Genomic DNA, 870852 nt, shown 5'->3' with positions numbered 1-870852 from the left:
TTCTTGATGTAGAGGGGCAATTTGGGTCAGTTGAGTCATTGATTAACAAGAGGCGAAGCAGCGCGACGAAAAAGGATGACAAAAGGAAAGACACACACATCAGCGCGTGTGTTGTCATTCCCTCTGTCTTCCTTGTTCGCTGCGCTGTTTTGCCTCTTGCTGATCGCCATATTCATTTTTGTCTGTCTTTCTTCTCTGTTTCATCCGACAGGTAACGACAGTGAAATTTCGAATCGAATGCTGATGTTCCAAAATAGCTGGCTTCTGCTGTGATGTCGAATATTGCATATATAGATCTTGTTTCTTCAAATGAGAGGGAGAACGCCAAAGAAGATAATAACGCAAACAAATCTGATTTACACTCTCTAGAGAACACCTGCCGCTCACAAACCGAAGTAAACGGCAGCCCTGAACGTAAGCAACAAGTTTGCATTGCGCCATTTTTTTTTTTTTTTTGTCGCAATGAAAATTGGGCAAGGAACGGAGTCGTCGCACTTAAAGTGTTACTGATTTTTCGTTACTGTAATACTCAAAACTGTTGCACACAGCACTAGGTGAGGGAACTACATAAGTATAGATCATTAAAACAGGCATTATATGTTCCTAATGTAGCCACGTGGTGATCTCCACCAAAAGCATTTGGTTGCAGCAGTGACCCAGTATTCGGTGGTCATCGAATATTCGAAGACAACGAATATCGAATTCTACGTAGAACACGTTCGTCAAGTCGCATAACGAGAAATTTTCGATATCTGCATTCGAAAACTACAATACTTGTGCTTTCCTAATGGTAATAAACTGCTTTATACAGCAAACATCGATTTGACTCCGAGACTGCGCCAAGCGGAGCTTCAGAGAGGGATTATTATGGGCGAAAAAATGGTGTTTACCCGACCTGGCGCGCAGTGGATGATCGCCAGTGACCCAGTGTTCGGCGATGATCGAATATTCGAAGACAGCCAATATCGAATTCTACGTAGAGCACACGTCAGTCGCATAACAAGAAATTTTCGAGAACTGCAACACTCGCGCTTTCCTAATAATAAACTGCTGTATGCGGCAAGCATCAAGTTGACTCTCCACTAAGCGGAGCTGCAAAGGGCGTTCATTTATGGGGGAAAAAATGGTGTGTACCCGACCTGGCGCGCAGTGGATGGTCGTCTCTTTCAGACTTTTGCGTCTCTCCCAACTCTCGTTGTATACGGGCCGCCTATAATTACGCGTGAGATGCGTGACTAGACATCGTGGTTTGCCTGGAAGAAAGCCTACGTGAGACGAAAACGAAAGGGAAAAAAAAAAAAGGAAATAGTACTCCCATAGGAAGCGCAGCGCTCGTATTCACGTAGTTACTGCGTCACTGTGCATGCGCGAATGCATGTACATTAGAATGATCTCCTGCGCAACGTATAACACTTTTTCTTTCGTCTGCATCGCAACGCAGTGAAACATGCATGCTTGCCAACAGCCGATGAAACGAAAATATATAGAAAATGCGAAGAAAGAAAGGAAGAAGGAAGGAAGAAAGAAAGAAAGAAAGAAAGAAAGAGAAAGAAAGAAGAAAGAGGAGGAAGAAAGAGAAAGACGAGAGAGAAAGAAGAGAGAGAGGAAGGAGAAGGAGTAATGAGGAGGAAGGAAGGAGGAGGAAGGAAGGAAGAAGGAATAGCCCTTGACTAACTTGGAAAGAAGAAAGAAGAAGAAGGAAGGAAGAGGAAGAAGAAAGGAAGGTTTGGTTTGGTTTGGTTTATGGGGTTTAACGTCCCAAAGCGACTAAGGCTATGAGAGACGCCGTAGTGGAGGGCTCCGGAAATTTCGACCACCTGGGGTTCTTTAACGTGCACTGACATCGCACAGTACACGGGCCTCTAGAATTTCTCCTCCAAAGAAATTCCAGCCGCCGCGGCCGGGATCGAACCCACGTCTTTCGGGTCAGTAGCCGAGCACCATAGCCACTGAGCCACCACGGCGGGAGTAATGAGGAGGAAGGAAGGAAGAAGGAAGGAAGGAAGGAAGGAAGAAAGAAAGAAATAAAGGAAAGAAGGAAGAGAAAAAAGAAAGAAGAAAGGAAGGAAGGAAGAAGAAAGGATGGAAGAAGAAGAAAGGAAGGAAGGAATTAAGAAGGAAGGAATCGAGAAGGAAGGAAGGAAGGAAAGAAGAAGGAAGGAAGGAAGAAAGAAAGAAAGAAAGAAAGGAAAGAAGGAAGAGAAAAAAGAAAGAAGAAAGGAAGCAAGGAAGAAGAAAGGATGGAAGAAGAAGAAAGGAAGGAAGGAATTAAGAAGGAAGGAATCGAGAAGGAAGGAAGGAAGGAAAGAAGAAGGAAGGAAGAAAGAAAGAAAGAAAGGAAAGAAGGAAGAGAAAAAAGAAAGAAGAAAGGAAGCAAGGAAGAAGAAAGGATGGAAGAAGAAGAAAGGAAGGAAGGAATTAAGAAGGAAGGAATCGAGAAGGAAGGAAGGAAGGAAAGAAGAAGGAAGGAAGGAAGGAAGAAAGAAAGAAAGAAAGAAAGAAAGAAAGAAAGGAAAGAAGGAAGAGAAAAAAGAAAGAAGAAAGGAAGCAAGGAAGAAGAAAGGATGGAAGAAGAAGAAAGGAAGGAAGGAATTAAGAAGGAAGGAATCGAGAAGGAAGGAAGGAAGGAAAGAAGAAGGAAGGAAGAAAGAAAGAAAGAAAGAAAGGAAAGAAGGAAGAGAAAAAAGAAAGAAGAAAGGAAGCAAGGAAGAAGAAAGGATGGAAGAAGAAGAAAGGAAGGAAGGAATTAAGAAGGAAGGAATCGAGAAGGAAGGAAGGAAGGAAAGAAGAAGGAAGGAAGGAAGGAAGAAAGAAAGAAAGAAAGAAAGGAAAGAAGGAAGAGAAAAAAGAAAGAAGAAAGGAAGCAAGAAAGAAGAAAGGATGGAAGAAGAAGAAAGGAAGGAAGGAATTAAGAAGGAAGGAATCGAGAAGGAAGGAAGGAAGGAAAGAAGAAGGAAGGAAGGAAGAAAGAAAGAAAGAAAGAAAGGAAAGAAGGAAGAGAAAAAAGAAAGAAGAAAGGAAGCAAGGAAGAAGAAAGGATGGAAGAAGAAGAAAGGAAGGAAGGAATTAAGAAGGAAGGAATCGAGAAGGAAGGAAGGAAGGAAAGAAGAAGGAAGGAAGGAAGAAAGGAAGAAAGAAAGAAAGGAGGAAAAAGAAAGGAGGAAAAGAAAGAAGGAAAGGAAGGAAGAAGGAAAGAAAGAAAGAAAGAAAGAAAGAAAGAAAGAAAGAAAGAAAGAAAGAAAGAAAGAAAGAAAGAAAGAAAGAAAGAAGGAAAGGAGACATAAAAATGACGTTCCGAATTTCTCTTTGCATGCGAACCCCATTGCCGGCGAAGGCGATCGTCACGGGCCCTGCAGTGTATGGGGACAGACGGTGGTGCCTGAAAATAGGCTGTGGTGTAGTACGCCGAAGTTTTCGTCGTCAGCGGCCACCGAAGGCCCATGAATCGGCGGTCATATTGCGTGCGAGCGCCGCTCCCCAGAAAATGAAGAAAAGTGCTCGAAATGCAGACACGCGTCGCGCCCGTCTGGCGCTGATGTAATAACGGCAGCCAACTTCCCCGCCAGAGGAGTGCGGCTGCGCTGTCGGCGTTGGCCCCCTGTAGTACATAATTCAGGGCGGCCAGGTTCCGAGCTGTCTGGCCTGCGGCCCGTCTATACCTTTTACACAAATTGTGGCCTCAGCCGCGCCGGTGCACTGCCCTCGGAGCTTTGTCGTTTTACATCCACATGGTAATAGGCTCAGCCTGCAAACTTTAAGCCGTATATAGAGACAAAGAAAAATTGTTTTTAAGGGACCAGTCATGTTCGACGCGCAGCTCTCTTTACAATCTTCCAGCTCCCAACGCAGGGCGGGAGGCGACCATTTCCAGCGTGATTATATATTTCGGAAAGTTGGGAATACTGAAACACGTCGTATAGCTCTGGCACCCTGGTTTAGCTCCGCCGTTACACCCATACTCGTTATTACGAAACAAAGTACATAGCCTCCCACACTGTTTTGTTCTCGGATTACAATGTTGCTCCTTGTTCATTATTTTAATTAACGTCGTAAGAATAAGTTATGCGAGTATATATGCTAGAACTCATCTTGATTATCGTACCCGTTTATTTTTTTTTCACCTGCCAATAAGCTTAAGGCTGCGGGGTACTTTATAGCGGTAGGATCCAAGTTAATTTCGAAACCTTTGGTTTTTTTCTTTCAATTGAGCGAATATGCCCTTCGGCATAAGAAAGTCATATATATGTGCATATGCAGGCCTGTGCACGGCCGCATATGTATTTCATATATACATATGAAATATCAGTGTAGGGATTTTTTTTTTTTTTTCATTTGGCTTCTACTGTAATGTGGTCGATCAAGGCGGCTGCATTTTAGCAGCTGAACCCAGGGTGGGCAGTTTCCTCACAGTCCAGCGAGCAGGTTGGGATGACGTCACAAGGTCACGTGACCTAGATGGCAGGTGAGTCGCCTTCTATCTCGCTCACGACGCTGCCGCCGCCGACGACATCTCCGCCACCGACGGATTTCCTGCAGAATGGAAGCCTTATTAATGCCATCGCTTTAAAAGCTATTGAAGAATATCGTATATACAATGCCAAATGTATCTGTAGCAGGTGAGGGCAGAAGAAGCGGAAAGCAGGAAAACTGGCCGACCTGCATCTGACATGTATACCCTCCCCGAGCTACCAAAAAATGTAGAGCGCTGGCTATTTCTAAAGAAAAGTGAATTATACCATGCCACGTCTTATATCATTCACACCTTTATTATTGATCCTTAAGTTGAGATTTCCTTGAAAAGAGGTTTACATGGAACTATAAGACAATGCACTGCACATGTCGCGATTGCACCTTGTTTGGTACGAACAGGACATATACCGTTGACAACTTGCTAGAAGAAAAGCAGACAAAGTGCGCACGAAGAATATCGTGCACATTACGTCGGTTGCAAGCACCAAAAAGTAGTATCTAAGAACACAGAATACACATGTTCTCAAATAGAACAGCTACTATAAATAAAACTATGCAATGAATACTGAATGTTCGCACACTCATGCACTCGTAAAAAAGTTGCGCTTAAGTGGACTTCATTCTTGTAAGTGCACTTCATTCTGGTGCCGGTTAATTAGACCCTACGTTGCTACATAACCCATCAGATTGTCTGAAAACTTGACTTTACGAAACCAGCCCACAAGTCCTGTAAAGCTACTCTCGAAGCGGAACTAAACAGATTGAATAGAACAATGTCAATATCTTTTCGAAACGGCTAAATGGCTTATAAATGGTTGAGAATCTTTACTCTGAAAAGTGACGCAGCTACAGCGCCGGCTTCAATATTTACGAGCCAAAACTACGCGGTTTTACCTTCCTTTATTTTATTTTCAACTAGACAATAAGATTGAATCCGTACAATTGAAAAAAAAAAAAAAGTAGCCGTAATGGTATTTTACTTTACAACATCACTGAGGAAATTCTGGTTATTTACGGTTGCATTCTTTATTTTTCCGAAATTAGTTTATCATGGCGGAAATTTAAGCGCGAGAAACCAAGCAGCCAAAGGAGAAGTGCTGCGAATACGACGTCAAATCGCTTTCAAGCCGCTCTTGAAAGCGAAAGCGAAACCTGTTCTGGTCACATGACCTGACCGCCCAGCCAGCTCCATGCCGGTGCAGTTGTCCGTGCTCATCCGGCTTGTAGGGCTTCGTGGATGCTGGGATCATAGGTAAACAGATGGTTGTGCTCGCGGACTTACCTGGCCGCATTGAAACGCTCGCTTAACTTTGACATCATAGCTGCACAATGGACGCGGTACGTACCAACTCCTTTGTTCTGTGGCGTAAAATTCCAATATTGGCGTCTATCTCTCGGGTGTGCGCCGCACGGACCCACGCTTCTTTCAGTCACACTAGTTGTACAAAAAGTTACAGATGAAACTTTCGCAGTGGACCGACACAGTAGTGACAGTTTTGGATTTTTAACCTAATTCGGCATTCTGTTGAAATTTGTGTCTGTTTGTGCCTGAAGTTTTGTTCCTTCAGAAAATGTGCCGTCGCACGTATACTTCTACTGTGCCATCGCCACGCGTAAAGCATCGACAGGACTCGTTTCTTAAACAGCTCGGATCATTGCCTGAGATCAGTTAGTTGCGTGAGCGAGCAAGGTTGAGGTAAAGTGCATGTGCATCGTGCGCTCGCAACAATCTGTGGAAGAGGCGACATTGTAATGTAGGTGTGATCTCTCTTGGACACACGGCTATTCATGTTGGGGCTTATGAATAGAAGTCATTTGGTACTACCTGTCGCGGTGGCTCAGTGCCCATAGCGTTCGGCTGATGGGTGCCAGGATGCGGGATCGAATCTCGGCCGCGTTTCGGTGGAGCCGAATTGCAAAGACGCCCTTGTGGTGTGCGATATCAACGCACGGTAAAGAACCCCAGTGGGCTGAAATTATTCCGGAGCCTTCCAAGACGATGTCTCTCAACGTCAAACGTCAAACTAAGTTTTTTTTTTTTATAAACCATCTTTTGGCGAGTGTACGTTTTATTTCACCACTATGTCTCCCATATCCCACGTTCGCCGTCAGCTTAAGCTCACTGGGTTTGTGCGAACGAATTTGCATTGCAAATGAGAGGCCTTGAAGAAAACTAAGGAAAGAAAGCTGGATGAAACTCGATTCAAAGCGTGAGAAACTACTGCTTTTTGACAGAACATCTCGCATGTCGTAAAAAAAACGTGAAGTGCATTTTTGGTTCCGGCATGAAACTTCGGCCTCCTGCGTGTGCTTTGCTTTATGCGTCGACGTTACAAAGCATTAGGCAACACAAAAATCCAGATTGCCACACAAAGATCGAGGTTTTGAATTCTGCACCAACTTGTAAGCCATTGCTGTGTGGCCATAAAGCTGTGAAACACTGGCTAACAAGAATTCATGCACCAAGAGATTTCTGAACATTGTCGTTGGCCAGGTAAGTGACTCATTTTCATATCTGTCAGTTACATGTATACTAACAACAAATACGCGAGCTTTTTTTTTAAAAAGACACACATGGGAGATGAGGTTGGCGAGACATGTGCGAAACACATTATTTTTGTTTGGCTTCCAGGTCTTCATTTTCTGTTAATAAAGTCTGTTTCTTTGCATTTAAAGCTGCTTTTTATTCCATGCTGTGAATGTACTTTCTTTCTTCGTTTGTCAAAACATTGCACAGAATTTGCAAATTGTTACTGAGGATCACATAATTCTTTTGTACTGCTGCAAGGACGAATGCAAGTGTCTTGTATCACTACCCCTCCCAGGTTTACAGTGAAGAAATCTGTTTTATGCCTTACCACTGATAACTGCACTCCATATGCAGGCAACCAAGGTCTTATCATGACCCATGTCGTGCTCTGGCATCAAAGCCAATGCAGCTATGTTCGACCACAACCGAAACTCGACGGGATTCAAGTGTCCCAAGAAAGAGTGGTCCAGAGAGGCCAGCCACAGCTGGGATGAGACACTTCCGGTGCCCAAATGGGCACTTCGCTTCGGACCCTGTTTGGTGGTGGGAGCTTCCCTGGCCTGCTTTGCCCATAGCCTGACCGGTGACTTTGTGTTTGATGACACAGAGGCTGTGGTGAATAATGTGGATGTGCGGCCCGAGGCTCCCCTCCGGCGCATTTTTGAGGACGACTTCTGGGGCACGCAGCTGCAGGCTGAGTCAAGCCATAAGTCATACCGGCCGCTCACAACCTTAACTTTCAAGTGAGTTCACACAAAGATTTGAAAAGGAAACTTCATTTTAAACTTTATTGGATTGTGGCTTTCATAAGACCTCATATAATAGTGTCCTTCACTGTATCTCTGCTTCCTCATAAGTGTGAATAGTCACACCATTATCATATTGTTTAGTTCTCTTTTTTTATCTGAGTAACCTGCCTTAGCACCTCAAGGTTGGCATACCATTCCATAACCAATCACCTTTGTGATTACATGACTGTGGTTGCTTGTGTGATCACTGTGACTGCTTTTCTTCTCTAAGAACTACTGCACACTTCTGCATGCTCCATTTTCCCAGTCCTGTGCTTGATGACTGAGGCAGAAGATATATGCAGTCATTGTTAATCATTGCTTGGGAAATCAAGCCCTAGTGATATTTAAACATAAAGCTTTTAGTTGCGAACAAGTATGAAACAGCACAGGGGCAAGGCTCAGAAAGGAAGACGCAAACAGATTGCGCCCTTTGTTGTGCACATTTGTTAATGTTTGTGCAGTTAAATATTGAGCAACATTGTGGCTGTCATCCTGGTGTTTTTTTTGTTGGCTTGTCTTTCTTAATGCCTCAATTTAGTTCCTTCATATTTTTGTTGTTCTTGCATTTGCTGCTGTGTATGCTAAGACACAACTGGCTGTAGTACTTGGTGAGGAATTGCTGCCCACTTGCAATTTAGTGCTTGCTTTGTTTTCTTTTCGACGCTGTGTTTCAGACTCAATTGTTTGTTGGCCGGTGGCCTTGTGGCTAGCCACTTCCATGCTGTCAACGTGGTCCTCCATGCACTGGTGTCGTTCCTTTCCTTGCGGCTCTTCGAGGGGCTGCTGCAGGGGGCGCCACGTGCCTCCCTCCTCTGTGCCCTCCTCTTTGCTGTGCATCCAGTCCACACAGAAAGTGTATGTGCGACTGCTTGAAACACTTATAATGGTGTTGTCACAAGGGAAGGAAATACCAGGAGGTATTTTAACAGGCTCAGGGGGTTTTTTAACAGCCTAGCTGTTAAAAAACACGGCGGAGTATGAATGTCTGCTAAACATGCACCCTTATCATGTCAGAGGTGGTTATGCACCATGTTGAGCAGGCAAACGAGCACACTGGGCCTATTTTACTGCACACTAGGACAAACAGATAGAGTGGACCTTGTGCAATACTGGTGCTAACCTAACACTTTAATGCCCAGCTTCACGAATTCGCAACATATCGTTCACATGCAGTTTACTCATAATGACGTGGAGATCGAAAACAACATTTTGAAGTCAACACGTTCTCAGTGGCCAGTGCCGTCCAGTCAAAATTTGTGGCGTCACTGTGAGGAAGCTGCATTAAGAAAAAGGAGGCGTGAATGTGAGACTTCCAGCCAGCATTCAGCAACTCCTCATCTCCTATTTTTTGATGACTTCTGTGGAAAAAATAGAAAGACATTTGCTGGATAAGAAATTGCCTGCTGTCCTACTAATTGGTTTCAGCTTTCTTATTTGGCTTTTCACACAACTCGGACTAGTGGCACAAAGTGGACGAGATACTTATTGTTGCTAACTGGCAGCATACTCATTTTTCAATATTTGGCAACAAATTTTTGATATTGGCTTTTGAATATGGGTACATAATCTAGCATAATTTGGAGATTATTTTCTTGTTTGATTGATTTCTTCACAATTTGCGCATTGAAGGCCTAAATCACCTTCTTAAAAACCATAATGTTCAAGTGCCACGAGACACCTCGAACTTTATGGATCTCTACCAACTCAAATGTTCGTCATAGTCTACAGAAAAATATATCCAGCAGCAAATGCCGGCTAGGACTCCCGGAAGTCCATCTTATGAATAAGCCTGCAATTACTGAAACCTCATTTGCTGGGGCACGCTTGTGACATTAATCCTGTTTTAGTGCTGTCTATTTGTTGGTGCCATGAATGTTAGAATGAAAAACAGCTAAGAAACCTTCTGAACTTAACTTGGCCTCAAGGGCTGGCTTTACCACCTCTTGGTGTACTCTTTTCTCGCATTTGTATAGACCATTCCAAAAGAGGTTGAAGGGAATGCCATTTTGAACACTGGGCTGTGCTCATAGAACAGGAAAGAGGATTAGGTGAGGTGATATGAAAGTGAGGCTACATGAGGTGATAATTTGCAGTGACATGCCATAGAGTGGCTTCGTGCAGTAAGCTGAGGGCTGCTGAACTACTGTCGCTCAAGTTCTGGTTTTGCAAAAAATTTTGCCCATCACCCGAAAGTGGCATGCGAGGCTAGCCAACAACAGAAGGCATTGTGGGTATGCGACTATAAATATGTTTTGTGAGCAAAGTTTGTTTTTCACACTGTCAACGCTCGATTCGTCATTGCCCAGCGTTGAAACTGTTCAGTGAAAGCCTGGTAGGAGTTGTAAAACAGATAAGTGCATTGTAGGGTACATCTGTCACCCATCTGCACCTCAGAAATGTTATAATGAGCCTCTCATTTCCCAATCCTTGTCTTCTCAATACCTCAGAAATGTAATTAGGCATCATGGTTCAGTGTTTCTCGAGTCTATATGTTCTATTAAAAATGCCGTGCATTACCAAAGGAAGATTTTCATCATCGCTTTTGTTGTGCTTCATGCTGGTTAAAGTCTTATGAATGGGGCACTAGAGCAGTTCTACTCATCTGATAATGCAAAGTGACTGAACAGTGAAGTAACAACTATAAGCAACACTGCTGAAGTGTCCCGCTCTGCCTCCAAGTCTCATTGTTTTGTGTTGTTGTACTAGTGGCAGCGACAAGAGATGGCGATGCCATCTCGAGTCGTTACCGCTTTGCAGTTTTATAAGCTCCCCCGCTTTATAAGCTCCCCCATTCCCTTCTCAAAGCTCCAAAAAACTCTAAGGGCCGTGAAAATGAGGCATACAGGCATTTATTTACGATATCAGTTGATGGAAATGTTGTTTCTTGGTACAGGTTATTAACAGCTCCTTTCTAGTGCTTGCAGAATCTGATTCGCATTTGCATTGTTTTCAGTGCAGAAGGAACTTCGTACCACAAAGCAGCCGAAATCTCTTCCTCGTGATTTTCAAATGCTTCGTCCCTTTGCACCAATGTACTGCAGGGAAGCCGCAGTGGCAGTTTATTCGGGAACCTATTGACCAGAACAAAAGTAGTGTAACTCTGTGGTCTGTTTAATGCCTGCTCTTTTAAACGTGTTATTTGGGAAATTGTAAGAATTGGGGGCGTGTGAGCGAGGTTTTACTGTATATATATTTTTATGCGGTTCGCTTCTCTACCAGCTGTATAACTTTCTTTCTTTCTTTCTTTCTTTCTTTCTTTATTTCATTTTCTCACATTTTCTCACAATTCGGCATTTCAGTGCACAAAGAAAAAATAGACAGGGAAACAGTTCTCAATTACAAAAACACATTTGAACATATAAATATTTCAACATATAAAAGTGAACATATAAATACGGAATTAGACAACACTTAGTAGAATTTAAGGGAAAAAAGAAACGCTAGATGCACATCTCGGCACTCTGCAAAACTCATGTAATTGCAAACACACACACACATAGATTACAGACACTTAGCACACCGTACTGTGATAATATATATACACCTTGATTACACCGAAAATTAATTAATACAAACAATGTCTTATTGAAGAAAAGAAATGGGTTTGATCATAGCATAACTGATCATAGCATTGCTGATTGTCAGAGGTATGCTGTCTCACTTTGGCTGTGCTAACTACATCGATGCTGTATATGCGCAGAAAGTTTCACGTAACGACATAGCTTGGCCCCTTCTTATTTTATTTTATTTTTATTTTTTTTGCGTAGAAATACCTACATGTCTATGATGCAAAAAATTTCTTGCTTGGCTAGAGTGAGGATTGGGACTCTATATTCAGGCGAGCTCCAAAAATGTGAAATTTCTGCCATCATTCGTTCACCTCGTGGTTCCTGCTTTTGTGCCCTGATGCAGCGATTGCAGGGAAGATGCCTCCAGTGCTAGCATACAACTTTTCAAGTGAGAGGCTGAATAGTTCTGCATCTATTGCGCAGGTTGCTGCTGTGGTGGGCAGGGCAGACCTGCTGTGCACAGTCTTCTTCATCCTCTCGTTCCTGTCCTTCATTCGTTGCTGCTCTTCAGGTGTGTGTGAGCTTGTATTGAAAGGCGTCATCCAACAGTTTTTCGTTGCCAGTCTTACAAAACATTTTGGGTTACCGAGACATTTAATTTTATTTTGTGGTTTTGTAGTTATTTCTTAAAAATTCTTTTTAGATAACAGTCGGTGTGGAATGTATACCAGTTACACGAGAAAGGAGTGTGGGGTTAGATCGTTTTGATCCACGATTATTTACTGCAGTGTAAAGGACAGAGGACGGGGGAGAGTAGTGCTCATGTCATCTGTTTTTTTTTTCTCACTCTTGTGTCCATTCTGTTGCAGTAATTAACCATCGATCCATCAGTTGCTGCTATGGCCTTAATTAATTTAATGCAACTTTCTTTAATTGTAATGCATGTAAAATGTGCTTATATTTATTCCCTTCCAGTCTTACCTGCTTCTCCTAAATTAATGAACATTTGTTTCCAAATATATTAGTGGCCAAAATTGGATTTTCTGCAGCATGAGTAGCCTGGTGGTACCTGAAATAAATTATTTTGAAAGTTCGCAAGTTGGCCAAGCTTTCTCTCTTTGGGTGTCAGCACTGTCATCCTCTTTGCCTGAAATATAGAAAAGAAGTGTGCTCCCTTCGTGTTGTTCATATACTGCAGCTGGAGTATGCACGTACGTACACCTCTGCTATGATGTTTAGTGTACACATGTACCTCCAAAACCAAAATTCAGCAGCCCCTATCTCACCAACTAAACTAAAAAATGTCATTTTATTGCCTGTACAATCTGTTTTGAAAAACATTACACTGCTACTGAAAACCTTAGAGACAGTTTGCCTTGGGAGGTATTTATAAATATACTTGAAGCAAATCAAGTGAGGAGTGACAGGCTGGGCTTATCAGTAACCTTTGAAGCAATAACTCAACCTTGGCCCGTTTTGCTCGAGCCATTATGTATTTTGCTTTCAGATATATTTTCAAAGCATATTCTTCATGGTTTATTATGTATATATGAATATTTGGCAGCATTACGTGTCATACAGGTAGTATGTTCTGCAGTGATATACGTTTCTTTTTTTTTTTTATTCTCCTCTTCAGAGAGTGCCTGGTCATCATGCTTGTGGCTGCTCACGTCCGTATTGTGCAGCATTGTGTCCATGCTGTGCAAAGAGCCTGGCATCACAGTCATTGTAAGCACATGTTTTGTCTGCAGTGTTTCTTTTGTTGCCTGCAGCTTTTGAGAAGAGATTTCTTTGCTGGCATAGTTTTCCCACTCTTAAAAATTATGAGGCTGTTATTATGATGTTTAATTCAGCAACACTGATGTTCAAATGTTCATTCCGACCAGCAGAGCACTGCTAATGCTGGTACTGCTTCTAATGTTGGCTAATGTGTTGCAACCTTGCGTCTTCCTTGGCCAGAGAGTAGGCATGAAAAATCACAGGAAAAAATGCAGGTTCACTGTATTTCGCAAAATGTTTTTTGGAGTAGCGGTTGTTTGGGGACTACGTGTTTAAGTCCTTGCACTAGTTTAAAATATGCATTTAATCGGCAATCATTTCTAATTCGTGGCTGCCTCATGCCCCTCTCCTTGCCCTGTTAACGGGCCACTGCAGTGGCTGAGTGGTTATGGGCTCGGCTGCTGACCGGAAAGATGCGGGCTTGATCCTGGCCGGGGTGAAATTCTAGAGGCCCGCGTAGGGTGCAATGTTAGTGTGTGTTAAAGGACTCTAGGAGGTCGAAATTTTCTGAGCCCTTCACTCCAGCGTCCCACATAGCCTGAGTTGCTTTGAGACGTTAAACCTCCATAAACCAAACTAAACCTAACCCTGTTAACGGTATGCTCTAATGTAGCACACAGACTTAAGGGAGGATGTGGGTCTTAAAGGGGCTGCGAAACACTGCTTGGGGGAATACCGGCTATACTTCAGGTGGGTTCTTTATGTCACACAGATGCTGACTTAAAAAGAATTACAGGAATCGATGCACAGGAACGGGAGTTATTCAGTGAAGAAATTTCAAAATACAAGCAAACAAAACGCTGCCCTCAACTCGATTTTGGCGGGGCTTCCCACTCCTATTTCGCTCTCCCAATGACGGCACCTGGCGCAACCAATCAAAACAGCCAGCCAGAACACGTCGCGGAAGTTTGTACTCCATGGTTACCTGCTCTCTGTAACTCGTTCTTGCTGAGACGGGCAGCGCTGTTTCCATGCCAGAGCGTCCCTGGTGGTGTATTTTTATTTTACTTGCTTTTCAGGGCTTTTATCTAAGACAAACAAGTTGTTTTTGTTGATCTAATATAAAACGCAGACAGGTGACAAAATGTGTCTCTATTTATTCACACAATTTGCAGTATATTTACTGTTTGTCCGATCATCAAGCTCGCGCCAGGTGATGTCATATCCGCTGCCAAAAACCCGCCACTGTGTGGCGACACCATCAGAGCCATGAAGTTGTTTTTGGGAGGACATTAAAATATTAAAAAACGGAATATACGCGGCATTACTGACGCTAATAGCACCATTATAACTCACCGTATGCAATCAACAGGCAAAACAGTTAACTAAGATTGTGTTTCTGGGCCCCTTTAAATCTATTTTTTGTTTATTTATTATTGGATTCTTATTGAGGTAACTGTGTAAGTGTGTTATTTTATGTAGTGTCCAAATATGCTATTAGAGTTTGAATAGCACAATTAGAATTTGGGTTTTAAGCAGTTTTGTGGTTTTCATTGGGCTCTTCGTTGCAAGCCGTTATCCAAAAAATACTTATACATTAAATGTAATATCTACAGAACCGAAACACCCAAGATGCACTTTGTGCGGTGATGCAGTTTCTACACTTCCCTCAGTGAAATACATTGGCAAAAAAATCTGCGAAAAGGATGCCAGTCAATTTGGGTAATTAGGCCAAACGCGGATATGTGTGCTGGAGTGACGTCAGTTGTCGGTTGGAGCTATGACCTGCCATGTGGTGCCAGGCCACTACCCAATTACCGCCCCAACTTCTTTCGTTTAGCTATTGTGCAGGCGTCATTCGAATCACATTCTCCATATAACCAGTGCTGCTCATACTGCTTACCTTGGTGCACGTAGGGGTGATGCCGCCTAATTATCGCCCCAGGTTTGTCACCTGGTTACCACCGGCTACACCTTGGCCAGTAAGCCACCCGGTATACAGGTGAGCTGTGGCGCAGTGGCTCAAGGCAGGTGCCATGGCAGGTGTTGTCATGTGACTTCAGTTGCTTGGGTTGGGGGTTGCTCTTCTCGAGCAGCCTCTTATGATTAAATGCGCTGCTGGCTGACATGGGCAGGTGAGCAGCCTGCCACAAAACCGGCTTCAGACGGGCAAGCAGGCGGGCAGGCAAGAGCACTGGTCTGTCAAAGATCCTAGAACAAAAGCAAAAGTCCGTCGAGTTGCTGAAACATGCTTTAGAGGATGGACGGATGGACGGACAGAGATCGTGGAGCGAAAAGCATGCTCTTTCAGGCACAAGTCCGTCGAGTTGTTGAAACATACTTTGAGGATGCCTGAACAAAATCACTCTAGAAAACACCTCAGCGTTATTGAAAAATTGTCACTAGTGGCTGGAATCGTGTATCAAAGCAGCAGGTAGACAATATGAAAATGAACTATAAGCTGTTGTACAGAATTGATTGCACTTTTGAATAAAAAAAGTGTGCGTCATTCCATTCGCTTGCTGAAAAGTTATGGTTGGTTTTTTTGCTTTTCAGTATTTTCAGCCACCCTGTATATTGCAACATTGCGCCCAACCACAAATGTAGTAACCAGTGGGTTTCTAACAATTTACTGGCATATATATATTATTATTAAGTGCAATAACTGAGGTCTTTCTCCCTCACTTTGCAAGGCTGTACCTTGTCTCCTACCGAAAAGAAAGGCTAAATAGTCAAGACAAAAATACTGGTTATAAAATTTTTTGTGTCCATTGCTGTCTGGTGCATTTCTGGCAACCTATAGCACTCTGTTTGTTGCTCCCATTAAATGGAGTGGATTATCTGTGGCAGTAGCATACTTGTTACTGCTGATGAGCTTGCGGTACATCTGTATATGTTCATCACTTGTGTAGGCGAGGGAAGCTGTGGGTGCATAGTTCGTACAGCTGATGCTCTGTCACAGGCCAAAAAACCATGCTCTTTCTGTTTTACAGGGGTTGTGCTTCATTTACGACGTAGTCATCATCTGTAAATTTGATACACTCAGCATCATCACTCGGCGAAGTAACTTGACTGATGTTAAGGTGAGGACTGCATCTTGTTCCTTGTGATGACTTCTTGAGTTCATTTATGGCTTTTTTGCGGTTTTTTTTTTCACTTTAAAACAAACATTATTGTAAGATTTTTCCCTAATGCTCTGACCAGGGTTGTTCCTAGTCCTCGGTGCACATGCTGTGATACCGGCACCTTCAGTGCAGTCTATAGAACTCTTTTGCTGAATCGCATGCCACCGTAACTTCAAATTTTTTGTAACACGTGGTATCGTTCGAGTGCATCAAACATGTATCATAAAAGTCTACTAGATTCTTTTTTGACCATCTGGCATAGTCTGTCTGCATAAGTTTGTTGTGAAACCATAGCTCTGAGCTCGTATGAACCGCAGCAAGAGTGGGTGCACCTTCCTGTTAACGTTCTGAATGGCACTAAGTAATGCACTAAGAGGCATGTTCAGTGTAAGCCAGCAAGGAACCTCTGATAAAACTGGCCATCAGGAAGGTAAAGTAGGGTAAGGGGGAAATTTGTGTGAGGTGAGATAGTTTTCCACATCGCTCAGTTTTATGGTGCTTCACTCTGATGTTCATTTCTCTAACTGCTCTTTGCACTGCGGTTGAGCATGTAAAAATAAGTTTTCTTCTGAACACAGGGGCTGTGAAGGAAGCGGAGCAATGCTGTCTCGTGCAGAGGCCAGCGCCAGTTGCACCCTCCCCTTGTTTCTCTTCTCTCTTTTCTTTTGCAGAGGCAGCTGCTGCCAGCAGTCGTGCGGCAAGGCACCCTTGCAGTGGTTGCCTGTGCAGCGTTGGCTCTGCGGTGGAAGGTCATGGGGTCCTCTTCGCCGGTATTCCAGAGGATTGATAACCCAGCTTCCTTTGAGGAAAACTTCCTTGTGAGGGTGTGTGAAGCACTCTGCTGCTCTATAGAACAGTATATTATGGCCAGTAACATGCCTGTCGTGACATTGGTGTACAGTGTAATTCTCATCCATTCAAACTAGCCTAATTCGAGCCATCAGTTTAATGAATTCTTGGTTTTCTATGTGTTCCAACTATTTAAAATTGACCATACTCATCAGCTCCTAATGTCTGGCTGCTGTTGAGAACTCTATTCTGGACTAGGGCAAAAAGGTTGTCCAGCACACACGCCTTAGTAAAATGAAGAATAAATGAACCCACTCGCAATTCTTTGTGTGGTGCTTTTCAAGTTCAACCTTCAGCGAGTGTGGCAGTCCAGTATTTCGGGTTTCGTCTCTGTGACTTATCTCTGCGACTTGTCGCACTCTTCAGTGTACTGGAAATGCTCATTTTTGTCTGTTTTGGGTCTGTGTGGAGCTTTTGCAAACTAGTGGAACAGCAGCACCTCATATAGTGCACAATTTATACTGCATTAGGCTCCTTATGCTGGGTTGCTGCATTCAATGTATGACACAATGTAAGAACTTCGTAATGTTGTAGTGTTTTGCAAACAGCTCTTGAATGCTTCCAGGAGCAAGCTGGAGTGTTGCAGCTGTGAAGATCGTGCACTGAGTGTGTGTATGTTCTACACGTTTACAGGTGGCTAACTACAACCATGTGTACGCACTGAATGCATGGCTGCTGCTGTGTCCTCAGTGGCTGTGCTTCGACTGGTCCATGGGCTGCTTATCCCTGATCCGGTCTGTGGCAGACATCCGCATTCTCAGCAGTGTCGCCCTCTGGGTGTCCTTGGTCATGCTTGTGGGCCAGGCAGTGGTGGCAGCAGACGCCCAGCTACGAAGGTTAGCGTCCCAGTTTAAAGCACTGTCTCTCTTGTATTTATGGACACCTGGCTTGCATTTTTTTTTTAATGGAAAATTTGTTGCAATAACAGGAAATACACAAACACTGTTTGTACCGATAGCTACAAAGGCTAGTGGCTGTTCCAATACACAAATTACTTGCAGTTCAGTTATAGAGCGCAAAAGAGTTAGTTAATCATGGTATACATACTAGTGCAGGTTTACAAAAAACCAATAATAAGATAGAAGGCTGCAAGAAAAATGCAAAGAATACAAAAAACAAAAATAATAAAAGAATACACAGAGTACAAAGAAAAACATACCAAAACCAAACACCAAGAAAAATGAGGTGTCAGGAATTCACAAAACAAAAGTTTCAGGCAAAATTTGATTAGACTTGTAATGTAGTTTACTAGCAATTTTAAAATTTCTGGCTAGTTTTACCTCTATGGGCAATCCGTTCCATATTTTTGCTCTATTTTACTCTATCCGGGGTTCACCATATATACACCATATAGTATAGCCATACCTATGGAAGGCACTAAAAATGTCGTCTTAATAAAATACACTTGTCTAAACAATTGTTTACAGTACCCCTCCCCACTTGAGGGCCTTGGACCTTCTTTCCTGAATAGAATTCATTCATACAGTAAGCATGGTGTAATCAACTTAACTTCAGTTCAATTAATTTATTTTCAACTCAAGGTTGAAGGCCCCCGGGTAAAAAAGCTGCTTTACGACAGCTTGAAAAGTGCTTGGGGGCCCATACAAGGCAGCAGTGGTTACAGACTAAATTACAGTGCGAGTACACATCTTCAAACAACTCGTTGCTGGCAAACAATCAGTAGAAATATGGCCATCTGTGCAGTGTCATGCACTCTAAGAGGGAACATAGGAGCTCATGGTCATTAGAACCAGCATGATTTAACTTTTGTTTCCTTGAGCCACTTCATGTGAGATGCGGCCTTAGATTGCACATTGAGATAGTGGCTTCTGCACTCTCTTTATATGCAGAGCATTATTTGTGAGTCCATCTTTTGGTGCAACACTGAGCACAAGCCACATGCTTGCACATTCCATATCACAGGGGGGGGAAAACTATGCGTATTTTATCGATACTACATTGCTACATACTCAGGAGCAATCCACATCACTGTGGTGTCAAAAATATTTTTTCTGCTCATTGATACTGTCTTTCAGCAAACAGTGTAAACTGTGGATATCCTTGGGGAAAATAATTGCCCTGCAGATTTGAGGATACATTGCGGCTCATTGTGCAGTGGTGATTAGCAGTTCCATGCACTTTGTTCTGCCTGCAAAGGTTGCGCAAGCGATCTGGCTTGCCCTTGTGTCCACTAATGCGCAGGCTGCTGTGCGTGGCCTTGTCACTGCTGGTGGTGCCCTTCCTGCCCGCTTCAAACCTGTTCTTTCGGGTGGGTTTTGTTGTGGCGGAGCGAGTGCTCTACCTGCCCAGCCTGGGCTTCTGTCTGCTGGTTTCTCTTGGGATGGCGCGCCTGTCCACGGCCTTGCAACAACACCGCAAGGTGAGTCTGTTGCAGCACTATCAGTGGGCAACGTATACGCAGGCGCGATGCGTGCTGAAAGAAATCAGCACAAGGAAGCCTCTAGCTGTACAGGGAAGGGGCAGTGCGAGAGGCTCTTGTTGCACAACAAACAAGCATGCAATGAGATTGTCAGGCCATTCCCACTACTGCAGTGCAGGGAGATAAGTATGATGAAAGCCGCTGTGGGTGGCTCAGTGGTTATGGTGCTCGGCTGCTGACCCAAAACACGCGGGTTCGATCCCGCCTGTGGCGGTCGCATTTTGATGGAGGTGATATGCTAGAGGCTCGTGTACTGTACGATGTCAGTGCACATTAAAGAAGCCCAGATGCTCAACATTACTGAGGCCCTCCACTATGGCACACCTCATAGCCTTAGTCACTTTGGGACGTTAAACTTCATAAATACTAAACAAACCGTAAGTAAGATGATAGTGTTTGCGGTGTGCATCCTGTATACTGCAATTTTACATTGGCTGCTCATTGGCCATCTGTTACTTTGCACATGAGTTCACATCTTGCTTACTCATATGGAGCAACGTCAATCAGCATTTTACTGCCATGTATGGTATACAAGACACTCAACTGGAACGATCAGTAAGCGACAGTATCAGTCTATGCCAGCAACAAGGTAGCTCCTTCAAGCCGCAGTCCAGTATGCACATGGAAAACACAAATGACAAAATAAATATGGTCTCCGTTAATGCTTTGTGTATCTCAACAAGAGTTGGAGCTGTAATGTATGTGATCTGGTGCCGTGTGAAGCAGGTCCGCTCCACACTGGTAAGAGTTTTGGAAAATTATAGCTGTCCACCACTTCCCGTACCCCCACTCTTCCTTGTACTGAAATGTGGGAATGGCCTAGCCAGCCTCACCCTTGGTGTATATGGGGCATCACAGCATGGCTTGTGGTAATTTTGCTGCTCCAGCCATTGTTCACTTGTGCTGATCACTTTTCATTCGCACTGTGCACTGAGTGGTCTTGGATGAACTGAACTTGTGTACAGCTGAATTTTTTATTATCAGACTTATTGCATTCATCTCTGAAGAGAGGGTCAGTGTTTAAGCACCTGGATGCTGTTGCCTTATTTTGTTTGTAGTACTTCTCTTTGTTTAGTTCACTATTGCAACCAGATCATCATAGCAGGTGGATGTACTTATGGTTTTATGAAAATTACACAGAAGGGAAAGGCAGGCGAGTGCCAACTAGCAGAATGCACTGGAGGGAACAAAAGTAAGACAGAGTGGGAATGTGGGCTGTTAAACAAAAATTATTCCAGAAAAACGCAGACTTGTGCAAGCAAGCTGGGATGGGAGGGTAGTGGTATAGCAAAACAATTGGCAAACAGAATGCAAGTATATTTCAGCAGTTGTGAAGAGCTCATCATTCATAGGGATCAGCATATAGCCTTAAGTTAAGAGAAAGCAGTGCCATAGTGTAATGGAAAATGTTAGTGGTACCTGAAACACTTTTTAAAGCTCATCGTTGGAATCGGGGATGCATTAGAATCGGGCTATTGCAGTAGTTGGGAAAGTTGAGTGCGATCTCAGTACTCATTATTGTTATCAGGTTTCCTTTCCAGTTTCTCTCTGGTTTCTGTCTGTGGTTTTTATTTCCAGTGTGGGTAGAATTGGCAGTGCAAATGCTGAAAAGCTTCTTTCAGTAAGAGAAGGTTGAGAACTGTTTCTGTGCGGCCTATCATGTGTGAGTGATGCCATTCAGAAAAAGCGGCTGCGAGAGCTAAGGCAAACAAGTGGCTGTTTATACTTTATTTTACAGATGGAAAGAAGGATTCTACTATTGTCGTTTTTTTTTTAAATTTAATTTGAAGTATACTTTGTAAAAAACATCCATTCCTTACTCTTTTGCAATGCAGTTTACGCTCATAGTGGACTTATTCTCTCTGCAAATAGAACTCCTGATAAATGGAACATATTTTGTGAGATTCCATTTGAGGAGAGTACACTGTATCGCTTTAATGTGTTTGAGGGCCCATTTAAATGTGTATACTCTTTTGCATATGAAGTCAAGTCATTCTTGCTTGTGTTTTTCTTTTTTTGCAGGTTTTGCAGTACTGCATTGTGGCACTGCTCTTGATTTTCACTGTGAGGAGCATGCAGGTTTGTTTTCTGTCACTCTGTCCTTTTGGTGTTCAAAATATGGTGTTCTCTGCTAGAGCAGTACTGAAAGTGTTTCTTTCGTAGTTAACACTGTTCATGGGTGCTACCTATTGTCATCATGTAGCCAGGAGTGCAGTAGCGGTTGCTGAAAAGGGCACTTGAAACAGTGTGGGAATAACTTCCTTTCCAGAGATGTCGTGAGTGGAGACAAGAATCGTCACTGTTCAAGTCTGGTCTTAAAGTATGCCCCGGAAATGCTAAGGTGAGGATGTTAGTGGTGTGCAAGCAATCTTGTTGGGGCAGCATCTAAGCTGCTTCTTTTCTGCTTCTTTCTTTGTCTCTTTTGTTTTCCGGCTTTGTGTCAGTAATAGTTAATGGTTTATCATCTTGAATGTGGTTTGCCTGTAGTGTATAAAAAGTGTTTGTTGCCTTATTTTTTTTTTTGTAGAAAGGTAGACAAGCCTTGTTCTTAGAGCTTGTTTTGCAGTGAGATTAGTGCTGTTTGAGGATATGGATAAGCAGCGTTCAAAGTTCTGCTATTTCTTATTCACATGAAAATTCAGGTGAATGCGTGCTGATGGTTGATGATGTGATAACCTTAGGAGTCTACAAGCGTACAGGAATACGCAACAGAGTTTGTAACTATTCATAGTACTAACTGCCAGTGCAGAATTAAAGACGCGGACAAGACAACAAGGACGCAGCGCTGATTGCCATCTAAATGTTCAAGGTATGTGCACATACTGTTGCGCAACTAAAAAAAAAGCGGAAAAAAACAAAGGGACAGAAAGAGGAGAAAAAGATTCATGCTGCAGCCGTGGTCACATGAGCACATTTATGACCTTATGCGTATGCTTGTCTTTTCTTATGTGATCATGTTGCTAGATTAAGGGAACTGTAGTGCCCGATATAACTATGCTGGTTTTTATTGCGTCAAATCAGCTGAAGATGTGCTGACGCACATGTCACCCATTCTCGCCGTTTCCACTGCCTCAGTAATTTTCCTCATGAATGATTCATCGTTTGTGATTATTGCCACGCACTTTGCGAATAAGGGTACACAGCCACTGTTATTGCAATAAATCCGATGTGCCCTACTTCACTACTGTGCATGTTGTTGCACTGCTCCGGCAGCCCATAATTTAAGCATAGTCGTGTCTGCCCTGTGTGATTTTCACCACCGGACAATGCCCTCGATGGAAAGGGAAGCGGCAGCTTGTTCACCTGGGTTTCGTGCACCCAACATACATGCTTGACATTAAAGCAGATCCCGGGGTGCAAGAACCTCAAGGAACTGTCATTCTGTGATAACTCGCACATGATTTGTAGCAGGCACATACATTTTTTGAATGTGTGTAGCGTGTGGGAAACAGCCAGTCACCTGCCACATTATTTTATAGCTCCAAACATGTAAAGGAGACCGTCACAAAGCTCACCCTTTACATGTTTGGAGCTATAAAATAATGTGGCAGGTGACTGGCTGTTTCCAGGAGACCGTCACAAAGCTCACCCTAGCCGCCGCGGTGGTTCAGCGGTTATGGTGCTCGGCTGCTGACCCGAAAGACGCGGGTTCGATCCCGGCCGCGGCGGCTGGAATTTCTTTGGAGGAGAAATTCTAGAGGCCCGTGTACTGTGCGATGTCAGTGCACGTTAAAGAACCCCAGGTGGTCGAAATTTCCGGAGCCCTCCACTACGGCGTCTCTCATAGCCTTAGTCGCTTTGGGACGTTAAACCCCATAAACCAAACCACAAAGCTCACCCTTGTGGATGCCATTAAAAATTCTTGTCCCACAAATTCACAGTGACAGCTTCGAGACCCATGTTGGCTCACAGTCCATCATAGCTTCTGTGGTCAAAGCACTAAGCAAGCTTGTGATGAGGGCTTCCCAAGAAGACCACATTGTTGCATAAGACAAAGGGGGTATGCACTGCGATCTCCTACATCTATGACATCTCTTAGCAATTGAAAAAGAACGCTAACAGTGCAGTTGTAGATGTGTTCAGAGCACCAAAGAAATTAACGCAATTATGACATTAAAACTACTGGGAAGGTGCCAGGGAGAAAGGTAGTCATAAAACACATTGGCATGAATTTATGCCATGCATCAAAGGTGGGGTTTATGAGCTGTCATTGTCCTGTGGAGAAAAATACATTGGGCAGACAGGAAATTACTTAAATGATAGACTATGAGAGTAATGTAACAATGTGTACCAGTGCAGCTGGGAACATTGTAGTCAGTTGTAATAAGTGTGGGTATGTATAGTTTGCGAAATGCATGGCTATCAGCATAACAGTGATTGGACCGCGAGGGAAATTATAGAGGCAGAGGTCATTGAAGACTGAATGACCTATGTGTCAGCCCACCCTGTGTTGATTTGATGAAAAAAGAACTTATCGTAGGTACACCAGGTGCTGCTTCTCTCGCAGCATGGCGACATAATTGCAAAAGAAAAAAAAAAAAGCAAGCATGCAAACACTCTGCTTGTGTGGCCATGACTGCATTCTTCTTTTTCTTCCCTTTTTAAGATGAAAGCCTTTATGGTTCATTAGAAACAAAACCCGGCATCGTTGTTGGTGTCCAGAAAAAACTGTACAGAAAACCCCCAATGACGTCATCTGCAAAGAAGAAAATTTATTTCCACCGAAGGTGTGGAGCATTGAACCAAGAACCTTCAGATTGCAAGGCGAGGACGCAACCCATAGGCCACTTAAATGTGTTGCTTCTTAGCGAATAAAAGTGAACCTAGTGTATGCGTTGCCTTACAACTGTATTCTAATGAGTAGGTGTGTCATTAGGAAGGAATTTTTGTGCCTTTTTGCTTTTTTTTCCTTTTTTTCTGCTTGTGCATAAGTGCATGTGTGTGTCTTAAATAAAATTCAGTTAGAAGCCAGCACTGCTTCCTTGTTGTTGTCTTACCCGTGTCTTAAATTCTGTACTGTTGATTAGAATGGGGCACCAACTCTACCAAACCTACATCCTTCAGAGTTTGCTAGGCACGAAACTGAGTTAGCCACTTAACTGCCTGGGAGACACTGCAAATGAATGTGTGTCAATGAGGGGTGCTGGCCACTTGTCACCGCCCCTTGACAGCAGCAGACATCACTATAAGGTGTCAGGTGTGCATGCCTTGATTCCTTTGCCTCTGACCAGGTCCACTACAACTTTGCCAAGAACGTGGGTGACAGTGGAGACAGGGAGGGGGCCATTCGGGGCTACCGGGAGGCCCTCCGTCTTCACCCAGATTATGACCAGGCCATGAATAACCTGGCAAACATCCTCCGGGATGCTGGAGAACTGGACGAGGCACGCACCTTGCTCGAGAGAGCCGTAGAGCTCAGGTGAGGCGCAGCTTCTTACTCGAGTATTTTTTTGCCTGTTTACTCATTCTAGTGAACCATGGCAGGCACCTGAGAAAGATGTTTTGCTTTGGCAAACTGTACCAAAGCGCAGGTGGGCAAAGTTGGTCAAGTCCACCGTGGCAGGTTAGAATCGTTGCTGCTTAGCTAGAAAGCCGTAGGGTAACCTTCTCCATGCACTTCTAGCCAAAATGCATGAAACGTCAGGAAGGGAAGAATGAAAAAAAAAAATAACAAGAAGCGGGATAGAACAAAAAAAATGAATCCAGATTAATCCTGTATTAGAGCAGTAGCAAGTGAACCCCTATTCGTCTGTGCCTATCATCGTGATGTGTCCCTTCGGCAGCAGTAACATATTCCTGGTGCTTAGATAGATGCGTGTCAGCTGCGTGGTACGGCTTGAGCTGGACAGCATCAACAGCGTCTGTCGCTAGGTGGGTGAAGAATGTCGAAAATTGGAGAATAGGTCATATCCGTCACCTGGCAGAGCACGTGGAAATGACCAATGTAGTATGGGGAGAATAGTTTTTTAGCGAGTCCGGCCCAGCGAGACAGACACCACGGAAGGATGAGCTACCCTGGAAGGATGTGGACTTGCCTATGCCGGCAGTCATAAGCAGGCTGCTCACTGAATTGTGGTGAGGAGAGGCTGGCACGGGAGAGTTGTGGCGTGAGCTCTGCTTGAATGCATTGACATCTCGTGCCAACTGCATGGTTGAGGTGCCAGTAGGCGGTGTCGATGTGTCTGTGTATTTCTTCAAGATGCCCAAGCGTAGCTGCTGGGGCAAAAGGAGCAGCAACTCAGGCCCCGGAGTGTATATTGCGGCGATAGAGTGCTCTCGCTCAAATGAAATACTTATAGGGAGGAATTGTGGTTTCTTGAGACGACGTGTGCAATCAGCGGCCATAATAAGAGACAGGGCGGTGTTCGTAGTCAGTGTTGAGAAATTCTGAAATGGGAAAGAGAAAGGAAAAAAACGTCGGTCTCACTCCAATCAGGTGGCACCACAGGGTGAAGAGAGAGGCAGTCCACGTCGTGGTGCAGACGTGTGAACTTGTTCGTGATGGTAAATGAATACTCTTGCAGGTGCAGAGCACGATGGCCAAGTCAATCCTTGGCTGGAAAAAAGCACAGTGGTTGGTCAGGGCTGTGAAATGCTGACTGAACAAGGAACAGCGAAAATTGGCAATAGCGCAAGCAAGCGCCAGACACTCGCATTCAGTGATGGACTAGTAATTAATTTTTCTCGGTAGTTGACATAAGTAATGATGAGTTCATAGTCCTTTTGTTGTTTGGCTAGAGCAGAACCGGCACCAGTCCGCAGGCGTGGGTGAGAGCTTGATATGGGGGTGATGCATCGAGATGGGTAAATTGATGGCAAGATCAGCAACATAATGAGCAACGAAAGGCTCTCGCTTGGGCAGGGACCCAAGCAGAAGGAACACACCGGACGGGTTGCATATGACAGCAAATCATTTAACTAAACGGCTGAAATGCTATCAAAGGCCAACAAAGGTCTAGGTATTCTTCGTTGAATGGGGAGCAGCGAAATCCTTGCCGGTGGGGATTTTACGAGGCTCAATTTGTACTTCTGAGGCATCGCACAGGTGGGCACTAATGGGGAGTGGGCTCCAGTCGAATTGACTCTTCGTGAAATTTATCTGGTGATGCACTTGACAGAAAGCGGCAAAAAAAAGTAGAAGGTTGTTTGAAGTTGTTCAGTGATATTTGAAGGTGAAAAGGCCTCGTTGATTCAAGCAGCGCAGACAAGTCATCTATTTGAAGCCCTCAAGGCGAGACCTGTCATCCACTTGAAAGTAGTGGGGGTTTACAAAACCCCACAAGTGTGCCTTAAAAACGATAGGGACCATCAGGTGTCACGAAAACGGTTTTTTCATGGTCCTTGACATCTACAGATCTACTTACTACAGGAACAGAGACTGACTGTTGAAATCATGCCTATCACCATGAATAAATTAAGATGTTTATTCATGCATGGAGCAGCAGAAGTAGTGCTTGACAGTCTTTTTAATGGTAATCAGAAAAAATACAAACGGCGGTCAGCTAATTTAAAACAATGGAGTTGCGGCTCCCAGCATGGGTGCCTTATTAAGCTTGAAAAAGGCTCCCTTAACGGGATCTGAAACTTCATTCTTTATTTAACTCAGCTGCTCGGCATTCATATTTTTTTCCCATGTGCCCCCCCCTGCAAGATAAGATTGTGTGATATGCTCAGCTTCAGAGCAATAAATATTGAAGAAATAGACCCCGCAAAGGTTTTGTGGTGTCGATTAATGCTCGGTTTGACTAGGCAGAAGTTGACTACGCAGGGCGAATTAATTAGCAAGAAATGCGACCGTTGTGTGAGCAAATAAAAGTGTGTATCAATATCTGTACCGATTTTCTCCTTACAAATTGCGCAAAAATGAGAAGCAGCACGCTTTTATTTTTATCTGCATCCCCCTCGTGATGCCATTGAGCATCTCTTTTTTTTTTTTTTTTCCTTATTATCAAGGCTTTCTTTGTAGCTCTATTTTTCTTGAGCTTGCTGGTCTAATGCCTCAAATATTGAAATAGCACCCATTGTTGCCTGTCTTATCTGGTCCATGTGCTTTTTGAAACTTCAGTAGCAGAACTGTTTTCTTTTGTTTGCTGTTGCTAACCTTGTCCTTTTATTGTGCACTGCTGTGGCAGTGTTGCTGCGTGTTAATTGTACGCCTTGTTAGAGTGCAAAAAGTTGGAAGTTTTTTTTCACCTGACAGTCTACAAATTATTCTGCTGATCCACAGTTGCAGGAAGCTAAAAGTAGTACGGCTGCAATACAGCAATATACCAGGTTTAAAGCATTTTCGGAGGCTCGAGCATGATGTTTTAAGTACATTCTTCCACTGTTGTAAGTTTATGAAGCACTGCGTACGTGAATCCAGGGTGTATTGCTTGAGATTTGATGTTGCACTGCACAACGTGCGCACTCAGTACACACACATCTGTTTTGTGCTGCGTTAAAGATTTTGATGAAATTATTTTTTCCACCGATGTTACGGTGGAGGCGAGACGCAAAAGGTGCCCTTGTGCTGTGCTATGTCAGTGCATGCTACAGAATCCTATGTGGTCTAAATCAATTCGGAACCCTCCGCTTCATTATCCGTCGTAGTCCATGTGTCGTTTTGGGACATTAAACCCCACAACTTGCACTTCTTTTTTCTGCTAGTATTACCTCCCACATACTTTTCAGTGTGGGTGTGCCATACATTGTGGGAAAGAATGCTCCTTGCTTTTACAGCTCAAGCAGCTTTTCTTTTCTTCTAGTGTTCAGTATCGCTGTTAGGCCACTTGGTTCTATCTTGGATGCCCAGAACCGTCTCGTTCAGCTTAAGTTAAGGACAACGCAGCGAGCTATGGAAAGAAAAATGATAGATGTAACGTTAAGAGGAAGCAGGCAGAGTGGGTGAGGGAACGAATTCAGGTTAATGACATCTTAGTCGAAATCAAGAGGAAGAAATGGGCTTGGGCAGGGCACGTAATGCGAAGGCAAGATAACCGCTGGTCCTTAAAGGTGCTCTGAAGAAGAATCTGAACTCGTCTTTTTGCCGCGGGAACTCAATGTGCACGTTCCGAGCATTCTTAGAAACTTCGATTTATTGCCCTGTGTGGCTGATTTTCCTAATTAAATCGAATTAACGTCCGGCTCCCGCCTTTTTTTTTAATTCTCCCTCGTACGGTGGGCGGAGTCGACCAACGCGTGGAGTACCTTGCAGCCAGCTCCGTGGAGGATTTGCTTTCGCTTTATTTTGTTTTTTAGGTTTCCGCGAATAAATAGTTTCATTCGCAGATAACATAGCCGCAAAATAAGCCCGCAGAAATAAAAATACGTGCGGACTATTTGCTATTTGCTACGCCCACCTTTCGCCCGTCAGTTAGAACGACGCACCAATGGAATGCCTTTAGCGAAAGTGTCCCGTGTGACGTCAAACCAAAGGCTCGGGATCCACAGTAGAGGACAAGGATGTTTGCTTGTGGAAGGAAAGAACTAGCGGGCTTTGATTTGAATTTTTACAGCTTTTCAGGGTGCGCATGGCTCTAGTATTTTGCAGAGGTTATCTTTGATGTCTCATCTATGCAGTGCGCTTTTTATTCAAAAATGTCCAGACCTTAGTCAGTTCTGTGGGTGTACTGTGGCCGCAACTGGCAAGGGACGGGGTTAATTGGAGAGGCATGGGAGAGGCCTTTGCCCTGCAGTGGGCATAGTCAGGGTGATGATGATGATGATGCTAGTCAGCTAAAAAGTATGCCCTGTTTTGCTCTGCAGGCCTGACTTTGCCGCTGCATGGATGAACCTGGGCATTGTGCAGAGCAGCCTGGGTCTGCTTGCAGACGCTGAGCAGAGCTATCGGACAGCAATCAGCCACAGGACCAAGTATCCAGACTGCTACTACAATCTGGGAAACCTGGTGGGTGCAGAGATGGGGAAACTGTTTATGTATATATACACACACACACATATAGTTTCCTCAAGATTCATACCTTTCTCGGGGATTCATCCGCCACGGTGGCTCAGTGGTTATATGGGGCTCAACTGCTGACATGAAAGATGGGTCTGATTCTGGTGGCAGTGGTAACATTCGATGGAGGCAAAATGCTAGAAGCCCATGCACTCTGTACACTGGTGCATTGTTCGTCGTGTTACATTCCTGTTTCATTTTTTTCCTTTGCGCTCTGCGAAGTCGACCCTCGCGTTACAGTCGTGGTTGCATTACATTCAGGTAAATGTGGTACTCAGAGCCCTCTAGTATGGTGTCCCTCGTAGCCTGAGTCGTTTTGGCATGTTAAACCCATAAACCTATCTTGGAGGCATGTCACTGGATTATTGCCATAGTGAAGTTGTGTTGACAAGCCCATATGTGTCTGCACTGTTCATTATGTTCAACTGGCTCCCAATAATTGTGGTGTGTAAGAAAAATAGTAACATGACCATGATAGTTGTCCAGATTTTCATCATAAAGGGATAAGAGTTTTTTACCGAGAGAAAAAAAAAATTGATAGAGGATTACCATAATCGGTAGTGCGAAGTTTGGGTGCAGCTCTTCGAACGGTTGTGTGTGTGTTCGTAACATGCCACCTGGCAGGTGGTGCGCTACACTAACCACGCTCCGGGATCTTCCCGTGGCAACCACCTTCCAGGTGGCGTTTCGCTCTGCTACTTGGACAACCAACCGTTTACACCGACACGGAACACGGGAATGGGCGCATAAGAGCTGCGCTCTGAAATTTCTAAAATTGCTTCTGTCACACGCAAGATGGGTTTGTGCTTTAGTTAAAATGTTATTCGAAATTGATGGCAGCATTTAATTGGTCACTTACTTGGTTAATAGGATATGTTAATTACAAATGCCCCTCTATTATTGTGATCTGTCTCACTCCAAGTATAGGGTTCGGGCAGGTTTGTCTTCACTCTTTGGTGCAGTTTTCATAGTTTACAACACACCAGAAAGACATCTTTAACTGCACTGTTATAAAACAGCTGATTTCATCTCCCTTTTTTTTATTATTTGCATTAGCCTCAGTGTTCAAATTTTTATCTATGCATTTTGGGAACGTGCTGCTTTCTAACAAATAACCGCACTCTACGATCTGGTGTGATGAAAGATGCACTATGTTAGCGCAGAAAAATGATGATGGACAGGTGCATGCAGAATTTCTACTAGGCACACTCAGCATCAAACAAGAGACATGGGCATCGGTAGGGCATGCAGTGTGAAGGGAAGATGACTGATGGTCCCTGAGGGTAACAGAGTGTATTCCCAGAGGAGGCAAGCCTAGCAGTGGGTGTCAGAGTTAGGTGAATGGATATGAGCAGGGGTAGGTTGCCCGAAGCTGACGTTAAAAACATGGTTGGTAGGTAGGTGTGTGGTGCTTAACATCTTGAAGCTGGACATGAGCTTTGAAAGACACTGCAGTGGCGGACTCCGGATTAATCTTGACCTCCTGCGGTTCTTTAAAAAGTGATAACATTGCACATCGTGGTATGTTTTTCATTTTATTCTCGGGCTCGGCAGCCAAACACCATAGCCACTGAGTCACTGCAGCAAGGACAGGGTTAATGAGAGCCAATGGGAGAGGCCTTTGTTCTTCAGTAGATGTACTTAAGCTGATAATACTGGCGACGATGATAATAGTGTTAATCAGCTCATTTTTCCCATGCAACTTCACCTGATTACGAGCTAGATAAATATCTTCTGATTAATCTGCCTCGTGAGTAAAACAAACCCGTGTCTGCCCTGGCTGCACCTGCAGTACCTGGAGCAGAAGCGGTACGAGGAGGCCTATCGGGCGTGGCGCAATGCCACTCGCCAGCGGCCGACGCACCTCGTCTCGTGGAACAACCTGGTGCTGATGCTGGACCAGCAGGGGCGTGCAGCGGACGCTGAGCGGGCTGCACTGCAGGCACTGGCCCACCTGCCCCGTGAGCCGGCCCTCCACTTTCAGCTGGCCAATATCCTGGGCAAGGCCGGCAAGTACCCGCGCTCGGAGCACCACTTCCTCGAGGCCATACGCCTGGGGCCAGACAATGCCAGCTATCATACCAACCTCGGTCAGTTGCTCTGCAGCCCTGGTCAGCAGTGCATGCACACGAGTGAACTCCTCGGGGCCTCTTAAAGGGACACTGAAGACAGATCCATACAGTTTTCCGCGGTGATGCCCTTTCCACGGTGATGCCTGTTCGGCAGCAAAAGTCATATCTATTGTTGAGCTGAGCACTTAAAAATATTGAATTTTTTTTTTCCTGCCGCTCGATTTCAAACTCATGATGCCAAGACTGAAAATGACTCCTTGATCACAGACTGGAAATGAATGGCGATGTCGTATACCCTCACGGATTTGGAAGAGAAGCTGTCTAGACATCACTGCAAATTGCTTTTAAATATAGGCGGTGGGGGAGATGCACTTATTTCATTTCTTTGCCCTTTCTAACTTATAAAAGCCCTTTGTCATTGAAACGCAGTACTCTATTGATACAAGTCAACTTCACTTTGTCCTCACTTTCTTTTAAAGTCTTTTTACTAGGCATTTTGTGCTCTTTGTGCAACTACTGGTAGCTAAATCACTGCGGAAACCCGTGGCTGCATTTAGGTTTACTATATGACCTCTCAAATTCAGCAGAGCAGAATACTAGGCTGTTTTGGTAAGGACTACCTTTGATTCTGTAAAACAAAGTGCAAGAGAAGGCAGCACTGGACATGACGAATGCTGTTAGCAACTGGATTTATCGGAAGCCTTTGGATTTATTGGAAGCAGTTGCAGCGAGCATTGCCTCAGACACAAGTAGTCGCCAGAGGAAGTAAAAAAGAGCATAAAAACAACAAAGCAGAAAGGGATAACACAGTCAAAACAATGAAGCCATGTGTATACATCGCTCGAATGACAAAGTATATACCGGATAAACCAATTTTACTTGGACGTAAACTGGAGGTCCTTGTTCATCAATGTTACTAACACAGTTCTCATGCACTTTTGACCTGAACAATAAGTTATGGACACTTCCCTTTCTAGCTTTCTTTTTTTTTTTGCTGCTTTTGCTTATTTCAGTCTTGTGCAGCTCAAAGCAGCAGTGGTGCCAGCTTTGGCATTGTTGTGAAAGATGCGATCTGTCTCCTGTTTCCTAGGATCATGCGTGTTCTCTTGTGCTGTCATTAATACGCTGACCTGTTTGGCCAGTGTACACTTCGCCATACCTTTTTATGAATGCCCCTGTGCAGGGTTTTTATACGAGGGGTGGGCACACATGTGTAGTACCTGAGGGAGATCTGTCAGACTACACCTGGGCAGCAGGAACCGTATGCATTTTTATGCCTCTTCTGGCAGCCAGCACAGCGATGTGTCCCTTGGTCCACAACTCTATACAACTTAAACAACTTTTTATTTGTAATTCCCGGCACTCCTAGCTGATCAAGCTTTGCATGGCGGTATCTTGCTTTAAATCATCCATGACCATGTCGTGCATGCGTATGATAGCTGATTGCTTTCCTACGCAGGTTGAGAAGCTGGGGAAATCCGGCTACCCAATGGCTGTGTTACACTGGCAGAGTCACTGTAAAGAAAGAGCCAGGGCCCTATCTTAGGGCTTTAGCTTAGGAGTTTGCTTCAATTTCATAATGTTTTGCATGTAATAATCTGCAGAATGCCATCTCTTGGCATGCTTAGAATTTATTACTGCTGAGAGGTGTCCCTTTTTGCATCATTGGCCTGCCTTTGATTCAGAGAAAGTTGAAATGTTCCTCTCAAACAGGTGTGCTCTACCATCGCTGGAAGAAGTACGACCAGGCAGAGGAGTGCTACCGTCATGCACTGAAGCTCAAGCCTGACCTGAAAAGTGCCCGCGACAACCTGAACATGCTGCTGCAGCAGACAAAGCTTCATCCTGTCGAAACGAAAGGCTGATCTGAGCAGTATAGGTCACAGCTTTTTACAGTTTAAAAAACCTTGAGTGTACTGCATACCGCTGTGTCACAGGTCTCATAAAGGCACACACTTAATGGTAGTGTGCGCCTAATGTGCGCGCACACACTCACATGCCTACAAACACACATTCATTAAGAGGGGTGGTGTCTCAGTTCAGAACAGAGACTCTGTGGCATTGGCCCATTCCCGTGAACTATCTTGTGGATGCCCCTCAACAAGATTTGCGACTACTTTTGAATTTCATCGCTGATCACAAGAGATACGAATTCACTGGGAACTTCTGTATAGTTCAGATTGGTGGTGGTGCATATACCAGTTTTGTTGATACTCAGCTTGTTACCTGAGGAGCAGGATAATCACGTTTTAATTCTTTTTAGAGGAAACACGCAAAATTCTGGCTGCAACAGGAGTGAGTCAGTGAGTTGAGCAAGGCAGTGAAAAGGACGAGGTGACTCCACTTGCTTTATTTTTGTCTGCTCTGCTCACTCTTTCCTCCATGCGAAACCTGTTTTGACGATGTGCATCATGCCCTTACTGTGCCATCTGGGCTCTCTGTGGATGTGTTTGCCAAGTCATTCAATACAATACTCAAAACAAGATGTCGTCACAGTACAAGAGCCTGGTTTGCTAACTTGGCACCATTCTAAAAATCTTTCTCCTACACCTGTGGTTTGCTGATTCTCCAGTCATTTGTAATTGCGTTTTGTGGTCTGTTTTGCTTGTTACTGCATTCAGAATCGATACTTGCACAGTTCAGATGTAAGAAATAGATAACCACTGTTGTGTGTGAGCCCTGCTCTTGGGAGAACTGGTTCAGCTACTTAAATGAGGTATTGTCACCTTCTGCTAAGTGGAGACATAGCCAGCAATGATGACCATTATCAGGGTTGCTCATGCTGTTTCGTGGTAGTTGACTATGCTAGCCACCTCTGTTGACTGAACTTGCTCTTCTAAAGACTGAGCTTTGAAATGATGGTGATTTTCTGTTTTTACTTCATGGACAAGGCATGCGCTTATGCCAAGTTCATTATTGTACGAAACAGACTCTGAAGCATCTTTTTTTGTCGGAATTCCTGTGTGAAAAAGAAATCAGTGGTGGAAGGACAAACTTTTAAGTTGTTGAGGTGAATATCTGAAATGTGTACAATAAGTATACTTCTGGAGTTGCACAAATTAATTCTGAAATGAAATGCATTGTGTGACCTACATTGGGAAGGCATGTTACCACGAGTGTTGCAAAGAATGCATTTTATTTTGTGACCTAAATGGAAATAACACCTTACCTTTACGGAAATGTTAAAATGCACTTGAAGTATGGTGTTTGCATGGCTCAGGAATTGTGGCTGAGATTGTTGTGAGTGAAGTATTTATGTTTCTGGGTGCATGCAAGCGGTGTGAATATCTTTGATTTTATTGTGGACAGACCTGGTGTGTGGACTACTCAGCCTTACACAAGATGTGCCAGCTAACTTGAGCCAACGGTTTGAGGAAACTGGTGCAAGCTGTGTGAGTGAAACTGAAACAGTATTATAGGCAAGTGTTTAGAGGGAACCTAAGCTGGCACTTGCTGTCCAATTTACTCTACAGGCTTCTTAAAATAATTGGTTAATGTTAATAAATTGACAGAAAAACCATTGGGCATACGCAAAAAGTTTTAAATAGAATATTGTAGAGCTTGAAAAGGAACCCAGAGATGTGTAATTTATGAAAAGAAAACTGTATTCTCAACGTTTTTTTCTTTTCGGCACTTAAATACAACACTCAAAAGCCCAGAGGACAGCCATCCACACGCCATTAATGACTGCAACAACTGTGTGGACATGGATGTACAGCCCGGGAGAGCTAGCAGGCACAGGGCGTTCAGAGCATATGATCTTGTCAAGAGCATCTCGAATTTTGTATGCTTTATTCAGTGTGCAAAAAGTGCTTCCAATGCAATCAAATTTATGCCATTTATGTTTTTCTGAAGTCTGTTCGAATTTGTTACAGAAAATGTTTTGTGCATTTATAGCAGTTCGGAAGCTCATTCAGCTACTTAGTATTTAGTGTGCATGAATTGAAATACTCCTGTGTGCTCTTGGCAACTGTGAACAGCACAGTCTCGTTTTGTACATCCGAACCAATGCCAGTATTTTGAAATCTTAGGCTTGTGTTGGTTGGAATGCCCTGTGGAAGTGTTTTCTACCTTATACCGTATTGTGCGTTTTTATCGTAAAGACTTTCAAAATTTTTCTTACCTCAACCGCTGGCTCGTTTGCAGTGAAACTGCACACAGAGCTTGCGTATTATGGTAACTTTTGTATCGTAGCAAGTTTTACAACGGTACTTACTTAGTTGAGCCGTGCATGATGCAAAAGCGCAATCGTCTGCGTTGAGATCGGCGTACCGAAACCCAAAACACTGAGTTTTTGCTGAAGGGCTGCGGTAGCGCCATCTGTCTTCCACAACGAAATTAAACTAGAAAAACACAGCTCAGGACTTCGAGACGTCGTTCTCCGACGCCACGAAAGCAAACGATATGAGCTGAATTGAATAAAATCATTGGATGAAAAAAAGACGTCAAACAATATTCTTTTAATGGCAAAGCCTCGTTAAAATAGTTTATTCTGGCATTTTTTTCCGCTCAGTTGGCCGAAAATGTTCGATGCGCTTCAGTTGAAGCAGACGAAAAGGCCGGAACGGCATATTCAAAGGGCCCGTGCTCCTTGCAACGCTCGCCTTGGCGCCTTGTGACGCTTTCCACTGCAGACGACAGATGGCACTACTGCCGCCCTTCTGCAAAAACTCGGGGTTTTGAGTTTCAATGCTCCGATCTCGATGCAGACGATTACGCTTTTGCATCATGCACGGCTCAACTAAGTAAGTACCGTTGTAGAACTTGCTACGACACAAAAATTACCATAATATGCAAGCTCTGTGTGCAGTTTCACCGTAAACGAGCCAGCGGTTGAAGTAAGAAAAATTTTGAAAGTCTTTACGATAAAAACTCACAATACGGTATGATGTTTCCCTACAGTAGTGCCCGACAGCCTATTGTAATTGTCTCGGGTGTTTAATTTTTTATATTGTTATTATTAGGGCTAGCATTTTTTCAAATCACTTGCCTTAGGAATGTCTAGCACAATTTTTTTTTTTGTATTGATTCTGCTCATTTTAACCATGGGGAGGTGTGTGGCACAAGACTCTGAAGGTGCACATTTCGTTCTGTGATTATTGTCTACTGATGTGTTCCATATATGCAGCCTCTGCGGCGGAACAGTGGTTATGGCGCTCAGCTGCTGACCCGAAAGACGCAGGTTCAATCCCGGCCGCGGCAGTCGAATTGCGATGGAGGAGAAACGCTAGAGGCCGTGTGCTGTGCGATGTCCGTGCATGTTAAAGAACCCCGGGTGGTCAAAATTTCCGGAGCCCTCCACTATGGCATCTCTCATAGCCTCAGGCGCTTTGGGATGTTAAACCTCATAGAACTATGTTCCCCATATACAGTTCAGGCAGAGTGACTGATAGCTGTTTTCATATGTCTTAGTGAATTGTTTAACAGGATGAAGGCATAAGTGTTAGCATGAAAGAACGGTAAAGTGAATGATTGTGTAAATTCTGCTCTGATCTCAACTCTCACACTCTGCTGTCATTAGGTTGACGTTTAAAAGTTGTGCCTGTTGCTTTTTGTAAAATGTCCAGGAAGCAATAAGACTGCAAGGAAACGTTAATTAAGCTGCATCATTGATATGTGTAAAGAGCAACCTGGTAACACAGAAGGCCAGTTGTTTCCACAATGTTGCCATCCTTGCGAATCTCAATATAAATACGTTTTTATAAATTTTAAGGTGAAGTGCAAATACTGTGGCAAAAAAAAAAAATGAAAACTGATATGTATTATGTGCCTGCACTTCTTCTGATAGTGAGCAGATTTGTGCAGAGTTAAGTACGCAAAGTGACACCATTTCATGACATGCGACATCATGTGACATCATGACATGCGGCAAAGTGACATCATTTCTGGTAGAGACGCAGAAATAAATCAGGCTGTCATTCAACTTCCCTTCTCCTTTGCTGCTAGGGAGCACTATGTTATCTTCTGCCCATTCTTTAGGTGTAGGAATACCTTGTATAGACAACTTAGGGTTATGTGGCAGTTGTGACCAGTCGCTAAGTTTGTGTACAGGGAATATTTTCTTCCGGCAGGGTTTGCTTCTTATTCCTAGTTCTTTTCATCTGCATTGAGACACATTGTGTGTGCCTGTAGTGTGGACTTTTATAGTGTGCATGGTACAAGCAATGCTGTCGGGTGAAATATGTCTCTGGATAATAATCGATACAGACTTAATGATGTTTTATTGTTGACTGAGTATGCGTGGTTGGGTGTGAGAAGTTGCTGCTTTGTGAACGTTTTGACCCTGACGCTCGTAAAGAAGTCTTTCACTTTTTAACTATTTAGGATAAACAGTACCATTGCTTACAAATTGATGCAGCAAGCTTTTTGCATGGCAACAATGCAGGAACCATTAATAATACAAGGACTAGTATTATGACCCTGTAACAGCTCAAGTGTAGAGGCGGACATGTGGTAGTGTAATGTCTTTGTTACCCTGAGCTTATGAAGCATTATCAATACTTTCCTGGTAAGATGAATAAGAGGCATTGCTTTTCTGTGTGCCATGTTTTCTTTCTGCATGGAAGTATGTGTATTGCGAATCATCATTTTTTGTGCATCTATGCACTGGCTACTACTTTGCATCTTCATCCATCATGTATGTTAGGCCTTTTGGTTAAACTCCATTGTTATACTCCTCAATTGTGCCATGGCCAACAGTGGTGGCTTTAAATGTTGTATAGATTTATGTACTGCTGCTGCAATGGTTTTATCTCTGCTTTTTCTTTTCATCATCAGTTGCACACCACATGCTCATGTGTATTCTAACTACATGTGCTCCTGTGATCATATGTGGACATACAAGGGGAGCAAGGGAGAATGGTCATCCTGTCCCTCCCCTTAAAGGGCAAATCCAAGGGGATTTTTTTTTTTACATTTTGAGTTGATAATCACATCACATTCCTTATAGTCCCCTCTCTCCAGCACAAAAAACTGTTCTCGGAAAACCAAGTAGAAGTATTTTAAAACTGCAAAAACCAGTAAACCGAAACTTAAATTAGATTTTGACCAAAGTGTGACACCACAGCAGACCAAACTATGATGTCATGGATACTGTCACAAAACCTAACGTGTGCATTTTGGTTGCGTAAATTGTAGTAACGCGTTTTCCATCTTATGTGGCCATGTAAGCGGGCGAATGCTGACGGATACTGCATCTGCACGAATCAGATATCTTCCAAGCATGCCCAGAATTTGTCAGCCACAGTGCAACCGAGCGCATCATTCGAGCATCTTTCAGAAACATCTTGCGCTGTCACTGTGCAGGAAGATCTAAAATGCAGAAAAGGCAATATCAGGAGTCTGCTGCTTATCCGTAGTGACGTCATTAACTTTTAGTGATAGTTTGGTTAATTATTTGTCTGAAGTGACCAAACAAGCTCGAAATATCGTCCTTCAGCAAACATAGAACGAATATCGACCGGCGTGCAGTTTGTGACGTCACACATGCAAGGTTGCGTGTAGAAATCGCTCTGCTTCAGACCTTAAAATTGGTAAATTTCAAACTTGCGCTGAAACATTTGCTGGGCTGTGAAATTTGGCATAAAAGGTCAGATGACTGGGGAGAATGTACCATGAAAGTTTTAGTATTACTAAATCTGTGGAGGCTGTAAAATTGCTAGAGTTGCCCTTTAAGGGAGGGGATGTCGCAAATTTTGTTCCTTATTATACCCTCCTTCCCACAAGACAAACTTTGGCCCCTTCCTTATGGAGGTGCCTCTGCACGCTTATGCCTGTGACATATGGTGAAGCTGTCCGAGTGCCAGTAATATACAGCTATATTGACTCCATGAAGTGGCTACTTGGTCTTTCTGAGTGATACTCCTGTGAAAAGTAGATCTATTTTGTATGAAAATTTTGTATGACCCTGTAGCAATAGAACACTGTTTGAAACCCTCTATGATGAAGCCATTGAACCTTCCTGCAAGCCAGTACAGTTGATGTTAGACTCCTTTACATATCACCACGAATGATGTGAGACCTGCACAATCAGAAATCCCATACATATCACCGTTGATGTTGCTGTCTGTTGCCCACCTTGACTGCCTGCATGCTCAATACAGTGCATTGCACTTCGTTGAAATCATGACAGAATTATGGTAGATATGTGTTGAAGGACCACTGTGTTCGAATGTGTTCTCAATAAAAATATTCATGTAAAATTGCATCTGAATACTTCACTGATGCACTGCATAGTCTGCAGCCAGACCCCTCGGTCGTTCCTGATGCGTTTGCATTGCCTTGACGCCCTGCTTGTACACACTGCCAACACCATGACTCCCTACTGTCCCCATCACCTGAATGAATGGTGGAATGGGTGGAATGGAAAGGATGCGGTGAAATGAATGGACCACATCACCCAGGTTCTTCCGGATGCCTAAGACACATGTCTTTCCTTTATTTCTGGCTCTGGTATTAAGGCCTTTTTCTCCCTCTTCTTTTAATTCCACCTTCTTCCTTTCGCTCATGGACGGGTGAGGTGCCCATAGAGTAGCAAGACAGTTACTGCACTTTTTTCCATTCCTCAAAAACCTACTTAGGGACATACCCTTCATTTTCAAAAAGTTTTCTCTTCACACAAGCCCGTTCGGGAATTAGGGCATATGGAAATGATTAGTCGCACCGCAGCCGAGCTAAATAAGCAGGTTTTTAAGCCGGTCACGTTGGTCGCGCTATCTGTCGTCAGACGACTTCAAAGTCGTCTGTCAACAATGGAAGAATCAAATCCCGCGTTTTTAGGGATTTGAGTCGGTTCAATGTTCTTCCTGCGCTTATGCTTTTGCATTCGCAAACAACGAACAGGTACGTTAACTATTACAACTTGGAGTTATTAGCAATTAATTTATCGTTTTTCTGGAGAACTTACAACCACAAAATAGCAAGTTTAGGCCAGTGAAGGTCTTCTGCTAACGCACGTCGCGCAAGTGTGCAGTGTATTGCTTCGTCCGACATGAACTCGCTTGTGGAACGTTTTCTGGCCTTTCTTCAGCGTCGATTGCCGTGTAAGTTGTCACCTGACAAACATCACGCATTGTTTACCTCGTGCCGTGGAAAGTTTATTTTGCATAGCCCCGTGGGCAGTGGGCTTTGTGGGATTCGCGCGCTTTTGCCCTGTTGTGTGCCTGGAGATGGGGAAAGAGAATTGATTTTATCATGAATTTTATCTAACACTAGGCATAGCTGAAGAGCGATACGCGGCCTTTCGGCGGTTCATATGAACCTTTTCATTTCCGGGTGTATGAGGAGATGCCTGACTTCGAGACCGCGACCAGCCGAGAGATTAGGCGACCGTGATCGAGTGCTACGCAAAAAAAGAAAAGAAAACAAATCACGTAAGTAGTCTGAAGCGCGTGGCTTTAAGGAGTTCTTTAAAGCTGTCTTCACTGACAGAATCGCTGTAATATAAGTCCTCGCAGGCGGAAGCAGCAGTTTAGTTGAACACGTCGCGATTTTGAGACGCGACCTACTTCGAGGCACCAGCGTCTGGTTGCTGCCGAAGTCGATTCGGCCGGGCCCGCGAGACGCTGCGTGCACCGAACCAGAAACGCTACAAGAGACGCAGCTCCTGCTATGTGTGTATGCTCTAACATTTAAACGCTTGCAGTGTTATGTTGCAAGCGGCAGGCCGCTTGCTGCTCGTAGCTGAATATTATACAGTCGAAGCGCCCTCTGGCTTGCACCGGTTCTTCGTGAAGGACACAGCAATGGTCGCGGTTTTCTCATGGCATCATATCACCCAAAACCCCGGCACACCAGTGCCCCCCGATTTTCCCGTCAGTCACCACATTCTCCCGTCAGTCGTCAGTCACCAAGTTAAGGCATGCCACTCACTGTCACTTCTGTCAGAGCAGTTACCCTGAGTGGTTAGTGGATACATTGCACCTTCTGCACTGCTGTTCATTCTGTTCTGTGTCGCTTGAATCACCGTATGTTTGCAACACACACTTCAGGTGACGTATGGCATTAATCACCTGATGCACAAAATAAAATAATGAAGGAAAGATAACGAGCGGTCTAGCTTTATCAAAGGCCTGAAAGTATGTTCGAGTGTTATTGGAAAAGCCTTTTCTCGACATTTTTAGTCATTTACATGGCCTGTGCTTTAACTAAACTTTAGGGACAGCACAAACCTAGCACTTGAGGTCTTTTTCTCCTACCCTGGTGCAGCTTCTTTTTAAAGTTTGACATCTGATGCCACTCCTGGTCCTGATAGCTCATCAAATTTCTTTCTATGCAGTGTCATTATTAGTGACATGTTCTTGTTCTGTAATGAGATTTTGAGAATAAAATGCTATGCAAATGCAGTAATTATAAATTTTTGCTAACTATTTTAGAAGACTAAATTTCATGAAATCGCGTGCATATGGCTAAAAGTGTTATGCTCTCGTTGTGTGATCCTGATTAACAACAGCTGATTCCTTTTTTAACACTGATGCATTGAGTAAGCGTGCTTGTTACTGTGTAAGCTAGCTTATGATGGAATATTATTTTTTATGTTTCAATACAAGAGATTACAAACTTCTATTTCTGCAATTTTGGAGAAGAAATGCATACGCTCTGTTAGCAGCTTTCACTTTTATGGATGAGTTTTTTTAGTTAAGGTAACCACTTGCTATAAATATAAGTAATTGGTGTGTGTGCCAATGTAAACGGCACACACCTGTCATCTCATGTTTCATTAGCGTAGCTTATCTCCTTACGGCACGATGTCCAAGTTTGTTGGTGCCACTTTTCAGAATTTTTCTCGAAGTATCAGATGTTTATATCAGGAAGTTGGTGATTCTGGCTGCATGCCTAGAAATAAGAATCGGTTTTCCAAATCAAGAAATACAGATGGATGTCGTGAAGTTGCACATCATCTAGGAAATGCTGCCTGAAGCTGTCACTTCTCTTTTCTCACGCAGTGGAATGTTTTATTAAAGGACACACTGCAGCTTTTTTTATAATGCTGAAGCATGTTTGGATGCTAGAGAAAGTAACTGATTGGGCATAAATGTGTGTGCTTTTTTAATAAGGCTGCATTTTCATGAGCGTGAAAGTGTGGTGCCTGTGAATTCCTGAAGTTCTTGAGCCATTGTTATTTTTGTCACATAGGGGGTTCAACTATACAAACACGGATTTTTCAGATTTTTTTTTATAGTGGAAAATAATGCGTGCCTGAAAAAATTGCCTATGATGCGCAAGCCGGTTGGTATATGTATGTAAGTGGTTTCCCTGGCCCACCTCAAATATTTTAACTTTTAACCCTTGGCTAAAGTTAGCCTGGACACACTGTATAATGAAATAAGGCAAACTCTGTTGATGGTCAGTTTACCTGAGGTCCTGCATGGGAAAACATGGTCACACGCTGTTGTGGTTGGCACTCCAGTCAATCAAAAGGCACAGAACATAGTCTGTTTTTGCAAGCTACAGGAGGTACTAGGAAAGAATATTTCTCCTTCAAAATTAAATGTGACATCCAGGTATGTTCATCTGATTTTAATTAGACACCTAACTGAGGGTTTAAGTGTTGTGTGATGTGATCTTGAGGGAGTTTACCATCACTTTTCATGCATAGTGTGCTCCAATGAAGACTTTATAATTTAGCTTTGCTTACTCGTAAATTTTCGCAAGAAATGACCATACATAATCATTCCCAACAGTTCCACTGTAGAGAATTATTATGAACTAAAACCTTTAGAACTAAAATGAGGTGAATTCCAAAAGGAAAACCTGGTTATGGAATGCAAAATTGATTTTATCAGATGGCTATGGCTCTTAATATTTATTTTTTCATTGGTCATTCTCCCATCTGTTCAGATTAGGTATATTACTAGGTGTATTCGGGTGTTTGCTTTTACAATGCACTTGTGTACGACTCATTGTGTACGACTCGCCTTTTGCCTTCAGAAATAATTGTTGCTTGCTGCTTGCCATTGAAGTAGGTTGATGTCTTGAGAGAGTGTGTTGCCTTTCACTTCGGGTTTTTTTCTTTCTTAAAAAAAAATGAGTCTATTTGAGGCAGGAAATCATTCTACAGTTTGCTGTTGCATGGTGTTTTTAGCATGCAAAACAAATTAGCATTTTTGTAAGAGCACTTATTGAATACAGTGTGCATTGCATACATAAAGAACATGTGTACAATAAAATCAGCATTCCTAACATGTTTTAGATGCATTCATATGCACAGTAACTGAAAGTAACAATGTTACAGACACACATGTAACCTCATTCAGAAGGAATGCAGTTTTCTGTTTGATCTCATCTGACATTTGATTTTGGGATCCCTCTAATGCAGATTTCACCTTGGTAAATAAGCATGAGTCACGTGGAGTTGATTTTGGTGGATACAGTGGCTGATCTAGCATTTTGACCTTCTATGAGAGAAGCCAACAGCCACAGAAACCAAGGGGCACAGGGGATTTTTAATTTATTTGTTTATAAATAAATAAATTATAAATAAATAAATAAATTATAAATAAATAAATTAAAAATCCCCTGTGCCCCTTGGTTTCTGTGGCTGTTGGCTTCTCTCATATTTATAACGAGCCCCTCATTCCCCTTTCCTTGTCTGCTCCATTTTGATCTTGTCAGCAGAACTGCTTCACGGACAAAAATTAAGCTGAGGTATCAAACCTATGAGAGTCCAAGCATTGCCTAGGCGTTACTAAAGAAAACATTAGTTTCATCCTTCCCACATGCTTTCTCAGCTTGGCTACTTCAAGGTAATGCTGCTAATTGATTGTTGGCTCGTTTGTACCCCTTCAACCACCACTGCACCATCCATAACAAAGAAAACAATCGGCTTTTCCGTTAGTTTTTTTCTGTCACCCCTTTGCTCCTTCAAAGGCAAAATGACCTCTGAAGACAAGCTTGGCCTAGCTCATTCTCATTTTTGTTTGTGTGTCAATTGTCATTTTGCCTCTGTATTGCGCTGAAAAATGCGCATCTCGCAAGTCTGCTGCGAGTCTTTCATGAAATCAGTGCAAGCATTCTTTCCGCGTGGCTTTCTGCACCTGACCGAGGCTCTTGACCGTTCTGGTGCAGGCTTCTCGCATTTAATCAGTGAGCACATCATCTTGCGAAGGCAACACAAACGTTGGGCAACACTACGCTAGGCGTGAGCCATTTCGCGGAGCTCTGGAAAGGCCAAGCTGCGCATGCGCGAGGAGCGAGTGTCGCACGGCTCACAGCTGGCGTGCCGGGGCCGCCGCCGGCGCCGCCGCCGCCGCTCTCCATCGCCTCGCCGACAGTCTCCCTTTCTCTCTCTCTGATGCGCAGTAGCGATTGCGCATCGCCATCTGCGTGATTTGTGGTGTCTAGCGGCGCGCAGATGCCAGTAAGCAGTCAGCCATGGAGCAGAATAGTAAGGCGGCTGCTGAACGGCGTAGGAGAGCCGAAAAACTTAACTCTTCAGATCCCGAAGTGGTTGCTTGGCAGAAGGCGGTTGAGCAAAGGCAGCGCGACAAGAGGAAAGCGAAACGTTCAGCGGAGACGCCAGAGCAACGTGAAGAGCGTCTGGCTAAACGGCGACATCACGAAGCTGAAAGACGGGCTGGCCGGTCTTCTGTACAGCCTGAGGAAGTGGCCATCGAGGGTGACATCAAGGCGCTTTCGCAATCCTCCAGGTTTAAATCAGAGCTAAACCGCAGCCAATTTTTTTTTTTTTTTGATGCTTCGCCGACGTGCATTGTGTTGAATGCTTTTCGCTCGACGTATCGTTAGTGCCGTCCAAAAACTCACTCGCGCGTCGCGGCGCGTCACGTAACAACGTACACCTTTTGCATTTCTTGGGCTTTTGTCACCGAAAAAAAAAAAAAAAACGGCAATCAATGCGGTACAGTTTTCTCGCTCGAGGAGGCGTAGGGGGTCGTCTCTATCGTCTGTTTGTCCATTTTCACATAGTACCCTTGTAGTATCTCTGATCGCGGTTGGTTAGGGTCACGGTGTGGTAAGGGTAAATAATCGCTTCCGCCATTCTGCTTCGTCTCGGATTGGCTCGTCTGCGTCCGGCTCGTAACTGATGTTTAAGTCTGATTTAGTATCTCTGTCGTTCCTAGCATGACTTTCGGAAAGCGTCCAAGTCACCGAGGTCGCATGTGCTTTCTACTGCAGTAAGTAAACTGTGTACGGAGCACCTAGGCCTGTCATTCATTAGCTGCTCGTCGATGAGACGCTTTTTTCCGAGATTCACGGTGCGTAGCCGTGCGTATCCGAAAACTTCGGAGTCACTTGTGGCCACATACTGACGAATGAAAATACGCCATCTGTGGTCACGTGATCTATTTCTGGCCAATAAGAACGCGTCACCATTTCTTTTTCTTTTGGTGTAAAACTGGCAACAAAGCCACAAAGCAGGCAATTAATTCGAGGAGCATCGGGCAGCGGTCGTTCGCGCGGGAAGGAAGGGGCTGCCTCGTCGCTGTACGCCACCGAATCTCGCATGCGTCAGCCGCGCAATGTGAGATTTCCCTCGGCAGGAAGGGAATACGGCGCGCCGCCAAAGCGCGCTAGCTGTCCGAACAACAACACGCGGCTGAACGTGCGAAGCTGCCGAAAGAAAAAGACGTGACGACCCGGAAGCGTGGAAAGAGAACTGGAGGCCAAAAGACGGAAGCGCGAAGATCCAGAAGTAAGGAATCGGAGGCGCGATTAGAGTTAAGTGAGGCGAGAAGTGGAGCTCGAGAGACGTTAGCGATTGGAAACGTAGTTATATGTTAAGCGACCCCGCCGCGTGCAGATTCCGCGGTGGGCAAGGCGGATTTCGGAAACGAGCTGCCAACAAACCGTTTGGGTATGCTTCGATGTGTGGCGGACAGAAGCGTTAGTTACTGCGTATTAGTAGGCAGCGGTATTATTTGGAATTGCATCTTGACTGACATTGGTCAGCAATAGGACAGCAGTATTTCACATGTTTCCTGTGCTCTTTTGATGCTGACGTAATAGGGCTTTTACGGCTGCTGCACCACTGAGTCATAGTACATGCAGCTAACTCAGTTCCTATTGAAGAACACATGGTTATATACAATACTTTTCTTGACATATGTAGTGTTAGGTTTATGGTAGCTCTCTTGTTGGGCTTTATCATTAGTTCCTTTTATCATTCTGTGCAGTGTTGTTATAAAAGTGCAGTTCCTTGTAGTGGTTTACTGCTAAGGGACTGTTGTTACAAGCACTGAAATTCTGCTCACTGGATGTGTGTCCAAGCTCAGGCGTGACTAGTCAAGCTTACTGCATTAACTGTGTATGGGAATTTTTCTGGGGTAACTGGTGTTACTGTTGTATGTGGGGTCCAAACACTGCCACGTCCACCTGCTGGTCAGTGTGAATGCTGTTTAGGAGGGCATAGGCTACATCAGCCTCATGGACCAATGGGCCCCGCTCTTTCATTTCAGGCAGGTTGGTTTAAGATTGGAAGCTTTCCTGGCGGGTGCAGTACACCTGTCACTCACTTCTTCACTGTGGGGTATTGTGAAAAGCCATAACCTGGTTTCCAGAGATTCACATCTGTTTTGGCGATTGATTTTCGTGGTTTTGGTGCTAGGCTGCTCTAAGCACAGTGGTTCTGGTACGGTTCTTGTTGTAGAATGGTATTGGGTAGAATGGTCTTTGACTGCGTGCATTTTCTACATTAAGCCTGCAGACTGGATTTATAGCGATGCATTATCATTCTCCTCCCCTCCATAACAGTGCAGTGAAGATGGAAGAGCCAGCAGGAAATGCAAAAGTGGAAGATGACGGTACCCTTGCATCGCAGCCAAACGGCAGCAGTGTAAAGGATTCAGATCGTTCCAAGCAAGGGCAAAATGGTGTCACTGAAGATGGATTCGTGCCCTCAAAGGAGTCTCGGAACCCTTCTGACAATAATGCAAGCAAAGAAGTGGAACTGAAGCATGAGAGTGAAGGCAAGGAGGCGGAGGAAGGAGATGAGGTTACACGTGGCTTACCCAAATTCCTTTGTGATCATGTGAAGGTCGGCGAGTATGTGCCATTGGCTCTTACAAAATCTGGCGAGATTATCATGGGAGAGGAAGAATTCATGATAGATGCTCCTTCCCTGGTGGCTCCCCTTTTGTTAAAGAAACCACACCAGTTTCCAACTCAAAATGGTGAAACTCCTGAGGAAAAACGAGAAGAGAAGAGAGTGCCTCTTCTAGGCAAAGGAGACATATCTCCAGCTGACTACTTTGCAAGCACTGCTGGGCAGTTCCTTATTGGCCTGGGCCTGAGCCAAGCACTTCAAGTGGTCAACCGGGATTTAATGCGGTCAAAGGAACGTGAAATGAAAAAGGCTGGTGGCCGTACACGAGATACAACAGAAGAGCTCCGTAAGCTGTCTGAGAAGTACCAGCAAACTAAAATTGCAAATGCACCATTCACATTCAAATTGAAGCATTGCAGGGTGTGTGATTTTAAGACTGAATCGGGCCTTGTTCTAGATGGCCATCTGCTAACGCCACACTTTACAGCTCGTCGCGAACTTCAGTGCAGTTTCTGCAATTATTTAACACGCGATGCCAAGGCCATTGTGTTCCACATGAAGGCTATCCACAAGCAGCTGCCAACCATGGAGCCTGCGCCCCATTTTTATGAATGCGCATTATGTCCTTTTGAGACAAATCTTAAATCTAAGTCCAGTGTTCATAACAACCGCTGCCAGAAGCATTTCATCAGTAGCATAAATCAGCTGCCTTCTGAAAAGTTTGAACCCCCAGGAGTCACACTGAAACCCTTTACACTAAAGGACATTTTGTCTTACAAAAATTCCCGCATGGAGTTGGGCTCCAATGCTACAGTTTCCGCTAAGACCCAAGTCCGCCCTTATGCGGTGCTCAACCAAAATGGAGCTCATGTTCTGGCTGGGTCCCGGGTACCCAGCTACCAGCAGCTGTCGACTGTGTCCTCAGCCAACCAGAGCCATGGACGAGGACGCTCAAAGCTAGCCTTTATCCAGCCGACCCCTCTGTCGAACAGGCTGTTTCAAATGGTTGGGAGCGGTGCAGAGCTGGTTCCTCTGCTCAGTGCTAACCCCCAGCTGACTGTGGCTCTTGCTCGTGCTCCAGTGCCTTCCAGCAGCAGCAACGCAAGGCCAGCTCCCTTCCGTGCTGCAGCACCTTTGTCGACCCAGCTACAAGCGTCATTAGGCCAGCGACCACGAACGCCCGGAGTGCTTGAGTCCAGCGGGGTGCCCACTTCCTTTGTTATCTGTGAGATCTGTGATGGCTACATCAAGGACCTGGAGCAGCTGCGCACGCACATGCAGTGGATACACAAGGTGAAGATCCACCCCAAGATGCTGGTCTCTCGCCCTCCTCTCAACTGCCAGAAGTGCCAGTGGCGCTTCTTCACAGACCAAGGGCTCGAGCGCCATTTACTTGGTGCCCATGGGCTGGTCACATCCAACATGCAGGACCTGGCCAACTCGGGCCAGGACAGTGGCCGATGTACTGTGTGTGGCCGCATCTATGCCTCAAAGCTGGTCGCCCACATGAGCCAGGTGAGCAGTGTACTGTTCCATTACCCCATAATAATGCACTTCCTTTACTTTCACAGTGCCAGCTGCATTGGCCTGGTTCCCCACGTTAGCATTGTTTTTATTGTTGTCCTCTCCGCAAGCTGCACGGCAAATACAAAAATAGGCAACTACATACATACATATGCACAAAGCTGCTAGCTGGGGGTTACTGTCTTCTCTAGCCCATCTTCACCCTCTGGTGAAGGCCTGGTTTGGCAGCCTAATTCGAACCAGATGCCCCAACCCCTACCGTGACATAGGGTACACTTCCTCCCAGCCACTGATCTGCTCAGTAATTCATAGTCTACTGCGGCTATTTGTGTTTGATCAATGGCAGTTCAGCAGCAGTGGCAAAAAAGTTCACTGGCTCTGGCAGTTGTGCATGACGTCATGTCATTTCGCAAACCAGGTAGTGCCGATCACTCATAGTGCTCTTGAGGATAAGTTGCTGTGTTTGTTATCTCTGACATACTGTATATGAATTAGTTTTCATGTATAAATTTGCTGGAAGTCAATTCCATGAATGATTGGTGCTCTCATAGAAATGAAATTTAATCACTGAGCGCAGTGCTTTTTTTTCGGCGTCCGTTTTAGTTTGCTGATAGATGCATCTGGAGGTTTCCAAATTATTGAGCATGTCACTATACAGGCAAAAGCAAAAACCACTGCTTCTTCGAAGAGGTTAATTGATAATTTCATGCAGTATTCAGGGGTGGAAGTGCTGCGCCAATTGCGCCATGCTGCGCCAATTTGATATCTTGCGCCTAAAAGGCAATTTGCGCCCACGGCAAGTTTACAGAGCATGTCACTATACAGGCAAAAGCAAAAACCACTGCTTCTTCGAAGAGGTTAATTGATAATTTCATGCAGTATTCAGGGGTGGAAGTGCTGCGCCAATTGCGCCATGCTGCGCCAATTTGATATCTTGCGCCAAGCTGCGCCTAAAAGGCAATTTGCGCCCACGGCAAGTTTACAGAACCAAATTTAGCCGAGTGTTATTGTCGGCTGGGCAACACTGGGCGCTCGCGACGAAACGGACGCAACCGCATTCGCATCGACAGTCGGGTTCGCTCGTGGTGGTCGGCGCGGCTGTCACAAAAGGCTTGTACAAGCATGAGTAAAAGTACTGTTAACTATTATCTGGTAATATAACTTGAGCGCGGCCGGCAATGTGAACTTGCCTCACATAGCAAGCTGTAATTATTGTGCGGACGAGATACCAGGTTCACTCGCGTAATTTGCACTTTTTTCAGTAATTTAGGGATCCAAAAAGAGATGCGAACATTTTGCGAAACACATCCAAAAACTCCATAAAGGTCATAACGTGCATATATATGTCGTCGCGCATACGTCGACCCCCCACTTGCCCCCCTCGCTGTCGACGCAGCCCCCGTCCCCGTGGGATGGTATGACGCCGCGTGCGCAGCTCTAAGCAATAAACACGCAATGATACAATCGCAGAGCCAGCAGTCAGGAGCCAGTGGCGATAAACGGCGCTAAAATGGCGTCCTCGCGATGGGCCCGGCTGACTAGCGGTTAACTGAACCACCAGCAGTTCGGTTGTTTGGATTTCGGACACCTCGTTCTGGAAAGCAACCGACAGTGCGAGTGGGCGGGGTAAACGGCGCGCGAATATAATTTTCTTTACCAGAGCTAATTTAACAAACGAATTACCAACTTCTTGCACGTGGAGCTGCCAGGGAATGGGCACTGGGCTTACTACCCGTCGTGCTCGCACCTCGCACCCAGTTGACATTGCTTTGGCTTGGCCTGGACAGGTAATCTTCACAGCAGCGTGGCCGGCGTCCCCTCGCTGCTCGCACCTTTCACAGCCGTACACCGCAACGCGTTCGTGCCGAACCTCTACAGCCTGCGTTGCGCGCACGCTGGTGCATTTTTTTTTGCATATATGCTTGGGTAATAAATTCTGGGAGCGCATTTACGCGAGGGCGCAAATTATGTGTGTAAATAGGGTAAGTTAGCCCCCTCCTTGTTGGTTTGGCTGCGGCAATTTTCCGAATTCTAAAATCCACCGGTTGGCGGGCATTGATTCTTTTTTCTTTTTCCGGTCCTGACATAGTATATTCGAGATTCTGCTGCACTCTTTTGGCGGTTTTGACAAACTCTCCTCATTATGTTGTTGTTTTTTTTTTTTCTGAACTGAAATTAGTAATAGCTAATGTACTGCAACTACTGTTTGTAGTAGCAATATCTTTAGAACAATTGCAGTCCTTTTAATTAATTCTGGCCTGTGGGATCCGTGATCAATATTTATGCAGATTTTGGACTAGTTGCAAACAAAATTGCTGTCAGTCGCTTTTAAATGTCACCAGTCTGCTCCAAAAGTGCTCTGAAATATCCTGCAGATTGCTCCAAACCTGCTCTGAAATGGGACTTTTGCTGCTCCAAAGCTGCTCCAAAATAAGACTTTTGCTGCTCCCGTGCCTGCTCCAAAAAGCTGGAGCCTGCTTCCACCCCTGAGTATTCAATAAAGTGTAACATGTTTTAATCGTATCTGTAGCCTTCTGATCCATAGACGCTTCGGTTAATAATTTGACATGCTCAGTCCCGGCCATGGCGATCGCATTTCGAAGTAGGCAAAATGCAAAGGATGCCCGTGTGCTATGCAATGTTTGCACACGCTGAAAAAGCCACAGGGGGCCTAAATTAATCTGGAGCTCTCCACTACAACATCCCTCAAAGGCCATGCGTTGCTCTGGGGCATTAAAACCCCACAGTTCATAATTTGATTTGACATGCAAAAGCTTTGCTGCAATAAACTGTAGGCCCAGCCTGATTTCAACTGCATTTTGTCCCTTTTCCATGCTGTCTTGCACACATATGTCATACCAGTGAATAAAATTCATCGTAGCTGCCATGGAACATTCTCTTAAGGTGGCGGTTCCACTGCCGCCATCTTGCGAGTAGTTCATATTCTGCCACCAGGCTACGACACTGATCCATCACTGAGAAAGTGTCTACCCGTCTTGCCCCCAGCGAACCGAGACTGGTTTTGGTTGAGATGTTGAGATACGTGTCCGGTCCTTTCTTGACCCGTGCACCTGTGCTGCGTGAGGGTTCTTTTGTTGCTGCGCCTGCCTTCAGAGGATTACAAACGAACCATGGCAAGCCCGGCTACTAGTCCTCGTCGTGCGTGGGGGGAGGTGTTGGCTGGGGTGGTTCCGCATGCTTCTTTCTCTGCCTGTCCCTTGCCAAAGCCAAAGAGAGTGGGGCGAGCCGGGGCAAAGAGGGTACCGTCTTTGTCCAAACGGCGTCAGAGGTGAGGTGATCCTTGTTCGGGATAAGGATGCCAGCACGGGAACAGAGGACCGTTTCCTTCTCTCTCTTGTTTAGCCTTGGCTAAATAGCCGCAGAAAGCTGTACCGTCGATGTTACTATCTGGAGGGCCTCCTTTGAGGGAATGTGCCGTTTCGTTCTTGAGTTTTATGCGACTACAGACTTTCCTGTTTTCAATGTCGTGACATATATTAGTGGGAGCAAAGAAAAAGAAAAAAATAATGCTGCCCAGCCCGCATCGCAAAAGGCACAACGTCGACACAGTGGAAACTTGGGAGAGTTAGTGATAACTGTCGACATAATTGCACAGAGCAAATTAGTAAGTAAGCGAAAAGAGGAAGCGGACGCCAAAAATAAGGAAGGTGTGAAATAAAGAAAATTAATTATGTTTATGTCCCATGTATATATTTCTAGCGTTTTTTTTTTCAATGAACCTTATAGTTGAAATCGGTGCCTTTCTTGTGTCCTTCCTTCTGCCCTCGTCTTTTGCGCGTTCAATCACTTCGTCACTGTTGATGCATAGTAATATTAGTAGTAGTCGGAACACTCCTGGTCTAGAGTGTAACCTGCTAACTATAGCGCTGAAAAAAATATATATTTTTTTATCAAATGATATTGCATCTATGATAAGAAAACTATAACAAAGACAGCTATACAATTTAGTCAACGCTCAGCGTATGCCTGTCCAACCTTATAAACTATGGTTGGTAAAGAAAAAGGCAGAGAGAAGTGGGCAATTGTCAATTTCTGTTTACCCTTGAGATGAATCGACATTGCGCAAGAGACGTGAAATTGCTATTGAGAGGGTTAGCACCGCAGGGTGTCGGAATGTGTTTACCTCAGAAGCAAATATTCGTCGTACATGCGGCGGCACCTTGCGACCAATTCCGATCAACTTCGACGGAATTTTGCCAAGGCTCACAAAAATGCAGTATACAGATGCATACCATTCACGAGGCGGACTCGAGACTTTTTTATAGACATTGTACGAAGAAGAACGGGGGGGGGGGGGGGGGGGGGGGGGAGGTGTGCAGGAATGCTGCCAAAAAAAAGGGGTCGGCTACAAAGCGATAGTTCTGTAGGCACTTAGGGCGACCCCCTCCCCTCTCTCGTTTGGACCCTCAACTGCGTGCTCTTATTCATTTTAGACGTACGTCTTTCTTGTATCCAGTTTGCATCATTAGGTTGCTTATTCCCTCCAGAATTTTCCATCGCGTGTTGAAATGTATATCTTTCTAACCTTGCGTCGATTTGCCTCGATTTGGTTGGGTCAAAGATTGAAAAAGTGCGCCCGCGTATGTGTGTGTGTATGCGTGCGTGTCCACGCGCGCGTACCTGGAAACTGTAGGAACAGCTGCTATTTTCACACCGTCTATTGTCAGGAAACTATAGCCTCGTTTACATGAACCCGACTTCGGCGGGTCGAGCGAGGAAATCGAGTTGAGCAAGGTCAGCCCAACTTGACTGCATGTTTACATGAACTCGATTTTAGCGAGTCGCGACCGGTTCAACAGCAGCGGCACCAAGCGTCGAACGGCGCAGCGGGAAAGGGCAGTGGCAGCCGGGAAGATTGCGGCATGCACGGCTGCCTCGCAGGCGCTACGGCGCAAGCGAATAACAGGTTCGCATTTATCACCCCTCCTTCCACTAACCCTACTCAGACCGATTTACGTGCTGTCTGCTGTTGGGGTCTAGTGAGTCAACCCACCCCCTGCAGCGGAGTTGACTGGACTCGCTCCCTCGACTCCCGGACCCGACTCGTTTACATGAACCCAGTAACCGGTTTTCAGCTCAAATCCTCCACACAACCCGTCATATAAACACCGCTTATAACGTGCTTGTAATCATTTTCCGAGAATTCCTTTTCCTGCGGCGCTAGTCTACCCCGCCTGCAGGAGGGGCGCGCAGCAAGGGGAGGGGGCGGTCCTTTGTGCCAGTTCCCGAAAAGGGGACTTCTCAGCACTATAGTCGGTTACAACAAAAGAACGAAGCGGCACACGCAACTCAGACGGAGCTCTCCAGCCAATCACGTCGATTTGTGTGGCTGTGCATGCAGCCAAGTCTGCGAAAGAGAACGAAGGAGTCGGCGCTTTGTCCCCGTGTCGCCGACGGTGGATGTCCTTTGTTCGGGATAAGGCTAAAAGAATAATAATGCAAAAAGAAAGGAAGAGATTTTGCTGCCCCGGCATCCGCCATCGTCTCTAGAAGCACCTGAGCAGGAGCAGGGGAAAAGACAGGCAGAAAGGTGAAGGTACTAGTAGGTGTGGTGCCCCCGTTAATTGTCTAAGCTGCACTGGCCACTAAAGGGGGAGGGGGGGGGAGAGGGCTGGGCTGCTCACCTTTCGCATAGATCCGCGCGAGAGCGTCTTTTTCGCAAAAGCGCTGAATGCTACAGGTGGGGTCATATTCGGCAACAGACGGTCGTGGCAGCTTCAGTCTCCACTGCTGTCGCGGCGCACCTGTGGTGACCGAACAGAAAACTGTTCGGTCGACGCGCTTGGCTGGGCGGTCTCCTTTGATGGGCATGTGCTGCTTCGTTCTTGAGTTGTACCCGACTTATATACCACACGGATTCATTTCAGCGGTGGAACATGGCGCCCTCTGAACCACGGCATTCGTTTGAAAGAAGTGCGAGTCTAGTTCAGGAAAACTGCACCTGCTCCATGGTTAGTGCTGAAATAGTGCAGCTGCAGGCGCCATGGAAGCAGATGATGGTTTGCGGGTTGTGATAAACGGCGGAGACTCAAGTAACTTTCACTCGTCGACAAGCTAGAACGCTGCTCGAGTTCTCCAAAGAAACGGATCGAGGCTGGTTCATGGCAACATGTTATTGTGATGTGCGGTTTGCACATTTCTTCATGAGATACGAGAGGTTGGCTGCCGCTGATGTAGGCTGTAAACAGCTGGCACCAATTCATTGGCATCGCAAAGGCTAGCGACGACCAGGCCTGCACTCGACCATCCGTTTTGGAAGCAGACAGTGCCAAACTGCGCTCAAAGTGCCGGAACTAGCGGTACACACCCGCCGCACCGCCGCTGCCGCAGAACTTTGCCGAACTGGTGCATTGAGTGCAGGCGAATCGAGCGCTCTCCAACTTCCCCTCCACAGCGCTAGCCGGAACAACGAACAGCCGGCAGCACGAAGCGAAAGCCTGTCTCTTCCCTTTCCTGTCGCTTTAGCAATGCCAAAGCTGTCCTCGAAAAATAATACGACGCCCAGAATGCGTTTCGTAGCGTCAGGTGAAAAAAATTGGCAGTGGCTTAGCTCTGCTATGCCTGGATATACGTAGCGTCAAGTGATCCGGTGTTTCGGCCGCACGTTTCGCCTTGGCTGCTCGACGGCAAACTGCCAGGCGACAACCTCGGGATCGGAAGAATTTACATTTTCCAGTCTTCTGCGCCGTTTGGCAGCGGCTCGACTCTCCTTAGCTTACCAGAGCTTACATGTTGAGCGCGACCGTCATTTCTCCGCGCACCCTCCTCGCGCATGCGCAGTAGCGCGCGGCGCAACTGTCGTAAACACGAGGTCACGCGTCGGAGAGGAGCGCACGCCGGCGGCGCCGACAGCGAGGAGCTCGCACCGGCGGACCTGCGCCTCTCGTGACGTCACGCGGTTCTCGCGCTGCGCATAACAGGCGGCGCACACTCGCGCAAAACTCGGCTCTGACCCGCGTAGTGTGGCTTTACTAGCTTTACGCTACAAAACAATCCAGCAAAGCAATATGGCGGAAATCTGCTTGGAAGTTCGACACACACTACATAGGGCAAAATCGAGGGAAACGTGCGAACATCGTAGAGGTATCGTTCCCTCTCGTGAACACCTCCTGATTGTAAATGTTTAGCAGCGCCACACTCGTCATTTTTTTGAACTGTGATTATTTAGTACACGTGCATGTGTGTAGATGGCGCTACTTACTAAATTTATCTACATTTATCGCATGTCGCTGCGTTATTGCTATTATTGTTTGTATTCTGCGGACTTTGTTCTTGGCAATTGGTACAAGTTGATTAAAGGAATGAGAGACCGACATTTTAAGAGTATATTTGCCAGAAAAAAAGAAGCCGCGGATCGTTTCAAGAGCTTGTGTCCTTCATGAGGAGAACAAAAAAGGTAGCTAAAATCAACTAGACATTGCGCATTCCCCAAAAGCCGTAGAGTAAAGGCGATGCTTAGCCGCGTAGAGCGAAGTATTAAGTTTCTTCACGCAAAATCTCAAAACTGCCACGCGCTGGTTACCTGAACAATTTTGCATTCCGTTTTTAACTATTTCGAAAAAACGCTAATTTTGATCAGGAATAACTTTTAAACTAAACAAGGCAGACGGATGAAATTTTCAGAATGGAAGGGCGATTAGACGATCTCAAACTGTACAAAAAGGCGCCGCAATGCAATGCATATCCCAAAAGTTATTGCAGATTACATTGTTCTGTTTTCTATGCTTTTCAAACATGTGTGGCTAATAAACTAATCAATACACGTACTTCTAAATGCTTAAATATGTTGATTAACATCCGATCTCAAAGTATCTCGAAAGATATTTCTATAGGTGCAAGAGGTTTTTCACAATTTTGCATTTCCTGAGACAAGTTGAGCTCAACTGCCAGTTTTCATCTTTGCGTTTTCTTTTACAGTTGAAACAAATTTGCAGCTACCGTTAAACAAAATGCATCTTTTGAAAGCAGAGAAAAGTAGCTTTTCGGAGATATCTGCACCATATTTATGAAGCGAACGAGCGAGGTACAGTCGACGTACAAATATCACCAAAAATGGTTCCCGCGAACCGTCAGAGTGGGACCGCCACCTTAATGCTGAATATTGAGCCAGAATCTGGCTTCAAGGGAACTATGCTGCTAACTGGGACAGAGGCGTAAAATAGATTACTCTGGGCTATCATCTTTAGACTAAAGTGCAGCCGTCTTGCATAATTCAGTTTCTGCAGGCTGTTATGGAATATTTGTGGGGAATGAAATAGTGTGAAATCTAGCTCATGTAAAAAAAAAAATTGTTTGTGAAATTTTTTTATAAGCATTCAGAATGTTGAAGCAGGTGCTTTATGTGTTTGTGTTGCTTTGCTATATGTGCAGGTGCATCGGGTGATGCTAAAGCCAGCTCACCTCTCCTACAAGTGTACAGTGTGCACTGAAACGTTCGGTCTCTACAGGATTTTTGAAGAACATGTTTACTCCGTGCACAGTGGGTCTGCAAAGCGGACTTCGTCTGCTGCTGCCTCAGGTGACCGACCTGCGAAGCGGCCAGCTCTGGCCCCTGCTTCCTTAGGTAAGGCAGAAGTCATTCCTGTAAAGGCCAAGCCCGGGCCTGTGCTGAAGGAAGTCAGCATCTATCCAGTACCTGCTCCAACAACTTCCGTCTCAAAGACCAAAGTTAGAGATGAGCCAGTTTCTGTTGATGTGGCTCCTGCTGGCCCAGCAAAGCCAGCTGATCCTTTACTGGGCAGCAGCCGATGCATGTCCTGCGAGACAGATGTGCAAGACTTGGCCGAACATCTAAAAGAGAAGCACATTCGGCACTGTCATGTTCGCGTGTGTCACATTGAAAAGTGTGACCGGTGCCTCTGCTCTTTTGATGGCATGATAGTGGTGCACACTTCAGACATTGGTGAGGAAGAGAGCTCTGAGGATGAAGCTGAAGGGGATGAAGATGAAAGTGATGAAGATGAGGAGGGTGGTGCCAAGCGAGAGCCCCTGGATGTGGGAGAGTCTTGCAGCAGTGCTGAGGATATTACTGGGCTCGTCTCAGAAAAGGAAGACGGAGATGGCCAACGTGAAAAGGGTGAATGTGAGGAAGGTGCGGCCCAGCCAGAGCCAGTCAACTTGGGTGGACCTCGTTGTGCCAAGGACACTGGTGCGCTCGACTCAAAAGACGAGGATGCTTTGCTGCCAGAGCCCATGGACTTGGATGAGCATCACTCTGCCAAGGACATCGCGGGGCTGAACGCTGAAAAAGACGACATGGTCCTGCGTGAAAAGGATGATGGCAAAGAAGATGCTACCCAGCCGGAGCCTATGGACTTGGATGGACCTCAATATGCCAAAGACATTGCTGGACTGGATTCAAAGAAAGAAAGTAAGGGTGACCAGTGTGAACAAAAATGAGTGATGAGAATGTTGCGGTGCCAGAGCCTACAGATTTGATTGAACTTACTGTGCCTAGCTGAGCTGGGCTTAATATAAGGACATGATTGGCCACCAGGTTCATAGGAAGCGACCTTGCCTGGCTGCCCAGAAGAGTGCATTTAAGTAGTCTCCAGTGCACTCAGCTGTTAGATGAGTGACTGGCACAGGCTTCAGAGAGTGGTGATAGTGCATTGGTTGTGTGGGAAAGTGCAGCAGGGTGAGGCTCGGTTATTCTGTGGCACCGTTGCTTCTACACCTCTCCCTGTAGCAGTTGTTTTTTTCATGGCAGCTGAATCATTCTCTTTCTTTTTGCTCTCCCCAGCTCTCCATTTTTCTCTTTTGGTTAAGTGGGACCCTTTTAAGCCCGAGAGCATCTTTTCCATTCTGTCTTCAGCTGTTTCATGAACGCTGACTGCTGACGCATCCGCCAGTTGGAGTCGCTGGTAATAGTCATTTGTTGTACATTTTTTGTCGAGTACCTTTATCTTAACATGCCTGTTATTTATTTTCATGTGCTGCACAGTTTTGTAGCAGTTGGATCTCGTCTAGAGGTGTGATATGAATGTTTACTCCTGTTCAACTTTACTGTAATGTGTTCCTTGAAGCTAATTAAATAAATCAAAGTAATTTTAAGACAGTACTGAGTGAATCTTTGGTTTTAAAGCATTCTTCTTAAACAGATTTATTGGAATACAGTGAAAGCTTGTTAATTCATCATCATCATCAGCCTGACTACACCCACTGCAGGGCAAAGGCCTCTCCCATAACTCTATGGTGGATGTGACAACAAATGAACAGTACTGTCACAGGGAACAGGCTACATAGTTTTGGTTTTGCTTTTCTGTGCTTCGCACCAGGCTGCAGCGATGGGGGCTTAACCGACTGGCCAGCCAGCTGAGCCTAGCTGCGAACCACTTTGGATGCTGATTGGTGCATCCCTGGTCTATTCCTTTCCCCTTTTTATTCTCCTGCTTCAGTCGGCGCCATTGAGAGTTTTCCTCGCTTCTGTCCGCACGGGTCTTTTGTTCTTCAATTGCACTGAAACTGCGCATTCATCACTTGCCGTTCACCATTTGTGTAGTGAAGTTTCCTCACAGGTGACGCTGCCGTTCGAGAGGGGTATGGCGTAGTAGCGGTGGTACTCCAAGGCTACTGTGTTGCACCATGAGGGATGCCGGGCAGATCGTTACCATTTTGGAGCATTCCTGCTTCTGAGCTCTCAACATTTCTGCTGTGAAGCTTCCAAGCTGTGCTTGGGTGGATGGCAACGGGTAGTTGCTCCCTTATTACAAATTTACTCCACCTTGGGGGATTTTTCTAAGCATTAGACCAATGCAGTAAGCATTGATTGAAGGATGAAAAATAGCCGTATCCGTGCTGTTCACGTCTCGAAAATAGGCAACAGCTGCCCAGTCTTTCACAGAACAAATTTACCGCAGTGAAAGCGGTTCTTGTCTGTTTTTTTCAGGCTCGTTCTATAACTCGAGCTTTTGGATAATTTGAACATTTTCTCTAGTCCCTTGAAGTTAGAATTAAGGAGCTTTTACTGTATTTAAATGAATGTTAAGTTTTTCACTTGTGTCATATATTTTCTATTTTATAGTAAATACTTTTGCACTGCTATAAAACATGACCTCCCTTGGCTTCCAGTTTGCTTTCCAGTGTGTTATGTGTCTAAAATTGCCACCTTTCTTTTTTTTTTTTATGCATGGTTCTCGATTATTGCAAACTGATTCTTAAGTCTATTTTTTTTTTTTTTTCTGGGACCAGTCTTTTCGCATGATGCACACCCTTTCTAAAAGTTGACCTCGATGCCCAAGGTTAAATCTGTGAAGACTATTCGTAGTTTGTTGTTATTTGGGTATTCATTTCCTCGCCTGTTAACATCAGCTTCAATACATAAGGCTGCTTTTTAATGATAATTTTATGATGGCCATTTTCTGGTGTTAGCATTATTACTACCACAGTGCATTGTAACCAAAATCTTTCTGGCCACTGAGAGGGTTGTCCAGGGGAGTGAGCATGGTACAGATATTGCTCCCAACTCCTTGCCCGAGAGAACACTGGAAAGTTTGGGATGTTCTTTCCATGTACATAATATGAACATTCTTTGGAAAGAGTGTAGAAACTAGTTATTTGTTTTGTTTCCAACAACACATTTATAACAAAACTGTGGTGCCCAGTTATATTTTAATACTGCCATGAGGAGGCTTTGTTTATGGAAGATTGTGCTAAGTTAGTGTGGGTGGTATTTGACTAGCTCTCCATTCCAGTAACTGAGTGGAGCAATTTTGTGCGCAAGGTGTTTGTGATCAGACTCCATAGATATGCGTTTGCTATTCCTTAAAGGGACTATGCAGTAAATTGAGATTACGTAAAGCAGAGGAGAGATAGGCATTCCTTCACTCGTCACCCCAGCGCAAGAATTTTTGAGCTAGCGTCAATAACAACGAAGATATAGATGATTAAAAATTACGCTCCTCCTCTGCCCCCTGAACTCGTACACTCGGAGCACCAGGAATAAATAAAGAAAACAGCTCTGGGACTGGGCCCCGCCCATGATTACGTCATTCGCTGACGTTCGGCTTGCGACTTCCGGTTGTCGCACCCAGCACCCGAGCAGCAGCGTAGCGTCGGCAGTATCTCACCAGTCTCCCTTCCCCTTCCTGGATTGCGGCGCGTGTAGGGATTTCTTTGCCTGTCACCGCGACGAAGGCACTGCGAGTGGCTCCCGAACTATACATACCCGAACTCCCGACAGAAAGAGGCGGCAGAGGTAAATTGAAAACATATGCGTGAAGGCAGTGCCCTCGCTCGCGCTAGCCCGAGGGGGTCGCGCGGCGGGTCGAGCAGATTATTTTCACGGCTACCGGAAGCGTGCCCGTGACGTCGTGGCTGCCGTGGCTCCAGCGAATGACAGCGTGTGGTGGCCTGCCGACGTCACGGGACTAGTGACGTCTATCTTCCCGATTTTAGTTTCAAAATTCGTCGCTACGAAGACACCAATCGGCCCGCGAATTTTAAAAAACGGTTTTTAAAAATTCGTAATAAATTGCCGGCTCAGTTCTGAAGACTCATACTTGGTGTGAATGCTTCTTAGCATCTTTTCTAAGTATTGAAAACATTTACAAGTGACTTTTAATTCATTGCATAGTCCCTTTAAGGACTGTGGGTTCATGTAAACACATCCTCATGGTTGTTGAGACCTGAAATAAGCGCAAGAACAGCATTTGTATGGATGTATAACACTGCATACACACAAAAAACTGTGACTGCCAACACACTTCCATTCTAATAGTGTAGGGGAAAGCCTGGAGGTATGAGACAGCGGGTGAAGTGGGACAGCCGAATTCATTCTTTCATTGGTAGTCTCTGCAAGTTCGTGAATAGCCAGATGGATGACATTATGAGTCTGGAAGTCTTATTTCATATGGCCAACATGACTGTTTTATGAAACTTTTCCTAGTAAAAAATTTGATTTCGGCGCTCAAAAGTGCTCATTGTTCGCTTTGCCTTTTTCAAGTCAAAACAAGCCGACAAAAGTAAGCAGTATTCGAGCATTTGAAATAGGTTCTGTCGATTTTCTTGAGGCTACTGATATTTTATGCGTAGCTGCAAATGTGTTGGTGGGAAATGCCATTGTCTAAGATGCTGTTTGAGAGGAGTAGGGTAGTAAAGTGGAGGGAGAAAAGGGACGTTGTCTTATTCTGGCTCTTTCTTGTCGTCTTGTCTTTCTAGGTGGTGGGGGAGAGGGATGCTGGCAGCTGTCTGAGCACTGCCAGGAAAATGGGGCGGCTCGATCCTCCTCTTAGATACGTACCTGAAGTACCGTGTAGAGGCCTAATGACACCTATTCTTTTTTATCTAGTAGTGTTTAGAACATGTTGCCGGGCTGGTTGGTGTCATTCTGCAGACATGTAACTGTTGCGCGAAAAATGCACAAACACAAGGCAGGCGCTTGTCCTGTGTCCTGTCTTCTGTGTGTTTCTTATCATGCAACTTTTCCATGTCTGAACATTATGTATTTGTTCAGACGAGAGTTACTGTGTTGAAGTAGCTAATCTTTTGTAGGGAAGTACCTAGTTGAGAGAAAGACGACAAATACGAAGGCACAAGATAATGACCAGTTCAGCATTGTAGTCGCTTGTTTTTTTGTTTTTTTAGGGGAGGAATCCTTTTTAAAAAATGTCGTTGTTTGTTCATTTTCTTACAAAAGAATTGGACAAGCGACCTCGACGCTCTGTCAGTGAGCTCATTGTTGTGTGTTGTTCTGTAGCCTGGGAGCTGAGTGGTCAGCTCTGGATTGACTTTTGGTGTGAGGGGACGGGTTTCCCTTTTCTTTCCAGCCTTTGCGTAGTGCAGCTAGGTTTCTATCTTTATCCGTCTCGAGTTTTAGAAAGCATGTGAATAATTCTTTCTAAAACATGGTGAAATTTTAGAAACGACAGACAAGAAATGTTCCAACCACCCCTGGCTATGAGATTAAAACTGTTCTCTGCTTCCGATTCATGCAATATCTACGTCCTAGCGTGGGAGGTCTCAAATTCCTTGTCAATACTGGTAATGGGTGTGAGACCCCCTGACTTTACGCACTGTCTTGTTGGATATTGGACACAACCTTCCAGACAAGGGAAAGCGGTGAAAGCGCTCCTGACTTTCTTGAGGGACTCGGGGTTGCATTCCCGCCTCTGTGACATAGTGGTCGCTGGACACTTAGACAACTCATTTCCTTGCTGCTCTTTTTCCTTTTTTCCCCTTTGTTCCCCTCCCCAAGTGTAGGGTAGCCAACTGGGCATCGCCTGGTTAACCTCCCTGCCTTTCCGTCCTTTTCTCTCTCTCTCTCTCTCTTGATGGATATGGCCACATTTTAGTAGATTTACCACACACCGTAAATGTCTTTTTGGATAAATTTCTTTTTGTAGCTTTGCGTCCTAAGATATCCCAATCTAGCTTCAAAGAGTATGATGCTACCTTTTGACTTGTCATAGGACATTTCGTCTTGATCTGCCTTTTCCATTTTCTATGCAGGTCTAAAGGCTGCTTTTTTTTCCCATTGAATTAATCCAGTTCTTACCCTCTGTGTTCTTGACCTGCTATTTGAAGCTCTTCATCTCTCCAATCTGGTTCCCTGCATACTTACCGGTTAGTTTCCAAGTCCTTTTCCGCCACTGTGAGCCATCATCCTTTCTGTACAAGTATTTAAATACCTTAGCTGCCTATTGGTTACTGTCAAATTTCCTCAGGTGTTCCTCATAATATTTTACTCTGAGCTTCCTGTGCTTCAAACGGTGCCCAAACCATACTGCCTTATTTGTGGTTTTAGCATGGGCCCCTGATGCTAACCTGCCAACAGCTATCTGTTTTATATCTAGCCCCGACTGGACATCTGCCCTTAGGCACAAAACAGCATTCCCAGAACAAAGTTCTGGCACCATTATGCATTTCCAAATTTCCAAATGCCTCCCAGTACTTATGTTGTATGTCTGATTGTCCATGATGTTTTGTGCTTCATTATTGTGGCATCTCTTTCCCCTTTCGACAGTAGTCTTTTTGACATCAGTTTATATTTAGATGGAAAGGGAACAGTGTACGCATAACACAGAAGAAAATAAATAAAAATAAAAGAGAAATGCAAAGGCGCGAAGAAAGGAGTAATATAAGTGTGGGATACGATGCTGAAAACGCCAATTTTTAAATCAATTGCTGCAGGAATAATTATTTTCACATGTCGTTCATTGTCGATGATTTTACACTAGTATAAATCAAAGGCGATTTGCGGTTTCTAGGGGTTTTAAAATGCGAAAGCAACTCGGGCTATGAGAGACGCCGTAGTTAAGGGCTCCGGAAATTTCCACCACCTGGAGTTCCTTAATGTGCACTGACATCGCACAGTATACGAGCCTCTAGAATTTCGCCTTCATTGAAATTGAAGTATGCCTTGGAAAAGCGCCAACAGCGTACGCCTTCCATGCATACTAGCTTTATAAACGAAAATTTCAGCTTTGTGTAAGCGCTTTCTGAGAGTGATTCAGCTTCGTAAAATGTGCCACTTTATTGGGAGCAAGTTGTTTATGGTTTATTTGAAAGAATAAAAACAAACTAAATGAAAGGAAAAGTTATGTTGTCTAGTACAGCCTCCCTGATTTTTAATAATATAGCGCGAGCGTCGACCGAACTGCTGGTCAGCGCCTTATAACGGCGATAAGCGTGCAACAAGGCGAGAGTTCGCGCACGCGCACGAAGGCAGAGCGTCGTCTGCTAGGCTGTTCCAAGCACGAGGACACACGCCCTGCCGCAATATCAGTTCGCAAGATCCCGCCAAGCCGTAAAGCGCATGCGCATTATTAATATGTGAGACTGCATGAGACATGATTTCTTTCTCTCTTTTTTTTTTGTTTGCCTATTACGGGAGGCCAGCCTGGCGATGCAAAGTGATAAGAAAAAATAAAAGTAAAGAAATATAGCAGCACATTGAAACCATTGCCTGGATCGCGATAAGCGGGGTTCCAACCAGCTCTTTAATGAGCCTTGCAGTGTCTCGACGGTATAAAAAGGCACCGCAGCTCTCAAACGCCCACTTCGGCGGAGAATGCCTCCTTGCGAGTTATCATTTTTCGGTTTTTGTGGCTCTGGACCAAGGCCCACTTATGCTGTCTTTTTTTGTTGTCTCAATTCTGTAAAGTTTACCCGCTCACTCCTGAACTACTTAAGCAAAACCACGGAGCCACGAATGGTTGCGCCTCCTTTTTTTTCTGCAAGAAGGTTGCCGCTTTCAGCATGCGTCACCTGAGCTGGAAATGGCAGTCGCCACGTTAGGAGCGATGAATGCATTGAGAAGCGTGGGGTGTATAAGCTCGTTCTTTCAGGAGAGGAAGGGGTAGTAAGACACAGCTGCATGTATCCGCGAATGTAGAACACTTCTGTGTATTTTCATCAAATAACCTTTATTTCCTTGGTGCATTTTAGAACTGAAACAGGGCCTTGTCTCAAGGCTCTCACACATCATACATATAAGTTAATAGCGCTGAAACTCGCCTCCGGACTGAGCAACACCCGCGATGCGCCTGGGCAGGGAGTCGAAGAGTGCGGGTACAAGGTCCACGTCATCCTTAAGGGCATCCCATGCACTCTTCACGGCTTCCCACAAGCCGTCTGCCGATGCATCGTGGAGACTCATCTTTGACAAGTTGGACTTGAGGATACCCCAAACATTTTCAATTATATTCAGGTCCGCTCCCTGGGGAGGCCAAGACAACATCATGATGCCTAGTTGTTCCAAATGTTCCTTCATGGCGCGTGCAGCATGCACCGGTGACAGGTCATGCTGTAGGTAGAAGCAACCATCCGTGAAAGGGCCGTCCAGAAGATGGGGAAGAAGCTCCTGATCAATAATTTCCAGGTATGCTTCAGCACAGAAGCGGCCCGATATACGACGGAGCGGGCCAAGGCCGTTCTTAGTTATTACGCCCCAAATGTTTACGCTCGTCCTGCCACTAGACTTGACCTTCTGAACATAGTGTGGATCATACCTGCAACAGTGGAAGAAAATTTTATACACAACATAAAGTGTGTCAATGACTCCTAGACAATATTAAACGACACGTAATGAAAATATTACAGCGACAATACACCCCCTCTTCACATGGAAGTATAATCCATCCACAATCTCAGCAAACATCTTTTAAATTTAACCAAGTATAAGTAATTCTATTTAGGAACCATTTTACCCGCCTGTGCTGCATCATCTATTTCTTGAACAGTGATAGCTGACATTGATAATCACATGTCACCCCGGGAAGCAAATGCCATATACTTTCGCAGGTTTAAGCCAAACATAGCCAAATCGAAAAAATGAACAATGATAAATCACCAACCTCATGAGGTCTGGCCGGTAAACTTTCTGTTGCTGGCTCCATTTTGTGCAAACCGTGGACTCGTCTGTGAAGACAACATTTTCCCAGTCCTCCACGGTCCATTCAATATGGTCGCGTGCAAACTGTAGCCTTTTCTCCTTGTTAGTCGCCGAAAGCTTCGGCTTCTGCACCGCAACTCGATTGCGAAGACCTGCTTCTCGAAGTCGGGTACGCACCAAGTTGTCACTCACGTCCACTCCAGCAACCTGCTTCAATTGGCCAGCAGTCATGAAGGGCGCTACACAAGCCGCAGCAACAATGGCATGGTCCTCTTCTTCCGTTGTCTTGCGCTTCAAATGTCGAGGAGCGTCACAAATGCGCCCTTCGTCGCGATAAGCCTGAACTATTCTGCTTACGGTAGCCTGAGTGACTCCAACGCTCTTAGCAATTTCATTCTGAGACTTCCCGCAAAGCGACATTCCGATGACGCGGTGGCGTTGTTCCAGTGGCACGCGTGGAGGCATTCTCCGCCGAAGTGGGCGTTTGAGAGCTGCGGTGCCTTTTTATACCGTCGAGACACTGCAAGGCTCATTAAAGAGCTGGTTGGAACCCCGCTTATCGCGATCCAGGCAATGGTTTCAATGTGCTGCTATATTTCTTTACTTTTATTTTTTCTTATCACTTTGCATCGCCAGGCTGGCCTCCCGTAATAGGCAAACAAAAAAAAAAGAGAGAAAGAAATCATGTCTCATGCAGTCTCACATATTAATAATGCGCATGCGCTTTACGGCTTGGCGGGATCTTGCGAACTGATATTGCGGCAGGGCGTGTGTCCTCGTGCTTGGAACAGCCTAGCAGACGACGCTCTGCCTTCGTGCGCGTGCGCGAACTCTCGCCTTGTTGCACGCTTATCGCCGTTATAAGGCGCTGACCAGCAGTTCGGTCGACGCTCGCGCTATATTATTAAAAATCAGGGAGGCTGTACATTGTCCGGCAGTGTTACAAAGCCCGTATCTGCTGTAGGCTCTGCTACAGCGGCAGGTGTGATCTTGACAGCGCATCTTGGAAAGCTAACGCGGCACTTCTTTTGCTCTTGTGTCTTACTGTCTCACCGTTGCGAGGTGCACATGGATGTCATTTCGGTACGAATGCAGTGCTTCTTGTCCATCGTGATGGCTGTAAGCTTCCCCGCTCATCTGCTGTGCTTCCCTCTGCCGTGCCCTCTCCCAGTCGGTTTCTGTCACCCATGTAGGCGACAAGCCTTCGGAAGCTTTCGTCTTGGTTTTAAGGGAAAGCTTGATGCACGCCAGATGTCTACGTCATAGGCCGGTCTCACCGCATATTTTCTCTTGCTTTTTACATCCCTCCATATTTTGCAGAATAGTACTTGCGTTGATTAGCTTCGCATCCCACTTCCTCTTTGCCGCTTGAGTCACACCCTATAAGTGTAAGAAATCGATCGCATATTCAAGCAAATAATAGGGGGGGGGGGGGGGGGGGGGACAGCAGTACATCATCATCACCAGCCTGACCACGCCCACTGCAAGGCAAAGGCCTCTCCCATGTCACCCCCACTTCATGCCCTGAGTGGCTTAGCCAGGCAATGTAATCAGCGAAGCGCATATTAAGTATTCACCGTTAACTCTTATCCCCAACTGTTCCCAATTCAGGCCTCGGATTACCTCCTGTAAACAGGCAGTGAATAGCATTGGCGAGATCGTGGCTCCCTGCCTGACACCCTTCCTTATTGGAATTTATTGCTGACTTTATGGAGGACTATGGTGTAGCTGTGTAGTCGTTATAGATATCTTGCAAGTCGCCCATCAGTACAGTGTACCGTGATTTTACTTTTTCGTTGCCGATTCCACGTCTTCATAAAAGTTTTATATGATCTGGTCATCACGGCTTGATGTAGGTGTGTACAATAGCTGCCACCCTCTCGTTAATACTATAAAACTCCTCTATGTTGCCAGCTATATCCTGGTTGATAAGGAATCCCACACCTAGTTCTCGTCTGTCCGCTAATCCACGATAGTGCCACGTATCATTGTAGCGTCCGTACAAAAGCCGCACAAAAGGGGTGCTATCATTTTTGTTCGTGACGCGAGAAGCGACCGGTCTAATCTCGATTGTTCACAGCCATGAACAGCTGCATCTACGTGTTTCCAGATTACTCTAGATGATCTCGACCTGTTATCTCGAAGTTTCCTTACCGGCTTTAAATTGAACGATGCCGCGAGCAGCGGGCATTCGTAGTTCGACGACTGACGAGCACGTTTGTGGCTTACGCCGCCGCCGAGTGATTCAGTTCTTTTGCGGGCGCAAGTCAGCCCAAATAAAGAGCTTCGTTTCCAAGTCTTGTTGGTGTTTTCGTGACCGCTGGACTGCCGTCACTACAACGTGACAATAGCACAGCATGTGCCCACCCTTTAGTACTGTATACGCCTCATCTGTCCTAACCTCACTAAGCCCTATGACATCCCAATTAATACCCGCTAATTCCTCGAACAGCACTGCTAAGCTAGCCTCACTGGATAAGGTTCTAGCATTAAACGTTCCCAGGTTCAGTTTCCAATGGCGGCCTGTCTGGAGCCAGTGATCCTTACCAGCTAGCTTGCTATTACACGTTTGGAAGAATCTCTCCACAAGCAGCACGGATTCTGCTAAATTATCAGCCCACGCGGCGCATTCGCCTAGTCTGGACGCCTGCTCATGCCTCCCTTGCTGGTAATGAGGCGGCTCATAACCTAGCTCGAGAACTGTCCCGCCGAGCTGGGTCGTGCAACCCACCCGCCCTATACTCCGGCAAGGACAGGTTGTTTTCTTACAGAGAAACCCTGCAGCACTACAGGCTTGCAAGACTCAGTCCCCAGCAGATAAAACGCTCTCCAAACAACAGACCAAAGCCTGGCGTAAACTTCAAACTAACACCTATCCAAATCCCCAATTGTGTAGCTTCTATTCGGAAGGACTCTACTCAGACAAATGCAAAAATTGTGATGCGAAAGCCGATCTAAATCATATGATCTGGAACTGCCCGCAGTCCCTACCCGCGAGTCGATTCATGACCGACTCTGATCATTTGGAGGCTCTATTGCTCAGCCCCGACCCGGGGACACAGAGAACGCTCCTCCAGCTGGCTGAAGATGCCGCCGCTGCCCAAGGGATCTTCGGGTCGCTCCTCTATATCCTCTGGAAATAAAGTTTCACCACCATCACCACCACCAGTGATTCTTAGCACCCTCCGCTGCGTCACTGTCTGACCGCCGCCTTGCTAAGTTGCTCCGCAGCCGCTGGAGACTGAGGGCCGAGGCTTAATAGGTTCGTTCATAGAAGGTTGCGGCCAATTACTACACCAGTAGTACTTATTTGAATAGGTTTTAGGCGCAAAAAACAGACGAGACAAAAACTATTCAAATATGAACCAAAACCAACTAGCCCAGCAGCAAGTGCTCTTAGACGAGTAGTACACCAGGGTGGCTAAATCCTGTTCTCGTGGGGGAATGCGTTGTCGGTTCTGGTCACCGAGATCAGATTCCATTGACACGCGGAGTTTGTTTGTTTTTTTTTAACCCGGTGGAGGATTCCGCGGCACCGGGATTCGAACCTCTGTCCTCTTGCACACGAGGCGGATGCTCTACCTCTACGCCATCGCTGTCAAATATTGTATAAAGCATTGGGTTCTGTGGCTGATATCGACTGTCAAGAATAAGAAGCCCGTTGTGCTTTTAGCGGTGCGGGCGGGGCATTATTATTTTTCATTCCTTTTAATCGCCCACTCTAACTTTTGTCAACAATAAGATGCTCGGGGTTCACCCCGCGACGTCACGAAGATGCGGTGGCGCTGATGTCAGTAGCGACTTTCGTGCGATAGGCAAAACAGGTTCCGCCTGCCCGTGCCTACCGCAGCTGCCGCAGTTTAGAGGCGGCTGCATCATGCCTGCGCACTGCAGAAGCAGCATGTACTGACCAGCTGCGTCACTGCTGGATCCGCGTAGTATCATAAAACGGAAAATTAGATTAGCCTTAATAGGTTTCTCTCAAATAAATACCGCATTAGGAAATGGGCCGTGGTAGTAAAAGCTCGAAGGGGTGTCCACCGGCGCTGCCAGTCAACGTACTTCATAGCAGGGAAATTGTTGCGCTCATTCACCTGAACAACAGCATGGTACGCTTAAAATTGCATAAGGAAAAAAAAAGAACGTATGTAGCTGCGCACGCATTTATCACCCTGAGCTAGTGTACACGGGCGCACATCATGTTTTTTTCACGTGTGTAGAAGTTATACGAACGTATAATGGCGCGTTTTAGCGCATTTAATATATACTTGAAACTATTTCTTAACATGACCGACATAATTATTTGATTCTAGTTGAACGAAGTCTCGTAAGTTGTGACAATCTTGCGCGGTCACGTTGGCATGCTTCGAACAGCGTATGAAGTAGTGCATGATCGCGAAGCCTGTTTGGAAAAAAGCAACCGCAGGCGGGCTACCAACAGAGGCACGTAGCGAGATTGACAGGGGATGTGGCAATGAAAAGTGTTTTCTTTATTGATGCATGAGATATGTGACCAAATTTGGTGCAAATATGAAATTCCTCTGCTAATTTCAGTAATGCCCAAGTCACCCCGGGTCTTGAATAATTAAGTAGAAAGTGCGGATTTATTTTTTAAAAGCCAGCATGTTCCCAAAGCCCTGTTCTCTATGATGGCGATATTACTCCTTTTTTTTTAGATTCTCAGTACTTATGCATGCATAGTCTCATGAAAATTTCTTATAAAAATAACTTACATACTACTGCTCCTGTAGGAAAAAAATCGAGAGATTTATTGCACTCCTCAACGTGATCGTTCGCGACAAATAGAATCATTCTATTTCCACTCGTTCCAAATTTACAAAGGGGTGAGTGATGCCAATCGCAGAAAATGTGGTAGTTCACAAAACAAACCTTTGAGTTCATTCCCTCGTTTATGGCCTCTTCGCTTTCGCTTTGTTCAAGGAAATGCGGCACTGAAATCAATGAAACCTCGGATCCCTCTTCGTAGTGATGCTACCATTGTGGTGCTCCGTCGTCGGAAACCCGCAGAGTTCGTGACATGCCAGGACCATCAGAAACCAAATTACCTCACAGTTTTTGACGACCACAGATCTAAAAACCGCAATTTTACGAATTTCTACTGAATATTTTGCTGTAATTTTTCGCCACCAAACAGACGACCCAGGGCTATATAATTTCAGGAATCCAAACTTTTCACCAAATCGACCAGTTTAAGAAGGGGAAAAGTCGGCCTGGCTGGTGCCTGATCTGACGGCTAAAAGCAGCGGTTACGCGAGACAGATAAGATCGGGACACGATCGACGCTGTCCCCACTTTTGGCACTGCGCGACACGTGTCAACAGACGGTGAGCGCATGTCGGCTCTGCCGAAAAAACGCCAATGCTTCCCTCACTACTGTCCCGAGGTAAAATCATTCTGGCTAGTGCAGAGTGTTAAAAACTTATTTGACAAGGTAAGTTGCTGGGCGAGTTATTATTAAAACTTATTATTTTATTCAATGCCTATACGGTATAGAAACCAAACGGCAGGAACGCTTTCTAGCCATAATACAATACACTGTGGCGAAATCCGCCGTACATGGCCAACGCGAGCCCGTGTACTTAGAGGAATACTAAGTTGAAAGCATCAACCATTGCTATGATTCTCAGAAACTCAAAACGCGCCTACAAGCCTTGAAAACCGGCGCTGCACCACCTCAACTCGCCACCACTCCCTGGCCTCTTGCCTACCGCGAGCCCCATGGAGGAAGGAATATGTTTCCTTCCTCCATGGCGAGCCCGCTAGCGACTGCAGCGCCACTATATTTAACTTAAAACTTCTGGGGAAAAATTCATAGCGGAATTGAACGAGGACGTTCGCGCATTTCAGGCCAAATTAGAACTCTGGCAGCGTCAGGCAAAAGCGAACAAGCTGGACAACTTTTTAGCTCTCAGGTCACTAGGACACGTTTACCCAAGAATCTTGATAAGTTTTCGCATATTTGCGTCGCAGTCTCGAGCAAAAATTCTGTTCCAAGACATCCGCAGCTTCTCCAAACAGTTCGAAATTTTCTCTGTACTCTTCAATGTGCGAGACGACGATGTTGCAAATGAAGAATATTCAACTTCAAAATTATTGGTAGATAAGGGCTGGACGCTGCATTTTTAACCCTCTGGTTTGTAGCTTGAAACAACTCCGAAAAGCTTCTGTCAGCTAAGGCGAAATAGTTCTCGAGTTGCTCGTTAAGGAGTTGCGCTAGAATTCGTACCCCTTTTCGCACCAAAGATTCGTCTTCCATGAAACCGCCATATTTGGTGCCACGCCAGAAATACAAGACGAAAAGAGACGATTGGGCATGGGCTGACGTTAGAGTGCCAAAAGACCCTGGCACGTCTAAACCATAAACCCTGCGCGCGCGAACACAGCTAAAAAAGTGATTGGTTGGCATTGCGGTTCGGCTGCCCACCAAGATGCGAGAAAATTACTGCGCCATTTCCTTTACTCGGAAACTAATTGTCACTTTTTTTTTACAATGTGTATTATCATAAGAAAAGTCGACGCCAGATGGAGCCGTGTCGTGCCATTTGAATTGGCGGGAACTTGAAATCCGTGCAGAAAATGTACACAGAACTGAAAACTGTGCCTTAACAATTAGGAAATAAAAAGTGAGGGAACGTTTTGGATGAAATTTTCATATTTAGCTTTATTTTTTAGGAGACGGCAAGAAAGGATGACATGTTTAAAAGCACGATTTTCTTAAGGGCCTGCGCACTGTAGAGAAATAAGAGTTTTGGTGGTGGTGGTGGTGGTGAAACTGGTGGTGGTGAAACTATTTCCAGCGAATACAGGGGAGCGACCCGAAGCCGCCTCCCGCTTGATCCCTTGGGCAGCGGAGTCTCGGCAAAAAATCTGTCCTTAGCATATCATCATTATCATAAGCCTGACTACGCCCACTGCAGGGCAAAGGCCTCTCCCATATCTCTCCAATTAACCCTGTCCTGTGCCAGTTGCGGCCATCCATCCCCGCAAACTTCTTAATCTCATCCGCCCAGCTAACTTTCCGCCGCCACCTGCTACGCTTGCCTTTTCTTGGAACCCATTCCGTTACTCTTAAGGACCATCGGTTATCTTGCCTTCACATTACATGCCCTGCCCAAGCCCATTTCTTACTCTTGATTTCTATTAGAATGTCATTAACCCGCGTGTGTTCCCTGACCTACTCTCCCCTCGTCCTGTCTCTTAACGTTTCGCCTATCATTTTCCTTTCCATAGCTCGCTGCGTTGTCCTCAATTGAAGCTGAACCCTTTTTCGTTATCGTCCACGTTTCTGGCCCATAGGTGAGTACCGGTAGGATACAGCTGTTTTATACTTTTCTCTTGAGGGATATTGGCAAACTGCCATTCATGATCTGAGCGAACCTGCCAAATTCTCTCCACCCCATTCTTATTCTTCTAGTTATTTCGCTGTCGTGATTCGGATCTGCGGTCACTACCTGCCCCAAGTAGACGTACTCCATTACCGTGCACTTCTCTCACCTCGCTACAATTGTAAGCATATCCTCCTTTACTAAATCAGAAAACGTCGTCGCAAACCCTATGAAAATGAGACCAAATTTAGACACGCTGTAGAGCTTCTGAAGGTGCGCATGTATTCTTTACGGGCTTTCGCACTTGTGAGCCCTCTGAAGCGGTCAGCCGCAGGAGTGGCAACAGGCAACCGCAGGCAGCGAGCAGTATGTTTTTTCCATGCTTACACGCATGAGCATGCCGCGCAGGTCTTTTTAACGGCTTTTTTTGTGTGTTTTGATCTTGCACAGTGAACAAAAATGATCGAAGTGAGCGAATATGCTGTATGTAAGTCATGTATAGAGCTGCAAGCAATGGAATAAATCTGAAGTCACTGCCAAAAGAAACGCGATTGAAGCCCGAATGGCTAGTAAAGCTGTCGATCGCTAAAGAGGTGAGGCGGGAATTGAGGGTTTCCCGCTTGGATTTCGGCGGCGACGATTTCTTCTTGAGGCGCACAGGTAACATCTAGCAGGGCTCCTAACCCCCGGGAAGACACACCTGGCTATAAGAGCATCCGCAGTGAAGGGCTTTCGTTTAGTTTAGTAATGTAAACAGTATAAAAAAATATAATACGGAAAGGATCGAGCATGCTCTAGAGCAGCGGTTCTCAAACTGGGTTCCGCGGAACACAGGGGTTCCGCGGGCTGTCTTCTTGTGTTCCGCGAGAACCTTCACCGGCCCTGACCCGGCAGATGATATGAGACTGGCTCTGAGTGCTGCTGAGCCACGCTTTGACTTGCTCTTAAAAGGGAAGCAGTACCACCCATCACATTAGTATTTGTATTAATCTGTGCAATAAACATTTAACTTTTGCAACTCTCTCTTTGCAGAAATGCACTCGACAACATTGCTGGTAAGTGAAAGCAGGGGGGGTTCCCTGGAACGTATTGAAGGCTTTTGGGGTTCCTCCAAGCAAAAAAGTTTGAGAACCCCTGCTCTAGAGAATGGAGGTAGCTTAAAAGCGGTCGAGAGGGAATTAGGCATGGGCAGGAATAATATGTACTACGTGCTGAATGACAAGGAGAGCAGTGCCATTACCAATATGGATGCGACAACTAAAGTAGCCGAGTAACTCATCACAGATATGTCATCATCATCATCAGCCTGACTACACCTACTGCAGGGCAAAGGCCTCTCCCATGTCTCTCCAATTAACCCTGTCCTTAGCCAGTTGCGGCCACTGTATCCCCGCAAACTTCTGAGTCTCATCCGCCCACCTAACTTTCTGCCGTCCCCTGCTACGTTTGCCTTCTCTTGGAATCCACTCCGTTACCCTTAAGGTAAGGTCACAGGCATGCACAGTAGCCGAAATAATCATGACGCCAACGACGGAGGAAGCGTTGTGGAGGAACTGAACATTCTGCCGGTAACGTAAGAGGAAGTAATGAAAGGCTTACAAGCAATGCAAAAGATAAAAGCGGCACGTGAAGCTAAAGTAACTGTAGCACGAGGGTAGTGGGTTAACCAATAGATTTCTTGCAGTTGGGGAGTGCCGGACAGTGCGGAGGTGTTGACTTCTCTGCAGTGCATGTATGCTTTGGAGCTACGTGGTCGCATTCGGCCAATTGAGGCGCCAGCGGCGCGTGGAAAATAAGCGCTAAATTGTGGCTCCCGTAGGAGCCAGAAGTGCACAGTAAAGCTATCCGTGTGACGGCCTCTTCTTTTTCACCCTTTTTTTTATCTGTTATTCGCACCTTTCCCCTTCTTGCTGCGCGGATTAGCAGGCCGGAGGCAGTGAAGTCTGGATGCCGACCTCCACGCCTTTTCAGATTGGATGACCCCATCTCTCTCCCTGCGGCTTGTTCGTTACGTTTTCGGTGAGCAACGTAAAAAAAATTCAGGGGGCGCTTTGACTGTCTAATGTGCGTAGAGGCGAAAGCGTATTCCGCACCACTTTGCCTATGTGACACTGGTGACGTCACCACTGGATGACGTACACATAATTGATGAAGTAATGACAAATTACAAATTAATGACTAATTACTGATTAATTACTCAGCACTAATTGACTGCTAATTAATGGCGCTTAGGCTTCGCCTTTAGGAGTGGAACGCGACAGCGTATTGTAGCGCTGCCAGGGAGTCCATGGAACGCCACCATCCGTTCGGCGCGATGCCTTGCCCTTTGAACGCAACGCTTTTTGAGGAAAGGAAATTACGGAGTAATTCTCTGTCATCTCGGTGGACACCTTAACCGCACCGTACAGGAAGGGAGGAAGTGGCAGTGAAAGAAGAAAGAGGGGCGGTAATGAAGAAACTGAAAATTGTATTTGAGGGAAGGAAATTACGCAGTAACTGTCTCACATATCTCGGTGGACACCCGTCAAAACGCGGACACATCTGTCGACACGGCTGCCGACACGGATTGCTAACGACAGCATGAGGAATTAAATGCTTTCGCCTTAAAATTGCGAGGACACTTTGGCGACTAAAGTGTTACGAGGCGACAGCTGAGGACACCATGCCGTGAAGACGGGATGTGACGTCACACCGTTCCCATGGCTATATGGATACCCAAATTGTACATCTTTCGGGGATCATAAGCGCTAATTACGCTTAATTACACATTTTTCTATCTAATTTGAAACAAACCCGCCGTTTTTGCGACCATTCTGTGATAATTTCCACTATGCCGTGATGACTTCCGGTGGATGTGACGTCACACCGTTCCCGTGGTTTTATCGACGTCTGCGTTATTTCGACGCAATTTTGACTATAATTAATTAACTAATTACTCTACAGTCATCAAACGTGGCTTCTAGGTTCATTTTTTCCTCCTCTATCTGGAGCAACCATTCGTTTTCTCCTATCTTTTTAGTTCCCGAGTGAACACGGGGCGTGTCTCGGGTGTCCGCCGAGTCAGCCAACTGCGGCGCCCTTTCCACTCCTTAAAACTTGTTTTCATTTCTCTAGCATGAGAGGCTGTAAGCCGCTAAACAGTTGGAACGGCTATAGTGGAACGGCTGCCCAATAAACGCCTCCCCAAACCACCAACATCAGCACGGCTTCTGCACTTTTCCCTCCAAAGGTGTGACGGCTGGACATGAACGGGACGTGGACGTGTCTGGCTTCTACGTGCGCTTCTGTGAGGACCTGGACCCAAAACCGGAGCTTCATGAGCGCCCTGCCGCATACTCCTCCGGCGGCGGCAGCAGCAGCATCGGTGGCAGTTCAGCGGTAGCACCGCCCAAGCCTCCGCGGCACCGATACGTGGCGCCGGCCGCCGCTGCACCGCGAACTGCCTTCCCGCTCAACTGGAGCTCGTCTCGGGGCCGGCCCGACTACGCGCACAGGTCGGTGGACGACACTGCCGCAGGCCGAAGCATGCGGCGCGAATTCTGTCGTGCTGTGACGAAGGGCAGTGCCTTCAACGTTGGGCTATTGATTCGGGAATGCTCTGCATACTGGCGCTTCAGAGCGTGAGAGAGAGAGAGAGAGAGCTTCTATTAATATTCCCTTCATGTTTATGAGGATTGCATATGTATGTGGATTGGATTGACTCTGATTATCAATGGCGTAGCGCTAGTTTGCGCAGACTTGTGAATGGGGTTATTGGTCTCACATAGTTAACTTTAGTAGTCCCGTAATCTGGGTACAGTAGGACAGAGATATGGGAACATAACGACATGAACAGGCAGAGCATGAACCGTCGTCCACTTGTGTCCTGCACACATACCTTTTATACAAGAACCTTTTTTTATGTTTTATGGCGGTTTAACGTCCCAAAATGACTCAGCCCATGAAGGGCGCCGTAGTGGAGGGCTCCCGAAATTTCGACCACCAGGGGTTCTTTAACGTGCACCGACATCGCACAGTACTCGGGCCTATAAAATTTCGCCTCCATCGAAAGTCGACTGTTGAAATAAAACAAGAAAAAACAGGGAAGGATAACACAAAGTATCGAAGGCTCAGGTTCGCTGATCTCAATCATTGGTTCTCAAGTATTCACGGAGGAGAAGGAAACATTTTTACTGGGTAGAGTTCGCTTGTTTGTCTTCCTGAGTAGAGCCCTCAGTCCAGGGCTCCATGTGCGCTGCTATCCTGCAGGCCTGCTAGAGCAGCCTGGATATGTTCGCGATTCGTTCTTTCGCTTCACCATTTGTGAGCCCTATCGCCTTCGATATCAGAGCCAGCGAATGACATTGTGTAGCTGTCAGTCATGACGTCCCAAGTCGCAACTGTGCCAATGTTAGAAGGAGGGTCAAGCGGGAAGAGAAGCGTTAAAAAAAAATGCGGCCCCACACGACATTTTCCTCGTACAATATTTAGAAAACAATCGCTACATTCCCTGAGATGGCGGGAAGTGTCCTAGCTTGTTAGCCGTGCTGGCTCACGAGCCGAGAGGTACAGAGGGCAAAACACATGCCTAGAACAACCAAACTGTGTGTTCCGCAGCTCCCAAAGCCGCTGCGACCAAGAAGGCAAAAAATGACGATGAAATTCTATAAGTTTAACTGAACATGTTTACATCCAGACCATTTTTAACCAAATCTTATCGCTAATGTTCAGCCCGAAACACGCTCAGAATGTGTTCTAGACATGCGTTTTGCCCTCTGTACGTGGCTTAGCTATTTAAAATTTTTGTAGGAGACTGACCTAGTAGGAGAAAGTACGACCAACATATCTTTGGCATTTTTTAAGAGTGTTAGCTCTTACTCATCGAGTGTTAGCTCTTACTCATCACGTTTTGAGATTTCGTGAGGTCTGCTACCACCTTGAGATCACAGCGCCATCTGTGGCAGCAACTAGAAAACAGCACATCTCGCATTGAGACTTGGAGCGCCATCTACAATAGCACTGTAGAAACAACCACCTGCCGAGTGCCAATGATGACGTCACGGTCCAGTATGGTGGATATATCAATTCTAGTAAACCAAAGCAGGTAACGCTCGTTACTTCAACGTCTTTCACACGGTGGCGGCCTTTTTTTAAATTGCTAGACGCAAGCGAAGCATTAGCCAGCTGCACTCCCGCAGGGTCTGCATTACATACCGTTATCGCCGCCTTGTTTTACAGCGAGAGCTGTATATCTTGCGATTTATGGGGAATCTATCGGCGCAAAGCTTCATTGAAGCCTGCGGGCCTGCATTACAAAGCGCTATCGCCGCCATGCTCTTATACAGCGAGAACTGTATATCTTGCGGTTTATGGAGAGTCTCCCGGCCCCGAGATTCTATATGAAGCCTGTCTGCAGCGCCCGGCTGATGTGTCGTCACAGCGCGGAGGCGCAACATGTGACAGACCTTTCGGAGGCGCAGCGGCCACCACTCCAGGCTTCGCAAGATTTCTCTCCCGCTAGCGCCGATCCGCATGCCGTCCAGTGCTAACAGATAAAGCTCGCGCTCGAAAGAATGCCCAACAACGAGGATGTTGCAAGGGAGGGGGGGCAGGAGGACGAGAAAGCGCTTATTGAATCACTACACTGATTTGGGAAAGGGAGGGGGATGGTTGTTGAAGCCACAGCAGGAGTCGCCATTGAGCCAATCGTTCCTAAACAACGCTGTGCCACTTAGCACAAAGAGAGAAATGAGTTTGGACAGACGATGAAGCTAAACCGCTGCTATAGCTAAGCCGTAATCGGCTGCTCTCGCTGAAATTTAACCGTAAGATAAACCAGAACTTAGCTTAGGATTCTTTTTGTCTTTCTTGAAGCCTGTTGTCTAAGCCAGAACGGAGGGAAAGTGATTTACCGTTAATTCCTTTTGATGACTAACTGCGCTTCTGCAACCGCTGTAGTTCATGACAGACGATGAAGCTAAACCGCTGCTATAGCTAAGCCGTAATCGGCTGCTCTCGCTGAAATTTAACCGTAAGATAAACCACAACTTAGCTTAGGATTCTTTTTGTCTTTCTTGAAGCCTGCTGTCTAAGCCAGAACGGAGGGAAAGTGATTTACCGTTAATTCCTTTTGATGACTAACTGCGCTTCTGCAACCGCTGTAGTTCATCGAAGCGCAACTGCTACTCCCTTAGATCCGAACAGCAAAGGGACATCAGACACGGCCACGAACTAATCGCTCGTTGTGAGGACTGAGTGGCGCGGTCCATCTCGTTTTAATCAGTGTGGATTCAGAGTGGTCTTGACTACAACTCGGTGGAAAGCGCACTGTAGTTTCTGCCTCAAGGTTTTCTTGCCTAAACCGCAGGTTTCGCAGAAGCGACCCAGGGCCTGCACCCGAGTGCGCGGGGCCGCCGTCGCAGCCAGCCGCCGAGGTCCCCCGGCGACTGCTCAAGGTGTCCACTCGGCCGCCCACGCCTTTCGCCCCGTCGCTGCCGTCGGGAGCGCTGGTGCCCCGGAGCCAGGCGGCGAAGCGGTCCTCGGGCCAATCGCGGCTCTGAGCGTCGACTTGAGCGATAGTCTTCTCCGACGCTGGTTGAGGGGGGAATGTGACGACAGAGAAAACGCTCTCGAACGTTTGTTCTCAAGTTCATGACCCTGATGGTTCAGGGGGAATGTGCCGACAGAGAAAACGCTCTCGACCGTTTGTTCTCTTAAGTTCATGACCCTGATGGTTCAGGGGGAATGTGACGACAGAGAAAACACTCTCGACCGTTTGTTCTAAGTTCATGACCCTGATGGTTCAGGGGGAATGTGACGACAGAGAAAACGCTCTCGACCGTTTGTTAAGTTGATGACCCTGGCGAAACAGCGATCCAGTGCTTGAGTCGAGAATTTTTCAGGACCCGTACTGCCGTGTGCGACAGCTGACCGTGACAAAGCTTTATGTAAATAGTCGTGTAAAATAAAATAAGAGTTGCTATGGATTGCAGTGTACGTCACTAGCGATTGCTGTTATGAGAGAGTTAGAGTCGGCTTCGGAGACGGGCAGCCGATTAGAGTCGGTGCCATGGTTTCGGGAAGAAGAGAGCCAGGAGATAATTCTCATATTCTCATATATACTTCTCATATCACGCGGTATATATTTGCAATTCGGTCTGATGCGTACACTAAGAGCTATATAGCGTGGAGTACCACTGATGTAATTTTGTGGGGATGGGGACAAGATATAGCGACTTCTGTGAGTTAAACTTACGGTCTTAGCTGAAAGACGCGCACGAAGTCGTGCTTAGCAACAGAACGCCATAGCCACTCAACCAGTATTGCGGGTCACGTACAACGGACTGGAGACTGAAGGATAAGGATTCCGTGTGTGATTAATGCAGGCCAAAGCAATGGTAGGGTTGGTGCAGTAAACTGTTTAATAAAAATGTTGGACGGTGTATAAATGTATAAAATGGCGCAGTGGCGCCTCTGAACGCCGCAACACAGCAGCACACAAACAAAATAATTGACTAATAAAAACGTGAGTTAGCTCGCTAAAACTTACTTCGCGAATTAAAAATACGGCCGAACAAAACGGTACATAGACAACAGTAAATTTTGTGGTCAAGATCGCGGAGAGATCAGCGGCCTGAAACTTCACAAGCTTTGGCAGCTATGCTGCGATGCTGGCCATACCCCGACAATAGTCTAAAGCGCTCATCGACAAAAATAAGGTCCCGGCGCTGATTTCGCTAATTGTTTGAGTCACACGCCGAGCTCCTTCAGATAGTGACCTCAACATTCGCCCGCTAGCTGAACAGTGCCTAGGGATTCCCACGCCAGACAATTCACTAAGCAGCCTGCAAAAACGCAGCGTCCACACCCTGGTCCCTTTTCGACGACATCTCAAGCTATTCATCAACGCAACAGCTGCGCTCAAAGCGGTGTGCTGTGTCGCACAGAACGCCCGAAACACCACACGCCAACGCAGCCTGAAAATGCGTTGTTGCCAAAGCATCACAAGAACAACCACCGCCCGCAAACTTAACTTTAAAACTTGAGGTATCGCTGCGATGAGTAAAATCCGAGGTATCCAGATAACACTGCGCGTAACCAACGTTTCAGTTTAAAACTGCGACTCGTACACGCGCAAGGCACCGAAATTCCAGGAGACCAGCGAGATCTGCCCGAAGACAACGTCCTCGCTGCCCAAGAGCACCTCCGGGACAGGCAGTGGTTGAACGCGAATGGTGCGTATCCATAGCGGTTCATCTGACGAGTACGGCGGAGGCGCGTCACTGGAAGGCGACGATCACGAAGAGCACGGCGAAGGCGAGGTAGAAGAGGAAGTAGACCTTCCGGCGCGGCTCGCATAGCGCGCGCAGGAAGACCGGCTCGACGCGCGGCGGCATGCTGCGGCTGCGCTCGGCCACCACGAAGTGCGCCGAGCGGAAGGCCAGCGGTAGGCTGCAGTTGAGCGCCTCGTGGCACGCGTCCACGCTCTGGTTGCGGTCGAACACGCGCCGCCATGCATTCACCGACAGCTGGACGTCGTTGTACGCCTCGGTCGCCGGGTCGTTCAGGAACAGCAGGTAGTGGTAGCCGTCCGACTGCGCCTGCGAGCCAAGAAAGGGGGGGCACGACGTTCGCCTATGCGCCCCAGAAGAGGTTCCCTGCACGGCTAATAGGGCTGCGCTGCTGAATCGGGTCGCTGTCGAATGTCGAGAATTGAACACGCTTGAGCGTTTCGGCATCTGCGCAGGTTCCTTGCGCACACTGAACCTGTCAGAACGAGAGCTGCCTTATGTGTAGTCCACCACGTGACCCAGGCATCGGGAACAAGAGCTATAGTTAATGATATCGTAGTTAGTTTAGTGTGTTTGTTGCTTGGGCTGCTAATGATTCTAGATTTTATTTTAGTCAGTTATCGTACCTGGCTAGTCATTTTACCACTGAAACCTTGAACACGTTGGCCTCGTCAAGAATGGATGGGTTAATGTGAATTAACTTGAGTATTAACCCTAACACGAAGATGAACCGTATTCAGCAGAGTGTCGAGAAATGGTTTTCGGGCGCCCTTTGAACAAACTACCAGAAGCATGTGAACAAACTTTCGACAAATATAGTTTTTCTTGAAAGGGAAACGCATTTAGTGCTTCGTTGAACACTAGAGGTTAGTTTTTTTTCGTATTTTTGAGCCGTTTAACTTCGCCGTAAGCGACCTCACCGCTGAACACCTTTCATCTCGGTCCAATGCGATGTTTGCAATTCTCTGTCGCGTCATTGACTGCCTCGAAGAAAAGAACAGTGTTCTGATATACTCGGCCGTTCATAACACTTTTGGCCCAGGTCTAGCACGCCCTCTGACGATACGCGTTGCATCTCCGGTCGATGTGGATAGAGGCTGGCGCACTCATGCAGTGAAGATACACCTACCTCGTGCCACAGCACAGGCCGTGGCTTACGGGCACCGGTGCCACCGCAGGCGTCCGGCAGCAACTCGACGGACGCCTCGGAGGTGCAGGGCACGGACCAACCGGTGCTGTTGCGCTGGATTTGAGACTCCAGGATGGGACCACGCAGCGGTGGCACGGGGAAGGAACTGTTGTACGAGGTGTTGTTCCTGCGCAAGGTGGAAGGCATGAACTCGGAACACTTGTCCGCAGCAACAGCTCGAATCCGTTCGATGTCGAGCGTTTTCCCGTAGCTGATGATGATGAATTTTTATGGCGCAACGTCTTCTGTGGCCAAACAGTGTCATGGCACAAGGTTTTTTTCTTCTATTCAAGGTGGGCTCTGAGACCCATTTCCCAAGCGTTTCAGTGAACCCTAAAGAAGCCGAGCGCCAGGCAGGGGAAAGCCTCCCCTTGTATCACCGGTGGGTACCCGGCGACACTGGGGATCGAACCCCGAACCTCCCGCATGTGAGGCGGATGTTCAAACCACTAGGCCACCGCTGCGGTTGTTGTCCCGTAGCTACTAGGACAAGCGAGGAACCGCGAACTTAAATGGTCTCTCATGTACACTGGCAAAGAAGTGAGCGAAAGGAACCCTGGTGCTCGGCAGAACGGGCAATGCGGGGCCGAACTAGACGGAAATCCTAGAATTGCGAAAGGTTAACCGAACCCTCCCCTCTTTCGATCCAGTCTCACAATGGCCTCAAAGAACGCGAACTTCATGCAGGGTCTGTCCAGACGCCCATTCTGGTATAGAGATAACCTGTAGAACACATATATGCACAACGTAGGAGTGCTACCTCATGTGCCGTAATTCACATCACATAAGACCACCTCACAACGACTTCATCAAATCTTGTACCCACCCTGCTGGAAGATCAATCTGCCCCATTCAGAAAAACCTCTACCATCTCGCTTATATGACCCAGAACGTCACAGACTTGCTGGATGAGGAGGGCCGACACTTCTTGAGCGCTGCGCTTGCAACTCTCATTACACGATATTCTGCCTCTTTCTCACGGCTGAGCAAACCTTGCAACCCCGGGTACATGCGCACTGCTCCTTCCTCTCTAGATGAGTCGGCTCTCCGACCTGCTCGCTCTTTTTAATATTATAGCATTAGGAGTGCCATGAAGGCGAAGGCTGTCGCCGTCGGCGTCTGTGTGGAGCTTCAACTGGGACAGGTGCTGTTTAGGAGAATTTCCCTTTCCTCACGTACCACGGTTGGCAGATAGAAGAAATTGTAGGGGAGAGGGTCCAGAATGACTCGTCAAATATTAAAAATGACTAAGAATGCCTCAGTCAAATTAAAGATGACCAAGAATAACTCGGCAAAATTAAAGGTGGTTAAGAATGACTAAGTGTAATAAGGGAGTAATTACTCATTGGCATCCACCCAAGCGCAGCCATACGGCTACAAAGGAAAGCTAAAGCTACAAAGGATAGCTTTCCTTTGTAGCCATATGGCTGCGCTTGGGTGGATGCCAATGGGTAATTACTCCCTTATTACAAATTTACTCCACCTTGGGGGATTCCCCTAAACATTTGACCAACACTGTTCCCACTTCGAGTTATAGATCAATTCGCTCTCGCCCTACCATAAGCTTGCCGTCTCGGTTAGCTCAGTTGGTAGAGCGACTGCTCCGGTGAAGCGATGGTCCCGGGTTCGAACCCCGGACCAGGACGAATTTCTCTTTAACTACGAAGTTTCTGAGAAAGCTGTATAGCTTTCCTTTGTAGCCGTATAGCTGCGCTAGAGTGGATACAAATGAGTAATTACTCCCTTATTACAAATTTACTCCACCTTGGGGGATTCCCCTAAACATTTGACCAATGACTAAGTGGTTTCAAAGAATATTTAATGTGTCTCATCACTACATAAGCGCCGTCGAAAAGGCAAAAAATGCTATTGCTATCGAATTCCCCTCCCCATCAATGCAATTGATCGCCGCTAAATTTTTTGACAACGTTCGGCTGTATATATACAGCACGCAGCTAGCGTTTACCTTCCCGTGATGGCGTGCAGACATTGCTTGAGCCTCTCGAGGCCCGCGACCAGGAACAGCTTGGTACCACGGCCGGCAGGGCAACAGGTCACGGAGAGGCGGGAGTTCCGCAGGAAGTACATGCCCATGTAGTAGTACGACGCCACCCGCACATGCACGCGCCGACTCTGCACACACGACGAACAGCGCACAAGCACGCTCAGCAGCACGGCAGGCGAGTTTACGGGCACACTTTCAATGAAGTAAAGCGTTGAGTGCGGTCGACGCCAAGCCCTCCAGCCATATACGCTTTGCAAAGCTCCAGTATGAATTCCGGAGTATTGGCACTGGAAAGCTTCCGGAAGTCAGCACAGCCGATCCATGGATGTCAGCAGACTGATGCGTCACGCATTAGCTCGGGCATCGGCTATCGGAAGCGACTTGGGAACTTTGAACATGCACCTTGATGCCGCAGCTGGTCTGGGGTCCAGCTCGTTATTATTACTGAAGGGCTGGACGATGGCCTCGTATTAGCATACAGGATCACCGCACAGTTCTGGGTGTGGTGTGAAGATGAATAGCATTGGTTTGCTTTATGCTTTGTGGGGGTTTAACGGCCCAAAGCGACTCAGGCTATGAGGGATGCCGTAGTGAAGGGCTCCGGAAATTCCGACCACCTGGGGTTCTTTAACGTGCACTGACATCGCACAGTGCGCGGGCCTCTAGAATTTCGCCTCCATGGAAACGCGGCCGGGATCGAACCCGCGTATTTCGGGACCAGCCGAACATCACAACCACTGCTCCACCGCGGCGGCACATTTCCGGTGGCGATACGGTGGTACGGCCATAACGTTCTGCTCACTGCCAGAAAAAAGCGATTCAGCAACGGCCACGTCGGACACCGACCGTAAGCCGATCGTTTTTTTTTCACTGTTCGCTTCGCAACCGGACGGAAATCAAATCGCTGTAGCCGAGGGAGCTAAGAGCGCTCGCTTCATCCACGCGAGCTATAGCCGCTGCCGCCAGCGATGCCGCGCTGCGCCAGTTGCGATCGGTGCAAAGTATGAATGCGGCGCTCCAGTGGCAAAGAGAGAAAATGAATTTCAAAAGAAAACAGAAGCAAAACTATCGCAAACCGGATCAGCGCGCCTATCTCTGATGGCGACAGGCAGACCAAGGCAGACGGCGTAAACTGTACCCTGTGGCCATGCGTTCCGCTGTTCGTATTTCTTTTGATGCCGAAAGTACAAAGGCTCCGACTAAACACTATAGAGAACATTCCACCATTGACAGTTTTGAGGCGAAGAAGCAATGTCACATTTGCACCTCATTCTCATTTCGAACGGCTCAGTGCCACTTGTTGTTTGCTGAAACCGTACCGCCAACACCTGCGCATCAAGGCACATTTACATCAACGGGCACTCGCCTCGACTCACCTGCGTGGCGTGCTCGGTGACGTTCGGTTCGGCGCCGTCGTAGAGGTAGGCGTTGAACGTGTGCGTCGACGTGGCCGTCAGGTTCTCGCACCAAAAGGTGGAGACGTGCTCGCGCAGCGGGATCACGTCCTGGTAGCCCATGGCCAGTGTCTGCTCCGAGTACACCGAGAAGCGAAGCACCAGGGGCGTGCTCAGCATCACCACGCCGCTCGCGAGCAGCAGCCAGACCAGCAGCAGCTTCTTCAGCGAAAAGGCCATGCTCCTTCCTGCTCCGGGTCGCCGCGCCAGCAGCGCTCATGGTCCACATCACATCGGCTCGGCGTCACACTTGTCGCAGCCGCGGAACTCGTCTGGCTGTGAATGTCGCGCAGACGTCTTGTTGTGGAACGGCGGAAGCTGCACAGCGCCTGCTGCTGGTTCCTTCCTGGCCGAAGTATACCTCGAATGCACGAACGAGGCGCTACGGCATCCACAGGAACACGAGCGCGGCAGAATGCCTATCGCCTCGTCCACTGCGGCAGGAAGGAACGATGCGCACAAGTCCCGCTGAGATATGCCACGGATGAAGAGTGGACGTAGCCCTCCGTGAGCCTGCTCAGATCCTTTCTCGTCTTCTTTCTTCGGTTGTCTTGGGGCGTGCCTCGAGACGAAAACATAGAGCGGATGCTAGTGGGCAGAACTGCCTGTGCCTTGACGTTGGAAAGGCCGTGCTCTCAAGGTCACGTGGTCTGTTATTTTTATTCTTTGGGTGGCAGCTAAGCGCCTTGAAAAGCGACGCCAGGTTGCACAGCATGATGCAATGCTGTCGGTAATCGCAGGAATCAAGATTCGCTGCACGCGTTCGTGCGCATTGTAGTAGAGCGAGAGAGAGAGAAAGAGGTAGCTGCGCGCGCGCCGGGTGAGCTCGCGATCTCAGCCGCCCCTCGCATGATGTATTGTCTATATTGTTTTACATTCGTGCACAGTTCAAGCCAGGCTTTTCATGATACCAGCATGAACAGACTTCATAAAGCGGATGGCAGGGGAGAAACGCCGGTGGTAATATAGTCAGGTCTGGTACGCTGAAAGTCTCACGGGCTGCGTTCAGGCGAAGAAGCGGAGAGGAATGCCCCGAGAAGGAAGAGTGTACTCGCCGTTGTATTTGTCGCTGCTCCTTTCCCTTTCCTTTTCTCGCCGGCCTGCTTCTGGATAAAGATTGCCCATGTTGTGCATCGCAGCACGCCGCTTACGTTTTGTGCCTGCGTGCATGCGTGCGCGCGCTGCACGCAAATGTCTTGATACAGGAATACGCACGTGTATTCAAAACGTGCGTAGGCTTCTAATGAACCCAGGTGGGCGCTCTCGCCTCAGGCGTCTATACTAGGAAAGCAGTCACGTTCACTCAAGCGTGTTTCTAATAAGGTTTCTCGGGAAGTTCTCTTTGGCCACATTATGCAAGATCGCACCTTGTGTTCGAGGCGTTGTTTAGTTTATGATGTGCTTCACTTGAAAGCTATATTGCCCGACGCCGTGTGCAATATTCATGCTTTCACGCCTGCCATGACCTCAGAAATCTCGCAGAGGACTCTCTGAGAAACCTATGTCCCAAAGAAATGCTTTCATTACATCCTACTCTTTTTATTTCTTATTCCTCTTTCCGGCGGGTACGCGGACAGCGGGGCGGCGAGTTTCAAGCAGCGTTCCTAATGGCCGTTTCACATGATGCGGCGCGCACGAAAAACTTCGGTGCAGTCGCAGTGTCGCAGCGCGGCGCCAGTCGCGACAGCCCTTTCACATGCTTGCGGCGCCTGCGATTTCTGTTGGTGCGGCACAAGCGGCACCGGCATAATTTACCAATAATAAACGTAGAACACGCTTAAATTTTACTTTTTATTGAATTAATGTATTTTTATTAAAATATCAAGTACTTTATGCAAAGAAGGTATTCTTAATTTTTTGCTTTTGCAGGCAACTACAATGAGGCTTCCGCTACGTCGTTTCCTGTGATGTCACACCTCTGAATTCTATTGGCTGACGGCCGCTTCGTTCGCAACGATCGCTGCGACTGTGCGGCGTGCGACCAACTGGTTGGAAGCCTGCCGCAGCCGCTCTGCGACGGGAGCGGCGTGCCCTTCTGTCGCAGTGCGGCTGAAATCGCAGTGCGCTGTGGCAAGAATCGCATCATGTGAAACGGGCATAACGCGTCACTTCGAGCCGGGACTACGGCTTTTCCCGCCCAGCCTAACTGAAACTCCTAGTTATTTTACTTTTTGGCGTTCTATCTATTTGAGGCTCGCCGGAATAATCAGTATGCCATTAAGGTTTAATGCAGGCGAATCCGGATATATCGAATTCGAAGGAAATCGTGAAATAGTTCGATATAACGAGAATTCGGTATATAAAGATTCAATAGAAAAGCTTATCTGCATCTATAGAAGCAAGAATGCATTGCACACACGCTAGTGATGCGCTTCTCGCAGCAACGTGCATGCCGCGCCCCGTGGGGTGATGGTGCTTTAGAACAAGTCGCTGGCTACCATAGCATGTCTAATCCTGTTATTGTACACTATAATTAGAATAATCGCTCATTAAAATTAATCTACAATTGGTTTCCGCAACGCCTTCAGCAGTGAAGCGAGAGGAGTGCCCACGTCACGCGAGGGCCGCGGTTAGGCTTTAGTTGGTTGAGTTGGCTTCACCGCATGGCAGCGACATGGCATGGAGATGCTACAAGGGACCGAAGGCCACCCTCAAGCACACCCGACGTTCACCTCCTCACGCGGTTTCTCAATACTATCGCTGCCAGCTGCTGCCAAATACCGTGCTGCTGGCTCGTCTTATGCGCGAAAAACGATCATAGAGCGCCATTAGCAGAAGCGCTACTTGCAGGGGCACGGCGTGCGCTCTACATATTGCGCGACTTCCGTATACTTATGCACAAGATTTTCAAGGAGATATTCTCTGTGTTCTATAAATACCAGGTGTCCCAGCTAAATGTAACCAAGCTTTTAAAAAACACGGGTGTCCTAGCCGTCTGAAACCAAATGAGGGTTGTTTAGAGTCGCGTGACCTAGTCTGCAGTATATTTTTCGCTCTTCAAGGTTGACTACTTAGTTAAGCTTAATTAACTAACTTTTTAATTATTAACTTGAGGAACAAAGTGTGAATGGAAAAGTTGTAGATCGCTTTGAGAAACAGCTTACTGAAACATTTGCGGAAAAGTTATATTTACGTAAGGTAGTTTTTTTACCGGCCTTTAACCATACCCCGCACAATAAGAAAAAGCTTCCGCGTGACAACTGTGCCACTTCAACGTCCCAAGACGCGCCTTAAAAAATAAAATCTATTTTTTCTGAAGTCCTCTCCTCGATGAGACTTTGGGTGCACATTGGGGCAGAGAAGTGAGCGAGCAGCTGGTCACGTGACAACTTTCTTTTAAGGACAATAAATGAAGCTACGTAAATCGTAACTTGACGGAAACAGCACTACTGGAGGTTTTTCGAGGTGATCTAAAACTTTTGCACTGACACTTTCTTCCTGAAGTTAACAATTAAAAAGTTAGCTAATTAAACTTAACTAATTAATTAACTTTGAAGAGCGAAAAAAATACTCAAGACTAGGCCACGCGACTATGAACAACCCTGAGTAGGTTTCACTGGACTAGGACACTTCGTCTTTTTTAAAAGTTTGATTACATTTAGCTGGGACACCCGGTATATCCAATAATTATAAATATCCTGGTTTGATACATCCGGGTTTAACTGCAAGCCAAAGTGAAATTATTTGTAATCATTCCCTTTTAGCAGCTTCAGTACACGGACTAGAGTTTCGCATTGTCAATGCTTGTTCTTGAAGAGGCGTCTTCAAGAGGTCTCACTGATTGCGTGTTCGCAATCTGCCGCTTAAGCTGCAAGTCCTTGTATAAAACCAAACTGGTAAGGATGTGTAGGGATTAAATTTACTGGAGCTAAGATTAAATATACTGGCGCTTAGATTAATTTCTGTGGGCCCTGGATTCAACTGAGTAACTCTTAGATTACATATTATAGAGTTTGGATTAAACTGGCCTGTTGACGTAATGTGCGAAAGGATCTCAAAGGGGGCTGATGTGGATTGCATGAATAATCGGTCATTGTATTCAGAAAACAAATGTAAGCGTGCATTTAAAGAAAGAAAGCAAGAATTGAAGAAAGCAAGAAAGAAAGAAAAAGGAAGAAAGGAAAAGAAAGGAAGAGAGAAATTAAGAAACAACTGTTAGATTAGTTGTCTGAGACTATACGCGGTTCTGTTGTCTACAAACAAACATGGGGGCTGATGATGATGGTGGCACAAACGCTTCCGATATCAATGGCGCGACGTTTGAAAATGTTTGTCGGGGCAGAGGACGGGTGTCGTGCTGGTTTTGATAAGGCAGCGCGGCATTCGAAGCATTCCCCGCAGTGTTTGATGAGGCAGCTTTCGATGCTTCTCTTTTTGGTATTTGCTCGCTCGAAAACCGCGCTTTCCTCAAACAGGAAGTGCGCTGGGGCTAAATCGTAGTGTTGCCACAACAGCAAAAAAAAAAAAAAAAAGTTCGACAGAACCGTGTATAGTGAGGCTGTGTAAGCTTCGCCTGTCTGACACATTCCAGTGATAGCGGTTGGCATCAGCGCGTCTTTATTGCGGACGATGTTAAAGCGACCGGCGACCGCACATTCAGTCGACTGCGGCCCGGCGCTTGGATGTACACAAATACGTCCGCTTTGCCGTCGGTAGCGGACTGAGCAGCAGAAGGGTATATGCTTGGGCTTGTTGGTTCATATCATCTGAGCAGCAGGCTGACTCATCGACCGTCGTTGTCGACTCGGAACGCGATCGCTGTTCGTTGCAAAACAAGTGACGCTTCTGCCTTGGAGCACGCGACGTGTAATAATGTCAAAACGCCGGGATTCAGGACCGCAGACACACTTCGGAACAAAAACAGGCGTCTTTCACTCTAGCTTTTTTAATGCCTCCTTGTTATGGGAGAATCGGTGGATTGTGCATAGCAGCTTGTCTGCGACGCGCTGACGCACTTCGTAGCTGATGAAACAGTGTTTTACCGCCGGATTTCAAACGGAATTCTTGTAAGCGAGCGCCTTCCCTACTCCAGCTGGCCTTTATCTTTACTTTTTTTTAATGGGTGCCCTACTTTCTTTCTGCCGGTGCATGGTCTTATCATTTTTCTGCACACCAGGCGGGCCGAGTTATCTTGCTTTGGTTGGATGAGCGCGGCTAGATATTGGCGGTAACGTCCACGCGGTTGATTGTATACGATTTTCGCTAACACGAGGACGCTTTGTCTGGAAAGATCAGAATCTTGTTTAAATAGCACATGCTGGGATGCCATCCCGACCGCGATGACCGCCAAAAGTGCGTGTCGCTACCCCCTCCGAGTTACTTACTCTTCTTTGGTTGCAGGCGCTAAGTGATCTAATGACGTATCCCAACTGGCGATCCGGAGCAGTTCTCTGAATTCGCGAAGGAGCAAGTCGTCGTGGTCCAATCAGAACTCAGGACCTGAACCTAAATCGCGCATTGAAAGACACTCTCCGGTTTCGAGGAGCAAGAAAATTTGCTCCGGATAGCGTATGGGAATATATCAGAAGAAAGCAGTTCGCGTTGGCAGCCTTCGTCGGCAGCGAAAGTATTGCTCTGCTTGTCACCGTAGTCGTCCAAGCGGTTCACACAAAATCACGAGCACCTTGCCTTGAACCTAAAATTGATGCCGTAATTTGTTCTGCACGCCTACTCCCTACAAATGCGCTCTGTGCGCAGTCGATCGCATTAAAACATACAGCTCAATCATATCTTGGCTGGCGCGAGCAATAGGCAAGTAACAAGACATGAGCGTGACAATGATCTCTCCAAGCCCTTGTTCTACCGTCAAAGTTGACTCACTGCATTCTGTGCGCGTACAGTCGAGCGCGATTTGAAGGTTATCGCGCGAGCGTCGACCAGCCTAGCACTCCATGCACCATGGCGGCCGGTTTTGGAACAGGAAAAATCATGATTTCGCACTCTTCTCTCCCTCGTTCGCTGTTCCATACAACAACCATCACCCCCGCGACGAACCCACCGCCCTTCCTCTCTATTCTAAGCTTTCAATTTGTTGCGATAAGGTGTGGACTTGGTTACCTCGTATCTTCGCAGGCGATAAAAAATTGGTGGGGAAGATCTGGTACAGCCAGTGCTTGGCACTTCTTGATTTTAACGACTTTGAAGTTGGAAAAAATATATCAACGCAGCATCGCCTCGTCATATAGCCTTTGTTCACCAGATAATACCGAAGAATACGTCGTGCGCACTACGATCACTGCCTGTTCGCAGAACCAAAAAAGAAACTGATAGCCCAGCAGGGAGTGACGGCTGCTGAAGGAACAGCAAAAAGAGTGCGGGAAGCTGGCCGGATACCTCCTTCGCCTCGGCAGCGAATTCTGGGCCATGGCGCTGTTCATGTTCCCTCCCGGTCGACGATAGCACGATAACCTTCAAATCGCGCTCGACTGTACTATAGAGTTGTCAGATGGAAACGCACCAAACACGGTTCTGAGATCGCCGTACTCTGACGCGAAACTTCGCAAAGTAAGTTCATAAGCAGCATACTCTGCCCGTATGCGCCACATCGGTATTGCGTGCCATCCGTCATTACACAAGACCTTACACAATTTTTAAAAATAGGCTTTTCGAGTTAGAAGAGGGCCATTTTCGCCAGAACATTGTCAGCGGTGTAGCACATCATAATACAGCTAAGACCTGCTAACTAGCAGGCTCGTTGACTAATATTTAATAGTTAACTTTTGAACTATTTCTGTTAGAGGCGTGTAGCCCACCGTAATTAATATCCATATCAGTTTTCAGAATTTCGAAAGCGCGGTTACCCTTGGCGATGTGACCCAAATAATTTTGTCTACATTGCGCCAAAGTACATGCGATTTCGAGAAGCTTGCAGGCAAAGCAACCTCTCTAGTGCACGTAACTCGTCGAAATAGTCAAAATTTCTTGGAACACAACGCCAAAGGTTATCGGGTTTTCGAAATTCCAAAAACTGATACGGATGTTACTTACGGTGAGCTACACACCTCTCAGTAATTAAGGAGCCTAATATTAATAGTAAAAAGTTAACTATTCAATATTTGTTAACCAGCCTGCTAGTTAGCACGTCTTACAACTGTATTCTGATGTACTGCACCGCTGGCAATGCTATGCGGCAAAAAGCACTCTTCGAACTGAAAAAAAGCCTATTTTTGAAAATTGCCTGAAGTATTAGCTGAAACACCCTCCATATAGTTGCCACGTTCCCGTCTGTACAGCGCTGGGCCCGACGCAGTCTCCGCATGCTCGCTGATAAGAACCTAGTATATGTGCAGAGCGCAGCCTTGGGTTGAGACACATTTTGCCGGATCTCGGCGCTATATAACGACGGTGCACATGTTGGGTACGTCGCAATCGCGACGCTGTTGCAACTGAGGAACGAGGTTGCTGCAATCAGTGTGTTGAGACAGCGCTTTCGCGTTTTGATCAACCACGACTCGTAATGCGCTCGTCGGTGCGCAGTTATCACTAGGTCTGCTTGCCTCCGGGCTGGCAGAATAAGCGAACCCTGGACCTTGCACTCAGCAGAGCGATGTAGCCTCTCAGTCGCAGCGGAAGACCATGTAAAGCGTCGACAGCATTCGTCGTGCAAATAGGCAGGGATGACGAATTGTCATTGTCATCTCTTTATTAACCTATCATAGCAAGCGTTTCCGTTCAAGAAAGACACCTTGGTAAACTGCAACACACCTTTATTTTTCTTCTCACGGGCTTGTCCTGCTTTGTTCACTGACAGGCACTGGAATAGCGCGCAGCGTTGAGAGAGACAGTAGAGTCTTTTAGCACAGCGCGTACCGCCACCGCCGCCACGGCGCATGCGCAGACCGCTTTGAGGGCGCCACTGGCGTTAGGGGGCCAGCCAGCTACGCACACGTCGGCCCTGTCGCGACCAATCAGGGCGTGCACACTGGCGGCGCGCGTTAGCGTCGGCGGTATACGCGCTGTGCTAAATGTCTCGTTTCGGCGACAAGTGTCTGAGTATATATGGCTGCACGCAGGTACAAATACAGAATGCGCTGACGAAAATATTGGATGAGTGCATCAAACACTAGCGGCTGAATCTTTATTATCACATAGAAGTGGCACATACCAAACAGCGAACGTATAATACAGAAGCGTGTATCACAGCACGCAAGCGGAAAGCGCTAACGTTTTCTCAATTCGCCCGATACCTCATTCATTCTTCATATGTCAAGTTATCTGTGCGTTATAGAAAAATAACTCTAAGTTAATACCTTTCATCGATAACTTATAAACGGGCAAAGCGATCGCGTTTTTCGCGTGCCTGAATGCATCGTTTTTACTCATTTCAATAACGGTCTAGTTCCGTGCACTGCCTCTTCAGTCTTCTTTAGCTGACATTTTGCATTATTGCCTTGCTTTGAATTCATTACGTGTTTAGTGCAGGCTGTCAGCGGAAGAAGGAGGAAAAATATGAGGAGATAAATGTTTTAGAGCGCATATAGCAAAAGAAACGCAGTGCTTAGACCAAAAGAAAACACATTTCACTCCTTACACTGAGACACGTGTCTGGAATTTTTATAGCGCTAGAAATCGCTGTGCGCCTATTTTTTCTTTATCATCTACGCAGGCAGGGCTACTGCTGTCTGTTATTGCAAGGGTAACTCAAGTTTGCGTTTTGCTTTCGTTAACAATGAAAAAAAAAAACTACAAAGGCGAACATATTGATAGTTCTTGATGCACTGAGAACGAAGGCCTGTACGTGCGAGGCTTCAGACGCTTTTGACGAGACTATTCTCACTATTGAGCTTCATAGGCTCTATGATAACTGCTGCTTAATTGGTCCCAGCGTTATTTTCGCGAGCAGCTTCAACAAACAGTACGTTCAAGTATTGCTAATACCGACCGTGTTTTGACCAGATTTCTTACCATGTATTCTCTGAATACCAGAACATATGTCTCGAGACACCTCGCGATTTCATTGCATGTTTGCGCAGTGTTTGTGCCACACCGAGTACATTGCAGCACATTCCACCTATAAACGAACAGTGCCGTCAGAGGGCGGCAGTGTTTGTACACTTATTGAAAGCATTCATTGGTTGTACACGCGGCGGCGTCTGTAGCGAATGGACAACAAACGATGGAGATACGACGATGCTTTGCAACCACACTGTGACATATGCAGTGAACTGTGGCCAACAGGTCTGACGAAAATTCTGGCTTTCTGCAACAAGAAGGTCCTTCTCAGGTCCTTCTAACTATTGAAATTTAACATACATTGAAACTGTGCTTTAAGTACCGCTAGTAATATGTGACGACGCAACAGCGAGAGTCTGCAACAGTTGTTGCAGTGTCCAACAACTCTGAGCAGTTTCTCTGGCTCTCTTGCAACTTGTGACGCGATAACCTGTAGACCTTGAAATTTTCGCACAGTTTGGCCGCTGATGTTTGAAGCGATTTAATACTGGAGGAGGATTTCGGTTCTTGAGCCCGATAAAAGTGTTTTACTCTCAAATTCGACAGCAACTGAGCGAGACGCGGGGGGAGAGACCATCACTCTGTTGCATGCGCTCTATCGCATCCTCATAGAAAACGCCTAATGTTGGAAAATGCTATATGCTATATGTGACGGCTAATTGTAAGTTCCTGGAGGGACGTCGAGCGGACGTTGTGCTACCTATAGGCGCAACCTCCAATATAATAAGCCGAAGTGTTTCATTGTTCCGCTAAGTAGATGTACCGCGTCCATAAGAGATGCATTTTCGCTGAGAATAACCGTGAAAACCGCGCTTAAGGAACATCTAAGTTTCTACTAATGCCCCTTTTCATTGCCTCAGACGCAGTAAAGGTGGTTCCAAGTAGTAAGAATGATGTCGTATGTCCGGGGAATTAAGAGCAGCTAGCTGGCGGGACTGCGCTCAGCCACGAAGAAATAGTATCTATGCTACACAGACTGCATCGTCTTAGAGCGTCTTAGCGTCTTACAGCCTTCACAGCACGCGTGGTTGATAGGCAGATGGTTCTGTACTACAGCAAGTGATAGACTACTGCAAATGCGCGCACAATAGATTTAAAAGATCCTCTTAGCCTCAGAGAGCAACGTTTGGCACGCTGACCTAACCTACCAAAGACACACACGAAGAAATGGCAATCATTCGAACCTGCACGCACCGAACTCAGTGAACTTGACCTTAAACACATGTGATCCAACCAGCAAATACAGCTCGCAACGAGAAAACAACGGCAAACGGAACACCCAAACTCCAGTAGCATATGAAGCGGGCAGCACGCTGCAAGATCACTGTGTAGCAGTTCAGATGACTGCAGACATGTCGCCAGAGAGCGCGTCGCCTGACGGCTTTGAATATGGCGCGTTGCGTTGTATGCGCGCGCTTCGAGCGGGCTTCCTGGCCGTCATTAAAACGTAGTTCAGTTTACGTATACACACAGCTTTCCTGTCAACAGGTAAGTACAATTTCACGAACGTCGACGGCGTTCACTCGAGGCGTATGGACGTGGGTGCCGTATTCTTTTGACGCGGAAGGAGGCAGCGACCTTGCCTTCAAACACGTCGCCGTGAATATCACGAGAAGTTCGACGTTTCCGTGGCTACGCAAACAGCAGACGACGATGGGACCCCGTGACGAAGGCGAAGCAGCGGCGATAAAGTTTTTCAGGGCTCGGCCATATATCTGGCACGCTGGCGTAGTTGCTGTAGCGGGTGCTGTCATCCCGCAGCGTCCAAGATGTGGAAGGCGCCACTTTAGAAACAGCTGCACACCAGTGATGGATCCGGCGGCAATTTCACCACGAGGTTCTTGATTACACCCAGCTAGCATAAGGTCAAGGCCTTTACGTCCTTTACGTCCATCGAGTTGAGCTGGTTGCTGAAACCTGACTGATGTCAGTCACTGTACACCTACGCCTGTGGCAAATCGCACGTTCATACCAGGCAGGGTTCAGCCCTGGAAGGCGGCCACCATGACGACGAGTCCGAAGACGAAGTAGAAGATGAAGTAGACGCCCTTGCGCGGCAGGCAGCGCGACGTGAGCACGTCGGAGGTCCAGTTGATCCGTGAGGAGTTCCTGAGCTCGCCGTGCATGTCGACTACCACGTACTCGTTGGACATGAAGTCGAGCGGCAGTGAGCAGTTGGTGACGTTCGTGCACGAGTACGTCTCCGGGTTGAAGCTCTTGGACACGTCGTACACCATCCTGCGTACGCCCCGCGCACATCCCAACCCCAGAGGTTAACACATGTCTCTCTTTGCAGTGTACGCCAAGAAAAAAAAAATCTTCTCTTCATTACACAAGTTCTTTGTGTTGTGATTCTGAGCCTGTATACTTGAAACGCGTACTATCTGCCGTGTTGTCACATTTCGGTGCAAATGCTGCACTCGTGTTATGTGTGGGCCTGCCACGCGCTAAAAGGTGCCGGTAAGGATGGCGCTGTTGTGCGAGGAACCTAACCTGACGTGCTGTGTACTCGTTTGACCTTACTTTGGGAACTTCCATATCAGAAAGAAGCCAGAAACGAGCGCTTTATCGTTATGAGCTTAAAACTGCCCTTTAGTTTAGTGCCGGACGTAGCTGCAGGACTTATCGCCAGCTCAGTCTCGGAGCAGTCAAGCTGAGAATATTAGTGCACCAATTTTGCCTTGAGAGACACTATATAGTCGTTCAGACTGGTTCGAGTGACACGTTAAATGATGGGCTGATATTTGAATCGTGTCTATTTTGGATCTAGCGGAGGTAATAAAAACGAGCCCACCTGTCGAGGTAGAAGTCCGCTACGATGGTGTTCGGGGTGATGTTGAGCGGCGGGTTGGAGGCGAAGAAGACGTAGTAGAAGTCCGAGGCGGCCACGGCGTAGCTGATGTTGTGCCGGTGGTCGTGGCGGTCATGCGGCGTGCCGCAGCTGTAGGTCCAGCGCAGCGGCACGTGGAAGAGGGCGTTGTTGCAGACGCTGATGCCCAGCGTCTCGTTCAGCATCAGGCCCTCGCTGCTCGAGATGGTGGACGACTGGTCGTCCGACTCCGGCGACGAATGGTCCTCTTTCGGCTCGTCCGAGTCCGCGTCCTCATCGGACTCGTCCAGTCCACCCCTGCAGGACAGCGCACAAGGGAGAGAAGAATATATCCATCACGCACGGCTTCGTAGAAGCGAGAAGCTAAGACAAAGTGCGAAAACAGAATAAACAATCTAACGGAAAACAATGCACAAGGCCCACTACGGTTTGGGCATTCAAAAATACCCCCACTGGACCTCAAAGAAAAGGACAGCGTTGATGCGTTAGAGTGCAAGAGAAGTGAAATTATACTGTCACTTCGGTTTTTCGAGAAGAACGGTTGTATTTCTCGTTCTGTATATTGGGTACATATCTAACCTTGAACGTACTTGCCCGATGGCTCAGTGGTTATGGTGCCCGGCTGTTGACCCGAAAGACGCGGGTTCGATCCTGGCCACGGCGGTCGCATTTCGATGGAGGCAAAACGCTAGAGGCCTGTGTACTGTGCGATGTCAGTGCATGGTCAGAAACCACAGAAAGTTTGCTGTGTGATTTCGGCAGTTGGTTGAAACGGGTAGCGGCTACAGTCACTCTGAGACACCAGCGCACAGCTAGTTGTGCGCGCGGAACAAGAAAGCTCGCGGAATCCCTCCCGTAAAGAGCTTTCATCCTGACAAAAAATTCAGGGGGCACTTTGGCTCTCTAAAGCGCTGCAAGGCTAAAGCCTTTTCTGGCGCACTGTTCGGCACTGACTGCGAGACTGTTTGTGCTGTACTAGTGCTTTATTTGACTGCACACTTTGACTACACATTACAGCTACACATTTTGACTGCCGACTTTGACCGCTTCTTTAGCACGACTCTCTCTCTGCTTCGATGAGTTCGGTTGTATCCATGGGTCTGTTCACAGTAATGAGGTATGTAATGTGGTCACCCACGGACGCCTTACGCACCCTGTGGGAGCGGACGACAACTATTTTATTAGCTGTCGTCTGCTCCAAAAGGGGGCGTCAGGCATCCGTGGGTGACCTCATTACTGCGAATCCGCGCGACAACCTTTTGTCGACAACGATGAGGCATTAAAGGATTTCGCCTTAAAACAGAGAGAAAAGGCTCCTAACATAGGAATGCTCTCGTTCCCTCTTCCTTTGTCACGGTTTCGTTATCGCTCGCTCCTCGTAGCATCCACGCGCATTACCCTGTGATTGTTCTCTGTTAGGAAAGATGCGCTCTCGCCTCTTCTCTCATGCCACCAACGCCGCAGTAAATGTGACAACTTTGCCAAGTTTGCTGCTTGTGGGCAAAGCAACGCGCCAACAGTTCTTAGCGTAGACAATTTTATATAATAGCATCCCTCGCAACCACGTCTCAACCATGCATCTTAACCACTTTTTTCAGCAGTCTATCCCTAAGACATAGACGAGCTCACAGCTTTCGCCGTCATTCGCAGCACCCTTGGGGCGATCATTATGTGCATTTTTTTTTTCATTAGCGTTAGTTTCACTGTGTTGATGTAAATCATTTCTTTTTTTTTTTCAATTTTCAGAGAGTGAATACTATTGGTACTGGGAAGGTCATGCTTTCGTCGCATCCGCAATATAGAACTCCGACTTGAAAGAATTAGCATCACCTGACCTTTTAATGCGCAGGTATAACGCAGCTGATCACGATCAAACAGAATTCAACAGGACGCTTATGATCCAACAAGCACAGCCCAACAAGGCGTGAGCCGCCGCGGTGGCTCAGTGGTTATGGTGCTCGGCTGCTGACCCGAAAGACGCCAATTCGATCCCGGCCGCGGCGTTCGAATTTCGATGAAGGCGAAATTCTAGCGGCCCGTGTACTGTGCGATGTCAGTGCACGTTAGAGAACCCCAGGTGGTCGAAATTTCCGGAGCCCTTCACTACGGCGTCTCTCATAGCCTGAGTCGCTTTGGGACGTTAAACCCCAATAAACCAAACCAACCAACAAGGCGCCGCACGCATTTGAAACAAGAAGTGTCATCTCAATAGATTTAACGACTAAAGTTGACACGCCACACTCTGAACCCTAATGCGCCTTTATGGAAGCAAAAAGGATGTAAGCTATCCTCTAGCGCTCTCCCTTTTTGAAAAGGTAGTGCGATGACGGTTTACTCCTTCTTTACTCCTTTTAGTGCGTGACGGAACACCCGTCAGATGCTAATCAACTAACCACTCTTGCAGGCAGCTGATGTTCTGCGCTTTAAAATGCCCTGCCTGTCTCGCCTTCCTTCGCTCTGCAGGTGGCGGCAGTATGAAAGGGAACACACTCTCTGCACGCAGCTAATGACTAGTGACAAGCGCACTTCTTTTTTTTTTCTTTTTCAATAGTTTTCCTCCGTACAAAGAGTTGCCACAAGATCAATAGCTTCTACTTGAGCGCCGAAACAGCACCAGAAGTCGCGTTAACGAAGCGTGTCACACGCATTTAGATCGGGAACTAAAAAGATAGAAGAAAACCAATGGTTGCTTCAGATAGAGGCGGAAAGCCATGTTCGATGACTGCAGAGTATTTAGTTAATTAATTATAGTAAAAAAAAAAAAAGACCAAAAGCGGCCGTGATCGAGGCGGGAGTGGCGTGAAATTTGAATCACAGCAAGTGCAGTACCATGTGACCGGAAGTGTAGGCGCAGTCGACGTGTGGCGCAAAATTTGAATGTTTACAACAGTGGTAGATGGAGCGAGGTGGATCGAGTGGAGTAATTGTGAATTAAGTGTAATTAATCGCAATCATTCGCAAAAGCAGAACGCCAAAAATGCTTTCGCCTCTCAACACTTTAGTTGCCAAATTGTCCTTGAAATTTTTGTGCAAGCCGGCTATTCCCTTTCACATTAGAGCTGCTTGTACCTTATATCTTTTTATTTTCCTTTTTCGACGCAAACGCTGGCTATTGAACAAGGAGCTAACCCTTTTTCACTAGCCAAACTATGCCGGTCGTGTGCGGCCAGTCCTGGTTATGCCTGCAGTGGAGACGGCCGGACATGTTTGGTATGGTGCCATTTTGAGAAACATACAGCGCAAATGACACGTGCAGAGCAAGAAACAGCAAGACAGGCACTGAGTTTCAGCGCCTGGCCTGTATTTTCTTTGTTCGTCACTGTCTGTCGAGCTTCTTTGCTTCTGAAAGTAATTATGCCATACGCGACGTTTCCGTTTCTCTCGAACTTTCTGTAGCGCAGAAGCCCTGACAGGGGTAATGACAAAAGAGAGAGGGAGAGAAGGAAAGGAGGAAAAAAAACGGGGAAGTCATTGACGCCGGTTTTTCATCATTACTCTTAATAAAACAAGCCAGACCTGTGCGGCGTCGGAAGAATGCAGTTTCAGCACATACACTGCAGTACTGTGTTTCCGGTTTCTTCTATTCTGTATTCGGTATAGTTTTGTTCTTTGTTGTGCACAGCGGGAAGATATGGGACTCACGCATCTCCGTGGATATGGATGATTTACTGAAGAAAAAGGGACATTAAAAAATGATTTCTAACGTACCTTATGCAGCCCTCAGCCAAGCCATGACCAGACAGGAGCATAGGCTTCTAACAATGAAAGCGAAACGTCAACGACAATCGATAGTACGATGGTAATCTTCTCACGACGTCTGTATATTTACTGTTATTGCGGCTAGCGCTTACAAGCTGCGTGATTGGATGGCTGAAGTCTTTCGTTTAAAGTCATCCAGTTTGCGACATGAACTTCATAGTTATATGTTGGCATATGTATATTTTTCGTATTAAGCTTTAAATACATACCCTGCTTCTGTTTAAATCCCGCACCTTTACAATGCAGGTTCGTTTTCATTATTTTGAGAGAGCATATTCTCTCAAAGTATGCCATAAACCCCTACTCGGCAGCGGTACGCATGTATATACGTTCGCTATCCGTTGCATTCCTGTCCATTTTGCTGTCGAATAATCGCTGCCATCCGAGACGAAGCGGACACACTGCCTCGCTCAAGGAAGCGAGTATAGGTAACAGCAGCGATAAACTGCGCGCGAGAATCCAATGAATGGCAGCATTGTTACAGCGAGACAATGGCGTCGCGCTTGTCGTATTATACGCGCTGTCAGCCTCTCGGCTTGTCACATGACCTTCGGGACCCGATTGGAGGGCGATTCGTTGTGTGCACACTGTGGAACTCGCGGCGGCTGTCTCTGACCGCGCTCTCGTTCTGCCCTTATCTGTTTTGCCCGGCCTGGTCCTTTGCGCGCGTCGCACGGGAAGCAACGGCGAACCTGTGCAGAGCTGTGTGTGTCCACTCTTGTCACTGCCCGCATCCTTTGCGCTGTTTTAAGACACGCAGAAGCAACTAGTCCGTATCTCTACCCTTGTAAGTGAACCGTCGCTGCAAGCGGTGCTCGAACGGTATTCGGAGGTTCATGGTGGCAGCAATCTGCACTTCTTGAAACAATCGCGTCCGCGTACAGAATCGTTCCGGGAGCAGATCAGTCGAATGTTGAAGGCATAATCATGAAATATTGTCTCCAAAGTGTGAACATCTCAGGGCACGCACTAATCACGCTCAACCCACAGCTAACGACAAGAGACTGCAGAGAAAGTAGAGGACCGAAATACCGTCTGTGCCGTTTCCTACTTTTTCTTCGTCCACGCACGGAAGCGCAGCCGCTCTCCAATCTCTTAACAACAGCCGACTAGCCGAGATTATCAACCTTACTGCAAAGAGTTGACATTCATGAAAATGAAAAATGCCATTGCTTGAATTACAATACGAAGAGTCAATTTCATCGAGAACTTGTACTTGCTTGTTTCGAACTGAGTTTAAATTGAGTTTATTTTCCCTTAATTACAAGGAAAGGAGCCGATGAACATTTGCTAAACTAAGCAGCTTGATAGTTCGATAGATCATCGAATTGAGAGCATTAAATTCATTCCTACATTTCTGACCCCTTCAGAACGTGAACAGAAGTCTCGGTAAAAGTAAAATGTAGATCGCCCCGTTCCCTTTTTTCTTGACCCCAAATATCAGTGTCGCTCTTAGTCGTCGTCAGAGGAACGTTAGCAGACTGTCCCCATTGGGATTGGCAACCCTGACTTTCGTGTTTGCACTAGTGCACCGTCTACCTCATACCCAACAATTCTGGACAAAAGCATTTCTGAGCGAGAAACTGTATATGAATGCAATTTTTTCACATAATGTAAGATTTCATTATAACAATCAGCATATCCGCAGAGCACCCGACGGCAGTCTTCTATTTTTTTTCTATTAACGTTTTGCTATCCCACCAGCTTTCCCTGTTGCTTTTCTAAGGCAGTCTTAACTGTTGAATGCGATCGAAGGAAACACTTTAGAAGAAATATTTTGCTACGCATCGGAAGAATGGACCATTACCTCCAATATTTCCATAAGAGAGTCTTACAATTTGCAATTTTCAAAATATTTGTCGGGGAATGTTGGACATGTGTCGAATAATTTTGAGTCGCCTAGCCTTTAACTTTCCTTAGCTACGCAATATAGATGGCTTCAAGGAAATACTTGAGCGCTGTGCTAGCTGTTTTCGGCAATGAAAGAATTCTTAACGCTACTTAGACTACACCTGCCGTACTCCCGCCCTGTTTTGCTCTCTTTTTTTTTTTTTACCGCTTAACGAGAGAGAACAATAATATTACTAGGGTGCGAACTTGTGTAGGCTCTGAATGCACTGGTCTCCGATACACCACAAGTCTGACCTGGGCCACAGTGATTCGCATCACTCCAGGTGCACGCATATAGCCCTTGACATCCACAGTCAAGAGCGGCACCGAGATAGACTGCTCGGCTTTCCGGGCTGTGTATCAGGGCGCCGAGGATGGAGTGAACGAGAGATAAGCGCACAGACGTTACGCGCGCTGCTGGAGTCGAACGAAAGCTTTGCGGTTAAAGTAAATGCTAGCTGGATTAACATCAGCAAACCTGGGCGCCGTTTTTATGAATGCTGTACTTTTGCTTTCGGATCCACGAAGCTTTGATATTGGTTGAGGGATTTCAAAAAGACTCCGGTGTTTGCGCCGACCAGAATTATTCTGGCCCAGCGGCCTTGACGACAAGCTAGGGTATGACCCGAACGGTGTCAGTACACAGTCAGTGCACTGCGCAAGAACTACGCAAGCCGATATTTATGTTCCAACAAAGCAAGCCAGAACGATCGTTGCACTCTGAGCTTCTGTTCTGTTTGCGAAAGAAGTGCTGCTATAGGAAAGCGAATTTCCTTAAGAAATGTTCGAACCGAACCCCGAGCGCCTGCATCAGTAATCGTTGTTGATGCGGCGACAACTGCTCAGACGCGCTAGGCGGGCCGGTTCCGGTTTGCCTTTATAACCACGGAAACAAACACCACTGGAGAGAGTTTACTAATAAGCAGAGAGGAAAGGAACTGCGATTGCGGTGTAGAGATATTTCACTGTGAAAGAAGAAAAAAAAAACGAGAAAGGAAAAGGAAAGGGAAGAAGAAAGGGAGACTGAAGTGTTCTTTTTGCCTCCTCCTTTGAAGGATTCAGTGTGCCGCAGCTTTGGCCACTCCCATTAGGCGAAAGAAGCAGTCGGTAAGCCAGCACCATTACGGTAACGAGTGTGATCACCAGCGCCTGACACGCACTCGAGTTTGTTTGCTAAGTTACGAGCTCTCAAAGCATTCTTCGGCGACCTCTGTGGCATGCGTTCAGCACGCGCGCTAAGCGTTAAGCGGCGCGCGGGGAGGGAGCGCGTTAAGAGGGAGCGCGAAGAGGGGCACGTAATTACATTTTCTGTGTCTCCTTTTTCCTGCCAAGCTAAGCGCCGGACGGAAAATAACGCGACATTTTCCTCCAGCCGGTTCGCTTTCCTTCGAGGTCACGATGCAGAGCAGACGGGGGCCCACGTGAATGCCGCGGGGCGAGCGGACGAATGAAAGGCTTTCGAAAGGGTACACACCGCAGAGCGCTCGAATGAACACACATTCGGCGTGTGCCTAGAGGCGCATGGCCGGGAGGCAGGGTTAAGGTCGCTGTCTTTAGAAAAAGCAAGACTATAGGGGCTAATCTTGGCTCGCAGTTTCCACTGATCGCGTTGTCTGTATTTACACTTTTGTTATGCTTTCCCGTTTTCATGGCATCGACGGCCACACGAGGAAGTTCCTCCGGGGCAGTCGGCGTCAGCGTAGCACATATGTCATTGCCCAAAGGACTCGCATTAGTGAGAGCGGTGCCCAGGTGAACCTGTACCAAAGACGGGGCACTAAAACTGAGCCTTCATTATCATCATCATCAGCCTAACTACGACCACTGCAGGGCAAAGGCCTGTTCCATATCTCCACTTAACCTGATGCTGTGCCGGTTGCGGCTACCTTATCTCCCGCAACTTCCAAACCTCATCCGCCCACTTAACTTTCTGCCGCCCCCTACTACGCTTGCCTTCCCTAGGAAGCCACTCCGTTACCTTAAGGAACCATCGATCTGTTCTCGTGCCTTCGTGTCACATGCCCTGCCCATATCCATCTCGTATTTATTTCAGCGAGGATACCACTAATTGGCGCTTGTTCTATGGCTAATTCTACTGCCTTCCTGCCTCTCAACGTTACACCATTCATTTTCCTTTCAAAGGCTCGCCGCGTCGTCCTCAATTTAAACTTGAGCATTTTGCAATGGCCTCATTGTGCAACATAGGTCAGTACTGGCAACATGCAGCTATTATATATACTTTCCTCTTGAAGGACTTTGTAATTGCTGCTACTCTTGACCTGAGAGTAACTTTACTGCTTCAGAGGAAGGGTCCACTGGGACTGAGAGGTCTTCTATAATTTCAGACGTTTCACAGCGATTAGCATCATAGCAACACATCGTCTTCCTTCTATAGTATTTTGCGAATTTAAATAGGATACGGATCAAATATTCAAGGAGTGGTCCTTGAACACAGGAGTTCCCAAGGGAAGCAGACCTTGTAAATTGGAAAACAACCGTTATGCGGCCCCCATCGACGAATGTGTTTGCTCTTTTGCAGCTGTGCTCTCGCTATGAAGCAAAGTGCGGCATGCAACGAAAGTAGACTCTGGCGAAATTTTCTTCTGGCACTCACTTTCCATGTATGTATATATAAATTGCACACTTGCGACGACAGCTGTGCTCCTAATTTTCGTTGAATTTCGCTGCGCTGCGTATCCGGCGACCCCGCACACGCTCTGCCTGCACGTGAATCCGTCACAGTTCAAGGCTTGTCATGTTATATTAACAGCCGGTGCTGTATAGCGTGCATGATGGCAGCGCATGCCTGTCAGAGAACAAGGCACTTAACGATAGTGTGTAGAGGGGCTAGTTGGAATAGATTCGAGAACATGATGAGAAAATACCATGTCGACAAGAACACGCAGCGCCCTGTGTTGTGTAGCCTGTTGTATACCGTGCGTTGTTTCCTTGTGGTCGCAGAGGACAACTCCAAGTTAATGAGACCCTGGCGGGCATCGAGACGAGTAAATTGACTTGGATTGAGCATGCGACGAGGAGCGTACAGAACCATTGGTTCAGTACAGTTAGTTCTTGGGCTAAGATGGTATGCTTGATTTAAACTCATAGTTTTTCAGCGCAACGGCACACGGCCAAAGAAAAGAAGCAGGAAGAGAAGAAGGGCGAACACAGCGCTGACTGACAACTGGTTCTTTGACAACTGGTTCTGACTGAACCATTGGTTCTTTAGGGTACCAGGGTGGATCCGAACGGAAGAAAAAGGTAACTGGAGGTGGTGCAGAGAGAGAGAGAGAGATCAGGGACAGTTTACAGGAATATGTTGGCCACAATTGCATGACGCAGCAAGTTAATAATAGAAGGTCAATGGGAGAGGCCTTCGTGCTGCAATGAACGTTTCTATAGGATGGTGGTGGGCGTGATACTTATGATGGGGGTGGGGGCGCACGTTAGAGCGGCTATTGAAGAGCAGAGCGGTTTCCTTGAAATAGTATATGCATTGCTGCTAATGAAGCTGTCCAACGTCGTGTAGAACGCGTGCTTCCATGCGAGGGTAACAAGGGAAAAGGTTCGGTTTAAGCAAATTGTGCACCGGAAACGCTGCATTTCAGGAAGGAAACAGCTGTCTATGAGTCGCACGGTGCGGAAGCGGCGCCGGGCACCTTTGTTGCTATGCGGCTGACGCCAAAAAGAGCAGCGCAGAGCCCGAAAGGCATTCGTCTTCGGTGCTCGGGAAAGCGCGAACACGAAACAAGACGGATTGGCGACCGCTGACGAGACGACAATGGCAGGTCGGCACGTTCACGCCACCGCTGTGACGGCGCGACTAAATCGCGGCCGGAACGCTTTCAGCGTTCTCGCGTGCTGTGCGTCCCTTCTTCGTTTTGGGCTACAACTCCGTCCTTCGCTTTGACCGGAGGCCTGATGTGGTAGCAAGAGTCCGGGGATCCGTTTTTTCCCCTCTCTATAAACTCTGGCAATAACAGCCTCCAGAGGAGAGAAGGTGGGAGCACCGAACAAGCGCGCTCGCTATAGCGTTTGCTTAGCCACGGTCATTCCTGCGAAAACCGCTACGGGGACACGTATACGCGGCTGATACCGACAAGTTGTTGCTTTCTAGGTGTACGTGCATGTTTCTTTCGGCATATTAAGGCGAAAGCCTTTAATGCCTCATACTGTCGTTAGCAGACGCGTCGGCAGCCGTGTCGGCAGGAATGTCGACAGACGCGTCGGCAGCCGTGTCGACAGACGCGTCGGCAGATTTGTCCGCCTTTCGGCGTCACAGCATAAAAAGAAACTGCGCCGAGGGTGGGAATCGAACCAGGGCCTTTAGCATTTGAAGAGCAGACGCTACCACTCCGCCACGAAGGCTCAAGGTTCCAGCATCTAGTGAATGCATAGGTTTCATAAATAAAATAAAAGGAATAAAGTCAGGAAAAGGAAAATGAAAATAAGAAAATAACAAAAACATAAAAATAAGATGAAAATAAAAATAAAATCAATAAAAACAAGAAAAGGAGCAAGAAATTAAAAAAAAATGAAAAATAAAAAAGTAAATAAAAACAAGCAGTGCGCCAGGAAGCGCTTTCGCCTTGCAGCACTTTAGAGAGCCAAAGTGCCCCCTGCATTTTTCCTTATTTTTTATCGCCTCGCAGCCCGACAACTGCATTTTCAAGCAATTTCCAACAGAACGTAGCCCTTGATGCATGACTCGCTGCGCAGCTGTCGTTGAGAGGAATGCGAAATGCCGTGCATTGATTTTTTTTAGCTTGAAAAACGACTCTGCAGTACCTTATCCGCTTCGAAAACAAAGGCGGCTGAACAGGGAGCTTCCTCAAGCCACATGCATCACACTTTTGCTACTGCCACCGGTTTCACAGAGACGAACTTTTTCTCCTTAGCAGACACTTCGCGTACATTTGCTTGGGCGGTCATCAACATATACGAGTTTAAAACTCTGTGTCTACGCCTGTATCAACAGCTACTACATGTGCGGATGACGTCAGGGAGTTGTTTCCCCGCGTTCAGATTTTTTTCTTCTCTCTTTTTCTCTACCCTTCATTTCGTCGCCTCTTGTTCCCAGAACTGCAGCCATGCATTATATTCAGCTCTAACAATTTCGAACGGAATGCATTCCTTGACGTATCACTCGCTGTGCAGCCAACGCTGTGATGAATGCGGTACGTCGTGTTTTCGGATCGCTTCGCAAAACAACATTGACCTTGCTTTGCACGCTTGGAAAACAAAGGTCATTGCTTTAAGGGCGCACAGAAGACGACATTAACGAGGGTATTTTAGCTGTTTTAACAATCCAACGAGACGTTTTTCCTCCTGCCTCTTGTTAGACTGCCATCAAAGCTAGATAACACCATGTACTAGCTGCTACGGGCTGATAACAGCAAGGTGAATAAACTATCTTCTTCGGTGCTGTACGAGGCAGCCAGCATGGAGAAAGCTAGTAAGCGGTAACACGCCCAAAATCGGTAAAGTCAAACGCGAACACGTAATGATTCTCTCTATTTTAGTTAGGCAACAAAATAAATCCACTGTAGCGCATCTTCTTCGTTTCTAACTATTTGGTGTTGAGGTTATGACTGCTATAGTGCAGGACCAGGTTTGCTAACTTTCTTATGTTGGCCTGCGTGAAACTATTGAATGCTTTCTCGCTTGTCCTCGGAGTCTATCATCCATAAAAGCAAGTATTAACTGGTCATCCCTGTCCAGTCGTTGTAAACTGCACCGCCGCAGGATTCCTTCGTACGGCGTTTCACCACCCTTCCTCCGTGATGAAGCAATTCTGGCCTCCGTGTATGGTAGTTCTGCTCACTTAGACCGTGCTGAAAAAGTGGCGACGCCTTCGTGCGGAACTGTTTCTATCTTTGCAATAAATCTCGCTATAAGCATCAAAATCACGGAGCCGCCTTACCTCACTGGCTGCTGCCATCAAGGACCCCATAACAAGAACACTTGAGATGGCATAGGGTAACTAAACTAGTCGAAATCAACAGGAAGAAATGCGCTTGGGCAGGGCATGTAATGCGAAGGCAGGGTAACCGCTCGTCCTTGATAACCGGCAAGATAACCGCTGGAACAGAGTGGATTCCAAGAGTAGTCAAGCGTAGCAGGGGGCGGCAGAAAGTCAGGTGGGCGGATGAGACTAAGAAGTTTGCGGGGATAAGATGGCCGCAACTGGCAAAGGACAAGGTTAATTGGAGAGACATGGAAGAGGCCTTTTCCCTGCAGTGGGCGCAGTCAGGCTGATGATGATGATGATGAACTATGCTCAACTATTATAGAGAAACTCGCTCCTATTTTCTTCGTTTTATATTGGTGCTTAATTCTTGCAGTGCGTCTATGTGATGCCATAGCAGGCGCGCTATGGTATTAATAATAATAATAAAAAAATCAATGAATAAAAAAAACAATGCCAGGACGTCACTGACAATGGAAGCCCGTCGGTGCAGTTATAGCCAAAACAGCACTATTCAGGAGGGAATGAATGAATTCTAGACGCCTTTTCTTTCTTTTTTTTTTGTCACAGCGCAAGGTATGCAAACAAGACAAGCAAAATGTGCACGTCCGCTTCAGCTTTGCAACCGTTCACTGAGAGACCGCGGAAATTGGCACCGTTTCCACGGAGAACTGGGAGCCACGTTTCAGCCATGAGGGCCACCGAAAATATCTTGTCACTGCCCTTGGTCGAGAAACTTCTCGAACACACGCCCGATCAGAAGGAGTTGTCAACTCATGCGCGTTAGTACCGGACGATGTAACCAACGAACACAAAACGACCAGAACAAAAGTGTGCAGGCGATGGAACCAGCATTGTCATTTGAGGAGACTTTTTTGCTTTTTTTCAGTGTTCTTGAATACCCTGTTCAGGCACTAATATCCCGTAGGGGAAAGGGGGGGGGGTACTTTTCAGATATACTGATTTTTCGAAGGAACATGACACGGTTGCACGGAAGTAATTGCCATCCTCCGCGATGATTACTTATGCAATTTTTGTCGGGTACTCATATGTCCCCATCGTGACTAAGCAGTGATTCAGGGAGTGAATTACACTTCTTTCGACTCGTTCCTGTCGAAATAAGTCGTTATGTAAACAACTCAGTACAATTTGGCGACATTAAAACACTCATGCTTGTGAAAGTAGCAAATGTGCAGACATATACTCAGAAGTCGCACCAGGGCTACCGTAAGACTCAAATGTTTCCACCTTAAAAACGATTCTCTGCGTTCACTCCGCATTCCTTACTTGAGCTGGTTCCATGCAAGGCGAGATTTCCAGCGCATTTTTATTAAGTGGCCATTTATGGACATTCGCAGCATACGAGGATTTGATAGCGTCCTTGTCGCGCCCACAAATGCACGGACACAACCCGAAAACTATCAAGTACACTGTGTCCACAAATGTGGACGCAGCCCCTGAATCGGATGCATTCATTGACCAAGAACTTACCATGTAACCGTCCACTTTGGAGCACAAATGACAAATTTTTTTCAGAATATCACCAAAACTTTCTTCGCAAAACTGCTGGCCGCCACTCCTAACTAGAACGCAGGAAGCTAGGCTAATTTTATTCAATACCTTGCGATCAAATTCGTAGATGTGCGAAGTTATAGTTTCATAGCCGTGTTTGTGTCATTGAGTCTTCGGATTCAAACGTACTCATAGCACTGCCGTTTTCTTCTTAAACATATGCGAAATTTTCTTTGTGGATCAATCCGGAACAGGTGAATGAATGAGTGAATGTATAAACATCTTTACTGTAGCAAATTAAGTGCAGTTTAGATCACAGCTGGTAAACCGATATTGAACCCAAATCGTACCTCTCGTTGCTTCGAGTGAGAAAGGGAAAGAACTGTAACCCGTGAACTATGCTCCGCTCGACTGATCTTGAGAGTAGCGGGAATCATCTCCTTTTATCTCTAAGCCGAATGGACTGAAGTGCGTGTGTAGAGTGGCCAGCCTATCTCATGGGTCTACAGTACATTGCATTAGTGGTGGTGGGGAAAAAATATCTTGAACTGTTCTCAGAATCTTGACTGCGCTCTTAGCTAAGCCGATGTACTCTTTCGTGAGAGATGCCACCAAGTCGTGTGGCGAGAATGAACCTTCCGCTTTGGTTTACCGAACTGTTTCATTTCGTCCTTTGGCCTCGTTTCATATGAGGAGACAATTAACATTTGTTGGAAACAAGTTACGACTCGCAGCATTTCGCTGACCAGCCTAACTTATGGTTTCGTCGCGATATGCTAAAATTTAGTACGATATTTTGAATAAAGTTCTGAGATATGTACACGTCGCTCGGTGCTCTATTCAAAAAGATAAGCCTTAACAAAGTCAAGATATTCGAAAGTGTTTAAAAATGAAAGCAATTATTCATCATTCATTTACAATGAAATTTTGTAATAAATTACTATTTTTTCACATATTTATATAAAATTTCTCTTAAAATTCAGTACCATGTAGACTGCAGTCTTCACTCTGCCAGAAGCGCGGGTGAACGTATAATTGTGGTAGTTTATTTATGAGACATATAAAGACTTGACAGGTCACTTGTTTTATGGCAGTCAATATTTCACAGGATTATCAAAGGTTTCCCTATTCCTGAAACATCAAGGGACTTTTACCAACTTGTGATTGGCTGACCTGCGTTTAGACGTTAGCAAAGTTGCACCCCCTCCTCCTCCTCCTAAAAAAAAAAAAGACAGGAATATTATGTAGGGACACTGCAAAAGACAGCGCGTACTCACCGCTTGTTCTCGAGCGCCGTGAGGCACTTTCCGAGCGCACTCGAGCCCCTGATGAGTGAGAAGGCAGCGCCGGAGAGCCGCGAGCACACGGACACGGTGAAGTTCGAGCCAGCCACAAAGTAGAAGCCCCAGTACTCGTACGTCTGCTTGGGCACCGTCATGGTGAGCGACAGCTCGAGGGTCCTGCCCAGCGGTCGCGTCACCGTGCCGTCCGAATCGCGGAAGACGTGCGCGTCGAAGCTCTGGTTCATCACCAGCTCCTGGCCCGAGCACCACACCGTGGAGATGCGCTCACGCACCGGGATGGTGTCCGACACGGCCATGGCCACCAGCGTGTCCTTGTAGACGTTGAAGCGCAGCACAAACGGGTAGATGAACAGCACGGCGGCGCCGGCCACGAAGGCCAACGCCAGGAACGGATGGTGCGAGTAGACGTGCATGCTTCAGCCGCACAGGCATTCGGCTGCTGCTCCCGGTGCAGGCGCACGTCACAGGGGACACTTCGCAGTCACACCACACGCCGACGACGCGTGACCCTGCTCCTGGCTTCGGAGGCGTCGATCCGCGGGAGTCTCGGGAGAAGTCGAGGAAGAAGTTCAAGTTCTGGAACCCGCTGTTATGAGTGAAATGATGCGTTGATCTGTCCAGCTCTGGCGTTCTATCATCGTGGAGGACCACTACTACGGATCGATTACTTAAGCTTGTGAATATCAGGCTTTTGTCACTGGACTAGCTGCGTGATGTGCAGCACGTTAACTTGCGAAGGTTCTGAACTCACGTCATTGTCGCTTGATGGCTGGTCGCGTTGCTGCTGGCTCCAGCGCACCCGCAGTTCCCAGGCGATGTGGCCACGCTAGCTCTGCTCACGGGACTGCCGGCTTCGATGTCGCAGAAGCTCTACTGAGAACAATTCGGCGCTGCCTCTGTTGCGACACTGGTTTCTTTGCACGGCTTCCTCGGGTCGACGGCCCTGCCTCCGGCACGTGCAGAAAGCGCGCGAGCTTTTCCTCGGCTGCCGGTGACTTGGCTCTCTGCTGTCGTACGAGAAAAGCTTGGCCTCCAGCGCCACAAGGCACGGGGTCTTTTCGTCACTCAGCCGAGTGGAGCAATCTGACAGCTCCTTCCGAGCTCACTCTCTTAGTGCGCATTTTTTGCTTGTCCTTACGAAAACGAAACTGTAGAAACAGTTGCGTTCCGAACCGGCGCCAAGGCCTGTCCACGTTTCCGAGTTGTGCTTCGTCAAGGCAGTGTTTCTGAGGGACCTGGAGAGCCGAGGGGGTTTCCCTCGCAACAGCCTGGGCCACAAATAGCTCGCGCGCGCGGCGGTCTGGAGAAACACGGAATCGTGAACAGAGCGTAGAGTGGGGCTGAGCAGAGCAGGAAAGGCCAGCAGCGAGGGGTGGACGCTAAGTCTTCCGTGGTCGAGACACGTGGTAATACGTTCCGCTAAACCTCCGATGTGTTGTCGAGCAGCGTGCTAGCTTGGGATGCTCGCGAAACCTGCAGCAGCACACTCGCTTTCGACCTGTCACGCTCGCTTCCTGAGATCGCTTGCCTTTGTTGAGAGGCTTGACGTCATCGGCGCTGGCAGCGCAGCGCGGCGCGCTCAGCTGCGATCCGTTGCGAGCTCAGCTGCTGCAAGGAGCGCCGGGGCTCGGTTGCTCGCTCACACACAGCACGTGGTAGCGTTGTTGCGCCGCGCGCCGACGATGCAGCGCGTCCCGTGACAGCGTCGCCGTCGTCAGCAAGTCCACTTCGGCTTGTGCGAAGACTCCCCCGCACTTACCTTGGAGGCTCACCACTAACTCGTGGACGCGGCAACGATGCCAAGCGATCGCGCAACCGACGGCTGCAGCGGCGTTGCCTCCTCGTTGATGATCCCTTTCCCACGTCGTTCGCGCGAAGCCAGATGTAGACTATAAAACGACGTGTTCACCCACTCCCTCTTTTGGAGAAGGAGCGGCACAGCTGCTTCTCAAGCGGCAGGCGATCGTCGCGCGGGGCGCTGCGGGCGCGTAGCCGCCTTCTCCGCTTCCCCCTTGTCTCGTCGGCGAAGCAGATCTCTCCCGCTCTTACGCAAGCCCTCATTGTTATCTGTCAGCGGCGCGCTGCGGCGGCAACTCCTGCGGTCGTGTTTTCATTCTGGCATCCCCGTCCGGCGATTACTCTTCCCCACTTAGCGCTCTCGAGCCGCCAGCGCCGATAGCGGCTGAACGAGGGGCTGATAGGGGGCTCGTCGTCCACCCTCTTGGCGGAGCCCCTTCTTGGCAACGCACGCAGCTTCTCCGGATGGCCGCTGACGCACTCGCCTGCGTCTCTCAGTAACCGCGGCCCATCGCCTGCGGTGACCTCGACTTCGGTCCCGCGCCGCCGGACGTTCATCGAGTCTTCAGATTGGAACTTGCCACGCGTGCAGCCTCGTCCACTTTATCTACGCGAGTGGCTTCCCGCTTGTCGTTGTGCGTCTCTTTAGCCTTTCCTCTCGACCGGCTGGCGAAAAAAATCGGCAATGCGATCCGCTTGCCACGGGCGTTGGATTTTATCTGGCGCAGTGTTTTTATGACACGTTCTAAACGACGCGGTCGTGTTGACGGCAGTGGCACTTTATTGCGCGCGTGCCCTGGGCACTAACAGTGGGAGGCTGTTGTTTCTCTGCTGTCACTCGTCGTCGTCCGAGGCAGTGTCCAGGAAAGGAAACCTTGTTTAGCACGAACTTGAGCCAGGGAACCTAGGGAACAACGTTTCGACAAGGGGGCAACGCTGTTCAGCTCACTGAGGTTTCTCTCCCTTCCTTTGCAACTAGCTGGGACAAGGTGTGCGTGTCTTCGTCATGCTGGTCCGTTCGGTGCATGTATCCTCGAACTACGGCGTACACTTTAAGGCTTCCTCCAATTGCCGCATATCCCGGTGCCCAAATCACATTGCTTCTTCCATTTGAGTTTGTTCCATCCTGAAGAAGCCTCGCAGCTACTTTGCTAATTATACTCTAGGAAGCCTCTGCAAGCCGCTTGTGGATCCGATATTATTATGTATTTCTTCCCGGTGCAGTTCGCGACCGCGATTGCTGCCGTTATGGCTGCCCCCACGCCTGCTTTTACTTCTGTGATGTTGATAACCATGCTTACAACTTCTGTGTCATTGCCATCCACAACTGCTATGACCATGGTTATCTTCTCTTTCTATGGTGAAGCGTCCACGTAAAGAACGTTTCGGTTTTGGCTAAGTCTAGAGCTCAGCGTATTGGCCCTTGCTTCCCTTCTGCATGCGTGACATTCTGAGTTCATGTTTCAGGGCGCAGCTCTTATGCGCATATTAGTGGGTTGAGCCATATTATTCGTACACCGTGGTTGAGCCGCGTCGCCGTCGGTGTAACAGAGCGCGAGAGGAGCGAAGGGAGGGAGGAGGGCGAACGCGCTCCCCTTGAGACCGGATGTGCCGAGCGAACGAAGGTACCGTCGCTCGCTTATAGATGGCGTTAGAGTGGTGCGCACCGTCGTCCATCACAACTGCATGTGTGGAGGTCATGTAGGAAGAAAAGAACTTCCTCCATATGCGGAGGTAGATGGCTAGGGGAGGGGAGGTTTGTCCGCGGCGGCACACGCACCCACACGCTGCCTCCTCGCAGTCGCGCCACGCTCCGCTCCAGGGGCCGGCGGTGCTGTGAAACGTGCTGCACGCGATAGGTTGTCCGCGTCGGCCACGCCACTGACAACGTTGTCTTCCTAGTATAAACCGTCGGTTTATGAACCACGCATTATTCCAGCAGGTTGAACATATCTCCATCCATTTCTCCGACCTCAAAGCCTCCTTCATGACAATCGAATACTAAGGGAGGAGGGTTACTTGAAGAGTGTCCGTGGAAAATAAAGGGTGCTCTGTAACTGTGTATACATACACGTATTTCTCAAATTCTTTATCTCAATATATCGAAAAATTGAAACAGCTACAGAGCTGCGCTCAAATTTTGCATTAGGGAGTATCGTAATTGTCCTCAGGATTTTTTGGACATAGGACTGGCCACAAAGGCTTTCCGTACGCGTTGTGGAATGTCGACGGTCTGCACCATTCTTCTAGCTGATTCTTGGTATCCCAGGTCAATTAGCAGCTGCGTATAGAGGAATGGACGCCGCATATATTCACCTGCATACAAGACACTAACAAGGCAGCAAGCCGCCGTATGGCGGCTGGTTTATAGCAATATTTGGCCGACTAAATTAAATTCAGATGCAAACATTTAGGGATCCCAGGCTCGCCCGATAAAACCTAAGGTTACAAATCCGTCACTCGAGTAGTGGGAGGAGCTCCTGACCAGCTCGGACCCGCAAGGCCAGGTCATGCTATCTGAACGAGCCGAGGCAGCGGCAAGCTGCACTGGGATCCTGGACATAGGAAGACCATCCATCGCTCATGACCCTATCCCGTAACCTTTCCACCTTACAGTGAAACTAAAGTTTATATATCTCTCCCTCCCTTCTTTTGTTTAGTTTTTTTGCTGTGAGGATCAACCAACTTGTGTTTGGTAGTAACTGCACGTAATTATGCATGCATGCGGTTGCGTGACAGCTTTCGAACACTTGGTGCTATTTTAACGCGATAGCGTTAAAGAGGCCATCTCGCAGAAAAGCCGGCGTCGTCGTCAGCGTCGCCGTCGCTGACCGTGAGCGAAAAATACGCTAAAAATAACCAGAGAAGCAACCAGTTGGGCCACTTAGGTTACGCCACTTTGGGGCGCCTTCAGAACCTGTGCACGGATTTTAGTTACGTCAGGAGTCGCCGGGTAGTTGGTTACTGTGGAGGGAGAAGGGTGTGGCGTGAGCGTAAGGAGGCGCAACAGATGGGTGGTTGCCACGGCATCACCCGAAGGGTAGTTACCCCGAAAGGAGGAGGCAGGTTACCATTGACGGAGGAGGGTACGATTAGAGCGTTGCAAGGCATAATGGGGTCCTTTTTTCCCTCGGGAGCCGTCCGGAAGGTGTTTACCGTGGAAGGAGGATGATGTGGCTAGAGCGAAGGAATCGCCAAATGGAAGAGGGTTATCGTGGAATGAGGAGGGTATTTCGAGAGCGTGCGGTGCAAGCAGCGTGGTTCCTACGGGAACCACCAAGAGGATAGTTACCCTGGAAGGAGGAGGGTTACCGTGGAAGGAGGGTGGTATGGCTAGAGCGCTGGAATGCTTAACCGGAGGTAGGTTACCACGGAAACCATCCGGAGGGTGTTTGCCGTAGAAGGAGGAGGTAGAGTATGGCCGGAGCGGAGGAATGTAGCATGCTACATCTGCACCGGCTGCTGCGAAAAATGTCGCCCGTGGAGATGGTGCTTGGTGGCAGCGCGCGCCTAGAGCGGCGGAAGAATGAGGAGAGCTAGTCGAAAAACGAGCACTTGTGGAAGACTAGAAACAGAGCTCTGGAGCTATAAAGATATGAAATCGTTCTCATACTCCCTATCTGAGCGTATCGTAAAATACCAGTACCTTAACAGCTGTCGTTGAAGCTCGGGTGACACATCGCGGTAACCTCTCTGTCAATTTATTTTTTATCATGTTCTTGAATGAGGACCAACTAGCTCGACTATACACACTGTTGTGGGATTTACGATGTGCTTTCAGTGGCTCCCCTCTCACATTGCAGACGCTGGTAACAAGGCAGCGGATTGTCCTGAGCAAGTACCTCGGTCATGCGTGCCGTCAATTCCAAAGGACAGCCTTCGTCGGGTGACCTCATGTAAAGGGGCAGATAGCCAATATAGATGCTGACGGAAGGAGAGGAATCTGGCAACTCCTCCGCTTCTTCACAGCCCTCAGAACTGCGAGTAAAAGGACACGAAAAGTTCGTTCGATACATCTGCTAGTTTTGCACAGCTTACGTGACAACTTACTGTAGTGAGCCTAATTATTTCTTTGCGTTGCTTCGTCGGAAATATGTGAAAAAGCAAACAAAATGCTTATTTACTGGTAGATAAACGTACAGTGGAACCAGGGTATATATCGAACTCGAAGCAGTTCGTGAAATGGTTCGATATAGCAATTATTCCATATATAAAAAATGACAGTTGATAAGCTTATCAGTAATCTGGAGGCAAGAATGCATGGCGCCCATATTAGTGACGCCGATCTTGCAAGGACGTGCCACCCAACGATGTGCTGGCTAGGCGTTGCTATGTCTAATCAGCTTCGCATCGAAGCCCCAACGGACGGTTCTATGGAACCAGCCACTGCTTGCTACAAGATGTCCAATCATATTACTGGCGCTCTATAAACAGTATAATGGATCATCAAAATTAAGGCACAGTTAGACTGCGCAACGCCTACGGCGGAGAAGCGAGCGAGGTACGTCAGGCAGAATAGAGCCCCTGCAAAGATCTGATTAGGGGAGCTTCACCGCATTACAGAAATGTATCGTGGAGAATGTGCACAAGGGATCGAAGGTCACTCTCGATCGACAAGTGCCCTTAGGAGTAGCGGCCTTTGCAGCGATGAGGCGCGCAGTTCTATATATCGAACAAATGCCGATATTCAAGTTCGATATACAGCGCGACTTTCCTATACTTCTACACATGATTTTCCAGGGGATAACGCACAGTCCTAGCGTACCCTAGAGCCCAAAAGTAAGTAGAAGTGGCGATAACGGTACTGATGTCTTCAGTCAAGCTTATTTTTGTTACTGTTGCCTGAGGTGGAGACCGAAAGTATATACTTACCAGCGCTGAGCGATGTCTTCGAGGGCGCGCTAATTCATTTACATATTACACTAGAAGCTCTCCCTTCGAAGCTGTCTCTTTTCATAGATAGTTAGGTTTTCAGATCATATGTAAGAGCTCTAACCGCATATCAGCAACAAGAAGCGGGAGCGAAGCCTCATTCCGCTGGTCAACATTTTGACAAGAAAACTTGTCTTTGTCGAAGGCAAGTCAGATTCAGATTTTGTTTCGCAGTAGTCGCAGGCTGCATCCCTGGTTTAATGTCCGCGTATGTCACTCGACAAAAGTTCAGGACCTATTTTCGTGACAACAGACGGGAATGTTTCTGTATTCCTCCTTTATGTTCCGTTCTATATTCTATTTCAGTTTATATTGAAGTCCTCTTGTCGAAATGTTTGCTAGAGAACTGAGGCCCGACTACAGCCCCTTGTTCAGTTTGTGTTGCCAAGACCTGATCTATCTACCTTGCCACCGCCTGTTAGGTTACTTACTTCGCGACTTATTCCTTTAGGCCTGTCAATGTATAAAATACTTAATCGTTTAAAACCGAAGTGCGGTAACTGTCACGAAGTGGGAGCACGCCACCAATAGGCTCCACACCCTCTGTTACTAATTATAGGGTAGGAGAGACAAACACCTCCACCCAGGTGCCAGATCTTAAGCAGGACCGAGTGGCTAACCGGCGATAGGCCCACGCCTGACCAGCTGCTTACCGGAGGCACGACACAGGAGTCGGGAACGGGAGTGATTAGAATTTAATTAACAAGGAGAAACAACACTTTCACCAATTCATCGTGAATAGCACAGCACAGACACAGGACAGTGGGGATGCTTAGGACGGAGTCCCTGCCGCCGGGCTGAACCGCCGCTGGGGAAAATCGCTACTGGCGCGAATTCTGTTTCAGTAACCCAGTATGTGGCCCCAGTAGTGAAAATGTTTTCTTCACTTGTGTTGGTACGTAATAATTATAGTCCCTTTCTTTTTCCTTCTTAAAAATGCTGCAGAATTATAGCGTTTATTAAATCTAATCTTTCCGTTCTATCACTACATCTCTGCCTCAGTATATTTTTTTTTCAGGCTGTTTCATAAACCTTATTACTAACCAGCAATGCATGGTGAGAGCATCCTTTGGCCTCGTTATGTTTCTGAAGGGAGCAGCCCCGCGCGCTCCTGCTTTATCAGCGAATCCGTGAATCCGTACAATGCGCGGCTGTCCATCTGCCGCGCCCAGTGACATGCAGTGCCGTCGGTACCGCATGGTGACGTGTAGCCGATGCGTGGACGCCTGTTCCTCGCGGTGGGGGATGGAATGGCCGTAGGGCCTCAGCAGCAATCTAGTCGGTGCTCTAGTTTAGAACAATGCCGATGCTTGTTTCCAGTTCTCTTGTACCTACTGCCTGCGAATGAGGCTTGCAACCATCTCATCCACATTCGCAATGCCATGATTAAAACACCGCAGATGACGTAAAACCAATGAAAAGGCGCAGGACGAAGATGGGAAGGAGCAGAGGGACGGGAGAAGGCTACTAATAACCGCCTAATGCCTAAGCCACAACGTTCACCTACTCCGAGTTCTTCCTTTTCACTCCCTACCTCTCAGTGTACCTGGACTTGCCAGATCTACTTGTACGTTGATCGAAAATGTACCCATCAGTAGTAGGAAAACTGATTGCGGAGTGCTCACAGTCTACTAAACGCCGCCTGACGGCTAAGCCACAACGGTCACCTATTCCGTACTCTCCGTTTTAATCCCAAAATCCCAACCTCTCGCTAGTTTGGCTCGCGAGATCTACCTCTACGTGCATCAAAAATGTATCTCAAGTGTGGGAGGGAAACTAACTGTTCAATGCTACAAGCGTACAAAACGCCGCCTCATGACTATGCCACAACGGTCACCCATTCTGTGTTCTTCGTTGGCGGCCGTTTGTGGGTTTCGTGTCGTAGTAGTAGCAGCCGCAGTAGTCGTATTAGCTGCCGTTGTCAGCGTAAGCGGTGGATGTGCGTTGCCATTGCAACCACTCGGAGTCTAGTTACCATGAAGAAGGAGGGTGTGACGAGCGCGGAGGAACCGGTCAGTGGTTCCCACCGGATCCATCCGGAAGGTGGTTACCGTGGAAGGAGGAACGTAGGAAGGCGCATCCCGAGGGTGGTTACCACGGGAACCCTCCGGAGAGTGTTTACTGTAGAAGGATGGAAGAGGGTTGCGACGAGAACGTAGGCATCCCCGAAGGGAAGATGGTTACCGTGGAAGGAGGGCATGGGGAGAGCATATGAAGGCACGACGGGTGGGTGGCTGCCATGGGAACCACCCTGAGTGTAGTTACCCTGGATGGAGGTTAACGTGCAAGGTGAAAGGTACGGCGATAGCGTAGGAAGGCGTATTTAGAGGGTGATTACCACGGGAATCATCCGATAGGTGGTTACCACGGAAAAAGAAGTGTGTGGTGAGCGAGAGCTGAGGAATCCTTAACCGGGGAGTGGTGACTGATGGAAGGAGGAGAATCCGGAGAGCGCGTAAAAAGACGCAACCAGTGGGTTGTTGCCAAATGATCCACTCGGAGGGCAGTTAACCTGGATGGAGGAGGGTATGGAAAGAGCGTAGGAAGGCGTATTTTACGGCGCCCCTTTGTCTCTGCTTCTTTTACATCTTCTTTCATCCTTTTCCTCACGGTGTATTTCAAGTGTTCGACGATTGCGACAGTTGATAGACCTTTCGTTTTGTCATCAAACATTTGCATTGGCATTTTTGCCACGTACGCTGGCTTTTGAGAATGGGCCTTAGGATGTGCCCATACTTCGAAACATGGGCTTTGAACCGGGTAATAGTACCGTATAATCAAAGGGCTCTTGCCTCCGGAAAGGACTTGCTGCAGCACTGGCTCGAATCGCCACCCTGCCTGTCACTGCGACTTTACCGTCGCAAGTAATTTTGTTCGCAGTACGGGAGTAGTTGTCATACGCCCGCAGCCCGGAAGACGTCAGCATGCGGTCGAAAGGTGTACAGTTGGTCGTGGAAATCAGCGATGTTGGCTCAGCTTTGTATAATGGAAGGCATTCGAAACGTTTTAAAAAGACCTCTGAATGAAATAATATTTCTAATAAGGATTATCTAACGAATGGTGAGGGTGGTGTTTATGCATATAGGTACCATCATCCGTATTTCTTAACGAAGGAGTTGTACTAATATGGATTACCTGTCGCCACGATGGTTCAACGCAGACGAGTGTATCAGCAAATATCATTCATGTTTTGGGGCTAATGCTAGACAAAAAGAGAAGTTCTGTAGCTTATACTGTATATGACTTCCATAATTCTCACTGTGAATGGAGGAAAGGAATGGGTCGAAAGGTCCATCATGCCTCTTTCCCTTAAAGCTTTCAGGCTCGCATAGCCTACATCGCATGAACAAAAATGGCACATTGTCATTGCCCAGCAGGTGACAAAAAGCACTGTTCCATTCACAATGGTAAGAAGGCGACCACATAATCAGAGGGTGATGACGTCATTTAGTTTTCTGTTACTATACGGACGCATTGTACGACGATTATGACGCCATAAACCCCGAAAAACATTCCCGACACAGCTATTCAGCAATAAATTCTGGCCGTTTAGCACTGCTAAGCACGAAACATTGTACGCAAACACAGTTTTTCGCAGGTGGACACCACCGCCACGTATACATGAAGGCGCGATTGAGGTGTCCGCTTACCCAGGGTGCCAGTTATGCACGTCTTCAAATTTTACACCGTAAATGCTAACTTGCCTGATGTACGCTGGCGGCCTGTGCTCCGGTGCCGCTTATCTGCAGCAACGTTGTCAACACCAACGCGTATTGCTCTAGTGCTGTGTTTCTGCCACAATGTTGTCCACGCCAATGCATGAAGCGCACATCTTTCTGTCACTGCCGCCACATGGCTCAGAGTGTGAATATTAGTTTGATAGTAATAATAGTTGACGAAGAAGCCGATGTGCAATGCACAGCGTGAGAGTGTGTTGCCGTTTAACTCAAGGCGTGTTCTGCTGCGGGGATAACCTATAGTGCTCTCGCGCAGTGGCCAGCCAAGTTGACCTGTTCGCGCCACCACGGGTTCGAATCCCAGTCACGGGATGTTTATTTGATTTATATTTTTTATTTATTTCACTTGGCACAAACCCACAACATCGCAAGATCTTGGTCGGGGTTTACCCATCGGAATAACGCTTTCACACCAAAACTAGGAAACCAAACTTCGTCGTCTACTCGGACAAGGAACTGTCGCTAAGCCAGAAGGAGCAGCCGCGGTTGCATTCTTGTCCATGGCGGACGCAGTGCAACTGTCAACACGCAGAATGTCTTTATATTGGCTCTATCACACCCTCCCTTCTTTCAGGCTCGCTGCCGCGACGTACGTCGGAGTAACAAGGAGTTCGGGCACGCGCTGCCAACGAAGGGAGACTCAGCTCGGCACTTGTGCGCATGTTGCGTCGTTGCGAGTCATTCTCCCAATCAAAATGTCGAGGGTTCGCGCCGGTCTTGCCACGGCGCTTGCGAGCGTTAAACGAAAGCAGTATACGCCCTGCAAATGCCAGCCGCAACTAATCTCAATCCGCCGACGCGGTCGTTTGTTGAATCGAGAGTGGGCTTCCCTGCGCTTCCTTCGCAGGGGCGCGACGGAAAAAACATAATGGGATGTTGTTGTTAACCTTATTGAAAAGTGTGTCTGGTGCTACAGCTAAACAGTTGCTGAACCAAGAGCGGTCGGCGATCAATACGTGATTATTGAAATTCTGTTTAGTATTTCAAATTTATTTCAGATACCCTCTTGGCCCAGCGGTCATTATTGAGGGAAGTTTTTGTGATATTTACGTGCCGAAAAATCAGTGCGCGATCTATAAGGCATTCTGTAGTGCAGGGCTTCGAATTAGCTTAGATAACTTATTGAAATATCAGCAGCCGTCGTTGTTGCAATTGGTTTCCGCTGAAATATAGCTGCAGTGCCCAGGAATCGAGACCGCCGCCTGGTGCTCAGTAGCAGAACAGCATAATAGTGCTTCGTTTCTATTGTTTGACACAACTCAAGAATGAAGCGCCTTTTCCCCGTGTAGGACCCCCAGTTCCAGCCAATGGCGACGGCCGATTCTCACGAGCATGCTAGTGCGACAATGCAGGAAGTGGCAGCTGAAATGGTATAGCCCCCTCCCAGCATTGTCACGCTAGCATGCAGGGTCGCGAGAATCGGCCGACGCCATTGGCTGGAAGGGTTACCGTTGACGGGGAAAAGGCGCTTCAGTCTTGAGTTGTGTCCGACTCTGCATCCATGTTCAGGACTCTTGCGTTAAGAGTGCAGCCTGTCACTCTGCTTCTTAGCAGACGCTCCCCCTATGCGCAGAGTTCAGTCATAAGCTGTTTTCAGCCTGGATAAATCTGCTTTCTGCGATCGTGAATGTTTGCTAATCTCATGTGTTAGTCTTCAGAAGAAACACGAACTGTGGATGAGAAAACTCTATGATTACCACCCATGCTGTCAATACCGCAAAAGCTGTCCCTCTCGCTGGATTATTTCGCCGCAAAGCAGTGAATGCGTATTGTGCTTGATAAGCTAATAAGGGAAAGGGATTAACGGTCACCGACACTGAGAAACAGAAACGAAAACTGTTTTCTGTGCTCAACTGTCCGATGTGGATTCTTCGCTGAGCGAAAACGATTGCGTGGTTTGTCCTTCGACCCAATTTTTCTCTCTCCTTCCCTTTCTTACTATGCCTTTTAATGCGAAAGCACTACTTCACGAGGTCTAACGGCCCATCGAGTTAACCGAGCTTCACAGGCTCACCAAGCTTGACCTTGAAGGTGACCTTGGCAAAATCTAGCATAGCAACAGCCCATAAAGAAATGAAATAAAAAAAAGTTGGGCTGAGGCTTAGCTAAAGTGGTTTAGCTTAAGGTTTCATACATAGGGTTATAATTTGGGTATAGCTTTCTAGCTTTTCCAAAACATGTTGTCTTAGGTATACAAAGCTTGTACAATCGTTATACAAGGCTATTAAAATCTCTTTATTTCTTCATCTTCAATAGACACAATGTCTTGCACTTTCTTTATAGCCATATAGATGGCCCGGTGATCAGAGTACTAGTAGTACTAGCAAGCAGCTGGCGCGCGACGTAGTGCGCGGCCTCTTCTATGGCCGCCGCCGCCGCTCACGTGTTATCGCAACGCCTTGCGAAAGAACCTTCTCCTCTTGTGACGGCGGCGGCGATCGCGCGGCAGCGGCGAAGGGTAAACCGGTGGCGAGGAGAAGTGGCGACTTAGCGCGCGCCGCGGAGGCGCCAAGGGTGGCTCACGCGAAGCGCGATGTTGACGAGCCTAGTGAAGCTATTCGCTTCAATATTGCGGCGACTGGGTCTCGAACCCGCGGCTGCGTGAACAGATCAGCTTCGCTGGCCACTGCACGAGGGCACTGTGCTATTGCCGCAGCCGATCACGCCTGGTGTTGCACTGTAACACAATCCCGCGCTGTGGATCGCACATCGTCGTGTTCATCAACTTCCATCTGCGGCGCGAAAAGATCAGATCAGCTTAACCTCGATCAGAGCTTAACCTGAGTTTGATATCGCAGATGTCCCGACGACCCAGCAAAGCAAAAGCATGAGCCAACCAGGCTCACACACATGCTTGCACACGTCTACTCGGTTTAACTACGTTGAAACCCTACCACTTTTTTTTTTTTTTGCAGTGTGGTGGAGATGCAGTCCTAAGGTGTGCTCTAATTCTGTTTGGTTTATGGTTTCTGGTTTATGGTGGTTTAACGCCCCCAAGCGACTCAGGCTATGAGAGACGCCGTTGTGAAAGGCTCCGGAAATTTCGACCACTGACATCACGCAGTACACGGGCCTCTAGAATTTCGCCTCCATCGAAATTCGACCGCCGCGGCCAGGATCGAACCCGCGACTTTCGGGTCAGCAGCCGAGTGCCATAACCACTGAGCCACCGCGGCGGCGTGCTAATTTTGTAATTATCCCTTGTAACTCGTGTTATATACTGTAAACAGAGCAGTAAGACCTGAAAACACGACATACATACAGGCCATTACGTTATAATAATTACATTATAATAACCTGTACGTTATAATAATTTCTTCTTGCGGTCTTCCCAGGCCACAGAGTGCGACAGACATACGGTTACTGCTCTGAAAGACACCTGCAACTCTTTCTGTTTCCGTTTCCACTTTTAGTTTTAAGAAGCCCAAGCGCGTGATTCACCCCCTCCTTGTCGGTTGTCAGGCATAAAAAAAAAGAAAACTCGGCCCTCTGCTGTGCTCTTCCGCAGTCAGAGTAATAATGTGTGTTCTTTGTCAACTGCCTTGTGTCGAGCTCCCACTGATGCCCGCACTCACTCTCCCAAGCAATTCAACGGCGAAAGAATGGAATGTGCTGCGGGAAGTGCTTGTGCCAAGAGTGGTGCACACGGCACAAGGTGTGTGTGTGGGGGGGGACACGGTCCACACGTGGTTCTGGAATACGCACAGTTCCACCGCCTCTGCTCACCGAGTGGGGAGCACGAAGAGAGAGAGAGAGAGAAAAAAGGAGAGAGCTCGTGCTCAGAGACCTGACTTTGCACTTTATTATAAATGCTGCGCTGTCATCGTACACTTGTGCGGGAGCGCGTGCTTTGGCGTTCCGTCCCGGTGGCTTCCTCTTCTAGCTGGAAACAAGGTTTCTCTCATCAGAAACCAGGCGCTTTGCGCGCACGAGCGTGCAAACGCAAGGGTTTTTAGCGTTTCTAACGATTCGTTTGTTAACGTTCTTTTTTCGTTGCAGTGCTGCGACGACTACAACCCCACGTCCCTCTCTCTCAGAAAATTAGAAAAAAAACTCTCGGTCTGACTTGGTCTGACATTGACGCCACGGCACGATGCTGAACCCGATGTGTCTGGCACACTTTTGCCATAAGTCCACTCAGACACGCTTCCCCTGCGGTGAAATAAAAAACCACCGACTCTATTAGAGGATGATGACAGGCCGACAGCGCTTGAAAGCAGCGTTTTTAATTTAAACAGCATTTACGCATCTATATTTTTATCATGCACTGTCTTCTCATTATCTAAGTCATTTGCAAACGCAGCCGCGGCATAATCACGTACGAAATGTTTCCAGTGAGCGAGCCGCTTTCTAAACCGGACAATTTATGATCTACATTTTACGTGCGGCGTATTCTACTCTTTTACTGCGTACGCAGCATGCGAAGGAGAAAAAAAAAGGACTCTGGCCTAACCCAGTGGAATGATGTGTCGCTCTCTACAGAGTAGGTTTGATCACCGAAAACAAACCTTCCTTTTAGATTTTGCGCTAAAACTTCCACAAAAGGCCCGTGTTCATTGACGAAAACAAAGTTCGTTGAAGAAGACAATGCACTTCATGATAGCTCAAGTAGAGAACATGCGGCGTTCCTCGTACATTCACAGACGCACCATCGACGTGTAACCACTCTATAAAAACATTCGTCTCTCCGCGCCAAGGCCTCTAGGATCCTGGACAAAGGGAGATAACCGCGGGCTGCACCAAATCGAAAAAATTAAGTTCACTCAATCTCTCTCTTCAAACACTCTCACAAAATCATTCGCTTTGAAAACCAACATGCGAGGATAAGCGGGTTCACCTGATGAGGAAAAACATAGCAAAATGTGCGCTCATGAAAATTAAGACAGCATAACATGCCAACACAATTCTCTCAGTGGCGACGCAGGTAGTGCTCAGGTTTACGCGGCCGTCAATAGTTCAGCTTTGCGCGAGCTCACAAGGGCGTCTTCAGGGCGCCCCAGTGAGTTAGCCGCATAGTTCGTCGTACGTAAACGCGCACGCTCTCTCATCACCACACGCACATACACGGGCATGTCTTTTAGCACAACTTCAAACGTGGAAGTGAAAAGGAACAACAGTTTGTAATGTGCCTTATGGAGCGTGGCTTGACCTATAGCGCGGCTCGACACGGTGAGCATCAGTCACGAACATCGAATGCGTCCTGCTCTGCGGACGACTTGTGCGGTGTGCTCTAGTATAGGTGCTAGGCGCGAGCATGACTAAACAGCCGGTCCCGTCGGCTGTATGGGCGGAGCAGCCAGGGCCCCGGAGCCACTGTCACGGGCAGTCCTCTCGGCTACGGGGGTGGGTTCCAAGGGCGCGAGCAGCTCTGCAGCGTTCTCTTGCAGGAGTACATCGGAGTAGCGCGGAGGCTGGATGGGCGTCGGGTCAATGATGGGAGGCGCAACGTCACCGAGCAGAGATTCGCCCTCGGCCACCGGCGGGTCCTGTTGCTGCTGCCGCAGCGACGCATAGCAGGGCGGTGGCGTCCGGGGCGGTGGGTCCAAGCCCGGGACGTGGTATACGAGGAAGTGCTCGGCGGCGGGGTCTGCAGACACCGCGACGCCACTGCCGACGGCGACGCATTCTTGCACCTCCCGGCCTTGCGAAGCCACCAGCTCGTCGAGCCTCCTGCGGCGTCGACGGGTCCGCTCGTCCTCGCCGAAGAGTCGGAAACGTAGGTACTTGCCCTCCTCCGCAGATGAGTTGGCTAGGTAGCTGAAGGCCCTTATAACGGCACCCAGGAACACGAGGAACAGGATGGGTATGAGGATGAACAAGAGTGCGTAGAAGAACACACGTGGCCGGCATGACGTAGTTATTGTGAATACGGCGTTTCCGGCGTCCCTTTCTCGCGGTACGTGCAGAATGAGTCTGTCCTCAGCGCCGAAATGAACATGGTACACACAGTGGGTCTGCTCCAGGCACACCACGTCCTGGGGGCTGACGCCGAACACGGTGCGGTTCAGGTCGACGTGGATGGCGAAGTTGACGACGGAAGACGAAGAACGGTTTTCGTTCACTAGAAGCACATAGTAGAGGTCGGCCGCAGTAGCCCTGAAGCTCAAACGGGCAGCTTCCAGCGTCTCCGAAGGATGCACGCGCTTGGACTTAATGGCCCAACGATAGAAGGCTGGGAGGCGCCTCGGCAAGTCGTCGTCGTCGTCTTCCTCAGAACTTCCCAGGTCTTCGTCATCTCCCATCTCCTGGAGCGTGCGGATGCACCTCTGCAGCTCCTCCTCGCCTCGGATGGCGTGCACCGTGCCTCCGGGTCCATCGGCCACGACGTCGGCCGTCACGTTGGAACCCGGCAGCAGATAGTAGCGCAGGTAGTGGAACTTCCCGGAGGACACACTGGCCGACAGCTCGATGGAGTGGTGGATGTGGTTGGCGGGCACGGCGGGAGGCAGGTCATTGACGCGGTAGACGCTGAACGGGTGCGCGGACACGAATTCCTGGCCGCCGCACCAGACATTGGAGACGGCCTCGACGAGCCGCATGTCGGTGGAGGCCATGTGCACGTCCTTCTCGGGAAAGCGCAGCATGATGAGGCACATGGCGCCCAGCAGCACGGCCACGAGTGCGATGAGCATGCTCACGCGCATGCAGAACGTCTGGCAGCGCTTCATGGCGGTGGCGCTGCCGCCGCTGCTATTCCTTCGCTCCGGGAGGCTCAGCATCCTCTGCGGCAAGACGTGCACATGCGGACTGGGGGGCGCCTGCGGCGGAGAAAAGAAGCACACTTCCCGTCAGCTTATACGATTCAGCTCACATGACGACGAGCGCGCCAACACGCGAGCACATAGACACATGCTGCACTAGCAGTTTCAGAAGAGGTTCCGCGCAGCGCATGGAGTCTGTAGCCGTGCGCTAGACAGGAAATCGGATATCGGACAATGGACTCGTGGCTGATACAGCAGCCAAGAGCACGAGGACTACACGACAGAAAGTGAGGGCTACACACTCACCAGGGTCATGGGAACAGCAGGATACATTGTTGTTGCGTCCCCAACCTTTGTTTAAACCACCTAATGCGGTCTTTTCTTTTTCTCAATACGAGAAGATAGGATTTAGTGGCAGTTCCGCAGGGTTATCAATATGCACGAATCACTCCGTGATTATCAGCCGAGAGCTCGTGAATGTGGCGGTACGTTAGTCTCAGGTCATGCTTGGCGCTGCTCTCGCTTCATTAGTGCTGCACGGAAATGGGGAAACGAGAGTAAGCACGTTTGTTCTGACGAATGGCTATGATACGCTATCCAAGAGAAATCTCAAGGCAGCGGCTTGGCTCATGGTCAACACGATACGAGCGTGGCGCAAATATCATGTCTGTGCCCAATCGGTCAACTGAAAACAAAAATAATCTGAGAAGGCGCCTTTGTTTAGACACGATGATGACGATCTGTTCTTTGCTATGAAAGAGCTCCATTTGTGACGGTTTAAATGGCGATAAACCGCAGCGCCATTAAACTCTGAGGAAGAACCAGCGCTGCAAATGAATGTGCTCTGCAGTCAGTAATGAACACGCGCATTGGATTGACTCATTAGAACAGCAATTGATGTAAGCCTGTGCAGAGTAGCCGACGACGTGAAAGAGTTTTATGAAATGAAGACGCCGAAATCGGAAGGAAAAGTGAGGGCTATAATGATAAAAAAAATTTTGCAAGCACGGTGCCCGGCGCCCCTTAATTTTACATGCACGCGTACTTCGCACGGTGATATCTAACAATAATCTCACTAAAAGCTTTCCGAAGCCCTAGGAGGCATGGGCACATTCAAAAAGGGAGGGGGACCGCCCCTTAATAGCCCATATCCGTTTCCTTCTTTAAAAAAAGTTCTGTTACATCATTACTCAATTCTACTTACCTAGATCCGTGGTCGAAGATGGCAAGGAAAGATTAAGTACGATGTTATTGAAAGATAAATTTCAAGTTCATTCACGTCAGATTTCCGCTTTTCCGTGCCTTTACAGAGATGCCAGCTAAGTACCCCTAGCATGCACGCTCTGCTGGGCTTGTTAGTGGCTTGTCAGTCCATCTTGTAAAGTATTGTTGCAGAGGACAATGACGCTCTGCAATGCCAAGCAGAGCCAGTTCCGTCCGCTCTGCCTTCTGCTTGACTTCTGTGTTCATGATGCTTCCTGTGCACTGAATAGCGCTGTTCATTTCGTTGTTTTCCTAGTCACGCAAGTAACTGCTCCCGTACAGAGTTCGTCTGCGCAAGTCGATCTTGACAGTCGTTTTCTTCTGAAAGTGCGTGTTGGCCAAGTGGCGAAGCATCCGCCTCATGCAGGATGAGCTGGGATAGAATCCTGTTACCTAAGGGGACACTCTAAACACGAATACACCCATATGAGAGCAAAAAAGGAGTAAGGAGGAAAGTAGGAGTCATTTTATAAAATGAATGCGTTAGAAGACGCCTCACTCCCCTTTTACTCCTCTCTGTTTGGAGTGTAGTTTATCGTGCGAAAGCATTCCCCGCCCAGGTGATCGGTTTTCTTAGAGGCAAAGCGCTTGGAATTACGTGCCACCCGGTCTTCGTTCGAACCGTCCAAACATTACGGCGTCCCAGTTCACGAGCTTAGTGTTGAGTTACTGATGTCGAGTGTGCGTGTAATCGTCTGGACATGTACCGAAAAAGGCGGTGGGATAAATAACAACCAGAATTGGTTGCGTAAGGACTGGCTTTAAAGGCATATTCAGCTGTAGGAACTTATACTGATGCTCGAGGTTTCATCTGCGGTGGAATGCCTTGTCATCGCCAAACTGCATGCAGAAGAGTACAAACTAGAGAAAGGTTACGGGGTGATGGGGCAGCTTACCCTTCGGAACTCGATGCGTATTATGCGAGTGCTTGGAATTGCCTTGATCAAAATTACTCCTCCTTACGATACTGTTCATACTGTAGGCCTTGAGCTACATCTGTCACTCTAACCTTCCATCTTCCCCGCGTTCTTCAGCAGTTGAGCAGCGGCAGAGTTGCGCCTCCGGAACTGCAGACAACCGCCACGCTCTGGCCGCTCTTATCTGCGCGCACGCACATCTTGAATACCCTATGGTTTAATTACTACGCCATCGAAGGGTCCAAGTCGAGACAATAAAAGCCACAGAGACACGCACGACTTCGGCCTGAATTCTCGCTAAGGCAAAGCAGTTTTCTTTCGATCAAACTGAGGGAACACCCAATGCGTATACCGGACTCGGAGAGCAAGGTGGTTAATATAGCACTCTGTTGTGTAAATGGCTGTATTTTGGCCGGTTTTTAGGGTGCTGCACTCCAAACCGAAATGATATAGGCGTATTCATGTTTCAAGTGTATGGCCTCTAGACAACCGATTTAACCAAGTACAGGCTACGCGTTTCCAGTTACCGCAAGCTCGAACTTGTCCGCCCGGGAAGTTCGGTCTGCGAACGTGTTCCATGGATGCGACGCGGGGGAAGCTGCGCGCATGCGCATTGGGGTTGAACCTGCTCCTAGTGCTTTGCCGGACGTGCGAACACTTCCGCACAATACGGTGCATCCTGACCAGTAGCTGCTACACCTGGCAAAATATACACATCTGTTGTATCGTGGAAGCGTCTCTTCGCGCCTCTAGCTCGAAAAGAAAAATACCACTGACTGGGCTGCTCGCTGCATGCAGTGGCCATACCGTGATAACGGGCTCGGTCATTGCTTCAACATCGGTGGGCGCAAGCGATTGTCTTTAGCCTTGATAATTTGATAAAAGGCGGCTCGGGGTTGGCAAAACGCTGCACGTTCCGTGGATTGCGGCGGAAACTCTTGTCCGGAGCATCCAGCATGGAGCGCGAAATAGTTTTCTCTATTGCGAACAGTGCGCTTTAGTATTTGCATGAATCGTGAACAAAAAACAACGCTCGAGAAAAATATTTAGAGTCTAGCGAGGTCTGCTTATATATGCACATAGTGGTGGACACTGCAGTGTAAATTAGACGAAATCTTGGCAGCTTCAAGTGCATCATCCTAGTCGCCATTATTTTTAAAACAATATGGTGAAGTTTTGAGCCCCTAGTAGTCCATGAGACGCGTGATGACGTCCAATGGCGTGATGACGCGTCTCCTACTACGACTGTTCACATCGCACGACCTGGTACCAAGTACATACACGTACTCAGTCGGCAGACAGCTTCTGAATGCGGCTTTCAACGTTGCACAGGCTGAACAAAGAGTTTTCTTCACAATTATTCATGCAATACGGCAAATGGAAATGCGCGTGAGCGGGCACCTTGAGACCGTAAAAGCCGATACCGCCAGAAAAAAAAAAAAAAAAAAAGCCAGCCCTCCAGCATTTGCAATTCTCCACTTCGTTTCACTCGTGTCCTGCACTCAGAATGCAGGAAAGGACAGATCTGGCTGGGGCAGTTGAGATTTTTTTCTCATTGTTTTCCATATTACCGCGACAAAAATACATGGACCTCAATAGGCTCTGTTCACTTTCGCCCTGTCCGTTGTCCACACAGTAAGTTTCCATACTAACGAGGTGTAAATACACTGAAGATGTTTGGTCCCCAGAAAAACTTTCCATAATTCAAGTCGTCCATATTAACCGGGGTCGTACTAACGGAGCACAACTGTACTCGACAAAATAGAGAACTATTAAAGACAGCTGCACCGCCTACCCCGATCAACTATTAAAAGAACGGCTCCGGTCTAAGGCATGTACGGGTGAAAAGAATCAACGACGTACCGAGGTCGTGGTCGTAAGCGGCAGTCCCTTCGTGGTGCCACGTTGCAAATTTCAACGAGAGGGGACTAAAGGCATGCATGCACTCTACGTACGGCGAAGCACGAGGTGCATCTGAGTGCAGAGACAAAAGGCGCCGGGCTATTGTAATCTCTTGAGGCTTTGTCGAGCCAGGAGAGGATGTGGATTCCTGGAACGGGGTATCACTGGCGCTTCCGGCCAGCTCGGAGAACGGTCCGCCGCTCAGAAAAGCCAATTTATTCGCCACGCAAGGACGACGGAAGCGAGGAATTTCCTGAGTAGGTATTTAGTGCCCGCTTTCTTCGACGTCTAACAGAGTAATCTTGTTTGCTCCAGAAGACAGACGTCTCAGTTTGGCTAAGGACAAGTTTCGTCGTTAGATTCTGTTCAGAAAGAACTATCGTTACAATCTTTACGCGACGCATATCGATGAACCTTCGCCGCCTTCGCTGTAATGTAATGTAATCTACTTTCATTAAGGTAGCCGCCTCATGCAGGGTGGTGGCCTAGTCGTCTGAGCATCCGCCTCTCGTGCGAGAGGTGTGGCGTTCGACTCCAGTGCCACCAGGTGCCCACCGGTGGTACAATGGGTACAAGCGTTCCCCTGGTCTGGTGCTCCGCTTCTTTGGAACGAAATTCTTGGGAAATGGGTCTCAGATCCCACCTTGAGTAGAAGACAAAAACCTTGTGCCATGGCGCTCTTTGGCCACAGATGGCCTTGCGCCATAAAAAAACAAAAAAAACCATCATCATCATCCTCATCCTGCAGGTCCTTACAGCTATGTTGGAATACTACGTCTGCTGAAAACGATCGCAACTTACGTTTTGGCAGCAATATCTGCCACGACGATGTTGCCAAGTTGACCACCACGACGATGTGTGACGACGTCGTTTTTTTTTTTTTTTAATAATACTCAATTTAGATTAAAGTTGTAGAATTGTTTTCGGAATTCCCGTTTTCTCCCCGTTTTCCGCAGCAGCAGAGGCAGTGGAGATAAATGGAGAGAAAGAAGACGTGAAAGCAGTCATTCTCTCCGCCGTTCCTCAATAAACACTGGCCAGTTCCTTCTCGTGGGCATGTGCCATGTGTGAATTGGCAAACAACAACGACAAAAAGGATTCGAACGGCAACGCCCGTCTGGTCTTCATTCTGCCTCGTTATGCCTCGCTGTAACGATACTGATGAATAAAAGCTCACTAAGAACCAAGGAATGGTGGATGCCCGCCATCGCAAATGCTGATGACTTGAGTCGCGGCGCAAGCCCCTTGTTGTTGCTGTGAGGACGCTAAAATCTGAGCGAACTGTTGCCAGGATTTCCTCATTTGCAGCCCACCGAGTGCGCCTACCTTTACCTCGTCAGGAAAACGACGTCGTTGAAGTACTTCCGCATACGGCTCCCTTCAAACAAGAGAGGCACCATATGTCGTACACATGTGCATCACAATTTTTTTCATGCCCTCCCCCCCTTTTCTTTTTGTTTTCGTAATACTATTTGAAGGACATATATACCCGCCGCTGTGGACCACTGTTGTCGACCTCTGATGGGAGCTGGGGATAAGTGGGATCTGGGGGGTCGAAGCAGCATCGCGAATTCGTACAATAGCAACACGCAGTAGCACATATCGTGAACGCGATGCAAACAGCGCATAGTGGAGAGCTAAGTGCTGCTTGATCCAGTCAGAAGCCATGCGGCGAGGGGAGGGGGAGGGTGAAGAAGAGGTCGACCTGCGAGGGCACCGTCGCTATCGGTGATGGCAGAGGTGCTCGCGCCGAGAGGGCCCTTCCTTGGCCGCTCGGAGGCACCCAAGTGCGGGCAATCGACAGATAGCGGCCGCCCCGCTTTTTCAGCACGCGACAAGCGCGTGCGGCCGGGCACGGCAGCAGCGGCGTGCCGAGGGTGCACTCGCCCTGCGGAGGAAGCCCTTCGCGGCTCGCCAATGAGCGGCAAAGCCTGTTTTTAGAAGGCTTCCACGGTACCGATAGGCGGCGACTCCTCGCGAAATGGTGAGCGCCAGCATTCGCGGTCGTATACGTACTGATAAGCTCAGCAGGCGAATGAGCTTGTTCGTGAGGCGGACAATGTGCCCGAGTTGGGCGAAGCCACGTGTCCAGCTATAATCGGACCTGGAAGCCATGTTTAACGCTGGCCTACCCTATAACTCTTTAAAGCGTGGTTGTGTTCTCTAACACACCGCCGTGCTTCCGTCGCGGACATACCCCTGATCGTAACGGCTGGCTCGCCGCTCCCTGGGGTCAGCAACCGCTGACATGCCGTGCTCTCGTTCGGGTAAAATGTCCTGACAGGTTCTCGCGCATTTTGTATAAGCTTTTCCAGTACCCTTTACCTTTCAGCCGATATTAACAGCATGACGCTCGGTGCACTAAAGAAAATTGCACTCAGCACCTTGTATCCTCTTCCGAGTCAAAAAATGGCAGCCCGCGTCCACTCGGTGAGGTCATTTACGTAAGGGCTTATATGGGACAGGACCCAGCTGAACCGCACCACCACATTGGGCGCAGTCTAGGGAGCGCCCAGTCCTTGCCCACCTGGAAGTCATTTGACAGTAAATTGGCGTGGGTGTTTCCTCCACGAATATCTTCGGCGCCGTTTACGCCAATCAAGGTGACCCCAACGCATGCAGCAACAGAAGAGCTCGAATATCTGAACTCAGTGAAAGCAAAATGAATCCAAAACGTCTACTTCCCGTCATTACCTTGGCTGATGAACGACTGTAGCGCCATATTTTCCTCTGGATTAACTCCAAGCAACTATGTGCCGTAAACCGAGGCGTGTTTCTCCACATGCCTTGATGCACCATTCAGGACGTAGCTTTGGGCGAATTCCTTGATTTCGTTCGTGACCTTTAACACGCGCTAGCAGGATCCTTTGTGGAATTTTATTAGAAAAGTCTCATAATACCCTGTCAATACATTCTGGGGATTTGGGAATTTTCTTTAGCTCATGTACAATCGATGCTCAGAAATGCTATCAAGCTTTGTCAGTGAATGGCCCACCGATTTTGGCCAGAGTTTTCCTTCCAGTAAGCATGGATACGACTCTGCGTCACATGGGATCTATGCGAACTCCATATCACACGCAATAAAAATGCTAATTGAGCATCCTGCCCGAGCATATACACTCTACCTTGACCATCAAGCCATACTCTCACAGCAAGACGTGGTCGAACTGCGCCACGCACAGGCACGCGATATATGTTTTCCGGGCACCGACCGTACACAACATGAGTGGACCCGATTGCCGAAATATAAAAGTCGCCGCCAATCACAGCCTGCTGGGGTGCAATGCCATGCTTCTCCACATTTTTTAATGTGTTAGCATTATAAAAAATGGACGCCGCCTAACCTACCCTTGAAATTACAGTGTGATAGCACTGGAGATCCCTTCCGCGGGGAGCCCTTGTACCACTATTGGCTGCTCATTGTTGCAGAGCTTAAGCCACCTGCGGCAGGTGCCTGTTTCAAACAGAGCCGCCGGTGGTGCTTGGTAGACGCAGGTTGCTCTCCCCGAGCGGCCGTAAGGCTCATTTTTGCATAGGTTGTTCTTCGGGAGGCTATCTCTTGACCAATGACCTGATGCGCAGTTCCACGGTGGGCAGGTGGCAACTGCATTTAATTTACACTTTTAGCAAAAAAACACCCAAAAGGGAGTAAATGGCTTGTCCTCTAACGCACACCCAAAAGAAGGTTTTTTTTTACTCCATACGTATGGTGTTTTTATTTACTCCCTTATATAAGGGAGTTATTTTGGAGTATAAAGGGAGTTATTTTGGTGTGAAAAGGGAGTAAATTTTTTACTACCCACAGAAATGAAGCCCAAAAATGGCGTCATGTTTATTTATCCTCATTCAGGCTCACTCTTACAGCAGTGACAGAGGCGGAAACGGGCAGTAGCTCTGCGGGCCGCCGGCAACCCAACTTGGGAAACTGCGCTGCCCTAATGTGACCCCGCGTCACGCATTCTTTCCGCCGTCTGCTAGCCCAGCGGCGGCGTACGCGGCAGGAGTCGTCTGCTTGTCGTCTCCTTTTGCTGTACGAGCTCGTTTCGTTGGCCATGTTCGTAGATAAAGGGATGTAACCTTATAATCAGTAGTTCAAAACTGAAAAGGAGACGCTGGGTAATTTTCACGGTCATGCACCACGCTATATTTGACCCAAAACCAGAGCAGAAAAGATGAAAATACACCTGATGGTAGTTTGGAATGGCAGTGCTTGCTTTCATATTCACGTCATTAAGGCTTGGATTTTAAACATGGCTGAAGAAAAATGTGGCCTCATGAGCTCAATCAAGAGCTCAGCGTTGACACTATATGTTCTATCACAGTTCCATGTTCATGCAACACATTGCGAGGACCACACTGAAAAAAGCCTATGAGAATTAGGCCTAAGCGGGGGCTGTAATGGGGTGGCGACACAAACCAAGGAAAGTTACGTATGGTTAGAGCACTGGCGGCTTCACAGGAGCAATTCAATTATGTACCGTACTGTAGCGGAAAACGGCGACAAGCCGATATCTTGTACCGCGGCAGGCGCCCGTGAAGGAGCAGAAGTCAGCAGAGATCCGGCGACGATGGTAACCAAGCGGTCTTCACTCACCGCCGTTATCAGACGACTGACCAGAAGCAGACGAGACGCTAGGTGGCGGGGCGGATTGCGCAAAATGGTGCTTTTTACTCCATTTCGGCACTGGTGGAGTATTTGGCACAATTAACTCCCTTTCTAGACTGGAGTAAATTCTGGTAAATCCTCATTTTTACTCCCTTATTCCTTCATGGGAGTAAAATGGAGGACAGTCCACCTTTTTACTCCCCACTCATGGAGTAAATGTTTTCACAAATGGAGTAAAAAGGGTGGCCGCCACCCTTTTTACTCCCTTTTGGTTATATTTTTGTTTACAGTGTATATGAATTAATTTCACTGCCACCTGCCATGGAGGGCAGGGTGGCAGGTGGGCCACCCACTTTTTCGTTACAAGGGCGCCGTCGAGATCATCTAGGAGGTCGAGGGGAATGGTGAGATTTTCAGTGGAACGGAAAAGCTCCTGTTTCAGTGGCACTGTGACAACTGAGGTTGAAGCTCACCATGTGAATATCAAAACGAACGAAGGGCGTGCACCGCTGCGCTGACGTTTGTACAGCACCGATAAATCGCATACCTCCGGTTGAAGTCGAGAGAGAGTGTGACGGCAAGCCGTCTGGTAGGGGACACTAGAGCACTGCACGGGCCTCAATCTGAGGCCCAAGCCCGGCCCGGGCCCGCGACCTGAAGCCCCAGCCCGGCCCAGGCCCGCGGCTTCAAGACCGGGCCCGGCCCAGGCCCGCTATATTATCGCTGTAGCGAGCCCGGCCCGGACCGTGAATCCCAGAGTGAAGCCCAGCCCGGGCCCGGCCCGGCCCGTTTCACAGTAACGCTTGAGGTATACCGCTCACTCTGAGCAAGTTGACTGCTACTGGACCGATAAGAAACTGGCCGACAAAGGTTCTGAAACCACAGTTTGGCTTGCAGAAAGTTGGTTATTTTTAACCAAGAAGGAAGTGATTAAGAGTTGTGCTCGGCAGGCCCGTCTTTTGGACAGTGATCTCGTGTAGGCGCGCAATGATAAACTCGGGGAGTTCGGAGAGCCAAACAAAAAGAGCTGCATACGCGCGCAGTAGACTACTTTGCATTCCCCCATGATTTTAATCAGCTATATTTTGCCGCCCGGACGTATAAACATTAAAGCTGCCTAGCAAGCAGTGGGATGACATTTTTTTAGTGGACGCGATCTCAGAGGTTGAACTCATAGCCTAACTGGTCGCCTTTCAGCAGAAACGAAAAGCTGAAAGGCTTGAGTTTTTCACGGTGTGTGTTTTGAAGACCGTAAGCGTCCTAAACTAATATGTTCTTCCCGAATGCATTTTAATAGTGTATAGGTATGTTTTAGGATGACGAACGATCAATTTCCAATTAAGACCGGTTGAATTTTACTCTTATTGGTGGAGCAGAAGATAACGCGCGAAGCGCGTGATAACACTTGTCATGACAATGAGGATGAAGAAGCGAAGAGGGGTAGACTTATGAGATGAGATTTACAAACTCTCACGAGATTTTGTGGCTATTTCATTTACGAGACGTTCCGGTCAGCTGATCCAAAAGAAAACCAAACGCGCTTTAGTTCTTGAATTTTACCACATGAGAAAAATATAGCTATAAAATAAAAGCTATGTTTTTAGTGCTTAAGGGCCCAAGGGGAGTCAGGCTGTGAGAGACACCGAAGCAGAGAGCTCCGTATCATTTCCACCACCTGAATTTCTTCAACGAGCAATGATACTACAAAATACATGGCTCTCATGCTTGCCGCCTGAATAGAAATGCGGCCCCCGAGGTTAGGAGCAAACCGTGGTTCCCCGGCTCAGTAATCAAGCGCCTTGACCACTAAGCCACCGCGGCGTGGAAATAAGGAAATAGATAAGTCAATGAATAAAGCTTAGTTTTTTTCTCAGCGCGTACCATGGCCCATAGCTCATCCGTGTCGCTGCTCCAATGCCTCAGTTGTGTACTTCACTGTGCAATAGTGAGTGAATAGTTGGACACTAGCCGTTTCTGTACGGACCCAAGCCTGACTCGGGTCCGCAGCTTTAAGCCCGAGCCCGACGTGGGCCCGCAACTTCAGGCCCAGGCCCGGCCCAGGCCCGGCAAAACAAACCATGTCCCGGTCCGGCCCGGGCTTTCGGGCCGGCCCGAGCCCGTGCAGTGCACTAGGGGACACGATGCGTCAAGAACACGGTGTAGTCAAGAACAAGTCTCAAGGACAGGCGTCGAGATCACGGATTCCGACTAGGAGCCGAAGCGGCATCAAGCTTTAATTACTTGATCTGTCGGTGTTTCTCTCAGCTCACATCGTCATGCTCCGTGTTCTTTTAAAGTCATGTTTAGTGGTTTTGTGGCGCCATCTCGTTAATGTGGACACAAGTATTGCTTTAACAGCGGTACGCAACACAGACTGTTCCGACAACGAGTTCGACCGCACTACTTCTGACGCACAGAACGCCAGTTATTTGTTGTGGTGGACGGTGAACGTCATCATTAATGGGTAAGTTGTGGTTAGTTAAACCACAGTGCATGCGTACTTCAAGGAACGGAAACCTGAAGTAAAGTCTACGTTGTGGGAGACCTTTCCTGGCGTTTTCGTTTACAACAATATTTTGCTCATTGCGTTTCTGTGGTTTCAATGCATGTCAAAAGGGCCCCTTCTCTGCACGTGCCAGCAGATTTTCCTCCGTAAATTTAGGGCGTGTGTTAAGGTATTTAATAGAATTTACGTATGCATTCGCTATCTCTTTTCCTCCCTTTTTTTTCTTTTTTCCTCCTTTCCTTAATAGGCGGTGGAGTTACCGCGGCTTTCCTCCACTCGCGCTTGCACTCGCGTGCGTGCGTGCGTGCGTGCGTGTGAGTGAGTGTGTGTGTGTGTATGTGTGTGTGTGTGTGTGTGTGTGTGTGTGTGTGTGTGTGTGTGTGTGAGAGAGTGTGAGTGAGTGTGTGTGTGTGTGTGTGAGTGTGTGTGTGTGTGTGTGCGCGTGTGTGCGTGCGTGCGTGCGTGTGAGTGTGTGTGTGAGTGTGTGTGTGTGTGTGTGTGTGTATGTGTGCGTGTGTGTGTGTGCGCGTGTGCGTGTGTGCGCGTGTGCGTGTGTGTGCGTGTGTGTGTGTGCGTGTGTGTGCGTGTGCGTGTGTGTGTGTCGAAAAGGAAATTCCTCTACCAGCACCGTGACGCCAGAACCTACACACCACTGCGGGGTGGGAGGTGGGGAGGAATAGATACAGGGGCATGACCTACAAGGCCGATTTTGTCCGAACTGGTCAGCCTTCGCCAGCGGCTAAGCCACGTTTGATCCAGTGAGTGGATAGGTCCATGCAACTAAGGCCTCGAGACCGTGCGTTCTCAACACGCCACGCATATACAGTAACTCCTGGCATGAATGCGTTCCCTTGCCTATTTCCTTTCATGGCACGCAAGTGCGCATGCGCGCGCGCGGAATACTAACGGCGTTGAGACAAGAGTAAAGGGTGAAGTCCGCGTAGTTATAATATCCTAAGCACTTTCATAAACGCTTGTACACCAACGAGACAGCCGCCACGGTGGCTCAGTGGTTATGGTGCTCGGCTGCTGACCCGAAAGACGCGGGTTCGATCTGGCCGCGGCGGTTGAATTTCTATGAAGGAGAAATTCTAGCGGCCCGTGTACTGTTCGATGTCAGTGCACGTTAAAGAACCCCAGGTGGTCGAAATTTCCGGAGCCCTCCACTACGGCGTCTCTCATCTCCTCAGTCGCTTTGGGACGTTAAACCCCATAAATCAAGCCAAACCAAGCCAAGCCAAACGAGATCAAAATGACGGCACTCAGTTCATTGTACTGCAAACTTTTGTGCCCGCCAGTTTAACAGCGCTGTAGTTATTGGCCCAAACTCTTGCGTCCAGATCGACGTGGTTACACTCACTCGCGCTTTCCTTCAAGCTACTGCGCTCTCCCATGAAAGGTTTAAAGCTAACTTGCACCTGTTTTAGTTCGTGCATCGCCTGTAATGGCATGGCCGCTTCAAGGAGTACAGTGGGGTAGTCAAGTGCCGCGAGAAGTCCGTCCAAGAAGCGCAAATATAAACGTCGCCATGCATGGGAAGACAGACAGCGACATCACCAAAACGTGCAAGGTATTTAGAGGAGGCAGCTTAGAGGCGCCAACTTCATGAAGATAGTGCCCAGATCTGCGAGCGCGACATCACTCCGCTGCGACAGCATCGCGGAGAGAGTACTCTGAGGTCCGGAAACGCAACGTATCACACACGATACGCGGGTTTTCAATTCGCATTGCTTCGATGCAGTGTACTGCAAGAAATAGAGGAAGATCAATGCACCTTCCTCTATTCGCTCTGTAGATCTTCTTATTTTCCTTGGAGTGCGCCGTAAAATATTTGTGGAGTGAGTAAAGCATTAAAATATACAATGTGATAATCCATCATAAATTCAAGATGCTTTAAGAACTCCCAACACGTCTCTCGGAAGAGCATGTAAACAGTGTAAACAAAACAAGAGAACGGCAGACAACCGCCAGTAAAGGCAGCAAACAGACGAGGTACCACAAGTGCTATCTTCGTGGTTCCTCTGTTGGTAATCTTACAAGCCTTTTTTCTACCGTGAAACATTAACAGACTGTACCAACTTCCTCTCTTTATGAGAACTAGAGAAATCAGTGTTCACAAACAGAAGTCGTTCAAGAAAGGACACTCGAAGACTTCACCTTCTCCGCGTGGCGAAGGACTAACGCCGATAAGCCCTTTACTCACGGCAATCGCTGGAGCCAGTCCTTCCCACGCTGTCATGCTCAGAATCACCGGCTGGTCGCGGCGCTCCATCGCCCCACGGCTGAGATAAACCGGCAGCATGTGAACACAATCAAGTTCCACGGCCTCAGTGATCAACGTCAGTGATCCTTGTCCGGCACGAACCAGTGGCACGAGCGATAAAAGGCGGGCCAGCGGCTACCACTTCGCGAGTCCAGCGCTATTCGCGCGAACAGCAGAGTGCCACTTCATTGGGAGGGATGGCATCGGCGGGACCTGACTCCAGGGCGTTGTCATCACATGGCGGAGGGGACAAGGGCGTGTAGAGGCGCGTGCGCGTGCTCGCGTCAACGGATAATGCGACCGAGGCACGCAGCAGCCGTTGTTCGGATCTGCACGCCGTCATGTCATTGTTCGCGCACATGTGCGACCCAGAAGAGTGGCGGCGGGGCTCTCCACGTGCGAGTCACGTGCGCTCTCGAGCCCTTGTGCTTTTTCGTGCGGCACGCGCGCTTCGCCGCCTTCCGGACTGAGAACGCCTGCAGTGTGCAGGAGGAGGAGGACGAACTTTATTTCCGCCGACAAAAGTAGCAGATGGTGTGGGGTTATAGCCCCATCATGTGGTAATGAGCCCGTGGCGTTCGGCGACTTCTGGGGCTCTTGTCACAACCCGGATCTGTGAGTCCGAGTCGGAATTGAGCAATGCGGCCTCCCACTGGGATTCGAGAGCTGCAAACCTCGAGGAGGAGAGTCCCGAGGGCAAGCCCAAAGTATGTGGAATATAGTGGCATGTTGGCCACATAGTTGACAGGAAGGGGAGTAGACCCAAGGGTATATGCGGACATATATCGCGGGGTTGGGGAAGGTGCGGTCCCGAACGGAAGGTGGGCGGGCCCACTTACGGAAACATAGAACGTGCAGAGTATGTACAGTCTGGGCTAAATGTCTTCAGGCGACATGGTTAACGCATGTAATGCACCCCCATACACCATAAGGTCTTGAAAGATGCCAACGAGAGCTCTCCTCAGTTTTCTAGAGTGATTAAAGCGTCAGGTGTTTTTTTTTCTTCGTAACCTCTTCGGCAACTTGAGCGACTGGCTCTACTTGGAGACCATGCCCTTTCTATCGCTGTGCGGCCAGAACTATGGCGTCTCTTTCTCTTTGCCTCCTTTCACACTCTCCTTCATGCCCCATCACTGCGCGGTTCTGGTGTTCACCGAGGGTGAGACAGTTCCTGTGTCTTTCCTTTCCTCATAGAATACTTGCGTTTTTCGCTACGTGGGCAAGTCAGCGCCTTCAAAAACTGTGTCACCAGGAAGTAACGGAGCTCTTTAATGACAACTGGCGCGCTGGGAAGCAGCCTGGAACCATGCCAGCATCCATTTTATACCCAAACCGGAAAAGTCCCTCATCCTTCAAAACTTACGTCCCATCTTGTTAACGAGCTGTGTCGGTGCGCTTTTCCAGCACGTCATTCTAAATCGCCTGCACAGTCGCTCTTAGAAACATCATACTTTCTCTTACACATTCAAATCGGCTTTCGCCCCAACCTTTCAGCGCAGGACGTGCGCCTCACCATTAAAGAGTGTCTTTTTTACACAAAGCGCCACAAAGCCGCTACACGCGCCATATTGGCACTAGATAAACACAGGGATTTTGACAGGATAAGCCGTGAGCACATCTTCTCTACATTAGCCACCACGGGTGGCGGCACTCGCATATGACAGTATGTTCGGGACTTCCTTCAGGGACGCACGGCACAACTCCACTTAAGGAACATCGCCTCCCAGTCTTTCCCTCTGCCTAACCGGGGAAGCCCGCAAGGGGTGGTCCTGCCTCCTTACTTATTCGATGCTAAGTTTTCCACCCACCGATGTGGATGTTATGCTGTTTATCAAGGACGTGTGCCTCGTGCGTGTGCCCATGGCCTCGTGCGCCGTTGGACAACGCAGCGGTTGTTGCACTTTGCAAACAACAGCTACTGATGGCGGCCACCTCGGTCGCGATGTCAAGCGAAACATCCAGAAGGGCAAACCGAGAGGGACACGCGCCTGAGTCACAGCGTATATCTCTGTGCGCCCCCGGCCTGACCCTATCGCATGGCTTTTGCGGAACTCGGAGTGTGCTCGCGCTTCGATTAGGTGGCGACAGAAGGCGGAGCGAAACAGCCGCGTGCAGTTCCGCGTCGCTGTTTACGTCGATGAGAATTATTACATTTTGAGTTGTACACTGCTTCTGTTTGTGCGTGAGCGTATCCTCCTGCCTGCAACACTTGGCCGCTTGGATCCTCGTCCCCTTTCAGAAGTCAGGACTCTAGGTCCTTGGACTAAATCTTCGTCTCAGAGGACAACTGTGAAGGCGCTTTTGAAGTTCTGAAGTGACTCGGGTTTAACTGAGTTCAAGGGTATAAACTTTCAGTGTGTCCCCTATTAGTAATGACCTACGGACACGTGAAAAACTTATCCTCTCTCCCCTTTCTTTCTCTCCCTCCGTTCTCCCTTCCAAGTGTATACGTAGCATACTCGGCGTCGCCTATAGTTAGCCTCCCTGCATTTCCGTCCTTCTTACTCTCTCCTTGAGTCGCACACTGAATTTTACACGCGCCTTCGCTAAACCGACCTTTGTGTCGCACCACTGTTAGTTTGGAAAACTATTTCAGCGTATGCGACTACAAGCGCTGCCGTACGGTAGCGCTTGTATAGATAGCGTCGCAGCCGTCCGTGATGGAAAGCCCCATTGTTTCCGAGACCGTTCTTGGTCTCAGTAAAAACGTGCAGCGTTTAAAAAGCTGTTGCTGCCAAGGCCTAACCAGGGACCAAACCAAAAATGCTGTTCGAACGTTAGTACTGTTCACAAATAGCCGCGGACATCTTAGTGGCTGACTACAATGATCAGTGGTATGGGTACCTTGTGGGGCAGCCTTTCAACCATTCATTATTAACTATGCGGCTAGGTTCAGGCATTCGGCCCCCGGTTAGCCTTCGCCAGCGGTGGCTTCTACACCGCTGCATGATTTTAACGAGGCAGACACAAGACGCCGCGGTATTTTCGACGGATGCGTGTACAGGCACACTGCATGGGACGTTGTCACTGTCGCCGCAGACTGTGTGCTTTACAGACGGCGCATGCCGCAGCTTTTACTGCCAAGCTGCGTCTTTGTTGCATTGGCTGATCCTCACGCCCTCACCGCGATCGTTTCGTCAGGGGCTCCTGAAGCCCAACTGTGTATGCGGTGTATGCGGAGGCGAATATGTCACCGTCGGTTGCATCGGTAGCGAGTACACCTCGTCTGATGACGCGGAAGGACTGTGACGTAAAGAGAACCGAGCTGCTTTATGTGACGCAGGTTGCAGCAGTGCCCCAGCGTTGACAGATGTGTCTTCGAGCAAACCTCCTTTTGTTTGACACTCATTAAATGTGAGGTGGGGGGGGAGGAAGAGCATACATAGAAGCAAAGGCGCAAAGAAAGCAGGAAGGAAGTAAGAAAGGTAGGCGCAGCAAGAAGGAGCAGGTACGAACCGTTACGTACTAAACGGAACATAAAAGAGAATATCTGTTTGTAATACGATAGGGATTTCCTCCGACAACATTTCTGTGACATTCTCTTGAGTCACTTGCATGCATTCTGAGATGAACGTCCCTGCTGCCTGAACGGGGTCGCCTGCCTCTTTTTGTCTCCGAACTGCTCTGTTTGTCTCGCTTTCTGTGCGTGTGCGTGTGTGTGTGTGCGCGCGTGCATGTGCGTGTGCGTGTGTGTAGAGGACCTCGACATATCTAGGGACACAGGAATTGAGAAAAAGGACAGAAAGGCGGAAAGGCGCAGCCAACACATTCATTCTCTAGCCTCTCTCACAGAAGGCTACCTACTGGCAGTAAGTTCATTGTATGCTGCGTCATTTCTCAAAGTCGTCATCATCATTTGTTCACCCTTAAAGGTCCCTAAGATATAAGATGGGGCATTACATAAGGGGGGCGATCGATAGCATGTCAGTGGTCAGTGTACAAACGATTAACAGACAATTACAGTCAAGGTAATAAAAACCAAACGAATTTCAAAAATTCACGGACAAAAGAAAACTGAACAATGTTGTAAAATGAGCATGCGAAATAATGACTTGGAACCGTCGGAAAAGAAAAGTCACGAAAAAATAGATAATCTATCAGGAAGGTCGTGGCGTGATGCACAGTAATGGGGAAGCCTGCACGAAAACAGGCGTACTGATGACCATGTTCGGCTCCATGACGAGTCCATGACACAGTTGCTCACTCACTTGTCGAGAGGGCTCGAACGGCGAGCTCCCTTTTGCATTTAGATCAGTCGCCGGTGCCTGGTGAGCCTGATACAACTTTTAAAAGACATGCAGATTTAAACACGACCCATGAAATTGTGCATGCACTACACGGTCAGGTCATGTCCAACATTTTTGAACAAAAATTTTGAGTATTAGAAATCTGTAAGGTAGTTAAATCAAAATTTAGAAGGTAATGATCCATTATTCCGATATGCAGCAAAATCTTTCTTTTGTAGTTTTTCTATTGCTCGCATCGAGCAGCTAAGATTGCCGTAGAAAACCAATGGGGAGCGCTTTTGACGATAGCAAAAACGTTAATAGCGAAAAAAAAAAATGCAAGCCTGCGACGGGAGATCAGCGGATACATTCAATAGATTGTTATAGTGAAATTTTACTCTATATGAAAAATTAGCCTTCATAAACTTTTTCCCGTTGATAAATGCTTTTGTCCAGACTTGCTGGGTATGAATGACACAAATGTAAATGCCCTGTGCGCCGTTCAAGCACTCTTTCTCTGTTTTATTGACATGGACATAAAAGGAGATTTTGGTGCCTGATTGTAGCGTCAACAGGCATGTGGGCGATTGTACTCCGTACGACTGTACGCATGCAGGCCACACATGTGCGTTCTGCTGGTTCAATGCACTTCTCACTTCCATGCAGCGCGCTCAGGCGGCGAAGGTTTCTTTTGTTTTGTTTTTGTAATCGCAATGTTGTGCTAAACACTCTTGACCATCTGCGACGCCTCACATGGTCGACAGACTCGCTGCAGAAGCTTGCTTGCGCGTGGCTTGCGGGTACTGGAAGCGCAATACGAATGCAACGAACCAACAGTCGTTTCGCGAGCAACAAATGGCACAACAGTGGACACATCGCGTGCAAGCAACAACTGGAAACGGAAGTGCGTCGTACTGTATGTCAAGGAGCCGAGGGGTTGAAGGGTGTTTTGAACGGCGCCCAGCACAATAAAGGCTACAACACAGGTCACCAACGTAATTCACAACGTGTCTTGAAGGCGCCCACTGGGGCAGCAAAATGACGAGGCACGGGTGTGCTAGCATTTCTTCCCGAAAAATACGCGGTGGAGGCAGAAAGCTCCTGTGCTTAAATCTGAGCCTTGTTCGTAAGTCTGAAAAACATACGGTTAAGCAGATGAATGGCCTGTCCACTTTTATCACCAGTCTTATTTTTTTTAATTTTATCTTTGACGTATTGTTTTGTTGGAGATTTGTCAAGGATTCTGGAGGATGAAAACATTTTTTTTTTCGTTTTTCCACTTGCTGCAGTTAAGAGCAAAGTGGTTGGCATCTGGCATAAGCGTGCAGCCTTCGGGTTACGATTACAAGAATAATAGAATGTAAGAGATAACGACTCTTTCCGTAGGAAAATACGAGCACTCCATCAAGCGGTCATCTACTCAGAAAATGATACAACGGTGGGTAAGTAAATATCACACACTGCCAAGAACTACACAAGAGGAAAAAGGGAGGAGAGAAGAGAAAACTGCGAAGGCGTGCGTTGTCAAGAGTCGCGTACTGTGGTGATAAAGCACCAGGTATACAATATTATATCTGCAGACAACTACAAGTATCATTTCTTTAGCAGGAATGCACAGCGACGGCGACTCGGAACAGATAACAATCAAGTGGTAGACGACGACGACGATGCCAACGGCACTGTTTAGACTGAGCTGCTACAGAACAACCAGCTTTCCCTGGAGAGGCAGGTACAGCAGAGATATCGCTAACGTGGTATCGGCGCTCTCTTGAAAGCGCCGTTGCTGCGGGATAACACGTTTGCGCACGAATCCCTGGCTGGAATGCGCCGAGAGAGATAGGAAGGGTGAGTGGGCCCCTCTTGCTGTCGTTGTTCTGGGAGACGAACTCTTAACGACAGCTCGCATGCTCGGACGGAACTCACGTAAAAAAACTGAATTTTCGTCTTCGTCCTGAGCGTGTCAGTCTTTTGCATGTATACAGCCGGCAGTAAAAAGTTGAAGGGATGCTGGGGCTGGGGAACAACTTTACTACCGCGATCGCGGCCAAGTCGCCTGGTATTATTAACAGCTTAAAGAGACATTGAAATGATTTTGGTGGTCGTATTATAATGCAACACATCTGTGGAGGTGGTCCTTGTGAGTGTTTTGGTAAAATTTAAAAGCACTGCGCGCGGCCTATGATTAAAAAATATTTCATAAAAAAAATGCTGCTCGCAACCGATAAGGGCGGCACCTCACCCTGCGTTCTTAGCTGTCCCTCCCCCTGCGGAGAACGAGGAAGCCGGGAGAGCTTTCTTTTTTTTTCCTGGTGCGTTGACGTGCATTAGTTGAGAAGGATAGTAGGAACTTCGCTTTTAATCGCCGATACGTTCGAGGTTAATGCAGCAAGCTTAAAATGTTTTGCGGTGTGAAGACGAGTGATTGAATGTGGTGTCTTTAGTGAATACCGTTTCATGCTCCCTTTTAAGGCGGATGCAGGGCTGGATGGTCAACCTTTGAAACATGCACTAAGGCGATTTTGATTCAGTTTTAAGGGATGAATTGTACGCTATTTTCAATCGGACATTACCAAAATTTCAATATTGCATCTTGAATGTGAAAAACCTGTCCACATCACAATGAGCTAGTGAGTGTGTCAGCGTAGAAAAACTGATTTTAAAGACAAATGTAATTTGTTCTTCTTGATAGGTGACTCCAGGAAAGCCCCTAGTACAGGATAAAAGGAAGACAGTGCTGTCACCACGTTTTCTGAAACTCGCACTACTTACAAGAGCAAACCTTTTTGTTTTGCTGCCAGAAACTAAAAACAGAGCATGAAAGTACCTTACCTGTCACCCCCCCCCCCCCCCCCCCAAGAAAAAGAACCCGCTCCTGGTCTGGAAAGCGCCTTCAGAATGAACTTTGGCTGCGAAGTATAAGAACGGTAGTTTTCTTAAATTTGCAGTTTAAAATATGAACTGAGAAAAACTACTTCAGCTGTGCACCGAGATGTGGGACAAATAGTGCGCCACTTCCTTTCATAAAAACCAATTTGCAAGATATGAGCACCTCTAATTTTGACTGGCTTTTTTCTTCATTAAAACCAATTTCTGCATAAGTATGATTTTGTTCTTCTATTAGTAGCTACTGGTCGCAGTATTTTTCTGCTCTTCCGTGTGTAGCTTGGTGGAGCTTGTAAAATCTTGAAAATAGCAATAAAACCGACTCGTTATGAAGAGTAAAGACCAGAAATTTGTCTTCAAAGGTCACGTGAAGCGTCCCGCTAACCACTCAGTTTCGTTTTTCCCTACCAGTTCCTGAGCGCGAAGCCAAGATTTTATCGTTTTTGCTTGCGTTTTCAACTCGGTGCAGCTGCAGCCTTGAGAAAACATCCGAACAAGGCACAGAGAGGGCAAAAAAAAAAAAAAAATTGCTACATGTATGTTTGCCACTGCGTTGTGCTTTAGAAACGACGTTTGTGGGTACTGCCGCCGACACTTCTCGCGCACTTCATTCCCTACATATCTACTGCTGAGATCATGGCTAAACTTGGCAGACTCGCTCCTTATTAATTTATAAACATCGCGTAACCAATATCTGGAAACTTTTATTAATCAAAATTACATGAGATTCAAGGACTCGAACGTCGAACGTATGAAGCTTGTGGGTAAAATCACGCTAAGATTTTCTGCTCTAGTATTTAAATGGTGGCGTAATCGCTGATTAAAACCGCGGCGGTCTTGATGCTTCTCCTCACCGCACCAAAGTAGTGCAAAGAAGCTAGTCATCAAAGTCATTGTTTTTGATAATTCAGATTTCCGCAGCGGCGCTACATATAATGCTATAGACTGGACAAAATGTAAAAGGCACAATAATGCCAGCAGGTGCTGAACCCACGACACGCGCCCTGGACCATGGGGAAGCGCCTTTCCCCGACTTCCGGCTTATTTTAGTTTCAAGTATAGATCTCAGATCCCAACTCAACAGCAGTGCAGCTCAGCTGCGCGCTTCGCTTCATGCTGTCGCTGTCCCCAGAAAACGTACGCTGAATGCTGAAAGGGCTCCTCTATTAAGCATTACCGTTTGAAAAATAGAATACGCTATGTAAAAAGGGGAACAAAGGCTATAACACACGGATGTAATTAAGACGTTTCGTTGTGACACAAATCAAGTGTTACGCCAGACAACTCTCATTTCCTCTCCGTCAAAAAACAGGAGCCCTCCGCCCAGCGGTCGGTCTCGTCAACCTCGGATCGCGTCACCTATCGTTCACGACGGCGACCTAGCGTAACAAACAAATAAGTGAGAGAAAAAGAAAAACAATAATACGGCGAGCGTCGGACGCCCATGACATGTGTTCGACGAAGGCGGCGGTGCGTGTGGCCTGATCAATTATCGGCCGCGGCACCGGCGACCGACCGATCGCTGCAGGGAGCGACTCGCCTGCCGCTCTGTCCGTTCCGCGGGGTCGACGATCGAGTGACGTCCTCGTCGAAGGAAATCGTCAGCCGAGACGGCAGGAAAGAAAAAGAAGCCAAAGTGCGGGAAGTGCCCCATCGCGCTCATCGGCTGAGACCACTCGGCAGGCCGGCGGGCCTGTTGTCGCCTCAGATAAGAACCATCAACAACGATGTCCATTTTTCGCGAAGAGTGAGGCCCTTCAAGTCATCCGCATGGGTGGACACTCGGCTTACATTGAGCCGTCAACACGTTCTTCTCCTTCCTGCTTTCTGCTCTAGGAGACGTGTTTAAGTTCTCATTCGCTGCAAACCAGTGCTTAAAGTCTGGCTCGATTGAAGGGTGGTCTCTAATCATTCGAGCAAAAGTGGAGAGGGAAATAAAGAGGGAGAGACAGAAAGCGGCTGGCCGCCTGTTTTACACATTGTTTTATATAAAGGGGAGAAACCATTTTAAAAGGCCGCTGTTTGCTCAGTTTCTGTCACAAACCTGAAACAAACGATCCTCACGATATGCCCGTGTGCTCGTTGTGGTTGTGTGTTCTTGGAGCAGAGCGGCCAAGAACTGACTCGCGGTGCGAGGGCCCGGGTTTCCATTTTTCTTCCACCCTTTGTGTAGTGCTGCCACTCTTGCATTTTTCCGTCTCGGGTTTTCCAATCCAATGATCCTTGCGGAAAATCAGAGAAATTTTCGAAATAACTGAAAAGATACGTTCCAACCACAACTGTCAAGAAGAATAAAAAATGGTTACTTGCTTCGGATTCATGCAGTCTCTACATTCTAACACGGGGGGTCTCAGATAACTTGTCAGTACTGGAGGGGAATCTGAGACCCCCCGAGGCCCCCTGACTGTATGCACTGCTGCAAACTGAGCCAAACATCGGCCGGAAACTGCGGCGAACGTGAAACCAAACATGAGGGGGAGTAGAAGGCTGAACATAAAGCAAAACTTATCTCAAACATTCTGAACCTTTCCTTCCTAATGGCATCCAGCAGAAAAATCAAGAAAAGTATCATACCTCATGCAGCCCCGAATGAGATTCGGATCATTAGTGGCGCAAAAAGGAGCTTCATTTCTCGATGCCTTAGACCACTCTGCCATGCCCCCCCCCCCCCCCCCCCCCCCCCAGCTGTATGTGGCGCTCCGTAAACTAACTTGGTAGCCTCTCGCGCTCTCTTCCAAATAATCGTTTTCATCATGTTTCATCCATTCGCTTTGCTCCGCAAACATTTGCTAAGGCCGCTAAAAAGCGGGCGAGCGCTGCGGCGCGTCAGTGACAGAATCGAGAGACGCTGAGCGCGCTACCAAGCAGCTAAAAGGAGGCGTCCGTACGCTGTGGCACGTAAAGCACCAAAAGCCGCCAATGAAGCCGAGTGCTTTGCACACACAGAAAAAAAAAAAATAAGACGACCGACGGCGGAGGTCCCTGAAGTCGCGAAAGAAGCCAGGGGGACCTAGCTTACTAGTTCGGCGGAACAAAGAAGCAGGCGAAAGAAGGTCGTGATGAATAACCAGAGGACCTGGCGAATACAGATCTGCGGCTTCCATCGTTCTTTTATGAGCCAACCTAGATGCGCTACGTCGCTCCCGGAATGCATGTCATGCTTAATGTGCAGGGTTGGTCAAAAGTTTCCAGGCCACAGGATCTGTTTTTCATCGGTATGTCCTGGCACTTATGATGCCGGTAAAGCTCTCAAGGTTCGCAGAAGTCAGAACGACACTTCTTCTAACCTCTACGGATATATTTAGCTTTGGAGGTGTCGTAACTCGTAACTGCCTGAATATACTACTCGAAAGCAAACCCTAGGGCGCGGAAAATTTTGACGACCCTGTACTCTCGACAGCGAAATGCAGCCGAAGACGAATATTCTGAACTCGAAAGGGATCGCAAGTAGTTCGGCATATCCGTGATTCGACATATAAAAATGGCAATAAAGAAGCCTGTCTGTAATCTGGAAGCGAAAATGCATCGCACCCACTCTAGTGACACTCTTCTCGATGCAACGTGCCAACCGCCGCCGCGCTGGCAGTACATCACACCAGTCACTGCCTCTCATAATATGTCTAACTACCAGTACACTGTGAACCGAAGAAGCGCTTAATATAAAATTTACGTACAGTTGGTTCCCGCAACACTTTCGGCAGCAAAGCGAGTGAAGCATTCCAGTCGAGGGCCGCCGCTAGGCTTCAGTTAGTTGGATTGGCTTCACCGCATGGCACCAACGTGGCATGGAAAATGTAAGAGATCAAAGGCACACTCTCCTGCCTTACCGACGTTAACATTGTCAATGGGTTTCACAGCACTAGCGCTGACAGCAGGTGCCCAAGGCCACGCAGCTGACCCGTCTCCGTGAGCGACAAGTGATCGAAGAGCGCCATTAGGAGAAGCATCACTTGCAGGGGAGCGGAGCGCAGTTCGATATATCATATATCGAATGACCGGCGAAATTAGAGTTCGATATATTGCGCTCCTTTGCTTTACTTTTACACAGGATTTTCAAGGGGATAATGTGATATACAGCCACTAATTCGAAATGTCCTGGTTCATCTGAAGAGTGTGATCTTTTTTATATAGTCTATGAAAGCTACGTAAGGGACTGGTTCTTATCTGAACGTTTCTCTGTCACCTTGTTCGTGATGTCAATATTATACTTATCCATGTACCTCCTCCAAAAATCAGCTTGTTTTCCTGGTTTACTGAAATCTAGTGCTTCTCTAGATTATATTAGCGATTAACTTAGCACGTACCTTGCAAGAAAAGAACAGTAACTTTGTCGGTGAATAATTTTTAGACCTTTATTTTCGTACCCACGTGAGAATCATAACTTGTTCTTTTTGTTTTATGGAACGATTCCAAGTTGGTTCCAACTGGAACCAATCGGAAAGATGTTAGCATATTCCCAGTTTTACGGCATGCTTGAGTTCATGAGGCACTGTACAGGCACGTACAGAGTGCCAAGCTTGTTTTGCCCAATGTCTCCGCCCTTTCCTTCCTCTTGCATCCACAGAATTGCCTGTGTATATCCCCGATGTCCTGGCTGCTTTACTTTCGAGCACACAGAGGCTATATTCAGTTGTTAGAAAATAGCCCAAGTTCGTCTTTTATTTGACGCTGTTTTTCTTATAGAGCTAAATGTACTCCCCTATCTTCAGTGAATGTTGAATAAATGACGCTAATAAAAACCGCAACTCAGTGGGAGACCTACCTTTAGTGCTACAGAGTTTTATAAAGTGCTTAATTGTGTGTATGCATACAAAATGACTGGTGAGCTTGTCAGCTTTTTGTCCCACTATATAACCTTGACAAATTTAAACGCTTTACAGGTGCGGACATAAACGGAGCCCGCTATTCAGTTCTAAGTGCAACCACGCCTTCCCTATCGGAAATAAAGGAGCATTGTTAGTCCGTGAGAAAGCGCACTACCGTCTACTGCCAGCATGCACATAACGTAGCTGGCAGTCTCAATTAGGCAACCAATGGACAATGTTAGAAGCCAATAGCCAGCTCTGTTTACTTTTGTCTGCACCTGTACGTATGCACGTTCGATTTTCGTTCATTATGTCTCCGTTCCCCAAGTTTCCATTCAAACAAAGTTTAACTTATCTAAAAATTCTATATATGTTCCAAATTTTTATGATCGCCTTATTAGGTACTTTTCCGAAAAATTATATATTTATGCCTATCCACACGCAAATCAACTAACGTTGTGGGAATCCTGGCTTTCCGCCGTCGCCTTTGCGCGGCTGTGTCGGCCTACCGCGTCGTTTCTCCTCTTTCCCTTGCTCCCGCCTCAGGCGGTGGAGAGGCGGCTGGGTGACTAATCACTGTCATTTAGCCACAGCTCCGCCCCGGCTCCCCAAGGGCCTTTGCCATTGGCGCCTTTTGGCGGGAAGTCGGGATCCGCTGGGCGGCCGCGCACCGCGCGACCGTCCGAGCGGGGCCCAGAGAGAGAGATCCCTCCGAGACAGCGTAAGGTGCGTACGCAACTGTTTTGTCCCTGCCGGCCTTTGCCGCTCGGACCAGTGCTTACTCGAGCTCGCCCGCACGTGTCCTCTGACCTGCAGCGGCTCGAGCCTGTCCAGCGGGGTCCAGCGACCTCCGACAGGCGTACCTTGCGTTGATTGCCCACTCTCTCTCGCAACCGGCCCAACGGTCGACACGAGAGAGAGATCACAGCACGGCCGCGGGGACATTCTCCTGCAGCGGCGTGCTAGCGGCGCGCATTACTCGAGTCGCTTCGTGCGCGCAGCGGAGCCTTGCTCCTCGCGCGCCCCGGGACGGGGTGACGATTGAGTGTGTGTGTGTATCTGCTGGAGGACGACGTGAATAAACGTCTCCTTTGTGAACTTGGAGGCCTATTTCTTTGCGGCGAATCGCTCTCCTCCCAGCGGAGGTTGAGTGCGCTGCAGCGGTGTCAGAGTGTGTGTGTGGTGACGGCTGATCGGGGCCCTTGGCTCGCGCGAAGCTCGAACCCGCGGTGGGTGGTGGCCTGTGTCCACGTAGAAACCCACAACGTAAAGAACCTTGCGAATCACCGCGTCCCCAATACGTGTCCGTGTGGAAATAATAAGTATTCCGTGTACCCGCTTGGAAAAAAATGTCCATTCTTCTGACTCGTATTGTTAAAGAGCCGAATTCCAGCCTTACATTGTTAATTAAATCCTAATATACGCATTATCCTGACTGTTTTCGAAATCCTTTTTTACATTAAAGTATGATGCAGGACTGAAGCGAGCCGATAAGTTTAAAATACATAATAAAGCTTGAGATCCGCGGAGAACATAGCAAGCAACTGCAAGCATAATTTCAAGCTTATTTGAATTTGCGGCTTTCGTAAAATTATATGCATCTTGGCGCGGACAGTGAAATTACGTTTATCAAGTAATAACTTCTTGCATGCATCAAATCTTGTCTTAGTTGCCATACATGCGCACCACAGAAAAACAAAAACAAAGTGTTCATCAAAAGGATTGATTGAAAAGCCATTCCCGTTCAGAAAACCGTTTGGTCGGGAACCCATTTGAATCGGCTCGAACCGGAACCGAATGTCGCTCCGGAGTTCCTGAAAGGCGTGAACCCAAACACGAACGAACCCGAAAAATTCCGGCTCGACACCCTGCCCAGATTATATTCCACACCAAGATTCCCTTCAAACCGGCGTCAACCAGTCTTCGACGTAGACGCAACATGTTTGACGCAAAAATTTTGAAATCAATTTCCCCAGCCATAAATGCGTTTGTAGCTGCCGGACAAACGTTATCAAACCCAAAAAGGCCAGAGAATAAATTTTTACCGATATATAAAAATTTAATGGAATTGTTTTCAGTGTCCCTTTCATATCTACTCCGTTTCAGCAACAAAGGTTGGAGGTTTGCCTTAGGTCGTCTCAGGCATTTGATAAGGTTTACATCCTTTCCCCTCGCTGCTTCAGTCACTCAAAGCGTGTACGAGTGTTTTTCTAGTAATGTTTGTCAGCGAAAGCCAGTGGAGCTTTGAACTAGAAGCAGGCACCCAAGCTGTATCTGTAGCGAGCGAGTGAGTAAAAACAATGATTGGATTTCTGGAACAGTAGAGTGACGATCAGTAGGTGAAGTCCAGACAATACAAATCTCGGACCGCATAGGCCCATTTGACGGGCTTTACTTTAGTGTTTCGGTTGTCGCTGTACTTAACTGAAAGCCACGCGTCAAGTATAACCTTGAGCACACCCCCCTTCCCTTTGGGAGATAGTTTTCTACTACTGCTTCTACTGGCCACACCATCGTTACGCCACGCGAAGCAACGTGCCTGGTGGAGTTTTGGTTTCGATTTGCTGTTTTCCCTGTTTTAACATGGTTCTAGTCGGTAATTTGAAAACCGGTTTGTTCTGCCGGGACTCAAAGTATTGCGATATGACTGTAATGACCGTTGGAGTTGCCATTTAAGTACTTATTCCCTGATAAAAACTAGACTGTTTTTGCTACAGTATACTTCCTGTGCGTGATTCGGGCAAAACTTCAACATGCTAAGGAATGCAGTACAACTTGACTGCGAACACCTCACTGCCATGATGGCATAATGTAAACAAGATACTTAAGTCACAAGGGGAGAAATTTTAGGTCAAGAATTGCATACAATTGTTTTAAGGGGCGCAAATACTCACGAGGCGTGCCAGACTGCCGCTGAAGAACATTGCAAAAGCAACAGGTTGGCTTAAAGCAACTTCTCGAAGTCAATTCTTTTCGCACTGAAGAGAATTAAGCTTTCAGGAGTCATCCGAACAATCCAGCTTTAATAAACAGCACATCTGATGACTATGCTACGCAAAATATTTGCAATACAAGTATTTTCCGCTCCCGGGCCGCACATCAATTTGCGAGCCTCTCAATATCTTCTCGATGTCGAGCCACGTATTCTCCGCAACCTGGCAGGCGCGACCTCGTTCTTTTGCCCTGGTAGGAATGAATGCTCGATAAGCCCGCAGAAGGCAACCATCCATTAAATAGGGAGCTCTGTCACAGGCTTCTTTTAGGCCGAGAATTTCTCTTAGAGTATGTTTTCCAGCTTTCCCCCGGAACAACGACTATTGAGAAAGCGGTGGGTCCTTCGTGGTCATACTTGCAATTTCAACTGCCGTTGGCCCAGAATTTGTTGCGGAGGCCCATATAAGTACTTATCGGCCGCCGCGGTGGCTCAGTGGTTATGGCGTTCGGCTGCTGACCCGAAAGACGCGGATTCGATCCCGGTCGCGGTGGTCGAATTTCGATGGAGCCGAGATTCTAGAGGTCCGTGTGCTGTGCGATGTCAGTGCACGTTAAAGAACCTCAGGTGGTCGAAATTTCCGGAGCCCTTCACTACGGCCTCTCTCATAGCCTGAGTCGCTTCGGGACGTTAAACCCCCGTAAACCATAAACCAAATTTTATAAGTACGTCTCCCGGCTGGCAAAACTCCTCCACGTTAATCAGGAAGTGGCTACCGGCTCAGTGCGTCAGCATTACAGTGGTGTTCTCCTCCCTTGTATGATATGCGGTAGCCGTAGGCGGCCATTTCTAAACTCCTACGTGTCATACGCGGCGACAGCACTTTAGGTTCTGGTTTTTCTTCGCCAGGTTTCAGGTCTGTAAATTATTAGCCGAGTTAATTATTAATTATCAAAGCTCCCTGTATTGTTTCTTCTACTCTTTCGTTCTTCCTTATTTTTCTTCCATTTCGCCACCTCTTTACTTCTTTTTGTTCCTTTCTCTTGCTCTCTTTCTATCTCTCTTCTCTTGTTTCCTCACATCCTAACGTTATTTTGTGTGCTTCTCTGCAGCGCAGGTGAGCTAGGAGCAAAAGCCATAGAATCAGGGACAGTAAACGCACAGCACGAACGTTGGCGTTCTTCCGAACCGATGCAGCACTCTTTTCGTCTAGAGTATTTGCGCAGGCTTAATGCAACGAGCCATCTTTTATCACTCATATTTGTCTGGCGGTCGTACAGAGTTTCGTCGGCATTCGCTAAGGAACCGCGATATGTGAACGCTTTGGGGAGTGCTGCTAGATGCCGCGAGTCTAATTTCAGTTAACGGAGGTCACTACAGTCAAATCCAGTTTAACCCTCTCTGTTTTGTTTATAACTTGCATAAACTACCTGTCAACGAAAAGCGTTCGTTGTCCACCCCCTCCTCACGACTGCAAACAACCGGCCTCCTTCCAGTTCCTCAGTTTCTGAATAAGCTGTCGCCTTTTAATCGACGTTAGCGCCCCCGAGAGGCGTGGAAGCGGCCGCATCAATCTGACAACAACACGCTTACTTGAGTAATTGGATACATTTTCTGCCGTCATAAGTGGGAAACTACTCAAGGACAGAATGAAGCTTGAGGCAAGCAAGGCGCTGAACTTTTAAATTCCTTATCTGAGCACACTTGAAACGCAGGCATAGCGTAGCAGAAACCTAAAAAATAAAAGTACTGATTTTTATTTTGTCCGTCGCGGTGTCCTAGCGGTTATGGCACCCGGTTGCTGACCCAAAATACGCGGGTTCGATCCCGGCCGTAGCAGTCGAATTTCGATGGAGGCGAAATTCTAGGGGCCCGTGTACTGTGCGATGCCAGTGCACGTTAAAGAACCCCGGGTAGTCCAAAATTCCCGGAGCCCTTTACTACGGCGTCCCTCATAGCCTGAATAGCTTTGGGACGTTAAACCCCATAAACCAAACCAAACCAACCAAAAGTATTTATTTGTGGGCTTGTACTGCTCCATGTTTCCCTTTCACGCGTCTTTAAATAAACTGGTTGCAACTTCAGCGCCTTGCGTGCCTCAAGCTGTCGTCCCGTCCGTCGTTGCTCTGTTTCCCAGTTCGTACTAGGTAAGAATGTTCCTCTGTCTCCGTAGCCAGCCTTGGGCTCCCAAACTCAGCACCACCTCTCGTGAAGGCGAACACGTACAGGCGTGAACGGACAGCACTGTCTGCTCGCAACCCTTCGATCAGTTTGTCAGCGCGCACTCGTTCTGCCATCTCGGCGATCCGAATCTCGGCCGTTATCCGAGTGCGTCTCTCGCGGAAGAGCGCTCTTGGAGAGAACACTTCCCGCGTGTCTTATTTTCTCGACGTCGCCGCTATCGACGCCGTTCTTATTCTTTCCGCGACATCCTTGTAAGAAACGCGCGGTGTACCCAGTGTTTACCGCCGACAGCGCACTGCACCTCGAAGAGTGTCTGCTGACGTCAACCGGCTCTCTAGAAGAGCTCTGTCGCCCTTTGCTATCAAACGCAAATACCGACTGCGACACAATAGCATTCCTTGGCTTATAGATATATTTTTAACCTTTTTATTTGGCGTCTGCTCAAGATCTCTCTGCCCTATGTCATTCAGATCATGATTTAGCTCTGGTGCCGACGAATGATGCAGAGAGGAAGCTTTTAGCCTGAATGGGTTTGCTTCAGTTAGATATATTTTTCAATACAGGCTGGATAGTTTCGCTGTGGCGGCACTCCTTGTAGACTGCTTCGGACGTCATTCAAAAGGTACCAAGTGATACAGATACCAACAGCAGCTCCAAACATGCGCACGCATTGCAGATAATTCATCATATGCGACTCAGTTCTCTTGCACAGAGGCAAGAGAGGGGGCCCTTGTCCTGTCCTATGCTCATTCGGCCCTCGCCCACGGCTCAAGGACATTCGTCTTATTTAGGCGTTGTAAGTCGGAACGAGAGTGGAATGCAGCCTTGATTTGAAACACCTTTAAAAACGTGAAGCGCCTGTGAGTGAAGCGCTCCTGAAAGTGAAGCGCTCCTGAAAGTGAAGCGCCTGTAAGTGAAGCGCCTGTAAGTGAAGCGCCTGTAAGTGAAGCGCCTGTAAGTGAAGCGCTTGTGAGTGAAGGAAGTGAAGCTCCTAGCGTTCAACCAAGCAGCGCTGTGGCCATACACGCCTGCAGCGTTTTGCGCAGACAGATATGACAGTTGTGGTTCCACGCAATCCCTCGCGGCGATTGAAGGCGTCTGATAAAATTTTAAAAGTTCATAATACGCGTATAATGAAGCGGGGCTGGGATCCGTGTAACCTCTTTCGCTCCTACTGAATCCAGGCCGAGTACTTGCTTCTTTGCTGCATATGCGTAAAGGCAAGCGAAGTATTAACTGGGGGCGTTGGGACAGGCACCGCTGCAGCACATTTAAAAACGGCGAAAGACACCAGAAAGGACGTACGCCTATACTAATACTGCACCATTCATCTTTTGAACCAGAAAAAAAACAAGGGCTTTAGGCCGATATGTTTAGCGTGAACGTGTTTACTGAAATTTACGAAGACGATGAAATGATACCCCAGAGAAAAACAAACAAGACGCTAAGATATACTCTCATTCTTTCTGCAAATGTTAGTTAGTTAGTTATATTGATTTTAATGGCGCAAAAGCAACTGAGGCTATGATGCGCGTATACATGCACGTACCTTCGTTCTTTCCACTTTTTCCCTTCTTTCTCTCATGCTCGTTACATGAGATGACTTGCTACGTGGAGGATATGAGACATACTAGAAACGAGAATGCGACAGGTGTTTTCTGGAACAGGGCAGTGTTTGTTGCTATGCCATTTCATCGGCACGCAACACCTGCGCCACAGAGAAGAGCCCTCAACGGCCCTCTCCGATCTCTGCGAGCGACGGTGCGCCGACGGCGGGAAGCTTCGGACTGCCCGGCCGGTGCAAACAGACCGGAGTTTACGACGACCTCGCTATCTCCCGGCTGCACTCAAAGCAAACCCGCTCCTTTCGTCCTGACGTAACGCTCATCCTTGGCGAAGAAGGGTAATGCGCAAAGAAACGCGAATGGCCTCAAGGGTGTACAGAAAACATGTATCGGCCACTGAGGCCGCGTGCGCACGCTAAGACAGGCTCGGCGGCTTAGCCGAATGCCGCTCCGCAGAGTAGAACTCGGTACTACATCTCACTGCAGTTGGTCTCACTAATACTGCTCCGCTTCCGAGAAGGCCTTATCAGGGGTAGGGTTTACTGATCTGCTCGCCGCGTAAGAACGGTTATGCCGGCTCCCCGGCGCTGGACAATCGCTGTGACACGGAAGTCGAGGCATTGGGGATCCGCGTCTTGTGTGCGGAGAGCTTTGCTCCCCATACAAGTCAAGGCGAAGAGTATGATTTCGGAACTCTGCTCGATATTACAGTCATGATGAAATTATCGATTCATCCCGTACGTGAAAACGATTTGCGACTGGTTCACGTTCGTCGCTTCGGCAGTCACAGTTAGTGAGGCGACGACCTGCGCCTTCGTACTGCAAAATAGCGTATAATACTAGTGTTGTGCGCAAAGGTTTCTAAGGTTTATCGATCTGCCACGGTGGCTCAGTGGTTATGGTGCTTGGCTGTTGACCTGAAAGACGCTGGTTCAATGCCGGCTGTGCCGGCTGCGGCGGTCGAATTTCAATGGAGGTGAAATTCTAGAGGTCCGTCTACTGTGCGATGTTAGTGGACGTTAAAGAACCCCTGGTGGTCGAAATTATCCGGAAGCCTTCACTACGGCGTCCCTCATGGCCTGAGTTTCTTTGGGACGTTAAACCCCATAAGAACAAAAAAAAAAAGAACTAAGGTTCATCTAAGCTATACGTATCAACTTTCAGCACGACCTATGGGTTTATCTTTTTTTTATTTTCTTTGCAGTCTACGACGGTACTGTCTAGAAGACGGTGCATGGTGTTGATCTGCTCTAGCATGATCTAGCATGCTCTAGCCAGACGGTTGAAAAACCTGTCTTAGTCAAAAATATTAATCGTCATATCATCATCAGCCTGACTACGCCCACTGCAGGGCAAAGGCCACTCCCATGTCGCTCCAATTAACCCGGTCACGTGCCAGCTGCGGCCACCCTGTCCCCGCAAACTTCTTAATCTCATCCGCCCACCTAACTTTCTGCCGCCCCCTGCTACGCTTGCCGTCTCTTGGAATCCACTCAGTTACCCTTAAGGACCAACGGTTATCTTGCCTTCGGTTTACATGCCCTCACCCCAAGCCCACTACTTCCTCTTGATTTCGACTAGGAGGTCATTAAACCGCCTTTGTTCCTTCACCCACTCCGCCCACTTCCGATCTCTTAACGTTACACCTATCATTTTCCTTAGGTATTGAATACGCTATAAATGCTCAGAAACATTAGACGAACAAGTTGTTAGTGCTAAAGCGCTCATACGCTCACCCACCAACAGTGACCAAGAATCTTGTCACCTACGTTCGTACGTAAATAAAAAGAAATCAAATGAAAATCCACGACTGGAATTCGAACTCGCGGCGACGCGAAAAGACCAGCTTTGCAGGCTGCTGCGCGAGAGTACTATGCTGTCGCCGCTTTTTTTTTAAACATGGTTTTTATTACGATGATGCGATGTTTTATGTACATGGGCTATCTGCGAACATTAACAGTGGCACATCGACACACACATGACTAACGAAGCACGAGAAAAGTGTCAGTTCGGAGCACATAGCTAATACATCATAACACGACACAGCTAAGCAACAAAGAACTAGAAAAAAGGCAACGAACTAGACAGAACTAAGAGTGACTGCCACTCCTGTTCAGACTCGTTTTGGGCAAACAAATTTTTTAGATGCACAATCATTCTACAGAAATAATCTATCGCCGTTGCCAGTCTCGCCTCATGGTAAAAAGCAACAAAGAACTAGAAAAAAGGCAACGAACTAGACAGAACTAAGAGTGACTGCCACTCCTGTTCAGACTCGTTTTGGGCAAACAAATTTTTTAGATGCACAATCATTCTACAGAAATGGTCTATCGCCGTTGCCAGTCTCGCCTCATGGTAAACTGCAACACACTCCCGCGTTCTTCTTCTTCTTCTTCTTCTTCTTCTTCTTCTTCTTCTTCTTCTTCTTCTTCTTCTTCTTCTTCTCCTCCTCCTTCTTCTCCTTCTTCTTCTTCTTCTTCTTCTTCTTCTTCTTCTTCTTCTTCTTCTTCTTCTTCTTCTTCTTCTTCTTCTCTTCTTCTTCTTCTTCTTCTTCTTCTTCTTCTTCTTCTTCTTCTTCTTCTTCTTCTTCTTCTTCTTCTTCTTCTTCTTCTTCTTCTTCTTCTTCTTCTTCTTCTTCTTCTTCTTCTTCTTCTTCTTCTTCTTCTTCTTCTTCTTCTTCTTCTTCTTCTTCTTCTTCTTCTTCACCTCTTTATAATGGCACATACCCACGTGGGGGGATTGGCCAAGGTATATTGGTATACTCCTGCTTTGTGCATTGCACATCGTCGTCTTCCATCTGCGGCGCGAGCAGATGATATCAGCTTAACCTCGATCCGAGCTTGACCTGTGTCTAATATCGTCGCCAGACGTGACGACGACCCAGCAGTGAGCCAACCAGGCTAACACACATGTTTTCGCACGTCCACTGGGTTTAACTACGTTACAACTCTACCACTTTTTAAATTTACGGTGCGTTGGGCGAGTCACACCTGCGGGCGTTCAACTGCTGCAAGGCAGGAAGAGAGTCGTAGCGGTCGTCTCTGGAGCCTTCGCCATATCAGTGCGCGCGAAAAGAAGTCGTCAAGCAGCGGCGCGGACGTGCAGTCATCCACGTGGTGACGCACTCGACGTGTGCGAGGTGAGGGGACGCTCCGCTTGTTTGTGACAACGGCAGAGAAGCCTGTTTGCCCACGAGCGAAAACCATATTCGGATGTGCCCATGCAAAAGGAGTGAGCTTGTGCAAACAGCCTGGAGACAGCGCGGTCTCAATACCGACGATAAGCGCCCGTGGCTGATAACCGTTCTGCTTACGATGTCACGTGTTTTGACTCTGCCCACTTGAATGCTGAGAAAGGTATACGACACGCTCGCGTTAACCCTTTCGGCGCTTTTGCGGACAAGGTTGGCTTTGTTTATCGAGTCGCAAGCGATACATTGGCGCTGCGTCTCTTTGTGTGCGCATGTGTGCACAGCGTGCGCCGAATCTGACTTCACAGAATCGCCCATTGCATTCCACCTCTATTAAAATACCGGCGCAGGCGTGCATGCAACCTGTACATCTAACGTACATCCATCCAAGAGACTATGTGCGCCATAATCGCTGAGACCGAGCGGCTGGCCTATATTTTTTTTCCCTCGACTGTATCGCCGGCAGATAAACGCTCACGTTCAAGCAACCCCAAAATACGGATCTGCACTATGACATTCTTAATCCTCATATGATAGCTGTATAGCCTCGGGTGCATGGTAACATTTTTCAGCGGCCATAAAGCGATGTGCGTGTACAGCCTGCATAATAACCAGCACAATCATGCACAGATCAAACTATCGGCGTTACATGGTGCCATGATTTCGGTATGGCCGGCTGTCTTTGTTAAGTATGAATGTGATTGCACCTAATGTCTTGCATTAACTAAAATATAGGTTTTTTTACCCTTTTCTTGTCTCTCCTTTTTTTCTTTTTTCAAGACACTGTCATCGTCAGCCCACGAACTTCCTTAAGTGCTCCAACTACACTCGCACCTGTAGTTGAACTTGCAGTGACCTTGTTTATTTTCGTACACCCGCGCCTCTCAGTTAGCATAATACCACCGCTGTAGCAGGCCTTTGAGATAAGGAAATGTACTTGAAACTGCATCATACAAGTATCTCAGCATAACCGCTTTCAGTTTAATTTTGCGCCTTCGCGTTCAGTAAAAGCGCTCGGGCTGGAGCGCTGCTTTCCACTGCGGCCTCGTTTTGGTCACGCTCTGTATTGCGCGTACGTGCTTTCGTGTAAGTCAGGGGGCCGTAAAGTCATCCCGGGGCGAACGGGTACGCCGTAAAACGCACATGAATGCAGTAAAGATACATGCTAGGGCAAAAGAAGCGGCAATTAGAGCTGATTAGCCTCATCTGCATGCAACCGCGATGCCCTCCAGTGCATGCTAAATGGCAGTTCAGAATGTTCGGTCACGACAGCACCAGCGAAGCACTAACATCTAGGCTAATTGTTGAGGAGATGACACGTTGAAGGTAGGGCGAGAACACGGCGTACGTGAAATAGAAGGAGAAAAAACGGCGCTGCACAAACACACACAAAAAAAGACGTCGGAAAACTACTTCCATTCCCAAGGAAATGAAAAGTGCACGCAGTACCACACGTTAATCAGATATTCGGCAGTGCATGTCAGCGTCCGAAAAGAATCCTATTATACGGGTTCAGCATCCACTGATAAGACTGGAGGACCTCTATAGAGCAAGAATTAAATAGCCGGGTCTCCAACGCTCAGGGTGAATGAGGAGTTTGGTGTTTAGTAACTCCCAACTTTTTGTGGAAAAGCAGTCATAAAGACGAAGGACGAGAAGAGGAAGGCACACAGCGACGACTGGCCCTGTATACGACTGGCTCTGTGCGAACAGGCCCAGATTTCGACTCTTCTGAGCTCGTTGTTTGAAGAGGCGACTTGACGGGCAAGCAACTGCGCGGACTACTGGTATAAAAATGCAGTAGTTTTCAATTTCTATATATCTTTGATCTAAATTTAAACATATTTCCGGACATTCCTCGTGAAATTCAGCGGATTGTCATCGTAGTTTTTCACTGTAAGCATTAACAATGAAGACGCAATGCAATAACGAACGTTCGGATGGGGACAGAGAAGTAGCGGAGTCACAGCTGTTGTTCAAAAGGGCTTCGAAAGAAAAAAATTCGGAAGTCAAATATTCTTAGGTTCTGCACTGCCTTCCAAATATCCCACTCATTCGTGTGTTGTACATCGACAGCATTTGTTTATACAGTTTGGGTCGTTCGCTAACATCCAGCGGGAAATAAAACTTTCTAATTTATCGCAATCTGAAAATTACGATGAAAATTGGCAGCGGATACCAATTCCTGCTTAGCAGATGCTGGTCGAGAAGCTCACGGGTCACATGCAAACTTGCTATGAGCTTTCAGGAATCGCCGTGTGCATGAAGGCACTGAATTGAGAGACTACATGCACTAGCGGGCCAAAGTGAAACGCAAACACGCATGTACCGCATTTTCGTAGTCCGCAGCCACACATTTCCTGCTCGCCTTTTTACGAATGTATACTTCGTTAGCTCCATGAACATGGATCACACTGGCTGTATACTGTAGCTCAGAGTAAAAAAGGCAAGACATTGTGTTTTCATCATAGGCGCTGTTCGCGTTTCATTCCGACCCGATAACGCCATTCACTACGGCGTCTCTCATAGCCTCAGTCGCTTTGGGACGTTAAACCCCATAAACCAAACCAACCAAACCGATAGCGCATCGTTCAGACGGGCTTTGGTAATTCATCGATATCGATGCATTGTCCTGTAGCAAAGTTTTAGTACGTAGCAGTTGGATCCTTATAGCTCAGTATTTTGGCACGGTATGCTGATACATCGACAAGACTGAAGACTGCTAAGCCAGTCTTCTTCCGTGTGTCCAGCGCGGCTAAAGTAGATTGTGTTTCAACGGAAATAGTGGCCACAAAACGTCACTATGAGTGAATCTCACATAACGCGCTTCAGGTGGATTTGCGGCCGCGAATCACATAATTAAACGTTTCTTAGTCTGGAGCACACACTCTGTGTGCAGTTAAATGGTGGCTCGGCGAGCGACAATGCTCGCAGCCATCGTCAAGTCAATGTCTTTTTTTTCTTTCTCCTTTTAAATCTAGCCGCTTTGCATCAGTCGTTAGTATTGTCACACACACTACTTTTGCGATACGTCAGGCTAACCGATGAAATTGTCAGATTACTATTCATGAAACAAACGCCGTGTCTAACTGTGCACGTCTGCTGAATTGCCATCATACCGCATATTTCTTCAGTGCGCGGTCACTAACCTTTCCACTGAGCCATTTCCGGGGCTTGTTCGAACAAAAAGCTAGGAAATTATCGTTGCTCTCCTGACAGGGGCTTTGAAACCAGAATTAGCGAGACTTTTTCGGTATGCAAGCCCTGTATGCTAGTCGTCAGAATCGTGCCAGTTATTTCCTAGCACTCGAAGGGCGCAGTCTTCTAACTGGATTTAACGTCAGATAAAAAGTACGAAGCGAAAAGGCCGACAACGAGTAAAATTACAAGCGAGGAAAGAAAAAATAACGAAGGTCCTATGAGAGACAGATATCACTTAGTGACCGGTTAAAAGGGTCAACTTTCCCTGCGGAAATACTGAGACAAGCTTAATGCTCGGACGTTTTCCTAAAATTAAGGTGCAAGTACGAGTCAAACAGTAACCAGCCTTCTAACTACGCGTTTAAATGATAACGATCGCAATGCCCAGCTGAATTACTTTCCTGCTTTTGAGACAAAAGGTGGTGGGCACAGTGCTAGACTAGCTATGCGGCGCTACGGTTACGCTCTGCAAACTGTAAGGAAACATGTGCTGTGCGGTTCGCCTCGAAACTAATAATATCCTGCCATCTATTCGCTTCTTTAACATGTGAGCAAATGCCTGTTGTACATGTTAACCTAATGCTATCATTCACTTGGTTGCGTATGCATTCTATTGATTCATAGGGTTTTATTCTGTACGGCCTGACATACAGGTTGGCTATACGTAACAAAATTAAATACCGATATCGAATGTATGGCCGCTTACAATGCTGTCCAGAGAGACACGCTCATGCGAATCACAGTCGCAAGGTTCACATGTCGCCTCTCAGCCTTTATTTCATTCTTGGCCACTGTGAAATCCAACCAGTAGCCTGCCGAAATATCTCGATTAACAGCAATTCAGCCGCGACTAGAAGCGATTTTTGCTCTCTCTCGTGCGTAACTTGGTCGCTATGCGGGTGTCCTACGACTCTTTAAAGACTATTTATTTTTCTTGGTGGTTTTTTGTTGGTAATGCACTATTTCCCGCGCTGCCAGTGAGAAATAGTTCATAAAACTAGCCCATTCTTCTCATAAGTCATGATCTTCTAGTCAGACAGGGCTCTGAAGTATATGCTCTATTCTGGTCTTAATTAGGAAGCGTGCTCGCAGGCTGAATATACACCGCCGTTAGGGGCATGCCCTTATTTGTATACGTTAGAAATGTACGTACTCGTACCTTTGAGAAACACCAGCGGATAGACCACGGCATGATACGCATGTAGCGGGCGGAAAAAGCCGGCCGGCGGAGAGACCGACTGGGAGAGCCGACGAGTGAGAGCGCGCATGGCAACCGCGGCGACACGTACACGGAGTCTCACCTGCGAATAACCGGCAGCCGTCGGTGATCCCGCGAACACCCGGAGGACTTTGCGGCAGAGAAACGCCACAGATGGATTTCTTTATGGCCTCGGAAGACCACGGTTCCTCCGACGATCCAGCGCACTTCTTCGACCGCCGCGCAGGTGAACACCGATGTCCGACGACCGTCGAAAGAAAGCGACGGTGAGGGGGGACGCACTTTTTCCGATGTCCGCACTCGGGCGCGCCGACTCGGAAAAAGAGGCTTTTCTCTTTTATCTTTGGCGCGATTGAAGCCCGGGCGGCGGCGGACGAAGTCCACCGCGCTTATCGGCTCCTGTCAAAGCAGCGGCAGAACCAACAGATGATACGCCGTGGAGGCGCCTCGGGGCCTTGCTGCCTCCTCCCCGGGTTCATTGAGAGGGGCCGCACCGCCGGCTCTTTTGTCTCGCGCTGAGACGAGGCTATGCCCCGCGGGTACTCTCCAACCCGCGGCAGACCACCTACAAAAACAACATCCTCTTTGTCGGCCATTGCCAGCGCGCCGCTGTCGTCGTCCGACGGCCCCACAGAGGTCATCCGCAATCCGCGCCGCTGGGCCTCCTTGTGCTCGTCGCCAATCGTCAAGACCCAAGAATACGAACCGAGGCGCCCGGTGCCGCATGGACGCGGGACACTGCAGTCGCTGGCGTCGTTTGGGAAGAACTCTAGTTTGGGCTAGTTGGTTCATGATTCAACAGGAAAATAGCGCAAAAGACGTGGACAAAAGAGACAAACACGACAGGACCAGCGCCTTAACGCGAAATTAATTGGAGAGAGTCATTTTTCCAGTGACTTCAGCGAAATGGTTTCAGTGACTCTGTTCTTTTCACACTTTTAGATGCGTGAGAAAAAAAAAACACGGGAAAGAAGGAAACACGTGTACACGGGACGGAGTGAGCGTCTACTAACTTGCCCAGCTATCGATCCTAGCTCGATTTTCTAGTTTTCCGGACCGACATCTGTTGGTATGTCGACCGGGCCAACAGAATCGAGGCATGGTTGCCCGATGGTGAGCGCTTGAAATGACGGCTGCGCTGTGCTTGGGGCGCTGGACACGACACTCCAGAAAACACGCGAATGATAAGTAGTGGTAACGAAGCTTTTCAGAGATTGGACATTGCAATTATTTTGCTGCGCGGCTTTCTTCAGTCGGTTTTCACTGATGCAGCCATGAGTTTCACCCACGCGACGCCAGTGTAGGGATCTGTTTCTTGACCAAACCTCCGGAACTCTTCAGACATGCATGATCTGACCGGAACTGAATAAGAGGAGAAAACAGATTTTATCTTTTCAAAACATGTGGCGCGTCCACTCATTGCTTCTTGTCCAATGTATCCTGGTCATGGCGGACCAATTATGGAGCGCTCTCAATCTGAATAGAGTATTTAAAATAGTCTCAAAACCCGTTCCTACTGGTCAGCTTTGATCACGGTCAAGGCGTGGGCAGAGAAGACTAATAGAAGCGGGGCTTTGAGACGTGTCTGAAGCTGTCTTCAGATTGAGAGCATTCCGTAATCCGAGCTCAGGAGCAGCCAGTCATACCATAACCCCCAACGGTATACTGAACCACCTGTGCGTACCCCCGATTGTATTGGACTGAACGGAGCGCCCGTAGGAGTGAGAACTGTACTGCAAAATCCACCTGCAAGCAGAGTGCTACGCAGCGTACGTCACGTGATGCACTATATATGTTCTAAATGGGTTTCATATAATATATAGGTTCTATATAGTATATCGAGGTTCTATATAGCATCGACGCCGAGTTCGCTTCCATCTTTCAGTACATGACGCCAAGAGGATTCCAGGAAGACCGGAACAGTGGTCAGAGAGTTGACAATATCACACGCAGCGTCCGCAAGATCAGCTCAAGGCAGTTCGGCGGCGGAACATCGCGTGTTTGCTTCGCCTTGTCCTTCGGGACGCGCTGCATGAATAAACGACGCCTCGTCGAGCCAATCTGCAGCACTTGGCCACATGGGGTGCTCTTCCCGCTGCTCTCCGTTCTTGACGTGGCGGCCCTTACCGATGACGGCAGGATGCGAGCAGACCACAACGCGGCTAATGGCCACCTCCTCCTTTTTAAGGCGTTTCTGACCGATTGGATGACAACGGCGTGAGTGCAGTTTCCTCCTGGTCGCGGTCGTTTATGACCTCATTATACTGCAAGGCTCTGATTGGAGGCCGTCCAGAGACATCCTTTAACATAAGCTTCAGCCCAGTGCTCTTTCTAATTCGTGACCGCAGAATTAGCCATGAATGGTCTTTTCTCGGCAAGAATCCCAGTCACGACTGAATGGCAAGACGCACAGTACACTCCAAACCTAACTAGGCAACTGCGATTGCGGGCTAAAACTAGAAGGAAGGCGCACTTGGATCACGCTGGACTTGACCGGGATGACCATTGCTCCTAAAGAACCGGTTGTGTCAGCCGAGCTATGCGTGTCCACATTCGGGCGTTTGCCGTGCCTGTCTGCAGTTGTTAGCGCTCTGCCCAGAACGCCGGCGCGCGTCCCGCTCGGCTCGCCCAGAACGCCGGCACGCGTCCCACTCGGCTCGCCTAGAACGCCGGCAAGCGTCCCGCTCGGCTGGCCCAGAACGCAACAGCACGAAGCGACGGATGCTTCGAGCGAGGCCCAGCAGAGGACCGAGAGACGCCGACGAAACGAGACGCGACGGCAAAGCCCTCCCAACTCTGCAGATCCGCCGAACCTCCTACGTGTCAACGACCGTTATCTTACTGTAGTATCTGTAACTTCTTGTATTCTTGTATCCTTAAATAAACCAGTTTGCTTTATTCGAGAAGAATCCGGCTACTTCTTGCTAACACAGTCGGCAACGGCCGAGCGACTTTCTTCCTGGTAGCAATACAAATGGTGTACTTGAGGCTGATGGAGGTGCCATGAAAGTGACGACGTTCTTGAATCAGGCGTAGAGTTCCGTGGGAAAGGGCACGATGAACAGTAGTGATTTTCGTGAACGCTTCGTTGTAGAAGCAGGCTTGCGCGGCGAGAACGCGGAAGATGAGTAAGCTTTTTTTTGTGTCTAGTAGCTGTATAGTGTCCAGAGAGAACTCAAATTAGATGTCTGCAAGCCGCTGGTCATACAAGCAAAAAAATAATGATCAGTAAACCACCGCAACAGTACTGTAATACTTCTGGATTGCGAGGAAAAAAAAATGGCTGAGGCTTAGCTTAGGTTAAGCCTAGTCAGATGCGAAGCATATTGTCGCCGAGTTGCATATCGAGCACGCCGCTTGGCTAGACGTTTTTCACGCTCTTCATCAGTCTCTGTAGCACGCCGCAACTTTTGCTTCTCATTCCAACGAGCAGCCCTGTCTGCAGGAGGCATCTCTATCCCGTGTACGCCTAGCAGAGGCAGGCGCACCCCCTTGTATACCGCCGCTCCAGCATCACGTGGTCACTACAGCGCACCTAGCGGCAGAAGCAGTAAACACATTGGTCGCGACGCCTCGCGCGACGGTGCGAGCTGGGGCCCCGTTTCTCCTCTGTCGTTACGTCACGCATCACGTGGTCCTCCTTGGTCGCGACGCCTCGCGCGACGGCGCGAGCTGGGCCCCCGTTTCTCATCTGCTGTGACGTCACGCACCACGTGGTCATCCTTGGTCACGACGCCTCGCGCGACGGCGCGAGTTGGGCCCCCGTTTTTCATCTGCTGTGACGTCACGCATCACGTGGTATGACATGGAGGTCACGAAAGGTCAATGGTAACGACACCGCCGCGCTCGAGGAGTTGGGTTGGGCTATTTTAGTATGCTTCGCATAAAAGTGTCTTCAGCTCGGCGGCGCGAGCTGCCCAGCATCGCAACAGGCACAGTCGTACCTGCATATGGCATACTGCATAGCACAGCGCACTTGAACAGCTGCATGTATCTCCGCTTCCACCCTCTCTTCCATCGATTTTCTTGTCAAAAACAAAGGTTGAATGTCAGCCTCACGTTCAGCACCTGCCATGGCGAGGCAACAATGAGTGCATATAGGCTATTCTATGTGGTATTCTTTCCTCTCCACTCATCTGATTACTACAGGGTGACACCGCTAACCACCTGCGATGTCGCCCTTGGAGGCCTTAGCTTCCATTGCAAGACCGTGCAATTTCACGATAGGTGCTACAGAATCGAGTATGCTGTTCTATACTGGCTGACCCCATCACTTTCACTATCGAGAAATTCTTATCGACATTCATTGTACGGCCATTCTGATGCTATGTCTGCAGTTTCTTGGTGATAGCCATGCAAATATCCCCCCATCCAGGAGCCACCCTATTCTCAAGCGCTAAATAAATTGATTTTTCAGGATAGGAAATGGAGCAATATCGGTCCCACATATCTCGGTGGGCACCTCAGTCGCGCCGTAAGGGAAGGGAGGAAGGTGGGAGTGAAAGAAGAAAGAGAGAAAGAGATGCCGTAGTGGAGGTCTCCGGAATAATTTCTACCACCCGGGGATCGTTAACGTGCAGACATCGCACAGCACACGGGCGCCTTACAGGCCTCCATAACCGCAATCCTTTTCAGGAAGTGTCCCGCATCTTGGACACCTCCTCTCGATTTGATTTGATTTTAAACGTCTATGTCTGGTTATTAACAGATTATTTAGAACAGTATCCAACAGAGCACCACTAAAGCTGCCAAAACTCCTCCAATACACCTCAACATCGAAAAAGGAAACAGGCTTTACAAAATATTACACAAAAACAGTATATTCTCACAAAACTACATCAGCATCATTTTATGCAACATTTTAAGCAAGACGGACATCGAACAGACGTACCCAGCACTCAGAAACAATAATAAACTCCAAAACCATCACCCCCATACCGCCAAGTAGACTCACTTGTCTACGCAGACAGATCAAAAGCCTACAGCGGGTGTGGACCAGCATTCGTGATCTTCAACTTAAACTGGCCACTTACGCAGAGAAAAGTACAAACTCTCTAATAATAGCTGAATTGTTGAAGCACAAGCCATTGTAGTAACACAGCACTCATCATCATCATCATCGTCAGCCTGACTACGCCCACTGCAGGGCAAAGGCCTCTCCCATGTCTCTCCAACTTACCTTGTCCTTCGCCAGTTGCGGCCATCGTATCCCCGCTAACTCATCCGCCCACTTAACTTTCTGCCGCCCCCTGCTACGCTTGCCTTCTCTTGGAATCCACTCCGCTACCCTTAAGGACCAGCGGTTATCTTGCCTTCGCATTATATGCCTTGCCCACTTCTTCCTCTTGATTTCGGCTATGATGTCATTAACCCGCATTTGTTCCCTCACCGACTCCGCCCAAAGCGCTAGAATACATTAAAATAGCAATTCACCGCACACATCTCACTGGACACTAACGGACAGCCTATCATGTCTTAAAGGACTTCAGAACCGGACCAACCCCTTCGTAAACAGAATTAAAACAATTTCAATGAAATCACACACCACACCAGTTTTCACTTCGTCAAAGCCCATACAGGGATAAATGGCAATGAGCTAGGAGGCGAGGCAGCCCAAGAAGCCGCCACAAACGGTACGTCCCTGAAAATTCCAGCCGCAAAATCACACGTCAAAGTGCATCTCCGCACAGGGTGGTTACCAACGGAACCGTCCGGAGTGTGGTTACCCTGAAAGGAGGAGAGTATCGCGAGAGCTGAGGAATCCCCAACTCGAGGACGGTTACAGTGAAGGAGGAAGATATGGCGATTGCATAGGAAAGCTTAGCCTTGCATGCTTCCTACAGGTGGTTACCTTAACCTTCGAATGTGGGGTCGCCATGGCAACCAGCCGGAAGATAGTTTACCCTGGAAGGAGGAGATTGGCTACCGTCACACAACTTACGGTACACGTTTCACGGCGCAAGAGCTGAACTTACAATTTTTTTTTCGGGCTTTAAACAAAACTAACCTCGATTATAACATCAGAAATGGAAGGCAATATACTGTTCTACTAAATCCGCCATCGTTTATAGTTATACTTAGACCGCCTCAGGGTGAAATAAAGAGGGGTGTAAGAAGAAGAGGAGGACGGGTTAATGGTTCAAAACGCATATGTCGGCAACTTCAGTATTTTATTTCACTGAGACGTATTCAGTTTCATCAGCAGTAACATTTTTTTTCGTAATAGGGTGCGAGGGAAGCAAGATACCCTTTCTTAATTTTTGAGAGGAGGTTGATATTTTAAAAAATGTCAAAATTGTATTATTTTACATTTTAATTGAATTCTAAAAAAATATTTATAACGACCAATAATGCATGATCTGAATCATGTCGAAAGATAGAATCTGCGCAAATTTAAAAAAAAAATGTGGAGTGTTTCCTTAAAGTTTGGATTTTTTATCGATTATTGAGCAGTGCCTGATTTCAGGTCTGTTCGAAACTTTCAAAGTGAGCTCACCTCACGAATAAATTTTTTTCGGAAAAAATAAATTAAGCTGAGATTAGGCGCGTTGCGACAAGCTTCCATGAATTTTGTTGAACAAATCGGAGACGATCGAGAGCAACGTCTGGGACGTTTGGCGTGGAATGACTCTTATTCTTTCCAAGCAAAAGATTAATTAGCATCAGAAAAAGAACACAGGAGGAGGGGTTAATTATCCTCATATATTCTGTTCCAGACTTTTTTATCCCGATCCACCGCAACAGTGGAAACAAGGAACAACTATGAAGGCTAACGTACAGGGTCGATCAAAAGTTCTTAGGCCACGAGGTCTGCTTTCTTGCCGTATAGTCGGGCAGTTGCGACACCCCCAAAGCTCGAGACATCTGTAGAAGGCAGAGGAAGTATCGTCCTGACCTTCGAGAACCTTGATAGCTTTGTCGGCACCTGAGGCACCAGGATATACCGGTAAAAAAGGAGACGTTGTGGCCTGGGAACTTTTGACCTACCCTGTACCTTCTGAACCACCTGCAAGCCTCTTCGAAACAATCTACCAGGAGCAGACATCCTGAAGCCAGGTTTCCGCAGCGTCACTCATATATAAAGAGTTTATTTTCAATAGCAAGGTGTGTTGCTGGGCGAGTTGGTTGGGGTACATCTTGAGAAAAACAGCGCTTGCAGGCAAAGGACCAGAACGAGAAGGACACACACACACAACAGCGCAGTTGTGTGCGTGTCCTTCTCGTTCTGGTCCTTTGTCTGCAAGCGCTGTTTTTCTCAAGATATTTTCAATAACCAGTACAGGAAGAAAACTATGTTCTCAATCGCTACGGTACTTTCTCTCAGCTATTTCCGTTCAGTCCCGGCCCCCACTACTAAAATACCTTGCTAAAACTAACAAGCAAGCAAACAAACATGGCGGACGACACGCACTTTTAGAAGAAGACACTGAAGCAACACTACACACACCTCCGACATTCACCGCAGGCATTACCTTCACCACAACCCCAGCTTACCACCTCGCAGACTCACACGTTGAGATCTTTGCAACTCAACACATTTATTTATTTATTTATTTATTTATTTATTTGTTTGTTTGTTTGTTTATTTATTTATTTATTTATTTATTTATTTATTTATTTATTTATTTATTTATTTATTTATTTATTTATTTATTTATTTGAAGGTACTGCAGCCTCACTCAGGGGCTATAACAGTAGTGGGTGACGTGGAAACGCAATAAGATAGAAATTTCACACATCAAGAACACATGATCAACATTAAAATTAAACACATAATAAGCCACTGTATACATAAGTACTTTAAAACAAGTCAATTGCAGACAATGCACCTGAAAGCGATAATGAGCTAATGTTGCGATGTGATGAGTTCCAACTCTCAGCAGTACGGGGAAAGAAGCTGGTTTTGCTCATCACCCCTTCTGTTCAGATGCATTCAGATACAAAGTATCTGCATGTATGCAGATGATACATGCAGATACTGAAAGGTGTGCGTCAGGTGGTAGAGTCGACGGCCGCTGCGTTGAACAAGAACAGTATGACGGCTGCTTTGAAGCTCATATGAGAGTGAGAACGGCACGAACTTCGGGGCGATGCAACAACACCTTCATGGCAGAAAAGCAGCGCTCAGAACGAGAAACACAGCCAAGGCACAAACGCAGCGAAGCGACCGCAGGATCGCGTTGGCAGGTTACCGGCGAGAGCCGAGAAGCAAGGAACATGTTACGTATAATGTAGTGCAGCCAAACCATCACCAAGCCAAGTCAAGTCACATCTAAGTCGAGACGGCCACCATAGGAGGCGCCTTGTAATACTAAAAACACTTTCCAGAAGCACGAAACCGTGCATTATCGGATCTGTGTCTTAACCTGTAGTTTTGAACGTGTTATTCATTCCATGGGGGTCAGCATTCGCCATAATGATCGCCTTAAAAAAAGGCACTCAGTCAGTCGCCTCGGCGGCTGCGGGGCACTCTGGAGTCGGGAAAGCATGACAGGATCGGTTCTCCGTCCTCACCAGCCGCCGTCGAGGCGCGAACAGCCATCGACGTGCAGCCTGCGCATCCGCATGTGATCCGCGCATTGCTCGCTCCCATCCTTCGTGGTATACTGCATGCATAGCCGCTCTTGAGCAGTACAGTTGGTCACTTATGGCGCCTGTGAAGCTATGGATGTTCCCAGTGGTGAAGATAAGACTTCTTCTCACCATTGAAAAAATTTGGACTTTCTGGGGAGTCTTGAACACACGACTGCAAGGCTCAAAAGCAGATCTTGTGGCCCAGAAACTTTTGACGACCCCTGTGCGCATGTTCATAAGATCTGTTCACAGGGGTGTCTGCAGTGTGCAGGCGTATGGTGAGCTCCGACCCCACGGCCCAGAGGGCAAGGAGTTCGAACTGGTTGGACCCACACACAGAGTTTGGCATGTGTCTGAACACATAGACAGTTACCGCGCCCTTGTTTTTTTTTTAACAACCTCCTCCTTTTCCTCGCCCAGACATGCGATGGGCCTCGCCGCAATGGCTCAGTGGTGAGGGCGCTCGGCTACTGAATCAAAGTATCTGGGTTCGAACCCGACCGCGGCGGCCGCGCTTCAATGGAGGCGAAACGCAAAAGGGGCCCGTGTGCTGTGCGATGTCAGTGCATGTCAGAGATCCCCAAGTGGTCGAAATTATTCCGGAGCCCTGCACCACGGTACATCTTTTTCTCTTTCTTCTTTCACTCCCTTCTTCATCCCTTCAACCATTCCGCCCAGAAGTGAGACAGTGACTCGCCTTTAATTTCCTCAAAACAAATTTTCATGCGCTAGTCAATCACGAAGCGACAAGACGCCTACACAACTATTTGTGAGCCCGACTCACGGTTTTACGAGTTACCCTGAGTAATCACGGCTGTTTACTCGCAAAAGAAGCGCATTCTCCTCACATCGTGAATTCCAGGTGACGGAATCCGCAGACCGTGAGCAGAAGAAGCGAGTAGCGAGCGGTGCGGCGACCGCGTAAGCGCGCTACGCTCCGCGCGCCCTGTGCTACACTCTTCGCCAGCTTCCCCGATGAGGCGGTCCCGCTCTACGCGTAACGCACGGCCACGCTTTCTAAAAAGCGCATCTTGGGGGGAAAACGTACTCACCAAGAAAAGAACAGGGATGCAGCCAGGCCTCCTAAATATAGACATCCCCTTCTTGGCTCCTCTTGACACAAGACTCAGACGTGTCAAGTAGCCTGTGAGCCTTTGTTCTTTCTTGTTACTTTTTCGCTCCTCACATCACTACCGTCTGTTTCGCTGTTTGCACCGTGTCATTGAAGGACTGAGCACCGTGACGGCAACCTGCTCCGAGTTCCAGCAGCGAATTTTTGGACGCTTTGGTGCTTTCCTTTCTAGTACCTGTTTCTCTTTTATTGCCTCCCGTGGCAGAGTCTGGAATTTCCTTCGTTTATTTTTCTTTCTTCTCTCAATTGAACCTGTGTTCCTTTTTAACTGCACCGGCGGCACACAACTGCCGTAACAGACGATGCGGCCATTTCGGGGCAGACGGCTTCATCCGGGAAAGCAAACGACAATGAAGCGACTGCATTCTTCCATTGCTTCCTGTTTCTGCTTTGTCGTCAAATAAGGCTTGCTATATGTTCTTTGTTTCTCCTGCACTTTTTTAAAACGTTTTTGCGCTTCTTTGCACTGCGGCACAGTGCTCGTAAAAAGGTGGATGGACGTCCTGAGGGCATAAACACACAGCACGCTACTGAAGAAGACGTAGGCCTAACACCGGGGCGTTCAACTCGGCGTTCACTTCGAAGGCTGCAGGGGGCGAGCGTCGTACGGATTCCGTTACGCGCACGGAAGCTGGCTTCAGCTATTACGGCAACATGCGCCCGCGCGTGACGAGGCAAAGTGACGCGATGGCGTTGCGCAAGAGCGGTGGTCGCTACTCCTCACCCCTCGTGCTTCACGGGGCAAAGTAAACCGAACAGCAGCGTACTGTAGCGGGAAAACGTCTCCGGAGTGAGTCAACGGGGAGATCACGCTTCACCAAAGGAATACACGTTCTTCGAGACGTGAACGCATTTGCGAATCAAGCGGAATTAAGAAACTTGCACGAAGCGGTAACCTACACCGACACAGCAGATGAGAGGGATGCCTGTATTACAGTCATTTTAGCCCCTTGAAGACAGCCCACATGCCACCGACATGGACCACATGACTGCGCACGCACCCCCCCCCCCCCCCCCCCCCCCACTCCCGCAAACACACACGCGAATGGAAGGGCATTAAAGGTTTGGTTTGATTTGGTTTTATGGGGTTTAACGTCCCAAAGCGACTAAGGCTATGAGAGACGCCGTAGTGAAGGGCTCCGGAAATTTCGACCACCTGGGGTTCTTTAACGTGCACTGACATCGCACAGTACACGGGCCTCTAGAATTTCGGACTCGGTATTAAACATACGAGAGGAGCCAACAACCACAGAAACCAGAAGCATGAGGGATTTTTTTTATTTGTGGTGTTGATCAATTGAGATTATTAGTGAATATTTCATCGCCTAAAATTCATCGCCTTTTTCAAGACTGACTATATATATATATATATATATATATATATATATATATATATATATATATATATATATATATATATATATATATATATATATATATATATATATATATATATATATATATATATATATATATATATATATATATATAGTCAGTCTTGAAAAAGGACAGGCTCTGTCCGAAACGTAGACTCCCAATAAATGTTTACTTAAGGAAGCGTTTCTCAATTTCGCATTTTACCTCTAGCAAGCAAGTACGTTTATCTTTTTGTGCTATATATATTGCTAGAGGTAAAATGCGAAATTGAGAAACGCTTCCTTAAGTAAACATTTATTGGGAGTCGACGTTTCGGACAGAGCCTGTCCTTTTTCAAGACTGACTCTCTCTCTCTCTCTCTCTCTCTCTCTATATATATATATATATATATATATATATTACACACACACACATCGAACATCCTCACTTCGCGAGACGAGCAGGGAAACATGGTAGTGCTCTGTTCTCAAGCATAAGGAGGTGATCCCACAGCCGTGACGCTCTCGTGACGTCACCATTACGACGTCATTGGGTTTTCGGTTATGACAAACCATGACGACTACTTTTTCGACAGCACCGTGATCTCCTTGAAGCAGCCTGATAGACCGAGCTCTTCAAAAGTACTATGCGATAAGAAGCGTGAAGACACCGAGGAGGCGGCACAATTGTCGGCGGCTAATCAGGAGAGACATTTGTTACGCAAACTCGGGGCCAACCGTTCACATCAGCGACACGGCTTCGCCATCTGCGCACACAACCGGTGCGAGGCGGACAAGCAGCGCGAGAAGTGTCATCCCTAACGATCGCAAGGGCCACGCGGATGACACCCGCGCTCGGAGCGCGCGTCAGGGAGGAGCTGTCGCCTTTCCGTGTGGTCGCGCGGGAGCTTGGCACAGATGTCGAGCGCTCTCCGAAATCACGCAATTCGGGACGTCGGTGTTGAGGGGGCGGCCGAGGCAACGAGGCGCGCAGTCAAGGACGCCATTCCGGAGTTCGCGTGCCAACGGAGACAGCGCGTCTGGCATCCCAGCGCGGGCGAAAACGCTGTGTTCGCGTTGTATACACTCCGAATCACTAGTAGGATGCAGCAGTTCGGAAGCTATACAAGTGGCATCAGCCATGAAGGTTCCGAGCATTCCAGTTTCTGCACATGCGCGAAAAATTTGGAACTGATTGGCTTATGGCTGCGGGGCGCTGGAGTGACGTATGACGGCCACTGCGATAGCGGATGACATTCCGCTGTCATTATGTTGAAACGGCCCCGTCGCTTCTGGTGTCTGATAGTGGGCACCGGCTCTAGCTTCTCCAGTGCTGCATCGTTTTATGATGAGACAAAGTTGCAGACGACACCCACATTACGAGACGGCAAAGGAGAACGCATGAAAACACAAGGAGCCCGGGTATGGAAGTCGGCGATGAAACGGCTCTTGGCTCCTCATCACGGGAGATTTTTCCGCTTCCTCCATACGCCCGCGAGCACCCACGCCCGAGGCACTTTCGAAACGCTTCTTCGCTCGACTGCCTGGGGGCGGCCGGCGACACTTGTAGCTGATCTTGCGCTTCGCCTCTTTTTTTATACGCCTCTTTCATTTCTGGAGTTTTCCCTTAGTCCTTCATTCATCTCCGTAGAGAGAGCTGTTAGCCAGCCGGAAAACCGTTAGAAATCGTTTTCATGTCCGTATGAGTGGGAGGCTCACTTGCATAGTTGCGTCACTCCAGTCATTTACCCTCGAGACTCTTCCTGCTTTTGCTCTTTAAAGGGCCCGAATGAACGACTCGAGCAGTCGGTATGTAGGAAGCCATTACACCTTCTGAAGGACACACGAGAGCGTTCTTTAGAATGAAATGAAACACTATAATTTGCCTTCGAGTGCCGCACTTGGAGGATCATTGCCTATGGCGTCCTCTCACTGCTCACGATTACGGTTCGATCCCAGTCGCGACAGCTACATTCTGGATTGGGCGACGACATCCAACAATGCCTTTGTACTCACTGTTTTAAAGTGACATGTGGGCAGACTTCTTTGCCCCTGAGATCGGCAGAACGTCTGAGTGGTCTCCGTTCTGACTCATTTCTCTTCACCGCCATTATTTCGTAATACGTACTTGCGTACTTTCCAGTGTGTGCATGAATCTGCAATCTATGTGGCCATCTGCCCTGCTGTTATATTTTGCAAATGTTATGTTTTGCAAATGCGCTTCCGAGAGCCTGCGTATTCCATGTTTCGGTGTGTTTGCTGCAATATGGTTTCACTAACACATGCAGTATATATTCTCCGTCATGACACCGTTAGAACTGTGATTGGCTTTCCCCCATAGGAAAAGGATATAATGCGCTGTTTTTTTTTCCTCTTCGTTTTGTTTCTCTGTAGGTGTTGTTTTCCTTTTTTTGTGTGAATTGTTTTTGCCAATCACAGGAGCCACGCCTTCTAAACCTAATTTTTGATCATTTGTTTTCGGCTTCTCAGCAAGGAAACAAAAGTCTCGTCGGCAGGACTCCACGGTACAAGATCTTGATTTTTTTATTTATTTATACTGACGGCGTGATCCAAAGCAAGAGTTGTAGTGTGTATACATGAACAATTATTACACATTTGAAGAAAAGAAATTCAATGAAACTACACAATTTCACTGGTACCTGGGATATTTACTTCAGTACGGGCTCTCTTTAATTCGTTGTCGACCTTGCCAGCCAGCCCCTCTGAACGATTTTTGATAGTTTAATTTCCACTCGTTTGCTCAGAGTTACGAACCCTGATTCCTTAAATGGATTGAATATAGGGACCCGTATGTATACAGGGTTATTTCTTTTTAACCTTTACAGATTTTTATATTGCGAACAGTCGGAGATCCGCCGGTATGGTCTGTTCCGGAGATTAATCATGTGATAAAACTCAACTAACAGACAATTAATTATTTAAAATGGACTAATAAGCTTTCTAACTTTTGGTTTAGGCTGCAAGATTGTGCTGCCAAATTTAAGGCAGTTAACATGGAAGGTGAGCCCACTTATTAATATTTTTGAATCGGCATCTGGTTGTAATTAGCGAGTTTCGAAAATCCGCTTTTGAAAGCTCGTCAAGTTAGCTGTCCAGTGTTGCGCATTGATAAAATCGCGTCGCTGAGCGTGGTATCTTCGCCAGAATCGCGCAAAACTCTTCTACACCATACAATACACAAACTTCGTCTGTATTTCCAGTATTATAAATACAAGCAACGCCATTTTATCTGTGTGCAGCGCTGGAAAACCAACTTAACGAGCTTCCAAAGGCGCGTTTTGCATCTTCGGTATTTCAAACCGTAGTGCCGATTCAGAAAATTTAAGAACTGGGTACACCTTCAGTGCTGACGGCCTTCAATCTTGCAATGTAACCTCGCGCCTAAATCTCAAAATTAAAAAAAAAATGATTAGTTATTTAATCAATCGCCTTTTAGCTGAGCTCTATACAGTACACAATGTCCACCTTAATCTGCAATCCGCCTGCATGGAAGCGCACAAAGTAAGTTCCGTCAGTATGCATGAGAACGATGTCAGTATTGTGTGCCTGTCAAGCCCTCTTGCGTTACCTGTGGTTATGCGCAACGCTCCTCATTATCTTAACGGTTTTGCCCACTCACCGAAAAGCGTTGGTATTTTACATCTTCCAAGCCAGTTATTATGCCAATCACTAATGCCTTTCTCTCCCCCCACTCTTCCCGCGTCGAATGCACGGCGCCTGTTTTCACGCGAATAAAAGCACGAAAAACTGTCCCGTTCGCGAACGTCACCGTCCGGCATGCAGCTAAACTTCCTGCCTCGGCCGGAAACGACGAATTCAGCGCGCGATCCGCCCAAGCCGTCCACCACCGCCCGGCACCGCGAGTGAACTGAACTAAAACCGAATGAAAGGAATCTGGGGGCGCGGATTTGCGGGAGGTCGCAGAGAAAGCAAAACGAGCCGAAAAATTGGCCCGTCAGCGCACTCCTACAATCGCCGGAGGCTCACTTTCACCGCCTCCGGCCGATGCACACACACACAGCCACACGTTGCATACGCCGCGCGCGCACAACAATACGCGATCGGGCGTCGCGTTACCCACGCGCTATTACGACCGAGGCGGATACGCAAATGTATGTCGTGATGAATTTCTCCACGCGCGGGCTCTTTTCCCCTTTCCCTGGCGATGCCGTGATCGGAGGGAGGGAGTGTTCTCTGCGCCGCATTATACGACGTGCGCCGGAAGACAAGAGACTCGTGGAGCCCAGCCTGCATCTTTGCGGGGCGCAGCTCCGTTAATGGAGGTCTCGTCGTGGCGACGGGGGCGAAGAGGGGTAAGAGAAAGACGCAGAGGCGGCTCGAACAATGCGTCGATTAGGAGGCAGCCACGGAGAGCGAGCAGGCGCCAACGGTACGCCCTCCACTCACGCCGGCTGCAAGGAGGAGCGCCTCTCCTCCAGGGGGCGCTTCTTGCGCGCGAGCGTCGCTCAACGGAGGAGGTGAGGAAAGGGCGCGGAGACAAAATTGGTGCGGACCGTTCGTTCCGCGCCGAATGCAACGCAGCCCGGGAGCCGTGCACACTTGCGGCGGTGACGGAGGCAACAGCTGCCCAGCGATGGGTTGGGCCGCGAGAGGGCAACGTAATGTTTACGGCGCTGGGGCTACTTTGTGTTTTTTTTTTATACTCGGTGATCAGGGGACGCACACTGCTGACGAGCACTCGGCCGCGTTTCGAAGGCGACACACACGCGTGCAGTCGACTGTGGAGTGCTCGCGAGCACACGTGTGCGGCCGAGCGCGCCGACCTAAAGAAGGAAGCGTTAGTCCGTTGTTTTTTTTGTTTTCGGGCTCGCATCACTTCATTGCACTCTGAAAAAGACGACAAGATAAAATGTGTGCACTCGAAGAAAATGGCACCTAGCGCACGAAACGAAAGACTAGGACAGAGCCGCTGGCATTTTCATTTTGGCGAGCAATATCATGCGTGCAAAGCTGCATGGCCTCTCGGCGCTCGCTGAAGGCTGTCTTCGTAGTTGTGAGCCCCGAACTGCGAGCGTTTCCAGTGCTCGCTCTCCTATGTGCAAAAATTAGCAACGGAGAGCGTTATCCGTGTAGTTCTCCTGAAAGTGTCGTTGTCTAAATTCTTTGCCACATGCATTCATACTTATCCTGCCGGCATCATAACCGGTGTCACAGGATCGCAGCGCTTAACAAATGCCGTGCCTCTCTAGATATTGTTCTGCAGCGACAGCTTAAGGGCACGTTTACCGGTGCAGCGGCTTCGGCGTTAGCGTGCACATAGTGGGCGTAACATTCCACTGCACAGATTCGTCAGCACGCAGTGCCATCATGCATGACGTCACTGCAACGCGCAATGGGGTTTGTTTATTGTTCTGCATGCAGCGACGTCACACATGACATCGCTGCAGTGGGCTGCATATAGTTTAATATAACCGTGAAGAAAAACTGGCTCCATCACCATCTCCACCATCTACGTGAGTTTCTTATAGAGCACTAAATCAACCTCGGGAATGCCGGGAATGCAAAGTTTCTTATTATGGTTTGGCGCTGCCTATACACCTGGCGGCCAGCTTCTATGCGTTCCAGAGTAATATAAGATGGTTTGCTGGTTCGCAGCATAAGCACTGTATCCTACCTGTGTCCTACCTGTACCATACCATTGTTATAACATTCAATCCTAAGACCCTGTCTGTTCACTGGCCCTTTTAACGCTACAAGATGGCCGGCAAATCTGTGCTCACTGTCGATTTTCTTAGAACCTATAGGCTTGATTTCAATAAAAGCTAACGCTATAGCCGCACATATGCACGGCAACACAGTGACTGGCGCGCGCGGTCACACTTGAGCTCATGAAATACCGGGCGGCTACCGTCGGTCTACAAGTCGCACATTGAGAAATATGTAAGACCATGTTTCCTCTGTTCATTCGCCTGTAGAACAAACGTTTAGGTCCGAGCTCCTGGAGGGTGTTTTTGACTTGAAGCCACAGACAATCCGGCAAATTTACAAGTTGACAACTCAAGCGCTGCGCTAGCTTTGATAATTCAGACTGTTTATGAAGCAAGCTCTTCAAACACACACACACAAAATTATCTCATAACGTCACGCCCATGATGAAACACGCGAAATTATAGCCAATGTGTAGTGTTCGCCCATAAGACTGTCTTGAGGTGTGGTTGAACAGATCTCTCTGCAGTCTTCTGAGAGAATTAGTGAAGCTGTTTAATGAAAGACAGATAACACAGCCGCTGAAACAGCGCCGACATGCTACACAGCGTTGGGGAGCGATTTTAACAGAGAAAAGCGGAAGAAGGGTGCAGAAGATAATAAGTGAAATAATAAAATGAACAAATATACGCGGTTACTGAGTCGGGGTGGATATACATGAAAAGGGAACGCAGGAGAGTTTTAAAGTTAACAATGTCATGCAACTGTGCACACAAAAGGTTCAATGCACGGCGAATAGATATCGAATGAGGAGCGAGAATGCTTTAAAGTCCGACCATTAGGGCAATGTCCTCTTAATAGGCAAATAAGAAGTTCGTGGCACCGTTGGGTAGGGCATGGCTGAGGAACTTAAGGTGCAAGTCATTACATAGGGGCACATGTCTGAGAAATTCAGTTAGGTGCTCGTTACGTTTTCTCCTCTGCATAAGCTGAGCTTTCTAACAGAATGTTAGCTCTGTGAGGTATCTCATCGTGCGCATAGGGCGATAGCGTGGGTGCGTGTTTGAAAGCGCACCGCCTGCACTACGAAGACTCGTGGAGGGGGTGAAGGCTGGCTTGCTACTGCCAGGATATATCCACATGAACACAGGAGCAAAAAAAATAATTTAAAGTATGCAAAACGATCCAAGAACAATAAATTTAGTTGCAAAGGAAGTCAACTAATAGCCACCGAGGGCCTACATGTGCACACCATGTAAGTACACTTTCGCTTTGAAGCAGGGCGCTGTTGCGTGACCAGAAGGCCGCGACCGATCCCGTGCGAGGCCTGTGTGTATGCCAGCAGGAATCTCCAAAGAGGAATGCGCTCGTCTCCGTCAGGTTGGGCTCTCTATGTTGATGGAGGCATCCATCATCTGCAAAGGCCTGTCCAGAGAAGGCAGTAGATAAATGGACTCGAGAGCCCTCCACCGTCAGCAATAGTTGTGGATCCCGTATACGATGGTACACTCTTAGTAATGTCCTGGTTAACATCACCATGGACATAAGAAGTACACTCCGGCGGGCTGCTTAGAGCCCTGCTTAGAAGGGCATATGGGCACAATTGCAACTCCACAGTAACCGCACGATATGTGGCGATAAGTTACACGCCTGCTCGTCCGCTTGCTTTATAGGTAGTCGACCGGACGGGATGGCTGAATGCGCGTTTTATCAGAGGGACAAACAAGAGCAAAATGGAGCAGGCAACGGCATTGCTTGGCAAGCCATGCAGTTGAGCTACATCTGGTCTCCAAGGCACCAACTCTTCCTGTTCTGTACTTCTGCTTCTCCTTCTTCATCTTTAAGTAATAGCAAAAGACTCTGCACGTGAGGTACATACTTTTCGAACGACCTCACGCCACAACGTTTCCTACTGAGAGTTTCTCGAATGACGCGTCCTAGCACCACATCACGACATTACTAATCATTTTAAACTAGAAAGAAGGATCTTCCCCCCTCCGGACAAGACCTTAGATAAGGAGCAGGAGACCACCTGGAGCTGACTCCAGGAGCAATCTTTCCTTACTCCTTACTTACTATCAAAACTCTGTCCCGGTGATTACGTCCCGGAATGTGCACTATGTGGCGAAATAGCCACTTACGATCAGGTATTGTGGAACTGTAAAGAGGAGCCGCCACCGGAATCTCTAATACAAGTTCCTACTCTCGACAAATGGGAGGCCGTGTTGGTCAGCTCAGACCTGAGCGGTCGAACCCGAGTCATTGAATGGGCTACTCAGGTCGCTCTCAGCCATGGACTGATAGCCACCTACCACGGATCATCTGCATTCTGCCTTTTCTGAGGAAATAAATGTTTTTCAATCCAATACTGTCGAGCCATGACGCTCCACGTCGACTACTTCAGCGCCTCTAACACTGCAAACTCCCGAAGTGGTATTTTGTTTCTGAAATCCGGAGCTGCAAGGATGCTGCAAGCACACGCTGTGACTTGGGCACCTCTGGCCAAAGCCAAAAGTTCCCGAGCAAACGCGATTCTGCGCTAAATTTTCAGCGCATCTTTACACGCCGAAGCTAAAATTTGTGCCGCTTTCGAGATCAGTATCGACCATCTTTGATTCGTTAACACGCACTGATCCCAGGGCCAGGGGGCTTTTTCGTGCAGCGCCATCGGCGAAATGCGGTCGTCGCCGCGACCGGGTTTCGGGCCCGCAACCTTATGCTAAGCAACGCAGCATAACTGCCGCGCATGGGCCACCACGGCACTTATACGACCCCGTTATCGTCGCGTTCGGGCAGTTACGGTGCGATGGGAGAATACCGGTTCTGATCACCTGCTCCGTGCACGTATTTTGCGTTCCAACGCGTGCGAAGCACTACTGAATACTTGATCACTTCGCGAAGCGCCATCTGTGATAATATCGCGCATATGACGGCCTTCAACAACCCGCTCCCCCGCTATTACCACGAGGGCTTCGTGATTTGTGGATCTCTGCTGACGCTTTCTCCAACCCAGCAATTAATTCACAGCAATGGAAATCCCTGTGGCTTGATGTGGGTCGAAGCTTGGCTGTTATGGGCTGCGATTTTAGGAACTGGAACTTATGAATAACTAACAACGGCTTACGAAAGTACAATTAATACTGTTCAGTCGTGAAGTATTAGCAATGCAAAGCGTATTTTAGGGAGAATGGCTTTGAACGAGGGCAGTAATTTCGACCGAGTGATTTACAGTCACTTGGTGGTTCTGAATACGGCGGAAGTGAAACTTTGACTGAGGGGTAGCGTTCGCTGAACAGAAGTCTAGCTGCGAGTCTTGTTCAGCAAATTGTCTCGATCATCTTGGGCGAAGATAGGTTGCTACGAGGATCACTGTAAAGATATTGAAGTTCACAAAACAAAGAATGCCAAAATATCTTTGTCATTAGATTTTCTCAAGGTATTTGCCATTGCATTCTTACAAACCATTTGTGATTACACTTTTCTGAGTAGTTTCCTTCGAGGGCTTCAAAATTATTTCGTTTAGTATGAGCAGCTTCTTCAGAATTTGAGAAACTTACAGAGCACGCGATTACATAGGGCAGGAAATACGAAAAAAATCAGTCGGCACTAAGTCAGGTCTCTAAGAAGGACGAGTCATGAGTTTTACTTCTGAGGGGTCAGGAAATGAATGGTTATTAATTTTTGTCTTCGTGTCCAGACGCATTGTCTTGGTTCGATATGGTCCCTGTCCACCGCCGTTACGGGAACGTTCGGTATAAGCACACTGGCTGTTGTGTACGACTGAACGGCAACGATCCTTTGGTCCTCCGGAGGGAGGGTTGCGATGTGGGCTCTTTTGCCACAGAAAGTCTTGTCCCCATCACCATTTTCGTGCCGACACTTCGGAGTTCATCCTGCCAAATGGCGCTCGTGAAAATCCAGGTATCATATCACGTGTATCGGTGTCAGAACTCGACTAGAGTTTCCTCTCTCGAATCTGGCCTCCATTTGTTTACACCGTTTGTGTTGATGCGCTTTTCACCATTTGTCGAAGACGGGGGCACACATCGGGATGAACCTCATGATACTGTACAGGACGCAACCGACGCCTGAATCTTTCGCCTCACTCCTTGAGTATCCTTGGATATCAAGAGTTCGATTTTTAAACAGCGACGATGTTTTCCTTTCACAAAGCGGTCGCACGGCTCCATCCCTTTTCTTGTCTTTTAATCAAGTACCGTTTCTCCTGAATTCCTTAAGCCACAAAATAACTCTCGCACGCGAAGATCGATGACAGCTCTTTAACGAAGCTCACCGCCGCCAGAGCGGCTAAAACCTCTTTTGAAGTCAAGCAAAACCCTCGCGCAATGGTTTCTTCGCACCCAGCTCTCTTGCAGACCATGACTGAGCACAAAGTTAGCGACAACAAGCGTAGCCCAGCCGATAACAGAAATGAAGACAGGCAAGTCGAAATAGCCCGTGTGAATCAGAAAAGGGACTGCTCCAAATCCTGTTTCTTTGTAGAGAAGCGATGAATTGTAACATAGTCTGTCTTAAGGCCTTCTTATTAGCCTTCGTACGGACTATGAATACAAAATTTGGGAGCTGTGCATTATTTTCTTTGGTTTTTTGGAGAGACTACTACGTAGGCGGGTACATTTGAGGCGTGCTTATAACCGATTGCGTATCTTCTGCTGCGGTGTTCTAGGACTGTCTTCGAATATCGGATATAAGATTTCGGGTAGTACGATTACCGCTGAAAACTTCAATTTAGAAAACACTAGTGACATCCCTCAATAGGACCCATGTATTAATGTTACCGCTTTGCTATAATATCCCAAGCAGCAAAGCGAAGCAAATCCTTTCCAACAGTAGCGTCTTCTTTTTTTTTTTTTGCCTCTTTCTGTCCTGTTGTTGTGCTCGCGTCTATGAAGTTTCGGACCTCACCGAAACCTCAAGTATGTCTAGCCTTTCGTATTGTCGTCGCTCATAAATTTCATTTTCTCGTTGCATGCAGGCTCTCTGCACGAACACCCAAAGCTTGTTATTGCGCCTGTACAGTTTGTCAAGTCGGATAAATCGCATAGGAAAACCTGTGCTTTCGTACTCAAACATGGAGTACCTGCGGGCGCAATTCGGTAATATAAGTAGCCTCCGGAAGGTGCACTTTACCGTGTAAAGTTCATGCGGTGAAGGCTGCCTTCTGAAAGAGACACTTTTCGCGAAATTAAATCGTGAGTCAGTTGTCATGGAAGTTTTGTGGCAGGACAGGTACTCATTATTTTATGACACTCACTTCGGCGTAACTTATACAACCGAAGCACTAGCATGACTTTTGGTGTATGCGTTGTCTTTTCCGTTTCGCTGCAGTCAGCGTGTATTTAATTCGGGAATGCTAGTATGTTGAGAATTCCAGATATTTCGTTGGCAAAGGCAGAAGCATATAGCTTAGATTACGCTGAAGATATGTATTGAAGAAACTGACAATTATTGAACGTATAGGCTCCTGTCTTCATTCTCGAAAAAGTTTTGTTGAATGCTTGTAAATCCAAACCGCGTCAGCTACGCATAACGCTTCGCCTTTTCGGAGCCCATTTTTTTTTCTTTTCCCCTTGTCTTCTCCGAATACGGCAAGAATAGCTGACGACTCCGACTGATTGGTCGGTGGGCGAAAAGCTCAGAGGCCTAGGGAAGGAATACACTACGGTTCTAAAACACGTGAGTTGTAGCCGATCAGTGAAAGGAGGAGGCAAGTTATGGGATTTCGTTAATTTTTTGTGCCATGGTCAGTGATTAATTGTTTTCTACGTACACGGCAAAGAAACCCTGTGTAGTCTAAATGCGTAGCGTATAGTGAAGGCTACCGGATTAGTTTTGACCGCCTGGGGCTCCTTACAGTGCACTGAAGAGCTTTTTTCATTTTACAAGCGTCGAATGGCCGCCTTGATCGGGATCGAACCTACGAACTCGTCCACGTACACCAAAAGCTTGTTGTTTCAAACTGAGAAAGTTTGGAAGTAGCAAGAGATGGGCGAGTGGTTTGAAATCCATATGGTTTACCTGTGACGTATCAATCAGTTCACCACTGCAACTTCGATTTGACGGAGCTGGGCACACGAGAGCGCGAAAACAAGATTCTTCCTTTGGTGCAAAATATATATATATATATATATATATATATATATATGCAGTATTATCTTAACGACCACACTCCTAACTGCCGCCAAATCGAACCGGTTTCAAGTCCAGTAACGGAAGCGAACCAATAAAGTGTCGAGGATCGGATTGGACGGCGTGTATTTTCAAGGGCGTAATCACGCACGGCTGGTAGATGCGAAATAGGCGCCAGGAAAGTAGAGGAGAGAGGAATGAGCTTCACGGGACCAGTGATGAAGCGAGGCTCGTCCGAGCACTCGTAAAGTGGAAGAAGACGAGAGAGGGAGGGAAGCCCACACCAAGAATCACGCGCGCTTTCCGTCAAAAGCGGGCACTTCACAGAGACGCCTCCGATGCCGGCACGCTGCCACCCACCACAGCACTACGCTCGCTCCATACCACTGCGAGTGGATAACGCGTGTGTTTGTTTTCATTCTTGCGCTCGTGGAGCAGCAAGAGGCGGCCGCCTGTACTCACTACCTCCGGCAACCAGTTCTCCCCTCGGTCTCTCTGACCAATGAGGCGGCAGAGAAGGAGAGTCACGTGACGCCCCGCTCTCCCTGTTTTGGCGCAAAGGTGAGAGGAAACGCTCCTCACCGCGCGGCCGGAATCCGGCCGCGTGCGTTTTTTCGGCTCCCGCCGGTGGCTCCGGCATTCTTCGGCAAGTGGCCGCCAGTGAATGGCGGTGCTGTGCGGTGGTGCTGCTGCAGTGGTGGCCGGAGAAAGCGGTTCGTGCTTCACGCCGCCGCCCTGGATGTCCTGCGGTGCGAGAAATAGTGCGAACGCGCTGTTCTATACTGTTGACGTAACGCCAACGCAGTCGTGCTGAAGATGGTTAAACGACGGTGCTGTTCGGAGTAGTATTGGTCGTGCTGTCATCGTGCGGTTCTTCGGCAATGCCAGTGTCAGCCTTTTTTCCCGGGAGCATGGTGGTTGCCCATCGCCTGCCAAGATGATGAAGTGGAGGGTACAGGGCAAAACTGGCTGCGCGGCAAGAAAAAGTGCCGCGGGAACTCGATCGTCCAAGAGAGTCGTCGTCGCCGCCACCGAAGAGTAAGTGCTTGATGCGGGACAGTCCCTACCCCGGCAGCCCGTTTGTTTTCTCTCATCGAAGATGTCCGGACCTCTTGGTGTGAACACCACCTGTAAATATCATTTTTGCAGTTGCGACAAACTTGATATATGTTTGCGTAAGTTACACCTCCACGGCTTTCCTAAACTGCAGTAAAAAAAGAAGAGATTAAGTGCCCAGCGCTGGGTGAAATGAGAAAGCATTAGATTATGTAAGCTATTCCTCCCCTCCCCCCCTTTCACTTTTCCCGTGCTCTCCTTCACTTTTATATCAAGTGCTTGAACTATCGCTAAATTAGAAAGGCCACTATCAGAGTGGTATGTAGAAGAACAACAAAAAACACGAAACTTAATCACAGGCTTTACGTGCTCTCTCGTAATGAAGCCTTCACTATTACGTAGCAGGAGCGGGACTCGACTACATAAACACCGTAAACCAGTCGTTACCGATAATTTTCATAGCAGACTTCGTATAAGGGCAGGCGCATTACGCCTTCTCCAGCATCCTGCAGCGGCACTTTCCACGGCTACCTGCACTTCGCAATAACGAACAACAACGCTGTAACGGGAGAGAGCTCGGCAGCACCACCACCACCAGAACGGCCTCGCGTGCCGTATGAAAGTTTCGCGCGACCGGCCGCCCTCCCTGAATGAGGAAGGCAATCACCTCCGAAAATTAAGCGCATTCAGGCGGCGTACGCTGCGCGAACAAACCCCCACGCTCCCCTTTTCTTTCGCGGCGTGAGGCTGGAGGGAGCAGCCGTGGAGGGGGGCGTGCGCCCCGCGCCATGTGAAGACGACTCGCTCTCGCGCGCGCGCTTTCCGAGCACCGCTGCTGCACGCGCGTAGGAGAAGCGCCGTGAAGGCACAGCACGCAAGCGGCCAGCCTGGAACAAGAACGCGTTCTCGGCCCGAATGCAAATGTGCGGGCCGCTCGTCCTCACTGGAAATAATTGGCGTTGCCAGAACTTTAACCATGGCCTGAGGGGAGCTGCCAAAGGCAGAGACGAAACTGGGCGAATTAGTCTCGTCAAAAGTAAAAGAAAGGGTCGTGGTCTAGTTTGGTTCAACGGCTGAGCGTTCTGGTAATATGAAATTTGGGAACTTTGTGTGCTACCGAACAGATGTCGTACCGAAACGGTTGCATACATGCACATCAGACCTCCTAAATAACCTCCTAAGTGTGTCCATTTCACTTCCTTTGCCACTTGTAGTACGCGAGCAGGCCGCTGTGCCACCGCTGTCCTGCATAGCATTGCGACCTTGTCACCGCTTCAGCCGTATTGTCGTCATGTCTGTCAGCCATCTGTACAGCCTGGTAGGACAGACGGTTCTGCTGCTGGCGTGAAGTCAAACAAAAAAGGAATCAGCCATGCTCATTTACAATCCCTTATTAGAACACAGTGAAGTGTATACAGTTCTTCGAAGTTCACAGAGAGCGCCGCAAATCGGACTCCGCGAGCCCCATAGGGTGCTCTCTCAGCACAAGTCACTGCTCTTATATTGTTTTCCTCGGGAAAACAACTTCTGCCTTTGCGCGACTTAAACACGTACTCCTGCCCAGCCCAGTTCTGCGAACCGCCTTTTCGTAAAGCGTGCACCTCACGAGGATAAAATGAAAAGAACAAAGAAAGGAAAGAAGAAAGAGAGAATAGGCAGGAAACATAGGAAAAGGCGGGAAAGGAAAGCGCTAGAGGCGACCGTAACCTCGTTTTCTTGAACACAGGCTGCGATGGGCGAGTCAGCACGGAGCCGCGCTGGACCGAACGCGAACGGCGTATTACCACCGTGCCTGTTCTTGTTCACTGGTCCCGAACAATTGACTCATCGCGTCTTCGACAGCTGAGGAAAGGCGGGAATTCCCCACGCCCCTCCTCCTCCTTGCCCCCGACAGGGCTTGTTCGTGTCTCTGTAGTTGCTCTTCCACACCCGTCCGCGGGAGTCGATGGTCGCCCGCAGGCAGCAATGATTATTCAGCACTCTGCGCGGCTGCGCGTTGATGCTGGGGCACGCGGAATTCTTTCTTGCGACTTCGCGGCTCGCCGCTTCTTCACACGAGCAACGAGGCAGATGTTATCGGTCGAACTTGGCGCTTCCCTCCACGTCGACAGCAGGACTTGGAAGCTCCTCGTCCTGCGGTCATAAAAAGCCGCATGCTACATGTGGCAGGGGCTCAAGGTATTAGGTGAAAACGTGTCAGCAAGAGGTTACTGACACGGCGGAGCACACACACAAGCGATGGTGTCCTGCACTTCGCTGAGAGTTCCTGGGAGTGGAGTGATTTAACGAAAGCTTGCAGGTTTATCTTTAAGTTGTGTTGCGGGCGCAGTGGAGTTCTCACCACGCCAGGAACTGTCGGTTGGTTGTTTGGTTAATGAGGTTAATGTCCCAAAGCGACTCAGGCTATGAGGGACACCGCAGTGAAGGGCTCCGGAAATTTCGACCACCTGGGGTTCTCTAACGTGCTCTGACATCGCACAGTACACGGGCCTCTAGAATTTCGCCTGCATCGAAATTCGTCCGCCGCGGCCGGGATCGAGCCCACGTCTTTCGGGTCAGCAGCCGAGCGCCATAACCGCTGAGCCACCGCGGCGGCCCAGGAACTGTCGTTAGTGGAGGTGTGCAGTCTTCTTCTCGCCGTATAAACGCTTGTCTGCACAGGAGCAGTCAAGGTTGTCAGCTGCGCACTCAGCCCACCGTGACTCAGAGACACGCGGACACCGAGGATCGGGATACTTGACGCTCCTGTGCACAAACCACGCGATCACGAGGCGCGCCCGCATTCGGACTCTGAACCTCTCAGCTCTCCAAGCCTCGGCATCACGCGGGCAACGAGCGAGAAGAACGCCCGAACATAGCTGCCGAAGTGCGCGCTGTGAAAATACCAGGCTTTGAGCGGAGCCATTCAGGGGGAGAAAAACGAACGAGAGACGCAGACGAGTCGAGACGCGGCAGTAACGTCCGTCCACACTGCAGATCCTCACAGAATGATCGTTTGTTTGTTTGTTTTAATTGAGTATCCAGCCTTCTTGATGGCCCACGATGTGATCATGTACACCTTGGGCTACCTACCAGGTGCACTACATAATGAAACGGAAAAGCAAAAAATGTACGCTTCATCGCCGCCTTTTAAACATGAAATTCTTAGAGGAGTGCTTGCTTCATGTATTGCACGTATCGCTCGTAGCGTGTGCAATGTTGGATAGACGAGGCTTTCAGTCGTTGAAGGCGCTCCACCTAGGAGGTAGAGGAGGAGGAGGATTAAAAAACTTTATTCAATGCTTGCACTAAAGTTCAGCGAAAAAGATCCCGAGTGAAGCCAAGCACTCCAAAAAGGAGAGGAAGAGTAAGAGAAATAAGGAGAGGTAATGGCATTGTTATTTGAGTACAGAATGTGTTCTGTGTCTGCCCTGATGTTTTTAAAAATTAAAATATTTCTTCTGATCTCTGTACTTAGTTAAGACAGTGAGCAGTGTATGCCATCCGAAGTTGCAGAACGGTGGTGGGGTGTGGAGGGTGTTAGTTTGAACTTTGCGAAAGACGTGTACTTGAGAGCTCGCCGACTGTCTGGCATCTCCTAAGATCTCGCCGAGTGGCTGCTCGTAGATGACGGCAGCGTTCTTCGGAGCGTGCTTGCTTTGCAGGATTGCGGCACGCTCGTAATGCTCTCTGAAGGTGCCCTTGTGGGCGATTAATAACGGCTCCTCTGCAGACATTGCACCCGTTTTCGTTCTCTGCATCTTCCTTCTCTATAGTCATCCGTTCTGACGTTTTTGTCAATTCTCCGCCTTAAACGTTGCTTGCTTCAGTTCGCAGTGGTGGCCTGTGCGAATCCACAGATTTTCAGCGCTATCTTCTGCGACATGTGCACTGACTGGCGTCTGTAGCACGACTTCCCGTCTGCAATGCTTTATTTGCGAACTCAAAACGATTCAAACACTGCTTATCGTATACCGCCGCTGTTTGCATTTATCCGACGCTCTCGCCAGTTAGCAATCGCGCACTTCTTGAGCTGCTCTGCTTATCCATTGAAATGCGGCCCCCTTTCTTGTGGGCGCGGGAGAATGTCGGCGCCCGGCAACACGACGCCGCCGCAAGAGCACGAACGGGTCTTGGTTTACGACCTCCGCTCACGCGTATCGCCGCGAATAGAATGCATAGGAGAAAGGTCCAGGGGCTGATGTAACGAGGAACCCAGTGAAAGTTTCTGTACAGAACGGCTGGACACGATGACCAAAGAGAGGCGGCGATAGCGCGGCAACGCAATGAACGCGAGGGTTCGATATAATTAGGGGTTGTACTTTTCGGTTTAAACCGAAAAACATCGATAAAAGTTAGCCGAATTGATTTTTTTAAATTCGGTTCTAACCGAATAAGGTCAGTATTTCTGTCATCTAACTGGCTATTCAGTGCCACTTACAATTGGTCACAGCAGAAAAGTAAGAATGTGCTGGGACCAGGATCGCGTTGAGACAAACGTATCTTGGGAATTTAATGCAATGACTGGTACTTACGAGGCACTGATCCACGAACTCAGATACGCTGTTGAAGTTGAAAGTTTATTAAGGAATCCAAAGTTACAAGCGTATGCAGCGAGCGAATACAGACAGGAAGGCTTGACTACTTATGTAAACGCTACTGGCTAGCTGGCGCCTTCTGCTCAGACTTATCACCGACTTTGGGCTGTCGCTTCGTTAAGTAGCTTTTTCCACTGCATGCGAGAACACAGAAAAATTTTGTAACGGTAACAAACAACCATCAGTACGAAACCATGCATAAACGACAGGAAGGCGTCGTGTTCTAGCTTCCGCGACGGTTAAGCAGCAGTTCCATCGCTGCCTCATCAAGCCAAACAAAGGGTACGTGGCCTTCTCGTTTAGCGCAGTGCGTTAACAGGGTGTGGCAATCAAGTTTATAGAACTAAACTTCCACTTACATTTTTTCCTCACGGTCCAATCATTTAACTTCGTCATTTTTGCTCTTTCTTACGACTGTACGACTTTATTATGCAAAGACAGCTCTTAGGAAGGCCACTTATGTGGTACATACTGCTACACGAGTGGCTGGTTAAAAAACAAAAACAAAAAAAAACAAGGTTAATGTAAACGGTACGTCACTTTTGACTGCACAGGGACATCATATGTTTCATCAAAAACCGAAAACTGTAATGCAGAAAGTAATATTCGCAGCAGGAAAAACCAAAGTGGCGTTCTGGAATAGAAGTAGAAAAATGTCCACCTATTTTTCGAAGTACTGAAGTTTGGGCTAGTTGGTGTTGATACAGAATACAAAAAACCTAATAAGGGAGTAATTGCTCATTGACGTCCACCCGAGCGCAGCCATACGGCTACAAAGGAAAGCTATACAGCTTTCTCAGAAACTTCGTAGTTAAAGAAAAATTCGTCCTGGTCCGGGGATCGAACCCGGGACCACCGCTTCACCGGAGCAGTCGCTCTACCAATTGAGCTAACCGGGACTTTTTTTTTTCTTCAACATGGTATTTATTACAGTGATGTAATGTTCTATGTACATGAACTATATACAAGCCATTATGAAAACAGTGTTAAACAATACATATTGAAAAGACCATGCACTAGAAAAGGGGCAATGCAGAGCACATCACTAATAGTGAGTGCCACTCCGGTTCGTACTCAGTCTGGGCATACACGTCTCTTAGATGAACAACCATTCGACTGAAGTGATCCTTTGTAGACACAATAGGTTCACAGTGGGACGGCAAGCTTATGGTAGAGCGAGAGCGAATTGATCAATAACTCGAAGTGGGAACTTGAGTAATTACTCCCTTATTACAAATCTACTCCACCTTGGGGGATTCCCCTAAACATTTGGTCAATACAAAAACCTGTCGCAGCGCTCGTCCTGTCGTGTTTGTTCTCTCTTCTTGTCCCCGTTTCGTTCGCGCTGCGACAGATGTTTGTATTATGTAATTTTCGAAAAATCCGTATGTAGCGTGCTGTTATCTTCAGCCGGAATTAGAGAAAGTTGGCTGCTCCTGAATGTTAGCCATTAACGTGGGAAAACTTTTGACCTACAACGAGGTGTGAGCGCGTTGAAATCTGCGCTGGCCGCATAGGCCCGAACTGCGAGGCCCTTTGCTCGGGTTTCGTCCGTACTTCTGAATGTCCTTCGCCTTGGAGAAGCGATCGTCTTTTGCCCGTTTCACATGATGCGATTCTTGCCACAGCGCACTGCGATTTCAGCCGCACTGCGACAGAAGGGCACGCCGCTCCCGTCGCAGAGCGGCTGCGGCAGGCTTCCAACCAGTTGGTCGCACGCCGCACAGTCGCAGCGATCGTTGCGAACGAAGCGGCCGTCAGCCAATAGAATTCAGAGGTGTGACATCACAGGAAACGACGTAGCGGAAGCCTCATTGTAGTTGCGTGCAAAAGCAAAAAATTAAGAATACCTTCTTTGCATAAAGTACTTGATATTTTAATAAAAATACACTAATTCAATAAAAAGTAAAATTTAAGCGTGTTCTACGTTTATTATTGGTAAATTATGCCGGTGCCGCTCGTGCCGCACCAACAGAAATCGCAGGCGCCGCAAGCATGTGAAAGGGCTGTCGCGACTGGCGCCGCTGCGACACTGCGACGGCACCGAAGTTTTTCGTGCGCGCCGCATCATGTGAAACGGCCATTTCCCGGCCTCGGCCAGAGAATGCAGCCGGCTGGTTCGCACCGCTTTTCCTCGGAAGGAGTGGACACGGTTCAATTGCTTTCCGGTGAAGCCTACTTGCGAATGGGGCAAAGTCTGCATGGCATTCGCGGAATCTTCACCACACTGAGCCCCTGCTAAAGCGGCGCCACTCTCTGAAAGTACGCACTGCTCCGCCTGAGCGTCTGTACACTGCTTCCAATTTTAATGTGAAAGGTCTACTAGTCCCACTACGAGAAAAGCCGGCGTCGTGTGTTAGTGTGGTAGTATGTTAGTGTGTGTGCTCACAAATGGCGCAGAAAATCCAATTGATGGCCAGAAAAAAAAAATTTGAGAGGACACTCAAGTTCCGTCTCAATGGTATGACGCGATAGCTTTAATGGGTCAATGCCCATATATGCAGAATTGCTCTTTCTGTACTTAATATTCATATATCCCTGGGAGTCCTCATACCACCCCTGGCGCAGTGGTGCAGCGCTTAAGCGATGGCCCTGCGATGGCAGGTGCTGCCACCGGTGGGATTGGTGCGATTCATGTTGCTCTGCCCGGTGTTGTGTTTCTGCACCCCCCCCCCCCCCCCCCCTAACTCTCTTTGTGTGTTCCCGTCACACCTGTGTCCACTTAGGCCATGCCCAGAGGCAGTGGTCTTCATGAAGCACGTGCTCCCATGAAACCTCATGACAGGTGGAAAACGAACAAGAGGGAGGTATTCAGCTCCTGGATTCCTGGTACCACCACTTCGGACCACGTGGGCCCGATCATGCAGCTACCGTGAACATTCATCGAGGCCGACAACCCCGCGACGGCGGTGGGAAGTGGGATGCTTGGAATGCCCCTCCGAGCCTCAGCGGATTAGTGCAGCAAGAATGCCAGGGGCCATTGTCGGCAATGACCCCAGCGAAATTCCTATGCCGGAGGTATTGTTCGAGCGACCACAGAGGAGGCGACGGGCCGGCGCCGGTCACGCTGGCGGATAATTGAAGAATTCCGTGGCCCCGACTCGCGTTCTGGGCATTCGGCGGGGAAGCAAGTTTATTCACCTGCTGGAGGACTTCGGGAGATTCCTATCCCGCAGCGCTGGATGAGTCGGCATCTCCTCCTCTCGTCAACCAGCTGCGTGAGAGTGGAAAAACCCGCACCTGCCCAGCCGTGGGCGGTAACAAGAAGGTCCCCTTCGGTCCATCCGATTGGACAGTGCTCGTCGACCATTATTCCCCAGCCAGGGATCTGGGGAAACCGAACGATATTTAACTCGGCCGTGAGTATGGCCGAGAGAGAAGCCTGCTAGCTCCAGTCGACTACGGTTGACGAAGACGTTCCCCTTCCACTGAGAGCCATTCTCAGTCCCGCTCTTGTAAATATTGTAAATATGTGAATACAGCGTTTTCCCTTCACTTCCCCTACTCCCCGTCTCCGGCCCACGTTTCCTTCCTCCTTCGGCATTGCGGCGGTGCTCCTGGACCCGATGCCTGGTGGGACACGCTTCTAGCATCGACAAATATATCAACTGGTTGGCAGCGGCGGGATCTTCCACGCTTGGTCCTGGCTTCAGCAGTGGTGAGCGCTTGACTTTCTTTAAGAATCTGCCAGGCTTGATGACTCTGGAAATTTATCACTTCCTGTAGATTGTTTTTCTGCACGTGCTCGCTTAAGCATTTCACGTAGCAGCTTATTTTATGAAAGTCCTCGTTCGGAAGTTGCCATGGATTTGAGCAGGCTAAAGAAGCCAGAGTTGATGTTGCTGTGTGAAAAGCTGGGTATTGAGGCCAGGAAAAGTCACAGAAAGCCGCAGCTGATTGAGGCTATTAAGGAATGTGGTGCTAAGGAGGAGGGTGACAAAATTTGGGAGACCTGGGAAGTCATTCAGGAGGGAATCAGGAACGCTAAGGAGGAGGCCGACAGGGTTGAAAAGGAACGCAAGGAGGAGGCCGACAGGATTGAAAAAGAACGCTTTTACCGCAAGGAAGCCGCTAAAAAGGAGGCCGACAGGGTTGAAAAAGAATGGCAGGAGCAATGCCGTAAGAGACTCGCTGAGCTCGAGGAACTACGAAAACGAGAACAACAGGAGCTCATACGTACGACTCAATTTCTCAGACGGAAAAGGGCCCGAGATCGGTTGCGGACTTTTCAGAGAGGCGAGAGCTTAAGAACGTTTCTCGCGAATTTTGAACAGGTATGTGCGGAGGAGGAACTAGATCAGGGCGAATGGTCAATGATGTTGCTGGCCATCCTTCCTTGCGATGTCAGCGCCGTATTAGGGCGACTGTCCGATGAGGATGCCAGAAACTACGACAAAGCCAAAAGTGCCCTCTTCCGATACTTCGGAATTCGCGTACAGACCGAGTCTAAAAGCCGAAGTGATAGCAGCGGGCCGCGCTCCCGTCAGTGCGTCAGTGACCAGCCAAAGAGCCTCGCTTGGTCAGCTACGCACCATGTAGTTGCTCAGAAGAACAGTGGCAGTCGGGAAGTTGATGTGATAGTCTGCGGCACAGAGCGTCGTTGTCTGTCACCTGACAGCGACTGTGGCGCTCCAAGCCAGAGCGCGGCGTTAGCTGAAAAGCGCGATGCCGCGCAGATTACCCTTGCAACCCAGAAAGGCGTAGGCGCCGCGCAAAAATGTAGTCCTCCAGAAAGCAGTCGCGCGCTGAAAGCGGCAACTGCAAGTTCTATTCTAAGCGAGGAATGCGCCTCAGCGCTGCCTCGAAAAAATGATCAGTTCAACGATGCGGGAACAACAGCCGCTCGCGACCAAACACCCGAAAATGAGTTATGCTCCACTGAAACCAGCGTGTCTTTGCCCATTGCCCGCGTCGCGATCGAGAGCCCGCTCGAGGTGCGTCTGACCGAGGCAGCCATCTCCCAAAACCTGCCTAAGCAGCATCCCTCGATTTTCTCAAATCGCTTGGATATGCTGCCCAAAGAAAAAGGCCTTTGTTTTGGAGATAACGCTGCGCAGGTCCTTACCATTTCGAAGGCTCGTGAGGTCGCAGCGCCAGCAGAGCACGTGGTTGAAGAGGGCAAACCTCAACCTGTAAGCCCGAAGCCTGTAAATTCTCACGGTGATGAGCTAGAGCAGGCTTTACTGCAAACTGTCGACGAGACGAACGCAGGCGACTTAAGCCGTGACGGCTCCGCGCTACCTAATGACGAGCCAGCCCAGGACTTACTCACTACTAGCACAGGGGTAAAGAGTACCGACAGTAGTGCAGGCTATGGTGAGTCTTCCGAAGCAGGCGCAAGTGATGAGCTGGGGCTAGGTGAGGAACTGAAAAAGAATCTAGCATTGCCCCACTCAGATGGCTTTCTCGAACTCCTTCGTGTGGACAGAGAAACGTTCACCGCTGAGCAAGAGAAAGACCAGACTCTACGAAACATGAGTCACCAAAGTGACAGAGGTGTGTCACGGAAGAACATACCTTTCCAGCTCCGTTCTGGCCTGCTGTACCGCCAGTATAAGGATAGGAAAGGTATCCAATACGACCAACTTACTGCCCGCGTCGCGAACGAGAGCCCGCTCGAGCTGCGTCTGACCAAGGCAGCCGTCGCCCAAAACCTGCCTATGCAGTATCCCTCGATTTTATCAAATCGCTGGGATGTGCTGCCCAAAGAAAAGGGCCTTAGTTTTGGAGATAACGCTGCGCAGGTCCTCACCAGTTCGAAGGCTCCAGACTTCGCAGCGCCAGCAGAGCACGCGGGTGACGAGGGCAAACATGACCCTGTAAGCCTTATAAACTCTCACGGTAGTGAGCCAGAGCAGGCTGGATCACAAACGGACAAAGAGGCGAACGCCGACGACTTAACCTGTGACGGTTCCGCAATGGCTAGTGACGCGCCCCGCAAACCAACAGCGAGGGTTTCCATAGAGCGGCAGCGTATAGAGGTGGCCAAACGGGGAATGTTAATGAAGGGGAAAGTGCGCCTCATGTTGACTGCTGCACAGAAAACCGGACAACCGGTTACCCGCCCCAATTTGGCACCTCAGCGCTCAAGAGTTCGCACGCGCCGCTTGAAGGGAACACAAGCTAAGGGGACGCAACGCGCGAACCCAATCCGAGAGAGGCAGATTCGCTGGCACGGCATTCGCACTCGTTCGCTCCCTTCTCGCATTCTGCTTTCTGAGCGTCAGCTAAACTTCAGAACCGCGAGACTTGCACGAAGAATAGTGCAGGGTCCCAAGCGGAAGTTCCTAGCCTTTTGTAATTTTGCACCTGCTAGAGTAGCTATCGGACCGCGGCCGCGCAGAGGGCGGCTGAAGAATAGGAACCAGTAAATTCCTCTAATCGTAACGCTGTTTCTGGACGGTTTCGAGGAATAATCCTGTTCAGTTTATTGCTTGTTTCTTTTTGTTAATTTAACTCTCCTGTACAGAAATGCAAGCTGGAATTCCTAGCATTATGCAATGTCTCATCTGCTAAAGCAGCTGTCGGACCGCGGCCGCGCAAGGGGCAGATATGACGCATAATCTCATATTGAGTTTAATGCTTGTTTTTTGTCTTTTGCTCATATATCTCTCCTGTACAAGGATGAGAGCGAAACTTTGGAGCTTGGCATTGCGGGACTCTGTTCACATGCGTTGCAGAAACGTAAGAGATAATGGCAACGCTGATGGCCTCAGCCGAAGCTTTCCCGTGTAATGCCCTTTCCTGACTCCCCGGACGTTAATCCGCTATGCAAACTTGTATTTTGTTTTTTGCTTTAGCGGGAATCATTTTTGTCTGTTTTGTATGTGTGTTCAGCAGCTCCACCTTCCCTTTGTGCTCTCACGGGCGGTGGCTTTCTGTGACATACACCGTGCTACGGCACCCCCCAAAATTTTAGGAAATTTTCCTCCCTTTTGGCTAAACAAGCTCTGTGTATTCTGGTTTGGTCAAACATGTCAACTTTCGGAGGAGGACGTAAATTTCACGCTACAGCTCATTTTCTCTAAACAGACTTTGTCGACCGAAAACAGCTTGGCAGTTCTTAAAGTCGGTTTGGCGCTTTCTGCTTGTTGGGCTGTGTACCTTGCTGGTTGAGCTCGTTACAGTTGTCAACGAAGCAAGAAGTACCTTTGGGCCCAGCTGTGACCAAAAGCCGAACGGACACAACTCTAGGTCTCTGCGCGCAGCAGCGTTGGCTGCAACCACTACGAGACCTCTTCGGGCGGCGGACGTGCTGTTGTGTTTCTGCACCCCCCCCCCCCCCTAACTCTCTTTGTGTGTTCCCGTCACACCTGTGTCCACTTAGGCCATGCCCAGAGGCAGTGGTCTTCATGAAGCACGTGCTCCCATGAAACCTCATGACAGGTGGAAAACGAACAAGAGGGAGGTATTCAGCTCCTGGATTCCTGGTACCACCACTTCGGACCACGTGGGCCCGATCATGCAGCTACCGTGAACATTCATCGAGGCCGACAACCCCGCGACGGCGGTGGGAAGTGGGATGCTTGGAATGCCCCTCCGAGCCTCAGCGGATTAGTGCAGCAAGAATGCCAGGGGCCATTGTCGACAATGACCCCAGCGAAATTCCTATGCCGGAGGTATTGTTCGAGCGACCACAGAGGAGGCGACGGGCCGGCGCCGGTCACGCTGGCGGATAATTGAAGAATTCCGTGGCCCCGACTCGCGTTCTGGGCATTCGGCGGGGAAGCAAGTTTATTCACCTGCTGGAGGACTTCGGGAGATTCCTATCCCGCAGCGCTGGATGAGTCGGCATCTCCTCCTCTCGTCAACCAGCTGCGTGAGAGTGGAAAAACCCGCACCTGCCCAGCCGTGGGCGGTAACAAGAAGGTCCCCTTCGGTCCATCCGATTGGACAGTGCTCGTCGACCATTATTCCCCAGCCAGGGATCTGGGGAAACCGAACGATATTTAACTCGGCCGTGAGTATGGCCGAGAGAGAAGCCTGCTAGCTCCAGTCGACTACGGTTGACGAAGACGTTCCCCTTCCACTGAGAGCCATTCTCAGTCCCGCTCTTGTAAATATTGTAATTATGTGAATACAGTTTTTTCCTTCTCTTCCCCTACTCCCCGTCTCCGGCCCACGTTTCCTTCCTCCTTCGGCATTGCGGCGGTGATCCTGGACCCGATGCCTGGTGGGACACGCTTCTAGCATCGACAAATATATCACCGGACAACTTCGTGCGACCACAATTATTAATTTAACAGCCACCTGTCAGGGGGGCAGCCTTCTCACAATCCGTTGGGCAGGTTGTGACGACTCCAGAAGATTACCTAGGTGGCCCAGCTGCCTCTTAGGTTGCTTTTCTGGGGATTTTTCCTGGATTTTTCACTCACGGTCAGCGACGTCGATGACGTTGGATTTTCTGCGACAGGAGCTCCTTTACGCTATTGCGTTAAAATAGGGTGACGTCATCAGGCGTCTGACTTCAATTGTCTGACTTCAATGTTGCTCCAGTTTTCCCGACTACTGTCGTACCAAAACTGTGACGCACCCGTTTGTCCCACAGCGTTCTGGGTGGTGTCATACGATTTCTCGTTGCATGTAACTTACATGTGCTAGTCAAGTCTGAGGCTAGCTTGCAACAGGGATTCATACCGAGGACATATGCAACTTCAATTGTACACCTTCTCCGACTCTTTACGTCTTCGCTTAAGGCGCGGTTGAGGTGTCCATCAAGATGTGAGGCAGTTACTGCACCATTCCTTTTTCTAGAAACACAATTTCGTATCAAAACTGCGAGGCAACCGTTCGTCGTACACTGTTGTGGGTGGTGTCATATGATTTCTTGTTACATATAGCATAGGTATCAGGTTGGAGGCTAGCTCGCGACAGGTATTCGAACCGAGTGTCCGAGTGTTTCACTAAGGAGCCTTAAGTGCCCTTTGAATTTTGGTTTTTTGCTCTGAATTCGAATCGAGCTACAGCGAGGGCCAGCAAATAAATTTGCTTCCACATCGTCTCGTGCGTAAGTACAGTTGGCTCCTGGCTCGCGCCACTCTCTTTGGAATTTTCCGATAGCGTGCCCAATGTGATAAAACAACGATGCCGGCCAGGCGCGCACCGTTCCAACTCGCAAAACAGTATCGAGAATTCGGTCGGCTTCGGACTTGCTGGCGCCAACTGAAGATCCACTCGCTGAGTGTCCCATCAAACATAGCGTAAAATATTAAGTCTGGCACGTCGAGGTATCGCGCAGCTGGGTAAGTAGTGAACAAAAACTGTCTTCGTTGCACACGCGGTAGCTGTGAGGCTACCGCTCTGGCGTCCAATGAGCCGGAGGTGCGTGTCCGTAGCATATAGGCTCAGCTCGTTGAAGCGGCGTGCAGGTAGCAAAGTTGGCGCACTGCCGTCCCGATCCGCAGGACCCGATCGAGGACGTTCCTCTCAGCTGCGAGGTCGCGCTACCGCCGGCAACACATCGTCGTCCAGCGCGCGCCCGAGAAGACGCAACCGCGGCGGAGAAGAAGCTCCAGCAGCTCCCCGCTCTCTCCCTCTCATCGTGGCCCGCGCGTGTGCGACGGATCCGGCTGACAGCACTCCCCCCTCTCGCCCGGTTTCTGCGCGTCTCTGGAGATCGCCATCGGTAATCACCGGCGCGGAGCACCTTCCGCGCACGTATTCAGGACGCCCGCGCGTGTGTGTGTGCGACTGGCCGCCATCGCCACCACCGCCGGCTGCTGCTGCTGCTGCAACATCTTGCTTTTTGCACCACGCGAACATCCGGGTTTATACCGGTCTCGTTTGTCCCATACCACGAACACGTTCGCCGATGCCCTCCGCTCGCGATCGGGGCCTGCGGATAAGATGGCATCGTCTGCCCTCAAACGCCGTTTGCACTGGGAGAGCGGATTGTTAACTCTGGTCGCGCAGCGGGTTCGCCAAATGACTGGATTGTCAGCATTTAATGAGAAGAAGAAAAAAACGTAGGAATGGCGTTTGATGAAACAGCATGCTCTGTTAGGATGCACAAAACTTGTGCTTTCCATCTCCGCCTCCCTCCTCGTAGATTGCACTGAGGCCGGGGATCGCTTTTCCCGCCGCCACTGCGTGCTGTTGTAAATGAGCGGCTTCTAGGATTAAGCACCACACGAAGTCCGACGCGACCGAAGGTGAGGCGCTGCCACTCCCATTTCTTTGGGAATTAGACCATCTCGCCTGTGAGGACTATGTAAAAAAAAAAAAAAAAAAAATCTGCAAGCGCTTACGATGGCGGCGCCATTGCACTAAGATCAGTACGCCTGTCGTCGCAAGAAACTCAACGCTGTCACTATAGATCCGAGTTCACGAAATAACCTCCTGACCAATAAGGATTAAGGAATGCCCTAACCGCCAGCTGGCAGTGCGCCGTCTGTAGCCTGTCATCTACATTGGCCGGTTACACATTGAGGGAGAGAGAGCCTATTGTGAAAGGGAGGGTGATGGGTAAGGAGGTAGTACTGCTGCGGCCTTCACTGTCGCATCGTCCCAGGAGAAGGCTGGAATCTGAGAAGCTTTTCCTTTCTGCTGCTCTTTTTTTTCCTTACTCTAAATGTGTAACAGGCGACCGCATATTATGCGACGGGACACAGGAACACGCGAGAACAAGAACAAAACGAAGGTCAGAGCGCGACTTGCCAAGCGAAACCCTCGGACAGTCGCATTTTCCTGTGGGGCGAAAACTGCGCTCTATACTTTCTTGTGATCGTTCCTCTCTCGTCTGGGCAAGTTCATTGAATGCCAAATAACAGTTTGTTGCGGTCAGCTCCGAAGTCGTTATTGCCCACGCTTCCGGATCCGCATCGCACAGACGCGGCGTTGCGGGGGCTCGAGGAAGAAGCGCACCACCGCGACCGCGCATGTGGCAATCGCAAAAAGACGCGGCGCGCGCGTAAGCGAATCTCCAAGTCAATGAAATCGGCGGCGGCGCGCGTAATCGCCCGCCGAAAAGGCGCCGTTACACGATGCGCGCAGCGCCCACTTGGTTCCGCACGAAACTCGCATGGCGCCCTTTAAACAAGTACCGTGAACACCCGAGTAAAGTTGTTCGTTTCTTCACAGGAAGGTTTCCAAAACCCTTCCTCTAGTTGATTCGGCGTGGAGGAAGACCAGGAGGCATTCTTGCAGATGATGACAGATATAAGGAGCATATATTTACAACATACACATGTACAAGGAGTAAAACTGGAAAACAGCAGACATGAATTTACAAAAGAAAAACAAACTACACTACTTTACTCTTCGACCCCGCAGGTTAGAGCCTAGTAGCAGAATGTTTCATGCTAAGCATGGAGCCCCAGCTCAGGCTCTAACCTGCGGGGTCGAAGAGTAAAGTAGTGTAGTTTGTTTTTCTTTTGTAAATTCATGTCTGCTGTTTTCCAGTTTTACTCCTTGTACATGTGTATGTTGTAAATATATGCTCCTTATATCTGTCATCATCTGCAAGAATGCCTCCTGGTCTTCCTCCACGCCGAATCAACTAGAGGAAGGGTTTTGGAAACCTTCCTGTGAAGAAACGAACAACTTTACTGGCGCAGCCGACAGGATTCGGCACATGTCATCACCAAGAGTAGTCATCGCAGCGACAACCACAGGCCATCCGACACGGAGCAGCGAGGAGATGTCAAGGGACGACTTCACTTCGGCTGCTACCGACGCTGGTAGAGCGGACGCATCATCCGGGCTCTTGGCGGCAGACAGCAGAAGATCTGCGCCGGGTGAGTGGGATTTCTTGCGTTTTGTCGAGGTTGGCATGGTTGCTATTCTGTGAGGCTTAGGGTGAAGACGCGGAACACGCGAACACCATGGAGGAAAATTTCAGTCTTAAGAGCTCGTTCAGTTCTAAATTGGGCCTGGAATTCAAAACGAGTCAAGATGTAATTCTCTCAGAGGCAGGGCAAGAGGCTATTCGCCGCCTTGAGTTGAAGTTTCATGAGCGGATGAGAGAGATAGAGAGGCAGGAGCAGGAACAGCTAAGGATGCTCGAGCTGAGGTACGCGGGCGGCGGGCAGCATGGTATTGCTTCCGATGGAAAGGAGAGAGTCCATGCAGACCTAGGCCCTGAAGCTCAGAGTACTGGGAAGGTTAATAACGACCTCCCTAAAGATTTGGTGGAGACAAACAGCCAAGAGGAATTAGAGAGAACTCATTCCCAGGCGCGGAACATGTCGACTGACATGAAAGGACATTTCAGTCATGGAAGAACCATCAGGTCGGAAGTTGTCCCCGGATGGGAAGCGCTTCAAGGCGTTACCCTATCAGAGGCAGGGAGGAATACTATTCACCGCCTTAAATTGAAATTCCACGAGCGAATGCAACAAATTGAGTGGAATGAAAAAGAAGAACTAAGAAAGCTTGAGCTGAGGTATGCGGGCGGCGGGCAGCATGGCACTGCGTCCAATGAAACGGACAGAGACCATGCAGACCTAGGCCCTGAAGCTCAGAGTGCTGGTGAGGTTAACAACAACTGCCCTGAAAAGTTGACAGAGGCACTAGGCCAAAATAACAAATTGGTCACTGAGATCGCGGTAGTGGAAGCCTCTGAGGCTCTGTCAATTCAGGTGGAAAAACCACTGTCAGGAAAAGCAGCGCTCGACACAGAACTATTGAAGGATGGTGAGAGCGAAACGACAGAAGAGGAAAGCTGCGAAATCACGGACAGTGCATCCAGCGCACTTTCAGAGCTGCTCAAAACCAAGTCGCAGCAGTCGTTTCCGAACAGAGCTGTTTTTGAGGACTCTGCAGTCAGCCGCACTCAACCTGATGTGTGCTACGATTGGGCGAGTGATCAGGACGGCGAGCTAGCTGACAAACTAAGCTCGAATGGCTCACAGGAGCTCCTGAACAAGGTTCAGCATGTCAGTGAAAGCGCGAACAACGAAGCAATCAATGGCGGCCAGCTTTATTGCTTACAAAGCACTGATCAGAAGGCCGTAACGGCCAAGCCACAGCTAGGTCCATGCGAGTGGTTTGAAGGCGTTTGCGTAAGAGGTCACGAGAATGCAGTGACATCCAGCAGCCGCGAACAATCATGCCTGATAGAGAGTAGGCGCGAGAGCAGCACGGCTCGTGTCATTAGGCTTCTGGGTAGGAATCGCGAAGACAGCTGCTCAACAGAGTTGATAGGAAAAAGTGTCTCGGATACGGCAGAGATGCGGAAATTCTCCGCAGAGAATCATTGCAGGCGCGGCGGACTATTCGGAGGTAGTCAGGATCTCTTGGGCATCAAAGATGGCAGTGTGCCAATAACCGCCCAACTGGATCAAGTGGGCTATGTACTACCTCCGCCGCCTAAGCCGCCATGGAAGGGTAGGCCCGATTTTTGGACCGAGAGCCTAACGGTCAGCTTCTGTGGCAGACCGAGTGGTGCAACCAGGCCGGCCTCGGCAGGCGTGAATGTTCCCACTCAGCCGACGTGGTTGGAGCACGGAACTGTGTGGTGACGACGAGACTTGTGAAAGTGTACTATATGAGAACACTCAGCCTGTGTTAATGAGTGTTGTGCGCGGACTTGTGAACCGCTGTGAACAATGCAGTGAAGCGGTGTGTGTCTGTGCGCGAGAAGGTGGACTCTCCGCAGTGTAATGTGGCCGCATATTTGCCAGATCTGTACGCCAGCATGCACCAGTGTTGTGTTTTATACTTTTTTTTTTGCTTTGAATGGTTCTTGAAGTGTCGAGGTAACCCGGAGAAACTGTGTCCCGGGAGGACCGACAGTGCGGGCGGTAAACGTGCTGCGGCCTTTTTGTTAGTAAGTATAAACGAGCTGATAGCAAGCTAGATTATACTCTTAGAGGGGGCGTGTAAGGCCGCTGCTAAATTCTAGCTGCAACTACTGGTAGGGCGCTGCCCTCGCGGCGGTGGCTGTCCATTGTGAACGACAGCACCCCCGCTACCTTCAGAGCGCCCCCCACCCCTATCCCCCTTATGCATACGCTAACGTCGGAAAGGCGCCTGATGGCCCACAGCGGCCTTGAAGGGTCAACGCTCATTTCCAGCTACCACGGTGCAGGGCGCTGCCCCCGCGGAAGGGGCTGTCCATTATGAACGAAAGCCCCTCCAAGCACAGTGCAGTAGGGAGTTGGTACGCACTGCTATCTTCACGGTGTCTCTATCAATTTGTGGGAGAAAACAGGAACCATTTCCTAGCTGGTATGCCGAGCCGACAGAGAGAGCCCAGGAAAGCACGATTCGAGCATTTTTTGGCGACGTGGGGAACGACATGCATTCCTCACTTTTATCCGCCCGCTCATCGATCACGCTTGTCCGAGCGCCCCACCGTCTGTGCCGTACCGGCTTCTCTCTCATCTATTGTTTAAGCACTGAGGACAGGGGGTACGCATCTGTACCAAGATCTTGACTAGCAGTGCGAGTGGAGAGGGGGGGGGGGGGGGGGGGGCGGTATGCTTGGGACAGGTCGGAAGGAGAGCCCCAACGGGAGAGGATGTACATGCTCTTTCCGACGAGAGAGTGGTGTTGTATTTGTTCTTTATTTTTGTTTTCTTAGCGAGACCCTGGGTTTGAGGCTGAGCGCAACCCACGGGGTAGGTCAATGATTGGAGAATTGATGTTTGGGGCGGGCCACTGAAAATCACCGCCCCATTTCTTTGTTTGTTGCGGTTATAAAAACCGAAGTAAACGGATGGAGACCAGCCTGAGCTGGGGCTCCATGCTTAGCATGAAACATTCTGCTACTAGGCTCTAACCTGCGGGGTCGAAGAGTAAAGTAGCGCAGTTTGTTTTTCCCTTTGTAAATTCATGTCTGCTGTTTTCCAGTTTTTCTCCTTGTATATGTTGTAAATATATGCTTCTCTTATATTTGTCATCATCAGCGAGAAACAACGCCTCCTGGTCTTCCTTCACGCCGAATTAACTAGAGGAAGGGTTTGCGAACCTTCCTTTGAACAAACTTTACTACCCGCTTAATACAGAAACCGCTATAACAAATGACGTGATCTAGCACCGCCACCGCTGTTATCTTAAATTGCGTGATTTAGTTGGATATGGGAAAGATAGACTTCTTTTCGTCCACAACATTACTCATACTGCGCTGAGGCATCAGCTGTTAGTACTTGCACACGTAAGACGGATGCCCATTATAAGATCCAGAAGTTTCAAGAAACAAAAAAAAAGAAAAATAGCTTCATCGCGCCTTCGCAAGCGCGTACCTATAGGGGGGCCTTGGCGCCGTTGTCTCAAACGTTCGCGATCACAAGCTCGGCTGTGTCCACCGACATGAGCTGAATTAATGTTCCCACCTAGCATTTCAGTAAAATAGCCGAAACTGGTCTCAGAGATAGCCAGAAGTAGCCAATCCTTCTTTTTCGACGCCAAACTTGTTGTCATCATTTAAAAAGATACAATCAAGAGCCCAATAGCTATGACTTGCGCCAGTCTATGGTCTTCGCCTTCATTTCCTGCTGAAGATCACTAGGAACCTCAAAAGTTGACAACGTTTTGCCGGGTAGCTGCAGCCGAGGCTTCAGTCTTAGCATTACCACCAGTAACTTCAGGTTCATCTAATTGCTATGCTCAGCTTTCGTCGAGGCACCCTGCAAGAAAACAGGCTTCGACTTCCCGTTTGACACCGGAAGTGGCAGAATTTTCAGGGCACCTTGCTCGAGGTGGGCAGAAAGGCACGCACCAGAAACGTCTTAGTAAACAGCTGCTTCATTCTAGAGGTGCTCCGATACGTTTACAGCCATTTGCAATTGCCGCACTTTGGAGAAACATTTAAAAAGAAATGATGCGGGGATTCTAGTTTTTTCTTCCTGCTTTTAGAGCTATTGTTTTCGAATTTATAGTGTTCAATTGGCGAAGAACTGGCGAAGCATTAGGCAGGGGCAGCAACTGTATTGACTTTTGCATTTGGGACGGAAAAGCAGCTCTTAATTTTATCTGGGAGGGCTATGCCATCTTACTGCCCTCGGCATGCAATTCAAACGCGCGTTTAATTCAGTCTGTCGGCACATGCTTCGCCGCATATTGAACGTCTGCCTGTGTGCAGATTTCCGTATTTTACAGCAGCATAAATCTGGTTGAATTTTTTTGTTTTATATGGATTACAGGGGTCAAAACTGAAGTAAAACTTGTGGGTTCCTATAAAAGGCGAAAAAATTTCGCCGTTATATGCATAAAAAAAAACACTATAAATGAAGCCAAAAAGTCGCCCCAGCGGCTTTGAAAATATCTAATGTGGCGCAAAATCTCCTCCAACAGCAACAGTGACTGCAGTAAAGTCTCTCTCTCTCTCTCTCTCTCTCTCTCTCTCTCTCCGTCCTCGCTCAGCCCTCCATGTTTCACTGCATTGCAATGCTTTACGAGCACGCACCTCCAGGTCTTGGTCAAGATGCAATTGCTTGCGCTCCAAACCACGAGAGAGAGAGAGAGAGAAATACTTTCGACGACCTCGTGCTTCTTGTGAATAGCTTTGTACGATCCACCTCTCCGCCCAGGGGCTCATATCGCACTGAGATAGGCTCCGGTGCGAATGGGTTTTAAGACGCAGCCTGGCGGAGAAAGAGAGCCGCCGTGGAATTAGCTAAAGCATTTGCGTCTCTCAAATAACATTTGACATTAGTGGTTCCGCGCCCCTTCAAAGCCACTCTTGCCAACCGCGGTTGATCCGCTTAAGTGATGTATGAAGCTAAATCTTCAGCGCATCTTACGAAATGACGCCAGCTCTGCGCACCTTCCCGCACTCATCTGACGCTGTAGAAGTCACGCTATATGTGCGTTCTTACGGTATGCCAGTCCCCGTGAAACCAGCTGCGCCGAGATGATGATGGTGCTGCGAAGACGCGAGGAAGAAGGGAGGTTCAAAGTGCGTGGCCCTCGAAAACGCCGCAGCGCGGTTTGGCTCGGGGCTACGCATTCCTCCGTCGCATGAACCACTCACCCTTGAGGCAGACAAGGCCCCCGTAGAGGCGGAACGTCATGTGCCTTCCGCACCGCCTGTGTCAAGACTAGAATTCGCCCCTGGGACCAAAAGGACGGGAAGAGGTGATATCCTACACCGAGTAACGACGCTTGGACCCGATACACGCAAGCAGATGACCCTCTGAGAACTTGCACGCGAGGCAGGCATTGACCGTCACATGTAACCTCCCTGTCCACAATCTCCTTTCCCACAACTGTGCCTTCGCGCCAGCCCCATTTCAATAAAGACTACTCCACTCCTCCTTCTCACAACGGGGGCTCGAAAGCAAGGAAAAGACGAAAAGAGTGCTCGTGAAAGTCAGTCAGCTGAAAGCGAAACAGACTTTGGACAGGGAGTGAGCACCTAACGGAACCACATCTGGCAGCAGCTTTCAAAGTGGCACTGGCGGTTCTTGTGCCGTGTATTCGTGCAAACAATAGAGTGCTAAGATGCGAATGGGCTCCGTTGCGAGTTAACAAGCAAAACACCTTGTTTATCCATGAGAGAACGGCAGCTTGCAATTCCTTACTGAATCGCGTGACGCTGACTGTTCGGCGGACGGCGCCGTAAATTTAGCGTACACCCACTGCTGAATCTTGAAGTTCTTGCACAGCAGTAAACGTAAAAGCAGTTCAGTTCACTTCAGTTTATTTTCCTTAAAGGCCCCCTTGTATCGGGGGTATTGCATCTCCTATTACATAAACGCAGAGAAACGTGGACACAGTGGAACAACGAGACACAAGAACTTTGGCGCACCAATCCGTCAAAATGCAATACCTAGTTGCCCGAAGCTGCACTTTGCTAAGTTCTTTGCCTTTCTCTATCTCTAGATGTTATCCACATTTTCCTTCACTGTCAAGCGCCAAAATGCGTCAGAGTATAGTAGGTTTGGTTTGGTTTTAAGGGTCTCAAAGCGTCCGAGGCTGAGGGACGCCATAGTGGAGGACTCCGTATAACTTCGACCACCTGAAGTGCGGGCACTGACATCGCGCAGGGCACGGTCCTCTAGCATTTCGCCTCCATCGAAATTCGACCGTTCCAAATCAGCAGCCGAGAACCATAACCACTTAGGCACCGCGGCGGCACAACAGAATAAGCGCCTTGAGAAGCATAGTCACTCTCTCTTGCAAAGCATCTTCACTCATTCATCAACGTTTAGTTGCTAGCGCGCCGAAGTGTATGTCTCTCGTTGTCGGTCTTGCATCCGCGCCCTCTGCGTCACAGTTGCGCCAGATCTTCAGTCTTGCATGCAACCGTCGGTTAGGATGCCCACGAAGCCAGCCTGACAAAATATGAGTGGCCCCTGCCGCCGGATGTGGTTGTTGCACAAAAGTGATCTAGAACGGCGCTTTTGTATGGCTATGCACCACATCCCGTAAACATTTCCCGGGGTACGTTCGCATACTTAAACATCCGCCGATCACCATCGTGAATCGTGAGAACCCTGTCGTTAGAGCGGAAGCCTGAGTCGATCTCGAAGCCTGTGCGGAGTAGTATCTCCCGGGAACCACGTGGCAAAAAAAAAAAAAAAAAAAAAAGTGAGCGCTTTGAAATAAGCCTCTCGAAAACGAACACCCGGCAGAATTCCGGCGCGAGGCCAAACGCTGCGATCTTCTCGGTGTCGCCTGTATCGCCGCTTCGTTTTTAACTCGTCGTCCATTTGCATCCTGCGCGCTCGATGACAAGGGCGCTCGCTAGGAAGCGACGGCGGCGTTTCTCTCTCGTTTTTTTTTTATTATTATTATTATTTCGCGTCTCGCGACGACCGCGTTTCGTCGCGGAAACAGCCTTCGCTCGGGTGACATGCACCGCTCCCTGAGCGCTCGCTGACAGCCGTCGGTCGCATGCGTGCCGTCGTCGTCGAGCACGACAGGTGAGCGCGCCCGCGTGCGCTCTCTTTAATGGCACTTCGTATTCCAGCGTGTCCCTGTCGTTAAGCTGCTTGACTCGAGTTCGACAGATAAAACAATTTGACGACGTTACGGAGTGCCTCCATGAGCAGCGCTTCGTGCGTACTCGGTCACGCCTGCATGTCTAAGAGCACGGCATCTTGGATTTATACGTCGCTTTGTCACTGCTTTAACGATGCATTTTGATGTCATCGCGTTGTCTCCACTAAGGAACGCGTGCAAGCGGCGCTCTTACTACAAAGATCCTGTGTGATGATAGTGTACCTCTATGGACTGCAGAACTGAAAGCGTTTTGGCTCTCCTGTCAGACGAAAAGGCAGATGACAACGCTTGCATGAACCTTCTGACGCATCCCTCCGTTTCTCGCTCGTACTGCAAAACGCATGGCACGTGAAGGCCCATCGACACCTCATGCATATAATCCCGAAAAATACACATTTCTTTGTCCCGCCCATCTCATACATTCGATCTCGTCAAGTCAATGCGTCCCTTATCCAAAAGGATACGTGTCACAATCCGGTCCTTGAGCAAGCCACCCTCGTCTTCAAGCTGCTTTTCGATCAGCAACGCTAGCGCTGCTCGGAGCCTGCTCTCAATTAAATTTGCAATGAATCGCTTTTCGATGTCTTCCAGAATGTCGTGAACGTCGCAAACGTTAACCTTTTAACGTTTGTAGTCGTAAAATCAGCACTTCGATGATTTCCGCAAGCTTTCTCTGGCCTGTCTGCCTACTGTAATTTGGTATTTCCTTACCAGATAAAAACTGCGTTATACACACCCTTAACGTAGCGCACCGACTGCTCTGTGAGATCTAGTTAGTAAGGCATTTTAATACATTAAATTGCGCTAGTTGACAGTAAAGGCAGACTTAAATGAGCCACGAGTTCCATAACTGTATGAATTTGAAGCGCAAATCAGCCGTCTGTTCTATACCAGCAAATACGTTAGTGCAATCGTTAGTACGCATGTCTAGAGCGCTGAAGCTAACGGTGTATTGCGAAACAAACACAGTGAAATCCTGGCCCAGTTGCTCTGTTACCTAGTTCAGCGGAATCGTAAGGATAATTTGTGAGTTTATGCGCCATAGTTCCAGCGCAAGCGTCTTCCCTGAAACCGAGTAGATGTTTCAAATTCTCCCTTCTTTTGTGCTGCAGCACGACGTTCGAGCACTCAAACATACGTGTTGACGGCTGTACATAGCTCGTCGCATTCATCCGCACTGTCCATGAGGCGGGGCGCTTCGAGTTTCGACCTGTCGGTGTCTGCCTGCCGTTGGTTCTCAGTCTTCGCTTCTCGGGGCGGCAGGCAGTCTTCCTCTGCTGCACTTTGCCCCATCACGCGCGCGTTGTTCGGAGGTGGGCCCGCTGTCACCTCCCGAGATTTACGGGCGCGGGGTCGCTTGTCAGCGTTTCCGGCGATTCCTCTTCGGGTCTCGGCGCAGCTCGCGACAAGCCGCGGGCCCCGACAGATGTCACAGAATGTGCAATGGGCATGAGCAGCCTGGAGCCATCGTCCGCTTCCGGACGATGGTAAGCATCCATAATCCACCAGGCCGGGAAGACATTTCTGACGTGTGTGAATTCACTTGTGAATCAGCACCTGTTTGTCATACTGAATCCTCGAGAAAAAGATGTAGCCTAGAAGAGCTGAAATGCCACTCGGCAGCTGTGAAGGTCACTTAGGCCCCCGAGGCAAAAGGTGGCATGTTGCGTGACCTTTATCATGACTGTCATCTTCATTGTCGTGCATTTGAGAGCTACTGTCACTATTTTCCCTTGAAACCGAGAAACAATAACAGTAAACTGCACCTTCTTTTATATATTGCAAAGATGATATCTACCTCGGCTCCGTTTGAGATCACTGTAAGAAATAAAGAAAAAGAAACCACTCCATGCAGTTCTTACGGTGAAGCCTCTCTAGGGTTTTAACTGTTTGGCTTGTATGGGCCACAGAAAGGTATATTGTCACTACAGGAAACGATTTGCGATGTCGGCAATACATTTGCTCTTTACAAGCAGTGCCCTATAGAGGCACGAAACGGTGCAATTGCGTGACTGCCACGGACACACCGCCTAGGAATTGCGCAGTCAGAGAAACAAAAGAGAAAGATGACTGGGGGAGCAATTCGCATTCGCCGTGACGCTGAAGGCCTCTGCTTCGCTGGCGTCGCCAACAACTGTCGCCGTTCGTGGTATATGGGCGATGATGGCTCCAGCGGAATCCTGGCCTCCCGAGGCGAGGACCTTGAGACGCCAGTGAGAATGGTCTGCCGAGGCATGCGAGCCCACGGAATCGTCCGGTCGGCCTCGGTGGACGACGCCATGCCGATAACGGGATCTGCCGGCGGGCCCAAGCGCGCGCTCTGTAATAAACCCGCCCCCCTTCTTCTTCTCACCGAGAGCGCACCGATTGTTTGCCGATGAGAGTGCGTCCTTTCCCACGACCTCGTTGGACCGCGTCAGGACTGGTCCTGTCATGGCTCTGCTGCGGAGGGCAGATCGAGCACCGACCTCCTGCTCGAGCGCTCGATCCTAGAGAGTTATAGAGTGTCTGAAGCGACCGCTTAGAGCGAATGCGTTGGCTTCCGGAGGAACAGGCTGCACCAGTTCGCGGAACAAATAGGTTAACATGCGGCTCGGACATTTCTCTCTCTCTTACGCGCTTTACTTGCGTTCATGACAGGCCAGAACTGGTTGAGTTGGGCAGTGAGGGAAGGAAAAGCTGCTGGATGTTCGTTCGCCTTATTCATGCACACGCAGGCCTCACCGCTGTTGCTAGTAGGCCACTCCGCGACATCCAAAGTTTGTGCTGCTGATCAGATTTTAATTCGTGTGGCGCACTCTTTCGTTTATCTTGAGCAAGTTTAGGATGGCGGTACGCACGTGACTGCATCCGCCGCGTTCAGGACAGGAAGCCGGGCAGACCGTGCTGCCCGAGGGCGAAAATGCGTCAGTTACGAGTATTTGTCGAAGTTTGTCGAAGGCTTCGACAAACTTCGCTGAGAACATAAACTCTCGTCTTATGCGACTTCTTACCCCAGGACAACTGAACTGTACCAGACTTTCCTGGTCACAAGAGGTCCGAAGCTTGCTACAAGCAATGCGGACGCTTAGGGAGGAGTCCCATCACTGTTTTCTGTTTTTTTTTTTCCCCCGCTGTCGTATGGCTTCCTAGAAGTAGGGCGTGCTGGGACGTCCTCACGGCAGAGAGAACGAGGTCACGACTGACGCGCGTTCGACTCCCGTGAGGGGCATCGAGCGCCAGGCCGTGCCTGCATGGGCGGCTTGGCGTGCGCATCGACGACTCTGATTAGGCGGAACAGCGTCCGTGAGCGGCGCCTCCGCGCTTGCCAGCCCATTGTTGCCGTGGGCGAAGCGCCTCGCCGGCTGCCTGCCAGGCTGTGGCCCCCGTAAAGGCGGCTGCCTGGCCGAGCGTGACTCTCGCCCGCCGCCAGGTGGCTCGAAGGTGAAGCGCATCTCGAGAACACCCACAAGCGGGAGAAATAATGGCTGCGAAGCGCCGTCCGACTACGCACGTTGCGATGTTTGGCGGACAATAACTCTGGCAATTTCGAAGGCTTAAATGGGCCCCTCCTACATCTCGGTGTGCATTTACGAAGGGCTTCAGCTAATGAAGGGGGAAAGAGAGATCGATTGCAAAAGAAAACCTGCCATCTTCACCCTAACTGCCGAACACAAAGCTGGTAAACGAAGAACTGTGGGCTTCTTGGATGTGCAAATGACTTATTTCCTTTGTAGAATTGAACTGTTCCATGCCTTGCACACCTGTTTTACTTTGTTTGGCGCGTCTGTTTTTTGCAAGGGGTACCTCAGAGGAGTGCTACATCCGGGCACGAGATAGAATAAATGAATAAAATCACTATTGGTGATACCTTCGAGTAATTGTGCGTCTGTAGTGCTGGCTCTCAGTTTCTACTTAATGACATCCTTCTCTACTAATTATTTCCATGCATACTACATATCAACATTTCTTCGTCAGTTAACCCCCCCCCCCCCCCCCTTTTTTTTTTCTAGGGATCGTCGATTTGCAAAAGACCTAAATTCGCCTTGTGCGGTAAAAAGCATATTTGTGTCCCAAAGCATTTCATCCCAGGTATTGCCGAGCAATAGGCCCGGATAAAGTTTGCACCGATTGGATACTGGAGCACCAAGCAGCACTGAAATCGAACCTCACCTCCCACATATGAAGCGAATGAGGCGTGTAAGCGAAATACGGTGCACATACGTAAGTTCCACCGCTTGCTTCGTTACCATCTTCTTCTGAAAATTTCCACCAGTAGCCAGTCCATTCCGTCGCCCACTGCTGCAGCCGGCACCGCTGGCTATCGCATTAACGCCGAGGATATGCGGCGTGTCGCGGAGTGCTCGGCTAGCCTAGCAGGCCTTGACTCCGCGGTCTCTCCCGGAAAAGCGCTTAATCGGGTTTGAGAGGCCATTAATTAGCTCCTCCGTCCAGCGCCGCCGTGCATGCCCAATGTGGCGTGGGCGCGCTGCGAGTCGCCGTTGCTCTCAGGTGCGCGCGCGTGCAGGTCCTCCGGGGCGAGTGCGCAATCCACGAGTTTCGCCCCGCGCTGCCCACGGCCAAATTAAGCTCTGCCTCGCCTGTGCGCCACAGAAGGAGCACGCATCGCCGTGCGATCAAAACGTGCGCGGCACGTCCCCGACTTCGGGGTCAGCATATGGGCGCCCGTCCCTCCATGGGAGAGCCACTTGTTCGCAACTATACGTGCGGGCGGCGCGGACTTGCTTGTAGGCGCGACCGGCCTGTTTCCACGACGGCAGTATGCGCCGGCCTTGGCTCTGGTGCCGTGGAACGTCTGATGGCGCGCTCAGATTTGCACCCTGGCATGCTAGAAAAAAAGAAAAGAGATGAATGACGGGCGCCAGGCTCCTTGTTCTCCTGACACATCTGTGTATCTTAAAATGCAAAAAAAAAAAAAAGTTTCTCTTCCTTGATATGGCCCGGTCATGAAGTTGGCGGTGGCCTCGAGGTCAACTCGGAGACCCTCGTCATCACATCTCGCATACAGCCTCACGGCATGCTTTTCTATGAGTGCTCGAACGCCTCTCGGTCGCACAACGGAATTAAGTGGAATTTTTAGGAGGTGCTTAGTTCTAAAAGCAGTGCTTGCGCTGGAGCGGAAGGGCATAGCAATACGCATTGCTCTGATTGTACCAGGGACAAAGCAGCTCAGCGAGGCTTCACTTTCTTTGTTCCACAGCACACAGCTCCAAAACAACCTTGATCACGACTTCACTCTGCATGAACGGCAGTCAAAGCTGCCTGTTAGACATTTCAAATTTTTGCAAGTTCTGTCGAGGTAAACACCTCGGTCGCTGCCCGGTCTGGAATAGTGCGCCTTGGCTTAGGTGGCAGTGCTCTGTGGTGCACTCAGTGCCGCTATAACTTTATGCCACCCTGAGTCAGCTCCGTGTGTCCACTTACGTGTTGCGCGCGTACTGGTGGAAAATGAAAGGATTGAAGCCGTAGCTCCAATCCTGCTCGGCTGCTGATCCAAAGACGCTGGTTTGATCTCAGCCGCGGTAGTCGCATTTCGATAGAGACGAAATGCTAATGCCTATAAACCCGTGTACTGTGCGATGTCAGCTAGTGCACCCTAGGTGGTATCCGCACCCTCCAGTACTGCGTCCCTCATAGCCTTTGTCGCTTTGGGACGCTGAACTCCTTAAGCCAGACCAAACCAAACACAGAACAGTTTGTTTCTAGGCAGGTTGGTGGAAACGATCTTGCGATGAAAGTGGTGTCCAACACATAACGATGACGAAGACGTACGACATATCAATTGGCCGGATCTTCCTTCTTGTTATTATTTACATGGACATGAAAGGACAGGTTCCTGCATGAGAGCGGCGCCGGTTATACTACTTTTCACATAGAAGAAATCACTGCCTTGTAACGTCGTATTCTTTGTATCTGTCCCACTGTGTGTTCGGTCGCATTTGTAACACAAGATTATGCCGGTAATAAGAGCCTTATTGCCAGGAAAGCTAACGGCCTAGGCAAGCCTTTAGCTAGTCTTTTCACACCGTAAAAAAGGACGCAAATGCAGTGGTGCGACGGCGACTGCTACGACGGACGTGCGTATAGATGTGGTGTTATTCGCCCATCATACGCGTCACTCAAGTCCCGCGTTTGTGCCTATCGACACTGATATCCATACCGTTTTTGATTGATTGATTGATTGATTGATTGATTGATTGATTGATTGATTGATTGATTGATTGATTGATTGATTGATTGATTTCATTTTCTGTGTCACCACGCAGGTCGAGGCATTTTACATAGGTCATGCGACAAAGCTGTTAGGTCGCAAAAGGTCGGGATCACTCACGCATGATCCTAGATGTGCGCGAATGCTCCCCGTGATGCACGCCCGTGGTCAGGGATGTTCCGTGTCATATTTTAATCGCGCGTCGCCAAGAGCAGCGACGTCTTGCGAGCGAGTACAGCCGTCTGCATTTCTACCGCCATCGCCGAGTAACTTCCTTCGGTGGCCGCAGGTCCCGCCCAGGACACACTTTGCTTCTAAAGTTCTCGTCGCGTGCCGGTCTACTTGCCTCTGGTCACCGCCACGTGACAAGTTGTTCTGAAGCGTAGCCAGCGGACAAGAAGCCTTTGGGAGCTTCTGAAACGATAAACGCTCCACCGAGCACGAACAAAAGCGGCAGCAGCAGGAAACAAAGGCACGCTTGCGGCACGCGTACCTCGCGCGCAGAATGGCCTCCTCGCTGTATTTACGCGCGAGATGGGCTAAGCGGCACGGCGCCGCTACGACCGTGCACGTCGCAGCAGCGCAAAGTAGACGCTCGGCCTAGGCGCGTTTGCTCTACGCGAGAGAGCGAGCGGCGAAGCGCCACCCAGAGCAAATGTTATCTCTTGTGAGGTGCTGCGGCGCTGAACTCAGAAGCCACGCTCGACGATAAAAGAGCGGAAATGCAAATTCCTGTCGCGGAGCGCGTAACGAGAACCTTTACCAGTTTGTCTCAGAGGTCGTGTGCCACTGCGAGCAAAGAGCGCGTCGTCTTGGCATCGCCCCGGACATTCGTTCGCTGCACCGGCGTGGAGAAGCACGCTGCAGTTGCCAAATCTTTCGTTTGTTGCATTTTATGCACAATGATTGAACTAGTTTTGTTTGTTTTAGTTATTTACTTCGGTTCGAGCAGCATGCAGTCGAGTGGACGATTTCCTGTTTTGCGTAGCACATTGGCAGGGATTCGCTCTTTTCGACGAGGTAGGTTAAGTTAAAACCTAAGAATAAGACCAACGAGTTTTCGTCCCATACTCGGAATCTTTTCAAAAAGAAGGCAGCCTTAAAGAGGCTTGAAACGTAAGCGGCGGTTGCGTGCGGTCAGGGATGTCGATGTATAGAGTCAGTAGCATTTTAAAGGATAGCCATCCTTGTAATATCTGACGCAAACATTTTTCTCTGTTAGTTCGGCTGTGGTATAGTGACGGGGAGAGAGGTTCACTCCAGGGTATTTTCCGGGCGCCTTTCCCCACCCGCGCGTGCAGCACACCGGTTTGCCTTTCTCGGAAGCGAACGGGCTGTCCGACGAGCAGCATTGTCTGCGGCGGCGTGCGCCTACGCGATGTGCTCGCAGATACGAGCGGCCGGGAGAGGCGGACCGAGGTCGACCGCGATGGCCCATTGTTATGCGCATACATCAGCGTCCGATGTCGTCGTCCGAACGGGCTCGAAACCGAAAGCGCTTGTATGTGTACTCCCTCTCGCATTACGCAGTCTTCTTCTTATGTCATACCACCCTGTACACGCGTGCACTCCGTGTATCCCGGCGTGACTTTCGCATGCTCCCCTCGCTGCTTGGTGTATGGCTGACAGTGCTGTATACGTATACACGCCGTGAGCGGACGCAAGCAGCTCCTGTCGCAGGCGGCTGTCCTCGCTTGGACAACCGAAGTATTCCGCTGCTTGCGATTGACCATTCTCCAGAACAAAGGTTTCGGAACCTTGGCCTCACGCCTCATGGGCGTCAAGGTGACAGAAGCGCTGTTGCGGCGTCTTCAGTTTGCATTGGCCTGGGAGGTTGCCTCGAATCGTGCGCAGTGTCCTCGCAAGGGTGCGCGCATTGCCGGTATACCCTAATGGTCTCGTCTCTTCTGATCCCGCTCCTTTACCGCTACTGTCAGCACATGGTAATGATAGTAGAGGGACAATGAGAAGAGGGAAGGCAAGCGTAGCAGGAGGCGGCAGAAAGTTAGGTGGGCGGATGAGATTAAGAAGTTTGTGGGGATATGGTGGCCGCAACTGGCAAAGGACAGGGTTAATTGAAGAGACATGGGAGAGGCATTTGCCCTGCAGTGGGCGTAGTCAGGCTGAAGATGATGATGATGAGAAGAGGTAAAGCACAGCAGCGGCTGATGCAGAGGGTCGTTGCAGGTTTACTGGCATGTGAAACGGGGTCCAGTATCTGCGCATCGCGAGACTTCAGTCTACCGTCAGGCGTTCATTCACGCCTTCGTGTTCCGCTTGAAGTTACGCCTAGCAGTGCGCCCTAGAAGGCTGTCCTTGACACACTCGTAGCCATAGGAGCGCGAGCTATGAGTTTCATCGTGGAGTGCAGTGGCCTTCCCTCGTCTTCTTTATCTCTCTCTCTCTGTAGGGGCATATACGCTCCCTACACTCAAGGGAACATATCAGCTACCCGCATACAGTTGCCGTGCGTAAACTCATGCGCGGACAGGGGGACATTCGTCTTCCCGCGCTTTCTCTGCTATCTACCTATCCGCATTTGCAAGTGCCGACTCCTGCTTAAAGTAAAAACGGGCCCGCCGCTTTTTGCGCCCGCCAGGAAGCCCACAAAGCACCCGAAGACACGCCCTTGAGCGCCGACACAGAAACACCCGAAAAGCGAAGAAGTAGCCGCAAAACGGCGCGTATGCGCGTCCATTTTTCCTTTATTTTTTCCGCTAAGCCGGCTCTACAGCTGTCGGGGTAGGCGACTCGCGGATGCTAGCGGGCCGCTCTTTTCTTCCTGGGAGGTATACGCTCGAAAGATATGAGCTTGCGCAGGAGAGAGGCGGCGGCCGCGGGGAAGCGCTTTCCGCGGACCTTTAACGGCTCCCTGCCGCTCTGCATCTTCCCACGCGGCTTTGGCGTTGCACGCTGATGCCACTGATGCATTCGCTCGCCTGAGCGACTTCGCTATGGGCGAAGGGAACGCCGCTCCTCCTGCTTCACTCTCTACTTCCCCATGTACCTCTCTCTCAGCTGCTGAGTGCAGGTTCCTGTCCACAGGCAGCTATGGTCAGCAATATTTTGCATACGTTCTGTAGTTCCATGTCAACTGATAAATATATGAACCCAGTGGATTCCTCTGGCAAGGTGACGGTACTGCTGCTGCCTATACAAAGCATAGCAAAATATTAATTTAGCTCCCCGCTTTTCTTCAATTTCAGGGCATATGAAATTCTAAACTCTTTTTTGTATAGCATGCCGGCATGACAATGACCTTGCAAACGCACCGCAAATCATGACGCGGGAAAACCGAGTCCTACGGCTATAGGTTACAGAAGGTTTCGTCGGGTCACGCAACCTTAACGAACTTGGCTTTAGGCTCAAGATTAAAAGTATCCCAAATTAGCATGTTTATGATGCTCCATCATGCATGGCTTCGTGGTCTTACAGCGTCAGGATTTGGTCGTCAGTGAAGCACATCAGGAAATTCTGGACTTGCATGCTTACTCTCCTTTCGTGGCCGCTTATCGGCGAGACCTTTGCGCAAGCGGGAGCATGCCTTCGATAATGAACTATGTGGAGGTCTTGCATTGTTTTCGTGCGCGGCTCTCAGCTGGCTCCGTTATAAACTTGCAGAAGACGTTCATTGGTTCGTCCACATCCGGGATGCATCAGCTTTGTACTGCACCGCAGTTATAGTTTACTCTTCTTTAGTGCCATCATGCAGCTGCAAAAATAAACGATATGTATCGAAGTTAATGTTTGCGCATAATTACAATCGTAAGCGCCGTGAAGAAAATGCGAATACGCAGCAGTTATGGTTGTCCATACCTACAGCGCCCACACTACAGGGCATTACTGTAAGGAGGGCGGAGGAGAAATTGTAAATAGTAGTAACATAGAAATTCTTGTGTACGTTTTTTTTTTTTTGCCTTCTCAAACAGGAACAGTAGCAGCCATATTAGGGATTTTGCAGCTCGTGGCCTTGTGCCCCATGCGCATTAAAGTGCGATATAGGCTTACATTCAACAACTTTTTTTTCCACATGATGGCATACAGAACAGCAGTTGTCATGGCATATCGCGAGATACTTTCTTCTTTCTAAATGCGCCGAAAGGTGCGCGTCAGTTTTCATCATTTCGCCACGCAATAATTAGGGGATACAATTTGGAGCAGAACGGATTCAGTCGCAATGTCAGGAAGCCTTTCACTGCCTTCGCCTCCAAGTGGCATTCTTAACTATAGCCGCCCAGCTCGGTCCGCCTTCCGTATATCTTTGGCGGAACCCATCTGCAGTCTTGCACTGCATGAACGCGGTCGCCTTTCGCTTACTAGTTTCGACCACGGTCGCCAGGCTTCCTTCTTCTTCAGCCGCGTGTATATGTGTCCCACTTTGGTTTCTCATCGATTCCTTTCCCGCGGACATCCGTGCGAAACTTCCCATGCCCAAAGATGCGAACGCATGCATAAAAGGGGATGCCTCGAGCTGCGACTACGGCCGCTTAAGCGTTTCTGCATCAACACACACACCGTGCAGGCGGCGTGGATATTCCACGCGGGCTGGCGGTCACGCATGCCGGCTCTTCTTCGCGCCGAATCGGCGCGCACCCATTGCGACGCGGACTCGGCCTCAGCGTGTGCGCGGTCGCCACAGGGGAACCCCGGCTAATTCGACCGAGATGTTCTCCTTCCTGCTAATTTCGTGCAGCGTACTGGATGCTGTGAGGATTTCTGGGGCGGTAATCGTATATGCTTAGCCGGAAGCAGTGCTGTGTTTCGAACAGGTCTTACGGGAGGTATTCGTTTGCCAAAGCACGTTTGTTTCAAGCTGTGTCGGCTTTAACCACCTTTCTCGAGAACACGACTTCGACCCGTGTCAATGCTGTTTGGTCATGCCAGCGGCGACATTCCGCATAGAGCCCTCGCTTGAATATCATCATCAACGTCATCAGCCCGGTTATTGTGTGCACTGCAGGACAAAGGCGTCTTCCACCGGTCTCGCTAGGCCTGTCTCACGCCCGGTGCTACCATTTTATCCCGGAAAGTTCCTAATCTTACTGATATGCCGCATGTTTATCGGCCCAAAGCTTGGAACCATGTGACATTCTTTATTTGGAGCCGTTTATATCTCCCACAGTAGGAGGAACTGCTCACGAGTGCTCAGAACATTCGCAGGTTTGCCAATATCTGACACTACAGTTAGAAGACGCTGTGTATCTTGAATGCGCTGAGTGGCTACAGGGATTAGCGTTGTACGCGTAAAGACGACCGGTCTGTCCCTATATAGTGTCATAAATATTGCGTTTAAAGATTCCGGGGCCCGGATGCACCTGGTGCAAGGCGCGCTCTGGCCCGCCCAGACGGCAACTATGCCTTCCACGCTGCTGCACAGTTAATGCGAAACCGAACGCTCGCTGCCGGCGAAACGTACAGTTTCTCTCGCCCTCTCAGCTTCGGTCAGCAGCGAGAAGCAGAGCATCTGCCGACCGGCTCCGCTCTCTCGGGGAGCGCCGCGGGCCAGTATTCTCGTCTATCGGCGGCCACCGTGGTCACTTTTACCGGTCCGCCGAATGGCGCCGTTAAATGGCAGTGTTCTCGGAGCACTTCCGTCGGACGGCGTTATGTAAGCGAGCGTCTACTGTCCCGTAGCCGGGCGCATCCTACACACGTCGAGAGTTGTTTTTATCTCTCGGACGTTTCCTCGTATGCAACGTTTCCTTCATCTCTCGCTCCTTTTTCCTTGGTCGGCTTTTGTTAGTTTGCTTTCTGGTTACGTTTGCAACGCGGAAAAGCGTGCGCACCTTACACCGTTATGGCCGTCGTCTTCCCACGGTTTCTCTGAGCGTGTGCTTGTACGGGCGTTAGTGTTCACGCGTGAGCAGGGTGGTCCCCAGCGTTGTATACTGGCATATTGAATGTTAAATTCTGTGCGCAATCTATAAAGCAAATCACGTGTTATTTTTCAACGCATTCGCCAGTTCTTTGACGTGATATGACATGACAAATTCCAGTAACAAACCTTCCCGCTACAGCAGCTGGATAATGTAGCTTATACAGCTTTCAATGAGCCACATTTCTAACCACGGAGCTTGGCCATGATCTGCGTGACGGGTACAGGCATCGTCTGCACACTGTACCTTCGTGAGCGCTTCTTCTCAGGCAGCAGGGCTGAGCTTGGTCCTAATCGAGGCGCAGGGTGTACTGTGTGCCCGGGGCGCTCTCACAGGAGGCGATCTTTCATTGTTCAGCTGTGCAGCATCGGCGACAGACTCCTGCGAGAGTGTGCCATGGAGAGCTAAACGAGAGCGCTGAGGTGAGCACACGCCTAAAGTCAGTCGGTGTGTTTGACAATGGCAACCTACGATTCCTTAAGGTTCACGAATATAAAAAAAAATGCATGCATAAAGTTAATTTTTTTCTCGGACATCAAAATTTTAATAGCAATGCTAAAACAGTTATCCAAGTGTTATCTAACCTTTCCTTTCCGTGAATAAGAGTGGAAACCGATAAAAATGCACATGTAAGTACTCTGCTCAAGTTAAAACGGGAGCTTGGATACTAATCATAATATACAAAATGATAGGCCAATGCAAGTAACCGAGTTTATGTCTATAGAAGACCGTCCGATCGATCTTCGCGGATTTTTTCCAACGTCTCGTCCGCATGCAAGCGACCAGTGCGCGGTGCGAGCATTCGAGAGCGCGCAGTGGAGGAGAGAGCCGACAGCGCGGCGGGCACCGGGGCGAGCTGGCCCGCAGGAGGAACCGGTGTGACCGGGTTCGGTCGGCCTCCCGGTCGCCGCGCGCGGGCTCCGCGGCGTCTTTTCTCCGCGCGCGGCCCCGTGGCACGCACGCCGACCCAGCGCCGCCGCCTGGTCACTCGCTGCCACCGCCAGAGCCAACAGAAGCGCGCTGGTCGAGACGGGAACGCTGCATGCCACCGCAGAGGCTTGTCCCCTCTTCACAGTGCCTTCCCTCCGTCCATCCTTTTGCTTCCTTTTCATTTTGCATAGACGGGTGGCTGCCACGGTCTTGCTCGCTCCGTGGCTGTTGTTGACCACAGAAAGGGGAAAAAGGAGTGCTTTGACCGGGACAACTGCTACTGCTCAGCGCCTGGAAAAAGAGTGAAAGAGGAGAGAAAGTCTGCTGTAGCTTTACAGCTGGTCAGCGGTTCTCGAAGGGAGGAGGCAGATCCAGATGAGAGGGGAGGGTGGGCTTTAAGACGGCAGCGGAGAGCGAAAAAAGGGCTTTTAAAGGGGGCGTCGGTGGACATTCCATACATAAAGGTCTCCGCAGGAGACCTTTACAGGAGAGAGAACGCGGGATAAAGGCGGGCGGTAGGCGAAGAAAGGGCTGTGGGTAGGAGGTGGGCTTGAAAAGACGCAGTTATCCTGGCTGGAGGATCTTTCTTTCGCATTCGGCACTTATCTCGCGATCTTTGCAGTGAACACGTTCAGCCGCAGAAACTGCCGACCTATGCCGAGACATCGAGCAGTCCAGGAATGCGGGCTGAATAGGGTCGCAAGGGTGTTTTTCCTACACTGGTGACCTCACCATCACTGCGATTAATAGATTTTATATATAGTCGAACACGGATATATATCGAGCTCGAAGGGGATCGCGAAATAGTTCGATATATCGATAATTCGATATATAAAAATGGCAATAGATAAGCCCACCCGTAACCTACAAGCAATAATACATTGTGCCCACCCTAGAGACGCGCCTCTTGCAGCTACGTCCCACTCGTCGGCATCCTGGCAGCAAACCACTTACTTGCAAGGCATCCCTAGGTTTAATCTGGTTCACATCGAAGCCGCTGCGGACGATGCTTTAGAATTATCCACTGCCTATCTTAAAAGGTCTAATCTTAGTATCAGTGCTCTATAAATAGAATAATCGCTTATTAATATTAGAGTTGGTTTCTGCAACGCCTTCGGCAGCATGGACGCCACGCAAGGGTTGCCGCAAGGCTTTGATTAGTTAGGTTGGCTTCACCGCATGACAGCGATATGGTGTTGAAAAGGAGTACAAGACACCAAACGCCACCTCAATGCACTCTCCACATTCACCTCGTCGCGTGGTTATACAGCCCTAGCGCTGTCACCAGGTGCCCAAGGCCGCGCTGCCGCCCTGTCTCCGTGCACGGAAAGTGACTGAACAGGGGCCAACTCGCTGGGGTGCGGCGCGCAGTTAGATATATCGAACGGCCGGCGAAATTGTAGTTCGATATACAGCGTGACTTTTCTATACTTATACGCAAGGTCTCCAAGAAAATCATCTGTGTCTTCGATATAGCCAATAATTCGAAATATCCAGGTTCGACACTATTGCTTCAACGCAACATTCGAACATTCGGAGATAATGTTAATGGGTGCAGTATTTAGGTTTTATCTCGAAAAGGTGCTAATTTCTTGTTTGCGAATCGTTTTCTCACGGTGGCGCGACGCAGTAGGATCTTCATGCCACTGTAAGTGCTTTGCACTCACTCCCACTGAGAAGTGAATAAGGAAATTATTTTTCCGTCGGCTTGCCGACGCTTTAGATGATTTTTGCTTGCGATTCATTTTCTAAACAAACTCCTCCTTTTTGTTTTCTGATTCCATTCTAACTCTATTGTAATTCTATTCTATTCTTTGTAATTGGTGCAGTCGCAAGTACTACTACTGACCATTAGTGGTTAACATTTCGTGTTTTCCCGCCTTTGACGAGGTCAAACCGCTTCGACCAACTGCGAATTTTGTAACGCTGCCACTTTCTGGGTTACGCCGGGTTTTCGTGTCAATGAGCCATCAAATTCCTTCACATTAATAAAAGTTTTTCACCGCCATCATTCTCGAAGTCAAGGAGCCTTCAAGGCCCGAATTCTAAAACACTTACCTTAATAAGGGAGCCTCATACACCGTAAGGCGACCTGCGTAGAAGCTACTCTGATGCTTTTGCGAGCTCCATGGCACGCAAAAGCAGCAAAAGGTGGCTTAGCAACTGGAGCTATTGCAAAATCATATTACTAGTTATGACACCTGAAGTGTGATCCACTTGAAGCATAGATGGGCCGCTCTAGAGGATTTTTGGGAGATCGGAGTCAAATAGCGAGTAGCGCAGGAGAAACGAATAAGGCCACGCAGAAGCTTCGCTGTAATTCCTCGCGAAAAGAAGAAAGGCATGTCCGGGCGGAAGCCTCCAAAAGAAAAAACAAGGGAAGCACACAACGAATTTGCCGGATACAGGAATGCACATGGCGCCTCAGCATATCTGCCTGCGGCAGGGCATCTCCCATCTCCATCCCGAATTTCCGTTTCTTGACCGGACAGGACTTGATTGGAAGCATCTTGGAAGGAGTCAGCAGAGTGACGCTAAAAGCAATATGTTCTCTTTAGCGTCAAACGCATCCTTGACTCGATCGCCACAGGAGCCTTCTCGCACAGTGTCTTCGTAACTAAATGCGAACTAGTGTAAAAAAAAAAAAATGATGCACGGACTCACGTTCTCGAACACATGCTCATGGGGTCATGTCCAAGGGCAAATTTATGGGTCACTTCTGGAGGCAGCGGAGGGGGAGGGGGAGTCTTTCTTGGTCTCTCTTCGGCGAAAAAATGTGGTTCGGCATGGTTTTCCTGTGTAACATTTCTCGCTTAGGGAGTTCGTTGGAGTTAAGTCCCCCCCCTGCCATTCTCTTTGATCCACTCTTGGTCATACTAAGAACTCAAGAATGAAATGTCTGGTTGGTCAAAACAGGCGCCACTCCATGAATTGCATATTCCTCGAAGTGCAACGCGCTCTCAACATTAGCTTCTCGCTGATGGATTTGTCATAGAACTGCGATGCACGGTTACCTTTGAACTGAAATTTCGCGAATGGTGGCGAGTTTTTTTTAGACAAAATTCTGCGAGAGCCCAGCTATGAACCCAACACCTATGAATGTTTCATGCACGCTTCACATTCAGCCAGGCGACGTGCTCTAGACTGTTTGTAGTTGCTAGCATTCTGCTTGTGAATGCGAGCGCATATCTGCCGGGAGTCCTTGCACCACAGCGCGGCCGGCAATTTAGTGCTCTCAGAGACAGCGGATCCCGAGAGCTGCGCTACATATGGCGAGTACGAACCACAGCTGTACAGCGCTCGCAAACCGCTGTCGCTTTGCAGCGCAGACTAGTCTGTCGCCCGGCACAGGCGGGTTAACGACCCATCAATGGCCGCGAAGCCACGGCGCGCGCGCGAATTAAGGGACACCCGTGGGCGCCGACTGCGCTGAGCGATGCGCACAAATCAGAGGGCGGGAGAAACAAAACGACTCTCCCTTCAGGGGCCGTGGAGGAGAGCGCCTTTTGTAAACCGGCGGCCGGCCAGACCGAAAGCCGTCCAGCTAAAGAGCGGAACCCACGCGCCTTTCATTAAGGAGCGAGAGCGTGCGCGCGTGCGTTCGCTGACCAGGGGCACGCCATCTTCCTGGTCGCCCCCCGGCATTCAAGCATGCGCTGATGTATGACAGGCGGTGGCTCTCTCTCTCTTTCTCTCTCCACCTCCACTCATCTTTCGCTAAACGCTGCAGCTGCGGCGTTTGGCGCCGAGGAAAATGCGACCCTCGAGAAGAAGAAAAGTCGCGCTGCATGGCAGAACGGGGACGGCGCCTCTTTGTTTACCTTCCGGGCGGCGAACGGCGCTCCTTTCTAAATGCGGAGGCCTCGCGGAGAAGATCGGACGTCGTCGGCGGGGTGGCGCCGCCTTCGCTACCGGCAGTGCTGCAGAACGTGCGAGGGAAACGAACCCGACCGAACGAGGAAGTGCCAACTGATGTTATACGGGCTACAAGCTTTCCAAACGGGCCGAGCCGATGGATCAGGTGACCCGTGTAACAACACTCATATATAAGAGGCGTTCACGTAACGGGCCGTTTAGGGCGCTAGATTAACCGATTAAATTGCTAGTGATTTACTACATGTCCAGTTCAGGCCAGATTGGCCGGCGCGGAGCACAAAGCCAAATGCGCTCTACCACCGTATATTAGGTCAAGTCAAAAGAGGCGCAAATCTAGCCTGCGTGGTTCGGCCTACTTGCACTCTGTGTACAACATGTAGCGCATATTGTTATCTCTTGGTACACTGCTTATATACACCGATCGCCCTGATCGCGTCCGAACTAAACGCACGTATCTCGCATAAAATCGCATCTCCTGCATACCGAGAAAGCTTTAACCACGTTGGAAATGGAAAAAGAAAGACACGATTGAAAGCATCCAAACACAGGGGCCGGCTCCGGAGTCATCTGTATACGGGTACAGCCGTATGAAACGTCTGGTCTATGTTTAGACGTTAGTGCCCTCCTTCGTTCCCCCCTACAGCGTTATGCATCTGATACAGTACAACGTATGCGCAGCTTGCGGACACGGCGTATATGCCGAGAACGCTGTCCGTCGTCGTCTCTTCGCGCCTGTTCGTCTCCGCGAACCGCAATCAAGGTCAGGCGAGGCCATCTCGGCATCGCTTCTGCCGCGGGGTTCTTCACGACGTCCAGGACCGGCCTGATACGCTCCCCATGCGGAAAGGGATGGCGCATTGAGGCCGCTCCAGATTGGACGATGCGATGGCGCGCCATTGAACCAGTCTTGCACCGCGATGATACGATCTCGCGCCGAAAGATGCGTTTTTCCGCCACCCAGTTCCGGGGGGAGAGGAACATGCTGCGGGTAGCACCGTAACGCTCCCCTCTGTAAGCGTCGGAGCGATCGTCGTTATCGTTACGTGAGTCGTTTTATGGATCTCAGCGACGAACTGTGTTCCATCCGTGCTCCATACCGTGGTTGAAAACGTTTCCGTGTACGGGTCGTGCCTTTGTCGCCGGTACAACGCATAGAGGAGCGCGACAGATGGAATTGTGTTACGTATGCACGCATGTATCCGTGTGTGCAGCTGACGTCCGTCCACGTGCTTCGTTGTGTGGCTAACACCGTAGATTGTCAGTATAGGCGCAGCAATATAGAGGGCCTAGTGAAGGGGGCGCTGGAAAGTCACAGTTCGGAGAAGACACAATACCTCACATGAAAGAAAATGATTGCCACCATTGTGCGTGCGCGCATATACCTATGACTTCCGGAACAAAGATCGCTATCTCTGTTGGCGAACACAATGTTGCGATTAGGTCTTTGCAGTTTCAGCGGAGAACGAGGCCACTGATGATATGTTTTCCTATATAGCGCGGGCGATTGCGGGTGCACTTCTTTAGTTCTTCGGGTGAACGGTCGCCCGCTACTTGCGCCACTGGCCAACCGCAAAAATAATGTGAGCCTCTGCCTTTCCAGCGTAAGTGCAGGCTACGTGAAAACGTCTAATCGTGGGTTTATAAAAGTGCTCAGAGCTCGTAGACCTGTGTCCCTCGCTGAAAGGTCGGAACAGGACCACCGTTTGAGTCTTTCCCGTCAACGTGCAAGCGAAATCGAAGCCCATGATCGTGAACAGCGTGTGGCCACGCTTCAAAATTGACAGGGTTCTGTTGTGTTTATTTCCGCCAGCAAAACGTCGAGACTCTCCTTGCCGCATAGGATCAGGTCTTGAAGATCAGTGAGGCGCGGACCTTTGGGATGTCATTTTTTTTTGGCATTCATTATGTCCCGCAGCGGATTGTGTTCTATTTACCGTAATTATCTAATAAAATATCTTTGTTTTCATCTGTCAGTACTATATGCTTTTCATTTTATTTTGCTGTAATCGTCGTACCCTTTTGTCGACTGCTGCCTTAAAGTTGATGCTGATGCACTCTTCATGCTTTCTTGTGCAACTTTTTCCTAGGCCCCTTTACGTCCGCATTCGGAAAGAAATGTATTGCAGTAAGGTATTGGTCTGGGCTAGTCGGTACATGATTCAAATTGAAGGCACACCGCACGAAGGACGGGACTAAGAAAGAGACAGCGCTGTGTTTGTCTCGCCTTGTCCCGTCCTTCGTGCGCTGTGCTTTCAGTTTGAATCGGAAAGCAAGATTGCATTTACTATTGCTACAAATATTCTTTCGTTGTTTTTCCCTCCTTCATCCGTTATTACTCTGGCGGTGTTGTGAAAACGCGCTGCTTACTCTAGTCATAGTCCTTCAATGCTCTAGTGTAGTGCAAAAGTTTCTCTCTGTCGACACACGTTTATTCGCTCGCTAAATTGTTGCGCTGCGCAAGTTGCAATTCTTATATCATGGTATGTTGCTTATCATTATAGAACTCAGCATGATCGCAACCCTTGAACGAAGCACCTCTCGTTGACAACACGATCAGTCGAAGGACACCAGAACCTCCCACCGTGTATGGGCAGTTCTGGTGCAAGGCCATACTGCCGACACGGCGTTAGATTGCAAGTCTGCGGGGATGCACATTGGTTGACCAACTACTCAAACTACTTACAAATCTACTCCACCTTGGGGGATTACATTAAACCTTTGACCAACACTGATCCCACTTCGAGTTATTGATCAGTTCGCTCTCGCCCTACCATGTGCCAGCCGTCCTGGTTAACGCAGTTGGTAGTGCGACTGCTCCGGTCAAGTGGTGGTCCCGGGTTCGAACCCCTAACCAGAACGAATTTTTCTTTAACTACGAAGTTTGTGTGGAAGCTGTATAGCTTTCTTTTGTAGCCGTATGCCAGTGAGTAATTACTCCCTTATTAAAAATCTACTCCACCTTGGGGGATTCCCCTAAACATCTGACCAGGCCTAAAACTTCTCACTTGCTCTCTCTCCGGACAACCCAGGACTCCGCCACCATCGTCTCATCGGTCGGCATCACAGCACGACTTTGGCGCGTATTGTTTCCCTTTCTCAAGTATCCGATGCCATCGCGGACTGCAAAGAACGCGCCGCTCTTCTCACGAAGACCACCTGTCGGGGCCCATCATTCACCGCCGGCTCGCCCCACTTTTATTGCCTGTCACACTAAAAATGTGCAGCCTCGTGACCCTTACAACTGGCGTCAGCAAGTCTTGCGCCGCGCTCACAGAGCCGTTCGCATGTGATAACGGTTTTTAAATGGCTGGTGCTCGTTCGCAGGGCCAGTCATTGCGACAGACGACACGGTAGTCAAGGTACCGGTGAATCAAGAACTGCTGTTACCACGTTGACATCTCGGCTAGTTTGGCGCGTTGCGAGATGACGCCATCACCCACAGTGCTGCTCGGTTTTAGCGAGACAGGCTCTAACCTCCCTGCCTATCATTCGGCGCAAGTTACGTTCACTTCCTCACAGCCGGTGGCGACCTGTTCTTTCCGGACTATCTGTGTGGCCCCGGCGACCGGCGCTGTGGTCGTAAATCACGGCCCCGTACACTCCCGTTCTCAGCCTGCCATTGGCCTGACAGTTCTCTCGGCAACGAGAAGTCGACCTGCTCCGTACCGCATATCGACAGGCTTGAATCGCTTGCTTATAGGAAAAAAAAAAAAAGGAAGAACAGAAGCAACTTTGTTTCTTAAAGTGGCTATAGCACGCTGGAGTGAACGTGGTATCTTGTCTAGAAGAAATTCGGCAGAGACACTTAAGGCTGCTTACGTGTGGGAATGCAAAAGTATTACTCTCCCTGGGTGCATTGACACGCACACACGCACATACGCGCCCGCGCGTATGACACCGCCCGAAACGCTGTACACGACGAACGGTTGCATCACAATTTTGATATGAAAATTGGTTTTTGAGGAAAGGAAATGGCTCAGTAAATGTCTCTCACCTCAGTGGACACGTCAACCACTCCTTAAGAGAAGAGGTAAAGAGTCTGGGAAGGCATACAATTGAAGGTGAATATGTCGTCAGCTTGAATTCCTGTCGCAAGCTAGCCTCAGAATTGACTAGCACATGTAAGTTACATGCAACGAGAAATCGTATGACACCACCGGCAACGCTGTAAGACAAACGATTGCGTCACAGTTTTGGTACGAATGTAGTCGGGAAAAACTTGCGCCATATTGAGGTCGGCCAGTGGAGAGTATATATAGACGAACGACATGTATATATAACAGATAACAGGCATGCATATGATTGTTTGAAGTGGCGGTTCTCGGCTTGCTCTGTGCGTCATACGGTCGCTTGATGACGTCACCCTACCCGAGTGTGATGCAGTGGGAGCACTTGCTGGCCAGCGAGGACGAGGAAGCGCAACGATTCCTTGTGCGCCGAGCCACGATGGCAGCAGTCAAGTGCGGCATCCTGGACCAAGGATCGACCACGGCGCCCAGTGACCCGTAAGGGTCAAGAACACCTTAAATTTATCAGCAATAAAGTTTTTTCCATCCATCCATCCTTGCCATTGCTGGGATTTTCTGTATCTGTGAGTACACACATTTACACACGCCGCCGGCTTTTCTCGTAATTGGGCCAGTAATGCATTTGCATTAAAACTCCTTACAAGTTGTCCGTCGCAGTGTAGAAGCTACGAGAGTGAGCGAAAAGTTCGCTGTTCTCACGAGCTCAAGCCTTGCAGGTCTGGAATCCGTCGCCTTGTGCTCCGCACTGCTGTCGATAGGCTGTGAAACGCTTTCTCTGGTTTTCGCAAAGCAACCGAGTAAGCAAGCCAGGCGGACACTCCTTGTTGGAGCGCCCGAGTGGGTTCAGCATCCTAGACCCTGTTGCTCCTTGCAGCGTTGAACGGGAGTACGCAGGAACATCTTGAGTTTCTACTTTAGTTCCAAAACATATATCATTCACGCCGCAATAAATGCTGTTATCTGGTGACGTCCGTGAACTTTTCTATCTAAATTCTGCAGTCGTGTCGTCTATCGGATTGCGGGAGGTATACAGGCAAGCGTCGTTTACAACGGTTTAGCTTATCGCACCCTTTCCCAAACTTCTGTAGCGATAACGAGGGAGCATTGTTCACTATCCTATGCCAGTGTTGATTCTCTGACAGTGGCCGGTAAGTGGCGCACGAAAACAAATTGCAAATGGCCTGAAAATCGCTTAGAAAAATCTCTAGCATCCCGTGCTCTGGGAGCTGGAACTTAATCGTGTCCAGCATTCTTGGGGCATTTTTTTTTAATATTTAAATAATGTGAGGTGCTGTTAAGTAAATAAAGAAGTTAATGGTCCCTTCTTCCGGTGCGTAGCAAAATCTTTCGTTTAAAGTTTTTCCATTGCTCGCATCGAACACTTAGGACTGCCATAAAAACCAATGGGAAACGTTAATGACGATAGCAAAAACGTTGCAAGTCTGCCGACCGGATATCTGCGAATGTATTGATTGTTATAGTGAATTCTTATACTATATGAAAAATTTGCGTTCATAAACTTTTCCGTAGAAAAATGCTTTTGTCCCGTATTGTTGGTGTCGTGTCCGGTCGCTGTGTTGAATGCAGCGAAAGACGCACACGGTACTTTAAGACTTCGTTTATTTAAAGCCGATGAGGGTGCGACCAGCGTCGACCGAGGCAGGAGCCGAACTGGCCGCCCGAAGAAAGGAGGGAGCGGAGAAGCGTCCACGGGAGGGAGTGGCTTCCCAAAACAGGAGGAGGATGCGGGGGCGCACCATGGGGGGCCATCTGGCGACAGCGTGCGACGAGGGGCAAGTGGTCGTTAGGAGGAGGATGCGAGTGGTCGTTAGGAGGAGGATGCGAGTGGTCGTTAGGAGGAGGATGCGAACTGTCGTTAGGAGGGGAATGCGAGTGGTCGTTAGGAGGGGGCGCACACACACAAAAGCAATAAGGGGACACAACACTTCCTTCCCCCTTAGAAAGTTGCCTGGTATCGTGCAGGGGGTCGGCGCTCACGCGTGGAGGCGCGCTGGCTTTGTGCGCTCGGGGGAGAAACACTTGTAGGCTGGCTGTTGTTCGCTGTGTCTCCTAGGTCTGTCCTGGGCGAAGTCTCTTCTTCCGGGAAGAGGTGCCAGGCTATGTGGGAACATGGTGCACGTGTTCTCTCCGCTGGCGGACAGCTCTCAGACGGCGTCGTAAATCTACGCAGCTGGTTGAGATGTCGGCGTGCTACTGTGCCATGTATGTTGACGAGCCAAGAGCGCAGGCCTATGCGTCTGACAATTGTAGCTTCCTCCCAGCGTGGCTTTTTCAGAAACTGTCGGGCGAGGACGCGCTGCCCCTCATTAAGCGTGCCGCAGCGCGGAATTGCTTTTTCTTCCCGGAACGTCTCTGCCTTTGGCTCGGGGAGGATGGCTGTGAGCTGGGTTCGCATTTCACGCTCGAACATCATTTTCGAGGGGGTCTCGCCTGTTGTGCTCTGAACCGTCGTGTGCTGCTTGAAGAGAAAGCGCGCAAGGCGGCGCTGCAGCGAGCCTGTCTGATCTCTTTCAAGGGCGCGTTTTAGCTCGGCTACGTAGCGCTCGGCTTGTCCGTTTGTCGCTGGGTGGTAGGGGGCCGATGTAACTGATGAGATCCCGTTGTCGCGATAAAACTTGAGGATCTCCGCAGACACAAACGGTGTTCCGTTGTCCGACACTACCTTGCGCGGCAGGCCGAACGTTGCAAATAGTGATCGGAGGTTGTCAATGACTGCTGCCGAAGTCGTCTGTCCCATTTGCCTTATCTCAAGCCACTTTGTGTAGGCATCTACGACCACAAGGAAAGTGCAGCCCTCAATTGGTCCTGCAAAATCAATGTGCAGTGTGTGCCATGGTGTGTCTGGCTTTTCCCATTCTGGGACAGGAGCTTTCGGCGGGGCGCTCCGGCTGCTCTGGCAAGGCTTGCATTCTCGCACCACTGTTTCGATGTCGTTGTCAATGCCAGGCCACCACATGTAGCTTCTGGCACACTTTTTCATTGCAACGATGCCCCGATGTCCGGCGTGGATGAGAGACATAGCTTGTGCGCGTAGTTCTCTCGGCATCACAACTCGGGACCCAAATATGATGCAGCCGCGATGGGTGCTCAACTCTGTAGCTCGCCTGCGGTAAGCGTCGAAGTTGTCCCCTTTGAGTTTATGCACGTTGCCTTGTTGAACAGCTGTGTAAACTAGCCGGAGAGCTGCGCACTTCTGCGTAGATGCTGCAACTGTGCCTGCTGTAAGCGGAGGTTCTGGCAGTGCTTCGAACATCAGAACGTCTCCTGGTGGAAATGGTTCGTCAACAGTTGCGTCTAGTGGCAGACGGCTTAGCGCATCGGCGTTTTGATGTTTACTCCCATTGCGGTAGACCAGAGCGTAGTCGTACGCTGAGAGTTTGATGGAATGCTGCGTCGGCTCGATGACACCTTGCTGCTCCAGTTTGTCCAACTCTTTTTCAACTGAATCTCGGAGAGCAAACGGCACCGGCCTGGCCTTCAGAAATTTGGGTTGCGCGTTGTCCAACAACTCCAGTGTGACCGGGGGCCCTTCGTTTCCGGGAATCTCTTCCGAGAATACTCTTTCGTATTTCTCTTGCAGTTGCTCAACTATGTTCTGGCTCGGCGTCTGGTGTATGCCGCATATCATCACGCCTAGTGGAGAAAACCAGTTTCTCCCTAGAAGGCTTGATCCTGTGCCCTTCACAACAAGCAGAGGTAGCGTATGGGTCTGGCCGTTGTAGTTAACCTGCACGTTGGCAGAGCCCAATAGTGGCAGATTCTGTCCTGACCACGTTCGCAGGTGCGTGTCGTCTTGTTGCAGGGCGGGTGCGTCAGATGGCCATGAAGTTCGGAACGTGTCCTCACTGATCACAGTACAGGCTGCGCCGGAGTCCACCTCGAACTTAATCAGCTGGTGATGTACGCTTACTTCTGTAAAAATCTTCGGTCGCGTGCCGAGATTCATGGTGTTCAGGTCGTACAACACAGATGGTGTTGCTGATGTTGTTCCATGGAGATCAGATAGCGGCGTATTCTCTGAGGCGTTGACGCTGTGATTAGGCTGGGAAGGTGACTTTATCTTGGCAAGTCTCCGTTTCGTAATGCATGCTCTTTCGATATGCCCTCGCTTGTGGCAAAAATTACACGTGGCTGACTGGAATCGACATCCCTGGGGGTTGTGTTGGTCGTCACACCGCCAGCAGCGTTGTGCCTTTTTGACCGATTTAACAACAACAGAAGGCTTGCGCACCTGGTTGCTTGTCTGGTGTACCGGCTCGGTGTTCCGGCGAATCCCTCTCTGCTGGTGACCGGCGCTCTCCGCTCGAACGGCGATGTCGTAAGCTTTGCTGAATGTGAGGTCCTTCTCAGCGAACAGGCGCTGCTGCAGTGACTCGTCACTCAGTCCGCACACAAATCTGTCGCGTAACATCACGTCCAAGGGAAGCATGGTGGTGTTAGCAGAAGAAGCTGCGTCTCCCTCCTGCCCGGTAGCTGTTGTCGACAGCGTTCCAAAATTGCAGTCGGCAGCGAGCTTCTTGAGCGCGGCTACGTAGGCGCTCACAGTTTCTCCTCCCAGTTGATCTCGTCGTTGGAAGCGAGCCCGGCTGTAGACCTCGGATGGCCTTGGGTCGTAGTGCTTTTGCAGCGCTTTTACGATGTCGTCGTAAAACACTGCCGCTGGTGTGCTTGGCTGAATAAGGGCGCAGACAGTATCGTAGGTCTGCTCCCCGCACAGCGTCAGCAGGTTGGCCCTCTTCAAGGCTGGGTCTGTGATGTTGTTAGCTTCAAAGTAGAACTGAAGGCGTCCAACCCACGATGACCACGATGAGCCGTTGAACTCTGGTATCTGATTGGGAAACCCTCGCGTAGCCATGGCTTGTCAATAGCGTTGCGTAGCGCGGGTCGAATCCACTTTCTCGTCGCCACTGTCGTGTCCGGTCGCTGTGTTGAATGCAGCGAAAGACGCACACGGTACTTTAAGACTTCGTTTATTTAAAGCCGATGAGGGTGCGACCAGCGTCGACCGAGGCAGGAGCCGAACTGGCCGCCCGAAGAAAGGAGGGAGCGGAGAAGCGTCCACGGGAGGGAGTGGCTTCCCAAAACAGGAGGAGGATGCGGGGGCGCACCATGGGGGGGCATCTGGCGACAGCGTGCGACGAGGGGCAAGTGGTCGTTAGGAGGAGGATGCGAGTGGTCGTTAGGAGGAGGATGCGAGTGGTCGTTAGGAGGAGGATGCGAACTGTCGTTAGGAGGGGAATGTGAGTGGTCGTTAGGAGGGGGCGCACACACACAAAAGCAATAAGGGGACACAACAGTTGGCTATGCCGTATCTCGGCCTGATAATATACACACGAAAACCTGCGCCTTGAAGCGGCTTCAGTTGAGGCTGATCCCGTTTGCGGATATACCTGCCAGGCCCGGCTGAAACGCGGACATTCATGTGCATTATTCTTCGAATGCATTGCGTGAAGTCGGTGTGCAACCAACTGACGAATATACACTTCGCACGACATTTTACACAAAGGCACAAGAGATATGCAGGTTTCTTGCTACAGGTGAGCGTAAGAAGGCTAAGGACGGCGTTCTGTCCATAAGCGGCATTCACATTTGATTCCGCCCTGATAGCTTATAACTGACGTCCACTGATGTGCCGGTATACTCAAACTGTCATGGTTTAACCCGGCCGCAGTGTTAAAGCACCGTCCTCATCTGAAATCGCATCTACGACGTCGCGGTATGAGTGTCGACCGCAGTGTTGACGTCCCGGAAGACAAAACTTTGAGCTCTAACTAAGCACTGACCGCAGAGCGCAGATGGATGTTATTGATTGCTTATTCGTCTAGCGAAAGAGCCATCCGTGCATTTCTACCACGTTCCTATCTCGTTAGTTCTGACAGCCGTCTGAACCACGCTGAAGTGCAAGGCAGGTGCTCCGTTGGCAGTCGGCAGTCTTCTAGTCCATCAACATTCATCTTTTCGACGTCTACGGTGACGCCAACTACGCTACTTTATTCCACAAGCAATTTTCGACAGGACGCATTTTCGGCTGTCTGAGTAGCGAGATCATCGAATACAGCTGCCAAGCGCCGAAGTCTTATTTCACGTAGAAATTTAGAAGCACCATGTCCATAACGGAGTTCTACGATATCCTTGTGAAACCAAGCGGCGCCTCCAGACTGAACAGTGGCTGTCGTTCCCCTAAACGGAGGCGCTCTCACGAAGGCACCTCAGGCCGCTATAGCATCTCTCGCGACAGCGGTTGGTTTCTGTCCGCAAGCCGATCTCGAACTTCCCACCGCGCGGCGTTCGGTCGTGTTTCTCGCTGTCCCGCGTTTCCAGACCGGCCGTGACAGTGCTTGCGGGCTTCTCGGCGCTCCTTGTTGCTCCGTGTTCCCCTGCTCGCCTGTGCGTGCTCAGAGTACTTCACTCTCCGAGAAGCAGGAGCGGCATCTTGCACGCAGGGTCGCTCTCACCCTTTGAGGCGCCGTCTTTGTCGGCGTCGCGTCGCGCGGCAGCGGCTCCTCTCTGTCTCACCGTTTGCGTGCACCACTGCGAGCGGCCAACTGCTGCCCGCCTCGCGCGTAAGACACCGCGATGCAGATGGTCCTGAGTTATTCGAAAAGGCGAGCCGTGACTGCGCACACGGAGGGGATGCTGGACCTCTATAGCAAAGGGTAGCCGATATGGGCTCGAGCTCAACGAAGTATGTAAACCAAGGCAAGTCTGCCACGAAAGTATGATATTTCAGAACTCGGTCACATATGGCATGCTCGTTCCTGTTAGAGACCGGATGCATGAAGGACAAGTCGTAGAAGCGACGTCTCGGCTACCAATCTTGCACAGGTTACGAAAAACAAGCAACCAGTTTCAATTACAATTACTTCATCTGCACTGGAAGTGACTTCAGAGGTCAATTATGGAACATGAAAGGTAACTGAACAATTACAGAGATCTAATGGATTACTATATTGCGTTTCCATACATCTTTTTTTACGCGTTTTATTGCACATTTTATCTTTTATTACACAAGGGAAATTAATCTTGTCAGTTAAGGGAAATTAATTCAAGGAGAAACAATGAAGGTGAATCTATCTCAGGTACTCTGTCACCTTAGCGATCGATGATCGCGGACGGGGAGTGTAGCGCCCGTTATGTTGAGCTTCTTCAACTGAGACCGGTCCCCAGGGCCGTCTTGAACCTGTCTCTTCTCAGATGACAGCAAAAGGCCGACAGGCGAAGCAAATATTAAAGACGCAGGGCTAGGTTAGAGCAACAGCCGATTCCGACGCCCCTATTTGGATTCCCGAACTCGGCGGTCCTGTTCCGATAGGAACAGGGCGGAAAGTTGCGCGCGTGCTTGCATTCCGGTCCATTCCGTGTATAACGCTACGTGGCCTCAAATGGATATTCTGAATTTCGCCATTGAACCTTCCTTTCGTCAAGATTAAAGCTCCGGGCTTGTGCGGAGTTCCAGTTTTATAATTGAGAAGAGGAGACCCTCGGCCTGTGACCACACCGGCTGTTGGTCTTTGCGGAGGATTACTGCTATGGTTCTGTGAACGACGCGCACATGAGACGGACAGTAGAGTACGCGCGACGGTCTAAACCCTTAATTATAACCATCGGCAGTGGAGATAGGTGGCCGTGAGCCTGCCACAAGTCAGAGTACTCGGGAACTATTGAGAAAGAGTGCACGCATCGTCGTTCCCTTCACTAGTGCAGCCGCCTGTCCAATTCATAGAAAAGAAGAGCGCGCAAGTGGCAACAAGAAACGACGTCCCCGCCTGCACGCAGACGTGTAAAGACGAGACGGAGGCGGGAAGAGGTGTCGGTACAGAGGCATCGCGTGCGCGACCTGTGCGGCGGCTCCCGCGGAGCGCCGCGGCCGACAGGATATTTAATTTCGCCGAAGGAGCGGCGAGGTCCCGCTGACGGAGTCGACGGGGGGCACCGCACACTCGTCACGCCGCCAGCCGGGCGGGAGGACCGAGCGTCTGCCGGCGCAAGATTAAAGGACGGGGAGTGAAAGAGGGAACAAGGTGAAAGAAGAATAGAAAGAAGAGCGGATTGACGTATACGCAACCTGTCTCCCGCCGGCCCCCTTCCTTTGGCGAGATTCTTTCCTTCCACTTCCTGATCGGCCAGCCTTCTTGTCGCACTTGCTGACGCCGCTGCGGGTGACCGAGGCGACGTTGACAGCACCTGCTTTTGCAAAAAAAAAAAAAAAAAGCTTGATATACGAGCTCATAGTAAGAAGCGTTCTCTGGGAAAACACCTTGCGGGTCATATTTTGTTGTGAGCAGCGCGAAAGAGACGGCGGACGGGAATGAAAAACGCTGTTTCAAACTGCGTTTCTCATTACAGAATAAAGTTTAAAAGGCTTAATTATTGCGCATTTGTTTCGACGCTCTGGAACTTTCTAACTTCACCTTTTCTCATTTCCGCGACAGCTAGAAAGTCCGCTAATTAACATTTCGTAGTAGTAGTACTTATGAAATTTGCTAGCTCCTAACTTGCGTGAGTCTGTCTTCGATGAAACGGATAAATTAGAAGCATTGACCTATTTACGTGACGCACTGTCCGTATCTTCCATTAAGAAACGAACATGGGGCAGAGTAATAAAAGTATAATTCGCTTTCCACACACCGCTTCCGAAGAGGTCTGCTAATTGATGTGCTTGGCAATTAACGCAAACAAAATAACCGTCCTGTTATCTCGTACACGGAACAGCACTTCGTCGCTATTCCTTTCCCAAGCTACTGCGCCTCACAACCATTGGCTACTAGATCCGCGACCACGGTGCCCGTGACGGCAGCTTCGATACATAGCAAGCAGCGTACATCGTTGGCTCCAGTGTCGACGGTGGTGACGACCCAAACATATAGCAAAGAAGGAAAATAATGAGTAGGAAGAAGGATCGTTATAAATTATGGCTTCAGGGGACACCCTTCAGCATTGTTCAAAGCGGCACAAGTAGCATTCGCTGGCTTGGTCTAAACTGAGCTCGTGTCGACGCTAAGACTGCTGTACACTTCAATACCGCGGCAAGCTGTTTGCGGTGCGGTTTATAGCCTCGCGATTCCGATGGGGATGGGCACCTTGCCTCAGGAGGCGTATTCTCTGGATCCCAGGTCGTGATCGGCTCTCCGCTCCCATCCGTGCGCCGCCGGGGCACGCTGCGCTGACGTGGGCGAGACCATGATTATTACGGACCGACGGCGATCCGTGCTTTCACCGTTCCCGCTCACGCGAGGCAGGCGCGCTCTATCGCGGCGAAGGGCGCGTCGTATACAATTCTGCGCCGAGGCTTTCGAACGTCCATCCCCTAGAAAGCCGCCGCTCCGCGCTGGGTGTTCGCGGATGTGAACCCTGACATGATCGCTGATCACCGGTGGGTGAGCCCATCTTTCGGGAACCCCGCCATTACATCTGCGCGCACGTCTTCTCCACCCCCACCTGTTCCTCTTTTTATGTTCCTCCCACATGCAAGGAAGCTTCTTCCATATACGCCTGTGTGCACGGAGCCATCGCTCTCTTCATTCCCTGATGATTCTCGGCGGCCGAAGCGCGCCGAAGAACCATGTCATTGCGCGCGTACTGAATTTTCTAGAGCGGGAAGTATATATCACCCTAAACACAAATACACCTATATGGGGTAAAAAGGGAATAAGCTGTCCTCTGGCGCACTCTAGGACAACTTTACTCCCTTTTTACTCATTTCTGCTTAGAGTGTTATACAGTATACCCGATGTCGTATGGTACAGAGCAAAACTTCCACGATTGTAATCGGAGCTCGATGTGCCTGTCCCTCTACAGCTGGAGGAAGGAAATTGCGTATCCCTCCCGGAGCCCCCGTATTTTTGCCAATCAGCGAAAGCAGCTCGCTCCCAATCACGACGGCGAACGCTGTTCATAACGGAAGCGGAAAAAAAGCGACTCTCACAATCATCTCTTGTTCAGTGCCTTTTTAATCGCTTACGTAGTACTTATTTTCTTTCCAAGCGGCTTTTCAGAGTCCGCAGCTTGTCGATCGTCACGAAGCAGACGCAGGCTTTCCTCCCGGCGTACACAACAGATGCGGTGTCTCGCGAACTTCGAGATGATAGATATAAAGAAAGCGGTGTATGTATGCTCCATCTTTCCTAATAGCTGACCGAAAAAAGCTATAAAAAGCTGTCCTGATCAACTCAAGGCGAGAACCGCGAACAATGAAGCCCTGATTAGACAAGCGCGCCCGGCTCGCATCGTATACGAGAAGTCCAAAATTAGCGCCCGCAGTTTTCCTCGCGCGGGTTCGCACGTGAGGGTAGCCGAAGGACTCTCGGCCTCGACGACGCACGGAGAAAAAAAAAACGTTTCGGAGGGGGCGAAACGCAGCAGGAGCCCGTGTGGTGTGCGATGTCAGCACACGTTGAATAACCCCAGGGGGTCGAAACTATTCCGCAGCCCTCCATTACGGCGCCTCTTCGTCCCTTTCTACTTTCCCACCCACTTTCAGATCTTCCTTCAAGACGCGGTTGAGGTGTCCACAGTTATTCGAATCGAAAATCGTGTATTCAATCACGTCTCACCGTTACTTACACTGATTGGGTGCGCATGATAGTTGCTCTCTACCCGCTTTTCGATTCATGCCGCTGTGGCTTGTTTGCATAGTTTACATGTAGTGGCTTTGAAAACTAATTATACACTAATTAATAAATTCAGCCGCGCTGAATACAAGCTGAAACACACCGGTAGCAATCGCATGAGGTTTGCACCTTATACTAACACGTATTCTAGTACTAGAATACGACGTGATTTGAAGCACCAAATCTGCTGGGTTGGTGCGAAACCTATATATTCTTCAGAAATGGCATTCAAATTCCTCACTTTTAACATCGCCTGGGTTCGCACTGTTTCGTGAACTGAGCTCCAACCACCTACTCTGAGTTGCACGTTATTGTGATGGCAATAATTGATATTTCAGTCGAGTGTGTGGCACCTGTTCGGTCATAATGACGTGGCCTCTTTACTTGATAGCGAGGCTTCATAGTGCGCAACAGCAAGAAAAGGACATGCACCGTGTTTGCCAAAAGTAGCCAGGCGACGGCGGTTTGTTTCTCAGCCGCGTAGCGAAGCACTTAAGTCCTTAAGCTCTGGATCTGTGTACAATAAGTTCAAGGGTTGACCTCACGTTTTGGTTTGGTTTGGTTTATGGGGTTTAACGTCCCAAAGTGACTAAGGCTATGAGAGACGCCGTAGTGGAGGGCTCCGGAAATTTCGACCACCTGGGGTTCTTTAACGTGCACTGACCTCACGTTTTGACACTTTTCGGTATTTAGGTGTGCCGTGAATGCTCCGCTTTACGGTTGAGAAGCAAAAAACTGTTGCTCGGTTACTTTTGGAAAAGGGGGTACTGAGCCATTCAGAGCGTTTGGTTAATGATGTAATGTTCTCTTACGTGTGCGATCCTATTCGTATAATTGGTTCTTTCTATCAAACTTTTCAACTGCGAGCCACTGCCCTCCGTTTCTTGCTCCTCGTCCATGCTTGCGAGATGTGAATCCTCACTTGAATTCGTACACGCCAGACGAAGCGCTGGACACACACCGAAGGGGCGACGTTCAGGCGTGCCCTCGGTAGGATGACAGCCCAACAGGCGATTCCCACGTCAAAGTCGCCGCCCGCCAGAATAACATGCACGCAGTGCGGCGGCGCGCACATCCGCGCTCCGGTCGTGGACCCCACCATCCCGATCGGCGGCGTCGTTCGGGGCGTGGTGACAAGACGCGGCGCCGTCCCTCTTCCTGCAAGCATGCTGCCCCCCTGTCTGCTGCCATACGCGGCCCGCCGCGCATACTCGATCGGGCGACCACAGTGCTGCGTCCGGCGGCCGGGCTCACTGCAGTGCATTGAGTTCGCGAAAGCCCCTGTCACGCCGACGCCCACGAGAGGGCGCGCTATAGCCGCCACAGGAAGTTGGCCTCCTGGCGGTAACGGCAACGGCGGTGCAATGCGGTGAAGATGGGGTGATGACGATAAGGCAGTGTATTAAGAAAAAGCGCATTGACGCCGTGGCGTGGTTTGTGGTCCCCGGGGTAATGCCCACGGTATGAGGGACGCCCGCGGAATGAAGGCATCTATATGCTTATTAAAGGGCAACTCCGGCGATTTTTCAGCCATTTTAAGTTAATGGCTGTTTTGTGTTCCTAAGAACCTCCTGTAATGTGTGCTATAGAAGGTTTTCAAAAGCAACCGTAAAATAATTTTTAAACAGCAAAAAACGCAAAACTCGAAACCGAAACCGCGAAACCGAAACCGAGGAGGTGCCTTCGTGCGGTATTGACTGTGACGTCACGAGCGGGTTCGCCGCGCTGTGAAGTCCCCGAAGATATCACAACTACCCTGAGTCGCGCTGTCGACATGACTGAAAGCGCGGAGGACAGCTTTTCCGAGACCAACGAGTCTTTAGAAGACGACTCATTCGACGATTTTGGACTGGACGAGTCGCTTTTCAGGTATGATCCACCGCCGCCCGAGCCAGCCGAGTCACACCACAGGCCGCGTCACCTGCAGCACGGAGGCGGTCCGAACTCGGAGAAGTGATTACTTGAGTCATTTCTCGTGCATGCATTTGTGACAGAGTCGTCAGAACAAAAGTTAATGAGATGCTCCCGCCGACAGCTGTTCGTGTGGCCAGCGCCGGCCGACCCAGCCTGACGAAAGAATCTGCTGCCGGAACTTTGCCGCGGTGCACAACGTCCTTACAGGGGCATGCATCACCAACAGTTCTCTCTTTGCGAAGCTTTGTCTCGACGGCGAGCTATTGGAAGTGAGTTCACGCCAACTACAGTTCTAAAATCCAACATACCGCTTCTTGACGGCCGCGCTTCGTTCAGCTGGCCGCTGCTATAGACGGTTGTACTAGAATAACGTTGGCACAGAATATGCCTTCAAGCGCCAGTTGAACGAAGCCTTAGCGAGTCCAAAGCTCTCTTTGAAGTACACGCTGTCTTCATAGCAATCTGGCACGAAATGTTCTGAGCACAAGCGGGAATGCTTCCTCGGAGACCAGTTTACACGGCGGACAGCTCTCACCAACTTGTCGCGAAGGTTCTTATCGCTAGGAAACCTACGCTAGATCACGCCCGTTGTTACAGATCAAGAATTTGTGCACCCCACAGCACAACAGAAGTTGCCGTGACCCATCACTCTGGCGTACACAACACATCAGGCACGTTGAGATGGCGCGAAATTGCACAGGTGGTCGAAATAATTCGGGAGAGCTCCACTACGGACCTCTTCCTTTCTTCTTTCACTCCTCCCTTACGTCTCGGTTCGGGTGTCCATTACTGCGTCATTTACTTTCCTCAAAACGAATTTTCAGTTTTCCCCTGCACTGCCAGCGCCAGCGCGCGCCCGACCAGCTTGACACGCCGCCCCGCCAGTGACGTCACAGAACAGGGTGGCCTGTAGAAGTTGCTCGATCAGTGGTTGCCGCTCGCGTCGAGGAGCGCTTGCTTTCAAAATTCGCTTGCGGAAAAACTACGCCGGTTTCAGATGCGAAATTTTACATGAGGCATCAGACTGTCATAAAGAATACATACTTAAAATTTCATTTCAATCGATGCTCATCGAAAAATCGCCGGAGTTGCCCTTTAAGGCTGAGCGAGGATTCACGACAGTGCACCAGAATCTAATATATACGAGCTGGGCACATATTACCTTGACCAAGGGGCACTTCTTCATTGCGGCAGTAATAAGCTATACATGCACCGAGATGCGCGATGTATGTTCGAACCTTTTAGGATAATCTGCCCGCTTTGAGCCGTGGTGTCGTGCGCAAAAGCTCGCGAGCTATGAAATATATTTACAGGCACACAGAACGCTATATATCCGTGTGAAAGAGGCTCTTTTGCCGTTTTTCGGGTGGAATTTGCCAGCAGAAGCCTTAACGTACTGATCAATTGATACCCCAAATGTCTCAAGTATGGGGTATCACGTCATACTAATGGCGCGACGTGGTCTCACGCTGCAGGTATTCAGACTATGAAAACGAGCCAGTACAGCCGCCGAGCATGTTAAACAAACAAATAAGAACTTAAATGCGGCAATTCTCCTAACTTCGAGCTCTATCAAACCTGTACCTCTCCCAGCGGCATTTTCGCATCCAGTGTCCAGTCATGAAGTTCACAATGCATGACGTGGCATGTCAACGGTCGGAGAGAAGTTTCACGTATTTACCTGCGCTCTTCGTGCAGCTCTGATGACGTGCGGGCCTCTCTGGACTTCCTGGACAAGGTTATCGCTGAGTACAACGGCACCGCCACCGACAACGGTGTGACACCGCCCCCCGAGAATGATGCCTCTGTCCCCAAGGCCTCCAAAGGGTGAGTCGAGCCCAGGCGGGAACAGGAACATATGCTGTAATGGGCGCTCTCGCTCCGTCTCAGTGGTTCATTTGTTGTTGTATTGGCATAGAGTTCACTTTGTCTTTGAGCTGCAGCGTCCCTAAGAAGCATTACGAGCTAGTGATGATGTAGCAGGAAGCTGGTTAGCTTGAAGACCGACTTCTCGCGGCCATAGCCTGCATACCTGCTGTCTCTCTGATTTAGCCTATATGAGGAACGACAGGCAATGCCCATTACAGCTCAAACATGGTGGCTTCTTTGCACTCAAGAAGGACCAACCGGAGGTGATGCTTGAGACGTTACTTTGCGCGGAAAACACCCAGGTGCGCGGCTTTCAGTGGTTCGAATCTGTCGATGGAGCGAACTTGTTGCTCTCGCGAGGACAAGTCTCTTACTGGAGGGCACTGCACAAGTTCATACTGATCAGAGGCGCAAAAGGCAGCGCAACAGTTTTTCGTAAGTGATACTGTAATTCGTAAATTTGGAGTATACGTACAAAAATGGCTATTTAGTTCACATTAAAAATATACTGTGTTCGCATCCTCATGAGAATAAGTTAATTCTTTGATGACTCTTCGTGTCAAATTTTCATTATAATTTGGCCACTGATTTTAATTCAAACTGTATGCTGAATCGTAGAAACCCATCTCAATATATTCATTTGGGACCTTACCAAATCCGAATATTCGATAGGGTTCTAACGAGTGTTTTGCGCTACACGCATAAGCACGCATAAGCTGCATAATTTTCAATCGACATACTAAATATTTTCCTCTCCATAAATACTTCCTTATACCCCTTCATCATAATTGATCAAGGTATTGTCACGCAGTAATCTATAGGTGTTGTCACTGCTATTGCGTAAGGTTGCTGCCTTTACAAGTAGCAGTGAAACGCAAGAATGTTATTTATTTTTATAGGTCAAATGTAATACCATGCTCTTAATGCAATATTTTCTTAACGTTTCGGAAGCATCAAATACGAACGTAAAAGTTAATGCTTTTCGAAATGTAATTCAAAGCTACGCAAAACAATTAAAAACATACTTTTTTACAACTTACGCTGAAAAGTAACAACCCAGGACCACAACTATAAATTGTGGAAGCTAACAGCTCCTTTAAACAGTTTCCGACGAACAAGTAAAAATAAAACTGGAAATAGAGCACGACAGTACAGCTGAAATACATGCGACACCAATTTTGCGCCCTGTGCGTAATATTGGGCAAGGCATGTATGTTAGTTGAGGTGCATCATTACTGCACGAACAGTAGAAAAAGTTTTGGACAGGGCTTGAAATAGACTTTAGCTTGTCTGGAACATCTTTAAAGCTACAACAATAGAGCACACTGTACGTGTCGTATATATTCTTTGTATGCCCTTTCTTTTTCGCGCGAGCATATTTTTTGAAGTATGACCAAGTGGCACAAACCAAAGTATAAACTAACCGTTAAATTGCGTTATTATTCAGCACTTTTCCCTTGACTTGCATAAAAATAAGTTGCTCTAGTTAAAGTGATCACTCGCCAAGCAAGATTACTGAAATTCGATCTATTTGTAGGCAACTGAATGGCTGCTGATTAGTATGGTTAGAAAACGCCATAACCTTCAACTACTAAAATCGATAGAATTATGGCATTTGCTCTAGTTTCTGTAGGAAGAGAAGGAAAAGAAAAGGCCGTTGCTCTAAATTCTTTAGTCATAGATTTCACAAGAACATAATGAGTGGTTAATGGAAACTAAATGTGCATTTTTATCAGAGTTTCGTCCTTTTTTCCCCTTTTCTGGTCGCCATGCAAGATGTGCCGTACTTCCTTGTTTTCGTCACGCTCTACGTCTCTCACGCTTGTTCATCTCGAAAATCTTGGCATAACACCAGCCGCCATTGTTTTTGAAGATTCACTGGTTGTCTCTTGCAGGCGTAGGCTACCTCTTCACTCGCGTGGATACCAACGAAACCATATAATAGATTAAGATAAACGAAAACTAGTAATAGCTGAAGGAGCTTCCGCCGGAGAGCGGTCGATAGCCACTGCATGCGTCATGTTGAACTAGTGCCTGGGCGATCCAGTGGCGGCATGTTATCTTTTCTTCTGGTTTACGTACAGTCCGAAGACAAATACACTGTTAATTTTAAACACACATTCATGTATGTTTCCCTGTGCGGGCGAAGTCCTCTATCGACCTCAGCCTATAGTCTCTCTGTGTTTCTACGATTGTTACAGTCAGCTCGTGTAGGTAATGGGAGGAAGCAGCAATGCGGAGCGACTCTTGTGAAATAGTAGAAGCTGTTCTGTCTATGCGCACTTTTTTCTTCAATGATCTCACTGAAACTAGTGACGTATACATATGGTAAAACTTATCGCGAGGTTTTTATTTTCAAGTTCTAGTTCAGAAATCATGTACAGGAACTGCGAGTGCACTTGTAGTACAGCACGGGTAGGTCCAGAGTAAGGGGCTATCAGGTTGATTTGCTATTAATAAATAACCAAAGGATATGAGGAAATAAATGGCAGGTAATAACAAGAAATAAGGGGGAAAAAGCACCATAAAGGGACTCCGGCAAAATGCAAACGTGAAATAAATTCGAGATAATTACACAAAATAAAATTGTAACATAGGCGGACTTTCTGTATTAAAAATGAACAGTAACCAACTTTGAAGGCGTACAAGAAAACAGACATTCGCAGCTGTGGTTCTTTATGGGTGTCATTTTTTTTCCCTCCCGCTTTCTCTTACGATTCACTGCACGCTGACTACAGAGGTCCTCAGCAACGATCCAACGCTGTGTATGCTTCCGTCTTGTCCCATCTTGGCGCTCCGTTGGCTCTTCGCAGAACTTCGTTGGAGTCCTGTAGAGACTCCCTTACAAAAATCCATTTGAGCACGAACTGACCATTTAAACAGGAGTTCACAGCCGAGATTGTAAATGCCTACCTGCACGAGCGTGCCGCGCAGGTGCGGTGGCAAAATCACGCGAGAAATTATTGAGGCCGAAAAAATCGCGAGCCTAAAAGAGCGCTGTGTCAGCAGCACTCCTTCCACAACCCTTCTGGATAAGGAGTTGTGTTTCCTATCGTGAGCGGGTGACCATGGCTCTCCTGCTTGACTACTGGTTCCAGTGTCTCTCAATCGGACCTTGTTCTTGTTGCTTTTGATGCTCGCTGTATAATTACCGAGGGGCAGAACAACAGAACTTCAGTTGTTAGTCAGCGCCAGTGTCTCGTCTTCCATTTCTGTGTCCCTTGTGAAGTTGGCACTGTTTGACTTCGTGATGTACGACCAACCAGCTCGAGACCTATCATTATAGTACATTTATTGGGTTCTTGTGGAGTTTAAAAATATTGCTTCCTAGCGACTTTCAGAATAGGGGGACCCCATCAGTCCGGGGGAAAGGGAAATGTCGGGTCTCCCTGTTCTTAAATTCGCTACTGTTGTTGAAGTGTCAATATGATCGCCACTTATGCGAATATATAAACTGGAAATAATTACCTATAATTCAAATGAATCGCAATGAAATCTCGCTCAGCAATTAATTTGCCTGAAGCTCAATTTACTCTCATGGAACGCTCAGGATGGAGCGGCTCATTAATGGTGAGTGCGCTGCTTTTAATTAGCATTTATGAAACTTCCACTTATAGCAATATTAGAACACTGCGACAACGATAAAATATGTTTCCAACGAGCACACGTCTACTTCGAGCACTGCCTCAGAACCTTTTACCTTTGCTATGCACTAATGGCTTATTCATACAAGAAGTTTGTAGTTAAATATTTTGGTTTGTGTGTGTCATAGACTGCATTCACAGCGCCAAAACTGCTTCCGCAGATTTATTAACAACTCACCACTAACACTTATATATCCAAGGTAGTGACCGCAGATCCGGGCCACTAGAGTGAAATAGCTAGGAGGATAAGAATGAGATGTATATTGTATTTCGAAGCTATTCTTGGTAATAAAGAGCAGCTGGCCAGTATTCTTCAAGAGGAAAGTAATATCTCGCTGGCCAATGAAAAGGCTTGAAATTAAATTAAGGAAGAAATGCAGCGAACTAAAGAGAGGGAAATACTTGGTGTGACGTTAAGAGACAGGAAGAGAGCAGTTTGGGGCAGGGAACAAGATTATATCTAGTCGTCCCGGTTAGCCCACTTGGTAGAGCGATTGCCCCGGTGAAGTGATGGTCCCAAGTTCGAACCCCGAAACAGGATGAATTTTTCTTTAACTACGAAGTTTCTGCGGAAGCTTTATAGATTTCCTTTGTAGCCCTATGGCTGCGCTTGGGTGGATGCCAATGAGTAATTACCTCCTTATTAAAAATTACATCAAAGTCGAAATAAAGAAGAAATAGGCAGGGGCAGGGCATGAACGCGAATGCAATCTAACCGATGGTCCCTTAAGGTGACGGAGTGAATTCCATGAGAAGGCAAGCATAGCTCGGGTTGTAGGGGGTCAGGTGGGCGTACCAGCTTCGGAAATTTGCGAGGAAAACGAAGCCGCAGCTGGAACAGGACAGGGTTAATTGTAGAAAGATGGGAGAGGCCTATGTCCTTTAGTGATCGCAGTTGTGATGGTGATGACGACGATGACGACGACGATGGTTATGATGGTGGCCAAAGCTTATTGGACGCCTTTTATCGCCCATTTGAAAATAAAGCTACGTGAATGGTACCTTAGCGCCAAAATTTCAACCATCTGTTTCTGAATACTATCTACAATTTCTCAGTTAAAATCTATTCCTGAAGCAAATATCTTTAATATAAACAAATTAGTCTTTATTCTTTCATTAATTTTGCAGAATGAAAAAAAAAAACCTGCTGACTAGACCACGCGACTCTCAGTCTCAATAGCCTCAGCTGGATTCACTTGGATAGGGTACTCCTGTTTTTTTTTTTTAATGCTTTCTTATCTTTGGCTGGGACACATTGTATAGCAGACGGCTCAACACACTCAGTTCATCATAATCATCACCATCATAAGCTGATTATGCCCACTGCAGGGCAAAGGCATCTCCTATATATCTCTAATTAATTCGGTCCTGTGCCGGGTGCGGCCGCCTTACCCCCGCAAACTTCCAAACCTCATCCGCACACCTAGCTTTCTGCCGCCCCCTGCTACACTTGCATTCCCTTGACATCCAGTCCGTTACCGCATGAGGCCATCGATTATGTTGCCTTCGCATTACATGCCCTGCCCGTGCCCATTTTTTTCTTGATTTCATCTCGCATTTCATTAACTCGCGTCTGTAACCTGACCCACTTTGCTTTCTTCCTGTCCCTTAACGTTACGCCTATCATTTTTTTTTCTTTTCATAGCTCGCTGCGTTGTCCTGAAATTAAGTTAAACCCTTTTCGATAGCCTCCACGTTTCTGCCCAACAGGTGAGAACCGGTAAGATGCAGCTGTCATATACTTATTTCTTCAGGGACAGTGGTAAACTGCCATTCATGATTTGAGAGTGCCTATTCCACCCCATTCTTCTTCTAGTTATTTCACTCTTGTGGTCCGGATCTGCGGCCTTCCTTTTTTATTGCGACAGTGTGCCTGCGGGCATAAAGTAATATCTGCGCGGCCACTACCTGCCCTAATTAGATGTATTCCTTTACACCTTTCAGCGCCTCTCTACATATATAAACATCTGTTTTTATATATGAATGCCTCCTTCATGAATACATACTCAATTACACCTCATCAAAGGCTAAAACCCTGAGAGGATATAGTAACTGGCTCAGTAAACGGTTGCCGACATAGATATTTGTTGTGTCCCCTTATTGCTTTTGTGTGTGTGCGCCCCCGCATCCTCCTCCTAACGACCACTCGCATCCTCCTCCTAACGACCACTCGCATCCTCCTCCTAACGACGACTTGCCCCTCGTCGCACGCTGTCGCCAGATGCCCCCCCATGGTGCGCCCCCGCATCCTCCTCCTGTTTTGGGAAGCCACTCCCTCCCGTGGACGCTTCTCCGCTCCCTCCTTTCTTCGGGCGGCCAGTTCGGCTCCTGCCTCGGTCGACGCTGGTCGCACCCTCATCGGCTTTAAATAAACGAAGTCTTAAAGTACCGTGTGCGTCTTTCGCTGCATTCAACACAGCGACCGGACACGACAGTGGCGACGAGGATGGGATTCGACCCGCGCTACGCAACGCTATTGACAAGCCATGGCTACGCGAGGGTTTCCCAATCAGATACCAGAGTTCAACGGCTCATCGTGGTCATCGTGGGTTGGACGCCTTCAGTTCTACTTTGAAGCTAACAACATCACAGACCCAGCCTTGAAGAGGGCCAACCTGCTGACGCTGTGCGGGGAGCAGACCTACGATACTGTCTGCGCCCTTATTCAGCCAAGCACACCAGCGGCAGTGTCTTACGACGACATCGTAAAAGCGCTGCAAAAGCACTACGACCCAAGGCCATCCGAGGTCTACAGCCGGGCTCGCTTCCAACGACGAGATCAACTGGGAGGAGAAACTGTGAGCGCCTACGTAGCCGCGCTCAAGAAGCTCGCTGCCGACTGCAATTTTGGAACGCTGTCGACAACAGCTACCGGGCAGGAGGGAGACGCAGCTTCTTCTGCTAACACCACCATGCTTCCCTTGGACGTGATGTTACGCGACAGATTTGTGTGCGGACTGAGTGACGAGTCACTGCAGCAGCGCCTGTTCGCTGAGAAGGACCTCACATTCAGCAAAGCTTACGACATCGCCGTTCGAGCGGAGAGCGCCGGTCACCAGCAGAGAGGGATTCGCCGGAACACCGAGCCGGTACACCAGACAAGCAACCAGGTGCGCAAGCCTTCTGTTGTTGTAAAATCGGTCAAAAAGGCACAACGCTGCTGGCGGTCACAACCCCCAGGGATGTCGATTCCAGTCAGCCACGTGTAATTTTTGCCACAAGCGAGGGCATATCGAAAGAGCATGCATTACGAAACGGAGACTTGCCAAGATAAAGTCACCTTCCCAGCCTAATCACAGCGTCAACGCCTCAGAGAATACGCCGCTATCTGATCTCCATGGAACAACATCAGCAACACCATCTGTGTTGTACGACCTGAACACCATGAATCTCGGCACGCGACCGAAGATTTTTACAGAAGTAAGCGTACATCACCAGCTGATTAAGTTCGAGGTGGACTCCGGCGCAGCCTGTACTCTGATCAGTGAGGACACGTTCCGAACTTCATGGCCATCTGACGCACCCGCCCTGCAACAAGACGACACGCACCTGCGAACGTGGTCAGGACAGAATCTGCCACTATTGGGCTCTGCCAACGTGCAGGTTAACTACAACGGCCAGACCCATACGCTACCTCTGCTTGTTGTGAAGGGCACAGGATCAAGCCTTCTAGGGAGAAACTGGTTTTCTCCACTAGGCGTGATGATATGCGGCATACACCAGACGCCGAGCCAGAACATGGTTGAGCAACTGCAAGAGAAATACGAAAGAGTATTCTCGGAAGAGATTCCAGGAAACGAAGGGCCCCCGGTCACACTGGAGTTGTTGGACAACGCGCAACCCAAATTTCTGAAGGCCAGGCCGGTGCCGTTTGCTCTCCGAGATTCAGTTGAAAAAGAGTTGGACAAACTGGAGCAGCAAGGTATCATCGAGCCGACGCAGCATTCAGAATGGGCCACACCACTTGTCGTAGTTCGCAAGAAGAACGGAACCATACGCCTCTGCGGAGACTACCGGAGCACCGTCAATCTTGCGACTAAAGCGTCCTCTTACCCGCTACCGACACCTGAAGAAGTATTCAGTGTACTGCGTGGCGCAAGAGTCTTCAGCACATTGGACCTCACCCAGGCGTATCAGCAGCTGAAGGTGAGCGAGTCAACTGCTGAATTATTGGCAATTAACACACTGAAAGGCTTGTACAAAGTCAAGCGACTGCCTTTTGGCGTAGCTGCAGCCCCGGCCATATTTCAAAAATTCATGGAGACAGTGCTTCAGGGCATCCCAGGAGTTTGTGTCTACCTTGACGATGTCATCATCAGTGGCACTTCCACTGAAGAGCATGCAGTGCGCCTAGAGCTCGTTCTCGAAAGGCTAGCAAACGCTAATTTGTGCATAAGCAAATCGAAGTGCTGTTTTGCGGTGCCAGAGGTGCAATTTCTGGGACACCGAATTGATGCGGAAGGCATTCACCCTACCGAGGACAAAGTGCGAGCGATCACAGAAGCACGAGCTCCAACAAACAAGCAGGAGCTACAGGCTTTTCTCGGACTCTTGACGTTCTACGACCGGTTCTTGGAACAAAGAGCTACCGTGGCCAACGACTTATACCAACTCCTTCGGAAAGATGTGACATGGACATGGTCGCCACGCCATCAGCAGTCATTCGATGCCCTGAAAGACCTGATTCGAAGATGTACAGTCCTCCGCCACTACGACGAAAGGAAGCCTCTGCTTTTGGCTTGCGACGCATCACCGTACGGAGTCGGCGCGGTTCTATCGCAAACTGACGAGCAAGGAAGGGAAGCTCCCATCGCCTTCGCCTCACGTACGTTGTCGCAAGCAGAACGCAACTACGCGCAACTTGACAAAGAAGGGCTAGCCATCGTCTACGCGGCGACACATTTTCACCAGTACATTGCCGGCCGGAAGGTGACCTTTATAACCGATCACCGACCGCTATTGGGCATTCTGGGACCACAAAGGCCTATGCCACCAACTTTGTCTCCGCGAATGACACGTTGGTGCATCAAACTCTCAGCGTACGACTACGCTCTGGTCTACCGCAATGGGAGTAAACATCAAAACGCCGATGCGCTAAGCCGTCTGCCACTAGACGCAACTGTTGACGAACCATTTCCACCAGGAGACGTTCTGATGTTCGAAGCACTGCCAGAACCTCCGCTTACAGCAGGCACAGTTGCAGCATCTACGCAGAAGTGCGCAGCTCTCCGGCTAGTTTACACAGCTGTTCAACAAGGCAACGTGCATAAACTCAAAGGGGACAACTTCGACGCTTACCGCAGGCGAGCTACAGAGTTGAGCACCCATCGCGGCTGCATCATATTTGGGTCCCGAGTTGTGATGCCGAGAGAACTACGCGCACAAGCTATGTCTCTCATCCACGCCGGACATCGGGGCATCGTTGCAATGAAAAAGTGTGCCAGAAGCTACATGTGGTGGCCTGGCATTGACAACGACATCGAAACAGTGGTGCGAGAATGCAAGCCTTGCCAGAGCAGCCGGAGCGCCCCGCCGAAAGCTCCTGTCCCAGAATGGGAAAAGCCAGACACACCATGGCACACACTGCACATTGATTTTGCAGGACCAATTGAGGGCTGCACTTTCCTTGTGGTCGTAGATGCCTACACAAAGTGGCTTGAGATAAGGCAAATGGGACAGACGACTTCGGCAGCAGTCATTGACAACCTCCGATCACTATTTGCAACGTTCGGCCTGCCGCGCAAGGTAGTGTCGGACAACGGAACACCGTTTGTGTCTGCGGAGATCCTCAAGTTTTATCGCGACAACGGGATCTCATCAGTTACATCGGCCCCCTACCACCCAGCGACAAACGGACAAGCCGAGCGCTACGTAGCCGAGCTAAAACGCGCCCTTGAAAGAGATCAGACAGGCTCGCTGCAGCGCCGCCTTGCGCGCTTTCTCTTCAAGCAGCACACGACGGTTCAGAGCACAACAGGCGAGACCCCCTCGAAAATGATGTTCGAGCGTGAAATGCGAACCCAGCTCACAGCCATCCTCCCCGAGCCAAAGGCAGAGACGTTCCGGGAAGAAAAAGCAATTCCGCGCTGCGGCACGCTTAATGAGGGGCAGCGCGTCCTCGCCCGACAGTTTCTGAAAAAGCCACGCTGGGAGGAAGCTACAATTGTCAGACGCATAGGCCTGCGCTCTTGGCTCGTCAACATGGCACAGTAGCACGCCGACATCTCAACCAGCTGCGTAGATTTACGACGCCGTCTGAGAGCTGTCCGCCAGCGGAGAGAACACGTGCACCATCTTCCCACATAGCCTGGCACCTCTTCCCGGAAGAAGAGACTTCGCCCAGGACAGACCTAGGAGACACAGCGAACAACAGCCAGCCTACAAGTGTTTCTCCCCCGAGCGCACAAAGCCAGCGCGCCTCCACGCGTGAGCGTCGACCCCCTGCACGATACCAGGCAACTTTCTAAGGGGGAAGGAAGTGTTCTGTCCCCTTATTGCTTTTGTGTGTGTGCGCCCCCGCATCCTCCTCCTAACGACCACTCGCATCCTCCTCCTAACGACCACTCGCATCCTCCTCCTAACGACCACTTGCCCCTCGTCGCACGCTGTCGCCAGATGCCCCCCCCATGGTGCGCCCCCGCATCCTCCTCCTGTTTTGGGAAGCCACTCCCTCCCGTGGACGCTTCTCCGCTCCCTCCTTTCTTCGGGCGGCCAGTTCGGCTCCTGCCTCGGTCGACGCTGGTCGCACCCTCATCGGCTTTAAATAAACGAAGTCTTAAAGTACCGTGTGCGTCTTTCGCTGCATTCAACACAGCGACCGGACACGACAATATTTAACTAACTTTCAGTTACCAAACTGTAATAGTAACTCGGCACAGAAGTCAGCTGAGAATTAATTCGTTCTCATAAGAATTTATTGTGCAAACTCACTCTCGCACACCGAAATATAAATTGGTCATTTTGATCCCAGAGCCAGATTTACAGCAACGCCACCACGCGATCGGTGTTTATTTTTCCTTCAAACTTCATTTCGCTTAACCCTGTGCGGATTAATGCATATCTGCTCCACTTAACCTGACCAGATTTGACGTTATCAGGACGTAGAAAATATATCCTCATATTCGAAAAAGATGGAATATATTGATATTGTAAAGACGAAGACGAACATTCTGTTGAGCGGCGGCATTGCGATCGCTGCGCGTGCTGTGTTCGTTTTCGCCGACCACGGACTGTTTGACGCCCTGCTCCTGAGGTCCCAGTGCCTGCAATAAACCCCCATCCTACAATACTAAAAACCGTGTTGCAACCCGTGGAGAGCATCAGACGGGATACTAGCTTATCAGTCGGATTAACCATGGTTTATCTAGGTTCTTTGATTCGATTCCACACAAAGTTTACCATTATGGGTACCACTTGTGCTCGCATTCATCTTGAACACGAAACGAAGACAGTGCCAGGCACTCTTTTCCCCATGATTAGAAAGGTGTTTACAGAAGTCTTGCTACACGACGGTAATTGCTGAAGGCAAGACTTTAAGCCGTTCTCGTGCAAATTAATTCTGAGACAGATTAAGCGAGCCTTATTTATTTATTTTTTTTTTTTTTGAAGCGGAAATTATTTCCAGTGCGCCTAACGAGCGCCACCGCCTATTTGCAGTGCCGTGCTTTCATACACGCATCTGCCTGAGGCCTTTTACGACACCCGCCAGACCTGTCACCGTCGCTCCCACGGGGGCAATAACAGCAAGTTCGGGTCGTTGCGGCCGTTATTTACAACACCGCCAGGGAAAATCTATTGCGTTGTTTTTGCGCCCCATAACAACTACGTCCTGCAGTGCCCCCCTCATCTCCTGCCCCCACCACTTGGCCAGCGCTCTTTTCCGGTCCTCGCTCACTTGGGTAAACGTGCGAGTGCGTGGCGTTAAACATTATGGAGACGTAAAGGAGATGGTGCGGGCACGTGCGAAGACGCAAACACGTTCGACGGCAAAGCGAGAAGGCGCCGTGGAAGGTTGAATGAGATAACTGAAGCATTACGTAGCTGTTTCCTGTACCCACTGCACGACTGTGCTGACTCGGCTTGCTCTGAGGCATGCTCCTCGCATCTGATGTTGTCAGGTACAGATCAAGTGTCTATTGTGGCCATTCACATCGCGTAAAAAAACCGAATAACAGACACACAAGACTGGGGCTGTGTGCATCTGCTAACTGTTACTCTGAGCGCATTTGTTTTTGTGTCCGTGTATCTAATTTTCATTCGCTTCATCACAGGAAAAAATTTTCACAGCATGAACCGCACTCATTTTTTTCTTCTGTGATACCAGAGTGATGTCGGTTACGAAAGCTTCAGTAGAAAAAGAAATCAATAGCAAGGTCTCTAGGATATCATTGTGGTGTCTACCCAAACAGAAATGTAACTCGCCTCGTTGGCACAGCGCAAATTTACGGAACACAAGATTGTTGAATGCTCACTGTGGTTTCCCTTTGATATCGCCGCTATACCTCCACCCGGTAACGACGCGTGGTTCTATTCATGTGCTGGCGTGCACATATGAAGGTATACGATACGATTCTGACGGACCCTCAACACCCTTTGTTTCATATATTATCACGCGCTACTTTAAATAATGCTGCGGAGCGTAGGACGAGCAATTGGCGCGTACATTCCTTTTTGCATTGTTTACACCCATGTTTTTATGTGTGCGCCCCGTATTCTGTATACGGTGGGCTCGCACTTCCTGGTATTTTTCCACGTAGTCGCTGCCTCCCAAGAGGCAGAGGGGCAAAACCGCTGCCTGCAGCTGTGGTACAGCGGGCAGCCGAGAGTGAAAACGAAAACAAATGACAAAACAACGCATGCTCGCACTCACGCCACCTGTTTAGCGGTGTACAGCGAGATGATTCTAGGATAAATATGACAGCATATATAAGTGCCGAGTGCAAAATGGGTGCAAAAGGTGGCGTAATGTTTCTGAAACTCATTATGAGATGGTTTATTCGGTGTGAAACACCATTCACAGTTTTTGCTCCAAAAGGGTGCAGTTGTGACAATAATGCCCTTTATATAGAGGTTCGCAGCTTGAAACCCTTCTCAAGTAGTGTAAGGGAGTTGAGGATAAAGGCGATAACGCAACATTAATGGCGTCGTTCAGATTGTGGTCTCGCCGCTCGCTCAGTTTCGCTTTCGTCTGTGCCCTTTCCCCCTCAGGCTCATGTGCCACTGCCGCATGTGTTGCAGGCGCTCGACGGACAACCCTCCTGCGGACGAGGCGGCCGACGCAGCGCCGCCGGCGAACGAGCGCTTCTCCATCAACCTGGTCATCGTGAACGACGTCGTTAAGGTCGGTGACCCGGCTATGGCGGGCCGGCCTTCCACACACACACAGGCGCGAGCACGCGTCAGAAAAACGGCACTTCCGAAGTGATCGAGGCAAATCGCCGCTCGTGCAGTCGCGTAACATTCGTGGAGGCAGTTTCGCTGACGCCATCGTTTGTGGGCTGTTCGGTAATCCGCTCCCCAGCAAGCAGCGTGGGCAGGACCAAGCGACCTTATAGTTTACGTTTTCTCGTCGACTTTGGTTTCGACTGGTGAACGGCCCAGAGACAATAGGTCCACCCAGCCGCGAGTCATTAACGGAAAAACGACCGACTGTACTGTCTAGAGTCAGGTAATCAACTTAGGTAGGTCGCTGCAGAATGCGACAAAATTGTGCGGAACCGTGTGGTAGCATGTCTGGGCTTTCAGTTTTGATCGCTACGTAGCGTTCGTGGGACATATAGTTCATACAATTGTTGGCTGGTTGGGCCAATTGGTAGCGCTTTTCTGCCAATAACCATGTCACAGTTGCGCATCATCATGGTGATCTCATGATAATCTCTTAAGTGATCAGACCCTGTCACACATTATATTAAAGTTGAATGTAAGTCTGCATTTTTAAGCATGAAATGCTTTTAGCCCCCGTTGTCGGCAGTGTGGTGACGTCACGCCGAGACCGAGAGCCATCATCCGGGCACTGAAATCCACTCATCCGGGCACTGAAATCCACTCATCCGGGCACTGAATTCCAGTCATCCGGGCACTGAATTCCAGTCATCCGGGCACTGAAATCCACTCATCCGGGCACTGAATTCCAGTCAACCGGGCTCTGAAACGAGAACATCCGGGCACCGTACGAGACTTAACGAGATTTAACGAGACTCTCTAAGCCCTCCTACGCGACCGGCATGCAAGCGCCGGTTGGTCTCCAAATGAGACAAAAAATAACTGCTGCCAGTGCCTTCTCAATGTTTATCAAGATATCAGTGGAGCTGTGGGTTTGATAATGCACGGAATTATAATTTCCGATTTCTAATAACGCGTGCAAAAAGCACATAAATGCCACGTTACACTTCGTTGTCATACGTGATCTCTTAGGGGCTTCGCGCATCGAAGCAAAGCCGCGCAGGCGCACAGGGGCCCGGGGGAGAAGCGCTGCGTTCAAAGGGCAAGGCATCGCGCCGAACGGGTGGTGGCGTTCCTCCCTTCCTTTACGGTGCGGTTCGGGTGTCCACCGAGATGGCAGAGAATTACTGCGCCATTTCCTTTCCTCAAAAAACCTTGCGGTCAAATGGCAAGGCATCGCGCTGAACGGGTGGTGGCGTTCCTCCCTTCCTGTACGGTGCGGTTCGGGTGTCCACCGAGATGACATTAGGCCCGTAAACATTTCATGCTTACTCTACTCTCGTTTACGGGAGAGGCAGAGATTTTTGTCATTAGTTTTTTACTCCATCCGACGTGGATGAAAGAGCTCAAATAGCCAACATCTTCGGAGTGCTACCCCATGGATTAACCCTCGAGCGCGATTGTTTCCGTGCGCGTGATGTCAACAGCTTCACTTTAAGCTGACATCTAGATGACTGAGACACAATTAGAGTTCGCACCAGTCATAAACAATTCTTCCTTTCTTTATTGTCTCTCTCATTTCGGGATCAGCAAAATTCTGGCCACGTTTTCATGAATGGCATGCTTCTGCCTGCAATATGCGTGGTCAGCACTGAAAGTATGAAACGCAGTAAGATGAACTCAATCGTAACCGTTGATGAATTGTATGGGCGTACGAGTCGCTGCACTGAGCTACAAGGAACGATAACCCCAGTGCCCCCGCTACCCTGTAAATCGTAAACTAGTTACTCTACAGTCGGATTCAGTAAGCCCTTAGTACTATTCGATGGCTAATATGTGTGCGTTATTACATGCCTGTCGCGGCTTGACAGTTAACAGAAGCACTTTTACTGTTAACAGCAACAGTAACGCCGTTTTAAGCGCTCGCTAATTTCTGAGCATGAAAATTTCCCTTGTTATACGCCGCTGTGCCATCTAATGCGCTTAGGCAACGCCAAACCGTTAGCTAAGCGTTGGACGATGCAGTAAAGAAGTTTTCTAAGCTAACCATGCGTTCAGACAGCGGCACCCATGTGTCGACAAAATCGTATTACCCGCTTTTTCGAGCATTGGAAAGTCGTTCGGTAGATGGGGCGACGTGCACACCTGCTAGGCGGGAACAGTGGGCGGGAACGCGAACTGATTCCGTGGCATTCGCGCAAAAAATAAAAAGACACGATGGCAGCAAGAAAGGTGCTGCCATCTGCCTGAGGCAGTAGGAGTTGCCTTCGTCGCCTTGTGGCGCGCGGTGGCAACCGTCACGGAGGCCAACTGCAGCGCCTTGTCGGAGGCTCGCAGCCTCTGGCTTCTTGACTGAGGATTATCTGTGCAGTAATTTAAATTTATGATTAATTATTTGTATTTGCGCAATATATTTCTTTTCAACAAATTTCTCGCTTAGGTGGGCAGTCGACTACGCCTTACGAAATTTTGTTGAGTTTATATTAATAGGCTCTTGAGTTCGTGCAATACACCTTTATGAGAATGCATTAATTCTTTGGAGATTTTACGTACTAAGTTTCCATTACAGTTTAGCCACCGAGCCTTAGTTGAAGCTATGTTTGATTGCAGTTAACAGTTTATTGAATCAGGTGAGTGAATCCTGCTGATATTTTACTGTCTTTTGATCAGGTGCAATTGAGTGCGTTGAGCTGCATGCAGAGTAATGAAATTTCTTGAATGCGACCTTTCCCGGCGTTTTCAAAATCTCGCACATATAAGTATCAAGGCAATGTTTACATAAATATACTTTAAACACCGACGAAACAATTAAACAATATATGTGTGACTTCGGCTGAAACACTGAATCGCCATTCCAGAACCAGGCCAGTCAATAATGAGAGCGAACACTTTTCATCGGCGCTCGGAAAGGAGCCGAGAATACTGAAATCGAGAATAGTGCACTACAGTCGAGCCTGTGCATATATTGGAGCCGCATATATCGAATTGTTGTTTATACTGAACCGTCAGACATCCCACTGAAACTCCCGTGCAAAAGTATGGCAGTACTGTTCGTGCTTATTGAACTCGCGTTCAACTGAACACTCGATATACCTAGGGGCTGGACTTTTCGGTTTCTATTTCTTGCAAACTTGGCGGGTTTTTTTACATGTTTATTTCAGAAAAAAATCGTTTTTTTATATATATTTAGCACTCTTCTGCACTCAAACACATAATTCACCTTGGATGGTTTGTTAGAAAGTGTAGTTTATGCACAAGTAATTAACACTCGAATATTCGTGTTCAAAGCAGGTTGCTTTATAAATTACTATCGCCGGAAGAAAAAGTATAATAGAGTGAGGTTAAGTGATCGAGCCGTAACACAAAAATTTATATGCAAATTTATTTCCAGCAACACAGCAACACATATACGCCGTCCTCGCCGAAGCAAGTGGAACCAGACCTTTCTTTCTAGCCCGCCTTCAAGTCGAAATAGCTTCGTCCGGTTGTGGTAAATGCACGTGTACTTGTTGCTTTCGCCGTATTGCTCACGCTTTATGTCACGGAGGAAACTGCGAAAACATCAAGGGCTTCATAAGAACAAAGTTTCGGATTAGAAAGAAACAAAAAATTGAGCGTGCCGAAATCCAGGGGGAACTAGAGGGCCTCCGATCACGTGGCAACGGCTGGAATTTACCGCTGAACCATAGCGGAAGCCTGAACATGACATTTTTTTTTTTCGGAACGCTTGTGTATGCTTTCAAGTTGAAGGTGACTTGTTACGGTTACAAACACTGTTAGTCTCCTTACATGCTGTGCTGAAATTTCTTCCAATCGACGAAGCTTGACGAGGTAGTGAAGCGTCTCGGTCTGCGTCCGGCGTTTGTGTAAAGTAGCGGAGCGATGCTGCTGAACGCAGCAACAGAGGTTTTAAGGCGTCGAATGTGTGGGGCTTGCAGGCGAAGTCTTTTTGGATTAGCATTAGTAATGGTGACGTAATCACCGATTAAAACTATGGCGGCGTTCAGGCTTCTCCACAGCGCGCAGTGCCGGTTGGGGGGCGCACGATGACGTAATCTACGGTGGCGGTACATTTACATCTAAGAAACTCTTTCGTTTGAAGGAACAAAACCAATGCCATCGAAGCCAACGCCTGCGGAGCATTGTTCGGTGGCATCCTACGATGCACGGCTAGTTGTGGGGAAAGGCAGCGAAAATTTGAAATCTCCGCGTCCGTGACGCTATCACCGAGCTTCTCCGCACTCATCCCGTGCTTTGAGGAAAAGCGTGAAACTAAATCGTCGATTATGTGATCATTTTGAATGCTAGCGCAAAATATTTGGCATCATTTACCTAACCCTTTATAGATTGGAATCCTTTAGTATCGTGTAATTTTTAAAAACTGAATCAGCTGCCCTTAATCGACGAATCCCTTTGTCTTACCCCGCTACTGGCTTCCGCGATTAGTTATCCTTTCTTTTGACCGATTGTAACTGGTACTAAACAGCCACCAGGTCATGGAGTACATGTGAAGGATACTGACCTTTTTAGGTTAAAACCGAATTTGAAAAAAAAAAAAAAAATTATCCGGCATATGTTTATCCCTTTTTTTATTATTTAAACCGCAAAACTCCGGAGAACCCATAGATTTATCGAATTGCTCGGCGAGCCCCTGTAAGTAACGCTCCTCCGAAGACGCTCTTCCAACTCTTTCCGCGCGCGGAGACGGGTCGGCTGCCCGTCTTGGGCACCCGTTGGCAACGCTAGCGTTGCGAAGGCGCGTGACGTGGTGAACTTGGGATGTGCTTGAGGTGGGTCTTCGGTCTCCTGTACTCATTTACCACGCCGCACCACGTTCATGCGGTGAAGCCAACCTAGCTGACTGAAGCCTAGCGGCAGGGGAAAGCGTCGGGGAAACCTACAGGAACATAATTTTAATGAGATAATTCTATATTTAGTGTACTAGTAACCAGCGTCCACACTGTCTTAAGCGTCCACACTGTTTTAACCGGTGGCGTTTCTACGCACCTCTTCCAGGAGGAGCAAGAGGAGTCGGCAGCGGACGACGCTGTTCCACCGCCGGTGCCTAAGCGGCCTCCGCCCAGCCTGCCGCGCTCCTCCTCCTCGGGTTCCGTGACTTCGGCGCGTGACTACCCGGTCAGTCCGCCTCCCAGGAGGCGATACCTGAGCCCCGAGAGAAGGCGCCGGGCGCTGATGCTGAATGGGAACTCCGCGAACGGTGTCACCACAGCACACATCCCGGACTCTCCGGATAACCGACTGAACCGCCCTCTCCGGCGTCCCTTCACCGAGCTGCCAGTTGCTCTCGACCAGAGGTCTATGGTGCAAAATACGCAAAAGCAGCCTGTCGAACAACCGGACACGACCGCCACGTGTCAAAGCGACGCTGCATCCAAAACACTTCTTAGAACGGGAAGCCAGATGTACGCTGACAGTGATCGAAGCTCCCCAAGCCAGCAGGATCACGTCGATGGATTTGCTAAGGACGACGTCTTCCGGACACACGCGCCTTCTGGCGGAGAACTCAAATCCTTCTGCTCACCACCAGTACAAACACACGTGCCGAAGGAGTTCGCAGATCTTTCCAGTCCCATGGAAGTCTCGCGGGCGCTAGTGAGGACCGGCAGCCATGCGTTAGACAGCCACAACTCAGTGTCTTCCGGCACCGACATTAAACACCAGGACGCTTTTGTTGCGAAAGACAGCAGCCTCCGAAGACAAGTTCCCTCTCCTATCTGCTCCAGGACCTTCTTCTATTCTTCTTTGAAGCCATGCGCCATGGAGAGGGATGAAGCAAGCCCGCCGAACACAGATGGCGCGATAAAAGGACCACTAGGAACATCGACAAGGACGGATTCATCGAGTCCTCACCACAACCACTGCAGTGACATCACTGAAAGGGAAATCTTCACTCAAAACAAGGTTGGTAGCTGTAACTTCGGGGTTCTTGCGCATAACGGTCGGCCAGATTCGGAAGACAGCAACGCCGTCCGGGTGGTCAGCGGTCGCTACTCACCAAACGGAACCATTCAGGAGAGGGACAACACTAGGCTCACCGTAACATTCCGAACTTTGCCAGAAACAGGAAGCTTCCGGCGCAAGTCTGAATCTCGTAATTCCATTCACGTAGACTTCAACGTTCGCGACGGCCTGCCCTGGAACGGAAGGGCACAGAGTTCTGCCGGTGGTAACAGCGACATCGGCGAAAACGGTCACAGCATGGGGTCGACGACTAGTTTGTGTCGCAGCCGCAGTCTCCGAAGCCATCGGAATCCCGAGCTCTCGGACGGCCACAGTGCAGCTGCGTCGAGGACGACGGACGACTTCTCCCCTCCGCCGCTTCCGCCGCGGAAGGCAAAGGAGGAGGCCAGACGGCACGCAGAGGAGAACGTCTCGCCCACGCTCAAGAGGGTCACCTTCCAAGTCCTGCCCACGACCCACGAAAATTCCGAACAAAATAACAAGGACAGGACGACCGCCGGGGAGAAATCGCGCGTGGCTGACGACTGTCCAGAGGACGGGTTCTTCACACGCCCGCTACCAAAGGCGCCATCCCCCGTAGTGGGCAAAGGCCGAGCAGCATCACCTATGTGTCACAGAGCAATGAACGGCTCGCATTCTCCCGTCGGGAAGATCCGAGAGCCGTCACCCCAGTGCCAACGAAGACTAAATGGATGCGCCAAGGCGCCAGCCGCTGCCAAAACCAACGGTGTTCAGAGCAGAACAGGGACGAGAGAGAGCGCGAGAACGCAGGGACAGGCGACGAAAGATGCCAAGGCAACCTCTGTGACGAAGAAGACGTTCGAGCCGCCGTCGGCTGCGAGTGACGTCTCTACGGACTGCTACAACGTCTACAACGTCCGCACGGGCAAGATCTCGTCCACGGTGACCAAGCCCAACGCACTCGGCCGGACGACGGCCCGGGTGCCCCTGGAGAGCGTTCAGTGTTCCAACGGGACAGCGGGCCCCCGGAAGGAGGGCCAGCTGACCAAACTGAGGAACATGTCCCCGACCAGGGAGGCGGAGAAGCTTATTGGCAAAATCATTTCCAGGTACGTGAGCATGCCCGCTTGGAAGAGGGAACGCGATGGGCGCCTCTCTGTGGCTAAACTATACTGACCGGCAACCTCAAAAGAGAGCCAGGGAATACCTCGAGGACAGCATAAGTTGTGTATTTTGTGACATTTTCCTGTTCTAACCTCGACGCATTAAGGTGGCCATGCTGGTAATGTCATCAATGCAGAATTTCGCCTGAACAGTGTCTGCTACTGCCAATTATTCGTGTTGTAATCTTGTTACAACTAGGCTGTGAAGGTCTTCTCGCGCAAGGACAAGAGGTAAAAGAAGGAGGGAAACACAAAACGTCGACGAAAAGCTCTTGGGCGCTTCGATGCAGCGTACTTTTAGTGAAAAAACGCTGCATCGAGGCACCCTAAAGAGCACGCTGACCTTTCGCCCTCTACCGGGTAGGAAAAGCGACAGCGACTGCTCTGCGACCAACCGAACAATTTGTCAATGTTATCCGGGTGCGCCTAGGAGTGCGTGCCAATGGACTCTGCCGGTGGTGTCACACCCAGATGGATCTGCTCCACGATGACGTTGAAATGGGCAAAGAGCTTCCAAAAGGAAGGCTGAAAGCTCTTGTTTATTTGTTTAGGAATGAAGCGTCTGAGAATCTGCTTTTAAAGGTGCCGTGTTGCAGAAAAGCTGGCGGCCTCCAGCGCAAAATCAACGGAAAAAATGGCGGACGATTTAGCGCGATTAGGCCAAATGCGAATTAGGTGCGCTAGCACTTCGGTTTTCACTTCGGTTTCAGTTCGATATTCGGTTTTCAAGATCAGACAGGCTTCAGCAAAGACCGGCAAAATTGGTCTTAAGCTCCGTCTTAGGGGATTGAGGCGATAGCCTTAATGGGTTGATGCCCATATATGCGGAAGTGGTCATTCTCTGCTTTACATTCATAGATCCCTTGGAGTCCTCATATATCACTCCTGGCGCAGTGGTGCAGCATTTACTCGACGTGCCACTGCCTACAACTGCAACTTCATGGCCATCGTTCGGTTGATGGAACCGTAACAGCGTCGTGAAGACGTTCAATTATAATTTATTTAGCGGTCTTAAGCGAATACCACGGGGGACTCCATGTATACCAATATCTGACGCATCGTTTGAAAGATGGAAACACGGAAGCTAGAATTTGGTGCCTATAGTCGTTGAAAGAGACCTCGCACGAACACATTCAGCACATCTAGACAATCAAGAGATTCTTAATGGATGGATAGAAAACTTTATTTTTCAAGTGAGTTTGGAGCCATCAACATCTCAGGGCCACTGCATAGCCCCCACATTACACTAATGTGTCCAGGCCACGTAGGGCCTTGGCACTGGCTCCCCGGTTCACACAATGAAGTTGAATGTCCGGGTCCTGCGACGCAAGGAGGGCCTCCCATTCCTCCCATGTTCCGATGGCTGGCTGTCCCTGCGGGGTAGGATCGGCAGGGCAGCCGAATAGGATGTGGTCCAGGGTGGCGTGCGATTCTCCGCAGAGAGTGCACTCTGGGGAAACGGGGCGGAAGTAGGATAGAGGCTCAGGAGTGGGAAGAGTTCGAGACTGGAGTCGCCTCCAGTGGATTTGTTGGGAGTGGAAGAGGCGGGGGTGGGGAGGGGGGTAGAGTCGAGCAGCAATATAACTGTTCTGCCGTATGTCTGCATCGCATTTGAGTACATAGTTGCAGAGTTCCTTCCGGCTCATTTAAGTTCATTCATTGTACTCGAATAAAAGGTAAAACTGCGTCGCAAAACAGTCTTTTGCAGCTGTGCCTTTCCTCTTCTTACGCTTAAAACGTACTCCGGTTACAATGGACTTATTTTTCTGGGTGATGCGAGTCCGTAAAGTGACCTGTGCGTGTGCGTGTGCGTGTGTGTGCGTGTGTGCGTGTGTGCACGCACATGAAGGATACAAATAGCCACCGAAACCAAGGTATTTCTGTTTCTATGCTGTCATTTTTACACTATTAATTTGCCACTGATGAACGCCGCAATTTTAAAGAATATAAAAATACAGAAAAATTCCCCTATGCTCATTGCTTTCGACGAGTGTTGGCGTTTATATATATAGATATATAACATGAAAAACTTGAAAGACTTGAAAAAGATAGGTCTTCTGATCGAAACGTCGAGTCAAATAAATATGTTTCCTTTACCGAAGCGTATACTTCGCTATATACTCTTAAGCAGTCAGGTACTTCAGTTTAGTTTAGTTTATGGGGTTTAACGTCCCAAAGCGACTCAGGCTATGAGAGACGCCGTAGTGGAGGGCTCCGGAAATTTCGACCACCTGGGGTTCTTTAAAGTGCACTGACACCGCACAGTACACGGGCCTCTTGAATTTCGCCTCCATCGAAATTCGACCGCAACGGCCGGGATCGAACCCGCGTCTTTCGGGTCAGTCAAGTACTCCATGCTCTCGCTATATATATATATATATATATATATATATATATATATATATATATATATAAACAGTTAGCTGAATTATAAGGGAGGTGCTGGAAAAATGGAAAAATACGATCGACGACACTTATAATTCAGTTAACTGTTAGCAGCAGCTGTCAGATGAATTCCGTAATGTGGTCTTCACTGAGTTCACTTTTGCAGGTGCAAGTCGAGTGCGGTGCTCAACGGCAAGGACAGAAAGCCCGCCTCTTCGCCGACCCCTGCATCTAGCGACGCAGCCAGCGCTCAGCCCCAGCCGCAGCTACTCAAACTCACCGCCAGGCAGCAGCAGCGGCACAGCCGGTGCACCAAGTGCGCCCTGGCCCAAGCCAAGTGACGTCACTCACTACGAATATATGACGTCACGTACCTGACGCCATCCCCTTCTCTCTCTCCCTAAACGCCACTCACACCCCGCTCTCCTGCACCGACCGCCCGGCGGCAGTTTGCCAAGTGGGCAACCTCCAACCGAGAAAAACAACGCGGGCACCCGAAACGGGACCTCGAGCGCGCGCTTTGACTGTATACGCTAGTTTGATAGAGCCCAGGTATGCCGTCAGGCGGGCTCACACGAGAAAGTACGAGACTACGTCAGCTGTCCGCCCAGAATGTGTACATTAGTCCTGTAATTAAAGATGCCTTAATAACAACGCTGCGCTATGAAACTCCTCGTCATCTTTGCCTCTCTTTATGGGCTCTATTTCTGTACCGCCAGTGTGAGAGCGCCAGCAGCGATCGTTCCTGGAAAGTAGGTGAGGAATGTCCGCTATGCCCTTTCCCGCTGCAAGAACTCGCCTACAAGTCATCGCTTTGGAATTTTCGAAAATGTTGGGCACGGTAAGTAATGTGTGATGTGGATGGCGTTTGCTCGCAGAGGAGTTCCGCTGTCCCTACTGACTCGGTAAAAACCTTCTCTCAATGTTGAAGCCGCGGCGGCCGAAGGAAACAAATGATAACAAGGTACCCATGTGGGCTAGTTGGTGTACATCAGACATAACTTCACCAGCGAAAGAACGAGACACCAGGAGAAGAACACAGGACAACGCTGGACTAACAACTGAAGTTTATTCGAGAAACGGCCAACATAGATGACGGCCAACCTATATGATGACCTAGAAACGGCCAACAAATGATGAGAGAGGAGATACATGTAGCATCCTTACCACGGACTGTGAACTGTCTGTATCGTAATGGGCTCCTTTATTCTATTCGATTCTATTCGACAGTAAGCAGCAATCTTTATAATCAGCAGTTCATCGTAAGCGCTCGCTAGGTGATGGATTTTCAATCTGTCATTCGAATTGATTGATGTTATTCGAAATAACACCGATAACTGTGAATAAAGCTAAGTGAGAACTCGTGTAGCGCGACAGAAGAGACAAGGGACAGCAGATGAATGGGACAAGCGCTTTCTATTCATTCTGAGTGGCGTACATTGCACTATTCATGCTAGCCATGCTAGTAAGCTAATTATGTACCGCGGCGGGTGTGCACTACGCACGACTAGGCAGTTTCAAAACGTTGCGTCTACAACATACCGAGTGTACACGTGACATAACTGTACTCACATGAACGGCATACGCAGTAGTTACATAGACACACTAGAAAACGCTTGTGACGGCCTATAAATAACGCAATGCCTATTCCGGGCGCCACGCCCATCAGACGCGTGAAGTTGACCTCTTAGACCCCCCCCCCCCCCACCCCCCTCTTTTTTTTGCGTAAACGGCAAATAGTGGTAAGTTTTTTTTGTTTTGTTTTTCGTGATATAACCGAAGACCCACCAAAAACATGTGGACTCTACTGTGGCATGCCACTTGAAACGTACAGGGCCAAGCTTGCAGAAGCCAGGCGGTTATTGTAGCTTCTTGCTTTCAAATTAAGATCGAAGAAGCAGGACGAAATAGAGCGGCACCGTTTCACACAAAGCCAGCTGATATGTGACGTCTGGTGGAAACGTGCCGTCCTCGGGCCGTGGAGTGGGTCATCTTCGATCGGGGGAGCGACCGAGAGGATGGTGTCAATGATAAGTATCAAGAGGGCTCTCTCCAACTCTGTATTTCACCGCAGATATGAAATTGAAGAGGCGGCCGCCGAGAACTGGGCCCTGCGATATGGGCCCGATTCCGATTTCGAGATGTATCAGGCGTGACCGTAAAGGGAAACAGGTACAGGTGTTTATAGAAGACCAAATCAACGACGGGAGCCGTCACACTAGGTGCCGTTGGCGCCTGTCACGGCCAGCAGTGGCTCCGTGATTTTCCTCGACGTCATCCCGTGCTCTAAGTTACCTCTCGCTAAGATAATTCGTTGAAGCCTGCATTTGTCCCATATCAAGCAGCGATTCTGAAAAAAGCAAAGAGAGGGGGGCGGATGTTATGTTGTAATGATGAATTGTACAGGCAGGCGGTTGAGCAAATGTGGGCATGGCTGAACTCAGGCAGGGGCAATAAAACTTTTTTGCTTCTTTATCATCATACATGCGTCCATTTTTCTGGCAGAAGTCGATGCCAGAAGCGTAAAACATGCATCTCTGCGCGTAAAGAAAAATTTGCTGCTCAAACAACGACATTAAAGGCGGCACATTAACGTGGACACAGGTCAGTGGATTGGGCATGTGCGTTAAACAAGAAGAAAGTATTGCTTATCGTGGTCAGTATGCTCTTAAAGTGTTGGGAAGAGCGCATTTTAATTCGATGAAATCTTTTCCAACAACCTCACCATCTTCCTACCCTAGCTTAATCAAAGTCCGCGGCACTACAATAGCTGAACAAACTTTGACTCTGTACCTGCTTCACTTCTAGCAAAATATCACGAAAGGCAACAAAAAAAAGAGAATTATTCGGCTAACAGTACAATCATTGAGCGTTTGTTTCAAGATTGGGAATAAGGGGGGGGGGGGGGGGGGCAGCAGAGAAGAAGCTGCTCTTTCACAGCTTAAGAAAAGTTCTGTCTACCGCTTGAGTAAAGACAGGCTATGTTACAAGTGAATTACATGCCAGGCAAAAAAATAATAAATATTTCAATTATATATGAGGAAATATGTAATCGATGCACAGGTTTGTAAAAAGAATAATAACGAAATACTTACTCATAAAAAAGACTGATTTTACTCCCACTTCAGCGCTTGTGTTCGGCCACAGTCATGAAATTGTCCTTGAAATTCACACTGCCTGACCACAACAAACAAAAATGAAAGAGAATGTTTACAACATTCGTATACAGTGCGAAAGCATGGCGTATCCATGTATGCATAATTGGTCTTTCTGTACTTAACATTCATATGTCCCTTGAAGTCCTTGTACCTTTCCTGGCGCAATGGTGCAGCGGTTAAGTGATGCGCCACTGCCCCGCGATGGCAGGTATTGCCATCGGTGGAATTTTAGCGATCCAGGTTGCTCTTCGACAGACAGACAAACAAACGCTAGACGATTTTTCTATGGTTAGAACGACCAGATTAGGGCTTTTGCGCTAGTGTCGTATAGTCTGGCTTTATTCAGTCACTTCGCACGTGTTGCACAGATAAAAACGAAGACAGTCGTGTTATTTTGCGCCCACTATATTATGACGAAGTTTCCTTTTGGAGGCATTTCAAAACACAGTTACCGCTTGTGCATTGCGGAAGGGCCTAACAGCAGCGGCACAACAGTCACTGTGTTCGAATATGTTTGCGTGTCCTCCCGTTACAGCAAACAATTCACCATGAGAAGCAAGTGGAGCAACTGCAGTCATAAAGCGAACGGTGCAATAAAAAAGAGAGATATCCAACCGAGCTAGCTGCTGTCGCAACGGCACTGTATAGTTTGCGCGCATCTGCCTCAAATTCGAGACTTCCGCTTTCAGCTCAGCGAACGTGAAGAAACATATTTCCCTCGATTACACAAGCCGGCAAGCAACGGCTCACACCGACGCTGTTCGCCGCTGCTGGCACGTCGTGCCTTCCGGCTGTGCGGAACACGATCCCGTCCATGCACAGTACAGGTGCAGGCGGAACCTGAACTTGAGACGTTCGCTCTCGCACGATCACGTCGCTGCTGAAACGCGATCTTCGCGAGCCCTGGCTGTGCGCGTGGCTCTTTGTCCGCTTGTCTCGTGTTCTTTTTCTTGGCGCCAGGGACAATAGGAAGGCATAAAGATTCGCAAATGTTATCAACGCCTCAACCGCCTGCGCCTCTACCCTAACGTTGGTAGAACGTCGTGAATATATGGCAACTTCACGTCATACTAGTCGTGAGGCTGAAGTATTTCTTGTAAATGAACAATATATTCGCACTGACATGTTCCACGCTCTTTGTGGAAATGACACTAATATGTTCTTGTTTTCATTCCTCTAGGAATTATGATTACCATTAGTTGTGAGCCCTGCTGGCGAACAGTATGCGTTACACTTAAAGGGAACACCGCAATCTGTAGCCGCCGCGCTTCGCGAAGCACTGCCGCCGACAACCGGCGAGACTGTGCGGCGTCAGGCGCATGGGCGGAAAGAGCAGCCGGTTGCGCTTACTGCGCGTGCGCCTTCATCGCCAGCCTTTTTCACAAGATGTGGCGCCCTCTGAGGAGTGGTGAATATTCGTCTGCTACTGGTTGAAAACAAACACACGTGGGAGACGCAGGCGCGACAGCTGTGCCTGCGAAACCGCAAGTGTGTGTGTGTGTGTGCTTGACAGCTGCTGCCATCTGTCGCATGCGCCCGTCACTAATATGAACTGCGCATGCGCAGTAGAAGCTGGCGGTTTTCGTTTTCAACCAGTGGAGCAGGAGAAGAGGCGCCCATGCGCAGAGTGGCCTTGTGAAAAAGTCGGATTCTGGCCGGTTGTGGGCGGCAGCCATGGAGTAAAAAAAGCTGAGGAGGGAGCCTCCGGCGACAGCCTTGAAGCCTGGTCTTAACAAGCAAAAATATAGTAAAAAAAAGAGTTTGTCCTTCGTGATCACGCCACGTGACAGCGTGCGCTAAAATCTAGCCCCGCTGCGCGCGCGCACGCGCGGCTTAGCGCGCCAAACTGGCTGTAGATTAACCTCCTTGCTTAGACGCCTCGCGCCACAAGCCGCGCATACGCGCGCACTAAAACATACCAGAACCGAACCAAAACAGACTGACTGGAAGAGCGAAAAACTGAGAGAGAAAACGGCTTCATAAACACTCGGCTTGCAAACGCTGGCCAGGTGACGTCACTCTCCCTCCTCAGTTTTTTTTCTTTCCTCCATGACGGCGGCGCTACTCGAAGTGCGGCGGCCACGCGTTGCCGTGTTCCCTCTAAGTATGACACATACTTATTTACTATAGGCTGAGGTCGATAGAAGAAGAATTCGCCCGCACCGCTAATGTATCGCGGATATATGACACATGTTCTGCAAGTCCCGTGTTTCTAAAAACAGTTTCTTGGTCCAGCTACGTGATTTTACTTCAATGAGGCAGGAAAACCCTCCCTGTCCCGCAGGCGTATAACAGGTGCCTGAATGGAGTGTGCGTGCGTAGGCGAGCGGCGACCGCATGTGCTCTTTTTCGATATTTGGATAATTTGATTTCGATAAAGCAGGGGTCAAATTAATATCTGTTGCCAGTGCCTTCGGCACCAGCAGCACTGACTCAATGTCTAAAGCATCCCACTGCTAAACACGCAATCGCAGGTTCGATGGCCGCAGCCGCAATAACTTTATTTCGCAAGCTTCAAAATATTTGCCCTCTTGAGAATGTCTGCTATTAATTACTCAAGTGTAACGGTTCACATTTGAGTTCCCTCATACCCCTGGTGCCGCTCCTATTGGCCGCAGAAAGTGACCGCACTCTAGAAGCGTGAGTTGACGGGGACGCAGGAAACTGAAGGAAGAGACAGCGCGCGTCCTACGCGTTGCTTTGTCTGCGTCCTTGTGAATTCGCGTAAGCTCTCGTACATTTCTGTCAGTGCCATCTCAAAAAGACATGCGAAATCGTGGCGCTAAACGTACAACTGGCGTCACCAAGGTAGCGGCCAAATCAGAGAATTTATCCTCACCGTTGGCGATGGTATTTTCATTTATTTTAGCGTACCAGGTGCGGAGAAGAGAACTCATTAGTGTTCAGCGATTCAGTACAATTTGCCTGCCTTACTGCCGAATGTTTCTCGGACTAACGGCTACTCTTCTCATGTTGATAGGGCTCAAGAAAGTAATATACACTGCACAGTGCAAGGGTATAGAGGTGGCTGCGCGGAGCTAAGTATGACGCCACATTTAGCTTCTTTGATTCTATGTGCGGTTTTAGTCAGGGGGGCAACGTTGCCACCTCGAAGTAACGCGATAGGTTGGGTGCGCAAGACCCTGAAGTAGCCGTCAAAGTGTTGATTTCGGCTCTCCAACTCGCATGAAATCATTAGTAAGTGACCGTAATTTGTTTTGCTCTTCAGTATTCATCATCGTTTTCAATGACGCAGTAAATATTATTGGCGGTGGAGATCGCTAAGGAGAGGCTACCACCTGCCCCCCAGCCGCACACCACCACCCTCGACCGACCTCCTCCAAACTTCAACTTCAAAAAAAAATTCTTTCGCGTGTCTGAAGCATTGGTTTAGGCTAAAGCAAACATTAGAGTTAAAACATCAAACTTATCGAGAGTAAATCCAACTGCTTTCGCAGAATTGTTGCGTCAGAAGTCTGATCGCCCTGTAATTTTTAGCGAAAGCGAAGGTCCCGTGTCACAAAAAAAAAACGATGTCGGCGTTGCCGTCGGCGTGACGAAAAAATCCGGACTGGTCGAAAAGGTGGCTGTTACAAGAGGCTTCCATAGATGGCGCCAGCCACACCAGCGGCGCATCGGAAACCCCTGACCCTCGGGTTACGAGTCAGACACAACGTAAGCACACTCGCAAGGCTTGCTTAAATCGGGGCTTTAAATCTTTGCCATGCGGCCTTTCACATAATGATTCTGATTTGAACAATGAAACAATGGCCTTGCCGGCGTGGGCAAGAAAAACCGCTCTCGCATCACACCCCTAAAGGGCAACTGAAGAGTTTTTTTTATAATTCGATGATTTTAGCCGAGCCGAATGCTTGAAACTTGCAGGTAAAGCATGCGAAATTTTTTTGCGCTACGATTTGAAATGGTGATGTAATCGCCGACTAAAGGGACATCGGTGTTCAGGCTTCTCTGCAGTGCTCAGCGACAGGCAGAGGCCCCACTGGTGACGTCACGTACGGCGGCACTAAGTTTTCAGCGAAGAAGCGGTTGGTTGGTTTGTTTTATTGGGTTTAACGTCCCAAAGCGACTGAGGCTATGAGAGACGCCGTAGTGAAGGGCTCCGGAAATTTCGACCACCTGGGGTTCTTTAACGTGCACTGACATCGCACAGTACACGGGCCTCGAATTTCTCCTCCAAAGAAATTCAACCGCCGCCGCCGGGATCGAACCCGCGTCTTTCGGGCCAGCAGCCGAGCACCATAGCCACTGAGCCACCGCGGCGGCACGAAGAAGCGGTTGTTTCAAGGATGAAGAAGAATGCCGTCGAAGGTGAAGCTCGTGAAGCCTTGTATGGCGGCAACAGAAGACGCGTGGCAGCATGTAGACGAAGGCAGTGGACATCTGAAATGTAGACAGTTTTGAGGTCACCACGAGTTTCTCCGCACTTCTCCAACGCAGTGAGGAGAAGCCTGAAAATCGCCGTGGTTTTAATCGGTGACTGCGTCGCCATTTTAAATGCTAGCGCAAAACTACTTTGCACGCATTACCAAGTAGCTTCATAGATTCGAATTATCGAATAACCTCGAATTGTCAAAAAACCATTTCACCCTTTTTTGCCGCACTTTTTTCTTTCATGAATTTGCCCTGCATTTTGAACTGCTTCTACCAGGTGCCAGTTAGCAACGTCTAAGAATTTCCACATAACAGCCTTTACGGGGCAGGCGCATTATTTTATTCGTAATATTTCAAAAGATGGACCGCCGCGGTGGCTCTGTGGTTATGGCGCTCGGCTGCTGACCTGAAAGACGTGGGTTCGATCCCGGCCGCGGCGGTCGAATTTCGATGGAGGCGAAATTCTAGAGGCCCGTATGCTGTACGATGTCAGTGCACGTTAAAGAACCCCAGGTGGTCGATATTTCCGGAGTCCTTCACTACGGCGTCCCTCATAGCCTGAGTCGATTTGTGACGTAAACCCCACAAACCACAAACCGTTTCAAAACGATGGCTGCACTCAAGACAAAGCCCGAATAGAGGAAGGTACACCACCGTGTTTTGCGCGGCCAAGGTATATCCGGTGTCGTCGCCTTACTGATTGGCTGCATCATATTGAAAAATGGCTTAACTCCTCAAAAAAAAAAAAAAGTGACTTCTGAGGCTCTATGGAAAAAGTTTGAGGAACAATGCATTTCTTTAAGTAAGCCCCCGCAAGCTACGAAGGGCTTAGTCAGTAAACCATCACTACCATCACTATCATCACCAAAAGCAGGCAGAGCACCTGCCTCAAGAGACGCCACACCCCCATGATTTCCGTCTACCTGGTGTGTTCGATCCCCGACTGCGCAGACGGGTGGGGCCGGCGAAGCCTTATCGCCGGTTCGCGACGGCGGACGTTGTCGTCGGTGTGAAGTTGCGCTGGCTTGCGCAACTCCACCGGGGAGCCCCGCGTGGTTTTGCATGGCGCGATCACGTTGCCGCCGTCGTCGTCGCCGCGGAGCGTGGCGAAAGCAGAGAGCTTCCTGACGCTTCGCGTCCGGCCGAGGGTAGAGGCGGGCGGGGCCGCCGCGACAAGGCATGAGGACGCCGCTGCTGCGCTGCAGATAACAACAAACCTTTTCTTGCGAGAGCGGACGTCGACAAAAGCGCCGAGGGCAAGAGGCCGACGGCAGCCGCTCTCTCGAGGCAAAGAAAAAGAATGCACCGGGGCTTGGTGGGCACGCGCCGCTAAAGAACAAGCTGTTTCTCGTGAGCCTGTTCCGAACGGGGGCCATTGTAGGCAGGGGATGCATGATGCAGAACAACACATGGACGCATTCGACAGGACAGAGTACTTGTCTCCGTTTCTTGTCCTCCAGTTCTGCACTTCTCTCTACAATAAAACAATTTTACCAACTGGTCCAGCTCCGCATCGTCATCTAAATGTACAAGGTTCTACGCAAATGGCTCTTGAGTTTCAGTTGAAAGCCCGCTGTGGTTGCACCACACTACGTATATATAACAATCAAATGATTATTGGATGACTCTTCGCATTGAACCCGCTATACAGGTTGGTGGGTTAGAGCTTATTGATCCAACTTAATACACCTAATTGGTTTGGTTGGTTTGTGGAGTTTAACGTCCCAAAGCGACTCAGGCTATGAGAGACGCCGTAGTGAAGGGCTCCGGAAATTTCGACCACCTGGGGTTCTTTAACATGCACTGACATCGCACGATGTGTGTGGCGATGTGTGACACCGGTTGTGGGCGGAGCTTGGGTAGAGCGGTGCAGCGATGCTCACCGCTACGTGTGTCCCTGCTTGCAGTGGGATGGCAGTTCGCACGCGACGATCGGTGCGGCGCGTCGGCGAAGTTGTCGCACCTGTGTCCCCTGCTTTAGCCGATATCCGTTCACCCCTACAGGTAGCCCGGTAACATTACAACAATGTTACTATTGTGCTTTGGGCAAACGTTAATATATTGTTCTTTCCAGCCTTTTTTCTAACGTTCCTGAAACGTTAGAAATAAACAAAGAAGTTCTTTTTTTTTTGTAAACTGAATTAAACGTACAAACAACATATATACAACTTTTGCTAAAACGATAAATTAACCCTCCTCGACCAGACCGTGCCGAATGTGAGAGCCCAAAGCTTCGATCAGCACTTTTCAAGGAACAACGAGGCTGACACTTGAGCACTGCAATAAAGCACAACTATTACGTGCACTCACACCAGACCTCAAGCTTATACAGCCATGGAGCTTGAAGGGTGTCTCAAAAGGGAAAGTGGTAAATGGGTAAGAAACAAAGTTTTCTAATGAAATTTTAAGGCTATGCATGTTATCTATGGCAGGCACTATCGAATATATTTAACTAAAAATTTTTGGCAGTAATTATGTACAGCAATGATGTTTAAAAACATCATTACTGTACAAACAGTAATGAAAAGGTTCCAGAAAACAATTCTTGAAATTATTCGCAATATTATTTTATCTTGTATGATTTGTACATTACACAGAATTTAGAATTTTTATGTTGGTTTATGGTTGATCTGAACCTGATGCTAATATTTAGAATAAAAAATTAGCGTCTTTAGTCTCAACGTTAAATAATGATTACGACACAAATTATAGCGCTGTTTTTATTTCTTTAACTGAAGATTTAAACAGAACTGCGCCTCTGGTTGGGTTTGATATCTTGTATAGTAAACTGCGAGACATCTCCAACCGAAACCTTTAAATTTAGGAATCCCGCCACTCGAAGCGTGACACAAGCCAATAATAGCCCCTGCCACCTCTGAAGGAGCCGAGCCGGCCCCGAAACGTCTAGATTGTAATTTCTAACAGCAGCGTAACCTTCGACAGAAGCAATTATACTGCCGCTAAAAGGCAATATTACAACACAACTCTAATGTTCTGCGCTACCCGGGCAATTGTGAATTCTTGTGCGCCTTCCACACACGTTTATTGGGCGCTTTGTGTCGTTTATTTTTGCTTTCGGGCTCTGGGGAAGGAAGACAACTCCACATGCGTGGGTAACATGTTATGCCTGAAAGTTTATTTTTTTCAACACACGTTGACAAGGTAATTTGTTTCACGCAGTTGTAATGACTGAATAAAATCAAGTGTTCGCCTTGTGAGATGTAGTTCATGGCACGTAAAGTGCCCAGTATGGGCAGGGCCGCATACTGCGCAGGACTGGGCCGCGGCCAAAATGAAGCGCGCCTCCAGACGACGCCTCACCGAGAGCACCGCAGACGGGTGCGTATTCTGCAGCGCAAAGTGCGGGGCCTCGTAGCCGGGTCGTCCGTCCGTCAGCGAGACGGCGTGCGCTGTTCCTCGTCCCGGCTCAAGCGCCTCCAGCCGGGAAGAAGACGCGTCCGAGACGGGACACGCGGCATTCCTGCATACGCGATCCGAGGCGGAGTCGCGCGGCCACTGCAGGCGCTGTCGCACCGTTCCATCAGGGCGCCCGTGCACGAGAGCGTGCTCTAGTGGCACTCTCGCATGCGACGCGGCGGCGAGTGCGATCCATCGTCGGGGCCTTCCCGAAACAACGGCGCGAATGTCTCGGCCTCCACCCAGTCCTGTCAGCGCCGACACCGCTCTGCGCAGCGCCAGTATCTGGCGACGGATCGAGCAGCCGCGGCTCTTGTTGCTTTTCGCAGCCGCGGTCGTCGCCTTCGCTGTCGGGTCGACGGCAATTCGGGCCGCGGGGCCGACACCTGGAAAACCGAGGCTGCGAGAACGAGCGCCGAGGGCGCGTGGAGCGGACGTTTGCGCAGTGCGGTGCACCGTTTAAACCCGCCGAGCTGGAGTCGTTCGTAGCGTTTTCACCGAGGGCCCTGCACGACACAAGAGCATTCTCTTTGCAACGGCTTTCTCTGTTATTTGTAGTTATATTTATTATACCTAAAGTCGAGAAAAACGTTTACTGATCACATAGTGAGCGCGATCACTTCCGTAAATTCCTTTCTGCTTGGAGGCTTGATCGAACTGATTGATCTAGACTGGAGTGAGGCAATCTAATAAACGCTATTCTTGACGAGGAACAGACCTCCGCAGTATCAAAAGAAAGTTCTCGCTCGGAAATAGAACAGCGTAGAGATTCCAACAAAACGGATTGAAGGCACAAGGAGTGATTTAGCATAGCACAGAGGATTACCGGACGCCAGCTGCACACACGCATGCAGTGGCAGGGGAGGGGACAGGTGGGGGCCCTTCTCGTTAGTCACTGGAAAATATTCACAGTACCGCAATCGTTCTCCCCTGCCACCGGGCATGGAAGGTACATGGTTGCCACAGCCCAGTGTTTCCAAGATAGGTTTGATTTATGGGGGTATTACGTTCCAAAGCAACTCGGGCTATGAGGGACGCCGTAGTGGAGGGCTCCGGAAATTTCGACCATGTGAGGTTCTTTACCGCGCCATCAAGATTCGACCATCGACCTTCCAAATCCGGAATCGTGGAGACGAGGACTGCGGTACTCTTTACGGCAAAGCCTCCAGTGACTCTACTCGTGTGCGCATTTAATGACTACAGGCGCGAACGCGCGTGGCAAAGGAAGCGGAAAATTTACGGCACAAGTCGCGCGTTGCTCGTGTGCATGCCGAGCTGCATAAACGTGCCGCTTCGGAGAAGCGGGCCCCTATTTTCTTGTCAATTGATGCGTGGGTTCCGCCGAGCTCTTTCCACGACGCTCGTGCCGCGCAGCGAAACCGCAAACAAGGCCGTCGATGCAATTCACTCGCAAATCTGACTCGACAACCAAAGCGTCCGGATGCAAAGGCGCTTCGCGCTGAAAACTCGAAACGGCGCGGTTTATAATGAACTTCCGCTCACAGTACGCGCTAAAACTGTGGCCGACGGCACGTGCGGCGGCAATGCTAATAACGCTGTCGGATGCACTTCGGACTCGGAACAGCCAGAGGCATCCGGCATATGAAGGATAAAGTATATGATATCAGATTCTGTTTTACAGCACTGGTTCTAGGAAGCTGGGGATCCCGCTCGAGCATTCTTAATTGTTTCGTGCACTACACGTGTACAGTGTTCCACCGTTATCACTGATGGGTTCTTGAATATCACGCTTCTTGATTATCACTGCGCAGCCTTCCCCGTGTTGAGGGAGTGAGTGAAAAAACTTTGTGAGATCACTGTGGCGACCCGCACTGGAGCAATGCGAAAGCAAAACGACCACATACTATACCGACGACCGTGTCTGTTCTGGCGTCCATATGCTATATCGACGTCCATGGCTATTTTGACGTCTAAGTGTATTTTTCGGTTTTTTTCGCGTTTAATTAATGAACTAATTACATCTCGTCAACCAAATTTTTTTCCACGGCATCATTTTATCACACACTGTCCGCCACAATCGCATTTTCGCACATTTATCTTTAGAGAACGACGTAATCGTACTGACAAAATTGCGGACACTTTTTGCTGACGCAACAAAGCCATATAATGCTCACGCATTAATAAACGTTTATTGACTGGGAATCTAGAAAGCTTGCCGGGCGGTGCCCAGGAGTCAAGTTTTTGAGGCACTAATGTAGGACCTTGGGCTATAGTCGGCGTGGCAGCGCATACTGCGCAGGAGAGAAGGGACACAGTGACGTTTCTGCATGCAGTGGCTTTCCTACAACTATACCTACACGCTTTCCTACATGCAAGCCTTTCTCCCCTGGTGTAAGTCCAACGCTTTCTTCAACCAGCAAGGTGCCAAAACGCTGCACAGCCTTCATTTGTATGGTTCAGCTCAGGTCAGAGCTGATGTCTGTTGCTCTTCATTTCCTCGATTTTCCAGCAGGTAACCAAGAGAAGTCTGCCGCGACGCTTCTGAAGTTCTTTTGGCTGCCTCGATCGGCCAGACACAGAGCGCGAGTTCTCACTGTGCCGTGTAAAAGGTAACAAGAACTTAATTGCAGGTTAGGTCCGACTCTCAAAACTCGTAATAAAATGCAGCACATCGTAGACTTGTTGGACAAGCAGTGGCCCGAAAGAGGCTTCATGAAAGAAAGCTGCTTACTCGAGCCTCGTTTTCCTAGGCTTACGAGTAGAGTGCGGGCATAAAATGCTTAAAAGTACTTTCACCGGTCCGTCCAAAGCAAATAATAAGAACACAGACTTCTGCAGAGGAAGATGCTACGTACACATATCTTTCTTTCTTTATTTCATTTATTTCATTTATTTCATTTCATTTTCTCACAACAGAGAAAAAAGGAGCAGGAGCTAAAGGCTCATAGCCTGACAGAGGCTCCTGCCCCAGGTAGCACAATTTGGCATTTCAGTGCACACTTAATAAAAATAAAAGATAGACAGTGAAACAGCTCTCAATTACAAAAACACATTTGAACATATAAATATTTAAACATATAAAAGTGAACATATAAATACGGAATTAGACAACACTTAGTAGAATTTAAGGGAAAAAAGAAACGCTAAATGCACATCTCGGCACTCTGGAAAACTCATGTAATTGCAAACACACACACACATAGATTACAGACACATAGCACACCGTACTCTGATAATATATATACACCTTGATTACACCGAAAATTAATGAATGCAAACATTGTCTTATTGAGGAAAAGAAATAGGTTTTTTTAACAAATACGATTTGACATATTTCTTAAACTCCGGTTTTTGGAATTTAATTTCTTCTCCTATGAAATTCAGCAAATAAGGAACTTGGAAATGTAAGATCTGTCTGCCATAATTGGTCCTAGTGAGCGGTATTCTTCTTGTGTATTTACGTAAGGTGTATTTTGATTCTTGGAGGTTTGCTTCAGAGAGGTACAATTTATTGTTTTTTATGTATTGTAATAACTTGAAATAATATATTTGCGCAGCTGGAAGCATTTCATGTTTAATAAATAGCTTGTCTGTTGGAAGATCAGATGGTTTTCCTTGATAATTTTCAAATATTCGCAACACCTTTTTTTGGAGGATCGTTAGTTTGTTATAGTTATGAGCTGTAGTAGTACCCCACACTAGACTACAATATGATAACTTGGAGAGGAAAAGAGAGGAATACAATGGTTTCTTCAACCACAAAGGAATGAGCTTACCAATTTTATACATACAGCCCACGGTTTTTCCTAACTCTGCAGCTAATTTATTCACATGCGTGTTCCAGGACATATCATTTTGAAACCATACGCCTAAGAACTTTTGAACTGTCACCTCATGCAGTCGCGTGTTGCGAAATAATATTACAATATTTGCAAAAGACTGTTTATTTATAGGTTTAAATATCACATATTTGGTTTGACTTACATTTAACTGTAACTTATTTGTGTCCAACCAGTAAGAGAGGTTTTCTAAGTAATCATTTACTGTTATTTCTAAGTGAGGCAGTGACGCATTTGAAAAGAATAGGTTTGTGTCATCTGCATACATGACTATTCGAGGTGAAGAATGTATTAATGGATGATCATTTATGTACAGATTAAATAACAAAGGCCCCAGTATCGACCCTTGAGGAATACCATTTAAAATTACTGATCGTGGCGAGAACAGTTTATTGAAAGACACATATTGATACCGTTTGGTCAAGTAGCTCTCTAAGAGTTTGTGCGCATTCCCCCGTATTCCATACCTCTGCAGTTTACATAAAAGAATGTCATGATTAACGGAGTCGAATGCTTTACGAAGATCTAGAAATAAGCCTATTGTGTATAAACGATTTTCGATGTTCTTTATTATTTCTTGCTTAACGTTGAGTAGTGCGAGTTCACATGATTTGTTCTTCTGGAAACCGTACTGAGCATCGCTCATTATACTGTATTTATCTATGAAGCTTATTAATCTTAAATTTATGATAGTTTCGAACACTTTTGAAAAAATTGGAAGGACAGATATGGGCCTGAAGTTATTTACTGAGCTATCATTCTCACCTTTATGAATAGGACATACTCTAGCTATCTTAAGGCCTTCGGGCACCATTCCGACGGTCGACCTCTCCATTCTTTCCCAGTATCTCTCGACCTCTTGACATACCACATGTGAACGGAGCTAAACAACAGCGCCTTGCATGGCACGGTTGTTTTTAGATAGCGCACTTCATGCAGAACGTATTTGCTGAGATTTCACTACTCTCGTACTAAAGTGTTAAGAGATTTGTTGAGATTGGAATATACATATTACCTATAGTGTTCGACGTTACTCTTGGCATTTTTTAGATCCTGTGAGCATCGTTCTGTGGTGGCCAAGTTGGAGTATTGTCACTCATTAAAAAAAAAATATTTGGCACCGCGGAAAATATACCGTTCTCAAAAAAGCAATTATGTCGCAAGTTTCGCAAGTCGCAAGTTTCAGGTCATAAGCAAGATGTCCAGCGCATATTCAGCAAGCGTTGAAAGGTAGGACTTGCATGTGCAGGCTAGGGCATCTCCCACAACGCCTGGATCAGCGAGTGAAATGTACATTCCCACCGTGATAATCCATTTTTTGTTTTCTTTTACAATGAATTCTGTCTCGCGTGCTACGTTCGTTAAAGGGAGACTGAAGCACTTTTTTTGAAAATCCGGCTGGCAGCGGCGACCTATAGTTTTTCATGCTGTATGCTCGAATATCGCATCCAAATAAGGCAAAAACAAGCGCGAATTGCCTTTTTTAGCAGAAATATGCGGCCTGTGCCGCGGGGCACGCCGCGCGGCGCGCCGCCGCCCGTGATTGGTCAAGCGAGGTCGTGACGTCATTTTGAGGACTGGAGAAGCTGCCGATGCGGATCCGGCGCTGCGCTGAGTGCAGATCGCAGCTTTCCGTGGCGTTGTAATAGCGAATATGGCGACTATTTCTTTACTGACCTCCAAAGAAAAGGATACTACAGTTTGTTCATTCCACGTATCACCTGAAAGCAAAAAAGACACGAGCAAAAAATTCTACGCCTAGCACAAGCATACGCTAGCGTGAAAGACACGTACGCAGATCATGCGTAAAAGGTGCCAGCACAACCTCGGCTGGTATTCTCGGAAAGGAAGGGGTGCGAACAATACTCAAGTCAATTACCACCACCGGACGCCTCCTGGCTCGCCCGAAAGAGAGTCATCCTAAAGAAAAGGCCCAAAGCGCTGTGTACAAAAAATCCTATTCTCACTACCCGGCGTAGGTTGGGGCAAGAAAGTATTTCAAGGAAACGATGAAGCAGCACAAAGCTGCTGTCAAAATTAGCGAAGCGCAGTGGCCAAGCACTGCGAGGCATGTGACCACAGGATATTGAAGGAATCATTGTGCGCTGGAAACCAAGCTAAATACGCGCACAAGGCTGCTGCTTCACTCGTGGCGCCTCGGAAACGCTGCCTCGCTGCCTCGGAAACGTTCGCCCTTCCTAGATTTGCAGTTTAGGTTCAGTGAAGTAGTGGCCAACTATATGTGTGTTTAAAAGCCAAACTAGCTGCAACTCGTTCGCTGCCACAACTTGAAGAAGAAACCGAGTAAGGTTGCGAGACATGATGTTTTTTTTGCAAAAACTTGATTGGCATTCATTTCTCTGTCAAATTTTCATCCGAAATCAGAACGTCGAACGCTTTCATTTTAATCGCTTAGATACGATTAAACGAGATGCCGCATATGAAGAGCTTCAATGCTTGCTTGCTTTGCTTTATTGTGTTTTGCTTTGCTTGCTTGCTTGGACACGTCGAACCGAGTACAAAATCACTAACCGAGCCTTGCTGAGCACGCCTCAGGTGGTCTGGCCGCACCTATAAGCTGAGAAGAGCAACACATGCTTGAGCATCTATTAGGTTTCTGCAGGGGCGTGTTTCTAGTGAGCATATTTCTGCTTTTAGAAGAGGCGCTTCTTCGAAATGGTGACACGCCTCTCATGCGCGAGGAAATGAAAGGAACTGCGTCATGGTTCAGCCGCGACCGAAATCTCCAGAGATCACATTAGGGACAAGCTCTGCATGTAGCCGGTCTCACGAAAGTGCTTCGAGCAGAGTACGCTTGCTTTGGTCGGCTTGAATTCTTCGTCAAAGCAGCGAGCGCTTGCGCTGCGAGCGTATGATCTTGCGGAAAACAGTGGAAGACGACACAGTCGCGGGCGTAGTTGTTCGTGGACACGAAAGCAGAGTAGTACCTCGTGTTGAATCTGATTCTCAAGGTCGGCTGACACGCTTTGTACGTCACAACGCACGCAGTACGAGGAACAACGCATGCAGCACGAGAAACAACGCGCGCTGAAAGCTCTCTCGGGTGCGCCGAAGTATCCCCGGCTCCTCAACGTGACGTCACGATGGCCGACATGGACGAGGTTTCCCTCTCCGCTGTTCTCCTCCCCTGCGGTCGCACGCGGCGCGGGAGATTTAAAAATCGCGTTTTTAATTGGTGATTGCGCCACTGTTCTGACCAAAATCGAAAAAATAATTTCACAGACGTGATCAGCAATGACACTACTTCAAAACCCTAAAAAATTAGCTGATTCGAAAACCGCCTCAGTCTCCCTTTAACCGAGTCACCGGAATTAATGTAAAGGATAAAAAACGTATCTGGAGCGGCAGTAAAGAGCATCTCGCTCGGGGACCTGCATGGTCTACAGACCATTCTCGCGTGTATATGTATATGCTACTTTAATGAAATCTGGTCTAAATCTACCTAACCCACCGGCTCACAGAGGAGCCTTCCGCCTGAGTCTTGATAATTTTATCAAAATTTTCGTGATATTTTATAAGCACAAGAATTTATCTCGTCACCAACTTATATACCGTCTCGCCGCGACCACCATCGCAAAGTAGTTGCTCCGGCATGCCTATTTCATTTTCTATGTAGTTTATTCGCAAGACATCACATGACTGAACCCCCTTCCTGCATCGACAGTAATCATTGGTAACATAACAAACTTTCGTTCTGTTCTGTTTAACAAAACTGAGCTCGCTAGAATTGTACAACTGTTGGCTGATCATATATATATATATATATATATATATATATATATATATATATATATATATATATATGACAGAAGCCACAGCCACAGAAACCAAGGGGCACAGGGGAATTTTTTTTTAATTCCTTTATTTATTTTGTGGTGCTGATCAATTTAGAATATTACTGAATATGTTATCGCTTAAACCTAACTGATTAGAAAAGCAGAAGAAAAGAAGAAAAAAAGAATTCGGAGGTCGTGGGTTCGGATCCCACCGGCGGCACGTGGTTGTTTTTTCTTCTGCTTTTCTAATCAGTTAGGTTTAAGCGATAACATATTCAGTAATATTCTAAATTGATCAGCACCACAAAATAAATAAAGGAATTTAAAAAAAAATTCCCCTGTGCCCCTTGGTTTCTGTGGCTGTTGGCTTCTGTCATATTTATAACGAGCCCCTCATTCCCCTTCCCTTGTTTGCTTAATTGCTTAGCGAGGGCCTCGGTTCTGGCAGCCTTGATGCCATAGGCAGCATAAGAGGGTTCTCACACACCTTCCACCCTCTCCGTTCGATGACGTTCTACGTCACACCTGCGGTAACTCAGGACGTTCTACGTCCGCCGCTTATGAACGTGGGTGGCGCTGATGAACACTCTCAAGGTTAGGTTACTTGTAAACTGTCGTGTCCGGTCGCTGTGTTGAATGCAGCGAAAGACGCACACGGTACTTTTAGACTTCGTTTATTTAAAGCCGATGAGGGTGCGACCAGCGTCGACCGAGGCAGGAGCCGAACTGGCCGCCCGAAGAAAGGAGGGAGTGGAGAAGCGTCCACGGCAGGGAGTGGCTTCCCAGAACAGGAGGAGGGTGCGGGGGCGCACCGTGGGGGGGCATCCGGCGACAGCGTGCGACGAGGGGCAACTGTCGTGGTCGTTAGGAGGAGGATGCGAGTGGTCGTTAGGAGGAGGACGCGGGGGCGCACACACACAAAAGCAATAAGGGGACACAACACTTCCTTCCCCCTTAGAAAGTTGCCTGGTATCGTGCAGGGGGTCGGCGCTCACGCGTGGAGGCGCGCTGGCTTTGTGCGCTCGGGGGAGAAACACTTGTAGGCTGGCTGTTGTTCGCTGTGTCTCCTAGGTCTGTCCTGGGCGAAGTCTCTTCTTCCGGGAAGAGGTGCCAGGCTATGTGGGAACATGGTGCACGTGTTCTCTCCGCTGGCGGACAGCTCTCAGACGGCGTCGTAAATCTACGCAGCTGGTTGAGATGTCGGCGTGCTACTGTGCCATGTATGTTGACGAGCCAAGAGCGCAGGCCTATGCGTCTGACAATTGTAGCTTCCTCCCAGCGTGGCTTTTTCAGAAACTGTCGGGCGAGGACGCGCTGCCCCTCATTAAGCGTGCCGCAGCGCGGAATTGCTTTTTCTTCCCGGAACGTCTCTGCCTTTGGCTCGGGGAGGATGGCTGTGAGCTGGGTTCGCATTTCACGCTCGAACATCATTTTCGAGGGGGTCTCGCCTGTTGTGCTCTGAACCGTCGTGTGCTGCTTGAAGAGAAAGCGCGCAAGGCGGCGCTGCAGCGAGCCTGTCTGATCTCTTTCAAGGGCGCGTTTTAGCTCGGCTACGTAGCGCTCGGCTTGTCCGTTTGTCGCTGGGTGGTAGGGGGCCGATGTAACTGATGAGATCCCGTTGTCGCGATAAAACTTGAGGATCTCCGCAGACACAAACGGTGTTCCGTTGTCCGACACTACCTTGCGCGGCAGGCCGAACGTTGCAAATAGTGATCGGAGGTTGTCAATGACTGCTGCCGAAGTCGTCTGTCCCATTTGCCTTATCTCAAGCCACTTTGTGTAGGCATCTACGACCACAAGGAAAGTGCAGCCCTCAATTGGTCCTGCAAAATCAATGTGCAGTGTGTGCCATGGTGTGTCTGGCTTTTCCCATTCTGGGACAGGAGCTTTCGGCGGGGCGCTCCGGCTGCTCTGGCAAGGCTTGCATTCTCGCACCACTGTTTCGATGTCGTTGTCAATGCCAGGCCACCACATGTAGCTTCTGGCACACTTTTTCATTGCAACGATGCCCCGATGTCCGGCGTGGATGAGAGACATAGCTTGTGCGCGTAGTTCTCTCGGCATCACAACTCGGGACCCAAATATGATGCAGCCGCGATGGGTGCTCAACTCTGTAGCTCGCCTGCGGTAAGCGTCGAAGTTGTCCCCTTTGAGTTTATGCACGTTGCCTTGTTGAACAGCTGTGTAAACTAGCCGGAGAGCTGCGCACTTCTGCGTAGATGCTGCAACTGTGCCTGCTGTAAGCGGAGGTTCTGGCAGTGCTTCGAACATCAGAACGTCTCCTGGTGGAAATGGTTCGTCAACAGTTGCGTCTAGTGGCAGACGGCTTAGCGCATCGGCGTTTTGATGTTTACTCCCATTGCGGTAGACCAGAGCGTAGTCGTACGCTGAGAGTTTGATGCACCAACGTGTCATTCGCGGAGACAAAGTTGGTGGCATAGGCCTTTGTGGTCCCAGAATGCCCAATAGCGGTCGGTGATCGGTTATAAAGGTCACCTTCCGGCCGGCAATGTACTGGTGAAAATGTGTCGCCGCGTAGACGATGGCTAGCCCTTCTTTGTCAAGTTGCGCGTAGTTGCGTTCTGCTTGCGACAACGTACGTGAGGCGAAGGCGATGGGAGCTTCCCTTCCTTGCTCGTCAGTTTGCGATAGAACCGCGCCGACTCCGTACGGTGATGCGTCGCAAGCCAAAAGCAGAGGCTTCCTTTCGTCGTAGTGGCGGAGGACTGTACATCTTCGAATCAGGTCTTTCAGGGCATCGAATGACTGCTGATGGCGTGGCGACCATGTCTATGTCACATCTTTCCGAAGGAGTTGGTATAAGTCGTTGGCCACGGTAGCTCTTTGTTCCAAGAACCGCTCGTAGAACGTCAAGAGTCCGAGAAAAGCCTGTAGCTCCTGCTTGTTTGTTGGAGCTCGTGCTTCTGTGATCGCTCGCACTTTGTCCTCGGTAGGGTGAATGCCTTCCGCATCAATTCGGTGTCCCAGAAATTGCACCTCTGGCACCGCAAAACAGCACTTCGATTTGCTTATGCACAAATTAGCGTTTGCTAGCCTTTCGAGAACGAGCTCTAGGCGCACTGCATGCTCTTCAGTGGAAGTGCCACTGATGATGACATCGTCAAGGTAGGCACAAACTCCTGGGATGCCCTGAAGCACTGTCTCCATGAATTTTTGAAATATGGCCGGGGCTGCAGCTACGCCAAAAGGCAGTCGCTTGACTTTGTACAAGCCTTTCAGTGTGTTAATTGCCAATAATTCAGCAGTTGACTCGCTCACCTTCAGCTGCTGATACGCCTGGGTGAGGTCCAATGTGCTGAAGACTCTTGCGCCACGCAGTACACTGAATACTTCTTCAGGTGTCGGTAGCGGGTAAGAGGACGCTTTAGTCGCAAGATTGACGGTGCTCCGGTAGTCTCCGCAGAGGCGTATGGTTCCGTTCTTCTTGCGAACTACGACAAGTGGTGTGGCCCATTCTGAATGCTGCGTCGGCTCGATGACACCTTGCTGCTCCAGTTTGTCCAACTCTTTTTCAACTGAATCTCGGAGAGCAAACGGCACCGGCCTGGCCTTCAGAAATTTGGGTTGCGCGTTGTCCAACAACTCCAGTGTGACCGGGGGCCCTTCGTTTCCTGGAATCTCTTCCGAGAATACTCTTTCGTATTTCTCTTGCAGTTGCTCAACCATGTTCTGGCTCGGCGTCTGGTGTATGCCGCATATCATCACGCCTAGTGGAGAAAACCAGTTTCTCCCTAGAAGGCTTGATCCTGTGCCCTTCACAACAAGCAGAGGTAGCGTATGGGTCTGGCCGTTGTAGTTAACCTGCACGTTGGCAGAGCCCAATAGTGGCAGATTCTGTCCTGACCACGTTCGCAGGTGCGTGTCGTCTTGTTGCAGGGCGGGTGCGTCAGATGGCCATGAAGTTCGGAACGTGTCCTCACTGATCAGAGTACAGGCTGCGCCGGAGTCCACCTCGAACTTAATCAGCTGGTGATGTACGCTTACTTCTGTAAAAATCTTCGGTCGCGTGCCGAGATTCATGGTGTTCAGGTCGTACAACACAGATGGTGTTGCTGATGTTCCATGGAGATCAGATAGCGGCGTATTCTCTGAGGCGTTGACGCTGTGATTAGGCTGGGAAGGTGACTTTATCTTGGCAAGTCTCCGTTTCGTAATGCATGCTCTTTCGATATGCCCTCGCTTGTGGCAAAAATTACACGTGGCTGACTGGAATCGACATCCCTGGGGGTTGTGTTGGTCGTCACACCGCCAGCAGCGTTGTGCCTTTTTGACCGATTTTACAACAACAGAAGGCTTGCGCACCTGGTTGCTTGTCTGGTGTACCGGCTCGGTGTTCCGGCGAATCCCTCTCTGCTGGTGACCGGCGCTCTCCGCTCGAACGGCGATGTCGTAAGCTTTGCTGAATGTGAGGTCCTTCTCAGCGAACAGGCGCTGCTGCAGTGACTCGTCACTCAGTCCGCACACAAATCTGTCGCGTAACATCACGTCCAAGGGAAGCATGGTGGTGTTAGCAGAAGAAGCTGCGTCTCCCTCCTGCCCGGTAGCTGTTGTCGACAGCGTTCCAAAATTGCAGTCGGCAGCGAGCTTCTTGAGCGCGGCTACGTAGGCGCTCACAGTTTCTCCTCCCAGTTGATCTCGTCGTTGGAAGCGAGCCCGGCTGTAGACCTCGGATGGCCTTGGGTCGTAGTGCTTTTGCAGCGCTTTTACGATGTCGTCGTAAGACACTGCCGCTGGTGTGCTTGGCTGAATAAGGGCGCAGACAGTATCGTAGGTCTGCTCCCCGCACAGCGTCAGCAGGTTGGCCCTCTTCAAGGCTGGGTCTGTGATGTTGTTAGCTTCAAAGTAGAACTGAAGGCGTCCAACCCACGATGACCACGATGAGCCGTTGAATTCTGGTATCTGATTGGGAAACCCTCGCGTAGCCATGGCTTGTCAATAGCGTTGCGTAGCGCGGGTCGAATCCACTTTCTCGTCGCCACTGTCGTGTCCGGTCGCTGTGTTGAATGCAGCGAAAGACGCACACGGTACTTTTAGACTTCGTTTATTTAAAGCCGATGAGGGTGCGACCAGCGTCGACCGAGGCAGGAGCCGAACTGGCCGCCCGAAGAGAGGAGGGAGTGGAGAAGCGTCCACGGCAGGGAGTGGCTTCCCAGAACAGGAGGAGGGTGCGGGGGCGCACCGTGGGGGGGGCATCCGGCGACAGCGTGCGACGAGGGGCAACTGTCGTGGTCGTTAGGAGGAGGATGCGAGTGGTCGTTAGGAGGAGGACGCGGGGGCGCACACACACAAAAGCAATAAGGGGACACAACATAAACATAAATACCCCAGAAAGCAGAAGGTTTGACAGCCGTCGCCGTAGCTCAGAGGTAGAGCACCGGACGCGTAATTCGGAGGTCGTGGGTTCGGATCCCACCGGCGGCACGTGGTTGTTTTTCTTCTGCTTTTCTAATCAGTTAGGTTTAAGCGATAACATATTCAGTAATATTCTAAATTGATCAGCACCACAAAATAAACAAAGGAATTTAAAAAAAAAAATCCCCTGTGCCCCTTGGTTTCTGTGGCTGTTGGCTTCTGTCATTATTATAACGAGCCCCTCATTCCCCTTCCCTTGCTTGCTTAATATATATATATATATATATATATATATATATATATATATATATATATATATATATATATATATATATATATATATATATATATATATATACCGGGTGTCCCAGCTAAATGTAACCAAACTTTTAAAAAAGGCGAAGTCTTCTAGTCCAGTGAAACCAACTCAGGGTTGTTCATAGTCGCGTGGCCTAGTCTTGAGTATTTTTTTCGCTCTTTAAAGTTAATTAATTAGTTAAGTTTAATTAGCTAACTTTTTAATTATTGACTTCAGGAAGAAAGTGTCAATGCCAAATTTTTTAGATCACCTCGAAAAACCGCTAGTAGTGCTGTTTCCGTCAAGTTACGATTTACGTAGCCTCATTTATTTTCCTTAAAAGAAAGTTGTCACGTGACAAGCTGCTCGCTCACTTCTCTGCCCCAATGTACACCGAAAGTCTCATCGAGGAGAGGACTTCAGAAAAAACGGATTTTATTCTTTAAGGCGCGTCTTGGGACGTTGAAGTGGCACAGTTGTCATGTGGAAGCTTTTTCTTATTGTGCGGGTTATGGTTAAAGGCCGGTAAAAAAACTACTTTACGTAAATATTAATTTGCCGCAAATGTCTCAGTAAGCTGTTTCTCAAAGCGATCTACAACTTTTCTATTGACACTCTGTTCCTCAAGTCGATAATTACAAAGTTAGTTAATTAAGCTTGACTAATTAGTCAACCTTGAAGAACCAAAAAATACTGCAGACTAGGTCACGCGACTCTAAACAACCCTCATTTGGTTTCAGACGGCTAGTACACACCGTGTTTTTTAAATGCTTGGTTACATTTAGCTGGGACATATATATATATATCAGGTGTCCCAGCTAAATGTATATATATATATATATATGTGTGTGTGTGTGTTCGGAACAGCGTGCCCTCCACTACGGCGTCTCTCATAGCCTTAGTCGCTTTGGGACGTTAAACCCCATGAACCAAACCAAACCAAACATAAGCGGATGTGGTTGCTTGACCGGTCGTTTGGGAGCGCTGAAACTGCTTCCCTATCACGTGCTTCTTTTTGTATTTCGCGGGCTTTCTTTTAAGGCAAATAAAAGAAGCGGTATCAGTGGTACTTGGTTGCAAACACGGCAAACGGTTATTTATGTAAATCCCGCAGCAGCCATTAGCTTATTTGAAATAAATAAAAAAAAACGCGAAATGGTGGTTCATGGTGAAAACAGCGCGGGAAAAACGAACGGACGACGGTATGGTTCACTGGGGTTTAACGTCCCGAAGCAACTCATGCTATGAGGGACGCCGTAGTGAAGGGCTCCGGAAATTTCGACCGCCTGGAGATTTTTAACGTGCACTGACATCGCACAGCACACCGGCCTCTAGAATTTCGCCTTGATTGAAATTCGGCCGTCGCAGCCGGGATCGAACCCGCGTCTTTCGGGTCAGCAGCCGAGCGCAAACGCGAAATAAAAAAAAAAAGCGAAGAACGGCCGAAACCGTGCTAACCGAAGAGCTCGGCGCCACAAACCGCAGCCTGCCGCTCCCGGCGACCAAACACATCGCTCTAACCCTGACATGAATAGGCGCTGAGCGAAGAAGCATCAGCGCGGGCGGGAAGGTGTGCGAAGTGCCGCCTATTATTTATAGTAGCGGCGGTAAGCCTCTGGCGAGACACTCGCGGGATGGAAGCTACACGGTCCAGGGGGCGCGGACCCGTGTGTGCGCTCCCTCAGGGTCACGACTCCTGCGAATGGAGGCAGTGTGGTGCTGCACCACCCCAGGCGCCGCTCTGGATGCTCGGGCCGAGGACGCGTCTGATACGGTCGGGCCACGAGGAGCGCCGTTTGCGTTCCACGCCGACGCCTTCCGACAGACACCACCCCGCCTGCGGCTTCGTAAATAGCGTCCGAAGAACCCCGGCGCCCGGAACAACTTCGAGCTTATCGGTTTTTAACACGATGAGAAGGAGCCGCCAGTGGGCTCGTGCAAACAGTAGTTCACTAATGCCTCATATTTTCCCCAACAGACGGGAGATCTTTACTCAGTTTTCTTTTTTTCTTTTCTTTTCTCTATACTTTTGATGCGGCTGACCTTAGTGCCGAACCCTTATAGAAATGGTCTTTATACAGTCTATAGACTTCTTATAGACTATATTGCCTTTCTATAGATATTCTTGTCTATTCATAGTCTGTAGACAAAAGCCTACTAAAAGTGTATGGCCATAAGTCTATAGACCTATAGATTGCATATAGCGTTTGTATTGCCTATAGAATTTTCTCTAAAATTTGTCTATAGAGAGTCTATAGACTTTATAGACAGAAGAATATGGACAGTCAATAGATTGTCTAAAAAATTTTGTAAAGCCAAAGCGCAGCAAGTCCCAAACGACCAGCGGTGTTCTGGCACTTCGGCTATGCATTACGGACACATCGTATTTTTTCTTATTTAATGAAGGACAGGCGTGAAAAGGTGAACTCCCCTCAGCAGTGTTTCAAATGCATAAAATTATTTATTACCGTTCAGCGGTTGCAGAGCGTCGCCGTTAGCAGACGCCAAAGCTCAACCGAGAAATGCGAGGAGAGGTTTACCCATAGTGTGCACCGTATTTGGGGGAGTATGCTCCCATGGTAAGCTATTCTATGTGAGCGGTGTAACGTCCCGAAGCGCCACATGGGGCTTTGAGGAACGCTGTAGTGTATACCACCTGGGGTTCTATTAACGTGCACTGTAATCGTGCGGCGCACGGGCGTGTCTTGCATTTCGTCACCACTGAAATGTGGCAGCCACGATCGCCTTGTGAAGACTTCGTAAGAAAGACTAGGCGGCAGCCTTTTCCTTCTACCCTGACATCCAAGAACGACAGCTGGCCCGAATGGCCTCCTATCCGGCTTGAAACGCAGTAGTTTCCTCCATGCTATTTAGACGGATCGCGAAGAGAATCACTTTGTCTCTCTTCAGGATACAAAGGGAGCCATCAGCATTGCGAAGGAAAATATTAGGAGCCGGACTGAAGAAGGCTATAAATTCTGTGCTTCTATTGCCTTCATTGTCAAATTGACGGCTGTCACAGAAATAGAAGCATTCATACCGAACCTACCTACCTCTGCCAATGGCTTCACAGACGATGAAAGAGGCGCTGTAATGACTGCAGCAAAGTCAGTAATTTCGGCAGAAGACCGAAGCAACATAGAGAGTGCAAAAAAAGAATGCCTTTTCGGTGCACTCGCTTAAGGGGTTGTTGTACTATCGGGACACGTGATAGACAAGCAAAAGGCGATGGTTGTTTGTACGGAAACAAACAAGCCGCGCCATTACCTCGAGTACTCTATTATTCGGACTACGAAAACGCGTAATCTCAAAAACGGTACCTCTCACCAACGTATATGCGTTAGTAGCCGGGGACAGTTCCTGAAGTGTGCTTAGCTCGTTGCTTTGCACCTTTCATGGCCGGCGTGAATAAGGCTCTCGTAAGGAAGCTTCTTAATCGACGCCCTAATTCTTTCTCACCAGACGAGATTTTGTCACACCATTGGCATAAAGCCACAGCACCGGCAACTGACTGCGCATGCGCGCGGTACACGTGCACATCGAGCCATGCTGTAACTGTAATGGTAGCGGTATACAGTAATGTCTTGCTGAAAAATTTCAGATGACGAAGAGATTAACGCCATTGTAAGATGCCCTTTGGAACCTCCGTCATATAAGACAACATCCGCCGACGTAGACCATTCTTTCAAACTCTCCTGTTACCAGGAATCGAATTCTGCTAGGGTATTTTCATTGTTTCATTCTTGTTCGGAATACAACGCATCCTAACACGATTCCTCAATTAGATATTCCCAGATGCCTCCTCGATGATGTGCAACGGCAAGAAATCAACTGTAGATCTATAGGGCATTAACGCGAGAGCGTTAAGGAGCTCGTGAGGCGGAAAAGCCGGCGTCGTCGTCATCAGAGTCTAAGGCTGCCGCACCTCCATCGCGTCGTTAGTGCGCGAAAAATCCCAGGAGCACCAGCGGTGGAGGCCCTGTGCAGCTTGAGAGAACGGAAGCGTTCCACTGCTCGCGGAGGCCACCAGGAGCGCTGTGAGTGAGTGTGACGTCATCATTCGTTCTTGAGGAAGCGGTGTCGGAAGTTTCCATTGGGCACGGGGGCCTCTATGAGCAGTGCGGAGGGATGTCGTCATGTAGATGGTAGCGGGCGTTATCGCGTTTCACTCTTAAGGCGGAGCTTAAGCGTCTCCCAAGTTTTTTTTTTTAATTAAGCTCTGCATTTTTGTTCGGAATGCAATTACACACATGTTACGCAATCCATCCATGATCTAAAACAATAACATGAGCAATTAATGGGGCTTAAACTCGATTTTCAGCCCAATCAGAATGCATCAGGCCCCGTCAGCATTGCAGCACAGAGCCGGAGGGCTGACTAATGCTCGCTGGAAGCCGCCTCCGGGCTAGCGATATTACATCCCAGCCTTGCCAAGGTCGGCGGCCTGTCTCTCACCTGCAGACAAATGGAATGAGCGACACGAGCAGGAAACGCTTGGGCCTGCAGCCTTCTCTACAGCATGTATGTTTCATGCTGTGCAGGGTGATGCAATTATTTGCTTCCGTTCTCCTCTGCACAGTTCAGTTATGTGTTATCCCTTATCTTAAATGTCTTCCCGCTGACAGGGCAGTATTGCCCCCCGTTGCGAGCTCGAGGACGTCCTCGTTGCTGTCAGAGTAGTTATCTCATCTGAAATAGGAAGCAAAAGATAAGATAAATGTGATTATGTTTGAAGGCTGAACAAATTATGGTTCTGTGCAAGCTTCCCCTGGTTCAACACATAGATAATACAGGCAATCAAGCATGAACTCGTTCATTTTTTTTTTATCCATTTCACAATACTACAGGCCTTATTTCGGCTCTATCAGGAGCAGAAAATAGTAAAATATATAATATATTTCAAGCAAGCACAAAATCAGTAACACATTATTCCCACATAAAACTAGAAAAGGAAAGGTGTCAAGGAAGCAGGTGCATTTCCAGGACGCCTTCGAATTGACTGGTATCAAAAACTTGTCCAGAAAGCGAATTCCTATTCGAAAAACTATGCTTAACGCGTTAGTCTTGGGGAAAATGTCTGCATAAGTGCAATTGAAATTACGTGCAGACTGCAGGTGCTTAGGTGCAAATGATAAACCAGTGCTAAACCAGCGTGACATCTCCATATGTCAATACACACAGCAGGTGCTTGGTGTTTAGTCATTAGAAAACAGGCTTCTGCACGCGCGTGACCTGCTTACTGAGAGAGCGAAATAAAGAAATAACACGAAATTAGGTTTTCGCGCGAGCAACACGCTCCTCGTCATTACGACGCCAGTCTCGGCGTCACGGGGGCTGTTGTAGAGCTGAAAAACATAGCCAACGTTTGCGCTGTGCGGAAGTACGTAAACGGCATGTCCACTCGTCCCCGACGCGCAGCTCACAATCGATCCAAAAACCTTCGCCGAAATCAGGGAGATGACGTAGCTTTGACACTGACAGGCGCTGTTATCGCAGTTGCTAAATAAACCCTTTTTTCTGATAACAGACATATGCAGGTCACAAAACAATAGAATCGATGCTATACGCCGATTCTGTGCACACTCCCACCCTCCCCCGCAGTTATCATCCCGTTCGCAGTTATCAGCTGGCGCGAGTATGACAACAGGTCGTAGCTGTCATGCGCATTGTCTGAAACAGCCCTGTCGATGTACATATCTTTATTATGCCAGTTATTATTAGAGACCGGCAGAATGTCTTTAATGGCGTCTTCAATCACAAAGGAACGAAACACAATGGCAATGAATTGCCCGATACCTTCGTTTCGTTCTGGAACAAAGAAAGGCGTATGCGTACGAGTGAATGCATGGCACTCTGAACAGGAGGTCTCGAACAAGGGGCTTTCCCAGATTAACGGCATCCCTTCCGCCCCACCAACTGCCCCTGCATGATGATATGACGGCAGGTAATTGCGTCAATGCAAGTGCAGTGTGCCGTGATAAAGGCGAGGGAACACATTCACAAACGCATGGGACGCCTGAAGCTCCAAAGAACTGCAGGACCAGGACGAGTGTTCTTCCAACAGAATGTTGCGGCATCGGTTTCGAGATTGCGCAGTTTCGTGCACACCCAACCCCTGCTCACCGCTCACAAAGCACATGTATATGTGAACTTTAATCCCATGTGTATTAGCACATCTGTGTTCAGCAACAAGAGAATCAGCAGCGACAATGCATTTAGAGATCCACTGAGGACCGCCTAAGAGTTTTCTTGTTGTGTTTATCGCTAGACTTAATCGTTAAGCATCGGTTTAGAACTTAACTTGGCATCAAACTTAACCTAACCATAACCATACCTGCGGTAAAATGCCACGGACTATCGAAGTTAACAGCTAATTGTTGACAGCTAATTCTTAGCAAATGTATTTAAACCATGACTCAACCTTAAAGTTGATCAAAACTAAAAGAGCTGTGGTAGCTCGGTGGTTTTGGTGTTTGGCTGCTGACCCGAAAGACTCGGGCTCGTTCCCGGCCGCGGCGGTCGCGTTTCGATGGAGGCGAGATGCTTGAGGCCCGTGTACTGTGCGATGTCAGGGCACGTTAAAGAACCCGGGGTGGTCGAATCAATCCGGAACCCTCCATTACGGCGTCCTTCATAACTGAGTCGCTTTGGGACGGTAAACTCTATAAAACGAAATCAAAACTAAAAACAAATCTGTGGTCATAAACTCACGTACTTAATGGTTAATTGTGAACGCCTTCATCTAAAACCTAACCTAACATTAAATCTAACTTAACCTTAATCATACCTGCGGTAAACTGTCATAAACTCCCGTCGTATGTATAAGCGTCGGTGAGATAAGCTTTTGTCAGGGTTAGCACAAAATTGATGAGCTTCTGTCCGGCGCCCGCTAACACGACTGCCGACGAGACGACGGCTAACGCATCGACCAAACACGGCCAACGTTAATCACGAAGGCGTCCAGATAGTCTTACCTGGGATATAACGAACTTAGTATACCACCTAAGACCAACGAACGTTAATATGCCAACTCTAATACAACGAACTTAGTGTGTTGACTTCTGTGACAACGAACCTCAGTGTGCAACTTGTTCGCATTTCTGGCGTGTACATTGTATTATTTGTCTTGTGGATTGAGTGTATTGTAGCCGTGCTTTGTTGAGCGTTATGCGGCCAGTTCAAGTGTGTTTCTTCAATTATGTGCAAAGAAGTAACCGGCGCCATAATCAGGTTCCAAAATCTCCTTTTATGCCCATGTCAATAAAAAAATATATACAGATTTCTAAGAAAGAAATCTATCGTTTCACACTATTTTCTTTCGCAGTTATCTATCTTCTTGAAGGACTAAGCAACGTGTGACCGTAATAATGCCTCCTGCAGCGAGACATTGAACAAGAAAGGTTTGCGCGATGCGGCTTCCGCGAGCGATGACGTCAGTCCATCCGCCAGACACAGAGCCCTCGACTGACTACGTGCAGTCCTCTCAGCGCGATGCGTAGCGAGAGGCGACCGGATGTTGCGGCGAGCGGGCTGCTCCCGCAGTCCACGAGTCATGCCCCCTCTGACGACTCAACCGTCGCCGCCGAGCATTTTATGCATTAAACCTCGCTGTAACCGCCTGCCCTATGCAAAACGCCTAACATCTGACGTGTCGGCAATGGAAAAATAAAAATGAAAGAATCAACAGCAGAGTTTCGTAGCCAGCGCCTCTACTTGAATAGATAAACAAAAAAGGAATGAATACGAGTACATAAACGCACATAGACACATGCTGCTTATAGTTCTCTGACTTCCAGCCCGGCCTATGAAGTATTTTTCTCGTTTGTTTTTAGAACTTCTGTACTCTGGTTTAGGTAGCGTTAGTACAGACCCTCACTAGTGATTTCAAAAGCGTTCTTCAACTAAAAATGGAAAATCGCTCTCGAGCGTATAATCATGACGTCATCCGTCTTTCGCCGCCGTAAGCGAATCGCCTGCCTTTCCGCGCTTTACGTTCAGTTGCGGCGTTGAAGTTAATTTAGTTTCGAGTAAGCATTCACCCAGCACCGCTCTCCAGGGCAGTCCGGGAAAGCTGCCAGGAGGCAGACTGTTTATGCGAGACGCGTATACCTGAGACTGGTCTGTTTGAGCAACCTGGACCAGAACGTTGTTTTCAAACGTGCACGAAAACCAAGCGAACGCTGAGCGCGCCAGCAGTTGGGTCGATTCGCGCGCTTCTGAGCGCCTGAACATAGCGTGCGCACGTAAACAAGAAGGTAGCTAGTTTTCGCATACTCACAGTAAAACGGAGCCGGGAGAACTGACACAGCCAAGTCAACGGCCTATGGTGTACTCATGCACAGTAACGAAGAGGTCAACAGCATGTCATACAAACAGAAACTACATACCGATGACTCACAGACATCGTTCAAGTACTTCGAATATAATAGTCGCCAGGACACTTGTCAAGGGTGGACAGAAATAGGCGGATAAGTTCTTCAGTGGCCGGCGAAATGCATTATGAAGTATGCACAATCACAGATGACAGTGCGACATTTCGTAACAGCCCTGCGAGGGTCGGCATGGAAGTATAGTACTATATTAACCACGCATGTAGTACATGCCAAAAGAACTTCTTGTACCCTGTTCAAGACCTGTTCAAGACACTTCCCTTGTCCGCAAACAAGCTATATCCTATAAGACACCCATGGCACGTAGTCCGAGGTGTAAATCACCGTGGCGTCCTAAGATACAGCCGCTCTCTCATGTAAACTACAGCTCCAACTTTGCTTTTCGACCCATAATATACCACAGGCATATAACTTGAAAGCACTTCGCTCAGTATTGAAACGCGTATTCCCTCACCGAAGCAACCCGTTCAGGAGTTGCGATTCCCTTTGCCGTGTGGGTAACTAAAAACATTTACGCCCGAAGCTTATGTGACTTTTTACACGCAACCGGGCTTCATGCATTTCTGTAACTTATTCTACCCTTCGTGACTAACACCACGTTTTATGCCGCGCGGCACACTCAGCGTCACAAATAAATAATTCCCTTTGCGTTTTCGTACTGTACTGTGCTACCTGTGTGATATTTGTTCCCCCTACAATAATGTTCATTCGGGCGCTGAAGTTATAAAAATAAATAAATAAATACATCTGAAAACTTGCTGGAAAGTGGACACCAGCGCGAGCTCCTCTCCCCAAAAGTATTACAGTTACTTTTCAGTTTTATTCCTTTTTATTCCTTCCTCTCGTGATCGGTACAGCCGCCGTGGTGGCGCAGTAGATATATGGCGCTCGGCTGCTGACCCGAAAGACGCGGGTTCAATCTCGGCCGCGGCGGTCGCGTTTCGATGAAGACGAATTGCTAGAGACCCGTGTACTGTGCAATCTCAGTGCACGTTAAGGAATCCCACGTGGTCGAAATTATCCGGATACCTCCACTATATGGCGTCCCTTATAACCTGAGTCGCTATGGGATGTAAAACTCCATAAAAGTATGCTGATGGGTGGTCAAAGTGACGCCACACTACCAGCCGCTGCGGCCTACAATAACACTGGAACAGAATTGGAAAGGAAAGAATAGCTGTATCATTCTACCGGCTCGGGAGCCGCCACTGCGTGAACGCTTCAACAACGTGCACACGCGCTATAGCAACAGCAGCAGCGGCAGCTGTGCGCCTGTCACAAATCGGACCAAATAACGGCGGCAGCGTGCGTGGCACACACTGCCACGCGCGCTGCGCGCATTTAGGCTTCGTCCCAGCTGCACGGTCTGCAGCGCGCTTTATTGGGGCGAACTGGGTTCGCTCATTCCACATCTGCGCGACAAAAGTCGTAACTACGGTTTCGGTGTTTGCGCGTCGGAGCGCCTCTGGCCTTTATACGAGAGAGCACCTACATAGCGTCGGCGTCTCCCGAGTGTCAGACATAGCGCAGCTTACGCGAAAATGTACGAGCAACTGGAGATCCGTGTTTTCGAGAGCTCTAAATGGCCATATGCTGGTTGACACGTAATAAACTGAAAAATTTGTGAGTCAGCGCTGTAGCGATGTGAGTTTTATTTATTTGCAGCGATCACGAAATGCTCCTGTGAAAACAACGGCGAGCCCCGACCAGTTTGACCGATTTCCAGTACACTGCTAAAGCTTAAAACGTCACACGCGAACTCGCCATACACAGCGCCGCTAGGTGCGATGAGATGAAAATAAGTTGATCAAGAGTTGCCCAACCTTGTCCTAACCGCTTCGGGTCACTTTCGGACGTCTATTTGCAGAGCTGTCCAAGCAGCGAGCCAAGCTTCCAGGTCACCCTGTGTTCCTGTCGTTAGCTCTGTGGTGGTCTCCATCGAACCGCAGCCGCGCTCATTGCAGCCTAGTGTTTCCACCGCCGCAACGAATCAATCGACGAAGCAAAAAGAAATAACTGGAAGAAAAAAAACGCGCCAGGCTCAAAGTACTACTGCGCTGAGTACACGCGATCCATAAAGCAAGCAATAAGTGGTCGGAGCACAGTTCACAAAATGCGACACGGCTACGGTAAAGAAGTCATCCATTCGATGCGAATCAGTGAAGTGCATACGAGTTCCCTGCACAGCCTATATGTGTTTCGTGTTGACGATCACGTCGACTACGGTGTCTATTAGGCGCGACCCGCAGTTCGACCGAGCTGAGCCCGGTGCAGTATACCCATCGGGCAGGCAGAGACCGGCAGTAGCGCGAGGCGCGGGTTCGTCATCGCGGTGCCAGGGCGACCGCCGAGGCAGAGCTGTTCGTTAACGCGTCGCAGATGCGGTTCGGCGGCCCCGAGTTCTCACCTCCCGCTGGCGACGAGTGCTTCACGAGCTCCGGAATGCGACGCGAGCGCGCTCTCCCCCTCCACGCCTCGCCGCGGCAGCCGAGAAGAAGAGGCCAAGACGGAGCACGGCGCGTGAAAGACGGGGCTAAAAGCAAAGAGAGAAACCGGGTCAAAAAAGCCCCTGAGCAGCGCCGGCAGCGCGCCACAGCCGAGCAGCGACAGTCACGATGACGGCTTCGGTTTAGGATTTCTTCGGCGGCGGCGTGCGCTGCTTGCTGCTGCTTCGTTTTCGGCGTTTTCCGCACGGCACCAAGCGCCGGCGTCTGCTGCTGCTGCTGCTGTCGCACGGGGGCCTCCCACGAGAGGCCTATTTTTACGGGGGGGTCCCCCCCTCGCAGGACTCCCGCCACGGGTCCTGACCTCGCGCCGACGCCAACGGCGCCGCTGCCTGCTGCGCTTGCCGCGCCTCCTTATTACGAAGCGCACGAAGCACCGACGACTGGAGCTGAGAACACGTCAAACTGCCGTCGCGTGGCCTCTATCGCTTATCGGGGAGGCGTTTTTCCCTCAACGAGTCTCGCTCGGCTCAGCAGCAGCACCCTGTTTGACGATTCCAGCGGTCTCGCTTTTGAAGGTCACGCCCGGATGTTCCATATCATTCACCAGGCGGACTGTTCGTCAGTTGCGCTGTGGACAGTGGTATGCACCGTGCAGAGGAATATGGGTCTGTGATGGTCTTAAAACAGTACGCCAGTCTGACTTATTTCCCACAGCGACGATATTCACTGAGAAGAAATATAAAGGAATTCTCTGGCCGTGGAGCCAAGTCTCTCATGGAAGCCACTTCTGAGACTTGGTTTCCTTCTCGTCAGGCTTCATAAAAACTGCCCACGCGGAGGAAAAGGCACGCACAGTTAGCGACTGCCTGCGGCTGTAAACGAAGTGGCAAGCATCATCAGACCTTCGCCAAACTTTACTAAGAGCTCACAATGTATCATCGCATGTTACGATAAGAGGTGTGCAATTATCGCTAAAAAAGGGCAGGGAACGAGAAATGATCATCATCGTACGTAAATCACTTGCTATCATTTCGGCTAAAACAAAATAAAATGAACGGGTCCCCGCTTTCTTCTGAGAGGCACGGTACGTGTGAGGGTCAACGGACTACAGCCGTCCCTTAGCTCTTTCGCCGTCGCGCCGACAGGCGACTCTTTCCGCTCGTCGTTCACCCAAAAGCGGTCTTTCAGGTTCTGCACGAGCCGCCGCAGCGCACGCTCAAGGGGCGGCCTCGGGTTGACTGGTCTGGTCAGACTGCGCGCTCGTCAAGCCGTGAATATGCGGAAGGATTAAGTGTCGACTTTGTGCGACCGTCTCTCAATGTTAACCGCACTTCTGTCAAGCGACGCTAACCGTGTAAGTAACGTGGCGTGTGACTCAAAGAAGTAGCTTGCTTGAGTCACATACCACCACGTTTCAGCTGTAGCAGCCCACTTCCTGCAGCTCTGATCTCCCCGACGTGGCATTTGAATAGAAGACCGCCGACTCCTCTCGATTCATCGGTGGGCGGAGATGCTGTCGACGCTGATTAGGGGTGACTGTTCGGAGCTGCAGCCACACACGTACATCGATCTATTCATTCAGAGCCGTCACTGCTCTATCAAAAACAATGTCACGCAGATAAGGGGTTTACGTTCGTCAACCTATTATCTGCGCGACACGCCAATCGCGGTCGCTTATCGCGGCTACAGAGCTCATGCGAACAAGAGAGATTCGAGTGCGTGCCGCAGCCGTACGCGGAATTCAACGGAATGTTTCTCGAAGTTATCGGTGCAGTTCCAGTCGATAAATTTTTATTCATGCGAAAACACTATATGGCTCGTCGGAAATGAAACCCGGCATCCTCCAGAAAAAGCGGCGTCCAGAAAACCCGCGCTCATGTTACTACTGGCCTGGAACAAAACGAACATATGCGTCGGCCGGGAATCGAACCCGCGCCACCCGCGTGGCAGGCGAGTATTCTACCACTGAACCCCTGACGCCAACTATTCAATGCTGCACTGACCAATTATTAATTCAAAAGCGTTATATGGGTCATCGGCAACGAAACCTTGCGTTTTCCAGAAGTAGTGGCGTCCAGAAGCCCGGTGACGCCAGGTGACATCACTAGTAGTCATTAGAAGGTTAATGGGTAATAATTAACAATAGTTAAATATAATGGGCGTTAACGGAATGATAAAGGACGTGATGAGGGTCATTAATGATCACGAAAAAAGCTTTTAGGATGCTTTCAGAGCCCGTAAGTAGTCTTGTGAAAAACAGTACCACATTTTTATTAATTTTACTGGCATACTGTACCTAAGCAGCAAATCAATCCTTGCGTTTAGACCCATGTTGTGGTTCAGTAACGTTGCTTACTGAATATACAGACATCATTTTTCCCCCTCCTGATCAAGTTTCTTTCAACCTCTTTATGGGAAGTGCAAAAATTAATCCGTGGCGCATTCTGTCATTCAGCTGATATACCGCGTTGAAGTCGTGTTCATATTCGAGTTTCGTCTAATGCTGTGTCAGGACTCGCGGACGTCAGAACATTGCCTTTTCTTCGCAATTGCTTCAGTGATTCAGTCAGATTAATACCGGCCAACCATGCAACCTATCTATCCGTGCTAAGCAACGCATGCTAAGAAGCTTGCTACGCTGTGACAACATCAAACGAGCGACATTAAGTCTCCACACAACCACGAGTAACTAGCGATCAGCAAAGTACAAAGCCATACACACAGTGAGGCGTGCTTAGAGAGAGACACAACACCGATGGCAATACATCACGGGAGCCCGTTGTAAACGGGCACTTCGCCGCAAAGCTTGCAACCAGAGGGACCGCCGCGTTCGGCTTTGCTCCATCACCAATGACGTAGTGGCGGAGCCCACCTCCTACCCAGGGACGAGCAGAGCAGCTACCTTTAGAGCGCGTCCACTCAACGAGCCGATCTGTCTATGACAGGCGCGTCGCCGCACACCGCCGGGTATCCAGTACGTACTCGGTACAGCGCTCGCTTGTAAATGAGTGGAACACAGGTTCTACGTGTTTTTTTTTTTTTTCATTCGCGTCATCCGCGTGTCGCGACAGCCAGGTTGCACAGGCTAATATTGGTGACATTGTAACTAAAAAAATTACTTTCACCGCAACGCTAGATGTCGTGAGTCGTTAGAACTCTAACTACTGGTGTTTCGGTAAGCACATCGGCAGGCACCTTCCTCGGCTTTTAAAGAGACGCCGAGGACGACAGAATCCATTTATTGCACTCAGTAAAAATTTATTCTCTGGCTGTTTCGGCTTATGTTGACGTTTCCCCGGCAGCAGCAAAACACATATTTGACAGAGAGAAAATGGGACTAAAAAAATATTCTCGCCAGTTAATTCAAACTCGTGACATTTTTACCGAAAAGGAAGGGTTGCCACTGTTCTTAGATGAATGGCGGTTTAGCGTACAGTCTGTGATGCGCGCCCTAGGAATCGGTGTGTACGAATGTATTTTACTAGCGAAATCAACCGGCAACGGTGACAACTCTATTTCGTTTTTTTTCTTTGTCTAACTTATAAAAGCTCTGTTTTCGGTTAGAGTGGTCTCTTTGTAATTATAATGCGGTACCATACCGATCAAGTCCAACTTATACTTTTCCTCAATGTCATTTTAATCTCCATGCTGAACACAGCAAAGAAAAAAAATAATTGCAACTTTAATAAACTCGGTGTCATTTCGAAGATACGCATGCTATGACCCACATTTAGCGAGATCACACAATCTGAATCGTGCATTCATCTTTTTTGGCGCAGCCGTAAAGCGAGTTCGACCGTTCCAGAGCCTGCTTCCGGTGTAGATGGTAAACCAGCTACGCTATACCGTCATAAGAAGCTCGGCCCTGCTCAGGCTGCGTAAATAACTTAGTTGCTGCGGTGCTGATGTTGCTATGCAGTTGCCTTAGAGGCTTAACGTGGTGCTGATGCAGGCGCACCGCGTTACGCCACTAAGGCAACTGCATCGCAATTGCGTTTCCGTCGTGTGACTCGCAGCAAGTTGTGCAGCACTACGCGATATACCATTCATTGAGATGTCAGTTCGCTAACTCTGAATGCAGCGCTTAGACCAAGGTAGGCTGCAGCAACTGGAGCCAGCGATTGCTCCATAAGAGACAAGGCCTTGAAGATCCGCAGTTACTAGGCGCTAGAGCCTATCTCATCGCCTACGCCCATTCTAAATACAAAAGAAGATAGTTTACATATTGAAATTGAACTTCCACCTTTGAATATGATTTCTTAGGCAACGTTAACAACAGATAATCTCTGCATATATTTGAGTAATTTTTGTCTTTCTCAAAGCTAGCGTTCTCGGCTCGCTGACGCGAGCACAGTTGATTTCGAACCCCATATGTTAATGAGAATATAAAAGAGACAGACATCTGCAAAGTTCAACTAATGTTCTTTGACGCTTTCAGTCCCATAGCTCGACCAAAATGATTAAAGCAGAAGAAAAATTTTTCAGATATTAAAACTATATTTTAATGCTTCTATGGCTAAGAAAATCGATGCCTTTATCTGCGTTTTGCGACATCCCGTCAATTTGAAAATCGGGCTTCCGTGAGCCCCTACTTGTCAGTATGAAGGTTTCTGGCGAATTTGGTTTAATTTCGATCAAATCAAATCTATATTTTTTTATTTGGATAAATTAAGGATGAGGCAGTCGCAAAAGGCTGCTCTGAGTGACAGTTTGACGAGGCAGCTGGCCTTCGATGCTGGCCTTCGAGCCACATTTGATGTAGCTTGACGAAATGGCTGACCCTAGAATAAGCACAGTTCTTCATTAGCACACAATAAATGTTATTTGGTCCCCAGTGCCACCGGGTACCCATCGATGAAGCAGTAGCTTTCCCCTGGGCTGGTGCTCGGTATCCTTGGGGTCAAATCCCCGAGAAATGGGCTCTGACCCCACCTTGAGCAGACGAAAACACCTCGTCCCATGGCGCTCTTTGTTCGCAGATGCCCATGCACCATAAAAATTAATCATGGTCTTCGATAAATGCTAGTTCTTTTCAATTTTGAATATCTGCGTTTGCTATGAAGACAGGATGTTGCAACAGGCCGCTTCAAGACATGAAAGCTTCGTAAATACCAGCAGTGCATCACAACAGAACAAAAGTGAGAGAGCTAGGTGTGGGTAATATTCTGTTTCCTTAAAACGACAGAATTTTGTTTCGCTCAAATGCAGAAACATTCGTCGAAATCAGCCGAGCAGCTGTTTGAAGCCAGTGTTCATGTGATCCTGCGTTTAAAAAGAAGAGCAAAATTTTCCGCGTAGCCCAACAGTAGATGCACACAGTCCGCAGTGTGTAATTAATCGGACTGAACTACGTACCACTATTGCCTGAAATTGCAGGGGCGGTAGAAAAGCATGTGGACGAATGATATTAAGAAGTTTGCGAGAATAAGGTGGCCGCAGCTGGCAGAGGACAGGGTTAATTGGAGAGACATGGGAGAAGCCTTTGCCCTGCAATGGGCGTAGCCAGGCTGATGTTGATGATGATGATTGCCTGAAATTTCCACAGCACGCAACACCGTATGTTGTATTTTTTTTTTTTTTTTCAGAATGCGTAGATAAGGAGTTCGTCCTCTGCAAAGTTTCGCGGTAAAGCGGAGGCTACCGTAACTGTTGCAACAAGTAACGTCCGAACACATCAGTTGGCCTATAGAACTCGAGTACGGGCCTTTGTTGCAACTGGTTAGGTTCGCATGCATAAGGAGCCTGCTACAACCTCAAACTAAACATAGTCTTGCCAACAACCGCAACCAAGTCTGAGCTCTGTTTACCTGCAACCCCCGCAAACCCTTAGGCGATGCTGTTAAATTTGTTTACACAGCGCCCGTGAGGCACACGTGCACGAGGCTGTTGCCTCTAACTTTCAGGTAAAACTTCATAAAAATCCATATAATCAGTCTGCAGGGAGCAATCAATCAACTATATAAAGAGCCTCCGCCGTGATGCGACGGCTCCACTGCGATCCAATTAATCGGCGTCAAAGGAAGAGGTGCTGCCGTTCACTGAGCAGCGGCCCGTCTTGACCTTCTCGTCGAGGAGCCAGCCTTCGGTAGCCCCGCGGGAGGCATCGATCCCCGCCAAGGGCAGGCCACCGACAGCCGAGCCGCGCGGTGCCTCGTAATTACGTGCACGATCGCAGTGCTTTCTCCTGGTCGCCTTGAAAACGCCGTCGAGCGTCGACAAACTGCTCCCGGTGCCGCCGTACCCGCATCCGTGCCTCGCCTCTTGGCTGCGCGCAGGATGCGACGCGGGGTTTTGTTACATGCACGCGCGCTGACGCACGGCGGCGAGCTGAAGCAGCGGCGGCCTGCATAAACACCGCGCAGGAGACGAGGCAAGCGGCCATGCAGCCGAGCGGTGAGCGCTGGTCGCTGGCGCGAGTCCTGACTGTGCAGCTCTCTCTCTCTCTCCCTTGGCTCTGCTGCTGCCGCACCGCAAATGGGCCAGCGTCGCGGAGCGCGGCGGAGCATCACGCTCCAGCGAAGCGCTCGCGCCGCTGTTCCCTCCTCCCTCCTCCACTTTTTTTTTCGTTTTTAATTAGCCTAATCACGGATCGCTTAGCACCCGCTCCTTCTGAGAGATGGCACCCGCTGGCAACCTTCGTGCTACCTCCTCGAGCAAGACTACTCGCAGCAGCCGAAGGCGGCGGAAGGTTTCTCGGCCGCTGCTCCTCACGTGCGCTAAAATACAGCTTGAGCAGGATGTGGTGCTGGTGGTGGAAACCTTTATTGCCAACGATATGAATAGTGGGGGCGAAGACCCCTGCATGGCACTTGGACGCCCCCTCACTGCGAGGCGGCACCCTTACAAAGCGAAGGATAGCCCTTGGAGCTCAATCCTTCTCAGAGCGCTGGAGATGATCCGGCGCTGGTCTTGAGGAGAAGTTCCGGTCATAACAGTCCTGTAAGACTCCTCCACGGCCGGCGATGGGGGATGAGGGAAGGTGGACATGTGAGAAGGGTGCGTAGGAAGTTTCCTGGTTTGCCTCGAAGCTTGCATGAGGAGAGGAATTGGTCTGGGTATCGGGCATGCAGTAGTTTGGGGTATGGAGCAGTCCAAGTTTGTAGTCGTCGCCAGTGTGCAGCCTGCGCTATGGTGAGGGATGGGGCTGGGGGGTGCGTACTCCCTTCGTTTGTCTCGGTAGTACGAGAGAATATCACGGAGGGAGAGCAGTATATGGGACGCAGCCCTGTTTCGCCTACACCGAGGTCCCGTACTCTACCGTGTGCCCCTGAAAGGAAAATGTGCTGCACTGCAGATTGTTGTAACACGCATGATTCCTGTCCGCCGAGACACCTGCAGTGGCAGGCGTGACGGTGGCGGAACATCACAACCCAGATGCAGTAAACATCTCCAGAATGAGAATTTTGCCGCAACGTTTGTTCTCCTCCGCAGCGCCTGGTGACAGCTGCTACGGACAGATCGTTGCGATGAGCAACAGCCACAAGGTGAAGCGCCTTACAGACTTTCAGCAGTGTCTGATCCTCCCAAGCCCTAACAGCTTCAAAACCCATACCACCAGCTTAAAAACGGCGAAGCAGTTGATAATGCCTTCAGTGAAGAAGCCGATCGAGAAAACGCTACAGGCTGGGGCGTTCCGAAACCGATCAGCGGACTAGAAAATACTGCGTAGTCGGCTGGCGATATCCTGGGCTCGCCCTCTTCAAGATAAGGGGACGCCTTAACGTGCACGTGAAATGCGCGGCGCGCCGTTAGCAACGCAAGCCACCGTCTCGCACAGGGAGCGTCATGCGAACCAGCAGCAGGCACTGCCCGAAGTGCCGTCTCTGCAGCGGCTCCACTGCGCTCGGCAGAGAGGGAGGCCAATGCCAGCGTGGTCGCCGTCGCGCGCTTGAGGGGGCTGCGCAAGGAACGCAACCGGGCGCGCGACTGACGCCTCGGAATCTCGCCTGGACCCGAGCCAGCGCGCCGAAGCCACTCCAAGCACGCAACCCCCCGTCCACCTTCGTCTTCCCTCGGCACGGAACACACCCCGCGGGCTCTCCGCGCGAGGGGGCGACTAGGAGAAAAAAAAGAGGCAAAAACACAACCCGGAAAAGAGCGAGGAGAAGCAGTAAAAAGGACTCGAAACACCCCAACTTTTTCTGCCGCCCCAGACCGGGCGTGTCAACCGCGGGCGCGCCGAGGGGTCTCCTCCGGGGGCCACCGACCGCGGTCCGTGTATCGGTTTATCTTGGGCGTATCGGGGCCGACTGGTCCGAGTGCAAAAAGGCTTTATTTTTACGCCCACGAGCAGCAGCGACACACGGCAGAAGAGGAGAGCGACCCCCTCCCTCCCCCGGTCCAAGTGGGCCACTCGTGGTTCCTCCGAGCGTTGCTCCCTACGCCGCACCTTGACAGGCTACAGACGTGGTGTCGGGAGCGGCGCGCGCTTCTTGGCTGCGCGCGTCGTCCAGAACTGCACCGTGTGGAACGAAGCCTGGCACGCTAACGCGCTGCGAACGCTGTCAAAAGGCAGCGGCGCTGACACGGCGTGGGCGTGCGGCACCGCCTACCCAATCCATTCTGGTTAAAGAGCCGGATGAGCGGCATTTGTACGCGTTCTCGGTGTATCACATGAGCAAACCGTTGCTAACGCTGTAAATAAATACAGTCGCTAAGGCCTTTACAGTGGTTAGATAGACTCTTTAATTTTAGCGCTTTTCAAGGAACATGAAGAAGAGGTGTACGTGTAAGAACTGCAAAGAACGCAAACTAGCAACTGAAAGTTTATTCTGAGGAACAATCTTGTGAAAGCACTTCACGGTTCAAAACAAAAATAAAATGCTCAAAGCGCGAAGCCCATGTAGGCGTCGCTTAACTGGCAAAAAAAAAAAAAAAGAAGAGTGCCAACGTATATATGCCTGTCCAATCTGAACTTTTTCTGCGGCTATACTGCATCAAGAAACTATTTTTCTTCTTGACTAAGCAATGCCGCACTTACTCGTGACCTGTCTTTGAAAAGACGCTGAAATATCTCCCCAAAGCATCCTGATCGGCTCACACGTCGACTTGAGCAAAAATACCCTCTGCATCGTCAAAATGAATTGCGCGTTTACATCAATAGGACGTCGCGTCGCAAGGTTACTTTGCGCATTGATCAAAGCGCAATTGTATCTGTACTTATCATATTATCTCTCGTGCTGTATAGTGCATTAATGTCATTGTGCTAGGAGCTGGAGAAATAGCCTAACGCCGTGCCTCACAGCAATTTACCTTTTAGCAATGTTTCTTCATTTTTTTTTTTCAATTTACATAGGGGTATACAACTTCCCCTTGCGAATGTTTCTAGTTTTTTTTTTTTTCCACGCCAACTTATGTCTAGATATCGTTTGCATCGCTGAAATAGAAGACTTAATGTTGACAAATTTATTTCCTGCCACGACGCTAAGTCCTCGTCCCGAATTCGACACTCAGCCTGATAGACATGTGTGGCGAAGCTCCTTAGAGCTGTGTTTTGTTTGTTTTTTTCATCATTATAGACTTTTTAATTGAGTTAGGGTGGATTGAGGGCTCCCTGGACGTCACTACATTGCTCGCTGGGCCGTTGTATTGTGTGCACCCCTTCCTCTCTTTATTTGTAGGGGAGAGGAGAGAGACCTCGAACGAAGAATAACTCGGCAAAAACGAAAATCACAAAGAAGAAAATGACTGAGACAACAGCGGGCCTACGTGCAAAATATACAGCCTCCCGAATGTGCGCAAAAACGAGGCTTGCGGAGCAATTTTTTAAGTACTTGCAGCAGGGCTTGTTGGTGCGTTTTCGTGAAAGACATGAGAGCGCAAAAAATGGCAACACGGACGAGTAAGGGAACAGGACAAGCGCTGCTCGTCCTGTTCCCTTACTCATCCGTGTTCCTTACTCGTCTTTACTGCAAGTGGAGTGGCGCATCGCTTAACCGCGCACGTCCACTGCGACAGGAGTAGTATGACAAACTCTCCCCGATCTAACAATGTGACACATTTTGCATAGTGGCGTAGTGGGAATTGAAGAGTAGTTTCTTGAGTGAAAGACAGTGGATTTAAAATTTCAATGGAGTCGCAAATGGAATAGAACCAGAACAGGAATAAATTGGCGAACAAAAGAAGAATGCTTTCGCGTTTCTTCCAATTGATCACCTGTAAATTCTTTTCCCCGCTCTTTCTCCTCTATGTTATTTTGTCTCTGTTCCCCTTCCCCATGAGTAGGATAGCAAACAGGGCCACGAACTCCCTGCTTTTCTTTCTTTTATATCTTTCTTTCTCTCTTTCTTGCGCTTTAACTGAGCTCCAAAAGAATGAACCCTGCAAGCGCGTACCGACAGCTGAAACGCCATGGTATGCTGAGAACAGAGTACCCTCAACTTATGACCCCACAAAAAGGTCTTTTCCTGCGAAGTGACCCCGCCCTGCCACTCCTTGCCACTCGTCGGCACAGAAGGAACCGGAAGTGCTGTGGGAGTGGCTACACTCGACACTTGGCGTCCGGAACATATTCCACCGACTGTACGCGCGACCTCTCATTGAATCAGACTTCCCGCACATACCACGCTGTATCGCCAGACAAATTCATCGGAAACAGCGAGCGCGGAACGGAATCGCTCAATGCGTTACTTCGAACAGGGTGCGTCAGGCAAGCCGCTGGTTCCGATGCAGAGAGGAAGAGCGATAGGCGCCGGAAGGAAATAAAAAAGGCGACACACCAGCATCTCAAGAAATGTCACGCATCTGGCGGTCGCATCGAACAGCTACTGTCTCGGGAGTGACTGAGGGCTTGAATTTGTTTATTTGAGCTGTAAGCGTTTCGCGAACAAAGTGTTTTGTCATTTATGTTCTCACGTATGCTCTAAGAAAGAAAATCTCGGCATGGCATCAGTTTACTTGCTGCAAAGCACAAAAACACTTGTCACCGCTCTGACTTTCATCACGATAAACACTCGCACTCGCGGCGACCGGCCTTAAGTATAAACAGACTTGACATGCGCGATTATGCGTAAATGAGCCAGACAATTTGCAGCGCTCCGAACGTTAGGGTTCTTCGTCAAACCAAAACACGAAAGATGAACAAACCACGGGAACCCATGGTGATACAGCTACTCGAATGTCAGCTGCGAACACCAAGAGAGCAATACACAAAGTACAAGGCCGCAAAATATATAATTCATAAAGAGAAGTTATGATATAGAGCAGTAAGCCCAAGGCGCAGTATTTACGCAATCATTTGAATGGCTCCGTAGGGGTTAATAAATACAAAGCCCCGCCGCGCTATGATACGTAGCACATTAGCGAACTAAAAAAATTATTTATTTGCTGAATAGCCCTCAGATGTATAGAAAGTGGTGAATTGAACTGCATTCTTTTCCCGTGGCAGTTTGTCAGTGTGTTCGCACCGGTGTCCCTTAATCTCTTTCGTTCTTCGCCGCGGTCAGATTCTAAACTTGGGCATAGAAGCCATCTTGTGCATTCTATAAATTTCGCATCGATGGGTATATTTTTTTTCGACGAGGAAACCTGAGGTTGTACTTAGTAAGAATTCGGTCCTCAATTCATTCTTCTCGCCTCGTATCACTGGAAGCAGCCGCAAATGACGTCGGAGTTGGTTGCCAGTGTGACAGCAAATTAGCAACGCCGTTCGCTGGCTCTGTTTTTAAAAGCGAGAGCGACCATTGGAAAAGATGCAGATAATGAAGCTCTAAAAAAAAATCGTAAAAAAATGGTGCCCCCCAACACTAGGACGCCATATATTTAGGGTTATTCGTTTTCGGGTTTTATATTTTTTCAAATTCGGAGGGTAAAAATCGGGCGTTATTTTTCGGCTTGATAATAGGGGAGGAATCCGGTTTTTCGTGGAAAAACTCCGAAATTCGGGTTTTATCGGGTTAAATTTGCAAACTAATAATTTACTCGATTTGTTCTAACCGGTGGGTAAAAATCAGGGCTATATTTTGGGCTGCTTTCAAGAATGTGTGGCAAAATTTGGTGTTTCTTTGGTAATTAATTATTACTCGCAGTGAGAGGTAACGGTCAGTTTTGAGAAAAGAAATATTTTATTCACGAGTGCCGGTCATCGACGTTCTACACGTCCTTATTAACATACATAATCATCTTCATGCGCAACATCTAGGTTTCCATCCGAGACCTTTCTTATCTCTGCAGGTACCTTAGCTCAGAGAACGTTCGCTCAACGTCACAGCTGCCATTAGCTAGGCACGACAATGACAACGCTGCATTTGCTAGCCTTGGGTAACGCACAGTTGCGTCGTTCCAATAGTCCATCACTTCAACACCTTCATTTGTGGGGCTTGCTTCCAGCAAGTAGTGGTTATAAACTCCTCGCGAAGCGAGCCTACATCGTCCATCACGGAAATAAAGAGAGGTCGGCAGTCATCAAACGACTGACTCAGCAGCCGCTTCTGGAACGGATCGAGTACGGCTCCCAGTTTCCACAATGTCAACTGGTTTTCTTCTTTGTCTGAGACGTTCCGTTTCAAAGTGCAGTCCCATTTTGTGGAGATTTTGGCGCTGTCTAGTCTGTCTGTCGGCCGCCCTGGCCGCCTCTCGCCTGCGCGCCAACTGGAGGCACAGCAATTCCGTGGGCACAATTGTTTCAGAAATCGGGAAAATCGGGTTTTACCCGATATTTTAGGAACACGTTCGGGGTGCAAAAATCGGGTAAAATCGGGTTTTACCCGAAAACGAACAACCCTACATATATTGCACCGATTCATCCAATCAACCTGATCATCGCGAAGTCGTCGTCGCCCGCAAGGCGGAAAGTGTATTTGTGTGTGTGAAGTGTGCTGAGGTCGCCACGTGTACTCGACTCCTACACCACTCCCTCGTTCAATAAAGTTTCGTTTTTGATAAAAATCGTCACATTTGATATTTTCCAAAAGCAGTCAAGAAAGAGGCTCTCTTCTGGTGAGTGGGCTGCAGCTATAGTCGGAACTTCACAGGAAGGAATGGCGCGACAGAAAACAGCACACTCAAGGCCGACAGCAAAATGAGTGTGGCAGTTTTTTTAGGCAGTCAAAACTGGATGCTCAGCGGGCGAGTCGATCTATCTCCTGCTGGTCGAGTTGTGCTCGTGTAAATACGATATATATATAGCCCGGCCTGCTTCCTAGTCCAGGACATGCCAGCACGCCGCGCCTTTGCCAGGCTTCAAGTGCACCTCACCTTAGCGGAGCCGCACAGTGATGCCGAGCCCACTGCCTCCGCAGCAGAGGAATGAGCGATCTACAGAGCGGCACCGTACACCGCCAACTGAGACGAGCCAAACCTCCGTTTGATGGCGTTCCTCGAATGACATTCTTTCCTTCCAGCGTCACTGCGACGCTTATAAACACGCTCGTTTACAAGAGTTTTCAGAAGCAGCGGCCTTCGCACGGGGGATGGGCGGGGGCCGCTCTCATCCGTCTGCTCCCGGGCGTCTCTCAATCCGGCTCATCTCACGCCGCCGCGTATAACGAGCTGACAACCGAGTTACACAACGGCCTGCCTGAAGGCCCGCCGAAACAACCAGCCGCTGCAGCAAGGAGAGAGGCGGGCGGTTAGAAAGAGAAGCAAGAAGCCACGAAAGTTCAAAACCAAGGACGCCGTCTCGGGGGACGCCCGCTCTCCGAGAACGCTTTGCAAGCTGGCGGCGTCGCCCCCCCCCCCCCCCCCCTCCCCCCCCCCCCCCCCCTTCTCCGCCTCTAAAACTCTCCTCCAACTCGCTTCTCCTTTGCTTTTTGCTCTGCAAACCGAGGCTCGCTTCGTCCGCTCCTGCTGCAGGCCTCGCTCCTTGGGAACGGTGAGAATTTCGGCGGCGAAGAAGGATAAGAGGGGGAGACGCCGACTGCGGCTGTTTCGGGCCGTGCAGCGTATACATCCACGCAGTTTCCGCGCTCAGCAGCTGTAGTAGTTTTTGCGGAGGAGCCCGTTGGGATCCTGCGAGAACGGCGTGAAAACGACGCCGGCCCTTCATTTTTTCCTCGCTTTTGGGCAACGCGCGGCGAATGCACCGGCGGCGGCACACCCTCGAAAGCGAAAGCGAGAGCGCGCGCGCGCGCGCGCGCCCCAGAGAGAGAGAGAGAGAGAGAGAGAGACCGCCACGGTTAGAGAGTGCGAGGGAAGACCGCCTGAACTTGGCAAGCACGCGTGACAGACCGCGTTCCGCGAATGCTACCAGCGCTTTCTCTCTTTTCATCCTTTGGCCCGCCGTACGTTTGCGTTTGGCGCTCTCTCGAGCGCCGTGCGGCCGACAAGTCAACCGCAAAAGCGGCGGAACGTGAATACGAGACCGGGGCAGCCGCTGTTCAGTATGCAAGGGAGGGAGAGAGAAGACGGAGGACCGCGATGGAGCGAAGCGCGCGAGGGCTGCGTATACACGTCGGATGATTGACACGCGGCTGACGCAGGCGCCACCGCCGCAGCGGCCCTTGCGCCACGCTCGCTCGAGCAGGGCCCGCCGTGTAATCCCAGAGATTCCTGGCGGAACACGTGCCACTGCCTCGGCCACGGAACGAGGCTACGCGCGGCCATCCTCTTGTCTTTACTGAGAGCTGCTCGAAATAAGCCTCTTGTCGGAGTCAATGGCTCAGCAGTGGCCGCATGCGAGAGAGGTCCCCCTTTCTCGAGCTATCCTTACCATGAGGGCCAGACGCCCGCTCTGGCAGTACTCGCCAAAATATGGGCTCCCTCAGCTCACCCCGTCCTTAATTCCGGCCACATCGAACAGTGTCAAATTATATTCTTCTTTCGGTAAGGAAAACCGCAGTTAATCCTCTTTTAGCGACGAATAGTTCGACGTCGCCTACCGCCCGACCACCAGAGTTGCCACGTCTCGCGGCAATCACCGCGTAACCTAAAAGGGAGCGGTTTCGCGGGCCGCAAGTGTTTTACTGGCCTTGCCATCTGCCGGGCTAACCGAAGTCACTGCGCCCCCCTCGCTGCCATCGGCACACGCACAAGCACTCATGCATCCCACATGTGTGGAGGTTAGACGCCACGCCTCCGGGCAAGAACAGGATGTCGACAGCGCCATTCCGCACAGTGCAACGGCACCGTATTCGCGACAAGAAGGGAATAACCGGGCCGGATTCGAAACAGGGCCTGCGTGCGATAACCGTAAATAACGAGGCCCGGGCGAAAGCTCGTGCCTGCTTGTGCGCTATACCTACGTCCACGGCGGACGACGAGAGCACGGGGCGGAGGAGGGCGTGGGGAGGGGCGATTTCCCGTTTTAAACGATATGACACAACGGCACGACTTCCGCTCAGTACCCGCCCGCCCCGCGACCGCTGCTGGTGATGCCCAAACGAAGAGCGCAGACGACTCCGCGTGACGCCGGCGACTGAAACAGCCCTGAACTTGCTACGAACCGTTCCCATTTTTTTTTTCATCACCCTTTTAGTTTTTGGTCTCATAAGGTTCTGAGACGCTTCGCAGCTGAGCGCGCACGTCATACATTGCCGAATGCGTTGCAATCTTGGCAACTGTTCCGGATGTGCCTACCTTCAGCTTTTCTTTTCAATATACATTTCACAGTGTTTCTTTGATGCAAACTTTCCTCTTCCTGCGAAATCCAGCTAATACAACTCGCGGGAGGTAGCTTTCTCTCACTGTGGCAGGCTGGCAGCGTTCGCTGCTAACTGCTTTCTACATGTGATCAAACGCTTCGCGTACACACGGCGGAGAAGTTCGACGCGAATCCCATTGCCATACTCGACTGAGTGAAGAAAATGGCTGCTGCGTTCCTGAAAAGCGGACGTTTTATGTGAACGTGACATAGTTCCATACCCCTATACGGAGAAACGAACGCAATATATCGCCTTTCTATCAGAAAACACCGGACGCACCGATATCAGAGACCTTGAAAACCTCTCTACCCCACTATCACTTTACCCCTGCATGTTACACCCTGCCGAGTAAGAATACGGTGCGCGGACCGTGCACGACAGGCAGGAAGAACATAGAGTGTTCTGTAATATTCTATGCACCTATGACGCTTGGTTGACGTCGTTCTTTTCCTCCCTGTTCACTGTTCATCGTAAATTTGCTGGTATCCCCGCCACATGACTGCTTAGGCTTGTTAAGCGATCGCGAAGCTGCAAACAATACGCTTGATCGGAGAACCGGTGCCAGTTTGCAAGTTGGATGATTACAAGATTGCCTCTCTCTTTGAATCGCTGCCATACTACTCTAAGCGGCACACTGACAATGAACGCAGCGTAGGAGCGCTCTTGGTAAGATTCCTCTAATAATGAAATATGATAAGCCCAGTCGGCTTTTGCATGTATCTGCCGTTACTGCCTCTCGTAGCGCGAAGATAGTTTTGTTCCTCTTTTTTCTTATAGCTCAAATAACTGGATAGTTGCATACAGGCCGTTAAAAATGAAAAAAAGTCGTACCATACAGATTAGATTTTTTTTTTCGAGACATTATGGCTTTGGTTCCGCTTTTCGACGCGTAATCAGCGAGCTTCAATGGTTGATTGCACTCAACATTGGCAACTACTTCTTCACGTGGCGTGAGTTTTATCAAACCTTGAATGAATCAGCGTCAGGGGAAGTTGCGACAGCTGATAGCGAGGGACAGCCTCTCCCTAAGCTTTTCTTCTCCCCATGGCCTGTCAATGTGAGTTACTGAAATCATTGGTAAAAAATAAAAACGCTGCTTTTCTGTACTGGACTGAGTGTCCTCCTCTCGTCATTTCCTGCGTTCGTGCGCCATCAACGCAGTAATATGTATGTTCTATGATACATCGCTTTATCCCTCCCGCGTGATGCAGCACCTGGCGCGATGATTGGCTGAAAACAGGCAAGTGCCCCGGATGTTCACACTGTGATTCCAATACGCTGCGCAGGCCAACATAAGGCGCAGCGTGTGCGTCCGCAGAAATTGTCCCACCCTGGCTGCCAATCAAACTGATGACGTCATCAACATGGCGTAGAATGTCGCAACACGAAATTAATTCATTAAAACTAATTTATCAGTCAATTAATTTAATTAGTTGAGTAATTGAAATAATTAATCGAAGAACAAACAAAACAGATAATAAAAATAATTACAACTGATGACGTTATGTACATTGCGTACTATGTCATAACACGAAATTAACTATAGTTAATTAAAAATTTCAGGAAGTAATAAAATAACAAAAACTGTTAGCGTCATAAATGGCATAGTATGTCGTAACCGGAAATATATTGCGCATGACATCACCTACGATGTCATCAGCGACAGAGGCGGAAATGGCTTTCGCCTCATCGCAGTTTAGTGAGAGCAAAGTGCCCCAGAATTTTTCACCTAAACAAGAGACACCTCAGTGCAGTGCTTTTTCCGGCACCGTGTTGCAACAGACTGCACTTCTCATCGATGGCTGCGAGCATACATGTCGCACTCGTGGTTCGAGGATGAATAGTGAGTGACTGCCCGGCTGTTTCAAAAAAAGAAGTAAAGAAGTCCCGGAATGTTATTCCGTTGTTCGATTCGATGCGCTTGACAACTGCGCGACATGAAAGAAACGCATGCAGGAAACCTATCGTTATACTTGTTCTGTGCATACATTCTTTTTCGCCTATTTTAGTTCGCACAGACAATAAGGCCTAGCTGAAAGTGATACATCTCGTTAAATGATATATCATAACGGCAGGACTATGATTCCGATCACCTCCCATGTGTAGGCGGTTTCAACGGTGCTTTTCACGAACACGACAGATTTCCGTTTCCGCCTACGCTTCGACGTTCTAAGCGTCACGTCCAACGTAATTGCCTTTTGTACTTGACCTTAAACCCAGAGCACCCCTAAAGGCCCCATCAATGTGCGTGCGTGTCCCTCGTATAATCTCTCCGACACCCGTTTCATTCGTGCTACTTGGAGTGACAATGCCGGCATTCAGACAAACTGCCGACAGGTATCTCGCGCATTGCTGTATAGAACCCCGCCCGACACGGCTGCTTGCCTCATTGCGGAGGCATCGCCAAGTGCTGTTGATTCCCTGCTCCGAAGCTTGCGGCCTTTCGCGGCGCGTTATTGTGGTCTGCCGTTCTCGGGCTGACTGATAAAGCAGGGTCGGCGGCGGCGGTGCCGAGGCGTTATCGCTGCTTGCGACAAGACGCCCGGCACGCCAAGGAACGGGGAGATAAGGGGCGTTTCCGACGACAATGGTCGGCCGGGTCAGCAGCCGCGTTTGTGTGTGCTGGCGATGAGACGACCGCCGCGGGCATTGGCCGGCATCCATCAAAACAAGGGCTGCTCTTGCAAGCGCCTCTCTTACCTTAACTTTAATGCAGAAACTACGTAAGGTATATATGCGACACGCCTCGCACGGGACTCCACTTGCACCGTTGCTGGAGTCCGTTTTTTTTTTTCTTTTTGCGTGCGCGCCTCTTGCCTATGCAGATGAAGTCGCGGAAGTTACCTCACAGTCGTGCGACAGAGCTGCGGCGCTTCGCCATTTTGGAGCGAAACAGCGTCTTCATATGCGATAAGACGTGTATGGCATATACGAGACTGAGGTGATTCACTGCACATCGCTCCGACCTCCCACGCCCAAGACAGAGACCGCCCCAAGGGTATATGGTGGCCCTGTATCTCACGGTCACGAAGTTGTGTTCTGAGAGCAGCACAGCGAGCTATTGGAAGGGAAATGACAGCTGGGAGTCTGAGGAAGAAATCGAGCAGCGTGATTGGAGAACAAACCAATGCTGTCCTTCCCGGATGAAGTCAAAGGGAGCAAATGGGCTTGAGTAGGACACATAATGAGCGGAGAAAAGAAAAGCCGAGAGAAGGGGAATTGTTACAAGGAGCGGCAGAGGGTCAGGTGAGGGACTGAGATGAGGGAAGCGTGTGGGGTATTGGATGGTGGCAGCAGCCGCCCGTACAAGAGACACAGGGCGAATATTGCAGCAGTGATCTTTCCCCCAGTCGGACTTGTCTGACTTATGATGTGCTTCCCTTCACTCATTTTTATGCCTATTATCCAGCGCTCCGAGTGGCCGATGGCGGCAGTAACAAATTACTGCGCGCCGGATGAGATCGGAAGTGCCGGAGTACAAACCAAGTGTGTCCTGAGCCCGTTCTAGCCCTCTTTCTCTGCCTGAATAAGCCAACACCTGCACTGCGACCCCAGCGCGGACTCCTCGTCCTGCTTTGCTCAACTCCCCCTCTGTCGTGCCGTTGCTGCGACTCCAGCCGCGCCCCTTCTGGTCGCGTTCGGGCCACAAGGGATAGGCGATTGCGTGGTCCACGTAACACATGAAGGAATTAGACATCCCTGTTAATTTTTTGCTTGTTAATTTGGCAGTCAGTGACAGTTTTGTGGAACAGGCATCCAGAAGGTAGCTCATTTTGTGTTGTTTTTTTTATCCTGAGTATTCTCAGCCCGGATATAAATTTTATTTGAGCCGTAACGTGGTGGTGCTGGCGTATTTCGGTGTGACAAAGAACACTAAGCTGTTTTTATTCTGCACGCCGGTCAGCTATCCCCATTATAAGTACAGAAAACAAACTGCAAAAATAAGTTGTTTCAGCCTTCAGAGCTTCCTCGTACACTTGCGGGCTTGTTTCGTAGGCGCTTAAACACGTGTTTCTATTTAAGGCGTGATTCCCCCCCCCCCCCCCCCCCCCCTAGACACACGGGAATGGTTGAAACACCTAAAAGCAAAGCTCAGTGTGAAATGACCTCAAGAACCCTCCTCCATCACTCCACCCGCCGCTCCACTTATAACGGCAAACTCCTTGAATCCACGCCTAGCCAAGGGTGCGAACCATAGTGAAAGATTACTACTACTCTTCATGCCCTCGCGGTACCGCCCGTACAAAACGCCTTCGTTCGGCAGAAGCCCGACTGCTTTGGGCATAGCACAGTAAGTAGTATACTGCCCGACTACCACGTCCTCGCCACACCGTTCTCGAGGAAGGGTAAGCGTGGGGCGCAGTGACCACCGCCGAGCTGCGTCCGCGATCTAGCTCTCTCGATCCTTGGCCGCATTTCGGACCGCCAGCGTAGCGGCCCCCTCAACACCCGAGCGCCTCCCAAAATACGAGTGCGGCATTAGCGCCGTCGGCTCGCAAAGTGGCGCGATCGCGTGCATACCAACACGAGAGCGTGTGCGCCGCGCCACGCGCCCCGCGCGAAATGACGCCGACCTTAAGCGGGCCGCCAGAGCAGAGCAGCCAAGCGTGTCTTCCACGGAAGGGACCCGCGTAAAGGCAGCGCGCGCCCATACTACTCTTCTCATTTCTTCCCGGCAGACATGGCTACACGTCGGGGTCTTTGTCAAAGCCCACGATGCGCCCCATGGGAAGAGCACCTCTCCATGCAGACAAGCTTGAAGATTACCCCGTGAGACGCCTTGCTCCTCATACCGAAATTGTTCACACAATCTCCAATATATAGGAACAAAAAAAAAAAGGACTTCAAGGCTTTGGTGGGGTATGAAGGGTGAAACGAATTGCCTCGAGATCTCACTTTCCGAGCCTCACACGCACACAGCTCAGACAAAGACAGGCTGAGAGGATGCAAGGATATAGTTCAGCACTATAGACTAAACCGGAAGCTATACCCAGAAGCTGATCGAAAGCTCACCAAAAAGGAGGGAGCAATTTGGAGGCGGTTACAAATGGACACATACCGGAATCCACACATTAAGCAAATGGTACCCGGGGCAGTACGACGGAAAATGCAAACATTGCAAAGGACAGGCAAGCATGATACACATGATATGGACATGTTCACAGCTGGAAAACAATTCAGGTACCATTAGAAATGAAGAAACATGGCAGGCCCTGATGCTCAGCTCAGAACCTGATAAGCAAAAGAGAAGTCATCGATCAAGCCCAGGCAGCGCCCTGACTGACTCCTGCCCTTGGAGATTAAAACCTCCTCGAATTTGACTGAAGAAATAAAGTTTTTTCTCTCTCTAACTCAAGATTTTTCATCTTTATCCGGTACAACGAAATCGACATCGGTAGCTGCGCCGCCCCCTTCTCCTCCTCCCGCAACCCTCCCAATCCGGCCACATGAGCGCTCAAGGCACATTTCCGAAAGCGCCTGCTCCATGTAGAACTGTCATGCTATATGTAGCTAGCGTACTTATTTGCCGCCTGTGTAAGATAACTAATGAGTACAAACGATCACCATGTACTGAATCGCTCACTTCAGGTGCGCCAAGAGAAGGAGCCGCGCGGTCTGTGCTGGTTCCCGTGTCAAGCTTTCCGAAAGCGCGCGATAGGAAACTCGACTTGACTTATAGAAGCAGCCCCGTGTGAAAAAATGATGAAGATAAATCATGTACTGACTTCACAGCACTGCACGTGTGTCTTGTTAATGGCATGTACAGCGTCAATGCATGTGTGGCACAGCAGACAACTCTATGCCAAGTGTATTCTTCGCAGGCCGAGTGATCGTGCGTTACGATGATGACATTATCAGCACACATTGTGTTAACTTCACAGATTCAAGGATGAATCAGTGAAATAACGCCTGCTAGTGGCAGCGAATGATATTGCAGATGTGAGTACACTGCGATAAATCAATCCACTGATCGATAGATAGATCGATCGATCGATAAGCTCGGTGTGCTGGACTTGCGCAGTAACAGTCCTGTCATAAAACTAAATCGGACACAAACATTCCACGATTTGTAGCACAGCGGAAGAGCCTGCAAATTAAGGTAGCGATCTTGTCAAATTTGCCAATATCGGGGCGCGGGGGCAGGATTTAATAACTCAGTTTTTTTAATCAAAATTTAATCATCCATCCTCTAGGAACGCCAGTTCCTGGAGGATGGAGGAAATACTCTCCTTTCCTCTTACAAGCCGCTGACGCTGGAATGATCATGATGGTGGAGGTGGGTGTGTGGGTGATGGGTTCCTTTCGTGGGCTTCTGTTGGGTTGCGGCTGCTGAAGGGTGTCCGTGGGTGGTGGTTGGGTGGAGCTTTCACTCCTTTGCTCTCACATGTCTCTGGAGGCTTCACTCTTTTGCTGTCACACGCCGACGCCCTGATTTTGCGGGGTGGCAGTGATGCCGCAGTAAAATGCATTTAACAGGCCTGCGTAGTTAGTGCGGTGGAGGGACCTTACCCCGATCGGGACAAACCACCCGAGGCGACTTCTTCGACTACGTTTATAGTAGAAAACTGAGAGGTACGGTGTCCCATCGAGGTTTGGGTGGCCACCAAGCCGGAACCACCGATAGCGGACTCGCCGACGCGGGGCAGATCTTGGCCGAGAGCGCTTTGTCATCCCGGGACAATCGTCTCCGACAGGATGGTTCTCAAAAGCGCGGGCGCTACGTCGCCGTGACCAGAAAAGGCCGAGGGCAAGCGACGCAACGTTCCGTTCGGCAAGGCCAGCTGAGCGCGGCCGCGGGCAGATTGGCGCGGTGGGCGGAGGCTGGCGGTGTGCAGGCTTTTCTGGAACTGCCCATGCATTCGCGAAGCGGGACAGTGGTTGCTGGGAAAGAGGTAATCCTCTTTACTAACGAACGTAGACTGAGAGCTGCGGCATTTGTCAAACTTCTACCCTATGCAAGCAAACGTGCACACTAAAAAAAAAAAAAGCACTTTTTACTTTAGCGACAGTTTATGATCGCTTGAAAACAATGCAAAGGGTGATAAAGTAGGCTGACGTGAAAGGTAAAAGGTATGTTTAATTGCGTGAACTGTGGCTACAATTTAAAGGAATGTCATAAGTCTTGTGATGGTGAAGAAGAGTGACTATTTTCTGCAATAACTTCCGCTTCCTATTATGGAGCCGCGGCAACTAAGTCAATCTTTTCGAGAACAAACCGACACTCTTCTTACTTTCGTTTTTTTTTTCATTTTAATATATCAATGCGGTGTGTAAATAGCATGGGCGAAAACAAGACCATAAAGAAAGAGAGAGGGGGGGGGGGGGCGGATGCAGCGCTCAGAAAATATCGAGGGGTGTATTCTGACACCGAAACACAACACGCACCCTGGCTACGGCCCGGGCATGGAGACCGGTGGGTGAGTGGGTGGCTACTGTGGAATGCGGAGGGTGAGGAGGAAAGTTGGTGTGGTTTGGTTTTACGGGGGTTTGACGTCCCAAAGCGACTCAGGCTATGATGGACAAGAGGAAGGTGAGATGAGGAGCGGAGCGGAGATAGCAGAGTGGCGCGCGCTCGCTGGATGCCACTTTTAAGTCCTGAGCGAGCCACCTCCAAAAACGAGTGTCGTTGGGTGCTAGAAATCAAACATGGAATAGAGGACCAAGTTTACAAGGGAATCAAGTGTAAAAAGTGCGAAGAATACTAAACGTGAAATAAAGGCGGATGTAAAGAAATACGTGTGTTGCGCTGCGTCTTGCAAAGAGGAATGAAAGTCTAATGATACGCATTTCAGTCGGATCGGCTCACCGATCGCCTGTCAATACTTCTTTTCGATCTAAAAAATTCCTCATCAGTTCACAACGCGCCAGCTTTGTTAGTGTCAGCTTCAACTGTACCCTAGTGTAGAATGGCATTATCGCAAAATAAAGTACTGAGGCATTCGAAGCAGGACCTTTAGCCTCGTGGAAACAAATGCACGTCCATATGCGAATGTATTGTCCCTTTATGATTTTTATTATATTTCAAAATCGATTATTACCTCGTGATCTGGCCTCTCGCCATCTGATCGACACCATAACGAATCTGTCGCTTCAAGAAAGAAGAAAGTGCCTATTCTAGATTACAGCGTTGGCGAGTACCGGCACCGGATGTCTGCTTCGGTACGGCATCGAATGTATCCGCTCCACAGAAAAGACGAGACGACGCGGCGGAAAGAAACGTAACGCTGTCTATGCGAGCTGCGTTCGCGACTACATACCCGGATCGAACAAGATCTTCAGAGGAACTCAGACCCGAACAAAGCGACTCAGACTACAGCTGCGACGCTTGACGTTTCGCTTGGTGCTGGACTGTCGCCACTGCGTTGACTTTTCTAGTCCTTTTTTCTTTTTTTGTCGTGGAGGCGCACCGTGACAAACTGAGTCCTGGAGGAAGCAGTTATGAGATTAGCACTGTTCACACGATTGACCACGAAGGGCCTTGGGTACGGGAGTAACAGTGCAAAGAAAGCTTACGACTATAGGCGCTCACCTCTTCAACGCAACCCTGTCTCTGTGGGGTCCGGGGACTCGGACAAAGGCAAGCAGTTGTTGGCTAATTAACACTGCATCTTATTCAGTCTTACGAGACGAGCTCGGCCAGCGCTCCACTTCGGTCGCTCTCATTGGCTGACGTCCACCACATGAAACTTGCCAGCAGCGACGGATGTACCCGTCGCCGGTCGTGTTCGCAAGACGAAGCACAGGCCTTGGTTTCACAGCACACCCGTCGCAGTGAAGTATACGTAATTGAAAGCAAAACGTAAGCGAAAACCGCATCGCCAGAGCCACTCATAGCTCTCGGGAAAACTCAAAACGTTATGGACTACCTTCTTTTACATTTAATTTTTACGTGTTTTTTTTTTTGTTTTCTCCCGGTCCCCACTTACTGGCCGAAATAAACAAGCCAGCTCAGGTCAAGGGGAGAAACTCGCCTCCGGGTATACGCTAGCCGGAGGCGACTGGCGGTGAGGAAGGAGCCTCCCAATGTACACCAATGCGTTCGAGCTCGCCGATCAATGGCTCAAAACTTACAGCCATACTTAGCTTACATGGATAAAGTTTACATGGTTTACAACATTTGCACATGGATAGATCAACTAACACTCTTAACAAATCTTTTTAACCAGCCTCAATAGAAGAGTGGAATCAGCCTCCCGAACATGTTGCCATCGAATGTGATCCGATCAGATTCAAAGAAGGCCTAGTATGTCATCTTACACTGTGAAATGTTGCTGCCTGTTCCTTTTCAGGACAGCGCCTTCTTGAGTTGGACCGTGACTTCCTAAGTGAATGCTTTTGATTGGTTATTGCTTACATTTTGGCTATCTATTTTATGCGCTACTCCCTCCCCTTTATGCATAAGGGTAAAATAAATTATGATGATGATGATGGATTCCAACGATACAATTGTCACACCGCGCACCTAGTTCCAGCAAGTCCAGCTTTCCTGGACATCCTTTTTAACTGTGAGGCAACTATGGAATATTGTAAAATACTGTTATGAACAAACTGATGGGCACGCTCCCGATGCATAGCAAGATCCCGCTTTTAAATTTTGTCCTCCGCTCGCGCTGAATGGTTAACACTGCCATTGAAGACCAATGGGGTGCGTTTTTTAACAATAAATAGCAAAAAACCACAAGCGTTCCGAGAAGGCATCTGCAGATATATTGATTGTTATGGTGAAAACTTATGTTAAAAAAAGGTCGTTCATAAAACACTTCCCATTTTAAAAAAAGAAAGTGTTGTCCAGAATTCTAGGTATTCACCTTTCTTTCCTATGACCGATTGCAACTGTTGCTCAATAGCCAGCGCACACCTGAAATAGTGACCTTTTTCAATTAAAAACCGAATTTTAGACCAAGAATTCGACGTACTTTAATCGGTGCGTCTTGGTTTAAGCCGAAAAGCCCAACCCCTAGGTGTATAAGCACGCAAATTCGAAGAAACATCGACGCGAGGACCTTACATCAAAAGCAAAAAAAAAAAAAAAAATCTACATTTAGTTTGTCATTTATCGCTGGGATTTACGTTCAATGATGAAAGAGCTGCAATGCTAGTCTCACGACAGTCCCAAGGCAAATCATTTAGGTGCTCCAACGATATCTTTAAGAAACCCTGGAGAGGAAAGGGGAGCCACAGGGTGTGGAAAAGGCTTCGGCCGAACGCAACGAAGCTTCAATTTATGACACGTCATTAGCACCACCCGGCGCTATCCGGCGCGTCTAAATTTGGAAGGTGCGAGAGATTCGAGAGCATGCAGCCAAAGGAATTGAAGAAAGGAGGAGGGATTAAAATATTACTCAGATGGATGGCAGAAGCAAATGAGAAAAACCAAAAACAAACAAATAAAAAAACATCCCAAGATCACAATCCCATCCCTATGTGATAAAAGGGTGCTCAGCTAGGGCAAGATTCGAGAAAAGTGTCATCATCATCAGCCTGACTACGCCCACTGCAGGGCAAAGGTCCCTCCCATGTCTCTTCAATTAACCCAGTCCTTTGCCAGCTGCAGTCCCGTATCCCCGCAAACTTAATCTCATCCGCCCACCTACCCTTCTGCCACTTCCGGCTACGTTTGCCTTCTCCTGGAATCCACTCCGTTACCCTTAAGGACCAGCGGTTATCTTGCCTTTGCATTACATGTTCTGCGCAAGCCCATTTCTTCCTCTTGATTTCGACTAGGATGTCATTAACCCGCGTTTGTTCCTTCACCTACCCTGCCCGCTTGCGGTCTCTTAACGTTACACTTACCATTTTCCTTTCCATATAACGCTGCGTTGTCCCTAACGTAAGTTCAACCCTTTTCATAGCCTCCACGTTTCTGCCCCATAGGTGAGTACCGGTAAAATACAGCCGTTACAGAATACTTTTCTCTAGAGATAGTGGTAAACTGCCATTCATGGTCTCAGAGAGCCTGCCATGTGCGCTCCACCCAATTCTTATTCTTCTAGTTATTTCCCTCTCATGATCCGAATCAGCAGCCACTACCCTCGTACACGTATTTCCTTACCACTTCCAGCACCTCACTACCAATTGCGAACTGCTGCTCCAATTCCGAGACCGTTGAAACTTACTTTGGTTTTCTGCATGATAATTTGAAGACCTACCGTTCTGCTCTGCCTGTCCAACTCATTGATTATGCTTTGCAGTTCATCTCCATAGTGACTTAGCAAGTGCGAAAAATGCGAACGGCAGCTTATCAGACTGCGCCTCCGGGACAGACAGCATCTCTGCTCCCGCTCGCATCATTTTCCAACACACAGAGCCAACCAACGAGTTCGAATGGCCTCTTGGCACGAACTCATATGCGACAAACGTGCACGTGGTCGGATTATCGGAAAATTGTCAGGTCGCCAATGCGAAAAGAGCAGAGGAGGGGTGAACTGGAAGCGAGCACAAAGAAAAAGAGAGCTCGGCTCGTCACGGGGCAAAGAAGACAAACAGAATGCTTTGCCTGATCTGTCTGCCTCCGACTTGGCGAGAAACAACGCGCTGCATGTTTCTGCCAATCTTTGGACGGCGGAAGAAGAGGGTAAGGGCAACTATCAAGCGGTATTGCCAAGCATTGAGCGCAAGCTGATGAGCTTCGCCACCGTGGCGTGCAGCTGTCGGGTGTTGCACGCTACGAAAGGCCATAGTCAAGCTTGATTTTGCAGCAAAGCAGCCTGCTGCATTTTGGGGAATTTCCCTTTTCCAGGGAATCTGAGAGAAGGAATACGGCGAATAGGGAATTTTCAAGGAGTTTTAGGGAATTTTAAGAAACGAAACCGGCTCAGTTTTTTTTTTAATATTGACGGAGTTTTCAAATTGCTGCAGGAAAAAAAAAAGGGCTTTAGAGAATTTTGGGTCTAATTGAGGAAATTTTCAGTTACGGCATGGAAAAGCACTGCAGCATAATGAATTCACAAGCCATGCCACCCAAAGTAAGTATGAGATTAATTTTTCAACCTTCTTCGCTTCTTCACAGAAGTTCGATCGCTTCACAGAAGTCGATCAGTATGTATCCCTCCATGCGGACTACACTGAAAGATGAACTGCTAACCCTTTTCAAGCTCCAAGCTACGCGGACTACGACTCATTTCTCCCTTATCCCTCAATAGTAAGGCGTTGATTCATAATTGACTCCTCTAGGTAGACGTTAAACTGAACCTTGTTCATGGTTAACAATTGTGACACCCAGAGCTTTGGTTATCTTCTCCTCCCACAACTTAGGAGTGAAGCTCCTATGCGTTACGTTCACTTGCTCTGCCGTATCCGATGAAAGCGCGGTTAAAACAGTTCATCTGTTGAAAAGCAGGTCATCTGTGCATATAGGCGTTTGTGTTGCTGCCTATTAAAAGCACGGTTTTCTCAGTTCTCTTTTCTTGTGTGTGTGTGTCTGGGGGGGGGGGGGGGGGGGTGGCAGCCAAATATACTGCTGTAGCTGTGACCGCTATATATATATATATATATATATATATATATATATATATATATATATATATATATATATATATATATATATATATATTCCTCTGCAGTGTCAGAAGGCAACTTGGTGCTCCGTTTACTTTTTTTCCCGCATCTGTACATATGTCCGAAATCGGAAAACGCGCCTAGTAGTTCTCCCGCACACATACAAACAAAAAAAGACCTGCTTTAAGATGTCAAACTTGCGACAAAAAGAAAAAAAAGCCTTCCCTAAGGAAATGTCCGTCTAGTCCACCTGCAGACTGCCGTTCCTGTGTATACATGCTGCTTCAGAATCAAGCGACACTGAACTCCTGTGTTACCGACGGCACCTAGATTGTTATCTGACCAGCTGCTTTAATTCTATAGTCCCAGGGATCGCCATGTTCATCACTGCTGCTGCGGATGATGATGATCCATGGGATTTACTCGGGTATGATCAAAAGGAGAAAGGGGATAAAAATAAATAAGCGAATGCGCCTCTTTCCGTGTTTTGCGTTTGCAAATTTATCATCATCACCATCATCAACAGCCTGACTACGCCTACAGCATGGCAAAGGCCTCTCCCACGTCTCTCCAACTAACCCTGTCCTTTGCCATCTGCGGCCACCCTATCCCCGCAGACTTCTTGACTCATTCGCATACCTAACCTTCTGCCAACACCTGCTGCGCTTTCCTTCTCTTGGAATCCCTGCCCAAGCCCATTTCTTCCTCCTGATTTCGACTAGGATGTCATTAACCCGCGTTTGTTCGCTCACCCACTGCGCCCTCTTCCGATCTCTTAACGTTACACCTATCATTTTTCTTTCCGTAGCTCGCTGCGTTGTCCTTAACTTAAGCTGAACCCTCTTCAAATCTATAGCGGTAACAATAACTTGCGGCTGCGTGACGGCAAGGACAGATGAGCTGAGCAAGAACTTAAAACCGAGGAAGAGCACTGTTCGGGGTGAACGGCTACGCGTCGGCGGCAAGGAAGGGCTTCTGCCGCCGGGAAGCTTGCGCGGAAACCGATAGCGGCCGCTCCCCACGAGTGCAGGAAACCGCGCGAGCATCAACCGACGCCCCGTATCCACAGGAAGCGGGAGGAAATGTTCCGCAGCGGAAGCCGACGACGACCGCGGGCAAGCAGAGATCATCGCCAGTCGCTCACGCCATTCGAACGCCTGACAACTTTCCGTGGCACCACACTGTAAGCGCGCGTACTTTGTCCAAGACTAATTATGAATGGCTCGGAATAGAGAACAGGCTGCCTAAATGAAAGAAGACTCAATGGAAGCTATGTATACCGTCTGTCTGTCCGGGGCCACGCCCACTACAGGATGATTCTGTCCCCCTCATAAAAATGGTCTATAGACAGTCTATTGACTCCTTATAGACTTTGTTGCCTTCCTCTAGATGTTTCTTTTTCTCTATTCATAGTCTATAGACTGTCTGTAGAAAAAAGTAAGTGTATGGCCACAAATCTATAGATTGTCTAAATTCTAGAGACTTTATAGACAGAAGTCTACAGACAGTCTATAAACTGCCTAAAAGTTTTTTGTAAGGACCGGCTCTCTCTTCTGCACTTGTCAGCAAATCGTGACTACTTTCAGCTCCGAAAGGAAGCACTGGTCGAATCTGGGAAGGGGGCGCGACATGTCGGCTCCCAAGTCGAATCTGCTCCCGAGTTGTTGGTAACGCTACTCTGGCATCCCACATTCACGCTGCGTGCGTGCAGCGCGTCACGAAGAGGCTGGTCAAGAACAGCGTCACCACACACGTCCAGACCATGTGCCCTTCAGGGCAAACGTTTCTTCCCAAGCGTGCCAGCTGCTCCCATACCTCATGCAAGCTTCATGCAATTTTTTTGTCCGATTACTGCTGTCTCCACGTACAGCCAGTCCTCCGTTTTCTATTCTCATTGCTCGATGAGTTTACTCAAGTTGTTGTAAGCTATTTGTGGGGTTATTCTTCTGATTTATTCTGCCGGCAACTGCTCCACATCCACTATCTGCCTTTAGCAAGAAACCCTATCGCGACCCACCGCGGTGCTCAACACTGGCTCAGCGGCCTTGGCTACAGTGGTCAGTATATTTACTCTATGGCTCAGCCCACGGTCGCAAGATGGAATCCCGGCCGCAGTGCGTGTATTTCGATGCAGGCGAAACGCAGAAGTCGCCCGTGTGCTGCGCGACATCAGTGCACGTAGAACAACACCAGGTGGTTGAAATTAAACCCAACAACAAGACAATCGATCGCGGCCAGCGTTAGTGATCGTTCCAAAATACGATAATATCGTAAAGAAGACTATGGTGACTGCTTCGCTTCAGCCGCCTCTACACCTTCCTCGTGGTATGCCCGAAAAAGCTGCTTTCCTGCGTTGCTTACTCGCCGACTTTGCGTACTCGCCAGCGGTGCTGCACAAGGTTTTACCGTGCTCCGCCAAATAATTAACACAGATTGTACCGTCCTGGCAAGTGTGCAGCTACATCCAATGCCCACCCCCCAGCGTCCAGCGCCAAACACTGCTAAGCAACCTGAAAACTCGTCATCCGCACTGCAGCTTACCTGCATAAAGATAAAGAGCAATTAACTATGCATGTCTCCGTACTACACTGTGTGAGTGTATACATACTATAGCCACAAATAGCGTACACTGCTTATACTGCCGCGCAGGTAAGAGGATAGCAAGAAGATAGCGCGGACTTTGAAGAGCGCCTCCGAGACCCGTGGCTACGTCCTTGGAAATAATGCGGGGACCCAAAAAGGCAATAGAAAAGGCGGAGCACTGCCCACAATGCGGCACAGTTTTACCAAACGGTGCTGTGAAAAACGATTGCCTTGAAAGGCTGCTCTGGTGGAAGGCACCACAAACTTTAGCTTTTACGTGTTTCTATGCACGAGGAGGAACGGCTGCGACCGGCGGCTGCCCTTTGTCATCGGTGGCAAACAGCGATATTGAAAGGCACCTTTTCATACGCAGCAGGCCAAACCCAAAAACCTGCATAATGAGTCACTTTACGTTGCTATCATGTGATGAGTCACTTAAGTGCTGATCATGACGCCGGCATTGAAAAGTGATACACTAACGAAGCCACTGCACGCAAAGTACGAAGACTCCCCGACTGCCAAGAATCTATGAAGACAAGGCCGACAAGCCACTGGTTGCCGTGATCGCTTTAACCGTGATTAGTTGAATAGCGTACTTAAAGCAGCGTGTTGCTTGACCTCGGAGAAAAACACATGTATGACCGCAATGCGCTGTGATATGGTCTGCTTCGAAGAAGCGACAAGAATACCGAACTTTTCTGAGAAACAAACGCCATTATTGTCGGGCTTCGTATTTCTAGCTGTAAAATGAAAAGTCCACTGACTACGAACCTTGAATACAAACGCAATCAGCAGCACGATCATCCAGTTCGTTATAAGTGGACTCGTCAGTATTCCTAGTTTTGCGAGCCGTGATTGGCAGGAAAAGCTAAAATGAGGCTGCAATTTGTGGAAACGATTACGTAACACTGTCAAGACCCTTTGCGAGGCTTTGTTCCCTAGCCCTAGCTTCTACTATTGCCTACGCTGTTCACCGGTTTTTATGCAGCTCATTTCCAAGGCTTTCTATCTTGACAGTTCAAAATCAGAAAAAAAAAAGGCTAGCGGTTTAGCATTTCTAAGTACGAAATATTGTGCAAAAGCACGGTTTTTTGAAGGTGGACATTATGGCCACATAGCTCAAAGCGCGACTGAGGTGTCCACTGACCGACGGAGCCAGTTATGCGCCTTTACTTTCCTTAAAATCAACAGAGTCTGCAACGTTGTCATCGCCATCGCAAATGAACCCAACGAACGCCGGCGGCCTATTGCTCCAGAGCTGGGTTTCTGCCACATCGTTGTCCACGTCAACGAATACAGCGCACATCTCTGTCACTACCGCCACGTAGCTCGAAGCGCGACTGAGGTGTCCATTCACCCAAGGAGCCAGTCATGCTCATTTCCTTTCGTGATTCTCTCAAAGGCTTCACACAAACAGTGGGATTTTGTGCGGTAGGAGGCTAATAGTGCTAACGCACCAAAATAGGAAACAGCAAAAGAACAAACTAAAAGAGGCCTCATGACAAGAAATGGTCATATAACAACAATATCTTCCCCTTATCCTGTACCAAGAGCTTTTCTGGCAGCTGTGCAAAATAATAATAACAGGCATCATTTTAAAACAGATAATTATTCCAGACTGACACTGAGTAGCTGATTGCAAACGGCATCACTCTTTTCGTGCTCAAGAGACAATACTATTTAAATTGTATGCGTATGCATACCCCTGAAAGTTTCATCAAAGAAGCACAGAGGTTCAAAAGTTCACTCTGCAGCCAAGCTTTTTTTGTGTGTGTGAATATGCTTGCAACGAATAAAAATTACATGTCCAGTTTTCTGCAATATGCTGGGAGAGCTTCTAGTTTTTCACACAGAGAATTCGCGCTGGCACGCTACCTTGTCGCAAAGACTATTTTTCGGATAATCCTTACTTCGACATATCTTTCTCGAGGTGCGAGAACTGGGGGAAAACCAGGCTTTACCCGAAAATGATAAGCATCAAATGAGTACGCTTCCTTTCGCCTAATGTCGTCTACAAGAAATGAGCGTTCTTCTAAAATAAGCCTACTTTTGCATCATGCTGAATTCACCGTTTTTATTTTGCCCGCCATTTGTCATGGATTAAAAATACTTCGTAATTAATAAAATAATGTTGATTCGCTCACTCTGATCATCCTGCACAATACCTCTTTGGACTCGCTTTCACGGTATATTATTTAGCTCGTAAAAAAAACAAACAAATAGTAGTAGTACAAGACCTTTATTCGGCCACCATTTACAGGCCGAGCATGTCGACCGCCTGATCGACCAGAAGTCGCTGTTCTTCCTCCCTTTCAGCGCCAAGCCAGTCGAGCCAGGTGGTGATGGATAAAGAAGGTGGGGGTAGGAACCCGACTGCTGAGCAGCCGGGCAATAGAAGAGGCAATGGGCCAGGTCCGCATAGATACAGGGGCAGTTGGGACAGGAAGGGTCCGATCGATAACTATAGAGAAAGAGGCGAGACGGGGTGATAACTGCATTCATTTGGATGTGCCGAAGAAGGCGAGCCTCCGGCACCATGAGTGATGGATGAGGGGAGGGTAAAGGCGTTTGTCTAGACGGAGCTCGAGGTCGACCTCTTTTATGGTGCGGCGAAGGGTGTCTCTCCCACCGTACTCCGAGGACTTGGGCCAGGGGATCAACGGTGCCCGGAAAAGTGTCGCGGCCGAGCTGATGGGCCAGCTCATTGCCGTCAATCCCTGAATGCCCAGGGACTCAGCGGAGGAAAACGATGGAAGGCTGCAATGCGGAGACCGCTCGTTCGACCTCCTGTTGGAGAGAAGGGGCTACGGTGCGTTTCTGTATGTGGTGTATAGCGGCTTGTGAGTCTGAATAGACTGTGCACTCTTGAAGAGAGCGAAGGAGAGCAAATGACTGGAGGGCATGCGCAATGGCGAGGACCTCGAGGGACAATGCATCCGGAGGGTGTAGATATGGCCCGCTGGTGTGTTTCAGGAGCGGGGAGGTAAAATCGAATTTCTTTTAACGAATGTCTCGAATGTCAGGAGCTGCCTATCGGCTGCTTCTTGACATTTTTTCTTTGCGCCTTGCTTCATTTAGGAAGACTGAAGTAGTTATTATCCAGGTTGCCCTCAAACGACTCTAACGAATTTTAGCCGTGTAGTAATTTTCTTCCGCGATTTCAACTCACTGTAGAGCAGACATGTAACCACCCCGCGGTCTGTTGGCTGGGTTAGTCGCTTCCAGTAGTAAGGCACAAAGACGCCTAGGTAACAGCAGCATTTTATCATTGCGAGCAGTCATGTGTCGATACAGCATGCCCGACTCTATAAAGTGTACCTCTGCCTACGTATGCAATCCCGCGCACCACGATGATCGGAGTCATGGCACGGAATGGGCACCGTGGGAAAGGGGGTATCACTTCAAAACTGCGGATCACTGGACAAGTCCTCGCTCGGCCACGAAGTGTTTCGACACGTTGGCGGCGTGTATGCTCAGCGTAGATGTTTTGTCGCGCGCCTAGCGATTAAGGTCCGCAGGCCCGGCCGCGCAGGCATTGAACTTGACCGCTAAGGGACACTGAGCTCTCGGCGGTTTCACCAAATGCGTCGTCGCACCAGCGGCGCGGACGCGAATAATCACCACCACTATCAATGTCACTATCACTCCTTTATTCCCGCATATAAAAACAAAATTGTTAAGTCGTCGGAAACTTCCGAAGCCCTCTCGAACGCATCGTCGCGACCGCACTCTCACCCCGGGCTTCAGAACGCGCGCTCCATCTGGCCGTGCGATACGCACCAGCAATTGCGCGAGGAGCTTTTCTTTTCAACGGAGGAGGTGGGCACCTTAAAACCAAAGAAACAAAATTTGTTCGGCACAGTGTCTCCCGATACTTGACCGGGAATAATAAAAATCGACGCGCACCACCAGCAGTCACATAGTTGAAACAGGCATAGTGAGAGTAGCTCCAAACTTGAGCAGCTTTCCGGTCATGGTCATTTGCTCCGCTGTTAACTCCAACCAGCACCACAGACTCTAGCGAGCTTTAATGCAAAAACGGGCATTGGCCCAATGTCATTCCACCAAGTGGCACAGTCTTCCAGGGTTGAGTGACTGCCAACATGCCACATCCAGCCTCTGAAGAGCACCTTGCGTTACACCAAGCTCCCAACTATGAAGTCCAAACCATCCCTGCGAGCTGCAGACCACTCTGAAGACTGCCATCAAAGCAACCAGTAGAGAATCAGAACAGCATCATCTATAAAGGCAAGTTAACCCTTCAAAACATTGGGTAAAAGTGAAAACCTCGGGGTCACGCCAGACAACCATGTTAGGACAGTGCCTCTCAAGTGGAGCAGGCTGGCAATCACTCTGCATCATGCGCGAAACTGTCCATTCACATCCATACATCCCCATTAAAAATGTACGAAACCCCACCACACAGTTTCCTTGACTAGGCTCTCGATATACTCGGCACTGAACCTTCTTTTAGAGGTGAAAAGTGGAAGAACGCTTTTGCGTTCATGCAGCAGAGAAGTGTTCCAAACATGGCACTAGGTCAGAAAGCAAGTCCAGCTTGTGTTTTGCCCCTCAACCCAGAAAGCAAATGTCACCCTACAGTTGTCTCCCACCTATCTCCACACCACTGGAGTGCAGAGATGACATTAGCAAAAAGTATGAAAAGAAAATAAACCAAACAAGGACCAAGAGCAACAGCACAAAATAATTTAATAGCACCTGTCCACCTCTCAACATGTGTGCATAAAAAAAAAAAGAGTTGGGTATAAGTTCATCAACACTCTGGAATTTATTCCAACCGGCATAGTCGGCGTAACGCCGATTCACTGGCTTCAACAGCGTTTTCATTCTGTAACGCGCAAATTGTTTCCCCGACCCACCTAAAAAACATTGAGGAGGAGGAGAAGGTGAAGAGAAAAAAAAGGGCACTGTAACACAGGGTGAAAAAAAAAAATACAATTCACAATTAAAAAGTGCCAACGAATGCAATTGAGAAGTGTTGCAGTCTTCTCTGCTTTTGCGCAGCGCCTCCCCCTTCACAGAAATACAGTGGGACTCTGGAGAGCTCACGGACGTGTCACATTAACAGTGCTCGTGAGAAAAAGAATGAATTGAAGGAGGAACAAGTAGTGCCAACAGAAGCTGCAAAAGTGCCGATGAACGGGAATTGCAGTTTTCGGTGGATCTCTCAGTCCTGGCCTTTTGTGCCGTCTTGGTCCAACCATCGAGGGCGGGAAGGAAGGTGGCACCGAGGGTGGCAGCAGCAGGTTCAGGGGGAGGAGGAGGAGGCGCACGCAATTTCGTGGCAGGCGCTTCCCTTTGCTTTGTAAAACTGGAAGAAACAAGCAAAGAAACATTTAATGATGTGCAGAGTGCTCCTCCTGAAAGCATCAAGGCTCAAAAATGCGAACAAAAACCAGACATGCCCACATAAGAGCAAGCCAAACTGTTCACGGATGACACAAATAACTGCAAAATAAAGTCAACTTAGTAGGATTTGCTGGAAAAGCGAGAACTGACAGCACAGGTAAGGAGCCCAGTAATGCACAACAGTAGTGAACAAGCAGCTCCATACCAAGAGCACAGAGTTTGCGCTGTTTGCAGCACAAACAGTGAAATCCTAACAGCCAGTAAGCAAAGTGTCAAGCACTATTGGTAGAGCAGGTGTGCATACCTAATAGTTATTCTGCTTCAGATAGTCTCCTAGCTTCTCGACCACATTGTTGAGCACACCAGGAGGGAAGCCGTCAATAGTGGCAGCTACCAGCAGGCCTGCAACAAAGGAAAGATAGTGCATGAATGTCGAGAAACAACTGAACCCATGCAGCACCCTGAAGAATCAAGCCGAGACAGATCAGTGGGCAGGACACTGGCAACATTTGGGATGCTGAAGGCAAATGTCAAGCGAGTCAAACTATGCAACAGGGACGTGTTCTGGGCACGGATGTAACTGAAGAAATTCGAGTGCCAAAATATGTTCTCAAAACCACTGAGAAAAGGTGACTGAAGTGCGAAGATTCCAAAACGCCTCGGAAGCACGGCACTTGAACTGGGGGCGGTTCTAACAACTGTACGAGAGGGGCTGTTTAACGCCCACTCCGGCTTGTGCACTTAATACATTGGAATTTCGACACACCCCACAGTTCACAAGTCTCCTTGGCACCCTGTACAGCAGACTTCGAATTGGGCACATCAGTTTAGTTTTCAAGACTCGTTAACCATTCAGCGCTCATCTGCCTAGACGTGCTGAGGAGAAGCACGCGTCGATCTTTCACGCTACGCTACAGACAAGGGGCACGGCATACTGCATATGCCCACATTGTCAAATATTCGACAGCGAGAGCAGCGTCCAAATGCCAGTGGCGCCAGTAGTGCACGACGTGAGCAAGCGCAGAACTCACAGGTGTTGGTGGCGACAGCGATGAACGCAGAGCTGCCTTTTCGACCCCGGACGAGGTTGTTCTCGGCGGATAGGCAGAAGTACTTTTGGCCACCGAGGTGGATGCCGGTCTCGTTGAAAGCACTAGGGTTGGTCCGCATCGTGTCGGCGATGGTCTTCAGCTCCTGCTGCGTGATCTGCGCCGATACCAGCAAGCAGCAGATGTAGTCTCCTCCCCCCTCCGCTCGCAAACAGGTTCGACCGGCGCCCAAAGACGAAAAATCGCCCCGCCCCACCTCAGCTCGATAGACACCCCCTCCCTTCCCGTCAGACTGCACGATTGGAAAAGCAAAACCGACAGCACGTCGCTGACACCCAGGCCCGTACCGCGGCAGCCCCGAGCTTAGTCACACCTAGGCCTACCAACCGATGACCGCCGCCGAAGGGCTGCATTTTTTTTTTTTCCCACAGCAAACGAAATGCGCCCTCTTAGAAAATACAGTGACACTAGCCCCATGAGCGAAAATTAACAAACTTTCTATAACTCGTCGCGCGTCACAAAGCCAATACTCCCAACCGGCACGACTGAAAGGGTAAGAAAGCAAATGCCCCAGTTATAAGCCGTGCCTGAGCACATGCGGCGGCTAGGATCGACAGGGGAAAGCTGAAAGATCACCGCGAGATGTATTTACGCACAAAAAATTCCTCGTGGTGAAAGAAAAACAGTACCGCCCACAGTGGGCTTACTTCGTACTGTAAAAAACCGTGCGCAGGCGCGCACTAAAATTAGTGACGTTCAGGGAAAATTTTGACAAACAAGGTAACGCCTTTGGGCGTGTACGGGCACCCGAAGCCGAACTGTGAAGAGACAACGGCAAATATTTACCAAAATGATAGTTTGAAGAAGGGCAATGAAGAATGCGGCTTAGACACTACAACGAAGACGCCTGCATAACCCATCCGATGCACGTAATAAAGGCCCTGTTTTCAAACCCGGCCACAAAGGTGATTGAACATGTCGGCGTGTTAGGCCTAGTCGAGGCACCGGCATAGAGCCGCTTGCTCACCGTTGAGTTGGAGTCCTTTTCATATTTCGCCCAAATGGCTCCATCGTTGAGGCCAGCGATTGCGGCCACTGTGCAGTTGACCTGTGCACAAATCTGGTTGTCGACGTAGGTCTGCCAAGACATTGCCGAAGCGTTGTTTTCGTTGCACTACAGAGGTATCCGACACGAAGCCGCAGAGCTGGCACCAGATGCGCTCAAAATCCAACAAAGCCGGCACTGCGAGAGCGACCGATGCGCGCACGATGTATCACTCCGCTCGACTCCGGTGCACGTGACGTCGGAATCCGCCGGCTCCTCGCTTTTATACCGGCAGCCAGCTGTCACTGCTTGCTCGCTCGCAACGCCCGCAGTGGGCGAGGATGAGCAGGAAATTATCAGCCCGATTTTTTCTAAGAGCTCTTGCTATTTGCTGTGCTTGGCAAGCAGCTATTCTGTTATGATGAGTGTTTTCTCATATTACGTTAAGCACATGACTTACGCCGGTAGTCGGTGCCGCCGCGGCATAAAAACTTCTAACGAACGTTCCAGATATTGAAAGTTACGAAAGAAGAACAGAAGAATTTGCATGAACATTTGCCAATTAAGGATCATTATGTGAGCAGATCCAGTGACATATACAGTTGTTTTGTTTTTGTTTTAATCTGGAGATTAGTCATTGCTGGCAGAGTGCGTATGATCTGAGCGTAATACCTGAAAAGTTGTTACGCCCACGATGCTTCCATATACTGTGCTCTCTAGCTGCCGATCGCAAATATTGCACTAGGATAAGCACATTTTAATGTTTCATTTAAACTTGTATTAGAAAGTTTATTCGAAACGGTGACTATTTTTCGCAGCGCAAGCTTGGCTACGTCATTTTTGCACAACGACCATAGCACGACCACCGCTGTGATTCATCCGTGACGTAAAGCGGAACAGGAAAATGGGTGACGCCCCCTGCCGGAGCATTGCTGAACTTGCGCTGCCGGCGGCTGTCTTGTGCTGTTGGTCATGTCAAAACACTTCGGCGCGAAGTGTGCAACGTCTGCTTCGGTTGCAAGAGTGAGCCCAAGTTGCAGACCCTAAGCAAGGTTCGACCACCTTTCTTTCGCAGTACACCGTGCTGCTGTCAGGCCGACTGCGTCGCGCCATTTCCTCGAGAGTTCAGGGGTAGCCGACACGAGTTCAGCATGACTTCTGGCGCTCTCCACTAAAAGTGGCGTGTGGTTATTGAGATGGCTTTGCCATCCTGGGAAGAAGAACTTCGTCAAGTTGGAAAAGAGTTAATTTCCACAGAGAACGAGATATCTCGCCTAACCACGATAAGAGAATGCCTGCTCAGAAAAAAACATGAACTCACTGTTAAATTGAAACAGAAGTCGCTTGATGAGATTGCTGGCACGGATTGGACCAAGTCCGACTTCCCGTGGTCGCAGCATGTCAGTGAGACGCTGGAGAGTGTGTTTCACATAAGAAGCTTCCGATCCATGCAGCTTCCGGCAATTAATGTTACCCTATCAAACAAGGACTGCATTCTCATAATGCCAACTGGTGGTGGAAAAAGCCTCTGCTACCAGCTCCCGGCACTGATTTCTGAAGGTATCACCGTTGTTGTGTCACCACTCTTGTCACTCATGGAAGACCAGGTTATGGCACTGCATTCGCTGTCGTACCCGGTTGCTATGCTCTCGGCCAACGTTTCCATGAAAGAAACTTCTCGGATTTTGAAGGCTATAGCTGATGAATCAAGTGGCCTGAAGCTGCTGTATGTAACGCCAGAGAAGATGGCCAAGAGTAAGCGCTTCATGTCCACGCTGCAGAAGGCCTACCAAAGGAAACGATTTGCCAGGCTCGCCATAGATGAGGTGCATTGTTGCTCCCAGTGGGGCCACGACTTTAGGCCAGACTACAAGTACCTGGCAATAATGAAGCGCCATTTCCCCAAAGTGCCAATACTGGGGGTCACAGCCACTGCTTCTGCAGCCATAGTTGCTGATGTGCAGAAGATGCTTGACATTGAGTGCTCGTTGGTACTGCGTGCACCACTGGACAGGCCAAATCTTGTCTACGAGGTCTTGCCAAAGCCTGCTGGAGCTGATGAAGCTGTCAAGATGGTTGCCAAGCTCATTCTTGGCCGTTTCAAAGATCAGTGCGGTATTGTATATTGCTTTTCAATCAGGGAGACTGATGAACTGGCAGACGAGCTGAAAGGCTACGGTATTGCTGCAGACTCTTACCATGCTCAGATGGAACCACAAAGGCGCAGCAGTGTTCATACCAGTTGGATGCGTGGAGAACTTTCCGTCATTGTAGCTACCATTGCCTTTGGAATGGGCATTGATAAGCCAAATGTCCGTTTTGTCATTCACCATACAATATCAAAATCCATTGAAAACTACTATCAAGAAAGTGGCCGTGCTGGAAGGGATGACCAGCCTGCCACATGTGTGGTACTTTTCCGGTTTGCTGATGTATTTCGCCAAACAACTTCTGTCTTTGCAGAAAAATGTGGCCAGGAAAATGTCTACTCAATGGTGCGGTACTGTGTGGATGTGCACAAGTGCCGACGTGCCATGTTTTTGCAGCATTTTGGAGAGAAGCAGCAAGACATCCAGTGCCAGTATGGTATTTGTGACAACTGCCGAGCCAAAGGGTCGGTGAAAGACATTGATGTGACAGCTCACATGAAGAACATTTACAAAGTGCTTGCGGCAGCCAGTGCAGCAACGGAGCAGTTGACGGCAGCAAAGGTGATTGATGTTTGGACAGGCAAGGATGCCAAGAAATGGAAGGAACGAGGAGTTACGAAGACAGATCTTCCTCGAGAACGGTGTGAGACTATAATGACATGGGCTTTGCTGGAAGGGTACCTTGCAGAAAAGTTTCACATCACCCCTTACGCCTACATTAGTTACATTCATGTTGGGGACAGGAAGAAAGAAATTGACAGTGGAAACAGAGTGTCGTACCCTTTCTCTGCTACGAAATCGGCTCTTCCAGACATCACACTGCCAGCTCCAGTGAAGCGACGAAAGGAAGGAAAAAGGAACCACGCTCAACACAAAAGGCCAAGAACTGATGAAGAGCACTCTTCAAAAGGTCATTTGAGTGCTGGTCCATCTTCATCTCAAGATGTGGTTGTCATTGACTAACGTTCAATATGAGTTCATACTTGTGCTGAAAAAACAGGGGAAAACTTGTGTTTCTATTATTAAAGACGAATTCTTGGTCCTTTCAAGAATATTTGTGTTCATTAAAAGTTCATGCTCAAGCCTAAGGAGCATGAGGAAAGCATGCGCTCTTATCACATTAAAAAGATACTGGAATGCAAAAGTCAACCCTCCCTGTTGCTAGATCATGTGCCAATGAAAACCCTAACCAAAATATAGCTGCTCTATGCTCTACATACAGCATAAGATTTGCCATCTTGCTTAATAAATTGTTTTTCATGTTTTGCACTTTCTCGGATCCTCACCCTTTTCTCGTTCTGCTATGGTGCCATCTTCACTGCTAGGTCACTGCCACATTATAGCAGAGAGAGAGCAGCTGCTGGCTAGACAGATTCAGTCAGTCACAAATGGCAGGTTTAACTGGGACCATAGGAGCAGAGAAAGCAGGCCAAACAGCCCTAAGCTGGCACTAATATGTACAGAGCAAAAGAACAAAATTGGCTGCGGCTTAGCTAAGGTTAAGCCTGGATATATAGAAGCGAAAAGCTGCGGTGATTCGCGATAAACACGCGCTTGCGTCAACGTCAAACGTCGACGCTTAGCGCGCGGGAGCGTGCGCCTGTTCTATGGGCAAGCGCGCCCTATATACCCCTCCTTTCAAATGCGCACGGCTGCGGGGAGAGGTCAAATGGTGTTGAGGGGGAGAACATGCACCGTGCGTGACGTCACTCGTGCTCCGACATATGCCGGTTCACGCGAAGCGCGGTGTTGACTAGCGTAGTGAAGCTTTTCGCTTCAAAAAAGTGCTGTCATGAAGCCAAGCATCGCATATACCTCTTGGTGCTGGTTATGACATGTAGTCTCCAGTGCAGTACGAATGGTAAGAGGAAAAAAACTTGTACGTGCTAGCTCCAGTTTTTAATCACTGATAACCTTGACAACTTAGGTTGCCTTTGAGAAATTCCTGCGGTATATGATTCCTCAAGAGCTGGCCCTTTGTACTGAACATATTTTGCAACTTTGACAGGGTGCATTTAAGGGCTCTTAACTACAGAAGCCTGCCTTCGTATCATAATAAAAATAACTCAACAGCTAGATTTGCTAGCCCCACTGATAAGCACTGGTGCACTTTATTTCATAGCTGAAATAAAGCTCTGAAACTCCTTCTGAGGAGAGTACATAAACTTGCTCAATTACTACATTCTCTCGTCATGAACACATGAGCCGAATAATACACTTCTACATATAGCAGACAACCCAAAATCATGTGCAAAACTTGGCAAGTCCCTTCCGATGACTTCTTTCAAGCTCGCACCCTCCTCTGTCACACAGTCATGTGTAATTTTGTTCAGAGATGGCCATTGGTTAGATTCTTTCAGGCATCGCGCAGCTGCCATGGCCAGTCAACAGTGCCACTCCGGAGGGTCATGAAGTTTCGCCCCCTGGAGTATTCCCACATGAGGAGTGCCGACGTTTGAGCGTGCACCTTTTTGAAAGACCCTTTCAGAGCCCTTTTAAGACACTCGGATGCTTTAGTCCTTGGCCTATGGAAGTAGGAGATTTTTTTTTTTTGGAAGGGGATATTTTCCAACCTTGTAGGCTCACTACGGCAATGCTGAGTGGGTGTAAGAATATACAAAACCACACCATTGTACCCAGCCATACCTGTTTAAGGCATTTCTTACATTTTGCGCTGTCGGTACTTTTGTATAGAAAACATCAAACCGTCTCAAGACTTCTCAGCTTTGTTTGCATAACCTGATAACCTAGGCTAAAAGTGTCACCAAAACAAGTAGTGCCATCCCTGTAATTGGTGTTCACTTATGCGCAAGTTTGAGCAAGTTTCAAATGCCCAGAAAGCACCCGATTTAAGAAATGAGCTGTAAGTGTATGTCTACATCTTATGACTAAAAGCACTGTATTGTTAATGAGACACAAAAAAAATCAACATTGTAATAAGACATTTTCTTTGAAGCAAATCAGGTGTAATATTTGTGCACATCTGCTCCAAAAGGCTGGCACAATGCCATACTGTTTTCTCCTCAGCTGTTAGCCTCTGACATTATCTGTAAGCAAGGGCAAAGTTATGTGAACTTTTTCAATCTTAGTCTCCTTGTGCTGCAAATGCACCTTCCTTGACTATGCTATTGTGCAGTGCTTAGTGATAGTGATTTGGCTGCGCCCTTTTCAGTGGGTCACAGCTGCGCAGATTGTGCTGCATAATATGACAGCACAGTGTCGCCTCTTTCAAAGAGCAAGTTGAGTTACGCAATTAAATAAGCTTCAGTGAACAATTTTCTTACGGGCAGATATACTACACAGGTCACTGAATAGTGATGTAAAAAAAAAAGCTCTAATACTTTGTGGCCTTATTGGCCACAATTCATGCATATAGAGAATCAAAAATAAAAGCAAAAATATATTGCATTCGATGAACAAAAAAAATGCATTTTGTAGGTAATTAGAACAGCAGAATGATTTACAAAGTGCACGCACAACAACAGTTGTTCAAGCAGTTAGCTTTAAATGTACAAAGATAAATTTTATGAAGATAAATTTATGTGATGAACAGATCCAGAGAAACATGCATTAATGAGAGACAAGGCAGTATCTGAGAGCAGTACGTAACAAATAAATTTCTATTCTTCTTTTTTATTTTAAAGAATTTTATGCATCTTACTATTGGAATAACCGCACTAACTTGAAAATTAAGGTGTATGAGATGTCCACACAAAGTTGAAATAATGCAACAGGGAGATTCCAAGTGTTCTCCAAGAACTCAGCTGACAGTGGTTCCAGAAGCCATTAGGGTCACAACATTAAGTTCTGATATTTATCACTACTTGTGAGTGCTCCAAAAAACAAAGAGAAATTTCACCTGAAAATGCTTCACGAGCAAGCGGTTCATCATATCTAAAAGCAGCTCCACTGCTGTTGGCTACTATTTTTCTTCGAATTAAACCTGCGCACACTTGCATGACATTGATGGACATTTTCATTTGCAAGCCCGCAACAGAATTGAATGTGTATTTTCAACTTATGCAAAAAAATTGTCAGTAGGTGGACACAAAGAACTTCGATGAGCTTGGAGAACAAATCGAGGTATTTCATAAGCTTGCAAGATACATTTGGCTAATTATCAACTGCCATTTTATATTTGACAGTGTTAGTTGAAATTACTTTCGAATCGAGGTGAAGAGCAAAAGGCACCAGTGTGTTGTGCAGTGTCAGTGCACGTTAAAGAACGCCCGTTGGTCTAAATTAATCCGAAGCTCTTCACTAAGGCATCTCTCATGGCCTATGTACCGCCTGGAGAAGTGAAACCCCACAATTTTTGAAATGAAAAAAGTCATGACTGGATACTGTACTATCAGCAAGAAATGAAACGCGAACAAGACAACTGAGACACGAACAGGAAAATGAGAAGCTCTTAGCCAGCGGAAAGTCAGTACTTGTTCAGGTTATTTTAAGTTCAAAGGTGAGAAGCCTCGTGTGTTAACCTCGCTTGTATTTGCTCTCCAGGAGCTAATACGTTGGTGTTTTTGTGTTGCCACCTCAGTTTTCTTGTTCGTGTTTCAATCAGTACTAATAGTACACGGACATATTTTCATTTCAGATTTAGTTTAAACAGAAACAGCATTAATAATTTATTTATTTATTACAAATACCTCAAGGGCCCTCGGGTGAGGGCTTTACATGAGACACAATCCTCACAAGTGAGCTCAATAGAGGTTCTGCAGTTTGCAAGTGACTTGGACGCTGTTCAAAAACTGCAAGGAATCTGTGGAGGAGCATTTGTAGCCACAGGTACCCATCGAGTCATCGACTACTCGGGAACTTCACTTCTGTAAGGGACATGGTCTGCATGCTCTTTTTTTGTGCCCAAGGTTTTGGGCTTCTTTTGGCTGCCAAAGCTCTCGAAGTATCCTCTGTGCAGCTTAGCAATAGCTGCCCAAATAGCAACTTTGATGAAACAGGTGACTCCATCACCTCAACAGCAAGCACAGATTCTTTTCCTTTGATGTTTTATTGAATGCAAGCACAGAATGAAGAGCATATGATGACATTTGCAATGCATTAAAGAGAATGCCAGAAAAAAATGGAAATGTCAGTCCAATTCTTTTTCTTTTATGAAGAAGTGGAGATTATTTGCTCATCAAGATGCCAGGCGATCACTGCTTGGCTTCTTGCTCTTTGTAGTGGCGGTACTCAGGCTTGAGCTCCCACATGTTCTTGTGAGGGTTCTTGGCATTGTAATTGCAAATCTCCTTGAGGATTTCCTTCAGGTAAGGCTGGAAAAAAGAATGCAGAAATATAAATGGACCAAACCAGTGCATACTTAATATGCAAGGAAATATCTCGAACAGGATGTGTATTTAATCAGACAACATGTAATGAAGGCAGTATGGGATTACAAATGTAATGAGGCAGTTGCCATCAAAGCTACCAAGAAGTATTAAGTTCTTTTTAATGCATGCTAGCAATGGAGGCTGCCCTGATAGAGTGAGATTTACAAGGCTGATTTAGATGGCTCACATAGTAAAGCCAGGTGATCCTAACTGTCAAAACTATATAAGCTTACAAATGAGGTGACTGAAAAAAAGAAGGATCTCTCCATTTGCGGCGAGCTAGTTTGTTTAGCGTTTCTTAATGCTTAAGGTAAACAAACATGTCCGCTGTTTCATAGTAAGCAATGAAAACATACTGATAAGGTTATGCCACAGAAAAATAACTGAATAAGTGTGAAGCCTGGCTTGTAACCCATCTGAAATGCGTAATGCTTCAACGGCATGTTTAAATACCCAAAGCATCATTTGTGCAAAACTCACTTACTCAGTTCTCTGCATAGGGCACAAAACTTGTAATGAGGAGCTACATAGGGTATTCCCTATTTGCTTCACTATCTTCAATACTGAAAGCATCCAGGGCAAATTTCACAGGAGGGGATACATTAAGCTAGTACAGAAAAGAAAGGACCTACTGCCTATAAGAGCCAACTGACATCAGCAAATAATGCAATTCTAGAACAGGAACGGCAAGAAACAGCCACAAATTTAACAAAATCAGAAAGTGTAACAATAAAGGGCAGGTCAAGCAGCTAATTAACAGTATGAATTAGACTACTGCTGTTCACATTCAAGCATGGACCTTTCCAAAACAAGCACAAAATAATCTCTTTTTGTCCTGCCTCACTGATGCTTGCTGCCATCATATTCTTAAGACTTTCTCTTGCAAAAGCTATTCAGCAAAAGCACAGTAAGAATCATACATTGCCCTTGACTGGACATATAAAGTTTTATCTCATGTTGCAACTGACTCCTGAAACGTGGGAAGATGCCAGAGTAGGCCGAGATTTTCATGGACCATTAAATTATATGCACGGTCATTGAAAATTTTCAGCAGTCTATTTAAGAACTCCTGTAGTGGCCAGTGCTCTGCGCGCTTGTAATAAGGTCCTTACCACAGGCTGCCTTGTGATCTTCTCCAAGTCCTTGATATTGTAATACTGGTGCTTTTCAAAGGCCGAAAATAGCATATCCAGCACCTTATCTTTGTCTTCACGTGCCTTCTTGCCTTCTGCCTTCTTCTTCTGTTCAAACTCCACCTGCAAAGTGAAAACATTTTTTTTTTTTTACAGTGAGCTCCTGGAGACTCCTCGAACGCCATCAGCATGGCAGGACTCAAGATCTGTGCACAGTGTGGTTCCAAAAAAAAAAAAAAAGGAGAATTAGGAGGTTTTTTTTTAAACTGCAACAATGCAAAACACCTTGAACATTCTTCCCGGTGTATATATCTTTCAAGAGTGAACAAAGTGCTTTCCCGAAAGGACCAGTCTGATGTTTGCGCGCACGAGCACATCACCTCCATTTCAGGCTGCTAGCTTTTTCAACATCGCACAATGTCAGCATAACTATCGCTGGTCAGAAGTAGTGCTGCACAATGCCTTTAGTAAACATTTGCTGCCTTTATCTTGCAATTGCTCAGTATAATGTCTTGTGCTTTACATGTTAAACCTTTTTTCAGAGCTTTTTCACATGGCAGCGCAACATATTAGTCAATGAGGGCAAAAAATCAATAATAATTAACAAATATTATAATCTTTTTGTTTCAGATGTCCAGCCACACTAATGTTCGATTAGCACTAAAATGAATCATTTTGGTTACAAATCTCATCAATTAGTTTATCCTTGCACTTAATGAGTTACGATCAGCAGGCAGACTTTGCCACCACGAACCCACCAGCCAAGTTACACACAAATAGAGTGCAAAAGTAAGTTATGGTTCACTTTGCTTAGGAAATTCTCAGGGTGGAGTAAGATTTGAAATAAGGCAGCATCCACCTGGGCTCAGCAATACAGCTACGAAGCAGCTTTCCTTCGCAGCCGCATGGTTACACTTGGATGGATGACTATGAGTAATTTCTCCCTTACTTCAAAAGTAGGGTCAGCTTCCTTTCTTTGGTTCCTCTGGGGTTTTGCCATTACGCAGTATTGCAACCAGTATTGGGAGTAAGAGGGGGGGAGGTCAGTGCCTGCATTAGCCTGCACTTCCACTAGCAACACTACCCAAGGCAGTGGTGGGAGCCATGTTACAAAGGGCAACAGCCCTCACTATAGCCGAAGTAAGCAAGGCAATGTTCCCAGAGGCACAAGCATAGGGGAAACTGATGATGAAACTCTAGTTGAGGAAAATGACAAAAGCTAAATATTCGACATTATTATTTTTCTGCTACCGTTTTGCTTGCTTAAGATAAATCATATTGGAACGACATCGCCTGTAAGGTGTTTCAGGGGCTCTTTAATTAACTACTGATCCTAGCAGCTTTTCACGCAATGTGAAGGTAGTATGTCTCCCTCACCTTTAAACAACATACTAACATCTTCAAAACACCTTAATCCTTAAGAATACTAAATGAATGTATCTTGAGCAGTTTCTCAGCAACACATTAGTAAGGTGAACTTACATTGTTCTTGTGATCAGCCACTGGCTTGTAATTCTGCACAATGCGGTCCAGCTGCTTGACTTGTCGCACGGGTTGACTTGCCTTCAGGATAGTCTGCCTGAATATATACAACAGACTTATTTTACGCTGTGTGCACTCCAACATGCATGTGTTAAACAAGTTTTTCAGTAGCTTCTCATGCAGATCCCTGTGAGAACCATGAAACCACTGCAATAAATTTATGGTTTATGGTTTGTGGGGTTTAACGTCCCAGAGCGACTCAGGATATGAGGGATGTCGTGGTGGAGGGCTCTGGATAATTTAGACCATGCACTGACATCGCGCAGTACACGAGCCTCTTGCATTTCCCCTTCAGTGAAATGCGACTGCCACAGCTGGGATCAAACCCGCGTCTTTCAGCTCAGCAGCTAAGCACCATAACCACTGAGCCACCACGGTGGCTCATTGCAATAAAACACTTCTGAAGGCATTAAAAACTTCAATAGTGTGAATAAAAAAAAAAGAAAGGGAAGTATTTATTAGTGAATGCATGCAATATAATATGTAAGTGTCACTGACTAGCTGCATGCTGTGTGCCCAATCTTCTTCCTGTGACATCATAACTACATGCCGACTTTGATGCTAAATGCAGAGTAAGGTGTAGAAGCATGCATAACTTGCAATATTCATAAGGCCTTCAAAAACAAAAGCCTCAGCTGGAAATGCATTTTACTCCAGAGGTTTATGACAGAGTGTTATGCTGTGTTGCTACAGAATGTGAGGTACCTTTTCAGCTGCATGTAGCGGTCATCTCCCAAGGGCCTACACTCGCCCTTCTGTACAACATGGCCTTCCAGGTACACCTTGCCTGAAGTGGTGAGCATTTGCACAGGCACAGAGTGGGACAGTCAACTGGCAGACATACTCATGGTATTATCCTGATACAAACAACAGCTGCTCAGTGTAATCTGCACAACACAAAAGCCTGCAACACAATATTTTGTTCCCAATGTGTAGTTAAAATTCTCATCTGTCCAATAACATTTCTGCTGAAAGCCTTAAAAAGCAGTGCACGCTAAAAAATTGATTCACTAAAATTAAGTCAGCAGTCTCATGTAGTTTTTATTCATAGACCTAAAGGTGATATTCAGTAATTACAGGTAAGAGTACCGCTGCTTTACTGCAGTGAATATACATGACAAGAAAAAGAACCGCACGCATTGTAACCACTACGCATGGCAACAAGTCTTTCTCATGCTCATGTAGTCCAAGAATCCGCCTCAACATTTCAACAGAATTGCCCGTCTGGTTGGGTTTGATGACTTTTAATAAACTCTGATACGTCTCTAACACAGCCCCCAGTCACCCCTAAGAAGAAGCCAAGCCAGCTCAGATACGGCTGGGTTTCAAATAAAAAAAATTTTTGGTTGGAGATGTGTCAGAGTTTATTATGGAAGTCTAGGCTACCATGTGCCATTCTGAAATATTGACTCGGTTGTACTGTGAGTTACAGCAGCACCTCAGTAGAGAAAGCAAGTAACATTTACAAAAACAGGTACTGCTTACCAGAGGAGTGCTCTGCACCATCTTCCACCACTGTAATCATAACAGTAAACAGACAGTCAAACATTATTTTGATGCGATTACAATTGTTACAAAACTGCTACAACAGGCATTCCGCAAATATGCGCATTAAAGTAAGTTAGACGAAAATATTTGCTACAAATGCACGCATCAAGTACTTTAGTACTTTTGCCACTTTCTCTCAGTAATTTTCGCTTTTGTTACACGTTCATCAAAATCGAATGCTTGCACATCCACTGCTTAGAACATACCTTTGTTTTGTGAGAAAACGGCCAAGTTCTGGTTGGCTATGTTGGAGATGACGAAACGGTGTTCTTTTGGAATGCCAGACTTGTCAGCAGGGTCTTTCATGTTGACACATTCATCGCTCAAGGTGAACCGAATGTCTGACTTGCCATTCGCACCTCTGAAAGAACAAAACATGGAGAAACAAAAACGAATCTCAGTAACCTAATAAAACGCAGACCTGAATGCTATAAACGGACAGGGCTAGAATGCCGAGGTAAAACATCGAAAATGCCATACACCTCGAGGCGCGGAGCAGCCATCTCGCTTTTGATTTTTTTTCAAAGAAAGATACTTATGTTTTCCTCAGAGATTCTATCACTAAGTAGTACAACACGCTAATGACACTGCCCTTGCCTTCAAGTTTTAGCTAAACAGAAAATTTTTTTGTAGTCAAAGCGTTCCTGGCGATGTTGTGATCAGGCGCAAAACTGGAACGAGATAACGAGCAGGTTGACTCATTTTGTTTCAACTCACTTAGTGATTCTCAGCCGCCCAGCCTCTGACATGGGTGGCGCTTTGCTCCATCTGGAAGCGATGTATTTTGGCACCTAAAAGACAAGTGACATAGGATTAAAAGCCGAAAGGGTGAATTCAGTTGGCCGACATTTAAATCGAATGGTATCACCTTTACAAGCCAGACACCACGGGCTGCGTATGTGCAGTCAACGTCTCTGTCTTGATCACCCATCTTCATAGATTACGAGAAGAATGTTCAATCGGTTCAATGATGAGAACACTTTAAAGAACAGAACAACTACAACGATTAGCGTTTCGCTAGACTATCCGCGACGTGGGCGCAACCATTTTTGAAGCATGCGCCACCTGACAATGACAGCTGATAACTTGCAAATGCGAAAAAAAAAAAAAAACTACCTTAATGTGTGTCTTAGCATGCTAAATACTTTATATTTAGATGTAAATAATATTATTTTCAGCAGCAGTGAAAATTTATTGTTAGAATGTGAAACAACTGCGAGCGCAAGATGGTGTTCCTGCTCGCGCGCTTTTTCGGTGCCGCACTGGCCGCACGCTTTGGTTGCTTGATTGCTTTGGTTCGTTCCACTGCAGCGCGCGAAAAACCGCGCGGGGTTTGTCTCATTACTCGCGGTGAGTTGCCGTTTTGCGTGATCACTTCGCTCGGCCTTTTAACCACATTTGATCGATGAAGAATGACTGCGCGCTAAGCGTACTGCTGTTGTGCGAGTAAGACAAGGCCGGTGACACTCACCGCGCAAATTAACTCTCGTGACACAGCTGTGGGGATGTGTCGGATTTTGCACGACGGCTGGGAGCTCGTTCGTGTATAACAGCAGACGCTCATTAAGCACTTCAATTTGTGCTGCACAGGTGCCGAAACCAAGCATGCACGCTTTCCTGAAATCAGCCAACCCAAACTTGGCCCTCCCTAAGGAGAAGACCAAGGAGCCGAAGCAGACGGCGAAAAAACCTGTGCACATCCCATGGGTAGAAAAATAGTAGGTCTTGACAACATCTTCTTGACCTCATAGCACCTAGCTATATATGTTTGCGGCTAGTAACTTATATGTTCTATTTTGTTGCCTCATTTAGCCGCCCGAAAACTGTAGACGATGTGGCTCATCAAGACGAAGTTGTGTCAGTTCTGAAGAAATCGCTTCAGGGAGCGGACGTAAGTGGCGCTGAAATGTACAAAATTCCCATTCCACTCTATTTTCCTGCGTGGTACCATAATTCTGCACGTCTGTGCTGTGAACAATTTACGGATTTGCCTTGTTCAATTCTCGTAGCTCCCGAATCTCCTGTTCTATGGGCCTCCAGGAACGGGAAAGACGTCCACCATACTCGCCTTGGCGCGAGAACTTTTCGGGTAAACGCAATGAGCTGAAGTTTTTACACACTCTCAGACTGATCGATTGTTGCAGCGGAGAGAAAAATAATACAACGTGGACTGATTGTGCAAAGTTGTAACTTAAGTCATGTTTGTAATTTTTCAGGGATATGTACAAGAGCCGCATCTTGGAGCTGAATGCCTCTGATGAACGTGGTATCCAGGTTGTCAGGGAGAAAATCAAAACCTTCTCACAACTCACGGCAAATGCGGTGGGACCAGAGTGCGTGCCTGTTTTCAAATGCAAGACAAATCTTGCTGTGTGGCTGAGTGTGATCTGATACCAGCCTTCTCTGATTGCAGTGGGAAACCATGTCCACCTTTCAAGATTGTAATTTTGGATGAAGCAGATTCAATGACAGCCAGTGCTCAGGTACTCAATAAAAATTTTGTTGCAGGCCACCTTTCATGTTTTGTACCAAGTTTTGGTGCACAAAAAAAAAGTTGCTTACAATTTTTGTGGCAAACAACGTAAATTTAAGCTCGAAGAAAGCAGGTAGTCAATTCTTTTTTCAAGCTAATGAAACGACAGAACAAAGTTAAAGAGAGTGCTTGTCATACGTCATAACTTTGAGGAATTTATTTGTAGTTTGGGTTAGTAAAACATTTTTAAAGCTTTGTGAAGTCATGCTTGCATGAAGCTTAAATCTTGAGAAGCTAATTTGAGTGCATATCTGCATTTTCTTTTATTAGGCTGCTCTTCGCCGTACCATGGAGAAAGAGACCAAGTCGACACGTTTCTGCCTTATTTGTAACTACATAAGCAGGTAAAAGCACATCATGGACTGTATTTGGCTGCATGGAGTTGATGAATTTAGCACTGAAGCAGCTTCCATTTTCTGTTAGGATCATAGACCCGCTCACATCTCGATGTTCGAAGTTTCGATTCAAGCCTTTGCCAAAGGAGGTTCTGATAGAACGGCTGCGTAGCATCTGCACGGCTGAAGGAGTACAGTGTGAAGATGAGGTATGAGCTTTGTGGTTGCCTATTTAGGTTAGAAACAATGGTGTTTCGTAAACAGTGTATTTAACTAGAAATTAGTTATTTATGTCCTAGGGACTGTTGTCTTGATATGCACTGTGAAGATGATGGCATTGTGTATGCTAGAGCCCCAAGTGGCATAGTACACTATCCTTTAAATGTCATATTTAACTTTCTTATGCACACTTCAGCACAGAGAGTCCGCCACCCAACTCTCTGACTGATTTGCGCATCTACTTGATACAGTAAAACTGTCCTCGTGTGGTCACTTTGCACCGCCGTGGTGCTTAAACTGCTCAAAACTTGAACCACTATGAATACGGCTCAGGACGTAGTGTATTCATCCTTTCATTAGGAAAATACAGTTTCTGTTTGTGTTAACATATCTTGTTATTGATAGTGCATCATATACTGCTGGTCAGCAGCAAGGCAAATAAGCAAACTGGTGCTTGATTATTGCCCGCAAATGTTCCAAGATCCTGTACCTAGCTGACACCATACAAAATCTTCTGTAGTTGTCGAAATCTGATAGCAGAAAAGCTGTGGATTTTATTTTATTTTTATTATTTATTTTTTCATTTAAAATATGTAGGTGCTCGACTTTCTCATGGATGCCTGTGAAGGAGACATGCGGAGAGCCATCACCCTCTTCCAGAGTGTTTCTCGGCTCAAATGTGATGAGCCTGTCACATCTAATGATGTGGCCGAAGTTGCAGGGGTGAGTTCTCATTTCTGACTTCTTTTGCTGATTTGTGATATTCGGTTCATAGTGATGGAGCGCCTTCCCTTAAGAAATGTAGACCCAACTACATGTTCAGATGAAGCACGCACTAGCCACGCTAGCCACTACATACTCGCCACTTGCAGAAATAGTGTCTGCCTCATGCAGCATGAGCTGATGATGCAAGTGCAGTGCCTAGGTCCATAGATGTTGGGTTTTGGACACATTCACTTGCCTACATAGACCAGCCAAAAGGACATGGATGTGGTCCGCTTCCAGAACAGCTGTTTATGCACATGTTTGTGCAGCTGAGCGCCAGAGCAGCTGTTGTATAAGTGCTGCAGGTGAAAGCGACTCACAAAATAGTTTGCTCCTCTTTCCCACATGTTCTGGTGACAACAAAACGTATTTAATTTCGAACACTTTTGAATTGTGTATCATTCAATAGATGAATCTTTAGGCACATTTGAGTTTCTGGTTTATGTGTTAATTGTAAACAATTTGGGCAGCAGTCAGAAAACTGAAATTATAAGCTCTAGTTGGATAATCTGAGTTGGGTGGTTTTAGCCATACTGTGCAGCAGAGGTGTGTGCAAGCTGTTTCATGAGGTTTGATGCCATTTTTGTATCGGATAGAGCTTGGTACTGCAATGAGCAGGCATGTGACAAGGTGTGAGACCGTGTGCTTGTAAGTACCAATTAAAACATTGGTTGTGCCATATTTCCTTCTCTCATAGACACAGCTCCTCCTGCGTTTTAAATGGACCTTGAGTCACCCCTTGTGTACAGCAAATTAGCAGGTTCATTTGGTCAAGCACACAAATGTGAACATCTTAGCCATGTGACAGGGTCCTGTGCAGTGCATTGCACTTGCAGATGGAGTACAATAGTAAGGTCTTCTCCATTTCTTACGGCTGCTGTGTCAGAGCAGTTAGAATGCAGTGTTACTGTCTGTATCTAAGCATGCTACTGCTCACGGTAGTGATGAGAACTGGGTTACCATGGCTAAGGCCCTAATTTTTTTGCGAAGGAAAATTTTAAATTCGCGCTAATTGAGAACAAAGAATGCAGTGTTCTCTGGGAAGTCTCCTGCGCGCTAACGCTAGCGGCTTTTCGCCCAGCAGCAGCCTCCGTGTCATCGCTTCTTGTTTAACTGCTTCGTGTTTCGAACTGCGTAGTTCTGCATCCATTCTCATTTTTTTTTTCCTTCCCTACTCCTTATGGCTCTTTCACCGCCTTCTCTTCTTTTCAAATGGCTCACACCGCCTTCTTTCCACGTATGTCTCACCTCAATGGCCCGAGGTCTTCAAGAAGTTGGCTTTTCCTCACAGCTCATGAGCTTGGTGGGCGAGTTTGCTGTGGGTACCTCAAACAACAGCTAAAAAAAAATCCGCCCTAAATTCGTAGCTTGCTGCAAAATATAATGCAGAATGCTTTCTGAAAAAGATGATTTAAGAAAAAAAAAATGCGTCATATTCGTGCAAAGACGGTAATACTGCTTTTGACAGGCGCCAGTATCGCAACTCCCATACAAGCATGTAGCTGATAGAGCTGCACCACTTGACATGCTAGCTTGCTTGAATGGATGAGGAAGTAAGCACATTAGAGCATCAGCATAATTTCGTTAAGGGAATTCTGGTGGTTAAATTAATTACATCCCCATCATTATATTGTTCCTACTGGCATCTCCGAACACAGTATCTTCAGAAAAAAAAATTAGGGGTGATCAATTGGATTGGTATAGAAGAAATGTGATATCATGCTTCTTTCATTTGCCATTCTATTTCGGTTCTGATTCTCTTCCATTTCTGACTACGCAACTACACAGAATGTGTCGCATTGTTCGATTGCGGCAAGTAATCTCTCCACTACTGGCGCAGTGGTAAAGTGGTTAAGCAGTTCGCCACTGTACTGGCTGGGGCTGCTTCAAACACAGCCACTGATGCAGCTTGTCAGGGCCAGGTTGCTCTTCCCGAGTGATGCGAGAATAAATAGCTCCCGCAAGCATCATTTTTGTGTAGATAGCTTTTTGTGAGGCTGCATATTTTGCACGTAGGCTAGTTGTTGTTGTCCAAGTCATTTTCATTTTTCTGAGTTCTTCTTTTGTCCTCTCCCTCCTCGCTCCTACAAGTGGATAGGGGCAGGAGGAGATGGGGACGGCCGACAGGTGGCAGGTGGAAAAGCCGAATCCTTCTAAACACCACCTTGCAGAAGGAGGCTTCACACAGACCGCCTCCGCCGATGCTGCCGGACAGCTTTCACCTTCATGGCCCTTTTAATGCTATCGCATTAAAACAATATGACTGCTAACGCACAGTTCCACAAAAAATTCTGAAATCCATGATTTTTTGCGGAATTTCAGAAAACTATGGGCCTTTACCATGGGTGATGGCAAGTGCATGTGGCCTTACACTCGCAGACATCTTTTGCTAGCAGTGCAGCAGAGGCTAGGCAGGAACCGGAAAGAGATAGGCCTTTGTCCCCACGCTGTGATTTGTGGGCTCCTCAGCTCTTGCAGCCTGACACCATCTCGCCCACTTCCCCCTTCACCTCTCCGCACGCCTAGCGTGAACAATGAACAACCCACTCTCCAAGGTGCAGGGACAAAGGACTGTTTCGTATCCTTTCCTGTCTAGCCTCTGCTGCATTGCCACATTTAATTTTCCGCAATTATAGTATGGAAGGCAGTGCTCCCAGAGGATCGAGGGAAGATGGAGGAAAGAACTCAAGTTGAGAGAAATGGCAAAAGCTAAATACTGCACCTTTGATATCTGCTTTGGTTGTATGTTGCGGAAAAACCATTTTGGGACAGCATCTCATGTTAGGTGCCCGTTCGTCCCCATGTCATTTCTGGTGATCGAAGGTGTTTTAGGATTACTTTTATATCCTAACGTTGGCTAAATAGTTGTGTGGTATCATTGAAGAAATGTTGGTAAGAGTGATGGTCTGCAAAGTTTACCCGCAGTATTGTTTTTGTCCAGATCATCCCGAAGCGGTGGGTTGATGACCTGCTTGCCAGCTGTGCATCGAACTCATACGAGAAGCTGAGTGCAACAGTAGAGGTAAGGAGAAGGAACTTGCAGCACAAGATGAGAGAAAGGCTATTGTGCTGATATGTGCATGCTGGCTTCAGGGGGTAAAAAATTAAACCTGCAAGCAGACGCCTGTTTAGTGCGGTTTTTAATGACTTGGGGAGCTGTCACAAACCTTCAAATTTGGTAGTGTTAAGGCATGGATGGATCCCCTCAACAGTTACCCACCTTCCCATGATAGAGATTTGAGACACTAATTTCATTTGGCCGGTCTACCTGTGCGTCATGTGGATCAAAAGAAGGAGTTCGATGTACTGCGGTTTTCACACATAAAGGAAGCTGAATATTTTTCTTTCTGTTATTTGCTGGACTGTCCTCAGCCTCATGTGGTCACATTTAGTGCGTTACAGCTCAATGTTTCTGTAGAATTCACAACCAGTGGCATTGCTTAGATATGTTTACTGTAAACTAGGTTATTGTACAGCTGTGTGGACAACGCTGCTGCTATGCAAGCCTTGGCTAGCTGCCAAAATGCAACAGAAACCAAAGCTGTCAAGCGCACTTAAACAGCACCACTAATAACAAACACTTGCCTTGTTTAAATGAAGACGCTTTTACAGTCATAATGCACATTACGGCATTGGGACCAGGCCTTGATAGAACGAACATCTGAGGACACAGGACCCGACCACAATGAACAAGCTGGCGCCACGCACGCACACAGAAACACGGTGCATGACTGCAGTCGTCATCTGTGACATACATAAACATCAAAACCTTGACGGCTTTCGCTTTTCACATGAAACTTGTGGAGAGGATAGCAGGTACACAAACGTGAGGAAAGGAGTTCCAACACAGGAGTGCATCAGGACTTTGGCTCTCATTAAGGTCAATGCTACCTGTCCTCCCCTCCAAACATGAGACCGCACAAATATTTCAGTGGCGGCAGAGGAGATATTTTCGCACCTGAACTGAACCGTGGCCGGGAAGAGACGCGGTCTGCGTTAGTTGCTAGCACTGTCACCTGCACTGTATGCATTGGTAACCAACTCCTTCAAAACCAGATTAATCCTCCCAATCTGAAAAAGCGTGCGCGCAGACTTCACCAAATTGGTGTGCTTGCATGATGGGCAAGCTTGTGCTATGCGCACCACAAAACTGCGCCTAACTGAACTTCGATCTATCATATCTGGTCCACATACTGCAAAACTTAAAAGTATAACAAAACAAACAGTTTGTACATACATGGCAGATGAGACAGAAAAGTGCCCTCAAGTCAGTCACAAGTAAACTCAGATGAAGCTGTGTAAAACTATAGTATGCCTGCTCTTGAGTGAAGTAAAGCAAGTCAATAGAATTGGAAAGTTTACATGGAGTTAATTGGAGTGGAGTGAATTTACCTCTTCCACATACCAAAGCACAATCTCATTTGCAGCAGCTTTTATAACTAAGCTAACTGACCCAGCAGATTTGTTGTTGACATACATATTACTCTTGCTGTATGCATGCGACATATTGAAACTGGATCGCTGCGGTACACATTGTATTTAAATGTTTTTTTTTTTTTTTTAAGGATCTGGTGCTTGAAGGTTTTGCAGCATCACAACTTTTCAGCCAGTTGCATGATGCCATTGTATTGAGCAGCAACTACAATGACAAACAAAAGTCTGCAATGACTGAAAAACTAGCGGTAAGTTTTGCAAGGGGGTACTAGGGGTGTGCGAATATTCGGAAATTTCGAACAGTGAATCAAATATCCTCCTATTCAATTATTCGAACAAATCAAATAGTGTATGGTCAGAATTATTTTAAATGAATTGAATATGCTCTCAATTCTTCAAATATTTTTAGAATAAAGGGCACGAGGTATGAATAAGGCCCACCGCATTTTTCATCGATGACCATTTCGAAAACAGTTGCGCTCAGTATGCACGGGATGAAGAGTTCAGTGCCGCGACACTGTCCATTCGTGTGGTCATTTTCATAATGCTCATACATGGCTCTAAGACTGAACGATGCAATAAGGGCTCAGGAAAGTTCAACAAACTCGGCCTTGATGCCCAGTCTCGGAGGCCATGGCTCATATTTATTACTCGTCTTATGACCCGACGTGTGGCTAGAGTTCATCCTCTTGCGTCATCAGTAGCAAAAGGCAATTTTCCTATGCAGATAACATTCTTGGAGTTGGCATACCGACTTCACGCTGCAAGCCCCTAATGGAGATTAATGTTGCATCTTTTTATAGCTATAACTCCATAAGTTATAGCACCATACCGCAGTGCCACCGCTGGTGCTTCAGTGTTTCGCATGCTGCTCACTTTGTACAATTATTCGCACAAGTAGCGAATGTTAGTATACAAATATTCAATTCGTATTTGAGTTGGCTCTATCACTATTTAATTCGTATCCAATTCGCTTTTGACCAACACTCTATTTGTATTCTGTTCGGTTTGGAAAAAGTACTATTCGCACACCTAGTACCCATCATTTTGCTTGCACTGAAAGCATGTCTACATTTATTTGCTGTTGCATATTGTTGCCTCTACATCACTGCTGTCTTTATTCAAAGCTTATAAGTAAAATCTCGTTAATTCGAAAATCCAGATAATTCAAACTTCTGGTGTGGTCCCGGCCAACACCTATGCAAGTATATGGCATTGCACGCTCGCTAATTCGTACACTATGGGTCTCACATCGGTTAATTCGAACGGGCAGTGTCCAGGTATGAATTGGCACAGCAAGTGATCGACCAAACAGCCCTACTCAAACCTGAATTCCATGGTTTAGAGTCGCTCGCACACCTCTGGACCATGCGACGATGGACGGACGGGCCATCTCCAACAGTCCCACGCCATAGTTTCGTTTTTGCAAGCTTCATTCGAGCTCGCCGAGCCCAGTCGCCAATTGACGCGTCTTGCTAGTCTTTTCTATCCCCCTTTTTTTTCCTAGCTGCTTTGGTGCCACAGCATTTGTCTATGTAGTTCTGTTCCTCTAGTGCGCCGTAACTGCATGCTCATCACATGCTGTTTGCAGTTTGTATAATAAATAATAATAATAATAATAAATAATAATAATAAATAAAGCAACCATTGCCTAGTCATTCACCGAATAAATTTTACGGGATGCATGTGGTTCTTGTTAGTTGTTTCAGGGTCGTTCGAGAACTCTAACTTTTGCTTAAACGAGCTTTTACTAAAAAAAAAAAAACTGGCACTGGACCTCCAGCTCAAGTGTATTTGTCGTCACTCTTGGGCATTTTTCCCGAGATACTCCATGTTTCTACTTTTTCTTTTTACCAGATATGTGACCATCGGCTGCTTGAGGGTGCTGACGAGTACCTTCAGATAATGGACTTGTGCGTTACCATCATGAACCAAGTTTGTAATGTCCAGCACTAGTTGTGGACTGTAGCTTCAACCAAGCTGTCATCAGTAATTAAATTTATTGTTCTTGAACTGTCCAGAGTTCACCATCTGCCTACTAACACACAAAGAAACATCTCAACGCATTGAATTTCCTGAGTTTAATTACATTCTTGAAGGCACATACATTTCCATTAACTAGGCTTAAAGTAACAAGAAAAACGTGAAAACTGATAATGTGGCAGTGTAAGTGCTGGTTTGTGCCGGACATGCATTGCATTGCCACTGGCAAAAAATAACATGAACATGTGAACACAGCGGAATCCAAACCACTTCGAATATGCACATGTGATAAAGGATCTCTGCTATAATTCTGTGCAACTTTGATGCTTCATTATGCACACGCAAAACAGGGCTGTTGCTAGTGGTGAATATGATGTAGACAGCCCCAACTTTTGAGCAAATTTGCTGAACAAAGTGGGATGTATAAAAACATTACAATTTACACTTATACAAAATTACAAATTACACAAAAAGATAAATGCTGCTTATAAAAATGCGTACCGCAAACATCGGGATAGCATCAAATGCAAGACGCTAGAAACATGGTATGCTGTGTGTGTGAAGACGAGGCTGCATAAATCCAAGCTTCATGTATTTACAATCCTGCACATATCAAAGAGTTCCAACTTGTGTCTCAGCATGGCAGCAAATTCAACAGGGCAAGAGTACAAGGAACTGCCTGTGCACCACTTCTATTCATAAAGAGTGGTGGTGTTCCACGCATCAGACAAAGGTGATCTTAGTCCTGGCCTGGTTGACCTGCCAGACATTGAGTTCTTCATATTCTTCAATGGCTTCTTCAATCTGGTTGGGGCGGAAGCCACGCGAGGCACAACGCTCAACAGCATCTGTCATCTTGACTGTCTTGCCTCCAGACTCACTGACCATATCTCGGATCAGCGCAAAGATCTTGTCTGTCACTGTCTGGACCCTGAAACAGAAACACGACATATGCCATTAACACTTTAAGGCACTTTGTACACAGTTGTACACATTGCAAACTCTCAGCTCTTTCGCCTGAAACTAGCACTAGCATCCTTCAGAATGCTTTTTTATGCCGGCTAGCATACAGAGCAAATATTTTTTTTTCTTCTTCAAAATAATGTGGTAGCATGTCCTCCATCATTTTCTTGCAGGTAGATTTTGCCACCAGTAGTATTTTTTATTTCTGAATTTTTGTTGCTGGGTATCAAAAAGATTCCATGATCCATAAGGTGTTTATTTCATGAGTCCTGCGATTTTAATATTAGTTTCCAACTATACTGACAGCTTGTAAGAAATTGACCATTTGTGTATTTTGTTGGAAAACTGCCGAATTTCTTATCTTTATTCATAGGCTTTCTTGAGGCCCAGTACAATATGCAGGCAAAAAACAAACAAAATACAGTCGAACCCCGTAATTACGAAACCGCCGGGGCAGGAAAACCTTTTCGTTGTCGTGAGAATTTCGCTGTCGCGAAAATAGACAAATAAGCACACCCATTACCTTGCAGAACGAAAATTTAATGAAAAAAGTAGCTTATTTTACTCTGCTTGACATTGCTGTACAACAGCTTGACGACTCTGGCTTCGCAGCTTGATAAGCTATGCATAGCTTCGTCGTCGTCGTGGTCGCCGAGAAAAGTCCGGATAACGTCAAAAGCACCAAGCACATCACGCGAGCTTACTTGCTTACTTTGTGCTTGGTTTTCGCAATCTTCGTCGTCACTCGTCACTCGTAGTCGCCAACAGACGGGCTAGCAAAAATCCGCTTTCAGCGGGCAAAAAAAAAAATGCTTTGCTATCATCATCATTACCGAACCAACCGAAAGTAAACAAAAATGGCTGCGCCGGTGCTTGTTGGCAGGTGAAATGAACGGCCCCGACTTGTCGGATGAGTGTGCTGCTGCAGTTTTGCCCATTCTATGTTCCCGACTGGCTGATGTGCCGAAAAAATGTTGCAGATCACTACCTCAAACTTTCGTTAATGCGGGACTGCTTTTTAAAAACCCTTCGCTGTTGAGAGGGGACAAATGCATTAAACCCTATGGGAGTTCGCCGGGGGTGCCAGAATTTTTCGTTGCCGCGAGAATTTCGTTCTTGAGGGCTTTCGTTATTGAGGGGTTCAACTGTAGAAATCAATCAAAATGACAAATGTCACCTGAATGGGTTATGTGCACTGCTCCTTTGTCAGTGACAACGTTATACCCTTGCCACATGCAGAAGAAATGGCAGGAAATGCTCAAGGCCTTAAGTTGTTAACGCTGTTATTTTCAGAGTTTGCACACACATACAGATTTAATGTCATTATAAAAAAGTCACGATGACAACGCCTCCAAGGCAGTAAAAAATTTTACCTGCATATAAACAGTTATAGTCAGCACGATATCTAGGGGATGTTGGTCAAAGTAAAGTAAAAGCACTTTGCAGAAAACAATGCTGCTCTTGCTTGACAAGTCGAAAAAGTAGCCATAAACTTGCATGCAAGAATACAAGCCAAGAGTATCTATCAGAAGTGCTGGTAAAAATTGCGCCCTTCGCATGGAAAGTTCAGCAGAGATGCCTCATACAACTGAAAGTTATGAATAAACCACTAGCTACTGGACAGGGAATGGTTACTAAAAAAGTGACATGCTTTACTGCGTGTGGAATGGGGACGAGAGTACGTACCGGGGGAAATTTCGCAAATCAATTTCGCGTCGCATGCCTACAAGTGGACTGCACTGGCCACTAAAATGTCACAAATGCGCTCTGGTTTCCTTCCCATCCCGGTGATCGCACGTAGCGGTGAGATGTTCTGCTAGCGAGCATGATGGCGCTGTTCCAATTCCCAGCTTCGAAGGTAGTATTTGTGATGCAGGTGAAATGCGAAAACACCCTTGACAGTGCACATCAAAGAACCCAGGTCACTGAAGTTAACAGTGTTCTCTGCATGGCAGGCTCCATCTAGTCATAGCGTTGGCTAATTACACATTCAAGCAATGTTTGAATGTATGCGCAGCTCATTGGCTGATATGTCGGAGCGTACATGTTTAGGCAGACCATTTATCTTTAAGAGCCAGTGTATTCAACCACGCTCTCAGTAGTTGTGCGGAAGAATGAAAAAAAAACCTTGCCATTAATGCATTTCGATAACGAGCTCCGAACGATCACAGGGCCGCGTCCTCACTGCTGTTGCGCCCATTCATGCAGTCCCAGCAAGCAGAACACGAAGTAGCATAAAATGACTATGTCGACAGCAATTTCAATCCTTCAGTGCCAGTTTTCAATTGCCAGCACAGCCGTGCGTTTGTTTTCAGTGTCATCTTCCAGCTGTTATAAAGAAACTATGACTCATTTCAGTCCCAGGCCCATGGTACGATTTCAAGCTCGCGAAGCGTAGTACTTGCCTGCCACCAGGCTCTGCGTGCTGCACAAGGGAGTCCCGTGACATTTCCATGAGACGCATGGCCTCATTGATGTCATCTTTCTCTACCACGTCACCCAGCCGAAGCCTTGCCTGCAGAATAAACAGGAACAGATGTCAAGATGAATGATGTTTCAAACAATAACAATGCTACAACAACAGAAATAATTACCCTGTGACAAAAGCAAGCTGCCTGCCAACTTCTTTTTTTCATTCTTTTCTTTTATCTCTACCTTTCTTTCGTTACTACTCTGTGAAAAATAATTTTTATTAATGTGCAATTTTCAGCGGAGATGTATTTTTCTGTGCTGATTCTAACTACGTCATTTAATTTCATGTAAAACAAATCTATGTGCACTTATGCAATTATGGAATTTTTTGAAGAGAGCTCTTAAGAGATCTTACTGCAAGGAACTTGCTTAAATGCATGATATTTCTTTTTTGCGGCATCAATGAATGCAATAAGCGCAAAATTACCATCCTGCCTATCCCAGAAGTTGAGTTAACGGGTTCTGAAGTTGCCATTTCAGGAACAGAAAGAAAAGTAGCTATTCCTACTTCTGGACTGGCAAATCAAAAACCCTATAGTACCTAAACTTCTATGGTAGGCAGGACAATAATTCTACCCTTATTGCCTTCCTTGATGTCACAAAAAAGTAATTCCATGTATTTAAGCAAGTTCCTTGCAACAAATGAAACGAATGGCAAACTGGAAATGCAGCAACTCCATATAAGTTGAACCCATTTGCAATGAACACTGGCCTAGTAGAGCTCAATGCAGCATTTAAAATGTGCATTGCAGCTACGACACTGAGTATCGGATAGAACAAACGCCCGCATACGAGGTGCAAGCACCAAAAGCCAGCGTGCGGCAATGTGCCGCAAGGCCAGGATTTTCATAGCAAACATACATAAGTATTTTCTGCGCACACATAAAAATAATGGCAGTTACACGAATGCAGAAAACGAAAAAATCCTCCATGTGAGTCCAGCACTGTCCTGTCTCGCAGACACTTCGAGATCTCTCTGAGGCTACCCTCAGAGGACGAGTGGAGTGCCACTAATGCATTGTCACCACTGTTTGTCCTCCTTTGCATATATCACAGCGCGTGCCTCTGCCGTTACCATTGTTGAAGTATGCTTGTCACCAACACTAGATGTCGCCCGAACTGCATGCAACGTTCACAAATTGCTATGAATTGAGCGAACCATTACATAAATGAGAAAGCTTGCTGCCAAATCTGTGCAACTGCATGGCTCTTAGCGTAAAGTGGATGGGCGGATTGTGCCTCGAAGCAATTTTCACCATCAGCCATGCTGCCTGTGAAATTTTCACAAAGGAACTTTACAAGAGTAACTGCCATTTGCTCGGTCCGAAAATTTGACTGCACAGCGTGGAACGCTATCTATGCATCCCCGCTGGTGCAGGCATCGTTGCAGGCTCTTTCCACAAGCTGTCACTCGGGAGGGCTCAGCAAAAATGATATTCTGGCAGATGTGATAAGCCGCATAAGCAAAAGTCGCCATATCTGCATCTGTGAATTATCCCCTGAAATGATATTTGTGTCATCATTAAGTGCGACCTTCTATCATCGTTCTGACTTGTGCTCGGCCTAATAGGGAGACCTATTACAGTAGAACCCCACTATAGTAAACTCATATATAGTTAAACTTGCATATACTACATTTAAACTTCGGCCCCACTTCATAATTCCATAGACCTTTTTTTCCTGGCTATAATAAAGATCTTTTTATAGAAAATGCCATAGTAAAGAATTCCCTGCGGAATGACTACTTCGCGACGCACACAAAGCCTCGGACCGCAAGGCCAAAAATCTTAGGCAAATGAATACCAAAAACAATAAAACTGCGCTCTTTCAGATGGCTTCACTGCCAAGCGTGAGAGCAGCGAGGAGAAGTCAACTTTTCGAAGGCTTTAGGATTGTAAGACACGCGTAGCGCACGAAAAAAAAAAATAAAGTAATGCTGGCTAGGAACGTTGGAAGAAGGCGTAGGTCACTGAGAAAGGAAATCCAATCAAAGTGCAGTGAGGAGCAGGGAAAGGCCGATGGGGCTAACATTCTCAGCACGGCAGCATGAAGCATGGGGAAGCAGCGACAAGAAGCGGAGGCGTGACAGCACTGCGTGAGCGGTGCTGTGTGTGTGTGTGAAAAACTTTATTATTTTTACATAATAGGGAGTAAGTTTGAGGTATCCCGGAAAGGGCTTTTCTACACTTGACTGTGTCACGTACGTTTCTTAACTATTGCTTCTTAAATGACGCGGAGGCTGTGGAAGATGACCTTGTGCTAGCACAAAGTTTTAGTTTTCACATGGAACAAACCTCTCTTTATATTCGCAGCTGTACTGTATTCATGCAAACGCAGTACTTCCACCAGACATAAACGAAATTGAAAACGTGATCACATAAGATGTCATAACTGAAAATAAATATCCTATAAAGGGACAATAATAGCAGGATGGAAAGTATTTCTGGGTGTTTCTTTTATACAGCAACACTGTGTTTAGTAAGCAGCCAACTACCAGAGCATCCTCAGGTCCATGCCATCACCAAAAACTGACATAGTAAAGACCTTGACAAAATCAAGACCTGTGCTATAGAGGAGCTCTACTGCACTATAGGTAGACTCACGTTTGATGAAAGGTAGACTCTAAAGACACCCAAGCCTGAGGACATCGACTGGCCTCCATATCAACGCATGTGCTGCTCATGTTTTGTAAGCGAGAAACGGGCAGTGGCTCGAAAATATGGGACCGAAGATGGTTAGCATACAGTCGACGACCGAAAATTCGGACGCCTGATTTTTCGGACATGCTTGATTATTCGGACTTTTTCGCGGCAACGCGACATGGCCCATAGAGCCAATGTATAAGAGCGTTTGAAATTTCGGACGCACCGCAACTGACCACCTGATTTTTCGGACCTCGTTCGCCCTCGCCGCCAGTACCCAAGCCGCCATATAATGTGTACAGTGGAACCTCATTAGTTCAAACTGCAGTACAGATGGAAAACTTGATTAAACAAAACGAAATTCAAGCTTAAACGGAGCCTTTTAACTTGCGATGCTGAAATTCTGCGCGAGTTAGCACTGCGCTTGCGTGGTTTCGAATTCGTACTGTTCTTGAATGTCTTCTGCCACACGAACTTGAACCGTAGTCTCAGTTCACGGAACTCATCTGTGCGGACTCTTTCGTCCCGAATATGGAACGCGAATACGATCGCGGAGCGCTTGATCTCAGAGGCTACGCGCACGCCGTGGCCTCCGCGATCGAAGCGTGCTTTTGCCGCCGGAGCAGATCGCGGCGGCCACGGCACGCGCACAGGAGCTTCCAAGTGCCGTCCATGGATGGCGCCCGAGGCCGTGATCATCATCATCAACTTTTTTCTCCGCCGCGATTTTCCGCTATTCACATCGGCATCAGTATCGCCAACTCCAGCCTTTTGTGGCTTGTTAGCGCATTTGCCGTAATAGTTGTGGTTGTGGCTTTCGCATGCTGCCGCCGGGCGTTGCAGTTTTAGCCCGATGGGCAAGCACCTTAATAGCTACACAGCTGGGAGTTAGCTCTCAAACACGGCAAGCGTGCGGCGGGTGGGAAATTCGACGTAGCCGAGAAGTGCGTCCAATGGTGGTGGTGCACCCAAAAGAGAAACACAAGCTGCAAAAAGCGCGTTTTCCGAGGCAAGCCGTGCGAGTTTCCCGAACTCGAAAAACAGCTGCTATGTGATGGAAGTGCGGAACAACGGCTACACGTTGAAGCGGACATGCTGCGCGGCTTCTTTTGGGATGAGCGTGCGCGAGTGACGATTGAACGTAAAATAAATGTAGCTCATTCCCTGGATGGTGTGTTTTTACTTAAAAAAAAAAAAAAAAACATTTTCGCACATGGCGTGTATGAGCCGCACCCTGAAAATTGGCCCTCGAATATGGAAAAAAAAAATTGCAGCCTCTATACGCGTTCATACGGTATGCCATGCGGCGAAATATAGTCAGGAGAAGCTTTAGAATGTGTGCAATACAACTGGCCGCTTCCTCCGGCATATTGGTAATAAGCTCATGATTTTTTCGGTGAAATTTAATTCTCCGGACTGCCCGATTTTTCGGTCGTTTTCACGGTCCCTAGAGAGTCCGAAAAATCGGTCGTCGACTGTATTTGCATAAAAAAAAGTAAATTGTGGGAGGCCTGTGTTTCAACACTCATTTTTACAAGTACAGCTGCTACCTTCGGGGCATAAGGAACGAATTCTCTGTGACAATCATGTTCATTATAAGTGCACTTCAATGAACTGTAACACTTTGAAACGGTGGCAACAACTAAGGTATGTAATGATGTGGCTGCCTGGATAACCAGCACATGCCACCACCCAATTTATATGCTGCAACAAGTTTGGAGCAGTTTGGCGCAATTTTCCGTATTTTTATCAGGATGGCGCAGCTTATCTGGGTTGGTGCAGTTCGGCAAAGGAATGGGGTCACTGTTAACCTGGCAACCTACAGCACACTTGCTGCTATCACCGCCACCGAGCTCAGTTTCTTTTGTGGGTGCAAGTCCACCTGATTAACCCTGCGTCTCAGCCGTGCCAGTCATCACAGCCATAAGACAATATCCTGAGAATCAAAGCATGCAGCAAAGATTCAGATAATGATTTAAGCCACTAATTTGCCACAGTATGATTCCCAAGCAATCAACATCATCAAAACCCCACTGGGAGCTAGCAGAAATGCAGCAGAAGCAGCATGCAAGGAGAAATGACACATTCCAGCATATATTGCTGGTCAAAAAAAACATCTAGGCAGAGTCTGATGAAACTGCTGATCAGAAGTCAAAATGAATGCTGGCACAGCTCTTTGAACCAAATGATGTCCGCTCTGCTTGGACAGCCAGAAAAAAAGCCCGAGGAGAACACGCACCAGGGCTGTGGAGAGGCGCAGAATGGCCAGCAGAGTCCTGGGTGACATGAAGGTGGCATCCTTGCTGTTGCGTGCTTCCTTGCGCATCTCAACATAGGCACTCACAATGTAGTCAGTGAGCTCCTCCGGCACTACGGGACTCTTGCTTTTGCAGAGTGCAATGTACCGCCGCATGAGACGCATGTCCAGTGGCTTACGGGTGCCTTGCGGGGGCTCTGAACAGTTCTTGTGCACAAAAGTAATGTGGTTTGCCAGCCTGAAAAGTCAACAGACAGACAGTTACAGCAGGAAAACAACCCTCTGATGGCCTGCCAAGCAGTGGAGCACCAGTGTCTGTTCTTGAAATAGGCTTTCTAGTTATGCATCAACGAACAAGTTTTAATAGGGTGTGTGTTCTACACCCTGCACACCTGCTTCACTGGTTGGCTAACAACAGAGGGGAACCTGGCAGCTAGATTCACATGAAGAGTAGCTCTGCTCTATACTTAGTGGCAGGGCATGAAGGACCTTCAAGAATAAACACTAATAGAGGGGCCAACCAGGTTCCTGCAAAGCCCTTTTACTTCCACTGCTTCTTGCCAAATATTGGCCAAACTTGGCCTCTCATTACTCAGTCAGTAATCCGAATATTTCAAATTATTGAATACTGTATATACATACTAGTGTAAAGGTCACATCCCCAGTTTGGCAGCCAGTAATTCGAGAAAAAGCAAAAAAAATCAGCCAAAACAATTGCTTCATGTGCGCATAATTTTGCCCATGTGGTATGTTATGCTGAGAGCCGCTAGACGATAAGTGCCTGCGACACTCGGTACGACCACGCATGCGTTGTCCCGCGCGCCAGACTCTGCCTGAGAGCGCAAACACGCAGTGCCTCAGCGCTGCTAACTCGTCTTGTGCACTCGGCGTTCAGACCAGAAAGGACATAACGTTATACTGTGCAAAAGCTAAAATGCAGTGCACCCATGCTAGCGGCGCGTTCCTTGCAGTGACATGCCGCCCAGCAGGCTCGGATGATACGCACCATAGTAGCACGCCATTCACTGCTGTAGCTACGGCCTTGCGTGTTTCACATCAAAGCCACAGCAAAAGTGCTTTGAATCTAGTCATAGTTTACTATAAAAGGTCTAACCTTGTTACCAGTTGCCCCACATTCAAATGAATGTTTCATTGATTTGCGCAAGGTCACACTGACAGCCGCGGGTTGTATGCATGGCGTGCCGCTCCGAACCATTGGCCAAGGCATCATTACTGCCATTCGGGCAGTAATGCAGGGAATAATAGTATATGTTCAATCACGGTCAGAAAGAGAATGACTATTTCACAAAGGAAACAGAGGAGGGGGGGGGGGGGGGGGGGGGGGGGAAGGCGCCGTACACATTGACCAGAAATGATGGGGTCTTAAGAGGAATGAAGGTGGGAACTCTGCACGACTGCCAGCTTGCACACCTCAATTTCCTGGCTGTCACACCTTCCCTCCCTCTGTTCATTGTTTTTTCTTAACGGAGATAACTTTTTTAAAGGATGTGACGCTGGTGCTGCAGCACCATTTTCCTGCAGACAAGTGCAAGCTATGCAGGCTATTACTAATAAAAGAAAAAAAGAAAAAGCACAGCTGCTTGATAGTGCAAAGTATTTGCACAACTAGAGCATCATTTCACTTCCTGGGCCTTGGCCTCATGATGGGCCACACTGTTTAAAAGTGTCATTCAAATCTGCCACTCAGGACACAATTGAGCTCGGAAGAAGAAAGAGAAAAGGAGAGACTCAATCGTTTTTCTTGAGCACAACAAATATGCCAAACAAACCTGAGATCATTTTCTCGATCTGGCTTGTCCTGGATGAGCCACAATAGGTCAAAACGTGACAGGAGAGCAGCTGGCAGCTGGACATTCTGCTCAATGGAGCGCTTTGGGTTGTAGCGGCCATACGCAGGGTTGGCCGCCGCCAAAATGGATGTGCGAGCATTCAATGTCGTCATGATACCCGCCTGGCACAAGGATAAAATAAAATAAAAATGACACATTATATATACAGCCAACCGTATTCATAAAAACAGTTTCCACAGCTGCCGTCAATATGCAAGCACTTTCAGCAGCACAAGAAAGATGCCACCATCAAAAGGAGAGCCAAGTCTACTGCAGGGCAAAGCCCTCTCCCAGTGACTCCTCCTGCTAGTCCTGCACCAGCCATGGTGACCCTATTACAGAAAACTTCCCAAGCTATCTCTGCCACCCTAAAGTGTCTCAGCTTCCTTAACATCAACAAAAAAGTGGAAATCAACTGACACTTCCAATTGACACTCTTCACTCGCCATAACACTCAAGCATGGAATGCTGCCTGGTGGCTCATCATAGTTGAAAATGGCATGCATAGGGCAGAACTAAAGATGAAAATGCTGGACAACAAATTTTAAGTGGCACATCCAAATTACTCAAGCCAAACCCGCCACCAAAAGAACAAGACAATAACATCGCAACTTTGTAGGCGCTGAAAACTGGAAAGTCAAGTTTGACAGAGCCAAAAATGGGACCAAAAGAATTGAATGCACATGTTGAAATCATGCAGTGCAAAAAAGGCCAAGCCACCTTTGCAATGGAGATGGTCTGCTGCTCCATGACCTCGTGTATTGCGGTACGATCCCCATCCATCATCTTGTCAAACTCATCAATGCAACAGACACCACGGTCAGCCAAAACCAGAGCACCGCCTTCAAGTGTCATTTCACCAGTCAGTGGGTCCTTCATGACCGATGCCGTCAGACCAACACCAGATGAGCCACGGCCCGTCGTGTACTGGCCTGGAAAATCACCATCATCATCAGCCTGACTACGTCCACTGTCAGTCAAAGGCCTCTCCAATTAACCCTGTCTTGTGCCAGCTGCGGTCACCTTATCCCAACAAACTTCTTTATCTCATCCGTCCACCTAACTTTCTGCCCCCTCGCCTTCTCTTGGTATCCAGTCCGTTACCCGTAACGACCATCGGTTATCTTGCCTTCACATTACATGCCCTGCCCAAGCCCGTTTTTTTCTTCTTGATTCTGACTAGGATGTCCTTAATCCATGTTCATTCTCTTACCCACTCTGCCCTCTTCCTGTCTCTTAACATCACACCCATCATTTTCATTTCCATAGCTCGCTGCGTTGTCCTCAATTTAATTTGAACCCTTTTCGTTTGCCTCTACATTTCTGCCCCATAGGTGAGTACCGGTAAGATACAGCTGTTGTATACTTTCCTCTTGAGGGATATTGGTAAAGTGCCATTCATGATCTGAGAGAACTGCCATATGCGCTCCGCACCATTCTTATTCTATTTATTTCCCGCTCATGATCCAGATCAGCGGCCACTACCTGCCCTAAGTAGACGCATTCCCTTACCACTTCCAGCACCTGGCTACCAATTGCGAACTGCTGTTCCCTTGCAAGACTGTTGAACATGAATTTGGTTTTCTGCACCCTTTCAATGAGTTTATGAGAAGTGATGCACTACAGATGGCACCTTACAACCAAAATATATCAGAAAAAACATAAAAGAGATTTGCGGCAGCAAGGTAAAATTTTGAACCGCTTGCTTAACTGCAACAAAGTTTTGTACGTTCAATAATGAATGCTCTGTTAAGATTTGTTCCATAATTTTGTTACAGGTATCAAAGTTGTACACCACAGAAGTGGAAAGTGAGTGCTCCTAATCAAAAAAATTGAATTTTCAATGCACTGCAAACTGCCACATTTTTATGCACAAGCAGCACTGGAATACAGAAAAGATGTATAAGCAATGTGAAAAAGGAGCATAAAAACATAATGATGCATTTGTTATGACTGCAAAAAAAAATTTCGTCTTGTACACCATACATTTTAAATGTGTGCATTCTAGTACACCCCGTTCAACTATAGACACGCATCTCAAAACAGATCCACTGCCACTGTTTGTTTTTTTCAGCTCGAAAACCTCAAAATTGTTAAACACTAAGAACAGCATTGCCTCTCAGAAATTTCACTCCAGAAAGTGTCTTCACTACAAGCCTCAGCAACAGTGCATAAAAAATAGTTTACCATAACAGGCGGCTAAGCTGAAAAGCTTCAAGTGCAGAATACAAACTCTGGTTTCAAGTAAACATGCTTACAGTTGACTCTGGATAATTAGAACTTGAAAAGAACAGGAATTTTGTTTGAATTATACAGCTTTGGGATCAAGGGGAGCTTCACAAACAGACTTAGTGCTGTTGGGACCCAAGGTGTTATACAATAACGCCTAAACTGATTACAGCATGGACTTCTTTCTGACAACTAATAATTTCGCACGTTTCATTGCACTCTTCATGCTAGAATGCATTCACGTTAAAAAAGGCAAGAAAAGTGACCAGGCATGAGCACATTCCTAACTGGAAATTTTCAGTCACTGTGAGTACCAACTATGAACATCATGAAATTGCTTTTGGTTCTCTGTAGTAGACTCAGCTTGCATAAATATATAAAAAAAAAACCTTTCCAAGCGAATTCTCCAATAAGCACAAAGCGCACACAACTCAAAATCAAAACAATATTTTATTTTGTGCACTACGTCTACAAACTCATTTTTCTGGTTTTGTGTTTATTACATGCAGGTTCAAAAACAATAATTTGGCTGATATCAGCAAGTTTCGCAGTGGTTTAGCAGCACTGGCCGTTATATTATTCAAAGTGCTTCCATAGTAACTGTAATACTGCCTTACCTCTGGGAGCTAGCCGATCGATGTACGAAAGCAACTGAGACTTGGCGACACCAGGGTCACCCATCAGGCAAATATTGATGTTTCCTGTGTGGAGAGAAAAAATTGACAAAATTCATGAGGTAAGCAAGAGATCACTTGCTGCCTCTGTGGTTTCCACCAAGCACATTGAAAGAGAGATTCAGAGCATTGCTAGAAAGAAAAAACTCACCTCTAATCTTCATGCCATTTGGATTGCGGTCAATGCCGCCCACAAGCAGAAGCAGCAGGGCCTTCTTGACATCTTCATGTCCATAGATCTCAGGAGCAATGCTGCCAGCCAGTTTGTCATAGAAGTCGGCCTCTAATAAAAAAAAAAAGGCACACATTATTATTGCCAAATGCTGAACGTTCCCATATTGCAACACTGCCAATAAAGTAGGCCTATCCTTATTGTTACATCCCACATTCAATTCAAAAAGCAATTAGTTGAATAGGATGATCAGTAGGTTGAATCTGAACAACTTTGCAATTGATGATATGCGGCAAGCAACAATGATGAAGGATTAGAATAAATGACACAAGCCTACGCAGCCGGATAGTTCTTTTCAAAGTTGGGCATATAAGTGAAGGAAAAACAGGTGCTCATTACAGCATTCATGACGGAAGCCAACAGCCACCTAAAACCAAGGGGCATAAGGAATGTCTTTTTTTTTTAATTTGTAGTTTTTAACCAATGGGATATTAATAAAAGCAGAAGGAAAAACAACCACATGCCGTCGGTGGGATCCGAACCTATGACCTCTGAATTTCACTTCTGGTGCTCTACCAACTGAGCTACGACGACAGCAGTCTAATTTGGTGCTTTCAGGGGTATTTATGTGCAGCGTATAAAATTTTACAGTCATTACAGCCAAGCAATTTTACAGCCATCACAAAATTCCACATAAACAGGCAAGCATGCCAGCATGACAGGATAAAAGCAGTAAATAATAAGGCCATAACTTGTGTTCAATGCTTCGCACCTGTCAGTTCCTCCAGCTCCTCAGGTGTCATCATGGCATCATCCAATTCATCATCTTCCATCTTATTCATCTTAGTGATCCTCTAAATTTCAATGAAACCAAAAGTAGCAAAATGAGCAGAAATAACAAAAAAGGAATGGAAACGAGAAATGAATGAGAAAAAAAAAATTATCAGCAGAAACAGGAACTTGAAACAATGTGAAAACAAAAGACTTTTCCAATCATAAAACGCTGCAAGTACAGGCTTGTGTATACAACCAGTGATGTCTCAGATACTGATTGTTTAGACATGGCAGTCATCATAATCACAGCAAATTTTGAAAGGATTATGTCATTGAACTATATGTTGAACTAACCGTATAAAACTTTTCCGAATAGCTGTAGCTGGACTGCCTGAACAAAGCAGAATTCAGCAGGTCAATAAACAGAAACCTAAAACAAAGTCAAATGCACTCTTGTGGCTGCAACAAAAAGGCTGAGATGTCACCAATGGAACCTGAACAAAGAAGCAAGCATTGGCACCTTGCACCTAAGGCACAACACCCCACTTGCTGCACAGGCCTCAACGCAAGAAGACATCGGTGGGGCTTCCTGGCCTCGTACTGACAGCACAGGTCGGCCTGCTCTTTCTTCAATGTGCCTACACCGTGCATAACTGCCTTTTCTTGCATGGAATGCTCACTACTTTTGTAAACTGCATAAGGGCAACCAATGCACCACTTATTAAGCTGACAGCTCTCAAAGGAAAGCTGCATGGGCAGGCTGCCACAAATACACAGAACACCCACGCTACTAAATCAGTTTCAGATTACTGGCCACTGCTTTATGAAAAGGAACAATGACAAAAAAAAAAAGATGCATACAGTAACACACACGCACGCACAAATATCAGTCACTGTGAGAAAAAGATGATGAAAATAGAAAACTAGGCTAATGCGATTTTCAAGCAGGATAATGTATGCTTGTTTCATGCTCTAAGCCTCCAGCTCACGTCATGTATAGTGCAAAGAATGCTCTATTTGCAATTATCCTTTCTCTGAAAAGCTATTATAGTCACTGTTTTCATGTAACACATACAGGGTGTTTCACCTAAGACTTTCTGCAATTTTTAAAAATAAGCTATTTGAATTAGATGCGCGCTTTTTCTGGCATAGCATTGTCAGTGGTGTAGTACATCATAATGCAGCTAAGACGTGCTAACTAGCAGGCTTGTTAACCAATATTTAATAGTTAACTTTTAAACTATTACCGTTGGGCTCCTTAATTATTGAGAAGCATGTAGCTCACCGTAAGTAATGTCCATATCCGTTTTTAGAATTTCGAGAACGCGATTATCCTCGGCGCTGTGGCCCAACCAATTTTGGCTATTTCGACGAGTTAGGTTCACTGGAGAGGTTGTTTTGCCTGCAAGCTTCTCAAACCGCATGTATTTTGACGCGATGTAGGCGAAATTTGTTGGGCCATAGCGGCGAGGATAATCGCGTTCTCGAAATTCTAAAAACGGATATGGACATTACTTACGGTGGGCTGCATGCATCTCAATAATTAAGGAGCCCAACGGTAATAGTTTAAAAGTTAACTATTAAATATTCGTTAACAAGCCTGCTAGTTAGCACGTCTTAGTTGAATTATGATGTACTACAGCACTGACTATGCGATGCCAGAAAAAGCGTGCATCTAATTCAAATAGCTTATTTTTAAAAATTGCAGAAAGTCTTAGGTGAAACACCCTGTATATGGACACATCTAGCATGCTCATGTTTCTTTTAGGGGCACATCAGTTGAGATACAGTGCAAAACAAGTAACAACAGCAAATGCTTTGCCCCAACAAACAAGAGAATAAAGCATACTAGCAGCTGCTGAGCAGACATGTCTCCTTCCTCAACTTACATGCGCCTCAAGGTAAGTGTCCGAGAGAAGGCCTCCCTGCATCTGCCGGAATCCAGAGCGAAGCAGTGGCAGGAAGATGCCGGTCACAGAGATGTGGTCGCCTGGCAAAGCTGAACGGGTCAGCTCTCCACGTACATACACGGTCATGCTGCGTGGGATGTTGCCTACAGGTACCTGGTCACTCTGGAGGACGAAAGCGCATTGTTGGGATTAGTTTGTAAAACTGTGCTGTCACGTTACCGCAGTACGCTCTGAATTAACAGCGAAAACAAACGCTCGAGAAAACTGTCAATCTAGACACATTGCGTACATCCAAGCCAAAACCCATCTGAGTATGCAACCTCATAGCAAAAACAAGTAGCTCCACCTGAGCCCAAGCATGCACGCAGCTCTTTCATCTTTAAAAAACCCCTATGTAAGATTTCACATCAGATTAAGCTGAAATAAGCAAATGTTTGTGAGCTAATTCCACGATATTCAAGGACTGAAATCTATATACGCTGTGGGTAAAGCATGCCAGGTCTCTTCGTGCTAGCAATCAAAATGGTGAATTGACTGAATTTTAAGCTTCTCCTCACAGCACCGCATGAGTGTGGAGAAGCTTGGCATGACAGACTGCAAGATTTCAGATTTCTGCTGCCAGCAACCACACCCTGCCGTGTGTTGTTGGATGCCATTAAACAACGTTCAGTGGGCTTTGCCTTTGGTGATAATGGTTTTATTTCTTTAAGAAAGAGCTAATGTGTTCGAGCCTTTTCTCAGAGCGTGCTCTAGGCAGCATAACTTTTTTTTTCATTCCAGGTGAATTTAGCATTGTTTGGCTTGCAAACACTCTGCTTTTTTTAAGCCAGTGAACAAATGCACCACAAAATATTTTACACAAGAGCGAGCTTGGTTGCATGTCTTCTCCCATTTTCTTGCCGACAGATATTGCCACTAGTATATATATATATATATATATATTTTTTTTTTCAGAATTTCTTCATCATGTGCATCTTCAAAACAAACACAAAATGATCCCACGATCCCTAGGGTGTTGATTTCATAAAATCCTAGTGCTTCGATATTAGTGCTTCCAAATATTTTGACTAAGAAAATTTGCATGTATATATAAAAAAATTAACCATTAATGAATTGGCTTTCTTGAAGCCTGGATATGTTATTTAGGCCAGGAAATATCTGTTTTGAATTGAAATAATAAAAGGCGCCTGGAAGGAATATTATGCAAGCTAGATCGCTCGAAGCTTTGCTCAGCAAGAGCTGAAGTTTACAAACTCACCTTAGAGATCGCGTCTCTGACAGGGTTTAGGTGCGTACTTTATATAGTCTCTTCAAGAATGTAGAAACCATGCGTTTTTCTTACAAGAAGTGTGTGCCCGCTTTTTAAAACTGGCTAACTGACATGCTGAGCTCTACTGTACACATTCAGTGTGTCTCGCATTGTTCGTCACACAAATGAATCAGCATTTTGAATGCTTACATGTTCCTGTATCTTTAGCTCTTGAAACTTGACAAACTTGGAACCCCTAGTTTGAAGATAGAGGCGGCCTCCAGATCGGTTGACACGGCAGTCATCACTTGGGCACGTCACAAGAGGCATGAAGCTGGGGCTGTTGATCTGCCAAAGGAGTGCACAGGCAGTCAGCAAGGGCTCGTTGAGAGCACAAAGGCTCACTTGCATGCAAAAAGGATTACCACAGGGTTTTCAACTTTGAGTAAAGTTGGCCAGACAGACAGACAAGCAAAACTAATCGCCTCATTCGCCACAGCACAAGCTTGGAGCCTGAGATTGGCCTGCAGAGTTTTTCAAGGGTCAATATTCTTTTCCTAATGATGACAGTGATGGCGCAAGGGTGTCTGCGACCAGAGTGCCATGGCACAAGGTGTTTTTTTTTCTCCTCAAGGTGTGGTGAAAGGCCCATTTCCCAAGCATTTCAGCCTGAACAAGCCAAGCACCAGGCAAGGAGCAACATACAGTAGACTCGCGATAATTCACTCTGATAATTTGTATTTTCAGTTAATTCAAACAAATTTTGAAGCCACTTAATTTATGCCACGATTTCTCTTGAATTCGGTTAATTCAAACTTTTTCGTCTTGCTCCGATGGCACGTGAAAAACCGCCGACCGAGGTCAAAAGTCAGGTTTGCTGCTCTGCGTGAATTGAAAATCCGGCCCCTCCAACCGATTAGCTCTGATGTGGCCCGAAAGGGGGCTGTGTCAATTGGAGTTGCCCCACTGCTGCATAGTTTCGTTTCCTGAGCTTTGCTACCAGCCCACGACGATTGTGGCTGCCGGATGCGTGCCTGCGAACGAAGCCCAACTGCATGCCGGTTCGGAAGCTAATTGGCACGTCACTGCTATATATATTTTTTCGCGTTCAGAAGGCATCTCGCTGTTCCGCACGCAAATGTGCTTTCCCCTGACGTCCGTACGCGTGGTCCTGTGTGTTGATAATGCACGCTCAATACAATCTGCTCGTCATGTGGCGAAGCCTCCTTACATGGACACCACCGCGCATGAGGAAGGTCTACCGCTATTGCACTGCACCTGTGAAAGAGGCCACGGAAGCCCTTACTGTTTTGGCATTCCAGACAGTGGGAATGCACTAAAAATGACAGAATTGCGAAGAATTGTCATTGCCATGTAGTTTTTCACTTAAAAGCAGACAACCAAGTTTTGGATCATATTAAAGTGCACTTATAATAATTAAAAACAAAAATATCTGGTCGCTTGGAGTTTGAATTAGCAAGAGCCTACTGTAAATATATAACACCCACCTAACTGTATGCCAGAATCTGAATGAATTTGAGCAAACAAATACCCGGATTACTTAGACGGTTGCCTACAAGCAGAAAGCGCCAACTAAACAGTGAAGAGAAGAGTACATTCATTCAAACCAAAAAGAAAGTTTGGAAACAGACTACAACTTGAAAATAAAAAACCAGTGTTGTGGCCTCATCTCACAACCATTACCTATCACTGCACCTCTGCGATGTACGATTGTGATTATAATGCATGTCTCAAAATTAGAAATATATAAATATAACATTCTCACTAAAACAGGATAACTAAATACACCACAGTTCTTTAGCGACTGCCCATTCCTTGTTGACACACACATTCAACAGCGCATCACATGGTTGAAGCTAAGCTGAACATTCAATCTGAACAAATGTAATATTACCCGAAATAACGCCTGTAAGCCACACCTTTCTCAAGGGCCACGTCTTCCAGTATTGTCAAAAGAAATGTTTTGTACACTTCCTTCTTACAATACAAAATTCAGTTAACAACACAAAGCCATTATTTCCAAACAGAAACCTAGTGGTCAATATTTAGAGCATTTATCACACCCCTGCCCTTCCATTCTGGCTAGGACCTTGGACACAAAGCTGCCTGCCTTCTTTGCTTTAAGACAAAGCAAGCATACAAATAATGCCCGTAAAGGCAATGCAGACTTCACTCACAATTATGCCCCAAGTGATCAATAAAAACAAGACACACAGATGCAAGAATAACACCATTTGTTAAAATGAAAGCAGCTTCAAATGTCGCACTCACAGGTTGGTATGTCTCAGCGCCACACTGGTCACAGGTGTAGGTGGCGACGCACATGATTGGCTTCACTTCAGTACACCTGGTCACAATGCCTTTCACAGTGACCAGCTTCCCAATGCAGCTTGCCTTCACATCTCGCACAGACATAGGCTTAGTGGCCGACGGCATCTTGAAATACACCTCACTGCAGCACAGAACAGTGCATGCAACACACGAAGCAGTTAGTACAAAAGTTGAGTGGCAAGCAATATTCTCGCCGGCTAAGCAGCTCATTATGAAGATTCACTTTATGAAGTGAATCTGAATCAACAGGCAACTTTACGGTTTAACCTTTCCAGGATGTCAAACATGCAGATTTTGCAAAAAAAAATTTTAAATAGAGAAGGATATGTGAAAGTCATTAGACCATGGCAACTCAGTATAGAACTTGATATCCTGCTTAAAAGGTATATAAAGACATTAAACACAAAAACGAAATCACAACTAGTCTCACCCCCATGATACTACTGTGTACAGATTCAAACAGCCCTTTGTCGGCAAGCAACAACATCCTTATTAGAATATGGGCATGCATAGTCTACTTGAGCTATTCAAGAACACTCAGCTTGTCTTCGCAAGCACGTCTCCTCAAACATACATATTACACCTGCAAAGTGAAAACATGGAGAAACATGTCATGCAACACCAACAAAGTCTACATTTCAATTAGCATCATATTTTTTGATTCAGGACGACATGTGATTCTAACTATGCTGCAAGCATCTCATGTTGCTACAGGACATTTACAACTACCCTAAGAAGCCATGCAACTCCATTATGGAAGAGTGGTTTCGTCACTTACTATCGCCTCATCAGCTCCGGAGGGTACTTGTTGCGTGGGTCTCTCACATCCCCTGGTTGGTGGTTCCTGCTCTCCATGAGCATGCGGTGTTCTATGTAGACGTCTAGCGCATCCTTCGCCACAATCTGCCGCCAATTGTAAAGGCAAGTTTGAAATAAAACTGTCAACTGACGTGAATGCCCCAAACTTTGCTACAAAAGCAGCACGTCCTTTCTCCGACAGGATTTTTGAATCCATTCACTCAAATGAAACAAGAACATGCGACTATTGAGCATTTTGCCGAGAGCGCCTATTATTTTACAAGACTACAAATAGAAACTTTATGTAGGCTTACTGAGGCTGCAAGAAATCCCGTATGCTTTAGTGCTAATATAAGCTTCCACGAACGAGAAAACGTTAAAGCCCTGTGCGTATCTGCAAATATGCCGGTGAAGCTGATGTCAGAAGCACGACGCGCTTCGCACCTCTTTATGTTTGTAGTCCGGAAGCATTTCATACACGACATCGGCGAACAGGTTGCAGTAGCGGCGAGCATTCTGCATAATCGCCTCTGCCAGGCCGCTGTCATAGTCTTCAACATCGTCCAAGTCGATGGTGAGGGCAACCTGCTCCCGATGCGCCAAGTTGACCTGCGAACAGCAAGTGATGCTCACCATGCGGCATCAAAAAAGGAGATGGCGCATTTCTCAAGAGAAAACAATATCCTGGGCTTACCAACTGCTTTGAGTAAACAAATTCTTTCTTTCCTCGGTCACCGGTAGCATAGAAGTCGGTGAGGAAGGACTTGATCTTTTCTGCAAAGTAGTTACACCATTGTTAAAGGTCTGCAGCGCAGCGACCACAAACGTTTTTTAAACCGAAAAAAGACAAGGAAATCCGAAAAAGATTCAGTTTACCTTTATCGGCGACATAATCTTTTCCAGACATTCTCTTCGAAATGAAAGTCGCCCTGAGCCCAGTAAAAATTGCTGCTTCTCAGGGACCACACTAACTTCCCAGCAATGCAGCAAGGCGCCGTTGAGAAAAGGCGGGAAAAGACAGTCACGTGATTTGTATTCTCGCGTGACGTAAGTGCCTCTTTCCCTCTTCCGGAAGATGGAGAGGAAGAGTAAATTATGTGTCTTTCAGCCGCGCTCAATACCTGCAGTTAAAGGGCCGTAAGTCCTTGCAGTGGAGCTTAACAATTGTAAAGGCAGCAGGTGAGCAATAATTTTACGTTAAAGTTCTTGGCTAGGGCATCAGCTGGGCCGGAGCTGCCAGGCGCATGCGCACTGCAGGTAGCGGAGTCTGAATGGCCGAAAATGGTAGGAAAGCTAATAGTTTTTTCTTTTTTCATGAGTTTAGCTGGCAGTACCTGAAAAGTCAAATAATGTCACGTTAATCGTCAATGCTCTTGTTCTTTGCAGCATAAATTGAAATCATCTCAAAGGGAGAAAGTTAAACAGTTCATCGCCTTCACACAGACCGGGGAGAAGACGGCCATCTACTGCCTAACACAGCACGATTGGAAACTCGATGTGGCGTCGGATAATTTTTTTCAAAATCCAGACATGTACTACAGGGAGCCCAAGGGATCAGTCGACAGGAAAAAGCTGGAGCATTTGTTCAACAAGTACAAAGGTAATGACAGGTGGCCTCAAATGTGATGGGTTAACGACAAAATTGCTTGTTTGTGCACTTGGTCACGATCAGCCGGTTAGGCTTAACTTTTCGGTGTCTGCTGCTACAAATCCCAATTTTTGGAGCAGAGTCTGAAAAACCTTACGTTTTGATTTGTTGCCCCACAGTTGCTAATTGCTCCTTCCGTTTGGACGTGGCTTGACGCCCATCAGTTGTGCTGACGCGTAGTGCAGTTGCAGTCTTGCCCAAAGTCCGTGGCGCAGTCTGAAACGCAGTTTCACGTTGTGTGTACTACCGAACGCTTTGGTCACTAGAGGCATTACCACTTGCCCCTGTTGTCCACAGATCCTCACGAGCCAGACAAGATGACGGTGGACGGGATCGTTCGATTTCTTGACGATCTTGGTTTGAGTCCAGAGAGTAAACTGGTGCTGATAATCGCGTGGAAATTCAAAGCCGTCGCCCAGTGCGAATTCACGAAAGACGAGTTCATGAACGGCATGGCCGAGTTGGGGTAAGGAGTGGTCATCACTGCTTGTGTACACCTGTTGGTGTAGCGCTTTGCTCGCCGTTACGTGATTTCGTTAACACAGCTTCCCATTCCTTGCAGCTGTGACAGCGTAGAGAAGTTAAAAGCAAAGCTTTCAACGCTCGAGCCTGAGCTTAAGGAGCCGCTGAAGTTCAAGGATTTCTACAACTTCACTTTCAATTACGCGAAGAACCCGGGACAAAAGGGCCTCGGTATGTGCTTTGTGGTAAATTCATTTTCTTTAGCCTTACTCTTGTGTATGCTGCTTCTGTTGTGTCTTCGTAACGTTTTCATTGTTATATTGTGGCGACATCACACTGAAATGGCTCTGTTGTGAGTTGGGACACAATAGTGATGAGTACACTCAGATGAGAGCTGATCCAAGGTGGCATCCAGACTTCAAGCGCAACAAAGACAGCACACAGAAAGAACGACGGGACATGTGCATGTCCCGTCGTTCTTTCTGTGTGCTGTCTTTGTTGCGCTTGAAGTCTGGAAGCTATGCACCAACTTGGTTCGCTAAGTGTTTTATTGATCTAAGGTGGCCCCTTTTTTCTGGACACTAGTCATGTCGTTTCACGTCGCTGCATACAGTTTATCCTAAATATCCCACAGTAATACTAGGTGGTAAAGGTTATATGTGCCCATATTGTGACCAATCAAAGATAATAAATGTACCATGTGTTTCAACAGCAGTTACACAGGCGGTATGGAATTTCAGATGTGTGGAAAAGAACTGGAAAAGGCAACATTATGTCATGCCATTTCATGCCTGGTTTGAAATAATGAAACAACCCACCGCGGTAGCTCTGTGTTAGGGCACTCTGCTGCTGAGCCAAAGGACCCGGGTTGAATTCCGGCCGCGGCGGTCACATTTCGATGGAGGTGGAACACAACAGCCGCCTGTATGCTGTGCGATGTCGATGCATGTTAAATATTCCCAGGTGGTATAAATTAATTCAGAGCCCTTCACTATGCCGCCCTTCATAGCTCGAGGCACTTCGGGATGTTAAATACCCTATACCATACGAAAGGGTGAGATTTGGTTTAGTTCAGTTCATGGGGGGGGTTTAATGTCCCAAAGTGACTTGGGCTGTGAGGGATGCCGTAGTGAAGGGCTCTGGAAATTTCGATAACCTGAGGTTCTTTAACGTGCACTGACATCGCATAGTACACGGGCCTCTAGAATTTCGGCTCCATCGAAATTCAACTGCGGTGGCTGGCATCGAACCTGCATCCTTCAGGTCAGCAGCCAAATGCCATAAGCGCTGAGCCACCGTGGCGGCAGAAGGGCGAGACATTGTTAATCTTAAGGCATTAGTTAATCCTCTTTTGCTTTTATTTAAATGCATGAAGCCCACCATTTACAAACTCATTTTTTCATCGCTTAAAAGCTTGCAAACAGCCCTTCCAACTTAGAAGCTTAAAACTTTTGGGGTTCTCTCCACACATAACCCCCTAATGGATATTATATTTTTTCTTTTTCAAAAAATGGTACCAAAATGATCATTTAGTGCCGGTGCTGCCATCTGTCAGCAAACCAAAAAAAAATTTGAATGAGCCCTACTCACCTTAAACTGGACACAGAGTGCCAGGACACACACAAGCTGGACTCATCATGAGCCAGAAATGAGCCTGGCTTTTCCAATTCTGGTAGGGGATTAAAGGGCAGAGAGAACTCGGGGTGGTTCAAATTTCCGGAGCCCTTCACTACGGCATCCCTCACAGCTTGACTCACTTTGGGACGTTAAACCCCATAAACCAAACCAACCATCTTAGGATTTTCATTCGTTTTGAGGCTCTTGTTCTGCAAATCTGTAGTGTGTGGCGTCGGCGTCGTGAGCGAAAAATTCCCAGAAAAGCAACGTAAGTGTGTTTGAGAGTGGGCTAGTTGGAACATTATCATATGCGAGACGTGCACTGCCGCGCACATCTTGCATACATCTTAGGTGTCGCATCTAGATCACGTAACCTGGTTGTGCCATCAGAACCTGCCCACCGGATTGTGAGCAAACTGCCCACCGTGGTGAGAGGTGGCAGTTAAATTAATGATCGGTCACGAGAGGCTGTTCGGGAAGAGCAACCTGGGTCGCACAAGCCCCGCCGATGGCAGCACCTGCCATCGCAGGGCAGTGGCATAAGGCTTAACCGCTGTAACACTGCACCAGGAGTGGTATGAGTACTCTTAGGAATCTATGAATGTAAAGCCAAGAGTGACCAATTCTGCTTATGTGGGCATTAACTCAGTAATGCTATCGCATCATACTCTTAAGGCAGAGCTAAATTAAGTATCCTCTCCAATTTTTTTACTTCACTGTTGCATGGTGTTTCTTGAACCTTCCTGTCTTAGTTGCGATGAATAGTTTTTCGAAAAAAAAACTCTTAGGCTGTCCTCAGTGGATGTTTGAATGAGTTAGCAGCCAAATGTGCATTATATCCGAGTTTGATCCGAAGTCAGCACACTAAGTTCATTACATCCGAGGTTTCGGAACCAGAGTTGGTTATATCCAAGGTAACACACAAAAGTTCATTATATCTGAGGTTAACAAACCAAAGGTCATTATATCCGAGGCAATATGCTATGGTAGTATAGATAGCATAATAATTTCGTTAGTAGCCCAGTGGGCCCACCTGCCACTGGCTACTGGCACAGTGCATCCCCACTTCCGCTTGCACAGACCCTTCTAATGCTAATCTATTAAAAATGAGGAGAACAAGTATAAAACGGCAAAAACCAGGAAATTGAAACTGAGCTTCGATCAAACTATTGTTGTGCTACACCAACAAATGGCGTCGCTGTCACAGAACCTCGAATGCATGCCAAATGGCTAAATTGGCAACTGATAGCTTTGATCTTATTTGTACGTAATTTTCCAAAAACAAGGCAGAAATTTTTTTTATCAGAAAACGCAGAGCGAATATTGACAGCCGTGCAGCTCTTGACGTTACAAGTGCAATGTTTCCGGTGGAAATCATCTCAACTGAGGCCACGGAACAGGAAAGTTTAAAATACATTTGCACAAAAACTAAATGCCCCCTGGCTGCTAAATTTGGCACAAGGGGTGAGAAGACTCTTAAGTGCCTACCATAAAAGTTTCTGTAAAATGTGTACAGAAAAAGGTTAGGGCTGCTAATAAAGGGACCATGATATTGTGGATGCTCCTTCCCTCTTCCTCAACTTGCATGTCGATGGGTGCGTGTGAGGAAAATTCTGCACCCTTGCCTAGCATCGTCTGCGTCACGTAAGCATGCCTAATGACAAGGCATGCCCAGATTCCCCACTCGATTTCAAAAAGAAAGCATGTCTAAATGTCACCCTAATTGGTTGTGAGCAGCAATTTTTTAAAATTATTTTTAAATTGTAAGGTCCATGCAGAGCTTTTGAATTTGATTCAGGTATTTACAAAGCCCTCCGCTGTAGGTTTGTTACATTAGCATACGACTCTCAAAATCATTTCACTGTCCTTTTAAGTGCAGTGGGTGAGAAAACTAGACTCGAGTGTCCTCTTCGAAGGGCCCTTTTTGCTTTTGCTCTAATGGGCAGGATTTTGCATTTGTGAAGCTTGCTGCTTATTTGGATCTTTACTGCATACAGGGAACATACAACAAGAAGAAGCCTAAACTAGAAAGAAAAACGTCCAAATTATTAGAGCATGCTGTGCTGATTGTGTGTACTGTTGTGTTCAGTAAGAGTTGCAACACACGAGCTGTGGCAGGGTGTCAGTTTTGATGCTATGTAGAGTCCAGCACTGCTGGAAATGTGTGCACGCAGTGGTTGATGCAAAGAACAAGGTTCACTGAATATTTGTGTAGTTCAGGTGCTATGTGTAATGGCGCATTATTGATTCAGGAATGCATTTAACAGCTACATTTTCGCTTCCTTTTGTCGACAAAATTTGTCCGTTTGTTTTCTATCCTTACGCCCATCCAGGCTCGGCCCCTTGTTCTGTTCAAATGCACATGGTACTGTTAGAACGATGTTAAAAAATTTCTCGTTTCCCGTTTCTTGTAAATGTCAGTTAAAAATAGCTTCAGTTTCAGCTGTACAAACTCTGCAAGGGTTTTAAATTATCACCTTAATGTTAAATGATAACTTGTTGCTTCTAAGTCATTTCATAGTGCTCTGAAGTTTGTTACATGCAAGTACCTTGGCTTCTTTTACTGACCTATATGTTATAATAATGACTGTGCGATCTCCATTTAAAACTTGTTCGCCCGGAAGGGAACTAGAATGCGCATTCATAAATATTGAAAAAAATATAGCGCCGAGAACCGAACCTTGGAGCACTCCAATTTTAGCTTTCTTTAGTGCAGACTGGTGGCCAGTGATGTTTACTTGGCTGTAGTGGCGCATTCTGTGCAGTACTGTATTGTTTGCTTCCAGGCATTATAACATTTGTGTAGGCTCAGGGTGGAAGGAATAATGTGTTGCAAAGTGAAAGCATACTTTGTGAAGCAGATGCCAACACTTCATCTTTCAGATCTGGACATGGCAATAACCTACTGGAACATCGTGTTTCCTGGGAGGTTCAAGTTTTTAAATCTTTGGTGCCAGTTCTTGCAGGTGAGAACAAGTGCTTCTCTCTCTTTCTCTGACATACATTCAAAGTGGTTGCAATAAATAGTGAGCTGCAGAAAATTTTGTTATGTATGTGCCATGTGATTAGAATGCCTTTAATTATAACTGAGAGGCACTCTGCAAAACAGATACACACCAGGCAGACAGCTGGAATCACTTCAAGCTAGAAAGAAGACTCCATCAACAGAGACTGGAGCTTGCCACTTGCTTTCTATGGAGTAAGAAGTCGTCATCAAATGCAGGGGTTCTCATACTGAATTACGTAGAACCGTTGGGCTCCTGGAGCGCTTTTTGGGCTACCTGACCACCTATATCCTTGTATGCCTCAACCCCGACCTTCCCTTTACCTGCTTTCTTTTGGGACCAATCATACTGTTATTGCTTGTAGGCTGTACAGCCAGTCATTGTTAATTGAGTTTGGCATTTTTAATTGAATTCTGCCATTTTTTGTGAGTCTGTGCATCTGCAAGCCCTTTTTTGCATGCATGTCAGGCAGGAAGGGTTGGAAGCCAGGGCATTCAGTGTTGCTCAGCACCTTTTTGAAAGCCTTTGGATACCCCAAAGCTATAAAGATGGAGAACCCCTGACCTGATGAGTGCCCCGGACACTTCCTTTGTTATTTTAGCACTTGTAGCCTTGCAGTTCGGTGTGGACAATCGGAACATGTGGCTTTGGCCTCCTTTGGGTCTCTTATTTTTGGCAGACCTCTACATTTTAAATTCCCATACTTGTACATGATTCCATTTGGGCAAGACAAATATTGCCCTTGTATACATATATTTTCTGGTGCAGTAGTGCACCTCGCTATGGCTTGTAATACCGTATTGCCATTTTTGTTATGTTGTCTGGCATTCAAAAATTGGAACACTTTGAACCACTACAGCGTAGTTCACGAGATTGAACTGGTTTAGTAGGCTAGAAATGTTCAGTTTTTGTCACTATGTAAATATGCATCCCTTTGAATCACTTTGAATCGTTTGTATGTGTACCTGAAAAGCACCATATTCTTTTGTTTAGGAACACCACAAGAGGTCTATACCTAGGGATACTTGGAATCTTCTGCTCGATTTCAGTGGCATGATTGCTGATGACATGAGCAACTATGATGAGGAAGGCAAGTTGACACTGTGTATTATTGGATTATATATAATGAAAAGTAATAATGTGGGCCTTGGGACGCACCACAGCGGAGGACTACAGGTTGATTTTGGTCACCTGGGGACCCCTAACACACCCCGGAATCTCATTGAACGAGCACCTTTGCATTTTGCCTCTGCTGAATTACAGTCGCCACAGTCAGGATTTTTTTTTTAACTTGTACTCAGCAGCTGAACAACTTGGCAGCTTTGGCTGGTTGTAGGGTTTTGCTTAAATGCCATGTACCATTTAGACTTCAGTGCCCACTCATCTGACAGCGCTAGGAGTATTTGTGTCTATCTTCTATGCATGCGCATGCATGATTTTCGTTAGCATGCACACAAACCTAGTGCAATAGTGCAGAATGACGGAATAGTGGAAATAAAAAAAGCAGCCACCTGCCGGAGTGCAGGAAAAGGAATAAAAAAAAGGACTTAAAAGCAGATTTATGCAAGTCCATGGCAGAAGAGACAGTATTGGACTATTATTGTACAGTACAGCTCGAATCGTTTCTCAATCCTGGTGCCTTGCTGAGAACAACAGAACACACAGTATTGAAGACGAAAACGACAGATTTGATTGCACGCTATATTATTGCATTCCACCTGTTTTCACCATCAGAGCCGCTCTCCTTCTCAGCAGGGCAGAAATGGCACAGCATAAAAGAGAGGGAGAGAAAGATGCTGAGAAACAAGTTCCACACTTGCGAGGTAATGAACACGAAATCGTCTCGAAAAATGTTCCAGTAGAGGAGCGGCTAATCCCACGTATTAACTGGACCCAGTTCAGAGGCACCTGCCGAGGAGGTGCGGTGCCAACTACCTCAACGGTTTAAAAAGGCCTACGCACAGTACATATTATTGAGGTTCATGGGCAGAGCTATTTTATGCTGCCTCTGTTCAACCAGTGGTGGTTAGCTGTTGCTCCAAGAGTAGGGCTGTGCCCATTTTGAATTAAACAAGTATAGTGGTGATAATTCTGAGAATGAATGTGAAGCATGTTCATTGCATTGTGGAGCAGTGAACCGTGCATGCCACAGAATTCCTTGTGACACTTGGTTTTTGTGCAGGCGCCTGGCCAGTGCTGATTGATGACTTCGTTGAGTGGGCAAGGCCAATCATCCAGGGCTCAAACAACAACAGCAAGATGCTGCAGTGAAAGTGTTCCACCTGTTTCGTTCAATCGTGTACACGCTTGTAAATAGACCATTGAACATCTGTCAGGCGGCCGCATCTTTGACTCTGGCGGGCAAGGAATGCTGGCAACACCCTGATAACTCCAGGTTGTACAAAGACTAATTTAATGGAGTGTGCATGAGATGCCCTTGCTAGGTGATCGCTATTTGAATTTTTTCAGCTTCCGCGCACTTCTCACCTCTGCGCGGGGTTGCACATTGCAGCGTCACAGGTGGAACATCCTTTCTCTCCTCGACAAGCGAGACATGCAACTAGGTTTTGTTCTAAATGGTCATGCAAACACACACACACACACACTTACACTGACAATGTTCTACCACACCGGTTATTTTTTCTCCTTTTAAGCCAATCCAAAGTGATAGGAATTGTTGCAGTTTTGTTCTTTTTTCTTTATCTAGGATCCCAATTTTACAAATGGTTTTAATGAAAATAAATCATTCAAACACTCATATGATGCCTGTGTTTGTCTGCAAATTTGTGCCTTGGCTGTGGGAGTTGGCCTACACTTCTAAAAGTGAAAATTTCTGAAGGTAATTAATGATGGGGATGGAGATGTTGAGGACCGCACCTGTGTGGAAGTAAACAGCTGCAAAGTAGCCGCTTCTTTGTGCTGCTGAAGCATCTGCTGGTTGAGTACTCTGCTTGCAACTCTGTTCACAGAACCTTTATGCCACAAGTTTATGGTAACTTCTGTGTGCAAAATGGTTCTCCACTAGGTTAAGGGGCATTGGGCTTTCAACAAAAGTTATTACTACATGTAATTGCATGAAAGTTTACCATGAAATTTTATATCTCCAAAAATATTTTTTCCAGTATATGTTTTCCTTCTGAGTGCAAGAAGGCTGCAGAGTTAAAAAAATGTGGCAGATGGCTGGCTCAACATTCACTGCATTCCTATTGGCGTGATACAGACCAAGACATCTGGATTTTTTTTTTCGAAAAGCATTCATTTTGATTTCGAACTTTTACAGTGCATTGGCCGTTGATGTATCTGAGTGAAGAAATTTCTTATAGGAACTTAAAATTAAAAGTCATCTACAATAAGGACAGCAGTGAAACAAAACAAACGGTCAAAATAGATAAAACGATCCTGAAGGAATCTGCTCCGCAAGGTACCTGGCAGAAAACCGTGACTGGGAAAAACTGCCATTGTTTTCCTGCAATGCAGAGCCACCACGGTTCATGCTACAAATTTTTGAGTACTTCCCCAATGAAACTGGGACAGCCTAAAAACGAGGCATACAAGCGGATGCAATTTTAAAAAAATCTGGCAATTTCAAAGCCCTTGTCGCCCCTTAATCTATAACAGTGTGCTGCTCTGGTAAGAACTGCAAACCTGGTTGCAATGTAATGTCTCTGGTGTAATGTCATCGTTTTGGCCACAGGAGTGCTTTGGGACATTTTTAATTGGCACATTATGGTTACTTGGCATCTGTAGTTCAGGCCATGTGTGCACTTCCTTCACTTTAATGCACTGAATTTATTAGCATGTAATGTTTGTGCAACTAGTTCGTTGTCAAAAAGTCACCCGTGCTGGCAACGTGGTTTCAGCTGCATGAACTTTCCAACCTTGCCCAAAATATATATGAGCAAAATGCAGTGCATTTTAAGGCTTCCACTGCTTTTACACCTTGAGCCAAGTACAGTCTTTGTAAAAAGTAACCAGGCTGCATGGTTTGCGCCCTCAAGCTCTAAATCTCTGTATGGTAAGGACCTCTGTATCTAAATCTCTAAACCTCTGTACGGTATGGTAAGCAGAACCCCTGGCCTCACCTTCAAAGAAATTTTTTATTTATTTATGAATACTGTCAACCCTCATTTGAGGGTCATTACAGGGAGGGAAAGTGAAGAGACAAAAAAAATGCATATATAACCATGAATGAACAAGCTTCTTTGAGCATACAATACAAGAGAGCATTGAAACGCAACACAGTTCACACCACTGTAGAGCCACCTGCTATACAAAAAGCAATATTGGACAATCAGTTACGTGCCCATCTACAAGAATCCCATGCCTAGACGGAATCCCCAAGTGCATTCAAGAATGCCGCTACACCTGTAGACTCAGCAACGTGAGCGGGCAGTTTATTCCAGTGCTCAATAGCATCCGGAAAGAATGAGCAGCGAAAGACGTTAGTTCGGGTCAAGTATGGCCGAATCGCTTTGGGGTGATCAAGGTGGGAGCTTAGTCTACCTGGAGGCTGCAGATATTTTTCTTTATTGATGTTAATTTCTCCGTGAATGATTTGGTAAAGTATTTTTAATCTCTGCTTTTACGTCTTTTTTCTAATGTTTCTAGACTACACGAGTTTAACATCTCCGTTACCGAATCTGTTTTCCTGTATTTTGAACAAATAAATCTCGCTGCACGTCTTTGAATCTTTTCTATTTCCGTTGAAAGAATCTTCTGCCGAGGAGACCATACTACAGATGCATATTCTAGGGAAGGCCGTATCTTTAGAGAAGACGTGAGGGGTCTAATATACGAATGAGAAGCAAACCATGCAGCCTGGTTACTTTTGACAAAGACTGTACATGGTATGTTATGTGTGGTTTAACATACCAAAGTTGCATGTGGACTACGGATGCTGTAGTAGGAGACTCCAGATTAATTTCAGCCACCTAGGATTCCTAAACGTGTACTAACATAGCATAGCACATAAGCACTTTTGCATTCTGCCTCAACCAAAATGCCGTCTTTACAACCGGGATTCAATCCGCATCCTTGGGCTTGGCAACCGTAACCACTAAGCCACTGTGGCAGTTTTGAGCCAACTAGAGCTTTCGTGTATTGGACAAGAGGTTTCATGGGTTACTGCTGGGCAACATAGCGAGATGAAGCATCGCTTCCAATTTGTATGCAATTTTTCAAGGCTCATTATGCTTACAATGTATAACATGGGCATGGCTACAAGCTGCGTCCTGTACTGGACAGCGTTGCCCAGTACACAGCACACCTGTGCTGATCATAGCATCTGATCTCCTAGCAGTACCTGACTGCACCTTCTAGCAGGATGGGCATTTTCAGGTATAGAGGTATAGCTGCATGGTTGGTATGCAGCCCCCCCCCCCCCCCCCCCCCCCCCTTCCCGAGCCACAAGCACCTGCTAAGCACAAATGGCTCCAGAGGCAGTCTCTTTCACCGAGGGAGTTTGCAGCCAATTCCATTTACTGTTACAAGTCTACTGCAAGTATTATATTTAACCATTTGAGTGTCATGATAGGAAGAAAATCATGTACAGCTGCTCCAACAAGCACTTGGTATAATACTGCTTTGTTAAGTCTGCTCACAGAGGCACTCTAATTTTTTTTTTTTTTTTTACACTGGATGATTGAAATGTTGATGCCCAGTTCAACAAGCAGGGGTGGATTTATGAAGGGCCCACCCATCCCCTTGCATCTCATCTGCCCCCAAGTGAGAAATGGCACACAAGAAAACCGTGCCAAACCCATCTTTTTGCGGACAAAGTCCAAGAAATAATGGCTCAAATGGGACCATCCCTTCCGAATGTGACCCATAAATACCGTTTGCAAGTGCACTCACTGTGTGAAGTTGCAAGCCAGTGGTATTGATTTGAATGCAGTGATCTCCATTTGATAAGCTTAAAACAGAGCATGTAGAGGTTCGTTTACTCTAGAGCGAACTGGCTGTGCTCTACATAGCGCCAATACGTCCATCGCAGCTACACGTTAAAGCTGAAACAAAGCAACTGAATGAAAGGAAACACGAAGCACCACCTCTAGACCCCTCTGCTCCTGCGCCACTTTGCATCAATGTGCGGCTGCAACAGACGCACCAGCACCGTGAAGAGCGCTGGCAAAAAACACTGTCGCCCACACCCCAAGAGTAGATCAGCCTACACCACTGCTCCAAGCCACATTCAGCCGATTTTCGCATCCTGTACGGATTAGTGTGCCACAAAGATTTTCCACACCTCTTGAGACGCCGTGCTGCTGTCAAGTGCAGCAGGTTCCACGAATCTCACAGAAAACCATCAGTCTTCCACACTGTTGAAATCTGCATTAGAATATGTGACTGCATGCACAACATTTTATAAAATAAGTGCAAATGGAATTAATTCTCCAGACCACTTTGCTCTCAACCAGAGCTCTTCTCTGAACGCTTGTCACTGGAAAGATTTGTTTCGGAAAACTGCTTCAGTTCCCTTTTTTCATGAAGTTAAAAGAAATGCATTGAGCAAACGGGACAGCACCCATCTGAGCTGCCTCCAAAAGTCCTTAAATCCATCTCCAAATCTTTAGCTTGTAGTGCAGCTAGGTGCATGCAAGCTCCCCAATAAACATCTTTGGAACTTCCGGAACAAACTTAAATTCTACTGGTCCCGACTGATCCCAAATGTTTCTGGAAGTTACCAGAAACATTTTGGATAAACACTGGCTTGCCACAGGTACTCAACCGTGACATTATGCTCTAGGCTGCATAGGTGCACCTGGACACAATAAATATTGCACAGCTGGGTAAAACAGCAAAATCCCTTGTGCTCAGCCCTCTGCAAGGTGTCCAGAAATGTCTGGTCAATTCATCATCATCATCAGCCCGACTACACCCTCTGCAGGGCAAAGGCCTCTCCCATGTCTCTCCACGTAACCCTGTCCTTTGCCAGCTGCGGCCACCGTATTCCCGCAAACTTCTTAATCTCACCCGCCCACCTAACTTTGTCGCCCTCTGCTACGCTTCCCTTCTCCTGGAATCCACTCTGTTACCCTTAAGGGGGGACATGGGTCTTAGATCATGTTTTTTATTTACAGACCAAATGCAATGAAACTGCACAGGTTTATTCACTTTTTTCTGCTGATTTCAAATGTGCAATTTGTTTATTTCTAGGCCAATTAGTTCCTTAGATATTATATATATCATGCCATTGTCTGCTGAAACAATAGAAAAGAAATGGGCCACCAGAAATTTAATTTTATTGTGTGGGTAGATACTACAATGTGTGAGGAGTGCAACGCTGGAAGCAGTTTTCAGTTTTTTGTCCGTGTGGACAAATGGGCTTAATAGTTAGTTTCATGTGTGTCATGTTTTCTGGCACTGCATGTCTGGTCAACTCACTTGAAAACTAACTATTAAGCCCATTTGTCCACACAGACAAAAAACTGAAACTGCTTCCAGCGTTGCATTCCTCACACATTGTAGTATCTACCCACACATTAAAATGAAATTTCTGGTGGCCCATTTCTTTTCTATTGTTTCAGCAGACAATGGCATGATATATATTAATATCTCAGGAACTAATTGGCCTAGAGATAAACAAATTGCATATTTGAAATCAGCAGAAAAAACTGAATAAGTCTGTGCAGTTTCATTGCATTTGGTCTGTAAATAAAAATAATGCTCTAAGACCCATGTCCCCCCTTAAGGACCATCTTACCTTCGCATTACATGCCCTGCCCAAGCCCACTTCTTCCTCTTGATTTCGACTAGAATGTCATTAAACCGTGTTTGTTCCCCACCCACTCAGCCCGCTTCCGGTCTCTTAGCGTTACGCCTATCATTTTCCTTTCCATAGCTCGCTGCGTTGTCCTTAACTTAAGCTGAACCAAAAAAACGATTTTCAAAAAATGACATTTGTGGAATTACAGCTATCATTTTCCAACTGTACCACTTTTTTCCTTTAAGAAGTCATTATTTTGACCATAATATTAAATTCAGATCATCGTGCGGGCTGAATTTATGCAGGCGCTGACAATTTAATAGCATTAAAATTTTGGACATCTGGCTATCTTAGTATGTCGATATCTCATCATCTAGGACAGATAGAGATGTTGTATTAGTTGCTAAGGGAAGCTGAAGGCACAGTGTGCAATAATCGAAGCAGATTTGTTCAATCACACTTCAAAAATTTATAATTTCGCAAAGTTTAACGATGCACTACATTCACACCTTGAACACTGATATTCCAAGTGCTGTAAAATTACTAATGAGGGTAAAACGGAAAAACTGCTTTGATTATTGCACTCTTTACTCACCATACTATGCAGCCGTGGATTAAAAATGATTTTTTATTGAGCAGTTTTTTTGCACCGAGGTACTAATGAATGACTAATTAAAATGAATTATCTTGGGAACCAACTAATTTATGAGAAAGATAATTGCATTGTTGAAATCAGTATAAAAACTGAGCAAGATAGTACAGTTTTATTAGGATTGGGCTAAAAATAACGAAAATAGGTCTAAGACCAGTGTCCCCCCTTAATGGTAGATGTATACTGTACCTCTCCTATCTCGCCACACAGAACACGTTTATCTGCACATAAACCTTTTTTTATTGTTCTATGTACAAGGACAAAAAGTAATCAATGTCTTAGAATACAGACAAGATTTGGTTGCAGGAAGCGGAGAACACGAAATGATCTTGCTCACACAGGTCTAGGGAGAGGACGATGGCGGCTCCAATTGCAGCGAGCTAAACAAGCGCATCACATAATATCGGATCGCTCTTCCCTCATTGCGCTTTGCCTTAAAAACAATGGCCACACTTCCTGCATGCAGCACAAGTTCAACGTGGCATTTACCATTTTTACGGTCATTTAATGCATTTTATATGGGTCATTGGTGTGCTAACAGCCAAGGAAAGATGGTGCAATGAGGAATATTCAGGATACTGTCTGTCAGAGAAAAAACGTAAAATGAGCCAAGCTCACCCAAGTCTTGCATGAGTGGGCCCTCATGGATTTTTAGGGACAGACTGTACATGAATGAAGCTCAACAATAAAAAGGACAGTTTTCAGTCGCCTTCAGGGAGTGGCGGGGCATCAGTGGGCAGAGGGGGAGGCAGTGGTGGTGCATCGTCTTTTTTCTCCCTGCGCGAAGGCGGTGGACTGCTGCCCCGCGGCGGCGGAGACCTCGAGTCACCATCGTCCAGCCAGTTACGGATGATGGTGGCCTTGTTGATGCGCTGCTGCGACCCGCTGGGGCCGCCCTCACTTGCCGCCAGGTCCTGCTTCTCCTGAGCCCGCTGGGCGGCCGCCTCACGCAGCTTCTTCAGCTCCTCGGCATCGGGCGCACGGCTCACAATGGGGTTGCGTCTCTTCCACGGTGGGCAGAAGGAGCGGTCCTGCGGGGTCTCCGAGTCTGAGCGGCGGTCCCGGCTGTAGCTGCTGCGCTGGTAGTTACCACTCCCGCTGTTGTAGTACGAGCGTGGAGAGGTGCGGTTGTTGTAGTATGGCCGAAACGGGCGGCGCCCTCCGCGGCCACCTCTGAAGTACCGGTTGTTCTGGTAGCCACCACGGTAGTTGTTGTAGCGCCGGTTGTTGAAGTTGCCTTTGTAGTAGCCGCCACGGTTGTTGTAGTAGTAGGGTCGGTATCCTCCGCGCCGCATGGGTGAGTGACGCCGATGCGAGCCATCAGAGTCAGAGCTGTAGCTTCGGCTCCGCCTGCGGCCGTCACGCGAGTCCTCGGATGAATATCGGCGGCGCCGCGAGTCTTCGCGCGAGCTGTCCGAGCTCCTCCCGCCGCGGCTGCTGCGGCGGCGCCGGCCCCGCGACGCCACACTCGATCGGTCCGAGGAGTAGTCGTCTGAGCGGTCGGCACTTCGCCGGCGGCGCCGGCGTACAGGTGACTTGGAGCGGCCCGAGGACGAGTAGCTCTCGGAGTCAGCACGCGAGCGGCGCCGCAGCTTGCGCTTGCCCTTGCCACGGTCCTCATCATCGTCCTTGGGGCTGCTCTCGCGGCTGGAGGAGCGGTCCTTCTTGCGCTTGGCTGGCTCCGAGTCCGAGTGGATGGAGCCTTCCTCGTGACTGGATGCCGCCTTCTCATCAGCCCGCGATGGCTGCGGCGGTGCTTCGTCATGGTGCTCGACTGAGCTGACCGAGCCTTCCTCGTGGCTGTCGCCGCCACTCGCCTGCTGCAGGGGCTTCTTGACCGCCTTCCACTTAAATTCGATGCCTTTGCGCTCTGCCGGCACCGGCTCGGTGCGCTTCACCACCGACTCGATGCGTGGTGCCGATGGCGGTGGCTCCGCCGACGGGGCCCGCGCAGACTCTGACGAGCGGTCCTTGCGCTCATAGTAGGACGCGCTGGCCGCCGCAGACTTGGGGTCCACATTGAAGAGGCGTGGCGCCTGCATCTCCTGGCTGGATTTCATCAGGAAGGTCACCTTTGGCGAGGTCTGGTTATCTTCTGCACGGCTGGCTTTCAACAACTCGGTCTCATCTTCATCCTCGTAAAGGTGCGCCAGTTTCTTCGATAACGGTGAGAGAGAGCTGCGCTGCCTGCAAAAATAATCAACATAACATATCCAGCCTACTCCAACTGCTGTAAACTATAGATGCACTGGAATATGCACAAGAAATAATAATTTAAAATTTCACAAAGTAACGTATTTACTCAAATATTGATCGCACTTCTTTTTTTTTTTTCAAAACATTGACGCAAATTCAAAGGTGCGATCATTACGCGGGGTAAAGTTTTTACAAAAAATTTTTGAGCACCAAAATCGCAAACAAGTTGCAAGCAGGCAACCCTTGTCACACGGGCGTGCTACCCGCGGTTATTGCGAACCGAGCTCGGCGATTTCGGCTTACGTCATTAACCGAGAAGGTAGAGTGCGGAAAGTGCACGAGCTGGCCCGCTTCAAGAACGTGCTTTCTTCGCACTAATCACGTTCCAAGAGCAACGCATCAAAATAGGCAGTGTGTATGGTGCTGCGAGACAGCGCTTTTATGCAGCCTTCGATCTCGTCCGATGGCGCAGCAACAGCGTACAACAGCAACATCCCGCGGCGTTCAAGCTACGCATTTTACCGCTGTTACACCGAAAAATGTCAGGTCCCTGCTGCATCGTTGATGTACTTAGGTGACACGTTCGCAATGCTCGGAGAACCAGATTCCGTGCACTTACTGCAATGGTGCCACCCACGAGCGACGGCGCTCTGTACTCCCTAGTCGTCACTAGGCCTAACCTGTTTCGTATCGAAGCCACAGTGGACGGCGCTTTTGAATTGACCAACGCTATAATGAATGTTCTACTAATGGCGCTACCTTACTCACAACCTCATTGTTTCATATTAAAAGAAATATATACGATCGATTTCAGCGACGCCTTAGCAGCGGAGCTGGCGAGCAAGCAGATCGGGTCAGTCGCGCTGCAACGTGGCTGCGAACGTAAAACTAGCTTGTATCGCTGTTATTACTCCTACCAGCAACATGGTACAGATCAGGGATCCTCAGGGAGGATTACTAATTTTTGACATTCCTGTATCTCAGGGCTTATTATTGACGAGAACAAGAAAGTTTAGCCGGATCACCGTGTCACTTCATTCGTTGCACCACAACCCAGAATGGTGGCAAGCCTTCTGACAACCGCGAACCGTGATTTGAGATAACCGCAGTAAAGTTTGGTATCCGAGGTTAAGCATAACTGCATTTAGACTGCCCGTGTGACTGCAGGCCAACCAACAGGCGGCTGCCGCTGTAGTGCTGACAGAGCAAGATGGTCATCTGCACGTGCCATCTGTCAAGACAGATGTCGAGTCTAGCCGGTGATGATCGTACTTGCCATCATCAAGTACGATGGCAAGTACGATCATTGTCGGCTAGACTCGACATCTTTGATGAACTGCACCGGTAAGTTTGGGGTGCGATCATTATGCGGGGAATAAAAAAAATTGAATTTTGGCAACAAAATTCCGGGGTGCGATCATTATGAGAGTAAATACGGCATCACTTCCATGCAGGCTGTTTCTTTACTGATTAAAGACCTCATTACTAAACCAACACTGCAACGCATATGTGTAGTACAGTTGAACCCGGATATATCGAACCCGCATATTTCGAATTATTGGCTATATCGAGCACACAGATTACCCCCTTGAAAATACTATGTAAAAGTATAGGACAGTTGCGTTGTATATCGAATTCCATTTTCGCCGGACATTGGATATATCGAACGCCGCGCCGCGCCCCTGGAAGGTGCGCTTTCCCCAAAGACATTCCTGTCGGGTCCTCAGCCGCCTCAGCGGAGAACATTTCCGCAGTCAGCAGGCGCAGGGCCCTTTTTTTTTTTTGTTGTTCCCCGTTTTTGCGCCCCACCGGCGCGAGCTTTCCCGCTCCTCCTCTCCTCCTGTACCGCCGGCGTGTGCTCCGTCAAGGTCATTGGAGATCAGCGAAGAGAGAGCGCCGCATGGAGACGCGCGGCGACCACGCTTCTTGGGGAAAGAGAGAGAAAACGGTCGCTCGTGGGCACATCGTGGGTCTGGGGAAAAGAGAGAGCTCAGAAAAAAAAAAAAAAAAAAAAAACGAAGCTCAGAGTGCCGATCTTTCTCCCTGCTCTTTCTTTTCCCTCTGTCGTTCCTTCGCAGCCGGGTTGACTGCCGCTCGCATAGGCTTCGCTCTTATCGCTCCATCTGCGCCTCGCGTGTTTTTTTTGTGTGTGTGCCTGTGTTTCAACGCGCGACGTGAAGCAGGCCCCAGTAGCCAACTGTTCTGGCAAGGCAGGCCTTGAAGTGGCCGGAGATGAATGTCCGGAAGATTTAGATGACGATGAGTGCTTGGACGATGCGTTTCGCGACTTGTCCAATTTTCTCGGCGCCGTTCCGTCCGAAGTGACTGTTGAGGACTTTAACGCTGACAGCGAAGTTCAAGCGGTAGCTGGCGTTCAAGACGCCGACTCCAGCGACGACGAGGGCAACTGTGTTGTCGAAGAAATGCGTCCGTGCGCAGCCACTGAACTGGCGTCAGCGTTAGCCTGATTCAGCGCTGTTGCGGCGAAATGGAAGGCACTGTGCTCTCGCACCTGGACAGTCTCGAGAAGATCGAGGCCAGTGTTTTGAACTTCGTTTCCCAGGGGAAAAAGCAGCCCAAAATTAGTGATTTTTTTTCCGCGAAATAAAGCGCTTTCACATTGCGCGCCCATACTATGTGATTCGCGGCTGTTCCAAACGTTAAGCCACAATTTGTTATGATCGGGAGTGCAGTTTTAGCCTATATCTGTATATCGAATTTTCGCTATATCGAACTATTTTCCGATCCCCTTCGAATTCGATATATCCGGGTTCGACTGTATTAGCAAACAGCATATTGAAAAAATTTTAAATTTTCTGGAAACTCCCCTTTCCTTTTCCACGTGTCTGTATGAAAGGCAAAAAGCAAAGCACCAATACACACACATGCCAAGTTGCCTTCTGGGGGCGCCAGGAAGTGGTAAACAAGAGCACATCTGAACTTACGGAGCAGCCTTGGAGCCGGCTGCCTCTATGGGCGATGAAAGCACCACAGCAGGTTCATCTTTCCAGTAGCTCTCAGAAACAGTTCCACTGGGCACGGTGTTGCTAGCAGCAACTGGAGCAGCTTCTTCAGGAGGTGTGGTGGTGTTTACATGGCGACCATCACGGGACTTGCGCTTCTTCTTGGAGCTGCGGTGCCTCTCTGCCTTGCTCTCCTGTAAAAATGCATTCAAAGAGTTGATCACGGCCAGCGAAGATTTCACTGGACAGGGCACAGTTAGCAGTCACTGCAGTCTTTTGCTTATGTTTATGTTTTGCTTATGTTTTGCTTTTGCTTATGGTTTATCAGAGCTCTGTTCTGAGTAAAAATGGAAAGTTTGCAATCTTTAGTTTCCCTTTGAGGTTATGTCCTACAAAGAATACAGTAAAATATTGCTAATTCAGACTTCCAAGAGACTGGAAAATATGTTTGAATTTTCGAATGACTCTGAAAAATTGACAAGAGCTGCTTGCGTCACAGTAATTTAATGGTCACCTGCTTTTGATATAACTGTACAACAATACCTATTTTTTGCATTTCAATGTACCCTATAAACATGCACACACTCGGGAATGTTGCAGCAGAGCTACTCCAAAATGATAAGGTCCTCCCTATCGGCCTTCATGGTGCAATGCAGTAGTATTGGATAAGCCCCTTGACAAGCAGCAGCATTGAGTGCAAGGCTCCACTGCTAAACAGCGCATGGCATGCGACGAGCACACAGTTTTGGCGCACTCAAGAAACACGCGGATGGTAAAGAGCAAAATGTGCAGCGGCAAGAAAAAAAAGGAAAGAAAAAAAAACACTGGCTACTATGCACCCGAAAGACCCTGTCATCACTAGCTAGTGCAAAGCACAGAAAAGCAAAACAAACTATGCGGTCAGACTATTTTTCGGGGACAGGGCCCTCCAATCACTTTCACGCCAGCCGCTGCACATACAAGAGAGGTGCATACATGACTCTGCAGTATACAATTCAGCTTTGAGGAGGCTGCTGGATAACTACTTGATACGCTGGTCACACATGGACACTGCCTCCCATCACGAGGCAGCCCATTCAACTTAACCAGTGCGAGGACCGTACCGTCCGAATAGGTGAGCATCAGATGCTCACCGCAACTGCGCTAGCAGTTCGAATTGCCCGAATTTCCCGACTTACGGGAAGGGGGGTTGAATTGTAGCACTTTTACTGCACACAGAACTGGAAGAGAACAAATGCTTTCCATTACAAACCTTGCGATCCTTACGAGATCTCCGTGACCGATGATGCCTGCGACTGTGGCGTTTGTAACCACTGGATGATGAGGAGCGTGATGATGCTCCTGATGTGGAAGATGATGACCACGAGGAGGACGAGGAACTGCGGTGACGACGACGCTTCTTGTGCCTGCACGAGTTAGTGAACTTGTTTCAAGATGAAGCACTTACAGCCTAACAGCAACATACTCTTAAAGCAGACTGCCCATTCTGCTCCAAGCAAAAGCTCCAACTGTGTAAGGCAGCGCTGGTAGCCAAAACACTCACAACTTCCAAGTCAGTTGTCTTGTCAGCAGCATGGGTTTCATTCCACACAGCACTACGCACAGTATTCATTTACAGTCACTGACCGAAAATTCAGAAGCCCAATTTTTCTGACTTCTTCGAGGGCACTGCCATATGCACCACAGAGCCAATGTACACGGGCGACTGAAATTTTGTACAGACTGCAACTTATTGCTCGATTCTGTTGCTGACCACTGCTGTTTCTAGACTTTGCAGGCACAAGGAGGTAACTTTGATATGAGCTAAAAGGTGGTGCAACTGAACCAGACGCCCCACGCTGGTCCACTCGTACCGGCCACGGAAAGTAGCTCCTTAACGCATTCCTTGTGCAGCACGATATTTTGTAATGATGTGGCTGACCGACTGTCAACCAATTACAGTCGACGACCGAAAATTCGGACACCTGATTTTTCGAACATGCTTGATTATTCGGACTTTTTCGCGGCACCGCGACATGGCCCATAGAGCCAATGTGTAAGAGCACTTGAAATTTCGGACGCACCGCAACTGACCACTCGATTTTTCGGACCTCGTTCGCACTCGCCGCCAGTACCCAAGCTGCCATATAATGAGTACAGTGGAACCTCATTAATTCAGACTGCAGGAAATATCGAAAACTTGATCAAACAAAACGAAATTCAAGCTTAAAGGGAGCCTCTTGCGACGCTGAAATTCTGCGCGAGTCGGCACATTGCGCTCGCGTGTTTTCGAATTCGTACTGTCCTTGAATGTCTTCCGCCGCACGAACTTGAACCGTAGTCTGAGTTCACGGAACTCATCTGTGCCGAGTCTTTAGTCCCGAACACGGAACGCGAATACGATCGCGGAGGCTACGCGCACGCCGTGGCCTCCGCGATCGAAGCGCGCTTCGGGCGTGCCGCCGGATCTTATCGCGGCCGCGATCTGCTCCGGCACTGCGCCGTTCGCGGAGGCCACGCGCGCGCACCGGAGCTTCCAAGTGCCGTCTATGGATGGCGCCGTGATCATTATCAACATTTTTCTCGGTCGCGATTTTCCGCTGTTCACATCGGCATCAGTATCGCCAGCAGCCTTTCGTGGCGTGTCAGCATGCGTGTTAGCGCGTTCGCCGTGATAGTGGCTTTCGCGTGCTGCCGCCGAGCTTCACAGTTTTAGCGCGATGGGCAAGCACCTTAAGCTACACGGCTGGGAGTTAGCTCTCGAACGCGGTCGGTAAGCGTGCGGCGGGCGGGAAATTCGACGTGGCCGAGAAGTGCGTCCGATGATGGTGCAACCAAAAGAGAAACACAAGCTGCAAAAAGCGCGCTTTCCGAGTCAAGCCGTGCGAGTTTCCTGAACTGGAAGAAGAGCTGCTCCTCTATGTGATGGAATTTCGGAACAACGGCTACGCGTTGACAGCGGACATGCTGCGCGGCTTCTTTTGGCATGAGCGTGCACCAGAGCGCAGCACCAGCTCAGGAGTCTAACTACTTTGCGAGTGACGATTGAACGTAGAATAAATGTCGCTCATTCCCTGGTTGGTGTGTTTTTACTTTAAAAAAATTTTTTTTGCGCATATCGCGTGTATGGGCCGCACCCCGAAAATTGGCCCTCGAATCTGGAAAAAAAAAAGTGCGGCCCTTATACGCGTTTATACGGTATTTTGCGTGGCGAAATATAGTCACGAGGAGCTTTAGAATGTGTGCCATACAATTGGCCGCTTTCTCCGGCATGGTGGTAATAAGTTCGTGATTTTTTCGGTGAAATTTGATTTTCCGGACTGCCCGATTTTTCGGTCGTTTTCGCGGTCCCTAGCGAGTCCGAAAAATCGGTCGTCGACTGTACAGCTTTTCCAATCAGTAGACACGGTGAAAAGGTGCTCACTTTTTTTCCACTTCATCCTTGAGCAGAAGACGAAGTTTCTCCCGGGTATCCTTTTCAGGCTTACTGACTTCCCCTTGAAGTTCAGCCAGCAGCGATGCCTGGCTAGTGCGGGTGTCTTGGGGTACCAAAGGCTCCTGTATATAAAACGGGGCAAGAGCACAGATAAAAGACGAGACCCCATTAACACAATGGACACAATCGTTGTCTGTAGACCAACACCGTGTTTACAAACATAGGGGCTGCTAGCAGACACCGAAGCTGAGAGGGAGGGGTAAAGTAGGGTTAGCACACACAGGAATACATGGCAAACAAAACTTTTCAAAGCAGTTCTCCAGTTTCACAGTGAACCTATTATGTTCCTTCGTGAAGAATAACCAAGTACATCCCAGAACACAATGTACAAGTATTAATCATCGTTTCAAAGCTATCGCTTCATATTGTGAAGCCAGACATACTCCTAAAAGGCGCTCTTATCTGCAGGGCGTTTTTCCGAATCGCGCAAGCTACTCTTGAAGTCTGACATGCTGCCTCATGTATTCAGTTTCCTTGCAAATACTGCCGTTAAAATTAGACACCTTATACTCCACTTTATACACCAGGTGCAACGCTGGGAAAGGTATGGAAGTAGTTCGCGTGAAGAAATAAAGGGAGGGGTGGTGCTCCGTGCTTGTTTTGTGGCCAAATGGTGTAAAAGCACGAGAAAGCGAAAGCGCATTGTCAGCAATAAAGGAGTCACATAAGAGCAAATGTGCTCCTCGCGAGCGAAAATTGAGGCTGTCAATTCCAAGCATCCCAACGCAATGCTTCACTAATGCACTGACTGACCAATCGTGCATAGATGACAACATCACCAGCCAGGTGGGGAGATCTCTGCAAATGCACCATTCACCTGCTGCATGTGATTGAGGGTCTAGCTCTAGTAGGGCCCTACACACTTGAGAAGCAGCCCGAACTGAAGTGACTGAGCATCTGAACTTGGTGATGGAGCAAAGTAATCAGGGCTCCAATGACAATGCTAGCTCAGGAATCATCTGCTGGATAGCATAGCAAGTCTATGTACTAACAGTCTACACACATTTCACTACAGAAGCAACAAAGCAAAAAAAGGAGTTTGCATGCGTCTTATGCGCTTCTCCACAAGGCGTGTCCAAATGACCTAAAGAAAAACGTGACACATACCGCCTCCTTCTTGCGCTCCTTCACCTCCATGGCAATGAGAGCGTCACGAGCATCTGTGTTCCCAAGGTTCACTTTCACTGCCTTCTTGTACGTCTTGACCGCACCTTCCAAGTCACCCCTCTCCTCGTAGCTACACAAAACAAATATCATTCAGTCAAGAACAACAGTGACTTGCCACAGGCACAGTCAGACAATAAGATTCTACCTTTGCATCCAGCCGTTCCACCCTCAAAAACAACGGAATGTGTGACAGGACACAAATACAAAAAACATAGCTATCGTATTTGCTCTGTCCTGTTTAAGTTAATATGTTTCAAAGAGAGCTGAGCTGAAAATTGCAACCAGAACATGTTACCCAGAAAATTAGGCTAAGCGTTCTCTGCACTTAAAACTTGAAATCAGAATAATTTTTTTTTTTAATCACAAGCATGTTAAACGTTTTCAAGCTAACTAGGCATGTGCAAACAGTGGTTTGTAACAGACCAGCACCCCCCCACCCCCTTCCTTGTTTCTAACTAACTACAGTGTGCATCCCATGCCTCCACTCAATTCGTTGTCCATGTCGCCCCACTACATTCAGTGATGAATACTAGTAGGCAATACTCAATGACAGAGACACAACCACACTTGAAATCCAATGCTTTCCCTTTGCCTCTTTTGTGACTCTATCCCCAACAAAAAGAAAGGGGCTGTACTCACTAGCGTCCGAGGGCAACCAGGGTCTCGGACATGTACTTGCGGGCATTGGGGTGGTTCGGATTCAGGGTCAGTGCCTGCTCAAAATCCTCCAGGGCCCGTCGCAAGTTGCTGTTGTTGGCGAACCTGCGCAAAACAAAGGATGAGTTTGCAGCGCAGCACAACTACTTCACCATCAAGAGCAGCAATATTTCCTGATTAGATGAAACTGCAGCCAAATTAGTTGGGAATTGTGACACGTGCAGTTCACATAGAGCACCACTATTATGAAATGCTCATCAAGTGTCTAATGCCCCAATGCTGTCAATGTTAACAAATCGCAACTGCAGCAAAATTTGTTAGGAATTGTGGAACGTGCCCTTCACACAATGCATTGCTGTTATCAGCTCATTATTTGTCCAATACTGCTGACGTTAACAGAGTTCAGAATAGTGATGCATTTTTTGTAAGTGCAGATGCCACAATTCGTAACAAATTTTTCTGCAGTTGCATCTATTCTTGCGGCAAAAACATGGCTTCCTTTGTCTGAAAATGTATACCTTCAACAAAAAAAAAAAAGAAAAAAGCTCTTGCCAGGTATAAATATTCATGCAAATGTAATGAAAACACTACCACCAAGCACAATTTCAAGGATTTGACATTCTGAAGAGGGCACTAACACAATTTTGGTCAGAGATTCATTCAAACAGTGCACAAACCTCTCTGTTGCATTCAAACGCATGCCCATTTACTGGACAGGAGACATGAGAATGACGCAAGGCAACTATGTGGAGGAAGGAGTAAAATGAAGGCACTTTTCTGGCATTCCAAAACAAGATTTCAATTACTGGAGCAGTCACAATGGACCCCACTTTAGACAAGGCTGGTCAGGGTACTTCTATGCAATCCTGCCCTACAAAACAAGGGTAGTCCAGGTTATGCTCGAACCCTATGCAGTTAAGGCTAAACTAAGGTTTGTATCCAACTAAGGATTTTTTTTTTTTTCAGTTCATTCTGAGATTCCTCAGGAACGCTTCGTTTGGTGCACAGCTTGAGAAGTTCCAAAACTGGCACAATCAGGCAGCAATTGGAATGTGGGCAACATGGACAACTCACAGTGCACCCCTGGCCACCAGTGCCTCCACATTTTCAGGGTCAATCTGGAGGGCCTTGTTGAGGCAGGCGAATGCCTCGCTGTGGTTGCCAGCCTTGAAGTGCATCACTCCATCCTTGAGGCTGTGTGACAGAAAATGTGCGTGGCTCAGTGCCAACAGGAATACAAGAAGCAACAGCAGCATCGATTGGCACAATGCTCAACAGCAGAAACACATTCACATTTGCCAACAGAAGCCACAGAAACACTGATACCCTATGGCTGAGGCACTGTCTGCGGGGAGTGGACTTAATTACACACACACAAACATAATTTCAAAATATGCTTTCAGATCTTGATTTGAACTTCCAACTGGAAGCAGCACATAACGAGTTCCACTGTTCACAGTGTAATGTATGGGCACCTTTGTGTAGTATACTGCTCAATGCATATAGCGTATAGGGGCTCTGAAACACCTTCCAAGGAGAGCACATCAATTTGCTCCATTGCTGCATTGTGTTGTCATGAACACCTGAGCCACATAAATAGTACACTTTACATGCAGAAGAGAACCCACAATAACACGCGAAAGCTGGCGACTTTTTCATGCTCACACCCTCCCCTTTGCACCACTCCTGCTTATAGTACCAGTTCAGGGATGGCCATGGGCAAGACTCTTTCAGATGCCAAGGCAGCTACCATGGCCACAGCCAATAAGTGGCGTAGCTCCAGCAGGTCAGGAAGGGATGTCCACACTGTTCGATATGGACAATAACTTGATACACCCGAGTACAATTTATCTTGACAGTAGGTGGCTTTGTTACTGCAGAAATTAAAGGGACACTGAGGAGAGCACTATTAATATTTTTTTTATAGTAAAATCCGATAGTTCGGCATGTCATGGCTTTGTTGCCACTTGGCCGGCAGCGAAAGATGCATTTATTTCTAAGAAATTTGGATTCGAAGTTGAAAAAGTTTTTCCCGCCGCTCTGATTCAAACTTGGGATTCTCCTATGACGACACAGGACTAAGTGACGTGAACATGACGTGAGCATGACGTACCGCAGACTCCGTGATTTCTGGCGGCCAGCAGTGCGGCCTAGCAGCAGCCGAAAAGAAAGCTACCGCCGGCCACACGTTGAAGGCATCTATCGGCTATTGCGGCCGTCGCTACAGTCGCTTCGATTACGTTTGCACTGGCGTTTTGCCAGCGTTACGATGGACCTTGTTCTCGAAGTCGTCAACGAAGTTCTCGCAAATAGACACCTTTAGCATACCGTGTACCTTGTTACCGCTAGCGGAATACCGGGAGCCCGCCTCCCGCCGGAAAACAGGCGCCGATTGGTCCCGATGCTTCAGGAGCGCGCGTAGCTGCCGGGCACGTGGCGCCATCTGGCGACGTCAAGGAGATTTGCGCATGCATTGGCTGCGCCTCAGGGATTTGTGGCTTCTCGGGTCCTAGAGTTGCTAGAACTATTGGTTCTAGCAACACTACTTTGTCCTATGACGTCACCACGCTTGTACTTGCGAGTTTGGCCTGTGGCGGCGATACCTGTATTTTGGTTCTTGCTCTTTTCTACGTTACAAGAGCTTTGTTGTCAGTATGAGTGGCGTTTTTGTAATCAGGAGCTGGTATTCTGTCGATACAAGCCAACTTCAATTTCTCCTTAGTGTCCCTTTAAACCAACAAAAATATTTTCAAAACAATAACGAATCCTACGTGTCATCCCACTGCCTGCAGAGATTCCAGCGCATGTTAAGGACCACAGTGTGATCATGACAAACCTGGAGCCATGTGCCATGGTGCGCTTCATAGGCCACAGTGTTGTATAGGCATGCAAAAAACCATCCTTAAACTGAAGTTTCTAGTTTGATTTAAGAAGCTAGTAAAACAGCTACAAACTGCTTAGCTTCAAGGTGTTACCATTAGAACAGTAGCCAATTATTCCAAAGCTCCACTAACCAAATAAACCAAATGTACTGAGTCTATAATGTAATGTGTAATGTAATGTATTGTAACAATCTGAAACAGCTTAACAACTTGTAGCATTAATTCAGCTATTAAAGCAAAATTAAACAACTTCAGCTATAAAGCCCGCTATCTGTTTTCTTTTTCTGCTGCATGATGAAACATAACACTTTGTAGACTTCAGAGGATACCAACATGTGGCAATGGTTATGAAGTAGTGCCATTTGCAAACAATCATCAACTGTTGGTTTGGCAAATAAAGGTTAACGGGAATTAAACTTAATCTAACGACTGCAGTCTAAGGTGAGCTGGCAAAATCAACGTTGAATTTACAACATATACTGTTGGCTACTGGAAATCTCGGCCATTCCTTGCGGCACAGGGTAAGAACGCGGGCAGGAGGATATGTTAACTGAGGGCTAGCTATGCACCTGCATGCAGTAATTACCAGATTACACTGCGAAAACCACAATCAGTCTCTGTTCATTCGTTACCCCATCAGAGTCGTCATTCACGCACTCCAGCATAATACAGCTCTTCCGGGCAGAAAGCAGCAGCCCAGGAGTCATTCACAATTTGAGGATAGCAACCAGCCCTCATAGCTGTACACACTGCCTCGTCTCACAAGAACTGCTCAAAGTCCATGAAGCCACAGTTTATGCCAGCCAATCACAAGAGCCAGCTATACCAAAGCACACTGTTCCGGTACGAAGTATGCATCTCCACATAAAGGCAAGCTAAGCTGCCAAGGCACAGCACGAAGACTGAAGAACAGGATTTTAGAGTAGGTCAACTGGCAAACATGCTGCATAAGCATCACCAAAACTCAGCACAACTTTCTGCAACACACTAGTGACTGCCTCAGTGTGCCTCGCAGCTTCCTGAAAGCTAGCTGCATGAGTTTAGCGAGACAGAGCACACCCCAAAATGCAGGGAGGAGGAGAAGACTAGGTTAGCCAATCACCCAGGTGCCAACAAGGAAGGCCCCAATCGCCCGCACACAGACAAGGCGCAGAAACTTAGCAATGCCTAAAGAGAACAGTGGCAAGGCATTACCTGGCCAGAATTTCACAGGGCACGAGGGCCCAACCAGCAAAAGTAGAGAGAAACTTACAAGCTGTTTAGGTCAGATCTGTGGAAGTTAAAAGAAAAGCGAAATTAATGCCTGCAAGGCTGCGCTACATGCCACTTAAAAAAACAAGCACTCAAGCCACTACCTCAAATACTTCAGGTAACAATGCAGTCAAGCCCACACATAACCAAGGTTAAAGCTGCAGTGCAGCAACTGCACTACGAGATTCACATCCATGAACATGTGCTGCCAACAACATGCACAAGTATACAGGAAACCATTTTTGCTCAAATGGCAGCCAGCAATTGCATTTTCTCACTACTGTGCATCCACAATACCATCACGGTTAGCCTTCTTGTGTGGCTACCTAGTGCTTTCCATATAAACAAATGCAAAAACCATGAATTCTTGCTCAGAGAATTAAATCCATGTCCCGGTCTCAAAACAAACAAAAAAACAAAGACTTGTGCCAACACAAACGAGTTGCACACACCCAACTGTGCTGCCCATTCAGTTCACTCAAAGCACTACCCATGCATTTAAACCCCTCTTGGGAGAAACACCAAGCTAGGGAAAACAACGAAGCTCTCCTCCTCCCATCGTAGGCTGGCAGCACTGGCAGAAGCCAGTGCAACTTGGCCGCTTTCTGGCAACTCCATGGAACTGAGACTGTTCACATGGACCACACAGGAGAGGTGCAATGCGTATGCTATGCAGTACCCAACTGATGTGAAGCATCATGCAGCCACAGTATGGCAAGGGCCGCACATGGAGTGCAGCTACATTTATAGCAAGGCCCACAGACATTTCCAACCTCCACACGGTGGGCTACAGTTTGCTTGGAGGGACTACACTGTCTTCGTTGCATAGCTCCCCAGAGGCAGACCCTTCTTCCCTACCTTCATGAGCACACAAGGTGACTGCAGTTACAGCAACAGGCATTGCAAGGGGTGGCTGCTGGGCTACGCTTTCCCCAAGCATGCTAAAAAATCGGAACATCTCGGAACATGCAGAGTAATTCCTACTGCTTGAACTATTGCTCCCTGGAACATCTTGGGGACCTGGTCACACTGCTTACTGCTAGACCTGAGCCAAAGAATTGGGAAGACCCTGCACCTAGTTGGTACCAGTTGGATGGCCTTACTTTTGCTACAGTTCCACTGCAGAGCCTTTTGCATTCCTCAGATACATAGAATTCTTGAGAGTAGGTCTAGCCCTTAAAGCAACCAGCCCACTGGCAGCTAGCCATCAGACATGCATTTTGTTTGCGGCCTACTAATGACACCAGCAAAGCACACACAGCTAAATTAATGAAAACTAAAAAAACAAGTTATGGAAACACACAGGCTTATGCCAAGCCACACTGAGCAAAAATAGCGGGCTTTGTTTTTGTGTATTTTCTTTGCGTTCATCTAACTTGTCCTTTTGACATTCCCCATATGAAAAAAAAAGGCTGCTGAGGTTACAAAGCTTATGGCATGCCCATGATAAAAGACCGTGGCTGTGCAGCACATCTTCAAAGCACCTCCATGTTCACTGTAGCCATACTGAGTGAACGTTTGTTACAAATGGGGGCTGGTGTGAAGCAGGCTCTACTGATATGCATTTAGCCTAGTAATAAAATTATTAAATGCTTCGCAATCCTTTCCCCTACTGTTATATGTGGGCTTTTCTACATCTGGGAAAAAGCTGCCAGTGGCATGAAACAGCGGCATACCTCTTGTAGGCCCACTTGGAGGACTGTGCTTTGCGCAGAGAAGTGGCATAATCTTCCTTCGGGAACTCTTTCCTGCAACAGTGGCAGTCAAGTCACCTTCAGAGCGAAAAACACGTCTTGAGGCAAATATGCGGACATGCACAGCTCAAAAACTTGCAGCACTTCCTATGCACAGCCTAAAGACCACCTACAAAGTGTCTGCTATAAAAAAGTACTACAGGCCATTTAAACTCCAGGTTAGACAAAGCAAGCAAAGCAACATACTAGCAGCTCTACAGAATACGCAACTCACATGTGGAGGGCCTTGGTTAGTGAAGCCTGTCTCCACGATGGGATGCCCAGCACTGAACAAAGGTGGCTGGCCACAGCAGGGTTGTTGAAGCCAGTGGTTCGCTCAAGCACCTCCTGATATGAGCGGCCATGAGTGCTCATCAGCCTCCTGCACAAAACATGAAATGTGTTGCAGCATGTCCAAGCAGTGTCTTCAATATTACCACTGCATGAGCAGGCGCACTCAGCCTAAAGGCAAAGCTAGCAAGCACAGAAGTATTCATGATATTGTTCACAGCGCAACAAGAACGGGAAAAACGAAAGACGAAAGAGTAACACAAACATGTTTGTGTTACTCTTTCGTCTTTCGTTTTTCCCGTTCTTGTTGCGCTGTGAACAATATCATGAATACTTACCTACTCGCCCAAATATCTGCCTTGCTGCAAGCACAGAGGGACTCACTTGTGGTGTGAGGGAATCTCTTCGTCGGTGACCAAGCCCTGGGATGCACCAGAAATAAAAGTACATTGTTTAGTTAGCTTCCTCCCCCAGAAAGTCTGCTCTTCTAGTGATTACAATAATAAAGGTGTCTCAAGAAGCATTCTGGCGACAATCAGGCGATATATGACATGAAGACAACAATCTGGGTCGCAGCAACTCGAGGCTGAAGTGCATGTGCCCTAAAAGGTTTTCAGAAAATAAGCACTCCTCTTCATTTGGCCCCAAGCCTGTGTCGAATCAATTGCCAGTTTAAATGATGCATAGAAAATGCACATGAGCTCCTTATTTCAGCATGCATTCTAAACAGTTGCCTCTGCCTCAAATAGCAGCAGCCTGAGCACATGAGAATGATGAAAAATGGTGGCCCCTCACAGAACAAAACAAACACCTCCAAGTTGGGCCTGTTGGCCACGAGATGGTATTTTTTTTTTTTGTTCACGAAATGAACCACACCTTCACAAAATGCACCTTCCAGGTGTTTCCAGTCAACAGAAAAAAAAAAAAAAGCAGAGGCTAAAATGAATTGCCTGTACACTACACCGCGAACAGAGTGATCACATGATCTCACCAGCTTCATCAAGTGCTGCTGGTCAGCAGGAAGAGCATCCGGTTTCATGGAGAGAATGATGCGCTCGGACTCCGAAGAGCAGCTGATCACAACAGCTGCAAGTAGGGTCAGGCAGAGAGATGATTAGCCAAAGTTCACTTTTTTTGAGCACAAACACGGTAATGTTCTAGACACATGCCTCACCTCTGACAAAGTCCTTGGTTTGGAACACATCAAAGGGGCTCTCGTGAGCAGAAAATGTGGGCACCTGATTCAGAGGGCAGAATGCCTAAAAGAAGAAAAGCAGTAGATCTGACATAAGACCAATGCTTCAGGAAGACAGCTACTACCCTCCATGTACTCCGGTTAATGCTAGCCAACAACATTTCGCTTCTTATTCACTTCGCTAATTTAAAGGAGGATTTCACAGGGTATACTAAATGCTGCAAATGTAGTGTCTAACGCTATGTCATGTACATTTCTAACAAGCTTTTTTTCTTTTTATGAAATAGAATCTCATTTATACACGTGTTCCCAATGAAAACAAAGTTTAACAAGTCCTGTATTTAGGAGACACTTATTAAGGTATGCGTGATTTGCATACAGCATGTGTACATACAGCCAATGGCAGTGCAAATGGCAGAGACATCAGAGAAAGAAATGTGAATCAAGCAGGAGTCTTCACCCTCGGCAAGGATCTTCTCCCTGCCCTCAGGTGCACATTTCATGGGCAAGGGGGGGGGCCGCCAAGTGCTACACAGTGCTCTCTTGCCGAACTCTTAGGATGCATGTCTTGCAGAAGGAGGAGGTCAGCCAGAAGAAGAGACACAAGATGACCGCAGACGTGGTGTATAACACGGTCGCCTCGAGGAGGTGCCAGACAACGAGCAGCTTTTGATAGTCCTTCACTTTCTTAACCAACTCAAGACCCGAGGAAGTGCATTTTGTTTTTTTTGCTCGCTCACATAGCCAGTCTTGCTGTGCCCTAGAAACAGCGTCAAGAGGACACACACTGGAGATATTGGCAACAAGCATAGAGAAGACAATGATCATCAGTTTTGTCAAGCGCAGGGGGCATACTCACACCTGCTGTCAGCACAAGTGCATTCAGCACTTCAACACACACACCCTGGGTACCTTTCATTTTTCTCTTTTTCTCAGTCTGCCTTTCTCTCCTGAGGAATATCACAATGGTCCTTACAGGCATTGAAAACTCATTAGTGACCTCTACCATTTTCCTGGTGTGACGATAATGTGTGACGAAAGTCTTCCCCTTCCTAGATGAGAAAAGCACAATCATTAATGAGGGAAGACTGCAGACACAAAAGCAAGGCAGTGATTGAGGGTAAGCCACCGCTGCTGTACTGCAGCACCTAGGGCCACCAAATCGCTTTGCACCCAGCAACCTCAAATGCAAAAGCCACAACACTAACGCTCTCTGAACAAACATACTTGCATGTGAATTTGAATTCTGTAGCCGCCTATGCATGTTATGTCTCACATGCCCACACATAAGAAGGGATACAGCAAAATACACGTTATATTCCACCATTAGACAAGCATAGTTTTTGCCAAAAGGACCTTTCTGTGCAAGCCCGGTAGAAAGGCTGTCTTTTCTTAAAAGGGATACACCACCTTTTCAGCCACTAATCACCTACAATACTTTTAACTGAATGGTATCACATGGTCAGAAGAAGAAAGAGAGAGTAAGAAAAATTAAAATACTTTGCATAAGGACTAAAATCTGAGAACCTGGGGGACAAGAAAGAACGGGTAGAAAAGTAAGTGGAAAAATAAGAGAGCCATCCCTTGGCTCCAATCATATCCGAGCTTCTGAAATTACACCAATAGACATAACCTGCTATAAAAAAAAAATACAGAAAACAAACTAGAAATTATTCATCCATAGAAGGAAGTTCAAAGTCAAGGAAAATCAGAAAAATAACCCACACTCACGGCTTGCTGTGATGTACAGTACCCCAAGCATTCCTCATGACATGAGCTCAAGAAGGAGAAGAGATACTTTCCAGGAGATGAAAAATGTTTAGAACCCCCCCATCTCTATTTTGGTCCAGTACAAGTCGTGTTTGATTTATTTTTTGACACCCTTTGTGCACCACACTGACCTAAACTATGCTAACTCAGTGCACCTTGCCAAAAATGGCTCACGTGATGCCAAACTGGATGTTTAGTATTAATGCTTTCTTTTGCTTGGATACATCACACTAAGACAACAATGTAAAAATAATTATAAATTTTATATTTCAAATAAAAGTAATTTAAGGTAATTCTATCTCAAATACCTACAAATTAAACAAAAGTAGGGCCAGTGAAAACTGTTACTGCGTCTAAATCATAGCACACGAATATCTCCGCATTTACTGCACAGATAGATGCAGAGGTAAAGCAGCAGCCGTTCTCCAAACAGATGAGCAGTATCTTGAGGCCCCCTATATGTTTTCACTGAGAGCAAGACAACCGAAATGCACGCTGCTCATGCTCTGAAGCAGCTTGCACACACATTGAGAGAATCATTCCAACTGCTCAACTTCAGCAGACATGGCAGACCCTTCAACAAAGGCACAGAGACTGACATAACCCGTGTAGGCATGTGCAGCAGCACTCTGAACACAGAATGGGGCCCTGTCAGGGCTTGCTCACCTTAATGGAAAGGTCGTGAATCTCACGGCGCAGACCCCCATCCAAGCAGACCAGGGTGACAAAGAGGCCATTCTCCTGCTTGCCGCTCACTTGACCAATCACAGTGTCGCCCTTCTTCAGACACTGCAAGTGGGCGGCCAACAAAGCGAACAATGTTTCTCACTTTCAGGCAGCACAGTGGCGCAGGTGTGGTTCGCCTGGAACACTTACGTCCATGATTATAGTAACCGGTTGGGTTGTTCAAGTGTCTTGCTTATCTTATGCTTCACTTCCGTGTTATCAATGCAAATACAAGCAGTATGCCAACATTTTCGTAAAATGTTATATTAAAATTTCAGGCAGAGTATGCAAATTTCAAGTGCACTGAAACAAAAATTTGACACGTAAATGTTACTCTGTAGCAGCTTAAGATCGTGAGCGTTAGTAAGTGCACAAAATAAGCACCAAATGAAATCTAAAGTACGCTTTCCTAAAGATACAACTAGAGGGACCAAGCAAAACTTCATCAGATGTGCCCAAAAGGGATGTATTAAACATGTCAAGTTTATTTAAATATCTTCTACATGAAAAAAATGAAACGCTCTGGCAGCAAGATGTTACTCCCAAAAACCATTACTTGCAATATGCATGAAATTGGACACAGCATCATGACACGTTCACGCGACCCCAGAGTTCTTTTTTTGTCTCCTTTTCCTCACCTCCCTCAATGACCACTGTGTCCAGGCCTCTCTGTTCTAGCCGTACTCCCGTTTTCAGCTGTGCGTGCCTGTATGAAGCCTCCGAGTAGCTAATGTAACTGGCTAAGAGGGTTAGTGGACACCTCGATCACCCTGTGATTAAGTGGTGGCGTCCACCTACAAATTGAGGCAACAATGCACTTTTCCTTTTCTCGAAACCAGTGGAAGGTTTAAACAGGTTTAAGATTTAAGGTACGTGATGGTGGTGCCCACCTCAAAAAAAAAAAAAAACATGCTTGGGAGCAATATTTCGTGCTTAGCAATGCTAAACCACCGGCCATTTTTGCTATCCCTCCAGCCCCAATTGCTCCAAGGGGGCCGCCCCCCCCCCCACTGGCCAGTTTAGCAGCAAAGGCAGCCAGATGACATACATCATCGATGGTTTTTTGCCCTCTCATGTCACTCCTTCCACAGTGCAGCCAGCACTGGCATTAGTAGCTGGCTGCACAAGCAGGTGTGCCAACATACCACTGCGCCCGTAACGCGCACAGAGAACTGAAATCTGACCACGATCACCTGTGCATTTGTCTCGGGCAGGTGTAAATATGTTCAAGTTCCCATTTACTTGTGCCCCTGCATCAGGCCCTTTTTTTTTTCTATTTGCTTTTCTTCCCTCCTTCAAGTGTGCCACTGAACAGGGTTGCTATGGTTTACCCACTGCAACGTTTCACTTTAACTCTTCAAGAGGCCCACGTGAAGCAGTTCGTACTCACAGGACCTTGTTTAATGCCACCTCTATGAAAAACCAGATCAATGCTCTTCCACAGTTTGTCGCACCTGAGAATTTGGCCTAACGGGAGCTTCACTTGCTGTACCCAGAAACACCTCGCCTGGTGCATCAATATGTTCATGACTCTAGGTTGCTGCCTACGCAATCACGCAATGCCATTTGTATTGCAACAGCTACAGATACTTCTGGATGATACAACCGTCATGCCCTGCCATTCAGCACTATCACCCTCAAGACCCCAAGCCCATTGTTACCAACGGCGCATGAATATTTTGGGCCCTTGCTTTCCAATACAAAATGAATGCTTTCACTACAAGGCATGCTTACATGTTTTCCGACAGAAAGTTAAGGGAAAAGGCATAGTCCTAACCTTTAGCCGCTGGTGATGACATACAAGATCTTACAGTTTCAAGACATCTGTTCATGCCCAAGAAACATGTACAGCACGTACTGTCATATATGGCACATAATAGCATGGACTTTCACTTTAGAGCTGTAAAAGAATGGTGCACATCAGTTGCACATTTCCAAACACAAGGTCAGTGCCAACTGCATGACAGGGTGTTCTCAAACAGTTCTGAATAAGCACTGCAACATGGCAGCGACTCCCTGGAACCAAGGGCTTAATGCATACCTAATTTGCTTAGACGAAGGAAACTCTGGACAAAAAAAAAAAAGAAATTGATGGCCGCAGAGGGACGAGTTACAGCAGTCTGAGTCTATGCTAAATGGTAACCCCTAACGCAATGTGTTCAGACAAGAACTAAGAACAATACGACGAAAGCACTACACAGTAGTTCTCATGTCCCGAAACCTTGGTACACGAGTGCTTGCATTTCATCTCCATCAAAATGTGGCTGTCATACAATTACCCGAAACTATGAACTCGACGCTGTTACTTACAACTTGAAAGCTGCATTTGGTAACTATGATAGGTATTTTATTGTGCTCAGCAGCTGAGCGCCATAAAATATCATAGCTACCAAATGCAGCTTTCAAGCCACAAGTAACACTGTTTATAAATGAAAGCAATGCATTTCTACCTCTTAACCGTTTGATAAGCTAAGGACACAACTGTGTACAAAGCAAACTCAGTTCTTTTTTCGCAGTGGGCAACACTTAGCAGAGATTTTTTTTTTTTGCTTCGGGTGAACTTCGCATATTTCACGTCACAAATGGGGCAGTGCATGTATTGAGAGAGTGCATTCTAACGTTTCCAAGCAAAAAGAGTCAACATCTAAAGGTAGGACTTAGGTTTCTAAGGTGGGGAGATATGGGTCTTTGGGAAGTGAAAATCACGAAAAAATACACCTTCCGAAAAAAGCGTTTTCCAAATCTACAGCCAATATTCTAATCATGACATTTTTCCATTTGTTGGACAAAATATTAGGCGCGATTCCAATTCATAACTCCAATTTATACCTCATCTTTAATATTTTTTTCCTTATTTTCTAAAAACAAATTTTGGTTTGGTTTATTGGTTTATTGGGGTTTAACGTCTCAAAGCGACTGAGGCTATGAGGGATGCCGTAGTGAAGGGCTCCGGAAATTTCGACCACCTGGGGTTCTTTAACGTGCACTGATATCGCAGAGTACACGGGCCTCTAGAATTTCGCCTCCATCGAAATTCAGCCGCCGCGGCCGGGATCCAAATTTTGGACTTATTGCAAGTTTACTCTCAGCATCTAGAGCAGACAGAGCAATAATTCTTGTCGCTGCATACTGATGAAGGTCTAAAGCATGACGTTTAAATTTTTTTGCGCACTCTCTGCATGTTAACCGATCCTACTGACACTGACTTTCAAACAAGCTGCAAAATAACTAACAACGGCTTAATCTGAAAAGTACTTCCAACACTGCACTCCTTGTTCATTAAACATCTAACCAGAAGTTAATAATAGGTTTCTAATGACTTTTTTTTCTTTGTGCAAACAAAGGAATAATCTCTCACTATGTCGATTATTTCTCTAGAATGTGTAATACGTTGAGAAATAATTGCCGTAACGAAAAAGAGATTACGTATTTGAAGTCAGCTCAAGAGACTGAATAAACTGAATTCGGCTATGCAGTTTCGTTATGTACATCCACTCCCTTAATCATTAAGGCATAGTTTATCGACATATCTACCACGCTTCGCTGGCCTGACTACACAGACAATCCTTGAGCCTTTACACGGCACATGTCAACTATCTTGGATGTCAGGCTATCGGCACTGCAAAAACCTACAGTGCTGTTTCACTGGCATTCAAATGTGCACTTTTGCATAAAGCAGCCCATGAAGAACATGCTGCGCAGAAACTATCGCAGCTCTTCGTACACAATGAGATACCTAACCCGCCTGATAACTCTGATGCCTTTACAACAATAAAACTGAAAACAGTAACTACGGTAATGGTTTGGAGTAGTTCGTGATAGTAAGGCGTCCCTCCGCTATGTTGGCATAACAGCTATTGACTGTTCTATGTCATGCGTTCACATATTATCCGACAATGCGAAACCAGGTTCTATTAACACATTTTCAGCAACTTTACATAACTTAAGGATGTTTTAAATGGGCAGTGGCCTCGTCAAGGATAGCAAAAATAAATTTTGCAAGCCCTACAATAACTCATGACCCCCACCTCTGCTTTAACTTTTTACAGGCCTTGAATTAAATTTTCAAAAGTGGGACTCCATTAACTTGGCTTCCACTTCCACTGTCAGCACACACAGTACATACACACAGGTGTACGAATATAAAGCACTCCAGTATCAAACGTTGTCCTTGAGCTCTTCTGGACAGTTTTAACCATGGGCTGGTACCTCGAAAAAATGCTTCTTCCTTTCGCTGGCAGGTACACTCATGAAGCTCTCCAGAGGAGGCATGACGGCACAAAGCTCTGAAAATAAAAGGAATACGGGGAGGGGGAACAGAAAAGCGTGTAAGTGCTCACACTGTCTGGGCCACAGAATATGTCAGTTTTAGGCCACTCACAAGCTGAAATAGACTGAACACCAGCCAATACCTTCATTCTCGCCATCTGTGGTGGCACAAACGGGCACAGAATCCCAGGTCTTGTACAGCATGTCCGCCTTGTGTGCCAGAAAGCGGATGAACTTTGACCTCTTGGCTGGATCCTGAAGTCTGTAAAAAGTACCACACCCACATTATAAATAGCTCTCCAATGCACTTTTGCACTGCAGCTTTTTTTCTATGCAAAATGATGACACAGTTGCTGAGAAAATTCCAAGCAAAGCAAAGCAAAGCATCGGCCACAAAACAGTGATAATTTCAGTTGCTTCTGTAATATGACAGTATTTCCTGCACTCCGAGAGAACAGCATCGCGACACACTTCTAGAGTGGAAGGGCAGCCCCTACCCAGCACAGGCAACTGCAGTGTGCTTTTCGCTGCTCAACAGGCAATATCGGGGATCCCTTCAAAACACAGGGAAAGCACAATGGGCAAGAGTACAGCCTAGAATGATATGATGAGGACAAGGATCTTTAGGGTTAACCTATTTGGTCAAAAGCTCCATTGCCAGTTTTACAGGAAAAAGGAAAAATAAACGGAGACATCCTTTAATTTCTATTGCCTGAATTGTAATCTACATGCAAGTAACTGTCACACCAGTGAAAATTAACATTTTTGCTTTTATGTTTTAAAAGTGTTTTATGTCCCAAAGCGACTCAGGCTATGGGGAACACCATTTGTTGAACAGACTGATGCTTAGATGAATGCCCAGTAATTACTCCCTTATCTTAAATCTGCTCCACCTTGAGATATTCCCCGTAACACAACCACTACCTTTGTATTCAGACTGCACAGTGTTGGCACCCAACATCATGGAGAGTGATCTGATTCAGCATGAAAGAACAGCCAACAATTGGCAAAAGAGAGAACATCAGACTCACAGGGGGTCCTTGGAATCCCGCTGTTTGCTGGCCTGCAGATCGGCACGGCTTATGCCCTGCAGGGCAAAGCCCACACGCTCGATGCCCTGCTCCTCCTTGAGGGCAGTCAACAGCTCCTGGCCATAGTTGAGCAGCGGCTGCTTCAACAGCTGAGGCTCCATCCTGGCCTCAGACTGGTCGTCACCGCTGGGACCCTGCTGTTCAAGACAAGTACACCAAGCTACGGCTGTGAAGGTCCAAAACCTCACCTGTGCTATTTTACCCCAAACAATGACAAGAGCATTGTCAAGGCTGTAGCTGAGCAGAGTTCCTAGCTTTGTGCATGGACACCGCCGCCCTTAGATGTGCCACCCTTAGACAAGAACATGCCTAAAGGCTCAAAGGGCCCATTTTTCACTAGAGCTAGTAATTACCCACTGAAATGAACCACGTCATTTCTGTATGTAGCACATAACATGAGATTTCTGAATTTTAGGCCTGTTTGCAGGTCTGATCAATCTGCTAAAGAGCAGAAGCAGCAGCAAGACCCTTCTTAGCATTCAAAGTAAAGAAAAAGGAGTGGGGGAAATTAAGTTTTATTTGGTAAAGATAAAGCTCAATGCAAGCAAGTCTTTCCATTTCCACAACAGCACATTTTTCTTTAACAAAGAACACAGTTGCAGTCACACTATGTTAACATTCAATATTTACAGTAAAATAGGCTGGTGTAGAAATACATCATCAGAATGCAGATATGTGTTGGCTACTTGGCTTCTCTCTATAAGCAGACTTCATTTTCGTTCATTTCTCATGTACAATCAACGCTTCTGAAATAGAAAGATTATTTAGTAAGCTGGCACGGTTTACAAAATGAGACCAACACAAAATTTCTCCCTGAAACTCAGCCATGAAAACAATAGGTGAAAAGAATGAACGGGGCAAAATAGCTACCTATGCTATAGAAGACAACTTCAAGACAGTTTTCAGCATTTTGGGTACTTCGAAAAACTGCTGCCTAATCATGTAACAAATAAAGCATGACAGCAAAAGTGCAGCTCTTCAGTTATCTTGCCAAATACATTGTTTCTACTTCTGATGCAAGTTGTGTGATAAAAGGCTACAAAAGATAAGGTAACTTATCAAAACTAATAAACAGGAGAAACTGCACCAGTGACCTCAAACAGCATTCCAGACACACTACAAGAACAGTGATGGATATTTCTATCCACGTCAGCAGCTGGCTACGAGAGCTCTCGCATAAAAGTAAAAATGGCAAGCAAGGCTATGTGCAAACAAAGAAACAAAAAAGACCCAAAATCCACCATAATACCTCAGGGACATGAGGGAACTCCAAATCCAGGCCCCCCAACATGAGAAGGCCGCCGGCTTTGTGCCACAAATGCAGCAGGAACAGAAATGGCTTCTTCCTGACACAATGAACTGCCGCTAGCACAGACCGAGGGGTGCTGCTTCGATAAGCCTGAAAATTGAAGTTGGCTCCAGAAGCAAAATCTAGGCTGCACTAGGGCTACGCTTGAAGATGCCAAGAAATCCGACACGTATTCCGCAAAGCGAGACTCGCAAGCTGCTATCTCGTCGGCGTCTTTCCTTCGTCTACATGCCCTCTTACAATAAAGGTCACCAAATGCCAGCTGTGCCCAATGCCTCGCACAAAAGCCACTCGCACATTTACACAATGCTTCTAGCCATTAGCACCGCTTTCATTACGTCTCGCATAACAGCCTCGACGTGGCATGTTTGTTTGAGGAAATTAAGAAAACTCTCTCATTGCGACAGTTTAATCTCGATTTTTTTTTTTTCTTAACCAACACCACATGCAGACTGCAGTAGGTTGAACCATTCAGAAACAAACCATTCTCGTAAAAGAAACGCTTCTTTAAAATGATTATTTCTTAACAGATTCCATGCTGTTTGTCTTTAAGAATACATTCAGCTTGTACAATACGGAAAAAAAGCTAACAAGGATGCATAAGACAACGCACCTGACAAGGTTTGTGCTCTGAAGGCTTGTTTCGCAAGAACCTGTTTTCAACAAAAAAGAACACGGAACATGAAAAAATGAAATAGGCTGTTTTTTTTTTCTCCACTGATTATCGATCAGCCGCAACCGTTTATTACAGTAATCATGCTTTCTTGAGCACGTGAAATTCATCTGACATGATGACCATACTCTCCTTCGTCCAAATATAGATCTCTCAGTGCTGCAAGTGAAAGAAGTATCAGTACTGCAAATACAATAAAAGAACAGATTGGACTACACCAAGTTTCCAAAACATGCATTTGGTCCCAAAAAAGGTGGATCAACATAAAGGACCAAATCGCAGTTTTACTCTGCTGACCATGTGTCATGTAACTGTGCACAAAGTCTTACTGGAGCATGGCTCTCTCTCACAGCAACTCAGTCACTGAGACACAAGAGATGGTGTAAACACACTAGAAATTCAACCTTGTCATTTTTGTGGAGCCGCTTCAAGACATCAAGGTTTAAGCTACCAATTGTAAATGCCTTGGGAAATGGAACCAATTCCCAAGGTAACAGCTGCATGGGTATGTGTTGGCAATACTTTTCCGTGTTGCCACAATCGAATATTTTTTTGCAAAGTCAGTGGATTCTGAAAGTTTAAACAAAAACAACCGGCCACCACGGCCATCGTCAATACTCCTTGTAATCAGTGTCTAAGTAATACTGAATGTGAAAAACTGATTTAATCTGATCAGGTGTGACTGAGCAATACCGCTCGTAAATGAATTACCAAGACGACGTCATCACTGAAACAATTCAAGAATATTGCAGCAAAAGAACGTTTTTATGAACCAAGGCACTAGTTTTCATATCTAGCCTGGGTTTAGCTTTAGAGGGGCATCATAATTATATTTACAACATTGAACTACACAACAGGAGATTTTTTTCAAAATTACAGTGATGGGAGTGGCCAAGAGCACTTCAGCGCAAGATTTGTAGCAAGCAAAAATTCAATATGGAGTAGCTTCCTCATGTTTTGTAGCCGAGTCAAGAGAGTGAGAAAGGTAAAACGACGAATAACGAGGGTGGGTGTCTGAGCAAGCCTACACCACAGTTTAAAAAATGACAACACGCTGCAGATTTGAACGCAGGGTTGTAGGCAGTCGTCTAGGCCAGGTCTGCATATTCAGTAATATCTGCAGCAGTGTGTAGCAGGTTTTATGAAATGAGGCAGGTTGGCACAACTGGCAGAGCATTTCCACCACTGCAATGAGCCAAATCCAGTAACCAAAATTAATTTTGCTGTAATGGAGAGCTCACCCACAGATCTCACTTATGCAAAGGCTGCGAGAACGAAATGTGCCCAGTAACGTTTAGAAAACCTGCGCACAAATCCTATATCAAATCAAAAATGAGCCAGACTTTGCTGACTAGCGGAACAAAATGAGCCAAATCCACTCATGAGGGCCTTCTCTGTCAGCCAGAGCCTCATAGGTCGGATTGATTAGAGAGTTTTTTTGTTTTTTTTAATTCCTTCCCAGCGCTACTTTCTCACCGACAGTGAAGGATATGAAGAAATCAGCAGAAGATCCGAAACCAGAAGACAATGATAACGACAAAATCAGCACCGTCGCCAATGAAGCAGGAATGCCCCTCTATTACAGTAACCGTTAAAGCGTTTGGTTGGGATAGTTGGCAGTGGCTTTCTCAATTCATCATTAGAAGCGAAGAAAATAAACGAGATTACAAGCCGTTTTCTAGTTCTGCATCCTGTATGCATCTACCATTTCACTACCCCTCATGATTTTAGAAAGCTAAAGAACTAATTATATTCGATCCCAAACATTCCAGCTAGTTTACTTTACCGCTCAAGTGTGAATAGAAAAGAAGGCCGTGAGGCCAGTGCTTGCCAAAGAAGCCTGCTAGTCTCATTTACTTGCTTGTGTTGAAGCACAACAGCGCCCTTGATTGCACATACTAAGTGCTCTAGCTGTTTTTCGGCTGTTTTCACAGTATAATAATTTTTAAGTGTTATTTTCATAAACAGAGCTTGAAAACAACTGCAGAAAGAAGTTCTGAACACAATTGGGGCAAACCCAGAGTTTCACGTCGAAAAGAATCAAATCTAGAGTTTACATGCTGATAATGACTAAACTGTTCACAACTTTTATTACACTGTGGGGTAGAGCTGCTCTAACCTGTTGCCTTAACAGCTTGGATATCACTATGGTTTGTGCGAACAACTTTCTTGAGTTCTTCGCAGTTTGCATTTAGGTGGTTGATTTGATTGATTTATTGGGGTTTAACGTCCCAAAGCGACTCAGGCTATGAGGGACGCCGTAGTAAAGGGCTCCGGAAATTTCGACCACCTGGGGTTCTTTAACGTGCACTGACATCACACAGTACACGGGCCTCTCGAAATTCAGCCGCCGCAGCCGGGATCGAACCTGCGTCTTTCGGGCCAGCAGCCGAGCGCCATAACCAATGAGCCACCGCGGCGGGTCGCATTTAGGTGGATTTGGCTCATTTATATAAAAGAAACTGAACTATCTAAATACCCTTGTTTGCAGGCTCTATTGATTCAACACTACAGCAACGTGCTCACCACCACCCGCACAAAAAGCATCCTAAATAGTGTCGAGGCACTCGGGAGTGTGCAAAACTGCTCATACCGCTACTGAACACGGCATAAAACCGAATGACGGAAAAAGCACAGAAATGCAATAAAAGTGCAGACCTGCATTCTATTTAAAAGGCCCATACGCATCTCTGGCTGTCTGATCACCCTCAGCAAACGACTAAACTGCAAAACCAGCACACAGTTATATAACAAAAAATAAATAAAAATGCCAGGAAACAAATGAGAAGACAATAGGGCTTAACCAAACCTGGCACACCTGTCGTTTTTCGCCGTACTACACAACGTAACAGATGGCTGAAGGATCTTGCCCCCCCACCCCGCATTTTCTCTTTACAACTCCAAATCCAGCACAGCCGAAATTATGCACAGTCATATGTGAACAGAATTCAGGACTTTTCCCTTTTGCTGTGTTCAAACAATGCCTTACATGCTCCACATACATATTATATTAATTTTGCTTTTTTTTTTTCCACAGTATTCAGCATGTTCAATTGAGTCTACCACCGCTCTTATAGTTCAGCTTGCACAAATGGTATATAGATGAATGCTAATTAAAATTAACAATTAACCAATGTCCACAATTTATCTCTGGGCACCGGCTCCCGAAACAACTCAAGGGCCACACATGGATTTGAGCTATTAGGAAAGCTCTAGGGGGGATCTCGTATTTGCTGACTGGCAAACGTTAACAAGGAAAGAGCGCGCGTTGTTAAACAAACAAATACAAACACCTACAAGGCGTAAAACACAATTTAGACTGAAAATAGAGGCGTCAACGTACCTGTGGTCTATTTTCCACTTAAAAGACCAACAAAGCACATCATGCACCACACAGCGTGGTGCGCCTATCACCGTTCGTTCAGTCATGTAACACCTAAGCGATCATTAAGTGGCCATTCCATTTTTCTTTGCCTTTGGCAGTCAAACAAGGGACACCCACTTGCATTGCATTTGCCTACAATCATACTCGAAATATGCGCTGAATCTGAAACAGGTCAAAATAACATTGCAGGAAACGAAGCATCCTCCCAGTAGTACCGGACAAGAAAAAAAAATTGCATGCACACAGAGAAAAGTGCGTCACAAGCTGATCAACTAAAAAAAATCAACCAATGATACTCACGCTATTAATATAAAACTTAATTTTCGTCAATGAGAAGCGAACATAAAATGGTAGGTGTTGCCGACACGGCGGCGCACCCTATCGCGTCTCCCCAACTGGAAAGCGCGTTCGTTTTTACAAATCTGTACGTACACTCAATTTAAATCACTACAAGCACAGTACGGAAATATTTATTCGCTTGCATCAGAAAGCAACGAAATGAAAGTGAAAGCCTTAATCTGCATGTGGACGTTCCAAAGGAAAGCCTTTAGGCTTAGCGAGATACTCCATTTTCGACGTCGTGCGCAGTACAGCACAGCTTACCTAAACCGAAGCTGAACAGCACGATGTGTATCCTTTGAAGAGGGAAGAACCACTACACTGCCTCATTCGTAATGGAGGTCTTTCTCCACAAAGCCACCGAGGTTAAACGTGAAATGTTTACAGAAGCCTGAAAACGCCGTAACACCTCACATTAGCATGGCTCAATGGCAAAAGATACCAACGCGATGGCGCGATGGCTTATGGGAAGGCGGCAAAGTATTTTGACCTTTTTTACTGCTTTGTTGGCCTTGTTTTGACGGCAGAAGCGTAATGGAACTGTGAGCAATCCTCTAATTAATTCGTCACTACTGATTACGCTGTTTTGCAACAGCATTTTTTGTTACTTTTATTCGCTTCTGGTGCGTTTTCCTTGTTACTTTTTTTCTTGCCCTGGAGCCTGGTAACATACACGTGCCGTTTTTGTATGAGAAAATGTATGAAAAAACGAAAACTTGTTTCCGCGCTTGATGCATTGACTACAAGCTCGTGAATCAGTCATGGTGTAAAAGAGAACTCCGAATCTGAATCCAAATCGCCCGTTGGAACGTTGAAACATGCTCTTTGGTTTCGCGAATCAAGAAAACTTGCGCCGGAACCCCAAATACCTCATGCCCAAATAGTCCAGCATAGATGGCGGCCAACTAATGTTCTCTGCCGCGAGGCGGCAGCACCCGTTGAGGTCGCCAAACGCGCCAAATTTGAATGTTAGGCTGAAAAGCGCTTCAGTGCGTTTTTGAAACGCATTTACAATACGTCACTGTAATTGCTTAGTCTTACGATGAATGCCACCGCAGCGACTCCGCGGCAGATCGTCCTGTGAATGAACACGCCTACTCGTCTCCTGCAGCCTGCTCAAATAGACGAAGCTTCTGTCGAGCGGCTCCATGGTCACCTGGTTACAGTGAACTAGAATTAGGCCATGAACGTGTGGGGGTCTCCACGTGACCCCAGTGGCGTCGAAAGGTCTTTTGAAGGAATTTATTATGGACCCCTTATCAAACCTGCTTTCTACACTCAGTGTGTTTGAATGTAACGAGCAGTACCCAATATATACAGTAAATTGTCACACGATTGCATACTGCATCCGGTGCTCCCCACTAGAAATGCTGCAGGAATGCTATAGTGAATTCCATATCAGGGAAGGCGCCAGGATGTTCTTAGCGGAGTGGCAATGAGAAAATTGGAGGGAGGGGGGAGTGCAATTCAAATTTGGGTTAGGAATGTTGCCTATATATATAGCATGACTGCTCATGAGGATAAAATAAATAAAATCAACAGGTTGCAGCGGCTGGCGAGCTTCAGAGTCTCGCCTACCAGCGAGAGGACCTAATATGATCTGCATTATCAGGTATACCGGCCAGGGTCTGAAGGCAACATTCGGTAAAATAAATTTTTGACAGCAAATTATTGGGGTGGCGACCACCACGTACCCCTCGCCTCTCCTTGGCGGCACGTCACTTCCATATACTGCAGAGACAGAGCTGAACCTTTAATGTATACATATAAGGGTGGACAGGACTGACGGAGGGATGTACCTCATGGTCAGCTGTTGCCACACTGATGAGGAAAGGAGCAACAGAAGAAGGAAGAGTGTGAAGCTGAGAGGTGGTTACGGCATGCAGCAAGTTGCATAAATGGTGTCCACAGTAGAACACACACATGCATGAATATCCACAGTCACATACACATCCTCCAACAATGCATCAGAGATAGGCATCCAGGCCAGCTTCATTTGGAAACTAGATAATGCCTGATGTGCGCTATGAATAACCGGTGTCTGCCTGGTCCACGTACCTGAGAGGTCAGTGATGTGTGACTGATTACTTCCTAAGAACTAAGAAAGGAGCAGGAGTACAGGCAAGTAGCAGTCACTCAGAGGGATGTCCTCTCGCTTGCATTTCAATGACAAGCATGATATTGGAAACTGGCCCACCTAAATGGGAAAGCAAGCTTGTTTGTTGCCTCATCAACTTCGACATGAATCCAAAACTACAAGCCCGAAACCAGCCTGTAAGAGTTGACAATTGAGACATGGGCATAAAATGTTGATGGCTGTTACAGCTCTGGAAAATACAGCACTGATGAAATCACCATTACTAGACAGACCAGCAAAACTTCCATATTGCCCTGTTCATTATTATCAGCTATTCTACAGAGGCTGGGAAACCACTAAAGCTTGCTTTGTTTCTTGGCGGCATCCCAATTAACATTGAAACTCCCTTGAACATCCTATGGAAGTCCTGGACGTCCACAGGACGTCTAAGGGAGTTTCAGTGCTCACTGGGGTGCACCACCAACTATCCCAGTTACTTACGTTAGTGATGCCCTAAGCTTAAGACCTAACATAGATATAAAAATGCAGATCATAAAACAAGATATGGGCATGAAAATTCTCAGGAACAAAAAAAAAAGAACTGAATTGATATTTTCCTTTTTGAAACCCATATATAATTGCTTGTCAGTTGAAAGAGAGTAATTTTTGCAGCCTAAAAAGGATAAATGCTTTGAATCATTCATTCCGTCACATCCCATCCCAGAAAACAGGTCTTGAAACGATTTATAAAAAGACGTCAATCTCTCTTCATTTGTCCACAGATTTAATCCCCAGGCTGGCAAATATGAAGCATGAAACTGAAGGGCCTATATTTGCAAACTTGTTGCATTGAATAGCTCAATGCACAAAACACTGCAATAATGCAATAATATTATATACTCGTTATGAATGTTAAAATAGCATTATGTGCTCTGGAATAATGTTAACTGAATGTTAAAATTTAGCATGAAATATATCTGTAGTGCTCAGAACATTTATAGAGCATTTTGAGATAAAAATAAATATTAACGTTAGTAATATAGATAAGAAACGGAAAAATCTACGTTTGGACATTGGACAATATGCCAGTATTGCTATTAACCACGTTGATGACTTATCCAGAATTGTTTGAGTGCACTTTCGATTACATCTACTGACCTTTTTTTCACAGCATGGGCCTTCAGCCATCTGAAATAAAATCAATGGTAGGAAGAAAAAATTCAGCCATATCACATATCAAAATGTTCATTCAGCCATAAATGAAGAAGGCGAACTGTCACTTTTGTTGCAGACATATGGCATATTTACTCACAGTAATAATGCTGGCCGAAACCTGGTATACCAAAGAATCGCATCCCAGGTAGCACCGAACATTACAATAGTGTCATAAGAATGTTATGTAAGTTGGAGTAATGTTACATGGTGCATAGTAACTTTACATTAACATTAAAAGTTAACAAACATATAACGTTATAAGTTACATAGGAAACGTTACTTTCACATTCTAAACAAATGTTGTTTTAATATAATCTTCTAAGTTTTATTATAATGTTAGAATCATAACTATAAAACAACATTGCAAATATATTTCGAGCACGGATTTCTAAACATTTTCTCACTGTTCTTAGAGTAAAGATGTTTTTCAAGTAACAGTACCTTGTAACCACATCTCTTAGATAGTACTCGCCACAGATTACATGAAGAGCCCCATTATTTTGTCACAAAACTTTAGTTATTACCCATTCCCCACTGTCACTCATAGGACATCCCGCAGTAGCGAGTATATAAGCTCGGCGGCACGACATCCGTTTGGAGGTGAGTGAATACGAGTTGCTGCGCTGTAGTGTAGTGGAGAAGGTGTCGCTCTTGTTGGTTCTTGCAAAGTGTTGCAATTTGTGTGCCGTCACCACTGGCAGGCCTGAATGCTTGTGCGGGGCTGCTTCACCATTTTCGAGAATGTTGCATTTATGTTGTTTACATGTTTCATGAATGTTTGGGGAAGGTTATTCGAACATTTATATGTAACATTACAAAAACATTAGAAAAAAAGGACGCTAAACATTTGAGCGTAACAAAAACGTAACATTATCGCAGTGTTTCGGTGCTACCTGGGATGTGTTCAGCCTGCCTAGCTATCACTGCTTTTTGCATTAGTGTAGGGATAAGCATGTGGTAGTGGAATCAGCCTTCTGATAAAAATTTATATCAGCATTGAAAGTTTGTATGGTTCCTGTGAAAGGATTCTGACTATGAGGTGCTAACTTTAAGCAACCAAAAATTCATTTTTACTATGATGTACCAGCTGCCTTCCAGTGATTGTATTAGGTTGTTTGTCTTTCCTTAACAAACTTTTTGAAGACATTTTAGCTAACAGTCAGCATCTCTGTTTGGGCAGCAATTTTAATATTAACACATTCACACCCACACATGCAGGCGCACTGCGGTGATGGGACGCACGCCACCCAAAACCATATTTTATGGGAATGCACTAGCAAACCCCCTCCGACGACACTCTTGCCAGCTCCCTCAGCGGAGGAATGGGACAGGCTCTTGAGCCCAACTGGCCCTCATCACACGAGCTCAAGAGGTCGCCCTCAACTGGAGGCCACCCTAGACTCGCCCCAGCCGCAACTAATCCCTTCCATTTTGTGGCAATAAAGTTGTAACCACCACCTCGACACCTACACAGTAGCACAAAGAACCCGAGCTGAACTAGAATGCCATTTATGAAACAAAAGTGATGTCGCATACACTAGCTAATTTTGTTAGTATCTTCAGATCAATATGTAATGCACATTTTCTATTATGCCGTGTAAAACGACCATCCAAGGTACGTAACCTTCGCTTACATATGAGCTTTTGAGCATGATCAGGCATAAGATTCTGCTTTATATGCTGTATTTGTAAAGACCAAAAATTCCAAGGATATCTTTATTTTTAAAGCGCATAGAAATAACCTGAACTCAAGGATAGCAAGAAATTTATATTTTCTTAGTATTTTCTGGGATCCTGCTCTGCGATCAGATGCCACCTGGCGAAAACAAACCGTTGGTCTCTGTTGACATTCAGGGAACTTTTCCTAAAACTTCCCAGCATGAATGCATGTGCACTTCGGGTAGTGAACTAGCCGACACCTTCAATCTTCTTTTTATCAAATGATCTAATCAGTTTAGAGATTTTAGAAAAGTAGTTTTTGGTTTATGTGGCCAGTTTACCCATTCCTTGATTCACAGGCACTGTATAATGCAGATAAAACAGAATTTTCCAAGCACCTTTTCCAGTAGTATCCTGAGCAGAAACAGACCATGCATACTGGCCTCTTGCATCCGGTGCACGGTATAGAAAGTTTCTCACTGCAGAAAAACCCTAAGGGGTTTAATGTTCCCAAGTTTCATAGGGGCTATGAGAGACACTGTTGTGCAAGACTCTGCAATAATTTCAACGAACACCAACAATGCGCAGCATATGGGCATCTTTGAATTTCTCTTCTGAAATGCCACAACTGCGATCAAGATTCAATTCTGCACTTGGGCTCAACAGGTGAATGCTGCAGCCAGTCACTAGCTGCGACACATTTGTTGCAAAATAAAAAATAAAAGAGGATCCTGCCCATGCCTTTAGCCAGCCAGTGTTCAGGTACCAGCCCTAACCTAGACAGTTATCGTGTGACTAGTGCCCTTCCTTTTTCGAGGCAAAGGCAAGTGACAAAGGCAAGTTTGTCAGTACTTCAAAGAAGGATCTGCTAGGATCATACTGCTAGGATCTCGGGTTTGCGCAGTAATAGAGTGAGGCATGAATGAGTCTGCAAGGAGAGGCCCAATAAGTTACAGGAAACTCCACAATGAAGTAGATTTTGACTGAAGGAATGATTGCCATTAACAGCATCTGAGAACTCGTCATCCAAGAGAGAAGCCTGTATAGGTTCTGCTGAGTTTATAAGTATTTCTTCAACAGTTGATCAATTTAGCCTTCACCCACCATCTGCTAGCCATCCTTATTTGTTGAGTAGGTGAAGCAAATAAACTAGTCTGGCTGTGGTGTCAAATCTGCTCACTGGACAAGGTCATTTCTTTTTTTAAGCCACAAAAGACGTCAGGAAACTGTAAAGCCATTTTTTGTAGCCACAGGGTTCTGCCAAGGTGGATGTTAACTGTAGTTATTCCCTTTATAATCAACTGCTATTCTGCGATAATTTGGGGCGACAACTGCAAGGTGACACATCCTGTAGTGCAAGTCATCTCAAGTTGCCCTTGGGGAAAAGTACGAAAGCAATCACAGTTAATATTTTCTAATGTCAAAGTTAAACTTCCTGCTGTTCACATTGTTGGAATACTGCTACATAGCCTGACCGATTAAAATGAAAAGTGCAGTGGAGACCCCTTCAGTACTGTCATCTGTTCTCACAGCAGCGGAGTGTCTTCCAAATGTGAAGTGTCTGCAGTGCGCAATTGTGAAACGCTAATTTCATCAACAAAGGTATCCACAAGTCACGACTTCATTACCACACACAATATCAATTATCTGCAATGCTTTTCCGACCGAAGTGAATGTCCGTTCACTACAACCGTGCCACGACACTCCTTGCCACTGGACCTCAACCATCTTCAGCGTAATTAGTTTCGCAGAATTCCTAAGGTAGAGTGTATTTCAAATTTCAAATAAGGGAGTAATCACTCACTGACATCCACCTAATTGCAGCTACAAAGGAATGCTATACAGACTTCACATATACTTCGTAGTTGGAAAATTTGTGCTGGTCCAGGGACCAGAATTCGAGACTAAGTGTGCACTGTACGTACTGTCAGCAACAAATGAAGCGCAAGCAAGAGTACTGAACCACTAACAGCAGTATGAGAAGCTCTTAGCCAGGGGAACCTCAATACTAGAGGGGGGGTAATTTCTCTTCAAAGGCACAAAGGCTGTCCTTTAGAGGTGTTAATCAGTCTCACTAGTATTACCTCTCAATGAGCCAATATGCTGGTGTTTGTGTGTTGTAACAGCAGTTGTATTTGTTCACATTTCATTCACTGCAGACAGTACTCCATTCACACTGTAGACATACAATACCTGTGTGGGTGCTTCAGTGCTACACCCACATACTATGCAAGATGGGAGTCTTCACCTTCCTGTTTTACTGAAATTGGTGCCCAGAACATTTTCTCCTCCCAAACTTTGTATCCAAGCCCGACTAGGTTTCCAAAGCACTAAAATGATTTTCAACATCTTTTTCAAACAATGTGGTTCAGCTGCATTTTTCAAAAAGTAAGCAACCTGGGTTTGATTTTGTGAAGTTCACACTGTACACCAGTACAGACTCTGCAATAACAGAACAGCAAGTTCACAAATGATTTTATTGATATCTCCTTAGATGTCGCATCCGACTGGGTGTTGCATTCAGTACCAAAGTATTTTATGCATTGTTGCATGCACCTGCATGTGGAAGATGCAGCAAGTGCTCTTCAAGATAAAAAGTCCTGGATTTTTATGACCCCCGTAAAACAGCATTATATTATAGAAGGTGTCTGCACCCGATATCACACAGTAGCACATTTAAGCATTGGGTGTTTTTAGTGAAGCCTGAAGAAAGAAAAGAAGACAACAGCACAGTGCCTCTAAACTAACAAGTGATAACTACAGCCGCATTAGTACAAATGCACTTAGTCTCAACAAATGTACAACCTTTAAGTGACAAGAACGCCACTCTAAATAAACATACGAATGATTGGCTGCAATGGCCTCTGGGATGCTCAAGCAAAGGCCACACTGTCCCCAAAAGAGAAACACGTGCATGCAAGAACTGTGGCAGGTTAGGCTTCAGAAAAACTGCGATTTAGTGTGCAATAAAAAAAAAAGCGGAAGCTTTCTTGTGCAATCTAACAAAAAAGGAAAAGAAGCAAGGCAGCAAAGAACACACACAGCCTGCCACCAGGATTTCAGACATGCCAGTATCATTGCTTGTTTCTTAAAGATGACCTATTTTTGCAATGAAAATCACGACTGCTATTGCAAGATGGGAGTTTCCAGTCCAGTGAACCACTTGGAGTAGCCTTTAAGTGTTGTTCTAAGCTCGCATCTGCAACAGAGTGAAAGCTGTAACTGGGCCCTGCAGCCCACGTGAGTTCAGTGAAACTGATGCTCAGTGTCGCACAGTGACCACACCTGAATTCATAACATCACTCTCATATAACATGCTGCTTGGGCGTGCAATGTCCTGATGAACAAAGCCATTGTCTCTCACAATCGGTGCCACCATGTAAATCACAGCCACTGTCATGCAAAACATGGACGACTGCTCTTTTCCTGAAGCTTGCCTTGAGACGAACAACTGAAGCTGTAACTGAACAAGAAAATGGTCCAAATGACACCCGAAGAAGTGAATAGTTAGTGAGGAAGAGACAGACATGGTGCATCAACCAGCCAATACCAGCAGAAGGAGCTGCTTCACACAAGCCATTTTACAAGGGTTGAATAATAATAATAAAAAGAAAAGCTGTGAAAAGGGGGAGGGGGTCTAATATTTGAGAGCCCGCCACGAGGGTAACAATCCTCCCTTCGGTGTTGCTTCTGGCTGCAGTTCTTGGACACGCACTCAATTCCGATGAGGAAGGAACGAAGGCTGTGATAAGGCAACTGAGTCCGGTCATGAGACAGTTGCAACTAGACATGGCGTGGCTATCACAGCAGTCGGTGCATGCGCTTAGGTTTTGCATCTGCCATGCCCTTGGCGCTAGCCTCCACACAGTCATTGCAGGACAAGCCCAATCTGCAAAAGAAAGACGGTGAATTCTTGCGGCAGTGCACACAACGAGTCACATGCACAGAAAGCGCACTGGCACTGCACTGTACTTGCGCTCAAAAGTTTTCAAAGAAAGAGAGAACAAGAAGAGCTCATGGAAGGATAAGCCAGCATTTTCAAAAACTCTTACTTTTCAAAACTCTCTCCTCAACTTAAAATACAGTACAATATCGAGTAAAGGCGGCATCCGTTTATCGGCTGCACCCCCTGTTTTGAACTAGATAACGGAGAATGGAGAGCTACTGTACAACTCTTAAGTGAAACCCATGATTTTGGCACAAAACCCAATAAATATTTTGCTATTGGTCCAACCTTGTTTGGGGCCATTTCAGGACACCTCCAGTTGTAGAGGTAGTACTGCAGGTTGCCGTCCCCAATGCCAAACTTGAGTTTCTCCAGAAACTCCTTGTTGTCCATCAGGTCCAGGGCATTGAAAACATCATAGCCATTCTGCAACACAAACAATTCATCATGCTGGACCACCACGCTGACAACTTTTGTGAGCAACAATGGCATCAGTGTCAGTTTTACTAGTGACGTCTTACACACTAACCCTATGATGAGCTAAGTGGGTTGACTGTTCACAATCTCAAATCTCAACATGCAACTGCATAGCAATGATATGCAACAGCATTGTACTGGCGTGACCAATTAACGATGAAAGCTATAGTAATCATCAGTCAACAGTTGTGGGCATTCTGATTAGTTACCAATATCTACAGCCATTACCACTGCTGTCAGTACAGTTTTGGTTGGTTCGGTTTATTAGTGTTTAACGTCCCAAAGCGACTCAGGCTATAAGAGACGCCGTAATGAAGGGCTCCAGAAATTTCGACCACCTGGGGTTCTTTAACGTGCACTGACATCGTACAGTACACACGTGAAATTCAGCAGCCGCAGCCGGGATTGAACCCGTGTCTTCGGGTCAGCAGCCGAGCGCCATAACCACTGAGCCACCGCGGCGGGGGCTGCTGTCAGTACAGCCTTCAATAAACTGAGTTCTGTTCAGAGCTACGCATGCCGAGCAGTATGGATTACAGAAGAAAAAGTAAGTTAATGATATCCTGCCTGAAATCAACAGAAGGAAATGGACTATGGAAGGGTGCGTAAGGCACAGAGAAGGCAACTGGTAACAGAATGAACACAGCTGAAGGTAGATCAAACTGTAGCTTATTGGTTGTACTTCTGAACGAAAAAAGATGGCAAAGACTTTTTGAAAAATTATTGGTTAAATATGCTGGCACACACATGGACCCATGCACCCACAACACATGCACACACGTGCACGCGCACACACACACACACCCTGTGAGCTTCGACACGGTCTGGTAAGCAGTAGTTGATTTGATCAAGCAAGCCGTACACAAAAAATTTATGACATTTATTTCTTTAAATATATTCATTGGTTGCAAGGAATAGAGCTTTGTTTCCTCTCAATATGCATATCCTGCTTCATTGGGGGCAGCAGAAGGACATGTGATTCTTACAACAAAATGACCTACACAACGAGGAATTTTCAGGACTCTGCACGCTTCGTGATAAGATGTTTGACTGTACCTGCTTGCTACCCTTCAAAAAGAAATGAACAGACCGTTTTTTTTAGCATACATTTTATGAAGAAATGGCAAGTCATTCTACAGTCGAAAGCTATGTAGTAAGTCAGAACCATTTATTCTCGCCTTGCGCTAATGTTTATTAGGGTAAGGCTGGATGTCAGTCACAACATCCTGTGGCCCAACTTGACTAAAACAGCTATAGCAGTCACACCACCGTTAAACTCTGTCTCTAAACACGCCAGGGTACAGACAGAGCTGGTCTCCAATGGTAGGCAACAGACTAACCAAATGAACACGGTTTGTGAGTGGCCGAAGTAAAAACAAGGAAGTCAAGGCCACAAACACCTCACGGTTGCACTACACTCGCTCAGGAGTTGGGACTCACATTCTTGGTGACCACAAGGGCATCCTGCATGAGGTCCACCAGAGGGACAGAGGTGGCCACACTGTAGAATGCATAGGCTGCCCGCAGCACCTTGTGCACTGCATGGTGCATGACTGTGGATGGCAGAGAGTAGAAACTCACAAAGTCCGTCAGCTTCTGGTTCTCACCCTGCAACACACACAGACAGAGTCACATGCGGTCAGTTCGAGTCGAATGCTTCACGAGGTCCTTGTGCAATAAGCAGCCCTACTTTCTCAGACATAAGGTACTACACGAAGGATGACATGGCAGCTTTGGAACCACAATGTCACAATGCTGCATTCCAAGCTGACTGCACAGTCGGCATTGCCAGAAAGCTCAGCAAAACCTAGCCTAACCCATGTATGCAGAAACTTCGGAAATCTGAAAAAGTTCTTCCCACATAAAATGTGCTCTGGGTTAATTAGAATGCATGATAAGCCTGCACACAGAGATAGCATATACTGTCTTATAACAAGACCAGCTTGGAGTAACGGTACCATGTAGAAATTGGAAAATCAACAGGCTTCTCAGAATATGTCCGCTCAAGTGAAATTGCAACCACGCTCACTCGTCTACCTGGCGATGACCACACAGACTGACAACACTCCCTGAAATGCCAAGAATTTTAAAGACAGCAGAGTGACACTGCAACATAAGGTGTAGTTTTGAGCTTGGACTGTTGTTCAAAAAGTCTTTTTCCAGAACCACTTAAAGCACAAAGTGCAATGAAGTTATTTTAACATACTACTGTGTGATGAAAAGTTAGCCAATACATGCTCATATCGAGAAAGCAGTGTGATTATGGAAAGTAAACATACTATCAAAACTGCACACCTCACTGCACTCGTGACAGGTACTGACACTGGACTGTGTTATGAGGCACATTTGGCACTCCCGATATTTGAAAGCACTGAACATTGAGAGGGCTTCTTGTTCCCTGGAATTTTAGGTGGGTGGGAAGTACTAAAGAAGACAAACCAACACATGACCCAGCATCAGCTTTGGCAGCGCAAGAAATGGGCTCGTAGTTCCAAAAAAAAAACGGCACCTTGGGTGAGCTACACAAGTTTTGCATCTGCGTCCTTGCAGAAACGGCAAAGCGAGGGGTACAGTTCGAATGGATGTGCCAGCTGTGCCAAGTGGCTATGTGATATTGCAGTGACAGTGTTTGAAAAAAGAAAAAAAAATCTGTTTTTAGGAGAACATTTCTTTAACTTTCAGAAAATACATTACACTTGCATATTTGTGACCTCAAAAATGCCTTTTGGTCCTTTTTCGTTATCATGTTGTGAAGAAAAATGGAAGTTTTCAAAGTCATTACAGTCGGCAACTGAAAACTCAGACCCCCGATTTTTCGGACACGATTGATTATTCGGACGTCTTCGCAGCATCACGACATGGCCCATAGAGCCAATATAGAACAACACTTGAAATTTCGGACACACCACAACTGAATGCACGATTTTTGCAAGCGCGGCGAGGTTTAGTCATGAAGAGCTTCTGAATGTGCACATAAATACTGATTCCTTATATTAGGTTAATGTGCACATAAATACCGATCCCTTACGTAAGTTAAGTGATTTTTATGCGAAATTTGATTTCTTGGACGTTTTCGCGGTCCCTAGCAAATCCGAAAAATTGGTCATCAACTGTATTTCCATTTCTCCCAACCCATTTTGTTTCGCAGAAAAAGAAAAAACTTCAGATTTTGCAACCTTCTGGTAAAGCATTTCTTTAGATTTCAGAAAATATATTACATTTGTGCATTCGATGCTTCAAAAATGCTTTCTTGATTATTTTTCGTCATTGTGTACAGCAGAAAAGTGGGAATTTTCGCAGCTTCAAAAATGCTTCCTTGATTATTTTTGTCATCATGTACAGCAGAAAAGTGGAAATTTTCAGAGACTTTACTCACATTTTTTTAAAACATCATTTGCAGAGATTTATGTACCTTTTTCAAAACCAGGAACTATAAAGTGTAAGCAAACCAAATTTTCACACAATCAATGATTTTTACGTGACTGGTAACAGAATAAATAGCCTAAGTCCATTTGTATTTTTATAACAAAAAAAAAATTCATGGGTAACGTGAAAATTTTGTTGCAACAAGAAAGAAAAACATTATAGATCAATTTTTTTGTTCAAAGCACATAATTTTGGTATCACTTGTGTAAATTAACTCTTTCGCTACCGCGCCGTAGGCCATCGTTCGCATATGATCGATTCAAATCACCCGCGCAAAAAGGCTCATTTTGGAGAGCCGTGGACGTACTACGCCATCTAGTTAGCGAGCTCAACAACTGCTCTTTCCATTGCAGCCTTGGTTTCAGTGTTTTGACACGAGGGGGCGCCGTGAAAAATAAAACTTTCAACGGCCGCAGCAGCGTCCGCCGGAGAAAATGGTGTCCGTGTCGCCGCGCGCTCCTCGAAAGCGAAAGCTGACACCGAGAGCGTCGGCCGGTTTCGGTTTCGTTTTTTGCGACGAAAGCAGTGGTTATTAGTTGGGCAACAATGTACAGACGTCGAATTTCGGTTTCGACAGCGAGACTTCACCTCGGGAGCCTGGAACGTCAGCGCGTATTTGCATGTAAGTTCTGTTTTCGTTCGCTGTGTGTTTTCTGCGGTGCATACGGTTTGTAATTGATGACAGTGGTTTATTTTTGTGCTTCAGGGTCTTGATAACGTATGGCGAAGACAGTTTGCCAAATGCTCAAGGTCGCATCGCGTTTTTCAACCAAGACGACAGCTAGGTGCCCATATCGGCACATCGCTGCGGAGCGGCGCTCGGATATTCGCTCGACTTCTCGACTTTTTTTTGATTCTCTTCACGGCGGAAATGATGAAGACCGTGTGCGGAAACACTAATAAGTATGCATGGATGAAGATTTTCAGCAAATTCGGCGTGACGTCTCATGGGAAGACGTGAATCTGTTGGATATTCTGATGTTCATTGAAATCATCATATACACTGGAATTGTTGACCTGACACGACTGTATCTCTACTGAAATACCAGAATAATCTATTCTGGCCCTCTGCCATCAAAAATCATTTCTCAAAAATTGGTTTTTTTCGCTTTTTTGCTTGTTTGTTTTTGCACGTAACAGACCCGGATGATTCAGTGGCGGCAGCTTCTATTGGCAAGACTTGGAAAGTGTCCTGGCTTTTGAACCACATCGATAAAACTTATTTAATCGATTCTGATGTTTTAGAGCTTGTCTAAAATGCCAAATTTTATCAGCTGGCTTTCAGGGAGCAGCTCATTCAAGAAATCTTTGGATATGATGAGGGAAAAGAAGTCCACGCCCCCAATCCTCTCATAGAATCCATTCAACAATAACTGAAAAGAATGAAAAAAAGAAGAAACTACAAGCTCGGCTCTCAGAGAACAAGGGAGGAACAAAGATAAAACCTTATGTGAAGCACTTGTCAGTCTACCTCTGCTTCACATCTTCACCCCTGATTGCTCTTCACAGTGGCACCACAATCATGACCCCTGACTTGACAATTTACTGGAAAGTGCAGTAAATTTTTCTCATAGCTGAAACTGTGAATAATGACAGCTATAAACATGTGCAACAGTTTGTATATTCCAGTTTTCCTCTAATCAAGTTCGGGCTTAGTGCAGCCGGTAATTTTTGTTTTTGCTGTATACTTTTTTTTGTGTTTTTAGCAAATTTCACAAATAAATGTTCATTTACTTTTGCACACACAACTCTTCTGTTTGTTTCATTCAGAAGTGTAACTAATAAGCTACAATTCCATGCATTGCAATATGTGCTGGGTGTGTTAGTTCTTGTGAAAAAAAATTTTCTTTCAGTACACTCCAAATTGTGCATTTTTTCGCGGTAGCGAAAGAGTTAACAGTGTCTACTCCCATACAAAATTTCAGCACTCTGAATTAGTAGATTTTAAGAAAAAGGTATATTAGTAGAAAACAAACTACCAGACAAAATTTCAAATTTGTTTTGACCTCTGGTGCCAGCTGCATCTATTTAGAAGATTGCTAGAAAACTTTACAGCCATAGCTTTTATTACAGCTACTCTACAGCCAACTTTTGAAAAGCATTTTGAAGTCACATCCCACTTTAGAAGCTTTTGCCACTGACAAAATGGCCTAGCTCATAGAAAACTGCTCACCTCTACAACATAGCTGTCCACAATGTCTGGGCGGGGCAGGAACCAGTGTCGGAATTCCTCTTTTGTGAACACGGGGGCAAGGTCAAACTTCTCCAGGTACTGAAAGATGACCAGAAAACACCAAACAGTGCTTTGGACACCAGTATTGGAACACGGCAGAAGAACCACGCCACAATAAAAAATTCTAGATCATAGGCCTGTCTCACAGGCATGGCCTCAGGCAACCCTGTTCAATCCAACGAAATATCCCAGTTGAGTAGCTACAAAAGATGCACTTAAAAAATTATTTCTCACCTGATTAGCCTGTACAAATCAGTACCTTCTACTTTCAACTAATCTAACATGGCCATAAATTGATGTATTTCGTACATCTTTAAATTTTCTGAGCTTGTGTAGCTATGTGTGCTTCTGCAGAAACCCCCCAAATAATGCTCTATAGTCTGGCCCAGTCACAAGCTTCCACGCAAGTTGCCATATTACCGTACATTGGCGCGCACAAGTCAACGTATTTTTTAAAATGTCCTTCCAAAGTTGGGGGGTTGACTTATAATCGGAGTGTATATATATGCGGAGTCTTAAAGTCGGCCTATATGCGGGGTCAAAAGTAATTTCGACCAAGTCGCGGATAATATCACGGCCCGTGCAAAAGTGGATTTGCTTAAACTTGAATTTAATTGAGATATGCACCAAAGGTTTGTTTTCATATGATAACAACTTGTTATCGACAAACCGTGGGCGTTCCACGGAAAAACGGCCAAAGCTAGGCGGGCTTGCAATGTTTAATGCAAATGGGCAGCTACAAATCCAATCCAATCCAATCCAATCCAAAACTAGACCACACGTGACCAGTCACATGAGCCAAGAAGCATTTTCGCGTGTTGTTATACAACGGTGTTGCGTGCCCTTTGCCATTTCTGCACGTCGTACCACGTGCAACGTTGTTTTCCACGTCGTTTTCCATGAGCGGCATCTCGGCACCGCTGCCGACGACCAGCGGCAGCAGTGGCTCATAAGATGATGATCGCGACTGTGTCCTCACAAGCGACGACAAGTCAGAAATGTCTCGTGAAAGAATAAATGTTTCTTTATGACTTGGCCTCCTGAAAAACCTTTTAGGCGAGCTAGGACCGCAGGGTGCGGCTGCGTCCACCTAAATTCGGAGTCTAACTTTTTTTTGCCCAAAGAAGGTGGCAAGTTGGGGGGGTCGACTTATAACCGGAGCCGACTTATAATCGGCAATATACGGTAGATGCCAACTACACAATGAAACTCTTACTATGAAATGACTCCATTTGTTTAGCTTTTCTTCCGACATGCAACACAATGGCATATATATTTTAACTTGGATAAAGCGATTACTACTACAATAAAATACCAAATATCACCTTGTTGCTCCTATGCAAGGGTCCTACATAATTTTCATTCCAGTTTAAAAATGCGACAGAATGTTGACGATGATGAGTTTTAATGGTGCAAGGGCAAGATTGGCAAAAGAGCGCCCTGGCACAAGGTATTTTTTATTTACACAAAATGAGGTCACCTGTTTTTCAAGCATTCCACCAAAGAGAAGCCGAGCACCATGCCAGGGGAAACCTTGTACCCACTGTACCACCGGCAGTGCATGACGGCAGTGTGGCGAGCCACAGAGCAGATCGCACGAAAGGCTAGGAATGTTTCACAGTAGTCTTTCATCATGGTCACTGAACAAGCCATGGCTTCTTTACTAAAAGCAAACAGCATGTCACAAGTGCTTCACAGCCACTAACCTTTTCCAGCAAAGCATGGGCCTGTGCTGTGTCAGACTTGCGGAACTGTCGAAACCCAGGTGTCTTTGGCTTCTGCATGGGTCAACAAAAGATACATATAATGCCAAACAAGAAAAAAAAATGATCAAGCTATCTCAGCAACAAAACACAGCTTTAGCATGCCAGCTCTCAAGTAGCCTACAACAGTACTCGAGATAGAAGACTGGCAGTGCCAAATGTCTTACTTCAGGCAGCCGGTAAAGCTTCAGAGTACGCTGCATCGTCATGTTACGGCTCAGGTGGGAGAACCGAACATCTATGAGCTTTCGCGGATTGAGTGATCGGTGCCAGTACCTGAGGAAGAAGAAAAAACATTTTAGAGCTAGGCTTACCGGCTTAGCATATGAATAGGCGAAAGCTGTTAACTAGCTTTGGTTTCGTCAATTAGCCCTTGGAATGGGAGGTGGCGAACTTCGATTCGCAACCGGAAGTGTTGTGACCCAGGTTGGCTGCTCCCCAAATTAACTTCAGCTTACCAGAGTTCCTCCGAGGCTTCACACAAGATTCTTGGCTGGGAGTGTGACCCCGTTAAGTAGTGCTTTTGCACTAAAAATTGACGGACGACCATACGAAGTGATGTGGTGAAGCTGCGACTACAGGGGGCTTTTGCCTTTTGCTTTTCATTGGTCGCCTTCCCATTGTGTCTCTGCACTTGATTTGATTTTGCTGTCGTTCCACTGCTGTATGGGCTTAAGGCGGTTGGTTGTAGGTGGGTGGAGGTCTTCTGGAGGTGGAGGAGTGGAGGTGGGTAGGTGGTGGACTTTCTGGTGCAAGAATGGCATCTCAGTGTCTAAAGAAATAGCCAATTTCCTGGTAACTAAATGATGGACAACCGTATTCGTATAGCAGCCTCTGACCTGATGGTTTCTCATTATAAACGTACAGTGAAAGCTCGTTAATTCAAAACTCGATAATTCGAATTTTCGGATAATTCGAACTACACTACTTGGTCCGGCCAAGCTCCATAGAGATCTGTGTATAAAAAAGCCCGTTAATTCGAAAGCGAGTCGGTTCCGTTACGGATAATTCGAACTACGCGCCACCGCGTCTGGGCGGCTTGGCACACAGCATGTGGCCAAAAAAAAAAAAAGCACCTCCTCCGCATAGTTAGCTGCGTACGTCCTAAACGGGCACAGAAGATGGAACTAGATAAAACCTTGGAAAAGTGGCTAAAGCTTAAATGGCACCATCACCGGCGCGGTGGCCGGCGGCACCGGAGGGTAGGGTTTGGCGACCGCACTGGCGGCTGCCTACCCTCTTTTCCGCGCAACCTCCGGAACTCGCATCTAAATACTCGTTAATTCGAGCCCTGTTAATTCGAAAATATGGATAAGCACTGTCAGCGCGGTCCCAGCCAACGCCCATGAAGGCTATGACTTCGAACCGGCGCTACAAATTACGAGCGAAAAACTTTTTTTTTCTTTGCGAGTGTCGTCCATGCTTCCACCCATCGGTCGGACGCGACGGAAGCACGCGCTCAGCCGCGAACAAGACGCCCGCTTTTGAACTAGGCTTGCGCAACCGAACAAGCGCTGGCACTTTGCCAAAGTTCGCTTCCCCCTTGCTGGAGCTACCCCCCCCCCCCCCCCCCCCCCGGCCTAAGAATCTGAAAAAAAAAAAAAAAAAGCGTCAGTCGTTAACGCTTCCCTCCGTTTGGCACCGTCACGGCCCACAACGCATTTCTTGGCGGCGCGCCAAGATGCTGCGCAGCGATAACATCACTTATCGCTGCGCAGAATCTTGGCGCGCCGCCAAAAGCGTTGTGGGCCGTGACGGTGCCAAACGGAGGGAAGCGTTAAGGACTGACGCTTTTTTTTTTTTTTTTCAGATTCTTAGGCAAAAATCGGGGGGGGGGGGGGGGGGGGGGGGGGGGGTTCATTATGTGAGTGGGTTCGTTACGCGAGTAAATACCCTACATATACCGTAATGCAAATGGATGGTTCTTGTCGGTTTTTTCGCGGCCATTCGATAATTCGAACATCGGATAATTCGAACTTTTTTCCCGGTCCCGTGAAGTTCGAATTAACGAGCTTTTACTGTATTTTCTCAAGCTAGCAGAGATACAAGATTTAGAGGCTATATGACCACAACCATACCTGCTTTCCAAGGTCTAATGGATGCGCTGACTAAATAGACAGTGCTCTCACTAACGTAATGCCAGCTCATGAGGGGTGCTACAATGCTGCAGTAAAGGTACCATCGGGCAGGAATGAAACGCGAACACGGGAACGCGTGGCTTTTGGTTAATTTTGGTACAGCCTGCGCCGTCTAGCAGCGTCCGCGATAAGCTGCTGACGTGTGCACCGAGCTTGTGGCTATGTCCCTATGCAGCCTTTGCTCGGCTTGTCGCGGTTTAGCAATCCCCGTCTAGCACAGGCATGGCCCCAGCCGCATTGCTTTGAATCGACACCATGATCGTCGCAATGCGATGATAAAAGCTTCAACTGCCTAATGGGTTATGAACGTCGATCTTTCTTCTGTGTATGTGTGAAAAGAAATGCTAATTTTTTTTAGTTAAACGTTCTGAAATGACCCAGAGGCTATGGTGGATGCCGTAGCGGAGAGCTCTTTTTAATTTGGACCACTTAGGTTTCTTTAATGTGCGCTTACATCATACAGCACACAGGCAGTTTTGTATTTCGCCTGCATTGATATACGACCGCTGCCACCTGGATCGAACCTGCGACTTTTGAATTAGCAGCCAGTTGCCAAAACCACAGAGGTGCCGTAACAAACAGACTTTTCCAATTTAATTTACTTGCTTTTTATTCACTCTTAATGGTGATAAAATATTGCACAAATGAAATTGCACAAACACTGCAGAAATGAAATTTCAGTCAAATGTCTACGATGCAAAATATTATCCAGACATCACGCCGAAGCGGCCGTCGCTCACACATTCATGACAGAGCTCATTCGGCAGTCGAATGACCAGATCGCGCAGAGAGATAACACGGTCATCAAAAAAAGAGAAAACCGCAACATCATCCAGCTCGCCCAGACCTTGGACATGGCGAGCATTGGTATCAAGGCAATGCGGCTAGCGCCTTGCTGGCGCTAGAAGGGGATCGCCAAACCGCGGCAAAGCCGAGCGAAAGGCTGCACTTCTAGGCAGCATAGCTACACAGGGCGGCTGAGGAAAAAGCCACCAACCCAGTGCACACATCAGCAGCTTATCGCGGATGCTGCTAGACGGCGTGCACTATGCCAAAATTAACCACAGGCCACGCGCCCCTGTGTTCGCGTTTCATTCCGGCTCGATAGTACCTACAAGTGAGAGTAGAACGGTGGGCTAGTTGGTTTTGGTAATTCAAGGGCATTTTTTCAGAGCAAAATTAGATGGGACGCAGGAAAGAGACACAGGCAGCACATACGCTGAATCAGCATTTGTCTTGTGTGTGTCTCCCACACAATCATCAACTTTGGAATGATGCTGAGGTGGGGCACACAAGGGTAGAATGATATCCTTGATACATATCATCTCCTGTGCTGCTTCAAAGTCAGATGTTTAGCAGGACAAGCCAGAACAATTCCCTGTATCCCACTACAAAATCTCAAGTTAGCACGTTAGTGCCAGAATGGCCAAGTAGACGACAAAAATTCTGATGAAGTTAATGCTGCCCCGAAACCATTTGCATGGCTGGCACATTCATGCACAGGTGTGCAAACAAGGCTTCCACAGGGAAGTCTAAACATCTTTTAGCCCCAACCTTCTCACTAGCATTTTGTTGCTTTCTAACACGAACAAGAAAAAATGCCCACCCCACAATGCACACGGCATAGCATCACAGTCTAGAACACCATTTCGTGATGCCTTGCATCAGCCCACCTGCAGGTTCCAATGGGTTTCGGTAGAACCACGCCGGCCGTGTAAACAGCCTGAAAGATGCCACGTCGGTTGACCCGCCGAGTGATCTCACGAATCAACACAGGGGCCACTCGCTTGGATCGCAGCTTCTTGTGCACACACAGGAAGTTCACCTCTGCCATACGTTGAGCACTGCAAGCAACACACGCAAACATGAGTGCATGAACAACATGGCTAGAATCACAAACATCACTCTGTAATTGCCAAAAGTCAAGCAGTTTAGGCTGATGTCAACATTATTTAAACCAGCACAGGAGCAAAAAATAACTATAACAGTGACAAGAGTAATAATGTTGTGTTAAGTTCTCCAAATGTGACTTCGCACCTCAAACAGAATGTCCATGGGCAAAATCATGAACAAATAAAAGTACATTCTGCTGCAAACCCTGATGAACACTACATAAATACCTTTACGATTAGATTTGGGGCTCACAAAAATCACTGCCGTAATCATTACTATTATGATCTGTAAACTGAACAAGGACGTAAAATCATGGATTTATTCCAGAGTGTTTTTTTTTTTACCAAAAACTGACAGTGGAAAAATAAAGAGGAAGAAACTAAGCCTCAACAATCACCTGACAGGCCTCACCACCCCCACAGGAACAAAAGACTACATGTGTGCTCCAGAAGCAATCCCTGGACAGTGGACAATCCCTGTTAGTTGAATGTCAACCGTGTAGCTGCCACTCACTGGTTATAGATGCGTATTGTCGCTGGCACGGCACTAATGAATCCCACTAGCTTGTTGCTCTTGACAACACGAACACCGCAGTGCCAGTCAGCAGTCCAGCCTGGTGGCTGCAAGGCCCTACAGATGAACAGGGAAAGAACAAAGGAACAACTTGCTCAAGCTTCTGAAACCAAAGTTGCATGCCTTCAGGACACCAAAACGCAGCCCTCTCAGCAATCAGCGTATCTCTCACCCTTTTTACCACGGCACACGGTACAAACACTAAAACAGGGTTCTCTAATCACAGTGCAAGGACATCTGGCCGTCATTAAAGAAATTTCTAGGCCCTATAAATGTCTTCTTCTTCAACAACACCCTCAAGCTTCTCGACTACCTGAACAGGTTATAAATGGGCCGTAAGTGCTCGCATGAACTGAATCATGCCTGTTCAGTAACCTGTATATTTTGTAGGCAGTGGTTTGAAAGCCCAGTAATGCAACACAATGGCAAAACTGTGGCAGTGATTGTGTTGCACTGCTGGGACACACAGACAAATGTTCTACTTTCCTTTGCAAGTAACATAAAGGAATAAATTCGTGGTCTCAGTCAATAGCAAAACATGCCTACTGTTGCCACAGCACTTTTGTTCACACTCTCCTACACTACTCAAGAATTCGAGAATTTTCACTGGTGCTCAATGGATCCAACAAATTTTGTGCACACCAAACAGCACAGTTTTAAGACAAAATGTGAAACGTTCAGAAAACTGAAAAATAAATTTAAAAAAGCCACCAGACCAGAATGGGATTTCATGCTGCTGCATAGACTTTCATGACTTTCACAACATTGCTAACAAAACTATATGTGAAGTGGTTTGTCAGAATTCTTCACACACTTCCTGTGAGCAGTCCTGCAATAGTATGTCCAAGTTTTGCAGTAAGGGTTTTTAAGTTTCTTCCTTGAGAATAACTGGAGGTGAACAGAGGAAAAGCAGTGTGCATTAGAAACTCATTGAAAATGTGGGGTCAAGATTATGATGCTTTGGTTATTGGAACACCACATGTTCCAATGGTTACAGGCCCACTTTGCGTTGTACATGCATACACCCTTGCTGTCATCCACCATCCACTATCTTTACGGCAAGGCTATAAAGAAGGCAAGATAGCGTCAGGGCTGGCAGTCCTCAAATTCTGCAATGAGGCAAAAACACCCAGGATGCAAAAAAGAAAAGGAAAAGCATGGGGCACAGAGTGGCAACTGAATATTTATTAAACATGGATTGAATATACAATCAATCCCAAATATATCGAACTCAAAGAGGATTGCGAAATATGTCGATATATATGCCGATAATTCGACATATGTTAGCATGTCATACCAAGCATGCAAGTTTACCTAAAATGTACCAGAGTCAGCAGTGCAAACTCCTGCTCAATATCCAAGTAACTCCTACAGCCACTTTCTGGCGGTTAACAGATCAGGGCTAGCCATCAGATCTGGCATCACAGATCAGCAATGCTTTGCAATTTATAAGCTGGCTACAGCAGTTCTTTTCACTGCAATCTGCAGACATGTGCATTTTGGACCATCCAACATGCCGAATTTTAATAACAAGAGGCCACCGATGAGTTCTGCAAGCGATGCTGTCAAAGAACCCTGGGATGCATGCACGGTGCTACATAGCGCCCTCAATGAAAACTGTTTTCGATGCAATCGCAGCCAAGAGACCAACGCTCAAAACAGCTGCAGTAAAAGCCTTACCACTTGAGAAATTCAGGGGCATAGTCAAAGCGGAACATGTTGTCATCATCTTCTACGTAGTTTTCATTGAGTAGCTGGTACAGCTCCTTGAGCTAAAAAAGTGCAGTAGAACATGCAAAAAAGAAAACAAGGCAGGACAGTGAGAGGAGTGATTATCAGCATGAGAAAAAATGGTGGTATGAAATGGTTTATGGTTTATGAGGTATGAAATATTCAATAAAACTAGCTTTTGGGCAAGTTGATATGAAATAAACAGACCACAATGTCACATTTAATAAAACCACAAACTGTTCAAATATAGACACCAGCTCTAGCTTTAGTCTAAAAAAAAAGAAGAACTAATCAGCCATCAGCAAGTTAAACATGTACAGAAAGCAAGAACGGAAAAAAGACAAGCTAGTAACCAGAAATCAAAATTTTCAGAAAAAGATCATCGATGAAAATAACCAAGAAGTAGACAACACAATTACTGGCTATTTACTAAATAAACTTGATATCCAAATATATATCATATATCAGATATATATAGATATATCATATATAGATATATTTATATAGATATATAAATAGATATATCAGCTCTGCTCTTACTATGGCTGGGTTGTTGATGTCGAGAGTGTCCCAGGTAAAGTCAGCAGGCAAGGAGTATGGCTGGTCTCGGATTTCTTCAATCGGCTTGCTTGTCTCAATTGGTTCATTGACATCATTGGCACTTAGTTTCTCATCTAGAGGACAACAATGAAATGAGACATTTTCTGCGTCTACATGCGCTGAACAAATACAAAAAAGGAATCCCACACAACTGAAAAGTGCCTAAAAGCCATCCAACATTTGTGTAGCTCTCTAGCATATAGCTCCAAAACTGCGGCTGGTTGCTAAGATCAGCAATGGCTAGTAGATTCCACAAGACTTGCATTACTCTATACACCACAATGGTAGAAACTTGGGCGAGTCGGTAACTGTGATTCATGGTATGTGAGGTAGCGCAAAACGGGACAAGGGACAGAGAAAGACGTACACAACACAGGCGCCGTGTTATATAGCACCTGTGTTGTGTAAGTCTTTCTCTGTCCCTTGTCCCGTTTTGCGCTACCTCACCTGCCATACTCTATGCAATAGCACAAATGTAGTGTGCATTCAGGCGAAACCTTCTTCTCTGGTAACTTCATATTTAGAGCTCCTGAGAATATTTAAGTTCTATTTCAAGTGCAGCAAAGCACAAAGAATAAGAAGTTTAAACGTCACAAGGCCATTCAACGAACAAGCATATCCTCAAATCTTTACAGAATGCATTAAATTATTTAATTTTTTGTGCTATGCCAAAAAAACTTCACAAGCAGCCACAAAAATAAAATGTCTGCAGTCAGGAATTTTAACCACCTTCATTGTGGTCAGAGCCTATTCTATGAATTTCAGACATCACAAGGACTGTAGTGCATAAATGCTGAGTGAAACATTTAAAAGTGTGATGCCACTACATGTATTGGTCATTGGAAGACTTTTGGCTCAGTATGAAAGCCCTTAAAAGCATTCTGGATGGAGCCTGCAGTGTTTCCTACATATCTCAAAGTTAAGTGCAGTCTCTATTCTACCATCTATTGATTTACTAGTGATTTAAAGAAATCCCAGCCTTCTGACAGAGGGAGGCAATTCTTCCATACAAAAATCATCACAGCTATCACTGAACTCAAGCGAGTGTACATTCTGTGAAGTGAGAATGTCAAGAAAATTGCCATAGCCGGCAATGGCAGCAAAGCTTACATGCAGACTAATGCTTCCCTCTGGGGGAAAATAAATAAATAAATAAATTTAAAAAAAAAACGCGTGCTAAGAGCCCTCAAGTGGGTGCATCAAATGTCCAGCAGGAAAACAATGAAAGAGGAAGGAACTACGAGGTTTAAAACACCCAAGTTTTAGAGGTGTTCACATGTCAAGAAGAAGCACAAAAGAGCTTGGCAGCCACTGTACAACATTTAATTAGAACACCTGTTCTCTGAGACTGAGTGGGACCCAGATGACAGCCATCAAAGGCTAAAATGAATCTGCATACTTAACAGTACTTTCCCGTGCTTTAATGTGAGGTTTCATTCTGAAATTAACATTATTTTTTTTCATTCTGAAATTAACATTATTTTAATAGTTCCATTTCCCATAGTTGCATACAGAGTAAGATGCCTCATTGCTTTCCCAAGTTCTGCTCCATTGCTGCCAAGATTTTCCGATTTTGGCCACCGTTACAAACCACACTTCACGTTCCAGCAAAACTTCAATCTTTATATTCTTAATATGGGCCTCCATTACAACCACCATGTGGTATGTGTAACTTTTGACATCACATTAGGCAGCTTCAAACCGAGCCACCTGAATAAGATATATTTCTCTATCTCTGTTAGACACAAGGCATCTGCTTCATGGCCACGCATTCCAGTGAAACACTCAATATGAGAGAGGACGCAAAGAGAAGCAGTGAAGGAGAAGAGGGACAGCACAAAAGGGGAAGCAATGTTACGAACCACAAGAGTGAGAGAAGATTACACAAATCTATGCAGTAGACCCCTGATCTCTTAGCTTTGGGATGCACATAATTTAAAAAAGAAATAGAAAGAAAAACAATGAATAAAAAGAACCACTGCTCTAAGTGCTCAGTAGCAGTGATACAGCTAGAGTTGGCCATAAACTGCAGCGCACTCGAGTGTTAATGCGGATGCACTTTCCGCCCACTCAACGAGGCAATGTCTTCATGTGCATGGCAGTAAACAAGACTGCCAAGCACACCACAGGGTAATCAAGAGACGGATGCATTATCACAAAGATAGGAAGCCAAACAGTCTAGCTGGAAATAAAAGCACTGCCGCCCCACTGTGAAGCGTAACTCAAGTTCACTCTGGCGTGCTGGCAGCAAGTCGATCTACATTCACAGCAGGTGGACCTTCATTTATGCAGTCCCACATTCAGCCAGGATAAAGCAAAACTGTTCAATAGGAACACTGAAGGAGACTCCATCCAATTTTTGTTCTTAGTAAAAATCAATTCTACACCTTTTGCTGGGCAAGATGTTGATGTTTGTCCAGCAGTGAAAGACACATTCAATGCTGAGGAAATAGCATTTAAAAATGTTCCTGCCACTCAGCTCAAACTCACGACGTCTATGCCGAAAAGGGCCGTGTATCACTATTCTGGAGTGAATGGCAGTGTAGCTTTGCCTCTGAGGTCTGTGCCAAACAAGTGCGTCAACGCATCACAAGCTTACTTGCAAGATCGGTCAGTGATGGCAATACCTGTGTTTCTTTAGCTTATGAAAGTTCAGTCTTAAGTGAAAGTAGCATCTTTATTATTAGAATATGGTAATATATTGATACAGGCCCAATTCAATATGTCTTCAGTGTCCCTTTAATGATGCCGGAGAGAAACAGGCCAGCCAGCAATACAAGAAGTATGCTCATCTACTTGGAAACAGCAGTGCACATACAGCGACACCATAAGTAAACCTGATGACATTGCAAATGAATTCAATAAGTTTTTCCAGTCCGTTTTCACCAGAACAGCCTCTCACGCTTCTCTACCCGCATACACAATCAAGAAACCCATGACAGAACTAATCATTAGTGAAGATGGAATCCTTTCTCTTTTACAAACACTTGACACAAAAAAATCTCCGGGTCCTGATTCCATCTCGAACACATTTTTAGTCCGATACGCTGACTGGGTGTCTAAATACCTGCATAAAATTTACACAACATCTTTACAAACACTCGTAATTCCAGATGACTGGCGCTGTGCCAAAATAATTCCTATACACAAATCGGGTCCTAAAACTGAACTGAATAATTATCGTCCGATATCGTTAACAAGCACTAGTTGTAAAATGATGGAACACATTATTTTTAAAGCCATAATCTCATATCTAGAAAATAATAATCTCATTTATGAAAAACAACATGGTTTCAGAACAGGGCTTTCAACAGTAACGCAGCTTGCTGAAATTACTCACGACATCGCTAACACAATTAATGAAGGCTACCAGATAGATGCTATATTCTTAGACTTCTCTAAAGCGTTTGATGTTGTTCCTCACGATGACCTTGTAACAAAATTACTATCTTTTGGCATTGATCGCAACATTGTGTCATGGATTTCCTGCTATTTGCAGAACAGAAAACAATGCGTTAAAATAGGTGAATACGTTTCGCAAAACCTGGATGTGTATTCGGGTGTACCCCAGGGATCAGTACTTGCGCCTCTTTTGTTCCTCATTTATATAAATGATATTCATTCCTGTGTTAGTTCATCGATCCAGCTTCGCCTTTTTGCAGACGATTGTGTCGTATATATAGCTGTAAAAAAATCTGACGATCAAATTCTCCTTAACAATTCCCTAGAATCAATCCACGCTTGGTGTATGACCTGGGGAATGAAACTTAACGCAGATAAAACCAAAAGTATCACATTCACTAATAAGAAGCATCCTCTAAGTTTTACATACACACTTGGTGACACACAGGTTAAAAAATATGATCAGGTGAAGTATCTGGGGCTCATCCTAACATCTAACCTGCGTTGGGAGCCCTACATCAAATCCATTTGCTCTAAAGCTGAAGGTAAATTACATTATTTAAGGAGAAAGCTCCGTAACACGCCGGCCCATATTAAACTCAGTGCCTATAAAACTCTTATAAGACCTACCCTAGAATATGCGGATATAGTCTGGAGCCCCCATCAAAAAAGCTTAATCAACAAATTAGAGCGCATCCAAAAACTAGCAGTGAGGTTCGTCTATTCAAAGTATTCACGTCAAACTAGCGCTACCAGTCTAATAGTTCAGTCAAATTTACAAAGCCTGTCACAGAGAAGAATCATTTCCAGATTAAAGTTTTTGTTCCAACTTCTTCACGGTCACTTCAAAATAGCCAATTCACAATACTTACACCCGCCATTCAAACACTCGTCTAGAACAAACCATAGTAGAACACTTCGTCAACCAGCCAGCCGTGTAAATATCCACAGGTACTCCCTGTTTCCAGATGCTATATCATATTGGAATAAATTGCCTGAAGATGCGGTGAAGTGTACGTCCGTGGAACTATTTCTTAATTATATCGAAAAAATTGACTTTTCTGTTTAATTCTCTCCTAATCTTTTTGTGTTTGGGTCAGAGAACATCTCTGTATTTTTGAATTTTTGTTTTTACTCTGTTTGATCAATGATGCATTGTAAACACTCCTGCATGGGCCCGAAAAGGGCCTGCAGTATGTTCAAATAAATAAATAAATAAATATGCAAGGAAGAGTGAAAAGAGGAACAGATCAACCAGCGCAGACTAACAACTCAGTCAGTGCTCACCTATCCTGGGTACTGGCTGTGTACTCCAGAACTGGTAGTGCTTATGTAAGGCTTCCTCAGGCGTCTTCGCGGGGCCATCATGCAACACATTCAGGTTAAGCATCTCCATTGCCTTCTTGATGTCCTGTAGCTTTGACATGGGGAGGCCCTGAAATGTCAGACATTACACTCTGGTGTCAATTATGATGGCAGAAACACTGTACAATATGTATACTCTGCAAATCGCATTGCATACAGGAAACAAGATCACTCAGTGCCCTCCCTCAAAAGCTAGAGGTCATGTGCAGCTGCCAAACCGATCATCAGGTTGCCATTATAAGGCAATCAGGACATGTGAACTCAACGGAATGTAAATAAGTCTGGAGAAGATGGTCACCCAATGCAAGTCAGACGGGCCATACACATCATGGAAGATGAGAGAAGCCAACAGCCACAGAAACCAAGGGACACAGGGGATTTAGAAATTATTTATTTATTTTGTGGCGTTAAGCGATAACACATTTAGTAATATTATAAATTGATCAACACCACAAAATAAATAAATAATTTAAAAATCCCCAGTGCTCCTTGGTTTCTGTGGCTGTTGGCTTCTCTCATATTTATAACGAGCCCCTCATTCCCCTTTCCTTGTCTACATCATGGAATAGTCATTTGTAGAAATGAAGTTTCTAAAGTGGAGCAGTGAATGAACACATCTCATGGAACACAGGCTTCCCGAAACAACCAGCCAGCATGTCACACCTGTTGGAAGTTACGCATCGCCATTGCAGAGTGATTGTGACTAAGAAAACCCATTTCTTATTGTCAGCAGCCTTGCTCTTAACCAGCCATGACAAAAGGCCTCAAGTGCGATCTAATACAAGTTGACGCATGCAAGGCATGACTTCACTCTGTGCTTATGATTAGGATAACATGGCTCATAGTCATGCAATAGACTACATTTTTAATGCGGGCACCTAAATGCCCTTTCACACTTTGAGGAAATGCCGAGGATATGGCAAAAAAACGGAAGAAAGAAAGGCCAACTTCAAGAGCTAAAATATGGTTTGAAGCCACTGTGCCCAAGAATGCCCTTAGAGCAAATGCACTCAACAAGACAGCAACAACAAAGCATTAGAGCTAACACCTAGTTTTCGGCTCACAATATGACACCAGATATTTGATTCAGGCCAAGAATGCATAACGACCACTGTTAAAAAAAAAAGTTAATTATTGCGGCACTTACTTTTAAGTCGTCTCCTTCTGTATAGAGGCCACTTTTATTTCTGCTGGTTTCATTTGGTGGACTGCCAAAAAATGTGCAAATGCATGTAAAGTATATTCAGTGAAGAAAGTGCGCTCCCTGTTTTTACACAAGAAAACTTCCTAACAACATACACTTGTACATAGGAGCCACAAAATAAAAGGAAATTTGAGCCAGGAGCCAATATATAGGAATATCTGGCTGATGGTAAGAGCAACAACTTTGTCAAGAACCGTCCACCTCTGTCAAAAATGGACACTTGAAAAGGAAAGGTCTACTTATAGACACAGTATGTCATTCCATCAGCAAGGTGGCCCAGCATTCAAAGAGGTATCTGTATAGTTTACTGGTCTTGCCTAGACAAGAACGAAAGTACGCTATGTTTCATTTTGCCCCACAAGGTGCAATTCAAGAATGATGCAGTGCAAAGGGGTATACTAAGCTTAGCTAGATAGAGAGAATTGTGCCCCAAGAAGGCCAATATGTCATTTTTACGGAGAACAGAGCTTGAATAAACCCCAAAGCTATACGAATGAGTGAAGGACACATGGCAACACCTTTAGTGAATTCTTTAACTGCGCCCACTAACAAGCATTCCTGCTGCACACAACTGGTCCACTGATTTATCATGCAACACTACATAAACAGGCAAGTGCTGTTGAAATAGATGGTTGGTTTATGGGGTTCAACGTCCCAAAGCGACTCAGGCTATTAGAGACGCCGTAGTGAAGGGCTCTGGAAATTTCGACCACCTGGGGTTCTTTAGCGTGCACTGACATCGCACAGTACATGGGCCTCTAGAATTTCGCCTCGATAGAAATTCAACCGCCACGACCGGGATCGAACCCACGTCTTTCGGGTCAGTAGCCAAGCACCATAACCACTGAGCCACCATGGCAGCTGCTGTTGAAATAGAATAAAAGCAGCATGATGAGTGCTGCCAAGATATAAGAATGCAGTATCACTCACTTCACATGTTATGCGAAGCAATTTCATCGCAAGGATCATCAGCAAAGAATTGCAAGAATCATTACTCTAAATTAAGCACTATTTGTAGCTGATTGGTAGGTCAAGCAGTTTTGCTTACTTTATCTGATTTGCCATAGCACAGGATATACTATGACAAAAAAATCAAATCAAGCTTGGTGAATGATGTCACAATCCCCAAGCTGCATAGGTTGTGAATGACGAAAGGAATCGGGGGCCTACTTTGTGATTTTCTCTGCAAGAGAACCGTCTTTCTGCACAGAAAAGACACTGGTAGAGGTAGTTCTCAAGGGAAAACCCAGCAATCTAGCATAACTTCCTTGGTGCCCTACAGGGTTTCTTAGATTAAATAAAAACCACTGCCACACAGCAATGTCCACAAGATTTTCTCTGATATGTCTATCGAATGATGTTCACTGGTGTATAAGTCATTAACACAAACAGCGAAGCAGCCGCCTTCAAAATTTGTTGTGTGGCTTTCAGTGCAAAGATATGCACATGTCTCAAACGGGTCCGCAGGGTTATACCAAACCACCTACAGCTATACAATCTACAGAAAATGTTCTTCCTTTGGTCTGAAATACAAGTGAATGACTGGCAATGAACCCTGACAGAGCAGAAGACAGAGCGTAAAAATAGTTGACGAGGACATTTTGTCAGCAAACAGCACTTAAGTGGAAGATAATCTTTGAAGACTAGCATGAGAGCGAATTAAAGTGCAATGTCTGTGTGTCTACACCTAGACTTGTTCTCCACAGTGTGGTTTATGCATGCCAGTTTGCTATGTGGTAGGAACAATCTGAAATGCATTACGCAGTTAACCAGTGCCTAACTGTTGCTTTAACAAATATTGCACCAAAAACTGTGAGCAAAAGTTCGAAAAACACCTCGCATATTTACGTGCATACCAAAACAGAATCTTCACACACTTCGCCTTTGCGGCAGAACCAACCCAAAGCCAATAATATACTACAGAACTTAATGATCAGACCAAACTTCCCACAACCAAACCGCGAAGCAAATGCAGCACTGCCAGTCACCCGCAGCAGCGAGAATTGTGAGGTAGGATAAATATAATCCAGATATATGGAGAGGAAAGGGTCCTTCGCAAGGCCACGAAGGCACTGTGCTTTGGTGTTACAATGAGACAATATCTTAATGTAAAAATGCAGCGCGCCTGTCGGCGCACATGCTAGGAAGGTGGGAACCGTTTGTGCAGCAGTATGCGATCACGGGCTATTTGAAAAACGGAAGTGCTGATCGCGATACACACGAGCTAACAGCGCCGCTTGCCGGTTTAACCCAATTATCGGCTCGCACAAGTGTTTCCCAGCTTTCAAATGGCAATAATTTAATCTAAACACATGACGAAGTTAGGCACGGCCCGTCTAGCCACCAAGGAACGAAAGGTGCGCAATATGAAGAAACGCGTGCGACCACGCCGCCCAACAGATGATCAGCCGCAGCGTGCGAAGTCATGGCATCGACACAGTGCCGCTAGTAATCTTGCGCCAAAACTCGGACGAAATCGAGCAAGGGCTTCCCATCGGCCCACCTGTTAACATTCTCGGAGTCGCCACCAACTTCCTCTTTGGCCACTTCCCCGTTGGTTGGGGGGCTCGGCGGCTGCTCGCCCTCGCATGACTCGCCGTCTCGACTGGCGTTCTCCATGGCCTCCCCGTTGCGGGCTCCACCCCGATCCTCGCTCGGATGCGACAACATGAGGGCGTCTGATGTGTCCGAAAATTTCGACTACTGTCTCACCAACCACAGCAACTTTCTCACAACATTGCTGTCTTGTGAATTTAGGAAGGCACCCAGCAATGAACCCCTAGGAAACGAGCGCAGAAAAAACACACAGGGTATCGATAGCGATTAAACATGGAAGGACAAGCGCAATCAGCCAGAGACTTGTGTATTAACCACAGTTTAGTATAAAAATTAAACCCAGAAAACCAAGTATAAATAACTCAATATTTATCTTCAAATGTTAATGTATTATTTTATTGGTGCATTAAAATTATTTATTTATTGTTATTATTAAGAATTTTGATTAGTTTCGTTTTGCAGACTACCGAAGTTTCGGAGGTTTCACTTTTATATACAGTTATTTTTTAGTTCGCATAAGTTAGAGAACAAAGAAATGAGAAAGCAGGCCACATAGTTGTAGAAAGGAAATGGGAAAACTGGTTTTTGAGGAAAGGAAATGGCGCAGTGTTTGTCTCACATCTCGGTGGACACCTGAACCGCGCCGTAAGGAGGGATAAAGGATGGAGTGAGAGAAGAAAGGGAGTAAGAGGTGCCATAGTGGAGGGCTCCGGAATAATTTCGACCACCTGGGGGTCTTTAACGTGCACTGAAAGGGGTAGACTTCATTTCATTGCAGTCCCGGGATAGTATCCACTTTAAATTGGATGATAAATAAAACTCCGTGGCGTTGGTGAACACCGCTCAGCCGGAGATCTACAACCTAAGGACGCTACATACCGACGCAACGTGCTGTTCCTTCTAGGAAACAAAGCAAAAATTTCCTCAGAACATGGATCTTTACCAGAGTTGCTAAATCCTAGATTGCAGTGAAACATGACAACAATTTCACATTTTTGTTTTCGGCAAATGTTAATTCAATTCTTAAAGGGCTGTAGACACCAAATTTCTGCTTTTGGGTTTTCTTCTTTCAAACGATACGTTAAACATTGGTGTACATGGAGTACTACATTGTTGTTGTTATCCCCGTAATTGTGCTAGTCACCCATAACCGCTAAATAATTTATAATTAAATTTCTTCTTGACGCTGTTGCAGTTTCGGTTTCATCAACTAAACGATGGCTGTGTTGAACTTTAAACCACGGAGGAAGGCAAACTAGTTATTTCCTTTCTCCATGACTTTAGACACTTTATATCACGTGAGGCACAAAAAAAAAAAAACGACATCACGACTAATGCGTCCAGTGTTCTAATTATAGCTCTCGAGAGAGCGCTGGTTTAATTGAGTTAAAGCTACGTATATATTGCAGTTACGTCACAGCTAATGCTCGGATGATGAAACCAAAATCGAAATAACATAAGAAATTCAGTTATAAATTATTTGGCGATCATAGGTGAATACCACACTGTGACCCATGTATTATAATGTCTAAGCATCATTTCGGAACTGGATGTGAAGCTGAAACCACTGCAAAATTCTGCCGAATAAATTGCAATGTGAACCAGTATTTGATATCATACTAACTTATTAATCTCAGAGATTCTTGCAGGTGGCTGCAAAGTGTACTTGGTAGGATGAAGTGGTTCATTTAAAATCATGCAGATTTGAAGACTGTTCGTATGGATACCAAGCAGCATGTAAAAGAAATGTTTTTCAGATATGCACTTGAAAGTCCAAATGCGATGTCCAGTGGACGTCATGAGGGGCACATTTAAAGTGAGGACATCCGATGTATATCCCAAGAAGGTACGACCAGGGACTAGGATATTCGGGCCCGATTCGGATATCCGCAGGATCCGATGTTTCACTGGGTACAGTGACATGGTTTCCGGAGTGGAGTGCGTCCGAATCAACCAGTGTGAGCCCAACAGTTGCCCGAATCATGTTTGAATCAACCAGCATCCAACGCAGACTTACAAGGGCGTTGGCTGGGACCACATCGGCAGCCTGAATTACCCTTATTTCCTAATTATTTGGGGTCAAATTAACGAGATTTCACTGTCCATGTGTCGGCCTAGATGCGTGGTGTGTGCATTTATTCTTTCAAAGTGTTCCATTTTGCCAGTGCAACAGAAAAGCTGTCTGCAATAGTACTCGGTACATATATATGCTGGCAGAGTGGATTGCTTTCGCCAACTTTGTGCTTGAATCAGAACGCTTGAAAAAGCTGACAGCGGCAGACTTTTTGCCAAACGACATGACAGAACTGTTTCCTCTTACAGCGTGCAGAGTTGGTTCATACCGAATTACTTCCCACTGCACAGTGTAGACTGTGAGAGAGACTTCTCAGCTCTGAAACTTATGAAGTCACCACTGAGAAACCACCTCAATTAGAGAAGTCATTGAACTGCCACATTCACATTGTGTGAGGAGGGCCTGATGTCAACAGCTACCCATATCATATACGCAGTGGTTGGACTTCTTGGTTTTTATTGTTTAAACATTCGGCAGACTTTTTATTTTTATTTTAGGACGCTGTTTTTTTTTTTCAGTTAATATTATTTTCATCCTGAACAATATATTTACCAGTAAGTAACCCACAAACTGTACGACTTGGAGCTGCGCATTCGAAAAAATTGATACCCTCATTAAAAGAGTAACTCAAGTTAAATAAAGGAATTGAAGTTTACTTCTAAGAACTAGGTTGACATATGTTATCGTTGGGTTGTTACACTGCGTTGAGTGCTAGGGCGGGGCATCACGTGGTCTGCGTGTTGATGGAGGCAATGAAACTGCCACTCAATCGTCATGATAGCCTCATATACAGGGTGTTTCACCTAAGACTTTCTGCAATTTTTAAAAGTAAGCTTTTTAAATTAGATGCATGCTTTTTCTGGCATAGCATTGTCAGTGGTGTAGTACATCATAATTCAACGAAGACGTGCTAACTAGCAGGCTTGCTAACCAATATTTAATAGTTAACTTTTAAACTATTACCGTTGGGCTCCTTAATTATTGAGAGACATGTAGCCCACCGTAAGTAATGTCCATATCCGTTTTTAGAATTTCGAGAACGCGATTATCCTCGGCGCTGTGGCCCAACAAATTTTAGCTATTTCGACGAGTTAGGTTCACTGGAGAGGTCGCTTTGCCTGCAAGCTTCTCAAACCGCATGTATTTTGGCGCGATGTAGGCGAAATTTGTTGGGCCACAGCGCCGAGGATAATCGCGTTCTCGAAATTCTAAAAACGGATATGGACATTAGTTACGGTGGGCTACATGTCTCTCAATAATTAAGGAGCCCAACGGTAATAGTTTAAAAGTTAACTAATAAATATTGGTTAACAAGCCTGCTAGTTAGCACGTCTTAGTTGAATTATGATGTACCACATACTGACAATGCTATGCCAGAAAAAGCGCGCATCTAAATTCAAATAGCTTATTTTTAAAAATTGCAGAAAGTCTTAGGTGAAACACCCTGTATATACTTTTTTGTGACACCCATTCATGTTTTTGTGTCAATGTCCTACTTGCATTTCATTAACCTAATTTACAGACTAACTGCACTAATCAGGTGATGATACTGAAGAAATGGAGCTTAGCTAGAAGACAGCTAAGAGATGATGCTTTTCGGTCTGCATCTTCCGGTCTTTGGTCTGCATACTCATCTTTGTTGTCCTGGTATTCTGAGCCGCAATTTTGCTGTTAAACTGCTTAAAATGTGGAAATCTATGTGAGGGTAAGAGCGGGCCAGGGTCTCAGGAATGAGGAATGACAAAGAACGTCCGCAAAACTCATATGATTAAGTGAAGAGAGAGAGAATCACTGCAAGAATATATAGCTGGAAAGAGTGAAATCCAGAAGGAAGCACATTCAAGAGGCAGTGTACCTTTCTATTTGAGGCTAGATCTGGTTGCCTTAGAACCAGGCAATAAGTCTGAACAGGGAGATATTTGTGTTGCAAGTGGGAGCATATGTGTAGAAAACACTGAACATATTCTGGTAGACTGTAAAACTCTACACCCTGATGTCAAAGATTTCATGATGAACCTTCAGTAGCTTAAAATTTTAAGTATCCCGAAAACAAAATTAACACGTCAGCAGTGAGACGAGCAAGAGAAGCAAGAAGCAAAGCAGAACAGAGAAATTGCAAGAACCATCAGAGATATCAAAGTAATATTGCATTAAACAAGTAAAACAGACTTGAATGAAGAAAAAAAAGTAAACAGAATACAACTGAAAGTTTAAAAAAAAATAGGGAAAAGTATAAAACAGATAAGCTACTACTTTAGTTTGCTAGGCAAGGTAGTATACTCACCCCTGCCACGATGAAGACGACATTTGTTATCTTTCGCTCAGTTTAGGGATTCACACAGCATAGCGTAAATGTTGAACAATTTTTTATATATTCTGATTTATTTTATGAAACCTTTTGAAATTTGAAATGAAGCTGAAACTTGTTTCAAGTGAAGTAAAAAACATGCAGGCACTGAGGAGAAACGACTCAGAAATTTTACATTAAATGCACTTAATTCTATATATGTATACTTCCAAAACATTATTTTAAGGCAATTATTTTACCTTGAGCCTTGCTTGGGCATGGTCCAAGAAAAATAACTTTCAAAAGGCACCCAGTACTCTGGGCTACCAGAGCACTAGACACCATCACCTCGAAAAAAAAAAAAAAAAAGCTTATGAAGTGAACACATATCTGACCTAAGCGGTCTGCTAGCAAATCAAATTCTGTGCTTGTTGCAAATACATTGAACATAACACAGTTTCCAGTATAGCAAACACTGTCCCAGAAAGTCTGCAAAAATTGTCAGTGACACCTTTTGCCCAATTTCTTGCACTCCTTTCAAGCTAAACTACACGTGTTCTGTGTGCCTGTTGGGTTTCCAGAAGGATTAAATGCTACCTTCTATAAGTGATTGTGCACAGTGGCCGCTCGCGCGCACTTATTTTCGGACAAAACTTGGGGACATTTGCACGCGAGTGGCGCGAACTTGATTACTTTTGTATTTTGTAAATAGTATACAAAGCTCTCCCCTGTCCTTTCTTGCTATCGCTCCTCTCTTTACTTCTCCTCACTATCCCCTCCCTTTCCCTTTCACTTCTGCGGGCTGCAGCTCAAGTGCTTATGATATCAGATAGAAATTGCCGCGACCAGCAACATTCTTTCCCTACACATTTAAAAAAAAAAAATAAACCACTACCATCATCACCATCACCTTGGCAGATGAACATGACATGCTCCAACATAATGCAGATCAGCTGTTATACTTGGATTTTCCTGGCTTTCCTGTGGCTCGCCTTCACCGCAATGCCGTCTTTGAGCCTTAAGGACATGGCCTTGCTCATCTAGAGTTGGCATAACATGCTTGTACAGTTTGTCCAGATTTCTTGGCACACCCACACTCCCAAAATAATTTAGCCAAGACTACGCGGCTGTCGCTTGATCAGTTTGAGATGGCAAGGAGTGGTTCAGCGGTGAAGAGCAATCACAAAAAAAAAACATAATAAGTGGATAGTGAACTACATCAAGTATTTTTTTTTCCCTTGAAGGAAAGACTTGCAATCATTGTCATCATCATCATCAGCGTGTTTAAGCCCATTGAAGGCCAAAGGCTTCTCTCGTCTATCCAATTAACCTAGTCCTGTGCCAGCTGCGGTCACCGTATTTCCGCAAACTTCTAATCTCATGCACTCACCTAACTTTTTGCCACCCCCTACTATGTTTTCCTTCTCTTGAAATCCACTGTTATCCTTAAGGACCTTCGATAATCTTGACTTCACATTACATGCCCTGCCATGTTTTATTTCAACCTCCACGCTATATGCTTGACACTAGCATTGCCTTTGAGCTTCAGAATGTTTTCTAGTAAAGCCTATCAATTTTCGAATTTAGTGCATTTAGTACAGTCCACAGCATTTGCTGCAATTGTGAGAGAGTAAAAGAAAACCGACACATTGTGCCTCACTATTTCTCAGGAATATTTATTGCTCATTACTTACCTTTTGTTTCATTCTTCAGCTATAAATTGTAAAAAAAAAAGCTTGTGCACTTTCACTTGCCTGTAACTGCATTCATTAGACATATTTTAGGATAACTTCCAAACATCTCTCAAAGAAGACACAATTTGGCTACCCTGAAGCTGAGTCTGGACTCTAGTAGTTACGGCGAGGATATCCTGACAAGCGTGCAGAAAGTAATCACGGCCTAATTTGGGCTAACTGAAATTAGACAGCCACCCACGTATGTCCAGATGCATAGATTTGTGAGTGGATAATCAATACTCTTGCATACTTTAGGTCCTGCACCAGCCTAGTCACAGAGATATTTTTCAGGTATGCATGGTTATCTGCAGACACCTTCTGAACCCAACCTCACAAACACATAGCTTGGCCTGCTCACTCAATTACATTTGTAATGGTTTGGTTTGGTTTATGGGGTTTAATGTCCCAAAGCGACTCAGGCTATGAGAGACGCCGTAGTGAAGGGCTCCAGAAATTTCGACCACCTGGGGTTCTTTAACGTGCACTGACATCGCACAGTACATGGGCCTCTAGAATTTCTCCAAAAATTCGACTGCCGCGGCCGGGATCAAACCCGCGTCTTTCGGGTCAGCACCCGAGCACCATAACCACTGAACCACCGCGGTGGCAATCACATCTGTAATGTAGCAGCCATCAGAAGATTGCTTACAACTCAACATGAGCAGTCCATTCTGCAATTGGTTCAGAACAGTTTCCATACATTGTCTGCCTCCTATGATAGCATTACTGCTGCAGAGTAGAGTAATGCGATAGTTAAGGACAGCTTTCCTCACCATATGGAGTTCAAGAAGGCAGAAAGTACAGGCTAGAGTATATTCAGGCTAATCAAAGGATGTGCTCTGCATTTTCGGCAAAGAATGGGTATAAGGACTGCAGAGAGAATCAGCCTTATTCTCTAAAAATCTATTTACCAAAAGATCATCATCATCATCATCAGCCTGACTACGCCCACTGCTAGGCAAAGGCCTCTCCCATATCCCTCCAATTAACCCTGTCCTTCGCCAGTTGCGGCCACCGTATTCCTGCAAATTTCTTAATCTCATCCGCCCACCTAACTTTCTGCCGCCCCCTGCTATGCTTGCCTTTCACCTTTTCAGTAACAAGCAACACTGCCCACATGTGCATCAAGAGACAAATACACATGCAAAAAATTAGCTGTTGCTTCCTGGTCTTTTTAAAAGCAAGCATGTGATGCGGATATGCTGCAAGGAGACAGAAGCTTGATAACACTTGTGTCCTTTCCCCTTCAAGAACTGGTGCTTGTACGCATCCTCTGTGTTTTGTCTTTGCATCAGGATTTTTCAAAGCACCAGTTGTGCACTATGGATAAGGTCCCAATTGTCAATGGCAGGAAATTTTAAATTCTGTGAATTGAGAACAAAGAATCTGCCCGCAGCATTCTTCCAGGGGAAGCCTCCCATGCATTAATGCGTGAGAGTTTTTGCGCAGCAGCTAGCCGCCATGACCCTGCTTCTTGCCTCACTGGAAGCATTTTCTTCTGTACAGTAGCGGGTAAAAAAGATTAGCACAGATCACTGGCGATCAGAATTCGTATATCTCACCACGCGGCGCTGCGGTACGCAGACCTGCCTAATGGGCCGTTTCCATATATGCAGCCTAGGGGAGGACGGTAGGAAGTAAGCTTTATCAAGCGTGCACCGCCCGAGCGTTGAAGTGCCAGCCCTACGTGACTGTGCTTGCAGCATTTATTTTGGCTCGGTTATCATGAGCAAAGATGGCTTCTTTTTATTACTGTTTTTTTATGTCCGCGATGGTTTGTCAAAAGGAACTAGCGGGAACAATAGAAGATAACGCTGTTTTTAGCCAGTAATTTTGGTGTCCGTGGCAGTCCGCTGAACCCCCCTAATACTGTAGAATGGGAACGGCCTGGCACTCTCATTATCAGCTTCTTCGCCACCCGCAGCACCACGTGTTGTCATTCCGGCGCTCTGGTGTTCCGTCATGAGTGATAATCTTTTTTACCCGCGACTGTACAGTTATGCACTCGTGTTTTGTTCAGTACAGTTCTGTGCTCGTTTGCACTTTTTTAGCGCACTAGCATTAAAACCTCAAATCTCGGATTTTGCCAATGTTTTTTCTGTCTGAGGCGAGCGGGTTTCAAATCCGCGGCAGCACAAACAAATCAGTTTCACTGGCCACTGCATCAGACCCCTATGTCATCACGCAGCCAAACATCACACACGCTCAATTGCCAGTGTATTGCGCTGGGCTTTGGTTCTTCTTCTTCTTCTTCACCATAAGAAAATGGCACATACCCACGCGGGGGGATTGGGCTTTGGTTATCATAGCCTTCATCAACTTCCTTCCATGCAGAATAGATCCAAAAACACTACTATTGCACTGCCCTCTTACAATGAGCCTGAAATCAAAACCGAAACTGAAACTGAACAGAAAACTGAAGTGCAAGCACACTTAATTCACATTTAGCCTACCCAATCAAAATCGTGCCTACACATTATGGCTCTTTCACTACATTCCCTTCTTTTTCAACGGCTGTCACGTAAGGAATACTGAGGACAATCTGAAGGTGGCCTATATCGATAAACACTGAATTCTAACGGTAAAGAAACCACTCTCACTGAAAAAGGAGCTTTTATAAGACAGAAAAAGCCATAAAACAAAACACAGGTGTCACTATCAACGGCAGACTTCGCAAGTAAACTGAATACGTCGACACTGAATTTCTGGCTCGGACACTCCCAAGGCCTATACTACACCACATTTCGCTTCAAAGAAGTGGCAACCAGTACTTGTAGGTGTGGACGTCACTAGTTCGAATTGAGGTGCTAGCGCATCTACATCGCATTTGATTTACTGTGCAAATTGGCTGTAATTTTTTTAATCTCATTTTCTAAACTATAAAAAGATTTTTTGCTGCCGGACCAACGTTAACATGCCCAGAAAGAACCAGAGGATCAATTTTTACTGAGAACAATGAATGGATGGGGTCCTTTAACATGTTTGTAGCAACTCCTTCTCATCAATGCCTGCCTCATGCTTTGCCTAGATAGCCATGGTTGTGAACAGTTGGCTTTTCCTCGCATCCCAAAAGCCTGGTGGGTGTGTTTGCTGTGGGTATATCAAAGAACAGCGGAAAAAAATTTGCACTATAGTCGTAATTAGGCTCCAAATGTAATACAAGGAGCTTTCTAAAGCAATTATTCCAAGGAAATAACTCTCTTTATATTTTTGCAAATATGGAAATATACCGCTTTTGACAGGTGCCAATATCGCGAATCATTCCGTAGATGCGTAGCTGGTGCATTGCTCCTAGAGTTTGTGGGGTTTAACATCCCAAAGCGACTCAGGCTATGAGGGACGCCGTAGTGAAGCGCTCAGGAAATTTCGACCGCCTGGGGTTCTTTAACGTGCACTGATATCGCACAGCACATGGGCCTCTAGAATTTTGCCTTTAACGAAGCTTGACCGCCGCGGCCACTGAGCCACTGCGGCGGCCGCATTGCTGCTAGAGCTGCTAGAGCCACAGCGCTTGATGCACTAGCTTGCTTGAGAAGATAGAGAAGCATGCATGTCAAGGTACTAACAGAACTTAATTCATTACCAGCTTCTGTTTAAAAAGTACTACTTGGATGATTAAAATCACATTCCCATCATTCTACTACTCCTACTGATGTCCACAAACACAATATTAAAAAAAGAGAAAGTGGCTGCTAGCACACATGCTAAAATCAGTGATTTTTCGCAGAATTGCAGAAAACTAGGGGCCAAGTGTCAGGTTGTGGCCGCCAAATTGATCACATGCTAAAATCAGTGATTTTTCGCAGAATTGCAGAAAACTAGGGGCCAAGTGTCAGGTTGTGGCCGCCAAATTGATCAGTACCACACACTAGACAAGAAGTCTCTCTGGTGTGCCATGAACATTTTCACAGAATTTTATTGATAAAAAGAATCTTTTTTTGTTGCAAACTTTACTTTTCATAAGGCACAAGTTTCAATTACTTGAGTGCAAGGTAAGCACATACGCACAAGTCTATTTCCTTAAATTTCAAAGCCATCTCTTTGTACAGAGATGCACACAGAGCCAAAGGAAAAGAAGTAGAAAAACTGGAATGCATGAACTGACTAGAAGAGATGGAATGCAACAAATCATTACAGGAAAGAATTGCAACGGATATAACATGGCAGACGTATATGTCAAAAAAAAAAAACAATTTTCCTAAACCCACGCCACCTTCAAAGAAGAAAAGCCTAAAGGAACAACTTTACCAGGGATGCTACATCTTAAGAATTAACACATAAAAAACTCAATCCCCTAACACCCTGATGGAGTAAACACTGTTCCTGGCTTCCAGGCCATTCCAGTGACGTGACCCAAAGCCCACAGTACATGCGCGCAATGATAAAAAAAAGAAAAATACTCGTGGCTATGAACTCTGGCTGCACAACTCTCAAACGGCTCACGCGGTACAAAAACATGTGCTTTTCATATCCTGTGTAGTGAAACCAGAGAACCACTTGTAGTGTGCAGCTAAGCTGCTGGCAGCACATGGTACACACACAGTTTCTCTGTGAAAATACACCTTCAACAAAGTGTTAAATTTGTTACATAGTCTTTGCTCTGCAGGATGTCTTGGCAATAACAACGTGCTTCAGTCTTTGCAGCTGCAACGACATCCATGCAAACAATAACAGCAGCAACGATGAGACAAAAGTCAATAGGTAGAAAAAAAAAAAAACAGCACAGCACTCATCAAAGCACAGATGCAAAAATGGCGAATGAGGCACTGTTGGCAAAGCACTGACAGCCAATCAGTTGGGAAGCATCCTGCATTCCCTATTTTGATTCTTGGCACTTCTTAACGGTGCTTGGCAGAGTCTTCACTCAATCCACCAACTTGCAGCACAGGATTGGACTGTGAGGTTTGCAGTGCAGGGCCTGGCGTGATCTTTCCCAAACTCGGCTGCAACCCGAACTTCCCTGCATCTCCATCCACAGGAATTCAATGATGACATCAAGATGAACACAGACCCGACAAAAAAAAAAGTTCAATGGAGCAGTTTGTGGCAACGAAAGGCCTGCATTCAGCAGTCACCGAGCTGGGATGAACAGGTGGAAGATGAGTTCTATTGTCGAACAGAAGGGCAAACCGGGCACCTTCTATGAAGGCTTAGCTGAGATGATGACATGACCGATGACTGATGCACTATGGTAACTACTATCGCACCATGAGTCCATTGTTAGCACAGACTTTCAACTTGCTCCACTTCTTTTTTGTTCCATTTTGATGTTCACTTTGTGCACAGACTTCATGAGGTCCCATCAGGTGAGGAATCCCTCAGAGCAGCTGCTGGGTTGCCAGTGTCTGCGACAACCTAGTCACCCCGCCTGGGAATCTTGATGGCCTTGGTTTTGTTGTAGTTCTGGAATATCCAGCTCTGCCTTAGACTGCCCGAGCATATCTCCATGCTCACTTTCTGGCGGTCCTCAGACATCTCCAGGCACTTCCGGCTGCTACCATGCTGAACAGTCCCACTCTGCAACATTCAAGACAGCAACGCCACATCAGTAAAGTGACTGGCACATTTGGCCATGGCAAATGCAGTGAGCACTTTCATTGCCATGGCAACTGCAGACAGACAGACACCTCCTCGATTCTAAATAACTAAGGAATGCAACCAAGAAACTGGTTGGTTGGTTCATGGGGTTTAACGTCCCAAAGCGACTAAGGCCATGAGAGATGCCGTAGTGGAGGGCTCCGGAAATTTCGACCACCTGGGGTTCTTTAACGTGCACTGACATCGCACAGTACACGGGCCTCTAGAATTTCTCCTCCAAAGAAATGCAGCCGCCGCGGCTGGGATCGAACCCGCGTCTTTCGGGTCAGCAGCCGAGCACCATAACCACTGAGCCACCACGGCGGCTGCAACCAAGAAACTGCTACAAGAAATAAAACTGTGCGAGCCACTTTGGCTGCATCCAATAAAATCATCATGCAAGGTACAAGTTTGCTAAGCACCTCATGGGGAGACCATGTGCAACTGATAACTGGCTGCAAGACTGCTGCAAGGCTGCTTACTGCTAGTGTGCATGATGAATGTGGATCTACACTGCAGCAGCAAATGCATTACAACTGTGTATAGATAAGCTGCGAGAATGTGTATAAACTGACCTTGCCTCCAAATATATATTCCTCTCACAGTGGAGCCACAAGGTTTCTTGTCAATAAAAGAGCTGAAAGTGGGCCCTAAGTACTATAACATGGTATTATGCTCGGAAAGCTATGCAGTGATTTCTTCAGTTTCAAGCCCCTTAGGCGTCAGCAAATATGAAAGATAGCACTGCTGGCCCTCAGCAATAAAACATGCAAATAGCTCAAATGGCTACCACACAAGGCAGTAGAGCAATACAGCAGTGTTGAACAATCTGCATAAATTTTTCATTCAGTTTCAAACATGCGAAAAAATAACACGATGCAGAAAATGCAGGCAGATAGATGTAGTCTCCTCTGAGAAAGCAGATTCTGAGGTGCATAAAAAGTCCCATAAAAGTAAAATTTCAATAAATATTTAAGGCAACAACCTGTCTCTGTTGAAAACACCCTCCGCCATCAGTGCACTTTGAATTCAAAGCATGAATGCCAAAACAGTGCCATCATATGTGTTAACAAAACTGTGCTACTCGTAGACTTGACTGTGAGAAGGAATTTTTTGTGGCAACCAAAACCCATGAACAAAGACACTGCTGACAGTGCACAATAGAAATTGCAAGAACGTACAGCATCATCATAGATCCATAGTTGGTTGCCCTTGGATCCATGGCATGGGTAGAGTACAACATCAGAACCAGCATAGTCGAGGCAGGCCTCATCTCGCCGGATCTCGCCTTCTTTACTGAGCATCCAGTACTGAAATGAGATAGAAATGCAAGTACAAATGAGTCAGCGATACCATTTGAATTCTTCACTCTTAAAGGCACCTGAATGGTCACAGCAGTAGCAAGTGCGGTTGGTTTAGTAGGTGCCAGCTCCAAACTTAAAAATTCTATGGCTAGCTCACGGCTTGGTCTTAACAACCTTCACAATTCCATGTCCTAAGCTCAAGCCTGATATTACTCAGCCCATCAGGCTCGAGTGACTTGTAGATAGTGAAATGAAAATACATCCACATTTTTGGCTGAGCTGCGCTAGCACAACCATTGTGCCGAAAACAAAGCAAACCTCAACTTCACTCAATGTCCCTCCTGTTACCTGTATAAAATGACAATGTCTAACCCATGTTACTTGTCACAAAAATACAAAAGAAGGGCATCTCTTCGTACCCACGAACTCGTGTGGATAGGAATAGCGACACGTTGCCCTTCTCGTAGGCAGGAAGGTAGTGTACCTTGAGCTAACCAAAACCAGCTGGTATCGTACGGCGTGGTATGAGAGACACTACTGTGAATGGCTCCAAATTAATTTAGAGCACCTAGCGTTCTCTTATGAGCACTGACATTGTGCAGCACATGGGCGTCTTAGCCATCTCTTCTACATCGAAATGCGGCCGCTGCATCCAGGATCCAATCCCATGTTGCCACAGCCACTGAGCCACAGCAACAAGTTTGCCCATTGGTATCATGCTGTGTGTTCATCAAGTATGCTGCGCGTTCACTGCCAACCTGTCACAAGCCTAGAAAAACTGGCGCTTCCTCCAGCAGTAAGCGAGTGTGTTGAGCTACACAGATGCTTCCCAGGCCTGGGTGTGCGTTCAACAGAGAACTCCAAGCCTGGAGTGCACCGTTGCGCTGCAAGTCCAAAGAACATGGTGTTTTTCCATGATCAGGCAAAGGCCCAAGCCAGACTTCTATTGTGCAAAGACACAATGCAGCATGACACTTCTCAGTATGCTACTCAGTGTGTCAGTTCAAGTGTATGATCCCACTCACAAGTAGCAGCAACATGCAGTGCTTTCAGCTCGCACAGATGGTGCATAAAGTCTGTGTGGTTACTGCAGAGTGAAGAGTGTTGTGCAATAAAGAGATGCACAAGGCTACCACTTTAGAGCATGGAGTTTGTGTGGTTACTGCAGAGTGAAGAGTTTTGGTTTTGGTTTTATTGGGGTTTAACGTCCCAAAGCAACTAAGGCTATGAGAGACGCCGTAGTGGAGGGCTCCGGAAATTTCGACCACCTGGGGTTCTTTAACGTGCACTGACATCGCACAGTACACGGGCCTCTAGAATTTCTGCTCCAAAGAAATTCTAGCCGCCGCGGCCGGGATCGAACCCGCGTCTTTCGGGTCAGCAGCCGAGCACCATAACCGCTGAGCCACCGCGGCGGCCCAGAGCAGAGTGAAGAGTGTTGTGTAACAAAGAGATGCACAAGGCTACCACTTTAGAGCATGGAGTCTGTGTGGTTACTGCAGAGTGAAGAGTGTTGTGCAATAAAGAGATGCACAAGGCTACCACTTTAGAGCATGGAGTCTGTGTGATCACTGCAGAGTGAAGAGTGTTGTGCAATAAAGAGATGCACAAGGCTACCACTTTAGAGCATGGAGTCTGTGTGATCACTGCAGAGTGAAGAGTGTTGTGTAACAAAGAGATGCACAAGGCTACCACTTTAGAGCATGGAGTCTGTGTGGTTACTGCAGAGTGAAGAGTGTTGTGCAATAAAGAGATGCACAAGGCTACCACTTTAGAGCATGGAGCCCTACGATGTGACAGGCTACTGCACACCTCAGTGGCAGTGGAGGCAGACAGGTACGATGTGCAAGCATGTGGTCAGCAGCCTGCACTGTACCCCATTTGTGACACCACTTAATTTTCTGCCGCAGTCAAAGATGCCACAATCTGCAAAACCACCATTACAGTTACAGCACCTAGTACAGCATCAATGGAGTTACAGTGAAAGCTCGTTAATTCGACCCCCGTTAATTCGGAAAATCGGATAATTCGACGCACACGCGAGGTCCCTACAATTATACATAGGAGTCTATGGGGCGAAACTCTCGTTAATTCGACCAAATTTTGCCGTGCGTCGGTTAATTCGACTTCACTCCGCAGCCCGCCAAGCCGGTGTGCCGAGAGCAAAAAGAAAAAAACACTGCCACGAGCGGGGCTACTGTACGCCTGATAGGCCATCTGTATGGTAATCGCCGTCAGCAGCGTGAGCGAGAGCGAGGGAAGCGAGGTTAGCGGCGGCCACGGCGGCGGCCGAAGCGGCTGGCGTCTTTTTTTTTTTTTTTGTGCTTCGCAGCAGTCGTGTTGGTGTCGTGTGTCGTCGTTGCCACGTGTTCTTGCTGCTACGATCGCGGTTGTTTAACCATAAGGCGGCGCCTTTTTTGGCAATTGCGCGCTTTGTCAGCGTGTTTATTGGGCTGCTTGCTGTTGCTGTTTTGTTGCGACTGAGAGAAGGGTGAAAGGAAATTGCACGGGCCTGCGGGCTCAGCCGAGCAACCACCGCTGCCTAGTGCAGATAGAGGAGAGTTAGAAGATCAGAGGAAAGATAAAGAGAAAAGATAAGACGCGGGGCGTCGCAGATCAGAGGAAAGATAAAGAGAAAAGATAAGACGCGCCGCGTGTGTCGCAGGCAGCAGCAACCGCGAAGCGGACCCTGGCTGAAAGAACAGATAAGCGGCTGAAGCCGTGCTCGCTTCACCTCCTCCCCGCGCTGCTTTCGTGTGGGTAGCGCGCAGGCACTGCGCCTCGCCTTTGTGTCCTGTCGACCATTCGTCGGAGGGTAACGATTGTGAGCAGTTGCCCCAAATGCCGAAGTGCACGGTGAAAGAAGCCGCAGAAGCCTTGTCCTTGCGGGAGGACTTCTGTGAAAAAATCCCTGACGGTGCGTGTGCCGCGCAGCACCTGGCAGCTGTTAGAGCTATCGTAGTCGCTCAAATTCGCTCGAAAAAGCAGGCAACGATAACAGATTTCTTTGCCAAATAAAGGTTGCGGCAAACGTTTTTTTTTTGCTGTTCATTCGATAATTCGACATTCGGATAATTCGACAATTTTTCGCGGTCCCGTCAGTGTCGAATTAACGAGCTTTTACTGTATATGGTGGGCTATGGCTTCCCCGTTCTCAGCCTGTTCCATAAAGATGCGAAGCAGTGACGGCACCCACCTGGTTTCCTCCCTGGCCGTGGCAGGGATACATCCCCACCGGCTTGTGCATGTTGTCCCGACCAGCAGGACTGTCCAGGCAGCTGCTGCCGCCCTGGCCCTTGTTGCGCACCTGCAAGCACGATGTCAGTCAGGCTTAGTCAAGGTCAGGAACTACTGCGGCAGACCACACTAGCCCCTTTTATTTTCTGGCAAAGAAAGCTCGACAAGTGCACTGTAGAAGTAGGACTGCCCACCCCAAGAGTTTCCCACAAATCGGCCTCTGGCTTTGGAATGACATAAAAACTGTTGGCAGGTGGACCACCTGCGGCCATAATGAATTTACCTCCATCTCTTAAAAATCAGAGCTGCTCAGCAAATGCACGCAGCTCAGCTCATGATAACATAGTAACAATGCTAAAATCTACTGCCTGAACACATTAAGCTAGGTAGCAGTGTAGTCTGCAATACCACCAGTGAAGGAGTTTGGGAATGGGTCCAAGTTTGACGGCACCAAAAACCACGCACCATAATAAGCATTATGTCAACTGGCTGAGTATGTGAAAGTTGTCTATTCACAAGACAATGTTAACCTTTTCAGTACAGAAGCACAGGCAGAGTTCTTCAAAAATTTTAAAATGTGTTTTTATGTGTGCACTGGTGTTTTGCATGCTTCAAAAAACATTATAATGAGTGGAGCTTCTCAGTGCCAAACAAGGTTTTGTGGTTTTTACAAAGCAAACAATATACAGAACGTCCAAGCTAAGGTGAGCAAAGGAGGAAATATTAGACCTGAGCCAGACATCAAACTGATGACCAGTCGTCTGTTAAGATAACACAGTGCATACCAAAGAAAAAAAAAAGATAGCCAGACACATGAGAGAGTCAAGTGGGGAAGACGAAATTAAGAAACCTGCAGGGAGAGGGTGGCCCTTAGCCTGGCAGATGATCATGTTCATGAATCAATAAGAAATGTGAAGCAAAATAATGCCTGTCTCTTCTACAGGACTGCCAAAAATACTGGCCCAGTTTTATTCTGCAACATGTACCAGCTTCTCGTCAATCCTTTTGATCATGATAGCTGCAACATTGGCATAAAAATGTACGCAAGGATCCACGATGTATACTAACCTCTCCAGAGGCAACTGCGTCTCCAGGCACAAAGAGCTCTGGGTAGATGGTGCGCACATACCAATCAAAGGAGCGGCACTTGAGTGTCTCCCTGAGACGCTTCCTGGCACTCACATCTCCAAAATCGCCCTGCAAGATAAAAAGGAGGCACAGTGACACATGCTATGGAAACACAAGCAGAGATACAGTTACCTTGCGGCAGTTCTGACTCGATCTGCCAGATGCACTTTAGTTTAATTAGAGCTTTTTGATTCCTTGCGCAAAACAGTTACCTGAGAATATAGCTTCTGAGGCTAAAAATGGTTGAAAAGGGCAATTCAAGTTATAATTAAGGCACTCCATGGGCTCACTGGCAGTGAAAACCTTCATCAGCCACTTTGTCAGCACAACATACCCTCAATGTGGGCACGTGCATCTGTTTTAAGGCAGACTGGAACGATTATTGGAATACTAAGTTCAGCAGATGGAGGCAGTGGTCTCACAGCATGCACACTGAGTGTTTCTCAGACTATTACATGTCTTGAGAGCTGAGCATAATTAAGCATTGAAAATTTTGTTGAAAAGTTCATTAGATTGACTGTTATGCTCTCACAAGAGCAAAAAAAAACATAACAGCACCAAATTCAATTTGGTGCCATAATACCAATCTGTATACTAGATTTATATGGGGCTGAAATAAAAGAATCAAAGGTGTAGGTGGGAGGGTGAGGAAGGATGGGGCAAATGGGCTACTCAAGAAGTATATGGGCAGGGGTTGCAAATTTTCCATGTTCTGCCCTCCTTCTCAGAAGACATGAACTGATTCCCTATTCCACCTCCATGATAGGGGTCTCGAAGGAAATAAAAGCTTCCCCGCACGGACAATTTCCCACAAGGATGCTTCCCCGCAAGGACACTACCCCGCAAGGAAGCTACCCCGCAAGGAAGCTACCCAGCAAGGACGCTACCCAGCAAGAACATTTCCCCCAAAAGAACACTTCCCCCGCAAGAACACTTCCCCCGCAAGACCGCTTTTTCGCAGCAAGGGTGCTTCCCCACAAGAATGCTTCCCAACAAGAACACTTCCCTGTAATAACGCTTTGAGCAGGGTGTGTTGCTGGGCAAGCTGGTTTGACAACTTGGTTTGATAATCCTTTCCAAAATGCCTTTTAGCAAGCATGTTTCCCTGCAAGGACGCTTCACTGCACCTTTGAGAGAATAAGGGGGGAGCTTTCTTGTGGGTGTGGGATATTCTACCGGACCTGCTGTTATGTTTTTTGCTTTCTTGCCCCGACAATACCGTGCGGACGCTCCATGAGTACCTTTGACGCCGTGGCAGTTGCGAAAGTTTGCCTAAACCGACGGACAAGCAATGTGGTTCATCTTAGGTAGATTTTTTTTTTTAGATGGAGTCTATTGTTTGCCTTACCTGACAATTTGCTTAACTGAGCTCCTCCTAACGGGGGTCTATATAATTCCAGTGAACAAGTGCAAGCAAGGAGGGAAATGAGCAAGTCCATGTGTAGGTGAAAAAGTGAGTTAGTGAAGAAATGAATGGAAGAAAACATGAATAACAAAACAACGCCAATGCAAGGCCTAAACAAAGGTCTTAAGAACAATGCTTTTAGTAGCCTGGCAACTGAGAGCCAGCAAAATTGCACATGTGCCCTTGAAGAGCACACTACAGTGAACCAGCTGGTACCCACCAGGTCCTCGCCAATGCGCTGGTAGTAGTACTGCTTGTATTCATCTAGCCAGACTTCAGCCAGGCGCACCGAGTTTCGTCGGAGTACATTCACGCCTGAACGCCACTTGTACGGGCTTCGCTTGCGGAAAATGTGGCCCACGTGAGAGCAAGGTACGATCTCCAATGTACCTCCACACATCCATGTCTGAAGGAAACAAAGACAGGGAAGCATCAACCATGCATTCACCACACTGTTTAATAACTAGTTATAGCTCTTTTGCATCAATATGCAAACTTAACAGGGGCTTAGGTTCATTTTGCCATGTGAGACAAGCTGCAGATTCTCTGTAAAAGTAACATACGGTCCTTTTCACCCGCCAAAAATGGGGGGTATCTGCTATGTGTTCGTTTCCCTCAAGGCACCAGACAACTGTCATGGCCTAGCAGGACAACATCTGATTGACGAAAAACATGCAGTAGCACTCTGCTTAGACAGTCATATACTAGGACAAGTTGTACATCTTTATTTTGGAAGCAGCTAATTAAGATGCGTCACATGTAAAGCCACTGAGAACAAATTAATGTTGGTCTGTGTAGGTTAATTATAACATTCTACTTTCTCTGAATACTACTTAAAATGGAGCTGTTATAAGATATAAAATTCAAAAAATAAAGCTATCACCTTTACAGACCGCTTTCACATGGAAACTGTGACGGTGTCAAGTGCTTTTTGTTTGTGGATCTCTAAATCCAGGCTACACTACCTTCCATTTCCAGTTAGTGATCACAGAATCCATATTCCTCTCAAATCGTCACTACCATGATTTTGAATCAAGTGGCGGAACAAAATATTTAGTTTTCAACTGCAAAATTTCTCAGCAACAAATATGTCTCTCGCTGCTGAAGAAATGTTAACAGAGCCACAAAAAGCCAAATGACCAAAATTGTACTGAGAATCTAAAAAAAAAATTTATTTATTTATTTATTTATCATCATACCCACAGCGCCATTGGCTGGCATTACAGTGGGGGGGGGGGGGGGGGGTAGAAGAAAAAGTACACAAATGCCACCGCGTGCAGGTGGTTACAAAAAAAAAAAGATAACAATGAGATAGAAAGAACACGGAATTATTATACACAAAAAAATGTCACAGCATGGAAGAAAATGAATCATTTGATAATATGGACACTACTTCCTCAGGCAGCTTGTTCCATTCAGAAACCGTTTTGGGGAAAAAAGACATTTTAAAAAGGTCAGTCCGGCACCTGTATTCTTTAACTTTAAGTGAATGATCTCTACGTAAAGACACGTAATCAGGGTTGGCTATATATTTGGTTCTGTCTATTCCAGTTCTAGAAGTATAGATAGTAAAGATTTTACTAAAATGCATCTTCAACAGAGTTTTAGTTATCACTTGTGTTGCCAGTAGAAGAAATGCACTAATGATGCAGCAGCATAACGCACATTAATAGAAGACAAACCCCAACTAAGCCAGATATTTTAGCTAAATAGTAACCTTGTGTATGGAACTGTTTCCAAACCTGATAGTTGTGCCTCTGCAAGTGTAGTGATGCTTATCTGGGAGTAATAACATTTCGTGTTCATGTAGCATGCTTGTAGACTACAAAATCTTGAAATGACATGACATTTACTCATGCTCTGAACACAATGATGTGTTTTCATGGGTTGCACCTGTCAAGGCTTCATGGTGAGAGCTACAAACATATACAATTCGAAATAGTTCACCTTTACACTAAAACTAAGCAAATGACACTAGCAAATGGAGTAAAGTGCCAATAACTGGGCAGTGATGAGCACCTTGAAAGAAAGCTCCAGGTTTTCTCCACCCCAGATGTCGAAGCCACTATCATAAGTGCCAAGCTTTTCAAAGAAGGCCTTGTCTATGGAGAACAGACCGCCAGCCATAGTGGGTGACCTGCAAAGGAAGCACAGTTTGACTGAGTGTGCTAGCTAGCAAATGCTGCACTTTTAGCTGGCTTTCATCAAGCACAAAAAAAAAAAAAATGTTAGTTGACATGGTGAGCAACCAAACTTCCAAAATGGGTGCTACTCAAAGGATAGGCAGGAAGGGCAAGGAGTTCACCCTGCATCCCTGTTATATTACATTTATGGCACTGAGTGCAAGGTGGCAGCACAAGTTATAGGAAACTGTGGATTATAGAGGTGTAGCAGCACCCGCTACAACCCCAGTTTCTGGCTGGCACTTACTAGAAGACTACAAATGAACTTACAGAAAAACCAACTCAGCATCTGTCTTAGGAGTATTACAAACACTGGTGTTGAAAGATAGCACATTATCACTATCAGAAAACAGATCCATATTCTTGATATGAGATTCATGTCAGAAGGAGGTAGGGCATCAACAAAAAAGCTAAGCACTTAAAATGTTGAAAGCCTCGTTCACTCCTCCTTCTGGAGAAAAGTTCACTTACAGTCAGTCTTCACGGGGAAGCCAAAACACCTCAACCCTCTATCTTGTCAGCAGGCACCTGACTAGGCCACTGACTTCACTCTTGACGTCGAAGCACCAAGTGACTCAACGCTAGGCAGCCATGGGCTTCCCTCTACATGTAAAGATGCCCACAAAAGTTTTCTTAACACGTAAATCACTAGAGCATTTATTCCTTGGCAGTACAAGCATGTAGGCATGAACAAAAGGGTGGGCTGTGCACCTTGCTGCACAACCTGCATAGTGTTCCCCCTCAATGACAGGCAGTGACTCCAAGCAGTGAAAAAAATTAAGCTTTTTCTTGACTTCAGTGCTCCTAAAATTTCTGTGGGCAGCTGACACTGACACAACATACAGCCATATTCAGTTGGGCCAGTATAAGTTAAGTGCAAGTGTCCGTTTGCAGGTTAAAATCTACTGACCAGACAGGGTCCCACGAGTGCTTCCTGCGGTGGCGTTCTCGCTCGGGGACAGCATGCCAGCTGAACTGCAGATTCCAGTCAAAGCCACCTACGTTGACCCCTCCAGAGTCCCTGTAGTGGTACTCAAAGGTGCTGTCACTTATCACATCAATCACAGGGCATACAACAGTGGTCGAATTGCGCGCTATCCGATCCAAGAGGGGCTCCAGCCAACCTGCAAGCAAAGCCACAACACATTCAAATCGCAGCCAAGCTAAATGAATAGGTAACTGGGGAGAAGAGAAGTAGTACTGGGCAGATAGGTTGTACTTTGCTTCCCACAGCAGCCCGGAGTTGTCATTCTTCTATTTCACTACAGGACAGGTTCATGATACTAGTGAAGGACTGCGAATACACAGTTGTTCCTGTAGCATTTTGGGAACTGCGACAATTACTGCAGAGTTAGCTACGGCCAAATGTAATGCACATAAATATGCAGAGGCTAATTGTGAACAACAGCCATTTATCGTCAATTGTACTTGCTGGTCAGTTTCACCATAGATCAGTCTCTTAATTGTCTTGCAAGAAAACATTTACCCAATAAGCAGCTGATAGTCACTCAAGACTGAGCCTTCTTACCTGCTTGTAACAATAGCAAGGGCATCTAAAAAATTAAATTCTGAGTGTTCTGAAATACATGCAGAGCATTGGCAGTAAGCACATTTAAGCAAACAGTTCAGCAGGGATCAGAGAAGTGCAAGGAGTTTCACAAAGAAAATATTTGCCTTCCACTTAATTTTTGCCATGTGGCCACAAAGTAAGACTAGTTTAGCTCGTTAAAACAAAGTTAACTGTTGAACAAAATTAATTCCTGAAACAAAATTACCTCTTCTTAACTGTGAAGTTTACTTCTAACGAACTGGGTTAATTTGCTTGGTGGCCACAGAGAGCTACAATTACATGCGAGACAAATTTCCACTTCAGCAAAAAGCAGTGCAGTGTTGCCATTCCAGCGCAGTTCCTTCCCAAAGTTCCACTCACCTTCGGTGCACTCGCAGTGCGAGTCCAGGTAGGTGAGCACGGGAGCCGTGGCAGCTGCAGCGCCAAGAAGCCGAGCCCGGATGAGGCCCTCCCGCTTCTGAGCCCGCACTATCTTCACCTTGGGGAAGTGGGCAACATAGTCCTCCAGCTTCTGCTTCAGGTGTGCTGCACGAGAACGGAAGACGGGGAATTGAGGCCATGCACTTCAGGAGACATGCTTATGTGCAGCACCACATGAAAGCAGGGGGAGCAAATAATGGAAGGTGGGAAACGCACAACAGCAGTTCACAATCAAGAAACATACTTCCATCAAATTGAAGAGGACCGCGCCCCCTTTTCCAATGTTTCTACTGACTGCTGTGTCACTCAAAGAGAATCAAAAAGAATTCTCATAGCCTAACTGTTTGCTTGTACGGGCTCAAATTTTACACATAGGAGGCATTTGGCAGTCAAACTTTGTTGATTTATATTTATGTTTGGGTGGGGTTCGGCCAGAATTAATCATAAATCTCCATCGTCTGCAGTGACAACTAACCAAAACAGCAAGATTTTTCAGCAATGTTGTCAGCGCCATCCCACGCTTATCGGTGGAGCGAGCGCTCTGTTGTCGTGCTATGATAGAAGCTGCGGGGAAGTACAGGAGGAGGAGGGGGGGGTCGCATACAAACAATGTTTTGTGCCCAATACTGGTAAAGTAGTCGATGAATCACTTTCAAACCAAATGCTGAACACCTCCCATCCAGTTTCTCAAGAGCCTCCACTGTAGAGTACTCGTTTCTCCTGCACTCGTTTCTCCTGTGGGCATGAAATACCGGTAAATTTGCTGCGAAAGCTTGCTGTATTGATTCGTTTCTGCTACAGACAATGAGGATTTATAATTAATTCTGACTGAACCAGGTAAGTAACCCCACCCAAATGTAATATAAAACAAAAACTGACCATCAAATGCCGCCTCTATGCAAAAATTCAGCCCAAACAAGCAAGCGGTTAGGCCAAGAGAATTTTTTCTTAATTTTCTCTGAGTGATGCAATGATCAGTAAAACAGCTTGCAAAAATTACCTCTTAAGATGTGAAGGGTGACTCACTACCAAATGAGCAAGAAATTTTTCCTAAAAGAACCAACACTGACCACCCTTTTTTCAGCAATAAAGGCAAAAAAAAATGAATACAGAATGTGAGCCAGACACTTAGTTTTGGGCACAGAGCTAATCCTAGATTTTTTGACAAGAAAGATTGATTCGCCACATCTCCGCTGACTGTGTATACTGCACAATGCAGCGGTGGATAAGTCAGTGATATGCACCTTGTCCATCGGCTCTGATGAGTGTGCCTATAACGCATGCAGATAGTTTATATCAATTTGAGCTACATGACAAAAGCAGAACATGAAAAACATTCTTTACCAAGGTTAAACATTAGTGGTCAATACTGATCTGCTGTGTATAACTGGTTACTGTACTTTATGTAAAACCGAAAATTCACAGAGCATAAGCGGTTGCTTTTAATAACTTCTGTGGGGAGTTGAGTGACGCCATAGCTGAGCCAGATCCAACAAACTCACGCATGTCTGAATAGTCATCCACCAAGATGATTTCATGGAGTAGCTTTGGAGGAGACCGGTCAATAATGCTGTGCACAGTTCTAAGCAGCACACTCCAGGCCTCGTTGTGGAAGCACACGATCACACTAGTTGAGGGAAGGTCTTTGAGGTATCGCTCATCCTTGCACCTGCACGTGACAAACATTCCCAGGAACAACCTTAACAACTTGTTCGAGGCAATACTTTGTCACACTATCTAATACAGTAGCAGCCAAACCACCAATGGTGACAGGTCTGTATAGGGCCCATTGGACCAAGAACTAACAGGAGAAATTCTCAACACAAATAATTTATGTAATTTCATCCTTTTTTCAAGACAGGCAAAACATAAATAATAAATATGACAAGTTCACATAATTCTAACAAAATGAAAACAAAATCTTAGCAAAAAATTGCAAGTACCAACTAGAATGCACCAACAATCTTACAGTGTGCAGAGTTGACAATGGAGAGTGGTTAGCATCAGTAGCGACAGCATAAGGTGAACAACCACCAGGGGAAATAAAAGAAAAATTACCGATTATGCAAGTCTGCCCAGAGAACAAGAGCACATGAAATGTTTATGCTGAAAATTTGGAAAGATGAAAGCCACGCGATTTTGCAAAGTGATTGAAACCAAGTTTCATAGTTGTGCTTGGACCACTTACTCACTGTCCCGAACATCAGGCAATGATCGATGCAAGGAGATCATGTCGCTGATGTATTGGTTGAAGGCATTACGGTCCCAGCCCTGCTTGACCTTCTCTTCCTGCTGCTTGGTCAGACCCTTGAGCACGACAGGCCGGCCCATCTCGCCGGGACCGTCAGGGTTTTGAGGAGGGACCAATACTCCTACGGGGGCTGGTGCATGGTCCACTTCGTTTTTCTCTTCTTCTTTGGACAAGGCCTTCTCCCGATTGGCTCGTCGCCGTGCCAAGGGTGCTACGGGCTGATCGTCTCCGCCATCTTCAGGCTTTTTCGGTAACAGGTCTTGGCCCTGCTTGGCAGGCTCATCAACCTGCATAGCACAGTGCATAACCTTTGGCATTCTAAAGGCACTAAAGCACTTAGCAGTACCTCAACACAGATTGCAGCTAACACTTAAAAAAGTAAACATGAAAAAACTAACACTTAAAAAGCAAAAAGCAACACTTAAAAGCAAAAGCTGACAAGCACCGACTTGTTTAACCAAGTTACAGACATGAGCTGGACACTTAATATGTGATGGCTCGTATGGGTCAGGTGCACAAAGTGGCACGGTCATTAGCACCCCTCATGCCGCTAGTCTGGTGCAACCAAACAGCATTGTCAGCTAGAGATATGGTAGGAGTAAGTTGTGTTAGAAAAATCAGGAAATACATTTCTGAAATTAACTGACAAGCCATTTCCAATATTCCTACAAGTGCATGGTGTTAGCCAGTGTGAATCAGTGACATGCTGCATGAGCACAAAAAAATATGCATAGGACGCCTAGGAATGATCTACAATAAAACCACTGAAACCGACGCAGCTGGCAGGTTTTATGTAGGCTAAAAGTAAAGCACACACCTACTCCAATGAGCTAAACTGCACAAATATCACACAAGCCTTGTGTCACTGTCGGGTCCCCACACCTATAGCCATGCCCCAAATCTCAAAACTGATCTGAGCACTGATGCCTTGGTGAATGCAGTGTTAAAAAAAGAAAATCAGCAGAAGGACTTACAGACTAGGCAAGCATAAGCACTGAACTTCCAACAATACTTTACTTTGAGCTGTGTACAGTCATACAAGGGCTCTGTGAGGCAAAAGTATCATCAACACATGTGAGAAAAGGACAGTTTTTCATCAGACAGTGAAATATGAAAGCCATGCTCATGCAGTCTTGCCCGATCTAGCGATTCATTTAGATTTAACAATTTCACAGGTGACAGGAGTCCTTGCTTTTTCTAGAGACCACAGTGTTAAGTTCCTTTGCCTTGGACAGCGTTTATGTACTGTCAGCACCAAACGAAATGTGAGCAAGAGTACTGAAACTGAAACAGGAACAGCAAAATGAGAGGATTTCAGTTGAGGTAGGCTGAATACTGGTGAACTTAACGTTCACTTCGATGGTGCAAAGACATTTGTATGGAAAAGTTAATGAACCTGCCCCCCACTGCATTTCTTCTCCAACAGCTAATATACTTGTATTATTTTGTTTGCGTTGCAGTTATCCTATTTGTGTTTCATTTGAAGCTGATGACACCTGTGAGCCACTCAAAATATTCAAGTGTTGTTTGTGTACTTGTCTAGTCTATTCATCAATTGCCATATATTTTGCACTGCATTCACCATGGTATGTTGTACCAAAGTGTGCTATTCAGCGCCTTAGTCTTGAGGTTTAGACCTACAATTAATTTTTGTTTTCATTTTCTTTCTTCTCCTGAGCTTTAATTTGCAATTGTGCATCTTAAAGCAATGATTTTGTGAACCAACTGTCCCTGAATTAAGCATTACAAACGTTGTTTAATGAATTACATGACATGAAATCGTCTGACATGAAATCATAACAATGTATGAAAATGATCATATTACCGTATTTTCCGGTGTATAAGACGCACCCCTGTATAAGACGCACATGCCTTATATGCAGGCTGTCATTGAAAAAGTTGGTATACAAGACGCACCCGTGTATAAGACGCACCCCAATTTAGCCAGTTAGGCTAGTGAGGCTTTATTAAACACGCTTGCATGACTATCACGAAATTCACCGTATCGGTGAGAAATTCCTAAGCAAACGCTAAGTGATCGAAAAAGGCAACACTCACGCCATACCCGCCCACGTTTTAGAAAAAAAGAAAGAACGAAAGAGCTCTCCCATATGTCCATAACAACATTTTATTTCTACTTAAAACCTTCGAAGTCTTCATCTTCGAATGTGCTATCAAAAAGTTTGCCCATTTCTGGAGGCAACGCGGCTGACACATTCTCTTCTCACTACTTACACGGAGCAAAGAAAGTTGCAAAGGTTGGCTAAAAAAGAACGCCCGCTTGTCCTGACAATGGCGAGAAGCGTGTTTGCCGCCATCTTTTGGCATTTCACATTACTTTTGCTTGGGGCCTCCGAAACGGTGCGTGTTTGTGATCCAGGAAGTCGTCATCCCCGTCGTTTCATGATAAAGTTCAATTTAAAAAAGTGGCTCATGGCGGTCCACGAATTGAAGTATTAACTGTGTTACAACCGCGTCATTGGTAGTGAAATTTTTTCGGTGAAAAAAACTTGAACAAGAGCCTGAGTAATTTCTGAACTCGCAAAAAAAGGAAAAATTAGCGTATAAGACGCACCCTTGTATAGGATGCATCAACAAGATTTCTGAAAAAAAGCCGCGTCTTATACACCGGAAAATACGGTACTCTTTTTGTGTTATGTCCTACCATTCTAACAGGGGCCTCACAGCTCACATATTAATAAATAAAAAATGATCATAAAAAACGACACGCTTGCAAGCAGTACATGTATGGCCATTACATCAGAGCCCACCTGTGGTGCTGGCTGTGGCCTGCGCTGCTCCTCTAGCTGCTGCTTTTGTTGCTGTGGCTGTCCCCCCTGCTGCTGCTGGGCTCCTCCTGGCTCATAGGCCACCCGGCTAGCAGGTGTCTGGACCCGGTCCGTGTAGGTGAGTAGCAGCGTGATGACGAGCCAGGTGACCGGCACAACGAGCAGGACCTTGACCACAAGGCCACGCCGCCGTGGGAACAGCCACATGACGGCGGCCGCGACTGGGGCCCACTACCACGACCACCTTGGGGTGCCGGCCTGATAAAAGACAAGAAGAGGCCCACTCAACGAGGCGGCAAAAATGCACCACCAATTGTGGCGTCCACTTGTACTGCCAGTTTTTGGCTCCTTTCAGGGCATCAAACAAAGCCAGGCCACCAGTGTCACCTCGTGTTGCTTTGAGGGCCTTAAAACTTCTTTCTCATAAGAACTGTTTCGTTATGTCAGTAGATAACCTCAACCACAAGTATTTTACGCCAGGCAGGATACGCTCACAACAGGTGAGCAGAAGTAGCTAATAACATGACCGACCACCAGGCAACCACAATACTCATAAAATTTTAGCTACTGCTGCCAACACTGTGCATCACAAAAAAAAAAGCTGCCCACGCTGCTGGGCTTGTTGGTTCATTACTCAAAAAACAGGAGCAGCAGCACAAATCAAAGGCAAGGATGCAAAGACAAAGACAGGACATGCAGAGAGTTTAAACATTACCTGTCAAATACCAATTCTGGAGAAGCATCAAGAAAAAAAAATTGTGAATTTGTACAGGTGTTTTATATCAAAATATAACGAAAAAAATTGCATTACTGGCACATTAAAGACCCCCGTGCAAAAGTGAACAAGCCCTATATCTGGTCTGTTAATCAAACACTGTTGGTTAAGCTTGTGTTTAGCAGATGATAGCCTTAGTCGCTTATGTGTCATAAAACAACACACAAAGCACTGTTGGAAGTTAGTGTAGGTACTGTCATCTTTTCTGTGCCCTTGCCTTCAGTTCATACTACTACTCTTGTTTCCTGAAGAAGAAAATTTTACATATCACATAATAAATGGCAGCTCAGAAATTCGTAATCAGATTAGTTGTGAACAGTATTGTGCACTGCCGTGACGAACTTGTCAAGTAATATGGCCAGTTGTACGTTTATGGAAAGAAACTTCCCCTACCCTGTGACAGGAAATTTGCTGCTTTAGATGTGGCATTTAATGCATGCATCTTTACGAGATCTTCTCTTGTTCATATAAATTACTTCAATGTGGACATTTTCTTTAAACAAGGTCCCTGTGATATCAACATAAAGGAGGAACTGGTGAACAGTTCTGGGTATCACTGAAAAACAACGTAGTGACAGCAATGAATGGACATACAGATGTGACCTGAAGAAGGCCTGCACATTATGTGACACAGGTTGCCATAGAAATTTTACACACCTGTGATACAGTAAATATATAGCAACATCAGGAAGTTTTTATAGAACGCACTGTGCACTCAGTTTTGTGTTACTGCTTTGTAGCTCATTTTAAGCTTATGTAAAGCGTTTGCAAAACGTTGGGAGGCTTGTACGTTAAATCCTAGGCCTTTTTATGTAATAGTGGAGTAAGCTTTGAGGACATGTCTTGTTGCTGTTCACCTGCAAAGAACATGTGCCACATTCGGTGCGCTGTCTCTAAATGCCTTTGCAGTAAGACGCCGACATCTTAACTCCGTGTACAGCTGCAACGGAAAAAGATTAGCACAAGTTACTCATGACCGGAGCGGAAAAATTGCGAGACGCGGCGCTATTGTAGCCGTATGCGCAGAGAGCGAGAGTGCCTGGCACATTCCACTTTCCAAAGTGGGGGTGGCCGACAGAAAGCAGCCCATCCGAAAGCAGGCACTGCCACATGTTACTTTTGACAGTGCATCCTCAACATATTTTTAAAGGAAAACGGTGATAAAGATAACGTTGCTCGCCACGCTAGCGCAAAAAAGTAAATAAAACGAGATTATGGGCTTAGTCGCCTTAGCACATGGTTAGGCTGATAAGACATCTACAGGCCTTCGTTTAAAATGTTGAATTTCTGATGGGCGAATGTCTAGGTGGGCTGCTTTCTGCCGGCCACCCCCGCTTTAGGAAATGGAATGTTCCTGGCACTCTCGCTATCGGCGCACTTGGCATTAATAGCGCCGCGTGTCGCGATTTTTTAGCTCCGGTCATGATTCACTTGTGCCATTCTTTTTCCGTTGCAGCTGTACAACCAGTAACTACACCATTTCCTTTTTATTTAGTCTCGGATAAGAGCATAAAGAAGTTCTCGCACGAAGAATTATTTCAAGGACCGCATGGACACCGTCAAAGCATATCCAAGAAATCGCGCTCGAAGCTCTCACGTTGAAGCAAACGAACAGAAGGGGAGTAATAAATTTCGCCACCCACGAGCGCGAGCGTCAAGGCATGTACAGCAGCGCTTTCCCGAAGACCATGTGACCGAACAGGCATGCCGCGAGGCAATCTTCGTTGTTCCTCGGGCACGTCGCTCATTACGCAGCGCGTCAGCCGCCAGCCCTGAGGGAGGCAACACACGTTTCCAGTTCATCACGACGGCCGCGCCGCCATCAACAACACATGCCCGACGCGCAAGCGGCATCGCACAAGGGCGAAGGAGCGGGCAGAAGAGGTACGACTGCGGGTCGGGAGGCGGCAAATTCCAGCCCGGCAATAGAACCCTTCCGCCAGGTCTCCCCGGCGTTTGATCAACAACAATGCGCATTGACTAAGCAGCATAATTAAATCGGAGTTCATCCAGGTTCTCCGCACAACGTGCCGTTTTCTTTCTGAGACGCTGAAGAAAAAGAAAAAACGGGGAGCGGTGCGGCTCGGTGGGCGTTCTAACTGCGAGCGTTGAGGACAGCCAATAGTCGCAGTACGTGCCGCACTTGCGATAAGACACCCAAACGTACTGGTTTCCCACCAGCCTTCTAAACTGCGGCTGCTACGGCGCAGGGTACAGGTACCGACGCGAGTGCAACAAACCTTGTCAAGCGTGCAGGTCAAAGCACACAGGGGCGATCTCGGACTGTGCCCACCTTTTCCAGGCACCAAGCAACGGAACGATTCGGAAGTATCCGTCTCGAAGACCGCTCGTCGCACTCTCAGAGACCGCGCTTTAGTCAAAAAGCGGGCCGTCGGACACCGGCATGAACGAGAACCGAAGAAGCACGGCGTCCCACTTCGTTGTCTTCTACAAGGACGCCAGCGCCCCCATCCCGGTGCCACGCGGACAACGGGGAATGGTGCAGACCGTCACAAATGCGCTCGACGTTGGGAACCGAAGTTCAAATGACGACTTCGACCTGAGTTCCACTTAGTGGGGCAAAGGCTGACGAACGCTAGACATACATAACAGTTGTCGAAATGCACGGCGGACGCCTGCGCCCCAACAATCGCTTGAAGACGACGACGAAAACGATATTCCCAAAAACGCGGCAAATTCTTGGGTACCACCGGAAAGGTTCGACACTAGAAGACACGCAAGATCCAAAAGAATCATTCTTTCACGCAGCAGTCCGTACCGTGCACCCCACAACTTTATAAGGATTGAAGTGGGAAGATAAAGTGGGAATTACTAGCTGGCGCGCTCGCACAGACAGACTGTTAGCACTGGCGCAATTAATGGTTCTGAGCAACAGAAAGGCACAATAACTGCCTCATTCAGTGGACACCTCAATTGCGCCGTTAAAAACGAAATTTCACAGCGAGAGCTCTACTCCTCGCGGGTACAACTTCCGATTTCGTTGTGGATGAGACAATGACCTTCAATGCCTCACAAGGTCAAACCGAGCTTAACTGCGTGGTGGCATATGGCCCAAGCTATGGTAGTATGACCACGTGATCATATGACTATGACCACTGGGTACCTAACCTTGACACTTGATTTGAGACAGTGGAGACCATGCTTAAGAGAGCTTTTGCACGTATGACTAGGTTCAAGGCAGGTTCAACCGCAGCCATTTTTTTTGGCTGCGTGTTTTCTCCTTTGTGATGATGCGTACGATGTTAGTATACTGCATGCACCCCCACGCGTTCGCCTACAACAGCTAAATAATTTATAATCAAACTTTTCCCCTCATATGTTTCGGTTTCAACAGCCGATCAGTGGTTATGACGTCAAAAGCCAGTCAGGTCGCGTGAAGAATGAAAAAAAGAAACTGCGAAATAATCACTGCTTTGTCACTTTAGTCCCCTAAAACGTTATAACCAGCTTGGCTCAAGAGCCGGAATCACAACGAGTGAAGAAGCAGCGACCATATTGTAATTGTCTCCATGCCTCACTTGACCTTTACCGACCTTTGACGTCATAGCCATCACTCGGTTGCTGAAACCGAAACAGGCGAGAGAGGAAATTTAAGTACAGATTATTTACCGGTCGTTGGTGAATAAATACCACGCGGTGATCCATGTATACTCACATCTTACGAATGGCTGGTGGTTTAGCGTTGCTAAGCCCGAAATGTACGAAAGCACGGTTTTTTGCAGGTGGACACCATCGCTACGTAAACCTCAAGGCGCGACTGACGTGTCCACTGACCTAGGGAGCCAGTTATGCGCCTTTCCTTTCCTTGAAATCAACGAAGTCCAAACCTTCCGATGGTTCTGAGAAAGCGAAAGGCGCATGACTGGCTAAAATGAGGTGCCCAGTGAGCCACTTGCTACAGAGGCTTCACACAGACGCATCGCTAAAACCCGGGGAGTGCGGGAAGAAGTGTTCTCGCACTAAAAACGCGTTCGCACTCGCATTTTGGGTTAGTGGGAAAGCTATACGCGCACCACCCGCCACAATTCCCGAGAATATGCCGTACCCTAAGACAGGCGCACAGTGACAACGGGCCTACCTGTACTGCAATCTGCTGCGTTCCTTGGAAGACGCCGGGGAAGGTGGTACATACCTGCTGCTTGCCAGGTCCGCCGGTGGCCCGGCGTTTCTATATATCTATTGAGCGCGCCGAAGCACCACCACCATCGCGTAGCGCACTCGCTTTGCACTGCATGCTGGCTTACGGCGAACTATTCATACGCAAGACGCAGACACAGCGGTGGCTGCGCATATATGCATACATCAGAAAACATTTTTCCCTCTTAAGAGTGTAGGAGCATAGACGGAGGGACACCACATCCTCGCAACTGCGAGGCGCCGGCTTCTGCCGACTTCTACTCGGCATGGTATCTTCGGTCTATATATTGTCACGTTGTAGTGACGGCAGTCCAGCGGTCAGGAAGACACCAGAAATACTTGCAAACGAAGCTCTCTATTTGGGCTGACTTGCGCCCGCAAAAGAACTGACTCACTCGGTGGCGGCGTAAGCAACAAGCGTGCTCGTCAATCGTCGAACTACGAATGTCCGCCGCTCGCGGCATCGCTCAATTTAAAGCCGGCAAGGAAACTTCCAGATAACAGGACAAGATCATCTACAGTAATCTGGAAAAACCTAGATGCAGCCTTTGATGGCTACGATCAATCGAGATTAGTCTGGTCGTTTCTCGCGTCACGAACAAAAGTGATAACAACCCTTTCCTGCAGCCTTGAGGGTGAACGAACAAACACTACAATGATACGCGGCATTACCCCCCTCCCAAAGAAGCATCGTCTCGATGCTTTAAAATGAAAATAAACACGGAGAATGCTAACTTCGAGTCCTTTAGCGTTCATAATAAGGTTTAGGGCAGAGGTAAAAGCTTCAAGTCTGGCCGTGTCGTCGTCGGTGTCGTCGTAGTTGTCGTCGTAGTTGTCGTCGTAGTTGTCGTCGTCGTCGTTGGGGTCGTCGTCGTCGTTGGGGTCGTCGTCGTCGTTGGGGTCGTCGTCGTCGTTGGGGTCGTCGTCGTCGTTGGGGTCGTCGTCGTCGTTGGGGTCGTCGTCGTCGTTGGGGTCGTCGTCGTCATCGTAGGGGTCGTCGTCGTCATCGTAGGGGTCGTCGTCGTCATCGTAGGGGTCGTCGTCGTCATCGTAGGGGTCGTCGTAGTTGAGGCATAGTCTTGTGTTTTCGTTGATGGAGGGTCTTAGTTCTTGCGCTCATAAGCAACCTCCCCTCCAGAGGCTGCTTTATTCGGTTTAACCTTCGGGGCCTGGGGGAGCGTCCACGCACTGCGTAGCCTCGGCTAGGAGGTACAAAGCGCGGCGACGAAGGCGACGGGGAACGTGATAGGCGGTTGGGCGGTGAGCATTCTTCCCGACGCAAAAACTCCTCGATTTCCGCTGGTCGCTGGCCGGGTCGGGGTTGGTGGCACCCGGGGCTGCTGAATAATGATTGGAGTCGTCGCCTGGGGAAAGCTCATGGTTGGCGTTGCTACTTGCTTTCGCTTCCGGGTAGGGTCCGGCAAAGTCCCGAACTCAGGTGCGTCCCCTAGCAGACGTCGGCTTGCGCGGTGAACTGGACTCAGGTCCTGCAGTAGATGACTCAAAGGGCTGGCGTCACGACTTGTAGGGGGTGTCCGGAACATGGGAGGCTACCCCGCACCTCCACCAGATGTCACGTTGTAGTGACGGCAGTCCAGCGGTCAGGAAGACACCAGAAATACTTGCAAACGAAGCTCTCTATTTGGGCTGACTTGCGCCCGCAAAAGAACTGACTCACTCGGTGGCGGCGTAAGCAACAAGCGTGCTCGTCAATCGTCGAACTACGAATGTCCGCCGCTCGCGGCATCGCTCAATTTAAAGCCGGCAAGGAAACTTCCAGATAACAGGACAAGATCATCTACAGTAATCTGGAAAAACCTAGATGCAGCCTTTGATGGCTACGATCAATCGAGATTAGTCTGGTCGTTTCTCGCGTCACGAACAAAAGTGATAACAACCCTTTCCTGCAGCCTTGAGGGTGAACGAACAAACACTACAATGATACGCGGCAATATTACGCGGCGCGCATTACCCACACCAAATACAATCCGCACAATTATCACGTTGGCAAACAAAGCACATATGATCTCGAAAAAGGAGCACCGAGACAGAGAGTAACCAACTTTGAACGCTTCGGCCGTAGAGAAGCCTCGAAGGTGCAGCGAATCAACCGATTGTGGCATGTTTCCGTGTCCTGTGGACAGGTGCCTTTTACAGCTCTCTGCATTTTACAGCTTGTACAGCCACTGGTGTGTAATTATACGCAGGAAAACCCCCGCCGCGTTACAGCAAGGTTCAGAACTGCACGCCAGCGGCTACACCGAAGACAGACAGTGGGCGAAGCAGCACGCGGCCGCCTGAAGGTGCGCCGGCTGCCGAAGGGAGGCAGGCAGCCTCACCAAGCTTGACCGCTGTATACCTTCGCCTCTCCGCGCGTCACCGGCTACGTCTCCGCAGTGGTATCTACGCGCACGCTGTACATATATAGGTCGAACGAGGCTGCGAGACGACGACAGGGCGGGAAACCAAGACGCGGGGGCATATGCACTCATGAACACGGTGAGTCGGCCAGGCGCGCACACAGGGGGGGGCTTCGTGCGACCCTGTTTCTGTGCGGCCTGTCGCAGCGGACGCGGCATTCCTTGTCCGAGACAAAAGACAGTTTTAGCTGTGCGTCCGCAAGGGCTTAGCGTACGCAAGGAGCTTGCGGGGACCGTAGTGCGCATGCGCAGAACGCAAGCGCGATCCGTGCGTCTTGCGGACGTACGCAAGCCAGCGGACTTTGCGTTGCGTTGCTTGCGTGGCTTGCGTGGTTAACGTTGGCAACATGGCGGCGCCCTGCACGCCCGCTTCGGACCAAATACTGCATCGCCGCTGCATTTTTCGACGCGATAGCTCGCTCTAAACGGTTGTATTCACTTTTATTTTGTGCATTCTCTCCCCTCCGTAACGATACATGTGACAAATAGTCATCGTTTTTTAGATAAATCCAAGAATTTCTTGCTGTTAAGCCTATCTACGGCGTACACTGTAGTCATAGCAACGACCTGCGGTAAAGTACTTCTCTAGCTTTGCGCTAGAATTTATATTTTCATTTGATTCAATTGATTTACATTAAAAAAGAAACAAAGCCTTCGAATACAACCACCACTGCCATTAATAAAAGAGGAAAAAGTTTCCTCAGCACACAGTTCAGAAGCTTTGACTTGCTGTCGCTAGATGGCGCCACTGTATCATACGCTTTCCGGGCGCTACGCTAGCCACTCCCAACTAAAACTGTCGTTGCCAGGACGGGTGGCACGGCGCGCAAGGTGCGCCCGTAGCGTACGCACAGCTTTTGCGGACGCACAGCTAAAACTGTCTAAAGATGGTGCGGCCGACACGGAGCGTGCCCGCGTGCGAAGGCCGCCGCTCCCAATCTGCCAGCGAGACAAGCACGACCGACTACATGGGACGCGCCCGCGAGGACGCCGCACGCCGGATGCGCCGATGGTTCGTGACGCAGTCGTGACCACATGGTGGCCCGCCACTGCGGTCAGCTGACGGCCCCGCTCAACGCGGCGAGCTTTCGCGCAGTCGCCCCTACATTTCACTCCCACTCGGGGCCCGTACCTTAGAGGGGAGGACGGATGGCTTAATTGTGGCGGGTGGTTTGAGCATCCGCCTCGCGTGCGTGCGGGAGGTGCTGGGTTCGATTCCTGCCGTGTTGCCGGGTACCCACTGGTTTTGTAATGGGCTCAAGCTCTTGCCCCGGCTTGGTGCTCTGCTTTTTCCCTGGGGATGAAATGCTTGGGAAAAAGGGTCTTTGACCAAACCTTTGAAGCGTGGCGGTAACAGGTGCCACCACTCTCGTCTTCTCTCTTTTGTCGAATCTTCTTATTGCCAGAATCCAGTAGTAGCCGAATGTGAGACAATAGGGCCATTTTTTTACCTACACTGGCTACACTAGTGTAGCCAATTAAGCAAACAAGGGAAGGGGAATGAGGGGCTCGTTATAAATATGACAGAAGCCAACAGCCACAGAAACCAAGGGGCACAGGGGAATTTTTTTTATTAATTTTATTTATTTTGTGGTGTTGATCAATTTAGAATATTACTGAATATGCTATCGCTTAAAGCTAATTGATTAGAAAAGCAGAAGAAAAAACAACCACGTGCCGCCGGTGGGATCCGAACCCACGACCTCCGAATTACGCGTCCGGTGCTCTACCCCTGAGCTACGGCGACGGCTGTCAAACCTGCTGCTTTCGGGGGTATTTATGTTTACACGTAACCTAACCTTGAGAGTGTTCATCAGCGCCACCCACGTTCCCACCGGCGGCACGTGGTTGTTTTTTCTTCTGCTTTTCTAATCAATTAGCTTTAAGCGATAGCATGATCAACACCACAAAATAAATAAAATTAATTTTAAAAAAATTCCCCTGTGCCCCTTGGTTTCTGTGTCTGTTGGCTTCTGTCATAGTGTAGCCAATGTATACTGATTTTATAAAACACTTGCTACACCAGTGTAGCCAGTGTAGGTAAAAAAAATGGCCCTAGTGTCGTCAGTTTGGCTTCTGCCAGGATGTGGACATTTGGATCAGGGATTGGGAACTCGCGAGAAGTGCCACATGTGATCCTGTGGACTAGGCAGGCTTCGTAGAGGGTGAATACGCATGGGGATGAGGGCAAACGGTCTAGAAGCTCTTGCCCGATATTTCATTACTATTCCACACACACACACACACAAAAACAGCCCTCTTCCTTTGAACGAAATTCTTGAATAAGACGGGTAGCGTAAATCCATGATGCATACGGAGGGCCCCCAATTAGATACTAGGTACATGGCATGCAGTGGTAACCACGATGAGCTATTTCGTGACAACATTCAGCACTTTCCTCGAAGGGCCAGAATACGGCTCTAGCAATTACCAAGTCAAGATCGCCACCGCGGGCCATCCGCAGATCAATTAGAGCATCATATGCTTTCAAAGGTCGAGAAAGAGAAGGTAAGGAACAATTTGCATGACAACAGACTGGTCACCGGCAGAAGTCTTCCAGCCAGCTGCTCCGCGTACTCGGAAACGAGGGCGGTGCTGAGACGCGTGTTGACCGACGGGCACTAATTCTGAGAGCAACGCAGGTCCAGCGCACGACAAACTCGCATGAAAGCTCGGCCACGATTGTCTGCCGGCGTGCAGACTGGGACAAAGGACGGTAATAGGGGCGGAACGGAACGGTCGTTCGATGGCGCATACACAATGGGCCGACGCGAAGCGCGCGCAGTATTTTGGCTGCAGCCCGTACGAAGTCACAGCTGGCTTCCGCACCGCCTATCGAGAGAGTCACCATGGTGGAAGGCTTCGAGGCGGGGGCAGACAGACTCTGCCATTTAATTTCCACCGGGTGGAATGCATGAAATCTTTGCGCGCACCCATACATATTCTCGCATTTCGCCGTCATAAAATGTTCTTAACATTCCTAAAAACATTCGTTACTAACATTTCGGATCAAATGGCCCTCCAGAAAGGCCTTAACCCCGCTCCTGGAATGGTGCGACGCTAAACGCTCGTCTCGATTCATCGTCGACAACCTGTGCAGTTGCTAATCATCTGTAGTAACTCATCTGTCCGGTATAGAAGAGCTCGGGCATTCCTATGAGCGGCTTCGTTTTCTCCTGGCGGTTCCAGGTGACCGGGGACGAAGGCCTGGCTGGGTGGATGCTTAGTAAGCAGTGGCAGCCCCAGCTTGTGAATCAACCACTTATTGAGGTTGCGACAGGCGTTCTGCGAGTCCGCGAGGGCAACGGCTTCGTGATTGGAAGCTATAGTTAAGACAATAGCCATCACCAACGTGGCAGCAATGTAAGAGCGAGGGTATCTTTAGATGGGCTGCGCGTTTTTAGATGCTGTAACGGCATATACGTCGAGGCAATGAATTGTATTGTTACTGATAGATACGGAACCCAATCCTTATGCAATACCCGCTGAAGGGGTCTTTAAGGTAACTAAAGCGAAGCTCCCACACCGCTTCCTTTCACCCTCTGTTCTTTAGGTCAGCCGCAGATGGCCGAGCCCTCGTCACGCGCCGTCTCGGCCGAGCGATATTGTCACCTCAGACCACGTGTAGCGCTCTAAGTATGCAAGTATACAGCCGCTCGGCGATGTTGAGAGACTCCTCCTCCGCCGCCGGCGACCTCGAGCTATCGAAAATTGCACCCGAGGCCTCTAGGGCGCTATATAGGGGTCGCATACAGGTGCCGCACAGCACAGGAACTTTCGAGAAACAGCACAGCTATAGAGAGCCTCATCTACACTTCTCTCAGCAGGAGCAGAGCCTACACCCCCCGACGCCCACAAAACGAACGGCGACGCTCGCGGAAGTCTCTCCAAGCGGCGGCAAGTGTGTCGCTTCGCGCAACATGCTATCGTGGACGCGTGCACATCGGGACGCAAATGCATGCGACCTTCAGCCGTCGCCCCCAAAAAGCGAGCGAGTATAGACGAGCCCATAAGCATAACAACGGGGCAGGCAGCGCACACTAACGAGACGTGACCGCGCGTCCAGAGGAAACGGGGGCCTGCCGGCGACCTACGAGCACACCGGGAGGCCATCGACGACGGCTGTGCACACACAAGCAACAAAACGGGGGCCAGCAGCTCCCAATGGCGGCACGCTGTCCGCTGCGCATTGACAGGCGCATTTCGCGGAATGTCCCTGGACGCGCGGCCCGCGTACACATTTGACTTCCGATGAACTGGGCGCAGCTGCTACGGCTTCCAAAGCAGCGGCGGCGGCGGCGGCGGCGTGACGGTCAACGCGTATTCCTACGCGGAATCTGTGACGTAACGCGTACCAAATGACTTTTCTTTCTTTTTTTCTTCACTCTGATATGTTTGAGTGAGCGCATTTTCAATGGAGTTTTTCGAGTGATCGACAACTGCGTTGGCACGCGTCGATCGTAATTAGAAAGACATCTCCCTTTCTTGCGCGGTAGGTTCTTTAGGATAACAAAAACAGACAAGTTTGCTTTTCTCAACACTTTGGAAGCCAACAACGTTATACTGTACAAAGAGTGCCGGTAACGCCGCCAGACACGTACATATGCCGGTAAACAGCACAACATCCACACTCGCCGAGTGCTTTTTGAAACATGTCACGCAACCGTGAGTGTATCCACTGCTGCAACTCAACCGCGCGCCTCTGAGAGCAGCACTAGGCGAGCGATCGGGACGAGACGGCCGGGAACCCCGTGCGCGCCGGAGCGCAGCCGGGGTGGAGGGACAAGGTGCAAGCAACGCGGGGCGCCCAAGGCTGCACAGCTAGCGAGGCCGCGCGGAGTGCTTGCGCACGGACGCGCGGAGGAGTAACGGGGTCGAGGCGACGGGCGCGCGCCAGTCACGCAGCCCATGGCGCTTGCCGCCGCCGACGACACCCGTAACACGACTCCTAACCCTAACACTTTACCAAACCTCTCCACCAACCTACACTTTCAAAGAGCAGACATATAATCCCACCATTTCTGCGCCCGAACATGCGTGCGTGTACTACAGTCGCGCTCAATGTAACCCGCGACGCGGTGACTACATCATATTCTGAACTTGGCGACAGCGTGACGCAATGCGACAAACAAGCGGAGACACAGTACGGAAGCCATTCCTTTCTGTTATCAGAGAGACGCGCCGCTTATTCTGGGCACCTCAAAGCGCACAGCGCTCCTAAATTGAGACTGAGCGTCCTACACACCACATCTGTTGTGGTTACAATCACCGCGGCTTGTATGCAGTTCCTGACCCCCCCTCCTCTCTCTCTCTCTCCTTTCTGGCTGTCCCCTCACCTCTTTCATCGCATTTCTCCAGCCCGCCTACTATCAATCTTTTCCAGCTGCCCCACCTCAGGTGCTTCCAGTAGCGATGGCAGATGCCGGTGTTAGCAAATATATTTCCCTTCCTTTTACCATAATTTTTAAATAAACCACTACTACTACGTATACTATCATCACAAGAGCAAAATGAAACGCACATGAATGGGACGAAACGTTGGCAAGACTTCAAGCGTGTACTCGAGTCCGTGAAGCGACACCGACGGGCTGTTGCTGAGCGCGTGCCAAGGCTTCGTACCGAAACGCAAGATCTCAGCTAAACGCAGAAAAGCGAGCCTCTGCTGCGGTTTGTGCGAAGTGTTGGCGCTCCGTTCGGGTCAGACAGGCGCCGCTCGTGCGGTATTGCAGCCATTCCGGTTCTAGCAGGTGTCCGCCAATGAGAGCATGTAGCAATTCGAAAGCGATGCTTTCCACACACACGCCCGGCGCGAGCGAGCCCCGAACGGGCAGGGAGGGAGGGAGGGAGGCACCCCGTGCTGAAATCCCGAAGCTCTTTCCGAGTGAAAGGCAAACAAGCGGGACGCACACGCGCAGTTTCATCCTGGAAATAGGGCGCATTCGGACAAGCCATCTCATCTCTGCAAACAGCGAGCGACGAAGGCGCGAAAATGCGTCGCCAAACCAAGGTCCGCTCTATCCGCCGCTGAAATCGATGGCCTCGTGTAGCGCAAAGCCCGAGTGTTGTGACGCGCGTCACCAATAGCACCGCAGGGACACTTCGTGCAGGGTATACGCAGTCAACAATATCTTAAAAAAAAAAAAAAACATTAAGAAGCCAATAAAAAACATGTTGTCCCATTGGTAAACCTCCTGAAGGAAATACCCAGCAAACCGCCGCAGAGAGCTACGTCTACACAGGAGAAAGTGAAAGATGGACATTAAGGGACGCAAGAGAAGCATAATTCGCACCTGCTTCGTCTTGCACCACAGCGCGAGTGGCGTGGCTTAAGATGCCGCAACCGTCCAGCAAGACTGCGCGCGCATTTGCGCAGCTTCAGTCACAGCGGTAGTGGAAAGGTATTGAGTCCAGCTAATGACCGGAATTTCCTCCCCTCGATTCCTTGCTCGTTCCCAGACATCTATATCGCAGCTACAACACACACACACATACACACACCAGAGGAATGCGACGAAAACTGGTCCTATAAGAGCTAATAAGAGTTAAAAAAAAAAAACACGACTCTTTGTACAACCTAGCTAAGAAGAGCAGCGGTAGATGGCTGTACTACCGTTCCTTGGAAGCTGCCGAGGAAAGTAAGTGAACGTTCAGCTAGCTCAGTCGTGCAGTATCGCCGTCTAGCCGTGAACTCCGGTAAACTATCACTTTCATATTGAACATTGCGCCATCACCTCGTCATAAGATTGCGAAACGCAGAGTCCGCACTGCACGCGCCTCGAAGGACCAGGTAGCCATATGGCCTTGCGGAGGCGGCGCAGGAGAACGCGAGAAACCATTTCGTGCCGTATGCTCAGGCGTCAGTCGCTCCTACTGCTCCAGTGGCACTGGCAACGTAAAGCAGCTGCCTGAGTCGGTCTTGTAGAACAATCTTGATTAATTCACCAACGGCAGACGTAGCTTCAGTTCCCTACTATAACGCATAAGTAAGGGAGAGTGGGGTGGGGGGCAGCTACTATGCTTTACGCTGAAGGCAATCATATATACTGACGAGAAGGGCAGAGACAGGAGCTGCGACACACTCTGCGACTAATACGGCCATCTCGACATCCATAAGGGAAGTTACAACTGTTGGCCCTATAAGTGGCAACCCATCTAAAAAACGACCGAGATGCGCGCACCCCCGCACACAGCAACGACGCGCTCCCAGAAACAATTAGACGACGGAAAAATGATGACGGTATGCTGTTTTGCTACCTCTCTCTTCGCCTCTCGCTCGAACGCACGAACTCGGAAACGACCGAAGCGCAACTGCTTCGCGACGTGGCAGAGGTAGCGCTTTCGCGAGGACGTAGGTATGGCTTCGCCGCACGACGGCGCAGGCAGCGGGTGAAGCCTGCTTTCCGGTTGCTCGGAGCTGCTCATGTAGTACGAGCTGCTGTGTTCGCGGGGGAGAAAGGAAAGCGGGCCGCACCTGCAACGGGAAGCGCTCCGGATGTATGCGCTGTGCACGGCCGGGCGGCGTAATCTGTCGGCGCTCGGCAGCGGAGCGTTTTGCGCAACGCTCCATTATCGCGGCGCAGGAGCCAGCCGCTCCCTCATATCCCGCCTAAAGCGGCTCAAGGTAAGCAGAGAGAGAGCAGAGGCAGAAGAAGAAGAAGAAGAAGAAGAAAAGGAAAGCGCAGAAGAAGACCAAGAGCCCAGACGTGGGAGAACGATGCACCGCGCAGCGGCGGTGTCGACGACTTACGTAGCAAAAACATCGCCGCTAATTAGGCCCCACGACGGAGGGGAGAGGCTTCGTAACCGAGCGCTCTGTGGCGCAACGGGGACGATCTCGACGAACGTAGGTGCACGGAGTGGAAGGACAGACATCGGGCTGACGTTGAAGCAAGATACCAACCCCAAGAGTTCCGACGCAGTAACGAACACGCCGAGCGAAATATCTTGCTCTTCCCGAGGGCGCGGTGTGATGAAGACGACTCTGCCGACTCGTCACGTTCATGTTCGCAGCTGGTACAACTCCGAACGATGACAGTTAAAGGAGAGCGGACAGGCGGCATAAATACAAGCAGCGCCGAAAACCGTCGCTCACTAAGCATCGAGCCGACAAGCTGAGAGTAGAGAGAAACAGCTGACAGCTTTTTTTCGTGTACTGTGAAGACGGGCGGTCGCAGTAAACATGAGCGCAGCTGCTGCAGATCCTCACCGCTTAGTCGACGTTCTGCCCGAAACGAAACGAACAACCCGGGCCGCACACCACGTGCCACAGCGGTGCACCGACGTAAAGCTGCAGTCCGAAAGTATGAGGAGGAGCGCAGAGCTGGTGACGCAAAGACGTTCCGTGCGAACGATTAGACTCGCGCAACTGCACTTCAGTCCCGACGATTCGAACTCGACGGGCACCGGGAATTTGTTCTAATTCTGTGGAGTTCAAATTAATAGGGGGCCCCACGGCGCTGTCATTGTAATACGCGCGAACTTGAATAGGCGTCAATCGGGGAACCTCAAAGTGACAGTTCGTATAAACCGAAAACTCGAATCAAGCGAGTTACAACGAACAAGACTGGTCCAACGTTTAGGGAAATCCCCCAAGGTGGAGTAGATTTGTAATAAGGGAGTAATTTCTCACTAGCATCCACCCAAGCACAGCCACATGACTACAAAGAAGCCGTGTGTAGCCGTACGGCTGCGCTTGGGTGGATGCCAGTTAGTAATTATTCCCTCATTACAAATCTACTCCACCTTGGGGGATTCTCCTAAACATTGGACCAACACTGCTCTCACTCCCGGTTATTGATCGATTCGCTTTCGCCCTGCCACAAGCTTGCCGTCCCGGTTAGCTCACTTGGTAGAGCGACTGCTCCGGTGAAGCGGTGGTCCCGGGTTCGAACCCCGAACCAGGACGAATTTCTCTTTAACTACGAAGTTTCTGAGAAAGCTGTATATAGCTTTCCTCTGTAGCCTCGGGTGCGCTCGGGTGGATGTTAATGAGTGATTACTCCCTTATTACAAAGAACAAGATTGCAGCTGCACACCTGTAACACCCAGTACCTCGCCGCGCACATTCGCAATGGATTTCTCGGGGGAAGCAAACCCCTTGAGAAGCCCTCGGAGACGATCGACGTCACTCCCCGTCCGTCACCGCTCAGCACCGGTTCGTTCCGCAATGACGCACGTGGTCTTTCCCAAGAAGCTCGCCGTCATTATGCGTTTCCTGCGCACGTCGCGAAGCGAAAGCATCGCAGTGGCGAGAAAAAAACGAGTGCGCGCCGCGTATACGTGCGAGAGCACCCACACGCACACGCGACTTGCAGATCGCGCACGGCGCCGTGTCACTGCCAAGGGCCACCGCGTCGCACGCGCTCTTGCGGCGGCGAACGAACTGATGCCACGCCGGCGGGTACACGAGTGTGGAAATTCACGCGTACGTGCACGAAAGGCGAGCCGGGCGGCGCCCGAAGGCCGGGAATGCATGATTTCGCGAGACGACCGCGTCTGAAGAAACGCTGTAGCTGACACAGTCACCGCCGCCCCATGTACACTATACTACGCGCCTGCACTGCGATGTGAGCATTGCGACAGGCTGCTCTCGGCTCAGCCACAGTTACCACGGGGCAAGGAATAAACAAAAAGAACATAAACCAACGAAGACCGTGAAAGCCTCTCGCTGCGGATCTCGGGATGTACGCAACATTCGCGGTGCATCGCTTGCGAACATCGCGGGAGAGCTGGGCCACACTCACAAAAATCCGCGGTATAAAAAAAAAATACAACTGCTTAAAGAAAAACAAAAACAAAAGCGCATATCTCACAGCTATGCATCAACGGCACGGCTTAGACATGATCGCCCATGCTGCGCGCGTCAGGCAGAAATAAATTTGGGAACAAGGAGCTCACCGTGCACAAACGGTTATTGATGTTCCACGTCTGATTCCAGCTTTTCATCGACCTTGCAGGCGCTGAAACCGAAATCAAATGAAAAAAAGCGACATTTGGCGCCTGACACGATTATCACGCAGCGCTGATCCCCACGACGCTGTAACGCGTATCCAGAAGGGCGTACTCGTACACCAACGTCAAAGCTTTACGCGAGGCGCCGACGTTTCTTTTTTCTAAACTCACGCCGCTGTACACCTTGATAGCCCAAGCCACGCAGAGGCTCGCCTCAACGGGACACCCGGAAAGCGCACGCAGATTCAGCGCTGAATGCCAAGAAGGGGCTATCGGGGAAATCCATCGCTATGTAAGCAAACCGCCAGTTTATCACGGAGAAGAGACTGCGGCGGAGACGTCACCAGCCTGTGCGTAAGAGCACAGATATCGCGTATCTTTGCCCGCTGAAAGACGAGCAGAACGCGGCAACACAACTTCCGCGTTTACACAGAGCATGCAATGATACACGAGTCAGGCGTATACGTATATGCTGCTGGGTCGTTGGCAAGGATGAATTAAAGGAGTGGGCTCTGGCTCGACTATGCACAGGGCGCACTATGGTTAACGGGAACAGCCGAGCGCATGGCTCTGCGGCTCACGCAGCTGAAGCAGAGTCTCCAGGCCCCGTCAAAGTGTATACATAACCACGCTGTCCATGCGAAGCACCCGCAGCTGGCACTTAGCGAGCAGCAAAACTAAAAGAGGCTTTGAGCGAAACCTGTGTGTGCTCCACCTCGTATGGCACTGCAGCCAGCTATGACCCACACGAATGAAGTCACATAAAGGAGGTCTGCCGGTACTTACTCCCGTCTAATGCAGAGACAAAGGAGGCCACAGTGGCGATACGCTGCCCTCGGTTTGGAACCTCCTCCCTCTCTGCCCGGGGGAAACGGAGATCCCCGAGCGATTCCACGCCGCTCTTCTTCAATCCGCTTGGGGATAGGATTAACAACGCTCTGGCAGATTACTAGTTAATTTACAATTATCCGGTTGAATGGTAGACTGCCAGTAAATTATACCCACCGGTCAATGCCAGACTAACACGGAAATGGCAAATAGGCATGTGCGCATAGTTTTTCTTTTTTTAGGTGCATATAGCTCGACTACAACGCACACCAAGCCAAAATATTGGCGTGCAATGCCGCCTGGCCAGCACGAGTTCGTGAAACCCTGAGTGCTAGCGCCGCTCATCTCCTGTCAGACATACGTACAGCTAAAGAAAGAAGGATCTCCATCGACCAGAGCGTGGACTAGCGTTCGATTGAGTGCCTCATGCATGCGCTCATGCTGTCGCCAGTCGCAAATACAGCGGACGAAAATAAGACAAGGCCGAGATCTGAGAAACAAGTCCGCCCTGCGCCGAATACGGACAGCAACAAGAACGCGCGGCCCCGTCAGACCGAGAGTGCGCACTGCACGCAACTCTCGGTCCGAAGCACGAAGAAGACGGACGAGAACTATGCGAAATGGCGAGGGGGCCAAAAGATACGGCCGAAGCAACGAGAAACATCCGCCAAGGAAGATGAAGGCAGCGCGTATAAGTTATGGGAACGCGCGCGGGTCCCATCTAACATGTGCGGGCGCATTTTCGCCTCCGACAGCTGCTGCTGCAGCCGCGCGCCGCACGGCGCTCTCTCAGCATGCACGACCTGCGGACGCCGATCTCGATACAACTCCACCACTACGTGTGCACACACTCAGTGAAGGAAGAGGGGGTGAGGAGGGGGGGGGGGGATCACGCGCAGGGGCGAATTACACGCCTGGCTCTCGGGGATGCTGCTGCTGCCGCCCGTCAATCGGGGCGCGTCGGCCGCTCCGAAATAGAAAGCTGGCGACGCGAAACCCAATCAGCGACCGCCGATGAGGCCAAATCAGGCTGCGAAGACGATTGCGTTTCGGAGTAATCAACTGCGCCAGCACGGCGGTAGGGGAGGATGCCGCCTCGCGAATTATCTGCGCCTATTGGGTTATACGGGGAGGGAGCTGACGTTGGCAACGCCGCCAAGCTAACAACGACGAAGGACCACCCGCAGAACCGGCGAGCACAGTGGCCATATAGGCACGGACACAGCCCAATACACATACACCACACACAGTGCAATGCGGAGTCTATATATATACTGAACTCCGCAAAGCGTCTTACACGCCGCAATAAGGAGACCCGCTATACATACCCCCGCACTACGCGGAAGAGCCGCCCCCCACGCAAACAGCAACCTCGCTAAAGCAAATACGGAGCGGTGGCTCAATGAATCTGTGGGTCCGTAATCTCCGCGTTCCGCGCACCAATCTGTGCGCTGGTGGTGGAGCTTGGAAACGGCTAATCACGAAGGGGCACCATCACTTCCAAGGCTGGTGTCGCTGCTGCGTCAGTCATTGGCACACGCGGACGGACTGAGAGGACGGCGACCGGCTGTTGCCCTCCTATAATAAAAGCCAGAGGAAAAAAAAAAAAACCAGACGGACCTTTATGTTAAATTAATACTCTTATCCGATCCAACTCGCGGCCAGCGATTGTCGCCGACCAGATGCAATCATCAGTGCTTGTTCTCCTGGCGTACCAGGTGTTTCTGGGAAGACTCAATAATTCTCGAAAATAGGTTTTTTGAGGCAAAGATATCGCTTTCTCAGCATAGTATTACCAGTTCTGGCGGACACCATAAAATCGGTGAATCGTCTTAAGTAGTAAGCATGTTAAATAATTTTTAATAATTAACTTTTTAACTAGTAGAGTTTGGCGCCTAGTTGTAATTAGATATTTGTAGCCGGTCGTTAGTAATAGTCATCAGTTTTTAGAATTTCGAAAAGGCGATTACCCTTGGCGCAGTGGCTCGAAACAATTTGGCTTTTTTGAGTTACGTGCACTGGAAAGGTTGCTTTGCCTGCAAGTTTCTCGAAAGCGCATGCATTTTGGCACGATGTAGCCAAATTTTGTCGAGCCACAGCGCCGAGGATAATCGCGATTCCGAAATCCTAAAAACTTATATGTCTCTTACTAACGACCGGCTGCAATTATGCAATTACAACTATGCTCCTAACTACACTAGTTAAAAAGTTAATTATAAACATTAGTTAACCACCTTGCTACTTAAGCTGATTCACCGGTTTTCTGGTGTCCGCCAACACTGGTAATTCTGTGCTGAAAAATCCATTTTTACCTCAAAAAACCCATTTTTTGGCATTACTGAAAGTCTCAGGGAACACCTGGTATACTTCATCACGAAGAATAACAGCAGCTGAGTCGCACGCCACTCCCAATCGTAACAAGCAAATGTGAGCTTACTGCGTGCTTTCCTTCTGTGCATACAGGAGGCACTATAGTAGGGTACAACTTTAAAAATAAACAGCAGTTGCTAACACTGGGCAACGGTCCGCAGCGTCCAGTATTACTCCGCTGACCAATCACAACAGTAAACGAAATCGTTTTTTAAGATTTGACTATATTGAACAAGCTATGGTAGCAAAATTCTTGAACTTATGCTTTTTTTTTTCCTTGCAATAAGCTTCTTGTTTAGGTAACAAGAAAACTTGTAACAACGGACTACATTTCCGTCGGGGAGGAATTCTGCGTTGCGGTCCTGAATGTGGGCGGAGCTTCACTGCAGACTTAAGTTGTATACGACTATAGGCTCGTATCTTCCAACACAAAAAAAGAAGAAGAAAAAAGCAGAAGCACGGCGTGACGATACGAAACGGTCGACAGGAACACGTGTCACGCGGACTACAGAACTTATGAACGGCCACAACGCCGTCGGAGTTCGGCGGAAGAGAGGCGTTCGCACCCGGCACACACGTTTCCATGTCACTAATGTACGGTGACCTGTCCTGCAAACAAGCATTGACACGCGTCCCGCATCTCGCGCGATCAGAACAGCCAGGGTCGGCGGGCCACGTCTTCGAAGGGTGCCGGCGGCCTCATTACGCGTGACAGGAAATGCGGGCTACACATCATCTCGCCGAGCGCCCGATAAGTCCGCACTCACCGCCAGGCCGGAATGGGGCGTTGGAGAGGGCGACAGTCGCCAAGCTTCCCGCAGTTCTCGACACCCGCAGGTTAATCTCCCTAACAATCTTACTTTCCCTAATTATTCAAGAAAACACTATTATTCAGCGATACCGAAGTCTCGAATTCAATCCTGCGGAATATCCGCGAGCGCCAAGAAGCAACCGATGTATTCCACTATGCCACTGCGACTTCGAGTATATTCAGTACGTTCTCGAAGAATATACGATCACCGTTATGATTCTGAAGACGTTTCGGATCACGAACGACACCGTAAGACAACTACATGCACGACACAAGGACGCAGTGTTAAAAATTTCATTATGAGCTTTATTTCGAGGTCAAGTCCTTTACTTCGCTTCCCGATTTATTTCGAAGTGTTCTGTACACGTGCGGGCTCGCCCCCACATCCCTCGACTCGGTGTGCGTCTGTTTTGCTTAGCGAACAGTGAAAGACGTGACTGCCTCCCGCCCGAAACAAGCGCATTTTATTGACTGCGTCCTCCAACACGCAGAGCAAGCGCACACCGCTATGGCACTTGAAAAGCAAGAAGAGGCCAGAAAACAGCGCTCAACTCTGCCTACAATCTATTCCCTTTCACCGGGAATCAAAAGCTCGTCCACAGGGGGAGGGGTGAACACAGCCAAGGGACCCTCTCCTCCCTCGGGAACTCCGCGGCGAGAGACAGACAGCCATCGAAAACGAGGCGGCGGCTCGTTAGGCGGCATACAGCTGCGCCAATAAGGCCAATTTGGCGCGGCGGCAAGCAGGGCATGCGCGTGTCGCGTGCGCGACTTGTCCTGGCGGGTGACGGGCACTGGGAAACGGCGGAGGCACAAGTGCGGCGTGCGCCGTTTCCCGCGTGACGCTCGCCTTTTGGCGCGCTTTAAACGTGGCCGACGCGTTCGGGGAGCAGTCACTCGATCGCTCTCCGGGTAAGTGCGCCGATCAGTCAGACAATAAATATACAGACTGCACAGAGCGCACGTACACGCAACTCTGGCGAATGTGTATACGTGCACGCAGGGCACTTTCGCCCACTTTCGCCAGTAACAGAAATCCTTGCGTCACACACACGTGTCTCTTTGGGTACACTTTCGTGCCTACGTGTTTTACTTGCGCACCCTGCAATGGGTAACATTCTCCCACGCACTCCATTTTTACTCCCGTATAAGAGAATTCGTTTAGAGTTGCCGGGGCCCCGAGTGGTTCTGTCGGCGCGGACTCAGTTTTCCCCCAAAAGCGACACGACGGGCAGCGACGCTCATGGTGAGACCACCGCGGCAGGAACCGCAAGCCACACCAATATCCGCCGGCCTCCAGGCTCAAACATCTTCGCAGCACCACATGGCCGCTACCCCGAAAGTGCTCGCGAGGACCACCCAGCCTTCGCCGAAACGCCTGTCCGCGCCGATGCGCGCTTGAATGAAATGATTCGAGGAGGATATGCCGCATGCAGGCAGGTGCCAGTGACCTTGCCAGCGTTCCAGACAGTTCTGGAAAGCAGTGTCAGGTCACGCAGACGAGTTACCTGGAGTAAAATATCACGATGTTCCCCCGTTGCTTTCTTTAAAGTCTTCTTCGCCGTTGCCGCTTAGAAACTAGTGAGCCAGAAAAAAAAAAAAAACACCTTGGACGTTGAAAGCAACAATGGGCAGCAAGCCAGGCACATGTAGTACAGAGAGGAGAGACACGATCACTACGCAGGCAGAATTCCTCGCAAAGTACGTACGGCCTCCGCCACCTCGGCCGGTATTGCTCCGTACAAATACACGCCGGAGAGTCACGAACAGAGCTGGCCGCCATCGCAGCAAATGTGGTCGCGGTCGCATATCGCGCGCCCGCGACGACCTCCCACGCGGGCGCACGGCAGAGGCATAAAAATGCGATCACGATCCACTACACAACGCCGGCGCGCGATGAAGTCAAGAGGGGGAGAAGAGAGAGATAGAGGCACAACATGTTTACGAGCATTCCGCTGGAGGTCGGAAGATCGAGCGGTGTGAAGACGTTCGACACACATAGGACGCAGCTGAGAGAGAGAGAGAGAGAGAGAGAGAAAAAGAAATGCCGAATTTCTCTCTATCCTCCTCCCACTCCGCGCCTAAGAAGCAAAAAATGAGAACGGGGGAAGGGGAGCAAAAAGGCAACAGCGACAGCTGCACCTCACCCTGTCCTTCGGTCTTCGGTCGCCCGCCCTGAGCGAGACAGTCACAGCGTATACCCTTTCCTATCTCCACAATCTAATTATTATTAACCCCGCCTTACTGTCCCCAACATAAAGGCCCGCTGCGAAGATATACAGAACCCTCGACAGCAAGAAGGTGAACGCGGGAGTTTAACAACACACTGCGCCGACGCTCTTCACACAGAAGGCGCTTCTTCTCATGCTCAGCTGCCCCTGAGAAGTATAACAGCCCAGCCTCCACCGGGGCGAAGATGCGTCAGTGATGACAGTGAGGGAAGCTTGCCGCTGAAGTGCGCCACCGGCGCTGCAAGCAGAGCGCGCTCTCTGAGGACCCCCCTTTTTCCTCGCAGATCTGAGCTCGCTGCTCCTCTCTAACGCCCGAGGAAACAAACAGAAAACAAAGATTAAAACGCGAACTAGAGCGGCTCGAGCGCCGAACGGTCGTACACTCTGTACAAAGCATCCACATCGTGAACACTTGCCACTCCGTCCGCTGTGTGCCTCGTTTCAAGCTCCGGAAAGCACGCGCCGCGGAGAAAATTAATCCGACTAGCACGCCCCTCAGGTGCGGGTGACAGAGACAGCCTCTTGTCGCCCCTTTGGCTGAATTTGTCTTCCTCCCCGAGGCCCTCGTTTTCTCCCCTTTTTTCCAATCGAAGTGCACGCTCGCCACGCGCCGGCGACAGCTTCGACAGCGCCAGGCGCCGCGTCCAGCAGCGCCTCTCGACAGGAAGGCTGCAGCAGACGGGCGCGCCAGAGGACGAACCGCGCGACACAGCCAGCCTTCGGCGCGAATACGCGTGCCAATGCCAGAGTCGATCAACACAACCTAGCAGAACTATGTGCTGTTTTTTTTTTTCAGGTAGTGTTCAGCCGAGATCCGAGATGAAAGGAAACACGCCAGCCGTAGCAATGCATTCACATAGGCTTTCTGCGGTGCGGACATCGCACCGCATCCCCTCGGTACTAGTACACAACAGGGTTGCCAGATCGCTCCGACCTCGGGTAGCCAAATTGACCTCAGTAGTAGCCCAAACGTAGCCAATAGCGAAATTTTTGCGTAGCCCAAAAGTAGCCAAAAATAATTTTGTGACATTTCTTAGGCATACTAAATAAATTTTTGGCAAGAATATTTGCACATTACATTTTTTTCCAGCACATGATGTCTGAGGTGGTCCACACGGCATGTTCTTTCCGTTGTTACGTTTCGCCTCCGTCATGCGCGCTAACCAGTGCGGCTAACGAGGTCCTGAAGATGGGGCCGCAGTTCCACTTTGCAGGCGCGGCAATATGTCATATCACCTGAGGCTGATGACGACAGCCAGTCTTTACGCGCAAAAGAACGGCGGCGCGATATAACGCAATCGCAGCTTTAGTTTAGAAATATTTCACTTTTTAAATGTTCGCACGCAGATTAGACATATTGACAGTGAAAATGCCTTGCTGTATACTTACGCAGCCTCACATTTCAATTTTATGCATTTAAGAGAAAAGTTCTCATTGAGGGCGTCACCTCAAACATCTAGCATGCGCCATCTTGAAGCTACATTCGGTGATATGCACGAGCTCAGAATAAATCAAGGATATATGTCATTATCTGATAATCTATGTCAATTTTATCTTCAGTCTAACAGCACGTTCGAAATAATGAGAAAAACATATTACCCTTGAATTCCGGCTCCTTTTTTCATTCCTTCTTGTAGTTTGGGATGTACTTCGCCAACTTGCCCATTCTGATTAAAGTTCTCGTAGCGACGGATCTAATGCCATGTTATGCCACTAACTTCCGCCGCCCTCATTAGGTACAATGGGTTCTGCGCCGCGCTGAAGGATGGCGCCATGGCTGCCATGGCTGCCATGGCTCCGCATGAGTGCACGCGGATTACGCGACGGACACGGCGCTCTCGCGTAGCTCGCAATGAATCTCGAGGGCTGCACGTGTGCCGCTTGAGGCTGCAGAAAACAGCGTAGGCTCTTGCGAGTGGCGCGCTTGCTGTGTCCACCATGGGAATAGGAAGAGAGAGAAAAAGACTTTATTAATGCGTACGCATCACTTGCCTCATGCGTACCTTGAGCAGAATGTGTCCGCAGAGCCAGGATCAAAAATGCAAGAAAAAGGCATGCCAGCTGGTGGGTTTCCAACCTGCTACCTACCGCAGCCGAAGCGGGCGCTGTTGTAACCGTACTTCGGACCACGTGGGCCCGATCAAGCCGCTACCGTGAACATTCATCGAGGCCTGCTGTTGTAACCGTAATTCGGACCACGTGGGCCCGATCAAGCCGCTATCGTGAACATTCATCGAGGCCTGCTGTTGTAGCCGTACTTCGGACCACGTGGCCCGATCAAACAGCTACCGTGAACAATCACCAAGGTCGACAACCCCGCGACGACCATGGGAAGTGGGATGTTTGGAATGCCCCTCCGAGCCTCAGCGGATTAGTGTAGCAAGAATGTCGAGGGCCATTGTCAGCAGAAACCCCAGCGACCACAGCGGAGATGACCACTATAGCGGCGACGAAGGCAGGCGAGGCCCAGGAGCTTTTGTCCGAGCAACCACCGTGAATGCGGAGGCGACTTGGCGGCGCCGGTCACGCTGGCGGATAATTGAAGAATTCTGTGTCCCCGACTCGCGTTCTGGGAAATCGGCGGGGAGGCAAGTTCATTCCCCTGCTGGAAGACTTCGGGAGGTTCCTTTCCCGCTGGGCTGGTTGAGTCAGCATTCTCCCCCTCTCATCGACCCAGCTGCGTTAGAGTGGAAAAACCCGCACCTGCCCAGCCGTGGGTGGTAACAAGAACGTCCCCTTCGGTCCATCCGATTGGACAGTACTCGTCGACCATTATTCCCCAGCCAGGGATCTGGGGAAACCGAACGATATTTAACTCGGCCGTGAGTGTGGCCGAGAAAAGCCTGCTAGCTCCAGTCGACTACGGTTGACGAAGACGTTCCCCTTCCACTGAGAGCCATTCTCAGTCCCGCTCTTGTAAATATTGTAATTATGTGAATACAGTTTTTCCTTCACTTCCCCTACTCCCCGTCTCCGGCCCACGTTCCTTCCTCCTTCGGCAATGCGGCGGGGATCTTGGATCCGATGCCTGGTGGGACACGCTTCGAGCATCGGCAAAACATATCAACTGGTTGGCAGCGGCGGGATCTTCCACGCTTGGTCCTGGCTTCAGCAGTGGTGAGCGCTTGACTTTCTTTAAGAATCTGCCAGGCTTGATAACTCTGGAAATTTATCACTACCTGTAGATTGTTTTTCTGCACGTGCTCGCTTAAGCATTTCACGTAGCAGCTTATTTTATGAAAGTCCTCGTTCGGAAGTTGCCATGGATTTGAGCAAGCTAAAGAAGCCAGAGTTGATGTTGCTGTGTGAAAAGCTGGGTATTGAGGCCAGGAAGAGTCACAGAAAGCCGCAGCTGATTGAGGCTATTGAGGAATGTGGTGCTAAGGAGGGAGACAAAATTTTGGAGACCTGGGAAGTCATTCAGGAGGGAATCAGGAACGCTAAGGAGGAGGCCGACAGGGTTGAAAGGGAACGCAAGGAGGAGGCCGACAGGATTGAAAAAGAACGCCTTTACCGCAAGGAAGCCGCTAAAAAGGAGGCCGACAGGGTTGAAAAAGAATGGCAGGAGCAATGCCGTAATAGACTCGCTGAGCTCGAGGGACTACGAAAACGAGAACAGCAGGAGCTCATGCGTACTACTCAGTTTCTCAGACAGCGAAGGGCCCGAGATCGGTTGCGGACTTTTCAGAGAGGCGAGAGCTTCAGAACGTTCCTCGCGAATTTTGAACAGGTATGTGCGGAGGAGGAACTAGATCAGGGCGAATGGTCAATGATGTTGCTGGCCATCCTTCCTTGCGATGTCAGCGCCGTATTAGCGCGACTGTCCGATGAGGATGCCAGAAACTACGACAAAGCCAAAAGTGCCCTCTTCCGATACTTCGGAATTCGCGTACAGACCGAGTCTAAAAGCCGAAGTGATAGCAGCGGGCCGCGCTCCCGTCAGTGCGTCAGTGACCAGCCAAAGAGCCTCGCTTGGTCAGCTACGCACAATGTAGTTGCTCAGAAGAACAGTGGCAGTCGGGAAATTGATGTGATAATCTGCGGCACAGAGCGTCGTTGTCTGCCACCTGACAGCGACTGTGGCGCTCCAAGCCAGAGCGCGGCGTTAGATGAAAAGCGCGATGCCGCGCAGATTTTCCTTGCAACCCAGATAGGCGTAGGCGCAGCGCAAAAAGGTAGTCCTCCAGAAAGCAGTCGCGCGCTGAAAGTGGCAACTGCAAGTTCTATTGTAAGCGAGGAATGCGCCTCAGCGCTGCCTCGAAACAATGATCAGCTCAACGATCAGGGAACGACAGCCGCTCGCGACCAAACACCCGAAAATGAGTTATGCTCCACTGAAACCAGCGTGTCTTTGCCCATTGCCAGCGTCGCGATCGAGAGCCCGCTCGAGGTGCGTCTGACCGGTGCAGCCGTCTCCCAAAACCTGCCTAAGCAGCATCCCTCGATTTTCTCTAATCGCTTGGATATGCTGCCCCAAGAAAAAGGCCTTTGTTTTGGAGATAACGCTGCGCAGGTCCTCACCATTTCGAAGGCTCGTGAGGTCGCGGCGCCAGCAGAGCACGTGGTTGAAGAGGGCAAACCTCAACCTGTAAGCCCGAAGCCTGTAAATTCTCACGGTGATGAGCTAGAGCAGGCTTTGTTACCAACAGACGATGAGACGAACGCCGGCGATTTAAGCTGTGACGGCTCCGCGCTACCTAATGACGAGCCAGCCCAGGACTTACTCACTGGTAGCACAGGGGTAAAGAGTACCGACAGTAGTGCAGGCTATAGTGAGTCTTCCGAAGCAGGCGCAAGTGATGAGCTGGGGCTAGGTGAGAAACTGAAAACGAATCAAATGTTGCCCCACTCAGATGGCTTTCTCGAACTCCTTCGTGTGGACAGAGAAACGTTCACCGCTGAGCAAGAGAAAGACCAGACTCTACATTACTTGAGTCACCAAAGTGACATAGGTGTGTCACGGAAGAACATACCTTTCCAGCTCCGTTCTGGCCTGCTGTACCGCCAGTATAGGCAACCTGCAATAGCCAGGCGGCGCCGCTGTCGCGCTGCTTACAGCGCCGCCACCATATGTTTTTTTGGTACTGGGTAGGCGGTCGTTCTTTTCGGCGTGCATGCCCAGTACGAATTTGAAAATGTCGGTTGTTTTATATTGCGGATTCAAGCCTATTGATGCCATCGGTGTGTATTTTCGGCGACCGGAGCTCTAAAAAGGATGTCGCCTTTACGAGAGCAACCATGTGCACTCAGTGAAGGAAACGGACGGCGCTGAAATTTCGGCGAAGTGTCAGTCTCAGCGGGGCAAACACGTGTACGACGTTCAACTTGTGCATGTACAGTGCACGTGTAAGCAACCATCTCGTCGCTTTGCATTGGTAACTGATATGGAAAATAGATTTTGAAAAACATAAAGGGACAAAGTTTAGATGCACGGGACCCGTGAATATGTGAATTTTTCCCGTAGCGTGTAATCGAAAGCACAGTAAACAGTGGTGGGTGTACAGAAAGAATTGCATCTATCGAGCCCAGACTGAACGTCCAAGCAACCACACAGTGAGCCTCTTTATGACTCCCGCGGTATCCAGGTGTTTACAGCTGAATGCAGGTTGTTAATAATGTTAGGGCAGTTTCATGCATGACCTTGCTTGTCGGGAGATAACCGGGATGCGTTTCAATGGTACTCTTTTCACCACGGACAAAGTGCTTTGAACATATTTTTGTGTTGTCATTTTTGCTGCAGTTGAAGAAGTCTTCACCACTCAAATATAATGCAACCAAATTTGTATGACACACAGCACTGCAAAATCAATTCACCCCTTAGGCAAAGCATGTAAATCTGCGCGAGACGGGCAAACACATAAGGGAACGACATACGGGAGTGGGACCTGAATTAATCACCTGCGACTCACCCCGCGAGGCGTGCTGCCTTTAATTCATGGTACCTCGACACGTACGCGCTAACGTTGAGCGCACGTACTTGAGTACCAGTATAGGACAAAACCGCGACCAAGAGCCCTGCTTTCGAACGCGACGAATCCTGATTTGAAGACCGTTGTTCTGACAGAACCAGAAAAACGGCTTCTTAACGCGAGAGCGCGACCGCAATTCGACGATACCAAGCAAGAGAACTACTAGCGGCGAAATTAATGAACGCTCAATATTATAGCTTCATTCAGCAGCTCCACATTTATACTTTTTTTCTCCTCTTAGCTTCACGTGAATTATAACACCAGTGCAACTTCCTTGACACGACGCACTGCGACGATCCACTTCAGTCGCCGGGTTGACCCGTACGGCCTTGCAGGGAAACGAAACAGCTTCACGTCTCCGTTCCCTTCTCGGGTATGACAGTCCTTCACGCAACAGTATCTCCGGTTGGTTTTTTTTCCGAGTGCGACCGACATCCATGGCGTAGGATGGCCGAGGTAAAGCTTCCAGAAAATCCGCAAAGCTGCACAACCTCGCTGTTTGCGCCTTCCTCGGGAAGCGGAGCCGGTCGGGCCGCGCCGAGCTGCCTACTCAGTGCTTGTCTCTTCGGCCGCGAGACGGCGCCACATGTACCTGCAAACTACACTGCAGGTTGCCTATAAGGATAGGAAAGGTATCCAACACGACCAACTTTCTGCCCGCGTCGCGATCGAGAGCCCGCTCGAGCTGCGTCTGACCGAGGCAGCCGTCTCCCAAGACCTGCCTATGCAGCATCCCTCGATTTTCCCAAATCGCTTGGATAGGCTGCCCAAAGAAAAGGGCCTTAGTCTTGGAGATAACGCTGCGCAGGTCCTCACCAGTTCGAAGGCTCCAGAATTCGCAGCGCCAGCAGAGCACGCGGGTGACGAGGGCAAGCATGACCCAGTAAGCCTGATAAATTCTCACGGTGGTGAGCTAGAGCAGGCAATTTTACAAACTGATGATGAGGCGAACGCCAGCGACTTTACCTGTGACGGTTCAGCGATTGCTAGTGACGCGCCACGCAAACCAACTGCGAGGGTTTCCACGGGGCGGCAGCGTATAGAGGTGGCCAAACGGGAAGAGTTAATTAAGGGGAAAGTGCGGCTCTTGTTGAAAGCTCGACTGAAATCCGAACCGCGTAGCCGCCCCAATTTGGCACCTCGGTGCTCAAGAGTTCGCACCCGCCCCGTGGGAACAAAAGCCAAGAGAACGCAACGCGCGAACCCGATCCGAGAGAGACGGATACGCTGGCACGGCATTCGCACTCGTCCGTTCCCTTCTCGCGTTCTGCTTTCTGAGCGTCAGCCAAACTTCAGAACCGCGAGACTTGGACGAGGAACAGTTAAGGGTCCCAAGCTGAAATTCCTAGCCTTGTGTCCTGTTGCACCTGCTAGAGCAGCAATCCGACCGCGGCCGCGCAGGGGGCGGCTGAAGAATAGGAAGCAGTAAATTCCTCTGATCGCAACGCCGTTTGCAGACGGATTCGAGGAATAATCCCGTCTTGAGTTGAATGCTTGTTTCTTTTGTTCATTTAACTCTCCTGTACAGAAATGCAAGCTGGAATTCCTAGCATTATGCAATGTCTCATCTGCTAAAGCAGCTGTCGGACCGCGGCCGCGCAAGGGGCGGATATGACGCATAATCTCATATTGAGTTTAATGCTTGTTTTTTGTCTTTTGCTCATATATCTCTCCTGTACAAGGATGAGAGCGAAACTTTGGAGCTTGGCATTGCGGGACTCAGTTCACATGCGTTGCCGAAAGGTGCGAGTAATGGCAACGCTGATGGCCTCAGCCGAAGCTTTCCCGTGTAATGCCCTCTCCTGACTCCCCAGATGTTATTCCGCTATGCAAATTTGTATTTTCTTTTTTGCTTTAGCGGGAATCATTTTTTTTTCTCTGTTTTGTATGTATGTTCAGCAGCTCCACCTTCCCTTTGTGCTCTCACGGGCGGTGGCTTTCTGTGACATAAACCGTGCTACGGCGCCCCCCCCAAAATTTTAGGAAATTTTTCCCTTTTGACTAATCAAGCTCTGTGTATTCTGGTTTGGTCAAACTTGGAAACTTTCGGAGGAGGACGTAAATTTCACGCGACAGCTCATTTTTCTAAACAGACTTTGTCGACCGAAAACAGCTTGGCAGTTCTTAAAGTCGGTTTGGCGCTTTCTGCTGGTTGGGCTGTGTACCTTGCTGGTTGAGCTCGTTACAGCTGTCAACGAAGCAGGAAGAACCTTTGGGCCCAGCTGTGACCAAAAGCCGAACGGACACAACTCCAGGTCTCTGCGCGCAGCAGCGTTGGCTGCAACCACTACGAGACCTCTTCGGGCGGCGGACGTGCTGTTGTAACCGTACTTCGGACCACGTGGGCCCGATCAAGCCGCTACCGTGAACATTCATCGAGGCCTGCTGTTGTAACCGTAATTCGGACCACGTGGGCCCGATCAAGCCGCTATCGTGAACATTCATCGAGGCCTGCTGTTGTAGCCGTACTTCGGACCACGTGGCCCGATCAAACAGCTACCGTGAACAATCACCAAGGTCGACAACCCCGCGACGACCATGGGAAGTGGGATGTTTGGAATGCCCCTCCGAGCCTCAGCGGATTAGTGTAGCAAGAATGTCGAGGGCCATTGTCAGCAGAAACCCCAGCGACCACAGCGGAGATGACCACTATAGCGGCGACGAAGGCAGGCGAGGCCCAGGAGCTTTTGTCCGAGCAACCACCGTGAATGCGGAGGCGACTTGGCGGCGCCGGTCACGCTGGCGGATAATTGAAGAATTCTGTGTCCCCGACTCGCGTTCTGGGAAATCGGCGGGGAGGCAAGTTCATTCCCCTGCTGGAAGACTTCGGGAGGTTCCTTTCCCGCTGGGCTGGTTGAGTCAGCATTCTCCCCCTCTCATCGACCCAGCTGCGTTAGAGTGGAAAAACCCGCACCTGCCCAGCCGTGGGTGGTAACAAGAACGTCCCCTTCGGTCCATCCGATTGGACAGTACTCGTCGACCATTATTCCCCAGCCAGGGATCTGGGGAAACCGAACGATATTTAACTCGGCCGTGAGTGTGGCCGAGAAAAGCCTGCTAGCTCCAGTCGACTACGGTTGACGAAGACGTTCCCCTTCCACTGAGAGCCATTCTCAGTCCCGCTCTTGTAAATATTGTAATTATGTGAATACAGTTTTTCCTTCACTTCCCCTACTCCCCGTCTCCGGCCCACGTTCCTTCCTCCTTCGGCAATGCGGCGGGGATCTTGGATCCGATGCCTGGTGGGACACGCTTCGAGCATCGACAAATATATCAGCGCCCAAACCACTAGGCCACGTCTACGGTTTGTGAGCATCACGAAACCACGCAACGGAAGCGAAACAGTAGCATTTAATGCTTAAGCATTCGCACCACGTAGGGAGACTTAAGTTCTTTTTGTGTTTTCCCTCTATTCTGACGCCAAGGTCACCCGCGGTGCACCGTCAATGGGAGAACGCTCACATGTGCAGACGGCAACAGTCTATGTTCGGTGGCGCGCGCGCGCAGGTGGCGTTAGTGCGCGGTTTAAGTGGAGCCTATAGGCCGTGAAGTGTTTCTTGGGGGCAACTTTAACGTAGTGTCCACTCTATAAAATAAATCAAAAGGCCGTGATCATTGACTGCCTGACGCATATAAGTTTTCTCGAACACAGCGTTTTCAAATTGTCATTTTGTAGCAGACGCGCTCAATTACTTTTATTTCTGTCCCTGAGTAATTGTAACAGAGCACATTATAACTGCTTTAACTTTTTTTTTCACGCATGAAAAAGATGTAGCCCAAAAGTAGCCACATAGCCAAAACGAAATTTCTGACGCCAACTCGGATAAAAAGTAACCCAATTTGGCTATTAATAGCCCAATCTGGCAACCCTGGTACACAAGTACTGCGTTCAGCCACACGGCGGCCTTCTAGCGTAAAGTGAAACTATGCCGGTCGGTGACACTGCATGTAACGAACTTCTGACTCTTAAGAACAACAAATGAAAAAAAAAAGAGAAACGTCGCAGACGTTTCGCGTTTGCCGCGTGGCAAACACATCTTTGCCACGTACTTCGTATCCTGCCTCCGAAATAAATTTCACGTAGACGCAAATTAGTAGAACAAAACCATTACGCACAACAGCGTTGGTTGAATATTTTGCCTTTGGCATTGTGCAAGTGCTAGTAAAAAAAAAAAAAAGAGAGAAAGGACTTCCCTGGTAAAACCAATCCCTTCTTCGACGTCAATGCGCTTCGAACAGCAGTTACAAATGAGCGTCCGCTATAGATGTATCGGCTTCCCTTCACGCAGCGGAGCAGTTGGAGCGTTAAGAGAAGCAGCGCGGTAACAATTGTGCTCCCGCGGCCACAGGTGTTTCGCAGCGCGAAAGACACTCAGTTGCGCAGCCGGCTGCTGCGGCCGCAAATGTAGACGCAAAAAAAGCAAAGCATCCCACGTAAAATAAAAATAAAAACGACAGAAATCATCGCTAAGGAGTATTACTTTAGCAGACAGCAATACTACTTCCTCCTTGACACCATCACCGACCCCGCAGACAACGGGCGAAGAACAATTAAACACGCGGAATGCATTACGAGTACTGAGACGACAGTTACAACCCTCGCAGTGTCACGTCAGTAGCGAAAACGGCACGAAGAGGAAGAAAAACGCGGCAGGAAAACGTTATTAACGGCCTCCAGAGTTTCAATGCGGCGTCGCGACCCATTCAAGTGGCTCGACGATGTGCCCATACGCGTCACATAAGACAGTCCAATGAGTGGAGAATGGATTACCGCTCGCTCAAGCGCTGTCATCAGCGCCCGCTTTCCGCTTGAATGACAGGCCATCTGTGACAGCGCTCGCTGCGTTTCACCTGTACGTAGCGCTACGCTCGTAAAATAAAAGAACTGACAGGCAGGCGAATTTTGTTTGTCGCTTGATTTTTGTCACACAGCTGCAAAGTGCCCGAGCTGCGGAACCCAGGAAGCGACGACAGCTCCAGACCGGAAAGGAATGCGCGCACTTCGTCGAACAGCTGACACTTCGCGCACACTGCGAGCGCTTGTTATGAACACACCTCGCACTGATATACTGTTATGATAAAGCTGGGGTTAGCGTATACGTGCCAGCCAAATCCTCAGGAAGGTAGCACAGGAGCAGGGCCGATGATGCAACAATATACTACATTACACAGTGCAACAAGAAGTATCCGAGGCTTTCCCGAAGGCTCGCTGTTGTTGATCAATGAACGAATAAACTTTCTTGGGGCCTGTAGAATTCGGGCGTCTTTCCTCAGTGAATGCAGTGTACTATCAGCGACAAATGAAAGGCGAACATCACAACTGAACCACGAACAGCAAAATGAGAAGCTCTTAGCCGGGAGAACATCAATACTATATGCACTCTAAACACGAATACACCTATATGGGATTAAAAAAGGAGTAAGCTGTCCTCTAGCGCACTACCCTTTATAAATTGGAGTGCGCTAGAGGACATCTTTACTCCCTTTTTACTCCTCTCTGTTCAGAGTGGAGGGTAATTTGGCGCGAAGAGTGTCCTTCAGAAGCTATAGTTTTAATCAACCTCACTCGCATTCCACCTCCAGGACATACTAGGCTGGTGTTTTGGGTTGACCGTTCAGTTCTCTTGCTCATGTTTCATTCGTCGCTGATAGTATACATGCAGTGTACGACACATGCTCAGTCGATCAGACCAAGGCGAGGCAAAACGTAAGGCCCATATGCCCGTACACTATACAGCTGATGCACATGCCGCGGAGCAGCACTTTTCACTCAAAGCTGGAGAAAATACGCAGCGCGCGTACAGGGCACAACACTCCTGATTACACGAGCTATAGCGTGTTCCATACAGGGCCTGGTGGAAAGAAAAATAAAAAAGACAAAATAAACGCGCTGCTCGTTAGTGGAACTGGCTCTGGCCCCAGCACTGCACCACGCGGCTCCGTAATTAGATAGAGGCGCCCGCACGAACACACGTCCACACGCGCGGCCGGGCCAGGTTCCTTGTCCCCGTTACGAAAGGCGTCGATCCATCCCGAGGCCCCGGCTGCAATTCCTGATAGAAAACGGGATTTTTCGCACAGGTGCCGCTGCACCACGGGCGTGCGTGCGTCCCTATACAACACACATACACACGCGCGCATGCACCGGGGACATAATTTAGCGCGTACGCCTCTGCGCCTCTGCCAGTGGAAGGTAAACGAGATGCCCGCGCGATGCGAATGTCTCGTGCCTGACCCTATTATTGTCGTCCCCCGCACACGCGTCTGTCTTTTCGCCCCTTCTCGCTCTTTTATCTTCTCCTCCGACCTCCGCCGCAGTGTGGGCCGCTTAATTCAATAACGCCAGGCAGAGACACGCATGCGGCAGAATGATCCCGACAGCAGCGCGGCCTCCGTCGATGCGGCGAATGATGACGGCCCCTCGTCGGTCACGTCTCCGAAATGACGCCGAAACACCGACGGGCGACACGGCGCTGCTCGAGGTGCAAGCTAGGAGACGGCACGGCCTGCCAACACCTACTAAGGAGGGACCCTCAGGCACCAACATCACTAGATGGCGAGATATGCTGAGAGATAAGAACAGGTACGATCCAGCTGGCGCAATCACACCCGCACGTGCTGGAGAGGGCCTAAGCACGGCAGATCCGTTTCACCTGTCGACTAGAGAGGTCGCCATGCTAAATTGCTCAGAATGTAAGTATGTACAACCAACGGCAAAATAAGTCGGGGCATGCAACAGAAGGCCAGAATCAGATAAAACTGCATCCCCGCGCCGCCTGACGTTGCACTTCTGGGGTCGAGACATCGCAGCGCACGTGCGCGTCATTTCACACTCTCAGCCCTATCTTTTTTTCTCGCTTGCAATTTGGGTGGCTGCTTATCTGCCGCGTTTGGCGGTAGGGGTCGCTTCCCCTATTCATTATGTCCCGCTAGCACTTCGGCAGGCGCATGGCAAGGGTTTAGCGAAATGCGAGCGTCACGCTGTAAATAAAGAAAGCGACGCCTAACGCCAAAAGGGGGATGTAATCGGAGAGTCCGCTGCAGGCGAGAAAAAAAAAAGACAGCTGCGATGTCTCGACATCAGAAGTGCAGCGTCGAGATGGCGCGGCGATACAGTTTTACTTGATTTTGGCGGCCTGTCGCGTGCCCCGACTTTGCCGCCGGTTGTACACATCCTGCGTAGTGATGCAAAACTATCGGAAAATTGACTATCGATAGTATCGATAGTTTTTTTGAAACTATCGATAGTATTGGTATCGATAGTAGAACCGATAGTATTACTATCTATAGTATTGCTATCGATAGTACTACTAGCGATAGTACCGCTATCGATAGCAAGAGTATTGATAGTGAAACTGTCGATGGTAAAAGCATTGATAGTAACAATATTGCTATTATGCATTTGTTGGCCAGCGATACAACCAAAACATTTGCGATACCTGATTGGTTTGACGGTCTCATGTGGTTTAACGTCCCAAAGAGACTCAAGCTATGAGGGATGCCGTAGTAGAGGTCTCCGGGTAAATTTCGACCAGCTGTGGTTCTTTAACGTGCACTGAGACAGCTCGGAAAAATACCTGGAACTGCATCCGATGAAAGAACAAATAGCCCAAGTTGTGCTGGCTTGCTGACGTAATCGCTGCAGAAATGGTTTTTGCACACATGCTTCGCAACTAGAACAATCGCACGCTAGCATTTTGTCCAGCAACTTTACGTAGGGAACGTCTGCAGAGCTCCGTGACGCGTAAGCCGCGAAAACGGGCGAGTCCTGTCGGTTACTCATACCATCACCTCCATACCACACAATCGGGAAACCAACTTTAGGATGCAGTGGGTACGCGAAGTTGAATTTATAGTATCGTTAGTACTATATATAACAAGTGGTATCGATAAGGCTATCGATAGTACTATTAATAGAACTATCGATAGTACTGTCGATGGTACTATCGATAGCGCACTGTCGATAGTACTATCGATAGTCTTTTTTATTATCGATAGTTCGATAGTGACTCAACTATCGATAGTAATGTCGATAGTTTTGCATCACTAAATTCCTGCGCCTTGGAAGCGGAGTTGGGCGTGCTCCGAAAAAAAAATAAAAATCACGCGTGCAAACGATACTCGTCGCAGATTCGGCCAGCCTGACGTATAGTAACAACGATCGAGGGGCGACAGACCGCGCAATGGCATGCAGTTTAACCGCGGTCGTCCAGATCAGGCAGCTGTACAGCGCGTATAGGCCGGGCAACCCGCAACCTGGCGGTGACCGCATTCCGAGACTGAGCACATGGTTGCGGGTTCGATTCCCGCCGCAGGCCAAATGCAAAAGCGTCATGCTGACACTTCCGAACATGTTCAGGAGTATACCCACTCTTGCGGTGGGTGAAACTGATCCGGAACAGAAAAACTATAGAGAACGCTTAATCAGTGCGGAAGCACGGATTACTGCCACGTAGACGACGACGAGCGGGCAGTGCCTAGGAACGGAGCGTTCGCGCTATAGGCCAGCCGCGAACAGACAAGGGAACAGAAAACGGACAACTTTGCTCGGGGATAAGTGCTTACACACGAATAATTCACGTCGCATAGTGTATACGTAGCCTTCGCAGTTATTCTGTATTTTTTTTCGGTGCTGGCTAAAGTTATTCAAGAACAATCCCTAAACCACCTCCTGATAATTTGGAATGTTTAAGTAATTCAAAATGCTAGAAAACGTCCTCATGAGCGGGTATTGCTCCCCCAAGCTGCATTAGCTCGTCGAGTGCATATTAAAGGGGGTAGTCGGTGCTACTTCCGCAACGAAGTTGAAAATGCCTCGTGGGCATCACGCGTTCAGAGGGTATCTATTTAGAACAAAGGTTAAATATAAGTGTGCTCTCATTCACAATCGTAGAATAATCATCGGTAGAATGCGGGTGCCCTTTCAGTTTGGATCTACGTGCACACGGCAGGTGCACACATTGTGACGTACCCCCTCTGCCAAAAGTAACCGAGCAACAGGTTTTGCTTCTCAACCGTATAACGGAGACTTTACGCCACCCCTAAAGACCGAAAGCTGCCAAAAATTAAGGGCAAGGGTTCACCATAGGGTTCACACACATTCAGAGCTAAAGGGCTGCCATAAGTGCATAGCTACACGGCTAAGAAAAAAAACCACCGTTGCTGGGTTACTTTTGGCAAAGAAGCGGCACACGCTTGACGCATTCTGCCGGTTACTTCGCGCTGCGCACCCACAAAGACGGCGCGCGATCTCGTCCAAAGCTGGGCCGCGCGACGACGAGCACTCGTTTGTCGCAGGCGGCGGAGAGGAAGCGGCACGCGCCAACAATTTACGCGCACACGTCGACACGCTGTATAGCGGCGGCGTGTGAACGCGCACAGATGCAGAGCGTGTGCGCAGGCTGCGGGAGTTACCAAGGCGGCATAAATGTATGCACGTACACACACGAGAGAGAGGAAAGGTCCTCGAGGGGAACGCACGTCGTCGTCGTCGCCGCCTGACAGCCACGCGCTGATAGAAGAGGGTCGATCGGGAGGAACGGCGCAATCGAATTTCCCCAGCAGAAGGGAGGACGTGCGCGCGTTTCCAACGCGGCGGAGGGAGCAACAGCTCAGCTCGATTAGAGCTGTCATCGCAAAGCACGCGACCCCCCCCCCCCACACACCTCCTTCCGCGAACACACACAGACAAGCCGTGCGTCTCGCCTATGCATCAATCGAACCGTGAAGCGGAAGAGATGTGTACATTCCGATGGGAAAAGGAACCGAAGACACGGCTGTATTTTTGTTTTGTAGCACGCTGCGCGATATACAATAAAAATAAATTCGCACGCAGAAGCGAGAGAGACGATACATTCTCGAAGGGGCATTTTAAGCGCGCGCATTCGATCGCGTGTAAATGCAGTGCGCTTGTGTGAGACGGAAAGAGTGAGAGTGAGCGCACGCGGACGCGCTAGCCCTTCGTCACCAGGCGCGCTTCGCTCGGGACGAGTGGGAAAGAGATGCGGCGGCGGACAAACAGGAGGCGCGCCAGAGAGGCCACGCGTCTTCCCCTCAGATTAGCCAGCGCGTTGAGGACTCTAATGTGGGTCAGCAGCAGTGCCGGTTCGCGCGGGCGGAAGCCGCAGCGGCGCGAGCTTGCATTTCGGTGCCAAGGGTCGAGAGAGAGCTCGCGGGCGCGTTCATCTTCACGCGCGCGCGTGCTAAAGCCGTTTTTGGAAAAGCTCACCTCGGGCCACGGAACGTTATAACAAAACTGCGCTCGAAGACGGCACGGCTTCTTTCTAGAGAGAGAAGGACAATTGGCGCGCGCTTTCTTCCAATCTGGGACACGTCCGCGAGCGGAGGCTGTCAGTCAGCTGTTCGCGTACCGGCAGTAAGTTCGGCGTGCGCATACCGGCGCTCCGTTCGAACATCGCCAGTGTGTGTGTCCCGCCTCCTCCTCCCCTCTCTCCCTCCCCTCGCAGTCCCACATTCTGCTTACACGCGCTGACCTCTCGCTGCGTGCTTCTATGCTGCGCTGTCCCGGTCGTGTGCGCGCAGTGTCCGATTTTAACGCGCACGCGCTCTCCGAAAGCATCCCGCGGGTATCCGGTTCAGATACGTAACGCGAACCACAAACCGGGTCACATGCGCTTGTCGATTTCCTTTTCTTCATTTTTGTCCCCACAATTGTGGGCCACGGCTCGCGAAACTGCAGCAGCGCGTCGCAGCAGTTCTTGAGCGCCATGTTGGGTATACCCACAGCTGCGCGTGTATACCCTTTCTTCCACCTTGGCTCCGAAACCCGCGAAGGACGACCTAAATTACGTCCCAGCAACCTTGTACAACACTGTTAAACATTTAGATCGCGCAACTGCAGAGCGTCGCAGCAGTTCTTGAGCGCCATGTTGGTTACCCACAGCTGCGCTTGGCTCCGAAACTCTTCACGAAGGACGCGGACCTAAATTACGTTCTAGCGACCTTGTAGAACAGTGTCAAAAATGTAGAGCAAAGAAGAAAAAAAGAGTGCAGCAGAAGATACGAGTTCACCGAACATCCCATCCCTTCCAGCCAATGCGTATACGTGCTGCAGCGCTGATACTGCGATCTGTCACAGCGGCGTTTCCTTTCCATCTTCCCGAAGAGATGGATGGAAGAAGAAAAAGAGGCGGACGTGCAGAAACGAAAAGAACCATTCCGCACCCTTCTTCGATAGTTTTGTTGAACGCCTACTCTGTAGCAGACCGATCTCAGCGGTTACCAACAGTAACGCCAAAGAACACGAATAGGAGGACGCAAATATTCGCCATAATGGTTCCCGCAACGCCGCCAAGAGAACCATTACACTCGCATTACGTAGCGCACGAAGCCCAGAACGCATATAGGAGACCGATGCGATAGAGACGTGCACCCGCCCCTGCCTGCGAGGCCTCCATCCACACCGAGGTGGCTGCAGCACTCGGGAGAAGAGAACATAAATAAAAATAAGGGAAACTATTTCTTTTTCTGAAATTTTTTTGTCCTCCAAACAGGAGCAAGGGGTTCACGCACACACGCACACAAAGTCGAAAACGATGCCTTCCGCGAAACGACGTCTACGTGCGTCCGCTCAATTGCGCGATCGTGCATGTAGGTCCCGTATGCCATACGTGACACCGGAATATGGCCGCCGCTACCATAAACAAACAAATAAATAAAAAATAAACAACACGAGCAATAAAACCGAAAGTGAATGCGTTCGAAAGGAAAGAGGACACGAAAGAAAAATACGAGGGAAGTTAGGTTAATAAAACTTTTGCCGACGGTGCATCACGCGTGTAAACAGAACAAAACCAGGGACTGCATGCTTCGAAAATCGAACTTTTCCTTTCAAAAGGCGAAGTCCCGGGAAAGTAACGCAGACAGAGGGAGAGCAAAAGAAGAAGAGGAAATTCGTAAGAGGCAGAACGCAGTCAGTTTTCGGTGAATGCCTCCATCGCGGCGTCACTTCGTTACAGGAACGCCTTTTACGGGCGCCCCGCAGACTTTTTTTCTTCTTTTTTTTCGAGCAGCTGCCAGCGTGCGTGAAAAGCGAGCCTTATTGCACTTTAGAAAAACCGCCACGCCAGTGGCTTCCCGTCAGGCAGAGTCGAATGCGAACGAAGACAAATTAGATCCATCCGGGCCGCAGTTGGCGGAAAATAAAATATCCTTTCCCCCTTGCACCCTTCTTTTAAACGTGCCGGGGACGAATCGATGGGTAAAATCCGGCCACACACGCAGCGAAAAAAGCCTGCTGCCCAGCATGCCCCCGTGAATGCTTCCGGAGCTTCGAGGGCGCTGATTCACGACGGACACAGTGAAACAGCAGCTGACGTCGAACGGAACTCCATAAGTTTCGCAAAAAAGGCGGCGACGGCCCTTGGAACCGCTTCTCTGTCGGACTGTAAATAACACCCGCCAGGCCAAGCTGGTGTGACCGCTGTACGCGGAGCTGTGGGAAAAGAGCGGATGCCGTCTTCCGGCCAGTAAGAGGGCTGCGCCGCGCACAGGAAAAGTACGACGCGTTTTGTCCAGGGTATCCAGAAGGGTATAGGTATATCCTGCCCGCCCAGAGCATCGGCTTATATATACTTGGTGGCCATGCGTTGCGATGTTTAGCGTCTACTCCAGGCCCACCCGACAGCGAGTCGATGGCAACTCGACGTAAAAGGCCCATCACTTAGCCACCCCTGTTACGAGAAGCTATTTTGACCACCCTGTGTCTCCTGGTGTCTTGACACTCCGGCGAGCTGGACTCCTGTTACAAGCCCAAGTGCCGGTCCCGCAGAGCGGAGTAGAGACGTTTTTTAGGCAAGAAGAGAGTCTGCAGCCGACATCATAGACATTCACCGGTTCGCAAGCATTTTTCGCAGCGGTGGTGGCTCAGTGGTTATGGCGTTCGGCCGCTGACCCGAAAGACGCGGGTTCGATCCCGGTTGCATTTCGATTCTAGAGGCCCGTGTACTGTGCGACGTCAGTGCACGTTAAAGCACCCCAGGTGGTCGAAACTTCCGGAGCCCTCCAATAACCTGAGTCGCTTTGGGATGTCAGACCTCCATAAACCATCTTTACGGTACGCCCGGTAGTAACACGTAAACTGCTTTGGCAGTATACAGCGTTGCCCTTTGCGCAACCATTTTCAGCGTATGCAAACTTGCTCCTCGAGGCAAGGTTCGGTTACAGACATCCGTTCGAAGCTCTTGAGAAGGGTTACGCACGAACAACGTTTGCTGCGCACCCTCTCCCAACCCCCCCCCCCCCCCCCCCCCCCCCTTTTTTTTTGCTACGTTTCAGTCACGACGGGGTCGCGAATTCAGCACATGGGCGGTATTGAGTTTCGCTGCCATAAAAAATGACGCCAGCGTGCCCGGAAGCGAAGTATCCCCCCCTCCCCTTCCCCCACCACCACCACCGAAGCATGCGACGAACACCAACAGGCGGTAATTACCTGCGGCAGGCGCCGTTACAACACTGCGCACCTAATGACGGAGGAGGAGAGGCAGGTCAGGGAGGTGGCGGAGGCAGAGGCAAGAAAGAGAAGGCGAAGCTTGACGCTAATCCACCGTTCGTCTTCGCCCTTGCGCGACGGCTGGTGGCGAAGTTTCGAGCGGCGATAACGTGACGGCCGCGAACCCCGTGTCCGGCAAAGGGGAAGTGCTGCTACAGGCAGCGCTCGGTCTCACCACAGAAGCGTGCAGCGCTGCGGAACCTGGATACGGCGAGCGGCTGATCAGATCAGGGTGGGGGGACGTTGCTCAAATGGGTCGGAAGTGGCCGGCGACTCGGCCACGTCCTCGTCGTTGGCTATTACCGTGGGCCACAGTTGAGCGCCGTCCCATTTCCACTCCTCAGGAAATGAAGACAAGCAGTAGCTATCGAACAGGTGACGTCCCATTCATTTCTGATTTACAGTGGAGAAATACAGTCAGCCTTCTTCTGTGGAACGGGGTTCATCAAGCGCACATTTCTTCCAAAGTTGAATAGAGGAGGAGATCACGAACAGTGCACACATGCGAACAACTTCTCCTGGTTGACGCTATAGTCTGACGCTGGTTGACGCTATAGTCTCCCCTGAAGCCTCCTCAGCGCTGCACTGTTTTCAGCGAGCGCAGCAGCAGCGGGAGGAGGGAGGATTCGGGGCACCAGTGGATTTCGTCGGCTAATAACGGGTGAGCGCGGCGCCGGAAGCCGGAAGAGCCGGGCCTTCCGCGTGGCCGCCGCCACGCGGGATAATCCTCCTTCCTCTCCCCCTCCAGCAAGAGGAAGCCTGATCCGCGCAGAGGAACACGGAGCGCGCCGACACTTGGCAGCACGCGTACGCACGCTGCCCCATTATAGCAGTGCCTATAGCTAAGACAGCCTTGTAGATAGTAGTAGTAGTAGTAAATAATAATAATCTTTATTGCTAGTTTTCATGCTACATTTTCAGTTACAGACCTGAGTGTTACATTGTTACATTTTCAGTCACAGGCCACTGCTGAAGAGGACAGCAACGGAACTTTCCTGGAATGAAATCGAACAGCGGCGCTCTAGCGGGGTTCGCGTAATCCAGTGGCGTAGCAAGGAATTTTCTCTGAAGGCGGTGACGGAGGCTGAGAAGTAGCCAGTTCCCGAGGGGGCTTAAGCCCGGTTACCCAACCGCTTCGCACGCCCCTGACGCGATCGAAATAGCAGGCGATCATATAGTATAACACCACGCATTACATCTTAAAGCTTCATAAGGCAAAAAAAAAAAAAAAGGCACCACTATGGCCTCGCATATTCTCTCTCGCTCTCCAAGCATTGGTTAAAGTACCGACAGTTCCGAGGCGATACACAAGCAGCGGGATGCGTGTCTGCAAACAATGTCGTATAAGTTGCGCATCAAGGACAGAAATTCGGCGTCTGCTAGAGCGCATTCAGAAAGGAGTCGGAACGTCACGCGACAGCCTCCTGTAAAGACGTATATGAAACCTGTGAGCTATCGAGAGAGTTGTGCGCAGGCCTCGCCCCGACTTTCTTGATTTTTCCTTTCTTTTTCTGCGCGTTTTATTCCCTTTTACGCTCCCGATTCCTCGCTCACTCGCGCACAACACACCCAACAAATGCATGCGCTCCGAAGCTGCCTGCTCGCAAAACAAGCTCGGCAAACTTCGAGCGAGTCCGCCACGAAAGAAAGAGAAGGGGAGAGGTCTCTCAACCTCCCCTCTTTGTCTGGGCACAGACTTCACGCGCACCTCCTCCTCTCGAGTGGATGCAGACACGCCGGGACCACTTTTCTTCCCTTCGGCGGAGACGAAGATGCATGGGTATAGGCCATCTTTATCAAATTTCATGCCGCAAATTTCAAATTCCCAGGTGTTTCGGCGAAGCGGGCGAAAAACTTTCTTTTGTGCACACTTCTTCTTTCGTCTGCGTCGGACACTCGAGCCGCTTTTCCCGTGATATCCTTTCTTTACGGCCATTCTTGCGGGGGAACCAAGTACGCCTACGCATGTATAAGAGCGAGATCATAACTTACGCTTTCCCCGCGAAGAATAAAAGCTGACGTGGGAGGATTATGAAATCGGAAGCAGCACCGGAAAACTCGAAACGCGCCACGGGAACTGAGCAAGAAATAAACATAGAAAGTAAAAAAAAAGAAAGCAACAAACACGAATTCGCTCGCCATGTTACTGCTGTGTCCCTTTAGCTTGCTGCTCCGTCGTATTCCTGGTGGTCAATATAGGGGCCCTACGACGCGTAAGTTAGCATGTAGCTAAAGTTGTGACAAATCGATAGTTGCAATCGACAGTTCCAACCACGCCAGCACGCGACTACCCAGCCCGTCGCAACTATTGTGAGGCAGGAGACCAGTTTCAGGGTCGAAACAAAAGACGTTGACCGCCAATTAAGAACGACCGAGCTGCAACCTCACGGGATCGAAATTAATCACGAGCTGACAGCTTCTTAAAGTGGCCTCGCAAATTATCATAGCCTCGGACCACGCCGCTTTTGCGTTCGGCACCGGAAGGGAATCACAGGGCTGCCTAAAATGCGGTCACAGTATGCTAAACACGCACAGGATATTCAAGAACGCGGAGTTTTCAGCTAAACCCCAACCAAGATATTTGGCTCTCGGAATGATATGCCTTGCAACATGCTTTCAACACTCTAGGCGGTACACAACGTACTAGTATGGAGGTATACACTGCCACGACATTAGGCCGTCACCGCCGCAGCAACGATGCAGGTTGAGTTGGCGCCTGGCAGGGGTATAGTGCAGCGGAGGAGCAGATGTGGCATGGCGCTTGACAAACGGCGAGGGACGCCAGAAAAGGCCACCAAAGAAGCAGCTAAGTAACCCACTATTGCAGGGTGCGCCCTCTTTGCACCTATTTGCAGAACGGCCGTGTTAAGCAGACAGTGGATTCTGCACGCACTGGCGCATAGAACTGACCGCGAACAGAGCACTACACGCGGCTCCCATCGGCGAGCGCTTTCCAAGTCAGTTCGCCTTCAGTCAGGAGGAGGACGGCGGCACGCGAGAACGCCCGCAGGTAAGAGGGAGAAGAGGGCCCACCTTTCGTGTGAATGTACACAGAACAAGCAGCAGCAGCGGAGGGCACTGCCCACGCTTTCTGGATCCGCTTTACCCGATGGCAAACAGCCCCCGATGACTCAATTGCGCAGCCCGCCCCCTCGTGTCATCGACGGCGGCAGGGGCGGCGCTGCTGTGCCACTGCAGATGACCTCATATCAGTATACCGCCCATGCGTAGAATAGCGCAGGTTAGGACTGGCTTATCGATACACCCTACGGGGCAAGACGGTTGCAACGCCGCCGAAAGGTCTGCATCCTTGTCACTCGCGTCTTCTTTTCTCCGCTTCGGTACTATACGGTAGCCCAGGGGTTCTCAAACTGGGTTCCGCGGAACACAGGGGTTCCGCGGGCTGTCTTCTTGTGTTCCGCGAGAACCCTCACCGGCCCTGACCCGGCAGCTGATCTGAGACTGGCTCTGAGTGCTACTGAGCCACGCTTTGACTTGCTCTTAAAAGGGAAGCCGCACCACCCATCACATTAGTATTTGTGTTAATCTGTCCAATAAACATTTAACTTTTGCAACTCTCTCTTTGCAAAAATGCACTCGACAACATTGCTGGTAAGTGAAAGCAGGGGGGGGGGGGGGGGGGGGGGGGGTTCCCTGGAACTTATTGAAGGCTTTTGGGGTTCCTCCAAGCAAAAACGTTTGAGAACCCCTGCGGTAGCCCATGCAACTCAGCAAAGAGAGCCCTGCCACTGTACCGGGTTGGAAACCCGATGCTATGCTGCAAAACCCCGAGCCATAATCCTGAGCCAATCGCAAAGGTCGACCCCCAGACGCATCAACGACGGCCCTCGCAGACGACCGGCAGTTTGCAGAGGCTGCAGACCGCCTCTTTTTCTCCGTGGGGCTGCTTGCGTGGACGAACGATTTTCTGCACTGCATGTGCGGATGAGGGCACAAACTATGTGTGCACACACGAAGCGGCAGACAACAGGTGGCTGTGTGCGAAGCCGCAGTACCGCGGTCACAGATTTGTGCCTCGTTGCGCTTCCGTCCGCCTGTTGTAACTGAGCCTCTTACAGCGCTTTTTAAACTGCAGAGCCCCGGCGGGGCGACGACTAGAGTTCCTTCCAGCGTTCAGCATTTCGCATGCACCGCCACACTGCACGGTCGAGGAGAAAAGCCCCGGCCGGTACGCACTGTACTGAACATCACAGCAGCGAGTGTCCGGGAAGAGGGTGGCAGAGTCCCGAGAGGCTTTGACGAGGAATAGATTACCCTCGCGAGGCGGCACCGAAGACGGGGGCGAAGGCCGCGCCAGAGGCGACGAAAAATAACGTACTGCCGGGCGGCGGCGGCGAGGGGCTATTTTCGCTCGGAGGAGCGTGCACCCTGGCAGGATGTCAGACACCGAGCCGGTGTCGCGCGCGAGAGACAGATGCATGCAGACGAGTTTCGAGGAAGCTCGTCGGCGCTTTCGAACTGCGCGCCGCTGGGCTTTCAAAACGTTCGGTCGCTGCCAAGGAGAGAGCCTCGTTCCTGCAACTATGTATACCCTCGTGTCAAAGCGCGGCTCCGTGACGTCAGCTTCTTGCGGTTTAAGCATTTACTTCGCTTGAAGAAAAACCACGACGGTACCGATCGTTACACAAGAGCGAAGACGCCGATCACTACAACGTATTCCGAACTCCGTATACCTGCTACATCTCCGCTTCCCGCTTCCAAGCATTCGTGCACTATAAAGGGTGCCATGTGCTCATCCGCATTTACCTAGAAAAGCCAGGGAACCCGATGGGATCTCTCCGCGCGTGACTGAGGCCCACACATTCGCGCCGTGCCCAGGGACCGTATCGCGTGCGAGATCTTACACAGCGCCAACGAAAAAGGTCTCGAACACGGAGACTCAGGAACAGAGCCCGCGGTCCCCGACAGATAATCTACGGCCCCATAGGAAGTACTACGCCGCGACTCTTCGCACTCGATCGTCTGAGTGACCGAACAGAAGGACCCCTTTATTTAGGCTACCCGAAGTATTACGCGGACTGATAGGCGGCAGAGCCCCTGGTGGGTCCACCGAAGCCTTGCGTGACGTTTCAAGGTCCTCGTGGGCCTCGTCCGAGACAGTGGCCGACAATCAGCACACGCATCAGATGCGGAGCGTGCGCACGCGAGCAGCACGTGCGGCGCCCGTGGGAGCGGGCGCGCCTCGGGACGGACGGCGGCGCGATGGATTCGCGGCTGCCCCGCTTCCCCTCCGATCGGAGGGTGCACTGGCCCCTGGCGCCGCACCACCACGAACCGGCCGAGGGGGACGCGGCAGGAGCGTACAGGTTCCGACCGGTCGCCGCCGAGCTACAGCCAGGCGCAGGTCACCGCCGCCAGCATTCGCCGCGCACGGCAGTCGTGCGGGGAAGCCCCCAGGGCCCTCGATCCCGAGCCCATATCGAGCGCGCCGCGCTGTGTAATAACGGAAGGCGGCAAGGACCTTCTAAAGAGGGCATTGTCCTGCGTCACCCTGTGCTGTGCATGCGCTTTGCAAGCACCGCCGCACACAGAGAAACGGGGAGCCAGAACTCTCGCATGCGCTCAGAACTCTCTAAGCATATTCATTAGTGGGGGCGTTTCGAAAAATAAATAAACATAATATCGCTCAGCCTGAAACGGAACTCGCTGCTGTCGGCGCCTTCCTGCGTTGCTGTTAATCCCTCGCCACCAAATTTCTTGGCGTCTGTAGCGTCAACAAAAGGTAAAGTGCCACCACTGCCGTTATCCTTTCACGGGATGATAAATGGACACGCTGACGAGCGCATCGTCAAACACAACTGCAACACAGTGTCCAACATGAAATGCGGAAGATGAACCGCACAGGGCCTGCTCAGGACCTGAAAGTTCACTAACAAAAGAATAAATAAAACGTGAATCACTTGTATTTTGTTACTCAAACCGTGACAGGTGCACTTAGCACTTTCTCTGGACAAGAAGCCACGAAGCGTCTCGTCAAGCAAAACGAAAATACTAGTAAGCTCTCGCTGTTACGTTTGTCCCGCACGGACAGTGATACACAGCGTGTCCACAAAACAAATGACAGGCGGCAGTGACAGAAGGCAGGAAACAGCCGCAGTGTGTGATGGGTCGGCAGCGACGAAAGCTGGCCCGCCAAAGAGAGAGGCGAGACAGCTCCGCGGCGGCAGCTGCAGCGTCCGCAGTACAATGCCCCACATCTCGAGCACAGGGAGCGGCCGTCTGGAGCTCTCTCCCCCGCACCGCCGACGATGTGTGTGCGTGTCTGTCGCACACACGTGAAGGAGTAGTGCTCCGCTCTGCGTGCGCTCTTGTCCCCCGGTGGCCAACACTCCAGTACACAGGCAACAGCCTTCGGACCGAGTAGCAACACTGTGTCGACTATCGAGTCTCATACATGAGCGTGTGTCTGCCTTCATAAAAATCGGCGGACGATGCGGCTGCCTGCAACATCTGTCCGCAACCAAAAGATCTTACGCTCTCCTCTCAGGCAAGCGAAGGTCGCGTTTGATGCAGACAAACACGGGTAAATAAAGCTTGCTTGATTGCACTCATCAAAATAAATGACGCCTAAATGCGCGCGCGCATGCGTGCGTACGGGTCGTGTCGGGTTTTATGGCGCATAAGCATCTAAGCTATGCGCGCGCTAAAACATGGAGTAAACGCCGCTAATAGTAAATTGCAGACTATCAGGCTAATGTTCAATGCGCTGTTTACAAACTAACGGCTACCAGTCATTTATCTCTTACTATAATATAGCTGCACCGCGCAGTCAAGTCTATCGCGTGTTCAATCCCAAGCCTATCCAGGCGAGACAATAACGTATATATACCACATTGGAGAGAGAGGGAAGAACTGGTTCGAAGGAACAGGCTTGCTCCAGGTCGCCAGAGACAAAAGACGATACCCAGCGAGTGAGTAACGGGGTGTGGCGAGGGTCGCAGACAGACACTGGCCAGACACGACCGCCGGGGGGAAACCCCGATAGCATCGAGGGCATGTAATCACCGCCTTCGCGGCACCGGAGACCGCGGCCCGAGATGGCAGGCATAGGCAGTGGCGAATCCACGCGCCGGGAAGGAGGCCCGAGGCGCCGCGCTCCAAGAGGGCAGCACAGCCATTCCGCGTAAAGCCAGACAATTGCAACTCCACGAACGGCCGGTTCAAGGGCGAACGGCACCGGCCGAGAGGCCCCGCTGACCGCAAGCAATGCGCTGAACCGGGCGAAGCACGAAAACAGACTCGGCCGAGAAAAAAAAAAAAAAAGCGCTAGCGACATATGCGCGCTTAATTAGTGGCGACCGACTCATTTACGCTGAAAATACGCACACTCCGAAGTAACGCTCGGAACATTCGGAACGTGCTCATGTGCTAACGACGGCTTTGCGCACAAACTCTTCGTGATCGGTCAAACAAAACTTACGGAGGAGACTTAAAGGGAAATTGCATAGAAATCAACGAGCTTAAGAGGGTCGAATGTGTGAAACTTGCAGGTAAAGCATGCGAAATCTTTTTGGGCTAGCACTTGAAATAGTGAAGTAATCGCCGATTAAAATCCGGACGCCCTTCAAGCTTCTCCGCAGCGCACAACGCTAAGTGTGTGTGTGTGGGGGGGGGGGGGGGGGGCATGATGACGTCATCGAAGGTATCGGTACATTTCCAACGCACAAACGCCTGCTTTGATGGAAAAAAAACCTACGCCACCGAAGGCGAACCCTGTCGAGAGTTGTTTGGCAGCGTCTAACGCGTCAGGGCAGGGTGTGGCTGACGACAGCGGTAATTTGAAATAATACCTTCTGTGACGTCACGCTGAGTTTCCCTGCGCTCCTCCAGTGCATTGAGCAGAAGCGCAAAATTCAATCGTCGATTAAATGCTAGTGCAAAAACACTTGGCATCCTTTACCTACAGCCTACAAAGATTTGAATCCTTGAATATCGCGAAATTCTAAAAAAAAGTGCTGCAGTTGCCCTTTAAGATTGTTTACGTGCTTTGAATGCGACAGAATTTCCTCGTCGTGACGTTGTGATGTTCATTAAAGATTCGATCGTTCCTTTCTAATGACACACCTAGTCATTGGCATACACTCGTAAGGTTCAAATTTATTCGCCAAGAATGAACGTGTTGATTTGCCACTGCTTTCCTAATGTCTGCACATAGTTCACGTAATAAGGGAGTAATTACTCATTGGCATCCACCCGAGCGCAGCCATACGGCTACAAAGGAAAGCTATACAGCTTTCTCAGAAACTTCGTAGTTAAAGAAAAATTCGTCCTGGTCCGGGGTTCGAACCCAGGACCACCGCTTCACCGGAGCAGTCGCTCTACCAATTGAGCTAACCAGGACGGCAAGCTTATGGTAGGACGAGAACGAATTGATCAATAACTCGAAGTTTGTAGCCGTATGGCTGCGCTCGGGTGGATGCCAATGAGTAATTACTCCCTTATTACAAATCTACTCCACCTTGGGGGATTCCCCTAAAAATTTGACCAACATAGTTCACGTATATAAAATATTGCATCGCTCTAATAATACGATGTTTAAAAAAAACTATTTTGTGGCCGTCCTTGCATGGTTCTATTCCCCGCACCTTCAGAAGAAATTTAATTTATTTTTCTTTGCTGCTGCGGACGCAATGCGAGAGCATGGTGACGTCACCGGGGAATTTCGTTGCATGGACGACGACGGACGCCGGCTTTTGTGCTAATGGGACATATAATGCTTCCGCATTAAATCGCTCGACTTCGCAAATCGTGACACAAGCTCGCCTTTCCAACCAAAGTGCTGGCGATACGCAGGCGCTCTCTGTTTAGGCGACTGCAAACCTTATGTAGCAGAGCAGGAACACCGTCATAAAAAAAAAAAAAAAAATGGAGGGGCACTTAATCTCCGCTTTAAATGTATGACGCGATAGTGTTAATGAGTTCATGCCGATATATGCGGAATTGGTGGAATCCGGTGGAAAGGTTGTGATGACTCTACAATGTCATGTGACCCAGGCGCTCGCGGTCAATGACGCCGACGACGCCGGATTTTATGACGAGCTCCTTCACGCTATCGCATTAATACGGGATAGTGGATGTGCAGTAATAAAATCTACCCAGCCTATCCAGAATGCACGGGGACTAACGTAGACATGTGTGTATACGTTACGCGTATCAGTTGCAAAGTGCGCAATATAAGGCGCTGTCAGCGCTTGAGAACTCCGCTGTACAACGGGTCAGCCACGAAGAACTGAGACGAAACCCTGCTACATATTAGCCTGGGCTGCACTACGAAAAAGACTTACGGGTATCGATTGGTGTTCATGCTTTGACGATGTTCCAAGACCAACAAGCATTACGTAAGTAACCAGCGACAGCGAGCCCCAGGTGCGATCCAGACTAAATAAAGGCGGCACTGAAACGCAACCTTTTGCAAAATGTACATTTCCGCAAACTTTCCGAATAAACTTTCCTCCAGCAAAGGCGGCAAAACACCTACACGAGACGCAAAAACCATTAAGGCTGCAGTAAGCCTGACTGACGAAAGAGGCGACCCAACTTGATTGCGTAGCCGCAATCGCTTGTGCTCGCATTCTGGGTCATTTCCACCAATTCTTCCTCGCGAAAGTTTGCAACCCAAGTAATCGCCGTGAATGGCTGCACCGAAATAACTCCCGAAACAGCCAGTGGCAAACATTTTGACAAGTTACAAGAGTCAAGAGCTCTCGTTCGTATTCTGGGCAGCAAGTTATTGATGGTTAACTACAAAAACACACGAAAATTTAGGACGCAAGATGGAATCTGGGCCTGCGGGTTCACTGCATGCTATGTTATTAAGGCAGATTTCCACTGCTGGAAACGAACCAACTGTACACAACTGAGCTCTTCTGCATACGCTACTAAAACTGTCGCGGACGCTTCGAAAAGTATGGCGCGCAAATGCGAATGACAGCTGAAAGCGAGTCATCACTCACGTTGCGCGCAACTTTCAACAATGAAAGACCTGGAGTTGTAGCTGCTGTGAATACAGACAATAAAGACGACGTAGAAGGAAAAAGACGTAACGCTCAATCAAAAGCAGTTGCAGTAACTTGCATAGCAGACATACGCGCAGGTAGTCGACGTCAATCTATACCGCGAGACTGTGAACGATGAGCTCGGTTCTTTTTCAAAATTCACTCAATACAGCGAGGTGGTTTCAGAGCGGCACACAAAGGGGGAAAAAGAGCGCCATGATAGCTGTATAATACCCGCACAAGTACCGAGTGAGGTATCGATTAAAAAGAAAGCCGTAAATTTTACGACACAGGTGCGAGGCCGCGCTGCCAGGGAAAAATAAATACGCAGAGTCTTCCCTGTGTATTACGGACTGCGGCATATAAGCAACAACGCATATATGGGCAGAGGGGCCCACATGCAAGCAAGTTATTACGACTAGCGGACGTATTTGTTACGCACACTGGTGCTTGCAAGCAACATTTTCGCGGACGAAATTTCGCAGCGTGCGCGCATTTCTAAGCGTCCACAGCAAACGTGGCCGCGTGAGCAAGAGGCCATAGGTTAACCGTTATACCCTGGTCAACTTAAGACAGCCCGATAGAAATACTACATGGGCTTCCATGGGCTTCACCCGTAAGTAGAAGTGTAGAGGAAAGGCGCGATAATCCGTCAATAAATATATTCGGATAGAGCTCAACTTACTCAGTAATGCAGCGGCGAATGCCTCTCAGAGGAGACCCTCAGGTCAGTGGGGTCGACCGGTCCTCATGACGTCGCGGCTTATCCCCTGGCGTGATGGGACCGCAGGCCTCTGGCAGGTGCCTCTGTGAAATGGGATTAATAGCGTCGTCAGATACGTACTCTGAGGTAGTACCCTGTTACCTTACACGCAACAGGCGAAAGCGGGCTAGTTGGTGGTTGACAATGGAGTGCATATTGCAACCGCGCAAAACGACGAGGGACGAAGAGAGGAAAGCACAGGACAAAACGCGGAACTAAGGTTTACTACAAGGAAAACCACATTTATGCAAGACTCATAATCACACCTGACAGACAGCAGACACCACCACATTATACAGGCACGTGGGCGCGCGTGGCACAAGTTAGGATCTAGAGAGTTGAATTCTTTCTTGGGTAAGGATACTGAAGTGGTGCTGATGCAACGGTCATTTTCTTTTTTTATGCAGTAGGCTTCAAAAATTTCCCGTCGTCTACTTTCGTCACCCGCTTTGGGCAGTTAAAGCAGGCATCTCTACTGCATGCGAGGACACTCGAAACGATGCGAAGTGTCATGAAAGAATGAGATATTCTGGCTGCCGCGACGATTAAGAGCAATTTGTTCGCTGTCAGTCAATACGCAGACCACGTGATGCCCCGCGCTCTCGCTCAAGCTAGCGCCAGGGCCCGGCACGGCAATCCATTGAGAAATGAACGACCCCTTGCGCTTTTGTTGAGCGGTTACGTGATTCACCTTTCGTTGTCGACGTAAGCATTTCTTTCCGCAAGCACAGCTATTCATGCGTGGGAAACAATATACGTGGGAAATATCGAAAAAAGACCCCCAAGTTTTCAAAAATAAAATAAAAACAGAAAATTCCTACCCTTAGCTATTCATACGATATCGAACCCGCGAACTCGTGCTGAGCGGAGGAGTGCCGCAGTCGTCGAGTGACACCGCAGCGGAGAGGGAGCGCAGAGAGAGGGTCTTCGACGGCGACAGCGCGGAGAGGAGTCAGCGGCCGCCGACGCCTCCCAAGCTGCGCCGTCCACGGTCCCCGGACCATTCGAAGAAGACGAGTGGCCGCCGCGGGCCCTAAAGAGAGACAAAACGCGCCGCCAACAGCAGCAGAGTGTGGCCGGGGACGTTTTGGCACGGACGCCAAGAAGCCATCAGCGCGAAAGGAGCGACCGACCGCCACCGCCGCCGCCTCCTCTCGGCGGAAAAAGAACCCAATTTGGACGCCGACGCGGCCAGAGGAGAGAGGCGACTCTCGCTAATGGTTCTCCCGACGCTTATTCTTATTCCTTTTTCCCTAGCAGGCCCGCGAAGAAGCCAAGCTACTCTCACTCCATGGAGCACTTTCTACCAAGGGATCGAGCTGCACGCTATCCTGCCGTCCCCTCACCGCCGATTGTTGACGGCGCACTCTGTCGCCCTTGTTGTCCCGGGCCACAAGCAACGAAAGGAGAGATAAAGAGAGAGGGGAGCTGCTCCTCTGTTCGACGACCTCTGTTCTGGGAACGCGGCTAGCAGCCATACAGAGAGGCGCTGAGCGTCATCGCACCTGGCGTTCGTTGTTCGCGTCCGCTCGCACGTGATGCAGAGCAACGTGATGCAGAGAGTGCGTGCCACTGGCCGTCGTCCAGGAGCCATAATGCGCTCTGCATCGTCAGCTGCGCGGTAAACTTCCGTTTTGGGGCAGCATCTGTCATAACTTGCGGATGCCGCGAGGGCTAACGAAACTCCTCCGGCGCTACCTGCTGCCACACTGCAGTGACTGCACCCTCTTCGTTTTCTCCGTTTGTACAGACTTCAGCTTTGCATTGGCGAAACAAAGAAAACTTCCCCCAGGCGGCATACCGGCCAGTGAGAGCAAGAATTTAAAACTACACGGCCTCCGGCTGAGAGGTCGCGCCCATTTCGCAGCAACACCTCGAGGCAAGCTCAGTAGCATCGCGGACGGCGGCGAGAAAGATAAAACCAGCCAGGTCGCCCCAGAGCGGCGGCAGCCACAGGAGCAATGAGCCGCGAGAACCCTATCGGTCAGCGCGGGGTAGTGCCTTGACCCGGCGACTCCCCTTCACTCGACTGCCGGCGCCGCTGACTTCCGCATTAGGAAGCGATGAGGGCACGCGCGATACGGTGAGAGAAGGGGGAAAGGAGTTCCGCCACCACACTTGACGCTTGCGCTCGGGGGAGAGCTCGCAGGTAAGGGAAGCGTCGACTTCTCACCCCCAGCAACAGTGTGATCCCACGACGGACCGATTGAACCCGCATGAACGCAAAGCGGCGCGCAGGGTGTGCACAACGTGATTTCTCAGCGCACTGCCGGCGAAGCGCATATCAGAAAGTTGGGGCACACCCGTCGGGGCGAGGGTGGCGGGACCTTTATCGGGCACCCGGCAACTGGTTTCCCGGGCCGAGATCACTGCCGGGATGCCACGCTGCGAGAGCCTGCTCGTGTGAACGACGGCGGCGCTAGCCGGGCAAGACACGGCACGCCCCGGTAAGAAGCAACACTTGACTCTACAATGCACACAGCAGCGCACAAACAGTACCTCGTGCACGCGACTCGCGAAGGCAAAGTGCGGGTCACAGCTATGCGAAGAAGTGCACAAAGCGGGAGGCCGAACAGTCTGCAACGCCGCCCGGTTATGTAAGTGCACTCTCACGGCTGCTTCGCACGGGGAACAAACTCCATTGCGAGGTTGAGGTTGTTGCGAGCGATTACACTGCGTAATTTTCATGAAAAACGCTCCACTGAAGCGACGTTTAAGTAATGAGTACACTAATATGTGGTACAGTTTTTTGGCCTAGCAGTACAAGGTCGCGCAATCACTCCGCGCGCGCAATAACTTGCACGAGTCTCCAACTGCTTGCCAGCGTGATGAGACACATGCGGTGTCCTGGAGATGCTTCAGAAGAAGGTGGCAAACAGTTTTGCAGAGAACCGAGTGGCACCTCTGCTCTCACGCCAGAAGCGAGCAGGGCCCGGCTCTCCTCGTTGTGATCTGGGCAGCACATGCGACTGTGTAAACGCTACAAACCCCCACAGCTGACCCGGTGTCAGTCTTGTCCTCCGCATCCGTGCATGGAGTTCGAGCAGAGTCCGTGTGGATGCGGTGTATCAGAACGGTTTCAGCCCCATTCAGCCCCTTTTTCACACAGCTCTGGTTGGACAGAGGCCACCGGAATCAGAAAAGGCTGGTCACTGTTGCTTTGAAGAACTCCTCGGAGTCTTGAAGGACTTGATGGCTCCGGTAAAAGCGCGTCATGGTCGAGGCTATCAGCCACCTATAGTTTCCCAATAGGGATATATATATAGCGAAGGTGCCCGCTAATCCCTTGCTGTGCAGTTGCTGCAGCCTTCTTAAATACGGATCTCGAGTCCATCAGGTTTACCACAAAAGTTTTTTCCCGGCCCTCTAGAAAAACGGCCAAGCCAAAGGCACTTCTCCGTGCATGCGGGCAGCCCTCTGCAGCTGCATACGGCAGAAAGACGGCTTTTCCCCTTCGGTTCCAACGGTGCGCGGGGTCAACGTGCGCACACGTGATGCGTGCAATCCAATATCCACTTGTGCAGGCAACTGGCTCGCAACCGTACCGCAGTTAACGCACGAATGCCATCAGGCGCCTCGGCTGACCCACGTTCGTAACAGAAGTGCCCATAATCGTACGCGGAGCATGCAGCGTTACCTACAGAAAACTAGGAGGCGTGTTACGTTTACACAAATCGGGTTGCAAACGCTGACTGATAAACAGGATTTGAAATTGAAATTTGAAATTTATTGAAATACAATTGTCTAGGTAAAGAGGGCTAAAGGTGACACATGAGGTCACCTGACTGGGCCCTAAGCACCCTGCATTCATACAGCACAGAGTGGACATGAAAAGCAATTCAGCAAAATTCTGCTCCTAAACGGCACTTCGATGGGAAGCCCCGGTTTAGTGACGTCTGGTTTGCACAGAAATGTTTTAATTCAAAAGCATTACTATTCTCATTACGAGAAAAAGCCGGCGGTGTGAGCGTGCGTGCGTGTGTGAGTGGGGGAGGGGGGGGGGCGCAAATTAGTCCCAAGAAAATACAAACAACCGTGGACTCTTCGCTTTACATATCACTCCGCCGATGCAGAGCGGCAAGCCGCCACGCGACTGGCTGAAAGGCATTCCACGCATTGACTGACTGCTACTTTCGGAGTTAAGCAGACAAGGAAAGGGAATGAGGGGCTCGTTATAAATATGAGAGAAGCCAACAGCCACAGAAACCAAGGGACACAGGGGATTTTTAATATTTATTTATTTTGTGGTGTTGATCAATTTATAATATTAATTGATTAGAAAAGCAGAAGAAAAAACAACCACATGCCGCCGGTGGGATCCGAACCCACGACCTCCGAATTACGCGTCCGGTGCTCTACCGCTGAGCTACGGCGACGGCTGTCAAACCCACTGCTTTCGGGGGTATTTATGTTTACAAATAACCTAACCTTGGGAGTGTTCACCAGCGCCACCCACGTTCTTAAGCGGCGGACGTAGCACGCCCTGAGTTAAAAAAAAAAAAAAGGCGGGAGCCGGGACGTTTAATTCGACTTAATAAGGAAATCGGCCGCACAGGGCAATAATTCGAAATTTCTAACAACGTCTGGAGCATGTAGCGAGTTCTCGCGGTAAAAAGACAAGCTCGAAATCCTCTTTAGTGCACTTTTAAGTGTTTCTGTCGAATTTTCTCAGTACCAGGAGATATTTGCATATCGACTCACGGAGAAATGCGGAGCCCCAAATTGAACGAACTCTTCCCCATAAACAACATCATATCGGCATTTCCGCAGGCGCATCTCCGATCGCCATCGACGCTCGACCTTAGAGCAGGCAACGTTCTTAACGCAATCCAAACAGCGCAGACAGGCCGCGCCAAAGAGGAGCACGAAATTGCGCCACATGCGAGTGGCGTCACTGTTCAAGGCCACTCTTTCTCGATATCACTAGAAGAGCGGAGGAGGCATAAGCAGCAACAGCAGCTAGGACGAAAGAGCGCGCACGTTCGGCATAATACATAAACGCACAAAACTCAGCCGAGTGAGAGCATGCACGTGGCCGCTTTCTGAATGAATCACGTAACGGCGCGAGCCGTCTCCATTATACACACCGCGGCGAAGGTGCATTATTCAGCCCGGGTGTGCGTTCTGTATAGCTCGCGCCGCGAGTGAATGCGCGCTCTTCTCGCCTCCGAGGCATCGCGGAGAGCGCATTTCGAATGGGGTGCACACGCGCCGACGACGCCGGAGAGAATGCCCGGCACGTTAAGAGCGCCGAGCGAGGCGTCCAAAGGAGCGCGTGACCTCGCGACGCAACCATCGGGTTGAGTCATCACCGCGACGACGGGCTCTCCTCTCCAGAGACCGCGACGACAAAAACGGGAGGCGCACCACCTTCCACAGTTCGCCCGGAAAAGCGGCGAATTATGTTTGCGTGTGCGATCCATAGGCGAAATGTCACCAAGTCCAATGTTTCTTTCGTGCCAGTGTAGTTTCGCGTGGTGTTATGCACGTTAAAATTGGCCCGTTTTACGGTGAGCTTTCGAAGAGGAAGCACTACAAGCGAGCACACATTGCGCTCTCTAGTCGGATACAACTCAAGAAAGAAGCGGCAGATGCCCCTCAAAGCAGCTCTCCAGCCAATACCGATTCTCACCGATTCTCATGACGTCGTGGTTGATCCGCTTGGGCCGGCTAGTGTGATATTACAGGGAGTGACATATATTAGTGTGGGCAGAAAAAAACAAATAATGTTGTCCTGCCCGCACTGCAGGGAGTGTGACAGATACAAATAATGTTGTCCTGCCCGCACTGCAGGGAGTGTGACAGATGAAAACAGATGAAAAGCGATTAACCGGCGCATCATGAAAATCGGTGGACGTCTTCGGCTGGTGGGCCCCTTTTGAGGGCCATACACCGGGCCCTTTGCACTTGAGTTGTATCTGACTACAGGGTAGCCCAGCGTCCTAATCGATGCGCGCGTGTCAAGGGGCGGCCAAAACGCAGTCTCGTTTGAATTTAGTTCTATTCCGAGCTGACTCTCAGACAAAAACACGACTGCCTTCATAACTTTAAAAGTATAAGGGCCAATGAATCTCGCGTGGCCAACAGCGTTGCTAACGAGATTAGTAAGTAATACTAATTCCGACATCTGTGTCAATAACACAGCGCAAATACGTGACATACCTTTCGTTTGCTTGTAGTGCTATACATACGACACGATACTGAAGCAAAAACGACTTGATTCCGTTTAGCAAGTCCCCATTTACCGTGAATGGTATCTATGCAACAGACACACCGTCGTTTAAACAAACGATATCTATTCCCCCTTTATACTAACGGCAGCCGAATAAAGTAAGAATAAAAGGCTGACCTGAAACAACTGATCTCACTGCTTTTACGGGCACTCATTCAACAACAGCAATCAGGGAAGCCCTGGACCCCAACTGACAGTTCGAAACAAAGGCGAAAACTAAAACCGCTAACTCATTCCCTTACACACACGCACGAAAAAGACAGATAGAGAAAAGGTTACGCAGCCCAGATAAAACGAAGAACGAGCTGCGCAAATGCCAGGGATGGTTACGCCAAGTGGCAAGAGATCGAATGCCGACACGTTCCGATGCCGCATCCAGCGCCAATGACAACCGAGCGTTCTTGTCGCCAGAACACTAGACCAGTAAAAATGAAACTAAATCGGACGCGGCTATGGGACGCAAGGCGAGCAAGGACGCCCTGTACGCACAAAACAAAATGTGCACGCGCACGCAAGCACCCCAGGCCCGGGAGGGGGATCTCGACAGGCCTTGAAGCATCTAATCCGGCGCGCGCGGATACGACTCTGCTCGCTTCGAACCAGCCATGCGCATCGAAGAGAGCGGCACCCTCTTGTGTGTTGTGGGGCCCGCGTGTAGCAGCAAACGACAACACGATCTGCCGGAGTCGTATAAAGTATCTCGTCGCTCCAAGCCCCCCTTCCTCTCTTATCTGCACCAGCAACGGGGCGGGAAGAGCGGGGAGGGGGGTTTAAACGATCAAGTGGCGGAGATCCGCTCCAAACAGCGGCGGCGGCTGCAGCGCCCGCGCGGCATGTGTCGAGAGGCGATTGGCGCAAATCCTTTCCGGTCAGACCCGACGGACGAGGGACCAGAAAAGGAACGAAAAAAATCGCGTTCCGTTTTCGCTGACGCGGTTCGAGTCACGCGCGCCGGTCGCGAGAAAGTTTCGCCCGCGCGAACTCGTCGGAAAGGAAGGGAAGAAAAAAAAAGCAAAAGGGGGGGGGGGGGGGGGGATCAATGGCTAGGATCGTTACAGCGGGGGAAAGAGACGCGGCGAAGTAGCGCCGGCAGAGGGATCGAATGGCGAGAACCCGCAACAGCCGCAGGCGAACTGATTTTTCGTTCCACAAGCGGTGCGCGCGAAAAGGAACACGAGTGGCACGCGAAATTACGAAATCGTCGCCGATGGCGTTCGTTTCAGTGCCCGCTGACCCGGCGCCCTTTGGCGTTAATACCGAGCAGCACCGCGGAAGAGACTTGTTCTTTGGAACCGGGACTTGCCGACCTTTTCCAGAACTGCAGCCGTTCGCCACGGGGCGTACGAGATGCAAACCAACTCCATGGAGATACGCTGAGCGGTCCGCGGCTGCCGACTGTCCCCCCCTCGTAAACACACCACTCGTCGAGACGAAAAACTCAGGAGGAGGAGGGGACAATCTTCATCCAACATGACGGCAACATGACAGCACAGGGCTAGGGAACAGTAAGAGGGGATTAACAACGGGAGTTTTCCAACCAGATGTGAAAAAAACAACCGTGACACTGAAGTCACTGAACGCCGGCCAGGCAGCACACCGTCAGATCCACCGCCGCCTAAGGTATACAGCAAACAGGCTGGCGCAGCACCTATCGACGAGCGCTCCTTCAGAATAACTTGAGCAGGGCCAGCGGATGGGACCAGCAACCAAGTTCTTATGTTCGTGGTACGCCGACGTTCGTTGGCGAGCACTAAGCATCCCCGTGACATCAAAATGGGCAAAGCGTGAACATCGCGAAAGGAGTGGCACGCCCTTCGGAAGGGTAAAATAGTGGCGAATTAGGAAATGAAATGGCGCAGTTACTTTCAACTCATGGTGGACTCTTCAACTGAGCCGTGAGAGGAGGCAGGAAGGTGGGAGTGAAAGAGGAGAAGAAAAAAAAAAAGAATCGTGGCGAACCAAGGCAAACCTGCTACTACTCTGCTCTGCTCCAGTAACTTCGTCGGTATCGGCGAGAAGCATTCGTTGTTCGCGTGTCCACTCTAGCAGCGCCTCCTGGACGAATCATGACAGCGGTAAAAGGAAAGGTGTTCGAACAAAAGTCGGCGGAGGCACAGGGTTATCCTGTCGGGCGCCAGGAACACCGTCGGCTGTGAGCCGCCGCGATATGACGCTACATTCGAAGCGCCACTTTTTTTATTTGGGCCGACAGTCTTCCGACCCGTACAAGCACACCCGTCGACCATGTACACACCTACACATCCCCGCACAACTGCCAGGCCCCAAGTCAGCGCCGACGAGTGCCGCGAAAGCATCCCGACAACGCGCGCTTCGAGGAAACCGACAGAAGACGCCACCGCGAGACGCGCGCCGTGGGAGACCCCTGGCCTCTCTCCGAACAAGAAATGAAAAATAACCGAGGAGGCAGCGAGGCGGGAAACGGAGACGACGGATCACGGCGGCAGCAGCGCGCTCACAAGAGCCGCCGACGCTTTAAGAGCTGGAAAAAAGTCACGGCGGCCGTGATGTCCGCCCCTCCGTGGTGGGAGCGGGGGGTCTCCCTTCCTCGTCAACGCACGACTCACGCGCGCGCGCGAGCGACTCGGCGGCGGTCTCTCGACAGACAGCCCGCTCGTTTTCTTCGGAGCGCTGGCTGCTCCCGCGACCGTTTCCTGCTCACCGTTTGGGGGCACGACGGCACGCGATGAACGAAAGACAACGAAACGGCACCAGCTGCTGGGTTCAAAAGCGAGTTGTCCGCAGCGGGCGCGGAGCGTGGCCGCACGTCAACAAGCCGCGGAGGTTCCTAATGGGCTGCTCGGCGACCATTCCGGATCTGACGCCCCGACCATAAACCCGGACGTCGTAAACTGACCTCCGGCGGTATGTTCCGAACGTCCCATCAGCGGTGCCGCAGCCTACCCTCCTCTAAACGCCCAGGTGACGTCCACCTCGCTCGCGGAACAATGCACGAGCGCTTTTGATGCGAGCGAGCCCTCGCTACGTCTCGATACCGGCGAGCACGAGAGCTCCGCAGTGGCCCGCGTACGAGGCTTTGCCTGTTTCCTGTCTGACATGAGCAACTTAGCACTACAGCTACATTGCCCGTATAGAGAAAGGCGTCAGTCCACAGAGACAACGCCGGTGAATTAGCATTACACAGAGAAAAATTAACGCCAGCCAACGAGCCAAACTTGCAACCATACTGGCGAATGAATGAATGAATGAATGAACGAATGAATGAATGAATGAATGAGAACGTGAGGTCGCAAAAGGGGCACGAAGGAATGACGTATGTGCAACACAGACGCTGCCGGCCGTCCAGACTTAGTGTGCTCATCGTGGTGGCAGCCATTATGGTATAACTACGGCTTGGAGTTTTTAGGTATTTATTTTTCGGAAATTCGGCTGACTTTTTTCGGCATTTATGAAGTTTATTTTTTCGATGAATACTATTTTCGACGAATGAATAACTGACTATTTTCGGTGTTAATTCGGCAATTATTTGAGGCGAAAAGTCAGTTGGCGTTTATCTCGACACTTTTGTTAGCACGAACAGTTCATTTGCCAGTAATTAACATAATTTAGCAGTAATTTTACACTTGAAAGTGTGCTTGTAGCGGGAATTGCTTTTGTCGTTTAAAAAGCAATGCATTTTAATGAGACAGCCAGCAGACAAGAACGCGAGTGGAAGTTTACTTCTAAGAACCGTCGCACTAGCCCCGAACATGATGCATATCATGACGGCCATGCACGGTTTTTTGTCAGTGTCCTAGATAGAGCTGATAAACTACTTGTACTGTACTAAATAGCCAGCTAGCTACGGTTTGCAAGCCAAGAATACGGACCTTTTTTCTGTTAAAACCGAATGTTCAAAACTGAAGCCGGCGTACATTTATCGTTTTTTTTTTCCGGTTAAACCGAAGAGTCTAACCTCTAGGTATAACGCACTGAATTGAGGACATGCTAATCTGGCAACAACGATGTTACGATATTCTAGGACCACGCGATACTTACCTGAACCAGAACGGACGCCGTTGCCACGAAACACAAACGCGCAGACAGAATTCATGCAATGAAATTCTTAAGAAGAGGTCGCCTAGGAGTACGTGTTCTCCTTAATTGCAACAGAATTTTAGCTTGCATACTGAAGCACTGGATCGCTAACTTTGAGTCTTCTTTCTTCATTTTTCTTTTATGCAAGTACTCTCGGCGGTACTGATGGTGCCGCAGGAGGTTAGCGGGCAACCTCCTCTCCGGGATTCGTCTCCCTGGTAAGCGTGTGGCCGCCGGGGGAAGCGCGGAATCTCCTTTTCACTTCAAGCAGCTTTTCATTTCACGACAAAAATAAAAATAACACCCCGAGAAATTCAGAGCATCGCTATGGAGCAACGTACGGCTCCTTAACTCTTGTGCCATCGCGTATATACGTTGTACCACTGAAAGAAGTCAAATGCGGTAGTTCCCATTGTATTCGCGCTTGCAAAACCCTCAAGCAACCTCAGAAGGAATGAAAATACTGAAATATTTGAAATACTCAAAATAAAAGAAAGGTTCGTCGTCACGATTATTTGTCATGCTTCCTTTTTTTTTACCCACTTTTTTCCTGTACCTTATATATGCCTTACATGCCTACTCTTGCCTAAAGTCTGGCATTCAGGCTGGCAGTATGCTGTAAAATAAACAAAAACGAACGGAAGAAATAAATAAAGAGAAAGCTTGTACCAAACCCATGCCCAAGGTTCCTCGCAAGAGCTTGCCGACCATGGCGTTGTGTTCCGAAACTATGTCTCCAGAACGGAGAATGCCCAGAAAGGCGAGGCCGCCACTGCGGTCAGTCGCGCTCCTTGTGTCACCATGTGTTGCCGCTTTTGTGGCATCACCTGCGGTGTGCGTTAGAACATCGCCCGTGGGACGACAGCCCGAGATGGAGGCAAATGCGTCGGCGGAATTCAGTTCACGCCTGCCGCACGGACCACGTACCGCAGCTCAGCCAATGCTGCGCCGCTGTCACGAGCGCTGCGGAAGATGCTCGGAGGACATTTGCCCGCTCGAGCCTCGCGACAGACGTCACGAGAGCGGACGAGTCCGGAATGCATATTCCCCAGTCGCGAGGGCAGTCCGCACACAAACGCCGCCCGAAAATGAAATCATTGTTTCCGTGACGCCACCAGTCTTTTCGCGGCATGTTTACGCAATGATTACAACAAAGGCGTCCATTAAAATAAAGAAAAAAATTATTCGGGGAAACTAACAGGGGTGGGTTTACGGGCAACTCTTTGCACGAGCGACCGAAGATGGGGAAGTGGCAGTTCTACTTGTAAAACATATTTCATGCAGCTTTTCGTTAAATAAATACGGGCCAGCATATATCAATCTCGTTGAAAATGTCTCGCTTGGAAAGAAGCGGCCAACCGCCACCCGGTTCCCGCTCACCCCAAAAACGGAATACCGATGTCGCCACCACCGATTTCTGGGTGCGGATCCCAGGTGCTATATACTACATCGCCATTCACTTCAAAACGGTGGACGCGAGTCCATTTCGGCGTAGACGCCGCGGGTTTGAATGGAGTGGCGGGAAAATTTTTTAATTCAATCCTCTCAGCCATGAATGCGTATTTTGCTGCAGGACCAACATCGGATATGAGAGAAAAAGCCAAAGAATTAATTCTTACTGAGAACATTGATTGGATGGAGCTGCCTCTCTCAGTGTCCCTTTAAATCCGCCCACGGAGGGTAAAGAAGCCGATTTCTCCTTAAATATTGTCATGTAAACAGGTAGTATACAGCTCCCCTCCCCTCTCTTTCCAGTCCTTTTTCAAGGTAGAAAAAAAAAAAAAGGCTCTGCCGCAACGTTGTTTTATCCGACCGCAAAAATGATACGGAGTTGAGACACCTTCGAGTCTCGTTCTTCGACAATTCCGTTTCGCTTGGAGGCCGCGTTTTTGGCGAGTCTGATGCGTGCCCCGATAAAGGTCGAGCGCGTCTCACAGGTTCGAGGATGCCACCATACCACTTCGTACATGTCCGCCAACTACGCGGTGATCGCTAGCCGCGTGCTTCCCGGAGTGCTGTCGCGTGCGGGTAGAGGGCGGCACTGGTTCAGCCAAGTTAATTTACAGAAGTCAGAGAAGACCAGAGGGTTGATGGGAAGGAATGAAATGAGAGATTATACGAGGAGAGAAGGAAGATACCATAATGGCATCTTCCTTAAGGAAGCTTTAATGCCTCAAAAAGAAAACGCACAGAATACTGGGATGGTTTGGTTTGGTTTGGTTTATGGGGTTTAACGTCCCAAAGCGACTAAGGCTATGAGAGACGCCGTAGTGGAGGGCTCCGGAAATTTCGACCACCTGGGGTTCTTTAACGTGCACTGACATCGCACAGTACACGGGCCTCTAAAATTTCTCCTCCAAAGAAATTCTAGCCGCCGCGGCCGGGATCGAACCCGCGTCTTTCGGGTCAGCAGCCGAGCACCATAGCCACTGAGCCACCGCGGCGGCAGAATACTGGGATCGACAGCCTACGCACAACCTTGCCTGAGTACAAGGTCGAAACCTGGGGTTCAGAAAAGGGAAACGTTAGGAGTTACATTTATAAACCAAACAACAGTGAAGACTGTCGCCATACGCGAATGTCCGTGTGTGAGCGCGTGCGCGCCTGAGTACGAGTATACGCGAATTACACAACACCACTTCTACTGAAACGAAAGCTTCACTACGGGACCTTGTGCTTCGATCACCGGGTGCCTAGTTTTTGACTTTCAGCGGAGTTAGAGGTCGAACCACGAAAAAGAGAAAAAAAAAATTGAATCAATATGCCGATATGCATGACTGGGAGTCGAACCCACGGCGGCGCGAACAGATCTCCTTTTTAAGTGCCTCTCAGCGAGACCACTATAGGCTCGGCCAACACGCCTCGTGCTAAACTGCACCACACTCTCGCGCTGTGCATGGGAGAGCGTCGTCTTCACCAACTTCCATCTGCTCCGTCCCGCGGCACTGCCTGCTCACCGTCGTCTTCGACGTAGCAGAAATCCGTACTTACGCTCCGATTCGAATGTAGTAAACATTTTCTGTAGTTTTTTTTTTATTTCCGTCGTGATTTGATTAACTAAACGGATCCCAGATGGACATCACTTCAACTTTCCATTGCCCCTTCCACAGAAAACCAATTCGTTTCCACCCAAACGCGTGTGAGCGTCTGGCCGGACCCACGTACCTTTTTATACAGAGGAGTTTGGATTCCGGAAGAAGAAGAAGCTGATTAAAGCGAAAGACAACCACAAACAACAACAACAACAAAAAAGCGCACTTAAGCGATAATCACGAAGACTTCGAGACGCGTCACCTCGTGGCGGGGGCCTCGTACGAAGTATACACAGACGCATTATTTATACGCGAAGTGAGGCTGCAGCTAACACGAGAGGGAAGCGGCGATTTACGGCTTTGCGTAATTATTCATCTACTTCGCCGACGGCGTATTTCGCTCGCACTCGCCGCCAAATGCACAAGTATGAACGGGCCATATGTGTGCCGCGCATTTCCGGCCGCGGCGATTTCTCCCTTACCTGCGCCTCCTTTCACTGCCGCAACGTTCTGATTGAACCGTGCCGAGCTTCTCGTCACGTATAGCGAAGCCGGCTCCTGGTTCTGGAATGAGAGACCGCCTCGGAGCCCCATTACCCGCTTCCCATTAGGACGACACCTTAACTGCTCCGCGGCGGCGGAGGCAGGATGAATTAGAAGTCGCGAAAGGGAGGAACACTCAAATTGCCTTCACCATTCCGGCCGCATTTTTAAAGCCCAGGAAGACGCGGATGCATAAACGAAACAGCGCACGGGTCGCCCTCCGAAAAGGCTTATTTCACAAGTAATATGCAGGTGACAGGTTCATTTTAGAGCGCAAAGAAAACGGCAAGTCTCTCTCTTTCTCTCTCTCTATCCCCCCCCCCCCCCCCCCCCCCCCCCCCCTGAGCCAACATCTGGCTGGGGAATGACGTGCGTATTTAGTGTTCTTTCTCTCTCGCCTACCACTCGAGCAAAAAAAAAAAGTGAAAGTGCGAGGTGTCTCGAGGGACGTGGAGGCTGAACCAGATAGCAAAAGAGGCAGCGGTCCCTCATTTAATCCCACGAAACGTCCTAGCGATCGCATATGGTTGTAACAGTCTTGAATTTGCTGGGTGCGTTCGCGCCGGACTGCGTTCCCTCGCAAGTTTTCTCTAAAACCGCTGCATATATATATCTCATCATCAAGCGCGGTTAGCGAGACGCAATGTATATACCACACACCCGTCCAATTTCGTGCAACCGCGCAAGCGTCGCGGCGAGAATTACACGATTGCGCCCAGCTGCGGTACCGTCAGAAATTAGGAAGGCATGCACTCGGTAATACAAAAGGAGAGGAATACAGGAAGCGACGGCACAATGGGAGGACCCCACCCCAGGTGCAAGTCGTGACTGGGAACACTTGGCTGCGCCAGTATATAGTACCACACCGCCGGAAAGAGAGAAACAACGGCAGAGTAATGAAGCGCCGGATGGCGAACGAGGGAACGACGATACCGAGAATGTCAAGCGGTGTTCCTCCCGGCGTCAGCCGAGTAAAACAGGCATGCACGCAAGAGGCGGGAAGAAAGAAAAGAAAGAATACACGCTATAAGACTGCACTCGTCTACCTGACGGACGCACGACCGGCGCGCCGTTATTTCGCGCAATAAGTGTAAGACACAAGCCACGACTGGCTGCCGCGCGCAGCTGTGCACCTCGCAAGCCACAGACGGCGCTATATGCTTCGGCTACTAACGACCTGGCGGCGGCTCGTTCTCGACGGAGACCGTATAGCCGCTGAAAGAAGCGCTAAAAACGACGCCAACGCAGAGAGAAAAGAAAAATTACGAGCAGAGCTCGGACACCGCGGAACAAAGCAAACACCAGCCTTGAACAGGCGACCCGCAACCGAATTGCTTCGTCCAAAGCAAAGCAACTCTGCGAAAGCTGGCGTCACAGGATGAAGCGACAAACTGAGCTCTCCGCCCCAAATAGCCATTCATCGTTGCTTGAAAACTCCGCGCAAAAGGCGGCAAATCGCGTGAGAAAAAAGTCACCCCCCCCCTTCCTCCTCCCCCCCTTACACCCACAGGGACTCTGTCTTCTCTCGTGTGACTGCCAAGTCTTCCAGCAAAGATGAACCAACTGAGCAGAAAATAGTTTTACTGGCGTTCGTTGCTGGTTGGCCGTTAAAAGATGCGCCGGCCAAACACGCGCCGCAGAAGCACTGTCGGGAGCAAAAGTGATACATAACACTATATAGCGCTTCGGTTAGAGGACACCCGCGCCTCTTTGCAGCAGCGCCTCCAGTCCGCACAGACGAGGAGGTGACCGTTTTCGTCCAGAGGCACGTCATTCGCTCGATTCCACGCGTGGCGCTCCAGCGTGGCGTCGACAACAGGGTGCCTCGATGTAGCGCACGGCGGCGCTGGCATCGAGGTATCCTAGCGTAAAAGCCGAAAGGCGGCACAAGAAAATAAGAATACCCGGCAGGGAAAATATAAGAAACGCAGGAAAGCACACAGTGCAAGATCCTTCTCTGTCCTATGTAAAAAAAGAAAAAGAAATGTCAATCCTGCATTTTCTATACTGCCGACCTTTTTTTTTTTTTCTTCTTTTCCTTACGTGCACTACAGCTATGCAACCACGTTGGAAGCACACGCCTCTCCAACAGCCCTACACGCAGCTCTGCCTCCCGTAAAGCTGTGCTACTTTTGCAAGGCAAGGGTTCAGAGCACAGGGCGAATTGAGCACCACGCGAGCTGTATTGTAAAGCACGCACAGCTGCCAGCCACAGTTTTATCACAGACGGCACGGGGACGGAGTAAAAGAAAAAAAAAGAGGTCCATAAATAAGGCTAATAATATGCGCATGCAGGCAGCGCAGCTCTTTAGTACGCTGAAGCTTCTCTACATTTGCGTCCCGTTTAATTCTGCCTTATCACGACACCGCCGAAACGAAGACAAGGCTGCCAGCATGCGGGTCCCTCGGCAACGTAGCTCGTTTCAGCGCAGAGCGGAAACGGGGGAGAGAGAGCCGTCGCGAAAATGACGGGTGATACAATGCTAATGCATACGGGACACCACTTGCCGCGGCAGGCACGCAGCATGCTTACGGAGCCCGTGCTCCGTGGAAGTTATTCCTGCGGAGAATTAACGGCAGCAAGATTTGGACTGCGGCCTCGCCAGAAGATACACCGAATTAATTTAGTTGGCTGAAAGCAGACACCCGGTCTGATCAACTCCATACGAATACGAAGCAAAATCAACGGCGAAATCCATTCGCAGCGAAAACGTGCAAATTATAAGGCGAAGTGTACAGGCAGGCCATAATAAAATATCTCCCAGGCTGAATTTCCGCTACGATAAACGAACCCAGGACAACATATTTTACGTCGAACAGGTATAAGCAGCGACAGCTGCAAGCGGCAAAGCTCGTTTATCAGGAGTGGCGCACGTGTATTAATCAGCGCCCCCCATTCCCAACAGCCGTCGCAGAAAAACGTTGGCTGGGCCAATCTGAAGGAGTTACTGAGACACGACCGGAGTTTTTGTCGCCGGCGCAGCTGAATTAAGCAAAAAGGCAAGGATGAAACTTGCTGACAGACGCACGTTCGCGACCGCAAGAAGGCGATGAATGCAAATGGTGCGCCTTTCAAGAATAAAAGAGCGACCGGACAAAGCTGTACAGCACAACGGCGCCGACCAGAAAAGGTACAACGAATGCGACAGAAAGAAGAGCGGCGGCGACGCTCGCGGAATGCCGATCGAGCAGCAGCGTCCATATGCCCCGTATGCATTCATGAGCACCACGGCAGAGCACCTCCTTTCGGCTTCCAGCTCCATTTGCAGGAGAGGGGGATCTCGCAAGCAATGCCACCCGACGCCTTGTGCTGCTCAAGCTTGTGGACGCGCCGATGTCTGCACGCGCTCCGCGGCGGGGGAAGGCGCCTATCTGGACGCGGGCCAGAAGCAGAGAGAGAGAGGTCTGTGCGAGAAACGCGAGACGGTCGTGCAAGCCGTCACCCGTGGGTCTTCGATCCGCCATCGCACCTGCGAAAAGCTCAACTGCGTGCACACGTGCGCCGCAGGAAAGGGGAAAAAAAATGTGCAGAAAAAAAATGAATGCATCGACGTCATTTCGCATTCAACGTAGGGGGTTAGAGCTATAATTAAACTGCATCGCCTCCGCGAAATGAAGATCGCGAAATAGTTCGATATATCAGTAATTCGATATATAAAAGATGACAATATATAAGCTCACCTGCAACCTAGAAGCAAGAATAAATATCGCCCACGCTAGTGTCGCGCTTCTTGCAGCGACGTACCGCCCGCCAGCGTGCTGGCAACGCACATCTCGCTGGGCGTTGCTATAGTCGCAACCTGCTTGGCATCGAAGTCGCACCAGAGGGTGCTTTAGAATTAGCCATTGCCTTTCATAAGATGTCTAATCCTGTTTGGTTACCAGCATGACTATATATACAATAATTTCAGTAAAATAAAGCTACAGTTGGTTTCCGCAACGACTTCGGTAGCAAAGCGAGAGCCAACGATAGGTTATAGTTAGGTTGGCTTCACTGTATGACAGCGATGTGGAGCGCAAAAAAAATTGGAGCAGAACTTTTTGCAAGGGGAAAAGGAGGGAAGGGTGGCACCCCATGGCCGGGGATGGGGGAGGCGGTAGGTTAGCACCAAAAAGGCAATATTTGTGGTCTGAACTACCCACATGAAACAAAAACTAGGAACAGCAAATTAGTGCCAGGCTTCGGTAGCATACATTAGATTTTATTAATGAACAAAGAATTAATAAGAAAAATGCGAAAAGTTACTATCAGCTAAGCGTGCTAATCAAGCTGTCCAGTTGTCTTCTGGTAGCGAATGAAAATATCCGAAATCCCAGTATAAAGGGGGGGGGGGGGGGGGGGGGGGGGCATGCCGCCCCGGCTTCATTTCAAGCATCTCTCATTTCAATCGAACGAGACTGCGCTCTAGCCCAGTGCTGGCCCAACACAAAGCTCCCCTCGCAAAGCTCCGAGGCGACGGCATGACAGTTGGGACTTTCATTTGATCAATCACACACGTCGCCCAGACATGCAGCGACAGCAGAGACGCACGCTGGTCGAAGCGAATCCCTCGCCGCCGAAGCGGCGCGCTACTCGACGAGCGCGATTCGCGGGGACCCGTGCCCTATTCCGGCGAAATAAACCCGTCGGCGCGAGCGGCACAGTTGATTTCCCAGCAGACCGGTTGGGCGACGCGCACCGGGGTGAAGAAGAGACCGAAACGCGCACCAATCGGACTTTGCACGGCGGGCAGTAAGATGGGGGGGGTAAAAGGCCTTTGTTCTCGCTCGAGTCAGTTATGTAAGCAAAAACTCAAATGGAAGGTAATGTGACAGCGCTGCATGGGAGCTCGAATGAGCACTTATTTGCATCACCCCGTATGTGCAGACAGAGCTGATACGTGATGGCTCGCGGAGCGGAGTTTCTTCTCCTTAGGGAGAAATGGGGAGAGGGACGTTACAACCTGGTCAGGGTGCACTACCGGTTTTCGTCACGTAATGTGCGTCACTGCGTAAGTCTACGTTCACACTTCCCGCAATGACGTTGCATACGTGGACACACGCGTGGTCACCACGCCAATGGTGATGCTGGAGTTTTAAAACGCTATACGACACGATCTATCTGATTCCGAGGGAAGCGCGATTCCTAAATCTTATGAGCACAATTTCTGCACCCCGTCTACTCTAATAATTGGCCATCACCCTGTACATGTGCTATCAGGCACAAAGGTTTACGGCACCGTTGTTTACGGGATGCGTGTTCTCGGGAAAAAGAAAAGAAAATCGCTGCTGTTGTTGCGCTGCCTCGCGACCCAGCCGTCCGGTAATGTTACCAGCTCGATGGAACATGCTCGTTCCCACGCACCTTCAGACATTTCCGGCTATTGACTACAGTGACAGCTTAGAAATGTTCCCGCACATCCGCATCCCGTAAACTTGTGTGACCGGTATAGTACAACATTTAACCGCTATTTATTAAGCAGCGCTACGTAGGACGACCTACAACCGGTGAGCAGGAGATAAAGCAAGCAACAGTTTGAAGCAGCTGCTGTTCTTTTCAAATTCATAGTGTTCTGTTTCAATGCGAGCCATTCTTGCGCCCCTCCCTCCGCCTCGCTTCCCACTCCCATCTTTAACAGTCAACCGAAGCGATTCAAAAAACGCGAGCAAGGTGTATGCGAAATCTTCATACAGTCGAACGTCGTTATAACGAAACGGTTTATACCGGAATAATGGATATAAAGAAGTAATGGCGATTCCCCTAATTCCCCTTTGAAGCTCGGTCAACACGGGCTAAAATGAAGCTACGGCTTCAACGAAGTAATCGCCGAAATAATCGTCATAATGAGGTTCAACTGTACTGAAAACAATCTAGTGGACATTACTTGCGCATATTACGTATACACCCGTCTAAGGGTCGCACTCGCACTTTGTCGCGATTCTGGCAGGGTGCGGCACTTACACGAAAGCAGCAGTTCCCAGTACGGTTTTGAGACTACATTTGGGGCCAACTGCTTAATCGTACCATACACTCTGACTCTACATATGGCGCCTATAGCTAGTAACTGACACAAGGTTCTTCATCAATTTCGCTTTCGCCACTGCTCGGGCCCGGCTCTTCAGAACCCTCGCAAATGAAGTCATGCCCGGTCCCATACATTCTGTTCCAATTCCTGTAACTTTAAAATTTTTAACAACAATGTGTGGGTACAGTGGACGCCATGAAATAGAAACGCACAAGCCGGCGAGCTGAAATGACGCTCTTCATAGCCGTCCTGCCGGCTTCACTTCGGGGTCGGCCGTTGCTATCTATAGATACATCTATAGATCTATAGCGTGTCATGCAAGGAAATTTAATGCACAAGTGAAACGCATTTGCTCTTTGCGGACTTTTTTTTTTTCAGACGATATGCACCGCTGAATTTTACGCTATAAAGGCGTCTTTGATAAACGCACCGCGGTTATCTAAGCACCACTTTTGAAGCTGGGGTCTGGATGTCCTTTAGCGCTCACACGAGAAGTCCTAAACGGCAAAAAAAAACGCGCCTTAGATGGAAATTTTTCGAGGCAGTTTATTTGATCCCTATCGGTGCTCATTAAACCGCCGAACTTCATCCCACATTCATCTCATATTCACTGCCACGCTCAATCAGCAATCACTGCAGCCCTGCAATGCAGATTTTATAAAGGAATCAAATAAAAAAATCATTAAATATACATTATGCAAGCTAATGTACCCACATTGAAAAGCCAACATAAAAATGTTAGCGCAGATAAACTTCCAGAAACTGGTGTGTCGAGATTTTGCAACAATGGGTATTTGGCCCTTTTTGTGCAGCTAGACCTCGAACCAAACCGCAAATGTCTATTTTATCCGGAAAAAATTGCCAGAAAATGTGACACGAGGAGTCGCTACACGCTGCACTGTAAATATGATTTACCATCTAAAGGAGTACACAGGTAGTTAATAGCCCTCTAGCTGCTTAACTCCCTAATAAGGCAGGGAAAAAGGCTTTTAAACGCAGCACCGGAGATCTTCAGGTTAGCAATTAGAAGAGATTGAAACCCCGTTTGAAATCTTAGTAAACTGCAAGAATTTCGCACGTTTTGAAGAGGGAATGTGCCTGCGTAGCCAACCGAAATTATTCCACATTTTTAGTCACACAAATCTACCCCCGTGCTATAGGGCAGCACATTCTGCCCCTATTAGGCAGTGCGCTAGAGGACAGTTTACTGTATTTTTAACTGCCTTAGAGGGTAATTCGTGTTTACACCTTAGCTAGAGGTCCAACATTTGGGTCTGCTTTTCCTCCCCACGCTTCCTCACAGTGACGCCAAACAGTTTGACCGAAAAGCGCTTTCTGCCGAGAACACGTTGGCATCAAACTTCGCACGCAAGCTCCTTGTAGCAATGAGTAAACAGCGTGTATACGGCGTGCAAACGGTTGGTCTCGAATTTGCGACATTGCAGACGGGCTCAAAAAGGAACGATATGATGCCGCCGCCTCCAATTCAGTAAAAATGGGTGTGAAATTATTTCTGGCGCGAACTGCCTGGGGAAAAAAAAAAAAGACAACATTTGCCCGCAAGAACGAAACTAGTACAACCCAACCAAACTCCTTCACGCTAACTCGCTAAGGTTATAATGGTTGACCGCATTGCGATAACGATCTCAACCCCGTGGTACGCACCCATTTCCAATGCAGTTTCCTAAACGTCGCTCGTGACACAATCGAGCAACGATGCATGCGTAATCCTCGGTTCTGTTGCTTTTTTTTTTTCAGCCGAACGCAAGAACTGGTTCGCTCGGAGTATAGAAAAAAGGAAGCAAGAGCACAGTCGCAAAATGCGCGAGTTGTGTGGTTCTTTCTTCTTTCGTGCAGCGTGGTTAACCCCAGCGACGCAATCTCAACGCGGTCTAGTCGAGAAATGAGGAAAATGAGCGGTGGCGATGGCGTGTTCCGCACCCCGTACAACCGGTCAAACGCGAACCGGTCCGCCGTGCAACCAACTCGCGTACACTGCCGTTACAGGCGCACGTGCTCCTCGCAGCGACGTCCGAAGATCGTACGCAGTGCATGCAGTGCCGTGCCTCCACGACTGACGGGCATCGGAGGCACTTTAGCTTCGGTCGGAGGACGCACCCGCGCCAATTAAGATCGTCGCACCAATTGATTTCCTCTCAAGGGATCAGCTGCGCTAACTTAACGGGCTCAAGTGCGGGTGGATAAAAAACGAAAAAAAAAAAAAAGTTAGTAGAGGAGGGGAGAGGCTAGAAATTGTGTATGTCGGGGGAGTGGGGGGATGGGGAACGGGGGGGGGGGGGGGCAGCGCATGCCCCAGGAACAAATTTGCTGCGTGAAGTAAAACCGTACTGCGCCCCCCTTCCTCAACATCTCTCTATTTTTTTTTTTTTAGAAACAAAGTTCTCGGAATTAATTGCGCGCTCCAAACCGCTGCCTCAACCACCCTCTCCGCGAAATGCCCGTAATCCGCCCATGAACTTGTTCGTGCAAACTTGACTGTTCTGCGAAAAAAACTTTCGCAGTCTGCACACTGGCCGCACCGCCCTGATGAAAGTTACGAGGTCTACAGCCGAAAGGAACCGAAGAAAGCGGCCACAGGAGGGCAGGGCGAGTGCTGCCGACGTCTTCGTCTCTTTGGTGCCACATAACGACGCAGAGCAAGAACTTTTATTCTCGATGTCATTTGCTCATTCGAGACGCTTACTGAGAATTTATCGTGAAGTAAGAAAGAGGGGGGGGGCTGTCTCCTGAACAGCGAACTTCGGTATAGAGCCAGATCAGTCGGCAAAGCACCGCATGCGACTTAGGGAGGTCGTGGGTCCGGGTCCCACTGCGGCTGTTTTTAAACTGCTTTCAAATTGATTACATTTCAGACAACGGAGTACAATAAAACAGAGTAGAACGAAGCACAACGCAAGGCAATGCGCGTGTTGTACAGTTCACGCTGCAACGTATAGTATAGACACACTCAGCGCGCTTCGACTTATGGCCGGGCGTTTTTACCACAACAAACCAGCAAACAAAAGCGCGCAAGACGCCACGTTATTCTCCACCCGAGATTACCTCCTTTTCATCAGCCGATGTTTACGCACATTCTCATCGCAGGGCGAACGCCAGCAGCGGTGCATATAAAGGCGAAAAAGGGGTAGACGCTCAATTCGCGCCCCCATCTACGGTGAATGAGCGAAAAGCGGGCGAAGACACCCGTATGCACATTCTGCGCGGCTGCGCATCCAGCACGCGAGCGCTGTCTTTCCTCCCACGGGTCTCCCCCCTCTTCCTCACCGCAACGGTGCAGCAACCAAATGACCCGCGTTACGATCCGACTGCTTATAGGAGCCCCGTACGGGAGCGAACGGCGAAAGAGGCAGGCAGCGTATATTTGGGGAGCAAACACGCAGCGCTTGGTGTGTATATCCGGGGACCCCCATATTTGCCCGCTCCCGGCACGGTATAAGAGAGACGGGCAGCGAACGAAGCATCGCGGCCGCGGCGCGCACTCGTATATAGCGCCCAGATTGGTTTCAGTCAGGAGTCAGGGATTCGAGGTATATGAGCAAAAACCGGAGAGGTAAAGTATACGGGCGACACGTGCTGACAACCATAGCCCTGCAAACGAGTAAATGGGTGCAAAGGGGCAGGAGCCAGAGCGACAGACAAAATTAGAGCGGAACACTGGGTTCTCCGTCATTTGGGCGCACAACCGGGGCAACGAACGACTCCGCGCCGAAGGAAAGAGCGCCGGAGCGGCACTACTCATCACTCAGCGCGCTTCCCAGCGCGAAAAATAAAGATATAAGAAAAAGAAAAATTCAGCTCGGCAGGGTACGCGTCCTTTTCACCCGCGCAGATGTGATGTGCCTGTCGGGAGCGTAGGATAGCAGTCGTATCGACGCAAATGGCCCAATTCCTCAGCAAAAAGAAAAAAAAACGAAAAAATTCACCCTACAGCCACGATACACATACGGGAGGATGTCCCCCACAAGCAAGCGTAGCTGGAAACGGTAAAATGAACAAAGAGAAAAGGAAATAAAAGTCGGGAATGACAGGACAAACAAAAACGGAAGGACCCTCCATCCAGCGTCCGTCCTTCCGGTGGCCTTAATTATGTTTTCCTTTGTCCAGGGCCCCTTTCTCCTCTCCCCCGCTTCCTGAGCTGGCCAAGGTTCTTCTTGTGCAGGGAACAAACAACCCGCTGACCGAGAGCTACCCGCGGCCGACATACTCGACCAGCCAAGGACCGCGCCGGAGGCAGTTACAATGCCGCTGCGTACAACGAAATGACTGAGCACGTCAAAAAAAAAAAAAAAACAAACGAACAAGTCCACCAGACATGCAACCAAATTCGAGCAGGCGAAACTAATCCACCATTTTAACGCTTGCACAGCATTGTCGTTAGCAGCTAACACGCAAGATGGGAGACTAATTAGCTTTTAGACGTCACGTTGTCAGTTACCGCAACATAGCCAAAGCTGCCACGACCCTTTCACGCCAAGGACCGAGACGAAGATGCTTACAAAGTATACAACAAGAAGGGCCGACACCGAGCAGTCTCCGACAAGCGCAAAAAGCTCCTATGGAGACCCAAGCGTGAATCGATAAGCGACGCGAAAAACAGCGAGGACTGACGAGCCGAGGAGAGAGAGAGATAACGCATAGAGCGATGATGGACACATTGTGCACGCCTGTGCAGTATATACATGCATACGGTCCGCTGCGCCAACGCACACAGCGGCAGAGGCCCTCGCGGGCTCTCCCTTTCGTGGTACAGCCAGCACTGTACCAACAGCGAGCGCCGCACCGAGAGGATAACGGTTAATCTCCGCATCCAGGGCCCGCATTTACGCCTCGTCACGCGCGCACTGCGAGGCGCAACTCCGGGACGAAGAGCGCGCAGGGGGCCATAATTGAGGGGAGGGTCTCAATTAATCACATCGCAGCAGCTGCGCGCATAAGCCGCCGCCTAATCACCGAAGAGAGAGACGGAAAAAAAAAAAGACTAAAGAACGCAGAGGCCTTCATCTACCTCCCTCTTCGGCTGGTAATCAGTGCGTCTCGCTTCAACCGCTCGCTTCTTCCATTTCTCTTCGTCCTTCCCTTTCGAGGGCGTGCACTTCCACGCTCGCGTGTACACTAAACGGGCCATGGGGCTAATTGACAGGCGGCAGCTATTCGGTGGCACGCTCCGCGCAGAGTTCGTGCAGGGCGGCCCCATCACCGCCGCGATGCACCTTCGGAAAGAAGGTGGTATATCCACTGACGACGAAGTTCACCCCCATCAGGCGCACCTCAATGCCTGCGCGCGTCTAGGAAGGAGCAGCGCCACTGATTATCTGTGCGCGCGCTGGTCCCAACAACACTCGCTCACGCCAGGATTATTCCCAGGTATACGGCTAAACGACGCGAACTGCGAGAGGTCTTCATCACGAGAGTTATGTCATACAGAAACGGACGTCGGAAAACAGCGAACCCGCGGGTACAAAGCTCGATGACACGAACTGCATCGACGGGTATTCCACAGAGGTGGAGCTGGCGAGGAGGTGATGATCGCGTGCGCGACTCTGGCACAACGTAACGCGGTCGGCCGCTCCCCACAAACGTCGCTACGAGGCAGAGAGCTCACATTCCATCATAGGAGACATTTAGCATACCGTGCACCGTTCTATACCGTTACCGTCAGCGGAGTACCAGGAGCCCGAATGCGCTGGCGGCGGCGTGTACCACAAGAACGCGCACGAAAAAAGACCTTTAGCATACCGTAATCTCGTACACCGCACTACACCGAGACTCCTAGCGGCAAAATGGGAACTGGTATTGGCCCACTGCCAACGTTGACGTTGGCAGTAGGCCTAGCCTAAGCCTAAGTACAGCTGTTTTAAGCCTGCGCAATGAATAGGAGCGAAAGAAAAAAAAAGAAAACTTTAAAAAGACAGAAAAAAAAACGCGAAAGCGGCTATCGTACCGCAGGTCTTTGAGTGGAAGACGTATACCCGGACTTCGGTAAAAGCCACGCATGCGCGATGGTGTGCACTCTAATAGTGGTAACACGGTACACTGTATGCTGAAGGTATACATTAAGGGCAGTCCTATGCATAGAGGATTCCAAACCGGCAAGCCTGAACCCGCTCCAACGCCAAAGCCGCCACTCGTTTTTACTGCCGCGAGAGTAAGTACACCTACAGCGCCGTGAAAGTGGAAACGCAAATGCGGCAATGAAAAAAAAAAAAAAGAATGAAGAAATAAATCGAGTCGGAACAGTACCAAGAGCGCTGCGCCTCGAAAACAGCAACTCGGGAAGGAGCTGCAGGAATAATGCCACGACATCATGCAACGACCATCGAGTTGGCTCAGAACACCGAAAACCAGCCTCTCCTGCACACACACAAACTCCCCCCTGTCCCGGATGAGCCCCGCCCGGCATACTTCCCTGCAAATCTCGCGAAAGCACCACACAGCTTGGCTCCGCCAAAAGCGCGCAGCGCTGCGTACGCTTCAGCTATAGCGTCAGCCAATCAAAGGCCAGGTTCGAAATGCTGCAGGCACGTGACTGACATGTAACCCGGGTAACTTAACGACGACAATCACTGCTCATTCGCCAACCGATCGGCGACAAACCACGTCTTCGCGAACTCGCCAACGCCTCTCCCCGAGTAGTGGACGCTATAGAACGGACTCGCACCTTTATTCGCTGCACGCTTCTGACGAGACGAAGCGAGACACCGAGGGTTATTCCCCTGAAAGGGCACGGTGCTTGGCGTAGCGAGCGTTGCCTGGGCCCACCTCATGCAGAGGCGGCCGCGCTGCAACGGGGAGGCGGCGGGCGAAATCGCTCGAGCACGCAGCACACCGTTGTTGTCCGAAGAGAGAAAGAAAAAAAAAGCCCGGCCGGCGGCACTCTGCTGAGGGCCGTTTCCCCGAGATCGTCTGGCGGCGGCGCACGCACCACTTAACATGCACACACGCGCAAGGCACGAAACTTAATTGCGGAGAAGACGCAGAGAAAGAGACAGAGCAGCTCGCACGAGCAGCGCGACCTGGCGCCGTTCATGAACTCGCACGGCTCGTTTCGCCCGTTCCGCTGCTTCTCTCCTTGCGCGCGTTCTCGAGGCTAACAGCGAAATAAGTGAGCGCATATACTCGTAGTACCACACGGTCAGTCGACAGCGAAAACGAGTCGGGGCGCGCTTTGGCGCGCGAATGCCGAAACGCGCATACTGCGCATCCAGCTGCCCCTTAATGGCTCTGGTGTAGTGAACACGCGAGTGCGGAGTTCGCTCCCATTCGCTTACACTTGTGCCGCCGTTGCGACGATCGGCGTAATTTCCCCGAACAGCCCCAGATTCTACGCTGTGCATACTTGGGTGCGCATCGCGTGTGCGTGAGACGGGCCCTCGCTGAAGCTATACGCATGATGGGACGACAAAGACGTGGCGGCAACCTACACTTAGCGTAATGGATGCGAACGATACGGTCCTATGAAGTGAACAACCAAAGCGGGAAACGCACCGTTTAAACGCCAAAATTCACCTGGCAGTGCACAGGTATGGAAGGGCTTACTTACTTGGCACTTAGGAAGCATATTTCTTTCTGCTTCTGGATCATGAGTCCAAAGGAAGGCTGCTTAGAAGAAATAGAACGTGCTTCCCACTCATTCTGGAAGTGGGATCGTTGACTGCGCGTTCCTTTGAACTATGCTTGGGCCTGCACGCCAACCGCTTTAACAGCGCTCTCACGGTGTTTTAGACGACAGAATGGAGCAGCCGGGATAAATATTTGCTAAGAGATATACACTGCGTTTTTTTTTTTTTTTTAACGCTGCACTACTCCGTCAGTCTTCACGCACACGCGCCACGAAGTCCAGCAGGCAGGCGGCGTGGTCACACTTGTTCAAAGCGTTCCCATTTCGCGTAACCTTTCGGGGCGTCCTTTTCTGACAACGTGGCCAGCCAAGCTGACGTACAAATGCGAGACAGCTCTGAAACAGCCTGAAAAAGGTTATCGCACGGGCATGGGCGCACAACGAGCGATGTGGGCCTCTTCTTGAGTGGCAGCAGCTTGCGTCGATCGGGGGCCAAGCGCAGATCCCTTCGAAAGCAGCGATGAAATCGGCCCTTACGAAGATTTGTTCAGACAGTCTATAGACTGTCCATCTATAGACTGTCTATGGACAAATGCTAGAGAATAGTATTCAGGCAATACAAATAGACAGTATGTAGACAAAAAGAAATACCTATATATAACAGTCCAGAGACTGTTACACAGTCTACGGACTGTCGATGGACTTCTGTCTATAAAATCCATACACTGTCTATGGACAAATGCTAGACAATATTCTATAGGCAATACAAATCCTACAGACAATCTATGGATTTATGGCCTTATGATTATCAGGATGTACGAGTCTATAGACTGTGTATAGACCATTTTTATAAGGGAGGAAGCCCCTCGACACAGTCTGGTCGACAATAAACCGGATCGATATCAGCGAGTCGCTCTTTGAACCCTCACTTTCTAGATAGCCGACCAATACGCCACACGTATAATTCGCGTCAAGAGTAAATGGAACGGGCGGGATGTCATGACGCGCGCCCATGCAATCTTCGCATAGCGTTTGTTTAAGCGGAACGAGCAATGCTACGGGTTTGAAACAGCTTAGTAGTAGTCAGTTCAGTACTTCTGAAAAGCAGCCATGTGAATTTTATGTGCAGCTTCCTCGCGATACCACCGCAGCGGTTAGCGCACAGTTAACGCACCGCTGCGCTCCGCTCGTTTCTGACCAGGTATGGTCAAACGAATCTTGTCTACCTGTATAGCGTCCCTCACAAGATGAGCCGTCCGTCCACATGGAGTGCACAATGCAATCGGCTCAATAAGGCGTTCCCAAAGCGGGTCCGCCAATCAGTAGGCGCCGACAACGGCATGGCGCGACCTGCACGCAACAGCGGGATCCGCCAACGCGGTAGTGCCTGCGACCACCGAGGCGATCGCTATGCACGCGACAAGCAGTACCGTGGGAAGTTCGTATCGAACTGTTTCCGAAAGGCGCATTCGCTTTGTATCGTGCGGCAGGTGAGGAGCAGCGACCGCCGTGACGGCGGCAAGGGTCACACCGGATGCCAGCAGGAGTATACTGCATCTCAAAAGAATTCAACAAAGTACATTTTTTTTCGACTCCCTGCCCACCTTCACCGGAATATAATACCGGTTCAATGGTACCACGTGTACCCGCATTATATGAACCATAACGGTTGATACACGCGATGCAGAAGCTTGGCGTTGGCGTTCCGCTGCTGAAAACGAGGGCGCGGTTTCGACTGGCGGCCACGGCCGCCATGTTAACACGGAGATGGAATGAAGAAGAGTCCGCGTGTTGAGATTTCAGCGCAGTTATGGGACAGCGAAACCCAAGGCGGTCGAATATCACTTAGTGCATTTAACCGCATCTGGGAAGATATTAGCAAATATGCTAACATAAGTGGCCTCTACAAAGCAGTGTAAAGCGTGGCTAGATCACCCATGCCGTCCTTTCATATATCCATATAGACTCCTACTTTTCCCTTCCTTAACAACCCAATTCCCCCCAAAACGGCCTTGAGCCTCCCTTTCTAAATGAACAGCTAGCTCATTTGTTCATTCAATTTCACCTAACAATGCGACTGCACCGGCGACCTCGCGCTCCGGTTTTCTCTTCTGAAGTCAGGAGTGGCACCAGACACCGACAAAAGCGAGCTTTAAAAATTACGGCGAATAAACACCATGCGCCAATATATGGTTGCCTCGATCAACACAGCGCACCTTTATTTGCTCTCTTTTTTTCATCAAGAAATCGTCAGTCCGTCGTTCTTTCGTGCACTACACGAGAAATTCCACCTGCATTTTTCACACGAGCGCCCCGGACTCTTTCATCCGACGCGTCCATAAAAGCGCCTCTCAGCTGCACAAACTCGAGCCTGCTTCGCCACGGTCCGTCGGTTTCCAGCCGCCCGAAAAGCATTGCAGCGGCTTCGCTCTCAACATTTGTCCAGGGAAACGCACGAGGCACTTCGGACCGTGAGCTCTTTTTTGTTTAAGCAAAGAGGGAAAACAAAAACAAAAAAGAGCTACCGACTGCCGCGCACCGCAGTGCGCCATTCCGTTCGGCGCTGCACATTCCGTCCGGCGCGGAGGACGTTCAAATCGCATTTCTCAACGTCGCCGCCGTCTTCGAAAAAACCTGCGGGGAAGATAAGGAAAAAAAAATAGCGGCCTGTCTCAGCACCGAGCGAATGCCCTGCAGTGCGGAAGAATGGGTCGCAGGGGAGGGAGCAAGACGTCCGCACACAGTAAAGAGACAACGACGCTGACTTGCGGTGTGCCTGTTGAGCCCATTCGTGTATGAGTGTACGTAAGAACGTGTCCTTTTTACAGCCGACGATCGGAGAATACGCACCGGGATATCAACGCCGGAGGCTTCACGAGGACAGACCACGTGCGCAGCCGGCGTCCTAACCGCACGCAGCGCGCCAGTGGGAAGGAATTAATGAATTGCACGGCTTGATACGCAATTTAATGCTGGGTTTGACGTAACCTAACCTAGCGTAACCTAGCCTCACACAGACGACAGACGGCATGCGGGTGTTCATTTCAGGCAGCTCGCATAGGCAGCGAGGAAGACGTCGGGTGACGCGTCACGGCGCAAAGCGAAGACAAAAAAAAAAAAGTTTTCATCGCATAATTCTAGTCTTGCGAAGTGATCTCACTATGCCGGGCGGACAAGAAGGCGAAGGCGTATTTCAACACGCCGCTTCAAACCATCCGCGTCATTCGTTCCTCACTGCCGCAATGATCCTCAAGCCAAACCCCTTCTTACGGGCTCTCATAAAGAACGCACCGGCGATAACTACACATATGCCGCTCGCAAAGCCACGCATAACGGCCTTTCATCTCAGAACCGTTTCCCCTTCCTACGGCCGTTTCTCGCGGCCACCGCCGGCGCTCTCCTGTCGCAAAGGCGCGCCGCAATGCCTGCCCCGAGTCAATTAAAGCGACCCCCCCCCCCTTTGAGGGGCCGTGAATGCGCTTTAAACGGCCGGCCACCGTGCCTCCTTTGCGGGAGGCAGAATGCGGGCAGGCGCGCGCGCCGCTCACGGCCACAGCCCGGGGTTCTCAAAGAAGGTGGGCGAAAAGAATGAACCCAGAAAGGAAACGTAGGCGCTCGCCTCTTTCGGCGCAGATCATCCCCCTCGCCCTTTCCTCCCTTTTGACTCTCGGCCTTTTGATGCGCGCCAAAAAGGCCGTCCCCGCGCTTTTCTCGACGTGTCTCAAAGGCGATGGGCGCGCGTGCGCGCGCGGCCACTCGGGAACCCCGATGTGTTGCAAGCGAGGCCCGCGGTCACGCAGCTGTCGGAGAGTCCTCGGTTTTTCGCGAGCCGCGGCTCTCGGGCTCTTTCAAAAAACGCCGCCCGCGTGTAAGCGGAAACGGCAAATGAACGGAGCGAAGACAAAAAAGCGCGCCGGACCGCGGATTAGCGGCGCACTCGGCGTGAAGCAATCGCCTTTTTAGTTATGCACGGCTGGTTAGAAGGGACGCCGAGCGGACCGGGGACGGAAGTGTCGCCGCCGTGCGACAAAGCCACGCTGTAAACATTTTCTGCGTTCTTTTCTGCTCTCCGCTTTAGCCGCATAGAGTACTTGTCAGACACTTCCTCCCCGCCCCCACCCTCTGTTCCACTCCCCTGAAAGCACACAGTAAAAAAATAATAATAAAAGAGGAAGAAAACTTAAATGACAGTGTGAGTGCTTCTAGGCTAGAACCGCCGTCGTTGACCCGCGGTCGCTCCGCGCATTATCATGAATGGGCGATTAGGCAACTTTCCAATGGGGTGGCGACAGCTGTCACCTTGCATGCATACCAGCAATGCGTACGTTCTATAACAGCAACGCCTTCCACTCCCCCATCCTCATTCGCGCTGTGTCGCGCAATTTAACCATTTGGTTGGCCATGCGACCCGCGATCGTCCTTAGCTATTACCGTCACACGTGTACGCCTTATCGGCGCAGCTCCCCGGGCCAGGTTCCGGATGCTGCGGCAGGGCTAGAGTTACACAGAGGTCTGGGCATTATTGCACTGTTCTGTAATGCAGCTTTTTGTGTAACAAACACTTGTTGTCCCAGGGAGCTGTGCCTTCCTTCCTTCGGAGCGAGAGCGCAACTGTGCGGCGAGTGTTGGCTGCGCCCTCAGCTTGCTCTGGCCCGAAGCCACGTTGTGTGGGCGAAGTGCTACCTAACGCACCACCACTGATAACTCCACAACCACCATTAGATTTATTTGGTTTATTGGGGTTTAACGTCCCAAAGCGACTGAGGCTATGAGGGACGCCGCAGTGAAGGGCTCCGGAAATTTCGACCACCTGGGGTTCTTTAACGTGCACTGACATCGCAAAGCACACGGGCCTCTAGAATTTCGCCTTCAAGAAATTCCGCCGCCGCGGGCGGTATCGAACCCGCGTCTTCCCGGTCAGCAGACGAGCGCCGTAACCACTGAGCCACCGCTGCGGGGCCAGCCACCATTAGAAAAAGAGCAAAAAGTGCGCGCGTACGTTACGGCAGTAAGTTATACACTGAGCGTTAGAAATGAGAATAAAGACATAGAAACAGAACAGCTAACGCACTTAGCCCGTTCCATCGAGAACCAAGTTTTTTTTTTTTTTTTTCTTCCGACAGACGCATTCCATCGCTCTCTATCGGCAGTGCTGATGCCAGTTTTTGCGGGATAATTTTTTCTTGGCTACTGACACAACCTGTGGCGCTAATCCAGGGAAATATTCTTTAGAAAGCCTTAAACAGTGCCATCGCATGTCCAAAAACCCACTTCTCCGTTAAAAACAACGACACACACACACACACAGCCTGTACAAGCGCTCGAGTTCCTCGGGTGGGGAAAGGAGTGTCCGCCGTTCCGCAATTCCAGCTCATCTAGCCACATATGAAACCATCGCAAAAAAAAAAAAAAAGGGCAGGTGCACAGAGCCGTTTAGAAGCACGAAAGGGGGCTCAGAGAGGGAGCACACCGCGAACACGCATCTCGAAGGCGCGTTTCACCGCGAGCCTTTGCCGGCGCCTTTGCGCGCGGGCATCGCGGAAACGCGCTCATCACGCGCGGGTCACGCAGCTCAAGGGCGCCTAGGCCGCATCGGTAGCGATACCGATGCTCGGCGCCACTGGCCACCTGCGCGGCTGCTCCCGGCACCGGCGACCAGCACCGACCGCCCTTCGCGGCTCGTTCGGCGGCACACCGCGGGGTGCCACGACCGCGCAGCCACCGCCGCCCTCGTTCCGCCCTCCCGATTTTTCACTCACAGCGGTTCTTCACCGCTGCGTGCGACGCCCCCTTATCGGCTCTCGCTAGAGCGTGCCGGAACCACGCGGCGTTCCTAAACGCAAATGACGCGTGCAGAGGGGGACCGGCGCGCCACCGCGCGTGCACTGCAAACCGCTAAACGAGGGCCGCACGATGGTGCAAAATCGGGCAGCGCGCCCTATGCACGTGATACGGGCGCAACACACGAGAGGCGCCGGAAGTGTGCGGCGTCGACCCCGATGTCCACAACGGCGCCGCCGCCGCGTGCGCTACCAGCCCAGGCGGCAAAGCAAAGCCACGCGTCGCCGCCGCCCCGAAGCGAGCCAGGCTAGCGCAGTTCCGGGAAACGCGAGCAGCGCCGCGACCTCCGGCGGGCGAAAGTGCGCGTCTGAGTGCGCGCGCGGGCTGCCCGGTCGTCGGCGGTGCGGGTCACCGGGACGAGGACGGGTTCGCGCGAGCGATCCGGCGGCCGTGGCAAGGACGCCATCTGCGATGCGGCCTCCTCTTTCGGCGGGCCGCCCTGACCCGCTGCCACCGCCGACCACGGGACCCCGGCGCATGCCGCGCAATCTTATGCGCATATGCAAAGCAACAGGCGCGCGCGGCCGGTCACGAGCCGAGCGGACCTGTTCTGTCCCTGCGCGCAGTGGTCCGCATTCAGGCTGCCACGCGCAAAGGCGCCTCCTCGGCGGCGGCCGCTGGAAGGTCGCCTGGGCGCCGTCGTCCAGGTAGCCTCGCTTCTCATCCTGCCCCGTCTTCGTGTGGGGAGCTCGGAAATTACGGCGCAAACCGAACGGTAAACCACCGGCTTCCGCATAGCTCCTGCCGCTCTCCTTGGGGGCGACTGGCCAAGACGCAACGTGCCGCTTTCTTTGTGCGTGAAGGCGTTCGAATGCACCGGCTTTTTACATAACACGGTCCCCTTTACACATCGTTGCTGAGTCCTCCAAGCTATTGTTGTTCTCGGAAAAGTTTCGGATCACAAAATTGTCGCACGCCTCCATTGTACGCCTAGCAATGCGCGCTTGAGGCGTTTATCCCGAACGTGGGCAGCACTCCTCACCGCTTCCCCGCAGGCGTGAAGGGCGACGCGAGCATGCAGACGGACGAAGGAATGCGGCCCGCCAGGGGCCCTGCCAGCGGGCCTCTGCAGCCGACGAAGCGACGGCTCATCAGCGAAGCCATCTGCGTCGTCGCCGTCCCTTCTCGACGCATATCACTGCCGCCAGGAGGGTGGGCTGGACCTCTCTTCGCGTGCGTGATACCGCCGCCGCCAAAACACTCTCTCCTCGGCTCGTTTGTTCGTTTGCGAGCTTCGTGCCCCAACCGCGCAGGGGCCTCATCCCGGAGGCGCTTATCACCGGCGGAACTGCTGCAGCCTTCTTTCAGCGCGTCCATTAGGGTCGACGACGGGTGAGCTGATGCCCGCCGATCGGAATTCCGCTCAACGGAATGCCTTTCAACCGGGACGAGCGAGCGAGAGGCTCCGCACTAGGGAGCCTGCATGCGGCCTTCTTCGTCAATAGCCACATTGTTGAGCGGGACTCGACCAGCATGCTCGGCTGAGCTGCGCTGTAATGCGCTGCGGCCGCATACAGTTGAGTGGTCCCATAGCTGGCCGAATGGAGACTGTTTCAGTAACATCCTGAAAGCCACCTGACGGTAACGTGGCGGGTGAGTGACATTCGCATAAGGGCGCCGAATACCACGTTCACCCGAGAGAGCGGCGACGACTGTTGACGTCAGCGTGAGAAAACGCGCAGTTAAGCTTGGTCATCATGTTCCCGTGCGTGTGCTGAAAAGAGCAGGTATAGATGCACCCCGGAGGCTAGCGGTACCGTTGTGCCACGTTGCGATCCCGGAACGGTGCCGTTATTTCAAAGTAAGGCCTGCATATGACAGTGACAAATTACACAAGACTCGTATGACATCCGAGGTCAAGATCGCGAACCTTTTCGATGACAAGAGCGGGCTTCCTCTTATTGGACTGCCGAACGAACGTCTCACGACTTGAAAACACAGCAGCCACTGCCTTGCTGGCTTATGAACTGTCTTGTACTTCTTACTTCCTTAAAAGACAAGCAAAAGAGCGGCTGTCTGTTTTCCAATTGACACGTTCTAACAGTTCCCCTAGCCGTCACTGACACAGCGCACCGTACAGAAGTTTCTTACATTCCAGACGGGACAGCGTGGCCACAGCTGCGCTTCGCGAAGCGCTGCCGCCTACACTCGGAGAGAACGGACTGCACCATGCACATGAGCGGAAAGAGCAGCCGACCAAATTTACTGCGCATGCGTCTTTCCCTCACATTCTCGCCCAGCTTTCGGCGGCAGCTCTAGTTCCCTTTCATACTGAGCGACCCTGCACGTCCCGTGTAATTCATGTGGCTTAGCGCTCGGATGCTTTTCACGAACCTTTGACAAATCTACGAAAGGATATTGCGCGCGACTTGAAGCCGCAATACAAAGCGTACAAATTATGAGAAATGGGAAAGAGGATGTTTCTATTAATGTGAACCACTCCCGCGCTACTTTACCGTGCACCGCAGGAACCGTGTGTTTGAAGTACGCAGCTTCGATTGCAACTGCTGTCAGAACAGTCGGATGTGGAACGCGCCATTTCGAGCTCGGCAGCTGAAACCGACACAGCGGCAGAGATGCGCGGCGAGCGAGCTTTTAATAGTCACTGGCGCCGAGCAGGGAGAGATAACGGCTGGTCGGGTTAGTTCGTTCCAGGATAAAGGACACTCTCTCAGCAACCAGCGACATCCGAGAAACCGACAGCGCTCCCAGCAGCACGTGAAATACGACGCGCATCTCTCGCCGATACCTGCGCATTAATAGCGCGCGGTGGCGGTTACGAGGAAATAACAAGGCGCAGTGGCTGCCACTTTTGGGCCGACACTGCGCAGCACAACAAAGAGAAACATGCGTCACACAACGGGATCGCAGCGTCCCTTTCCGAGGGCTGCCGAGACCCTACACAGACGTGCGTCGGCACACGCGGCCCAGGGTCTGCGCCGCAGACAACGAATGTTCGCATTCAAGAGCGGCGCCGGAGAGTGACGACGCGCCCAAACAAACAGGCGCTTCATCAAGTGCGCGCGTCTGCTGCACACAGCTGCCACACAACCTGCATGACTGCCTAAAGAAGGGCGACACACACGGAACGACTGCGAGACCGTTAGCGCGAACGCTCCTCCCTTTTCCCCCCTTCCTTGCGTTCCCGCGCTTTTCTTCGTATACCGCGGCTTTGTGCGTGAAGCTCGCGAGGAACATGGCGGTGGGTGCAGAGGAGGCAGACACTCGCAAGACAAAGGGCTCCACGAAAAGCTAGGAAAAACACACACACAAAACCGGGAGGACGTATGCAGGCAGAAAAGAAAGGAAGAGGCCCGGGGCGACTGCCGGATAAACGCGGCCTTGCAAGAGGGCGGCACACGGGGAAAAACTTCGGAAACTCGCGGCGGCGGAGTACCAGGGATAGCAGCAGCAGCAGCGGAGGAAAGATGTCACCCGAAGATTCCGGCGAGAAATCGAAACAGGGTGAGCGCGACCCAAGAACAATATGCGCAGCTGTGGCGGGTGCGAGAGCCGCGCATTTCTCCGTGACAGACAAATCGTCGGTTTAACCCACTTTCCCTTTCTGCCTCCCCTTCCTTTTCTTACGCGTGGCGCGCGTGTCTCTGGAGACGACACAACCCGCGACAAGGCTGCGCCGAGGTACTGCGCGACGGCGGACGGCGGAGAGCGCCCTCAGCGCGAAAGCCATTCTCCGCGCTGATGGGAGAGCGTCACTGTCACCACCACTCGTCGTTCGCACGAGGCGGTCTGCGGGGAAGACCTCCCCGCTTTTTTTTTCTTTTTTCTCGCTCTCCGTCCGCTTTTTCCGCTCCGCAACCGACCGCATCGACGACGCCGACAGGAAGAACGCTGGGAACGGGCTGAAGGCTCGGAAGAGAGAGAGAGCCTTTCCGGGAAAAAAACCGCCCGCTGTCCGCGGTCGACTACCGGCCGCGACAGCTGAATTGCAGCGAGGGACGGCCCCCGTGACGAATAAAAGAGAAGGAAGGAGACGAACCCTTCAGTAACGATTGCCTCACAGCAGCCAGCTAGCTCCCCACTGGTCTTCCGCGCCTTGTGACGCGGCCGACAACAAACATGGCTCGGCGTTCCTTGCGTTATCTTGCTATTTCATCCGAGTACGGCATGCTTCCAAGTATATTGCCGGCCATTAACACGCATGCGTACATGTACCCGGAGGTAGCGGGTCCGCTAACTTTATTACGGGGCAAGAGGTACGCGAAGCAGGCATTCCGATCAGGATGTGCGAGTGACGAAACGAATTCTCCGCCGCGGGGTAGCCTGCATGCAATGAGCCCATAGCAGTCTTGAGAGGAAAGAGTGGCTTCCCGCTAGCAAGGGGAAAAAAAAGAAAAAAAGAAAACGTGGATTGAGGGGCCAGCGTGAGTACTTCATTTTCGCGCGAAACTCATGCACCTTAACGATAAGAGGTTGCAGAGTTGGTTTTTATAGTTTTCTTCTCACGTGCCATACGATCACTAGCACACGTAGTGACGCTGGCGCGACGAATTTTCCCACACTGGCCACCCACCCACATATGCCTCGGATATTACGTTTACTTCGGCGTGTCCAATCCGTCAAACAAGGTATAGATACCGGCATGAACGAAACACACTGCAACGTGCAAGAAGAAATAAGGGATGCCCCATGTTACAATATCTCACTGCGAGCTACGTCGATACATAGATGCCTTCTTGTCCGAACTAGATTTTTTCACACTAAGTAAGCGGATAAAATAATGAATGACGTAACCAATTCCGCCCTGGCGGACCTATCCATGTCAGCACATCATTTGCTCTTTGGGTCAGCGGAGCACAAGACCTGCCTGACACTGTGGGGAAGTGCAGAGAGACAATTGACGGCCTGCTCGCCAAACAGACTACGCTTAGCGATAACATATTCAGTAATATTCTAAATTGATCAACACCACAAAATAAATATATTAATTTAAAAAAAAATCCCCTGTGCCCCTTGGTTTCTGTGGCTGTTGGCTTCTGTCATATTTATAACGAGCCCTTCAATCCCCTTCCCTTGTTTGCTTAATTGCTTAGCGAGGGCCTCGGTTCTGGCAGCCTTGATGCCATAGGAAGCATAAGAGGGTTCTCACGCAGCTTCCACCCTCTCCGTTCGATGACGTTCTACGTCAAACCTGCGGTTACTCAGGACGTTCTACGTCCGCCGCTTATGAACGTGGGTGGCGCTGATGAACACTCTCAAGGTTAGGTTACTTGTAAACATAAATACCCGCGAAAGCAGAAGGTTTGACAGCCGTCGCCGTAGCTCAGAGGTAGAGCACCGGACGCGTAATTCGGAGGTCGTGGGTTCGGATCCCACCGGCGGCATGTGGTTGTTTTTTCTTCTGCTTTTCTATAAATTAGTTTTAAGCGAGAACCACGTCGGCAGCGGGGGCAGATGGGGTAACCAACAAAATGCTAAGGAACCTAGATCTAGTCTCGGTCACGGCAGTCACAGATTACCTAAATGAGATATGGAAACGAGGTAGTCTACCTTCACAATGGAAACATGTCAAAGTAATCTTTATTCCAAAACCCGGGAAGAAACTTGAAGTGGGCAACCTCAGGCCGATATCGCTAACGTCCTGCCTGGGGAAGCTGATGGAGCATGTCATATTAAACAGACTCCAGGAATACGCAGAGGAAAGGGAGGTATTTCCTGAAACGATGCTAGGCTTCAGGAGCAAGTTGTCCACGCAGGACGTCATGCTCCAGCTCAAAGCAGACATCATAGACCCGCCGAACAAAGGGGGCGCCAAAACTATACTGGGCCTAGACCTACATAAAGCCTTCGATAACGTCAAACACGAGGTCATACTAACTAATCTGGCGGAGATTGCCCCTGGAAAGCGGACCTACGATTACGTAAGGGACTTTCTAACCGGCAGAACCGCAGAAATAAATCTAGGAGACATCCAGTCAGAAACTATTAAGCTGGGAGAGAAGAGAACTCCGCAGGGCTCAGTGCTCTCTCCTTTCTTATTCAACCTGGCGTTGAAGAACCTACCGCCGCTATTGAAGACTGTCGAAGGTATAAACCATACGCTATATGCGGATGACATAACAATATGGACGCATACAGGAAACGATGGGGAAATAGAACAAAATCTCCAACACGCGATCGATATTGTCCAGGATTACGCGGAATGGGCAGGACTAAAATGCTCGCCAAGCAAATCCGAACTTCTGGTGATCCGGGGGGCTAGGAAACGCGATACCAACGCAGGAGACATTCACGTACTGGTAAATGAGACTCCGGTAGCCAGAGTTGACAAAATCAGGGTCCTAGGACTTATAATACAGGACAATAGAAAGAACACAGAGACAATAAACAGGCTTAAGTCCACAATTAACATGACAACCAGGCTCATAAGGCGAACAGCTAACAAAAGACGGGGAGTCAAAGAGAAAGATCTCTGCCGAATGGTTCAGGCTTTCGTGATAAGCAGAATAGTTTACGCCGTTCCCTACCTCAAGCTAGGGCTGGCGGAACAGAACAAAATAGTAATGTAGAAGAACTTCTTGCTGGGCGAGTTGGTGCATAGCTTTCTTGGGATGGCGTTGCGCACACGAACAAAAGTACACAGGAAGAGGCACAAGACAGAAAGAGCGCAAACTATCAACTCATAGTTTGTTGATAGTTTGCGCTCTTTCTGTCTTGTGCCTCTTCCTGTGTACGTTTGTTCGTGTGCGCAACGCCATCCCAAGAGAACAAAATAGATGGGATCATAAGGCAGGCATATAAAGCAGCATTGGGGCTGCCCCACTGCACTCCTACGGAAAGACTTCTTAAACTGGGGATCTACAACACCACCACGGAACTATGCGAGGCACATATATTTGCGCAATTAAGGAGGCTAGCGACCTCACCCCCGGGGAGAAAGATCCTGAGCAACCTAGGATTACATGATAGAATTCCGGAAAGAAACGCGCAGGCAAAATTACAGACCAAAGTTAGAAAATTACTCACTATTAAACCACTTCCAAAAAACATGCACCCTGCTTTTCACGAAGGCAGGAGGAGAGCCAGAGCAAAGGCCCTTGAAGCCAAGCTCGAAGGCTCGGAATACACAACCTATGTAGACGCGGCGGAATACGAAGGAGGCGACTCCTTTGTGGTCGTGGCCGTGAACGACTCGGGTCAAACATTAACGGCCGGTTCGGTCAAAACAAAAAACTCGGGGACAGCGGAGGAGGCGGCTATCGCCATGGCAATGGCCAGCACCAAAGCAGTCACCATAATTAGCGACTCCAAGGTGGCTATCAACAATTTTGCGCGGGGTATGATCTCCCAGGAGGCAGAACGAATATTAAGACAAAGACTGGGACCAAAGAGAGGTGGAACTAATATGGGTGCCGGCACACTCGGGGAACAGGGGAAATGAGTTGGCTCACAGTATAGCTCGAGGTTGTGTCAGCCGAGCAGTGAGCCGGGTCGAGTCCCCAAATTTCACGAGAGATGCATTCATATCATTTCACGAATACACCAATCAGTTTAAACTGGAAAGGAGGATCTATCCGCCACCATACAAAAAGCTCGACAAAAGCCAGGAGGTAACGTGGCGTCGGCTCCAGACGCGAGCCTTCTTTAGCCCGTCGAGACTAGCACACATGTATCCAACACAATACAACGCTACTTGCAAACAATGCGGCGAGATAGCCGGATATGACCACATTTTATGGAGCTGCAAAAAGGCGCCGCCACCGGCGGACCTACTACCAGTCCCTTCTCTAGAGCGGTGGGAGGCTATACTGGCCAGCTCAGACCCGTTGACGCAAGTCCGGGCCACTGAGTGGGCTCACAAGGTCGCCAAGAGCCATGGGCTCGAAGCCACCTAGTATAATGCCCACTAGGGCTCAGTGCTGACAATAAACGTTTTCCAATCCAAAATAAGCGATAACATATTCAGTAATATTCTAAATTTATTTATTTATTTATTTCATTTACAAATACTGCTAATCCCAATTGGGATTGTGGCAGGAGGGCTTAGTGAGGTTAACAGAACGCGGTCAAGCATAATTGGAACATTCAACTGGTCAGCATGTTAAGAAAAACAACAAACGGTAAAACGAAAATACAACCGAGCTGTGACGAAAACAATCAAATAACGCATAAAATAAGGCTAATGTCGGTAGTATTATACAAAGAATAACAAAATGTTGAAACATTGCTAGTTGTTATAATACGCAGACAATAAGTAAACAGTAAATATTATTATCGTACACTGCAAAGGCATTAACACAGTATAGGTGTTTAGTTTAAGTAACACTGCATAGTTTGACAAAAAAAAACTTAGACATAAAAAAACAAATAACCATGGGTATAATAATAACAGAACGCAAGCAACCAGGAATGAATAACTAATAACAGGACACACTCTCAACTGCAATATTAAATTTTGTCAATGATGAACAGTTAGTAATAGATGGATCAAGGCTGTTCCATTCTCGAATTGCTAGTGGGAAAAAGGAACTTTTAAAGCAATTAGTATGGAAATGATACTCATTTAATGTATGCGAATGTTTATGACGCGTTGATCTTGCTTCGGAAAGGGAAATATATTTAGTAGTGTCGAGTTCTAGATGTCGATTTATTAGTTGAAACATGAGTTTTAGTCGTGCGACTTTTGCACGGGTCTGCAATGATTTTATTCCTTCAGTTTTCATTAATTCAGTAGGCGAATCGGTTATTTTGTATTTGTTAAATATAAATCTGACTGCTTTTCTTTGAACGGCTTCAAGTTTGGTTATATCTTGATTAGTATAAGGAAACCAAACGACGTTAGCATATTCGAGAACAGATCTAACCAAAACATTGTAGGCTAAAAGCTTAGTTTGAAAAGGGGCTAATGTGAGGCGTCGTCTAAGGAAAAAGAGTCGTTTCAAAGCTGTTGAGGTGATTTTGTCCACGTGAGCGTTCCACCTGAGGTCATGGGTTATTAGTACGCCAAGATACTTATGATTAGTCACTACAGTAAGTGGTGTGCCATTTATAGTATACCGAAAGTCGGAGTTATGTTTCTTTCTAGAAACTGTCATAACAGCAGATTTAGCAGCGTTCAGCGTCATCTGCCAGTCAGTGCACCATTTTGCTATAGAATGTAATGCGTTGTTAAGAGCTTCATGATCCTCTAATGTATTAATTTCGCGATAAATTACACAGTCATCGGCGAACAGTCGTATATTAACGTTGAGATTAGTCGTCAGATCATTTATAAAAATCAAGAAAAGAACAGGTTCCAAGACACAACCCTGAGGTACACCAGACACAACATTTACTACGTGGGAGGCTTGATGATTAATTTCTACAAATTGTGTTCTGCCTGATAAGTAGTTGCTAATCCAATTAACTATAGAGCCATGACCTAGAGTTGATTCTAGTTTATTAATTAGTTTAATGTGTGTAACCCGATCAAATGCCTTTGAAAAATCTAGTAGTATTAGATCGGTTTGCTTTTGTCTGTCTATGCTGTGGGATAAGTTGTGGACTAATTCTAATAACTGTGTTACTGTCGAAAGGCCTTGGCGGAAGCCATGCTGAAATGGGGAGAGTATGGTTTCATTTTCAAGGAAGACGGTTATGTGTTTTAGTATGATGTGTTCGAGTACTTTAGACACTGAACAGGTGATAGAGATGGGTCTGTAATTAGAAACATCTGTCCTGTTTCCTGATTTGTGTATCGGAATAATTTTGGCTATTTTCCATTCCTTTGGAAGGGTACATGTTGCGAGGGATTTATTGAAGAGTAAGCACAAATACTTAGCCATCCATTGATCAACACCACAAAATAAATATATTAATTTAAAAAAAAAATCCCCTGTGCCCCTTGGTTTCTGTGGCTGTTGGCTTCTGTCATATTTATAACGAGCCCTTCAATACCCTTCCCTTGTTTGCTTAATTGCTTAGCGAGGGCCACGGTTCTGGCAGCCTTGATGCCATAGGAAGCATAAGAGGGTTCTCACGCAGCTTCCACCCTCTCCGTTCGATGACGTTCTACGTCACACCTGCGGTTACTCAGGACGTTCTACGTCCGCCGCTTATGAACGTGGGTGGCGCTGATGAACACTCTCAAGGTTAGGTTACTTGTAAACATAAATACCCGCGAAAGCAGAAGGTTTGACAGCCGTCGCCGTAGCTCAGAGATAGAGCACCGGACGCGTAATTCGGAGGTCGTAGGTTCGGATCCCACCGGCGGCATGTGGTTGTTTTTTCTTCTGCTTTTCTATCAATTAGCTTTAAGCGATAACATATTCAGTAATATTCTAAATTGATCAACACCACAAAATAAATATATTAATTAAAAAAAATCCCCTGTGCCCCTTGGTTTCTGTGGCTGTTGGCTTCTGTCATGTTACGCTTAGAGGCGTGAAAAAGTCGAACATCGTTATTTCTGAGCATTACGAATACTGATTTTTTTTTTCTAGTTTTTGTCCACCCTGCCTGGACCATATGGGATTTGCAGTATTTTATTAATAAATAAAATAAAACACGGAGGTTTCTCGCTTTGTCGCCAACGCACACTCAATCCGTGGTGTAGAAAAAGCGATGCTCACAACACTGGGCAACGGTGTCAACGGGGCAGGGCAATCACAGGCGCGCAGCTGCGAGGCTGTTTCCGCTTGCAAGCACACATCGCTCCTCCAAGATATCTCCTGTATAGCCTTCTTTCCGACAAACAGTCGCTCGCTTATCGTATGCACATCCGTCAACAAGAGGCCGCGCAGAAATGGCTTAATGGGTTTTTTTTTTTTTTTAGACGAAAAAGGCAATCGCTGGGTTACCAGGCGCTATGCGATGCATGGAATGACCCAGATTACCTCCGACCAGCTGGAGTTCTTTAACGAGCACCGAACTCTCAGTATCCAGGCTTTGTGCACTCAGTCGCCATCGAAATTCGGCCACTGCGGCCGGAACGTTCCATAAGAAATACGAACGCTCGATACCTTCGGCCACAGCGCCGGTCGTGCAACGAACACTGTCGCAACGAGCTATCACGCATTGCGAAACAGAGAAGTCCAATATAACGCCATAGACAGCACGCGGTGACAAACAGCTTGCTCATATACCTTAGCCACATCGGCATTGCGCGGGCCCGGGAAATCACGGCCCGTCAGCGGTTTCAAATCACTTCGCGTCGGCAAGCCAGGACTCGCAGACAACAGCCCGGCGGGCCATATTATGTAACACTACTCGGCGCGAAACAAAGACCGAAAGCGCGGACTATACATGTATAGTCGGCCACTCGTACATAACGCGCCGAGCAGACAATCGATTGAAAAGTGACGCGCCTCCAATTCACCCGGAAACAACAAGAGCGGCCACTCAAAAAGTGTTTCAAAAGCGTCTGCGGGAGGCCACAGGTGCGCGCGCGAGCGCAAACAACTTCACGAACGCTATACGGGCTCGCGCAGACGAAATTCCGCCCACCGGCAAACACGAATTGCACTCCGTCACCCACGGGCACACACCCCCGCGCAATAAAATGCACTTCGCTTTAAAGACGCGCACGCAGAAGGAGAGAGGCAAAACGAGAAAAAGAAAAAGAAACGATCCGTCGAAGAGGAGCAAGGCCCGATAGGCGCCCGTCCGGCATCTCAAAAGGAGAGCAGCGCGCGCTTGCGGTTTTGATTTATCGACAGCTCCGAGGCGACGTCAAACGCTCACGCGCGCACAGACAAACGAGGCGGGCAGGTGCGGCAAGGCAGCGCACGCGGATGCGTTCGTGCCACGCACGCTCTCCCGTTCCGTACGTGACAGATTAATCGCCCGCCGGCAATCAAACTGCGCGACATGCTGCGGGTAGGGGGACCGTCACACGTGGGGCTCCATCAGACGGCACCTGCATTATGCCTCCGCATGCACCGCCGACGTGTGCTTTACGACCGGATGCGGGAACTCCATGGGCGTCGCGCGCATCCATCGGGAATGCGCTCTCAATTGCCCCTGCATGTGCGCGTGCATATGCGGCCGGGAAGAAGAGGCAGCCCCTCTCAATTCATCTGCCATCACTTTTGCTTTTCTTTTTTTTTTCCCTACAACGAACACTGTCACCACCGGCAATCCGCGGGCTGCGCGGTTCGATGATGAAAAGAAGGATTGCACCAGCCGCTGTAGTTGCTCTATTCAATCGGCATCCGCGCAGGAGTTGTGTGCGTCAAGAAAGCTGCTGCCTCCTTACAAAAATTTCCTACACAGTCCATACCGACTACGAGAAGGGATTGTTAGAGGCGGGAGACGGAGTACGGCTTACAGCCTCTCAAAACAGACGCCGCTAAATACATTACATAAAACTCCTCCCTACTCTTTTTTTTTTTTTTTTCAGATTCTGCGGAATTGACGCGCGCCCCCACCGATGACCCAGGTGGAGACCACTTCCAGAAGCGCGATGCGTCACCAGCAGTATACCGTCACCAGTCGTATCACGGATTTCTCTCTCTCTTTGCTAAGCATAAAAGCCTGCTTGTGGCCCCCTGAGTTCAGCACTGATCAATGATATACTAACACCAGCACCACAAAACACTACACTTTTTTTTTACTTTCTGGCAACAATCTACGGACAATGATGCACCTCTAGGCCACACCGAAACTGCAAAAAAAAAAAAAAAGTTTGTGGAGCAAGGGACGCTATATGGCAGGCACGCGTACCCAGGAATATATTTTCGGGGCCCAAGATAATTTGTTCTAGCTGGCAGGGGGGGGGGGTAACGTTGCTGGCAGCTGGATGAGCACAGCCATAATAGGAGAGGGGCATTAAACCTGATGTCAGGGGGGCCCCCTCCGAACTAACCCGAGCTTACTTGCGTAAGCTCGGTTTAGTTCGGAGCACAAGACACGATGACAAGATTCTTGCTCGGGTTGGTACGTCAGGTGTCATGCTTTCGCACTAAAACATAAGAGACTTCAAAATCGACGTAGATCATGCAGCCATACCACGCTGCGAAGTATCGCCGAACACCGCGAGATACCTCCAATACTGACCAATCCGGCCATAACTGCCGACGTACCTCACTGTACGGAAGTTATTACACTGATGTCCCTTGTGTCCTTCACTCGCACCTCATTTTTCCCGCGCGGCGGACCACAGTGGTACACGCTGACTGCAAAAGAGTCCGCGCACAGGCTTTCCGCACGGCGCAAGAGCCGCACTGGCAAGCCCAAGACTCGGTTCACGGGCCCAGCCAGACGACGAGAAGGGCCCGCAGACAAAAGGCGATAATGAATGCCGTGCTCGCGTGTCTCCGAACACTGTTCCGCGCGCTGTAGCGGGGCTTCACCGCGTTGCCATTGAGGCGATCGAAAGGCGAGGCCCGCGCGCGCTCTGCCGAGCTCTTCAATATTCATGGACGACTCGGACAAGAAGAAGGGGAGAGCGGGCACACGAGGCCGCAGGCACGATGAGGGGAGGACACGCCTACACATCTCGGACAAGAAGCGCAGAGGCCGCGGACGATGGTGTTCTCACAGCGGGGATTAATGGCGCGTGAATCGATAGCGCTGCTGCCGGCAAACGACGCAAAAGAGGACCGCGTCATTCTATAAGCGCTTCCTCGTCCGTCCACCGCGTATACAAAGAAAAAGAACGAGGGAACAGAGACTGCGTACAATAGAGAGAAAAGGAGAATATACAGGGTTCCGCGCGCGACGCTGTACAGCCCTCTGCCGGTCCACCCTTTCAATGATATCGCACGTGGACATTCCCATGGAGTTTAAAAGCCGTTTGATGGGACACATCGATCAAGCCGCGCGCATCCATCATTCGCGCCGGTGCCACGGCGCGGCGAAGCGTGCAGACCTAATGAAAGCGAACGACAGCGCGTTTCGTAAAAATATACACCGATGGGGGGGAGGGGCGAAAAAAAACGGGAAAGAGGCAGCTGTGGATACGGCGTTTCCGTTTCTGTCGAGTGTGCAAGAATGATGGTGAGACTGCTGACGAGAGAAGATTGAATCTCCGCCGCACGAAGTATATACTATATAGGCTGTTTTCTCTGTCCGTTTTTTTTTTTTTTCGAACAAGGGACAACGTTCCCCGCGGAGACATACAAGGGAAGAAAAACATTTTGCGCTGCAATGGCGTGTTTGCGCGTATCAGTATTTGCAACGTCGCGCGCGATGCGTGCGGCCACTTGAATCAACGAAGCATTGCAGATTCCTTTCCCATGGTATGCGCACACGGAATAGAAAGCTGGCGCTGTCTTTTTTTTTTTTTTTTACAGTACGCGCGCCAAGCAAGCAGCTGTCAAACATAAGTATAAACGAGGCACAAGCGAGCACGCTACTCGCGCCCAGACATCCATTCCTACTTTTACTTTTGCACAAACATCAAGAGAGTACTGCGGAACGTATTCGTGCTCAGGAACGCTACATATATAAGGATACCACTTCATTGCGCTGTGTTCCGTACACACGCAAGATATGACAGGCGTAGTCAAATTTTCGTCGCGACCCGAAAGAAAGCATTTTGGTTTCCTCCTTCTACATCGCGCTATACACGTGAAAGTAAACAACAGCGACGCCGATAGCTACAAAAAAAAAACAACAACAACAAAAAAAAAACAAAAAAAAAAATCCCGCGATCCAGCATCGCCTGCAGCGCACACTCGGGGAATAAGGCCATGGAGCGGGACGCGCGCGCGAACACACAGACAGATTGGATACGCGGCGGCAAACGATTTTCGTCACGGCGTTATTAACCCCCCTAAACAAGCTTTGATTGGCCGCCACTCGTCCATCAAGCGCTGCCGCCCTCGCGGAGACGAGACAGCAGGCGCCCGCCCTCCTCCGGTGGAGCACAAGCGAGCTACAACGCGTAATACGCGGGAGGGGAGCATGCGAGTCTCGCGAGAAATTCCCGGGCATCGACGCCAAAAACAAAGGCGCAAACAAACAAAAACAAACAAACAAGCGCGCATCAGCCGCGGAGTCGCTGATTGCGGGAGCAGCGGCACGCGGTCTCATACAGTGAATGATGGAAGTTGCACGATGCCAGGCTGCATGCGATTCGATGAAACGTCGCTCGCTTTATTCTCATCTTGTACTCGCCCCGCTCTTGCTACACGCGGGGGCGTAAGCGATGGTATTTGTGCGACGCTCGCGCCAACCGCTATTCATTGCGGCCCGCGGAGAAGGGCTTCGTCGACGGACGTCCTCTCTCGCACATGCGCTGCTCTCAACACTAAGCTGAGTGCCGAGCAGAGGCAGGAAGACGACCCTGAGCCTGACGGGCCAAAGTACGCCTCAATCATCGGCCAATCAATCATGCGCCCAACGTACTCGCCTCTCGCATGAGAAGAACACGCCCAGCGTGGAAATTTTACTCTCGATGGCTCGAAGGAGTAAAAACCACAAAAAAAAAAAAAAAAACGAAACAAGCAGAGTGTTTCGGGCGCCCTTTCAATAGACCAGACCCACCACGAGTTTCAGCACGCCACCGCCGCCGCAGGGAATGTCAGTCAGTAGCTGTGCATAGTTTCTAAGCGGAAATCGAATAGCAAATGGGGTTAGGACCGCCTATCTCAGGCGGTACATTCAATGTGGTGCGTGCGAGAATAACTCTTATTTTTCTGCCTTCATTATTAAAGAGCAGGTGATTCGGGGTGCCGACGTCATGAACAAACGCCAAATGAACGTTTCGACGTACAGCGGGACCGTGCGGTGGTCCAGGGGCCCAAGGGGGTGGGGGGGGTGGGGGGGGGGGGGGTGGTCAAGACACACTTACCTCAAAAAAGTTTTCTCTCTCTCTCTCTCTCTCTCTCTCTCTTTGCTGCTCTTTAATAACACATAGTCCGCTATGAACAACGCCGACAGGCAAAACCTACACGACACAAATCAAAATGTGTCCAGCTACAGCACTTTTTTTCAAAGTGGCTGTCATGCCTAAAGACGGCTATAAAGCCGATGAGTGCTTACAAAGCGGCATAAAAATAGTGCTATGAGCATGCGCAGTGAGATCAATATATTGTAGCACGCAAACAGCAGGCGTCCTCAACAGCAGGCGTCCTCGTACCCTAGAAGTTGAATCCGACGCTGCAGAACGAGGACGGGCGACCCCTCGCAAGACGTCGCCGACAAGGCTGCATTCGACGAGTCGCGTTCCCAATCAACACACTGGGCAACGCCGCAAGCCAGGCCGCAGTTCCTGCCGCCCTCCCTACCTCCCTCCCTGTCGCGTACGTCCTCGAGTCGTGACATTCGATACGCGACGACGATGTGCCCACGCGGACATCGCGTACACGTACAGGCGCGTGTCTATCCGTTAACGCCTGCATCGAACAGGACGCGCGTCTCGACGCTTCGAGACTTAGCGCGTGACTCGAGTGACGGGCTGAGGAAAGCATCTGCAAGCAGAGCGATCAACTGGAAAGGCCGCTGAGGACAGTCCAGCGTGGTGCTCCTCGCAACTGAAACCGACACAATTCGCTACATATGGCGGGATTGTTTGTCGTGTCAAACAAAAACTAAAAAGCTCGTGTCAGTAGTTCCTCGAAAGAGAGCAGAGTTTTCTTGGTGGCGACGATTCGCTTTTGCAGGTTATATGTACTATCGTGCTTAATATGATCTTCAATGTAACCCATGCTAACCAACTGAAGTTTACGCTTTACACTGAATCAGTGCTCCTTAACACAGGGCCCCCAACTTGCACAAACATAGTACGAAGCCCTGATACATACAGCCCTTGGTCTAAAGAACGAGTGAGTTCTTAAAAAATCCCATTAACCTCGGCATCAAATCACTCCATTGCCCCCTGAGAAGAGACGGAAAGAACGCACTGAGGATCATTGTGACTCTACAGCAATTCAAACGCTGTACTCCGTGTCAACGCCAATCCACTTTGCCTCTCTCGACGACAGCTCGGTCTTGATTACCTCCACAACAGACCAAAGCGTGCCGCGCGGAATCTGCTTAACGAGCTTCTCTCAGCGCACGCACGACACGACAAAAGCGGACAGAAAGCGAGAAAAGGGTGAGGGGGGGGGGGGGGGGACTCCGTTGGTCACCTCGCGAAGGAAGAAGACATCTATGCGCGCGGCCCCGCCTGCAGACCCTCTCAGCGCGCACAAAAGAAGCCGCAAATGCACGCGGACAACTTTCCTCTCTGGCAGAAACGTTACATGTCGGTAGCAAACCAAGAAAAGCTCCAGGATGAGGCGACAAAGCGGACGGCCATAATCGCGTCCGCAAAATATGGCCGCATGCGACGCGAGGGAAAGTAAACAAAACAAATAAAGAAGCAGGGGAAGACGGGTGGAAAAGAAGACGCGGTGCCAGCAATCGCCGAACAAAGTAATTGTCAAGAGGCGAGACGCGGTCAAGGCAGCGCCCGTCGGGTAATTATGCGAGCGACCTCGGCACAGGGAGAGGAGGAACTCCTCCTCCCCCACCCCCCGAGCTGCAGTACTGACTGCGCGCGCGGCCGCTCATCCCGAGCACGCCGTTTGTTACGTTCGTACGTATACGCGCTCGCGCAGCTGCTTGGGCCATAAGCACTCGCGCTTTCAGAGAGCGGCCGAAACGCGGTAATCGTAAAGCGTATAAATGCTAACGAGCGAGTGAATGGCGGAATGACTCGCGCGCGCGCGCGCTCTCCGCCACTTGCGCGCGAAACGGGACAAACACGCGCCTAACGAGCCGAGGGAGTTACGAGGGCGGACGCGAGATAAGCTAATCTTGACCCGCTTCGAGATAAACTTGAGTGTTGCGTCCACAAGCATCCACGCAAAGGTGAGGCGACCCGCAGTAGGCTCCGTGTGCGTCTAACGAAAGTGTCGAGAAGAGAGCGACGCGTGCGGAGGATGCCGCGTGAACGAGCAACGCCGACGCCGCACTAAACTAAACACTCCGGCACCGAAACTACACAAACACTCAGAAAACATGTATGAAGTATGGATCCTGCGCCTTTCGTTTTTTTCCTTCTTTTCGCCTTTACTTTCAACGTGCACAGGCATTCAGTTTCGAAAGAACCGAAAGCGGACCACCGTCCGCCGCGCGCGCTCAAACTGCTTACCTGGCATAAACCACCAGGACAAAAAGAAGAAAAGAGGAAGTGTGGGAAAAGAAGGAAGAACCCCGTCTTTCGTGTTGACTGCGCACGCAGCTAGATTCAACTTTTCCGCAACAGACGTGGTAATCGCATGCGCAGCTGCGGCGGCTGAAAGCCACTTGACCTACTGGTTAAAGCTGGTCAGTAAGCAATGAGAAATCCCAAATGCGCGTTACTGCACCACGCACGGCACCATTCGCGAATCCCGTCCAGCTCAGCTCTGTACACGTCGCAGTCGACCCAGCGGCCGAGATTCTGCGGCCAGACATATCAAGCAGCTGGCGTTGCATATTTCTCGCTAAGCGCAACCATCGTGATTGCAGCTAGCGAGCCGCGCGCGAACCACGGCCGCAAACCAGCAGCGGTAAACTCCCCGATCAAAAGCGGGCCAAGCACGTTACGCACGATTGGACGAGCCACTACAGCGACCTCCGAAGGGCATGCACTGCGTGTGCTCCCAGTTATTACTCACAGGCCAGCGTCCCGACGCGTGCGCGGCAAACCAACACTACACCGTGCACCGATCGAGCCACTGGCGTGGACGAGAGTGGGGTATACGACGCGAAGTGCGCAGCAAAATCCCTTTCGCGGCTGACCCTACTCGGTTCAGGGGAGAAAAAAAAAATAAATAAACGGCCCACCAGCCACATATACATACACAAACGGCAGGCATCCACAATGCGCTAATTGGAGGCCCGCATCATCACGCCGGGCGATGCGGCCGTCGTGCGCGAAGGGTTCGAAATGGAGGACGCTACTCACGCACGGTTAGTGGCATGCGCGCATCGCAACGCGCGTACTACAATATACATGAGCGGCATGGATGGGCGCAAGCTCGGTTACGAGCTAACCCGGCGCACACGACGCGCACGCTTGCCTGCGGACCGTTCTGCGCCAAGGGAGCTGGAAGGGAAATAAAAAAAAAATAAAGTAAACAAGAGAAGGAGAAAACACGCCCGATAAGCGGCGTGCGTTGCACGAAGCCTTCGCAACGGGACCTTGGGCTTTTTTTCGCTCTGCGTCGTCATAAGCGACGCGAGCCACGCGGACAGGTATGCGGAGTGGGAGACGGTGCTTCTTCCAGTTTGAAGGCGGCGGTGACGTAAGCGCGCTATCGCCCACAGCTAGAGGCCCTGTTGCCCGCGGACAACGGGGTCGCAGTTCCCGCGACGGTGCGCGAACTTCCTTTTACTTTCGACGGAAGGTGGCCTGCCTGCGTTGCTGAATCCAGGCAGGACTGCGGATCAGTCCAGCGGCGTCTGAAATTGATCCAAAGGAAATGAAGGACGAATGGAAAGACGAAACAGCATCAATCGCTTGTGAATCAAAACCCGTTTTTTAACAGCCGCACCTACAGGGTTACATACAGTTATTTATTTATTTATTTACAGGTACCTTACAGGCCTCCAGGGAGGCATTGAGTAAGGGGGGAGCAATATATATGTGCAACAGTAGCTAGAAGAAACCAAAAATGCGTAGAAACAAACACTGTTACATTCTAAAAGCTGATTAAAAATTATCACGACAGTACAAAATACATGCAGAAAAACATTAAATAAAAAATAGAATATAAATACGACATAATAGTAACGGGAAAAAAAAGAACATGAGCAAATACACAGGAAGGCGAATGGGCTGATAAACAGGGTGTGACAAAAAAAAAACAAAAACAAAAAAAAAACAGGCATGACTCGGGCAAAGAAAACGTGCTAGGTGTTATCTATATAATGTTTGACCAGATGATTATGAAACGTGCCGTGGTTGCGATGCGATGCAATGCAGTTTGGAAGATCGTTCCATAGACATATAGCACGTGGGAGCGGAGAAAAGTTAAAGGCGTGAGTACTGCCATAAATGCGCGTGTAGTTGAGGTTATTGTGCGATCTGGTTGTTGGTAGTGCCAACATGAAAAGGAACACTGACTTCCCACTAAACGAGTACGATTATTTTTATCTTTCTGTTGAGCCTAAAAAAGCGCCACTGCAGTAATTCATCCAGTGCAAAACTGCAGTTTGTGAAAAAAAAAAAAATGGAGGCGACACTTAAGGGCATACGACGCGATAGCGTTAATGCTCACTTAGAAGGGCATGCTGTTGGGCTCGTTGGCGTTGCATATCGTAAAGAAATTAGCGCAAAAACAGGGGGAAAGGAGAAGGAAGGCGGCATTTTTGCTCTAATTTCTAAGCCCTGTTTTGCGTTAATTTCTTTGCAAACACGCTTGTTAATCGTAATATGTGTTTCCTTCCTTGTCCTTTCTCTCTGTTCTTGCGCAAATTTCTGAACATTAATGTACATATAAGCAGAATTGGTCATGCTCTACTTAACATTCGTAGATCCCTGTCCTCAAACCAGTCCTGGCGTAGTGCTGCCACCGACGAATGGGGCTTGTGCGACACAGGTGGCTCTTCCAGAGCAACCTCTCGCGATCAGACATTCTGCCAACTGCCACGGTGAGCAGTGAGATCACAATCAGGTGGGCAGGTTGTGATGACGTCACAAGGTTACGCGACCCGACCTAGGCGGCCCACCAGCCCCGTAGGTTGCCCTCTGGGGATTCTTCGCGGATTTTTCGCTCACCGTTCATTAACATTAAATAGCCGTTCGTTACGTGAAAATGAAGTGCTCGCATTTATATCTCCGCTAACTCCTCAACACTTGCGACATACAATGCCATCCACGTCGTGATCGCTCGAAGAACCATGTTCGTGCGTATATCCCGAGGCATATAGCGTTCTGGCCTTCTCAGTTCGTTCGGGGAAATCCCGTCGCCCACTGTCGTGGTATCAGTTGAGCACTGAGCCCGCCGCCCAGGACGGAAGCTCACGTGTAGTCGTGGACAAGCACAAGACGAGAGGCGCGCACAATACTGGCACAGCTTCTGCTATTCTTCGAAACCGCGACGCACGCATGCCCAGCTACCGGCCTCCGTACGACTCTCTAGGGAAACAAAAGGGTCGACGCGACGACGATAGCGGGCGCTGCCGGTCCGCGGTTTCTATTCTGGAAGCCGAGCTGCCACTTGCCGCGGGAAGCGGCGGAGAATCGCACGCTCAGAAACCGAGGAACCACTTTGCGAAAATCGTCCGGGGATCGTCCTTTCTGTCATCGCACGGAGTCGAGAATCCTACAGATAGGCGCGTCGCTATCAACTGGAAATCAAACACACAGGCGATAAGCGCGTGCCACCGACGCTTCCTCAGACAACTCGCTTGGCACGGTCCCACCAACTAAGTTCCTCGAAAACATTTCGTCCACCATCTTTACGACACCTGCTTCTCGACACTGCGTTGACGCGCCGAGTTACCGAAACAAAGGCATGTGTGTACCGAACATCTTAAGTAGCGAATTCGGGTCGACCACGTGACACGCTGTCCGGTTACTGACGCAGAAGTCGAAACGTCTAAGACTTTAACAACGACCTTTGGTCGTCGTCACTCACGCACATAGGTTGGGCGGAGCACTTAGGCAAGCTACACCCAGTGACCCTATAAGGAAAGCTCCTGCCTAGAGAAAAATAAATCTACGTTAGCCGCATGCCTTTCTCGAAAAAAAATAACGGTGGGCGGTGCCCGATGCCCGATAAGTGAAGTACCGTCTTAACAGAGGCAGTGGAGTGCGTTGGCGGCTCATCACTGCCGGTCAGGAGAGCGTAATCTCAGCGATATCGCAACTGCCTATTAAAAGACGTTGCCGCACCTGTACCACTGACCTCGCGCTCCGACTGTTCTATCGACAGGTTACACCTTCGCACGCAGCTAAAGGCGCGCGGAAAAAAAAAAAAATGCCGAAACGGCGGGAGGCGGTACAGTACGCACTTCCCAAGCGGCATCGCGCTGCTCGCGTATGCCGAAAGCTCTACTCTCCGCGCGCCGATGCATCCAGATAGGATGCCGTTTATCACGTTATCTCCGAGCCAAAGACAGCAGGCACCCATGGCGCATTTTTTTCACGCACCAGCTCACAGCCGGGTCACGTGCACGGCGACGCAGATCCGCCACGCGCTGCCGCCGCCTCGGGGCGCGGAAGCAGCGCCCCGAACGGAACCGAGCGACGACAGGACCCCGCGCTCTATCTCGGCGCGCAAATGCACAGGGCCAGTTGAGCGTATACGTATGTAGTTCGTACGGTAGGACGGCCATTATCCAAATGGGCCCTGACAAAGAGGGCCCGCGCCGAGATAAGGGAGGCGCCGCAATTTGCCACCGCCGGCGTCAATTCATTAGCGAAGGGGGCAGAAATGAGCGACGGGCCACTTCCGCGGCCCGACGCTGCAGCGGCGCGCCAGCAATCGAGGCTGCTGCGGCAGCTGTCGTCCCTGCCGCCGCCGCGAATACGCGCAATCAAGTGAAATGGCGCGGAGAGGACGCGCGTTCCTTTATAATCAGCAGGCGCTGAATTGCCGGGTTCCACATATGAGGTGGGCGCAGCAAAGAAACAAACAAAAAAAAAAAGAAGAGAAGGATTAGGTACCTAGAAGAAAAGGCGCCAGTTCCAAGCGGCTCGATAAGGTGGTGGCGAGAAATTCGGGGCGAATGCACACACACAGACACTCGCGTGCGACGCGCAGTCGCGCACTTTTCGCGCGGCGAAGGCGATAATGAGAGGGCGACGAAAGGAGAAAAAAAAAAATCAATTGCCCGGGGCAGGCAGCTTTCCTTTTCACGGGACGAGCAAGCTCGCTTTATTATTCGGCGCTAAAAAAATTAACAAGAAGCGCACCAAGCGGTGCACGTTTGTGTTTCGGCAGATGTGTGCCGCCCAGCGAAAGAAATACGGCTTATTGAGAAACCGACACCATAGAAAAATAAAGTGTGTGTGTGTGTGTGTGTGTGGGGGGGGGGGGGGGGGGGGGGTACAGGAGGAATTGAAGCGAAAAACGTTGCAAACCGACTTTGCAAAGCGTATACTCACCAGGCAGTACACACACATAAAGGCACAAAGGGAAGGTCGGAGAGAGGCGGGCGCCAATGCTCTAGAAGGAAGGAGGCGGGGATTTGTATACCGACAGCCGCCGGTTTTAACCACATCCGCTTACGCGTTCCGCGTGTTCCGAGCACAGCAGCAGCAGCAGCACCCAGCCACGCAAAAACGGGGGCGGAACGGGTTAAAACAAGGACCGAGATCCGCAGAGGGAATGAGGAAGCGCGAAGCAGCTGTGGGAATCCACCACGTGCGGGAACGAAAGAGAGAGAGAGAGAGAAAAAAAAAAGAAAAAGCGAAAGGAAGAAGGAACTGAAGGCAGTCAAATGACAGAGGCGGTGCACACAGTAGTGCGCGCAGTACAACAAGGGGAGAAGACGAAGAAGAGCGCCGCCAGGCGGAAGCCGGAGGAGGAAGAGGAGGCAGTCTTCGATGCGGCCCCATCTTTCCTCGCAGAGAGCCTTGGGCGAGCGCAGCCGTCCGCGGTAGTATTTATTTATACGCGTTACGGGCCCGGAAAAAAACGGGGACGTCTGATCGCGCAGGGCTGGCGGCGAATGGACGAGCGATAAAGGAGAAGAAAACAAAAACGGGAAAGGCGAAGATAAATACGGCGCACACGAAGCGACAGTGCGCGCGCCGGCGGCCAGACTAATTTGCAACCAAGAAAGCCGGCTCGTTTGTCTCCCGCGCGAATAACTCTCCTCCCTGCGCGCGCGCGCACGAAAGAGAGATTGGCGATGGGTGGGGGTGGGAGGAGGAGGAAGCGAACGCGGATTTCGTTTACTTTAGGGTCCTCCGGAGTAGCGCTGATTTCCATTCAAATTTTCCGGCATGCTAGCTCCCCCGCGCACGTGTACTATATTATTCATCAGAGCCGGCGGACGGAGCGAGCGAGCGCCACCTGCGTATACGCGGCGGAAGAACGCCACGGGGTGCGCCTGAGTAGCTAGCTCATCACGGCCGGAACACGAAGTACACAGAGGGGCGAAAAGAGACATATAAGACAGCCTCGCGAGGATCTCTATCCCTTCCGCATATACAGTGGCGGAAAAAGGAGCTGAATACTTTAAGGAGGCGCTTCAGAGCAGTACGAGTTGCCGTTATGGAGTGTTCGGTATCCCGAGAAAGATGTCGCAGCTGGCGCATCGCGGCGCAGTCTCAGGTCTGCGACCGGGGTCGGGTGTCCGGTCGGGATCACAAAAACGTTTTTTCAGTGCGGTACCTCGAAGTTCAGCGTCGCCGTTTGGGGTGATGACAACCACGACGTCTTGTTTCGCGGACTCAATTTTACGGAGGCAATATTGCTTCCAAAGGACGAACTTTCGGCTGCCTAGGTCGCGCGCGAGGTTGCCTGATACAGCTTCCAGGCGTTAGTAGAAAGCAACACGAAGCATGATGGCACCTCCCGACCGAAGACGGCTGCGACCGCTCTAAACGGAGGCGCTGCCACGAAGGCGCCCGAACTTCCCTTTGCCGCCACGTTGCTGGAGGAAAAAGAGCGGCCCCGGAGGCGGCAGAGAAAGGGAGCAGCGGCGGCGCATCCGCGGCGTGCGTCTTACCATACCACACGTAGCACGTCCGGCCAGCGCCAGATATCCTGCCCGGCGTCCGCCTTGGCACGCAACCGAGCGGCCGACGGCGCTCATCACGCCGAGCAGTCACCCGGTGGCCGTTGCGCAAGTGCCCGAGGGGAGGGTCGAGCCGAGAGCGGCCAGGTAGCGCAGCGCGCCTCGGAGCGTCCACTAATCGGCGCCCACGGCGCACGCTTCGCGCGGCTGACTCACACGTCGCGAAGCCACGAGGAAGTGCGCCGAGCGCGCTTTTGGCCGCCGCCGCCGCCGCCGTACCGTTAGCAGCGGACTCGCTTGGCGCGCACGCCTACCTCCTCCTCCTACCAACGCTCCTCGTTTCTGGAGATGATACCCGTCGCCCAACAGGTCCGAGAAGAAATAAAACTAGAAAAAGAAAAGGACACGATTCGCTCGCTTAGAGCGTGGGGGACCCGTCAGTGCGACGCCGCCTCAGCTCGAGCAAAGCTCTCAGTTGGCAACGACACGCCGACTCCTACCCCGTGGGTTTCCAATTTGTGGGCTCTTTATTTTATTGTTGAAAACAATTTTTTTACTCTTTCACCCGACACGAAGCAGCGGCGTCGCTTCCGGGGCGGGCACTGAACGGGCACGCAACTGCCGCACCTGGGAAAGAAAAATGCCAAGTAGAAACTGTTCGCGCTGAGTTTGGGTGTTTCTTCCACGCTTTCGCCTAGGAACAGCGCGAGGACACGGCGCGGGATGCGGCTCTCCCAAGCGTAGGCCTCCGTTTTATTTTTTTGTGTCTTCCGCCGCATTTCACGAAACAACGCCCCGCGTCTCCTAGGCAGGAGACGAAAATTCCCACGCACCGTCACGTACAGGCAGACGCAACCGAGAGCTCGAGGCACAAACAGGGCCGCAAGCGGCGAGGTGAATCTGTGCTCGCTTCCAGTTGCTGCGCAAGTGGGAAAAGGGACACGTAATATACGTGCACAAACCGCATGCATATAAGCAGATGCCGTGGCCAGCAAGAATCTTTTCCTTCCGTGTGTATATTATTTTTGAAAATAAATCATTAATAACAATAAGAGCGCTCCTTCCATTCACTACCTCGAGATGTAACGGCCTTAACACGATAACGGGTAGCGGTTTGACGCACGCACACACACACACACACACACACACACACACACACACACACACACACACACACACACACAGACACACACACACACACACACGCACAGACACACACAGACACACACACACACACGCACACACACACACACACACACACACACACACACACACACACACACACACACGAACGCGCGCGATACATGCCCGGAAGTGCACAGTGCATAGAGTGTACGAGTACGTCAGTCATTTCCCTGTCCTCCCGTGATAAGCAAGTCCAGATCCGAAGTCACACAAAAAGAGCCCTAAGCACTGGGGCGCCACACGAAAAGAAGGCAAGGCGACCGAGACAATCTGTCAATAGCGGGCCACTCACAAATGGGAGTGCACAACCGCGGAGGGCGCGCACTGATCTACGCGCGACCGCAGACAATACAGCCGCACAATGCGCGCCCACGGGGGAAAGAGAAAGGGCAGAACACGTACTCCCCGAGCACCGTATAACGAGCGCGCAGCAGCATATAATGGACGAGGCTTTCGCCAGCGACTAGGACGACAACGAATCTGCGTTGGGGCAATATGGGTAAACCACAGCGGAAGCTGGCACGCAACGCATGCCAATATATATATGAAGGGCAATGAAGACTTCAGCACAGGGCCTCGGACGTGCTCACTCCTAAGGTTCCTGTCCGTCACTGGCACTGCCGCTCACAGCTCGAGCACCTGCTCATCTGCCCCTCCTGTCTACACTCGGAAGCGAAGTTATCGCAAAGGGAGAGCCTCGAGCAAGCAGGTAGCCTTACAAGCCACAGTGTCATCACTGTTAGTAGTAGAACTAGTTACCACCGCCATTATCATCTTACCACAAGCTTTCTGCGATGGTTTGTCGATCTCTCTGGGGTCTATACGCCAACGCCGAGACAATCAAGACACAATCAAGCAAGCCAGGAAACGGAAATCAAGCAATAAAAGAGGTATGAAGAATTTCACTCCCGAATATTGCCTAAAAGGAAATCAGCTCCCTTCTACCTTTTCCGACGCGCCAGCAATGCAATGTGCAGAGACCAGGGCCCGCGGAGCATGGTCTCGGAGCACTAGCCACAGTTGACACAGCATGCATGCAAATGCCGCGCGTGAGAAAGCGTCCGGCGGCTGGCGCCGAGTAGTACCGGCGGTTTTACGGTCGGCAGGCACCGCATAGCTTGCCCAAGCAGGCGTTGCACCGCTGTCGGTCACTGACTTCGGCAACTGCCTCTCTCTCTCTCTCACACACACAGAAGAACACGATTAAAATTTCAAAGGCCAAATAAACAGCGACAAAAAAAAAATGGCTAAAGGGAACGGGCAGTGAAATACGGCGTCCGGCCGCAGAGGAACAGATAGGCGGTCAAGGAAAGAACGTCAGGGCGTCACCCGTGGTGGCAGAGGGAGAGAGAGAGGGGTAGGGGCGTAATAACACCGGAGGAAAAGGGAGGAGGCACGCAGCTATCAAGTTCCGGTTTCCGCCGTCGGCGTCGCCCGCAGCAGCGATGCTCCCAGCCGACGTCCGGCGAGGCGGGTGGCCCGGTGCGTACTACCTACGTACGCTTCAACCCTCCGTCAAAACGGTGCCCATTTTCACCACCGAAGCCCCTCTACCGTGACGGACACATCGCCATGCGCTGCCCTTCCTATTCGAAAAAAGGTCGTCCGCTCGGAAATGCGGGCTATTCATCGTCACCTATATCGCCAACCTCCGAAAAAGAAACCCCCGCGCACCGCTGCTCGGCGGTGAACGGGGCAGCCGACGCCCGAAATGATGCCCAAAAGCCCGAATAAGCAAGGAAGCCAAGTGTATGCTGCTTTATACGTTCATTATCGCATGACGAAAACCAACACATTTCCTGCCTAGTATTCCTTCAGTGACGTCACGGTTACTTACGAGTACCCCGCGTAAACGCCGCACACACGCACGCATAAGCACGCATACGTGTTCAACAAATTGACAGACGGTTACGATAGTCGGTAACGCGAGGTTTGAGCGCAGTTCTTCACACGCCCCCTGCCACCGCTGACACGTGGCGTGCAACGCTGCTAGCCACCCTCAGAGATCTTCCCGTGGCAGGCACCTTCCGGTTGTACATTCCTCCGTTCTCGCCGTGGTAGGTGTTGTGTCACATCGCTACTACCTGCCACAGATGTCAGGTGGCGTATTACGCCGACGACATCGACGACGCAGCACCCGCGAGCGGGCGCCTAAGAGCTGCGCTCTAAAATGCGACTGACTCCGTGTGTGTGTGAAGAATTTAGGACCCCGAGAGTGTAAGGCAGCGCGGCCTCGGCTGTCAGTTAAACACGAGCGTTTCCGCCTTGCGGAGATGTAAACACTGCGCACCAAAGCACTCTCCGGGCTCAGCGAATGTACGCACCATCCGTGGGCGCTCACGGCGCAAGAAAGAAGTGCTTCCTGGTTCACTGCGTCACTTTTTTTTTGTTTTTCTTGTCGGACTACTGCGCATACACCACCAGCGAAAGGAGGAAGAAAGCCGCACCAGAATGCCCACTTTCATAACACCATGAGAAAGAACAAAAAAGGCAGATCCGCAGCCTTTGGCCGCTCTTCCTGCGCAAAGTAAAGAGCATCGGGGTCACAACGCCATGCATCTGCCAAGAGGGCAGCTCGGAGGATTGCCATTACACACTGTGAAAGAAATGTTTCCTTCACTCCGTCTACGTTTAGTGTAGAGGGTATCAGTGATACGATCCTGGTTGGTGCGAACTTCGGGATGATGCGGACGCGGCTGGGAGTATATCAATGGCGCCTTCGTCTGCTACGGTGCACGGTTCGCTTATCATGTATGCCGTTTGAGAACTGCCCTCCCTGTAGAGCTCCTTGGCTGCCTGGTTCGAACGACTGTATTTGCGGCAAATTCAGCGCACGTGGCAGCCTGGCTGACTACATAAGAAGCTTGTACGATCCGAAGCAAAACAGTCAGCTGATTGGGCGCTAAACACTGCGGACGGTATGTTCGTCATCAAAACGCACACTTATCGCGATGTGTTAAAAAGATATCTGCCTTGAAATGACATCGCATACTTTTTCAACCTGTTTTTGAAACTTCGCGCAAGCTGTTAACAAGCAGCCGCCTCCACCGGTGCACTGTGAAACGAGGAAAATATATTGGAATGTTTTGTTTACACCTATTTCCGTGTGCCGTGCTTCAGCCAGGTAACTCTGGCACGCACGTATCATGGTATTTTAAATGTACACAGTCTTCGAAATTATATTACATAACCGAGTTCTGTTCTAGGATGCGCTCAGATTTTAACGAAGGGTCGACATCATAGGTACACTGCGAAACAGAATTTTCAAAAAATACGCTAAAGCTTTCGGTTCCATGTATTCCTATATGGACCGTACCCGCAGTTGTCACGCCCAGCCGGCGACAACAGCGCCACCGCATTTTGCCTACGTCACAGATCCGTGTTGATGTATACGTCCATCACTGCACTTTCCGGGTAATGCGAACGCTTTCTGTGGCGGCGATGGATGGTAAAGAAGTAGCTAACCACCAGGCGAACGACAGCTCGCAGTTTGGGAACGGCCGCAACGGAGAGCAACACGATCTCTCGCGTGTCGCCGCGCTCACCACGTCGCGGGACCATACAGCCTGCTTAAACCGCCGAGTCACACTGCTTCCTAAAGTGCAGCAGAGTTTTCACCAGTAAGATCTCTTGGTAGCCACCGCGCTACGGCTGTACTAAGAGATGAGAATTCTCGGTTCCCATGAGCGACGACCAGTAGCGCGCATCGGTCACCGCCGGGCTGCACTTTCTTCTAACACAGCCTCCGTATTATAACGGACTGGCAGCAGGACGGCCGAAAAGGAGGGCGGAGCAAGCAGCACTCGACAAGAGGCCGCCGGCGAGAGGTCTGCCCTCGCACTGTACGACCGTTGCGGCAGTTCCGCGTCGTCCCGCGCCAGTGGGCCAATCGGCTCCCCATCGCGCATCCGTCATCGGCGAACCAGTCCGACTGGCTGCTTGCTGCGCTCGGCTCGACGCGCAGAGAGACAAGGTTCGCGACCTGTCCCCGACTCCCAGGGGACCTCGGCGTGCTCGCTGGGAGAACGACAAATCGTGGCAGCGGCGACGAGTGGCCTTTATCTCGGCCGGCCCCGCATAAGGGGAGAGGGGAGGAGGCTTTGCGGAAGCTGACGCATGTCGTTGAACCTGGCGCACGCGAAAAGAAGAGCGAGCGCCCGGGCTTCTTCATCACTTCCCAGCACCCTGACAGCGCGGCGCAGAGGCAGCGTCAGGTCCCCCCTCGGGGGGAGGGACCGAGCGTGTAAAGGCGAGTGAAGTTCGCGCGACGTTCCGCATCCGGCAGCAAAGCGGCTTCTGGCGCGCTGTAGCCACCCTGCCTGAGCATTCGAGGAGCTTCACCTGCTGACCGAGGGAGAAGCGCGCGAACGCGGGATTTTAAAGAGCGCAGTGCGAGAGAGCGCACTGCGGCGCGAGTTCTCTCTCTCTCTTCGGGAGGCGCGCGTCGACCCAGGCCACGAATTGCCGAGGTCAAGGCAGGGCGGCGCACCCCGAGGCTTCCCCTACTCCTCCTCCTCCTCCCGAGGCCCACCACGGAGTCGAGAAACGCATCGCCAGAGGCCGCATTCTCCGCGGAAGTGATGGTTCCGCGATGAGGGACGAAGAAGGGGCGACGACGACACGCCGCCGGTGGCCGTAAGGAGGGGGCCATTCACCTACGTCACACAGTCCTCGTTTCGTGGCGCCGTTTGTCTGGGTTCGACTGCTTCGACACGCAGTGAAGGCAGCAAAGGCGCGGTCCTGGCTGGCGCGAAGAAAACGCCACGCCTTGGAGCGCGGTACAAGTACTATGACATCGACCACAACGCCAGCCGTAATCGGGAAAAGAAGCAAGAAATGACAAACGAAGATTCTTGAAGATCGCCCAAACTGCGCTTGGATTGGTTCGCATGGCCAGACAAGGCAGGTGCTGCGGAAACGTTCGGGCGAGGCTGGTGACGTCGCGTGATGCCAGATCGAGCGCGGACGACGACACACAGCTGACGGCAACCGGCCCTTCGCGCCAGAGGCCGGCGGCGTCCTCTCGGTGTGACGCAAGCGACCGACCGGCCGGGACTCTCCTCCTCTCCGTGGCAACGCGCTTCTTCCCGGAGGTGCCGCAGGACCTCGCGCAGTTCGCCTCTGCGCGCCGCTGGAGTTCAAGGACGGCCCCTCGCAAGGCAGCGAGAGCCACGAGCTTGCGGCGGAAGAGGACGGGCCGCTCTCCCTGACGGCTATGCGCGCGCGCAGTGGGCGCTCGAAGCTCTCTCCCGCACGGGGCAGGGACATCGTCCTTCAAAGGACGCCACCAACGGTAGCGCAGGATGTTGCCACGCGTCGCGCACGTCTCCCAGCACGAGGCTTTCGGCCACGTGTCCAACGATGCGTACGCTTGTAGGGCGAAGTTCTTTTTCTGATGCCGCTGAGTGTTCCTATGCCAAATCGACGCTCCGTGCAAAAACAAACAAACAAAAAAACAAGAAAACACCAATGCGCTAGCGCAAGCAGCGAACGACAGTCACGGCCACGAAGGAAAGGAAGCGCACCCGGTTTGGCAGACACGCATCGCTTGCGCGCAGTCGCAGCTGTAGCGGCCAGCGGCGGATAACGAGCGCGTATTTGGGAGAGTGATGACGAGGAACGGGCTCCGACGTGGCCCGGTGGCCACGCGAAGTCCGTGAGCTGTATATAGTGCTCTCCCGGGCAGGTCAGGACATACTCGCCGGACACACACTGGCCGCCGAAGACCGCTCAGAGGCACGCAGCTTCTGGTTACATACTTAACCGCAAGAAAATAAAAAGGAAAATAAAGACTACCCGCAGGCGAAGGAAAAAGCAGAATCGTTCAGAGGAGTTGCTCGCTCCTGTTCTCCTGTTACACGCAGGGACTCAACGTGAGAAGGATCACCGGCAGTTCAGCTTGGGGATAAGCACGAAAAGTGGCCGAAAAATGGCCTGGTCACCCTGTCACGTAACATCGTGACGTCATCAGAATCTGCCCATCGGATTGTGAGGTGGCAGGTGGCAGTTGAATTACCGGTCGAAAGAGGTTGCTCAGAAGCTCTACGATGGCCGCACCTGCCATCGCAGGGCAGTGGTGCGTAAATTAACCGCTGCACCACTGCACCAGGTGCGGTATGCGGACTCCCAGGGATCTATGAATGTAAAGTTAAGAGTGACCAATTCCGCATACATGGGCATTAACAAATTAACGCTATGGTGTCATCATAACCTTCCCTGCAAATTCTTTTCTCCTTCAACGAAGGGGAGCAGGTAAAGGGGAGAAAGAGAGAGAGAGATCAGGAGCGCAAATCTCACTTGTGCACTGTTATGCCCGACTGCAGACGACAGACGAGGGACACGCGACAGCACGAGCGCCGTGTTTCTCTTCCGTCGTCAAAACTGCCGCTCTGGTCGGAACCAAGAGACCAGAGGCGGCGCGTCGCGACCTTGAGAACAAAGCGGACGCTCCCGTGCTTCGCAGTGGCCTTCCATCCGAGCTTCTTGATGGTCGCTCAAGCGGCAGCGGCGGCGATTTCACACGCGCGACACGCAGCTGCAGCGACGGCGGCCGTTCATCAGGCCATATGATCAGGCTGACGCGTGTCGCGCGACAGGCCGACACTCCCACGAACACGCACAGTGGGCCCGCTTTCGCGCTCGCCGCCGGCACGCGCGCGACAAGGCCCGCCGGAGGTCGCACAATTGTTTCGCCGGCCGACAATGGAAGCGCCGCGAAGAACGCGCTTCCGCGTGGTGCGCACCCGACGCCGCGCGAGGCTTTGCCCCGCCGCGGATAAGTGCGCCTGGGAACCGGCAGCCACGTTGTACGAATTCGCGTACTCGTCGCTTTGTTTACCGCCCGCGCTTCTGCTCACGTAATCGTCGCGCGAGGCATACAGACATGACTTAAATTCTCCCACGCGGGGAGAATTTGCATATACATTAACCGCGCCGCAAACTTTTTTTTTAAAAGCCCGCTGTTTATCTTTTAGAAGCCCTGCTTGCGAGGCACACAACCCACGTTGCACTGAAGAGGGAGGGCGGCAAGAAGTTCGGAGCGACGTGATCGAATGTCTATTTCTATTGCTCAGCATTTAACCGTTTACCTGCCCTCGAACGAACGATTAAATGTTCCCTTTGCGGTCGCTGTTTCCAAGCTGCCTATAGGTGGACGAGAACGATACCGCGGCGGTGAAAGCTTACAACTTCACATAGACGAGCATGACCACCAAAAAAGTCTACTGCATGGCACATCAGCAAACAACAATTACCTCAACCCTAGTTCTACGAGGGTCCCTTGTTCGGAACAACGAAGGAGGGAAAAACGTACAAAGGAACCAACGACGACATGAAATAGTGTGGGCACATTAAGAACAGAAATAGAAATAATGCTGCGCAGCTCGCACCGCCAAGGCACAACGGGCTAACCAACGACGACATATGTTAGAAGAGGGCAATAAAAAGAAACAAATTTAAAAAAAAAACAACGACGACAGGGAGACAAGCGCAATGAGAGAAACTTCTTCCACACGTGCTTTCGCAGCCGACATACGAAAGTTTTGCAGCGTCAAAGGGCTCCGGCCGGTGCTCGAATCTGACTCCTATAATTCAACCACAAAGCTATGATGTAAATCTGTTAGCTGCAGCTGCATACGACGGCCAAATTTTTTCCGAGCTCGCGAAATACGGATAGTACAGCCATTTAATAAATGCTTCCACACACAAAAATTAAAGAATATAAAAAAAAACCTTCTCGGTTTGGTTGGGGTTTAACGTCCCAAAGCGACTAAGGCTACACTCTCAGAAAAAAACCGGCCCAGGGGGGAGTAAAGACAACTTTAGTCCTAAAAAGGGCTCTTTAGTCCCTAAATTTGCACACGACACACTCCTTGCCAAAAATGCGCGCCGTGCGCAAACTCAACGGACTAACTGCCGAGAAAGAGACTAACGGGAGGCGAATCGCAGCACAGCAGCACGCGAAAATTGCGCGAGAAGACCCTGACTGCAATAGTACTCGATTTTTGAAGCGCATGGATGTCGTCTAAGGCCAGTGAGGGCACTGCCGCTGCCTGTGACGAGGCGGATACCCTTTTCCGTGAGAAATAGGCTTCGTGCCACCGAAACGGCTGGCAGCTGTGCAAGCGCATAAACAATTACTACGAACTTCAATACGTGTCAAATGTGAGTTGTAAAAGTTAGGGTTGAGCAAGTACACGTAGTTTCATACCGTTGCCGTTGTTTACGAGCTTATGTGATGCTTTGTAAGTATCGGCGACGCTTAGCAGTCAATAATTCCCTGTCACCGCTCTCCACCGGTAACAAAAAACGAAGTGAACCATCGCCTTCTACCTTTGTTTTCAACAGGCTGTAATGTGCAGCTGCCAATTGCAAGGAAGAAGACCACCTTATACGCAAAAAAAGAAACAAAAAGAAAACCACTGTTGTGGTTGTGAAGTACCGGCCGTAATGTATACACAGTTCAGCACTTCTTTTTTGGCCAAAACGTGATTTAGACCGTTGTGCGTGCGCATTAAAGCTTACCGCAGGTTTTTTCAAAAGCATATGACACCAAAACCACCACACTGTGATAACAATTTGAGCGGTACAGACAGACCGTGTGTGTGTTTCGCATACAAGGCTTTTATTTTCTACCGTGGACTGTCCTCGGTGGTGGCGTAGTCATATCCGCGCTCGGCTCATAATCCAAAGGTTGTCGGTTCGAATCCTAGTGTTTTCATGTATGTTTATTTCTGTTTCCTTTATCGTTGTTATATGTGTGAAGTTCTGTCCGAAACTATCCCGCTATAAATTACACTGGAAATCACGCGTCGTTTGCATTTTTTCATTAAATGTCTGCTCCCGGGGACTAACGGTTGCACCCTTTCGAAGGGGACCAACAGTTACACCCCTTGCAGTTAGTCCCGAAAAGGACGATTGCCAGTGGCAAGTCAGTTAGTCCCAAAAAAGACTAACCTCTCGCCCCCTATTCGCCCCTTTTTTCTAAGAGTGTATGAGAGATGCCGTAGTGAAGGGCTCCGGAAATTTCGACCACCTGGGGTTCTTTAACGTGCACTGACATCGCACAGTACACGGGCCTCTAGAATTTCTCCTCCAAAGAAATTCTAGCCGCCGCGGCCGGGATCGAACCCGCGTCTTTTGGGTCAGCAGCCGAGCACCATAGCCGCTGAGCCACCGCGGCGGCTTGATGCTATTCTCATTCGCACACAAATTTTTTCCGATAGTCAGCGCGCCAGCTGACTATCTCGCATAGTTATGCTGGTCAGCGAATACGTTGCAACATCCAACGTCGCAGAATCAGCAAGTCGTGTATATGTATATACTGTTCGGCGCTATAGTTAAACAAAGTCGCCAAAGTGAGCTGGGACGTCAGCAGTAAACTTTCAACGGACGCGCATCAATCTACCAAAGATCAAGGTAAGCGGGCAGGCGCCGAGACTTTGATGGACGAGCGGCGCATTGCGCGAAGGAACTGGCGGCAAAAAGCAGCTGCTGCCGCCTGCAGCGGAGTGATTAACCGGCCTTCTGCGATATTTGCACAACAATGGCCCGCGCCCAATAAAAAAAGTGAGAGAAGCAAATAAAATGCCGTTTCCAAGAAAACGCGTCTTGATACAAGCTGCGTCTTTCCTGAAAAGCAGCTGTCATTCGCTCTTTCAGTCTTGGCCCCGACCGCCCGGTTAGAGAAAAAAAACGGCGCCGCTCTTCAAAAAGAGTTCGCGGAAAAGAAGAACGTGTATACGCGTTTGTCTGAGGATCTGTAGGCCAGGCGCCACAGGGCGATAAAATGTGCGAAAACAGAGAGGCTAGTCAAAAGGAAATTTCGGTCGTATATACGACACCATCATAAACAGTGTGGCAGCGCTCTGCGCATCCGTCGTCTATATATTAGCGAAACCGTTAAAGGCCTCGTTCACCAGAAAATCCGGTGTGAGCGAAAAATCATGGGTATGGCTCTGGCAGGTGGTCCCTAGAGAGCAACCTAGGAGGCAGCTGGGCCACCTAGGTCACGTGACATCGTGACGTCATCACAGCTAGCCCTGTCACCGCGTCATACCCCTAAGGCGGAGATAAAGCGTCCTATACAATTTTTTTTTTTTGACGCCTCGTTTGGCAGCGCTGTTCTCAGCATTCTTTTTTGCGCGCACAAATTCTGAGAATGCATCAAATAGCCCCACAACGCATATTACTTGTAGCGCTGCATTCAGGAGAAAGGTTCGCGAACACAAACTCATCAACTGACCTCCCTGGTGTAATGAACGTAGCACATCCGCACGCTATGTGCAAATATTGCCCTTTATTTCGCTTTTATTTCTTCGGGAATGGGGGAGAACTGCGGCTCCAGAGCAGTGCACGCCGACATGCACGAAAGTTGCGCGCAGCGCGCCTTTCGCAGATGCAGATGCGAAGTCCTTTCGCTGAACCCACCTATACGAGGTACGGGGGCGCGCATGCCGGTTGTTTTCCACCAGCCGCCAAACCGCGTGTCAGCGCTGTGGCGTGACACCCGACGTATGTAACCGAGACAGGAGGGAGGGGGGGTGTCACATGCAATGACGCGTTCCCTAGAAGCAGCCTCCGGAACAAGCCCGGATGTTTCCAGGTATACAAGCACGCGTGTGTACAAATTAACACACAAACACCGGCCGACGCCGACAGAAACACCGCCACGGTGATGAGTTACAGCTGCGATGAAAGTGGTTGCACGCTGAGCGTAGTGTGATACATGCGCAATAAAGCTCGTAAACTGTATTGTGTTCGCCCGCACAAACACACAAACGCGCACAAGGAAGCAACTAATGAGCGAAAAGCAAAGAAGAAAGAATGACGGAGAACGTTTGCAACACACGTATACAGTGCGAAAGTACGGCGTCTCCATGCATGCAGAATTGGTCTTTCTCTACACTTAACATTCACAGATCCCTAGGAGTCCTAATACCACTCCTGGCGCAGTGATGCCGCGGTTAAGCGGTGCGCCACTGCCCTTGAGACGACAGGTTCCTCCATCGGTGGAATTTGCGCGATCTCGGTTGCTCTCGGACAGATAAACGCTATAGAAAATTTCGCTACAGGCCCTGAACCTCGGGATTAGCGCTTTCGCAATGAAAGCGAAACAATCACAGACGGGCAGAAGCACCGTTCTGAACCCAGGAGGGCGCAGCTGCATGTAGGTCGGGTGGTAAGACATTACTAAAAACGTAGTGCCGATAACAACACAACGCGGTAAAAGCCGCCAACACTGCAACCTTCTCTCGCCCGCCTGCAGCGCTCGTCATGATTGCACCTGTTTACACCCTGTACGTGACAGCGCGGTCAGACGCCGACAATGATTTCAGGCGGGAGCTCGCGTGGTGAGTGCGAAACAGCTGCTGCTCTCCGAACATTTTCTTTTTGTTTCCGAAGCTCTATATGAAACATATAAAGAGCACGTCGGAAGCCGGCTCTTTTTGTGGCGGATGGCTACTGTTGCGTTCGGTGTCGCCAGGTTGTCGTCGTCGTCCGTCCGCATTCCGTGTCACGGGTGCGCATCCGCACCTGTCGGCGACGAGCCCGCACGAGAGCATAAACACGGGGTGGCAGCCTGCCCGGGTGCGGATACGGCACTGAGGCCGTGTCAGCGCATCCTGTGCTGCTGCTGCATCCAGCCGTATCTTTTCCATTTTATGTCACGGCCTCAGATTTACAGTTGTCACATATCTCGTTAGAGGGGGTTACGAGGGAAACAAACAAAAAAAAAGTCGCAGTAATCGTCTCACTGTAGGCGGACGCCTAAGCCCCGCAATGACGAATCAAATGTGCAAAAAGATGGATGAGGGTTCAGAGAGGGGAGAAATTGGATCAGACGTAAAAGAAACACGCACGGTTGAGGGCGTGCGTGGTATATATGGTCCAACCCACTGTGGCCGCGCAAAGTATGCGAATTGAAGCACGCAACGTAAACATAACCTCAAATGAGAGCGCTATATATACACTCTCAGAAAAAAACCGGCCCAGGGGGGAGTAAAGACAACTTTAGTCCTAAAAAGGGCTCTTTAGTCCCTAAATTTGCACACGACACACTCCTTGCCAGAAATGCGCGCCGTGCGCAAACTCAACGGACTAACTGCCGAGAAAGAGACTAACGGGAGGCGAATCGCAGCACAGCAGCACGCGAAAATTGCGCGAGAAGACCCTGACTGCAATAGTACTCGATTTTTGAAGCGCATGGATGTCGTCTAAGGCCAGTGAGGGCACTGCCGCTGCCTGTGACGAGGCGGATACCCTTTTCCGTGAGAAATAGGCTTCGTGCCACCGAAACGGCTGGCAGCTGTGCAAGTGCATAAACAATTACTACGAACTTCAATACGTGTCAAATGTGAGTTGTAAAAGTTAGGGTTGAGCAAGTACACGTAGTTTCATACCGTTGCCGTTGTTTACGAGCTTATGTGATGCTGTGTAAGTATCGGCGACACTTAGCAGTCAATTCCCTGTCACCGCTCTCCGCCGGTAACAAAAAACGAAGTGAACCATCGCCTTCTACCTTTGTTTTCAACAGGCTGTAATGTGCAGCTGCCAATTGCAAGGAAGAAGACCACCTTATACGCAAAAAAAGAAACAAAAAGAAAACCACTGTTGTGGTTGTGAAGTACCGGCCGTAATGTATACACAGTTCAGCACTTCTTTTTTGTCCAAAACGTGATTTAGACCGTTGTGCGTGCGCATTAAAGCTTACCGCAGGTTTTTTCAAAAGCATATGACACCAAAACCACCACACTGTGATAACAATTTGAGCGGTACAGACAGACCGTGTGTGTGTTTCGCATACAAGGCTTTTATTTTCTACCGTGGACTGTCCTCGGTGGTGGCGTAGTCATATCCGCGCTCGGCTCATAATCCAAAGGTTGTCGGTTCGAATCCTGGTGTTTTCATGTATGTTTATTTCTGTTTCCTTTATCGTTGTTATATGTGTGAAGTTCTGTCGGAAACTATCCCGCTATAAATGACGCTGGAAATCACGCGTCGTGTGCATTTTTTCATTAAATGTCTGCTCCCGGGGACTAACGGTTGCACCCTTTAGAAGGGGACCAACAGTTACACCCTTTGCAGTTAGTCCCGAAAAGGACGATTGCCAGTGGCAGGTCAGTTAGTCCCCAAAAAGACTAACCTCTCGCCCCCTATTCGCCCCTTTTTTCTAAGAGTGTATACAGCCACGGACCGCCGTTACCCTGGGAACTTCTCACGCTTCACTGAACTGCTATGCACGCGTGGAAGCCCAGCAAATGATGCGTCCAGTATTGCTGCATTCTGTGGCCCCAAGCTTTTCTAGAAATCTGAAGCTGAGGGGCAAGTTTGAACGAAGAGCGAAACCACCGTCGTCATTAGCGTGCCAAAGTCGGTAGCGATTTCATTCTTCCGAGAGTTCGTACTAAGAGGCGGCATGTGCACGATGCAGTGCAACTTCCTAAGCACCTCGCCATATACGTTAAACACTCGCGCACCGCAGAGCTGCGGAGAAATGTCATTTCATGCCGCGTCGGTGTAGATAGTCAGCTCTCTCGTCTTAATAGCCCGGTTAACGCAATGAGCGACAGATGCGTTCGTTCCTATAGCTACCTGGCTAAGCCAGTTTTTTTACACACTATCCACACTGTCAAAAGCGCCCGCAGAGATAGAGCGCCATGAGCGCCCCCAGTTACTGCACGTTGCCCTTCGCCCCTCCGCAAACCGGGACGCAACAAAACTAGCAGCTGCACCCGTGCGTGAGATCCGGAACACGCACGCGCAAGAAACCGGCTAAACGTGACTGAAAGAAATTCGTGCCACTCGCAGAAAAATGTCCGAAGTGTATAGGTCGATCCCAAAAGCAGGCGACGTGCGCGTGGTACCGAGCACGAACAATCAATCGCGGGGCGCCCTTCTCGAGGCGGCGCCGTATTCCCGGGGGCACCGTATACGCGTCGGAGAAATCGGAAAACCCTGTTACGCACTACACAACCGCGCGGCAGGAAAACGGATAGAGAGGCATCCCAGAAAGCGCGGCCTTCTTATCCTGAACGCACTCGGTGCTCGCGCGAAGGCTGCGGGAACAGAACCAAGAGCGCGGAGACGCAATGGCGCTCGTTATCGTCGCCGAAGCCAGAGAGCGCGACTGAAGCGCCGCTGCGGGCCACGGTCAATGTGAAGCCTGATTAGGCCGTCAAACTGCGAACACGCCCTTCCTTTGAACACGCTGTTTTCTTTGTCTCGTATGCTGCGGGGCGCTGCACGGGCCCGCCGCCTGCGAATTCAGCCCTCAATACTGCGACTAGTGATGAACAGCGTGAAGTTCCGGAATCCCTTGATGGTGCACGAAACTCCTGGTTTGGTGTGTGGTTTAAGGTACCAAAGCTGTAGATGGGCTATGAGAGACGCCGTAGCTGACGGCTCCGCTACTCACAGGCGTTTCTGCCTAGTTTTCGCCTCCACAGAAATGACGCCACCGCTGCCGGGACTGGCTTGGCTACGGACAGGGTGGTGTACACATGAATGCTTCAGAGCGTAAAAGCAGTACTTGAAAGCAAACGCGTCCGGAACGTCAACAGCGTGCTCCAAGGAAGACACCCCACAGGACTCACGGGACGAGATGGGAAGTTCGGTATCCGCATCTGCGCTGGTTCCACGCCGAACGCAAGATTAAGAGAGTCAACAACAACAAGAAAACAAAACGCGGCGAAAGCCAAGCAATCTCTTCCTCCGGTCGGCGATCGGAACCTCTAGCGACGACGAGCTCCACCCCCCACCTCTCACCGAGACGAGCGCACACACATTTATAGCCGGACGGCTGGGCGTTGTAATTCACCGTAATGGCCGCTATAAATCTGCCCCGCGCGTACGCACGGACGGTGGCGGCTCTGTGTGTGCACAACGTGCTGCAGGCAGCCAACAAGGCGGCGGCCAGCTTCGCAGTGCAGCCACATTATACGAGCAGTGTGGCCGCGGGTGCCGCACCCCTTCCTGCCCACTTTCGTCGCCGGAGCCGAAATCCCGGAAGTCGCGCCAGGCTTGCCTTCGTTGTTGCCAATCGCGCTGCCGGAGCGCTGCCTCCCTGGAGGCAAACTCTCGGCGAAGGACACCAATGGCTCCTTCGCCGCCCCTGACCTCGGCGCGAGTTTCGCTGATTGGCGAGCCACGCCGGAGACTGCATGCGCTGAATTGAAAAAGCCCCGAATAGCCCCTTGTTGATTGCCTGCAGACTCTGCGGACCTCTTGACACTGCCAGCGGACTGGAATCTGCAGTTGTGCTCAGTATCACGTGCAACAAGCAGGAGGTGATCATACTATACGGCTTGGGCGACACCACCGCCAGGTTCACGCTGCATCAAAAGGGCTCCGTCACAGGTCAATGACGCGCCAGCGACTTGATCCGCTGCGCCTTGTAAGCTCGAATGCTTAAAAGCGCGGTCAAAAAAGACTTCGCCGAGACTCTGCTAGTAGCGAAATAGTAGAAGGCCCACGGCTAGTCCAGCCAAGAATCAAATTGTGACCTCTAAACACTGACAAGGGTCGGAAGAGTGTGGCGGAAGTGTGAGACGAGCGATACGTAGAGGGCTTGGCGGCAAGACTGACGGCAATTCTACATGAAACAGGTGGCACAAGACATGCACTCACGCACTTCTGAGACGTTCACCTTAATCTCAACCTGAAACCCCATCAGGTGTCTTATCTTATGAGGATACGCTCGCGAACGTCCTCGCTGGCCCTGTGGTACGAAGAAATCAGCCACCGAAGACACTGCACTCTCGGTGACCCAGAATGAGCTATTCCGCTGACGCAACGCGAACCACGAAGCGTGGCCAGTGACCGAAGCTGGCGCGAAGAAAACGCAACCATAAGGGTCTAAGCAAATGGCTTCGGGGGCCTCCCGCAATCTGCAGCGCGTGCACGCGACGACGTATACGCTTCTCACTGGCGCTGAGCCGAACGCTGGCTCAACGCTGAAGAAACAGTCCGGGCGCAAAACGACACAGTCAGTTTTCCCCGTGCCGTTTTCCACGCCGGCCGAAGAAGATGCACCAACGACGAATGGAAAGAGGGGGTAGACCCATCAACGAGGAAAGACACGCGGCGTGCAGCGTCCGCAGCTGCGCGATCGCGTCGGCGACGCGTGACGGGCTCGCCTCCACGCTTCAAGCGGGGGACCATAAATCTGGGAGCAGTTACTTTCTACAGTTTCATGCTCGGTTAGGGGACCGCAGAAGAGCATTAATTTTCATACGCGTATAACCGCAGTCAAGCGCGAGCAGAAAGAAGCCAACGGGCAAAGTTTTCCAGACATGCAAGCCGCACGGCTTTTTAACTTGCTTCGTTTCGTCTACCGTAATAATTTTGAAAAGCCGGCGGCAGGGGGTGCCTCCGCGAGACGGCGCGAGGAACGCGCTCGTTCGCTACGAGATGGGACAGGAACGACAGATATCCGCGGGGAAACTAAGCACGGCCAGCCAGGCTTCCACACCAAAGGATCCAGCTCGAGAAGGACGGTAGACTGGATGCGACATGAGCGGGAAGCGGCCAACGACAGCAGATCTAAAGGCAAGACACACAACAAAGAAAAGACGTGTGTACAAGCAGCTGAACCACATAACCAGCGAGCCTGGAGACTGTCACTAAAGCAGCCAGTGCATACGTACGCGTTACGTTATTTACCGCTCAGTTCGAGGTTAAACTGCCGTCGGCGCAGATAATTTCACTTCAGCTCTTAAAGCAGCAGTCCCGCAGACCAAAGCTTGTCGACGTTGTGCTTAATTCGTCCGAAACGGGAGGGGCGTGTCAATAGGCTCGTTTACGACGACGTGTCACCCGAAGAGAGGGGAACACAGGAGCTAGCTATCGGCACCGTAGACGGGGCAACGATGAGATGCGTCCACAAAGGGTGCGATCGCGCGTCCACCGCCGGCTCGCGATGCCGCTCTGAGCGGGCCGCGCGGCAACGAACAAAGGGGGGCTTGATCCATTCAACGAAACCAGCACGCACTCGGTAACTCGCGCCAGGTGGTTACATATCGCATTCGCGCGGCTATAACTGGCCTCGGCGACTGTCGCCGTAACCGGCGCTGCAAGGTAGCAATCGCGAGATTCCGCTAGCCGTTAAGAATTCTGGTAACAGCTGTTTGCAGAATTAGCGAACAATTCGTCTCGTAGACCTCAGCAGCATTCGTTTTTTATCATTTTTTGTGCACTAAGGGAACAGTGTTTTTTAAAGCAAGCGCACTGTTGTATGAAGACACACACGGTATACTGGCGGCAGAATTCGCAGACGGCTCCAGTTAAGCGACTATAGCTTCCATTAACAGGCGCCAGCGAACAGTCGGGGAAGTTCCCGTTCAGCATTATTTCCCGAGAGGAACTGGGACGACGCGCCCAGCTGCAGGCGGGGATTAAAATTCTGAAGTTAGGTAACCAGCAGGGTGGCCCGCCAGTAACCCACACACGCCCCTGTGCACAACGCAATCGACGCCGGCCGGAAAGTTTGCGCACAAGGTTTGTGACGAGGCGATAACTTCTTTCTGCTAGCGTACAGTACCTGTCAAAAGATTAGAGCCCAGGGAGTTTGCTTCTGAGTCATGCTGTATGGTTAGTAATGCATTCCCAGCGTTCCAAATCTCCCGACGGTACGAATATTCTAGTTCACTTCAGTATGAAGATCTTTGGTCCTGCACTCTCCGATGGGTAGGACTACCACGATTAGGACTACCACGGCTTAGAAGCAAACTCCCTGGCCTCCAAACTTTTGACGAAAGGTGTACATTCGACCAGCAAAAGGTTCGACCAAGGGAACAGACTGACGTCATTTCTACACAAAACGTGCCTCACTCAACGCGCCCTATTTTCCTTTCCAGTTCGCTCGCGCCAGTATATCCTTGGCCAACAAGCGCTTCCATCATTTCGACCGAGAGGGCAGAAAGAGGAACGTTAACAGCAGCACCACACCCGAAGAACCAGAATTTCCTGCGCCTAGCACGACATCACACACCTAGGTTCGACATTTCCCATCTCTCCAAGAAATCTAAACCCATTATTAAATAGGGCTAAGGACAGTCGACCAGATAACCGGTGGGAAGCAAAACTGGCGCGACCCCATATGTTCTCGGTCCTTCGAGCAAAGAAACCAGCAACAGCTTCCCATTTAGTTGTGAACACAGCACCATTGCGAAATCACTGCATTTCGCCTACAGACAGCCAGTTTTTTATTCGTTCCTTATGAAGGCGGAATGCCCGTGATCAACCATTCTGCAACAATCGCACAATTATCCCTCCGCATGAACGGCTTCCAGATAAAGGGGACGCTAGAAGGACGTCTAGCAATTATTACCGAGTCTGTTGGGGCCATTTTTGGCGAATACGACTGCAATGGGGGCGCAATTAAGGTTTAATTTCCCGAAACGTGATAATTGGCTTCAAGGGTTTAAGCTACACATGGGCTACGACAGAAGGGCACGGTAGTGGAGGGCTCCGGATTAATTTCGACCGCACTGATATCGCAAAGCACGCGGGGGGGGGGGGGGGGTTTGCATTTCGTCTCTGTTGATTTCAAAAGCCGCCGCCGCTGCCGGAATTCGATTCCGCAACTTTAGGCAAGAGCCGAACAACGAGGAAGCCCTTAGCGCCGAGGGGCGTGAATCGGCTTCGAGCAGATAAGCAGAGCTCTTACAAACGCTTATCAACAGTCACAAGCAAGAAAAAGAGAAATAAACAGGATGTAAAATAATTGCCACTGGACATGGATAGATAAAAGCGAAAAAAAAAAAAAATGCGGTTCAACAACTGCCCCACGTAGCAAAGATGGAAGTACGCTAGCGTGAAATACATGTTACTGCCCTGATATCACCGCGACTTGCCTGCCCAGTCGATAGGCGCTATCTCTGCGCGAACGACGTGTTATCTCGCGACACAACCCAACCGCACAGCGCTAATTTACCCCAAGCACGGCGGGCAAGAGCCGGCAAAAGGTTCAAACACGAAGCTCAAATCGCACTAGAGCGGAAATGGAAGCGGGCACGAAAACGCACCAGTAGCGAGAGTATGCAGCAGACGTAATCCCGGGGGTGACCTAGTTTTAACAGCGCTAACAGCCTAATCTAGTAGCCAAACGTGTCCCCACAACGATGTTGCTATCTTTTATCAGTTCAATTGCCACTGCCATGGTGACCTAGTTTTAACAGCGCTAACAGCCTAATCTAGTAGCCAAACGTGTCCCCACAACGATGTTGCTATCTTTTATCAGTTCAATTGCCACTGCCATCGTCGCTGCTCCATTACCGCTCAGAGAGGTCGCCAGCATGCAGCCGTTGGCTTTGCCAGGCCGGCTAATCTCCCCGCTTCCTCACTGCCGGCGTAAACCACCGAGTCAAAAACAACATAAAAGGCGGCCGTGGTCGAGAGGGGGGAAAAGCATGTATCGACCTGCACGGGCGCATAAATATGCAGCCCGTCCGCCGGGGCACTGGGCGATGGGGTCGATTAACGCGAAAGCAGCTCGGCTCGTCGATCAATGAGCCGTTATTCCAGCGGTGATACAGAGCCGCGGCAGGGCCAGCCGTACAAGCCAAATGACATGCGGCACACGCTCGCCGCTCCGAGCGGACATCTACGCCCACTCTCCTTCGAATATCAGAGCGGTAGCAGCCACAAGCCACATTATATCGCCATAAATGCCGCCGAGCGTTTCTCACCGAAAGCTACGATAGCCGCCGTTTCGCCGGGGATTAAAATGCGCGCTGCATTTTTGCGTAATACATACGGGACGCAAAAGCGCGCGCGGTGATGCCAAGCGAATAGAAGCAGCATGGGCGAACTACTGGTGCGCCTTCTGCACAGAAACAAGACATTAAAACGTGCGCCGTCGCGTACGTATGATAAAGCTGCTTTACGTGCAATCAAATCACGTCCGACTACTGTGATATACGGCCTTTCTGGTTGGTACCATGATCGACGACTAAACTTGGCCGGTCATTAGCTAGTCGTGTGATATCGCTGTGGATGTGAAGATGTAGGTTGATACGCGCGCCCACATCAATGCATAGTGCAGATTACTCCTTGGACGAACGTTTGGCAGTTTGCTTCGTGAAACTACGTGAAATCAATTTGCTGGAGTAAAACTCCGCTGGAAGCGGCTTGCATTTTTTTTTTTTCGGGGGGGGGGGGGGGGGGGGGGCTTCACCTTGCGAAAACTTTTCTCAAGTAAGGCTCCTTTTATTTTTCCAGCTAGGTTCATTTTTGTTGCCAAAGGAGTGCTGTACAGTTATGGAAAATACAAGGCAAGGGATTTTGTTCACGTATCTAAAGGTTCGCAAAAATTTTTTTTGAACAAACCTAATGCGCGTGACATTTATTTCTGCTTCATGTTGGTAGCCTGACAAGAGAAAAAACCGGATACCTCCGTCGTATATGGCCAACATCAACCCTTCATCTCCTAATGCCATTGCTTCCGTTCGTCAAGCGCAATTACAGCCTCCCCATTCCAGGCGATTTACATCGAAAGGCTATTCGCGACGACCGCGTATGAGGCCGAGCACGCAGCAAAACACATGGTAATACCACTATGGTAATACTTCATTGTGATTGACAAACGCACACCGCCGGAACACACAATTAGCACAATTAGCAACACGCGCACACAAAATCGCAGAACATGCGACCATGCCGTGTGTGTCTCAACTCCAACTTGAGGAAATGCGAAAGCTTAGGATACACAAAAGCGGAGCAAAAAGACACCCGATGGAACGCGAGGGGGACGAACCGGCCGACTTCCCGCTGCTCCTGATCCACTATCTCGAATAACCTAGACGGCAAAGAGAAAAGAAAGCAACTCAACGAACAGGCGGAACAAGCGTCTTGAAGTGGAACGCCGCGTGACGCACAAGACACGCCGCCGCAGCGGAGTCCGGCAGGCAACGCATCCGAAATCAATCTTGCCGAGAGTGGATCAATGAGCGTTAACCACCCTCAAGCTGGTCACTTTCACTGGGTTTCCTAAGTTCACACGTCCTATGGTGCACACAACGGCTTCCGAATGCCGATAACTTCACTGTTAACCTGATCGCCGGTGATTCCATCAGCTGCCGCGAATTCCGGTAGATTTCGCACGCAAGTTGGTTGCAGCCTCGCGCTAACCGCGAGTTTGTTCCTTCGCTTTGCGTAGTAAAAAAAAAAGAGTAAAAGCGATCTTTAAAGAAAGAAGTCGACTTGTCCTTTTCGGGTATTCTGGCCGGGACGCGTTCGCACAGCGGAATTTCAGTCGAGAAATGAAGAACACCAGTGAACCGCGGAGGGGCGGCTGCTGGCGTGACAGGAGAAGTTCCTTTGGAAGCGCAGCAGCGGGAAGACGTCGGATGGAAGTGTCGCTTACCTGGTTATGTAAATCTCCGGCGCATAGCCATAGCTTATGTCCGTGAGTCCTGTAGAGGCTTATGCACGCAGTACTCGCAGGCAATGACTGGTGATCGTCCGACGGCAGCACCCAATCCGATTCGCAGGGCCCCGCACGACCGCTCCACACAACGCAACACACGGCACGCACCTCACCGAGCCTTATCCAGAATGCAGAGGAGTCCGCGGGGAGAGCCGGAGAACACCCAGCGCAGAGTGAGCCAAACAGTGGCATAAAAAGCAAAAATAAAGCGGAAAGACAGCATCCAAACGCAATCTTGACCGACGTTGACTAAGTCTGTGGCGCCATCTGAGCACAAAGAAGTTAAACTTAAGTTTCACAGTCGCCATCTATTGTCAGTTAATAGCTTTGATGAAGGCTTTTCGTTTTGCTGACATCAATATTTATGAGTTCTTACCGTATAAAACAAAACAGATTATCTGATTACATTTAAAAAATTAATATCTTTGAAAAGCGAGGTGCTTTTATATTGCGTTTTGAGCGCATGCGCATGGCATGCGTGTGAGGAGCAGACATGGGAGCAGGCGACCACTACCACTACTACCACTGACAAAAATGCGTTGGTGTGCAGCACATGGCTACTTTAGACATAGCGTAGAGCGCGCAGAGCACGTTACGTGGGGTGCGTGCGAATCGGTACTTCCGAAAAGCGTTGCGAATTTTCACGTTCACGCGAGCGGCTGTAAGTATATCTGAAACGCTGTCTTCACGATAATTTTTTTCAGGGCTGCTGTTGCCAAAGCCTCCAAAATATACCTACTTTCTATAAACCAACGTCAGAACATCTCGACGCTGCATGCTATCTGCGCTTCACAAAACTTCGCTTATTGTTCGCCCCTCTTGCAGCAAGTTTCGTTGAGTCATAAAGCGAACGTATATGTTTTGCAACTTCTCAACTGGGGAACCGCATGGCTGTCTTCGCCGCTCTTCTTGGTGCCATTCTTTGCCGTACGAACCGCAGGAGACAGGCATTAACCTTATGCAGCTCGTAAAATTACGAACGTCACGGCAACTTGCTGTGGCAAAGGATCGAGCTAAAACATATACGGAATTTAACTGCAGGTACAAAAAGAGCGCTAGCGATCGACGTGTTTCCTGTATGTATACCTGTTCCTGCATATGACTTAGAAGACACTTACCATGTTTCCAACTGTAGCTGCAATCACTCGACTGCATATTGTACTTGTATAAGTACTCCATAAGTACTGCTTTACAGCCAATCCCGGGTGTAGGGAATTAGAGCACTGCACGGGCCTCAATCTGAGGCCCGGCCCGGGCCCGAGACCTGAGGCCCGAGCCCGGCCCAGGCCCGCGACTTCAAGCCCGGGCCCGGCCCGGGCCCGCTAAATTATCGGTCTAGCGAGCCCGGCCCGGCCCGTGAATCCTGTAGTGAAGCCCAGCCCGGGCCCGGCCCGTTTCAAAGTAACGCTTGAGGTATACTGCGCCATTATGTTTGCGCAATTATGTTTGCGCAATTTTTTGCGCAAATTATTTGCGCAATTATGTTTGACCATGAGGTATACTGCTCACTTTGAGCAAGCTACTACGCCAACAAGGAACTGGCCGACAAAGGTTCTGAAACCGCAGGTTGACTTCCAGAAAGCTGGTTCTTTTTAACCCAGAAGGAAGTGATGAAGAGTAGTGCTCTCCAGGCCCGTCTTTTGGAGACCGATCTGGTGTAGGTTCGCAATGATGAACTCGGAAGTTCCGAGAGCTAAACAAAAAGGGCTGCATACACGCGTAGTAGTCTACTTTGCGTTCCCCCATTTTTTTAAATCAGTTATATTCTGCCGCCCGCGAAGTATATTAAAGCTGCCTAGCAAGCAGTAGGATGACATTTTTTTAGTGAACGCGTTCTCACAGGTTGAGCTCATAGCCGAACTGGTCGCCTCTCTACTGAAACGAAAAGCTAAAAGGCTCGAGTATTTCACGGTATGTGCTTGAGGACTACAAGCGTCCTAAACTAATATGTTCTTCCCGAATGCATTTCTAATAGTGTATATGTATGTTTTGGGATGACGAACGATCAATGGCCGATTAAGGCCGGTTGAATTTTACTCTTACTGCACCGCGGCGTGGAAATAAGGAAATGAATAAGTCAATGAATAAAGCTTAGTTTTTTTCTCAGCGCATACTATAACTCATAGCTCATCCGTGTCGCTGCTTCAATGCCGCAATTGTATACTTCACTTTGCAATAGTGAATGAAAAGTCAGACACCAGCCGTTTCTGTACGGACCCAAGCCCGGCTCGGGCCCACAGCTTTAAGCCCGAGCCCGGCCCGGGCCCGCAAATACAGGCCCGGGCCCGGCCCAGGCCCGGCCCAGGCCCGGCAAAATAAATCATGTCGCGGGCCGGGCCGGGCCCGGGCTTTCGGGCTGGCCCGAGCCCGTGCAGTGCACTAGTAGGGACCCCTGTCAAGCTGTGTCTACAGCTTTTTGCCCCTCTCCTTCTCAGGAAAATAAAACGAATTGAATTCGCAGTATAGATCCACTATTAGTCTGATATGGGTTATTTTGTACCACTCTAAGAATCAAGCATTAAGTTAACCAGAACAGCACTAACTTCGCTGACAATTATTGCAGTCTTCAAATAACAGAATATCAAAGGTAAAAACCTGTCTAGTTTTATTATTCACACCGCATTTGCTGATCAACAACCTCCTCTCACAACTTTAAATTACTCTTCAGAGCGGCTTCATAAGCAGAATGATGGTCTACTTATATGCAGTAATTAAGTGTAAAGGTTTGATGCTCTGCATGTCCTTGTAATATGTCACAGTTTCCAAAGGACATTACTGTTCGAGTGTTTCAAATGCCTCTGTCACTGTGATGGCAAATGCCACTTCACAGCATCACGGAATCTACAGCCTATTAGACTTTATTTTTTATGCATTTTTGGTAGACTAATTGCCTACTAGTTGTCGATGAGAAAATTGCCTTGGAGGAGATAACAGAGGAGCACTCTTCCTTGTTCCTTCTCTTGCATGTCAGCTAGCGCATAGGCACAAATTGGCCTTAAATGCCCAGATTGCTAGGACAGAGGCCAGTCCATCATCGTCAGAAACTCACATGCCTCAATTTGAACAGTACCATACTCACGTGTAAATGATTTCTTGCGCTTTTATACTTGCACACTATTGTCTTATTTCAGGAGGCGTGGTTGCCAGACATTCGATGGTGATGTTTCTTGCATTCAGTATCTGGGCCTACTCCTGCATTAATTAGCTAATTGTTTTGACAAATATTTTTCTATTACTCCTGTAACCCTTACAAGGCCTCATTAAAAGCCTGTAACACATATGTAACTAATAATGAAATTACTCTAAATATGTAGACACTGCATCACTATAAACTCCCACCCAGTGCTTTAAAAACTACATCCTTCTCTTCTTACTGTAGAGTTCTTTCACCGCCATGCACTTTGCACAACACAACATGATATAAAAGATAAAAGTTTTTATTTCACAGAGATATACACATGACTGCGTTTCGATCAACCACATATATATAATCTTCAAGCCCAAAGCCAACAAATGAAAGCAGAGAGGTTTAACTGGCTATGTCATAAATTCGCTGATGAAGAGGATCAAGTTACACAGACACCACAAGTTTGTAACCAGCTGTTATGTTTCCCATCATTTGGTGCCTTCCCACACTTATGCAAAGAAAAAACTAAACCACTTAGATTTCACAAAAAATAAAGAAAAATGAAAATAAAACGAGGGCTTGCGCATTTATGTGAGTAAACAATCAGCACTACTGTATGCTTTATTCAATGCCATCAGAAAAACAAAATTACCTAGTTGGATCAGTTTATGATGAAAAATAAATGCATACAATGAACAGAATTTAACATATTAACCCTTCTGATGTCTATTGCTAAAGCTAAAATCACTGATAACAGAGCTCCAGCAACAGAATTCAGATGTATTACACAAAATGCAATTTTCTAATGAGCTTCTTAATGGTGAGCTAACCTGCCACCTACAATGTGGCATAATGGCAAAAGTTCATTAAGCATGGAATTAACACAAAGTTCTGGTATTGCATATTACAGACCTGCTGCATGATTAAATTTTAACCTGTACAGTTTGCCTATTCATAGAATACCTTATACACTTGATTAAAGACTGCACTCCTATATGGACTGCTCCCCAGAACTTGAGAGTCAAGAATTAGGCAGAGGGGGGAAAAATCCACAAAGAGAAACCATGTTTCTCGTGTGTGTAAATTTTCTTGCATGGCACACGCTCCTTGGGGGACCTCCCAGTTGATGAAAGCTGCCTGTCGCTGTCATTATTACCACTTTCCAGCATGCACCACTATACAGCTGCATGCCATTTGAAGCAGAATTAAGGCTGTATCTGGAGAGGACGGCAACTACCAACCACGAAGTGACGCTGATGGGATGGCTGAGATGAACATCACTGTAGCTCTGCAATGTCTGCTTGTGGACATTGAATTCGTGACGTGTGGTCTTCCCAGACACTGTCAAATGCTTTAAAGGTGCAGGAATTTCGAATGCAATGCATGGCACTGAAGATGACATCACACACGAGGGTGGTGAGAAGCAAGCAGCACTGATAACGATAGTGATGAAGAAGCCTGGAGGTACCTGAAGCTAGGTGCCACATATAGTGTCGGACTGAATGGTACGTAGAAGTAGTTTCCCCGTAATATAGTTGGAAAATTGAACTGAAGAATGCCACTTTTGTGTAAAAGCCACACCTTGCCAAAATCTCGAAAAAAAAAAAAAGTGCGGTCCTTAGTCGAGTGTATATGGTATGTATGCTGCATAAACAAATTTTGATGCACGTCTTCAGCTTTATGAGAAGCACACCAAGCAATGCTCGTAGCAGCCCTCGCAAAAAGCTTGGGTGTTTGCTATCAGATGTGCTGTTTGTGTGAAGAAATAGAAAGAGACAACAGGTTTATAAGCAAATATTGAGAACTTAGACTGCTGCTCTTGATGCAGCCGGCATGGTTTGCTCGTGGAAACAGTGGTTTACCGCCTGTCTAAAGTCACAACGGATACTAGTGATATGGTTTGGTTCATTAAGATAAGCCTAAAGCTGTTATCCCGCTTTAGATGCCATGATTTTGGAACCTGTCTTGTTGTGGATGCTCGGCACTAGTATATACAATGAAAGCCAAGTGTCTGCCACAGCTAACCCTTGCGTAGCATATAGAGCCGTTGGCTAGTTCTCACACATACACTATTTTTACTCTAGAAAGGGGAAATGAGACTTTCACTACTTCCATGCACCACGCTCATTTTTTATCTTTTGTGGGAAGAAGACATTAGCTGTGCATAGAAATGCAGCTGCAGGCGTTGTATGGTGCACAGGTTCTAAAAATTTTCTAGACGCCATCTAACGATTTGTCCAAACGGCATTTATTTTGTATGGGCAATCTCTTGTTTAAGGGAGTAAGCTTGGCCTATTGAGCAAATATGCAAAAGTTTCTTTCTGTGGCTGCTAGGAGCACTAGGAGATGTCTTAATTAGCTTCTCTGACTATACTTTACTAAGACTTGAAGAACATGCTTACTAGCACTTCAGAAGATAAAAACTATTAAACAAATACTAACTGTTTTCTGTGTAAAGTTCATTTTTTGGGTTACTCTGGACCATTATCAGTAGAGACATGGCTCATATGAAATTTTCTTTCTCATTCTTCGCCAACACTCACACATGGCAATTTTCATAAAACATACTTAGGTGGCAGTCATAAACATCGTAGTCATGTAGCACTGCTGTATTGATCATATGCTGGTATATGAAGAAAAGTGTCTTTCATGCATGCCATTACGAACAAAGAGGTCATAAGACAGCTTTGCGGCTTTTTGAATCACAGTTAGGTCATGAAAAGAAAAAAGATAAGCATAGCAGAATGCACATCTGACAATTATCAGGAACTGCAATGTCATATACTGTAAAATGCCTTCCTTGTGACATTTGCGATGATAGATTAGCTGCAGATCTTGCCTGCAAGCATACATGCGGTGCAGTTTTGCTTGTAGACACATGACCATGTTTTATTATTCAATGAGCCACACTCTGCAGAAGAGTCTAGCAGTAGATGTTTTAATCATTGACTATGGTTTAACACTCAAAGCTGAGGCTAACCATTTTAGCCGTCTTATAGAGGAGCCATTTGCTCCAATTTTGGTGCAAATTCATTCGCAGCCCTTTATGTGGAGACAGCCGGCAATTCAGTAAATAAATAGTTGTGGTTACCTGTAAACAACAACAACAAAACAAGAAGGTAGAAAACCTGCAAAGTATATGGCTCTATGTACATTTGCACACAAAAGAACATTAAGTGGCTTTTTAAACGTGCCTTCGTTGTTCACACTCCAATTCTCGCTCCTTGTACCACACCAAAGCTAATTACAGCAATGTGCCAGTACGACATTATATATAAAGCGGCACTTACAAAGGAAAAAAAAAAAGCAATTGGTGGTTATAGATATGTCTGCACAGAAACACTCGAGTTTTAAATGCCGGCACAGCGCACAAATCATTGCATCACAAAAAGGAGTCATGAGCTTTCTCAGAATTGATAGCTTCTCTCACTAGCATAGCAACAATGCCACAGGTTAGTTACTACGGCTTAGAGGAGTATCCAGCCAGTGCCTGCAGCACCCTTTCAGTAATTCCCAGATGTACATTGGTCCCCCTTGCATTGGCAAAACCGTGAACAATGCTTGGGAGTCTCCAGGGCTGACATAAACAGACTCATCTAGTTTGCTGGCAGGAGTAAATAAAAAGACCTCTGCCAGCACCTGCTTACAACATCATATGGTATTGCAGGAGTATTTACGTAGTCACATTCTAAATGACAGCCTTGACTAAGCAATACATCATTTGTTCTGAAACTTTGCATGTATTACCAGAGCATTAACACAAGTACATACCCTTAACCATTACAGTAGTCTAAAACCAACACTGTACAATGTGGGCCTCTGTCACAACTGAGAGTACGTAAATTTAAGTAACAAAAAATTCGATGTCTGCACTAGAAAATGAAAACGATGTGATTTAAACACAGATTCCTGCTTGGAAGGAATGACTGCCAGTAAGGAGCAAAAATAAATTTCCACACAGGATGCAGCATCTGCCTTGCAGACCTGTACAAAATGAGCTCTGCTAGCAACAATAATAACCTAGCCCCTTGCTTCCAGCGCTAGCACAGTCACTAATAAGCATTCTGGCAGCTTCTTTAAGAATAACAAGTAATGAAATCATGCAAATCTTGTGAAACATGGGCCTTGCTGTTCCGTTAGCATGCTTTGTGCATGATGTACAGCACATTTTTTCTTCCTTCTACATCTTTTGTTGGACCCTCTACAAGAATAAAATCTGAAAGAGTTAACAACAGCCTTCTCAAGGCACTGCACGAAGCCTGCACTGTCTTGTAGTAGTAGTAGTAGTAGTAGTTCCTACACAACCAAAAAAATAAAAGCAAACAGTGTTTGTGAAAAGGTGACGTTTACACCTGCTACTGCCATGGTCTTCAAAAGTACACTAGGCAGATACTTTGAATCTTTACACTCCATCTTCATAACCAAACCACACCATCTCTGACAACCTAATAAACCCCATGACCCAAGCCTTATCTTTCTTTTTTTTCTCACAATGGCAGTGTACGGTTAAACTTCTCCGAGACAGCAGTCGGGCCATGGATGATGAATGCATTAAGAGCTGCCTCTTTATGATACTCCCTAGTGTCACAGGAGGCTTCCTTAAATGTTGGCATGGCTTCTGGAAATACTATGGCAGTGAACTATGCCGAGAACGTGTCAGATTCTCTACTTGTGCACAGCCATCAGGCTCGTTCATCCCAGCCATTGTCATGAAGGAATTCAAGCACAGTGCCAAACAGTGCTCGTAAAACTCGTACAGTTACAGAAACTTCCACATGCACATCTCCGTGATTAGAAAGCCTAGCATTTAAATAAATAAGAATAGATTTATTTCTGTACAAGAAAAAACAAAGGAAAGAAAGGTCTAGCCTTCATAATGGAGATGAGACTGTTAGCACCAACGCCGCCTTCACATGAGTGATGGCTGCTGTCTTGAACTCTAGCATTAACCCCCAGAAATTAATGCCTGAAACACTGTGCGAGTTAATGTTATAAGCTTGGTATGTGCCACAAAGAAAAATATACTGTAGCAAAAGAAAGGCTGTTCGTTGAAAAATGGGGAAAAGCAAACTTTGGCAGAGAGTGCAGAAAGATCTGTCTCATTGCTTGGCAGGGACAGAGCTTGTTCTTAGCACGTAAATTTAAGAAAAAAACTATAATTACATGAAACAATGTTAATGTATAAGTTGTATTCATGTGATCTCTGAATATGGGATGGCCTTGTGCATGGTATCCTCTGCAGCTTTATGCAAAAACACGGGTGCACAGATTCCGTAATGTAAGAGCTCTTATGTGGTTTTATGGTACTGTCAATGAATGTACAGCCAGCCAGGTTTTTAGCACTATTACACAGGTGTCTGCAATAGTGGCCACCTCCTGGCCTATGACAAAGTGAGGTGCAAAACAGACTGCAAAAGGCATGAACTTTGTGCCCTTGCATATATTCTTGGCTATTTTGCTATTTTGCTTCATCACAAGCCATTGCAGGACCATGTGTTAAAAACTTGCACGGTATTGCAAAAAAAATGGGCCAAATGTACACCTGCAACCATATATATAATCACATCTGGAAAGGAACAGTCTGGCTGTAGTTATGCACAAGCTAGCAGTAGGTAGAAAGTGCTGTGCGCTCAAGTATGACGCTATCACTGATGTGCTCGGTTACTGAGACACTGCGTTTTCTGGCATGAGCTGGTTTGCATTAAAGTGCTTCTTGTGATCACTGCTTCCATGCTATGACTACTGTTCTCTGTTACTGTAGTTCCCCGCAGATGAAGGCATCAGGAACACTCACATGAATACAACTTACAAATGAAAAGATGGCACCTGTCTGTCTGCATCATTGGCTCAAAGCCACTGGCTGCCCAGTAAGATGCCAGAACAAGAAGACAGAACGGCTGCCAGTGGTTGTACACTGATGGGGTGAAGGTGTGAACAGAACAGAACAGAAAAAAAAAAAGAAGACGAGCAAGATTAACAGCTTCACCTAGCCACCGCTGGGCACGCATCTATCAGCAGATCTCGACCTGAGATCAGCTTTGGGAGGTGCGCTTGGAAAGCACGCCCGGACGGATGTTGCACTTGTTGCACTTGGCTCGGAACTTGTCTGCACACATAGTCTTTCCATTACGTGCCATTGAACTCCTTGTCCGAAGTAGGTGCTGGAGAGTAGCCATCAGCGGGGCGTTTCCGCTTGAAGAAGCCCAACTGCGAGGACAGGTAATAACATTTTACCTCATGTGCTTCGAGCAGCTTCTTCTGACCAAAACTATGTGTTACTAAGCAGTTTAGAATCTTCTGCGCATGGCGTCATGTCTTAACCATATTTGCAATAACAAACTTCACTTGTGTCAGAAAGATATTGTATACCAGTGGTATCACAGGAACTCCAAAACATACCACAATGAGAAAAGCTGCAAGATATGAGTCCTTTTCTACTGATGCAAGCACTGGTTGTTGATATTGGACATAAGCCAATACAGCGTGTGTGAGCAGGCATAATGCTGTGCTTCTACAGCAATTCATGTCGAGGTAGCGGCAACATGGAAGGGAGGGCCTAATTCACAATCGAGAGCGAGCCTTTTTTTGTACATTTGCATTACCCCCCCCCCCCTAAGAAAAAACGCCATGGGGGTCAATCTCCGAGAAGAAAACTGCTTAGGAAAAAATAAAGAAGGTTGCCTCTTGCTTCTACTTGGGGAGAAATTGTTGGTTTCATGAAAATCATATGTTCCCTTTCACAATGCTTGGACCTGTACCTTATCCATAAGGTGGTAAAGGTTTATAAGTAACTCCAGGATCAGAGTATTCTAGAGCTCCACGTTCTACACCATGGTTAATAAGAATTGAGGAAATTTTGCTTTTGATCAGTTGCTATTAATTCTTACCTCAGAATGCAGCCAGCCAATAAAAATTGGGGATACTATGCATGGCACTGTGATACATCCATCAGCACAGCAATTTTTGTTGCATCATTACAGGGTGCTCTAGCTGTTTTTAATTGCTGTTTATGAAGTGGCTGCTTTGCAGGGAGAGGTGACTGCGAGGTAGCTTTCACTTGCACATATAATTTGGCACTGACATTGTATACAAAGAATGTGTGGATTCACCAGCGCAATTTCATTGTATCAACCATACAGTTGGGAAACTTGTGCAATGGTGTGACGCATTATAAAATTTTCGTGGAGAAAAGCAGTTTACAGAAGGGAAACAGTGTGACCTACAGACGTGAAATATGGTAATTAAAATTCAGCTCAACCCAGCCTCGGCGATATCCACTAATAATCTTCAAGTTGAAGAAATGGCCCCATAAGCACTTTTCCAAGCACAGACTCTTTAACAAAAATCACAATTTCTGCCACACTGGACCGTACCTGATACGAGAACATTTGGCTCATTGGCCTTGCAGATTGTGTATTTCTCAACACGCAAGCATGGCAAATCAAATGTAGAGTTAAACAAATTGTTATCCAAAATATCATTTGATCATTACTTATTGATGGCTGGTAATTTAGTTCTTAAATAACCTTCACAGTAAACTTTCTATTCTCACAGAAACAAGACACTTTATGTACAAACTGTGGCTCCTGAATGACAGCTGTGTGCTCCTTGCCACTTTGGAGTAAAATATACAATCAGTACTCGTTTTAGCTGCAATGTAATGAAAAAAAAATGCAAAAGCAGCTTCATAGCATGACTCTGCTGTGCTCTGATGAACAAGCCCTGCAATGTTAATGAGATCATCATCCTCGCCAATTTGTGGAGTCAAAATTGCACTGGGTTTGAGACGCAGAATCTCGTTTATCATGGTGCTATAAATATAGCCGCTATATATGCGCTATATATATAGGTGCTATATATAGGTGTAGGTGTAAAATATAGGTGCTATATATGTAGCGCTACATTTCAGCACTGCCGCAATGCGATTCTCCAACCAGTATATTGAAGAGTTCACCTTGTATAGGATGAAGATGACCAGCAGCAGGAGCAGGATGCCCGCCACAGCGGCAAGAATGATGATCCAGAGAGCCACACCTTCCGTTTTCTGGTAGAGGCTTGCATCCGGGTATGCTCTTGTTTCCGCCTGCACGGTCAATGAAGTTCTTGAGGTTACTTGCATTGAAACTAGAATATTCAAGCTATCATGGCATTTACTGGCCGAGATTCAGTTACAGCGAAAGTGGAAACGTTAGCTGATGGTACACGAATGCGAGTACATGTCACCTGAGAGATACCATCGTGCACTCAACGGAGCACAAAGATCCTGCTCCTTCACCATAATTTTTGCCTTTTTCAAACAAATGAGTTCATTTCTGACCATGAAATTTATCAGGTGCCTTCATTTAGCTAAGAAGTTTGCATTTTATTGGAAGAACGTTCACGTAGACAATATATCGGATTATGTACGGGCTGTTGTCACACAACACGCCTGCAGTGTCTTAACTCCTCTTCTACTCAGTGCACTTTTAAGTGCATGTTTTCACTAAGCATGTGGTGCTTAGATGATATCATTAAGTGCCACTAACATTTGTAAATCCATAGGTAATTCTGTTCTGTTGGCATGATGCAAAGGGTTGGCACCAGGCATACCCACCTGAGCATAGTCATCTTCTTGTTTCTGTCGTATTTCCAGGGAAGGATCCAGAATAATCTCGGCAGCGGAAAATATGCTCACTTGGTCAACAGTTGCATAGTCCTAAAGGATGTGAAAAAAATAAATAAATAACCAGGTCAAAAATAGGAGAATGTTGTTTAAGAAAGATACTGGCTAGAAAAAAAAACAATGAAAATCCCGCTCCTCAAAAACTAACGGCATTCCACTTGACATTTTTTGTAGACAATGCCATTGGTGTCGAGCATCAAAAAATAGTAGCCACAGTTCCATAGCAAATCATAAGCATATGACAATCCACCACCCAAAGCAGATGCTCTCTGGGCATTGCAGCTACCAACAGGTTTCAAAAAGAGTGACACTGCAGTCTACGCAGGAAAAGCTCTGAGATAATAGCCAGAACCAAGCATATACTGATGCCAATGGCTGCTGAAGCATTAGATGGCAGACTTGACAGCAAGCAAGCTCGTTCACCTCCACAAATGTTGCATTCCACAGCCTGGCTGCAATAGTGATGGTGGCTGATGACTGCTTCTTGAGGTTACGGATGCTGCACCGGAACTTGAAACACTTTGCACTACCCCGATGACAGCTCTGCAATGAAAATTGCAATTTGAGTGAGTTGCAGGTTTAACAAACTTTTAGGCTGTGCTCATAACTACATGTGTAAAATTATAGTTCAGAAAGGACTGTTTTTTTTTTCCACGTTGCATTAATTTGGACTGCTACACATGCTTCATGGGACTGAAGAGGTCATCTTACGATGCCAATACAGTTTGTAGTTCTTTATTTTCAATATGTGCACAAGAAGACCCTAAAGTCATTGCGACTCTACAAATGACCTTTGAAGCATAGCTTTATGTTGCGAAAATACACATTAAACAATTCTTGTATTCAGCAAGGTGTCACAAACACTGAACAAGAATATGTACAAAGTTCTTCAAAAATCTCAGCCAAGGTCTTGGGGATTGGTACTGCGAAGTAACACATGGTAAAAATGACTACACATGGTCTGCAAGCACTCACTAGAAGCAAGGCAGCAAATCTGCTGCATTTGATATCCATTCTCTGTGACACAGCACAACGTTGTTGCAGTTTGTTGTGTTATTACAATTAAATATGCTCCTGCAATTTAAGTAGGTGCACTACCAGGTGCTCCTGTATGCATGTCTTGCAAGTGTGGAGTGCAGTATGTTAAAAGCAGTTTCACAGACACACCATTGTGACGAGCCTGACAGTCTTCCCCTCGAGACGCACTTCCTCGGGAGAGATGACGATCTCCCGCTTTTCCCTCTTCTTAGTGCGACTAGCAGCAGTGATGGCGCTCGGCCGAGCCTGTGTGGGAGGAGGTTTGTAGTGAGCATAATAAAGTCCTTGTCTATCTTAGCATGCACAATCACAAGACACACACTTCACTTTTGCAGGCGTTAAAGCCAGCTCTGAAACACTTGCTTTCATAGCTCTAGGGAGCCACCCTAAATCCCAGGACAGGCATTGTTTTTGCAAAAGGACAAGTGAATGAAAAGAAGCCATCAAAACATAGCGGACAACTGTATGTACGTGTAATTTTTTTTATCACATTTCAAAAGAACGATCCGCCAGATACATCCACGGAAACCGAGAAGGGAATATGTCGCACCTTTAAACCAAGTGGATTAACCTGACCCCCTTCCATGACACACTCCCCGTCTCCAGCAACCTGAAAATGGTGAGAAACCAAAGAGATCAGACAAAATTGTGAGTTAAAATTTTTAAGTGGTGTGCAGCAGGAAGTTTAGCAATAGAGGTACTATTTTGACGATACACACGACTAAAACAGCATGTGTGTAGCATGCTCACAAACCTGAGGAGCATCAGTCATATATAAAAGGTATTTTCCATGCTGCTGCTGGTTTTCAGCTTCGTATGGCCAGGACACCTCAATGTCTAGAGAAGGTACAGCCCAGGGACCATGGTTGAACACCTGTGTGAAGTCAACAGAATGATAGATGATTGCAATTTAGCACTAATACTATGGACAGATATGGAAATCATAACAAAAATTGCTACCCAGTTCAAATTTTTTTGATCTCCCGAGTAGCAATGCTTTCTGAGAGAAAACAAGAAATAAACAAATACATTTTTTCTATTTATTAACGACAAAATCTTAAATATCGCATACAAGAAAAGTGGTTTAGGTGGTTGCTTCATGTGAACACCATGAAGATGAATCTCAGATAGTGAAGCAATGCAACCTGAAACAACTGTGCAGGGTAACACAGAGCACTTGAGAACCTGCAGCTTTTTCATTATATGTGCGGTATTGGTCTGTACTGTCGCAGTGAAACATAGTAAAAAATATGCATTTTGTGAAGCTGCAAAAACTTTCCACACGCTTGCTTAGTATTAATACATCAAGACTCAGTTTTGTTTGAGTCCACATAGAGTGAAAAGTTTCAGTTAAACAATCATATCAGGTAAAACAAAACTCTCAAACCTAATTGAGTTAAAACAAAACCAAATTTGAGACACCCCTGGCGAAAATCTTTCCCAGCCCAACTGGTTTATGGAACAATTTCCAGTTGGTTAGGTTAGGTTAGGTTAAATAGAAACATCAATAATGAGAAGTGTGAATTCTCTCCATCGTTTGTTCGCAAGCTTTGGCATATGCACATCTGCAGCAAGCACACTGACAAGTACAGGCCACTAATTAACAGCAATAATGGTCGTTAGAGTAAGAGATGAAAACATATGTGGAAATAGTGAACTCTACCTGGTAGGTGTGGGTAATCTTGCTTCCAATTTCATCAAAGTGTTTCATGGCATGGGCTCCGACAACAGCACCACCGTACCACACCTGCTCTGGTTGAGTGGCTCTGGAAGGCATAAGATCTCTGTAGGACCCTTCCAGATGTGAAGTCATAGCAACGTGCAAGCATAGCATGGGATCACACATATATAGTGCCAGCTCTTCAGGAACTACACAGTCAACCTCATTTGCTTACTGAAATATATGACCAATGAAAAAAGCCAACCAGTGCACGATGCAAATATGAAGAATAAAGAGATTAGGCAGTAAAGATGTGTAATTACCCTCTAAGTTCAAGCTCCGCAACTCGGATAACATTAACCTTTACAACCGTGTCATCCTCTGGACTCAGCTCTTGGCTTGTACTGTCGAGGGGAAGAAGAAAGACATTGCAGAGTAAGTACCTGCTACGGCACTATTTTGCCCGAGAATTTATTTTTCACTCTTCACAAGAACACTAGAATGAAAGCGCAAAACTTACGTATTAGCCTTGATTGAAAATTTCAGGCTGGTTTCAGCATCCGCTTCACTGCGGGTATTGAATCGAAGAAGTATTTTGACCTGTTGACAATAAAGATTGTGCAGAGTTAGACTGTGTGTGCAATTTATGATACATAATACGTGCTAAATATGCCTCAGCAATCTGACTGATTTCTCAAGAATGTTCGTGCTTTGTTCTGAGTTAAATGTTATAAAAGCTTTAAATATGTGGGATACAAATTGTTGGGAGTCGGCAAAAATAAGGTAGCATCGTTCAGGGATCTGACGAACTTCTAGTCTTCAGACATAAAAATTAAAAGAAACAGCAAGCTGGCAAACTTAAAAGCTGCACACACTAGTACTGAACTGACTCACCATGCCTTGATTTAAAGGGTTGCCGAGTTCACACTTCACATATGTCGAATGAGGAACACAGTCGACCACATTCAGGTCCTGAAAAAGATACAAAGCATCCATTTGTGCGCCATTAGCTGATGCTAACGAGTCACTGGGCTTATAAGATATTTCCATTTTTAACACTTCCGTGCCTTGGTCACAGAAGGTCTCATGTAAAGTACCAGAGTGCAGTGAAATCCACTCAAGAGATTATAATTGACATGCGTTTCTGAACGGTTGTGAACAAGAGAAAAGAGCAACAACACAGGTGCTCTCACAGTGTCCCTCTATAGCTCCTGCTTAGACAACTCTTTACCGAGCTACCACAGCCGATGGGGCATCTGTGGGAGTTGCAAACTCACCTTAGACTGGAGTGTGCGGCCAACATAGCTCAGTGCAGGTGAGTGGAAGATGTACACAGCAGCATCATACGCTGGCTCTCCCCGGTTGTGCACCTCTACTGACATATTCACGTGCTCCTCACCAAGGTACAGCACAGGAGCACCCTCCTCCCTGGAAGGCATTCAGATTGTCAACTGCATTTCAGACCAGTTGTGCGGCGCACCTCTCTTTGCAGGTAAAATTTGCACAGAGAGACAAACTTTGGCTGAACGCTTCAGTGGAAGTGTTTTGAATCAACAATTCTAACTCGAAGTGCATTTTCATCTCACTGCCACCATCAGCAACAGTGACAACCCCACCAGCATGGTTGCGACCACTGCAAGACAGCTGCTGCCAGATGTGTGACGAGAGGTGGCCAGCTGCAGGTTATGGAGGGGAGCCTTGTGGTCCTCTACATCCTGCAGGCAGCCCATTTCTGTAAATTTGCTGACCTCATAATCACCTGAAGGTGCTTGGGAAATGCCATAAATAAGCCCAAGCTTGAACAAATGCTGCAGAGAAACCAGACCGAAAGGGTCTCCAATGCATATGCAGCCAAAGTTCTACTCAGAGTAAACAACCTAAGACAGCCTGCTTGTTCAAGTTGCATGTCTGCCTATACAAAATGACTGTACCTCCGTGCCTCTTCAGTATCTGTTAAGTCTGAGATTTGTATGTGGTAAACATAATATGATCAAGAAGGCAGCTCTGTGCCTCACATTAAAGTCTTCTTCCAATTAAGACTGGGCAGGAGGAAAGAAGAAAGAACAAACACAGACTGTCCCATCCAGAGTGAATCTACACTGATTAGTAAACCATCTTTTAGCACTGACGTATTTCTTATGCTTATCACAAAGAGAGAGCGCTAACAGTGCTAGCACATAGTGGATTGTGTATTTCCCCACTCTGCTTCTGTACCAATAAACTTACATGGGCAGGTGCAGTGTAGCCTGAACATGGAGGTCACTTTCGCAGATGTCATTGCTGCCACAGTTCTTGAGGAAGCGTGCCTAAAAATAAAGCAAGTGCCTGACTTAGTAACTGCATCTGATCAAGATTAACCACAGATTTTGGTAATGTATATTCACCAAAACACACTTAACGAAAATTTAAACCTATGCTCAGCACAGAAATGCTGTAGTGAGAGACTCGAGAAACTTGCATTAAAACATTCAATCTTGACTTCATGAGCCTGTTCTTTCAAATGAACACCCATTAGCTCTTTGCATTAAGAAACACTTCATTTCTCATACTTCACCACTCCATGTTCTGAGTTGGCTTCTACAATATCAAACCCAAACATGAGAAAGCAGATTTTTTAAAATATGCTTTCCATATGAGAAAATTATGAGTTAGCAGTGCTTGAACAAAGCCCATTGAAGCTGCAGTGCAACTGCTCACATTTTCTCGTAATAAATAGCTTGCTATAATTACAAAAAAAAATACAAAGATTACATGCAAATAACATATGCATAATTAACAGTTTTCATACCTTGTCACCAGGTAACAAATAAACTAAACAGTTAAACAGGCCACTTTGTTGTGACTTAAGTGGTGAAAGTTAGGTGGTTTGAGACAAAAATTAGTGTAGCAGTCTTGTACATCGAAAGAATGGCTTACAAAGAAAGTCCAAGCAGCTGAATTTACAACTGTTAGCCATGCATTGTTCAGCCAATAAATGAGTGAGCTTCCCAACATTAATATGGCAGCTGTACCTTAAACGAAGCCCTTCAATGCACGGGACTGCTACACATGCCTCGCATCCTCACCTCAAAGACCCTGGAGGCTTCTTTCTGGTTGAGTATGGGAAAACGATCAATGCTGGGCAAGGAGGCGCCTTCTTTTGGGTGACGGGGCACCCTCTGGACAAGTGAATAGCTCAGCTTCATTTTGATTGCACTCTGGATATCCGTCTTGTCCTGAAAGCCAGATTCATATGTTAGATGCATGTTGTGTGCTGCATATCAGTAAGTGATGTGCAAGCCTTACTTCAGTGTAGAAATTTTATTATGACTACTGCCACGAAGCTATCAGCAGCTTGTGCCATCACTGTCAGTTTACTATATGAATGCAGGGCGCAAACAACACCCAGAGCTTGTTCCAAAAATAAGTGTGAAAACATGTAAAATATGAAAGTACTCATATAGCATTCAAACTAATCGTTGTTTTCAAAAAGACATAAACCAGATTCATTCAAGTGCAATTTCAAAGGCAAGGTTCAGTTATATCAAAAAAGAACTCTGGTTTGGCACACCATGGTGTTTTTAGAAAGAAAAAAAAAATTTAAAGCCTGCAGCAAGTAAAGAGCATCGTAACTACAAGTACTTATGTTGTTCATACTGGTAAAACAGAAAAAAAAAAACCGATGGACTAGAAGAAAAAGACACAGGATAAGTGCTTCATTGAGGACGGTGCTTGTTTATTTATTTATTTATATTTATTATTGATACCCTTAGGGCCAAAGGCATTTCAGAGGGGAGTGGTTACAAATTACAGAAAGTGAACAAAAACAAAAATTCAATATACAAGCGTCATGTTCCTGGTTATACAATTCAGTAAATAAGTACTGGGTCTTGTTTTGTTCTTTTACCAGTACAAATCTTTACTAACTTACCCGGCTCAACGTTTTGCTGCTTGTACTGTGATTCACAAATAAACTGTAATTCTCCCCCCTTGCGCATTCGGAAGAGGGGCCGGGGGTGGGCATCCCCCCCCCCCCCCCCCCTTTTTCCCTTGGAATTTTGGATATAGAATACGACTACAAAGCTTGATTAGCACGCTTAAGTGATAGTAACTTTGCAGTTTGCTTAATAAGTTTAATTCTTTGTTCATTAACAAAATCCAATGTATGTTCTACAAGCCTAGCACCAATTTGCTGTTTCTAATTTGTTGTTGTTGCAAAGAAAAAGAAAAAAGTGCCTTTACATCTTATCACACAGGCGGTAAATCAAAGGCATCAAGGCTAGTTCTCTCTATGTGGCTTATGCACCCTCTACAGAAACTAGAGTAACACCACTGCAGACGCTACCACAACAGCATAATTGGTCAGTGTTGCCACAACCCAGTTTACATCAAGGAACATGCAACAACCCACACCCCACTGTGACTGCTTCTGTGCACCGCTGCTATATGCAGCTCTACAAATCCTAAATTACAAGCAATGCAGGTGCTTTGCAAGCCAGATTATCATACTATTCTCTTAGATGGCCATGCAGCCAATGTAGATGATCAAATTTCAAGCTAAAAAACATAAGAGCTGCACTGATGCCAACTTGAAGCCATCTTGATGCGGGAAGATTTGACTTAGCTTGACATTGACGATGACAGCTATAACCACAGCTCATTCTCGATCTTTTTTCATCACGTCATCCCGGGACTGGAATGATCTACCACAGGACACCGTGCATCACATCAACGCCATCCATTTTAAGAACGCCATCAAGACCATTATTGTTTAACTGTCATGCCCATCCCTCATGTAATGCCCCATACCAGGGGCCTTTGAGGTATCAAATAAAAAAAAAAAACAAAAACACTCCAACAGTTCTGGTCTCTTCCCTCCACAGGAAAGGCTGGCATGATGAGTGCAGTTGGTATAGTTACCTTGAGGTAGACCAGCTCCTTGGAGCAGTGCTCCCTGCCTGTGGCATACAGCTGAACTTCCAGCTCACGCTCCACAATGTTGGGGGTTTCTGAGTCAGCAGAGGCATTGAAGCGCACGCGGTAATACTTCTTGCCCGTAAAGGTCTCAGCCTCGATGCGGTAATTGAGCAGCAGAGCAGCTTCGGTGGCATTGCGCAGCATTTGCATGTTGTTGTGCAGAAACTGGAAGCAAGCCTCAAAGGAGAAACTGCAGGTAGAAAATCATAAAAACAGTGCATCAGTCAGGGGCCCAGCTTCTGCAGGGCTAACCTAAGATGCTTCAGCACAAACAGTTCTTCCTGCATGCCACTGGCGTGGCGTCCAAAACGAACTAAAGAGGAGGAGGAAAGCTCAGTGATACTAACTGGCAACATTATGCATTACTTAGGGAATGCATTTGTCATATGACAAACATTTTAGAGATCATTTGCAGCACAACTCCTATATTTGCAACAAGCATCAAATTCAGGCAGGAAAATCTCATGTTTAAGCAATATTGACCTTTATGCAATGTTGTGTCCTACACACTCACCATTACATAGGGTGTTAGCTGACAACATCCAATGCAACGCCTACATTTCTAACCTCAACACAAGCAGTGTCTAGCAATAATAAAAAAATGGCTGAGGCTTAGCTAAGGTTAAGCCTAGTCAGATGCGAAGCATATTGATGGCTAGGCTTGGTAAAGTTCCTCGCTTTGTTCTTCAGTTGTTGTAGAACGTTGTCGCCGAGCCGCATATTGAGCACGCCGCTTAGCCAGACGTTCATCCCGCTCTTCATCGGTCTCTGTGGCACGCTGAAGCTTTCGCTTCTCGTTCAAATCAGCCCTGCTTCTAGGCGGCATCCCAACACCTGGCCGCCTCGTAAGTGCCCGGAGAGTGAGGCAAGCTCAGCTTTATACCGCTGCTGTAGCGTCACGTGGTCAGCTGCAGCGCCTCTGATGTGGAGTCTCCACCGCCGCGGCCGACCGCGTGAGCCGGCAGCCCATCTCTCCTCTGCTGCGACGTCATGTTGTCACGTGGTGTCACGTGGTCACGCTAAAGGTCAATGGTAGCTCCACCGCCGCGCTCGACGGGCTTTAGTGTAGCTCTAGTAATATGCTTCGCATAAAAAGCTGCTGAAAGCTTTTATTTTTTTTAGGCTGCAATATGTTAACGATAAAACTGAGGCAATACTTTGTACAAAAATACTGCTGTAAATGCCTATAGCACTTTTCACAAGGCTATAATCATAAGCAAAAGATCCTTCTTAGAACTGATTCTATATAAAATCCTTTGAATTGATTCTATGTTTTTATGAAGACCGCTTCACCAACACCTATTGCTTCTCAGCGTTTTCAAAAGTTAACCATTTTTCTTTTGTTTTGATATATAAATCACCACCATCATATTGAATCTAATGTAATTTGTAGTGTTCTTGATAGTATGAATTGAACACACAATATGAGCGCAAAGCAGGAGGCCGCTCAACTGTGCCAAGGAAATACGTACTGACCAGACATAAGGGCTTCTCTGGTCATCTGGGCACCCGGAGACTGTGGGGTCAATGTTTTCAAGCTTTCCTTTGACCCCGGTGACAATGTCAATTATAGGACGGGACCTGCATGAAAAGAAGAAAGAATAACAAACAGCTCTTTGAACAAAATTCCCCATAAACACTGAAAGGAAGTTTGTACAAAAACTGAAATATGTCAAAAAATCAATTCAAGTGGTTCTGTGTAAGCAATATTTCTCTTCTTAATAAAAGACTTCAGCCTACTCTGCCCCAGTTTGGTTTTTCAATTTATATATTCAAAGGAAACAAATATATTCATCGGGCATCACTGCAATGATCTGGAAGAATGTTACTGCACTGAAGAGAAAATGTTTTATGCCTGACTGAGAGAACCATCCAGTAGATTGCTTGACTGATTAATGCAGGATCCTCTGTTTGCAGGCTCAAAAGCAAATGTCGCAAACAAAGAGGGAAAAGATAATAAAAATGTGTCTAAGATGTAAACACTCATTTTTCGTGATATTGTTATTCACATGCTTGATGATGATGAATTTTTATGGTGCAAGAGCATCTGTGGCCAAAGACTACCACGGCTCAAGGTGTTTTCTGTCTACTCAACGCAGGGCAAAAGACCCATTTCCCAAGCATTTCAACCTAAAAGAAGCCAAGCACCAGGCTGGGGCAAAGCTTGTACCCACTGTGTCATCAATGGGCACCCAGCGGCACTCGGGATCAAATCCCGCACCCCGTGCTTAAGAGGTGGGTGCCCAAACCACTGTGCCACTGCTGCAGTTGTTCGCATGCTTGACCATCTGTATTTAGAGCACCTTCAAATCTACCTCTGCAGACATGTAGTGAGCAACAATTACTGACAGAACATTAAAATTTCTAACTCCAATATTGCAATTTGGACTTGATGGTTGGTTGGTTGGTTGGTTTATGGGGTTTAACGTCCCAAAGCGACTAAGGCTATGAGAGACACCGTAGTGGAGGGCTCCGGAAATTTCGACCACCTGGGGTTCTTTAACGTGCACTGACATCGCACAGTACACAGGCCTCGAATTTCTCCTCCAAAGAAATTCAGCCGCCGCGGCCGTGATCGAACCCGCGTCTTTCGGGTCAGCAGCCGAGCACCATAACCACTGAGCCACCGCGGCGGCTAATTTTGGACTTGAGCAACTGTGCACGATACTTAATGATATTGCACTGACCAGCGCAATATTGTTGAGTATCAGAGCTGCAGGTTACTATATATCAATAATACTGTTGCTGCACTTTGGTTTCTGTACTTAGAGGTCTGCAGATGCATGATGTGAATTAACTGGAAAACATTTCTATTCCCGGAGTTAACTTTACACTGGTAGGGACAACACCTACTAAAACCACTTCTTGTGAACGATCATGCAAGTGCGACACGTGTTTGCGGCATAACAAGGTAAATCAGGAAATGCTTCTGAAACTAATTCTGAATTCCACAGCTATATATTTTTAAATGCAACTTTATTTGGGACTAAGGTATCATTTCTCATAAGATTTTAGTGGAAATGTAGCAGAAACACTCTCATTCAAATAAAGCACCATTGCTGTATGTTAAGGGCATTCTAGAACTGAAGACTGAAAGTTTCAGAGAAAAAATTTCACGAGCGAATAGCAGGAAATTAATAGCCACATAAGCAAATAATAAGGACTGTGAAGTCTTAGCCAAGAACAAAGCTCTTTTTACACAGGTTGAACAGTGTTTGATCGTTAACTAATCAGTGCTGAGGTGCTTTCCCTTATAATGTCTGTGTCATTCCGTGATATGATCAAAATTATGAATGCAAACAGTACTGTACACATAAGCAGATCAGTGCTGAAGAGCATGTGCTGCTCTACAAAAGACATCAATTTTATGATAAATGATGCCTGTGAGTGTTGTTTATGCTCACCTGAACACGATCATACTGTCTGACTCATAGTTGCCAGAAGCCAGATCAGGATAGCCATTGGCATCCAAGTCCATACCTCCGTACAAGGAGTAGCCCAGAGTAGTCACCCTGTCCTTTATTTCATCGGGAAGATTTTGTGGATGAATGACCTGCAGAATAACAATAAATGGAAATCTTCAGCGAGCTCTTTAGGTTAATCATGGCCAACTGGGATTCCTTAGCCTGAGTCAAAATTTAAGCACACAAGCAATTTCATGCTCCACCTCTGTTTAAATGAGGCTCATCATCATCATCATCATTTATTGGCCCTTAAAGACCCCTGGCGGGGTATTACATAAGGGGGGGGCGAACATCGAAGCAAGTAATGACATTATTAGCTCTACTACAGCTCAGGCTGAACCTGAAATCATGTTCAGTAGTAGGACAGCTTAGCGACCGAGCCATCAGAATGAGTGAACAGCTTGCGACAAAAACATGTCTCACACATTCATCATAATACCAACTTGCTAAGAAAGATGCGGCATTTAAGCCCACACACACATGCAAACATATCCAAGCACACACACACACACAAGATCTGACAGCACAGCATAGCCAACATACCACAGGGCAAACAGATTTTAACATACCTAGTGCAATATAGTATAGGCTGTTTTGCTGCAATTTGGCAAAAGTACCGAAGAATAACTGCTATTAAACAGTAGGTCAAACCTAAGACACTGCATCACACCCTCCTGGCTTCTTGCCATAATGCACACCTTACACTAATGTCCAGACAAGGGTGAAATTTATTTAGTCAGACGTAATATATTTACAGGCTAGTAGCAAGTCTGCACTTAGCAGCTGCAAAAGCGATTTATTTCATGTGGGAGAGGAAACTGAAAGTCTTCTGTTGAAAGATACTGTCACAACTGTGTAGAAGAGTGACCACACAAGGCTTAGATGTTGTATGCTCTTGGACACAACTATCACACAACATGCCCCACTGAGAGAAACAACACAAAAGATTTTGTGCAGGCCAGTGGTGTACCTGAGAAGGTTCCTTGACAATGCCATCAGCTGATCCCAAATATATGTAGATGGCACCACCCCCACTTTCATAGGGAGCACCCACAGCAAGGTCTGGAAATAAGTGGCAGGAACACAGTGTGATACGAGGCACAATTTTGAAGCTTTGTAACATCAGCAATATAAGTGATCCGACAGGCGCGAGGCAGTGGAATCCAATTAGAGTATTAAACATGTGCTTACCAGGATGTTTTCTGAAACATTAACAAAACAGTGCAGGCAGAGACAAACAAAAGAAGGAGTATGCTGTGGCTACCTGCTTATACTAGTCTGTCTCTGCTCTGTTCTCATCTTATCTATAGAGATGCTTCTTTAACTTTCACCTATTATGTTCATAACTAAAGAAGCCAATTCACCTGCATATCCATCACGGTTGAGATCACCAGCTGAGGATAAAGCAAATCCAAACCTGGACTCATCTTTCCCAACAATCTTGGTGGGAACTGTTTGCCTGGATATGCCCTGAGAGAAGACACAAGGAAAGGACGAAGATGAATCAGCGGTGGAACATCAGATGTTTAGTGATGGCCAGTTCAATTAGGCCAGTGCTCACTATGCTTGGATAATGTGTAATTTCAATATGACTTTGTAATGAGACACAAGAAGCATCAAGATGGAGGTAGCTACCTTCTTGGAGTTGAGGTAGATGTAGATGGCACCCCCTTCACCCTTGCCATGATAGAAGGGAGCACCCACCACAAGATCAGTTAGCCTGTAAAGCAAAAAATGCAAAAAAAAACAAAGAAATAATTTCAGACAAAAATCTGAAGTAAATGCCGATTTCAGAACAATGCAGAACCCGGCACGAAATATGCACCGTTTGAAAGAAAAAACATATGTGTAAGTGTTGAAATTTCATTACATGGTTGGATGAAATTGGCTTGTGCTTCTAAGGCATAAGACACATCCAGAATGCCCCACATCAAGCAAAGAAAGTAACATGCTCAGCAATAAAACCCACTGTGACACATGCACGTACACACAGACGCATGCACACAGATGAAAGCATGCACGCACGCACCTGCGTGCGTGGGCAGTACAGTTCTTTTCTAGCTCATTTTCTGCTCATGTCGCCTTCTGTTTCAGTATTGTTTATGTTACTATATCACGTTCCCAATGGCCAAATTAATTACTCATGACAATGGTTAACATCGCATGCAGTCTGAGCTCATAGCAACAGTTGTGTGGGAAAAAAAAAGGGCAGTTCTGTAAAAAAAACATCACTTTCAACGCACCCATCCTTGTTGAGATCAAGAGATGTCAGCGAGTAGCCAAAAGATGAAGCAAACTGCTCCCCATCCAGGATAAGGAGAGTGCGTAAATTTGATGATGATTCCCCTCCTTTGTCAAAGAACACCACCTTGCCTGTTCCATTTGACCTGGGTGCTCCGGCCACATATTGCACATGGTTGTTAAAGAAGCGACCTGATGTCACTGACATACCTGCAAAAGACAAGTTCATTGGTCAGATGGGTTTACCATTTTCCAACTGAAGTACTGGCTTGGGAACAGTTAGAATTTGCAAAGCAACCCACAAAGAGAGTTTGTCTCTCTTGTTCCCTGTCTGCTACAACACCACCCCCTTTTCCTTCTGCTTCAATCTTTCTGATATGCACACACAATATGAAGTGTAGCGGCCAATAGCACTGCTGCTATGGTCTACCAAGAACAACCCTTTGCAAGTAGCGTTCTGGAAGGTTTTGATTTACCATGACTAAAGAACTGTACTTTTTGCAAGCTGCCGAACAAGACCTGCAACCTACAGGAGAGAAGCGCAGCACAGGGTAAAAGAAATCAATGACATCATTTAGTGTTTTTTACAGCCAAGCTACCGCCTGACAAGGTTAAACCAGGACGCCTTGGTGACTATATTATACAAAGTAACTTTCTAACAGGTACAAGAGTACTCAGAAGGTATGGCTGACATTAGAAATCTTGGTGGCATTTCTTTGTGCCAAGGGTGGCAAGCTTATTAGACTTCAAGTAGTAGAGACACCAAATTTTAGTTGCGTTTTCTCTCTTTAGAATGATGCACGGATTGCGCCACCAAGCAGTGAATAATTTGTAATTGTTTTTTTTCTCTCATGCTGTTTCGGCTTCAACAGTCAAACAGCGGCTGTGATGCAGAAGACACATTTAGGTCATGTGAGGCATATTAAACTGCAGTACGATCGCAGCCTTCTTCATTTTATTTCACATCAACTCTTACGCAAGCTTGCTCAAGAGTTGGAATGACAAAAAAATGAACAAGCAGCAATTCTACCGTAGTTTTTGGACAGCTTACATAACCTGAATGCATCTTGTATGTCACAGCCGCTGCTTTGCTTTTGAAACCGGAACTGAAACAAAACGAGGAAAAAATTCAACTATAAGTTATTCAGCCACCGTAGGTGTATTCCACTCTGTGAATCATGCATACTATTGTACAGCGCATCACTCCAAAGCAAAAAATGTGCATCCAAAAATTTTGTGTCTCTACTCCTTTGACAGTTTATAGGTTCATGAATTTTCGGCTGGATGAATGCCTTGTCAATCCTGCAACCGTATCACCAGCATAAAAAAATGCCATCTGATTTCTTCCTGTAAATGCAGCAAACAAGCTGCAACCAATGAATTTTTAGCTTCAGTGATTATTCAACTGCTGAATGTTACCTATCTGAAAACAGTGGTGTAACATCTATTGTTTTACTAGCAAAAGAGCTCTAAAAATTGTTGTCAATTGATATCCTGAAAGCCGTTCAGGACAGAGTACAGTAAAATAGGTTTCTGGTTTAGAATTAACAGGCTGCGGCCTATCATGCAGCTGACTGGGACTGGTGAGAGTGATCGCAAATGGCACTGGAGTTGGCTCTCAAGGAACCCATTTACAAAATCCTTCCACATCACAGAAATTTGTTTCCTCTAATGACAATTCTCCATCATCTGACCTCATGACTAGTGCATAACTGCTTAGCACTTCCGCAGTAATTCACTAGTTAGGGTAGAAAAACTGCATCACATGGTGTCTGTTTGAAGTGTTGTACAGCTTGAATGCAGGATGGTGCATTTACCAAGGTAGCTGTACTTTTCAACGGGTGCCTCTTCATCCAGAAAGGGGCTGACAGACCAGGTCCAGCCACGCAGAGTTCGCGTCACCCCAATGGTAAATACGGTTCCTTTCCACGTGTAGGGGCCTGGGGCGCCCAGCACTAATGTTGACTCCTGTACAGCAAAACCAACAGAGCTTTGCAGATCTCATTCTATAGACCAGATATTTAGGAGCAATAGTGGACATGTGGTAACCACAGCCTTCTTAGGCAAAATATTGAAAGAAGTAGCACCTTCCTATTTTAAATTAACAGGACCTTCAGCAAAATAATGCAAGCAATGGGCCACTTGGTGGTAACTGAAAAAGGAAAACATTATGGCACACATCAAGAGCAACATTGTATTATCAAAGTACAAATCTTCAATAACTGCCACTGAGCTTAAGTAAAAATAATGAGGGGTCCTCATTATACCTTATCTCTTTAACTGCATGACCTTTGCATCTGCTGGCTGTTTTACTTGATATAGGAAGAGAAGGAAGCACTGGTTCTTACGGATTATTTTTCAATAACTGCGATGAATATGGACACACTCAAAACAAACTTGGGCACTTTGCTTTCATCATGTGCTGAAAGTATATCTGCTGTGGTGATCATCCATGACTGCACATTGTCAGAAAATTTTGTTTCCTCACACAAGATCATTCCAGCACTGCATTACAGGCATGGCATGCAAAATAAAAACGAGCTGCTTAGCTGTGCACTCATTCAGAGTAAAAAAAAAAAAAAAAATGCATATGATTTAACACCATGCCTTTCAGAAAAAAAAATTAAAGAAAAAACAGCATATCAGGTGGCACAGGAATGTAGGTCTGCTTCTGACAGTGGAGCACACATGCTCACTGCCATCACAGATGAAGTGAGCAAATGCTCAGTCTTTGGCAACAGGTAGGAAAAAGATGAGTATGTGTGCACGTATGCGGGGGTTAAGGAGGAGGAGGATGTAGAAGAGGAAAGGCAGGGAGGTTAACCGAAAGAATAATCGGTTTGCTACCCTACACGGGGGGAAAGGAGTGAGGGGATACAAAAAAAAAGAAAGAGAAAGGAGAGCAACAGAAAATTGAAGTCACTCTAAAACATCACTGTTCGTTAAAGTCACAGCCTATCGTGCAGGCCAGAAGTTCTCAAGAAGCGAAGCAATGCCTTGCAGGCCTTCTCTGCTGACGACCGCCGCGGCCAGTGGCCGAGAATCTTCATTTCCGTGAGTGGGCGTGGGCCTAGGCACTCCAGCGCACGGCTGAGAGACTGCCTTTCGGTGGTGTAGGCAGGGCAGTCACAAAGAATGTGGGTTATGGTCTCGTCATGCCCGCAGATGGAACATGCACGACTATTAGCCATACCGATTAAGAATGAGTAGTGGTTGGTGAAAGCTACACCAAGCCAGAGGCGACACAGCAAAGTTTCTTCTCGTTGTGGTAGGCCTGATGCCTGCAGCATTGGGGTTAACATCCCAATGCTGCATGTGGCCTATGAGAGATGCAATAGTGGAGGGCTCTGGGTTGATTTTGACTGCCTGGGTTTCTTTAACGGCCATTTTTGCAAGCAAATGCAATGTTATCAAGGCAGTTTTTAGCGCATGGATCCGAGAGGCCAGGCTACATCATCATTTAATTCCAAATAGTGACTGCAAAGTTCTTTTTTTGCTGCAAATTTTTTTCCAGCCAAAAATGCATCTTCTGTTTCTGGACAAACATCAGCATAACCAGAGAGAGCCAACGATTTATGCCTAGAACAACAGTTGAATGGCACTGTACTCAGTGTCCCTTCAATGCGCACTGGCACTGCACAGCATACAATCATGTTTTGCATTCTCCCCCATCGATGCAGCCTCCACCATAGCAGGGTTCAGTCCCATGACCTTGGACTCTACAACTGTTGGCCAAAGCCAATGTCACTACAGTGGGTGGAAAGTGATGAACAGGATTAGCAGAAAATTCTCTCAAATAAGAGGGAGAAAGACAACTGCACCTCTGAGATAACACCGCTGGTTCCCGCCTGGCAAAACCCAAACTGCTCATGCGCCTTCTGGACAGGCCTGTTTTCACAAGGCTCCCAGGCTTGCTGCAGGTCTAGGAACTGGCTCAGAGAATAGCAGATGCCTTGGCCCCAGCGGTAGGTGGGACCCTTGTTAACATACCTATGTGCGCATGTCTGCACATGAGTAAAAGGACACAAAAATAAGGAACAAAAATAACAAGACAAATGAGCACACTGCAGTCATGCGAGGCCAAGGTTAATTTACAGCATCAAAAATTTTCACAAGATGGCAGCACAAGTGCATGGATTCAAAATTTAATTGAAACAAGGTTGTTGGAACCATGGATCAAAAACAATGCAATGTAAATGGAATGAAAAGTGTTTTTGCAAAGTATGTTCATGAAGCTACAGCATTAAAATATGAGTATACGTGCTCAAAACACATAAGAGAGATCTTATTCCCTTGATTAAGCAAACAAATATAGGTGGCATGTAGCAACACCTCGCAATATATCTTAAAACTGATGATGACAGACAAGAACTGGTCTCACACTTCTAGAAGCCTGTATTTCTTCGGAGTTTATCACTTTTGGAAGCTAGTTATCATTATAGTCGGGTACAACTCAAGAATGCAGTGGAAATTATTCCTCAAAGGAGACCCTCCAGCCAATAGGGTTGACGGATTGTCATGGCGCTGCAGCCATAGAGTTTCTTACTATTACCTAGAGGGAAAGCTGGCAGCCCGTCTATGGGAGTTTGCATGGTGACCCCTCGAGACCACTTCAGCCACCATGGGCACCCAACGCATCATGGGGCGGTGAGCTACTTGTTGCGGAACTGCAACTTTTGGCCAAAATATAATAAAAAAATAAAGCTGTTCGATAACTAGAAACGTCCTAACATTGAAAATCTTGTCTAATGATTGCAACAAACGAGCAGAAAAGCATTTAAGTGCAAAGTTTGCCCAAAATAAGAGACGACTCGCTCTACTATTGGCCTAGTAATGAACACTATAAAAACTAATATTTCGTACTTAACAGGCGCACTTTTAAAAGTAAATATGTTTTCAAAAAAGATGTTGTTGCTTAGATACTTTAAGAGGTTTTTTAATGGCATTTCGGAAGAGTAAAACCTTTTATTGGCTTCGTGTGTCGTCGTGTTTTCACTACTATGACTTTTGCACACTGCGTTCGCGGGAAAGTCGTCTGCGCACACACGAACAGTGTTTTCGGAATGAAACGTCTCAGTAGTGCCACTCCGTGTTCCCAAAAAACTACGACTGTGCCGCAACAAGTAGCTCACCGCCCCATGATGCTTTGGGTGCCCATGGTGGCTGAAGTGCAGCGCCGCCAACTTTCCCTCTAGGCAATAGTAAGAAACTCTATGGCTGCAGCTAATCCCATTTAATAAGAGGCATCTGCCAACCAACTGTGATATCACAGTAGGAAATTAGCTATGATGTCATGACAAATGCTCGAAGACAATGGCTGGAGGGCCTCTTATGAGGGGTATCTTTGCCACTTCATTCCTGAGTTGCATCCAACTACAGTTGCTTTTAATTTATGCACACATCTGCTGCGAAAAGATCTGCGGGCAGGGCCTTGAATTCTTATCAGCCGAGAATTTTATTGGAAAAATAACCAAAATAGCACTTTTTATTACACAGCGCATATGTATCATTCAGTAACACACGTTGTTGGGCTAGTTGGTGCACGGTATTGAGAAAACTGGTACATTGTATTCCTATCTTCTTTTCAGTTTTCCTGTGTGCGTCTTTTTGGCTGGTTTATTTTATTCAGTTACCTTATACCAGTTGAAGAGAACATAATCAAAATCGCAGCATAAGTGCAGAATAAGGTAAGGTGAGGTGTTAATTTTTCATCAAGAAAAGGCTCTGAAGTTGAAACAGGTCTAGCGTGTCACCAAGCACAGTGTGTGTGAGTTGAGAATTGGCAATAACACCATAATGTACAAGTATCTGGAGACCCACCAAGACAAAGCCTCCAGGGCCCTGGCTCTGCACAGTGACACCTAGCCACTGATCATCCTTGAGTACTTCTTTGTCAGGTGCTGAAATGAAAAAAAGGAGGCATGACCTATGTGCTAAACGATTGCATATTTTATATTTTGGCTCCTTAGTGTAAAAGCTCCTGGATGGGTCAAAGCTCGACGTAAAGGAGACACCTCTAATGAGCAACAAACTGCTCTTGAACCTTGAGCATGTCTGTATCTGTCTTCTAGTCTTTTCGGACTGGCAATGGCCTCCTTAATCAGATATGAGCACTATGCCACTAGTACAAACCAGTACTGTGCACACTAGAGGTTGTGCAAAATTTCAAAACACATCAAAAGTGGCCTGGGAAAAATTGTAAGCAATTCAGAGTTCTAACCAACTTTCTACACCGAGCAATTCAAGAGCAGTGTTGATCATCATCAGCAGCAGAGTTTGTTCCACTGCAGGTGAAATACGACTCTTCCATCAACTGCTAATTAGACCCGTCTTGTGCCAGCGTGGCCGCGCTATGCCAGAGAGAGAGAGACTATTTAATGAAATACAGAGAATTTAGCCGGCGTTTCAATATCACTGGCATGCTACTCTGCGTAGGGAGGGGATGCTAGAAAAACCAAACACTTTTATTGCGTAAGCAATATTACGACAGGTTTCAGCCCTTCGCGTCGGGGCGGCCGCGAGGCACGTTTGACCTTGAAGGGCGGCGCGAGGCGCGGCGCACTACAGGTGTAGATGCGCCGCTGCCAATCTCCGTGGCCGCTGCCGAGTGGAGGCGCTGCCCTCGCCGCGCTCTCGCCAGCTACGAGTGTGGAGAGGAAGCTGGAGAACGGAGGGGGGGGGGGGGGGGGGTACAAAATGCGTTCGCTCGCTTCTTTCCTCATATCTTTCAACTCACTATTATCTGCACGTGGCAGCGGTGGTGGCTCGGCTTGAGCCAGTCGGCAGGCCCGAGCACTTTTCCTTTTCATCCTTCTCTCAGTCGCAACCACCATCCTGCCGGCTCCGTCGGTGGACCGATCGCAGCTTCGGCCGCTTGTCTGTTTTTTCAGCAGCGTCCGCTTAGGCGGACGCGGTTGTTGCTGCGACGCGCGTCTTTTCTTTCTTCTGACCTTTTAATTCTCCTCTATCTGCACGCGGCAGCGGTGGTGGCTCGGCTCGAGCCAGTAGGCAGGCCCGTGCAATTTCCTTTTCATCCTTCTCCCAGCCACAACAACAACAACAACTGCTCCGTCGTTATGCCGCCTGATAAACAGAAAGGGAGGCTACGCCGGCTTGACGAAGCCAGGAAACGACAACGGGCTTCGAAGACAGATGAAGAACGCGAACAGCGCCTTGCTAAGCGGCGCGCTCAAGACGCTGCTAGACGGACGCACCGAGCCTCTATCGAAACCGAATCGTCTACAACCGGTGATGATCCCGAATGGAATGCTATGGATGCTTACGCAACCTACCAGGTTTAACCAAAGCTAAACCTCAGCAAATTTTTTTAACTCCACGCAATTTTCTGCCAGCCTCAACTTTGTTTCCCTTTTCTTGATGCTCACAGTGTTACTCTCGCAGAGCACCATTTATTTGCTTTGTGCTTTATTTGTCCTGCACATGCTCATTCCCTTCTGTTAATTTGTGCTAAAATATTATCAACTTGTTTTGTTCTCTCATTCAAACTGCTCTTTGTCTCCTAATAGTGCACCTGCGGCTTTCCATCGCTCCCTGTCCAGTCCTCTGATACCATATTTTTTGTGTGCTTTGAAATCACTGCCACAACATATAGTAAGAGTGAAGACGAATTCCTTACACAGAACTTTCTTCATCCCTAATTGGCACAGCTCTGTTTTAAGACTGCACTGCACTCAGTGTACCCTCAAGGTGTGAACACTATATCTGTATTCACTCACCAGAGTTGTCAGCCTCAACATTAAGCTGATCGCAGTCGTTGTATCGGGTGCTGATTGGACACCTGTAGACAGCACCGGACCTGTTTGTGCCCGGTTGCCTTGTCTGAGCCCGGGGTGCTCCAACCAGCACTCTGCACAAAAAAAAGGAGGTCACACAAATCAGCACCAGCCAGTAAGAAACACACAACACTACTAGGTCCTATTCTGAATAAAATAAAATAAAGAGGTCTAGCTCTGGTCGGGTGTTGATTATTGCTGCAACTCTTGATTATGCTTGGAATGGGGCAGATGTAAGATAGGTGGAAAAAACTCAATTTCACCAGCCGAGTTTCACAAGGCCTGCATGGCACACTGCACTCTAATATTAACACTTTTCTAAGCGGTTACTTAGTATGGCCTAAACATGTCGATTATCAGCCGGACGCCCCATTCCAGCTGCATTGTACATTGTGTCATGCGCGCGTGCTCTTAATTATGCCGCTTTGATTATGGACATCACACGCGCCCGACATGTTATAGCGTAAATAGATTACTTGTACATTGTACCTCTCTTCCCCTACCCTTTCTGCCTGTCCCCTCAACTCTTTCATTTCATTTCTCCAGTCTGCCTGCTATCCATTTATTTCCGCTGCCCCAGTTCAGGTGCTTCCCGTAAAGATGGCTGAGGCCGGGGCTAGCAAAAATATTTTCCTTCCTTTTATTATTATTTTTAAATAAACCACTACCGCTACTGCGAAGCACCCAGTCATCCGCCACTTTGAAAGAGGGCGCGCACTGAAATGAGCCCTCGGCTTGTGTCTAGCTTTAGAATTCACGAATGTTCGAAAATATACAGTCAACATGAACTCGATTGTATAGTATCATATTTATGAGAGCGCAGTTGGAACGATTAAAGGCAGCTCTAAATTTGACAGACACTGACTTTCAGTGCACTTACGTTGGACTCAAAATCTTTCCCATTGAAAACCATGGCTGCTTTGAGTACAGTAGTAACTAGAAGACGCTGAACGCACGCTCAAAAGGCGAGCACAGAAACACAAAGGCATCTTACAAACGCAGCATCATTGCTCTGAAATTGAAGCCAGCAATCAATAACTGGGCTCAAGTGCAGACGTCTGCAATAGCAGGGGACTTTCGCAGACAAACGTACGTTAAAGACGTGCGCGTAAAATGCATGCACCAAGCAGCAGCTCTTCAAGGTTCAATTCATGGAACACGCGAAAGACCGTTCTCCGCCCACATCACTGGCGAGTGCACTAACTTTCGCGGTGCGTCCGACGAATTCAGCGACCCCCCTACGTATCGACCATCGCAAATCGACCATCCACGCAACTACGAAACTGCACGAATCGACAATCTTCTTTTCTCTCTCTCTAAGCCAGCTCGCGAGCAAAAACGAAGATAGCATATTTTGTTTCCCATGCTCATCAGGTTAGTGACGCGCACTGATCAAGTTAGCGGCGCGCGCCGAGAACGCCGAGCAGCCTACTCCGATGCGCCGCCGAAGTTCGCTTCTCCGCACAGTCCCGGAGTGAAAGGAGATGCTCGCCGAAAGGAACGCGGTAGGCGTTGCGCGCGTCTACTTTCCACGCGTGCTGCACTCCTCCCCCCCCCCCCCCTCCCTCCCCCTTCCTTTTTTTTTATTTCCTTCGGATGAAGTGAGACCTCCGCTGTGACCAGGTGCCATATTTCCTTCACTCTATCTGTCCCTGTCACTTTTTCCCTTTCTGGTGAACTTCCATACCCTCCTGTCATCAAGGCAGCACGTTGCTCGGCACCTGCGACAGTCGGGTAGCCGTGTTTCTAACAACTCCTGCTGGCCACGCTTGAAAAGTAGCACGCGACGCAAACGTTGCACATCTAACCGTGGCAGAATTTAGAAGTGTGGGGAAAAAAATTTGATTAAGGAAATTAAAAGCCTGGTAACTGTATCGGTTCTCGGTAGACAACCGAACCGCGCTGTGAAAAATGGTTTTTGAGGAAATTAAAAGCGCAGTACTGTCTCATTTCTGTCTCATTTCTCGGTGGACACTTGGACCGCGTCGTGATTGAAGGTGCGAGTGAAAGACGAAAGAGAAACAGGAGCCGTAGTGGAAGGCTGCGTGATAATTCGCGACCACCTGGGGATTTTTATCGTGCACACTGACGTCGCACAGCACACGGGCACCTTTTGCGTTTCGCCTCCACCGAAACGTGGCCGCCGCGGCCGGCTCACCGTGCCGCGAGGTAAGAGATGAAGGAGAGAAAGAGGTGCCGTAGTGGAGAGCTTCAGAATAATTCGCGACCACCTGGAGTTCTTTTAACGTGCACTGACGTGATTTTGTGGCTAAGCAAATCTGTCTTCCAACTCCGTGGGACAGAGAGAGAGAGCAACATGGTCATTCGTCTCTCGATGGCTCTAAGCGCACTTGCACGCTGGCGCAGACGCGCAAGAGGCTCCGAAACATAAGACGGCTCGCGAAACGAACAGCGTTTTTTTTTTTTCTTAGCGAAGAGGCATTTTCGAGTTTATCACCACGACCTTTCAGTCGTGTTCATGGTTGCATTATAACTACCAACTGGTGAGCTCTTTAACCGCCGCATGTAGGCGGATTTTTTTTTTTTATCAGAAAGCTTAACGCCTCTAGTCAACGGTCTGCTATGGCGGCAGCGTCCTGGGCAGACCTTTTCTTGCAAGCACAATGCTGCGAGGCCTTGCGCGAGGCCTAGTGGTCGTCTTCTGCACACACTGCATCCTTAGCCAACGTCACAGACATCATCAGCCTAACTTCGTTCACTGCGGGACAACTAGCCCTGCCCTGCACTGGCTGCGACCACGCTACCACCGAAAACTTTCTAATTTCCATCCGTCCACCTCACACTCTGCCGCTCCCTGCTACGCCTACATTCTCATGGAATCCACTCCGTTGCCTTAAGGGACTACGGTTACCTCGAATTATATGCCCTGCCCATGGCCATTTTTCTTCTCGCAGCCTGGTAAATCGATGGCTCTCCTTCTGGCAGAGGCACCGCTATACGGCGAGGTCGGCGGTGGGCAGGAACAGGAAGCGCTGAGCTGTGCCGTTGTTCGGACCAAAAGTGCCGACTCAGCCTTCCGCTGTGACGCGCCGCGCTGCGTCAGAACAACACGCGGCCGGGAGAACCGTCTGCCGCCCAGCTTCCGCCCACATCGACGAGGTGCGGCGCACACCGAAGCCGACGAGAAGACCCAGTATGGCCATCCAGGAAAACATCCCTCGCAGCCATAGCTAGAGCTGCCGGTTTCACACCCGCGCAACGCACTCAGAAATGCCGGCAGTCACCGCGCTTACTCACGGTGTCGACCGGCAACACCCGATGGCTCCTTTGTGCGCACACACTCCGTTCAAGAAGAAACAAAAATTTCAATGCTTCGCTGTAAAAGTGTAGCCATTATGCCGCTGATCAAGTTATTCCGCGATTTTACGCATGCACTTCGCCTTCAAAAATACGTCAGGCTTCGGGGTTTTTAGGCGTGAGCGGTATCGCAAAACGTTGTCACGCGACAGCTTTGCATGAACAATTGATAGTTACATGTAAACAACTGAAGCGCTTCTGGCCTTTCGGCTTATTTGTTCGTTTCTCCCTTTGCGAGTCTAATCCGGCCCTTTTAGGCCCCACCCTTACAAAAAATGTCTATAGACAGTCTATAGACTGTCCATAGACTTCTGTCAATAAAGCCTATAGATTTTATAGACAAGTCCTAGAGAACAGTCAAATATAGACAATCTACAGATTTATGGCCATATTAGTAGACTTTTGCCTATACAATGTCAATAGACAATCAATAAAGTCTATAGACTATAGACAAATCCTAAAGAAAAGTCAACAGCCAGTCCAAATCCTATAGATAATCTATAGATTTATGGTCTGACTATAGACAAATCCCAGAGAACAGTCAACAGCCAGTCCAAATCCTATAGACAATCTATAGATTTATGGCCATACACTTTTAGTAGACTTTTGTCAATACAAAGTCTATAGACAATGAATAGACAAGAACAAATATCTATAGGAAGGCTATTGAATAGAGTCTATAAGAAGGCTATAGTCTATAGACCATTTTTATAGTACACTTTATCCCTTGAATAGCAGACTGGAAAAGCTGCTCGCAGGGCGGAGCGGGTTTCATCCGCACTCGTTCACATCTCAGCTCGACGAGATTTCGCGACCAGCATCGCTGCAGTACTGTGCGAGGGATGCATGCGCGCCGTTCTCGCTGCCCTGTTCACCAACACACACTCTCGCTCCCACAAGCACACTCACAGGCGACGTGCTGCGAGTCACGTAGCGCGCGACTGTTCATCATGCTCAGCGGATCAACAGCTCTCCCCAAAAATTCCCGAGCCACTCGGGGTGCGACCGGAACACTCGGTGAGCAGCCGCACGGTGGAGCCCTGTCGCGCTATTAACATTTCCATCCTGCGGAGGAGGAGGAGGAGGAGGAGGAGGAGGGGAGGCACACGGCGAGCGTCTGGACGTCTCACCCCGGCGTCGCCGCGTAAACGTATCAGGATCGAGCTCACCGCCGCGAAACCCTGAACTCGGCGGGTGCCCGTTAAGTGTATATGGCACGGGCACTACACCGGGCATCTGATCTTCGATGAATATGGGGACTAAAAAAAACAAAAAAAAAAACATTCGCGTGCCCTGTATACAGTATAACGCGCACTGGCGGATTGTGTAGGTGCGGGCAGCTGAGTGAGAGGAGGCAGAAAGCAGGGGGGCGAGAGCGCGGTTATGGATGGAAGTGATCGGCTGTCGCACGCACAGCGGCTTATATAGAAGCGGCGATAAACAGGCGGGGTATCCACGCAAGCAACGGCGTTTATTTTGGACGCGGGGCGGCCCCGGCTCGGGCCGGAATTCCGCGCTGGCTAAATCGGGGCAGACACGCTCTTTCCACGCACTGGCCCCCCGCGAGATGACCAGGTCAAGCGGCGGACGTCCCTCTCGGTCCCTCTCCCGCACACACGGCCAGCCCGCGCACACGGAGAGAGTCCGAGCACAGTGCTCCGGCCCACTGCGTCTGCGGCGAACTCGGAATATGCTCCGACAAAGTCTCGGCTCACGTCTCGTCACGTCACGTCACGTCACGTCACGTCGAAATACGTCGCCTTTCCTGTTGGCGCTACAAGGAAAGCCAGTCGCTCGCGACATCAGGAACCTTCACTGGCTTCAAAGCCCGAAATTTCCTTGCAACGTCTGGCATGAGAAGGGACTAAAATTAAACTGCGTAACAAAGTCGCAGTTTAAAAGAAAAAAAATTCAAACAGTTTATTTGAATGTATATAATTTTCGCGCACAGAACAACCACAAGAGAGACACGCAGGCGAGGTCCCATTGCCATCGGTTTGGAAACGTCCATCGATTCCAACTTCCTGCTACCCGTCAAAAAGCTCCAAGCTGCATTCCAAAACAGCATATTCATAGCTGCGCGCGGCAAGCACGCGTTGCCCAAGAATCGCCGAAGAATTCGTCTTCTCGTTGTTCGACTCCGCGGGTCTTTCATTTTTTTTCAAGTACCAACTGCTGGCTGAACTCAGAAAACGCAAATTCAGCGCCAGCGCGCTTAAGAAAAATGGTTTAAAATGCGAGCTAAAGGGAAGCAAATCAATCGCTCTTCATTGACCTTCCTGTTCGGGTCTTGTACGTGCGTTGTCGTACCTGCAACGAACTGAGCTTTCCCTCGCCCGGTTCGTCTCCATTCACGGGGCAAAACGGGCTGCACACAAGGAGGGGACAAACGCGCGAAGTTGCACAGAGTGCTAATAGCACTCTGCACCAGCAAAAATAAATTGCCAATAATACGTGACCGTAATGTTGCTCCCCCGGTGTACCAGACAACCAAGCTTACTGGACAGCGAAAGCCTCTGCGAGGACTGACCACACAAGTTGTCCCTGCATGAAATCAGGGTGTCGTATATGCAATGATCAAAGAACTCTGCCTACCTCAAAAAAAAAAAGGTAAAAAACAAAACTGCCGCAGTATAGTGACAATGACGCCGAGCGGACGACAGCGTCGCGTCGTCTGCCAGAACGGCCGCATCCGTGGAGCGGGGCCAACCGAGGATCATGGCCGATCGAAGCGGAGTGGCTAAACGAGTGCCGCCCATTCTGATCCGGAGGAGTTGCATCACTCCCTCGCCCTTTACTTTTTTTAGAACGTTGAGCCGACGCCAATGGGCGAAAATAAATCTCGCCAGGCGCCCAACAATGTATCTTCGTATCGTGAGTGGCCCCAAGCGTTTGCCCACGTAGTCGTTCCCACACAGCGTAGTTTCATCGCAGCTTTCTTTACAGCCACGAGGATAGCTGCGCTTGGATAGTTTAGTAAAGAAGTGAATAGTTACTATCAGCATCCACTATTAGCATCCGATATTAGTATCCGCTATTAGCATGCACTCTTGGCATGCACTCTTGGCATCTACTATCGGCATCTACTATTAGCATCTACTACTATCATCTGCTATTAGCATCTGCTATTAGCATCCACTATTAGCAGCCATTAAGCACACGCAGCCATATGGCTGCGAAGGAAAGCCACAGACGTATCTCAAACCTTCGTGGCTGTAGAACTAGTCCACTTGGTTGCCTTTGGTTGGCTTCATTTGAAACCTATTCCTCCACGCTCAGGGGACCAGTTCACCTTAAATGCTTCGTGCTAACACGTAGAGCATTTACGGCTTGTCTACTATGACCTCTTCGTTCGAAGACGCAACACATCCCCCTTTTTACACCTCCGTCCCGCAAGGCAACCGAATAGGCGTTCTATCCGCGCCGACTCGTCATACAGTGCTTCCGCGCGCCATTGCATGCATTCTCGAACTTGCTGCGTTGCTTGCAGACTCAGTCGGAAGAACTGCAATCGCTTGTGAGCAGAGTCGTCGGCGTCTCTCCTTATCGTCCCCTCGGGAGTCATATCGAGTGGGGCACTTGAACGATATTTGCCATGCCAAAGGGCAGCAGCGCCTTGCCAGATAAGGACATGCCCCAGACCCTGCGGCAAGATCGCGGGAGACGGAATGCGCGCGACCGCGAGGTGCGTCTGTGCAGCAGAGCCCCGCGGTAGGACACGACGCCGTCGATCAAAGTCTCGCCGTCCAGCTCTAGCTCCAAAATCCCTGCCTACGAACTGCCTGCGATCCTCTCAACACCGAGGCGTGTGCGCAGAGCTTGGCTCCGCAGCGCGCAGAGAACCCAGCGGAAATGCTGGTCGCGCACACGTCAGTGCCTGTCAGTTCAAATTAATCGTCAGATGTAATCCTGCGGAAAGCTAGGCAATCTGTAGGACCCCCATATCTTTGCAGCCTGAAGCACAATATGCCAGGAATGTCCGGCAGTGAGGAAGGTATATGCTTCGACGAGATTATGATACCGAGAACGGGTGCACAGCCGACGACGCCCCCCAAGGCTCACACGAGCTATCGCAAGATGTGCAAGCTAGCCAACGCCCAAATGAACAAACGAGACTTCGCGAGAAGTGCTGCGTATATGAACGGGACTACAGGCGCTTTTAGCTGACGATGGGAAAACGGCATGCGTCGAAGTGCACTAACCTTTGTCAAGAATCAAGCCCACGAACTAGAAATGAAGTGGAACGTTCACGCCACCGCTGTTACAGTGCAGTGAAGTGCAGTCAAGGGCAGATAGACTGAACAAGTTCGCGCGGATGAAACGGCAATATAGTTCGCACATCGCGCGCGGCGAACGGCCGTTCCGAGCATCACGGAGTCATTCGCAAGCGGCACCGACGGCCCGTAAAACGGCTCGCGCTTGCGGAATGCAAGCATGAGCTCGCAAAACATGCTGCGGTCGTATCGCGGTTACGCGCCTGCAGGTAAGTAAGATATGCTCCCCTTGCGCGCCCCACCAGTCAAAGAGCCCACGGGACGCGCAACAGAGACGAGCGAGGAGGATGAACTGCTCCTCCAATCCATTTTTGTTCGATTACGAAACCGAACTGACGCCAAGAACTATTGCAGTGTAGCTATCTGCTGCGCGATGAGGGGTTTTGCAGTCTGTTCGTCGTAGACGCAAGGCGACGCAGATTTAGTATCCTTTTGGTTAGGGTGACATGCAAGAAGAGCTAGAAGGCGCTCATGTGAACGAATCCCAGTAAACCATAAAACGTACCATAGACATCAGCAAGATATTTACGCTGGACATTAGACACCTCTATTAGACATCCATATTAGTACCGTTTACGAAAAATCTACGTACCTACAACATGAAAATTGGGGTCCAGTTCACGTTGTAGGTACGTACTGCAGATATCACGCTCTACATTTATCAGATATTTGTGAACATGTAAGTACGCCCAGTCTACGTAGCCTAGATGTCTATATAAAGAGAATATGACTATACATAGATCAATATCCAGGTGAAAATTTCTAACTGGTTCCAGTCCTACTGTTTTAAGAGACACATTTCCAGACTGGAACCAGCTGCAATACGAGATGCAGCTGACACCTGTTACAATTCCAGATGGAACGGAGACCTACTGCATCCCAGCCACAGACTTCCCTATGGAGTCGTCGGGACGTCCAAGCACTCCAGCTAGCTCAAATACAGTTGAGTAAGCGAGTACATGGCCATCATGGGAGCCCAAAACACTGCAGATGACTTCCTAGTGCGTCAGTATTTTATTGCGCTCGGCGCTTTCACTGAATCTTCTCGTTGAGCATAATCGTCAGGTTAACAGCTGCGGTGGCATCAATACTCTTCTGCCGAGCCCAATAGGCCAGGGTTGCTGCAAAAGAAAGCATAATTGTTCACTTTTACAGGTGACAAGAGAATGGCACAGCAACCACAACAAACAAACCCAGTAATTTACGCCACTTTTACCGACGCAAGTCTATGAAGCGTGAAAGGTTGCCCTTGGAGCACTAAAAGGCAGTCGTGCTGAGCGGAGTGTGCTTGCACACGCACTTCGGCACACCATCCGAACGCATGCCCACATTTCGGTAGTAGAGGCCAGTTGCATACATCACAAGCCTTTGTTTCAATACACAGCGAGTTTGGCGAAAACAGCCAAACGAGTGAGCGTAAAAATATAACGTGCCGATAAATGCGTTAGAATTTTTTCATTACGAACGCAAAAATAGCATAAAATACACTTCAATGAGTAAACTGAGACTGAGTACGCACCAAGAAAGGTCACGATCCCAGCCGGTGAAAACGACTTGTAGTCCTAATTCGTACTGACGGGTCCACTTCGCCGAGTAGTAAAAGCAAGCAAACTGTCTTCCTTCAGCTCCATCAAGGAAAGAACGGTTGAACCATCTCGCCAGCAATAATAAGGGAATAATTAATTCTGTGTCGAGGTTCTTCAAACACAATGTTCCCACGGAACACGATTGAAATCGCACACGCCCTGCGCTCTACCACTGCCGCCATGGCTGAACCTAGCCTCGTGCTGATGTGCGAAACTGTCACATATTTTGCAAGGTCTTGTATTTTGTATCGTCTCTTTTTTGTACTTAGTAGCAGGCTTGGTGTGGCACGAAAAATAAGTTAATTATTTTTAAATTGTAGCATATTACTTTTTTCGCAGCTGCAATCGCCATGCGCAGTTGGCGCTATTATTGATAAAATACGATACGAACTACAACGCGAGACAATTCACCGCACTTTCCCCGCCGCCGCCTGTCCGCAGCATAGAACAGGAATATGGGCAGCGCATGTAGCATGAAGGCAAGATGACCAATTATCATTAGGGTAACGGGCTGGATTCAGAGAGAATGCAAGCACAGCAGAGAGGATCAGGGCAGGTGGGCAGATGAGGTTCGGAAGTTTGCTGGGATAAGGGGGCCGCCGCTGGCACAGGGTTAACTGGAGAAATTTTTGGCCTGCACTGGACATGATTACAGTGTTGACATGATGATAAAAAGCGGGACTCAAGAAGTTTATTCTCAAGAAATATGAGGTCACACATTCAGCAACACAAATGCCTAAGCTTTCCTCAGCTCAACATTCCAATAGTTATCATTGCTAGCGCGATTAGCAGATTTAAGACATTTTTGAAAAAAAAAAATAACTCCCGAAAATTGAACTGAACCAATTCTTGTATTTTAAATAGTTGGATAAGTTGAATAAAACATGCTTAATCAGAAAAAATGGTTATTATATAGTCCTGGCTGCTAAATAACAAACAAGTTTTTTAGTGTGTCCTCACTTTTCAGTGTGGTTGAGATAGCTTGCAGGCTGTAGCACAAGGTATAAATTGAATGTAAGAACAGTAATGAAATAACAATGCGAATCCTGACCAAAGTGACTGGCATTTCAAACCAACTGCGTACAGTTGAGTCAGAAACCTGATGCGTGTGCATTCAGATTTGTCTTTAGTACTTCCCGTATTTTTCATCTTTCTAGGCAGGATAATGTTGCCGTGAAGCGTGCACGAAAAAACACAAAAACACAGGCAGCGCTGGTCATGCCTCCAATTTGTAGCCAACAGCGATTTCAAACTTTAAATGCAGTAAGGCAACACGAAATATCGAACGATTGAAAAATATGGAATTCTTAAATTATATATCTCGCTTACATACCCAGGACGTGACAAGTAATATCTACGAGAAGTCTAGGTTAAGGCAGATATGATGTCGTGGGTACGTTTGCAGCTTTTCCACGAAAAAAGGTTGGTAGATAAGACGTCTGAGAGATTTTGGTTTGGTACATAGACGTTCAGACTTAATCTGGACATCTATGGGAGGTTTGTGGTTTGCTGGAATGCATGCACGAACTCTCGAAAACCTAATCACTATAAGCACGACGCAAAACAGAACAGCGTGCCGACAGCGCTGACATTGACGATCGTTTGGAAAGGAAGAGTCGAAAAAGGTTTTAGCTGATACACTGAATTATGCTACGTCGTCCACATAAACAACGACGTTATCGTCTGAAAGAAGGCAGTATAGATAAACTGTGTCGTGGACACACGCGCGTACTCCCAGATTGCGAAGCCCTCCTTCGTCTGCGCGAGAGACCGGAAGTGCCCTCCGCCTCCGCTTCTCCAGTGGCAAACGTACGCTTGCTTGCCGTCAGAGACATTAAGTACAGATAAGACGTCACTCCGACGGCCGGATGCAAATGCTTCAGCAGATAGCAGTGATCATACTCGCCTTACAGACACTGGAAACAAGCCACCTTTGCCACTTCTTTTGCAATTGCTAGCGCCCCATAAAGGTGGTTTCCGTAGTCCTTGAATGTCTCATCAAGCGAAATGTCAGACGCGTCACTTATCCTTTTGCCTCTGACATTTCAAGAGAACTGGCTCGCAGGCCAGAAAAAGAGGGGAAATCAAGTGCAAGACCGCTATGGTCGCCCCACAGGGGGCACAACAGCAACCTTACTACGTAAAAGCATGCACCACGCCGAACGAAGGCAACGAGACAAGGGAATACACTAAAGGGAGACAAACACGGTACGATCAGGTGAGATGACAGACACCATGATAGTTACTACGGAAAGAGCAAGGAAACAACTACGAATGGGCAGAGGTGGCAAAAGAGTGAGCAGCAGCTGCCTGTGCGTCCACTGTCCCCTCATCACGCCCGCGATTTGCTTTCCTCCCGCTTCGGCCCCCTCCCCCTCCTCCCTACCCGTTTTTCTTTTTTCTAGAGCATTTTGAGCCAAGTTAGCCGATATCAGGGGAGGGCTGCACACGCGCTAACTTAAAACTAAGCTGTGTTTGGCCCGCTTATTGTTAACACTATAATAAGGAGGGAAACGAATACACTTAGTGCTAGCGACACGTAAAAAAAAAATGCAAAGGCGATTACAACCGTTGTAATGCGTATATAACCAACGCTTGTTCCTCACTGTGATTTGCAATTGCTGCATTCGCCACGCATGAATGTGCGGCGATTGCGTTTATGCTTTCGTTTTTTAAGGAGGTTAGCACGAGGCAAGGGCTATGGGCAAGGCTGGTCACGTGCGAACACGCCATGCCCCAAAGTCAAGCTCGACGGTCACGGCAGCGACTACGTTTAGGCCGGGAATCTAAGCCATCAGTTCAGAGGTATTCACGTGTTGCTAGAGTGGTTCTGCGGCCACCACAAGCCCGCAGTGCGCGGCAGATGAGACAAAATTAAGACAGCCTACATCTCCATTCATCAACTATTTCTCCGGCATCAATGCGCGGCTCGTATCGACAGCGTCCACGCATGCACGAGAACAGAGTGAACAGCCCCAAGTGATACGAGCAGCGTTTTGCTACCGTGCATAGACGTGGCCCCTCGAAGAGGACAGGACACACGCCGACTAAGACACGCTCTCTAAGATACGCTCTCTTGCACACATGCCGACACATGTGTGCAAGAGAGCATCGCGTATCTCGACGAATGTTCATCAAAACACGTGTCCGGTTATCCGCCCATTGGCGGGGGGGTCAAGTGTTGGCGACAGGGCACGGGCCGAGCAAAGTGGGAGATCTGCGCGCGGGCTGCCTTTCCATGGATAAAATTCCTCGACCCACTCGTCATCGCTCATGCTCCCCAGGACTGCGGGATGCGTGCTACTGCAGCAACTCGGCGGCACACGGGAGGAGGAAGCTCGCGAGACGCCAGCGATAAGCGCCTCCTCTCGAGAGTGGTCAGTGGCACGAAGCCGCGCCCACCCACCTGTCTGCGGGAATGCGCGTTGATTCCATTCGCGAAAAGGAAGTAAACTCTTCCGAGACTCCGAGCAGTGTTTCTCTCTCGTCTGAAACGTCCTCAAGCGGCGAAAAGGTCTCCCGGAGCGCCGCCGCCGCCGGAAACATGCGAGATCTTTCACCACTCACGGCTCCCAAGGACGCGTTCGCCTAAATTGCGGCGAAAGCAACGCACAAACTTCGCGCCGCCGCCCACTGACTTCGAGTTGCAACAGCGCGCGCAGTATACCGAGTCAAATATGGCGGCCAGTGAAGACGTCCAGCGGCTCTGAGTCACCGGACAGCGCTGCAAGTTGGGGCGCGCAGTTGAGCTTCGATTTGTGGCGAACACCGGCTAATATGGGCGGGTAAATATGGCGCGTCAGGCAACGGTATACTACGCACGGAGCACCTGGAGTATGATACAGAGGCGTCCGCAACTTGTTCGCTCACATACCGACACTTTACATCAGTGCGCTATAAATGACGGAGGACCGGATACAGATGCAGCCGTGCGTTGTTTTAAATCAGAATTGGACACACACGCACGCACGCGCACACACACGCGCACACGCACGCACGCGCACACACACACGCACGCACGCACACACACACACACGCACGCACGCACACACACACACACACACACACACGCGCGCGCGCGCGCGCGCGCACACACACGCACGCACGCACGCACACACACACACACACACACACACACAGACGAACGAACGAACGAACATCGGAAACGATCCGCGGCATCATGTTACGAAATAGGACAAAGGCAAAGAAATGCGATAAACGATACGAGAAAGCACCATGCAGTGACATTTCAGGTGGCATCGAACACCTCCCACACATGCCGCTACAGCTAACGAATTCAATTAATTACAAAACGAGAAGAAACTACAAATAAGCAGCCTTACAACGACACGAAAATGATGACAAGCGCGGGTATCTTTCTTCAAGAATACAGGCGCAAAAAGGTGCCGCACCTCGCAATGCTATACTGGCATTCGCTGCATAGGTTTTACTCGCCGTTCATCCAGCCCTCAAGGCCGGCAAATTTATTCGCGGGTAACACTGGATGCATACACATGCATGATGATGGACCGGATCGTGCGCCGGCATTTATAACCCACATCGCGTCTCACGGGAATGCAAACCGCGCACCATGCGTCACGAAACTGAGCGCAAAACTAATCAGGAGTATATAGAGACACATTTCAACTTTCTACTTTCGTAGACTACTAACAACTAACAAGAGCACAAATATGAGAAGAGCACAGCTTGGTTCAAAAGAACACTACTTCATTATTTTGTTATCGCGAAGAAGTAACACCAAAATGCGCAAAACCGGCGTTCCATCTTTCGACCGGATATGACCAAGATCGCACTGATGTAGTCCATTGCAAATTCGTTAAAACTTTTACATAAGGGCATAGTTTCACTGAATTCCACTCGCTGGATGTGCGAATCATAAGAAAACAAGAGAAGCAAAAGAAACGACAATACAAGAAAGCTGCCTCGACGTCGTAACGCTGAACACGCGACAGTACGAGGGGCTTCGGAGTTGGCGCAGAGCGAGGCTTCCTTGACGCGAGTCTCGCTAACGAGCACGCCGCGCGCGATCAATCGATCACCGCGCGGCCGACACCGTCGAGCGCGAGAACAAAGATGCTGGGGAGAACAAAAAAAAGGGGGAAAGAAGAGAATATAGGGAGGAAGGAAAAAATCAGAACAGCAAAGGATGGAGTCATCGCCAATTTCCTCCCTTTTGTTGGAAGAGCACCGAGGCAGAGGCCGAAGGCTGCAGGGTAAACACAAGCCTCCTCTCCTCGGACGGTCTTGTAGCCTTTCTTCTTGCCCGATACCTGCTGGGCTCGAGCGCCGCGGGGTGTAGAGGCAAGGCGCCTGCAATATACACTCCCACCAGAACTGTGCAGCGCTGTAGAAGTTCCACTAAGCACCGGCCTGATCGGCAGATGAATTCACGAAGCCGATCTCACGCAAGCAAGCAAGCCTCTCGATTGGTCGGGACACTGGCTGTCCCGGTCAGCTACCGCCGAAGGCAGGCCAGTAATCACCAATGGAGATATGCTGGCAATTAGGGCAACTGGCGCCCGTTCTTGAGCACTGTAGCCTCTACAACGCTGCACCCTTTTAATGAAACAGAGCACACGCGGATGAAAGGGGACGCGGCGACCGTACAAGCCGCAAACAGCCAAATACGAAGAGCACTTTCCGCCGGGCATCGCAAAAGCGACCGCGACATGCGCTCGTCTCGTTTCCTTTTCGCTTCTTTCATCGACAGCCAGACATCATTCGTCGCTGCTCGTCGATGCGTGCTCTTTTCCCCCTTTTTCTACCCTTTTTCCGAGCTCCTCTTCCCTCCCCCTCCCCACGCGTGCGCCTCATCCTCTCTCGCTGCCGCGGCACTTTCCGTTCTGAAATAGGGCTTCTCGCTGAGCCGAGAGTGAGGCTATTTCGAGTGAAAAAGCAAGCACGGCGGCTGGTGGCGCGGAGCTCTCCTAACACTGAAAGCAGCCTCCGGACCGACGGTTGTTCCTAGCGTTGCCTACGGGGTTGTTCAATTTGCCGCGCCGAATCCCTGTTTTTGTCTTTATTTTCTTTTTTTTTTATCTTCCCTCACTTCAACTCTGAACCTCAAACTTGAAAACAATTGGAGGCGGCGGAAAGGAAAGCCATTCAGTGAATTCCGATATCTTAAGTCTCCTCCGCGGGCCGCGCACATCGAAGCGAGCCGTGTGTTCTTCACGCAAGTTGCATAGCTCGCACTTTATTGGCTAGCTGCCAGTCCAATGGAAGATGATTTAGTAAATCAGCCCCAACAATACTCCAGAAGAAGGGAGAACGGGAGAGGGGACGGTGGGAGGTGGGGGTGGGGGGGAGGGGGGGGGTAATCGTAGTACGGCGGAGCTACGCGGTGGCCACGGAAGCAGGCGTCGAATAGCTGATCTGACGGGCGAAATCCAGCGCGAAATCCAGACTATCAAAACTGCCACCCACCGTCAGCTCCGTGCCACACAAAATAGACAGCCGGCGCGCCAAGTATAGCGCGAAAGGACGCCGACAAAACATGGCATTCATTTCCCAAAATAGCGACGCGCATTGTTCTGCTTTTCTTTTTTGCTCGAAGGCGGCGCCAGCGGTTGAACGATATGAATTTCCCGTTTCCGCGCAGACCTAAAGAAAGAGGCAATTATGTGGACGCGTGCGGTTCGCCCTTTGGGCGCCGAATCTGGTGCACGGCGCACAGTAGAGCCGACCCGCGACAGAACCGTTTGCTGGTATGGGCTGAGTGAAACTTCCTTCGGGGCTAGTTGGTTCATTACCCTATTTGGGAATGAATGTAGAGCGACAGAGACGACAAAATACAGCAGATACGCTTGCCGCTCTCCCTCTGCTGTATTCCGTCGTCTCTGTCGCGCAATACAAGCATTCCCTGTGGGCTCAGTTCACGCCCAGTGAAAGAACGTTGCAATGCTGTATTATACTCGGGCGCATGTGCTGTGTCGGCCATGTTTCCCGCACTGCTCCCAGCAAACAAAGCGAGTCCGCGGAGTGATCTTGTCGGCTCACCGACGTCTCGTACTCTATAGTCGGATACAACTTTACTCTGCAGTGAAGTTCCATCCACATCCAGGACCGCCATGCAGAATTCCTCCGCGACGAAAAAAAGAGTCTGTTGTTGAAGCTTTTCCTGTTACCTAAGAAGCTAATCAAAAGAACAAATTATAAGCTCAAGAATTTTGATGCCTCTGACTTATTTGATATTGTCAAACATCAAGAAGCTGACTTCGATTACTGCTGTGATTTGTCGAAGGAGCTATACAGGACCTATTGTTATCAACTGCTGTTTTTTTTTTTTTAAGTTGTATCCTACCACAGCCGGTTCGTTTGGGCATTTTTTATGAGCTTGCGCGGTAAAATTTTGATCACTTCCCCAGCCTTGACCGCTGCGTCGTGTCGGCGTCCTTTCAAAAGCTGCCCAACGTGAGGCGAAGACCACTCGGGACAGGAAACGGCCGCGCATGTCAGACGCGACTTTCGCCTGAGTGGATCAGATCAGCGACCTGTGCCAAGGGGACGAGCACCGCTCGCGGGCATCGCCACCAGGCCGCCCGAACGAAGCAGGGCGTATATGATACAGAGAGCGCGTATAACGACGCCTTCGGTACACCGCATCGCCCGCCCTCCAAAAATAGGCATTTTGCGGGAGTGGTGCGGCCGTGATACGGGGCACTCGACAGTGCCTGGACAGCAGAGCGCACCGCTTGGGGCTAACAAAACGCAGGCACATAGCTGGAGTATGCACGCAAGCAGCGCCAAAGCAAGCAGCACCTCCGACATGCACCCGGCGGACAGCCTCCGGAACAAGGAGCTCGCTCAGTGCGCGCCCTCCTGCGGCCGTCACGCAGTACAAGTCCGCCTCCAGATCCCGGGCGGAACGCACAGCGGTGCACTGCAAGAGCGAAAGAGCGCGGGATCTCGCGGGTGGTGGCGATGCGGCGGACTCGACAGACACTGGCGGCTTGTGGACCAGAAACATATACGAAGACCGGGTGACGAGACGCAGCAGAGAAGGCGGGCCGGTTAATTAATGGCAACCCCTCCGAAACGGCAGTTTGCGCACTTTGGTATAAGGCGTGTCTTTACATGACAAACACTAAATTCACCCCCCTCCTCCCCTCTTTATTTTACAGAGCTGCGCCGACATGAACAGAAGTTTGTACCACGCGACCGGCCGGAATAAAACGCGAACGTCCATACGCCGTATTTTTCTACTGTGACGCAAGACATTAATTTGCAATTGGTTTAGAAATATACATAATTAGCTGGCTCTACTACACACAAAAATTTATTAGTCACTAAAACAGACGCAAAAACGTATACTATATAGTATGTGGAGTTGGAGGTTCCGGAGCTACACGCGGGCTATTACGACAAACACCGTTGTGGACGGCGCTGCATTAGCTTCGGCCACCTGGGGTTATCTAAAGTCCGTTGACATCGCAAAGCACACGGACGTCTTTTGCATTTCCCCTCCATCTCTCCATCTAACTGCGGAAGCGTGGCGGTTGAAATTCGATCCCGTGTCATTGAAGTAAGCAGCCGGACGCCACAGCCAATGAGTCACCGCGGAGAGTGATGCGATGTGCATAGCGATAAGCGACATTAATGAAGTATAGACACCAAATTTCGGTTACGCGTTTTCTTCTTCGTATTGATGCATAAGGCATAACTATACACGGACCACTACGCCACAGATTCGTCCAAGACCACTAAAGAATTTATGATTGAATTTCTTCTTTAGTGCTCTTTAGGTATCAGTTTCAACAGAAGAATGACAGCTGTGACGTCGAAGGTCAATAACAGGAGGTATGAAAAAACTGCAATATAACCACTGATTCTCCATTCGTTGTCATTCAGGCTTTTGAGGCAGGCTGGCTTTAGCGTTGTTGTGAAGTAAAACGACAAAGCAGCGATTGTATCTTCATTTTGTTTTGTTTCGCGTCTCACGTGACATATACTAACCGCTGACATCAAAGTCATCGTTCGGCTGTTGAAACTTAAACGGCATGAGTGAAAAAATTCGATTCTAAATTGTTTGGCAGTCGTAGGCGAATACCACGCGGTGATGCATGCATACTAATGTCTAAAAGAAAACACGCAATCAAAAATTTGGTGCCTATATATTCCTTAAAAGTTACAGCCTAAAATAGGCCCGCGAGTTCCGTACGGCATGTAAAGTGCGTATGTCGTTTCTGTTTGAGGCTACTGCGCGAAATAAATGTTTTAGCGTGCCATCAAATTCGAACGCCCTCTCGGCGCTATCTCCTCTTACATGCGAAAAGCAATAATACTCGGGTCACTTGTCGGAGAACAACATTCGGTAGTTTGGAGCAGCCAAAAGATTGGGAAATAGTAAGCCGACATCACCATTTGCGCTCAACACGCTGACACCAATTCTTAGTATAAAAGAACCCGTCCACGGGAGGACAATTGGCGAAAAATTAGTGAAATGCGGTGAAGCTGCTACGGAACAACAGTTCGGATCTGCACTAAAGAAGGAGCGGATGCCCGACACGCACCGAGTTCGCCGAGGAATGACGTAACGCCGCTTAATTTATTCGTTTCGGCCGGCAGTCCGGCCCAGACGCTGCTTCCCCGAATGCCCCACGGGTGACGACCACGTTAACGTATCCTCCCGACGGGAACCAGCTCGGGAGCAGAGCAGCATGACGTGTCCCCGACCTCCTCCTCCTCCTCCGAGCGAATTAAGCCTCGCCGCGGCAGAACGAACGGCCAAGGAGGCCTATTTTCGTGCCGCGCGACTGCGGCCATGCAAAAGAAGCGGGACACGCGCCCCCCTCGTCGTCGACAGCCTGTCAGTGAGTGTGCGTGCGCGCGCGCGCACCGTGGTCAAGGCCGTACAGCGGTGGTGGGGGGCCGGAAACGAAGAAGATGCCGCAGGGCAAAGTGAGAGGATGAAAGAAGGGGCACTCGCGTCCACTGCGCTACAGAGTGGAGCTCCATTCGGTGCCTCCTCAAAGGGCTGGAAGCGTCGTTACGCAAGCGGAGGCGCAAGCTCACGTTTCTGTTCATCAGAAGTAGCGGCATGAAAAAAGGAAAACAAAGCAGCGCCAGCTTAGACACCGGGCCCTTCCTATATTATTTTTGTCGTTGTTGTTGCTGTATCGCCATGCCGCAGAAAGTGGAGGAGGATGGGAGCGGGGCAGTGGAGTAAAAGGAGGCCTGTAATCTTAGTGCGCATAGAATAGGAAGAGCGTTCGTTATTTCTTAAATGAACTGGTCAAATCTAAAGATTACGTATCCGGGGAGGGGGGGGGGGGGGGGGCGACGGCGGGGGGGGGGGGGGGGGCGGCTAGAGGACATGCCTATGCACCCTCGCACATAGCCAGCGTCAATATCGCTCAGTTCCTGGTTTCCGCAGAGGTGAGCTTATCAAAAATACTCCTTCCCGCCCCATGCCGGCTTCTCCTGCTTCGTACACTGAAACATTAATGCGCGATCGGAGTTCTCAAGCCTTGAAGAACCCGTGTGTACACGTACGAAATTATAAGCTAGCTTGAAGCACTAGTACAAAATGAGTGCTGTGTTTTCGCGAATGTCTCACAAGGATGCAAATTGAAGTGCTGTGGCAAGTATTCTGAGAAGCATAAAGAAAAATGCACTATTTTTATTACTCGTTGTGCAGGCGCGGCCATAATATTACGAAGCAGGCTTCGCCTTTTGATGTTTTGTCACGCTCTCCGTGGAGAAGATGATTGTATCTTGAATTCATAAGCGAGCGCACGAGCGGCACGCGCTATTATATGTATAAAGAAGATGTCAATTTTCGCTTGGTAAGAGGTGAGGAAAGTTCGATCACCGAAACGTGCTCCGTATTATTAAGGCAGGGACTGTTCCTCAAGACTTTCGAGTAGAGTCCTAGCTTCGTACACGTGGAGACTGTCACAACGCTTTGACGACGAATGAAATTACCGTAACTACACGTGATACGCATCTGTGTGGCTTGGTCAGCGTTCGGCTAATTGCCTTCACAGCTCCCCCCTTAACGATGATGGACGAACCTCTGCGTATTTACCGGCTTCAGCTAACCTCTGGCACAGATCGGTGCCAGGAACTTGCATCGCTTAATGACTCGCACATTCTCCTCTTCCCCTCTTTCTGATGAACACGTAATGTGCAGCACCCTCTCACACATTCCATCCTCGAGGAGTGCATGCGCTGTGTCAGCCGTGCCAGTCGACAGCCACTATACTTTCCGACGCAGGCCACGACTTCAGGCGTTGCAACTATAATAACTATGATGACAATAATGACACTGATGTCGCCGCTTTGCATCACTCATTTGGGCTTCAGCCACGAGACCGCGCGTGCCGATGAGGTCGATCCCATATAGTGATCATGTGCAATTAGTAAAAGGAGCACAAGTACAGCAGAAACCACACAGCAGAAGGTTCCAATACAGTTCCTGATACTGGGGTTCCACCTGTGTGCATAATGTATGGTAACCACCCCTAAAGTGATAAACTAAATCTGATTTAATTTATTTACTGCCGCTTATCCAAATACGCCGCGGCGGTCGCATTTCGATGAAGGCGATATTCCAGAGGCCCGTGTACTGTGCGATGTCAGTGCATGTTAAAGAACCCCAGGTGGTCGAAATTTCCGGAGCCCTCCACTACAGCGTCCCTCATAGCCTGAGTTGCTTCGGGACGTTAAACCCTCACAAACCAAACCAAAAACGCCTAATCTACCACTATAACAACCCCTCCCCCTCCCCCTTTTCTTTTTGAGCATGGCCCCCAGCTCCGCTCAACCGCGAATCTTTGAAAGCAAAATGAAATAACAATCCTAGAGCGCTAAAGCTGCGCACGCCACGCGCAGCAAGCTGCCAGATGCAACCGACCAGTGAGCAACATGATTCCCCATCCCACAAGCGCGAATACCCGCTGCTCACTGCCTCACATCGTGTAGCGCAATATTTCACCGCTGACACTTTTCCGCATGATAATCCCGGCATATTTTTCACCCTCGTATGCGCCTCGTGAAGACTCTCGAAGCGCACCCTGGCCGGGCTCCGCAACACGGCGTCGAGCCAGGACACACAGATGCACCACTCCTCCTCCCCGGCCCGGGTCGCAAGAAGGAACGGCGCGACCAGTGGGCGTGTCCCGCGCATGTCCCCGTCAACGCGAACGACAGCAGCACGCGCTTTCTTTTCACGTTTATTTCCCTCCGCCGCGCACCATTACCGCGCGCATTCCGCCGGGGCACGCCCTGGCTCCCACCGCGCGCGCCCCGGTGATGATGCTGCCTCCGCACGGCACGCGAGCGCGGCGGGAAAAGCCCACGTTGGTCGCGGTCATTAAACGGTAGCGATGCACGCGCGCTGCGTTTGTATACGAGCGGCGATGTATGCAACGCCGTGATGCATCCTGCCATCAGTGGCGAGTACGCGATGGAACTTGGAAGGGCCCGGACACGCACTCAGAAGGAAGACAAACTGTCTTCAACGCCCGCACTTTTTTCGCATCCGACTTCACCCGTAATGCGCAAGGGCCGAAAACAGTGCAGCTCTAGGGACTTGTGGCGACGCGCAAGAGCATCGGCTCTGTTTGGACTTAAACAGAGGGTGATTACCGCCGGTCGTGTGTACTTCTGAATGGACTGAAAACCTTGGTGACTATTTCTACGAAGAAACTCGCAACTGATACACCCCCGCCTCTCATGCGAGAGATAACCATGAATCCGCTTCTGCAGTCACAGACTACCCAGCCAGCTTCATTTCTAAATGCAATCAGGTAATCAATGACTTGCGCGTAATATTCCTTTCTTTTTCTCTTTTCAGATCCCGAAGACCACCGTCGCTGCGCGGATACCGGACCCACTTTTCGAAGCTATGCTTCAAGATCAGATGACTCTGATGTGACAGTGTGCGGCAGGCACATTCCAAGGGAAGACACGGTGTCGCTTACACCAGTCTATAGAAAAGAAACGGTGAAAACGGCGACACGGTCTCGTCATCACTTTCCACTTTATGCTGCTGCCTCGCAGGTGAATTTTCTTTCCTCCTGCGAGGAAACTTGCAGCATCCGTTCAGTCTTCTTCTCTACTAGAGACGTACGGCAGAAATGTTCAAGGAAAAATAACAAAACCCCACAAATCTGTCGACTACCGGTTTCTCGACTGTTGCGCGATCCCCCACCGCAGCTCCTGAAACCGGGAGCGGGCAACAGAGAGGGAGAGCGTGCTTCTGCGGAGACAGGTCTGAACCGCAGCCGCTGCCAACTCCGCCAGTGGACGCCGCCTCGCTGAGCTCAGCGCCCGAGGTCGCTCATCCACGCAGTCAACAGCGCGCGCCGCTGACTGCCGATGAACACGATCCTGTCCGCCGGATGAGGGAGGGGAAGAGTACAGCTCCTCGCTCGCGCACTCGGTTCTCGGAATTCCACGCGAGAAACGGAAGACCATTTGCATGCGCGCAGGGCGCAGATTTCGCCAGGCGACGGGGACACAACGCGCCAAGCGTGGCATATTATATCGCGTGACGATGATTTATTGACGCTGCAGATTCGAGGCGAGATGGGACTCGGTAAATCACAAAGCGGGGCTCCCGCGACGGGCAGTCGTGAGGAACGCACGCCGCCCGGGGCCACGAGGAACGCGAATCGCTGATCACGCCGCCGCGGAAAAATGAGAGGCGCCGATAAGGCCACTTCCCCCCACGCTTTGCAGCCGGCGGGGCACGCGACACGGCGCGCTTACATAAGCTCAAGTGAGGGGAATGGGAGGATCTCAACGTGGAAAGTGTGTCAGGGGCAGATGTGTGGCAGGAGACACCAGCCGTTGCCAGGGGCGTTCGGAGAACGTGTGAGACTGACCAGCTGCGCTGAGCGCGACGGCCGCACCAAACGCGGCACAGAGCTAGTGCGCTAGTCTCTCGCGACTGCTTTGGCAGCGGCGAGCAGTCATGAACGATCAGGCTACGAGGAGGTTGTAGCTATCGATATAACGCTATAACGATATATAGCTATAACGATCAGGTTATGAGTAGGTTATAGGAGGTCAGGTTATGGTTATATAGCACTCGGCTGAAAACCCAAAAGATTCGGGTTCGATCCCGGCAGCGGCGGTCGAATTTCTACGGAGGCGAAATTCTGGAGGCCCGTGTACTGCGCGATGTCAGTGCACGTTAAAGAATTCCAGGCGGTCGAAATATCCGGAGACCTTCACTACACCGTCTCTCATAGCCTGAGTCGCTTTGGGACATTAAACCCCCATAAACCAAACCAAACGTACACAGGTTTGGTTTGGTTTGGTTTATGGGGTTTAACGTCCCAAAGCGACTAAGGCTATGAGAGACGCCGTAGTACACAGACTATACGTGCGCGCGTAATGATAAATTACAGTTACAAACGCGCTTTCAAGCCACCCCTCCGCGGCAACGTCTTGTAATCGAGCTAGATACCGATAAGCTCGATCAGTGAGTTGGTGTTGCGCTTTCAACGGTCAGAATTGTGATTATCTTGGACGAAGGGGCGGTGGGTTATGGGGAAAGGAAGGGGTTGAGTGCTCAGTCGGTTAGAAGAAGGTGGAAGTGAACAGGCCTGCGGACGGAGAACGGCTGCAGCTGACTGGTAAGTGCCATGCGTATCAGGAAAAAAAAAATATTGTAGAATTGTAGAAACTGCTACACTGGTTGTTTACGAAGTGCGAGAGCATTCGTCATGATAAGACGCAACTACGGACACAACGACGCAATGAGAGTACCTCATGATGTCGATCTTGTAAACAGGTCATGTCCGATGTAAACCACAGTCTACCGCACACGCTGTAAGACACTTAGAACTCGTCTTGCATGAAGTGCTTCGCAAAGCAGGCATCGGCTCCGGCAGTAGACTTGTTCTGGCACACAATGACGCTTAACTTCACGAACCTTTTCGACTTTCGCCTCATATTCCTCGCCGTATTCGCGTGCGGGCTGTTGTCGGGCGGCTTCCCACATCTGTTTTAGGCGCCGTTGCTTCTCAGCCTTCGCTGCGCATCGCCGGCCGTCAACTTCCCGCATCTATACTGTATAGGCGCTGTTGCCGCGCATCGTCCTGCTTCGCTGCTTATCGGCGGCGCTCGGCGTCTGTACGTCGACGTCCTCTTTCAAGGAACTCGTCTTCTGTGGTTAGCGGTCGCTTGCGAGGACCCAGCTCGTCTGACATAAGTGCCTCCACGGCAGCGGTCGACACAGCGAGCGAGAGCCGGTGCGCCGGCGATCTGACCGGCCAAATGTGCGCATGCGCGCGGCACTTCGCTCCGATTGGTCCAGCTGCAGCGTACGTGCGGCGGCGCAGCGACTGACCTCAGCGTGCGAACGCTGACACATCACTGTTACGAGGCTGGATACATCGCGACCTGCCTGGCTAAGGTAGCCGAATAGTGCTCTCGCATAAAAGAAAAAAAAAGATAATCATGAAGACTGAGCATGAGGCTTAGCTGTTCATGACTATACCTCGAAATAGCGAGGTCGTTAACGAGTTGAACTTACACTAAAAGAAAATGGGCCTATAGTGTAAGAATTACGACAGCTGCTGTTAAGGGATATCAGAAAACATTCACAGGCCTCTGGATGCCTCGCAACTGCAAAAAAAGAGAAAGTGTCCACTCCCACGGTGTGCACCACTCGCACAGGCGAGCGGCAACGCCCGCAGCCGACTGGAGCACGTCACGCGTCTCCATCGGGAGATGACAGCGGACGCAGGGTCGCGCAGAGGTGACCACCGACAGCTCTGCGGCAGCTACAGACGCGCGCTGACAGGCGCAGCGCGGGGAAGAGGCCAGCACGCCGAGACGCATGTCGCTTGTTCGGGGACGACGACGAACGGGACGCGCCCGCCGCAGAGCAGTCGGGGAAACGAAAGACAAAAGGCGCCCACTGGCCCAATATCCCGACAGCTGCCGTCACATCGGCGCACGGAGGCAGCCGTCAAAGAAGGAGTGGGGAGGCTACGACGGCGCTTGACACGCGGAGCCATCAGCGACGTCTCTGCGACTCGCGTCGAAGGCGCGCAATCGGCGACGCCGGGGCCGAAGAGGGGAGTGCGTCCCACGCCGCATGCGGGCGGGCGTGCTCAGGTGGGCGACGGGCACCTACGCTCTCGGCCGCGCGTACTACACGCGTGCTGCGCTCCGCCAACGCAGCGTATAGTGCGTGTACGCGAAAGGCGCACGCACGCTGCTGTAGGCGACCTAACCCGTCAGATACTATAGTGACAAGAGCCTCACGTCTTCGCGATCTGCCGCCAAACGGTAAAACATACGAGCCTGTTCCGCACAACATTCGCCGAGGACAAAAAGGGCAAACATGACAACGGCAGATTGCGCGCGCTCCAGAAAGGGAACAACAAAACAACAACAAAGGCGTTATACCTGTACACAACAGGTAGAATGGGAGAATGACTCAACACAGAAATAAAGGTGAGCTGATTCGGTCTGACTTGGACCTATTTCTCATTCCTTCCCCCCTACCCTCCCTCCATCTCGTCGTCCGCACGAAACAGGGATATGGCAGCCCCTGGGAACGTCAGGCGTATATGCATCAATAACGTTTTCGCGTGACGCTTCCCCGCTGCTGTAACGGAAGAAAATAATAAAAAAAAACGCGTGCTGCTCTCTGTTTGGACTGATAAAAAACATGGCTTTTATCAACGAGTGACTAATCCTAATACGTACAGATCCGTGGACAAAGAAAGAAAACTTCGGCAGAGTAGCTCAAGGTCGAGGCCGCATATTACGTCAACGAGGTAAACTACGTTCTCGTTCTGTAGGAAGCGACAGTCTAGAGAACGTCAACGGGGCGGGAAGGCTATGGCTCAACTAAAGCAGTGAATAATAGGCACGTCATGTGAATAGTCTAACACATATATGTCACTGCACCTGAGCTAAACATACAGCCGGTAATCAACCGAAGCGACACCGCGTCACATAAACCCCGTGTTCCCCTTCATATACAGACGAACGCACCTGATGACCACATTAAAGGCTGCTTACGTTTCAGAATTCCGTTTTCAGGCTTTACAGAGTTTTCAGTTCTATTTTTTTGAAGGACACATTAATTCTGACAGTTGCTAGCAGTGTGTAAAAAAGCAACCCAAAACACACAGCGCGAGAAAGTCTGACACAAGCTTTCTCGGACCGTTTTATAGCGGCCAGTGAGATATATATATCTCATGGTAAACTTATACGTATACGTATAAGCTTACCACGGCCACCACATGATGCTCCCTACATAGCAAGCAGCCTTTGCTTAAAGGGACACAGAGAAAAACTCCATCCGTTTTATTTAGTAAAACCGATTGTATTTATGACCTCCCGGTAATATGTTGATGTTGGCGCGGAAGCAAAACGCGCATTATAGTAGCTGATAAAATTGGATTTCGAAATTTTCCCGCCACCAGAATCAAACTTGTGACGACAAGACCGAAAAGGACTCCGTGATCACCGTGAAATAGTGACCCGCACTGTACTCTAGCCTCAGGGATCCACACAAAAAAAAAAAAAAATGCAGACTTAGTCTGACGTCATGCGTTTGCTCGAGAAAATGGCCGGTGGTTGCGATAACTGCTTTTTTTATTGTACTTTTCGCACTTTTAAACCTTTCCTAGCTTATAAAAACTTCGCCTTGAGTGAAAGTAGCTTCTTTGTTGTTAGAACGCGGTATAGCCTATCTATGGAGGGCAGTTTGAATACGTCCTCGTCGTCCCTTTAAACGAAGCAAAGTGTGGTTTGCGCCGAGATGCACTGCGGTCGGTGGCCCGGCGCGTACGTGTGCGCGACATTGGCGCAGCGCTCTTTGTCGCGATCTGGGGCAATGCACGACAGCAGTCCGGCGGCCGAAGGGGGCAAACTGGGGGAGGAGAGGCAGAAGAGAGATCGGCCGGTGCTCGCAGGATGAATGGCGGCGCCTCCAAAATGGCTCTCCCCCGCTGCTGCCCGATCGACCTCGACACAGACACACACACATGCCGGGAGGCGTCTTCTTCTCCTCCGGCCAGAAAAGAATTTCTTGGACGGCGTCCAGCGGAGACGCAGGCAGAGCCAGCGAGCCCGGCGCCGCGCTTTCGCGTAGAGCGCAAACGCGTGCACTGGGGGGGACCGACTGCCAGAGAGAGCATACGGAGAAAGAAAGTTGTCGCGCAAAATGTGTGAGGAAAAAAATAAATAAACGGCAGTATGGAAGGCAGGGGAACGCAAGAGGAGACAAGCGGGGTGAGAAAAGTAGGCCGATGCAGGACAAGAAGACGGCTCGCCAGCGCCCGGGTCACACGCACACGCTGCTTTTGCTCGCTTTCTTCCACTGCTCCGCGGGTGTGCGGCTGCTCTTAATGCGACCATGGTGTGGCGGCGTCGGCGACGCATGCCGCGATCGCTTCCGGACCGTCCCGGTACGAGGAATGCGTGGCCTCGGGGACACAAGACCGGAGGCCAAGCGTGAGGCCCCGAAAGGAAGGGTGGCAGTTCCTTTACACCCCGGTATACCATCCAAGGACCTTTGGCACTAGCACAGGGTCAACGGAAGCACGCTATATGCGATGTGCTAGTGCAGTGGCTCGATAAAGTATTCGCGGCCATCACTGCCGATGGTTTGTACTTGGGTATAGCGTTCTGAAACGTGAAATTCTCGTGATTTTGTAACCTTACATACAGTATAGGACATCGCTTTGCTTGCTACGTCTTGTCCAGTTACGTTTTATGAGAAATTTAAGCGAAATATAGTTGCAGAGATTGAATTCCATGTTGAAATCAAATCGCTCTTCGGCTGCGTCCGAATACAGCTGAGTGGATGCTACGAGGGAGGCCGGATTACTAATTGCTGAATGCAAAAAATTCTACCATCCGGAGAGAGTTTACCGTGCCCCGAAATCAAACGTGTACGGGCAGTAGCCTCGTACATTTAATTTTACCGCCACGGCAATGCGGCCGCCGGGCAGAGGATCGCAGTCACAAACTCGAGGTGATGCCACGCCCAGCAGATATATCAAGATCCTTCTGTTCGTTCGCCTTTCTCACGCCGGAAAGTGTTTACTTAAAGGCAGGATATGTAGGTCCACTCGTTTTTATTCCGAAAGCAGTATACCATTGGCACAATGCCAAAGCGCCGGCGTCTGTCTATCCGAAGCTTCTAGAGTAAAGCCGCCACCCTTCAGAAGCACCAGCCAAGGCACCCCCTTAGCTATAAGGAGATGCCCGCCCACCCACCGACACCCTCTATCCACCTCCCCGCCGCACAACCACACACTCACCCACCCACCTGCCCACCCAACTCTACAGGTACTCCAGAAGCGCCACCCATCACCAACCAACTTATCGCCACCCTACACGAGGTCTCCTCCCACTAAAAGCCCACGCAGCAACAGAACGAAAAAGCGACAACGAAATCAAATTCAAACATGCAATGGGAAAGCTAGATGCCCTCCCCAGGCTGCCAACCCACTGACCGCCCCCCTCGACCCACCCCCGCCCACCTCTTCCCCCTCTAGAAAAGTTCCGTCGCGTGTGTGAAGCCTCAGCTTACAGTAAAAGCATTCATTAGAGTAAAAGCATCAATGTAATAATCTAAGATATATACAACTCTTCCCGCAGAATTGTCGCACCAAATGTCTCATAGGCCCGTAATTTTACCATTCCTTTCTTTAAACACAGGCGGAGCATTCGCCTACGCAGTTAATGAGAGGCTAATTCCGCCTGCACCTTAACATCACCACCACAGCTCACAGCATGTGGAAGCACACAGCTGCTTTTGGTTGTGTACCAAAGGACATAGGAAAAACAACTCGATCTTGAGGCACAGACAAAAAAACAAGCAAAAGGGTCTCAGCTGCGGGCCGCATTGCGTGATGCCGACTGGCCACGACCGCCGCATCTGACAGACGCGAAGAAAGCTGAAACAAAGCACTAGCGCGCGAAACCCACCACGCGGTCTTTCAGTCCTTAACTAAACGATACTTGCGCGGCGGTCCTGCGTGCATGAATACTTTGCTGAAAAAAAAAAAAAAATGTGGACACGTGGTCCTGCCAACACGTGTCCCCCCTTCCCAATAAGTCCAACCGAATCACTATACCAAAGGTCACAGGCATAGAGAAAGAAAAACCCAGCATGGAGCATCATGTAGCAGTAGAAAATAAAAGGAAGGAAGTGGGCCGCCACGTTACAGCGCGGCGCCAGCGAAAATACTGCCTATCACGGTGACGCAAGCTTGCACATTGCAGGAAGGAACCTAGGGGTGGACTATCGCGGTGACGCAAAGATGCACCTTGCAGGAAGGAACCCGGGGCTTCCTCGCCTGTTTGCGATACAGACCAAGGAATATCTTTCGCAAGCGGCCTTTGGCTGCCGGAAGTGAGAGATAGCGTTCATCCCGGAGAGGACAACACCCTAACCAGTCAAACACTGTCGATGAAGGAAACCTTTGCCCGCCGTTGCTATAGGTTCGGCAACAGCAGATGTGCCTGTACTTAAACACCAGTTAGGGCTTGTAAAGTGCAGCAATCACATTACAGCGTTTATGGGGTTATGGGTCATCATCCACCACACCAAAAGTCCGTGCGAGCGTCTTCACTCAAAGAATGCCGCCAAGAGAAAAGTAGTTGCACGCACTGCACCTCACAACTTCGGTCTCCGCTAATGAACGTGAACACGTGCCCGACTTGCAGCATTTTGCAAGAAACCACGGCCAACGTGCCTCGTATAATCGTTCACGCAGCGCACACACCTGTCCAAATCTCTCGCTCAGAAAAAGCATATATAAAACCTTAAGAAAGCTCCTTGCCAACGCAGGGGCTTGCTTCCTATACGCCGGCCTGCATGCATGTGCATGGACTTGGCTGACAGACCGGCTGCCTAAACACGTAAACACGTCGTTTGAGATATCACAATCGCCTTCACAAGTGCTTCAGTAAATTTTATTTGGAACTTGGAAGTGTGTCAAATTCTCTTCTCGTGCGACATCTGTTTTAGCGCAGTCTGCTTTACCATGAATTGCTTTTACACTGTATCCTTGTAAGAAAAGGAATGTTTTCTGGAACAGAGATTTTTTTTTTCCTGTCAACAGCCTTTAAAAAAAAAATGACAGTTTTAACGCCGTTAAACCGAGTATTACGTGCGAAAACACTTTGTTTCTAATCAGCTTGCCTAGTGCCTGAACATTGCCTTAACTTGTCGTTCGAATTCGCTTGACTCTTGCTTAGACGTTGCCTTACATTGTCCTCCGAGGCAATTTCTTTTAAAACGTTCGTACCACGTGACCTGCCCCTAGCCACACCGTATGCAAGTCATTTCGTGTCAGAGGTCAAGGGTAAAAGGACGAGGCTTCAGAGACCCATCAGCATCATGTGTTATCATGGGTGTAAATGATTTGAGCACCCTTTTATCCACCTATAAAGGAGTGAATTTGTTTACAGAGTATACAGGCGGCAGTCGAGAGTGGTTCACGACATGCAGTGTCACACGTATCGAATGGGCCCCGCCACAGCGACGTATTACACACCTCAGCCGGGCGGAGGCGCAAAAAACACTCCGTGGCTTCAAAGGGTTGCGTGCATGCGGACGTCGCCATCAGGCTTCGCGGCCAACTTCGAGTGCCACGGGTTCCGTGTTTTCGAGGAGTCTTCCGGAAGACCTCGTCTTCGGAGAGTACACAAGGTCTCCCCAAAGCAGTCGCGGGCGTTTCGCCAACAGCGCATCCCGGGAAACAGGGCTAGCGAATCACAAACGCCAGATATTTCACAAGAAGCGTCCAAATTGTCGACGCTTCGGGCGCCCTGGTCTGCGCGTGCAGTTGTAACAACTGCCCGTCTCGCACGCAGTGTCCAGAGAAAATTTCTGCTCGCTGCCGAGCTACTTTGGGCCTCCTGAAATGTGACATTCAGCTGTTGGTCTACGTCACTTCAACATCGAAGCAGCCGTAATTTAAATAGGCGAAAAAAATAACAATAACGCTTAGATGCGCGAAAATCGGGAAAATTCTGCTACGGGAGTTTATGCTTATAGCATGCCAGGCCTTCACAGATCAGGCCGAACTCTGAGCTTTTATTCTAACGAATACTCAATCTTCCACCTTCCAACAAGTTTTTCATCATGAGGAAAAAAAGAAGGAACCTACCATAAGAACTATAGAACCGCGCCTGCTGTTGCAGCTCTTGCACGGTCGTCGGCCACCATAAGGCACTGTGTAATGTAGCCATAACAATGCGTAGGGTTGACAACGTCGAAGCTGCAAGCAAGGACGCCAAGCTCAAGGCACCTGTGTACAACACACAGTCGCAACACACTATGCTTTCGTACCCTTTTTGCTTTTCATTATGAAACGCTCGCAAAAGCCACGTTCCTGTAGCGGCCTTGCGCGGTGATGAACATATGCACGTATTTTGGTTTGGTTTGGTTTATGTGAGTTTAACGTCCCAAAGCGACTCAGGCTATGAGGGACGCCGTAGTGAGGGTCTCCGGAAATTTCGACCATCTGGGGTTCTTTTAACGTGCATCGCCTCCATCGCCTCCTCTAGAATTTCGCCTCCATCGAAATTCGACCGCTGTTCGATCCCGGCTGCTGCGGTCGAATTTCGATTGAGGCGGAATTCTAGAAGACCGTGTACTGTGCGATGCACGTTAAAAGAACCCCGAGTGATCGAATTTTGGAGCACTTCACTACGGCATCCCTCATAGTCTGAGTCGCTTTGGGACGTTAAACTCCCATAAACCAAACCAAACCAAACCACAATACGTGCATAGGTTCCTAACCACTAAAAAGAAAAATTCTCCCTAGAAAACAACGAATCTATCCAAAGCACTGTATAAATCACGCCTAAAGTGACGGGAGATTAATCATGCAAAACCTCTACATAATGCAGCGGGACTGAGACCGACGCAAGGGCCTCCTGCTCGTGAAAAGTCCCATCACGACCAAAAAAAGAACGAAGTAAAGCGAAGAGTGCTGACACGGCCCGCGTTACCCGAGCGGGAGATGCATGCGTCGGACGTAATGAGACGACAGCGGCCGAAAACTCTGCAGCTCCACGCAGCTAGTGTCGCGCGCCGCAAAATACGCACACAATCGACGTCCGCTGTGCAAGTATGGGCGGCCGGCGTTCGACCGAAACAAGATACACGCTCAAAGCGTCGCATGCGCGCATGCCGTGTTTAACGAGAGACACGTGCTCACTACGTGCCACTCAAAACACACATCTCTGTGCCTTGCAGGGGAGAAGAAAAATATGAGGAAGAAAAGGGAGCGAATACAGTAAGAGAGAAGAAAAGAGATTAACGAAACGGAGAGAGCGAGAGAGAAACGAGAGACGAGGGCGATACGTCGTTCTTGAACTAAAGGATATTTACTCCGGGAGTGGACCGAACACCCAAGACGCGAAATCTTAGAACCACTAATCGCGTGTGCAGTGGGAAAAGATAGATGCCAGAAAGCAGTTTCTCGCGAACAAACTGCTAGTGCGGTGACGCCAGAAAGTGAGGTCAGCCCGCGATTTTTCGCAGCCCCCAACCTTCATACCCCGTAAAGCGGTGCATTACAGCGGAGCATGCACGCACTGAGGGGAAGCAGCGCGGCGTGCGCGCGATAAATGCGAGTTGAGCAGTTTTACAAACCGTAAAGTCGAGAAATAAAGTGCAGCGAATGGATCGGCCATCGCAGAAGGCGAATAACGATCGCAGAAAAGTGAAAACGAGGAAGTACAAAGGAAGAACAGTAAGTTCAAGGCTCGGATAAACCCTCACTCATCCCTCCCTCCTCGCCAGCACAAAGGCCACTTCACTTTCAAACCATAAAGACGTCTCCCGGGAGCAACCTGCCAAAAGCCACGCCGCATACAGCACCAGGGCGATCGTCATATATTGGCCCGATAACAAACCTCGATCCAGTCCCCGTTTATATAGAGTCACGGAGTTCCTGCAGAGCTGACCTCCGATGAAAGAGGGAACCGAGGCGGGGAAGGGGAACGGCGCCGTTCGGGGGACGCTTGAAAAAGACGATCCATTCCGTTAGATGACAGCCCTCGCGGGGTCCTGCCCGATCGCGCGAACCGGGCAGACCGCGCTGTCCCAGTCGCCTCGGGGGATTTCACAGAACTGCGTTGGCAGGGGAAAGAGGGGGGAAGGGGGAGGGGCTCCCATGGTGTTCCCATCCCGCCAGCCCTGAACCCCGTTCCGACCCCCGTGTCCCTTACCCCCGCCACTGCCACCGAGTTGCTCTATTTGCGCCTGCATCGTGGCCTGCATGCATCAGCCCTGCTTCCAACCGCCCATTCCCCGGTGGGCCTGCGCGGATAACGGTACAGTGTGTGCGCGGCAAAGTGCGAATCGCCGCTGCGGTTGGACGCCCAGTAAATGCCCGGCCATTCATTCCCGTTACACTGGCTTCGCTGCCATCTTTCCGCGAACGCTGGGGCGAGGGGAGTTCTAAAGCGCTGAGGTGCGCTGACTCACTCCTCGCAAACGCCCGGAATGAGCGCCACTGCAACTTTGAGCTGTGACGCTTCAAGTGCCCCAATCACTCGGCTTATGCTCCGCAGAGAGCCTGGCACCGAGGCAAAAAGGCAGCCGTCCATAATGGCACAAGCCGGAAGGAGAAACTGACGGCGCTTTAATTAGTACAGACTGTGAGGCCACATCGCTCAAAGCAAGACAACCACGTGACGTTTACACAAACGTCGGAGCGGCAGGTGCGTCAAAGCATCCGTCCACATTTTAAGCTTTTTGTAAAAAAAAAAAAAAAGGCTATATGTAGCGATCGTTCTGTCCTCAGAAGTACCGCCAAATTCATCCTGAAACAGAGGCACAGTTATGGCGGTGGGGGGAGGAGGGGGGGGGGGGGGGGGGGGAGCAATCTCCTAAACGAAGCGAGAAATTTTACCTAGAAAAACCATGTAGAACTCCCGTTTTTTCTACGCAAGAAGTCCAAGAAATACGCCATTCAAATAGGACCGCCCCTTCCATGAAGGATATATTAATCCGCCCTAGTCTTGAAAGGTTGGTTGGTTTATGGGGTTTAACGTTCTAAAGAGGCTCAGGCTGTGAGGGACGCCGTAATGGAAGGCTCCGGATAACTTCGACCACCTTGTTTTTTTTTTAAGTGCACTGACGTCCCACAGTACACTTTAAATATAAAGAAGTGAAAAGAGAGTAAGCTGTCCTCTAATGCACTCTCTTTTATAAAAGCAGATGCGCTAGAGGACAGGTTGCTCCCTTTATATTCCCATATAGGCGTATTCGTGTTTGTACGCATGGCCAGGGTCGAACCGGCTTCTTTAGTGGCGCCTGCCGAACACCACTGAACCACCGTGGCGGTTCTGTCCTGCAAGAGCACGATTATAATTTAATCATTCAACCAAGTAATTAAAACGTCGGTATGCGTGCCAGTGGGTGTACGTGCGTGCGTTATAACGTAGCGACAGAGAAGGGATAACAAGCGCCTTACAATGAAGACTGTAACTGTGCGCCACTTTACGGCCCTCTTACGCACAAGAAAAGGATCACACAGCCGCGAGGAGTTATCCGCGGGTAGCGTTTAAAAGATAGCAGAGTAAGACAAAAGGGAGAAGTGAACAGTGAAACCACTGCAAAAGGCTAGCTTTGGCGCACGAACACTTCCACACCTTCTACGCAAAGCTGCCCCGCGCGCGGCGGTAATCAAAACCGCGGAAAGGAATCCCGCCATCCCCAGACACGCCAGATCGATCCGGCACGGCAGCGCGGCGGCGCATACACTCGGACGTGATGATGCGCGTGAGGCGACTCACCCCCGCCCGCAGACGGGATGACCGAGAAAGTGACGCGGGGCTTGCGGGAGGGAAACGCGGCGAGGCTGACGTCACGGGTGCTGCCTGCGCGCACTGCAGCGGCGCGTGTGTTGGTCTTCCGACGGGACGTCCTGAGCATCCGACGTCGCCGCGGTGAGTCACAATCGATGAGCGTCTCCAGCGGGTGCATCGAATGAGAGAGAGAGAGGGGGGAGTGCTGGCACCCCAGGTGGTCGCGGGCACTAGCCGCGTTCCGACCGGGGACGGCCGACCCGGGGTCCGTTCTGGCGGGGTGGGTGCCCCCGCGCCGCATCACGATGGCGATGCGCTCCCACCGCTGGCAGAGGCTGTGGGCAAATCGCGCACGTGAGTCACGTTCGCACACCATCACGCGCGGAAACAACTGGTTGCGGGTGAAACCGAATAAGAAGCCTACAACAGCAGCAGTAGCCGTAGCGGCAGCAGCAGCAGCAGCGGCGGCTCACACGGTACACCGCTGTTGCGTGCGTGCGCGCCTGCAGTGTACCAGTTTAATCGCGCGCATGCCCAAAGCCGTCGAAAACGCGACGCCCAGTCCTCCTCCTCAGTCGAGTGCGTTGGCCAAGCTGCTGCCTGCGCGCCTATAATCCGCTCTCGCTTTCTTCCCCGCAGTCGGGTCGTTTCTACCTTTTTTTCTCGTCGTTCTGCCCTCTTTTATCCGCAGTGCTGCCCACGCGCCTCCTTCGCTTTCTTCTCATTTTTTTCCCCCACGCTGTTGGCGCCTCGGTCGCGTGGGCACTCGAGCAGAGACGGCAGCAGCCGGCGCCGTCGGGCCGGCTGCTAACCAGACAGTACCGCTTCCTGCTCAGCGCCAGGGGGATGGGACTACCGGCTGCTGCCCGGTGGACGCTGCTCTTGCGCTGAGCAGCCCCCCATTGTATACTACCCCACGGACCTGGGCCAGGACGACGGCGCCTCTAGAGTTGGCGCGCGCAACACAGTGCCGCATACTCCGGCTTATTTCGCCAATCGAAGTCGCGCAACACTTATGCGCGACAAAGACGGCCAAAGCGCAGGTTAGAAATACTTCTTGGGCGTCCTTACAGATATTCATTTACTTCATTTATATAGCTGTCCATTTATATGCGCTGAGCAGTTAACTATACATGTATATCGGATCCCATACTTTGAGCAGACTTGGTCAATTTATACTATACGAGGGGGTACCCAAAAGAAACCGGACTTATTTTTGTTTGAGCTTATTTGTTCACATTTTAAGCACAGACCTTCAATCTCCTTCAAAGTATTCCCCCCTTGCAATGATACGCTTGTCAAATCTTTCATTCCATTTTTGAAAACATTGTTTAAATTCATCTTTCGTGATGCTTGACAGTGCCTCCGTCGTTTTTTTCTTCACCTCAGCAACATCAGCGAAACGCTTTCCATTCACCTATTTTTTCATTCTAGGAAACAAAGAAAGTAGCACGGGGCAAGGTCGGGAGAGTATGAGGGTTGAGGAACAGGGGTCGTGCCATTTTTGGTCCAAAACTGTCGTAGAGACAGGGCTGTGTGAGCAGGGGCATTGCCATGATGGAAAAACCAGTCACCCGACCGCCACAAATCTGGCCGCTTCCACCGCACACTGTTGCCCAATCTTTTCAAAACATCCAAGTAGAAAGCCTGGTTAACTGTCTGACCCTGCGGAAGAAATTCTGAATGGACGACTCCTCTCACGTCGAAAAAACAAATCAGCATTGTTTTGAGGTTTGGTTTCACCTGACGAGCTTTCTTGAGGCGAGGTGAACTTGAAGTTTTCCATTGGCATGATTGTTGCTTTGATTCAGGATTCGATTCAGGAACACTTGAGTTGTCCCCATAGCATCGTCCTTGTACGTCTTTCTTAATATTTCAAGAGTTTCCATTCAACTTTTTCCGAGCAAAAACAGAATTTCACCGGCGCACGCTGTTCACGAAAATCAGCCATTGCAAAAACGACATTCGCACAAAACAGTCGTCACTCTAAAACTCTGCCTAGACTAGTCTGACCTCCTTCAACGACGGCACTCGGCTTACTGACTCTGGAATGTTCGTTCTATGCGCTCCTAGTGGCAAAACGCGGTACCACAGAAGCTTTGCCGACCAAAAAATTTAGTCCGGTTTCTTTTGGGTACCCCCTCGTATGACTGCTACATGCGCCGTGACAGCTAGCTAGCTTTCGAGTCTAGGGCCGTTCAGAGAGGGGATTTCGGCACATAAAAGCAGAGGGCAGTTCGCGATGGCATACGATCAAAGAGCTCTGGCGTGGAGAGGAAATGCGTTTTGTCCCACTGACGCACTTCACAGCGCGGCGTGCTCAATGCGCGCCCTGCGGTATGAATGGCAGCGCCTCTAGGCGGCGATGAAATCTAGCTTTTTTTTTTGTGATTTCGGTGTTCCTAAAAGTTATGCGGGCACCTGTACAGTCAGTCGACCGCAGAAGTTTACGGGATGCAGGTGTGTGAAACAAGAAAAAAATCGGCGCCATCCCACAGGCCAATCGACTGTCGCTGATAACACCGGGAAAAAGCGACTCAAGGCAGTGCCCCAATGAATTTGTTGCACACTACAGGCATCTTGTAACCTTTTTAAGGCTGCTGTATATATCGAGTTCAATGCTCTGTGCAAAGTACGCAGATAAATCTAACCACGCCAGTGCTTCGACTTCGAGTGTCAGGAATGCTTCAACATCCTTCAATCTATATACATGTATATACACGTTGAACGAGAAATTTCGTACGAACAAAATTGCTAGAAACGGTTTGAGAAAGGACAGAGGACAGCGGTCCGAAACCGCACAGAGGCGCTCATACACGGACCAACGACCAAGCAGCAACACCTGAGAGGCAGCAAGCCGCACTTCAAGGCACCGCTAAAACTGGATGACGCCGCAGCACTTCACTACGGCGTCTCTCATAGCCTGAGTCGCTTTGGGACGTTAAATCCCCATAAACCATAAAACATAAACCGATGCAGCAAGCACAGAAGCCACCTCCATGAAAGTTCGCGCTGAACTGGAAAACACACATTCACACGTCCACTGTGCGCTGCAAAACGTTCCATTCACACTGGTTAAACAATTAAAACAAAGACAATGGAGTATACAGGCGCGCGTAAGAGAAGGCTGCCTTAGCAGCTGCCGCGAAAAGCTTCTATAGCCCGAGCTAAGAAAGCAGAGCGGACACAAACCCGGTAAGCCCGCGGCCGCGACGTATATCGTGATAGTGGCCATTGTTCGTGCACGCGATATAGCGAGTGAAGTACAAGGAGAGGCAGTAACAATGAAGGGCACTTGTGCGCCGTCATGCGGCTCGCGCACTCTCGCGTAGGCATCTGTCGGTGGCGCTGTATGCGCAATACGCTGGGCGCGCCGTAAATTGTCCTCGTGTCACGACCCGAGGTGTACGCCACGCGCGGCTTACCGTTACACGACCGACAGCTGTTGCTTACCCCGGGTTGTATACAACACGCGCACTCTGTCTCGGCCACCACGTTTGGTAGACGCACATTTCTATCAATCCCCCTCGCCGACAGAGGTCTGAGCGATAAGTGAATATATCGTAAACAGAGGCGAAACACCGTGTGCTGTGCGACGTCAGCGCAAGTTGAAGATTCCCAGGTGGTGAAAATTACTACGAAGAGTCCAAAATTACTGTCCAAAAATACGCCGATGAACGTGGACTTGAACGCTCGCCGGAAAAATCAAAACTTCTCATTACGAAGAAAAAGTCCCGAGGAAAACGAAACGAGCAAACAAACACAAAATAAAGACAGCGCCCAAAACAAGAATCATTGGCTTCCAAATACATGAACACGGTATTAGTTTGTCAACATTACAGAAAATCAATGCACCAGTCAGAAAAGCTTACAAACAACCTTTTGAGCTCGGACCTCGACGTCATCAGGGCCCAAGCGGCGGCATCCTTCAATGGAGTCTTGGATGTAGGACACCACTCACGCTCCTCCATATAAAGTATACTTAATTTGCTACCAAATAAAGTGCTTCTATCTTTTTCTTTGTACAGCTAAAGTTATTACCACCACCCTCCACTACGGCACCTCTTTCTCTCTTCCTTCTTTTACTCCCGGCTTCTTTCTTTCGCTCACGGTGCGACCGAGGAGTCCACCGAGAAGCGAGACAATTACTGCGCCAGTTACATTTCCTCAAAAACCAATTTTCTTTTCTACTTGCTTGCAGGTAGCGGCAGAGACGTCTGACCGGGGGAGGGGGCAGGTGATGAGAACATAAATGTGGGATCAGTATGCGCAACACGCACACACAACCGCGACTGGAGTCCGGTGCCTTTTTACGATCCTGATAACCCGACTTTCAATGAGTATTAATAAAAGCGCTGGGTAAATGCCAGGTTTCGCTTTTATCTAGGAGTTTATCCCCGTAGATGAGTAATGGGCGCCACCTCATGACGCCACGTCCGCGTTCGACTTCAGTGAGTATACACCTCGATTCACTCTCCTTCCTCTCAATACAGCCCGCGGGAAAGACGCCCGGAAAAAGCGGCAACCGCCGTGCGCGCCCATGCGTGCGTCACATACGCGAGGCGACCTTGCGCGCAGCCGGACGACGGGTTGTGCCTTTGCATGGCTCCGGCAGACAAATACGGAAACGGAGAGCGCTGCAGCCCGCGCAGACAGCCGTCGCCGTAGTCGTGCATCGCAATTTCTCTTCATTCCCGCCACGCACGCACCGCGTCGCCCCCTCTCCCGCGCTGTCTCGCGGCGCGGCCAATGATGCAACCGGCGTGACGGCGAGCCTGCCGCGTTCGGCGGCCAGCAGGCCGAGTATAATGCGCGCCACGGCATCTGGAGGACCGGGCGTCCTTCGAGGCGGATGAGAGAAAGTGCGCGCGCGACACCTCGGAGGCCGGGGCGAAATGGGCGAGTAATTAGATAAGAGGGTCCGTGCACCACGACGGCCGCCTTCTCAGAAGTCGCCGCTGCACCGCTCAGGGCGCGCAGAGTGGCAGCGGGAGGTCGTTCGTTATGCGCGCTTCCGTTCAGATCATGCGCGGAGCAAGGCCGAGGCGACGGCAGCGTGGAGGACTTAATTCATTACAACCGAATAGAAGGAGGAAGTGTTCGACAGTTGGCAACCGACTTGTGTGGCCGGTCGCAGGCACGAGTGGGGAGGGCAGCAGGTGTGAAAAGGGCCCCGCCTTGACCCTGCGGCTCTCTCCCGTTCCGAACGTCGCGCCATTCGTTTTGTCACTATACGAGGAAAAAGGTGGCGGCTTGCCGACTGCGCCGTACTGTCCCCTATACAACATGCGGCAGTCGAGCCTCTTTCATGCAGCAGGCACTCGCTTCGCGTCTAATGTGACGGCAAGATCGCGTTGCTCGAAGATGGGCGTTGCCTTCCACTCTAACGAGGGGTTCACAGTGCGAGAGACAAGATAGAGAAGGGTACTTTATTAAGATCGCATATCAAGCTTCCGTACAAACAAGACGCGAGAACGAGGGACATGATATTCCATGCCCTAACCGCAATGTCCCTCAGCTAGGCCAAGCATTCCCTATTTCAGGCCCTTTTCCCCTGCAGCTGCCCGAAATCTCCGTCAATTCTGAAAAAAAAAAGAAAAAAGAAAAAGCCAGATAATCTCGGCTCTCAAGATTCCCAGGAATTCGGTAATTTTCGCCAAATTGTGCTTATAAAGTTCCCTGAAAAAAAAGGGTAAATTGCCCGAAAGCGAATGAAACATCACTGAAGAAAGGTCATGGGACGGGACCTCGTTCGGCGGCTCATCTTCCTCGTGCACCCCTCATCATGTTTCACCGCCCAAGCGTCTACCCCGTTGAACGCCTTTTCTGTAGCTTACTCATCGAGCAGCTGCAAAAGGCGACGCCTGCACAGTCTCGCGCTCGCAGCTCGTAACTAAAAAAACAACATCGTTGCTCAGGCAATTGGGCAGGAATGCCACGTGGAACGCAATCGCCCCACGCCAGAGAACGAGACTCGTGGAAACAGGTGACTCATAAGCCATCTTCGCACAAGGAACGAGAGAAAGAGCGGGTATAAGAAAACCGAGCAAAACGCGCAACGTTTACCGCAGAAAGAACGCAGCCAGTTGAAGAAACCGAGTGCTCTCCGAGAGATCTATAAATGCTCGCCGCATGCGCGAAACAGGGCACTCTAAAACAAACTCCGAGGTCCAGATTTAGTTACGCGACTCCCCATATGCATGTGTCAGAAGCCGCAGACAACGCTTTCCCCGAGACCCGCCACCGCGTAGGGAATGCGTGCAGCACGGCAGATCGCAGGGACAAGACGTAAGACAGAGCGCTGGCCCCTGCAACTACAAACACAGCACCCCCCCCCCCCCCCCCCTGCTGCTGCAAGCAGCTAGCTACACACAAACGGCGCGTATACGCAGACACGTCACGGCGGCGGGCCGCGCAGCTGCAGCGCAGGATCGCAGTGTTGCAAACCGACGTCCGCGAGAGCGCCAGCGGTCATAACAACAAACGGCGGGGCACGCGAACGGCTGCGCATGGAGACAGTGCTCGCGATGTCACGTGATCACCGCGAATGTCCAAAGAGGACACACTTGACTGACGCAGGTGCGGCGCCGAGAAGAGCGGACTGACGCTGCCGTCAAGGCAGCCGCGAGAGTGTTTTGAAACGCGGTGTAGATGCACAGGTGTTATACCAAAAAGGCAGGACGAGCTCTTCGTCGTGAGATGAAGTATATACTTGGCTCCTTTTAAGCCCAGCCAATAAACACGTTTTAAGCCACTCATATTTGGCGATAGGAGGAGGAGAAAAAAACTTTTATTAAGCAACCCTTAAAAGGAAGCCAGTGAGGGTGGGGATAGGGACAATAGACTGGCCACGAAACGCGTGCCGCTTGAAGACTGCGCAAAGGTGTAGAAACAGCGAAAAAACTGATAGCCCGGTTACCACTGGTTCAGTGACAGCTGTTAAGGTATACATAGCTTGCACGTGACGTCACTTCCGCCCCCATCAGGCGCTTGCGGCCATGCTGCCGAACCATTCGGCCGTCCCTGCCCGTCCGCCCTGCGATGGCCTACCACTCCTCGGACGCTTTGGATTATTTTCTGATCTTTCGGGCGCGATGTCTACTCCACAGAGGAATGAACCATTCAGTGCAGGCTACTCGTCTGAACTTATTCGGTCGGCGCGCATACGCTACGCAGACAAAGTGAAAATCTGCGACGATATAGGTCCGTACACGCTGCGACCGGGAGTCGACGCGACGATGGGCGTTGATGTGTTCCCTGAAGTGATCGAGGGGGATATCGTGTACTCTTTCCAGCTATGTGAAGTTGGAAGAAATGAAAGCCTTCGTATCAATGGAGGCACACAACGATTTCTACAGCAGGTGGGTGGGAAGCCTGTGTGCGATGTGCCTACGAGACGAAAAGCTCGGCCTCGGCACGTCGCATTCTCTGCCGTCATTGCTCGATGCGGTCGTGGCGATGCGAACCGGCTTGCCTAGTGCTGTAGCTAGGATGCAGCGACGCGGGACCCGGTCTGGGTTTGTGTTGTCAGACAAATCGGATGGCGTCAATCAAAACAGCAATATTCACTTCAGGGTATAGCCATTGCTTCCCACGCTTTCGCAAACATTTAGTTCACGGCACAAGCCTCTTACCTGTCACAAAGTGAACTCCGCACACAAGTAATTTTAGGTTGTCGGGGTCATCGCACTTAATGCGAGACAGCCACAGCACGCGCCGATTCGACTGAGAGTCTTAGCGCACTCGCACTTGCATGCCTACGATTATCTTACGAATGCGGAAGAAGTTCGTGTTAATCGGCTACTTCTTTCGCCTGGAGCCGTCGCTACGGTTGGAGCAGCCAAGGGTGGTACATAAAACCGTATCGAAGCTACAGATGGACGAGAACCAACACTTTGCGAGCTAACATAGGCAGCGGTAAGCTAGAGGCGGTCTGGCGGTGGTTCGGCAGCATGGCCGACTCGCAACCGACGGCCGGCGGATGTGACGTCGGTGCAAGCTATGTATTTATACTTTACGATATGATGTGGTAGAGAATATCAGAGCGACCTCACAGCTGTAGAGTAGTTCTAAGGCACTCTTTTTAGCTTTGCAGCAGCTGCAGCAGATGGACCGTGCAACATTCCTCCGCTTTCGCGGTGCCATTCCTCCTCCTTCCACTGTAACCATGTTCCGGATGGTTACCGTGGCACGTCTTCCTACACTCATGCCATACCCTCCTCCTCTCGCCGTACCCTCCTTCCAAGGCAACCCTGCATCTCCTTGAAGGGTAACTACCCGGTTGGTTCCCACGGCAACTAGTACCGGTTGGGCGTTCTCACGCTCTCGCCATACCTTCCTCTCACCCCGGTGACCACTTCCACACGGTTGCCGTTATAACCATCATCTGGTTAAGCCTTCCTACGCTCTCGCCATAAAGCCTCCTTCCATGGCAACTCTTGACGTCCTTCCAGGGTAACTACTTTCCCGGCGGTTCCATGACCGCGGTTCCGCATCCTTACGCTCTCGTCATACCCTCCTCCTTCCAAGGTAACCATCCTCCGGTTGGGGATTCCTCCGCTCTCCCGACATCCTCCTCCTTCCACGGTAACCGCCCTGCAAATGGTTCCTGTGGTAACCACCCACCGGTTAAGCATTTCTCCGCTCACGTCATACCTTCCTGCTTGCATGGTAACTACCCTTCGAATGGTTCCCATGGCAACGCACCCACTGGTAACGCCGACGACTACGACAGATTACTACGACGCAGAACCTAGGAACGGTCCCTTCCCTTCCCATTTAGCTTTGTACGTTGTCCACAAAGAACGAACATACTAATGGCCCATGCAGAGGTGGCAGGCATGCTCAGGACAGTCTGTTCCAAGCCGGATCCGTTCACGACTGTGACGGCAACGCATGCGTAACAATACGTGCGCGTGCGAGCGTCCACCACGCGCAGACGCGTCCTTCAATCACACTAATCTATTTCTAAGTTCTTTTCCGCTTACTTTCGTTTTCGTAACACGCGCTAGATTCACTGCCGCGAGCGGGGAGCACATTAGAGACGCACCCGTCTCCGCGAACGTAGCTATTTCAGAAAGCCTCTTCCCGACCTCAGCTCCAGCCGAGAGATCCAACGGAGTTTGTTTCATTTCCTTCAATGACGTAACTTCCCACTCTGGCTTTGCGAAAAAATCCGCGCCGTGGCAGTATGCTAAACATGCCGGAGGACGAGGTGCAGCCTCTCCCCTCCCGCTTGCGCCTGAGTGGGAGAACAACGCCCGGCCCAGAGCGAAGTGGCGCCAGTGCGGCAGGAGAGGCCGCGCGGGCGACGACGCCGCCACAGCGAGCCTCTGTTGACGCTCGTAAATTCCGCGCGCCGTCGTCTTCCCAGGCCTCTTCCTCCGCTTCTTCTTGTGGACCCGGGCAGCGGGAGTTGAAAGGGGCTCCTAACGAACCACGGCAATCGAGCGCGAGCTGCCGCTGCGGGCTCTTTCCGTCCAGAGTGCGAGACCCGCCGTACCTTCCCTCCACTTCCGGCAGCGGCGGCGGCAACGACGGGTGCTATTTGTCGTCCCTGTTCCTTCGAAGTACCACGAATACGGGGCGAACAAGTTCAGCTCCCCACTGATCGTACTTTTCTAGTGCACGGACTCCAACCCGAAAAATCCGGAGCTTACACAAGAGATCCTGAAGCCTCCTCCCTCTCAGCTCTAATGGCCTTTGCGCCCAGCATTCCATGCTACAGACGCCGCGTGCGTGTTTATCTCTACACGGCCGGACTGAAGCGGCGGCGGCGAGACCAAAGCGCGCGCCGCCGCCACTTCAGTCCGCACGTGATCTCTCTCTAGAGTGAGACGAACTGTGTCTCAGAAATCGCTTGTAAAGCCACGCAAGTCCGGCAGCTAGCTAAACGGTTAAGGCGGAATACAAAGGCAACAGCGCTAAAGCGGACATATACACCTAACCAACGATCGACATCGCAGCCAGGCATAAATACACCAAGCCTCCAAAGGGTTTAGATGCTCGTTCTATTGATGTCGCAAGAGGGTATACCGCGGGGCGTTCAGTTGAAGACTGCTCTACCGGTGGGTGCGACAGTCGTCAAGACAGGTAGATGAAAGGTACAAAAAACCATTAAGAGAGGTTCCGCACGAAAAAGCTTCGTAAACGGTCCTCCACCTCCGCTTACTAGTAGCTTGCATGCACTTGCAAGAAGATGGTTTGGTTTAAGGGGTTTAACGTCCCAAAGCGACTCAGGCTATGAGGGACGCCGTAGTGAAGGGCTCCGGAAATTTCGACCACCTGGGGTTCTTTAACGTGCACTGACATCGCACAGTACACGGGCCTCTAGAATTTCTCCTCCAAAGAAATTCTGGCCGCCGCGGCCGGGATGCAGTTGCAAGAAGAGGCTGATTCTCATCTCAACGAACTCGTGCGCTACACCTCCGACTCGCTGCAGTAGAGCCGACGCGTGTCAAGGACAGACCAGCCTCGAAGCCCGACACGGCCGAGGCGGCGAGAAGAGTCGCGAGAGTCGCGCGGGGGCGCCTCGGCAAACGCCGGAGAAGAATTCGGCGCTGTGGCTCGGCGGCGGGTGTCGCTTCCAGTCGGTGCGCTGCCCTCGTGATGGTCTCCAGGCGCGCGCGCGCGAGTCTTGATACCCCCCTTCCCTCCCTCCCCCCTCCCCTCCCCCCGAAGCCGCCGCCACCACAGCGGCGGCAGCCCCTGCGCATTCATCAGGACACAATGCTCGGGCCGAGGGTCCAGCCGAACGGGCTCGACCCCGTCGCGAGGCCCCGATGCTGTCATCGCGAGCCAGCACGAGGTCGCCATCAGTTCGCGGCAGATGCCTCCGCACCGGACGACGCCAGGGGCATTCAGCACTCGACAGCTCGTCATGCGAGAGCAGCGCACTCTATTCCGACGCCAAGCGGAGGGAGACAGCGAGGCCAGGTGCAACTGTAGCGAAATGTTTATGGCCGCAGTCCCGATCACCTCATGAGGGGAAGGAATCTCGCTGAGGCCTCGCGTGAAGAGCGAAGCCGGAGAAAGTAAAAAAAAATAAACTGTGGGCGTATGTCGCACGTTCTTGAGGGTGAAAAACTACGACCAACATGCAGCGACCACGTGAGGTCCCGAGAGACTGATTGAAGTCTTTTCATCCTAATGAAGTTCACAGTGCGCGCGTTGTCACTTCCTGTGACGACCTGCATCATCCTTGCGAAGTGCGCTATTCGAACTGCCGAGTGCTAAACCTTTAGAAACCAGAATGTCGCACAGCGGCATGGGTGCGAGTGGTGGCGTTGCACAGAATAATTCAGCGGGGTGCCCAGCAGACCCAGGAATCAGTGTATCGGGGAGGAGTTGAGTGCACTGTAGACTTCATCTCTTTCCTTTCCAGTAACTCGCAAAGCGGAGATGGACGTCGACAAGTCTATGGCATACAAGGCCACATGGCATACGGCGCGTCGAGCGACAAGCCGCAGCCACTGCACCTTTTTTTTCTCTCGAATGGCCCGCGTCCCATATTCGAGCACATTTAACACGGAGACGACGGAACATGCCCTCGCTGACTGTCCCGATGCCCCTGCATCCAAAGCCCCCAGCGCCGCCGCGGCGATCCATGGCGGAATGACGTCCTCGCGCTTCATTAGGCGTCCGCTCTAGCGGCGCGCCACCAGCGCGACACACCACGCCTCCGCTGTTACTCGGCGCCCTGGAATGCGCGACGATGCCGTCAGAAGCGGTCCCCGGCTACCATATACACGCCAGCAGGGCGGCTTCGCGTCTGCCTCCGCTGGGTGTCTAGCGGAGGAAGCACGTGGGACGTATACACAGCCTGTATACACACTGACACAATCTCACAATGTAGGCGCGCTTACCGTCGGTGAAAGACTTAGAATTGGAAATGTTTCTTTTATTTTAAGGGCGAAAGAAAGAAAGACAGAGAGAAAGAAAGAAAGAAAGAAAGAAAGAAAGAAAGAAAGAAAGAAAGAAAGAAAGAAAGAAAGAAAGAAAGAAAGAAAGAAAGAAAGAAAGAGGAGAACCGAATGAGAGGAAAAGAAACGACCATTTCTCGAAGGCTTCGCGCCGGATGTTTTCAACACATTACTCACGGTTGCTCGCAAGTTCACGACAACAAAGTAAACCCTTCAAACTACAGAGACCTAACGGTCGTTCCGGCCCTTTCTCTCGACTAGTCTGCGGCAAAAGAAGAAAAAAAACATCGCGCAGCGTCTTTCACTTTCCAGGACCTTCAATCGAATTTCTTATATAAACTTCAGAAATGAGGCTATTTAGTGGCTTCACTCATAAGAAATGGCGCGAAAAAACAGGACAATGGAATGTTGACGCGCGCGTGCTTCGTCTCTTTTCCACCGCTCTGTTTATTCACGTCATACCTCGCTCCCATATGATGTCCTCTCTACCAATGACATCAATAAAGTGGTCCGGCGGCAAGAATGAATCAAGTACAGCTTCATCCACAACCGCACCGATCCGGAACCCAGAATTCGTGCTACGCGAGCTCCGGCCGCCTCTCGAAACTTGACGCAATTAATCCAATCAAGTAAAATGCCGCATGCAGAGCACCTAATGCTTAGAATGGTTCATCACAGACTGAGTGTGGTAGACATGCCTGGAATCCTGTTTAACACTGACACCGTGAATATCTAGTACGTATTGTGAAAGGACCCACTTTTACGCAATGCATTGTTTCTGCCTTCAGAAGGTCGAGACTCCTGAAAGGAAAAAGGGAAATTCTGCGACACCTGACGCCCTTTTCGATCGTGAACAATTTGCGCGAGACGCGAGATGTGTCTCCACGAGACGCAATGGTATCACCTTGCGTCACCTTCCACAGTTGCAGCTGCCTACACAAAGAGCCTCGGATTTCGCTCGCGCGATCTCAGACATCCACCGACATTGCATGCGTCTCCACTCACATCCGCTCCATAGGTTGCATTTTGGGAAGAAATGCGGGATCTCAACAGGCGAGACACATTTTGGCTTTTAAGTTGTACACATGCTTTCGATGTGTGCCACGTTTTTCCTTTCCTCGAAACCAATTTTTATTTGCTACGGATCAGGAATTGTTGCACCGCAACTGCTGCAGAATTGGAGTTGTAGAAGAGAGCATGAAGACCACGTGCAGACGTACTATAGCGTAGTATACCGGATTACCAGAGGCCTACTGAGAACGCGCAGTAGCAAGGTGAGACCACTCCGCATGCGCAAGAAAGAGCTCTCTATAGTACAGCGCCGAAGTCTGGAACTTTCAGGAGGAAAATAAAACAGAGTAAATTTTTGATCGCAGTTTTAGTATTTCGGATAAGAAGATTGACTTACTGGACGATGATAACGTTCAATGCTTTTTACTCATAAAAACGCATTGAGGGCCACGAGGAGTAAATTATCAAAAATACCTTCAAACAAGCACAGCTTTGAATATAGTTACTGGTGCATCAGTGCGCACAAGGACAACACAAGCAGCGGAAGAGATCGCCATAGCTCTAGCCCTGACTGAAGCCAATCGGCAGGGACTGAGTTACTGGATAGCCACGGATTCTCAGGCTGCAGCAAGGGCATACAGAGATGGAAGGATCGGCCGAAAAGCCGCGAGTATCCTCTTCGAACAAAAACAACACAGACATGGATCAAACAACACAAGCATTCAACACACCATCATTTGGGTCCCTGACACTGGGGTTGAGGGAAATCTCATGGCAGACACCGTTGTCCGAGGGTTCACGAACCGGAGGGCGGGTTTGCCGGTCGAACCCTTCAGCACGCCAGAATCTTACGGGGAGGCAATGAAGGCGTTGTTGGGAGCGCGCAAGAAGTACTCGGCTCCGGCGGATATCCTCGACAGAGAGCAGGCCACCACGCTCAGACGACTACAAACAGACACCTACCCAAGCAGAGCCATGTATCAGAAAATGTGGCCGAACAGATACGCTAAAGAGTGCGTGTGGTGTGGGGGCTACGCCACAACGTACCACGCCACCTGGGGCTGCGAAAAAAGCCATTTACTACCAAAGGTAAATAGCCCTAGTCTAGAGCAGTGGGAGGCCCTCCTGGCTGACTCCGACCCGAGCACACAGCTTATGCTGGTGACGAGGGCCAAGGCAGCGGCGGAGGCCAACGGGATCCTGGACTAGGGAAGACCGACCACTGAAGCTCCACATCTACTATCCCCATCCCCTACTCCCTAACTCTTCCTTTTGGAAAAAAAAAAATGTTATCACTACTACTACTACTTGAGACATCTTAACCTGAAAAAGAGTCAAAGTAAGCTGGCCGAACGTTCCTCGCGGGTCGCCCAGAAGCAGGCGAAGAGGTTGCGTACGGGGCCAAGCAATGCTTCCATGGAATATCCCGAGCCAATCAACGATATAACCCCATCCAAACACGGACAGGCAGGGTTCAGTCAACCGTTATTCTCTTCTCGCATAATGCGAGGCCGGAGCCACGGCCGAACAGCGGAGGTCCGGCCCACTCGATGACCCAGACCGGGGACTATGGGCGGCAGCTGACGACACGGTGACAGCGGGGACGGTGCTTCTTGCTGCCGGCGGCCCCGGCCCGCCGCGCAGACGTAGCCGTCGTTAGGAGCCTGGAACCGGAAATGGGCGAGCACAATGCGCCGCCAGCTTCCGGCGGCGGCCATAAAAGCGCGGCGCTGGACTACGCCGCGTTTCGTGATTGGCGTTGCGCGGCCGGTGCTCGCAAGCAGAGGTGTAGTCGCCGCAGCCACAAAAGAAGCAGAAATAAAAAAGAGGGAGGGAAAAGAATAAAGGAGAGGAGAACGAGGACAAAAAAACAGACATAAACAACCGCGAGCGCGCAACAGGCAGAAAAACTCGGCAGCGACGAGAAACGACCGTCCGCCGGTGCGGCCTGCTGGCGCGCCGACGGATCCTGCCGCGGTGTTGGGTGGCACAGGCTGTGCGTAAGGGGAGAACAGCGATCGAAGGCTCCTGGGAACGGAACGATTCCCAGACACGGGGCGAATGAACGCGCCGTTCCGAAAGACGGACTCGTGACACGGCCGTCTTCATATATACCTAGTCTGCAGAGGTCACCTGCACGCGCTATCCCTGAAACTGTGCACGGCATGGCAGCGTACGCAATGTAGCAGACTGGCGATTGAAAGGTCGTGCTTCTCGTTGGGATCACCCGCCAAAAGCAGATACGAACAAACGGCGTGCCATATGCTCCAATTCGATGCTTGGAAACTTCGTCGCTAAAGTGCCCAGATTAATACGCACATCGCATATTCTCTGGATTCCTGCTCCTTTAATACTAAAACGCAACGCAGGTAATTCAACAAGTTTTAATTTCTCGCAGAATTCTTTAAAACTATAGCCTCAGAAAGCTCGTTTGCATCTGACTGACTGTGACTGACTGACTGACTGTGACTGACTGACTGTGACTGACGTACTGACTGATGAAGTGGCTCGTTGTCTGCTTCCCTCTCGCCGGGGTCATTCGAAAAGCTGCTGTCGGATCACCCACACTCACGAGGAGGGCAGCCCGCTCGCAGGACTGGTTGCAGTCGTCCAACTTTTTTGCGTCGCAGCCTGAACGTCATGTGCGGATAAGTCCCGACAACTCGGATCATTTTACAAGCACAGTAAGAGAGCCCTACTACAGCAGCCGTACCGGCACCGAGCGGTTGGGCACTTTGTCCCACATGCTGCTGCTTGATTAGAATTCTGTCCTAACCGCATTCTATTGGCTCGATGAAATAGCACGGTCCTAAATCAAGTATACCCGTTCCCTCACATCCTGAGCTATATGCCTTTATTTATGACAAACCGGTAAGAACGTTTTTAAATATCGACACAGTCTTCGTTATTCACTATTTCCTTTCGAGTAAACAAGTGCTTTCCTAAACGGTGTAGCGGTGCTGCAGCCTTTATATCGCGCCTCATATCGCGTCCTTTAAAGCAGTATAGAACCTAATTCTACCTGCGTGTTTTCTTCTCTGCAATCATTCATAATACATTAGCATACATTGATCACCATGTGCTACTCACCTATGGCCACCTAAATAATTTATAATTGAATTTTTTCTCCCATGATGTTTCGGTTTCGACGGCCGAATGACGGCTTTGACGTAAAAGGTGGGTTTAGGTAGCAAGTAACGAGAGGCATGAAAAAACCAAAACAAATTTAATCACTGATACGTCTTTTGTTGTCATTCCTGCTCTTGAGGCAGGCTGGCTAAAGGATAGGGAACGCAAATGAACTATCAACGGTTATTTGAGGTTTTTTTCCCATGCTTCACATGACCGAAACCCCACTGACACCATAGCCATTGTTCAGTAGTTCAAACAGGAACAGCACCAGAGAAAAAAATTCAGTTATGGCTAATCTAGGCCGTCTCAGGGGAATAACGTGGGGTAACCCAAATGCACTAATATCAAACGCATAAGGTACGAATGATGACAGAGAAGAAAGCGCGTAACCTTTGAGTGTGGGCCGTTTTATTGGTCTGGTTTGTCGTCCCTTTTCTCCGGCGGCGCAGACGGCAAGTGGCAGTTATAAAGCGATGATTTACGCCGCCTTAACCACGCCACCGCCGCCCGGCCTCGTTCGGGGCGAATATAAACGGCAGTCGCTGTAGCAAGAACTGCGACGCGCCACTCCAGTGCACAGGCCTCTCGACGCCGTCTCTGGCAGCACTTGGCCGGCCGCGCGGTCACACATTATTACGGCCTCGCTTTCTCGACAGTTTCCGTCCATTTTTTTATTTCTTTCATTCCATTCCCCGTCGCTTTATGCCCCCCTCTGCCATCGTATATACAAACACACACACACACACACACACACACACACACACACACACACACACACACACACACACACACACACACACACACACACACACACACACACACACACACACACACACACACACACACACACACACACACACACACACACACACACACACACACACACACACACACACACACACACACACACACACAGCCGGCAGCGGCGTTAGGGCTAGAAGGGGGCACTCTTTATTGGCTCTGATGACCTTGGGGCAGGCCAGACGACGCTGAATGCGCAGCAACAGCAGAAGCAGCGGCGACGGCGGCTGTTTGCGGAAATGATTGGTCTTTATACGGCATGGCCCGTTCCCGCGAAAGGAGATAACAGAGAGGAGATCTTCTTTCTCTCCATTTTTTACACGCACGGCGCTATTTAACGCCACTACACCCTGTCAGGCTGCGCATTAATCACAACGGCTGCGAATCTGCGCTCCACCATCGGGTCAAAGGAGAAGGCTGGTTTGACCGAATTGGCTCATTGTGAAAAAAAAAAAAAAAACTGCCGGGCGAACAGAGGTATGGAGGAAGGAATGTGATATGCCTTTTAAGAGCACGGGAGGAAGACAAGGAGACGTTATATGCCTTTTATTGAGCTTGCGCGCCCTATTTTTCCTTCGTGCCTTTGTTCGCGCTGCGGTTCTTTTTTCATTACCAGATCACCCACCGAGTTTTATGAGGAGAAATCATTTGTATGGTTTTCCCTTTAAAAAGAGGCGGCAACTTCTTAGCAACATGCAAATCGCGTAACGTTTCATTTTCCTTAACTATCGCGCCAGTTTGTTTCTCTACCTGGTCAAACTATACCCTCGTTCTCCACAACCAATGCTCTAATCACATTTTGCTCTTTTCTATACTTTCAAAAAAAAAAAAAAAAACTAACTAGGCCCCATATCTGTTTTTCAATCTCAAACTTGCAGCTTTTCCTTTCTTTCATCTCAGTGGTGGTAAAACGTGGAGCTCAAAGGCCGCACACCCTATATAGGGGTGTGCTCTGCAGTCTATAGCTATCATAGGGAGGGTAACACGCGCCTGCTCTGACATCCAAGTATCCGAACCGTTATACCACTAGCAGACACTTTTTCGACCGCACGCAGATGCAGCAAAGATCCCCGGCCTCCACACACTTGGGAGAGATTCGGGTTTAACTGCGCCCTCCGTGCCGTGTGCATAGATAAGCGGGCGGCTAGCAGGCAACGATGCACGCCACCCGCGAGGCTCTGACGATAGAGAAGAGTCGAGGTGAGCAACCGACGGCAATGGAGAAAATGACGGGGCGAGGGCCTCATCCCACGCGGATGACCGACCATGCGTGCGAGAGACACAGCGACACAGCTTACAAGAGCCTGACAAGACGCCGTTAAGAATGGAGATTTATATGTGGAGCACGTCGGGGAGTGACGGGGCTCTCACAATGGGCGTAAACAGAACGACGATCGGCTGCGGGTCGCCGCCACCGAGCGTGCGAACACCTGCCGCTGCAGCTGTCCCCGCATCCATCAACGCTCCATCAGACTAATAGGTTTGTATGCCGCACGTCGCCATTATAGTCATTGACGGGGTCGAAGACAAACACGCAGCGCCAGTCGAAGGGAGAGAGCGATGCTCCGTTTTGGTGACGCCTCGCGCAGGTCCTCTTCAATCCTGTTCTTTTTTCCTTACTTTTCATCGTTTTTGTTCACAAATTATCGTTATTGTTCTTTCAATAATAAGGCGCTCAGCTCTGTCCGCCACCTTCCAGAGGAGCAGAAGAAAGCCGCCATGGTCGTTGAAATATTTGAAAAAAAAAAATAATAATAACAAGGCCCGCCGCTTCGAAGCAATTGCCGCGTCAAACGGTACCCTATACACGCACAACAACCTTACAATCACAAGCAAGCAGGCACAGCGGACGCGACGCCATGAAAAGAAACGACACCACCGAACCACGAAACCTCTGCGTCATATGAAGAAAGTAACCGCTGAAACGTCGCATAGACTATCTGTAGCATCCCAATAACGTGCACAGATAAGTCGGCGAGAGTGGACATGTGGGCTAACAATGAGGCTTCTCAATATGTTGCCGGCCCTTTGCCTTGGGAGCTTTTTTCTCCGTGATAGACAGCGAATGATGCAGGAGAGTTCAGTCCAGACGACAAGCACTGTCCCTCGGCGGCCAGTGCGGCTCCCGGCGCAAACAAAGGAGAAGCGGTCAACGTATCAGACGCGTCGAGTGTATACTAAGTAGGCGCTCTCGCTAACGAGGCACGTTTCAGTACGGAGATATGCGTGCGCGCACACCAGACAGTAGTCGGCAGTGCTTCCACGGCAGCCCCCCCCCCACGCACGTGCACCCCCACGCGCAGCATGTGCGCGGGGCTTGCCGTGACCCCGATTCGCGGCACATCTGCGAATCTGCCACGCTGCTTAGCGCAAGAAAGCCGCGCGTATTACAACACCACCGCGCGACAGCCCAGATCGTCGAGCGCGCCCATGTGCGGCAGCGGATCCCTCATCCCAGGGTGCAGTGACCCGCAGGCGGCGGTCGCTGCCCGTGAGTGGGGGAACGAGGGGCGGCCACCCCGCAAACGCTCCGCTCGACGGCCGCATCTGCGGGGCCAAGACGAACACGGCGCCCACGCGAGTTCTCGTCCGGCAGCAGCAGCAAACAACACTGCTGGGCCGAAAGGGTCAAGCCGCGTCCTCGTCCCACGTAGCTCAACGAACGCGCCGCGGCCCAGAGATATATACGTAGCGCAGCGCCGGTCCAAAAAGAAGGAAAGAGCGAGAGAACGGGGCTCGACGGCGCCCTTCCGGCCAGCCGGCCGAGCAGATGGTCGCACTCGGGGCTCCAGCGCCGCCCTGGGAGACCCGCAGCGCGGCCGAGACGGCGACCGCGATCCATTACACTTGGGGCGACACGTGGCCGGTGCCGGCGGGGCTCGGACACCGAGCGCAGACCGCGGGGCGGCCCAAAAGCCGAGCAGGTGCGCGGCGGCTCCGGCTCTCCGGAGCGCGCCCACCACTGACGACCGGCCGGCCGGCCGAGCCGTCTCGGGAGGGGCGCCGCGAGGAAAAGGGGGTGGGGATAAAACCAGAAAACAGAAAAAGGGCAATCAGAGAGCGACAAGAAGGGCCGGATGGCTGCCAGAGCGCGCCGGCCGCCTCTCGTGCAACCTGTAGCTGCTTGCTGCTGCTGCTGCAACGAAAACGGGTTCATTCGGCGGCGGATGGCCGAACGTCCCAGCGTGGACGGGAGACGGCGCCGCAGCATGCAGCGCGTCGTAACGAGCTATCGCCCCCGTCGGGCCGGTCGTCACAGCAGCCGACGGAGCGACTCACCGGGAAATCCATTTGTGCGGGTCGATTTCACGGCCCCCCGCACGATCGGAAGCTCGTCTGGGGGCCTCGCGTTTCGCGTGCGTAAGGATATATCCCTACGCAGACGGTTTCAGCGAGGCGTACGAGCGTACGAGTCGCCCAAGCTTCCACAGCTGCTGCGGACACAAGGTGCACCTGTCGGGTGACTTTCCACGCACACCATCATCATCATCACAGCTAGGTGGCCTGCACTGCGCTGCTCGACGTGCGTTAACGCATCCAGACTGGTCGCCAGGGTTTCCGCCTCATAAAGGGACGCTTATTTCGGGGACGGCTTTTCTTTCTCGTGCGTTTTTTTTTTTTTACCACAACAGGGATGGCAAATAGCGCCATCTTCACGAAAAGACGAGATGGAACACTACCAGTGGGTTGGCGCAATGAAAGGTAAACTGAGTGATGGTAAAGACATGAAGAACGACCTCAAAGGAGTGTGGAAATAAACTATATCCAGGCTAACATCTCCTTTTATGTCCAGCAGGCTGAAAGCTACCTGGCACAGCCCCACAAAGGTAAGACTCGAACGCCCCTTTATGGCCCATTATAACCATGACGCAGAAAGGCCTCTCCGCAAATGCGCCGGGAATCGAATACACAAAAACAAAAGACAGCCGACATTGGCAAAACAAGGGGGGGGGGGGGGGGGGGCACGCTGCTGAGAAGCCGGCACGCGCTCGAAGGCACTTCCCACGCATGCGCCGTGATCGGCGCGGCCAGGCGTCGCACGTCTTGCTCGCGTGAGCGGCGCTCTTCAACAGCCGTTCCACCCAGTCCCCTTCCTCTGCGCCTTCACCGCCCATCTTTGGAGACGGCGCGCCTTCTGCTTGCATATGACCGCGCGGAGTCCTTGCCCACGCACACGTACCACGTCGCCGCAGCGCTCTGGTTTCGGGAGAACACACCGTGGGCGGGCAGCAGCAACTTCCGCAAAGACGAGGAGGCTCCGCGTGCACGCAGAGACGCACGCTGACGGCACGTAGCCACGGGATCCGCCAAGACGGCATGAACGCAGAGTCACGGGCCAGCAGCCACGGGGATATGCGAAGCCCAAGATTCACTTTAAGGGAGTTGACCTCACAATCCGTTCTCGAATTTAATTAAACACGTACGGGCCAAAGGATACTGCACTCGTTACGCAGCTGCCTGTCACCTCTGACCAAGCCTCCTGTGGCTTTGAAAACAAATATTTATCTTATGCTGAGCTAGCGGTGTCTTACAAAATCCACAACGGTATACACGGACGCGGCTCCGTATACCGAAGGGGAGGAGCTGGCCGTAGCTCTAGCGGCGGTAGCCGGTTATCGAAGCAACATGTCCCTTACCATCCTTACAGATTCGAGAGAAGCGTGCCGTAACTACATGAACGGCCGCATAGGTCGCGCCGCGCTCCGGCTCCTCCAGAGCGCGACCCCACCAAAAGTCACACATAGCATTTACTGGGTGCCAGGACACACCGACATAGCGGGGAACGAACGCGCCGACGAGGTATACCTCGAGGGTATACGAGCCGAGCTTCCTCCCAATCGGACGATCTACCCGACCGAGTCAGCCATATACGTACTCAGACATTCTCAACTACTATAAGGGGGTACGGATCCGCTATCCGCCGCCTCATCCTGATCTAAATCAACTAGAGGCAGTGTATTGGCGAAGATTGCAGACAGGAACATTCCCAAACCTGCATATCCTTAGCAAGATTTACCCGACGCAATATCGGGACACTTGCCCGTGGTGTGGCAGCAAACCATCGTTGTACCACATCACGTGGGAATGCAGTAAAAACGACAGTTTTCGCAAAGACCCGAGTGCAGAACAGTGGGAGAGCCGGCTCTCCAGCGGCGATCTGGGTTGCCAACAAGGTCTGATCCAGCACGCCCAACGAGCAGCGAAGCTCAGCGGAGCCCTGGAATAGGGGCACCGACCCTGTGAGAAGGAAGATGGGCCTCTTCTTTCTCGTCTGCTACTAGCACCTTTCTAGAGCAATAAAAGTCTTTCCTACCTACCTTATGCTCACGTCGCAAATACAGCCGAACCTCGTTATAACGAAACGGTTTATAACGAAATAACGGATATAACAAAATAACGGATGTAACGAAACAATTCATATAACGAAATAATGAATGTAACGAAGGAATGATAATTCCCCTTCGAAGCTCGGTCAACAAGGGCTATAACGAAGCTACGGTTATAACGAAGCAATCGCCTTTCAACTTCGTTATAACGAATTTAAACAGTATACCAAATCACACCCGGTTCATATTGCTCTCATTTCAGTTTCTTTTCTTCCCACTCTGTTTGACGACGAGCCTTCAGCGCACAGAATCATTTTTGAACAGTGTCAAGAGAGCGTCAGGCACATCAACAACGTCTGCAGGGTGTCTCCACCCGCACGTGTCGCGTAAATAGGCAGCCATGTTTTGCATGCCGGCGGGGTGCGCTCATTAATTCACGAGCGGCCGCAGCCGCGTTCGATATCTCGCACGGCCTGTTAATACGGCCGCGCCCACCGGCCCACCGCGGGAAAAGCCCGGACGTTTACGAGGCCGCTCAAGACGAAGAGAGAGAAATACCGATAAGGGGCTTCTTAACTTACACGAAGAAAAACACGTCAGCGTGCGCAGCTGCTGAGTTGTAACTAACGGCCGACGTAAGCGTCAGCCACAGACGCCGCCACCTATGGCCGTTCACGTCCGCTTCACAGAACGAAACTAGGTATTGCGGGCGAACTAACGCCTTTCCTGACTTTCCTAATGGAGAGTCTCACTGATATGAAAGAAGAAAGGATGCCCAGAATGAGAGAGAACTTATATAACCTCGTTCTCCACAACAGAGCATCATCGAGGCTCACACCACTGGCTTCGTGGTCACTCTTACGGGGCACAGTCCTTATGCGACGCTCGCAAGCGTGCCACGTGCATGCAGTAAAAGAGGCTCCGATTGCAGGCTGTTGCGCGACGGCCGCCGCGATAAGCGTCGCTCAGGTCACTCCGCACTCCGGCCGAGCGGCTCAGATGATGGGAGCGTGGGCAGGGGGCCGCCAGAGCTCCCCCTCCTCCGTTCGGCCACTGCGAACGGCTCTGCGCTACTCGCACTCTGGTGAGACCGCGCGGCGAAGCTAATCGAAGACCAGATTCACAAAGGGGCCGGCCCTCTACACCAGGCGCTGTCTTCCAGGTCATTCACTTGTACAGAGGCACTGAGAAAAAAAAAATAATTTACACAAAAGATTATTCAAAGCATTTGCAGAGTTCGGTTGTTTGCGTGATACACCGCATTCCAGTTCGTCCTGTACTCAGTGCAATTGTTCCGTTAATCTTGCATCAGCACCAGCCATACATTGCGGAAGGTGTGCACGCAGTCCCGGAGCGACTACAGTGCTCACAAAACGGGATGATTTTATTATAATGGCGTGCCATTTTAATTCTTTACACCCTTTCCCTTCGTCGCTGGCTTGAGCGGCACTGCGGGCAGCAAGAGAGGGAGAAAAAAACACTTACATATTTGCACATTTCTGCGCGTTCCACTACGCGCTAGGAAGTGGATATCTTAATTTTAACGCGACTTCTGAAATCCGGCGTCGTCAACGACGGTGTTGAGAGCGAAAAATTTCCAGTGAAGCAACCTTGGTGGACCGCTTAGGTCACCTGGCCTTGTGGCGTCATCACAACCTGCCCACCGGAATGCGAGCAAACTGAACAGCGTGGAAGGCGGCAGTTAAATGAATGGTTGGTCGCGAGAGGTCGCTCGGGAACAGCAACCTGGGTCGCACCAGCCTCATCTGTGGCAGCACCTGCCATCGCAGGGCAATGGCGTATGACTCATTAACCGCTGTACCACTGCACCAGGAGTGGTATGAGGACTCCCACGGATCTATGAATGTAAAGTCAAGAATTACCAATTACCAGAATTACCAAGAGTCCCCTCCAATTTCTTTTTACAGTTTATATTATTCAAAAGATATCGCGTTCGAAGAGGTAACGATTTTGGTGGTGGTGCATGGTAATGTTTACTATGGAAACAAGCAGAGGAAACAAACCAGCCGCAGCGTAATTGTCGAGCTCAGGGCATGCGCCTGAATATAGGCCGGCAGAGGGAAAAATTATGAAAGGAATAAAGGGTGAGGAGCTCTTAAGAATGACAAATGGAGAGAGAGAGAGGAGCGCGCATAGAAAGGAGCCCACAGCGAAAAGACCAGACGTCGACCAATCGCGGTCCGTTACGGCGTGCTCTGAACAGTGCCGTGCATTTGGCTCCCTACCAGCTGGCACCGGCTCCAGCCTTCGCAGCGCTGCACGGTTTTGACGGGGCGGGCGCGCATCGCGGGAGCCGTGGGCGTCCGCAGCGCCGATCGAGGGCGGAATTCTGATTCGCGCCGGCGGCGCCGAGGCTACGCGCGCCTCGCCGGGCCATGAATGAACGGACGACGCGAGACCGCGAGCGATTAGCGTGGTGCACGCCTGGCGTACGTCCGGCCCTGAAGGCGTCGGGACGCCGCCGCGCTCGACTCGCCGAGATGTGACCCGAAAATCACGTTGAGCGTTTTTTTGCTGGCCAAAAGAGCGGTCAGCGGCTGGGATTATTACGCTGCGCAAGATAAATCCGAACAACCCGAGTAGCATCGCCAACGAGGTCACCGAAGAGGCTCAAGTGGAGGCTGTTTAAGAAATAACTCATTTGTAGAACCTGGCTTTCTTTTTTTTACCAAGGTCTAATGCGAAACGAACCGAAGGTCTGTTCCTTAAAGTTTAAATTTTCCTAGAATATCTATCTCGGATGCTTCATGTCTACTCCCTGGAAATGTCACACCACTCCCAAAATACGCGCTTTACCACCCCTAAAAGCAAAACAAATTAAATGCTCACAGAGTGTCGCCCACATGAGCAGTTCGACTTCCCGCCTCCCTGCACCGAGGCAGCCTACACACCACGCGCCTCGGTCAAGAGATTATAGGGATGGTCGGGAGGCGAATACTTCAATACGATATATTTGCAGTGATCGGAAGATAATAAGCAAAATAAAGATCACGCGATAATTTACAAGTGACGCCCCGGAGTGTCGGGTAAAGACGTTCAGCCGCTATCACAACGAAGACGCCGCGAACGTACGAAGCCTTTCCTTGTGCAGTTATCAGAAAGAAAGAAAAAATGCAGCAGTTAGTACAGCTACAGATAAACTCCAGCGGCTTCCGCTGTCGGCTTCGCGTCAAAAGCTATCAAGCTCGTTTGTTGCCCAGAAGTAAAGACAGCGACAGTTGCAGTCGCACACAGCACTCGAGAGAGGCCAACCGGCGTCGATAACAGAATCGTTTAGGGCGAAGCTTTCAAGCACGAAGAGCGCAGACCGGCGGCTGCGCGCGCGCGTTCAGGTGGTGTGCGCGCCGGCTCGGGGCCGTTACCCGTAAGCGCCGCTGTCACTCAGTGCCGCTTCCACCCATGCCGGTGGCAGCAGCTGCGACTGCTCGGGCTGCCCCGTCACGACACAAGCGCCCGGGATCGCTCGCGCAACTCTAGCCGCACGCGTCGGCGTCAGCGGCGGTTGTCGGCGGCGGCCACATCTCTCGCAGATGCGGCCTTCGCGTTCGCAGCCGGCCGTTGGCCACGACGGAGGCTCGGGTTTCAGAAAAACGTGCCTGCTGGGCGTTTTTTAACCGAACGACGCAAATGCGCGCGGCCAGGGAACGACGGGTGGTAACGGCGGCCTCCGCCGTTCTTGCCGCCTCTTCGAACTTTATTCAGTCGAGTAAATAGAGTTCAACGGGGCTTGGGGGATTGGCGAAAAAGCATGCCTGACATAGCGTCAGCCCTTTTGCCGCTTTATGTGCGGGCCTCTACATGCTGTGTGCAACTTGACGCACTGTCTTCGCTGCCGCTAAAATGTCGGCGAAAGTTATCAACCCGTTAAATAGTTTTAACGGCTAACATACCCATTAAATTCTCACGATCTTAGCATTTACTCCGTCACAACGAAGTATAGGAACCCAAGCTCAAGCTGGAAGTCATTACTGTCCGTCAAATTTTTAGCTTCCGGGACAACAGGTTCGAAGAAAAGACGTGAAAAGCGTGGATATCGCAGCAATGCGCAGAGTTTGGTGCTTGTTTTGCAGAAGCATCGGCTAAATTCGCCTCGCGTAGCAGCATTAGTAATCGTAGGAATACCTCTCAGAACAACACGAATGCTGGCATTGCCCACGACGCTAATCGCTCGCTGAAGGCGCCGATATGAGCTCTAATGTTTTTCGCTCGAGGCGAAGGCAATGCACGCCATTAATTGATATGTTTAAATGAATTTGATATGAGACATTAAACGGAATGGAGAGTTGATATTTTTCATTTCGACCCATTTCGAATTAGCAGCGCAAAACCGCGAAACACGATGGAAGAAGCGACACGCTTTCTTCTTTGTGCGAGTGTTGCTTCTCATGTTTTTGTGCTTCGTGTTCTTCGCGGTTCTTTCCACTTTGAAATGGCACTGAACGGCATTTGACGGATGTTTTCGTTTAGGCTGCAGTTACTGCGAGGTTATGCTAACGATTTCTGGCTTTACGTGGCAAGTAGGGTGCGCTCAGCCAAGCGGCGTCACATGATTTATAAGCGCCTGTGCACAGGCGGCCGCTTTTCGAGTATATGTTAATAATACAATAATGCAAATCAGCAGTCCGTTATATTATTGTTCAGCAGTGCTTTTGGCGAGGATACTTCTTTTTTTTTTTAGTGCGGCCTTAGCGAGCTGGTTTGAAGCTTTATTACGCTCGTCTGTTACTTTAATGCTATTATCTTTTTATTATGCGTGGCATCTACGAGGCACTTTATCAACTGAACTTTGGGTGGACGCTGGACGACAATGGAATTTAGCGCGGCGTGTTTGCTTTAGCTCTAAATAAATGCTTCTTACGCGTTGCGATTTCATTTTTACTCTCCTAAACGCTGCAAGGCCTTGCTTTTAGTTTCGAAAATGCAGTAAAACGGTGCAGCTCTTGAACCTGCACAGTAAATGTTACATCGAAGGAAGAGTGTCGAAATCGCGAAGCAAACCTTAGTTTTCGTTTGAGCACGTGCCGCCTTGCACGGCCAGCAACCCGGCTTCCACTGTGTGACATTCTCGCCAAAGAGGGCGCTAATTGCTCACTTCTGGAGAAATAAGCAATTTTCAGGTACTTATAGCGATAAAGTATCGATACTACATAAAGGCAAAGAACTAGATGGCTTGCGAATAAATAAAAATGTCAAAAGGAGGAAACCAGTAGTAAGACAATTTTGAAACAAAGTACAAACCTCAGAAAATACTCACTGGCAAAAGAAAATGCTAGATAAGCCGACGTTGGAGCCCTATATGACGGCTAAACCTAAGATTAAAAGGGAAAACTTTTTTGGAAATTCCAAAGGGAGTCGTTTACTTTTCGAGGCAAGGACTGGGTGCTTGAGGGCGAAGTGTTACTGGAAAAATTTTGACACCACGGATGACGTTTGCTGCTGCTGCGTGCAAGACAGGGGAACGACAGAACACATATTTTTATCCGATGATGACCTCGAAATCTTCGCAAACGCCTCTATCCTATCAGAGCTGAGCGACCACGAATGCCTTTCAGCATTCGTCGCAGTTACGGAAATACAGCCAGAGGATAAAGACGGGCCCGTGTGTACGCCGTCGCTCGTCTCCGAGGATCAGATCGAGAGAGGGCCGCGCCGAAAGGTTCCCTCCATAAACTGCACGACGAGGATTATCTCGGCTTTCGACAGCACCGATCCTCCAAATTTCAGCCTGATCGTACAGGGGAGCTTACCATGCAAGAGCGGCTTACTCCGAGCCAGACTCCGGAGGTCATCCGGACGAAGACAGACATAAAAGTGTACGTCGTGTCAGTAGTGGATTTACGGCTAACACTTAGATGGGCAGGGGCGGATTTACACAGTTGTTTTACTAAAAATTTTCGACCATAAAAGGCGGTCAGTTGGGCTTTTCAACTGAACATTTCTCGTTCAGTCTCTTCCCCCCCCCCCTCCCCCTCTTTCTTTAAATCTAGCTTGGTGATATGTACGCTGACCAAATAGAGGTCAGTTCCTTTCCGACTGAATCGCCCGCAGTGGCTGCTTGCAAAGCGGACAACTACATTTCTCGAAGGAAGAGTGTGCGCCTGCTGACACGCTCATATAAAATATTTTGACACACTAACGTTTACACCGCAGCGGTTCCGTACAGCCACGTCGGAAGGGTATCACACACTGCAGGGTGCGCTCTCGACGACATGGGCACAAACAAATGAACCAACCAAGGAATGCACACCGCTGCTTCACACGAAGTTGCAGGAAGCGAAGCACGCATACACTTCAAGAGTATTCGCTTTACTCCTAAGCACGAAATACTTCTTTAACAAGAACGCAAGGAGCACACAACGCCCGCCTAGCGAATGGTGCGCAGGCCAGAGCCCAGCGGGTGGTGCAGCCACGGAGCCCTATCCCCCCCACCTCCCTTCCCCATTAAAAAAAGAAAAAGAAAAGAAGAAGCCGACCGCACCTCCACGGAGCGCGGGGCAAGATTTGCCCGGGAGTGGCGGTCGACCGGGGCCTGTCATTAGGCGCCTGCAGCAGAACCGGTGCCACGGTCAATGCCGCCGCCGCCTCACCTCGACGGGCCGAACCCTGTTTACCGGGTCAGCTTCCCGCCTATTTTTAAGCGAGGCAGAAAGACAGAACGCGAGGAGAGCCCTGCGCGCAGCAGCCGAGTCACCGAGAGCATCTCTTCCCACGGCTCGAACGCGTGCGACAAGATCAGGTTCTGCCCGTTCCCTTTCACCTGGGCTTGCCGTCCAGATTCGGGGGGAAGAGGGGGGAGGGAAGAGGGCGCACGACCAGCTCTTCGACGAGGAGCAGCAAGAAACAAAAGGCCGGAAAGAAAGTCGAGAAATAATAGGACTGACGCGGAGAGGCCTCTGCGCGCCATCCATCAGTCACTGTCCCGTGCCGCGGCCAGGCAAGCAGCGAACAAGGCGCGAGAAGTCGGCGTTTTGGGCAAGACGTACCGCGGCCAACTCTTCCTTCCTTCGGCGCTGCTGTGTGTTTGTAGCTGTTAGCCGGTGAATGGAGAGCTGTCGCATGCGCGTCCCATTAGGCAACCTGGTGCGGCGAAGGCAGCGCGGGTGCCAAGCAAAGAAGGGGTTGCCCCCTCCTCCCTTCCACCTGTTTGCGAGCAGTGCGCCAGCGGGGTCCTCTTCCCGCTCTTCTTCCTGACCGGAGAAACAAGGCCGCTGCTGGCAGAGGAGAGAAGAGACCCTGTGTGGCTCCGTCGCCCTGCAAGGTCGACGCGGCCAAGGACGCCGGACTTCGACGGCCACTCCCCGCGCAACACCGCCGCAGATGCCGGAGTAATAATAGACGCTGCACGCATTTCACTTCAAACAAAGCGAAAGGGCAGCTTGTCCGGTCAATCGTTCGGATACGAACTTGGTTACGTGGTCGTTTTGGTAGTCTTGAGCCCAGCAGCAGTCAAGGCCGGTGTAGCAAAACAAGTCATCTGTTGGTGGTGAAACAGCTGCGCAACGGCAGTCAGCTCTGTGTTAAGTCCTTTCTTCACTTCCTTGCCCGCCAGCCGATGCGCTGTTTCACCTTTATGTTAGACCAAGTCGCCCGAGTTTGTTTTGGTCCGTGTTATCGGTGACACAACATCAAGTGTTGTCAACAATACTAGGTGTGCGCGATCTAGACACCATACATATGTCTGCTATCCACAGCAGTAGCGGCACCTGTTTAGTGGTCCCATCGCCGAACAACGTAGACAAACGAAATAGCAGTTTTTCATTTTTGTCAACCGACAGTACGAAAATACACACACATTTTGGCTGGTTTATGGTGTTTAACGTCCCAAAGCGATCTAGGCCATGAGGGACGCCGTAGTGGAGGGCTCCGAAAATTTCGACCACTTGGGGTTCTTTACGTGCACTGACATCGCACAGTACACGGGCCTCGAGCATTTCGCCTCCATCGAAATTAGACCGCCGCAGTACACATACACTTTCGGAGCTGCGCCCCGATTTTTTTTTAAATAATATAATCTATCTGAAAACCGGCTGAACGGTTCATTCAGTCTGTTGCAGGTGAACTCAATCCACGCTGTCACGATGCAGGCAAGCAGTCGCTATCGGTAACAATCTGATCGCAAGCCGAAAGAAAGATCGACGCTGCCGACTTGACTCAGCCTCAAGTTATACCCGCCGGCTGAAAAGAGTCATGGTAAACAAGGCATGCCAGTTAGAACAGGTCACAGAACCATTTATTTATTTGCTCCACTGTGTGCTCGCTTTCACGGTGGCATGAAAACAAAACGTCTCCGGGAGAAACGACCACCCACTTCAGGCGACGACACGACACGACTGCAGGGAAACACGCACGCAACCTCGGCCAAGTTGCAACAACGCCTGACACGCAGCTCGACCTCTCCATATACTAACACAGTGCATCCGTGACCGGAGGCGCTTGCTCACAGTACATCGATATGCGCATACGCGCCCCTTTAGTTCTCGCCAAATATGGGACGGCACACGCCATCGCATTGACGCGCAGCACCACGCAAGCCACGAGTCAATTTCGACGTTGCTCTTCATAAGTACAGGAGGGAAAAACGCTTGACAGTGAAAGCGTATTAAGCCGGCGTAGAGTGTCGTACGCAATGCGCGAAGCATCCGACATCAGAGCTCGACGTTTCGGCAATGTATACATGACCCTCAGCCCACGAGAGAAACTATGAGCTGTTGAAGGCGTCGCCCGGGCGCATATCGACGCCGGACGAAAGCGCACTGTCGGATAAAAGCCGTTTGGCCAAAGCACCATCTGTTTCTTTGCATGCAACTCGCTCAACCGCGAAGCACGTCGTCGTCGGACAAAGTGCGCTCGCAAGTGGCTGGGAAGAGAGCTGCTGAAAGAAGTCGCTTGCTTCCCCGTATACATAACCTTCCATTCCATTTCAAGCACAGTGAGCAGATACCCGAAAACAAAACAAAAAAAAGAAGATGCTTGAGGAAGACTAGGGGTAAAGTGCGGATCAAGCCGAGATACCGCGCAAGAGTAGAAAGCGGGACAGAGGGCACAGTGAAAAAAAAAAAAAAAACTACAGAGAACAGGCAAACCATTTCCACGCCACTTCGTACAATTCGTCCGCTAGACTCCTTAGTCAAATTAAACTCAATGTCCTGCTCACAGCGGAAAGGGCTTTCTTCCTGCAATGCAGATCTCCTGCATGCTGTAACTGCCCTGAACCTGTCTTCTACAATGCCTCACGGCCACTGAGTCTCCGTACCTCTCCTCCACCCTCCCCCTTTTTCTTGGAGTACCTGGCTCGCCTCGTATCAGCTACAAGACCAGCTGGCCCTCGTGCGCCAGGCCCAACCTCTTTCAGGTGGTTGATTTTGAGCTGCCAATAAAGCAATTCGGCTGCTGCTGCTGCTACTGCTGCTACTGTTGCTGCTGTTGCTGCTACTGCTGCTACTGCTGCTACTATCACTAGGACTAGTGCTATAGCTACGCAGACGCATCGCTCCCACTCCCGCATAAGTTAGCACCAAGATAACTCCTCCGCACCGACAGCAGCAGCTCGAAGCTCGCTGGTTCACAAACACGGCTAAGCACGCGACAACTCAGCGCTCGAGAATGTGGCGGTCGCGACCGGAATGCCGCATGCATACATACGCGATGTAAAACGTGCGCCGCAACACAAGAAGCCAGCGCCACACGTGGGTGCACAGCGCGCAGAGGATTTGCCGCGACGACGTAAACGGAAGCACTGCCGTCATCGACACGGATTTCACTGCGCGAATCGAAGCACGCCCACACGTTTCTCCTTTCAGGGGAGTCCGTGACGATGGTCGCTGCAGTCTCGTCCGGTATCCCGTCCGGGTATACGAGAGCCGAGCCAAGTATCGGCCTGGCATGCAGACTTCTCGCGACATGCTCAGCATAGCCAATTCAGCACTGGAGCATTGCTCTGACAGAGAATAGCGTTGACTTAAAACGTTAAAAAAAAGAAGGTGTAAGACCAAAACGGAAGAACCTCAAAAAAGGGGCCTTCGTCCGATCCTCTAACAGAATATGAGGGACTTCGAGATGTGCGGTATTTACGGAGCGAGCTGCAAGCCTACGCTCCTGGCGTCCTTAAACACCCGCCATTGAACATGCAGCCAAGTGTCGTCATCCCAAGCCGCTCCTGCGCCGAAGTAACTGAGACCTCGTGACTACAGAACGAGCAGCGCAGCCGAGCAACAACGGATTGGGTTCCCAAAAGCGCGGCTACCCGCACTGCCGCCGTGTGGTGGCGGGAGGGGCAAAAAGGACGGGTTCGCACTCCGGAAACGCCGAACGAGACGCGCGGGGCCTGGGCGCAGGCCAAGTGCAACACGGACACACGGCGTCAGCGGCGGCAGCTCGACGGCAGGAGGGAGAGTGCGAGCGCGCGCTCCGCCGAGGGTGAAGCACACATGCGTGCCCACAGCAGGTCTGGTTCGCTAGACAGAAAACGCGCCACTGCACCCAATTCCCGACACGCAGACTAATTAGTTCCTGCTCTCGAAGCTTACAGAACGTTTCTGACCAAAGCTGCCATCCCGTACCCAAGCAATGATAACGCGCATGTCAGATTATATTGTCTCTAAGTTTCGTGCATGGCTAAGAATGTAAAAAAAGTAGGTACTGCCACGTTCATCACAGTACCGAGGTTAGCGCAGCCCTCACAAACCCTGCATAATTGAAATTTCACGTACTCTTTCAAATCATCGCACCCACGGCAGCGGAAAGATTGTGCTGACAATCTGCTTAAGCGGTTTCCTAACAGGTCGTTCACGGCAGCCTGCTATATCAGAAACTGTAAACGCAATTATCACGTGTAACGAATCTTCGTTACAGAACTGAAGCCCATTGGAAGCGGCCGTGCAGCGCTCTCTGTTTGTGGGGATGTACTTAAAATATAGCGGCTCCTCTTTGCCCGAAGCCGCCCGCTTTGATGACGTCGGCATCTCGTGGCGCACGGCTCGTGATCGCGCTGTCACTCAGTCGCTCGCACCGCCAAAGCAGTACTCGGAAGAAATTCTGAGTTGTAAGAAGCAGAGAAATCGTAAACTATAGGGTGCAACAAACCGGCTGCAAGGAATGCCGTAGTGGAGGGCTACCTCCTGGGGTTCCTTAAGGATGCGTCATCGGCATGGCCTCCATCGAGATAGGGACGCCGCAGCCGGGATCGAACCCGCGACCGTGGGATCAGCAACCGAACGCCAGCACAAGCGATGACTACGTGAAGATGCGGAGTGGGGCGCCTGAGAAGCGCAGCGAAGGCCTCAACGGCGAGGGAAGCCTGATGGTCACGCTCGCTGAGAAGGAGACGCCGGATGCTAATAGACGGGAGAATGTACGATGCCACCTGCAGTTTCTCGCCACACTCTAAACGCGAATACGCCCATATGGGAGTAAAAGGGGAGTATCTAGCAGACACCCTGCGCTAGCGGACAGTTTACTCCCTTTTTAATCCTACCCGTTTAGAGTGCGCGGTCGCGTGCGCCTGCCAACAGCGAATGTCGAAACCGTCACGCATTTCCACGCATTCGCGCTTGTGTCTGCCCACCGGTTCCTCCTTCTCCAGGGATGAAAGAACATGGAAGGAAGAATAAAAAAAGAAAGGAAAGAAGGACGAAGAGAAGCTAATGGGAAAATAACCCATGCAGGCCGCAAGGCGGTCAGAATGAGGTGATGACAGGCGGAATCGGTCCACAGTCGACAGCTGGGCCACGAAGGAAGGGACTGCGGAGGAACTACCGACGAGGAACTACCGACGAGGAACTACCGACGAGGAACTACCGACGAGGAACTGCGCGCGATGATCTCGACGCTCCTCGAGAAAGCAGCCGCAAGAAAAAAGGCGCGCGCCGCAGTGTGGACAACCACCTACCGCGGTGCGTGACGGCTCCTTTGTCAAGTCCGCCCAGCCCGTATACCGCCTTTCTCGAGGCGATTCCGCTTACCCCTCGTGTCAAAGGACGGCGCATCTCAGTCGCGCCTCCTTGTTGCGCGTTACACACCCGAAGCGAAACCGGAGTGAGCACTTGGTCTTTATCAGCACTCAACGGCCTTTCTCGAGATGAGTCTTCGTGCCGGTTTCCTCCGAGCGCTCCTCGTCCCAGACGAAAGAGCCCTAGCGAGGCAGCAGTGCTTCAAAATTTCGAGCACGCGGCCCACCTTGTTGGACAATTTGATATATCCGAATGAACCCGGACGCACTGTATACGTCATGCAGCGTTTCTCCAGACATGGGAAAGGCCTGCAGAGGGCGTAGTCAGGCTGATGATGACGCCCACCCGTTACATGATGATGATGACGACCACCCGTGATGTAGGCGCCCACCCGTTACAAAGGAAAGGCTGCATCATCATCATCACCATGATATCTCTCCAAGTGAAGAGAAAGCCAGCTGCGGCACGACAGCACCATAAGTACCAAGCCCGCAGAGCTCATTGACTATACCATGCAGTTGTGAAGCTCTCCATGGGGTCCATGTAATGAAATGCGGTGGTCTGATTGGGCAGAAGCTCGATAGTTAGAGTGCCACGCCCCTTGCGGCATTCAGACGAACGCAAAACGCAAACAGAGAAATAAAGGTTGCAGGGCGCCACCTGTCTACCTACACGCAGTTGCCACAAGGAAAAGCATGGTTTCAACTGGTAAGGTCAAAGATTTTTGCCCACTACGACCAGTATTTAACAAGCGACTGTATACGCCAACTATACGCTGTCAGGAGGTGGCAACTGGAGTTTTCCGCAGCATCTTTGCCCAACCAAGTCAAACTCAATTGTGCGGCACAACGAGAATAGTATTAGGCGGTGCTGAAAATAGAAGAAACTATTATACACACGCAGAGGCGCTGCGTAGGCGAACAGCTGACAATGTCACATGTTCTCGCGGAAAGTCAGAGCACCTGCACTGCCGCAGACGTGTCGCACACCGGCGAAAACTCAAGTGATGCACCACACGCCTCGGGCAGTTATTCTGTGTCTGGCGACAAATTACTTGATAAATAAGCAACAGGTGCTTTGGCTGACTTAGGAGTCTTCGTTATGCCGTGTACAGCTCTGCAGTTGGTTTAAGTGACCGCACGTGGTCTCGTATACTTGAACTAAGTGAGCACGTGTTACGTTATGTGCACTAATATTAGAGTTAATTATATATGCCTATGCGTAAGCAAAAACTTCACCAGGACTTCTTTGGTCGTATGTTTAGACAGGTTTTCTTTCCCCCTTTGGTGTAGCGTGCTCTCCCATTAAACAATAAGAAGGGTAGCAGGGGAATGTCAGTAGATTTCTGTATATATATACATGTAAAAAAAAAAGAAAATGACAAGACACTTGGGATTTTTTTTTTTGTTCGCCACTGCCACATTGGGGTGAGGATGACACACAAAAAAAATGTTACTCCAATTCTATTCTTTCGGGTCCTTCGTCCTTGGCATAGGCATCGGTACGCCAGTTGGTGCGGAGGACGACTACACTGGAATAGAATCGTGTGAAAAGAACTTACACGACACCGGCCCAGCTTGCGATCGATGTTCGGGTTCGCGTAATACGCCGTTGTTTACGGTACGGCAGGCTCGGAACTCACGCTACTTGAGCGCTACGCGCTCTAGATACGTGCCGCGCCTCCGCGCTAACGAAGATGCGCGCGGAAAGGCACGTCCGCCGAGTCCGTGGGTGTTAATTCAGAACGGCGGCTAAAAGTGGGCCGCATCCAACAAGCCTGTCGACGCGATAGGCGCCGACGTCACGGTCGTCGCCTGCACGATGGTGCCCGCTCGCTTTCCCACGGCACGGCCCACCCGTTGCGCCCGCTGTACTACACTCGTCGCAATGCAGCACTGGTCCAACAAGTTTGACAATGCGCAGAAAGAATAGAGAACACGCTCTCTCAATCCCACTCTTCCCGTGTTTTCCATTTAAAAACGATGGCAATCTTCGCTCAGTTCGGGCTTCCCATGAGGCGGCCGGGTGCTCTTGCAAGGAGTGAAAAAGATGAAATGAAGGTGTGTACTGTGAACTAGTAATACATACTAAACGACGGCATTCATGCGCTGCCATTCCTTTAGTGGCCAAAATATAGTGAAATAGTTGATGCAAAAAATTCGTTTCCACCAAAGCCCGTGTTTTCGTTACCTTTGCTGCAGGGGCGAATTTGAGGGGAGGGGGCGAGGTCGTTCCTGCCAAGCGACAAATTCTACACACACACACACACACACACAAAAAAAAAAACCATACTGAACCCCATTCTTTCGACAACAAAGTCCTAGAAATATATGGTTCAAATGACAGTTTAATGTCGTGTGATGACATTAATGTGAGTGTAATGCCGGAGCCGGATTAACGGCTTAAAAACGGATTAAAAACCTCAATGGATGGTTACGATACTCGGTAATGCGAATATTCAGCACAGCTGTTGAGATACTTTGATTTTGCGGTAGGTAATGATTTTGAGAGACATGCATATATATGTTCAGTTATAGGAATAGACCGCATTTTTTTTTATTTCCGCTCATACACGTTGTTCGTCGTGCATTCCTCTCCAGACCGAGTACAACCACCCTCCTGCACGTGCCCCGCCGGTTACGCCGACAACACCGCCGCTCAAAAGGAACGGGTGCTTTAACAGCTCAGCTGTAATGTGGAATAGAAGACAACCTGCATCTAGAACATCAAGTGCGCAACTTCTGACCCGCAAGATGAAAACAACAAAGGCTGCTGGATTCCGGAGAGCAAGCGTGACTTCTCCCGCGCGTGTGCCCTCTCGGCAAAGTGAGACCTATCCAGCTCCAGCTGCGGGCCAGAGTTTGTTCAAACCGGAACAGCTGCACGGGAAACTAGGATACAGCTTTTTTCTGTAGCGCAGCTGGTCTGGAAAATGAATGAAATGCGTATACCGTGCTACCTATGTAACTTGCTGACCGGAAGAATATTATACGCACTCACTGAAAGACCCTGGTATTGCTTTGCAACCTCAGAAGAAAAGCGAGGTTATTAGCGTAAAATCTAAACTCACATTTCATTCTGTTCATACCTGTGGGGGTGAACTTGTTGCCTTATGAGAATACCGAACAGACAGACCCGACGCCACCGGCTTAGTAACTATGGGGCAGTTCCTGCAATTAGTCTAGTGTCAATGTGGTCCCAACCAGAACGCTGTGGACAACTATTAATTCTTTTTATTCTTCCCTTGGCAGCGCGTTATGCCCCGCAGCCCACCAGTTGCAAAGGATATAGCCACGATCGATCAGCTTCACCATCACCGTATGTGATGCCTGCCTTTACGATTCCGACAAGAAAGGGGTAACCACAAAGGACAGTCGTGAATGAAGGCTGACAAAACCGGCTTTGTTGCACGAGGCAAGTAGACAAACAAAAAATACATAGGCATGGTTATTTGGCCCCAGCATACGCCGAGCCCGCGGAGGAGCTTTGGGGTAATCGCAGGAGGAAAGACCAAGCGCCGCTGAACGAGAAAGCTGGGTCATTTTCGTTTCCCTCCCACTCCTGAAGACAAGGCAACTGTGCCAAGGCCAACTGTTCCCGGCCATCGCAAAACTTGCAGCGAGAGAAAGATGACTCGCAATGAGCTGGCTATGGTCAAGACTTTTTGTCGTGCTGAATTCAGGTTCGCGCCCAGCTAGATCAAGTGTCGCTCTCATGTGTAGAGATGATTCACACTACCTAACGCTCTCAGCTGTTAGTAGCCATGACAACATGACAATAAGCACGATCCTCCAACCGTTAGCCCCAGTTGTCATGGTTGTCATTGCAACGAGCAAGAAAGGGAGCTGAACAATACAAGTTTCCATATCTTTGTTGGACTTCTTCCTTTACGTTCACATGCACTATTCTTCGCACCTCCTCCTTCGGCCACTCAGTTCCAAAAACGTCTTCTCTCTCTCCGCTGGCGCTCCCCAGGGGCACGGACGCGCCGCAAAGGATCGCGCGCTCCAAGGTCAGCGGCACTTGTTGCGGCGGGCCAAACAAGGTAGGAACGAGGGTCCCCCCCGAGGAACCGGGCTTCCTTGCCCCCTCGTTCGCCCCACGAGCGGCGAGACGAGTGGAAAGACGACGCCCTTTATCGCGGCGCGCAACAATGTGCGCAGGGAGTGGCCGCGGACTTTCAAAGCAGCCGGCCGCATGAGCGGACCGCGCCGAAAAGCGTCTGCAGCGCACGCTCCACAGGTGGGCGCGCACGGCACAGAGGTCCGACCGCCGAGATCTGTTGTGCGACCGTGACACATGCACACAGGAGCGCTGACGAGAATTTTCATGCGGCAGCGGCAGAACGCAGCGCTAGGCGGCCCACGCAATTAACCTGTGCGCTTTATTCTACTGCAGTTCTATTCGCAGCATGCACATGCCGCTCTCAGAGCTCGGGGCCAGACAAGGCCTTCTCTGTCTTGCTCTGATGTAGCATTTGGTCGGCTACAGCCACAGGTGTTGCGGGAGAGGGCGGTCTCACAGACAGCACGCGCGGCCCGTGTGCAGCCATCGAGCCAGAACGAATGCTCTTGCGGCAACGCCGACGAGCTGCGCCGTCGGCGGCGCACCGCCTCGCGTTGCGTGTTGATCTTGTTCGGCAAGCGCCAAGTTTGGGCAGCCGCAGGAAAAGAAAACGCCCGGTCCTGCGCGCGCGCGCTCGCCCACACGGTGCGTCTTACCGTGGGGATGCAGACCCGAATGCTTTCTCGGCCCCCACGCACGCGCGTAGTACGCAAGCCCCGCCGAGAAGCGAATGTTGTCGACGGGAGCCGAGTATTACTACACACGAGCGCGCGAGCTTTCCAAATAGCACCGGAGCTCCAGAAACGGTAAAGCGAGCGCGACCCCAGGCCGGAACGCCAAGGAGAGCAACACGCGGGCCAGGTTTAGAGCTCCCGGAGGCATGTGTGGGACAGAGCGCGCCAAGATGCGCATGTGACGGCTCTCCCTTGTCATCGATGAGCTCGAGAGCATGTGCGTGCGTTGAAGAGTTCCGGAGTTTAGGTCATCGATCGGAGAAGCAGGGGGTCTTCACGTATCGAACGGAGAAACGTCCCGCCAAGAACTTTCGGAATACTTAAGGAAACAATGCTTGCGCCACCACAGCCGAAGAGGCACAGGCCCAAACACAATATTTACTTATTAGAACACAGAGCCGCATATCAAACTCACAGGCTTTCGATGACCCTGCCGTTCTCGACGGTTTGATGTTCGGAGACGGAGTATCCAAAGTAGCTGCCCTTGATCCCGAGCTTCAGCAAAGGTAGTCTCGGTTCCAAGTTGAACGCACGCACACTGGTTAATAATCCCACCACTGTTATAAGTAAATACATAGTCTGAATAGTCCTCCAGTTCGCAGCGGCAGCAGAAAGCGTGCGCGTTGTAGCACGGACCCACATACCCGTACCCCGCACACCCACAAACCCGCACGGCTCGGTGTTTAACACTCGTTCGGAGCGCTCGCGGCCCCAGTGGCCCCAGATCGTTTCTGTCTCGCTCCAACCATCCTCTCTCTCTCTTTTCCCTCTCTCACACAGATCTCGCGCCTCCAGCGGCCTATTCAACAACTAATGCAAGATGAGCGCAAAAGACGCGCGTAAGACTTGGTCGGTTATACAGCGCCCTCTGAAACAACAAAAACACATTGAAAACATATTTATTATAAATAGAAACCACTAAATATATTTTTAAACTTTAACAAATAATATTTTGGTTAAAATATATTAATATATTTTTTGTAATTACGTTATTGCTCCAAAACTGAGCTTGGCGAGGTGGATCTTCCTGCAGATCCAGTGGATCACATTTGTCTGTGCGGTTTCCGTCTGCTATCATTGCATGTGTGGGCGGCCACAACAGAGGCTGCGGGATTGTATTGAGGAGATACAACTTGCATTGACCGGCGGCACGCGGATGAAGCGATGGTGATGCTCGGCGGAATGATGTCTACGCCCAACGGTGTCATACGTGCATTGCGGCAGACTTCTAGAAAAGTGAATGTGCTACAAACTTTTACATCTGCGCGAGGTACGGTTGACAACCTCACAATGTGCTGGACGCTTTGAAGCGCGTGTCCATGCACTAAAGGTGCTCGTTATGAGACGTATATTCTCACGCAGCTGGTTCAACAAACTGCCCGGAAGACCCACTGGGGGGAATCCGTGTGCTCGATCTGACTCGGTGAGAACGAAAAATTATTTCAAGTAAACATAAGTAATTCGGAAACAACCTTTCTTCTGCCCGATTCACATTTTGTGCGTCCGGATCACGTTGCGTGCCTGCAGCCGGTTGTTTTCGTATTCGCCTGCTTTTCAGGATACTGGCAGGCCCGTACTGTTCCATGATACTCGGCGATCTGGGAGCGGAGATCATTAAAATTGAAAGACCAGGTGAGGCTTCACGCCCTTGCTGTCGTGACCCGACTTTCGGATAAGCGACGGACTATGAACAGAAGATAGCAGCTAAGGTCCGCATTTGTAATTATCTTCTGGTTATATCCGTGCTGTTACAGGCGTTGGAGACGAGACGCGTAACTGGGGACCGCCGTTTCTAGGAGATCAGAGCTGTTATTTTCTGTCGGTTAACAGGAACAAAAAGGTGAAAGACGCATTATTTTTGCTATTACTACTATTATTGTGCACATGACGTGTTTGTTCATTTAGAGTGTGGCCATCGACTTGAAGAAACCAGAAGGTGTTGATTTGGTAAAAAAGGTAAGCAATTCCTCTGAACAACTTAACCACATGCAAATAACGGGAATAGATTGCAGCATCGTCTGATGTGCTTCTGGAGAACTACCTGCCCGGAAAGCTAGACTCCCTTGGTCTTGGATACGAGGACATCAAAACTGTTGCACCTCAAATTGTCTACTGTTCCATAACAGGTGTGCACAGTAAATTTTCCTTTCTCGTGGACCTGTAAAAGAGATTGGTCTTGCGTTCAAGTACTTGTTATTGTAACCCCTAAAAGTTCACTAAGTGGCTGTGATGAACTCGCGGAAGCTTAAAATCAATGCATCAGGTATGTGCCTATGGAATTAGGTTGTGTCCATTATGCAATATTAACTGGCACACAGTTGGAGAAGCTTAAGAGGAGAGAACTGATGTCCAACACCACATGAAAATGGCAGACATTGCAAAGGACGCAGCAGTGAAGTCATAATGCATGCCTCATCATGGAGATCCCAGCTGCCAACACTGATTGTATTGAGACATGTTCTAGTGGCAAGACTGCCTGCCTGTCTCTAGCATGTTCGCTATGGGAATCTAGGTGACTCAAATGACCGAACAACTGGTGATACAACGTGGCTGTCAACCCCTTTGTAGTGTACACCAAGTACGCAACAGACTCATCACTGTCCAATGGGCACAAATCACAGATTAAATGATTTATACAATACTAACAGTTGGCTCACTCTCGGTCTCTTGATATCAGAACAATGAAAAGTCAAGTGTTTTACCAGAGTTATAAAATGTCATTATCAGTAGAGTCAGAGAATCAAATATATACTGTAAATGAACTAATTGATTCACTCTGTGCACTTTATTTCATAAGCCTGCAGGGACAAAGCTTTGGTTTATTATAGGAATTTCGACATTAGCAATTTGTGAAGGTAATCAAATGGCTAAACTTTGTTGTATTGTTTCCTTTATGTGGCTACAGCAATGAAATCTTTTGTGATCCATTGCTGCATACTTTTTCTCATGCCTAATGGCTACAGGTGGACACAGTTGGATGTGGAACAATAGTAATTTGCTTAGTTCAAAGTGTAGTTAAGGCAAATAATGTATGTAGCAATACAAAAAGGTCACCAGTACTGCGGGGAATTACGGTGTAATGTTTACTAGGCCATTATAGACATTTATTGCATTTTGGCAACAAATTTGCTTTTAACTTACCTTATGGTGCCTTGGTAGGTGCAGTGGTCTGCTACCAAGCCCCAGATCACTGGTTAAGTCCTGGCCTCCTGGCCACAGCAGCTGAATTTTGACAGCAGTGGAATACAAAAAACATACCTGTAGTGATATTCAAGTGTACCGCAATGATACACCTTTTGCCAGAAGTAGAAGCTTTTGTAGCATCCTCAGTGCTAGCGGTTACGATGAGAGCTTTTCTCAAAGTCAGGAATTTTAGAGTGCTGGGATTGCAAACCGAGCCACACTGCATAGTCCAGAAGCAAACTTGATGGCCTGTATTATATCGACAAAGGATGTAATGAGTGGGTGCGAGTTGCTCAGCCTATCCGTGCTGATCCTTTCACCCTGCACAATATGTCCTGCCTCTCCAATCACACTGCAGGCTATGGACAGAAAGGGCCATACAGAGAGCGGGCAGGCTATGATGTCATAGCAGCCTCCATGGGAGGTCTGCTGCACATCACAGGACCTCGTGGAGGCGAACCTTGCAAAGTCGGAGTTGCCATCACAGACCTAGCTACAGGCCTGTATGCTCATGGGGCTGTCATGGCTGCACTTCTGCAGCGAACTCGCACTGGCAGAGGACAATGGGTCAACTGCAATTTGTTCTCCACTCAGGTATGTATTTTGTCACAGATTAGTGCCATTCACATCACATGTATGGGCAGTTTTATCTTGCAGAGCAGTGTCCTTGTTTATAAAGATGACACATGCATGGACAAAAAGCTTAAATTTATTTTGCCTTGATCAAGCAAAACAACCTGTTGTCTAGACGTGCATGCTTGCCAAGGCTTTACCTTCAACTAAACCTCTTTCCAGTAATTGACCAACACCAATCTATGACGTAAGCAAGGTGCAATGGCGGTGCTGTCGCCAGTTGGTGACAAAAGCTGTTACAGCCCTTTGAGTCTGCTTCTGGCCCATGCATGTGGGTCGCACTGCTTGGTTAGTGCTCCAAAACTGACAAACATAAGATTAACTTTTGTTGTTACACCTCCAAACAATAGATCTCTCAGGAGTGGAAGAGAGCCCCACTGCTGGGCTGAGAAGCAAGCCCCTTGGGCTGTATTTTTTCGATAAAGGCTGTACATCTGAAGCACAAACTAGCAACCAAGTTTATTGGAGATGACAAAGGCAACTTAACAAAAAAACGTGACTTGCTGGGGTGCTTGGAAGGGGGGGGGGGGGGGGGGGGGGGGGGAAGAAGGAAGGAAGGTGCTAGCACAGGAGAGAAGAAAATAAATAAAAATCGAGCCGATTAACAGATCTGTGGCAGTGCATATCAGATGTGTCCACTTCACCCTGATAACTTCCCTTTAGATAGTCTTTTACAACTCATCCATGCTAAGCCCTTGCCCAGTGCCCTGTGTATTGTAATCTTTACATGCAGCCATTTTCAAACACCAATGACACATCAACTAACTCGCCAAAGAGCTCTGCCTAGCATTTCAGCTTGCTGCATAATTAGTGAATTGTTTCACTGGTGCGCAAAGGGCAGCCGAGATTCCCAAAAGCATAATCACACATTTTATGTTTTGCTATGAATAAATTGCATTTCGTACTTCTTAGTGTGGTCTAACACAGAGATAAAAGTTAAAATGAATATCAAGACTAGCATTTCGCTGTTACAGGCAGGAAATACACTTTTGTGGGAGAGACTATGTTAAAGTTCCATGTTTTGTTTCAGTAGGATTTTTTACACCGTGCTCAGTGCAAGCAAATCACCAGGTGCTAAACACCAGGTGCTAATCTATAAACATGAAATATCTCTTCGGCATACATTATGGTGCTTCTTTCCTTGAAAGGTTTCAGTGCTGGCCAACATTGCTTCCAACTACCTCAATGCCAACCTTGAGGCAAGCCGCCACGGGACGAGCCACGAGAGCATTGTGCCATACGCTGCATTTGAAACGTCGGATGGCTACATTACTGTGGGAGCAGCTAGTGAAGGACAGTTCAAGGTCTTCTGCAGAGTTCTTGATGTTAATGAACTTTTATCTGACCTTCGTTTCAAAGACAACGCAAGCCGTGTCAAAAACAGGGACGCCCTGACTGAAATTCTGAACAACAGGCAAGTATAATACTGTTGCATAAATGATATCCCAAGATAAAAAAAAAAGGTCTAAATATGTAATTTTGAAAATATGGCAAGGATTTTTCTCTTCTGCAAACTTACTGGAGCTCTGAAAATGGTCAGCTAAATGGAAAAATCCAAAGAAATGTCAACTGTTCCTATCAGAAGACTAGTTGTGGAGCTTTGGTACATAGAGAACAGAAGACTAGTTGTGGAGCTTTGATATATAGAGAACACACAACCATCAAGAGCACTTGGTGCAAATAATTTCAAACATTTAAACGAGCCAGCCATCATACGGCTACCCCCCTCCCCTCCCCCCCCAAAAAAGGTACATAAAAATGACATCTGCCTCATCCATGACAGCATGTGTTCTCTTCTCACTGTGACAGCATTTCCTAGATTCTTGCTGCAGGGAAATTTGAGCTTTCGCTTTCGTAAATATAATATCCTTATGGTCAGTGTAGCATTGCACAGTTGTTTTGCAGTGCTATCTACCAATGCGTGCTTACACGTACCAGTGATCAGTACCTTAGAAACACTTGAGGCTAACAAAAAAGATTGTTTTTCACAAGATTTAGAGAGCACTTGGTTTGAGGTCATTCTGCTACTCAGGTTTCATTCTAATGCTGCTAAATGTCTTGGCAAGATAGCTGAGAAAGGTCACATTTCCTGGTATTGAGCCTGGCCCATAATGTTCCAGATTTAAAAGCAAGACAACCAAGGAATGGCTGCAGCTCTTTGAAGGCTCGGGAATACCTTACGGACCAATCAACACTATTCAGCAAGTCTTTGAAGACCCCCAGGTACGCCTTCAGGCAGCACACAAAAGACATTATTAGCCAAAGGAGTGAAAAGATAAGCACGTAGTTTGTTGCTTTTGAATACAAAGATGTTCAACCAATGCTTCTGCTTATGCCTGCATGTCGGGGAAAAAAAAAGTTTCCGCATTTAACAACAACCCCATCCACGCACTAAATGCTTTGATTTTCGGTTCACAAAATGTTAAGTATTCTAAATAATACTTGTGTTACCTGATGAACACCTCGGTGATTATGAATGAATACTACCTTTGCCTTTGTTCTGCCCGTGGGTATGCATGCATATTACTAGTCATTGTTAAAGCTTAGTGGTGAAGTTATCACGTCCCATCTTTGAAATGTAAACCTTCCCGCTATACCACCACAGTAACAGTTTGCATTGTACAGGGGGCACATTCCCTGTCAAGCCTCCTTTTGCCTTTGTTCATGCCCCTCTACATCATGATGTTGAAATAATGTTTGAGGAACTGTGAAAGCATGGACAAATGTGTCAGCTGGAACATATTTTCTTTCTCAACGTGCTGGAACAAAAATTTTTGAAAGTTTAGTTTGTCTTTTGCAGGGCAAGGAAATGGTTGTAAAGCTTCCTCACAAGACAGCTGGCACCGTTTCATTAGTTGGTAAGCAGCGCCATTTTAAAAACATGGCTTTATCCGGTGAAATGTAAAGAAAAGCATAGCATGTTCATTTTCGTATTTCCCATTCAAAAGCAGCCTTAGTGCAGATGCATAAATTGCTGCAAAGACTGCAGTAGAGGGTGCATCATGTACACAAGTACACAGGGCATCTTGGTACAGGGAGCCAGTAATTAATATGAGCTTATAATAAAACCTGTGCCATGTTTCTCGGACATATTTAACTTCTGCAGTTGGTATAGCTACTTACCTCTGCCATATTGCGCTCCCTGGCAATAAGTGGAAATGTTATTTTTGTCGCAAAGCGAAATTGCCTCGTGCTGCTCAGATGTAAATTACTATGTGGATGTGCTATTCCTCTTAAAAAGTAAAGAATTTTGGAGAGTGTTAGCCACTTGTTCTCTTTAGATATTTGTCCCAATAAGTTCAATGCATTTTAATTCGATCAAGTTCTAGAGTTTTGTTAGGCTTTGAGCAGCATATTGCTGTGCTCTTTTACAAAAAACGTCGCAGCATTACGTGTAGATACACAGAGGAATTAGCATTGTCGGATCGAAAGTAATGATGGCTATTACTGTACTCTACGTGAAATTGAATGCGGCACTGAAATTTAAATTTAACTATGCACGTGGCAAGGCTTTAAATTAAAGCTCATCTGTTGCAGCCTCTATTGATTAAGAAGACAATCGTTTTTTTTTGTCTGCCGTGACGTTTGAAAGAGCAAAATTTTGATATAAATTACAAATGATGCAGGCCCTGCTGTTGGCTTCAGTGAAGGAGTGAACCAAGTTCGATCACCGCCACCTCTGCTTGGTGAGCACACAGATGAGGTGCTCTCGCAGTTTCTTAGCAGAGGCGACATTGCCCGACTCCGGGCAGGTAAGGTTATCGCATGACCAGAATGCATTCAGAACACCACATAAGTAGCTCAGTTTTGTATGCAAACTGCAAGCATGTTTAAAACATGACCACTTGTAAAAAAAAGGTTTTCGTGATATAAACACCAATATTTGGAGTCTGTGGTTTTCAGTTTTCAAGTGCATTTTGTACCTAGAGCTTGCATGCATGTCACATGCAGTCGTGTGGGCACACACAAATTTGTGCGCGCACTGAAAAACAAATTTATGACAAGTGCCCCCCCACCACCCGACAATCAGCAGCCATGCTTGTCTCTGTTGCGAAGCTCCTTTGTTTAGTGGAGACAAGTTTGCCCAGTAAGCAGGTTGCTTCTCAAGTTTGTCTGCTTGCTTGCCGTTATTACTACGCTGACATGCACGCACTTTTTTTGTCGTGTTTCTAAGGACTGCACAATTATCACAGTTCCCTATAGAAGCAGTGAGAAAGTACTGGTCAAAAATGGTGTCGGGCAAGGAGTCATTAACCACTCTACTATCATTCACTCTATGCCTGAGGAACTATTCAAAGCACTCAGTTGGGAGACGCAGCGTTAGGGCACCGAGTTCGGAAAAACCTCCAATCTACTCGTGACAGTGTCCTCTGCAGTAACTTGGGATGTGAAATGCAGTGACTGACTGAGGATCTAACAGGCATAATATGACAAGTGTAGTAATTATTAATCTGAAGAAGAATAAGGACCGCTGCCTGGCGAGAAAACAAGGTACTGGGAGTAGTGGAAGAGTTCATCAAGGTGATGAGAAAGAAATTAGTGAAAAAAAAAAAAATTACAGGCTTAACTTGGTTAAGCCTGGAGAATGCGAAGCATCATCGTGTCGCGTAATTTGGAGGCGCACAACCACAGCGACGGCGCGAGGTGGGCCCCCGTTTCTCCACTGTCGTGACGTCATCGTGTCACGTGGTGTGACGTCATGTATCACGTGATTTGGAGGCGCACAACCACAGCGACGGCGCAAGGTGGGCCCCCGTTTCTCCACTGTCGTGACGTCATTGTGTCACGTGGTGTGACGTCATGTATCACGTGATTTGGAGGCGCATAACCACGGTGAAGGGCTGAAGTGGTAGCTAAAGTAGTATGCTTCGCATAAAAATGGCAGAATTGCATTTGGCAAGCACTCTAAAGCTATGAATGGCAGCTTACCAACATCCGAACTGCAAAGGAGGATCACGATATTAGCCTGAGAGGTACTAGCTTGGAGGCTAAATAAAAACTTTAAATGAAAGAGTGGCAAGACTGGGAAGTAAAATGAGAGGCGCAACATTAAAAATGGGAAGACTGGTGTGGACGTGGGAAGAGTGACGAGGGTTGCGCGAGAGAACACCAGTGGTCTCTTAGAGCAGGAAAGGCTCGTGTGGAGTTACGAGTATGGGAACCCTCCTGGCACAGGGTGTCAAGTGGGGTATACAGAACTGGCAGAGTGACTATATACATCTGCTTGCATATAGTAGTACTACACTCGGTATATTCCTGAGCATACACTGCCTGTCTTCATATCTCTTTTTGGAACCTCGCTCATAAATTGAGACATTGTACTAAGCACACTGTCATACCACAAAATAAATGTTTGATGTGATCACCATTATTACTTGCAGCAATCCCAATACATACACAAGACACTATGCTGCAAGGCTGTCAACAACACATACAAGACAGTGCACAACTGCCTGCTCTATAAAAGGAAGCTTTTCCAGAAAGTCAGAGGTTCTTTAAAAGCAGCATCTACGTTAACACATGAATTATTTTCACAACATGGTGCCCCGAAGACAAGTTTCCTTGAATATGCACATGAATGTCGAGTTCTTCACTCACAGGAAAAAATGAAAGAAAAGTCGGAATTGCAACTGCAATGGTCAATGTATTTCATTCAAATGAAGACATGATTCGTTTTGAGTGTGACAACATGATGATGGGTGTAACTTTAGGAGGAGCTGTCGTAGTCAAGTTTTCCAGTTCCACCAAGGCCTTCGACATCTACCTCTGTCTCCGTTGCATTGAGCATATTTAGGGTTATATCTGCACAGGAGATAAAGAAGAGAAGCGATCAAACACTGCTTAGATTTAAAGACTGTACTAAGAACCATGACACACAACACCACGTAAACAATCAAAACTTAACAAATCAGTCAGTAGTAATTACTGGGGATGTAATCAAACCTCAATATTCTCATTTGAACATGGCATGGGCGTCAGAGTATGCATTGTGATATTCTTTTTGCAGTTTTCTAGCTTGCACATTGCACAAGCCAACAGAAAAAATTTTAGAGGCATGCAATGATAATTCAGTAGCAGTGTGCATGACGTCTCAGGCAGATGCTAAGGTGAGTGCTACACTTGCTTGTATGGTTATGCCTCAAGCTTTAAGGCCCATTTAACTTTCAATTAGAACGCATTCAATGGGAAGTTGAAGGAGTTTTGCTAGAAAGCAAGAGGCACAACATTTAAGGCTTCTTACAAATGCATGATTAGTTTGTAGCAGCTTTTTAAATTTTCTTTACGTCTGCATTGGCTTGCCTTTTTGTTTTATCATTGCTTTCTTTTCTTCAATTTCTAGGAATGACCTAGTTCAAGAAGCATCCTTTTTGATACAAAAGAATTACGTTTCCAATGCAAACTTTCTTGCTAACTATGCAGTCAAATGTTTCAGAAGGCATGTCAAGTATGTAACTATTACAGAAACACGTGTTGCAGACATAACACATGATCCTTTAATGCCACTCCTAGCCATTGAGTTTGCTGCTACAGAGCTGAAAATATTCAGTTACCGTAAACCGTGTTGTGCAGTTTTAAGTCTTTGCTTACAATTAATGTTGCAAAAAGCCATGAAATATACTAGGCTAAGGAGATTGTTGTGGATTCAAAAGATGTACATAATTTTTTAGAAACAACAATTGCATATAAACTGTGCTAAGATGGTTTGGTTTGTTGGGGTTTAACGTCCCAAAGCGACTGAGGCTATGAGAGACGCCGTTGTTGATTGGAAAACGTTTATTGTCAGCACTGAGCCCTAGTGGGCATTATACTAGGTGGCTTCGAGCCCATGGCTCTTGGCGACCTTGTGAGCCCACTCAGTGGCCCGGACTTGCGTCAACGGGTCTGAGCTGGCCAGTATAGCCTCCCACCGCTCTAGAGAAGGGACTGGTAGTAGGTCCGCCGGTGGCGGCGCCTTTTTGCAGCTCCATAAAATGTGGTCATATCCGGCTATCTCGCCGCATTGTTTGCAAGTAGCGTTGTATTGTGTTGGATACATGTGTGCTAGTCTCGACGGGCTAAAGAAGGCTCGCGTCTGGAGCCGACGCCACGTTACCTCCTGGCTTTTGTCGAGCTTTTTGTCTGGTGGCGGACGCCGTAGTGAAGGGCTCTGGAAATTTCGACCACCTGGGGTTCTTTAACGTGCGCTGACATCGCACAGTACACGGGCGTCTAGAATTTCGCCTCCATCGAAATTCTGCCGCCGCAGCCGAGATTGAACACGTGTCTTTCGGGTCAGCAGCCGACCGCTGTAACCACTGAGCCACCGCGGCGGGGCAAACTGTGCTAAGAGACAGTTGCAGTTTGAACTATTACTGGTCTATTCAGTATGCAGCAAAACCAGCCTAAAGGCTAGAGCTGGTTTTGAATTTTCTTGTTCAAAACATGGCAGCATTAACAAGCTTGTGTTCACTGTTCTCCTCGGCTAGGAACTCACCTGCGGACTTGGTAGGGGCTTGGAGGCCAGCCGCCAAAGTGGGCTGAGGGGGTGGCGGAGCCGCTTCTGCCTTTGGAGGCGCTTTTTTGATGGGAATGCCTGCCTCCTCATAAGCCTTCCGCTTCATGCTGTTCTTAATTTGGCTGCTGCAAGGTACCATAAAAAGCACACACAGGACTTGCATTGGAAATCACTGGGTCCTAGCGCTCAAACTCTGAGCACTATGCGACCTCTAAAACATGTAACTTTCACAATCAATGCACAGTGTGTTAACCAATACTGACACTCCAAGTTTGGTGCAGGATGCACATTAATACTGCACTACATAACGAAAACTACTGCACACAACAGAGATGAAGCGGAAGGCTATAATGGTAAAATGGAAATATTGCACAGGCTAACTGAGCCAAGAAAAGAAGACACTGACAGGCAGACCATATCGGCCAGCCCTTACAAAAACTGCACTTCAGCAAACTGACCCGCCTGCACAACAATGCTGCTTATATTTCCTTGCCGCATCAGGATCACAGAACATGGCATGACCTGTGCTGTGCTTGGAGCTCATAACTTTATATGATCAGTCTTTACACAAACAAGATGACCCCGATATTCCCAGCATGTTTTGTGGCGTTCTTATGCCACGAGATACACAGTGCTTTGTGGAGTTAATTACTGTTGTGTACAGGCACTGTCACGAAATGTCTAAAAATGCAAAGTGCCTGATACCAAACAGAGATCCCCCTGGATACAGTCACAGTGTAGAATGTTTTGTAACTGAGCACTGAGACGTAAGTGACAAACTTAACAGAACAGCAGTTGCCTGCAGATCCTGTTTTAAGTTCCTTTTCATCACAGCATATGCCGCCCTACAGTTACTACTGGTGTGGCTTGGCACTTTGAAAACTTGTCAGGCGATAGTGCAACGCCCTTTCCTCATGTCTAAATGAAGTCACAGTTAAGGCTAGTGGCTCTTTCTAGCGCAATAAATGGCTCAGACGCAAATGTCGCATGCCGATGGAGATATCTGCATTGCAGAAAGCTCAAGACATATTTCTGCTCTGTTAGTGCAGTGCGTTGGCCAGGGACAATTACGATTTCTTTTACAAGAACAAGAAAGGAACGCAGTGCAGCAAACAACACGATTTACAATGCACCGCAAGAATAGAAGAAGCAGCAGGTATGAGGGCATATGTGTGCTTGGGACTCGGGAGACTTAGGCACACAGGAGTGAAACGCTCGCTGCCGGCAGAAATGAACTTACATGGTGCGATTCTTTATGTGATCGCTAAGCTTATTCAGGTCGTCTCCAAAGCGCTTCACTGCGCTGCGCAGCATCTCGACTTCGTCATCAGTCCACTTGCCCCTGCGTGGGCGTTACCAACTCAGATTCATGCACCACTGCTGGCTCCGATGTCAACGACCTGTTAGGTCTTGATACAAGACCGTCAGCACATGCGACGGTTTCACTAGCCACGTGAGGCGGCAAATGTTTAACGCAGCTATTCTCACGGAGCACATGTTGTCGGTATTGCGCTACACTAAATGAACATGTTTGAAAACCATACGACTTATGCGCGCTTACTAGTTAAATCAGAACCTTTTCAGGAACAAAACTTCCCAATTAAATTTTTAATTGCAGTCGTTGTTCGCTGACTCTCTGCGCTTTATCAACCAATAAGTGCACTACACAACGCTTCATTACTACCACTGTTTAGTGCGTGTAGGAATCAGCCACTCTTTATCGTGGCTACGTTGACATGCGAGAACAAAGCTGCTTTTCAATGCAGATGCACGCATACGGTTTTGTATCGTAACTGTCTTCTGATTTGTGCGCGTAAAGTCAAAGCTGTAAATGTTGATGGCGCTCACCCGGCAGGTGATGGCTCGGAAGAGGAGTATAGCTGGACAGCCAGTTCACCCAGCTTCGTAAATGCAGCTCCCGCGGCTGTGAAGATTTCCCCCACCTGCGCAGACCACATGACAAATGAACATGATGCCGCAGCAAAGACAACGTAGCAGCTGAAGAACTTTCGCGTCAGCAAACTCTGTAGCAAGTCAAGCAAGCTTCTCCCGCAACTTTTTACCACAAGTTTTTACTTTACGCGACTTTTTTTCTTTTTTTTTTCTAAGCTGCTACGGCGCACAGCAGAGGCAGAGCGCCAAGCAGTCGCGTAGCCGTGCACCGTTGACAGAATCTGCTCTTGTGAACAAACTTCGGGCGCCCCGACCCGCCCCTAAGCGCCGACGGCAGCGCGCCAACTAAAAGTGAAATCCGCCGTCCTTATAGCCTCACCTTGCTTGCACTTCCATGACTCATCTTTAACTTCAACGCAGCAGGGTATCGAAACGATTTGAAAGTTGTTTACAAACCGAGCGCTACAGTCGCACTATGACTGCCGCCATCTTTTATGTGGATTTGCCTATGACCTGTTCTGACCTTGCTTGCTTTTGTACGAGAACTGCGCGTTGTACCAAATAAATTAAAAACAATGACCACTAATCAACCACCAGAATAAACTGAAGGAAAAAGAAACTTGACCTCAAGGCTTTTATGAATCTAACAAGATAGTCATTTCATTATCGTAAACGCGGTTTGCACCAGGCAGGAGTTTGCCAGCAGAAGACGATCCAATCCGTAGTAATAGCCAATTCTGGTTCAAGATGAAGGGATCGCCGAGCAAGGTGCGCGAATGATTTGTATTTCGTCCTGCAGCACTTGTGCCCCTATATTTTTTTCGTTGTGATACGTTGTATTAGTGTTGCCATAAATCCATGCGTTTTGTAGCGTGTTGAGAATTGTGATGTGCTAAGCCTGAGGGTTATCTGCGCTCTCTAGGTTCTCGTGCGCTCGCATCTTCGTGGGCCGTTTTTGTGTCGGTGTGCATATTAATGGGCAAAACTTGTGCAGTGCACATCACATACGTGAAGAACAAGCGGACTCAGACGCATGCTTACTCGGGCGCACTGTTTTAGAAGTCGGTCGCAGGTTTCGCGAACGCGCGTAGCCACCAGCTGCATTACATGTGGCAGCTGCATTTCGTGTCGCATACGTTGACTCCGAAAAAGCTGAAACGTTAGTTTTGCTTTTTGTTCTTTTTTAGTGATGTTATGCCTTTATTTCCACCGCTGAAAGCAGTCCCTTTTTAAATGGTTGGCGTTGTTGGCATTGTGCAACGATTAAAAATTTTGAATGCGTTAATCTGCACCGTTTAATCTAATAACTATGACTTAACTGTGTAATTCAAAGGTTGTTAAGAGTAGCGTGTCTTCCATTCCCCGTGGAGAAGAGAATGCCGAGAGAAAGGAAGTAACACAGTTTACAGGAAAAAGGTTGCTTTGCTGATGTTACATCTAGGCTGCCAGGCCTGGCGGCTACTGAAGAGTAGACTTCTGTGAACATAGCACATTTCTAGTGACATAAGCTGCCTGATAGCAAGATGTATGTGGTCATCAGCCAAGGTGTACTTTGTTCATGTAGGTGTTTGTGTAGAGTTAGGGCCTGGACCTCGAACGGAAACGAGGCTCACAGGTTGAGTGATAACATTGAACAACCTTTACTTGACGTTGACACCGATATTTATAGCATTAAGTCACGTGACACTTAATAGCCAACTAACAAGTACGCTTACACACGAGAAGATGTGAGACAATCCACTGAACTAGAAAATAAATTGACTGTACAACAGTTTGCACACACATTTCAAAGGCTGCTTAAACACTGAAGTACTTAAATGCATCTCAGGCAGCCAGTCTGTCCAGTCTGTATGGTCTGTCCAGACTCGGGGCACTTGACTAGAAATACAAAATAATGCGGTGTGTTGCTGAGCTCTCTTCATAGCTAGTTGAAAAGTATATGCCAAACACCCAGTGACAGTCATAAAGCTGGACCAAGTGTAAGCCCAAGCAACAGAGCTTAATAGAAGTTTTGGCTGAGTTTCTTTATGATCTTTATGTACTGGTATTTGTAAATATATATTGATCATTGTTAATGTTTGCACTTTAAGGAACATTTCAGCCCTTAAGGAGCATCATTCACTTTACCAAGTCTTTGTTGCTATGCTTCCGTTCTCATTAAGCACATGAATCAGCACTCTACAAATAGTAGAAGCTTTCCAGATTGTGAAGTGCACTTGTTATTGCAATGCTTTATCTCTGTCACGTTATCAAAAGATGAGTTTGGATTTTTTACTTTTTTGTTTGTTTTTCTGCTGTTTTTTGTAAAAATTGCCTATTGTTCAATAAACCTTCAAATGAAAAACAGTGCCTGTGTCATATTCACTGTTTCTTGCCATTTTCATTTCCCGTTTGGACTGGAAAAATCTGTAAGCTTGTACACCTGTGGCCGAAAGCCTTCGGTGAAATCTTGACTGTGGCAAATTGCTGTAACAGTTTTTGAAACAATGCCATCTTCATTTGGGCATTCTTTATTGTCATCAGAGGCATGTTTGCAGCTTAGCAATGTGTACAGTAAAGGGCTCAGGAAGCCTGGAAGCCCTTCACCAGGAACGATTTTCTGCTCGTTAGTCAAGGTTGTCACTGCATAGTATTTGAAATAACTAATGGCATATCTAATTATTTCATAGCTCAGCCATTTTGTGATTATATTTGCTGGACAGTATTGACCTTTCGATGAGTATTTGATGTAATGTGTAGAAGTAAAGAGCTTTTAAATGGCTAACATTATTTGTTATCAAAATGCATAATTTTTCATGAATGTTCTCTTAAATGTGCTTTTATAACATTTGTTTGGACTTAATTATATTTCTTGCATGTATATGCAGCAATGAGTTTATTTTAGCCATTATGTGCTAGCAAAAAATTTGGAGGACACTTAAGCCCCGCCTAGGGGTATTGTGCGATAGCTTTGTAGGCATAGCGGGCATCACAATGCTGATCTACAATATGAAATTGTATTACTGAGAAAAGTGCAAGGTGAATGCAAAGAATGCGCGGCGAACACAGACCGCGGCTGACTGTGTTGCTACCAGGAGAGAAAACTGATTTTTTCAGTCATAGTCACTGTGCACGCTTGTCGTTAATATGGATGGTGGTGCTACCGCTTTGCTGCAGCGGCGCTTGTTAGTTTTGATGGCCACCGCATGCCGGTGCCACTACACCGCACCAAGCTGTCACGTCAGCCGACCAATCCGGGATGTTTTGCTCATGGCCACTCTCACTGACACCGGATTTTCTGTATAATGGGGCCCTTAAGTAGTTCCTTTAGAACCACTGGGTTAACTTCATATTGCTTGCAGTACTGTAGAACTTTGCACACTTGGTTTTGATGTGTGTTGCTTTATCCTCATATTTAGGAAATGAAGCGAAATTGTGAATGCTTAATTGCTGTTAGATGAAAGAACAGGGCAGTGCTAATTTATTGAATTAAGTGTCGAGTACACAGTAAACATAATGCAGGAGCCAAGTTGCTATTTCTGCTTTTGCAACATTTAAAATATTTTGTCACTTTGAATGTTACCTGTCTGGTTCATGCCTCAACTGCGCCTGTGAATTTAATCGCCCATTTCAAGCAAGGCATTCAATTGGTCCTGCTGGTAAACATTTACCTTGCCAGTGTTGCGTCTTGTTCTTGTGTTCTTCTCGTAGAACAGCATTGTCTGTCTTTTTTATGTTTTTTTTTCACTGTTCTACAAGATTCCGATTGTGTTTACAAGAGTGTACATGTCTTGCCCAGTGATTTCCAATTACTTGTTTCTCGCACCAGCCACAGCAACCCTATGGTGTCGTATTAAATCTCGTACTGGCATACCTGAGTCAATAATGCCATTACTGCAATTATTACTGCATTTCTGTTCCCTTGGCATCCATTCCATAAGACATGCCACCAGGTATCTGTTCTGCATACTGAAAGACCTGCCCGTGACAAAACCAAAAACTGTAAGGGGCAGAGGTATAGGGTGGGCAGAGGGGGCCAAGCAGGAAATTTTACATAGGCGAACCAAGTTGAACCACATTTTCTAGGTCAAAAAGGTCCAAAAAATATGTGGTTCAAATGGAACCACCCCCTCCTCCCACCTGCCCCATCCAAGAGTGACCTATAAATAAACCCCTTAAAGGCTATGGTTGTCGTGTGGCATGTGCCCGGGGCAGGATGTTTGATACTTTCTGCTTTCTTGCATCCAGGCTGAAGAGCTGAAGGAGAAGGGCAACCAGTGTGTCAAGGAGGAAAAGTATGCAGAAGCCATCCTGCACTACACACATGCCATTGCTAATGATCGTGAGAACAGCCTCCTGTATAGCAATCGTTCGATGGCCTTCTTGAAAATGGACCAATTTTATTTGGCCTATGAAGATGCCAAAGAAACCATCAGGCTGAGCCCAGAATGGCCCAAGGTGACTTGCATTGCTTCTGCCTTATCTGTGCACATGTGACAGAGTAACTGGAAGCAGTAGTCACTTGCAGCTTGTATTTCTAGTTTTTTGGCATACAACTTATGGTTGCTAACTTGTTTTATCATGTGCCCTTTATTCCCAAACACTTTGATCCAGGGTTATTACCGCAAGGCAGAAGTGGAGTTCAAAGCTGAGCACTATGAAGATGCAATGGAATCATTTCGTGTAAGTGTGGCAAACTGATGCAGGCACTTCAGCCATTTCTGTGGGTAACACAAGCATATTTACGTTTGTTTCCTCATGTGCTATGCTCATTTTGGGAAATTTGCTATGTGTTTGTACATCAACCGTAATGTTCTATGTCATCGCCTCAGACTTTCCTGCGCTGTAAGTTAAGTCGAAGCTGCTTGTTTGCACTAAATTCATAACGCTTCATTTTTGCATGCACTGTAACGTCATTACAAGTAATAATACTGTGGTGGGAATGCCGTTCCAAGTATATGCCAAACTGTGTTACTAATAAAACGTGCTAAATGTTGCTACTTGTAGGAGTTATTTTTTTTTTTTTGAGGTTGTGCCAACATTGCACCTGTGTATGATTTCAGCAACTGTCGGAAGCTGCTGCCAGTGCTAGGTAGCAGGAGCTATGTACTATCAGCAAGAAATGAAACACGAACACGACAGCTCTTTCTCTCTTTCTTTCACTCGCACCTTCCTCTCTTCCCTTACAGGTGGTTCAGGTGTCCACTGAGATATGTGAGACAGATACTGCGCCATTTCCTTTTCTCAAAAACCAATTTAGCAATTTAAGACAGCTGAAGAATGGATCCGTGCAGCTCTTAGCCAGGGAGAGCCGAGTACTAGCTTCCACTATCTTAATTTCGAAGATGCGAACACTCCTCTTTGGAAGTGTTATTCAACCTCACTCGTATTTCCAATCCAGGAGCTAATACGTTGGTGCCTTTGTGTTGCCACCTGAGTTTCCTTGTTCGCGTTTCATTCGTTGTTGATAGTACCACCCAGTGGCAGGGACATGACTCGGGCCTTTATTCACTCGGCATTTGACAGTAAGGCTGGTGAGGGTAGCTTACATATTCTTCTCAGGCGCCATTTTTTTTTAGTGCGCTAGTACTAAAACCCTCCAATCTCAGATTTCGCCAAGGTTTGTCTGTCCGAAGCATCTCGCAGGTGGTAACCTACCCACTGGATTGTGGGCAACCTACCGGCAGGCTTTATAGCCAGCTATGCAAAAACACTTCACGGCAAAACACTCCTTGGCCGCAAGTGCGTTTCGAACCTGCGGCGGCATGAACAATCAGCTTCGCTGGCCACTGCAGTTGATTAAAATAGCAAAATTTAAAATGCCAGGAATTGTCAAGTAAACACCCGAAAGATCACGGAATCAATTTCTATTTCAAAGAGGCACATTGCACTCCAAACTGTAAAATGAGAGTTGGTGTTATTACTCATGACAAAATTTGTCTGTGCAGAAAAAGCAGATGACGTGCTACATCATGCTGTTTTGCAAAATATTATTAGTTGCATTTGTAATGTGGCTTGAAAACATAGCAATAATGTGGATCCTAAATTCACCTGAAACTATGAAATCACTGCAAGGTGAAGCATACACTGAGAAAAAGCTGTGATTTTGCTGTGTACACAATTGTGTACAAAGTGCCTTAAAGGGATATACTTTTCCACGTCATTAATACAGTGGTGAGGTGGTGTACATTTGTACTGGCAGCGTGGCTATTATGTAGCAAGGCTTAATGGTGAGCCCATTGGTAACGCATGCAATGGTGGGAATGCTGCAACTGAATGAATGCTAACCCATTCAACTCTACATATAAATGCTGCCGTCAACGAAAAGAAAGTTGAGGTGGAAAACATGTTCATATGTGAAGTGTGTAAGAGTTAAATGATCAGAATTGCAGTGCATAAAAGCCTTAATGACATTGAGAATGGCTGAACACTAGTAATTACCCAAGTTGGAAGGGCTGCAGCCATCTATTAGTGGTAGTGAAAAAGGGAAAGGCGGGCATGTACTTTCACTGGTGCGTACAACCAAATTTTCTTTAATCTTTTTATTGTCCTGGAATTGTGTGTTTATGGTTGGTTGGTTTATGAAGTTTAACGTCCCAAAGCGACTCAGGCTATAAGAGACACCATAGTGAAAGGCTCCGGAAATTTCGGCCGCCTGGTGTTCTTTAACATGCAGTGACAATGCAGAGCGCATGGCCCTCTAGAATTTCACCTCCATCAAAATTCGGCCTCCGTGGCTGGGATAATTGTGTGTTTATGCCTATAAGTTTTCTGTTTTGCATATTGTCTGCTTTAATATACTCACGTTCTCCACTAACGAGGCAACTTTATTTTGGAGTGTATGAATTCAGATTTCTTATTTCTCAGCATTAGACTCCTGCTACAAATACGAGGGTGCTGCTCTGAATCGACTTTTTGCCTTCAGCAAAACCTGCACCAAAACATCAGCAGAAATCTACATTTCCTAAATAAATCCTCATTTTTAAATCAATGCTATTCTTGTCATTTCTTTCACTGTACCTTGTTAGTTTTCAAAATCCAAAACCATTATGGCCATCCCGACTACTAGATATGGAAAATTATTGCATACATCAAAGTAAATGTAAAGTTTAATTGTTAAAGTTCTTTTTGATGGCGTGACTAAGACTGTGAGATCAATATAGAAGAGCCAACCCTAAATTGGTTGGCTCCTGCATTTGTACACCAGTTGCTCGAGCAATTTTACACCAGGAAGATGAGTTTTGTGCAAGGAGTGGCATATGAGTGTACTAGTAATGGTAACAAAATGTATGGCACAGCAAAACACTCAGTGATTTCTTCACTCTGGGTCTGCATAATCACCTTCTCAGCTATTGAAAATAGTGTGTTGCCGTTTTTGCCTGTTGTCCGGTGAACATGCATCATCTGTGGTTATTTGGTCCAAGTAATCCTAATGATGATTATCGCCTCTACTATTGTGCCTCAGGGCAAAGAGTGTGTGCATGCTTGTGCTAAGGTACAAGTTCTTTACTAGCTTGTTCGGACATCTCACACATTGGTTGGATTTTGTGCCTTTTGCACAGGCCTGTTAGTGAATTCATATGTCCACCTTTGTGGTAAATGTTAATTATAAATAAAAAAAAACGCTTTTCTGATTTCAATGCTGCTTTGCTACAACAATGCTCAACTGCTTCTCATAAGTGGATGGTTCTATTTTTATACGTCATGTTTAGCTTGTACTAAAACTTTTCAGTGACACACTGTGTAGACTGGTGATGATGCTTGCAGTATGCATTTAGTCTATATGCTAATCTGCTTTTTCTCCCCTGCAGAAATCGCTGCAGTTTGGTGCTGACGAACCCAAGGTGTTGGAGCAGCTGAGGAAAGCAAAGCGGGAGTTGGAACGTCAGATCAGAGGTGATAATGGCCCACTCATGGGACCAGTTACTCTATAAATTTTAACCGACAATTCTGTTACAGGAACTAACCATAACCAACACACAGCATGTTTTTCTTGAATATGGTATTATAATGTACTGATGTTTAAGTGTCCATACATGAAGCAAATGCCTTTGCCAACAGCTTTGACTTTTGCAAATTGGTGTGCCACTGGCTAATCATGACTTCAGATCTGAGGCGAGCTGCAATGCTGAGCATTCAGGATTTTAAATTTATTTCTTGGGTTCATAATGCAAAACTGTATGCAAAAAATTTTGTTGCTGCTTAGCGTGAAGTGCGTGAATTTTGGAGGGTGTGAATTGATATTCCTTTTCTCTTACTTTCCTTCTTATTTTATTTATTTCAAATGCTTATCCTGTGCTCATTATGCAGTGGACAACCAAATCCCCTGGGTTGGAGCTGCTACAGGCTTTGTTCTAGGTGTGCTGCTTGTCGTGTTCGACGTTGGGATCAGACAAGAGCCTCTCCTGGTGGTAAGGCACCTGCGCCTGTCTTTTTTGTAATGGAGTTTTCTGTAATTATTTAAGTATATAGTATATACTTGGTTATGTTTTTCATTCTGCAGAATTCGTTTGTTGCTGGTACGTATGCAAAAGGGGAAAAACTAGATTTCCAAAGAAAGCAAACACTGCACTTCAAGCACAAAGTCAGGTTGGTTAGTAGCGAGGTCTTACGAACATGTCAGTTTTATAAAGCCAACATACAAGACCGTCAAGAACGCACAGAAATTGGTCAGTTTTGTTTTTGTTGCCAGTAAGTGAATGAATCTGTCTTTTGTGCCAAAGTGAAGGAACTGAAATTATCAGTGCGATAATTTATGGATGCACATCATTATTGCTGATACAGATGCTTCTCGTGGCTTCCTTTGTTGTTTTCAGATTTAGCATTTTTTAAAGCAGCAAATGTTGCCTTATTCAGTCGTGCTGTATGTGTTGTTATTATCTACTGGCTCTAATAGTTAACCTGGGCCCGTATCCCAACTGGGGCTCCTTTGAAAATCTCCCGTTCGGCGACACCTGATTGACTGAAATGCCGAAAGTGAATGTGGCTGCTTGGATTTGCTGCATTCGGTTCTGGCATTTCGCCAATCAGGTGTCGCCACAAAGGGACATATTTTAAACAGACTTATGTCAAGATACATACCCTGCTTACTGCGAAATCATCCCTTCAGTGCAGAAAAGTGTAGGGTGGGCTGTCATAGGTGCATGTATTTGTGCTATGTTCTGTATTAGCAAGGGTCCGTTCCTGTTGAAGTCTGCATATTTAATATTAGTGAAAGGTAATCTGTCAACATATACTCACTTATCTTATATTGGTTCTTATCCCTATAAACGTCCAGTGCTGAAAGTTCTGCTTTTACGGTGCATATATTGATTCTACACGTCCACTATGCCCTAGATTACTCTCGTTTTTACTGCCAAGCCATCACTGCCTTGGCACAGTGGCCTTGGAAGGAGTTGAAAGCTAGGGATAACCTCTGTGCCGACATGGCACCTGCATCTTCTCTCACACAGTGTTGAACCATGCAGTGACTAGTCTGTTGTTTCTGTAAGAGTCGTACTGTGCACACTTAATGACACCAGAGGACAGTAAACTTTTAGTATCGCATGTGAACAAACACTTAACCGCTAAGCATGTAGCAGAGCGTCCAGCCTTCACTCATCAGAATGCTGATTGACTTGAAACTTTTTTCTGTGCTTTGTCCACTGATATCTCCAAATAATTTGAAGTTTGTTATACATTGCTAATTTGCGAAGTACAAATAGTGATCCAGCTTTCTAAGGCTGGTGGGATGACACCGGATGTCCAGCAGCCCTTTTTTCATTAGTAGTAGGAGGCTGCTAGTAAAAGCTGGTTGACGTTTTAACAGAAAATCTTCCATCTCTTCTGCTGTAAACAACTTTTGCTCACAAAGAAGTGGTCACTCTGTGCGCCTTGTTCAAAAATTTGTCTCTAAATGTTGATCTTGGCTATCTCTTTGTCACACAGTGACCACAACCTCTTTATTCAGTGATCTTCGGGCACTACCCTTCAGGCTTGGGGTTCTTCTTGGGGTTGGAAAACAGTCTCTGGTTGAAAGTTGGGCTGAATACTTTGCTTCTTTCCCCTCTACTTCTGTATGGGCAGCCCATTCTCATCTCACCTTTGTCCAATCGGTCTCTATTAGTCTCTGCAACATACCTTAAACTCCACTTTGCTGTGCTATAATTGGCTCCTGTTTAGAGGAGCTCATCGTGATCAAAGATTTATATTTCTCCTGTGTTGTTGCACAACCATCATACAAAATGATAGTCTGAAAAGAAGAGGGCAGAAAATTTATCGGCTGCTGGCCCGAAAAACGCGGGTTCGATCCCAGCCGCGGTTGCTGAATTTCGGTGAAGGCGAAATTCTAGAGGCCCGTGTGCTGTGCGATGTCAGTGCACGTTAAAGAACCCCAGGTGGTCGAAATTTCCGGAGCCCTCCCCTGCGGCATCCCTCATAGCCTGAGTCGTTTTGGGACATTAAACCCCAATAAACAAATGAACCAAACCAGAAAATTTACTTAAGGAGAAAATAATTGGAACAGCATGCACTGCACTTATGGGCATACGCACGCACACATGCATGAGTGTACATGCACCTTTGCATTACACCTAAACTTTAATATTCGGTGTGGGTAAACAGGAAAATACCGTGTCTCCCTTACAGAAGTACTTTGATTATTTCTTTGATTTATTGCTTGATATTGGATTCATTAATTCAGGATCCTCAGAACCCAGCTTATGCAGGCTGCACTCTTTCATGCTGCGAAATCTCATTCACCCTGGAGTTTCAATGATCGCTTCATCACTGCCAAATGTCTTTATATTTGATAGGTGACATGCATTGTGGTTACTTAATTGGGGTGACTGCATTATGACCAAACCCTGTGCTGCATGCACAGCATGCAAGCCTGTCAGTGGCTCTGGCAGAGCCTTGTGATAACCTGCAAGTTTGATGTTCTATATTTTTGCGTATATGTATGGAGCCAATTTAAGTAAATGTGACTCGGCTCTCGGCTACTGTGTACTGTACCAACAATAAGGGAGGGTATGCTGGTTCCAGAATCCCCTTTGGATGACGCTCGTTGTGATGGCGGCATCAGCAGTCTGCTACTTCTTTGCTCGTTTTCACAGGTAAGTAACTTATCCGATATTTCCTGTGCCAAGCCCCGCTAGGCACTCTATCTTGGAACATCTCTCAAGGCATAACTGCCACTTGCCCCAGAGAGCTTGTCAGCCTTCTCTCCATTTCTGATAGTTCTCAAGTGCAAAGCACTGCACACATTGCCAGATGAGCACTGGCAACTAGGCTGGTGGTAAATTTCTGCACAAAGCAGCACACATGTACCATTATGTTGAGTGTAATCGAGGAGCACATCCCAGAGTATTTTGTATGAAGTCAAGCCAAGAAGTGACAGTTCATATGAAAGACAACTGTCAGCATCTTTTGATATTTTTTTAAATAATGCAGAAATGCGTTCTAAAGTTTACTTGCCAGCTTTTCACTAAATTTAGCGTCTGCACTAGAGAATAACACCATCTGTCGGGCTAGTTGGTTGCGATCCATATGTATCAGCAGCGCGAACACCACACAGGAAGAAGAAGGAGAAGAAGGTTCAGCGCTCTTTACCTTCTCCTTCTTCTTCCTGTGTGGTGTTCGCGCTGCTGATACATATGCACTAGAGAGATGTGTAGCAGTGCCTACGAAGTGATGTATCTCACCTCTGATGATGGTCCTCGTGTCCTGCAAGAAATCCTTCGTTAGTCAATTAGCAATTTCTTTTGCAATTCGAAGTCAAGCCAAGAAGTGACAGTTCATATGAAAGGCAACTGTCAGCCTCTTTCAATATTTTTTTAATAATGCAGAAATTCTTTCTAAAGTTTACTTGCCAGCTTTTCACTAAATTTAGCGTCTGCACTAGAGAGATGTGTAGCAGTGCCTACGAAGTGATGTATCTCACCTCTTTGATGATGGTCCTCGTGTCCTGCAAGAAATCCTTCGTTAGTCAGGTAGCAATTTCTTTTGCAATTCGCCTTATTTTTGAAATCAGCAATACAACAGACGCATGATAGCTGAGATGTGTTCCAGTCTTTGTGATGCATGGCACATTGCGCAAGCTGCTTAATGTGGTTTTCATGATCATGTGCTTAGGCAGTGCTGCTCCAGTTCATTCGCTTTCATAGGTCAGCCATGGCAGCGTCATCTTGCCTGTTGTTGGCAATGCTGAGGATTTTAGGGCCTAGTCCAGTATGCCAGAACGGGCTTTTACAGCAATTTCTGCAGTGTCCCAACAGTTCCTCTCTACTGCCATCTCAACCTGGATCTCAAACCTCCGGCTGCATTATAGACATTGTTGCTAAGAAGCCTTAGTTAGTTTTACTGCAAAAGTTTTATGTAGCTGCATCTCACTATTTCCTTTCCTTTCCCTCTACATGTGCTGTTGCATCAAGGACAACACCAGACTAGGTCGTCTAACTAGCCTTTAGCTTTTTTGGATTTCTCAGGCTAACACACTGTATGTGTTGGTTTTAGTGCATCAGCCAGTAAAAGTGGCCGGCTAATAGGCTGTTTGGCTCACATATAGGTGCTGTACACTGCTGTAGCAGTGTTTCAGTGGCATGTCAACAGAACACTGAACAGGAATCGTTGTGTAATACTTTCCTATGTCTTCATCTGCTCTCTACCAGGGAGGCTTAAATTTCTCAGTGCTCATCAGAGACATGCAATGTCTTGAGCCAACGCGTCACAAAAACCCCTTTATAACAGCAGTTTACCTCTTGTTGAAAAGGCAGTTTAACGGGGTAGATTGGTTCATGTTGAAATGACAGTGGGACAAAAACTCCTAGCTTTTCCATTCCTGGCGCAACACTTCCTATTTTACCGCTTTTATGTCAAGTTTGCCTTCGGTAGAGATAGCAGTGATTGCAAACTTTGCGCCCAGCAGCGGTGTGAGGCATGCAGATTATATCTAGAAAGATACAGCGAATTAATATGTCCAAAATTTATTTTTTGTTATTTCTTTTAGTGTACTGTTGTATGTTGGTTCCTTGGCATGACAAGTGATGACTCATTAAAAGCACCTCAGCTGCTGTGCAACATAAAAGGCTGATATGCAAGGGTCACTCGGTTGCCAGCTTGCTTCTCGTGAGGCACAGCTACATGCCAGCATTTGTACGAGTTGTGATGTGTTTTTGTATTGTTTGGGAGATTTTCTTGTTTCCTAGTTTGTATTGTTATACCGTATAGACTCGTGTAATGGCCGCACATTTTTTTCTGAGATCTGGGCTGAAAATCGGGGGTGCGGCCATTAAACAGAGAAAAAGACAACAAAATAAATATTTCCGGGTCAAAACGCTCCTCGTCCTCCTCCTCCGAACTCATCAGGACCTCATGCTCGTCCTTGTTCTAGATGAAGTCATCCTCCGTGCCGTCCAGCTTGTTGAATATGCCTGTCACCTTGAAACTTTTTTCCACGGTCTCGAACGAAACCACGGCCCACGCTTCGAGTATCCAATGGCATACGGCCACAAGGGATGCCTTTTTTAAGTCGGTCGGTCGGAGTCGTCTGGTGGAGGCTGTTGCCATCCACTCACTGTGTGCACGGCAAAATCCACACTTAAAAGGACGGTTTACGGAGACATCTAGCGGCTGAAGCATGCCGGTCATACCTCCAGGTATGACGGCCAAGTCCATGTTAGCACCATCTTCGTACACATTTTTCATCAACACCGAACTTTCGTCCAGCAGCTCTTATTCGTTCTTCTTTTCCGTAGTCAATCACTTTCAACTGAAAGTGAGCGGTATAGCTTACATTTCCCCATCAAGGAAAAAAAAAAACTTCAGCTCAAGAGCGCAGGAGAAATCAGGGCAGCGACGCATCCCGATTTCGAGATTGCACGTGATAGGGCTTGGCTGTACCCAACGTGTGCAGCGCTTTAGGGTTACTGTACCTTTGGTAGCATATACAGTAACTATACACCGCTTGATTTTTGCGCCCTACCTGGCAACAGTAACTACAAAACGTTCGGGATTTCTTGCACCGCACAGTAGATGGCACTGCCCAACTTCCTGAAATTCTTGGTGCGGCTTTTACTCGGGTAATTTTTAAATATTTTTTTTTCCCGATTTTTTTTTTTTAAGTTATGGGTGCGGCCATTACATGAGTCTATACGGTAATCCACAATGAAACATACTAAAGCGAGGCTGAATGCCAGTGACACACTGTGACTTTGAATAGCAGTGCTTTATGCGTCTATTACTTCCTTTACCATCAGTGGACAGGAAGGAAAATTCTTACATGTCGAGCCAGCTAACTCAGGCAGGCACTTCATTCAAGTGCAGCACTGGTGTGGCAGGGTTTTGTATGCCTATGTTTCCATTACGTTTGCTTATTACCCGCATCATCGCATATTTATTTGGTTGTTCGTTTGATTTTTTTTCTCTTTCAACCAGGAATACACTGCAGAGTCAACGAAAAACGCTACTGGAGCCACCATTGGACATCTTTGGAAGTATGTGTTCACAACAGACTGTCAGTCTGCTGTTTTAGTTGTGACTGTTTAGTATTTACCTTAGATGTGAGCCAGCCAGCATAAATAACTGCTCACTAGGCCACCTTGAGAGGTGTTGTGTTTTGTTCCTACTTCATGTCCTTTTGTGCACTTGCAGCACACCATTGTGTAGAATGGGTCATTACAATTGTCATGAACATGCCTCCGTGTTGATGGTTATGGCTCGTGCAGTTTATCTCAAGGGAAGTTACTAACACACAAGCAGGACAAGAACAGAAGAGCAAAGGAATGAAAATGGCACCACGGGCGCAGTTGCTTTCGTTTCTCTGCTTTTCCTGTTTCTGTCCTGTTTGCACAGTTATAACTTCCCTTGACATGAACCTACTAGCCTGCCAGAAAATTTTACTAACACACTGGCACCACACTTTGTTCAGGCTCATCCTGTATTCACTCTACACCATGTACCTACATTACAGCTTTTGCAAAGATTTAGCATCGGTGGGTTATTCTAAAAGTTCTAAACAGAAATAAGTAAATCATATACTTCAAGCACACTACGAGAAAAGAAAACTGTTGGAACAGTGAGCTCAGCTTCGGCCGTCCCCAAGTTTTCCAACGGTGCCATGGGCACCCTGGCAGGGTGGCTTTGCCACAAAACTTAAATTTTTCTTGACTAGTTGGCTTCACTGCAGAGCAGTGGTGTAGTTAGGTGAATGGGTACGCCAGACTTTCAACTACCTGTCATGCTACCCTTTGTGCCAAGGTTGTTTAAAATAAAAACTGCAGAAAACAGCACTACAAAGACAGCGTAAAAAGTGAAGGAGACACGGGACAAGCACTGCGTCTCTTTTGCAGTGTTTTGCCTCAGCATGACGCAACTTCTCCTATAGAAAGAGTTTCCTGGATTTCCGTTTCCTGACCCTGTTCATTGCCATTCCCTGGTGGCCCCAAGTTTCTCAGAGGCGCAACAGCGCGATGCCACTTCATCGTATTCGCGTAGTGTTATCAAGAGCTTTCTCATTCAGTCAATTAAACCATTGTTGCGAAATACTTTATGGACTACTGCCAAGCACTGATTTCAGATTCTTTGCTACTGTTTGACTGTTAGATGTTAGTGTTGCTATTTGTCACGACATCCACAGAGTAGCTAGGTAGTGCTGCCACAGAGTGTGCACGACTAAGCTTAGCCTGGAATGGAGTGCAGTTGAAATTGCTGGGCCAAGCTGAGCTATAAGACTAGTTTCTTGTTCAGCTGCATATTAACTTAACACCTCGGAAAGTTAAGCATCTTACCGATGTAATCCATAGACAGTTTCTCAGAAGCTCAGATATCATGTGTGGATAGGGCTAAATGGATGTAGGTAAAGCTGTGGGTAATATATGTCTTTCAAGAAAACTGAAGAATATTTCATCCTGTAGCACAAAAAATCCTCCTTGCAATGCAAGATCTATCTACTGCCTGGGTGCTTAAAGGCCAGTGCAGTGAAATTTTACTTTGTTAGAATGCCTCTTCATATGTTGGGTACGTCATAAAACTAACTGTGACAATGGGCTGCACTTGTTAGAGAACCAATACTGTTGTTATAAGCATTTAAAAAGTTCTTTTGCTGAGGATGTGTGCACTGGTGTGCCGCGCAGTTAGACAACTTGCGGAATATGACGTAGGTACGGGTCATCAAGACCCTTCCTCAAGCCAGACCCATTTGGAATGAACAGATCACATGTGACGTGAACAGATTATGGACGACATGGATTGAAATGCTGGTGGCCAGTGCTACTGTGGTACTGTGGAAAAGTGTTTCTAAATTTTTAGGCCTGATTACCTTGTCAAAACGCTGCATGTGTTTCAGAAGTACTGCAAACGGCAACTGTCCTGCAGCATGTGGCTATCTTTTATTCCACTTGGCATTCTGGTGGGGTCTTTGCCTGTGTTGGTCAAAGTGAATCAAAAGTCCACATCATTTGTCAGAATTCCAGCCAAATAAGTGGGTACTAGTAGCGGGGTATGTCTCCTCGGTAATGGAAGGATGAAAGTAGACGGCCTGGAACAAAAGGTGATCTCTGCCCAGCTCACATACGCATTCATTTGCAGTGCTGTAACTGTTGTGTTCAGCATTTGTGTCGCTAACAGTACACGCTTGGAACGCATGCCCACTTATGGTTTCAACAGGAAGCAGTGAGCCTCTGAAACACCACAACTACGATGCTAAGTAGCACCTTCTTGAGCCAATTGGTCTGTTTTTATGTGATTTCCAGCACTTGGTGTACGCATACATTTTCGGGTTTCGGTTTGAAATGCGATGATTTTTGCAAGCAATTCCTGATGCACTCCCTTCTGTTAGGAATGTCATCTCTTGTTTTTACGCCTCTGTATTGACATAGTACTAGAAAAATGTCTTTTTATGGGGGTGTAAATTTTCATTGTAGTTGGCCTTTAATATCATCCACCACGTGCAGACATCACACAGCGCTGTGTGGAGTCTTTTTCTCCTTGCCTTCTGACCTTATGCTGCTTTTTTTATGACACAAAACAGACAAGTCCAAGCACCTATGATTGTACAAAGTCCTCATGTTATGTTCATGGCCTGTCCGGATCCAGACCATTCTTTGCACCCAGTTGTAGAGGGCAGGGGTCGTCGGAGAATGTTGTGATGAAGTGAGGGATTTGTCCTGAAATAGACGTAATTAGGTTGATACTAATGTTTATGGCGTTTAAACTGGCAAAAACGCAATAGTCATGCCATGCCGAAAGAAAGCGCAATAGCAGTTTTTCTACAGTCTCCAAGAAGTACTAAGCACTAAGAACTTTGACACATTAGAGCAAGGACAGAACTTAAAATTTTGTGTAGGTTTCCCTATTCCACCCTAAACAATTAAGAGTGCTGCTGTCAGCTGCTTGGTGGACATGAACACATTTAGCTTTGCTGTCACTGCCGCCCATTGCTGCCACGACGTGATTGGCCTTGGGGGTCTCCACTGACTTCCTTGCTGCACTGTGTCCCCTCCAACAGTGTGCTCGGAGAAGGAAGAGAAGAAGGCGCCCAGTGGCTCGGGTGACGCTGCCCAAGAGGAAGCCAAGTCGAAAACAAGCTGAGGAGGTGCACTGCAGGTGATGTCCAGGATGCCACCAATGTCTCCTCCAGAGGTGTAAACAAACCTACATTCTGCCTGTTTTACTTGAAAATTCCATGGACATTTGGTGCCTCCTGATATTCCTAGTCACTTGAGAACAAGTTTTCAAATGGGAACATGCAACAAAGATGTTTGGGTCAGTGTTTGTGGGGGGGGGATTCTTGTCCCAAGTCCTGCTTTTCTGTATTTTGTGTGTCTTTGAAATTCTACTTATTCCATTTGTGTCATGAAATGAAGACTTTTGTATTTACCTTGTACGTGCTTGTTCTGCTTTTTGCTGGTAGTTTGCTGGCATTTGTGTCTCTTAAATCTCTCGGGTGAATAATGAGTAGTGGCGGGAGGAGCCCATACACCTCTTGGCCTCCACATTGAATTGTCATTAGTTTCACAGTGGAGGCCACTTCACGTAATGCTGCCAAGAAATAGCCTGCAGCTGATTTCTTTTTCGTATTTGTGTGAGGGGGAAATTTTTTTATTCCTGTCCAGGGTACCTTCGCTGAGCATGAACAGGGACGGAGTGCTGCCCTTTATGGGGGGGCCTCATACATAAACATCGATACTGTGAACTCATGCACAGTCTTCACTTGTTGCAGCACCTGTCGCAGCACTTTTTGCTTTTCCTGCTTCGTGCAGGTTATTCCTCTAGCAGTGGCCACAGGTAGTGTGAAGCATGATCTTCGGCAGGTCAGTAAACAGAGAACACAATTTAGTTGGCTTATCGGCGGGAACATGAAAATTTATATTGATGCTAAAAGCCGCAGTTGTTTAAAAATATTGGCAACAAGCATTACAAATAAGATGCCAATAAGCGTGAACAGCAATCAGGGTTCTCTAATAGTTGTGGGGATGAAATGCGGGATAAATAGTTTTCCCCGCTTAACTGTGGCTGACACAGTTCCTCGGTGCTCCGAGAAGGCACAGAGACCGACCTTGAGCCATTGCCTAGCAACCATCGCAGCTGGTCGACGCCGCGTGCTCACCGTGTCATCTGGCATGACGTCACACTGTGCGCCTCGCCGCGGAGTCGCTGCCGCCGTTTGGTATGACGTCACACCGCTTGCCTCGTCGTTGTGCTCACTTCACCAGCCGAAATGCGACGTCGCTGCCAAAATGTCATTAGACGAAACTGCTTTCGCTAAGTATATCCTGGCCTAGCTGGGCTAAGCCACTGCCATTTTTAAGATACACTCTCGATTCTGGTGCCCTTGGGTGCCACAGTGTTTGCATTTATTTCACAGAATTTTAATTTCAAAGGAATTGCTAGGGCATTTTGCTGGTGGAAATAAGCCTCACGGTATTGCTTAGCTGTGAAAGACAAATACATTTTTGCAAGTTAGCGGCAGTGGTAACCAATTCAAAAGGACCCTTCACCTCCATTCGACTTGTTTAACATATTCAGAACATATTGTTTAACATATTCATTGTGTTTAACATATTCAGAACGCTATGCTAAAACTTACTGTGGGGATAAGTTACTTGCCTTACGCTAACGTAATTTCACTTATGTCCGATACCATGCTAACGCTGTACTAAAGCTCCCTACTATCAAGAACTTCTCTCTGCCACTTTGCAGTCAAGGACTCCAAATATTCTTTCGGCTGGGCATATTATCTGGACTCTTGAGCAATCCCCATCAGTTCCGAGAAACGGTCAGTGATATCCATTAGGCTTCGAGAATTTTATTGGTGTGCATGGAGAAGTGACTATGCAGCTGCTAATGGAGTGCAAAATCTGTCCACATTATTGATCTGAATATAGCAAAAACTACCAAAGCCTATCGATTTCTGAATAGTTTCATTTTGGCGTTATCCAGTCCAATTTGTTACTTTTGTGGGCTAATTATGTAACAGTAACATTTCTGATAACAGCTAAGTTTTGTGTGTTAATTTTTCTTTGTTGTGGGGGTTTGACTGTACCATTTCAACTACAAAGGTCTATTGCTTTCTGGTTTACTTTATTTTTGTGACCCTGCAGCCGTCTTCTTCCTCTTAGAGGAGTTACGACACAATCTTCCATCACTGGCCACAACGTAATGTATATAATACCGTTTCTCTGCCATAATTTTGCCTCTACACAAGCCTTTATGAAGTAGAGATAGCAGAGCCTATACATGAGCAACGCGTATGCCTGTTTTGGCTGTTGTATGCAGCAGCTGTTAGCTCTTGTAGCACTGTACAGACACAGCCAGGACAGTGTGAAGCACAACTTTATTTACAGTAAAACACTGGGAACGCTCAAACTTATAAAAGCTAGAACTACCACATCATCCTTTGTTATGGCATCAATAGTAAAATATGCACAGCTCTATTCACAGGGAAGATTGACAAAGCATGTCTTGCATTCATCGGGATAACAGTGGGCTGGGCATGGGCATGCAGGTGCAAACCTTCAGACACCTCAGAGCACCTTCCAGGTTGTGCCTTGCTACTAGTGGCAACACTGTGCCAAAGCACCTGGCTGTTGCAGTGCCTGCATCCAGTGTCGACCTGATGTCAAACAGGTGCTCTGCTCCTGTTCAAGGCAGGTGCAACTCTTCTGACTAGCCTTTTCTCGCACAACACACAGCGGGAAAGAAAATGCCATCAGTGACCCAATTTGTGTTGGCCAAATTTTTAGAACAGTTGTGAAGTAAATGTTAAAACTGCAGTTATCTAGTAGTTAAAGCTATTTATAACACTCTCAGAAACTTGGTACAGCGTATAACTGCTTTGATTTTCCTTTAGTTAAAAATTTAGACAGAACACCTCATATTGCTCGCTTTCCAAAACACTTGACCTGTTAAGTCCCTAGGGAACATGTTGCAACTGAAACATACGTGATCCACCACGATGCTTTTTTGCATACTGCATTTTTTTTTTTTTTTGCTGCAACTGATTGGGAGCAGGTTTCATTTTTAATTGTGTAACGCATCTGTACTCCTCTTATTCTTAATGCTAGACTTTTGAAGAGCCCCACAGCATTACACTTTTTTTTTTATTTTGTAGAGCTGCAGCGTGCCTTCCTGCACAACTCAGCATTTATCGGTATAGACGAATGGTTTTGTTCTACAGTGAAATTCCATGACAACAGAACATTAATATCATTTGAAAGGATGCCATGAAAACATGGTGCTTTTTGCATACTGCATTTTTTTTTTCGGTTTGGTTTGGTTTGTTGTATGGGGTTTAACTTCCCAAAGCGACTCAGGCTATGAAAGATGCCGTAGTGAAGGGCTCCGGAAATTTCGACCACCTGGGGTTCTTTAACGTGCACCGACATCGCACAGTACATGGTCCTCTAGAATTTCTCCTCCAAAGAAATTCAGCCGCGGCGGCCGGGATCGAACCCGCGTCTTTTGAGTCAGCAGCCGAGCACCATAACCACTGAGCCACCGCGGCAACTGATTGGGAGCACTGTTTCATTTTTAAATTGTGTAGAGGGCACTGCGCTAAAGCATCTGTACTCCTCTTATTCTTATTCTTAATGCTAGACTTTTGAAGAGCCCCACAGCATTACACATTTTTTATTTTGTAGAGCTGTAGTGTGCCTTCCTGCACAACTCAGCATTCATCGGTATGCCAGGACACCTTTACAACACAGACAAATGGTTTTGTTCTACAGTGAAATTCCACGACAACAGAACATTGATATCATTTGAAAGGATGCCATGAAGACTGTGCACATGAGCCCATTAACAATGCACATGCTTTTTCCAAAAACAGTCGTTTCTTGAGATAACTAAGCAAGGATAAGCTGTGCTATGAAATGTAAGGGGTATGTTGCACATTAGGTACAATGATGAGTTTTGATACTGAAACACACTGGACTTGGAACAATGCCCAGCCAGTTTTCATCTGGTTCTGCGTAAACTGACAGGTTGCTTTCTTCTCAGACATCACAAAACACTCAACAGAAAAAAATAATAGCCTACAATGAAAAGGAGGAGGAGGAGAAGGGGAGCCCATGTTTCAAAAACACAAAGGGTGGGACTGGCTATTGACAACCTTACATTGGCACATTGTGTAATTGGACAACAAGAATGAGAGTAGTTTGCAACATAGATGATGAAGCCTTGCAAGTTCTTGTTGTTCTTTTAAGACAAAGGGGAAACATTCAACACCCTGAGTGTGGAATGGTGCATTGGTACTCTGGGAACATATTGATTAGTTAAGGTAATGCTGCATCACTGCCTGGTCCACAGCTACTCAACTGATTTGCCGAGTGAACTATTACGCTTCGGCAGTGCTCTCAGGTTCTGAGTGGAGCTCAAGTGAAAATGTCAAATGAATATGCAACAAGTCACTTCCGCATGCTACAGTGTAACTCTTTGAAGCACTGAGCAGGCGTACAACACACCGAACACTTGCACTGTGTGCGTTGTGTAAAATCTTAAGCAATAGTTTGCAACAAAGCCTGGGTGTATGTGACAACCTTGACACTTTTGTTGATATGCAGACTTATGCCAAGCAACACGCACACAGCAGTAGCAGTGGACCAAACAGCAACTTTGCTTTGGCTCTGATGACTTCATCTCTTCAATAGAGACACTCAAAAGTGTAGAACACTGAACATTATATACACACTGTTCTTTGGATTGCTCCGCATTTAAGGCAAGTGAAAACAGCTTAAAACAGCCGTTACGCTGATGACCCCCAGCCTCCTCGCACATGTCCGGAGGGCATGGAGGTGTGGTGGTCACATCGTACATCTGACTAGACAAAAAGGACTGAAAAATGTTTCCAAACATCCACTGGTGAACTAGACTTGTTGGCAACACCACTCCAGCAAAACGTGCTTTCATAAACGGTTACTTTTGCAGGATAGTACCCTTTCACCTTAACTTGCAAAGAGCCACATAAAAGTACGCTGGTAGTAGAAATTTATTGTGCACTGCAAGGACTGTGGTCTCGATAGAGTGAACTGTCGGACAGACATTGAGAAAAAAATTAGGAGGTAGGTTTGGTCACTGCCCAGTCCCAAAATCTGCACCATGAGGTCAATCAGCATAGTGCTGCCTTGATCACAAACGTAGTCTTAATATTGTGCTACCCTGCCGCTCAATTCTGGAGTGGTGTACCAGCAAGCTCACACGTACCGACAGATGTTTTATCCTTTGGCTACTAGCTGCTTTGCAGACTATGGTTCTACCACTTTAGAGGAAAACTCCCAAGGAGCTCAAGGTAATTAACAACCAGGAAAATACATGAACTGTATACAATGAAGCTTATACATTGGCATAAGTTTTCTTTGCCAGCTGCTATGTTGCAGTGATACATTTTGGCTCCCGCAAGTTATTTATAGCTGCCCACTGTAGCTGGGGCCCATTAGAAATGTTCGTTGCCGGAAAAGCCCACAATCCTCAAGAAGTCTAGTTGACCACACTGCATCGTTTCAGGTACTTCATGCTAGATATCTGCACAAACAACAAAAAGCAACAGATCTCGTGCATGTGAATTGGAATGTTGTTCTCTAGTATACTGGAACCGCAGCCAGCTGCCATGTGAAAGTTGAGATCGCTTAGAAGTACACAGGCTGAACCAAGTCACAGCTCAAGCCTGTTTGTTCGCAACGTGTGCACGAAATAGTTCTTTGATCGCTTGGGTGTGCCGTTACTTAGTCCTCCACCACTTGCAGAGTCTGTCCACACACTTATTGCGAGGTTGGCATGAACACCACCACAGAGTATTGGATATTGAAGAGAGGTCCTTGAAACTGGGAGGGTAACCAGGCAAGTGGTCAGAAGACAAGTCAGTTAGGAACACAACGGCTGTCGGCCAATGGCAAGACCAGAGTGGTGCAGGCGATCAGGTTCGGAGGAACTGTGCTTTCTGTGTAGAGTCACCTGCAAAAAACACGGTAAATGCTTTTTAACTGCATCAACTCTTGCTAATGTAAACAAGTGAGCTTGATGTGTACGTGTGCATGCGTGCACGTGTATTATACCATCATATCCTCCCCTCCTTACAATCCCAATTTGTCATTTATGGCCAACAAAATTGGATTAAAAAAAACAAACAATGGTGATAATTATTTACAATGCGAGATCCCGGCAGAGCACTCCTTTTAAAAGGCACAAATGAGTAGCAGGGCAGATAGCTTCTGTGCACAGCCCATCTTTTCCCACAACAGCAGCACAGCCTGTGCTTGAAGAGGTGGTTTCAGTTGCTACTGTGTGTATGCACTAGCTTGTGAAAGCTGCTAGTGTGGACTGTGTAATGTGCCTACACAACCAGCAGTATGAAGGTACTGCACTAAGCCTTTGCTAGAAAGATATACTCTTTCTGAAGAGTATATCTTCTGAAGAAATGATTCGATCCTTTGATTCTGACTACAAAAAGTCAGTATTTCTGACATGAGACTATGCCAACAGCTTGTTTCAATGCAGGAAAGTTTATAAAACTGGGCTGTTCTTGATCCTCTAAACCACGCAAAAATAAGGATCTTAACAAACCTAACAGAAGACATACTCACATTTTCCTGCAACTGTCGTCCAATATTGACAAAAGAGGGTCGTGCTTCAGGAGCCTTGAACCAGCACTCATGGATCAGTGTCTGCAGGGAAATGAGTGCTGTTACAGTAACTGCCCACATTGTTTTAAAAACAAGGCTTTCTTTCGTGAAGCCAGTTTTCTCATTCAAAAAGCTCTCTCTTTGGCCAGTACATTGTAATGTGGTGACAAGCTGAAGAACATAAGAATACGACCGAAGATGAATGAACAGTTTAATGATTGGAAGGCGTAACTTGAGCACACCATCCTGTGCCTTCACTCACGTTCGTCTTCTACTTTGACAGTATATTGCTTTTAGAGGGTCCTTAAACATGTTCAGGCACCTTGAATGCACAAGCATGGCATGTGGAGCTCGTGTCCATAGTCACTCTGGCCAGACATTGATGCTCCCAGTACTGCAGCGAGATGACTTTGGCGAAAAGGCTGCATCCCCTCTCTGGTAGCAACAGTGAGTTCGTCAATGGTCATCAAGGCATATATTTTATTCTAAAAAGATAGAAACAGCTGACTGAGCTACAAAATATGCTTTGAAATAAAAATAAACAATAATGAAACCAATTGGGAATTGACTGGAACCATGATGGTTCCAACTAGTTCTTAATGTTGATTTCTCTGATGGGTAATATGATATGCTCCAATTGCATCTGTTTCCCTGTGAAGCCCAAGATCACAGTGTGTACCCCTGTGTTCAGGATGTGGCTCACAAAACGATTTCAGCTGAGAGAGGAGTATGTTCACCTTAAAGCTCCCAGTGCACTGGAGATGATTCAGTGGCTGCTGTTGACCGGATGCAATCTGCCATATCACTGCATGTGGGTGCTGAGAACCAAATGGGAAGGCCTCGGCAATCAGTTCATACAGGATCGTCCTGGAACAAAAAAAAATGGCAAAAATGCAGCTATAATGACGCATTTGGAAGCCAGTTGCATGCTAGTCACACATGCAAATATAATGCAGAATGCACTTGAGTGAATATGTGCTAAACTTGGAGTGGTATTTTGTCACACTGAAAAACTTGCATGTTTCACTTGCATGTTCACTTGCATGTTTATGTCGCCATATTTTCCAGAGAGGAAGCTTTCATGAGAAAATGCCTGACAACATTTGATTTTTGTAAAGTGTTCATAGTGACAGTTCTAGTGGAACTTGTGGTGTGTGCTCAGTTTGCACATAGCGTGTGCTCTGCACCTAGAAAATGCAGTTGTAAACACTTTCTTTCTTTCTTTCTTTATTTCATTTTATTTTCTCACAACAGAGAAAAAAGGAGCAGGAGCTAAAGGCTCATAGTCTGACAGAGGCTCCTGCCCCAGGCACTTCATTGTACAAATGTAACTCGAGCAGTAACACGATCTTAATTATGTACAGCATCGTAGATGATGTCCCCAGCAAAATGTGGCTCAAACAAGAACAGTCAAAGGTCAACATTCCTTGCAGTTATGGGAGAATGTGAAGATGAACCATATACAGTCAAAGCCCTGCTGTTATGCTTCGCCGGTTCATACGACTTCCCAGTTCACACGCTCAGTCACTCTATTTTTCTTCCAGTTAATTCATTCCCAGATACTATGTTTGAAATTTTGGCAGATTCTGGTCATACGATACGTCTAGCGACCAACCGTACATGGGCAAACATACAAGTGGGCCGAACTTGGGGTTATGCTACATAAGCAAAACTGTAGTGGCAGTCACCCGTCGTGGTGGCTTCTCTGCATAGCCTAAGTGTAAAGCAGCGAAGCACGCACGCAAAAAAAAAAAAAAGGCAAAGCATCTGAAAACTACAGCAATGCGCTTACATACGAGCTGGCTGGGCCTGGAGAACACAGCATAAAAGCCAAGAACGCTGCAACAGTCACCCGCTGCGGCGGCTCCCGCCCCGTGCACAAATGAAAGGGGGTGATGCATGCAAAAACGACGAGGAAGGAATTCCGCCTAATTTAGCCACTGCTGTCGACAGACCAGATGTGTTGCGAAGTCCTAATTGACATTTTTATGAAGTGAAATTGTAAACAAAGGCCTTTGTACTTCATTTTTCAGTTACATTTTTTCCAAAATTAGGCAATTTGGATCGTAAGTTTTCCCTGATATGTTTTCCCCCTGATACTACCTTTAAGCTGGATAATACCTGCAAAAAGACTTGCTCAGGTGTGCAATCCTGTACTTTCAATGATACAGCTTCACCTCATGGCTCGTCTCACAGCCTTTTAGACGGCTGTTCCGACTCGGACCTTGACTTAAACTAACGCACACTCAGGAGAAATGTTAAATTATTTGCATGCTGTTATATTTTGGCATTAAAAAAAGAGAGAAAATATCATTTTAGGCAACGGAATTCAAGTTGCTATCTTACGCGTTCATAAACACAGCATTATTCAACTGTGCCACAAAACGGATGGCAGCTAGAGTGCTTTTAAATGACTCTTATGTGTTCTTGTAAAATTTCACCTGTTTGCAGCTAGGTGGCATTTGTTAACTAGAAGGGTCCTGTGCTGTTGAAAGTGGAATAATGCTGCTTGGATTTGCCCTTTTCATCCTGCTGCTAAGCTTCACCGGAAGCTGCCAGCATAAGCTTCAGTCATAGGGCTTACCCAAAGGCGTACAGGTCAGACTCCTGCGAAGGTTCGCAGTCCGAGAAGACATTTGGTGGCTCCACCCGCAGCTGACGCATCAGTTCAGGGGCCAGGTATGTGAGGTGGCCCCGTGCGAGGCAGCCACGGTCAGAAAGGTCGCGTGCCCTCTCAGCCAGACCCTGATCCATGAGGCACAGCTTGACACGGCTCTCCAGTATGACGTTCTTGGAGGTGAGCGTCTTGTGCACAATGCCCTTGGCATGCAAGTAGCCCATGCCCTGCACAGAGCAATGCCACGTATAGAGGAAATGCTCAGCATTGCAGTTTTCTGTCTTGGCAGCTTGCTGCCTTGGTCCAAGCTGTAACACTCAGCTCCCCAAGTGACACGGGTATTTATGACCAAGTGGGTGCAGCTGATGTGAGTAATGAAGTGCTGGCTCCCCTATGATACAAATACATTCAAACTGCCTTGTCTACAGTTTGCCGTTTGAAATATCCGCAGCTAAAAATATCGATTAAATTAGAGCATCTACTAAATAGGTCAAACTTAACGTCCTTCTCTCCCACCTTTGTCACATATTACATTTTCAGGTGTTGCACATCACTTTCAGCCATTTTAGAAAGGAAAGGAGAATTTCACAGTATACTGGAAACACTAGAATTAATTTACAAGAAAGCTCCCTTCCTTCCACCTTTATGCTGGTGGTGGATGCATCTGAATACTTGGAATTACTTCACTCACCTGCACAATCTGCCTTGCAATATTGACCTTGGTGTGGAATGAAAGGTGGTGCTTCTTGATGTGGATGTGCTCAAACAGTGATGGACCTTTCTTCATGCTGAAAAAAAAATATGCAAAAAATGTGTTACCACTGCTGCTCAGTGAGTGCGATGCAGCTGCTCAGCAATACACGTACAACAGCTGAAAGCTGAGTGCTAACCTGGTGATGATGGCATACTGTGGCGGTTCTGCACATGCACCCATGAAGAGGGCAATGTTTTCATGACGGATCATGCTGAGCTTCCCAACCTCTTCCCAGAATTTGGATACATCTTGCTCTTTGGTGTGTCGAAATGTATAGATGAGGACTTCACCATGCCAACGTCCCCTGCAAATGATTTTGCACAATCTATGTAGAATACCACATTTCGCAACTGCAGTTGGCAATGGCGGCGGAATCATACACTCTGCAGCATCACAACTTTTCCCACAAAGAAAAATCACAAACACTGTAACTATTCTGCAGAAACGGGTGATAACATTTTCTGAAGATTACAATATCCAGCACTGCTGATCCATGATGCTAATGTCAATAACAGTATTATTCAGTGGCTGGTCAAAGGATTAGGTTTGGTCAGCAGCAGGCATTTTTGTCTAGTCTTATCACACTGCCAGAGCCAATTACCTGTAGATATCTGCGTCCCGTCCCTGTCGCAGCCGTTCCTTGAACTCCACATCCTTGTATGGAACGCACCATTCACCTAGCGTGTCCTTGATGTTGGTGCTTTGATTTCTGAGTGAAAAGAACAGGGCAGCCATGAGTTAGCATTTCTTTCATCCATGTTGCTCAAAGGTGGACTTGAATTGCAGCACTCACTTTGATTTGTCATCCTGTTCGCCGTCTTCAACACCACCCTCTGGTTCTTCGGGAAAATTGTCTGCACAGAGAAAAACGAACTGACATTAGCCTTGAGGGAAGGAAGGAGCTAGGTCCTTGCAGTGCACAGTCGAGAGCCTCCTCACCTGCCGGGTTCCCCGCTGACCTTCCGAGAGGCGGCCACGTAGCGCAGAGCTTCTCCACGTCGTTGGCCTTGGTCTCGAGGCTGAGCGTGCGCGCCTTGTTGGCCATCCACTGGCGTCCCGTGCGGCCGTGCTCGCTGATCACCGCGTTCTGCCGCACCAGGCCGGCCCGCGCCGCCGGGTGCAGCCGGCAGCTGGGCGCCCCCTCGTGTGCCGCGCGGGCGCGGCAGTCGAGCTCCGTGTCCGACGGCGTCTGCACGGCCGACGAGGCCGAGGACGAGATGTAGCCGCTCGACGAGAGGCTGCCGTTGGGCGACAAGATTCCGCGGCTGCCGGCGAAGGACGCCTTGCGGGCGTAGTGGTGGCACGTGCACGGCGGCGTGGCGGCCGGCGGCGGGTGCTGGTGGCTGCTGCCGCCGCTGCTGCTGGGCACCTTGAGCTTCTTGCGCGCCAGCCGCTCGTCGGTCAGCCGCGAACGACCCTTGTCGCGGCCGCCAGAGTCAGGCCGCGCAGCCTTGCGCCTCTGGGAAAGCCAGTGGACCACCTTGAGCAGCCCCGTCACGGCCAGCGTCGGAGACCGGGGCGGCGGCATCGGCTGGCCAGGGGGCGCCACCAGGTCCGCGCCACCGCTGAACAGGAACGGCTGGTCCATCAGCGGGCTCACGGTGACCACCTCGTGGCCGACGCTCGAGTAGCGCCACTCCTGCTCCTCGGGCTGTTCTTCGTCTGCACGACAAAGGGCACAGCGGTCAGACAGCACGAGACGCACGCGGAGGCCGCCTTCTGTCAACGCAAGGAACACAATCGTGCACACTGCGCTGATCTAAGACAACCGGTCAACAGTATTGTCCGAGCCTGCTATGGCAATATATTACTCCTCTGCTCCTTTTTGGAAGTAACCCTTTAGTTCATGCAAGGCATGCCAGAACTTGACGCTGACTGACAACAGTGAGGACGCGAGCAACGACAACAGCACTCACGGGCATCCGGGGCTGCGTAGTTGGCTGCGCCGCGCCGTCCCAGGTCGACCACGGTGGCTGGGGTGCACCAGTGGGGGCTGTGGTTGGCGCAGGACTCGTGCGACAGCGCCCTGCAAGGAGCCATGGCTCGCCGTTAGACACGGGCCCGCACCGCCGCCGCCGCAGCTGCTGCTGTGGCCCCGACGCACGGGGGACAACACGCGCCGAACGACGTGGCCGGTCCGCCCTCCCCGCGACGGCGCCAACGGCGGCGCAGCAGCCCACCGCCCCGCCGCCGCTTCCAAGCCCGGGGACGCGCTGCGCCAGCTGTTCGGCCGACGCACGCAGCTCCGATCGCCGACTGCGGCAATGCGTTCCGCTGTTCCCGCGGCAACAACGGCTCGTCACTCAAGAGGGTTCGACTCCATAAATGCACCTTAGCCTATCCGCCCAAGACGATGATGAGGAAATAATACAGCCAGTGGAACAACAAAAAAGTGGCTAGAATGTATTCCTGGTGGCGTACGATCCTTCTGGAACGCTCAGATTTTTTTTTTGTTCATATCCTTGGCCACTCGTTCCTAGGGCAGGAAGAACTGAAATTCAACCCTTCAGTCAGTGTTTCATGCGGGCTGAACAAATGCTGAGAAACTGCTACGGTACGGTCGGCTTCGCTGTTAAGAGCGAAAGTGATGAACACCACATCAGGAGAGATTTGCCGCACATGCCGATTCGAACGAGCGTCATGCTGAGTTCGCCTCCATCCGAAAGGGCGACATTGTATCGATAGAGTTGTACGCGAATGAGTTTGCGATCACATTTCAGGGCCGGTAAGCAGGCGATAACAGGGTGCAAGACCTGAGGTGGCAAGACAAAAAGGCAAGAATCAAGCCCTGAGCAAAATCCCACTCACGGAACGGCGAAAAACACCGGCAGGACGATTTGGCATGCGTGCACGCTGTTACCTCGATGCCGCTTCTACGCCATGCATGCACCTTTGTTCCGTGGCGCTGCTGTCCAGTTTTGCCAACTGACTGTCCGTAGCGCCGCCACCTTGTTTTTCACCCAGTTGAATTATATATGCCATTTCTTTGTCTTCTTTGGGCGCTCATTTTTGAAGTAACACGAAAACAGCTCCGTACACGCAATCTGGCAACCACGTGTGATATTCTTTTCTTGTGGATTGTTATTTTATTAGTTATTTTAGCGGCGTCGCGACACACTTCTTTCTCGCTTACCTCACGGCCTTTTCGGACGCGTGCGCTGCGCGTGTGGCGGCGCGTTCAATCAAGGGCGACATCCAGGGCCCTGATCGGAACCCCTGTTGTGGGAGGCCTTGTCCGGGCCCCCATCACAACAGGGACAGAGTCGAGCTGCACTTGTGCTCTCTGGTCCGCACTGACAACCGAGCTGTAATGAGTGCCCGATGACCTTTCTCTCGGAAGACATATACGGGGGCTGCGATGACCTCGGCCTGAAAAGTGGCTCTCGAAAGGTCGCCCGCGCCATGCACAGACCGTGGTGGCATAAGCGCGAAAACTATTGCGCGAAAACAAGCCCATCTCCAAGCCCGCACACAAGCGCTTTCGGGGATCTGTCGCAAGCTGCGGTCCGGCAAACTGAGTACAAAGAGCGGACAGCGAAGGACCTCCAAACGTCCTAACAAACACTTTCTTTTCACATCTGGGGAAGAGACATCGATCCTTCCGCCGGTCAAATATAACCCGCCGCGGTGCCGCAGTGGTTACGGCGTTCGGCCATCGACTGCTGAGCCCGGAGACGCGGGTTCAAATCCCTGTCGCGTTTCGATGGAGGCGAAATGTAAAAGGCGCCCGCGTGCTGTGCGATATCAATGCTTGTTGAACCCTAGGTGGCCGAAATTGATACGGAGCATTCCACTACGGCTTCTCATTCTCTCTCCATGCCTTCTCTCACGGAGCTGTTGAGGCGTCCATCGAGAAATGAGCCCCTCCCCCAGTTGCTGCGTCTACTCTTTCTTCTAGAAACCAAATGACGGCGCGTGGATATGATTGGTTATCTGGAAATTATAGACGCGGTAACCGTATCACATCTCGGTAGACACCGCAACCACACCGTGAGGGAAGGGGAGAAGGTGAGTGAAAGAGGAAAGAAAGAAAGGTGCCGTAGTGGAGGGATCCGTTACCCGCAGCGGCGGCTCAGCGGTTACAGCGCTCGGCTACTGAGCCGGAGTTCCCAGGTTCAAACCCGGCCGCATTTCGATGGAGGCGAAACGTACCAGGCGCCGTGTGCTGTGCGATGTCAGCGCACGAAAGATAGCCAGCTGGTTGAAATTATTCCGGAGACCTCCACTACGGCGCCTCTTTCTGTTGCTGTAAGTGGCTATTTACTAATAAAAAATTGGCGGGGGCTTAGCTTTGGTTAAGCCTGGTAGGCTGCGAAAGCAAAAGCGCAGCGCCTCCAACTGAAGGAACGCAGTGCGCCGCGTCTGCAGGTCACGCGTGGCTACCGGCCGCCGCTGCGCGATGACTCAAAGCGTCTTCGGTAACTTTTTTATATTTTTTTTTTGATGTTGTTGCGACTGAGAGAAAGAAAACAATCTACAGCTCGTATGACGTCACAGCGGCAGTAGCGCCACAGGTGCGAGGCGCGGCGTAACTGCAGCCGGGCTATCTGAAGGAGAGAGTTCGTCGCCCATATTCACTCCGCTAAAGGTCAAACGTAACTGCGGCCGGGTCACGCGAAGGCTTGAAAGTGCTGCTTTCGCAATAAAATTGGCGGGGGCTGAGCTTTGGTTAAGCCTGGTAGGTTGCGTAAGCAAAAGCGCAGCGCCTCCAACTGAAGGAACGCAGTTCGCCGCGTCTACAGGTCACGCGTGGCTACCGCCGCTGCGCGACGATTGAAAGCGTCTTGGAACGCAGTGCGCCGCGTCTACAGGTCACGCGTGGCTACCGGCCGCCGCTGCGCGACGGCTCAAAGCGTCTTCGCTAATTTTTTTAAATATTTTTTTATGTTGTTGCGACTGAGAGAACGAAAACAATCTACAGCTGGTATGACGTCACAGCGGCAGCCGTAACGCAGCCGGGCTCTCTGAAGGAGCGAGTTGGTCGCCCATAATCTACAGCTGGTATGATGTCACAGCGGCAGTAGCGCCACAGCTGCGCGGCGCGGCGTAACTGCAGCCGGGCTATCTGAAGGAGCGAGTTGGTCGCCCATATTCACTCCGCTAAAGGTCAAACGCAACTGCGCCAGGGCCACGCGAAGGCTTGAAAGTGCGAGTAGTATTGCTTTCGCAATAAAAACACTTTGCATGCTTTACCTGCAGCCTATATAGATTTGAATCCTTGAATAGCGCAGAATTCTCAAAAAGTGGTGCACTTGCCCTTTAAGGGAAGAGGTAGTAAGCCAGGGAAGGGATACAATTGAAGGTGCATATGTCGTCGGTTCGAATCCCTGTCGCAAGCTAGCCCCTCCAACTTGACTAGCGCGTGTAAGCTATATGCTACGAGACATGACACCACCCGGAACGCTGTACGACAAACGGTTGCTCCAGTTTTGGTACGAATGTAGTCGGAAAAACTGGCGCCACTGAGGTCAGCCAGTAGGAGGTACATATAGAACGAACATGTACTATCGCGCTCAATATGAGTTGCAACGCGCGGTCATCGACCGGGGCTCGTTCCGTGGTGTGCCTCCTCCAAACAGTCGCTCGGAATTCTGGGAGAAACTTTTTCCTGAGCGGGGGTGCTGTTGTTTCCTGGAACAGCAGTTTCCCCCAGAATTCCGAGCGACTGTTTGGAGGAGGCACACCACGGAACGAGCCCCGGTCGATGACCGCGCGTTGCAACTCATATTGAGCGCGATAGTACATGACTGTATGAAATGGCGGTGTTCGGTTTGCTGTGTGCGTCATACGATCGACTGATGACGTCACCCTATGTTTCTTACGATTTCAGCAGCGCGAACACGGTTAGGAAAAGACAGAAGGCGGACAGGACAGAGCGCTGAACTATCAACTTTATTTCAAGAATGCCCAAGGCCCCGCTCTTAAATACACACGCCACAGAAACGCCCACCTGGGGGATTTATCTAAGCACCACACAATCAGAGCGCGAACGAGTATGTTATCACTTTTTCGCCCCGTTTCAAAAGAACATCTGTACTAAAAAAGCATAAAAACCAGTTGACGCGCGAAATTGTTGAAGCTGCCTACATCAGGAAGTCTAGGGAAGGTTGTGTTAGCACTCCTTCAATCTCCCTGTCCGAAAAAGAAGTCGCCTTTCTCTCTGGTTTTATTTGATTTTACCCGGTTTTAGTAGCATCCTTTACATGGTTTCTGACGTTTTAGCCGTGCTAGTTGTTGGCGTTCATCCTTAGTTAACCTTTTTAGCAGTTGTTTCGCCATTTCACCCAACAACCTCTGCTTCCTCAGCTTTTTTATCCCATCGTGTTGTTGCAATGTCATTCCTGTGTTTATAGTTTTTTTGCTTGTGTTTTCTTCAGACCTTCATGCACCCTCAGCCCTGTTGTTCCATGCTTTTTACATGTCTTTCACTGGTTTTTAGTCTTTTCTTGGTTAGCACTCATGCTCGTTGTATCCTTGATAACTCCGGAAAAAGTGATAACATACTCGTTCGCGCTCTGATTGTGTTGTGCTTAGATAAATCCCCCAGGTGGGCGTTTCTGTGGCGTGTGTATTTAAGAGCGGGGCCTTGGGCATTCTTGAAATAAAGTTGATAGTTCAGCGCTCTGTCCTGTCCGCCTTCTGTCTTTTCCTAACCGTGTTCGCGCTGCTGAAATCGTATGAATTCCCACCAACTAGCCCGCCAGATTGTGCTATGTTTCTTACCAGCGGTGAGATTTTCTGTACCATCTTCGAGTACACACACCGCTGCCGTCTTTTGTCGTAATGGGACTAGTAATGCTTTCGCATTACAAAAAAAAAACGGTCGTTTACAACAGTTCTCGCTTAATTTCGAGATTTGCGCAACAAGTGTGAACATTGCAGAATCTTTTTTTTTAGCATGGGGGGGGGGGGGGGGGGGGGGGGGGGGGGGGTCCCGCGCCTGCAAAAACAATGGCGCCCTTCTCTGCCAACAGCTGTCGTTGGTGGACCGAGGAGCCCGTGCACTAGTAACGGCTGAGTAACTATCAAATTTCGTCGCGGTATATGCAAAAGAGCACTCCGTGCTGCTGTTTGCTCTTTCAGTTTCCGGTGCGGCTTTGTCCGGAGGACTACAACACAGCTTTAATAATAATAATAATAAAGGGGTTGCTCCTTGCTTTGCATTTCTAGCCGCGAACACTTCCGTTGGTTTTCTTAACACCTAACTCGGATGTCATTAGCCGCAGTCCTTTGTTGTCTCGTGTACTCTTTGAGCTTCGGTGAACACTGCTCCATCGCTGTGCTCTGCTATTCCAGTGCGCTCACTTGTTGGCGGCAACCACACATCGGGCATATGTGCGAGCTCTTCAGCTGCGAACGAAGCAGGCACTAGAAAGGTCAAAAAGCCAACACCGAGGGCCGGTTCTCGCCGACTCGGCTTTTCCGCTTTTCTTCTTTTCATTTCCCCGACAAATGAATATAGTGCGAGCGGCTTCAGCCCTGATTAAATGTCACCCGTCCGCACGCTACGAAGCAGGAACCGAGGTATACGCGCACATCAAACGCGTTGCTGTTCGCTCCGTGCATTTAAAATTGGTGTTTCGTTCGCAAACGCGCGGACACGAATAAATTTGCCCACGAATCTGGGGCAGTTTTAATGCGAAAGCATTATATGCCTCATCGGCAACGAAACCCGGCGTCGGAGTTAACCAGCAGCAGTGGTCCCAAAAGTCCCAGATGACGTCACCGTGGTATCAACGAAAAATAAAACTTCTTCCTAAGGTGTGGGGAATGAACCCAGGAATTTAAGACTGCGCGAGGTGAGCACGCAGCCCAAGGCCGCACAACCGCGTTGCTTCTTGGTGTACAAAGCGAGCCTTTTAAGGCGAAAGCCTTTAATGCCTCATCGTTGTCGACAGAAGGTTGTCAGCAGAGTTGTGACGTCAGAGTGCGCGGATTCGAAGTAATGAGGTCCCCCACGGATGCCTGACGCCCCTTTTGGAGCAGACGACAACTAATAAAAAATAGTTGTCGTCCGCTCCGACAGGCGGCGTACGGCGTCCGTGGGTGACCACATTACATACCTCATTACTGCAAACAGAGCCATGGATAAAACTCATCGAAGCAGAGAGGGAGTCGTGTTAAAGGAGGAGTCAAAGTCGGCAGTCAAAGTGTGTAGTTGTAATGTGCAGTCAAAGTGTGTAGTCAAATAAGGCACTAGTACAGCACAAACAGTCTCTCAGTCAATGCCAAACAGTGCGCCAGGAAAGGCTTTCGCCTTGCAGCACTTTAGGAGAGCCAAAGTGTCCCCTGAATTCTTTAGAGCGGAAGCTCTATTACTACATGTCGCCCAAGGTCAATCTTGATGCGCGTTTGGCCTTGAGGCCCCGGAGCGCAGGCAAATCACGTGACTCACCAAGCAGAGGTGCACTTGCGCGCGCTAGCCAACTCCGCCGCTGTGATACCACGTGATTAGGAGAGGGTGTAAACGCTGGTCCACATGCAAGCGAATGAGCAATTGAGCGGCGCGTCGCCGCAAAAATTTCCGAATTGCTGGAACCTCGCCGCGACGACTCAAAACCAGGTTTTTGCGCCGTGGGGGCAGGATTCGCTGGAGTTTTCCCTTGCATGTGAAACAGGCTTGACAGTTGCTACGTCGGCGGTTTCTCGTTCAGTTTCGCTACGGATGAGGCGCGCGCCGGACCGAGTGTGTTAACTCTTCAGCGTTGCCGTCAAGCCGTGTCCGATCATCCAGTCTATATAGCCCGCTGAGGAGGTGTACTGCAGAGGACGCGAGCTAAACGAGCCGCTGATACCGAGAAGCAACGATTGCGTAATTTTTGTTTTTCTTCGTAGTTGTTTTAAAGTTCCTCTCTTTCATTATAGGGAATAACAGCGAAGCGTTGTGCGCTTAGCGATCCCTGCTAACATCAGCTAAACGTATTGCGTGGAAAAATCGAACAAATAGGTGTGGAAATATATGTTATCGAAGGGGCACTCACCCGCACTGCTTGCAGCGGATGCCCGTGAAGTACACCATCTTGTTGCATGTGGAGCAGCGCTTGGGCGTCGAAAGCGTGCGGGTCAACCTGCGAACATCCAGAGAAGAAAGTGTCAGCTGGAGTCCACACATGCGCAGGGGCTCAACACTCGCTGCGACAAAGGTCAAAGCCGCTGCCCTTCAGTTAAGTTGTAACGAAATGTTAACGAAGAAAGAGATTCCTTCGCATAACGCAACTAGCGATATTTTTAGTAATTTGAGCATAACGGTCACATGCATAATGCACCAACACTTTCTCTCGCGAATGATATATATATATATATATAGCGCAATTATTCCGCGGTCCAGCATCAAGTGAAATGAGAGTGACATGCATGCTGAAAAATATTTTGCAGGACTCGGCGTGCAACCTAACACGCAAGACAAGAACTGCCGAGAGCGAGCGCACCCACAACGAGAAGCGGTGCAATTCAACAGCGTCACAACGCCAAGTCAACGGCGTAGATCTCGATCGACACCGAACATTCACCCTGCCGCACTTATCCCTCCCATCCGAGCACCCCCTCCTGTTGGACAACTTCGCCCCGCACATCCCTTTAGTGGCGACCACAACGCGCACATGCAGTCGAATCCACCCGAGGCTTTGGTCAGGTACCGAAAGTGACTTCACCCCACGCTAAGACTGCGCCCCGAACCTCAGTCGTCTGATGAATGCACTGATCTCGCTCCCTGAAACACAAGATGACATCGGCGCTATAAGGAGTGGAGATAGCCGATTTTGCCCTTGAGCGCCTACATCCAAGAACAAAAAAAATGAGGGGCGATCAATATGCATTGATGCGGATGAAGTGCAATAGTATTCTTCTTTCACTCCCCAATCTACTCAAATTTTTATTCTATTCCTTGTTCATACTATGCAACTACGCAAAATGTGTCGGATTATTAGATTGCAGCGAGTCCTCATACCAGTACCGGCGCAGTCTCGCAACAGTTTAGCGATGCGCCACAGCACTGGCTGGCGGTCGTTTCAAACATTGCCACCGGTGGGGCTAGCGATACTCAGGTTGCCCTTCCTCAGCAATGCGAGAAGGAATAGCTACAGGATTCGCGCAAAGGAACGGTTTATGACTGGACGGCGGTTTTGAACTGGCACATTAGGTCCCACATTCATATTCTCCGCAAGCTTAACGGTAACGCCGTTCTTGCCCTTTGCTCGCCTGCGCAGTTCTCGCATGCGGTCTCACCCCTGCTGCCCCGACTGTCCCTTGCCCTTAGCCAATCAGGAGCGCTGTCTCATTCAGTGCCTAGTAGCCCTCTCCCTTCCTCCCTCTTCTATACCTGCACTACATGACTGGCGTGAGACCAACAGGACGACCAGCAAGCGTGCTCTGGTGCTCAGTGTCCACGATATTTAGCGCGCTTTTTCATCGCTCTTCAATGAAGTGTTTTGCTCGCGAAACATAATTGGGTGCAGCTTGTAGAGAGGAGGTCTAGAGAGTCGACTTGCTCCTTGCGTGCGAGCTAACTCGACCCGCATTCGCCGCAAGCGCTAGCGCTTGCATAAGCACGGCAGCTACGGTCCTCTGCTAGGCAGGCCAGCTAAACCCGACTGCACTGAGTTCATGTAAACGTCACTTATGGGGCGTTGTCGCATGTATAGAAATACAATAATCGATACAAAAAACCAAGAGGCCGGGCTATCATAAATCCTTCCCACTATCATTTCATGTTCCGATCTGCCAAGAGCGCCGCACAGCTTTTTTATTTTTGAGCCACTGTGCGGCCGGAGACCACTGGCACACGACAGTCGTTACTTGTTTCCGAGTCTGCCCGGGGAATGTTAATTCTCGGCGCGACCTTGGCCATCACCTGCCGGTTGCCAGCAGCTGCTGCCTGGCGCACGCCGAACTTGTTCGTGCGCCGTTTCGATTCCGGCTCGGCCTCACCACAACTTTACTTTCATACTTGCACATGTTAACAGAGAACGTACGACGAACGATAAGCACTGCTCACCATGCCTGCACGCGTGTGTGTGCGTGTTTAAGGGAGGTGCCTGCAGAGCATATGTACAGAGCTATGGCAAAGGCTCAAAGCGACATATCTCCGCTTCCGATGTGTGCCATGCTTTTGCGACCGCATTTTTTGTTTACCTCTGAACCATCTGTGCACCAAATGCCCGCAACGTTTTCACTGGAAGGGAATTAAAAAATTTAAAACCAAGGAAATAATTTTTTTAATATGCTCTAAATTTTAAACCTTATAGTTCTTGGATAAAAAAATTAACGGACACCCACAAAAGGCGCCTCAACAAAAACAAAAAGAAAGTAATAAGTCGAACTTTGCTATTACGAAACGGTTTATAACGAAATCATGGATATAACGAAGGTTGGTTTGGTTTATGGGGTTTAACGTCCCAAAGCGACTAAGGCTATGAGAGACGCCGTAGTGGAGGGCTCCGGAAATTTCGACCACCTGGGGTTCTTTAACGTGCACTGACATCGCACAGTACACGGGCCTCTAGAATTTCTCCTCCAAAGAAATTCAACCGCCGCGGCCGGGATCGAACCCGCGTCTTTCGGGTCAGCAGCCGAGCACCATAGCCACTGAGCCACCGCGGCGGATGACGATTCCCTTTTGTAAGTTCGGCCGACACGGGCTATAACGAAGTAATTCCCGGGCCACTTCAGCTTCGTTATGACGAGGTTCAACTGTATACCCCAACGCCCCTTTTGCCCAGACAGTTGTCTTCATTCGTACGTAACTCCGAGGGGAAGACAAGTGTTCGTCGGACGTCTTATTGGAACACCTTCTTAGTCTGCTGCTCCTTGATTCCCTATGTGCCGGAACCATAATTTGTAAACAAAATCCGTCATCTACAGCTGTCGAGTAACATGACACGGTAGTGTCCGCAAGTGCTCCTGTGCTCGCGTCAGGTGGGAGTGGGCGCACCCATGAAAAAATACGAGAAGCCGTCTTTGTGCTTCGCACTCGCAAATGCTCCAGTGAAGCTACAAGCACGTTTTTGGACTCGAGGTGGTATACACTGAGCTCCGGGCTCTGCCGAAGGCACTTACGCCTGGCGCCTGCTCTCTCTCTCTCTCTCTCTCCTCACATGCACACACACACACACACGCGCACACAGTCATGCTGTGTCCTGTACCATCCCGCGCGCGCGTAGGGGAGTGCATGTTCAGGGAACGATTAACCGCCGAAATAACGACCGCACCGCGATCGACAAATTCCCGTAAAGGGCCAACAATGGGAAAGGCGCCTCCCCTGATGGCCCACCGCCACGACGGCGGCATGCCGCCCCGCACTGACGTCACCACTGGAGAAGGGCAAACCACGGCACCACGGCGCCACCGACCCACCGCGTTTGAATGGGAAAGCTAGGGCGCGCGCGCGCCCCCTACCCCGTAGCTGCTACTTCGACTCGTTCACCGTCTTTAGTGCTCACATTGTTCCAGAAGAACTCTTGGCTACAATCGCTACGCACAGCCGAATGCATGAAGTCATGCCGTGCCTTGAACTTTGCGGCTCAACCTCGAAACAAGGCTCAGGCAACGCGCAGCCTGGTAAAATGGCACTGCTAAAGGCCAGTGAAGCCTCCAGGAGTCAAAACCAAACCAAAACCAAATAACACATTTCTAGCACTGTACCATACTACTCGTACTACTTGAGCGAACGACGCGGATGGATGGATGGATGGATGGATAGGAGCGCCCCCTTTGAAACGGGGTGGTGGCAATTGCCACCATGCTCAGCTTTTCTTTATTTATTATTTTTTTTGTTTACTGTGTTGGCAATTCTCATTAAGATTCTCCATCAACTTACGGTTTCCTACTATTCTAACCTTATGTCACATCTCTGCTTTTCAGCCACCAATCCTCCAATCGCTTTTTGCTGACTTCCACTGCAGATTTATTTACATGACCATTGTTATCTTTAAACCATAGGGCCATAGGGCGCCGTCTACTGGCAAAAATGTCTGTCGGATTCAACTGAAGAACGAAGCGGCAAATGCCCCTCAAAGAACGCCTTCCAGCTAATGGCGCCGACCTATTCTCACGACGTTTAATCTCTTGGACATGTTAGTATGACGTCGCAGCAGGTGGCAGACGAAAGGGGATTGACTACGGCGTCATGAAAATCGGTACACGCCATAGGCTGGAAGGCTTCCTTTCGGGGCATATCTGCCGCTTCGTTCATGAATTGTATGCAGCTATTGTGAAAAACTGCCGAAAGCTCCAAGCTCGCCGCCCTATATAGAGAAAATTTGCATAGGAAAACCGTGCTGAACTCCATTTTTGGCGAAAAAAAGTCCCAAGAAACGCATCGTCCAAATGGACCATCATAGCCACATGCTCCAAGGGTGACAGATAAATCCTCCGCCCCTGACCACCAGTGATTATTTAATGGGTGCGGACCAAAGTGGTGGATGGTGGGAAAGATTGTGCGATGGTCTGCCGCTTTCGAAAAAGCTTGGTTTTCTCTGCCGCGCCTCTTGTCTGAACTGAATAAACTGTTTCTTTTTATATGACTAAGGTCCGCGGCCGCGAACGGTATGGCGTTGTCGGAGGACGTACGAAGACGCCGGCAAATTGCTTGCCGCTATCTATCGCATCATTTGTCACATTCCGTCGTCATCATCATCGCCGTTCGTAACAATGCCACGTGACATTTCGATCGCGTTTGGTCCAATCTTTAGGGGAGTCCCCCAAGGTTGAGTAGATTTCTCACAAAAAGGGAGTAATTACCTATCAGAATCCACCTAAGTGCATTCACAGAAACTTTATAGTTGACTTCGCGCAATCCGCCGCGGTGGCTCAGTGAAGGCGCTCGCCTACTGAGCCGGCGGACCCGGGTTCGAACCCGACCGCGGCGGCCGCATTTCGCGGCGGCCGCATTTCGATAGAGGCGAAACGCAAAAGGCGCCCGTGTGCTGTGCGATGTCAGTGCACGTTAAAGATGCCCATGTGGTCGAAATCATTCCGGAGCCCTCCACTAAGGCACCTCTTTCTTCCTTCTTTCACTCCCTCCTTTATCCCTTCTCTTACGGCGCTGTTCGGGTGTCCACCGAGATACGTGAGACAGTTACTGCATCATTTCATTTCGCTAAAACCAATTTTAATTTTCAGTTGACCACGCACGAGGCTCAAGTAACGCTCATCGCCTCTGCGCGAGCGTTATTCGAGTCACGTGGGCGCGGGCTCCTCGCCACCCCGCGCGCGACACGCCCAGGGTCCGCACCGTCGGCGACGCAGGTGGCGGCGGCGCGTCCGCTGTCACGAGCGAATTCTGGTTGAAGCACTGCGAGCGAAAAAAGCGCAACGGCCGTCGTCCATCACCCGCACGCGCTCGCTGTCACTGCAGGGGCGGATTCACCCCGGCAGCCAGGCTGAAGTCGCTGGACGGAGACGCCGAATCTGCGGTCACGTAATTAAGGAGTCGCTGAGCTCCAAAAGAAAGAAAGAAAGAAAGAGAAAGAAAGAAAGAAAGAAGGAAAGAAAGAAAGAAAGAAAGAAAAGGAAGGAAGGAAGGAAGGAAGGAAGGAAGGAAGGAAGGAAGGAAGGAAGGAAGGAAGGAAGGAAGGAAGGAAGTCCGAGACTGACAGGCTCACGTGAGCTGGCCGATCGCGACAGCAGCCATGCATGGAAGCCCTGGCACCGGGAAGTACTCAGCCTAACACCCCCACTAACATTGTCACACTACAAACTTTAGTGGCACTCGCCGCCCTGACTGACTGAAAAACTTTATGTTGAAAATATGTGTACGCCCTCGGATTGCAGTGAGTTCTCACTACAGTCGTCTGGAACGCACTCCAGCGCGCAGTCAGATTCCCTTTTCGGCGAAAATTCGGCGCGGCCTTACTTCGGGGAAATATTTCGGAGCACTGCAGGCGTCGTCTCGCCCGAGCAGAGTCTACGGACACACTGATCCGCTTAATCAAGGACGCTGGAGAACCAGATTGCTGTTTTTTCTCCCCTGAGGAATGTCAGTGTGCATCTGCGTGAGCTTTCGAAGACATACATTAGGCGATGCAAATCAGTCCACCAAGGCAGAAATAGCAAGGCGCGAATGCGAGGTCGTCGGCACGAAAAAAAGTCGGCATTGTAACGCACGTCACAGCATACCAAGAGGATCCCGTCGACCCTTCATTTTGACATCTACAGAATTAGCGGTGTTCGCGAGAAAGTCGCACTGCTCGAGGAGAGGTTCCTGTATATGTGCTGCTGAGGAAGCGATTTCGGTTCTGCCCTGCAACTATCACTACCACGTATTCGGAACAATCGCTTCTAGTTCCCTTCGCTGTCACCACGTGGCGCACGGCGCCCGCTACAAAGGGCAATGCCACAATATCATCATCATCATCATCATCATCAAAAATAGCGCGCTGACATTAACCACGACGTACGAAAGAAAGCGAATGACCGAATGGCTGCAGAACAGAAGCTGATAGGCCGCAAAAGTAAGCGGCACTGGCTGGCCGCTGTCCCGAATTCCTAGTAACGGGTCTCTCGAGCAAGGGACATCAACGGTCTCGGATTCGACTCCTGGCTGCACTCCATCCCAACCCTGAGTTGGATATGCAAGTAAACGCGCACGCAGGAGCAGATAAAGCGCGAGATAAAAAAAAAATGGCAGACTGCAGACAGCTGAAGTTGGTTTGGTTTTATGGAGTTTAATATCCCAAAGCGAGCCGCCGCGGTGGCTCAGTGGTTATGGCGCTCGGCTGCTGTCCCGAAAAGGCGCGGCCGGGTTCGATACGGTGGTCGAGTTTCGATGGCGGTGAAATTCTAGAGGCCAGTTAAAGAACCCGAGGTGGTCGAAATTTCCTGAACCCTTCACTACGGCGTCTCTCATAGTCTGAGTCGCTATGGGACGTTAATCCCCCATAGATTAACGCTGCAAAGCGATTCAGGCTCTGAGGGACGCCGTAGTGGAGGATTCCGGATAATTTCAACATGGAATTTTTTAACGTAGTAAGGGATCGTTAAAGCCCCACCTCGATGGACACTTCCAAAGCGCACGGGCGTATGTTGGAGCCTGTCTGCGCATGCGCGAGGCGCGACGCGCGAGCGGGGCGCAGATATTTGTGCATGTCAGATATCGGCGCCTGCGCACGGGCGCTAGCGCGCGCGTCGGAAGCGGGGTACGGTTTACAATTCGAGGACCGCCGGGCTCTTGGGGACTTTTTTTTCATGGTTGGAAACTCTTCCAGGTTCCAAACTTTCTTGGAATCCTTGCAGCTCCCCAACTATATTCACGGCTTGACAGTTATTTTTCACTCGGCTCGCGAGGGAAAGCGAGCCAGCACCAGGAGCATGGGGGTGCATGCCAATTTTCGACGCCCTTCGCGGCACGTGCTAGGCGCGCAGGAGCTTATAATGTGTACGTCTCGGAAGTGTCCATCGAGGTGGGGCTTCGTTAAGCCTCTGCCGATCCGAAGAATGTGTGCCGATTGCTGGTGAGGCGGTTTGCAGACAGGCTTTCGTGGAATATCAGACGACGGCGGGTGTCGTCCTTTCATCGAAGAATGCGCGTCGGTGAAGCACGCGTGTCTGGGACACCCACCACACCAGGCGAAGAATAGAATTGTGGGCACGCTAGCCGTACAGGTGCCTACGACTGGACACCTGGCTTTCGTGCAATCGCCGGCGAAGATGCGCGTCATCCTTTCATCCAGGAGTGTCTGTGGGTGGTAGCAGCAGGCCAACAAGGGACTGAAGCACTCCACTCCCCCCCCTCCCTCCCTCCCCCCTTTCCCCAAGAAGGAATGCCGGATGCACTACTGAAGCTGCAGGACGGGACGCGCATTTGGCGAAACAACCGATTTTGCGGAACTTACTTTGTGCGTCATACGGTGCAGCTAAGTTTATGGTTTTCTTATAATTTGTTTTTTGGGGGTTGCACGCAGCAAGCAACCATGACTGATTCGCCCAGGTATAGCTTTTGTCCGTACAGATCCCGCACTCATTTCGTAATGAATCCATGAAGCTTTTGAATCTTTTTCGCTCAAGCGGAGGGCAATATCCGCATGACGCGGAACCATGCTCACTCCAGCTTCTCGCTACACAGGAAGAACAGATGCAGTTTTGTAAATCGACAGGGTGTACAATAGAGGAAGTAACCCGCCGAAAGCAAGGACACCTCCGTCCTTGGCCGCCGCCTGCAACGAGTGATTGCTTCATGCGAGTATATTCCACTCGGCGGGTGCATTGCTTAGCAGGGCGACGGAGTGTGGTGAAAAGCGGGCCGTCTGTCTTGGGTCTCTGACAGGCACACGTTGCGCCAGACCTTCAGGCGTTGCGGAAATTTCGGACGCCGCCTAAAAATAGACCAGGACGACATGCTAGAGGCAAGAAATACACGTCGCTGGGCACACGCATACCGCTAAGCCTATCGGCGAACGGACGGCGGTCCATGCTGCATGCACCAACGCACACTCCGATATTCACGATGCCACAACCACGTGAGGCCTCACGTGACTTCAACACAAGAGCGAGCCAGTTTTTGCAGTCGCACGTGCCACTTCCCGCTACAAATTTTTGCAGTACACGTGCTGAGAATGTGACGCGATGCAAACCTTGTTGATTGCACAGATGCAGACACAAGAATGCACGGTAGAAGAAACTGTAAGCTACAGCCGCGGAGTCTTTTTAAAAGCAATCGCGGATAACACACATTTGCACTGCGTGCAATTCGCGTGCTCTGCGTGCACTTCCAGACTGTTCGCGAGAAACTAAACACTGAAAACGGCGCGAGATGAATACGTTTACGCAACATCAAAGGCAACAGGATCGTCCGGCCGGGGACGATGTGGCCCGGCTATTCGCAACGCCGGTGCGCCCCGCGCGTTTGTGCACGACATGGTGCACGGCGTTGGAGTCGAGGCGGTAGTGCGATACTGGACTAAGTTCAGCAGTGAACGCGGTGCGGGAAAAGAGGCGGAAGTAAGCGCGCGGCCCTATAGCGTACCGAAGGGCACAAAATGAGAAGGGACCGTTACAAAACGGGAAGCCGGCACGGCGTGCCCGGAGAAGACGCATCCCGACTGACCTGGTGCGGACGACGATCTTCCCGTCGCCACCGTCCTCATCGGACACCACGAAGTGGCAGTGGCGCAGTCTCCGGGGCCTGCTGTCCGGCCGCACGGGCCGCGGGTAGACCAGGCACAGAACCACCATGGCAGTCGACGCCGAGTGGGCCAAGTCCCGGGCGGCAGCGAGCGAAGCGCGCCGAGCTTGCACAACCGCGCAACGAGCGAGCCGCGGACGACTGCGACCAGCACCGATCAACGAGGCGAATGTGAGCGGCTGGTCGCCGCTGTCGGTAGAAAGATCTGTGCCCGCGGCGATCCCGTCTGGCGGCTGCTGAGGCCCCCCTCCAGGCCGGCCTGTGGACCCCCCCTCTTCGATGGTGGAGGCTGGGCCCCGCAGAAACGGGAGGAGAAGGCAGCGGCGGCGCGGGGGGCTGTTCCCCGTGAGCGCATCTGTTGCGGCGGCAGCTGGCGCGGGGTGTGCGAGACACGCGCCTGGCGGTGCGCCGGTGTGCGCGACCCCCGCTGCATCCCCCTTCGCGACTCGAGGGCACATTCGCCGGGGGGCCCCGCCGGTGGGAGGAGGGGGAAAGAGAAGCACCGCCTGTTGTGGGCCAGCAGCGCTCTCCTGCGCGCCCTGGGCTCTCCCTCCGGCTTTTCTTTCCTTCTGCCGTTGCTGCAGCCGGTGGTGTCCCTCTGTGTGTTTAGATTGCGCGCGCGCGCGCTCTCTGTCCGGGTCGCGCAGGGTCTTCACGGTAGCGCGGCCGATTCTGCCCAGTTCTTACTTCCTTTCCTCCTTTATTACTTTTCTTTTTTTCCGCACTCACGGCGAACCGTAAGCAAGCTATGAAGGGCGAGAGACGAAAAACCTCCGACGACATTCAGTAAGGTTCAAAGGTTGCGCGACCTTTACTTTTTCTTCGCCCCGTTTCTTCTAGCCGCTCCTGGTCTTGGTTCCGCTAGTTGCTCCGACGCGCCGTGCTTGGTTGTCCTTCCGTCCATACTTATTCCGTATTTGCGTTTGTTTTTGTCGCACTGTTTCTATTACAGCGCAAAGCCTAAAACTTAATTTGTGCCAAGGATTCTTCCAACACCATGGGGACCGTGGCAACTGAGTGGGTGTTGTCACCGGCTGACAAAATGCCCCGCCATGTAATGCGATGTCTATAACTTATACTTCATATAAGTCTTGAACATTCAAGCTTTCTTAAGAGCAATATAGAGGAGACAGCCCGGCCGCAGTGCACAGGTGTTCATGGAGGAGCAGAGAATAAATAAGCACACAGGCACTGCTGGCCTGCTGGACGATATTCCTTTATCGCTTGTCGCATCCCAACGTGAGCGAATCCGTGCGATGCGTCTCGATCGACAGAAGACGAGAGGGGGGGGGGGGGGGCATCGCCCAAACTCCACCTGCGCCGAGCGCGTCCAGCGGTGCCGAGGTCAGAGTGCGCGGCCGACGTCCCGTTTCCAGGTGCTCTGACGGCCTGCCATTTAATTGTTTCACGGGGCGAAGTCATGGACCCGCTGACAGTGAAACGCATTGCGATTGCGTCGAACATCTGTGCGGCGCACGGCACGTGCCGTGCCAATGACCCGCTTTTAACCGACGCTGCTCGAATGAAATCTCATTCGCGCGAGAAGCGAACGCGCTCAGCGTTTGGATCGAAGTATCCCTTTCGATTGCACTTTCTCTAAGTGCACTTTCTACGCGTCCTCGTATTCAATGTCGGCAACTGCAGTAGTCACTGCTGCACGTGTGCGCGCAAAAAGTGCCGTTCGGCGACTCTTGCACCGCGTGGCAGGGAAAAGGCGAGTACAATTTACGAACGACGAAACGTCAAGTGCCGAATTCTCGTAAATCAGTCGTGCTACTCGAAATGTCACTGAGTGAAAAGAAGTATAATGTAGCTTGCAGCATGCACAGATCACTGATCGAGGCGAGAAACGCACAAAGGTGACAATTAGGACGAACGTCTCCGAAAAGCATGAACGTCGAGGCTAGTTCTTTCCTGCGACATCAATCTCGCTGAAACTGCAAACCGTTCTGTCGGTGATTTCCTTCCTTTACGCAGTTGCCAGTGCTTCCGAATGACTTCAGATCAAATGAGTGACCGCCTGCACGAAACCTGCGCCGCGCCGACCATTTGTACGTGCTACAATAGCCTGCACGGACGCGCATTCGCTTTCGCCGAGACGCCGGTGCCGCCTTTTTGCTTAACGGGCCCTCGTGCACGCTACACGCAGGCCCGTAAACCAGTGCAGGGACGCGCATGCGTAATCGCTCAAATGGCGGCCCTCGCAGCCACCAACGTAGCACGCGCGGCCACGCGCGCGCCTCGGCTACAGCGTGCCGGCTCGCAGCAGCAGCAGCAGCAGAAGCGCGGCTGGTCACGCGACAGTCGCGAGCCGGTCACGCGACTCGCGGCGCACCGGTTCCCGGAGAGGGGGATGTGGAGGAAGGGGGGCTGGCAACCGCTACCCTTTCCACCCATCTGCCCCGCCGCGCGGCAGCCTTTGCCTGCGCTTGCCCGGTCGGCGTAGGATGCCCGATGATGATCGCGATGAGGTGGAGAGCAGGCGGAGGCTTTCCCGCAGCACCCGCTGTCTCTCGACACCACACCGTGTTTCGCCAGCGTCGCCAGCAGCGCGCACGCGGATGGGAGATTCGGGGCTGAGGGGGAGGAGGGGGTGCGGTGTCCCTATCGGCGCGCGGGTCTGCGGCGGGGCGCCTGGCAGCTTGCCCCTGCGCCTTGCGCGATCCGCGCCAGGTGGGCACCTTCGCTAATGTCTACAGGGGTCGGGGAAGTGGGGGGGGGGGGGGGGGGGGGTGAGGAGCCCGAAGGAGAGCGCAGCCCCCCTCGGGCTTTCTTTAAATCCGTCCCCTCCGTTGTGCCCTCGCCGGCGGCGGCGGGACTCCCCCTCGACCCCATCGCTCAAACCCGGAGTCGGAGCACCAACCCCGGAGAAGGCGGCGACCTCGGCTGCCCCGCGACTGCTCGTGCACATTTTCTTCTGCTTGCCCACTCTCTCTTCGGCTCTAGCGACACCGTCTCGGTGCCTGCTGGCTCCGTTTTTCGCCCATTCGAGAGAGCAGGAAGGTACCAAACATGGCACACGGCGCTTCGGGCAACTACAGCCGAAAACTGCATTCTGCGTCACAATTTGTTGGCACCTTAGGATGCATGCTTGCGCTTTCGAGGGTGCGCGCAAGATTAAATGGCGACGAACAGCAGCTCTCTTGTGCACCACTTTTCTCTTCGCTGAGCCACTAATGCAAACGCAACATTAGCCACGACGATTGGCTGCTGGGCCAGACGACGCTCGGCCAAGGAGGAACACTTCACTGGGAGGTGCAGTGCGTGCTCTTGCGATGAGGCTGGCGACAGCTGCACCTTCAGTGCCAACCAGTGTGAGGCAGAGCATACAAACTCGTGGTTCTCCGATTGTTAAGGTGTGACGTACGTTCGATTTTTTTTTTTTGAAACTAATGCCAAAATTGAAAGTTCGCGCGTGTACGTGTGTGTATGGAGGGGGTATATGTTAAGGCCCGAAAACATCGCATGAGAAATCGCAGCCTTAAAATCGCAAAAATAAGTCTGTACTTAACAGGCATTCTTAAGTTTAGGCTTCGACTAGAGCTGCTATACTGTCAGCACCAGCGCGGGTGAAACGCAGACATAAGGGTGCGCAACATACCGCAAACCGAGGGAGAAGTGTGGCCTCGCCCGGACGTAGTGCACATTGAAGTGAACGTGTCAGTTCATCACACAAGGCTTACGGCAGGCCAGCGTGGCTTCACGAAGCAATTTACACCTAAACCGAGTCCGAATATGTTCCGGCGCCTGCGCAGTGTGCTCAGTTCACCACGCACATGAGATGGCCGCCGAAGCCAGTCGCGCATCGAGCTTGCACGCGCAACCCTTGATTGATTGAAATAGCTTTATTATCAAACACAGAAGGATGGGATGATCCATACGCTTAGACGACAGCTCGGAGCTCTTGGGTCCGGACGGCGTCTTCAGCCAGTTGGAAGACAGAAAGTTGAGTAGTCGAATCCGAGCTGAGCATCACAGTCTTCCAACCCTTCTGCGCTCAGACACCCGCAGCTAGCAGTCCAAACCTGAGCGTACGCAAAGCCCAGAACCAAGGTTTCTAGATCGGGCTCCCAGTTTACTGCACTCTCCATCACTAATATCCACTTAAATGGCCCTATTTCCACATCACCTTTCAATTTCGATGGCAAAGAAAAAAGAGGGAGAGAAAAAAGAGGCCCCAGACTAATCGCCCGCCTTCTGAATGAAAGAATGATAGCGAGGGATGCTGTGCCACATGCTTGCGCCTCCTTATGTAGCATCGAAGGTGGCGAGATACGATGCCTCGTCCTCCTGTACACTTTCTCCGCTCCGTCTTTTCTCCAGCAATTTAAGGCACCCTTGCTTCCTTTATACCCGCTTCTTCCCTCCAGCGAGGCAAGCCGTGCCGGCGACCTGGCAGGAGCGGGACTAGGGAAGGTCCTTCCCCAAGGGCCTCGGGCATGGCTGCACGGTTTTGCTGGCACGTGGTTCCTCCCGTTCTTTCTTTCTTTAACCTTTCATTCGCGCAGTGCTTCTCGGCAGAGTACACACACTTCTAGTTTCCTTTCCTTTCATAAGTCCCCCAGAGTCCCATACTTCATCCCCTCTCCGATATTCGCTATCCCCACCCCGTCCTGCGTTCACCTCTACTTCTTCCCTTGAGCGCGCATTGTGACTGAGCGAACACCTGCGAGAACAATGAAGGGCTGCTCTTATTTCGGGCGGCCACGAGACACGCACGTGGACGACTCGCCCGCCCAGCACCACCAACGCGCAATCTTTAAGCTGAGCGCATTAGGGTGCCTCGATGCACCCTACAGAGCGCATCCTACGCGGACGACGCGTTGCGGATTTAACGGTCCATGCCCGGCTGAATCGCGCTCCTTTTCGAACCACGAGAGCGATGCTCAGCGTCATTTTATACTTTAGCTGCATTCTTCCGCCAGGATCCGGTGTTTGTACTCTTCGCTGCGTTCGCGACACACGATCAACCACCCCACAAAGCTTTCCTAAGACTCGCTGCCAGAACGCCTCATTTTTTTTTTTTTTTCAAAAGGCGCCGAAAAAGAAACTGCACATGGGGATGAATCACACAAGACACACACGTCTGCGCTGACGTGTGTGCCTTGTGCGTTTCTTGTCCGTGGTGGAGTGTCCCATTTAGCTCCTCGTCTTAGAAAATATTAAACCAACTCGCCCAAAAGTACGTGTTCAGCCTCCTTGAAGTAACCGCTCGCATAGCGCCCGGCGACTGTATCCGTGGGTGCTTCTGAAGAGACCTTCGATACACACGGACGACAGCTGTAAACTCATCGAGGCGGCAATGGCGCTCAACAGCTTAAAGTCGCAGGAGTATCATCAACGATCATATCCGTTTAGTACGAATATTCGCACAAGTAGCAAATTTTCGTAAAGAAGTATTCTATTCGTATCCGCATTTAGGTTTTACCGCTATTCGATTTACATTCGACTCTGTATTTAGTAACACATTTTTCGCACCCGATTCAGTTTTGAAGAAAGTACTATCCGGACAAGGTCACAACTCTGGCATTCACTGCCAGAGCATTCACTGCCGTTCTTTGCCGCTCTGATAGCTACGCTCGTCGCCGTAAGGGCAAGCAAGCAGTCGAGAAACAACGCACTTACGTTCTCGATCGGTGACTTTTCTCCGTACAGTAAACCGGCGGCGGATTTAAGGCTTTAGGTCCCACGCTTGCTCGGCCGCTGGCGATTTTTCACAATGTGTGCGCGATCGCTGTGGCCCTCCCCCTTATGACAGAAAATCGAGAATTATCTCCTCAGGAGAAATGTATTTACTTTTCAGTGATGTGCTATGTTACTAGCAGCTGTAGTTGGCACGAGCGGGGTCAGCGAAAAACAAACATAAAAAAGAGCTTTTGTTTGAGATGCTTTCTTGCATGCAGTTTTTAGGAAAAGCTACTGCATCAAGAAAGGCTTGTTTCTGCAGAGTTTGAATGGAATGTTAATCTCGGTAAAATCAGACCGGCTTTGGCTCTAGGGGATAGTAATTTCGAAATAGCACTCAGAAAAAGACCAAAAATGACCCCAAAAAATTACAGCGGACACTTAAGATTCGCTTCATGGGCATGGCGCGATGTGGTTAATGGGTTAATGCTAATACATGCGGAGTTATTCATTCTCTATACTTCACATTCATAGATCGCTGGGAGTCCTCATGCCACTCCTGGCGCTGTGATGCAGCAGTTAAGCGATGCGCTTATCGCTGCACAAGGCGCGCTAGCTTTGGCAGCATTGCCTGCTATGCATGAAGTGCATTATACTGCATGCGTTGCCTTACGACTGTATGCTAGTGTGTAGGTGTGTCATTAGGAAGGAATTTCGCCTTCAAAGCAAGTAAGTAGTCTCAAGTGGCTTCCATAATTTTTCTTTCTTTGCCTCACGTCAGTCCTTGCACTGTGAAAACAAACCACGCATTGTCACCAACTAACTGTGGCGTACGTTTTTAAAAACACCATAAGTGAGGCAGAGCCGGGGAAAGACAGACTGAGGGCTATATAGCGCAACCGACAACGTGATGCCTCTACTCCAGACGTGCAGAAGCGGGCTTCTCTGTAAGCGCGCCTTAAACACGGCGGAGCAAACTTATGGATCGGGCCTGCAGAGCGTCTTAAGGATAACGTAGTGAGCTATGGAAAGTAAAATGGTAGGTGCAACGTTAAGAGACCGGAAGCGGGCGAAGTGAGTGAAGGAACAAAGGCGGGTTAATGTCATCCTAGTCGAAGTCAAGAGGAAGAAATGGGCTTGGGCAGGGCATGTAATGCGAAGGCACCGCTGGTCCTTAAGGGTAACGGAGCGGATTCCAAGAGAAGGCAAGCGTGGCAGGGGGCGGCAGAAAGATAGGTGGGCGGATGAGACTAAGAAGTTTGCGGGGATATGGTGGCCGCAGTCGGCACAGGGCAGAGCTTGCCTTGCAGTGGGCGCAGTCAGGCTGATGATGATGCTGACGATGATGATGATGCAGAGCGTCTCTGCGGGCCCTATGCAACTGAGGGCCCCTAGAGGACCTTCCGAGTCTTTCCCATCTACTTCCCTTTTTAACCTCCCCCACTGTCCCAGTGGCTTCTTTTGCATCGTCACAGCTCTTGTTACGTCACTAAGGATGACGTACCACAACTGGCCGGGCTTTCTTGCACTCGAGCAGCGGCAGAGCAAGGCAAAAAGGAAACATCGCACTATAAGTTCACGAGTGACGAAGCTTTCCGGGGCTGGAAGCGTGCGGCACAAGGACCATCCATTTCGCTCATGGAGATATCCGCTTCCAGAGGCCGAAGCTCACGACCACGTCCACTGCGCTAGCGCACGTTTAAAGCACTTCCCTGACGACAAAATTGCCTCCGATCATCATCATCATCATCAGCCACTAGGCTCACTGCAGGGCAAAGGCCTCTCTCATGTCTCTCCACGTAACCCTGTCTTTCGCCAGTTGCGGCCACCGTATCCCCACAAAGTTCTCAATCTCATCCGCCCACATAACTTTCTGCAGCCTCCTGCTACGCTTGCATTCTCTTAGAATCCACTCTGTTACCCTCCCCTCAAGGACCAGCGGTTACCTTGCCTTCGCATTGCATGCCCTGCCCAAGCCCATTTCTTCCTCTTGATTTCGACTAGGATGTCATTAACCCGCATTTGTTCCCTCGCTCACTCCACCCGCTTCCGATCTCTTAGCGTTACACCTATCATTTTTCTTTCCATAGCTCGCTGCGTTGTCCTTAACTTAAGCTGAACCCTCTTTGTTAGCCTTCACGTTTCTGCCCCATAGGCGAGTACCGGTAAGATACAGCTGCTGTATACTTTTCTCTTGAGGGATGTTGGTAAACTGCAAAAGAGGTTTTCGGTCTGCCAAAAGAGTTTCCTCCAATATGACATTGCATATGCTTTAACGCGGCTCGGTACGTCATCCATGGTGTCATACAAGACCGTTACGACCGTATTACAGGTGGGCATTCACTGTGGCATTCCCTGGTCATGTTATAGCTTACAGCACGGTAGTTGGTTAATGTTGGTTATTAGGGTTTAACGTCCCAGGCTATGAGGGACGCCGTAGTGAAGGGCTCCGGAAATTTCGACCACCTGGGGTTCTTTAACGTGCACTGACATCGCACAGCACACGGGCCTCTAGAATTTCGCCTCCATCGAAATTCGACCGCCGCGGCCGGGATCGAACCCGTGTCCTTCGGGTCAGCAGCCGAGCGCCGTAACCACTGAGCCACCGCGACGGCAGACGATTTTCTTAAGGAGTTTAGCGAAACAGGTCTAATATCGTGTCTTACAACAGACCGCAGCTACAATGAAAGCCGCTTTAGTGTCCATTTAAAACACCGTTCCTGGTCAAAATGAAAAAAAAGGCTTAAAAGTAAACGGAACCTTTCACGAGCTATGCCGCAGTTTCCCTGAAATATTCTACAAAGGGCGGATTTTTTTTTTTTTTTCTCCTTGAGAAAGCCGCTAGCTCACGTAGTGCACGCCAGTGAGTTCATCTCCACAGGGAACACTTGACCCGCTGAGCGAAACAGACAACCGCGCACATTCTTTCATTTTTTTCTTTCACTCTCGTTCTCGTCGTGTTATTCTGCTTTTTTTTTTTTTTGAGGGGGGGGGGGTGGGGTCAGCTCTCTCTCTCTCTCTCTCCCTTACCGACACGTGCTTTCGCATCACGGGTGACTGACTGACTGCATGCCACATGCGTCCGTCAAGCACTTTGCTCATACAACCGCACCGCATGCTGTCCGTGGCTTCAGGAAAGTGTCGCGCCGTTTCTTTCGGCTAACTGGTCACCGGCCAGAACACTCGAGCAACTAGCAGTTGAGCCAACCACAGCGTGCGAGAGGAGCGGCTACAGTCGGGGCGGAAAGCCGGTGCATACCGCATTTACTATCGAGCATGTGGCGATATGCGAGACCCATCAGCTGCCGCAAGGAACGAAGAGTGCCACATTTCCGTTGCTTGAAACGCGCAATGGCATCGCCATAGCCAGCAAGTAGCGGTCGCTGAGTTAGTCCTATAGACCAGGGGTTCTCAAACTTTTTTGCTTGGAGGAACCCCAAAAGCCTTCAATTAGTTCCAGGGAACCCCCCCCCCCCCCCCCCCCCCCCTCCCCCCTGCTTTCACTTACCAGCAATGTTTTCGAGTGCATTTTTGCAAAGAGAGAGTTGCAAAAGTTAAATGTTTATTGCACAGATTAATACAAATACTAATGTGATGGGTGGTACTGCTTCCCTTTTAAGAGCAAGTCAAAGAATGGCTCAGCAGCACTCAGAGCCAGTCTCGTATCAGCTGCCGGGTCACGGCCGGTGAGGGTTCTCGCGGAACACGAGAAGACAGCCCGCGGAACCCCTGTGTTCCGCGGAACCCAGTTTGAGAACCCCTGCTATAGACAATACTGCGTAACACCTCACAACGTTTGCAGGACCCCCGACGTGCTTTGGCGAAGCAGCGGTGCTCAAACTGTCGCTGTCACACGACGCGAACAAACACCGTTTCGGCTTTCACGGTGGAATATCAAATCCGAATACCTCAGGTTCTTTATATCGTGGCGTCACCACCTTTAGCTGTGGGTAAAGGCAGCTTCTTAGAGCATGTACTGGGCTTTCGGAGTTTCGGTTTCCGGCGAGGACGAAGCCGTTAAACTGGAAAACAAACAACCTTCTAGCTGAGGCATAAAGAGGAAATGGCGCAGCTGCCTTCCAGATCAGTGCAAATGGATTTGTGTGTTGCTTACAGGTCCAAACGCAATCTCTCCTGACCGAAACTCGAACCGCGGGCATCAGTTCGGTACTACAGCTTCGCAGTGCTTAGCATGAAACAGCCAAATGCTGTAACTTATGTCAAAATTCAATACGATTCAATTGATTCGAGTAACGTCCGGCTATAAATACGCATCGAGACAATACGCTCAGAGCAACTCTGCTCTAAACGGCGTTGGGGGCGGGGGCCTCGCTATTGGGCCGCGACAGGGCTTCTGATTTTCTTTTTCGCTTCATCAAAAGAAAGCGACTGGCACGAGTGGGATATCTAACACAGCGGACGAGCAGGAACCATCCCAGTGGGCCAGTGTTCGGCGACTGCTTCGCAGCACACACACTGCCTTCTATACATCAATTTTTATCGGCGCCTGTACCAGCACAGGCATCAAATAGGGCGCGGCGCCAAACCCAACCACCACCACCACCGGGGTCTCGGCCGCTGACGCACTCACCACATACTGCATGGCCGGACGAGGAAGTGGACATGCCGACCCGACGACGACGCTAACCGATCGAAAACTCGAGCAGCGAGGCATGGCTCGCGGCCTCCCCCTTTTTCAGCCCTCGGGTCGGCCGTAAAGAGGCCTGAAAAACGGCTGCGCTTCTCGCGAAACGTGACGAGCCTGACGTGCTCTGACGTCAGCTGACGTCACGGAACGGGCACGTGGAGCAGGCAGCCCCGGGTTCTTGCAAACGCGCGTGCTGCTTCCAGTTGCTGCGCATTGTTCGCAGCGCGGCTGACGTGCAACGTGACGCGCTGTGCGGCGTGCGAAGTTTGGGGCGTAAAAGACGCCGTGTTTATTGTGGTGCACACTTGTGCTTCTATGAAGACACGAAGCGGGAATAGGGGGGAGGGCTCAGCAAACGCACTCGATTCGGGTCAAAGGCCTACGTGACGCAAACGTGACGTGCGCGTATAGTAAACGCGGTGCGGCTTCTCGATCGCTGCGTACGAACTGTGACGCAACGAACCGTACTCATCCGTCATACAGCTGTAGATTGTATGGACCGCGTTCCAAAATGACGTCGTCCAGTTGAACAACGTCATAGTGAGGCCCCTTCAATGTAAATATTTACGTTTACATTTCGTCGGTAAAGTCCCGTCTCATATGGTGAGCCAATCGGAACCACATGCACCTCCCAAAACACACGAGGCACAGGTTTGCCATATATTAAGAGTCGAAACACTGTATAGACGGCGGATAAATTAGAGTTAACTTCCGCTTCAAAATTCTCAGAAAACAGTGATTAAAGTGCGCAACAATGCAAGTTCCGGCGCCGCATCCTTCCAGCAGACCTGCTTCAGCTGCCGACAATTTGAGATTCCGCTTCCCGCTAACTTAACATGAAAACTCGTGTTCGTGGCCTGGATCGACAGCATCGCGGAGCGTTGGCCACTGGGTCCGAGACCACGCTGTGCGATGTGTTTGAGGCGGCTGACCATACCGGGTGCCTTCCATCCACCATGGTCTAGGACCCAAGTTAAGCGCTCGGGGGCGCTTATAACCACGCGCTCGGGCATTCGGGCGGCGGTACATGCATTGTTCAGCCAACTCTCTGACGGTAGCGGCATTATCGTTCCATTCTGGACAGCTAGGCGGTTGCTTGTATCAACGAAGCAGCATGCATGAGAATTCTCAAGGTCAGATATCAATTCCCTGAAACTCCTTTCTCCTTAAGTGGAAGGAATTGTTTCTTCATCGGGTCATCTATAGAAACCCACCAAGCGAGGTATTTTCTATGGGAAAACTATGCAAAACCTCAATTTATCGGCGCTGAGAGACCCACAAATGCATTTCGCAAATAGGAACGCCTCCACCAAGAGTCAGACACCCCGTCCGTGCGTGGGCCTTCACAGCTCCAAACATGTGAATATTTACTGTTTCCACATAGGAGGAGTATACGTGCTGTCATCTAATACCTCTGAAACGGATACTATGCATAGAGTCCCACGTAAATGCCTTGGTCGATAGCGGCTTCGAGCAAGAAATAAAGTCACTGAGGAACAGGCGGAATCGCACATCAGCGGTCTCAAACAGCGAAGCATTTGTAGCTTTTGGCAAAGGCATTGAACACTTTCCTGTTACACCTCGTGCAGCAAAGCATTCATATATGCCGAAGAAAAGCTGCAGCTTCATCTGTGCTCCTGTAGAAAGGGAATGACTTCCTTTAAACACGTCGTATATATTCAGGGTCGCCGATGACAGAAGCTGTTATCACCTCCGCGCTTGTCGTTTGTTTGTTTGTTTGTTTGTCTGTTTGTTTGTTTGTGCTTGCGTGAGCACCTCTGACAAAAACACTATTGTAATTGTGGCTTCGAGCGCCCAACACGGCCTTTTTCGCCGCAGCCCGAGATGTTTTCGGAGTCGAAGTAGAGTTTATCCCACTGAACACATTTTCATTTTCTATAGATGTCTAATACATCTTCGCAAGATGAGGAAGACAACTTGATGACATGTTCCCAAGACGCTCTCCTGACGTCTAATCCACTTCTTGTGAACACAGCTTGAAACATCTCGAGGCGGCGACCCACATGGAGCGAACTTGCGCTGCGGATTTTGAGCGGCGCGGCGGAACGCGGACGCAACGCCGGTGTGCCGCACCACAAGAGGCGGAAAACGGGCGGCTGCCGCCAAACCGCTGCCGACAAAAACAAAAAAAATAAGATTTGTAAGCTTACTCTAAAGCCATTGTTTATTGGAGGGCGCATTCTCACTATTTAGTTCAGCGCATGCTATCTCCCCTCTCCACTCCACCCCCACTCGGTTTCACCCTGCGCGCCGAGCCACCGGCAGCTGCTGCTAGCAGAGACGCAAAAATAGACTCAGCCTATAGTAGCGCCATCTGGTTCTCGGGACAGGAACCATTATTGTAAACTAACCGGCTCTCCTCTTAAGCCTAGAAGTGGGAGAATCGTCACTCTAAATAAAAAAAATAAGGCAAATTTATCACTTATAAGTTTTATTATAGGCAAGGCGAGACGAAGCGAAAGACCGGTGCTCCATTTACGGCCAGTGAACGCAGTGAAAAAGGCAGCAACAACGAGAATTCAGTCCGAAGCGAGGGGTCCGGCTTCGAAAGGCGCCGCCATGTTTGTCGCCGCGCGCGGGCGGAAGCTAGATGCGGGAAGAGAGCGCCCTCATTGGTCCGGGCTGACAGCCCGCATTCGCCGCTTCCGGTGAGCGGCTGACCGCCGGGCGAACGTATCTAGCACTGCTTGGTCGGCGGCGAACGGCCGCCGGCGGCCAAGCGGCCGCCGCCGGGCGGCCGTACGCAGGTTTTCCGCGAGAAAACCGCTCCATGTGGGTCGGGCTGTTCCGCTAATGCAGCGGTACAATATGGGGATATAAAACATATTGAGTCGGAGCGCTTTGAAACGAAAGCTGGTGCAGAGGGAGTAAACGAAGCGTTGTTGAAAAGAATTACTTGCGCGTGTCATACTAGTAGCGCTATAGTAGTGAACGGCAAGGGAATTCTAAGAAAAGGGCAAACTACAAGAGGCTATTGTGCGCGATGGAGAACTTCAAAGTGAAGGAACTGATCGAAATTTGTGAAGAGTTGGGCATTGATTTGGGCCCCGCAAAACAAAAGCATGCGATTCTTGAGATCATGCGGGCAGAGGATGTAACGGCTGAGGAAGCCAATGAGGCGTGGGAAGAGATCACAGAACGCCGTGAGCGCGAAGAGGCCGAAAAACAGAAGCAGCTTGAGGCAAAACGGCGTGCTCGCGTCAGGAAACTGAGGGGCCTCGAGCTTGAAGCGCATGAGATGAGTTTCGAGATATATGAAACATTATCCGTTCTGAATGAGACTAATAGTCGGCAGCCGAGAGACAGGTCACGGCCCTTCGTGATCGCCGAGGATATGGCGAAATATTTGGCGGCGTTTGAGAGCGTCTGCGAGAGAAAGCGCGTTGAGCGGAATTTTTGGGCACAGAAGTTGGTAGCCCTGCTTTCCAGTGAAGCGTATGACGTTGTCAAACGCCTGTTGGACGGCGGCTTGGCGGACTACGATGAGCTGAAAAGCTTCTTACTGGCGAGATATAACGTGTCACCGCTGGACCTTCGCCAAAGGTACCTGCGAGAGAATAGCACCCCATCGTTTAACGATTTTCCCTACCAGTTTAAAGCCGACATTTTAGAGTGGCTCGAAAATGCTGAAGGGTCGGAAGATCGTGACACAGAGGTGGAGTGTATAGCTGTGAAGCAGCCCTGCCAATGCGGCACAGAGGAAGGTAGTCCGTACGTGGCAGATGTAACTACTGCTGTAACAGTGGGAATTGCCCCGCATTCGCCGACTGAGAAAGCCTCTGTACCATCGGAGAAGGTAGTCACAGCATCGGACGATGCACTTACAGAGGTCTCGCCCATTGAAATTGTGGCGGAGTTACCGGAAAGCGAATCTCCTAGCGTGTCGAAAGCAGGAGAAGTTGCCGAACAGGGTAGAGAGGACGTCCGTCTGGACATTAATGAAAACGCTTGCGCCGACGCAAGCGAAGTAGATGAGGACGGCACACCGTGTTGTGCAGCGCGTTCGGCAGAGATGCAGAAACCCGACACTTACGATCAACGGAAGCAGACGCATGTAGAGTTTGCGGACGCTGAGTTGTGCGTTGGTGTCTCTGGCGAGGAATGCGAAACGAGTCCCGTGCTTTCGCACTGCTCTGAGCTTTACGACATTCCAGAAAGCAGCTGCAGTAGCGGGAACATCGCGACTGAGTGCAGAGCCGACCCTCATCCGAAATTGGCTGAAACGCGTCAGGAGCATGACGAGAGCTGTATACCAGCACTCATGTCAGTAGAAAACACTGGTTCGTCTGCGCCTGAAGAAACTAAGGTGCTGGACGACAGTGGAGAACAGAACCTTCCAGACGACATGGGGTCTGTAGACGTCATTCCTTCCGAGAAAGATGAGGACGAATATGCACTCGTAGAGGCTGACAAGGAAGAACGCAGTTTGGAGGAGGCTAGTAAATGCGCCATAGATAGACGTGAGCCAGGTAGCGCAGGTGAATTGGCTGACAATCGGAGTGATGTTGTCAGAGAGCAGAAACCTAGGCGACGGAAGCAGAATGTGCTTCCACAGGCGAAAATGAAAGGAAAGCTCACGATAGAAAGCTGCAACCCGAAGAAAAGGAACCGCCAGTTCAGGAATGTGAGCTATCGCCACAAGGTGATAGCCAAGCAAGAGAAACAGTGCTGCCGTCGAAAGGAGAGGAAAGGCAAACTCAAGAGAGAGAGCTGTCACCGAAAGACGATGAAAGGCAGGCAAAAGAAAGAGTGGTGCCGCCGAAAGATGAAAGGCAGGCATAAGAAAGACGGTCGCCGCCGAAAAGAGAGAAAGGGCAAACGCGCGAAAACGGGTTGCCACCATCGGAAGCATCAGCTTCAACGGCACATGGATAGCAGCAAAGTCAGTCACTTCGACAGCCCTGAAACTAGCGTCAGAATCAGAGCTAAAGAAGTTGTGACGACCCCACATAATGCGCAGGTCCACACGGGACGGAGAGGCAAGAAGACACCGTATGGCTCAGTTTAAACAAAATGATGTAATCAATAATTATACATGGTACATCAGAGGCTGGGGTGTCCGAGCTTACGTGGCGACGCCGTCATGGGGGCGATGGAGGGGCTCCGGAGTTGCGATCCGTCGGTTGCTGGCAGAAGCTGCGCGCCGTCCGGCTTCGGCGCTGAAGGACCCTTTTCGTGAACGATGTCGTCCCGAGCGTCCGTTTCGTCCGCACTCCCCAGCTATATCTGCTCCGCCGGCCACGCCCGATCTCCTGTCTCCCAGGCTGGATTGTTTCTTTCTTCCTCCTTTCCACGGCGGCGCCGCGGCACCCCCGACCTCCCTCGTTGGAATGTCGTTTGTCTCCCGCCGGCAGCTTTCTTCTCTTGTCGGGTTGTCAGCCTCTCCTGTGTCCTTGTACGGCCAGGCAGCCTAATTGGGCTGGCTTTCCCTCCCGCCGGCGCCTTTGTACCATTGTACCCCTTCAGTGGCTTGCCGCCGCTGGGGGCTCCGTCAACGCGGCGCCGCCGAACGCGGACCGTACCCCTTCAGTGGCTTTGCCGCCGCTGGGGGCTCCGTCTACGCGGCGCCGCCGAACGCGGACCGTTTAAGGGGAGACAAGGGAGTAGGACGGTTGAGCACAGAGAAGATTCCGCCGAAGATATGGGCCCTGGTAGCTCACGCACGGAACGTCACAAAGTGTTCCAGGCGTCGCTATCGCGCAAAGCGAAACACATAAGTGTGCCGAGGCAGATGGATCTGGGCAGTAGAATAGACTGCAAAAAAGAAACCGTGCAAGCATTCGCGCGGGAATGAGTATCGAGGGAGGAAACCGATATTCAAGAGGGCTCTGCGCGGCAGGCGAAAAATTAAGGAGCGGGACAAGCGTGAATCTTGCCGCCAGTACACAGAGAACAAGACGCGCAAAGGCGCGTACTCTCATGTAGGCTTTCGCTTTCCACGGAAGTCACGGGAGAAACCGCGGTCCCACAGAAAGCGGCACGCGCGCACAGGGAAAACGCGAGGACGGCTCAAAGAGCGAAAGGTTGCACGAGGCCGCAGTGACAGGGGCAAGAAAATTTGCAAGAAACCGTCTAAGCGCCCGGCCAAGCACAGTTATCGCGATGAAAAGCCGAGTGTCAGGATAACGCTAGTCGGTAGGCGTGAAATCAAAAGACCGTGTAGATGCGACCCTCACATTCAGCGGAGAGGCAAAAAGGTGCGCGAGAAATGGACGACTCGTGGGAGGTCTCACTTGCCACCACGAACAGAGAGAAAGAAACAACAGTCCAACCGGAAGCGTTGTTCACTTGCAATTGAACGCCGCAACTGGCGCGCGAAGCGCTAAGAACGGGATAAGTCGTCAGTAAGTGAAAACAAATCGTTCTCGTACTGTACCTCCCCTAGAAACTGGAAAGACAAGTACAGAGAGAGAGAAAAGCACGTATACCGCGAAAGAGGCAGAGATATTAGCTACCACGGTAGTAGAGAGAGAGAGAAAAGCGCAGCTACAGCTAAAGAGGCAGAGTCATTAGCTTCCGCGGTAGCGGGTGTTGTTTAACCGAGTTAAACGCTGGCGTAGACGCACTAAACCGTGTGTTCTAAGCAAGGCTGCCTTCGCCTCCTCGTGACCTACATTTTGTCTCTTCGCGAACAGCTGTTAAGTTCGCTCGTAGATAGGGGAAAAAATTATGTCCTCATTTGTGGCCTAAGCTGAGTGTTTTCCTGGCCGAGTGATCTCAAGAGAGCGAATTTATTTTGCATTCATTTCATTCCGAGTGTTTCATGTGTTTGACACTTTGTCTGAGTTAATTACTTTGGAGTTCTTGTATCCCACATGTGTCTCTTGTAGAAGAGGGAACAAAAAGGGGACACAAAATATAGCCAGCAGAGTTTTTTTTTTACTTTGAAGTCTGGCGTTTTGACGGGTGACGGAGGGCACTTGCTCGTGTTGGGTGTTGCCTGGTGTCGGTCGGTTCTTGGCAACATGCAGAACGATCAACGACCGATGCCGAGAAGCAAGCTCTTCCGAAGGACCGAGTGAAGCTGGTCCCGGCACCTGGACGACAAAGCTGCGGAGCAGGGATCCTGTCCTGACGAGCGGGACCTGTTCACGGAAAGGAGCCTGGAGCTACCTGCTGCTGAACACGGGACGAGAACTTGGAGGTGCCTGGCGTACGAGCACGCCCCGCATCCGAGCCACGCGGAAGTAGCTCGTCTTCGTGGCGCATTGTCTGGCGGCGGTGGTGCTGTAGTGCCGGAGCTCCCATTTCGCTGGCGGGCCTGTCTAAACCAGCGCTGCGCGCCCGCCGGCGCTCAAAGCAGGCCCAGACTCTCTCGGACATGTCGCGACGTGCAGCGTGACTCATCCCGCCACCGCGGCGCCGACACGGACCCTTCCTCCTCCCCTCCTCTCCGTCGGTGCGAACTCCTCCGACGCTCGCCGGCTCTCGACCATTGGTCTAATTTGAACGGTGGCCAGTGCCGTGACCTGATTGGAGGATTTGAACGGCTGGCTGCCGTAACCGTTACCAGCGGCTTTAAAAGCGGAGCCGAGCTGAACCCGAGCAGCAGACGGGCAGCAGAAGAGCCATCACGCCGGAGCTACGCTCGCCGCCGGGGCCCCTTCTTCTTTGTGCTAGCCCGTGGTGCTCTTGACCCTTGTATCATGTAAAAGCCCTTGTACATACTGTACATAAAAGTCATTTGACTCACCGTCGCCTCGACAGTTTCCTGGCTCGGACTCCCAGTCCCAACAGTGGTGGCAGCGGTGGGATGCCCCAGACCCAACAGTACACAAAAGAGAGACGCAGCTAGTATACAATGCGATATGCCTGCACAGATGGCCCTGCTTGCGATATTCTGTGCATGCATTTCAGGCTGATAACCCTATGCTTATATGCCGTCGCATGTGTGCTAGTTGTGCGTCGGAAATCAGAGTAGAGTTATCTGAAGGACTATCGTCAATACTTATTGATACTGTATATGCGGTACAATTCCATCCTTCCTGTGCGCCCTCTGTTAAAGACGGTAATTACCTTTTCACTGCCGAAAACCACGGGGGTGTCGCCTTACTCATTCGTTTGCGAAATGTACAGTCATGTGGTTTGGTTTATGAAGTTTAACGTCCCAAAGCGACTCAGGCTACAAGGGACGCCGTAGTGAGGGGCTGCGGAAATTTCGACCACCTGGGGTTCTTTGACGTGCATTGACATAGCACAGTACAAGAGCTTCTAAGAATGTCGCCTGCGTCGAAATTCGACCGCTGCGGCCGGGATCGAACCGATGTCTTTCTAATCTGCAGCCGAGCGCGCCATAACCACTGAGCCACCGCGGTGCCGTACAGTCATGTCTTAATATATATGTCGCGCAGACGTCTGCAACTAAACATATACTCAAAGAAGCAGGCTAGTATGTGAACGGGTATCATTAGATTTTTGGCTGAAGGGGATGGGATGAAGAAGTTAGCGGGAATACGGAGGCCGCAGTCGACACAGGGCAGGGTTAATTGGAGAGACACAGGAAAGGTATTTGCCCTGCAGTGGGCGTAGCCAGGCTGATGATGATGATGAAAAGGGGATGCGTGTCGTGGCACCAGTGCAAAGGGTTTTCGTGTTGTCATGGAAGGAAGGACCGCTTGCTACTATAGTTTGCATGTGAGAACACTCGGCACCGACAGCAGGTAACATTGAGCGACCTCTTTCCTGAATGGTAACTACGTGATTCTTTAACTTTGCGGGGGGGGGGGGGGGGGGTCCTGCAGAACGATTCCTCCGCGCGTCACCCACACCTCCATCCCTGTTTTGGCAAGGAATAGGAGAATTTTCAACGAAGTAACGGCGACGTATTGAAAAACCGTGACGGAACAGTTCTTGCCAATACATAAAAAGCCTTCCTGCCAATACTCAAAAAGACAAACGGAGGGGAGGGGGCGGGGGAACGTATAAGCCAAGCGCAAATATGCCACCAACCACCCGGGACAGCATCCTGCCTTGCGCATCCGCACCTCGTTATTCCCTGAAAATCGCGAAGCGAACAAGCGACGCCTAACGCCCGAAATAGTTCCTTCGTTTGCGCGAAACTTCTGGCTGGCCGCGCACGAGGACTGGATAATCACTTCGCGAGGAAAATGCATTGACAGCCGCGCAAGTTGCAAGCTATGTTTTCCTGGTGCAAAAACGTGGAGAAGCCGGGCTTCTGCACCGCCAAAGACGGCGAAGATGGAAACTCGAAGATGGCTGGTCCAAAGCTAGTTAAATCTGACATTTGGGCTAGCTATAGTTTCACGCAGTATAAGGTATGATGGCAGCGAAATTGAAGACAGTACGTAGGGGCGCATTCACATAGGACAACTGACTGATCCGCGACAGTCACAAGTCGATGACGGTCCACCGTGTGTCTCCGTGTGCTATCTTGCACTTTTCTTGCCAGCACGCTTCAAACCCGTCCGACGCAATTAACATAAAGGCCCATCTCCATGGACACATCCGACGCGCACCAGCGCAGCGCCTACGCGTACCAGCGTACGCCGGAGCCGGACTGCGGATGCGCGACGCGCCGACGCGAGCCGGCGGTGGCGCTTGGCAAATATCTGTCCATGTCAGATATTCGCGCCTCGCTCGCGCCTCGCTCGCGCCGGCGCCGGAAGTGACTCGCTGGTTTGCGGTCGGTGTAACCAATCAGAGAACGTAGTTCTCTCGGCATCCGGTACGGCCCTTCGCGCCGTTTGCTTCGCCGAGCCGAGCTGAACGCGGTAGCCGCGACTAGAATTCCTGTATATGCTACCATAGGTAGCAGAGTTGCGCGTCTGTTTTCCCTCGCCGCTCCGAACGCCACTCGCCGAGAGGCGGTCACATGATTTTCGTGACGTCGTGTGTTCTACCCTCCGCGGAGAAGCTGACTTCACAGGTGCAGCGCCGAGCGAGCTGTCAGCTCGACGCCTCATGTGTGCCCGCGCCGTCGGCATTCATTTGTTTTCCGTGCACACCTGTGGCGTCAGGTTTGGTGTTCTGAAGTGGCAGTGACGGATGCACTCGTCAGCTATGACTGGGTGCAGTGCGCCAAACTGCAGCAATCGCACAGGGAAACGGCAAAGCGTTTTACGCAGTGCCATGTGGAAGGTCGGCGGCCGAAGTGCGTCGGCGCCTCAAGCGGCTCTTGAGAATGAACCTCTTCTGTTTGCGGCTTTGAAAGGCTTACAGTACTGATGAATAAATAAAAATTTCTAACATGTTTCACGATCTACCAGTGCCATCACAACCAACATTTGCCTGTTTCGACAGCGAGGTCAGAATTGTATTGGTAAAAACATTTTTCATCTGTCGACATTTGTTTACCTTGAACAAATCACTTGTTTTTTTTCTAACTCACACACATTATCAAATAAGGAACAGGCAACGAAAATCTTGTTTGTCTATATCTTTCACTTAGTGTCCTTTTATGGATACTAGTTTGAGCCTATACCTGTCCCTCGAAGCAGTATTTGTAGCATATCACTGCATTAAAATTGTGTAGAATTTACAGTCTGCATCTGCAACTCTTTGGCCCTTCACTAGGGCAGGCTCTGCTTACTCTACTGCTGCTTCGAACCTTCTGTAGTGATGGTTCGAGGTGAAATATAAGGGACAATGAATGTTCAAGAAGCAAATTCCATGCAAAGTTTTGCTACATTTCGATGCCAGTCTCACTTGCATAAACATTTAATTTGCCTATGCAGCCGCTGCGGTGGCTTAGTGGTTATAGCTCTCGGCTGCTGACCCGAATGACGCGGGTTCGATCCCGGCCGCGGCTGTCGAATTTCGATGGAGCCGAAATTCTAGAGGCCATGTACTGTTCCCTGTCATAGCCTGAGTCGCAGTTAAACCCCCCTAAACCATTTGTCTGCCTACGCTATAAAGTATTGTTCTTAATAAAAATGCCCTTAAAAACCATCTAAAAAAGGATTAAGTGAGAGATGTGACGATAGGATAGGAAAAAATGGCATGTAAACAAATGTCGCAAATCTTGATACCGCGAATAATTTCAGCTAGAAGACAGCAAATCAGCCTATAACCCCGGCTTTAAAAAAATCCAGGAGTCGCAAAATGTTTTGATACTGCGAACTAAGTCGAATCTACGAAGAAGGAGTACAAAAATGCAAAGCGGAACATTAAATTAGTTTTTCCGAGCAATAAGGATGAAGCAGGCACGAAAACCTACCACAGTAATCAACAACTATTGTAATTTAATAACTAAGGTGAAACGATAGTGTTTTTCGATAAAAAATGAGGAAAGTTAAATAAGATCTACGTGTAAGAGTACTTTCAAGGTCCTTTAAAGATCCGAACTATATCACTGCATTTAGCAACGGGGTACATTTTGTGAAATGTGTTGGGCAAGCAATTGAGTGTTAATTTTTTCGTTATGTCAGACTCGCCTCGTTCAATGCATTCCCATTGCTTTAGTCTGCTTGCCTACAACAAGTTGCACAATTATTTTAATGTGGTTCTAGAGAGATGCGTTTTCGTATTTTCCGCGCATAACTCGTACAGAACACACGGCTGTGCTAGTTGTGAAAAAAAGTAATTCATCGCTATACTCTTTTTGTTCTTAAGACGTGCACGCAGGAAGACAGGATGGGACAGACGCTGTCTCATCTGGAACGGAACTGCTTGTTCTTCTGAAATTACTAGTTCCAGAAAGAAAAAAAAACTCGCAGGCCGTTTCCAGTCTTTTTTCGTCAGTTTGTCAGGATTACGATTTGCTGTTAACCTTTGGCGATTTTTTTTTTTTTCGTGCTGTATGCACACCCTGGGCAAATCACAGATTAGTTTTCAGCGTTACGTTTAGAAACTTGCCATCAAGTCAATCTATTTAAAGGAGAAAAAAAAAAAAAGCCCAAGCGCCCTACACAGCGAGCTACGCAGCCCCTGTACGTACGAGAAGTGGCTTGCCCGCACAGCTTAGAACATGATGGCGGACCTTCGCGCAACTCTGCTCCCTGCGGGAGCATATACAGGAACTCTAGCCGCGACAGGCCATCGAGTTGCATGTGTTTTTCGACGCTTGTCGCGGTGCGGCGCTGGGCGCGTAAGCGCTGCGCTGGTGCGCCTCCGATGTGTCCATGGAGATGGGCCTTAAGAGTGGTTATTTGTGGTTGTTGCTACTGCCAACGTACCAATGTTACCTGCTGCATGCGGTCAGCATTAAGAGGACACAGCGACGAGCTTGACGCAAGAGCTTCAGACCATGAATGTGACAAACCAATAAAATCGAAAGCTAAGTACGCATGAACGCATTTTAACTCCACCGTCGTATATATTTCTTATTCCTTTAGTATCATGCACTTTTGTGACGGAAAAACACCCGGAAACTGCCGAGAACATCACTAGCCTACCTAGTGCACAAGTTTCTCAATACCAGCTTTTCGACGAAGCTGACATCGACCGTTCACCGGGAGTTTGTAAAGTAAGATGCAGACGCGATCTTCTGTAATTGATTGAAGAGCGGCGCTCCGCTCGCCAAAAAAGACTCGAATAGCAGCGAGGCCCTAATCCACAGGCGAAAAAAAAAAACAAAAAACATCGGCAATTTGCACGTTGATATCAGCAATGAAAAATACAGGGGTAAATCCTGCATGCGGGAGCACCATGTGCCTTTATATTACCGTGACAACTTTGCTGCAATAAGCCGCGACTTTCACAGTGTGTTTGCAAGCAGAGAGAAATTGGTTTTGGGGGAAATTAACTGGCGCAGTATCTGTCTCACATATCAGTGGACACCCGAACAACGCCATAAGGGAAGAAGGGTTAAAGGAGGGAGTGAAGGAAGAAAGAGGTGTCATAGTGGAGGTCTCCGGAATAATTTCGACCACCTGGGGATTTTTATCGTGCACATTGACGTCGCACAGCACACGGGCGCCTCTTGCGTTTCCCCTCCATCAAAACGCGGCCGAGTTCGAAACCGGTAACTTCGGCTCAGTAGCCGAGCGTTCCAAACAATGAGCCACCGCGGCAGGTGCAAGCGGTAAGAAGAAAAACAAAACGGTCATTTCGCGAGGAAGGGCAGTTCGATCTCCGCAAGGCTTCCCTTTCCTTCTCGCTCTTTGTGGTTCAATGCAAGTTACACTGAGTGCAAGCCGCTACTTAATTCGACACTTTGGAGATTCGCACAAGCTTGAACGAAGAAGCCGACATCGCAGTGGGTCGAGTATTTAGTCGCGTCGACGTCAAGCGCACTCAGGTGAATGAATGTTGGCGGAGCTTAACTTAAAAATTGAACTAAACGACTTGACTGCAACAACAAAAAAAAAAGGGGGGGGGGGGGGGCAAAGAGAGATTACCGTAAACGAGTGCATAGGAGAACACAACCTGACTCGACATTAGATATACATAATGATATTCGGGATTCGCGACTGGTCACGGCCGCAGCTAGGGCATCAGGGCAGAGACCCAAGGGGGGCAACCGCCGCCGCAGCGCGCAGGTTGTCCGGGGCGGCCCGGTGACCCGCAGGCCCGGTTCGGGGCGGCGCCGCCGCTGCCCTAACGGCGGCAGACCGTTCCAGCAGCCAGCGCCGACATATCGCCGGCGCCGCCGCAACCTCGGCCCAACAGGTGGTCTCCGGCTCCAGCGCGGCGACGGCTGGCGAGCGGAGTGCGAGGCGGAGCACCGCTCCGACGGAGGAGGCCTTTCTCTTCTCCCGTTCCGCGCATGAGGGAGGGGGGCGAGCACCGTTCTGCCGCGCTCCTGCCCGATACAGCCGACGGCTTTAGTTGCACCCGGCCGCGAGGGAATCTCGCTGATGCGCGGGTCTTGGCTTCGTTGCGCATTCTCTTTAACCGCCCAAAATTACATGCCTGTCTAGCTCGTCTCCTAATAAACACGATCCTACGCCTTCCGTGTGCCTTAACCGCGTCAGTTCACTTTAAGCCAACAATATATGTTCTGTTGTCACCCTTTACGAAGCGCGCGAAGGAATCTGAATGACCACTTTCCGCCAATTAACATACCACGGATGAAGCCTGTTGACGTTTCTTTTATGACCACAATGAGATCGCGGTAGCAGGCAAAGGCAGCTGCGCCTTTTAGAGATCGAGGCAAACATGCATTTAGGGAACGCTACAATCAGCGCACCATTCTCCCTCTTCCCTTTCTTGAGAAATCTCACAGGTCGTCCGGCAGCGCCCCATCAAATGCGGCCCGGCCACAGAAGTTGGGCAGCCTTTTATATAGATATCACTGATAACAGTCAGAAAAGTACCGCAGCCTGGCCATTTTTATATGTCGGAGGTCCTGTGAAGTTTTCCGCAGTTCTGATTGCAAGCCCCGCAAGAGTGCTACGCAGTTCCAAGCGAATTCAATAAGTGACGAAGGCCAAGACTCCTGTGAACGGGGTGATAGACTCACAGTCCGGGACCGACGCCACTGACTGTGAGCGTACACGACCAGTTGCGTGGCGGGATGACAACGAGTGCGAGTTTTCGCTGAGGCTTGAAACCGACACGCTGCTCGGCACCGCGGTATCTTTGATACAGCGAGCGCAAATATTACTCATGCGGACTGTTGTTCTGATTCATGGCAGCATCAAGGCGTGGGTAAAAATTTAGGGAGACGATTTACCTCGCCTCAAGTCATTTTCCCCTTTACCGTGCGGCATCATGACAAGTATACCTGAGTCCTTTTTTTTTCTCTTTCTTAACCTGCGAATATATTTGTGTGTCCGCACGTTTCCCTACACCCTTCTCTTTTCCTCTATGGGGGCTACCCTTAAAAATTCCAAAAGTCTGCAACGGTTCAGCGTTTCCACGCCCCCACGCCCCCCCCCCCCCCCCCCCCCCCCCGACGTTCTGGCCACGCCCCAGCACGGAGCCCCCTCAAATGGAGCTTAATTGAGCAACAGACGAAGCGCATCCACTTCCCTCTCAACCGTCCTCTCTCCCTTTCTCTCTTCGCCCGCGGCGGCACGCGACCCTCCAAGCAGTGGGGCAACAGCTAGCGGTGCGCTTGCGTCCAGCTGGCCCGACCAGGCGGTTGACTCGCCCTCCACGGACAGACTGCCGCTTTGCGTATGCCGACGACCGAGCATGCGGACCTGATAGCTTCGCGGCATCAGCGGCACGTGTGCCAACCTTTTTGCACACCGTGTTCGCCCGAAAGTGTTTAAACTTCCAAGTCCGCGAACACGAAGGACTTGACAAGAGACAGTCGCTCCACAATGGCGGCCAGGCCATACGACTGGAACGCGCTGACTGCATGCCATCTTAACTGCAGGATTGCAAAAGACTGCGAGAAGCTACCCGCTGTGACACATGACACCCTGCAGCGGCGTCAACTATGTACACTCTCAGAAAAAAACCGGCCCAGGGGGGAGTAAAGACAACTTTAGTCCTAAAAAGGGCTCTTTAGTCCCTAAATTTGCACACGACACACTCCTTGCCAAAAATGCGCGCCGTGCGCAAACTCAACGGACTAACTGCCGAGAAAGAGACTAACGGGAGGCGAATCGCAGCACAGCAGCACGCGAAAATTGCGCGAGAAGACCCTGACTGCAATAGTACTCGATTTTTGAAGCGCATGGATGTCGTCTAAGGCCAGTGAGGGCACTGCCGCTGCCTGTGACGAGGCGGATACCCTTTTCCGTGAGAAATAGGCTTCGTGCCACCGAAACGGCTGGCAGCTGTGCAACCGCATAAACAATTACTACGAACTTCAATACGTGTCAAATGTGAGTTGTAAAAGTTAGGGTTGAGCAAGTACACGTAGTTTCATACCGTTGCCGTTGTTTACGAGCTTATGTGATGCTTTGTAAGTATCGGCGACGCTTAGCAGTCAATAATTCCCTGTCACCGCTCTCCACCGGTAACAAAAAACGAAGTGAACCATCGCCTTCTACCTTTGTTTTCAACAGGCTGTAATGTGCAGCTGCCAATTGCAAGGAAGAAGACCACCTTATACGCAAAAAAAGAAACAAAAAGAAAACCACTGTTGTGGTTGTGAAGTACCGGCCGTAATGTATACACAGTTCAGCACTTCTTTTTTGGCCAAAACGTGATTTAGACCGTTGTGCGTGCGCATTAAAGCTTACCGCAGGTTTTTTCAAAAGCATATGACACCAAAACCACCACACTGTGATAACAATTTGAGCGGTACAGACAGACCGTGTGTGTGTTTCGCATACAAGGCTTTTATTTTCTACCGTGGACTGTCCTCGGTGGTGGCGTAGTCATATCCGCGCTCGGCTCATAATCCAAAGGTTGTCGGTTCGAATCCTAGTGTTTTCATGTATGTTTATTTCTGTTTCCTTTATCGTTGTTATATGTGTGAAGTTCTGTCCGAAACTATCCCGCTATAAATTACACTGGAAATCACGCGTCGTTTGCATTTTTTCATTAAATGTCTGCTCCCGGGGACTAACGGTTGCACCCTTTCGAAGGGGACCAACAGTTACACCCCTTGCAGTTAGTCCCGAAAAGGACGATTGCCAGTGGCAAGTCAGTTAGTCCCAAAAAAGACTAACCTCTCGCCCCCTATTCGCCCCTTTTTTCTAAGAGTGTATAACCACGGACGGTCTCGACGCGCGCCCTCTCGCTTCGTCGAGACCAGCCATAACTGAAAGGTTGTCTGCCGTGGCAGGTCACCCAACTAGGCTGAAAGGAAGCTCTTCCTCCTGCTCCGTGGTGTCAAGGCTTCTTGGCGCCCCGAGTCCGCTGTCGTACTTCTATGTATCTTTATTTTTAGCGGGACAGCATACCTATCGGCACAAGGAAGGCGACTGCATACAGTTGCCTTTTTGCCCCATATACAGCACACCTCGCTAACCGCTTGGCGATTCTATTTGCAATGCGTGACGTGCTTCACCCGCGCTGGCATTGCTTACACAGGCCTGACGCACAGCCGTATGCTCTGGCCTGACGCAATGAAGATCCGTGCCAGTACACTGCGCGCACGAGGATGTCGCAGTCCTCTAAAGACATCCGTATACGACAAGCCAATCGTCACGCAATGGCAACTGCAAAGGGCTGCCACATTCCACCATGCTCCCCGGCCATCACGCCTCTTTGAAACGTGCAGCGAAGTCCCATTCTCCTAACGATCTGTTAAAAGTTAAACAAGTTGTTCTTTCACTTATTTAAGCAGGCACCAGCGTCGATTCGCACCGTTATTGCAGCTGGGCTACCAGAAACAAGTATGTAGCAGGAAATACTTACTACACTTCGTTCGAAAATACGGCAGAGTAAAAGCCACAGTTACGTCCAATGTTTGCGAGGGAATCGCCCAAGAAGAGTAGATTTGTAATAAGGGAGTAATTACTCATTAACATCCGCCTAGGCGCAACCATACAGCTACAACGGCTACACGACTGCACACAGTTATACCAGGTGTTGCAAAGAAGACTTCAAGTAATTTAAACACAAAATACTCTGGGCTTTTGCGGCATAGTATTGCCAGTGTTGGCGGACACTGGAAAACCGATTAATCGCCTTAAGCAGTAAGGTAGTTAACTCATAACTATCACAGTTAAGCAACTAGTGGCAATTAGAGATTTGTAGTCGATAGTTAGTAATAGTCATACCAATTTTTACAATTTCGAAAACGTAACTATTTTCGGCGCTGCGGACCAACAAATTATGCTACATCGTGCCAAAATACATGCGCTTTCGAAAAGCCTGCAGGCAAAGCAACCTCCCCAGGGCACGTAACCAGTTGAAAAAATTTAAATTTTGTCGAGCCACAGCGCAGAGAAATCGCGTGGTCAAAAAAAAAAAAAACTGGTATGGCTATATCAGCGGCTACAAATTTCTAAATGCAAATGGGCTCGTAACTCTAAGAGTTAAAAAGTTATTTATCAAAAATTAGTTAACCAGCTTATTAGTTAAGACGATTCGCCACTTCTCTAGCGTCCGCCAACACTGGTAATGCAATGCAGCAAAAGCCATGTTTTTACCTCAAAAAGCCTATTTTTGAAAATTACTGAAAGCCTTCCCTGAAACACCTGGTATATAATGCACGACCCGAATCACGCAAAGCTGTGGATGGGCTCAGAGATGTACTGTAATTCTGGTGCTTTTTGCAGCGTGAAACGGCAAACGGAAAACGTAATATCCAGAAGGAGGAAAACATGCACTCCTATCGTGACTCACTGAAGTCAGGTGGCTGCTCATGTATCTGCACATTTGCGAAACCAGGAGACTGTGAGTTGGATTTTGTAATGTAGCGCGGCTCGCCCCTTTCCATGCACCGATGCCCTTGATTTCGTCGATGCGTCATGTCTACATGCAACGCACGATAAAGCTTTAAAAAAGAAATAAAAAAAGAGCCTGCTCAGCCATCGTGTTTATGTGTCGCGGCGCGCCTGCATATCGTCCGGGTCAAGGACGCTGCACAGGTAGACACACTGACTCATAACAGTGAGCTGCTGTGAGTCAGTCAGTGCCGCCGCATGAGCATGCTGGAAAAAAAAGAAGAGTTCAAATCTGGATCACGCCACAGGCATAACGCACAAGAGAAGTGAGACGCCCTGCTCTGTCGCTCAAGTTACAGCGTGGGTATAACTCTGTTATGCATATCGTGCGAGTTCATTGACACCTATAAAACGCGTTCGGAACATCATCCGATGTTCGTTCGGACCGCACTTACAGAAGCGCCACCCTCACGCGCTCAGTATTACGGCCAACCCGATGTTTTTACTCTCACGGCTGCATATGTACGAGGTACAGTCTTTGTCAAAAGTAAACAGCCCAAGAGGTCTGCTTCTGATCCCTGCAGCGTGGCTCCTTGCATATTCAGGAACCCTAATCTCATGACGGTGGGAAGAACTAAACCCTCCCAAGCTTAGGATTGCCAAATGCGCTTAAAAGCCCCGCTACATGGCTTAGATGAAGCAAACCCCTTGGGCTGTTTATTTTTGGTGTAGAGCGTTGGTGTAGAACGTCGCAGCGGTAAACAAGGAGGATAACATATACCGATGAGCCTAAGGTTTGACGCAGGGGCCTTGGAAGAAAAGCAAGTCATGTGTGGTCACGTGGTCCAGGAGGGCTTGGAGAGGAAACGGGGAGAGGGGTGCGCTGCTACACCTATCGCTTCCTTCGAGTGCCCCAGGCGAGGGCGACGTATCCGAGGCGATTACACTACAATTATACGCACGTCTCGGCAACCGTCGCCGTGTGATATTGGTCGTTCAACGCCTTGTTTCCATACTTTTCAAAATGTGAAGGCGCACCTGAAACGCTCTCCTATTCCTATGATTTTCTCCTTTTGAATCGCTCGTCATTATTCGTAGCTTTGACTGTTTTACCGATGAGTAACATCTATGGCCAGTTTTTCTGCGGGACGAGAGAGAAGGGGACCTTGGCGAAAGTATCCATAGAAAAGAGGGCAAACAGAACGAAGAACAGCGACGAATGATTGCCCCAGGATTCCTCGCGTCGAGGATCTTGAACCGGGACTGCCATCGCATGCTTCCGGCTGGCAAACAGTGCCGAGACAAGGAAGAAGTCGTAAACAAGGGTTTGGAAGGACCTTTCTAGTTTTTTGTTGCTTTGTATTTTTTTAGCTCTGCGCCAACTATTGGGCACCGCCACGTTTCCGCAACAGCATCCCGCCGCCGTTCCAGGTGGCGGCGCCCAGCGAGCTTGCATGTGCCCTGCCTGCGCGACCGCCGCTGTAGGCGTAGCGCAGCGCGACGCGCGTCTGGCCGGGAAGGGCGCCTATCTTGGGGCCTATCTCGGGGGACAGATCAATCGAAGTGGCGGGCAAACACACGCCCGGACAGCGGAGAGAAATAAAAAGAAGCGTACCGCGTGCACGGCGTCCCGCAACAAGAAAAAGCAGCGGCGCACAAAAGCGCCGGGCACGTCGGCGAACAAAACCACCAAGAACGGGGACGTCACCAGTGGCAACAAGAAGAAATGGGCCGCGAGCCAACTTTGGCTCCGGCGGAGGCTAAAAATAGCTCCCCATGACGTCATTGCCCCTTTCCCTAGCCACCTTCTCTCTCTTTCTCTCGCCCGTTCTTCCCCACGTTTCCCCTTTCTCTTGCGTCCTCTTTTTCCGGGATCCTTATCCCGAGACTTCGTTTTCTTTCGTTCTTTCTTTCTTTGCTTGTTTTTGTGCTGTGCCGTGCTCTCAATTAGCCAGAGAGGAACGAAGGGAAAGGGAGTCGGGAAAGAGGAGCGCTGCCTGTTTTGGCAACGGCGCAGACCGTTCTCGCCAATATTGCGCCTTGCGCCCAGCCAGTACCGCAAGATGTGCGTCGTCCATCGGGATGCCATTGTGGCTTCTATGCTTTACCAGCGGAAGCAGCCTTCGGCCTGTTCTATTTTTAGACGCAGTGCTCGTTTCCTTCGAGATTTGTAACAGCACTCCGTTGCGGAATGGAAGAGGGCCTGGCCGATCACCCTTACATTTGACGGGAAGAAAAGGCAGACCTGTTCCCCTAACTGTACGACCGACTTTCTTTTTTTTTCTTACTTTGTCGGCACCATACCTATCCCTGGCACAATACCACATTTCTCGCTCAGAGGGGGTTCATGCTGAGAGTCATTCAGTGTTGAGGGACGCCGCAATGACCTCGGAATGATGGCATGAGACTGCTGGAAGAATCGCTTCATACGGAGAAAAACAAGCCGAGGCAACATAAGTGCTTTCATGCGAAACGCGCGACAGTATACGTTTACTGTAGCTCACTCTCACGATGTTTCTAAGACAAATTACTAAAAACACAGCCTTCCCATCATTATTATGTTATTATGTCAAAACAAGAATTAACACCGCAAGGTTTTAACGAGCGCTCATTTAATTAGTGATCCCTTTCCCAAAGATACAAGTAAAAGAGCCGATGTCTGGCACGCATGCCACTATTCACGGATTTCGCCAGACTGTGCTCGTGAGCGGCAGCTACGGAGTCGATTTTATGCACATTTCCTCGATAGTCGTTGCCTCGCAATTTATTCTCTGCGTTCAAAAGGCTCCGGCAGCCGTCATTCTGCAGATCGCTCGTGCATGGACTGGATGACTGCAACGCTGCGGCGTGATATAGGAAAGAGCGCGCTGCCGCGTGTTTCGAAATTGCTACAGTGTTGCGTGTACATGAACGGCTAAGGAGTACATTTTTAAGTTCGAAACAGCCAGAAACACATCAACGAGAAAGCAAGAAGAACACACAATATCGCTTTCATGCCAGCAATGAGTGCATCTCGATGGGGCACCGGACCTCCTAAGTGTGGCAAGAGTGAATGCGTCCTCTTCCTATGACTCTTCGAACCTGTTGAACCGCGCCTTAATATTCAGCTTCGACGCTCGACAATTCGAACTCGAAGGAGACCAAAATTTGTGCGAATTATACGGAGTTAAAATTAAGTGTCGCTCTTTTTGTGAACGTGCGTTGGCGTATCCCTTAGAATAAACCGAAAGTACAAATTAAGCGAGTACAAATTAACCACATTCCGCAGTGCTATCTATACCTGGCCAACAAGTGTTCTCTCTACCAGCATGCGCACTTGCCCGAGAACACCGAGACACGCAGTGAACGCTTTACCTGGCTTAATTAATTCGGTTCTGGGCCAGCGCGTGCGGGGACCGAGACGGGGCACATTGCGAGTACGGCCCCCAGTGGCACTCGCTCTCTGCTAGCGCGCATCACACGCTGAGGCGTCGACCGTAACACGCGCATACAGAATGTGCACCTCATCTGCGTGAAGACGCTGAAATCTCAAGTAACCGCTTCTGTCTAACATAACATGCACCGCAGCTGAACTCATGGTACAGGCCAGGCAGAAGAGGCCTGTACGAACATGCACATCATTCATCATGATTCTAAAGAAGAAAAAAAAACGAACATACACGCGCGGAGCCCTTCAGCAGCAACTCCTGCAAGAATGCACTCATCCCACCGATCGCGGGCAGAGGCCCTTGTACATTATATCAAGGCTATTTTCTTTTTTGTCGTCTGCTACTTCATCCACCACTCCCAAGTTCTTATGGATAATGGATAATCATAGATAAGTCCTCTTACCTCCATAGATCAAGCATTCTCTTTTGTTATCTTACATGCATATATCTTCCATATATCTACATATATCTGCATATGCAACGCAAGCAGACGAGCAGCTAGGGTTGTGCCACGTCAGCAGAACAGTCCAGCAGACGACGCTGCAACTGGCAAGCTATCTATGCGCATGCGCGTACTCATCACTTTCGACGCTGCGGTCCTACGTGGCACGCTGAACGATCGTCTGGTGGACGCTCCCGTGATGCAAGTCCAGCCTTCTTGAACGTCACTTTTAAATGTGAAATAGAATAATGTAGAATTCTGTTATGAACATATATATGTGATCGGTATAATCTTCCGACACGCGTATCAAAAATCTTGCTTCTCAACTTTGCCCTGCACTCACAGCATGTAGTTAAGACTGCCGCAGAAAACCATAGGGGCACGTTTCTGACAATAACTTGCACAAAACTACAAGTGTTCCGAAGAGAAGCCTGCAGGTATATTGATTGCAGTGGCGCAAGCATAAGGTATGAGAAAAAACTGCATTGACATAGAACTTCCCGTCGAAGAAATGAGTTTGTGCAGAATTTCTTGGTATGTTACTAAAAGGAAAGAGAGTTGTAGGCTATTCATAACCATGCATGCATTGTATACTTTCAGAGGCATAGACGGTCTTCATTTTTATCCAGATGAGCTGGAGCTGTATTGTTATACAAGCAAGCTGCGCGGTATATCGATATCGCGATATCTCGAAGGCTGGCTGCCTGCAGCTGCTACTATGCCTGCTCCTCAGGCAAGAGCTGTTTTTTTTTAGTCTTAAGTAGCAGCACTAAAGGATGCACCTTGCACTATGCGCAATATGGCTACAGTGAACTTGAGCACGGAATTCCAGGACACTATAATCGGATGGAACTTAACAACGCTGCGGCCTATGTCCCTCAAAGGAGGGCCTCCAGCCAATGGCGTCGGCCGGTTGTCATGACGTCGCGTTTAATCCTCCGTTAATTACTTATACCTGTCAGCCCCCGGCGATGTCCCACTAGCAGGTGCAGGATGTGACGTCATGACAATCGGCCGATGTCATTGGCAGGAGCGACACCTTTGAGGGGGCATCTGCCGCTGCGTTCTTCAGTTGCAGTCGGCTGTACAGTCTGATATGACACGTGCTGCAATACTTCTTCGTTTGGAGTTTCTACTAGTTCAGGTTTAGGTAATACGTGTATAGTATTTAGCTTAAATGTGTTATATACAAACTGTTGCGTGCCGTAAGTTTCCGAAAGAAAACAGAATTAGGACGCTCATTAGGAGTCATTGGCAGCACCTAATAAAAAACCATTTACGAGTTGTCTTGCCGACGCTTTCAAGTAGAAAGAATAAAATACAAGTGTGACAAAAGGAAGGGGTCCTTGTGAGCACTTGGCGCAAACATCAGTACTCCAGCAAGCTGGAACACATAACAGGATAGTGAAAAACGCACACACACACACACACACGCACACACACACACACACACACACGCACACACACACACACACACACACACACACACACACACACACACACACACACACACACACACACACACACACACACACACACACACACACACACACGCACACACACACACACACACACACACACACACACAAAGATCTACAGCATAAAACCGCTGCGGTCGGTCAGGTAACGAGTCCCCTTGATGTAAAGACGAAAAGGACCGAGCCGACACCTGGCGACGGTGCCCGGCGCTTTTTTTTTTGTTTGTGGGAGGCGCCGCGCTGGGCCTCCATTGGTCACGCACCGCGTCCAAGGCCGATGGCGCTGGCAGCGCCGCCTGGCACACGAGTCTGGCACGTGCCGCCGCTTTTCCGCGCGTGCACGCCCGCTGCTTATCGGGCTGCTGTCGAGAGCCACACGATATGGCTTGGCTCGGCTACCGGCTATTTGCGCCCGCAAAAAGGGCCCTTGAAGAGAAAGGGAAGGACACGGGGGTGGGGGGTCCGAGATGAAGTTTCGTCCCCCCTCCTTCTTTCACTTGATCGACGACGCATTGAGAAGAGTAGACTGCGCGAGCTTTTAAAGGGACTGGCGCGGGAGCGTCTGGTTCGCATTATAACCGGCCGCACGCGCCATCTTGCGGGGAGCGTGCCGGCGCGTGGGGACGGCCCTTTATTCAAGAAAAACAGCGAGGGGCACTGAAGATCGAAACGAGAAGCCGGGTGCCCCAAAATAACTACCACCAGGAGAAGAAGAAAAAAGCAGGGAAAAGTGGCCACGCGCGAGGAACGGTTTCAGGAGGAGCAGGTGAGGCGAGACGACAGATGTCTGCAGAAGAGGCGAGGGCAGCGCAGGCAGTCGCGAGGCGGTTGCTTGGCCCCAGTCTTTCCCTCTTTTTTTTTCTTTCTTGTTTTGTTGTGCTCCGAAGTTGTGCGCCACGCCACCGGCACGCGACAGCCGGGATCTGCAGGACGCTACGAGGGCGAACGCGTGCGGGGCGCGGGTGGAAAGACGGGGTCATCGAACACCTGAGACTGCCCCGTTTCACTTTGCTTTCACTCACAGCAGCAGCCTCACAAAGGAAGATTAGAGATTAGGTTGGCCATGCAGTGTCTGCGGGGGCCAAACGCATCACCGTGTGAAAGGCTAAACCATCCTGTCGCGCCTGTAAAACCAACGGTTACCACTAGCGCTCGGAGAACGAGAGCTTGTAGAATAAAAATGCGACAAAACGAAGGCAAGCATAAGTGGGATAGCAAGAGCGTCATAAAATGCCTAGTCATTTAATTTTTCTGATCATGAATCGACTCATCTTTAACCAGGAAGACACACGTGTAATTGATACATCTTCATGAAACACACCTCTACCTGCTGGACCTGAGAGACTGACGAAACAGGTGAAGTGGCTATGCATTGCTAAACGGAGTACTAAAGCTCGGAAAAGACTATAGACACTCACTAGTCGCAACACTGCCAACGACGTTGCTTAAAATAGGCGCACACGTGCAAAAAGACTTGAGCGGAAAGCCTGTGTACAGTTTCAGGAGACAATTAAGGCTCCGCGCGTTTTGACTCTTCAAAGTAAACACATGCAAGTTTCCGGCAATGCAGCTTTCCATGCGCGTTACAGGTGCACTCGATAACCCGTCAACAAAATGTGGCCGCTACGGCACTAATTTGTGTTTCCCTTGTGCGTATTCTGGTGGGCGGTTAAGCAAAGTTCTACTCGTAAACGGTAGGGTACGTGGCAGGAAGTGCGCATTCAAATACAGCACATTTAAATTTACAATTTACAACAATTTACGGTACAACTACCTTCTTAGTATTCCGCTCCCTCCCCCCCCCCCCTCGAAAAAAAAAGGAAAAATAGAAGGTTTAGCATGGGTAAGCGCGGAATATCGTGCGAAAGCACAAGTTATGGTGGGCATTTAAGGCCCTTAAGTGCTAAAGGCATTTGAAATAAAGGCCATTACCCGTGAGGCATTTGCAACGAAGATCTTCACCCCAAAGGCCTTTACCACAAGGCTTTTCACCTAAAGGCCTTTTGGTAAACACCTGAATAAAGGCCTAGAGGCCTGCCAGGTCTACACACCTGACAAGTTGCTCACGACCTGGAATAGAAAAATGCGCCAAAAAAAAACAGCGATAGAGCACTAAAAAAGGACGAAAAGTTGGGGAGCTCTTCGAATACCTTATGATGTCCGTGATATCAGCACAGATAAACCGGCCAAAAAACAAGTGTGCTGCTTATCATCCTTGCCGCGCTTTTGTCTAGCAGTCCTAAAACACAGCCCCGCACTATTAATTTTTACAGCTAGTCGCGCGAGCCGTCACAGCTCATCTAACTGATTTTTTTTAATGCAACCAATGCCATTTCCAAAAGGCTGCGTCGTGCAACATACGCTATTGTTTTATCGAGGCTAAATAGCTGTGGAAACGGCGTCTCCGCAAAGCAGAAACAAGCAGCACCGTATCGTCTGCTATGATGGACTTAACACGCAACAAATAGTAAGAGTTTAATGACTCATTAGCATCCGGGAATAGGACGGATTTTTCTTCAACTTCGAAGTTCTTGTGAAAACTGCGTAGCTTTTCTCGGAATCCGTTTGCCTGGGCTGATACTAATTAGTAATTACTCCCTTATTAGAAATTTACTCACATTCGAAGGGCGGGGGTCACTTTTAACATATTGGTCGGTAGCAAGCATGGCTTATTTGCAATGGTACGATTTGGTGACCAATGCGCGCTATGTAGTTGGCGAACGAACATCTTATTTCGGTGTCACTTCGTCTGCACACGCGGTACCTTTCGTTTTCGATGCCACACTTCTGGCACCGTCATTTGTTTCTCTATGGATACGCCGAGTGGCACTGGCTTGGGATGATCTCGAATAACGGCATTGTAATGTGGACCGATTTCCACAGCCGCACGCAGCATGAGTCAGGGCCACTTGGACAGCAATCGCTTAGGTGGCGGAAAAGCGCAGAAATATGCGTGCACCCACACATAAGCCACACCCACACCACATCTCACCCCTCTCCCGGTACGCGTTGGTGCACCAGTTTCTGTGCATTCACTCTCAAGCGGCACATGTGACACTCATCAGGGAACAGCAAAGCAAGATCTTAGGTGAGGGAGACCAAATTTTATAGCGCATCCGATTTTCATTTCGATGGCACAATGACAGCTATGTAGAAGTCTTAATAGACCCCGTCTGTATTTCTTCTCCGGCAGCAAAAATTTTTGCCTAATAGGGGATATTCAAAATTTCACAAGTACGCTTTTCCACATAACAAGGTTGCCAAAGAAGACGCCGACTTCTATTAAAAAAAAAAAACTGCGAGGGCTACAGGACAGGAGCTAAGGGTGTGGAAAGAATGTAAGAAACGTATTTTGGAAGAATCAAACAAAAAACAGGTCTCTCTTGCTCCGTTTCAGCTGGAAACGCATGGTCAGCCAACTTGTCTTGGGCAACACTGTTATGCGGTAAAGCGCACTTGCAAAGTTTTGAATATCCCCTATTGCGCTCGCATTTCAGTAGTCTTGTTTGCGTTCCATTTGAAGCAGACGTTACAGGTACCTCCAATGAAAGGGAACCAAAATTTTGTACATAGGACGAATTTTCGGGTTATTTATCTACTAAAGTTGAAACTGACTTTTGGATATTATGCGCCAAGAGGAAAATCGGTTAGAAAACAGAAAAATGTGCCTTTTCACGCATAGTTATTGAGTGATATCATTACATGAATACACAAATTTTGCGCCCCTTGATAAAGGAGGGACCTCTACGCGACCAGCTCACCAAAGGCCCCAAACGTTGTGACCTATACCAGCCAACCCCCGTTTCTTCACTGTTCCCACTTTCAGGGGCCGCATATAAACCACGTGACTAGCGATGGCACACTCACAAAGGCGCATCGATCAGTCAAAGTACCCAAGTCCCTCTCCACCCCCTGTGTGCTCTGGCTGCGCACGATTTGGAATTCGCTTCCCCGAAAATACCCCATATGGACTGTTTAAATGCACGCGTATAGGTTGTAAGTGCAACCTGAAAAAAAAAAAGAAAGGAAATCATTCACATAGATGTATCTATAGCGATGGAAAACGGGAGGCGGAAAAAACTGGAACGACACTCCATACCCCGCGCCTCACTTCCAAAACATAAACCAACCATGAAAAAAATAGTTTCCTTAGCACCTCAGAATTTTTCCTAAGAACTCGGCACAAGACATCTCACCTCCTTTCCGTTGCCGCCCGGACGAACAAGATTAGAGCATATGCGGCTACACCACTGTCCAGCCAGTTCTCTGTTTTAAATACATCAGTGTACGCCCGAAAACACAGGTGCAAACTTCTCCACACACGCGCTGTAGTCGGCTTTCTCCCTTTAACTGTTCCTGTGCCCTATTAAGTACTGCACGGTACTACAGATTGCCGGTAAATCTGCTGACTGCGTACAACGAATGCTTTTGAGCATTCAAACCAGGTATGAGCCCTCGGAACGAAGCCTGCAATTTACTATTAATTTAAAAATACCGCGGTTTTGGAGCGACCGTTCACCGTGTAGCGGATGCTCTTATAAGTATTTCTTGCTCCCGTGCCGTCATGGGCACCTCTGATGTCATGGTGAGCGACATGCAGCCAGACGCGGCCATTCGCTGCAACCATGACGTCACCGCTGCACTTCCGGTAGCGGCGAAAGTCGTCTGCCCAAATAGCTGCGCGAGCTCCTCGGGCGTGTGCGTACATAGTTTCGAACTGCAGTCGCTGCACCTTTATGGAGCTGGTTCCGGTGTCACTGGCCGTGTCTTTCCGGAAGTAAACAAACCGGCTGCCAGCAGGTGACTATTTCGTCGGCGAGACGTAGTCCTGAATTGCTTTGTTTCTATTTGTTTTTTTCTGGCGCGTTCAAGTGTATGAGTTTAGAGGGAGACGAGGAGGGTCATTTTTATTCACCGATACCTTTGGTGTTAATGAAGCTAGCTCAGAAATGTTTGCAGTGCGGTGACGAGTGGTGCAATACCTAACGTTCGTGCGTATTGCTCTGTGAAAATCGTTTCATGATGCCACCTTCCATTTTTGTTTCCTCATCTTGCTGGCTCATTTGCTATAATAGGCGCTGACACCACATAACTTTGAACGACGACAGTGAAAGAAACGTTTATTGATACAAAATAGAGAAAACCTTCCCGCATGGAGCTCTAAATAGCCTTTCTAACAAATTATGGTATTTCCATATCTGTGCCGCATTGCTTCAGAGCATGGCGCAAAGCAAGCTTTGCAGGGGCACCAGATGAGAAAATGGAAGCTATATCAGTAGGTATAACGGGGAGGAATGAGGAAAAGGGGAACAGCCGATGGTACAGAAACCTAAATGCGCGGAATAGACAGCAACAAACAAAGATGCCCGGAGAAAAGTTACTACCTGTTCACTCCAACTGACGCCTTGATCCCGCCAACATGCCGCGTACGAAGGGAATCACCACCGGGCTCCCATTAGTTCAAGCTCCATGCTGTTGGAACACGATTTCGAATACCTTAGAGTTAGAAATATCAAGGTTCGACGGCATCAACGGTACAAGCAGCATCGTAAACGGTATCACAGCGTACAAAGCGAATGGCAAGGAGCTGCACTGGAAGCGCCAAAGCGAAGCAAAGGGTTCAAACGGGGACGCTACGAGAAAGGGCAATAAACAAGGCAGCGGCTTGTACGACTCCAAGGCTTTTGATATTAACCAAATAGGCAATCTTGAGTTACGGAAATTAATGCACTTTTATCGCATATTCGTGACAATCATAACACGCCCACGGGCCAACGACCGAGATAAATAGACCGGTTTCCGGGAAAATCTCTCAGCCGAACTGACTCGGAAGACTACTGTTTCAAGTCATTTTGTACTTTTCTACACCGCTGTACAATTACTGGTGAAAAGATCCTTCGGCGAATGCACCCTTAAGCACGGCGTGCCGATTTCTCACACACTCAGCGCCAACGAACTAACAGACAACGTAAAAGCGAAATTAAAAAAAAAAGCAGCTCGATACACTATAGCCATCACGGTACCGGGTAATATTTTGCTTCCGCTTGCGCGCCTTATCCTGCCATTGGAGCCGACATCAGTTCTGGAAAAGACTCCGTCTTCTCGGAAGCTAGCTCTCGGAAAAGCACGGTCATCGAGTTTCAGGCAGTGCCAAGAAGACAACCGTTCAATTCGGCGCCTGTACAGAGAAGCGATCGACTGCTCAGACGTACTCGAAAGACTCCCTCAACACCCTCTTTTTCTTGCCGGCCGAGCTGTCCGCATTTAATTCGCCATTCAAACGTTTCCAGGAAATTTCCGGTTAGGCAGAGTGGTTGGAACGATAACAGAAGCAACGGTGGGAGGAACGGAACGCACTTGTGCAGCACCGTTGTTCCGTCGAGGCTTCCCCCTCCGTGCTACTGTGTCCCCTCCCCCTCTCCCCACTGGTCTGCCCTCCGCGCTCCCGCATACCGGAACCGGAAAATCAATATTTCCGGGCGCTCCAGCCTCTCTTTTGCTTGGCGGCGCGCGAGGATATAGTCTGCGATATCGCCGCTAGGGCTGAAACGCGGCGCCGTCGTCTGTTCCCCAAACTCTCGTTGCGTTCGCCTCGTAGAAGACAGGAACTCCTGGCTTCGGTTGTCGTCAGCTGCCTGTTTGAAAACTCCTGATGCGAACGCATGTCTTTCGCGCAGCGGCTCTCACCTCACGACCAGATCGTCATCATCATCATCAGCCTGACTACGCCCACTGCAGGGCAAGGACCTCTCCCATGTTTCTCCAATTAACCCTGTCCTTTGCCATTTGCGGCCACCGTATCCTCGCAAACTTCTTAATCTCATCCGCCCACCTCACTTTCTGCCGCCCCCCGCTACATTTGCCATCTCTTGGAATCCACTCCGTTAAAGGAACACCGGTTATCTTGCCCTCCCATTACTTGCCCTGCCCAAGCCCATTTCTTCCTCTTGATTTCGACTAGAATGATTGTTCCCTCACGCACTCCGCCCGCTTCCGATCTCTTAACGCTACACCTATCATTTTTCTTTCCATGACTAGATAATGTCTTTCTAATCCCGACTTTACTGACACAATTGAAACATCGCGCATGCGCCGTGCTTCAGAATTCAGGCAAGCTAATTGGTCCAAAATTTACAGGTTCGCAAGACTGTCCCGTTACATGAGCGCCACAAATGTGCTCATAAATCCTGAAAAGCTGCAGGACTCCGCCGATAGAAGGTGCAAAACGCACAAGCGGCTGCTTTTCCCGACACGACTTTTGAACTAAAGCTTCGTGGATCGTGAATGTCTTGATTAAATGACTGTGATTAAAATGTTCCTCTTACATCGTAGAGTGATGCCGTACTGCAGTTAAGTTACATAATTGTCGTAGAGCTATCCTAAACACATTTTCATGTTTATTATTCCTCAGTATAGATATTTGGTGCGTGCATCCGATGCTTCGCTTAGACATCTCTATCACAGACGGTTGAGACTTCTGAAAAGCGCTCACGGTAAATGCGATTGAGGCAGCAGTAAATTGGCCCCAACAGAGCAGAAAATGGCCAAACTTTCACCGACACGCTTGTGCATCCGGTGCACTTAAAAATGTCGAATAAAAGCTTACAAACATCAGAACGATAAATCAATCCCTGAGGTACCGAAGGCTTGGTACCACAGTTTATGTGCGGAATAATTTCGAGCGGATCGCTCTACTCTGCACGCTCCCTGCCCTATAGAGTTAACCATACGAAATCCGTGCGAAGCTGCGGCCTCGCTGCTATTATTCCGCCAAGAACGGAGCAACGAGGAAAGCAAAAACATGAAGTCGGCAGCGTCGGCTGTCAAGCAAGAACCGTCATCTCTATTCACGCTGGCGCCTCCCTTCACTACTATTTCCGACCGCCTGGAAACAGCTGCGCGCACCGGAGCGGCAAGCGGACAGCCGGGATGAGGCCATACAGCCTGTGGCGCCATCTTAACGTGCCCTGCGGAAGCGCCAGCGTGCCCCGCTACCCCCTCTGCTCCCTCTCCGGTTACCTTTTTCTTCCGCCTATCCGACGCTCTTCCCTTTCTGCGGCTCGCGCGAAACCAGCACACCCAGAGCTAACCTTCGCTTTATCCTGGAGCTGGAAAAACACATACACAAAAAACCAAACCAATCGGGTGTTCTGCGTCACTGGCCACAGGCAACCTTGCCGCCACATCCTCACTCGCTGGTTCGCCGTCTGAGGCGTTTCCATGACAACGGCTTGCGCGACCTTGGTGACGTCAGGAAGACCTGCTGCCTTCCTCTGCGCAGCGCCAGCGGCCCTGCTTCTTATTCCATCGGTGTTCGCGACATTCAGGGAGCGCTGGGGAACAAAGCGAGCGAGGGCCCTCCTCCCTCCTTTTCTTGCTGGCAGCGGAGGCCGGTAAATGAAGCCGCTTCCCTTGGCTCGACCTTCTTCCGCGTGCGAGAAGAGGCCCGGATACCAACGACGCTTACGTAAATGAGTCGCTCGCTGCTAAGGTCTCTCCTGGTTTCAAGCGAGGCTCCTTTTGTTGTGGAACGACGGACACGGTCGAAGACCCACAGGGATCGGCAAATCTAGGCAAGGGGTGCTAACGGGGAAAACAACCTTAGTGGTCGCAGTTTGCAGTCATCTATGCACGTTGAACGAATCACTGATAATAAACCTGTTTTTAAACATTTGGTTTAGGTTTATTGGGGTTTAACGTCTCGAAGCAACTGAGGCTATGAGGGACGCCGTAGCGAAGGGCTCCGGAAATTTCAACCACCTGGGGTTCTTTAACGTGCACTGACATCTAAAGCAATCATCGTGCTCCCGCTGCGTGTGTGGTCGCATTTGTGGCTTCAACAAGACCACCTTTAAAAAAAAAATGGTTACAAGGGAAAAAAAAAGCGCAAACTGTCTCACTATCGCAGGACATCTAGATCACGTCGTGAGGGAAAGGATTAGAAGTTAAACAAGGAAGAGAGAAAGAGGCGTCGTAGTAGAGGGTTCCGGAAAAAATTCGGCCACCTGGGGTTCACTAAGATCGCACAGAAGGCGGAAACGGTTTGCACGGAAAGTAAGAAAAGCTGAAAGGCTGTTTACATAGTTTTCACCGACGTCATAGCGGCCGCCATCTCTGGGTCCCGAAAGCGCAGCGAAAGCCTCCGCGTTTTGTTAACCCGCCCATCGCCAACCGGTTCCCGCATACACTGTGGAAGCTAGTCACAGTACCCAAAGATGGCGCCCGTGACGTCAGTGAAAACTATCTATATCGAACCACACATCATTATTTTTGCAAAAAATATTCAACGATCTAGGCTATTTAACACCAGAGATATCGGCGATTAAAAATGACCTCTCTTTTCTCTCTCAACTTATAAGTCTGAGCGGGCATGGGAGCTCTTTGCCCTCACTTAAGGGCACAGGGTAAGCCCTATACTCACATGCATTTTGGGCCATGTTGAGGTACATGTTTCTAGCCAACTAATCAGAGTAACCTGGTAATGTATATATCATTCTGTTCCAAATTTTGTGCACTTTTTACTGAACTAGAATAATTGAAATGTGTTGAAAATTCGATTTTTAATAAAATTTCTACCTGTATTACCTAAATTTCGGCTTTCTTTGGGCATTTGAAAATTCATAAAGGAAACAATTCTCAGTGAAATTGCTTAATTCTAGTTCAGTAGTTGGCAACAGTTATGCAGATGGTTGCAAAAGAAAATCAGCTGTCTTGAAAGAGGTTGGAAATAATGGTACCTTTGTATGAAAAAACGCTGTTTTGAGATAATCGAGCCTAAAGTGAAAAAAGATGTGAAAAACAATTTTTCATTGGCAAAAACACATTCATAGTCATTGATTTCATAGCCTCCATATTCGTAATCACTGTCGCAATCATTTTTCGGCTTTTGGGCTTGTCGTTTTGCTTCCCGGGCCTCTTTTGTGAGCTGTCGTGTTGCTCGGTCCGCAAATTACATACACTTGCGGTCAGCTTCCCTCATCCACTTGATGGTGTTGCGCCCTGGGTTCAATCCACACGCCTTCAGAACGTCGGCCCGTGCGAAGCTACCATCATTAAATGAAATAACAGCGTCCAGTGCTGCCATCCTTTGGGTCCGAAGCCTAACAAACATGCGCGCTTTGTCACAATTTCGACCAGCTCGACACTTCCACCGCAACGTCTACACCCACAACTCTGTGTAATTGCAGCACAAATGCCATCCATGCCAATTAAGCATAATTGCTGCCGCTCTGTAGCACATTCGCTTCGGGAAGCACACAGAAAATCTTGAAAGCTTCGATGTCGAGGAGCTGGTGCGTTCGGCGTCTCATTAGGTCGTGTACATCTTTTTGCTTTTTCACGATAAGTGTAACGGTTGCCGTGAAATTCACGCCTGGCGAAGGCGTTCTTTGCCCTGAGCATCTCAACTTATCATCAACAGCCAACACCGGCACAAAGTACAATACTCATCGGAAGGGAAAGCACTCGGACGCAGCTTCGTGAAGGTTGCAGAAACGCCGAAAAAAACGTGCGCAGCTAAAAAAAACAGCTGAACAACGTTTTCCAAACCATTTTTTATATGTGGCTGATTTTAGAAAAGCTTTGAAATCAGGTGGTGGACTTTTCAGTTGAAAAAATTGACAATAAACGCGGAGGGTATCCGGAAAGGGGGCGTGGCCGCGGACTACTTGGTTTCGGAAAAAGCGTTTTTCAGCCCGAAATATGGCTTTCTGAGGAAAGTGCGATCATGGGACATGTGTAGAAGGAATTGAATTTCTCAAATTTCAAAAGAAAAAAAAATTGATTTTTTTCTAATTTTACCTTACCCTATGCCCTTAATTTCGACTGTCTGGTTTCCTATGCGGGCAGGGCACTTTTATTTTGATTTCCTTTCAAAGCCCTTTCTGACATATGTCTGTCTTCCTAACGTGCGCTGACATCGCAAATCACACGGTCTTCTGTCGCGTCTCGCTTCCATCGAAACGCAGCCACCTCAGCCGTGATTTTTATTCGCGTCCTTGAGCCTAGAAGCCGAACGCCGTAACCACTGATGCTGGATGCTAACACCTGAATGCTAACCCGGATGCTGGATGGAATCGGGATGCGAACAGCCTAATTTCACGCTTTTGTAGGCGTGTAGGCGTAAGCAATAGCTGTTGTTTCACATTTCCATTTCCTGGAGAGAGGAACGCTAGCGTGGAGGTTGAGATATACCGATTTTCACGCGTCACCTCGCGACAATCGCGGGAGGACTCGTTTCTTCAAGAATGCCGTCTGCAACTGAAGGCGGCGAGCAGTCGTGATACAAGATGGCGCACTATCACACACCTAGTCAAGGAGTGTTTATCAAGTACACGTGATCGAATTTTCTGGCGTAGGGAAGTGCAAAGCATCATGCCGTCGGACAATAAATGAGTTTCACGAGCGGGAAATTCACAGTGCTCGAATCAAAGCCTCGATCTTTACGTATTTTATCTCTTCTTTCCTTTAAAGTTAAAAGCGAAAAAGAAGAATAAAAAAAGACAGCTCATACATGTCCATTCTTTCTTTTCTCCCCATTCATCCAAGCCCATCTAATTCGATTTATTCGCTTAATTCAATAGCGTGCCGAAAGTCCCGAGGCCTCCGTCGGTTTCTACCCTGACTTTAATTCAATCGCCCCGGGTAATTCGCCGAATGTTCGTGCGCACGTAAAGGTCAAGTTACCGGAAGTGTACGGCAAATATTGCATCTCCTACGAAGCAACACGTAGGTTTCGTATATTGAATTTTACTTACACGAAAATTCGTTCATCAGCAAGCAATTCCTAGGTTTTTATGTCTTGCTCCAGAACTTTCTTTTCAACTCATCGTTCCCATTCTGCGCTGAAGCAGCGGCTCTGCTCCACTGCGCGGCTGACCTTTCCGTGTACACTGACCAATCAGCGTTCCGGTTAGTGCAGGTCTACGACATATTAATCGGGAATGCCACGAAACAAAAATATTTTGCCCTCTCCTAAGAAGCAACAGCGATAACTCTATCTGCAAGTTTCTCGCTTCGTCTAACACTGTAACACTGGCTGACTATTGTTGCTTATATATATATATATATATATATATATATATATATATATATATATATATATATATATATATATATATATATATATATATATATAGCAAACAAGGGAAGGGGAATGAGGGGCTCGTTATAAATATGAAAGAAGCCAACAGCCACAGAAACCAAGGGGCACAGGGGATTTTTTTTAATTAATTTATTTATTTTGTGGTGTTGATCAATGTTGATCAAGAAGAGGTAGAGCACCGGACGCGTAATTCGGAGGTCGTGGGTTCGGATCCCACCGGCGGCAGTGGTTGTTTTTTCTTCTGCTTTTCTAATCAATTAGCTTTAAGCGATAACATGTTCAGTAATATTCTAAATTGATCAACACCACAAAATAAATAAATTAATTAAAAAAAAAATCCCCTGTGCCCCTTGGTTTCTGTGGCTGTTGGCTTCTTTTATATATATATATATATATATATATATATATATGAATAAGAACGCAAGCCTCTCCCGCACAGATGAAATTATAGCTGGATATAACTCAAAAACGAAGCGCCAGATGCCCCTCAAAGAAGCCCGTCAAGCCAATGGCGTCGACAGATTTCTACGACGCCGCGGTCTATCCATGAAACGATGTCACGCTAACAGGTCCAAATGGATTAGATCAACAACGACGCTATTCGAATCGGTCGACGCCATCGGCTGGAGGGTCACCTTTGAGGGGGCTTCGTTCTTGAGTTGTATCCGACCACAGCAAGACGGCGACTGTTCGCTTTTTTCATATCAAGGGACAAACGGCAGCCAACGACTGAAGACCTGGACTGGCAAATTACAACGGCTGGCATGAGAAAGCCATTGATGGCTGTCGCGCGCTCCCACTCGGGGCACCCGCGACGAAGACTGTGGAGGTTTCTCTGGTTGCGGTCACATCCCATGGTCGTGCCCACATTTCTAGGCGCTTTATTACGCTACTTTATCTCAGCGATCGCTTTCATGCCGCATTCCTCCGGGAGCAGGTTTACCTAAGGACGTTCTTCGCTCCCTCTCGTATTCTCGGCAACAACTCTTTTGCTCCCTCTAAGTGTTAAAAGAAGTTTGTAGTCCTCGTCGTTGGCTGATCATACCGCATATGTTCATCAAACTTTAGCCTATCCTCTTTGTCAGTATCACTCAAGGATTACCTTGTTTCTCCCTTCTTCTTTTGTTTCTTAAAGGAAGGGATATGAAATGTTCCGCAGACGCTATAAAATGCCATGCTAAAGTTCACGAAATTGAGCTCCCTGTGATCGCCAAAAGGTTACCCGGGAAGTCGAGTTCACCTTCAGAGGGTTCCAGGAAACACTTCGGGACGATCGAGTCGGGGCGCCCACATTTCACGAGCACGCGTACTTTAATCAAGGCGCCATTCCCCTTCTACAGCTCTCTCTCCTCACCGTTCAAGCCAATCAGCTGGATTGCCATTCCTACTGGCCCCACTGCGTGCCGTACCGTTCTGCTTCTCCGTGACCTTCTGCAGCTACATGTATACCGCATACGAAGAGAGCCGGCGGCTACACAAGCGGCAGCGAGGAGGCCGCGGGCATGCAGGTAATGCATTTGAATCTGGACAGGAAGTCCCGACTCTGGCAGTCCGCATTCAGAATGCTCGTGCCTTCTTACGGCGACAGATGGGCAAGAGACTCGCTGGGGCGAACGACGTCGTACGTCGAAACCAAAAGCCCACGTTCATATAAGGTGACCAATGAGCTCTCCATCGAGGCAACCCTGAGCCATAAGGTCCCCGTGCCCCATGCGGGCAGTTTTCAAACGAGCGCAACTCGAAAACGAGCAATCTTCTTTGTGCATGCGTGCACGCCAACACAAGCTGCAAATCTGGCACTTCCAAAACGCTGCAGGCTTTGAGGCCGCTTCGGCTGGGCGTCATTCGCCCAGTAGATCCGCACCAGACGCGCTGCAGCAATCCGCGCAGGTGCGAGCGCCATTTTCTGGGAACCGCGGGGCGCGAGCCCCGTCGGCGCCCTCACGCCCGGCAGAAAAAGGTGTCGTTGTCGGCGAAAACGTCTCCTGGGTTCGCGCGGCACTCTGGCGCCGCTATTTATGGCCAGGCGGCAGCTGAAGGTGCGTCCTCTAAGCACGGGGCTCCGAATCGAGGCGCCCTGTCCTCTCCGCTCAACGGAGGAAGTGAAAGAGAAAGGAGAGTGCGGTGTAGAGGCCCCTATACACCCGAAACAGCGGCGGTAGGATCGCGTATACATACGAGCCCCCGGCCGGTATTATTTCCGTTGTCTGGTTGACGCTGCCACCCCCGGCAGCCCCGTCGAATAGCTGGAGAAAAATTACACGATTGCATTAAGTCTGCTGAAGAGCGGAAATGCGAAAGTCTTTCCCTTTCCTCTTTTTCTTCCTCCCCTTTTCATTTTCTGCGAACTTCAAGGGACTCAAACCCGCGACCCTCTAGGGACTCGAACCCACGACCTTTTGTTGCTATCGCCATCATCATCACCCCTAACATCACCACTATCATCACCATCTCTATCACCGAATATCACTATTACTATCATCATCCTCACTACAATCATCATCACTATCACCAACTGTCCCTACCGCTATCAGAATTGGTGAACGAGGACCCCAGTGACGTCACAGGGGACCACCTTCCGACGACACATTTTGCGGACACTTCCGGCGTCAACATCACCATCTGATGCTTTCGCATTTAAAAAAAGAAAACGAACACAGCAATTGTCTTCCGGGGACTCGAGGATTCGAATAAGTACGAAGAGCAGGGTACCGGATTAGATCAAAATAAGCCATGCAGGCGACATAAATGTGAAGAGGATGAGACGGAACAGGCAGAAGCACTACTATCTTTGTCTATCGCATGCATGCTGACCGCCTTCGAGCGTCATCTTTTTCATTGGGATATGAGAGAATTTTCTGAGCCCGATGACGCGGTATCAGGTCCCAACCGCGGCGGCCGCGTTTCCACGGAGGCGAAGTGTGAGACGGCCATGTGCCGCGCGATGTCAGTGCACGCTGGGTAAGCCAAGGTGGTCGAAATAGTTCCGGAGCCCTCAACTACGGCGCCTTTTTCTCTCTACTTCTATCGCTCCCCTTTCCCCTCATCCCATCTGAGAAGTTCGCTGAACTTTCCGATACGCCATCCAGTCTCCAGCACATAGAGTACGGAGCGAAACTTTGATATGTGCACCTGTCCCTGGTCGAAGGGTTACCAAATTCGTAGAACCGCGAACGCACGACGGAGGCTCAGTGGCTCGTTCCTTCTCCGCCTTGCCTTCCAACCACCGCAGCTTTCTGCAGTGTTCAGTGTTTGAATGCTTCCCTATGTGTCAATCATTCGCTCTGCTCATGTACATAGCTTACTGTGAGGGCGCAGGTGTACGGTGGCCGATCGGTACCCGATGCGGCGCCAATTGGTCTATGAGCTTTGAGTACGCTGAAGAGCTGTCGTCACCACTGGGCGCTTGACCGCTCAGCGACAGGTTTCTTCTTTCTTTTTTTTTTATAAAGAGCCTGGAGTGATTTTTCGCGAGGCATACGTGTGCCCCGTATGCACGTGTGCGGAAAGGAAACGTAGAAGAAGGCAGAGGTTCGGAATGCAGTGCTGTTGTATGTGTGCTCGGAACCTCTCCTTTCCCAAGTATTTGGTTAGCTGATATTTTTCCCAGTCTTTGATTAGCTGACGGAAACTTTATTTTCCTTTCCCTAACCATCGATTGGTGAGAAGCGTCGCCTGTTTTATTATTGGTTGCTGTCCCCGCCAAGGACGGAGACAGAAGGCTTAAAACTCCGCGCTCTCGGTTAAGCGGGGGCTGATTTCGTGTAATCAACGATTCAGTCATGTTGTAGGTAGTTTTCTACTTGCTCGTTTCTTCTTGTTTATTTTTATGCAAATAAATAGTTAACCTTCCTTTCCTGCCGTCGAGTAATGTGAATGTTTGCGAGGCCGAACCATCAATCCATCAAGAAACCCGATTTCATCATCAACAAATGTTTCCTCACGTCGCCACGTGAAGGGGTAACTCCATCCCTGACGAGATGAAGTGACGGGATGAAGTTGAGGTAAACGTGGCGCTGCCACTTGAAGATTCGTGCAGCGGCGACCAGTGGCGTATTTACGAGCATTCTGGAGGAACGCTATTTCGCCGTCTCAATGAGCAAAATACGAGGAATGCAGCGCAGCAAGCATAGCCGAACCCGCGAAGAGTCTCGTAATTAAAACAGAGTAAAACACACCTCGGAGAAAAAGGTTCAGACACGAGCGCTGAATTTTTCGCCTCGCATTCTGTGCACTCGCTTCGTGTAGCCGTTGTACGCAGCAAGTTTAGCACCGCAAGCTCAAAGCGGTGGTGGTGGTGGTGGTGGGGGGGGGGGGGGGGGTGCTATCGAGTGAAGGAGTTCGTTGATGGGCGAAATAAGTTGACTGGGTTTATTTATTTACATAGGCGTTCAGAAACGCCTATTCCAATCTCATCGCAATGGCAGACTCTCCAGCGTGTGAGCAGTGCGGTTGCGATGAAACGATCGGGCACCTCCTCTGTGACGGCCCTCGTTTTGAGCTAGAGCGCGGCTTCCTGACTGCTACTCTGGACTCGCGTCCTCTAACAGAGTCCAAGGTTCTGGGGCCTTGGACACAGCCTTCCTCACAAAGGAAAGCGGTGAAAGCACTCCTGAGATTCTTAAAAGACTCGGGGTTGTGTTCCCATCTATAAACTTGAAGCTCTAAGTGCGCGCCCTCTGTCCTCTCTCTAGTCATAGTGGTCGATGGATACTTGAAAAACTCATTTCGTTGCCGCTCTTTTTCCTTTTCCCCCCTTTCTTCCGCTCCTCATGTGTAGGGTAGCCTACTGGGCATCGCCTGGCTAACCTCCGTGCCTTTCCGTCCTTCTGTTTCTCTCTCTCCCTCTCTCTTGCACAAAGTCATGAGCAAACGGGAGAGTCGCACGGCCTCTATTGTTGCCGGTTTTTATAGGGCTCTCGAACGTTCCCTAAAGTCCCTAAAGTCCGTTCTGTGATGTACTGTACATATGCATGCGTGCGCTTGTTTCTTTCTTTTTTCTTTTTGCGTTTCGTTGTTCTGTTTTCTTTGTGGCTTTGCTTTGTACTTTCCTTGTTAGGATATTGTTTTTATTCTCTCTCCTGGGCTCACCACCCACACCGAAGAGAGCTTCTCTCGAAGCAGTGGGGCCGTGCGGGGGCCCAAGGACCGACGTGTCCAAAACTCCCTTGTTTCAAATAAAGTTTTCATCATCATCATCATCTCGTTGGCGCCTTCTGAGAAGCAACTAGTTCCCTCCCTATCTATTTCTATAGCTCTGTTACCCAAGCCTCTGCCGTTGCCTTCCTATTTTTATTTTTCAATGTTACTTTTGCTTCCTTTATTTTTATATTTTTATGTATGAATGTTTTTCCCCTTCCCTGGCCTTCGCAACCCTCCCACTCTTCCCCCTAAATGAACTGGAGCACTCGCGTCTTATACTGACTTTGGGTCTCTTTCCTCTAACGGGAGAGAGAGTGGTTTCACCTCTCCCTTTGCGTACGGTGCCTAGAAAATGAGAAATTCTGTTCATTCGTGTGTATACCCTGATGAAGGACGGTCCTCCGTTCGAAACTGCTGGTATTAAATGAAGATAATGGCAAAGTTGTGACCCCTTCTTCTATATATATATATATATATATATATATATATATATATATATATATATATATATATATATATATATATATATATATATATATATATATATATATATATATATATATATATATATATATATATATATATATACCGGATCGACATAGTTTAGTGTAGAGTTGTGCTCGGACATCACGCTGGCGCCTGTTATTATTTTATTCATTATGTAACGTCTCCGGTTTCCGGAGCAACGACTGGGATACAATGTCGTTGCTACGGAGGCCGCCATCTTGAATTCTATCCATGGAATCAGCATAACTCGGAGGCTCGAAACGCGACCAATATAAAACTCTCAATAAGCTTCCCAGCGCGGGTCATCATGTATGCAGCACGTGAGGCGTCGGCACGCAAGGAAGAATTTTCTGCGAGAAAAACGTTCAATCAGCTGATGCGTATTCGTCAAAATAATGCGTGCGTACCCTGCCGACAGCTATCGCCTGCAGATGGCAGACTCCCGCTCCGTTGGGTGGAACGCTACACTGGTTCGTTTCCCCTTACAACCCACAGGAAACAATTTACCAACGTAGAAATGGCAACGACCATAGCAAAGTCGCGATCTGCGATCATACTAAGTGCGTAGTTAATCTACAAACACGCGATAATCGACAGCACAGTGTGGCATTTGATGAGAAATGCGCGTGCAATTTTTCACACAGATAGTGGTGAATGAAATACGTTAGAGCGCGACTGTTGCATGCCTTTTATTTAGTTATTTGAAAATACTGTTGGCCCAGTATTCGTCTGCTCGTATCCCACACCCTGCCTCGCTTTGTGCTCTCTCCCCGGACACCCAGGAGAGCGGCGCAGACACTGACGGCGCGCAGGCGTTCGTCACGGCGTCGGTATGCAAGCATGCGGCCTTAGCGACCAACGGAGCAGAACGGTTGGGGATTATACGCGAGCGAACATGGTGCACGTATCGCAGACGTGTGCTCGTGCAATGCACTGAGCAGCCAACCGAACAGCGGGCGCGCGTGTCGTGCACGGTTCTGCCGCGCATGCCGAGCCACGAACACCGAGCTTACACAGTTAATGACCCGGCACGATTCTCCAAGCACCTCCTTAACCAGGGTCTAGCTGGAAAGAAACTACACTGGCGTCGTTCGTTCCAAAGCCATTCCGGTTTCCCGTAGCAAGCGTTACTTGCATAGTCGCCTAAACGCGATGGCTTTGCGAGGAAAACCACGGAGGACGTAGTCCTCTGTATACTTAACGCACCCGACCCGGCGAAGCAAACCGGCAGCATAGCGGTTGGAGCCACGCTGTGTTTCCGAAGGTGACACTGCAAGTAACTTTTACGTTATTGCCGGATGTGCGCCCTGCGCAGGCTCCAGGACGGGGCGTTTAGTGGCGCCCCCTGCGAGGGGGTCGTATTTCCGGACGGCCTGCGAGGCTGAGACTTCATACCGCCAAAGAGCGATCTACCAGTTGTCCAATTGTGCCGTCGCAAATTTCATCGCCCTTGGCTAATCCATGCTCTACCACTCTCAACACTACGTCGATCACTCTCCGGCTCTCCCCACTCGGTGCTTAACAAGAAGCTAAGCCTCGTGACAAGCGTTGCGCGTAGTCGTTACCTGTGACTCGCACCACCACACCCTCTGACAGCAGCTATAACACGCAAGCGATTCTAAAGGTGCAGGGCTGGTAACGATTGCAAGATGTGTACCATGCCACATGCTCCCAAATAGGATAAACCAGAAGATACCGCACAGCAGCGAAGGCTTCACTGATTCGAAGTCTGTCGATATGTATGTAATCTGGTGGTTACAACCAGACATTTCTGGTCGCCAAGGCTGGTCGTACTGTTTTCCCCGCCATTCCAGCCGTGCTTGTAACTGTCTGCAGGCGACGAACTGGTGGTGGTGGTAGTGGTTTATTTAAAAATAAAAAATTGAAGCAAAAGAGTGTTGCCGGCCGCGGCAATTGCTATCTAATATCTTAAGCACCCGAGCTGCAGCCGGCTGTTGTGTAGCCGGAGGTACCGCTGACAGTACAGTATTTCCGAATTTCCGTAAAGAGTTGTGGGTTCAGGGCTGGCTCAGCGGCATTCTGCTGTTGTAATCTAGAGACCGGCGGCTAGATACTCGGCTGGATGAGTGGGTCACTGTTCTCTTTGCTTTGTTACAAGCGACATTTTTTTTCGACGAAGAGCGCGGCGTGACGACCGGCTAGAGATATAGCGAACGAAGAAGCCGCAGTGGCTCAGTGGTTATGGCTCTCGGTTGCTGACCCGAAGGACGCGGGTTCGATATCGGCCGCGGCGGTCGAATTTCAATGGAGGCAAAATTCTAGAGACCCGTGTACTGTACGCTGTCAGTGCACGTTGAAGAATCCCAGGCGGTCGAAATTTTCAGAGCCCTTCACTACGGCGTCCCTCATAGCCTGAGTCGAGGAAGCGGCGGGCGCCGCCCCCTCGACGCGAAAGCAAATGTGATCAAGTGGGAAACACCGCTGAATGAAGAGATCTGCGCGAGCAGCGACACTGATTTTTATGTTAAAATTATGAAAGTGTCAATTTAGACACCACTGTACTAATTTTAGCACGCGTGCATAGGCACGATTAGCGTGCTCGAATGCATCAAGTCGCGTATTGGGATGCTCGCTCTGCCGCGGATACCAGAGGTGCGGCTTTCCCCGACACCTTTCGCTTAATCCAAGATTAGGTCGTGTACTCTCAGAAAAGCGATATTTCATGCTTGATGACGAGTTTATTTCCACGATAATAACATTTCAATACTCATATCACTGCACACCTCGTAAGCCATGGCGACCATGTTGGCGGCGGCAAGCGCAAACTAGTCAAACCGGAAAAGCGGGCGTTCTGCGCTGCTATTGGTTCGCGTCAGCCACCGCTTCCGGTCTCACCGGACGCCGCTCGTCAATATTTGGCCAGACCAGATCGGCGGCGGCGGGCGCTTTTTTCGACGCAGGGCGTCGAGTGCGCACCATCGGTCGAAAATCACCGACCTGCCGCTGTCAAATAGCTCCGTGTGTATTCCGGCCTTAACCGGCCTTCACATCAGACTATTATTGTAAGAGTTTGGCCCATGCCTGATTAACTGCACCCGCAACTATTTGATGTCTGATAACACAGTTCGCTTTGCAAGCGAACGACGACATTCGGCGGACGGCGCTCGCTTCCCTCCTCCCCGCGCCACCGCGACTTGCGCTCAACAGGTTGCTGCTCCGCGTGCCTCGTGGCGGAGCGGAAAGCCTCAAACCCCCTCCGCCGCGACGTAAAAGCCGCCCTCCGCTCCGTCGCAGCGCTCGCGGTTTTTCCGCCGCCGTTCCGTTTCCCGTGGGGAGCGAGCGCTCCTTTCTTCCCGCGCCTCTTCCTCCTCGCCATCGTGGCTGGCGGGGCCCGCCCCTTCCTTCCTCTCACTCCCGAATTCTGCGGAATTGCGCGAGCACGGGGCGGCAGCAGCAGCAGCCTCCGTGGACGAGCGCGCGCCGCCCCGCCTAAGCCCGCCGTCCATTCGTTCGCGTTTACGTCGCCGGAAAGGTCAGAGTTGAGCGTTGGGATTTGCGCGGAGCGCCTCTGCTGCTCCGCTCCCCCCAAACACACCACTGTTGCTGCAGACGCCGCGTTCTCCGCAGCGACGCTGCCGCAGCACCAGCAGCCAATGTCCTCACTCGCCGTGCACTGCGTAAACGTCACCCTCTCGCATTCCATATTCCTTCGTCCCCTCCTGCGCACACCTTTACACCCGTAAGCGTCACTTTAGTGCCGCTTCCTGCCTTTCTTCTCGCGTGTTCCCGAGACTATAGTAGTTTCTTTGCCTCCTGCGGGCCCGTTCATTGCTTTACCCTTTCAGGCCTGCCCTTTTCTGCCAGCCGCGATGCCGAAAGCTTCTGTAGGCTAGTGTTTCCGCCCTTTGCTCGACGCGCACCGCGAGCGGTAATCCCCCCCCCCCCCCCCCCCCCCCCCAGCGCTTTTCATTGTTCCTAATCTTTCCGCACTAGCCAACCCTCTCTGCGTCGCCCCGTCTCTTAAGAAAGCCCGTGTCTCCACTTCCTGCCTCCTGCGGAAGGTTGATCGCCGTCCTTCTGAGCCGCTTACACTTGGCAATTTCCCTGCCGTTCAACCTTTCAGCGATTTCAGTGGGCCGCTCTCCCTTGGTTTTTCTCGTGACAACAGTGCGCCTAAATCTCGTAAAAGATCACGTCTCCTCGTCGTCAGTAGTACTGAGCGCATTCAGGGAGTCCACTAGGCACACATGAAATCAAGTACATGCGTAATGCAACACGTTCACCCATCGGCTCCTGAAGCTTTGTGTTCACTCTCAGCACCAAAGCCGTAAAGGACGAATCTCGGGGTGCTCTCCCGTGTTACTTTCTCTAAGCGACGTGCTAAATCCCCCCTCCGCCAAACCCGAGCAGCTCGTCATGCATTATTCACGGAGGTGCCCCGCACCCTTTGCTGTCGCTTGTCCGCGTCCGTGCAGCTATTCGCCTTTGCCAATTAACAATTCACAGCATTCGGGCCTCGTCCGCATCAGCAGAGCTCACTGAGCTCCTCCGCTTGGCCCTTTCCGTCCTCCTCTTTTTTTTTTCTCCCTACCAACCCTTCTCCTTCGTCTCATGCGCACAACGTGGCCGGCCGGAGGAATTCCAGGGTTAACTTGGAATGCGAAGGCGACGAGGAGTCGTTGACATTTCGGCAGCGCGTCTGCGCGCGCAGCCACGCAACTCGAGCTGCGGAGCGAGCGCGGCTTCGGAGTCTCCGTCCCTTCCCCCAGTCGCTTCGCCGGCAAGCTCGTCTGCTATGCGGAGAAGACGCGTGCGCCTCGCGCAGAGGCGGATCCTTCGGCGCGGAGCGAGGCAGGAAGAGGGAGCGATATGCGCAAGCAGCGATCTCCTATACTTTCTCCCTATCGCTCCCCTCTTTCTTTCCTCTTCACTTTCTTCTCCCTGTCCTTTTACTCACGCGCTGGCCGCCGCTCAGGTGCTTCAGGTATCGATGGCAGATGGCGCGCCTAGCATCATCTTTCTACTTCCGTTTTTACTTTATTAAACAAACGGCCAATAATAATAATAATAATAATAATAATAATAATAATAATAATAATAATAATAATAATAATAATAATAATAATAATAATAATAATAATAATAATAATAATAAGCGTTTTGTGACATTAGCAGCGGCACTCTCGGTCCAAACCGCGATCGATTTAGATGCCGAAGCTTTGTTCGAGTTTCCTGCATTAAGGTTTCTGTTACTTCTCCTTTTTTTTAGAGTGAAGTAGAATTGCTGACTTTCTGCACAAAATAAAATTGCATCAGAAATTCTGGCATGTGATGAGTTTGGCACTGCACGGCCTTAAAAGCCTCCAGCCAATTTTCGTACGAGCTCCGGTTACTTTGCTACAGCAGCCTTTCATTTTTTCTTTACATTAATGGCGTGCTCTAAGGTATGAGCGAAGGAGTGCAGCAGTTTTAGGCACACGGGTAGCACGAAAAACCCCCCAATTCTTTCGCAGCGAGCGCACCAATGATGAACATGAAAGCTTCAAGACGCATTATCACGTGCGTAAATACCGCGGTGCACCTCTCTGTGTCTTGCTCGCAGTCAAGTGATAATTTAAATTTATATTCCCGGTTGCAAAGAGAAAGCCACGGCGCAGCACGAGCGATGCTTCCATCGCTCGGCCAACCAACCATAATTACGTTCCCTCTGCGCTCGTTTCTCGACCGCGCTGTTGTGATCGTGCATCGCTCACCTCCTGTGCAAGGAATCCGTTCGGCCAGAGGCAGCAGTTATTCCCAGCAGAGCAACCAAAGCCCACACAGCGCAACACAGACCCACGACTGAGAGGGACGCGGCGAAAGGCTGGAAAGTGTGTCTTAATCGCAGGCCTCACGCATGACTACAGCCGACGCCCCACATCCCACAAAGACCAACCTGACATGCACTGCTCTGTACATGCGCTAAGAGAATGGAAAGACCTGTCACTTCGACGCACCATTTGGAACATGAAATTTTTATTCAGTTAAGACTGTTTCCGAGAATGGTTTGGTCCTTGCATTCTGCAAGTTCTATAGCATTAGCTGTTCTTATCTTGTTTGTGGAGTCAGCGGCGCCGTCCTCATAGCCCTCCATGGCCGAAGGCAGCGCCCTCTATGTATCTCCCACCTAGGCTCCCGCTGCAGTAGCGTAGTGGTTACAGAGTTAGCAGTTCTTAGCTTTTTGCTCAGTTTTGCGCAGTACGCGTCGGCATCCGCAAGCTCACTGCTGGGCACTGACCGCGATAAAGATGCGCCTCCGACGTACGAGACCAGCGCCTCCCGCAACTCCCAGGCTTTCCCGCACACGAGGCGGATGCTCTAATTAAAATACATCCTGATATCTAATAAACCATGTATAATATGCTTTCATATCTCCGCAAGCACAAGCTCGATAACAGCGGATCATTCGCGTTACAAATTCGTCGCCATCCTGTGATTTTTCAACGCACACCTGATCTGTAGGTGGGTCTTGTAGACCAGATTTTCACTCACTTCTGCGTCTCCACTGCAAAGCTCACCCGGATAACAATCGATGTCCAAGTCGCCTGGGTAACAGTAAAGAATACTCAGGCCTCTGGGATCACTCTGCACACGAAGCCGCGTACGTATAATAGGCTGTCACCATTATTTACGTCAGCTTGAAAGAATAGGGACCATGAAGAGCAGGAAGGATTAGCAGAGAAAAAGAAGAATTAAGGCACTCCCTATGGAATAAGGGGCCGGCCAGTCGCTAGGAATGCATTTCCGTGGAAGCTGCACCAAGCGTTTCGCGTGTGTACCTGCAATTCCATTTTTGTGCCCATTTGTACCGTTGAGCAAACTTCACCCCCGCAACAGCCAGGCAAGGGCTTGTAGTAATGCAAATGAAATTAACAAATATATTGTTACGCGGCGGCAAGCTAAAGGAAGACACGATAACACGACGAAATATGACGCCGGCGGGCCTATAGCGCAAGCGCTCCGTCCCGCTCCACTGCCCGCTCGCTTCGTTGCCGTCATCTTTTTCGTATAGCAACATAGAAAAAAAAAAACAACCGAACGAGCCGGTGACATTTCTTGCGACGCGTGTCGTAATAGCAACGCCTGCTGCGAGATCCGGCTTGAGACATGTTTTTCGAACGAGCACACACTTGCAGAATGGAGCCCCATACACGTCTTCCCCAGTTCAGTTGACCGCCAGAGGCACGAAAAGCGAAATAAGATGAGTTTCTGCCCAGGCTAGTGAAAGGAAGACGGCGGCAGATAAGTCGCTGGCCTGAACGCTAAGGAATTTCATCTTAAGAACTCGGAGTATATAAGGACTGAAACGAACGCATCTGGGACGAACTCATGTCACTTGATGTCCGTCGCAGCGCACAGATATGCGGGGTGATGGGCCTAAAGAGTGTTCGCTGTGACGGTTGCTCAACGGAAACGTACAAGTGCGTCAGCTAACTGGACAGGTGACAAGTGAGGTAACCGGATAGTGAACATAGTTTGAAATGCTGGAGGAGAGAACGAGGTCGTTAGCAAATATCTCTTTCAGTCAAGAATTATGATCCTGTCGGAGTTAAAAGAATGTCAATTGCATTTATTTTCACATATTTCTGCAAAAATAAGTCATTATTTAAGCGACTGAGCTTATTTCACGGGTTTTGAAAACGCTGATGCGCGCAAAACACGCGAATACGGAACATGCAAGTTCTGCAGCCACAACGCGGCGCATGCGTGAAACATCAGATGAAACACATCATAAAAACAATTTTATGCGTTCATTTTAAAATTGTTCTACATGGCTTATTGCAAACAGCTCAAAATATATAAGAGGTCGGGAGGGGGGGGGGGGGGGGGGGGGGGGGGCTAATGAGCAAAAATTAAAGTCAGCACAGAAACGGTGCTCATTTCGTGCTAGCTGTGAATGCGGACACCCATGCAAGATATAAAATTAGTTCCAGTGACGTAATTCGAGGCATCGATTACGGGCTAAGGTATCACCAAACCGCTCTATTCTTTTCTTTTTTCGTGCTTACGAATCCAGCTTAACCCCTTGCATAAAAAATGCCCACACAGTACCATCTTGCGCTGCCAATTCCTGAGCATGAACGCCCGTTCACAGAGGACGCGACATGCCCGGCCGGTGCTCTTAGCCCGCTATTCAAGTGAGCAGAGGCTCTAAGCTCACAAGCATCGCAAAGCAGCCAACGCTTGACACGCGACACAGATGCAAAGCGAAGGCAGACGCGCAAGGACGTGTTACGTTCAATGGAACGCTGCGTGGCATCACTTTCCGCAGTGCCGCAGAGCCTTTTGCCATTCCGAAGAATTTACGCGCCTCTGGAGGTGCAGACACAAGCAAGAAAAACTTTGAGATCACTGCGGCGACCCGCATTGGAGCAATGCGAAAGAAAAAGCGACCACATACTATATCGACGTCCATGACTATTTTGACGTCTAAGTGTGTTTTTTCGTGTATTTTAGCGTTTAAATAATGAACTAATTGCACGTCATCAACCAAATTTTTTCCACAGCAACAATTTATCACACACTGTCTATACCACAATCACACTTTCACGCATTTATCTTCATGGAACGGCGTAATTGTGCGGGAAAATTTGCGGTCACTTTTTGATGACGCAACAGAGACACATAATGCTCTCGTATTAATAAAGAAGAAAGTGAAAATATATTATAAAATAAAGCGAATCATCTGTCATGGAACTTCGCTGAAGTTTGTTCTCGCAGAGTGCAAAGCAGGCAGGGCCCCAGGGGCTCCGCCGGCAGCGCAAACCGGACGAGAGTCCGTTCCTCGCCTTAATTGAGTAAGCACACGCCACCACCGGAGCCGGTCACTGAGTGCGCGTTCCTCACCTGCCGCGGCCGGACTGGGCTCGGTGACCGCTGACATTTCGCGCGCAACGGACGCGCGCCGCGGTGTCGTGTTCTTGGCGCATCGGTACATTTCTCTCCTGTTCCGGGCATCCCTTTCGGGCGAGTCGGCGCGCACCGTGCAAAACGGGGAACGAAGATAAAGCTAAAAGGGAATCAATTTCCCCCGCTTCACTCCGAGGCTCCACTCCCCGTAATTATGAGACCGGCGCTTCCTGCTTGCGCCGTTCCATCATCGCTCGCTGCCGCGTGCTGCCGGGGGCATTTGAACGGCAGTGACACTGTTGGCCGTCGGCGCATCGCGAGTGCCGAAAGTCGGAATTGCTCCGTCTCCTAACGGGGTGTTGGGCAACCCCCTCCGTCAGCCAAGGCGTGGTCACTTTGCCGCTCGAGGCTGGCCCCCACCTCTAGCCACCCAGCGTGTGTTAACAAAGTGAAACATCGTGACTATATACAAGATGATTCTCTTCACGAAATCAGATGCGCTCCAACTGGCTAAAGATATGCCTATGAAGAAAAGAATCGGCTCTGAGGATCGCATTCACATCATTTATTCACTCAATCTACTCATATCAGATCCAGCCCACCACCCAGTATTCCTCGCCATCTGGAAACTGTTCATCGTCGACTTCGTCCTGATGCCGCGTTCACAAACGACTTACGGCACCTGTTGTATCAGCCGCTGTGTCACAGTGCGGGCTATACACACTGCGCAAGCGTGATGTTTCCTTTCTACCTAGCCATGTCCCCTTTCCATTCCCTCTCTCTCCTGGATTACTATATAACCACCCTCTGTTGGTTTCTACTTGGTTACACGCTGGTTTCTACCTGTCTCGTTCCCAGGCGTGTACGCTCGTTCCGTTCCAGCCGTGGCCTATCGGCCGCCGCTATGTCCCAGTGGCGACGAGTGAAAACGACACCCACGTCTTCAAGGCAGACCTAGACACTCCGGCCCCCGAGGACAGCACTGCCAGCGACTTCCAAGGCCTTCCAGATGCTCCCGGGCTTCGACGAAAGCACAGATAAGTGGAAGCCGTACTTGATCGAAGTGGAGGCGTATTTCGAAGCAAATGACATCGCTGAGTCACGTAAGAAGAGAGCACTGTGGTTGCACTGAGCACGCAGGATATTCAAATCCTTGCCAGAAAGGCGGCTCCCCGGGCGCCGAACTCTTTGAGTTATGACGAAGTTAGCAAAGCCTTGAATGAATGCTATGACCCCAAACGGAATGAAATTTCGGTGAGCTACAAATTCTTCAGTCGTTGCCAACTAGAAGGAGAATCTGTTCAGGCTTTTCTCGTCGAGATGCGCCGCATCGGAGACAACTGCAACTTCGGCAGTTGCTTTGACAGGATGATCCGAGATAGGGTTGTCTGCGGTGTACGCTCAAGTGCAGTACGGAACCAACTCCTGGCAAAGAAAGGGCTAAAGCTAGAGGAAGCCGAAACGATAGCAATAGCTGCTGAAGCCGCGGAAAACGATGCGCAAGAAATGTCGTCAGAAGAAACACCACTATTGAAAATGCAAGCGCAACGTCGGCCAACACCGAGAGAATATCCCTTACAAAAAAAATTTGACAGTCTATAGAGTGTCTATAGAAAAGTATAAAGACTGTCTAGAGACAAATCCTAGAGAACAGTCTATAGGCAACACAAATGCCATAGACAGTCTATAGACCATGTATAGATTTATGGTCATACACTTAGTAGACTTTTGTCTACAGACAAGTCTGTAGACTATGAGTAGGCAAAAAGCAATATCTATAGGAAGTCAACAGAGTCAATAAGAAGTCTATAGACTGTCTATAGACCACTTATATGAGGGAAAGTGCCGAAAATGCAGCGTGTCGGCAATGCGGCAGATGTGGAAGCTTGAAACATGACGCTAAACGCTGCAGTTGGCCCAAATAGAGCTGTTATCACTGTGCTCAAGGTGGACATCTCGCAAAAATGTGTCCCAATCGCCGCGACAAGCAACTCGGGGCTGCTGCACCTGCGCCTCATGACCAAACAAACAGGCAAGAACCCACATCGCAAGATTGCTATGAAGATGCTCATATCTGGACTTTGCTGTTGGCGCGAACAAAGTTTCTCGAGCCGCCAATTCGCCATACATTCAATTGGGGCGGTGTAGAACTAGCAATGAAAGTAGACACAGGATCACCAGTATGCGTCATAGCGCGACAGGTTTTCGATAAGCATTGCAAACACTGGCCAAATTTGAAGCTTTCACATATGAAACTTTCGTCCTACGCTGGAAGGCTGCCTGTGTTAGGCGAGCTTCTGCTAGCTGTTGCGCACCAAGGTGTATCAGTTGAATGCACACTCGCAGTACTGGACTGCAACGGACCAAGCTTCTACGAGCGAGACCTGTTAACCCTGCTAGATAGGGCTGGAGTTCCGGTACTGCAAGTCAGTAAAAGAGAAGTGCCGGTGGCGAAAGAAGCCATCAACACATTACGCAGTAACTACGAGGATGTCTTCTTGGAGGAATTGGTTCTGATGAAGGGACCCCCAGCCAACTTGGTGCTGAGGGACGGTGCGGTTAGCAATTTTTGCAAGGCGAGACCGCTTCCGTACGCCCTCCGCGACAAAGTGGCGAAAGAGTTGAATCATTTAGTGTCGCTAGGCATAGTATCGCCCATAAAATATTCGGACTGGGCGAACCCCTTAGTACTAGCGCTTAAAAGAAATGGCACAGTCCGGATTTGCGGGGATTTCAAGGCCACCTTGAATCTTGCTTGTGCACTTGAGCAGTATCCCCTTCCGGTGATTGAAGACATGTTCGCGTCGTTAAGCGCTGGTGAAGTTTCTAGCACACTCGACCTGAAAGATGCCTACAACCAGGTGCCACTAGACGAAGCTTCACGCAAGCTGTGAGTGATTAATACGCACCAAGGGCTCTCCTGTTACAACAGGCTGCCGTTCGGCATTTCCTCTGCTCCTGCTATATTTCAAAGGAAGATGGACACCATTCTAGCGGGCCTGCCTGGAGTTCAGGCATACTTAGATGACAAAAGGCGGCAGACAACGGAGCTCAGCTAAAAACAGTGTTGCAGCGATTTCGAGAGCATGGCATAAAGCGGCGATACGACGAATGCAATTTCAGCCAGCTATCGGTTACTTATCTGGGACGCCGTATCCATCGTCTCGGTCTTCACCCGACTGAAAAGGACGTGGAAGCTATCGTGAAAGCACCAAGTCCTCGTAACGCGAGCGAGCTGCGTTCATTTGTCGGAATGCTAGCATTTTATTCAAGGTTCCTGCCGAACATGTCAACCGTGTTATCCCCGTTATATCAGTTACTAGAATAAAATGCGCGATGGCAGTGTAACCACCCCCCGGAAACTGCGTTCGTCAAGGCCAAACAGTGTCTCAAGGATGCCGAAGTGCCTGCCCATTCTGCCCCGTTAAAGGAGCTGAAACTAGAGTGCGACGCTTCCCCACACGGCATTGGCGCAGTGCTGTTTCACACAGTAGGCAGCGTCCACAGACCGATCGGATTCCATTCAAGGACTGTCACGAAAGCCGAGCGGAATTACATGTGGAGCGTGAGGCGCTGGCACTAGTTTTTGGTGTCCCGAGATTCCGAGACTATCTGTTGGACCGTGAATTCAGCTTGGTTACAGACCACCAGCCTCTCCTCTGATTGCTAAGGCGCGCCCGACACCCTCTATGGCTGCAGCCCGCATTTAGCGTTGGGCACTCTTATCTCGGATAATATCGTTACAAACTTCAGTACACTCCCGGAAGGCAACTGCTGAACTCGGACGCCCTCAGCAGGGTTCCGCTGCAATCACCCGGTCCTAGTATGGAGCCCCAAGAGTACGTTTTTTCTTTGGAAAGCCTGGCGGAAGGCACCATGCTGACGGCGCCTTCCCGGCACTTCCGTCATCCGGAGCAGCAGTGCCAAGCGAACCCGGTGAGTCCTACGACGCTCGACGAGGACGAGGACACCAGTTCACCGATTTTAGGAGGAAGAAGTATTGTATCGGCCTCTGTGTCATAGTGCGGGCTACACACTGCGCAAGCGTGAAGTTTTCTTTTTACCTCGCCGTGCCCCCTTTCCATTCCCTCTCTCTCCTGTATTACTACATAACCACCCTCCGTTGCAATAAACGCTGGTTTTTACTGTCGCGTTCCCAGGCGTGTACGCTCGTTCCGTTCATGCCGTGCCTATCGGCCGCGGCTATGTTACAGCACTGATTAGGACAAGTGAACAGTCCACACTGCGACAACTGCGGCGCCATCGAAACAGTGAATTATATCCTGCTTGAATACCCTGCGTAGTCGCTCACCCACTTGCCTCTAACAGTGAACTGCGTATTAGGTTCCTTAGCCTGCCTTACGCAGTAGACGTGCAGTGGACTTATGATTTGACTATTTTGGATGACGTTGGCCAACTCGACAGACTCTAATACCTCCTCGCATCTCACTAATATGCAGACCCATTGCACTTCACTATATAATATTTTCTAACATTGTTGCTCGTTGGTGCAGCTCAGCCCAATTTCAAGCCTATGTTTAATTGTTTTTTTTTACCGTTTTTACTTACTTTCTGCACCTCTCTCCTTCCCTTCCCCACGCAGAGTAGCAAGTCAGCGATTTTTACACGCCGGCTAAAATCTGATTTTCATTAAAGTTTCTCTGTCCCTCGGGGTTAACATCCCAATGTTGCACTTGCGCTATGAGGGACGCCACAGTGGAAGGCCCTGGGTTGATTTCGACCACCTGGGTTTCTTTAAAGGGGCACTGAGGAGAAACTGAAGTTGGAGTGTATTCATAGATTACCGTGTTCTAATGAAAAGGAGGTTAGCGTCACCGGAGCTGATGGTTTATAAGCCTTAAAAGACCAAAAAAATGAAATACATGTGTCGCCATCACTGGCAGATTTCGCAAGTGAACTGCGGTGCTTAGATAAAATTTTTTGTGCACGGATGCCATAGGCTTGACTACACCCCTGTTCTCTTCAAAACGGTGATCACGGAGTCCTTTCCGATGTAGACTGAAGGTGAAAACTATTGCGATACTGACGCAAGGGAGCACGCAAATACTGTAAGTCTTCGGAGTCCCACATGACTGCTCCATAAAAGTTTACTTTTGTACCCCAGTGTCCTAGCCAAAACCTCTGATTTATCAAGGTTTAGAGCCGCACTCGAATTCTCACAAGACTCCTCAATTATATGCAAAACCCCGAGTACACTCTCTTTATCAGAACAGAAAATGGCAACGTTTAGACACACTATTCTCAGAAGTCACCATCCAACTCATTTGATATTGTCCAATGCAAACGACATCATGAGGGTCCATAACACGGGCAAGGGCATTACTGAAGTCACGAGCTCAGTGTATACGGACGGCAATTTAGATCACTATGCAAAAATACGGTGCAGAGCACAACATTACCGGACGGGAGACGAGGCAAAACAATCTTGTAAATGTCCATGATGATTTCAGAAGTTGCAGGACCTTGGGCGTTGGCCGATGCGCTTTTTTCGGCAAACAGCATAATGACGATATGGCCGTTCCGAAAGACCTCTTCTAGGCCTCGGAGGCCCATTTGTACGGCTAGATAAAAGCGGGCCTTTATGTGCATGTCGTGTGGTCTTGCACATAATATGGAAACAGTGTCCGTGCCTGCGTGGTCAACAGGAGCCGCCAACGAGACCCATTAGCGCTGTCACGTCATACCGTTGAATGCGGAGATTAAATTTTGCACCAATAAGCGTTAAGTTCAGACCTAGTGGCTGTCATTAAAGCGCAATTCCTAGTCCATGTTAAGACAGTAATGTTCTCAGCCTGTGTATTCGTGTCGTATAGTCCTAGCTGAAAGCTCTGGGAAACAGAAGATTCCTCTGAGACGCCTGATATCTGCACTATAATTACAGCGCTGCATTATAATTTTGCCACTACTCATCTATGGGGCACGAACTTTGAGGCTATCGAAAAGGCTTGAAATTACAGCGCAGCGAGCTATGGGAAGGAAAATGATTGGCGTAACATTAAAAGAAAGAGAGCAGAATGGGTCACTGAATAAACGCGAATTAATGTCATCCTACAGCTGAAATCAAGAAGAAGGAATGGGCATCGGCACGGCGTGTAATAAGCAGGAACAGATAACCGATGGTCGCTTAAGATAACCGAGCGGATTCCAAAAGTCAAGCGTAGCAGGGGGCGTCAGGGAGTCATGTGGGCGGATGAGATTAAGTTTGCGGGAATAGGGTGACCGCAGCTGGCACAGGGCAGGACTAATTGTGGATCGATGGGAGCGGCCTTCGTCCTGCTGTCGACATAGTCAGGTTGATGATGATGATGCTAATTGCAATTTTGAAATCTATGTTTCTGAACAATTTATTTGCAAGGTGTAGAGCAGCTTTGCGTATTCGCTCTGACGTACTCCCCTTGCTCGCGTTTCCTCTCTTCTGTGTCCTTGTGCCGCTGGTTAGGGCAGCCAGTGGAGCTTAGTCCATGGAAACAACCTACGTTTGCTTTTGACCGGTTTTCACACTCTCTCAATGACTTTTCGGTCGTAGCCGCAGCGGGTGTTGTAGACCAAGCAAAGGTACTGGTGTCGCAGCGTACAGGGCGAAAAGGCGTCGGCTCTATCGACACGTGGGCCTTGCATGTGGGCCCTGCATGTGAAGTGGGAAGCGATAGTTTCAGGCGCTCTTCTTTCCAGCATATTCGCGCAGCTTTGTGTAGCGGGCATGCACGTTCACAAAGCTGCCTCCGCGGCGCTGCCCGCTGCCTGACGCACGAGTGACGCTCGTGTATAAAGTATACCTCCCTCCCACCGCCGACACACGTGCGCCCCTCGCGCCTGTGCAGCTGAGGCGCCAGGTGCGGCACATCAGTGCCCGCCCGTATGCACAATGCAGGCCCAAAGACAAAGGGGCTCGTCTCCCTCCAGACAGGACGTCACGAGGAGACAAACAAAAAAGCAAAGTTTTTCCCATATGCCCACTTTGCACTGGCGCCGACGCTACAGCGCTCAGGCGTCCCCGCTATCTCCCCATGGCGTAAAACTGCGGGGCCTCGAGGATTGCGCGTCGAATGAATCGTCCGTCGGCGTCGCCAAGCCGAGCTGTACACGTCTAGCGACAAATGCAAAGCGAAGTAAAGCTCCATGACCCGTCGCCACTTATACTTGGGGCGTCTGTCGAACTTCCTTGCAATGACGAACTTTCATTGCGCAGTCTTTTGGAAGAATCCGAGCCTCAAGAGAGGCAGAGACGAAACTGCACTCGATCAGAGTTTTCTATCGCTCTCTCACCGGTCCCTTACGTGATTTTCACACTGAAGTTTCTGCTTCCTATTACAGCATCACCCCCATCACTGCCGCAGCATAATGTCTCCATCCGAAGCTGTTCAAGATTGGTACAGTGTAAGATATATACTGTTGTGGCTGCTAAACCCATGCTCGGACTTGGTGTTATTGCTAATAACTTCATGACTTCTTTCCTTCTGCGTTTCAGGCGACTACAACTTTTCTTTTTATGACAGACTACTAATAAATAGCAACATGCACCGTCATACTACTACTCGTATCCCACTTTCACGTGGCGATTGCGCCTCACAGTCGAACACGGTGCATGAAATTCATCAGGCTTCGTCAAACTGCTATAACAATTCACCGTAATGATTGAGAACATTATGAACTAATGAGTATAACATAAACATAGCAATATTCCTCGAAAGTCGAATGGATGCAACCATGTATACCACAATCAAACATTGAAATAACTGTCGCGCCCTATGTGAAAAAGGGCTTCGATACTGAAGTGATGACTGTAATACAAACATACGGAGGTTCTTGGTAATGCTGTCCGCGCTGATGTAAGGCTTCGGTGCCACGTCGGCTTTGTGGTCTTTTTTTTCCTTTTTGTCAGCCTTAAAATTTTTTAATTCGCGTCAGGCCACACAACTGAGTAGCATTACATCAGTAAATAAAATATTCACCCGCTTGACTACACAGATCACGTGAGAAAGAAAAAAAGTAAGGCAGCGTTCATGTGAATGGCCCAGACAAAGAGAGAGAGCTAAGTTAATGAAAGAAAGGGCAGATAGGTCGCCCGGAAAGATGGATGTCTGGCGTGCTAGTCTGCAGTGGGGAAGAGGTGAAGAAAGAGGGTTGTGATTGTTGACGATGCGGTGAGAAGAGAGATCAGAATATGTGCACGCTCATTTGATGCATCATAACCGCGAGTCGAGGCCCGCGTCGCTCAATGATTCGTCTAGCAACCAAGGCAGCCTTAAACCTACCCCGCAGCACTAGCACAGCCAAGCTCCTTGAATTAGGCATGCATAACACCATTCAGGAACTAGTAGACGCGCACCTTCAGACACAGTATCTAAGACTTGCCGCGAGCGCAACTGGCAGGCATATCCTCGCTTCCCTTCGCATCAACATTCCCGCTAATCAGACATCCCTTATAGCCATTCCTCGACACATTCATATCCCCCTCGTTGTGAAACCCCTTCCCCGGAACATTCATCCCCAGTACCACATCCCTCACCGCATGGCTCGCGCTAAGGCCCTACACAAGTATTACGGACAAGCCCAGGACGCCATTTGGGTAGACGCCGCGTGCACAACTCATGAAGCTGTAGCAGTTGGTTACAATCCAGCCCTAGCACAGCCCCTCACACACCGCCTTCCCTCTGGCTGTACGTCTGAGGAGGCAGAGGAAACCGCCATCGCCCTAGCCCTTGTACATTCCAATGCAAACTACATCTTTAGCGACTCCAAAACGGCTCTGTTCAACTTCGCGAGAGGCAGGATTCACGCCCCTGCTTGGAAGTTGTTGAACACCCCCTCCAAAAACTTACCACGCAGGGTAGAGCTCCAGTGGGTGCCGGCTCACTCTGGGAATCCAGGAAACGAGGCTGCCGATAAATTGGCCCGAGGTTTGATTTGCCGGGCTCAGGACGGCCTCGGTCCAGGTTTCTCGAGAGAGCGGGCGCACACCTTTGCAGAGCTCACGCAAATGCCCCGCTTGGACCGTCGGACTTACCCTCCTCCACACCCCTCCCTTACCCATTCCCAACAGATCCTCTGGAGACGCCTCCAGACCCGCTCTCTCTCATCCCCTCAGCTGCTATCTCTCTACTGTGGCACCTCCCCTGCATGCACCCTGTGCGGCGACCCTCACGCCACACTCTCCCACATCCTTTTCGGCTGCCCTGCTGATCCTCCCCCGCAGGGACAGCCCGCGTTATCAAGTTGGGAGGACTGGGAGGTCGTGCTCTCGTCTCCGGACCCGCCATCGCAGCTTGCTGCGGTGCTTCGGGGTGCCGACGTCATGGACAAACACCGCATGAACGTTACGACGTAGAGTGGGACCGTGCGGTGGTCCAGGGACCCAAGGGGGGTCTAAACACACTTGCCATGATAAAGTTTTTCTCTCTCTCGCTCAAAAAACATGGAAACTAGTGCACTGCCTGGACTACTTTCCAACTCGGCGGCCAAGCGCCTAGAAGTAAGCCCTCCGATGGTGGCCTGCCGTCTAAAGTCTAAGCGCTTCAACGTTAGTCTTTCGCGCATATACTGGACACACCACTAGTACATGCTCTGCACTCTCGGTTATGCCACAAGTAGAACACTTGTCCGCCAGACCAATTTATGTAAGTACTGTACTTTCGCGCGGAAGCGAATCGATGTCCAAACGAAGTATATGCATCAAGCATGCATTAGGCTGCGGAATTCCACGCGGACCAAAATTCCATAGCCAATTTAGTCTTTAATGCGGATGTGCCGAGCGTCTGGCTGGGCCCAGTATCTCTCCGTCGCACTCTGCATGAAGTCAGAAGTGGTGTACGTCCGGTCTTGAGAAAGGCAGAACTGCACGGAAGCCATTGCTGAGAGCGCTCTATGCTTCAGCATCGGCCCTCTCATTTCCATCGAGCCCGCAGTGTCCATGGATCCATTGAAATACTATTCGGTGACCGTTTTCTTGAACAGATGGAGGAAGCTCATTGATCTCTAGTGCCGAACACTGGTAGGTGGTGTGGCATAGAAAACGTCCTAAAATTTGTAGCACCATAAAGCTGCCCCGATTGTTCAGTGTCTTCGGCGCTACAATCGTGGCGTGCCACACGTTGATTGAGGCAAGTCGCAAGAACTCCCTTTGGCCTGCGTGGTGCCAGCGCACGTTAGAGAATCCCGAGCGGCCAAACGTGAGCCCTCCCCTGCGTCCCCTCTTTCCTTTAGCCACCTTTCCTACTTTCACCCCTTCCCACACGGCGCGGTCCAGGTGTCCACCGTCCGCTGCCGTGGCTCAGTGGTTACGGCGCTCGGCTGTTGGGCGCGAGGATGCGGTTTGTGCGCGTTAAAAAAACCCCAGCTGTTCGAAATTTACCCGGAGCCCTTCACTACGGCGCCTCTTTCTCTCTTCCTTCTTTCACGCCCATCTTCACTTCTCTCACGGCGCCGTTGAGGTGTCCACCAAGAAGTGAGGCAGTTACTACGCCTTTCCTTTCCTGATCACCATCCCACCCCTGTGCCACCTGAAGAGTAACCGATAACTGAATTTTTCGAGATCTCGGGATCTCGGAAGAGGGAGAGGCTACTGGCCACAGCCTTCAAATGCCGTGAAGCTTCTCTTCGGGCTTCGCAACATGGGTACAAGCTTCCTTAGCTGACGTTACTTCGCTCGCGTCGAGCTATGCAAGTATACGTACGAGGAGCTTTTAACAAAAGCTGGAAGCAATTTTGTTCGTTTCAGCAAATGTCCTATTCCCCAGGTGTCTTCGCAGGTAAGAACTGAGTTATACCGAAAGCGTTATTCTTATTTCGAAACAGGTAATATGTGTGTAGCACGACATTCGTCTCAGTTCTTCCAATGGGAAATCATGAGTCAGAATTAGCACATGTGTTTCGTACGAATTAGAATGCAAAGTTCGATCTGACGCGACGTGCTGCAGAGAGCAATTGGGGTACCACAGCATCCTTCAAGAGCAGTCGGCACACCTCGTGGATGGTCTCCTACATTATGTTCCGAGGTTTTTAATCTCCGGTCGTCAAAAACCAGCCGTTGCCTCACCTGTGTCCTCTGTGGCTCTTGCAGCGTTCGGTGTAGAGATTCTTAACGCGAGCTACGCGCTCTACGGCACACTCGGGCGCTTACGCGCGCACGCATAGCGCACCGACGCAAGTTGAGATATAAGTTGCTTCCACTCACCGCCTGCCAACGCCTTCCATGTAGGCCTTGAGTGAGGTTGCATCGCCGTCAGCCGCCTCTTCCGCCGCCCCTGCCAGCGTCAGTGACGGCACCGAGGCCTGGGAACCCGGAGCCCGCCGGGTGCCCCCTGCCTCGGGGCCGCTCGCCTCCGCGGCCGGGCTCTCTGCGAGCGCGGCGCGGTCATGGCGCACTCTCGATGCACCAGCACCGGCGTCCGCCGCCTCCCGGGCAGACACGACGTCTTCTTCGCGACTCAAGAACCGTGCACCGTGACGCTGCTCCGACGACGCTGTTCCTTCTCACCGGCGCGCGCACAGACACTGGCTCTCCGAGAGAGGTCCACTGCCTCCCGAGCGCTTCGCGAAGCCCGCCGGTAGCGCCGTACCGCAGGTGGTTGTGACCGGCAGCCGCTGGCCCCGCGCCGTGGCTCCGAGCCCCGAGCTCTGTCGTCGTTGCCCGTCGCTCGGTGGTGCAGTGTCCGCGGCGCGCGCGGTACGCCGGTATCTAACAATCCATGCCGGCGGAGTGCTCTCCACGCGCGAAAAGATCCGGCGCTTCCAGTCGGCCTGGCGCGGTTGGCGGCTCACAGATGAAGGGGGTTTCGTTTTAACGCTAGCAGACCCTCGCCATGCACCCCAGCCGCTGGCGTTTGCGCCGCCGACTGCGCGACGGTTGCGCGTTGCGTCGCGCCGGTTGCGCCTGGGTGCAGAAGGTGGGCGGCGGGCGCCAACGCTTCGGAGATAGACAGAAAAGGGAAAAAGTTCGGGAACGTGGCGCCATCTAGTGCCTCGAGTGGAAAAGAGCGCGCTTGCCTTCGCTGGGATTTCAAGGGCTCCGGAGGCTAAAGGGAAGCGCGAACGCCAACAAAAACGGTCATCAGGAGGTGAGAGTGACAACAGTTTTCTGCGCATTGTACGCATTGCTGACTGCGTCGCTTATAATATGTGTACTGGGTGATGTGTATGCGTGCGTACATGCGCGCGCTTTTGTATGTGTGCGTTTCAGCCATGGAGGTGGGCGTGGAGCTTGAGGATTATTTTAACACTCATCAAGCTACGAGCTGTCATTACTAAATCAACCACGAATTTTCACACGGCGAGTAATTAAACTATTAAGTTATTTTGGTGCCTCATTTCAACGCGATTTTGTAACGCATTTTCTCTTGTTTCACCAAATCACACACAAATAAAGGCTGCGGTTAAAGGAACGTCAGGCGGACCCGGTACATTTTTTCCCCTGATACGTCGGATGGATCAGACTGCCGTTTTTTTTAAGGCTCGTCAGGGGCACCCAGTTCATTTCCTTTCCAAGTACGTCGTACAGATATTCAGTGTCTTTCAAAGTCCGACGTATCTCACAAAATTTTCTTCTAGGTTCGGTATCACGGATGCGACGGTGTTTTTCCGGCTGCTTTATTCGTCGTAAAAGGGCAAATTCAAGTTGTCACGACAGCATATTTGTGTGTCGCGCGGAGCATAGAGCTTTACCCACTGTCCGGAATGGGGCGACTGATATTCGATGCGCGTACTTCGAGTGTGGCAGCAATGAACTGTTTGTGCTGCTACTGGCATGACAAACACCATCTCTTTCGGTCGCGTACCGGTTGGCACACCTCGTTTGGTTGCAGCGTGCGAATTGCAATATTAGTGCGGGCTATTTCCATGCAAGCAGGAGGCACATATATGCATTTTGTACCGTGTGCCGAAGTACGCTTCATGGACGTTGAGGATTTCCTTGCGGTGAGTAGTGTTCTCCAGTCGAAGTTCAGCGGGGCGTTCGCGTCTGGCGACGGTTGAGCGGGGGCCGTTCGGCTAGCGCTAACCTCGAACCAGCGGGCGTTAGGCGCGAACTTTCGTGAGAAGATAAAGCAGCGGGCTTTGTGTTTCCCTAGTCTTCCCCAAACAACGTCGCTATTTTACCCCGAAGCACGCTTCTGGCTTTCCGGTTGCTCCCCAATGCATCGCGGTGGAGCATACCTTGGCCTTAGCGGGCTTGCCGACACCGCCGCTGTATACCAGCGTAGGCCTTAAATGGATTCAACATGCCTTTTGCCATGGCTGTGAGGTAGAATCTAAAAATTTTTAGTGATGACCATTCTATCTGTTCTGTCTACCGGTAAAGAAGAGCTAGCGTAAGATGTCTTACTTACCACGTATGTTACGGACGTTTATTCTGCACGGTGAGATGCTTCAAAGGTCGTCGAACAGCAGATGGTCCAAATGCGAGTAACAGTTGCTTAAATTACGAGCAAATGCAGGTGAACGATTTCAAGACTGTTGTACGAAGTGCGAAGTGCAGCGTGGCGTAGTACGTC

General features: G+C 48.7%; 20 protein-coding genes and 1 long non-coding RNA gene across 50 annotated transcripts; 8 read left to right on the top strand and 13 right to left on the bottom strand.

Annotated features, from left to right (window-relative positions):
• Positions 1-5657: 5657 nt before the first annotated feature.
• LOC149341265 (protein O-mannosyl-transferase TMTC4-like) lies at positions 5658-35475 on the top strand. Its single transcript, XM_089543293.1, has 15 exons — positions 5658-5808; positions 7355-7743; positions 8466-8646; positions 11784-11871; positions 12937-13028; positions 16013-16102; positions 16816-16968; positions 17627-17829; positions 19196-19373; positions 21456-21512; positions 21703-21774; positions 24665-24852; positions 29181-29322; positions 31166-31463; positions 33159-35475. Exons 2-15 carry the CDS (start codon positions 7379-7381, stop codon positions 33308-33310), a joined length of 2259 nt encoding a protein of 752 aa, XP_089399419.1. The 5' UTR covers positions 5658-5808; positions 7355-7378; the 3' UTR covers positions 33311-35475.
• A 4684-nt stretch (positions 35476-40159) lies between these two features.
• LOC149341264 (uncharacterized) lies at positions 40160-80633 on the top strand. Of its 13 annotated transcripts, none has more exons than XM_089543260.1 (5): positions 40160-40286; positions 47154-48960; positions 57361-58360; positions 76898-77162; positions 80015-80633. In XM_089543260.1, exons 1-5 carry the CDS (start codon positions 40258-40260, stop codon positions 80205-80207), a joined length of 3294 nt encoding a protein of 1097 aa, XP_089399386.1. In that variant the 5' UTR covers positions 40160-40257; the 3' UTR covers positions 80208-80633. The 13 variants fall into 13 exon arrangements, 11 of the variants coding, with proteins under 11 accessions (XP_089399386.1, XP_089399389.1, XP_089399390.1 ...); XM_089543263.1 differs by lacking the exon at positions 40160-40286 and adding an exon at positions 40341-40486; XM_089543264.1 differs by lacking the exon at positions 40160-40286 and adding an exon at positions 40878-41056.
• Positions 80634-81045: 412 nt separating this feature from the next.
• On the bottom strand, positions 81046-89473 carry LOC149341263 (uncharacterized). The gene is made up of 4 exons (XM_089543270.1): positions 86509-89473; positions 85094-85260; positions 83068-83254; positions 81046-82247 (listed from the first exon to the last, which is right to left on the bottom strand). Exons 1-4 carry the CDS (start codon positions 86764-86766, stop codon positions 81927-81929), a joined length of 933 nt encoding a protein of 310 aa, XP_089399396.1. The 5' UTR covers positions 86767-89473; the 3' UTR covers positions 81046-81926.
• A 4802-nt stretch (positions 89474-94275) lies between these two features.
• LOC149341262 (uncharacterized) lies at positions 94276-120090 on the bottom strand. Its single transcript, XM_089543257.1, has 3 exons — positions 112775-120090; positions 98333-98665; positions 94276-97776 (listed from the first exon to the last, which is right to left on the bottom strand). The coding sequence occupies exons 1-3, from the start codon at positions 113212-113214 to the stop codon at positions 97521-97523; spliced, it is 1029 nt and encodes a 342-aa protein (XP_089399383.1). The 5' UTR covers positions 113215-120090; the 3' UTR covers positions 94276-97520.
• A 6956-nt stretch (positions 120091-127046) lies between these two features.
• On the bottom strand, positions 127047-169853 carry LOC149341261 (uncharacterized). Of its 4 annotated transcripts, none has more exons than XM_089543254.1 (2): positions 169713-169853; positions 127047-130025 (listed from the first exon to the last, which is right to left on the bottom strand). In XM_089543254.1, the coding sequence occupies exon 2, from the start codon at positions 129984-129986 to the stop codon at positions 128526-128528; it is 1461 nt and encodes a 486-aa protein (XP_089399380.1). In that variant the 5' UTR covers positions 129987-130025; positions 169713-169853; the 3' UTR covers positions 127047-128525. The 4 variants fall into 4 exon arrangements, with proteins under 4 accessions (XP_089399380.1, XP_089399382.1, XP_089399379.1 ...); XM_089543256.1 differs by having other exon boundaries at positions 127047-130048; positions 169713-169846; XM_089543253.1 differs by lacking the exon at positions 169713-169853 and adding an exon at positions 143366-143698.
• A 23278-nt stretch (positions 169854-193131) lies between these two features.
• On the top strand, positions 193132-275606 carry LOC149341260 (uncharacterized). Its single transcript, XM_089543252.1, has 5 exons — positions 193132-193567; positions 252215-252343; positions 265267-265369; positions 270427-272462; positions 275068-275606. Exons 1-5 carry the CDS (start codon positions 193467-193469, stop codon positions 275240-275242), a joined length of 2544 nt encoding a protein of 847 aa, XP_089399378.1. The 5' UTR covers positions 193132-193466; the 3' UTR covers positions 275243-275606.
• Positions 275607-344261: 68655 nt separating this feature from the next.
• LOC149341259 (profilin-2-like) lies at positions 344262-348356 on the bottom strand. The gene is made up of 4 exons (XM_089543250.1): positions 348079-348356; positions 347034-347208; positions 346307-346404; positions 344262-345964 (listed from the first exon to the last, which is right to left on the bottom strand). The coding sequence occupies exons 1-3, from the start codon at positions 348199-348201 to the stop codon at positions 346307-346309; spliced, it is 396 nt and encodes a 131-aa protein (XP_089399376.1). The 5' UTR covers positions 348202-348356; the 3' UTR covers positions 344262-345964.
• Positions 348357-348410: 54 nt separating this feature from the next.
• Positions 348411-351289, top strand: LOC149341258 (ATP-dependent DNA helicase Q1-like). The gene is made up of 2 exons (XM_089543249.1): positions 348411-348672; positions 348915-351289. Exon 2 carries the CDS (start codon positions 349293-349295, stop codon positions 351207-351209), a length of 1917 nt encoding a protein of 638 aa, XP_089399375.1. The 5' UTR covers positions 348411-348672; positions 348915-349292; the 3' UTR covers positions 351210-351289.
• Positions 351290-355233: 3944 nt separating this feature from the next.
• TfIIFbeta (transcription factor TFIIFbeta) lies at positions 355234-360861 on the bottom strand. The gene is made up of 8 exons (XM_089543248.1): positions 360668-360861; positions 360517-360590; positions 360006-360160; positions 359737-359766; positions 358957-359038; positions 358192-358288; positions 356689-356832; positions 355234-355519 (listed from the first exon to the last, which is right to left on the bottom strand). The coding sequence occupies exons 1-8, from the start codon at positions 360734-360736 to the stop codon at positions 355400-355402; spliced, it is 771 nt and encodes a 256-aa protein (XP_089399374.1). The 5' UTR covers positions 360737-360861; the 3' UTR covers positions 355234-355399.
• Positions 360862-361004: 143 nt separating this feature from the next.
• Positions 361005-370098, top strand: LOC149341256 (replication factor C subunit 4). The gene is made up of 12 exons (XM_089543246.1): positions 361005-361149; positions 361390-361517; positions 361612-361690; positions 361809-361888; positions 362016-362132; positions 362213-362282; positions 362603-362676; positions 362756-362876; positions 363484-363609; positions 366593-366673; positions 368217-368333; positions 369943-370098. The coding sequence occupies exons 2-12, from the start codon at positions 361405-361407 to the stop codon at positions 370039-370041; spliced, it is 1077 nt and encodes a 358-aa protein (XP_089399372.1). The 5' UTR covers positions 361005-361149; positions 361390-361404; the 3' UTR covers positions 370042-370098.
• Positions 369965-391449, bottom strand: Mcm7 (minichromosome maintenance 7). Its single transcript, XM_089543245.1, has 15 exons — positions 391287-391449; positions 391105-391184; positions 390855-391019; positions 390391-390515; positions 389553-389733; positions 387471-387608; positions 385991-386173; positions 384100-384181; positions 383307-383438; positions 383099-383182; positions 380973-381184; positions 380193-380374; positions 378385-378640; positions 373437-373546; positions 369965-370999 (listed from the first exon to the last, which is right to left on the bottom strand). Exons 1-15 carry the CDS (start codon positions 391315-391317, stop codon positions 370792-370794), a joined length of 2169 nt encoding a protein of 722 aa, XP_089399371.1. The 5' UTR covers positions 391318-391449; the 3' UTR covers positions 369965-370791.
• An 87-nt stretch (positions 391450-391536) lies between these two features.
• Positions 391537-399900, top strand: SCCRO (defective in cullin neddylation 1 domain containing SCCRO). Its single transcript, XM_089543247.1, has 7 exons — positions 391537-391694; positions 391797-392010; positions 392356-392524; positions 392621-392751; positions 397021-397103; positions 398136-398232; positions 399325-399900. Exons 1-7 carry the CDS (start codon positions 391692-391694, stop codon positions 399411-399413), a joined length of 786 nt encoding a protein of 261 aa, XP_089399373.1. The 5' UTR covers positions 391537-391691; the 3' UTR covers positions 399414-399900.
• Positions 399901-405715: 5815 nt separating this feature from the next.
• Positions 405716-437340, bottom strand: LOC149341253 (uncharacterized). Of its 9 annotated transcripts, none has more exons than XM_089543235.1 (21): positions 437136-437340; positions 436491-436694; positions 433088-433127; positions 432415-432564; positions 431106-431302; positions 430218-430336; positions 430015-430091; positions 425746-425868; positions 423289-423373; positions 423106-423200; positions 422499-422536; positions 422059-422205; positions 421767-421838; positions 420092-420109; positions 417032-417151; positions 415940-416062; positions 415241-415370; positions 414062-414195; positions 411911-412064; positions 410641-410852; positions 405716-407686 (listed from the first exon to the last, which is right to left on the bottom strand). In XM_089543235.1, exons 2-21 carry the CDS (start codon positions 436574-436576, stop codon positions 406201-406203), a joined length of 3606 nt encoding a protein of 1201 aa, XP_089399361.1. In that variant the 5' UTR covers positions 436577-436694; positions 437136-437340; the 3' UTR covers positions 405716-406200. The 9 variants fall into 9 exon arrangements, with proteins under 9 accessions (XP_089399361.1, XP_089399362.1, XP_089399363.1 ...); XM_089543236.1 differs by having other exon boundaries at positions 431106-431299; XM_089543237.1 differs by lacking the exon at positions 420092-420109.
• Positions 437341-444280: 6940 nt separating this feature from the next.
• On the bottom strand, positions 444281-469420 carry Nmt (N-myristoyl transferase). Its single transcript, XM_089543234.1, has 13 exons — positions 469077-469420; positions 466517-466577; positions 465292-465439; positions 460543-460676; positions 459952-460043; positions 458212-458328; positions 457479-457649; positions 453835-453943; positions 453611-453682; positions 451845-451943; positions 447686-447853; positions 446057-446194; positions 444281-445711 (listed from the first exon to the last, which is right to left on the bottom strand). Exons 1-13 carry the CDS (start codon positions 469241-469243, stop codon positions 445691-445693), a joined length of 1497 nt encoding a protein of 498 aa, XP_089399360.1. The 5' UTR covers positions 469244-469420; the 3' UTR covers positions 444281-445690.
• Positions 469421-479124: 9704 nt separating this feature from the next.
• On the bottom strand, positions 479125-631529 carry Pgant9 (polypeptide N-acetylgalactosaminyltransferase 9). 4 transcript variants are annotated; one of them, XM_089543230.1, is made up of 13 exons: positions 631279-631529; positions 550815-550936; positions 497073-497348; positions 494239-494588; positions 493553-493719; positions 491991-492155; positions 490971-491184; positions 489897-490014; positions 488098-488283; positions 486413-486541; positions 485304-485414; positions 481985-482113; positions 479125-480743 (listed from the first exon to the last, which is right to left on the bottom strand). In XM_089543230.1, the coding sequence occupies exons 3-13, from the start codon at positions 497295-497297 to the stop codon at positions 480582-480584; spliced, it is 1956 nt and encodes a 651-aa protein (XP_089399356.1). In that variant the 5' UTR covers positions 497298-497348; positions 550815-550936; positions 631279-631529; the 3' UTR covers positions 479125-480581. The 4 variants fall into 4 exon arrangements, with proteins under 4 accessions (XP_089399356.1, XP_089399357.1, XP_089399358.1 ...); XM_089543231.1 differs by lacking the exon at positions 550815-550936; XM_089543232.1 differs by lacking the exons at positions 550815-550936; positions 631279-631529 and adding an exon at positions 514341-514576.
• Positions 631530-634762: 3233 nt separating this feature from the next.
• Positions 634763-738949, bottom strand: LOC149341249 (integrin alpha-PS1-like). The gene is made up of 26 exons (XM_089543228.1): positions 738615-738949; positions 664226-664356; positions 662310-662389; positions 660311-660493; positions 658307-658457; positions 656492-656699; positions 655884-655968; positions 655613-655718; positions 655219-655310; positions 654189-654337; positions 652261-652365; positions 650728-650974; positions 648894-649043; positions 648055-648134; positions 647106-647256; positions 646723-646800; positions 646349-646428; positions 646152-646232; positions 645832-645934; positions 644923-645042; positions 644719-644778; positions 644298-644414; positions 643554-643673; positions 643062-643163; positions 642423-642551; positions 634763-640675 (listed from the first exon to the last, which is right to left on the bottom strand). Exons 1-26 carry the CDS (start codon positions 738839-738841, stop codon positions 640595-640597), a joined length of 3216 nt encoding a protein of 1071 aa, XP_089399354.1. The 5' UTR covers positions 738842-738949; the 3' UTR covers positions 634763-640594.
• On the bottom strand, positions 672874-673731 carry LOC149341250 (uncharacterized). The gene is made up of 2 exons (XR_016282631.1): positions 673394-673731; positions 672874-672995 (listed from the first exon to the last, which is right to left on the bottom strand). It is a non-coding gene; the product is annotated as an uncharacterized LOC149341250 (long non-coding RNA).
• A 267-nt stretch (positions 738950-739216) lies between the features above and the next one.
• Positions 739217-745913, top strand: LOC149341248 (succinyl-CoA:glutarate CoA-transferase). The gene is made up of 11 exons (XM_089543225.1): positions 739217-739469; positions 739562-739622; positions 739758-739831; positions 739954-740039; positions 740105-740155; positions 740205-740325; positions 741741-741976; positions 743164-743429; positions 744136-744238; positions 744816-744873; positions 745642-745913. Exons 1-11 carry the CDS (start codon positions 739364-739366, stop codon positions 745782-745784), a joined length of 1305 nt encoding a protein of 434 aa, XP_089399351.1. The 5' UTR covers positions 739217-739363; the 3' UTR covers positions 745785-745913.
• A 1726-nt stretch (positions 745914-747639) lies between these two features.
• LOC149341247 (BPTF-associated chromatin complex component 1) lies at positions 747640-751939 on the bottom strand. The gene is made up of 5 exons (XM_089543227.1): positions 751783-751939; positions 751359-751453; positions 750751-750852; positions 749490-749635; positions 747640-747817 (listed from the first exon to the last, which is right to left on the bottom strand). The coding sequence occupies exons 1-5, from the start codon at positions 751804-751806 to the stop codon at positions 747723-747725; spliced, it is 462 nt and encodes a 153-aa protein (XP_089399353.1). The 5' UTR covers positions 751807-751939; the 3' UTR covers positions 747640-747722.
• A 132-nt stretch (positions 751940-752071) lies between these two features.
• LOC149341246 (uncharacterized) lies at positions 752072-769242 on the top strand. Its single transcript, XM_089543226.1, has 8 exons — positions 752072-752171; positions 755631-755840; positions 755997-756065; positions 759194-759278; positions 759693-759793; positions 762405-762475; positions 765795-765853; positions 768865-769242. The coding sequence occupies exons 1-8, from the start codon at positions 752151-752153 to the stop codon at positions 768945-768947; spliced, it is 699 nt and encodes a 232-aa protein (XP_089399352.1). The 5' UTR covers positions 752072-752150; the 3' UTR covers positions 768948-769242.
• A 1931-nt stretch (positions 769243-771173) lies between these two features.
• Positions 771174-869207, bottom strand: LOC149341245 (uncharacterized). Of its 4 annotated transcripts, none has more exons than XM_089543223.1 (12): positions 868539-869207; positions 787827-787913; positions 780762-780871; positions 779785-780507; positions 779639-779699; positions 779447-779554; positions 778982-779149; positions 778783-778879; positions 778059-778318; positions 776212-776341; positions 775436-775516; positions 771174-774806 (listed from the first exon to the last, which is right to left on the bottom strand). In XM_089543223.1, exons 1-12 carry the CDS (start codon positions 868556-868558, stop codon positions 774717-774719), a joined length of 1935 nt encoding a protein of 644 aa, XP_089399349.1. In that variant the 5' UTR covers positions 868559-869207; the 3' UTR covers positions 771174-774716. The 4 variants fall into 4 exon arrangements, with proteins under 4 accessions (XP_089399349.1, XP_089399350.1, XP_089399347.1 ...); XM_089543224.1 differs by lacking the exon at positions 868539-869207 and adding an exon at positions 807180-807271; XM_089543221.1 differs by lacking the exon at positions 868539-869207 and adding an exon at positions 796886-797300.
• Positions 869208-870852: the final 1645 nt, after the last annotated feature.

This window comes from Amblyomma mixtum, chromosome 5 (genome assembly GCF_055824585.1).
Source record: "Amblyomma mixtum isolate Tamu chromosome 5, ASM5582458v1, whole genome shotgun sequence".
NCBI classification, from domain to species: Eukaryota; Metazoa; Arthropoda; class Arachnida; order Ixodida; family Ixodidae; genus Amblyomma; species Amblyomma mixtum.
This window is presented reverse-complemented; position numbering and strand designations above follow the sequence as displayed.

What these genes read in the sequence shown, in the direction of transcription:
- LOC149341265 (XM_089543293.1), top strand. Translation starts at nt 7,379, where the DNA reads ATGTCGTGCTCTGGCATCAAAGCCAATGCAGCTATGTTCGACCACAAC. An exon ending in CTCACAACCTTAACTTTCAA is followed by an intron (nt 7,744 to 8,465) that starts GTGAGTTCACAC and finishes GCTGTGTTTCAG; the next exon opens with ACTCAATTGTTTGTTGGCCG. An exon ending in TCACTGTGAGGAGCATGCAG is followed by an intron (nt 21,513 to 21,702) that starts GTTTGTTTTCTG and finishes CTTCCTTTCCAG; the next exon opens with AGATGTCGTGAGTGGAGACA.
- LOC149341264 (XM_089543258.1), top strand. Translation starts at nt 44,817, where the DNA reads ATGGAGCAGAATAGTAAGGCGGCTGCTGAACGGCGTAGGAGAGCCGAA. An exon ending in GCGCTTTCGCAATCCTCCAG is followed by an intron (nt 45,092 to 47,153) that starts GTTTAAATCAGA and finishes CCTCCATAACAG; the next exon opens with TGCAGTGAAGATGGAAGAGC. An exon ending in ACTGGATTCAAAGAAAGAAA is followed by an intron (nt 58,361 to 76,897) that starts GTAAGGGTGACC and finishes TTCCCTCCAAAG; the next exon opens with GTGTGACGGCTGGACATGAA.
- LOC149341263 (XM_089543270.1), bottom strand. Translation starts at nt 86,766, where the DNA reads ATGGCCTTTTCGCTGAAGAAGCTGCTGCTGGTCTGGCTGCTGCTCGCG. An exon ending in CTGCACGCCATCACGGGAAG is followed by an intron (nt 83,255 to 85,093) that starts GTAAACGCTAGC and finishes CACCTTGCGCAG; the next exon opens with GAACAACACCTCGTACAACA. An exon ending in GGCCTGTGCTGTGGCACGAG is followed by an intron (nt 82,248 to 83,067) that starts GTAGGTGTATCT and finishes CTTGGCTCGCAG; the next exon opens with GCGCAGTCGGACGGCTACCA.
- LOC149341262 (XM_089543257.1), bottom strand. Translation starts at nt 113,214, where the DNA reads ATGCACGTCTACTCGCACCATCCGTTCCTGGCGTTGGCCTTCGTGGCC. An exon ending in ACGGCGCTCGAGAACAAGCG is followed by an intron (nt 98,666 to 112,774) that starts GTGAGTACGCGC and finishes GCTGTCCTGCAG; the next exon opens with GGGTGGACTGGACGAGTCCG. An exon ending in GCGGACTTCTACCTCGACAG is followed by an intron (nt 97,777 to 98,332) that starts GTGGGCTCGTTT and finishes GGGCGTACGCAG; the next exon opens with GATGGTGTACGACGTGTCCA.
- LOC149341261 (XM_089543253.1), bottom strand. Translation starts at nt 143,464, where the DNA reads ATGCTGCCGGTTTATCTCAGCCGTGGGGCGATGGAGCGCCGCGACCAG. An exon ending in GACTGGCTCCAGCGATTGCC is followed by an intron (nt 130,026 to 143,365) that starts GTGAGTAAAGGG and finishes TCTCCGCCGCAG; the next exon opens with GCGCCCCCCAGTCCGCATGT.
- LOC149341260 (XM_089543252.1), top strand. Translation starts at nt 193,467, where the DNA reads ATGATGAAGTGGAGGGTACAGGGCAAAACTGGCTGCGCGGCAAGAAAA. An exon ending in GTCGTCGCCGCCACCGAAGA is followed by an intron (nt 193,568 to 252,214) that starts GTAAGTGCTTGA and finishes CTCTTCGTGCAG; the next exon opens with CTCTGATGACGTGCGGGCCT. An exon ending in ATTGGCAAAATCATTTCCAG is followed by an intron (nt 272,463 to 275,067) that starts GTACGTGAGCAT and finishes TCACTTTTGCAG; the next exon opens with GTGCAAGTCGAGTGCGGTGC.
- LOC149341259 (XM_089543250.1), bottom strand. Translation starts at nt 348,201, where the DNA reads ATGTCTTGGCAGACCTACGTCGACAACCAGATTTGTGCACAGGTCAAC. An exon ending in AAAAGGACTCCAACTCAACG is followed by an intron (nt 347,209 to 348,078) that starts GTGAGCAAGCGG and finishes GTATCGGCGCAG; the next exon opens with ATCACGCAGCAGGAGCTGAA. An exon ending in CGCTGTCGCCACCAACACCT is followed by an intron (nt 346,405 to 347,033) that starts GTGAGTTCTGCG and finishes CCTTTGTTGCAG; the next exon opens with GCCTGCTGGTAGCTGCCACT.
- LOC149341258 (XM_089543249.1), top strand. Translation starts at nt 349,293, where the DNA reads ATGGCTTTGCCATCCTGGGAAGAAGAACTTCGTCAAGTTGGAAAAGAG.
- TfIIFbeta (XM_089543248.1), bottom strand. Translation starts at nt 360,736, where the DNA reads ATGAAGATGGGTGATCAAGACAGAGACGTTGACTGCACATACGCAGCC. An exon ending in CGCTACATGCAGCTGAAAAG is followed by an intron (nt 358,289 to 358,956) that starts GTACCTCACATT and finishes GTATATATTCAG; the next exon opens with GCAGACTATCCTGAAGGCAA. An exon ending in TGGCTGATCACAAGAACAAT is followed by an intron (nt 356,833 to 358,191) that starts GTAAGTTCACCT and finishes TTCACTTTGCAG; the next exon opens with GTGGAGTTTGAACAGAAGAA.
- LOC149341256 (XM_089543246.1), top strand. Translation starts at nt 361,405, where the DNA reads ATGCACGCTTTCCTGAAATCAGCCAACCCAAACTTGGCCCTCCCTAAG. An exon ending in AATCGCTTCAGGGAGCGGAC is followed by an intron (nt 361,691 to 361,808) that starts GTAAGTGGCGCT and finishes CAATTCTCGTAG; the next exon opens with CTCCCGAATCTCCTGTTCTA. An exon ending in CAATGACTGAAAAACTAGCG is followed by an intron (nt 368,334 to 369,942) that starts GTAAGTTTTGCA and finishes TCTTTTTACCAG; the next exon opens with ATATGTGACCATCGGCTGCT.
- Mcm7 (XM_089543245.1), bottom strand. Translation starts at nt 391,317, where the DNA reads ATGTCTGGAAAAGATTATGTCGCCGATAAAG. An exon ending in AGCTAAAGATACAGGAACAT is followed by an intron (nt 386,174 to 387,470) that starts GTAAGCATTCAA and finishes TTCGTCCTCCAG; the next exon opens with AGTGACCAGGTACCTGTAGG. An exon ending in GATCGAGAAAATGATCTCAG is followed by an intron (nt 378,641 to 380,192) that starts GTTTGTTTGGCA and finishes TTGACTTTTCAG; the next exon opens with GCTGGCAAACCACATTACTT.
- SCCRO (XM_089543247.1), top strand. An exon ending in TTTGTTCAACAAGTACAAAG is followed by an intron (nt 392,011 to 392,355) that starts GTAATGACAGGT and finishes TGTTGTCCACAG; the next exon opens with ATCCTCACGAGCCAGACAAG. An exon ending in GAGCAACTATGATGAGGAAG is followed by an intron (nt 398,233 to 399,324) that starts GCAAGTTGACAC and finishes GTTTTTGTGCAG; the next exon opens with GCGCCTGGCCAGTGCTGATT.
- LOC149341253 (XM_089543235.1), bottom strand. Translation starts at nt 436,576, where the DNA reads ATGACTGAACGAACGGTGATAGGCGCACCACGCTGTGTGGTGCATGAT. An exon ending in CGGGATTCCAAGGACCCCCT is followed by an intron (nt 430,337 to 431,105) that starts GTGAGTCTGATG and finishes TACTTTTTACAG; the next exon opens with ACTTCAGGATCCAGCCAAGA. An exon ending in TTCACGACCTTTCCATTAAG is followed by an intron (nt 423,374 to 425,745) that starts GTGAGCAAGCCC and finishes TTCTTCTTTTAG; the next exon opens with GCATTCTGCCCTCTGAATCA.
- Nmt (XM_089543234.1), bottom strand. Translation starts at nt 469,243, where the DNA reads ATGTTGTCGCATCCGAGCGAGGATCGGGGTGGAGCCCGCAACGGGGAG. An exon ending in AGCTTTACCGGCTGCCTGAA is followed by an intron (nt 453,683 to 453,834) that starts GTAAGACATTTG and finishes TGACCCATGCAG; the next exon opens with AAGCCAAAGACACCTGGGTT. An exon ending in CCCATGCTTTGCTGGAAAAG is followed by an intron (nt 451,944 to 453,610) that starts GTTAGTGGCTGT and finishes GTCATCTTTCAG; the next exon opens with TACCTGGAGAAGTTTGACCT.
- Pgant9 (XM_089543230.1), bottom strand. Translation starts at nt 497,297, where the DNA reads ATGTGGCTGTTCCCACGGCGGCGTGGCCTTGTGGTCAAGGTCCTGCTC. An exon ending in GCACTGCGAGTGCACCGAAG is followed by an intron (nt 491,185 to 491,990) that starts GTGAGTGGAACT and finishes CTTTGCTTGCAG; the next exon opens with GTTGGCTGGAGCCCCTCTTG. An exon ending in TATGGATCTATGATGATGCT is followed by an intron (nt 480,744 to 481,984) that starts GTACGTTCTTGC and finishes TGAATGTTGCAG; the next exon opens with AGTGGGACTGTTCAGCATGG.
- LOC149341249 (XM_089543228.1), bottom strand. Translation starts at nt 738,841, where the DNA reads ATGTGGGTCCGTGCTACAACGCGCACGCTTTCTGCTGCCGCTGCGAAC. An exon ending in GACAGTATGATCGTGTTCAG is followed by an intron (nt 652,366 to 654,188) that starts GTGAGCATAAAC and finishes CTTTTCATGCAG; the next exon opens with GTCCCGTCCTATAATTGACA. An exon ending in GGAATGCAACATTTGTGGAG is followed by an intron (nt 643,164 to 643,553) that starts GTGAACGAGCTT and finishes CACATCCTTTAG; the next exon opens with GACTATGCAACTGTTGACCA.
- LOC149341248 (XM_089543225.1), top strand. Translation starts at nt 739,364, where the DNA reads ATGGTGATGCTCGGCGGAATGATGTCTACGCCCAACGGTGTCATACGT. An exon ending in CGGTTAACAGGAACAAAAAG is followed by an intron (nt 740,040 to 740,104) that starts GTGAAAGACGCA and finishes TTGTTCATTTAG; the next exon opens with AGTGTGGCCATCGACTTGAA. An exon ending in GCAATTTGTTCTCCACTCAG is followed by an intron (nt 741,977 to 743,163) that starts GTATGTATTTTG and finishes TTTCCTTGAAAG; the next exon opens with GTTTCAGTGCTGGCCAACAT.
- LOC149341247 (XM_089543227.1), bottom strand. Translation starts at nt 751,806, where the DNA reads ATGAGTCATGGAAGTGCAAGCAAG. An exon ending in CACATAAAGAATCGCACCAT is followed by an intron (nt 749,636 to 750,750) that starts GTAAGTTCATTT and finishes GGTACCTTGCAG; the next exon opens with CAGCCAAATTAAGAACAGCA. An exon ending in AGCCCCTACCAAGTCCGCAG is followed by an intron (nt 747,818 to 749,489) that starts GTGAGTTCCTAG and finishes TCTCCTGTGCAG; the next exon opens with ATATAACCCTAAATATGCTC.
- LOC149341246 (XM_089543226.1), top strand. Translation starts at nt 752,151, where the DNA reads ATGAAGGGATCGCCGAGCAAG. An exon ending in GACAAGAGCCTCTCCTGGTG is followed by an intron (nt 759,794 to 762,404) that starts GTAAGGCACCTG and finishes TGCTGGTTCCAG; the next exon opens with AATCCCCTTTGGATGACGCT. An exon ending in TTCTTTGCTCGTTTTCACAG is followed by an intron (nt 762,476 to 765,794) that starts GTAAGTAACTTA and finishes TCTTTCAACCAG; the next exon opens with GAATACACTGCAGAGTCAAC.
- LOC149341245 (XM_089543221.1), bottom strand. Translation starts at nt 797,013, where the DNA reads ATGGTGGTTCTGTGCCTGGTCTACCCGCGGCCCGTGCGGCCGGACAGC. An exon ending in AAGATCGTCGTCCGCACCAG is followed by an intron (nt 787,914 to 796,885) that starts GTCAGTCGGGAT and finishes GGATGTTCGCAG; the next exon opens with GTTGACCCGCACGCTTTCGA. An exon ending in CTACGCAGCCCCGGATGCCC is followed by an intron (nt 780,508 to 780,761) that starts GTGAGTGCTGTT and finishes TTTGTCGTGCAG; the next exon opens with ACGAAGAACAGCCCGAGGAG.